Source organism: Pongo pygmaeus, chromosome 5 (assembly GCF_028885625.2).
Source record: "Pongo pygmaeus isolate AG05252 chromosome 5, NHGRI_mPonPyg2-v2.0_pri, whole genome shotgun sequence".
Lineage (NCBI taxonomy): Eukaryota > Metazoa > Chordata > Mammalia > Primates > Hominidae > Pongo > Pongo pygmaeus.
Genome location: NC_072378.2, coordinates 20370078 through 21513440, shown reverse-complemented (window position 1 = coordinate 21513440; position 1143363 = coordinate 20370078). Strand labels below are relative to the sequence as shown.

The window sequence follows — 1143363 nt, the reverse complement described above, 5'->3', positions numbered from 1 at the left end:
TTACCTAGATTTTAGACACATTTTGTCTTTTAGACACAAAGAGTGGCAGAGGGTGGTTGCAGAGGAGCTTGCAAAATAAAGGAACCAAGGTAGAGCTGATGGGAGGCAGAAAGGAAGATCCTAAATTAGGAGGTGTGTCTGTCTGGACAAGATTAAGATTCGAGTAAACCCCAATCGAAACATATGATATTCCCTGTAAGGAAAACCGTGGCTGAGTGCTTCCGTGGACAACATAAGCCTGCCTAAAATGTCTTCTGTTGGGCCGGGCATGGTGGCTCATGCCTATAATCCCAGCACTTTGGGAGGCCAAGGTGGGCGGATCATGAGGTCAGGGGTTTGAGACCAGCCTGGCCAACGTGGTGAAACCCCATCTCTACCAAAAATATAAAAATTGGCTGGGAGTGGTGGCAGGTGCCTGTAATCCCAGCTACTCAGGAAGCTGAGGCAGGAGCATCATTTGAACCTAGGAGGCGGAGGTTGCAGTGAGCGGAGATTGCGCCACTGCACTCCAGCCTGGGCGACAGAGCGAGACTCCATCTCACAAAAAAAAAAAAAAAAAAAAAAGTCTTCTATTGAATGCAAGCAATGAAAACAGGGTTCTTTTTAATCAAGTGAGAAAGACTTTGTTTCAAGAAGTGAGTTTCGTAGGCCTGGAAACTTAATGATTGAATTAAAGAAAATACTTCTCCACACAGATCTGGCTGCAAGACCTGTGAGAACACTTGGATAATGAGGTTAACCTTCCTTGGCATCGTGGTATGTGAACACAGGATTAATAAACTGCGGCCCTGGGGAGGTCTGTGAACACCCTGAAATTCTATATAAGTTTTACATCTGTGTGCACATTAGCATTTTTATGATAACATGCATTTTTTTCCAATGGCTTTTATCAAGCTCTCAAAGGGGCCAATGACCCAAAAAGGTTGAAAATTAATATAATAGAAAAAGTATGAGCTTTGGATTCAGAGAGAATTGAGTTCAAATTTGTAATTTACTAACGCGGGAACTTGAATGAGTTGCATTTTTAGAATTACAATATATCCTTATATATAATTGTATATTTTAAAATAATATTTAAGTACCTAGTACAGTGTCTACCACATACTAGGTACTTTGTGAGTGTAACTTTTTTATATATATCTCATCCTATAAATAGTCTGGAATCCCAGATCTCCCAATTTTTTTCTGGCAGAGCCTGAATTTTGTTCAAGTGACTACTACCCTCTCATGTGCCTCGGTGGGTCTAAACTACATAAATATTCTCTTTCCCTCTGTTACTGACCCTTAGGCAATCTCTACCATTGGGACCATGTTATGGACTTCCCCTGTATTTGCCATATATTAACCATGATTCACATACACATTTCATGATATCTTGCTTAACACATTGCAAAGCCCTCTTACCACTGTAAAACAGTACATGTCCTTGAGAAGTATGGTAGCAGAGCCATAAAACACATCTCCCTAGCCCAACACTTCTCATCTCTGGGATGCATGCCAGCTGCTTTAGGAGTTGCTCTCAGTTGCCGTCTATGATCTTGACTAATGTCAGGGGACTTCCTGATGTTCCCCCTGTGACAGAGCATTCTGTTGGCTGGCAAAGACAAATAGTTGAGGACTCACAACAATCATTTTACACATCAAATCCTCAACTTGGGCTGTCAACTCAGAGTATATGCCACTTCTCATTTGCTTGGCATCTGCTCACCAAGCTTCCTCAAGAGCAGGAGCAGCCTTTCCAGAGGCATGACAGCCAACTCTGTCCACTAGTTACAGGTAGATGACTCACGGAAGCAAGGTCTGCATGCCTTTTATAAAAACAAAAATACAGATTTTTAAAAAGTAAATACATCAGCCATACAGAATTCGAATTCAGGCATGCACCGGAAAAACAACAGACTGACTTAGCTTTTGAAATATCAATTCTAGGGTTTATGGGATGGCTGGTTAACATTTTCCTTTTTTTTTTTTTTTTTTTTTTTAGATGCAGTCTCGCTCTGTCACCCAGGCTGAAGTGCAGTGACGCAATCTCAGCTCACTGCAACCTCTGCCTCCCGGGTTTAAGCAATTCTCTGCCTCAGGCTCCTGAGTAGCTGGTATTACAGGTGCGTGCCACCACACCCAGCTAATTTTTTTTTTTTTAGTAGAGACAGGGTTTTACCATCTTGGCCAGGCTGGTCTTGAACTCCTGACCTCGTGATCCACCTGCCTCAGCCTCCCAAAGTGCTGGGATTACAGGCGTGAGCCACTGCTCTCGGCCCTCACATTTTACTTTCAATCCAAGAGTCTAATTTGTGGGTTCAGGACATCTAGGCCTTAGCTAATCATGTAATTTTAACTACAGAGTCTTCTTTCTGGGGATTGAGGTGAACTGACCCTTTGAGTTCTTATTTCATTCAACATCTATATAAATCTCAGCCCCCCCTACCACATACTGTAATGGGGTAGGTTTAGCATTTCCCCAGTATCTATAAAAATTCTCAGGAACCTCCTGGTGTTCTTTGTCTCTCATCTTGACTTCTGTGTCCAGTAAACTCTGCCTCTTGCTCCCTGCAGCTGCTCTATTCTCCATTCCCCATTTCCAAGGACCAGTCTCTAGGCTTTATTCCCCAGGTTGCACTAACACAAGCTCTTATGAATAGTTACCTTTCCCTAAAGTCTTGGGACCAAAGCGGTCACATCATGGTATAGAATAGGCAGCAACTTGAAAACAAATGAAGACATCTCTATGCAAAAGTGCCTAGCCTATCTGTAACCCTCCAGGCATTTCTTCCTGGTTTCCCTCTCTTCGGCAGGTTGACAAGCCTCCTCTTTCTTTGAACCCAGAGAATCCTCTTCCTCCCTACCTCTCTTCTTTCCATTCCAACGCTCCTTGACTTCCTCACCCACTGGAGAAGACTGAAATGTTCTGCTAATTTGTTATATGAAATAATTTAGTTATTTTTGTTGCGACTTCTTTGTTCCATAGGGATAAGAGAAGCCAGATGTTTTCCTAACAAAATAGTATCCCATGCCTTGCTCAATGGTCTCCTCTCCCCTGCTTGTTAATTCAGAGCAGTACGTTTTGTGTGTGTTTAAAATAACCACTTTGTTTCCTTCCCACTAAACAAGAAATACACTTATGGACCCTAAGTGTATCCATATCCATCCAGAATTTTCCTTTTTTAAGACTTGGTTCTAAATTATTATAGTCTTTTTCTATGTGAATCCTCCTGGGGAACTCCTAAAGAAATAATCCCAAGACAATCAAACAAATAAAAGCTATGTTCAGGAAGATATTCATTGCAGAGTTATTATAATAGTAAAAATTTGAAAACAACCTGGAAGTCCAGTAATGGTTAAGTAAATGATTATATAGCTACTCAGTGGAGTATTCTATAGTCAGTAGAAGGATAGTCAAAAAGACATAAAGCAATAAGGAGAATAACTATGATATAGCACATTTCAAAAACAGGATGTAAACTTATATAGATGATGGTAGCAAACTATGTTTCCAAATGCATGTTTAGGAAGCATTTGGAAAGAAGTGTCGGAAAGTGCAAAGGGAGGTAGTGTCAGAGTAATAAGGACTACGATTTTTTGTTTGTTTTTCTCTATATAGCAAATTCTCCATAATAAAATTATATTCATTCTATTAGGTGTAAATGTAGAAATTAAGTTAATTATTATTATTATTTTTTGAGATGGAGTCTCGCTCTGTCTCCCAGGCTGGAGTGCAATGGTGCGATCTTGGCTTACTGCAACCTCTGCCTCCTGGGTTCAAACGATTTTCATACCTCAGCCTCCTGAGTAGCTGAGATTACAGGCATGCGCCACACCTAACTTTTTTTGTATTTTTAGTAAACGTGTGGTTTCGCCATGTTGCCCAGGCTGGTCTCGAACTCCTGGCCTCAAGTGATCTGCCCACCTCAGCCTCACAGAGTGCTGGGATTACAGCTGTGAGCCACCACACCCAGCCTAATTTTTTAAATAAATATAATTTTAGCATTTGGGATCATCCTGAAAATATAAAATTTTAAGTCAAAGAATTGAGATAAACAGTTATGTGTAAGCCTAGCATTTCATATAAATCTCTATGAGATGTCTAAATTCTATGTGATAAATTCACCTTCTATTTTTTAACTTTTAATTTTAGTGGGTACATAATAGGTATATACATTTATGGGTTACATGAGATATTTTGATTCAGGCATGCAATTCATAATAATCACATCAGGGTAAATGGGGTATCTATCACCTCAAGTATTTATCCTTTGTGTTACAAACAATCCAATTGTACTCTTTCAGTTTTTTAAAAATATACGTTAAATTATTTTTTACTATAATCACTCTGTTGTGCTAGCAAATACTAGGTCTTATTCATTCTTTCTATTTTTTGTACCATAAAATTCACCTTTTATTAATTTCAGTGGTACCCTTCTTATTGGTCAGCAGATCTCTCTGGAATGTGGTCAAGAAACTGGTAAAAGTAAAAAGAAAAGGATTCTAACAAGCAAAATAAACATGAAAGCCTACACACTTTACTCACAGCTTCTTACTAAAAGACAGTGAGGCTCATTCTTGCCACAATTCTAAGCTAGAATTTCTAGGCTACAGTATGTGAGAAGCAGGAAATTGAAAACTGGATGGGGTTGCAAAAAGTGACATTTGCAGCTGGGCGCAGTGGCTCACTCCTGTAATCCCAGCACTTTGGGAGGCCAAGGAAGGCAGATCATGAGGTCAAGAGGTCGAGACCATCCTGGCCAACATGGTGAAACCCCGTCTCTACTAAAAATACAAAAATTAGCTGGGCATGGTGGTGCGCACCTGTAGTCCCTGTTATTCGGGAGCCTAAGGCAGGAGAATTGCTTGAACCTGGGAGGCGGAAGTTGCAGTGAGCTGAGATCGTGCCACTGCACTCCAGCCTGGGTGACAGAGACTCCGTCTCAAAAAAAAAAAAAGAGAAAAAGTGACATTTGCCAGCCTCACAGCGAAGTCCAGAGGTAGGGAAAACCACCCCAAGTGGACCAAAACATTTTGAATATGAGTTAATATTGGATGCCAGGCATAATTATATTCCAGCATTTTCCATGGCAGTTGGCTCTCATAATGACATCAGATGCCTCAATGACAAGACTTAACCTAGTTGGGTCACTGTCTAGTCAGAGAAACATGTGGAATACACATTTTAGAAAGAATTTCACTTAATCTGGTTTCTTTTCAAAATGTATTTTTGGTTGCTTGTTTTGCCTTAAAACACACACACACAAGCAAACAAACAAAAAGAAACCAAAAACTACAAGGGATTGCTCACTCCTCCATTACAGGCAGTGCAAGAGTTATACTTGAGCTTTTCTGGAAAAAGTGGTAATTTATACAAGCAATCTTCTCACATATTCCTCATTTTGCTCTGTTGCTAATAAAGCACTCTGAGAACAATATTTCAATCTCAAAGCTTGCAGCATGTCCTTTGGCCTCATTTTGCAGACCCTCCTCCACCCACGCTGGTTTTCCTTTTACACCCGGTGTCCCCACTTGCTTATCGCAAGCTTGAGCTATACCAGTCTCCAGGGAATTAAAATGGAGATATGTAAATGTCAGTTGCTATTATAGCTAACAAGAAACTCTTCCGCCTGGATCTCTGAGCGCTGCAAGCCCTGAGAGATGCCAGCGTATCACAACAGTCCCGGCTGTTTGGAAAGTTTTCAGGTTGTTTGCTTTAATGGATTTGCTCCAAGTGAGGCGCATGTTTTTCAAAAACGAATGCCAAAGATAACAAAAAATGCAAAGGAGAGGAGAAAGGGAGACTTATCCCGAGTATAGGAGTGAACTAGGATAAGACTTACTAAACAGCAGAATGTTCAAGGGCACTTGAATCTCTCCCACATTTAGAATGACCCAGAAAGACTGAGGTTAAAAACAGTGTACATAGTCACTTAGAAAACAGTGGTTTGGGACCCAGAATATGTTTTACATCTTCTTCATGTCACTTGGGACATAGGTCACTGTGTTATTCTGTTACTTAAGCTGTTTACAGCTATATTTGAGTGGTCTTTGTTGACAAAGTTGTTTCCAAGTAATTTTCTAAAAACATTCTGATTACTGTTCCCTGTCATTAGCTACCGTAATTTGTTTTCTGGGTTGATGGTCAGCACGATAATTGCATTTAGAACACTGAATGGGTTTCCATGATCGTTTGGTGCATTTGTGTTAAACTTATTGCTGTTTCTTGAACCCACTTTAGATTTAAAAGAGTATTCCATTTACATATCTAAAGAAAATAATGGAAAATGATTATTTTTGTGTTATTATAATTTAGCATTTATGTAGCACTTATATTTCTAAAGGCATTACAATCATTTATGAATTACCCAACACTGTACCCTTGAGCTCTAAGCCATTTGGATTCACTCTGATTTCTAGATAAGCCACAAGGCTGGGGAAGGGTAGTTGGCTGATGAGAGGTTCCTCCTTTCCTGTTAGGATTCCCACCCTTTTTCCAGGACACCCCACCCAGCTGGGATCTGCACAGGCTGGCTTCATTACTTTGTTTGAAGTTTTGTTTTTGATGTTCTTTGAAAGTGTGTATAAAATACATTCCAAAGTCACATATAGATTATTTTTGGATTATCTGATGTTTTGGATATTTCCTATCATTATTCACTTCCATTCATTCATTTACCCCTTCATTAAACCCTGAATTGAGCACTCCCTTCTATTTCAGGCAATGAGTTAGGCTCTGGGGAGAGGAGAACTACAGTCTTACCATGCAGATAATTAAGAACACAATGGAAAATACGGTCAGATGAGATGTGTCATGCCTTCCGAAGAAACCAGTGGAATTGTTTCTTTTTGGAAGGTCAGGGGCAGTGTGTTTTGAGCTGGAACTTGGAACTCCAGTTTTGTGTTTATGCCTTGGGTGGGAGATGGGGAGGGGAGGCTGAAGAAGAGATGGAGATAAACAGCGTTATTCCAGGGAGACAAAACAACCTGGAAAATGGAAACTTGGAAAACAGTCACTTATTTGCCCTGGTTGGAGGTTTTTTTGTAAGGAATGATGGTAAATGAGGCTAGAAAACTGTTTTGGAGGAAGGTTCTAGATGACCTGGAGCTGTCTGCTTAACAGAGTGAACTTCTCTGTTAAGCAATGACTCCACAATTGGACTACAAGTGATTGGAAGCAGCCAGAAGTATTGAGAAAGCAATAGATATCACTGCATACACTGTATGGAATAAAGTTTGAGAGATTAATTATGTGGATGTGAAACCCAGTGACCAGATAACCAGGAGAACCAACACAAGGCCTAATACGTGTATTAGGAAGGAAAATTGAGAATTAGGCAAGTGATAGATTATATTAAAGAATGGTGAAACCAACAAGAATGACTGGGGAGAGTTTTCTGATTTTCTACCAATAGATAAATCATTTCTTAAAGATCATGGTCTTCACTCACTCATGTATTCATTTACTTGTGGGCGATTAAAAGGGTTAATACTCTGTGAATGTCCAATCTTACTCATAGATTCCTCTGCCTCCATACCCTTCTGACTAGTGTCAGAACCTAATCTTACTGTTTCTGAAGGCTTGTTTTTGAGACACTGGAAGTGTTTGTTATTGTGCTGAGTACATCAGCAAGGCCACCACAGGTCAGTGTGTGGCTTTTACATGGATTTTTGCTAAATGGCACCCTCTCCCACCATTAAAGGATGAATTCCACACACCCCCTCCCCCACCACATTCACATGTTGAAGTCCTACTGCCCAATATCTTAGGATGTGACCTTATTTGGAGATAGGTTCCTTACAGAGGTAATCAAGTTAAAATGAGGTCATTAGGGTGGACCCTAATGCAGTCTGGCTGGTGTCCTTACAAAGGGAGAAATCTGGACACAGAGACATGCACAGAAGAAAGGCAATGTGAAGAGACCCAGTAAGAAGATGGGCATCTACACAGCCAAGGAGAGAGGACTGAGCAAATCCTCCCCTCTCAGCCCTCAGAAGGAACCAGCCCTTCGAAAGGCTGAGGTGGGTGGATCACTTGAGGTCAGGAGTTTGAGACCCACCTGTCCAACATGGTGAAACCCCATCTCTACTAAAAATACAAAAATTAGCTGAGCGTAGGGGCGGATGCCTGTAATCCCAACCATTTGGGAGGTGGAGGCAGCAGAATCGCCTGAACCCGGGAGGTGGAGGTTGCAGTGAGCCGAGATTGTGCCCCTGCACTCCAGCCTTAGGAACAGAGCAAGACTCCGTCTCAAAAAAAAAGGAACCAGCCCTGCTCGTGCCTTGATTTTGGACATCCAGCCTCCAGAAGTGTGGGACAGTATCTTTCTGTTTTTTAAGCCACCCAGTTTGTAGTACTTTGTTAAGGCAGCCTTAGCAAACTAATACCCACCTCCAATACTTTGATCGTTGGAATTCCCTCTCCCTTCCTGTGTTCATTAGCATGAATAAGAACCCCCAGAACAGACAGTGCTTTGATGAGCTGCCGCCTTTTGAACAAAGTACTAGACGGTGAGCCTGCCCTGAAAGTTTCCTTCGAGTTGTCCTGCTCAAATGATTGTGGGTATAAGAACAAGAATTTGAATATTAATTTTTCTGGATCAAAAATATAAAAAGAAAGAGTTACTTTAGAGGTTGTCACAACTTTGGAGCCCGTGCCACACTGCAGCAGGTGCAGATTCTCACATAGATGGAACTCTTCTGTAAGAAGAGAGCACCAGTAGAATTCTAAGCAGGTTTAAAACACACACATGCTGCATCTTGCTGAAGATGTGTGAATAAACTGGCACCCAAGTCAGCAGCCCCCATGTCCTTCCTTTCTTAAAGTAATTTTCAAGACAAGCTCAAACAGTACTCTCACAGTTGGTTACTACAGGAGTTAATGACTCCAAGCTCAAAAGGAATGACTCTTTTTTTAAATTTTCCATTTGACAAACATCTCCCTAAGGCGACAGCTTTTACCCCCTGCCTACTCCCCTCGTTGAAGTTAGCGACCATGTATTAATTAGTTGAAGCCGAATCTCGGGAAGCACTAACACTTGTCCTTTCTTTTTAAGCATACTAAGTGTGCGTTAGAAGCCAAGTTAAGTCTAAATTACCTGGAAGTCTCTTGTTAGGTACACTGAAAGTTTCCTGCTAAATATTTTTTTACAAGGTACCCAAATTAAGGACCTTTCATCTCAGTAGGACTGACTCTCTATGAAGGCAGTTATTTGCCTGCATAAAATGCAGAGGTAACAAGAATGTGTCCCTCTCCAGAGCATTGCCTTCACTGGCTTATTGCAAATGTCTAGATTTCATAACAAAGACATCAACTTTAGAATTAAGTATTGCTTTCACTTCTGCATCAAAATGTAACACTGTTGAAGAACTCATCTGTGAGTCTTACTGAATAATATATAACAGCCAGTGCAAAATCAAAATGTAGTACTCTTTGTTCAAAAAGCTAGAAAAAAGTGTCATTAAGGTACTAAAATGTAATAAAGCCTTTGCTTTTCTTCTGTGGTCTTGAATTGTCATGATATTTTTTATAATTTTTAATTTAATGTCAAGTAAAGGAAACTTATTTTAAGACTAGCATGAATTTTACCATTCATCTTTATATGAGGCAATGACTCTGTGTGTGTGTGTGTTTGTTTGTTTGTTTTTGAGAAAAGGTCTCACTCTGTCACCCAGGCTGGAGTGCAGTGGTGCTATCACAGCTCACTGCATTCTCCAACCACTGGGCTCAGGTGATCCTTCCACTTCAGCCTCCTGAGTAGCTGAGACTACAAGCATTCCCCACCACACCAGGCTAATTTTTTGTATTTTTTTGTAGAGTCGGGTTTCACCATGTTGCCCAGGCTGGTCTTGACCTCCTGGGCTTGAGTGATCCTCCCACCTCAGCCTCCCAAAGTGCTGGGATTACAGGTGTGAGCCACTGCGCCTGGCTGCAATGACCATTTTAGGTGGCATTTAACTTGTGTGTGAAATCACCAAAATTACACAATTAGTATTTTATAGCTTGTACATGCATAAGCATTTTATTCTTGCCAGAACAGTGGAAACACTGCCCCAAATGATCACACCTGTTTACATTTCACTTCTTGACGCTCACCCTCTCTGTTTTTATCTCACGAAGGAGTAAGGAAGGTCTGAGAGGGAAGGGAACTATGGGTGGCCTATCTTTCTCTTTCCTTTCATGTTGTCATTTTCAGCTTATGTGGTTGGCTAATACAGGGGAGAAACATGAGTAAAAAGGGTAGGATAGAATGGGATTTCATGGTCATCCATACCTCTTTGAACACCATTGCCTTCTTTCTGTGTTTGAAGCAGGCTGTGGTTTGAAGGGAAAAGATGGTCCCTAGGGGCTTTCAGAGCCCCTGATCACTGAGTCGCAGCCATAACACGCTTACCTTGTACTCATGCTGAGTCTCGCCAAATTCCCATGCACGTGGGTCCACTGTAATTCTGTGCCTATGGGGTAGGGGAAGCAGTTTATGTGAATGGTAAGGAATGGCTAAAGACACCCATATTGCTCATATCTTCTCTACTCACACGCTGCTCCACCATCCCATCAGACTTCACTTACAAAACATAAGTTCAAAGACAACATTATTAAGACTCTCAAAAGTCCCCGTGTCACCGCACGGGTTACACACCCATGAAGCTGGCCCTGGTACCACAATGTGCCATGTGAATGACAGTCATTTTCCTATATAGATGGAAAACTCCCATCTTTCACCTAAGCATGTTACAACATTTTATTTAGTAAATAACATGTCACTTTCCCTCTTAAATCACTGATTCTTCCCATCCCTCACTTCTTGGTCCTTACTATCTTCCACTTGCTCCTTTTCACTCTCAATGCCTTTGTTACTCTCTCAGTATCTCTCAAGGGTGCTATGCACATTTGGCTTGTTTTGTTAGCTCTTATGGGTTGAATTGCCCCCTTCCTCCCGAAAAAAGATATATTGACGTCCTATGTCGTATCCCTCAGTACCTCAGGACATGACCTTATTTGGAGACAGAATCTTTACAGAGGTAATCAGGTTGTAACGAGGTCATTAGGGTGAGCCTAATCCAATCTGACTGGTGTCCTTATAAAAAGGGGGAAATTTGGACACAGAAACAGATACACATAAAGGGATGATAATGTTGTATTAGTCAGATTGGACCGCTGTAACAAAAGACAACAGACTGGGCGGCTTAAACAACAGAAACTCTTTTTCCCACAGTTTTGGAGGCTGGGAAAGCCAATATCAAGGTGCCTACAGATTCTGTTATTGATGAGGGCTCTCTTCCTGGCTTGCAGGCTGCCGCCTTCTTGCTGTGTCTTCAGTGGCATAGACAGAGAGTAAGCTCTCAGGTGTCTTAATCCCATCATGAGGGCCCCACCTTCATGACCTCATGTAAACCTAATTATCTCCCAAAGGCCTTATCTCCAAATACCATCACATTGAGGGTTAGGGCTTCCACATATGAGTTTTGGGGAGAAACAATTCAGTTCATTGCAGATGTAAAGAGACACAGGGAGAAGATGGCCATCTACAAACCAAGAAGAGAGGACTAAACCAGAGCCCCTCACAGCCCTCAGAAGGAAACAGTCCTGCTGACACCTTGATCTCAGACTTCAAGCCTCTAGAATTATAAGAAAATAAATTTCTATTAATTAAACCACTTTGTTTGTGGTACTTAGTCATGACAGCCTTAGCAAACCAATACATTTGCCTTCCCTTAATCTCTTTATTTGTGTGAAGTTCTATAAAAGATTGGAAATGGCTTTCTCCAGACACTTTGCTGCTTTTTGTGGTAAGCTACAACCATAAACTCAGCCCATATCTAACCCTCCTGGAACATTTGAGGTATATTAAAATCTGTTAAGTCCTATTCTTGATAACACATGGGGGTAAGTAACTCAGCCCACCACTGAAAACATATACTTGAACAAGACAATGAGACGATCCTAAATGTGAAGGGAGTTCATGGAGCCAGAGATAATGCTAAATAATAACCAGTGCTTACTATGTATCAGCATGTTGTATGCACAGATTCAGTTCTTATGACAATTCCATGATTTGAATTTTAATGCACTACTAATGAGGTAGGTACTACTATATCCCCTTTTACAGATGAGAAAGGTGAGTCATAGGAAAATCAAGACACTTCCTTAATATCACACAACTAGTAACTGAAGAGGAGGGATTTAAACCTCAGCAGTGAAGATTTAGACCTTGATCTGTTAATCACTATGCTCTTCTACCAAGATATTTAATTTTAGCAGTAGAAAAACAAAATGAATTTGGAACTTTACCTCACACCATATACAAAAATTAACACAAAATGGATTGAAGACCTAAACATAGAAACAAACTATAAAACTTGGAGAAGAAAACAAAGATGTGAATGTTTTTGGCTTAGGATTAGGCAATGGTCCCTCAGATATGGTACAAAAAGCATAAAACAAAAGCAAAAGAAAATGAGTTGGACTTTATCAAAATCAAAAACTTTTGTGCTTCAAAGGATACTACCAAGAAAGTGAAAAGACAATCTGCAGAATAGGAGAACACATTTGCAAATCATATATGTGACTAGTCAGGGTCTAGTATCCAGAATATATTAAAAATTCTTAATACTCAACAACAAAAAGGTAAACAACCCAATTTTAAAAATTGTCATAGGACCTGAATAGGCACTTCTCCAAAGAAGATATACAATGGCCAATAAGCACATATAAAGATGGGCAATAGTATGTGATTAGGGAAATGCAAGTCAAAACCACGATGAGATACCACCTCACAATAAAAAGGGATAATAACAAATGTTAGAGAGGTTGTGGAGAAATTAAAAGCTCATACCTTACTGGTGGGAATGTAAAATGGTGCAGCCACTGTAGGAAACAGTTTGGTAGTTCTTCAAAAAGTTAAACATTGTGTTACCATATGACCCAGCAATTTCACTCCTAGGTATGTACTCAAGAGACTAGAAACATATTTTTCACATTCAGGAACAAAAACTTACACATAAATGTTCATAGCACTATTATTCATACTAGCCAGAAAGTAGAAACAAACCGAATGTCCATCAACTGATAATTATATAAACAGAATATGGTATATTCATGTAATGGAATATTATGCAGTCATACAAAGGAGTTAATTACTAATACATGTTATACCATGGATGAACTGTGGAAACATTATGTTACATGAAAAAAGCCAGGCAAAAGGTTATATATTATTTGATTCAACTTAAATGAAATGTCCATAATATGCAAATTTATAGAGACAGTAAGTAGACTGTGGTTACCAGGGGCTGAGGGGAGAGGGAATATGGAGTGATCATCACTGGGTTTGGAATTTCTTTTTGGGATGATGAAAATGTTGTGAAATTAGATAATGGTGATTGCTGTACAGTCTTATGAATATACTAAAAACTACTGAATTGTACACTTTAAGAGAGTGAATTGTATAGTATATGAATTTTATCCTTCTAAAAATATTTAGGTTCCTCAACTAAATTTTAGCCAAGATTAAAACAAAATGGGAAATACTTAATGTATTAGGATGTGCCTTTAGAGGAACAAAAGGTTTGTCCCTTGCCATTAATATATGTGCTCATTAAAAATCATTTTAATGCTCCAAAGATGACTCTCAAAATGACTAAAAATACTTGCCATAATCCGGGCACCGTGGCTCATGCCTGTAATCCCAGAACTTTGGGAGGCCAAGGCGGGTGGATCACCTGAGGTCACGAGTTCAAGACCAGCCTGGCCAGCATGGTGAAATCCCATCTCTACTAAAAAAAAACACAAAAAAGTAGCTGGGCATGGTGACGGGCACCTGTAATCCCAACTACTTGGGAGTCTGAGGCAGGAGAATTGCTTGAACCCTGGAGGTGGAGGTTGCAGTGAGCCAAGATCGCACCACTGCACTCCAGCCTGGACAACAGCTGGAGCATAACTCCATCTCAAAACAAACAAACAAACAAACAAATAAATAAATAAAAATAACTTGCCACATACGCTGATAATATGATTATGTCGGAATAGTAGATGGAGAATGTCTTTAAGTTGCTTTATGGAAAAAGGCAATTTCACTTTGCTTTAGAATAAAACTTCCTCAGAAAAATTGGGAACTGAAACTCACAAGCTTTAACATACATTTTTAAAGTCAGTAAATTCGAATAAGATGGATAGATATTGACAGTGCAGAATGTTTGGTTTTAATTTTGAGAAAGTTGATTGTGTTAACTGTTTGAGCCATGAGGATGGTTTAATTTCTGACCACCCAATTTGAATTTCCTTTAACTGAACAATGTGATACAAATGTAATGTTGAAGATCTGTCATCTTGGTCTTTATTCCAGTTAGGGAAGACTGCTAAGACAAATGGCACAGAAATCCCTATAATTGCCCCAGAGTTCATCAACCCATGTTTCAGATAAACATATACGCTTAGACGCAGATACTGAGCATGGTGTACCGATAGGGCTTTGTCACATCTGAACTTTCATCTTGACTCTACCATTGATAAAAGACTTTGGCCATGTTTCTTAATTTCTCTAAACATGAATTTTCCTATGTACAAAATGGACAAAATCATATTTCCTTTGCAAGGCATTTGTCAATATTCAGTGAAATAAATTCAAAATGCCTGACGGGTAGTAGGTATTTATTAGATGTTAGCTGTATTGATGATGACTGATGTAAGGATCCTAAATCAGAAAAGTTCCTGAAGACCTAGTAATACCTAGGGCAGGGATAAATGGGAAGTAGATTCTAAATAAATACATGTTAATTGATTAGTTATTTCATACCCGAAACAAGACACACAAAGACAAAAACAAGTGACTGTCCCATCTCTAGGCCTTAACATGTTCTCTTCTGACTTGTAAATGCCCCTTTCCCTTTCATTAATACTGGCTAAGGGCAGGCTACTCTATCACATCATTTTCTTTTGATTACATTTTCCCCATCTAAGAAAGTTTACTTATTCTGAATTATGCCAAAGTGTATAATCTGGAAGATGAACAACTACTCCAGTTGGAAAGACCTGATTGTGTTTTAGCCATTGCTAGGCAAGTTGTAGCCCTTGTTATAAAATTATTATTTTAGGCGGGGCAGGGTGGCTCAGGCCTATAGTCCTAGCACTTTGGGAGGCCGAAGCGGGCAGATCACCTGAGGTCGGGAGTTCGAGACCAGCCTGACCAACATGGAGAAACCCTGTCTCTACTAAAAATACAAAATTAGCGGGGCATGGTGGCACATGCCTGTAATCCCAGCTACTTGGGCGACTGAGGCAGAAGAATCACTTGAACCTGGTAGGGGAAGGTTGCAGTGAGCTGAGATCACGTCATTGCACTCCAGCCTGGGCAACAAGAGTGAAACTCCATCTCAAAAATAAAGTAAAATAAAATAATACAATTATTATTTTAACCAGCCAAATGCCTTTTGTTTCCAGATTTGTCTTTCCATGGTGCCTGAAACTTTGATGTTATTTTCACTTTTACGCTAAATTTCACCAAATTAAAAACAAATAAAGAAACAAACCCAGTACACCCTGAATTTCAAAAGTAAAACCTCCTGTGAGTTTTTCTAATTCTCTATTTCAGAGATCTCTGCTTGTGACTCAGCACATTAGTGTTAGTTACCTTTGGACCATCCATCTAGCCAGCTGCTTTCACTGGCAAAAGACACAATATTTGCTTGTTGTTCACTTACTTGTTTCAGAGGAGCTTTGTTGTATCTTAGTTTAAACCATACGTGTTAGCATAAGTCCAGTAAACAATGCAATATTTTTGGGTTAAACCAGTTTCAGACAGTAGTATTGAGCTATTACAGTAGATTGAATTAAGTACCACAGGATCAAGCTAGTATTGTGTGCACCCTTCTCTCCGAATTATAAATTACTATAAAATCTAAAAGTAAAAATGTAAGCTAAGGTCAAAGCATAAAATTAAAGAGTCTCTGCCATAAGGTGTTTAATCAAATATAATGTTTTAAAACTGTCCAGCTAATTCTCAGATGCTCCCTGGCAATTAACTAAAACCTAAAGTAACACAAAACTTGACTGTTGCCTCCTTCAAGATAAAATTTGGATCTATTGTTGGTAACAAAGAAAAATAACTTATTGGTTTCAATGGCTCTCCTTCTGTCACCCTCCAAGTTCTGAAATAGCTAAAAGTCAGGAAAAACATTAATGCCCAACCCAAGGGCAAATTCATTTATAGTTGTAAAATTAAGCCTCTGAAAAGCTGAAGCTGATTGCAATTCCAGGAAGATTGCTGAGGAAGAGACAGTCTAGCAGATCAATTAAGGAGGCTGCTGTTAACATCACCCTGGGGCCCACCCTTGGCCTGGTCAGCCCAGTGCCCTGCTCCAAGCAGGAGCATTTTGTGTGCAAGGCTGGTAATTGCTGGGGGATATTAACTCCTCTCTGTAGCTTCCTCTCAACAGGCTGTTATTGATTTATTGTCTGCATATTTGTCTAAACCCTAAAGCTATTTATCTTTTCACCAGGGTAACAAGTTCTGTATGTATCCAGTCTGCTACATAAAAAGAACTTCTTTTTATTTTTCCCTTAAACTAGCTCCTTTAAGCTTCAAAAAGATTCTGAGATTTGGGGAACAAGTTCTTACACAGGTTTTCCCTACTTTTCATGACTTTATGGACTTTCATCAGCCCCCCTCAGCTTTAGTCTTTTATCACCAATACTTTGATCCCAGCAAGCATCAAGAAACAGGTGCGAGAGGAGATGGTGAACTATGAGGTGGGGAGACAGGATGAAAGACACTTGGTGGGGGAGTTGAGGGAAGACGAAGGCTTGAAGGAGTGGTCATTGCATAAGAAAAGGCTTCTGGCAAAATACCAGTGATAACTTGGAATAAAGTTCTTCACATTAGTTTATTTGGCCTTTTCAAGTGATACGTACTTGAGAGAAAGCGATACAGACTCAATCCCACTACTACCCGTGCCAATAGGATTAAAAACAAAATCTTGTAATAATACTTTCTAAGTTACATATATTAAAATCTCATTGACAAAAAGGTCACCTACTGTATGAGTCCATTTATGTGAAATGTCCAGAATAGGCAAATCTATAGAGATCGAAAGCAGATTAGTAGCTGCCAGGGGCTGGGGTGAGAGATAAGGGGGGGTAGCTACTTCATGAGTTTGGGGTTTTCTTTTGGGTTGTTTTAAAACTAGACAGAGGTGACAAATGCACCACACTGTGAATGTACTAAATGCCGTTGGATTTAATATGGTTAATTTTATGTTAAGTGAATTTTAACTCAATTTTTAAAATGCAAAACAAAAACAACCCTTACGGAATAAGAAAGGAATTTGGACTTATCATTAAGCATTCATCGTAAAGGAACTTGATTATTACAGTTCACATGAAAATGTACAAATTATAACCCAGTTGCATTATATATATTATGCATATATATAGAATTGAATATAACATATATTCAATTTAACAAATATTTGAGTATTAACAACATGCCAGCCACTTTGCAACTATTGGAACTTCATCAATGAAAAAGATAAACTTACTACAGGCTTATGGAGTTTTCACAAATTACCCATGAAATCATCATGCAATTGATGCAGGATCTGGCCCCTTTGCCAGACTTGCAGCAGGGATGTCCCCTCTACTTGTCCTATCTTGCTCAGCCCCTTGCCAGAGGGAGCACGTGAGTGAGTGAGTATGGGACCCAGCTGGCTGTTCCAGGCACTAACACAGGAGCAAGCTCTGTGCAGGGCCTGCTGCTGGACCAGGTGTGTCACCTTGAGGGAAATGCAGTGGTGCCTGGGGAGGGTGCCTGGGACTCTGAAGCCACAGAGGGAGTGTTACGGTGTCCTTTAAGTTCTGCTGTCCATGGATGGCAGTGATGGCAGTGTGTTAGCAGCTCAGTTGGCCCCTTGCCTTGTTGCATGGGGCGGCTGACCTCTGCCAGTGAGGGCAAAGGGCTGGTGTGACAGCCTTTCTGGATACCCGCACTCGGTGGATCCTGAGCTCTTATTCGAAGTCCAAGAAAATTGAGGTCACATAGACTGCTGAAGGATGATGAAGGTGGAGAATTGTACTGAGTGATGAAAACAGTCCTCAGCAGAGAGGCGAGCTGGAGAGGGGATGGGAAGGGCAGGTCGTCTTCCCCAAAGTTAGGTTGTCCCTTTCCTGAAGCCAGGCTGTCTCCTCCTCTACTGACTGAGTCTGGGGTCTTTATAGGCACAGGATGGAGAGTGCTTGTTGATTGGTTTGTGAGTATGCAAAAAAGCTTAAAGTGAAGACACCCCTCAAAGGTAGGCATGACAGTGTAGAAAACCAATTGGGAGGCCAGGTGTAGTGGCCCATGCCTGTAATCCCAGCACTTTGGGAGGCTGAGGTAAGCAGATCACGAGGTCAAGGAGTTCAAGACCAGCCTGGCAAACATGGTGAAACCCTGTCTCTGCTAAAAGTACAAAAATTGGCTGGGCGTGGTGATGGGCGCCTGTAGTCCCAGCTACTCGGGAGGCTGAGGCAGAAGAATTGCTTGAACCTGGGAGACGGAGGTTGCAGTGAGCCGAGATCGCACCACTGCCCTCCAGCCTGCGTGACAGAGCGAGATTCCGTCTCAAAAAAGAAAAGAAAAGAAAAGAAAAAAAACCAATTAGGAAAGCGTAAGTATATGTAAAATAGGTGAAGGGTGGGGATCGATTAGAGGAAAGTGCGCCAAATAGGAAGACAAATTCTCAATCTGGTCCAAGAATTTAACTTGTAGCTTGGCTTTCAGGCTTTAAACTGTCTTCTGCTAAGAGGTGGAGTTTCACTGGGGACCTGCCCCATCTGCCTAGACATTTGGCTGCCTCTTGCCGCTATCACAGTGTGAGAAGCCTTATGACCGGGGAAGCACAGACATCTGTGGGAGCGGGGTTTAACCCAGACTTAGAGGATGATGGAAGGTTTTCTCCAAAAAGTAACATTGAAATGGAATTTAAAGGTGCCACTCATTCCACAAAAGTGTACTAAGCACCTAGAATGTAGTAGTCATTGATACAGGCCCTGGGGATACAGCAGGGAACAAAACAAAGTCATGCCTTCATAAACCTTACATCACTTTATTGAGAGACAAACAAGGTAAACAAGTAAATATAAGAGTATAAGTAGGCCATGCACAGAGGCTCACACCTGTAATCCTAGCACTTTGGGAAGCCGAGGCAGGTGGATCACCTGAGGTCAGGAGTTCCAGACCAGCCTGATCAACAAGGTGAAATCCCATCTCTACTAAAAATACAAAAACTTAGCCGGGCGTGGTGGCAGGTGCCTGTAGTCCCAGCTACTCGCGAGACTGAGACAGGAGAATTGCTTGAACCCGGGAGGTGGAGGTTGCAGGGAGCTGAGATGGTGCCATTGCACTCCAGCCTTGGAGACTGAGCGAGACTCTGTCTCCAAAAAAAAAGAAAAAAAGAGTATACGTGGCCTAGCGTGGTGACTCAGGCCTGTAATCCCAGCACTTTGGGAGGTTGAGGTGGGCGGATCACTTGAGATCAGGAGATTGAGACCAGCCTGGCCAACGTGGTGAAACCCTGTCTCTACTAAAAATGCAAAAATTAGTGAGGCATGGTGGTGGGCACCTGTAATCCCAGCTACTCAGGAGGCTGAGACGTAAAAATCGCTTGTACCCGGGAGGCGGAGTTTGCAGTGGAGATTGCGTCACTGCACTCCAGCCTGGGCGACAGAGCAAGACTCTGAAAAAAAAAAAAAAGAAAAAAAAAAGGAGTACAAGTGATAAATGCCATGGAGAAAAATAATATAGGGATGGCCAGTAGAGAGTTGTGGAGGGAGGGTAGAGAGTTGTGGTGAGGAAGGAAGGGTGCAAGTGCAGCTTCATACAGTTGGGTCAAGGATTCCCTCACCAGTCAACTGATATTTGAGCCAAAACTCAAAAGTTAGTGAGGAAGGGAGCCAGGTTGCTGCCTGGAGAAACAGCAGTCCAGGAAAAAATAGTAGCTGCAAAGACCCAGACACAGAAACATTCTTGGTCAGCTCAAGGAATAACAGGGAGAATGGTGGGCCTGGAATACTATGAGGGAGAAAGAGAGAGGGAGAGAGAGAGAAAGAGAGAAACAGAGAGAGAGAGAGAAAGGAAGGAAATGCAACTGTGGGGACTGCTTGTGGCCTTGTTGCCTGACTGAAGTGTGAAGACTAGACGTTTTGTGCAGAGCAGTGATTTTATTTATTTATTTATTTATTTATTTTTGAGACGGAGTCTCGCTTTGTCACCCAGGCTGGAATGCAGTAGTGTGATCTTGGCTCACTGCAACCTCTGCCTCCCGGGTTCAAGCGATTCTCCTGCCTTAGCCTTCCGAGTAGCTGGGTCTACAGGCATGTGCCACCACGCCCAGCTAATTTTTATATTTTTAGTAGAGACGGGGTTTCACCATGTTGGTCAGGCTTGTCTCAAACTCCTGACCTCCTCAGCCTCCCAAAGTGCTGGGATTACAGGCATGAGCCACCGCGCCTGGCCCAGGGCAGTGATTTTGAAAGGACCCCTCTAGCCTCTGTGCTGAGAAAACTGACTGTAGGGGCACAGATAAGGAGGCAGGAAAGTGAGTTAAGATGCTGTTGCAAGCTGGGCGTGGTGGCTCAAGCCTGTAATCCCAGCACTTTGGGAGGCCAAGGTGGGCGGATCACAAGGTCAGGAGATCGAGACCGTGCTGGCTAACACGGTGAAACCCTGTCTCTACTAAAAATACAAAAAAATTAACTGGGTGTGGTGGCGGGTGCCTGTAGTACCAGCTACTCGGGAGGCTGAGGCAGGAGAATGGCGTGAACCTGGGAGGTGGAGCTTACAGTGAGCCGAGATCCCGCCACTGCACTTCAGCCTGGGCGACAGAGCAAGACTCTGTCTCAAAAAAAAAAAAAAAAAAAAAAGATGCTGTTGCATTTCAGAGACAAGAGTGCTTTGGACCAGTGTAGACATGGAAACAGTAAGAGATGGCTAGATTGTAGATAGATGTTCTTTGAAAGTGGAACCAACAGCTTTGCTGATGATTCAATGTGGGTAATGAGAGACGGGATGATGATACCAAGGGTCTTGGTGTTGCCATTTGCTAAGATGAGGAATACTGAAGGAAAAACAGGTTTGCTGCATGGGAATCAGAAATTCAGGTTTGGAATGTGTTAGGTTTGAGATGCCTAGGAGACATCCCAGGGGTGAGAAGCAGGAGTTCAGGTAGAAGTCTGGACTGGAGAAATAAATGTGTGAGGCATCAGAAACAGATGGTATTTAAGGCATAAAACAGAATGAGATTACCTAGGTGTGAGTTACCCCATATTTGAAAGTCAACTAAAAACCAGACAGCCCCAAGTCTTAGGCTAAGCAGATCATTTTTGTGGGGAGGGAAGAAGTCATAACAGAGCTTGGAAGCTCAGCACATATTTATATGCCAGATCCAGTTTTTACCAGACGTCTCAAAATGGTTCAAGAAAGTCAACGCATATGTACAGACAGGAAAGACAGCAAGTCTCCAAAGATAGGAGCTGATTTAGAAGGGAGAGGGGAACAGTTATCGATCACAGCTTGCTTGTTACATGGCCTCATCTGCCCTGTAGATTCCAGGGAAACTGGGGACTTAATAACAATATCCTAGCTCGAGAAAGCTAGAAGCACAGAAGGGAGTGCCTATGAGCTTATCCCATCCTGTTTCCTTTTGTTTTATTATTTTCAAGGGGCACTTGTAATTTTTAGTAAGACAACTGAAGAATCTTTTCAGCATAAATGGCATAAGAATTTTTAACCAACAAGGTCCTTTCTTTCTCACTCTTTTCAACCAGCAAAATAGTAAGGGATAGACCAACTTTTGCTACTGAAAGGACTGATTTTTTTTTTTTTTTTTTTTTTTGAGACGGAGTCTTGCTCTGTCACCCGGGCTGGAGTGCAGTGGCACAATCTCGGCTCACTGCAACCTCTGCCTCCTGGGTTCAAGCAATTCTCCTGCCTCAGCCTCCGGAGTAGGTGGGACTACAGGTGTGTGCCACCACACCCGGCTAATTTTTTGTATTTTTAGTAGAGATGGGGTTTCACCATGTTAGCCAGGATGGTCTCAATCTCCTGACCTTGAGATTGAGATCTTGTGATCCACCTGCCTCGGCCTCCCAAAGGACTGATTGTTTTATAGAACTTGATGTTGGGATAAAACTAGGGACCAGTGGTCCTAAATGCCCATTCCCTCCTCTAGCTGGTGGAAGTACTAGTAGCTCCTTAGGACATGCGTCCCCTTTAACATCTAGTTAATTTTCAAACATACATTTGCAACACTATGTTAATGCAGATAAGAAATTTTGCTGCCTCTTCTCATAAGGTTTTCAAGTAAATAGTTCTTTATGGTTGCCCTACAGGTTATTGTTGGTTTGTTTGTCTTACTAATTTTTCCTTGGCTCTCACTCACCCAGACTCCTTATTGTTGACTGAGAACTCCTACATTTACTGGTAACCTTATTAAAATTAGACTCTGCATTTCATAATCTATGATGGTAACATTTTGTTCAATTTACTGACACACTTAACTTGACCAAAATTACTTGAGCAGAAAGCTCTGTAAGAACCATTGATTGCTTTTATTCCTTTCCTGGGGCAAAATGCTTCAACTTCCTATAAGACAAGATCCTTCTCTTCAGATCCAGACCTGTTTCCCAGCAAAACCAACAACAACTCTCACTGTTATTCCTGGTTGTTAATGGGCATGAACAACAGGATCTGCTCTGACAGAGCCAACCACACAGATAGAAAGATTTGGTGGCCTCTCCCTGGTATGATTTAAGGACAGTGGAGAAGTCTCTATACAGAAATCTCTCCCAGACTCCCTGAGCCCTGCTGCCTGAAACTCTACCATTAATGAATCATTTCTTTACATTCAGGATTGTCTTCTGGAAAACAATCTTCAAAGGGGCACCATATTTAAGTCAGTTTGGTGGCCAAGAGGGTGGGAAGGGGGCACTACAGAAAGAGAAGAAGAGGAAGAGAGTTGAAATAAAGGTGGTAACACAAGACTTTGTGTGCAGACAGTCCTATTAAAGGCTGTATTGCAACACTGGTGCAACCAGAGTGGGTAACAATTATGAGAGAATGATTTCAGTATGGCTCAAACCCACACGCACATGCCTAATGTGGTCTTATTATTTATTTATGTGAAAGCTTAATAAATAAGTACAGATTCAACCTGATTTGTAATCAGCCTACTAACTCAATACAAATTATAGGTTCCTTTAAGACAGTGATTTTCAACTGTAGGCAATTTCACCCCACTCTCCCAGAGGTTACTGGCAATATCTGAAGACATTTTTTGGCTGTCACAAGTGTGGGGTAGGGAAGAAGTTCTACTGGCATCGAAAGTGTAGAGGTCAGAGATGATGCTAAACACCCTATAATGCTCAGGACAGCCTCTTCCCAATTGTCCATCCCCAAAGTCAACTGTGCCGCAGTTGAGAAACCCTGCTTTAGGATTACAGGCAAGTCGCCAGGCTTGCAGATATGATAGAATTGTGATGTAATAATTTTCTCTTATGCTTTGCACTGGAGCACAAATGCACGCATATAAACCATGAATATGAAATGTAGCCTCTGTTTGTTATTTGTCTTCAGAAATTCGTCACGATGTCCAGCCCCACAGTCTGCTATTTGGAGAGTTGGTTTTCAGGCCCCTTGTTTGATCTATTCCCTACCACCTCAGTAGCCAGAAGGAGCAGCTAGGAATCTTAGCCAATTCATAGGAAGAGGCTCCGGGCCCCTGTTCAAGTGACACTCCTAATCAGTAAGTTCTTTGTGAGAAAATCTCCTATAAATAAATTGTTCAATTGATGGGTCTTGATGAGGAGCAAAAATGTCTTAGTTCCCAGCTTCTCACTATCCCAGCCAAATTAACAGCAGACAGATGCCATGTGAGGTCCTCTTCTAGCCGGGCAACTTCCATATTTCTCTTCCCTCTGCTGAGTGGTAATCCCCTCTGACTGTACCTCTACCACAATGTGGGTTCTTGAGCCTTCACATTTTCTTCTCCATCACACTCCCTCCTTCCCCACTAGCAAGAGCAGGTGACTAACAGCTGGTAAAGAAGGACCTGCCATTGGTTACCAGTTCCTTCAGTTGACCGATTGATGCACTTTTTTTTTTTTTTTTTTCTTTGAGATAGAGTCTCCCAGGCTGGGGTGCAGTGGCATGACCTCGGCTCACCACAACCTCTGCCTCCTGGGTTCAAGCCATTCTCCTGCCTCAGCCTCCCGAGTAGCTGGGATTACAGGCACCCACCACCAAGCCCTGCTAATTTTTTTTTTTTTTTTTAGTAGAGATGGGGTTTCACCACATTAGCCAGGCTTATGTCAAGCTTCTCACTTTAAGTGATCCACCCACCTCGCCCTCCCAGAGTGCTGGGATTACAGGCATGAGCCGCGCCTGGTCGATTGGTGCACTTTTACTGACAACTCTCCACACTCAACAATAACCGCATAAGGGACTTGTGGAATAAAAGAGTTTCTCTATTCCTCTCTCCACTTGGGCAAAACCACTCTAGACTCAAAAAGCTGCAGAGAGATCTTGGGTGAGGGTAGACCATGTCCTAAAAGCCTATTGCTTTGTCTGAAGGTAAGTCTGCTTTAGTCTTGAAAACTCATTTGGAAAAGGAGAGAGGTGTGATAAGAGGTGCATGCTCGGAAGGGACCCAGCATAGTCAGCTGTCCTTACCCAGGCACTCCCTGACTTAGGGACAATCCGCCAACTTGGCTGAATTACTGGAAACCTGAGCTGGGAGTGGAAGAAACGTTTTCAATCCTTTCTCAACCCAAACCCACACTACTCTTAAAAGAATAGCCTTAGCTGACAATCCTCTCTCTGCAGGCTTTCTTCTGGCTTCTGATTGTGGATCACTCAATTGATCTATCTATTAATCAATTCTTCCCCTTAGGACTAGAACACCTAGACATACATATACACATATAAAATAAATATTTTATATTTTCTCACAAATATCTACTGGACCCTACTTTAACAATGGAAGACTTCTTTTCTTTTAGTACCAGAAGTGCCCTGATCTAGCATCACAGAACTCTCCTTTCACCATCCTATATTACTTCTGACTCTGATTATGAAGGTTCTGATAACACGTGCCCGTGGAATGCATCCTCTTGGCTAATGGAAGCATCGCTGTGCTGTAGTCACGATCTCTGTTTAGGAGACTTTGGTTTTAACCTGATTGGGACCTGACTGGTATCTGTAGGATAAAAGAGAAATGTTGCTGAGTAGTGAAGAGAATATGTCCAGACCCCCAGCCAGAGGCAGAAAAGGAAGGAGGATGGGAGGGAACTGAGCTAATCTTCATTCTTCCAGAAGAGATACGGAGGCTGGAAAACATCTTATACATAACAGCCGAATCACAGCTCACTCCTTTTTATGCTCCTTTCTGTAAGGCACTTAGGGAAAAGAAAAATAAATTTTAAAAAAAAGTTGCCTTTTTTCCCCTAGTTTTTATTCTTTTAGCCAAGTTGTGACAAGCCACTGATTTCTACCCTATAAATTATTTAAAATTCCACCTTTGCATCAGGATTGGAAAATCAGTCTCCCTGATTAAAAAGTGAACAGCTTCACGTTTCTAAACGTCTCTTTAATCTTTTAATTATGTCTGGTTACAGACAGCATGAGTCTCAAAGAAGCAGAGAGCTGCACCCTGTGCTAACTCAACTCAAAAAAATCTGTAAGTCCATCAGCCTTTTTACTTAGCCATCTGGCATTATTGCTGTCAGGTAGGCCTGCTTTCAGAAATACTGCCTAATGGACGACTCGGATCCTCTCATTAACATACTTCTATCTCAAGGTCACATGTAAAGTTTCATTGGTTCTAATTTCTCCAACTAAAACGAAGTACTATAGGATCTAACTGGAGACTTTGCAGGTATGAAAGTCCAGTTTAATAAAAAGACTTGAGGCATGCAAATATTTGTGTATAGGCCTGAGAATTCTTTTTTTTTTTTTTTTAGACAGTCTTATTCTGTCACCCAGGCTGGAGTGCAGTGGTGCAATCTCGGCTCACTGCAATCCCTGCCTCCTGGGTTCAAGTGATTCTCCTGCCTCAGCCTCCCGAGTAGCTGGGATGATAGGCGCCCGCCACCATGCCCTGCTAATTTTCGTATTTTTAGTAGAGACAGTGTTTCACCATGTTAGCCAGGTTGGTCTCAAACTCCTAGCCTCAAGCAACCTGCCCGTCTCAGCCTCCCAAAGTGCTGGGATTACAGGCGTGAGCTACCATGCCCGGCCATAGGCCTGATAATTCAACCAAAGCCCACCATCATAAATAGTGCGAGCCAAGGTAACCGAGTCAAATGCATACATTTGTAAATTGACTCCGGGTGCCAAGATTTTTGGAAGAAAAGTTACAAGCACTTCAACAACCCAATTACTCATGAAAAAGCTGCTCTTCTCTAGTGAGCTAGATGAAAAAACAGTCTCCAGAAGGCTTTCGATTGTAGGCAACAGATGACTACATGCAAAACAAGGAGAGGGAGATCCAGGTAAGCTTTTCAATGACTCTTGGAGAAGTCATTTATTACCTGTGTTGTTTGAAAATGCAGTGAAGTCTGCGACAGTGTGGCTCCAGAAACCAAAGTATTTCAAAACCCAAAACGCAGACATGCAGCTAGCTCTTCTTAACTCTACTCTCTGAGGACCTTCAGCAGAAATCCCAGCTGACTAACAGGCTTTCTTAAACACTGTAAACCACTGTTTTAAAATATTCTTGCCATCATTTGAATTGCACTGCAATTGTCACAGCCCCCTTCCCAAGTGTCTAGTGGAGCAAAGGCACCACATTTAGCGTTTTAAGGTTCAGTGTAAACAGACCAGAGCCAAGACTCCAGAGAGACTCCTTTGAGTTGAAGTGGTGGATTCTGCTTCCTTCACTTGCAAGTCTTTGAATGGGTGGCATGCACCAGCATACAAAACATGAGTGAATTCGAAGCACCACAGTAAATGATCGCAGGCAAGAGGAGAGATTTCCTGGGGAGGTGCAGTAGTAAATGATGTCAGAAGTCAACTCTGCCTTCGCCTGGCAAACTCGGTGGGCTTCCTCGGTCTAATGTAGGCTGGGCATTACCAGCACCTAGTGGAGGTGATGAGACAGCCAGGTGGGAGGAGATCCCTGGAGAAACTCTAGCTGGCCTGCCCACTAGGGTGGAGCCTCGGGAAATTCGTGCCCTTTGCACCAGGGAGGAGCCTGGTCCCTCCTCTTCCTGTGTGGAACCTGAGATTCCAACAGCTGGACACAAAGCGCTGTAGCGGGAATTCTGGTCTAGGGAGAGTCCCTGTTTCCCCTTTTCTTCCTTTTTCACCAATAAAGCCCTGTCTTACTCACCAATCACATTGTCTGGGAGCCTGAATTCTTGTGGCCGTGGGACAGAGAACCCCATCTTAAGCTGAACTAGGGAAAAGTCCTGCAACAGTGACGTGTTCCACCATCTTGCCCACCATGTGCTTATGATAATGTGAGTCTGTACAACTCTTGGTTTTAAAGGACAACCTCTTTTTCTTTTCTTTCTTTTTTCTTTTTTTTTTTCTTTGAGACGGAGTTTGGCTCTTGTTGACCAGGCTGGAGTGCAATGGTGCAATCTTGGCTCACCACAACCTCTGCCTTCTGGGTTCAAGCGATTCTCCTGCCTCAGCCTCCCGAGTAGCTGGGATTACAGTCATGTGCCACCACGCCTGGCTAATTTTGTATTTTTAGTAGAGAGGGTTTCTCCATGTTGGTCAGTCTGGTCTCGAACTCCCGACCTCAGGTGATCCACCCTCCTCAGCCTCCCAAAGTCCTGGGATGACAGGCGTAAGCCACCCTGCCCAGCCAACAGCCTCTTTTTCTATCCTTGTGTTTTACCAATCACCACCTGAATCTCTTGGAAATAATGAGGATTTGTATTCTCGAATATTTTTCTAATTTCGGCACTAGATGCCTCAAAATCCAGCCTTGAGCTAATTTAGATGCCCCAAGTAAGCTGATGTGGTATTATAATGGTGTGATGACTTCCCTTATAAAAACAACTTTAAAATGCTGTGTGTTTTTGTACTTAAAAATTTTATTTTAAATCTCTTTTGTGTGAAGCCCTGTAATCTTCTTTGGAAAACACACACTGTACCTGTTTTTTTTTTTTCCTGTGGGATTGGAAGGATCTTCAGCTCAAAGCACTGCTTCAGAGCTAATCTTATTTAAAGTCAGAACAGTGAATCAAGATAAATCATCAAACATTCATTAGGCATCTACATGGGCCAAGTGATAAAAGGGTTACAGGGATAATTAAACATATATATATAAGTTTATATATACACATTTAATATATATAAACATATATATGTTTAACTTATATATGTTATTTAATACATAATATATTAATATATGATATATAAAAATATAAGTTTAACATATATGTTAATGTATTAAAAGTATATATATTATAAAAGTTAATATAGATAAAGTTTATATATTATATGATATATAAGGTATATGTTATATATAAGCTAATATATTATATATTTTTATATATTTTATATATATTATATATTTATATAAATATATTAATATATTTATAATATATTGAAATATATTATATATACATATATACATATAATTTTTAACATATGTAAGTTTAAATATCTATATATAATTAAAGACAGAGATAAGTTTAGAGTTAAAATCAAGAGAAACATGCTGAAATAACTAAGTAAACGCAAGGTAGAATAAGATCAATTCCAAAAGAGAGGAACACTGATTTATGTGAAAAAGGTAAGTTTACATTTTAGGTATATCAACTTTGAATTTCCTAAGAGATAGAATGTGTGTGCAGATTGGTCCTCATTAGCATAGAAGTAATAACTGGAGCCCTCAGAGTAGATGAGATACCCCAAGGGGGAAAAAAGAGAACAGAAAGACATGATTAGCAGTCATATCGAAGAAGGTAGAGGAGAATTGTAAAAGCATAAACTCAAAGAAGTCCTCGGAAAAGAGTTTAATGAAAAAAAGGTGTTTAAAAGGTGTATTGCAGAGAGCTCAGGAAACACCAACAGAGAAGAGGTCATTGGTTGTGGGTTCCTTTGGAGCAAGGTCTGTGCCAAGTACAGTCGGGAATAAACAAGGGAAGAGGCAGGCTTGGCCTCAGCACATGAAGGACGTCCAACATAGTTGGGAGGACAAACCCGACCGAAAGAACAGTATTAAAATTTAGTGCTAAATTCTAAATTGTGTGATGCCAGTGATGGTGGCTAGGGCATTCTCTGATGGTCAGAGGTGCTGGCTGCCAGCGTGACTTTGACCCCGCAGGGTGCAGAGGCAGATACTGTTCAGATTGCTGCAGTAAGAACAGCATTGAGGCTAGGATTTTTTTTTTTTGTAAATAGCACTGATGTAGCATCATTGCTTAAGACACATAATGATGAAGGGTGGTTTAAACAAACATTGCTCCTGCATTCGGAAATGTATTAGTGAATGGAAGATGCAACCGGAAATTACTGCGCTACAGCTCTGTGGGCGGAAGCTTGCAAACACATGAAAAAACACATGAACTCCTGAACTCACTGTCTCCTCTTGTCTTTTTATTTTCCTTGCAGGGCCTCACAGCCAAATCCTCTCTTATCGCCTGTGGGGCTGCCAAGGGAAATGATTGCCAAATGGGTTTTAAACTCAGAATGGCGACAACCTGATGCTTTAGACATAATGCCTCTTTCCCTTCAGAGGCACCTTTTTTATATTCTTACCACAGTGTACCTAAGCATGGCTGGATCTGAAGTGTTATTTGAGTGTTTTAAATAAAGTGTTAGTGTTTTTTTTAGCTCTATTTGCAGCACTAGTAATCCAGGAGCTTAGAAAAGAATGGTGGTTTATTAGTACCAGCAAATAATTAAGGAAGTGCAGTCTAAAGGAAGAAAGTGGCAAACAGGGATTCATATAGCAGGAAAATATCTCAACCCTTAGAATTCAAACATTCCTTTATTCATTCATTCATTTATTCAATCAATATGCATGAAGTGCCAATTTTATACCCAGCATTGCACTAAGTGTGGGGTTACACAGAAAAATAGCATGTGGTCTCTGCACTTGAGAGGTTCAAGGTCTGGCCATCGAAAGAAGAAAAAATAATTATCTACCATTTATTTTGCACCTATGTCCCATCAAGAACTGCCCTGGGGCCCATTATCTATTTTTGCTCGTTTAATACAATGAGTCTGTGAGTTAGGTATTACTCTTTAGTCTGACATAATAGAACATTGAGATGTCCCAAAATCAAGTAACCTGATCAAAGTTTCACAGCTAATATGTGGAACGCAAACCCAGCTGCCCTGGCCTCAAAGACCATGCTCTTTCTACTGCACCTTGAGGCCTCCCTGAAATGAATACGGCCTTCAATCTGCCCTCAAAGATTACACAGACAGGTTTACAAATAATAACAATGTGATTGCTTTAATAATAACACCACTTCCAAGGCTTACTCAGGCTCTTCTCAGCATTGAAGAAGACTTTGGAACCCACCTATGACACTGCATATACTCTGTGTTTGTTTTTGTTTTTGAGTTGGTGTCTCACTCTGTCGCCCAGGCTGGAGTGCAGTGGTGCGATCTCAGCTCACTGCAACCTCTGCATCCTGGGTTCAAGCGATTCTCTCGCCTCAGTCTCCCGAGTAGCTGGGACTACAGGCGCCTGCCACCACGCCTGGCCAATTTTTGGTATTTTTTTTTTTAGTAGAGATGGGGTTTCGCCATGTTAGCCAGGATTGTCTCGATCTCCTGACCTCGTGATCTGCCCGCCTCGGACTCCCAAAGTGCTGGGATTACAGGCATGAGCCACCACGCCCAGCCAACACTGCATATACTCTGAAGGGGAAACAATGGGGAGTCTCCTGAGGAGAAGATGTGTGTTTTGTGCTTCCTGCCCTCTCTAATGATGTCTTCCGTAAGGTATAGGGCCTGCTAAGATACAGCTATATGGACCCACATCCCAGAGCCTTGGATTCCATCGCTTCCTACATGAAGAGCATTAAAAAAAATGACGCAGGCATTTTTATTCCCCTAAAGGGGAATGGTGCTTCCATTGTTTTGGGTGCATATTTCTACACTAAAACTAACTACATCTCATGGTCCTTACCTGTCTTCCTTTTTTATTTTTATTTTTTTGAGACAAGGTCTCATTCTGTCACCGAGGCTGGAGTGCAGTGGCACGATCAGGGCTCACTGCAGTGTCAACCTCCCAGGCTCAAGCAATCCTCCCACCTTAGCCTCCTGAGTAGCTAGGATTACAGGTGCAAGCCACCGTGCCCAGCTAATATTTGTATTTTTTGTAGATATGGGGTTTCGCCATGTTGCCCAGGCTGGTCTTGAACTCCTGGGCTCCAGCACTCCACCCGCCTTGGCTTCCCATAGTGCTGGGATTACAGGCATGAGCCTCTGTGCCCAGCTACCTCACCTGTTTTCTTGTTAGTCTCCTTCACTAGGGAAGCCCTCCACACTAGGAACTCTGTTCCGTTCACCATGGTATATTCAGCTCATATAGCAGTTCATTGCACTTCGTAAGTGATCATTAAAATGTTTATTGAGGAAAAGAAGAAAACTCTAACTCTATTAACCCATTGTGGGTTTCGGGGTTTTCGTTTTGTTTTTAAGTTTATTTGCAAAGGTCTGCACCAAGTCCTAGAAGAATGGTCAACACAAAACTGAATAAGACCAACCCTGGCCCTGGTTAGCACATCTAACTTTCACATATTATTGGTTTAACTTAAAAAGAAAAAGCCAGTTTTTTAGTTACCAACACTGAAATAAATGCTATGAAAACACGGCCTATAAATTCCCACACTGAGTTTATTTATCAGTGTGTTAAGGATCAATATTCCTTAAGAAATAAGCTGAAACTCAGAAGTAATTATCAATCAAATTACAAAATTTATAGCCACTTAGATGCAGGACACTGAAAACACACACACACCCATTCATGTGTTTATTTCCACTCCTTAGAAACCCACTTAAGTGTCAGTAAAATAATACAAAAGTTTAAATCCACAGGAAAAAATGGAATGGCAGAAAAGACAATGGTGGACAAGAATATCAACAAATACCTGCTGGATAGAAAGCTATTGAAGAAGTGATGGTTTAAGCAGAACAGAAAAGGCTGGATTCTGTGAGCCTACAGAGGCAACTTAATAAAAAACAAGCCAGTCTATCTTCAGAACTCTGGGAAGGTTCAGGGACTGGAGGCATGGGGCCTACACAAGGTGAAGGCGTGCAGTCAAGGGTGGATTGAAAGTCAATACAGTTATCTCCTTAGTTTCATCCATCATCATCACCTCCCACCTCCAAGACAGGTGGTTTATTTTCTCCAAAACAGGCTTCAAGACCAACACCCAAGGTACAGAAAGCAGTCATTGGGGCCATTATCAAAAATCTGAATCTTTAGATTAAAATGATCATTTGAGTGCCCAACAAAATAAGTAAAAAAAGGACCCAACCAAGACACATCATTTTGAAATTTCAGCACTCCAGGGAAAGGACAATGTTTACATAAAAATGACAGAGAATCAGAGTGCTGTTGGACTTGTAAACAGAAACATTGAAAGCTAGAAGATAATAGTTGAATGCCTTTAAATTCAGAATGAGAATTATTTTTAACCTAGAATTCAATTCTTAGCCAAACTGCCAAACAAATGCAAGGGTAGAATAAAGATATTTTCAGGCAGGAAAGTTCTCAGTAAATTTACCTCACATGCACCCTTTCTCAGGAAGGGTGTGTCACCAAAATGAGAGAATAAAGCAAGAAAGAAGAAAACATGGAAACCAGGAAGGAGAGACTGCAACACAAGAGAGGTGAAGAGAATTGCCAGGATGATGGCAGAGGGAGATCTTGGGATGACAGTAGTATAGGGGCCCAGAAGAACAACCAATAAAAGTTGGAAAAAGAAAGAAAAGGGCCCCAGGAAGGAGGCCTTGAGATACTCGTAGATTATCTGTTACATATTACTATGTGGAACGTTTTGGGAAACTGTTGGAAGTTGTGGCAGGACTTACGGATAGTTATATACAAAGACAAGCTGGTGAAAAAAACAAGGTGATCATTAACGCCAAGAAAAACAAAAAGCTGTACAAGAAAGGAAAGGTAATTATAGTGTCGTGTTAGCTCAGCAGAGAACATTATTTACATAGTTATAATAATATTAACCCTGAATATTGATTTAACCAAAAAGGGGAACAAGAGGGAACAGTGTTGTGGAGGCGTAAATCCTCACCAACTGTAATAGTCACTAAATAATGGTCTAGGAGGACATATATGTTACCCAGAAATATGGAGATAAATACCAGAGGAAACAGCTAAAATTAATTTAAAGTAGCTGCCTCCAGGGAGAAGGACTGGTGGAAAAGAGGGTGGGCCAGGAGAATTGCTGTGTTTTGGTTTTGTTTTCCTTTATTTCTTAAAGCCCTTTAGTAAGATTTGACTTTTAAAAATGTGTACATTTATTTGGATAAATTTGCACTTGTTTAAAAACATTAAGCTGCCATAACAGATTAGTAAAGAGGCTTATGATTAACAAATTAGATACATTTCTGCCCTCAAGGATCATGCAATTTAAACACAAATCTGAAAAAAAAAATACAGATCATTTCCTAATATAACAAAGCCTAGATTTCAGAACCAATCTGTGTGCATTTGCCTCTTCTTCTCTCCAATTTGTAGAAATATTTAAAGTGTGAAGAAGTTTCCTGAGTAGATACTCCCATGTTTTCCCAAGATGTTGAAGAGATTAATTACAAAATGTTTATCACAGTCTGAGTGAATATTTGTACACGATAGCACTTGTTAACCAAAGCAGGGAAACCAACTGGTGGCAGGAGAATTTGTAGTGCCTTTATCTGAGTCTACATACAAACAGGGCCGGGCCTGGTGGTTCATATCTATAATCCCAGGGCTTTGGGAGGCCAAGGCAGGAGGGTCGATTGAGTTCAGGAGTTTGAGACCAGCTTGGGCAACACAGTGAGACGCTGTCTCTAAAATAAAACATAAAAAATTTAGCTGGGCATGTGCCTGCCTGTGGTCCTAGCTACTTGGGAGGCTGAGGTGGGAGCAAGACCAGGAGTTCAAGGCTGCAATGAGCTATGATTGCACAACTACACTCCAGCCTGGGCAACAGAGCAAGACCCCATCCCTTAAAAATAAATAAATTCAAACAGAGAAGGCACCACAGATATATGGGGTTTGTGCCACATCTTCAGGCACAATAGATATGCAATTTGATGGGTCGGAGGAAACTGGTCCATCCCTAATTCACAGAGAATGGTTTGGAAAGGGGGAAAGTTGTAGGTCAAATTGAGAGTCAGAATGATCCTGGGGGTTCTCAAAAACCTGCAAGGGAAATAAGACACTCAAGGGTCACGAGAATGTAACCTGCTAATTCATCCCCAAACTGCAATGTCTTCATCACAGCAGAAATCCCTGGTAGACTAATAAAGACTTTTCACCCAAAGCAGCATCACCGCAACAAAGCAATAGCTAGCTGCCTCACAACAATAATAATGTGTTAATGACTTTGATAAGAGAGGATACATATCATTATCACCTCTTAATTACCTTTTGGGCAATGAAAAAGCAGCTGTGGAATACTCAAATCAAGGCGCTTGGGGAGGAAGTTTCCTTTAAAGTGGTCCCTGTGATGGTTAATTTTGTATTATTCTGCCTCCATTACTTGTCTTTTTTGTTGTTGTTGTTAAAGGTTACCTGCCATTTGTTAAGAAGGAAAGTACCAGCTTATGCTTGATTCTGTGCATATTACAAACATGGTGTTTACCTATAGGAAGATCATTTCCTTTGGGCTTAGCGTTGACCTCCTTATTGATTTCCCTCCTGCCTTCATGTTCACGGAGCACAGCTCTACACATTTATTTTGCAAGCCAAGAACCAGGAGACACTTTGTAGAGACACTTGCTTAAGAGGAAGACAAGCCTCAGTTTTCATTTGCCTCTGCACCCAGCACAATGCATTGCGTTTAATAGCTAGTAAATGTAATCTGAACAAAATGTATGTGTTCATTCCAGAGATTATAGCGGTTTCACTCTTTTAGTTTGGATAGTGCTTTTGAGATCCTAAGTAATAAGCTGTATTTGTATGAGGGAATCTAGACCACCTCCGATTGCTCTGCACCTCAGTCACCAAGGCTTCTAAGCAGGAATAAGGGAATCAAGCTGGCTCTGATGCTCACATACCTTTCTAGCAGAGGGGAAAAATAGCTTTAGTTCTCACCCACCAAGATCCTCATCAAACTCTCACCCCATCCTGTAAATATGCAGGGTGTGGAATTCCCAAACATCATTCCTGAGTTGTCCTGTCAAAACTCTGCCTGGTGGCCAGCTAGGGAATTAGTGATTTTTTTTTCTTTTTTTTTTTTTGTTTGAGATGGAGCCTTGCTCCATCACCCAGGCTGGAGTGCAATGGCACAATCTCGGCTCACTGCAACCTCTGCCTCCCGGGTTCAAGCGATTCTCCTGCCTCAGCCTCCTGAGTAGCTGGGATTACAGGTGTGCACCACCACCCCCAGCTATTTTTTGTATTTTTAGTAGAGACGGGGTTTTACCATGTTGGTCAGGCTGGTCTCGAACTCCTGACCTCGTGATCCACCCGCCTTGGCCTCCCAGAGTGCTGGGATTATAGGTGTGAGCCACTGCATCTGGCCGGAATGAGTGATTTTCTACAGTAGGTTAACGTCCTTTTCTTTTTCTCTCCACACAAAAGGCTGTCACCAACTTCACTTTTTCTTTGCAAGATGCTTTCTGCGAGTTTGAGGTCACCTGAACATAATCCCCATGGCCACTTCAGGATTCCTGCTCTAATATTGTCTTGCCCTCAGTGGAATTCTTTTTTAGCTGTATAAAATTCCTTGTTCATCTCTCAGTTATCAGCTATAATGTTTAATGGTTCTGAGGCAACTCATTTCTTTACAAGTTGGCAGATTCATTGCTAACTCTCCCAAGAGAGGTAAGGGGTAGGGGGAAAGAAAGGGAGAAAAAAAGCAAGGAGGGAGGGAGAGAGGGAGGGAGGGAAGGAAGGGAGGGAGGGAGGGAAGGTAGGGATGGAGGGTGGGAGGGAAGGTAGGGAGGGAAAGAGAGAATGTAGGGAGGAAGGGAGGGAGGGAGGAAGGGGAAGAAATATATTCAACTGGAGAAATTAAAATGCTACTTCTTAAAGTGTGTCTGCCTTGTTATTTTTATTTTTTACCAGTTTTATTCTACCTTCTGTTTTGGGCCTGGAGCAGATGTAAAGGACTTACCGAAGTACTTTATATTCATGAACCCAGGGCAATCTAAATCTAAGATTATCTCTCAAATCTGAAGTTAACACAAAACCACAAATGATGAGTGGACAGCTGAAATGACTACAGATTCCATTATTTGGATGGGATAAAAATTGATTAGAAAAAGTATTATCTAGATTAACAGTCATCCTGATTTTTCTACAGTGATTCTGTCTCTTTATTTTTTTTATTTTTTTTTTAAGTTGAACTGGTCTTTTGAATTTTGTTTGGTGGAGGGGGAGACAGTGCAGGCACATGCAATTCACCAGGCCAGATAATATCTTTCCTGGACTTAGTCAGACCTGGAGCAACTACCTTAGCTCCTTGCTCTCCTCCCACCAGTTGCTGCAGTCAGGCACAACTCTTTATCACACCCTGGGCTTAGCAAGAGCTGCATCTGTGACCTTAGAACAGATAAAAGTGCAAGTCATTGGGAGAGGGCAGGAGAAAAGCCAGACATCCCTTTCTCTCCCATCCCACCCAGAGCAGCCTCCCTTCCCACCTTCACCAACACCCACCTCTCAGGCCCTTTTCTAAAGGCCCCTGACGCTTCTTTACCTCTGTTCTGGAAACCAGTCCTTGATGGTACCCTGGAGGCTGACATTTTACTACAACGGAGAGTAGTTTGTACTTTAGAGGACAGTGTTTGGGAACAGCCCATGATTAGTTTTTATAATCTAATGAATCCACCATTGAACATGAGGCCGGCGCGGTGACTCACGCCTGTAATCCCAGCACTTTGGAAGGCAGAGGCAGGCGGATCACCTGATGTCAGGAGTTCAAGACCAACCTGGCCAACACGGTGAAACCCCATCTCTACTAAAAATACAAAATTAGCTGGACATGGTGGTGGGCGCCTGTAATCCCAGCTACTTGGGAGGCTGAGGCAGGGAGAATAGCTTGAACCCGGGAGGCGGAGGTTGCAGTGAGCTGAGATTGAGCCATTGCACTCCAGCCTGGGCGACAGAGAGCAAAGCTCTGTCTCAAAAAAAAAAAAGGAAAAGAAAAGAAACTGAACTAGAAAGAAGAGTGGGAGCAAAAGCTCCAAATCGCCATGTGTTTGCTGTGAGGATGGCAAAGGAGGAGAGGGCTGTGGGATCAAGGAAGAAGGCAGCCCTGGTTTCTAAAGCCCACGCCATCAAAAACTGGAAGGTTGTTATTAGGCCAGTCGGGTAGAAAAGAAAAGGAGTTACCTTATTTTAAATGTTTTGTTATTTTTGGCCCTACAAACAATAATAGCAAAAACCAGAGTGCTGGGCTCTGGCAGCAGACTGCCCAATTTTGAATCTAAATGTTGCTGCTTATTTACTGGGGGATCTTCCTTAACCTTCTAAGTTTCAATTTCTCATCTGCAAACTGGCCATAATAGTACAATTTCTCATCTGTAAATTGGCCATGATAGTACATTGGGTTGTTGTGAAAATTAAAAATGATAATGTAGGCCAGGCGCTCACGCCTGTAATCCCAGCACTTTCGGAGGCTGAGGCGGGCAGATCATGAGATCAAGAGATTGAGACTAGCCTGGTCAACATGGCGAAACCCTGTTTCTACTAAAAATACAAAAATTAGCCGAGCATGGTGGCACACACCTGTAATCCCAGCTACTCGGGAGGCCAAGACAGGAGAATCGCTTGAATCTGGGAGGTGGAGGTTGCAGTGAGCCGAAATCCAGCCACTGCACTCCAGCCTGGTGACAGAGCAAGACTCTGTCTCAAAAAAAAAAAAAAAGATAATGTAATACATAGCTTAGAAGAGTATCCATCTATTCTAATATGCACTAGTAATAGTAAATCCTCAATAAACACTAAACTTATTTTACTCATAATTGTCATCACTGCACAGGTAGATACTTTACATGCATTATCCCCACAACAACCCAGGAAGGGATGAAATGTCTTAGTAATTCCAGAAGTCAGTTACAAAAGCACATCTGCCAGATCACCTCTTCCACCAAGAAAATGCTCCAAAAGTCTTTTGTTCCACACCTTATCCTCATTTTCGAATGGGAAAATGTGGTTGTGATATGCGGAGCTCTCTTAGTCTCCTCTCATTTTCTCCTGGCTTCTCTTTGAAACTTTGGTACCCTGTGAGAAAGGGCAAGTAACCTCCTATTCTGATGTCATTCATGTGGAAGAAATGGGGAAAAAACGTGTCCCTTCTTCCTCTGTAATCGCAAGGGAAAGGGAGCACAGGAAAACAGGTCAGATGGTGCAGGGTGCCTTAGTTCCAGTGTGCAAGGTTGGAATCCTATGGCTTCCTGAACAAATCCATTTACATATGATTAAAGTCCATAGTATTAATATTATACTATGCTCAACTTTAGGTACATCGTAGAGATAATAGACTTTTATGTGCTAGACCAAGGACATATAATCGCTATGCAAAAATTTTGAATTAGAAAAAGATGTTCTAAAGCTCCAAAGAATATGCTAAACAATTAACTATTAGGACACAACTGGTACATAATTTGCAAACTTACTGTAGGATTTTAGGTCAACTTTCGTCATTTCCTTGCTAAGAATCTGTAGCAGATATTGTCGATGGAATCAATACTAGTTAAGCCTTAGTAAGGATCTGCTTTGAGCTCACAGGACTGCTACGCTGAGACCCTTGGGGCAGTTGGGTGCTCTCAGCCCTTTTAAACCTTCCTCCAGCATAATTCTTTTCATGGTGTGTTGTGTTTGTTGGTTTTTCTCAAGAGACTGAGCTAAGCCTTAGTCACCTTTAAATCCCCTGAGCCTAGAATACATTAATAAAAGTTATAGGTGGAGAGATTTCATTTCTTTATAAATGTAGAAGGAATGAGGAAGGAAGGGGAAAGAAAGGAAGGAGGGAAGGGGGGAGGGAGGGACGGATGGAGGGAGGGATGGAAAGAAGGAGGGAAGGAAGGAAGGAAAGAAGGAAGGAAGGAAGGAGAAAGAAGCCATGGAAGGGATTATCTCTCTAATATAGTAGTGTTTTTTTGCTGTTAGCTGGATTAAAAAATTCCGATTCTAAGATTCTCTGAATTTTTGAACACTTATTAAGGGCTTAGCACTGGAGAAAAGGGAAAGTGAGGAGAGTTTAGCAAATAGACATTAGTAACAAATGCTATCTTTAAGGAACTTATAATGTCATTGGGGAACTAAACTTAACACAGGTGATAATCAAGGGACAATACATCCCAGCACATACATTGTTTCTAAATTACTTGTCACAGACAAAACTGTGAGGTCTGAAGACACAAGCTGGAGGAATCAGGAAAGACTTCTGTGAGATTTGAAACTTAGGCTGCCCCTTGATAGATAACGGGAAAGAGCAACAATCTCGGTGAAGTCACAGACAGAGATGAGTTTGTTCAGGCACTGGTGAGGCCAGTTTGGCCAGGGAGAGAAATGGGCAGAGTGGGGCCAAATTACAGATGGCCTTGGAAGTCAGCCCAAGGCATTAACACGGCCTGTGCTAGCCAACAGAAGCAGCCTGGAGGCTCTCGGACAGAACTCATTCCCCATTCTTTCTCTTCCTCTTTCCAATGGATGAGGTGACTTGCATTGGCTAGAATCACCCTGTGGGTGATGAATTCCTGAGAATGTGGCAGATGAAAGTGGCAGTGGCAGCGCCAAGCATCTCATTCTGCTTCCCAGATGGTGATAAATCTAAGCCAGGAAGCGTCACTATTTCCCCAAGTTCTGTGACTTCACAGAAGTTGCAGGAAATGGGGTGGAGAGCGCAGATAAAGAACTTTTCTCCACAGCCTCGGAGGGTGGTATTTTATAAGAGGCATATGGTGCCAGCTCCCATCTGAGATGGTTTCCACATGTGCGCCACTTACAGGCTAGATAAGAAACCAATCGAGAAGTATCCTCTCAGCAAAACACTCAAGGGTTGGGTGATCCTACCTTCCACCTTTCTAGATCATCAAGACTTTCTATAGAAAGTTAAGTACGTGTTTTTCCTTTATCTCTGAAGACTAACCCTAAATACACTCAATGGTTTATATAATAATGGCTATCCCTGAAAATAAATTCACCACAACATGAGCTGTCCTTATACCACCCTGATTACCTCAGAATAATAACTGTTTGAAGCCATTTTGATAGCCATAAAGTACTAGGGCTTTAACAAAATGAAAACACACTATAAAATAAATACCTATCAAGTTTTATGCAAGTTAATTTGAATAAAATAAACATTATGTTTACATATGTAGATTAATTCTAACTAGCCATGTTTTCACACTTAGTAATTAACCACAGTTTTGTTTTATATCTCATTGCAATTGGTCTTATCATTTAGAAAATATTCAAAGAATGCCTTAAATGCTTTACATTTCTATGCATTAGATTGGAAAGATTATCGTTCAAATTAAAAAAACATGTATTTGAAAATATACTAGGAAACAATAAATAATTTTATGTAACTAGTTTTATGTTAATTTGAGAGTTTACTTGAGAACAGAGAAACCATGTGTATTTGTGTCTCTCTCTAGCCTATCTCTGTGGTAGTATGGTTTGTCTGTGTCTCCATCAAGCTGAGACTTTGGATGATTTCTTATGGGAACAATAAGCCTACAAAAAAAAAATGTTTGGGGGAAAATATTGAGAAGAAAATCTGCTCTTTTGTTTTATGTGCCAGGTAATAATCATAATAGTTTTAATTAATGCATCCTCTGCAGGCTAAATACATTTCAAATCACATTTTGCAACAGACATAAAGGAAGAGATATTGTTTAGAAAATCCATTTTGCAGGTAGAAAAACTGATTGCAAGAATAAATGACTTGTCTGAAGACAGATTGCCAATAACAGATAAAATCAAATCTAGCTGTCTTGACTTTTAGCTCAAAGTTCTTTCTGCTAAATCTCATTTGTGTCCAGGATGTTTCCGCCACTGGACAAGATTTTATTTAGACCAGAGAAGGGCTCACAACAGAAAAACAAAGGATTTTAGGAGGTCTTCCTATCATACACTCCCTATTTTAATTCATACAGGAAATTAAACCACTGGTTCCCAATGTGGTTGGTCATCAAAATCGTCCACGAGGGCTTCCCTGTCCCTGCCAATCTTGTCTACAGGACACCCTCTTCCCATCTCTCCTATCTCACACTCATTAAAACCCACTGCGCAGATCTTTTGTGCTATTTCTGCATTGCACAGTGCACTTTCAAGAGACTCCATGGTGAAATAAATCTGAGATCAGTTGCTACAAAGCAGTGGTCATTTGGAGCTAATCAGATCTCACACCAACACTAATAAAATATAATCTCTGGAGGTGGAGTCCTGTTAGACTTATTTTTCAAAACAAACAACTCCCACCCGCATAATATGTTTACTTATCAACTACCTGACACACTTCCATATTGCTTTTTAGTTCCTGTTTGAAGTGTACGGCTTCTCATAATCCTCTTCATCTACTTTTTTGTTTTTCTTTTGCTATATTTTCTGTCCCTTTAGTCTCAAAAAGCCCCTGCCCCAGAAGATTTTGATGACTATGCAGGTTTGTAAAGCAGATGATATTAGAAGATTTCAAAGCTCTCTATTTTAGAATGAAAGATTGAAAGAGAAGTAATTTGGGCCAGGGGTATCTTACTCATCAGCTTGTTGGCATTCCTGGAGGTGGTTGTCAGGGCAAGAAGATTCACAAATAACCCAACACAAAGGAGAATATACATAAAGAAGAAGAGATAATTCTTACTAAGGAAGAAAGAGACCCAGGTACATGAGCTCATATTCTGTGTTATTCTGTTAATTCTCTAAATGGCAGCCTTGTATGGAAAAAAAAAAGCTCTTTATAGGGAAGAATGGCCATTGCTGAGGTTTTAAAGTCCTCTTTGTCGTACACAATTCTAGTAACTACTCTTATAATAGGATTCATCCAAAAATGTAAGAAAATGAAACAAAACAATAAAACAACAAACTTACTATTTCTTCAGAATACTTGGTAGAATATTTTAATTAATCCAACTTTGTGATAAATTAATAATTGGGGTGTTTACTTGTGAGTGGAAAAAACACAAACAACTTTTCCTCTGCTCCCACACCACAGCAATCAACAAAGAAGACATCTGTGACCAAATGCGTGGGGGGTTCTCACCACACACCAGCAATCAAGCAAGTCTGCAGTGGACACCCTGTCCTCTAATTTAATTCTAACACTATCTACCCAGAGATAGTGTCAGATCTCACAGGTTGAGGGCTCAATCCCTTTAGATTGTCCCCCCTTTCAGACACCTGTCACAAGTTTGGGCCTCCAGAAATTTTGACCAACTGTCTTTAAGTTGGGTTTCCTATGACTTCCTCCTTGGATTGGGTTAATTTGCTACAGCAGCGCGCAGAACTCAGGGAAACATATTTACCAGCTTATTATAAAGGATATTGCAAAGAATATGGATGAAGAGGAATGGGGGAGGGTTGCGGTGCTTCTGTGTGTTCAGTTCTCTGGGAAGCTCTCCAAACCCAGTTGTTTTGAGTTTTTATGGAAGCTTCATTATGTAGGCATGACTGATTAAACCCTTGATCACTAGTGATCAACTTGACCTTCAGCCCCTCTCCCCTCCCACAGGTTAGGAGATGGGGCTGAAAGTCTGAACCCTCAATTCCTGTCTTGGTCTTTCTGATGACCAGCCTCCATCCTGAAGCTACAGAGGGGCTGCTAGCCATCAGTCATCACTAGCATGCAAAAAATCATCACTTTGGAGAATCTAAGGACTTTAAGAGTTGTATGCCACAGAATGGGTTGAAGACCAAATATATATTTTACAATATCACATAACCATTTATATAATGTATTTAGTAAATAATCCTGAATATAATTGTATTGATAAATCAAAGAACATGGTAGATGGTCAGCCATGTCTTTAGTTCTCATTGTGCAATTCTTTAGGTGCAAATGTACTCCCACATAACTGACAGGAAGTGACTAAACAGAAACACTTGTACTGTATCTGCCCTTTTCAGCACCACAGTAAGCAGGAGGGCACCATCAACAGGGAGAGAATGCATCATGCATGCATGCTTGCGTGCACTCATATTCATTCAGCAATGGGCACTGACTATGTGTAAGGCACTGTATGAGTCACATTTACAGCTGTGAATGTGATAGGTATGGTCCCTGCATTTCTAGAACTTACATTCCAGAACTCTAGCTAAGAAGACAGAGAACCTCAGCGTCCAAGCTCAATGAGCAGAGCAGGCAAATTTTGCAGGGGATGTTGGGGGAAAGCAAAGCCACTGTCTTTGTCAGTTTAGGTTGTTATAACAGAATGCCATAGACTGGGTGTCTTCAACGACAGACATTTATTTCTCACAATTCTGGAGGCTGGGAAGTCCAAGAACATGGTACGGGATGATCCAGAGTCTGATGAGGGCCCACTTCCTGGTTTGCAGATGGTGGTCTTCTGGTTGTGTCCTCTCATGGCAGAAAGAGCAAGCTCTAGTCTCTCTCTTTTTGTAAGGACACTAAACTCATCATGGAGGCTCTACCTTCTAAACTTCCTCTCAACTAATTTCCTCCCAGAGGCCCCAGTCATCCATTGGGGGTTAGGGTTTCAACATATGGATTCTGGGGACAGAGACATGCAATCCAAAACGTCCATCAGACCTATGGTGTCCAACAAATAGCCACAGCCACATGTGCCTTCAAAGTGAAGCTCAGCCAAAGTGAAACAAGCTGTGAGTATAAAATACACACCAGATTTTGAAGATGTAATACTCAAAAAAGAATGGAAAATATCTTATTAATAATTTTTTATATTGATATGAAATGATAATATTTTGGATATTGGGTTAAATAAAAATATCGTGAAATTTTATCTTGCTAGTTTATTTTTACTCTTGTTTAATGTAACCACTAGAAAATTTAAAATTACTTCTGTGGCTTGAATTTGTGTCTTGCATTATATTTCTATTGGACAGTGACGGTAGCCTAGTTGTTCTGAAATGGGGGCAATTTAGCCCCTAAGGGGACATTTGGTAGTCACAAGTGAGGGAAGACATTTTATTGGCATCTAGTTGGTAGAGGCCTGGGATGTTACTAAAACATCTTATAATGTACAGGACAGCCTTCCCCCCGTAACAAAGAATTGCCTACCAAAAATGTCAACAGTACCAATGTTGAGAAACCCTGGTCTAGAGAAATTGATTAATACAATTTCAAAAGACCTTAATGTGAATAAGTAAATAATCTACACGTCTATATCTCTATAAAGGAATATATATAATCTAGTCATCTATAATCAATACATTGCTATTTGCAATATAAAGGACCTGGGGCCAGACACATCCCAGGCATGGGGCATGAAACAAAGAACATGGAAGAAGAGAAGAGAATTCGGAGCAGACCAGCTCAGGCCACTTCTTCGGACTCTGACAGTGATGATGTGTCACCAGCATGTCAGTGAGGAAGAACTGAGGGGCTCTCAGACAATTAATCAGTGGCTTATACCTTGTGGCACACACTCCTGAGTTTGAGGAGTCACCACAAATATACACAACAAATCTCATTAAGTCCTATGTTAAGGGCCTTGTACTTACCATTCAGATTAGTTGGTACCTTCCGTCATAAAGATGTTGAAGTTTAAACTGAACAAAGTTAAGATGGTAATTCATCTCAATGAAGTTTATTTCTGCCTGAGCATAACATGTGTTTTTAAAAAGTTGAGAAATTGGCCAAAGGCGGTCCTGACCCTGTAACACCCTGGGAATTGCTTTTCTTTTGAAGGTGTGCCCGATTTCAACTGGTTTATTTGCCATGTGCTTTTTCTTATTCCAAGGTAATAAAGAGTTCTGATTATTTCAGCTTTCTGGTTGCTTGAGTTTTAGCACAGAGTAGTGACCGTAGTTGGATTTGATGCACTAAGTATTTAGAATTGTTGGATCAAAGGTTTTGAGAACTTTGGCTAAGTATTTGGAACTGCTACTTCTCTGTTTCAGTCTTTATTTAAGGAGAAGCACCGTGCTTATCACTGAAGTTCTTCACAAATAACTGCAGAAAAATACGTTTCCTTATTTCGTGCCCAGGGATGGAAATCTACTCTATTCCTCCTCCACTCCACACTATCTCATTCTGAAAATTATCCTTCTTTGAATGTCCAGTTCTACCACTCCTGTTCCCTTAACCTCTCTTTCTCAAAACATAACTGTTGCTTTGAGATTTAGCTAAATAAAGCTTTCCCAGTCGTGCATTTGCATTTTTATTTCCAGGGCACCTTGGGTTATTTCTTAAACAGGCAGAAGGTGGTGTTCTTTTAAACTCACAATCTCTAAAATTCAGGCACAAATAAGGCTCCACTTGGAAGCGAAAATAAATTGGTTAGTGATTGGTGAAAGAAAATTATCTTGTTATAGAAACCACTTAAGGAAGACCAGGATTGGTCTGCAAATAGTGTGCTACATCATTCAACCACAGGAAGAAAAAAAGGAAACCACATCACTTTACATAACTTTAGTACCTCATATAACCTTCCAGGCCCTCCTCCTCTAGCCAGATTCATCATCTGCCTTTAAAGGATAATAATTTTCTGGAGTAAGACATATCTAGGAAAAGTATACTTTGGATAAAAATAAACATAACTAATGTATATTCTATGTGCTATATAGCTATGTTTTAGAGCAGAGGGAATACTGGATTGAGTTGGAAGAGTTCACAAGTATTCCAGCTCTCTTTCTGGATAACATTGCCTTCTTTCACCTTTTTGAATTTAGACATGATCACATGAATGTCTTTGACTAATGATATATGAGCAGAAGTGAGGCACATCGCTTTGGGTCAGCTTTGAGAGGAACTGATCATGGCAATATGCACCAGCCTAGAACTTTGAGGTACTTAGATCATCAGAGGCCCTCTGCAGACCCACTTTGCATATGCGGTGGGAAATGTTAAGTCACAGAGGTTTGGGGTTTTTCTTTATTGTGGCATATCCTAGCCTGTCCTGAGTAATCCAACACATCCCTTAATATCTAGTATCTTATTTTTGCCTCCTGTGCCTTTTCCCAAATACTACATACTCCCTGTCAACCTAACATGGGAGACAGAATTTAATAAACACACTTGAAAGTGATCATTTCAAAGAGAAAATACATTTAAAGCACAGAGAGCAGCATCAAGAAGAGAGTGATCGTATGTCAGCAGCCGTTTTGGTGGCCATTGTGGGTGTATGGTTTCTGTTTTGCTTTCACAGAGCCTTTCACCATGTTGAATATGACCATCTGCTCCACTTTTTTTTTTAATATTCGTTAAAATTTTTATTTATGCATAAGAACATACAAATGGTTATTTATTATAGCAAAAAATTTGTAAACAACCTTACAGTCCAATGGGAGGGAAATGGCTATATAAACTACATCCCACAACCACTCAGTTATATGTATGAAGTTTTTCTTTTTTGTGGGGGGTGGGGTGCAGTCTTGCTCTGTCGCCTAGGCTGGAGTGCAGTGGTGCGATCTCAGCGCACTACCACCTCCGCCTCCTGGGTTCAAGCGATTCTCCTGCCTCAGCCTCCTGAGTAGCTGGGATTACAGGCTCACCACCACGCCCAGCTAATTTTTATATTTTTTGTAGAGATGGGGTTTCACCATGTGGGCCAGGGTGGTCTCAATCTCTTGACCTCGTGATCCACCTGCCTCAGCCTCCCAAAGTGCTGGGATTACAGGCATGAACCACTGCGCCCGGCCTCTGCTCCACTTTTTATCCATGCCAATTCAAAACTGTAACCACAGAATAATTTTTAATGAGCAATTTTTCCATGCCCTGGCTTTGGTTGCAGGCAGTTCTCCATTATGTTTGATGTTTGTGGTCCTTATTGGACTGTATTAGGATGGAGACTAACAACTCGGAGAACACCTGCAGTGTCTGAGACTCTGGATCCAACTTTTCCATGCAATTTTTTTCAGTTTGTGTGCTAACCATAAGCATGCAGGCATGAAGGCTGAATACTAATCAAAAGGGAAAACTGAGTTGGTTATGGCAATGTCTCAGCTGGAAATTCCTCTTGCCACCAGGGCATGTGTTGGACACATGACTATTGCTGGTGGTGGCAGATGCTGTGTACCAGCTGCCTACCAGTCACTTGAAAGTTTATTTATTTATTTATTTATTTATTTGGTTTCCACTTAATTTGCTATTTTACAAAAATGAAATGTGTACATAATTTTTCAAAATCAAACAATTCTACAAGCCCCATAATGAAAAATTACAGCCCACCGCTGTACTCCCTTCTGACCCTTGGTTTCTACCCCTTGGATCATCCACTTAAAAATCTCATCACTGTTTTTGTTTCCATGTGTCTAACTAACATGCGTCTACCGTGTGGCATCATTTTTTAGATATAAATAGATACATTAGGCCAGGTGCGGTGGCTCACGACTGTAATTCCACCACTTTGGGAGGCCAAGGCAGGTGGATCACCTGATGTCAGGAGTTTGAGACCAGCCTGGCCAACATGGTGAAACTCTGTCTCTACTAAAAATACAAAAATTAGCCATGTGCCTGTAATCCTAGCTACTCGGGAGGCTGAGACAGGAGAATTGCTTGAACCCGGGAGGCGGAGGTTGCAGTGAGCTGAGATAGCGCCATTGCACTCAGCCTGAGCAACAGAGTGACACTCTATCTCAAAAAAAAAAAAAAAAAAGTATTGATTTTCTATTACAAAACACAAAAACTTGGCTTTATTGCATTATCACCTTTTCTACACACACACACACATGCACGCAGCATCAATTAGTTTTTTAGTTTTTGCTGTGTAACAAACCACCCCAAAATTTACTGGCTGAAAGCAATCATTTATTTACTCAAAACTCTGTGGATCAGCAATTTTAACTTGGCTGGGCTGGCCCATCCTTCTGGTCTTGGCTAAGCTCATTCGTGCAGCTGTGGTCGCTTACTGGGTTGGCTGGGGCTGGCTGACTTAAGTGGCCTCAGCCGGGATGGCTCTCCCACACTCCTTGTGCTCTTTTATCCTCTTGCAGGCCAGGCCAGCTTGTTCACGTAGAGGACTGCGGGTCTGCAACAGACTGAGAGGAAGTATGGAAAGCTGCTTGAAGGCCAAGTTCCAAACTGGCTTCCTGGTACATCCACTGCATTCACTCCCAAGGCCAGTCCCATTTGACAGGAGGAGAAACAGACTCTGCCTCTTGGGAGGAGATTCTATACATTCACATTGCAAACAATACAGAGAGAAGAGAAGAATTGTGGCCATTTTTGCAAACCACCACATCAAACAAATAATAGATACACTCATCTGAATATCCCATAACCGCCATTCTCTTTATATAGCTACAAAATCAGATATCACCAATTTGAGTTAAATCAATATTTCCTACTTACCCTATTAAAATGATAGGCCTTTATTTATAACTAAGCCTCATAAGTGAACTAGGATTTTTTTTTCTTATATAGGGATTTCTGCTGTGATCCTCAGAGCAAATAGTTGTCTTGTTTTGAGTTGTTTGCTTAGTTTTTGTTATGTATTTACCACTAATTCAGCTCCACACTCTGCAGTAAGTATTCATTTCCTAAGAACAAGGACAACAAATGAATTATCAGTTTCTTTGCACCATCACCCCCTTGGATACAGAAGTGCCTTCTGGGGCCCTCTGTCCCTAATCCAGACAGGGTGTTCTTCGGGCCTGCTACATAGTAATCACTCTGAGAATGCCCTGTTTCTTGGCTCACGGCAACTTCTTTCTGAATTTTCTCATCTTGGAGGAGCAAATCTTCTAGTATAGATTCCTGGGAAAGATGCATACGAGGCAATTTTTTGAGACCTTGAGTGTCTGAAAATGCTTATCTCACTTGCAGACTTGTTTGACGGCCTGCGTGGGGGTTCCACGGTGGAAATTACTTTCTTCAAAGTTCTTAAGGCATTGCTCTTCTGCCTTCCAATATTCTTTTTGAGACCTCTGAGGGCTGATCCTTCATCTCTTTTTATTGGACTTCTGAAAAAAGATGCTGGCTGGTGTGTCTCAATAGGGGTTGTGTATTCATTCACATTGCAGGGACATTGACTCAATCTGATAATTTTTCTACTTTGTTCTGGGACTCCTTTTTTCTGTTTTCTTTAGAGTCTCACTCTGTCAACCAGGCTGGAGTGCAGTGGTGCGATCTCAGCTCACTGCAACTTCCATCTCCTGGGCTCAAGCGATTCTTCTGCTTCAGCTTCCTGAGTAGTTGGGATTACAGGCACCTGCCACCATGCCTGGCTAATTTTTCTATTATTAGTAGAGATGGGGTTTCACCATGTTGGCCAGGCTGGTCTCAAAACTCCTCACCTCAAGTGATCTGCCCACCTCAGCCTCCCAAAGTACTAGGATTACAGGTGTAAGCCACTGGGCCTGACTTTGTATTTTTGGTAGAGACAGGGTTTCACTATATTAGACAGGCTGGTCTCAAAATGGGACTTCTATTAAATATCCTTTATGAATACCCTAATTTTATTATTTTTTTATATTCTAAAACTTTATTTTGTTTTGTTTTACTTTGGGGGAATTTTTAAAATGTTTTCCTCTACCTTTCTATTTAATATTTATTTATTCTATTATATTTTTAAATTATAAAAGCTCTCTTTTTTTGAGACAGGGTCTCACTCTATCACCTAGGCTGGAGTGCAGTGGTGCAATCATGACTCACTGCAGCCTCGATCTTCCTGGGCTCAGGCGATTCTCCCACCTCAGCCTCCTGAGTAGCTGGGACTACAGGCAGGCGCCACCTCACATGGCTGACATTTTTGGTATTTTTTGTAGAGGCGGGAGTCTTGCTATGTTGCCCAGGCTGGTCTCGAACTCCTGGACTTGAGCAATCTGCCCGCCTCAGCTTCCCAAAGTGCTGGGATTGTAGGTGTGAGCCACCACGCCTGGCCAAGAGCTCTTTAAGTCTTCTGAATATTTCTTTTTAAGAGCAATCTATTCTTGCTTAACGGATGCAATACCTTTTATCTCTCTAAAGGGTTTTTTTTTTTTAGTTTGGGGTTTTGTGTTTGTTTGTTTATGCTTCTTGTTTTTTTGTTTTTTTTTGAGGGGGGGGTCTCACTCTGTTGCCCAGGCTGGAGTGCAGTGGCACCATCTCTGCTCACTGTAACGTCCACCTCCCAGGTTCAAGCGATTCTCCTGCCTCAGCCTACCAAGTAGCTGGGATTACAGGCATGCACCACCACACCCGGCTAATTTTTGTATTTTTAGTAGAGACAGGGTTTCACCATGTCGGCCAGGCTGGTCTCGAACTCCTGACCTCAAGTGATCCACCCGCCTCAGCCTCCAAAGTGCTGGCATTACAGATGTGAGCCACCGCACGTGGCCTCCCTGAGGGGTTTCTGTGGGTTGTTGTTGTTGTTTTTTACATTTTTTTCCCTGCTCCCTCTATGGTTTCTTCTCTCTGATATGGTTATTGATTTTGGATTTTACCTTCTGTGTTAGAGATTTCCCTCAAATATCTGTTGCTCCTGGGCTGTCCATTTTGAATGCCTGTCCCAAAAAGCTATGGTAGTCCAGAGTATAAAAGTGGGATTTGCAAGTGCTGAGATTCATTGCAGGGTGATCGAGTATTTTGTCGGGTCCCTCCCAGTGTCTGCACTAATTTTCCTTTGCAGCAGTAACAAATCACCACAAACCTGGTGGCTTAAAACACAAGCTTTTTATCCAACTGTTGCGGACATCAGAAGTCTGATATAGACTTGCTGGGCTAAAATTAGGATGTTGACTGGGCTGCATTCCTTTCTGGAGCCTCCAGGGAAGAATCCATTTTCTTTCTTCTTCCAGCCTGAAGAAGCCACCTATACTCCTTGACTTGACTTTTTTTTTTTTTGAGACAGAGTTTCACTCTTGTTGCTCAGGCTGGAGTGCAGCGGCGCAATCTCGGCTCACCGCAACCTCCACCTCCCGGGTTCAAGCAATTCTCCTGCCTCAGTCTTCCGAGTAGCTGGCATTACAGGCACATGCCATCAGGCCCGGCTAATTTTTGTATTTTTAGTAGAGAAAGGGTTTCATCATGTTGGCCAGGCTGGTCTCAAACTTCTGACCTCAAGTGATCCACACACTTTGGCCTCCCAAAGTTCTGGGATTACAAGGGTGAGCCACCACGCCCAGTCTATTCCTTGACTTTTGACAGTCTATCTTCAGCTTCAAAGCCAGCAACAAAAGGCCAAGACTTTCTCACATCACATGACACTGCCTGTCTCTCCTGCTTGTCTCTTCCTTTTTTTTTTTTTTTGAGACGGAGTCTCTCACTGTCACCCAGGCTAGAGTGCAGCGGCGTGATCTCGGCTCACTGCAAGCTTCACCTCCCAGGTTCAAGTGATTCTTCTGCTTCAGCCTCCTGAGCAGCTGGGATTACAGGCGCCCGCCATCATGCCCAGCTAATTTTATGTATTTTTAGTAGAGACAGGGTTTCACCGTGTTGTCCAGGCTGGTCTCGAACTCCTGACCTTGTCATCTGCCTGCCTCGGCCTCCCAAAGTGCTGGGATTACAGGTGTGAGCCACTGCACCAGGCCTCTGTCTTCCATTTTTAAGAAACTTTGTGGGCCGGGCACGGTGGCTTATGCCTGTAATTCCAGCACTTTGGGAGGCTGAGGCGGGCAGATCACCTGAGGTCAGGAGTTTGAGGCCCGCCTGGCCAACATGATGAAACCCCATCCCTACTAAAAGTACAAAAATTAGCCAGGCATGGTGGTGGGCGCCTGTAATCCCAGTTACTCGGGAGGCTGAGGCAGGAGAAACGCTTGAACCCAGGAGAGGCAGAGGTTGCAGTGAGCCGAGATCATACCACTACACTCCAGCTTGGGCGACAAGAGCAAGACTCCGTCTCAAAAAAAAGAACCTTTGTGATTACGCTGAGCCTCTTGGATAACCTACAATACTCTCCCTATGTCAAGGGCAGCTGGTTAACAACTTTAATCCATCTGCCACCTTAATTCCCCTTTGCATCTAAGCTTACATACTCACTGGTTTCAGAGATTAGAACATGAACATTATTCCATTTACCACAGTATCTACAGATACTTTCTCTTCAGCTGATCAGTTTACTCAAAGAAGAATTCCCTATTCTCCTGCCAATTCCTCTGCAAGCCTGGCTGCCAGCATCCTAGGGACAAGAGGAAGTTGGTGCTGGTGATGCCACTATTTGGTTTGGAGGTGCCCCCCTAGTCTCTCTAGTTTCCAGGTGACACCAGTGCCCTCAGCTGCGCCCAGTGTTCCCCAGTCCAGAACGTTCTCAATCAACCTCTTTTGAGAATAAACTTCCAGTCCTGTGGTAACTGCAGAAGGGATAGCAGCTGGCAATGCAGAACCCTAGAGAATATAAGGGTCAACAGACTCTTAACCTCCCCTCCCCTCCCTTCCCCTCCCCTCCTCTTTTCTTTTGAGGTGGAGTCTCACTCTGTCACCCAGGCTGAAGTGCAGTGGTGCTATCTCGGCTCATTGCAACATCCACCTCCTAGGTTCAAGTGATTCTCCTGCCTCAGCCTCCCAAGCAACTGGGATTACGGGTGCCTGCCACCACGCCCAGTTAATTTTTGTATTTTTAGTAGAGACGGGGTTTCACCATGTTGGCCAGCCTGGTCTCGAACTCCTGACTTCAAGTGATCTGCCTGCCTTGGCCTCCCAAAGTGCTGGGATTATAGGCATTTTAAGCCACCACGCCCAGCCTACTCCTCCTATTTTCAGTCTTGCCCACACTGGTTCGGAGGCAGCTGGTGCCTCTGTTGCTGACACTCTCCAGGGTTCTATGGCTCCGTTCAAGCTGATGTTTGGCTTTACTTCTCCTATCTAGCAAGTCAGTTATTGCCCGTCCTGCTGCAAGTTAGCTTTTGAAATACTGGTATTTCCTCTTTTTTTCCTAGAGTCCCAGTTGAGTGTATTTTCATATTCTCTAATTGTGTTAGGCTGTTCCCGCATTGCTATAAAGATATACCTGAGACTGGGTAATATATAAAGAAAGGAGGTTTGATTGGCTCACGGTTCTGCAGGTTTTATAGGAAGTATGGTGCTGGCATCTACTCGGCTTCTGGGAAGGCCTCAGGAAACTTACAATCCTGATGGAAAGCAAAGGGGAGCTGCATATTGCACAGCAAGAGCAGGAGCAACAGAGAGAGTAGGGGGAGGTGCCACACACTTATAAACGACCAGATCTCACAAGAACTCACTCAGTATTGTAAGGACAGCACCCAGCCATAAGGGATCCACCCCCATGACCCAACTGGATCATGTTCATTTTTGTATTTTTAGTAGAGACAGTGTTTCACCGTGTTGGCCAACCTGGTCTCGAACTCCTAACTTCAAGTGATCTGCCTGCCTCACCTCCAGAATTAGGGATTGCATTTTAACATGAGATTCGAAAGGACAAATATCCAAACTGTACCACTGACTGTCATCTTAGGGGGACTTTGAGAAAGATTGGAAATATACATATAGATATAGATACAGATATTTTTAATTTGCCATGTTTAGCTAGAAGTCCCTATGGTTTGTTTCTTAGGAGTGCTGTGTAACTGTGGAACCAATTAGATTCTTTGTTCTGCATGAAAATCAGTTTCTATTAGTTTTCATTAAACACCAGTGACAAGAGTTCCATTTTTTGCTTGTTTGTTTTTAATTTTCTCTGAAGGAAGTAAAGGTGACGGTTACCAGGCGGCAATCTCAAAATACTAATGTAAAAATAGCCTGCTTTACCTGGTCCCGAGTAGGTGCTCCACAGGGCATTTGTATGAATTACATGATGCCTAAAATGGACTCCAAGAATCATGGAAGTCCAAGCTTTAATCCCAATATCTCTAAGCACAGAGTCATGCATACTGAGCTGGTGCTACATAAACACTTCTTGTAGTTTTCTGAATTGAAACTAGGAAAGCAAGCTCACTTCTCATTCTAAATATTCTAAAAGGACAGTAAAAGGTACTATATTCTAATCAGTTTCAACGAAGGTAAAATAGTGAATTCCCAGGAAAGCATCAAATAAAGCTTTGATATTTTATATACTAGTTATGCTGTCAGTCATAGGTCAGATAAATTATGCATAGAAGATGTGGATTTTATCACCTCCTAGTTATATTAATATGTGATTATCTTTCTCCCTCCCCACAAAGCATGCTATTTCATTAATTGTTTTACTTTTTCCTGATAACTCCATTCAAGGAATAAAAATTTGGCCAAATATTATTTTGAAAATACAGGTGGGACCAGGCACAGTGGCTCACGCCTGTAATCTCAGCATTTTGGGAGGTTGAGGTGGGTGAATCGCCTGAGGTCAGGAATTTGAGACCAGCCTGACCAACATGGTGAAACCCCGTCTCTACTAAAAATACAAAATTAGCTAGGTGTGGTGACACGTGCCTGTAATCCCAGCTACTTGGGAAGCTGAGGCAGGAGAATCTCTTGAATCTGGAAGGCAGATGTTGCCCTGAGCCGAGATTGCACCATTGCACACCAGCCTGGGCAACAAGGGCAAAACTCTGTCTCAAAAAAAAAAAAAAAAAAGGGCCAGGTGTGGTGGCTCACGCCTGTAATCCCAGCACTTTGGGAGGCCGAGGTGGGTGGATCACCAGGTCAGGAGATCAAGTCCATCCTGGCTAACACAGTGAAACCCCATCTCTACTAAAAATACAAAAAAGTTAGCCGGGCGTGGTGGCGGGCGCCTGTAGTCCCAGCTACTCGGGAGGCTGAGGCAGGAGAATGGCGTGAACCTGGGAGGCGAAGCTTGCAGTGAGCCGAGATTGCGCCACTGCACTCCAGCCTGGGCGGCAAAGCGAGACTCTGTCACAGAAAAAAAAAAAAAAAAAAAAAAAAAAGAAAAGAAAATGAAAATACGGGTGGATGGGGGGAAACATTTCCCAGTTAGAGGTAGCACGGTAGCTATAATCTCAGTCCCTTTTCCTTAGAACCATGGCTTTTTTTTTTTTGGTAAGTATTTGCTGCGCTTTTCAAAGGGGTTGTCTTGTGTGGTATCTGTAAGAGATGTTGGAACTAATACTGAGTTTATCAGGGGCCTGCAGGCATGCAGCAGTTTGCTCAGACCAACAGCCAGCACAGATACTCAGCAGACCTCAAATTAGGATGTTGGCTCCTCTCAGAAACCTTCTTCCAGCCTTAGACCAATGTCTCCAATTGCTTTGGGCTTCATTGACACCTGGGAACAGCAGCTGCATCCACCCCAGGGTGCACAGAAGCTTGGTTATGTTAGCAAAGCCCACTTCTACTCTGAAATGCTACCAATAAACTGTTAACATGTGACATTTTCACATACACATCTGGGGCAAAGAACAGCCAGTTCAGCCCATGCATAAAAAGTGGACAACAAAACTGCTCAGAATGAATGTTTATGATACACTTTGTTCCTTCAGAGTAAAAAAAAGAAGTTCTTTGATACATTGTATATGGTAGTACTTTATTGTACCATATTTATCTCTCCAAGCTTGGGACCTCCTCTGGACTGCTTGGTGGGTGAGAAAACAAGAGGGGAAGAAAAATCTTTTTGATCTGTTCTGCAAAGACATGAAGGGAACTGAAGAGATAGCTATTAAGACATGAAGGGAAGTGAAGAGATTCTTACTAGCTTTGTGACCTTAGGCACAATCTTTCTTCTCTTGGGACCTCATTTTTTCTCATTTGTAAATGAGGGGATTGTATTATTTATATATTGAAGTAACAGGCTTCTTTCAATGTTAAAAAACTTGAGATTTCAAGATAGGTGATTTGCACAAAGCAGTGGGGGAAGATAGCCTGTGAAAAGGCACATCTCCCATTATGTAAGGATTTATCATTATCTCCAGCTTACATTCGGCACTTTTATACAAATACAGGTGTTAGAAATTTGTAATGAGTAAGGAATATACTGAAAGATTTAATAGAAAGAAATAGCGTATTGAGGGCTTTTTAAAAATAGCAATACTGGGCTGGGCGCGGTGGCTCACACCTGTAATCCCAGCACTTTGGGAGGCCGAGGCGGGCGGATCACAAAGTCAGGAGTTCAAGACCAGCCTGGCCAATATGGTGAAACTCCCGTCTCTACTAAAAATACAAAAATTAGCTGGGTGTGGTGGTGGATGCCTGTAGTCCCACCTACTTGGGAGGCTGAGGCAAGAGAATTGCTTGAACCCAGGAGGCGGAGGTTGCAGTGAGCTAAGATGGCACCACTGCACTACAGCCTAGGTGACGGGAGAGACTCTGTCTCAGAAAAAAAAAAAAAAAAAAAAAAAAAAAAAGCAATACTGTCCGGGCGTGGTGGCTCACGCCTGTAATCCCAACATTTTGGGAGGCTGAGGCGGGTGGATCATCTGAGCTCAGGAGTTTAAGACCAGGCTGGTCAACATGGTGAAACCCCGTCCCTACTAAACATACAAAAAATTAGCGAGGAGTGGTGGCATGTGCCTGTAATCCCAACTACTTGGGAGAATGAGGCAGGAGAATCACTTGAATCCGGGAGGTGGAAGTTGCAGTGAGTCGAGATCATGCCATTGCACTCCAGCCTGGGTGACAGAGTGAGAATCTATCTCAAAAATAAATAAATAAATAATAAATAATAACAATACTATTGTTTGCAGAGCTCTGTGCTTTGGGAAACTCATCTAGTACCAAAGAAAATGTTAATCAAACTTATTTTTTCATTTTATTATCCATTTTATAACTGGCATTGTAACTGGTCCACCCGTCCACTCTTGGTACTTGGAGATTTCGAACCCCATGAAAAAGACACTAGAGTGTTTTCTTGCGTGGGCACCGCACTTCTCTGCACACAAATGCTTTATCACAAATTATCTCATGCAAAACCTTGTTTTTTACAGTCAGAAAGACACAACTTGAAATAATTGTTTTTGCAAACATTTTGAAAGCTAAATTTCTCTCGGAGTTTTCTCTTGAGATGAAAGCTCTGAGTTTGATTACTCCTGAACTTACGGTAAAGATGAATATTTCATTTCAGTTCAGCCCAGTTTTCCAGAGCACAACCAATTTTCCTGACTGACAGTGGATTCTACGGGCAGATAAAAGGGGATTCTGGGGAAAGACAGGCTGTCCCAGGAGCCCCAAGAAACCAGAGTTCAAACCCAGCTCTGATAGTAACTAACGAGCTGGGCGGTTTAGGGCAAATCGCTTTCTTTTCTGGACCTTGGTTTCTCTACCGTCGTGTAATGCCCTTGTCACTGCATTCCTGGCAAGAACCTCCTCGAGTAGTTTGCTTTGTGGAATTGATGCCAGACTGGGAATAGCTTAAATAAGAAGGGATGGAATTACTACCAAGTTATTTTAATATGCTCATTACCATAAATGAAAATTAATTCCATGGTTGAGAAATGAAGACACCATGCCACCAAATCCCATGTCTCGCATGTTTTAAGCCCAGCTAGCGACAGCCTAAAATGCCAGCATTCATTACATTCCAGCCTCTTTAACACTTCGTGGCTTCCTTGCTCACGCTGTTGTCCTCTGGTACTTCCTGTCCATCTAGTGTCTTATGGACACTGGCCTGAGAGGCCTGTCAATGCTGACTGTGATGTTTCCAGCATGTAATGCATTGACATCCCTTTTCTCACCAAGCAGCAGGGAACATGCCCTGTAGCACACAATTTTGATCTTCTTCCTCTCCTTTTTAAGGATTTTAAAAAATTCCAGACAGAGCATCATTTAGGGTCTCATTTGAGGGCTCTCTGCCGTTCTCCAAGCCCTGCCCTCTCCATGGCTGTATTCAATTAGGATTTAGTTAAGTTGTGAATAAAGAAACCATAAACAACAGAGGCCTAAATAAGATATGTCTTATTTCTGTTTCCTGCAAAAGAGAACTGGAGGTAGGTAGTCCAGAAGGCATGTTCAGAAAGTCATCATCAGCTCAGGCCCATTCTATCTTCTGGTATTGCCATTTTTAGTGCCAGATTTCTACCTCACGGGCTAAGATGGCTGCTGGAGCTTCATCTATTATGTCAGCATCCCTCTCAACAGGGAAAAAAAAAAAAAAAAGGGTCCGAAACATGGTGTCCTCATGCTTTAAAGACCATTTTTGGAACTTACATGTGACACTTCTGTTTACATTTCATTGACCAGAACTTAGTCACCTGGACATCCCTAGCTGCAAGGGAAGCTTGAAAAACGTAACCTTTATTCCAGGTAGTCATGGGCAGAGCTAAATGAGAATGTTGTAGGAGATCACTGGGAACTGTCCCAGATCAAATATCTGGAGAATTCTTTCACTTTCAAATATTTACGAACAATTTTTATAGAAAGACTTCAACATTAAATTAGGAAGTACTATCCCAGGAAGGACAATCTGAATAGGAGATAAATCATATTGAACTGCTTCATTCATGTCTTAACACATCTGTGCAGAGCTGTGTTAACCTATCAGGGTGATATAAGGTAGTTGGGGGTTATGGGTTAACTAAAAAAGTTTTCATGGATAAATTTTATCCAAAAGTAGACAGAAAACATATAATTTGATAGAATAATGGAGTAGGCTGTTTCAAGAATGAGCAGAATTAGTCTTTGGTGAAACCATAAAATAAAAACGCTCCTTCAGTGCCTTTGCGGTAACTGCTACACATTTTCTCTTTTTTTTTTTTTTTGACATTATTCCCCTTCTACCAGAATGTGATGGTGCATGCACATTTGTTTACACACACACCCCTACACAGAGGTGTACACTAATGTTTTCACACCTACACAGGAGTGTACACTCATGTAAGAAAAAAATAAATCACTAAACTAATTAACTCCTATCTACTTAAGACTTAACTTGCTACTCATCCCAGGAGTACTGTGCAAATTAAATTAAAATTCAATTTCCCAGGAGTGAGCGTCACTTTGATTGTAGTCAATAAATGCCTAAGGGATGATTTCTTGCAGAACTTTATAAGGATTATAAAGAATACATTTTTTTCCCTCAAAGAGACTCTACTCTGGTAGATAGGGAGCCATGCATCTTCCAAGAAAAAAATACACAATATGATCTTTTATTCAAACTATTAAGGGCCCTTGGAAAGCAGAGTCTTACCCCAGTTTGGGAGGAAGATGGTGAGAAATGGGCAATATTTTTCAGGTAGAATTGGGCCTGGTGATATAGTTTGGCTGTGACCCCACCCAAATCTCATCTTGAATTGTAACTCCCACATTTCCCATGTGTTGTGGGAGGAACCCCGGTGGGAGGTGATTGAATTATGGAAGCAGGTCTTTCCTGTGCTGTTCCCGTGATAGTAAATAAGTTTAACAAGATCTGATGGTTATGTAACGAGGAGTTTTCCTGCATAAGCTCTCTTTGCCTGCCACCATCCATGTAAGATGTGACCTGCTCCTCCTTGCCTTCCGCCATGATTGTCAGGCCTCCCCAGTCACGTGGAACTACAAGTCCATTAAACCTCTTTTTCTTCCCAGTCTCAGGTACATCTTTATCAGCATTGTGAAAATGATCTAATACACCTGGATAGAAGATGGGCATGGCAGAAGAACCAGCTGAGCATAGAGGTGGATGATGGTGAGTAGTCTGTGTGATGGGGCAGAGGCTATCCAGGAGGGTAATGGGACACCCCCTTGAAGGTATAGTTTGAGACTTATCATGGAGGGCCCTAGCACTTTAGTAATAAAAACAATAGGCAATACAAGGAAGAGATGGGAAAAATATCCTGAGCAGGGCTAGTCTATAAGAAATGTCATCTGCGGATTGAATACCTAGGACCCATGAAGACAAACTTGGAGACTGGCCCAAATCCAGACAAGAGGCAGAGAAGACCTAAATAAAGGCAGTGCGGGTCGAGAAAAGAGAATCCCTAATGGTGACACGCTGAATGACAATGAGGTGGGGTACTCAGGGGAGAGAGCCCTTCCAGGCACTTCTCATGTAACACGAGGTTAGCCACCACATAGCCCCATGTGTAAGCACCACCCCCATGCCCAAGCTCAGCGACAGAGGGAGGGGAAGACAGAAAACCTGAGTAAACCAAACATAAGAATGGGAAGCAGCATCATAGATTTTCAGAGTTGAAGAGGGCTTTAGACACCAACTGTAACAAGTGTCACTTTTTCTTTTTTTGTAGATGGAGAAACATAATGGCTTTGGGGACATAATGGCAGCAAAAGAGATGTGGGAGCTGCCTTCTCTGATACTAGTGTCTTAACAGGGAAAAAGATACGAAGTATCTAAGAACACCGTATGGAAAGTCAGAAGACAAATAACAAATTTAGGGAAATACTTGCAACATATATCACAGATAAATATGGCTAATCTCCCTAATAAAATGCACATAGATAACAGGAAGAAGATTAGGCATCCCATGGAAAATGGACAAGGAACATGAACAGACAGTTCACTCAGGAAAAAAAATGTCCTTAATCACATGAAAAGATATTCAAGTTACTCAAAATCAGAAAGATGCACATTGAAACAACATTACCATCTCTTAACTCCCAACTAAAAGTGAGACATTACTGGTGAGGCTGTGGAGAAATGGACATTATTTTGTTGATGAAAATGTACAATGATGTAGCCCACAGGACGGGTAATACGCAAGGATGGCAGCAGCCACTACCATCAGCCAGCTGCAGCAGAAAGGCACAGCTGGGGGTGCACACTCCATGGAGCCGGTGGGATCCCCACCCCTTCCAATTTGGGGCAGGAGCACCCCGGGTGCCACTGCAGCCCACCCAACCCGGCTGCAGACCCAGGCCTCCTGCTCTAAGGCTGTGGATCTGAGCCTCCCTGTGCTCTTCGGCGGGTCAGGGAGCAGGCAGGATCTGCCCTCCTGGGTGCAGCTGCAGCTGCCTGACCCATGGCTGCAGTCCTGGGCCTCTTACTCTATGGAGCAGGCAGGAGCCGGGGACAAGCGGGAGCTCCGCCCCTTCCCAGTTAGGGCGGGAGCTCCTCCGGTGTAGCTGCTGCCGCTCTCCCAGGTACAGGACCCGGGTATCTCTGCAGCCTGCACACTCAGGGGCCCGGGAAGCGCCCCCCATTCCTTGCAGGCTTGTGGGTGTCTCCTCTGGCTGCTTGGCTTCTCTCCCCTCCCAGCACCTGCTCCAATCTGGGACAGGGTTGAGGCCAACCTCCAGAGCCATGAATGGCAGCATGAGGCCGATTGATTCCTGGGCGGAAGGGGGCAGGTCCCTGGTAAGGCTGGGGGCTGGGCTGCCAGTCCCGCCAAAAGGGTGGGGTCTTTTGGTGCCTCCTCCAGGTCCACCCATGGACCAATCAGCACACACTTCCTCCACTCAGAGGTCCATAAAAGGTGCTGGGCTCAGCCGAAGCAGAGGGTGGAGAGGGGAAAGGGTGACTAGCTGCAGAGAGGAGCTACCCTCTCTGCTGAAAGCGTCAGAGACCTGCAGAGATGTCTGAACGGCCTGCCTGTGGAGAGAAGCCATCCTCTCCAGGGCCTTCTCTCTGCTGAGAACTGAACACTCCACAAGACGACCTGCCTACAGAGAGGAGCTACCTGAGCTACCCACTGTGGGTCTCCTCTGAGCTGCTCTAACACTAAATAAAGCTCCTCTTCATCTTGTTCACCCTTCACTTGTCTGCATACCTCATTCTTCCTGGATGCAGGACAAGAACTCAAGCAAAGATGCTACTGGCCACAGAGGTTTCTGGGAAGAAAATTGACACATAGCAGCAATACCTACCAAAATTACTGGTGCATTTATCCTTTCACCCAGCAAACCAATCCTGCACATTATTTACTCTACATATAATCTGCACGTGCATGAAATAATGCTTACATGTGGCCGTTATCACAGCAGTATTTCTAATAGCAAAAGATTGAAAACAACCAAACAGCCAACTTAAGGAATGGGTTCCATGCAATAGAACAGTTACACGGTAGAATACAATGCCACTGTAAAAAGGAAGGAGGAAGTTCTCTATGTCTTGACATAGAACAGGCTCCAGAGTATATTGTAAAGGGAAAAAAGCCTGATGTGGAATATGCATTATGTATGTTATCTTTTGTGTTTAAAAGGGGAAAACAAGAATATAAATATTTGCATTTGTCCTTGCAAAATAAGAAATACCGGAAAGGTAAATAAGAAACTAATAATGTTTACCTCCAAATGGAGAAGTAATGGAGTAAAAGAAATCAGAGCTAGATGGCTTAGCATATTTTTCTATTTCATTTTGATTTTTTCACCTTATAAACTTGTTAATAATTTTAAAAATAACCACACTAAAAAATTTGCAATTGCAACTGTGGCAGATATATAAGTGGTATTATCACAGCCAAGAAAGATTTGACCTAATCAAAGAGAGCAAGGAAAGCTTCCTTGAGGAAGTGACTCTTGAGCTGAGATCTGGAGACTAAATAGAAGCTAAGGGGTTCAAAGCGTGGAGAAGAGCATTAGAATCCGAGAAGGAATGATAGACTGGATAAAGAAAATGTGGCACATATACACCATGGAATACTATGCAGCCATAAAAAAGAATGAGTTCATGTCCTTTGTAGGGACATGGTTGAAGCTGGAAACCATAATTCTCAGCAAACTAACACAGGAACAGAAAACCAAACACCGCATGTTCTCACTCATAAGTGGGAGTTGACCAATAGAACACATGGACACAAGGAGGGGAACGTCACACACTGGGGCCTGCCAGGTTGTAGGGAGATAGGGGAGGGATAACATTAGGAGAAACACCTAATGTAGATGACGGGTTGATGCGTGCAGCAAACCACCATGGCACGTATATACCTATGTAACAAACCTGCATGTTCTGCACATGTATCCCAGAACTTAAAGTACATATATATATATATATATATATATATATAAAAGAATCCGAGAAGAAGCCCATGTGAAAGCCCTGTGATGGGAAGGAAACTGGCGCTAACAAAGAACTGAAAGCAAGCAGCATAGTGAACAAAGCTGTGAGATGAAGCTGGACCACGAAGGGCAGGCCATACCATTGCAGGGGTTGGAGGCTGTGTTGAGAAATTTCGTTTTGTTTTGTTTTGAATTCTAAGAGCAATAAGAAGCTGTTGAAGGGTTTTAAATAGGCACACATGAGAGTCCAGGGTAGTCTGAACTTTATTCGGGGGACTATACGTAGTCACTAGAAAATGTCGAAGTTTGATTTGGTCACTACACTTGTTCCTAGAAAGAACCATCGGCTCCACCAGTCGCCCAAATTCACCTATAAAATCACGCATGATGCCTGCTAACGGTATTCTGCATATTTCAATTATGATTCATCATTTGCTATTTGCTAAAACATTACACAAATTGCACAAAGGATAAAGTTGTTATAGTCTAATTTACATTGGAACTTATCTTCGTTTCTAGGCAACATCATTGCACTGGATAATGATGGCTCCGACCTCCAGAATCTTTCACAATCTGGTAAGTGAAATGAACGAGGGAACCAATTTCTGTGTGTTCAGGCCAGTATCACAGCCTATTACATCTAGCCTGGGAATAAAACCCATTTTTAATGCACCATTTGATAAGAACACTTAACCTCAGTATGTGTTGTAATTAGAGAGATAATTAGAACTTCACCAGAACCTCTTAAGAGTAGGAATACATTTGAAATTCACCTAGAATGAAAATTGCTCTATCTAAAACAAATCTAAGGTATTCTTTTCCAACTTTACCTTCCCTCTTCTCCTCACCCTAAAGCTTTTGCAGCCTAAGAAATGCGAAAAGATAGGAATTTCATAGGTAGTGCATATCACAGAAAGCTAATGAGTTCAATCAAAAATTGCATTACAGTTATTTGAAAGGGAAAAAAAACTCTTAATTTTGAAAACCAGCTTCAGAGGCCAAGTATGGAGAAGATGAAGTAAGTCATGTATGCAGAGAGAAAAAACTGCTCTTGCATGAATCCACTCATAAAATGTTAATATATGCATAAGAAAATTGTGTTCCTTAATCTCTGAAGAAACACTTATCACTAAGAACCCTTTAATTTTTTTCCTGTGCTTGATTTATTAGCTTATGAAATTATGTTAATAGTCTTCATGTTAATGGTTTGGGGGCTCAAATGACCTGATTTTAATAATGAAGTAATTTATGCAATAAATGCAATCAGCATCTATGAATCTCACTTAACAGAACATATTGGTGATTAGCCAATGCTAAAACAAGTGACTGTCAGCATGGGGCAATGCATGTGCTTCTGCAGTGAAAATAGATCTTATTGCTGGGCAGGGAGGTGGGGGCTACTCAAGACACGTGATCCACGTTGCAGGTCTTGCTTTGCCAGAGAGGTTGAGACTGAATTTGAAATTAATTTAAAAACTGTTCAATGAATCTGACGTTTCAGTAACTGTGGCGTAAATCTATATGTGAGGTGTGTGCATGACAAGGAACATTTATATCTTTGCTGGGGTGTGGAATGGATTCCTAGAAAGAAAACACAGCATTTGAAAAATAAAACAGCCAATCTGCTTCCTGGGAAAGAACAGAGCACCAGTAAAGGAAGGTCTCAGAGGAGATGGAGTGGACATTTAGGGAAAAACTGAAGATTTCCAATCCTGTAGTTATAAAATCGGTGTCTCAGAATAACCTGGGTGCTAGTATTATTCAACCCTGCTTTGAAGCATATTATGTTGAATTACTCTTTTGTGGGGGAAGAGAGGTCATTTTACTTTTTTTCATTCCCTACAGATCTAAAGCTTAGAAACAGCCAATATACACAAACGTATATCCATCTTAGTGCAAAGACACATTTGAAACATGCTGGCTGGATTGGATATTATTCTTTCTTTCCTCAGTAAATTTCCATCTCTTTCTCTTATCTTGTTACTTAAGTATTCCTCCCAGGAATTCTATCTCCCTTCCAATTAAAGTGTAACTAAACTGTTCTCTGACTCTCTAGAACTAAAGAAAGGAGTGGTCATCCCCCTCTCCCATTAACTGTGCAAAAACCCCAGCCAGGCTCGAGGAAAGCCGGAGGCAGAGCAGCAATCTGTGCTTCCAGCAGAGTCCAGAAGCCACAGGACAAACATCCCAGCATCCCCGATCTTCACCCTCAACACTGACATTCCACAAGATATGGGATTTTTTTTGTTGTTGTTGTTGTTTGTTTGTTTTCTTTTGAGACCAAGTCTCTCTCTGTCATCAGGCTGGAGTGCAATGGCGCAATCTCAGCTCACTGCAACCTCTGCCTCCCAGGTTCAAGCAATTCTCCCACCTCAGCCTCCCTAATAGCTGGGACTACAGGTGCACACCACCACACCCAGCTAATTTTTGTGTTTTTAGTAGAAATGGGGTTTCACCATGTTGGCCAGGATGGTCTCGATCTCTTGACCTCCTGATCCGCCCTCATCGGCCTCCCAAAGTGCTGGGATTACAGGCGTGAGCCACTGCGCCCGGCCAAGATATGTATTTTTTGATGTTTAAAAACACTGTTGGCTGAGGTATTTGATAAAATAGTGTACATCCCCTGAAGAAAGTTCCGCATCTAGTGTGCTTTGGGACAATATTAAGTAAAAAAGGCAAAACATTAAATTAGCTAACCTTTAAATTGTGATATTGTGCAAATAGCAGTGGCTTTGAGATCAGAGTTCTTTGGGTCTGTAACTTGGCTTCCACCTCTCACTACCTGTGGAATTGGTCAAGGTACTCGGCTCTTTATGAGATATTTATAAAGATTTCTGTTCTTCTAACTTTTAATGAAAGGGTGTTGTGATGGTTAATTTTATGTGTTGACTTGACCATGGAGTGCCCCCATTAAATATTATTTCTGGGTGTCTCTGTGAGGATATTTACTGAGGTGGTCAGCATTTGAATCAGCAGACTCAGGAAAGTAGATGGCTCTCCCCTGTGTGGGCTGGCATCATCCAACCCATTGAAGGCTTGAAGAGAACAAGTGGAGGTCAGCTGGGTGTGGTGGCTCATGCCTGTAATCCCAGCACTTTAGGAGGCCAAGGTGGACGGATCGCTTGAGGTCAGGAGTTTGAGAGCAGCCTGGCCAACATGGTGAAACCCCTTCGCTACTAAAAATACAAAATTAGTCAGGCGTGGTGGCACACACCTGTAATCCCAGCCACTCAGGGGGCTGAGGCAGGAGAATTGCTTGAACCCAGGAGGCAGAGATTTTAGTGAGCCGAGATCTCGCCACTGTACTCCAGCCTAGGCAGCACAGCAAGACTGTCTCAAAAAAAGAAAAAGAAAAAAAAACAACAACAAGTGGAGGAAGGTTGGATTCATTCCCTTCTTACTTGCTGCCTGCCTGAGCTGGGAGATCAGCCTTCTCTTGCCCTTGGACTAGGGTCCACACATTAGGTTCCATTGGTTCCCAGGTTTCAGACTTGGACCGGAATTACACCACTGCTTCCCTTGGTCTCCAGTTTGCAAACCACAAGCCATGGGACTTTTTACCCTCCATAATCATGTGAGCCAACTCCTCATAATAAATCTTCCCTCTTCTCTCTCTCTCTCTCTCTCTCTCTCTCTCTCTCTCTGCGTATGTCCCATTGGTCTGTTTCTCTGATGACCCCTGATTAATTTCATGATAAAATGATAAGGTGTGTGGCTTTGGAAAATATATACAGAATATACCTTACAAGAATATCAATCTTTAGTAGAATTAAAATTCTTCAATCCAGTTGTAAATTGGTATTTCATTGACCAAATTAGAAATGTGAAATCTCATGTCTCACATGAATCCTAACCAAACCTCCATCGTTCTTTGGATTTGCATAATGTTGACGGTAATTTTTACCACAACATAAAGCACGAAGTAAAATGCCTCTAGGAGGCTTCATGTGCAGTCTGCAATAAAAACTGCTCAACATAAATCCGTAATTTAAAAAATCACAACTGAGAATAATGCCTTGCACACGGCAGCACCTACGGGTCTGAAATCTCTACTCACAGGCTGTCAAGCCTGGCATTGTGTAGGTGCAGAATGAATGTTAAACGCCTCCATCTCATTAACTGCCACTACTGCAAATCCGTAGAAGTGTTGTCCGCATTTCACAAACAGAAATATCTGCCAGGAGATTTTTATACCTGCTTTGCCTGTGTCCCCAAGCACAAAATCTGGTTTCTTTATCCACTGGAATAATCACTGTTATGGCTGCATTTTCATCAAACATGGTTTTAACTCATATTATAATAAATAATTAATAAAATTGCAAGGGCATTGTCTCCTTGCAAAAGAGATAACTCCTGAGGTTATTTTAGCCACCTCTCCTCATGCAAAATTTTGAGGAATTTTCTTTCACACAGCCAGAAAATTATTAAAAAGCTATAAAAAATTAATTTTGCTTAATATCAATGTGGGAAGTATAAGTCTAAACTAACGTCTTCTTTTGACTCTAAGCAATGACGTCCGAGATGTACAGCTATTACTGTTCTTATGGAATGCCATGGTTTTTTATTTTTATTTTTCTGAATTCTTATGCCTGTTACTGGAGGTGACTTTCACCTCACCAGAGCTCTCAAATCACATGGACGCTTTTTTCCATCTTTTTTTTTTTTTTTTTTTTTGAGACAGAGTTTCACTCTTGTCGCCCAGGCAGGAGTGCAATGGCGTGCTCTCTGCTCACTGCAACCTCTGCCTCCCGGATTCAAGCGATTCTCCTGCCTTAGCCTCCTAAGTAGGTGGGATTACAGGCTCCTGCCACCACACCCAGCTAATTGTGTATTTTTAGTGGAGATGGGGTTTTACCATGTTGGTCAAGCTGGTCTTGAACTCCTGAACTTAAGTGATCCACCCACCTCAGCCTCCCAAAGTGTTGGGATTACAGGCATGAGCCACCATTTCTTCCACTTTTGTGGCCAACATTGTACCTTAAGAAGCAGGAAGAAAAAAGTGTTAGGTGTAAAACTAGCTGGGACAAGAAGTGGCTGTTCTTTTGTCTCTTTTCTGAGTTCCTGATTCTGTACAATACTCTGCTATATTTTGGGGGCTAATCTCTTCTACTTTGCCCTATTTTGCTGAACACTGCACCCTCCACTCTTCAAGGAACACTGGCTGGTTTATAGCCACTTTGACCATTTTGAGAGGCTGCTTTAATTATTCTTTGGGTGGCAGAGACACATTGTTTCTAACCCTGTGGTACTGAGATGCCCATGATGTGAAGAGATACCGCACTTCCTGTTGCTTTGATGGGTGGATTCGCCAGCCATTCTTCTCTTCTAAGAATGTCTCTGTCCCTGGTAACTCAGGAACTTCTCACACCTTCTGACGTACATGGTTCAGAAGATATCCTTTCTTCCATGCTCTTAGTTAAAACATTTGTTGCATTAATCACTATTCTTGAGTAATTTAAACCAGCCATTGTGTCAAAAGAAATGCATTAACATTGACTTTTAAAGTCAGTTATTTTCATTTTGTGTATACATATACAATTATTATTATTATTATTATTATTATTGAGACAGAGTTTCGCTCTTGTTGCCCAGGCTGGAGTGCAATGGCATGATCTCAGCTCACTGCAACCTTCACCTCCCGGGTTCAAGCGATTCTCCTGCCTCAGCCTCCCGAGTAGCTAGGATTACAGGCATGTGCCACCATGCCCAGCTAATTTTGTATTTTTAATAGAGATGGGGTTTCTCCATGTTGGTCAGGCTGGTCTCGAACTCTTTGTATTTTTTAAAAAGGAATATATCAGAGTCAGTCCTATTCAAGCCAGGGAGGTAACACAAAGTCCTTCCTAAACATGGGCTTCTCCCTCTCTTTCCACACCTTATTGTACTGTTTTTTTTGGCAGTGTAAAGACTATGGCCTGTTTTGTGTTTAAACTCATTTTATGAAATGAATGGGTAACAAAAAAGAGACTTCCTATTGCTAAAATAACTATTCTTGGGTTCAATAAATATATTTTTTCAAAAATGGCCAGAAATAGATTCTTTTTAAAATCTCAGTGTCTTTATATAACACAGAACCACAGTATTGTGGTTGAAAGTGTGGATTCTGGAGCCAGAATAGCTCGGATATGAATCCTGCCTCTCTTGTAACAGCTGTGTGACCTCGGGCAATGACTTAACCCTTCTGCAGCACGCTTTTCTCCTCTTTAAAATGGAGGCAATAATAATATCTACCTCTTTCAATTATATTGAAGACTAACTGAATTTATACTTAGAACAATGTCTGGCATAGGGTAAATGCTCAATTGCTGTTATCTGTTATTAGGGTAGACCACTGGCTGTGACTACAGAACAGATCCTGGAAATTTCCAGGTAGGATCAGGAAGAAAGAAAATGTTTTTTAGTCTCACTTCCTTTCTCAAACACTTTCCTCTTTACTATTCAAAAATTACTTTGATTCAGCACAATCTAGAAAAGATACTTATTAACAGTCCGAGGGACTTTATGCTTTAAATATGATAATTGCAGCCACCAGAGGAGTATTTGTCTCATAATCTTTAGACTCTTTTTCTTTTCTTTTTTTTTTTTTGAGATGAAGTCTTGCTCTGTCGCTGAGACTGGAGGGCAATGGCACAATCTCAACTCACTGCAACCTCTGTCTCCTGGGTTCAAGCGATTCTCCTGCCTCAGCCTCCCGAGTAGCTAGGATTACAGGTGTGTGCCACCACACCCGGCTAATTTTTGTGTTTTTAGTAGAGACAGGGTTTCGCCATGACCTGACCTCAGGTGATCCCCCCACCTCGGCCTCCCAGAGTGCTGGGATTACAGGCCAGAGCCACTGTGCCTGGCCAATCTTTAGACTCTTAATAACTTTGTTTGAAGCCCTACATTCTAGAAAACAATCAAAGTGGGTGGCTTGGTCAGCTTCTCCACAGAAACAAAAAACCATCAGGACCAGAGGAAATTAAGATATTATATTTGCCTTTTCCCTGCAAGAATTTCTCATCCCACACACAAAATAAGAATTGCTGTTCCTGCATCAAGTTGTGGGGAAATGAAGATATGGCTTGTGGAAGGAATTAAAAATTATTCATCCAAAGCAGTTTTGCAACATTGTATGTTGGGGGAAAAAAGAAGGTCACTGTTTCTCTTACTTCCACCCCATCGAGACTATCCTCCAACCTGATATTTCTTAATCTGAGTTTATTTTCCAGGTCATTAATTTGATTTCTCAGTGTTTTGCAGCCTTTGAAAGTCTCAGTTAAAACAGCATCATTAACATTAATCATCATTTTCACTTCTCCCTTATTTTTTCTCCTGCCATCTTGTTTTCTTTTTTAAATCCTTTTTCCATCACTATTTTTGAATAGTATCTGACCTCTTTGCATCAATCCAAGCTAATCCAACTTCATAAATCAATTTTGCATCTCCCAAGGGAGACAAATGGAAAAGCAGACAGGCCTATTCCCTGGATTGTAAATGCGAAAAGAATAGCAACATTAAAGCATATTTTTATCTGTGCAGTGATTCTCCTGAAAAACAACAAACCAGGCTACCAATGAAACATATAACATTACAAATAAAAAGTAGAACGTGTCCTAAGTGTATCATGCTGCCAGCACATAGCTGCCTGTCACCCCAACTTCTCCTATAGCTGTCTTGAGTGTTTTCGAACTGAACCATTAAACGTGTTCTGCTCTTGTTATAAATGCAGAGGGTCTTTCTTTGCCTCTATTTTAGGGAAATCAGATCTCCCAGAATACTGAAACGCCCAGGGAAACTAAGGATTTAAATTCAGACAAAAGAGAAATGAGAAGAAAAGCTGAACTTTTCTGGGAACTTTGCTGACCCATTATCTGAAACATAAGTTAAATTAGTCCAAGTGAATGTGCTTCATTCCTAACATTATCCTTAGTAGTCGTATCGCTCACAGCCTCAGGCTGAGGGGAATATGTGTACATTTGTTGAATTAGTATGTCTGGGTACCTATAAGTCTTGGGCCACCTAGCCAAGAATAAGCTTCCTTGGATTTTCTTTAAGACACTTTCAACTCTGAAATTGCCTGGAACTCTCCATTATTCTTATTGCCTAATATCTGAGCAGCCCTGAGTTTCTAACACTCAACTGGATGCTTTGGTGACTGCTTGTCAAAGACCATTCTGAAGCATTTGCATGGCTTTCTGAAAGGAGATAGCTGCTTTCCTCAGCTGTGTCTCCTGGGGCTTGATGGACATTCTTCAGCTCACTTCCCACGTAGAACCCTTAATAAGTGTTACTGTCATAGGTCTAGGCATTTCAAGCCTTAGCTGGTGAGATGTATTTAAAGAATCTAGGTAGAAACAGATAGGTGAGTTTTGTTACAAAATCTTTTGTAAATTGTTTCTAATTCAAAATGCATTCTTTTCCAGGCCTGCCTGTGAAAATTTATGCAAGTTTTAAAGCAGTTGAATTGGAGTATTAATAGAATTTCCCGTCGTTTCTTTAGGAAAAACAATAACATCTTCCTAGCAAGAATATACCTAGGAAGGTATAAACTCTGCCTTTGCTGCAGTCTGTGTCTCTAGCTGTGACTTTCCTTTACATTTCTGTCCTCCCTTCCCACTCAGGAGCAGATAATTTTTCACTTCCCTTTTCCTTTTTTTCCCCTCTCTTCTTGGAAATGAGAGTGGATTACTTTTTCCCTTTCGTGGCTCTCCAAACAAAATTGGGACCCTCAGGGATCACTCCCCAGCAGCCAGGACAAGTGAATCCAGCGGTAGGAGTGACAAGGATCAAAAGAGAATCTTCCCACAGCCCATTTCTAAACAGGGAACGTCCCATGTCAGCTGTGTAGTCCTTGGGGACCACTTGTAATAAAGAATAGCCACTAACATAGGCCAGTAACCTACCATTTACAAAACACTCATCACCACGTTTGACGCTCGCATTTACCTTGCAGGTTATGAGTGATGTTCACACCCATTTTACAGAGAGATGGTAACTGAATCTCAGAGAAGGTAAGTGACTTAAGCAAGATCACTGGTTCATAAGTGGCATAGCTAGGATTCCAAGTTCTTTGCACTCTTCACAGTATCAACTTAGCCTTTAACCTAGTACTCCATTATTGGAACGCTAAGCTTGTGGGAGTTATTTATATCCTGCTGCTCAAGGTCATCCCCAAGGTCTGATTTTTCACAAAAAAATTTGCAACCTCTGTCACAAATTTGTTAATATTGCAATGATCTCAGAGATACAAGTAGACAAAGGCAGAATTAACTTATTTTCACTATGATTAATCAACGTGTCTTTGCAGGCTTCGTTTAAATATTTTTCCTTCTTTTCTTAAAAAAAGGCCCTTATATTATATTATCATTCTGTTTTAGTAATTTAAATGTTAAGGACCTGAAAAATTTTAAACCATATCTAATGGTATATAAAATAAGGATTTATTACAGGAATTGAAGAATCACTGTTCATTTAGAAGTTTATCAACATAATGTATTCCATTAATAAATTAAGAAGAAAATACAGGATTATACCAATATATGACAAAAGAGCAATTAATATAATTTGGTAAGTATTTGTGGTAAAATCTCTAAGTAAAAGAATAGAAGAAAATTTCTAAACAAGATAAAGTATTCAGCAGAAACCAACAAATTGAAATACTGAAGAAATTCCTATTGAAATCAGAAACAAGATGGAGGTGCCCAATATTATCACCTATTACTTGAAAAGTATTTTGGAAGTAGCTAGAATTGGTAGAGGCATGGCACCAGAAAGGCAGGGAGCTTTGCAGAGCTGGGCCCCAAGAAATCTTCGTGGAGACTGCCCTCAGATCCTGGGCCAAGAACTGGGAAGCACATGTACAGGCTTGATTCTGTGAAGCCTGCTGCTGGGAGGTTGAGAGCTGGACAGAGATATTAGAGATCATGCAGAGTTTGGAGACATTGGGATTATGGCCCATCCAGAGTGGAGAACCCTTGCTAAAAACATAAGACATTAGATTGAGACCCTAGAAAAGCCCCACCTTATGAGTAAGCCCCATGTTCTAGAGTCAAGGCCAGACCCTAGGACTCTGTCACCCAGGCTGGAGTGCAGTTGCCTGATCTTAGCGCAGCTCACTGAAACCTCTGCCTCCTGGGTTCAAGTGATCCTCCTGCCTCAGCCTCCCAAGTAGCTGGGATTACAGGCGCCCGCCACCATGCCGGGTTAATTTTTGTACTTTTAGTAGAGACAGGTTTCGCCAGGTTGGCCAGGCTGGTCTTGAACTCCTGACCTCAAGTGATCTGCCCGCCTCAGCCTTCCAAAGTGCTGGGATTACAGGCGTGAGCCACCGCACCCGGCTGAAAATGTAACTTTTGATTGGGGTATTGTTTATACCTGTCAAAAGTCATTGGATTTACACTTAATAGTTGTACTTTTTTTTTTTTTTTTCTGAGACAGAGTTTCACCCTGTCACCCAGGCTGCAGTGCAGTGGCATGATCTTGGCTCACTGCAACCTCCAACTCTCAGGTTGAAGTGATCCTCCTGTCTCAGCCTCCCAAGTAGCTGGGATTACAGGCACACGGCGCCACGCCCGGCTAATTTTTTGTATTTTTAGTAGAGACATTGTTTCACTGTGTTGCCCAGGCTTGTCTCAAACTCCTGAGCTCAGGCAATCCACCTGCCTCGGCCTCCCAAAGTGCTGGGATTACAGGCGTGAGCCACTGCACCCGGCCTGCACATTTTATTCTACATAAATTTTGCCTAAATTGAAAATAAAACATAAGAAAATCATAATGAACATAACCAAATCACAAAGTAGTGGGTATTAGACTTGAATGAAAATGTATTCTGAATATCACAGGAAGGGATAAAGATATAAAATATGAAACAAATATTGGGATAAATAATTTATCCAGAAATAACAAAATCCTTTTCATAGAATTTCTAAATTAACTGAATAAAAAGATTAAAGGAGAGTCAATATTTCAGAAAATAATTGAAATTTTTTTCTCAATTTTGAAGGAAAACATTAGTTCTCAGTCTGAAAGCATGTATAGAATGATAAATAGGATAAATAACTTTTTTTTTTCAATATAACCTCTTACCAGATATGCTGTGGCAAAATTTCAAAGAAAATCCTGAAAGCTTCAAGAAAGAAACATATAAACCTACAAAAAACAGGAATCAGGTTCATTTTAAAGTTATGAAAGAAAATAACTTGGAGTCAAGAATTCTATACCCAGCTAAATTATTTTCCAAGTGTGAGGGTAAAAACAATAAAAACATGCACAAAGATAGCCATTGAAGGTTTTTTTGTTTTTTTTTCTTGCCTGATGAAAACTTTCCAGGTCTTTTTTTCTTTTACTTGAAGTTCTGGGATACATGTGCAGAACATGCAGGTTTGTTAATAGGTATACATGTACCATGGTGGTTTGCTGCACCTATCAACCTATCATCTAGGTTTTAAGCCCCACATGCATTAGGTATTTGTCCTAATGCTGTCCTTCCCCTTGCCTGCTACTCCCCGACTGGCCCTGGTGTGTGATGTTCCCCTCCCTGTGTCCACATGTTCTCATTGTTCAACTCCTACTTATGAGTGAGAACATGCAGTGTTTGGTTTTCTGTTCTTGTATTAGTTTGCTGAGGATGATGGTTTCCAGCTTCATCCATGTCCCTCCAAAGGACATGAACTCATTCTTTTTTATGGCTGAATGGTATTCCATGGTGTATATGTGCCACATTTTCTTTATCCAGTCTGTCATTGATAGGCATTTGGGTTGGTTCCAAGTCTTTGCTATTGTAAATAGTGCTGCAATAAACATATGTGTTCATGTGTCTTTTTTTTTTAATAGCTAAAATTCAGAAACAACATAGGGAATCAATAGCAGAATGGAGTGTATAAAGCCTGGCTTATTGAAATAATAGTGCACCAAGGATAATTAAATAAAAGAATTAGATCTACAGAATCTCTACTGATAAATCTCACAAGAGCAACTTGTAAAAGAATATTATGCTATGATGACAACTGTGTAAATTGAAATTATCATCATTATCGTCAACATCATCGTCAGAGCAAACACATAGTTCTTTCTATGCACCAGGCATGGTGTTAAGCAGCATCTCCATTTTATCTCATTTAATCATCACAAAAACTCTGTGAAGTAAGGTATAATTATCACCATTTTACAAACGACAGCACTGAAGTGTGGAGAGGTTATATAATTTGCCCCAGGTCATCTAATAAGTGACAGGCCTGGAATGGGAATCCAGGTAGACTAGTTCAGACTGTATGGTATGATGCCACTCAAAACAATGCTATGTATTCTTGATGGATTCATCTTACATAGCAAAAGTAGGGAAACATGAACAGGAAATCTGTCAACTTCTGTACAGTGCTTGCCTCTGGGAGGGAAGAAAAGGGAGCTGGATGAGGGAGAAGTACTGATTTTATCTGTAATGTTTTATCTTGTTTAAAAAAATTGAACGCAACTGTGGCAAAATATTATGATGTTGAATCAGGATTCTGGGTATATGGAGTATCTGTAATATTTTCCTCTGTGATTTTCTGCAAGTGTAAAATCTTTTAAGTCAAGGCCGGGTGTAGTGGCTCATGCCTGTAATCCCAGCACTTTGGGAGGCCAAGGCAAGTGGATCACCTGAGGTCAGGAGTTCGAGGCCAGCCTGGGCAACATGGTGAAACCTCATCTCTACTAAAAATACAAAAATTAGCTGGGTGCAGTGGCACATGCCTGTAATCCCAGCTACTCGGGAGTCTGAGGCAGGAGAATCGCTTGAGCCTGGGAGGCAGAGGTTGCAGTGAGCCGAGATTGCACCATTGCACTCCAGCCTGGCGACAGAGAGAGACTGTCTCAAACAAAACAAAAGAAAAATCTTTTAAGTCAAAATAAAATATGATGACGTTAGTGTCTCTCTAACTTTGGCTGTATCCTCACAGTGAGACATCAGTGAGAGATTAGTGAATAAAGTCATTGTTTTAAAAAGACTCCATAAAAGAGGAATGCAAGTGTCATGTCCCATGATTTTGGAGAGTAAAGAGTCATAATTCTAATGCCACTTCATAGTGTAAAATATAATCTTAATCTCATACCAAGTTGGCAATTCCCAAATTCATTAGGTTTATCGCAGTATTATAAATCCTATCAGCCAATATTTCATCAAATGAGTTGAGAGCACAATTTCTGCCCTATCTTTTGTTCCCATTTTGCTGAGAATTTGTTTTTCAAATTTGGGCATCTGACTGTTTTATTCCAGTGAATGCCATGGCCAGGATCTCTACATTATTTGCTCTTATATTTTAAATGCAAAGAGTTTTACCAGGCACTCGATATTATTGTTTACAATGTAATTCAATCGTTATCATTACATTTTATTCAATCAGACCTACCAGAGGGGCCGTATTGTTAAAATTCACTTTTGTACATTTCTCATGTGGAGGTGACATTTTAAGAATCAACTACATAATTAGTATTCTTACTTTCATTGTTACACCAATGAGTTTTGGGTGAGTTCTCAGAGGGTGGGGGGTAAATCCGTCAGGTAATATCTGCTTTCCTTCAACAAATTTCTAGTGCTTTGTGTTAAACACAGGGCTCTCTTCTAAGAGGGAGTGAATACAAAGATATATATGATATGACCCATGTTTTCCAGTTAGAAAAGAGAGATGACATTCGCACAAATAACCGATGCAAAGTAGAATATTTAAAATGCCTAAGAGATAGACAAGTCAAGGGCTTGTGGAATTCAAAGATGGGAGAACTTTCTGGCAGCTGACAGCTGAGAGTGGGTTATCAGGAAAAAATTCTTAGTGGTTGTGTTAGGCCGTTCTTGTGTTGCTATAAATAAATACCTGAGGCTGGGTAATTAATGAAGACAAGAGATTTAATTGGCTTGTGTTTCTGCAGGCTGTACAGGAAGCATGGCGTCAGCATCCTCTCGGCTTCTGGGGAGGCCTGGGGAGCTTTTGCTCATGGTGGAAGGTAAAGGAGGAGCAGGCATTTCGCAAGGCCAGAGCAGGAGCAAGAAGTGGGGAAGGGGCTGGGCACGGTGGCTCACACCTGTAATCCCAGCACTTTGGGAGACCGAGGTGGGCAGATCACCTGAGGTCGGGAGTTCGAGACCAGCCTGATCAACATGGAGAAATCCCATCTCTATTAAAAATACAAAATTAGCCGGATGTGGCGGTTCATGCCTGTAATCCCAGCTATTCAGGAGGCTGAGGCAGGAGAATTGCTTGAACCCAGGAGGTGGAGGTTGCAGTGAGCTGAGATTGCACCATTGCACTCCAGCCTGGATGACAAGAGCAAAACTCCATCTCAAAAAAAAAAAAAAAAAAGAAGTGGGGAAGGTGCCACACACTTTCAAACAACCAGATCATTTGAGAACTTACAGACTACTGCAAGGATAGCACCAAGCCACGAGGGATCCAGCCCCATGACCCAAGCACCTCCCACCAGGCCCCACCTCCAACATTGAGGATTACAATTCAACAGGAGACCCAGAGAGGACAGCATCCAAACCATATCAGTGGTAGTGATGTTTTAATGAGGCTTTTTTTTTTTTTTTTTTTGAGACATGGTCTCACTCTGTTGCCCAAGCTGAAGTGCAATGGCATGATCATGGCTCACTGCAGCCTCGACCTCCCAGGCTCTGGTGATCCTCCCACCTCAGCCTCCCTGGTAGCTAGGATCACAGGTGTGTGCCACCACACCTGGCTAGTTTTTTAATTTTGTAGAGACAGGGTTTTGCCACGTTGCTCAGTCTGGTCTCAAACTCCTGAACTCAAGCAATCCCCCTGCTTCAGCCTCCCAAAGTGCTGGGATTACATGCATGAGCCACCACACCCAGCCCTAGTGAGGTTTTTAATAGTCACAGTTTCAATAGCTGGTCAGAGGGAGGGAGATATCAAGGCATTTATAGAGAAGCCTAGGTATGTTGGCTGGGGACCCGGAAATGTAAAGATCCAGGCTGGAAATAGGCTGAAACAGAAAGTAAGAGTGGCGTGAAATTGTGTGAGATGCTTTTGGCTGAAAGTTGTTGAAATGCTGATGTAACTGATTTAAAACAAGGAACTTGATGACATTCTCTAATAGGATCCACAGAGGTAGGCTAGGTTTGTGAGTTAGTTGCTTTGGCAGCTGGAAATGCCATGAAAGACGCAAGCTCTTCCCATCTCTCTGCTCATCCATCCTTGGGGTTGGCTTACTTCCAGGATTCACAGCCGAACATGGAACATCCAATGACAGATTTGGCCTCTCCCTGTGACTTTCCAGGGCAAGGAAATTTTTGCAGAAGCACTTCTCACATTTCATCAGCCTCAGCTGAATTGTAGGACATGCCTGAACCAATCACTGATGAGTGGTTCTAGATTATTCTTAGACCAATCAAGGCCTCCCTTCCCCGACAAGATGCGTTTCTGCATGTAGGATAAGAGCATGTAGAACAATTAAAGGTTAAAGGAACAATTCCTTTGTTCAGCGTGTAGTTGAACAAGCATTCTTATAGGTGAAAGGAACAAATAAACTAGATGAGTGCTGGATAAGCAACCAGTAATATCCACTATGGAGACCAACAGTCATCACATGCCCTCTACGCACAGGCACAGGTTTGCTCTGTTTCTGAGTTTGTCTAACACATATGTGGATGTAGGTAAGTAGGAACCTTTGCAAGGGCCAGGCTGAGATGTCTGCACTTTATTCCACAGACATGAAGAGACATACAGGATTTTGAGGAGTCCAATGATAGTAATCAGAGTATGATGTCTAGAGGCCTTGGAGAAAGAACTCATGGAAATGGAAAGATTGTACATGTCTCTGAAAGTAGTATGACTTCTTGTCAAAAATGAGTTGTCAAATTCTCACTAGCTTTCCCTTCTCTTTGTTTCTGGTAGCACCTCTTTTCTGCCATCCTTTTCCCTGCATTTGGTCAATTTGACTAAGCTTGACATCACGTGGAGCAAATTTGAGGTGTGACTGGATGAACTAGAGGTAAATAACCAATAGAGTCTCATGCAGCTCAGATTGGCACTGTTTAAATCAAGAATCCCTTTCTGTGCCTCTGGCTTAGAGGTGAGTTCTGGAATTGTGCTTTTATGGACTTCCTGGTGCATTTAGTTCCCCCGAGGTAAGCTTCCATTTCTCTCTACACTCTCTGAGCCCAATTTCTGCAACTCTGATCATCCCTGTTCATTACCATCCACTTATTTTCTCTTGCCATTAAGACTTTCCCAGCCGGGTGCAGTGGCTCATGCTTGTAATCCCAGCACTTTGGGAGACCAAAGCGGGCAGATCATGAAGTCAGGAGATCGAGACCATCCTGGCTAACACCGTGAAACCCCGTCTCTACTAAAAATACAAAAAATTAGCCAGGTGTGGTGGCACGTGCCTGTAGTCCCAGCTACTCAGGAGGCTGAAGCAGGAGAATCGCTTGAACCCGGGAGGCGGAGGTTGCAGCGAGCCAAGATTCTGCCACTGTACTCCAGCCTGGGTGACAGAGCAAGACTCCATTTCAAAAAAAAAAAGACTTTCCCAATGATGTCCTGGGGCCCTTTCGTGTAACTTACAGGGTCTCTCTCTTTCCTTTGGGCTTTTTCAGTATGCCTTGTCGCTACTTCATCCACGCATACAATATCCTTACTTGTATACATCAGAGGAAGTGAGATTATCTAAATGCATTTTTATTTCTTAATCTAATCTCTGAACTTTGAGAGTCAATATTTTTCACTTTTAACAAACTAGACATTAAAAAGGTCCAAATTTAGAACTTGAGTCACTAAAAATGCTCAAATATTGACAGATAAAAAAGGCCTCAAGAAATCATGCTGTAAACTCATCTCCTAGGTGAGGAGTAATTGTGTTAAAATATTATGAGTGCATTGATTCCATCTCCCTTCCCTCCAAGGCAAACTGTGAGAGGTGCCTTCTCCCTCACTTCCTCTTTTCTCTAGTGGCTCCTGCCCTGGGCTGATACCAACTAGGAGTGCACCAGTGGTAGCCTCCTAAGAAAGAAAAAGAGGGCCAGGCGCAGTGGCTCATGCCTGTAATCCCAACACTTTGGGGGGCTGAGGTGGGGGGATCACCTGAAGTCAGGAGTTCCAGACCAGCCTGGCCAATATGGTGAGACCCCGTCTCTACTAAAAATACAAAAATTAGCCGGGCGTGGTGGTGGGCGCCTGTAGTCCCAGCTACTCAGGAGGCTGAGGCAGGAGAATCACGAACCCGGCAGGCGGAGGTTGCGGTGAGCCGAGATTGCACCACTGCACTACAGCCTGGGCGACAGAGCGAGACTCCATTTAAAAAAAAAAAAAGAAAAGAAAAGAAAAAGAGAAGGAAGTGGAGTTCCACCCCAGAGTCTAGAAAGAACACTCTTCACTCCTCTCTATTTCCCCTAAGCAACTGCACAAATACTGTGTGCTTGGTTGCTCCAAAGGGACAAACTAGGGGAGTGGGAACAAGAGAGAAACAGAACACTAAACGCTAAGCGGATGAAATAAAGCTTCACTGGGAACTAGAAGCCTTGCTCTGGACAAGGTCTGCCTTCAGGATTCACTCATGTAGGATGACCCCCAACACTGTCTCCTCTCAGACTCCTCATCAGTCTTTGCTCAGACCCCAGCAGCAGCTGGAACAGGAGGGACTCCTTCTAGCTCAGCCTATCAGGTAGATCAGGTGGACTGGTAATGCCCGGTGGGCAATAGGTTCCTGTCATCCCATATTGAAGTTTTAGATGTATTTCCCCCAAAGGAAGATGCCACATAGGAAAGGTAGGTTTGTTGTGTTCTGAAACCGGACTGTACTTAAAAGATACATAGAGTCTAGAAATGGAAACCCACAGAGTCAAATCCACTGTCCCCAACCACACAGCACGTTAGATGCAGATCTAGAACCAGAATTCAGTCTCTCAACTCCCAAATCAGTGCTCCTTTGTGATTACCCCATTATGAGAGAACTAGGTTTTTTTGTTTTGGTTTAGTTTTCCTGATGGAATCGGAAGCAATAAACACCTCTGCTTACATAATTTATAGGAGAGGAAACGACACATGGAATTTCAAATGAACAACTCTGCTAACGTTAATACAGGACATCCCGTACTGAACTATCAGCTTCCTTTGTCCTCCTTTTCCCCTAAATGCCTCTAGCATGTCTTCTTCGTATTGAACAAACATCAGTTCTGCCGATGTCATGGATTTTGTCAATATGAACTGAAAATGTGCTGGCTTTTTTTTATCATCACTAACAGCTTTCTTAATTAACCTACTGATAGAGTCAACAGCACAGTTCACTGTTCACTGTTTGCTCTCCAGCCACTGCAGAGTCAGGATGCTCTTTGAGAACACTTGCCCGAGGTTGTTTTGTTTTCCAGAAAGAAAGGAAAAAAACTCACCACCGCAATGATTTGACTTAATTGCTAAAATTTCCTTCTGATTGTTTTGCCCCAAGTAACAGCTCTTCCTTAACTAATAACTTTAATTATAGCAACCACTAGTTATAAAAGTGTACCTTTTCTCTTGGCTTGTTCTCTAATTACAAAACCAGGGATCAGCAAGTCACTTTCACTTTCTTAGGTTTGCATCCTATGGGATGTAGGGCCCTGGAACTACCAGGTATATATTCCGTGCTCCTTAAACCAGTCTGTCGTGGCTGAAGTCAGTTGGCTGGGTTCTGTCTCTATGATTTCCCGGACATACAAGATGAACAAGAAGCAAAAACAGGATCCTGATCTTCAGAGAACTCATCTTTAGAGAAAAGTTAAAGATGCTGTGTTCCAGCTTTCAGATGAAATGTAGATTCCCTATGAAAACCCAAATCCTTCATTTCAAAAAGTTAAATGGGATAGTGCAGTTACTGTAAAAAAGAAAAGAAAAAAAGAAGAAAAAAACCCCAGCTGTTTGAATTTAAGGCATCAAAAAACATCCAATTCAGGCCTATTCTCTGGCTCTGTACTCACAACATTTCATGTGATTAAGAAGAAAATAAAATTTTCCTGCACTTCAGTCTCCTATTTTAATTTTTTTTTTTTTATGGGTTAGACAACAGTTAAAGACCACGTTGGGCTCAGTAATAGTGAGAAACTCCTTAAATGACTGATTTCAGCTGCGTTATTGCCAGGTAAAGATGGTCTCGTGTTTGATGACACATATTCAGAGGATGATTGTGCAAGCCATGGAGATGTTTTTCTGGGTTGTTTTGCGGCCTCATGTATCAGCCCAGTCTGCTCTCCCCACACTGCCTTGCAAAGCTGCCCTTTCTCTTTTTTGAAAATCACTCAGCCTCCACCCACACTTTTTTGATGCCTCAGGATGGACACTCTCACCCCCAGGCCTCTGGGCAGCCCGTGGTTGGCCCTCACTTTTATATCCAAGAGGAGAGAAAGCAGGAAGGACCGTCACAGCATGTGGCCACCATATGTGGCCAGGTGGCTGCTGAGTGGGTGATGGTGACCACCACCCATCCTTTCTGTCATGAAGATGGACTCCCCCTACCCACATACTGCACCAATTTCCCACAGACTCAGCTGAAAACTTGGACCCTGGCAGATGATTTCCAACCAGTGACTGCCTCTGCTTAATGGGGTGCTGACTGACACAAGTTTTGCTTCTCAGAGTGAGATTTCCTCATCCTTCCTTTCGTCTCCTCCTTTTGTTATAGGAAAGGGGTCTGGATCCAGACCCGAAGACATGGTTCTTGGATCTCGTGCAAGAAAGAATTCAGGGCAAGTCCATGGAGTAAAGTGAAAGCAAATTTATTAAGAAAGTAAAGAAATAAAAGGATCGCTACTCCATAGACAGAGCAGCCCCAAGGGCTGCTGGTTGCCCATTTTTATGGCTATTTCTTGATGATATGCTAAACAAGGAGTGGATTATTCATACCTCCCCTTTTTAGACCATATAGGGTAACTTCCTGTTGATGCCATGGCATTTGTAAACTGTCATGGCGCTGGTGGGAGTGTTGCAGTGAGGATGGCCAGAGGTCAATCTCATTGCCATCTTGGTTTTGGTGGGATTTGGCCAGCTTCTTTACTGCAATCTATTTTATCAGCAAGGTCTTTATAACCGGTATCTTGTGCCAACCTCATATTTTATCCTGTGACTTAGAATGCCTTACCCATCTGGGAATGCAGCCCAGTATGTAGGTCTCAGCCTCATTTCGCCCAGCTCCTATTCAAGATGGAGTTGCCCGGGTTCAAAGGCCTCTGACACTTTCTCTTACTGTTGCTAATTAGAATTGTTTTACCTTTTGTTTTTAAATGAAAGAAGGTCATCATTTAAAATGTGCCAATCACTTCTCTATCCTAGAGATAGCAAGTCTTCCTGGAGGTGTCCGTTGCTCTGGGAAGAATCATTTTAATGTAAAGTAAATGAGTAAGTCCACAAACTACTCAACTGATGGATTAGAGTGGGCTGACCGGGTTCTGTTGGCAGGAAAAGACCCTAAGTGTTCCTGAAAGGGGAACTCACCATGATGTCAAGGAAGGTATGTAGAAGTGTAATCCAACTCTACAACAGCGGAGTGGCACAGAGGTGGTTTGGGTGCAGGGTGTGGCTGGGCCTGCCAAGTCCTCTAGGCCCAGGCATTGACAAGTTATTGGGGGAAATGGCCCAGCAAAGAAATGCAACCCAAGGGTTGTGAGCCTTCAGAGCCAATTACATCCTCCCCTGAAGAACCACTCAGTGCAAAGATCCAAGACGGCAGTGGCATCATCACAGGAGAGGAGGCTGCACTGAACTGTCACCGTGTGGGTCTGCAATGAGGCTGTGACAAGGGTAAAAGCACCTCCTACCTAGCAGACTGGTCATAGATATCCGTTTTCTCTCCAAAAGGTGTTTATTGCTAGAACTGAATAATCTGGGCAATTTAGAAAAAGGGATTGGATACTCTGACAATCTTTGGAAGCTCAAGTCAGGTTTAATTTGAAAAACGAAAGGATGTGGCTTTATTTGCAGCCAGGGTGGGACCCCACAAGAGACCACAGAATTCACTCAGTTGTCATTTTGCAAAGAAAAACTAACCGAGTCCAGATTAATCTCCTGCCATCACAAAGCAAGTGGTGGGTTGAATTTGTATGGAAGGACACAGACAGGACTGCTAACCTAGTGTCTTTTCTATTGTCAAAACTTGTAACTCCTCCTAAATGCAATGCTTTTTTTTTTCTTTTTTTTTTTTAATTTTAAATTGTCTGAGATTTAGGAGATTTCAATTGTCTGAGATTTTGCTCCTGCTTTGGAATTTAGAGACTAAGCCTGAATTTCCAGTTTCACACTTAGGGACATACGTTGTTAGGTTTCTTCTAGTCTCCACTTCTGGGAGAGCCTAGAGGTTTCTTGATGAGATAACTATAGACCTGAATCTCTATTTTTGACCCTAAGCCTGGACCTTTCTCCTGAACTCTGCTCCTTTAGCAATGCTGCCTTTCTACTGGATGATCCACAGGCACTTCAAAATCAACACGGTCAAAACCTAGTGTGTTAGTTTGTCTCTACCCAACCAGTCTCTTCTTCCCAGACAAGATCCTGTTACTCCTCCAGGCTTCTCTGGGGAATGGCACCACCAGCCTTTCTTCTCAGCCATACAGAGCCCTACAAATTCCAGCTCCTAAAAATGATTTATGATTATTATTATTGAGATAGAGTTTCCCTCTGTTGCCAGGCTGGAGTGCAGTGGCACGATCTCAGCTCACTGCAACTTCTGCCTCCCAGGTGCACGCCATTCTCCTGCCTCAGCCCCCTGAGTAGCTGGGACTACAAGCGCCTGCCACCATTCCCAGCTAATTTTTGTATTTTTAGTAGAGACGGGGTTTCACCACGTTGGCCAGGCTGGCCTTGAACTCCTGACCTCAGGTGATCCACCCGCCTTTGGGCTTTCCGAAGTGCTGGGATTACAGGCATGATCCACCATGCCTGACCCTAAAAAATTATTCTATCTCCTCTTCTCCATTCCCATTGCTGCTGCAGTACTTGAGGATTTTCTCATCTTCTGCCTGGACTGCATTGTGTCCTAGGTGGTTCCCTGGCTTTTGATCTCATTCCAAATCTTTTTCCTCACTGCCACCGTGACTTTTGAAAACCTAAATCTGATCATGTTACTGCCTTCTACAGCTCTCTATGCTGTCCAGATAAGCTCCACACCTCTCAGAGTTTGAAGTGCAATGCCTTCTCTTCTCTCAGTTAGGCTGTGTTTCTCAGGGTCCACCAGCCTCCTCCCCTCCCCTCCTCCCTAGACTCTATGACCCAGCCACCACAAGCCCTTAGAGACCCTTTCACTGATCACCTCTTTTTTAGGCCCCTATTCTGTCGTTATTGTTACTGGGAAAGGGGCCTGACCCAGACCCCAAGAGAGCGGGGGACCTCCCGCAAGAAAGAATTCCAAGTGAGTCCATAGAGTAAAGTGAAAGCAAGGTTATTAGAAAAGTAAAGAAACAGAAGAAAGCCTACTCTATAGGCAGAGCAGTGGCATGGGCTGCCCGACTAATTATACTTATAGTTATTTCTTGATTATATGCTAAACAAGGGGTGGATTATTCATGAGTTTTCCGGGAAAGTGGCGGGCAATTCCTGAAACTAAGGGTTCCTCCCTGCTTTAGACCATGTAGGGTAACTTCTTGATGTTGCTACAGCCTTTGTAAACTGTCAGGGCGCTAGTGGGAGTGTCTTTTAGCATGCTAATGTATTATAATTAACATATAATGAGCAGTGAGGACGACCAGAGGTCACTTTCATGGCTGTCTTGGTTTTGGTAGGTTTTAGCCTGCTTCTTTACCTAACTGTGTTTTATCAGCAAGGTCTTTGTGACTTGTCTCTTATGCCGACCTCTGATCTCATCCTGTGCCTTAGAATGCCTAAACTCCTGGGAATGCAGCCCAGTAGGTCTCAGCCTTATTTTACTCAGCCCCTATTCAAGATGAAGTTGCTCTGGTTCAAACGCCTCTCTCATTATGAGTTGCCTGCCCTGGAGATGTCCCTCTGCTTTCAGCCTGGTGACCACTTATGGCTTTGAAGGCTCAATTCAAATGTCATCTCCTCCATGAAGCTTTATCTAAACTCTCGTTTCCACAGGGCGAAAAGAAACACTCTAGCTTTTGTATTCCAATGGAACCCTGTTTCTATCCCAACACCGCTAACATTTCAGGGCAATTATTTCTTCCATGTCTGTCTTCCCTTATGATATTGAGGACAGCATGATGGTAAAGAGCATGTCTTATTTATCTTTGATTTTCTAGCACCAAACACAGGGCCTGGCATATGGTAGGCACTTCGTAAGCATTTATGGAAGGAAGGAAAGAAGGAAGGGAGGGAGGGAGGGAGGGAGGGAGGGAAGGAGGGGAAGGGACAGAGGGAGGGAGGAAAACATATATTGTCATAATGTATTATTGTTCCATTTTTTTTCATTTTTTATTACTTCCAGAAAGAAAGGCATATGGTGAAACTTTGATCACAATTTCTATAAAACGTGTTCTATAGAAACTGTTTCTGTAAAACAAAGTGAACCTAATAACCAAAGGCAGTTCAGAAATTCAATTAGTATTGTTAGAAAAAGGTAAATATTTAAATATTTATTTGTTCTCATATTGTATGATGTGGCCACTGGTAAGATATCTCAATCATTTTTTTTTTTTCAAGACAGAGTCTCACTCTGTCGCCCAGGCTGGGGTGCAGTGGTGCAATCTCAGCTCACTGCAACCTCCGCCACCCCAGTTCAATTGAGTCTCCTGCCTCAACCTCCTGAGTAGCTGGGACTACAGGTGCACGTCACCATGCCCAGCTAATTTTTGTATTTTTAGTAGACATGGGGTTTCACTATGTTGGCCAGGATGGTTTCAATCTCCTGACCTCGTGATCCACCCACCTCGGCCTCCCAAAGTGCTGGGATTACAGGTGTAAGCCACCGCGCCAGGCCAAGACATCTCAATCTTAAGACTAAAAAAGAAAAATCTGTTGTGACTATAATGGACATTGGCCATGCTTCTGGCTGTTCAGATGCCGAATTCCCCTATGTATAAGTCTTCTGGAGAGGCAGGGCCCTCATCCTCTATAGTGGTTACAGAGTGGGGTACCTGTATTCCCAGCATCCCTTACAGCCAGGGCACAGCTGCATGTATGCACAGCACTCACCAATTATACATACCCATAAGGAGCAGGGGCTGGTGACATTCAGATGTGAGAACAGAGAGTAATTCTTGGTGGTGGCAGTGGCACTGGCAATATCTGAGTCCAGCACTGGCAGCTGGGCAGAACACATTGACTGGTGGGAACCAATGGCACAGCAGTGTCCTCACTGCCTATTCTCCAGAAGAATGTTAGCCAAGGATCGGAGGCATTGCATCCCTTTGTTTCTGCCCAATTCCCAAGCCTGCTCCTCCAGCTGTCCTAGTGGTTCTCTGAGCCAACTAATATAGTTTCAATAATTTCCTTTTATGCTTACAGTCCTTTCTGTTGCAACTAACTAACCCAAAATATCCAGGAACTCTTTGGTGGTTCATAAATGCTTCTGGCTTTAGCTATTTGTGCCACCAATGTGCATGATTTACATGAGTCCAGTTGATAAAATATCTCATTCACTGGTGAGTCAAGGGTTAGTACATTCTACATTATTAGAGGAATTTTTCTAGGCAGATTATTTGCCATACAAGCTTCATTAGGGCAGGCTTTCTTGCTTTAAATCACATTCTTCTACACACAGTTCCTGGTATATAATAAGTATTCAATAAATACTTGCTGAGTGCTGAGTGGACTAATAAATAACTTTTTTAAATCCAAGAGACTATTAACTAATTTTTACTATATCAAACTGGTACTGTTAAGATAACCCTACACAAACAAGAGGACAAATTAGATGGGTTTTAGAGAGCCTCTTCCTACATGTGATTTGATGATGAACCCACTCAGAGCAAAGCTTGCCAATATTCTAGCAACTGGTTCAATTAAACAAATATTTATTGATCCTTATTGATCCTTTCCTGGAGGTTCTCACAGTTAAGTTGGGGTTCTTTCATTTGCTTTCTGTGACTCCTAGCCAAACTCTTAATCACTGTGATTCTGAGTTTCCTCATTGATAAAATGGAGATGACAATTTTTCCTTAAAGGGTTGTTACCAGAATCAGAATGTTAACAATGCCCATTTCTTTTTGACTTTATTATTCCTGTTTCTACTTGCAGAATCTTCTCCTGAATTTAGTTCAAAATACTCTGCATTATGCACTGAGTGAGTCACAATCACTGTGGTTACAAATGTGGAAAAGGCATGTATGTACTTTCAAGGAATTTACAATGTCATCAAGGAGATATTTGGGCCAAGGGATCAGTAATTGTGGTTAGGGCAGTGATGGAACCAAACACAGGTACTGCTAAGAAAGTGCAAAAGAAAGGCCATTAATTTCAGGAGAGGAGGCCATTGTGGAGGACTCCTGGAGGAGATATCCAGTCACAAAGAAGGAAAGCCAAGGAAAAGAGAAAGAAATGGGCCTCCAAGAAAAATGAACTTCATGAGCAAAGGCAAACAGGGAAAACAGCATTTCAGTGTTTCTAGAAGGTGAAGTTCAAGATGGGATTGGAAGGAAACCAAGTCTGCAAAGGGAGGTGGGTCAGATCGTGGATGACCATATATGTTAGATAAGAAACATGGGACTGAGGGTAATAGGGAAAGTTAGGGGATTGTACACAGGTAGGCACTTTCAAGACCTCAGTCTGGCCACAGGATGGGAGATAAATATGGGACAAAGGCCAATTAGGAGGTATCATCCTGATCTAGGGGACTATTGTGGTAGCCCAAACTGGGAAAATGGTGGAAGAAATGGGATGAAGAAAAGCAATATTCCAAATATTCTAAGCAATATTTAGAAGACATTAAGCATGTTATAAAAAGGTGTATTCATCTCCTCGGGATTCACCTGTGTTCTTTTTCCTAAATATTGTCATGGTCTGAAGAGGTTGAATGGATGTATGATAAACAGTCACACGTATTCCCCACCCCTCATCTTCAAATGGGATGGAATTACAGCCTATCAGATACTATGTCCAGCACCAGGTTGTGAGAGCATGGGTCCAAACTATCTGTCATCTCCATTCAAAGGTCACAGAAGTAATGCAAAGGCTTCTAATATTTTTTCATGTCAGGTAACATTTTCGGCATGGTGTGAGTTATTCATCTTTCTGGAATTCCTTGTAAAATATTTTACATCCTTCAGACAATCCTATTCAGAAGTTCATAGCTAGGATTTCTTTTCTTCTTTTCACTGGACAGCCTGTATACATTAAAATCAAATAGGAAGAAAGAAGCAAGAAGGATATTAAGGTAAACACATGATAACACTGGCCAAAAATGTGGGGAATGGCTGCCCAATTCTGTCAAATAGAAATGAGGCCAGACAGCTATTTCACTGGGATTTACAATTCCCACCCCCAAGCAAATCTAATCTCATCCTTGTGTTCACAGGCTAGGCCAGCAGGGCAATAGCCTAAATTCAGAGCCCAGAGATGCAGATATGCTGGCTCCGTTCCCAGGAGGCCAGGTCAGGATGAGAATCAATATTTCAATAAAACACATATATCAAATCTTGTCTGTTAGGGAAACAAATATTAAAACCACAAGACATTCTGTGTCATGCACAGACTGATAGAGAAGAAATGTTTGGCTCAGCTGCAGAAATATACCCATTATTCTTGAATTCTTTGGACTGGTATAAATCGTGTAAAAAAATCATCAGAATAAGACTGAGGCTGCTTAGGGGATTGCCATAAATAACATCTTAAAGGCCCCCATGAGCCGCTTTTCAGGGTAACAGGAGGGCAGAGAAGACCTCTAGGTTTGATTGTGTTGTCTTACATTGTTTAGCAAAAAAAATCACAGAAATCAGTAGGGGTAGAATTTGGCTTGGATGTGAAGCCGACTTTGCTTAGGTTTGACAGACCTCACCTGGGTTTCCCACTCTCAAACCTTTGGAAAATCCAGACAACCCCAAAGTTAGTCCCAGGCAATTGGGTACCTTTCCTGTTTGTATCAAAGGGAAAGCATTGGAAACACAGTGTGACTCATATCAGCTCACACACTGGAACAGGCATTTGCAGGTATTACGGGTGTAGGGGTGAGGGGCTCCATTCACCTTTCCCCCCGGCCTTAAAAATAAGCAACTGCGGCTGGGCGCAGTGGCTCATGCCTGTATTCCCAGCACTTTAGGAGGCCAAAGTGGGTGGATCACCTGAGGCCAGGAGTTCGAGACCAGCCTGGCCAACATGGTGAAACTCCATCTCTATTAAAAATACAAAAATTAGCCAGGTGTGGTGGAGGGCGCCTGTAATCCCAGCACTTTGGGAGGCTGAAGGGGGCAGATCACCTGAGGTCGGGAGTTCAAGATCAGCCTGGCCAACATGGCAAAATCTCCTCTCTACAAACTACAAAAAATTAGCCGGGTATGGTGGCGTGCACCTGTAATCCCAGCTACTCGGAGGCTGAGGCAGGAGAATCGCTTGCACCCAGAAGGCAGAGGTTGGAGTGAGCCGAGATCGCACCATTGCACTCCAGGCTGGGCGACAAGAGCAAGACTTCATCTCAAAAAAAAAAAAAGCAAATGCATTTATAAAAGGGATTTTCTCCGAGAAAGATTATGCCTCCCGTGTCCTAGGGCACACTTGGATCTCCCATAGCCACACCAGCTTTTTCTGGGGCCTGCCTTGGTCTAGCACTGCCAGGTGTCCATGAAGAAAGAAGAAATACTGAAGAAGGGAGGGGAGGCCAAGAGCAGCGTCTCAAAGATCTAATTGCAACTCTGACAAGCATCAGATCAAAGGAGTCTCTCCTTGGTTCTTTGATCTCTTGATAACCACATTTAGCACTCTCCCCTGGCTGTGCCTGGGGCGGGCAGCCCTCCCTTCTAACTCCCTCATCTCTTTCTAGTTGAAATAATTCAACTGCTAATCATTTTCAAAGGAGTGAAAATAAGCAAATATTTTAAGTTCCAACTCAATTGCTAGATTTAGTGAAGTCTCTGTACCAGAATGATACCACTTTGGGAAATAAAAATAGCGTCATGAAATCCTAAAAAGAATGCTCATTGCTTTAAATACCTTATCTGACTTCGAGCTGTGCTGTAAGTCCACAGGAATGGGGAGGGAGATGACCGTAACTGTAGCTCCAGAGGTGACTGGGGCGGGGAGCTAGGGAAAGAGGTGGCTTCCTGTCTTTCTGCTGGTGGAGGCAAGGGTCTGAGACACGAACCATCATCATCAGCCCTCAGCCCTCCTTCCTTTTCTCCTCCCACATTTCCAAGACAATTTGATGGGACTGTCCTCCAACTCCACATCACCCAGTGTCCTTTGGTGCTAGGTTTCCCCATGAGGTGTGACCAGCATGTTCTGCTCCGAATTTTTTTTTTGAGATGGAGTTTCGCTGTGTCACCCGGGCTGGAGTGCAATGGTACGATCTTAGCTCACTGCAACCTCCACCACCAGGGTTCAAGCGATTCTCCTGCCTCAGCCTCCCAAGTAGCTGGGATTACAGGGGCGCACCACCGCGCCCAGTTAATTTTTTGTAATTTTAGTAGAAATGGGGTTTCACCATGTTAGCCAGGCTGGTCTTGAACTCCTGACCTCAGGTGATCCGCCTGCCTCGGCCTCCCAAAGTGTTGGGATTACAGGCGTGAGCCACCACGCCCAGTCAGAAATGGTCTTTATTAAAATATTGGGGGGGGGTAGAAAAGTCGTGCCATGGAACTTGCTTTTACCCCAAGGTTGCCAGATTTAGCAAATAAAAACGCAGGACACCCAATTGACTTGACTTCGAAATTCAGATAAACAAGGAATAATATTTTTGCATAAGTATGTCCCAAATATTGCACAGGACACACTTACACTACAACATTATTCATTGTTTTTCTGAAATTTAAACTTAACCGGATGCCCTGTATTTTATCTTGCAACGCTATCAAGGTCCTTCTATCACCAAAACTTGCTGAACCCAGCGTCAGAGTGTCACAGAAAAGACGGATTCAGCTCTGCCCTTAAATCCCCTTGTGAATCTGGCCCAGTCCAGACCTTTTACCAAGTGGTGGGGGAAGGGAAGGGGTCAGTGTTTGTTGAGCTCTCGCATAAGGGGGTATCCAATTTGATCCTCACGATACCCCCTTCGGTGGTTAGTATTATTCCCCTTCCACATTTGGTGAAGTAGGGCCCAGGAAAGGTAAGGAGTCTGCTGGCTTCTAAGTGGAGGTAGGATTCTAACACAGGCCATGATCTGTCAATTACCTGCTGCTGTCTCCTTCCTTCTCCTCAATAAAGCAGGACAAACCCAGAGGCTAGTAGACTTGTTCCAACATAAACAGGCTTTTTTTTCATTCCAGCTATCTTTTTTCACGTTAATCAAAGCTCTAGATCTTATCCTCTAGAACTTTCTGTTCTGCCATTTGAAGCAGAGGGGTGTGGGAAACCCAGGGTAAGAAAGGAGAGTAGACCTGAATGGGGGTGTCTTAGGAACTTAGCACATGAAAGGTAGTCACTAGCAGTTTTCCTCATGCAGGTAAGCCAGTGGAAACTTATTAATCTGCACTGAATTCAATCCAGGACACCAGCATATTATGAAATCCTGACTTTCTTATTTCTTTTCTTTTCTTTTCTTTTTTTTTTTCTTGAGACAGGGTTTCACTCTTGTTGCCCAGGCTGGAGTGCAATGGCACAGTCTCGGCTCACTGCAACCTCCACCTCCTGTGTTCAAGCAATTCTCCTCCATCAGCCTCCGGAGTAGCTGGGATTAGAGTCATGTGCCACCACGCCCAGCTAATTTTGTATTTTTAGTAGAGACGGGTTTTCACTATGTTGGTCAGGCTGGTCTTGAACTCCTGATCTCAGGTGATCCACCCACCTCAGCCTCCCAAAGTGCTGGGGTTGCAGGTGTGAGCCACCGTGCCCAGCCTGACTTTCTTACTTCTGAAGGCCATGGTTCTCAGATTGGAGCTGCCTTGGAATCACCTGGCAGGCTTGTTCAAACAGATTGCTGGTCCACCCCTAGTGTTTCTGCCTCAGTGGGTTTACAGTGGGGCCTGAGAATCTGCATTTCTGTTAAATTCCCAGATGATGCTGACACTGCTGGTCTGGGGAGTTCACTGATATGGTTTGGCTGTGTCCTCACCCAAATCTCATCTTGAATTGTAGCTCCCATAATTCCCATGTGGTGTGGGAGGGACCCGGTGGGTGATAATTGAATCATGGGTGTGCTTCCCCCATACTGCTCTCTTGGTAGTGAATAAGTCTCATGAGACGTAATGATTTTATGAGGGGAAACCCCTTTTGCTTGGTTCTCATTCTCTCTTTGGCGTGCAGCCATGTAAGACGTACCTTTTGCGTTCTGCTGTGATTGTGAGGCCTCCTCAGACATGTGGAACCGTGAGTCCGTTAAACCTCTTTTTCTTTATAAATTACCCAGTCTCGGGTATGTCTTTATCAGCAGTGTGAAAACGGACTAATACACCACTTAGCGAACCACTGCTCCAGGACCAGAAAGAGGGCTTCACTAAAAATAATGACAGTATTTGGAACTTAGGTTCACATATACTTTGGAATTCAAGACCATTCTACACCTCTCATCTCGACCATTCAAAAATGTCCTGCAATCCTCTCTCTCCGTTGAAGTCTACATTTATTCCTTTACTCACTCATCCCCACAGATATGAAGTAAGCATGGGCAATGTAACACACACCATCTGGATCCTCAGACACACAGAGATGAACTGGACCCAGTTCCGGCCAGCACACTGGGGACAATTATGTAAGCAAAATAACACTAGTGGAGTAGAAGAGATTATAATAGAAGCAGATAAAGTCATCCAGAAAGGAAGAGAGAAAAGGAAGGGAAGATTCTCCAGGGACTTACCCTTTGACCTGAGTTAGGAAGGCTGGGGATGGGGTTACAAAGAGGAAAGGATAGTCTACATGGAGGCATGAGACAACATGGCAAGCTCAAGGGCTGCAAGAAGCTTACCTGGTTGACTTGGTGATAGATGGGCAATTCGTGTTGGGAAGCCCGGCAGGGGAGTTATACTGAGATGCTTGGCTTTCTTTTCTTTTACAATGATGGTGAGGCATTGGGTGGTCTTTAGTGGAGGGTGGCATTAATAAGGACTATAATCTGGAAAGTGATTGAGTGGAGGGGTGAGTGTCTTAGTCAGCTAGGGCTGCTATAACAGCATACCATAGACTAGATAGCTTACAGACAACAGAAATTTGCCTCTCACACTTCTGGAGGCTGGGAAGTCCAACATTAAGGCAGATTCAGTGTCTGCTGAGGGCCCGCTTTCTGGCCCATAGACAGCAACCTCTTGCCGTGTCCTCACTTGGTGGAAGGGGTGAGAGGGATCTCAGGGGTCCCTTTTATAAGGGCATTAATCTTATTCATGATGTCTCTGCCTTCATGATCTAATCACCTCCTAAAACCCCCATCTCCTAATACCATCACCTTGGGGGGCTAGGATTTCAACCTACGAATTTTGGAGGTCACAAACATTTAGACCATAGCAGTCAGGAATATCCCACCACGAGGCTATTGCAATAGGACCCACTAGAGATGATATTGGTGTGAATGAGAGTGGGATCTCTCCGAGTTGAATGGAAAAAAAAGTTTTGATGGTCCAAAAATGAAACATTTATGTCCACTCTTCTTACCGTCCACCAATAAAAGCAACCTAACTAAGTTTGGGGGAACAAGATGCAAATATTCCTGTATTTTTTTTTTTTTTTTTGAGACGGAGTCTCACTCTGTCGCCCAGGCTGGAGTGCAGTGGCAAGATCTCGGCTCACTGCAAGCTCCGCCTCCCAGGTTCACGCCATTTTCCTGCCTCAGCCTCCCGAGTAGCTGGGACTACAGGTGCAGGGCACCACGCCCGGCTAATTTTTTGTATTTTTAGTAGAGACAGGGTTTCACCATGTTAGCCAGGATGGTCTCGATCTCCTGACCTCATGATCCGCCCGCCTCGGCCTCCCAAAGTGCTGGGATTACAGGCGTGAGCCACCACGCCCGGCCATATTCCTGTATGTTTTATGCTGCTATTTTAGTCTGCAACTTATTTAAACTGCATATCTGTTCCAATAATTTCCACCTTTTAAAGGATTACTCTAATTCATTACTATTTGTTCAATTTTGCTCTCTTTCCCATTCCTAGATGTTTATTTATTCATCCAAAATCATTTAGCAGCTTACTGGCTGGGAGAGAAGACAAAGCAGATAGAGGGATAGTTGAAATTCAGTGTGGCACGCAGTGTAACAGCGGTTCTTACTAATATCTGTGAGACGACAGAGAAGGGAAAGATGAACCTAAAAACAATCAATGATATTAATTTTCTTTTATTTTCTCTCTTTCTTTTTTTTTTTTTTTTTTTTTTGAGACAGAGTTTCGCTCCCGTTGCCCAGGCTGGAGCGCAACAGCACAATCTTGGCTCACTGCAATCTCTACCTCCTGGGTTCAAGCGATTCTTCTGCCTCAGCCTCCTGAGTAGCTGGGATTACAGGTGCCCACCACCACGCCCGGCTAATTTTTGTATTTTTAGTAGAGATGGGGTTTCACCACTTTTGGCCAGGCTGGTCTTGGACTCCTGACCTTAGGTGATCTGCCCGCCTCGGCCTCCCAAATTGCTGGGATTACAGGCCTGAGCCACCGTACCGGCCAATTAATTTTCAAATCACTTTGAAATTAATTTTATGGACTTGAAAAAAAATACTAATTTATTATTCCCTAAATTGAAAACTACTTCCAAGAAAATCATGGGGTTTTTTTTGTTTTTGTTTTTTGTTTGTTTGTTTTGTACAATGCCTAATATAGTACTCTAGCATAGGCACCTGAATATATTTTGGCCATTGAAAAAAAACTAAATGGTTTTAACATATTAATCTCACTGGAATATCAAAATTCTAAAATAAGTAGAACAATTTCCATTATCTAACTTTCTGTAAATACAAATATTTTACTTGATTTTTAAAGAAATGTTTTTAGTTGTAGTAAGAAAGTGCAAAAACCTAGCCTTGAAGAGAGTTTGCCTTTCAGTGGGTAATGTATAGTTAATGCAATCAGAGCTTGTTTGGAGTGATTCGACACCAAAGAAGAAAAATATACCCATCTTCAGGAGTTATAATTTTAGAAGATAGTGTTTTCATAAATCACTCTTATTTGCATGTTGGGAATTTGAGTTACAGCATTAACGTGATAAATCAATTGAATCTCTTTAAATAAGGCAAGTTTTAAAAATCATCTTCCAGTGATTCGATGCCAAATATTTGATTGGAAGTGACACAAGTTAGACTGAAGGGAAAAAACCCTCCTCTGGGCCTCCTGTGGCTACAGGATCAACTGAAATCCCAAAGATGGTGGTTCCTTCCTAGCTCGATAAATGACCTTTGGCAAGTCACAGAAAGAGCTGTTGCCCACTGCGGCATCCACAAAGAGTCATTGTCTGCCTTTATGAGCAGACAGCAGCTCTGTCCATCAAGAGATCAAGAATGTAAATGATCCCTCTAAAGCCTAGTGCCCTGACTTCACAGCAGGGAAAACCCCAGCTTTCACAGCCAAAGGAACTTCCAAAATGAAATTAAAGCAAAATTAACCAGGAAAAAATGAGAGAAAAGAATTTAAATGGAATAATTCATAATCTCTCTCCTTTTGGCTCTTCTGCTGAACTAATTCATGATTGGCCTTGCTCTTGGTAAAGAATTCAAGATTGGCACTAATAGCCTACAGCCCAGTTCAGGCCGCTTCTAGGGTGTCACCATGGCCCACCCCTCTGAGGCCAAACAGCTCAGGGTATGGCCAGGCTGATTCCAAGAAGCATCAGTGACCTACACCCTAGATCCCTTCACCTACAGCCTCAGCAGTGCTGCAGGTTGTTAGCATCTTTCTTATCCTCTTGGAAAAGGTCATTGGGTGTACTTTTTTACAGTAAGCATCTGTGAAATTCAATTTGCATGGCAAAAAAAGGCATTGGAGATTTTTAGCAACTAGTACAGCAAAGAAGTTGTTGATCCCGGGAAAATTACAAAATAAATTGGGTTCATCATTACTGCCATTGCATCCTGCTCTCTTTACCTGCTCCTACATCCACCTCGGGCCCACCAGTGGCTTGGCTATTTTCTGTCTACACAACAATCTGCACTTGAAACTCTTCGTAAACCTGTTTTCAAGTACACCATAAATCAAAAGTCTTCTTCCCATTGCTCACATTATTGGGTCTGTCGTCATCCTGTATAAATTCCTTTCTTTCTTTTTTTTTTGAAGATGGAGTCTCACTCTGTCGCCCAGGCTGGAGTGCAGTGGCACGATCTCGGCTCACTGCAACCTCCGCCTCCCGGGTTGAAGCAATTCTCCTGCCTCAGCCTCCCGAGTAGCTGGGACTACAGGCGCACGGCACCACGCCTGGCTAATTTTTTGTATTTTTAGCAGAGACAGGGTTTCACCGTGTTAGCCAGGATGGTCTCGATCTCCTGATCTCATGATCCATCCGCCTTGGCCTCCCAAAGTGCTGGGATTATGGGCGTGAGCCACCAGGCCCGGCCATAAATTCCTTTCTTATAGCATTGATGGTCTCAGGTAAAAAGCAATCTGGTGAGTTGTTGACACAAATATGTGAATAAGGACAACAGTAGCAACAGACATAGCTGCTGGCTCACCAGGCTCTCCTTCCTTGTAGGTATAATCCCAGTTGATTGACTTGTTTTCCTAGCCTCCTTTTTAGCCTTGGGTGGCCATGAGTCATAGTTCTGGCCAATAAGACCTAAGCACAAGTATGCTAGGGGAGTCATTGATAGTGTTTGCCTGATAGAAGGGGACAAACATAGCTGGCATCTTTCTTTATCCTTCATGCTGTCAGCGGGAGGCAACCAGCAAGAGGGAGAGGCTGAGAGTCACAAGAAGACAAGTTACTTCATTACTGCCCTTGTTTTCTCCCTGCGTGGAACCCTAGATCCCTCTGGCTACTTTCTCTCTCCAATCCCCTCCACGCCCTATGTCCTCTGACACTCTGCCCACTAATCTCTCACTCCGGCTCTAACTAATCATTGGCTTTCTCCACACTGCCTGCCTCCTAAACCCCATCTCATTGCTGGGGAACATTCATGCACATTTGAGGGTTTGTTTTGTGTTATTATTTTATTGTGGTAAGAATACTTAAGATGAGATCTACTCTCTTAAAAGATTTTCAAGTGTACAATACAGGATTGTTAACTATAGGTGCTATGTTGTACTGTAGACCTCCAGAACTTACTAATTTTGCGTAACTGAAACTTTATACCCATTGGTTCACAACTCCCTATCTCAATCTTCCCCCCAGGCTCTGGCAACCCCCATTCTACTCTCTGCTTCTGTGAGTGTGGCTATTTTAGGTACCTCCTAGAGGTGGAATATGCAGTGTTTATCTTCCTTTTTTCTTTTCTTTTCTTTTTTTTTTTTTTTAAGACAGAGTCTCACTCTGTTGCCCAGGCTGGAGTGTAGTGGTATGCTCTCAGCTCACTGCAACCTCCGCCTCCCAGGTTCGAGCAATTCTCCTGCCTCAGCCTCCTGAGTAGCTGGGATTACAGGCACACGCCACCATACCCAGCTAATTTTTTGTATTTTTATTAGAGATGGGGCTTCACCATGTTGGTCAGGCTGGTCTTGAACTCCTGACCTTGTGATCCACCCGCCTTGGGCTCCCAAAGTGCTGGGATTACAGGCATGAGCCAATGTACCTGGCCACAGTTTATCTTTCTGTAACTGGCTTATTTCACTGAGCATAATACCCTCCAGATTCACTCATTATTACATATGGCAAGATCTTCTTTTTGAAGGCTGAATAATATTCCATTGCACAGATACATTTGAGGTTTTCACCTTTTCCCAGGCCTCATCTGTAGTCATGTCTAAATTCACCCTGACCCATGGCTGAAAGAGAATGGGAAACACTGGAACATAATGACTTTCCCTGACGCGTCCACATTCTGAGTCTTAAATAACTCAGTTTCAAGTGCACTAAGGGGTCTCTGCCTCCCTGTTCTCTTGGTTCTCCTCCCATCATTACTAGCTATAGGGTGATGATGAATGTTTGGGTCAAAAAGACCTGGGTTCCCTTTCCAACTCTAACAAGGTTGCCAACGAACTTAATTCCGTTTTACCTTCAGGTTCCTCTCTTGTAAAATAAAACCATTTTGGCCGGGCGAGGTGGCTCAAGCCTGTAATCCCAGCACTTTGGGAGGCCGAGGTGGGCGGATCACGAGGTCAGGAGATCGAGACCATCCTGGCTAATACGGTGAAACCCTGTCTTTACTAGAAATACGAAGAAATTAGCCAGGCGTGGTGGTGGGCGCCTGTAGTTCCAGCTACTCGGGAGGCTGAGGCAGGAGAATGGCATGAACCCGGGAGGTGGAGCTTGCAGTGAGCCAAGGTCGCGCCACTGCACTCCAGCCTGAGCGACAGAGAGAGACTCTGTCTCAAAAAAAGAAAAGGAAAAAAATAAATAAATAAAATAAAACCATTTTACATTTCAGGGCTGTTATAAAATAGAAACAAGCTAACATATAAGCCAGGTAATAGATGTTGAGTATATATTAGCTATTATTCTTAACATGGCCAGTATCATTAGGCAGAGTCACCTCTGCCACCCTGGCCCCACCTGACCTGACCCCATCAGTAAGCAATTCGTTCACTGGGTTAAGCATTGCTTTATCTCCAAAGCCCCCTTTGATTTTTGAGAGGGGGAGGTTCATTGCTACAAAGACATTCACTTAATTTTGTCTTTAAAATTTCATTATTTCAGTGGAAGAAGATGGGATAGAATTAGAACACTAGAGCTACACCAAGGGAGACAAGATAGAAGATGCTGAGTGCTGTGGAATGGGGAGGAAGAAAAACAGTGGGAAAAGTAAAAAAAGAACTAGGACAAATGCACCTTGGCCCCAGAGATGGTCCTAATTAATTTCCTTTCTTCTCTGTTGCTATTTTGACTTCCTTTGGTTTAAAAATAAAAAGTCCTGTTTTCGCTCTGATTATGTCTTTTATTTTCATATTTATGAGATTAAAATTGCATAACCTGCCTAGGATGCACCGTGATCTAAGGCACTTGATGTATGTTCGAGAAGAAAGGGGGAAAAAGGCCTCAAGTCTGACCCGAGGAGGCAAAATGCTTATGTAGCATGAGAACTTTATTGACTTAAGTTTCAGGATTGTTCTCTCAGGGAAGGAAAACCGTCTTAAAAAACAAACAAACTTGTATTCTGGGGTATTTCCCAGAAAAGACGCAGGTACGGTTAGTAAGATGGGATTTGGTTTTGTTTTTCGAGCTTCAGCCGGGTGGTAAAAGGTCAGCCCTGTGTTGTAATCCACTCTGGTGCCTCTCTCCCGTAAACCTAACCACAGCCCTAGAAAAGCTATGCAGTGTGGCAGTTAGTAAAATGAAATTTCTTTTTAAAACATCTTCCCTCTTAAAAAGTTACTGCTGAGTCTTAGAATGTTCTGGAAAAACGCTGTTGCTCGAAATTTCAGAATAATTTCCCTAGGAGAAAGCTGTCAAAATGATTTATCTTAAAATAAGTTACTGAGATGGGAAGATGGAGCAAAGTAGACATGTCTCACATGGGTGAGGTCTTGAGAATGGGTGAGAAGGAAAAATGGTGTGGGGATGTGTGGGGTGAGTTTCTATAAGAGCTGCATCACCTTCTGACCCGTGAGCAAAAATGTTGGTTAATAGGAAGCCAGTCAGCTCTGTCCCCATGTGTTCAATGCGCCACAATCTATAGCAAGCACAGACACAGACAGTACGTCAGCACTGTCCTGGGCCCTGTGCCTCTGGGCAGGGATGCCCCAGCTTTGCCCCATGGAGTGGGGGCCCCCTGAGGTCTCCATCTTCACACCCTTACAGCCTAAAGCAATACCAGCCGTGGCCGCACACTGGATGAAGCTGTCAAATGATTGAAGCGCACAGCAGTGAGCATCACTGGGATATATTGTATATTGTGGGTCCCCATTTTAAATTGGATTACAATCCTGACTTCAACACTGTCATTTGTAATTAGGTCTGGCATTCTAGACCTAATGCAGCCACCACTGTGTATCTATGACTGTGACAAGAGGCCATCTGCACACACCAAGAACTAAGAGCCGCATTTTGACCCCCGGCCTGATACCAAAGCTCAGTGCAACAGTGTGAGAGACCGTGGCTTCAACTTCATCTTTCCCCTTTTCTTACACAAAACTATGCAGCAAAAAAAAAAAAAAAAAAAAAAAAAAAAAAAAAAAAAGGACAAAGGAGAAATCAAGAGCCTATACAATCTATAAACTAGCTCATCAGCTCCTAAATCAAGAGGCCAACTCTTTTGTTATGGTTTGAATTGTGTCTCCCACCCCAATTGTGACTTTATTTAGAGACAGAGTTGGTGTGGAGGTAATCAAATTAGAAGGAGGTCATTAGGGAGAGCACTACTACAATCTGACTGCTGTCCTTATACAAAGGGGAAATTTGGATACAGTCTCAGGCACACAGGGAGATCATCTTGTGAGGATGAAGGCAGGGATCCGGGTGATGCCTCTACCAGCCAAGGAACACCAATGATGGGCAGCAAACGATGGGCAGCAAACCACCGGAAGCCGGGGGAGAGGCCTGGAACACATTCGCCCTCACTGGCCCTGAAAGGAACAGATCCCATAACACTTTGATCTCAGACTTCCGGCCTCCAGAACTGTGAGACAATACATTTCTGTTGCTGAAGCCACCCAGTTTGTGGTATTTTATGAGAGCAGCCTTAGCAAACTAATACATCTTTGTATTTTAAAATCATGGATAGAAGAGTGTGGGTATCCACTGAAACCACAAGCGGCTTCCCACAGGTTGTTTACGGTCAGCTTTATGCTTAGAGGGAGGTGTGAGAGTCTCATAGTAACACATAGAAATCTGCATTATTTATGACTAAAAGCAAAAGCAAAATGTCTTGTTTTTCAGTCACTCCCCTCTAAGTAAGTCTTGTCCAAATTCTTGTGTTATTAATAGCTTAATTTCTTTCTCACACAGCTGTGATCTGATTAAGACGAGAGGGATCCATTTAAACCAATCTACTGTATTCTTTTCTATTCATGCAGTGGCACAATCTCAGCTCATTGTAGCCTCCGCCTTGTGGGCTCGAGTGATACTCCCACCTCAGCCTCCTGGGTAACTGGGACCACAGGCATGCACCACCACACCCAGCTATTTTTTTTTTTTTTCATAGAGACTGGGTTTCACCATGTTGCCCACGCTGTTCTTGAACTCGTGAGCTCAAGCAATCCACCTGCCCCAGCCTCCCCAAGTGCTGGGATTACAGTTATGAGCCACCGTGCCTGGCCTTGTATTCTTGACATTAATCTGTTGAATGTATGTTGCTGCCACTTCAAGAACAGTACAGATGTAAATGAAAATAAGAAAAAATAAATCAGGGAGCCATAACATCAACACTCCTTCTGCCATGCAACAGCAATTCTCCATTCAACCCTTAAGCATATTAATATCTTTATTGCGTATACGACCATTTACTAACTGGTTCAGCAAGAGTTGGGAAAGGGGGCAGAAATCTCTCGAAGTTCCAGTTGATTTCTTTTGGGGCCATGATTATTATCGGCAGGATTCAAAACTAGTCTAGCAGATCCCAAGTGGAAGTGTCTCTGCCTTGTACAAAGGAGATTGATTTTGAAGCCTTCCTGCCTAGGACTGCACCCTCTGTGTGTCTTATGAGCACTTGCCTATGCTGGAAAATATTGACATCAACAGGAAAGCAAAGCAGATTGAATGAATATTATCAAAGTAGATTTTCTGAACTCAATTTTGCAAAAATAATCCATTCCATTGACTATGTACATGTGAGCCAGTGGTGAAGATACACTTCTGTTTGGAAATCTGCTGTCAGATGGAATGGCATTTCATCATCCTCTCCAAGCCACTTCCCCCAGGGTCACCACCACCACCAACCCTCATATTTACATTTCCTCACGTTACTTCACTTTGATCTGCCTTTTTCCTTCTAAGCTACCAAGCAGAAATTTCAACAAAACCCCACCCAAAGTCTGCTCCCTACACTACAGGTCCTAATAATTTTTTTTTTTTTTACAAACAGAAAACTAAAATTGAGTATAGCATTAAGTGGAGCAGAAAATTGACACTCTTGTTTTATGGCCCCGAAGGCAACACCTTATGTCCAATCTGCAGAATGCCAAAGATAGCATTTGGTGCTCAAAAAAGGGAGAAAAAATGGCTGTAAATGGGACTCCGTGTGTGGCACTTTCATGCAGGTTTTCCAATCAAGTAATCAAGGAATTGCTCTAAGATCCATTTCAAGGCAAGATATTTTTAAAGACTCCTTAGCAAAAGAAAAGGTTTTAGGCCTGAATTCAAGTAATTTGGTAATAAATGTTGTGTGCTGGGTGAACTATTTGTCTCATATGAGCACATAGAAGATATGTGTTCTGTAAACCTCGTAAGAGTTTACCTTCAATTTCAATCCCCTCTGCAATTGCTTTAGGATTGTAATCTCCTTAATAGCAGCCACTATGAACGTGAAGGCTCATGTGCTTGGTAACAATCTAGCTGAATGGGAAAAGCACAGTGTCTGCAGGCAGAGAGGCCTGGGTTTAATGGGGGCTCCACCACTTTGCTGGCTTTCTGATCTTCAGAAAATTACTTACCCTAGAGAGCTATTGTGAGGATTAAATAAGCTAATGTGTGAAGTGCAAGCGCTGATTCAGAGCAAGTGCTCAATAGTTGCCTTTACTACTGTTTACGTTCCAGGCCATATTGGGCCCAGAGTAAATTGGAGCAGGAATCTAATGGGTTCCTTGGCCTGACAATCCTCAATTTGCTATGAAGAGCATAAATATGAAATAAACAAGCATATTTGCATCTCTTCTCTGATTGGGTACTTTCGTCTCAGTCAGTCTATTCAAGGTCCTAGTGGGTTCATAAATCCATTTCATTTGAATCCAGAGGTCCCCCCACAACTTCTCATACACATTCTCACGTACTGAAACACTTCATTACAAACCTGGAAGGAATGACGAATGTCTATTCCTTCATTTGTTGAGACGACCTCTCTCATCCAGCCCATCTCCCTCTTCCTGGCTGCAATTACTGCCCTTTCCAACCTTGGCTTCGGAATGGGTCATTCATCAGCAGGGTTCTTCCTCACAGCGGTAATTCCTCACTCTCCCAACTCTCAGTCCTGGTCCGGTGTTATCACCACCGTCTGCTTTCTTTTCTCCCATGCCTGGGCTGCTGGATATTGTTGTGAAAAGTCAAGATGATTGGTCCATTCATTCATTCATTCATTCAACCAATATTTACCAAGTTTTGTAAAGCTTTATTGGGCACTGGAGATATAGAGTCAGGACAGACCCAGAGGTCCCTACATCTATCACATTTACAGACTAGTAGAGGGACAGCCACTGAACAGACGGCACATAGATACATACACCATGGCACGACGTGACCAGGGCTGTGAAGGACGTGGACCAATGCTGGGATGAAGGAGGATGGGAAGAGGGAGGCCATTCCAACAGCAGTGGCCTGAGGAGGCGCTGCTCAGGAGGGGCGTTTACACTGAAGCCTGAAGGATGAGAGGGAGCAGCATCTGCAAGAGCCCTGGGGAGGGAATGCACCTGACACGTTTGAAGGCCCGCAAAGGCCCATGTGGCCGAAGCAAGGACTTTTGGGGAACAGTCGTGTGGGACAGGGTGGGAGGGCAGAGCAGGGCTCCACTAATGCCTGGCCTGAGAGGTATTGGTAAGAAGCTAGAATTTTGTCCTCAGAAAAATGAGAAGCCATTGATGAGATTTAAGCAAAGAACGGTCATGATAGGATTAGGATTTACCAAGAAAGGAGGCTCACTTATCTCCACCCCGCGACTGGCCCATTCTGGCCCCCAGTTCTCCTGAGCTTGCTATGGATTCCCTGATACCGGTGCTCCAAAGCTCTTCTCACTGAATCTTCATGCACAAAGGGCCCACCTCTCAGCCCTCACCCTCACCCTCTACTTGACTGAAAAATTAAGGTCAACCTTTCTCTCTCTCTCTCTTTATTGTGTTAAAATATACATATCATAACATTTGCCACTTGAACCACTTTAAGTGTACATTTCAGTGTCCTCAAGGACATTTACATTGTGTATAACCACCACCACTGTCCATTTCCAGAACTTTTCATCATTTCTTTTTTTTTTGAGACAGAGTTTTGCTCTAGTCACCCAGGCTGGAGTGCAATGCCACGATCTCAGCTTACTGCAAACTCCACCTCCTGGGTTCAAGCAATTCTCCTGCCTCAGCCTCCTGAGTAGCTGTGACTACAGGCGCCCGCCACCAGGCTTGGCTAATTTTTGTATTTTTAGTAGAGATGGGGTTTCACCACGTTGGCCAGGCTGGTCTCAAACTCCTGACCTCAGGTGATCCACCTGCCTCGGCTTCCCAAAGTGCTGGGATTACAGGCATAAGCCCCTGCGCCCGGCCACTTTTTCATCATTTCAAACTGAAATTCTGCACCCACGAAACAACATCCTTTTGCTTTTTTATTTTATTTTTATTGAGACAGGGTCTCACTCTGTCACCCAGGCTTGAGTGCAGTGGCACAATTTCGGCTCATTGCAGCCTCTGCCTCCAGACTCATCCTCAGTCTCCCCAGTAGCTGGGACTCACAGACGCACACCACAGCGCCTGGCTAATTTTTGTATAACTGGGTTTTGCCATGTCACCCAGCCCGGTCTCGAACTCCTGGACTCAAGCGATCTGCGCACCTCGGCCTCCCAAAGTGCTGGGATTACAGGCTGGGATTACCGCACCTGGCCAACAATGTCTTTTTTCTTCTAACTTCCTCTGTAGCTTTACCAGCAGCTTCCATCTTGTCTCTGAAGGAAAAGTGGGCCTCTCCTGAGCCAAGGCTTTTTGTTCATTCCACCTTCTCCAACCATCCTTGAACCATTTCCATGGACACAGCCGGCTCACATCTTCAGTCTCTGCACTCTTTCCTTATCCCTCACTGACAGACAGGCCTATGTCTTTCTATCACTAATGTCTATGAATAAATGAATGAATGTATTTTTAAAGGGCCAGGTGTGGTGGCTCATGCCTTAATCCCAGCACTTTGAGAGGCCGAGTCAGGTGGATCACTTGAGGTCAGGCGTTCGAGACCAGCCTGGCTAACATGGTGAAACCCCATCTCTACAAAAAATACAAAAAAACTAAGTGGGCGTGATGGTGCATGCCTGTAATCTCAGCTACTCGGGAGGCTGAGGCAGGAAAATTGCTTGAGCCTGGGAGGTAGATGTTCCAGTGGGCCGAGATTGCACCACTGCACTCCAGCCTAGGTGACAGAGCTAGTCTTCATATCAAAAAAAAGAAAAAGAAAAAAAAAAATATATGTGTGTGTGTGTGTGTGTGTGTGTATTTAAAATCCTTCCCTCAGCTATACTATTCCCTTGGCCTAAGCTTCAACTTCTCCTTTGCTTCAATGCCTAGGTTCTGAGTTGTTCTGCACACACTGCCTGTATGGCTGACACCAACCATGTCCCCAGCCCCAGGGATCATGAGCCCTGGCCTTGCTGCAGCAGGTGACACCGCTACTGCTCCTCCTCCTCCTTGAAATTCTTTGATTCCTTGGCTTCTGTGATGCTGTATTTCAGTGGTCCCTCACACATGGGATGTGTCCTTTTCTGTCTCCTTCCCTCATCCCTCTCCTTCCCCTGGCCTTAAACACAGGAGCTCCTTAGGATCTGTTCTCTAATCCAGTGCTCCTACCATCAGGCTCATTTTCCCAGCTGCCAGCTGGACATTCCCATGGGGATGGCCTGTCAGCATCTCAAATGCACTAGGTCCAAAACCAAACTCATCCTGTCCCCTGACCGGACCCAGCTTCACATCCAGCTTGTGTGTCCCAAAGGTCATAATTGCCACTGCCCCAGTTCAGGTCCTCATTAACACTTCCCTTTACTACGGCAAGAATCAAACTCCATTCTTGCCCTGCGTGTATCCATCCTATCTGTTGCTTCTAGATGAATCCTCCTAAAACATGGGCTTGATTACAGCACTCACCTGTCCAATCACATCAGTGACACACTGTAACACACCTTGAGCCTGACATATAACAGCTCCGTGCCCTGGCTCCAGGCAATCTTTCAGCTTTATCTATGACAACGAAACAGGCCACAAACATCTCAAGCATTTCTATGGCATTCTGAGCTCTTGTCACTTCCCTTGCTTCCCCGTCTGACTTTTTTATCCCTTTCTTTCTTCAGGGTCCTTCCAAGTGATGCTATTTCTTCCTAAAACCTCCTGCAATTCCCGAATGTGGTTTCTTCCTACGGTACTTTGTTGCAACTTCCTGTTGACACTAGTTCTGTTCTTAGTTGCTCTACCTGATGGTAGTTTCTTCCCCTTCCCTCCCTTCTCCAAACCACTTTGCCTTGTCTGTAAAAGTATGACCGGAGGCCTTGATGACCTCTCCTGCGTCTCCTCATCTACCATTTCTGAGTCTGTGGCTTTGGCAGCAGAAGTCCTGGTGTGTAGACACAATTTACTCTGCGCCCAATATGGCCTGGGATATAAACAGTAGTAAAACAATGGACCACAGTTGAAGGCTTGGGTTCCACAAGCTGCTCTACCTGAGCAAATCACTTGACCACACTGGAAATCACATCTTCATCTTTGAAACTAATGATTTAGATTTGGAAGATCTCTTAAATCTTCTAAGTCACCACCTTTTAATTCCCGTTTCTCCCAACACCCAAGACAATGCCTACTGTTTACAGAACAAGTTAGCTCTTTTCACCTATCATATTGTTTACTTCTTAAACCAACAAAGTGAATTCCAAGGCACGATAGCCTTTATCAAGAAAGAAAAGTAAGCCAGGCATGGTGGCTCATGCCTATAATCCCAGCACTTTAGGAGGCCAAGGCAGGAGGATTGCTTGAGGCCGGGAGTTCAAGACAAGCCTGGCAACACAGCAAGACCCCCATCTCTACAAAAAATTTTCAAAATTAGCCAGGTATGGTGGTGTGTACCTGTAGTCCTAGCTACATAGGAGGATTGCTTGAGCCCAGGAGGTCAAGACTGCAGTGAGCTATGATTGCACCACTACACTCCAGCCTGGGTGACAGAGTGAGACCCTGTCTGAAAAAATAAAAGAAAAATTTATTTTTTCCATTTCTCATAATTGGCCCCTAATTCTGATTTCAAATGTATAATCAAATGTATGCTCTAAAATAAGTTATGTGTACACAAATAGGGATTTTTACCTGCAAACTAAGTTACTGTAGGCTTATTGGCACAAATATAGTCTATGTATCATAGAAATCATTGGGATTAAGTGTTGGGAGTAAATGTATCAGGGGACATCTCATTTTGCTTGACTTGAGGACTTACTACATAACTAGGGACTCTTATGAGTATCAGCCCGTGACCCACGTATATACCAGAGAGAAGCAGAGAAGCTTCCTGTCCCAGGGCCCACAGCCCTCCTGCTGTGGGCTCCAATCATGCCTCCACTCTGCCTTGAGCTCCCCCCTCAGCTTTGCATGGAAGGGCTCCAGCATCTTCTCCTGGATGGCTCGTCTCTTGAGGTTGTCCAGCTTCAGCTCTTCCTGGGCGCCTCAATCCTGACCAGGAAGGCCTGTCCCTCCTGTCTCAGGACCAGCCCATTTCCACTCCCTCAGGCCTTCTGAGGCCCTTGCTGCCTCTGGAAAGCCTGACGGAAAGTAGATTTCCTGCCAAGCATTTTCCTTGTCAGAGGTCACAAGCCCAGTCCTCATCTTTCTCACGGCAAAGCACCTGGGATCTCAGAACTCCAAGAGTGCATGTTCCTGATGAAGAAAGAAGGCAGAAGAGTGGGTGCCCCCGGCTGAGCTGGGAGACTTGCCCCCTGGCTGGTGCTTCATGCTCCAGACCAACCGCAGCTAATGTTTATTCCCTGAGTTACAAACATAAAGCCTTTGAACCTTGCTCCTCTGATAAAAAGCCGTCCCATCCTATGATCTCATCCATACTGAGTTTAAGAAGGTGAAGCTCTTTCCCTATCTTTGTCATCTGTTTCTATATTTTAAACAGCTGTCTAATATAGAGGATTATCAAAGGCTAATCTTGAGAAAAACAGCAAAGGAGGTGGTATTATGCCCTGAGCTTCCATATCTCTGCCCTTCCCCATGATTTATGGGCCCAGGGTTCCCTCTTCTTCTGAAGAAAGGATCCAACCTCAGGCATGCATATCTTTACGTAGAATGTGTCAAAATGTAGTCCAAGCATCACCCTCATCAGAAACTCCCTGGGTACTTGTTAAAATGCAAATTCCTGGCTTTACCCAGCACCACTGAATAAGAATATTAAGGTCAGGTCTGAGGTCTGTTTCCTGTGCCTAGCATGCATTTCAGTCCGTGTGCTGATGCAGCTCAGGGAGTTTTAGAGGAAGGCACTGTTTTCTCTTATAGGAACTTAAGAAATTATGGCCAATTTACATGGAGTGTGGAAGGCTAAGGGGTGAGGGTAGAGACATTTTGAAAGTCAGAGGTTTTATCTATAATGTAAGAGTCACCCGCCTTTGGGTCACACCACCTGAATCTATTAACATATTCCACCTTCACTAACTAGGTGCCAACTCAAACCTACGCCAGTTTAGAAACTCTGAAAATAGCACTGCCAAGCATTGGAAATGAAATGTTAGTGTCAAGAATATGCTAACCCCTCTTTCGGGGGTCTGAACATTCTCCTACACTCAGTGATAACAATTGTACTTCACGCACTGTTGGAGAAGCAAATGACAGAATTTTAACTCTTCAGAGCTCTTCTTATTTTCCCCTTCCTTAAACGCATACAACCTCCTCATGGGTGTATAACATGGAGACTTTCTGCCACCAGTCTTCACAATAGACTTGAGTGATTTTTAGAATCCAGGTGAAAGAGTTTGAGAACAGCTTCCTGCTGTTTTTTTTCCCCTTAAAATAATTCTCATATGGCTAGGCATGGTGACTTACACCTGTAATCCCAGCATTTTGAGAGGCCGAGGCAGTCGGAACACGAGGTCAGGAGTTCGATACCAGCCTGACCAACATGGTGAAATCCTGTTTCTATTAAAAATACAAAAATTAGCTGGGTGTGGTGGTGTGCGCCTGTAATCCCAGCTACTCAGGAGGCTGAGGCAGGAGAATTGCTTGAACTCGGGAGGCAGAGGTTGCAGTGAGCCGAGATCGTACCACCGCACTCCAGCCTTGGTTACAGTGAGACTCTGTCTCAAAAAATATAAAATAAATAAAAAAACAAAAAAAATTCTCATATGGGACATTTACCAAAGGGTATTACTATTTTCCAAACTGAAATCAAACTGGTGAATATCCATGCAGGTACCTTAATTTTTCCATATAGATGGGTGGGAGTGTGTATGCATTTTTTTAAGTCCATTAATCCTCAGGGCTATCTTACAGTGTATGGATTCTGAGCAAATCTTATTAGCTGGGACCAGTCTCTCCTGCCTAATATTCTCTTAACAGATGAAAGCTAATGTAAATGCTACAGCTTTGATCGTAGCATTTGTAAACCACAAGTGCTCGTGAAAAATGCGGATTCCTGAGCCCTGTGCCACACTCACTAAATCAGAACCTCCTGGGGCTGATGTACAAGTGGTCTGCATTTTTAACAAACTCCCCAGGGGACTGTGATCATCATGATGCCCATCCTAGAGCATAAATATCATGAACTACTCGGTCAGCAGGTAGACATGTTCTTGCCAGTCTCTGAGTTTGTGTCAAAGTGTTAGCTCTCTAGAAAGGCTGGGCAGCAAGGCAAGGAAGACCCAGTCTTCCTCTTTTTGAAATGTCTCACAGCATATGGTAGGTTCTCAACATACATTTTTTTTTTTTTTTTTTTTTTTGAGGCAGAGTCTCACTCTGTCGCCCAGGCTGGAGTGCAGTGGCATGATCTCGGCTCACTGCAACCTCTGCCTCCCTCCCAGGTTCAAATGACTCTCGTGCCTCAGCCTCCTGAGTAGCTGGGACTAAAGGCACGCAACCACCACACCAGGCTATTTTTTGTGTTTGTAGTAGAGACAGAGTTTCGCCATGTTGGCCAGACTGGTCTTAAACTCCTGAGGTCAAGCGATCCGCCGGCCTCAGCCTCCCAAAGTGCTGGGATTACAGGCGTGAGCCACCGTGCCTGGCCTACTCCTGCTTTTGATGGAGAGAAGAGAGCTTATGCAACGCCAGTAAGAGAATGTGTGGGTGAAGGGGCTCACACTAATAGCATTTTATCTGTTGACCCTGAATTTATTTTATCAGCCAGCTACTAATGATTTCTACTCCACATTCTAGAGATCTCACACTGTGGAGCTGGAAAGATGGCCTCACTCTGCTCTTCCATGGGACAGCTCCACCATCCCTGTTATCAGTAGCCAAGAACTTCATCCAGAATCTGAACTTAACTACTGGAGACTCTGTTTCAGCTTTCGTATCGGCTAATGACTCTTTGACATCAGGTTGATATGTAAAGCCTTCCCTGCAAATCAAATAACACTTTGGCAAATATGTATAATAGTATGACTTGATAATGTCCATTAAAAAAAAAACAAACATTTTCTATGGTACTTGGAATCACGCCCATCTTAATAAAGCCTCCATAGCTCATGAAATTAAATGTTTGTAAAAGCATTATCACAACATATCTAGTGAATTGGGTAGGTATGGAAGAGAAAGACTAATTCATGAAGTAGCTTTTTCACATTAGTGATATTAAGAATAATAGTCATTATCATAAGATTGTGAGATTTGAAATTAGGATCTGTGCACTATGAGAAAACATTGAGTTTATTATTACTATTATTATTATTTTTAGACAGAGTCTTGCTCTGTTGCCTAGCTGGAGTGCAGTGGCTCAATCTTGGCTCACTGCAGCCTCTGCCTGCTGGGTTCAAGCGATTCTCCTACCTCAGCCTCCCGAGTAGCTGGGACTACAGGTGTGCACCACCATGCCTGGCTAATTTTTTGTATTTTTAGTAGAGATGGGGTTTCACTATTGGCCAGGCTGGTCTCGAACTCCTGACCTCAGGTGATCTGCCTGCCTTGGCCTCCCAAGATGCTGGTATTACACATGTGAGCCACCTTGCCCAGCCTGTTTTTTTTTTTTTTTTTACTCTTTTTATAGTCTAATTCCAGTCATTATCTAATGATACATAGTTCAAAATAATAACCCTAGAGACAATTTTTTTAACCAAAGAAATTATTTTAAATCTTAATTTTGAGTAAACCATTGGAGTGTACCTTATTCCAATAAAAATCTCATTTCGGCTTCCCGTCGTTGCAGTATTCTAGGCTTAGCTGGAGCTAAAGTTTTCCTTTACTGAGGTGGTAAAATTTCCATGAAGGTCAGAGTTTATTCCTGCAGCAAAGGTTAGACAGGTCAATGATTTGGCAGTAGAATAAAAGGCTCAAGAGTGATGGAAACGCAAGATTACCGAAAATATTAAAACACGGCCTATCCCCCAAAATGTAAAACAATTTCATGTTAGACTCACATGGATGATACAGATTTACAGAAATGCTTAGAGGCCAGGGGAAAGAAAATTGTTTTGCTGTTTTTTTCCAAAGATCTTTGAGTTTGTACAGACACACCCAAAACATTTGGCTTCTTCCCAAAACTTCAGACTCTAGCGCTGCTGTAAAAATAGCTGTGAGCTACAAGGAATGAAGGGTGGGAAAAGTCTGCGTTTCTGAAAGGGGCCTTGTTTGGCCTCAGCCTCAAAGATTTTTACACATACGAACTCATTTGTCCACATGGATAAATGCAGTCACAACGATCTTCACATCTACAGGGCAAAGGGTCACCAGAAGTAAAAGTCTCCCACAGTGTTCACACTTGGTGGGGTGCAGGGGGAGTCATTCCAGATGTTGCTAGATAAAGCTGAGCTGTTTCCATGAAAAGCTGTAGGAATGGCATTAGCTCACATGAAAATAATGTTTTAACTAGCTGGGAGTGGTTCCTGGAGCTTGCCCTAATCCTGCCTGGATCTAACCCATCCTGAGCCACTGCAGAAACTATACCCAGGTACCAAACTGGTAGAATAGTTTAGCAGAACTCTGGTTGAAATAACCTCTGGTTGAATAAGACATGACATCTATCACTGCCAGCCTGGGCAGGGGTAAAAGTGCCTCTAAGGACCAGTAACAGTACTCCAAGGGTTCCAGGTCACAATAAATGTGGAGATAACATCATGGAAATGACCAAGGAGAGAGGTTTCAGAGGTACCAGGTGGATTTGTTACATCAGTAGCAAAGAAAGGTGTCTTCTCTATATAACCACTAGTGAGATCTGCCACTGTTGGGCTATTTTTTTTATTCCTTCTCCGTAATAAACAATCCTGGTAACATGAATTGATTTTACATGATTTTAATTCTAATGAAATGTCAGATTGTCAGCTCAAATTAAACTCTCTTATTTCAGGGTGAATAAATATGAAAAGGTTCTTTGGAATTAGGCTTGGAGCTTCAGTCTAGAGCTCCTGAGAAAAATGTGCAACCCCCTCCTTCCTAGTGTTTATAAAATAAAATAGTGTAAAATGGTTTCACCCAGGGTGCAGGCCTCCGCTTTAACCACGAGATCACTAAGAACTGGCTCTTCACGACCCACCAGGCAGTGTCCAAGCCTACATTACTGTGAAAAATCTTGTAGAACTCAGCCCTTATGAGACAGCGTTCTGGAAGAGCAACTTCTCTCCTGGCCTTTGACTGCTGTGGGCATGAATTCTGGACTTGAATAGTTAGGGAGGATCTATCAGATCTGTCCTGCTCACTGGGTAAGTGGGGTTCAGGGGACTATCTTGGCCACGATCCTTGAAGTCACCTACAATTTGGAAGTGGCAAGGCTGGCTCCCAGCTGTGGGTGTGAAACAGAGGAAATCTACTGATGAAAGGAGGCTCACCTTGGGAAGCAAGGGACTGTCTGAAAAGGCAGTGGGAGACTGGGGGAGAGAAGAGAAAAACAAAAAAAGAAAGAAAAGCACATGAAGCATCTAGCAGACTTCGGAGGTAAAAATCTAAAGTGTTCCTTTAAGCCATAGGTATACAGGGGTATTGAGTTTTGTATACAGAAACTGGAGAAACAATCTATGGTGGAGCTATTGAGGACACTGAGTCAATTCAAATGAAAATAGAGGGCCTTTACCTTGGGCCCTTATGAGGATAACAATACGTTGAATATGACCCTCTAATGATTCAGTTTGAGATTGTCGACAAAATACAGGATGGATATTGCATGGGATGTACTTACATCTGAAATAATTATTCACTGTTTATTAGAAATTCAAATTTCACTGGGCATTTTATATTTTTATATTTTTATTTGTTAAGTCTGGCAACTCAGATTCAATTTACTATGCATACTGTGATTACTTACACAAAATGAACTATAAAGTCTACGTAGTGTGTTTTGAAACACACCTCCAATTCTTTTTCTCTAAGGAACTGGGAGTCGGGAGGGGCTAACCATTAACTAGTGTGGCTTGGGAAGGTCTCCCTTCATCTCAAGTCTGGATCCTAGAGTATGCATCATATGTGGCTTGTGAACCACAAACCGCACCTACTGAGCTGCAATGACCCCTTATTCTTATAAGGCCGGTATTGCCAAGTCTTCAACTCTATATGCATTTATACTAAGTACAGTTGTTCAATACAAAGTCTATAAAGCTTTATAAATTAACTGCTACAGAAGGCCTTGTTTGCTTCCAAAACACTCTTCAAAAGGCATCATAACCTGTATTCCTCATTAATGAAGGAAAAGCTGTACCACATTCTTTTCCTGTGCTTTTTCTAAGCATTCTCTGCATGGTGTGGGGTCTCAATTGCTATACATTTCTCTCTCTCTCTCTCCTCTCTCTCCCACATGCAGGAGACCAGGCTTCAGGGAGCTTGTCCACACCTTCCAGAGGATTTAGAGTCTTGTGGAAATTTATTCCTATTTTCCATCTCCTTAGCTGACATCTCACCCTCTGCTATGATGTCAATTAATGACTCCATGGGGATGATCAAAACCCACGTCTCCAGCTGTGAGGTCTCTCCTGAGGTCCAGACCTACGTATACAACTGCCTGCTTTACTTGGGCACCAAGGAGCTTCATCAAGAAAAGAGCCAGAAAAACATCTGAGACCCACTGATTGCAGAACACGCCTAAAAATGCATGGTGGGAAGTGAACATAGGAAGTAGCTTTATACCATGAGAAAGAGTACTCTGAAGCTGGCCTTCTTCTTCAGGGACCTCTGAAGGAAGGATAAGAGGCCATGGAACCGTGGAAGGGAGTCCCACTTGGAAGGGTAGATACAGAGCAAATAGCCCCATTTTCCAAGGCAGTGGAGCCAAGAGAGATTCATTAGGGTTTGAGGAAAGTAAGAAAAGCTGCCCAAGGCTTGAATGAAGGACCGAGGGAGCTGTTCTATGGAGAGATGAATGCCTAATAAAACTGGAGTTGAGGAGGCTAAGAAGGGCTTTCCCCTTCTTCTTCTTTTATGTGAACTCAGATGAGTTTTTTAATAAGCTCAATAGCATTCTTGTTAAGGATGACAGTGGAAGCAGTTAGCCAACACTATGCCACGCCGCAGGAGGCGGTAACCCTGAGAAGGATGGCCACCTCCGTGGGTGAACATCTGAAAAGGCAGACTTGGTCAGTGTAGTAATTGTTTACAAGCTTAAAGCTTTGAATTAGACTATTGATTGGGTTAATTTTCCATGGGATATTGGATTGGGTTTGCATTCCAACATCAGAGTTCATTAAAGTTGCATTGCAGTTGATTATCTCCCATTAAGAAGCCCGTTTTGAAGTTGCATTACTGGAAAATGTGTGTGCATCGACACCTCCTACTTCCAGCCCTAAGAATGCAAATACAGGAGCTTCCTATTGATTTCACTGAATTTCACTAGGCAGTCGAAACCCACATTTCACTTTAAATCCCTATTCCAGTTTCTTGAAAAATTAGCACCACTGCCAGTACTACAAAGGGGCCGGAAAACTGTTGTTAAATTCTATGGGTCCTTCGCATAATCAACAAAATGTCATTTAATGAATAAAACTACTTTAAATAATAGTTCTAGCTAACTTAGCAAATATTCAATTCATAACTTTTGAGGACAACTTCACTTATAAGTCTATTTGGGAGTTGGGGTTTTTGTTTGTGGGTTGGTTGATTTTGTATGGTTTTTGTTTGTATTATCCACATACTGCCATAAGTATCTAGGTTTTTAAAGCTGTATTTCAGGTTGTAATCCAGGAGTAATACATCAAATCACAGAATCTGAGCTCTAGACAGCCATCGTTCTACATCACAAAAACATTTAAGAAGGAAGAGAAAATCGTCTTCTGAAAACATCAACTTAGCTTTGCAGACCTGAAAATCTCTCCCTCTCAGTCCTGGCTTTGAGTAATACAGGTGGCTTTCCTCTTTAAGGCAAAAGAGTACATTGAAAGGCAAATGAGAATTTCAAAGGAAGAGTTCACAACTTCTAAACTTTTTCTTTACTCTCTCACTTGCAAGAGATCAGGACTCCCGGAGATTTTAACCAAAGCTATTGAGAGGTGGAAATTTCTCGCCTTGTTTTGTTGTTGTTGTTTTTACTGTGACAGTGAACAGCCCATGCCTCAGGGTAACAGACACAAAGTAGGGAAAGTGAGCTCCCATAAAAGCTTATGGGAGCTCTACCTTGTTTCTAGATTCTGGAAGCCACACACTGTCCTTCCTCTTTCCTTAATCATGAAATGACGAACAAGTTTAGGCAACACATAGGAGTCCCATGTTAGAGTGACTAAACATTCCAGAGTAAAAATATGCTTCATGTCACAGTGCATTTCACTAAGGCAAAGTGTGAACTCTGCTCACCCTGTCTGTATACTTGTTTGTACAAGGTATACAAAGGTGTAAAAAGTGTACAAAAGTGTACAAAGTTCTCTAATCAGAGCACTGCCTGAGCTGGAGGGCCTTCCAAACCACACTCGCCTTCTAGCCTCCTCTTGGATCTCCAGCTCAAGAAAGCATGGCAATGGCATGAACCCCAAAGACATGTTGTTATGGCCTTGGGGCTGTGATCCCAGATGTTTCCACAGCCATGCATTCTCTTTGTTTAGTGTCTCAAAGCCAGAGACTAAAGAAAGAACCAGAAGATTAAGTCCTAGTCACCAGAAGCAAAGTTCTACTGAAACACTTCTTGACTTGACAGTTTTCTCCAAGAAGAACCATATTCAAGAAGACTATGGGAATGCACACTTCAGAGACTAAGCTAGCAGTAGGTTGGGAGTCCCTGGAGAGAAGATAATTTTCAAAGGTCAGAGACAGGCAAATAAGAGAGTCAATTCAGGGTCAGCTCAACAGAAGTCAATAAAATAGAAGCATAAGATAATCTTTCACAGAACCCAGACACAGATTCAGCTAAGCAGCGGTTCTCAGCCCTGGTTGTACATTAGAATCACCTGGGCTATGCTTTCATCCAAATTCAATACACGACCCTTCTCCATACCAGTCGAGTCCAAATTTGGGGGTGGCGGTGGGGCATGGGTCTCTACACTGAAAATCTAATTTAACTCTACTTTGAAGTCAGTGTTGAGAAGCGTTGAGCTAAAGGTGTTCTTCGCTATTTCCAGCTGGTTCAGGTAGTTGTCCCTTATCACGGATAGTGAGAATGTTACCCTAAGGAGGGACAGGGAATGGATCACCTGGCTAAAAGGGGAGTGAAAGGAGGCAGCTCAAGTTAGAATTTGATACAGATACTTGGACCGCTGTAACCAACCTGCTTACAAAAGGAAATGAGACAGCCAAGGGGCCTATCCGGGTGACCTGCTGACAAATGTGGGGTGACCTGGTAGCGGCAGAGACACCTACTGTGAAAACAGATAAACAGCCTACTGCTGTTCTGGTTGGACTGTGGCAGAAGCTCAAGCCATAACAGCACTTTACTGAGGAGCCTCAGGTTCAGCCCACTGCCCCTTCCTCCCACAGAGCAACGGCAAGTGCCGGCCCCTTTAGATTAGGATGAAGGCCAAGGCCCTGAAATCCCAGTAAGAGCAATGGTGGCCAGGGTGTCTGGGGGACCAGAGGCCGCAAGTAGAACTAATTATATATTGGTCACTTAAGAATTGAACCAGATTGCATGCCCTAGTGGATACTGGAGCTGGATGCACCCTCATATATGGCAACTCCCATTGGTTCCAAGGGCCTATGACAGCAATAGATGGTTATGGAGAGAGGCCGTGGAAGTCAGACAGGTTGAACTAGTTTTACAAGTTGGGAGACTGCCACCAAAACTTTGTTGACATACATAGCTCCCATCCCAGAATATATCTTGGGAATGGATATCTTATCAGGCTTGACCCTCCAAACAACTGCTGGGGAATTCCAAATGAGAGTTAGGGTGGTGAAGCATGTGATGGGCGGGGAGGGGAATGCAAAAGCAGTGAGTAGCAGCACTGGAGCAACACCGCCTGCTGGTGGGGAGAGAGGCAGGATGAAACCACGAGGACCACGGGGGAGTTAGCCCGGGTAGGCATCATAAGGCCAGCGCACAGCCCATGCAACAGCCCTGTATGGCCCATACAGAAACCTGATGGTACATGGAGAATGACAGTAGATTACTGAGAATTAAATAAGGTGGTCCCCCAATGTGTGCAGCTGTTCCCAATATCGCTTCCTTTCTGATGAGGGTAGGAGAGATGCTGGACACATACCATTTTGTTACCGATGTAGCCAACACCTTCTTCAGCAACCCCATTGCGCTAGAGAGTCAAGACCAATTTCCATTCACCTGGAAAGGAGAACAATGGACCTTTACTGTCTGCCCTAGGGATATTTCCCTAGCCCCACTCTGTCCCTGTCTAGTGGCTGAGGATCTTGGTATACGAACTGCCCAGGAGGGGGTACATGTTTTCCATTACATTGGTGATTTCATGCTAACTTCTGAGTCTTTCTCCAGCAAACTGCGGCCACCACCTTGCTGTCTCACTTGGAAAACAGAGGACAGGCAGTCAACAGAGACAAACTCCAGGGTCCAGGCTTGTCAGTCAAATACTTGGGTGTCCTCTGGTCAGTTAAGACTAAAGTTGCTCCATCTGCCATTGTGGATAAGGTGCAGGTCTACCCATGTCTTACCATACCAAAGCAGCTGCAAACCTTCTCAGGCCTTCCAGGGCATGGGTGTCCTTTTATTCCCCATTTGGCCCAAATCCTTAGCCCCCGTACTGCTTAATTAAGAAGAAGGGCCATGGGGACTGGCCCACAAGGGGAGGATGAGGCCTAGAAACAAGATAAAGTTGCAGTGAAACGAATATTAGCCTTGGTAGTTCTAGTGCAGGGACAGCCTCGTGAATTTGTAGCCAGTTACCCTGAGGGGTTTGGGTGGGGCCTGGGGCAAAGGCAAAGGCATAAACACGTGCCTTTAGGATTCTGGTCCCAACAGTGGCAGGGAGCTGGAATTAGGTATAGCATCTGGAGCAACAACTCTGTGCTGCATACTCTATGCCTGACAACGAGTGGAGAATGTTAAAGGAGGTCCCTGTGCTAGTACACACCCGGTGCCCCATAGCAGGTTGGCTGAAGGGTACCTTCCAGAAACCCAAGTCCGGGAATGGCCAGACATAGCCTATGGCTAAAGGGCATCATGCCTTTAACAGAGGAGCACATTGACTAATAGCCTTTTGAGTGCAGAGTTCCATTTGGTGCTTGGCCCTGTCATTTATGTGACAGCTGAAGGGCAGTCTTTGATAGAGGCCACTAAACCTTTAGAGATTCCCTTCCTCGTACAGGAGGAAAAAGGCCCAACTCCTACCAGGCCTGGAACACAGACCACTCATCACAAGACAATCCTTGCACTTGGACAGCTGTGGCCATCCAGCTGTCCAGTGAGAGTATCTGGCTTGGTACAGGCAAAGGACATAGTAGCCAATAGGCTGAGCTGCCAGCTGCTTGGGCAGTCCCCCTCCATGAGCAATAATACCCAATAGTCCTGTGCACCCATAGTTGGGCTATCTTTTTTTTTTTTTTTTTTTTTTTGAGACGGAGTCTTGCTCTGTTGCCCAGGCTGGAGTGCAGTGGCTCGATGTCGGCTCACTGCAACCTCCGCCTCCCCAGTTCAAGTGATTCTCCTGCCTCAGCCTCCCGAGTAGCTGGGACTACAGGTGCCCGCCACTATGCCCGGCTAATTTTTGGATTTTTAGTAGAGACGGGGTTTCACCATATTGGCCAGGCTGGTCTCGAACTCCTGACCTTGTGATCTGCCGGCCTCAGCCTCCCAAAGTGCTGGGATTACAGGCGTTAGCCACCACGCTCAGCCCAGTTAGGCCATCTTTTTTGTTTGTTTGTTTGTTGTTTTTTGTTTTGAGACAGAGTCTCGCTCTGTTGCCCAGGCTGGAGTGCAGTGGCGTGATCTCAGCTCACTGCAAGCTCCGCCTCCCAGGTTCACGCCATTCTTCTGCCTCAGCCTCCCAGGTAGTTGGGACTACAGGTGCCCGCCACCTTGCCCAGCTAATTTTTTTGTATTTTTAGTAGAGAAGGGGTTTCACCACGTTAGCCAAGATGGTCTCGATCTCCCGACCTCATGATCCACCCGCCTCGGCCTCCCAAAGTGCTGGGATTACAGGCATGAGCCACTGCACCCGGCCCGCAGTTGGGCCATCTTTAAGGGACTCACCATGTGGCTACTACAGTGGGAAGCCCAGGATGTGGACAGTAGTGGGTCACTCCCTCTGGGGTGCTGACATGTGGAAGGACATTCTCTATTGCATCCGGGGATGCACATAGCAGCCTACCACGTGGATGCCCACACTCCACCTACACCACCTAGAAACCCACAGGTGGATGGGCTTGCCTGCATTTGTCTCCTTGAGGAAGGCCCCGTGGCTACCTGAGAAAACAGGGTATCAGGGACAATGTACTCTTTGAGCCATAGTGAAGAACTGGGACCTGCCACTATGATATAAAGACATAGTACATGTCTGTCAGCAATGTCCTACCTGGCCTGAACGCCCCAGGCCCTGGCTGCCTGATACCTAAAAGATGGTCAGGGGCTGGAGCCCAGTGCAACAGTGGCAGGTGACTACATAGGGCCTTTGCTTCTAATAGCTGCCACTATGCCTTCACTTGTGCAGACACCTGCACTGGGCAGCTGCAGGCATATCCCAGCAAGCATGCCACCCAGAGAAACCACCATGAAAGGACTAGAGCGGCTGTGTGCAGCCTACAGTGTCCCCACCAATATTGACAGCGATCAGGGTTTGTAATTACCAGACATACAGTGCAGCCTACAGTGTCCCCACCAATATCGACAGCGATCAGGGCTTGTAATTATCAGACATACGGTACAGAAATGGGTGGAGGCCCTGAATAGCCACCGGCATTTCCACTTGCAGATAGCCCTACGGCAATACGGCTGGTTGAACAGATGAATGGACTGTTGGAGTGACAACTCTGGCAGGAGGCGCACTTCCTGGTTCTGTGGACATGCTGCTTACCAGCAGCCATCCACACCCTGAATGAGCATGCATGTTCTCATCACTCCAGGTTGTGCACTGTTCTGATGCAAGGACCTGATCCCCCCGTCAGGATCCAGGGAGACAGGCTAAGGGACAGTACACTTTTGTCCCAACCTGGGATTCAAGGTAACCTGCTATTGCCCTTGCCACAGGACCTATGTACCAGCGAGCACATCATTACATGGTCCTGAAAATGGCAAACCAGTCCCTGATGGTTTGGTTTTTCTGCTCCATGGGGGAAGGGGCTGGAATAGGATATACAGGTCACACCTACTTTACGCCCTACTCTTCCTCGTGCTTCTAACATAATGAATCCTGATCCTCCCTTTGTGCAAGGGGATGATCATCCTCTCATTACGGAACATTATGATACCCCCATGTCTTACTCTTACCTCCCAGAACATGTGGCAGAGTGGGGCAATCCATTCGGTATCATAAACCACGCACCTGGCCATGGCCAGGAGTGGAGCTCTCTCAGAATGACAAAACTTCCTGTGTCTTGTTAAATGGCCATGACTTGCCCTTTCTTGTACCCACTAAACATCTCACCTTTTGCCCATAGATGGTGCACAGCAAACCTCTTTGCGGACTGGGTACAGATAGAGATCTCTCTCCAGAACAAAACAGACTGTTGGGGCTGCAGAAAGCTGCCCCTTTCTCCACCACCGCGGGCCTGCCACGATGCATCCAAGCAGCTAACCTGAGTACCTGGAGCCACTTCGGTACTTGGTATAATGACCATCACCCATTTCCCTTTAGCAACAACAGCACCTCACGCAGTGAGTTTCCCACCATCAACAAGAAGAGATGACATATTTTCTGCCTAGTATGGGAGCCAGTTAATGTTACCCCCGCTGGGGGGTACACTGTATGCGATGGGCTGGGATAGACAATGGTAGTGCAGATCCAGGAGTGGGTCACACACCCTTCTTTGTAAAATCACACGGCCCTGGACATCTTGCTTGTCAGGGCAGAACTTGTGCATTAATTAAAACTGAATATTGGGCTGGGTGCGGTGGCTCATGCCTGCAATCCTAGCACTTTGGGAGGCTGAGGTGGGCAGATCACTTGAGCTCAGGAGTTCATGACCCGCCTGGCAACATGGTGAAACCTCATCTCCACAAAAAATACAAAAAATTAGCTGGGCGTGGTGGCATGTGCCTGTAGTCCCGGCTGCTGGGGGACTGAGGTGAGAGGATCGCTTGAGCCTGGGAGGTCAAAGCTGCATTGAGCCGAGATTGTGCCACTGCACTCCAACCTGGGCAACCTAGTGAGACCCTGTCTCAAAAAGAAACAAACAAACAAACAAACGTGAACGTTTTACATATATATTTATATATATATATATATATTAGGGGTATATATATATCCCTAATTACTCTCACAATGGAACCCATACTACACAGGTCCTAAATACTGATATTTCCACTATAGAATCCCTGTCATCCAACCCTGTAACTATGTGGTTCAATCAACTCTCAAGTGCTTGGAAAAACTTTCTATATGGTATGATTGCTATTATATTCATTATTCTTTGTTGTTGTTATAGTTTGTGTTGCCGCCGCAGTGTCTGGCTGCAATGATCCTCTGCACACCTGGCCTCAGGGAACTTGTGGAAGAATGGTGTGATAAGAATGTGAGGGCCACTCGGGGGTATGCTGGGATGTAGCATACCCTCAAGTGGCCTGACAGCAATAATGTAACTTAGGCATAACTTGAGAGTGACCCTGTGGTCTAAGAAGAATGTGTGTTCAGAACTCTGAGCTAAGGAATCAATCTGGGAGTGGCCAACCCAGAAATTTATTCCCTATCTATGAGGAATATCTGAACCCCTGGCCCATCCTGTGGAACATGGGCCATACAGGGGATTGAGGCCCCTTTGTTTTGGGTTAAATGAAGGTTGCCAGGTGGAGGGTGCTAAGTGAAAATGCTATGCAAACTGCATGTTTTTTACAAGTGGCTGAGGTTCTCCTGTCCAGCCCACTGCCACTGGACAGCCCTGCATGTAAGTCCCCTCAATAAACCCCATGTCTCGTTTGCTGGCTCTGGGTCTCTTCTTCAGCTTCTTGAACACGATGCCATCCCTACTGAAGTCAGCGGGGGTCTAGCACAGAACCCCATTATCCCCCCAGTTTCCATGGATCCAACATAAAGATGGTCTTCAGATCTGTTCCATATCTTTCTCTCTACCAGAAGAGACAGTTAATATATACGTTTCTCCCAAAAGTGTCTTTGAGCACCCAAAAGTACTAGAGTCTTGCCTTCTTCCTCGTGTGATTATGAATATGTTGAAAAGTAGTGTGTGGAGAAGTCAGTCGCCAAGAGAAAACAGGATTTTCTGGCCAAGTTCAAAGTCCTGAGCAGATCCCATGACTTCCTCCCTGCAGGGCTCCATCTATTTTCTCACAGTAAACACAGTCAGTCCCCAGGTGATCTCTCTGTTTCTGTCATAATCTCGTAGGATGAATACATTGTGAGTACTTTCCCACATGACCGGAGCGATCCTGCTGGTCACTGTTCCACTTTCTGGGCCTCACTTTGGATTAAACTGGTCTGGTGGTTGAAGTTCTGTGATAACCAAATTCTATTACTAAACCTGTTTAAAAACCCCCTTCTATTTTTAGTGTTGATGTCAGCCATTTCTAGGTCAGAGGTATAATGTATCTAGCAGAGGGATCCTCCTGGCTGTAACAATATTCCCAAAATTGACCATTGCAGTTGAGAAAGCCAGCATGAATAGAATTATTTTCCCTCTGGCAGTCATATTCTCTTTCATGCTCTCTTTTGCCTTCACTCTTGTAAACCCTCAGGAGTTGTCCCTGTTATACCCAGAGACACCCAGAACACAAAACTTAGCCCCTTCTGCAATTCCTTTAATAAATCTACTTGAGGCAGACATCTGACCATTTTTTTTTTCTTTACAGATTTTACTGGAGATTTGTGGTTTTGCAGGGAGGAGTCACATGGCAGATCACACAGCCTTCAACTATATTCCTTTCTCCTTTTTATCCCCACCCATATGTACCACATTGAAAATAATGAATTAAATCTTCAGAAAATAATGTTCTCAAAGGAACCATCACGAAAATGCATCATTTCTCTCATGTCACTTTTAACTGGAAACCTTCACAAATCAATGGTTCCCATGCTTAATGAAAACAAAGACTTTCAGGCTGGGCACGGTGGCTCATGCCTGTAATCCCAGCATTTTGAAAGGCCAAAGTGGGTGGATCACCTGAGGTCAGGAGTTCAAGAACAGCGTGGCCAACATGGCGAAAGCCTGTCTCTACTAAAAATACAAAAAAAAAAAAAAATTAGCCAGGTGGGGTGGCGGGCACCTGTAATCCAAGCTATTTGGGAGGCTGAGGCAGAAGAATCACTTGAACCCAGGAGGTTGAGGTTGCAGCGAGCCAAGATTGTGCCACTGCACTCCAGCCCAGGTGACAGAGCAAGACTCTGTCAAAAAAAAAAAAAAAAGAAAGAAAAGAAAAGAAAAGTAAAAAATGCTTTCAGATGAGTTTCTCTCCTTATTTTTTCTTTCTGATCTTTTAAAAAAACTCCACTCTTTAATGACTCAATGTCCAGAGCAGACCCAAACACACACTCAGGCCAGATCTGCTTGCATGGTACGGGCCCAAAGTGCCACAGCTCTGGCAGTTGACTCTTCTCACCCCGGGAATGGTTTCTCCGAAAAATAAAAACGATTGTGTTTTTTAAAATAGACTTTATGGCTAGGCGCCGTGACTCACGCCTGTAATCCCAACACTTTGGGAGGCCGAGATGGGCAGATCACGGGGTCAGGAGATCGAGACCACCCTGGCTAACACAGTGAAACCCGGTCTCTACTAAAAATACAAAAAATTAGCCAGGCATGGTGGTGGGCGCCTGTAGTCCCAGCTACTTGGGAGGCTGAGACAGACTTGAACCCGGGAGGCGGAGGTTGCAGTGAGCCGAGATCACGCCACTGCATTCCAGCCTGAGCGGCAGAGTGAGACTCCGTCTCAAAAAAAAAAAAAAAAATAGACTTTATGTTTTAGAGCAGTTTAAAGTTCAAAGTTAAAATTGAGAGGAAGGTTCAGAGACTTTCCATAGACCCTCTGTGCCTACCCCCACTCATGCACAGACTCTGTCATTATCAACATCCCACTAAACTGGTACATTCATTGCAATTGATGAGCCTACACTGACACATCATCATCACCGAAAGTCCATGGTTTACATGAGAATTCTCTCTTGGTGAATGGAAGCATTTTTAGCGAAGTGTTTTGTGACACCTGTGATGGGGGCTCTGCCATGGCTTATGAATTGATGCTCGCCTTCCTTCCCCCATCAGAAGACATACAACACGAAGGTAAAGGCCTCAATTACAAATTCGTTGTAATTCCAACAGCCTTCAATATTCTGCATAGCCACTGCGATACATTTATCCTGAAGTTCTGGAATATACAAACTCCTCTGCTGACATGACTTCATATTTTTATTTATTTATTTATTTTGAGACGGAGTCTCGCTTTGTTGCAAGGCTGGAGTGCAGTGGCACAATCTCGGCTCACTGCAACCTCTGCCTCCCAGGTTCAAGTGATTCTCCCGCCTCAGCCTCCCAAGTAGCTGGGACTACAGGCACACACCACCATGCCTGGCTAATTTTTGTATTTTTAGTAGAGACAGGGTTTCACCATGTTGGCCAGGATGGTCTCGATCTCTTGACCTCGTGATCCACTAGCCTCAGCCTCCCAAAGTGCTGAAATTACAGGCGTGAGCCACCGTGCCTGGCCGACATGACTTCAAATAAATCATTAGGGGCTGTTTTCTTGACATTATTTGGGTGAACTTTCAGGAGAGGGATTGTCTTGCCCTACAAGGCTAGCCAGTGGGAAACACTGATATTACTTAAGCAATACCAGATGCAGGCCGTTCAACTCAAACTGCATTGTGATAGCATCGAAATGCAGGGTAACAAGTTACAAGTGCTGTTCACAAAAAAGAGAGTCTTGTCCCTGCTTCTTTCATTACATCTGGATCCTCAATTTATTTCGAAAATAGTCTTAGTTCCAAAGCAAACACACTCCAGTTAATGTGCCCTGAGATGTGTTTCTTAACCAACCAGTCCTTGACAGCTGAGCTCTGTGGACAGTTGAAGACAATAGCTATTGTTGAGTATTCTCACTGTGCAGTTGGAAGAGTCGTTTGTGTTTAAATGACTCCAAAGACTGAACTCACTTTAGTTGACTTTCTCAGTAAGCTCATGTGTAGTAAACTGTGAGAATTTCGGGAACAGTTCAGCTTATTATTTCATAACCCCTGACACTCTTGCTAACACTCTGAAGACAGAAAATACAGCTTTTGGGGACATCGAAATCCAAGACAAGAAGGAGGCAACTGGCACTTGTTTTAAGTTTGTGGAAAAGCAGGTTTTCTTTTTGGAATCATGGCTAACTTAAGTGATCAAAAGACCAAAAATTATTCTTTCTACTTGGCTTTCCACAATGAATAAAACTCATTTCAACACAGTTAAGGAGAGTGCTTCCTTATTTTTGCTTTCTTTCTTAAAAATAAAGCTTGGTCATACAACTTAACTTTGTAAAATGCAATTTTAAAAATTATTATCTTTGGCTGGTATAACTAAGGGTGATATATTTCGGCATTTTCACTTCTTTCTAGTATCTAAGTAGTCTGTAATAGGTGTGTGGTGCTTTATCTTTTTTTTTTTTTTTTGAGATAGTGTCTCACTCAGTTGCCCAGCCTGGAGTGCAATGGTGCGATCTCAGCTCACTGCAACCTCTGCCTCCCGGGTTCAAGAGATTCTCCCACCTCAGCCTCCCTAGTAGCTAGTACTACAGGCATGCACCACCATGCCTGGCTAATTTTCTTATTTTTTGGTAGAGACAGGGTTTCACCTTGTTGGTCAGGCTGGCCTCAAACTCCTGGCCTCAGGTGATCCACCCACCTCGGCCTCCCAAAGCGCTGGGGTTACAGGCATGAGCCACCACGCCCGGCCTCCTTTTATCATTTTTAAATCTTGTTTGCAAATATTAATACACATATATTGAAAAACCCTAGGGTTCTTACAAGACAAATTGAAAACTGTTTTTAACCTCCTTATGGACTAAAGGTAGGGACAAGAAGGTTGATTTATTTTAATGATGCTGCAAACTGTCCTAAAACAATTTGTCCACTCACAATTAGTCTCCATAAGCTTGAGACAGCAGTGCACAGGTCTATGTTTAATGACCAGTTTCCCAGGGGGAAAAAAAAGAAAAAGCCCTGATTTGTAGCATTTGTCTATTTCAAGCTAACTCATGATGTCACTGAGCACAGAGTTGAGAAGAAATATGCGTAATCACCTCTTACTCACACATACACATGGGCACACACACTTGTCACTAGGGATGTGTTACAATGAGCAAATCGTGGACTGATTCTGCAAATATTTATTAGTAAACAGGCACACACACAGTAACATCAGGTTGTCTGGAAGGTGGATAAAGTCCTAGGTCTCTGCCCTTTTAGGCAGCCCAACAAGAGATTTCTAGAAAAGACTCACTTAAGGCATATATTCCCAAATCCTAGCAGCAGGATTCAGTTTACTTTCCTGTGGGTTTCAGGTAACAGAATCAGGGCCAAACAAAATGAGATTCCGAAGAGTGTAGGCTACTGGGATCACTGCATTCCTACAGCCTGCTCGTGCTAGGGCAGAGGTGCCTGTAGACTATTCCTAGCCAGCCCACACATCTTGAACACCATTCATCTCCACAACAAAAAGTATTTTTTAACACCTTTTATGCTAAAGCACAAAGCCTGTACTGCTGATAGAGACAGCCAGGAGACGATGCCTTGAAGGAGCTCCCTCTGGACTGTGGACCAGAGGACTGCGAATGCAAACCAACCATCTAGGGTTGGAGTAGAGGGTGTTTCTGATCAGGTCACATACTAACCACTTCACAGGAGAGATTAAAACTAACATTTGTATACCTCACAGGCTGTCCCTGGTGAGCACGTAAGGCCCTAGAACTAAGCCAAGGTGGTTTTCTCCTCGTCACACACACTACCCAGGATCTGCCCTCTGAGGCAGCACCCCTCCTGTCCCCTTTGGGGCCTGTCTCTGTATGGGAAGGAAGATCCAGGAGCCAGAAGGCCCTCAAGTCCACAGATTGCACCAGCCGCCACACTTCCCTAGTCTCCTGGTCTCCGGATTTGCCCATACGACAAGTCTCTGTTCTGAGTCTATGTCAATGGACTTAGGTAAGTAGCTAAGGATTTGAAAGCATAGAAGGCACATGGGAGGGTTTTTCTGGGAGAAGAAAAGGGAGTAAATGATAGAAAATAGCTGAGTTGGCTGGGCACAGTGGTTCACACCTATAATCCCAGTGCTTTGGGAGGCCAAGGCGGGGGCACTGTTTAAGGCCAGGAGTTCAAGACCAGCCTGGGCAACATAGCAAGATCCCCATCTCTAAAAAAAATTTGTTTTTAAATAACTGGGCATGGTGGTGCACACCTATAGTCCTAGCTACTTAAGAGGCTGAGGCAGGAGGATCCCTTGAGCTCAGGAAGTTGAGGCTGCAATGCGCTATGATTGCACCACTGCACTCTAGTCTAGGTGGCAGAGCAAGACCCTGTCTCTAAAAGAGAGAAAGAAAGAAACTAGCTGAATGGCCCACCGAACACCTAGGCTTGAACATCAACATTGAAGATACCCAATATTTCCACTAACCCATTGCATGGTATACTGGCCAATCTCCAATACACACTAGCATGGGACTTTGAGGCAGTTATCTGGTCGTTTGAGTCTCCATTCCATCATCTATAATACAAGAAGTGTTACACCTTCCTTGGGGAGATGGTGTGATTACTGAGTAGTTAATGAGAAAGAGCCTCCAGCATGCTGCCAGGTACATTACAGGTCACTCAAATTGTCAATATTATTATTCATCTTGACTAACTGATATCAGGCTAAAAATCAGAGCTGATTTCGTAGGACAAGAAACTTTAAGACCACGAAAGTACACTCTATTTCCCTAAAATTTCCTCCTTCCCCCTCCCTTGGCCCTATCATTTCTTCTTAAGCCAGTTTTTTGAATCAATTTATCAATTCTCAACTAATGATCTCTTTTTTCTTTTTAACATTGTATTGATTCCAGACTTGAGGAGTATGAGGAAGCTCTGGGCAAGAACTGGGAGACAGGGCATGGTTATCATCATTTTTACCCACTAGAAAAATAAAGGCTAAAAATAGTTCATTGATTGTTCAGGAAAAAAGGATCTAGATTTGACAATCTCCAACTGTCATTTTTATTTCTGCTAGACTATCATGCCTCCTACTGTTTTAACCCAGTTTTTAAACTTTATTTTACACACTCCAGCAGCATCCTGCCTGTCATGAGTAGTTTTTATTGCCATGATATATTTCATGCCCAGAGATTTGTTGCCTCTGAGAGCATCCTCGGGGGTAAAATGATTTAATGGTTAAGCTTCTATAAGTAAATACGTCAGCACAAACACATGCAAGAACATATCATCCACAGACACCGTCACGTTAGCAAAGATTTTTCAATTCCTAGAAACTGGCCCAAATCTCAGGATGTTCTTTGTTCTTTCTGTTTGTCTAGTTCCCCCTGATTCTCTGATTATACACTCTGCAAAAGCAACAAGTAGGATCTGGCAGGCTTGTGACCGCAGCACTCTCCTACCCTGACAGCACCAGCCTGCCAAGGGCCTGGGTGACAAGGAGGTGAGCGAGGGCATAGGCAGGGCCGGGGAGAGGAAGGGTGAGCTCATTTCTTCCCTGCTCCCTCCGCCCCTTATGAGAAGGCCTGTGAGACCAGCAGAAGCTCGGGTTTCCAGTCACAAGATCCCCAGAGGCCTGGCTCTGCAGAATCCACCAGAGCTGTGGTTTCTGCAGATGCAATCTTGCCTTTGCAGCCTTCTCCAGAAGCACCTCCCTGGCACATACCAGGGATCAGCTTTCCACGCCAGGTTTTACCCCAAGACATCAAAGTAGGGCCGCAGGACCCCAAATTAGGCCATCAAAACCGAGAGGCAGATAATATTCTATTTTCTATTTTATGTCAGATAAGATGATGCCCAAAACCAAATTAAAAGAGTGACAAGAGAGCTCGCTGGGATATTTAAAAGTCAGCTCAGTCGAGGGCAAGTGCACACAGCCCTAATCTACACAATTCTGGATAGGGGTTCAGAGCTGCTACAGCTGGAAGGCGTTTACGGTACCTAGAAGCATCTGAGAATCTCCACCCTCTACCCGGTAGTCGGGAGAGGGAAAGAGAGAGGGCACGGAGGGGGTGTTCATACTTACTCTAGAAATGGACTTCTCTGCCTAAAGCTCCACCAGGGTGTGTGTACCCCTTTGATGGCACTGGGCAGAGCAGAGAAGAAAATGCTCTGAATATAGAGTCGCAGAGACCACAGCATCGTGCAAGTGATTCTGTTCCTAAGCAAAGGAGATAGTTGTTCATTTTTAGACACAAGGATACCCTCCTTGAGAGGTACACAGTGAAAGACAGAGTCAACAGAGCTATAAAAATACAAAGAGTAAAATATTTATATCTCTATCTATCTATCTATCTATCTATCTATCTATCTATCTGTCATCTATCTATCTACCTATCTTCGGCACTCTCCAAAGTTAAAAATTGTTTATTTATTTTTCTTTTTTTGAGGTGGAGTTTCGCTTTTGTTACCCAGGTGTAGTGCAATGGCACGATCTCAGCTCACTGCAACCTCTGCCTCCTGTGTTCAAGTGATTCTCCTGCCTCAGCCTCCTGAGCTGGGATTACAGGCGCGTGCCACCACACACAGCTAGTTTTTGTATTTTTAGTAGAGACAGGGGTGTCACCATGTTGGCCAGTCTAGTCTCGAACTCCTGACCTCAGGTGATCCACCCGCCTGGGCCCCCCAAAGTGCTGGGATTACAGGCGTGAGCCGCCGCTCCCAGTCGAGAAAATCATTTCTATTTTCCTCTTAAATAAAATGCCTTGGTCAGCTTTTGGGATGGGGAAGAAGGGTAGGAAGTGGAGTGCAGACAGCATGGGACTGAGAAAGGTGAGGAAATAAGAAAGACACTACAGCAGAAATGAAATAGGGATTTGTGGGAGGGAAATTTTGAAGCAGGTAGAAAGGGAATGTTCCTCACAGTCTTTGCTGTGGACTGACTTACCTCCAAGATACCTAGGGACAGTACTCTTGGCCTCCTTCTCTCCTCTCAAAGCCTGGTTTCCTGTTGTCTTCCTGTTCCAGGCAAGGGCAGGGGGGCCTGGTCCACGGCTGGGAACACGCTGTGCAGTCAGGTTCCACCAGGCTCCAGTCTGTAGGAGAGAAAATGCCCTCTAATCTCGCTTGTACTTCCCTCACAGCCCCAAGACAGTGCTATAAGCCTATAACTGTATAATAAAAGTATACCAAACCAATGTTTTCTAAAGGTCTTCTATTTGTACTGACTTCTTAAGAGTTTTAGCTCAGTCCTTGAAGTCTGGTTAAGAATGCTATTAAAGAACTAGTTTACAGTCCCACCAACAGTGTAAAAGTGTTCCTATTTCTCCACATCCTCTCCAGCACCTGTTGTTTCCTGACTTTTTAATGATTGCCGTTCTAACTGGTGTGAGATGGTATCTCATTGTGGTTTTGATTTGCATTTCTCTGATGGCCAATGATGATGAGCATTTTTTCATGTGTCTTTTGGCTGCATAAATGTCTTCTTTTGAGAAGTGTCTGTTCATATCCTTTGCCCACTTTTTGATGGGGTTGTTTGTGTTTTTCTTGTAAATTTGTTGGAGTTCATTGTAGATTCTGGATATTAGCTCTTTGTCAGATGAGTAGGTTGCAAAAATTTTCTCCCATTTTGTAGGTTGCCTGTTCACTCTGATGGTAGTTTCTTTTGCTGTGCAGAAGCTCTTTAGTTTAATTAGATCCCATTTGTCAATTTTGGCTTTTGTTGCCATTGCTTTTGGTGTTTTAGACATGAAGTCCTTGCCCATGCCTATGTCCTGAATGGTAATGCCTAGGTTTTCTTCTAGGGTGTTTATGGTTTTAGGTCTAACATTTAAGTCTTTCAACCATTGTGGAAGTCAGTGTGGCGATTCCTCAGGGATCTAGAACTAGAAATACCGTTTGACCCAGCCATCCCATTACTGGGTATATACCCAAAGGACTATAAATCATGCTGCTATAAAGACACATGCACACGTATGTTTATTGTGGCACTATTCACAATAGCAAAGACTTGGAACCAACCCAAATGCCCAACAATGATAGACTGGATTAAGAAAATGTGGCATATATACACCATGGAATACTATGCAGCCATAAAAAATGATGAGTTCATGTCCTTTGTAGGGACATGGATGAAATTGGAAATCATCATTCTCAGTAAACTATTGCAAGGGCAAAAAACCAAACACCACATGTTCTCACTCATAGATGGGAATTGAACAATGAGAACACATGGACACAGGAAGGGGAACATCATACTCTGGGGACTGTTGTGGAGTGGGGGGAGGGGGGAGGGATAGCATTAGGAGATACATCTAATGCTAAATGACAAGTTAATGGGTGCAGCACACCAGCATGGCACATGTATACATATATAACTAACCTGCACATTGTGCACATGTACCCTGAAACTTAAAGTATGATAATAATAATAATAATAATAATAATAAAAGAATTTGGCAAATTCTACCTCAAAAAAAAAAAAAAAGAATGCTATTAAAGAATTAACATACAACTCTCTAATTGAAGATGCTTCTCATTATTGGTTAAATTATGTCCCTCAAAAAGATACAGAGAAATCCTAATTCCCAATATCTGTGAATGTGACCTTATTTGGAAATAAGATCTTTGCAGCTATAACCAAATTAAGGTCAATAGGAGTAATCCAGTATGACGATATCTTTATAAGAGAAAATACCACGTGAAGGTGCAGACACACAGAGGACAGATGGCCACGTAGAGACGGAAACGGAGATTGGAATCTCCCTGCCACAAGCCAAGGAATGCCTGGGGCTACCAGAAGCTAGAAAAGACAAAAAGGGATCCTCCCCTAGAGGATTTGGAGGGAGCATAGCTCTGCCAACATCTTTCTTTCTTTCTTTTTTTTTTTTTTGAGATGGAGTTTTGCTCTTTTGCCCAGGCTAGAACGCAGTGGCACGATCTGGGCTCACTGCAACCTCCGCCTCCCGGGTTCAAGTGATTCTCCTGCCTCAGCCTCCCGAGTAGCTGGTATTACAGGTGTGCATCTATACGCCTGGCTAATTTTTTTGTATTTTTACTACAGACAGGGCTTCACCATGTTGGCCAGGCTGGTCTCAAACTCCTGACCTTGTGATCCGTCAGCCTCAGTCTCCCAAAGTGCTGGGATTGCAGGCGTGAGCCACCGTGCCCGGCTCTTTTTTTTTTTTTGAACAAATATTATTATTTTAGAAATATACCAGACACAACTATTAGTTAAATAACAATTTTTGAACAATTCATTAACTCAACTATTTATTGAATGTCATGAATCATATTAGTAATTCATTATATTAATCATAAAACTTTTTTATTATACTTTAAGTTCTAGGGTACATGTGCACAATATGCAGGTTTGTTACATAGGTATACACGTGCCATGTTGGTTTGCTGCACCCATCAACTCATCATTTACATTAGGTATTTCTCCTGATGCTATCCCTCCCCCACCCCCCCACCCCTCAACAGGCCCCAGTGTATGATGTTCCCTTCCCTGTGTCCATGTGTTCTCATTGTTCAACTCCCACTTATGAGTGAGAACATGCAGTGTTTGGTTTTCTGTCCTTGTGATATTTTGCTGAGAATGATGGTTTCCAGCTTCATCCATGTCCTCGAAAAGGACATAAACGCATCCTTTTTTATGGCTGCATAGTATTCCATGGTGTATATGTGCCACATTTTCGTAATCCGGTCTATCATTGAAGGACATTTGGGTTGGTTCCAAGTCTTTGCTATTGTGAATAGTGCTGCAGTAAGCATACATGTGCATGTGTCTTTATAGTAGCATGATTTATAATCCTTTGGGTATACACCCAGTAATGGGATGGCTGGGTCAAACGGTGTTTCTAGTTCTAGATCCTTGAGGAATCGCCACACTGTCTTCCACAATGGTTGAACTAATCTACACTCCCACCAACAGTGTAAAAGCCTTCCTATTTCTCCACATCCTCTCCAGCCTCTGTTGTTTCCTGACTTTTTAATGATCACCATTCTAACTGGTGTGAGATGGTATCTCATTGTGGTTTTGATTCGCATTTCTCTGATGATCAGTGATGATGAGCATTTTTTCATGTGTCTGTTGGCGCATAAATGTCTTCTTTTGAGAAGTGTCTGTTCGTATCCTTTGCCCACTTTTCGATGGGGCTGTTTGTTTTTTTCTTGTAAATTTGTTTAAGTGCTTTGTAGATTCTGGATATTAGCCCTTTGTCAGATGGATAGATTGCAAAAATTTTCTCCCATTCTGTAGGTTGCTTGTTCACTCTGGTGATAGTTTCTTTTGCTGTGCAGAAGCTCTTTAGTTTAATTAGATCACATTTGTCAATTTTGGCTTTTGTTGCCATTGCTTTTGGTGTTTTATTCATAAAGTCTTTGCCTATGCCTATGTCCTGAATGGTATTGCCTAGGTTTTCTTCTAGGGTTTTTATGGTTTTAGGTCTTATATTTAAGTCTTTAATCCATCTTGAGTTAATTTTTGTATAAGTTGTAAGGAAGGGATCCAGTTTCAGCTTTCTGCATATGGCTAGCCAATTTTCCCAGCACCATTTATTAAATAGAGAATCCTTTCCCCGTTGCTTATTTTTGTCAGGTTTGTCAAAGATCAGTTGGTTGTAGATGTGTGTGGTGTTATTTTTCAGGCCTCTGTTCTGTTCCATTGGTCTATATATCTGTTTTGGTACCAGTACCATGCCGTTCTGGTTACTGTAGCCTTGTAGCATAGTTTGAAGTCAGGTAGTGTGATGCCTCCAGCTTTGTTCTTTTTTCTTAGGATTGACTTGGCTATGCAGGCTCTTTTTAGGTTCCATATGAAATTTAAAGTAGTTTTTTCCAATTCTGTGAAGAAAGTCAGTGGTAGCTTGATGGGGATAGCATCAATGCTAACATATTTATTATTACTTTTAAAAAGGAGACAAAGATTCTACCTTTGGGAAATTTACAGCCAAAAGTTGAATGCGACCCACCATGAGAGATTCAAGTTTAAAAGTGCAAAATTGTATGCAACTGATCTGCTCATGCCAATTTGTGAAGATCATTCTATAGTCATCTTTTAATCAAAGAAGTGAAATAATTTGTCTTTTTGAATTCATTATGAGATCACGTTTTCATTTAAATAGAAATGTGCTTTTCTTTTATTGTTTTTAATTTTTATTTTAGGTTTGGGGGTGCAAGCGAGGGGTTGTTAAAACATGTGTCACGGGGGTTTGTTATACATATTATTACATTATCCAGGTATTAAGCTCAGTACCCCATAGTTATTTTTTCTGCTCCTATCCCTTTCCCCAGCCTCCCCGCTCAAGTAGACCCCAGTGTCTGTTGTTCCAGTCTTTGTGTTTATAAGTTCTTATCATTTATATCATTTAGCTCCCATTTATAAGTAAGAACATGTGGTATTTGGTTTTCTGCTCCTGTGTTAGTTTGCTAAGGATGATAGCCTCCAGCTCCATCCATGTTCCCACAAAAGATGTGATCTTGTTCTTTGCTATGACTGCGTAATATTCCATGGTGTATATGTACCACATTTTCTTTATCCAGTCTGTCATTGATGAGCATTTAGGCTGATTCCATGTCTTTGCTGTGGTGAATAGTGCTGCAGTGAACATTCATGTGCATGTGTCTTTATGGCAGAATACTTTATATCTCTCTGCGTATATACCCAGTAATGGGATTGCTGGGTTGAATGGTAGTTCTGCTTTTAGCTCTTTGAACTTTGCCGACTCTGCTTTACCAACATCTTGATTTCAGACTTTCAGTCTCCAGAACTGTTGCTTTCAGCCACCCAAGTTATGGTACTTTGTTTTGTTAGCCCTTGAAAAGCAATATATTTCTTCCATTTCTCACTGGTCCATGAGCCTTGTCCCAGTATCACACCCCTTTCCTTTCTCTTCCTGCAAAGGCTACTTTTGGGGTCAAATGCTAACAGATTTTGGTAGGCCTGCCCCTGCCAGTTATGTCTGAGTCCTAGAATGAACATGGCCAACATGCTTAACCTGGAACTTCCACTATATTGCTGTGAAACACATAATTTTTAAAATGTTACAGGCAGAGAGAGGTCCCCTAAATACCTACCTTCGAAAGTCTCATTTCAACAGCATTTACTCACAAACTACTACACACTAATGACTACTTTAGATTGGTGTGGGGCTTCAAATGAAAGACATGGTCTCTGCCTTCTAGGAGCTGATTGATGTTCTTGCTGGAGAGAACAGAGTGAAATACGAATTTTTAAAGAGCACTGTGAATAATAGTATGCAATCAAATGCTGAAATGCAGAATGGAGCTGAGATTTGGAGCAAGTTTCAAGAAAAGTGCTCAGAGACGTCAGGAACAGTTCATGAAGATGGGGTCGAGGTGGGCGGTGAAGCGAACACTGGGAGTGAAGTGACAACCAGGGCTTGAGGCTGGACTATTGCGTGTAGGACAGTAAAGGATACCCGCCTGCAGGTGAAAGCTGGAGAGTCACAGGGAATAAAACTGCTCCCAGACTGCAGAGGAACCTCAAAATCAAGCAGGAGGAAAGTCCCTTTGCCTCTAAATTGCTGAGAGAAGTTGACTGCTGTGCAGGGTGGGACAGGCAGAATGAGAATTAGCCGGTCTGACCCCCAAGTTGTGATTTAGATTCTGTTTCTATGGGTTTCTAAAATCCCTAGGGACCAGAGCTAAGTATTCACTTGCAAGAGCAATTCTCAAAAGATTAACAGAGCATTGAAATGTCATGGTGACTCTCCGGAACATTTCATAGTTCCTGGTCATAAACATAATCACAGCTTCCACTCCCAGACTGGGTGGGGAGAAAGGCTAGAAATGTATGAGGTGTCTTAAGTGTGCACTCAGAGATACGCTCCACAAATAGCCTGGCAAACATTCCTCTACTAAGGGTTACAGACGCCAGATGCTGTTAGCAGTTCATGCCTGGAGCGACTGAAACACAGACCTTAGCGATACACCATAATCTGGCTCCTGGAGTTAGGGCTCTTATCCCACTACTCACCCATCTACTAAGTGGGGAACATTCTTCTTTCCAGGAAGAAATCCCTTGTTTCTGTGCTTTGCTGTTTGCTTCTTAGTCTGTGAACATGAGGCCACTGAGTTTGGGGTGCCGAGTTCTAGAAAGTTGTTGAGATGAATTTTCAGAATGCAGAACCACCCTGAAAGTGGGTACTCAGTGGTCATAAATGTCAGCCACCACACCAGGGGGGACCTAAGGATGAAACGTTTGCAAGTGTCACCATGACGTTTCAATGTTGGATTAATCTTTTGAGAGTGATTACCTGTCTCTGGTCCCCAAGGTTTGTAGAAGCTCATAGAAATATGCTCTGAGCTGCAACTTGCAATAATATATTTGTGACAAGCTGTCACTCTGCCCCTTCCAAAGGCCTAGAGCTGTACTCTTGAGCTCCTCCTTCTACTCAGGGTGGCCTGGGCACTCATCCAGGATTTGCTGTAAGTGTCCGGGCATGTTCGTCACCCAAGTTATTATCTGGAGAAAGTCTGTGTGTGGTATTTCAGCACCTTCCTGCTGGGCTTTGAGACCTTACCACCTGCTCTACCTGGTGGGGGACCCAGAGCCACCTGGGCATCCTGAGACAAGAACCTAGGCCCTGTTTCCACTTCACGGCTTGCCCTCAGGTGGAGCTGACCATATATATGTCATTTCTCCTCCTACAGACACGATACGTCCTTGAATATAAATCATTTCTTATCGTAGATCAGGGTCAGTAATTTTTTTTCTGTGAAAGGCCAAATAGCAAATATTTTGGGCTTTGTGAGCCATATGGTCTCTGTCTCAGCTACTCTATTCTGCTATTGTAGCTCATCATCAGCCATAGATGATGAGTAAACAAATGAGCATGGCCGTGTTCCAATAAAACTTTATTTATAAAATCAGGCAACGAACCAAATTTAGTCTGTGGGCCATAGTTAGGCCAACTTCTGTTATAGATGTACATATACTTCAGAATATTTTTGAATAGCTCATTATTGTTTTTGTAAATGGTTTCATAGACATTTTTGTTTCTCACAACCATGGTATGAAGGTAGGGCCAGTGTTTTGTATACCCATTTTGTATATAAGGAAACTGAGGCTCCCTAATAACTTATCTGGTGCAAACAGTCAGAAAATCACAGAGTAGAGAGCAGACACAGGCCTTTTGTTTCGAAGTCCAATATGTTTTCTACCATTCCAGTATTTTACAGAATGTTACTCTTCCTATAAATAAGTTTGGGGAACTCACATTAAGCAAGGTTAAGGAGGCTTTTTATTCTTATATGACTCTCCGAGGGAGGATTACAGTATTCTGAGTTTTCAAACTTGTGGGATGCCAGACTCTTTCTTCTTCTTGTCAAAGAAGCTCTTAGGACTGGTGCTTCTTGGATCAGTACAGGGAAACTCTTCACTAAGCATAAACACAAGCTACAGAGAAAATGACACTTCAGGAAAGAAATGTCAGACTAAGATCCCAGACAGGTTAAGTTCCCCATGGCAGCCCACCTAAGTCAGACCACAGATTTTGATCACACCTTGACCCAACAGAGTGATATCAGAATGAGACAGGGACCGTCACACCCCACACCCAAGTTCAATCTGACCAAGGTAACTGAAAGAAGTACGGAGGGAAATGGAAAATGTTTTTTGCTCATTCCAGAACATAGTTGCCTTTGCTTTTTTTTTTTTTTTTTTTTGCCTTCCTAGGAGGAAATGCTGATCTGATTGGTCACAGTCCAAGTTGATAATTGGGCCTCTTTCCCTTTGCAGTCTATTAAGTACTTGGCACAGGCCCTGGCGAAGATGCAGCATGGGGCTTGGTTTAGCACTCATAGTTTCTCAAGAAGCACTCCTTTTTATGATGCAAGATGTCAATTAAAATTAGTAAAATATTTCATTGAGCCAATCAAAGAAATGAGTATCTCCTAAGAGAGGTTTTGATACTGTTTTGAAGGCATTATGACTGGGAACCCAGGAACATCTGAGCCCTTACTGCAAACATCCCATCTTCCAAAAGGATTCTGGAGGAAGTGATACTCAAAGAACAATGCCAGGATAAAAATCAAAATGATCATTCTTAATAATGGCAGAAGTATTCTGAAACTCCCAATGCTGGCTTCTCTGATGAAACCAGGATTGGAGGCTCCAGGTCTAAGTGAGGAATCCACTTACCCTTTACCACTAAACCCAAGAATCAGGACTGGCACACTTGACATGTTTGTGGGAGCTTGCATTTAACATATGGCTGGGCATTACAAGGGATCCTGACTCAGTTTACTCATAGTGCCACGCAGAATAGAAGATGTACAAGACAGGAATGGCTTGTGACCTTTAGGGAACAGAGAGAAGAAGCACATGGAAGAGGGGACATGGCTTTTGTTTTAAGGCCTCATCACTATGGCCATTTGAGCTTGTTGGCTGCACTGTCTGTTGTAAGACAAAGAAGTGTATGCTAGTCACTTAAGGCCCTCTCTCTCTTCATCTGTGGCCACCTTGCCAGTGAGTATTCTGGGATATTGAGGACTTTTCTCCCCTTAATCTCCTTTAAGTTAACACAAGTCGAAAAACAGTAAACAAGTATCTACAATGGCAAGACAGTAGAGAATCATTGTCTTTGAAAGGGCTTGTGGGGGAATCTTACCAGGAGATGAGGCACAACTGGAATGATGAGGTTCTTGGTAGAATATGGACAAGGCAATAGCAGAAATATCCTTTCCCTGTTTTTGTGAATGGGTGCTCTTTGTGCTTGCAGAACCGCATAAGGGCTTACAATTCCCAAAAAAGCATAGAGTGTATCTGCAAGAATAATACTAAACCTAGATGACAAATCATTTCTCTTCATAAACAATGTACATTCTGTGTATTTATCTTAAAACCTTTTTCATCCAACAAAAGACTAATATCCAGAATCTACAATGAACTCAAACAAATCAACAAGGAAAAAAAAAACTCATCAAAAAGTGGGCAAAGGACATTAATAAACAATTACCAAAAGAAGATATACAAATGGCCAAGAAACACATGAAAAAATGCTCAACATCACTAATTATCAGGGAAATGCAAATTAAAACCACAATGACATACCACCTTACTCCTTAAAGAATGGACACAATAAAAAAAATAATAGATATTGGTGTGGATGTGGTGAAAAGAGAACACTTTATACTGCTGGTGGGAACAAAAACTAGTACAACCATTATGAAAAACAGTGTGGAGATTTCTTAAAGAACTAAAAGTAGAACTAGCATTTGATCCAGCAATCCTACTATGGAGTATCTATCCAAAGGAAAATAAGTAATTATATGAAAAAGACACTTGCACATGCACGTTTATGGCAGCACAATTTGCAATTGCAAAAATATGGAACCAACCTAAATGCCCATCAACCAATGAGTAAATAGGGAAAATGTGGTATATATCCACCATGGAATACTACTCAGCCATAAAAAGGAACAAAATAATGGCATTTGCAGCAACTCAGGAATGGAAAATCAAATATTCCATGTTTTCACTTGTAAGTGGGAGCTAAGCTATGAGGATGCAAAGGCATAAGAATGATATAATGGACTTCGGGGACTTGAGGGAAAGGGTGGGAGGAGGGTGAGGAATAAAAGACTACACATTGGGTACAGTGTACATGGCTCAGGTGACGAGGGCACCAAAATCTCAGAAATCACCACTAAAGAACTTATCCATGTAACCAAAAACCACCTGTTCCCCCAAAATTATTGAAATAAGTTTAAAAATTAAAAAACATTTTTAAAAAACCTTTCTGGAACAAATTGAAACATATAAGTAAAGAAATAAATTTATGCAGATCAGTCAACCAATTTATAATAGTACATCTCTTCCAAGTACTTTCTTATATGAGCAAACATCAGTTGGGGGGTACTGTAGTGGGCTGAATCATGGCTCCAAAAAAGATATGTCCACGTTTTAATCTCCAGAACCTGTGAATGTTACCTATTTGGGTAAAGGGTCTTTGCATGTACAATTAAGTTAAGGACCTTGAGAGGAGAAGATTGTTCTGGATTATCCAGATGGGCCCTAAATCCAATGACAAGTATCCTTAATAGAGACATAAAGAGAAAAAGGTGATAGAAAGATAGAGGCAGAGACTGGGGTGATGCAGCTACAAGCCAAAGAATGTCAACATACACCAAAAACTGGAAGAGCCAAACACAGAATCTTCCCTGGGGCCTTCACAGCTCTGTTGACACTTTGATTTTAAACTTCTAGCCTCCAGAGCTGTGAGAATAAGTTTCTGTTGTTTTAAGCCACCAGTTAGTGGTCATCAGTTATAGCAACCACACAAAACAAACACAGGTAATCAATTTTTTAAATGGATTTTTTGTTAAATTTCAAACACCACCACACATACAGATGCTCATTTGTATTGAGCTTCTGCAATTCTGTTCCTCACGTACAAGATCTCACACCGGCCCCACCACACAGACCTGATGTCGGCTCCTCTTTTGGTTCCAGAAAAGGCAAGAAGCATCTCTCTTGGCTTCCTGAGGAAGTGTTGTTTGCCTAGGAGGAGGGACTGCAGGCGGAGAGGAAAGGAATGTCCTCATGGGACCCAGAAACCAGCCAAATTAAATAGAGTAGGAGGTTATTTTATTATGTTTGCCATTGCTATAGCTGAATACCTGAGACTGGATAATTTATAAAGAAAAGAAATTTATTGGCCACACCTGTAATCCCAATAGCTTGGGAGGCTAAGGTGGGAAGATCAGTTGATCTCAGGAGTTTGAGACCAGCCTGGGCAACATAGCAAGACCCCATCCCTACAAAAAACTTTAAAAATAAGCTGGGGACAGTGACACACACCTGTGATCCCAGCTACTCAGGAGGCTGAGGCAGGAGGATTTCCTGAGCCCAGAAGTTCGAGGCTACAGTGATCCATGATTGCACTCCAGCCTGGGTGACAGAGTAAGACACTGTCTCAGAAAAAGAAGAAGAGGAGGATGACAATGACAACAATGAGGATGATGGCAATGTGATGAAGAAGGAGAGGAAGAGGAAGAAGAGGAAGAGGAAGAAGAAGGAGGAGGAGAAGGAGAAATAATAGTGGAGGAAGGAGAAGAGGGAAGAGAAAGAGGAAAAGAAGAAGGAAAAGGAGAGGAAGGAGAAAAGGAAAGAGAAGAGGAAAAAGAAGAAGGAGAAGAAGAGAAGGAGGAGGAGGAAGAGAAGGAGGAGGAGGAAGAGAAGGAGGAGGAAGAGAAAGAGGAGAAAAGGAAGGCGAAGAGGAAAGAGAAGAGGAAGAGGAAGAGGAAGAAGAAGAGGAGGAGGAAGAGGAAGAAGAATAAGAGGAAAGAAAAAATAAATTTATTTTTAGTTTATTTCTTACAGTTGTGGAGGCTGGGAAATCCAAGAGCATGGCACTGGCATCTGAAGAGGGCCTTCAGCTGAATCATAATGCAGATGGTAAAGGGCATCACATGGTACAAGGGCAAGAGCATGCATTCCAGCTCAGGTCTCTCTTCTTCTTACAAAGCCACCAGTCTCATCATGGGTCCCCCACCATGATGATCTTATTGAACTCTTATAACCTCCCCAAAGTTCCACCTCTGAATACCACCAATATATAAATTTGGGGTTGAAGTTTTTCCACACATAAAATTTCAGGACACATTCAAACCATGGGAGAGGTGGTCAAACCTCTCACCAGGGACTTGACTTCTGTTTCACAGAGAAAGAATTAAAGGACCGCCGCCAAACTCAGCTCCATCCTCCTACTACGCTCAAAACAGTGGGAACACCTCTACTGACAGCTAGCTTTGGAGCTTCTGGAACGGGATTCTATCTGGCTAATTTCCTGAAACTGTAATCTAAAGTGCAAGGCTCTCCCGTTCCCCCTTCCCACTTAATCTAGTCCAAGGTTTTAGTTTTGTCTCCGTTTTATCATCTTAGAAAAAGCTGCTGGTTTACCGAGAATCGACGTCTGTCTCCCTTGAGAAATTACAAGACGACGGTGGACCTAGGAGAGAATTGAGGAGGATGATTTGGTTGAGAAAAATTATCTGGGTTCCTGACTCACACAATTACACAGAGGGTTTTTTAAAAATTTAATCCATCAGGTCAAAGGCACAGCAGATTTTGAAGAAATGAAATGACCAAAAGACCCTCTCCACCCCCAGATTTTTTTTTTTTTTTTTTTTTTTTTTTGAGACGGTGTCTCCCTCTGTCGCCCTGGCTGGAGTGCAGTGGCGCTATCTCGGCTCACTACAAGCTCAACCTCCAGGGTTCACGCGATTGTCCTGCCTCAGCCTCCCCAGTAGCTGGGACTACAGGCGCCCGCCACCATGCCTAGCTAATTTTTTTGTATTTTTAGTAGAGACGGGGTTTCACCATGTTAGCCAGGATGGTCTCGATCTCCTGACCTCACGATCCACCCATCTCTGCCTCCCAAAGTGCTGAGATTACAGGCATGAGCCACTGCACCCGGCCAGCATTTAATTTTTCTAATAAGCAGGTAGCCAGCAAGAAGCTAGCAGTAAGCAAATTCTAATAAGAAAGCAATAGGCAGTGTTCCCATTAGTCATTCTCAACTTTCAGGGTCTTGGGCTGTATTTTTCCATTACAAAAAAAAAAAAAAAGACTATACACAGAAAAAAAAAAAAAAGGAAGCTAGACGTCACTGCCAGAACAGATCAGTTCCACCAAAAATGCACCGAAGAGCACTATTTTCCCTGCCCTGGAAATTATGTGGCTATCTCCACCCTTCCAAATTACACTGTCCTGATATACTTTATTTTCCTACTAAAATACAGAATGAAGATATTAGCTGATAACATGGTCTATGCTACTTTTGGCTGATGCATGTTTTTGAACAGAACCAAGCATTGGATCACAAGGCCTTTGGAAATAATGACCAGCATTTCTTTGTCCTTTGCAAAAATATAGTATCTGCTTCTTCCCTTACCTCATACCAGAGGTGGGCCCCAGAGGCTATAGCATTAGTCTATATATGTAGTAGTTTTGTAGAAACCACAGCTGAAGTAGGCGTGCATTAATATTGTATTTGAATCTTGCCCAATATGTGTGTCTCCTTCCCTCTGTGCCTTCATAAATATTTTAGAGCCTTAGATAGGGAAAGGAGACACAGTGAAATCAGTTTCTAAGTTAAATGTAATCACAGCCTTGTTGTAAAAACAGCAGCCAATGGCCTCAAAGCTGGTCCTGACTAGGTCGAGGGTGGCCTGCTAAGAAATCCACCAACAGACGAGCCCTAGCTGTTGACGAACCCTAGCTGTCCGAACACTTACTTCCCTCTGAAATGAAAGCATCCAGCTCCTAAATGGTAGCTTGGAATAAAGGCAATAATTTGTTTCCAGCTGGTACAATTGTTTAATAAAATGCCTGCTGGGTCTCCAGAAGTAATATTCTCCTCTCCTCAGCAACAATGAAAATTACCCCGTCTTGGGGGCCACTAACTCAATCCATACAAAATGTTCTCAACTTGAAGTATATAAGATTTCCAATGACAGTAATTTGCCATATGGAAGAATAAAAAAAAGTTTCAGAGATAACGTAGTGAACGGGAGGAGAAAAAAAAAAAAAACCTAAACAGACAGCTTAGGCCATTTCACTATTGTAATAATTATTCTTCTAATGTTTTAATCAAAGGAAGCAGCCTGTCTCTCTCCCCTCATCTATATTCAAGCCATCACACCTTGTAGGTGTTAATCTCCACACCTTCAGGCTGTTAGGACGGAGCAGAAATTGGCAGTCTCTGAACTGCAGAAGTCTGCAGGGTAACAGTACCTGGTACCGCCCTTAATTATCTCGATTATGTTAATGTATGTTGTTTGTCAACAGCCAGCAAGAGATTGTGAGGCAGTTGGGGAGATTTGTTTCGAGATGGATGTTTGGGCAATAACGATTTTTTTCTTTCATATTTTTTTAATGGATTTTGTATTTATGAGAGTGAAAGAAACAAAATCACCCATAATCCCAGCTAGTAGATATTTTCTCATTTGTCCAGTGTAGATTCAGTAGTTTGTATTCTTCTTCCCCACAAGTGATCCAAATGTATATACATATATAAACCAATATAAATGAACACATACCATTATTAGACACACAGGATACAGGGAATGAGAGTAATTTATTTCATAGATGCTAAATAAATACATAAGAATTAAACTAACATGGCAAAACCCCATCTCCACCAAAAATACAAAAATTAGCTGGGTGTGGTGGCGCACACCTGTAGTTCCAGCTACTAGGGAGGCTGAGGTGGGAGGATCGCTTGAGCCCAGGAGGCTGAGGCTACAGTGAGCCATGAGCATGCCACTGTGCTCCAGCCTGGGTGACAGAGTGAGACCTTGTCTCAAAAAAAAAAAAAAAATTAATTAAACTAAGGTATAAAATCAGTATCACATACTTTTGAATGCAAATGAAAACCATTTTAGGCTATCCATGTAAAAGAAAAGAGTGCTATTTAGTAATCAAATCCTTAACACTAGTTGATCATTTTCAGAGCATTATGGTGAAACATATATAATGTGAGTCCTGGTCAGTTTTCTAGCTTCTGGCACCAACAACCCCTGTAAGCCACGTAGGCTATCTAGCTAGAGACCACAGGGCAGAATTTGACCAGTGGCCGTCGAGTTATTACTAGTCACTGATGAAACACTCAGAGTGTGTCCCCATATCAGCAACAGAAGAGGGAAAGAACAGCATGTGCTGTTTTCCGTACAGAATTTCTAGGAAATGTGTACGTCCTTTACTACGTATTCCGAGTTCAAGTTTTCTCATACTATTTCCTGAGCTGCCTGGGCTGAGCACAGCCTAATCACTGGTGAGAGAGGACTCAAGCAGTGGCTTCCCTAAATGTCTGGACTCCGGCTTCAACAATCGGAAGGGCAGTCTCCTCACCTGTTGAAATAATGTTAATCACGCTGGTTGATTTTTACCAACGAGTTCCAAATGCCTCTGGGTTGTGGCTTTCTGGAGAGCCCTAAAATAATAGGAATGTACAAAGTCAACTGTCTGATTAGAGATGGTAGAGACAGGCATGCTCCCATTCTGCTGAAAGCATCAAAGCCCACAGAGACCCGGTAAACAGCAGTGGCAGGGGTGAAAGGAACAAGCTAAGTTTGGTTAAGGGGCTTGGATTCCAGTCCTGGTTCTTCCATTGGCCAGCTGGGTGAGTTAGGTAAGTCACCATTTACTAGCTGAGTGAGTTGGATAAGCCACTATTTGCTAGTTAGGTGGGTGGCGTAAGTCACTGTTTATTAGCTGTGAGAGTGGGGTAAATCACTTAATATTTCTAAGCCAAGTTTCTTAACTGTAAAATGAAACTCATACAATACCTCCTTCGATGGATTGTTTGTAAAACTGAAACCAAACCAAAGAAAAACCCCAAAATTTTCACTTAAAAAATTGTATAAGCTATCAAATGCTTTATAGATGTGATTTTCTTCCTTTTCCTTTTTAAGGCCAATCCTGGTTTTCGATTCAGAGTATTCTTATTTTCACTGAGGTGCTGGATACGTCACCCTCACAGAGCTAATTTTATTCCAATGTATACAACGCCCAGACTTTCTGTTGAGGAGCGATCTACCTCCTCGGTCATGTGTTAGAACTTAATTCCACAGGGAAAGAAAAAGAACTGTCTTTCTGTAGTGAAAGGGAGTTTTAAAAAATGCTAATGGAAAATGAGGCCAAATCAGATATAAATGTGAGCTATTCTGCCCAGAAAGAGCTGGAGAGGATTTAGTTTGCTGTATCTATCAACGGTAGAGAAGCTGGGATGGTGGAGTCTTTTGCTGCTCCGCTGCGGGGGGACACAGAGAGATCTGGGAGTGCAGAAGCCCCATTCTTCTTGTCCCCCCTTGCTCCTTGGCTAGGGGACAGAGCCAAGAGTAGCTAATCTCCTCTCAAGCTTGCTTTTTTTTTTTTTTTTTTTTTGAGACGGAGTCTCGCTCTGTCGCCCAGGCTGGAGTGCAGTGGCGCGATCTCGGCTCACTGCAAGCTCCGCCTCCCGGGTTCGCGCCATTCTCCTGCCTCAGCCTCCCGAGTAGCTGGATTACAGGCGCCCGCCACTACGCCCGGCTAATTTTTTGTATTTTTTAGTAGAGACAGGGTTTCACCATGTTTCGTGGCTGATTTTTTAAAAGCTGTTTAATACGCAGTACTTTCAATTTTCCTATTTATTCACTTAAACCCAGGGAAACAGAGAGCTGTGATTAGTGGCCACTGTTTTTACACCAAAGCCTTTGTGGGTTTGTGGCCAACAGAAACTGCAAGCATTAAAAGTTTAATTAATGACTATCTCTTGCTACCTCTGCTGACCACAGGATGTAAGAACAAGAGGGGATTTTGTTTGAGGTCAGTTGTTTACCGGGCTTTCCATCATTACCTACCTTGAGATAATTATGCCATCAAGCATTGGGGCAGATTAAAGAGGGGTAAGAAAAGAGGCTGACCAGGAAAAACAAAACTCAGAAGCAAAATGCCTGCGTTTGTTTGGTGACAGTCACATCCTCTGCGCTTCGCCTTGGCCGACCTGCAGACCCAAGGGCACCCCTGTCTCGTTCCCCTTCCGTAAGTGGGGTACCTGTGAGTGCATTCATCATCCACTGCAGTAGCTCCATTTTGTCACTAGGAAGAATTGAGACTGGGAGTTGTTTGGAAGCAGATCTCTAACTCAAGGTCAAAGCATACAACAAGAATAATTGTGCAGCATAATTAAAGCTGGACTCCAAAGAAGGCTGGAACCCTCACTGTGTTTAAGGTGGGTACAGGGAGGAAAAGATGATATTCAAAGGCTTCAGCTTTATGAATATAAACCAGTCCTTTTTTTTTCTTTTCCTTTTCTTTTCAAATATTTTCACCTTGCGCTATGAGACCCCTGGTGCACGCAGAACTTTATAAAAGGAATGCTAGGAGATGAGCTTTGTCTCATCACTCTTTTCTCCCACACTTTGAAGCGGGCCAAAACACTCCGCCTCTGTAACTGGCCAAGACTCAAAGCCTGCAAAGTGTTTTTGGAACTGGTATTTATTGTACCCTCTTCTGTGACTTGCCTTTAACAGCACACCAAGGGACTTTCCCCTTCATGTTCAGCAGTTAGCACCGAATCTCCTTGGCAAGGCGCTCAGTGACTGCACAATCTCACACCTGCCAGCACTGGAAAGTTCTGGAAACAAGGACTCTGTGCCAGACATTCCTTTGGAGCAAGAGCCTCACTTCATCCAGTTCCTCATTCTCCTGGCCATCTGACGAATACCATTTTCTTGAACTTGGTTAAACTTTTTGCAGTATTAGTATGCACAAAGCACACCCAGGAACTGATGAGGATGCCAAGTCCTGAGGGTTCTAACACTGGCACTGCCTTTTGTAAGGCCTCGCTTTGGTATCATGCCCCTCACTTCCCAAAGCGCCCTCATACCTGGCCTTGCTTTGCTCTTTATGTTTTGAATATTTGCCTTGTGCCAGGTTTTGTGCTAGGCATTTTCCTAGATTTTATCTCATGTGATCCTACTGACTATTCTATGAGTGGGATTATGGGAAGGTACCCACCATATAGAAGAAAAACTTCAAGATCAGAGAATGGAATGTTCCAGAGTTCAAAGTTGACCTTTTTCTGGAGTACATATAACCTATGTTAAATTCCATGCTCCAGTTATAATTATTATTATAATAATTATTTATTTTTTTGAGAGGGCGTCTCACTCTGTCGCCCAGGCTGGAATGCAATGGTGTGATCTCGGCTCACTGCAACCTCCACCTCCCGGGTTCAAGCGATTCTCCTGCCTCAGCCTCCTGAGTAGCTGGGACTACAGGCGCCCACCGCCATGCCCAGCTAATTTTAATATTTTTAATAGAGACGGGATTTCACCATGTTGGCCAGGATGGTCTCGATCTCTTGACCTTGTGATCTGCCCGCCTCGGCCTCCCAAAGTGCTGGGATTACAGGCGTGAGCCACCGTGCCTGGTCAAGTTATAATTATTTAATTGACTAGAGTGAGCCCAACAGAGTACTGCAAGATGTGAATAATATCTCACAGTTTAAAAACAATGACTAGGCCGTGCGCCGTGGCTCACGCCTGTAATCCCAGCACTTTGGGAGGCCAAGGAAGGTGGATCACCTGAGGTCAGGGGTTCAACACCAGTCTGGGCAACATGGTGAAACCCTGTCTCTACTAAAAATACAAAAAATTAGCTGGGCATGGTGGTGGGCGCCTGTAATCCCAGCTACTCAGGAGGCTAAGGAAGGAGAATTGCTTGAACCTGGGAGGCAGAGGTTGCAGTGAGAAAAGATCATGCTACTGCACTCCAGCCTGGGTGACAAGAGTGAAACTCCATCTCAAAATAAATAAATAAATAAAAACAATGACTAGTCATACCTATGCCCATGCACAGCCTTTTTATTCCTGGACAAGAGTCTGGCCTATATCCAGCCTTTCAGTTGGATAATATAGATTGAAATTAGAGGGAGGATGCTGGGTGCTTCTGCTATGAGCTCCTTGAGCACCCTCCAACTTCCCTGTAGTCTTTGTCATGCTCTATTAAAACTGCTGATTGTGAAAATTAACTGTATTTGATATTTTACAGAAGTAACACAATACAAGGTGTAGGGGAAAACAGGTAATTCTCTATTTCCTATCTCCCTATGGTAACTAGATTAATATTGTGCTAGGTGTCTCTACACATATTTCTCCTTGATCTTATAAAAACACACATGCTTATGCATATATTTATGAGTTTGCTGGCTTCTTTTCCACTAAAAGAGAATCATATCACTTTTATTACTCTGTAACTTTATTTGCTTATTTTTGCTTAATAATGTATCATATTATTAGACGATTTAGTGTAGGAGAGAAAAAGTAATATATTTTCCTCACTCATTGCAAGGTTTATGGCTGAGACCCCTGTAACAACAACAACAACAAACAGATTAAGAAGAGAAAAGAGTAAAACATTTATTGAAATGCATTTGTACATTGACTTAGGAGCCTTCAGAAATGAAGACCCGAAGACCCAGAGAAAACTGTTTTCTGATACTTAGATTAGCTGAATGAGCAGCCATGGCTGGATAAAAAGGGGTTATGACCTAACGGTAATAAACTGAGGGAAACTTAGTAAGACTTGTTGCTTCAGATTCTTCTCTGTGTGTTCATTCTTTTCCTTCAGGCACAGGACAGGATATCTGCCACGTGAGGGTCTTCAGGGGAAAAGGAAGGGAAAAGGTCACAGACATCTGCTTTTGCTGTTTTTGCAAATGCCCAGGTGCCATATTTCAGGGTAGTATTTCCTGCACCCATCATTAGGATATTCCCGAGTCTAATTTTTCCCTAATTTCTTTATGCATATATAAGGAAGAAGCTGAGGCAAAATTAATTTAAGTAGAGAGCTTATTTGGGCCAACCTTTTAGGATTGCAGCCTGGGACCAAAGATTCAAGTTGCCCTTGCTATACACTCCTATCAGCAGCAGTTAAAATTGAGGGTTTTTTTTCTTTTTTCTTTTTGAGACAGGGTCTCACTCTGTTACCCAGGCTGGAGTGTAGTGGCACAATCTCAGCTCACTGCAACCTCTGTCTCGTGGGTTCAAGAGAGTCTCCTGCCTCAGCCTCCCAAGTAGCTGGGACTACAGGTGCCTGCCACTACGCCTAGCTAATTTTTGTATTTTTAGTAGAGACGGGGAGGGGGGGGGTGTCACCATGTTGGCCAGGCTAGTCTCGAACTGCCGACCTTGGGTGATCCGCCCACCTTGGCCTCCCAAAGTGCTGGGATTACAGGTGTTAGCCACTGTGCCCAGCCCAAAAGTGAGTTTTCATTTTTTTTTTTTTTTTTTTTTGACAGAGTTTCCCTCTTGTTGCCCAGGCTGGAGTGCAATGGAGCAATCTCGGCTCACCGCAATCTCTGCCTCCCAGGTTCAAGCGATTCTCCTGCCTCAGCCTCCCGAGTAGCTGGGATTACAGGCATGTGTCACCATGCCTGCCTAGTTTTGTATTTTTAGTAGAGATGGGGTTTCTCCATGTTGGTCAGGCTGGTCTTGAACTCTCGACCTCAGGTGATCTGCCAGCCTTGGCCTCCCAAAGTGCTGGGATTACAGGTGTGAGCCACTGCACCTAGCCTCTAAAAGTGAGTTTTTAAAGGGAAAGAAGACAGCCGGGCATGGTGGCTCACACCTGAAGTCCCAGCACTTTGGGAGGCTAAGGCGGGCAGATCACTTGAGGTCAGGAGTTTGAGACCAGCCTGGCCAACATGGTGAAACCCCGTCTCTACTAAAAATACAAAAAATTATCCGGGCAAGGTGGCATACACCTGTAATCCCAGCTATTCGGGAGGCTGAGGCACAAGAATCACTTGAACCTGGGAGGCGGAGGTTGCAGTGAGCCGATATTGCGCCACTGCTCTAGCCTGGGCGATAGAGCTAAACTCAGTCTTAAAAAAAAAAAAAAAAAAAAAAAAAAAAGCCGTAAAGGGAAAGAAGACACAGTTCCTGAGATGTTTACCAAAAATTTACATTAAAATCACATAAGCTGTTGATTGGCTATGCATTGTTCTTTGTACCACAGATTCCAGAAACATAAAGAGAATAGTGAGGTAGCTAGTCGTGAACAAAATGACTTTAAACAATTGCCCCCAGGTATGGGGTGGGGGGCTTGACTGATAGCCTGTACTCACGTCTCTCTGGGCCTGCATACCTCACATAGCTTAGATTGCTTTGAGCTATTTTCCTTTTCTCATCACATATATGGGATACTATCATACAAGAAATAATGAATGCATAAACATTCCCATGGTGTGGCTGTATCCTAATTCATCTTTTGATCTCTTTGTTTCCAGTTTTTTGCCACTGTGAACAAAGCTGCAATAAACACTGTTGAATGTATGTCCTTAAATACCATTTCTATGGGATAGATTCCCTGGAGTGCTGAGTTAAAGTATATGTGCATTTTATTTTTTATGGACGTGGCCAAATTACTTTCCTGAAAGGCTGTAATAACACTTCACATTTCAGCCGGCAAGATGAATACCTGAGCACCCTTCTCATCCACACTGCGGCTGGCATTTGGTATTTGTTGCTTCTTTGTTTAGTCTGCCTACTAGGTGTAAAGCGGCACCTCATTGTTATTTTAATTGCATTTCCTTCACTACTGGAGTGGTTGAACACCTTTTCATGTTTCTTTACCATTTTAAGTTGCTTTATGTTGAATTCCCTGCAATTGCTTGCTTTTCTCTCTCCCTGGAATATAAGCTCACCAGGGCAGGTACCAAGTGTGTCTTACTACTCTGGTTGTTATTTCTGTCCCTAAGATAGTTGGCAGCAAATAGTAAATGCTCAATAAAAAGTTTTTCAACAAATGAGTGAATATCCTTCAACACAGCAATTCTCCTCCAAGGAGCTACAGCCATGTTCCACATAACATTTCAGTCAACAATGGACCATATATACTACCGTGGTCCCATAAGATTATAATGCAGTTGAAAAATTCCTGCCACCCAGTGACATCATAGCCATCATAACATCATAGCACAGACATAACTCACATGTTTGTGGTGATGCTGATGTAAAGAAACCTACTGTGCCACCAGTCATGTAAAAGTATAGCACACACAATTATGCACAGTACATAATTGATAATGAGAATAAATGATTATGTTGCTGGTTTATGTATTTACTATGCTTTTTATTATTATTTTGGAGAGTACTCCTACTTATACAAAAAAAGTTGGCCGGGCGCGGTGGCTCACGCCTGTAATCCCAACACTTTGGGAGGCCAAGGCCGGTGGATCGCGAGGTCAGGAGATCGAGATCATCCTGGCCAACATGGTGAAATCCTGTCTCTACTAAAATACAAAAAATTAGCTGGGCATGGTGGCGCATAATTGTAGTCCCAGCTACTCAGGAGGCTAAGGCAGGGGAATTGCTTGAACCCGGAAGGCAGAGGTTGCAGTGAGCTGAGATCATGCCACTGCCACTGCACCCCAGCCTGGCAACAGGGCAAGACTCTGTCTCAAAAAAAAAAAAAAAAAAAAAAAACAGTTAACTGTAAAACAGCCTCAGGCAGGACCTATAGGAGGTATTCTAGAAGAAGTCATTGTTATTATAGTAAATGACAGCTCCCTGTGTGTTGTTGCCCCTGAAGACGTTCCAGATGGACAAGATGTGGAGGAGGAAGACAGTGATATTGATGATCCTGACTCTGCCCAGGACTAGGCTCATGTGTATGTGTCTTCATTTTTAACAAAAAAGATTAAAAAGTAAAAAAAACAAAAATAAAAAATGTTAAAAATAGAAAAATGCTTCTAGAATAAGGTTATACATATAGAAAGAAAATATTTTTCTTATAATGTGTTTGTGTTTTAAGCTGTGTTACTACAAAAGAGTCAAACAGTTTAAAAAATTAAAAAGATTATAAAGTAAATAAGTTACAGTAAGCTAAGGTTAACTTATTATTAAAGAAAGAAGGACGGACGCAGTGGCTCACGCCTATAAACCCAGCACTTTGGGAGGCCAAAGCAGGTGGATCACCTGAGGTCAGGAGTTCAACACCAGCCTGGCCAACATGGTGAAACCCCGTCTCTACTAAAAATACAAAAAAATTAGCCAGGTGTGGTGGCTTGCGCCTGTAGTCCCAGCTACTTAGGAGGCTAAGGTAGGAGAACGGCTTGAACCTGGGAGGTGGAGGTGGCAGTGAGCCGAGATGGCTCCATTGCACTCCAGCCTGGGTGACAGAGCAAGATTCCATCGCAAAAATAAAGAAAGAAAAAGAAAGAAAGAAAGAAAGAAGAAAGAAATAATTTTTTGTTTTTACAAATTTTGTGTAGCCTAAGTGTACAGTGTTTCTAAAGTCTACAATAGTGTACAGTAATATCCCAGGCTTCCACATACACTCACCACTCGCCAACTCACCCAGAGCAACTGCCCGTCCTGCAAGCTCCATTCATGGTAAGTGCCCTAGACAGGTGTACCTTTTTTCTATCTTTTATATCATATTTTTACTGTACTTTTTCTATGTTTAGCTATACAAATACTTCCTATGTGTTACAATTGCTTGGAATATTCAGTATGGTAACATGGTGTGCAGGCTTGTAGCCTGGGAGCAATAGACTGTACCATACAGCTTAGGTGTGTGGTAGGCTCTGCCAGAGGTTTGTGTAAGTATGTTCTATGATGTTTACACAATGATGAAATTGCCTAATGATGCATTTCTCAGAAGGTATCCCTGTCATTAAGTGATACATGGCTGTATATTAAAGAAATAATAATGATTGTGTGTGAGAATTTATTCACAAGAATGTTCGTTATAACATGGTAACTGGAAACAAACTAGAAGTTTTAATAAATGAAGTTATAAAATAAAATAATGATATCTGATGCAGAAAGAAAATAATAAGGACCATAATGGCTAACTTTAATTTCATAGATACTTTTAAGGAGTGTGTTAAAAGCTTTTTAGTAATTTTTTCTTATTTAATCCTCACAATATATTAAGTTTTAAAAAGCAATTATAACTCTGTATGCACAATATAATCCTAATCACTTCAAGAAATCCTTCTGGTAGCCTAGGTAAATAACTGGAAAGATACACACCAAATTGTCTGTGGTGGTTTATTTGTGTGAATAAAAAAGTACAGATCATTTTTATTTTCTTTTTTGCTTATACCTACTTGTATTAAGTCTTCTCCACATTTTGTAACAAGAAAAAGAGGCCGGCACAGTGGCTCACACCCAGCACTCTGGGAAGCCTAGGTGGGCGGATCACTTGAGGTCAGGAGTTTGAGACCAGCCTGGCTAACATGGTGAAACCCCATCTCTACTAAAAATACAAAAATTAGCCTGGTGTGATGCCGCGTGCCTGTAATCCCAGCTACTCAGGAGGCTGAGCCACGAGAATTGCCTGAACCCGGGAGATGGAGGTTGCAGTGAGCCGAGATTGCGCCACTGCACTACAGCCTGAGCAACACAGCAAGACTCCATCTTAAAAAGAAAAGAAAAAGAATCTAAGAAAAGCTATCCCTTAATAATATCCTCATATCTTGTGGTTGCTTCCTGTTGTTTTTAATAAATATGTACATATATTACATATATATAAGAATCTGTATGTAAGGCTGGGTGCGGTGGCTCTCGCCTGTAATCCCAGCTCTTTAGGAGGCTGAGGCGGGCGGATCACCTGAAGTCGGGAGTTTGAGACCAGCCTGACTAACATGGAGCAACCCCGTCTCTACCAAAAATACAAAATTAGCCGGGTGTGGTGGCGCATGACTGTAATCTCAGCTACTCGGGAGGCTGAGGCAGGAGAATCACTTGAACCCGGGAGGTGGAGGTTGCAGTGAGCTGAGATTGTTCCATTGCACTCCAGCCTGGGCAGCAAGAGCGAAACTCCGTCCCAAAAAAAAAAAAAGAATCTGTAAGTACACATTTAGAGACCTCTCTTTCCCTGTCTCCATATATATATATGTATGTATATATGTGTGTGTGTATGTATGAATATATTCATATTTTTTTAACCAAATAAAGTTCTGCAATAAAGCTGGTAATACCCAATGCAATAGCTCATTGGCTACCTCATTTTTCCTAGATAATATATGTCCTGGGGCTTTTTTCCCCATGAATGAGGTATATTTGTCTCCTCAGTCTTTTAGAGTTGGCCCAAGGGGCCATTAATCATTCTGTCTGGAGCCCGGAGAGAACCCTCAGGAAACGGGGGAAAGTGTAGCGAGCGGGTCTGCGGTGGTGGCGATGATGAAGGTGCTGTCCACCTGGCTGGAAGCAGGCGCAGACCCTGTCTTGGGATGGACAGCGCCATTTCCCGCCTCACTGGCCTGCGCCTCAGGTGAGGTCCCCCACCTGTCCCTTTACACCCCCAAAGCAGTTCTTGCCCCTAATGTAATATGACACGGAATGAGGTTTTTTTCTCAGTGGAAATTGAAACTGGAAAAGCACTGGAATCCAGAGAGCGGAATTGAAAGGGGGACCTTGAGCAGTTTCACAAGCAAACACAGAAGCAGCTGAGGAGGACAGAGCACAGGAAAGACTTCCCCATTGCAGCAACCCCACTCCCTGAGAAAACCCACCTAAATCAATAAAACAAAAATTGAAATTTAAAATCCACACATCCGGCTGGGTGCAGTGGCTCACGCCTGTAATCCCAGCAATTTGGGAGGCTGGGGTGGGTGGATCACCTGAGGTCAGGGGTTCGAGACCAGCCTGGCCAACATGGTGAAACCCCGTCTCTACTAAAAATACAAAAATTAGCCTGGCATTGTGGCGGGTACCTGTATTCCCAGCTACTCTGGAGGCTGAGGCAGGAGAATCTCTTGAACACCGGAGGCAGTGGTTGCAGTGAGCCAAGATCATGCCATTGTACTCCAGCCTGGTCGACAGAGTGAGACTCCATCTCAAAATAAAATTAAATTAAATTAAAAATAATAAAATCTACACATCCTACTCTGGTTCTCCTATGTTTTACCCCAAATTCTCTTTCTGTGTGACATTAACCTCAACAGAAATGGTCACAAGCAAGTCGCCTCCCTCCCCATCCTCAGAAAACTCATGGGCTGATTTCATTGGCTTTGATTTAATCTCTTTCTAAGGAACTCTTGGACATCAAGCAAAATTCACAGCCAGGCCGGGAACTCGAGGAATGCTGTATTGAGGCACAGTGTGAATGCCACAAGATCAATCCCCAGAGAATCAACCTAGAAGCCTGAGTGTAAGTATGGAAAAGGCCAAGCCCTGCCGATCTCCCTGGACCCTCGGTAAAGGGAGCCCAGCGCCCTTTCCTGCTTTGCACCTTTCTGGCAGCCCAGTGCCAGGGCACCTCCAGGCCCCTGCTGTGAGCCAAGGTCAGGAACCAATGAAAATAGGCTTGGCCTTGGGAGTATATATATGTTTTGCTATTAATAGTGTTAAAATTAAATTTCCCTTTCTCAAGAGACCTAGGTATGGGAACTTGGTTTGCCATAACTGTCTATACCTCCCTTGGCGGGGGCGTTATCCCATTGTGTCCAGGTCCTCAGCTAGAGAAGTGGGGATCTAGCACTCTGTCGGGTGCTAGGTCCTCATTCGTTCTCAATTGCTTCCTGTTTTTATCAATGCAGCCCTTCTGCTCATCCTTCCTTCAAAAAGACCATCGGCCAGGCACAGTGGCTCACACCTGTAATCCCAACATAATCACAACACTTTGGGAGGCCGAGGCAGGTGGATCACTTGAGGCCGGGAGTTCAAGACCAGCCTGGTCAACATGGTGAAACCCATCTCTACTAAAAAATACAAAAATTAGCCAGGTATGGTGGTGCACGTCTGTAATCCCAGCTACTTGGGAGGCTGATGCAGGAGAATCACTTGAACCCAGGAGGTGGAGGTTTCAGTGAGCTGAGATCATGCCACTGCACTGCATCCTGGGTGACAGAGTGAGACTCTGTCTCAAAAAAATAAATAAATAAAATGAAAATAAAAAGATCCCATCCATTTTCTTGTGTTTGTTTATTTGCCAAAGCAAGCTGTTGTAGGGGAGAAAACATTTCTTCTTTCTAGGTTCATGGCTGAGATCCCTAAAACAAAAGACAGATTAATAAGATAAAAGCATAACCAAATTCATTCAATACCGTACACATTTTACATGACACAGGAGCCTTCAGAAATGGAAACTCAAAGAAACAGAGAAACCTGTGCATTTTTATGTTTGATGAAGAATGGACAATTGTGTAGAAGTGAGATTGGACAAAAAGGGGGTACGATCCAATGGAAATCAACTGGGGTGAACCTAGCAAGCCCTGTTTGCTCAGTTTCTCTGTGGCTTTGTGTCTTCAGAGATAAGGACACTCCTTTCCTCTGGGTATAGGAAGCGCACCTCTTACATGAGAGTCTTCCGACCCACTTCAGGAGAAGGTCAGAGAATTCTTTTGTGGCCTGCTTCAGGGGAGGAGGGCAGGACAGGGTCAGAGAGACCTTCCTGATTCTGCTGCTTTCTCAAATGCCAAGATGTTATATTTTGGGGTAGTATGTTCTGAACCTCATCATGGCCACCTGTCCTCCACCAGACCTGAGAGGGGGCCCCTCCTGACTCCCCTGGCACAGTGTTGCAAAGACACGAAAGATCCATCCCCGCCACAAAGGAGAAGTGACACAGGAGCCAGGGATGGAACCAGGCAGACAGGCGCAGAAGCTGCCAGCTATCCCTGAAAAGCCTCCCAGACACCCAGAAGTGGGAATATCTGTCAAGTCAGCTGGACCCAGCACACGCTTCTCAGTTGTTGCTACCGAAAATACAGAGACAAAGTGCTGGAGCCAGCTCATCTCTGCCCCTGAAAGCAGATGATTCGTTTTCAGGAAGTGTGGGAGCCAGTTGAACTCTCACTGGAGTCTTAAAAGCACTCCTAGAAGGAGTGTTGTGGAAATCAGCTGATATTGCTACAAATAGAACTCTTTGTTTGTTTGTTTGTTTGTTTGTTTGAGAGCCTCTTGCTAATCTGGCCACAATAGTGAGTCCAATAGTGCTGGGTAGGGTGAGGCCTGGGTTCCCCTCCCAGCCTTGCACTCACCAGCTATAAGACTCTAGGGAGGTTCCTTAACACCTCTTTACCTGTGTTTCTTTCTCTGCAGGATGATAATACCTAAAGGAGAACTAAATGAGTTAATCTACTTAAAAGAAATGTGCATGGGACAATGTATTTCCCATTATTATCTGCTTTTGATACACTAAGATGCAAAAGAGATTGAGAAGCACTGATTTTTTTTTTTTTAAATATACTTTAAGTTCTGGGTTACATGTGCAGAACGTGCAGTTTTATTACATAGGTATACATGTGCCTGGTGGTTTGCTGCACCCATCAACCCATTATCTACATTAGGTATTTCTCCTCATGTTATCCCTCCCCTAGCCCTCCACCACCTGGCAGGCCCCAGTATGTGATGTTCCCCTCCCTGTGTCCATGTGTTCTCATTATTCAGCTCCCACTTGTGAGTGAGAATATGCAGTGTTTGGTTTTCTGATCTTGTGATAGTTTGCTGAGAATGATGGTTTCCAGCTTCATCCATGTCCCTGCAAAGGACATGAACTCATCATTTTTTATGGCTGCATAGTATTCCATGGTGTATATGTACCACATTTTCTTTATCCAATCTATTATTGGTGGACATTTGGGTTGGTTCCAAGTCTTTGCTATTGTGAGTAGTGCCACAATAAACATACGTGTGCATGTCTCTTTATCTTAGAATGATCTATAATCCTTTGGGTATACGCCCAGTAACGGGATTGCTGGGTCAAATTGTATTTCCAGTTCTAGATCCTTCAGGAATCGCCACACTGTCTTCCACAATGGTTGAACTAATTTACACTCCCACCAACAGTGTAAAAGCATTCCTCTTTTTCCACAACCTCTCCAGCATCTGTATTTTCCTGACTTTTTAATGATCGCCATTCTAACTGGCTTGAGATGGTATCTCATTGTGGTTTTGATTTGCATTTCTCTAATGACCAGTGATGATGAGCATTTTTTCATATGTCTGTTGGCTGCATAAATGTCTTCTTTTGAGAAGTGTCTGTTCATATCATTTGCCCTTTTTTTTTTTTTTGAGACGGAGTCTCGCTCTGTCACCCAGGCTGGAGTGCAGTGGTGCAATCTTGGCTCACTGCAAGTTCCGCCTCCCGGGTTCATGCCATTCTCTTGCCTCACCCTCCCAAGCAGCTGGGACTACAGGCTCCTGCCACCGCGCCCGGCTAATTTTCTGTATTTTTAGTAGAGACGGGGTTTCACCGTGTTAGCCAGGATGGTCTCGATCTCCTGACCTCGTGATCCGCCCACCTCGGCCTCCCAAAGTGCTGCATTTGCCCATTTTTTGATGGGGTTGTTTGCTTTTTTCTTGTAAATTTGTTTAAGTTCTCTGTAGATTCTGGATATTAGCCCTTTGTCAGATGGATAGATTGCAAAAATTTTCTCCCATTCTGTAGGTTGTCTGTTCACTCTGATGATAGTTTCTTTTGCTGTGCAGAAGCTCTTTAGTTTAATCAGATCCCATTTGTCAATTTTGGCTTCTGTTGCCATTGTTTTTGGTGTTTTGGACAAGAAGTCTTTGTCCATGCCTATGTCCTGAATGATATTGCCCAGGTTTTCTTCTAGGATTTTTATGCTCCTGGGTCTTACATTTAAGTCTTCGATCCATCTGGAGTGGATTTTTGTAAAAGGTTTAAGGAAGGGGTCCAGATTTAATTTTCTGCATATGGCTAGCCAGTTTTCCCAATACCATTTATTAAATAGGGAATCTTTTCCCCATTGCTTGTGTGTGTCAGATTTGTCAAATATCAGATTGTTGTAGCTGTGTGGTGTTATTTCTGAGGCCTGTGTTCTGTTCCACTGGTCTATATATCTGTTTTGGTACCAGTACCATGCTGTTTTGATTACCGTAACCTTGTAGTATAGTTTGAAGTCAGGTAGCGTGATGCCTCCAGCTTTGTTCTTCTTGCCCAGGATTGTCTTGGCTATGTGGGCTCTTTTTTGTTCCATATGAAATTTAAAGTAGTTTTTTTCCAATTCTGTGAAGAAAGTCAGTGGTAACTTGATGGGGATAGCATTGAATCTATAAATTACTTTGGGCAGTATGGCCATTTTCACGATATTGATTCTTCCTATCCATGAGCATGGAATGTTTTTCCATTTGTTTGTGTCCTCTCATTTCCTTGAGCAGTGGTTTGTAGTTCTTCTTGAAGAGGTCTGAGAAGCACTGCCTTTAAAAATCAAAACAAAACCCAAAACCCCTGTATGCTTAACAGAGTAGCTTCAGATGGATGTGGCAAACTGAAGACACCTAGATGCTAGAACTTTTCAAAGTGAGCCACAAAAATGAGCAGAAACACAAAAACAAGGATTCACCAAATAGGTGTAAAAGAAATCCGGTTGAGAGAAGAGGTAAATTTGAAAACGCATCTTGGGTACAGTGGCTTCAACTGCTGATTCCGCCCCAATGCACATAAGTAAGGATGGAAACACAAGAAATCCTAGTTACCTGATAGACCTTTATTTTATTATTATTATTTTTTTTGATGGAGTCTTACTCAGTCATCCAGGCTGGAATACAGTGGTGCAATCTTGGCTCTCTGCAACCTCTGCCTCCAAGCAATTCTGCCTCAGCCTCCTGAGTAGCTGGGATTACAGGCACATGCCACCATGCCCGGCTAATTTTTGTATTTTCTATAGAGATGGGGTTTCACCATGTTGGTCAGGCTGGTCTTGAACTCCTGACCTCAAGTGATCCGCTGGCTTCAGCCTTCCAAAGTGCTGGGATTACAGGCGTGAGCCACCGTGTCCGACCTTGATAGACCTTTAAAGTCCATTTGAGAAGCTGAAGTCCTTCAGACCAACTATTCAGATGTTTTTGCTGTTTTTCGACAAAACTCTGAGAACATAATAATGTGCAGATGCAGAAAACTCACAGCTTCTCAAAGCTACAAAGCTACTGTCAGAGCCAAACATTACTGTGAAGAAAGGGAAATTGATAAATACCCAGGTTTTTTCCCATATGAAAAAAAGTTCTCTTTTGTCCGAGTCTTCATTTACTGAAGTCGTCCCAGGCAAATATTCTAACTGGGCTTTCTGTTTCCCACTTTGGTTCCTAGTGCACTGGGCCCCCTGCCTCCTTTTAGACTTCGTGACTTAAGATATTTATTGTTTCAGGGACAGACTATGCCAGGAGCATTTTGGTCTCAGACAGAAAACAAAAATAGATGCACTTCAAAAATGATCCAAGTGTTGTTACGTTTCTGACTTTTTTTTTCACTGCCCCCGCCCCCCACCGCCAACCATTTTAAAAGTAATTCCTGCTGTTTGAAATAATCACCTGAATCTCCCGAGAAGCTTTAAACCGTGTTAGACAATTAAACAGATTCCTGGCATTGCTGAGGCCATCTGTGTGTCTGGGTAGCCTATAAGCAACACAGTGAAGCCAGAGGTAGTAATCGGAGAGCGCTCGACAGGAAGAAGTATATCTTTTTGCCCCCTAGAAGAGACCACATCTCAAACTTGCTTTGATAATATTCCCATGACTTCTTGTCAGCGTGATGCTTCCAGCACAGTTTTGTTGAAAAATGCCTTTTGTGCTGACAAGACCACGTGGGCTTTCACCCCAACCTTGTTTTCTCACAGTTAATAAATTACAAGAAAACAGAGCTGGAGGATACTCCAAAGAAGTAAACTTTCTTTTCCATGATTATCTACAGTGTAACATCCCTGAGAACATGGACAGGGGGTTACTACTGTAATGTGATCATCTGGGTACCCAGGAGCCGTCGGGCTCCGAGCACAGACGTCTGTCTGGACAGGTAACTTTGGATCACTGAAAGGTCAACTATGAAGCAGTGCTCAAATGCATGACAGTAAGAACTCTTCTGTCTGAAAAACACACTGTAATTGTACCTTTGTGTCCACAAAAACTACTTCTGCATCTGGAAGCAAAGGTGGACTTTCTATGCCAATATCAGAAGGACGCAATGAAATGGTGGAAATGTAGGCACTATATATATATATATATATATATATATATATATAAAATATATACAAATATATATAAAATATATACAAATATATATATTTGTAAGTAGGCTGGTTTCAGAAATTAGTTGGACAGCTCTTAAAAATATATAAAATCTGAAGCACGTCTGTTTTTAAAATTGTGGTAAAATACACATAACATAAAATGTACTACCTTAACCATTCTTCAGTGTACAGTTCAGTACTGTCAGGTATCTTCACACTATTGTGCAAACAATCTCTACAGCTTTTTCATCTCGCAGAGTAAAAGCTATGCCCATGAAATGACTCCCCATTAACAAGTTTTTGTTGTTGTTGTTGCTGTTTTGAGACAGAATCTCGATCTGTTGCCCAGGCTGGAATGCAGTAGCATGATCTTGGTTCATCTCAACCTCCACCTCCTGGGTTCAAGCGATTCTCATGCCTCAGCCTCCTGAGTAGCTGGGACTACAGGCATCTACCACCATACCCAGCTATTTTATTTTATTTTTTGTAATTTTAGTAGAGATGGGGTTTCATCATATTGGCCAGGCTGGTCTCGAACTCCTGGCCTCAAGTGATCCGCCCACCTCAGCCTCCCAAAGTGCTGGGATTACAGGCAACAAGTTGTTTCTTAAAATAAGTTTGTGTATTACTAAGTGAAAATTAAAAAGTACTTTAAAAAATTAAGCAAAATGTAATGACCTTAGCTATTCTTTAAAGCAGGCTTTTGAATTGGAAAATTTTCCAAGTCAATCTGACAATTGCTACCAATCTGACAATTGCTTTGGACAGAATAAAAAAGGCCCGTAGTCAACAATAGAATAAAGTCTGTAACTTTAGTACATAAAACACATATGGTAAGGTCCAGTACATTGCAAGGACTGGGCCACACATTTTCCTGAAGGCCCTCTGACAGCCGACGTGAAGGGAGAAAGACAAGCAGCTACTGAGAGTCAAAAGTGAATTGGCTACTGCTCTCTGGAGACCAAGAAAAAAATGAGTTTCAGGAAAGGCAGTGACTGAAGGGTGTTGGCAAGAGGTGAGCACACCTTGATTAAGACAAAAATTGCTGGGGGTGAATGGGAATGGTATGGACTCAGGACAGGAGTCTAAGGGAAATTAGAGGGCCCTTCTAGAACTCACAGATGGAAAGAGTGTATGCAACTTCCTTGACTCAGGCTTGGGGGTGGGGATGAAGACAAGACAAAAGATCTTGATGATAGATTCTAGAGCAACAAGTCACTCTAGATTCTAAAACTCTGATTCTAAATTGGAGCTAGGTCATGAGAAAATGATGCATCAAAGAGGCACAGTTCATTTCCAGAAAGAACTTTCCTGATATCCAAGCTAGTGAGGAGAAGAAGAAAACTCACCTTCAAATCTATCTCTAAGCTAAGTACCTGAAATCTACATCCAAAATGATAAGTTATATTTCCATAGTCTTCATTCCATAATACACATGGCACTTTAAAGTCTCCAAGATTATATTCTAAGGAGGAAAATCCTTTGGAAGCTGGCACTAGAATCTACTAGAAGAAAATAGAGAGAATGTCTGCTAAATTCAGGCATAAACAGAGATGAAAATCTGTCTCTTAGGATTGATGGCATGGATGGTGTGGAAGAGAAACTTTTCATGGGTTCTCATAAGATGCTTTTAGATCCATGGAAGAGAAACAGTCAAATGTGGATGCTCTTGACAGCATCTCACAGCTTTACTTGGAAGAATTTTAGCAGTGTTTCCTGAAATTTGGAGAGTTTTCAAGCATATTCTATGGCATTTTTATAAAGTTATATCCTATAGAGCTAGAATATTACTCTTTCTTTGACCTTTTTTTAAAAAATATTTTTCTTTTGTTTTAGGCAGGGTCTCACTCCTTTGCCTAGGCTGGAGTGCAGTGGCATGATCTTGGCTCACTGCAACCTCTGCCTCCTGCCTTCAAGCGATCCTCCCACCTCAGCCTCCTGAGTATCTGGGACTACAGGCATGCACCACCATGCCTGGCTAATTTTAATTTTTTTTGGTAGAGACAGGGATTTCACCATGTTGCCCAGGCTGGTCTTGAACTCCTAGGCTCAAGTGATCCACCTATCTCAGCCTCCTAAAGTGCTGGGATTACAGGCATGAGCCACCACGACCGGCCTCTTTCTTATATTGCTATTGTACTTGGGTTGTAATAGGTGCCATGGTGGAGTGGAGGAAGAACTGGTGTTAGGTTCCAGGACAAGTTTCATTATTTATTAGCTATGCAACACTGGGCAAATCACTCGAACACTCTGAGCTTTCGTTTTCCATCTGTAATATGAGGGAGGTCATACCGTCTTATAAAAATCATCAGAAGGAATGTGAATCAAACTGGATGCAAGAAAGTGCTCGATAGATTTAAGAATGTAGTGTGGAACCCCCAACAACATGGCAAATGAACCTGATGTGGGCTGGCTTCTTCCAGTTCCAAAGACACCCACACAGGGGATAAAATATAACATTTAAAAATATAGAGGGAGAGCTCAGTTTGACAGAAAATAAGGGAAACTGTAGGTGCCAGAAATGAAAGAAATCAAAGCCAGAAGAGTGAGCAGAAGCGAGTGGAGAAGCCGCCCTTTGGGTTTCCACTGGGTTTGCAGAGTTCTTAGATGCAGAGCAATGAGTTTCCAGAGCTCATGGAGGCCAAGCCTTTGCCTATGGAAGGTGATGGAAGGGTGAAATTCCGAAAAGGAGCTGTATTGGTTTGCTAGGGCTGCCATAAAAAAATACCACAGACTGGGTGCCTCAGATGACAGAAATTTATTTTCTCACGGTTCAGGAGGCTGAAAGTCTGAGATCAAGGTGTGGGCAGGTTTGGTTTCTCCTGCAGCCTCAGTCCTTGGCTTGCCAATGGCCACCTTCTCGAGGTGTCCTCACAAAACACAGCCTTTCCTGCGCACGTGCACATCCCTGGTGGCTCTTTTTCTTCATGTAAGGACATGAGTCACATTGGATTAGGGCCTACCTTTATACCCTATTTCCAAATACAGCCACATATTCTGAGGTAGTCAGGGTTAGGACTCCTACATACAAATTTGGGGGAAGATACAATTCATTCCATATCAGGGGCCAACAAAAACCCTAAACATAGGCCTAGAGAGGCAGCACCAAAGCATAAGAAATCTTACCACTTATCAAGTCTTAGGTGGGATGGCCAGGCACAGTGGCTCATGCCTATAATCCCAGCACTTTGGGAAGCTGAGGTGGGAGGATGGCTTGAGCTCAGGAGTTCAAGACCAGCCTGGGCAACATAGTGAGACCCTGTTTCTAGAAAAAAAACTAGCCAGGCATGGTGGTGAGCACCTGTAATCCTAGCTACTTTCAAGGCCGAGGTGACAGTAGCACTTGAGCCCAGGAATTCAAGACTGCAGTAAGCTATGATCACACCACCGCACTCCAACTGTCTCTAGAAGAGATTTAGACAGATTTAGAGATCATCCCACCTCAAAAAAAAAAAAAAAAAAAAAGACAATAGAGTCATTGAATGCAATAGACTGATGGTTTTCAAAGTGTGTTCCCTGGACCAGCAATCAGCATGATCTAGGCAATTGTTAAAAATGCACATTCTCAGGCCCTGTCCCAGACCTCCTGAATCAGAAACCCTAGGAGTTAAGCCCAATGGGGCTTGTGTTTTAAGAGGCCCTCCACGGGATTGTGATGGTTGCAGAAATGTGAGAAGCATTGCAATAAAGGAATTCACTTCCCAGCTACTGCAGATCCTGACACCTCCAAACGATAGTTCCTCCCTCCTCCCCGGAAGCCACCAGCTTAGATGCTCATGCCATCAAACACTATCCTCTCCCCTTCCTCACTGGCATGATGTTCAAATCCCCTGGTCACCTTCCTAATTCCTAGCTAGGCTTTCCCCTTGGCTCACTGGCCCTCTCTACTCTCCCCCCAGGGCCTGGCACATCGCCGGTGCTCAATGCATTTTTACTGAATGAAAGCATAAAGTAGAGCTGTGTGTGTTGTTGAGGTACGTTCTAAAAAAAAGCTTCTCACCCTACATTTGCTATTTAAAATGAGGGTGGTGGGCTGCTACGCCCAACACGGCTAAATCTAGAAAGCATAACTGTGAGAAAAAGAAAGCAACTTCGCAGGCGTTCCTTGGCTCATCAAAGGCTGTCTTCTCCCTGTGTCTCCACATCATCTTCCCTCTGTACATCTCTGTCTCTTCACGGGGCATTCTTTATATAAGGATACCAGTCATAGGGACCCACCCCATTCCAGTATCACCACATCATAACCTACCTGATTACATTTGCAATGGTCCTTTTTCCAAATAAGCTTATATTTTGATGCCCTGGGGGTTCGATTTCAGCATATGAATTTGTGAACATATGGATCCAACATATGAATTTGTGGTTGGGGGAGAGAATGATACAATTCAACCCATAACAGATACATACAGTATCATAGGTAACATTTGAAATTATATACAAATTCTTAAGACATATAAATGTATAGTGAAAGTACAAAAACGTGAATGGGAAGAAAAAGGCCAACTTTAGCATATAGCTTCCTTCCAAGGAGGGAGAAAAGGAGGGAAATGGTATCAAGAAGAGACCTGGAAAGGAGATTCAACTGTATTTTTTACATTCAGTTCTTTTACAATACGAAGCAAATACAGCTAAATGTCAACATTTGTTAATTGCCCATGGTGAGGACTATCTTATTCTCTGCTTTTTTCAGGTTGTTTATTTATCTGAGAAAATAGCATTAGGGAAGAAATGCTCCTTGCTGTAAAGAACACTCCACATTAGGACATGCTCAAATACAAGGTGACATAAATTTTGTTCAGGTAAAGACATCAAAGAGTGCCAAGAGGCAGGTGGCAGTAAGAAAGGACAACTATAAAGGGTTGAAACCAAGAGCCAGGCCAGACTGCAGGGGGATGGATGTATCCCACGTCAGGCCGCCAGTCACAGGAATGGGAGATCAGGCAGGTTAATACAGGCAAAGAGGACAACAATGTTGTGAATGGAGGTGACACTGCCAAGGTCAGCGGAAAGGCAAGGCGTGGTGTAGGTGAGACTCAGGTGAGAGTCCAAATAGACAGGCATCCAAGGTTCAAACTTGCTCCTGGAATAAGCCAAGAGTGGTTGCCAGAATAGGAATTCCATTCTGTCAAGAAGGACTGGGTTAGGAATTTTGCTTTTAGAATTCTAGGGAGGAGGTTGAATTCCTACAACTTCACAACCGATACTTGGAAAATGAATGACTGCAATTTAGCAGAGGTCCCAAACCAACTGGGCCATGGGTGTTCACAGTTTTCCCTGCATCCAAGGGCAACTACCTGGAGAAGGCAGAAGGGGAGTAGGGAGGAGGGATTAGCCCTGAGCCATCTCTGCCTAGTTGGAGAGGCCTTAACAGTTGCCAGGCCCAGAACAAAGCACTTTACTTACATGCATTATCTCATCTAGTTCTTGCAACAACCCAGTGACATCGGTACTATAACCCCCATGTTAAAGATAAAGAAACAAGTGTAAAAAGGTAAGATAACTTGCCAATAACACAAAGCCCGTAGATGGCAAAACCAAGATGAAATCCCAGCCTGTTTGATTCCAGGCCCCACAATCTCAGTCCCTGTGTTTTATGGCCCCTTTACATTCACATAAAAAATATTTGTTGATCACTCCTTAAACAATGAGGAAATACATATATTGAGTGTCAACCTGCTTCTGTTTCAGGAGCCAGATATACAATGAACAAGTCTGATAAGGTCTCCATCTTCCTGTGTTCTAGAAAGCAGCTCACCATTCCCATTCTAAATACTATAGCAAATGTAGGATTAGAGGATTTTTAGAACATGCTCCCATAAGCTTAGCTTGGCATTTTTTTTAAAAGTGTGTGTGGGGGCCGGGCACAGTGGCTCATGCCTGTAATCCCAGTACTTTGGGAGGCCGAGGCAGGAGGCTTGCTTGAGCCCAGGGGTTCAAGATCAGCCTGGCAACATAGCGAAATCCCAACTCTATAAAACATAACAAAAGTTACCCAGGCATGGTGGCATGTGCCTGTAATCCCAGCTACTTCAGGAGGCAAGGCGGGAGGATGGCTTGAGCCCGGGAGTTTGAGGCTGCAGTGAGCTGTGATCACATCACTGCACTCCAGCCTGGGCGACAGAGTAAGATCCTGTCTTAAAAAAAAAAAAAAAGTGTGTGTGGAGATTGCAGGGGAAGAAGGTGTAATCAAAAGGTTGTACCTGCAGGAGGCCCTGTGACACGGAAAGGCCAAGATTTCTAAAAGACACTTCTAATCGTTTTTGATGTGACAAAACTGTAACGATGACCTTTGAGCTAAAAGGAAAATAAGGAGGCTCGTCCCAATGGAAGGGCCACCGACAGCGAGACCATGGCCCGGCCAAGGCAGATGGTTGATTATTATTCTAGCCCAGGGAGAAAAAAGTCAGTTCAAAAATTGCTTGTTCATGTCATGGTAAATCCTTAATGCTTTTAATGAAAATTCTTCTCCTTCATGAAATATTTTCTATTTTAAAGAACAGCAAATTAATACAGCGTTTCCAATAGCCTCTAAGTCAGGTTTAATTGGGGCAATTCCCTCCAGTGAATTGAACGAAAGATGACATTCGTCTTCCTTGCCTGGGTGGAATGTTAAACTGGAAGCAGGGATGAAATGTCAAGGTAAAACAATGCTAATAATTATTCTGAATGTTACATTCTCCTCGACCTTGGAATTTAAAGGGCCAAAATGAAAGCTTTTTGTCAAAAGTCAAGAAGTCATCTAGAGACACTGCTGACATTTATGATTAATGTAATCTGGGATTATTAGGAGAGAAATGAAGAATATGATTAGCTTCTAGTATCTTGGTAATTCATTCTTATATTATTATAGAAACCATATAGTATATGGACATAAAAAGAGATGACATGCTGTGTAATCCTAATCTCTAGAAATTTAAAGAGGAAACCTCTAAAGATAAGTAAAGACTTTTTAATTAAAGCAGCAGTGACCAAATAATTAAATTGATAGCTCCGTAGTAAAAGAGGGTAGAAAATGACCTCAGTCTAAGGAAAGATAATGATTTCTTATGCATAGCACACATGTGCACACAAAAGAAATCAAGCCTCTATCTCCCATCGCTTCAGAGAATTTTCTGGTTCATTTGCAGTGACAAGAGAGACTGCGTGCAGCTCGGGGAAGGCTCCCCGGCACCGTGCCCTGAGCTGGCAACTCAGGCTGCCCCTGAAAAATGAGTGTGACTGACAGCAAAGCACCTCAGTAAAGCGGAAAGATGGCTTTTGAAATTTGTTGGGGAAAAATGCAGCTTCTGTTTTCAATAAAGCTTTCGGTCCAAAGCCCAGGCTGGGAAAAGTGCAAAGGTGAAAGGACCCCGTTCTTTGTGACCCAGTTTCCCCACTCCCCAGCCACACCCTCTGCACATTCATCTCAATGCTCTCCCCTCCTCCCGCTCAGCCTGGAAGCTGAAAGGCAGCAGGGAGGGGGCAGGGGCATTGATTCTTAGAAAGAAAAAAAGTAGGAAGACTTGCATACAAATTAAAATCAAAGCAAAATGGGGAAACAGGCTTTTGAGAGAGTGGGAAATAGAAAATATTTAACTCACCTATTTTAAAATTAAAAACCAGAACTAGGAAGCTTTTCACCATACAATCAAGCGATATATATAATTCTCATGTATGTCCAAACAGCAAACAGTAGGTACCACATAGATGATACATTACATGTATAGTAATTACTTCCTCAGGTTTTTCCCCAACAGGGACAGATGAGAGACAGCAAGGGAGCAGAGAAAGAAGAGGTGAGAAAAGGTAAGGAGATAGGCTGGGCGCAGTGGCTCACGCCTGTAATCTCAGCACTTTGGGAGGCTGAGGCCGGTGGATCACTTGAGGTCAGGAGTTCGAGACCAGCCTGGCCAATGTGGTGAAACCCTGTCTCTACTAAAAATACACAATTAGCCAGGCACGGTGGCATGCACCTGTAATCCCAGCTACTTGGGAGGCTGAGGCAAGAGAATTGCTTGAACCCGGGAGTTAGAGGTTGCTGTGAGTTGAGATCGCGCCACCACACTCCAGCCTGGGTGACAGAGTCAGACTCTGTTTCAAAAAATAAAAAAAATGAAAAGAAAAGATGAGGAGGGACTATAACGGGGAAAGGCAGTGTGGAAAGGGGAGTGGAGCAAAGGAGAAAGCACAGAGAAGACAGACCCCCATGGAGGGGCTTTTGTACATCCCGGTGGTGTACATCAGAAGCGTTTTTGATAGCTTTTGATTTGCTTTCTGGTAACTGAGGACAGATTCTCTGGTTTGGAGCCTTGCTGTCAGCATCCTATAGCTCAGCCCCTGAGTAGTAGTGTGTCTGCATGTTGGTACATATATCTGCATGTTCCCTGCATAAAATCTGTGTGGGCCAAGAGAAAAGCTCACTCTTCTTCGGGTCTCTACTGTCTGCAGAACGCTGCAGTCATTTGGCATTGCAATAAGTAACTCAGAGGAAGTTAAGAGAGGCACTATTTGAAGAGAAGTCACAAGAGCATTTCTTATGTTGCATGCTGTATTTGTGAAACAAATGAAAGTAATGTACTTGTAAAATCCTAATAAAGTTGAGAAAATGTTGGGAAATCTTGCTAAATCAATACAGCCCACATGGGGACTTCAGAAGCCTTTAAAGCATCTGGAATCTGAGATGTGGCAGTAATCGCAGTTTGTCCTGCTCATTCGGACCCCCCAGACGATGCTGTCTTAGATAAACACACCTCTCAACTGACAACAACAAACCTCAAACGGCATAGCCACAGTCAACATTGAAAAGAGTTGAACGGTGTATGTACCACATTTTTTTTTGTCAAACTCATCATTGACGGGCACACACCTAGGTTGATTCTGTGTCTTTGCTATTGTGAATCGTGCTGAGATGAACGAACGAGTGTATATGTCTTTTTGGTAGAACAATTCATATTCCTCTTGGTATATATGCAATAATGAGATTTCTGGGTCGAGTGGTAGCTCATGTCCTTTGCAGCAACATGAATGCCGCTGGAGACCATTATCCCAAGCAAACTAACCCCAAAACAGAAAACCAAAGACTGCATGTTCTCATGTATAAGTGGGAGCTAAACAATGGGTACAGATGGACATAAAGATGAGAACAATAGATGCTGCGGACTCCTAGTTGGGAAGAGAGGTAGGGGACAAGGGCTGAAAAACTACCTATTGGGTATTGTGCCCACTACCTGGATGACGGGATCAATCATACCCCAAACCTCAGGGTCGCACAACATACCCATGTATCAAACCTGCACATGTATCCCCTGAACCTAAAATCAAAGTTGAAATTATTATTTTTATATATATATATAAAATCCATGTAATTAAATATATATCTATATCATCCTTGAGGAGAAATAGAAGATAGACCTAAAGGAAGAGAAGCCAGAACTTCATCCCCATGTGGACGGGGAGCTCTGATCCTCTCCAACTCCCCAAGAATTCTGAAAAATCATCACATTGTGTGAATTCCAATTCAGTTTGACTATATGATTTTTCTGATCGCCAAGACTTATATGGTAATTAACTACTAAACTAAAAGATTTCCTCCATTTAACATCAACTGAAAATCCATCTCCATTTCAAAAAGAAGAAAACTCAGTGCTCTGATATCTATAAATACTGCCATTCCTTAAAACAGTTTGTAGGCTGAGCACTGTGATTCACGCCTGTAATTCCAGCACTTACAGAGGCCTAGGCGAGAGGATTGCTTGAGCTCAGGAATTCAAGACCAGCCTGGGCGACATAGCAAGACCTTGTCTCTACTGGAAAAAAAAAAAAAAAAAAATTAGCTGGGCATTATGGCACATGCCTGTGGTCCCAGCTACTTGGGAGGCTGAGGCAGGAGGATGGCTTGAACCCAGGAATTTGAGGCTGCAGTGAACTGTGATTGCACCATTGCACTCTAGCCTGGGCGACAAAGCCAAACTCTATCTCAAAAAAATAAAATAACAGATTGTAAATCATATGAAATCTTATAAGTAAATATCTCAATACTTAAAAGGGATATTCTGTTTACAGTTTAAAAATTATACTCTCCAGCCTGATAAACTCTCTTAATCATCAGTTCGGCCCTGAAGGAATCTCAGTTGTTTCCAAACATCAAGTTAACTTTAAAGGGCAAAGATTTGTCAGTTTTACAACTTTAAAAAATCTGATCACGCTGTAATCCCACCACTTTGGGAGGCCGAGATGGGCAGATCATGAGGTAAGGAGTTTGAGACCAGCCTGGCCAACATAGTGAAATCCCATCTCTACTAAAAAAAAAAAAAAAATTAGCTGGGCGTGGTGGCACGTACCTGTAATCCCAGCTACTCGGGAAGCTGAGGCAGGAGAATCACTTGAACCCGGGAGGTGGAGGTTGCAGTGAGCTGAGATCACGCCATTGCACTCCAGCCTGGGCGACAGTATGACACTGGTTCTGACAGCATTTTTTAAAAAACAGTCAAAACTGGCTTAAGCTACAGAAACATTTCAGCAACATTGTTTTAATAAGATTATAGTCTCAGAACGTGATGAGGTGGCAGAGGTCCTTGGGATATAATTTCTAACATGCATATTTTTAAAAAATCAGACTCGTGATTTTGTATCATAATATATATTTGTATGCATTGGATGATGGTGGGGCAAGGCAGAGATTTATGTATATATTTCATGCACTAGAGACATTGTCAAAATTCTAATGCAATGCTCCTAGAATCTCACTATTCTTGAGGTTATCAGTCAAACAAAATGTAATTATAATACATGCAAACTAGCCACAATATAATCAACCACTCTGGTTTCACTTTTATAAAACATAAAGAAAGTGATAGTATTCCTTTGGTTTGGTTTCTGAACTTCTGCTGCTTAAAAAATGACACCAATTTGGATACATTAATATATATTAATGCAAGATCCCATTAAAAAGTCATAGAGAAAGACCAACTACTTTTGTTTCTGACAACACATCTTTTCCTAGCTAGCCCACAATGGCTTCAACCACATCAGAAAAAAAGCAAGATAATAGTTCCAGTCTATAGTTCTGAGTCTCCTATGGTCCACTAAATATATTCTCCTACAAAATTGCAAAAGGTCATTTATAAAAGCCAACAGTGAAACATAAAATATTGGGAGTAGGTGACAAATATTCTGCAAGAAAACTTACTGTTAGAATTAAATACATTGCATCAGCATCTGTACCAATTACCCAATTACACAATACACTTTGAAACACTGTTGGCCAGTAATACCACTTACTGCAGTGTGAGGGCTGTGCTGACACCAGAATAAAGTTCAGCTATGTCCAGCATCGAAAAAACCAACCAAGAGACAAAAGGGAATAGAAAATGTCTTGATCTTCTTCAATGAATATCTAACCTGAAAGCATTTTTAAAAAATACCTTTATTGAGGTCAGGTGCAGTGGCTCACACCTGTAACCCCAGTACTTTGGGAGGCCGAGGCAAGTGGATCACTTGAGGCCAGGAGTTCGAGACCAGCCTGTTCAACATGGCAAAACCTTATCTCTACTAAAAATACAAAAAAATTAACTTGGTGTGGTGATGCATACCTGCAATCCCAGCTACTTGGGAGGCTGAGACATGAGAATCACTGGAACCCAGGAGGCAGAGGTTGCAGTGATCTGAGATTGTGCCACTGCATTCCAGCCTGGGCAACAGAGCAAGACTCTGTCTCAATAAATAAATAAAATAATAATAAAAATAGCTTTATTAAGGTATAATGTACACAAAATTCACCCAGTGTAAGTGTAAAATTCAATTATTTTTGCTAAATTTATGTAGTTGTGTAATTATTACACCACCATCATGATCCAATTCTAGAATATTTCCAAGAAGTTTTGCAGTGCCTAGTTGCAGTCAATCTTCATTCCCTATACCAGTTGCAGGCAAACACTGGCATGTTTTCTATCTCTATGGAATTGCCTTTTCTGGACATCTCACATAAATTGAATCATGTCTTTTCTGATTGCCTTTTTTTACTTTGCATAATGTTTTTAAGGTTCATGTAATGTGTATCAATAGTTCATTTTTTAAATTGCTGAATTTAAAAAAATGAATTTAAAAATTTGTAAATTGCCAAATAAGATTTCATTGTATGGATATATTACATTTTGTCTAGCCATCTATTTTATCTGTCCCAGTTGATGGACATTTGGGATGTTTTCAGTTTGGAGTTATTATAAATAATGATGTTATGAACATTCACATTCAAGTCTTTGTGTGAAAACATGTTTTCATTTCTCTTGGGTAAATAAATACTCTAGGGTATAATCACTGAGTTGTATGTCAAGCCTATGTTTAACCTTTAAAGAAAATGTCAAATTATTTTCTCAAGTGGCTGTACCATTTTACATACCTGCCAGTGTATCAGCGTTCCAGTGTCTATGCATCCTCACCGACACAGTATTGTCAAACTTTCTAATTACTTGTTAGCTATTAGTATATCTTCTTTAGTGAAATGATCATTTAAATTTTCTGCCAACTTTCTAGGGTTGTTGTCTTCTTATTGTGTTGTAAGAGAGTTTTAAAAAATATGTTCTAGATAAAAGCCCTCTATCAGATATATAAATATATGCAAATATAAGATTTGCAGTGAGATAGAGAGAGATAGACTGAGTATAAATTATCAGATCAGATTTGCAAATATTTTCTCATTCCGTGGTTTGTCTTTTTATTTTCTTAATTGGGTCTTTTGAGGAGCAAAGGTTTTTAATTTTGATGAAGCCCAAATTATTATTTTTTTAAATTGATTGTGACTTTGGTGTCTCTTTAAGAAACCGTTGGCTAATCCAAGGTCACAAGCATTTTCTTCTTTGTTTTTGTCTCAAAATTTTAGAATGTTAGCTCTTTCATTTAAGTCCATGATCCATTTGGAGTTGATTTTTGCATATGGTGTAAGGTTTAGGTGGAGGTTTGTTGTTGCTTTTTTCCTATGAAGGAAATTGGCAGTTGTTCAAATTGAAAAGATTGTTCTTTCTCTCACTGAACTGGCTTTGCACTATGATCCAAAATCAGTAGATCATAAATGTAAGAATTTATTTCTGTATTCTAAATTCCATTCTGTACTCTAAGTTCCATTAATCTATACGTTAATCCTATGCCAATCCTGCAGTCTTAGCTGCTGTGCCTTTATAGTAAAAATGAAAATTGGGTTAAGTTATTCAACTTGGCTCTTCTTTTAAAACAGTGTTTTGACAATTTTAGGTCCTTTGCATTTTCATATACACTTTAAGATCAGCTTTCCAATTCCTACAAAAAAAAAAAAAGCCCAATGAGATTTTGACAGGAGGGTGTTGAATCTATACATCAATTTAGGGAGCACTGTCATCTTAACAATTGAGTGTTCCAATAAATGAACACGGAATGTGTCTCCATTTATTTAGATCTTACATTTCTGTCAATAATGTCTTTAATTTTCAGTGTAAAAGACATGCTTTTTTTGTTAATTTTTTTCTAAGTAACCTCTTCTTTTGGAAACTACTATGAATAGAATTGTTTCCCAGTTTCATTTTTGGATTTTTGTTGCTATTATAGAAAAATAATTGATTTGTGTATAGTGATATTTTATCTAGGAATGTTGTTAAACATTATTAGTTCTGGTAGCTCTTTACCAGAGATTCTTCTGGTAGATTCTTTAGTAGAGTTTTCTACATGTAGGATTATGTTGTCTGCAAACAAAAGCAGACAACAACTAGTAAAGCTAGTTACTTTATTTAACTAGCTAAAATTCCAGTGTGATGTAGTCTAGGAATGGTGAAAGCATTCAGTTCACTATTAAGTATTATGTTAGTTCCAGATTTTTCATATATACCCTTTATCAAGTTGAAGAATCCCCTTTTTATTCCTTGTTTACTGTGAGCTTTCATAATGAATGGGTGTTGGATTTTGTCAAAATTTTTTTTTCTGCATTTCATAAGATTATCATTAATTAAGCATGTGGGTTTGGCCTTTATTATAAATACGTTATGTTACATTAATTTATTTTTGGATGTTAAACCAACCTTGCTTTCCTGTAATAAATCCCATTTGGTCATGATGTATTATGTTTCTTTATAAATTCCATTTCTTTATAGATTCAGCTAAGTTCAGTTTGCTAAATTTGTGAAAGATATTTGCATATATATTCATGAGGAATATTGGCCTGTTGTTTTCTTTTCTTGTGATGATTTACTTAGCTTTGGTATCAGGGTAATACCAGCTTCAGAATGAGTTAGGAAGTGTTCTTCTCCTCTATTTTCTGGAAGAATTTGTCTAAAATTTGTATTATTTCTTGTTTAAAAAGTTGGTAGAGTTTACCAGTAAATACATTTGGAATTGGGATTTTCTTTGCAGAAAGGTTTTTAGCTACTACAGGTTGAGCAATCCTAATCTGAAAATCCAAAATCTGAAATGCTCCAAAATCGGAAACATCTTGAGCACCAACCTGATGTCACCAGTGGAAAATTTCATGCCCGAACTCATGTGATGAGTCACATATATTATTTAAAATACTGTATAAAATTACCTCCAAGCTATGTGTATAAGTTGTATATGAAACATGATGAATTTCGTGTTTGGACTTGGGTCCCATCCCCAGGATATCTCATTATGTATGTGCAAATATTCCAAAATTAAAAAAAAAAAAATCTGAAACACTTCTGGTCCCAAGTATTTTGAATAAGGAATACTCAGCCTGTATTTCAATCTTTTTGCTTGTTATACTTCTATTCAAATGCCCTGTTTTTACTTGAGTTAATTTTGGAAATTAATGCCTCTATAGCAGTTTGTCCTCATATAAGTTGTCTAATTTATTGGCATAAAATTATAGCACATTCCCTTATAAGTCTTTCTGCTTTCATTTCTGATTTTGATGATTTGTGTCTTTTCTCTTTTTATCTTAGCCAGTTCAGCTGAAGGTTTATTAATTGTCTTACTTTATTCAAATAACTAGCTTTGGTTTCATTGGCCTTCTCTACTGTGCTTTTACTTCCTATTTCATTATTTCTTATCCTATCTTTCTTCTCTCCTTCTTTCTGCTTGCTTTGGGCTTAATTTCCTCTTCTTTATGTAGTTTATAGTGAAAGTTTAGATGATTGATTTGAGGTCTTTCCTAATATAGGTGTTTAAAGCTATAAATTTCTCTCTAAGTACTGCTCTTTGTCTCTAGCAATATTTTTTAAGTTTTATTTTTAATTGACAAATAATAATGGTATATACTTTGGGGGTGCAATGTAATGTTTTGATATATGTTTACATTGTGATTAAATCAAGCTAATTAACATATCCATCATCTCACATACTTTTTTTAGGCGAAAACATTTAAAATCTACTCTTTCAGTAATTTTGAAATATTGATGCATTATTTTTTGTTATAGTCACCATTCTGTGCAATAGATCACTAAAGCTTACTCCTCTTGTCTAACTGAAACTTTGTACTCTTTGACCAACATCTCTTTCCCCATTCACTCCCCTCCCCTAACCTGTAGTAACCACCATTCTGCTCTTTTTTTTTTTGAGACGGAGTCTCGCTCTTCGCCCAGGCTGGACTGCAGTGGCTCTATCTCAGCTCACTGCAAGCTCCACCTCCCGAGTTCACGCCATTCTCCTGCCTCAGCCTCCTGAGTAGCTGGGACTACAGGCACCCGCCCACCACTGCGCCCAGCTAATTTTTTGTATTTTTAGTAGAGACGGGGTTTCACCATGTTAGCCAGGATGGTCTCAATCTCCATACCTCGTGATCCGCCCGCCTCGGCCTCCCAAAGTGCTGGGATTACAGGCGTGAGCCACCGTGCCTGGCCTCTACTCTTTACTTCTATGAGTTCACCTCTTTTTAGATTCTACATGTGAGATAATACAGTATTTGCCTTTGTGTGACTTGTTTATTTCACTTAGCATAATATCCTCCAGGTTCACCCACATTGTTGCAAATGACTGAATTTTCTTGTTCTTTTTTTTTTCTGAGACGGAGTCTTGCTCTGTTGCCCAGGCTGGAGTGCTGTGGCACCATCTCGGCTCAGTGCAAGCTCCGCCTCCTGGGTTCACGCCATTCTCCCGCCTCAGCCTCCCGAGTAGCTGGGACTACAGGCACCCACCACCACGCCTGGCTAATTTTTTTATATTTTTAGTAGAGATGAGGTTTCGCCATATTAGCCAGGATGGTCTCCATCTCCTGACCTTGTGATCCTCCAGCCTAGGCCTCCCAGAGTCCTGGGATTACAGGCATGAGCCACCATGCCCAGCAGAATTTTCTTCTTCTTTAGGGCTGAATATATTCAATTTGTATACATATCACATTTTTAAAATCTATTTATCTGATGATGGACACCAAGGTTGCTTCCATATCTTAGCTATTCTGAATAATGCTGCAATTAATATGAGAATCTCTTTGCCATACTGATTTTAATTCCTTTGGATATATACTTACAAGTAGAATTTCTAGGTCTCTAGTAATGATTTCTACTGAAAGTATGTTTTTTCTGATATTAATATAGTCTCTGCCTTTTGATTGAAGTATTTAGTCCATTCTCATTTAATATAATTTTTGATGAGTGGATTTACATTGGCCATTTTGCTATTTGTTTTCAATAGATCTCAAGTATTTTTTGTTCCTTTGATCCTCCTTTACTACTTTCATTTGTGTTAAATAAATATTTTCTGGTGTGCCATTTTAATTCCTTTTTTATTTCAATTTTTTAAAGTTATTTTCTTAATGATGTTTTAGAAATTATTATATGCATCTTAACTTATAACAATCTATTTTAGTTTAATTCTAACAATTCTGGTAAAATATACCAACTTTGCTTCAGTATAGCTCAATTTTCTCCTACCTCCTTTGTGCTATAATTGTCACGTATTACATGTATACATCATAAACTCAACAATGTAACGTTATAATTATTTATGCAAATTTAAATATCTTTTAAAGAACTTAAAAGAAGAAATGAGAAGAATAAATTTATACTGCCTTATATTTACCTACATATTTGCCATTTCTAACCCTTAGTTTTATTTTCTCCCTACACATTCTCTGCCTCAACCTTCTCTTCTACTTCCCTCAAAGTGGACCAGCCAGAAGACACAGCGATAACCACAGAAAACATCCTGACATTAAAGGCTGTTGAGAAGTCAGATTTCTGGTATGAATTCCAAAAGGAAGAAAGTCTTCAAAAATGTTTCAAGTACACCTTTCAAAATAGCCACTTCCTAGAAATGATCTTCCTGCATAAAATTAAAGAGCATTGCAGCCTATCATTCACATTCTTCTGTTTCGAGGGTAACACGCTTGAGTAGTTGCTGTTTTCCTTCTTCCAGCATATATTCTGGGCAGCCTCATTTGCTGTCCATGTCTAACACGCAGGTGTTTCCCTTTACCTCTCAGTGAGCTGGTTCAGTTCCTAGATCTGATTAGCTGGAATATCCTTCCTAGATATTTTTGAGTGAGGGAGTTAGCAGAAGGATATCTTTCTGGAGTACGGCTACTAAACCAGACTTAAATCTATTATAAACACCACCCTGGAAAACATCATTCTGCATTCAAATTATTTCAACTCTGAGATAATTACTTTAACTCTTAGACTTCTAAGTTTCATTCCAAAAAGAATTGTAAAATAATTATTCCTGGGCTTGATAAAACTTGACTAAATATTTCACTGAGATATAATTATGGTTTCAGGACATCACTAAGAAAATATTCCAACATGTCATAGCTGTTTAAGCACATATATAAACCTATGTATGTAATTGCTTCATCAACATAAATACATGTGTGCTTTCTATGTTTTTCTGTTGTTGCTATTACTGCTGGTTGTTTGGGGTTTCTAAAAATACTCTCCATACAGCTTCCCACCAGTTAAAAATAGGAATCTAATGTTTATAGGTATATCCTTGACAGTAGGGTCTGCATAATTCACAGTTAGAAAGAAAAAAGAGAGGGAAAGAAAAAAAGAAGGAAGGGAGGGAGGGAGGGAGGGAAAGGGAAGGGAAGGAGGAAGGGTAAAGGAGGGAGGGAAGGAAGGAAGGAAGGAAGGAGAGGGAGAGGGAAGGGAAGAAGGAAGGGTGAAGGAGGAAAGAAGGGAAGGGAGGGAGGGAAAGTAGGGAGGGAGGAAGAAAGGAAGGAAGGAAGGAAAAGAAAAGAGAAAGGGAAGAAGGAAGGAAGGGAGGGAATATTAGCCAAGAAACGCTAATGAGATTTGGGAAGATGTATTCTGTGCCTGAGTCCTCTGCTTGATCTAATTACTACCTGAGAAAGTAAAATCACGGAGCCCGGAAGTGAAGGAAGTATAGAGGTTGGGGTTCAGAGGAAAGTCTACATAAATTGTACATTAGTCACCAAGGTGCTTTAATTAAAAAAAGGTAAAAAGGACATTATTCTCCCTCTAAACAAAAGGCCCATTGAAATGGAAACCAATGATATCTTCAGGAAAATAGAAAGAGTTTGATGTGGAAAATAACTAACATCCTACACAGTAATATTTTGTTATTGACAAACAGAAAGCAATAGTTCAAAATTTGTCAAGCTTATCAGTTCCACCTAATTAGGACCATATCCAGAGGACATAGTAAACAAAACTCTAATAACTCACTTCTGAGCTCCTGGCTTAGTGGAATCTAATATCCTTCTTGAAATGTGCTTGGTGGTCTCCGCTCACCTAGTCCATCGGAAAGGCGACCACATGGAAACACTCCTCTCTGTTGAGGCCCAGGATGGAATTATTTAGAGATTACTTTCTTGTCGCCCATGACAGACACTTGTCTCCAGCCAGAATATTGCCAGAGGTTGCATGAAATTCGTATGTGATCCTTTGAGGGAAAAGGAGGTCTACAGAATCTGGAAGAGGATAATTTAAGAATTTCTATTTCAATTACTGCTGCCACGTCCCCACTCCATTTGTTTCAAAATGAAGTCCAACATTTTCCTAGAAAACCTCCCCTTTCAACATAGAAGATGTTTCAGTATGAAAGTTATGTGTTCAGCAGGGTGCTTAGATGTGGGTCAAGAGAGATTCTCTAAAGCTAAAATAATAGGTGAATGCAAATTCAAACACCCCAGGCTCCTATTTCTCTTCATCTTTTACCCCCACCTCCAAATTCTCTCTTTTTCTGTGGAAGTCACTTCTTATTCCCTTTCAGTTATGGTCAGGAGGAGAGACGCCCTATGAAGGGATGGTTGTCCTCAGCCTGGAATCATAAAGTCTAGAAACTCAGGGCTAAGAGCAATCAAAGAGATCATTTCACTTTAGTTATACACAGAAAGGAAATTGAGTCCCCAAAAGACTAAATGATATTTCTCTACCAAAGTTACACCATTAAGGGTTTCAAAACTAGTTAAGTTACAAAACTTAATGCTCACTTCTGTGCTTTTCACACTATCCTGTAATTTCTTCCTTTACTAATGCCTAGAGTTTCCATGGTTACACATGAATTTAACTCAGATCTGCACATACTCTGCAGGTACTCTCTCATCTCAAAGAAATGATTTCTTAATGAAGAAGTACATCGGAGCCCAATTATGGAAGACCTGAATGCAAGCTTATGGAATTTGAGTTTTTCCTTTAGGTCAAGATTTTTCATGTGAAAATGTTTAAGGATCTGAAATTATAAGTAAAGAGAGAGAGAGAGAATGAGTTTGCAAACACACGTATTCCTGAGAAGAGCTTTTTTAAAAAAAATTCTCATATAGCTAAGGAACCACTGTTGTAGGTAAGGACCTTTTTTTTTTTTTTTAGAGTCTCGCTCTGTCACCTAGGTTGGAGTGCAGTGTTGCTATCTTGGCTCACTGCAACCTCTGCTTCCCGGGTTCAAGTGATTCTCCTGCCTCAGCCTCCTGAGTAGCTGGGACTACAGGCACGTGCCACCATGCCCGGCTAATCTTTTTGTATTTTTAGTAGAGATGGGGTTTCGTCATGCTGGCCAGGCTGGTCTCAAACTCCTGACCTCAGGTGATCTGCCTGCTTCGGCCTCCCAAAGTGCTGGGATTACAGGCGTGAGCCACCATGCCTGACCCAAAAACATTTTTAAGGGGGAGAATGTCATGACCCCAGAATCTTTTCTCTTGGATTACCAAGAAGTTGTAAATTCTAAATTATTAGTTTTAACAACTATCCTTACTTACTTTTAAAGAAATTAAGATTTTTTTTCTATTGCTTTTACCATCTCAAATAAAGAAATATTACCTTACTAGGTGTTAGAAACCCATTGTGATCAAATACCTCTAGGAACATAACTCACATCTTTCCCGACTGAAGTCACACTGTCACGATGAGGAATCCTGTCCGTAGGCCCAGCTGTGCTGCAGAACTTAGTCTGAACACGGAAAGCAGGGCAGGAAGGAGCATTAGCATCCCTAACCGAGGAGCCATGTGATGATTTGGGAAATCGCATCCAGGCTCTGGTTTGCCACTTCCTCTTCACCTTTTCATGATGTAATGTACGACAGGATGGTTTTCTGTTCCTAGCCCATTTGCGGGGCTGGCCCTCAGCGAAATTGTCACGTAGGAAAAGTTTGCCTTCATTAGTCTCTGCTATATTCTGGCTTTGGCTGTCTAAAAACTGAGTCTGACAGCCAAGGAGCTTGTGGTTTTCAAATCATGTTGCCCATCTCACTCGAAATCCTCCTTCGCACCCAGCCCTTTCCTCCCGCGTTATTGACATCTCCATCTCCTCCTCTCTGCCATTTCCATGCTGGGAAGCAGCTCTCACAATCAGATCTGGGATATTTGTGCATTTGGAAATTTAAATCAATGTGTTAACTCTCCCAAAGGTGCTAAAACTATAGAATATACCTCTAGTTGTAGGATAAAAGGCTTTATCAGGGGGTAATATTGTCAATAAACAATTTGGAGAGGTGGAGGAGAAAAGCCTCTTTATCTATACATAACCAGAAACTGGACTACTAGGAATTTTCCTGGAACACAAAACAATGTTTGGAAAGAAGGTGGACAATCCTGACTCCAAAATAGTAGCACAGTCATCACCACAGTATCTCCCCAAATATGTACTTTAAATCTGTTCACAATTCCTCTCTAAGTACCAGTGTGTGTTTATGACAAATCAATTTACTTAGCACACACACACACACAAAAAGGCTAAAGAAGCAAACTTCAGTTTCTACATGCAAAATGTTTATTTTTAAAAATGCAGATGTTGCTTGGCTCACAGTTCCAATCAGGCATGTAAAAGATCACTTTACACCAGGACTCCTACAAGGAACTCTGAGGAGTCAGGAATCGCAGGCTCATTTTTCATACAGACTACAGAATTGTTTTAAATCCCTTCCACACAATTTGTAGAAGTCCTGCTAATGCAAACCATACTGTTTTGAGTTCAGTAAGTAGCAAACATAAAATGACGACGACTTTTTAAAAAATATTGTTTCTTCACCAATCTTGAGAGCAGGAATCAGAATACCATGTTGAACGCTGGAGAAGCCCAAAGCCATGTCCCAAATCCTTCCTGTTAGTCACTGGTGTATGGTGGCCTTTCACCTTGATTGGTTTGAAAAAAGTGGCAGCATTCTATCATCTCCTATTTAAATCTGATATGGTTATTCCCAGTCTGCTTCATCCCGGCCAGAAGAGTTCTGCCAAGTTTTCTGTTTTTCTAAAAGCTAAGTAAGTATGGCTTACAGAAATTCAGTCTGACAGTCAGGGAGTTTGTGGACTTCAAATCACATTGTGTGTCTTGCTGTAGAATTCTAATATTGTAATCAAGACATAATGTTTCTGTGAAATCTAATTTTGACCAACTAGTTACAAGCAATGGGCATTATCAAACAGGAATTCCATAATTCAAATAGGCCATGTGTCCATTTTCTGCATTTCAAAAACCTGGATGGGATTTGAGTTTTTTCCGTTTTCTTCTGCATCCATGGATCCATTGTGTGACATACAAAGTCCCTCTCCTAGCTTTAAATCCCATTGTCTTGACAAAGGAATCATTACGCCTGCCCCAGCACCAGGAAGTAGAAAGTCATTGGAAAGAGACCTTTGGTGCTTTGAGGTTTAAGAAAGCAGAGTAAACATGGTTTTATACCTCCTTCTTCTGACAATAATCCTTCAAACACGCCTAAATACGGAAAGATAGCAAAGATATGGAAACACAAAGCTGGTCTTTAATGAAGCCAGAAGATATTAGTAACCGCACCAACAGTGTATGAAGATAGAAAGCAAAGGGAAGAATGGTAAACGCTTCACAGAGGAGGGAGGGCTCAACCTTAAGTGTTTGTAAGGATGATGCTGCTGAAAAATAAGCTGGGCTGCTGCCTCAGAAATTCAGAAAGGCACAGGTATTGGTGGCATCCATTTCAGCACAATGAAGTTACATGTGAGACAAGAGACAAGCATGGGGAAATTGTTCAGAATTCTCTATAGAAAACAAGTTGGCCCTGCTCTCCTCCTCTACCCTTACTGAGGAAAATCTCCAAAATGGAGAAAACTGTTAACAAATAACTTCCCCCTCCCAGTAGCAGCAACCCCCTCGCCTCAAGAAAACTCAGAGGAAATAAAAACAATGCAAAGAGAAAAAGAAAACCTCAAGATATTACATTTATGAAATAAAAATGAGATGCTGAAGTAGCTACATTGGCTGGAGTATATACCCTGGGGTTTGTCATTGTGTGCCAGGAAAATTTAGGACATGGACACACGCCAGGAGTTTAGGAGTGGAAGTTTAATAGGTAGAAGAGAAAGAGAAACAGCTTCCTCTATAGATGAAGGGGTCTCCTAGCAGAAAGGACCTGGTGGTGAATGCATCACATTTCATAGTCCAGTTTGAGGAGGCGGTGTCTGATTTACACAGGGCTCACAGATTGATTCGATCAGGTATGATGTTTACATAGCACTAAGGAAGGTAGGTTGCCCCACTCTAATCTTCTTATGCAAACAGACTTTCCAGTTGATCAGCCCCATCTTGTCTGCTTCTTACTGTACACGTGGCTGGCAGAGAAGGGAAGATGGAGCCGCCATCTTGAACACATCTAGTCCCTAGTTCTTGCTGGCATTCACCCGTGCAAGCTCCCAGCTTGCCAGCTGCTCTTTGATAGAAAATGATTTGGGGCTGCTTTTTATTAAAAAGAAAAGCCTTACTGAGGACTCCCATGCCCTTGCTATCTGCCTAAGTGATTTCTTCTTAACTGCTACAGCAATGCTACTTTAAAATAATAAGACTGCTCAGCAGTCAAGAGTTCCTGAAAGATAAAAATATAAGACTCAAACTTACAAATTCAATAAAGCAATTGGAAGATAATGCAGAATTTGTAAAAATATATATTACAGAGGACAATCGGAGACAAAAGACAAAAAAATGAAGGGTTATATAAGAATGTCCAATGTCTAAATAATAGGAGTTCCAGAAAAATAAAATAGAAAACATTAAGGAGAACATTATAATAATAATAAAAGAAAAAAATTCTAGAACTGAAGTAAATAAAGCTGAAGCTCCAAATTTAAAATGTCCATTGAGTGAATCCTAAAAGAAAAGTGGACAAGACACATTATCTTATTTCAGAACATTTGAAACAAAGAACAGACCCTAAACACCTCTAGGAAGGAAAAAACTAGGCTACATGCAAAGGAGCTGGGATCAGAACAGCACTGGGTATCTCCCCAGAAACATTAGAAGCTAGAAGATTGCAGAGACATGCAGGTGGGAACCATTAGGTGGATAATTCCTCAAACACAGCAACATGTTCCAAAAAGACTGTGCAGCTACAAAATGTGATAAATATCTACCACAAATTTATATAACATAATAATAAAACAGAATGTAACATAATACATGGATTTAAGTTTTTAAAAAGTGCTATAACTAAGTTGGGAGGGGAAGATGGGAGGGGAAGGAAGGTGTAATAGTTAAAATGCATACATCTCAAAATAGGAACTTATGAATATAAAATTGAATGGTTATCATATAGCTTTATAGGTTATAGCAGCTAACCCCTGATGTGCCATGCCCTTGTGTACTCCCCTCCCCTTAAGTTTGGGTGGAACCTGTGACATGCTTCTAGCTGTGAAAGGATTTAGTAGATGCAATTAAGTTTCCAAATTAGCGGATTTCAAGGTAAACCAAATGGAGTATCTTTGGTGGACCTGGCTCAATCAGGCACTTTGAACACTTTGAAAGACAGATTTCCTGCTGGCCTTGAAGAAATCAACTGCCTGTGACAGAGCCATGAGGCAAGGAACATCAGGTGGCCTTGAAGAGCTGACAGCAGTCTACACCCCCAGCCAGCAAGAACACAGGGGCTGTAGGACTATTTTAGTTGTGGTTGTTATAAGGCATTTATTATTATAATATTATTTGACTTTGTAAACTATATCCATGTACTATTTTGAAAAAAAAATTAACTTTTCCAGAAGGTAACCTGAGGAAGATTTAAAGATGATCCAAATTGTTTCAAATGAAATGGGATAATACATGTAAAAATGCTTAAAAAATAAAACATACTATACAAAGATAGGGCCTCATAATTAAGTTTTAAAATCTCAGTCTCATATGGACTGAATGTTTGTGTCCCCCAGAATTCATATGTGGAAGCCTTAACCCCCAGTGTGGCTGTATTTGGAGAGGGGACCACTTAGAAGTAATTAATCTTACCTGAGTTCATATGGGTGGGGCCCTGATTTAATAGCATTAGCGTCCTTATAAGAATTGACACCAGAAGCTCATTCTTGCTCTGTCGCTAGACACATTCACCAAGGAAAGGCCATGCTATGGTTTGAATGTTTGTCCTCTCAGAAACTCATGTTAAAACTTAATCCTTATTGTGGCAGTATTGAAAGGTGGGGCCCGTAAGATGTGATTGGATCACAAGGGCTGTGTTTTCATGAATGGATTAATCCATTCATGGATTAATGGGTTAATGGATGGATGAGTTATTGTGGGAGTGGGACTGGTGGCTTCATAAGAGGAAGAGAGGCCTGAGTCAGCACGCTCAGCCCCCTCGTCCTGTGATGCCCTACTCCACCTCAGGGCTCTGCAGAGTCTCACTAACATGAAGGCGTTTATCAGATGGGTCCTTTGACCTTAGACTGCCCAGTCTCCAGAACTGTAAGAAATATATTTTGTTTCTCTACAAATTACCCAGTTTCAAGTATTCTGTTATAAGCAACAGAAAACAAAGAAAGACTGGTCATATGAGCACATATGGAGAAGGTGGCCATCTGCAAGCCAGAAGGAGAGCCCTCACCAGAAACCAGTCATCCAGAACCTTGATCTTGGACTTCTGGCCTCCAGAACAGTGAGGAAATAAAATGTCTGTTGTTTCAGCCACCAAGTCTGTGACATTTTGTTATAGCAGCCCCAAGCTGACTAGTATACAGTCTAATGCTCCAGTGTGTTTTGTAGCTAAATATAACAATCTCAAGTTCATTCTAATTATTTAAATTTAAGGAGTGTTTTTAAAATAGAAAATAGATTTGCTTCATGAATGGGAGCAAATTAAACAAGAGCTCCCTTAATGTAGTACATAAGTACAACTTAAAATTGCTACTGTTAAGTGAAAGCATCTATATCAAGAAAATAGCAAAAACAGGGAAAATACCACAACAAACTAATTATCTGATAAGGATGTGCACTAACGGTTTCATATGAGGATGCTTATTATAGCATTATTTATCATAGCGAAAAACTGGAAGCAAGCTAAATGTCCAATAATTAGAATGTTAGTTAGATAGATTATGTCACAGCCATACAATGAAATATTACGCAGTCATTTAAATAAAATATTATGCAGTCATTTAAAATCAGTTTTAAAGGAATAATTAACAACTTAAGAAAATATTAACAATATTGTTAAGGAGAAAATGTTACAAAACACCATGAGCAATGCAGTCCAAATTGGGAATGCGTGTGTGTTTATGAATGAAATATGTCAAAATGCCAAAAGTTATCACTAGCAGGTCAGATTAAAAGTAGTTTGGCTGGGCGTGGTGGCTCACACCTATAATCCCAGCACCTGGGGAGGCCGAAGCAGGTGGATCACGAGGTCAGGAGTTCAAGATCAGCCTGGCCAAGATGGTGAAACCCCATCTCTATTAAAAATACAAAAAAAATTAGCTGGGCGTGGTGGTGGGCACCTGTAATCCGAGCTACTCGGGAGGCTGAGGCAGAGAATTGCTTGAACCCAGGAGACGGAGGTTGCAGTGAGCCGAGATTGCACCACTGCACTCTAGCCTGGGCGACAGAGCAAGACTCTGTCTCAAAAAAAAAAAAAAGTAGTTTTCTTTTCTTTGGGGAGCTTTTCTCTACTTTCTAAATATTCAAAAATAAACATTTCATATTTTATAATATATGTGTATATATTTTATTTATTTATTTATTTTATTTATTTATTTTATTTTTATTTATTTATTTTATTTTTTGAGACGGAGTCTCGCTCTGTCACCAGGGCTGGAGTGCAGTGGCGCGATCTCAGCTCACTGCAAGCTCTGCCTCCCAGGTTCACGCCATTCTCCTGCCTCAGCCTCCCGTGTAGCTGGGACTACAGGCACCCGCCACCACGACCGGCTAATTTTTTTTAGTATTTTTAGTAGAGACGGGGTTTCACCATGTTTGCCAGGATGGTCTCGATTTCCTGACCTCGTGATTCGCCCTCCTTAGCCTCCCAAAGTGCTGGGGTTACAGGCGTGGGCCACTGCGCAGAGCCGGCTTTTTTTTTTTTTTTTGAGATGGAGTCTTGCTCTGTCACCAGGCTGCAGTGCAGTGGTGCAACCTCGGCTCACTGCAACCTCTGCCCCACAGGTTCTCCTGCCTCAGCCTCCCAAGTAGCTGGGATTACAAGTGCACACCACCACACCCAGCTAATTTTTGTATTTTTAGTAGAGATAGGGTTTCACCACGTTGGCCAGGATGGTCTCAATCTCTTGACCTCATGATCCGCTCACCTCGGCCTCCCAAAGGGCTGGGATTACAGGCATGGGCCACCATACCTGGCTGGGCTCTAAATCTTGCTGGCCACAAGCAGTGCAATGGAAAGAGTCTGAATCTATCTGGGGACTTTGCAGCCTCAGCCATACTGGGGCGGCCATGCTAACCACCCTGCTGTGCACTGTGTTAAGAATATAGCAAATTCTTCTGGTGGAAACTTCCTGCTTTTTTCCAGGAACCCTCAGGGTTTGGGCAATGCCTTCTCCTCAGGCTTTAAGTGGAATTCCCAAAGGAGAAGAGAAAGTATCCACGTGCCACCCCAGCTCTCCCAGCCTTCCAGTCTCACTCTCCCACTCTCTTTCTTTTTTTCTTATAGCAAAGGACTCACTGCACTGATAGAGGGAGACAGCCCGCTCTCCAAGGAGCAGTAAACTGCCTCAAAGTGTAGAGCCAAGAGTTGAGTGAGCAGAGCCCTTTTCGAGGAAGCAGACATGTCCAGGAGTTGGCAAAATTGTGGAACTGTAGTAGTAATCATCTATTTGTTTTAAAATTTCCCTTGCCAGTGGTAACTGAAATTACATGAGTAACTACGGATTTGGTTCATTAATTCACAAAATTGCTATAAAAATATTAACCATTTAGCCTTATGAAGAAAGGATGGTATTTACAATTGTAGACAACAACTGATAAGCCTGCAGTCAGCTGGAAGTGGTATATTTATCACACAAATAAGAAAAGTGGAGGTACTATCATCAGTGTTACCCTAAAGCTTCTGCATAAAACATCAAACGAATAATGTCTGTTTCTAGACCCTCTTACTTACCAGTACCTCCCTTCTACTTCCATCTGAGATTTTCTCTTTCCACTCCACCCAAAGACCAGGAACCCCACAATGGAACTGCCTGGCAAATAGTTCAGGCAATCCGGATGTGGAAATGGTCAGTGTCCTTCACTTTAGGTACCTCCAGGAGTCGTTCAGATAACCCAGATGACCAAGGTGGTCTTCCCTCTCCCGCCATCATTTTCTCCTCAACTCTCTCTCTTCCTCTCCCACCCTCAATCAACCCCTTTCAAAGCGGTAACCTCAACTAAACTTGTGACGGAGCACCTGTCCTCAGGAGTGAGATGGAATACCTGTCACATGGCAGTAAAAGGGATATGGGGGGAATCTTCAACAAGATCTCTGAACTCACACCACCCTAAATTCCAGCAGCATATATTATTGCAGTGATTCTCAAGGGGGAGGGGAGGAGGGTGCCCCCTCTCAGAAGAAGGCATAAGAACACTGAGACTGGACATGTGCAGCTGGCCAAAGCACATTGAATTGATCAAATCTTTATTAACAAAAACTACAAAAAGTAAGTCCAATGAAATCAGCCTGTCTGATGGGGCTACACAGAGAATAAAGTTGGATTGAGAAGCACAGCAGCATTGCAACTCAAACTGAACAAAAGAAAATCTAAAAAGAACTCAGGGAATAAATCAAAACAGTGGACTGCAGCCTTCCCCACTCAGCAAGCAATCATTTCATCAACAATGCTGCATCTTCATGCAGAACCTCCTAAAACATCACTGGGTATAACAACATGAGGTGACAACCTCACAACTCCCTAGTTCTTAAGAATTCTTGAGACATCTTCTCTACAGGGATTCAGCAGGGCTGGGTTTAAGTTTTTGAGCATGGTAAAAATAGATCAAGTGCTTTTTATTGTTTCAACTATGCCTGGCCCAAAAGATATGTTGAAGTTCTAACCCCCAGTAACTCAAAATACAATCTTATTTGAAAATAGGGTCAGGCCTGGTGTGGTGGGTCATGCCTGTAATCCCAGCACTTTGGGAGGCCAAGGCAGGCTGATCACTTGAGGTCAGGAGTTCAAGACCAGCCTGACCAACATGGCGAAACCCTGTCTCTATTAAAAAGACAAAAATTAGCTGGGCATGATAGCACATGCCTATAATCCCAGTTATTCAGGAGGCTGAGGCAGGAGAATCTCTTGAACCCAGGAGGCAGAGGTTGCAGTCAGCCAAGATCGCGCCACTGCACTCCAGCCTAGGTGACAGACAGAGACCCTGTCTCAAAAAAAAAAAAAAAAAAAGAAAGAAAGAAAAGAAAAGAAAACAGTGTCATCGCAGGTATATTATTTAAATTAGGATGAGGTCATACCGGAGTATCATGGACCCTTAATCTAATAAGACCGAAGAGGAGAAGGAACACAGACACATAGGCACATGAGGGGAGAGTGCCACGTGACACTGGAAGCAGAGGCTGAAATGATGTATCTCCAAGCCAAGGAACACCAGCGTCTACCAGAAGCCAAGAAAGAATCCTGCCCTAGAGGCTTCAGAAAGAGAGCATGGCCCTGCTGACACTTTAATTTCAGACTTCTAGATTCCAGAACTGTAAGAAAATAAATTTCTCTTGTTTTAAGCCACCCGGTTTGTATTGTGGCAGCCCTAGGAAACGTATGGGCATCCTTCTTCTCACAATTTGTAGTCAATGCCATCAATCCCATCATACAATCCATCTGGTTGAGAATTATGAAGAATCACAGCAGTCGGTGGGTTTCTCGTGCATAAAGTACAAATGAGGCAAATGTTTCATTTCCAGATATGAGGGTAGTGAGATTCCTGCTGGTGAAAATGTTCAAGCATAGACGATGTTCACTTAGCAGAAAGGCTGGAACGAAAGTAAGCTTTCTATATGAAGAGCTGGCTTCTAGAAACACCTGGCGGGGTCTCACCAAGTCTATGTCTCAGCCCAGAAGCTCCCTCATGAGGGGTGTGCAGAATCCACCTGGATTCAGACTAAGTCATTTTGGCCATGTTTTAAAGAAAAACACAAGTGTTTGGTAAATTGTGCCTAAAAACCTGGCATATGCCTTGTTCGTTTATATCCTTTCCACCTGGAAAACATTCTAGGCCCCCAGACATTGACTTTTGCCAATGCTTTCAAAATTAAGGATGATGTATTGAGCAGCTACTATGTTCCAGATTATATGTTAGGGTGGTTTTGTGTGTGTGTGTGTGTGCATTCAAGTTAAATTTAATCAGGTACATTTACTTCACGATGTGTTGCACTATCATGAGTAAGGTACTATGATAACAACCTTCTAGAAAAACAGTGCAACTTCACTACGAAGACCATCCTTCCTAGGGAGATAAATCACGTTCATGGTTTGTGAATCACTTCAACCCGTACGATGCTCACTTGCAGACACTAGCCAATCTGGGATCTCGTCCTAATCACTGCAGCAGTGGGCCAGGGAGAAGTTCCAATACCAGAAACTGGAGTAGAAGTGGCAGACCACATCTGGGGACCTGCAGCGGTGGGAGACACAGGGCATGATTATTCAATATCTCTCATTCAGCCTTCCCAGCAAGTGCCATGCCAACAGATGTTGTGCTGAATGCACAGTGATCCAATTAGGGGCATGGACTATTTTTCCAAAAGGAAAAGCAGTTATTATCCATTTGAATTGTAACTGCTTGGCTTGTGGTAGGATATCTTAAGAATGTATTACAAAATCAGAATCTGTGTGATTTTTAAATACAATTTATAGAAGGTATAAAGAATCACGCTATAGCTAGCACCCATGTTCCCGCCTTCCCAGTTTAAGAAGCTGGCATGTTATTATCTCCTCTGATGTAACTGGCAGATTCTAAGAAGTATGAAAGACAACTCTGATCTCAGAGTCTCTAAATACAAGGTGTAGTCAGTTAAAACTGGCCATGATCTGTGTAAACTTCAGAACAAAATGTGTCTGAGGTGCCCCCATTCCTCTTGTCATAGGATACCCACCTACCTTCAAAAGTTCCCAAGTCAGCTCATTTTTAAACATAATATTTCTGACTATGTGCCAGAGGACCTAGTGTTATCCTCAGGCGTGAGACTCCTCTGTCCATGCAAACCCAGCCTTCCCATCTCTGACTTACTGCCAATGGGCTCTTCCATTGCATAGTCCACCCCATTCTCCAAGCTCAGTACTTTCATGGTGCAGCAGTAATACTGGGGGAGATGGTGAGAAACTGGAGTCCCAGAAACCCAACCCTATGGAATGTCTCTGATGGAGGATGACCCTGTGAATGTCCAAAACAGAACTACCTATGAACATTGACAAAACAATAGCTAGACTGGCCAGACCCATGTAACCTAAGAGAAACCTTCCAGACTTCTCTCCTGGAACCTCCTCAAAATCTCTCCACAAGCATGCTACTGGGATGAACTTTCTCCCATAGTAACTCCAGCCTGCCAATGCTAGAACCAGTAAAAATCTCTGATAGCATTCAGTGGATCCATTTTCTCAGAAGAGTCACATCTTTCACATATCTTGCTGTCCGTCTCAGCATTTTAGAAGATAATGATGAGTCCTGAATCTTGCTTTCAGCAAAAGGAGTCCATTCCTGTGATAAATTGGCTAAGAAAAGGACTCCGTGTTTGAAGTTTAGTCCTCAATGATAATTATTATTAATGCAACCATCTATTGATTGGTTGTGGATACTTAAAATACTTTTAATTAAAGTTGCCATTAATTAATGTTAAAAGCATTTAACTTGCATCTATCAACTGATAAATGGATAAACAAAATGAAGTATATCCATACAATGGATCATTATTCAATCACCAAAAGGAATGAAGTACTGATACATTAATGCAGTATCTACATGGATACCTTGAAAATATTATGCTAAGTGAAAGAAGCCAGATGCAAAGGAACATATATTACATGATTCTGTATCTATGAAATATCCAAATTAGGCAAATCCAGAGAGACAAAGCAGATTAGTGGTTGCCAGGGGCTGGGGATAGAAGGAAGCGGGAGTGGCTGCTTAATGGATGTACGTTTCCTTTGGGGATAATGAAAAGTTCTGAAACTAGATAGTGGCAATGGCTGCACAACATTGTAAACACACTTAATAACACTAAATCACACACCTTAAGATGGCTAACATGGTAAACTTTATGTTATATGCATTTTACCACAAGTTTTTAAAGGAAGGATCTAACCTCTGGGTGTCCGTTTCCTCAACTACATTCTTGAATCTATCTTCTCTGATATGTTACAGGAAATATATAATAAACTACTTTGTGACAATCTTTGCAGATGGAAATGTGTATGTAAGTGGAATATAAGAACCACTGTGCTAAGCACACACTCAATGGCCGAAACCATCCAGGACACCAGGATACTGGGACAAGATATTAAAGGTGGCAGCTGCACCCCCACCATGGATCACACAATCCCTCAATTTTTTCATTCTCTCTCCACCCCCACCTCTGAAGCAGCTCCTAACATAAACTGCTAGTCACAATTTACAATTGGAATACTATTTAGAGACAGAAACAGGCAGTTGTGCTTGTTCCTAATGTATTCTAGGTACTTGATATGCTGAGAGCACAAGACAATTTTTTCACACGGTTGAACTCCTTAGGGCCTGTCTTCTAGACCATTTCATTGGTTTAAAATACACCGTTGCTCAAGCATTGTGAAGTCAGCCTGTGTGCCTGGTGGGGAAAGAAGGGCAATTTGGTTCACCGTGCAGAAATTTTTCTTTTATTTAAATCGTTTAGACTTCAGACTACATCTTTTATTTCTTCCAGCAACAAGCATTAGCAAGTCACTTGCCTCTCTGTTTCTCGGAATGAAGACTAGAAATCTTAATACAAAACATTAACTCAGTGGGCCGGTCTGGCAGAGTAATAGATCTTCAGAACTGTGGTGGCAAAGCCTGCCTGGGCTTCCTCAAGTCACAATAAAGCACTATAATTCTTTTATTGAACCAAGAGCATTTAAGTCACAAATATATCTATGCAGAAAGCAATTGTGGCAGCTCCTCAAATTGATGACTGAAGGAACCATTCAGAACCAGCACTGATGGGCCCTACGCTAAAGGTGAAAATAATAGGGTAGATTAGAAAAAACTGCTCAGACTCAGAGCAATCAATGACACCGGAATTGCTTATTTGAGCTGCGATCGCTCTTATTTCACATGCAAAGCACACTGCATTAGCAACCAGATGGTATCTTCCTTTTCCTTGGTGGACTTCCTAGGGTTTTCAAAGATCCTTGCCTGAATTAGTTCACTTTCTCCAGCCAGCACAATAAGGCTTCAGCTAGCTGACATGCCTGAATACAAAGAAAAATGAATCCCCACAGATAAGCACAACTATTTATTGAACTTAGAAGAAAAGAGAAATAAAAAGAAAGAATGGTTTGGACATCAATAGAGTCAATACCTTCCAGTATCATTTTTAATCCCTCAAAACTCATAAAATCCTAAATGTGGGAGGGATACCAGAGGTCATCTATTCAACATGCTAGATTAATTATCTATTGCTACATAACAAATTACCCTAATACTTTGTGGCTTGAAACAGCATTTATCATCTCACAGTTTCTGTAGGTCAGGAATCTGGGTGTGACTTAGCTGGGTCCACTGCTTTAAGGTCTCTCACAGGTTGCAATCTTGGTGAGATCACAGGGGCTGTGGTCATCTGAAGGCTTGACTGGGGAGGGATCTGCTCCCCAGCTTGCTCAAGAGATTGTTGACAGGAGTCAGATCCTCCTAGGCTGTTGGATTGAGGGTCTCAGTTCCTCACAAGTTGATGGCCAGAGACCTCCCTCTGTTCCTTGTCATGAAATCCTCTCCAAATGGCAGCTTGTAATATGGTGGCTGGCTTTGCTACAGAAAAGGTCCTGATCTAGACCCCAAGAGAGGGTTCTTGGATCTTGCATAAGAAAGAATTCAAGGCAAGTCCGCAGTGCAGAGCAAAAGCAAGTTTATTAAGAAAGTAAAGTAGGGCTGGGCGTGGTGGCTCACACCTGTAATCCCAGCACTTTGGGAGGCCAGGGCAGGCGGATCATGAGGTCAGGAGATTGAGACCATTCTGGCTAACACAGTGAAATCCCGTCTCTACTAAAAATACAAAAAATTAGCTGGGCGTGGTGGCGGGTGCCTGTAGCCCCAGCTACTCGGGAGGCTGAGTTAGGAGAATGGTGTGAACCCGGGGGGCAGAGTTTGCAGTGAGCCAAGATCACACCACTGCACTGCAGCCTGGGTGACAGAGTGAGACTCCGTCTCAAAAAAACAAAAAAGAAAGAAAGTAAAGTAGTGGCCGGGCATGGTGGCCCACACCTGTAATCCTAGCACTTTGGGAGGACGAGGTGGCCAGATCACTTGAGATCAGGAATTTAAAACCAGCTTGGCCAACATGGTGAAACCCTGCCTCTACTAAAAAAAAAAAAAAAAAAAAATTAGCTGGGTGTGGTGGCAGGCGCCTGTAATCTCAGCTACTTGGGAGGCTGAGGCAGGAGACTCTCTTGAACCCACGAGACAGATGTTGCAGTGAGCTGAGATCCTGCCACTGCACTCCAGCCTGGGCAACAGAGCAAGACTCCATCTCAAAAAAAAGAAAAAAAAAAAAAAGTAAAGTAGAGAAAGAACAGCTACTCCATAGACAGAGTAGGGTGTTCCCAAAAGTAAGAGGAGGAATGCATCCACCCTAGGTACAATGTTCGTGTATATAGGATAAAAAAAGATTATGGGGAGATATGCTCTGCTACAAGAGTTTGTGACAAAGGATTAATTTTCTTAATTACTCATTTTGCAAGAATTAATATTATTATCTTTAAAGCAAAATTAGAATGCCTTTGTTCTCAAGATATCAGGATATTAGGACACTCCCAAGTCTGGGTCTGTTTAGTAAACTTCATCAATCTGTTCCCTTAACTGTAAACATCTAGAGGCTCTGAATGCCTGACTTTCTGGGAATGCAGCCCAGCAAGTCCCAGCCTCATTTTTCCGAGCCCTCACTCAAAATGGAGTCACTCTGGTTTGAACACTTCTGACAGCTTCATCAAGTAAGCAAAGGAAAGGACAAGAGAGAAAATGAGAGCAAAACAGAAGTTACACTCATATGCAAACTAGGCTCAGACGTCATATCCCATCACTGTCTATTCACTTAGAGAAGGTCATTAGATGCAACTCACACTTAAGAGGAAAGGATTCCATAAGGCCATGAATACTAGGAAGTGGGGTCATTGGGTGCCATCTCAGAGGCTGCCTGCCACCTGTGCCACCTGTACCTAGTAGACACTTCTGTCTACTGTCTACTGTGGAGGAGGACGCTCCTCCACAGCGTCCTCACCAGTTTCTGCTTTAACTTCTCCTGCCATGGGGAGACTCACTGCCTCTTGAGGCATCCAGTTCATTCCATTTCAGAACCCTAACTACTTAAGTAGTTCTAATAGTTAACCCACTGTCTGGCCCCTTGAGATTCTGTTAAATACCCAGAAACTCTTAAGAGACCATTGAGTTCAGGATATTTATAAAGGAGATGTTTAGAAATGGGAATTTTGCTCATGAGATGAGGTCTGGGAAGAGAAACAGAACACAGTTATTACAAGGAGAAGTTCTCACACAATCACCTAAGGCAATCTCAACATCACAAATATCACAGGCCACGTATGTAAGGGGAAGGCAAGTACCACGCCCATCCCCCTAATCAGCCCCATCCTGGGTTTCCCAAACCCCTTCTGCGGTGCATATAGGAAATTCTTAAAACAACTCTGCACTGTGCTGTCCTTACAAAGGTTCAAAGGAAGGCTGACAAGGACAGTTGGGTTCTGATGCATCCCAGAGCTATCTGTAAAAGGGGGAGGGAACAGTGACAAAGCTCTGGTGATAAGTGGAGAAAGGCCTTCCAATCAATCAGGAAAGAGAAGAGCTAAAGGACCAGAAGCCTGAGGACATGGTCACATAATAAGCTTCCAAGGTCTTGATTTCCCAAGAGGCTGGGTTGTGACTGGTTGGGAGGGGTTAGATAAGCATGAAAGTGGGGTGGAGACAGACAGCGGGAAGGGCCAGAGGGGCCAGAGGCCTGTGCCCCACCCAGATTCTATTCATTCCATTTCAGTGGTCACACTAATATTCCTTGTCACACCACACACTTCTGAAGGGCAGAGTACATGTGGGAGATGCGGGTGGGGTGGAGAGGGAGGAGTCATGGGACACATATCATCAGCTTGTTCCTCACTCCATACATCTAGGTTTTCTAAAATTCTGTGAACTGCATCCCAAGGCCTAAAAGAGTGAACAGTAAAATCATTCACTAGCTTGGAGTATGTGTGGCTAAAATCTGACTAAACTAATCAACTTCATCTGATGAATTAGAAAAAAAAAATTGATTCAAATAGGCATGGGTTTCAAATGGAAAATTGTAGCAGGGGTACCCTAGAAGCAGGTAAAATGCCCCCTAAATCAGTCTGCTCATTTAAAGGTGATCTCTAAGCCATACAATGGGAAGATCGTTGATTGTGGATGTGTTCACTTGTTTCAGTCACTTACTTATTAAATTCCTTCTCTGCCATTTACATTTATATTCTCAGAAATGAGCTGTGACCTCTGCCTTCTGTGCAGCTTTCCCCAGCTTCCAGGCTGATGGTCAGCACCCAACCAGTGAAATTTCAATTTTTGTCTTTGGCTGAATCATAAAGATGAGAAACAAAAAATGCAAGGGCTATACACCAGCTCCTTAAACTCCAGCACTTTTCTATTATGTCCTTGGAGCAAATTCAGCATACTGTCATTTAGCCTCAAATGCTGAGTCACTAGCAGATGATGAACACAAATCCCAACCAACATTATCAATACCAGTGGAGGATTGACGAGAATATATAGGGGTGTATTTCTCCAAGGTGTTCTACTGAGAATCATTAAGCAAACCATCAGCCCTTTAGAGATACATACGCAATAGTATGTACAGGGTACAACATACCTGCACTCAGATGCCCAAAGTGCACTTTGGCAAATCTGACGTAGTTTGGGAGTACAGGAATATTTGCATGACAAACCTAAATTAACACATGAGCTGTAGGCCGAAGGTTTCCAGAACCTAAGGGGTCTCCAGGCCAGTCAACCGATATCTCCAGTCAAAATGACCGATCTACACTCATGCTTTCCACTCGGGATTTCAGATCTGCAATATAGGTCAAAAAGTCAAGAACGGAGAAGGATATGTTTCAAGATTTATTTTCAAGGAAATCAAGGTGCCTTCAACCAATTTGATTTAAAATGGAGTCAATCTTCATTCATATATGATGTCATTTCTTTTATGAGTCCCATACCCTGGTTCACAAGGAACTAACCTAATGATAAAAAAGCATTTTGTCCTTTTTAAAGATGTATACTTTAAAGAAAAACCTACTAGCAAATGAAGAGAAGGGAGCCATGGAATGGCTTCTTCCAAAGTCTCTTTTCATCAGAAGTCACACTCTGCAAAATATCAAAAGTGATATCCCATCACTTTTAGAAGAAAATGCATGGTGGGCTTCTCCGAATGTGGGCTGCAGAAATCCTCATAGTTTGTCTCCTGGTCTTTTGTGAGATTTGAGATTACAATAAAACCAATCTATGCTTCTATTTCTGGCCTGACTTAATAACTTACTAATTGTAATTGACTAAACACCAGGCATCAACTCACACATGTCAAGACTCATTTTTATCACCATTTTGGATCTATTGTGTTCTACAGAGAAGCATGCAGGGAAGAGTCCAATGGGTCACCAAAACATGGCAGACCTGAGATCAATATCACGATCCAAAATATGAAGCCAGATGGCCTGAGAGCCGGGGGAAAGCAGCAGAGAGTTGCAAGTCAAGCAGGCCCTGCAGGATGAGTGAATAAGGTCACTGAGCCTGGACCACTGTGATTGCACACTCTTAGTGATGTGTGAGTGAGCACAGCTCTTCTGAACAGCCACAACTGGGGCACTGAATTATTGGATTTTAAAACAGGGCTGATCTCACACCTAGGCCCACTGCCCAAACTAGGTATCTTCATTTCTGGACACCTCTGGTCTCTTTAATCTCTACAATTGGAGTTCATTGCTTTGGGGGGATGACAGAGGGAGGGGCATGAGGCTGTCATCTAAAAATATGAATTTTTCTAGACTTAAGTATGATGAAGATGTAAAGGGGCAACATAGCCTATAGCAGCTTGTCTAGCCCATGAGTACACCATCAAACAGGATTGTCCTGAGAAACTGGGCCAGAGAGTTGGCCAATAAACTTTTGAATTTAAATGTCTTGGCCAATGAACTTTCGAATTTAAAACATGGACTACAAATATAACTCAGGGCTTCTGATTTATAATTCAGTGTTCTTTCCAAGACCACCCCAACTACCTTGACATGCAAATTGTTAGGATGCAATGCCTCTTTCCATTGCCTTCCAGCCACACATGTGAGATTGTGTCATTTAGAAGCATCCACAAAACTAAGCCCAAGAAACAGAGCAGATAACTATGCTCTTTTATTGAGTAGAGTACCATGTGCCAAGGACTATTCCCAGAACTAGAGAGAGAAAGGCAAATAAATAGTTATTCCTGCCCTCAAGGAACTTGCTCTGAGGAGCGACACATTTACCCCTTTAATCCAGACACCGCGTGGAGATACTAGATACTTTTTTAAAATTGTGGTAAAATACACATGAACATAAAATTGACCATCTTCACCAATTTTCAAGCGTACAGTTAAGTGGCATTACATGTGTTCACATGGTTGTACAACCATCACTACCATCCATCCATAAAACTCTTTCCATCTTGCAAAACTGAAATTCTGCACGGAGATGTGTTTGTAATACTCCGCAGGGACCAGTTTTTCCTTGGCTTCTCTTGAACTGCTGTAGGGTTAATCCCTCAACTACAGGAAGTCTAGTTATTTATGGGCTTTGGTATCTTCTCACCCCGGTCACCCCTCCCAGCTCACATGGAAGGGCATCGGGCCCAGCCAACAACCTTTGCCTCAAATCTTTGCACGTCAGAGGAGACTGATAGCAGAGTCTGTCCCCATCCCTGTGAGTTTGCTTGGACAGATTTCTTCTCTCAACACTGTATTTATTACTGGGGTGTGAAGCACAAATCTGCAGATGCCTTTTCTACTTGCCTGCTGTTAAGAGCTGGCTCAATAATTTAGCTCTCTCTCCCTTAAAGACATTTGGTTTTGGGTTTTTATTGGTGATTGCAGAAGACAATGTGAGATGAGTCCTGCGGTATCCTGGATTCCTCCCGCCCTCTCTCCTGCCTCCGTTCTGGTTGGCTCTTGTAAGGTTGGTTTGCAGCTGCAGGAGCAGCGGCTCTTTAACTCTTGGGCAGCCATAACCATCCCTACTCTTTCACATACATAGATAGGACTGTTCTGTCTCCTCATTAGATTATCACAGCAAATTGTTGGTTACTTGAAAAAAAACAAAAAACAAACAAACAAACAAAAAACTGTCACAATAGGAGACAAAACACTGGCAACAGATAAAACAAAAGGAGGCACTGAGCTCTTTAATTAAGGTTCATGAAGGCATGCGAATCTTAGCTTCTAGTTACCCTGCTGTGCCTCTGCCTGATTAGCTACAATGCATCTGCTTGGTTTCCTGGTATCCATCTGTACTGCTAGGGAGAAATTTATTCGGGTTGCCCTGATTCTCAATAAGATGACTCAAAGGCATGAGCTGTAGATGGACTAATGGTTATGCATGTTGACAGAGTGTCTCCTGTGCTCCTTGCTGTGTTGATATGCAGAATCACACCACCTTACAAGTACCTGGGATTAACCCATATCCACACAGAGGGCCATAATGAAATGCCTCTCCCAGGAAACCCAAAGAGTTTTAGCATGACTCATTTCACCGTTGCCGTGTTTAAAGTTGGAAGTAGACCTTATTGCACCCTCTTCACAAACTCCACCTTTCTGTTCTGCAGCGGCTGATGCCACAGAATTCCTCCTTTTGTAGGTTAAAAGGACTGTGAGTATTGGGATGTTTCTGCGCGTGACAATGTAAGAGATGTTTTCATTTCAATGCTGGATGAATGTGTTTGTGCATACAAGGATTCTTTCTCAACAAGAAAAGGACAGCCAAGACCGAAGCCACCACTATTCAGAGTTGTTTGGGCAGAGAATACTAAAGCTATGCTGGCCTTGAATAATTTCAGGTTCCTCAAAGGACTTATTCACCTCCTTTATAAAACTGAGGATTTCTTTTAAAAGTAGCACTAACTATATGGGCTCTAAAATTCTTTCCTTATATACCATTCTGTGATTCAATAATATGATTGATCCCATAAGCTCAGTTTCATAGAGTTTGAAACAGCCGAGCTGAACCCTCTACATACACTCAGATATTTAGGACTTAAAAATATTCTCCTAAAACTGATGAAATCTGAATACAGTCTGGACTTTAGTCAATTTTGATTTCTTAGATTTGGCAAATGTACTGTGGTAATGTTAAGACGTTAATATAAGTAGAAACTAGGATATAAGCAAACTGTATTATTTTTGAAACTTTTCTGCAAACTAAAATTATTTCAAAATAAAACATTAAAAAATTTTTTTAGCCAGGCGCGGTGGCTCACGTCTGTAATCCCTGCACTTTGGGAGTCTGAGTCTGGTGGATCACCTGAGGGCAGGAATTCTAGACCAGGCTGACCAACATGGCGAAACCTTGTCTTTACTAAAAATACAGAAATTAGCTGGGCATGGTGGTGGGCACCTGTAATCCCAACTACTCAGGAGGCTGAGACAGGAGAATTGCTTGAACCCTGGAGACGGAGGTTGCAGTGAGCCGAGATTGTGCCACTGCACTCCAGCCTGGGCGACAGAGCGAGACTCCATCTCAAAAATAAATAAATAAATAAATAAATAAATAAATAAAATAAATTAATATGTTTTCTCTCACTTGGGTTTAAATAAAAGCAAGATTTAGTTGAAACTGGGTATTACAAAATAACATTTTGCCAGCCCTCTGTCTCAGAGAAGACAGGAGAATAGAGAGACATGGTTTTTCTGTAGCTATGAATTTAATGCTAATTTAGGTGATTCAGTCACTTCTTGAGCACTTCTTTCTTCTTCCATTGTAGCAGGAAGGACTTCAGACTTCCTACAACAATGGAAAAAGTTCTCCAAAGAATTTCAAATTGCATGCTTTGAGCTTTGAGAGTAATATTTGGTGTAAAATACTGAGGATAAGATAAACTGTAGGAGGAATTTCCTTTATAAAATGACCAGTCCAGGAAGCCAAAGTGCAAAGCTTTATAAATACTAATGCTTATTGGGTAGCAGGGATCAAGCATTGGTTTTTTTCACTGCACACAGGATTTCCTACTACTTGTTCACACTAGTATATAAATTAAACTTAAATCTGATGTCATTATCATTAGTCTAGCCCTCTCCCTTTTTCTCCACTTAAATACCTTATAGAATTCACAGCAGGCTGAGCACGGTGGCTCATGCCTGTAATCCCAGCACTTTGGGAGGCCAAGGCGAGCGGATTGCCTGAGCTCAGGAGTTCGCAACCAGCCTGGGCAAAATGGTGAAACCCCATCTCTACTAAAACACACACAAAAAATTAGCTGGGCCTGGCAGCGTGTGCCTATAGCCCCAGCTACTCGGAAGCTGAGGCAGGAGAACTGCTTGAACCTGGGAGGCGGAGGTTGCAGTGAGCCGAGATCATGCCACTGCGCTCCAGCCTGGGCGACAGAGCGAGACTCCAAAAAAAAAAAAAAAAAAAAAAAAGAACTCATAGCAGTAGCTTCATAGGGGACTTAGAGGTGGCCTAATCCATTCTTCCCCTGAGGCCCAGAGGTAGGTTTCAAACTGAACCAGGACACATAGGCAGAAGCACTTTGAATAAAGTGCCTCATAATTATAAGGTACAATTACTACTGATACCATGACCAGCCACTAGGCCAAGTTCACCCAGCTGCTTAGACCATGGAAGATTCTAAACTCCAAAGGGCCTGGCATGGGTCTTCGTAATTTAATTATGGACAGTACTGATTTCCACATGAGGAAATGTTTAATCAATAATCAGCCAATTGCAGTGCAGACTCTCTAATCCCAAACCAGTACAGAGGCTCGTTTTCCTCTTTGGAAAGTCAAGCCTGAAGAGAGAAGATTTGTTTACCAGGTTGAAAAGGGAGCAGAGAGAAGCCTATATTTATTCCTGGGGGAGAAAAATGTAACTGTTGTAAACTGCTGTGCTACATCAATTTAAAAGTAATTTTTCTGAATTAAGAGAAAATTGAGTGGGCAAAATGCTTCTTTTCGGAAATTTAATTCCCAACTGAGTATTTATATGCTGATACCCTTTGCAAGTACACAAGCAATAAGCTGCTTCGTGCAGCAACGACATCAAACAGGACAGGAAAAAAAGTCGTTCTTTAGACATTTTCCTCCAGACTTACACTTCTCCCCCATCCTCCACTTGTCTTCATCTCTCCAACACCCAAGCCAACTCCTTTAAAAACAGATTGGGATAAAATAATCAAGTTCCTTGCTGAATATCAACAAAATCCATGAATTTTTGTTGGCAATGAATGGGAATGAAGGAGAACATTTCATTTCATATTTAAAATGTTAAATTGGGTGCTTATAATTCCCCTGATTTAGCTTTTTTAATTTAAAAATTCAAGCTTTATTCAACATTTGCATATTCATGCCTCTATAATGTGCACTGATTGCATTAACGGCGGAGAAAAAGCATGTAAGTGCAGCACAAATATAGTTACTCATCAAGTGTACCATCTATGTATGCATAGATAAATATTTCCAAACAAATTAACATACACCCCAGCACAGGTGCTCTGGCCTCACAGCTCCCTCCAGCTATTTCAGTCTTACTTTTCCTTCCATCAAGTTTCTAGAGCCAGAGCATCAGTTTAGAAATTGGATAATTTAGTGATTGGTAGAATTAGTGGGGCCCTTTTCCAAAGTCACTGGTCAGAACGACTAAGTCTTTAACCAGGAATAGCTAGAAGAAGAAAAAAACGTTCAACTGTACCCTTTATCAAAAACCAAAAGTAGGCTGGGAGCAGTGGCTCATGCCTGTAATCCCAGCACTTTGGGAGGCCGAGGCAGAGGATCACCTGAGGTCAGGAGTTCGAGACCAGCCTGGCTAACATGGTGAAACCCCGTCTCTACTAAAAGTACAAAAATTAACTGGGTGTGGCAGAGCGTGCCTGTAATCCCAGCTACTTGGGAGGCTGAGGCAGGAGAATCACTTGAACCTGGGAGGCAGAGGTTGCAGTGAGCTGAGATCACGCCACTGCACTCCAGCCTGGGCAACAGAGCGATATTCTGCCTCTAAACAAAAAAACAAAAAACAAAACAAAACAAAAAAAAGTAGGCCAGGCACAGTGGCTCACACGTGTAATCCCAGCACTTTAGGAGGCTGAGGCAGGATGACTGCTTTGAGCTCAGGAGTTCAAGACCAGCCTGGGTAACATAGCAAGACCTTGTCTCTACTAGCTCTACTAAAAACCCCCCAAAATTAGACAGGCATGGTTGTGTATGCCTGTGGTTCTAGCTACTCAAGAGGCTGAGGTGGAAGGATTGCTTGAGCCCAGGAGGTCAAAGCTATGGTGAGCCGTGATCGTGTCACTTCACTCCAGCCTAGACAGAGCTAGACCCTGTCTTAAACACGTAAACACACACACACAAAAGTAGAGCTTCCATAATTCAACAAAAACCTCCAATAGTTGATACATAGTTGTTATAGGGATGGAGGGGCAGTTCCCATCCCAGAGAAGTAAATCCTACTGACCAGGGTGGCAGACACTGTGAATGCCCACCAACAGTCAGTACCCTCTGGCTTTTAGTTTACAGAATCATGACTTTGTTTGGAAAGATGATGTGCCCAGCTCTTCAGAACAGGCCATGTTTTGTTGGCACGAGTTGGCAAATTACCCCTGGGTCAAATCCAGCCCACCTCTTGGTATTATAAACAAAGTTTTATTGGAATACAGATGTGCCCATTCATTTACTCATTTTCTATAGCTGCTTTTGCACCACAAGGGCATATTTTAGTAGTTGTGACAGAGACCATATGGCCTGCAAAGCCTACAATATTTACTATTTGGCCCTTTACAGAAAACATTTGCCAAGTCCCAGTCCAAGCCAATGCCAGCCAATTTCCCAGCCTCCCTTGCAGCTAGGAAGATGTTGAATTGTATACAGTAGGTAAGAAAGAGGGTGTGGCCAAGGGCTACTCTTGGATAACAGAATAGATGGTTGAAACATTGACTAAAATAGTGGCCATAGAGGAGCACCACATTTGGGGGGGGTGGGGTGGAGTAAAGAGAGGAAGATGTAAGTTCAGGACATTAGAATATATGATTTGCTTTGCTGGCCACTTTGGTGCCTAAAAAAAGAGAGAGAGAAAGAAAGAATATATGATTTGAGGTACCTTTGGGATGTCAAGTAAGCACATTGATACACAAATATAACACTCAGAAACTCAGAAAAGAGGCCTAGACTGAAGATCTCTAAGGTCAATTGCTTATTTAACTTAAAAAAAAAAAAAAAAGAAAAAAATACCTTTTTTGGATCTGATCTCCTGCAAACCAGTAATTCCAATTAAATCCTCTTGACTACTGCCTCTTACTTATAACTCTCTTGGTTTCTATGGCACTAGTCTTTTCTGGTTCTCTTCCCACCTCTCTGAGTACCCCTTCTATTTGCTTACATTTTATCCTTCGACACCCAAATTGGGGAATTCCTTCAGGTTTATCATCAGGTTTCTGTGCTTCCCTTGATACTTTCTCCCTGAACATTCTCATCAGTCTCACGACTTTCAACCAAATGACTCCTGAATGAACATTTCTAGCCTAGACTTTTCTCTACTTCTTGACTCACTGTTCCCCTCCCACTGCAGATCCCCAAATGGGTGTCGTGTTGGCAATTCAAACTCTATGTACTTAAAATACTTATTTATCCTCCCCCCAAACAGAGAGAAAACACTGGCCATGGTGTCAGAATCACTGGTTTGGATTACTGGCTTTGAATCATACTAGCTATGTCTGAACTTTCAAAAATATCTTAATTTGTTTCAATTTCATCATTTCCGTGTGCCTCAAAAGAGGGACAGAGTCCTGTTCATGGGTGTACAAAATGAAGGAGCCGTTGATTAGGAGCAAACGGTGAGGAAAACCTGGAAAGGTATAGGAAAAGATAGTATTTGATCTTGAAATTGTGGGAAATTCAAAAATCTGCATGTCATTGTCTTAGAGTCTATCTGATATAAATTCTAGTCTTAGATGGAGCACACTATGACTTCCAGCCCCATTGGAAAGCCAAGAAGATGGGAACACCATTTTTGCTTTTGCACCTTGCTCCTGGCTACGTTTCCAGGTGGTTACTTCCAACCCCTGCTGTCTTTCATGGCCTGTGCTACTTGGTGCGTATATAACTCACGTTATCTCCTGGCTATTCCTGAACTCTGGGCTTGAAATCAGTGCAAATTTATCCTCAGGGTTGCATCTGCTTTTTGAGGGGCTTTAATCTCTCTGGTTTAAAAAACAAAAAAGGCCCAGCACAGTGGCTCACGCCTATAATCCTAGCACTTTGGGAGGCCAAGGCAGGCAGATGGCTTGAGTCCATGAGTTCAAGACCAGCCTGGGCAACACAGCGAGACCCTGTCTCTACAAAAAATAGAAAAACTAGCTGGGTGTGGTGGTGCGTGCCATTAATCTCAGGAAGCTGAGGCAGGAGGATCACCTGAGCCTGGGAGGTCAAGGCTGCAGTGAGCCATGTTCAACCACTGCACTCCAGCCTGGGTGATAGATTGAAACCCTGTCTCAACAAACAAACAACTGTAAATGAGTTTTGCAAAGAGGCAGACATTAAGGGTGGGTTTACATCAAATAAAGCAGAGAATGTACGTGCAACAGCCACAGCTCCCAGGGGTGTTCCCTTGAGGCAGCCAGACAGAAAGCCACTCACGGCCCTTCCCTGCTGAGGCTGACCTCCTCCTGCTGGTCACCGTGGGATGCCACGCTGCAAATGAAGGCCAGTGGGCTTCTCTGGCCCCACTTCTGTTTCCTATACTAGATTTCCATTTTGTGTTTGCTGAAAAGATCAGCTTCCAGCCTTCACATTCGACCTGAGAGGCGTCCTTTACCAAAAAATGCATTTTCTCACTTGATAAGCAGCCCAAGGGCAGATTCAGAATGCTTTATTAATCTCCCTTTTCAAACATTTTCAAGGAGGTGATCATTTCAGAGATCTGCTCGTGGTGTATTTATTCCTACTCCTCACGTACATGAGAAAGCAAACCAGATATGGGAAAGAAAAAAAATAAATATTTCCAAATCAGCGTAGCTCCAAGCAACAGAAAGCAAAGATGGAATTCCTTGTCGCTGTCTCTTGACTTCTGCTTTAGGACTGCGAGCTGCCCAGGAAGATTGAGTTAACACAAAAGCCAAACTCCTCTACGAGAGTCTAGGGCAGAGTTCTCTCTTTGTAGTGACAACTAGGTAGTTCTGCCAGTGAGAGTGGGGCCACAGGCCTGGGATTTGAACAGGAAGTGAGGCCAATCCTAAATGAAATCAAACTGTGAATAAAGGAAGATTAAAATAAAAATTGACAGCATAGTTCACAGAGCCAGTGCCGTGGCGCAGCTGCCTGGAAGTCGCTGCCGTCATACGCTTTGGACAGGAGACATGAAACACTGCCTGGAGAGCTACTGGCTGAGGAGGTTGTGAGAGGCGCATTTGTCTGCACATTGTGGTGCCTGTGACACCGGGAAGGTAAGAGGGGCTGTGGGAACGTTGACAGGCTGATAGGTTTCTTTGGAAACAGCCCGTAAATGCTGCCACGAGTGCGGGAAGCTTCATGTTCTAATTCCAAAGCTCTTCTCTCCACACTTTCTAACCTAGTGATTCGACTCTAGAATAACTCTTTCAGAGAGGACACTGGATTAGGGATCAGGAACTCTAGCTCCAGTCCTCCCTCTGCTCACTTGGATAACCTTGTATGCACAAAATGCTTAACTTCTCCAGGTTCATGTGCTTAAAAGGATATTTTCAGCTTTAGGAGGGAGAGTTGGGCGGGGGGGTGCGGGCAGTGAGAGATTGCGGAGGAGAGAAAGGGAGGAATAGGACTTGGTGCCTGGGTTTCTGGGCCTTGGCTGCACAGGTCCAGGGCCTGGAGGACACAGAAATGTAGAACAGAACCAATACCACTCCAAAAAGGTTTTAGCCCATTTTCTACCACGTTGGTTGAAACATTACCATAGGTAGTAGCGGGTTGACTAGCTGCCCCCAAAAGGATACGTCCAAGTCCTAACCACCAGAACTTGTGAATATGATCTTATTTGGAAAAAGGATTTTTGCAGGTGTAATTAAGGCTGAGATCATCCTGGATGGTCAGTGGGCCCTAAATCCAATGACAAGTGTCCTTATAAAAGAAAGGCAGAGAGAGATTCGAGAGACTCAGACACACAGGGAGGAAGGTGATGTGAAGACAGAGGCAAAAACTGCAGTTCTGCAGCTCCAGGCCAAAAAATGCCTGGAACCACCAGACGCTGGGAGAGGGATGGAAGATTTTTTCCCCTAGAGACTTCAGAGGGCACAGCTCTGCCAACACCTTGATTTCAGACTTCTGGCCCCTAAAACTGAGAGAGAATCAATTGTTTTGTTGTTTAAGCCCCATAGTTGGGGGTGATGTGTATGGCAGCCCTAGGAAACTACTAGGGGACAGCCCAGCATCTCTTTAAAAATACTTCCACCTTCCCCTTGGGATTTTAAAAACATTCATTTAAACCAGCTTCAATCCCCAATTTAAACATGAAGCAGGAACATCTCTCTCTAAACATACTGAACACTGGGGTATTCCCAGAAAGAAGTGATCTCGCCACTTGAGCCCAACTCAGACAAATGCCAACATGGCAGACATGCTTGACGCTGCTTGGTGCTGGTGCTGGGAGGAGACAGTTTGCCACCATCACTTCCTGTCGGAAGGCAGGAGATAGGCTGGCAGGACAGTAAAGCTCAATAGGGAGTTGCTAGCATGAGGTCATTTTTGGTGTGAGAGTGTCATCATTCAAGAGGGTGGTCCTCAGCTAGCATAGGCCCATGTACACTCTGTGGTATAGAGCACGACTACGTACCATGATGCCTCCAAAAGGATGCTGTCAGTCTCTGTGCAGGCCGGGGACATGGACCATCTTCTACATGAGTGCAAGATGCACCCTCCAGCCTCATTCATCCTTTGATTCAAGAAGAGAACAAAGTTTTCTGAGCCCCGATGGTTTGCCCTGCCTGATTGGCTCTCACCACCCCACACTTTCACTCAGATGCCCTTGTGACCCAGGATGCGATTTACAAAAACAATGGCAGACAAGTGGCAGGAAGCAGAGATATGGTGAGACTCTAGCATATCCTGAAGTTCACTGTTTGACCAGCAACCAAGGAGAGAGACTGCAGTACAAAATACAGACGCTTGCATTTGGCAAGGAAGCTGAGGTGATCACCGATTTAAAATACCCACTAGGCCTTCACTACTGAATTCACCTACCTCAGTATGCTAGGACCAAGAGAACTTTCTACATAGACCTGAATTCAGGTAGAACTTCCTTTCTTAAATTTCTGGGTAAGAATATTGACAGCAATCAACTTTGCTTCACAATGTACTGGTTTAAGAATAGGGAGCTAGACACTCCTGTAATCCCAGCACTTTGGGAGGCCGAGGCGGGTGGATCACCTGAGATCAGGAGTTCGAGACCAGCCTGACAAACGTGGTGAAACCCTGTCTCTACTAAAAACAAAAAATTAGCTGGGCGTAGTGGCTCGCGCCTGTAGTCCCAGCTACTCGGGAAGCTAAGGCAGGAGAATCTCTTGAACTCGGGAAGCAGAGGTTGCAGTGAGCCAATATTGTACCACTGCACTCCAGCCTGGGAGGTTACAGTGAGCTGAGATTGTGCCACTGCATTCTAGCCTGGGCGACAGAGTGAGACTCCATCTAAAAAAAAAAAGAATAGGGAGCTAGAGAAATACTCTTGGAGGCATTTTCCTTGACCATAGAACAAATTATTACCATCTTAACTGCACATTTCAGTTTTGATGAGATGAATGTTTTTATTTTTTAGTTTTAACTGTGGTCAAACACACATAAAGTTTACCTTTTGTTTTTGAGACAGGGTCTTGCTCTACTGCCCAGGCTACAGTGCAGTGGCACAATCACAGCTCACTGCAAAAATATACCATTTTTAAGGGTACAATTTAATAGCTTTAAGTAACCATTTCAAACTATAGAGTTCAGTACCATTTTAGTAGTTTAATGATTACCAGCGAAGTAACCATGTTTAAAGTGCACAATTCAGTAGGGTTAAGTACATTCACATTGCTGTATAGCCAAACCCCAGAAGAATTTTTTCATCTTGCAAAACTGAAACTCTACATCCATTTAAACAATAGCTCCCTATTCCCCTCTCCCCTCAGCTTCTGGCAACTATAATTCCACTTCTGTCTTTATGAATTCGACTACTCTAGATATCTCATATAAGCAAAATCATACCATATTAGTCTTGTGACGGGCTTATTTCACTTCACATAATGTCTTCAAGTTTCATGCATGTTGTAGTATGTGTCCAAATTTCCTTCCTTCCTTATTATTATTTCTTCACTCCTTATTATTCATTCCCTTCCCTTTCAAGGTTCAGTAATACTCCATTTATGTATATGCCACATTTTACCTATTTATCCCTTGGACATTTGGGTTGTTTCCACCTTTTGGCTATTGTGAATAATATTGCTATAAACATGGATATACAAATGCTGAGTTAAATGTTTAATTTTTCTTTAGCGGGTAAAATTCTCCTTGTACTTCTCTTTGCATATTCAGAATCAAAATATACCATCTAACTGTTAGTTATCAATAATCTTGAAGAGATTCCTGGAGGTTTAAATCATGGGGTTCTTCTCATGGGGTCCCTTTCAGCCAAAGATTCTCTCGAAGGAACCCCACCGTACATTGACAAACAATTTCTAGCAGTTATATTCTTGTTTGATCATGAAGAATACATGTGGCCTCTGCCTCTTTGCCAAAGGTTGCTCTTATTCACAAATCAGAACTGGAATTGATTTCTGTCTTCTACTTACACACATTTGTAACTCCTGTGGCAAATACTACAGTATTTCTAAGTAATTTAAGACATTGTTTCTTGGAACTTTTGACTCCTGGGGTCATCCTAGTGAATTTTGAATGGACTTCTGTAGAGGAAAGCTATACTCCTCACCCTTGAATTCCCATGGGTTCCTCTACTACTTCAGCCTCGCCTGAAATAGAGATTTGAGGGCCCACATTTCCCCAAAGCATGTTCTTTTTTTAAAAAATTATTTATTTACTTTTTCAACTTTTACTAAGATTCAGCAGGTACATGTGCAGGTTTGTTACCTGGGTTTATTTCATGATGCTGAGGTTTGGGGTATGAGTGATCCCTTCACCCCAGTAGCAAGCATAGTATCACAACAGTTAGTTTTTCAGCCCTTGCCCCCTTCCTCTCACCCATCTCTAGTGGTCCCCAGTGTCTACTGTTCTCATCTTTATGTCCATGTGTACCCAATGTTTAGCTCCCACTTATAAGTGAGAACATGTCGTATTTGGTTTTCTGTTCCTGTGTTAATTCACTTAAGATAATGGCCTCCAGCTGCATTCCTCTTGCTGCCAAGGACATGATTTCATTTTTTTATGGCTGCATAGTATTCTATGGTGTATATGTACCACATTTTCTTTATGTAATTCACTGTTGATGGGCACCTAGGTTGATTCCATATCTTTGCACTTTGTGAATAGCGCTGTGAACATACAAGTGCATGTGTCTTTTTGGTGGAACCATTAATTTTCTTTGGGTGTATACCAGGTAATGGGATTGCTGGGTCAAATGGTAGTGTTTTAAGTTCTTTGAGATATCTCCAAATTGTTTCCCACAGTGGCTGAACTCATTTAGATTTCCACCAACAGTATGTAAGTGTTCCCTTTTCTCTGTAGCCTCACCAACATCTGTTATTTGTTTACTTTTTAATAATAGCCATTCTGACTGGTGTGAGATGGTATCTCATTGTGGTTTTGATTTGCATTTCCCTGATGATTAATGATGAGCAATTTTTCATATGTTTCTTGGCCACTTGTATGTCTTGTAAGAAGTGTCTGTTCATGTCTCCAAACATGTTCTGCTAGTCTCATGAGCATAAGCTCAGTGCTTACACGTTGTGTTGATTTGTAAAGATGGCCCATTTCTGTTGAAGGGCTAATGCCCATTTTTAATGCCAGGCAGGTGGTCCCAGGCCAGGTAGCCCTTGAGGTCAACCACTCTACTACAGAGACCAGGGAGGATGCAGAGGCCACCACGTGAATCTAAGGACCAGTCTTCTTCTCTTTCACTACAGCCCTACCCTGGGTCTTCCTAGATGTCACATTCAAAAAGAGCAAGGGGGTTGAGGGGAACTCTCAAAGGCTGATCACTTATGTGTCATCAAAGAGGCTCCCACTCCACCAATTACTCACTGTGTGGCTTGTCATAAAACCTTGCTGTGCCTCAGCTTCCTGATCTGTCCTAAGAGGTTCATCGTTGTACCCATAAAATTGTGTTATAATTGTTCAATGAACTGACATTTTTAAATGCTTAAGAGTACCTTGCACATACTTAGCTCTCTGTTAGCTCTTATATCATTATGAACAGATCACTAGTTTGGAATGGATTAGAGCCACTTTTGTATTCCTTCCTCTCTCACTCCCTCTCCTTCCCCCCAGTAACCCAATGAGGTGGGAGTCTTCTAGAGAAATGCAAATCATTGAACAGGAAAATAAAAGGAGGATGTGTATTTTCTCTGTAAGTGAATGTGCAACCCGCACCATACCAGCTGTGGTTAAGAGAGGTAGGAACCAGACTGAAAACACTGAGGACTTATGGAGAACCCGAAAGAATGTACTGCATAAGAATAGGCTGGTTTTTTAAGTTTTTACCGAGTGTTGACAAGATCCGTGAAATGAATGCCACCCCGAGGTGGGAAGGCTGCTCGTGAAACCAGCTATGGGTTAGGAAGAATGAAGCCAGCTATGACAGCCTTTCTGACTGGGTCCTTCATCTGAAGCCTGGTCCCACAACAGTGTGACAAGCAGGCTCCTGAAGAAATACATGACATGCTAGTCCCTCTGTCCATAGGCCGCTTGTCTCCACTGCCTGGTCATCGATTCTGAATCCTTTCCTGTTATTCCTTCCTGCCAGATCCTCCCACTAATTCTCAATGGGTACCCTGAGCTGGGCCTGCCTTATCTTTTCTGTAAACAGCCTTTAAAGGTAATGAAAGAAAGATGTTGACTTTTATGGCTCATAAAGCTGCTTGCAGATATCCAATTTAGCACAACCTACTTCCACTAACGGTATAGTTTAACACTTCCTTCACACCACAGGGATCTTAAATTTTCAGTGGCCAACGATGAACCGAAAATGAACCAAAAGAGGCTGCATCGTGAAGAGGCTGGCTTGTAAATTAGAGGTTTGTCCTACGTAGGAAACCTGACATCTTTTGAAAATGACAAGGATAGTCTTTTGAGTGTCACCACAGAACAACAGCAGAAATTTATGATGTTTTCGGAGGGTGTAATCAAACTGTAAGCCTGACATCAAATCCCTCTTGGTTTCTTTTTTCTCATCTATAAAATAAGAGGGTTGGAACAGTTGATTTTCATGTCTCTTTTGGCTCTCACATATTGTGATTCTAATACTGGAGTGCCTGTGGCTAGGTGACGTGGGATTACAAAGTCTTTCACAAATTCAAAGTGGGGAGCTGGCCCCAACAGTTGCAGGCTACTTTTAGACATGATGCAACTGGCCTTTACGGATGACACTGACTCATTCCAACCCCAGACAGGCCCTGCCTCCTCTGAGGACTTTTCTGCCCACACCACCTTCAGCTACCACGATCCATGCACACCTCCCGCCTCTTCATCTTCCTGGAGCAGCCTTTGTCACGCCTCCAAGCACACCTTGTGAACCACATCTGCCCACGTTTCTGGAGCAAAAAAGGAATCACTCCCGTTGCCAAGGAGGCAGCAGTGTGGAGTAAACACTGGTGGCCCCTCTTTGGACCCCCTACTCACCCCTCCAGAACACAAGAGCAGCCAGTTTTCTGGCCGCAGGAGACCATGGCACTAGTGAGTGGGGCCATTTTCGTTTCGGCCTGGCCCGGAAGCTGGCTCCCAAGGCCTCCCCACAGTCCGGCGAGGACGGCAGTGCGCATGCTTCTCCTTCCGCACCCCATACTTCTCCCTTGGTGCAGGGCGCAGGGTCTGTCTTTTAGAAGCAGCCTTAGGAGCCCCCAGTTGTCACTTCCACAGGCGGGGGCGACTGAGACTCTGAGATGGCTCAGAACCTTTGCAGCAGCCCGAGCTCTCCAGGAGGCGAGAAACAGCCTCCATCTTTGAGACTTAGAGAGGAGCAAGTCTATTGAAACTTAGGTTTTAGGTTTGCGTTTGGGATGTGGAAGCCACATCCTCCACAGTTTCTCAGAAAAGGTGTGCTTTGGGTAATGAGGCTGTGCCTCGTTTGGCATCTTGTGTTTGTTTCACGTAAACATTGGAGTAGTTGAGGGGTGCGAGGTGGATACCCCAGACACTCTTGAGGACCTGCCAGGTACCAAGCGCTCAGCTTATCCAGACTTTCAGATTCATGTTCTTTTTCCTCATTGGAAGTGGCTCTCTAGGCCCGTTTTTCCATGAACGAAAGAGATCCTTCCTTCTCATCTCTCAAGCTCAGGTTGCAAACTTACCTCTTTCATGAGGCCTCCAGAAATGATTTCAAGTCAACAGAGACCACACCTCAAATTTCATTATACTTATAAGCGCTATGTGATGTATTAATTTTAAACACATTTAAATCCCTTAGTTATTTCTTCCTGTTCACCATCTCTAAATATGTTAAAATGTAAGTAGTTACGAATGAGATATTTTCCAACACCTTTCCTTCCCCTTACAAATACTCCTTACATCTAGTACCCTCCTACGCTGGGTTAGCTGGCAGTTTCCATTTTGTGTAATTTTATTAATTTACTCAGCAAAACCTCCATTAAACACCTACAATGGGCAGGTGTGAGAGAGACAAAGATAACACATCCAAGCCCTTGAGGATTTCAAATTCTATAATGGGAAAAGTTCCAATGGGAAATATTGTCACAGAGGTGGGAACAGAGCTGTGAAAACAGAAGACCAACTTTACCCAAGAGTCGGTAAGGCATTACAGGGGATGTGTGAGCAGGATTTTGAAGGATGAACATGAGTACACTACACAGATAAGAGGGAAAGGTATTCCAAGCAGAACACATTGTATATGCAAAGGCATAGAGTCATCAGTTGACCAAGCAAGCCCCAGAAAATAATGGAAATCTCAGAAGAGCTGGAATGAGTTGCAATGGAGATGACTAGCAAGCATTAGTTTGGCAGGGCAGGTTATCAGCACAGAGGGACAACTTTTTACACTATGCTTATATGCTTAGGAGTTTAGATGTTATATGGTCAGCAGCCAGTACCCAACAGAAGTTTATAAAATCACCTTTAGCTTTCAGGGTTTGTTTTTGTTTTTGTTTTGTTGAGACAGGGCTTTGTGACCCAGGCTGGAGTGCGGTGGCGTGATCATAGAAGATTTTTAAAAATAGAAATAAACTTGGAATACATTTCTGGCTTGGAAACTGTGTTTAGATTGTGTACAATGCCCAGGATAATGCTGGACACACAGAAGACAATAAACAAGATCCTACTGAATAGGAGTTCAAGGAAAGTCAGAAAAGAGGAATCATGGAAAGAGATGATGAGGCCACACTTATCACTTTTCCAAATTTTAGCTGCCATTGCTCATTCTACTAAAGACTAGAGGCTCTGCAATGATACAAACAGAGGTTAATTTTCTCAAAAAGAGCAACTCTGTGCTTACAGGTGCTGTCAGTACCTTAGCTGTTGCTGTGAAAATTGTGCATATATTATTTTGCACTGTGTGTCCCTACTGCTCTGCAGGGTTGACCATTGTATTAGTCCATTCTCACATTGCCAAAAAGAACTACCTGAGACTGGGTAATTTATCAAGAAAAGAGGCTTAATTGACTTATAGTTCCACAGTAAGCATGGCTGGGGAGGCCTCAGGAAACTTACATGGCTGAAGGGGAAGCAGGCACATCTTTACATGGCTGGTGAAGGAAGAAGAGAGAGAAGGGGGAGGCGCAACATGCTTTTAAATAACCAGATCTCATGAGAACTCACTCACTGTCACAAGAACAGCAAGGGGGAAATCCATCCCCATGATTCAGTCACCTCCCACCAGTCCCCTCCTCCAACACTAGAGATTAAAATTTGACATGAGATTTGGGCAGGGACACAAATCCAAACCATATCAACTGTGACACAACTTGCTCTCACCTTATAGCTGAGGAAATGGGGCATAAACCACATTCATTCATTCACTTCATACTTAGTGAGGGCCTATCATCACTACCCCATCTTACCTGATGAAATGATTATCCTGTGTCTAGAAATAAATGTGGAGGTGAAGTCATCAGATTAAAATATTTTGAGAAAATAGGTACAGATGGTTGAGCATTTCTGTAACACTTTCTCAAACTTCTTTCATCTTCCTCCTACTTCTCCTTCCTCCTCCTCCTTCTTCTTTAGCTAACGTAATTAAAAGAAACACTTAAGGTGAGACTTGGTTTCAGATTCCAGCTCTGTCACTCACTAGCTGTGGGACCTCAGTCGAGTCATTTTTCCTCCTCTTAGTCTTTTTGTAATTGCTTTTCTGTAAAATAGACTTGTAAGGATTAAACAAGATAACGTGCAGAAAGGGCCTAGAATAGCACCTGGTGCAAAGTCAATCCTTAATACATGGTGCCTATTATTATAACAAACTCTTTTTGATACCATTGGATGAATTTCAAGAAGGACCAACCTACATGTAAAGTGTATTAGGGTGACATTTTGGAGAATTGTCTAGGAAACTCCCACCTTATATTTGGTGTCACTTGGATTCTGACAGCCAGATCTATGTTCCCAATTTCAAAATCTTCTTTTGGCCAGGTGTGGTGGCTCACACCTGTAATCCTAGCACTTTGGGAGGCCAAGGTGGGTAGATTGCTTGAGCCCAGGAATTTGAGACCAGCCTGGGCAACATGGCAAAATCCTGTCTCTATAAAATTTTTTTTTTTAATTAGCCAGGCGTGGTAGTGCATGCCTGTAGTCCCAGCTACTCGAGAGGCTGAGGTAGGAGGACCGCTTGAGCCTGGGAGGTTGAGGTGGCATTGAGCCGAGATTGTGCCACTGCACTCCAGCCTGGGTGACAGAGTAAGACCCTGTCCAAAAAAACCCCAAACAAACATAATCTTTCTTTTATCATAATTCTTAGTGAGTCTGCAGTCTTATCTCTTTTCACTAGACTGTTTCTGCAAAGTGGTCTTAGCTTAGCCTATCCCTACAACAAGCTTTTTTGTTTTGTTTGGGCCAATGGTCAAGCTCTGGAAATGCTTTAAAAGCATTTTTTTTTAATCACTAAGTCCTCTGAAATGATATATTCTGCTGTAGGTGAAATCATCCAGCTCAAACATAAGTGATTAGGCAATAACATTGAATTAATTGCTATTATAAATTAGTGGAAAAAATAATCTTATATTTATTCTGACCTCTTTTTCAACTCAAAACAGGCAGATTGTGAACACAACACTTTCTCTCACCCATCCAGAATTAACAGAGTAGTATGACCACAGAAAAGAATTGATGGAAAATGAAATTCTCAGTAAGAGTGAAGAATGGAAGAAAAGCCTTAAACGGGGAAGACGCCCCTCTCACCCTACCCACAGCACTCTCACCCTCTACTCCCCACAATTAAAAGGTGAAAATCTGACCCAGCTGTTGAGAAGGCCCACACACAGGGAAGAGATGGCAGATGTGAAAATGTGGAAGGATGAGAAATCCTCTACAAAGATCTTCACAAATCTAAATGCTGATTGCTAGTGTCTTACAAGCCTGTAGAGATTAAGTTACTCCCTTTTCTTAATCTCTGTCTTTGAATAGCTTCCGCGCTGTGGTGTGTCTACAGGTGCAAGTGGTGCGGATTCTAATCCCAGTTGTTAAAAACAGGCAGGGTGCCCCCATCTGCTCCCAACTCACATCAATTTCTGCTAAGGAGGAAGATGCCTTAATGCAGTGGTTCCCAGTCTTGGATGAATATTGGAATCACCTGGGGAGCATTAACAACTATTGGTGGCTGGAACCTAGCACAATGGTTTTCAAACTTTGCTACATATTAGAATCACTCTGGAGGTATTTTGTTTTTGTTTTTGTTTTTGAGACAGAGGCTTGCACTTTCACCCAGGCTGGAGTGCAGTGGCATGATCTTGGCTCACTGCAAGCTCTGCCTCCTGGGTTCATGCCATTCTCCTGCCTCAGCCTCCTGAGTAGCTTGGACTACAGGTGCCTGCCACCACGCCCGGCTAATTTTTTGTATTTTTAGTAGAGACAGGGTTTCATCATGTTGGCCAGGATGGTCTTGATCACCTGACCTTGTGATCCGCCTGCCTCGGCTTCCCAAAGTGCTGGGATTATAGGCGTGAGCCACAGCGCCCGGCCGCTGTGGAGGTTTTAAAACTCCCAACGCCCAGGCTGTACCCCAGACCAATCACATAGTTTTCTGTGGCACGCAGGTATCAGTCGTTCTTAAAACTTCTCAGGTGGTTCCAATGTGCAGCCAAATTTGAGAAGCAGTGTGTGAGAGAGTCTGATAGGAATGGTCTGGGGTGTGATCTGGCAGTGGGATTTTTAAAGCTTCCTAAGACAGTCTCCTAGGCAGAGCTTTGAGCCATGCGATAAAACAAGGAGATAGTGAAGATCAACATGGATGTACCCACGTGAAGGAACACTGTAGAAAGGAGAGAACTGTCTGGATGGCCTGAGTGAGATGGACACAGTCTTGGTATTCACTGCTAGTCCGCTCCATGTTCCCCTTTATCCTTCACTGACAGACGCCAATTTTGTTCTGGTGGTAAAGCACCTGCCTCCAAACCACTACATTTCCCAGCCTGCCTTGCAACAATGGATGCACATGTGATATCTTTCTGGCCAGTGAAAATCTTAGGGCGGAAATTCTCGGAAGACCTTTATTAAAAAAAAAAAAAAAAGTCAACTCAGCTAGAAGTGCTTTTGGCCTTTGTCTTTATTCCTGCCTGAAAACAAATGTGAGGCTGAGGATAAGACAGTCCTCGTGTACCAAGAGGACACAACCATCACACTCTGAGAATGTTGGTGCAGAAAGCTAGGAAGAATTTGAGATCCCAAAGTCATCACGGAGCCCCCATACCTGCCTATCTGCAGGCTGTATGTGAGTAATTTTCTCCATAATTTGTTTAAGCTTTTAAAAATACATTTATTTCTATATTGGAAGCTATACCATCCAAAGAAGAAAGGGATAACATAAAGCTAATAAGAGAAAGAAACTATCCACAGAATAAGTAACAAGGAAGTCAAGACAGAACGCGTGAATTTGAAACAGAGTGGGGCTAGGCACTGTAGTTCACGCCTGTAATCCCAACATTTTGGGAGGCTGAGGCTGGAGGATCACTTAAGGCCAGGAGATTGAGACCAGCCTGGCCAATGTGGCGAAACCCTGACTATATAAAAAATACAAAAATTAGCCAGGTGTAGTGGTGCATGCCTGTAATCCCAGCTACTCAGGAGGCTGAGGCACAAGAATCACTTGAACCCAGGAGGCGGAGATTGCAGTGAGCTGAGATTGTGCCACTGCACTCCAGCCTCAGTGACAGACAGAGACTCTGTCTCAAACAAAAGAAAAACAATGTGGGAAGAGAGAGAAATATTGTGGCAGAGAATGTTTATATTTTAAGGATAACCTACTTTGATAATGTTAGTATTTCTTTTCTTTTTTTTTCCTCTCTTGGTTTGTCATGTATTAGTTTCATGACTCCTTTTGAAGTTTTCTTGAGTCTAGCTACTTCTCAATCTTCATGACTCTAGACTTATGGGCTGTGCCATTTATTTCAAACATGCATATACAAATGATAATCATGCAAATCAGATGGAAATCATTGTTTTTCTAACATTTTGCAGCACAGAACATATTCATTAACCCCAAAAATGATATTGTTCACATGGCTTTCTTTCCTATTAAACACTGTCAGCTTCTTGTGGATGTGTCTGTCTCTTTCACTTCCATATCCCCAGTACTTAAGAGATCTTAGCACATAATAGATACCCTTAAATGCTTGGAAGAAAAGAAGGCAGAAGGATGAATATGTCAGGAGTTGGGCAGGAACCTTTCCTTAGAGGGAGGAAAATTTTAATGGGGAACTTTCTTTTTAATATTTATATGTATATATATATTATATATGCTATATATATGCTATATATATTATATATATGCTATACATAATATATATATGCTATATATATTATATATATGCTATACATAATATATATATGCTATATATAATATATATATGCTATATATATAATATATGCTATATATAATATATATATGCTATATATATAATATATGCTATATATAATATATATGCTATATATAATATATGCTATATATAATATATATATGCTATATATATAATATATGCTATATATAATATATATATGCTATATATATAATATATGCTATATATAATATATATGCTATATATATAATATATATATGCTATATATATAATATATGCTATATATAATATATATATGCTATATATAATATATGCTATATATAATATATATATGCTATATATAATATATATGCTATATATATAATATATGCTATATATAATATATATGCTATATATATAATATATGCTATATATAATATATATGCTATATATATAATATATGCTATATATAATATATATATGCTATATATATAATATATGCTATATATAATATATATATGCTATATATAATATATATGCTATATATATAATATATGCTATATATAATATATATGCTATATATATAATATATGCTATATATAATATATATGCTATATATATAATATATGCTATATATAATATATATATGCTATATATATAATATATGCTATATATAATATATATATGCTATATATATAATATATGCTATATATTATATATATGCTATATATATAATATATGCTATATATAATATATATATGCCATATATATAATATATGCTATATATAATATATAATATATATTATATATATGCCATATATATTGTATATAATATAATATATAATATACATAATATATACTATATATAATATATAATATATAATATATATAGTATATATTATGTATATTATATATAATATACATAATATATATTATATATTATATATGCTTTATATATTATATATTATATATATGCTATATATAAAATATATATTTTATATATATGCTATATATAAAATATATATTTTATATATATGCTATATATAAAATATATATTTTATATATATGCTATATATAAAATATATATTTTATATATATGCTATATATAAAATATATATTTTATATATATGCTATATATAATATATATTATATATATATGCTATATATAATATATATTATATATATATGCTATATATAATATATATTATATATATATGCTATATATATAATATATATTATATATATGCTATATATATAATATATATTATATATATGCTATATATATAATATATATTATATATATGCTATATATATAATATATATTATATATATGCTATATATATAATATATATTATATATATGCTATATATATAATATATATTTTATATATATATATATATATTTTTTTTTTGACTAGATACGGAGTCTCATTCTGTTGCCCAGGCTGGTTTCAAAGGTTTGCTCAAGCAAACCTTCCACCTCAGCCTCCCAAAGTGCTGTGATTATAGGCGTCAACCACTGCACCTGGCCAGGAAACAGTTTTTAAACAACTTTCTGTGCTGGCTAGTGGGTGGTAAAGTTGGTTTAAGGCAGCTGTGTTCAGAAAGGATGTGAAATGATCATGTATGGCACGTTTTAAAAGTTGAGTCTTTGTAAATAGTGTCGTTTCATTATGCAGTTCAATTTCTCTCTGCTGCTAGGCTGCTTCTCTGAGTTTTGACAGCCATACCTAGGGATTTTCCTAAAGAAAACACAACCATCTTTAATTTTGTCTTTGTCTAATTATTAGCAGGTCTGGTCTCAATACTATGTGGATTAATGAACTATTTCAAAATTTTGATAACTCTAAAGACTATTAATTGTGTTCAGTAAGATTTTTCCTATAAAGTACCTACTATTGTGCCTGGAAAAATGAAAAAGCAGGTGTGGTTTTCTTTCACTGTATTTGTATTAATATATGTCTTCTAGAAGTGGTTGTGCATTGGTTCTAGTTAGTGGCAAGGACTTAGTCTTATTGACATATGATTCTTCTAGTTCTACCATGTGATATTCTGAATTCTTTGAAAAAATTCTCAAGAATAATTGTTGAAGTTAAATAGCAAATTGGAAAATTTTCCAGTTTTATGATAGTTCCCTTTTTCTCCTCTTTTTCATTAGTTTTTGTTGTTGTTGTTTTTAAGATGGAGTTTCACTCTGTCACCCAGGCTGGAGCTGCCTCCCAGGTTCAAGCGATTCTCCTGCCTCAGCCTCCCAAGTAGCTGGGACTACAGGCACCTGCCACCAGGCCCGGCTAATTTTTGTATTTTTAGTAGAGACAGGGTTTCACCATGTTAGCCAGGATGGTCTCGAACTTCTGATCAGCCCACCTCAGTCTTCCAAAATGCTGGTATTACAGGCGTGAGCCACCATGCCTGACCACATTAGTTCTTTCTTTTTCTCGAATCCTTTCTGATAATAGGATGACTAATGATAGTAAGTCATAGCACAGGGAGCTAGGAAGTGCCTGACAGCTGGGAGGACAACAGCTCCAGTATGTCTTCATGAGGGATGGTGAGCCTTGGTCTCCTTCCCCAGGTGCTTTCCTCGTGTGAATGGGAAGTGAACTTATGGCCCCTTTTTTTCTTAATTTTTTGTGGCTTATGACATAAGTAATTTGCTCTAGAGAAACACTGAAACTTCTTAGGAAAAAGCTAATGAAGAATAGATAAAGTAAATTCATCATTTTGTAAATGCCAGAGATGGTAATTATGGGAAGACACAATGACTCAAGAAACTCATATCCTTTTAGAAGCAGGTAGGAGAATTAATCTTAAATGAATATCATGAACTCATAGATCATTCTCTTTTTTTTTTTCTCATAGATCATTCTCTTTTCAAAAGTCCGTAGTTGCACAGCAATGGCAAATGTCAACATAGGTATTGTTCTTTGATAACTATAAAATTTAAATACTGATGTTTAAGAAAACTTATTTTAAAGAGTATCATTAATTTTAAGAATTTATCAAAATAAATGGTAACCCAGAAAACTGAATCAGGCAATTCAAAGCAAATCTCCATTAGTAATTTGAAATGTATCCCCAAAGCTATTTTAAAACTCACATATTGCATTCATTCACAGAAAATGAATGATAAGATTCGTATTTTTTAGTAAAATTATTTGAGCAATTTTGAATGGGGCAATGATTTAACAAATAAAGGAACAATAGTTGCTAGACAATAAACACTATAGTTTTATAAGAAATGTAGTTTAGTTAAGGTACTCCAAATAATCTGTTACACAACTATACAATGCCAATTTCCATGATGAGGACATACAGATAAAAATGTACAATACCTGAAAACCACTGAATATTTACAGTTGCTAGTTCCAAATACTCAGAAAAGAGGCTGACAGTGTATCAGTGTCCAAAATAAGGCATTTGATGTCCTCATTGATTGACATAACCTATTTATTGCCTTGTTTTTGTTTTAATATGGAATGAGAGTGAAAATTAGTTAGCTAGCTTCATCTGTCAGATGTTGACTTAGCACCCTTTCCAGTGCTTTCTGACATATTTCACATCAACAAATGCAAAAACGACAAAAACAGACAAAATGGCAATATCAGTACAGCATACTGGGGTACCATGAGAAGCCAGGTCAGCTACCCCAGGACTTCCCTGCACTTCCCATGGCTGAGGAAGTCAATATTTTGGTAGGCCCAGGTGGGAGCCCAAGTTTAGTCATTTTACTGGACAATGAAATTGTGGGCGACTTAAAATATGGTTAAATCAGGGCAGGGGATGGTGGGTGTTTATTTTTTGGTTTATCTAAGGTAGCATTACATTAGCAATATCTTTCTAATACTTGGTCAAGTTGGTTGGATAACTGAAATAATTATATGGTTAAAATTGAGAAAGAAAAAATGACTTTAAAATATATAAATGTCTATTCTTTTGGCAATCTTTTCCTGTCACACTTGAGAATTTTCTTTGAGTATGGGGGTACTGACTGGAATTGGCCAGGTTGTATTTTTTTGTATCAAGCATATCCATAAACAATATCTTCACTATTGATATGGTTTGGCTATGTCCCCACCCAAATCTCATCTTGAATTGTAGCTCCCATAATCCCCATGTATTGTGGGAGGTACTGGTGGGAGGTAGTTGAATCATGGGGGTCAGTTTTTCCCTGCTATTCTCATGATAGCGAATAAGTCTCATGACATCTAATGGTTTTATAAAGGGCAGTTCCCCTGCACATGCTCTCTTGCTGCTGCCATGTAAGACGTACCTTTGCTTCTCCTTTGCCTTCCACCATGATTGTGAGGCTTCCTCAGCCATGTGGAACTGTGAGTTCATTAAACCTCTTTTCCTTTATAAATTACCCAGTCTTGGGTATGTCTTTATCAGCAGTGTGAGAATGGACTAATAATACAACTTCCCAGTTTCTGTTTCTCTAAGGAGAAATGAGAATTTGGTCACTTGTGAAGAAATCTGGGTGCAAGATTATTCTACACTTGCACAGCATTTTTCTCTTTTGTAGTTATCTTACTCACCATTTTTGTTAGCAACTCACCTTTATTGTGTTTCTACAAAGAATTCTATTTCGTTTTCGTTGAAACCATGACCACAAATCTACTTCTTTCTAAACTCACATTTCACTTCCATGATATGATTTAAATAAATTGCATAGTTATAAGTAAAATGTCATTTGAGGGTACAAACAACTGACCCATCAGTTGGGAGCAGAAGTGCAGGCATTGTGTAGAAGTTTCCAGAGTTATTTTCTGGTCCTCAGTTGCTACATGACTTAAAGGGAAGGAGAGTGACTCAGTGTTGTTAGCTAAGTAACTGGTGGCTTGCTAAAGGAACTACAAACTTCTTTGTTTGAATATGTGGATTTTGATAGATAGTGTTTATTGCTTTTAGATTTTGTGTCCCGTTTCCTTCTTTTTTGATTTTTGCAGTTTTCACTCAGTGTGCAGGTGATAGAACAGTTTGTACTATACTTTCTCAAAGTGTGCACACTCTAGAGAAAACTGTGTAGGGCTGAGGGAACACCGGCTGTCTGTAGAGTGGTTCAGTGTTTTCCAATAGCTATCCTCATGATTCGTTTTTTGTCACAGCATAAGACACTTGCAATGGAAACTGCTGTCTAGACAGGCTGAAGGAGCCACTGGGGGGCTTTTGTGAGTCTGGTGTGAACTGTGAGATATGACTATTTTCTACCACTGTTTACTCTGATTATTGTGAATAAAACGTCTTCAGACATTTTTATATTAAATGTGTGCCACATCCCAAACCATTTCAGTAAGTTTTCCTTAGCGATAAGAGCCCCCTTCTCTTTGTGCCACTTGAGGGTGTGAGATGTGAGGAAGGTAGGACCATGTGGTGGTGGTGGGAGAGTCACATTCATATTTTTTTGTTTGTTTGTTTTGTGAGACAGAGTTTCTCTCTGTCACCCAGGCTGGAGTGCAGTGGTGCAACCCTGGCTTACTGCAACCTTCACCTCCCAGGTTCAAGTGATTCTCCTGCCTCAGCCTCCTGAGTAGCTGGGATTACAGGTGTGCACCACCACACCTGGCTAATTTTTGTATTTTTAGTGGAGACAAGGTGTCACTATGGTGGCCAGGCTGGTCTTGAACTCCTGACCTCAGGTGATCCACCCGCCTCAGCCTCCCAAAGTGCTGAGGTTACAGGTGTGAGTCACCACGCCCAGCCAGTCTCATTCATATTGATTCAGTTTCCAGAGCTCATACACTATTGTGTGCTCTGTGAAATAGAAGACCATTCTGTGTTGTTTCCCTTTAAAAGAGAATGTATTAAAACAATAATGAGATACCAATGTACCACTATAAGAAGGGATAAAATCCAAAAAATTAATAATATCAACTGCTGGGGAGGCTGTAAAATAGTAACTCTTTCATTGTTTGTGGGAATACAAAATGGCACAGCCCCTTTAGAAGACAGTTGGCAGTTTCTTACAGAACTAAACAGACTCTTACTGTATGATCCCGCAGTCACACTTACTGTTACTTGGTACTTACCCAAATGAGTTGGAAATTTAAATCCATGCAAAATCTGTACACAAATGTTTATAGCAGTATTATACATATACACCAAAATCTGGAAGCAACCAAAATGTTCTTTAATAGCCAACTGAGTGAACAAACTGTGGTACATCCATACAATGGAATATTATTCAATGATAAAAAAATGAGCTATCAAGCTACCACAAGATGTGGATGAATCTTAAATGCACATTGCTAAGTGCAAGAAGCCAGTCCTAAAAGGCTGCAGATTACATGATTCCAACTACATGACATTCTAGAAAAGACAAAACTGGAGAGATGAGAAATAGATCCATGGATCCCAGGAATCGAGGATCCAGGAAATGGGCAAGAGAGCTGAATAGATGAAGAATAGGTTTTGTTTGTTTGTTTGTTTGTTTGTTTGTTTTGTTGTTGTTGTTTAGGGCAGTGAAACTATTCTGTATGATACTGTAATGGTGACTATAAGACATTGAACATCTGTTAAAACCCATAAAAACACACGACACGAAGAATAAACCTTAATGTATGCAAAGTTTAAAAATCATTTTGGAGGTCATGATGGAATGCAAAATGTGGCAAAAGAATCCAAATGTATAAAACAACTTCACTGAAGGGCATGGCAGAATAAGGTGCTAACCTAACTTTGGAAATGAGCAGAGTCTGTAAGACTAAAGGCAAAAGGAACTGTACAAAAGAACTGTACTCTAATCAATAAAGTTGCTTTCCACAGGGTTACAGGTTAACAATTCTGATACTACTATACATACATACGGAACTGAACAGTTAAGTAAATGGCTAGCAGATGGTGGGAGTCAGGTTTCTCAGCGTTAGAGTGGGGATTTGCAGAGAAGGTGGCTAGAAGGATACACATGGTAATAGCTTAGAGTTGGAGACATTAATATAAACTCATGTTTAGCTTAATACAGATACAGATGGTTACATATAGATATGTTTATAGAAATGTGTATATATACAATTTAGTGTACACACATACATTTCCTTGCTCTGTCAGCTGAGAGGGTCTAAAAACAAAGACACCTTCATAGCAACAAGCATACTTGGCACCCAGATCTTGGTTTCTAATAGCATTGTCTAATAAAAATAACCAGGGTTCCTTGGAGAAATGGCTGATCCTAGGATGAGGACAGGAAATATACAGGATGTGCCTGGAGTATCTTGTGCCAGAAATTAAAGGGATCAAAACCAAAACATTACCACATTGATGGTATATATTAAAGAAACATAATCACCTGAAAGATCTCCCAATGGCCAAAGCTGGAATAATTTGAGCAGCAAAATGAAGTAGTATTAGATTATAACGCAAAGTATAAAATAAGTATCCATGAGTCCATACTGATATAAATAAATGATTAAATAAATAAATGACATAGGGAGAAAAGACTAATCTCCTATGCCAAAGAATTTCAAATAATTCATATATACAAGGGGTTTCAAAAATCCATGGAAAATGAATATTATGAAAAAACTATGCATGGATTTCAAAAATTTTTTGCACCAAAATAAACTCATATAACTTGTTATAACATGTCTGAACAGAATCTACTTTGAGGCACTAAGGATAAGATATTAGTTTGAAAATAGCCCTGATCAGAACATAAATTCTGCTAAAATTTAAACAAGAACAAACATCAGATTTATAGTGAAGCTTGGGTGGCAGAATGGTGAAATTATTGATGTTTTATGAAAAGTTTATGGGGACAGTGCATCCCCAAAATTAGCAACTGACAAATGAATAACTCAAGAAGGAATGAGACTATGTTGAAGATGACGCCAACAGCAGCAGACCATCCACATCAATTTGTGAAGAAAAAGTTCACCTTGTTCATACCCTAATTGAAGAGGACTGACAGTTAACAGCACAAACAATAGCCAGCACCATATATAATCTCAACTGGTACAGCTTATACAGTTCTGACTGCAAAATTAAAGCTGAGCAAACTTGCCACTTGATTGGTGCCAAAACTGTTGCACCCAGATCAGCTTCAGGCAAGAGCAAAGCTTTCAATGGAAATTTTAAGTGGGTAGGGTCAAGATCCTGAAGCATTCCTTTAAAGAATTCTGACAAGAGATGAACATGGCTTTCCCAGTATGATCCTGAAGACAAAGCACAATCAAAGCAATGGCTACCAAGAGGTGGAAGTGGTCCAGTCACAGCAAAGCCAGACCACTGAAGAGCAAAGGTCATGGCAACAGTGTTTTGGATGTTCAAGGCATTTTGCTTGTTGAATTTCTGGAGGGCCAACGAAAGATAATATCGCTTATTATGAGAGTGTTTTGAGAAAGTTAGCCCAAGCTTTAGCAGAAAGACGCCCAGGAAAGCTTCACCGGGGAGCCCTTCCTCACCTTGACAGTGCTCCTGCTGGTGCCTCTCATTAACAAAGGCAATTCTGCAAGAGCTTCTATGGGAAATCATTAGGAAATTATTAGTTGGCCGGGCGCGGTAGCTCACGCCTGTAATCCCAGCACTTTGGGAGGCCGAGGCAGGTGGAACACGAGGTCAGGAGATTGAGACCATCCTGGCTAACACGGTGAAACCCCGTCTCTACTAAAAATACAAAAAATTAGCCGGATGTGGCAGCAGGCGCCTGTAGTCCCAGCTACTTGGGAGGCTGAGGCAGGAGAATGGCGTGAAACCCGGGAGGCGGAGCTTGCAGTGAGCCGAGATTGCGCCGCTGCACTTCAGCCTGGGTGACAGAGCGAGACTCCATCTCAAAAAAAAAAAAAAAAAAAAAAAAAAAAGGACATCATTAGTCACTTTATAGTCCTGATGTGGCTCCTTCTGACTTCTTTTTGTTTCCTAATCTTTAAAACATCTTTAAAGGGCACCCATTTCTCTTCAGTTAATCATGTAAAAATGACTGCATTGAGTAAGTGAACTAAATGGCTGGTATTGCTGCTTACAAAAGTGTGTTGAACCTGATGGAGGTTATATCAAGTGTATATTTTTAATTTGTATCTTAATTCCATTTTTCCAGGAACTTTTTGAAGTCCGCTTGTATATCCACTCTCAGGCAGGTGGGACATGACTCCTTACTTCTTAAGAGTGGGCTGCACACAGTGACTTCCTCCCAAAGGGGGTCTTCATCCCAGAGTTGGTGGGCCCCTGATTGCTTAATCTGTCATAAGGATGGTCCCTGGCCGAGGTGGCCAAAGTTGGCCAAATTGTGAAGAGGGCAAAACCTGTTTTTGTCTTCTCTACTAGGCCCCTGTGACACCTTTGGGATTCCATCAGCAGAACAGAGCTGTTTTTTTAGTCATAAAAAGCAAAGGTGATCTGATAAAACTCCATCGCTAGAAGATTTGGTCCTTCTACCTTGTAATTAGGGACCACCTGCATTCAAATGGCTTGAAAAGCGTGCTAAAGATGCAGATGTCTGGGCTACAATGTAAAACTTCCCAATCAAACTCTCTGGGGTGGGGAGGGGAACCTGGAGGGGGAGGGGAGCCTGGAGATTGAGGGGCACAAGGGCCAGGAATCTGATTTTTTAAAAAAGTATCTGTGGTGATAATTATGGTTGGGATTAAAGCTTGAGAGTGGCAGCCACAGGAACTGACTATATTACTATTGCAGAAACAAAATGTTTACTTTAAGAGAGTATATAAACAATACCACAAGAAAGACATTAGCCAGTTACAGAACGGGAGACTTTCTGTAAGACCCCTGACCTGGTTTCTTTCATAAGTCAGTAGCATAGATAAAGAAGAAAGAGATTAAAACCAACTTAAACGACACTCCAGAGATAAATTAATCAAATACAATGGACCTGGTTTGGATCCTGATTCAAACAAATCAAAGGCAAGACAGTATTTTTATTTTAAGACTAGTAGGGAAATGTAAATATAGAGTATGCATTGACTAATATTAAGAAGTTAATTAGGGCCAGGGACAGTGGCTCATGCCTGTAATCTTAGCACTTTGGGAGGCCGAGGTGGGTAGATCACCTGAGGTCAGGAGTTCGAGACCATTCTGGCCAACATGGTGAAACCCCGTCTCTACTAAAAATACAAAAAATTAGCTGGGGCATGATGGTGGGTGCCTGTAATCCCAGCTACTCTGGAGGCTGAGGCAGGAGAATCACTTGAACCCAGGAGACGGAGGTTGTGGTGAGCCAAGGTTGCACCACTGCACTCCAGCCTGGGCAACAAGAGCAAGACTCCGTCTCAAAAAGAAAAAAAAGTTAATTAGTTTTAATTTTATTAAGGTGATTATGTAAGAAGATGCTGCTCCCCATTTTAGTTGTATATTTAAGTTTTATGGGGAGAAATTACAGGATATCTGGTATTTGCTTTGAAATTCTTCAGCTAAAATTAAAAAGGGGCAGTGGATGAGGGATACAGATGAAACAGGTATGGCAGAAAGCTGATGGCTGCTGAAGATGAGTGGTGGGTGCATGGGGCTTGTGGTAGTCTCAACTTCTGGATACGTTTGAAAATTTTTATAACTGATTTTTAAAAGGATCTAAGGAAATGGACATGCATAGTCCAACAGAATGAGTTGTCAAAGGTGAACTTCTAGGAAAACGGTTTGGTGTTTCCTCAGAAAGTTAAACATAAAATTGTCACATGCCCCAGGAATTCCACTCCTAGTTATACATCCTAAAGAACTGAAAGCAGCTACTCAAACAAACACAGACAACATACATCTTCTTCTTATCAACAGTATTCCCAATAGCCAAAAGGTAGAAACAGCCCAAATGTCCATCAGCAGGTAAATGGATAAACAAAAGGTGGTATGTACATACAATAGACTATTATTCAGTCATAAAAATTATAAAGTTCTGACATGTGCTACAACATGGATGAACCTTGAAAACATTATACTAAATGAAATAAGCCAGACACAAAAGGATGTATGTTGTAAGAATCCACTTATATGGGGTATCTAGCATGAGCAAATTCATAGATACAGAAGGTTGGGTTACCAGAGGCTGGGATTGGGAGAATAAAGTTATTATTTAATGTGTACTGAATTCCTGTCTCAGGTAATAAAAAAGTTTTGGAACTAGGGCCGGGTGTGGTGGCTCACGCCTCTAATCCCAGCACTTTGGGAGGCCGAGGCAGGCGGATCATGACGAGGTCAGGAGTTCGAGACAAGCCTGACCAACATGGTGAAACCCCGTCTCTACTAAAAATACAAAAATTAGCTGGGCGTGGTGGCACGCACCTGTAATCCCAGCTACTCAGGAGGTGGAAGCAGGAGAATTGCTTGAACCCGGGAGGCGGAGGTTGCAGTGAGCCAAGATAGCACTATTGCACTCCAGCCTGGGCGACAGAGTGAAACCCTGTCTCAAAAAAAAAAAAAAAAAAAAAAAAAGGCTGCAGGAGAAATGAAGATTTCTCATCTTCTAAAAACTCATTCATTCCAGGACTATTGATGTACCAGCTCTAAGGCTGGCCCTGGACTTTTACCTATAGATGATCTTTCCATTGAGTACAGTTTTTAAAATGTAGTTGAAACACCTATCATTCCAAGAATGGACACGGGCTTAGCTTGAAGACTTTAGAAAAACTCTTAACAAAAGAAAAATATAAAATTGAAAAAGAAAAGGATAAAGTCACACAATGTGGTTGGGTAGCTGTAGAAAAAAGACGTGCTTCATAATTTTCCTCTGAAAAACTGGTCAAAGCAAACATAACCCAGGGCATCATGGAACAACATGAAAATTAATCAGAGGCTCCTGAGCTCATGCCTGCATCGCAGGGCTGGGCACTCAGAAGGAACGAAAGAGGTCAGGGGCTGGGCAGAACAGCAACTGGCTCTGCTCCATCAGTGCCCCTAGACCATCATGAAATTCAGGAGTGAGGGGTATTGCTGGATTCCTGCCAACACTCATTCATAGGGGCTGCCTCTTTGTTCATGAGGAAGAAAGAAAATCAGTGTTACCCATGTGTTTATGCTTGTAAACTCAACTCAGCATCCAGGAAGTCAAGTGATAGAAAAACTCAGAGGGGTTGACTTGCTTCTCTGCTAGGTATACATCCTTCACTATTTTCAAATGTAAGAAGAAAATGAGGCTACAGGAAATGAAACAAGTAGGCTAATAAAAATGGACCAGGCCCCCAAAGGTAGGCACAGGTGGCGATTGGTAGAGGCCGATAAGGATTGAGACCTCAGCTTAGTTTGGTTCCGATCTCTCTACCAGTTCTGTTTCTTCCTTTTTGTTGTTTGTTTGTTAACTGAATACCATAGCCTTCTTCAAGCAGTGCTAAGTAGAGTTTATTAATGTTTCTTATTTTGCATTGTTTTAAATGGTAATTATGTATGGCAAGAGATATAGGTTTCCCATTCATGATATAAAGTGTTCCTTTAAAATAAAGTTTCCAAAGTGAGTCATTGAAAACAAACCATTGAGTAAATAATTCTGTCGACAGTCATTGGCTATGACAAAAGTTATGAGGTTTGGGGAACCTCATGATTAGACAAGGACTTTCTGTTTGTTAATAACAGCTAATATTTAATCAGCATCTGTGATGTATGGGCCGCTGGGGAAGAGCACTTTTCATACCTGATCCATCACAGCTCTGCAAAGTGGGTATATTTGAGCCCATTCTACCGATGAGGAAGCTGAGTTTCGATGACTTTCTATTTCATCATAAGAGATCACACAGTGAGTGGGTGGAGAAGGGTGTGAACCCAGGTGTCATGCCCAAAGCTCTGAGCCTTCTGATACAGCACACTGCCTCGGTGCTCTTCCCGGCACAGTGGGGGCTGCACCCTCTGATCTGTGAGAAGAGGATCTCCAGAAACAAGTTGGAGAACCTGGCCCGAAGGCATTTATCTTCTGTGTCCTTCCCCAGATTAGATCTCAGAAGTTGTTGTGTATTTCCTTCTCTCGTCATATGGTTCATACAAGAGCTGGGCCCACTTTTTGTTACGTTCATTCTCAGTCCAAATGCTTCTTCTGCCTCCTCCCAACCCTACTTTCGTGAAAATGTCCCTATATTCCACCATCTAGTGCTATAACAAATTTTGTTGGGTCACTGCTGGCTGACCTTGGAGCGAATTAAAATATATCAAAGATTCTGAGTTTTAAAGTTGTCAGGCCTTGGTTTCCATGAAGAGGAACTCTATTTTCACTCATACTCCAGCAAGAGATTAGCAGCTTGAAATCACTTTGACAGTGTCAGTTGCTCTATTGCATACCACAGGGAATTTTAATTCCAGCCTGTGAAATTGTAATTGCTTCTCAAGGAGAAGTGGGGAATCCTGGGTAATGGCCACAGTCAAGCTCAATGTCAGAGCTGCCAGTTGCTGCCACATCAGATATTACTTGCTGTTATTCAAAAATCACTCCAGCTTTCCATATGGGAATGTTGAACTGGGGAGTGAAAGTAAATTAACAGAAACTGTCAGCTGTTCAGAACAGCACAGATAGCAGTGTGACAGAGGTGGGTGACTTCCCATCAGAAAAGGTAACTTTTTCCCTTTTTTTGTTAAGATAAAGAGTTTCACAAACAAATTTCATTACTTAAGATACATGGCTAAATGATGCCATTAGTAAGCAAAAAAAAAAAAACAAAAAACAAAAACAAAAAAAAAAAAACTGGTCCGTGGCATGATAAGATTAAAGCTGCCAATTTCTATTCATTCCTTCCTGGAAGGAATGAGGGAAAAAAGTGGCCCAAAAGAGTAATTAAAATAATGAAGATAACAAGTCCATGTCAGGCTGATGTTTGCGATAGATTAAAATTACCTGCTATCAAAGTTAAACTGTCTGAGAAATTACTTCCTGGCTCTGTTTGGAATAAAGAGAATTTGGAACTACCACATCTGATTACAAAACATTGAGAGACAGGAAAGATTGTCTGCAGAAGGGAGGACCTGGTACCTGTCACTGTCTGAAAACAGAGGAAGTTCTGACCAGTATTAAGTGGGTTCTGAAATTAATTGTTTTCCCTCTCCTGAAGGTCAAAAAGGAAAGAGAAAGGGCTAAATATAATTTCTTAGAAAAATATTACCAGTCTGGGACATTGCTTTTTTGCTGTAGGCATTAGAGAAAATTCACATGCAGGCTTTACTTTTCCCCATCTGATAATTTTTTGAGCAAATTTCATGTATTAGAATTCCTTTTCCAGGTAAAAGAAATGTTCCCTTGGAAGGTACTGACTGGTGCCCACCGCCCACCCCTTGCTGTCTTTCCATAAGAGGAGGTGGCAAGTGTTTGACTTTGTTTTCGTTATTGTTATTTCTGAGTGCTATCTTAATGTCAATTGTTGTAAACCAAGGTTGACTAAGTAATTGAGAATCTGATGGTATGTCACCTTCCTGTGCCGAGTAAAGTTTTGTGTTCCTCTGAGTTCCTTTGGCTGCCAAGAAGTGTTTGTTTTGTTTTTCTTCCAATGAACAAAATCTCTTTATTGTTTTAGGGAGATGGAGGGGAGAGGGCTTGTTTTTTGTTTGTTTGCTTTTTGTTTTTTTGAGACAGAATCTCACTCTGTCACCCAGGCTAGAGTGCAGTGGCATGATCTTGGCCCACTGCAACCTCCGCCTCCTGGTTTCAAGTGATTCTCCCACCTTAGCCTCCCAAGTAGCTGGGATTACAGGCACCCACCACCACACCCAGCTAATTTTTGCATTTTTTGTAGAAATGGGGTTTTGCCATGTTGCCCAGGCTGGTCTTGAACTCCTGGCCTCAAGTGATCCGCCTGCCTTGGCCTCCCAGAGTGCTGGGGTTACAGGTATGCACCACAGCATCAGGCCAGGAAGGTTTTTTCTGTTTGTTTGCTGTCTCGCTCTGTCGCCAGGCTGGAGTGCAGTGGTGGAGTGCAGTGGTACCGTCTCAGCTCACTGCAACCTCTGACTCCCTGGTTCAAGTGATTCTCCTGCCTCAGCCTCCCGAGTAGCTGGGATTACAGGCATGCGCCACCACGCCTAGCTAATGTTTGTATTTTTAGTAGAGACAGGGTTTCACCATGTTGGCCAGGATTGTCTCCATCTCTTGACCTTGTGATCCGCCCACCTCGGCCTCCCAAAGTGCTAGGATTACAGGCGTGAGCCACTGCGCCTGGCCATTTTTTTTTTTTAATCCTGTTTTTCTGTTCCCATCATCAATGTAATCTTATAAAAACCCAATTTGTTTGTGAGAGATTTCTCTGGGTTGTTAGAATGGGCCCCAGAATACATAAAAAATGATATTGACAGATCAGCTGAGGTATGTTGGATTTTGTTTGTTTCACAGTGAAAGTCCAAGTGGTTCCTTTGCATAATATGTGTGCAGATACACTGTAATGAAATTCCTAGGGTCTGCCTAGATATTTGGTGTGAAGAAGAGACACCACAATTAGACTCAAAGGCCATGCCAAGCTCTTCCCCATTTCTCAGTGAACCTTTGAAAACTCAGGCAATTCAGCTCTTACTTTTTGGCAATCTGGTATTTAGATATGGTGGGATCTCATTCCCATTTTTCATTTATTTATTCATTTGCTGAGTCTCCACTCTGGCCTGGATAAATCAAGTGATACAATGGTGAATACACTACATACAACTGAACAGGTAAGTCCAGAGTCCTGCCCCAAAACATCTCAACACCAAAGAGAACGTTAAGGATTCTTGTTCAGAAATGCCCTAAACTAGAAGGGTGGCCTCGGACAAGTCACTAAACTCTCCTAACCTCAGTCTCTCCATCTGTAAAATAAAGGAGTCCAACTCCATGCTCTACGAGCCCCTCTTGCTCTTACTCTAGGCTGACGTGCAGGGTTCACCACTCCTGCCTTTTCAAGAAAGACCAGGCTCCAGATGAAACAGACACAATTCCCTTTCATCGAGCACCGAGAAAGAGCAGTCTTTCTGTACAATCTACTCAAATCTTAACTCAAATTTTAAATGTTACTATAAGAAAATTTAAATTCCCTGACACATTACAGAGAAACAGAGGTTGTTTAGGATTGATGACCAGATGGTAGCCAGTGGTGACTTTCTGGGGCTTTAAATTTGTGACTTCGATGTTAGGTTGCCACAGATTTTTCATTTAATATTAATTGGAGCTACTGCCGCTCCTCGGATATACAGCTTGACTTTGCCATGGAGCGTGAGGGAAAGCTGGTGTTAAATTGCCTTTTTTCTCCCTACTTTCTTTTTGACTAATATGTGTAGAGTCATTAAAAATATTCTTCTAACTAAACTGCAACATTTTTAGCTGCTGAATTTTCTTGTAGCTTTTTATAATTCTGATGGCACAAGGCAATCTGGTTTGATGAGATTAAAATTTTTAGACTGGTATCCAACCAACTTCTGTTTTTCTAAAGATTGCTTTGAAATTTTCAACCTTTCTGCCTTCAAAAATCTTGGAGGATTTTGGGTTAAGAGGGAAGAAGAGAAGAGGGATCCCAATTTAAGGCTTGAGATCTGATCTTGCATATATGGGGTTAGAGGAAAGTATGAGAAGAAAAACTATCAGAGAATCAAGATGAAAAGATAAAATCAGGGAAATATGGAAGTAGTCAAGGGTAACAGCCATTCCAGAACTTTCTTTGAGAGCCTGCAGATAATTCTGTTAAAAAAGACACAAACCCCAACCCATCCTGAATGTTTCTCCATATAAAACATTTATATTATACATACATATATATATATATATATATATTTTTTTAAGATGGAGTCTCGCTCTGTTGCCCAGGCTGGAGCGCAGTGGCACGATCTCGGCTCACTGCAAGCTCCGCCTCCTGGGTTCACGCCATTCTCTTGCCTCAGCCTCCCGAGTAGCTGGGACTACAGGCACCCACCACCACTCCCGGCTAATTTTTTTATATTTCATATTTTAAGTGGAATTTAAAAGATTCTTTACTTCCTGTGGTTGGACCCAGACTCTATAAGCTCCGTCTCCTGGTTCATTTTCTGTTTGACTTGTTATTTTACTCTTGACTATGGAACCAAATGAGATGTGATATTGACTATTCACCATTGTTTCCTGGGTGAGAGACTGTGCTATGATCAGGTTTACTTACTCAGGCCCAAAACACAGGGTTGAGACCAAATTATAGTCTAGTTTTTCTGGTCTTGTGGATACCAAGTTTTAACACTTTAATGGGCCAATGATCAGAAATTTAGAGTTTTCCTGTGAAGTTTGGAATTAAGCGCAGTGAACCATGAAGTGGTGTCTATGGTAGCAGAAGCTCTTCCCTTACATCTCAAATGATACCAAGTAAGGTTGCAGAAATCACATGGGTTGAAAAAACAAAAAACAGAAACAAAAAACCAGAAGCATCTGCCTTCTGAGATCACAGCCTGAGATAGTTATCACAAGTGGCTTTTTTGTAAAGCATTTGCATCCATTTATTAAGAATAGAGCATATGAATTGTTAACTGAACAGATGTAGTAAGAGAATTTGAGACACAGAAAATCAAAACCAGAAAGCTGGAGTCAATAATTTAAATTGCAGTAGATAAGGAGAGAAGGTAGCGGGTGCTGGAGGGATAGAGGGTTGCTAGGTTTCCAGAAGCTATTCAGTGTGGAAGTGTCCAAGCAAAGATTAAGTGGGGATCAAAGATGCTGAACTACAAAGACAGGAGCTTGCCTCTTACTGAGGCACTTTCTTAATTAAGACAACAAAGGGATCCGCACATCCTTTCCAGCTATGTATTACAGCAACTATTGCAAAACAAAACTCCATTATCAGCAACAGTAAGATAAGATCTAGGATCAGTAATAGCAATGACAAGAACAAAAGCCACCACCAACTGGCTAAGTTGAGGCTTACTACTAGCTCTTCTGGAAATGGACATATTTGGAAGCTCAACAGTAGAAATTTAACTTTTCCCAAGCCTGAGAAAGTGACTACTATGTTGTACGTTTCCAAAAGTGTCAATATAGGGTATGGTAAGGGCACGCATTGACCGGGATTATCAGTAGGAGAACCAGCTAACCTCCATATTGTCACTGGTTATCTTTCCGAACATGAATCTCTTCGTGGCCTGCAATGTTTACAAGCCTGTTTGGAAGCCTGTAGTGGCTCTCCCTTGACTATTGAATAAAGTCTAGATTCCTTGGCAGGGCATCAAAACCTTTCACAACATGACCTGAACTTATTTCTTAGTCTACTAGACACTTCCCTTGTATATTACTGCAGTTAAAACTTTTTAGTCATACCTAACCTAGACTCTGTTTCCATTAAGCAATAAATCTCCTTCTTCCTACTCCCCTCAGTTCCTGATAACCTCTATTCTACTTTGTGTCTCTATGAATTTGCCTATTCTGGTATCCCATGTAACTGGAGTCATATAATATTTGTCCTGTGTCTGGCTTATTTCACTTACCCTAATGTTTTCAAGGTTCATCTGTGTTGTAACATTTCACTCCTTTTTAAGGCTGAATAATATTCCGTCGTATGGATATACTACATTTTGTTTATGCATTCATCTGTCAATGGACTGTTGGGTTGTTCCCACCTTTTGGCTATTGTGAATAATGTTGCTATAAACATTGGTAAACAGACATCGGTTTGAGTTAAAGCTTTTAATTCCTTTGGATATATAGTTAGGAGTGGAATATCTGGGTCATATGGTAGTTCTAGATTTAAATTTTGAGGCACCACTATTTTCCACAGTGGTTGCATCATTTTACGTTTCCACAGAAAATGTTTAAGGGTTTCAACTTCTCTACATCTTCACTAGCATTTGTTATTTTCTGTTTTTTTTTTAATTCAAATTTTATTTTAGATATAGGTGGTACATGTGCCGGTTTGTAACATGGGTATATTGCATGATGCTGAGGTTTGGGGTATGGATCCTGTCACCCAGGTAGTGAGCCTAGTACCCAATAGGTAATTTTTCAACTCATGACCCTTCCCTCCCTTCCTCTGTAGTAGTCTGAAGTATTTATTCTTCCCATATTTATGTCCATGTGTGCTCAATGTTTAGCTCCCACTTCTAAGTGAGAACATGTGGTATTTAGTTTTCTGGGTTCCTGCATTAATTCATTTAGGATTGTGGCCTCCAGCTGCAATCTGTGTTGCTGCAAAGGATATGATTTCGTTTCTTTTTATGGCTGTGTAGTATTCCATGGTGTATTTGTACCACATGCTCTTTATCCAGTTCACCACTGACGTGCACCTAGGTTGATTTCATGTCTTTGCTATTGTGAATAGCATGGTGAACATGCAAGTGCATGTGTCTTTTCGGTAGAATGATTTATTTTCCTTTGGGTATATACCCAAATTCATATGAAAACAGAAAGGAGCCCAAATAGCCAAAGCAATCCTAAGTGAAAAGAACAAAGCTAGAGGCATCACACTACCCAACTTCAAACTATACTACAAGGCTACAGTAATCAAAACAACATGGTGCTAGTTCAAAAACAGACACATAGACCAATGGAACAGAAGAGAAAATTCAGAAATAAAGCCACCCACTTACAACCATCTGATCTTTGACAAAGCAGATAAAAACAAACATTGGGGAAATGAATCTCTTTTTAATAAATGCGGCTGGGATAACTGGCTAACCATATGCAGAAGAATGAAACTGGACCCCTCTCTTTCACCATACACAAAAATGAACTCAAGATAGATTAAAGATTTAAATGTAAGACCTCAAACTACAAAAAGCTTAGAAGAAAACCTAGGAAATATTTTTCTTCACATTGGCCTTGACAAAGAATTTTTAGCTAAGTCCTCAAAAGCAATTGCAACAAAAACAAAAATTGACAAGTGAGACCTAATTAAACTAAAGAGCTTCTGCACAGCAAAAAAACTATCAACAGAGTAAACAGACAACCTACAGAATGGGAGAAAAATATTTGCAAACTATATTTCTGACAAAGGTCTAATATTCAGAATCTATAAGGAACTTAAATCAACAGGCAAAACCCCAAAATTGTTAAAAAATGGGCAAAGTACATGAACAGACACTTTTCAAAAAAAGACACATAAGAGGCCAACAAATGTATGAGAAAATGCTCATCACTGTCAGAGAAATGCAAATCAAAACCACAGTGAGATACCATCTCATACCAGTCAGAATAGGTATTATTAAAAAGTCAAAAAAAAAAAAAAAAAAAAAACAACAGATGCTGGCAAGACTGCAAAGAACATAGAGAAAACTTATACTCTGGTTGGTGGGAATGTAAATTAGTTCAGCCATTGTGGAAAACAGTTTGGAGATTTCTCAAAGAACTTAAACAGAGCTACCATTTTCTATTTTTTAAAATAGTCTCCTAATGGGTGAGATAATATCTCATAATTTTAATTTGCAATTCCCCAGTGATGAATGATATTGAGCATCTTTTTATGTGTTTATTAGCCATTTGTGTATCTTCTTGGGAAAAATAGCTATTCAAATCCTTTACTTATTTTTGAATTAGGGTGTTTGTGATTTGTTGTAGTTGTTGTTGAGTTGTAGGAATTATCTTGGTTGTTAATCCCTACTCAGATATATGATTTATGAACATTTTCGCCCATTCTGTAGGTTGTCTTTTGCCTTCTTTATAACGTTCTTTGATGCACAAAAGTTATTAATTTTGATGAAGTCCATTTTTTTGTTGCATGTACTTTTGGTGTCATATTTATGACATCATTGCCAAATCCAATGTCATGAAGATTTTCCCTAATGTTTTCTTCTATGAGTTTTATAATTTTAACTCAAGTTTAAGTATTTGATCCATTTTGAGGTAATTTTTGTACATGGCATAAGGTGAAGTCCAACTTTATTCTTCTGCACACGGATATCCAGTTTTCCCCACAGCATTTGTTGAAAATACTGTCCTTTCTCTATTTAATGGTGTTGGCACCCTTGTTGAAAATCAATTGATTACATATGTGAGAATTTATTTCTGGGCTTTCTACTCTAGTCCTTTGGTCTCTATGTCTGTCCTTACGTAGGTATCACAGTTGTAGTTACTGTAGCTTTGTTGGAAGTTTTGAAGTTGGAAAACATGAGTCCTCCAGTTTTATTCTACTTTTTAGAGATTGTTTTAGCTATTTGGGGTCGCCTGTAATTCCATATGAGTTTGAGGGTTGGCTTTTCCATTTTGGTAAAACAGGCTGTTAGAATTTTGATAGAGAGTGTGTTTAATCTGTAGCTCACTTTGGGTAGTATTAACATCTTAATGCTAAGTTTTCCTATTAATGACCATAGGATACCTTTCCATTTTTCAGATGTTCATAAATTTCTTTCAGCAATGATTTTTAGTTATCAGCATACAAATCTTTTACCTCCTTAGTCAGATGTATTCCTAAGTATTTAATTTGTTTAGCTGCTATTGTAGATGGAACTGCTTTCTCAATTTCCTTTTCGGATTGTTCATTGCTAGTGTAAAAAAACACAAATGAATTTCTTTTTTTGCATTGGTCTTATAGTCTATAACTTTGCTAAATTCATTTATTAGCTCTAGTTGCTTTCCTGTGGTTTCTTTGGGATGCTTTATACATATGATCATGCAATCTGCAAATAGAGATAGTGTTACCTCCTCCTTTCCAATTTGATGCCCTTTACTTCTTTTTGTTGTCTAATAGTTCTCACTAGAACTCCCAGTACAATGTAAACAGCAGTGGTGAAAGCAGGCATTGGGCTTTGGAAACAGACAGTCTAGTATAACATCTATTGTTTTGTGATTAATTGGGCATATTAAAAGCAGATTAGATAAACCTCAGAGTTAAAAACTCGTACTTCTTTAGGTTTTTCTGAACTCCAAGTTTTCCTTTACCTTGACCCAAGGTTGTTCTCCTCCATCCCCCTGCTTTTTTTTTCCTGAGAACTTGCATCATTAGTACTCATAAATGTATTCAGATACCCAGAAACTAGGAAGATCATGAGACACCAAGTGAAATCCTTTGCTTCAACTTCTACACCGTTGAGATATTTTGGCTATAGAACTCTAGGAAACAGTACTGGGAGAAAATAATTGACAGAAAACTAATCAAGAATTAAATAGTGTCTGCATTTCCTTTTAGTCTCAAAGCAGGATGGGGGAGGGTATGACTTCTAGGCCTCCCTATTAATCCGGTTGCTCTTTTCATCTTTGGCCATGGAAAATCTCCTTCTTGATCTTAGATTGGCCACCCAAATCTGTGCTCCACACTATTCATTAATTTGATCTCCTCAAATACAGCTGCAGTCCATTGCCTTTGAATTTTTCTTCCTTTGCTGCATTTGTTAGAATCAGACTCTATCTCTCTCAAGGTAGGAATCTTTTTATTCCATATATAAATCTTTTGGGTGGTCATGTGTTGATATCAGAATTTAAAACACCTAACTTTATTTATAAAGGTATTTTTCACCTTTAAGTGGCTATAGTAATCAAAAAAGAGGAGGAAATATCATGTGTCAAGAATACATATTTTATATGCATGAGTTCACTTATCTTTCAATGACCCACAATGGAATCTTGTTCCTATTTTAGAGATGTGGCTCAAAAAGAAAAAGTGGCCTGGCTGGAATTTAAAGTTTTGCTGATGTCAAAAATCTCATGGTCTTTCCTTATATTTTCTGCCTCAAATTTGTATTGAAAACAACTGAGATCTGAATCCAGGTGATTCTGATTGTTAACTCCTTTACAGTTTCAACATCATAAAAATCAAACTCAACGGCAAGCCCAGTGTAAATTTATCAAACACATGCTATGGATAATCTAACTTTAAAGTAAGGGGAAAATATTTTGGGAAGTGATTAGGACTCCAGATTATAAGTTTGACATGGATCCTTTAAATTAGGTTGTATCATAGAGCAGAGGTTTTCAAACTTTCTTGATTCTTTGTACCCCTAGGCCAAAAGAAGCAGCTAACCTTCTGTTTAAATAGGTAATCCTGACAACTGAATAAGCATTTATATCCTACTATCTTATGAGAACCATTTGAAAAAATAATACATGTAACTTAAATAAAAATATTAATATTTTATTTCATATTAATATTACTTATTAATGGCAGCTGTGCATCTGTTGGGTACAGCACCACTTCTCAAACCTTAGACTATGATCACAATTTTCATTTCTTGTTCTACATTGATTTTCACTTGATACTTGCTTTTTATCACAGCAATTGCTGAAAATCCAGTTTTATAAAGACATGGTGTCATCAAAATTTGTGAAATCTAACGTTGAAAACTGTGAACTATTTTGAGCTGGTAGTTGGCCTGGTATCTGACAGATGTTGCTGTGTTTCCTTCAAAAATTTAAAGAATCCCAGGGTGCTCCTGTGAATGTGCTGCAGCATCCTGGGGTGCCTTGGGGGACCAGCAAACCTTTTAGAAAATGGACATATTCACTTTTTATTGTGAGTATTTAAGGTGAACATGTACTGATACACATATACACAGCAAAATGGTTGCTACAGTCAAGCGAATTACCATACCCATCATCTCATATGATTACCTTTTTTGTTGTTGCTGCAAGCTTTAAGAATATCTTTTCTCCTTTTCTTTTTCTTCCTTTTCTCTCCCCTCCTTTCTTCTCTTCCCTCCCTCTCTCTGTTCATTTTTTTCCTATGTTTGTTTTATGATGACAAACCCTCTTGAAGCTTGATTTGTAACTCTAATTCTCCCTCCATGACATCTTACCATATACACTGAAATTTTCAACCTGGAGTGAAGTCAGTAGAAGTAGTATATGTTTTGACTGAATGACATATGGAAATCTGACGTTTAGACACATTTTCCCAGCAACAAAGCAAAGTTTTAACCCAAGAATTCTTTACATTCTCAAATTGACTATCTCATGCTGGGACGATAAGAAAGGAAGCAGGGATGATAAGATGAAGCAGGGACAACAGAAAGGAAGGAAAAAAAGAAGGAAGGAAGGGAGGGGGCAGGGCAAAGAAAAAAGCTTGATTAGTAAATCTTTATTTAAAAAGTATATCGAGTACCATGCACATTCTTAGAGCAGGACAACACAGACTGAAAGGCTGAAGCCCCCCAAGCTCAGGCATCCACAGGGTTGATCCTAAATGCGTATCTGTTGGCACAGGTCAAGTTTAAGTCAAAGATGGGACAGAGGAGCAGGAGGAGTTTACAGAAGAAGAGTATATGCTTTGGAGTCAGGCTGTGTACCAGTCCTGCCTCTAAACTTAATAGCTCTGTGCCTCTTGCACAAGTGACTTAATCTTTTGAGTTTTAGATTTTCTTCTCAGTATGATGGGAATAACAATACGTATCTCAAAATTTTTTCTTCAGGACTGATTAACACCTGTTAAGTGCAAAGTATAACATCCAGTGCATTTCATTTAAGGACTAGACAGTTAATGGTTGTTGATATTATCATTACTATTAAAATAGGAATGACTTGTGGAAGGGAGACAGCAGAGACAAGGTCTGCTGAAGAATATCTAAGGTCCAAAGAGAAAAAATAGTGGGAGAATGACAGAATTCATGTCAACTGCTGGTGGGGATGTAAATTGGTACAACCACTTCAGAAAACCATTTAGCAGTATCTAAGCTGAACATACGCAAATGCTATGACCCAGCAATTCCACCCCTAGACATGTACTCCTCACGTCATCACATAAATGCTTAACAAAACATGTTTATAGCAGCATTATTCATAATAGACTAAAAATTGGAAAGAACTCAAATGTAGAATGAACAAAGACAATGTGGTGTACTCATACACTGAAATACTATTCAGCAATGAACGTGAAGTAATTACGGCTACACATAATAATCTGGATGTATCTCACAATCACTGTAGAACAAAAGAAGGTAGACATGAAATAGTGCATACTACATGATACCACTTATAGAAAGTTTAGAATCAGGCAAATCAATCTGTAATGTTAGAAATAAGGATACTGGTTACTCCTTGGGAGGCAGACTTAATGGCTAGGAGGGTATATGGGGAGCCTCTTGGTGCTGGCTACAATGCTTGCCCAGTTTTTAAAAATCCCTGTATCCCTATGATTTATGTCCATTTCATATGTATGTTTTATTCTAATAAAGAGTTTAAGAAAAAAATTGCCCAAAGCATTGAAAAGATCACTTCCTAGGTTTCCTTCTCAGCAGAGAAGTATATATACACACACACACACACACAAACCCCTTGATACTAATGCAAAGCATACAAAGAAAACACAACAATTACATTTACAATCTGCAGGTCAAGCATCCTATCACGACTGACACTTTGTATGAATCAGGTTATGTATGCTATGGCTACGACCCCCAGATGCCGGTGGCTTAACACAACCAAAATATATTTCTGGCTCCTGATGCCTGTCTAGCACATGCTGGCCAGGAGCCCTACTCACTGTACTAACTCAGGGACCCAGGGTCGGGGAGGTGTCATTCTGACATATGGGTCCAGGATCGCCACAGCAGTGGGAAGAGCACACGGTAAACCGTACACCAGCTCTGAACATGTCTGCCCTGAAGAAGGACGTGACCCTTCCTCTCACATTTCACATGTCATGCCTAACTTCAACGGGGCGGGAGAAGTGCGGTTGCACTGTGGGCAGGAAGGAGACGGGCTGGAAAAGTAACAGCTCTACTGATGACCGCACTTGTTCCTGTGGTTCCCAGACTCAGCCCCATTCAGAGTCCAGTGCTTAAGAGAACTGTTTTTGACTCGCACTGCATCCTTCTCTGCTAACTCCCTCCTCCTCCCTGTAGATGGAGGTCATAGGGGGAAGAAAAACCCTGGATTTTGAGAACACTGCTACCCCTCTCACCAATTGGTCACCAGTATGGAGACTGATATCATGAAGGTCCAGCGTCTGCTGCAGGCAGTGGCCTTGGTCCCTTTCTGGGTCAAACAGCAGAGTGAAGCTGCAGCCAAATTTAGGGTAAATAACAGTCATGGCAGGAAGTAGGGAGAATCCTGTACAGCTGAAACGATCCTTGAAGATCCATGCCATGGTAGGTGAGCGCAGCAGGGGGGGAATTTGGACGACTGGGTGGATCGTTCTCTTATAGGAAGAAAAAAATGAAAAAAGGAGAGGACAGCATAGAGCTAGAAGGGAGGAAATAAACAGATGAGGGAGTGAGGAAAAGAGTAGGGAAAGAGTCAGAAAAGGGAGGCAGAAAAAATCCTTTTTGTCTCCAATCAGTTACAGGTGCAAAGCTTTCTCTATGTCTGATCTAGTGCAACTCTAGGCTTTGGATGGCGTTTTTATCTCTGCTAGGTTTTTGTTAAATGAGCACCACTCTGGAACCCACTGTTTATTAACAAAGAAATGACTGCATAGAGCTCAAGAAGGGAGGCAAATGGCAGGTTCTTGTTCTCTTCTCCCCATTCCTGCTAAGAAGTGAGGGGTGCTCCCAAGTGGATGTTTCACTGCAGGACTAGAAGCAGCACAGGCGGATTTTTGCATTCTAAATGTAAGCACCTCTTAGAAGCACATACCAGTTCCGGGAGAAATGTACTAACACTAAAAGCATATATATTTTATAATTTACCAACTAGGACATGACTGAATTTTAACTTGGGTTCCTTAAAAGACACACAAAACACAAGCAACATTTTGAGTTAAATGTAAGAGCTGAAGAGGGGTATGGGTTTCGAGATGGAAAATATCCTATGGTAACTACAAGGTACCTGGTTTTCCTGTACCTATGCCATCCAAATAAATTCTGAAAAACATAGGATTTGCTTAGTATACCAATTCCATTTATTGTTAAAGAAGTCATTTCACTTAGTAAAGACCAATGATGATGGCAGGTAGAAATAAAAACATTTAATCTGGGCTGGGTGGAGTGGCTCACGCCTGTAATCCCAGCACTTTGGGAGGCTGAGGCGAGAAGACTGCTTGAGGCTAGGAGTTCCAGACAAGCCTGGGCAACCTAGTGACACTCATCTCTACAAAAAATTAAAAAATTAGTTGGGCATGGTGGTATGTGCCTGTAGTCCTGGCTATTAGGGAGGCTGAGGTAGGAGGACTGCTTGAGTCCAGGAGGTCGAGGCTGCAGTGAGCCAAGATAGTGCCATTGCACTCCAGCCAGGGTGACAGAGTGAGACCTTGCCTCAAAAAAAAAAAAAAAAAAAACAAAAAACAAAAAAACCAACCAAACAAAAAAAAACAAACAACGAAAAAAACCTAATGGATCAAAAATGTGAGAAAATGGGCACAATTTGTTTTCGACAAATCCAGTTTTTCAGTTTCATATTTCACAGAATGTTGCCAGGAGTCCTTTAGCTGGCAGACGCTCCCCGTGCATTCCAAAAGCATTCAGCTTCCCAGAACCGGTTTCTACACACTTTTCAGGAACACATCTGCTGTGAAAAATACAATGTTTGTAGCACTGGGACTCCAAACAAAGCCTGAAGGGGAAGATGCACTTAAAAGTGTTTATTAAAGAGGCTGGGCGCAGTGGCTCACGCCTGTAATCCCAGCACTTTGGGACGCCAAGGCGGGCGGATCACTTGAGGTCAGGAGTTCGAGTCTAGCCTGGCCAACATGGTGAAACTCCGTCTCTACTAAAAACACAAAAAAATTAGCTGGGCTTGGTGGCGCATGCCTGTAATCCCAGCTACTTGGGAGGCTGAGGCAGAGGAATCGTTTGAACCCAGGAGGCAGAGGTTGCAGTGACCTGAGATCGCACCACTGCACCACTCCAGCCTGGGCGACAAGAGCGAAACCCCATCTGGAAAAAAAAAAAAAGAAAAAGTTTATTAAAGATAGAAAATTCTTCCACATGAGAAAAAGATGGCCAGAGCCACTGTACAATTAGGTTCTGACTTAAAGATTGGAGATTGAAACAAACAAAAAAAAAATGCAACCGCTTGCATTTCTTGCTAAAAGTAAACCAAAAGCAGTTTAATTTGAAGGATGTGCTACGGTAGCCGTGATTAGGTTTTAGGTCAAATAACCAATGGGCCCAACTCAATGTGCTCTTAATGAGGGGGAGCCTCATTAAGAAGAGTGGCTGAAGAGGAGGCAGCATGACCAGTACAAATTATTGCCCTTGGAGAACGGAGGTGTCGCTTTCCTGTTCATTGAAGATTTTAATTAGAAATGTATTCTTCTTTACAGATGCTTCAATTAGTTGTATTCTAATTAATTATAGACCTTGACAAAAAAAGCAAAAAGAAGAGCCAGCAGAGCCAAGCCCACGGACATCCTCAGCGCACAGTCTTGATGTAGCCTTGGCATGGGCAGCACCATTCTGGAACTTGCTGAGTCACACTGAGATGCAGCAGAGGTGTGGGATCCTGAACTCAGCTGGTTCCCAAGCCCATTTCTGAAGTCCTATAAAGAGAGAAACAGAGGAAAAAATTATTTTTAGATGCAGAGAAAGCCCTGTTGTGATATCAATCAAGTAATGGGTTCCAGAAGGTGCCGCCTTTTATGTCCTCCTTCAACAGAGACACATTTGAACACCCACCACGGGCCAGGTGGCCCCAAGGTAGGTATGAATGAGTCAGTTCCTTTCCTTGAAGGGCCAGGCCAAGTTCATGACTCCAGACTACACATAAAACTGTATGAGAAAGACGGGCTGTGTTTATAGAAAATCAAGGCAGAATTCATGAACGGTAGAATCTGTGTAAAGTGGAGTCATACCACAGACATATTTAACTCTTAGAGAGATGCAACCATATCTTCTCAGCAATGGAAGAATGACAAAGAAACACCATGGGCCAGGTGTGGTGGCTCACGCCTGTAATCCCAGCACTTTGGGAGGCTGAGGCGGGCTGATCACTTGAGGTCAGAGGTTTGAGACCAGCCTGGCTAACATGGTGAAACCCCGTCTCCACTAAAAATATAAAAATTAGCCGGATGTGGTGGCAGGTGCCTGTAGTCCCAGCTACTCTGGAGGCTGAGGCAGGAAAATTGCTGGAACCTGGAAGACGAAGGCTACAGTGAACCAAGATTGTGCTGCTGCACTCCAGCCTGGGCAACAGAGTGAGACCCTGTCTCAAAAACAACCAACCAACCAACCATGGGAGCCACTTGATTCAGCAAACACATCCCTAGGACAAAGATTCCCAGCTGGTCTGCTGCCACAGGAGGGCTGCGCCAAGAGTGACCCACCCCACATGACCCCACACTCAGTCCCGTCAAAGTACCTTGTATGCCATACAAATACTATCACTTTCTCTTCATGCCAGACACAGAACAGGTTGGGAAACCCTGCTTGGGCAGAGCTGAGAAGCTGGGGACCTGACTGTGCTGCTTTTCTCAGTGGTTTCTGTTCACAGGCTTCTTAGCTGGTGTCCAGGGAAGTGGAGAGAGGAGCACCTGGCTATTCTCAGGGTGGCTCTAGTTTCGAAGTGCAATTTATGAGATTTTCACCTCATGTACCTGCTTCAGAATCGGTGCCTCCCCCAATAACATGGGACTCCCCTGTTGAAACCTGAATAACATTTTGAGAGATGGAAGGAGGGGTGTGGAAGGAGCAGATGAGAAACGCTGTATGGAAGGAAAAATGATAGGGCGGAGGGGCAGCCCAGAGGCGGTGCAGGACAGGACAGGAAATCCACAGAAGCACAAACTATCTTGCAACAACCATGGTACTTTGCTCAGTCTTCCCTTCCAAGCTCTCTAACAACCTCCTGGTACCTCTTTGGCTTCTGTTTGGGAAGCTGCATCTCAGCATGCACAGGAGAGGCACTGGAATGGTGCTTTGCAGAAGGTAACACGAACAGGAATGTATGGGGTGGACTGAAGAGAGGCAGGAGAATGGGGTAGAAAATCCAGTGGTAAGTTGTAGCAACAGATGAAATGGGAGATAATGAGGACCTCTATCGGGATGACGGGATGACGGCAAAGGTAACAACAGACTTTTGATGTAGAATCAATAGGATTTGAATTCAAAGGATTGGGAAATGCAAGACACAAAGAATAGGAATGGGGAAATGAAAACAACTTCTACAGCCCAGTTTCCACAGGCTCCTATTTCTATGTGATTGTGTGGGAAGAATTCTTGCTCTGTGTGTAGAAGGCTAACAGCAGAATTAACAAAGCTGTTAGCCACAAGGAAAGTCTCTCAACCATAATGACAGTCGAAGCATTATTTACTGCTGCACTCCTCAGGTATCTGGGCCGATATCCTGCTGGTCTCCCTGCACTCTGAATCCTTCATAAGGAGGCACACAGCTGGACAGAATGGGACCATCCTTCCCATGGCAGGGGGAGGCAAGAGCCAGAGCTCAGTGGTGCACCCAGACATGTCCCCGTCCCTAGGGGACAGCTCTCTTATGAGGCTGGCTTTTTGCGTAATATTTTGGAGTGAGGTCTATGCTGAAGAGCTTCCATTTCAATTTAAAATAACCTCAAGATCTCAAGGACAGCACTCACATACATGTGGGAACCTGGAGAAAGAATGCAGAATCCTTCAGCTGAATTGATAGGAACTATGTGAGTTCCTCAAAAGCAGCAAGTCTGCCTAATTCATCTCTGAAATCTTGGAACCTAGCAGGCTGCAGTCACAGAGCAGGTACTCAGTAAGTGTTTGGGAATGAATGAATGAGTGACTGATTGAATGAATAATATGACAGTGTGTATTCCAGTGAGATGAGCAACCATCAAGAACATTCTCATCTATGTCTCTGGTGATCAATGATGTGTCCTGTGATATATTCAGGAAGCTATTCTACTTGAGTCACAAATTGTTGTCTCTAGCAATTAAACCATCACTTAATAAGTGTGGTTTTATAAGACCAGAATTAAGAGGTTGATTAATTTCTCCGAGGCCTGAGTTCTTTAACCTTTGTAAGTCATAGATGGCTTTGAGAAGACTACAGACCCTTCCAGAAAAATATGGAAGCATATTTACATATCCACACAGCCTCGCTCACACTCCGTCTTCAGGAGGTTCACAGATACCCTCGCCCAGGCGTGGACCCAGATTTTGTGGGTCCTGAAGCCTTCTCTTTAAGAAAAAAATAATGAATACAAAATTAGGTACCGGGTCTTGGAAGGGGTCCCTCAAATTGAGAGACCCTGAAACTGGCTACACGAGCGTCAGGGAACATCCACCCTTTTCCCTATCACCAGTTCAGAATGCTTGACCTTGGTTCTGAACCTGTGCCATGATTAGTGGTGCCAGGCCAGGTGTCACACTGACCTGGGGAAGGACTAGTTGAGTCTTAAAGTCTTAAGCATTTAGTTGGGTTGATAATACATTTTGTTTTTTGTTTCATGAAGCAGTGCAGGTACTGCGCCTTCTTGGCCTGGGTTAAAATAAAAGCAAAACTCTTCGACTTCTGATGACAATTTCAGAAAATTTCTTCTCCTTTCAACTCATCTGTCATAAAATTTTGTTCAAAATAAAGTTACCTATTAAACTACCGGAGTGGATTATTTGCGGTCATGTTAAGTTTAGTCATTCTTCCTCGGGCATCCTTTTTTCTCTCCACCCCCAGACGTTTAACACATTTGAACATAACTGATTCATAAAAGGTATTTTGGTGCTGAGCTTTCCTCCTGTGCCTGCTGGACAAGTCTGCACCCTGCATCCTGCAGAGAAGCAGAAGCATGTATATGCAGCCACAAGATTTGCCACTCTCTTGAGGATCAAGGCGGGAGTGTGACCGCGGAGCAGGAGAGGGTAAACGCATCCTGTCTCTATTGCACTTTTACCAAATCAAGATCTTGATAAAAGGATTTTGATGATACTATTTTTAAACATAATATTTAAAAAGTTTCTCAGATGACAGAGTAATAATCAGTAGCCAGCTAGCTTTGTACATTTCGATTGTCACTACCACTGAGATACTTAAGGAAAAGTAGTTTAGAAATATGGGAAATATGAGATCTTTCTCATAAAGTCCAAGATGCTCAAACACGTACAACCATAGCAGTTGAAAGCAGGGATCATGAATAGAAAATAATGTAATAAAAAGTGCTTATAGGCGAAGTGATTATAAAGAGCCGATAGAAAAAAGTTGACACACACACAACAAGCATAGTTCTAGAAGGTAAACAGAGGCTCAGACCTTCCCTAAACCTTTAAAACCTTATCAAGATTGTCAATTCCTGAAATTCAATACATATCTGCATCGCTCAAAGTATAATACACCAAATTTGAAAAATGTTATTGCTTATTAAACTGGGGCCGGGCGCAGTGGCTCACACCTGTAATCCCAGCACTCTGGGAGGCCGAGGTGGATCACGAGGTCAGGAGATTGAGATCATCCTGGCTAACATGGTGAAACCCTGTCTCTATTAGAAATACAAAGAATGAGCCAGGCGTGGTGGCTGGCGCCTGTGGTCCCAGCTACTCGGGAGTCTGAGGCAGGAGAATGGCGTGAACCCGGGAGGCGGAGCTTGCGGTGAGCCGAGATCGCACCACTGCACTCCAGCCTGGTCGACAGAGCGAGACTCTGTCTCAAAAACAAAACAAAACAAAAACAACAACAACAAAAAACAAACTGGAACGTCAACTCAGACAATTTTTAAGAACTCAAAATCTACTCAGAAATGCTTTCTTAAAAACAGAAATTTGAAACAAGGCAGGATATGACCTTTGCTTACGCAAAAGGCGTTATTTATGTGTTAAATGGAGTTATTTATCCTGTTAAAAGGATTTATTTATCCTGTTATAATAGACTAAGGGACGCACTAAAATTCCCATCGTGCATTCTGTGTTAACTTTGATTAACATGGGTTTGTCTTCCCTTGTAAACCTCACTGCTCCCTTGATTAATTTCTAAACCTACTTACTTGCTAACTCTTAAAAATAATCTACTAATTTTCAAAAGTGTAGCTTATCAAATCCTATCAAAGTAATCGATCTGTTAAAGCAGAATGAAGTATGTATACCAAAACTTCAATTAAAAAAAAAAACTTTCATGTTCAGAAACTTTAGGGATCAGATTTCAATCAGTTAAAGAAAAATACAGACAGTTGGGATGATAACAACAGTCTATCTCTATTTCCTTCATCTCTAGCAGTTGTGCACGTATTGTTGGGGAAAGGAAAGAGATGCTTTTAACTTGAGCATGTTTCACGCCACAAGGCACAGATGGAACCAGTTCTAGGAGCAGTAAGTCCTCGAGCTCTGGGCTCTAATCCCAGCTCCATCTGAGGATTCTCAGGCAAATTTTATCCTCTTTTTGCCTCCATTTCCTCACCTGTAAAATGGAGATACTGCTAGTATTTGTGCATCATAGGATTTTTATGAGGATTAAATTAGATACATATAGATTAAGTGTCCTGAACATTTAAATGTCAATTCAGATTAACTTATTCCACGGTATTTTGTGGTTCTAATGAAAAATGCAAACGTCCTCAGAAATTCTTTTTGTAAATTACAAAGTCATTATTTTATTTGCTTCTGAAATAGAATTGACCTGTACTATTTTTGTTCCTTATGTATACCATTAAGAGGCACACACTAATGAATGAGCACGGGTTTTGAATTCTGGCAGACCAAACTGAACCCAGGTTCAGACAGCCATGTGATCTTAGGCAGGTGGTTTAAACTCTCTAAGCCTGGCTATCCTTTCTGTGAAGGAGGAAAGCCATCTACCTTAGGATGTTATCAGAAGGAACAGAAGTAATGTGCCCACAGCCAGGCACAGTGCCTGGAATACAGAAGGTTCACAATAAGGGCTGCTATTACGGTGACATCACAGGAGTGTGGCTTGAAAAACAGAGAAGGCCAGAGCCTCCCACAGCACTTACTACCAACACTGAGATGACAATGTCCTGTCTTGCATATCCTCACAAGCACTAACCCATGAAGAAGAAGCTACGTCCATTGTGAAGTCAGCACCTCTTACTCCCTGGGCTCTGAGATGGTAAAGCCAGTGGAGTGCGCCTTCTGGAAAAGCTCCGAACTGAAACCATCACCCGCCCCTGCCTGTTCTAGTTACTGCTGGCTCAGGCCTCAACTAAGACAGGACTTGCTTTAGGAAAACCTCTCTCAACCACTGCCCACCCCGTGTGGGCCTGCTAGTCTTGTCAGCCGGCCCTTCTCATGGCGCGTGTCAACGGTGGTGAACACCCTGCTGAATCCTGGCTCCTGCATCACCCTAAGCGTGCTCCTTCTGAGCAGGGGTGGCCTTTCTCTCCAATGGATGCCCAGGACCTGGTACCTAGGAGGGGCCAGTGTTAGCTGAATGCATACTGCCATTGCTACCTGTTACTTACTACCATATATTCACACATTTTATATAGGAGCAAATATCCCTTCCATATGAACTGCCATTTACCTATTCTTATATTTCTTATTAGACTGGCAAGTAAATGGGACAAAGAGTCATACATCACCAATACTACATAGTATAAATATGAAATAGGGTGACTAGGGAAAAACCTTACCAACAGAGAAACGGCATGAGTTCTCTATTGCTACTTTAACAAAACACCACAAACCTAGGGTATGAAGCAATATGCATTTATTCTCTTTCAATTCTGGAGGTCAGAAGTTCTATGTCAAGGTGTTGGCTGGGTGGCATTCTTCTGGAGGCTCCAGGGAAGAATCTGATTCCTTGTCCTTTCCAGGTTCTACAATTTGCCTACATCTCTTGGCCTGTGGCCCTTTTTTTCCATTTTCAAAGCCAGTAGCATAGGGTTACTATTATTATTATTATTAATTATTATTTTGAGACAGAGTCTCACTCTGTCACCCAGGCTGGAGTACAATGGCGCGATCTTGACTCACTCCAACCTCCACCTCCTGGGTTCAGGCAATTCTCCTGTTTCGGCCTCCCGAGTAGCACATGTCACCATGCCTGGCTAATTTTGGCATGTTTAGTAGAGATGGGGTTTCACCATACTGGTCAGGCTGGTCTCAAACTCTTGACCTCAGGTGATCATAGGGTTATTTTTAGAAGGACCCTTGTGATTTACATTGAACCCACTTAGATAACCCAGAATAATCCTCTCATTTCAAGATCCTTAGCTTAATCACATCTGCAAAGTTCCTTTTGCCATGTAAGGTAACATCGGAGGTTCAGGTGATTAGGATATGGACATCTTTGGGTGGGGGACATGACTGTGCCTACCACTCCTGACATATGTGAGCTCCCAAGCTTGCATGCCACCAGAAAGCGTACTCAGTTCAGGCAGAACTAAACTAGCTGCCCAAGAGAACACACTCTGACAGAAGTGTGATGCTCTACACGTTTACAAGGAAAGAGGGACAGGGCGCCTCTAGGAGACTGTGTGGCTGGCTGACCGTGAAGTTTCCTGGGGGAAGAGGACAGCAAACCTCCAAGGCTGAGCCTCTGCTAAGGCCTTTTCCTTCTGCTGAGCTAACAGACTTGCTGAGCTAGCTGCTTCCTAAGAAAATGGGGAGGAAACAGGCCTCCAGGGCCTTCAGATGTGTCCTACTCACAGGTCTTTCGGCCCCAAGAGACAAGACTCTGAGGGAAAGGGCACCCAAGAGATGATCAGTTAATGTTTTCTGAATTGGTATTTGCATTTCTACTTATTCCTTTGCCTCCTATAGTCTTTTCTTCACCTAGTTACAAGTATTCTTTTCTTGGGGGCTGGATGGGCTTAGGCTTCCAATGGAAGGAAGTCATGTTGTTTAGAAGCCTTTCTTCCAAGTCCTCTTCCTTCTCATACAAAATATTGATAAGTTGTAATATGGTACATGGCTGGAGAACCAGAAGCACAACAATTCAGTGAGAAAGGCAGAGGATAGGCTCTATGTGAAAATACTAAGTAGAAGGAATATTTAGAGAACATTCACCGTGTGCCTAGCAGGACTCTAAGTGCTCTCTAATCCTTCAAACTACTCAATGAAGTAGCTAATAGGAGTTAACCCTCTCTTTAAGCCACTTGCCCAAATTTCTGATAGTATAAATGGTGAAGCAGATGAGTGGCCTGGCTTTACTCATGCTAAGTACAGCCCCACAGCAACACTTCTGAGATACATTGATAATTCCATATAAATAAATAAGAAAAAGCAAGGCACTGCATAGTTATTAAAATGACTATCAAGATCAACAGTCCCACCAAATAGATTTTATCCATTTTACTTGCCACTGCACCTCACAGAGGTAATGGTGTTATTTTGAGTTTCCCTATAGAGGCCATTCCAGAAAAGTCAGCCTCAAGTTATGCAGAGACATTTCATGCTACCTGTCTTGCAGTTCTGAGCCACGTTGCGACTTTGTAATTGTGACCTGTAGATGGCACATCGCTGAGTATGCTCTGAACACACACATGCACACACACTTGATGCGCTCACATGAGAACATGTTGCAAAATGTGTTTTAATGAGGAACAGTTGGTCTGGTTCTGCTCAAATAAAAGATATCCCTGTAAGAGAGTTGCCACCTGTCTTCCCATCTTGCGGTGCAGCTTCCAAATGAGTTCTTCTATCCCTGACACCTGCAGGTGTTACCAGGGCCCTGCAATCATATTCCACATGCCAGCTCCCTTCCTTGAATTGACAAGACAACCCTGTCCCTGGGCTTCATGTTATTACCAGATACCAGGACATCCAGGGGATTAAGAGTGCCAAGCTATCTTTCTCCTTTATTCTTCTAGACATTCCCCAAATTGGGAGCTCTTTAATATCATATAAGTAGTTGTACCCAATTATCTCCAAACCAAAAATGCCAGTATTTTATCTTGAAGTCAGTTAAAACAATGTTACATGCATAGTCCTCAGCATTATAGGTACACTGGAATGTAACAGGATCAACAAATTGAAGTTGGAATTAATTGCTCCTTTCCATTTCTTTTGGAAGAACATTTCCATTATAAGACCTCTGTCACATGGTCACGCAATTAGAGCACAATACTGTCAGCCTTTCTGTTTCAATTCTGGGAATGAGAAATTCTACATCAGACATTATTCATGTGAAATTTTTCCCTTACCCCTTTCACCCCAAATGTGTAATTGCTATCAGGTCATTACAATTATGAACAAAAATTTCAAACTTGAACACACACATACACACACGTAAACTCTCTAATCTTAATGTCACGGGTGGGTTTTTATCTTATTTTGGTGATAGCAGAGTAAACACAAGGCTTTGCTAATAAGTCTGAACATAAATTATTAAACTATCTACTGTATGATCAAATGCATTTCAGATTATATTCTGAGTAATTCTGCCTTGACGTCCACCAAAGGAACAGATCTGATGTGCCCCTGCGTGGTCTCAGGGCTCCCTCTCTTTCAGAATGCCCAGCCCACAGACTTGAACGGTGCCAAATGAAAGACAGAGATAGTCATATCAAAAAACAAAGCTTGGCATCTGCCCATCACCTAATTATTACTCTCTGTAAGCCCGCATTTCATCTGACTCAAGAGATGTGAAAGCAACTCTTAAGCTCTGAACTTATTTTAATGGCTTCAAAACACTTCTTATGTGTAAATGTTTCTCATGGCTCAGAGGCACTGTTAGAGCTTGAAGTGCAATCTAACAGGGATGAAGAAAAAATTGTTTGATAGCTCAGACCTCAGGATAAATTAGAGTTTAGAACAGGCTTTCTTCCCCCCACCAAGCCTGAACATATGGGCTCTGCAGAAAACCTACTGAAACCAAATATGTGACCAATGCAAGGAAATAATCTTCAAACATACATTATGCAGTACAGTATACTATAGAAAAGAATCTCGAAATTGGCTGGGCATGGTGGCTCACACCTGTAATCCCAGCATTTTGGGAGGCCAAGGTGGGTGGATTGCTGGAGCCCAGGACTTCTACACTAACCTGGGCAACATGGCAAAACCCCCTCTCTACAAAAAATACAAAAATTAGCTGGGTATTGTGGCGTGTGCTTGTAGTCCCAGCTACTCGGGAGGCTGAGGTAGGAGGATCACTTGAGCCCAGGAGGTGGAGGCTGCAGTGAGCTGTGATGGCACCACTGCACTCCAGCCTGGGTGACAGAGAAAGACCTTGTCTCCCCTCCATGAAAAAAATTCTGGTATTGAATACAAAATTATAAGCTATCTCTATCACAGTTACATTTTATTTTTATTTTTTGAGATAGAGTCTTGCTCTGTCTCCTAGGTTGGAGTGCAGTGGTGTGATCTTGGCTCACTGCAACCTCTGCCTCCTGGGTTCAAGTGACTCTCCTGCCTCAGACTCCCGAGTAGCTGGGATTACAGGCATGTGCCACCGTGCCCAGCTAATTTTTGTATTTTTAGTAGAAATGGGGTTTCACCATGTTGCCTGGGCTGGTCTTGAACTCCTGGCCTCAGGTGATCCGCCCACCTCGGCCTCCCAAAGTGCTGGGAGTACAGGTATGAACCACCGTGCCTGGCCCACAATCATATTTTAATCTCTCCAGTATAAACTTCAGGAAGCACCTCCTAAGGTAAGCATCCCTAACAGGAACTGCTGCATCAGACCTTCATAAGACGGAATGAGCAAAGGTGGCCCCTCAGGCTTTGTAATGCATTCTCGACACTCCAGCTGTGGGCTTCTATCTGAATACCTTCATTTTTAGCTGTCTTAATCTTTGGCTTAGTAACAAATATTCATTCAAATGAGCTTATAATAGTTTCCTAATTTTTGGCTTGTTACATTTACCAAAATAAGGGGAGGGTGTAAGACAGAAGAACCAGATCTAGAATTAATAACAGTAAAGAAACCTTTGCCAACAGTGGTGCGCTGGCATTTGTTTATACATAACTTCTTCAATTCCACAAAGTAAGCCCTGCCAAGAAGGTATGCTATCAGAGGTCTGGCACCTTAGCTGGAGATACATTTATCTTTACTGCCTCCTCATTGTTGTTTAAATTTTTTTCTCCAAAGAGAGGTAGGTAGAGAAGGTTCTCTTAGTAACTACACATAAGGAAAACACAAGTTAGTTATTTACTGGGTAAAAGTTTGGAAATTTGGAAATTATTCTAGAACTTGTCATTTAAGTCTCTTCTGCTAACTAAATATCAGCCTAAGATATATGGACGAGTACACATGTGCTCGCAAACACACACACACACACGCACGCACGAGCTCTAACATAAAAAAGGAACCAAGAGGCACACTTAGAACCATGAAGCCTGTAATCCCAGCATTCATGATAGCAGTAGAAACCTGAACTCATCTATTCCTCATTAGTGGCTGGAGATAAGCATCAGTATGAACAAAAGCTGCCCCACAGGTGTGGCAAAGTTGAAGAAATAAAAAGTGAATTGGGTCAAGATGCTTTACTGATGAAGAAGTCTTTTCAATAGTCTCTCTAACCACACCCGAAACCATTCTCATTCCATGCAGTGCACACAGGAAGCACTGAGCCAGGATGCTGACAAACATAACAATTGGGTGTATTAAACTTCATCTTTAAGTCATCAATTCAACTTAAAATAATTGTTCCTAAGGGTTTCCTTCCAACTAGAAACCATGAAAGTGTGTTGGCAGATGTTTGATTTGTATTTTAAATGAAAAAGAAGCCACGTGTGATGTTAGCTGTTGTTACAATACAACCCTCTCATCCTGTTCTTAGTATCATTTTCAATGACACTAGAAATACGGTTTTAGCATCACTGAGCTCTATAAACTGCATAAAACGAATAAAGGAGATGGCAGGTGCTTTTCTCTATCTCAAAGAATCTCGTAAATGATAAGCTAATATGTAAAATGTTTCCTACATATCACCATGATAGTTTTGCAGCTTGGAAAATGCAGATAAACTAGTTAGGAAAAATTACATGGTTTATACAATTGGTCCTCCATATTTGTGGGTTCCACATCCATAAGTTCAACTGACCGCAAATAGAAAACACTCAGGGGGGAAAAATTCCACAAAATTCCAAAAAGCAAAACTTGAATTTGTCACACACTGAATACTATGTTGAATCTATGAATCTGAAGAGCTGTGTAGGCATTGTATTAGATATCAAAAGTCATCTAGAGATAATACATGGGAAAATGTGGGCAGTTTATATATAAAACTATGTGATTTTGTATAAGGAATTTGAACATCCATGAATTTTGGTATCCATGGGGGGTCCTGGAACCAATCCCCCACAGATACCGAGAGATGACTGTACTTACTATAATTACACTAAACTGAACCCAACCATCTGAAGAAAGATCACATCTCTACATATTTTCCTATCACTCCCAAAGTTCTATTATGCCTTCTTCCAAAAATCTGTTCCAAGACATGCCCATTCTCCCTTTCTATTTTGAATATAGATAGTTTTTTCAAAGTAAAAAATAATGATCCTATGGAAAGGCACTTAAAATTAGATTAATATTAAAAAACTTAATTACTTATGTTACTATAAAAGTATGGTAGGCAGCCCTGAAGATGATCCCCAGTGATCCTCGCCTCCTGGTATTCACACCCGTATGTAATCCCTTCCCCTTGGCTATGGTCTGAATGTACTCACTTGCTTCTAATGCTCAACATAAATGATGGATGCCACTTCCAAAATTAGGTTACAAAGTACTGTAGCTTCCATCTCTCTCTCTCTACTTATTTGCTTGCTCTGAGGGAAGCCAGCTGCCATGCTGTGAGCTGCACTATGCAGAAGCCCACAGGAGAAGGAATGGAGGGAGGCCCCTGACCAACAGCCAGCCAAGGACTAAGACCTTAAAGCAACAACCCATGAGAAACTGAATCCTGCCATCACCATATAAGTGAGCTTAGAAGCAGATCCTCCCCAGTTGGGCCTTCAGTTAAGGCCACATCCCTGGCTGCCAGCCTGACTGCAGCCGAAGGAGCAGTACTGTGCCACGGGCACCCAGAGAAGCTGCACCTAGATTTCTGACCCACAGAAACTGTGAGGTAATAAATGTTTGTTGTTTTAAGTTGCTAAGATTTGAAGTAATTTGTTGCACGGCAACAGATAACTAATACAAAAAGTTGCCAAGTAGAGGGCTGGATACCAATTCACACACACTTACAAATCTGATTCATAACAGAGGCATTGAAGACCAATAGGAAAGGTAGACTTTCAATAAAGTTTTCTGGAACAGCTGGTTATACGAGATAAAACAATGAAATTTAACCCCTACCTACCATGTTTAAAAATCAATTTCAGGTATATTAAATATTTACCTGGCTAAGGAAAAACTAGAAAACCTTTAGGACAATATGGGAGGAAAACCTTTCTAACCACAAGGTACGGAGGACATACTTCTTAAACAAATCACAAAAATATACGAAGTTCTAAACAAAAGAACAAAACTTCTAACCAGAGAGGTTAACAAGCTGCAAACAGGGAAGAGACACTTGCTTCACATATAATTGACTCTAGACTACATAAAGAAATCCCAGCTGGGCACAGAGCCTCTTGCCTGTGGTCCCAGTACTTTGGGAGGCCAAAGTAGAATTGCTGGAGGTGAGGAGTTTGAGACCAACCTGGGCAACATAGCGAGTACCCATCTCTGCAGAAATAGCCGGATGTGGTGGCTCACTCCTGTAATCCCAGCACTTTGGGAGGCCGAGGTGGGTGGATCACTTGAGGTCAGGAGTTCGAGACCAGCCTGGCCAACATGGCAAAACCCCGTCTCTACTAAAAATATAAAAATTAGCCAGGTGTGCTAGTGCACGCCTGTAATCCCAGCTACTTGGGAGGCTGAGGCAGGAGAATTGCTTGAACCTGGGAGGCAGAGGTTGCAGTGAGCCGAGATCATGCCACTGCACTCCAGCCTGGGGGACAGAGTGATACTTCACCTCAAAAATAATAATAATAATAATAATTAAAAAGTAAAAAATAAAACCTAGCTGGGCATGGTGGTACATGCCTGTAGTCCCAGCTACTTGGGAGGCTGAGGTGGGAGGATCACCTAAGGCCAGGATTTCAAGGCTGCAGTGAGCTAATGATCACGCCACTGCACTCCAGCCTGGGCAACAGTGCAAGACCCTGATTCAAAAGAAAAAAAGAAAAAGAAATCCTAAACATCAATGAAAAAGTATCGTCCAATAGAAGAAAATGGGCAAAAGACTTATACAGACTCTTTGCTGAAGAGAAAATCTGAATATATATACACGTATATATATATATACGTGTATATATAATATATAAAACCAATAAATATATTTTTTAAAAATGCTCAACCTCATTTGTAATTAGAGAAATACAAGTTAAAAATACAAAAATACCAGCTTACATATACCAGGTTGGAAAAAGTAAAAAAACGAACAATATCAAGTATGGGTGAGAATGTGGAGGATCCAGAACACTATGACACTGCTGCTGGTAATGGCGGAAATTAACATAGCCACTTTGGCAGACAGGAGGGCATTACCTGGTAAAGTGGGAGCTGTGCACTCTGGCCAACCCGGCAATGCCACTCCTAGGTATGGCACCCAGGCTAGAGAAATGATTGCAGATAAGTGGCCATACCAAGTCCTCATCACAGGTGATGTGATGTAAGTTAGAAGCTCTAGCAAGATTTGGGCTGGAGATGAGGGTTGGGGAAGGTTTGGTCAAAGGAAGAAAAAGTGGCCCAGGATGGGGGTTCAAGACCTGTGGGTGGGCTTCCTGCAAACATTAACTCTCCAAGCAGTCCCCTAAGAATCTCTTTCTTTTCTTAGATGGGCCCTAGTCACTAACCTCCCTCTTCTCCATTAGCATGTTTCCTTTACCGCCTCTCAATGCCTTAGGTGTTCCCCACCCATCCACCACACCTTTCTTAAAATGATTGGTCAATGTGGAAAATAGATGGGACATAAACAGCCACCTGGTTGCTAATACACACTTATTATTATTTATTTTCTGGAGATGGGGTCTTTCTCTGTGGTCCAGGCTATAGTGCAGTGGTGCAATTACAGCTCACTTGCAGCCTTGAACTCCTTAGCTCAAGTGATCCTCCCACTTTGGCCTCCCAAAATGCTGGGAATACAGGAGTGAGCCACTACGCCCAGCCTGCCAATATACACCTTCTCATTTTTTACATGGATTCTATGGGATAAAATCAGTCTGATAAGTTCCCAATTAGTTTCCAATTGCTGCTGTAACAAATTACCATAAACTGCATGGCTTAAAACAATACAAATTTATCATTTTTTAGTTCTGGAACTCAGAAGTCAGATGGGTCTCAATGGACTGAAATCAAGTGTGGTGTGGACTCCTTCTAGGGCTGTAGGGGAGAATCCAGTTCCTTGCCTTTTCTAGCTTGCATCCCTGGGCCCACAGCCTGCTTCCATCTTTGAAGTCGGCATTCCTATCACTCTGACCTCTGATTCTCCTGCCTTCCTTTTTTGCTTTTAAGGACCATTGTGATTACACTGGGCCCATCTGGATAATCAAGTATACCCTCCTTATTTTAAGGGCAGCTGATGAGCAAATTTAATTCCATATGCAACCCTAGTTCTCTCTGTCATGTAATCTAACATATTCACAGGTTCTAGGGATTAGGACATGATCACCTTTGGGGGGTGAAGTGGGGGGCATTATTCTGCCTACCACAGGTCCCCAGGGTGATACTGTTGAGTTGCTGGGTACAACTGTACCTCAGAGAAAAACATCAGATAGCTAGAGCACTTGACATTTCCTCATAGAAAAGACTATGACAAGGTCCCTTAGCTTCCATTAACGTTTAGATTTCAGATTCTTTTTACCAGATCCAACCCTTCTGGCTCTACAACTCACTATCTAAAAACAAGACACTGAGTTGTAGAGCTGAAAGGATTAGATCTCAGGTTGAAACTGAATGTGATTTCTTCTGGGGACATAGAAAAGGAGGAGGAAAGTTGCACAGATCACAGGCAAAAACACCAAGATTTCATAGGGTGTGGTAGACTGAATACATTAATGTTCCCAATTCCTTATACCTCCTTGTATCTGTATCTTCTTGCCACATAACTTTGTAGTGTGTCCCTGGTCTTGGCCATGTGATTTACTTGGCCAAGAGGGTGCTATCAAACATCATGCATGCAGAGGCTTGAAAAGCACTTGTGCATGTCTGTTTGCTATTCCTCTGCCTTTACCATGGAAACATGCTCACGTCAGCCAGCTGAAGGATAAGGCATGTGGAGCAGAGCTGATTCACCCACGGAGTCCCAGTTGAGGCCATCTAGATCTACCAAATGCCTGCTGAACTTCCATACATGTTAGGAAGCCCCACGAAGCTTAGAAGAGCTGCTGAGCTACCCTACAGTGCACCGTAGATGTGTGAGGGAGCCAGGCTGAGATCAGCTGAGCCCCACTGCAGTTCTGTGGTTGGTTGTCATAGGGCATTTATCATGGCAAAAGATAACCCATATCTAGGATAACCAGCTTTTTGGTCCTGCAGTCCTTTTCAGTAAGGGGTATACATATATCTCCGGAACAAATTCATTCATTCATTCATTCATTCATCCAACAGACGTTTACTGAGCATTTGCTCCCTGCCAGGCCCTATCCTAGTCATTAAGGACACAAAGGTGAATGAAGCAAAGTCTCAGCATTCATGGGGCTTCAATTTTGGTAACTAGAGACAAAAGAAACATGTAAATATTTAGTATGTCTGGTGATAAAATGTGCCATGGAGAAAATAGAGTAGAGTAAGAATAGGAAGTACTAGGTTGTGTTGGATGGTGAGGGCTTGGGGTTTTATAGACGACTGCCCAGGGTGACCTCACTGATAAGCTGGTGCTTCAGCAGAGACCTGAATGAAGTATGTTCCATGGACATCTCAGAGATGGGCATTCCAAGCAGAGGGACCAGCAGTTGGGAAGACCCTCCTGAGGGAGCTGACCTCGTGTGTTCATGTTCAAGGAGCAGCATGGAGGCCAGTGTTCTCGAGGGGAGAGAGGTCAAGGCACGGGACCTTGATCCTTGAGGCTGTTGTAGGGTCTCTGGCTTTCATTCTGAACATGCTGGGAAACCTTAGATGATTTTTATAAAAATTTTTATATGGTATGTGTATATATATATATATATAAAATAACATTTGAACAATTTTTAAGTACACAATTTAGTGGCATTAATTATATTTACCATGCTGTGCAACCATTACCACTATTTCCAAAATGTTATCACCCCAAGGAGAAACTCTGTAACCCTTAAGGAACTCCCCATCTCCACCCCCAGCCCCTGGTAAGCTTTAACCTAGTTTGTCTCTATGAATTTGCCTATTCTCAATATTTCACATAAGTGGAATTATGTCATATTTGCCCTTTCTGGTGTGGCTTATTTTGCTTCACATGATGTTTCCAGATTTGCCTATGCTGTAGCATGTGTCAGAACTTCATTTCTTTCTATGGCTGAATAAAATTCCATTCTACTATATACCACATTTTGTTTGTCCATACATCTGTTGATAGATACTTTGGTTATTTCCACCTTTGGGTTATTTATGAATAATGCTGGTATGAATATTGGGATATAAATATCTGAGTCCCTGGTTTCCAATCTGTTGGCTATATATGGAATTTCTGAATCATATGGAGCACTAGATGGTTTTGAGGAGGAGAGAGACACAATCTGATTTATATTCGGGGTAGAAACAGGGAGACTGGTTAGGCAGATTGTTTTATTTTCAGATAATATAGTACACGGCAGGGAAAATCACTTCCCACAAGAATATTTAAGAGAAGAAGACCTGTAGTGAATGCCACTATCTTATACCATAGATGCTTTGTGATTGTTCAGAGGAACTGTGTTCACATGAAGGGTAACAAAAGAAATAGCTACTCAAAGTCAGTGAAAAGGGGGAACTGAAAAACACAAAGAATTTATTTCAGGCAGCTATCCTTTACAAATGCTACTGCTGCTTATAAAGACTGTATGTTTAAAAAGACCAAAGACCAATTCCTCGTCTCATGGCATATAGGTGATTAGGGCAAAACATCATCCATGTTCATGAACGAGATATTATTAGTATCTTGATCAACCAGGCCCCAAGTAGATCTTCACTATCACCATGCCGCCCACTCCATATCACATATTCACTGATCACTTCTACGTGTCAGGCAGCGTTCAGGGCTTCCCAAGCTTTATCTCACTTCGACGTCAAAACCATCCTATCAAATGGACTCTATTCCTCCCAATTTATAGATGAGGAAAGACACCTAGAGAGGGTAAGTGACCCGACAACGATCACAATTAGTAAGGAACAGAGCCAAAATTCCAAACCCACAGTCTGACCTGATGCGTGTAAGGGCTACTCTATTCCTTTAAAATGGATGTTTTCAAGGAGGAAGCCCTGGGAGCCAGAGGCCTGTGGAAGGGAAAATGCTGATCTTGATAAAGTCGGCCGATGGTTCTTTGCCTCTATTGCCTTTTGAATTTCCTTCTCAGGGGTTGGCAAATTTGCAAGGTGCTACATCTTAATTTTTTAGGTTGGCTTCCTATCAGAAAACTGCCCTAGATAACTGATTTGATATATGGATTGAAAATTTCTGTTTCTCAATAATTTTATAGAATTGCATTCGGGAGAGAGAGGGACAGGAAAAAATTTGTTTCCCCAAAGCCCTTTAAATTTAAAACACTGCTTGCATGCATATAAGCAATCTGTGCTTGTACTCCCTAAATATATAAAAATTTAAAAATAATGAAAAAATTTTTAAACATTATAAACTATGTTAGAAAACAAACACACTCTATTTCTTTGAACATATTCTATTTTATTTATTTAAAAATAATGTTCTATTATTTTAGGTACAATGCAACATCCATACTCTGAGTCTCATAGGAGAAATAGGCTGTCACTTTCATCATTAGAAAGGGAGAAGGGAAACTAGGAAACTACAATTTATGGTTAGAAGCAAGTCTTGCTCTAAAGTACTCATCCTCATAGTTCCCATGAAAAGAATTTCCATTTGCAAGATTACTATCAGTTTAAAAAGGGGCTTTTGCAATCTGCTTATCAAGATGTCAAATGACTTCAAAGAGCAGGTTGAGTGGCTTGACTGATTTTTTTTTTTAACCATTGAAGAATATATTAATGTCCTCATCAGTTGGAGTAATAGAGGATTTCAAACTATCATGTAGGTTCCCTGCCTCTGGTGGAGAACCCATCCATTCCACTCTGCATATCGCCGAGAGCCAAGTTCATTCAATAACCATGAAACAGGCACTGCACTGGGGCCTGGAGCCAGTGGTGGGCAGACCAGCCAGGCGGGGCCTGCTTTCATGGGCTTTCCCTCATAAAGAAACTTTCACTATACTATGCTCATGCTCAAAAACTTTCCCATGTGTAGCCAGGCACGGAGGCTCATGCCTGTAATCCCAGCACTCTAAGAGGCTGGAGGATTGCTTGAGCCCAGGTGTTTGAGACCAGCCTGGGCAACATAATGAGACCTCATCTCTCCAAAAAAATAAAAAAAAAATTAGCCAGGCATGGTGGCGCATGTCTGTAGTGCCAGCTACTCAGGAGGCTGAGGTGGGAGGATCACTTGAGCCCAGGAAGTAGAGACTACCAGTGAGCCAAGGTTGCACCACTGCACTCCAGAGCTTGGATGACAGAATGAGAGTCTGTCTCAAAAACAAAGCAAAACAAAATATTCCCACATGCGTGATAGAAACTTCTAGTATTCACCCATATCTTCTCCTTCTTATTGAAACAAAAGTAGGTATTTTCTAGACTCTTGTAGTTAGATAGGGCCATGTGGATAGTTCTGGCCAATGAATATGAATAGAAATACCATGTGCCACTCCTGTGCTGAGGCAGTAAAAAGCCTGGTTCACCAGCAATTGTCTTTCCTTGCCATGGAGACATGCAGTCAACTTGGGTCCCTGAGTGACTGTGTGGAGCAGACAACTACTTGACTCTAAACTACAAACTAAATGGTACATCTTAGATGCTCAGTGTGAGCAGGAAATAAACCTCTGTTATGTTAGCCCTGAGATTTCAGGGTTAATTTGTTACCGAAGCACAGCCTAACCTGTCTTGGACGAATATATGTGCTTGTCTAATGTCTTAGGTATAAATCCTATTTGACTTCAAAACCCAGAGGTCCCAGTCTTCATACTAAAGGTGATTTCCCTGTGCCTTCCAACTGCCCACAACTTCTTAGTCTGTGCATTCTGTCACTTTGCATTGGTTCCTTTCACAGTGAGAAAAATTTCCTTCTTAACTTGCCTGATTAAGTTCTTCTCACCTACAAAGTCCCGTTCTAATCCTACCATAGCCATGAAACTCTCTGTAGTAGAAGTTGTCTGAAAACCCTCTCTACATTGACAGTTCCCCATGACTACAGATGCCAAAAATGATTTTCCAACCTCCTTTGTCCCCAGGGTGTAAATGTGAGACTTGGGTTCCACAATCAGATGTGATATATGTGAGACATTGATTGGGAAGCTTCATGAGGAAGCAGATGGGGCATGGGGTCTCTGCCTTGCTGGAGCAGGTGGAGCAGGGGCGACACCTCTTACCAGAAGCTCCTGTGTGGTTCTGGGTGTTGTTTCTGGAAAACTCAGCAAAGATTCTGGTCCCTGGCCCTTCTAACAATTCTGTGGGCCATCTAGCATCCTTTTATACATTCCTTCCTGTTTAACTAAACTGCTCTCTGTTGTCTGCAAAGAATCCTGATCCATACATTTCCTGATACCTCAAGTCATCAGAGATCTCCTATCTTCCAACTTCTTATGATCTAACGCCAACCAATTTAACATTTGACATATTATAGATTTTGTTTCATATGTACATACTGTCTTAGTTTGTTTCGGTGACTGTAACAAAATGCCATAAACTGGGTAGCTTTTAAACAACAGATATTTATTTCTCACTGTTTTAGAAGCTGGGAAATCTAAGATCAAGGTGCCAGCAGATTTGGTGTCTGGTGGGGGCCAAATTTCTAGTTTATGGACAGAGTCTTCTTGCTGTGTCCTCACACAATGGAAGGGCAAGGCAGCTCTCTGGAGCCTTCATTAGTACGGTATAAAGGTACTAATCCTCATCATGAAGGCTCCGCCCTCATGACCTAACCACCTCCCAAAGGCTCCAGCTCCTAACACCATCACATGAGTGATTAGGTTTCAACACTGAACTTTGGGAAGACACCAACATCCAGACCACAGCAGCACATATCTTCTCTTCTCAACTAGACTTTATCTCCTTGAGGGCAGGATGGTATCTCCGACTTCTGTATCCCAAGCAGTGCTTGACACAGCACTGGCTCAACTTTTGGAATTTATAGGATGACCATATAATTTATCATCCAAACTAGAATACTTTGAGGAGTGGAACAAGGGCATATTATTAATACTATTACAACACATATAAACCAGGACTGATGCAGACAGTCCTGACACAGACAGTCCTGACACAGACAGATATTATCACGGCAGAATTAGTTCTTTGATGCATACAGTGTCATACTCGTCACTGATAATTGTTGACTGAGTAAAAAGGTAAAGACATGTGAAGGGGAAATAGTGCAATGAAAATGTGAGTGCGGAAGAGTGGTTCCCAACACCTGGGTTCAAATCATCACAGGAGATCATGGTCTTCTGGAGCCTCCCTAGTCCCATCCTGCAGGGATAGATGGTTGGGCTTGGATGACCTTTCAGTTTCCGCTGCTGCTGAAATACAGCTTTGGTTCTCCTAAGGAGGCTTTTTTTCCATTCAGTGATTTCATGATAAAGAATCCCTTTTGCTCTTAAGAGATTCCTTTTAGATTTGGGAAAATCATCCATAAAACTTTAACCACAGGAGTAATTATGTCGCACAGGTGAGCTAGCATACCTGTACAAAACCACTTCCCTCATGCCAATCCCTCCCTACCAGGGTCACAATTGATTAGCAGTATTACCAGAGGAACAGCCAAGATCAAAAACTTCTCAAAGACAAAGCCCATATTCATTATTTCCATCTCTAAGATTTCATTCAGTTCCTGGATAATAAACATTGAAACATATTATAAGAGGCCAGGTGCTACCTGCATGTTGTATATGTGAGTAATTCAGGCTCGGGGGCCTGGTTCTTTTCCTTAGCGCTCAGCTAGGGAAGTCGGTCCACATCTTTGTCCCAGGCTCACTGCTCCCTCTGCCTCCTATCTTGAACGTGGACAAAGGATGAAGAGGTGGGGAAAATGCCTGCTCAGTCCCATCCTATGATGCCTCTATGTGGTGTGTACAGCTGTGTGAAGAACTTCATTGTGTTCCAGCTGCCCTAGGCCAGGCTAGAATAATAAACTGAAGTAATACGAGTAAAAAGCCTCAATACCAAGCACATAGTAGAGGTTCACTAAATGGTAGCTATTATTATTATCAAGGCACAATTAGTTCCCTGATGCATGCAATTTCCCTCACGATGCTCCAGCTACAACCCTCAGGAGGAAGAGAATTATCATCAGTGGTTGCACAATTAGTGATGCAAGTGAAATGAAAGCTAATTGTTTAGCATCAGCTTGCTCTGGTGATACTTTGGATGGTACTCAAATTGGTACACGGAAGGTATTGTAAACACACTAAACACAGTTTGAAGTGACAGTCATACTAATTCACTGCAATGGTCAATAAAATATAGCTCAGCAGCATAGAATAAAAGCTATGTATCTAGACTGTGAAACTCAAATATGTCCTAACCAGTCTGTAAAAGAAACTAACAAGATACAAAATGAAAGAAAAATGCATAAAATATTAAATGTACTATGATTTTAACTGTGACACGAACTCAGCAGCGATGAAGAATTTAGTCTCACATGAAGTTTAATAAGAAAAAAAAGGAACTGAAAAAACTGCTTGGGAGCCAGTATCTTGGGGGTAGAAGGAAAAATAGGAAGAAACACGCCCTCATTTGCTTCTAGCATGGTTAGCTGATCTGTCTGAAATTAGACCCACTTTCAAGTGTTTTAACTTAATTATTAAGCCATTTCTTAACCTCATGAATGTAGTTTTCATGTGCTTTCAAATCTGGCCTTGAACTAATAGACCCTTTCACTTCAGTGGTTCTGGAAATGAATGTCAGATGGAGAGGAAAGCATTTTAACTGTGTTTTTCCAAGGGTCAAAGCTCTGAAAATATAGTATAGTTTGTACACAAAACTCAGTACACCTGAATATCCTGCTGGCCTTTGTCTGGTAATGAAGCAAACCATGCCACCCTTTAAAACTTCTGCTTCCTTTCCAAGCGCGGTCGGCTGTGTCGGTGCTGAGCTATCTAACTGCTCAAGTGAATCCATTCTTAGGATCAAAGTCTCAATAGATGAGAAACAGGTGGCACTTAGGCACCCTGGGGCAGCCTTCTCTTAACTTGTAAGAAAAAATGGTAAGGCCAGGCTGCCATTCTAGAATATTCTCTAAAAAAAAAAAAAAAAAAAAAAAAAAGACATAAAGCGTAAGAGGAAGAAATGTCTGTCAGTAAGAATGGCCAACGCTGTAGGAGTATTATTGGAATCTCCTTCTGTTAATTTGTCATTCTCATGGAGGAATCTCAGCAGTTGGTCTGGTTTCATCTGCCATTGTCAGAAATCTATCGCTGATGAATACAACATTTGAAATGATAAGATATTGGGCAACTTTTACTTCACAAATTAAAGTAAAATAATGCCTTGGCATGCACCACAAATTAATAATGAAAATAGTAGCCAATATTTATTGACTGCTAAGCCATTTCCATGTATATCCTATGAAGCAGGTACTACTATCACTCATTTACAGAGGGAGAACTGAGGTGGAGGGACATTGAGTAACTTGCCCAAGAACATATTTTTTGTAATAGTAGAATCAAGATTCAAATCTGGGTAATCGGAATCCAGAATTCATATTCTTAATTGCTATACTATAATGTACAGGGAAATCCATGAACGCAAAGTATTTTTTTTTTTGTTTGAGATAAGGTTTCATTCTTTCACCCAGGCTGGGCTGCAGTGGCTCCCTGCAGCCTCGACCCTCTGGGGCCAAGTGATCCTCCCACCTCGGCCTCCCGAGTAGCTGAGACTACAGGTATGCACCATCACACTCGGCTAATTTTTTAAATTTTTATAGAGATGAAGTCTCCCAATGGTGCTAGGCTGTTCTTAAACTCTGGGGTCAAGCACTCCTCCTGCCTTGGCCTCCTGAAGTGCTGGGATTACAGGCGTGAACCACTGCACGGGGCTGCAAAGTACTTTAAAAAAAAAAATTAAAGTAGGCCGGGTGTGGTGCCTCACGCCTCTAATCCCTGCACTTTGGAAGGCTGAGGCAGGTGGACGACTTGAGGCCAGGAGTTCGAGAGCAGCCTGGCTAACATGGTGAAACCCTGTCTCTACTAAAAATACAAAAATTAGCTGGGTGTGGTGGCGCATGCATGTAGTTCCAGCTATTCTGGAGGCTGAGGTATGAGAATCACTTGAACCCAGGAGGCGAAGGTGGCAGTGAGCCGAGATCGTGCCACTGAACTGCAGCCTGGGTGACAGAGTGAGAGTCTCTAAAAAAAAAAGAAAAAAAAAATTAAAGTAAAAGAAATCAAAATAAAAGCCAGGAAACCACTGCTTTTTAAAGCGATACTTATTGAATTCTTTCTTTAAAATATTTAATATACCTACTATGCATTGTGCACTTTGTCCACGATTTAACTTAATCCTCTGCAAATCAGTTGTTAGCTCCATTATACAAATGAAGACACTGTGAGTCAAGAAAGTTGTGCTTGATCATAGGAACTGTCACTGTAATTTGAACCCAAACCTGACAGACTTCAGATCCTTTCGATCTTTCATGATGCTACTCTACTTCTTCTTTCTTTAAAGCAATTTTTACTACTAAGAATGAATTCAATAAAAAAAACTTTGCAATCAAACTATTCATAAGTTTAAAATTAGAAGAGAAAATGTTCTTTTCTACCTTGTACAAGGCAAAGAACAGTTCTGACTTCTTAAGAATCAATCTTAGAAATTGTAAGATTCAAGTGATTTGTTATAACATAGGCCAGACAAGAAGAAAAAACAGTAGTAGTAAAACTAGTTAGCCTTTATTAAAACAGACAGCGGTAATGTTCACATTCTCACATATTCCTAAGAGAGACAGATCTCTAATGCCATTTTTAACTGAACCCACAGAGAAGATAATTAAGACTGCCCATTTTCTCATATTTTTCCCCTCTCTCTCTTACTTATTATTTTTTTGTATCCACTGTAAGCTTACTCTGGTATACAAAAAGAAACTGGTGTCCAGAACTTATCGAATAAGACTCCTGCAATTAAAATGGGCAAGGCAGTATGGACCTGGGCTTAAAAATACGGGCTTGACCGGCCCGGTGCGGTGGCTCACGCCTGTAATCCCAGCACTTTGGGAGGCTGAGGCGGGCGGATCACAAAGTCAGGAGATCAAGACCATGGTGAAACCCTGTCTCTACTAAAACACAAAAAAAAATTAGCCAGGCGCGGTGGCGGGTGCCTGTAGTCCCAGCTACTCGGGAGGTTGAGGCAGGAGAATGGTGTGAACCCGGGAGGCGGAGCTTGTGGTGGGCTGAGATCGCGCCACTACACTCCAGCCTGGGCGACACAGCAAGACTCTGTCTCAAAAAAAAAAAAAAAAAGGCCAGGCACGGGGGCTCACGCCTGTAATCCCAGCACTTTGGGAGGCCGAGGCGGGCAGATCACGAGGTCAGGAGATCGAGATAATCCTGGCTAACACAGTGAAACCCCGTCTATACTAAAAATACAAAAAAATTAGCCGGGCGTGGTGGTGGGCGCCTGTGGTCCCGGCTACTCGGGAGGCTGAGGCAGGAGAATGGCGTGAACCCAGGAGGCGGAGCTTGCAGTGAGCCGAGATCACGCCACTGCACTCCAGCCTGGGCGACAAGGCGAGACTCCGTCTCAAAAAAAAGAAAAAGAAAAAAAAAAAGGCTTGGCCCATGCCGATTAGGATGGCTACTATGAAAACAAAACAAAACAAAACAAAACAAAAAAAGAGAAAATAAGTGTTGGTGTGAATGTGGAGAGACTGGAACCCTTGTGCACTATTGGTGGAAATGTAAAATGGTACAGCTGCCGTGGAAAACAGTATGGCAGCTCTTCAAAAGATTAAAAATAGAGGTACCATATAATCCAGCAATCTTATTTCTGCACAAATATCCAAAAGAATTGAGAGCAGGGACTCGAAGAGATATCTGTGCATCCATGTTCATAGCAAACATTATTCATAACAGCCAAATGGTAGAAGCAACCTAAATGTCCATCAATGGATGAATGAATAAATGAAACGTGGCATCCACATCCAATGGAATAGTATTCAGCCTTGAAAAGGAGGAAAATTCTGACACATGCTACAACATGGATGAACCCTGAGGACATTATGCTAAGTGAAATAAGCAAGTCACAAAAAGACAAACACTGGTGAGAGTACGATTCCACTGATATGAGGTACCAAAAGTAATCAAATTCATAGAGGCGGAAAGTAGATTAGAAGTTACCAGGGGCTGAGGGAAGGGGGAAATGAGGAGTTATTGTTTAATGAGTACAGGGTTTCAGTTTTGCAAGATGAAAAGTTCTGGAGATAGGTTGTACAACAATGAGAATGTACTTAACACCACTAACTATACACTTACAAATGAGTAAGACAGTAAATTTTATGTTATGTATATTTTACCACAATTAAAACACAAAAACAAAAACAAAGGCTTGAAAGTGTGGATGTAAATCCTGGCTTCCCTCTTCTACCTTCAAATTTTGTGACTCCAGATAAGCTATTTATTGAATTATGGATGCTCAGATTCCTTATCTGTGAAATGGGGATAATAATAGTGCCTTCCTCTCAGGGTTATGAGGGTGATATGAGCGAACACATGTAGCATATTTAGCATGGTATTTGGCCATGATAAGTATGCCATAAATGTTGACTTGGGGTCCTAGCAGCAGGCATGGAATATTTAGCCAATGACAATTATGGGTAATGATTTTAAAATTTGATAATATATTGTGATTATGTTTGTAAAAGGAATCTTTATCTTTTAGAGGTATTTACTAGTATATTACTAGATGAAATAAAATGTAAATGGGATTTTCTTCAAAATAATCAGGGTTGGGGGAATAGGGGTAGATAAGAACACAGATGACATAAGATTGGCTGTCATCTGATGACTGCTAAGGGTGGGTAATAGGTATGTGGGATTATTATACTATTCTCTCTACTTTTGTACATGCTTGAAAATGTTCATAAAATTTCCATAAATAGATTTCCATAATGGAATTAAACAAGAAAATCCTTGATCCCAATCTTTGATGATGGCTTTCAGATAATTTTTCAAACTATTACATGGTCATGGATTTGGTATTGCTGACCCCACGACCTGTCTTTCTACAGTTTTTCTTCAGGTGGAGTAAAAATTAGGCTGCATGTGAGCACAAGATAAAAATATTGATTTTCTTAGCATCTTAAAACTGTGTTTTTCTCAAGTTTCCTATTCTGCCCGTTTCACTAAAAATGCGCATATAACTTTCACCCATTCCCACCATCATTTTGATAACACTCTTCTAATCTGTTGTACTTCTCATCAGTTTCATCAAAAGAGGTCAAGTGATTAGCCGGGTGTGGTGGCACATGCCTGTAATCCCAGCTACTCAGGAGGCTGAGGCAGGAGAATCGCTTGAACCTGGAAGGTGGAGGTTGCAGTGAGATCATGCCATTGCACTCCAGCCTGGGCGACAAGCAAAACTTCATTTCAGGAAAAAAAAAAAAAAAAAAAAAAAAAGAGGTCAAGTGAGACAAAATAAGTCCAAAGCACAGTATTTTGCTTTAGATGCCAGGGAGACCAAGGTGGGAGGACCGTTTGAGGCCAGGAGTTCAAGACGAACTTGGGCAACAAAGCGAGATCCTGTCTCTACAAAAAATAAACAGTATCAGCTGGGGCCGAGCACAGTGGCTCATGTCTGTAATTTCAGCACTTTGGGAAGCTGAAGTGGGCGGATCACCTGAGGTCAAGAGTTTGAGACCAGCCTGGCCAACATGGTGAAACCCTGTCTCTACTAAAAATAAAAAATTAGCCGGGTGTAGTGGCACATGCCTGTAATTCCAGCTACTCAGGAGGCTGAGGCATGAGAACTGCTTGAACTTGGGAGGTGGAGGCTGCAGTGAGCTGAGACTGCATGCCACTGCACTCCAGGGTGGGCAACAGAGTGAGACTGTCTCAAAAAAAAAAAAATTAGCCAGGATGGTGGTGCATGCCTATAGTCTCAGCTACTCAGGAAGCTGATGTGGGACGATTGCTTGTGCCCAGGAGGCAGAGTTTGCAATGAGCTGTGATCACACCATTGCACTCCAGCCTGGGTGACAGAGGGAGACCCTCTCTCAAAACAAACAAACAAAAACCAACAAAAGCCTTACTGCTTCTCTTAATGTAAATACCCAAATCAATATTCCTACCCCACTGGCGTCATGCTACAACACTATTTCTAGAGGCTCTGGCAGACCAGCAACCAACTGGCTTCCTCATCTTATCTGGGACTTTTGGGCCATTCTGGTTCAGAGTTGGGCTGGTGGTAGAACTGATAACACCATTTTCTAGGCTAGAGGAAAGGATGGGAGAGTAGAAAGGGTGCCCCAGAGAATTTAAATGGAACTGCCCTTTTAGATAGTAACACTATAGTTCAGGAACGAATAGACGGACACTACATTTCCTTATTTATGTGTTATCAATGGTGATGTTTACAACACTACCCTTTCCAAGAGGCATACATGAAGGAATTAAACCTGGCAGAGTCTTTGAAATAATAATTTCCCCACTACTGCTACTTGCTGAGAAACGCTTTTCACTGTGGCAATCTAAAATTAACCTTGTAAAACACACTATGTGGAAAAACAAAACAAAACAAAAAATAAGCTGGCTTCTTAAAAAATTTTTCAAACTATTGGCTAACATATCAAAAGCCAAATCTCTAGCAATATAATTTAAATGCCAGGTTACACTGCTCCTTCCTGGCCACCCGTCCTATCCCCGAAGTATGATTTTTTTTTTTTTATAAACAGCAAAAATGAATGGTTATGTTTATCAAGTTTTAGAGTTATCTCCTGATCGTGCAGGCTGATGCATTTGGTAGGATTTTGACAAAAGCTGGTCTATACCATTCCACTACGGGTTAGACGGCCATGCATGCAGATCCTTCGTCAGCACTTGTCAAGCACATGTGAATTATCACTGCTATCGGACACAAGAATCCAGTACCACAATCAGTGAGAACACAGACAATAGTATTGTCTTTGTTGCTATTGTGAGAGTGAAGCGGTATTCCCTTTACTTTAACGAACATGTCCTTGCAATTTATTTTGAGGAACAAGATTATACACAGATTAAAACAATTTTGGAATTACATGGCCAGATAAATATCAGTTATTTTTTTCCATATGTTAAATCATTGGTATATGCTTTTTTTTTTTTTTAAGCGCTTAACAACTGTGTTGGAGAAAGGACATCAAATGATGCTTAGAAATGTGATACACATTTTCATTTCACACTCCATCAGCTTTTACAACTGCAGCTCAATGAAATGTAAGAGAGAGCTTGGCAAACGGCCATATTTACCAAGGTATAAAATAGGGGTCAGGTTACTTTTTTATAGAAAGAAAAAAATGTTTAATTTTCACTCCACATGACTAAAGTAGATATCCAGCTAACACCCTTCTGAAAGGCACCATAACTGCATATATGATACAGTTTAGTGCCTGTTCAGCTGTAGGTTTTTACTACAGTATAAACAGCTTTGTAAAGCAAGAAAACACCCCTTTCTTCATCCCCTTCCACTCAGGATCTACTGACATAGAAACATACTGGATCAGATCATCTTTTGGTGTCAACATTTTCATCTGCAAATAATGGCTTTTACCCCCTGCTTCTAAACTGGAAGCAGAAACAGCTTATTCCCTTTACAGCCAGAGAAGCAAAGCTATCGGCATCAGCAAAAACACATCTTTCTAATTCAGATTTCAATCTGTCACAAAGGATTAAAGCCTCATGCATACATAAAAAGGGAACTATAAATGATAACAGAAACATGGTCTGGAATCACTGTGCTTCCACAGCTGCTGTTTTACTAGCAGGGTAGAGAGGAGAGCATCTTTTACTTACCTTTATCAAACCTGAGACTTCTCCCTTTGCTAGCGGTTTGCTGATGGAGGGCGTGTACACTTTGGCATCAGATACCGGCTGCCCTTTCATAAAATGTTTGCCTGATTCATAGATGTCCACTTCAACCATTTTCCCCATGAACGCAGGGTTCTTTGGCACTAAAACCTTAAACACATTTGTTTCAGAGGCTTAATTTTTAAAAATAAACATTTTCAGATGTTTATAGAACAGTTTCAGATTTATAGAATTATTGCAAAGATAGTATGGAGAGCTCCTACATACCCAACTCCCAGTTTTCTTATTATTTACCGTCTTACATTAGTATAGTACTTTTGCCACAATTAATGAACCCAAATTGATATATTAATACTATTAACCGAAGGCATACTTAATTATCCAGGTTTCCTCATTGTCCCTCAATGTCATTTTTCTATTCTGGGATCCCCTCCAAAGTGGGCTCTATCTTCTAGCTGCTCAAGGGTCTGCAGAGCCTGCAGGAAGGAAAGGCACTTCCGGGAGGGGCTCCTGGGCCCCTGGGCAGTGCTTTTCCAGTGCAGGATGCGCGCCTGATGTCCTGAGGCACGTGGAAGGCAGACCTGGGAAATCCCCCAGCAATCAGCCAGCCACTTCTGGACAGGCCTTTGATATCTTGCTCTTGGCTATTCCATGCAATGAGGAAAACCGAGACAATACTGATGAAAGCCTTATACTTTTAATACTTTCCAAGTGAGCTGTCAGAGTAATGGTTTGAAAAGACACTTCAAACACAGGCCTGCGTGTTTGTGTCCGCGCATGTGTGTGCTGTGCTTTGAGGGAGAAGGAGGTACATTTAAAAGAACCTTCCAATAACGCCGTACACTGCTGTTTGGAGCTAAATGACGCCTGAAACTAACAGCTGCCGTTCATTTCCCTTGCTCTGTTAGAAAAGGCATGTGTTTGTCAGTCCTGGGAATCTACCTCCATCTAGAACCAGTCCTCTGAAGGGTTCACAGGAAACTGTCAGGTGGTCTCTTTCCACTAGAGATTCCTGATAAAAGTACTTGTTTACTTCGAGCAAATGTTTCCCTTCCTTTGGGACCCACAGGTAGCTTGTGTGCGTGATGTCTCCCTTATACTTCTATTTTAGCACTGCAGCAACTTGCCAGTCTTTTCAAGTTAGAATCCAAAATAAATAGACCAGTTCTAATCTAGTAATACTTGGATATCTAGATATAATCTTCACCTCTGGAACTCATCTTATTTAGAAAAATAATTCCTAGAAAATCTTTGATATGCTTAGTTGTAGAGACAGAAAAGTCAGATGAGAGCCAGGAGTTCCACAGCCAATCTCTCTGAGAGGCAAAATTGAATCTTGGTCTGAGTTTGATTTTTATGATCACTGAGTACACTGCTTCATCAAAGCAGAAGAAAAAGGTCACCTGGGTGGTGAATTACTTATGGCAGGCAAAATGAACTAAAAGAGCTTTAGTGTTAGGATATAAAAAGCCCTTTTAAATCAGTTTTTATAAAATAAGAAAATCTCTAGACCAAACTAACCCTGGGAGATTTGGTACTATTCTGGGGAAAAATAACCCTCCTTGATCTGCTGCCTTGATCTGAATGAAGGGCTCAGTGTTTTCCCCTCCTCCAGTTTTAATAATTGGAAAAAGCCCGACTGCTTTAAATTGGAGGAAGCAGCTAACGAGGCATGCCACTGCCTTTAAAATGAAGGGAAAAAAGTTCCCTGCTGAGGCAAAACCCAGATGGCAAGAGAAAGGAGAGAGAAGAGGCAACCAAAATGCAATCAAGCTCCTCCCCAGGGCTGAGCAGAAGGTTGGCCTGAATAGGAAAATGGCCCTCTGGAGTATATTAATGAGATGGGGAAATGGGGAAGCAATGCAGGCCAGACATGGAGTGCTGGGAGCCCTTCCTCAACTGCAGTCTCCACCGGTACTGAACAGAGCACATTTAGTCTGGGCTTTGAAAAGCTCCCCTGTTTCCTGGGGACGCACTGCCCAGTCTGAGATGATTCCCTGGGGAATGAGAATGCTGGGGGCCTCTTCAGCTCCTGCTTTCCTGCCTTCTGACACAGGCAGCCTGCTTCCTCTGCCCATCCCTCATCCGACTTGTCCACATTGGCCTTCAGCGTCTTCTCAAGCTCTAATTCCAGCCATGACCCATAGCAAACATTTTCACCTCTTATCTGACAAGAAAGAAGCAAAAAAGTAGAAAGCTCCATTTGATTTTAATACAATCCAGAATTATCAGTGAAAATCTCCGTAAGCCCATGACAGTCTCCCGCACAGGCTATTGTGAGATGGGAGACATAGGCTATCATGAGATGGGAGACACAGGCTATCATGAGATGGGAGAGGAGGGCGTATCCCATCTCTTCCCTGGCCTCATCCCTTGCCAGGGTCAATGCCCCTGAAAGAGGCACTCTCTTTTCCTCAGTCACTTTTGAATTGCTGTCCCACCTGGAGGAGTAGAAACCCCGATGCTGAAACAGAAGTCAGGCTCCTCGGTGGGCAAAGGCAGGCCAGCTTAGATGGGCAGGGAAGGAGGGCTAGTAAGTGGGGGCGCCCCTAGGGATGGCCTTCAAAGCTCTCACAGTGAAGCTGGTTTGATCCTCACATGGGTCTGCACAGTTGTTCATACAATTTGAGTTGAGTCCCAGGAATAGACTCCTTTTCCTCTGCTCCCAGCATTTTTATCAAGGTAGAAGTTAAAAAAAACAAATGCTAAAACTAAACAAAACTAAAAAACCAACCAACCAACCAACCAAGCAACCAACCAACCAACCAACTAAAAAAACTGTCCGGGTGATGTACCAGTGAGAGGAAATCCTTGCCCTTTCATGCTGCTGTTGCCCATGCAGACATCCTTCCTGTCGTCTGAGCAGGACTTTCCCCCCTGCTTTGCCAGGGTGTGGGAATTCTGGCAGTGCTAATTGCCTGGTTCCAAACGCCCAAAAGCCTAAGGCTGGTCCTGTCAAAGATTAATGTGAACTAAAATAGACTAAATACACCTATTCCTTTGTACAGAACATATTGTAGAGTAAGTCACAAAGATAAAGTCCGTGTTAGCCTGGCTGGCTTCAAGCTGTAAAACAGCCTTGTTGTGACAAGATTCAACACTCTCCCCTTTAAATGCCCTTTGCTTAAACTTTCAGAACTCTTTCTCACTTTGGAGAAAACTCAAGAATACTGAAGTGCCTCTTACCTGCTCATAGAATTGATTGTGCGCAACATAAAACTTGGAATCAAAAGATTCTTCTGTTACTAACACTTGTTGTCTTTCACCAATCTGTGGAGAGAAGGGGAGGGAAAAAAGGAAAGATAAGGGTAAACACCTGTGAATCCAAAAATAAAAATAAAGGTCTTCTTGAATTTGAAGTAGACTCTACATTGCTGGTTATTTAACAGCGAACACTGCTCAAATCACGGATTCAAATTTTTTGAAAGACATTAATTATCTGGCAACATAAAATTAGCATAGTATAAACTCTTATTTTCTTACATAACTCTGAAACAGAATTTGATCTCCTTCAACATAAGTAAGATAATTAAAGCTTCTATGACATACAAAAATCTTCTAAATATCACTTTGTTTCCTGAAACAAAGTTGCAAAACAAGCCAGAACAAGCTGCTTCTAATCCAAATTCATGAAAATATTTTGGCAATATGAAAGAATAGTACTAAACATTAATTTAAGTTATGAGGGATGTAACACTAAAGAAAATGCCTCTGAAAACTAGTCATTAGGACCTTGCACCTCCACATTTCATATTTTGCATACAATTCTGAAAGTACTGAGTAATTCACAGAGCTATTTACTTATTATATACATTTTCTCTGTCACAGGCAACTGTCTCTTTGCTGCAGTCATGACCCCACATTCATTTATTATTTTTTAAAGAGAAAGACAGCAAAAATATGGAACTGCTAATTTCCTACAGAATTGATGTACGTTATGATCTAAGCACCCATTTTTAATAGCAAAGAAGTAAATCAGCCAAAACAATGGGTAAAGAAGTGTGACTATTCCAAGGAAATTCTATAATTTCCAAGTTTATTCTACTGTGAAATGCAGCATTTAAGGTATCAATTACTCTTTTTTTTTTTTTTTTTTGAGACAGAGTCTCACTCTGTCACCTAGGCTAGAGTTCAGTGGCATGATCTTGGCTCACTGCAAATTCCGCCTCCCGGGTTCAAACAATTCTTCTGCCTCAGCCTCCCGAGTAGCTGGATTACAGGCATGCGCCACTATGCCCGGCTAATTTTTATATTTTTAGTAGAGACGGGGTTTTGCCATGTTGGCCAGGCTGGTCTCGAACTCCTGACCTCAGGTGATCCGCCCGCCTCGGCCTCCCAAAGTGCTGGGATTCCAGGCGTGAGCCACCATGCCTGGACTCAGTTACTCTTTTTACAAGGTTGTCAAAATGTCTGATACAGCAAAACAACTGTACCGAATGACTATGCTGGGGATTATTTTTACAATTGCTACTTAATAATTATGACCCCCCCAAATTAAAGCCCACTGGCAAGATAATTTTTTTAAATTCCTATTCTCATTTGTAGGGACTTGTCACCATGTTCAGGCGGTTACCATGAAGGAAACATAAACACAGCTGCACTAAATAGACCACCTAACAATTAAAAAACAAATCAAACTCCCCTCTCCATCATACAATGCCAGTACCTAAATACACCATAATTTACTATCTAGTTTACTATCTCATTCAAAATATAGCCCTCTTAGCCAAAAGTTGTAAGGTCTCTGAGATGACACTTACTAAAGACTCTTTTCACTCTCTGAAAAACAATGGAAGTTCTGGCAACATTAATCCCCTTAAAAGAATCAAGTGGCAAAAAAGAAACTTCCCCCAACTTGTGGCAAAAAAGAAATTTCCCCCAACTTCTATGTTGAGCTTCAATGGCTCTGTTTATCAAAAAGGGCTGGTGAATATTGGGTATCACTGAAGTATATTCTTCTAGAAGAAGACTTAGAATGTTTGTACACATTTCACAGTGTGAGTTGCTTATGACTTAGGATAAGTATCTGTCAATGGTTCTTAAGGAAATCTGCAATTACACTTCATTGAACATCAAGTTTTCAGGAAATTAACAACAATGTGAAATTGTAGAGGCACTGAAAACTATGCTGCTTCTTTCTTCTTCTTAGAATCAATGTGGAGAGTAAGGGCCATCATGTTTGGGCTGCTCTATTTCATCTGGAGATGATAACGATGACAGTAATACATACAGAGTTAAAAAGACTTGCTATGTTTATATAGTAGAAAGCTGGGCTTTTAATCAACCATAAGAGAACTATTTGTAGGTGAGTATTTAACTATTATTTGCCAAAGAGAAAGAGACTCAGGAGAACTGCAATGTGCACTAGTTCATAGTGGCAAACACCTTTTCAGTCATCCTATTTGTGTCCTCAACTGAGGAGTCATCCTATTTGTGTCCCCAGTCTCACCGGCAAGGCCCTTAAAAATCTCCAGAGCGGCCGGGCCCGGTGGCTCATGCCTGTAATCCCAGCACTTTGGGAGGCAGAGGTGGGCAGATCACTTGAGTCCAGGAGTTTGAGACCGCCTGGGTAACATGGCAAAACCCCGTCTCTATAAAAAATACAGAAATTAGCCGAGTGTGGTGGTGTGTGCCTATAGTCCCAGCTACTCGAGAGGCTGACGTGAAAGGATTGCTTGGGCCTGGCAGATTGAGGGTGCAGTGAGTTGTGATCATTCTACTGCATTCCAGCATGGGTGATTGAATAAGACCCTGCCTCAAATAAATAAATAAATAAATAAATAAATAAATAAATAAAACATCTCCAGAGGCCAGGCACGATGGCTCATGCCTGTAATCCCAGCACCTTGGGAGGCCAGTGCGGGTGGATCACTTGAGGCCAGGAGTTCGAGACCAGCCTGGCCAACGTGGTGAAACCCTGTTTCTACTAAAAATACAAAAGTTAGCCAGGCGTGGTGGCATGTGCCTGTAGTCTCAGCTACTTGGGAGACTGAGGTGGGAGGATTGCTTGAACCCGGGAGGCAGATGTTGCAGTGAGATGAGATCGTACCCCTACACTCCAGCCTGGGTGACAGAGTGAGAATCTGTCTCTAAAAAAAATCTCCAGAGCATACGGAACAAAACTGAGCCTAGGAAGGCTAGGGCTTTGATCAAAAGCTGCTGCAATCCGTCCCCACCGCTTAAAATAAATATATGTATACACATATATTATAAATATACAAAACTTGCTTGAGCCCGGGAGTTGGAGGCTGCAGTAAGCTTTGATCATGCCACTGCACTCCAGTCTGGGCAACAGAGTGAGAACCTATCTCAACAAATGAACAAACAAAAAATAATAAATGCTTCCCTCAATATTTTTTAATGAATGAAGTCACACTGAAGTGAAAATCAAATATAACCTTTAAGAGAATCAACTATTCCAAATAATATTAAAGTCAACACTGAAGTTATGGAAGAATGAGTTCAGATGACATTCTGGAAGATGCAACTTCACCTTGGTTGCAAAGGAACTTGTGGGCTAAGGAAACATACACAAGCCTCAAATTTCTTTTTAAAATGAGCCACTTCCCCTACACTTTCTAGATGCTGTCTCTCCCACCCCATATGGTAGCCCTGTGTGGTTAAAGACCCTCATATAACAAAATTGAGAGTAATCATCCTGGCTTGCCATAACCAAGGAGTGCCTCTGCTATCCGAGTAAGGAAGTTCTAGTCACAGAACTAAGGCAGGGCATCTGCAGAAAAGTGGCAAGGCTACAGATATCTTCAGGACTCTAAGACCACACCACCCAGTTATCTATTATGCTAATGGCAGAGGTAGTCCACTAGAAGGGATCAGAATTTGTCTTAAAGAGACTCTACACTCATCTGAGAAGCAAACTTCTATGGCTGCCTCACCATCACTGACAGATCCTTGCCTAACAGCTGAAACTACCAACAGGAAAAGGTTACATCACTGTGAAAAATGGACAAAATCCTGCAAGTAAGGAAGAGGTTGAAAACCATGGTTCCCATAAAATTTGTGACTGGCAGCCTGCTATGGTTTGTCCCTGACAAAACTCATGTTGAAATTTAACTGACAATGTAACAGTGTTGGGAGGCAGTGTCTTTAAGACGTGATTAGGTCATTAGGATTAGTTAATGTCTTTCTCCAGGGACTGAGTTAGTTCTTGAGGGAATGGATAAGTTCACATGAGAGCCGGGTGTTACAATGTGAGGCTGCCTTTCGTGTGTGGTCTCTTTGAAAGCCCTTCTGCTTTCTGCTGAGTTGAAGCCCTCACTAAATGGGTTGCCTGATCTTGGACTTCTCAGCCTCCAGAATCATGAGCCAAATAAACTTCTTTTCCTTATAAATTATCCAGTCTTGGGTATTCTGTTACAGCAACAGAAAATGAACTAAGACAGAGCACAATATAATTGTTCAGCAGAAATGTTTAAGATACAACTGAAATTCTACGTCCAAAGAATGGTCTGGTGGGTGGTGTCAAGAGAACTGTAACATTCAAGGATAGGAAGAAAGGGGAAAGTGATGGATGGACAATGAAAGGTCAGAAGCAGAAGCACATAGTTCTAGCAGAACCCAAGGGAAAAGAGTCTGAAGAGGGTTCTTTGAAATCAACAGATGCCACATATATGGACTGGTCAGTAGGGGACAAAGACACAGGGTCTGAGTGAGATTATTTTTGAGATGAAAGAGACCTGACTATGTTTTGGGGCTTCACTTTCCTCATCTAAAAATGAGAGGTTGGTAGAAGTGGGACGGAAGTAGGGAGAAGAGAGTAGGGCTGTTGAAGGGGAGGTGGATTACAATATTTAAAGATCTTTCAATTATGAAGTTTAAGTCATTGTTGAAGGTAGATCTGTAGGCTGCGGATCAGCACATCCAAAGGTTTCATGGGAATTAACTGAAGGAAATTATGTACTCTAAATCAAGCCTGTCTCTCTCTTGTTCTCTCTCTCTCTCTCTCTTTTTAAACAGTAAATGTATGCTTAGAGCCCTCTGCAAATTACAGCTACCTTCTTGCTGTACTTAAATCAACAACTTGATTTTCAATACAGTACCTGCCAGGAAACAATTACAAGGTGTCTCAAGAGGCTATTGAGTGACTTGAAGTTTCCTTAAAGAAGCCTGCCAAAATCTCAACAAAGCTTGGCTGGGTGTGGTGGTGGCTCACACCTGTAATCCCAGCATTCGGGGAGGCCAAGGCGGGAGAATCACGTGAGGCCAGGAGTTAGAGACTAGCCTGGGCCACATAGCAAGACCTTGTTTCTACAAAAAAATAAAAATAAATTAGCAGGGTGTGGTGGCGCACACCTGTAGTCCCAGCTACTTGGAACGCTAAGGCAAGATGATTGCTTGAGTCCAAGAGTTCAAGGTTGCAGTAAGCTATGATTGCAAAGCTGCATTCTAGCCTGGGTGACAGAGAAAGATCCTATCCCTAAAAAAAAAAAAAAAAAAAAAAAAAGAAATCTCAACAAAGTATTTTCTTGTAATGCTAAGAAAGATGTCCTTTTCCTTCTGATTTGTTTACAGGCATATAGTTTATGGCTGGTTAAATAAAATGTTTATTTAATTTCTGTAACATGCTAGAGGTTAAAAGCTTCTGTTGAGAATACAAATGCTATAGTATTTCCAGGGGAAACTCAGTTTCCACTTACAAAGCTTTGCCTTTTAAGAGATCTGTCAGGAAAGTAACTGATTGTAATAACTTGATTATAGCTATCTGAAGTAAGGGACAATTCTTACCTTCAGAGCTTATTCCTTTACTGAGTTCAGCTCTATGGACTTTTGAAAGTGGCTGTTGGTTCTGGTACCTGCTTTAACAAGCTAGGCATACTTTATAACTTATTCATCAAATGTAAGTAGAGAAAGTAATTTTTTCCTAGGATGTACAGAACTTCATCACTTTAACGTTATTTAAAGACATTTTATGAAAAATGAATTATAAAAATATTCCTGTAAAACTATCCCTCGCTTTCTCTGACTGGGTCACTAATGTGAAGGAAGGCACAGGAAACGTCTCCACAAGACCTTGCATTACTGCTGACCTCGCAGGGCTGCTGGGAAATACGGCCCCCAGCTGTGAAAGAATGAGTGTGCTACAATTTTCTAGGCCTTATTGAAAAGATATGAGAAAAGCTCTTATACTTTTTTTTTTTTTTTTAATGAAAACCACAAAGGCAGAAAATAAAAGCAGTATTCCCCTAGACAGACAAAGAAAGTAAGACGTTGGAGGGAGCTTAGCAATCTCTCTGATTTCACAGGGAGAGAACTAAGGTCTGGCAAGATGGGTGATTTGCTCAGTGGCAGTGGCAGAAGAAAGGGAAGTCTTTGAACTCTTCCCACTACTCAATGCTTCCTATTTAATTGCTAGCTGTGGAAAACTTACAACATCACGGATCTAATTCTGCAGCGTATGACTTTTCCTTGAGCAGAGAAACATCTGTGACAAACAAATAGCAATGTTTTTAAATTCAATTTTGGGGTAGATTTTTCAGTAAGTTACATAATCAGCTAGCTGTGTCATTTGTGTCACATCTATGCTTAAATTTCCCAAGTGCCTGAAGTTGTGAAAAACATCAGTTCTAACCATATGGCCAGAGAGTGCAGATAAAACACACACTTGCATTTAAAAAGCAGTGGTTTCCAACAGAATTTGGTTGCTGAATGAATGCTCCTCAAGTACACTCTAAGTCATCATTTGCCCTGAAACAAACAATATTCTACAAGGCTATATAAGGATATAAAGAGAGAAACAGAATTGTGTGAAGAAACACAGACATTACTCAAATTAAACAAAGACATCAGGGTATTTGGGCTAATATTTTTAACTCAGTAAGAAATGTTGCTTGCAAAAGTATTCTTCGGACTAGAAAAAGCAGAAGGTTTCTCTTAAACTCATATATGGCTTTAAACATAAACTGTATGTAAAGTTGCTTTTCTCTTTATAACTTTTTTTCTCTTCTTACTTTCTCTTTACTTAAACAGAAAGCCTGACGTGGCTTTGGAACATAATGTCAATCAATTTCTATTCTGAGATGCTGAGTTACAAAAAGATTTCAATATTACTATTTAAATAGAGTAACAAAAAATTCACAAAGGACATAGATATACGGACCAGTGTAAGGTAGACATTTGTTTCTTGAAAATGGTGTTAAGGAAGAAAGAAACTATTTTGTTTTCCTTGAAGAGCTGCTGACAATTATTTTTTCTGTCCATTCTTTGCCTTAGGAAAAGAATGGAGATTAAAACACACATATCAGGCCGGGCGTAGTGGCTCATGCCTGTAATCCCAGCACTTCGGGAGGCCGAGGCGGGTGGATCACCTGAGGTCAGGAGTTCAAGACCAGCTTAGCCAACATGGTGAAACCCCATCTCTACAAAAATACAAAAATTAGCCGGGTGCGGTGGCAGATGCCTGTCATCCCAGCTACTCCGGAGGCTGAGGCAGGAGAATCGCTTGAACCTGGGAGGCGGAGGTTGCAGTGAGCTGAGATCACGCCATTGCACTCCAGCCTGGGCGACAAGAGTGAGACTCCATCTCAAAAAAACAAAAAACAAAACAAAACAAAACACACATATCAAAAGTTCCTGTAATCATTTACATCATGGTTCTAATAAACTTGAATTTTATCTGTGCTTATCCTACAGAATATTCTGACATGCTATTTCTGCAGCTAAGTTTTTTCTTTTATTGTAGATAATAAAATACAATTTTTCGACCTGACTGGTTTCTGAACGCCTGACTCTGGGAAATGTCAAATGTCTTTCTTTAGCTCCAGTCAAATTAGTTTTTTTTTCCCCCCTCTAAGCTGCCTGGAACATGTTAAACACAAGGCTGTGACCTTAAACTCTGAAATAATATTTCTATTGTCTGTGCAAAAGCCTGCCCTCACATACACCTTTAGACTAATTACTGCAGTGTAATGTTGCCAGTGAACCGCTGTAATTACACTTGGAGAAAAGTATGGTCTTGTTCTTTCCTAGCTAATGAAAATGATAACCTTTCCATTTTGATTCATCATTCACAACAGGCAGAGCATGCGATGCTGGGTCTCCTGGGTATACAGTAATTTTCCTGACTGTTCATGCACACTTCTATTTTCTGGCCCTGCAGAAGCTGGAATTAAAGAACCAGGCATACTTATGCTAAAAACGGTCAACAGTAATAATAGCAATAACATTAAAATTTAATATCATCCTTACTCCACAATGCCATTCTATAATGAAATAGGGCCACGACACAAGAATGTGTGTCAAAAATGATGATAGCATAGAAAACAAGTAATGAGCCTTTAAGTCCATCCTATTCAAAATGCTAGCCATCAATTTGTTGGTCTACTTAAGGGTTCTTAAGAGAAGATGTTGGACAGTTTATTCTCAAAGCACTGGACTGGTAACTGATTCTTAAACAATGACAAAAAAAAAGGCATTCTTTAGATTATTTGAAAACATTGTCCTCTGTGGAAAAAAAAATTCTTTAGATACACTTATTAATAGATATAAATGTACTCAAAGGGTGAAGAATGTTCCTTTGAAGTGGAATAGCCATATTTTTAAGTATATATGCTTATCTATTAATTGCCATGAGTATCTTAGTAGCTTTATTTCTTCCTTCTTTGCATTTCAGAAATCACCTAAGTAGAAAGAAAAATTGCAAAGCAATTTGGCTTTTCAAAAGTTATTCTTCCCTTCTTTGTGCAGTGATACAAGATACAAAGACCAGGCCCGAGGCAGTTCTACTGAATCAAATCAGACCATGAAGTTTCTTCTAACAAGAATCTCCTTGTGCTTTTGTTCACGCTGGTTGGTCTTCTTCTAGCCATGTCTACTCCAGTAAGAGGAAGACAATCCAAGGTAGTCTCTTCCCAGCTGGGGGCAAAATCCCATTCTTAGTAACAAAGCTATTTCCATCTGCTGATCGAGAGCCAATAGTAAGAGCAAATAGTTACACAGGAAACGCCACACTGATGCCTTCCTTCCTGGCATCAGGGATCCAAATCTAGTGCTACCTAAACTGCCAGTTCAAAAAGCAGCTGCATTTTAACCACCTGCCTGTACATTCTGAGTATTCTAGAGCATTCAAAGGTATTGCCTATAAAGCTTTTTGTGGAATTAAAAAAAAAATTGTGGTAAGAACATATAACATGAAATCTACCCTCTCAACAAACCCAAACAAGTTGACCCTCCTATCACAGAGCCGGCACAAAGTACATCAAGTCTGTTTTTCCCCACACTGGGCAAGCTCTGTCATGCCCAGGCAGCCTGGGAAAGTGCTCAATACTGAAAACTGAAGTCCTATGGCCAGATACTGCCAGTAAGATCTATCCATGAGATCTGATTCATGGAAAGGGCCCGTGGAGCCAACACTGGATATAAGTGTAGAACTTTTTTATGAAAAGCTCAAACCTAAAAATTGAACAGCATTTCCATTCACTTCCACCCTCCTGATCTATTCCCACTGGTCTCTCTCTCAGCCATTACTTGGCAAGTCTAGGCCAGTCTTCTTTGAGAGCAGAGTCTCAGAAAGGGACCTACTCATAAAAGTAGGTTGTACACCTTAAATAGATACAATTTTGTCAGTTGAAAAGATGAAAAAGAAGCAGCCACAAAATACTTGGAGGAAATATAAATTATTAGACATGTAACGTGTTGATGAAACATTTTTTAACATAATGCCATGTTGCCATAAATGAGAAGTTTTTAACTACTGATTAAAAAAAAGTATATTAAGATTGTCATAAACAAAGTCAAAAAGCAAATAGAAAAAAATTGCAAGTATGACATATATACTAATGACATGTTTTATGTTATATAATATAAAGAGCTTTTACAAAACAGTAAGAAAACAATAAATGTTCCCAACAGAAAAATAAACTGCTAAAAAAGCAATTCAAAACCAAAAATCTAAATTGTCTACATACAGCACATATGTGAAAAAAGTTTCACTTCATTTTCAACAAATAAACACTAAAATAAGGAAATGTCCTTTTTTTTCACAAATGGGCAAAAATATGTATGAATACTGGGCTGTGCTTCTGGGAAAATTTTTTTTTCATACATTCCCCATCCCCAAAAGGCACACAAGTGACCAGTGATAACACTGAATAGGTCACTTTCTTGGAAGGTGCTTGTAGAAGTTTTGTTTCACTGACGACACAAAAAGTAAGCCAAATTTAAAAAAAAAAGAAAAGCAAAAGCATTGGAGAGAGATTGTTTATGTAATCTAGTAATCTGTAGCAACCACTTGCCAACTCCCCTCACACCTTCATTGCTCCAAGTCCTCATTCCAAAAGCATGGGGAGTCAGGCAACTCAGTGAGCTACACTACCAGGCATTACCAATGGTATAAAACTCAGAATAATTCCGAGAAAGATACAGACATTTGGAAGAAAAAAAGGTGTGGGCGTGGTATGCAGGACACTTTCTAATTATCTTTATGGCATAAGAAAGCTTCTTTTCAAATACTAAATTATGAGAAAGGATGGATAAGCTCCAGCCTACCCAACTTCTAAATGAGAATTTTTAAAATCATGAATTCAGAGCTGGATTGGATAGAAGAGAGGACTTCAGAGATCATTTAGGACAAACTCTTCATATTACAGATGAGAATACAGGCCCCTTAGAGATTAAGTGACTTGGTCAATGTCACATACCTCATAATATTTAATCTATAATGTTAAAAATGGATTCTATCCTGACAGTTGTTTTAGGCAAGTGGTGAATTACCCAATTACTTTAAAACTGCACCACGCATACAGTAGCCCTAGCCATATGTGGCCACTGGGCACTTAAAATGTGGTGAATCTAAATTGAGATGTGTTATCAAACACACACCAGTGCAAAGTACACACTGGATTTCAAAAATTTCACATGAATAAAAGAATGTAAGACATCTCATTAATTTCTATACTGAATACATGCTGAAATGATAATAGTTTTGATATACTGGAGTCAATAAAATATATTATTCAAACAAATTTCACCTGTTTCTTTTATCAAAAAATTTAAAGAAACATCTGTGGTTGATACCATATTGTTATTGGAGAGGGCTGCTCTAAAACATTATGATGTTGTTTTTAAAAATTTAACGGAAATCTACCATTTCACTGTTTTAGAAAGGATATTAGTCATTCTTCAAAAAAATTAAAAAAAAAAAAAAACTCACCACACTCTTAATTGTGGTAATCATGTAAACGTAATGTTTTAGTTTCAGGAAGGAATGTATACATGTCTATAAACTGTAAAGGCAGGAATTTTGAATAGCAAAATTTATCTTTTTGACCATTAAATTATTCTTGCTTCCATTTTTCTGGTTGACCACAGCCTCCCTAAAACCTTATGGCATGATCAGCTTGCTCACTGTTTTTAGGGAAATCCAGGCAACCAAGGAGAGGCCATCTACATTTTCCAATCTGTCATTTTCCATTCAATGTGGCTGCAAAAGCAACCATATAAAAAACAGCGGCATTTGGACTTAAAAGGCAGAAAGTAATCATTATCAAAAAATTCATTTTTTAAAAATAAGCCAAAAATGAATGTCCAAAATAGGTACTGTCTTTGGTAAGACAGATCTTACATTCTCCCCCATTCCCCAAAGAACTCAGCATAGATGTGAGCAATAAATAACACGTGCAGTACACCCCACCATCTTTCAACCATTTGCCAGTCAGGATTGAGGCTGAGGAAGCAGAAAAGATTAAGCAGAAATCAAAGAGAGCCAAGCTCTAATGGTGTCTAATTAGCATAACAAAAGGCACTGCCACAATCTTTCAGCAGTGGGCAATACATCTCATTAAAGAAGACTGAATAACAATTATTCTCTCCTGAGCCCCCCGCCCCACCCCCATACTTCTTGGCTTAGCTCCGGGAGACCCTGAGAGCCCGGCTCCAAGAGCTTCTGCATTATTGGCCAGGCATTCAGGCTGCAGGGAAAGAGCCCACTTGTATTACTGTGCACCTGCATCTCAATGCTTTATTCTGGTTTCCTCTCCTGCTGTGAAAATGTAGCTTCTTCAAGCACATACAAGTCCTGATATGCAGTTTATAGGAATATAATATTGAGAAATGTCAATGATGACCTAAAAAATGAATACTACTTCTTCTAAAACGTCTTTCTTGAAAGACAATTGATCTAGTATTTATTTCTCTTCACCTATTCTATTTCCCCCTTAATATTACTTCACTGTCTCAGACTTAATGAAGCTAAATTGAAATTCTAACAAATTTTATTACAACCAGTAATTTACTGTGTGTACACACAGGCATGCACACACACACAGATACATATACACATCATGCCATTTAACTGGGAGTACTTTGGTTCAGACCTGTCCTCGCTCCCTATTTCCCCTTGATGTAGACAAGCAAGAAAACAGATGAAATTCACAGAAAATCGAGATTGCAGGTGAGCATGTGGGTAGTTTTTGTATACATTTAAACCAAGAATAAAAGATTCTACTTAAATCAATTATTTAAAAATTCTTCCAGGGTGATTACTAAGAAAGATAAAAGCTTTAAGCAATCCTATGTACTTTTTCATATCAATCTACTTTGGGGGAAGGATTGAGTGGGAAGGTGAGAGAAAGGACACAGTTATTTAGTCCAAACAATTTTCAGTTCTGAGCTATATTTTTTGATCAGTAACACCTTTCAAAAGAAATTTAGTATGAGGGCTGCTTTTTTTTTTAATGGACTCCCCTGCCAAACACAATAGTACATCATCTACTTAAACCTGAACATTGCCATGTCTGCAAGTTGTTCTAGGAAAAGCTGTTTATCACAGATGTAGATAGGAACCACTGCAACAGTTCCTGACACTAAATAGCAGAAACGGAGCCAACTCAAGGAGTAGCTGGGAAAACCTATATAGTATGTCTGGATTTTCAAACTGCTACAAAATTATTGCATTGTAGGAACTAAAAGACCTTGAGAATATTCAAATCATAGGCTGGGTACTGTGGCTCACCCTGTAATCCTAGCACTTTGGGAGGTTGAGGTGGGTAGATCACTTGAGCCCAGGAGTTTGAGACCAGCCTGGGCAACATGGTGAAACCCCATCTCTACAGAAAAAAAAAAAAAAAAAAAAAAAAATTAGCTGCACGTGGTAGTGTACACCTGTAGTTCTAGCTACTCCAGAGGCTGAGGTGGGAGGATCGCTTGTGCCCAGGAGGTCAAGGCACCAGTGAGCTATGAATGTGCCACTGTACTCCAGCCTGGGAACAGAGTGAGACCCTGTCTCAAATAAATAAATTAATTAATTAAATAAAAGCACTGGCTGGAGGCCTAAGCTGAGATATTTTAATGCTATAATACTTTGCACATGATAGTATACAGTTGAAATAAACCTTAGAAGGTCACTTGAATTCTAAAAGGCCTTTCTCTGTGTGGTGAACTACTCAGCATTTAAGAGCTGGTTTCTGCGTGGTGGCTCACGCCTGTAATCCCAGCACTTTGGGCAGGCCGAGGTGGGTGGATCACTTGAGGCCAGGAGTTAGAGACCAGCCTGGCCAACATGGTGAAACCCCATGTCTACTAAAAATACAAAAATTAGCCGGGCATGGTGGTGGGCATCCATAATCCCAGCTACTCAGGAGGCTGAGGCAGGAGAATCGCTTGAACCTGGGAGGTAGAGATTGCAGTAAGCCGAGGTCGTGCCATTGCACTCCAGCCTGGGAGACAGAGCAAGACTCCGTCTCAAAAAAAAAAAAAAAAAAAAAAAAAAAAGTCAAAGAAATGTATTTGGGGGTAAAATATTTTTATTTTTTTAGGGCCTGTTATCTGTCATGTGATGCTATACCAGAATCTGGTTGGAATTTGGTGTCTTATTGTTACAAAAAGTCTGTTTTGTTAGTCTTAAGTTCTCTGTTTTAATGTTACTGCTGGTCAGTTGTACCTTAATTCCAAACAGAGGAGAGCATAATGAGGCATGTCCAACCTACCCCTCCAATCCCCAATCCCTGCTTCCTCTCATGGCCTAAGTATCAGTTTTTCAGGTTAACTTTGAATGCCCCTGGCCAAGAGAAGGGGTGCATTCAGTTGGTTGGGGGGCTTAGAATTTTATTTCTGGTTTACAACAGTAATGATGTGGCTTGAGTCTTGAGTTGTCTTCAGATGAATAACCTGGTTTTTGGGAGTCAGTGGCAGAAATAATAATATGGAGGAGGTCCAACAGCAGGTGCAGGACAAGTTAGATTATTGTTGGTAACATAACCCACAGCACTTCTACTATCTCCAGGATGGTCTATATTTAACTAAATTCCAACTTCACACACATCTTCCATTTATTATAAGAAGACAGCTCTGTGGGCTGAAACACATTCATAACTTCAACATTACTACTGGATGTCTTTATTCAAGTAGTCATGAGGGAATTTTAATTTCAAGTAGAAAACTGTCTTGGGGCTCTAATTGCTGCTTCAGAGAGGAGAAACTTTTAGAAAGCAACACTGTATGGATATGTGACTTGTTACTTAGAGTCTAGATTATTGTTAAATATGCTAAAAAAGCAAAAAGCTGCCAGAGGAATTAGCATCCTGGGCTTGAGCACAGGTCAGCACTCCTGGTGGGCGTACTGCCAGCCCTCTGGGGGAACCCTGTCTGAAAAGCAGAAGGACCTCTTTGCTCCCTTTTCGAAGCCATGGCTCAAAAGGGTTGCAGAAATGTAAAACATATTTAATGGGAAGAGAGTAGGAATATTCTCCAATATTGATAAATCTGCAATTCATTTTTTTTCAGTAGTTATTGGAAAGACGAAACATGCTGGAAAAAAAAAAAAAAAAACCTAGAGCAGCTTCTTGTCATTTCTAAAACATGATCCTATGCCTGCTTGAAAGAGTTAAGGCTGTATAAATATTTATCATTCTTCTTTCAAAAGGATAAGAAAAATTCCCTTTGCATTCATGAATTTTAGATTGCAAGGCAAACATGAAGAGATGGTCAGGGGCCCATCATCTTAATGAGGATATGGTAATGATAATGATTTTTTTAAGCTTGCTTATATGTGATCAAAACCTAGAGATTTTGATTTTATACTAAGGCATGCACAGAGCCAAGAATAGTTAATGCTTTTAGGAGCATATGGATGGGATGACAGGAATACCATCAAGGGCTTACAGTGGGACCAGGGTGAAAGATTCATTAAAAGTGATAAATAGGATATGCCTTTCTTAATGTTTTTCAATTGCATATTCAATACAGCAGGACAGTGACTATGCATTTTAACTGTCTTTATTTTTAAAAGAGCTGCCAGATTTTAATCACAGATTAAACAGTTATTTGCAAATAAGTACCCCTTCATTAACATACCAGAATCATAATAATAAACAATTCTGTTGCTAAACAGTACACGGGACAGCATGAAGTTTAAGAACCATACACACATATAGCACTATAGCAGGATAAAATAATCCTTTTAATTTGAGCAAACTAGTTACCTTAAATTTTAAGGGAAGTAACCTAGAAGAACACTCACAAGATTCTAAATTCCACGAGTAGAGATTTTGTTTATTTGCAACTTTATCCCTAGTGCCTAAAACAATGCCTGACTCATAATAGGTTCTCAATAAATGTAAATGAATGAACCAGCTCTTTTAATAAATAGTGATATTCTTATAGTTATACTGTCAAGCACTGAAACCTTTTGAAAAATTGCTAAACTGAAATAAATCAATGGCACTTTTCTCAAAAATTTAATTCTATAATTTATTCTGAAGGCCTTAGAATCGCTGTATTTTTTGTTATCATCTGCATAACAAAGAGCAGCTATAATAATCTTATTTTGTCTAGTTTCTTATTTTTCACTTTCACATAGACTTTTGTTGTTGCCAACTTATAGAAGCACAGAGAATTTAAGTACCTTGGTTCAGGATACTGTGTAAGTTAGATATAGGTCTTAGGTGCCAAACTTCCTAGCACACTGTTTTCTGCAGTAAACAATGCTGGACCATCTCTTTGCTACTTATTATGTGTCTTGAAGAAAATATAAAACAAGTTCTTTAAGAGAAAATAAGAGGTACTGTAATGACCATTAATAACAGGTAGTCTATCAATACAGTAAAGCAGAAAGAAATGGCAAATGAAAGAGAAATTTGCATTACCATTCACTTATCAGTAGAGAAGGAAGAGAAATAATTAAAATATTTTCTCAAAATGGCCATATAAAAGTTCTCTGCTTTGTAGTAGGTTACAACATATAAAATACAGATCTGTTAATATCAAAATACTGACTAAGAAAACTATCTTTAACATCAACATGTAAGATTTGTGATTAGATCTCTGCCTTAGTCTTCTTTGTGCTGCTATAACAGAATACCTGAGACTGGATAATGTATAAAGAAAATGTATTTATTTTCTCGTGGTTCTAAAGGCTGGGAAGTCAAAGATCAAGGTGCCAGCGTCTCGTGAGGGCCTTCTTGCTGCATCATCCAATGGCAGAAGGTAGAAGGGCAAAGAGAAGGCGATACAGGGAGGACAGCAAGAGTGGGTTGAACTTGTCTTTTTATAAGAAACCACTCCCATGATAACAACATTAATTCACTTATGGGGACCCTCATGGCCTAATAACCTCTTGAAGGTCCCAACACCCAATACCACCACATTGGGGATCAAGTTTTGGTATGGTCTAAATGTCTCCTCCAAAACTCATGCTGAAATTTAAGTGCCATTGTAAGAGTGTTGAGATGTAGAATCTTTAAGAGGTGATTCAGTCATAAGGGCTCCATCCTGTGAAGGATTAAAGCTGCTATCTCCGGAGTTGGTTAGCTATCTTGACAGTGGGTTTTCATAAAGGTGAGTGTGGCTTTCTCAGCTCTCTCTTACTCCTACCCTCTTGCACATGCATGCATTCTATCTGTCTGTGTCTGTCTCTGTCTCCTGTGTTCTCTCAGCACATGATCTCTCTGCCAGCAGGAAGGGCCTGGCCAGATGCTGCTGCCACGCTCTTGGACTTCACAGCCTCTAGAACTGTGAGAAATAAATTTATTTTCTTTATAAATTACCCAGTCTGTGGTATTCTGTTATAGCAGCAGAAAAAAAAGACTAAGACAAGTTTCTAACACATAAGCTTTAGAGATACATTCAAACCAATGCAGAGATTTGGGGAAAATGAAACTCAGATATAAACAGTTCTTTTCTTACCAGATCACAAACAGAAGATCAAAACTACAAAAGGTCTTTCAAAAGATGTAATTGCTGTTTCTTTTTTAGTAGACATACAAGATGAATAAAAATTAATGGAGCAAAATTAGTAGCCTTAAGGGTGACTCATACCTAGTCAAAAACGTACCTGGAAAAAAGTTTTTAAATTCAAAAATTTTTTTTTTCCTTGGACTTCATAAAAATTTAAAAATTTTATGTATCAAAAGACACTATCAGCAGAATAAAAAGACAATCCACAGTTTGGAAGAAATATTTGCAAATTGTAAGTCTAATAAGAGATTAACATTCAAAATATATAGAGAACTCCTAAAAGTCAACAAGACACCAAAAAAACCCAAACAATCTGATTTTCAAATACACAAAAAGGAATTTTTTTTTTTTTTTTTTAAATGGAGCTTCCCTCTTGTCGACCAGGCTGGAGTGCAGTGGCACGATCTCAGCCCACCACAACCACCACCTCCTGGGTTCAGCAATTCTCCTGCCTCAGCCTTCTGAGTAGCTGGGACTACAGGAATGCACCAACCACGCCTGGCTAATTTTGTATTTTCAGCAGAGAGGGAGTCTCTTCATGTTGGTCAGGCTGGTCTCAAACTCCCGACCTCAGGCGATCTGCCCCCCTCAGCCCTCCAAAGTGCTAGGATTGTAGGTGTGAGCCACCGCGCCCGGCTGCAAAGAACTTTAATAGACAATTCCCTAAAGATGATATATTCAATTTCCTTACTAGTTATTTCTGATTCATTCAGGTGGTGTCCCTCTGAGGCTTTCTAGAAATCAGTGAAAGATCAGATAATTACCACTGGGACCAGACAGCTAACTTCTGCTTGCTTCTAAAAACACTAGCAGCTGTAAATAGCTGACTTAAAACAAGCCGCTGGTGTATTCCAGCTGACATATTATTTGGTGTCACAAGGACTGGCAAGTGTGGTATGAAACTTAAAGGTCTTAGAGTCACTGTTTTAAATGAAGGTGGTGGTGGGTAGGAAGGATTCATCAGAAAGTTCAAGCATCAGATGGAGAAAATTTGATTCTTCTACTAACCACCATGATGACTATAAACACAAGCATTACCATACCACTACTTTTGTTCTGGTGATGAAATGGTTTACCTTATTTTGTCACCAAACACCCTACAGGGTGAGTAGACATTATTCTCATTCAACAGATCAGGAAACCAATGCCCTTTGGGTTGAGGTGATCTTACCCAGAATCGCATAGTTTATAATGGTGAAGCTGGTGATTTTTCTGCACTCCAGCCTGGGTCTCGCTTTGTAACCCAGGCTGGAGTGCAGTGGCATGATTTCAGCGTACTGCAGCCTCGACTTCCCGGGCTTGAGCAATCCTCCCACCTCAGCCCCACAAGTACCTGGGACTACAGGCATATGCTACCATGCCCAGCTAATTTTTGTATTGTTTTGTAGAGGCAGTGTTTTGCCATGTTGCCCAGGCTGGTCCTGAACTCCTGGACTCAAGCAATCTGCCTGCCTCAGCCTCCCAAAGTGCTGAGATCACAAGCGTGAGCCACCAGGACCAGCCTCTTTTTTTGTTTTGCTTAACATTTTACAATTCAAAATGATAGTATTCTATTACTTGAAGTATACATGGAAAAAGACTAGTGCAGCAAACAAAAATGCTGTTTTAGGAAGGTGATAACAGCTTAAAATATTCAGTCCTCAAAATTTTATTTCTGATTTTTGTACAAATATATAATGAATAAACAATTCTTTCCAAATTCTTTAGCTTGTGAGAAAGCTACTAGGCAAAAATATGAAACAAATTTAATGCTAATTATTAAAATACACCCTCCCAATAGCATTTCCTAGAAAATACAGGAAAATAAATGCCCCTTGAGGAATTACTTGCCCCTGTATAGGCGTCTTCATGATTCGTGTGTGGCTTTGTTGAGTATTAGTCTTGAGGTTAAATAAGACCCTAGACTGAGAAATGAAGGAAACATCTACGAACAAGTAAACCCTGTAACATTAATGAGTTGTTGATTTGGGGTAATTTGTTTTATACGCCTATTTCAGGTAGTGAAATGAGACCTTCTACTAAGGTCTCATTCTCTCCCACCTCCACCCCATGTAGGCACCCCACACTCTCTGCTCTCTTTGAAAATCTGGGACTTTCTTTGCAAAGTTATTGTGGCCCTCCCTCACCCTGAAAAGACGTGACAGCATAAAAGCAGTGCCCGGAGTGGGAAAATCTCTGCCCATGCAATGAGCACGTCACTTGCTGTGTCCTAGGTGAAAAGATAACAGGGATAATGGAAAATTAGAGTTTCTCAACTTCTCAAACTAACCTCACTGTCCATCAAATTTTAGAACTGAGATTTTTTCAGTTAAAAATTAAGAAAAACTGTGGCAGGCTGTAATTATTTCCTAAGCTGTGTAGTCTGCTGTGACCTATCAGAGTGCTATAGGAAGACCATGAAACCTGCAGAGGTTGGAGTTCAGCTTCAAGCCCTCCTGTGCTTAGGTAAGTCCTCTTGGATCCTCACTTAGAAGCAAGTATAACCAGTTCATTTAACAAATGAGAGCAGGTGCTATCCCTTAGGAAACTAAAAATTGCTATATGAATGTAGGTTGTTGGGATGTTGATATCACCATTATAACTAGAAAGGTCCATGATGGCACAAGAGACTAAGTTATAATCTGGAAACTTTTGTGGGGGGATCATTTTCAATCAAATTAACCCGTTCTGCAATGACTTTTAACAAGATCACCTTTCACTATGTGATCCTCTCTTTTTTCCAAGTAAGGTCTTACATGCAAGATAAAATTAACACTAAAAATAAATGTTAAGAAAAATGATGCTCCCACATTTTAAATAAACATGGCTTCCTCTTCACTGTTTGAGTTCAGAATTACACAGGGCACATCATATTAACAGCACACTCATAATTCATATTTTCTCCAATATCATTAGAGTTACAATATAAATGGTAATGGATTTACAAAGAAAATACAGGTACTGGCTTTGTACAGGAATTTTATACTATAAAAGATCCTTAAATACGTAACCCCTGTCATATAGTTTAGAATGACGATCAGAAATGTTAATTTCTTGACTATTTCCTTTTCTCTATCATCTTACTCTTTCCCCATGATATGGCTTTTTCCTTGGATACTATATGACTGCCCCTTAAATCTCCATCTCTCATCTTCTCCTGTGCCTTATGCTTGCAACATTGGCTGGAATTAGCCTTTAATAATAACATTTCATGACATATTTCATTACATAGTTGATAGGCTAGAGAAAGTATCAGTGGGTGATAAAATAGGTTGGGTTCAAGTGAGATTCTGACTTTTGTTTGGACAAGCTGTTTAGTTTTGACATCTATAAAATGGGAAAAGCTTAAAGAACCATGTATAAAATTATTAACTAAAATACTACAGAACGCATTTTAACATTTTACTTCTCATTTTGTTTGCTTAACATTCTGATTTGGTTGCTAGGCTAAGAGAACATTTGTATCAAAAACATACTATTTACACCATGTGTCTGCTCTCATTATCTTTTTGGAAAATTGTCAAATATATTCGTAAATAATGATTCTTCAATTTCCTTATAAAACCAATGTTTGGATAGATCCATTAGCCATTTTGGAGATAATGTATCTCTTTGCTACTGAAAAAAAAAAAAAAAAAAAAATCAGAGGAAAACTTTAAATAATACCCAACCAGGTTGAAGACATATCATACTCTTTAAATCAAGCTTTGGTTTTATAAATCAAGTGTTCTGGTTTTGTTTAAAACACCTACTTTCCTAATGTATTCATTTTTAGTAGTTAATGAAAGGACAGTGGGGAAAAAAACTCATAAATTGAGGCTTCTAAACAGAATTAGGCAGTTAAAACAAATCTCTGAAAAATTCATAATCATTACAATGCAGAGGTAGTTCTTAATGTATTTCATAACAGATACATTCTCTAACAAAATTAAGTGTGTATGTGTAAGGGGGGATGGGGAGTAGGAATTTATCAAAACAATAATTATCATGATATCTAAGAAATATAAAAATGGAAATGAGCCAATGTATTAAAGTGGAGGAAAAAAATCTCTCAAGTGAAAAGCAAGAGACCTAACTTTAAAAACAATGCAATATTTGATCAATTTTCATTCTACTCAAGTCTATTTAAATTAACTGAGAATACCCAAAAGCCTCAAAAAGCATATTGCAGTATGATTCCAATTTAAGAAGGAGAGGCCTTGCTTATGTAAATAATTCAAATGAACAGCAGAGTTGTGGATTTTTAAAATCATAATTCTTATCTAACAGGGGGCTGTGAGGATTGCTTTTTAAAAACCAACATCCAGCTGGGAGCAGTGGCTCACGCCTGTAATCCCAGCACTTTGGGAGGCCGAGGCGGGTGGATCATGAGGTCATGAGTTCAAGACCAGCCTGGCCAAGATGGTGAAACCCCGTCTCTACTAAAACTACAAAAAAAATTAGCTGGGCGCGGTGGCAGGCGCCTGTAATCCCAGCTACTCGGGAGGCTGAGGCAGGAGAATCGCTTGAACCCGGGTTGCAGAGGTTGCGGTGAGCCAAGATCGTGCCACTGCACTCCAGCCTGGGTGACAGAGTGAGACTCCGTTTCAAAAAAAACCAAAAAACAAAAAACAAAAAACAAAAAAACCAACATCCATCCCATGAAGACATTCTCAGGCTACGGGGACAGGAAGACCCTTTGCCTAAGCTGCCTTGTGCTGTATAAGATTTCACATTCTAGCACACGTGTACTATCCTTCATGTGCAGGCAGCTTGCTACGCAAATAAATTCCAAACAATATTTTGGTCTCCTTTAGACTATAGTTTACAAAACAAACCAAGCAGACCTAAAATTTCACCATTGAAGAGATGAGCTGCATATTTAGCAGACTCACTTGTCTTGCCTGTGCATTGTTTTAAATGCCAGTCTGTTCACTTCTTTGTGAGTTACTGTTTTGGCCTTGCAACAGTAACACCAAAGTAATCAGCATTAAACACGCATAAACAATCTATGATTTTAAATTAATTAATGTATAGAAAAATGTTTTCTTTTAGAACTCTACTTATATGCATACAAAAATAAGAATCAAGGGTTAAACCTTTAATGCTCTTCTTATCACATAGTCTTAAATGAAGCAATTAACATCTGTTCCACCTAAGGATGTACACCAGGAAAAAAGTCTCCATTCCATTTTATCACTTAACAAATAACTATAGTAAGCAATTTACAAATATTAGCCAGTTCAATACTCAAAACACCTCATGCAGTAGAGACCTCTTCATGAGGAGCCTGAGATCCAGAGGCATTAAGTCTCTTGCCCACAGTCCCACAGCTGGTAGGTGACGGGCACAGCCCATGTTCAAACCCTGGAGTCTGGCTCCAAAGGCCAAGCTCTAAACTAAAAATGCTACGCTACCTCTTCAATTTTACAGACAAGTGATAAAATAATGTTACAAATGCTTAATTAATCTTGAGGAGCATATTACTACCATGAAGCCTGCTGTGAAGTTAAAATGGTCCCTTCTTTATTAGAAGACCTTTGCTAAACCAATATGAAATATTCACAACTTTAGGAGATAAAAGTCAAATGACACCTTTCAAGTCACCAAGGGATCAAACAGACTATGCAGCTAAGATGGTAACTTTAACACTCACTTATTTATTAGTAATTTTAAACCTGTCTGGTTTCTAAAAATGGAGAAATCAGTGTACAATAAATGACACACATAACCATGCAGCTTTTGAAAATAAAAATAAGAGGCTAAATCTGTGGAAGAAAAAGTAGAAGCTAATTATAATCTAAACCTAACTATAGGTCACTACATTGAGTGCTAAATTTGTCTCTGAGCTTCTTGAGAGTCAAGGCAAAAAGAGAGGGATGGTCACCTAGATGAGCTTTGTTGTTTCAACAAAGAGGGGTGAGCAGCTTTATTTGGAAAGCAAATTTAACAAAATGAATAGACTTGTAATTCTAACCAAATAGATTTTATAGTCAGAAAACCTATTTTATCATCCTTGTCTAGGTAAGTGATTTGTAAGCCGAAGCTGCCCAAAATAACGTCAAAATAAAATACCACAATGTATTGCCATACCTAAGTATCCTTTGGCTGTGTAAATGCAGTTTCAGCTCTGCCGTATCTTGGAGTCACCATTAATGCCCAATTGGATTAATGGCCTCCTAATGGGATTCTCGACTCCATTTTATGTCTCTCTGATCCATTTCCCATAATCCATAATCCATCCAGAGAGATATTTTAAAAACTCAAGTCTGCTCATGTCGTGCCTCCACTTAAAACCCTACAATGGTTCCCCAAGAAAGCCCAGCGCCTTATGTTGCCACATAAAGCCCTACTTTATTTTTCAGATGAGTGCACAGGAGGCCATACAATGAAGATGCCATAATTTATTTAACCACTTTCCTATTAATAGACATTTGGCTTGTTTCCAATTTTTAGCTATTACCAACAATAATGCATATCTCTTTGGATACAGGGGTGAGCATTTTTCTAGAAGTGGAATTACTAGGTTGAAGGAAGAATAGTTACACTTTTGATTTTCATATATATACAGTTAAATTGCCCTCCAAAATGGCCTTATCAATGTGTTTTTTTATTCTTGGCATCATTTAGCACTGTGACCACAGCCTCTCTCCACATAGTTTATGAGGGTTTTCTTAGCTACACCCAACAATACTGTATATAACATTTTTTTAAGTGTTGACATAAAAGGGGAACAAATATTTTTGTTGTAGTTTTTGTTTTCTTAATTGCTATTGAGAGGGAATTCTTTTCATATGTTTATTGAATCTCTGTCCATTTTTCTGTTGAGTTATAATAACTGAATTACAATTATTGAGACTATTTTTCCTTATTTAAACTTTGTTTACCATCATTCATTATGTGTAAGTTTTTTACTACTTTGTACTAAAATTTATCAAAAACCCTGTTGAACTTTTGACTAAGATTATACTGACTCTATTGAATAATATAGGGACAGTTGATACTATCATCATCATGTTACATTGTCCTATACAAGAATACATTATCTGTTATAGTCTTCAGAAAAAGATCCCATTTCATCATAAAGGTCTTACAACATTTATTTTTTGTTAGATTTATTTCCAGGTGTATTTGCTTAGTTCCTTTAGTGAATGAGATCTTTTTCTATTGTTTATTTAATTTGTCCCTTTCTGTTAATTTTTTCTTTCTTTCTTTTTTTAATTGAGACAGGATCTCTCTTTTCTTCTGTCACTCAGACTGGGGTACAGTGGTATGTGCGATCACAGTTCACTGCTGCCTCAAACTCCTGGGCTGAAGCAATTCTCCTGCCTAAGCCTTCCGTAGCTGGAACTACAGTTGTGTGCCACCACACCTTGCTAATTTTTAAATCTTTTTCACAGAGATGGGGGTCTCACTATGTTGCCTAGGCTGGTCTTGAACTCCTGTCCTCAAGGATTACTCCTGCCTCAGCCTCCCAAAGTGTTGGGATGACAGGTGTGAGTCACTGCGTCTGACCTTAATTTTATTTTTGATGGTATCTTGTAGTTAGCTCAAACTCAATGGTCTTCTTAGTTTTTCAGCTGATTTTCCTACAGTTCCTGTAATTGCTTGTGTATTCATCTGCATTCTCTGGTAGACCAAAATTTCCATGAGAAAGGAAACTTTCAGTTATAGCCCCACTACCTAGCACAGGTCCTCAAGCACAGTAGGTAATCAGTAAGTAGTTTTTGACCTAAACAAAATAGAAAATGTGGACTCTCAAGCTTCTTTTCTCATCAGTGGGTGTCAATGCATGTTCATTTCTCCCCATAATGGTCAAACTTCTTCAACAAATGAACCAGGATTCTACTATCCAAAACTTAATGATTAACTTATGAAAATAGCACATATGAAAATTTAAAACACTTTCCTAAATAAGCACTGAATTAAAGTCCAAATAAGTCGATTGAAAAATAGAAAAGATCAGAACATTACGCATGGAAGAATTAAAAAACAAACAAACAAAACATTCAACTTTAGCATTTACAAAAATAAGAACAACTCCAACAACATCCACACCCTAAGAAATGAAGAAGTAATATAAAATATTACAAAAACATGAAATATAAAAATAGGCACAATTACTCATCCAAGAGTATTTTTGGGTGTGTGGGGGGATGCAGGAGGAAAGGAGGGTGTTGTGGGGAGGTGAAGGAGGAAAAACCTCACAAAAACAAAATGAAATTTACAAAAAATTAATACTGAAGCAGACAAAACACTGGCAAAGCCAATCAAGAAAAAAAAAAAAAAAAGAAAGATAAAAGACAAAATGAGGAATGAAAAGGAAGTGCTAAGAACCAGGAGAATATTACATACAACTCTATGCTAATAAATATGAAAAAGAATATTCTAATGAAATGCGTAGTTATTGGAGAAAATAATTATAAAAATTGATTCGAAAACTTTTAACAAAGGAAACCAGTGTACACACAAGCAACTGAAAATGTCATTAAATAATTTCCTGCTAAAAGACTCTGGGGAAGAAAGCTTTAATTTTTATTTTTAATTCTTTTAGAGACAGGTTCTTGCTCTGTCACCAGGCTGGAGTGCAGTGGCATGATCCTAGCTCACTGCAGCCTCAAATCCTGGGCTCAAGCGATCCTCCCCCCTCAGCCTTTTGAGTAGCTGGGACTATAGGGGCATGCTACCATGCCTGGCTAATTTTAAAATCTTTTTTGTAGAGAAGAAGTCTCTCTATGTTGCTTTGCCCAAGCTGTTCTCGAACTCCTGGGCTCAAGCGATCTGCCTGCCCCTGCCTCCCAAAGTGTTGGGATCACAGGCGTGAGCCACCTCGCCCAGCCAAGAAAGCTTTCAAACTTTCAAGAAACACAATCCCCATGCTACAGAAAGAGATCCAGAGCATGGGAAAAAATACAGAAAATGATCCCACTAGATTTTAGGAAGGCAGCATGACTATGACTGGAAAACCCTGACCAAGGTGCGTGGAAGAAGAATAATAAAGCAGGGGATCCTTTGCCTTGGGGTACGAACATCACGAAGAGAGGAGGCTCTGGGGAGTGAGTCCCAGCTTGACCATTTCGTAGTGATGCCACTTTGACCAAGTCACTTTCCTCTGTGATACCCTCGATTGTGAGGGTTCAAGGAAATAACCCCCATATAAAGCACTTAGTATCAGGTGAGCAACAAAATATTGACTGGCTTTAGGGGGAGGACTGTCCATGTCCCCTTAAAATATGTGAAAATCTGCATATGTATCAGTATGTTCATTTTTCGGAGAGGAAGGTTCACGGTTTCCATGAGATTCTCGAATGAGTCACAGACCACAAAATGTTCAGATCCATTGCTACACATGAATCTTACTTCTGAACATAGACGCAAAATAAAAATCTGGATGAAATATAAGCAAAATAAATACAATGGCACATTATACAAATTCTTCACCAATAACAAAAAAAGGTTAATCATTGGAACTGAAGGCCCTGGGGTGGGAGTGTGGACAACTTTTCTAGAAAGCAATTTGGCAGTTTCTACCAAAACCCCTTTAACCTAATAGTACCTGTATCCTTTAACCTATTAATTGTGCTTCTAAGAATACATCTATAGTATGAGGTATTTATTATGGAGTAATTTATACTAATAAAATATTGGCGACAACCTGAATGCTCAACAATAGTGGAATAGTTAATAAAGTGATGTATCCATTCAATGGCATAGTATTATGTAGCCATTACAGAAAAGGTTTCTGAGAACTTCAATGACACAAAACAGTGCTCATAGTATGATTTTTAGAAGTAACTGGCCGGGCGCGGTGGCTCAGCCTGTAATCCCAGCACTTTGGGAGGTCGAGGTGGGCGGATCACGAGGTCAGGAGATCGAGACCAGCCTGGCTAACATGGTGAAACCCCATCTCTACTAAAAAAATACAAAAATTAGCCAGGTGTGGTCGTGGGCGCCTGTAATCCCAGCTACTCGGGAGGCTGAGGCAGGAGAATCCTTTGAACCTGGGAGGCAGAGGTTGCAGTGAGCCGAGATCGCACCACTGCACTCCAGCCTCGGCGTCACAGCAAGACTCTGTCTCAAAAAAAAAAAAAAAAAAAAAAAAAAAAAAAAAAAAAAGAAGTAACTTGTATGCAGTATAATGACAGCATTGTAAAATAAAATAAATACCCAAGGTCTAAAAGAAGCAAATACTCCAAACTGATCATAATGGTGAAACCTGGGTGCTAGACTATAGTGATTAATTATTTTTTTATTTTTTCTTCTCTTTACTTTTCAGATTTTCTATATATTTTTTAAACAATCAAATCAAAGCCATTTAAAAATATCTTACTTATAAAAGTGGGTAATTAGGTGATCAGAGCTAACGTTCCCTGCATGGTGATGGTGACAATATTACTTCAACTTTTTATTTAGTATTAAGATAATTTAAAAATACTGCTGATTAATGACGGGGCTGTAAACAGATTATCATTTATAAGTCTTCTAAATAGCCTAACAGTGCCAACTAAAAGCATTGGAATCTGTCTGGGGACGTTAGGGTACTTACTGTCTTCCTCGGCCTCTGTAAATTACACAAAGCTTTCCCTACCTTCAACATGAAAATATCAGTAAAAAATATTCATTGCATCAGAAACATTTTAGAAATAGTGTCATGACTTTTTTTAATGCCAAATTTAATAAGAAAGAAAACATTTAAAAACCCGTAAGTAGGGCCGGGCGTGGTGGCTCACGCCTGTAATCCCAGCACTTTGGGAGGCCGAGGCGGGTCGATCATGAGGTCAGGAGTTTAAGACCAGCCTGGCCAAGGTGGTGAAACTCTGTCTCTACCAAAAATACAAAGATTAGCCAGGCACAGTGGCAAGCACCTGTAATCCCAGCTACTCGGGCAGCTAAGGCAGGAGAATCACTTGAACCTGGGGGGTGGAGGTTGCAGTGTCCAGCCTGCGTGACAGTGAGACTCCATCTCAAAACCAACCAACCAACCAACCTCATAACTAGATAATGTATTTGAAATAAGAAAACTAATAAAACTACTTTTGTTATTTTTCTTCCTAACCCATGTATTACAGGAGGTGATTTATCCCACCAGTGCTTCTTCTAGAGACAGTAAAATATGGTCCTGGTGACCATCTCAGATGGCATGCTTCCAGCATTTTATCAGACAAGGCTGAAGACAGCAGATATTAAACTTCAGTTGTGTGCTCCACAGAACATTAGCTGTCTTCATTATTACTTTGCATCTCTCTGTGATAGGTACGAATCTGTCTACTGATGCGGTTTGGCTGTGTCCCCAGCCAAATCTCATTTTGAATTGTAGCTCCCATAATTCCCATATGTTGTGGCAGGGACCCAGTAGGAGGTAACTGAATCATGGGGGCAGGTCTTTCCCATACTGTTCTGGTGAGAGAGAATAAGTCTCATGAGATCTGACCGCTTTACAAAAGGGAGTTCTTCTGCAAACCCTCTCTTGCCTGCTACCATGCAAGTTGTGACTGCTCCTTCTTGCCTTCCGCCATGATGATGAGGCCTCCCCAGCCATGTGGAATTGTAAGTCAATTAAGCCTCTTTCCTTTATAAATTACCCGGTCCTGGGTATGTCTTTATTAGCAGCACGAGAACAGACTAATATACCTACATTCATCAGAAATTTGATGACTTGTCTCCTGAGACAGTCTCGCTCTGTCACCCAAGGCTGGGGTGTAGTGGTGCGATCTCAGCTCATTGCAACCTCTGCCTCCCGGGTTCAAGCGATTCCCCTGCCTCAGCCTCCCAAGTAGCTGGGATTACAGGTGTGCACCACCAAGCCTGGCTAATTTTTGTATGTTTTGGTAGAGACAGGGTTTTGCCATGTTGGCCAGGCTGGTCCTGAATTCCTGGCTTCAAGTGATCTGCCTGCCTCAGTCTCCCAAAGTGCTGGGATTACAAGCATGAGCCACTGTGCCAGCCAGAGATCTGATGACTTTTCTATCACTTTTTCATCTTGTCAGAAAACAGATGAACCCACCAAGGGTTATGCTAGTCGGATTAACATCTGTGTTTAAATCACACAGGTTTTTGGTGGGGACACAGACGCATGGCATTTGTAATATCTGCTCATGTGTATTTATCACCATGGGGCAGACTTTGTAAAATATTCCAGTTGTATTTTTTTTAAATGCCCAACTGTAGACCATTTTAGTTTGCTTCTGCCTGTATTTCTTTCATCTGGATAAAAATAATCCTATGTAGGTTCCCACTTTCTCTACATAAATAATCTCTTCTTTGCCCCTCACATGAATTTCTCACAAGTCTTGACTAATCTGGAACTTCATCTTGCAGCCCAGGAGGTGTATCTACATTAAATTAGCTCCTGTCTTGGGCAGAAAAGAATACAGTTAAATATTTATGTTTTGGTGAAGAAGGATATTTATAAAGAAGAGGAGAGTAGAAAAGGGTATATGAGGGAGAGAGAGAAACAGAGATAGATGGGAATTAAAAGCAAGACCAAGATACAGAAAAATATCAAAGCTCTGTTGATTAAAGCTCTGTTGGTTAGTAAATAGATTACCTAAAAGAAAACTGGTAAAAGCCTGCTATTTATGTGGGCTATGGGTATGACAGTACATTACAAATTGTATTTATAGCTCTTTGAAACTACACTGATTTTCAGAATATTCCCTTTAGCCCTTAGAAACAGATGGTATGCTTTTTATTTTGAAATTACCCTTCCACTTTTCCCAATTGTGGTGTATTACTTTCTGATTTGTAAGACAATAGCTTTGAGTCCAAGGAAATGTGCAATTATATAAAAAAGAAATTTTTCTCATGTGTAGCTATGTCAGTTAAGTATTAAAGGGTCTTCCCACTAGTGAATAAAAATTAATCTCTCTGTAGCTTCCATATGTTACCTCTCTACAGCAACTGCTCAAATGAGTTGTCTTTCTAGGCTGCTTGACATGTTAGGACCCTGAAAATGATCCCATCTTGACTGAATCTCAAATGCCTTTCCTGAGCAACACTGATGAAACAGATGGAGCACCTGGATGTTACCTGCTTTGGATCTGGTTCTCAGGAGGAGGAGGAGCAGAAGGCTGGGCACAATGGTGTTTGAGGTTCTCAACTGCCCTCAGAAAGAAGGGCTGACTTGATTTACATTGATTTCAACTTGATTATCTTAATCTACTTAACTGCATTTTCGGCTTTTATGCTCAAGCCACCGGTCAGCATGCTTCCTATGGTCAACTGCAGTCTTTGGCTACATGCAGGATATCTCAAATGCAGCTTGGAACATAACCATTCCTCAGGTTTACTGCCAAACGATAATGCTTTGCCAGTTCTGCAGAGCTGTTTATAATTTAGTACACTTTCTTGGGTGTGCACATCCACTTATCAGCTTGCAATAGTTTCAAGGGCTTCTGAAGACATCTGTGGAATGAGATGACAGAGGGCCTTAGAAGCTCAGACAGATTATGACATCAGCTGGCAGGGCCTTGTGTCTCCTTGAGTAAGGCTTATGAAGCCATGAATTTAATTTATTAAATAAAATGGAATCTCCTGATTTATTTCACTGGTGAAGAATGTGTTAGACAAGATACTGTTACATGGCCATCCATTAATAATACACTTAAGATTTTGGTCACTTAATCAGTTTACAAGCTTTGCAGTAGCCATCTGAGAGTGGGCATTCTTAATGTGTCAAAGGAAGATCAAAGAACAGAATACTGAGAATCTTGGACTTGCCATCAATTTGATGTGAACGAGAGTGTGTATTCTTGACCACAGTGGGTCCTAAAAGAATAATTCTGGTGACACGGGCTAAATGATTTAAAGTTAAGTGGCTAATGTTGGATAGGGTTTTCATATCTATTATAAACTAATTGCCATCTTTGGTTCCAGGCTAATTAAATGTTTTCTAATGTTTATAAAACAGTCCTGCCATAGTTCATATGAATCAGTCATGGTTACTTTTGGTGGCACATTAATTAGAAATGATTAAGTCAGCTGGTTAACAGCTTTGACAGTACCTTTGGCAGAAATATTTTAGAAAAGCAACTCTAAACTTAAAATCTAATGGCATTACTACTCAAACTCTTTCTCACGGGCTCAAAAACACCATTGAAACTAAGCGCACATTTGTTAGAACTACAGGATATGCCATAAACTAACCGTAGCCCTTAATAGATGTACAAACAGGCAAGCCACAGTGCCTATTTTGCTTTTCTGATATCACATTGCTTTCACCTACATTATCTCATTTGTTCCTCATGACAACTATTTGAAGTATCATTATCTCTAGGACACAGATAAGGAAACTGAGGCTCCCAGAGGTTAAGTGACATACTCAAGGTCACCCAGCTGGTATATGGTGGAACCAGATGTCAGTCTGGGTGTTCTGTCTTCAAGGGTTGTTTTCTTTTCACTTTCACACCTGCCCTCTTAAGAGACTGGCATTGATGCAGATATGAATAGGAGCATCACATGAGACAGACAGTCAGAGTGGGGTACAGTGAGGTTAGCAACTTCTGCATCACAGTTACTTGATTATCTCTCTGCTTTTTTTTAAATCCCAAATTAAAAAATCCAAATATTTTTTAGTAGGTAAAACATTTTCCTTTTCAATCAAAATGTTCTACTATGCTGTCTTTGATTAGTCTATTGAAAGCTAAACCTTTGTCCACCTAAGTTTTTTTAATAGTGAAATTTCAGATGAGGAGATTGGATTTGGTTGATGGCTAGCGTGTCAAAGGACCTGGCCTATCAAGAAGTTATTAAAGCAATTAGCCTTTAACGAAGCTGCTGCAGGAGAAGCTGTAGCATCTTTTCCACTGGCACTCCTGCAGGTCTACACCATTTCGTGCCTGGCATGTCATGTATGATCTACTTCATGCTATCCTCAAACTCACCCTACCTTTCCCTCTTCCAGCCTTAAAACCGGTAGGGGAATTTTCTTTACAAAGTCCAAATCTAATTGCCTGAAACTTTTTAATGGTCCCCCATTACCTACAGAATAAAGTCTGCTTTCACAATTCCCACCTCCCTGCACTCCTTCACGTCATACCTCATTTTCTGGTAATAGTGAAAAACTACATGAAGTTATCTGAACAAGGCAGGCTCTCTCACACATCTGTACCCCTACGACTACCCCCTTTTTCTTCCCAATTTAATTATCAGGTCAACTCCTAATAATATGAATGCTAATTCTGTACTGGCTCTGTTCTGAGTATTTCATATAGGTAACATGTGTAATGCTCACAGCAACTCTATGAGGTAAGCACTATTACTGTTCCCCATCTGATGATTCAGGAACTACAGCATAGAATGGTTAGTTACTTTCCGAAGGTCACACAGGTAGTCAGTGGAGGAGCCAGCATATGAATCCAGGCAGTCTACTTCTAGAATCAGCTCCTAATCACAGAACTAGGCTTTAAGTTCAAGTGTTGCTTCTTCTGGGAAACTTCCCCTGAGTGGACTCCTGTCCACAGGTGGGTAAAGCTCTCTCTAAGTCAGCACACTCATAGGATGCCATGCACTGTGCCGTCATCACAGAGTACAGACTCTCCTAGTAGCCTCCTTGACTCAGGCAGTAAGAAGTGTCCTACTCATCCTCTGTCCTCAGCAGCTTCCACATGACATGGTCAGTGCTAAAGAAATGCCTTTGTTGAATGAAATGGAAAATATGAAAATGAGAACTATACGTCAACACAGTAATTTACTAATGTTGTTTCTTCTACGAGCTCTCAAATCAGAGCATTTAACTTCAATATTTTCTTCTCTGTAAAGCAAAATGAAGGAGATGGATAATTATAAAGATTTTTAATAATTATCCCAAATGTAAAAACTCCCAAAAGTAAAAAGAAGCTATGAACATATTTGTTATATCCTTTTAGAACTGTTCGGAGTAAATAAAAAGAATCCGTTAGTTATCAGCTATTTTTCTGACTTTACATTTTGACCTTAGAATTCACAATAACAATATTATTTTTACTCTACAACACAACAAATCCAGCACCACATTTTAGGAGAGTTGGGCCGTAAAGAAGAAGCTGATGGCAGGAGTGGAGTAGTCAGTTAGAAATTCTTAGAATAGCATAGTCATTTCAATAACAACAAAATGGTCCTTCCTCTCCTGAAACAAAAAGTGGAAGGAAAGGGCTAAGGAAGTGGATGTGAAGAGGTCATCTTTGTTGCTGTCAAAGCTGTGGTCAATTACTTTGCCACAAGGCTTTAGCCAGGAAGGAAGTTTATTCCTTTGAAGAGACACTTGGGGAAGGAGGAAAGAAAGGGTTTTTGCTTTCACATTGATTAACCACATCTTAGCTATCTATTTGTTCGTTTCAGTTTAAAGAGAAATCTTCCCAGTGTGTGCTATGCCATGAAGATGAATTAGATTCCTCTGGCGGAGCTTTACAGCTTAGTGGTGGCAAAGACATTTTTGTAAAAAGATTCTTTCCAATATTATGTATACATGCTGTTGATGAAGAGGCAAGCTACAGTGGTGGCTTAAAGGCTGGCGCAAAGCTGGTCAAGTCAAGCTTCAAGGATGATGAATAAAGTGAATCCAGTTTATAAAGGCGGGAACGCTGTTTCAAGCAGAAAGTAGTCAGGGAAGATGAGGTTGCATTCTGACCTCATCTTTGATGCTGAGAATTTTTGACTCTGTGTTTATGAATATAAGCTTCTAAGTTTACACTTGACCATCATGGATGGATTTTACCTGTCTAGCAATATTAGGCATAAATGGCATCAAGCCAATTTAGTTCCAGGACAGAGAATGCTGGGAGACAATGATGGATAGTGGTAAAGGGCCAGCCCCGGTCTGTGTGTGTTATGGTTGAAGCACCTGGACTTGCTTTTGTAGGTTACAGTGGCTGCTATAGGGTATGAGGCATGGCAGTGAGGTTAAATCTGGGTGCTGGCTAGATCCTAGGTCCCAGTTTTCTGGATTCTGGCTAAATCTAGGTCCCAGTTTTTGAGATTCTAAATGCTAGTAAAATGAGTGGAAAAATTTTTTAAAAACCCAGCTTGTTTATAAGGTTGTGTACTTTTCATTCTACAAGCAGGTATATAATTTTTTAAAATTTCAAATCTATGATCACAATCATTTCAAAATAGGAAGTGATTTTAAATCTTTTAAATAACCAATTTAAGCTGTAAGTTGTACTGTCTTTGTTTTTCTTATCTCTTCTGCAGTTTGGTGAAAATGTCATCCTGGACCACCATTTAGTAGAGCAACAATTAGGAGCAGTGAAATAGGCCATTCTGGGGCTAGGTAGAGGGGCAATGCTAGGGACAGGGAGCCTAATTAATAACTAAAATAAACACATTATTTCTTTTTCTTTTCTTTTTTTTTGTTTTTTGTTTTTGAGATAGAGTTTCACTCTTCTTGCCCAGGCTGGAGTGCAATGGTGTGATGTCGGCTCACTGCAGCCTCCGTCTCCCAGGTTTCAAGTGATTCTCCTGACTCAGCCTCCCAAGTAGCTGAGATTACAGGATGCACCACCATGCCTGGCTGATTTTGGTATTTTTAGTAGAGATGGGGTCTGCCATGTTGGCCAGGCTGGTCTCAAACTCCTGACCTCAGGTGATCCACCCGTCTCTCAGCCTCCTGAAGTGCTGGGATTACAGGCGTGAGCCACCGTGCCCAGCCAAATAACAGCATTATTTCAAGACTACAAAGTTTAAGATTATGACTCAACACCACATGCCTTTTTCTGATTTTCATCTGGCAAATGCCTGTGGTTTAGAGGCCTCCACAGTAAGGATTTTGGATGATTGGTTAAAGAACTTTTGAGGGAGAGGGAGCATCACTAGGATGAAAAAGAAACAGATGAGGAAAGTGAAAAAGATGGTGACTTGAAATCAAGACACTTAAGGCTACTGTATTCCCAAACCACAGTGGGTTCTGCTGGTGGCCCCAAGCGGGTGTTTATTTTGGGTTACTGTGAAGATGAAGAGGTCAAGATCCAGTCTAAAGCAGCTAATGATGTATGTGAGGCCTCTGCATCACTGAGAGAGTGAAGTGGAGGAGGTTATAAAACCGACCCTAGGAAGGTGGCTCATGAACGAGAACTCAGGAACCACCACCACATCTGCAGTAATCTCAAGAGAAGTGACTTTTGCAGAAGGCAAGATTGTGCTGGCGGTGAGGAGGAGGCAAAACGGGTATTTGCTAGCATTATACATCAGGCATAAATTTAAAGGCAGATTTTGTGTGCTAGGGAGTTGATTCCTAATACTGTTCTGTCCCAGTTGGCCTCACTGTGATTACCATAGAAGGGTTCAGCTGTGGCATTAGTTAAGCTATTCAAACCAGGCCCTCTCTCTCTTCCTCCCTCCTCCTTTCCCTCTTGTCCTTTCCTTCCTTTCTTTCTTCCATCAAGATGAGTTCTTGCTGTGTTGCCCAGGCTGGAGTGCAGTGGCTATACATAGGTGTGATCATTGCACACTACAGCCTCAAACTCCTGGGCTCAAGTGATCCTCCCACCTCAGCCTCCTGAGTAGCTGGGACTACAGACACATGCCACCACACCCAACTAATTAAGAAAACCTATTTTTTAGAGACAAGGTCTTGCTATGTTGCCCAGGCTGGTCTCAAACTCCTGGGCTCCAGCAATCCTCCCACCTCAGCCTCCTGAGTAGCTAGGATTACAGGCGTCAGCTACTATGCCCCGCAGGCCAGACTTTTCCTAGGTCCTTCAAAGCTAACAAGCGTCATGGAAGTTACATATGTGATACTAAGCGTGATTGAGTCAGGTGGCTTTTGTTTTTATTTTCAACTCTAGAGCAAAGTTTCAGTTAACTGGAATTCTGCTAACTCAAATCTCAAGGCCAGAGCTGGTTCTGGGCAAAACCATGGAATGGGCCTCAGAGTTCAATGCCCCATTTACCTGTTTTCCATCAGAGGTTCAGCTTTCAGTTCTAGGTTTCTTAAATTTTAAAGTATTGCCTTTGTTGGGGAACATTTCCGTGACCCCAAATAGATTATTTTATGGGGAATTAGGAGTTAACAAGGAGAGAAGATGTTTAATCAGAAGATGGCTGTTCAGTGTTACAAACTATTCCAAAATTCATCCTGCAGAGACCTGGAATGGTCCCAGTGATCTCTTGAGTCAATAGTGAAATTAAAAACCTTACTTCTAAGACTTAAACTGGCTTGGCAAATTAGAATTCACTCACATTTCTGGAGTTTGAAACAATCTCTTCCCTCTCTACCGGGACATATCTCAACCTCAAACCTCTACTTCCTGCAACTAACACAGTTTCAAGAAAATATCAGCATAAATTCACTCATGTAAGCAGCGTCTGTATTACTTATTAAAAGCCTCCCGCTAGGCACAATAGGCACTTGCATTCAAGTCCTGAATTAATGAAAACGGCATTTGGAATTTTCCATTGAAACGTGCCTTTCCTTTGCACCACAGTTTAACTTCTTTCTAAATGCAGCTTTTAGTAGAAAATGACAACAATTATGAGCCCTTTGAGATTTAAAATCTGAAACTCAAATTATCAAGCCTTAATAAAAGCCTAATAAATTCCTTTATGTGTTATATTATGTCTGCTTAATTACTCCAAGCCCATAAAAGAAGCCATGCAGAAGCAGAGTTTATATGTTAGCTTTACAGAAGAGTGAATCTTGAGACTGTTTTCTCTAAATTTAATTTTTAATGTGTATAGTTAAAAATATATATTCAGAGACTTTATAAATCTGAAACGTAGATCACCCCTATAAATATATTAAGTGGATACATTCTCTAGAAAGGCAAATAAGTGATTAACACCACCAAAAAGTTCTTTATCTTAAAAAGAGCATATTCAGTTCAATGGGCATCTCTCTATTATTGCTAACAGTTTATCTCTTACACTGACGGAAAAGAGGGCTACAGCATGCACCAGCTGTAGTTTCGACAAAGGAACTACCATTTGATATTGTTTTTCTATAGCATAAATAATTTTTTAATGAAGCAGAAAGTCATTGTTACTTATAAGATGGTGTTTGCTGATCTGGTGCTGTATTGAAAAATATAGCAATCCATAGTATTTTTATTCTGATAACATCAATCTCATACAATATCGTTGGAGGGGAGGGAAAGAACGTAGCCTTGTCAAGTACATAAGGAAGATGGGCCCATTCAATATAAGGTTTTCATGATAGCTTTTAACTCAGGACAGCAAGGTGATTACTACGAGCTGACACCAAAGGTCAGGCTGGGTGTCACCAAGAGGTTGTCTTCCCTGTTCCTTCACACTACCTTCACTGCACGCCCCCCAGCCGACAAAAGGGGCTTCCTGTATTACCACTGATCCTTATTTTTTTCTTAATTTGCATTTTCTAATCTTCCAGGATCTATTCTCTTGACTGGATTAGCCACTGTTTAAATGAAAATATATATGTGTCCACAGGGAGGGGAACATCACACACCGGAGCCCATCGGGGAGTGGGTGGCAAGGGGAGGGAGAGCATTAGGACAAATACCTGCATGCGGGGCTGAAAACCTAGATGACGGGTTGACAGGCGCAGCAAACCACCATGGCACATGTATACCTATGTAACAAACCTGTATGTTCTGCACATGCATACCAGAAATAAAGGTTAAAAATATATATGTGTGTGTGTGTGTGTGTGTGTGTGTGTGTGTGTGTGTCCAAAAATTACAGTGAATAAAAAAAAAAATCTTGGCTGGGTGCGGTGGCTCATGCCTGTAATCCTAGCACTTTGGGAAGCCAAGGACGGTGGATCACGAGTTCAGGAGTTCGAGACCAGCCTGACCAACAAGGTGAAACCCCGTATCTACTAAAAATGCAAAAATTAGCTGGGCGTGGTTGTGGGTGCCTGTAATCTCAGCTACTCAGGAGGCTGAGGCAGAAGAATCACTTGAACCCGGGAGGCAGAGGTTGCAGTGAGCCGAGATTGCGCCACTGTACTCCAGCCTGGGTGACAGAGCGAGACTCCATCTCAAAAAAAAAAGAAAAAAACCAAGAAAATCTTTATTTCCCATTCGAAAACAACAGATGGGATGAAAACAAAAAGGTGACTGCTCAGGAGCCATTTTAAAGCCAAAAGCGACTTATTGATTCTTTCACTGAAACTTTCAAACCTGGAGATAGATGACTTAAAGTGGGTCTGCAATGTGGACCACGAATATGCTATATTTTGCCAAATAAGCAAAGTGCTTCCTCAGAGAACTGTTGAAAACTGAGACATGCAAAAAGTAGCCCAAAATCACAAGAACAAATCCTATACATGTGGTGTCACAGAGGGTTTTTGCACATTGCTTGTTCTGGAAATACATGATATGAAAATAATCAGGCCTCATTGCAAAGATCTTTTTCAAGAGCAGCTAGGAAGTCAATAATCTCCCACTCTTGTCTGTTACATAAGCATATTCTCAAACCCAATCTGGGTTGGGTGGAACTATAGAGAAATTTTTGAATCTCAAACTCTGCCTAAAGTAGGGGTTTAATTTTTAAAAGGCTAGCCTATGGTGCGGACTCAGAACAGGAGGTAAGATCTCAACCAAGTGGTGGTGAAGTGAATTAGGTGTCGCTGTTCAGAGTGGATTATCTGTGAGAACCGTGTAAACCAGGGCAACCGAGGACATACTTTCACAACACAAAACTTCGTACAGATCTGACTGTCTTCATTTAAGTGTCCCATAACTCTTCACTGAGCATCTACCATAGGCCAGGCATGGCCTCTGCCCTTCTGGAACTTACAATCTAGTAAGGGAGATGGATAGTGATCAAATAATCACACACATATAAAATGGCAACTGTGATGTATATTAAGAGTAGTGTCACAGGTTGCTATGACAGCTTGTATAAAAGATCATTCTAGTTTCCCTTGGAAGAACAGATTCGAGAGAGGAACAAGAATGGGTATGGAGGGACCAGTCAGAAGGCAACTTCTACAGTCCAAGCAAAAGAAGAGGGTTGCTTGGGCTAAAGCTGATTTTAAGTAGAAACACAGGAATATTTCCTAGCTTATAATCAGTGTGAAATGTTTCATTATTGCCAGATTTTTTCTTATCTGAATAAGTTGTATTCCATCCTGGAAATAAATGTATCATCCCCAACTCTATTACACTCATTTTTCAAGAATACTATAGGAACTGCTTTTTTTGATGAGACATTACAAGGGTCATTAAAAAAATTAAAAAAAAAAAAAGGCGGTTTCAGAAAACAAGGTCAAGAAGCCCCAGAGGAAGGCATTAGGCAAACTTCTGCAGATTATTAATTATGTTGACAATGGTCAAAACAAAAACGTATTTGGAAAGCACCTTTTGTCACAACAAAACTTCATCCCAGAAAGGTAAATCATGTATAATTATATACATGATCACAATTATATAAAACTAAAAAGAAATAATTAGGTACATATATATTTCTAACTGAAAAAAAGGTTAGAAGTTGAAGTTTTAAACACTTAAATGGGAAATTCATGTGAATGTTTATTCTAGTCAGAGTTTTAAAAGATAAACTCTATTTATCTAAATTAAACTGTTCAGATTACAGAATACGTATTTGTCAGTGACAAAATTCACATTAAGCTTCTAGACTTACACTGTCTATTCTTCTATGAATACCGTCATACATGCTTTGCTTGTGGTTACACAGGTCTCCAAAGAAAAGAAATGGAAACATAAGAAATTAACAGATATTCCTAAAATGAAGCGCATCTTTGTGGTCCAGGGAGTGAAATGGTGGGGCATAAACCCTTCCCAGCTTTAGCAAGGAGGTTAACCAGTGCTGTAGTTATCTGGCTTGGAGCTTCATCATGACGCTTTGAGTCCCCTCCAACCCACCCCCTGGCAAAGCAGGAGCAGCGTATCAGATCCCTGCAGAGGCTGAAAGCTGAAGGCAATGCAAAGAAAAGCTTTGACATTCTGCCACTGGAGTGACAGGACAAAATTGACTGTAATAAACAACAGTTTGAGCAAGATAATTTGATGCACTGGGACCTTAAGCTTCTCCAGATGCTGAACTCAGCTTGGGATGGGAGATAAGAGGCAGTATTTACTGTCCTCAATAAAGGTTGGGTGAAAGCAGAAAAAAGAAACCTCCTTGTGTAAATTGAAACCAGTTCACTAACATGCGTATCCTCAGATATGCACAGCAAATCACAAACAGAAGAGTACATACCATATTCATATATGTTATAAACACATGTAAAGCATCATACTGACACATATGTATAAAATATAACTTGTCTGTTGGCCTAATAACAGATAGGAAAGCCAGAAAGAAAAACAAATGCATGTGAAGAATCTTTAAAATGAAAAGAGCACTCTACCAATATTAAGCTCACTTAATATCATATTGCTCCACAAGTATTACAAATAAAATGCCTCTCTGAATAACATTTCTTTTCCAAATAAACAAGCACATGCAGACACAGATTTTGACTGTGAAGATTTAATTCACAACAGAAGGATGTTGCTTATGGAGTGAGAAGTGAAATCACAGTCCCTCTGGGCACATCCAGGTGCTCTGCCAGTTTTCCATAACAAGGCTGAGTGATGTGCTTACATTTCTCAAAGACGGGTTTGTTTCAGTAAGGCCAGGTTAGGTGACTGGTAGATGTATGTCATAATGAAACAGAAGTACTATCAAACTACTGATTTTGGTTAGGATGAGGAGGAACAAACAACGAGTTTGCTTTCATTGGTGAAGATTTTCACTTAGCTATTTTCTTTATATTACTTAAGTAAAAACTATAAAAACAAAAAAACAAGATATCAACACAAGCATATGGCTTTGTAATTATAAGACACACTGTGTTTGTGTAATCAAGAAAGAACAATGAGAAAAGACAATCTTTCGTTTTTTGTTTGTTTCTTTGAGACAGGATCTCACTATGCTGTCCAGGCTGGTCTCAAACTCCAGGCTGTCCTCCCACTTCAACCTCCTGAGAAGCTGGGATTACAGGCATATATACAACGGTGCCTGGCTGAGAAGAGACAATCTTGGGAACAGTAAGTAACATTTACTGGCTGCCCATTATCGCGAAAGGAACTGAGTTGGTGACTTTACATAAATGTATCTTGCTTAAAACCTTGTAAGGTGATTATTATTAGCATCATTTTAACACTGTTGGCTAGGAGCATTGAAGCAAATTTTTCCAAGGTTATAGAGCTCATAAGTGATACAGCAGGGATCGAATCTATGTCTGCTGAATTCTGCCAAATTCAAAGCATGTCTCTTTCCACCCTACCTACCATCTCTCTAAGCATCACAGTAGAAACAAAGAATATGGCGCAGAAAAAGAAATCAGTAAACACATATGAAGAGCTAAAGGAAAATATGCTTAAATCATATGCTGAAAAACCAACCCAGGCAGACAGCAGACCCTTCTCCTTGGCAAAGCTTACCAGGCATACAAGGTTCTGTTTCCTACCTACTTTATATGGCTTGATACTCTTAGAAGGATTCCATGCCAAAGCAACCACAGCAGCATGCACACCAATCTTGCTCCTAGGGATCTCTCTGCACCTCTCCAGCTGCTTGAATTCTAGTAATCCTACCACACAAATTCTCCAGTGGCTGCAGCTCAGAGTTGACCCATGTCTCACTATCTTCCTTACATCCATCGTTCTTCCTTCTAAACCTCCCATTCCTGTTTCAATTCCTTTCAGACAAACTTGTCCCATCACTCTACAAAATGGCACTGGAAAACTTTCCTTTCTCTTTCCCTTCTTTACAAAAGGAATAAATGTTCATTTTAGAAATTTTCAAAAATATAGAAAAAGCATAAAAAGGAAAAAAGGGATTCTGCTAAAGATAACTAGTGTTAACACTGTAGTGTATATTTTACCAGTCTTATTTTTCCTTTTTTTTTGGAGACAGGGTCTCGCTCTGTTGTCCAGGCTGGAGTACAGTGGCACAATCTCGGCTCACTGCAACCTCTGCCTCCTGGGCTCAAGCTATCCTCCCACCTCAGCCCTGCCAGTAGTTGGGACTACAGGCACAAGCTACCATGCCCAGCTAATTTTTTAAAAAATTTTTTCTAGAGACAGAGTTTCACCATGTTGCCCAGGCTGGTCTCAAACTCCTGAGCTCAAGTGATCCACCTGCCTTAGCCTCCCAAAGTGCTAGGATTACAGGTGTGAGCCACCATGCCCGGCTGAGTCTTATTTTTCCTAAGCAAATGTGTAACAATAATTTTTATGAAATTAGGATCCCATACACGTTATCTTGTAATACTTTTTCAGTTTTTGAAATATCAGTGAACACTCCCCTCCCTATCACTAAATATTCTCCCATAACATGATTTTAGTCACTGCCATTATGCCATATGAATGCAACATTTATTTAATTCAACACCTACTATGGGATATTTAGGTTGTTCTTTACATTTTATTACTATAAACAGTTCTGCAATGAACATCCTCACAGATTTATGTTTACTCAGATCCGTCCCTGTCCCTTTATAATATATTCCGGAGCACATTTGGAAGGCCTGGACACACACTGTCAGGCTGCCTTTCTCACAGATTTTATGAAATTTCATTCCCAGCAGGACTAATTACTAATGCATGGGAAACAGGTCTCTTGAACATAATGAATAATCACCAAATTGCAAAGTGACTTATAAGTGAATCAACTAATTCATTCAGCAAATACTCATTAACCTTCTATACGTGCTAGGCACTGAAATACAGCAAGGAGACACGGTTCCCGCTCTTAAAGAGCTTTCACTGTCTCAAGACAGAAAATGTACTAAGTGATAGCAAAGGTGCTACCGTGGGAGGTGATGTCCTGGGTGAGACTAGGCTTCTCCAGGCGCTCCTCAAATCAAATTCTTCTCCCTTCCTGCCATGGCTATGCCCTTTCTCCCTCCATGTTTCTGATTTCCGTGTCTAGCTTGAGCTGGGGAAATAGACTATTTTATTTCAAAAGTCTCCTCCCAATTGTACAAGGAATTGGTACTAAATGCAGCAGCTTCTTAAAGCTGTCCTCCCCATCCTCACACACGCTGATGACACACAGTATAATTCTGGAAAAAAAAAAAAAAACTAGATAAAACAATTGCTTAGGGAAAAATATGTTCTAAACATTTTAAAATCTAAATCTAAATGTTTTCTAAAGGATTTTGAGGATTCGAATTATAAAATTTTTTACAACCGAGTTTCTAGATATATTGTAATAAATGTGGCAAATATTCTAAATGGCTACCAATAGGTCAGCAGTAAATGTTTTAAATAAAAGCAATCAAAATAGACAGCAATTACATTCTTAATGTCATCACTCTTGTATTTTTTTTTGGGGGGGGGGGGATGGAGTCTCGCCCTGTCACCAGGCTGGAGTGCAGTGGCACAATCGGCTCACTGAAACCTCCGCCTCCCGGGTTCAAGTGATTCCCCTGCCTCAGCCTCTCGAGTAGCTGGCATTACAGGTGCATGCCATCATGCCCAGCTAATTTTTTTTTTTTTGGTATTTTTAGTAGAGGCAGGGTTTCATCACGTTGGCCAGGATGGTCTCCATCTCTTGACTTCGTGATCTGCCCGCCTCGGACTCCCAAAGTGCTGGGATTACAGGTGTGAACCACCGCACCCAGCCTACTCTTGTATTTTAATATTTTACACATTGTAGAGTATTTAGCCACCACTGAAGCTTAACAACTTTTACAAAGCAATTTACATTTACATTTCATATATACAAGAGCCAAATGATTAAAACATTTAACGTTATATCAAAAGACCTAGTTACACCATTGCTTCAGAAACTAAGCAATATATTTTTCTCAAGGAGCAAAAGTATAAGGATTGGTTAATACATCCAGATATTGATAAAATTTTGGTCTTTGAAAATACATGATGACATATGGAGTTAAACATTGTTTTATAGATAGTAAGTTACTCATTAGTTAATTTGTTTAGGGTATAAAATATTTTCCATTTAAGGGAGAGATGAAGTTACTAGAAAGTAGGGATACTGGGCCAACTTTGTTTCCTTAGAATGGGTTTTTGATGTATTACTTCTCTGCAGTTAAGTTTAAAGTATGCACATAAAAAGCAAACCCAAATCTTCTATCATATGTGTGTTTCCATGAGTATGGATGATGTGTGTGGCATTTATCCAGTACTTACACGCAAAACATTTTTCCAACCTCTTCCACATGCATTAATTTAATCACCATGACAACCTGTTTAAAATGCACTTTTGAGATTCCCATGTTATGGATGAGGAAACTGAGACACAGGGCAATTAAGTATCTTTCCCAAAGGTACACAGCTAGTAAAAGGCAGGGCTGGGAATCAAAGGCAGGCATGAATATCTATGAGACCCAGATGTCATCTGGAGTCTCCCCGCCCCTTTGGATCTAGTTAGATGGGCTCTAATTTTCCCATCCTTGCCCTGTGTGAAAAAAGTCCAGTGTCCTTCTCAAATGACTTCAAACATCCAGAGGACCTGCATTCTCAAGGTCTTATCTAGCTCTCAATTTTTTGTTTTCCCTGTCCACACAGGGAAAAATGCAAACCACTTAAAACTGAATATTAGTTATTCCCCACTTCTTCCCTCTCTTTTATTATCCTTTCTCTCATTTATGCTAAGAGAAAAAAATCCCTCTATTTTTTTTCTACTGCTGAGCAGTTAGTTCTGTCTTTCCTAGTCTTGTTTCCTTGTAACTCATGTCCTCAGGTTCTAACTTTGTCCACTGAACTGTTTATCAAGATAGTTTCCTAAGCAAAGCCAGCTCCTTTCCTAAGAGGAATCCTGTTGCTAGCTAAAGAATGGTACCCGTCTTCTCATATGGGCACACAAATCTAGAGGTGATACAGCCTACATTATGATTAATATAAAATATTACTATTGATGATTAAACAGCTGCCATAATTGAAGGAATGTCACATATGTTCGCTAACTTATCAGAATAGAGGCAGAAGCAATCTAAATTCAAATAGCATTAGGTTAATTCATTACAGTCTTAAATAAATCCACACAGAGGCAATTCTTTTCTTTGTATTTGAGAGTTCATGGTTAAATGCTTAACGATAAAAAAAAAAAAAAAAAAAAGAAATCACATACCTCTACCCTGCCAATGAGGTTGTCAATATAGATGACAAGTGTTAAAAAGTCATGTCAAAACACTATTAGAAAAAACAGGTTAAGAATATAATTGGGGACATATACAAATTACTAGATCATATATATCTAATTCATATAAAAATGAATTTTCAAAACATCACCTACTTCTGAACCAGTGAATATGAATTATTCACATGGCTTTATATAGTAGGGTGATTAAATAGAATAGGAGAGATAAAAGACTCAAAAAATTTAGAAAATGGAACAGTGTTTCAAAAATTGCTGGTACTCTAAGAGTCTAATGGAAATATTTCTTGAACACTGATGTGCAAGGCCGCCTAAATTGAGATGTGTTTGGTACTCCTTCCTTGGATCTGCGTAGTACATGGCTGGAGTGGCTGAATGATGGGGATCTGTGTTTAGGTAATCTGTTAAACAAAGATCATAAAAGATAAAAAGTAATTCAGTTTTTGAAAAACAGTCTTTGTCCTCACAGTAATAGAAGAAAAGCTGCATTAAGGATATTACGGTTACATATAAAACACAAATAATCATTATGGGCAGTAAATAAGTAAAAGTTCAAAACGAGAGGTATAGCTAGCATAGGCTCCAGGAATAGCATAGACCACGAGCTCCTTGAGAGCAGGGGCTGTCATTAGCAGTCATTGTGTCACCTGAATTTGACTGGATGAATGTTCGCTGAGTGAATGTTTGTGGGGGTCATATGACAGGTTGCTAGTTGAATCGGTGTGGCAGTTGTGAGCTGCTTAAGAGAAGGAACTTCATCTTACTCAAGAGTATACCCTTATTACTTAGCTGAAAGCCTGTACCTATTGAGTGCTCAATTCATGTTTAGCAAATTAATGGTAATTAGAGAAGACAGCAGGTTAAATTGGAGACTACTACTATGCCCACCTGAAAGTGAAGGGGAGGAGTTAGAAAAAGGAAAACAGAGACTACTGGGGAACAACTGGTGGGATTCCAGGACAGCCTGAAGGGATCTGATTGAGAGTTTAGGGGAAGAAAGAACTTAGTGAAGAAAGAGAGGACCCTCTTCTGAGACAGGAAAGAAAGAAAAAAGATCATGAATGAAGCACATAATTATTTGCAAGGGCAAAGGAGAGAAGAGCAAAAAAGGCACAGATGTCTCCATCTTCGCACTTAGTGGAGATGATAATACGTATTTTTAAAGTGCATAGGTCACTGTCAGCAAAGACTACTATTACTACTCAATAGGAGTAAGGATGGAGCAAGTAGAATCTGAGCCTTGAAAATGGCAAAGGCTGAAAATAATCATGGTGTGTGTTGGGGGTGGAGGCGGCATGCCAGGGAGAGCTAGAAAGTTAAAAAAAAAACTGTAGATATGAACTGCATTTTTCAAACTAATGTTTCAATTGTTCAATACTTTTATCAAAAACTGTACTAGGCACTGCGGAGGATTTAGAGAAATGTAAGATATGGCTCTTGTCCTGAAAAGTTAAATAACAACCCAGAGATATTACATGATAGAATGTGAATATATGCCAAAAAAGGGGGAAATGAGATAAGGGCAAATGTTCCATAATGAGAACTTTATTTATTACATATTGATTTTTCTATTAAAGCCTAATAATTATGTCCTCTACTGTTTTTGTTGTTTACAGGCAATAAAAGTCATTTTCTGGCTTTCATATTGGAGCAGTTATTTTAGTAGACATTTGAGTTCTTTTGTTTGTGAAAAAATTGCTTCTCCTCAAGGTTCAATGAACAAAACAGGTCACAGGGCTTTGGCTGAACACAGAGTCATTTCTTAGGTAGACAGAATAGATTCTTTTAAACAAATACCCTTTGTGCGAATGCACGACTGCTTCCCAGAGCTAGGTAACGCACAAAAACTGTTACTACTGTCCAGCCACGCTGAGGCTGGGTCTGAGAGGGTTAAACTAAAAATCAAGTTATTGTTGCCTCTCCTTTGGTTCAGTACAGCTTTTCTAGAATTCTCTAGAGCTAGGGAGCTGACAGCATGGATTTTTATTGAAGAAATGCTATGACATTTGTTCTAAATGTCACATTTCTCCCCAACAAACTAAAAATAGCATGTCCCCATACCCCTACCCCTAATAAAATTGTTGGCTTGGAAATGACATTGATAAGCAAAATGAAGCATATAACCTTTTCTCTCCTTTTCTATAAATGTTTTATTTATTCCTGAGTAACATTTGGTAGCTTTTGTAGGCTGAGATCAGAGGGACAAATCAGTAAATTTTACTGCTGAAGTAGTCTTTGCAGTATGGGGCTGTCATTTTTAAACCATGTTTCAGGCAGGCACTGCTGTCATTTGAGTAGTGATCTAGTGACTGATAGAAAATATCTGTAGAAATAATGTGTGCTCTCATAGTAATGTGACATTTTATGAGCAGTTTGACTGTTTTCATTACTCTGATTTCAGTCTGGGGAAGAGTAAGTTAGAAAGCCAGTGATGGAATATAGAAAGCCTGTCAGGACGAAGTTGACAGGACAAAACCTGAACTTGGGCTGTTGTATTTCATGGGACTTCATGGGAATTATCTGAAACCATTTTAAATATCAAGTGGACTTGACTGCTTCCTCTGATCAATCCCAAGGTCACTGGTTTAATTGATAAGAGTGTTTGGCTAACTGACACACACTAGAAGCCAAGCTTAAAGCAAGTTTTATGGAGGCTTTGGCTGTATTTGCCTTCATTACCCCAACTAGGTTTGGTTTTAAGGGTGAAGATTTGGTCACACAGGGAAAATTTCATTACAACAAACTTCATAACTACACTGTTCCCTTTAGAGAACACGGCCCTGCACTAAAGGAAATGGCCATGGAAGCAAGCTTGTACAGTTGCTAAGGAGGCATCAGGAGTATTTGATTTTTAGCAAGGCCAGTAAGTAATACCTGGGTATTTCTGTGAATACCTGAATACCTTGCTGGGTATTCATAAATACCCAGCATCCATTCTTTTCTTGCCCCCGGAAGCGTGCTGTTTGGTAACTCCTGCAGTTTATGTGGGAAATCTTTAGATCCTCACCATCACTAGTTGGAATAGAAATGTTCAGGACAGGCCAGGCGCGGTGGCTCCCGCCTGTAATCCCAGCACTTTGGGAGGCCGAGGCAGGCGGATCATGAGGTCAGGAGATCGAGACCATCCTGGCTAACACGGTGAAACCCCGTCTCTACTAAAAACACAAAAAATTAGCCGGGTGCGGTGGTGGGCGTCTGTAGTCCCAGCTACTTGGGAGGCTGAGGCAGGAGAATGGCGTGAACCCAGGAGGCGGAGCTTGCAGTGAGCAGAGATCACGCCACTGCACTCCAGTCTGGGCGACAGAGCGAGACTCCATCTCAAAATAAAGAAAGAAAGAAAAGAAATGTTCAGGACATTCATTTGTTATTTGGCTGGTGCACATTTTGGAATTCCCGAATTACTCAAGATTGATAGATGTGATGGACTCACTTAATGAGTCACCTTAGCCAACTTCCCAGTGTTTGCATCTATGTGTGGCTTCTTTACTGTCTGTCAGCGAACGAGTCACTTTCAGAAAGGCCTGCAGGCATCACTCTAAATGTTCAACTACTTTTATTAGCATAACTTAAGGACGCAGTTATACATTCCAAGGCTTTTTGGGAATGTGAGGAATCGTGAGGCTTTAGGATGTATCACCAGCAAATGTTGCAAGACCACTACCTACACATCATTGCAACCAGATAAGTACTATTTCCATTGTCTATCACTGAAGTAATTTTATTATATAAATCATCATTTAAGAATGTTTTTTGGGGCCAGGCGTGGTGGTTCATGCCTGTAATCCCAGCACTTTGGGAGGCCGAGGCGGGCGAATTACTTGAGGTCAGGAATTTGAGACCAGCCTGGCTAACATGGCGAAACCCCGTCTCTACTAAAAAATACAAAAAAATTAGCCGGGCATGGTGGTGGGGCACGCCTGTAATCCCAGCTACTTGGGAGGCTGAGGCAGGAGAAATGCTTGAACCTGAGAGGCAGAGGTTGTGGTGAGCTGACATTGTGCCACTGCACTCCAGCCTAGGCAACAGAGTGAGACACTGTCTCAAAAAAAAAAAAAAAAAAAAAAAAAGTTTTTTGAAGTAAATTACATTTCCTATTCTACTGTAACTCCTTGTCCTCCAAATGTTTACTGACAGTAAGCTCCTTGAGGTAGGGTTCTATCTTAATGATTTGTATCCCTAAGCACCAAGGAGGCACACAATATATACTGATACCTCCTTTATAATACTAAAGCTAATGTCCCTTATGCTACAAGATGTAAAACTTCATCCTAGTATAATAAGACTTTTAACTAAAAATTCAGTCTTCGCTTCATATAGTTTATTCTTTTTTAGTCATGAATGGTAACCTTTTAAAATTGAAAAGTACGTGTACTTATTTTTGGTGAATTAGTCTACAGTTTGCCTTGTGTCTTGCCTATTCCCTCTCCTCTGCAACAAAATTTTATTATTTATTTCTATGAACTTTTTAATCAATATACTATCACTCTTTGAAATTACAGATGCTTTAAAACTTACCATTTTCTTCAACTTTGAGAACATGATCAGCGTTTTTTAAAAGCCTGCAGTAGTAGTTACTAGTAAAAAAAGAAAAATATATCCAGAAAAATCTGTAATTAAAAAAATAGGATAAAATATCTATTTATTTGGAACTCTCAACTACAATACTGTGATTCTGTGCTTTGTTCAGGATATAAACAACACTAAGAAACAAATCTTCTGAATTTCATAAAACAACCACACATTCTTCTGTATATGCTCTGTTGTCTATGAATTAGGTTATTTAGATTTTTTGACTAGCTGGTGATTAATACTTTCTACTAGGTTGGATTTTTTTAGAAGGATTAATTAAGAGTATTTATAAGGTGGGGCAGAAAAAGACAACCCCAAATTCACGGTTCTAAGTAAGTCCAGGATTTTCACTTCATGGCTCCTCAGTTAAGACACAGTCCCTTCCCTTTTGGTTCATTCATAAACACTCCCACCTTCCTGTCTGCCTCCCCATCCCCCTCCGAAACAAAACATTTATTAACTGAAGCTTCCAACTGTGACAGAAATTACAGTCATGTTAATGGTACAGATGGTGTAAAAAAATGCAATCTAAAAACATGATTAAAAAACTCAGGAGCTAGGTAACCCAAGTTCATCTCAGATATGGCTGACCAGACATCTATGAGGAAGGAAATACACGTTTTTGGTTAATTAGTTTGCTTTTATCCATCCCCGTAATTAGAACATGCTTTCCCCCTACTTAATCCTAAAACAGTCATTAGATTTAATAAACCTTTCTAGATTGCCACAAATGAGAAAATGAATTAGTTAAAAAGTAAGCATTAAGCTGTATTAGCAATATGATCATAACATTCTGTGAATAAAAATGCTTTTGTTTAATTAAAGACTAAAAACATCATTTTATAGCTTGTTGCAAAAGATTATACATGATTTTTTCCTTCTTCCTCATGTTGCTTCATAAGGTAGTAAAAACACCAATGTTGCCTCCACAGATTTTATTTCGCCAAATGGAAGTGATTATTAATCATTCTTTCCAGAAATCAACCCATAATTAGCTTCTTCTCAAGTCAAAGTAAAGTCAGGATCCCACAGGACTCAAGGAGAGAGGGTGGTCTTGGTTGCAGGGCACTAACCAGGAAGCTCAGCTTTGATCACTATCAAGGCTCTTGTGAATTAACAGTGGACGATGGACACAGAGCTACAAGTTAGCATTTGTTATTCTTATTACTTCCACCTCTAAGCCTTTGTATGACGGTCTGATCTCCCACGGAGTCCAGAATGGCCCCATTACCCCCATCATATTCTATCTGCCAATCTCATAAGGAAGTTAGTTACTCGGGTGTTACGTTTTGGATGATCAAATATTAAAACCGTTTTTACAAGTAAAAAGCAACATACTAATAAAGTTGTGGACTCAAGCTTTCCAGGTTTTTATCTGGTTGAGCATTCTTTATACTAAATAAAATTATCTTTTTTATTTATCCAGAAACATCGGGGAAAAAAATGACCTTATGTATTAAAAACTCGAAATGGTCCTTGCCTGGATTTGGTGATGCTCGCACAGTAAAAGACTACCTGTTGGACTGTGGGTTCTAGGTATTGACTTCCCCCCACCAATCAATCCCCTGCCTGTGCTTGCTGAAGAAGCCTTTGGTCATGGCATCCATAAACATTATTGCTGATGGACCATGGACATGTGCAGGCTTCCAAAAATGTAGACTTGGATCTGAATCAGACAGGAAAACTATAGGGGAAAACAGAAGGTTTATTTTGATTACAGAACCGAAGAAATCTTGGATAGAAAGGTAAACTCAAGAGTATCTTTTTTTTTTTTTTGAGATGGAGTCTCCCTCTGTACCCCAGGCTGGAGTGCAGTGATGAGATCTCGGCTCACTGCAAGCTCCGTCTCCCAGTTCACACCATTCTCCTGCCTCAGCCTCCCAAGTAGCTGGGACTACAGGCGCCCACCAGTATGCCCAGCTGATTTTTTTTGTATTTTTAGTAGAGATGGGGTTTCACCATGTTAGCCAGGATGGTCTCCATCTCCTGACCCTGTGATCCGCCCGTCTCAGCCTCCCAATGTGCTGGGATTACAGGCATGAGCCACCGCGCCCGGCCAAATTCAAGAGCATCTTAGAGGGACCAGTCTATTCCACAAATAACACTAGAGGCTGTCAAAATGATTCTACATGTTTTCCTCCTCTCTCCAATGTTTAACCTTAAGGTCCAATTGGCTCTTTCCACCTTTATTCTGAGCCGAACCTATCTGAATTTGAAGGATAGATGAGAACGGTTAGGGTCAGAAATCAAAAACACCCCTTCCTCCTGGGCTCTGGGACATGAACTGTGATTTTTTTTGGTCAGTTTTTATGGAAGAATGGTACTCCATGAAGACATTAGTCGCTCATGTCAGCCATCTAATTTAATGATGAAATTAATCATTCTAATTTAAGAGCAGAGAAAAATCCAAGACCCAGAAAGCATGTGTTGGAGCTCAGACAAATGCCTGGTCCCTGATACCTAATGCAGTATTTGACGATGTTTTATTTTACTGGGCAACTGTACTGCATGCAGTCCAGACCCATTAAGGAAAGAAGGAGGATGTAACATTGGATATTAGCAGTTTAGAAGGGTACAATCTCCAAGCCAGTTTTCACATGCATTAATTTTATTAAAAAATGTTACATTCTAGTCCACTAGAACCTTTAGGAAATACCACTCTTTGTGTTGCCTATTGTCATCAGTACTGTGGAATCAGCCATAAACCAGCCATGTAATTTTATTTTATTTTGAGGCAGGGTCTCACTCTGTAGCCCAGGCTGAATGCAGCGGCGTGATCATAGTTTGCTGCAGCCTTGAACTCTTGGGTTCAAGTGATACTGCCATGTCTGCCTCCTGAGTAGCTGGGACTACAAGTGTATGCCACCAGGCCCAGTGAATTTTTGATATTTTGTAGAGATGGGATCCTGCTATGTTATCCAGGTTGGCAGCCATGTAAGTTTAGACAGAGACTTTGCTTCTTTGGGCTGTGAAGTCGTTAAAGTGATCTGCATGATTCTTTCTAATTACTTGATATCACTCTATTCCCTAACATCACAGATTGCAAATCTGATTTACCATTCTTTGTTGAGATTAACTTTGTCCCCTAAAAAGCAGCTAGGAATTAGGAATAAGCTGCTCCTTCATAAGTGAGGTGGAATAAAAGAGATGTGTGTGAAGATGGGCACTTGACCTAGGGGTTACTAGAGAATTCTAGTTTTCTGGGATGTTGCTAACCAGTTTCACAGGAGGAGGGGAAAAAAATCTTTTCTCATAATACTGTTACAAAGCTTTTGGAATTTTTCTAAGGAGTTACTACAAAGGAGATATTTATTCTAAATGTGAAAAGATCAGCTCAGCAAATGAAGACATTTACTTTATTACCATAATTTAACATTTTTATAGACTTTCTGCTCTCCATCATTGAGAACAAACACGAAAATCTGCACACTTTCAACAGTTAGGACATTGTTCTGAGAAGGAAAACGTGACTGCCTGAAAATAAAGGCTGTGAATCAAGTGCATGCAAATGAGCTCCATGCCACCCAGCTCTGCAGCCCTCCTAGAAACATGTGTAAGACATTACAATCCTGAAGGCTCTGGGCAGCCTAAGGGGACATGACCACCTAGGGCTCAAGCCTAGCAAAGCAGAACTTATTTTGGACACGTCATGAGGTTGAAATCACTTTTTGTAAATCTCAGATTTAAAGCAAATAAGAATACTTCAAACAGAAAATCTTAGAAAATATGTAAAGCTAGGGCACATCCCTTATCTCCCTCCTCACCCCACACTCAATTTACCTGGTCTCATCTTTTTTGTTTGTTTGTTTGTGTTTTCTTTTTGGAGACAAAGTCAGTCTCACTGTGTCACCCAGGCTGGAGTGCAATGGCATAATGATCATGGCTCACTGCAGCCTCCATCTCCTGGGCTCAGGTGATCCTCCTACCTGAGCCTCCCAGGTAGCTGGAACTATAGGTACATGCCACCACACCCAGCTAATTCTTTTTTTTTTTTTTTTTTTGCTATTTTTTGTAGAGATGGGGTTTCACCATGTTTCCCAGGCTGATCTCTAACTCCTGGTCTCAAGCAATCTGCCCACTTTGGCCTCCAAAGTGCTAGGATTACATGCGTGAGCCACCATGCCTGGCCTATCTTCAGTTTTTAAGAACAAACAGGTGATTCAGTATAAAATGTCACAGGAATGCCAGAATCCATTCCCAGTATATGAAACTGCACTCCGCTGACCACGGCACAGTATTTAGCTTTCAATAGTTGCTTTAAAAACAGTTGTTCATTTATGTGACTTTACTCTGCTGCAGGGAAAATCACATTTGCATGTCTAAGCTCTATTGCATTTGACCTTCACAACTCTGTGAGGCTGGCTAATAGGATGCAGTGTAATTTTATGCCCCTTTCACAGATCAGAAAACTGAGGATCAAAGAAGTCAAATAACTTGTTTGAGAGTTATTTGGCTAGGTGGTGAGATGATTCATAGGTAAAGTGCTTTGTAGAAAGTACTACACAAATGAAAGTAACTAACATGATGATTTGGGCACATATCTATAAATAAGGCAAAATTTAAAACTTCACATGGAATGGTATCTCAGTCTTTTCTGAATATAACATACCTACTAAAATTGTGCTGTTTTTTTTACCATCCAACTCTCTCTTCCCTTAGCCATAAATGAGGGGCTACTCCCACTTTACACCAGAATGGCAGGCTACTCAGCATCGTGAAATGCACCATTCTACAACCTGAGTCGATCCAGACAGGCTGTCACCAGGCATTCAACAGAGAGCAGCAACAATTACCCTCCTGACTGGGGTCCCTTGAGACACAGGTCTGGAGAATTCTGGCATTAAGAAACAGTGTTTGCGACAATCAATAATCTTTCAGGTTGACTTAATGTGGAAAGAAAACAGCATTAAACAATTATGCTGCACATGAACATTCTATATAAGTGGGTATAGTTGATCATTTTTATGGTTTCACAAAAATTCATTTGCTTTTGGGTGTTACAAATACACTAGGAAACTGAAACATCTAACACAGGCAAGGCACCACCTAAAAAATAAAAGCCTGACAAATTAAAAACATAAAATATCAATTTCTAACCTAAACCACATCAAATCAATTTTGTTTGAAAACAAAAACTAAGCTTTTGTCTAAGGCTGCTAGTCACCCTCATTTTTCTTCAACAGAAAAATTAACAAAGGAACTTTTGTGATGAAATGCTAATATTAAAGGTTTATAGGGTCCTACCTTACACTCCTGAGACACACTTGCTTTCATGACACAACACTTACATGGAAAAGAAAAAAAACCTACAGACTAGAGAAATGTTGAGAGAAAAACAAACTTTGAGAGATTTGTTACTGTGTGTGTTTCTAACTTTCCTAATTTAGGGTATACTGACTTATGCTATTGGCTGCTTTTATTTTTGATCTTCTGGCAAAATTGTGTTTTAGCTTCTAAGAGGTGAAATATGACTAAATGAAGCACAAATTTAGAGATTTTTGTTTCACCATCTGAGAATAAGGATTAGGGCAAAGAAGCAAATTAACCACATTCCCTACATTTTGAGCCTGATAGAATCATTATTTGGCTACATCCTACATAGATCATGCATTTTTCTCTGTAACAAGGCAAATTAGATATTTATGCTTCTATTCCAAACAAAGCAGACACGCTGTCTGGCAGGATTTTTTTCTACAATAGTTAGAACTCTTGTAAGTAAAGCTTATGAGTTTTATCACATGGCACTTCAACCCTGCTACACATAAACAATCTTTATGAGGGTCATACTGCTTCTTACTTAACAGTCAATAAATGTACCACTACCATTACCATCTTCAACTTCTTCCGATAATGTTGTAAAAGTAATGTTGCCTTGCTTGAATTTGCACACAAACTAGTTCATATTTACTCTTTAAGGCTGCGGTATTACATTTTGTACTTCTCTTTTTCTCCTAAAGCATTCTATTTGTACTTTGGTCCATGCTTTTGGTTCAAATTGTCAACAACACTGCTCATGTGTGAATCTTCATAATACCTGGCACTATGCTCCTCTTATCCTAGGCACGTTGGCCACTGCCTCCCATAACCTGCTGAGTTGCTGCCAATGAGGGTCCATAGCCTATGAATCCAGCCAGTCTCATTTAGTTCTTGAGCTCATCATCGTCAGAATGGAGGGTTCATTGGTGGCCACCAGTCCACCAGGAGGTAGGTGCTAGACTTAGTTATGTTACCATAAACTCTACTGTTTGGGTAAAAACTGGGCACCCCAGATCCTATGGTGTCGCAGTCTCCTGCCAGACTGGCTTGATCCAGACGAGCAGATTTTTTTTTTTTTCTTCATATGGCAGCTCTGGCTAAGTACTACTGCCTTACCTAGAATGCTAGGTACTCAGAGAGGACCCTGTCCTACCTGCTTGCCTCTATCTCAAGTAAGCCATTCTCTTGCCAAGAGGGGAGAAAAGGAAGGAAGGAACTGGCACAAGTTTCTGATTCTTTGCCATCTAACTTGGAATCTGGTACAAAATAGAGTCATTGCCGGGAACACCTAGACCAGTCTGGTGCACACTACTGAGGACTAGCTATTTAAATGTTTTTCCTTCCTTCTTTTTTTTTTGGAAAAAAAAAATTTCAGATCCACCAGGAACCAATTGATTTATAAGATATGATAAAGATTAATGACTAGAAAAAATGGCATTAAAGACAAGCACCAGTGTTTTCAGTATAAGATTTAAGAGACACAAAATTATTCTGTCAAATTCCTAAATGCTTACTCCAACTTCTGTAGTTACCTCATTTTGGGTCAATATGTTTGTGGACTGGCTGGGTCCAAGCTCCAAACTTTGAACAGTGTTGGCTGGGCCCCTCCTACTACCATATCCCACTCACAGTCTTAAGGGCTACTGAGCGAATAAAGCCTGAGCTAACCCACTTATGTGGATAATTTCTCTACTCCTTCTTCCTGCCTCACTCCTAAGGTTTCTTCCCCATCCATAATGCCAGTGTTGCTTCATGCCAAGACTCTTCCTTGGCATAAAGTTATGAGGAATACACAGTGAATATCTGCCAAATGAACTAATTCCTGCCTGACAATGTCACTGATTGAGTCATTCAAAAATTATTAAGTACCCACTATGTGTCAGGCACTGAGTGAATCGCGGGACATACACCTTATTCTTAAATAGGTTTTAGTCTAGTGGGAGGACATGAAAGTAAATAACCATAATTCACTGGGACAAATGTCCTGGCAGAGGGAAGCACAGAGTGCTTTGAAGGCACGTAAAGATGCCACATATTCCAGGCTGGGTTTGTAAGAAGCAAAGGCTTCGTGGAGGTGCCTGGGCTGAGTGAGTCCTGAAAGATTAAAAAACATTTGCTAGAAGAGAAAGTAGGTCAGGAGCCTAAGAAATAAAATCTGCAAAGATGTAGAAGTAGACAGAGCTTGGCATGATCCAGAACGAAGTAGCTCAGTAAGGATTAATATAGCGTGAAAGGGGGGAGTGGTGAAATATAAGGCTTGTGTGGTGATATGGTTTGGCTGTGTCCCCATTCAAATCTCAACTTGAATTGTAATTCCCAGAATTCCCACGTGTTGTGGGAGGGACCCAGGGGGAGGAGATGGGTCCCGTGCTGGTCTTTCCCGTGCTATTCTCGTGATAGTGAATAAGTCTCATGAGATCTGATGGGTTTATCAGGGGTTTCCGCTTTTGCTTCTCTCCGCATTTTTTCCTGGTGCCGCCATGTAAGAAGTGCCTTTTGCCTCCCGCCATGATTTGGAGGCCTCCCGAGCCATGTGGAACTGTAAGTCCAATTAAACCTCTTTTTCTTCCCAGTCTCGGGTATGTCTTTATCAGCAGTGTGAAAACGGACTAATACACATAGCAAGCAGGACAAGTTTTTAAGGAATCCAGTGTTTTTTAATGCTGAGCGCTAGTGGTACTGTGAGCACAACAATGCTTTGCTGTGACAGACTGTGCTGTGCAACATTTAGCATGTTTAGCATCTCCGGCCCCTGGGAGCATAATGCCAGTAGCACCACTAGCAACAACAAACCCCTCCCTATTTCCATACAGCCCCTTGATAGAGTGACACCAACCCTGACTGAGAACCTTGGGTAGATGGATAATTTGGTCAGAAAGTGGACAAGTCTCTTAAAAACATGCGGTGATACCAGTTTGACTGAATTAAAGTTTTATCATAAAGGGATGCCCAAGGCAGGTGGGGAGGACATCAGGCACATCCAAGGTGTGTCCAAAGAAAACCATGTCTGGCTCCTCTAGTGTTTACATTTGGTCTCAATGCAAGTAATTTGCAAGTAGCTTTGCCATAAATACAATTCCAGTCGGTAAGAGTTTACTTAGAAACTACTCAACGTCAACTACTAGCCTAGGTTCCTTTAAGGGTGTTCAAAGACATAAGACATAGTCCTTACCCTTGAGAAATGTACAGTCTAGTTGCTAAGATATAATTAAGTGAACACACAAGGCAGTATATAACCCAGTGTTTGACAGTGTATCATTCATATGTTTCATGGGAACATTTAGCAATTAAGTGAATTCCTCTATATTCCTTCTCCTTGATCTTCCGTATCTACCCAAATCCTCTATCAGAACAGTACAACAAAGAAAGAAGCAAAAAGTCAGCAGAAAGCTGAGATGATCAACAATTAGCTGAGATTATCAACAATTATCTGTGCATTTTTGCAGTCTTTCCCTTATTAGGGATTGTGAAGAAAATACCCTTGTAATTTACCTGAGGGGAAAAAAAGATATTTTTGCTTGTAATACATTATCTTCATTATTAATGAGATTTTCATTTGCTTTCAGATATTTTCTAAAAGTAAAGACTTTAAAGAAAGGCACAGTAGGCTGGGAGCAGTAGCTTACATTTGTAATCCCAGCACTTTGGGGGGCCGAGGTCGGAGGATTGCTTGAGTCCAGGAGTTTGAGACCAGCCTGGGCAACACAGTGAGATCCCATCTCTACAAAAAATTAAAAATTAGTTACATGGTGGTGCGTGCCTGTAGTCCCAGCTTCTCGGGAGGTTGAGGTGGGAGGATCGTTTGACCCTGGGAGGTTGAGGCTGCACTGAGCCACGTTCACCACTACTGCACTCCAGCCTGAGCGACAGAGAGAGACCCTGTTTCAAGGGGGAAAAAAAAAGGAAAGAAAGGAAAGGCACAGTAAAACTGATTTTGCACTAAAGGTAGAAGTTATTTTTCTCTACGTTTTCTTGCTCTTTAAGTCTTTCTTGGGACATGTTGATGACCAGGAATAACTGTAGCTAGTAGTTCTGCTGTTAAGTAACATCCTCTGTTCTGTTCCCAATTCCCTTCCTTGATGACATTGTGCATTTCACTGGACGACTTGGTCACAAGTGAAATGGGTTTCTGCCAGAAGGGAACAGTTTCCAGTGATTTGTGGATCTCTTTGTGGGTCAGAAGTCATCAAAAGTAGCCACTTAAAGGTGAAAGAGCCAATTAAAAATAATATTCAGGGACACCATAATTGACATGTTCCAGAAAGTCTGTTGGAAAACAGAAAGGTTCACTAACACATAAGAATCAACAATTAGTAGCTAATACTTTGGCTTAAATCCCATCTCTTCTGCTAAAATGAAAATAGCCAGGGAGACTCTCCTATTGACCCTTTTCAATAATGTATATCTTGTAATGGACGTGCCTCTCACATTCTCTCTTGAAAGCAGGCTTGACTGTGGATGACTGGAGACAGTGCGAGGTCGCCGAGTCCATAAGCAGCAAGAAGGGCACACGCAGGGAGAAAGGAAAAGCTCACTGCCGGAGGAGACAAACTTGACTTTACAATGTTCTCTGGGGTGGGACCTGACTTTGACCTCATGTATACAAATGGGCTTGACTGAGCTAATCCATGCTTATGTCCAGGTGCTTAAGTCTTATGGTAATGTATTTTTTTTCAATTGCCATTGAAAGGTGTGAGAAATGAAACATGAAAATATTTAATAATTTAGCATTTCCAAGTGTCTAGACTACTGAACATATTATCCAAGAAATTATTTAGAAGAAAGGGAAAGGAAATAGGCAAGAGATGTTATGAGTACTGACTATGAATCAGTTGTTTTCAGAGTTTTATTTCTCACAGAATAGATACTATTTTCCCTGTTTCACAGATGACAAATGTGAGGGTCAGATAGATTAGGAAACGTGCCCAAAGTTTCACAGCTAGTCAATGAGAGAAAGCATTTTCCAAGCCAGGTTCACTTGGCTGCAAAGCACTTACTCTTTCTGATATACAGCATGCTGCCTAGATGTTTTAGCACATTTGGATTACAAAAATGTTAGAAATAAAATTATGTTTGTGAAAGGATGGGCATTTAAAAAGCTCTGGGTTATGGTTGTCTGTGGTTGAAATGATAAAACGATAGTTCCCAACACACACACACACACACACACACACACACACACACACACACAATGTTGGTTATTATGGCTGAGTCATTGAATTTATTTGGAAGAACCATCTTCTTTTGCACGACACAATACAGATGGCCATAAACTATTTACGCAGACATTTTGGGGTTGAGGGATGTAATCATCATTTGAAACAAAAATACAATTCTAGGAATACATATGAAAGTGAATTACTTTGTTAATGTGAAAGGGAAAAGGGGGAAAATGAATAAAACAGCAAGAATACAACTGAAAGGAGACTAAAAGGAACAGGGAAACTGTCTTTGAGCACAAGGCATATGCGTATGCTACACAGAGCGTGGTTCTGGAAATGTTTATAAACAATGGATGTTTGTGGAATGAAAAATTGAATAGCTGTGATATTAAGGCTTTCCACTCCTGGGAAAAATATGGACACCATGGCTTATAAGTTATTCAATTCTGACAAGCATCTTCCTACCTCCTCTAACATTTGGTTATATTAACTATATTGGAGGCTTTTCCTTTTATTATTCTGTGTTTCTGCCATCTGAAAACAATGAGCTTAAACAGCTATCATGCTGTCATTTTGCCCTGTGAATAGGCTCTTTAATAAAGAAACCTAATGAAATGATTGTTTTAAAAAAGAAAAAAATTCCCATTCTATACGTGTTTTACTTCTTAAAACGTCCCCAAATTATAAAGATTCTCTGAAAAGATAAAATATCTCACATATTCAGAGGATGGCTTTAGCCCATTGTTTCAGGGCTTTTCCATTCCTTATCTCCTTTTAAAAACCATTACAGGCTGTGAAAAACAAAATAAATTAAGGAGCATAGTTCCTTCCTTTTTATGATAAATCTGCATTTGGCGGTGATGGTCAAGTACAAACTGTAAATAACTGAAATAACTCATAACTAGTAATATACAGGTTAATCAACTATGATTACAAATAAATAGTTTTTTCACCAAGAACAATACCTTTAACTCAAAATTAAATAATTGCAGCATACTAGGTAAATTATAAAATAAGGAATTTCTAAAAGCAGAGAATGATGTTCTTTCTCCGTTGTAAATCTGATGAGTCTTGGTGACCTTTTGTTCACATTAACGCTGACAAACTGCATAATGCATGACCGTCCCAACCCCCTTCTCCTCCCAATAGTTCCTTCTTTGATTCTAATCTGTATTCAAGGGTGTGGGGTGGGACACTTTAGTAAGGGGTGGGGGCGAGGGGATGGCAATGGTAGACATTGGTCAGGGCTGTCAATAACCTGGGAGGCCTTTGGGAAGAGCAGAGGACAATAATTTATTGCAGTATAGGAGAGACAGCTAGGAAGTAATTCCTCCGTGTTACCTTTATAATTTGAGAAGGCGTCCAAAGAAATAACACATAAGAGTTCAGTGCTATGAAGGAAAAAGCACTGGACAAGTTATTTGGATGGGTATTCTTGGTTTTCTTGGTTACAATTTAAGGCAAATATGAAACTCAAAAAGGTACCTTGGGACCATCGTGTTCTTGGGAAGTTGACACAAGAACCACAAGAGTTTAGAGAAACGCCTAAATATCTATCTTGGAAAAAAAAAGTACACATTTTTAGTTCTTAGGAGAAAGAGCAATAGATTTATTTGAATGAAATAATTAATGAGTCATGGTCCCCAAAACCATTTTCAGGCATGAAGCTAGCACTGAATACTTTGTGCTTTCAAAGTTTCAAATTTTCAAAGTTTCAAAGTTTCAAAGTTTAACCTTCAGTTAAACTTTTATAACAAGGTTTCTTTAAAACACATTTATGCTTTGCTATTAACACTACTACCAATAATACAGTAATTACTAATAGTGGTAGTAATGGCATTACATATGAATCTTAGAATTAAAATTAGCTGTTCATCTCCATCCTCCCCAACAGCCTGAGAGTGTGTCAAGACATGGGACCACACAGAATCCTACTGTTTGTATTTTCAACGTCTTGCGCATAGTGACAATAAATGAATGAGAGTTTTAAAAAACTGTATATAAAGACTATTGAGTCCTATTACAAACACATTGTTTACACACGTATAAATCTGTGCTATGACACTAGGTATAAGCATACAGAGGACACCTAACTTCACTTAAAGTCTAAGTAAACACAAAACATGGCCTACAGTGATTTCCCTAAGTTGGAGAACCATACATATGTCTGGTTGTCCTTCGGACAAGCTGGTAACATGAAAAAGAGGCAAGACCAATGTAAACACTGATATATTCATGATAATGCAAAAACATTAAGATTCATTAAAATGTTACAAATAAGAAAATCACTCGTGTTTTGGTATTTATATACTTGAAGGAGGTTTATTTGGCATTCTGGGAGTTATTACATTTCTAATCAAAGTCTACCGACGACTCGTGGAGGGAGAGGAAAGCTGTCAGGTTCTCTAACTTATCCATCTGTTCATGCCTCCCCCCTGGATGGCACCCGTTCTCCAATGGAGAAGCGGAGCACTGGCCTCTTGAAAGCTGTCTTTCTGGCACTGCCTTCCTGAGCGAATGAAATGGTTTGGTTTAAAATACCTTCCCTTTCAGTCCTGTCCCAGCTTCCAGATGAATGTCCTTAATTTTAAAGAAGCACAGTCCAATAGTTTCTATGTTGCTGGAAGAAGAAAATTAAATTATGTTGTAATTATGTAGTCAACTAGCATATGGTCCTTTACAGGGGAAAAGTAGTTTTTAACCTCTCCCGTAAACTCTGGAGGGAACTTACAGAAGAGAAATTCAGGCACCAGGAAACACATGTATTCATCATTTTATTGGTTCTTAAAATTTCCTGTGACATGGGAGGAGAACCTATCATCGTGCATACTCTCATGAATGTAGCAGATGAAATCCAGGAAAGTTTAATCAATAAAAATGACAGTACATATATTTTTATAGTACTTAAAAGTTTTTAACACACATGCATTGTCTCATGTGACCCTCACAAACAACTAAAACTAAGGGCAGGGATGATCTTCAATTTCAAGATAAGAAACCAGGCTTGAGGTTATTAAACTTTTTTTTTTAAGACAAAAAGCTCACTCAGACTATTATATCTTAAAATGAGGGTTAATCTGGAAATAGGCCAGTCAGTATGAACCTGTTTTTAAGATCGTTCAGCTAGTTTGGAGGCAAAGTCAAGACACAAACTCTGCCTTCTCCAAGCCAAATTAGCACTCTTCACAGATTCCTAGAACTACATCAGTAGCTCATGGTCATGGACTATTTACATAAGATTTCCTACTCTATAGTCTGGTTTGTCAATGCAGTGTTCTTAGTGGTGGCCATATTTTTAAAAATCACTTAATAGAAGAAATTAAACAATAATGGGATCTAAACTATTGGAAGAAACAGTTAAAAGTAGTTTTAAAATAAGAGAGGGGAGAGCTGGACATTAAAGTACTAATTTTACTTCTGAAATTATTTTTTTCCAGCTTTCTACATGGTGTTATCTTAATATTTGAAACTCTTAAGATGTCAGTTTGAATCCCTGCATTACATTTTATATAATTTCTGTTGATATTGCTCATAGAGCTTCTGTGACTAATTAAACCTCACTGCAATCACTTTTCAAGCAGAAGCTGTAGTTTACTTATTTCTCAACAAAAACTATGATCATTTGCCTTGTTTCCCATGCATTATTCGATGATTGATTACTGTTACAGCATGGATTGTGTTTTGTATTCTGCAGCACGCAAGCATTAATCTTCACTTATTCTGCAATAGTATAATTCATTAAAACATGCTTTGAATTTGGGGCTCATACAAGAGGATGTAACCACATAGGAATACAGTGTTGTTATGACAAAACATAATTAATAAAACATAAAATGTGTTTTATGAAGTTATGGTTTTAATTTGCTATCTCAAGAAATATGCTCTAGCAATTTTGTACAAGGTAACTTCCCAGGAGAATTTAAATCCCCTTCCCCTCCCTTCTCTAGGTACTGAAAGGATTATGATTAATGCACACTAAATCTCTTTTAAATGGAAAAGGTCCTAGCAAATTTCTAAAACTGAATTTGAGCTACTGAAAAGTATGACAGTCCTAAATCTGGAGCAAACTTTGTTTGACTTCTGAATTCCTATCTGGCCTCTGCTGGCCCCTCTTTTTTTTCTCGACATTATCACACAGCAGGGGACAGAGTGGGCCCAGCCAGAGGCAGCACAAAAGAGCACGGCCACATACGCCCCCATGACCCCGGCAAATGGATGACCTACATTTGATGCAAGCAGTTCACATGAGAAAAAATTAATCTGTATTGCAGCTTGCATTTAACCTGTATTTCAAGAGGCACTTAAAGATACATATATATAAAGTAAATATGAGCAAATAAGTATTTCAGACATACATCACTCTAAATTTATAGGAGACATCTGTAAATGTGCACATGGCCTTCTTTCTCTTAATTCTTCAATCTTCATAAACAAATGTACTAGTGGGAGGTTAGTACAAGTAAAAACAGCATTAATGGGTCGCATATTAATATTTATGTTTTACTATATAAAGACCTTGCATACATTATGACTGTTTTGCAAGCTGAATGAATAACTAATGCTACATTATGTATGGGTACATATTAAGCAGACATGTCTACACTTTCTTAGTTCAGGATATGATTAATGCAGCCTATCAGAAGCCAGATGGTGCAGAACCAGAACCATCAATCAAAATGAAAAGACCACTGCGTGCTATCCACAATGAGGTTCTCACAAATGGAGATTCTGTTCACAGACCCTAACTGGTAATAGGCAGAAAACGCCAAGAACATAGCTACACTGTCCCACTGGGATAAAAAAATCGTAGCTCAGGCTTGGCTAGATAAAAAATCTGGTGTAGGAATATGCATGGAGTCCTGAGCACCAGGGCTGGGAAAGCCCGAACAAACCAACAGCCTGTCCCTAAGATTAAAAAAAAGAAGAAGATTTTTAATTATTTTAATAATGTTTGTACTGATGACAGTATCTGTCAAACAGTACCCATTTCCCATTTGATTTAGGATGGGACAGTGCCACATAGTAACAAAGCAGCTGCCACTGTCTGCCTGACACGTGAATTGGCATCTTGTTTCTTTTGCACAGGCTTTATTATAAATAACCCCAAATGCTTTAGTGTTACTTTGCAGCCTTTCTCCAAGGATCTATGGGAAACAATTTTAGTCTCTGTTATGTTTAATACTAATGACTATTTCTGGGGCAGTTGTAGGGAGAAAGGCTGCTGAAAGATGTTTCCTGTTCCTTTAATAGCTTTACATAAAAATAACTATAGAAACACAAGGTGCTTTGTCTTTGTAAATGGATCATGTGTGCCTAGAAAATGTTAAACAATCCCCATGCTCTGTAGAACCTCTGAAAAAACAAAATTAAAACAAATATATAGGTTCGACTTCCTAACAGCCACTAAATACCGTCTCAGAATTCTAGTTTTGTGGAGTTTTGGGGGGTAGACAGATGTGCAAGCAAGGAGAAATTACCAGGAAATACAATTTCTTCCAGAAGAGTAATACAGCAAAATCATGAGATACATAAATAATACTTTGAAAAACACAAATAAAAAAAGGATAATTAAGTGAAATTATTTGGAAAACTTAAATGTGTTATCTAAAGATATTTCTGCTTTAAGATAAAAATGTTATTATGACCCTCATAACTTGGCATGTGAGATAATTTGGAAAGAGAACGGCTTACTTTTACTTTTGTACAAGTAATAATAAAAAAAGGAATGACTACATAGTAACATAAATAAGATCTTAATGTATAATGGCTGAGCTTAAGAGATTTTTAAAATTTCAGCATCTCCTTCTATCTTCATTAATATGTAGTTCCAAAATAGGGCTGACTTCCTAACTTATATAAAATTGTTACTATTTTTTTCCTCCTAATAATGAGTGTTTTCCACACTGTTATAAATTCTGCGTAAATCATGTTTATCAGCTGGGTATTAATCTACTGAGCATGTATACCATGATTTACTTATATAATTAATTTCCTTAATGATGGCTATTTAAGCTTTTTCTTCTATTATTGATAATAATGCAGTGAACATTTTTTGCAAAGAGATCTTTCTGTCTTTAAGATTATTTCCTCAAAATAGATTTCCAGAAGCTGATTTGCTGAGCTAAATGATATGAACTATTAGCCTCTTTCTAAAATTTATATGCTTATCCAACTCTCTGTATTCTCAATTCAAAAATTTTTAGTAATTTTATAGGTGAAAATAACACTTGATTGGAATTTAAATTTGTATTGCTTTAATTACCAGATAGGTTAAATTTTTTTCCTATGGTTAAACAATGATGTTTTCATTTTAAAGTCTTATTGATGCCTTAGAAAATATTTCTTATTTATCAATTTAAAGAATCACAAAGTGGTCTCTTTGGAATACTAAATTTGTGGGATTATTTGAAAGAAGTAAACTATATTCCTTTAAAAAATATTTTTAAAATAAAAACATTTCACTAATGCAGAGGTCTCCCCTGAAACTACTTCAAATCAATGAAAACGTAACATAATTAACTGAATGCTCTGAACTGATCAATAACATTTTAGAGTAGCCATCTAGCTTTATGGTTTTTTTCTAGTGTTAGGAATGTTAAATGACAGCTGTCTTCTCAGTCATCCTCTCTCATGAAACGTATCTGTTTCACTGCTACCAAAACTTGGATAACGGGTAGTTCGCATCAAATTGCTTTTGACTTCTCTATGGTGACTTTTCTGTTATATACATAACAATACCGACCACACCAAAGTAATGAAGACACGTGATATAAAAGCAGTTGTCATCACAATATGTAGGGAATGATCGCCAAAATGGCCTAACAAGAAAACTGAAATTAAACTGATACAGAACTACATATCTTTTTAGAACTAGATGTAATGGAGACAAACACCCTGAAAGGCAGTACCTATCATAAACTGGGATTTCTGAAATTCAGTGTCTATATTTAAACCAGAAGACATGGTTAAAAAATATATATCTATATCTACAACTAAATCTATCAGAGCCAACCAGATTTTGACCAATGCAGTCATCCAAATTTTCTCTGGCCCAGTCACAGCCTTTTTGAAAAAAAGTAGCACTTACTCCTTTTATGCCTTATTATGCAAATCATACTATATAAAAGGTAGACAATTCAGAAGCACAGATATATACATAATATTGCCATTTACACTGAATTTACTGTTTTGTAACTGTTTTTTGAACTTTGGTATATCATAAGCCCTGCCCTGGAAGTAGCTTTTGGGAACACTCTCCTTTTAAGCCCATCCTGGGAGCTGGTGCAGAAGGAAAACCGGGGGATAAGAGGACTTACAGTATTGCTGATGAAAGAGGAATTCCAAATTCACCACTAGCTGGAAGGTCCTTTTAGTCCTGGCATTGGCAATTTCTGCCATACCTTCTCCTCACCACCTTGCTGCCCCAACCCTAGCCACTGTATTCTTCGGGTGATGGCTGTGGAGAGGTCTGCCTTGGGACCAGGGTGGTGGCAGTTCTCTGAGACCTTGTCTACTGTGGCTTTCCACCAGTAGACAAGTAAAAAGGTCAAGCCAAAGAAGCTGTCTTTTATACAAACTCAAGTAGGTCTACAGAACTCTAGATGAGGAGTTGTGTGATACTGTACCACTATAACTTCCCCTGCCATCTGTCTGGGGGTCTCCAATCAAAGCCAACCAACCTGGCAATTCACATTTAATTGAGCAAATCAGGGGTTTATAAAAATGTTAGGTCCGGGCCAGGCTTGGTGGCTCATGCCTGTAATCCCAGCACTTTGGGAGGCCAAGGCAAGTGGATCACCTGAGGTCAGGAGTTTGAGACCAGCCTGGCCAACATGGTGAAACCCCGTCTCTACTAAAAATACAAAAATGAGCTGGGCGTGGTGGTGGGTGCCTATAATCCCAGCTACTCGGGAGGCTGAGGCAGAAGAATCGCTCGAATCCAGGAGGCAGAGGTTGCAGTGAGCTGAGATTGCACCATTGCACTCCAGCCTGGGGAACAAGAGTGAAACTACATCTCGAAGAAAAAAAAAGTTAGGTCCAATTTGCTAAAAGGCAGAGTGTACTAGAGTTTTGAATCACAGAATACTTGGAAAAAAAGGGTGTTCTTGTCCTGTGAAATGCAAATATTAAAAATCAGCAATAGCTAGAAACAAAAATAAATAATGACAAAAAACCCCCCAAAACCAACAACAACAAAAAACAAACACCCTGTGGTGAGGTGAAAGACATATCAGACTAGCAGTCACCAAATATAATTTCAAGGTTTCATTTTATTATTAACTAGCCAACTGCATGTGGGCCTTTGTTTCCATACCTAAATTTAAAAAAAAAAGTAGAAAAAAAGGGACTGTATTAAGCTGACCCTTATAAATTACTGACTCCTTTCAGTGCTAACGTTTAATAATTCCAAATATTCTGTTACTTCGATTATTTAAGGGACAAACTTAAAAGGCTATCTACCGTCAATGCATTAGTATGTGTGAAATACTCTAGGTATTTTTATTTTGTATTATATCTAGAGTTAGTACAATTACTCCATTTTTTCCTTTTTTTTTTTTGGTAAACTGGAGTCAGAATGTATAGTCTCCTATAAGACAATAGTGTTTATATAAGTGGACAGCTGGAACACATCAACTTGCCTACAACATGCTGCTGATGCTACACACATCGAAGCAAAATTCTAAGGTGCAGGAACTGTTGGGAAATTGTAAATTATGAGGTCTACGCTGGGTTCACATACGTCAGTTAGCTTTTTGAGTCTTCCTACCATAGGCTTTTTTTCTACTCACAGTAGGTTGGAGACTTTCAGTTCTAGTCCAAAATGGACTTGTTTTAAAAACAACAGAAAATTTTAATTGGCTCAGAGAGAGAACCAGAACAATATTTTCATTTTTCTCCTTTAGATTTCCAGCTGGTTAGGTTTCTTTTTTATCTAGTTGAAGGACCCTGCTAATATTTTTTTCCAGATATCTAGTTACAGTAATAAATACTTATGGATAGAATTTATAATTATTATTTAACAACTAACATTTATTAAGTACTTAACTACATTCAGAGCACTGTACCAATCTCTTCAACATACATTCTCTTGTTTAATCCTTATAATAACCCTATTGGGGAGGTACTATTTTTTTAATTCCCATTTTCGAGACAAAAAAGCTGAGTCTCAGAGAAGCTAAATAAATTACCAGTGTTGCACAGTGAGTGAATGGCAGATTCAAACTCAGGATAGACTGCACCTCCATTGAAAAGTGTCCAAAATAGTTTCAAATCTTACTGGGTCTTGTAAGTTTTATGGTACAATGGTCCATTATGCTGTTCAACACCCCTTAACAGAAAGATTGATGGAATATATTCTATTTAGAGATTTGCTCTAAGCAAGGTTGTCATTCCTCTTGAATGATATACTTTCTGCTATTACAAAATGAGAGCTGTGCATTTAGCTGTGTTTGTCTTTTTGCCTTTGCTTCCCAGAAACCCAAGCTTTTATTCTTAATTGTGGCAGTGACTCAGATTTTGTGAGTGAACAGCACATCTCTTCTTATTTTATCCTAAAATATCTTGTTATATATTTCTAATATAGGCCACTCTGAGGCTTCTTCAACCAAAATAAAACACGAAAACAAAAGACATTTTAAGTAATAAAGGCAGTGTGCTAGCAAAATAGAATTACATTTTAATTATGATGATATTTTCTTTGGCCAGGTAAAGTCAACCAAATAAGGTAGTAAAATTGAATGTAACAATTAACTCTGACTTTTCATTACAGATGACTCTCAACATATGATGTGGTTACATCCTGACAAACCCATTTGTAAGCTGAAAATATTTTAAGTTGAAAATGCATTTAATATACCTAACCTACTGAACATCGTAGCCTAGCCTAGCCTACCTTAAACATGCTCAGAACACTTTTGTTAGCCCAGTTGGGCAAAACCATCTAACACAAAGCCTATAGTAAAGTGTTAAATATCTCATGTAATTTATTGGATTGTGTACTGAAAGTAAAAACAGAATGGTCATATTAAAACTCCAAGTACAGTTTCCACTGAACATGTATTGCTTTCCCACAATCGTAAAGTCAAAAGAAAACTTGCAAGTCGGACCATTGTAAGTTAGGGACCATCTGTTTATGCTTTAACACACATTATCTCACTGGATACTCACAAACTTTGAGATGTATTACTTACATCTGCATCTAGCAGAAAACAAAACCAGTGATCAAAGAAAATAAATAACTTATTCAGGGTCATCCAGGTAGTTACATGGCAAAGCAACAATTTGAAGTCAGTCTTCAGACTCTCCTGTACCATTCTAATATTTAGTAAAGCAAGTTTTAATATTTGCAAAAAAACTTAAACTCATAAATTCAATGACACAGTTCTTTCCTCTTTCCTCCCTCCCTCCCTTCCTTCCTTTTATTCCTGAGATAGAGTCTCACTCTGTCGCCCAGGCTGTAGTACAGTGGCGCAATCTAGGCTCACTGCAACCTCCACCTTCCAGGTTCAAGCGATTCTCCTGTCTCAGCCTCTCAAGTAGCTGGGATTACAGGCGCCCACCAGGACACCCAGCTAATTTTTGTATTTTTAGTAGAGACAGGGTTTCAACATGTTGGCCAGGCTGGTCGTCTTGAACTCTTGACCTCAAATGATCTGCTGACCTCAGCCTCCCAAAGTATTGGGATTACAGGTGTGAGCCACTGTGCCTGGCCTTCTTACATTGTTTACAAAAATAAAACATATTACACCTTTTTCTGGCATTCACTTAACTAGAAATTCAACATGGTCCAACATGGTTCAATCAAACAATTCTTCTATATCGACATGTATGACATTTTGAATTGAATATATATTACTCAAATGTTGATGGAACACTTTTTGACAGATAATATTATGATAACTTGCATTATTGTGAATATTTGCTATTTGCCCTTCCTGTATTCATTCTTCTCTCCTAGGGGCATTCGCCCTGCTTCATCCTTCACATCCCAGTCAATGCTTGGGTTAGTTGTACCCTCAACTCCTGGGGTAAAAATCTTGATTGGCTTAAGTCAATCAACACATTAACACCCTGGCCCAATTCTGAGAAATGTACATAACCCATATCGACCAGGTTTGATGAAACTTTGGTTGGCTATTCCAGGACAGATGCCATCTCTCTTCTTCATATTTGAAAATATGAAGAGTGTGGTGTGGAGCTGGGGCAGCCACTCTGTTACCTCTAAGGAGGTGAGCCTGAAAACAGTCAATATATCAAAGACTGCCAAGAAAAGGCTGCTGGTGATACCACTTGAGTCCTGAATCAAACTTTGCTTAATGCAAAAACTACCTTGACAGTTCAATTAAGGAAGCCAATAAATTATAAATATAAATGATCTCTTTGTTTAAACCAGCATGAGTTGGGTTATTCATAACATAGTCCTAAATAAAATATCTAATAAGCCACTTAATATCCTTAGGGAAGTGTCAGGTTATCAGATTAAGCATAACATAGACAAAACTAGAAATTCAAAATGGCAAGTTCATGTCTGCAATTTGAGCAATACAAATAGAAACTGATTCATGAGGGGCGGGAGCTGCAGTACAAGCAAAGGAAAAGGGAAGAGGACTTAGGCAAGTGGTGAAGTTTACAGAAGAGCCAGAAGTGGGAAAACGAGCTGACTGCAGATGCATAAAAGGATCAAGGTTGAGTGCTCAGCTGAGATGGGAATGGGTAATGATAATAAAGCCAATGAGCATAACTTATTCTCTAGAACATTTGGAAGCAACACAACACACACATTGTGTATATGTGTAGGACCCAAGCACAGTATACCTTAAAGCACCCCAGCTGATTCTAATGTGCCATCAAGTTTGAGAATCTCTGGAATGGAGGGGGCATCGCTCCATTATAAGGAGCTTTACTCTCTTTATATAACTACAGAGGAAAGAACAGACTGCTATTAAATCATTCCCCTTAATTTCACTTAAATGTAACATAATTGGGAATAGAAAGATCGATTTTAAATATGAAATATGGAAATACTGTGGAAACACTGCTGTCCACACATGCTTTTTAATTTCCTGTGGGTGCATGGAATACAAAAGATGTGTGAAAGAAACATATACTAGAGCACCTGTGTAAGAGAAACTCTGACCTTGGAAAACATCACCCTCTTTCTTTAAATGAACTTTCATTGAACATCTGTTATGTGTCAACCACTGTACTAGTCCTCCAGAGCTGTATATAGACTTTAGTGAACACAAGCCCTGCCCTCAAAAACTTCAGTTATCTAGGGGAGACACACAATGAGGTTGAGGAAGCACAGAGATTGCAGGAGCGCATGAAAGGGACACCTAACTCCCCAGAGGAGCTGAGAGTAGAGGAAGACAGGAGAGCTCCTAGAAGGAAGCACCAGCTCTGATTTCTAATGGTGTATTAGTCCGTTCTCACACTGCTATAAAGAACTGCCTGAGACTGGGTAATTTATAAAGAGGCTTTTTGTTTGTTTGTTTGTTTGAGATGGAGTTTCACTCTTGTTGCCCAGGCTGGAGTGCAATGGCGCAATCTTGGCTCACCGCAACCTCCACCCGCCGGGTTCAAGCGATTCTCCTGCCTCAGCCTCCCAAGTAGCTGGGATTACAGGCAAGCACCACCAAGCCCGGATAATTTTGTATTTTTAGCAGTGACAGGGTTTCTCCATGTTGGTCAGGCTGGTCTCGAACTCCCGACCTCAGGTGATCCGCCTGACTTGGCCTCCCAAAGTGCTGAGATTACAGGCGTGAGCCACTGTGCCCAGCTAAGGAAAGAAGTTTAATTGACTCACAGTTCCTCATGGCTGGGGAGGCCTCAGGGAACTTATGATCATGGCAGAAGACAAAGGGGAAGCAAGGCACCTTCTTCACATGATGCTATGAAGGAGAATGAATGCAGAAGGAACTACCAAACACTTATAAAACCATCAGATCTCATGAGAACTCACTATCATCAGAACAGCACGGGGAAAATCGCCCCCATGATTCAATTACCTCCACCTGGCTTCTCCCTTGACACGTGGGGGTTATGTGGATTATAATTCACGATGAGATTTTGGATGGGGACACAGCCAAACTATATCATATTGGGAAAGATGAAACAGATGAATGAAGTGACGGTGGCTTCTAGAAACAAAAAACAACTTATGCGTAGACACTGAGACCAGAGAGAGTATAGCATAAACAACTTATGCGTAGACACTGAGACCAGAGAGAGTGTAACGTACTGGGGAAAGCATGGAATATGAGGTAAAAGGTAAGGAGCTACGAGCCAGGAGGGGCCTTATGGATCATGCTGGGGCTGAAGTGACTGAGGGCTACAAAAGAATTTTACACAGGGAATCAATAGTCTGGATGGCATTTTATAAGTATCCCCATCAGAGCAGTGAGAGAATGGATTGGGTTTTGGGAGAAGTCAGTGAGAATGGAAATAGGAAAATCAGTTGGGAAGAGATGAGGAAATTCAGGAGAAAACTGCCACCAAGTGAACCTATAATTTATCTAGATTTGACCTCATTCTCTTTGTGGCCATTGCCATTGCCACAAAGAGAACGAGGTCAAATCTAGATAAATTACAGGTATAGATCTGGGAAAATGAGAGCAATCAAAAGTAGTGGGTAAAGGGAGTGGGAGGAGTCTAGGATGACATTCTGGTTTTGGCTCAGTAGCTGGAAAGATGTAATATTCATCGAGGTAATAAATACAGTTATGAATTCAGTCCTGGATATAGTGGGGCTGGGGTACCATTCAAAAGGAAATGCCCCCGAGTCTGTTGCATGTATGTCTGGGATGCATCTGAGCAGCCATGGCCTACCAAGGAACAGGACTCTATTGTGAATGGGCAGCAGCAACATCAGAGAGACACAAATGAAGAGAAATGTGAAGGAGGAAGCCAGAGAGGCCAGAAGAAACCCTGATAGAGATATATGCTAACAAGCACTATTCCATTATCAACCTATGTCCTGAAAATTACAAAATACACACACACACCTATGCTTAGATAAGTATTTTGCAATCCTTGAGTGAAGTTTTAAGTACATATCTATTACATATTCAAAATTTATCATGAATACTCGATTTGAAAATGATTTTTCATCCATGGATTTAAAAACCATTTGGCTTTGTTTAAAATGAGAACATGTGCATGTTACAACAGAAGTGAGAACTAGTGAATGTTTAAAGCAACAAGTACAAAAAGAGAAAGCTGAATCACTAATCAGTCCTAGAAAGGTATTCCTAAGACGGAAGTGTTTGCAGCTGCTGACCTTCGGGGGCACTAATTTGGTGATAGCTGGGTAGCAATTTAAATCTGTTGTTCTAAGCCCTAGTGCAGACTGTGATAGTATTTCAGAAGGAGATAATAGGTTTGCCTCAAATTTTCAGAGCAAACTTTCAGGTTTGGACCTTATCTTCTTCAAGTAAGTGAAAGGTTAGTGACTGTAAAGTCATATAAACACATCAAACACAGGTCTGTGATAAAAGTGGACTTTTACAACATGCGGGAGTGAACTTCACCCACGTGGAGATGCTCATGCAAGAACAAGAATGCTTCAGTTCCTGGACACAGGGCCCCGGAGCAGGACCAGGTTGTACTGTAAAAGACAGGTTGAGTTTTTAACAAGACTCTGACTCGAGCCCTATCAACTAAACTTAAGGCACCAATATCCACACTTAATTTGTAGTACACTCAAAGACCTTCAGAGTTTTCCTGTTTTTTTTGTTTTGTTTTGTTTTGAGATGGAGTTTCGCTCTGTTGCCCAGGCTGGAGCGCAGTGCTGCGTTCTTGGCTTACTGTAACCTCCGCTCCCCCAGGCTCAATTGATCCTTCCACCTCAGCCTCCTGAGTAGCTGGGACTACAGGCGCACACCACCACACCTGGCTAATTTTTCTATTTTTCTGTAGAGATGGGGTTTCACCATTTTGGCCAGGCTGGTCTCCAACTCCTGGCCTCAAGTGATCCACCTGCCTCTGCCTCTCAAACTGTTGGGATTACAGGTATCCTAACACTGTGCCCAGCCACCGTTCAGAGTTTTAAAGACACTTATAAGGTGGGGAAAATAATATGAGCCAGAAAACCTGGGCTATCTGTGGAGAATCAAGTCATCTCAGCTAGTCTTGATATCAGCCAGAGTTCATATTTTACACAGCATGCACACCTATCTATACATACACATATATATACACATACAAATGTACATAAAAACACATAATGTATTTCCTATCTCCTCTTTTTAAAGCAATTAAATCCAGCTGGGAGAGGTGGCTCATGCCTGTAATCCTTTTTATTTTGAAGGGCCAAGGTGGGAGGTTCGCTAAAAGCCAGTAGTTTGAGACCAGCCTGGGCAACATCGTGAGACCCTCCCCCTACCAAAAATAAATAAATAAATAACTGGGGATGGTAGTGTGTGCCTGTATCCTAGCTACTCAGAAGGCTGATGTGGGGGGATTGCTTGAACCCAGGAGTTCGAGGCTGCAGTGAGCTATATCATTGTGGCACTGTACTCTAGCCTGGACAACAGTGTGCGATCTTGTCTCTAAATAAATAAATAAAATACAGTAACAAGTCAGTATTGCATCCTACATTTTCAAAGGTTGAAAACAGAGAGGCCTATGCAATACGGAAATATTCAGGTATCTATAACCAAACTAACCAAAGCAAAGTCTATAAAGCCAAGTAGTCTAATGTGAGAAACGTCTGAAATTCAAAGAGAAAAGCATAAACGATATAGACTCTATGAAGTAATAAAGACTTTCTTAAAGCCCATACTCTTATAGCTGAGAAAAAGGAAAAAACTCCTATGAGCTCATGTTCCATTAAAAAACAAAACAAAATGTGGTACTTCAAAAAGAAGGCTTTATTTCTTTATACTTTCTGTAGTGGAAATATATACTGAATAACAATAGTCCAAGACCACATGATTTGTACAGACAGTGTAATATATTTAAAAATGCAAATTCTAAAATGTAGGACTTACACAAATCTTGCCAAATTCTTATTAGGATCCTGTACAGATTATGTAAAAACATTTTGACTCCTGTTTGGATAAAATATCAACAATATTCTGAAGAACTCTTTCAATTCAAAGTTTTTGGTTTTATTAATAAATGTTTTTAAATGTTTAAACTGAGCTCCATAGGGCTTAGTTATTTTTAAAATGAAATCAGGTGGTTTGTGATAAGGTCTAGAGGTTTTGGCATGTATGGGGGACAGGGCGGCAGAGGTAAAGACCACGTAACCCCAAAACCCATGACCACTGCAGCTGTTAGGAAGAATTAAGATCTCTACACACACTCTGCTGAAGTTTTAGAAGAGGAAACATATTAATTCCTTCCATCAACAGATATTTACAGAGCACCTCCCACATGTCAAGAACTGCGTTGGTGTTGGGGAAAAAAACAACATTGAACAAAATAGACAAAATCCCTACTTACATTCTAATAACTATAATTTCACATTAAAATAACCAGTTATTTATTGAACATATACCATGTGGTGAGTCCTAGCGGTAGAGCTGACATTCTAGACACTATAACTTTACTGCAAGAATAGCCATTTATTGAGCACTTACTGTGTACTAGATGCTATTCTAGATGCTTCCCATTTAATCCCTATGACAACCTTCTAGGGCAAGTATTAACAAATTTCATTGATTCTAAGATGCACATTATTTTATATTTTAGCATTTCTCAATTTAAGACACTGTTGTAATGGGCATTTTTTCCTTAGTGTTATGTAAATTAATGACGAGTCTTACAATTAGTAAGACTTAATAATGGCTTAGAGTCTATGGAATGCAGCATTCTCATTTTACAGAGGAGAAAACCAAGGCAAAGAAAACTTAAGTATCTTGCCAACATCATCTAGCTCGCACGTGAAGAGTCAGAAATTTTAAAATGTGGATTTTAAAAGTTTAAAATCAAAGACCAAATCACTCTGTTTTTGTGGCTATTTCTAATAACTGAGTGACACCACTCATAAGAGAAATATAAATTAAAACTATAAGAAGTTATCTTTGTTTCCCTAATAGGGAAAGATTTTAAAAGTTAGTTGACATGGTGTATAGCGGGGGTGTGGGGAAACAAGCGCTGTCTTACCTTGTTGATGGGCATGTACACTAGAACATCTTGCTGAGCGGGTCTCGGCCAATATCTATCATGATTTAATATGTACACATCTAATATCTAGATATTCACTTCTAGGAATTCACCCTACAGGTAATGGTTATACATGGATAAGATGACATGTTTGTGAGATTATACACTGCACAGCACTGTTTGTAAGATCGAAACATCAGATGCCACTCAAAGATCCACCAGTAAGAGTCTAGTTAAATAAATATGGTGAATAACTGGTATATAATATATACAACTATTTTTTTAAAAAAGAATGAGGCAGCTCTTTATTACTGTTTGAAATTATCTCCAAGATATACTGTAAAGTGAAAAAAGAAACAGAAGACTTTCTAGTATGATAATATTTAAATTTTTAAAAAGCACATATCTATATAAAAACACATACTGACATTTACATGAAGGTATGTATTTGTGTATGCATAAAATAACTCTAGAAGCATATATACAAAACCAGCAACAGTGACTGCCTCTGGAGAAGAAAACAGGGGTCTCTAGGATAAGGTTACAAAGGGAGAATTTCCTTGAATAGGGTATTAAGTGCATGTATTACTTAATTTATAATTAAAACCAAGAATAAACTTACTTAGGACATTCTCCCACAGCTGTGGTTATTACTACTGGGACATTCCAACTGTATTAATTTTTGCAAAGACAGAGCACAAAACTGGGAATTAAAAGACTGGGTTTTAGCCCCGTATTTGCTGTGGGATGATGGGTAAGTGCCTTGTATAGTTGTAGTGTCCAGATTCAAAGAATGGTAAAATATACTTCATATACATAACACATTCAATTCTAGTCCATAATTCAAGGTCTTCGGGGAGACGGGGCCCCTGCCCCAACGGATTGTAAGCATCTTACTCTAGTTATTCTGCCTGCCTCCTAGGAAAAACCTCAAATGTTTGTTAAATGGAACTGAATTCTATGAGCACACAATGTCAAATAATAAAGGTATATACAAGTTAGAATGGTAGCAAGAGGTGAGAGCAATCCTGTGTGTATCAGAAAAGAGGCAAAGAAGGTGAAATTAAACTGGGTCTTGAAGGATGAGTATTAAATCAACAGGACAAAAAAGCCTCTCTTCCCTGAACAACAGAGGAGGGATGGAGGAGGGCGGTGGGACTCCATGAGCTCTAAGGCCTTTCCAGCTCTATAGTGTAAGACTCTTACGAAGGAGAATGGATGAACGTTGGATTGAACCTAGTATTAAGTTTTCACATGACTGTCTCCAATAGAAGAGAAACACGTACCCAAATGCGCCATGTTGAAGAGCCCAAGCTCACAACAGAGGGAAAAAAGCAAGAACCCCTAAGAAATTGTGTGGGGAAATGCAAAAGTAGGTGGGATACTAAGAAAATGTAAGTATAAAGAATGGTATAAGAAGATCATCAACAAACATGGAAGGAGAAACTGAAAGCAACAAAACCCAGGACCACTGCAACCGTTAGGAAGAACTAAGATTTCTACACACACCCTGCTGAAGTTTTAGAAGAGAAAACCTATTAATTCCTCCAATCAACAGATATTTACAGAGCACCTCCCACGTGTCAAGAACTGCTTTGGGTGTTGAGGAAACATTGAACAAAATAAACAAAATCCCTACTTAAATTCTAATAATTATAACTTCACATTAAAATAACCAGTTATTTATTGAACATATACCATGTGGTGAGTACTAGTGGCAGAGCTGACATCCTAGAAAGTATAATTTTACTATAAAAATCATAGTCATTTATTGAGCACTTACTGTGTGCTAGATGCTATTCTAGATGCTTTCCATTGAATCCTTATGACAACCCCCTAAGGCAAGTACTAGCAAATTTCATTGATTCATACTTTCTAACAGAAAGTAAACCAGGAAAATGAAGTTCTCCAGAGGAAGAAAGAGGAAGGGAGGGGAGGAAAGGAGCAGACGAGGGGAAGACGGTCGGGACGAAGGGGAGAGGGAGCGAGGCAAATCCTAAAAACATCAGCTACATCCAGTGGCACTTTTAAGTTAGAAATGAAAGTGTCCATAAGAATTAAAAAGTAAATAATAAAGATATAAATAAGCAACTTTAAAAAGACACCCTCCACCGCCACCTGCAAAGGCTGAACTGAATTCGAGATTTCTGTTTTAAGCATTGTAGCTGGATTGTTGCTATACTTTAACATAATTAAAAGTGGAATAGTCTCCTTTCTTACCTATGTGTCTACCACATAACGATAGCTAAATTCAAACAAAGTTGAGTCTTTAAAATTCCTTTATTTTTATTTGACACATGTGCATTTAAAATGCCTCTGGAATTCTCAAAGGTACCCAAAGGCAGAGTGTTGAATAATGGAAAATATTAACAATCATTAGAAGAAGGTGGTTCACTTACTTTCTTTCCAGATGCTAAAATTCTCTAGTTTCTCAATTTCAAGAGTGTTAATGTATACGTTTAAAAGTGCAATAAATGCTAACTGTAATCATGTCTTCTTAATCTTACACGAAAACCCCAGAGAGAATAAATTATTGGCCCATGGAAATACTTTCATCTCACTATTCTTTGTAAACAGAAATCTGGAAATGGATTTGTGCAACCCTGAATCTGTGTTGAAGGTTGGTAATCATCTGAGAGTGGCCTTTTAGCTGCTGTTAAAAGACAAAGGCAGGCCTGGGAGCCCAGTCTGCAAACAGCATCAGCCCAAACTACCAATCACAGGACCCTCGACAGTCTTCAAAGGTGATCAGCGCAGAAAAAGGAGGAAAAAACAGTAACAGCCTCCTCACTTCTCTAGTGGATGCCTATATTCCTTGCTTAAAGCATCAGCAGCATTAATGTTTCTCAGTATGTCTCAATATAAACAACTTCAGCTACAAAGAAGTCATTAATTATATTTTATGATAAAATGTATCACGGAGAAACACAGTGTACTTTCTGGGGTTAGGGAGAGATTGGAAAATTCTTCTTCCTGGAAAATATCATATGGACACTTTTAAATTTAATTTTCTTTGTGCCTTCTGAACAATTTTCCAAACAGGTTCCCCAAGTTAAAACTTTGTCAACATATTTGAGAGAACCAAAGGCAAATTAAAACTTTTTCTTCTTAAATGAACTAATAAAAGTTTGAAAAACTGTATCTGACACACGTGTTAGCCTTAGATGGGGAGACCAGGTGCATTATATACAAGGATAGGATTAGGAATAGGAAAAAACTTCCTCAGGTCCTTTGTAGTAAAACGAAGGGGAAGTTTTACAATCATTTTGTATTTCATTCCATTGTGGGTGCTGTTGTTTGTCTTTCGAGCCTCAATTTGCCCAAGTGGAATGTATAATGCTCATGCAACTAGGGTTTCCAGTTAAAAACAGCGCACACAGCTAAATATAAATTTCAGATAAATAATGAATAATTTTTTTTGAGACAGGGGTCTCTGTTGCCCAGGCTGGAGTGCAGTGGTGCAATCACAGCTCACTACAACCACCAGCTCCTGGGGTTAAGCAATCCTCCCACCTTAGGCTCCCAAGTAGCTACAGGTGCCCACCACCACACCCAGCTGATTTTTGTAGTTTTTTTTGGTAGAGATGGGATTTTGCCATGTTGCCCAAGGTGGTCTCAAACTCCTGGGTTCAACAGATTCGCCCACCCTGACCTCCCAAAATGCTGGGATTACAGGTGAGAACCAACTGTGCTCTGCAATGAACGGACTTTTGGTATAAATATGTCCCACATATTGCATGGCACATTCTAAAAAAAAAAAAAACAATTTATCTGAGATTTGAATTTAAGGGGGTGTCCTTTATTTTTATTTGCTAACTGTGGCATGTAACAGGACTTATATATCAAGTAGATGGTGTGCTAGCCAAGTTTGTCCTCTGGATGGGGATAAGAAAGGTTGGTAAGCACACACTGGTGGGGAGATACAGGAAAAAAAACAGAAAGAGTTGTTGGGGCAGGGTATTATCAAGACCCTGACATCATCAAGAGAGAAAGAGAATGGGGATACATCTTAACTGGGTGCAAAGACTGATAACCAAGGACACATCCAGGGCAACTGGTGACAGAACAGGAGGTGACCAGCCCGGGGATGGAGGGGAAGTACTGTGGCTCTTGGCACAGTGAAGTTCCTCTTTGTCCCTTTGCTAGTTTCTTCCTTATACTAGTGAATTTCATAGAGGAAGTATATAACCAATGACAGTTGAAACACAGATACTTTTAGGCGTGGTAAATAATTTGAAAATACAGTAACTGCCATATCTATGTAGACCTGTTGATTAATTTATTAATACTTTTATACTGAATGTTAGCAAAGGATTTCATCATGAACTTTGCCTTTTCCCTATTACTGATATTACTGGGAGTTCTTGGATGGGGAGGTGCAGGGGAGAGAATATGCTGCTAAGTAGGGTATTCTTAAATGATGACCTAGGAAACTTTCCAATCTCTGCACTGTGACCCCACCTGTCCATAAAAGGCAGTCACAAATGCCATCAACTGAACAGGATGTCATCCTATGTCTTCTCTCCTGACCTGCTGCCATTTTCCCATCTCCACATATTATCACTTTAGCTGATTTTCTTTTCAATTTTTCTGTTTTAGGCTTTTAGCCTCTGGCTGAGCCTATTTCTCTGGCTTGGATATCCCTTGCAGTGTTGGCCCTAAAAAACTCCAATCCTTTGGTTGGGACCACTGTGCTGCCAACCTGCCTCAACTCCACCCCTCATGGGAGGGGTGTCAGGGAGAAAAGCAAGTTGGACAGGATTCTATTAGAAACCCAGTGCCCAACAGGGCCTACCAACCACCTGCTAGTCTTTGTGTGGTATGAGCCCTAAGGCCCAGCTTAAATCATGTTTCCTTTGCCCCATGCTGACGTTGAATTAATCAGGCTGGGGAAGAGTGGAGGTGAGGGTGGCGGTTTTTAGGATAAACTTGACGGTTTTATTGTCTACTTTACTGGGCAATCATTTAATGGAGTCCTCGATGCTTTCCTCCTGCCTAGGTCTATCTTCTGTCTCTCCTTATTCCTTCTCACACCTCCATTTCTGTTTTTTCTTTTCTTTTCTTTCTTTCTTCTTTTTTTTTTTTTTTAAGAGAGATAGGATCTTCCTATGTTTCCCGGGCCGGACTGCACTGGCTATTCACAGGCATGATCATTGAGCATTACAGCCTCGAACTCCTGGGCTCAAGGGATCCTCTGGCCTCAGCCTATCTAGTAGCAGGGACTACAGGCTTGCACCACCACGCCCAGCCACACCTTGATTTCTAGTTTACCTACTTAGGTTTAGATTTGGGGTTAGAGGAAGAAAGGTAGTGGAAGAAGGCTCACTTTGACCTTGAGCTTAAGTTATGTTTGTCAATCCATCGTTCACTAGAGCATTTGACACTAGATTTTCAGATACTTGTAGCATAGAGGTGTTGAGCACGGACTCCAGAGATAGACTGCTCTGTAATTTACTAGCATACTCACCTTAGAACGTTGGTATAAAGATAAATGAGTTATCTGCATATGTAAAGCTTTGAGAATAGTGCTGGTTACAGGGTGTGCTATAAATGGTTGCTTTATTACAATACTAATCATCATAATAAAAGTCTACTCAGATTTCAATCTCTTTGTCAATCCTCACGGTAACTGGCTGAGAAAAATTCTGGCATCTATGGTCTCTGGATATGTCATCTTAAGCGCACTGAATTTCTGCCATTTGTAAATATCTCCATTCTACCCATCTCTGCAGTTACAGTAAGAAAATAAATTAAACTGATATGTAAAAAATCATGCTTAATTTTTAGAATAATGCCATCTTAAAAAGGCAAAGGAAAAAGTATACAGGTAGGATATCAAAATTAGGCCAAAATGTATAGGTATAATTGTTAAACATAATCTGCTACTCAAATCACAAGCTGACAAGGGTTAAAAATGGGAAAAATGCCTTTAGATTAGGTTGGCATTGATGAGGATGCAAGGAATGGCTAGGGTTACCCTCTGCTGAAGCAGGAAACAGCTCAGCTATGTCTGCATCTTTGGTAACAACTGTATGGTCACTTTGAGAGGGAAGATACTTTAATAAACAAAAGGACAGATTTTACACCAAAAGAGCTCTTCAGTATGTCCTTATTTCAAGGCTGGGTCATTCCTTTGGCTTTAGAATGAGGAGGATGAGGAAATGGATTTAACACTTACTGAGGTACTGACTTCCCTGTGTTTCAAGGGCATACCCTGAGCACGGTTTTCATATAAGGACATGTATCAGTAAAACAATAGGGAATCTCATCAACTAGACATTTATTCAATTGTTCCTGATATTTAACAACATCCCTAAAATTACTTTTTAAACACTTTTTTATTTTTGCCAAAGATGAGAAATAGAGTTAAGTGCACAAATGGCTTTGGACAATCTGCTGCAGAGAACTGTTTTAAGCATGGCATAACATGCCAAATCAATAACTTGTTTCTTTATCTGCATGTGCCATGAAAACCTGGCTATCATAGAGTGCCGGATCCATTAAAAACTGAATTTGCTATTTCCAGACAGCAGATAGCTCAAAGCTCAACAGGGCCAGCAGGCAATAATCCAAACCCACATCTCTCTCTCTAGAAAAACAACTCAAAGCACTCTGTTGCTACATTATGTTGTTCAAAGCACAGGAGATAATGAAGGCTTGACAATACCGTGGCTCTTAGGCTTGAGTCAAATGGCCATTATTCTTCAAACATAAAGAGCTGGGTGAAGTGACTTTTGTAATCTTAAATCACTAGACAAATCTGATTAAAAGAGCAATGTAAATCAGTAAGTGACATCTGAAATGAAACTGTCCCTTTTCCATATTTAAGAAACTTGATGTCACAGAGACACCTAGTCTTTGAGGGAAGAAGGGATGGTGGTATAACCCAAGCCTTTTGATATAGATTTTTGCTGTATACCTCTGCCCAAAGCTGTAGAAAATATTTTACATTTTTATTATATTTTACTGTACACTAGTAGATATGAATTCCCTGTACACTAGCAGATATGAATTAACAACAGTTCTTAAGGTAGTCATAGAAAGTGTGATTATTGAAATATATATCAATATTTTTTGTATATTTAATACTACAATTAAAAATTCATTGTCCTGATACACTACTTAAAATTATCCCACTCAAGTTATGCCTAGTAAAGTCTTTTATCTTTTCTTTTCTTTTTTCTATTTTTGAGACAATGTGTTGCTCTGTCATTGAGGCTAGAGTACAGTGGTGCGATCACAACTCACTGCAGCCTCGAACTCCTGGGCTTAAGCCATCGGATCCTCTTGCTTCAGCCTCCCGAGTAGCTGGAAACACAGGCACATGCTACCACACCTGGCTAATTCTTAATTTTTTTGTAGAGACAGGGGTCTCCTTATGTTGTCCAGGCTGGTCTCAAACTCCTAGGCTCAAATGGTTCTCCCACCACAGTCTCCCAAAGTACTGGGATTACAGGGATGAGCCATCATACCCAGCTTAGAGGAGTCTTTCTTTAAGATAAAAATATAATAAAAATCTCAAAGACTAATATTTTATAGCATCTAATTAAGTAAATAATTTGGGGTGATAATGATTCTACTTTCCTCATCTTTTATCTCAAACACATTTTTTTGGTCCCTTACCCAACTATCAACACTTATTCAACCACTCTTTCGCCGCTTTTTTTTTTTTTTGAGACAGAGTCTCGCTCTGTCGCCCAGGCTGGAGTGCAGTGGCGGGATCTCGGCTCACTGCAAGCTCCGCCTCCCGGGTTCACGCCATTCTCCTGCCTCAGCCTCCCGAGTAGCGGGGACTACAGGTGCCCGCCACCACGCCCGGCTAATTTTTTGTGTTTTTAGTAGACATGGGGTTTCACTGCGTTAGCCAGGATGGTCTCGCTCTCCGGACCTCGTGATCTGCCCGCCTCGGCCTCCCAAAGTGCTGGGATTACAGGCGTGAGCCACTGCGCCCGGCCTGAGCTTTTTTTTTCTTTTTCTTTTATATATGCGCTCTTGCTCTGTTGCCCAGGCTGGAGTGCAGTGGTGCAATTATGGCTCACTGCAGCCTGGACTGCCTGGGCTCAAGAGATCCTCCTGCATCAGCCTCTCAAGTACCTGGGACTACAGGCACACACCACCACAGCTGGCTCATTTTCTTTTTAAAACATTTTTTGGCCAGGCACGGTGGCTCATGCCTGTAATTCCAGCACTTTGGGAGGCTGAGGCGGGTGGATCACCTGAGGTCAGGAGTTCGAGACCGGCCTGGCCAACATGGTGAAACCCCATCTCTACTAAAAATACAAAAAGTTAGCCGGGTAGGCTGAGGCAGGAGAATTGCTTGAACCCGGGAGGCGGAGGTTGCGGTGAGCTGAGATCAAGCCACTGCACTGCAGCCTGGATGAAAAGAGCGAAACTCCATCTCAAAAAAAAAAAAACCAAAACCAAAACCAAAAAACCCCATTTTTTGTAGAGATGGGTTCTTGCTATGTGCCCAGGCTGGTCTCAAACTCCTGGCCTCAAGTGGTCCTACTGCCTCGGCCTCCCAAAGTGCTGAGATTATAGGCATGAGTCACCATGTTTAGCCTATTACTTCTTTTATTCAACCACTCTCTGTAGTAATACTTCATTTATCCTACCTTATTAAGAAGCAGCAGTTCCTGAGACTTTTCAAGGTAAGTAAAAGTTATTCCTAAAATACCAATGTTTCTAAAAATTCTATTTTTAAACAAAACATCTGTTTCTGAATGTAAACTGATCCCAATTATTTTACCCTAAGGCTACTGAAATATATAGGGATATCTGGGTATTTCGGTCCAAATTAAGTGGTCTTGGGCAGCTGCACTTTTGGAGTTCCTCTGTTAATGATTTATAGTTTTTATGGCCCGTCCTTGCTTTCATTTAGGATGCTGTCACTTCTTACTAGAGCTCTGACTTTTTGAAGCAATAACCACCCTCTTTTACCTGCTATTAGTGTTGACTGTGTTTTAGGAAACCAGGCATCAGTTTGAACTGATTTGTTTTAAAAAAAGATTGAACTGTTTGTGGATGAGAGACTGAAGAAGTAATGAGGTGGGTAAGGAGAATTACACAATAATTTTAACAATCTGGGCCCAAATAGGCTTTTTTAGAGGTTCTGAGCTGTTTTAAAAAGGTGAGATTGCTGCATAAAAGATGCTCTGGTTGAGTAAAGCACTAATGTTAGTTTTCTTTCTACTCATAGGCTAACTTATCAAGTGCATAAATACATACATGTTTAATGACATATATGAATTTGCTTCTAGTTCAGTTGATACATGCATACATATGTAGAAAAGTAATTAAATAATGATAGTTACCAAAAGAAAAAGAAAAGCCCAGTTCACCAACACAGGAGCTAGATGACAATGTTTCTTCTCAAGTGTGTCCACTGACATGTATATGCAGGAAAATTATTAATATAACAAGCCACTAAAAGAAAGCAAGAAGCCCACTTCACAAAATACAGAAAAATAGTGACTACCTGTTAAAGACTCACTTTTAGTGGTGGAGTGTACATTAATTCATGCAGATTAACTGTGTTTAGAAACTAATTTTGCAGATGTTAAAAACCACTGTAGATGTAAATAGAACTTTTTCCTTCCAAGCATTTCAATTTTTTAGAATAACTTTTCACAATAGCAGATTATAAACATGTGTGTTTGGCTAATAAACCTAGATTTCCCCCTAAACACATAATTCTGATAAAATCTAACAAAAAAGAAAGAGAGAAAGAAACAGGAAGACATTTTTATGTGCAGAGAAATGTCTTCTTCAGGCCAAGGACAAATAGCACATGCTAATTTGCATGGTTTTAATAAAAGTGTTCTAATTATAGCCTACTCTAACTTACCTGTGATTTATCAAAAGAAAAAAAAAATCAACTCCAGGTTGGACTTTTTGTGACCTGGAAGCTCTCTGGCCCTGTAACCCTCCTTGGTACTTAGTATGGTATGTTTCAGAAACTATAATACAAGTTATGTTCATTACCTGTTTATTAAAATGACAAAGGAAATAACATAATCATAAAATATAACCAGATTATCTGCTACTTTGGATTACTCTTACTAATGTTCTCTTTTAGAAGGACAGATAAATGGGAATTAACTTTTGTCAAGCCCTTTTGTATGAGTCTTTATTTATGATAAGAATTCCTGAAAACAGTTTAAGAAATGGACATGCAACCAGAGGCAACAAACAAAAATGAAATTCTTCTAGTCTCAAGCAACATTTCTTAGTGCAAGAAATAAAGTATTTTCTAAGCCTTATTCTGGGTACACATTTTGCTCTGAGCTTTATTTGCTTTTTGCAACAGCATTTAAGAGAAAACCAACTGACCATTTACAACCTAAACAATGGCTTTGGGGTATGATTAAGAAATGCACCTGGGCTCACTCAAACAACACGTTTGTTTAACCTGGTGACTTTCCTGTGTCTGGGGTCAGGCAGGAGCAATCTTGGTTGGGGGGAAGGAAAGGAGCAAATACAACTGACTCACTGAGAACAAAATGGTTGCACTAACTACCCTTTGTAATTACAACTGTTTTAACAGTTTCTAGTAGGCAAGGCTGTCATTTAAGTGACCCACTATAATTTGGGATGAAACCCCAGGAAATTATGCCAACTTTAGAATAGGAGTTGCATTTCTGAGTTTACTCAGCATGATGAATCCACTAAAATGCTGACTGTTCTTTTTTTTGGCATAAACGTACGTCAAGGGGAAAATGAACATTAAAATGAATATAGCTAGAGAGGCAAACTGTCACAACATTCACTCCCAGGAGCAGACCACAGTTTATTTTACTTTTTGTATCTTTCTATTATGAAACATTTCAATCATATAGAAAAATGCAGAATAAAATAATGAACACCCCCCAAACATCATTTAGTTTTGATAATCACCAACACATGGGCAATCTTATTTTATTGTACCCTATCCACTCTGCTCTTTGAAATTATTTTTTAAAAAATGTTCTTTTAGAGACGGGGTCTTGCTCTGTTGCCCAGGCTGGAGTAAAGTGGTGCAATCATAGCTCACTGTAACTCGAAATCCGGGGCTCAAGTGATCCTCCTGCCTAAACCTGTCCCCGGTAGCTAGGACTACACGTGTGCCATACTATGCCTGGCTAATTTTTAATTTTTTTTTTTAAATAGAGACAGAGTTTCACAATGTTGCTCAGGCTGGTCTCTAACTCCTGGGCTCAAGCGATCCTCCAGCTTCAGACTCCCAGAGTGCTGGGATTACCGGCATAAGCCAATACACCAGCCTGCATTAAAGCAAATCCCGAACAACTGAAGTTGTATTTCATAAAAGCTTTCACTGACAATATATGTATATATTTTCATAAGGATCACGCCAGAAATCTCACTGAGCATGAGATGTCTAAACCAACTTTAACCACATCTTGTAAAACATTTTACACTAAAACCTATCTGCCTAGAAAACCAATTTGCTTGAATATAAGTGGGTAATTAAAATGACAAAATAACTTTAAACACAACCCTCTATTAATTTATGGGAGGAAAAATAGTGCATGTTACTTTATCCCTATGGTTCTAGTCTTTGTTGACATTCCAATCGATGAGAGACAATATTAAAAGTAACATGGATAGATTTGCCTGGATGGAGCTTAGAAAAGTAGGTAGAGGCTACTAAGGGGGCCGGGAGCTGCCTGGAATAAAACTTTTCCATTTTCCTTCGCTACTGTACATCCAGAATAAAACAGAATGCCAACAAGCCAAAACTTAGGAGCTTCAAAAGGCACTCATCAAGCAGTCTAGCTATTTACAATAATTTATTACCAACCTTAAAGATCAAAAGGAACTCCATCAAGCATTTAGATTCAATTCCTCACTGCCTGATGACTAAGTTGTAGAGGAATGAAGGGAAGCCAAAATAATCTGAGGTGACTTTGATACAATGCCACAAAGGATATGAAGAGGAAGCCGGTAGAAGCTGCAAATGGCTAGGTTCCATTAAGAGTTCTAATAAAAGAAGAATGGAATTTCCCTTAACTGCGAATTTAAAAATGTTACAAGTGGGCGAAATTTAGCCAAGCCAGGCAAAACCTCTGATTTGCCATCGCCTTTTTTGTTGTTGTTGTTAAATGTTAACTTTAGCCACTGCTGCACTTATGTTCATTAAGTGGCTTCATCTAAAAAAAAAAATATGCAACGTTACCTTCAGAAATCTGGCCAATCTCATTCCTTTTGCTGTTGTATTACTTATCAGCCTGCTCCTTCTGTCTGCATTGTCAGACCCCATTGGCTCTCTCAATCTCTTTCAAACAAATTGCTGCATTCTGCAATGTGATTGATTTAGCTTGAAAAACGTAACTTGGAATGATATAATTTTTAGTATTACATATCGCCATGGTCACATGAAGCATAAACATCTCTTTTACAAGTTTTTGTGCTTAAGTCAATTGGTCACTATAGAAACACTAGAAGCTAGTGTTTCAAATTCTTTCAACTTCTATGAACTGGCACAATTTTTCCCTCCTGAATCCAGACATCTCTGTATTTTCAACCGAGGAAAGTAGTTTTCACACTACTTATTTTGGCTAGTTAAAAAAATCCCTACCACATGTCTCTCTGTAAATTCATAGATAAAGATTTAAGTTTATATTAGCATTTCAACTGTGCAAATTTTTTGTTTGCTTCTGAAATCACCTCGAATTAACAGATTTACTGGAATCCTACATGGTTTAGAAGTTTTGCACAAGTCTCAGAAACCTTGTAATCTATTTCCCCATGAAGATGTGGTGTTAAGCATTTTCTTAAAAATGGCTATATATTTTTTCTTTTTAAAAGAGTGCTTATCTTTTACAAATATATTGTAAAATACTTACAAGTGAAAAGATGTCTAGGAATTCTTCAAATATGAGGGATGGAGAATGTAGGGTATAAATGAAACTGACTGACTATGAATCTATGAAGCTGTGGGATGGGTTCATGGGGGTCGTCACGCTATTTGGTCATTTTCTGTGTAGCAAAGCTCCAGGCAGTAGATATTTCAGACATGATGCTATGTACTAATTTTTATTAGGATTTTTATTTAGAAAAATAACTTTCTATCAGGAGGAATGAAGAATCAAGTTTTGCAGTCAGCATTTCAATTATCTTTACCAATCCAAAACCCAAGTTCCTCCAGTACAGTGTTTGGAAAGAAAAAACAAAAACCAACCAAACAAAATACACCCCAAAATGTGTCTTTTCACTGTCTTTGAGATTTCAGTGCCAATATGTAACTAGATTTCAATGTGAATAAAATATAATTATTATAGTTCAGAAATATAACATTTCTGTTTTCTTTAAAAGGGATAAAGAGCTAAAAAATTTAAATTGAAGTATAAATGCAATTGGTAAGTGTATTTCAGAATGACCATATGTTGGTGAAAATTGTACTATACATTCGGAAATACTTTAATACGTAATATGCTATTAACATGCTTCTCTTACCTTGTGATCATATGGACTGTAAGAATGAAATACCCGAGAAAGATCTTTTGTCCTTTGCTTTTTCTGTGGAAAAAAAAAAAAAACCAACATACAAACAATTGAGTTGACAGCAGATAAAAAATATACGTGTGTATATATCTCTACATACATAAAGTTTTTTTTTTTTTTTTTTTTTAAGAGATTCGTCCTTTGTGGAGGCTGAGGAGACACAGGGATGCAACTAAAAACCAAAGTCACTTTACTGTTATGTGGGTCATTATCACAGAGCAGCCAGGTGACCTCTTCCTAGAAGATTTCATAACTAAAATACTAATCATCATCAAAAACTGTATTTGAAAATACATAGCTAAGACTAAAATGAAGAAAAACTGAAAAAGAAAGAAAATTTAATACACAGGGCACTTCCAATTTCATTGTAATACCAACTGCTGTTACTCAGAATTGGGCACAGACATGCATTCATTTAAACGATACACCTCCTTCAGGCTTCCTGGTTACGGCTTGGGTCTGTCTGCTTGAGCTTTCAGCTGTGAGGATACCTTTATTGTGTCACTGCTATATAGCCTAAGTGCCTTGCATGGTGTTTTACACACAGTAGGCACTCAATAAATATTGGCTAAGTTAATGAATAAATGAATGTATGAGTTATACAGGCATATATAACTCTTAATGTCTGTAATGGTGACACATAAGCCTCATAGATTAGCTATGAAGAGAAGGCTATTTTGGCCGAGCATGGTGGCTCATGCTTGTAATCCCAGCATTTTGGGAGGCCGAGGGGTTAGATCACTTGAGGCCAGGAGTTCAAGACCAGCCTGGCCAGCATGGAGAAACCCAGTTTCTACTAAAAATACAAAAAAAAATTAGCCGGGTGTGGTGGTGGACACCTGTAATCTGAGCTACTCAGGAAGCTGAGGCAGGAGAATCACTTGAACCTGGGAGGCAGAGGTTGCAGTGAGCCAAGATTGTACCACTGCACTCCAGCCTGGGCAACAGAGGGAGACTCCATCTCAATAAACAAAACAAAACAAAACAAAACAAAACAAAAAAAGAAAGAAAAAAGAAAGAGAAGGCTCTTTTCATTTCTAATGACGTGTTCTTCTTGAGCTGAACCCAGGCATTACATGAGTCACCTCTCCATCCCCTGCTCCTTAGTGTATCTGTGAGAAGCAAGAAGTATGAGGTTCTCTTATTAGAGCCAACTAGTTAATATAAAAGTGGCTTTTTTGGCCAGGCGCGGTGGCTCACGCCTGTAATCCCAGCACTTTGGGAGGCCAAGGCGGGCGGATCACAAGGTCAGGAGATCGAGACCATCCTGGCTAACACGGTGAAACCCCGTCTCTACTAAAAACACAAAAAATTAGCTGGGCGCGGTGGCGGGCGCCTGTAGTCCCAGCTACTCCGGAGGCTGAGGCAGGAGAATGGCGTGAAGCCGGGAGGCGGAGCTTGCAGTGAGCCAAGATAGTGCCACTGCACTCCAGCTCCAGCCTGGGTGAAAGAGCGAGACTCCGTCTCAAAAAAAAAAAAAGTGGCTTTCTCCTCATCCACTGTGATCCCTGCCCCATAACCACCATAAGCAATTTGTGTATGGGTCCAAATCTTCTATGCACACACACAAACACACACACTGATTACTACTTTCAAAGAAAAGAGGTCATTCTATGTATAGCTGTCCCTCAATACTCCCCGTAGGTACCAAAATCCGCTGATGCTCAAATTCCTTATGTCAAATAGTGCAGAATTTGCATATAACCTATACACATCCTCCCGTATGCTTCAAGTCATCTCTAGATTGCTTAGAATATCTAATACAATATAAATACTATGTAAATAGTTGTTAAACTGTATTTTTATGTGTATTATTTTAAATTGTACCCTTGTTATTATTATTTAGGGACAGGATCTCACCCTGTGGCCCAGGCTGCAGTACAATCATAGCTCACTGCAGCCTTGGGCTCCTGGGCCCAAGTGATCCTTTTGCCTCAGCCTCCTAGCTGGGATTACAGACGTGAGACACCAAGCCTGGCTGTTATTTTTTATTTTTCTAAATATTTTTGATGCCCTGTTTGTTGAATCTGCAGATGTAGAACTTGCAGTTATGGAAGGAAGACTATACATTGTTCTGAAATTTACTTTTTCCACTACACAATTTGTCCTCCCAAAACTTCCTTGGTTGTACATACACATCAGCAATTCCCTAAAGGGAGTTTTTCAAAGTTTTTGACATCTGAAAACTTTACAAATGCAAACTTTTCTGTAATTCATTTCAATTTTTTAATATAATCATATTCTTTGCACAAACATCTTTGCCAGCCTGAGTGTATTTAAAAATAATAAATTACGGAAGTCCAGTTTCAGGATCGGACAGTACACACATTTATTACCTTAACAGGTAAAGTCAAACTGCCTCCTCCTCACAAATATTGCATCAATTTGTCCCCTCAGCAAGAGTGAATGAGAGAAGGGATCTCAGCTTAAGTTGGTAATTCTTAAGAATTTCTTTCTTCTATTTAAAGGTTAGAATGTTTCTAAATTTACAGAGGTAATCAATGTTTTTAGAACAGATATTGAACATTTTCCCAGCTGGCAATAACAGAATTTATTTCTTGTCCATCATAGGTTAGCCCACAACCACATCTTAAAATTCTGTCACACAGGTGGTCTGTTTGTCCCTAACACTGCCCCTGTCTTGCTTCTGTTTCTACTCTGATGTTATTCCAACTGCCAGGAGACTGCTTCTGTCTTCACTTGTGATGAATCCTTGACTGGTATCCCGTGTTCTAGGGAAGTATCTTCTACCTCCTCCAGTGTCCTCAAGGACACAGCTATCATACCTCCCCAATGCCGCAGACCCCCGCCTAGCTCTACATAATCTTCTGCGTCTCCTTAGTTAAGCAGTTGGACCTGATATTAATAAGGACCTTGTAAATAAAATCATTTGTACACACTCATAGTTTCCTTGTAGATCAGTTTCCCTATTTCAGAGCTGTCTTTGAAGTCACAATTCCAGTGGCAGTCCTTCAAATCACTTGGCCTTGTTGCTACCTTCTGACACCCACTGAAAAGTCCTCTCTCCTACAGCTCAGCCGAAATTCCTGCCTCCTCTCTCCACCTCTGAGCAGTGCTTCTGACCATCAAATTCTAAAGTAATTTAACACTCTCTTCCCCTGGAGAGCAAAGATGTATCAGTAAGATGATTGGAAACAGTTCCTGTGGCTAATGAAATGTTAGCTCTGTGAGCCCTGGAATCTGCTTTGAACAGGTCATTTGCCCATCAAAATTTCATTAGCTTATAGTTTTTTCTTTTCTTCCCATACACCCACTTACTTGGTGAAACAGTTCTTGGCTTATACTTCAATCAGAAGAAAAATGACGGATACTAACAGTTCCTTTGTTAGGAGTCTTGATATAAAACACTGGGGAAAATATTTTCAGAAAGGAAATTATGCTAGATAAAATAAAATAGGTAGCATATCAGTATTAAACTTAGGAGATACCCCAAGAACTGAGGCTTATCAGAAATGGCTGAGCGACCAGCTTGCACTGGCAGGTGGAAAAGGAATATTCAGAAGTTGTTTTGTGTGACTTAATGTAGGTTTTGATTTTGCTTTGATAGCTAACACTTATACGTGCTTTTTATCCTAATTATCTCGATTTTGGGAAAGAAATGGAGTATAACTAAGTAACACTATTCATATTAGCCCCAAAGAACCAGTAAAGAAACAATGCCTTTTCTGACAACAAATTTATTATATACAAATACTGTGAAGTCTTGGCATATTGAAGGTTATAGGTATCCGCCCAGTTAACTGAAAACCACTGCTATTCTTCCCTCTGAGATCAGTCACACAACCCAGTGGAGTATCTTCTGGAATCCAGAACAGGGGTTGGCAAACTAGGGCCCCATAGCCAATCTGATCCACTGCCTGTTTTTTTTTTTTTTTTAAATAAAGTTTTATTGAAATACAGCCACAAATCCTAAAGTATTTACTATCTGGCCCTTTATAGAGAAAGGTAACCACCCCGATCTAGAAACTCTATCCCTGACCATGTCTACTTCCGGCAGTAGTCCCTTAACTCCAAACCACATGAACAACTAACTAACCTGCAAAATTCCTGGCTCCTTCTATTTGCTCAATGGACAGTTCCAAGAGCCAATCATAACCTATATACTGAAACACTGGGATGAACGTACCAAGCATAATAACAATTAGCTGTCTTGTTTTCAGGATATTTCCTCAGTGCTTCTATGTACAGGCAAAAAATATTCCAAGTGGTTTTCCAGAGCATGCTGAAATAGATATGGGGCTTTCAGAGCCGTCTGTATTCACACCGTAACTGCTGATGACAGAAGCTCTGAGAAGAAATCCTTTACTAAGTTCTAGCACTAAAGCCAAGTAAGTTTCCTATACAAGTAACTAAAACACGGCCATTATTACTAGTGAGCCAGTTTCTCCTATGTAGGCAACGTTAAGGGAACTACTCTACAAAACCTGTCAAGCCTTGCTATCAGCAGTTTTAACTGAAACAGGCAACGTTAAGGGAACTACTCTACAAAACCTGTCAAGCCTTGCTATCAGCAGTTTTAACTGAAACGCAAAGCTGAGCCAAAAATGGAATAATTAGGTATTTTCCTATTGCATCATAGCGTATGTCTAAATTACCTCCCAGTTTTTAGCCTGTTAAAACAAACATCTCAGTCATGCAACCACCTGTTAGTTCTCCAAGCGTTTAAAAAGTAAACATGTTAAACAAGTTGTGTGATGGACTTGTAACAAGGGTGGCCAGAGTACAGTGAGTATGGCAAATATTTTTCCCCAAATTGTAAAAGGTACCTTCAAGTTACCTTCATCATGAATCCCAAAGTACAGGCCACAGAGATGAGAGGATATTTAAAAGTAATTACATGCTGCGTCCTGCATTCTATGTGGGCTGCCGTGGGTTTAACAAATGAGGCAGTATGCATGTTTGGTAAAACTTCTAGATTCCCGAGAAGCTGAACCTCTGTAATCTTCATCTTATAGGCACTTCATAAATTGCTTTTATATTCCACTCTCCAAGGACAGAAAACACTGATGACCTTTTTTTTTTTTTCTTATACTCATGTTTAAACTTCTTTTCAGACAAAACCAAACAAAACTAAAGACCCCAAGAGAGTATTTTTAACAGTTCAGGTTTCCAGACAATGTAATCATTCCAATTTTCATCAAAGATATGCAACAGAGCTCAGCATGTAATAACAGCTTGTATTCTGAATGTGAGGTTATATAACCAATCAAATTTTAGCAGTATCCACGAACTTAACTTCTTTTGGTTCCCCAAGCCAATTCAATCCTTTCTGTACCCATTCTCTAGTTGTTGATTAAAGTTTTCCCAAATAAAATGGTGTTATCATAAGGAAAAGCTATAATAAGACTATGGACTTCATTTCTACATACGGATTCTTAAAAATGATAAAGCCTACAAGTTTTCAAAGGGTTTGATATATTTAAGGTATACTACAATACAATTTAAATGTTCTGCAAGCCTTCATCATACTTCGTAGTAAGAAGCCAAAAGAGCGGGTTTGCGTTTCAGCATGCTGCATTTTTCCTGCTCCCTTTCTGGTAGAGAGCCTAAGTAGTTAGCCTGTCAACTGGCAGGGAGCAGAAAGGTAGGAGGAAAAGATAAGGAGTCAAGGCAACTCACGAACTGGACAATCAGGTTCCGAATAGAGTCACGCAGGAGTGCCTGAGGCAAAAATGCAATGGTGGTCTAATGGGGACCAAGAGTTATGACCAAAAAAAATTCCAAAAGAGACTGGAGTGCAACTCCAGGTAATACATGCTAGGGCTCCAGGACTGGTTTACATGACAGAAACGGACACTCAGTAGAAGTTAGAAAACTACATCCTAAGGCAAAAGGGCCGAAAGAGCCAAGAGGTGCAAGGTGAAAACAACAAATGACTGAGAGTCAAGGGGTCGTTGGTGAAGAACTAGTCAGGAACTGGGAGAGTCACGCAGAGAGCAAGGGCTTACTAAGATGCAATAAGGGACACTGAAGTCAGGGATAGGAAATGAAGAAGCCAGTAAACACTGAGTTAAGTGAAGGTGTTAACTACCAAGGATGTGGACTGACGCTAAGGCAGGTCTGATGTTTACCTTGGGAACTTCCTGCGGGGGTGGGTTCCAAAATGAGGGTGTAGGCAACGCTGGGCCCATTAAATTCAGTCAGCAATGTGACAGCATTTGGTTGAAGAAGAAAAATGTTATTTCTGATGGGAGAGTTCAGTGTTTGATAAAAGCACGATAAAAGAACTGACTCCATAGATGGATTATGCTTTTGTAGACTATAAGGAAGTAGACTGAATATAGGCACATGGAGACAGGAGAAAAGGGAGTCCTAGTTGGGCTGAAGAAATGGCTAAATGATTAGAACACATAATGCAAAAAATACAGTGACAAATGATCAAATTTGTGCTTCAGAAAGAGCCTCCTAATGGTGTTAAAGATAAAGCCCAAGTGGGACAAAGGCAAGAAGCCGAAGACAGTACGAGAAGCTGTTGCAAAATCACTCAGAAAAAAAATAACACCTTAAATTAAGCTAGGGGCAAGGGGAGAAGGTGGGACAGATCTGATTCACAGCTGGGAGGCAGGATAGACAGCTCTTGGTAACTGATTAGATAGGAGTACAGAGAGGGAAGAGCAGAATAGGATTCCCAGCCTGCTGGCACAGATAACCAAACAGGAGAAGTACCCTTCACTGACAGAAGAATCTAGACTGAGACTGGTTTTGGAGACTGGGGGAAAAAAGGATAATTCAGTTCTGAATATAGGGAATTTGAGGAAGATGAGAGACATTTGGAGAGAAAATAAGAAAGAAGTTACATATAAAGGACTTGGGAGTCATGAGCATATTGGTGTAATTTAAAGCAGGACAGGGATGGGATCACACAGGGAGAATGTAGAGTGAGGGAGGCAAGAAGATAAGAAGATTGAGGTTAAAATCCTAGCAAACAATAGCTGTTTGGTCTTGGGCCAGGTATCTGCTTTGTACTTCCTATATAAAATGAAGACGCTAGATTTGGCCACTGCTTCTCAATCCTTGTTGCAGGTTAGAACTATTAGTGAATCTTTAAAATATACCAAAGCTTCAATCCTAAGCCCCAGTGACTCTGACTTAATTGGTCTTCTGGGGTCTGGAAAAAAGTGTATTATTTAAAAGCTCTCGGGTATTTCCAATGTGTGGCCAAAGATGAGAAACACTAGTCAAGATGATCCCAAAGGTCTCTTCCAACTGTTAGCCTCTATGATTCTGGATCGGTTCCCTACTGTCTTTCAGCTACTACCATTGTGTGTTCTGAATTCTATCAGTCATTTTAATCTCTGTATTATGCCTGCAGCTTTGCCTTATTTCTTGACCTCTTCCTTTCCATAAAAGAATGGACTCTCTATGCAAGAATTCCTCTGGGGCACAGTAAGGCTGTGGCTGCAGTACAACCTGCTGCTGTATATTTAGTCCCCTACCTGGTAAGTGCTTCTGAAAAATAAATGGAAAGCTAACTTAATACACTGGACTCTTTACTGTGTTATCAATGTGTAAAGCATCAGAAGCTTAATTAAAACCACTTGACAATATCAGCGCTCAATCACAATCTCACTTTTATATTATACATATTTTGATAGTGTCCCTAAGATGATAATACTCATTTAAGATCAATGAGAAGAAGGGAAAAAAAAGTCCCTGGAATTTAAACCATGAACCTCAAGTTTTAGAAATCAATTATAACATCAATGATGTGAAATACAGTTAGTGATAAAAAAAAATACCCCAAAATACACAGGGAAACAGGCAGACTCTTCAAAATCTCAAATGCTTTTCCTTCATAAGGCACATATAATACTTCCTTATTCTTTTGTGAGAAATTACTGTGAGGGTGGCAGGGAAAACAAAGAAAAAGAAGGCTGTGGCTCTATTCCATATATTTTTTCACCCCTTACTCTCTAGTTGGGTCTGCAAAATAACTAAGATGACCATAAATGCTTTTGACTGTTGTCTTGAATTTCTTTCACTCCATCCATTTACAGCAGACTCAAGGAAAGTTATCAGGGTCTTCAGTTTCTCACATATCCAAGTGCTGGAGGCAAAGAGTAAGCATTTCTTAGAGGACACCAAAACAGCAGACTTCTCTAAGAGTGGAAGTTAGAAAATAGGTAAGTGAATTTGTTCACCCAACTGTAATGATATTCAAATAAAATAACCAAGCAAATGTGGAAATGTACAGCTGATTTTAAATCACAGTAGATATCAGTGGGAAATACTTTTTTTTTTTCAGCCTTACGGTTTCTAAAATAACCTTAGAGGAAGGAAGTTGCAACCATCAGCCTCTCATTTTCACAGGGGACAGGGAGTGGGGGCAGTAGAGGAGCAGGCACCATTTATCCTGGCAGGTCTTTAACTAGGCAACAAATGCTGAAGAAAATGCAAATAGAAAATTCTGTGTTAATTCAGTGATGTGTGATAAAATAAAATGTAGGTTGCCATACCTTCTTCCTATCAAGCTCACTTTATTTTCTAAAGAGAACATTTCTTTGCAAGGAAAGGTCATTATTTGGTAACAAAGGCAAGGCTAGCACATAAGGAAAGCAAGAGACTTAACTAATTTGCAGTAATAAGTGTTGCCAAAATGATTAGCCTTTACTAGCAGTTAGGCCAGAAACAGCCTTACAACATAGCTCAAATCCCTGCAAAATAAAAAGACAAAGTCAGAGGGCACTAAGTACACCACATACCGCACAATGGTTCATTCAAACGTCCTTTGTATGACAACCTCTGGGTGCTCAAAAGCAGCCCACAAGAACACGAGTTGCTATAAATATCAATTCAATATCACTAACCTTCACTCTGACCTTCTAACTGACCACAATAGTTAACTTTACCTCTTATCTGGATTATTATAGTATTGTTTTCTTTCCTGGAGTACCTCTGTCCAATCTTCACCCTCGAAATCAATGGTTGGCAAAATATGACCTGTGGGCCAAATACTGCTGGCTGCCTTTTGTATAGTCTGTAATTTGTTTGTACATTTAAAAATGGCTGAAAAAAAAATAAAAAGCACAAGAATATTTGTGACATGTAAAAATTATATAAATTCAAATTTATATATATAAAGTTTTATTGGAACACAGCCATGCTCATTCCTTTATTAACATTGTCCATGGTTGCTTTTCTGCTATGATGGCAAAGTTGAATGGTCGCAATAGAAAATGTATGGCCTATAAAGCTGAAAATATTTACTATGTGGCCCCTTTTTAGAGTTTGCTAACCCTTGCTCTAAACCGTTGGTTTGCAATCCTGGCTGCAAATTGGAATCACCTGGGGATTTAAATAATACTGAGGTGTGCGTCCCAGTGCCGGATAGTCTAATTGATACAGGGTGCAGCCAGGAGTTGGGGTTTTAAAAATTTCTCCAGGTGATGAGAATGTGAAGCCACAGTTTAGAACCCTTGCTTAATCCCCCTTTACTGAGGCCAGAGTAAGCTTTATAATGCATGGTCAACTAATGGCACTCTTCTGTTTAGGACTCCCTACTGCTCAGAGAATCAAATTTCAAGTACTGCATTAAAGCTTGTCCCACTTTTCCAGCTAACACCAAAGGCAATGTCTTGTTCCTTAGAGAGCCTCCATTTTTCTGACTCTACATCTTGCTAATGCTACTCTCTCTGCCTGGAATGCCTCCGCCACCATCTCCATGTATTAAATTCATTCCAAAGAGCCCAATTCAAAGATCACCTCTTCCATGCAGGATCCTCCCAAACAGAAAGAACCCACTCAACTGTGTGCTTCCAGATATCTCTTTACCACTTTCATGGTGAGTCAACTCCACCTTGAAGAAAGAAACCATGTCTTGGTCATCTGGATAGCATCCCTTCCTTCAGTAACACTTTATTCAAGTGCCTTGCACGTGGGTGATGGCAAAAAAAAAAAAAAAAAAAAATGCTGTGTACCCCTTTAGCCTCACAACATTTCAATTTTACCTTCATTGAAACTTCTAGTTCTTCAAAGTATCCATTCAGGTCACCTTTTCCCTCCAGGCTCTAAATTCATGACACAACACTTCAATCTATTTCTTGTCAGTAACCTGAGCTTCCACATTGCTTTGTCCTTCATTCCTGCTACACTCTCCCACTCTCACCTTATATAGTTAAATCACTTGATCCCTGAGCACCTGGGAACTTAGGCCACCTCAGTACTACTTGGTCATTCCTCTGTGAGTAGATATTCAAATGCTGTTTCTATTTCTCATCAGAGCCTCCCAACCAGTTTCTGTTTCCATTCTCATCCTTTATATCTAAAATCCATTCGCTGAGCTCTAAAACTTAGGTGATTAATTGAATGACATATTCATTCGACACATTTACGGTGTGCCCATTGTGCAGACACCATACTAGTGAGACAGAAAGAAAGCTGGATGAGGCCACTGGACTCAATAGAGCTTTCAAACTAGTGGGAAGAAATAATTACTTAACCAAGCAACCAGGCACACAGTAAGTGCATAAATGTTTGTTGAATTAATTTCAAAAATTCTGAATATTGACATTTGGTATTAACAGTGCTTACCAGATTACTAAGTCAAATGCAAATTTTTGTGCTGGATGGAATTATTACTTTTATAACTATAAATAGTACTTCAAGACAATCATTGTAAAAATTTCATAATTTGAAACATGTTCCCCAGGGATTTTGCTTTGAGTCAATTTATATTTGAGGCATGAATTTCTTTTTAGTATGTTTGCACTCTCATAAAGATTGCTCCTTTCTCCAATGACAAGTTCCATAGAGAACAGGGGAATGACAGCATTTAGTATCTTTTGTTGAGAGAAAAATATTAGGAAAGGAAAAAATCAACAGCTATATAGCACAGTCTTTTCTTACCTTAAGAAAAGTAAATAAACAATTAATTGCAGTCCAGAATGTAGCCAGACAACTGATTTGCTATCCATATATACATATATTGGGCACTAGGTTTTTGGTTTTTTTTTGTATTTGTTTCTTTTTTTTTTTTTTTGAGACGGAGTCTTGCTCTGTCGACCAGGCTGAAGTGCAGTGGCACACTCTCAGCTCACTGCAACCTCTGCCTCCCAGGTTCAAGCAATTCTCCTATCTTAGCCTCCCAAGTAGCTGGGGCTACAGGTGCCTGCCACCACGCCCAGCTTATTTTTGTATTTTTAGTAGAGACGGGGTTTCACCCTGTTGGTCAGGCTGGTCTTGAACTTCTGAACTGACCCCAGGTGATCCAACCGCCTCAGCCTCCCAAAGTGCTAGCATTACAGGTGTGAACCACCACACCTGGCTGAAGACACTAGGTTTTATACCCAAATACCTGAGTCTACAAGAATAAACACTGTGTCCCCATCAATGTCCTCCCTGCCCCTTTGAATACCCTGAATCTAAACTGTTTGATAAAGCAAAGCAAATAGGGCTTAATCCAAGTCTTGTTGAATTTTACTTTCCAATAATTTTAGTATTTCTAGATACATTCTTGATATAAATATTACCAATGCATGAAGAAGTTTCAGTTATTTCTAAAGTTTAAAATGTTCCTTTAACATATGACAAGATAACTATTCTCACACTGCTATTTTAGAAAAATTAGCAGTTACAGTGCTAAAACTCTCAAAGTCTGTCCCATCCTCAAAACCTAGCAGGTAGTGTGGGGCAACAAACTCGCTGCTATCTATGTATTACACTGTTTTTATTTTTGTTTTAAAAGTTCTGCTATGTTATAAATTTTTTAAAATTAGGAAGGGTGACAGCAAGTGGTTTTATTTATTTATTTTTTACCATTTGCTTAATAATAATGCCTGATACCTATACATTATTTTCGTAAAGACAGGCAATATAATTAAACAAAAAGTTAAAAAAGGAAGTTATGTTAGAGATATAACTATGAGAGAGTAACACTGTGCAACTGGATAAAATAAATGCAGTGTGAGTTTTGCTAATTAGTATCTTGGAGTTCTATGTATTTCTATATTGTCATTAAGTATTTCTCTTCCTTTTATTTATGGAGAGACGGTAACGTGCCTTTACTGAATCTAACATTCAGTGAGGCTGAGCTTGAGCCCAGTATTGCGAAAACAGTCTGGATCTGCGCAAACTCTATTAATGCTCAGAGCCTCATACCAGCTTCCAGAAGCTAATCCACATCGCACCCAAGGGAAAAAGTGATGAAAAAAGAATGGAGAAAACAAAATTTCTCTGACCCACAGATAAGCTGCTATACAGTTCTAAAAACTGATCAAAGCCAATGCATCTCCCTCCTGACCCCGAATAACCCCTGGTGTCACCCCATTTGAAGTGAAGCTTGAAAATTGTTCTGTGCCAGTTATTGCTGCATCTCTAGATAAGCTCACAACTTGTTTTTATGATGATTCCTCGACTGAGACCTGGAAGGTCAGACATGACAATATAGGTTTGATAACTCTCCTTTCTACATCTAATTTAGCACCTACTGTAAAAAATCATTTCTATCAGCAATGCAACCATCACTGATATCTCTCCCTGGCCCATCATACCAATAATAAGAGTCTAAAATTCATTTCAGGGGTGGCTGGGCTTTTTGACCCATCTTCTCCTCAAGTACTATGTCAAAAATAGACTTATTTTTGTTCCATATATTAAACATACACATTTTCTTTTTTATCTTTGGCCTTTATGACAAAGGAGTCTTTATTTGATAACCAGAAAGCAATTTAATATACAGCTCAATCTTCTCCATTCTCTCGTCTTTGTCACTTCAGAAATCAGTTGATTTTCTTTTTTATGTTGTAGAGCAAGGGATACTACACAGAGATAGCCAGCGGATGACAATTTCTGAAGTTGGCTCTTTGCCAAGCAACACTGTCAGCCATCGGCAGGAGGGGTACAGGCATGCATGTGTGTAAGGGGAGGAGGGGGGTTGGGGGGAAAGGGGGGCCAAGAGGCTAGGAAATTACAGAAGAGCAAAGCAAGAGAAAAATAAAGTAGCTGAGCTTCCCCTTGCACCCATTCTAACACCTAAAACAACTCTAGTTATATATAATTTGTGTTATATAATCACTTTTTCAGAAATCAACCCATGTTCACACAAGTGGGAAAAGGATGCCCAGACAGTGAAGGTTTCTGTATCAAATGACAGGCCTGACCATTTTAAGAAATAAGCAAACAGGCAGAAAGTGATGCTTCAGGTCCACCACCATAGACCTTCCTGCAGGCTAAAGTCCTACTATTCTTCATTCATCCTTTCCATTCTTAGGGAGGCCCTGCACCCATCACAAGAAGCATACTTTCAGGGGCTTAGCTTAGGCCTCTCCACTCAGCCTCGGGATACTGCTCTCCCGTCCCTGCCAAACTCATCTCCACCTTTCTCTGCTTTCCTTAACTCTTCAGAGAGACATACCGAAGAAAGAGGTCCTAACCATCCATTTACTGCATATACTGTATGCTTTCTGTTTTTTTCATTGGAAGAGGATCCTAAGGTGTTTTTAAAAAAAGCCAGTTGGTTTAACACACAACATGTTTAGAATGTAAAATAACAGGAGTATCTTAGAAGAGCTCAATGAACTACCTGATTGTGATAATTTTAAAAGAGTTATGCTTAAAGTAAGTTTAATCAATGTCAAAGTCCAAACATTCTTTTGACACAGATAGTGCTTTATATTTTCAAACTGTAATAACTATATTTTAATAAGCATTCATTCATTTAAAGATTTGAGTATCTGCTCTGTGTATTTTATTAGTAAATTAAACCCCATCTCTTTACCCAGTGTCTGGACCTATTGGCTTCTTCTATCACTAACAACCAAGATCATAAACATCTTTATTTTTACGTTTTAAATTCCTAGGCAATTTAGAAGTTCTTTCTCATTCTATTTATTGTAGAGGAAGCTACATGTTCTTTTTGCTTCTTTTTCTTTTTCAGCTCTAGCATCTTTTTAGCTCTTTATTTTCATGTACACCTAAATAAGATTCTATCTTGGAGAGTTTGTCTATTTTTGTGTATGTTGTTTGTTTTTAGCAACTCTGTTAATCTTAAACCCCCTAAAGCATCTGCTTATTTTTTCAGTTTTTTCAAAATCAGTTATCCATGTATATGATCTAAGAACCAACCAGCTCCACATAGCTTCCCAGCTTCCCTTTCCCATTTGTGCTTCCTTAACTACCTTCAACTCTTTTTAGTTTACTCTTTTGGTATTTACCTCCATATTGCCAAGTAACATGTCATTTTTGCTATTGGTAATTTCTTACTACTAGATACTATCTCCTGACTTCCCTCTAGGGAAGATGAGCTTGCATTCCCTCCCCTGCCCACTCTACTTACGTATATATTTCTTACCTCCACTTCCCATGACCATATACATGCTATTCAGATTTTACCCATGTAATATCTAATTATATTTTCTTGTCTGTATATTTTGTTTTCTCTGGAGTTAGTCATTTAAAAAATATGCTTGATGGACAAGTGCAGTGACTTATGCCTGTAGTCCCAGCACTTCGGTAGGCCAAGGTGGGAGGATAGCTTGAGGCCAGGAGTTTGAGACCAGCCTGGACAAGACAGTAAGACCCTGCCTCTAAAAAAAAAAAAAAAAAAAAAAAAAGCCAGGTGTGGTGGTGCACCTATAGTTACACCCAGCTACTCAGGAGGCTAAGGTGGGAGGTGGGAGGATGGCTTGAGCCTGGGAGTTCAAGGTTGCAGTGAGCCATGACCATGATCATGCCACTGCACTCCAGCCTGGAAGACAGAGAGGCCTTGTCTCAAAAAAAGAAGAAGCAGCTCAGTTGGTTATCTGGTTATCTATGTCTTTATGACCAATTCAATCCAAGTTCTCTTCCACTTATCTAAATCACCTCTCAAGAAGTGCATTCACAATAAGCATTCTATCCTTTTCATCCTCTTGAAGAAGTTTCCTCTGGATCTTTCTGGCACATTCTGGTTTAATCTGTCTATTCTCCAGCTCTGATACATGGCTGTCCCATTTACCACCATCCTGGAGATTTCGCTCACCTCTCATCTGTGCTGAGTCTGCTGTTTCCTTTATCCCACATCTTTGTATCTTCTTTCTTAGCTTACTCTCTTGTTTTCATGATGCCCAAAATTCTGGAAAGGCTTCCTGAGAAAGGAGTATCCTGAAATCTGATGAATACTTTGGTGGGTACAAAATTCCAGGATGAAAAGCATTTTTCTTCAAAATAGGGAAGGAATCACTCATTTCTTCTCTGGGTGCTGTTGATAAGTTTGAAGTCAGTTTGAAATTTGAGTCCTGGTCCTTTGAATGTGACCTGGCTTTTCTCTCTTGTCTTGGCATGGGTCTACATTTCATCCATAATGCTGCGTCCATGGTAATCGCTTTCAGTCTGTTAATTCATGACCTTCAGTCATTAAAAACGTCCTTGAATTATTCATTGCCAATTTCTTCCTTTCTTTGTTTACTCTGTTTTGGAATTCCTATTATTTGAACGTTGGACCCTTCCCATATTTGTTCTTTGATTTTTCTATATTTTTCCTACTATTTTTCATCTTATTTTTTTTTTGATTCTACTTTCTAGAGATTTTCTCTACTTTAACCTTCCAATTCCATTGAATTTTTACCTTTGCTACCATGTTTTTAATGTCTAAGAATTATTTTTTGCTCTCCCAATCACTTTTTTGATGTCTCTATCTTATTTCATGAATAAAATATCTTCTCTCATTTATCTGAGAATATCAGTAACTTGTTTTTTTTTTTTTTAAGTTTTCTTCTTCCTGCCCAGTCCTGTTTCTTTCTTATTTTTTATTTTCTCTCTCACTCCATTCCTATTCTGTTTGCTTTGGTCCTGTTCTTTGTGTTAGTTAGGGCTTTCCTCAGGTATTTGGTAATCCTCGATTGCTACTTATGTTTAAGTGTAAGAGGCTTAAAAAGCTGATTGATCATCCTCAGCAAATTAAAACAGGAACAGAAAACCAAACACCACATGTTCTCACTCATAAGTGGGAGCTGAACAATGAGAATACATGGACACAGGGAGAGGACCAACACACACCGTGGCCTGTCGAGGGGAGTGGGGGGAAAAGGAGGGAGAGCATTAGGACAAATACCTAATGCCTGTGGGGCTTAAAACCTGGATGAAGGGTTGACAGGTACAGCAAACCACCATGGCACATGTATACCTATGTAACAAACCTGCACGTACTGCACATGTATCCCGGAACTTAAATTAAAAAAAAAAAAAAAAAGATTCAGTTAATCTAAACCCTGCCCCCCCGGACCCAGAAAAAAAAAAGCTGATTGAAAGTTCTGAGCCTGGCCGGATGCAGTGGCTCACGCCTTGTAATCCCAGCACTTTGGGAGGCCGAGGCGGGTGGATCACGAGGTCCGGAGATCGAGACCATCCTGGCTAACACGGTGAAACCCCATCTCTACTAAAAATACAAAAAATGAGCCAGGCATAGTGGCGGGTGCCTGTAGTCCCAGCTACTCAGGAGGCTGAGGCAGGAGAATGGCATGAACCCGGGAGGTGGAGCTTGCAGCGAGCCGAGATCACGCCACTGCACTCCAGCCTGGGCGACAGAACGAGCCTCCGTCTCAAAAAAAAAAAAAAAGAAAGAAAGTTCTGAGCCTGTTGCTGCATTTGTCAAGTATGAGCCTCAATATAGGATGGAACCTCTGATGTCAACATCTCTAAGTATTGAACAGATCAGGTTTCCCAAACAAGGAAAGGCGTGCATGACTGCCAGCATTCTAGCTGCTAAATGAACAAAGAGGGCATTTGATATCCATATGAGCACTGAATTCCCCTTGCCCTCAACTGTATCACAGGTTCTTCAGTCCAGAGACTTTTCATTTTCCCCTCAAAGAATGAGCCTCCAGTCTTCTGTTGGTGTGAGTGAGGAGATGCTACTTTTAAGCCTGAGCTGGGGGGGGAATGGGGCAATCCAGCTGCTGCTTCTTAAGTAGTTTTAAACAATCCTTCTTATGTTAGTGCCCTCATTTCCTACTTCATTCTCCCTTTCAAAAGTGCCAGCCAATTCCTTGACCATTTGAGGATTCTCTGGTATATATCAAGTTGGTTCATAGCTTGGGTTTTGGTTTTTCCCCACTGCTAGGTTGGCATTTAGGTTTCTTCAGGTTGGTGAGGTGAGTTGCCAATTTCTAGCTGCTCCCCAGCTGTCACAATTTTGTTGTGGGGTTTCCCCTCCTAGCCTGTCCTCTTTATATTTGTGGGTTAATAATTCCTGTACTAAAAATCTCTATGATGTATTTTGGCAGGATTTGAGAGACCATGAAACTAGATCTGTCTTAATCTTTCCTTCTAAATCTGAAACCAGACTTACGCTTTGAAGAATTGTTAGTACACTCATGCCTGTAGTCATAGCACTTCGGGAGGCAGAGGCAGGAAGACTGCTTGAACCCAGGAGTTTAAGACCAGCTGGGGCAACAGTGTAAGACCCTGTCTCTACAAAAAATTAGCTAGGCATTGTGGTGCTTGCCTGGAGTCCCAACTACTTAGGAGGCTGAGGCAGGAGGATCGTGCAACCCAGGAGGTTGAGGCTGCAGTGAGCCATTATTTTGCACCACTGCATTCCAACCTGCGTGACAGTGAGACGCTGTCTCAAAAAAAAAAAAAAAAAAGAAAAAAGAAAAAAAAAGAAAAGAAAAAATTGTTAGTATACTTATATTCTTAGTTCACACATACACATATGACATTCATGAATTTCTCTTTTGAAATAATTGATATCTAGAACAAGATAAATAATAATCTAACGTTAGCATTCCCTGAACAAATAAAAAGTGAAAAAGTTTGAGATAAGGCTAGAAATTCTGGTTTATGTATACTTTAATATATATATGAGTGGCATTCCTTTCTTCCAGAGGCTGTAGAAAAATATATAACTCCATAATCCATAAATCAGTCTCTATCAGCAAAGGGAATTATGAAAGGAGAATGTTACAATTCTTGTTTGTTTTTCTAAGCACAATGGATTTTGTATTTTATGAAAAGCGGGTTCAAAGACAGAAGAAACTGTGTATGCTAGGTATGGAAAGCAATCAAATGTGTTGAAGTTGTGCTTACCCTTTTGGCCCGGTTGGCTCTTAAATACAGGCTTCACTTACAGCCTTGATATGCACACCATCTATTGTAGGAATGCCATGAAGATTAGATGAAATGTCAATAAAATGCTTGCTACAGTGTCTGCATATAGTAATCACTCAATAAATGTTAGTTCCTATTATCAACATACAAGGTTCTTAATTAGTTTTCCAATTAACATGACTGTGGTGTTCAATATCACTTGTATTCATTATCTTATCATGAGCTGAAAGATAACAGATGTCTATTTACTTATAGCTACAAAGACATCACCCTTGTAAAAACTTTCTTCATTAATGACTAGATGATGTCTCTCCATAAATTCAAAGAATGATGATAACCCTAACACTGGCATGCTATATAGCAATAAAAAACAAGAGTAAGCTACTCTCTTCTCACCATGATCTCAGCTCCTATGTAACTTCCTATTTTAATTGGTTTTAGCTATGCATTCGCAATATTTCAGAGGCAAACAAGAATCCAATGTCCTCAAATCTCACTATATAGGAATTAATATTTATGGCTTACTTTGCTCTACAGACCTTAACCTGGCTTATAAAGCTTGCCATGATCTGACTCTTGACCACCTGGCCTACTTCATTTCCTACAAGTCTTCTCACCCATGACGCTTCAAGCTGTAAGGTCTTCCTTTTTGTTTCTCCACGCTCATTTCCTTTTGAAGGTGTTTGCATGAGCTATTTCCTCGGCCTCAACTCCTCTCTCCTAGTATCTTCACAAGGCTACTCCTTACTCACATTTAACTTAGATGTCACCTCCTCAGAGAGACCTTTGCTGGCCAATCCAAAGGATCTACACAGTCACATACTTATTATGTATGTCTATTTTAATTTGCTATTTGCACTTTTGTTTTTTTTCCCTAGAGACAGAGTCTTGCTCTGTTGCCCAAGCTGGAATGTAGTGGCAGGATCACAGCTTACTGCAGCCTCTGCCTCTTAGGCTCCAGTGATCCTCCTGCCTCAGCCTCCTGAGTAGCTGGGACTACAGGTGTGCATCACCACACCTGGCCAATTTTTTTTTATTTTTTGTAGAGACAGGGGTGTCACTATGTTGCCCAGGCTGGTCTCAAACTACTGGGCTCAAGCAATCCTCCCACCTCAGCCTCCCGAAGTGCTGGGATTGTGGGCATCAGCCACCACACCCGGCCTATCTGTAAATTTTTTAAGGCATGGGAATTTAAAAACATTCATCTCACCATCAACTGACGTTGAAAAGAATGTCAATTAATCCTTTTTGTTTTATTCCTTTAAAAATCAAGGGAAGTAAGTGCTATGATTTCAATTTCCATAAGCATAATATACTGTAAAGTTGCATAGTGCATGACCCAGTATCCATAGATAATGGGGGAGAATCATTTAACATTGTCTATATCATACTAATTTTATTTAATTTATTTTTTGAGATGGAGTCTTGCTCTGTTGCCCAGGCAGGAGTGCAGTGGCATGATCTTGGCTCAATGCAACCTCTGCCTCCCAGTTTCAAGTGATTCTCCCGCCTCAGACTCTTGAGTAGCTGGGATTACAGGTGCCTGCCATAACACCTGGCTAATTTTTGTATTTTTAGTAGAGACGGGGTTTCACTGTGTTGGCCAGGCTGGTCTTGAACTCCTAACCTCAAATGATCCACCCTCCTCAGCCTCCCAAAGTGCTGGGATTACAGGTGTGAGTCACTATGCCTGGCCTATCATATTAATTTTAAAGACTTGTAGAAAAATAGTGTCAATTCCAAAACAAAAATAGTGCTGTGACGCCAAGTATTAATGAAAGCAACAGGAAATAATAAGGACATTTCCTAACTTTTGAACTAGCTATGCTCCATAACTTTGTTCTTTATTTGGTTGGTTGAAGTAAGACTGCATCTTTTCCCATTATAAATAATTACATTTTGTTAGAACTTCCACTTCCAAAAAACCCAAAATGATACCCGAAAACCAATTATTTAACTACATATCTGTAGATTATGGTTGGTTTTCAATTATATTTACTATTTATGAACTATTTCTATGGGGAAATGAAGTCTTCTGCAGTTTCAGGTTAATTGAACTAATTGTGCAGTGGTCTCTTGCCCTTCTTTCCCAGATCTCTGTTGACCCAGATCCTGGAAGTACTATCTTTGTTTTTGAACCTGTTTTTCTCTGATAGGTTTATATGAAGTATAGTCACCAGCCAGATGTTCAACTATGTTGTTCCCATTGATAGGGACAAGGGACAGAGAAATTCTAGGCAGAAAAAAGTGGGTCCCTGGCATAACCCCACCCTCAAGCCGAAAAGCCTCAAACTGTGGCCCAAAGTGAGAACTTACATCCCTGTTTTCCCGCCCGAATACTGCCTTTTCCTAAACAACCCATGGCCCTGTCCCGCCCCATCCTGTACCTATAAAAACCCCATATTCAGCCAGTAGACAGGACTATGGTTGGATGTTAGAGAGAAGCGGCTTGACTTCAGCGGGACAGCTTGATGGCATAACTTTGGAGAAGAATCTGGTCAGAGATTTTTGGACAAATTTGTTTTTTTCTAGGAAATGTGTGTGTGTGTGCATGCATGCATGCATATCTGTATATTAAATATACATTTATATAAACACATATATAAAATTATTCTAAAAAAATGTTAGGAACCATTGACCAAGAGTTAGAGTTAGATAAAATGCTCTCCCAGGAGCCTTTTAGAAACTACTGATTTGGTGGCCATGAAAGCCAATATTCTTTAAATATGTTTTTGGAGTATCAGCTGAGGACTATAGGAAGGGAGTAGAAGATAATCACATCAGCAGTGGTGTCCTAGCTTGTACACCCCACTTGGCAAATAAAAACACCTGAAGTTGGCCAGGAGCAGTGGCTTATGTCTGTAATCCCAGCACTTCAGGAAGCTGAGGCTGGAGGATCGTTTGAGCCCAAGTTCGAGGCTGCAGGGAGCTGTGTTTGTGCCACTGCACTCTAGCCTGGGAGACAGAACTAGATGCCATCTCCAAAAAAAACAAAGACTTGAAGTTAACTAGGCGCCCGCTCCTTAGAAGGCAGTTACAAGGAGCAAGGATGTTTCTCAAAGAATCAGTTACAACCCATATAGAGTCCTCCGTTAGAGCAGCTGTGATTTTAAAGTTTTTTTCCATCTTACTCTATTTCCAATGACGTCTGGCATCCCTTGCTCGGTCTTTGGATAGAGTATGGGGCACAAATCTTGCTCACAATTTCAGGCAGTTTATGCATTGTTGTCTTAGGCCTGGGTGCAGAAGGAAAAGAGTTCACTAAATTAATGGAAGGGTGGATACATATGGTGAAGTTAAGGAACATCATACTAATTAATAAACGAGAGTTATTGGGCTACAGAGGTTTGGGGTGCCATTTTAACCAATGCTTGATACATAATTGTTCCCAGAAAAATATTTTAGGACAGCGACATTTAGATCTAGTGAGACAGTTAAGAATTAAAAATGAGGGACTATGATATTTTTTAACCTTTGTAAATTTCCTCAAAGTTTTCATTCTGTTTTTCTCCTGTCTTCTACAGAGAATAGCAAAAAAAGTCAAAGTGAAAAAGCAGTTTGGGCAAAGCAACAAAGAGCTTGGGCCCTAAACCATACTTAAAGCTGGTCTTGGGCAGTGGGGGGGAAACATGGCAAGTGGATAGAGTTTAAAAAAGAAAAGGTCTCTGGGAACTGTCAGGAAGGTAAAGGGAGCAAGCAGAGAGAAGACTCAGTGCCAGACTCTGACCCTAAACATCTACAGATGCCCCTTTTAACAGCCAGGACATCAGTGTTTGCCTATGGCTCCCACTAGTTCACCCACCTAGGCGCTGGCATGGATCAGGCATTTGATAAGTCATTTTATCTCCTCAAACCTCTATGAACATGGAATTTGTCTTTAAGTTGTAGCACCAGTTAAAAGAATTTTGTCTTTAAATGAGTAAAATTTTGGCTCTAAAATCCTATAGATTTAAAATAGTAATTGAGGAGTCTATATTTTAATTAAGTTTCTCAGAACTTTATTTTAGGCACTAATTTTCTTTCTCCCTTGCCACTATAATTTATTATAGATACAATATTTAAGAAGCAGAGTATGGAGGCAGAATTCTTGGTTTTGAATCCTAAGTCCACCATTAATTGTGTGACTTTGAGCAAGTTATACTCTGTGCCTCAGTTTCCTCTTATGTAAAGTGGGGATAAAAACAATCATTACCCACACGGTTGGCGTGAAGATTAAATGAAACAACATATATAAAACACCAAAACAGTGCAAGCTACACAAGGTCTATGTAAGCTACCAGTATTATCCAGTGTACAAGTCATAGAGATTCTTCCTTCAACTTCTCTTGCCTTTCTGACTACCGTCATGGTCTCATCAAGGCACTGACTCTTAGACTTCATAACAACACTGTTTCATTACCGTCTTAATTCCTGCCTGCAGCCTTTCTCCACTCTGATGCAATTAGCATATTTTTACTAATTTCATCTTTCTACAGCACTGCTTAGATTGCGTCACTCCTTGCCTACTGAGTATAGATGTTATACTTCTGATGGCTCAGTTTATTATCTAGGAAGATTCCTAAGGGCCAATGCGGTTGTAGATCCAGGAGGATTATACAGTTGAATTCTCTTGATGGAGCCCAAAGCACCTGGTAAAAAGTCTTTCTCGTTGTTCACAAGAAACCCTGGGTTTTACAACTGCACTGCGATCACTTTCTAAAAATGTCTCATACCTCACTCCCAATATCTTTCATGTAGTGAAAAGCTCAGCTTAAAAGTTACTTTTTTGTTAACAGTGACCTTGATCATCCCACTCACAAGCCCCCAAGTTTTAACAGCCCTTTGTATCGCTCTTACAGCAGTGGAGACACACGGTCCTGTGGTACTGTCAGCACCATACTTCCTCTTCCTTTCTGGATTACATGCCACTTGAGTAAGGAGCACCCAGGAGTCATCTTGAGATGTAGTGTCCTACCCAGCACAGTTCCTTGCATGTAGTAGAAGCTTACTCAATACTAGGCAAATTAACAATTTTTATTTTAACTACAGTTTTGACTATAATTTCTAAAAGAAATGCAGTTCTGACGGCCAAAGTGATCAAGAGACTTACACGACTCCCGAAAGCCATGTTTTGGGTGATTACAGGCAAAAAGATTGCTGTAGTTACTACACACTAGTGAGATGGCACCACCAGACAGCCTTCTTCCAATCTTCCCCTGGATAACTCTGGCTGCTAATGTAAGATAAAATCAAACTAAACTCTTTCACAGTAGTCTTTAGGTTTGTTAATAGGATAGGATTTCAGGTACCTGACACGTTATCAGTATGAACAACCTTTTCAACCCTTAGAGAACACACTGATTTTCGTTTTAATAGTATTTGACTAGTTCTGGGTTAACCTAGAGAGAATGAAGAAGGCTGCTCCCAGGGGATTGTGGGGCTCCCGGGGCTCTCTGCCAAGCCTTAATGTCAAGTTAGTTGGGAAGGAATCCATCAACTACTGCATCATATAACTTTGTAACGGCCCAGGGATATCAGTCATATATTTTTGTGCTTGATTCCAAAACCAACTGGAATTTACATGGGGAATTTTTCTTCCACCTCTTTATATTTGTTTATCCTAAAATAACAAGTTCAAAGAATCCAGAAAATAGTTAGAGGGAATACTTTGTGATTTCACTGATAATAAACATTGAGAGGAATGGCAGTAAAGGAAGGTAAGTTACATGGAAAATATTTTTTACTCCAAGAGTATGCCTTTGACACTAAGTCATACCCAAGCAGATTTGGTAAGTCAGTATTATAGTACTTCAGGAAAAATAGTTTACTTATGACCTAAGAATTCCCCCTAAAAACTAAAAATTCATCAACTGAATTTACCTAGCTTCTCTTAACCCACATAGGTTTTGATCTGCACAGTTTCTGAGGATGAAAGATTTACATGTATTATCTGCCAAGTAAATAAACAGGCACTTCAATGAAATAAATTTCTGCCTTTCCAACTTTAGTTGCTCCTCTGTCACTATATATGCAATTCAAAATATTTTATTTTAAAAATATAGTCTAAGGATTAAAAACTATTAGAAATAATCCAAAGATTTAGAACAGATTAATCTATTAGAAATGAAAAATCTTTTGGACTACATAAGATGACAGTTCAAGTCATCATAAAATTGCAAATGTGAACTAAACCACTGAGAGTTTTGAGTTTTCAAGGCCTCCTGTTTCTTTCTTCTACGATCCTATTCAATACTTGGGATTACAAGTTCTTATCCAAAAACAGATAACCATGTAGTGAGGAAACTAGACAAACCAGCTAACACCTGAACCAAGTGATCAAATTTAGCATCACCAATAAAGGGCAAAAGCACATCATATACCTTATCAGATCTTCTGAGAAGGATATGACATCATTTTTATTTAGCTTAAGAGGGCAAAGCATATAACCTGAATCTAATCATGAGGAAAACTCAAACTCAAATTGAGGGACATTCCATTAAATAACTGGCCAGCATTCTTAAAAATGTCAATATCATGAAAGATAAAAAAGGCTTAGGAACTGTATAGATTCAAGGAGACTACAGAAATAGAACAACTAAATGCAAGCCATGATCCCGGACTGACTCCTCTATTGGAAAAACAATTGCTATACATATTATCGGGGCTCTTGATAAAATTAGAATATAAACTGTAGATTAAAGCACTGTGTCAATGTTAAATTTCCTGATTTAGATAACAGTACTGTGATCATGTAAGAAACTCATTCTTAGGAAATATACACTAAATATTAAGGCGGTAAAGGGACATGATGTCTGTAACCCATTCTGAAATTGTTTAGCAGCAAAATATCTATGACTACATCTTTATCTGTCTTTCTCTTCAGAGAAAGAGAAAGCAAATGTAGCAAAATGTTAAAAACTGATCATCTCACTAAGGGGCATACAGGTTGAGCATCCCTAATTCAAAAATCCAAAATGCTCCAAAATCTGAAAGTTTTGAGCACCAACATGACTCCACAAAATTCCACATCTGACCTCATGTGAGGAGTTGCAGTTAAAATGCATTCAAACCTTTGTTTCTTGCACAAAATTATTAAAAACATTGTATAAAATTAATGCTAGGCTATGTGTATAAGGTATATATAAAACATAAATGAGACCGGGCATGGTGGCTCACACCTGTAATCCTAGCATTTTGGGAGGCCGAAGCAAGTGGATCACTTGAGCTCAGGAGTTTGCGACCACCCTGGGCAACATGGCAAGATCCTGTCTCTACAAAAAATTAACCAGGTGTGGTGGTGCATGCCTGTAGTCCCAACTACTTGGGAGGCTGAGGCGGGAGAATTGTATGAGCCCAGGAGGTTGAGGTTACAGTGAGCCATGACTGTGCCGCTGCACTCCAGCCTGGGCAACAGAGCGAGACCCTGTCTCAAAAAAAAAAAAAAAAAAACAAAAGAAACATAAATGAATTTCACGTTTAGACTTAGTTCTCATTCCCAAGATATCACATTATATATATGCAATTATTCCAAGATCTGAGAAAAATCAGAAATCTGGAAAACTTCTGGTCTCAAGCATTTTAGATAAAGGATACTCAACTTGTACTGGAGGTCTTTGTATTATTCTTACAACTTTTCTATAAAAGACAAAATCATTTTTAAGAAGTTTAAAAATTTTCTAAGGCCTATAAACTCACTGTCATAATAGAAAAACAACTTTAAAAACTGACACTTGTTTGGTCGAAATGTTCTAAAATTACTTTGAATTTATGGGATGAGTACTTATTTTACTGTTTATAAGAGCAAGGACCAATAAAAAAGAATGAAGTCTCAGTCTCAAGCTTTTTACTTAATAGTTACATAACCTGAGGCAAATGAACTTAACTTTTCTGAGCTGAGCTAACTAACTCATGTGCAAAGTAAAAGTCATAAAAGACACCTAAAAAGATTGTTGAAAGAATAACAGGAGACAAAGTACATGCAAAGCATAGACTATGTTTGTTTGTTTCTGGCACATATTAACATCCAAACAATGGAAGGTTTCTTCCCCTGCCCTTCTAACTTCTTATCTTATCCACACTTCTCTGAAGGCATGTCATTATAAGTAGCAAAATAAAACACCAGGACATTCATCTTAGATTACAAGATCCCAGATGGAACATAACTAGTACAGTACATTTTTGTCCATTTGAATGCTTATTTGCTCGTATTTGATTATATTGTCCTTAATTATGAAATAAGTGTGGTTGCAAGGGGCAAGAGTTTTAAAAGAGTTTCATGTTAGATTACCAAATCTATTCCATTGACCTGAATACACAGTTAACATTATACACAGCTCTTACACTTGGAACTACATGTATAAGTCCTTTGGAACATTATAAATATATGGAGTTATTAATGAACCATACTTATCACAGAACAAAAATAAGGCTAAAAAATAATGTATATCGGCCGGGCACAGTGGCTCATGCCTGTAATCCCAGCACTTTGGGAGGCTGAGGTAGGTGGATCACCTGAGGTCAGGAGTTTGAGACCAGCCTGTCCAACATGGCCAAACCCCATCTTTACTAAAAAAAAAAATACAAAAATTAGCCAGGTGTGGTGGTGGGCACCTGTAGTCCCAGCTACTTGGGAGGCTGAGGCAGGAGAATTGCTTGAACCTAGGAGGCGGAGGTTGCGGTGAGACGAGATTGCGCCACTGCACTCTAGCCTGGGCGACAGAGTGAGACTCCATCTCAAAAAAAAAAAAAAAAAAAAAAAGATATATCATTATAAGGTTCTTTATCTTTAGAAGTTACTCCAAGAGTCTACTCACTTCTAAAGTTGTTACTAATGTAATAAAAATGAATTCAAATTGAATATTACAATTTTAATAAATCAAGTTCATATAAAAGGCATAAAAGAATTATTATATAGATCCTTGCAGTTTTTCTGAAACTTGTATAAAACAAGGTATGTAATCACCACTGGAGAAAAAGTTAGACTGAAATATAATAAAGATGACTTTTCAAAGGATAAAATTTATATTCTCCTTATTTAATATAAATTCACTCAGTCGTTCTCAACTCTAATACCTACCACCTTTCAGCATGTGAGAGAAAACTTATAACCACATATCTTCTTCCTCTTTTGGTAATTACAAATTCATAAAAGAAGCAGTATAAAAATGAATGCCAAAAGGCAAGCAAAAAATTAAACAATCATAAGAAACAGGTTGAGTTTATTTCTTTGACAGGCTTTTTTTTTTTTTTTTTTTTAATGATTTTCTATCACTACAAAGCACAAATTAAAATTGCTATCAGTGAAGTCAAGGCTCTTCAAAGCATATATGATTCTTCATTATCCTAAAGTTGGGTTATTTTAGAAAACTTGAAATGCAAAGATTCCCAAGACCAATTATATATTCTCAAGTACAGTCATCCCTGATTTTTTCTAGAAATGGCTTATAATTAACAGGAGAGTCATATGAAAGAGCTTTTAGTACCAACAATCTGTGGGTTTTCTTCTTATCTTTACCATCTTAAGTAAAAACCAATCCCACAAAAACATGGCTCCATCCCGAAGTTAGTCTACACTTGTACTGTACACATCTGGTCCTGTTGGTCTGACTACACAAAGTTGATTTACATGGTAATGGAACTTAGTTCATCATTGTCACATTGGGGCTAAACAAAAAGTTGGGCCAGTGCTCTGTGGCAGGTAGGCAACAGGTCAGGTTCAGAGGGCAGAAAATTAGGGGGAACACTGATAGTACAGAGGGAAAAGGTTGGGATCCTGAAAGGATGATTCTGACTGAGAGGAATCAGGAGCACACTCTTAAAAAAGATATTACCTGTGGCAGTAAAAACTAATAGAGTTCTTACTGGTGACACTCTCTGCTGTGGTGTCTCCCTGGTCTCCTTGTGCAGGTCCCTGGGAGGAGAGGTGCTGCATTAGCCCACACTGATACACTCTGTTTACACTGCTGGAGAGCATTTCCGTCTTAGAAACAGTCTTTTCTTTCATGAGATCTTGACAAGGTCTGCTTCCATTTACTCTAGATTAGTCATGTTTGTTAGATTCTCTATTTCAGGTTCAAGATGGTGGACAACCCAAGGGTATCATTGGCAAACTTCCCTCTATACAGCTGAGGCTTAACAACAATTTTTGTTATTTTCACGTTTCCAAGTTCCAAATGTTAGCACCCCATTTTCCTTTTCTTTTGTTAGTGTGAGAGTGGATATAAGGGAAGTGCTCAATTTAAGAAGGATTCAAAGAAAAAAAAAAAAGAATGATCCAATCAGGGCTCCAGCTTCTTCAAATGTTCCCAAGTCCAGAGTTTTCCACATGGTTCAAACACACACACACACACACACACACACACGCACAGACACAGTTGATAAGCTTATCTTATGGTGCTTAGAACAACAAAAACAAAAAGAAAGATAAAGAGGCCACAAGGAAAAAGCCAATTCTGTAACTGGTGAGTAGAAACAGCTTGGGAAAAGATAAAATCAAGTGGGGGAAAAGATAGGGAGCAGACAAGGAAAGAGGGCTGGAGGGGTTGGTGTTTCTACTTCAGAGTAGAAGAGGTTTGGCCTGGTCCAGGAAGTAATCTCATGACCATTAGGAAAGATAATGTCATCAGCACCAGCTGAAGCAAAAGGCAAAATCAATTTATATTGCCTTAAATTTTCAGCAATGTTCAAGGGTCCTTGTAAAATGTTCTTGCCTACCAATATTTGATCTGTTAAGTCTACAGTCAAGGAAAACCCAATTAGTGAATGCCTGTGGCATGAGATAATGTTTTCCATAGAACACAGAATAATTTGCTGACATGCAACTAAGTCTGGGACTTGGAATGATTTAGTCCAAAAGAAGAAGGCGTATCTAAAGTCTCAGGAATAAGTCACAGAGATTCTTTAAATCCACTTACTAGTTTCCAAATCTATCTCTTGCAGTATCTTCTCAATGGGCTTTCTGATTCCTTTGTTCCCCTGCCACCTAGACAGAGCTTTCCAAAACAAACGTAAGATCACTACTACTCAGTAGCTCTCTACTGCCCACAGGACAGTTTAAAGCTATTTAACATGGCTTATACGGCCATCTTAATCTAAGCCTTGCCTATAGTACCTGACTCATTTATTGACACTAACCTATTCCTGCATATTGTTCTCCACTTCATCAAAAACAAACAAACAAACAAAAATATATCTCACCACCCCAATGGGAATGAATTTTATTCTCATTAATGTTCCCTGTTTTATTTGTGCCCAGGTTCTGTCCCATGCCACCCCTAAAACAGCCATTCTTCCTCTCACACAGGCACCCCCCACTTCTCACAGCCGATGGCATCTCAACTTTCAGAATTCAATTTTACAGCATTTGTCAATCCAACACATACTGAGTTCTTGCTCTATACCAGGTATTGTGCTAGGTGCACATGATAGAAAGATTAGCCCCCACATTTCTCAAAACCAGTTATACATCATAAGTGACAGGGTATAAATAAGCACCAAAATTTATGGGAACACGAAAGAGGTGGGGAGGAGAACAGGGTGATCATCCAAGCCAGGGATGATCAGGGAAGGCTGAAGAGAGGCTTAAATGCTAAGTGCAAATGATCCAAGTTCTCCTCCTCACCCTGCACCCTGCTGTGTGAGAGGACGAGGAAGGAATCTGAGGCAGGGGAGATGAATATAAAAGTATGCTGGGAACTACAAGCAGTCAGATGTGGGAGCAAAGAGTGAGTTGGAAGGAATGGCAAGATCGAGGAGTGGAGAGGCAGGCAGGAGCTCCTCTGTATGATCTTGGGCTAGTTAATCACTCATGGCCTCAGTTTCCTGATGTGCAGAATGACAATAATAACAGTTCTAACTGCAGAGAGCTGTGAGAATGAAATACATTAAAGGGCTCAGAACAACATCTGACATATAATCATGGCTAAATGTTAACTCTTACTCTTATTTTTGTTATATCATTATTATGATTAGGCCCAAAGATTATTGTGACTGTAGGGTAGTATTTAGCTAACTGTTCACAGATCTAGGAATAAGCGTGTGTCACCTAGTGATACAGCAAACCCTGGGTAACATGAAGCCCTGAAAGATCAATTAATTTATTTGTCTCGAAAAGCCAGACAATGTTCTCAGATCAAAATATCCCATAGTGTATAAGTTTCATATAGTTGCAGTAACAAATTACCACAAAACACAAATTTATTATATTACAGTTCTGGAGGTGAGAAATCTGAAATGAGTCTCCTAAAATCAAGGGTTTTGGCAGGGCTGTGTTCCTTCAGGAAGCTCTAGGGGAGAATCTGCTCTTGCCTTTTCCAACCTCTAAAGGCCACCTGCATTTTATGCTCATGGTCCCTTCCTTGACCTTCACAGCTTATCACTCTGACCTTTGTTTCTGCCCTCACATCTCCTCCTCTAACTGGGACCCTCTTGCTCCCCTTTATTAGGATCCTTGTGATTACATTGACCCCACCCAGGTAATCCATGAAAATCTCCCCATCTCAAGAGCTTGAACTTAATTGCATCTGCAAAGTTCTTTTCACCATGTATATGGTTTGGCTTGGCTCTGTATCCCCACCCAAATCTCATGTCAAATTGTAATTACTGTGTTGAAGAAGGGACCTGGTGAGAGGTGACTGGGTCATGGGGGCAGACTTCCCCCTTGCTGTTCTCATGACAGCGAGTGAGTTCTCACAAGATCTGGTTGTTCTAAAAGTGTATAGCACTTCCCCCTGCCCCTTTCCTGCTGGCCATGTGAATATGTGCCTGCTTCCCCTTTGCCTTCTGCAGTGATTATAAGTTTCCTGAAGCCACCCCAAAAGCAGAAGCCTGTACAGCCTGAAGAACCATGAGCACAATTAAGCTTTTTTTCTTTATAAACTACCCAGTCTCAGGTAGTTCTTTATAGCAGTGCAAGAATGAACTAATACACCATGCAAGGTAACATATTCACAAGTTTCGAGATTAGGACATGGATATCTTTGAGGACCCATTACTCTGCCTACCATATTTGGTCTCATTGCTGCCATTTGAGCCCCTATAACAACTAATTTAATAATTATATTTTAGTATTCCTATTTGAATTCAAGAAAATTTGATCAACTAATTGTACAAACAAAAAGTCATTAGATTCATAATAAAATAGAAGGTGAAAGAATGGGAACTGGAGATAACATATTTACACCAACCATCTAGAAAAAGAAAGCACCTAAACCTTTCTACATATATAGGTTGAAAAGCGGCCTTAAAATTGTCTAATAGAAAAATCAAAGATTATTAGGCATTTCAAGAAGTCTTTGAGATCATTAAGTTTATGTTAAATAAATATCCTCTGTATAAAAACCCACACAAAGTAGGAGGCTCCCAACTATCTTTCTATTATAATCTAGCTCATACTTCCCTCTAGTATAGAGTCATTATAAAAAGCTCTGTTAAATGATCTGCTGAAACCTAGATACAACAAAATTATGGGCAGGCTAAAAACTCCATCGAAAATGGAAGTAAAAACAAAAATGATGTGTCCAGAAGAAAGGACTTCAAAAGATCAACTGGAAGGGATCAAGTACAATTAAGTTGCGTAAGAATAAGAATGCCAAGATAGTCTTTCTAAAAAAGAGAACTTAAAATGAAAAAGTTCTTGAGAAAAGGGTCTTCCCTATGGGTATGTTTGGGAATCAATTTAGAATAAAATGTACTTAACAATCCAGAATATAAAAATTCTTGAAAATATTTTTTCTCTTTCCTCCAAGAAAACAAATTTAATTAAAAAATCTGACACTGAGTAAATAATGTAATTCTGTTATTGAGTAAGCTAAAAGCATCAGGATTCCTTCCATTAAGGCAACCTGATATTCTTTCAAACACTGAGTTGTTAAACTTAAGGATTACACTCAGAAACAAAAAGGTTTAAAAGCATTTAAAGAGACTGACAAAGCTCTTTTATATGCTATGTTTCTTGGACATATGTACATGTGCGCACTCACGTATCTGTGTGTGTGAAAAATAAAATATTCCTTGACCCACTGGCAGCTAGATTTGGGAGAGTCACTGTATGTCATTGAGTAAGCTTCTATATATGATTTAAGAATATTCTTTATTCAATATCTGTTCCAAGTGGTCACCCTGCCTTGGTATGAACACCCACAGCAACAATGTAATTCCTCACAAGGAAAATCTGCCAGAGACCGTTTTGGCAAAGCTGTCTCTAACCCCCACAAGAATGTCCCTCCAGCCCTCTTAGAAACACTCCCTTACATTCTTTCTTAAGGGTAAAAGTTCCAGAAACTGCAGGTAAGTGAACTATGATTCTTTTATGGGGACATACATTTAAAGATATTGCCTTTACTCTCTGGTTCCAAGATGTAAGACAAGCAAGCAGGTAGATGTATCACAATTTAACATCTTAAAGCTATATAAACATTCTAACAGCCACTCTTGCCATCTAATTTTTTTTCAAGTCATAAGACTCCTAATATAAAGATTTCACAACAATTTCATTATTCATCATCAATATTTTCTAAAAAGCAAAGTCTGGAATTGACCGCCGAGGATCAAAAGACTTTTTAAACTTAGGTGACCATTCATAGGCAGACCAAGAATCTCAGCCACAATTTAAAAATACTACTGGAATTACTTAAAATGAATGAAGACTAATGACGGAAGACTTAATGGAACAGAAAATATAAACTTGCAAATCTGACCTTTCATCTAAAAATCTAGTCGCTCTCATTTGGCTTAGGTGATTTCATTATTAAATCTCTTATATATTATAGTCTTGTAAAAGCTAAAAAAAAATAAATTTTAGTTTATCCTGTTCATGAAAATATATTGTCTAATTTATTTTCATTATAAAGTTAAGAGGATTATACTTTTTTTTTCAGTAGGCAATCAAGGCAAAGAATTCATCTCTCCCCCTATACAAATACAAAATTCAACTAAAGGGTGTCTTATCCATTTGGGATTTAAATAATTAAGAATACAAACAATTTAGTTCATTTATTAGAGCTCTGCCATAATACATTAAAACACTGAAATTTATTTATATTAATGCTAATATTTATGTAAAAGTAAATATGACAGGGAGAGTATACTTATCCTTATGTCATTTACAGGGGAAGAACATTTTTTGGGACTTGTTGTTAGCAGAAATAAAATGTATCTAAGAAAATAGTATATCTTCACTAAGAGGCATTCTAAAGTCAAAACAAAAAGATATTATTTGAAAGCAACTGGTATTGTACTCTTCTAATAATGGGTTAGCATCTACTTTCATTATTGATTTTTTAAAAATTTACAATTGGCACACAATAATTGTACATATGTTCACTGATGATTCTTTTGGCAAGGAAATAGGCTTTGGAGACTCAGAAGCGGGGAGGTAGGAGTGGGTGAAGGATTAAAAAAACCACACTACATTTTGGGTACAATGTACACTACTCACATGATGGGTGCACTAAAACCTCAGACTTCACCACTATACAATCCATCCATATAACCAAAAACCATGGGTACTCCTAAAGTTATTGAAATTTTAAAAAAATTATAAAATTTTTAAGAAAAAAACAAAAAATTGCTACCCATTTTGCAATAGTATTATATTTTAGTGAATTCTAGTTGCATACGCAGTTTCATAAACTACCTAAGACTGGTAGAATAGACAATTATTAATTTTTAGTAAATTTAAGAGAACCAAGAAGACTCAGTGCACATCATATATCTTCTGTTTGACTGCAGATCTCTCAAGTTTCATCATTTTTGCTTCTTTTTACCTAAGTTTCTGCATTTTATAAAGAAGAAACTCTTCCAGGCAATGGTTTTTACCTAGAGCATAATTACAGGGATGTAGAAGAGTCTTGTGGATTGAAGTGTATCCCCCACAAAAAGCATACTGAAGTCCTAATCCCCAGTACTTCAGAATGTTACCTTATGTGGAAATAGGCTTGTTTCAGACATAACTAGTAAAGATGAAGAGCAGGGTGGGCCCCTAATCCAATATGACTTAGTCCTTATAAGAAGACAGCCATGTAAAGACAGAGACATACACGGACATCTTGTGACAATAAAGTCAGAGACTAGAGCTATGCAGCTGCAGGCCAAGAAACACCAAAGAGTACCAGGAAATCACCAGAAGCTGGGACAGGCCAGGAAGGATTCTGGTACATGATTCTGAGGGAGAAGAGGCTTTTCTTTGTACTTGTAGCCTCTTAAATCGTAAGACAATACATTTCTGTTGTTTGAAGCCCCCTAGTTTGTGGTACTTTGTTATAGAAGCTTTGGGACATTAATACAAAGAGGTTTAATAAAGAGCTGCATGAGAAGAACAACGGTGCAGAATCCCAAAATATTGGCTCTTGAGAACAGAACAGTATAACTGAGAATAATAAAAGGAAACAGCTTCACCAGTTGGCCTAGGACACTCTGAACCTAAGTTTACTGTTTCAGATTGCAGTGCAGTGGAAAGTTGAAAAATTTCCAAGTGTTAAATAAAATAATAAACAAAATGAATAAACAAAAATTAGTCTGCTTCAAAAGAATGAGAAAACAGGCCATAGACTGGAAAAATATATTTGTAAAGCACACATCTAATAATGAATTGTTACCCAAAATATACAAAGAACTCTTATAACTCAACAGTAAGGAAACAAACTGCATGATTAAAAATGGGCAACAGACCTGAACAGACACTGCACCAAAGAAAACATACATATGGCAAATAAGTATATGAAAAGACACTCAACACCATATGTCATTAGTGAATTGCAAATTAAAACTACAGTGAGATACCATTACACACCTGTTACAACGGCCAAAATCCAAAATGCTGACAATACCAAATGTTGGCAAGGATGTTGGCAAGGATATGGAACAAAAGGAACTCTCATTCATTGCTGGTAAGAATGCAAAATGGCACAGTGGCTTTGGAAGATAGTGTGGCAATTTTTTATAAACATACTTTTACAAACATACTCTTACCATACAATTCAGCAATCATGCTCCTCTTTGGTATTTATCCAAATGAGCTGAACACTTATGTCCACACAAAAACCTGCACATGGATGTTTATAGCAGATTTATTCACAATTGCCAAAACTTGGAAGCAACCAACCTGTCCTTCAGTAGGTAAATGGATAAATTATGTTATGTCCACACGATGAAATATTATTCAGTGCTAAAATAAAATGAGCTATCAGGCCATGAAAAGGTTCAAAGGAATCTTAAATGTATATTACTAAAGTGAAAAAAGCCAATCTGAAAAGTCTACACACTCCATGTTTCCAAATACATGACATTCTGGAAAAGGCAAAATTAGAGGCAGTAGATGAGTGGTTGCCAGGGGTTTGGGGAAGAGAGGGATGAACAAGCAGAGAACACAGGATTTTGGAGAAACAGAATTATTCTGATGATACTATAGTGGTGGATGCTTGTCATTTCACATTTGTCAAAACCCATATAATGTATACCACCTAGGATCAATCCTAATGTAAACTATGGACTTTGGGTGAAAATGATATGTAATGTAGGTTCATTGATTGTAACAAATGTATTGGGAAAGGCTGTGCATGTGTAGGGGCAGGAAACATATAGCAACTCTATGTGTTATTTTCTGCTTAATGTTGCTGTGAATCTAAAAGTGCTTTAAAAAATAAAGACAAAAAAAAAAAAAAAAAAGATACTACTCTATTCCAGGCCTGGGTGACTGAAGTCTAAAACGTGAGGAAGATGGTAACAGGCTATGTTTAGAAGATAAAAGACAAGACAAAAAAGGCTTTTTTTTTTTTTTTTTTTTTGAGACGGAGTCTCACTCAGTCGCCCAGGCTAGAGTGCAATGGCACAATCTTGGCTCACTGCAAGCTCCGGAAAAAAGGCATTTAAAAGCTGATTTTATGCAATGAGTTCTGCTTCTGGCTAACTAGCTAGTATCAGACCAATGTTCTTGCCAAGAACAATTAAAAAGGTGAATAAAATGTACAATCTGTACTATTTAAACATGAAAAACCTACCAAGGAAGTGAGAGATCAAGCTCCCAGAAAGAAGACAAGCCCATGGAAGACACCTCAATATTTGGAGTCACTTTTTCCTTCTAGACATTTATCAATGTTAAGTAGTGCCTGGGGTGCTGAACAGCCAAACAAAAGCTAAGAGGCGGAGTAAATACACACAGCCTGATGCATTCTCATGAGCGTGAGATACAAAAATTAGAGTTGAAGATCTGCCATAAAGAAAAAGTCCTGGTAAAAACACCATAGAATTTCAGCTGGGTACTAGAAGAACTACACTAGGTGGTACGTTAATGTGGCATGTACCAGTTCACAAAAGCTGGCTGTGTGCATCGCTTCCCAATGCCATGTTCAGTGATGTAACACTGGTAATCTGAAATTGGCAACAGTGGAAGTATTCACACTATGGAAATTGGCGAATGCTACAGATCAGAACTCTTTCTCCCGAGAGTCACTTGTTAAACACTAGCACACAACTGGCTGCATTCAAAAGTAAGGGCAGGCAGAAATAAAGCAGTCATCAGAAAGAGTGAAAAACAGTCTCAAAAATCCATCTCAGTCAGATTAAAATAATCAGTTTTTACCTTAGCACCTGGCAGAAGCAAAATAAAATCCTCCCTGGAGGAAGATACATGATAGCCTAGAATCTACAGGTTTTTAAAAAATAAACAATGGCCACCATTCTAAAAAAGAAAAAAGTACTAGGTACATGGAGAAAAAGAAAAACAACCAGAATCAAGAAAAAACAAAACTAAAAAGCAGAAATGAACCAATATCAGATCCAAATACTGGAGATTCTGGAATGGACTTTAAGATAACTAATATGTTTGTGTTAGTCTGTTTTCACACTGCTATAAAGAAATGCCTGAGACTGGGTAAATTATAAAGAAAAGAGGTTTAATTGGCTCACAGTTCCACATGGCTGGGGAGGCCTCAGGAAATTTACAATCATGGTGGAAGGGGCAGCCGGCACCCTCTTCACAAGGCGGCAGGAGAGAGGAGAGTCAAGAGGGAAGAGCCCCTTATAAAACCATCAGATCTTGTGAGAACTCACTCACTATCATGAAAACAGCATGGGGGAATCTGCCCCCATGATCCAATCACCTCCCACCAGGTCTCTCCCTTGACACGTGGGGATTACAATTCAAGATGAGATTTGGGTGAGGACACAAAGCCAAACCACATAAATGTTTAAAAACTACAAAGGAAAATATGAATAATTTAATTAGAACATGGAAATCTATGAAAATTCAAACTATAATTCTAGAATTAAAAAACACATTAACTAAAATTAGAAATCCCATAGATGGGTTTGCCAGCAGATTAAAAACAAATGAAGAAAGGATTAGTGAGCAAGATCAGTGCTTCACAAATTTTAATGTATACACAAATCACCTGGAGATGCAGACAACGACTGAACAGGTCTAGGGTGGGGCCTGAGAGTCTGCATTTCCAGCAGCCTCACAGCTGATGCCAACACTGCTGTTCAGGGACTACAACTTCTGTGGATGTTGGCCCAGGGACAATTATGAATACCAAGGAACTAGGAAACAGATAAAGAGGAAATATCCAGACAGAGACACAGTAGAAAGTGCACAAAGTATAGCAAAGAATATATCAGATATTGGGGAACAAAAGAAAATATCTAGCACATGTAACTGAAATCACAGGGGAAGAGAGAATAGAGTAGAATATATATCTGAAGAAAGAATGGCTAAGGTTTCCAAACCTTCTGAAAAAATGAGGACACAGGGCAAAAAAACACCAAGAATCCTCAAACACGATAAATACAAAGAAAAGTACTCTCAGCAAGAGGCTAAGGTAGAGCAGGGATGATCTCATAAAGATCTGTGGATGTAGCATTTATCTAATGGAGTAAGTTCCAGTGAAATCCAGGGAAGACCCACAAAATTCCTGAGAAAACTGAGCCAAAAAAAAAAAAAAAAAAAAAAAAAAAGAGAGACAGAAACAAAAAGAAAAAAACCCAAAAACACCAAAACCAAATAAAAAAACAAAAAATTCGCACTGCCAATGTAGACTAAAAGTGACAGAGACAATACAAAATAAAAAGAGGCTGTAGGATTCTTAACATTCTCATGGCAGAATCAGGCTGAGAAAATTATTCAGCTGTACACATGTGCTATCTTTCAGGAAAAGGGAAAGATAACTACACAGAGTGGAACCAAACGATCAGCAAGTACAGCAAATAGCAAATTCACAGTCCCAGAGATTAGAAGGGGTGTGTAACCTGGGGGTGAGGAGGATGAGAAAATCTGGGGGACCTGGCTCATGCCTGTAATCCCAGCACTTTGGGAGGCTGAGGTGGGTGGATCACAAGGTCAGGAGATCAAGACCATCCTGGTTAACACGGTGAAACCTTGACTCTACTAAAAATACGAAAAAATTAGCCTGGCGTGGTGGCGGGCACCTGTAGTCCCAGCTATTTGGGAGGCTGAGGCAGAAGAATGGCATGAACCTGGGAGGCAGAGCTTGCAGTGAGCTGAGATGGCGCCACTGCACTCCAGCCTGGGTGACAGAGCAAGACTCTGTCTCCAAAAAAAAAAAAAAGAAAATCTGGGGGACCAACTTAGAATCCTGCTTATCACATTGGGCAATTCTGTCAAATATTTTAAAAAGAAATACTTTACTTCTATACAAACTCTTCCAGAAAAATGTAGAGGAAGGAAGATTTCTCAACTAATTCTATGAGGCCAATGCTACTCTGATAACAAAATTAAGAAGACATTACAAGAAAACTACAGATCGATGTCTTCCATGAACAAAAAATGCAAAACCTTCATGAAATATAACCAAGACAGAAATATTTCATCAATAGCAATATATCACAACCAAGTAAAGTTTATTCCAGGAATGCAAGGTTAATTTAATATTTGAAAACCATTCAATGTAGGTTATAATATTAACAGAGACTTAGAACAAAAAACAAATCATATTATTTCAATAGACAAAAAAGCATATGATAAAGTTCAACTCTATTCATGATTAAAACACACACACAGACACAGGGAAAAATAGGACTAGAAAGGAACTTTACTAATTCCAAAAAGACAGCTAACTTTTACATTTAATGGTAAAATTCTGAAAACTCTCCCCTTGAGCTTGGGAAGAAGAGAAAGATGCCCAATTCTACTCAGTGTACTGAACATTCTTGCCAGTATAGTAAGATAAGAAAAGGAAATAAAAGTCATGAGAATTGGAATGGAAAAATTAAAACTATGACTATCAGATGACATAACTGTATACTAAGAAAATCTAAAAAAAAACCCTACAGAAACACTATTAGAATTAATAAGTGAATTAGTTGGGCAAAATAAATATATTTTAATCAACTTTATTTCTAAGTAGCAACAAAAATGAAAATCATTTCAATAGTATCAATGGAAACACACATGTAGGAACATATTTAATAAAATGATATGTAAGACATATACAGAGAATTATAAAACATTATTGACAGAAATTAGAGATCAAAATAAATGAAGACATATACTTCATTTAAGGACAGAAACTTGATATTATAACAACATCAGTTTCCCCCAAATGACCTATAAAATCAATATGATCTTAATCAAAATTCCAGCGGGATTTTTGGTGAAACTTGACAAATTTACAAAAACAAAGGAACAACAATAGTTAGGGCAATTTCAAGAAAAATATGACATTGAAATACTTACATTGCCAATATCAAGACTTACTATAAAGCTATGGTAGTTAACCTGTGTATGGGTGGAAAGACTGACAAACAGACCAAAGGAACAGAATAGATGCCCAGGAGAGACCCACACATGTACATACATGTGATTTATAATAAAGGTGGCCAGGCAGGCGAGTGAGGCAAGAATGATATTTTCAATAAACTGCATTGACTCAAACGGATAGCTTCCGGGGCAAAAAAAAACAAAACAAACTTGAACTTCCCCTGAAACCCAAACACACCTCATACCTTAAATTAAAATAAATTCCAATTGGACTGAAGATTTAAAGGTAAAAGGCAAAATGATAAAATTTCTAGAACAGTACATTGAGGGGTATCTTTATGATGGTGTGGAGAAGGTAAACATTTCTTAAGAGGACACAAAAAGCACTAAGATAAAAAAACCATATTGATAAATTCTACATTAAAATGAAGAATGTCTGTTCTTCAAAAGGCACTGTGAAGAGAAAAGGTAGGTTACAGAATGGAAGAAGAAATTTAAATTACCATGACCTGCCAAGAGCTGTACCCAGAATACGTAAATAACTCCTATAAATCGGAGGTAAGGGCGGGTTGTAAATCAAACTGGTAAATCAACAGGTAGACGGGCAAAAGATTTGAACAGGTACTTCATGAAAAAAGACACCCAAATAGCTAATAAACATATAAAAGACACTCAAAATGGTTAATTAACAGGAAAATATAAAACTACAATTAAAATTAAGTTACATTCCCACCACAATGGCTACCATTAAGAATGTAACAATACCAAGAGCTCGTAAGAATATGGAGCTTCTACCATTTTTATATATTGTTGTTGGGATTTCAAATTTATTCAACTATTTGGGGAAACTATTTGGCAGTTATCTAGTAAAGCAGATCAATTTCATTTCCTATGACTCAGAGATTACACTCCTAGCCAGACCCCCCAGTGGAAAAGTTTACACACAAGTGGAACAAAAGAAAAAAACAAGAAGAACCCTGTCAGCTGTATTTGTTGCAATACTAATATTGGGATTCTGAAAATATCCAAGTCTTGCTCTGTCGCCCAGGCTGGAGTGCTGCAGTGGCGCCATCTCAGCTTACTGCAAGCTCCACCTCCCGGGTTCATGCCATTCTTCTGCCTCAGCCTCCCAAATAGCTGGGACTACAGGCGCCCGCCACCATGCCTGGCTAATAATCAATAGGATGAATAAACTGTGATATATATATGCATGCTGTAGAACACTGCCTGGCAATAACAATGGATGAACTACAGCTACTTTAAAAACAGATTAGTTCGCCAACATAATGTTATGCAAAAACAAACAAATCCCCAAAAACCCAAAATCCAAGCACTCAAACATGAATTCTTACATTTATATCCAGAATAATAATGGGTAAAACTATCATGTGGTGTCAGAATAAGGCATGGTGGCTTCCTTTGAGGAGGGAGAGAGGACAGTAAATGGAGGACATGACAGGGACCTGTGCGATACTTGGTGATGTTCGATTTCTTGATCTGACTGGTAGTTATAAGGAAGTATTCACTTTACAAAAGTGCACAGCCATATACTTTTCTGTAGGTATGGTACAAAAGCTTTTTTAGCAAAGAAGAAGTAAAGTTTAAAAAAAGAATAGATTGAACTATGAGAACAGAAAACAGATCAGTAGTTGTCAGGAGCTGGGTGTGTATGGAGGGAGAAGATGATTACAAAAAAGGGTAAGAAGGATCAGCTGGGTGCAGTGGCTCACACCTGTAATACTGGCACTTTGGGAGGCCAACATAGGAGGATCGCTTGAGTCCAGGAGTTCGAGACCAACCTGGGCAACATAGTAGGACCCTGTCTCTATTAAAACTAAAAAACAAAATGAGCTGGGCATGGTGGCATGCACCTGTAGTCCCAGTTACTTGAGATGCTGAGGTGGAAGGATTGCTTGAGCCCAGGAGGTTGGGGCTGCAGTGAGCCAAGATTGCAGCACTGCACTCCAGCCTGGGCGACACAGCGATACCCTGTCTGAAAGCAAAACAAAACAAAACAGAACAAAACGAAAGGGTAAAAAGGAATCTTGAGGGGGCTGATGGAATTGTTCTATATCTTGATTGTGATGTAGTAGGTTGCACTACTATATGCATTTGCTAGAAGTCATAGAACTGTACACCAAAAAGAGTGAATTTTGCTGTATGTAAGTTATACCTCAATAATATATACTTGTGATATAGAAGAAAATGAATTAATTTGGCATCTTTTTATGTTTGTGGGAAGTTAATGATTTGTGGTGTTACAATCTGCTTTTTTTTCATTGATTAGATTAGAAAGAAAATTAAATGGTCCACCTGCAAAATATTTTCTTACCCTTGTAAACACAGAAAGTTGTAAAATTAAGATGAGGAAAATTTGGGGAAAACAAATAATGCTCTTCATTTTGGTTTTATGATATTCACTTTTGATTTTGGGAAAAACAGACTTTAACTAATATACATCTATTTTTCAACCACATATTGAAAGAATATATATGTTGTGTTTGATATTCACTTATGCTGTAACAGAAAAACAGTAACAAGCTCTGGGTTATTTCTTTGCATATTTATTCATAAAAACATTTGAGGCAAATTAATGATAGGGCATAATTTTTTAAAATTTAGGTTAGTGCAAAAGTAATTGCGGTAATTACTTTTAAAGGCAAAAACCGCAATTACTTTTGCACCAACCTAATAGTTATTACAAACAAAGTGGAAAATTTTCACTTAAATTTCTACTTGCTCTTTAGGCTTATTTTACATTTGCCCATATTCAGCCAATGAATCTAGAAAGTAGATATTTGTTTTGAGACCCTTAATTTCTGGGGCATTCTGGGAAACATTTTGCCTTTACTTGATTCCAAACTTATTAACATTCATTAAGAGTCATTTTATTCTACTGTATCTGTGAACATGAAAGGATAAAATTAAACTGAGGCTTGTTGTGAAAAAACTGAAAAAAAAAAAAAAAGGTAGAAAAATAGCATCAAATCTATCCAATAGAAAAGTAGCAAAACTAGGGGGATCCCAATCAATAACAAACTATGAAAAGGGTCTCTTAAAAAGTGGGGTAAAAATGAAGCCTCATTTACACACAAATATTTAAATATTGCCTTATTTTGAAACATCCAAAAGTTTATCTTACACACACAAGTAAATACTAGATACGAATTAAAAATTTTTTTCCCCAAGTCATCTGAATTTTACTGTTCAAAAGAAGAAAAAGGTGATTATATTTTAGTTGCCTAAGGTCATTTAACTCATCCATGGCCCCCTGGCCCCTGACCCCAACTTGGAAATCTCTCCATATTTTGTAATTTAAGGGTTATCACATGAGCAAGTTGTGTGAAGGTAGGCAACACAGCTGCATTTCTATAGCTACTGGCAAAAAACAATACCTTACGAGAAAAAGATCTTACCACTTGTGCTGGAACTTGTTCCATTTTTGCAGCAGGAGTTCCTGGTCTTGGGTAAAATTGGTTAATAAAGAGGCTTGGGAATTTGTACTCTTCAACAAGTTTCACTGTTTCTTGAAAATCCTGATCTGTTTCTCCAGGAAAACCACAGATAATATCTGTAGCAATAGTTATTCCAGGAACTCTAGAAAATAACAAGACAAAAATGTAAAAACTTGACTATAAGCCATAATTATTCTATTTCCCTAACATTTTAAATACAATTTTATGGTAATTAAAATTTATTTTTATAAAAAGTACACATGCAAATAGTTTTAAAGAGTCCTAAATACCAAAAGTTTAAAATGAAAAACAGCTGGCTGCCTGCCATTTCCAGGGAAACCCATCTTAAATTCTTTTAAATGGTTCTTTGTTCTCTCCTCTATATTTAAAAATAGATGCTAATTCTGCCATTTCTAGATTTACTGATTTTTAGGCAATAAGTTACTAACTTCTCTATTATGATAAATGAGGCTTTAACTCTTGAACTACTCTATCCCTACCCTCCCAAAGAAATCAGTGAACAACTCCTAGTTAACACAGTACTTCCATTGGTACAATTGCAAAGATAACTTTCACTGTAGAGCCAATTGGTATACTATTCAGTTTTGTTTTTCCATAATGTGTAATTTTTCCTAGAGTTAATAATTGCTTCTCTTTTTAAAAAAAATTAGCTTAATGTTCTATATACCTATGCTGATGTTTTCCAGACTCCATTAGGGCTATCAAAAATCAGTACTGTTTTCTAAACCTTTGACATACTGTATAATGTACCAGTCCCCTTTTCTTTTTCTGGAAATGCCACTCCTTTCAGGTGTGTGTTGCTTTTATAGTGAACTGGTTATCATCCTTGAATGTTGCTTCTTGGTATCCTTTCTTCAATAATCTTTTTTTCCCAGATCCTATGTCTTCTTAATTCTTGATTAGCTCCCTCATTCTGCAGGGGTGTGCTTTCTTTCAGAAGCTTCATCAGAAAGATACCAGGGAAATTTTGTTGTTGTCTCTGCATGCGTGGTCTTAGGCCATGCAACTGACCGACATTTGGTTGTGTGTAGCACTCCAAGTCAAAAAGTATTATCCATACAAATTTTGCATTGTTCCTCTTTTTTTAAGCTGAAAAAATTGCTAATGGGATGTCTGGATTAACTTGGATGCGCACTTCTTTAAATGTGCCCACACCATTCTCTTTTTAGAAGCTTTTAAGATATTAACTTCATGCTCAATGTGCTAATATGCCTTGGATTGGGTCTTTAAATCTTTGTACAAAGTATAGTCTGCAGACTCATGGGCTTTAGGTTGAGGAAGTTTTCTGATATTATTTCCTTAATAATTTTTCTCTCAGGGACTCCCTTCTTTTGAATGTTGAAACCACTGGGTTGATCTCTTAGCTTTTTCTCTCTTTCATCTCTGCCCTTTTATTTTCTGGAAATTTTACTTCAGCATACCTTCCAACTATTTTATTGCAAAAAAAATTAATTCAATATTACTATTTACATTTCTCAGAGCTCTTTCTCTAATTTTCCTTTTCACAGTATCCTGTTTAGGGACACAATATCTTTTCTTATTTATCTGAGGATGTCAATTAAAGGTTTTTGTAATTTTTCTTCTGTTCACTGCAATTTGTCTTTTGGTTACTCTCATTCATGGCTGAGACTTTCCACCACTAAAGAACAATTCTTGCTGTTCTTTTATATTTAAGAGCAAAGCACTAAAATCTTTTTATCATTCAGCGATAGGTAGCAAGCTGCCTTTGTTTTTGATAGGCCCAAATGTTGGCATTTTGGAAGTCATTTCCTTGTGGCCATTTAGTGCCTCCATAAATATGGCACAGACATTGTTCTATTTTAATAGTATAACAATAACAGAATTACATTAACTTATTTAAAAATCCAGTATTACTCTGAGTCCATAAACAATAGGGAAAATGACTCCAAACGTCAAAACATAGAATATCAACTTTCCTAACACTTAAACAGTTCTGGCCAGATGTAGTAGATCATGCCTGTAATCCCAGAACTCTGGGAGGCCAAGGTGGGTGGATCACCTGAGGTCAGGAGTTCAAGACCAGCCTGGCCAACATGGTGAAACCCTCTCTCTACTAAAAATACAAAAATTAGCTGGGTGTGGTGGCAGGTGCCTGTAATCACAGCTATTGAGGAGGCTGAGGCAGGAGAATCACTTGAACCCGGGAGGTGGAGGTTGCAGTGAGCCGACATCACGCCACCGCACTCCAGGCTGGGTGACAGAACAAGACTTCGTCTCAAAAAACAAACAAACAAACAAAAACAAAAAACAGTTCTACATCAAAGAATGAAAACAGTTGATTAAATTAAGATTACGAGATATTTGGGGGCATAAGAGGGAAAAAGGGATATACCAGTGAGGACAGTCAAATTATTATATTCCTAATATAGTTTCATAAAAACAACAGCTTTCCATATTTTCTTCACACACTACTTAACCCCCAGTGTGAAAGAAGCATGACAAACCTATTTTTAAAAATATTTTGTTCCTAATTTATTATTGGTCTCACCTAGCTATTTACTGGGCTGAACTTTAGTTAGTAAGATAAATTCCAAGGACTAGAACTTTTCTCCATGATGATAAATGGAAAAAGAGACAATATTCATGCAGAAGAATAAAACAGTATATTTGAATAAAAATTTAACTTTTTATTGTGATATAAACATATTTTTCTTCTTTAAAGGTAATTATCAAAATTACATTTGAAAAATCACAAATATATGATTTTACATGTAAGCTATAAATAAAAAGACCATTTTTGTAGACTAAAGCATGTAGAATAGCTTTTCAGCTAGTTAGTTTTATACTTGCCTTTTCAATAATTCTGATCAAAAGGTCTACAACTAAAAATAAAAGTAATGGATAACAGCAGATCATAATAGAGAATAGTCCATCTCCCCTAGAAAATTTTTAAAAATAAATCTTAGAAACTGCATGGGAAATACTGTAAAAACAAAGGTTATTGTCCTCAACTATGAATTAGAATAAGTTTGGCACTAGATTATGGGGTATTCCCATAGGAAAGTACCTTACTGATTTTCCCTCTATCCTTCTTGATACATTATGGTTGAACCCAGTGTTATGCAACACCTGCTTACTTTGGCCTTAAGGGCCATAGTGACAAAAGAGAAACCTTTAAAGAAGTCATAGTAAATGTTAGGGAAAGGGATTTTCAATGCATGGATATATTTGGCAAGGTAAACAAAAAGTTGCCTGATAGCAAGGGAGGAGGCAGGCCACTGTGAACAGTAACTTATACTAGTCAATATTGAAAAGTAAAAGCAGTTTAATGGTTTCAAAGTATATAAGAATATGAACTGATTGCTTATAAAATGTTTTTTAAGTAGAGATTGCACTTTAATGTTAGATGAGGCTGATCTATACATTAATTTTATATATGCAAATGATCCTACTTACATTCTTGAAAATAATTTGACTCTTTAGGTGAACCAACTGAAATCTCATTTACACTGTTGATTTGCCTAGTAAATAATTCTCTTTAGTATGAGAAAATCAAAGAAGTTTGAAGTGGAAAAAATTCTAAATTACTAGAATATGATTTAAATGGCTAGGAGGAAATTATAAGGGGTGTAAAACAGAATATTAATCCAAATATTTAAGATGCTAATTCTGGGTAAAAGCTTTTTTTGAGATGACATGAATTTTCAAAATACTAAAATTTTTAAAATAGTCATTTCCACAAACTTATTTAAGCTGTGAGTGTAATGTATCTAAATACTAAGTAGTATGTTATTCAATTTTAGGAGTTTTATGTATGTTTTCATACTAGTATTAGAAAATAATTCTGAAAGGAAGATGAAAATGAAAGTGTTCATTTAGCTTAAACAACAGGAAAATTTTGGCCCATTATTTTTTCTATCCTATATTTACTGGCAAAATGGCTTCATTAAATAGCTTGGGAATGGAGTAAGAAAGATTCCAATTATGCATCTGACCTTGTCAGAAGCAGTGCTATGATTACTTGTAAAGATATATCAGGGACATGTAAGGAACAGGCAAACTATTTGTTGGCTCCAGCCTGGAATTTAAGAAAGCCATAAATATTTTAAAAGTTAATTATTTAACCTTGAATAAAAATATAAACCTATACACACCCCACACTTTAAACATTCATCTCAAGATTTTTACTTGCCATTTGGTGTTTCACTGGCAAAAATATGGAAAATAATAATTCTACTTCATTCTTTAGATCTATAAATTATGAGCTTCAAATTCTACATGTGAATAAAGTAGGACTAATACACATACTAACCATCTCAAAAGACAAAGAGAAAAATGATCAGCAAAGGACTAGGCCCACCCAAACTAGTAGACATAAACAAAACACATGATTAAAATAAATAATTCTTATACTGTGGAGGTTTATTCTAGGACAAATATTCAATACTTTTGGGGAAAAAATGATGTAGGTAGGGGAGAAAAATATCTTGAACTGAATGAAAATGAAATCTAACACATCTAAATATATGATATGCAACTAAAGCAGTGCTTAGAGAAAAATTTATAGATTTTAATTTCTGTGTGACATATAAAAATCTAAGCTTCCACTTCAAGAAGCTAACAAAGAGAAAAAATCAAATGAAAAGACAAATAAAGAAAATAATAAAGGTAAAATAGGAAATCAATGAAATAGAAAATGGAGAAAAATCAATAAAAGTAAGAAGTACATCTTTGAAAAAAGTCAATACAATTAGTAATGTACTAGTTAGGTTGAGAAAAGAAAAGAAGATACAGATGACCAGCTTTAGGCATGAAGGATGGGACATCACTACAGATGCTACCAACAGTAAAAGGATACAAAGAATACTATGAACCTTATGCCAGTAAACTCCCAACTTAGATAAAATAGGCAAATTCTTTGACAGATATAAATTATGAAAATGGACTCAAGAAGAAACCAAAAACCTGAATATTCTTTTATCTATTACAAAAACTTGTAATTTAAAATCTTGCCACCCAAACAAAACAACACAAAACAAAACCACCCAAGACTATATGGTTTCATGGTGAATTCTACCAAACATTTAAAGAATGATAAAATCAATTCTATGGGAACTATTTCAAAGATAGATGAGAAAGAAACTCTTTTAAGAGTCCAGCATTACCCTGTTATAAAAACAAGAGGAAGGCAAATACTGTATGTTCTCACTTATAAATAAGTAGGAGCTAAGCTATGGGTACGCAAAGGCAGACAGAATAGAATAATGAACAGTGAAGACTCAGAAGCGGGAGGGTGGGACAGGAGTAAGGGATAAAAAACTACATATCAGGTACAATCAATGTTCACTACTTGGGTGAAAGGTACACTAAAATCTCAGACTTTACCCTATATAGATCATCCATGTAACCAGAAACCACTTGTACCCTAGAAGGTACTTAAAAATATTTTTAAAAGCAGGGGAGGGGCCAAGATGGCCAACTAGAAGCAGCTGCCATCAGTGGCTCCCACCATGAAGAATGAAAAGGGTGAGTGAATCCTGCACCTTCAGCTGAGGTATCCAGGTTCTCTAATTGGGACTGACTAGGTGGGTGGCACAACCCACTGAGAGTGAGGAAAAGCAGGGTGGAGCAATGGCTCACTTGGGAGCTGCATGGGGCAAGGGGAGCTCTCACTTACAGCCAAGGGAGGCGGTGAGTGATTGTGCTACCCCGTCCAGGAAACCATGCTTTTTCCATGAATCTGTGCAACCCATGGATCAGTAGATCCCCCTGTGAGCCCATGCCACCAGGGCCTTGGGTCCCAAGCACAGAGCTGTGCAGATGCTCAGCAGATGCTCGGATTGCAGCCAGCAGCAGCAAGCTGGAGACTGCCTAAGATGACTGAGTTCCTAGAGGTGAGGGTGGCTGCCATCACTGCAGACTCAGTCTTCTGTTTTTCCCTGCTGGTGCTAGGAAGACTGGGCAGTCTGGACCAGGAGGAACTCCCCACAATGCAGCACAGTGGCTGTGGCAGATCGTGGCCAGACTGCTTCTTTAGGTGGGACCCAGATCCATTCCTCCTCATTGAGTGGGGCCTCCCTGTGGGAATTTCACCAACTCCAGCCACTGGTTTACAGAGAAAACTCTGATCTCCCTGGGACAGAGCCCCTGAGGGGAGGGGCAGCTGCAGTCTCCATGGTTCAGCAGACTTAGTCTTTCCTGCCTGCTGGCTATGAAGAGGCTGGGCACTCCAGATGATGGGGATTCCTCTCAGTGCAGCAAACCCACTCCACCAAGGGGCAGCCAGAGTGCTTCATTAAGCAGGTCCCTGATCCTGTGCTTCCTGACTAGGTGAGACCTCCAAAACAGGAGTCACCACACACCTTATACAGGAGCATGCCCCCTGGCATTTGGTCACTGTCACTCTGGAAAAGAGGTCCCAGATGAAGGAGCAGGCAGCCATCTTTGCTGTTCTGCAGCCCCCACTGGTGACACCTCCAGGTAAGGGTATTTGTTACCACCAGGCCTGCCTTGCAACAGCTCCCGAAGGAAGCACTAAATATGGAAAGGAAAAACCACTACCAGCCCCTACAAAAACATGCTGAAGTACAAAAACCAATGACACTATGAAGCAACCACATAAACAAGTCTGCAAAATAATGAGTTAGAATCATGATGACAGGATCAGATTCAAACGCAACAATATTAGTCTTGAATGTAAATGGGCTAAATGCCCCAATTAAAGGACACAGAATGGCAAGCTGGGTAAAGAGTCAAGACCTATCAGTGTGCTGTATTCAAGAGACCCATCTCACATGCAAAGACACACATAGGCTCAAAATAAAGGGATGGAGGAAAATTTATGAAGCAAACGGAAAGCAGCAAAAAGCAAGGACTGCAATCCTAGTTTCTGACAAAACAGACTTTAAACCAACAAAGATAAAAAAAAGACAAAGAAGGGTATTACATAATGGTAAAGGGATCAATTCAACAAGAAAAGCTGACTGTCCTAAATATATATGCACCCAATAGGGGAGCACCCAGATTCATAAAACAAGTTCTTAGAGACCTGCAAAGACACTTAGACTCCCACCCAATAATAGCGGGACACTTTAAAACCCCACTTTCAATATTAGACAGATCATTGAGACAGAAAATTAAGAAAGATATTCAGGATTTAAACTCAGCTCTGGATCAGGTGGACCTGATGGATATCTACAGAACTCTCCACACAAAAACAAGAGAATATACATTCTTCTTGGCACCACATGGCACTTACTCTAAAATGTATCACATAATTGGAAGTAAAACATTCCTTAGCAAATGCAAAAGAACTGAAATCATAACAAACAGTCTCTTAGACCACAGCACAATCAAATTGGAACCCAGGATTAAGAAACTCACTTAAGGCCACACAACTACATGGAAACTGAACAACCTGCTCCTGAACGACTCCTGGGCAAATAATGAAATTAAGGTAGAAATTAAAAAGTTCTTTGAAACTAATGAGAATAAAGAGACAGCATGCCAGAATCTATGAGCTAACACAGTGTTAAGAGGAAAATTTATAGCACTAAATGCCCAGATCAAAAAGCTAGAAAGATCTCAAATCAACATCTTAACATCACAACTAAAAGAACTAGAGAACCAAGAGCAAACAAATCCCAAAGCTAGCAGAAGACAAGAAATAACCAAGCTCAGAGCGGAACTGAAGATGAAAGAGACACAAAAAACCCTCAAAAAAAAAAAAAAAAAAAATCAACAAGTCCAGGAGCTGTTTTTTTTTTTTTGAAAAAATAAAATAGACTACTAGCTAGACTAATAAAGAAGAAAAGAGAGGAGAATCAAATAGACACAATAAAAAATGATAAAGCAGATATCACCACTGACTGCAAAAAAATACAACCAACCATTAGAGAATACTATAAACACCTCTATGCAAATGAACTAGAAAATCTAGAAGAAATGGATAAATTCCTGGACACATACACCCTCCCAAGAGTGAACAAGGAAAAACTTGAATCCCTGAATAGACCAATAATGAGTTCTGAAATTGAGGCAGTAGTAAACAGCCTACCCACCAAAAAAAGCCCAGGACCAGACGGATTTACAGCTGAATTATACCAGAGGTACAAAGAGGAACTGGTACATTTCTTCTGAAACTATTCCAAACAATTGGAAAGGAAGGACTCCTCCCTAACTCATTTTATGAGACCAGCATCATCCTGATACCAAAATCTGGCAAACATACAATAAAAAAAGAAAATTTCAGGCCAATATCCCTGATGAACATCAATGCAAAAATCCTCAATAAAATACTGGCAAACCAAATCCAGCAGCACATCAAAAAACTTATCCACCATGATCAAGTCAGTTTCATCCCTGGATGCAAGGCTGGTTCAACATATTCAAATCAATAAATGTGATTCATCACATAAACAGAAATAAAGACAAAAACCACATGATTTTCTCAATAGATGCAGAAAAGGCCTTCGATAAAATTCAACATCCCTTCACGTTAAAAGCTCTCAATTAACTAGGTATTGACGGAACAGACCTGAAAATAATAAGAGCCATTTATGACAAACCCACAGCCAATATCATACTGAATGGGAAAAACTGGAAGCATTCCCCTTGAAAACGGGCACAAGACAAAGATGCCCTCTCTCACCACTCCTATTCAGCATAGTATTGGAAGTTCTGGCCAGGAAAATCAGGCAAGAGAAGAAAATAAAGCGTATTTAAACAGGAAGAAAGGAAGTCAAACTGTCTCTGTTTGCAGATGACATGATCACATATCTAGAAAACCCCATCGTCTCAGCACAAAAACCTCTTAACTCAATAAACAATTTCAGCAAAGTCTCAGGATACACAATCAAGGTGCAAAAATCACAAGCATTCCTATACACCAACAATAGACAAGCAGAGAGCCTAATCATGAATGAACACCCATTCACAATTGCTGCAAAGAGAATAAAATACCTAGGAATACAGCTATCAAGGAAAGTGAAGAACCTCTTCAAGGAGAACTACAAACCACCGTTCAAGAAAATAAGAGAGGACACAAACAAATGGAAAAACATTTCATTCGGCCAATAAACATATGAAAAAAAGCTCAACATCACGGATCATTAGAGAAATGCAAATCAAAACCACGATGACATACCATCTCACACCAGTCAGAATGGCAATTAGTAAAAAGTCAAGAAACAACAGATGTTGGTGAGACTGTGGAGCAATAGGAATGCTTTTACACTGTTGGTGGGGATGTAAATTAGTTCAAGCATTGTGGAAGATAGTGTGGCAATTCCTCAAAGACCTAGAACCAGAAATACCATTTGACCCAGCAATCCCATTTCTTGGTATATACCCAAAAGAATATAAATGATCCTATTATAAAGATACATGAAAGTGTATGTTCATTGCAGCACTATTCACCATAGCAAAGACATGGAATCAACCCAAATACCCATCAATGATAGACTGGATAAAGAAAATGTGGTACATATACACCATGAAATACTCTACAGCCATAAAAAGGAAAGAGATCATGTCCTTTGCAGGGACATGGATGTTGTCAGAAGCCATTATCCTCAGCAAACTAACGCAGGAACAGAAAACTAAACACCACATGTTCTCACTTATAAGTGCAAGCTGAACAATGTGAACACATAGACACAGGGAGGGGAACACACACTGGAGCCTGTTGAGGTGGGGAAGAGTACCAGGGAAAATAGCTAATGCATGCTGAGCTTAATACCTAGGTGATGGGTTGATAGGTGCAGTAAATCACCACAGCACACGTTTACCTACATAATAAACCTGCACATCCTGCACATGTACCTCAGAACTTAAAAAAAAGTAAAAAAAAGAAAAAACAAACAAAAAAAGGTTTTTTTAAAGAAAATCAGAGGAAGAGATTAGAATTAAACTATAAACTAATATCCCTCATAAACAAAGAGACAAAAATTCTTAACAAAATATTGGCAAACTGAACCCGGCAAAATTAAATGATTATATATCATGAGCACTTTTTAAATCCAAGAAATGCGAGGTTGATTTGACATGTGAGTATGAATTAATGTAATGTACCATATAAAAAGAATAAAGGACAAAATAAAAACCACATAGTGATCTTAACAGATTCAGAAAACTTTTGACAAATCAAACACCCATTCATGATTTTTAAAAATGCTTTTCCATTAGGATTGATAATAAAGCAAAGATTTCTGTTCTCACTTCTTCAATTCAACATATTACTGGAGGTTCTAGTCAGTCCAAAAAAGCAAGGAATGGAAATTAAAGGCATATATGTTTAAAAGAAAGAATTTTTTTTTTTTTTTTTTTGGGCAGGTGACATGACCTTGTATGTAGAAAATCTAAAGAATCTAATGAGCCTACTAGAATAAGTGAGTTTAGCAAAACTGTAGGATACAAGATCAATATATAAAAATCAATTATATTTTTTATACTAGTAATGAACAACCTGAAAATGAAATCAAGAATCCAATTCCATTCACAATAGCATAAAAACTACTTGGGAATACGTTTGAGAAAGAAAGGTAGAAGTTGTATGCCATAAACTGAGAGAATTTAAAGAAACCATCTTAAAACTTGATGAGAAAAATTAAAGATCTAAATAAATGGAAAAATATATAATTTTCATGGAATAGAAAATTTAGCATTGTTAAGATGGCAAGCCTCTCCAAATCGATTTATAGAGTCAATGCAACTCCTATCAAAATAACAGCAAGTATTTCTGCTAAAAATGACAAGCTGTGCCTAAAATGTATACGGAAATACAAATGACTTGAAATAACCAGAACAATTTTGAAGAAAAAAAAGCTGGTGGAATAAATGAACCTGTTTTAAAGACTAACTATAAACCTCCAATAATCAACGCAGTATGGTTATCAGTGTAGGGATACATGAATGGAAAAATATAGAGTCCAAATATATACCAATTTATCATATATGGGTAATTAGTTTTCAACAAAATTACCAAGGCAATTCAGTGAGGGCAGGAAACAAAGCGTTTTCAATAAATGGTACTGTAACAATCAGACACCATATGCAAAAAACCCCACAAATTATTAAACCCTCCACCTTACATTATACACAAAAATATTTCAATGTGCATCATAGTCTGAATGTCAGATACAGAATTATCAAACATCTAGAAGAAAATATGGGAGGAAATCTTTGTGACCTTGGGTTAGGCAAAGATTTCTTAGTGATAGTGCCAACACCGAAAGCACAATCCGTAAAAGTAAAATTTGATAAACAGAGAAATTAAACTTACTCAAAAGATACCGTTAAAAAATGAAAAGAGAAGCCATAGAGTAGAATAAAATATTTGCAAATCATATATCCAATAAAAAGACTTGTATCCAAGCTATATTGAGAACTCTATGACTCACTAACAGGAAGACAACACAATGATACAATGGGCAAAAGATTTAACCAACACTTCACTAAAGAAGATACAGGAATAGCTAATAAGTACATTAAAATTTGCTTAACATTGTCACTAGTCAGAAAAATGAAAGTTAAAACCATGTAAAATGCCACACATCCACTAGAATGGCTGTACCAAAAAGACTGAAAAAAAATAACAGATATTAGTAAGCATATAGAGAAACTGAAGCACTTATACATTGAAGGTGGGAATTTTAAATGGTGCAGTCATTTTGGAAAACAGTCTGACCATTTCTTAAATAGTTAAACATACACTTACTGTGACCCAGCAATTCTACTCTAGGTATCTACCCAAGGGAAATGAAAATGTAAGCTCACACGAAGACCTGTACTTGGATTTTCACAGTAGCAATCTTCATAACTGCCCCAAACTGTAACAGTCCAAATGTCTATCAATTGTTGAATGAATAACAAAATGTGGCATATCCATATGTGAAAATTACTTACAAATAAAAAAGAGCCAACTACTGATACACGCACCAACATGAACGAATCTGAAAAACATTCTTAAGTAAATGTAAGACATGAAGGATTGCTTATTGTGATTCCATTTATAAGAAATATCTAGAAGATGACTTAGAATAGACAGAAAGCAAATCAGTCTTGCCTGGAACTGTGAGTAGAAGCAGGGATTGGCTCCAACTGGACGTGAGGAAAATTTTTGACAGAATGAAAGCATTCTAAAACTGAATTGTGATGATAGTTGCACAACTACATCAATTTACTAAAAATCTTCAAAACACTTACATTGAATGAATATTCTGTGTACTCTAAATTATCCTACAGACTTAACAATGAAAAAAAAAAAACCTTTCTGAAGACAGATAGCATGAATCTTCCATAACATACTCTTCTAAGAAGTCTTATTGAGCACTTACTATGTGAGACTCAATTATATTCTCTTATTTATTTTCTGTAGAGACAGAGTCTTGCTTTGTTACCCGAGCTGGTCTCAAACTTGGAGCCTCAAGTGATACTCCTGCCTCAGCCTCCAAAAGTCCTGGGATTACAGGTGTGAGCCAACTGCACCTGGCCAATAAGTCTTCATAGTTGAACTCTGACAGGTGTAGTCAAAGAATTAAATGTGGACAAAGGACCAGGTGTGGTGGCTCATGCCTGTAGTCCCAGCACTTTCGGAGGCCAAGGAAAGAGGATCACTTGAAGCCAGGAGTTCATGGCCAGCCTGAGCAACAAAGCAAGACCCTGTCTTTACAAAAAAAAAAAAAAAAAATTAAAAAAATTTAAATTAGCCAGGTGTGGTGGTGTATGTCTATAGTCTCAGCTATTTGGGAAACTGAGGTGGGAGAACCACTGGAGCCCAGAAGTTTGAGGCTGCAGTGAGCTATGATCGTGTCACTGCACTTCAGCCTGGGTGACAGGGCTAGACTCCACCTCTAATAACAAAAAATAGACAAATCGGGACAAACGGCAAAATAAAAGGCAAGGAATAAAGGAATTATGTTCAGAGCATGAAATCATGAAGGACTTGAAGAAGGAAAGCATGGATCTATTTCCCAAGTAAAACATCATATTAACAATAGGGAATCATTCTATTTATATTGAAAGAGAAAATTTAGGAAGAAACAATTCATCTCCAAATAAATTTCAGATTTTTTTCAGCATCTCTAAATTTATTCTCATAATTTTATTAAAAATTTCTTAAATTACCTGCTGTAAAAACAGAAAAAACACTAAAACATTTAGATGAGGGCTGAAAAGCCATAATGAGTGCCTAAGACAAAGAAAGTCTAGTGTGACCTGGGCGTTCATTCTTATTCTTTTAATATGACTGTCTGAGAGAAACATCTTCCTTGCATAACTAAGATGTTCTACCACTAACTAGCTGCATGATCTTGGTCAAACTATTCAGCCTTAGATGCTTCCATTTCTTCTTTCATAAAATGGATATAGTAGAAGTATTCATAGATAAGATTAATGAGGTAATAGATGTACTAATTGCTCAGGATGGTGCTTCCCATATAGTGCTTAATATGTATTAGCTTTATTACTGTAACCTTGTCAGAGAGATGATAACAACTGTCATTTATTATGTAATACTAAGTGCCAGACAATATGTTAACAACTTCATCTTGTTTAATATAACTTTCTCATAAGATAGATTCTAATCCAGTTTTCATGAGAAAGGGGGAAAATGCCATTAGGGAAAGAGGTACAGTAAATTGCCCATGATCACAGAATCAATAAATAGTAAAGGAAGCATCTGATCTGAAGCTTCTAATCACTACCCATGGTAGTTCTTATCTCTTACCTATGTCACTGATGTGCTCATAGCACTGATGTACCATAAGCACTGGCTGATCATAAGTTCACGGAAAACAAAACTTACTACTACTATTTTTTGAGACATGGTCTCACTCTGTCACCTAGGTTGGAGTGCAGTAGTGTGATCTTGGCTTAGTGCAGCCTCTATCTCTTGGGTGCAAATGATCCTCCTGCCTCAGCCTCCCAAGTAGCTGGGACTACAAAGTAGCCGAGATTACAGGTGTGCACCATCACATCTGGCTAATTTTGTTTATTTTTTGTTGAGATGAGATCTCACGACATTGCTCAAGCTTGTCCTGAATTCCTGAGCTCAAGTGATCTAGCCAGTGTTCACATTCTGCTACTTTAATGAGACCACATTTACATAGGTCACCTTCTATGAGAATAAAGCAATAAACTAGAAATTAATAAGAAAAAGGCACAGAAAAACCTTGGTCCTATTTGTCTGGAAACTGAATATAATAAAAATACATGTATTCCTATAAATGAATAAATGTGATCTTTTTCACAGTAGACCTATAACATTTCTGGTCTTTACAGAGAAGTTTAAACCTTCTTGTTTGAAGAAATTGTTTTCAAATATTGATAGTGACAGGCAGATAGGGGCAGGTCCCCAGTGAAACCCCACCTCCAAGCTGGAAAACAGTTTAAAGCCTGAAAGCCAAGCTACAAGTTAAATCCTTGGACCGGACTGAGAATGTGTCTTCCTGTTTGGCAAGTTTTCCTCTGATTGATCCCCACCCTTCATCTATTTTACATATACCTACCCTTTCCTAATTGGCTTTCTACACTGTCATGCCCACCTTTGAGTGGTGTCTTCGCTTTAAGCTTTTTTGCATACTCACAAACCAATCAGCACGCACTCCCCATTCTGAATCCATAAAAGGCCCCAGACCCAGCCACAAGAGAGGAACTTTCTGCCTTTGGGTAGGGGACTATCCCCATGTCCTCTCTTGACTGAAAGCTGTTTCACTGCTCAATAAACTCTCCGCCCTCCTCACTCTTCAATGTCCAGTGTATCCTCCTTCTTGGGTGCAGTACAAGAGCTCAGGAACCGCCAAACACATGTACAAGCTATAACACAGGCAGTCTGGGGCACACTAGTGTGGCTCAGAGGGGCCCAGGCAGGGCGTTGCCGGCCAGAGGTCCCCGGTTTGCAAAGCAACTGAGAAAAAAAATGCCTACAATCAATATTAGGCAAAATCTATATGCTAACATACAATTAACATATTAATCATACATAATATTTATAATCAAAGATAGCCTTTCAAGGTATCTCTCTAAAAAAATTTAGAAGCAGTTAGTTTTTTAACGATTCCTTCTCTTTGAAAGTAATAAAACTTTTAATAAGCAAAAATAAAAATCTAGATGGGTTATTCAGTTTAAATTTGGTACAATTTTACCTTTTTAAAGTAAACTAGGTAAATGTATGACATAAGTAAAGGAAGAAATATATGAATAAATGGCAAATGGTTTGCTCAAGCTCTGCAAATTTCTGAATATTCTGAGAATTTAAAATGCAACAAACTCCAACTATTAAATATTTGTGGTACAAATTGATCAAGTATATGGAAAAATTGTTTCTGACACTTAGAAAAGTGGCTGTCAAATAGGCTAAAAAAAAAAAAAGGATAAGAGACAACTGGATGAGATGACACCAAAGAACTTAGTGTCATCCATTACATTTCTAAGCCTGGTATAAATCCAGAATATATCACTTGGCTTCAAGCACAGATCAAATGAATCATCACTGCTAACTAAAAATCAAATAAATACCATGTTAAATAAGTTTTTTATCCTGTAACACTATGCTTGCATTCCATAGCAAATATTTTGGAATAAGCACAAAGCCTTACATAAGACCAAAGATATTGCCTTAAAAATTAAAAGTAAGCATACTGGATAATATTGTCATAGTATTTAAAAGAAATCATATTAAATTTCACAGAATTTTTACACATCTGTTATTAAAATCATTTTATGATACTGCCGGTTAAAGTGAAGGTATTTACTATCTATGGTACTGCTAACACAATTCTTATATGAGTTTTTCTGTTTCTATGGTAACATGAATTATAAGGTTCAATGAAGCTGAATTCAGTAATGTGTATTTTTCTGTTATTCAAGGTGAAAAGGAAATGAAACATTTCTAACATTCATAAACTACAGCAAATGTCTGAATTCCATTTAGAGATAAGATGATAATTACTAAAGTAATTAGAATTCTTCCTGGATGGAATTATTTTGCACACAGTGGAAATTTAAATTTGAGAATGAAAGTAGGGGCCAGAGTATATTCAGCATCAGTAATTAATTACAACCCAAATCCATCTGCCATTCTGATACATTGGAACAGACTATACCTTCTTCTGTCTGCTTCTGACTACAATATAAAAGAAAGCTCATCCTCCACCCCCACCCCTAAGTCAGAAAGATAAAGTGGGTGAAATCATTTTATTCAAGAAAAAAATCCAATTACAGAAATAATCAACTTTTCTCTCTTGCTTTATTTTTTTCATATTTGAAAGGGCTTTCACATTAGCAGAACCAATTAAATGAATATCAGGACAGGGCAAAATCTACAAAGTTAGGCAAGTTTCTTAAATCTTTTAAAATTAAACCTTGAAAAAAACCACTTAGAGACTGAAACCCAGATCATGGCATTCTTTAATGGGAAAACATAACTGGAAGGTAACTAAACATCAGGTCTCGGGAAGAATAATTTATAAAATTATACAGTCAAAATGCAGTTGCCTCTAATATCCAGTCCATTATTAAGAAATTAGGCAAATGATTACTTTTAATGGAAGTGTTGTTATCAAAACATAGCACTCAGAAACATTACATTTCAAGTCCTATGTCATCCTAAAGTGCAATTGGTATAGCATCATCATAAATAATACTGAATAGGGATATATACAAATTGGAAAAAAATATATATATATACACACACATACACAGAGCAAGCAAGTGAGAAAGAAACCGGAAGCTATATTTATGGAATAGAAATTATAAAATCATTTAAATCAAAACACAGATTTATAATTACTTTATTTCTTATGAGTTGAGCACATTTTGTTATTGTGTTTTATTGTTTTAAATTCAGTTTTCCCTACATTCAGTTTACCCTGATCAGGTCAGAGGCTGGCAAACTACAGCCCATGTGCCAAATCCAGCTGTTGTCTGATTTTGTAAATAAAGTTTTATTGGAACACAGCTACACTCATTCATTTCATACTGTTTATGGCTGCTTTCACTACAAAAGCAGAATTGAATAGTTGTGACAGTTGCAACAGAAACTGCATGGTCCGCAAAGCCAAAATTATTTATCATCTGCTGAGATTCTAACCAACCAGGTCCACGACTCTAATTTTTGATAAGAACTCCCAGGAACACTCCAGGGTGAGTTGAGGGCCAGTGGGTATATATAATGCTCTCCAAAATGTAGCCCTAATCAACCTTTCCATTATCACCCAATTCCGATTGATATGATTCAAATCAGAATACTTTCTCTCTGAGCAATCCCATTGTACAATCCCCTATCCAAACTACTCACTGAAATCAGAATACTTCCTCTCTGAGCAATCCTACTGTGCAATCCCCTATCCATACTACTGACATACCCTGGGCCACCTCTCTGATGAAATTTTTCTTGATTTTCTCTCAGCATCTTAATTCATTCACAGTTCCTCCTTTGTACCTCTGTGAAGTCCCTGTTATGATCTTCCTGACATTTTTTACATCTGTTTTCTTGCCTTATGCCTCCTAATCAACTGTAAGCACCTGGTGGACAAGGATGGGGTCATATTCACATTCCTACACTCTGTAGTAATGAGGCAACAGCCACACAGACAGTTGAGGCTCAATAAAGTGCCCACTGACTTAAAGGTAAAATGCTTGGGAGAACTTGGAAAAACAGACAGTAAGATGAACACATGAATTTAAGAAAGCAATAGGCTTTATTCACCAAGAGATCAATGATTAATCCCTGTTTTGACTAATACCAATTTCAAAATTTTCCTTTAAGTCCTAGAGGTTAGCTCTGGTGGGAAAGGATAAAGTGGAGAATCACAAGGCTTTATAAATGATGGCTTCTCTTTAGGAAAAAGGGGATACTATCATTGTGAGCAGTACAAGTTGGCTCCAGCGCCTGGCTTCTCAGCACCATCTGCCTAGCCTTTCTCCAAAGAGAAGCTGTCATCTACAAAGCCCTTTGAATTTCCACTTTCTCTTTCCCTGGCTCAGTGACACACACCTGTAGTCCTAGCTACTCATGAGGCTGAGATGGAAGGATTACTTGAGCCTAGGAGTTCAAGGCCAACCTGGGCAACATGGTGAGACTCCATCTCTTTAAAAAAAAAAAAAAATCAGTTAACTAAGAATTGTTTCACCCTCAATTTCTATTTTTAGAATTAATCAGAACATTTGGTCAATGCTTATTTTGAACAACTTGAATTTATTTGCAACTTTCAGTTAAAATTTTGGGGAAAGGGGTACAAGACGGCGTCTTTAAGGTTGAAGCAAGGTTTACGAGGAGGAGATGAAGTGGAGATTTCATTCTAATTCTAGGTTACAGTTGCTTGCGTCTATTTTTGAAGGGTATAAGTCTCGTCATTCTAAACTCTTTGTTAACTGGATGATATGTTCTCGACAAGGTTCTCAACAGTCAGCATCTATGGGGGCTGCTGTGGCAGGGAGGTGGCAGGTGGCCAAGAGCCCTTTCCCTGTGAAACTCACATGAAATGTGTCTGTTTGTTAGACGTTGTAGCTTTTATGTGAAGGCCCTGTCACTTTTTATGACACTGCCTCTTGGATCCACATTTGGCCAAAATCTCTGCCTCAAAAGGAGCAGCTCCGTTCTGTCTCACGCCACGCCTGGCTGGCCTGTCAGCTGAAGCTGCTTCGCAGCTCCCCACAGCCATGTGCACTGCCTAGGACAGGCTTCACTGACCTGCAAAGCACTCCTAGGCTCTTCCTGACTGTGAGTGACCGAAGTCCTTTCTTGCCACAACAGCGGCTCCAAGGGAGCCCACTACCCACTGCCCCCTTCTTCTTACATACCCAGGCAGCAGTGCTGGAATGCTGGGCATGGCTTGAATGCTGGTGGTAGCTGACCCTGCGCCAAGAAACACTTTAAAACTCAAGAACAAAGCCGCTATATTACAGAATATCAGGACACTGCAACCATCCCCAAAGTCACTGAGGGAAGGAAATAACATTAGTCACATGTGAGTTAGCTAATTATCAGGTTAATAGTGTGGCATCTTCTAACACCAGCCTCTCTGAACTAAGAATGTGGAAGGCACTCTTTTCATATATCAGCTCATTTAATCCTCAGAGTAATCAGTGAGATATGCAATATTTTCCTCAGTTTACAGACATGGCAGTGGACGCACAGAAAGGTTATGTAAGCTGCCCAATGTCACACAGCAATAAGCAGCAGAGTCAGGATCTGAGTCCTTCCTGTCTGTGATCTGAAATAATAAGCTGCCTCCCACTGATGGAGGGCAGTGAATGTTGAATAGTGCCAGATGCATTTGTTCCAAAAGGCCCCCTTTCTCAGAAACAATGACTATCAGGTGTCATTGAACAGTGACTTGAGATGCCATCGGATGACCCACACAACTACTAAATAAAAATACCCACATAAGGTTATTTTCTCCGCACCCCTCCATTATCAGATTGTTATTCTCATATTAAAAAACAAGGGCACTGAGGATAAGGTCACTTGTCCATGGACACAGAGCTAGTTTACAGTAGAAAAGGCCTGGAATTAGGATCTCTGACTCCTAGTGCTTTACTTATGCATTTGCTGTTTTAGCCAGCGGAAAGAAATCTAGAAAAAAATCCTCACCAGATAACACATCTGTGCTAGCAGCCAACAAGGAGATATTCATGCAAGTTCAGATTTCATCACGCACATTTTCAGTGATGCCTCTAAATAAGGGAAAGGCAGACAGGAGCCCATGGGAGTAGAAATGTTAATAGGTACAACTAGCCCCTGACTCAGAGTCAGGGAGAAAACAAACACATCTTGTTAATTTTTAACACTTTACCTCATGCTCATGTCCCAAACCATGCAAGGTCTAGAAAGTAGCACTGATTACATCATTTTTGGCAAAAGAATCTGAGGATTATTTAGGTAACTATAGCGGTGCTTGATACCAAGTCCTGAACAGTCACTGCCAGGCACACAAACCAAAGTATTCCTGCCTGCCATATCATTCCGATCTAGCTAATGACCATAAAAACCCAAAGAAGGTCACATGCTATAGTCCTTTTTCTGTGCTATTTCGCCAAGTGCTATGGTTTGAATGATGCTGTCCCATTCAAAATCTATGTTGAAACTGAATCCGCAATGCTATAGTATTAATAGAGGTGTGGTCTTTGGGAAGTGATGACATCATGAAGGCAGAGCCTTATGAAAGGGCAAGGCTGAAGGAAGCACTCTTTCTTGTCCCTCCCTCCCTTCCGCCATTTGAAGAAGCCGGGCAGTGCCATCTGCGAGGAATGAGCCTTCTCCTGACAATGAACCTGCTGGTGCCTTGATCGTAGACTTCCCAGCCTCTAGAACTGTGAGAAATAAATTTCTATAGTTTATAAATTACGCAGTCTCAGGTATTTTGTTACAGCAGCACAAATGGATTAAGACACGGAGACATCAAAACAACCTTCTGAGAAGGAAGGGGGATATGTTTAGCTTACAGAGGTTTAGAAAAGTGAAGTGTTGGCACAGAGAAACCAGGACTTGAAAACTATTGCCTTTCAAACCAGCTCAACTGAATATTTAGAAGAATCATTAATAATTTACTAACTATAAATACTAATGATTAATTATACTATGTCAACATAAAGTTAGCATTTATAAAAATTAACAATAATGTCATTATTAAGAATAATTTTGGCATCTGTGAAAGGGTTTTGGGCTATGAACTTAGAGAACCTGGTAAAGGAGAAAGTTTTGTCTGTGACCACCAACGTAAGAAGCAAGTGTATAAATGTGTGTGATGCTATCAGCCAGCCAGGTATCAGAGTGGTAAAGTCTATTAGAATGAAGGCTTGAGTTAAAGACAATTTGATTCAGTCCCATCAATGATAACTGAATACTTACAAGCAAGAGGCAAGAAAGCAGAATCAGAGTGTAACAGAGGGCTCAACAGGATTTCTAGCCACCAGTGGAGGTAAAGAGTAATGTGACCAACCGTGCCAGGCTCAATACAAGAGGGAAGGGTGGGATGAGGAGATGTCGAGGAATAAAGAGAATTATGGGCCTTAGAGAATTAGAGAAGATAAAATCAAAGAATAACACAGGGAGGAAAAAGAAAAGATGAAAGGAAAAACTACAGAGGTTTTTGGGTACAACACGGTATAACAGGATCACAGATTGCCCTCCTAATGTAGAATGTGCTTAAATTAACTGAAACAAAGTATGACATCAATAGAATTTATATTCCACTTCAATCTATGTATGTAGCTCCAATTACAGCAAACATTTCCTTTAGCAAACAGCTTTAACAAAATCAATTTCTGATGAGAAAAGCAAATGAAGAAACCTGGGGTGGCAAAACACAACTAATGACTATATCACAGCTAAAGGTCCAAGACACAGTGCTGTATACACTGTGACAATACGCTTCCTGTACAAAGTGATTTCCTCCTAAAGACAAAGTCACATTCTCTAGGTAGCCCTGAATAAGAATTGCTTTTAATTCCATGATGTTATTTTTAAAACATGTTAACATAAAGAAACCGAATACAACAGAAAGTAACAAGGAAATGACTCTGAGACAGCAAAATGCAAAGGCATGTAATGCCACTAAAATAGGGATGATGAATAACTTTCAGAGCCATAAAAGTGCAGAGACAAATGATGAAAGCATGAAGATATGAGTTTTTTCTTAAGTGAGCCTAGCATGCTTTTTGCAAAAGGAGAGAAGAGTAGTCTTGGGAGTATCCTTACAAGTGTTGCCTACAAAATATCTCTAAGTAGAGTAAAATGGAAATGAAGAAACAGCATCATGTAGATTTTTGGAGTCTGAAAGAACCTTAAATGTTCATGTAGATCCCCCACATACTGAATCATTTGTACATATACATACATACACACACACACACACACACACACACACACACATATGTGATGTGGGCAGAAGACTTACTTTGGGCTTTGATCCTGAGGAAAATTCAATTAACCAACACCATCAATTAAACTGACAGATAATTTAACCAATATCATGGAAGGAAGACATTCTATGCTCTATAACTGTGCTATGTGCTAAAGACAACAAGATGCTATACCTTCCCTCAAAAACCTCACTTAACGCTAAGTTAGGTGTACACCAGCAGTAGTAGTAGAAGTGGTAGTTGTGGTAGTGATAATAACATTAACAGTTATGAGAAACATTTATGATGCATTTTGTGTGAGGTTCAAGTGCTTTCCATATATTAACTCACGTGATCCTCCTAAGCACTCCCATAAAGTAGGTACTATTAGTATCTCTATGTCTATTTTTTATATACTCTCAACAGAAAGAAAAGCCAGAGCAGAGGCGTTCAGGTAAAAAGAAACAAACACCATAGGATGCAGGGCCTATGAATGGGAGTATCGTAATATAGCTCACAAGGAGGTTAGGACCAGCGTATACAAGTTTGGGGAAAAGGAGCTATCAAAGGCTTTTGTGGGGAGCAAAACATTTGAAGCTGTACATCAGTAAGATGATTCTGGAAATATCTTAAGAATGAGATCGATGAAACAGACGTGATAGAATACAAGATAGTACTGGCGTCAAATAGGATAGTGACAGTAGGGTGGGTAGGGGAAGGAGTGTAAGAAGAGGTGTAATCGTTGGAAATGGTGGCTGATTAGGTGACTGACTTGAGTGGAGGCAGGTGGTGGTAGAAGGAAGTGGAGACAGTAAAAAGGGAGTGAATATGATTCTAGGATTTTAAGCTTGGACGTGACTGGAAGGAGAGGCCGTTAACCAAGACACCTACCAGAGTACCCAGTGCCACTAGAGAGGTGTTAGTTGTGTAAGAGATGAACTATAAGTGCAGGTAGGGCAGGGACCACGTTACATCCAGCTTTTACCTCCCTGGTGCTTCATGCGCAGTGAGGTTCTAAAACAGTGTTTGTTAGTAGAGAAGCAGAGACAGGGGTGAATGGTGGTATGGTGGTGGAGTAGGGTGGGTGGGAAATGGGGGTGTACAGTTAAAATATTAGATAGAAGACCAATACATGGGATTTATGTATTTAATTTGTAAGAGACATTGGGAAGGAGCTGCAGCAGACTCAAGATGGATTAAAACTTGAGTGCCTCAACTAGAAATTTTCCCTGGTAGTTAAAACATTTAAAGGTATAAAAATAGCACAAAAAGAAATGAAGAAAATCACTTTCACCAGGAAACAAATTGCATTCTAGATGACTATTTTTTACTTACCAGATTCAAAATGCGTACCAAATATCCTCTACCCTTAGAATATGTCCCTCAAAATTAAGTCCCACATCAAAGATTTGAAAAGAGAATCTCTGTAAATAGCTAAACCTGTGTTATCCATGTAACTTATTTTATCAAAAGCAATTTTACTGATACACATGAAACATGAAGGAAATGTTTCTTTGGACTTTGATTTGATGTTACGTGATTTTACCAGACTGTATGCTACTAACCACATAAATTACAGTCCAAAGATATACTAAACATTAAATCCCTATTCATCAAAAATTTTAAATGCTATACAAAAACCTTTATCAAATTATCCAGTACCAAATATGATAGGCAAGTATTATATGTTGTGTAAGAAAGTATTTTAAATAAAATAATCCAGAATACCAAAAAAAAAAAAAGATTTTCAGAGTAACACTGAAAAAATAATCTAAGATAGAAAGGTAATTTGATACAAAAACTGTATTTTATTACATTGAAAATCTGGTTTAAAGAATTACAAGATTTAAGCCTGAGTTTTTTTATTCAATCCTTCTGTTTTGATTACTTTTTACAAATTTAAATCTGCTGATGATGTTCATATTTCCAATAAATACAACAGCATGAGATTCCATACTAGCAGGACACCTGCTAACATCTTTTATTCATGTACGTGTTCCCAGTGCAAAGCAATTATATTATTTCAAATATTTTAAAATGTTTTCTATTACTACCTAACATAACGGCAGGTTACCTCACAAATCACCTGTTTCCTTTTGCACTCTCTCTAAATCTATGAGAAAAAGATTTATTTGTGGTGTTGTGTATAGAAGTCAATAATAGCTTGCAAGTAATCTCAGTCTGGTTTACTTGCATCTGATTGCAGGCATGAGAACACAGCTTCCTATCAAATGCAAGAAAAAGGCATGCATATATAGATTTTGTTTCTTATCCTTGATCCAGCTCTTTGGAACTGGTTCCCAATGTTATAAGCTCTGGAGAGAAAAATAAGTGTTAAGAGCTAGTTCTTACAGCTCTGAAAACCCTGCAACAATTACTGGTCCCTCCTGGAGGGCTTATCATCCATGGGCAACTGCAGTCTTATCAGTTTCTCATCTTCAGGTGTGGGCAAAAAGGCAGATGTGGGCACAATGCTTGAAAAAGAGAGGGAAGTGAGGAATTAGGGAAAGAACAATGCATGTCTATGTATTATTCAATGCAATTAATTTCTGTACACTAATTTTAGGCCAGTATATCATAGGTATATTATGTCATTTATTCTTAGTATAAGTATTTGGGGAGAAAAAGTTAGCTTTGAAGATTACTTTTAAAATATTGTTTTAGGCACTGAAATAATGACCCCGAAGTATAATAATATTTTAATAAATTTGAAATTACTCATTGACATGTGCCTAAATTAAATACAAATTTTTAGTGAAGCTATTTAATCTATTTAAATCAATAATTTACACAACTTAAGTATTAATTGTAGCTAGTATCTAATTGGTAATAACCTATTATTTACTCCTTTCTGATCTAACTTTTCCTGGTGAGGGTGTCTCCTCAACAAAAATATATAGTTAATCTCAACTTGACTAAGAGACATTCATCTCAAAGAAAACAGTCTCACACAAAGCTTTATCATAGGGATACAAGACTTCAGCCCATTATTTTTTATGACTAAAAAATGAGTGACTTAAGACAAAAAGCTCAACATCTTTAAACTTCATTTCTATTCGGTCTCTAATAAATACCATCTGTTGTGTACTTTAGGGATATAATACCCGTCAAAAACTCCATCGTATTATGAGAATCGGCACCAAGTTGATCTGAAATGCATATTTGAACAGATGTGTTTAAATTACATCTCCGTCTATCCACATGCATAAATTCAGAGCAAGCGTGTGTTGATTTAAAATGCATAAAAAAAGGGATTTGGAGATGCATCAAAAGTGAACAGCATCTCAACGGATCAAGGCTCACATTACGAAAGGTCAGTACTAAAAATAAAGTTTGCATTTATTAAGGGTTGCACCAGGGGGCTGTTCATGGGAACTGACTTAATGTTTACTGCATAAAATCAGCCACTGAAACTACACTAATTTTTCACAACTCCTCCACATACAACATTAAAACTGTCATGCATGGACAGAAAAAATGGAATAGTAGACAACAAAATAGAAAAAATTATATGGCATGTCTAGTGACTGACATTAGTTCATATGGCTCAGTCCCCCATGTTTCAATCATACTTTGCATTTCTCTAAAAAAAAATTTGAGTGATTCTTACAGGCATGATACGGTTCTGATTCCATATTTTACAGAAATGCTTCCAAAAGTTAAAGTTAATCAAAGCCTTTTAGAACTCTGAAGTTCTTCAGTGTTTAGTGAGGAAATAAACATACAAAAATACAGGTACAAAGGTACTGACCTGTAAATGTTCTCCATATTCCACAAGGTGATAATTTTTATCCTGGTTCTCACTATCAATAAAGCTTACTGTTGAGCTGTTAAAGGTAATGGTAATGATGGCTTGCCCATTCTCCATTAGGTTAACAGTACAGAAACAAGAAAACTAATTGCTGAGTGAAATTCCTAATATTAATATCAATGTCATCATGTGTTAAGTTTATACTACTTATACCAGCAGTCCCCAAACTTTTTAGCACCAGGAATCGGTCTCCTGGAAGACATTTTTCCCATGGACTTAGGGGTTTGGGGAGATGGTTTCAGGATGAAATTGTTCCGCCTCAGATCATCAGGTGTTAGATTCTCATAAGGAATGTGCAACCTAGATCCCTCACATGCGCAGTTCACAATAGGGTTCATGCTCCTGTAAGAATGTAATAACATAGCTGATTTGAGAGAAGGCGGAGCTTGGGCAGTAATGCTTGCTCACCTCCTGCTGAGTGGCCCGGTTCCTAACAGGCCATGGACTGGTATCAGTCTGTGTCCTGGGGGTTGGGGACCCCTGACTTACACAATACATGTGCAGGCAGTTTTTGAAGACTCAGCTCTCAATGAAGAAGCTGAATGTGAGAATAAATATATAATACTGGCTCTTGAATATTCACACCTAGGTAGGTAATGCTATTACTGAAACCAGCGTTAGATATACTGGATAATATTTTCTCCATTCATAGATGAGAAAAGTAAAAATTAAATAAATGGACAACTGAAAAAAGCCTTATACACTGGCCATCTTTCAAATTAACCTTTATAGAAGGGGTGTCCAATATTTTGGCTTCTCTGGGCCACACTGGAAGAAGAATTGTCTTGGACCATACATAAAATACATTAACACTAATGACAGCTGATGAACTAAAAAAAAAAAAAATCACAAAAAAACTCACAATATTTTAAGAAAGTTTACAAATTTGTTTTCGGCTGCATTCAAAGCTGTCCTAGGCTGTGGGTTGGACAAGCTTGCTATGATAAGTTAGAGCAGTTTAAGAAAAAAGGAATGACCATTTTAAAAGTAATTTCAGATTGGTACAAAAAAGAGATCTCTGAATACCTTTGTAAAAAATTTTTACTTTCTGTTAAAATTCTAAATATCTTCTAGGTTTATAGTGTGTGCTGATTATTCTGTTCCCTTCTGCCCCCAGCCTTGCTGTGTGCTCAGAAGTCTGACCCCTACAGAATCTATCACAGGGGCTCCGTATCCCACACACTGCAGTTCAGCACCATTGAGCTTCAATTCCCTTCCTAAATCCCCATGCCTTCTAGCCTACTGGCCTCCACACACACAATATTTTTCTTACTGCTCCTCTAAATCTATTTGACAGAGCTAAACTCTCCTCTGTTCAGGCCTCTACTTAAAGAACTTTTCCTCCGGGAAAGCTTCCTTCAAGTTAGAGTATCTTCAGTGGCCTTTCCAAGCTGCCAAACTCCCTTGTATTTTTTAATGTTCCATTATAACTGCTTGTTATTTCTAAGTCTTCTCCACTAGGGCAATTAAATTCCTTGTGGACTGTAATCATGCTTGTCTTTCATGTTACAATATTCCCAGGGTCCAGAGCTCAGGTGCCTGACACAAAGTAGGCACTTAATACACATCAATGAGTCAATGAAAGAGTTACTAGCTCCCTTTCTAAGAAAGAAAACCCAAATTCCATAAATAATATTTATTGAGATCTGATTGTCAACTTGTATCTGTAATAGGTGAAATTAAATATTTATGTGACACATTTAACAAAATTAAGTAAATGTAAATCGCATAATCTTTAGTGGCAAAGTAAGGCAGAATTACTGGAGAATGAATCAGTTTGAATGACAGTGTAATCTAGAGCTGAACTATCCAATACAGTAGGGGGAAGCTACACATGGCTAGTTAAATTAAAATGAATGAAAAGCAAATAAAATTAAAGATGCAGTTCCTCAACTGCACTAGCCACATTTCAGGTATTTGACACCACATATGGCTAGGCACCACCATGTTCCACAGCACAGATATAGAATATTTCCATCACTGCAGAAAGCTCTATTGGGCAGCACTGTTCCAGAGACTTGAGATCCTGTAACTGATAGAACTTAAGAAATAAACCAACCCATAACTATGTATTTGAATTATACTTTCTTCATTTTATAAAATGGTGGTAATACATATTGATTATGTTCCCATGAAGATTAAATAAAATGGTGTTTTAAAATAGTTCAGTGTTTAATACATAACTGGTGATCAAACAAGCATCCTGCCCCTTTCTCCTGTAATGCAAAGGCATTCTGCTCCAAGCACGTCTTATCACATATTCCCCCGCTGTAAAACTGCTATTTTTTACTCTGTGCTAAAAACAATGGTTTTCAAACTTCTGTGGGAAAGGGAAAGAGCTTGTGGGGTTCTAGGCCTTCTACTTCCTGACTTTTCCATCAAAACAGTGTTAGATTAACTTCACATATTGGGTTTCCCTTTTAGATTTTTCCCCCCATTAAAACATCATGAATGAGAACAAGCAAACAAATAAAAAAAGTCCAAAAAAATCAATGTTCTAGAAGATACATCTCCAAACTTTATCAATGATGAGCAAATAAGGCCCATGATAATCCGAATCCTCTTGTCTAATCTCCTCTCACTACCTTTCCCTTCTCAATGTTCTATACATACTTAGTTGAAGACATCAGGACCAACACCAACAGTCAACCAGAAAACAAAGCAAATGATTTTGTATTTTTCCTTGGCTTTGATGAATTGACAGATGTCACCAACGCTGCTAAGTTGTTGTCTATTAGTGAGGTGAATACCAAAATTAAAGTGAATGAAAATTAGCCTTCATGAATAGTTTGCACAGATTAACTACAGGCAAGAATATTTTCAAAGAAAATTAGCGTTGAGAAAACGCTAATTCATCACAACCTGAAGTGGAATCTGCTATATGTTACAACTGATGGTGGCTAAAAATGTGTGAAACACAAAAAGGCTTAAGTAAATTAATTTACAAAAGCTTGTGAAAATGTAAGCTGATGGTGTTATTCATCAGCAGACACTTTGGAAAATATTGAATCTCATACGTCCTTGAGCCACTAGTATCAACAGTAGGTTTCATTCTCAAAGACTTAACTTCCATCGCTTCTACAAATTTTTGTCAGAAACAGAAGCTTAACACCTTGACTTGCTCTGCCACACCATACTTTGATGGTTTAGTAGTGGTAAGTTTTTATTGTGATTTATTGGGCTCATGGCTGAGACTGAAATTTTTCCTCAGTAGGAAGACCTGCCTTCAACCACCACTATCAAACACTTTTAAACTAGCTTCTGTTACAGACTTAATGTTTCTTAATGTGTTCAACCTGAAGTTACATGGAAAAATTTTGCTTTTATGCAAAATGAATACTGCAATAAAATCATTTTTAACAACAACTAATGTTTAAATCCCAAGTAATGTCAAGCTGCTTTACACAGTTACCATGCTGTCAAAGTTAAAGCATTAAGCGTGCTCTCCACTCCAAAACAAATTTGGAGCAGATATATTTTCTGAGACCAAACCACATATCCAACAGCATTTTTCAGATCTTGATGCAAGCGCAAAGGAAATGTTAATATTTAAAAATCCATTTAACTGTGCAATTGAGTGGCGCTTCCATCTAACCATCAATTGCAAGTGATTGATCTGATAAAAGACAAATAGAGGAAGTAGAATCTAACAGAAGTCTGCAAATGCCTTCCAAATGCTAAATGCTCAGTTAAAACCATGTTATGCTGATATCATGAATTGGTATCAGTGTTTGGCAGCAAGAATCTGTGTGAAAATACATTTTTCAAAGATGAAATATGCAAAATCTCATTACCCATCAGCACTGACAAATCAATATAGACAACTGATTTTGATGACGGGGCACACTAAACTTTGAACTTCAATAAGTGAATGGTTATCCCAAATAAAATCATTTCATTCTTCTTAGTAACAGACCTATATTTTTAAAATTGTACTGTATTAATATATTTTATAGTTTATCAATAAAAAATCTGTAGAAATCTGTTTCTTTCTTGATAAACACACATATACACACACAAGCTTGCTGACCCTTAGATGTTTTCTAATGATCCTGAATAGTTTAAACTACATGTACAAGGAAAATTTTTCTCTCAAATATGAGCTACACTTGAAACAAAATCTATGGGTACTAAATAATATTTTAAATAGTAAAAAGTGTGTAGGAGATCCCCAGCAGGGTAAGAGACTAGATGTGCCTTGTCTCAGAGATTTCCCATGCTTTACTCTGAATAATCCTATAAAGAGAATTTGAGGGGGTTTTAAACAGGCCCAGTCTTCAGTCATTGGTTTCAGAATCTTATTTACTGAGGAATTTACTCTTGAAGCAATATTTGATTATACATTCCTGTGATTGGCTAAGATTGCTGTTGATAGAGAAGAATATGCTAAAATAAAATCCATATTGAACCTCAAGCACAAATATCAACATGCACAAAAATTAATAAATATTTCCATAGCAAGAGTTCTTAATATGGTGTCTCCGTTTTGCTCTATTTCATTAAATGGACCCCAGGAAAAAAATTATCTCTTCACATGTGATATGTAGACAATCTACCACAGTGTAAACTTTACAGATTAAAAGATTTCAAAAGTAATTGAGTTTACAATTCACAAATAAGATTCCTAAAATGAATTTTTACACCTTGTGCCTTTTATTTAGAAAGGGAAAATGTCAAACGTGAATAGTTCATATTTGATTACTTTGTATTTATCAAGTCAAAGCAAGATTTTTTAAAAAAATAACAGCAACAAAAATAATTTGCTGAGACTAGATTATCCATTTTTTGCTTGGATGAACAAACAGCTGTACTAAACTAACCCTATATTCACACGAACAAGTCTTTGATGTGTTAAACTTGTAGGCAGTTTGTGTTGGCCTGATTTAATAGAAAAATGTTTTCCTTAGTGCTTTGGCTAGCTTTATTAGGTACAGATCACTGTTATTATCAAGCTACATGCGTGCTTTAGAAAACTGTATTCATTTCTGGTAAAATAATAACCTATCAGTCCAGCTGATCTATGAGCTGCTTTAATTGGCCACTTATTTGAAACGAAACAGGTATAATTCCAAACATTAATTTTTATTTCATAAATATTTTTTATTAAAAATCGTTAAAGGTTGCTAGATTCTCCAGTGATAAGACAATGATAGCACAAAGGTAAAGATGGAACTCATAAAAGTTACAGAGCCAACAAGTGGATACAGACGATAACACTGCTCCTTAACTGAGAAGATGGAGACCATCTGGCAATGGCAACAGCAGAATTTCGTCTTCATCTTCTGTATCTTCCTTCCAGATTCTGAGGAACTGGAATCTTGCTGTTTTCTTTATAGCTAGATCTCATTCTTCTAGAACTCCTGATGGGCTTTGTTTTTGTCCCTGCTTCTTTCTATAGCATTGTCACACTCTTCCCTTGTAATTCAGGCTCACCTTTATTAAGGAACAAATCAACCCAACTTATCTTGCCTAACTCCACCATCCTCTTTCCCTAGCTGGTTCCCCACCAGATATTTTCCTTTGCAGACTTTTGGAGGAGCAGAACACAGCTGCTGCTGCTGCTGCTGCTGCTGCTTCCTCACTATTAGCTTCCTGGTAAACCCTCTGTAACCTGGCTCCTGCCCCAGCATGCTGATGAAATTATGATTTCATCACTGGCAAATCCACTAACGTTATTTTCTATCCTAATTCAACTTGACCTATTTACTGTATTGGCCACTGTTAACCATCCTCTTCCTAACTGTTCATTTGAGAAATATATACTGTGCACCTGTGACATGCCAGGTTCTGGGGCTATGGCTACTACTTTCACAGAGCACATCTTCTATAGTGAAGTGAGTACTGGGACAGATACAGCAGTGATCGTAGCCAGCTAGGCGGGCAGGGAGGGCATTCCAAGAAAATGACAATATGCCAAGGCCTTCTCTTGCAACACTTTTTCTGTAGCTTGGGTTTTATACTGATTTGGAAACTATTCCATATGTTTCTCTCCTTAGATTCTCTTAACCTTCCCATCCTCCTCTCCAGGTCCCCTTAAAGCCTATCCTCCATGTCCACCCATCCCTACTCTCTCCCTTCTAAGGTTTTGTGTATCTTTTCTTCTATGATGTCAACGGTTTTCTGGCCACTCAGGTTAAAAAAACTTTCAGTCAACATTAACTCATCTGTTCCATCCTTTATCACTAGTCAAGCACTAGTTAAAAAAGAAATATCTCAGCAAGTCTCCTATGCTTGCCCTTCCTCTTTATTTCCATTGCCAGTGCTGATCTCATCAATGGTCACTATTACATTGTTCTCATCACCTTATCCTATTGGGAAAATATTGCAACAGCTTATTTATTTGCTACCCCAAGTACAAACGAACAGGCATAACTTCTAAGTCCCGCAAAAATCTGAATTCATCCTAATTATCCAGGCTGTTCTTTCACAACTTCCCAACTGTACTTTCTTCTAAAACCAAACCAGTTTACCAACTGGCAAACGAACATGCTTTGTTGGTCTCTCTACAGTAGATGTTGGGGATCCCCTCACTTGGACTGCACCTTTCTTTCCTATCTAGCCAAATGTCAAAAGTACATCATAACTCTAAAGTGATACTCTTCAACAACAAATATTTACAAACATTTTTAAATTGACTACTATGGCCCAGGAATTATTTATCTATTTGAAATATAGTCATGCATCACTTAAATGGGGCTATGTTTCTGAGACAGGTGTCATTAGGTGATTTTGCTGTTGTGCGAACATCACAGAGTGTACTTACATAAACCTACTACACACCTAGGCTATATGGTACAGGCTATGGTTCCTAGGCTATAAACGGGTGCAGCATGTTACTGTACTGAACACTGCAGGCAACTGAAATGCAATGGTAAGTATCTGTGTATCTAAACATATCTAAACACAGAAAAGGTATGGTAAAAATACAGTATTATAATCTTATGGGACCACCAACATATACGCAGTCTGTCATTGACCGAAATATTGTTATGTAGCACATTACTTTATATAAAAAGTTACTTAATTTTTATAACAAACTGGTGAGAATGGGTATTATAATCAGCTCTATTTGGGAGATTAGGGAAGGGAGAATGATTAAGTAACTTTAAATAAAAATGGACAGAGTTCCCCTGTTTTGAACATTTCCGGAGTAAAGAAATAAAGGGGAAATAGCCAGGCGCAGTGAGTCATGTCTGCAATCCCAGAACTTTGTAATCTCTTGAGCCCAGGAGTTTGAGACCAGCCTAGGCAACATGGTGAAACCCATCTCTACAAAAAAAAGTCTTCTTGCCTTTAGCTCTCTTCAACATCCAATACAAATACAAAGCTCACAGATACCCCAATCCCAACATATAGAGAAACCAAAATAGCCACACTTGCTACTTAGGCACAAAATGGGCCAGGAGGGGGTGAGTCAGAAATCTGGTTGGAGTGAGCCAAAGATCCATGGGTTGGTTGTCAGTATACAGATAGCATTAAGATGGTAGGAAGAGGGGCTGAGAAAGATAGGACATGCAGGGGTCAAAATGGCATGGATACTGTGTCTATATCACTTATCCTCCAAATGCAGACACTGTTGAATGAAAGTGAGGTACTATTAATAAATACACCAGGAAAACAGGCATAAACCAGGATGGTCCTCAGCAAACAAAGACAAAGGATAGGTAATGGGGGAATAAAGGGTTAGATGACTCCACACCTTTAAGAAACTTTGGGGTATTGGAGCATTTTCCAAATGAAGTCCAAAAGTCATGCAAATAATGCACTGAAAAAGATTGGGTTTGTTATGGGGCTAAAAGCACATGAGGTAAAGGGGTTGTGTACCTCTAAAGTATGGGGCAGACTTACAAGCCAATTACATCATGGAAACAATCAACTCCATCGAGTTCTACTCACCCCCAATCCTGACTTCTACCTTCCAAGTTGTTGTTTTCCACTTTATCCAAGCCAGGCCTGGCCCTCAGAGCTCAAGATAAACCATAAACCAGTGTGTGGTCGGCAGAATTCTAAGATGGTCCCCAAACTCCCAGCCCCTGGTAGGCAGGCATCTTGCCTCAGTTATTCAACCAAACCCAAATGTAGGTGCTGCTGTGAAGGGATCTTACAGATGTACTTAAGATCTCAAATTAGTGGACATTAAGATAAGGAGATTTTTCCTGATGGGCCTGACGTAATCAGGTGAACCCTTTAATAAAAGCAGAGTGTTTTTCCCCGTTGCAAGCAGAAGGCAAAGTCAGAGAGACATGCTCTGGCTGGCTTTGAAGAAAGCAGACACCCATGTTGTAAACGATCTGTGGGGGTCACATGGGAATGGGCTGCTAGGAGCTGAGAATGGTCCCAGCCAGCAGCTAGCAGGAATATAGGAACTTCAATCAAACACTGCAAGGAAATGATCTTTCTCAACAACCAGTGAGCTTGGGAGAGGACCCTGAGCCCAAGATGAGAGCCCAGCCCCGACCAATACCTCAACTTCAGCCCAGTGAGACTCTGAGAAGTTTGACCCATGCAGTGCCAAACTTCTGTCCACAGAAACCATGAGATAATATATTTGTGTTACGTTAAGCTGCTAAATTGGTGGCATTTTTGTTACATGGCATTAGAAAACAAATACAGAGTTTGAAATGAGGGAAAGAGACATGCACCAGCACCGCTGTCAGCTTCAATGAAGACAGAATGGGCCAGAAGAGTGAATGAATCAACTCTTGCCCCTTCTTAAAATCCCCCAGAGAGAGCAGCTGGCATAAGAGACTGACCTTTCAATGTATCCGTTTAAACTTTTTGAACATTCTCCCTCATATGCATGCATTCCCTACTGCAAAATAAAGAAATACAAATAAAATTCGTCATGACATAGAAGAAGGTGAGTCCAAGAAAGCATCGAAAGAAGAGATTTGATGGAAAATTGATGATGATACCATCCCATCACACAACCTTGAAGTTAGGGAAATTAACCCACATATCATAAAGGGCAAACCCTAAAACAGAGGTTTTGGAGAAAATCTCTAAGCAAACAGTGCTTTTCCATGAACATCTCTCTTTTTAATTTTTTTTAAATTTTAAGTTCTGGGATACAAGTGCAGAACATGTAGGTTTGTTACATAGGTATACGTGTGCCATGGTGGTCTGCTGCACCTATCAACCCATCATCTAGGTTTTAAGCCCTGAATGCATTAGCTATTTGTCCTAATACTCTCCCTCTCCTCACTACCTCCACCACCACTGGCCCTGGTGAGCGTTGTTTCCCTCCCTGTGTCCATGTGTTCTTATTGTTCAACTCCCACTTACAAGAACATGTGGTGTTTGGTTTTCTGTTCCTGTGTTAGTTTGCTGAGGATGATGGCTTCCAACCTCATCTATGTCCCTGCAAAGAACATGATCTCGTTCCTTTTTATGGCTGCACAGTATTCCATGGTGTATATGTACCACATTTCTTGATTTATCCAGTCTATCATTGATGGGCATTTGGGTTGGTTCCATGTCTTTGCTATTGTAAATAGTGCTGCAATAAGCATATGTGGCCATTTGTCTTACAGCAGAATGATTTAGATTCCTTTGGGTGTATACCCAGTAATGAGATTGCTGGGTCAAAGATCCAAGATTCTAGATCCTTAAGGAATCGTCACATTGTCTTCCACAATGGTTGAACTAACTTCTATACCCACCAACAGTGTAAAAGCGTTCCTCTTCCTCCACAGCCTTGCCAGCATCTATCGTTTCTTGACTTTTTAATAATTGCCATTTTTGACTGATGTGAGATGCTATGTCACTGTGGTTTTGATTTGCATTTCTCTAACGATCAGTGATGTTGAGCTTTTTTTCATGTGTTTGCTGGCCGCATAAATGTCTTCTTTTGAGAAGTGTCTGCTCATATCCTTCGCCCACTTTCTGATGGGTTTGTTTTTTCTTGTAAATTTGTTTAAATTCCTTGTAGATTTCGGATATTACACCTTTCCCAGATGAGTAGATTGCAAAAATTTTCTCCCATTCTGCAGGTTGCCTATTCACTCTGATGATAGTTTCTTTTGCTGTGCAGAAGCTCTTTAGTTTAATTAGACCCCATTTGCCAAGACCACCTTTATTACTCTGACTCCCAAGGCTCTCTCTCTACTTTTATTTTCATCTTGTTTCCCTTTCCTCTCCTTCATTCTGGGATTGATCAACATTACAAAAAGGAGCTGGCCAGTATGGTGGCTCATGCCTGTAATCCCAGCACTTTGGGAGGCCAAGGTGGAAAGATCACTTGAGCCCAGGAGGAGTTTGAAACCAGGCTAGGCAACATGGAGAAACCCTGTCTCTATAAAAAATAAAATAAAATAAAAAATTAGCCAGATGTGGTGGCACATGTCTGTAGTCCCAGCTACTCAGGAGGCTGGGGTGAGGGGATAACCTGAGGTTGGGGGTTGTGCCATGATTGTGCCACTGCATTCCAGCCTGGGAAACAGAGTGAGACTCTGTCAAAAATGAAAGAAAGAAAAGAAAAGAGAGGTTAATGACATCTAGTTAGATGTTTGATGTAAGGAGAAAGAAGGAAAATAGCCCGAAGCACAGTATCTTCAAATTTTAATGCCTGGTGACTTTGAAAGCATAAGTACAATGAAGAGAAACAAAAAGGTCTCAAAGATGTGACGTTTGCTTGGAGAAGGGAATATGATTTCCATCTTAGACAATCTGAATTTGAAGTACCAATTGAACATTCAGGCTAAAAGGTCGAGCAGCATTTGGTAACCAGTTATGTGCCTTTGAGCCACTTTAAGTCTCTATTTTTTAATCTACAAATTAAGGATAATACCTAACTAGCTGTTATGAATGGATTGTGTCCCCCTAAGATTCATATGTTGAAGCCCTAATACCCCAATGTGACTGTATTTGGAGATAGCACCCTTAGGTAACTAAGGTTAAATGAGGTCTTAAGGGTGGAGCCCTGAGCTGATAGAATTGGTGTCCTTATAGGGAAAGGAAGAGACACCAGAGCTCTCTCTCCCCATGTCACACACAGAGGAAAGGCCCAGTGGAGGACACAGAAAGAAGGCAGCCATCTGCAAACCAGGAACAGAGACCTGACCAGAAACAGAATCTGCTGGCACCTGATCTGGGACTTCCAGCCTCTAAAATGGTGAGAAAATACATTTCTATTGTGTAAGCCACTCAGACTATGGCATTTTGTTATGGTAGTGTGAGCAGACTAATAAATACACTAGCTGAATGTTGTCAAGATCAAATGAGATAATGTCTGTATGGTTCTAAGATACTGCTTGGCACAGAGCAAACCCTTAAATGTTAAGTATTATTATTGTTGAAAATGCAGGAGGTGAGCCAGAGTTAGAAAAAAGTGGCCAATTAGGAATTTCTTTCAATGTTCCAGACAAAGTATTGACAGACTCCCTGGGCTTCCACTCATCACTGTGACTCCATTCAGATGACCCTAATATACCAGGTTTCTTCAGATTCTCTAGTACCTAGGCCCACCTGCCTTGTTCTTGGATTCTCTGACTCCTCCTCAGTTCCTGTGTTTAGTCCACCCTTATGTCTTCCACTCTGGTTCTCCTTAGCACCACGGGCCAAGTGAGCTCCACCTCAGATTGCTGGGCCAAAGCTTTTGGCTGACTCTGCACAGGCTCTTATCCCAAATGATTCTGTCTTCCAGAACATGATCTACACTCAATTCTCCAGATCTGTTACTCCCATTGGTCTTACCTCCCCACTTATATTAGCCTGTTTCCTGCTGCTGTAACAGATTACCATAGACTGGGGAATTTATAAACAACAGAAGTTTATTTGGCTCTTAGTTCTGGTGACTGGGAAGTCCAAAACATGGCATTCACATCTGTGAGGGCTTTCATACTGTATCATCCTGTGGTGGAGGGCAGAAGGACAAGTGACCACTTGAGACAGGAAAAGGGAGCTGAGCTCCCATGATAACTAACCCATTCTGGTGATAACAGCATTAATCCATTCATGAGGGCTTTAAGAGGTGATTACCTAAATCCCTCTCTTAATGTCATCAAAATGGCAATTAAATTTCAACATGAATTTTGAAGGGAACATTTAAACCATAGCACTGTCCATTAGAATCTACTTCAACCCACTGAAGACGGGAGAAATAACTTCTTAGGCCGGAAGAATGAAGACAATGGCCAGTATATAACTGCATTTTGGGGCTGATAAGGAGGAGAGCCGAGGTGGTACTTGTGAGGTCCAATCCTGTTCCTGAGAATAAGTTAGGTAAAGTTGGAGTATTATACTTGAAGTAGATGAAGAAGATTTGATATAGCTAATGTGAATATGGAAGAATGTACTGAAAAGGAAAATAGACCGATGAACAGCAAAGAGGGCTCTGTGGAGATTAAACACTACAACCCCTTCAGCCAGGATTTTTAGCAATCTGGAGGTGGGGCGGGGGTGGCTGTCGGTGCTGGTGGTAGGGTCCTGGCTGGGAGATGAGTGGGTTTAGAAGTAAAGGAATGCCAAAGCTATTATGAAAGGCATCCCTAGAAGGGAGGACCATGAAGTCCAGGCCAGGTAGAAGCCAGAAGATTAGAGAATGAGAAGAGGTCAAGTGATGGGAATTTATGACACGGATGAAGAAGAAGAGAGAATACAAGGAAGGTTGAGGCTCACTGAGAGGTTTCTGAGCATCCTTGGCAGTTAGTCATTATTGTTAATAGACAAAATAATTCATAAAGTCATGTCCAATAACAGATAAAGACAACCAAACAACCTGAAGTGTCTGGAAGGGAAACAATTTTCTCTGATAACATCATAGTTAAGACTGCAATTGTGTCTGGTTTCATACACAAGCAGTCTCCATTATGCTCTACGATGAATTCCTGGAAAATGTATCATAAAAGTCTGCCTTTCTTCATAATAATAAAAACACTGATTGTTGCCCTCCTGAATGTGACTCAGTATTAAATTACAGATAAGGCCACGAAAACATCATAAAAGCAAAAATGCAATAATAAACCTGTATAATCATTTAAAATTGTAAAACTATGTAGCAAGTTATTAAAATGATGAAATTTTAGAGCAAAGGTGAACCTCAGAGTTTCTTTAATTTAGTCTTCTCATTCAAAAGATGAGACTCAAAGTGAAGTTAAAGAGATAAAATCCATTTTTCCAATTGACAGCAACAAGAAACTTATTTCTTGACTCCCAATCAAATGTTGTTACAGCCTGTTTCAAAAGAATTCCTCAAAATTAGTAAAATTATAGAATATTTTGAATATATAAAGATATACAAAATATCTTACAGTGAACACACAGAACAGAAAAATACAACCGGACCCTATCAGGTTTGTATTATCTAATGTTAATATATTAGCAGCAACAATATTACGTATATTTATTTAATTTTAACCTGCTTCTATGATCTCCACCTCAAATAAAGGAAAAAGAACTAATAGCCACACTCCTTGCATGATAGTTAGAAACTGAAAACAATCCAAATGTTTAACAATAAGAAATGACTAAGCAAAAAAAAGAATGTCAATAAAATGTTATGTAACCTCTAAAAAATGATAAATTATATGGACCAGACTGAATCATAGAAATGTTCATTCAAAACAATGATGGGAGAAATGGAATACAAATTAATAGGTGTTAAGTTGTGAATTTAGAGAACAATTTAAGTAGTTAAAATTTAACATGCATTGTATTCTTTTTTCCTATAAGGTTGTACCATGTTGATAATATAAACCAACAAGAAGCAAGCAGATGAATTAGCAAGCTGTCAGAGAAGTTTGGAATGAAGCTTTCTTTCTCTCGATAAACTTCTTTACAGCTAGAAATAGTAGCAGGGGTTTATAAAACCACCCTACTATTTATTTCAAAGAGAATAATTAGAGCACCTAAATACTCAAGTGACCTAAGAACTTCAGTTTCCAGGGCCTGGAGAAAATAATAGTTTAAATTCTTTTTGTTCCCCTTCATTTCACTACTTATTACATTCCTACCCCCAAACAAACAACCCCAAATCTACATGCCTCCAAATAGAAAGAGAAGTCAGGTGGTACAGCCTGAAAGTTCTAAAAGAAGAAAAATATTCATCCACTTTTGCATTTCTTTAAAATTTGATTAAGTATATAATACAAATAAACAATTAAACCAAACCAAAACAACAAAACTAGAGCAGACATGTAAGTGTTTAAGAAAAACTAACTGAAACATACAGCAAAGCCTATAGAGAAGGGTATGTTTAATAAGAAAAACAGTGTGTTTGACTATGAATGACACTGATGAAAGATTATCTTAGCCCATTTTTATAGTCCAAAAAATAAAGAGAATTTTGGGGAGGAGAAAGGATGGAGAAGAGGTGACTGATTGTACCAGCCGCACTTAACCAGAGCAAAATTTAAAATGATTTCTTTCAGATCAACTTCATAAGAAATAATTAAAGTTATATCAGACAAGTGGATTTTTAAAGCCTGTGGATCTGTCCTTATTGGGCAACAAAATACATTTTTAGTCTAAGTACTGTTCAGATAATATAATATCAAGTTTTCTGCTACCCAATATTTTATCAAAAACATAGCCATGAGAAACAGCAGATAACTGGCTGAAAGATGTGGGGTCCATCAGTTAATTCCTCTAGCTGGTCTAAATTTGTTGTTGAATTAAGCTATGCTGGGAAAAGACTTTGTACTTGGACTTTTTTTGAACTGTGATCTGGCACTCTCACTTACAGTGAGGAAGAAAGGAAAGCAGTTCCCATGTGCCCAGAGATGAGGACATGAAGTATCACAAGACAGGCCACTGGCAGATTTTCCATTCCAGTCTCATAGCAGGAACAGCTGTGTTCCTGGTCTCCGACACCTCTATCTTATAGACTGTGTAAAGCATGTTACTGATAATATTTTCTTTTTTGTATTGGCTTCTAAAAATCCGTGATCAAATATGAAGTCTAATAAGTGTATGAGGCTGGAGGACATGTATTTTTGATGGTAATATTATCATTGTAATCATCTCATTTTTCCTACGTTAATTGTGCCCTTTCTCTTGATTTCTTCAACCAATTTTTTTTTTTTTTTTTTTTAAGAGACGGGGTTTCAGTACATTGCCCAGGTTGGTCTTGAGTTCCTGGGCTCAAGCAATTTGCTCGCCTCAGCCTCCCAAAGTGCTGGGATTACAGGAGTGAGCCACCATGCCTGGCCTCTTCAGCTGCATTTTAAAAAATCTTAACCTCTTACATGTCTCTCTGTGAAATGCTTCCATTCCTGTGCATGGGTATAAATAAATAAATTATATTAATAGGTCAACATTGCACAGGCTCATGTCACCTATAAAACCATTCTATACTTTGTCCTAGAAAATTGCTTCTAATATTTATACTATTGACTCATCTCTAAAGTGAATCCTCATCTCATAATAGTAAAGTGTAACCTAACAGATGTTAATGTGAGATGCAAGAAAATAGGCATTTCTCATTATTTTCTTGGCTAAAATATAACTGCCAAAATCTTTCATTATTTTACTCTCTATCATATATTTATTTACAAATTAATAACAAAGGAAATGGTACACATTAAAATTCATGAAACTTTCTTCAGCCAAGGACAGTTTTCCCTCATTTGATGATATTATGTAAACCAAAGAAAAACAACTGTAATGTTCCTTTCCCAGATCACACCATGTGAGTAACTACCGTACCCACCAAAGTGAATGGCACAATAGAAAATGATGAAAGGGCCATGAAAAAGCTAAATGGATATGATCTATAGTAAATAAAAATATATTGTGCCATTCTGTTTATTGTTTCTATTCTCAGTGAAAGTTTGCACACTGTTCTAAGATAAATGAAAACCACACTGGAAAGTAAAACAAAAATCAGGAAGAATTTTAGCAGACATTCTCTAGAAGACAAAATAGTCATTAGAAAATGGAACCATCCACAACTGAGAAGCATATCATTTAATGATTTGGAGACTTTCAAAATTATAAAAGGAAAGCGATAAGTGTACAATGTTTGATAGGGGTATGGAAAAAAAAGCCACTTGACTTATGTACTTCAAGTACTTGAGCTTTCTGGCTTTCCATACCAAAAACTAATTTACAGAAAGAACACAAAGGCAATTCATATCAAAACACTGCCCTCAAAGTCTCCTGAGACTCCGAGCCAGGTACTAACAGGAAAGTGTAAGGTTATGGTCACCTTGGATCACCTTCTCGGGTTCAGACCTTCAGAGTACCTCATCACTAAATTAAGGTATCCTTAAATCTGACCTACTGAAACAAGCATACCTATATGTGGGCTTTAAATCACCTTGGAGTAAATAAATTTAAGCTAGTATCCAAGGGGTAACACGTTTCCATTTGCGTGTGTGGACAAACTTTAAATAAAAATAAATTGCTACTACTAATGTTCAAAGGCTAATGGTAAAAAAAAAAAATTATCAATTGAGAAACATTTATCTTCAAACTTAAAAAAAAAACTTACATTAAGCAAACTGCTAATGTTTTTCCTACATTTATCCTCATGCCTTCAACTTTAGATCACTCTTCCAACCAGTATTTAACCTGAATGATCTCATCAAAAGGTAACAAGGATGATTAATGCTGATGCAATGTAATTCCTGCCCTGCCCTAGCCTAAAATATATTGGACAACATGAGTTCTCTGTGAACAGCATTAAATGCTGTACAGATATGGATTACGGTACAGTGAACAGTAACAGTAACGCACTCCCTGTTAAACGTCACCAGCAAAAGTTAGAAATGAATAGAAAGTACACAAAGCACATACTATATTGGCAGTTCCTCAGGCCTGTGGCTAGAAACCCACTGATGCGCATGAGAGGGATGAAGAGACTGAAGTCTGAGCACAGTAAAAGTCACAAAGAGCCTCCCAGCGAAGCCGTGGAGTCTGCAGTGAGCTCAGGGAGGGAGAACGTGACCAGAAGGGCCATCCCCCTCCCCTCCTCACACACAAAAGGAGCAGAGTTTACTGGTAATGGTTTACAGCTAAGCCAGCTGACCCAAACTGTTGTCAAGTCTAAGCATGAGTCAAGCTCTCTTGACAACTTAAATCAACAGTTTGGGTGCAGTCAACCCGCCACTTAGCTGAGTTCCTGCCACAATCTATTGTTTAGAATTAACTGAAACTGATTACATCTCTCAGGACTCTGGGCAGCAGCCAATCCATGAGCGTTTTGAAGATAATTTACCCCCTGCACTGCAAATAATGCTCAAAGTTAACTCTATGGCTAGGCGTGAACCTGTAGAACAACTTGGGACAAATGTTATATTTATTTATTTATAACCAAACAGTGGAATGAGTTAAGGTTTAACACTATCTGAAGATTAGAGAACTAATTCTGATTTTTAAATGCAACTTAATTTCATACCTCGGGACCTGCAAAGTAGAAGGCCATGCTGGGGGCCACTATCATTCCAAATCCTTGTAGCTTTGCTAAAATATGTTGGTGGGTCAGCCTTCTGCTCAGCTACCGTTGCTGAAATTCCTTCCAAAACAAGATCTCAAACACTGGCCCTTCAGAGTTCCTGATCTATTCTGTTGTTTCTTCTTTTGCTTTAAGACATTAAATACCCCAGCCAAAGGTAAATTATATTTAAGAAAGATAAGTTCACATGCATTATCAACCAACAACACTTCAAAGACAATGACTTCATACAAAACTAACCACCAGCAACAAGGACTATAAGGTGTCCCAGGAAAGTAGACATTTATAAGAGGAACAACTGAAATGTCCGGACGGATGGCACTATGGGGGCTGAATTAGTGTGTGGGGTGCTACCCTAGGTGAGGTAAATAAAGAAAGGTGTAGAAATGGTGATGAAAACTCTGGTTTTGAAAAAATTTATCTTTAATTTCAACTCTGACAACCCCAAATGATGGCATCGTTCTTAGAGACATTAGTTGATATCAATTAATATGTAACTATTACATATTTACCCTCTGCTTTCTCAATCTTTTGGGTAAGTTCTGCCCACCGAACTATACTTTCAACTTAGGGGCATTTTATAAAAAAAACTTGTAGAAAGAAAATAAAATCAAAATATTTTCAATGTGTTTTTTTCCTTCATATTTTTGTGTGCATTTTAGATTAAATGGGCTGTCTTCCACTTAATCTGCAACAAATTTTTGTCTTTATTTTTTAGGTATCATTTATTGATTGTGTTCTGTATTGTGGTTTTGTTATTAATATTGCTTTGACTACATAAAAAAGCAGCAATCATTTAAGGAGTGCTTACCAGGGACTGTATTAAGCCCATCTTAACACATATTATCTCAATTCTCAAAAAAAAACCTTAAAGAAAGGATGTAATTATCCTCATTTTTACAGAAAAGCAAATCAAGGTAAGAGAGGTTAAGTAATTTGGTCCACATACCACAAAGATAGGATTTAATCTATCTATCTAATCTGTATATCAGTTTATCTGGCCCTATGCCTGTGCTCTCAATTACTGGGCTACATTAAATTTTCTATCATCAGTATTGTGATTTTGATTACTCCCATACAGTTCTTGCTTGGAAGAAAATCCTGACAGTACCTCACTTCAGTATCTCTATAACTAAGTGGCTGGGTTCATAAGATACTTGCTTCAGCATTCTTTCTCTGGCTCTTCATTCTTACTTACATAATAGTACCTGTGTCAGGTACCGTGGCACACACACACACACATCTGTAATGCCAGCTACTTGGGAGGCTGAGACAAAAGGATCGCTTGAGCCCAGGGGTTCAAGATAAGCCTAGGAAACATAATGAGACCCTATCTCTTAAAAAAAAAAAAAAAAAAAAAGGAAAAAAGGCCAGGCACGGTGGCTCACGCCTGTAATTCCAGCACTTCGGGAGGCCAAGGCGGGCAGATCACCTGAGGTAGGGAGTTTGAGACCAGCCCGACCAACATGGAGAAACCCCGTCTCTACTAAAAGTACAAAATTAGCTAGGCGTGGTGGTGTATGCCTATAATCCCAGCTACTCAGGAGGCTGAGGCAGGAGAATAGCTTGAACCCGGGAGGCAGAGGTTGCGGTGAGCCGAGATAATGCCATTGCACTCCAGCCTGGACAACAAGAGTGAAACTCTGTCTCAAAATAAATAAATAAATAAATAAATAAATAAATAAAATAAAAAAGACAGAAGTACGTAATAGTAGTACCTGTGAACCTGTGAACTCTAACAGTTCCTTTCTGTCAAAAACAGCGAAAAGTAGTTGAAGATATGGGACTATTTCTAATATAACCAACATATATTTCTGTCTAACACTGTGAGTGAACAAGCCTTTTATGGCAGCCAGGTGATGCCATGGAAAGCCAGACACTGCCCCCGCCATTAAATACATGTGAAAGGGAGAAAAAAATAACTTCTCCAAGCAAATGAAAATGAAGGAAGCCAGAGTATGACTTCTAAGTTGCAGTCTAATTCCACATGCTCATAATCATGTTAATTAAATTGGCAAAAACTATCTTATCCCTTAATTTTTACTTTTTTTTGGAGGAAAGAGTGAAAGAAAAAGGGAAGACAGAAAAATTTCTTTCTAATAGGGTTAGCACCACAGCTTCTAGGACTTTTAAACAGTATCATTTAGAACACTGGTGTTAGAAAAGCATTTTAACTTTGGACATAAAATACTTATTGGATAACAAAGACACAAAAGGGACAGTGGCCACTGTATAAAAAAAAAGGTAAAACTTAAGCTGGAAGCAACTTCTAGGGTTCTTTCGTCAATGTAGTTGAAAAAAGTAAACTAAATAGCCATACTGTTATTTAGCATCTCCTAGTGGCTTGTGAGCATATGAAACATTTTGAAGCATGAATTTCAATGGTTCTATTTTGTCCATTGCTGTATGATGATTCCTATATATATCCAATTAACAAAAAAATGTCGAAAATCACTGTGATGCACACCATACAAGACAGTCATCATTCACAACAGCAGAACCACAGGCTACTGCTACAAGTGCATGAACCCCTCAGGCTTCTGACAAAGGTATTATTTAAATTTCATATATCTAATCACAGACGACACCACTAATATTCGTGTTATATAGCCTCAAGTCTATTTTTTAATGCAAGACAAAATTCCTCTACGAAGTCTAATTCTATCCACAGCACCTGACACAGCAGTAGAAACAATGCCATACAGGATCTTAATTAGAAAAAAAAGTGATACATTTGCAGTGTTGTAACAAATGGGCAAGTGTAGAAACGACTTCTCTTAAAAAATAAGACAGCAAGAAAGAGAGAAAAGGAGTAACTCAAGGCGAGGACAAACTAAATCAGCTAGCTTAAAAAACAAAAAAACCAGCACTACCTAACAACAAATGAGGAGGTGCCAGTCCCGGTGGCTCATGCCTATAATCCCAGCACTTTGGGAGGCCAAGGCGGGCAGATTAATTGAGGTCAGCAGTTTGAGATCAGCCTGGCCAATGTGGTAAAACCTCATCTCTACTAAAAATATAAAAATTAGCCAGGCATGGTGGCAGGTGCTTATAATCCCAGCTATTTGGGAGGTTGGGGCAGGAGAATTGCTTGAACGTGGGAGGTAGAGGTTGCAGTGAGACGTATCTCACCATTACATTCCAGCCTGGGCGACAGAGCGAGACTCTGTCTCTAAATAATTAAGTAAATAACAAATGAGTAGTATTGACAGATGACAAAACAAAGGAGGGTAAAACAAGGTGGGCCATGTATATCCTCCCTTTTACCACGAGAAAAAAACTCCTACTTTAGAGCATATAACTTCATTTAAATAGCCTGTGAGGAAGTGGAGAACAAAAAGAGTCACAACCTACCTTGACACAGAAAAACATTACAACAAAAAAATCATAAACGTAATGACAGAAAACAGAAAACAAATAATAACATAAAAACTTGTGTTATTCAATTTTAGGCCAATAAAGGTTTGTTCTGATCTAAAATAGTTAATTTTATCAACAGTACCCAATGTCATAATATTTGCAACAGGGTAGGTAGGCAATGCTTCAATTTTATATCTCATTATAATTTCCATTACTCAGGCAGAAGCTTATTCCAAACTTAAAGGAATTTCATTTTAATAAGAATACTGTCCAATAAGGTGACATGAAATAAATAGACATCAGTGAAAATAGCAACATATACACATTTGTACTTTAAAAATCAACTTCGGTATTAGCACTCTGTTTTAGGTAAATTAGCACCCAATTAGTTCATTTTCACAGGAGCTCCTGCACAAAAACCAGAAATAAGACCCTCTCTATAAGCATACCAGAGTGGACCAAACAAAGCCTGACTGCATACATTTGACAAAATTATTACATTTATTTTCTGGGGCTTGATATTATTTCTGGAAAAATAACCTTGGACTCTATTGTTAGGTATTAAATAAGAAGTGCTATGAGTCCACACCTCTGGTAAGAGGTGACTATTTCAGCAATTTGTTTTGAGGAAGGTGTAAATTCACACTGCCCTTTCTGCTGGTACACCAAATACTGCAATGGTTTACCCCAGGGAGACTGTACAGAGAATGCAGAGCCTCCTGATTGACCCCGCTGGCAATCAATTTATGGCCTCAAGCATAGAGGTTGATAGCCCTTGCAATTCTATATTAGTTTTTGTAACACTTGATATTATTTTTATTCATATAAATGTCAAATTCCTATTGGTAACATGACCTAAAAGTGTTGGTAACCTCAGCTAACACCCTTTAAAACATCTCAGAAATGGAGGAATTAAATTAAATTTTATATATTTTAATGCATAAGAAATTAAATTAAACCCAAGAAAGAAAATTAAGAACAATTCTTATTGCTAAACATGGGATACCAATGCTGTGTAAAGGTTAATCATTTAAGAAATATATAATAGCTTGGAAGAACAAGCCATTTTATAATAATAACAACAATGAAATCACTGCCATTTAGTGTATGGAGTCAGCCGTAAAGAATTAGACAATCCAGAGCTAGGAAGGCAATACATATTTCGAGTCTATTTACTACAGAATATAGTTATTTTGCCTTAAACTATATCGTGCACATAGGTGTGAAACTTCCAGTAGCAGGCTGTATGTACTGAACCAAACCCTAGAGATAGTTATCTTCTTCACCCATTCCCCAAATACTGCTACAATTAGGTGATGATGAGGTTGTAAAGACTTAGAAGAGGCGGCTGTTCTCGGTAACAGGATGTTTGCTTCCCTTGACCCAGAACTAGTATTCTGCCCAACCCAGCACAGCCTTTGCTGTACCTTCCTGAGGGGTTCTATTTGCTTCTACTACAAGATTCTGAAGTCTCCACATCATACAAACATAAATTAGTTGCTTATAACGCCAACAAAAGAAACCCTTCATTCAACAAAGATTTAATGGGTTTGTTTCAGGCACTGAAAACATACACACAAAAATACTCCTTATGTTATATGGGGGAGTCTGTAGGAGAGGACATATGCATGCAGTCAAATAGAGCAATGTGGTATGTGCCATAATGGAGAGATAATCTATAAGGAGATCGTCTATGTAAAATACTTTGCATAATTCCTGGCATGTAGAAGAAATCAGTGAGTGGTAATGGTATAACTGCTGTTACTGTTCCTTATACAGTAGGCAATGGGGAGGTATGAAAGAATTTTGATCAAAGAAATACAAGGTTTCTATTTTAGAAAGAAAATTTCTGGCAATAAAGTGAAGGGTGGATTGGAAGGAGTGAGGCTAGAGTTATGAAAGAGATTTGGGAGACAACACAATTCATGTCCCACCTATACTTACTCAAAGAGGCAGTGATGGTGATACACATGAGTCATTTAGAAGACACATTGAGGGGACCTGGTGCCAGAGTAGATTGGGTGGGAGAAGGTAAGAAGGAAGTCCAAAAAAAGTTTCTGATGTGGTTGTTTGGATGTGTGCCTGAGGAACACTGAAGTAAGATGGATGGATGGATGGATGGATGGATGGATGGATGGATGGATGGATGGATGGATGGATAGATGGACGGATGGATGGATGGATGGATGGATGGATGGATGGATGGATGGACGGATGGATGGATGGATGGATGAATGGAAGGTGTGGGGACAGAATTGATTGACTGAAATGAATTGATTCAAGGAGGAGGGGGTGGCCAACATAAGAAAGTGAAAAAATACGGATGAAAGTCTGCCTGCCAGAGTCCACAATTAGAAATTTAACAAGAGCAGATACAATAAAACAGAGTAAGCAGAAACCAGATTACAGAGGATCAAGGAGTTGATGAAAGGTAGGGAAGGTGGAGACAGCAAGCGGTGTGGGGAGGTAGGTCACTCTTCAGATGGGTGGGCAATGAGGAAGAGTGAAGTGCAGTAGGTAAAAAGCACCAGCTCTGGAACTAGGCAACCTGGGTTCCAGTTCTTCTACCTAACTTCAAGCTCTCTGTGCTTCACTTTCCTTACGTAAAAAAGGTAGACATCAAGGAGGTTCATTAGGATCCTGTTTCACAGAATTGTTGTAAAAATCAACTGAGGTCATATATATATATATATACGACTCAAACATTTTAAGTGTTCAATAAATATTAGTAATTATAGAATTATTTGAAGGCAGCGAACATATTAATGTGGGGTATTATACTATAAAAGTTAAGATGGAACCTGATTATTTCATAAGTAGAAAAACACTCTCCAAAAACTGAATTGTATCATGATTCTTTTTTTTTTTTTTTTTTTTTTTTGAGTCAGTCTCGCTCTGTCACCCAGGCTGAAGTTCAGTGGCACAATCTCAGCTCACTGCAGACTCCAGCTCCCAGGTCCAAGTGATTCTCATGCCTCAGCCTCCTGAGTAGCTGGGATTATAGGCGCACACCATGGGATTACACGTGCGCACCATCACACCCGGCTAATTTTTGTATTTTTAGTAGAGATGCGGTTTCGTCACGTTGGCCAGGCTGGTCTCGAACTCCTGACCTCAAGTGATCCACCTGCCTCGGCATCTCAAAGTGCTGCAAGGATTACAGGTGTGAGCCACCGCACCCGGCTATCACGATTCTTGAAAGTACAAATTATTTAAAAGGGAAAAAAGAAAGAAACCCAATTAGCAGAATTGTTGATAAGAGTCAAAACAAACTGGACAATGGAATAATTTTTTTCAAGAAAAAAACTCAAAACAAATAATGTATTTTCCCAATGTACAATTAAAAGATTGAATCACAGTAAATTAGGAGAAAGTACAAGAAAAAGAATCACTGTTGGATAGTTGAATTAAAATAGTATTTTCTATATGAAAGTCGATGCTTGGTCTTATTTACATGGTCAGACTAAAAGCAATTTGCTCTAAATAATAATTGAGGAAAAATAAATCTGTTTACTTCTTTAAAGGCTACTAACAAAAAAACACTGATTTCATTGATCAAAATTGACTAAAGCAGATCACATAAGTAACCTCACACAAATTAGAGGGAACACTGGGTTGAAAACAAAGAAAATAGAAAAATTTGATTTTCTCCTCTCCATCTCTTTTGTTCTGACAAGAAATTATTCAGTAATTCCGGCAGCAGGCTAACTCCAATGTACTGGACACCTGGGATTGTTAATAGAAGCACTGGGAGAAAGATATGCCCTAGATGGTATAGAATCGCAAAAGGGACTCACCATGAGGCTGAGGCAATTGCTGCGTACATATTACAATAAGGAAATCTAGAATGTGAAAAAACTGAAATAACACCAATTCCTGTTTGATATCAGAAAAAAACCTCTAGCAGTTAAATTTCTTTAAGTCTTGCATCAAACGAAATTTTCTGATAGTCACTCAATACAGCTGATAATCTTCAAAATATTGTTTAATTTGTGAGATTAAAATAGGAGATATGCATTTTTTAAAAATGAAAACTTTGTTACCATATGAAAACAAAAACCAAATATTGAGCCACGTGCAAAATTCGGTATTGACACTCAAGAGAACATAATTAGATACTTAGAGATAAGATAAAAAAAAATTCAATTGTTTTTAGGGGAAGTTATTACCCCACAACATAAGAACTTTTTTTTTTTAAATGAGACGGAGGCTCATTCTGTCGCCCAGGCTGGAGTGCAGTGGCGTGATCTCGGCTCATTGCAAGCTCCGCCTCCCAGGTTCACACCATTCTCTTGCCTCAGCCTCCCGAGTAGCCGGGACTACAGGCACCCACTGCCACGCCTGGTTAATTTTTTCGTTTGTTTGTTTGCATTTTTAGTAGAGATGGGGTTCACCATGTTGGCCAGGATGGTCTCGATCTCCTGACCTCGTGATCCACCTGCCTCTGCCTCCCAAAGTGCTGGGATTACAGGTGTGAGCCACCACACCCGGCCCGAGAACTTTTTAGACGTACCTATTGTGGTAGAGATTTTCAGAGGCCCCTTTATATCCATTCCTTTCATCTCCCATATAAATGGATTTTGAGCTAGATACATGGATGTCCAGAAGAAATGTGTTATTTTCTAGTTTCCCTTGCAGCTAGGGAAAGTTATGTTCTAATCAATGAGATATAAGTGGAAGTGTCATGTACAATTTCCAAGACAGTAACCTTCAAGGCAGGGTGGGGCACACACTTCTTTAACTCTTTCTCCTTCTTCCTGGCTGGAATGCAGACATGGTGGTTGAATTTTCAGCAGTCATCATGGACCATGAGACAGAGGACAGCTGAGCAACAGGACAGAATCCTGAGTCATTGATGCTGTGGACTGTCCACCAGCACAAGATTGCTACATCTTATGCATCTTAAGCTTTTCTTTTCTTTTTTAATGTGAGAAAGTGGTATCTATCTATCTTGTTTGAGACACTGTTTTATGTTTTTGGTCACTGACAGCCCAAACCAATCCAATCAAAGTGGGATACTATATGTGACAGAACCTAAAAATGTGATACTCGTTTGTCACATTTTGGGCAGCAAGGACTCATATTGCAGGCTGGAAAACTAATTAATGTTATGTTAGCAAGATATCTGGTGACATTGTCCCCCGCTGAACCTTGGAAGACAGTCCAAATGTTAATTTAGTCTATAGCTATAGAGATATTACAAAAAATTCAGAATGTTGAATATAGCTGGCTCCTTCGTACTGCTCTTAGTAACAACGAACTCAGGGCTAGCTGGTTGCAAGCTGAGTAAGAAAGCAGCTTTGCTGAAATGATAAATTACTTGAGGTGACAGATACTTCATTTACTCTGTGATTACTATGCACTGTATGCCTAAAGTATCTCATGCACCCATAAATATATACATTTACTATGTACCCATATAAATTTACTTAAAAGTAAAAAATTTAAAAAAAGAAATAAGATGGACTTATACCTGAAAAGAAGAAAGAAAGGAAGGAGAGAGGAAACAGCTTTGCTAAGAAAACCACTCTCCTTGTGAATTAGAATTAAATTTGACTGAGGGTCCTATGATTTTGATGTTTGCAGGTCTGAAAAAGCCAAGCATAGCAATTACAAGCATTGGCTACAGTATCATAGCCACCTCAGAAGATTAGTGCCCCATCATACATGAGCTGAGTTTCTTGGCAGAGACGGGATTAAGAGTGCTTCAGATGACCTCAAAGGAGTCATCAGTGAGTTCAGAGTAGAGAAGAAGGACAGAGGCCAGTAAATAAAAGACAGAGTCTTTAGGTTCAAAACTACGTCCAGTTAAGACCTTTGCCTATAGTTGTTCATGGAACTGACAAGAAACAGACTAGAAGGCTACTAAGTTTGTGAGGGACTTAGACTGCCAAAAATGCAGGATGGTCTGCACAGCCCGCTACCGTACAACCCCTAACGCAATTGCCAGGGTTCATGCTCGTACGAGAAGGAGGTATTAGAACCCACTCAGAAGAGCATTCACCCTAATGCCACCTCAAATATGGGCACAGAAGACAGGAGCAACAGAGAACAAAGGACTAAGGCATATCCCTCACAGAGGAAAGCCAGGGGCCATCAGATGGGGTACTAAAGACCATCCTTCAGTGCTTGCACAGAAAGGCTCCAGGATTTCCACCAAGCAAGGTTTAATAATCCCTATTGAAAACTCATGTGTTTCTTATTCTTCCATTTTTCAAATGGGAGCTTTAAATATTTTCTTATTTCCATTCTATTTTATATTGGGAATGTTAGGTTGCTTTTTAGCTTATATCCATCAGCCCATGGAAAGCCACACCTGGACTTCCTGAAAAGGACAGAGCATCATCCAGAGATCATGTACTTACAAGAAGACAGGGTAACTAGATGGGACTGGGGCTCTCTTAAGAGTAAGTTCTGTATGTTGCAATAAGAGTGGACAAATGGTGACTGTGGCAAAGACTGCTAATTGCTCCCCACTATTTCATCTCCCCTTCTTTCCAAGAGACTCTTTAAAGGGGGACAAAAAAACTCAAACTAAACACTAAATTTTCTTAGCCTCTCTTGCAGGTAAGTGTGGCCATATGACTAAGTTCTGACAATTTGACATAATCAAAAGTGACGGGTATGACTTTCAGGAAGTATTAAGAGGGAAGAAACACGCACTCTTGTTTGCCCCTTGCCTTCCTACTGTTTGGAATGCAGATATGATGGCTGGCGATTAAGCAGCCATCTTTGACCGTGAGATGAAAGTTCAATCCTACATCTCTGACATGCTGGAGCCTTACAGAATTCCACCATCTGGCTCTGGACTTCATTTACATGATTGAGAAATAAACTTTTATTTTTTTATGCCATATTTTTTCTGTCGCTTACAGGTGAATCAAACTACAACTTTTATATACATAAATATATATGCATGCAAACGTGTGCATGTGTGTATGTAACCTAGTTAAAACCTTTCTCTATACTGGTAGATCTAATGATATCACGGATAAAATGAAACCTATAAAGTATAATTGTGTGAAGAAAGGGGATTGATTTTCATGGAAGACCTATAAATTCAGTATTTCTTTCTCATCCATAAAAAGCCTGTAATAAACATTTATGTCCCTTGCATACTGGATTTCACACTGGGGTTTTACCATACTTACCAAACATTCTGGCTTATAAACATCTACCTAATATTAACCACAACTTAAGAATATCCGTCCCTAAAAGACAGTTACCAAGTTTTACTAATCTCTTAATATTCTATACCTAACAAGTGCCGGACACACGGTCTATAACCAATAAATACTAGCAGAATAAATGCAAAATTTAGTCTGTTAATTCACAGGGACATTTTGATCTTATTTCCAGAATTCAAATTGGTCAGATCTTTTTTTTTTTTTTTTTTTGAGACAGAGTCTCGCTCTATCACCCAGGCTGGAGTGCAGTGGCGCGATCTCAGCTCACTGCCAGCTCCGCCTCCCGGGTTCACGCCATTCTCCTGCCTCAGCCTCCCGAGTAGCTGGGACTACAGGCGCCCGCCACTGCGCCTGGCTAATTTTTTTGTCTATTTTTTAGTAGAGATGGGGTTTCACCGTGTTAGCCAGGATGCTCTCAATCCCCTGACCTTGCGATCCACCCGCCTCGGCCTCCCAAAGTGCTGGGATTACAGGAGGGAGCCACCGCGCCTGGCTTTTTTTTTTTTTTTTGAGATGGAGACTCATTCTGTCGCGCAGGCTGGAGTGCAGTGGTGCGATCTCAGCTCACTGCAAGCTCCACCTCCCGGGTTCACGCCATTCTCCTGCCTCAGCCTCCCAAGTAGCTGGAACTACAGGTGCCCGCCACCACGCCCGGCTAATTTTTTGTATTTTTAGTAGAGAGAGGGTTCACCGTGTTAGCCAGGATGGTCTTGATCTCCAGACCTCGTGATCTGCCCGCCTCGGCCTCCCAAAGTGCTGGGATTACAGGCGTGAACCATCGCGCCCAGCCCTGGTCAGATCTTAATAATCTGAGATTCAGCCTTTTAAAAAAATTATGGGTTACATTACCCAGTCTTCTTTTTCTCATTTTTTCTGAGGACTTAATTAGGGCACCTTTTCGATATTGCTGCAAAGTCGAGTAGAACATTCAAAAGTACACATACTGTATATGCTCCCTTGATTTCTTCCTGATTTTCAGTAGGAATATAAGGTCCTCGAGTAGCCCATTCACATAATGAGGGCTCAGTGAACGTGAGAATGATAAGGAGGAGTACAAGGAGGCAACAGTGACCCATCATTGACTCTTTCTCCTTGTGCCTGCAGCAAGTGATGAAATGGATCTGTGGTTAGGAATACAGGGTGCTTATGGGCAGGAGTTTAAGCTAGAGTTTTAATATACCTGGCTTTAAGAAAGAAAGATAAGTAGGAGGAAGACATGAGGGCTTAAAGTTTTTGAAATGTAGTTTAGAATGGATAACAGCTTCACAACATGTTAACAACCACCGGCATTAGCATTTCATTTTAAAACACGTACACATACTTCATTAAGAAACTCTGCAGTTTTATAATTAAAGATGTTATTACAGATAAAACACTCATTACTTTTATTTGTAGTTTTTCTCCTCATGGTCAAACATAGCTTCATTTTCTAAAAATTTTACATAAAAAATTGATACATAATACTATGCATATTTATGGAAGGTATATGTGGTATTTTGATATATGAACACAATGCATAATGATCGAATTAGAGTATTTAGGATATCTGTTCCTCAAAATGTATCATTTCCTGTGTTGGGAACATTTCAAATCTCCTCTTCTAGCTATTTGGAAATATACAATAAATTGTTGTTAATTATAGTCGCTCTACTGTGCTACCGAACACTAGAACTTATTCCTTCTGTCTAGCTATATGTTTGTACCCCTTAAACAATCTCTCTTCATCACCACCTACCTCCCTTTCCACTCTCTGGTAAGCATCATTCTATGTTCCATCTCCACGAGATCAACTTTTTTAGCTCCTGCATATGAGTGAGAACACGCCGTATTTGTCTTTCTGTGCCTGGTTTATTTCAGTTAACATAATGACCTTCAGTTCCATCCATGTTGCCACCATGACAAAATTTCACTCTTTTTATGGTTGAATAGTATTCTGGTGTGTGCTATATCTTTATCCATTCATCTGATGATGGACATTTAGGCTGATTCCTTATCTTGGGTATTGTGCACAGTTTATCTGCAATAAACATGGGGGAACAGGTATCTCTTTGATACTGATTTCCTTTCCTTTGGATAAACAGCTAGTAGTGGGACTGCTGTAGCGTATAGTCATTCTGTTTTAACAAACACAGCTTCTTTATTGATCCCCTCACCCAGTGACTGCATGGAGAGTGAAGGTGAAAAGGAGGAGATATTGAGTATAGAATATTGTATTAAATGTCCAGAAGATGGCATGTATAATATAACATTTTCTATTTAATAGTTTAGTATAATTTTTAATTGGAAAATTATCATCCCTATTGTTTCCAAAAACTATCCTACTTGGAAATTATAATAGCAGTGAATGAAGTTTGGAGATCCACAAGCTAAAGCTTGAATCTGAAATCTGGCAATTATTAGCACTGTGACTTCAGGCAAGTTATTTAACTTCTATGTACCTAAATTTCTTCACCCTAAAATGGGGATAAGATTTTGTATGTAATATGTGCCATTGTGAGAATTAAATGAGTTAATTCATGTAAACCACTTAGTACCATGTAAACTACACTGATTTCAACATATTATAGGCTCAATAAATATTGCCTAATAATTATTGTTGGCTATTAGCCAGCAGAGGTCCACAGAACACAGAATCTCTAAGAAGGCAAAGTATTATGTGCTATTAAAGGGAATGTATCACTTTTTCCGCAAAGAGAAGAGGATTTTCTTGTCTATGAAAAGAGAACTTTAATTAAAACAGACCAAGAAATACTGCTCTAAGCCTTACTCTTATTAGTTTCAGAGTTAAGTGCCATTCATTCAACAGACACATATTATCCCTGCTTCTTACTCTTGAGTCCCTTCCTGCCATGTATACGGTGCAGAGTTGTGGGGGTGTCAATGAGGACAAACCGAGCACTGTGCAAGGAACTGGGGATGCTGCAGTCAAAAAAGGACCATGAAGATTTCTAACTTTAGACGTTAGTACAACTCCATAGCTTTTGAATACTCATGATATTTGGAAAAGAAAGCAATCTAACAATATCTTTTGTTTTTTCATATTCTCCAGAGCCCCCAGCCCAGTGCTTGCTTGTAAGAGGCAACTCTCAATAATACTTGGCCCTTATTCCCTTCCTTTTCCTAAAACCGTATTGTCTCTTGGCTTCCGTGGTATTATTTCCTCCTGGGTCTCCACCTCCACGGGCCTGATCCTGCCTTTTTAACTTGCCACAGAATCCTTTTTCCTTTCCCATTATTACTGAAATATTGGTGTTTCCTAGACTTCTGTTCTTACCCTTCCATTTTTCCTTTTGGATGATCTCATTACCTATAACTTCATCTATTACTCAAATGCTGATTACTCCCAAGCATTTATCTCTAGACCCTCATCTTTCTTTTTGGCTCCTGACCCATATTTTCTACAGCCTAAGGGGGGCTCTATCCTAGATTTTCCAGATAGTCACTTCAAATTCAGCATGTGTAACATCAAACTCATCTTTCCTATCTAAACTCCTCCTTCTCATTTCCCTATCTGGGTTAACTACATCATTTTCTACTATGCCTTACTTAAGATACCAAGGAGCTACTTTTGACACCCATGCATGCCTTCCTCATCTTCTCTTCTAAGTGTACATTGTAAATTTCTTCTCCTCAATATTTGCTGAATCCACTTTATTGTCTCCAATGCTAGAGGAAAATGCCTTAGATTAGACCAACAGTACAACACTATGGGTAAGAGTACTGGCTGGGTAATCACCTGTCCTGGATTCTTTCAAGGTTCTATCACTAACTGCATGACTTTGGGCAAATTACTTAACATGTTTGGGCCTTGAGGATTAAACAACCTAAGACATACAATGCTTTAACAGTAGTGCTTGGCACAAAAGTAAACACCCAAAAATATTAGATAATTGTTTTATTATGATTATCATGTTAAGTATTATTGGTATTCTTACCATTGCATTTATTACTAGTCTGGACACATAATCGATAAAAATACAAATCATTTAATTAATATATGCTATTGGAACTGGTAAAAAGAACCACAGTAGAAACTGAGGGTACATAGTTCCAGTATGCATTAATTCACTGTGGGCTTTTTTTTTTTTTTTTTTTTTTTTTGAGACAGGGTCTTGCTCTGCTGCCCAGGCTGGAATGCAGTGGTGTGATCTCGGCTCATGGTAGCCTCTGCCTCCCAGGCTCAACCTCAGCCTCCCAAGTAGCTGGGACTACAGGCAAGTGCCTCCCAGGACCCTCCCACCTCAGCCTCCCAAGTAGCTGGGACTACAGGTGAGTGCCACCACACCTGGCTAATTTTTTGTATTTTTTGTAGAGATGGGGTTTTGCTATGTTCTCCAGGCTGTTCTTGAACTCCTGGACTCAAGCGATCTGTCTGTCTCAGCCTCTGAAAGTACTGGGATTACAGGCATGAGCCACCATGCCTGGCCTCAACAAATCTTTCCAACAGTTCTGAACCCTGACATTTGCTTTATAAAATGCAAATTAAAAATACTAACCCTATGTACTTTGCTAAATTTTTGTAACATAATGAGTTAATATGCAAGCTCTGTGGAATATGAAAGCACTCTGTCAAAAAAGAAAAATGCTATTATTCTACTACTTCACGTACACGTGATTTGACCTTTATGTTTACGATATACCACTGAGGCAGGAAAAATGCACAAGAGATTAAGAGAAGATGATTTCTGAAAGGAATAACATAATCATATTGTAAAGGAAGGATATAAAGTGAATGAAGTTTAGGAAAAATGAGGTCCCTTTCTTGACCACGCTACAAGGAAATGGAAAGCAAGTCAACATAAAGTAACAGTTGCCTTCAAACCAGTGAATCAAATTTGCAGTAGTCCCAGAATCCTATGGTATTTAGCACATTGTGTCATAATCTATTTAGCATATAATCTTCTAAATATAACAACACACTGGAGAAGGAAAAAAAGTAAATATGTTTTTCTGCTAAATAACTGATCCAATGATATATATTTATTCATTAGAAAAGTTCTAAAAGTAGCAATGGAGAGAAGGGAAACGAACTTCACTACCTCAGAAAGAAATCCGGGAAAAGATAAAAACAGTGAACAAGACCTTAGTGCTACCCAAAATAACAACTTAGCTAAAGATACTAGAAATGATGACATAAAGCCAGAAAACATTTTTCAGGCAAGCATTTTGCCTAAAGTATTTTGGAGGTCGTTACTTAGTGAACAGAAACACATCTGGGAATGCATCTGGAAGAAAATATAATTATCTAATCCTTGCTGAATCATTCTTTTTTTTTCTTTTGCATTTCTTTTCTTCTCTTCTGACAAATATTCTACTTATGTTTCCAAGCCACTAGGACTAAAACTAGATGAATAAGGCAGAATAAAATACTAATTTGACATAACATAGCTTTTATCAGATTGTGTTCCAATAAGCACACATGAATGACCAGGACTAATGGTAGGAAAGAAAAATTACTCAGGATGTTAATTATTTAACATCCTTTTTGCAGATAGACTGGAAAAGTAGGTCATAGGATGGGCTGGATGATACAAGTTAGCTCAATGACTCACTTACAGTCATCATCCTGCCGTAAAGCCAAGTAATACTGGCTTGATGCCCTTGTGCCCTTTCGACTGAATGAGTATAGAGTGGAGAGGTCACAGAACGAAACTTCCTCTGCAAGTCTGCTCCTTCCCCTCTAGTTTGTTCTCTCCTCGCCCTGCAAAAGATTCCCCTTTACCCATGAGTGCTCATTGCTTATTAGCTGTGGTATTTCACTGGGCAATCTCTGGGTATAGTGAACTTAGGGGAATAATAATAAATATCACAGTGCTAAAATGGTTAATATTCTATAAGCAACAAGGGAAATTAACCCTGAAGTGCACAGCACATTAAGAAATGATAATAGCAAATTCTAAAATGAACGATATCTTGGGATTAAAAATCAACATGGAGATGCCACAGTAAGATGCAACCTAAAGTTAGATCCATGCAACTTGCAGGTAAAAACAAAACTGTTTATTAATTCATTCAAATTGTATTTACCAAGTGAGAAAGATAGAGATGTTAACTATTTAAGGTCTAGTTAACATAAACTAAAAAGCTACTGGACTTCTAACAAAATACTCTGTCTAAACAGTTAGGTCTTTTAATATATAAACTGTTTCATTTCCTAAATATCTATCCGTAGGATATTCTTACATGTTTCTTTCACATTTTAATGTGCGAACTTGAGGACTTAAAGATTCTTTTACTTAGCATTAAAACATATGCTTAAGAACTCCGCATGTTGTCATTTTTTGAATATATGTTAATGCATGGTTTATGTTGGGGAGTGACTATAAATTCACTTCTGCTCAAATGATAGAGGCCCAATTAAAGTCCTTGTCTAATGCCTCAAGGTCCTGGGAACCCTAATTATATCATCCACAACATAATGCAGTAAAAAAATCATTGAATTGGGAAGTAACTCTCTCAAAAACACATGAAAAAAGAAAAAAGAATCATTCATGTTTTATACTTTAAAAAACATCTCAGTAATAAGTTAAAAAGATAACAGAAACATCAGTTATGTGACAGTGAATGATAGTAAAATACATAAGATACATATTTTAAAATATAAAAACAAATTTTTTTTTTGAAAGACAGGATCTCACTCTGTCACGCAGGCTGGAGTACAGCAGCATAATCATAGCTCATTGTAACTTCCAACTTCCAGGCTCAAGTGATCCTCCTGCCTCAGCCTCCCTAGTAGTTGAGACTACAGGTGCACACCAGCATGCTCAGCTAGTTTTTTTGTTTTTATTTTTTTGTAGAGATACGGTCTCACAGGCTGGTCTGGAACTCCTGGGCTCAAGTGATCCTCCTACCTCAGCCTCCTAAAGTGTTGGGATTACAGTTGTGAGCCACTGCACCCAGCCAAACACAGATTATTTCTAAAACCAGAATTGTACCGCTTGCTTTGTTCTATATGGTTTCTTCCCCTATCCCTACAAATCCCATTTTATACTTCAAAAAATCATCTTATCCATTTAGATAAAAACATCAAATTACTCAGTTAATGTTCAATTGGATTAATAAATCTGAATAGAATAATTTAAGTCATATGATTGCTCACAGCCAGCTGTTTTAAATTAGTGTATTAAGTCATTTAGACGCTATTCTTTGCAAAGGTTGCATGATTTAATAAATTCCCATATGCCTCAATATGTGCCAACACTGCTAGGTTATCTTGTATCCAGCTGCTATTGTGACGATGGCTGCCAACTTTCAAACAACTGAAGAGAATAATGAACCAGCTTAGTTGGCTCATATGTAAACTTACATTGCTCCCAGCTAAAACATGGGCCATTTTCAACTGTAAAGAAAATTAATTAAAAAGATTTCACTTCCACTTTCACGGCTCTACCAACATCACAGAATTAGCAGTTCGAAAGCTTGCAGCTTCAGGTAAACTCCCAGAGTTTGGATTTCAATCTTAAATGCTGTAGGTTGTCTTAAAAAATGGATTTTTTAAGGAAACAGATCAGGAAATGCCTTGTCCATAACTCATAACACGAATATTTGAGAAGCCTCACACTGCTGGAGAAAAAAGAGAGACTTTTATTTGTTAAAGGCACATTACAAAAAAGGCTTCAAAGACTTCAGGGGAAATGAGAGATGTAAATGAAATGGGCCACCGTTTAGGAAGGATTTAAAAAGCAAACAGAAAAAGAAAGCACCAAACATACCACTTTAAGTCAGGATCATTTTATGAATGAGCGTTAGGCACAAATCAGGGCAACATGATAGTGTTAGGCCCTCCGAGAGTGAAAATACTGTGTTGAATTTTAATAAAGGCTGGACAAGACAATTTTGTGCTGGATCAGTTATCCAGACTAGTGGCTCTAAAGAAAGCCCTGAAACTTTGGTGTTTCCAAAATAAGCACTAATCTATTTGGCATAAAGCTATACTAGTTTTTATAGGGGAAAGTAGGTCAAACATAAGAACTATTTAAAATATTTCATTTATTTCTTTTTCTTTCTTTTTTTTTTTTGAGATGGAGTCTCACTCTGTTGCCCAGGCTCGAGTGCAGTGGCACGATCTCAGCTTACTGCAACTTCTGCCTCCCAAGTTCAAGTGATTCTCCTGCCTCAGCCTCCCGAGGAGCTGGGATTACAGGCATGTGCCACCATGCCTGGCTAATTTGTGTGTGTGTGTGTGTGTGTGTGTATATGTAATATATATAATATAAATATATATATATATATTTTTTTTTAGTAGAGATGGTTTCACCATGTTGGCCAGGCTGGTCTTGAACTCCTGACCTCAGGTGATCCACCCACCTTGGCCTCCCAAAGTGCTGGGATTACAGGTGTGAGCCACTGTGCCTAGTCTAAAATATTTCATCTATTTCTAAATGTCCATAATAGTTGGAAATTACTCACTAGGTAGATGGACTTCCCCAAGAGGATAGGAAAACTCTTTTTCGCTAAATGGCAAAGCTGATTATACTGTCCTCATGGGAGTAAGTCTATACTATTCTTCACAACAGATGGACTAGACAAAATACACAATTTTATGGTTCTGATGAACTGTTTAAAACTATGCAAGGATCACTTTTTTATTTTATTTTTTGAGATGGGTCTCACTCTGTCGCCCAGGCTGGAGTGCAGTGGCGTAATCTTGGCTCACTGCAACCTCCGCCTCCCAGGCTCAATCGGTTCTCCCACCTCAGCCTCCCAAGTAGTTGGGATCACGGGTGCGAGCCAACATGACCAGCTAATTTTTTGTATTTTTGATACAGACGGGGTTTCACCATGTTGCCCAAGCTGATCTTGAACTCCTGAGCTCAGGAGATCCATCCGCCTCAGCCTCCCAACGTACTAGGATTCCAGGCGTGAGCCACCGCACGGGGCCTAGGATCACTTTACTGGCAGTGATAATCTGATTTCTTTTTTTTTTTTTAAATAGGTTACCTGAAGTTTTCTCAGTCATCTGCTATACATAAGCAGGCATATCATATTGGCTGCCTACTACAGTTTTCCAATATATCTTACTTATAATCTAAATGTGAAATTATATACCAGGGTTGCTTCTGCCCTTGCTGCATATACACAATACAGAGTTAATTTAAAAATCTCTCGGAGATGCTAACTGACTAGACTCACACTCTACAATCCAATTGACGCGTGGCACTTGAAACTGAAACTATATATGGGTGGGTATGGGATGGAGTGTGGTCTCCAGGCATCTCCAATATCTTCTCCAGGTGTGTCTAATATTTTCATTGCTAGAAATACTAGAGATCCCTGGGAAACATAGTTCGTTCTAGGATGTTCCAGTTGGTTGAATACTTCTAGAAAAACTACATAGATGCCTCACAATAACTCAGAATCCAAAGAAAGGACCCAGATCCAAAGAAATCCAAGAGACTATTTCCTAATACCTGACATGATCATCTTTTTACCTCTATATAGCTCATGGAGGCTGTTGGAACTGTTCAAGATGGAACAGATTTAACAGACCTCCAGAACAACATAACTTGTTGTGAAATTGTTGCCCAGTTAAGTAGCCACAGTAATTCCTCCAACAACTGAGTCAGCCCTCAACCAAATAAAGATAAAAGAGAGGTGCTGATTCCTTAACCTCATTTAATCACACTAATGCAACAAACTATCTGGAAAGTGTTCTAGTCTATTCTGCACCCGGGATGCATGTCTATACTTGGGAAAATATTGTGTAACAAGTATCAAGTTTTTATTCGCTACTGCTGTAATAGGAAAAGAAGGAAGAAATTTCACAAGTGCAATTGACTTGAAATTTTGAAAATATTCCATTTACCAGTGCCAGAGTGCCCAAAAGAACTCTCTTACATGAGACAAATTTGCCTGCAATAATAGAAGAAAGGCAAGAAAGGGCTATAGGCCAACAGCAGATATTTAAACAAATAAAAATCTATATTCTTTAGCCTAACACAGTTCTGTTCAAGATTTGAAAGTATTAAAAAGGGTAGAGATCTATTTTCCATTTTCTACTTTGAAGGCTGTAGTACTTAACAAATACACCTTCTATGCACTGATTTGAATATTTGGACAATTAGCTGTATTTGTCTGAATGTACACTAAGTAGCTTTATTCTTGGTGGTTAGGATAATCAAGAATGCCTAGAGGTTAAAAAAAACTTAGAAAGATATGTAATGGAAAGGTACGGAAGAACAGAAAAAGGAAAAAAAAAAGAAAAAGATTTTAAAATGATCATATGCAGTTAGGATAAATGACTAATTAAAGGTGGAAAAAATAATTGCTTACGATTTGTATAAAGCAATCATATCCATGCAGTACTCTGACATAGTACAAAGGTACATAATTATAAACAAGACGATGGAAATAAAAAGTTGTATCTTAATTAAGAAAAACAACAAAAGAAAAGGCCATGGAAAAAATGTATGAAAAGTAGGAAGACCCAGGCCACAAATATGCCAAGACAAATGACATATCCCCAGAGGGGAGAACAGTGTTGTAGACTTGAGAAGGCTCTGTGTGACCTGGGCCAGCACTTCCATTTCCTGCCTGGCATAATCACAGAAGGCAGTCAATGTTTGGTGATGATGGGGAGCAGGGTTTTGAAGAACATAACTAAGGGCTGAAAGTATTTTCTGTGGAAACAAAATTATCATTCATGTCTGACATTGTGTAAATATGCCTTAATTTTGGTCAATAGCAATTTGAACTTTAAAAAGTAGAATCCTCAAACCTTCTTGTAAATCACAATTCTTTTAGCAAACTGCAGGGCTTCGTGTGTAAAAGCAAAGACATTCCAGATACTCTTTAAAAAATGCTGTTTGGTAGAAAATTATCTATTTTGTAGTGACACAATTTGGCCTCTGTCCATGTCAAAACCAGCTCATAACTTCAAAAAGCCACATTAAAGGAGATTTACACAGAGCAAAGCTAAAGCAGTTTTCATCCACCAGGTCAGGTATAAAAATAATCACAATTCACATTACCTTAAAAAGACTGGCAATCTTACACAAATTAATGGTGTGTCATGTACAGATGGAAGGTGGATATGAACTGAGGAGAAAGAAAAAACCACATCAAAGGTGCCAAGGAGACTTAAAGGCTTTGAAAGCTTCGAAAGTCTCGCCTTCTCTCTTGTACCTTTAATTGTAAGGCTGCAATAAGTGCATTTTTGCCACAAGCTTTTGAAAGAAAAAAGAAATGGTTATTTTCTTAAGTACTAACAGACTTACTTCTCTTTCAGAAAATCCACTACTCTTTTGAAGTCAGCCACACAGTATTCTCTTTTCATTTCCATGAGTACGCTGTCGGAGGCAGACTGGACTGGTATGTGCAGAAAAGCGTAGACTCTGGGGTGATTAAGGATTTTCGCCATTTCCTTAAAAAAATGGAAGGAGAAAACACTAATCATTTTAACAAATTGTGGAATGGTTTTCCTCACATCAACACCACAAGCGCAAGCAAATAAACATACTAGCTGAAAACAGACCAATCATCAAGGCTCTTAAAGTGAACATCAGTTGGCAATATTCTACGATGAGATTTGGGAATTCAATATCACTTTCAGAGGATTCCACAGAACAATTATTTCCTCATGCTCTCTGTTTCTCTTAGGTGACAAAACAGAGATAAAGTCACATAATGCCTAAAGAGTAAAAAGATTTTTCAGGATTCCAAAACGAACACCATTTCTACTTCACTTCCAAGGAGTTTTACATTCTGCCTTGTTACATTTGTGGGAAAAACATCAGTATTTAAGGCAAACACTTGAGATCCCATAATCCCCTATACTTGAATAGAAAAAGTTTCCAAATTTGGTTAACACATTTTTTAATACAAACATTATTGCCAAGACAAATGACATATTTGTACAAAAAAAATGAGGAAAAAAACTCTACAACTCACCTGTTTCTTTTCTTTCTTTTTTTTTTTTTTAATTTCAGTCACATATTTTTTGAGTATCTATTATGCAAAAGGCACATGACCAGACAGTGAGGCCAGCCACCTCACCACTGGGCACCTACTAACTTTCATACTTAAGATGCATAAAAAGAAGAGAAAGAAGAGATGAAGATTAAGAAGAACATATCTTGCCAAGTGAAAAAGAATACATTTAAAACATTAAAAACTCAGACAGTGTTCAAAAATTCCTCCAAGGATACAAAGGGGGCGAATGAGAAAGAGTGACAGAGGTGAAGTTATGTAATGTCACCATTCATATAAGCATTAGGTAAGATGACTAATGTGGCCCTTCTCCACGGCTGCATGCTGTCAGGTCATCGACTTGAAAGAGAGGGAGGAATGGAAAGAGAGAAAGAGAAAAAGAAAAAAGAAAAGAAAGAAAAAAAGAAAAAGAAAAGTGAAAAGAAAGAGACAGCAGGTGCATACGGCCTTTCAGAGTGAATAAAAATGTCATAAAGGGAGCGGCTCATTAACAACTTGCATGTGTCCAGTGATTCTTGGTTTTCAAAGTATTGCACTTCCACATCTGTTACCTCATTTCATCCTTCAAAAAATATTTTGAAGGATCTCATGGAATCAAAGAGCCAGCTAATTCTGTCCAGTTACCTCTCAGCTCTTCAAGAGTCAGTCATGCATATGGATCAACCATGCCCTGTGTTTCTCCATTTTCTTTTCATTGACTGTGAACATTAGCATTTTAGCCAAAGGGGAAGCCCAGAGATGAACTCAGATCAGTCGCCTTCTTAGCAGCGGTTGTTTAAAATAATCCTTTCACTAAGATTATCAAATAAAATGACTCATAGATATCCTTTATCCACACTTTCTCTACCAGGAATTAATAGGTATATATACCTTACTAATTTTGTTACATATAGACTACTAAATTGGAATTCGAGTTGAAGAATTTCTTATTTAGTAGAAAAACAGCTGGATACACTTTCATGAAACTGTTATATTTCTGGGCTGGGTATTCAGTAAGCTTTTTTTTTTTTTTTTCTTTTTTTTTGAGATGGAATTTTGCTCTGTCACCCAGGCTGGAGTGCAGTGGCGCGATCTCAGCTCACTGCAACCTCCACCTCCCGGGTTCAAGTGATTCTCCTGCCTCAGCGTCCAAGTAGCTGGGATTACAGGCGTGTGCCACCACGCCCAGCTAATTTTTGTGGTTTTAGTAGAGACAGGGTTTCACCATGTTGGCCAGGTTGGTCTTAAACTCCCGACCTCAGGTGATCTGCCTGCCTCGGTCTCTCAAAGTGCTGGGATTACAGGCGTGAGCCACTGCGCCTGGCCTCAGCAGCCTCTTTGTAGCCATACTGCACACTTAGAGCTGGGCAAGGCAGAGCCACACTCACATTACGCATCCTACAGTAAATATGCTGGCCTTATGCTAGAATACTCTGCCTTTCAGGTTCTTCACACTTGAACATCAAAATCCCCCCCAAATTTAAGAAACATAACTGTACAGAGATCTTTGTTTTCTAAAGTGGCAGCACTCACAGCTTTAGACATATCTATTGCGTTGAGAAATGACATCTTGACATGTAATACACTTTGTGAGATGAAACTTCACACTCAGGCTGTGTACCTTCTTCTCATCTATAAAATGGAGAGAAGGATAACATTCACCTCATAGGGCTACTGGGCTATTGTGGAAATAAATTAAGATAATCCAGTATATGCTAATAGAGTAAGCACTCCATATGTAAATCATCTAATTTTTTAATTTTTTTCTTTTGGTAAGTATTTTAAGTTCCCAGTATCACAATTTTATATGGATTACAGGGAACCTATCAATAAATAAAACAGCTTTCTGATAAGCTAGCTCCGGAACTAGCAAGTGAAGGAGAAATAACTGGTACTGATTTGCATGACATAAATTTGAAAGGGGTTTACCAGCAAACATGACCCCGGGCCAGAGAGGGTGGTGCAGCTTCTCTTGGAAACACTCAGGGTGGCCTCCTACTATAAACAGGATACTGTGCTAGATGAAACTTTGCCCTGCTACAGTATGCCAATTTACAAATTAAAATGTTAATAGCAAACAAGTAGGATAAACGTAGTGGTTTCCCCCTCCCCCCGCCACCCCCGTGGTTCTCAAAATAAACCTTCCCACTAGTAATTATCTTTAGCTTCATAGAACTACAGGTCTTGCAACTTTATACTGCTAGAACACAAAATAAAAATACACTTGCCCCTTAATTAAAGTCCATGTTTCTACCACTAAAAGAATCATGATTTAACACAGATTAATATCCACAAGGAGACAAAGTACGTATTTTTTGTTTCGCTTTCTCTTCCATTCCTCTTCTTGCCCAGCACTCTTAGTTTAGGACAACTAGTGTTCTCTTCACCTTTCAAAAACTTCTTCCTTTATGACTTCTCAGCAACCTGTTCCTGGTGTTACCAAAGTGTTTACTTAGCTCTTCCTGGCAATACAATAATGAATCTCCAGAACTGAAAGCTACAAGGCCAGGAATTATATTCCACTCTTCCCTCTGGATCTCTACAATAGCTTATACTGTACTAAGCACACCACTAAACATTTAAATACAGATACGGGTTATAACTACATCAACATACACGAAAAGAGGTGTAAACTGTAATTTCAATAGGAAGACAAACTTTCATTTAGTAATATTTCAGTTTGGCTCAACCAGATAAACATACATTCAAGTAGGTAAACAGGCATTTAATTAGCCTGCCTTAATTTCTGGAACAAATGAATAATTATATGTAAATCTATAGGTATATACATAAGTACAGGCATACATCATTTTATTGTGCTTCCCAAATATTGTGTTTCTTACAAATTGAAGGTCTGTGGCAACCCTGTGTCAAGCATGTGCATTGGCAAATTTTTTCAACAGCATGTGCTCACTTCGTAACTCTGTGTCACATTTTGGTAATTCTTGCAATATTTTAGACTTTTTAAATTATTACCGTATCTGCTGTGATGATCTGTGATCAGTGATCTTTGATGTTACTCTTGTAATTATTTTAGGGTGCCACAAACCCCACCCATATAAGATGGCAAATTTAATCAATAAATGTTGTGTGTTCTGACTGCTCTTCCAATTGGCTCTTCCCATCTTGGGCCTCCCTATCCTCTGAGATACAACAATATTGAAATTAGGCCAATTAATAACCTGACGAAGGCCTTTAAATATTCAAGTGGATGGAAAAGTCCCATGTTTCTCACTGTAAATCAAAAGCTAGAAGGCATTAACCTTAGTGGGGAAGGTATGTCAAAAGCTGAGACACGTTAAAAGCTAGGCCTCTTGCAACAGTCAGCCAAATTATGAATGCAAAGGAAAAGTTCTTGAAGGAAATCAAAAGTGCTACTCCAGTGAACTCAAGAATGATAAGAAAGTCAAACAGCTTTATTGCTGATATGGAGAAAGTTTCAGTCATCTGGATAGATGATCAAACCAGCCACAACATTCCCTTAAGCACAAACCTAATCCAGAGCAAGGCCCTAACTCTCTTCAATTCTATAAAGGCTGATTGAAGTGAGGAGACTGCAGAAGACGTTTGAAGCTAGAAGAGGTTGGTTCATGAGGTTTAAGGAACGTTGTTTCCATAACATGAAAGTGCAAAGTGAATAAGCAAGTGCTGAAGTAGAAGCTGTAGCAAATTATCCAGAAGACTTAGCTAAGATCACTGATAAAGATGGCTATGGCACACCGCAGATTTTCAATGTAGACAAAACAGCCATCTATCAAAAAGTGGTGGCATCTAGGACTTTCATAGCTAGAGAAGAGAAGTCAATACAAAAGGCTTTGAAGCATTGCTTCAAAGCTTCAGAGGGCAGAAAGACTGACTCTCTTGTTAGGGGATAATGCAACTGGTGATTGTAAGTTGAAACCAATTCTCATTTACCATTCTGAAAATTCTAGGGCCCTCAAGAATTATGATAAATTGACTCTGTCTGTACTCTATAAATGGAACACCAAAGCCTGGTGAGAGCACATGTGTTGACAGCATGGTTTACTGGATATTTTAAGCCCACTACTGAGACCTACTGCTCAGGAAAAAAAGATTCCTTTCAAAATATTACTGCTCATGGACAATGCACCTGGTCATCTAAGAGCTCTGATGGGGATGTACAAAGAGATTAATGTTGTTTTCATGCCTGCTAACACAACATCCATTCTGCAGTACATGGACCAAGGAGTAATTTCAACTTTCAAGTTCATTATATAAGAAATACATTTTTGTAAGGCTATAACTGCCATAGTGATTCCTCTGGTGGATCTAGGTAAAGTAAATTAAAAGCCTTCTGGAAAGGACTCGTCATTCCAGATGTTAAGAACATTCATGATTCATGGGAGGAGAACAAAATATCAATATAAATAGGAGTTTGGAAGACATTGATTTCAACCCTCATGGATAACTTTGAGGGGTTCAAGACTTCAATTGAGGAAGTAAGTGCAGATGTGGTGGAAACAGGAAAACAACTAGAATTACAAGTGGAGCCTGAAGATACGATGGAATGGCTGCAATCTCATCATCAAACTTGAACACATGATGAGTTGTTTCTTATGGATAAGCAAAGAAAGTGGTTTCGAGATGGAATGTATTCCTGTTGAAGACGCTGTGAAGATTGTTGAAATGACAACAAAGTATTTATGATAATATACAAATGTAGTTGATAAAGCAGAGTTTGACAGGGTTGACTCCAATTTTGAGAGAAGCTGCACTGCCACAGCTACTTTCTTAACCTTTAGCAATCACCACTCTGATGAGTCCATAGCCATCAACATCGTGGCAAGACCCATCACAAACAAAAAGATAATAACTCGCTGAAGGCTCATTTTTTAGCAATAAAGTATTTTAAAATTAAGGTATGTACATTTTTTATACATAATGCTCTTGTATACTTGCTAGACTATAATATAGTATAAACATAACTTTTACATACACTAGGAAACCAAAAAATTCATGTAACTTGCTTTATGGTGATATTTGCTATTTTGCAGAGGTCTGGAACCAAACCTGCAGTATCTCTGAGGTATGCCTGTAACAATGAAGACACTTTAAATAAAGGTAGCCCCATCATGGATTATATTTCTAAAGGTATGCTGAAGCTTTAGATTGAAATCACAATGCATTTTCTCTTTTATTTTATTTTATTTTTTCTTTTCATCTCGCTCTGTCACCCAGGCTGGAGTGCAGAGGCACAATCTGGGCTCACTGCAACCTCCACCTCCTGGGTTCAAGCGATTCTCTTGCCTCAGTCTCCTGAGTAGCTGGGATTACAGGTGCCTGCCACCATACCTGGCTAATTTTGGTATTTTTAGTAGAGACTGGGTTTCACCATATCGGCCAGGCTGGTCTCGAACTCCTGACCTCAGATGATCCCCCTGCCTTGGACTCCCAAAGTGCTGGGATTTTAGGCGTGAGCTACTGCTCCCAGCCCACAATGCATTTTCTTATGAAAGTAATTTACAAGTGAAGGGAAGGGTCTCAGGTTTACCAAGGGAAAAAGAAGCACTTGGTTCAAATTGTGGCTGATGAAAGAAGGACAGTCATGTGCTCATGTGCTCGGTGCTCTGAGCTGGGTGAGTCTGAGCTGAAGGGCAGATTTGGTGGGCATGTATGTGCTCACATGGGAGGGGGAGCAGCTGAGGAGTTCTGGTAGCAGCGAGCATGGAAAAAGTATGTGTTTTAATATTGGGTCATTTATAATGGAAGGGCTGATGTATCAAGGCTGCTTAAAATATAGATATTATCCATTTTACAGGCAGGAACTGCAGAATGGCTAACCAGATTAAAAAACAGTGTTCCTATCTGGTACTATTCCATGGAATCCTCATCTTACAAAGTGATAATCATCTCAATGTTTGCTATTTTTCTCTGAACTTAAAATATAAAGAAAAAAATAAATTCAATAAAAAAGAAAACAGTTAATTTTAAAAAGTTCTATGTATGGATACATTTTTAAAGAACTGCTAAATTTCATTTTTATTGTCCTATAGTCATCAAATTCATCATTACCTTCTACCTAGTTTTGAATATATGTACTATTGGCTTAACAAAATCACTCAGTATGTGCTCACCTCAGCAGCAGATATACTAAAATTGGAACGACACTAGCATGGCCCCTGTGCAGTCACTCAGTATGTGAAGAATATGTTGACGCTTGCATTGAGATGCGTTTACATCCACACTGATAGTGATCAAACAGAAAGCCCTCTCAGATGACAGCTTTGTTATGAAGTACATGCATGTTCAGGATGCTAAACTTTACACCGCTCTGTTGTTTTCAGCTCATTTAAGTTATATGCTAAAGAAAAAAAATCTTCAAAAAAAGATAAACTATCCCATTCCCTTTAAATGTTTTTAAAATAGCTTGAGATATAATTCATATACCATACAATGTATCCATTCAAAATATACAATTAACATTTTTTAGTATATTCACGGGATTGTAAAACCATTACCACAATCTAATTTTAGAACATTTTCCTTCCCCCAAAACAAACCCTTGTACCCATTAGCAGCCACTCCTATTTTCCCTCATTTCATGAACCCTTCTCCTAGCTCTAAAACAACCACTAGTCTACTTCCTAACTCTACAGATTTGCCTGTTCTGGATATTTTATATAAACAGATTCATGTAATATGTGACTTGTTTCGTGACTGGCTTCTTTCACTTATTGGTTTCAAGGGTTAACCATATTGTAACATCTAAGGATTTATTTCTTTTCTTTTTTTTTTTAATTTGAGACAGAGTCTCATTCTGTTGCCCAGGCCGGAGTGCAAAAGTGCAATCACGGCTCACTGCAGCCTGACCTCCTTGCCTCAAGTGATCCTCCCACCTCAGCCTCTTGAGTAGCTGGGATGACAAGCACATGCCACCACGCCAGGCTAATTTTTACATTTTTTCTAGAGACGGGGTCTCACTATGTTGCCCGGGCTCGCTGATCTTGAACTCCTGCACTCAAGTGATCCTCCTACCTCAGCTTCCCAAAGTGCTGGTATTACAGGTATCAGCAACCATGCCCACCATGCCTAGCCTTATTTCAATTAAATAATAAAACATGGGAATTTAGAATTTATTAAATATATCATTTCATGCAAAACTATTTCAGATGTTCTGAATTATATTAGCTTGACTAAGGTGGTAAAGCAAGTTTCACCCATATTTTCTGGCTCTAACACAAACATTGTAATGGCATAGCCTTGCTAGAGATTAGCTGGTACATATAAGATCTTATTAGAAAAATTATAACAGAGACAAAAAATGGGAGAAAAGTGGGCTGGATGAAGTGGCTCACACCAGTAATCCCAACACTTTGGGAGGCTGAGGCACATCACTTGAGGTCAGGAGTTTGAGACCAGCCTGGCCAAAATGGTGAAACCCCATCTCTACTAATAATACAAAAAAATATATATATATATATTAGCTGACTATGGTCGCGCGTGTCTGTAATCCCAGCTATTCAGGAGGCTGAGGCATGAGAATCGCTTGAGCCCAAGAGTTGGAGGTTGCAGTGAGCCAAGATTGCGCTACTGCATTCCAGCCTGGGTGATAGAGTATCTAAAAAAAAAAAAAAAGATGGGGGAAAAGTATAAAAATTCCTTAAAAAAATTAAGAATCTCTTAAAATGAGCAGAATGTGACTATTAATGATAATGATATTATATTTTTAAAATTCCTACTTTTATTGTTTTGTTGTGGTAAAACAGACATACAATTTACCATTTTAAACTTTTTTTTTTTTTTTTTAAAGAGACAGGGTCTCGCTATGTTGCCCAGGCTAGACTCAAACCCCTGAACTGGAGCCACGTATGCACCTCAGCTTCCCAAGTAGCTGGGATGACAGATGCATGACACTGAGCCTGGTTGAAGTTTTTTTTTTTTGAGAGGGAGTATCACTCTGTCACCCAGGCTGGAGTGCAGTGGCACAATCTCCACTCACTGCAACCTCTGCCTCCCAGGTTCAAGTGATTCTCCTGCCTCAGCCTCTCGAGTAGCTGGGACTACAGGCACCCGCCACCAAGCCTGGCTAATTTTTGTATTTTAGTAGAGATGGGGTTTCACCGTGTTGGCCAGGCTGGTCTCAAACTCGTGACCTCAAATGACCCACCCACGTCTGCCACCCAAAGTGCTGGGATTACAGGCATTAGCCACCGTGCCCAGGCAAGACTGGTTGATTTTGAACCATTTTTAGGTATACGGTTCAGTGACATTAAGTCCAGTCAATGCTGGACAAACCATCACCCACTGTCCATCTCCAGAACCTTTTGATCTTCCCAGACTGAAACTCTGTACCCATTAAACAACTCTCCCATAACTGCTCCTCAAGCCTCTCATAACCACAGTTCTACTGTCTCCATGAATTTAACTACTGCAATTGAAATCATATAATATTTGTTCTTTTGTATCTGGCTTATTTCACTTAGCATAATGCTTTCATCCGTGCTGTAGCGATATTATGTTTTTTATATCTTTTTCCAGACAGTTGATAGCTCTACTCTCAATGCCAAAGCACAATGTATAGATTTGTATTAGCACTTACTTCCCTGTCCTGTAGTTAAACCATACATCCTCATATCCCACAGGTATATCTTGTTTACGGTCATTTCCCTATTCCCTTGCTCAATTCCTGGCCCCAAATACTTACATTGTAGTTGAATGTATAAATGACTGAATGTCCCAATAAATCATTATAGTTATTTTGGCATAAGTCCTACAAAGACTTCTAGACAATGTTCAAAAGACCAATGCCAGTGTTCTAGGAAATCCTATTTCTGGATTCACCTTCAACACTTACCAAGTCATATAAGATAGAATAAGACCAGAAACATATTTCATCCATTACTTCATTAACGGCACTGTAACAGCTACTAAGTAAATTATCAGTACCTGCATTTACTCTAGCAATCAGTAATAAATTTTCATTAATAGCATCAGAAAGTGAATGAGGGAGCACAAGAAAGGAAAATTTCCAATTCTTATGACCCAAATTACAAGGATTAGATATTGTGAACAGATTCTAATTTACATTTGATCTATAACTTAATTATAACAAGAAATTCTCTTCTAAACTGCAAAGAGTTAACATTTTCAGTATTTGTGCTAAAACAGGTTGAGACAAAACATCTGTTGTAATTAGCGTTCACAGAAATGTAAAAGGACTTCAGTGTTCCCTTACCATTACCACTTCATCTTAGTGTCACAGTCAATCATCAGCCTTTACATTATGAAGATAGAAATACACATCTGGAAACCAAGGATAAAATGCTAACAGTTATAATTACACACACAAACACATTTATTTTCAACTAATATTATCAGTATTTTATTTTTTTCATTATTTTTTATTTTTGAGACAGAGTCTTGCTCTCTTGCCCAGGCTGGAGTGCAGTGTTGCGATCTTGGCTCACTGCAACCTCCACCTTCTGGGTTCAAGATATTCTCCTGCCTCAGCCTCCCAAGTAGCTGGGACTACATGCACATGCCACCACGCCCAGCTAATTTTTGTATTTTTAGTAGAGACAGGGTTTTACCATGTTGGCCAGGCTGGTCTCGAATTTCTGACCTCAGGTGATCTGCCTGCCTCAGCCTCCCAAAGTGCTAGGATTACAGATGTGAGCCACCACGCCTAGCCTATTTTATTTTTGAATTATTATTCTGCTCTGTTAAGGACAAGAAATCAAAACATAGTTTTTGTCTCATGATGATGGTGGTGGTTACATAGATCTATATATACATATTTTAAAATTCATAGAACGGAACACATATGAAAAACTCAATTTTGCTGTATTGGTTTTGAAATAAAATAACAAAGAGAAAAACTAAAACTAACAGTAAAATCTTTGGTGATTCAAACAAACATTATATGAACAGGTATACGCTATAAAAAGCCTTAAAATCCACACACAATTGCCTTTGTTCCATTTAAGAAAAAACTACTACACTAACAGAATGAATCAATAGCTGATCAATTTAATGGGGAAAGGGCAGTTCAGGCTGTACCTTCAGCTCAGAGAGTTTTATTGGCTTCTCTTAAATATGATATACATAATTGAGGAATCCAATGGAAAGGCAGATGTTAAAGATTTATCTTAAAATATTTAAGTCATTTATCTATGACCTGATTATCCAAATTGAGGCTTACCTTAGGTAACTTTAGTTCCATGGTTTAGGCAGTACACAGAAAAATGGCCTAGTGATTTAACTGCTTTAGTTATGACTTCCTTGGTATGTAAATGATGTAGCTAAGCAAATACTTACTAAACATCAAACTATCTTTCTGGGATTGGGGATGCAAAGTAGACAATAATCTCCTCTGCATTCTATAAACGTGTAAGCATCTAATTGCCTTGTTTGTCAATGAAGCACTTACTCAGTGTTAGGCAGTCTGCTGAACAGTTTGAGTGCATCTCATTTGACTCCTGATGCTATGACATAGGTATTTTTTTTTACTGTTTCTGCGGTAAACTGTATTACTGTTTGTCAGTAAGTATTCTGGCTTCTGTCTCTGTGGGAGTAGTATAACCCCTGACTATATGCAGGAGTAGCAGTATGACTTGGGATGGCCAATGAAATGTGGGCAGAAATGACACGTGCTACTTCAGGATAAAAGGCTTAAAACCAGTGGTTCTTGACCAGGCATGGTGGGTCACACCTGTAATCCCAGCACTTTGGGAGGCCGAGGTAGGTGGATCACGAGGTAAGGAGATCAAGACCATCTGGCCAACATGGTGAAACCCCATCCCTACTAAAAATACAAAAAAAAAAAAAAAAACTAACTGGGAGTGGTGGTGTGTGCCTATAATCCTAGCTACTTGGGAGGCTGAGGCAGGAGAACTGCTTGAATCTGGGAGGCGGAGGTTTCAGTGAGTTGAAACCACTGCACTCCAGCCTGGTGACAGAGTGATACTCAGTCTCAAAATAAATAAATAAATAAATAAAAATAGAAACAAAAAACCAGTGATTCCCTCAGTCTCTTTTCCCCCCTAATTCCACGGTCTAAGTTCTGAAGTGGAGAAAACTAGAATGGAGCTTCAGCCAGTACATGATGGGTGTGTAACATGAACAAGAAATAAATTTTTGTTGCTATAAGCCACTGAGATTTTGCAGGCGATTTTACTATACAACATAACTTAGTTTATCCTTACTATGATTGTTAATGTTACGTGTTGACAGGGCTACTGAATGCGCAGATAGCTGGTAAAACATTATTTCTGGGTGTCTGTGAGGGTATTTCCACAACAGATTTGCATTTCAATCAGTAGACAGAGTAAAAGAAGATCCATCCTCATCAATGGGTGGGTAGCATCCAATCCTTTGAGGGCTCAAATTAAAATGGCAGAGCAAGGGTGAATTCTCCCTCACTACACACACACAGACACACACACACACAATTATGTTTCTTTGAAGGACTTTGATTAATCCACTGACACATTCTCATGTTACGGATAAAAACACCAAAGTTGAGAGGTGTTTAAAATGATATGTCTGGCTGGATGCAGTGACTCACACCTGTAATCCCAGGGTGGGAGGATAGCTTGAATGCAGGAGTTCAAGTTAAGCCTGGGCAACTAGTGGGACCCCCATGTCTACAGGTAAAAAAAAAAAAAAAAAAAAAGCTGCGGATGGTAGTGTGTGCCTGGAGTTCTAGCTACTTGGGAGGCTGAGGTAGAAGGATCACATGAACCCAGGAAGTCAAGGCTGCAGTGAGTCGTGATTGTGCCACTACACTCCAACCTGGGCAACAGAGTAAGACCCTGTCCCAAAAAAATAAAATAAAATGATGTGTCTACAGTCAAGAGCAGTAAGTGGAATAACTGGATTTAGAACCTAATCTTGTCATAGCACAGCGTCCTTTTTCTTAACTATTTTTCAATAAATATTAGGATGGAAGTGTCTATCAATTATGACGGGAAGAAGAAGTTAACTGCTGCAAGAACAAAAGGTTTTACCCCAAGTAGAGTTCAATTTTTAAAGATAAAAATGTTTCCTAGCCAGGCACCGTGTCTCACGCTTATATACCCCAGCACTTTGGGAGGCTGAGGTGGGCAGATCACTTGAGGTCAGGAATTCAAGACCAGCCTGGCTAACTTGGTAAAACCCCGTCTTTACTAAAAATACAAAAATTAGATGGGTGTAGTGGTGCACACCTATAGTCCCAGTTACCCAGGAGGCTGAGGACAATCACTTGAATCCAGGAGGCAGAGGTTGCAGTGAGCTGAGATTGTGCCACTGCACTCCAGCCTGGGTGACACAGTCTCTGTCTCCAAAAAAAAGAAAAAAAAAAAAGTTTCCAGACAAACTGCAAAGATAACATATGTTTAATAAATAAAAATGGTGGACACAGTTTAGATACACAAGGCCACTGTACATAGGTAACCGAAACTTAAGGCATCTTGATTTCCTCAGAACAGTAACCCCAAACACAAACATAAACTTTTTGTCCTTTTGAGTCAGTGAAGTTAAACCAATCAACTACAGACAAATCAGCTTATACATCTTTGTTTGCCTTAAAGAAGAATATAGGACAGCCAATCATGGGAAAGGTCAAAATACTTCCTATTTTACAATCTATGAACTGTGCCGTCATAACGGCTGTAAAATTGAGACTTCGTGCCATTTTTCAGTTTGAGGTCTTTCTGGTTCATAAACTTTTCTTTTGCATGCATAGTAAACTCTCAAAATTCTAACTTGATCTGATTTTGACACACATAATATACCTACTGTCTTAAAATACAAGGCTGCATATTTTATAAAGTAATCTAGTGACCTGCCATATCAGTTCTTCTGGCTTTTCTAAGTCTAATAATACCACTTATATATCTTTAGAAGTATATTTAGAAAAATAAGCATACTTGGAGATCACTTAATGATTCTCTATTTACTTTTTTTTTTATTAAATATACCAATTACTACACATTTTGTTAAAGTCCTTCTAAAGAGAGAATTGTACATTTGAGGGTTGGGCTTATAGTATTTTATAAGGCTGAACCTGTCCCATTCCCTTAGAAAAAAGATGCATAAAATAAGTGGTGCACATAGAGTAATGAAAAAATATCTCCATTGTTCTTTAAAAATATACATTTTTCTCTATTAAAAGCAATGCATGTTTCTTTAAATTTTGAAAAACTGAGAAAAATAGAATAAAAAACTAACCATTGCTGAAAACAACCATTATTAAAAGAAAGATTCATTACTCTTGCTATCATCTTGAAACAACTAAATCATAAAATTATATGTGATACTATCTAGTGAGTTTGAGAAAAATGAAATGATTTTCAAAGACTAACATATAAAGCTAACAGTATTTCTTGACAATAGATCATTAGGTCTGAGTCCAATTTCCTCAAAAACGAAGGGAAAAATCCTTTCTTTTAAGCAGGGTCCAAATCACCCAAGCACTTAGACTCAAGGGAATCATAATACTTCCACATTAGCATAACAGGAGAGAGAAATCTGAATATGAAAACAACAAACAAAGGAGAATCAGAGATAAGAATCAGCAAAACATCTTAGACTCATTCCTGAACAAGTTATTACCATTAGAACAATGTTGTCCCCGGAGCTATGATGAGAGAATACAAAAAATAAATAGATACAAAAAGAAAAAATTTCTTTATTTGAAAAGCTTATAAAAATGAGAAAGAAGGTAAAAGAAGAAAAGAGGAATAGGCAATCCTCCCCCACCTCTTACGTGTATTGTACAGAAAAGGAAGTCTTAAAAGTTTTTTTTTTTTTTGAGGCAGGGTCTCACTCCATCAACCAGGTTGGAATGCAGTGGCATGATCACAGCTCACTGCAGAGTCCACCTCCTAGGTTCAAGTGAACTCCTGAGTTCAAGGGATCCTCCCGCCTTAGCCTCTCAAAATGCTGAGATTACAGGTGTGAGCCACCATGCCTAGCTTTAAAGTTATTTTAAGACTGTAGATCTTAAGAACATGGAACAGGGCCGGGTGCAGTGGCCCACACCTATAATCCCAGCACTTTGGGAGGCAGAGGTGGGCGGATCACCTGAGGTCAGGAGTTCAAGACCAGCCTGGCCAACATTGTGAAACCCCATCTCTACTAAAAATACAAAAAATTAGCTGGGCGTGGTGGTGGGTGCCTATAATCCCAGCTACTTGGGAGGCTGAGGCAGGGGAATCGCTTGAATCTGGGAGGCAGAGGTTGCAGTGAGCCGAGATCGCACCACTGCACTCCAGCCTGGGCAACAAGAGTGAAACTCCATCTCAAAAAAACCAAAACCAAACAAACAAAAAAACCATGGAACATAATTACAAAATAGCTAGAAGAGAGGCTTTTGAATGTCCACACCCAAAGCAATGATGAACACATAAGGTGATGTTCAAGCTAAATACACTGTTTGGTCATTATGCAACATATATATGAGCGGAAATGTCAAACTGTACCCTATAAATATGTACAATTACAAGTCGTCAACCTAAAAAAAAGTATTTGAAAAATGGGCCATAAGAAGTCATTTAATTGGAATGATTATAGAGGAACAAAAAAGGCTCCCCCGCCCATTCCAAATTACAGCACTATCAGTGATACAGTAGTAGTGATAGGGATGGGAGGCAGGGAAATTCTGGGTAGAAAAGGGCAGGTCTCTGGTGAGGGCTCTATCCTCAAGCCTGGAACTGCAGCCCAAAATGAGAACTTACATCCCTGTTTTCCTGCTCAAATGTTGTCCTTTCCAAAACCACCCATAGCCTTCCCCACCCCCCATTCCTGTGCCCATAAAAATCCCAGGCTCAGCCAGAAGAGACAGGAGAAGCAGCTGGACACTGGAGATTATAATTGGACATCAGAGAGAAGCAGCTTGACTTCAGAGGGACAGCTTGAAGGCATAGCTTCGGAGAGGAGAAGATTACCTTCCCAATCCGTCCCCTTTTCAGCTCCCCTTCCTGCTGGGAGCCACCTTCATCAGTAATAAAATCCTCTGCATTTACCATCTCTAATTTGATCATGCAACCTCATTCCTCCTGGAAGCCAGACAAGAACTTGGGTGCCATGAGTGTGTGTGCACCCTCCACTTAGCTGTTAACACTTAAGCAGTCCACGAATGGCAAAGCTAAAATGGCACTGTAACATTCCTTCTGGGGCTTCAGGGGTCTCGGGCACCTCCCTAGAAACTGCTGCAGGGCCTCCATGGAGATTTTTGCCTGCCAGCACCCAAAAGCACTTGCCCCAGCTCCTGCACCCGCTCACCTGCACTCCCCCACCCATGAGCTGTGGAACACAGCAGGACCAAGCAAGTAGTCTGCCCCTGCTGACACTGAAGTGGCTGGCTAGTTCTAGTGCCTGTGCACTCTAGTTCCTGCCTGCAAAGGGATCAGGGAAATACCTGCTTCAGTAGTAATAGCATAAATAGCAACAATAATGATAGCAGTTTGCATCTGTATGTGCTAGACAATGTGCTGAGTCACATTCATTGTCTCATTTAAACTTTAGAAAAAAACGTAGTAGTTTTAACTTCACTCGATCTTAGATTTAGAGAAATTAAATGCCATGACCACAGCACAATGGTGGCAATGGAATATAAACCCAGTGCCCTCGACATTGCTCAATCAAATGTCTCTCACAAGAGCATCATTCCTATGGATTGATCTACCTGTAATCATCTCTATACATACACTAATTCTCAAGGAATAGCACAAACTAATTTGCATAAAGGTGTTAACTAACAATAAATCATTTCTGGGAGTGGGAGAAGAAGAAAAGAGTAGAAAGTAGTCTTTCTAAAACAAGGCATAAAATATATAGGTATTATGTATATTATACATAGTCTTTGATATATATTATGTAGCTTTTTGGGTTATTTTTGAGATGGCATCTCGCTCTGTTGCCCAGGCTGGAGTGCAGTGGCATGATCTCAGCTCACTGCAACCTCGGCCCCTCAGGTTCAAGCGATTCTCCTGCCTCAGCCTCCCGAGTAGCTGGGATTATAGATGTGCGCCACTATGCCTGGCTAATTTTTGTATTTTTAGTAGAGACAGGGTTTCACCATGTTGGCCAGGCTGGTCTCTGACTCCTGACCTCAGGTCATCTGCCCACCTCGGCCTCCCAAAGTGCTGGGACCACAGGCATGAGCCACTGCACCAGGCCTATATTATATAGTTTCTGATATATAAAATACATGTAACATTATATATGTCAAAGGTAATTTTTAATTTTTATAATTTGCAAAATTTTCCTCAGTTTGGTTATGTCAGAAACGGGTGGGTTTTTAAAAAAAGTCTCATGTGCTTAAACTAAGTTAAATAGCTCTTATTACATTACTTAAAATTAAATAATAAATTAATGGGATCTTTGCAGTCTTTTGCTACTGATCAATATGGATTTTAAGTACAAACTGATAAAGAGACATATACTTTTTATAAGGCAACAAGGGACATATTCCATTCCTGTTCTACTTAAATTGTTTTCACTTGGTAAAATTGTTTTCACATGTCAGTTCTTTAATTGGAACATAAATAAAAGCATTTCTAGTTACTACATGGTAAGCCAGCTTGTCTAAGGACACCTTGTCAGAATACCTTGAGATTTTAATCTGCTTTTTTAAACACATGAGCTCCAAAGCTATAGGATCAGACAGCTCCTTTAGCATGTAAAGAGAGATGAGGAAAAAGTTCCATTTGGGAAGCCAAATTTACTTTTAAGACGAGCTTTCTAAAAAATGTTGTTTTTTAAAATTAAATAGAAGTCACAATTTTATGCATTAAAAATATAGATTTATTTATATTAGAGGGGGAAATTGTGATTTTAAATTCCCCTTTCTGGCAGTCTGTGGTCTCTACAAATAAAAAAAACCAACTTACCCTTTTTTGCAAGGTTTTGCCCAATGTTAACAGAAGAAATCATTTGATACAGAAGCATTTTGAAATGTTCAATTTTGTAATTTTTGTAAGATTACAGTTGATTTTTTTTTCTTTTTTTGTATTTTGTTCTTTTGGGTTTTTTTGTCTTTTATTTTTAAAGTTGATGTTTTTTTTTTAAGAGCAGGCTTTGCAGTGCTCTCTTTGTGTTTCCAATGATCAGATCTTTCCAATGAGCAAATGTGTTGTAAATTACATTATTAATACCTTATGTTAACCTAGCTAAAGAACTAGGTAAGCATAAGCCCAAATAACAATGATTAAGGAAATCCAGTACACTTTATTTATTTATATGCTAAGCATTTCCTTCAGAACAGGCACAGTGGCTCATGTCTATAATCCCAGCACTTTGGGAGGCTGAGGCAGGCAGACTGCTTGAACCCAGGAGTTTGAGACCAGCCTGGGCAACATGGTGAAATTCCGTCTCCATAAATAATACTAAGATAAGCCAGGTATGGTGGTGCACCCCTGTAATCTCAGGGATCCAGGAGGCTGAGGTGGTGGGATTGCTTGAGCCCAGGTGGTGGAGGTTGCAATGAGCCAAGATTGCACCACTGTACTCCAGCCTAGGCAAGAGAGACACACTCTGTCTCATAAATAAATAAATAAGAATTTCCTTCTATCTTAGGTGAGAAAAAGTGATTTCTACATCAAGTACTCTGACTTTTTAATGTTTCAAACTTAGAGACTGCAAATATAGAAGACAGCTAGGGAAAAAGATGTTTCAAAGATGAGTCTAACAAAATGTGTAATATGCTGAAGTGAACTAGGAAGGAGAGTGATGGGGACCATCAACAATTTTATTTTCTGTTTTTGAGACAGACTCGCAGTGTTGCCCAGGCAGGGGCGCGATCTTGGCTCACTGCAACCTCTGCCTCCCAGGTTCAAGCAATTCTCCTGCCTCAGCCTCCTAAGTAGCTGGGATTATAGGCACCCGCCACCACGCCCAGCTAATTTTTTGTATTTTCAGTAGAGATGGGGTTTCACCATGTTGGCCAAGCTGGTCTCGAACTCCTGACCTCGTGATCCACCTGTCTTGGCCTCCCAAAGTGCTGGGATTACAGGCGTGAGCCACTGTGCCCGGCCTCATCAAAAATTTCTATATAATGTTTAGATGATTGCTATTGCCCTATCCTCATAGGATCATCTCTCCACAGAATTCACTAATGGGCACAATTCATCAGAGAAAAAACTGGGAATTATTTTGCAAGGCGTATCTAAGACTTAGTGTCAGAAAGTGCAAGAATGCATTCCAGATGAAATAACATATACCAAGTATGAAGCTACTCTGAGTAAAATTAACATTTTAAAACGTCGTCGGCTGAGTGAAATGAAGAAAGGGAAATTCAATCCCTTACAAGTTCAATGATTACACATTCAAAACGACTCATTAAAACTAAAAACAAATGGAAAACTCCCATCTGGATGTTTGATTTTATTTTCTCCTAAATAAACTTGATTTCTCATAATCACTGATTATATAAAAGAAGTTCAAAAATGAACGCAATATTTCCTTGTCAGAGCATGACAGCCTCCTCCTGCTCAGTTACCCAGTTTCAAAACCTCTGAATTTCTTGCCCTCATCCACTACACCCCATCAAATAATATGTATTTCTGGTGCTGCCCAACCCTCAGAAGTCTCTTATTTTGCTAAGTCCATCTCTTGAGCGTAACTTTGCACTATCCAGGTCTCACAATTTTTTCTTACAAACCATAACGTAAGTCTGAGTCTTCAAATGGGCGAAGGGTAGGTAGACCTGGAGGGAACAAAGTGGCGGTAAGAGTATTTCTAATTAGGTCCATTTCCAGGTCTTCAACTTCTTTTGTAGTTTTTCTTAAACCTGGATTGTCTGTGGTGAAGGCTTGATGCTGTGTATCCTCTCATACCTCCCTCTCCCCTTTACTGAATGGCATCAGGTCACCAAACACAGAACATCTGAAGTTGCCTTTTTTAAGCAACATAAAGAGTTCTCATGCCTATTCACCCCCAACATCCATGCCGTTAAAGACTGCATTTCAAACAATTTTAATATTTATGCTGTTTTGGTGAAATGTATACTAGTAATAATTTAATAACAATCCAAAGGAAATGTTTCTCTTAAAAATATTTGGAGGATGGTGGCTCACGCCTGTAATGCCAGCACTTTGGGAGGCGAAGGCGGGCGGATCACGAGGTCAGGAGATTGAGACCATCCTGGCTAACATGGTGAAACCCTGTCTCTACTAAAAATACAAAAAATTTGCCGGGCATGGTGGCGGGCACCTGTAATCTCAGGTACTCGGGAGGCTGAGGCAGGAGAATAGCGTGAACCCGGGAGGCGGAGCTTGCAGTGAGCCGAGATCGCGCCACTGCACTCCAGCCTGGGCGACAGAAGGAGACTCCGTCTCAAAAAAATAAATAAATAAAATAAATGAATAAATTAATTAATTAAAAAAATATATATATATATCTTTGGAGGCTTCTAATCAGAATAACGTTTGTATTTTATTTTATACATATATTTTGATACAGAGAAGGATGATACAATGATCAATAGAAGACTTTCAAGCTTAAAAATATATTGAATTGGCCAGATGTGGTGGCTCATGCCTGTAATCCCAGCACTTTGGAGGCTCAGGAGGGTGGATCACCTGAGGTCAGGAGTTTGAGATCAGCCTGGCCAACATGATGAAACCCCATCTCTACTAAAAATACAAAAATTAGCCAGGTGTGGTGGTGCATGCCTGTAATCCCTGCTACTTAGGAGGCTGAGGTGGGAGAATTGCTTGAACCCAGGAGGCAGAGGCTGCAGTGAGCTGGGATTATGCCACTGCACCCCAGCATGGGTGACGAAATGAGATGCTGTCTCAAAAAAAAAAAAAAAGATACTATGAAAAAATTTTAATATCAATATAAATCATTTAAAAAATTATTTTGAGGTAACAGCAAACAAAAGTGTCAATACCACTCAGTACGAAACGCAGTCTGGACTTCGTTGGCCACACTCTGCTCCCAGACTTAGACTCTTTCCATTCTTATCTCCTGTCAGTGGCTTCGGGTCACAATGCCCCTTCTCACCCTCGAACCCCTAGGAAACATGTTCCTATCAAAAGCAGACCTACTGCTTTTCCCAGAACATGCTCCTGGCTTTTTACCCTTATTAAAATGTTATCCTCACCCTAGAATGCAATTGCTCATCTCTAAGCCAACCCTGTCTACTAAAATCCTATCCATGCTTCAATTATCACTTCCTCCTGTTTCCCAATGTACCCAAAGTATTAATTATTTATTTCCTGTTCTCATTTAGAGTGTTTTGTGTCTCTATCACGCAATTAACACATTGTACATTATTAGTTGTTTAGCATCCTTCCTTAATAATCTCCCTCCCACCTCATATATAAAAAATGTTTGATAACTTTTTGTTGAATTGAGTTGAATAACAGCTAATTTTACCAAGAGTCAATGTGCTCAAGTGAAACAAGCCACAGATTCAATATACACAGACACACAATTTTTCATTTTGACTTTTTCAATGACCTGGTATATGCCGCTAGGGAAACCTCAACTCTAGATTGTTTATACTTACATTTCTGCATTTTAAACTTGAAGATTACATTCTTACTTTTTATACAGGAGAATTTTTTAATGATCAGTTAACCAAAAATAATTTTTCATCATTTGCAATTATGAAAGACTAATTATGAATATGACTAAATTATAGGAGCCTAAAATTAAAATCCTTTTTAAGATAAATAAGATGCAAGGAGGTCACATAATGAGCCAAATCAGTGGAAGAGTGGAAGATAGTGTACTAATACTATGCTAGTGCCCCAACAAACAAAAACTCTATATTCTCAACAACAACAACAAAGCAATTCCACATTCACTAGCCATTTTATAGTCATTTTACCATTCTTGTTACCATTTACAGGATGATGATTAATTTCATTTTAATTTTTCACTGAAAATTAAAATTTGCAACATGAAAAATTCCTACAGGCCACTTCAAAGAAAATATACTGTATTTCATCACTCAGTAATAAAATTATTAGCTTGTAGTCCAAAGAGAGTATGAAAATCCGTTAGTCTCAAATATAGCTCATTTATAGCATCTCAAATACAGCTCAACTTTACAGCATCTGTATGTCTCACCTAACATCTGTTTCCTGTTTATATTTTTCACATAGTATTTTGCGTTATTAGACATAATTATATATTTCTGCAGTAAGCAGAAATATCAAATAGCCTCCTTCAGTCTCATCTGGATGTAATAAAACAAATTTTGAAATGGCAAGACTGTGAAAGGAAACGTCTACCTTTAATCATAACAGAAACAGCTGATTGCCCTTTTGCCTACACTGTGGCACTTACTAATAACTTTAAGAAAAACACTCACCACATGTGAAGCTCTGAATCAGTGTAGGATCTGAAGAGCTACTCATTGGTTGAATCAGTTTCAAGCTGACTTTACAAAACCCTCCAAAGCGGAACCTCTGCAACATTTTATGTGGAATGTCCTTTAGGATTCTGACTACATAGTAGCTGGGAAGGCACATCTGTGATATATTACAAAACCAAAGAAGTTGCCGGCAAAGTTTTTAATATTTCATTTTAAAAAGCATACAATTTTAGTTTAGTACTCCCTATATCAAAATTTGAGTAGTATCAAATTTTAGATTCAGTCCTATGACTTTGAGTGTACAATTGTTTATTTTCTCTTAACTCGGTGAAATTTAATAAATTAGATTAATTCATTAATTAGATAGTAACAAAACATTAACTTTACATAAATAATGATTATTATTATTATCATTAATATTTTGAGACAGAGTCTCACTCTGTTGCTCAGGCTGGAGTGCAGTGGAGCAATTCCGGCTCACTGCAGCCTCCGCCTCCTGGGCTCAAGTGATCCTCCTGCCTCAGTCTTCAGAATAGCTGGGCCTACACATGTGCATCACCACGTCCAGCTAATCTTTGTATTTTTTGTAGAGATGGGATTTTGCTGGGTTGCTCAGGCTGGTCTCAAACTCCTGTGCTCAAGGGATCTGCCCACCTTGGCCTCCCAAATTGCTGGGATTACAGGACAGGCATGAAGCATGACACCCAGCCTATATAAATTATTTTTTAAAAATCATAGAATGAGGAAACTGGAAGGAACATAGGAGATAATATAGACCAAACTCTTCTCTCATCACTTCTACTTCCAAAGAAAAAGATCTAAAGGGGTTATATAATTTGCCTAAGTTCACATGGTTATATAGTGCTAAAATCAGAGTTAGAACCAAGGTCTTCAGATTTTCAGAACAATGCCCTCCTTATATACAATTTGTGCCCTTTATTATCAATTTAACTAATCTGTACCAAAGTGTATTCTAATAGAATATGTGGCCCAATTATTTAATCTGCCATCATATATCTAACGTAAATAAAACCTTTATATTCCAAATTACCTCATTCTCTTGAATAAGCTTTATGTTCACTACCCACGGGAAAAAAACAACCCGCAACAAATCCCAAATATTTCTCCTTTTCAAGAGGGATGTTAATTACATTAGGTCATTTCTTTAAGGGTCTTTACTACTTCCTATCCAAAATCTATTTAATAGAATAGTAGCAACTTTTATACATGATGGGCAATTTTATTAAAGCCAAATATATGCCCACTCTGTGACCCAGCAATTCCACTCAGGAATATTCAAGAGAAATGAGTGTATTATGTCTGCCAAAAGATATGTACAGAATGTTCTCAGAAGCTTTACTCATAATAGTTGAAATCTGGAAATTAACCTAATATTTAACAGGAGAATGGGTGAACTGTGATACATTTATAAAACAACACTTCACAGCAATAAAATAAAAACAGATTATTGAAATATGCAACAACATTGATGACGCTCATGGGCATTCTCTTGGGCAAAATAAATTCAAAAGAGTACATACTGTATGAATCCATTTACATGAAATTCGAGAACAAGCAAAATTAACAGTGACTAAATTTTCTAATTCAGAATAGAGGTCTCTTGGATGTGTGAACTGGAAGGAACATGAGACAATCACATGAGATTCTAGAAATGCTCTATTTCTTGATCAGGTGATAGTCACATCCAAGTGCACATTTGTAAAGGCTCACTGTGCACTTAAGATCATTGCGCTTTATGGTATTTATGTTATACCACAATAAAAAGTTTTTTAAAAATTGGGGAAGAGGCAGTGGTTGGCAAAGCTTAAGATCTAGATGAAAGTCAAGGAGCTATGGTCCAGTCATCATAAATGAAGGAACAAATGGATTCATTTATTCTAATTTCAGTCACAGATTCAATTTCAGGAACTTTTTCTTGTTTTACAGTATTTACCCCCTTTGTAAACATCACCACTTAACAAAGAATACATTCTAATAATATTTAATCATAAATGTCTTCAAAATGAGAATTCTACTATAGTGATAAGCTGTGATACATTCAGACAATGGAATATTATTCAGCACTAAAAGAAATGAGTTCTAAGGCTAGAAAAAGGCATAGAAAAACCTTAAATGATATTACTAAGAGGAAGAAGCTAACCTGAAAAGGGTATGATTCCAATTATATGACATTCCGGAAAAGGCGAAACTATGGAGAGAGTAAAAAGAGCAGTGGTTGTCTGGGGCTAGAGAGAAGGGAGGGGTAAATAGGTGGAACAATGTGGGGTTTTAGAGCAGTGACACTACTCAGTATGATACTATAACGGTGGGTACGTGTCATTATACATTTGTCAAAACCCAAAGAATATATTACATCAAAGGTGAACTTTAATGAAAACAATGGGCCTTGAGTGATAATAACCTAGTAAGAGTGCCATAAAGTACAGCAATGCCAAGAAGCCTGGCCCTTTAGGGAACAAATCAAAAAATAAATTAAATCCTCTTAGATATTTTGGGTTTCAGTCAAATATTCTTTGAAAGATTTGTATCTTAAAATTATTAACATCCGTGGGAAGCATTCATTTTGTCCATGCTTAGCCATTTTTTTCAAATGTATAATTGAACATCTGTAGAATCAGTGCTCATTTTATGAAATAACTAAGTCAAAGAGACTATTTTTACTTTGAAAATATAAGTGTTGCTTAAATATCACTTTATATTCACACACCTTAGCAAAGAAATGCCCTGATGTTATTGAATAGATGTTATGTATGCAAAGACATTGAATGAAATATATAATAAGCATATACATGAAGCATATGTACTATGTATGTAGTTGCCTAATGTAGTAAAATCAAATAGAATTATTAGTAACATCAATTATGTATCAGGGCATATCATAGACACAGTTTCAAATAAAAGGGACTACTAAATACCAAGCAAACCTGTTCGAAAATGAAAGCACAAGAAAAGCACAGTCTAGATGTGAAATTAGGCAATTTGGAACATAAACTGAATCTGAGTAATTGCAGCATTGATATCTACAAGGCAGGGATATCTATCACCTGGAGACGGCAGAGATTAACTGGTCAGTTAGTGGGTTCGTAGTTAGCCAGATGGCCAAAAGATCTGGCTCTAATTGGTATTTTTCCTCCCAATTAGCTCCAATTACAAACAAATGGAACTTCTGAGGTAGATACAGGGACATAAGATAAATATCTATATTAAAGCATTGCCAAAAACAGTCTTCTTGTTTTGGAGCCATGGTCCAAATATCTTATTTCTTTCTTTCCTTTTTTTTTGAGATAGGGTCTGTCTCTGTCACCCAGGCTGGAGTGCAATGTTGAGATCTCAGTTGACTGCAACCTCTGCCTCCTGGGCTCAAGTGATTCTTTCACCTCAGCCTCCGGAGTAGGGGGGACTACAGGAGCATACAACCATGCCCAGCTAATTTTTTTTTTTTTTTGGTATTTTTTGCAGAGACTGGGTCTTGCTATGTTGCCCAGTCTGGTTTCGAACTCCTGAGCTCAAGCAATCTGTCAGCCTCGGACTCTCAAAATGCTGGGATTATAAGCACGAGTCACTGCACCTGGCCCAAATATTTTATTTCTAAGATGCAACTGATAGTAAACCACACCATCAACTCGGTAACAGCCTTTCAAGGAGAAAACAAAATCCAGAAAAATAGAAACCTTACGATATCAACATTATATATTATTTGTAGAGCATAACTCTGATTTCTCAAATATTAAAGTGAGCCTGAGAATAAAGAATAGCTAGATATTAATCACTATCACGAGACAAAAGAAACACAATGTTCTTTTCATTTTCCTTATCCAATGTGAAGTTGTGTCACATCAGGGTTGCCCTGATATCCCTTCTCTCTTCTTGCTTCAGTAATAAAATTCCGAAATTTTAACTATACCTCTGACCACCAAGCTGGAGATTAATTGCTCATATGGCCAAATAACAAAGTTTGGGCAAAGCCAAAAGCTTGGATTTAATATGACTAGAAGAGATCTGCTACTTTTGGGTCAGGCCAGTAGAAGAAATGCATGCCATGTCTTTCCATTGTCTTTTCTGCTTCTGCAGCCTGGGATGCTAACATGACGGCAGGACAAAGAAGAGCCATCTTAGACCTAGAGAGGGAAGACACACACTGAAGACAGCAAATCCTCTAGAGAATCTTGGACCACCCATCTGTGGACTGTGAAAGAGAGAAGTAAACTTCTATAAGCCACCATATTTTGGGGCCTCTTTGTTTTATCCTTTTCACGTTTTCCCTAATGTAAGCATTTTCTATATAATACTTCACAGTTATACATCGTCTACAACAATAATTTCTTAAAAATTGTTTATAGTCATTGCTAGTTAGAAATGATGACCCAGGCCAGGCAGGGTGGCTCACGCCTATAATCCCAGCACTTTGGGAGGCTGAGGTGAGCAGATCACTTGAGCCCAGGAGTTTGAGACTAGCCTGGGCATCATAGAGAGACCCTGACTCTCCTAAAAATACAAAACTTAGCTGGGCATGGTGATGCATGCCTGTAGTCCCAGCTACTTGGGAGGCTGAGGTGGGAGGATCACTTGAACCCGGGAGGCAGAGGTTGCAGTGAGCCGAGATCACACCACTGCACCCCAGCCTGGGTGACAGAGCAAGGCCCTGTCTCAAACAAACAAACAAAAGACGACCCATGTTGCTTATGATCCTACGTTGGATCACCTGGCAGGATGGCAGCAGCTGAAGCAGAGACCCCAGTGAACACTGGCATGCCTCTACTGCTGTTCACAGTGACTGGCACTGAGAGCCACCTTTCCCTCCACAGCCTTTGGAAAGTCTCACATTTCCCCATGGGTCCTACTTCACTCCCCCCTCACTGGCTAGCTTTCTCCTTCCCTACAGGTACTTTTGACTTTGGCTTACCCTATCAATCATGAGAAAATAAACATTAGGAATATGTGCCCAAAAGACACCTTTACATAGAAAAGATACTTTTATATTTTCAGATGTGATACATTGTTTTTAAGGTAAAATTCCAAAATCTCAGTATAGTAACAATGATAATAATGATAGCTGATAACTCTTGAGCACCTTTTATGTGCCAGACACTATTCTAAGCATTCTACATATATCAGTTCATTGTTCTACCAACATTACTCTATTATAAGCTAAATAATGATAATCCATTATTTAAAGTCTTTTTTTTTTTTTTTGAGATGGAGTTTCGCTCTTATTGCCCAGGCTGGAGAGCAATGACGCGATCTCGGCTCACTGCAACCTCTGCCTCCCGGGTTCAAGCAATTCTCCTGCCTCAGCCTAAAGTCTTCAATTTATATAGCATCCCAGAAAGCACTAGTGATATATTATCTAATATTCTTTGTATAGGGTAACTGCTAATATGCCCAGTTGATATATGAAAACATCAAAACCCATAGAAGTGTGAAAATCTGTCCAGTGCTCCACAAAAATCAGCAGAACATCCAGGCCCATGTCAAAGACTGGCCCTGACAGCAAACAATCAACAATGCTCAGTTCTCCTTTCACAGTCTCTGAGTTCTAAAATCAAGCATGCTTTCCTAAGAGAAGGGAGGTCCATAAGCTTCACAATTCCAAGGGCTATGGATTAATTCACTGATGACCCATGTTCCAAACAGGAAATGTGCCTGAAACTGAGGGAATTAACAGAGATGGGCTGTTCATTCCCTTAGGAATGCGGGCTAGGCTGGTGGAAAAGCAAAAGAGAAATAAAAATAAGTTGTTTATCCTGCTTTCTGTTTCAAACTTTCTTCAAAAAATCTGAAGGACTTGGGAAGATGAAACATACAAAGAAACTGATAGGCTTCCACGGATAAAACTGAGCATCCAAAAGAAGAATAGCTGGTGCCTTGAGAAACTTAACTAAAGGCTAAGGAAGAGCTAAGAGTGTCTCAAGCCTGGGTGATAAGAAGTGACTGCCAGGGGGCTGTGTCTGAGGCCTCATGAACTTGGCCACCAAAATGATCTCCAGTCCTTCTGCAGGGCCACCAGTGTGGAACAAGAAGAGTATGCAGAACAATCCATTTTTGGCAATAGAGAGATCTTATGATATGATTTTCTGTAAATTTCACTTTACACTGTATTATTTACAGCATGAAAAGCACTTGCAAGTGAGGAAGGCCATTCTATCCAAAAGAATGTTTCTTTCTCAGGTGTTGAATGGAGGACTCAATTCAAGTGAGTCTCTAGGCTCACTACAGAAACAGAAGCCCTTGGTGTCTCAGGCCTCTCTGACTTAGGGTTATAGAAATGATATACCACTGTCAAAGCAAGTGTTGAGATGATTATTTTACACCATATATCAGATAATAAAATGGAACAACAGTTTTTTCACGTTTTTTTTTTTAATTCTAGGTCACATCAAGTAAAATGAGTTTAAAAATATTTTGGAAGGCCTGGAATTAGAGAGCAAGTGGAAAATTTAAAATCTACATCATTCAGCTTAAACTCTTCAAAATGGTGCTCCCTTTTCAGAAGACTTACATGTGAATGGAATGATTACGATTCAACTAATTTGCCAGATTAATGATAAAACTGATTCAGATTTAAATATTCTACTTCTGTAAACACTTCAATACAATAATGATCCATTTGGTTTGAAGGATACTAGAATAAAATAATCAAGCTATAACAAATATGTAGTAATAAAATTGTTATATTCTAACATCTGTTACTTCTATCACAGTAACACAATGTACTGCAGATTTCGAAATAACTCTTTAAGTTTTGAAATTGATTATCCCTGAAATATCAATATTTTTCTAGTGATCTGTTGCAAATTCTAGAGTTTATATCTATTAATTTTAAGTTTGATTATCTTTTTAATTTAGCAATGCAGCATCAAAAGCAAATATCTTTCTGATCAACAAATGTCCAATCACCTGATGTGCACAGCTTTTGGAAGACTATGCAGATGGTGTGACACGGCATAGTGAAGGGAACATCATCTATCAAGAAAACAAAGCTTCTTTAGTGAATCTAGACCAACAGCAGCTTTGACATCATGAAAGATGGTAATTGTGGAACTCAATTATCTATTAGAATAGAAATAACAACATAATATTTGATTTGGTTCTTAATAAAAGTATCAATTTTTAACAGGGAGAGAGGCCGTGCATGGTGGGTTCATGCCTGTAATCCCAGCACTTTGGGAGGCCGAGGCAGGCAGATCACGAGGTCAGGAGTTAGAGACCAGCCTGGCCAACATAGTGAAACCCCGTCTCTACTAAAAATGCAAAAATTAGCCAGGTGTGGTGGCACATGCCTGTAGTCCCAGCTACTCGGGAGGCTGAGGCAGGAGAAACATTTGAACCTGGGAGGCAGAGGTTGCAGTGAGCTTAGATCATGCCATTGCACTCCAGCCTGGGGGACAGAGCGAGACTCGGTCTCAAAAAACAAAACAAAACAAAACAAAAAACAGAGAGAAGCAATTAACCATCATAGGCAAGATTCAGTCTATCTATGCCATATTATTTCTTGTGTGGTATCCAAAGCCAGAAGTATCTAAAGAAGTATACATTTTAGTCTATAAGCCTCCATGCTTTCTGTGATGGTGAATCAATTAATAGTGATCTTTTGCTGTCAATAACCTGCTAATGACATGAGTTCTTCCTCAAAAGCTTTACAAGGAAGACAGCACCATAAGTGATTGATGCACCTTTGACATGGAGCACAAAAATTAAGCAAGAAAAGTGATTCAACTTCACATATTGTTGGTCTGACAGATACAAGGCAGCCCCTTTTCAGGCATAAATTTTTATTGACCTCAGCAGGAATGGTGGAGTAAAGACTCTGAAAATCCTCTCCTTCATAAAAACAATGAGAACACTGGCAAAAATTGTCAGTCAACTTTTTCAGAACTCTGGAAACTAACTAAAGGTTTGCAGCAATCTGGGTGGTGTTCATTAAAAAATAAATAAATCTTGGTAAGAACATGGAGCTATGTGGTGTGTTTGGCCTACCCTAATCTCACCTCCCACTTTCTAGCTCCATGGTAGCCTTGAAAACCAGCAGCCTGGAAGCCACTTGAAGGGGCATAATAGAGTTGTAACTTCTTCAAAGCCCCATTCCCAGAAAAACTGTCATTACTGGACCTCACTAGTGGTTCCAAGGAAGGCTCCACTCACACAGCTTGCTTATTTAACCTGACCTGGCACTAACCCAGTGAGAACAGTCTTTTGCCCAAAGATATTTGTCAAAAATAATCAGCTGCAATTGTTTAACATCAGGGCTGCCTCAGGCTGTGATAACAGCTGGGACAAACAATAAGCAAATCAAAAAGCTTAAAAAAAAAAAAAAAGGCATGGAATGTGATATCCATACAAAGCCTAAAAAACACTGACATATTTCCTAGAATATGGAAGGTTCCATGTATGCATAGGGCTGGGTGTGTGTTTAGGTTATGCACATGCTCACCAAATATCTGAGAATGTGCTAAACTCTCACCTCTGGCTAAACCTGATACTTGGCAGAAGCAGGAAGTAAAGGCAAAGGTCAAGTTATCAGCTACCTGATGGAGCATCACAAGCAAGCTCCAACATATACAATCAGGCCTCCCTGCGAAAACTGAGACTTACTGGTTCCAGGCATTTAAGGAAATCTCTGTCCAATCATTAGCTGACTATTAAGCTAAGTGCATAGAGATTTCACTGGTCATACATGACAAAGAATATAGACTTTACAGAATTACAGTGGACCCTTAAAAACACGGGTTTGTACTGCGTGAGTTCACTTATACATAGATATTCTTTTGTCTTTACTACCCCTGAGACCGCAAAATCAACAGCTCCTCTTCTTCCTCTTCCTCAGCCTATTCAACGTGAAGATGATGAGGATGATGACCTTTATGATGATCCACTTCCACTTAATGAATAGTAAATATATTTTCTCTTCTTATGATTTTCTTAATGACATTTTCTTTTCTCTAGCTTACTTGGTTGTAAGAATACAGTATATAGTACATATAACACATGTGCATTAATTGATTGTTTATGTTAATGGTGAGGCTTCCTGTCAACAGTAGGCTATTGGTAGTTAAGTTTTGGAGGAGTCAAAAGTTATACATGGATTTTTGACTGCACTGAGGGGTACCTCTAAGCCCTACATTGTTCAAAGGTCTGAACTGTAATTCAGAAAAGTCACCAAATAACAACAAACTGCAGGAGTGAGAAGAATCTGATTTCCAGAGCTGCCACATTATATTATTTCAAATGTCCAGTTTTCAATAACAAAAATTATAAACTATAAGAAAACCCTCCAAACGAGAAAATATGGTTCGTGCACAGGAAAAAAGGAGACAATAGAAACTGTCCCTGAGAAAGCCCAGATATTAGACTTTACTGGACAAAGACTTTAAATCAGCATTTTAAATATGATCAAAAAACTAAAGAAAACCATGTCTCAAGAATTAAGGAAAATCAAGAAAATGATGTCTCACCAAATAAAGTACCAATAATGAGACAGAAATAATAAAAAAGAACCATATAGAAATTCTGATACAGAATGTATAAGAACTAAAATTTAAAAATTACTAGAAGGGCTCTGCAAGAGATCTGAACAAGAAGAAGAAACAATCAGCAAACTTGAAGGTAGGTCAATTTAGATGACTTGATCTGGGGAACAGAAAGAAAAAATTAACAGAGCCTTAGATACCATCAAGCACACCAACAAACACATAACGGGAGTTCTAGGACAGGAAAGAAAGGAGCAGAAAGAATACTTGAACAAATAGTGGCCAAAACCTCTCTAATTTGAAAAACAACACTAATTGGCTGGGTGTGGTGGCTCACACCTGTAATCCCAGCACTTTGGGATTACAAAGATTGCAAAGTGAGGCCAAGGCAGGAGGATCATTTGAGCCCAGTTGTTCAAGACCAACCTGGAAAACATAGTGAGACTCTATCTCTATAAAAAATACAGAAACTAGCTGGGTGTGGTGGCACACACCTGTAGCCCCAGCTGCTTGGGATGCTGACATGAGAGAAGGGCTTGAGCCCAGGAAGTCAAGGATGCAGTGAGCCATGACTACACCACTGCACTCTAGCCTGGGTGACAGAGTGAGACCCTGGTCCAAGAAAAAAAAAAAAAACAAAAAAAACCCGAAAACAAAAAAGAACATTAATCAACACATCCTAAAAGCTCTAGAAACTTCAAGTAGGATAGACTCAAAGAGATCTACACCTAGACACATCATAATCAAACTGTTGAAAGTCAAAGACAAAAAGCGAATCCTGACAGCAGCAAGAGGTCAGCAACTTATAGATAAGGGATCCTCAGTAAGATTAACATTTGGTTTCTCCAAAGAAACCATATGGAAGAGAGGGAAGTAAGATGATATAAAATGCTGATAGAAAAAGACTGCCAACCAGGAATTTTATATCCAGAGAAGCTGCTCTTCAAAAATGAAGAAGAAATTAAGTCATCCCCAGATAAACGAAAACCAAGAGGAATTAGTTGTTAGCAAATCTGCCTCTCAAGAAATGCTAAATGAAACCCTTCAGGCTGAAATGAAAGGACTCTCCAATGCACAGGAAGAAATAAAGAGCAGCAGTAAATGTAACTGCATATGTAAACATAAAAGACAGTATAATTGTGGTTTGTTTGTAACTCTTGTTTTTATATTATCTGATTTAAAAGACAACTGCACAAAGTGCTAATTATAAATCTGTGCTACTGAGCATACACTGTATAAATATGTAATGTTTATGACAGTAACAACAAAAAGAAGTGGGGAGGGAAGGGAACTACATAGGAGCAAAGTTTTCATATGTTATTATAATTAAGTTAATATTGATCAAAGTTAGAGTGTTATAAATTAGAATATTAATTGTAATCCCTTGATAACCACTATAAAAATGACTTAAAATATATATAGTAAAAGAAACAACAAAGTAATTAAAATGTCATACTAAAGAATTTCTATTTACTACAAAAGGAGGCTGTTATGAGTTGAACTGTGTCCCCTAAAAAGATGTAAATATAAGTCCTAACCCCCAGTAGCTGTGAATGTGACAATACTTGGAAACAGGGTCTTAATAGATATAATCAAGTTAAAATGAGGTCATAATGAATTAAGGTGGACCCTAATCCAATGACTGGTGTATAAGAGGAGGACATTTGGAAACAGAGACAGAGAAAAGAATGCCAGGTGAAGACTGAGACAAAAATTGGAGTGATATGTCTATAAGCCAAGGAATGCCAAGTATTGTCAGTAACCACTAGAAGCTGGGGGACAAGAACAGAACAGATTCTCTCTCAGAGTTCCCCAAATATCCAGTTTGTGGTACTTTGTTACAATAGATAAACCAATACAAAGGCAAAAATGGAAGAACACAGAAACAACAACAAAAAATAAAAAGAGTCTGTTGAGGTAGGAAAAATAAAGACTGAAAATGTACGAGCCACTTAACTAAAAAATTAATGTCTGAAATTTCCACCGATCAGAAGGTAGGCTGACATTCCATATGACATTGCAAAATAAAAGCTGATACAGAGAATGCTTTTAAAAATATTTTAACATTAAACTATGAAGACTGCTTCTTTATGACCATATATTAGAAACAGACTTAATGACAGTATTTTCTCTAATCAATGTTATATTGATAGTAAACTTTCTGCAGCAGTTTTTAAAAATACACAATAATACATGCTATAAAAAGAAACCATTTCCCCCTCAGACTAATGAATAATTGGGGATCTTTCAGGATTATGCTAAACAATCAGTTTGATTTTCTCTGGCCTACATGCAGCATCCTCTGATCCTGAAAGTGATTTATTAAACATGGATTGTACCCATGTTTAATATTCGATAGTTCTGATACAACACATTCAAATAAAAGAGTTCTGAGCAGTAGGAGTCTATAATAATAATAACCCTTATGTTTCCAACTTAGGACATAATCATTATTTACTGTTAAATGATATTAAAGAATTTTTGAGCTTAAATTTTGAAAGCTGAACATTTTCAAGTGGAGCATTTCTGTGGTAGGGTCAGGAAGATGTAGAGAACAGATATATATCAGATCTAAAAGCAACAATTTAGTATCTTAGAAATAAACAGAAGCAGATGAAGGGAACGGACTCTGCTTTCTGACAAATATGCAGAATGTCCCTCAACTATTCTATGAACCATTAACTTCATTAACCACCTTTCTGTTCTAGATCATGAATCACCTGAAAATTCCATTACCTACCTGATATAAAATATGATGATTTCATTTTACTAAGTGCTGAATTAGCAAGTGCCTAAGGTAGCCTTTCATAGGCTATTAGAGCAAAGAAGTCAATACCGAGAGGATCGTAGAATAGAAAAGTGTAAAGGAAACTACGTGGATTGCCTTATGTGTTAGTCATTCTCTGTGCTTGTGAAGGAATGTCAAAGGCAGCTTTTCTCAATGGTTTGAGCATAACTGACTTCCTAAATTAATGAGGAAGATAAAGCCCACAGCTGGTGTATTATGGAGTTTGAACTGCACTAATTTTGACAGGTGACATGAAAGCCTTCTCAGCTACTCCGGGTGAAATTAAGGATTCAGGGGAATGGCAATGTGAAATGCCTTTTAAGATGTAAATTAAACCATATACATACCTAATGCCCTTCTATAGAAACGGAAGTGTACACTAGAATACTAACAGATGAAGAAGGAATAGATGTGTGTCATAGTTGAAATATGTAAATTTTTATGTTTTTCAAGTATGTGAGAGAGATCTTTATATTTATTTTAAAAGAGTATTTTTCCTCAAAAAATATACATACAGAGAATCATGACCCAGGATAGATATTCAACTACGATTATAATATTCTTCCTCCCCTCCCCTCCCCTCTCCTTTCCTCTCCTCCCCTCCCCTCCCCTCTCCTCTCCTCTTTTCTAGATACAGGGTCTCAATGCTCAGAGTGCAGTTATATGATCATAGCTCACTACAGTCTTCTCTTCTCTTCTCAAGATACAGGGTCTCAATGCTCAAGCCAGGGTGATCATAGCTCACCACAGTCTTGAACTCCTGGGTCCAAGTCATAATCGGCCTCAGCCTCCTGAGTAGCTGGGACTACAGATGTGCGCCACCATACCCAGCTAATTTAAAAAAACTTTTTGTAGAGATGGATCTCACTGTATTGAACAGGCTGGTCTCAAACTCCTGACCTCAAGCAATCCTCCTGTCTTGGCCTCCCAAATAGCTGGGATTACAGGTGTGAGGCACTGCACCTGGCCAAACATCAGTTTCTTTATAAAGGATTTGCTAAGGCCTTTTCACTCATCATCTTGACAACCATGGTATCCCTATGTTCTTTTCCTCTCAGGAAAATTAATCGTCTCTTTTGGGAACAAATATCCATGTGTCACTGCATTTTATAAACAATATTCAATAATTTGGGTCAATGGCAAGAGGGAAAAAAATGATGACAGTGGTTGAGAAGTTCAGAAGTTTTGTTCTTCTGTTTTTAACTTCTGTTTAAGTTCAGGGGTACATGGGTAGCCCTGAGACATAGGTAAACTTGTGTCATGGGGGTTTGTTGTACAGATTATTTCATTACCCAGCACCCATTAGCTATTCTTCCTGATGCTCTCCCTCCTCCCACCCCGCCATGCCCCGGTGACAGGCCCCAGTGTGTGTTGTTCCCCACCATGTGTCCACGTGTTCTCACCATTCAGCTCCCACTTATAAGCAAGAACATGTGGTATTTGGTTTTCTGTTTGTGTGTTAATTTGCTGAGGATAATGGCTTCCAGCTCCATCCATGTCCCTGCAAAGGACATGATTTCGTTCTTTTTTTATGGTTGCATAGTCTATGTACCACATTTCTTGATCTAGTCTATCACTGATGGGCATTTAGGTTGATTCCATGTCTCTGCTATTGTGAATAGTGCTCCTATGAACATACCCATGCATGTGACTTTATAACAGAATGATTTATATTCCTTTGGGTATGTACCCAGTAATGGGATTGCTCGGACAAATGGTATACCTGTCTTCAGGTCTTTGAGAAATCTCCACAAAGTCTTCCACAATGGTTGAACTAATTTACGCTCCCATCCACAGTGCATAAGCACCCCTTTTTCTCCATACCCTCGCCAGCATCTGTTATTTTTTGACTTTTTAATAATAGCCCTTCTGACTGGTGTGAGATGGTATTTCATTGTGGTTTTGATTTGTATTTCTCTAATGATCGGTGATGTTGAGTTTTTTTTTCATATGATTGTTGGCCACATGTACGTCGTCTTCTGAAAAGTTTCTGTTCATGTTTTTTGCCCAGTTTTTAATGGGGTTGTTTTATTCTTGTAAATTTGTCTAAGTTTGGGAAGTTCAGAAGTTTATACCACAATGTGGATTAAAGCATTTCAGGACAAGCATGAATGATTTGGCTGTTTATATTCTCACACTAGATTTATTCTCTCATGCCTGCTTTCTCATAATATAGACACCGGAACTGAGAATACCAGTGAAGCACATAAGATAGGTCTCTGTATAAATTATTGATGGCCATATAAAGAGAATTTTTAAGTATGATCCAGGCATGTTCTTGTGTTCCTCAGGAAGACAGAGGTACCCAATATTTTCAACATGAGAAACATTTACCCACAAAATAGCTCATTTTCCCCAGAAAATATACCTGGCACAATAAGGATAAAATAACATTCAGCAGCAACAAAGTGCAATCTGTTCTGAAATAAAGTCTATTTTCAAGTTCATTTATTTTGGGGTCCTTCAATCTACATATAATCATGAGGCTTACTCACCCAGACTTAACATTACAAACAAAGACTCAGTAGTAGGAAGCAACAAGCTCGGTACATTTTTCTGAGTAGTTGAGATCAAGAAAAGCTTTGGCTTCTTGGGCAGGGCTGGAATTAGGGGCTGAGGCCTGGACAAGGGCACAAGCGAGTAGTATCACAGAACAAAGAGGCTGAGACCCAGGTATGGGCAGAGATGCAAATCTTTTTTTTTTTTTAGTGGAAGGGCCTGACTAAAGCTTCCTGCTGCTCAAACCCAGAACTAGCAGAGAAGTTGAAGAGTTAGAATGTTAGGTAGAGCCTATAATTTTGCTAAGGGGAAGTAGCATTTCAATTTCATCTTTTATCAGTATTAGATCCTTTGGCAGGCAAGAAAGGACATTCCTTTCATCCACATCTTCCCTTCCAGAGAGGCTGTTCCCAGCTCTCAGAATTAGGTTCCCAATGAAGCCTGATAAACTTAAAAAGAAAATGTATATGAGCCCTTTTAATATTTGATAAAAGTTTTCTCTCTTTAATATTCAGAAAGACACAAACTTCTGTTTCTAGTTTTAGGTGTTTCACTGACCTCTTAAAATTTATTCGCAAGTGCCAGGATAAGAATCAAATAGAGCACTGATGATTATAAATGGCAAAAAACAGTGCCAACTGTTAGATCAAACCACATACTGACATGTCTCAAAAGCTATAGGTGGATGGTTGAAATAAAAGATTTTTCCTTTCCATTTCCTTGCTGAAAATAAGTAATCTAGCATGTCTTTTTATTCATCAAAAGGGGAAAAATATTTTGTATACAACAGCAGAGAATATATTTACATATTATTCTGTTATTCCAGAAAGTATAAACCCTAAGGAAGAGAAATGTTTAAAGACACAGCTTGAACTGCTGAGTTCAGTTTGGAAAATCTGTATTGCTTTGATGAAACATAAGCACAGCATGTATTGAGTTTGCTATTATTTTGAAACTATGAGGCATTTTTTAAAATTCGGCAAAGGCAAACATATGATTAATGTTCATAAATTACTATGCAACAAAAGTCCTTGACAGGTATCTACTGTCTTTCAGCAGATGAATTTATTTCACTAAATATAGAATTAGGTTAGAATATAAGGTCACTGAAGTAGAAGTAAACATACAAAAATCTAGGGTAGCAGGAAGCTGATTTGTTACAGTGATTAAAAGATTTCCAAACCAAAAACAGAAGAGATATTTAAAATATCACTATTTGTAATTAACCTTATGATGACATGTACCATAAGTATACTAACTATAAATCTTGAGCAATACTATATATTTTAATTCAAGCTAAATAAAATGTAGCATAATATCAATGTGAATGTTAGTGTCAATGTTTTTTGGCAATATTTTACAAAGTAATATGTTTAAAAATATATAACTTGTTTTATTATAATTTGAATACAGGAATAGTCCTTAATAAGCACTTGCAATCTAGATTAACCAGTTTGCCCTCTCTGGCGCAGGTTGTGAGTAATGCACTAGAATTCTCATACAATTTTGAGACACGCAAGTCTCTTAAAGGGAGATAAGTTACTCTGAACTATTCATGACAGAGGGAGGACCAGGATAACTTTTTAAAATAAACATTTTAACTTTTATTTTAGGCTCAGGGGTACATGTGCAGGCTTGTTATATAGGTAAACTTATGACTTGGGGGTTTGGTGTACAGAGTATTTAGTCATCCAGGTACTAAGCGTAGTACTTGACCTTTTTTTTTCTTTTTCTTTTTTTTTTTTTTTTTTGAGATGGAATCTTGCTCTTTTGCCCAGGCTGGAGTGCGGTGGTGCAATCTCAGCTCACTGCAAGCTCCACCTCCCGGGTTCACGCCATTCTCCTGCCTCAGCCTCCTGAGTAGCTGGGACTACAGGCACCCGCCACCACACCCGGCTAATTTTTTGTATTTTTAGTAGAGACGGGGTTTCACCGTGTTAGCCAGGATGGCCTCGATCTCCTGACCTTGTGATCCACCCGCCTCAGCGTCCTAAAGTGCTGGGATTACAGGCGTGAGCCACTGCACCCAGCCGACATTTTCTTTTTCTGAACCTCTCCCACCTCCCCCCTATCTCCCTCAAGTAGGCCCCAGTATCTGTTGTCCCCCTCTATCTGTCCACGTGTTCTCATTATTTAGCTCCCACTTGTAAGTGAGAACATGTGGTATTTGGTTTTCTGTTCCTGCGTTAGTTTGCTAAGGATAATGGCCTCTAGTTCCATCTATGTTCCTGCAAAGGACATGATCTTGTTGTTTTTTATGGCTGCACAGTATTCCACGGTGTATACGTACTACACTTTCTTTATCCAGTCTACTGTGGATGGGCATTTAAGTTGATTCCATGTCTTTGCGATTGTGCATAGTGCTGCAATGAACATATGCATGCATGTGTCTTAAATACGTAAAATCCAGATACTTACTCTTTTCCTCACTGCCCAAGAGCTTTAACATCTTTTCCCTATCAGCCAATTCATGAAACTAAAACCAAGACAAACTGTCTGATTTTAATTTATCCTCTCTAGTGGAGATTTTAAAAGCAGTGTAAGTTAAGAAGCAGGAAGAGAAGAAAGAAGAGCCTAGATCATCTACAAATTCGATAATCATACAATAAGCTCATTTGTTCTAGACAGCCCTAAAGATACTATCTATCGCTACAGTATTTTAGCTGGGCAGATAAACATAACGCATCCCTTAGATGAATCCCTAACCATCCAGTACATCTTCACAGACATGTGACTCATGAGAAACATATATGACAACCGTTCCCAAACTCTTCCAAAACTGGATGCTCAGCAGATATGAAGGTACTTCAATACATGAGGCATGAAGTCAAGGAACAGTTAATAAGCTAAACTTTGAGCTATCACATCATTCAGTAAACATTTATTAAGTATATGAAGTGTGTGTTATCACAGGCACTGATATACAAAGATGGATAAGACAACATCTCCCTTACGATAACAGTCATGTTGGATTTCAACATAAATAAATAATCATGATGCACCATGATGAGTGCCCAAAGAGACAGAGACTTGTTGAACAGAGGTGCTATGAAGCACAGAAAGTATGTGGGAAGAGTTTGGGAAGGCTTCCTTGAAGTTGCAGTAGAGTAGAAAGCATTTGCGAATTAGAATAGATTAGAAACCAGTTCAGCTGCTAACTGGCTATGCGGTTTAGCCAGTTATTTAACCTTTCTAACCCATGGCTTCTCAATTAACAAAACAAAAATAACAGCCAGGCACAGTGGTGTGTGTTTGTAGTCCCAGCTGAGGCAGGAGGATCATTTGAGCCCAGGAGTTCAAGGCTGTAGAGCGCTATGATCACACCTATGAATAGCCACAGCACTCCAGCCTGGGCAACAAAGCAAAACCCCATCTCAAAAAAGTGGGCAAAAGAAAATTGAGGATAGTAATATCTATATAGCTAGCCTGTTGTAAGAAGAAAAAGAGATCACACATGTAAAGCACTCAGTTTCTTGCAAACAATAAGCACTTGATAAATTGTACTGATTTTATCAGTTAGCAGTGATTTCAGGTGCCTCATTAGCAGCAGCCATTATACCACTATCACTGGTCTCATGTGAACCTTGTTGGGTTCACATGTATTATTTTCAGTCTGAATTAATACTTTAGCTGTAGGCTACCTATCACTAGCAGGACAAAACTAAGCAATGTAGTTTTAAGAGTAATCAAATTCATAAACCGCTTCACTTTCTATAAGGTCAGAGTTCAATAAAGAGGAATATGCAAAGGTTATTACATTAAAAATATCAATAGGAAAGCAAACACAGGGAAAATACATCTTATTTGCCACTATAGGGGTGATATATTAGCCAACACATGTAGTAGCAAATATTAGTATGTCTGATTAACACATTACTGCCAACTGTCATCATATGGTAAGTATATCATGAGAAAAAGGTAATGTAAACATTTCAGGAGTATGAAATGGTAAAAAAAAAAAAAAAAAGATATATAGGAGGTATCATTAGGGTGCTACTCAAGGGACAAAGGAATAAGAATGTAATAGAAGAAAATAAGTGCCCTGAATGTCCTCAAGGGCTTATTCTTATCCTTTAGGCAATAGGGACTTTAAGGTGACATAAAGCATGTTTATTGTTTTATCTATTGATTCTATTATCATATGCAAGTTTACTACAGCACTGTATAAGCTCATAGGTATATTTCTTCAATCCCAGCGTGTTTTTTTCACAATATATATGTTTGAGATATCTTTTGTCAGCTATATCATAATTTAAATGAATCCTATATTGTTTTTTAAGGGCAGTGATACTAAAAATAAGGTTTGCAGATGTCCTAAACACACACTTCACTACTTGTCTGCCTATGAGTGATAAAGAGTTCTCCTTCCCTTCCTTTTATTCAGTACACATGTATTCAATATTTACTACATAAAATGCCACACACAACGCTAGACTCTTGAAGAAACCTCAAAAGTGATCCTGTGTTAAGTGTAATGTGCATCCTCTATTCCTATGGAGATTGAATAAAATGTATTCTCAATAGATGTATCTTTCCCCAGCATACTTTTAAACAATGATAAAAACTTTGGTGCTTTCCTATATAACTTTCCCTTTAAACTGTTCGGTTTTTTTTAAGTTGGTAAAAGGTGTTTTTAAAAAATCTGAGAGTCAGGTGAATAAGAAGTGAACAGAATGAAGAGGAAGGAAAACAGACCAGCCAAGTACTCTCTAATTAAAGTCTGTTGTGTGAAGCATCTTCCAAAAACACAGGAACGCTGAGTCTTCCCAATAAAATTCTCAAGAAATCCTTGCCCTGAAGGTATTAAAGCATCAGGGTAGTTATTTCAAGAGTGGATTCCTTCAATCCCTATAGTTTAAAAAATCACCACCTTCATTTGCTGTTATTTTTTTCTGTTTTCATCTTCTGTTTTTTTCTTGTTGGTGAACTCTGTTCGGTACCCTTGAGATAAGTAAAGTAATTTCTGTAGACAGGTCTAAGCCTAGTGAGAGGAAAATGGAAATTTACAAGGTATTGCTGTGCACAGGACTGAGGAGCACCAGATTTGGGTTCCCTTCCCTACTGCCCTTTTTGACACTGGAAAGCCATGTAAGCCTTCTGGGGCTTAGTCACCTTTTCTGTTACTTAATGATGTGTTTGTGGAATCCTGAGTGTTCCGGGCTCTGCCATGCAGAGGAGGATGAGAAGAAACAGCAAGGTGTGAAGGTCTGGTCCAGGAAACAAAGGAAGAGTTTAAAACCTCTTACTTTGAGATGGTGTAGACCTTTGATTCTTGCATATTTTTGTTTCCTTTTGCTCTGTTTCTTTTGGTTGGCTTTCTCCCTGGGTGTGCTATCACAGCCTGGATTACCTCCTGCACATAAAGTGCAGAGCATTGAGTGGCTTTCTATGGGGAAAAATTCTCACTCTTGAAGCTCATTTACTTCATCATCTTTTGCTGCCTCTTCTGGCCAGGGGTTAGGGTTTCAAAGTTCAAGACTACGGTATGGGCTGTATAATTTATTTTATGAAGAAGGCTCTTCCTTTTTTTTTTTTTTTTTTTTGAGATAATCTTGCTTTGCTTTGACACCCAGGCTGGAGTGCAGTGGAACAATCTTGGCTCACTGTAACCTCTGCCTCCTGGGCTCCAGCGATTCTCCTGCCTCAGCCTCCTGAGTAGCTGGGATTACAGGCACCTATCACCCTGCCCAGCTAATTTCTGTGTTTTTAGTAGAGATGGGGTTTACCATGTTGGCCAGGCTGGTCTCAAACTCCTGACCTCAAGTGATCCACCTGCCTCGGCCTCCCAAAGTGCTGGGATTACACGTGTGAGCCACTGAGCCTAGGCAACTCTTCCTGTATTCATTCTCATATTCACTCATTTATTGAGCCACTACTGGGTGGGATAGATCCACAGACAGATGTAACAAGATTGTTGCCTCAAGATGACAATGTAGGACGAAAGGTCAACATGATACATACTTCAAAGGATTTTAAAACATATAATGTCATGACCATCAAAACTTGTTATCACTCCAACTATGATCTATGAACTAAACATCTGGTGTTTTCCAGGCAAAGTATAAAGTTATATTTCAGATCTTTTGTTGATTTTTAGAAGCTCTCCTGGAGCATCTATTCAGAGGTCAACAAGTCTGGCACTACTTCAGGTGCTGAGCACTAGGATTTGCTATACACACAGTATTAGCTGCTGCAATCTTGCAATCAATTAAAATGCTGAATTTATTCCAAGGAGTATTTGGTTAGTTACCTCAGAGCCAACACAAGATTTTTCTTCCTTGTGCTTCTTCCTTGTTGAACTTACTTGACTCTATCTCTTGTGGGTCCCTGGATCCCTGATCAGATCTTTTCCAATCCAAAAAAAGGGGCTGTTATTATAAACCTTATATTGATGGGGCCTGTTTCCCTTCCTACCCTCCACACATCTAGTGCATCTCCTGGTCTTCACGATGTATGCCTCACATTTACTGCAAACACGGCAAGACTGTCACAGCTCTTAGCATATTTCATTTTTTTTTTTTTTTTTTTTTACAGAGAATCACTTTGCTTTATCAAGTGTTGAGTCAGTGTTAAGTAAAAGTTGACATGCCTGCAACTTATTTTTAAATAGCAAATCATAATCATCCCACACTGTCTAAAGTACTAAACTTAACATATAACTCATATACCCTTACTAGAAAGAGCTAGCTAGAAAAATGTAAATAATAAAATTAAAATTGCTAAACTCCCTCATTATGTATTTATAATTAGCAGTCAAATTATTAACTCTGTTTTCAGAATTTCTGAAATACGTTGTTGATATTAAGGAAGCCGTTCAACAAAAACCTCAACAAGTATAGTCTTAAAATCAAATCAGCGAAATAATCTTGTAAATGTTTAGCTATCCATTAGCATTTGCATTAAATTTCAGCAACAGTGGTTGCTTTTAGCTTTTTGGGATGTTATTTTTCTGCACAAACATACTGCAAAGAACACACTTGAAAAAAATAAAAGTTATTCGTTTTCATGCTTTACACACGACTTTGCAACTGCACTAATCCGATTTTATGTCCATAACTATGGGTCTAAAGTAATTATTTTGTTTCTCAAATAGTAGTCATGGATCCTAGCAAGTACTTCTTCATTCATATGGTTGCTCCCCTGTCCATATTCTTTGCTCATATTTACTGTGGCATTTGCCATCAGGTACCACAGTTACCTGGACATACGCCCATTTGTCTAGTTTGACACAGCTACTTAAGGGTAAGCATCCCGATCTGTGGAAAAGTATAAAAACAAAATCAGGGATCTCAGAATCACCTTTGTTCACAGTGATTACCATTATGTCAATAAATGAAAAACAAGGAAGGAAACTCTCTGAAAGAAAATGTCTTGTATTCAGGGATGGGCCTTACAATGGGAATACAGGTGCCACAGTAACGCATGTGCAAATCAAGTGGAAGAGTACCTTGCTCTGTGTCCCTCTGATTCAACTTCACCCCTATGTATCTCCAGATGAATGGATGAAATTGAAAATTCATCCTCAAGCTTCAAGCACAGTACCTTTTCTGATATGGCTAACAGTAGTTTGGATAACACAATATTGACTGTGGGTTGCAAAATTAATGCAACATATTAGCAGTACTGAATCAGACAAGGGGTCAAAATGGAGGAACTGAGGCAAATTTATGTGCTGGAAGACTGAAGGACTACAAACAAGAAACAAAGAACTGTGGCAAGGTGGCAAGTATTGAACAATTTGGGCAATGTTAATTAATGATGAGGAAGTAAAAAAGTGTTGCCTGCCAAAAGAGGGGATTTGAAAGTCTTGATTCATTCTTGGAAATGCGGGACTACAAAAAAAAAAAAAATGTGAAGGAGTTTTAAATGAAGCTGATGCGATGATACTGAGGCTGCCATAGTGTCTGGATTGGTTAGTGTCTATGTCAGCATGCAAATAGGGTGCTTTTCCTTACCTCCAGATGCTCTAAAATATAGGGCGGATTTGTCATGCCAAGCCTCAGCATTGCTCCCTCAGGAATCACTTCAACCAGTTTCCACAGGAGTGTGGGGAGATTGGTGCCAATATCTCTGCCATAAGCCCCCGTGTCTTCACTGGTCAACCATATCTCACAAACACCCTCTGTGAATCAAAGGAGATAATTAAGGAATCTGTGGCAGAGCTGTTTCCTTCATCATACAGCTGCTCACTCTTTTTAATGCAGTATTTCTCAACACTATTATTCAGGCAGTCTGGGTATTCAAATGCAGAGAAAAAGCAGCTTATCCCATGGTGCCAGTGGGTTATTAAGTTCATTTTACGAACACCAGAGAGTTACAACAATGCTGTAAATTATCAGTGTGTCCTATGAAGTGATTAACATTCACAGACAATCAGTTCAACTGTGCTTCCCCCAAAGCACTTTGATCAAGACTAAAGCCTCAGTCCCACCTCAGAAAATACCTATTTTATTGAACACTCTAAGCCCTGGAACTGAAACAGTCACTCCACAGAATAGGCACTATCAGCAGTGAACTCATTAATCAGTATGGCACCAACCTAAGGAAAAATGTCAAGTGTAGTTAAGGTTTAGCTCACATATTATTAATTATAAGGTACCCATTTTTCTCATAGCAACTATTCTAGTCTGTCTTCATTATTCAATTAAAAATAGTATTCATTTTATTGCTGCATTCAAAAAAGTTGGTTGCTGCCTAAACTGAGTGTTTGTGTTGGAAAACCTGTTTACTGACAGTTTGCTTTCTATTTTCCACAAATCAGACTTTAGGAAAATGTATATATATTTTGGTCGTTATTATTGTTATAAAGAATCCTGACTTCAAATATCATACCCTGCAATGATACTGCTTCAAAAGTCCAGAGGAAATACTTTGGGATCTCCCTCATGTTATTTAAAATGAATAAAACAGAGTCAGCAAGAGCCATTCAGGCCTTTCATGGCACACAGAACTTTTCTCAATCCATATTCAATGAAATGATCAGCCTATTTTAAAAGGCCAAATGATTAACAAGGCTAAAACAAACAATGAAGTGAGCCTGTGAAATTTGTTCACGCTCAAGTGGTTTGTTGCTTCTGAAGAACCTCAACACACACACAGGCACACAAACTGAAGACTTTAGCCTGAACCAAAGTATAAGTTTCTAGAAAGTGTCTTAAAATTATAATTTTAAATTACCTTTAGTTGACAGAAGAGTTTCAAAAATCCATTTAAATACTGCTAGCCAAGAGAGACAACAAATAAAACACATGGCTTTTGTGTGAACGTGGACTTAAAACTCACAGAATAAAAAAGCATAAAATAAAGATCTTCACTCCTCTTATATGTTCCAAGAGGTAGAAAAAAACACAGCAAAAAGATTTCCAATCACTATTCTTTCCTTTAGCATAAGAAATATAATTACTTTAGCAAAAAACTAAACCATATGAAAACATTTTCACTTTTTCCTGCCTGTCTTTCTGAGACATACACATCCTCACCCACACCCACACAACATGGAAAATACAAGGATAGAAATAAGATTTTAGTTTTCCCAAATTAAAGAATCAATAACTTAGCACTGAGAACAGAATACATAGAAAAAAGAGCACTTAAAAAGCTTTTTAAAAAATAAAAAGCTCAATACATTTTAAAAGCTGAAGATATTTTTAGCATCTGAAAATTAGTAGTACTATGGATATATGGGTTTTCATAGTTTAAATTAAATACCTAGTTCCAGAAATAATAAACCTTCACTTAATCTTAATCATTTAATAAAAAGCTTTATCCTCCAAAGAAATAGTCTAGCATGTCCATAGGCTATTTTTAGAGGCATATGATTTTATAAATATTCTCTGTACATGGAATAAATCTTTTTCTATTTAAAAACTGGACTGAAATTAGTGGTATCATCTTTAATATTATATCTGCCATTAGGCACTGGACTCATACAATCTTTTTTTTTAACAAAATCTTATCACAAAATCCACTCCAGGAAAAGAGATGGCTAAGTAACAACATAAACAGATTTTAAAACATTCTGAAAGAGGTTATAAAAACAGGACATTATCCATGATTTTCCAGTTACTGGCATTTGAGCAACACAATATGAATATTTTAAAATGAACAGAATAATTTTAATTTATAATTTTTCCATCCAAATGGTTCCATGTTATGCCTTATGTAGAGAGTGCGGGTTCCTGGAACAGTGCCTTGCTGTTGCTAGATGAATATAGAAGGGGAAAAATCGCTATGAATAGGAATGGAAATAACATCCATAGAGAAACAACAGCCAGCTCTTCAAGCTGCATAGGTGGGGACCAATAGCCCCCTGGTGGGCTGAAACCTCAAATTAAATCACATAAAGAGGAAGCAGCTGTAACACTAAATCAGCAACAACAGGAACAATGGTCTTGATGTCTCCAAGATCAAGGCTGCTAAAATACTCTATATAATAGCAACCTGGTTTAAAACACAATGGAACGAAAGAGCATGAGCAAAATGAAACCCTTGGACTTGAGGAGAATTTTGCTTTGCCAATTCAATTAAAAAATCTGTCAAAGATGATCTTGTTCTTAGTCAACGTGAGAAAGTTCAGCTTTTGTAAGGGTGTATTTCAAGCATGAATCCTAATGAGAATGGATCCCTCAAATAGGATATGGAAGTCATTACATACTAAAAGTGACGCTAAATGTGGAATCCCCATGCCTGACATCCTTTTCCCTGGAAAGTCTCCTGATTAGTCATAGCACAGGCAGTTCCTGCCAGGCCACGCTTGCATATGAAGTCACCAGAGCACCTGAGGGCTTCAGTAGTCACTAATGGACACACTTTGGGACACATGCTTATATCTACACACTTAATTGGCTAGACTTACGGACAGAAGTGCTTGCCTAAAAAGCTTCATTTCTTAAGGACTTCAGTTATGAGCTTTATTTCTTTGCACGTTCAGTTCTCAATTCATCCAAACATTTATTTGGCCCTTACTGTGTGCCCTTCAGCTCTTCCAGCTCACGACAGATATGGATTCACCATTAAACTGGCTATTAGCTAAGAGCTGGCAAGGGGACACTGACTAATGTCCCGGACCCTTCACATCCATCCTTATTGGTGGTGGGGATACAATGGGACAGTCTTTAAGAACACAGCCTTAGACCAAAATGAAGGGCCTGCTGGGCTGGCTTAAAATGGACACAATGTCAGGTTCAGTAAGATAGTCCCAGTCTGCACTATAACTTGGAATTTGGTAAGTAAATGTCAGGAAAATAAACACATGAAAATGAAAAAGAGGGGGCCGCCTGTAATCCCAGCACTTTGGGAGGCCAAGGCGGGCAGATCACGAGGTCAGGAGATCGAGACCATCCTGGCTAACACGGTGAAACCCCGTCTCTACTAAAAATACAAAAAATTAGCCAGGCATGGTGGCGGGCGCCTGTAGTCCCAGCTACTCGGGAGGCTAAGGCAGCAGAATGGCGTGAACCCGGGAGGCGGAGCTTACAGTGAGCCGAGATCCCGCCACTGCACTCCAGCTTGGGTGACAGAGCGAGACTCCGTCTCAAAAAAAAAAAAAGAAAAAGAAAATGAAAAAGAGATGAAAGCAGGAAGAACTAAGATAAGAGAAGTGAATGCCCATTAAAAACTTCATGCCTGTAAAAAAAAATACATGCAAAAAAAGAAAGTGGTGGGGTAGGAAAGTAGGAGACAGAAATTAGGGTTTTTTTATGCATCCAAGGGAAGATTCTACTTTTTTCTAAAATTGTTCATCTACCTGACTTGTGTTCGTTTTCCCAAAAATTGTTCAGTCTACCCAACTTTTTAAATGAACATTATGTTCATCAGATCGTCCACCATTCTTTTGATGCATTAATTTTGGTAAAAGGAAAAGCAAATACTGGGAAGAATGAAATGCACTGTACAGGCAAAAGGCCTTAAGTTTAGTTATGAGATTCCATTATCATCTTACCCAAGCAATTACAGACCAGCCTGTAGATGAAAAACAAGCCATTTTTTCCCTGAATAAACAGCAACCCCAACAGCTAGATTCCCATCTCTGCTCCATAGCAATTTGAGAGGACAGGAGACAGAAGTAGAAGACCTAAAAGTCTGACAATAAAAGAAGGATAATATCCTCAATAAAATAGTCTCACCACAAAGAAAATCCTCTTTGAAAAATCAAACTTTGCCAAAATTCAATTTTAAAAGATTATGGCTCACTATAACTATGTATGAGCTTCACTGTAATAAATTAAAATATGGGTGAAGACTGATTTTATCTGGTCAAGAAGTAGCATTTCTCTAGTAGTTCCTGCTTTATCTTTGAGGAAAATTTCCAAGATAAGTTGTTTCAATTACTCATGAGTAGTCTCTAAAAATAACTACAAACACAAAAACTGTAAATAATGATTATGGGGATCAATAGTTAAAGAGCACTGGATGGCAGGGAAACCTACATCAAGTACACATCATTTAAAAATCCTTGGAAAATCTGCTAACTCTACCTCCCACTACCCGGTGTGTGCTCTCCACTCTCCATCTTTTCTTTTCTTTTTTTTTTTTCCTGAGACTGTTTCACTCTGTCACCCAGGCTGGAGTGCAATGGCACGATCTCAGCTCACTGTAACCTCCGCCTCTGAGGTTTAAGTGATTCTCCTACCTCAGCCTCCTGAGTAGCTGGGATTACAGGTGCACACCACCATGCCATGCCCAGCTAAGTTTTGTATTTTTAGTAAAGATGGGGTTTCACCATGTGGCCAGGCTAGTCTCCAACTGCTGACCTCAGGTGATCTGCCCACCTCAAGCCTCCCAAAGTGCTGGGATTACAGGCATGAGCCACCACACCTGGCCCCTCCCCAGTCTTTTGTTCTCCATTCCTATACTTTGTTTTTTCCTCTCAATTTTATCCTTGAGTCTTTCTCCACCATCCAGTTCCAGTCTGTATTCTCCCACTAAGGAAAACACATTAAACATATACTATTTGTTATATTTATTTAATATGCATTAAATTATCAGCTTTTACTTCCTGCTGTTTCTTTTAAGGGTCACAGTGCATATTAGATTTTTAGGGGTTCTTTCTTCTTAAAAAATAATCTTAGAAAATTCAGAAATTAGGCTGGGTGCGGTGGCTCATGTCTGTAATCCCAGCACTTTGGGAGGCCAAGGCGGGCAGATCACCTGAGGTCAGGAGTTCCAGACCAGCCTGACCAACATGGAGAAACCCCGTCTCTACTAAAAATACAAAATTAGCCGGGTGTGGTGGCACATGCCTGTAATCCCAGCTACTCAGGAGGCTGAGGCAGGAGAATCACTTGAACCCAGGAGGCAGAGGTTGAATTACCCGTAGTTCCCGGGGGAAGTCACTATAGCTCCGGCCACTATGCTTTACGTCCATGCTGTTTCCTCTACCTAAAATGACCTCTACTCTTCTTTGCATAAAAAATACCTCTTTGAGGCTGGGCGCTCGTGCCTGTCATCCTAGCACTTTGGGAGGCTGAGACAAGTGGATCACTTGAGGTCAGGAGTTCAAGACCAGACTGGCCAACATGGTGAAACCTCATCTCTACTAAAAATACAAAAATTAGCCAGGCACAGTGGTGCATGCCTGTAGTCCCAGCTACTTGGGAGGCTGAGACAGGTGGATTGCTTGAACCTGGGAGGTGGGGGATGCAGTAAACTGAGATGGCACCACTCCACTCCAGCCTGGGAGACTGCATGAGACTCCATCTCAAGAAATACTTCTTCAGAAAACTTTAGTGACCACTGAGAATAATTTACATGCTCTTCTCCTGTGCCTCCAACCCTCTTGTACATAATTCTGTTAATACAATGTGTTATAATTATTGGTTTGTCTTCCCTGAGAGAAAAGAAGCATTTCCCAGGAAGATCTGCAAAAATCTAAAACACATACGCCTAGGACCTATCATGATGCCTAGCAAACAGCAGGGCCTCAATAAATTTTGGTTCCATCAATTAACATATTTGATGGGATCGATTTCAGTAAAAAAAAAAAGAGATGCACAGATTAAGCATATTTCAGCTAACATTTGAAAAGCACCTCCTTCTATACAGACACATAAATATACACACATACACATAAACACACATATACAAACACACACACACATACAGAGATTGTGCACAAAAGTGGAGGAGGTTATGTATTAGGCAATGAGGAAATACCAAAATGAATATTCTTTGGACAATATGGAAATGCAGCTTGAATGTTGCAAAGTTTCTTGCATAGTCTTTTAACTTCTACACAAGATTAGCAGTCTTGCTTAGGGTTCCCTATTAACCTACAACAACAGCTGGCCAGCAAAGCAACTGAATGCAACCAGCTTTTCACTTACAGGCATGATTTTCTTTTTAGTTACAAAGAAGTTCAGACAGATCAATACTCAGAAAACAAACTTTAACACTGTTTTTTACTGCCTTAATAACGAGAGTTAACAAAGAGATGGTATTTCCAGACCTTACTGATATCTGTAATTATACTGGTTATAGAAAAAATTTGTTAGCATAAATTGATAATGCTGTTGCTAAACAAAAACAACTTGTTTGTTTCTTTCAAAAGGTCATAATCAGAAAGAATATTGTTTATTTCCATACTTCTGCAGGAATTTGGAAATAATGGAAAGTTCAAAACAAACTAAATACCATAAAGGGATGATACACTTTCTGAAAACAAGGCATCAGACTCCCCAGTCTCAAAAATCTGTAATAAGCCTCAATGACGCAGATTAAGTTTATCCTCTTAATACCACAGTACGTTATGCTCCATATATGGGCATTTTTAATACCCCTAGAGAAAATATAGACAGCAGTGTCTATGAACAGGCCCTCTTGTGTTTCAGCAGGATGTGGAGAGAGGTGTAATTCTATCTTTAAAAATCACAACAGGCTCAACCGCTAGCAGTCCAAACATTACAGATACACAAAGGAGGAGGAAGAGGAAAGAAGAAAATCATTAGATGCCTGCAATGCAGTACATTGCTCTCAGAAAATATTAATAATCAGTTGATAATGGTGATAAAAACTTATCTAGATTTCAAGACTAACAAAGAGCTACAGAATAGTTTAGAAGGTAAAGAAAAGTAAAAAAGCAAAGGATTTTTCATTATTTCAGCCACTGAGCTCAATTATGGAATGAAGAACAAATAAAAGTTCAGATTTTTAAAGGACAGAATTTTTATGACTAATGTTTTGGTCCTAAAAGTCTTTCCCTTTGGGCCAGGCATAGTAGCTCATTCCTATAATCCCAGCTCTTTGGGAGGCCAAGGCAGGAAGGATTCCCTTAGGCAAGGAGTTCAAGACCAGCCTGGGCAACAGAGCAAGACCCTATCTCTACAAAAACTAAAAAAATTAGTTGGGCATGGTAGTGTGCACCTGTAGTTCTAGCTATTTGGGAGGCTCAGGCAGGAGGATCACTAGAACCCAGGAGTCGAGGTTACAGTGAGCTATGAGTGCACCACTGCACTAGAGCCAGGGCAACAGAGTAAAACCTTGTTTTCAAAAAAAAAAAGGGACCTTCACTCAAGGTACAGTCAAACAGAACTGAAATTCTGTAGTTAAAATTAGAAAATTTTGTCTTTAAAATTTATACAAGTACAGATGATGTCTGACTTACAATGGCTCGACTTAGGATTCTTCAACTGTATGACGGTGTGAAAGCGATACACATTCAGTAGAAACCATACTTCCAGTAAACATACAACCATTCTGTTTTTCATTTTCAATACAGTATTCAACACATTGCATGAGATATTCAACACTATATTATAAAATAGTGCTTTGTATTAGATGATTTTGCCCAAATGTAGGCTAATAAAAGTGTTCTGAGCATGTTTAAGGTAGGCTAGGCTAAGCTATGATGATCAGTAGGTTGGGTGTATGAAATGGTTTTTCTTTTTCTTTTCTTTCTTTTTTTGTTTTGTTTTGTTTTTAAGACAGGGTCTTACTCTGTCACCAAGGCTGCAATGCAGTAGTGTGATCATGGGTCACTGCAGCCTTGACCTCCTGGACTCAAGTGATCCTGCCACCTCAGCCTCCCAGGTAGCTGGGACTACAGGTACATGGCACCACACCTGGCAAATTTTTGTATTTTTTGTAGAGACAGTGTTTCACCATGTTGCCCAGGCTGGTCTCAAATTCCTGGACTCAAAAAATCTGCCCTCCTTGGCCTCCCAAAATGCTGGAATTACAGGTGTGAGGCAATGAGCCTGGCCTTTAAATGCATTTTCAACTTATATTTTCAACTTACAATGGGTTTACTGGGATGTGACCCCACTGTAAGTCAAGGAGCATCTGTACTTAAACAGCAAATAGAGTTTCCTATTTTCTATTATATTATTATATGTTCAGTTTGAAGGTGTATCAGGTATATAGTTTAAGTGTCCTCACACAAATAAAACATCATTCATTCATTCACGCATTCATTGACTCCTGCTAGCAAGGAACTGTTGAACACCTATTATGTATCAGATACTGTTCTAAACCTTAGAGATAAGGTCTCTGCCCACATGAAATCTATTCAAGTGAAACAGACAATAAACTAAGAGATAAAGAACATATTGTCAAGTAAAAATAAGTGCTAATAAAAATTTTAAAAGCAAGATAAAAGGTATGGATGATGAGGCCAGTTGCAGTGGCTCATGCCTGTAACCCTAGCACTCTGGGAGGCTGAGGCGGGTGGATCACCTGAGGTCAGGAGTTCGAGACCAGCCTGACCAACATGGAGAAACCCCCGTCTCTACTAAAAATAGAAAATTAGCTGGGCGTGGTGGCACATGCCTGTAATCCCAGCTACTCGGGAGGCTGAGGCAGGAGAATCACTTGAACCCGGGAGGCGGAGGTTGCAGTGAGCCGAGATTGCCCCATTGAACTCCAGCCTGGGCAACAAGAGTGAAACTCCGTCTCAAAAAAAAAAAGGTATGGATTATGGTACTGGATTACATCCCAGTAAATCCATTGTAAGTTGAAAATATAAGTTGAAAATGCATTTAAAGGCCAGCCGCATTGGCTCACACCTGTAATCCTAGCATTTTGGGAGGCCAAGGAGGGCAGATTTTTTGAGTCCAGAATGATGAAGTGATTGGGAAAAGACACTTATTTTTGATAGGGAATAGTTGAGGAAGACTCACAATGACACAAAACCTGAATGAATCAAGGTAGTAAGCCATGTAGATTAGCTATCTAAAGGAAGAGCCCTTGAAGCAGAGGGAATGTAAGTGCAAAGACACAGTATGAGTATGCCTGCAGTTCCCAAGGAACCACAAAGAGGTCAGTGTGGTTAGAATGAAGTGAGTGAGAGTTTTGTGGTGAGAAAGAATTGTACAATGGGAGCCAGTGTTAATGGAAGTTGTTATGAGGGGCTCAAGCTCACAGGGCAGGGCTGAGAGAGCAAAGATGACATGTTGATAAACAATGCACTGTCATAGCCAATAATTATGCAATATGTACATTATACTTGCCAGTGAAAGCTCTCAATAACTTCACTTTAAGATATTCTCATACTTATGCTCATGAAAACTGAATGCAGTTTCAAAATTCTCAAATCACTAGATAACATTGTATAAGAAGGGGCAGGAAAAAAATGACAATGACAGATAATGTAACTGTCCAGTCTTTTTGAACAAAATTAATTTCATTCATTCTTTATTTGGAGGGGAAATTTATTATTATAATTGACCAAAATATACAAAACAACACTCACAAATGTAAATAGAAATAAATAAAAGGAACCCAGACAAGTAACAATGTATGGTTTTTAGTTGGTATCACCTAGAGAGAAAGGAAGTGGTGCTTGTCTTTTATCTCTTTTCTTTTCTTATTTCTTTCCATCCAACAGAGCCTAAATACTACTACTGGGCCCCAGCTTCTCACTTAGCATTATTTAAGTTGAAATCCAGCAAACAAACCAATACTTGCCACAAACTCAGAGTCAACGTTTCAACCACTGCTTTGGCTTCAGAAGACAGGACAAATAAGAATATGTGAAATAGGGCCTCTATGAGGTAGGAAAAGGAATAGAAAAATAGGCTCACCCTCAAGAACCTACTACCCAAAAACCTGGAAGCTATAATTATAAATATAATAATTTGGATCACTTTATTCTTTTGAACTACAGGTAAATATTCCTTTATCCAAAATGCTTGGGACCAGAGGGGTTTTAGATTTCAGATTTTTTTCAAATTATGGAAAATTTGCATCATATGTACCAGCTAAACATCCCCAATCTGAAAATCCAAAATCCAAAGTGCTCCAATGAGCATTTCCTTTGAGTGTCATGTTGGCACTCAAAAAATTTCAGATTTTAGAGCATTTTGGATTTTGGATTTTTGGATTAGGGATACTCAAAAGGGGTTAGTTAAAATAGACTTATGTGCCTTTTACAGGTTGGATGTAGGAGATGAGAAGATAGTTACGTTCTTAAGTAAAAAGGTTGTGTGTGTGTGTGTGTGTGTGTATGTGCACATATGCACTGTTTCTAGATAATGAAAGAATAAAGTGCAATTCTAGGACAAAGAAATACTGTTTAAAAGTTTTAAGAAGCAGCCAGTGATTCAGCCCTGAGGAAAGGAAAAATAGTCAGAATAGGAAGGTCTGACAGATATACCAGTTAGCAAGAATTTAATAACCAGCTACTTCTTCAATTTAAAATTTCTAAGAACAAAACACTACAAACATTTGCCGGTAATATCAACAAAAGGTAATTTTAATACTATTATAATAACATATATATCAATAACCAGTTCTACAACTTGACCAAAACTATGCCAATCAAAATGATAACTACCAACATGTCTGCTTCTATAGAGGAGTATGTAATATCCAGTACAAACTGTTGACTCTGACCATACTGATGATAACAAACATTAATTAAAAGGACAGGCCAGGCACAGTGGCCCATGCCTATAATCCCAGCACTTTGGGAGGCTGTGGCGGGTGGATCACTTGAGGTCACGAGTTCGAGACCAGCCTGGCCAACATGGAAAACCTGTCTCTACTAAAAATACAAAAATTAACACAGCATGGTGGTGCGCCCCTGTAATCCCAGCTACTTGGGAGTCTGAGGCAGGAGAATCGCTTGAACCGGGAGGTGGAGGTTGCAGTGAGCTGAGATCATGCCACTGCCCTCCAGCTGGGCAACAGAGTGACACTCCATCTCAAAAAGGACATATTGTGAGGACTTCCACTTCTACACATGAAGGATTAACTGTTATAGAAATTACCCTACTACTGTAAACAACTAGAAAAATTAACACAATATATGAGACAACAATAATTGGACAAGGAACAACACAGTGAAGGAATGTGATTCTTGAGAGAAACAAAGGAGATGAGCAATATGAGTTCCCATATCACTATCTGGAGGCATTTTCCAGGCCACGGTACAGACAGGTAGGAAAACAAACAGAGCCCAGTGATCTTTCTGAGTTGAAGAGAGAGAGGTTGGAGTTTGGAAGGTAATAATTGATAGGATTAAATATTATAGAGGAGACGGCTGCCTATGGAGACGGAGCTCCAAAAATCAGAAGAGGGCTCCCCTCAAGTCTCTGGCTGAGTACTGATGTGGGCTAAACTATTGACTATGGTTATTTATTTATATATTTGGAGACAGAATCTCACTATTTTGCCCAGGCTGGGCTCGTACTCTTAACCCTCCTGCCTTAAGCCTTCTGAGTACTGGGACAACAGGCATGCATCACTGAGTCTGGCTCAGTGTGGTTATGACCAGGAGGGGAAAAAGAAAAATCAATCAACAGGAACACAGTCAGAAATGACAAACATGATGGAATTAGCAGGCAAGGACATAAAAACAGCTATTGTATATGTGGTCTATGCGTTTAAAAAAATATGAACATGATAAAAAAAACAAAAGAAGATATTTGAAAAGATCCTAGTGGAAGTTCTAGAGATGAACTTGAAGACCTAGTAGTAACAGAAACTACCCAAAATGAAACGAAGAGAAATAAAACATTTGTAATAAAAATGAACGGAACAGAACTACACCAAGCACACTAACACATGAGTAGAGTCCCTAAAATATGGCTAAATTTTCCCCAAATTTGGCAAAAACTATAAACCACAGGTTCAATAAATTCAATAAATTCAATAAATCTTCATCAGAATAAACAAAAGAAGCCACATCAAAGTACACAAACAAATTACTTTTTTTTTTTTTTTTAAAGGAAAAACAAGGTAATGAGAAAATCTTAAAAGCAGCTGGGGGCTGGAAGCAATATTGTATACAAGAACAAAGAAAAGAGTGACAGACGACTTCTTGTCAGAAACAACGCAAGCCAGAGTGTAATGGAGACATAACCTCAAAAGACTGAAACACTCTTAACCTAGATTTTTGTTGACTTTTCAGACAAAGCTGAGTGAACTCAATACCAGCAGATCTCTACTCCAAAGACTAATAAAGAAAGATCTTTAAACAGGAGAGAAATAATACTAGATAAAAAGCACAGTACCAGATGACACACAAAGAAAAGAATTGGACCAAAAATGGCAAACGTGTGGGTATATATAAAATATAATTTTTAATCTTTTTTTTTTTTTTTTTTTTTTGAGACAGAGTCTTGCTCTGTCACCAGGCTGGAGTGCAGTGGCGTGATCTCCACTCACTGCAACCTCTGACTTCCTGGTTCAAGAGATTCTCCTGCCTCAGCCTCCCAAGTAGCTGGGATTACAGGTACAAGCCACCATGCCCAGCTAATTTTTGTATTTTAGTAGAGACCATCCTTTGGCCAGGATGGTCTTGATCTTCTGACCTTGTGATCTGCCTGCCTTGGCCTCCCAAAGTGCTGGGATTACAGGCATGAGCCACCATTAAAATATATTGTTCAGCTGGGCGTGGTGGCTCACGCCTGTAATCCCAGCACTTTGGGAGGCCGAGGCAGGCAGATCACCTGAGGTTGGGAGCTCGAGACCAGCCTGACCAAGATGGAGAAACCCCATCTCTACTAAAAATACAAAATTAGCTGGGCATGATGGCACCCAACTGTAATCCCAGCTACTTGGAAGGCTGAGGCAGGAGAATCGCTTGAACCCAGGAGAGGAAGGTTGCAGTGAGCCGAGATCACTGCCATTGCCATCCAGCCTGGGCAAAAATAGCAAAACTCCATCACCAAAAAAAAAAAAAAATATATATATATATATATATATTTAAAGCAAAAATAATAACATATTTTGGGGTTTACACCTGATGCAAAAAACTGACAATAGCACAAAGGACAAGAAGAAGGAGGAAATGGAAATAAAAAATTACAAGGTTCTTACACTATAAATGATGTAGTAAAATATTATTTGAACATAGATTGTGATAAGCTAAGGGTATATATTTAAACCTGAAAGCAACCATCAATCAATCAAAGTGGTAATTTTGGTAAAGTCTATCTTTTTTCTATTTTATAAAACATCTAAAAGGAGATAAATCAACAAATGAAGTCTACGTGTGTTAAACATAAGTTGTCTTATAAGCTAATTAAGTACAATGATCATTATTAAATTCTGCTATGAGAGGCTAATCTAGAGAGCTAATATTCAGTATTTTAAAATAGTATGTTAGTTATCCTCTCGCCGAAGGGGAAAAACAGAATGTCATTCTGAAATAACTACCTCATGGAAAAAAAGTGATAATTCCTTATCGCCAATAATTCAACTTTTCACAAAAAGGTAAAACATACTTAGTTGCTAGCACTGAGGAAAACAATAAACCAACAACTTTGATAATCTCATCTTTTCTTTGCCCCAAAGCGCCAATTCAGGGCTCTCCAATTTGTACCCAGATATAATGTAAGATTTTAATAATTCTGTGCTTGAAAGTCAGTTAAGGATACTTCTCTCCCTCTTCATGGCTTATCACCACGGTTCACTAAAAATAGATCCCAGTAGATAAGCCTTTTTCGGCACTATGGGTAACACAATGCATATGAGTGTAATCAATCAATGTATTTGAATAACAAACACAGACAATTTTTTAAAATAAGAATTATCCAGTTTGAAATGCCAAAACTCTTTATCCACTTCATTTTATAAATACAGACTGTGAAAGAAAGGTTAACAAACTTGCCCAAAGTGATACAATAAGCAGCAGCACAGCACAGATTAGAATTAATCTCTTAATTTCCAAGAAGGAACTCCAACATAATTCTTTTTAATGCCAATTTAGTGACTCAAGGAGAAGACCTATAAAATGCTGACTATAATTATGATGTGAGTAGTACCAACCAAAACTCTCAAAAGCCAGCTTTAGTAGCATTAGAAATAAGAAATGATTGAAGAAAACCAAAACAATGTGTAAATAACATGAGATGCATTAAGAGTAATAAAACGTGCTATCCAATATAACCACAAGCCATATGTGGCTGCTAAGCACTTGAAATGCAGTTGGTTTGAACTAAGATGTGCTTTTTTTTTTTTTTTTTTTGAGATGGAGTCTTGCTCTGTCACCCAGGATAGAGTGCAGTGGCGCGATCTCGGCTCACTGCAAGCTCTGCCTCCTGGGTTCACACCATTCTCCTGCCTCAGCCTCCCGAGTAGCTGGAACTACAGGCAGCCGCCACCATGCCCGGCTAATTTTTTGTATTTTTAGTAGAGATGCGGTTTCACCATGTTAGCCAGGATGGTTTCGATCTCCTGACCTTGTGATCTGCCCGCCTCGGCCTCCCAAAGTGCTGGGATTACAGGCGTGAGCCACTGTGCCCGGCCCTAAAATGTGCTTTAAGTGCCAAGGTACACATCTGATTTCAACTACTTAGTATGAAAAAAGAATGTAAACTATCTTATTAAGATTTTAAAATAATTTTTAAAACTGAGCTGGGCACAGTGGTACATGCCTGTAGTCCTAGCTACTTGTGTGACTGAGGCAGGAGGATAGTCTGAGCCCAGGAGTTCAAGGCTGCTGTAAGCTATGATTGAGCCATTTTGCGCTCCAGCCTGGGCAACAGAGAGAGGCTCCACCTCCCGCTCCCCGCCAAAAGAAATTGATTACAAATTGAAATTAACATTTTGGATATAATGAGTTAAAGTATCTGATTAAAATAAACTTCACCTGTATCTTTTTGCTTTTTTAATGTGGCTACTAGAACACTTTAAATTATACACACGGCTCATACATTTCTACTGGGCAGCACTGTTATAAGGTATAGAACTGCCTACAATGAAGAACTAAAAGAATTAACATGAATTTTAATTCACATAATAGAAATATATTAATAAATTATACTTTCTCCTAATTAATCAACAGAAACTGAAAATTCTTCACAGTGAAGTGATATGATTGATAAAGATTTTGTACTTCATTTATATATATTTCTTGATTGTGTTGACATATTTTATTAAAATTCAAAACATTATATTACATAGTTAATAAATTAAAAAGTGGCATTCACAAATGCAACTGTACAACAATCATTTTGTGTATTATCTTTAAGTTATCTTGGACATACACATTTTATACACTTCACAGTGTTTACAAAATAGAAAGAGACTACTGTATTTAAAACTATATACTTCAAAGTTCTGAGTCCTTAATTCTCACTATTAAAATAAATGTTTAGTAGTTCTTACTGCAAATAGCATTTCTATCTACAAATTGCTTCCAACTGTAAACCATTATTTATAAGTTATAAATGAAGAAACACAGAAAATAGGTAAGATATGTAATTTGCCAATTATAAACCAATACATGGGTGGAATAGAAATATTTTAAAAAGCTCCTCATTTCCAGGTGTGATTTATACAACTTTTCTTGTTTAGGAAAAAATGAATTATCATTACCAAAGCACTCCTGTTAACTTGATAAAAACACCATCTCTCAATCCCCCTCCATAAAACCTTTACAGAGAAACTCTCCACCTTTGTCTCCTCTGCAGCCAATATATTACTGTGGCATTTACTTACGAGGATTTAAAAAGAAAATAGAGTACTTATAGTAATTGCACTGGCCCAAGCTTAGCCAAATACAGCAAAATCATTTTGTTATCTTTTATAAGTGCCCCGGTTAAGTTTTAAAAATGTTTTATTACCTCTATTAAGTCTGCCAAATCTCTTCTAGGAAAAACCATTTTGATATTTCAAACTTGAGTTCACTTAAATATTCTACAAAACTCTTGTGAAATACATTTTCATTCTGTATTCTCTAACTTCCCAGTTCTTTTTTGTTATTTCCTGTGGCTTCAGCTGGTTAAAGATTAAGCTGAGGTCCTAGAAAGGTTCTCTTTCAGTCATCATTTATTTTAAAGATCTCCAACAGTGACCAATGGAGAGAAATTACTCAGTAAATGCAGCAGGAGGAAGGAACAGACAGAAAAAAGTGGAGAGAAGTATCTCTAACATACTATATAATTTACTTCTAATTATGTTTATTGCGTATTGCCTCTCCACCCCACCCCCAAATAGAATGAAAGCTACAATAAGACTGTGATTCTCTGTTTTCTTCACTGAACTAACTCTTGTAATAGGACAGTGACTGAGGACATATTAAGCATCTAGTGAATATTTATTTATTGACTGAATGAATAAATTAATAAGAAGACAGGAAGAAAGGGAAGCACGAAGGGTTGGGGAAGGAGGAAAAGGAGGAGGGACATTGAGATGACAACATGAAAGGAAGAAGGAGCGTACAGGTGCAGTTCTCAGATTTGCTTACAAAGAAAAGAACATAAGAAAGTATTCAAGTTTTCACAGTATTTCAAACAGAAAACAAAGCATAAATGCTCATTCCCATTGGAGTAGAAAGTACATGATCAGAAAATACCTATATGTATTCAACAGAAAAAAAAAGTTGTAAAAATAATAAATTGTTTGAGCTTCTGTTAATGTTTCCTATTTACGCACTAATTTATCATCTTTTATGTATCCACACAAATGGAGAATAGCCACCAAAATGGGAAGAAAAGGTTTCCTGAGAAATACAGAAAATTGAGATGATTCTATCCATTAACTTAATCCATTTTTCCCTTTAAAATGAGAAAAAAAATTATTTCATTTTAATAGGAAAAAAAGGAGAATTTTACTAGAGAATCATTTGAAGGCCATCAGTCTACACAGAAGTGCACTAGCTATCTATCAGTTCCAAGAGAACTCCACAAACTTGAAATTTAAAAGATCAAGTTAGAAGATGATACTCCAGAAGCAATGAACACAACTAGCGATCATATCTTAGTTTCAAAACTCTATTCTCCCAACATAAAGTATAAGAATTGCTTAGAGAAATGGGTGATTCCAGGATCTGAGTTAGGGAAAGTACAAGGTAAGCCTAAAACACTTTCTGGTGCCAGACAGTAAGAAAGTACTAAAAAAAATTATGAGGGCAAATCAAGAGAACAAAGGAGTCAAACTGAAGAAGCTCTCAATGGCCAATCTAGGACAATTTGATCAACAAAATAAATAATGACAGTAGTGGAATTTAAAGTATAGAACAAAATAAATATCCATGAGTCCAAAACAGAAAAGGTATTTCAAAAAATAAATGGAGGAAAAAGCAGAGGTCTTCCATATAATATAATTTTAATTACTGAATATAAAAGGTAAGCTAGGAAAATCAACATCTGGCAAACACCACAAGTAATAATTGTCAGAGGCAAGGATCATCCATGGATGTTAAAGTTAGTGGGCAGAAGGAAGATATTTACAGTTTTTAAGCATTTCCACATAAAACACTCATTAATTAAAATGAAAAAAAAAAAAAAAACACCTCACAGTGGAGAAACTTGGCATCACCTTAACTATGTAATAAAAATGAAACCCACCAGTAATGAGAATCTTAACATCATGTACCTTGATGCTCTGAAAAGTACGTATCAATTACTTCAGTGGTACTCTTGCCAAAAATGCATAACCTGAATTTAATCACATGGAAATACCAGACAAACTTAAATTGAGAGAGGTGCTATAAAATAATTGACCAGCACATTTCAAAAATATTACGGTTATAAAAGACAAAGACAGGAGACCTGGCCCAGATTGGAAGTGAAGAGACTAAGGAGACATGGTAACCACATGTAATGTGGGATCCTAGATGGACCTGGGACCAGAAAAAGAATGTTAGTGAAACAATGGGTGAAATTTGGATAGGGTCTGTAGATTACATAATAGTATTTTACCAACATTAAGTTTCTGGTATTGAGAGTTATATAATGGTCATGTTAAAATAGAAACATTTAAGGCCAGGTGTGGTGGCTCATGCCTGTAATTCCAGCACTTTGGGAGGCCAAGGAGGGATGATCACTTGATCCCAGTTGGTTTGAGACCAGCCTGGGCAACATGGCGAAACCCCGTTTCTACAAAAAATACAAAAAAATTAGCTGGGTGTGGTGGTACACACCTGCAGTCCCAGCCCAGGAAGCTGAGGTAGGAGGATGGCTTGAGCCAGGGAGGTCAAGGCTGCAGTGAGCTGTGACTGTGCTACTACACTCCCACCTGGGGGACAGAGTGAAACACTGTCTTTAAAAAAAACAAAAGAAAGAAAAATAAAAACACTTGAAGAAGGGTAAATGTACTCTTATTACTGTTTTTGTAACACTTCTGTAAGTCTGGGATTTTTATACAATAAAAGCAAACAAGGAACGAAATGAAGGCAGAGTATGGGTTATTAGGGCAAAGGACTCAGAATATGTGAAACCTCTGGTAACCAACAGACTCTAGGAGCTTCAGGTGAAATTAAAGTAAGGCAGGGCCAACATACTCTTTGTCTAATGTAAATCAAGAACCTATTTCCTCAGCACTGAGTCAAAGTTTCCTGATTTAAAGTGGCTACTGTTAAGATGCTTCTAAAATTATCACCTATTTTTAAAAATCCATCAAATGAACACATTTTTCTTTAAATAAGAAGCCTCACACACTACATAAAAAAGATAATGCCTGTATTTGCAATTAGAAACTCAAAGACCACATCCTGAAGCATGTCATAGTACTGCCATTGTCATCAGCAAGTGGTATTTATTAAGTAGTTGTCACCAAGCCCCATGTGAAGTTCCCCAAGGGATATAAAAAAAAATGATGAGACAGCTGTGACACAGATTTTTTTTAAAAAAATGTACAGAAAAGCTTTAAGTTAAATAAATTTATAAGATAGGTCGGTATAACCACAAACAGAAAGATGTGAAGATAATATTGTCAGCAGGCATTAGAAAAGAATAATTATTCTATGTTTCTGAGGTGTTAAACTTAGATACAATGACGATAAAATGCATTACATTTCTATTTATTATTATATATCTACACTAATACAAAGGGGAAGCTATGGGACAAGGTGCAGCGGTGTGAAGAAATCAACATAACATTTGTCTCTGAGGAAAGAAAAAATCTGATGGCTGGCAGGCTGGCACTCTTACACCAAGAGCGTGGGGAAGCAGGTCTGGTGTGCAGTGAGCAGAAGAGGAATCCATATGCCTGTAATCCCAGCTCTTTGGGAGGTCAAAGGTGGAGGATCGCTTGAGCCCAGGAGTTGTAGACCAGCCTGGGCAATGTAGCGAGATCCTGTTTCTATTTTTTTAAAAAGTCTAATTTTGGCCCCGGCATGGTGGCTCATACCTGTAATCCCAACACTTCGGGAGGCCGAGGCAGGTGGATCACTTGAGGTCAGGAGTTCGAGACCAGTCTGGCCAACATGGCAAAACCCTGTCTCTATTAAAAGTACAAAAATTAGCCGGGTGTGGAGGTGCATGCCTATGAGCCCAGCTACTCAGGAGGCTTGAGGCACAAGAATCTCTTGAACCCAGAAGGCAGAGGCTACAGTGAGCCAAGACTGCACCACAGCACTCTAGCCTGGGCAACAGAGTGAAAGTATGTCTCCAAAAAAAAAAAAAAAAAAAGTCTAATTTTCCACACCACACAGGACAACTTTAATTGCTCAACAAAAATGAGAAGAATGAGGGGGTAAGGATCTGGCTTCCAAACAAATATATTACAATTCAGCCTTAGTAAACTATGCCTATCATAATAATTTCCACTTAGAGAAGACTAAACTTAAAAGTTCATTATAAATTACAAAGCTATTAAAAGTCATTAGCAATAAAAAATGATGTGAAACATTTGATGTAATAAAAAGTATGTATAGGCCAGGTGCGGTGGCTCACGCCTGTAATCCCAACACTCTGGGAGGCCGAGGCAGGCGGATCTTGAGGTCACGAGTTCAAGACTAGCCTGGCCAACATGGTGTAACCCCGTCTCTACTAAAAATATAAAAATTAGCTGGGTGTGGTGGCACGTGCCTGTAGTCCCAGATACTTGGGAGGCTGAGGCAAGAGAATCGCTTGAACCCAGGAAGCAGAGGTTGCAGTGAGCCGAGACTGCGCCATTGAACTCCGGCCTGGGTGACAGAGACTTCATCTCAAAAAAAAATAAATAAATAAATATAAGGCGGAATTAAGTAATTAAGTACAGGGTTTTGTTTTGTTTCTTTGAGACAAGGTGTCTCTCTCTCTTGCACAGGCTGGAGTACGGTGGTGTGATCATAGTTCACTGCAGAGCCTTGACCTCCCAGGCTCAAGTATCCTCTGCCTCAGCCTTCCGAGTAGCTGGGACTACAGGGACATCCCACTATGTCCAGCTAATTTTTTTTCAGTTTTTGTAGAGATGGGGTGTCACTACGTTGCCATGCCTGGTCTTGAACTCCTGGGCTCAAGTGTTCCTTCTGTCTCAGCCTCCCAAAGTGCTGGGATTACAGGCATGAACCACCATGCCTACTTAGGACTTTTTTTTATTAATGCAGTGACTTTATAATATGCCCTGAAGGTCAGAAAACAGACTACACAACTAAGAAAATGAGAAATAGAAGCCCACAAATGATGATAATCTGCAGAAAATGATCTGTTGATTCACTATTGGTCTACATGTTACTCATGGCAATAACACAAATATTACCTGAGTGAGCTCCAGGTGCTGGGCACCAGGCTAAAAGCACAAAGATGAATAAGACATTCGTCTAGCACTGTCTAGTGTCACGAAGCAGCAAAGGCAACTTGTATTTGAAAACTTGGCTTTAAATGGATGTCTACATCCACACTTCTACTTCCACTTAGAGTAGATGAAATCCACTCTAGTCCCCTGATTCTAGAAATGCCCTTGTCTTACCAGATATAACCCGTCAAGGAGATCCAGCCATGCCTTCAATCATATTGCTCTCTCAATCTGAGACTCTTGAGCCCTCAAAGCTGTTTGTTTTACAACCTGTGTCAATCGAAATCTATTTTTAATCCCTTTACTGATCCTTGGTCTTTTCTAACTACTGTGATAAGGACCACTGTCCATACAATGCCTTGAATGTTACTGGCATTAGTAAATAACATAACCTTTTACTATTTAAAAAAAAAACAAAACAGATTAAACAATGAACAACGAGCCTAGATTAGAAATCTCTATTGACCACAGAATTGTTAGTGACACTAAAAGCTATTTTACTATAAAACGTCCTTAAATTACAAAATATGCAAATTACCTTTATGCAAGAAATGTACCAAATATTCTAAGATTCAGAGTGCTTATAAACATTCACCCAACTGGGATGATTTCAGATTAAAGAAAATAAGGACGGTGTAATTATATACACTTACCTTGACAAATAGAAAGCAATCTGTGATTAGAACATAGCAATTAGTTACAAAATGCTTCACATGGATTTAATTACCCATCAGTCTACATGTGGCTTAATTACTTTTATCTCATTGCATCAGTAAAAGATTTCTGCCTGAGGCAACTGCCAGTCATATATTTATAAGGTTTCTAGACTTTACAGTGAATACATTATAACATTCAGGCAAATGTGCTAAAGTTACAGTGGCAGAGGCATTCTTAATTTTGAGTCTCTCCTTTTAGTTAATAACTATCTCATCCCTTTCATAGTGTCAACTACCATCTAGCTTTCACACTGACAGTGCCACCTATTTGGCTAAATAACACTGTTGACATAAACATCACCTTGTTTATTTTAATCCAGTGGGAGTCAGAAGGAAAGACCTTTGAAACCAAAACAATTATCTTACTGCCCTGAAGCAAAGGGTATTGTTTTCTCATGGGTAAGGTAAGTACTTAAATTCAGAAAGGAGATGACTCTCTTTCTTTAGGATGGCTGAAGGAAGTCCTTTTCCTTCATGCAGCACTGCTAATGGTGGCTTCCTGAGATGGAGTTTTTGTGATTCAGAGGGCGAAGCACTATATTCCATTTTTTCTCTCCTTGGGAAGACAGTTTTGAAATTCTGCCAACCAGGGTTTGATTCCTGGCTCCTTCATTGATTAACTCAATGTCTGGACAAGTTACTTAATTGACCTGAGGATAAATAATAACTATCTCATTAGGCTACTAAATACAATAACACAATCAAATTCAATAACACAAAAAACATCTAGTACAGGTCCTTGGCTCCATAGCAAGCATATAATAAAAGCTAATACTGTTTGCCGGGTTCCCCTAGGAGGGTTCTATGAGGCTTATATGATTTCATCAGAAAAAAGGTTCTCTTTGGAACTAGGTAGATAATATCCTCTCCCTCATTTTTCTTTAGGGAAACACTTTCGGTGTTGCCAAGGAAATCATATTCTCTAAAAATGGAAAGTTTTTAGGACTCTGGAATTTGGTGTTAGTGGACCCTGGCCCCACCCTAGTTTAGAACCATTGTAAAAACTCCCTTCTGTTAAGGAAAGCAGGTTTTGAGAAAGGGCATTGTCTCAACTCAATTAACAGAAATCTAAGGAGGGTTAGGGCTCATGAGTCAGCAGGAATCCCTCTGTAGTTTCTTTTTCACTCACACCAAAGTTTCTTCTGTTTATGCTTATATATAAATAAAATCTACAGGAAAAATGGGTCTGAAGTGCTACTGTGCTTCAGAATTGCCAATAAAGCATGTTACAACTTTAAATGGGAACGTGGGTGGACACGATTCTAATTAGGTAGGTCCAGCATGGTGTCCAAAACTGTGTGCCCCAGTGATCCTGACACTCCAACTTTGAGAAACACTCGGCGGGTTCATAAGAGAACACAAGAACTTAAATATATTTAGTTATCAAAATCCTTAAAACAAGAAAGAAAATAATTTTAGACTTTGAGAGAAACTTTTAAAATCCCCTCCTTAAATTTTGTTCTCACACTATTATTTCATTCATCCCAATTATTGATCCCAAAAAGGAATACAGACTCCAGTTTCTTAAAAATAGCTTGGAAATGATTAATGTGTCACCATGATATATAGATTTACCACTACGGTTGAAAGAAATAAAGAACTGGGAGAGATAAGTATATGATACAAAGGCAAGATTTTATGGTTCCGTGTGGGCACTAACGCCGAGAGAAAGAACTTGACATTTGAGATGCGTATTAAATATATGAAGATAACCTATCCTGTAAAATCAATCCACTGAAGAGTTTCTGAATTTCCACTCCTTAATTCATAAACTTCAAAGCAAGCACGAAATGACAGTTGCTCGAAAAATATTTTCAGGTTCTTTCGGGTAAGGAGCTGTGTTTTATTCATTTAGGTACAAACAGCATAGTGACTACAGCACATAATAAGCTCTCAATTCATGTTTGCTAAAGGAAGGAAAGGCATGAGGCAGAAAGGAAAATACCTCAAATGTTTCATCTTTTAGGAAGGGCAAATGTTTTCCAAATTTTTTTTCCCAATATTACTGTGAGTTGGAAATCATTTTTAGAATGTGTTCTAAAGACAATCACATACCACAGAGACAAATACCACCACACATTTTTGGAAAGAACTTAATTGCGCTTTAATCCTTTTGTGTAGCTTGTTCAAGTAGTTCTTATTCAGCACCAGGAGAATAGTTTTGTTAGTAGCGAAACTCCCCTGAATCTGCCTCTCACCAGGCAATGACGATGAGGACATTAATATCTCCTATGTCTTATTTGTAAAACTGTATGGTGGCCCTGGATTCTTACCATTCAATGACAGCAGATTTACCAGCAGAGAACATAGCACAGGGCCTGGTGTCTGGCACAAGGCCAATTATGATATGTAGCAACTTTTCCAAGCTCAAGTGACTTCAAAGATGAATTATAACTAGAAAACTATTGCATATATATCATTAAATGTACATCCCATATGTCAGTGTAAAACAGTGATGTAGTTAGGCTAAGCTTTAGTCAGTCTGGGTTAGAATTCTGGTTCTACTGTTTACTAGCTAGGTAGCCAAGGCAGCCTTAATTACTGGTCTCTGAGCTTAGGTTTCCTGGTCTGTGAGATTAAGATACACAGCCGGGTGCAGTGGCTCACGCCTGTAATCCCAGCACTTTGGGAGGCCGAGGCGGACGGATCATGAGGTCAGGAGACAGAGACCATCTTGGCCAACATGGTGAAACCCCGTCTCTACTAAAAATACAAAAATTAGCTGGGCATGGTGGCGGGTGCCTGTAGTCCCAGCTACTCGGGAGGCTGAGGCAGCAGAATTGCTTGAACTTGGGAAGCGGAGGCTGCAGTGAGCTGAGATCGTGAGCAACAGAGCGAGACTCTGCCTCAAAAAAAAAAAAAAAATACACATCATACCAGTACCTCATACAGTTAATGTAAAGATTAAATGAGATAATCCATATAAACACTTCCCACTCTTCCTGGCACTTGGTAAAAAACAAATCCTAGCAACTGTCATTATTATGAAAGATACTAAAGTAACAATGAGGGGATGTGGGTCCACTCCAGGTTTCGACATGGGTTTTCTTTACTGGACCAGCGGCCATTGCCTTTGGAAATACGAAATGACAATATGTTTACTAAGGCATTTGAATTACTCTGGAATTTCCATCTGGAGACGAAAACTACTTCTTTGACAGTAAAGTTACAATGAAAAGGATAATTGTGGCATAGCCTGTTCAGACCTATATGCAGAAATTGCCCTATTTGCAAATGGGAACTACCCAAGCACAGAAATAGAGCTTGGCAGGGCTTTAAAAAACAATAAAGTTAATTAAAAGAAAAAAAAAATACTTTTTATAGAGTTCAAAAACAAGTTAATTTTTTTTTTTTAATTCACGTTTATGGTGTTAACAAAGAGTTGAAAAAACAATGAAATAAATGCTGGAAACTACTTCAACTAACTTCTCTTAAACAGCTTTCATTTAGTTTGGTTTGAGTCTGCTTTTTAGCTCACTAAGTGTTTTTAAAATTAGATTTGTTGTTTTAATGCAGCGTTTCTTGGTACTTTTTGTCAAGAAAAGTCCAGAAATCACTTATACTTTTGACCCAGAAAATCCAGATAAACTTGATAAAGAAATGTTCTTGTAAGCCAACTTTACGAAGACAAATTTAAATTAAAGGAAAAAAGGAAACACAGTTTCAGAATATTTAAACAAGCACTAAAATAATACATCAGGTGCTGACATCTTAAAACAAAAATAATGTGCTAAGTCTCTGAGCCTTTTTTCCTTGTATTCTTTGGAGTCCAGGATGGGGAGAAGATGTTGACTGAGTCAGACCTCAGCTGATGGGAATTAAAAGAAGCCATCAGCAGCCCAACTGTCAGTGGGGAAGAACACACTTTGACCCCAGAGGCAGAGAGCTAGTAGATCTTCAGGCGTTAGCCAGCAAAAAATAAAATTAAAAGAATAAATCAGCCTCCATCCTGATAATAATACACCCGCCCATTACAAAACTGCAACAACAACAAAATCTATTTTGACACTTTTGAATGTTAAAAAAGGTGAGATGTAAGGCAAAAATCACTGGTAGTAACGTCAAATACATAAGGCATAACAAAAAACATCCAATCTGCTATCATCCTTCCTTATGAATGAGTGCCTGTCCAAACATCGCTGTCTTACTGCTTTTTTCTACCTTACTTTTTCTACCACTGCCTCTGTGGGGGAACACCTCTGCTTTCCTGGGTTTTCCCTTCCATTTACTTCTACGTCGTGCTGCACAGGAAAATGCTATCCTTGCCCCCAAGGTTAATCTTTATTACCAGGAAGAATATGTGTCCCTTCCCCAGGGAAGACCTGGAGTAGTCCCCCAAAAAAACTGAGCTGACAAGTGGTTGTAGACACTTAAGTCGTCTCTTGGCACCATCTGCCCAGGAAAGTTATCCCACTAGGCTTGGACCTTCGAGTGGGGATCTTTTCCCTAGCTACTGGGATCCTTCCATATTGTCTGGAACTGTCAGGATTTATGCGAACAATTCCCGGAAGAAGGAAAGGCTACACTTCCACTGTATAGGGTTAAAACTGCAGGGAGGCGGGTAGTGTACTTTCACTTGAAGATGTAATTAATATTGGCTGGCTTTATAGATACCATCCTCAAGCTCAGATGGAACTCAAAACAATATGCTGAGATATTATGAATCCAGGACTTGACTTCATAAGTATTTTGGGTTGAATAGATTTGTGTATGAAAAAGGTTCATAATTTTTTCAATTCTAGAGTATTAACATCTAACTTATAAAAGAATACTGGAGAGCTGGACACAGTGGCTCATGTCTATAATCCCAGCAGCTCAGGAGGCTAAGATGGGAGGATGGTTTGAGGCTAGGAGTTCAAGGCCAGCCTGGGCAACATAGCAAGATCCTGTCTCTAACAAAAATAAAGAAAAAAAAAAAAGAATATTGCAAACCTCATGGACAATCTACAGTAGAATAAACTATTTTAATTGTAGTTCTTTCAATACTGTCTCACTTTAAATTAGTCACTTGATTTTGTAAGATCTCAGATTCTTCATCTGGAAAATAAAGAGCTTAGATCAGACCAGCTTAAGGTTTTGGGATGAGAGATCCCCTTTGATACTAATGGAAGCTAAGGATACCCTTCCAAAAACAAGCCACATACAACATTTGGTTTGATATTTCAGGTGATAAACAGATCCTTGAGAGCACATCTGTGAAAAACTCCTGGGCTATGTTTAAATGTGATATTACAATCACTGCACATAATAAAACATTTTTAAAAACAAAGGTATACAATTTTTACCACTAGAAAACTAGTTTCTTCACATCCCATAAAGAACTATTGAACAATTACTTGCAAAATATAAGTTTAAAGGACTCTGATATTACCAGCCTACCCGTGGCACCTTCCCCCCATGATACCTTTACGTTCTATGTGATTGTAAAACGATCACTCCATCAGCTGAGGATGGTTACTATTGATTGGCAAGTGTCTTAAGTACTACAAGAGTCATAATTTCCCTGGCCTGAAACTATCAGAGCTCTCACCAAACATTACTGAAATAGTTGGTTAAAGCTACATAAGATTTTTCAGAGACAAAACATTTCCCTTTTGCATCAAACGCAAGCTGTTTGCTTAGAAAAAACAGAGTAAGACTGTTTAAGAAAGAAACATCTCAATTATCAAATGATAATGAAGTCAAATTACACAGTCTAATAATCTAAGATTTTAATAAAAACTGATAGAATAATTTTTATATTCAGTAACACTCCTAAAGGTCAAGATAACTACTAAAGAAAATAATATAATTAAAGATGTATGGTGTTTATAAGTTTAAACCAGGAGAAGACACTACCTTGGGGGGAAAAAAAGATTATTCCTGGATTCAGACTTCTTAGTTACCAAGGCAAATAGAAAATATAAAGCAAAAGAGCACATTCCTGTTTTAGAAAACGTTTCCTAGGACATAATTCCCCAAATATCTTTTAAATTACAGAATCAGAATTCCAGAGTCTAGGATACATCTTCCTGTCCACCACAGGTCAAAGATTTGACTTTCCACTTATTTTTGCTACTATGGTTACAAATCGATTAAAAAGTAATATGAATGCAGAAGAGGTGTACGCCTATTGCATTATTAATAGGCAATACAACTGTAAACGGTTTTGTTCACCGTTCTTCACTGCTCTTGCTAACAGTTTCAAAATAGGAGGTGCTGAAGCATGAAGACTGTTTGCAGCCATTGCTTTTTGAAATCACAGTGCTGGGAATTGGTGGAATTCTTGCCTCCTTGGGTTATTATCAGACATTGTGAACTTTCTTTGAAAGCAGACTATAAATTCACAGGAGGTCCCCTGCCTTCAATCAAGGAAATGTTTAAAACGACCCCCATCTGCTATTTTAATGTATTCTTCCCAAAGACTGCCATAAATATTTAATATAAGAAAGGCGCTGTTTAAACACAATGAATAGCTTATGAAATTAAAGTTGGCTGACGGATTACACTGTATACATAATACACTGTAAATAATGACAAAGAAAATATGAGCAGCATTACTAACTTTCTCTTATTTCTCTTGACATTTCTTAAGGAATGGTCAAAAGATATTTAGATATGGGCACCTTAATTGATACCAAAGGGTGACTAACTCTATAGAGCCATTCTATTCATGTGTCTCTCTCTCTCTATATATATAAATATATATATAAATATATACATATATAAAATATATAGAAACATCTTGGTATATTACCTATTGAAAGGGTATGAAATCGATTTTCCATTTCTCAAGAAGTCTCACTTAGCCCACTATGTTCATAAAAATCACAGAACTATGATGGACACCTTCTATCAAGTCCCTAGTTTAGTTTCTTTTATTCAAACAGGAATCAACACTTAATATTAGGCTTTTCTATGGAAGACATTCAATGCATACGTATCGAATGAGTACATACAGTTTTTATCAGATGCAATTATATATTGCATTCAAAATTTCCAAGGTAAGATGCTCCTTCTTCTTTCTGGTACTGTTCCAATAACCAACCTGCATATTTTCCATTCTAATGAATATGCATTTATTTTTACTCTGTCTTCACAGAAATAGAGAACAGCTGTGCCTCTTCTCCTTGTAGCTCCTAATCTTTTGATTCTTCTGTCCAAATCAAACAATTTCAACTTCTTTTAATTTTTCTGAGGTCTCTTTTTTTAACCATTTTCACTGAATTTCTCCACCGTGTAATATTAGAATGATTTCTCAATATTTATATGCCCCCAAAGTAATGTTAACTCTTACAAGATCAACATATCCTTGACATAAGATAAGTGTACTGACCAGAGTATTTTTTCCTGCTGGGTCAGTGTCCAGTCCAAATTCTTTATGTAAACAACTGTAGAGTTCAACATACCACATAGTTAGATTTTTTACCAACCCTTCTGCAGCGAATTTCCATAGATTCTTTTATTCTCTTGATGCCATCAATTTCTCCCATACTGATGTCATGTATCAATATCCTTTCTATGTTTTTCATTCTGTTTACTAAATAAAAGGCAATATTGTTCCAAGCTAACAGTATCATCTTCAGAAAACCATCCTCAGGTTATTAACAGAGCTCTGTGTAATATCCTGCAAGACGTACCAATTTATTTTTCTAAAAATCTTATAGAAAAAATATGTTGGAACTTGTCAAGACTTTCATTTAAGTCTAGATAATGAGGATTAATTTCTTCCCCCATTTTTAGATGGAGTATCACTCAATCATAAAAGAGAGGAACAAAATTGATAATAGTGTTGAAAATGTCACAGTACTCTGTAACTAATATCTTTGGCTTGATATTTTGACTATTGATAGAGGTTCTAGTATCTTCCTATGTGTTATCATTAGTATCATTTATAGGTAAGTCTATTTAAAAGAAGATTTCTATATTTTCTGGAATCCAAGATACCAACAATGTAAAACATGTCTTTTTAAAAAATGCACTACTAAGGAAAAAACAATACAATGCTTTTACATAATCACTAAATTCCCTAAATTACCAGATGTATTCTCACTGAGAAGTAAAAATGTAAAATAAGTTCACCTTAATATTTTATTAAGCAAGGTATTGTTATTTCTCTGCTCTTATAACAGTATATTCTATAGTAAGTACATTCCTAAACATCACTAACATACAATTTATAATATAAGCCAGAGAGTTAATTATTTCACATGACAAAGTCTGCTGCAATAAAGGAAAATGTCCAATAAAGCAAATAGCACAATAAAATGAGTCACGCAAATTGTTTGGTTTCCCAGTGCATCTAAAAGTTATTTTTATGCTGTGGTCTCTTAAGTATGCAATAGTATCATGTCTGAAAAAGTGTACATACCTTGATTTTAAAATACTTTATTGTTACAAAATGCTAACGATCATCTGAGACTTCAGGGAGTCGTAATTTTTTTTTGCTGGTGAAAGGTCTTGACTCCAATGTTGACGGTTGCTACCTGATCAAGGTGGTGGTTGTTGGAGGCTGGGACGCCTGTGGCAATTTCTTCAAGGAAGGCAGCAATAAAGTTTGCTGTATTGGTTGATTCTTCCTTTCACAAAAGATTCTCTGTAGCATGAGCATTTTACCCACAACAGAACTGCTTTTCAAATTGGAGTCAATCCTCTCAAACCCTGCTGCTGCCTTAGCAACTAAGTTTATGTAATACTCAAAATCCTTTGTTGTCATTTAAACAAAAGTTCGAGATGGCATCTTCTCTCAATAGAAGGCTGTTTCATCTATATTGAAAATCTGTTGTTTAGCATAGGCGCCTTCATCGATGGTCTTAGACCTTCTGGATAACTTGCTGCAATTTCTTCATCAGCATTTGCTGCTTCACCCTGCACTTTTATGTTATGGAGATGGCTTCTTTCCTTAAACCTCACAATCAACCTCTGCTAGCTTCAAACTTTTCTTCTGCAGCTTCCTCATCTCTCTCAGCCTTCACAGAATTGAACAGAGTTAGGGCTTTGCTCTGGATTAGACTTTAGCTAAAGAGAATGTTATGGTTGGTTTGATCTTCTATCTAGACCACTCAAACTTTCTTCATATCAGCAATAAGGCTGTTTCACTTTCTTATCATTTGTGTGTTCATTGGAGTAGCACTTTTAATTTCCCTCAATAACTTCTCTTTTGCATTCACAACATGACCAATGGTACAAGAGACCCAGCTTTCAGCCTGCCGGCTTTTGACATGCCTTCCTTACTAAGCTTAATCATTTCTAGAGACAGGGTCTTACTCTATTGCCCAGGCTGGAGTGCAGTGGTGTGATCTCAGCTCACTGCAACCTCTGCCCCCTGGGCTCAAGCAATCCTCCCACTTCAGCCTCCCTAGTAGCTAGGTCTATGGGTACATACCACCACACCTGGCTAATTCTATCTAGACCACTCAAACTTTCTTCATATCAGCAATAAGGCTGTTTCACTTTCTTATCATTTGTGTGTTCACTGGAGTAGCACTTTTAATTTCCCTCAATAACCTCTTTTGCATTCACAACATGACCAACGGTACAAGAGACCCAGCTCTCAGCCTGCCTTGGCTTTTGACATGCCTTCCTTACTAAGCTTAATCATTTCTAGAGACAGGGTCTTACTCTGCTGCCCAGGCTGGAGTGCAGTAGTATGATCTCAGCTCACTGCAACCTCTGCCCCCTGGACTCAAGCAATCCTCCAACTTCAGCCTCCCTGGTAGCTAGGTCTACGGGTACGCACCACCACACCTGGCTAATCTTTTGTATTTTTGTAGAGGCAGGGTTTCACCATGTTGCCCAGGCTAGTCTTGAACTCCTGAGGTCAGGCAATCCACCCACCTCAGCGTCTCAAAGTGCTAGATTACAGGCGTGTGCCGCCATGCCTGCCCATTTCTAGCTTTTGACAAAGAGTGAGAGACATGCAGCTCTTCCTCTCACTTGAACACTTAGAGGCCTTTGTAGGGTTATTTGTTGGCCTAATGTCAATATTGTTGTGAGTCAGGCAATAGGGAGGCTGGAAGAAAGACAGACAGAGAGAGGGAGAGGAATGGCTGGTGGGGGAACGGTCAGAACACATACCATTTACCAATTAAGTTCACCATCTCACATGGGCATAGTTCATGGCATCTCAAAACAATTATAATAGTAACCTCAAAGATCATTGATTACAGATCACCATAATAAATATAATAGTGAAAACATGTGAAATATTGTGAGACATACCAAAATGTGGCACAGAAACACAAAGTTAGCACAAGCTGTTGGAAAAAACGGTGCTAAGAGAATTGCTTGAAGCACAGTTGACACAAACCTTCAATTTAGGAAAAAACTTACAATATCTACAAAGCAAAATAAAGCAAAGTGCAATAAAAGGAGGTATACCTGTACCCAAGAGTTATATGTAGGCTGGGCATGGTGGCTCACGCCTGTAAGCCCCACACTTTGGGAGGCGGAGGCTGGAGGATTGCTTGAGCCCAGGAGTTCGAGACCAGCCTGGGCAACATAGCAAGACCCTGTTTCTACCAAAGGAAAAAAAAGAGAGAGAGAGAGAAGACTTTATATGCAGATGCTTTTCTCCCCCAAATACCTTTTAAAATCACTTTATCTTTCTTCTACGACTTCTAGGTTTTCAAAGTATTTCTGAGTCAAATACCATCCCTCCTAATAAATACTCTTATGCCTAATTCCTAAATAAACTTACGACCTATGCCTTAAACATAACCTGAGCTATTCATTCATTTTAATAGATCATCTCAAAGGATATACAGATGCAGCTTAAATTATAAATCATTTGGTAAACTATGGAAATTTCTGTGTATTACATGGACTCATTAAAACAAACTTTTTGTAATGAACAAAAGCTTCCCAAGTGATGGGTTACTGCTTAAATAACTACAAATACAAACTTCCATTTCTCTGTTCTCATCCCAGTTCTAAGTCAGATCTTATAAACTGAAGATTGTTGTTCTGGGTGAAACACACGAGTTGTTTGACTTGATTAAAGCTTAATATTGATTGCAATGCATAGGGAAAGTAAGCACCCCTCAGTTTACCTTTCCCATTCATTCACCACAGCAGCAGCAGCTTGCCTGTTATTTGTCACAAAATAGTACACACACCCATACACGTATCTATCCTACTAGATGTACAATGGCTTAAAATCTTAATTTAGATACTGTCCCCTCTTTATGGCTCCTATACGTCTTAGGTGAGTTCATTGTTTTCTCATGTTCCTCTCCTACCCCTTCCAAACTTCCCAGCAATCAGGAATACTGTAAGAGGGTGAAGAAAGAAAAATTTCAAAACCAGGATTTCTTTGTAGCCTAAAATGTCAAAAACCCTTTACAATGATTCCTTTTATGTCTGACTTTGAATATGTGATTCATTACGGAAGGGCAGTAGACCCTCTGAATGCTGATGGGGCAGTGATTTATTCAAACACGAGATTTGTTCCAAAAATAGTACCATGGGGTTCAAATAAGTTTGAGATGGTTCTTTTCTCTGGCATTGGCTCAGAATGTATGCCTTTATCACAAAACCAGTTTGAATTTTGTTCGCATATCCCGCTACACTTTATTCAAATCATTCCGCACCTTTAAGAAGACAGCCCAGGACCATCTGAGGTACTTCACTGACAGTTACAGCACACAAATAAATTAAGGCCTCTAAAGTAACTGCAAATCAGGCCTGGCATCCCTCAACCTGAGAAGAAAAGTTTAACTTTTTCTTCCTTCCTGAAAGAAAATAGTGGAGATAACTGCAATTGTTGAGAAACTACGGAGAGAGGGTTTAAATTTTCCACATGGCATTCTCTTACTCATTTGCTGTTTTGGCCAAGTATGAAGAATAAGAACTACAGAAAGTAAAGCCCAAATCTGAGAAATTACATCACCAATAGGCAATGAAATGAAGTGATTCTTAGTAGTTACTGCCAGTTGCTAAAAGCCTGTGAAATCAAGCCACAGAGCTGGGCCAGGGGCTGAGGGTTGATAGAAACTAGGATGCACCACAGGACCATTTTACTTAGACACTGAGATGAGGTTGGGAATAGGTAACTATTAAAATTCCTAAGAAAAGTACCTTAGGTTACAAAATTGCTCTGAAACATCAACTTAAAATAAACCTGGATAGCCAGGAGTAAGTCATGTAACCTCTCGAGCCTTAGTTTGTTTGTTTGTTTGTTTGGTTTATTTATTTATTTATTTTGAGACGGAGTCTTGCTCAGCCTCCCAGGGTGGAGTGCAGTGGTGCAATCTTGGCTCACTGCAACCTCTGTACCCTGGGTTCAAGTGATTCTCCTGCCTCAGCCTCCCGAGTAGCTGGGACTACAGGCGCACGCCACCACGCCCAGCTAATTTTTGTATTTTTAGTAAAGATGGAGTTTCACCATGTTGGCCAGGATGGTCTCGATCTCTTGACTTCATGATCCGCCCACCTCGGCCTCCCAAAGTGCTGGGATTACAGGCATGAGCCACCGTGCCCTGCCAGTTTATTATTTTTTTTAAAGACAGGTGAAACAACCTGGCTGGCTGGGGTGTGTACGGCTCAAAGATAAATTATGTAAAGCATCCAACACAATGACTGCACCCAGTTCACCCTTGATAAATGGAAGCTTTTTTTAATCTAATATAAAAATTTAAAGAAGAAACTTTCAGTTACATATCTAGAAGAGGGGCTTTAACCATTGGAGCCATCTGAATCTCAAGAAAGACATGCATACTTAGCAGTTAGGGCCATATTATTAAAGTAACACTGCTTCCCGACTGCCATATTCCAAAATGACTGGGCCAGTATCTCTCTATATAAAGGGTAAGTGAATCTTTCAATATGCCAATCAGTCTACTAAACTAAGAGTATTTGAATAATGATTTCTTAGGTTCACAGCTCCTGGAAGAATTTTTTTCATTGTAAATGCTTTCTTGGGCATACAGCCCACAAACAATTAGAAAATTAGCATTATTATTTTAATACCAACTAAATAGAATTGTGGATGGCAGTACATAATCCTAAAAACAATAAACACAATTTTGATTTAGTTAATTCTGTATACAGTGAACAAAGAATCTGATTCTTTGAAACTATTTTAAGATTTACAATCTTGGAAATATGACAAAGGGAAGTGGGAATCAAAGAATGGTATTGCAATATAAAATTTTCTAATGCCAAGACAAAAATCACACGGATTTCAACTTGTCAGTCAAGCATGAGTCTGATTATTCTATTCACTTCACTGACTTTGATCCCTATCCTCACCTCATCTTGGAGTTAGTTTTTCCTATGGTGGGCTCCTATTTCTCATAAAACCTTTATTTTTAACTCAGTCTGCACTTCTTACTTGTAGCCTACATTTTCAGGTCTCGTTCTAGAAATGACATTATTCAACTTTTGAGCTCAGACCCTGTCCTCTGCCCTTACCCAAAACACAGTCAGATCAAATGAGAGTCATAAGCAACAGCAGCTGGTTCTGAGTAATCATACAGGAGGAGTTTATTAAAAGGATATTAAGAATGAGGCTCAATACTAAGCTTCTAGGAACAATCCCCAACCCAGCACAAAATAGGCTTAATGAGAAAACTGTCACTGTTTTCAGCTGCACCAAGAATTCAACACTGTAAACATGACCACCCCTAAGAGCCAGATGCCACTACCGCCACTCTGGCTAGCAAACCTGGAATCTAAGCAGAGCCTCTCTCCTCAAATTGCTCATTTCGGAACTTAGGTTTGTTGGTGGAATCTAGGTTACATTCTTGTGCCCTAGGTGCAAAGCAGATTAGTTCTCTGAGTTCTATTGTGGAAAGATGGTTCTCCTAAGGTTGGAAATTCCCCCAGGTTATAGTAAGGTGTTCAAAAGGTGCTGGGCAGCCAAAAAAATACCAATCACGCCCATTGTACAGGATTATAAATTGCTAATACCAAATAAACACCCACATAAGAAACAAAATGAGTTCATGTCCTTTGCAGGGACATGGATGAAGCTGGAAACCATCATTCTCAGCAAATTATCACAAGAACAGAACACCAAACACCGCATATTCTTACTCATAAGTGGGAGTGGGGGGCTAGGGGAGGGATAGCATTAGGAGAAATACCTAATGTAGGTGACAGGTTGATGGGTGCAGCAAACCACCATGGCACATATATACCTATGTAACGAAACTGCATGTTCTGCACATGTACCCCAGAACTTAAGTATTAAAAAAAAAAAGAAACAAAATGAACAGTCTTCATTTCTTCAACCCAGAAAAGAGATGTGCAAATAATTAAATCATAAATTTAGCAAACAAATATGGTGTGGATATAGCAATGTCTCTGATAGTGATTTAAACCTACTGTGAATAATGAAGAAAAGTCTACAGTGTTCTGTAGTGCCTAGTGCCCAGTTCTAATACCCATCAGTTATCCTTCCCCTTTTCAAAATGGATAGGAGCTAATGATGCTGTAGACCCCATCCTGACTTGAGTCACATCCTGGCTAATTCTGTCCCCTTTAACACTCCGTTTCTGTTTCCCTGCAGTAACCCACATGACTATTGATGTATTAGTTTTTGCTGAGTTCTCACGGAAAACCACTTCCATCATTAAGCACGCATATTTAATCAGAACCTCTTCTGTAATGAGAACACTTTGTTCTGACTGAAGAAGTGAGGAATTCCAGGATATGATAAGCACAATATTGCTGTTGGCCAATACTGGAGGGTGGAAATGCCCATGAACACTAAATGCGGGCATTCTTCCTCACCTCAGCATCTTATAGGGACAAACACAAGGAAGATGAACTGATCAGTGTTTTCTTAATGCCCCAGCAGGAAGCGTCATTTTACATAGCCTCCCATGTGCAAATTAAATTGAGGCATACAAATATGAGTAAGTAAAGAAACTGAGAAGCGGAAGTAAGAGAATTATCACCTCCGGCCTAAAGTCAAAACCAAACAACCTGTATTTATATGCCTTAAAAATGATTAGAAGAACACAAAAAATTGTACAGTCCTTATATCTAGGTAGAATCATAGAATGTGTATGTTTTATTCTTCTTCATGCTTTTTGTGATGTACAAGAATGAGCATGTGTTACAGCTTCCAATCAGAAGGAAGCAGGCCGACTTGTTTACTGGAATATAGCCCCTCAAATATCACAAACTCATAAAAATATCTTCTAATGAAATTCAAGGTTATTACGATTCTCATTTTCTTTTTTAAAATAACCATTTTGCAACTATGTCTTAAAACAGGTAAAGCTTGTGACAGTTGAATGGTATTGCTGTAGTCCATTTGGGCTGCTATAATAAAATACCTTAGACTGGGTAATTTAGAAATAATAGAAATTTATTGCTCACAATTCTGTTAGTTTGGAAGTCAAAGATCAATGTGCCAGCAGATTTGGTGTTTGGTGAGCACCTGTTCCTCATAGATGGAGCCTTCTCTGTGTCCTCACATGGCAGAAGGGCAATAAGCGCTAGGTAGCTCTCTTAGGCCTCTTTTTTTCCCCGAGACACAGTCTCGGGCTGTCACCCTGGCTGGAGTGCAGTGGCACGATCTCAGCTCACTGCAACCTCCACCTCCCGGGCTAAAACAATTCTTATGCCTCAACCACCTGAGTAGCTAGGACCACAGGCATGTGCCACCATGCCCAGCCAATTCTTTTGTATTTTTAGTAAAGTCTTAGGCCCCTTTCATAGGGTCTCTAATCCCACTCATGAGGGTTCTGCTCTCATGACTTAATCATCCCACAAAGGCTCCATTCCTTAATACTATCATCTTAGCGATTAGGTTTCAATGTATGAATTTGAGGGACACAAACATTCAGAAAACAGCAAGTATATTTAATCTTTCAAAAATACGTGTGATACCATATGTTCTCACTCATATGTGGGAGCTAAGCTATGAGAATGCAAAGGCTTAAGAATGATACAATGGACTTTGGGGACTCAGGGGAAAGGATGGGATGGGAGTGAGGGAAAAAAAATTACACATTGGGTATAGTGTACAGGTGCACCGAAATCTCAGAAATCACCACTAAAGAGCTTATTCATGTAACCAAATACCATCTGTTCCCCAGAAACCTACTGAAATAAAAAAGAAAAATGTGTGATATAAATATAACCATAAGCAATCACAGAACAAGTATAGTTTGTATTATACACTTTTACTTGTTAGTTTAATAAATGAATCCAAAAAGCCTATCACTAAGCATCTGATTGTATCGCTTCTACCATCTCCTTTCTATCAATTATTACCAGTTTTTCCTTAAAAGAAAGGCCTCACTGTGTATAAAACTACCTTAGGACTAAAGTATACCAAAACAATAATAAAAAAAGACAAGGTCGGGCACAGTGGCTCATGTCTGTAATCCCAGCACTTTGGGAGGCCGAGGTGGGTGGATCACCTGAGGTCAGGAGTTCAAGATCAGCCTGGCCAACATGGTGAAACCACGTATCTACTACAAATACAAAAATCAGCTGGGCATGGTGATGTGTGCCTGTAATCCCAGCTACTCGGGAGGCTGAGACAGCAGAATCACTTGAACCCGGGAGGCGAAGGTTGCAGTGAGCCGAGACCATGCCATTGCACTTCAGCCTGGGCAACAAGAGTGAAACTCCATCTCAAAACAAAAACAAAAACAAACAAACAAAAAGACAAATGAACTAATGCTTTTAGAATACTTCAGTAACAACATGATTAAGAACAGCCTTTCACGCTTCTTGATGCTTTGCATTTTGCAGACCTAAAATATAAATATCTTTTTAAATTGTGATGGATCCTCATTTAGTGAAGAATCCCATGAACACTCCGAATTTTCTCCACTGAAGTTAAGTTTTCAAATGCCTTGAGCAAGCAACTGAGGTGTCTAAGAGGGCGCTATCCTCTGCATCCAATCTTCCTGCCCACGGCTTCTCAACACGCGGACCTTCAATAAGCCATTTCCCTCGCTGACCTGCACCCTCAGTGTTCAGTCCCGCTTCAGTGCTATACTCTTGTTATTTCTTCTGCCTTCTGCCCACTTATTTGCCATTTATCAGTGACTTGTCTAACATCTGTAGATTTTTCAATTCTTCCTCCATCCTTCCAAAAAACTCAAAATTTTGAATTAGTTTAACTCACAGAGAAGTTGAAAAAACAGGAAGTTTTCTTGCATTCTTCACCCAGGTTTCCCCGAATGATATCATCTTGTGTAACCATGGTATCAATTATCAAGAACAGAAAATTGGCATTGTTACAATTCTGTTAACTACAGGCTTTACTTGGATTCTACCAGTTTTTCCATCCTGAACTCACTCTTTTAGAGGAAGAAAGGGGCTGTGGTTCTATAAATTTTATTGCATTACAGATTCATGTAACTACTACTACAGTCGGCACACAGAACTGCTCCATCACTACCCCGAAACTGCCTCAGGCTATCCCTTTATAGCCTTTATTCTCCCCAACTCTAAACTCCAGCAGTCATTAATCTGTTCTCTATCTCTATAATTTTGTCACCTCAGGAATATGTAATCATTTGAGATTAGCTTATTTTTTTAACTCAACATAATTGGATCTTGAGATCCAATTAAGTTGCTGCATATATCAAGACCTGCTCCTTTTTACCACTGAGTAGTACTCCACTGTATGGATATACCACAGGTTGTTTATCCATTCACTTGTTAAAAGACATATGGGTTATACAAATAAAGCTGCTATGAACATTCATGTATATATTTCTGTGTGAACAAAAGTTTTCATTTCTCTAGTGTAAACATCCAGGAGTAAGACTGCTGGGTTACACAGTACCTGGGATAATTAATTTTTATGTGGTTAATCCAAGCTGGCTAGACTATGGTACCCAGTTGTTTGGTCAAACACTAGACCAGATGTCATAAAAATTTTTTTATATGTTATTAACATCTAAATCTGTAGAGTATGAGTAAAGCAGATTATCCCCCAAAATGTGGGTGGGCCTCTTTCAATCAGCTGAAGGATCTAAGATAAAAGACTAAAGTTCAGAGAAGAGGAAGGAATTCTGCCTTCAGAGTCAAGACTGCAACAATGACTCCTGCTGAAATTTCCAGCCTGCCCAAGCCTGCAGACTTGCTGGTTCCCACAGTCATGACAGCCAGTTCCTCAATTTCTTAAAATCTGTGTGTGTGGGTGTGTGTGTGTGTGTAAACAGCTGTGGTTCAATCGTTCTGTTTCTCTGAAGATCCCTGACTGATACATCTCCTAAGACTGGGAAATAGGCAGGGATATCTGCTCTCAACATTTCTTTTTGTTATCTTTTTTTTTTTTTTTTTGCCATTATATAAATAATCTGTGATTTTAACATATAAACCAATTTACAATAAATTTATATATTTATTTTAGATGTCTACATATTGGATAGCTAAGGATTAAGAGTTTAATGGAGAATCAGTAAATATGATATAAGAACATCTTAAAGTCTGCTAGTATTTCAGAAAGTAAATTCTATAAGAGGGAGTAAAAACAAACTACCATATATTCAATCTTATACCCACCATAGTAAACTAAGTAAAAAAATATGTTCAGGCATATTATGTGAGTTTGGAGGTGAGCAATACCTTAGTGATACAACTGATATTCAAATTTTGTCAAAGTGACACCAGAGCTATGAAAAAATCTACACATTAAAAAGGCAGGAAAATTTCAAATGTTTACTACAGAGCTTCTTAGGGGAGGCTATGTGCAGCTATAGAAAACTGTTATTATGTTCTATGCGGTAGAAGCAAAAATTTTTAAAAACTTATTTTAAATAGTAGCATTTTAGAAGACAGTACAGAAATATCCAAGTAGTGTTATCTCTGCCATAAAGACATTCAAAAATTCAAAAACAAATTTCTACTGACCATCTTAGTGTACAGAGTACTCTTCTAGGCTCTGGGATTATAGCAATAAACAATATATCCAGTCCAAATTCTTAAGAAATCTACACTTAGCTAGGGTGGGGTAGAAGGAAAAAATGATAAACACAATCAAGTCAGATCATGATAAATTCTCATGAAAAAAACATAAAACTTGGTAAGAGATTAAAAGATGGAAGTGTTTGGTGGTGGGTGCTATTTTAGAGAGAGTGGACAGGCAAGACGTTTCTGAGAAAACGGCACGCAGGCATAACATAAACTTTTGTTGTTTTTCTTTTTTCTTTTTTTTAAGATGGAGTCTCACTCTGTCACCCAGGCTGGAGTGCAGTGGCACGGTCCTGGCTCACTGCAAGCTGCGCCTCCCAGGTTCATGCCACTCCTGCCTCAGCCTCCCAAGTACCTGGGACTACAGGCACCTGCCACCACGCCCAGCTAATTTTTTTGTATTTTTAGTAGAGACAGGGTTTCACTGTGTTAGCCAGGATGGTCTCGATCTCCTGGCCTCGCGATCTGCCTGCCTTGGTCTCCCAAAGTGCTGGGATCACAGGCGTGAGCCACCACGCCCGGCCTGTTGTTTTTCTTTTAAGAGACAGAGTCTTGCTTTGTCACCCAGGCTGGAGTGCAGTGGCACAATCATAGCTCACAATCATAACCTCAAACTCCTGGGCTCAAGCAATCCTTCCTACCTCAGCCTCCTGAGTAGTTGGGACTATGTGGTGTGCCACCACCCACAGCTAATTAATTTTTATTTATTATTATTTTTTAGAGATGGGATCTCACTATGTTGTCTGGACTGGTCTCGAACTCCTGACCTCAATCAATCCTTCTGCCTCAGCCTCCCAAAGCACTGAGATTACAGGGATGAGCCACGACCAACACAAACTCTAAATCTGGGGTGACCTCCTGGAAAAAGATAGATGGAGAGAACCTCAGAAATTTTAACCAGTTGGGCAGTGTGTAGTCGCACCGCTCCCGCCCATGCGATGTGCTCAGGCAAGGCCAGAAACCTGTCTGCTGTGTTGGCTGCAGAAGTGGGGTGTGTTTTCCACAGAGCTGGGGCAGGACCTTGGATGCATTTCTCACAGTAGGTCCTCTCTCTTGCTGGCTTTGATGAAGTTAAATTTCCATGTTGTGAGCTGCCATATTGGAGAGGCCCACATGGCAAGGAACTGAGGGAAGCTTCCATCCAGCAGCCAGTGAGGAGCTGAAGCCCTCAGCCCTACAGTTCACAAGGAACTGAATCCTACCAACAACCACATAAGTGATTTTGGAAGCAGATCCTGCCCCATGTGAGTCTTTGGATGAGACCTCAGCACTGACTAACTTGTGAGAGACCCTGAGTAGAGGTAAGCTATGCCAGACTCCCACAGAGACTGTGAGATAAAAATATGGGTTGTTTTAAGCTTCTACATTTGTGGTAATTTGTGTGTGTGTGTGTGTGTGTGTGTGTGTGTGTGTAAACAACTGTGGTTCAATGGTTCTATTTCTCTGGAGATCCCTGACTGATACATCTCCTAAGACTGGGAAATAGGCAGAGATATCTGCTCTTAACACTTTTTTTTATTATTTTTTTTTTGGCCATTATATAAATAATCTGTGATTTTAACATATAAACCAATTTACAATAAATTGATATATTTCTTTTAGATATCTACATATTGGATAGCTAAGGATTAAGAGTTTAATGGAGAATCAGTAAATATGATGTAACAACATCTTATTTTAAAGTCTGCTAGTAATTCAGAAAGTAAATTCTGTAAGAGGGAGTAAAAACAAACTACCATATATTCAATCTTATACCCGCCATAGTAAACTAAGTAAAAAAATATGTTCGGGCATATTTGTAATTTGTTATATAGCAATAGACAGCTAAATTACCTTCTCTATGATTCTGTTAAAAGATTAACACTGAAAAAGTTAAAAAAAATATGTCTAGTAAGGTTGATCTTCAGGTTCCATTATTTGAACACTTGGGCATCCAACTCTGGTCTCTCACTTACTGGGCTATCTGGCTTTTATAAAGTGTCTTTGATTTCATTCTTGATCACTTGCCTCATTCAGCTGTTCTGGAATCAGGGCATCACCTCCACCCCATATGTGTCTAGCCTCTTGCATGCCTCACCCTTGCTTAGGAACTGAAGGCCTGACCAACACATCACACTTCCCTCATAAAAGTACTCGTCTGCTGAAAGTAGGAGACCAACTTCATTTCAAGAGTCTTGGCTCCTTAACCCAGGACGCAGACCAGGGAAGCCTGCTACTTCCCCACCCAAGCAGCAAAGTCAAATAGGTTTAACTCCAGTTCAGATGAAGGAATAATAAACAAATATTAGCTAAAAAGAAAGCTGAGGAGGTGGTTTGAGGAGGAAGAACACTGGAAATTTTTATGAATTTGAAAAAGAAATAATAATAAAATTGGTAAAAACAAACAAACAAAAAAACAACAGCAGAAATAGGGATTTCTTCATGCACTCTCATTCAAAACAAAATGGCAGTGGATCCTGGGTACATCAACCACCATGTGGTGGAAAAACACAAGAACTAGCAAACTATTGGGTGGTCCTTCTCAGAGGAAAGTTGTCAGATCCATCTGACTTTGATCTCTCATTCACAGAAATAGCCTGGAGAAACTCCTCCACCCAATAAAAATAATAAATCTCATGAGCCACACACTCTGCAGTCCAGAAATCACCTCTGGTGAGAAAGCTTCCTTTCCAGCGCATGAAGCAAACATTAACTGTTAAAATGCTGGACTAGAAATATCACAGTGAAAATCCAAAGGAATAAAAGTCTGTGTCACAAATCTCAGAGGTTGGGGAAGACACAAGAGAAAGGAACAGGTAAAATCTGTATTATTTCCTGCATCAGAAAGATTTTGTTGCCAGCAATCTTTTAGGGAAACTGTTAGGAACTAAGAACATAAAACTCAGAAATTAAATTTAACCATGTTTATTTCTGGTCTAAGGGCAAAACTAAAAGAGCATAAATAAGAATGTCTGTAATAATGTGAAAACCTTACTTGTAGCAAATTCCTTTAATTCTTGGTAAAATTCATGAACAAAGGCATTTTGGGGTGACCCTGCCCACATAAGAGATTACTGATTCATGTGCACATATGCAAAAATTACCGTGTGAAACAAAATGTAGAATTCTAGAGCAACAAGAAGACAATCTACCTCGACAGAGAGCCTCCTTTTCCTCATTCACCCGTTTGCAATGTTATACACTGGTGGGTATCTTTCTTGTCTAGAAGTATAGAAAACAGTGCTTGGAACCGAAGGACCTGGACTTGATTCTTGGTTCCACTACTTAGTGGGTAGCTACTATTTGACCATACCACAACATGTTCTCTTACTGAGCTTTAGTTTTCATTCATGAAATGGAGTTAATGAATAGTGCCTAACTTACTCGTTATTATAAATATCAAATTAGATACTCCATATAAAGTATCTGGCACATGACCACTACTCTACAAAGGCTACTAGTTTGCATTACATGCATTAGTTTGGTGGGGTTGCCCTAGCAAAGTACTACAAACAGGGTGGCTTTAACAACAGAAATTCCTGTTGAAGGCTAGAGGTGCAAGCCCATGGGTGTTTCATTCTATGGCCCGTAAGAGACAATCTCTTCCAGGCCTCTCCTCTAGCTTTGGGTGGGTTGCTGGCAATCCTTGGGGTTCCTTAACCAGTAGAAGCATCACCTTGATCACTGCCTTCATGTTCACATGATGCTCGTCTCCCTGCGTGCATGTGTCTATCTCCAAATTACTGCTTTTTATAGGACATCAATCAGATTGGATTAGAGCCTACTTTCTAAATGACTTCATTTTTAACTTGTGCTTCTGTGAAAATCCCTGTCTCCAAATAAATTCATGCTCCGAGGTATTCAGGGTTAGAACTTCAAAATATGTATTTTGGGGTGACACTATTTAACCCACAACACCATGCTCCATCAAAAAAGCCAGCAAATCAGGGCACACAGAGGGGGTCTGGGGTAACAGCTGCATTGAAGTCCAAGAGAACTCTAATTCCTGGCCAGACAGACTCTATCTGGCCCCAGGTAACAAATTTGAACAGCTACTTCTGCACCACGAATCTATTTTCTCCACAGGAAAGGTTGCCAGACAGGACACCTAGTTAAATTTAAATTTCCAATAAACAATGGACTATTTTTCAGCCTAGGCATATCCCATGAGCCTCCTGTATTTTTATTTCCTAAGCTGGCCCTCTACCCACAGGTGGGTTGCATTGCCACGCTGAGCTCTCAAGGTCAGGCAGCATTACCTAAATGTCTCCCATAAGAACTACCTGAGGTACTTGTTACGAATACAAATTCCTAGGCCCCATCCCAGAACCACAGAATCATGTTCTCCATTGAAGATGTCTGGAAAGCTATGTTTAACCAGTAGCTCAAGTCATTCTTTTCAAAGACATCTGGGAAGCAATGGATTAGATGAGGACAAGGAACAGTTAAGAGCTATTAGTATAAGAAGTAAAAGGAAGAATGATAAAGTGAAAACAAAATCAAAACATAAACTGCTGGGATTAACAAATGCTTTTCTAATTTAGAATATGAGAATGTAGGAGAAACAACTAGATAACTACAAACAATGCTTATCTTCTGGAGGGGTGGAAGTGGATGTAATCATTGTATTAGTAAGACTATTTTCCCATGGGCTTATTCCAATGCCAGGTGTAAACCTGCTAAACTCAGAGTACACTATGACCAAGGCCACCCTCTTCAAGGAAATAGGACCTGCTGCTCAGTTCCTCCTGGCACCATGTCTTCTTTAACACTACCTGAGGCCTACCTAGGAAGATGCTCCCTCTGCCTCTGCATTCTAAACCTCCCTGGCACAGGGAAATAATCTTCCTTCCTACAAGTATAGGCTCTGAGGGCAGAACTGCTTAGTTTGTGGGTGGTCTAGCTATAGCTCAAAGCATTGAAATATGTTTCCAACACTGAAAAAATAAAATAACAAGCAAAACCAAGGCAAAAACCACACTAAAATAAAATCTGTGTTTTATGCTGATTTTAAATAAAGCACCTAAAGCATTTAAATAAATCTCATTGCCTGCATAAGCAATAATAGCTTAGATGTAACTAGTGGCCTTTTAAAGCAAAACAACATTGGTTTACAAAACTAAATTACAGCGAGTAAGTAAAGACTCACTGGATTAATTCGAAAAGATGCTGATCTGGGATATATTCTTTGGACGGTCTGACCCATTTTTGGTCCCATCATCAATTCTGATTCCCTAATCCCAATTTTCTTCTTGTACTAGATGTTTAGAAGGATTTCTGAGCTCTGTGTAATTTGAATTCTGTCCCATAGGGGCTTAAATTCAACAAGAGTAATACACACACACACACACACACACACACACACACACATATAGATACATATACATACAATTTCATATCACAAATCACACATACACACATTCATTGTATTACAGATGATTTTAGCTTTAGGGTTTTAAATTATAGTGTTTGCATTTTTATTTAATATAGTTTGTTTATTAGAAAAGGATGCAGCAACAACCAAGGGGGAACAGCCAGAACGTTCAAAAATGCATTGAAACAGATCTAATGTTTGGTACTCATTCAATCATAGTGTAGCATGACACCCAAGGATGCAACTTCTAGGGTTCAAAATGAATCATATTCTCATGATTGAAGCAAAATCACCACTTTCATGGAAAATACAAATGAAAATTCCTCTTAGAAAAATAACCAAGAAATAAGATTATTTAAATTTTAATAAGAACTGTCACATTGCAATCACTTTAAGACAGACAATGGAATTTGATTTAATATGTAATGCAGACTATTCATTAGAAGATTATTACTTAGGATTAAAATGTTTATTGTATAAGTCAACTTATTGTCAACTGGAGGAAACCTTTTTCCCTAAAGACATTGTAATATCTCAAGATTATATAATGCTTCATTGTTTCCACATATTTTTTAAATTTTTATAATCTAAAGATAAAAAAACTAAATATTTATGCAAAGTCACATAGTTGGTTTATGACACAATTGCTTTTAAAACTAGATCAAGTGATGTCTAGCCCAGTGTACCTTTTCATTTGCCAACCAGTCAAGATTCAGGAAGGAATTCATTTTAATTGATTAAATTTGTATTTATAATTCCTATCTTAAACAAAATGTGACATTTTTAATCAATGCTAAATATTTTCAAGTAATTACATTTAGGCCCATCCAAATGTGATAAATACAGACAGAATTCAATTCTTATTATGGTGATCTGCATATTCAAGACTGTCATTTACCTTCTAGTGAAAAATACATTAACCTTTCTTTTGTCTCCATTCAATAATTCTGGTATTTGAAGTGGTAGAGAAAAAAAAATCAACTTTCAGAAGCCTATATGATTTATTTAGATTCCATATTGCCGTAGTTTGTTCTGTGCCCATGGTTATGCTGGAGTTCCCAGAAGGCCCTTCGCTGGTAAGGTTCTGGGTTAATATTGGCCCAAGAAGAAATAAATCTGCACAAGTTTTGGAGCAAAAGTGAAGCTGCAGCCAGTGCTCTCTGAATGAAGGTCATTATGGGGAGAAGTGGTGACAGAGCCGTGGATGTCAGCATTCCCAGCTCATCCTTACTCTTCTCCATTCTGTGTCCAGCTCTTCTGCTCCAGTGGACCCTGTTGACCAACAGTGGCATGGTGCCCACAAGAACTGCTTGGCAGCAAACCCACAGAAGCAGCTGCCACACAGAGGCATGCTCCCCAAGGCCCTCCAGGACCTTCCCGTTCCCATCCACCTCGGGTGGTGGGCTGTGCTCAGCTTCTGATTCCCTGGCTGCTGACTCCTCTGATGCCCCAACTCCCCGTTGGCCCTCCCGCCGCCACCCAGCTCCTCACACACGGGGGAGCTCTCATTCCGGTAATAAACCCTTAGTCCCACGGCTCACAGTGGTTTGGCTTCCCTTGATTAACACTTAACTGCTACATGTACCTCCTAGTCCACAATTGTTGGAGGACTACCTAGGAGTGTTTTTTGTTTTGTCTTTTGGAAGTTTTTGTTACTATTTTTTTCTTCATAGTCATTTTTTTCAATTTTTAAATGTTATGTTCCATATAACATAAAATGTATCATCTTAACTAATTTTGTTTTTGTTTTGAGACAAGATCTCACTCTGTCATCCAAACTGGAGTGCAGTGGCACAATCTCGGCTCACTGCAGCCTCTACCTCCTGGGCTCAAGCGATTCTCCTGCCTCAGTCTCCCAAGTAGCTGGGACTATAAGCACATGCCATCATGCCTGGCCAAATTTTATATTTTTATACAGACAGGGTTTCGCCATGTTGCCCAGGCTGGTCATCCGAACCATTTTTTAAGTATACAGTTAAGACATATTCAATGATTCATATTGTTGTGCAACCATCACCAACCATCAATCTTCAGAACTTTTTCATCTTGCCAAATTGAAACTCTATACCCATTACAGAATAACTCCCCAATTCCGTCTACTCTCAATCCCTGAGAATCACTATTTTACTTTCTGTTTCTATGATTTTGACTACTTTAAGTACTCATGTATGTGTTATAATGTGTACGTATAATTTCATATGAGTTATAATTATATAATGTGTTATATATCTGTTACAATCCGTCTTTTTGTGACTGGCTCTTTTCTCTTAATATTAACATCCTCAAGGTTCATTTATGGTGTAGCATTTGTTAGAATTTCCTTCTGTGTTCTAGTATATGTCAGACTCTGACTGATAAGAAGGGACTTACTTCTTCCACTTTATTATTTGTTTTGACCCTCATTTTCCATATTACTGCCTTCTTTTGTGTTTAGATGTTTTTTTGTGGTGAAACAATGTTTAAATTCCTTTCTCATTTCCTTTTGTATACAAATGGTCCCTGACTTTTAATGTTCAACTTATAATTTTTAACTTCATGGTGGGTTTATTTGGACATAACCCCATCATAAGTTGAGGAGTGTATGGACAATGGTTCAACTTACAACTTTTTGACTTTATGATGGATTTATCAGGGTATTAAATGCATTTTCAGCTTAGATATTTTCAGCTTACAATGGGTTTATTGGGAATTAGCCCCATCATAAGTTGAGGAACATCTGTGTATTTCATATGTATTTTCTTTGTGGTTGCATTGGAAATTATATTTAATATCCTGAACTTATAGCACTCTAATTTGGATTTATACCAGCTTAACTCTAATAACATACAAAAACTCTGCTCCTTTAAATCACTGTCCTCACTCCTTTCAACTGCTTATGTTACAAAATTATACCTTTATATGTTGTGTGTCCGAAAACATAAATTAAAAAAAAAAAACTTAAATGCATTAGTCTCTTAAATTATACAGAAAACAAAACATGGAGTTACAAACCAAAGTTATAATACTACCTTTTAGACTAACAATCACCTTTTTAAAAAATGTTAGTCATTACTCTCTAAAATCATGTACAAAACAAAAAAAAAAGTGGAGTTACAATCTGTTGTTACAATACTACCAGCTTTAATAATTTCCCATGCCTTTATCTTTACTATGATGTGTATTTCTTCAAAGGGTTTCAGGTTATTGTCTAGTGTCCTTTCACGCCAATCTGCAGGACTCTCTTTGGTATTTCTTACAGGGTAAGTTTGGTGGTAACAAACTCCCTCAGCTTTTGTTTACCTGAGAATGTCTTATTTTCTATCTCACTTTTGAAGAACAGTTTCCTTAGATATAGGTTCTTTGGCTGTCTTGGTTTGTTTTGTTTTGTTTTTTCTTTTTTCTTTTATGTTGGCCCACTGGCTTCTGGGCTTCAAGGTTTCTGAGGAGAAATCTGTGGAGAATCTCATTGTGGTTCCTTTGCATGTGAAGGGTTGCTTCTCTCTTGCTGCTTTCAAGATACTCCTTTTTTCTTTCAACAGTTTGATTATAATGTGTCTCAATGTGGGTCTCTGAGTTCATCCTACTAGGAGTTCGTTGGGCTGCTGGGATGTTTACATTCATGTCTTTTATCAAATGTGGGAAGTTTTCCACCATTCTCATTCAATCTCTTCAAATATTCTCATTGCCCCTTTCTCTCTTCTGGAATTTCCACAATGCACATGTTGATCTGTTTCATGGTGTAAAGTTCCACGGGTCCCTTATACTCCATTCATGTTTCCTCATTCTTTTTTCTTTCTGTTCCTCAGACTTGATAATTTTGATGGTCCTATTTTCAAATTCAAATTCTTTCTTCTGCCTGCTCACAATTGTCTTTGAATCTCTCTAGTGAATTTCTCATTTCAGTTATGATATTTTTCAGCTTTAAAATTTATTTTTGGCTTCTTTATAGGTTGCCTATCTCTTTCTTATATTTCTATTTTGTTTATACATTGTTTTCTTGACTTCCTCATGTCTCCCTTTAGTTCATGAACATCTTTACGACAGTTATCTTAAAGTCTTTGTCTAAAATATAGGCCATCAGATTTTTATCAGGAACAGTTTGTTGGTTTTATTTTTTCCTTTTAGTGGGACACATTTTCTTGTTTCTTTGTATCCCTTGTGATTTTTGGCTGAAAACTGGACATTTGAATCTAATAATGCAGTGATTCTGGAAATGAAATTTTCTTCCTTCCCAAGGGTTTGCTGCGGCTTTTGGTTTTGTTTTGTTTTGATTTGATTTGATTGATATAGGCAGTCTCTAAGTCAATAATCTGCCTGAGGTGTAAACTTAAGGTCCTCTCAGATGTTTTCTGAGTCTGTGCCTCTTCCTGGCCACATGTAGTGACTTTCTTTTTTCTTTTTTTTTTTCTTGAGACAGTGTTTCACTCTTGTTGCCCAGGCTGGAGTGCAATGTCGCAATCTCGGCTCACCGCAACCTCTGCCTCCTGGGTTCAAGCAATTCTCCTGCCTCAGCCTCCCGAGTAGCTGGGATTACTGGCATGCACCATCACACCTGGCTAATTTTGTATTTTTAGTAGAGATGGGGTTTCTCCATGTTGGTCAGGCTGGTCTCAAAAACTCCTGACCTCAGGTAATCCACCTGCTTCAGCCTCCCAAAGTGTTGGGATTACAGGCATGAGCCACCGTGCCAGACCCACATGTAGTGACTTTCTAACTTTCCTCATACGTGTCCAGTTGCTTTGGAATGCCCTAGTTTCCAGGATCTGGCTCCCAAAATGGAAATAGAAAAAAATGAAGGGGCGAAAAAGGGACTGAATCTTTATTTTTTTTCTTTATGAGATGCGGTCTCGCTATGTTGCCCAAGCTGGTCTTGAAGTTCTGAGCTCAAGCAATCCTCCCACCTTGGCCTCCCAAAGTGTTGGGATTATAGGTAGGAGCCACCATGCCCAGCCCTGGACTAGACCTTTAAATTCCCTGAAACTCGCATCAGTTAAAGGAGGAGGGGCTTGCAACAATGCAGGGAGGGCACAAAAACAATGGTTGCCCACCACTTTGTCTGCAGCTCTTGATCAAAAGCAGCAATCAGCACCCACATCTCCAATATCTGGATCCCTACTGTGTGCCCTACATCGTGCAAGCTGCCCGCAAGCTTCTCTTAGACCAAGTGTATGGCTGCCTACCCCAAGGCTGAGGGATAGGGGTGTGCAGCTGCTACAATGCTAAGGACCAAACATAACCACAATTCACCATCCTAGCCTTCCACTGGAAATTGTACACCTTTAGTAGATTCAGAGTTCCAAAACAGTTACATCAAACAGGTTCTGTCAGTGCATTTGTTGTCTAGTTGGGGAGACAGATTCCTGGGGCTTTCTACTCTGCCATCTTCCCAGAATCCTCTTCTGCAGTCACTTTTCAGACTACAATTTCCAATCCCAGAAGGATTTATGTTTATTATAAAAAACAAAGCAGGCCCAACTCTCCTCCATGATACAAATGCACATGGGCTTCAGTTTCATTTGTTCCATAGGGAGGGTTATAAGCACTTCTGAATAAAATTCATTTTCTATTTAGAAGCAGCATCTTTGTTACCAGAATTTTCTCCTCAGGCACTGTGTTCAAGTATATAGAAAATTCAATCATGATTGAGAAATCAAACTAAAGCATATGGGAGCAGAAAATCATCTCACCTTCTTCAGTAAATATATAAGGAGCACTGTGAAAGCAGCAAAGCTAAAAAAGGGAACATCAAGATCAATCTCTGAACACTTCTAAAATGATATTACTAATATTCAATTATAAAATCTCAAAGGAACTAAGGCTGAGTAAAGTAATGAACAGGTATTTACCAATTCCAGCAGCACTTTATTCAAGAACACATCTGCAAATAATGATGCTTGGGAAGATTAAAGGAGAGAGTATTTCAAAGACTAACATCCTCAGAAAAGCTTTGAAATAGAAATTAAAATATTCACCATTAAAGTTGTTCGTGTGTATCTGTTTGTGTGTTAGAGAGAGCAAGAGTGAGAGAGAGAGTGAGAGGAGAGGTGTTTTTAGTTTGGCTGTTCAAATATAGACATTTGGCATCGATTTTTGGTGAAAAGGCCTGGCAAGCAGATATGTTAAAAATAATTTGATTTTTCCACCCTGAAGTCACATATTCAAACTTGCACATCTTCCCTCAAAAAATTGGTAACTTCCTGTTGCAATGAATGTCATTCAGTCTATAGAATACAGTGACAGCCAAAGTAGAAGACAGAAAAATGACTTACTACTTATGGGAAAAGCCCTAGGATCACAACTAAGCACACGGCTGCTCTCCTGGATGGGTTCTGTCCCAACGCACTCTTCATCCATCACCCATTTAGACCACCCAAATGACCTGCCGTCACCCCCCTTGCCAATAACCATTCTTCTGTTATTGCCTTTTGGAAAGCTCCCTCTTTTCTATCTCTCCCTTTTTGTATGCCATACCCATATTATCATTTGTTTTTACTCTACACTCTGTCTTTAAGCAATTTCACCAATATTGTGGTTTTATATATAATCTATATGTAAATAATGGTCAATTTTACATCTACATTCCAGATTCCTTTTTCAAACTCCAGATATAGCCACATATTCAACTGCCTGCTTGGGAATTCCCCTTTGATATCTCACAGGCATTTCAAAATAACATGTTCAAACTGGAACTCCAGAACTTCTTGCTCAAATAGTTGCCTCTTCCAGTCTTCCACGTTCAGTACATTGTACCTTATCCATAAACCTGGGAACTACTAATATCTCCCTCTCTTACTCACACCTCATAGCTAAACTCAGTTTATTAATGGCCCAATAAATACATTGTGTGTCTGTGTGTGTGTGAATTCACCACGTGATTTCTTTAAGTAGCCTCTTCTCTGGACCCTCCACTTACATTCTGAACCTCTACAATTTGTTCTCCACACAGCAGCTACTGATCCTTTGGAAATGCAAATCAGATGTCATTTCACTGCTAAAACCTTGAGATAAAGGTTCTTGAGATAAAGTTCAACATTTCTAACTTGGTCATTTACAAAGACAGTAATAATTCACAGTGTTAGAAGTCAGGGGGACAGTGGTCACTGTAGATGGACAGCTGAAAGATAAACTAGTTTCTGGCCGAGGCAGGCAGATCACTTGAGACCAGGAGTTTGAGATCATCTTGGCCAACATGGCGAAACCCCATCTCTTAAACATACAAAATTAGCTGGGCATGATGGCACGCACCTGTGGTCCCAGCTACTTAGGAGGCTGAGGCATGAAAATTGCTTGAGCCCGGGAGGCAGAGGTTGCAGTGACCTGAGATTGCGCCATGAGACTCCAGCCTGGATGACAGACAGAAACTCTGTCTCAGAAAAAACAAACAAACAAACAAAAAACAACTAGGAAAGAGAAGAGAAGAACCTAGTTTCTGAGTTGCTGGAAAAGCTCTGTTTCTTTTTTTTTTTTTTTCAGACGGAGTCTCGCACTCTTGCTCAGGCTGGAGTGCAGTGGCGCAATCTCGGCTCACTGCAAGCTCCGCCTCCCAGGTTCACGCCATTCTCCTGCCTCAGCCTCCCGAGTAGCTGGGACTACAGGCGCCCGCCACCACGCCCGGCTAATTTTTTTTTTGTATTTTTAGTAGAGACGAGGTTTCACCACGTTAGCCAGGATGGTCTTGATCTCCTGACCTTGGGATCTGCCCGCCTCGGCCTCCCAAAGTGCTGGGATTACAGGCATGAGCCACAGCGCCTGACCTCTAAAGCTGTTTCTTTATCTGAGTGCTGGTGACATAGTTATGTCCAATTTGTAAAAAGTCACTAAACTATACACTGAAGATTTGTTCATTTTCTTGTATATATGTTATAGTTGAATAAAAATATTAAATAAAAATCCAAGAGGAAAAAAACACTCTGCAAATGGAGGCAACAGTCGCAGAAATACTATCTTCATATATGTACATCACCAAAAGGGCTACTTAATATGTATCTGTCTCTCAGACAAGTCTCTGCCCACATGCCCGTTCTCCTGTCCTCTCCCGGCCTCTCTCTCTCACCCACACAGAGCAAGCACCAGTGAGACAATCACCGCTAGACTTCAAAGAAAACTCCAATGTTCATATAGTAATACATGAGCTCCAATGGACATTACCTTGTCATGAATATGAAAGAGGACACGTCTCATTGATTTTCAGTATATGACTGCCACTGAAACTATTACAAATTATGCAATATCTAAAGAATAATGATTTTTCATTTTAGTATTTAACTCTCAGGACACAAATTTACACAAATGATAAAATATTCTATCACGTGTTTATAAAACATTCCCTTAAGAAATGTTATTCATTTTTTTAACTTCTACAGCACATTACTTAGGCAGGGATACTACAGTAAGATGTTGAAAAAGAAAGTTTGCATTTTCCTCCTTTACCAAGAAGTCCATTAGCAAAAAACAACGTGATTACATGAAGAGAAACTTGGAAATGACTACTGCACAGGTGTTGCTTAAAAGTGACATATCTGACGGGGAACAGATGTTTCAGAGGGAAACTCTTTGAATAAGCACACAGTTAATGACACTCAGCCTCATCATTAAATTTAACAGCAGCTTTTTTCTCTCAAGTAGCCCATATATGATGTGCCACTAGCAATATCTACTTACGATGCTGGTGCTGTTATTTGCATACTGCATCAGAACACGGCCATGTGACAGTACCGATCAGGAGAGAAGCCTTGTGCTTCTCACAGCTTACTAAAGCAGCAGAGTCATTAGCACTGACATATTTCACTACAGCAGTTGGAAGACTATCTTTTAAATGGTAGGAGCTGTCAAAAAATGGTTTTCACTCCATCACTTTACATATTGGCCTTAGAAACTGGCTTTAGAATAATTTTATGTTTTTCGCCCCTTTTTTTTTTTAATAAGGATTGGGCCAAACACACAATGTCTAAGGTAGCATCTATGTGCCAAATTCTATATAGTATAAATTGAAAGGAGACAGGCTATTTAATTTTAAACTCTCTCAATAAAAGTTATTATGGGTAAAAAGTTGAAGACTAGAATACTGAGAAGGTAAAGCAGAATTGTAACGGTTCCCTACAATAGTAAGAACAGAGGGTGCTAGCATCTCTAATCACTGAGCATTTTATCAATGCTTAAAGCAGACACAGCATGGTCATAAAAGTAAACATTTATGTCACCTTGGTCAGATCGCTTAGATCCTCTTTGCCTCAGTTTCCTCGTCAGTAAAATGAGGATAATAGTAACAACTTCACAGAGTTATGAGGATAAAAATTTAAAAAATTTTTTTTGAGATGGAGTTTCACTCTGTCACCCAGGTTGGAGTACAGTGGCATGATCTTGACTCACTGCAACCTCTGCCTCCTGGGTTCAAATGATTCTCCTCCCTCAGTCTCCCAAGTAGCTGGGATTATAGGCATGGGCCACCATGCCCAGCTAATTTTGTATTTTTCAGTAGAAATGGTTTTTCACCATGTTGGCCAGGCTGGTCTCGAACTCCTTACCTCGGTGATCCACCTGCCTCAGGCTCCCAAAATTTTGGGATTACAGGCATGAGCCACCACACCCAACCAGAGAATAAAAATAAAATTAATGACATAGAAATTGCTTAGCATTGTACCAGGTAAATACTATTTCACCAATAAGTGGTTTTAAAAAGCAGCATCATTCTGTTCACAATATCCACTGCGGCGAGAACAAGACAAATTATGCCCTGAAAATAACACCTCATTAACAAGACGTACTGTGGCGTGGTGGCTAAAGAATTAGAGGGCCGGGCACAGTGTCTCAAGCCTGTAATCCCAGCATTTTGGGAGGCCGAGGCAGGTGGATCACGAGGTCAAGAGATTGAGACCATCCTGGCCAACGTGGTGAAACCCCATCTCTACTAAAAATACAAAAATTATCCAGGTGTGGTGGCGGGCGCCTGTAGTCCCAGCTACTTGGGAGACTGAGGGAGGAGACTCACTTGAACCCGGGAGGCAGAGCTTGCAGTGAGCAGAGATTGCGCCACTGCACTCCAGCCTGGGTGACAGAGCGAGACTCCATCAAAAAAAAAGAATTAGAAGAAAAAGGATGCTAGGAAACTGTGTCTTGATTGGACAGTGTTCACTAGAGTTAGTCATATAACATGAGCAAGTCACGCAGCCCCCTGACTCTCCATTTCTATACAAATAAAATGTGGTATTTAGTAAGGTGATCTTCAAGATACTTCTTGGAACTAATATTCTGTATAGGGAAAACCCTGGGAGCCCTTGAATCTTAGCATAAGCTCCTTTGAGCAACACAAATTAGGAGAAAATTATTTTATAAAAGCTTTAATCATAAAATTATTTTAAATAGGGAATTTTATATGTAAAAATAAAAAAGTTTATATATGATTGACTTCATAAAACATTATTTTACTCAATAATTTTCACGATGAGATGTAAGTAATGTTTGGTTTATCAGTACTCTCAGTAAGCATTCCTAATCCTACTGAATTTAGAAGGAGGGACCGGGTTTCCATCTCTTTGATTTCAGATGCCAAGAAAAATAGTTACCATCAATAGTCAAGAGGAAGGCCACTTCAGAATTATAATACCTCTTATAAAAACGAGCTCATTCTTGTCAAGAACCCAGGGAAAGCCTAAGCAAGAGGCCACTGTCGCAATGGCAGTCACATTTAGAGAAGCTGCTCCAGTCATGATCTAGCGTGCCTACACATCTTCATTCAGAGTATCCCAACCGGAGATGGCTACACAATCAAGAATGAGAATTCCAAATGTCATAGGAGGCATGGTTGGAGGTGAGGGACATGAATGAGCACTCAGAATGAAATTTACTAAATAACTAAGGACCAAGAGAGTATCTAGAGGGATAAAGACAAGCAGAACAGGAACACACATATACAAACCAACAAGAGACAGGGAGGTAAACGGAAGCAAACGAAACGAAATTCAGTAAAAACAGTAAAAAGAGCCCAAGAAGTCCCACATTACAGAAGGCAGCTGTCACAAACTAATTACACACCCAAGAGGAGCTGAGCCATCCTTCCACACCCAGAAGTAAATGAGTAAAGATCTGTTGATTAACAAGACTGTACCCTAAAGAGTAGCAACATTTTCATGGTTTTCTCCAAAGAATCGGAAACTTGATTTTTATCAATTCATCAGAACTTTGACTGAGTCATTCATATAATCCAATCTTAAATACATTTTTATTGTATTTTAATTACTTTAAAAATGTATTTTTAATTAATAATGAAATAAATGTACTTTTAATTATTTTATAATTAGGAAAAGAAAGGTAATTCATGCTCACTGTAGGAAATAAAGATAATGAACACTTGCTGTAAATATTCCATAGAATATAAAATTAACTTAATCCTACCACTGAGAGATAATAATCACTTAGATTATTTTATTTCAATTCAGTCTTTTTTCTACACATACACAAAGACTTTTTCCTATATAATTAGGATAATATTGTAGTCCCTTACTAAAAAAGTAGACTTATCTGAATATATAACTGAAGATTGGTGGAAAAAAAGACACAAAATTAGAGCTACTTCTAGGAAGACTTCCCTGATACTTGTTTTTTCTATATTACAGATGTATGTTATCTGAGGCATCTGGCTGCCCACTAGATTCCCAAGGTCAAAAGAGGCCAGGACATGTGGCCTCATTCTCACTCTGGCTTGTGGCAGGATTGGGAGGCCTCTGCTTTAAGGGGCTTGGCATACTAATCACTTCTTCATCTGAGCCTGCATCTTTCCACTTCCACTCATGCCCAATTCATTCCTACTGGGGGTCAGGAAATACAGTCTCTTTTCTCGTGGTGTCCCATTTGACTTACTCATTTCTGAACAGATGTCTACAAGTGAATCAACTTTAATTAAAGGGCCTTTTGGGTGGTGATTAGGTCATGACAGCTATTCCCTCAGGAATGGGATTAGTGTCCTTAATAAAAGCAGCCCAAGAAAGCTTGTTCACCCCTTCTGTCATGTGAATAAACAGCTAGAAGGCACCATTTTTGAAGGCAAGAGTGTGCCTTCACGAGATACTGAATCTGTTGGCATCATGATCTTAGATTTCCCAGCCTCCAGAACTGTGAGTAGTAAATCCATGCTGTTTATACTCATTCTAAGGCATTTTGTAACAGCAGTCCAAGTAGACTAAGGCACAGGTCCAAGTAGAAAATAATTTCCGAAACCATCCTCCAAACCCAAGAACACTTTCATCTGATTGAATTGTACATAACAGAGTTCCAAGGTCACAGCTCTCTTTGAGAAGACAGATTTATTTTGAGAAAGGTAGGGAGTGGGGAGGGAGGGAGCTTTCATCTCGGTGATCCCTCCTACCTTCCATCCTCAACTTGGTAATATCTGGTAGTCTCAGTTTCCAAGAGTGGTACACAGAATCCTAAACTGAAATGTTAACTGAAAAATGAATAAACCACATTAATTTGACGAGTTTACAAATCAAACATGACTATATATATTTATTTCTAAGCCAAAAAAACTCAAACCATGGTTTTCATTATTGATTTAAAATAAGTATTCTTTATTTTACTTAGCACTAGAAACTACTCATTTAAGCAATTACAAAAATATTCATTTTATATCAAATGAATGTATTCAACTGTTGGACTTATGAATTTGTTTTGGTCAAGATTTCATATCTATTCTTCCTACCCCATTTTTAAATTGCATAAAATGACTTCAAAAGAAAAAAAGGGGCCAGGCATGGTGGCTCACACCTGTAGTCCCAGCACTTTGGGAAGCCAAGGTGGGTGGATCATGAGGTCAAGAGATCGAGACCATCTTGGCCAACATGGTGAAACCCCGTCTCTACTAAAAATACAAAAATTAGCTGGGCGTGGTGGCAGGAGCCTGTAGTCTCAGGTACTTGGGAAACTGAGGCAGGAGAATTGCTTGAACCCGGGAGGCGGAGGTTGCAGTGAGCCGAGATCGCGCCACTGCACTCCAGCCTGGCAACAGAGCAAGACTCCATCTCAAAAAAAAAAAAAAAAAAGAAAAGAAAAAAAGAAGCCATTTCCAATCCCATATTCCCAATAATGTTGGAGATCAGATGTAAGTGGTGGCATATCAGAGGCTGCAGTGGAGAGAGAGAAATAAGATATTTATCAAAAGAGCCACTGGATAAAGAAAGTTGAGGAACAAAACTTTCAGGAGTGACTATTGAAATATGCATATTTCCATAGTAATCATGCAACCGGATATGTTTTTGGGTGTGCTAGTGTTTGCAGAAGGGTTGTTTTGGGAAGCCATTCCCTTTCTTTCCAGGAATGATTATAAACAGTGGCAGTTTAACCATGCTAAAGAGATGGAGACATGACAGATTTCTCACGACTGCTGATGTTAGATATTACTTGCAAATCTTGAAATCTCCTCTGGAAATCATCAACATGATGATGATGAGAACATACTGAATGAATGCATCTGTATTCATGTCCATCTTTCCTACAAAGATGTAAGGCATTTGAGTTCATTCTCCTGATAGACAGTTGAGATTCTGAATTCTAAAAATGAATAGCTGAGCAAGCGTATGGGGAAATGGAAATACACACACTACTGAGAGAAGTACAGGAGTGCATTTAGGTAATATCCACCAAAGTGGAAAATAAGCATATTCATTAACCCACAATTTCATTTACAGGTAAGGAATCCTGAAGTAACTCTCACATGCGTATAAAAGGAAATAAGTGCAAATGTTCATTAGAATTGCATTGTTTGTAATTGGAAACAACCCAAATATCCATCACCAGATGAGTAAGTTGTAAATTCACATGATGGAATACTATAGAACTATTAAAATAAGTAAAACAGATATATGGACAAATATGGATAGGTCCATAAAAGAAAACAGTGAGTGAAAAGAGCAAAGCTGAAAAATATTTGACAGTATAAAACCATTATTTAATATTATAAACTTACAAAACATACACATAGAGAAAAAAGATAGACAACAGATTCACAGCAGCAGTTACTTCTGGTAGAGAAACAGGTGAAGAGAACCTGGTAGGAGGTGACAGAGAACTTCAACTTTATCTGTAACATATTATTTCATTAAAAAAACAAAAACAAAAAGAATCTAAAGAGCACATGACAAAACTAAGATTGTTTATTCTCTGAGGAAAATTCACCAGTGTCAGTTATCTTACCTACTGTATATATTTTTTAAAACACAGGGTCTCACTATGATGCCCACACTGGTCTTGAACTCATGGACTCAAAAGATCCTCCTGCCTTGGCCTCCCAAAGTGCTGGGATTGCAGGCATGAGCCACTGCATTTTGTATTTTATGTGTTATTTTTGTAAAAAACTAAAGTTTAGAAGTGTATAACTTAGAGGAGAAATTAAATTAACCATTATCTCTATAATGGGGGCAGTTGTTAAACCTGTAACACTCAACATGAAGTGAAAGACCGTCTTCAAACTTCCCAAATGGAAAATCTCTAATTCAGAAGTGTAGCCTTTATAAAGAAAAGCATCACTCAAACTTCTTTTATAAAACCAGAGCAGCTTACATTCAAAACCCGTAAAAAATTTCAAGTATTAATAAGTTTCTCCCCGAGGCCACATAAAGAGATATCCATTATATGTTTAAAACACAGCAAAAAAAAAAAAAAAAAAAAGTCCGTGGGGTGTAGGCTAAGAGGTTAATTCTTCCAAGTTCTAGTACTGGTAAATTTACCACTGTTAATTTAGGAAGACCATCTGAATGGTATGGTAAGGAGAAAGTAATTTTCATTGAATATATACTAATTTTATAAAACAATATCTGACCAAAAAGTAGTTAAGGTAATTTTTTAAAGAATTAAATAGTTGAGGTCAATAATATGCTGACCTAGAAATTAATGCATCAGGCTGTCACCAAAATAACACTTTAGATACTTAGTGTGCAGTCAATAAGCTAATGAACTACCGATATCCTTGACAGCAATTCCATTCTGTCTTTGATTAAAATGTACTCAGCACACAATTACATGTCAAAAATATGAAACATATTTCTTTTCTATGTATTTATAATTCCATTTATAATCACACCATTTGAATGCTTCGACAAGGACTGCATTATTAACACAAAATAATGTTAATTTCTGCTCTAGTAAGAAACAGCTCAATCTTTTTGTTCACATACTACTATACAATTACTCATGATCATCATCATCATCATCATTATCGTGAGTTCTTGTGCACTTACTCCATGCCCAGGACTGTGCTTAGCTTTCTGCATACATTTCTTCATTTTTATCCCTATCACAACTCTATGAAGTTAGTTCTGTTATTATCCTCATTTTGCAGAATAGGCAATTGAGGATGGAGATGCTAAATATATTATCTCAAGGCACACAGATTTAGCAAATAGGAGAATAGTTGATTCATTTGACTACAGAAGTATGTAACCACTGCATATTCTACATACTATCAGATAGAAAGCCTTAGAAACAATATAAATAAATGTAACTATGCCCAGAACAAAAAATTATGCAATGACATATTTACACTTTGAAATTTACATTATCCTTCCCCCATAGTCAGGCCCTCCCCACCTGAATAATCCAGCCATATATCCCTACACATATATCCCTTACTCTTTATTGTGATTATTGAAAAGCAGTTGCTACAGGCATGAGATATAAATTGAACCATTCAGTTATACAGTGGGGAAGCAAGCATGTTGAATGCTATTGTTCTTCTGCTTTGAGGCAAGCAAAAGGCCAGCAAACACCTCATGGCACTAGGCTGTAAACTGCATTCAGTGCAGCAACTTGAATGAATCATGATTATCTAACTGACTCCAGTCAAAACCCCAAAGAATTAGTACATTATTAAGATGTCCTAATGTGCTTCTTTTGTGATGCCAAGTCAAAAATACCAGCTATTAAAAATAAGGCAGCACAAAGAGATGTGTTTTTGGGATCATTCCAGACCCACCTACAGGGTAATGCTATTCTGCTTTCAACAGCTGTTTCTACTTACCTGAGGTAAGGCAGGTGCAGGACAAAAGAAGCCAATGTCTCTGCACCTGCTCCCTCAAATTCAACTCAGGTAAATCAGTAAAAGTGACCTTTGTGAACCTGTCACTAGGAGCAGATGTTTAGTGAAAGACCAGGAGGTTTTCATCCACTTGACTTTGCCTCAGTTTAATTCATTCAATTTAACCAATCTGATCAGATTCTATTGACAGATGCTTAAGGCAACTGCATCCAAAAAGGTTGGCTTATCTAGGAAAATGCTGTCAGAAAATACTGGAACAAAATCTTTCCGGGCCAAGCTGGAAGTGGATAGTTCATATGAGGTAAATAAAAACTCCTTAGAATCAATTTTAAAGTGAGAACTGCTTTGTTAAATCTGGATGATTGTGTAGATGGAGAAAGGTTATGAGTACATGTTTTGTGTAATTTTTATAACAGGAAACCTCAAACATATATATAAATATATAAATATACAGTACGGTATAATTAATCCTCATGCTCTTATTAGTCAGCTTCAACAAGTATCACCCCTTGGTCACCCAGCCACATGCTCTCAACCAAGGATTTTCAGGCAAATCTCAGATATGTCATTTCACCTATAAATATTTCATTACCATACCTTAAAAAGTTTTAAAATAATTTTTACATTGTATCAGCACTCAATATTGTACTTGTCTTATAATTGTCAACTTTTAAATAGTTTGTTTGAATAGGGATCCACATACAGTCCACATATTGCAATTCTCTTTTAAGTCTCTTTTCATCTGTGAAGGAGTCCCCACTTCAGTCTCTCTCCCTCTCCCTCCCTACTGGTCCACACCTCTTTCTTAGTTGAAGAACTGTGTCTTTGGTCCAGTAAAGAGTTTCACAGTATGGATTTTGCTGACTGCATCCTTTAAGAACGGGAATGTCCCCATGTCTTCTTCATTACCTTAACCAAATTTAAGTTCAACTTTTTGGTAAGATTTCTCTGTCAGGGGAGACGATGCAAATACTTATTTTTAACACAGATACATATGCAACAAGAACAAGTCACACAAGTGCAGAAGAGGCAAGACATGAAAAAACAGCAACTCTAAGGATGCTGCAGTAATTGAAAGTAGAGTTAAGAAAAAAACAACTCTGTAGATAAGACTAACATTGAAAAAGAAAAACAGATGACCATGGGAAAAGCAGAAGAGTCCATTATGCATGTAAGAAATAAGCAGGATGGGCCGGGCGCGGTGGCTCACGCCTGTAATCCCAGCATTTTGGGAGGCCAAGGCGAGCGGATCACGAGGTCAAGAGATCAAGACCATCATGGCCAACATGGTGAAACCCTGTCTCTATGAAAAATACAAAAATTAGCCAGGCATGGTGGCGCATGCCTGTAGTCCCAGCTACTCAGGAAGCTGAGGCAGGAGTATCGCTTGAACCCGGGAGGCGGAGGTTGCAGCGAGCCGAGATTGCGCCACTACACTCCAGCCTGGTGACAGAGCAAGACTCCATCTAAAAAAACAAAAGAAAAAAGAAAAGAAATAAGCAGGATGAGCGACAAAGAGTGAGACGGAATAAGAAGCGGAGGATGACTGACAGGCCACCCGGCGTCTGTCGGGTACTTTCACAGGCATTGCCTCCCGTGATCTGCACTCCAGGGGGAGTGTCACTAACTCACAGTAAGGACAGGCTGCAGCATGCCCACCTTCCTGCCGCTAACAAATGATCATGTCAGAGCTCAAGCCAGAGCCTTCCAACTTTTACTCAGTTCAAGACCACTAGTGCTAGAGAGTGGTGAGGAGGTAAGAAGAGGAAGGACTGAGACACTGGGCCATGGTTACACCTCATTACTGCCTTGTAGAAAAACTCCTTTCAACCCTCAAAATGAACACACCATACTGCCTGTAACTCATGCAGTAGCCATGTAAATCACTGGTTAAGCCAAGAGCTCTGAGGCCAGAATGTCAGGGTTTAAAGCCCGACTCTGTCATCTACTACTTTTGTGCCTAGGGTAGCAGGGGAAAGGGGAGGCGCAAATTATTTATCCTTTCACCTGTTTTCTCATCTGTGAAAGGAGATAATTGCAGCACCTCCATCTTTTGTGAGGATTAAACAAGTTAATGGAAAAAAAGCATTTAGATGAGGAACTAAAATACGGTAATTGCTTCATAAATATTCAATAGTATTATCTTAAGTTACTATTGTTTTTATTATTATATTGAATTTTTAAGCTATTACTGGTCACCAATAAGAATTACTTCTTGTCTGATGCCTTTACTTATAATCTAAATGCAACATTTCCCAAACAATTTGATGCAAATCGCCTGATGCACTAATTAAAAAGACTAATGGTAAGACAGCATCTTAGATCCGCTGACGCAGAATCTCCCCAGGGTAAGAGTATAGAAAACAAATTTTAAGCCAACACTCCACGAATGTCAAAGAAACAGTAGAGAGCTCAAGAAAGAAAACCTGGAATGTCACCAGAAGGTTCTGATAACCACATTTATTTTCCATCAGATTGTATAAAATTACAATAGCCATCAGTAGAAAAATGTGATTTTATAAACGTTTTTCCTTTTCTGAAAATACATGGAATTATTTATTGCTCACTGATTTTTCCACATCTATTGCTGAGCACTTTTTTCCTCATGAATGTGTACAGTGTTCCAATCCGGTGCTGACGATTTTATCACTAAAGAGGAAGTTCTTGAGAAGGAAAACTCCATAAGCACCACTTCTTGTGCATCTTGCTTAGAGTCTACAAATTGATAATTAAGCAATAAGAAATATCAAGATGTAGCTTACAGCACTAGTTATTAACACACATGGTGTGTACATTGTAAAACATCAGGCAGTAACTGCCCAAGGCAAGTGCTAACAGTCCCATAAACATACAGGTGTTTTGTCACTGCATGACTATCATCTTCAAAGCTCAGGATTATTTTTTTCTTTCATATCATTAACTAGAAGTTTTTATTTGATGGAAAATCTACATAAAGGGAAATGTAGCCCGGGCACAGTAGCTCATGCATGTGATCTCAGCACTTTGGGGGGCCGAGGCAGGAGGATCACTAGAGCCCAGGGGTGTGAGACCAGCCTGGTCAACATAGCAAGACCTCATTTCCAAAAAAAATTTTTTTTACCCATCAAGCTGCCAATGACTTTCTTCACAGAATTGGAAAAAACTACTTTAAAGTTCATATGGAACCGAAAAAAAGCCTGCATTGCCAAGACAAACCTAAGCAAAAAAGAACAAAGCTGGAGGCATCACACTACCTGACTTCAAACTATACTACAAGGCTACAGTAACCAAAACAACATGTTACTGGTACCAAAACAGAGATATAGACCAATGGAACAGAACAGAGCACTCAGAAATAACACTATACATCTACAACCATCTGATCTTTGACAAACCTGACAAAAATAAGAAATGGGGAAAGGATTCCCTATTTAATAAATTGTGCTGGCCATATGTAGAAAGCTGAAACTGGATCCCTTCCTTACACCTTATACAAAAATTAATTCAAGATGGATTAAAGACTTAAATGTTAGACTGAAAACCATAAAAACCCTAGAAGAAAACCTAGGCAATACCATTCAGGACATAGGCATGGGCAAGGACTTCATGACTAAAACAGCATAAGCAATGGCAACAAAAGCCAAAATTGACAAATGGGATCTAATTAAACTAAAGAGCTTCTGCACAGCAAAAGAAACTACCATCAGAGTGAACAGGCAACCTACAGAATGGGAGAAAATTTTTGCAATCTACCCATCTGACAAAGGGCTAATATCCAGAATCTACAAAGAACTTAAACAAATTTACAAGAAAAAATCAAACAGCCCCATCAAAAACTGGGCAAAGGATATGAACAGACACGTCTCAAAAGAAGACATTTATGCAGCCAAAAGACACATGAAAAAATGCTCATCATCACTGGTCATCAGAGAAATGCAAATCAAAACCACAATGAGATACCATCTCACACCAGTTAGAATGGTGAACATTAAAAAGTCAGGAAACAACAGGTGCTGGACAGGATGTGGAGAAATAGGAACACTTTTACACTGTTGGTGGGAGTGTAAATTGGTTCAAACATTGTGGAAGTCAGTGTGGCAATTCCTCAAGGATCTAGAACTAGAAATACCATTTGACCCAGCGATCCCATTACTGGGTATATAGCCAAAGGATTATAAATCATGCTACTATAAAGACACATGCACACGTATGTTTATTGAGGCACTATTCACAATAGCAAAGACTTGGAACCAACCCAAATGTCCATCAATGATAGACTGGATTAAGAAGATGTGGCACATATACACCATGGAATACTATGCAGCCATAAAAAAGGATGAGTTCATGACCTTTGTAGTGACATGGATGAAGCTGGAAACCATCATTCTGAGCAAACTATCGCAAGTACAGAAAACCAAACATTGCGTGTTCTCACTCATAGGTGGGAATTGAACAATGAGAACACTTGGACACAGGGGAGGGAACATCACACACCAGGGCCTGTCATGGGGTGGGGAGATGGGGGAGGGATAGCATTAGGAGAAATACCTAATGTAAATGACAAGTTAACGGGTGCAGCAAACCAACATGGCACACGTATACATATGTAACAAACCTGCACGTTGTACACATGTACCCTAGAACTTAAAGTATAATTTAAAAAAAAAGAAAGAAATTATGTTCCACCAAAAAAAAAATTTTTTTTTAAAGATTAACCAGGCATGGTGGTCCACAGCTATAGTGCTAGCTATTTGGGAGGCTGAGGCAGGAGGATCACTTAAGCTCAGGAGTTCAAGGCTGCAGTGAGCTATGATCATACCACTCTACTCTGGCCTGTGTGACAGAAACAGACCCTGTCTCTTAAAACAACAACTACAAAAAAAGAAAAAAGGGAAAGATCTTAAGTGAGTGAGTTCTGACAATCATCTACTGTGTAGCCCAAACTACTCTAAAGATATAAAATACTTTCCTCTAGAAAATAATCCTACGCACCTCATCAGACAATCTCTCCCTATCCTCGTGCCTACAAGTATTCAGTTTTTTTTCTACCACAGATTATTTCCAGAGATTCATGTGAATGAAATCATATCTTGCACTTTTTTGTGTGTAATGCTTCTTTTACTCAGCATAATATTGTTAAATTCCTGTTATTGCTTAAATTGGTAGTTCGTTCCTTTCAGTCACTAAATAATAGTTCATTTTTTGGATAAATTCCATTTTGTCCATTCTTCTACAGATAAACACATGGGCTGTTTCTAATTTTTGGCAGTTATGACTAAAATAGCTATAAACATGCTTATACAAGCTTTTTTGTGACTAATTTTGACAAATTTCTCTTAGTAAATGAGTAGAAGTGCTGGATTACAAGATAAGTGCATGTTGACTTCAATAAGAAACTGCCAGACATTTTTCCAAAGTGGGTGGAAACCCCCATTCCCAGCAGCAATGTATGAGAATTCCAGTTGTTCAATATCCTTGCCAACATTTAGTGATTGTGTTGAATCTGTAGATTACTTTGGGTAGTACTGACATCTTAACAATATTAAGTATTCCTATCCCTGAACATGAATGTCTTTACCTTTATTTAGGTCTTCTTTCATTTCTTTCAGTAGTGTTTCATAATTTATCACTTTTTTTTCTTTTTTTAAGAGATAGGGCCTTGCTATGTTGCTCAGGGTGGTCTCAAACTTTCCGGCTCAAGTGATTCTCCTGCTTCAGCCTCCTGAGTAGCTGGGACTACATGCATGTGCTACAGCACACAACTTGTTTCATATTTTTTAATGTACAAATTTTTCACCCCCTTGGTTAAATTTATTCCCAGGTATTTTATTCTTTCAGATGCTATTGTAAATGGAATCACTTTCTTAATTTCTCTTTCAGATTGATTATGATTGTTCATTGCTGATGAAGAGAAACACAACTGATTTTTGCATGGTGATCTTATAATCTACAACTTTGCTACATTCATTTCTTAGTTCTAGTAGTTTTCTTGTAGATTCTTTGGGATCTCCTATATTTAGGATCATATTTTCTGTGAAGAGAGATTGTTTTACTTCTTTTCCAATTTGAAAGCATTTTAGTTCTTTTTCCTGTTTCACTGCTCTGCTTGGGAATTCGAGTACAACACTGAATAGCAATGGTGAAAGCAGGCACCTTGTCTTGCTCCTGATCTTAGGGGGAAAGCTTTTATTCAGTCTTTCACCAATGAGCATGATGCTAATCGTGAGTTTTTCAGAAATGTCCTTTAACATCATTGAGAATGTTCTCTTCTACTTATAGGGTTTTTTTTAGTGTTTTTTTTTTTTTTTCATCAACTTCATCACTCCTGAGATGAAGTGTTGGATTTTGGCAAATACCTTTTCTTCATTCATTGAGATCACTCTGTTTTTGCTTTTGTTACATTAATGTGGTATATTATATTGATTGATTTTTGTTATGTGGAAGCACCTTTGTATTCCTTGGATAAATCCCACTTGATGATGGGTGTAAAATCCTTTTAATATGCTGTTGAATTTGATGTGTTACTATTTTTGCATCTATATTCATAAGGGCTATCAGTCTATAATTTTCTTTTCTTCTGATATCTTTATCTAGCTTGGTATGCTGACCTCAGAGAATGAGTTAGAAAGTGTTCTCTCCTCTTCTATTTTTTTAGATGAATTTCAGAAGGCCTGGTGTTAATTCTTTAAATGTTTGCTAGAATTCACCAGTGATGCCATCTGGTCCTAGATTTTTCTTTACTGGGTATAATTACTTTTTTCACTAAAGTCCATCAAAAGGTTTCCTCCTGTCATGTTATTATAAAACATTTTAAATATACAGAAAAAGTTGAAATAATTTTACAGTGAACTCCATATACCTACCACCTAGATTCTATGATAAATATTGTACTATATTTGCTTTACTATACAACTATCCATTGTACTTTCTTGTGCATTTCAAAGAAAGATGAATACATCAAGACACTTCACCCCAAATACTTCAGCGAGCACATTATTAACTACAGCTGCCACTAGCCACATGGGGCTATTTAGTTTCAAATTAATTAAATAAATGAAACATTCGGTTGCACAGTCATTCTAGACATATTTAAATGTTCAACAGCCATGAATGGCTATATAATACTGGAGGAACAGCCCATTATATCCACAGGTTCCACCCACATTCGGGGGGAGGGAACAACACAAGGTAGGTACAGCAGAGGGTAAGAATCTTGGGAACCATTTTTATGTTTTGCCTACCATATGTGGGGAAGGGGCATCTGCCTGGAACTAGTTACACTTGTCAACTAAAATGCAACAACTGGGAAGACAACGTACGAGAGAAGGTGACCAGCATGGAGCTCGAATTCCCCACTGCTCCATTTCCTATCCAGCCACCTACTGAGAGTTGAGTTTTGTTACTTCCCTTGATACAGATCTGGGAAGGTCCACTTGGAAGAATTATAGGTGGGCCCCTGTACCAATCTGTCAGAACTCATAGCAGTACTTAAAGTACCTAATTTTATCTATACCTCAAAAGTGCCTGTAGGTTTCTCTCTTATGGATGAGCAAAGAAAAATTATCTCAGAGCATACAAAAGTTTCAGCAGCAAAAGAGAAAAAAAATCAAAGTGCTGAAGAAAGACTAATTCTTGTCAGTATGAAATGTAAATAAAAAAATAAAAGAATTTTTCAGTTTTGAACCTTGTTCTTAACAACACACAAAAGGACACTGACTCTAGGAATTAGAGGAAGCCATTATAAGAAAAGAACACATCACAATAAGTAAAGACTACATGAAAATGAAAAACCTAGTAGGAAAATCAGAAATGACACTGGACATGTTCTCATAAGAATCCGTATGTGAATGTTTATAGTGGCTTTATTCATAATTGCCCCAAACTGCAAGCAACCTAGGATGCTTCAAGTGATTAACAGATTAAAAACACTGTGGTACATTCATACAATGGAATAGCACACAGCAATAAAAAGGAATGAACATGAAACAATATGGATGAAACCAAAAATATTGCTAAATGAAAGAAGCCAGACTGAAAGAGCTTGTAGGGGAAGAAAAAATATTCTTTTCGCTTACCCTCCCAGGTTCTCTGGCTGGGCCCTGTAAATTAGACTAACAAAAGATTTAAAAGAGAAAAGTAAACACATCTGTTTAATAGAAGTGTTATATGATATGGGAGTCTTCATAAGGAAACGCAGATGGAAAGAAACAGTTAACCTGGGTGTTTTTATGCTAGGTTTGATAAAGAGTGGGAGGTTGTGAAAAAATGTGACAGGACAAAGTGTATGAGCTAAAGGGAGTGAGCAAACCAGGGTAAACTTAGCAAGGCCTGTGGGGTTCATTTGGAATCATCAGTGTTCCTCTGCCTTTGGAGACAGGAATGCCCCTTCTCCCTCCAGGTGCAGGGAGGGCACCTCTCACATGACATGTCTTATGACCTTCTTCAGAGGAAGGTCAGAGAGTCTTTCCTGTACCTGCCATTTCTCAAATTCCTTCAGCTTAAAATATTCAATATGCAATGTGCCATATTTTGGGGAGGTGTGTTCTGAATCCCATCAGGCTACATACCGCATGATTCCATTTATATGACATCAGGAAAGGGCAAAACCAAAGGAAAAGAAAACAAATTTGTGGTTGCCAGTACTTGCAGCAATAAGAGAGTCTGACTAGAAAGGGAAAAGGAGAAAATGTTGGTACATGGTGTAACTGTTGTGTATCTTGATTGTAGCAGAGCACAATTTCCAAAAAGAGTGCATTTTAAAGTATATGAATAAAAATTATTAACTACTTTGGAGATACAAACAGGAGATTTGAGACTGCATAAAAACAAATTAAAGAGTATAGACTTGAGATGCACAACCATAATAAAAAAAAGAAGAGAAAGAAAAGCAACATGTTAACAAATATCAAAGACATTTCACAGACAGCCATTTTAGGAATAGCTCAAAGAGGAAAAATAGAAATAATACGGTTGCTTACCTAGAAAGCCCAAAGAGTCAACTAAAAAGCTACAAGATTAATAATTAATAGGAAAGGTCAATCAAATGCCTAGTTAAATATAGCCAAATCAATAGCTTGCCCATGTAAAAGAGATCAAGTTAGAAAACAGAGAGTCCATTCACAGAAGAGTGAGATGAAAATCAGTTCTCAATAACAAGCATACAGAATTCAGAATGAAAAATGAAAGTTTATCAATTTATATATCACGTATACAAAATATATGCTATGATTATATATGGCAAAGAGGGATTCATAAATCAAAGGTGAAAGCAAAGTCTGTTTTCAGTGTTTCTTGGAGTGTAATCCCAGACCAGCAACATCATATTATCTTGGAATCTGACAGAAATGCAAATTCTCAAGCTCTACTCCAGACCTACTGAATCACAGACTCAGAGGATGGGGTCCAGCAATCTTTGTTTTTAATAAGTCAGCCAAGTGACCGTGATGTTCCTTAATGTTTGAGAACCAAGATGCCAATGCTGTTGGTTTGGGGATCACACTTAGAGATGTCATTAGTCTGTTTAATGAATAGTAATGGGAGAAAAGCTTAGTCACATGGAAGGATACTGTATTAGATCATGTATGTATTAAGCTCCAGGTAACAGAGTTATGGGTTTGTGGGAAAGGAAGATGCCTGGATGACTTCCCTAATCTTCAGAGCTGATGATCCCTTGCCAAAAACAAAACAAAAACCCAACACATTGAAGCCATCTGTAAGTTTTCTTTCACCTGCTGAGTTGCTTAACTGTGCATGAACCAATAATAAGAAATTTTATAATCTTTTCTTAGCCTTATGGAAACTTATTTAGCAACCCTCCCCACCCCTTTATAACATGTCAATTATCTGACTTTTAGATAATCAACTGTCAAATATGTTCTCAGACCCACATTATATATGAATTCAGGAGGCTTTGCGTATACAGTATAAGATACAGGTCATAGAGAAATTTATAAATCACAAAAAAGAACAGTATTATGATATATTGTGGCATTTTGCTTATATATTTAAATATTATAATAACTTTAAGAATGTAGTTTCTTGGCCAGGCACGGTGGCTCAAGCCTGTAATCTTAGCACTTTGGGAGGCCGAGGTGGGCAGATCATGAGGTCAGAAGATCAAGACACTCCTGGCCAACATGGTGAAACCCTGTCTCTACTAAAAAATACAAAAACTAGCTGGGCATGGTGGTGTGTGCCTGTAGTCCCAGCTACTCGGGAGGCTGAGGCTGGGGAATCACTTGAACCCGGGAGGTAGAGGTTTCAGTGAGCTGAGACTGTGCCACTGCACTCCAGCCTGGAAACAGAGAGAGATTCCATCTCAAAAAAAGAAAAAAAAATGTAGTTTATTTGATGGAGTAAAAAAAAGTAACACCAGCTATGTAGAGCTTACTTACCATTATCTCGCATTCCCACTCTAAGCATTCCGAAGCCTGTAGCTAATTTCTTCATATTGATGCATGAGGAAATTACTTATAAAATTCTAAAGAGTAAAATATGTCCCTCACTGCTTCTCTAGGTGTGATATGGAAGACACAGAATTTATTTATAAAAATATTTTTTTAAATCACTCAATTATTAAAGCCCCAACCTCTAAGAGAATTAAAACTACTATCTTGATAAATAAAACACAGTCTTCTCACAGGAAGACAAGGGCAAGAAAATGACAGACAAAATTCATACCATAGTTTAAAAATGGACAGTCAGAGTGAACCTTTAATTGACTGCAAGAAAAGGCCCTGCTTTCAAAAACTTGGTAAGCTTCCTGTTTGGGAGGTTGGATTCCCTCACTCAGCATCACTCCGAGGTGTGGGCAGCAAACAGCAGGGGTCACCACACAGAATAGGAACCAGAAGTGTGGGAATCAGGGATAATTTTTAGAACCAAAGAGGTCAGAAAAGTCAGAGGACAGCACAAGTGAGAAATGCAGGAAATCCAGCAAGGACAGGAAAGAAATTGCCAATATCAAGTGTCAAAGGAGAACAAGGTTTAAATTCCAGACTAGCAGGCAGAAACAAGTCAGCCTGACCCCAGGATATACATATTTGCTTCCTGAATGAATCTTTCAATATCTAGTTCTTCATCTATAAAAGTGGAAATAATGATAATCCAAAAAGGTTGTATTGAAAAGTTAAACAGCATAAAAACTGTTGAAGTGACTATTACATAACAGGCGGGAGGTATTATTTATTGAGAGTGGTTTTTTAACCATCTGAGAGCAGTGCTGAAACCAGCAGGTGTACTCTACTCCTCCTGACCAGGGAAGACAAAGACTTCAAAACTAACTAGAGACTGTCACTCTACCAAAGTGGCTTTGCCCCTTTGGGTCAGCCTGACTTTGTCACTGGTACTAGAGGTTTTGTGGGTCCTCTACAGAAATGCAAAGAGTCCACCTGTACATCAGTCCTATGCCTAGGGACTAGGCAGGTATTTCTATATCCTCTTGGTACAATCACCAATGGGGAAAATTTCTTTTATTTATTTATTTATTCTTTTTTTTTTATGAGATAGAATCTTGCTCTGTCACCCAGGCTAGAGTGCAATGGTGCAATCTCAGCTCACTGCAACCTCTGCCTCCCAGGTTCAAGTGATTCTCCTGCCTCAGCCTCCCGAGTAGCTGGGATTACAGGCGCCCGCCACCATGCCTGACTAATTTTTGTATTTTAGTATAGAGAGGGTTTCACCATGTTGGCCAGGCTGGTCTTGAACTCCTGACCTCAGGTGATCCGCCCACGTTGGCCTCGCAAAGCGCTGGGATTACAGGCGTGAGCCACCATGCCCTGCCGAAGGGGGATATTTCTTTAAAATCTGATAGAGTTGCTATGGTTAGCTATTTATTTATTTATGAGACAGAGTCTTGCTCTGTCACCCAGGCTGGAGTGCAGTGGCATGATCTCGGCTCACTGCAACCTCCGCCCACCCCCCGAGTTCAAGCGCCTCAGCCTCCTAAATAGCTGGGATTACAGGCGTGCATCACCACACCCGGCTAATTTTTTATATTTTTGGTAGACACGGGGTTTCACCATGTTGGCCAGGCTGGTCTTGAACTCCTGACCTCAAGTGATCTGCCCCCCCTTCGCCCCTCAAAGTGTTGGGATTACAGGTGTGAGCCACTGCACCTGGCCGCTAAGGTTAGCTTTAAAGATTTACTGATTTACTTAACACTTGAAGGAGTTCAGGACAATAATACCGCATGCAGGAAAAAGGGCAGAGTAGGTTCTGTGATAGGTAAGCAAAGCCTATGGGCGAGGCGAGACAGGAGCTTGCTTATTAGATAAGAACAGATAAGAAATTCGATCTTGTTGTTCCCAGTTACTATCTAAAGTCTGGGTCTCCACTCCATTCCACTAGCAAAATTTTACTGAGAATCTGTATGTATGAGACACTTAATGGTATACAGATAAAATCATCTTACAGTCTAGTAGGGGTGACAAGACATAATGCAAATAAGCATAACACAAAGTGCAAAACAGTAAAATACCATTAAATACCACAATATTGCCAAGAAGGAAGAAATTCTTCCTGGCAGGAGAAATTAGAGCAAGTTTCAAAACTGATGTGGTAATTTTGAGCTCATCCTGAAGGAAAGAAATAGGGTCAGCAAAGACCCATCATCTTTGTAGGAAAGCTTGAGACACATACGGAAAAGTATAAGTAAGTGCATTTGACAGGAGCAGCAGGAAGTGGGGTGGTTAGGGCTAAGGCTAGAAATAGAGACCACAAATGGCCAAAATTCCCAGCCTAAGGAGCCAGGATTATAACCATACAAAGCCAACTACAGACATTTTAAGCAGTCAAGGGCCAAGTCCAAACAGGATAAGAGGTTCTGCTTCTAGGAGAAGGAAGACATAATTCAGAGCTACCCTAATGCACAAGTTTAAAACAAGGACTAAGTCATGAGTCACGTGTGGATGAGTAAGAGTAAGAAATGAACACAGAACTAATTTCGGGTCACAAACAAGTTTTCTGAGTTCATACTGAACTACAGCTGAGGAAGCAGAGTCAAGGGCCAGCTGCGGTAATACACGGTGAGTCACTAGTAAATCAGTGACACAGGTCTCAGCCCCAGGGCAGTGACCTCAGACTGGCCCACATAATGGTCAGACCTTGGTCCTACACCTTGGTCCTATACCTATACCTTGGTCCTAGTCAGCCTGTGAGGACACCTGAAGTTTCTGTGAAAACAGGAACAGGATAGCAAGTTTGGACAAAGCGAGGATCTGAAAACTCCAAGGATACTTTCAAGATATTAGACTAAAAATTCCTTAAATCTCATCAGATATTAGATGGCAAAGACTTGTAGATGACATTCACAAATCTGTCCAGGTCAGAATCACCATGCTTATTTAACAGCTGAGGCGTTTTCATATCTCTCAGTCGTAATTGCTATTATGAACATATTTTTTGTAAAGTGCTCTACATTTTACAACACTGCCTGCAGGAATGCTTCCCTAACCACAAAAGTCTTTCCCATCACAGGACTGATCACAGTGTAAATGCTTATTGATTCTACTGTATTCACAGCAGTCTACAGCATCCTCCATTTAGAATGTAAGCTTCAGAAGGCCAGAATTGGAACCATCACCACCAGACCTTCCAATACACAGCACATACTATGTGTTAAATGAAAGTGTTGCTTGAACAAGTGTATTGACTTTTTAGCTGGTTCTAGTTAGCATTTAAATTTATAATATGTGGAAGTCTAATTTGTAATAAAAAGACTGACAATAAAAAGGTAAGAGAGGAGATAGGTAGCTCTGTGTGTACGTGTGTGTATATCATAAAGGAATTAGCCAACCTTTTAACTAGTTGTTTTTCATTAATTAAAGGCACTAAAGTAAATACTCAAAAGAAAACTATCCTCACCAATGTGAGGAAAGAAAACAAAATGTTTAATGATTACACACTGAATTCTATGCCTGCCTGTTACAAGTCGCTAAGAAGCAATAGAATTTGCATTCATATCTAGGTCTGCCTGACTTCAAAATTCATATTCTTTCCAAGAAATCCCTGTCTCCTGCATGCTCAAAATAAAAGTTTTAGGAATAAAAAAGTACACAAAGAAAAAATATTAACGAATTTAATCCTTAGAATGAAGGATTAATCCCATCAATGCACAAATGCTGTCATTTTGCCTAAAATATGTCCACTACATAAGAGACAATTGCTAAAGAAGGTTTTGGGGATTTTTTCCTCCAAGGCTGACTCCACACTGAACAGCAGTGGCACCCTGAATGTCCTGTCATGTTAGCAGCAAGCAGTAGTAACCTATCCTCTGCATTTGTGCTGACAGCATCTTTAGAGAAAGTACACCCTTACATCCTGCCCCAAGTGAAAGAATCTGCTGCTTAAAGTTGCAGTGACTTTTCTAATCCCCAGTCCATCTCTGCCAGTTTTAAACTACAGGTTCTTATATTTATCAGCAGAAACCCACCAGGGTGTTCAGATCCTGAGTCAGCTTCAAAAACCCCAGCAGCAGCTGGTAAAAATGGAATGCTAATTCATTACAGATGGTAAAACACTGCCTACATTTTAATTTATTTACATTTTCAGAAATTTTGAATCTGCAGTTAGATTGCCAAATTATTTTAACATGTAAGTTTAGCCTTTTTCAATTCGGTCTGTGCTTAATAAAAATTAATGTTTATCTGTTAAAAATTCTTTCAACAAGCCCAATTAGTCCTATGTTCCCACAGTTTATATTTTTAAAGCTATTTAAGCTGGTAAGCCTTTTTTCAATTTCTTATTATACAAATCACACACAGAGTCAAGAAAAAATTGGGCCTAAATCATACCAAAATGTTTCAAATAGATCTATTATATATGAGGATAATTTTCAGTAGCTTTGTATTTTCTACAATTGCCATGTTTAGTAATGTGAAACTAATAAATTAATAAATTGTAAGATTATTAAATAGCTTTACAGACCCTATTTTTTTTCATTAGTGAAGGTAATAGAGACAGAGAACACATTATTACTTAATTTTTAAAAGCCAAGTGAACAGAGAAAGGATATACCCAAATTAAATGCTTACAGCGCTGCTGCCCTCTCCTGGAATCAATCTTCCAACCCCCCCTCCCCACATCTCAGAGACAATGGTGAACATGAAATATTATAACTGTAAATACTGAAACATTTTATAAGACTCGGAAGCACTTCTATTTTTTTTTTCTTTTATCAATTCAAAGGTCTACAAAGATACAGAATGATCAAGTCATATACAACCATCTCTTCAAATGCTCAGTGCTTACTTGGAAGCATGTCTTGCCACCTACTTATCAAAAGGGCTACACATTATTTATTCTGAAACTCTTTAACCCTCCTCCCATCAGTTCAAAATATCTCAAGTTTTTTGACACAACCTCTCTTTGCTCCTTCTTGTATCAGAGTAGGAAATGTCCCTAATCTTTTGTTTGTCTAACATTACCTTCCTTTCCCATCTCTTCTGAAGTCGCCCTCTCATCTATTAAGATGCCTCTTTTCAGGAATATTAAAATATTATGGCCTGGCACAGTGGCTCATGTCTGTAATCCCAGCACTTTGGGAGGCCAATGGGGTAGGCGGATCACTTGAGGCCAGGAGTTCGAGACCAGCCTGGCCAACATGGTGAAACCCCGTCTCCACTAAAAATACAGAAAATCAGCTGGGTGTGGTGGCTTATGCCTGTAATCCGAGCTCCTCAGGAGGCTAATGCAGGAGAATCGCTTGAACTTGGAGGCGGAGGTTGCAGTGAGCTGTGAGCCAAGATCACACCACTGCACTCCAGCCTCGGTTACAGAGTGAGACTCCATCTCAAAAAAAGTTAAAAAATAAACAAACAAATAAATAAATAAAATAAAAATACAAAAAAAAAATATTAGCCAGGCGTGGTGGTGGGCACCTGTAATCACATCTACTTGGAAGGCTGGGCAGGAGAATCGCCTGAACCCAGGAGGCAGAAGTTGCAATGGGCTGAGATCACACCACTCTATCATCCAGCTTGGACGACAGAGCGAGACTCCATCTCAAAAACAAAAAAACAAAAAACAAAAAACTTGCTATTTCCTTGTTCCTTTTCATCTAGAAACATGGATAAACAGCCCCCAATGTAAAAATGCCATTTCCTCCATACAATTTCATCATCTACCATACTATTTCCATTGTTTCCATGGTTAAGGGCACCAAAGGGTAGCTTTTATGGGGCTTTAGCCATCTCCCCCTGACTCTACCTCTAACCCCAATTATTTACTTCTATATCCCAGGCCCAACGTCCTTCAAGCCAGTACAACAAACATAATTCTAAGTAAAATCAGGCTGCTTGTTTTAAACCCACAGCTCCCCCATCTGGGACTGCCACCCTTAAGTACCTTCCACACAGAATTCCGGACCTGCCTGCCCTACTACTCCTTAACCTCCAAATGTTAGCTACTTGGATTCCTTCACCTCCCCTTAGCAACTCGATGCACTGCAATCCAATTTTTTTGCAATCACTCACTAGGACCTCTTGAAAGTTAAGAGAAACCTGGTCACTTAGATTTCTTAAGGCTCAAAGAATATTAAAAATCAAGCAAGGTCAAACAGTGTTACAAGAATTGTAACATGAAACAAAGCACTGCCTTTTAAAACACCCATGGAAATAAATACAATGTGTGGGGGCCTTGGTGGATGTGATGCTGGGACAATAGCCCTCCTGCAAGTATCTCTAATGGCCCCTACTCTAAATACTGATTATCAGCACTTATTGGGAATAACAGAGTGATCAAGATCATGGGCCGCAGAACTACCGCTTCCTGGCTATGTAAATTTGAGGAAATTATTTAACTTCTTTGTGATTCTGTGTCTCATTTGTAAAATAGGAAAATTACATACATACTCAGTAAGGTTCTTCTGTGATCGTGATTATAAATATAATCACAATGTCTGGCATGTAAGAAGTCCTCAATATATATCAGCTACCATAATCATTATTTATCATCTGCATCACCTGAGAGTTTATAAATGGATACTTCCAGGTCCTGCCCTAGTCTTAGAGACCTATGACAAAGAGTTCCCAAATCTACATTTTTGATAAGCTTCCTAGGTAATTCTCATCACACTAAAGACTGAGAAGAACTAATCTATTGAAATGCTCTCTTAAGTTCCTAACTGCCACATCAATGATCTCTTAAACATCGTCCAGGTAATTCTTATCACACTGAAGACTGAGAAGAACTAATCTATTGAAATGCTCTCTTAAGTTCCTAACTGCCACATCAATGACCTCTTAAACATCGTCCTACTCATCATCTCTTGCCCCTCATGACCCCTCTTCAGCTTTTACTCCAATTTTTGACTCTCAAAACTTCATTTGAACTTGAATTTTTAAACGGAGCCACAGATAAGAATTTGGAATGGGCAGCTGTATTTTTCTACAAATAAAGACAACACTACACTGAGCTCAAGATTAAAATTACCCTTCCCTATAAGACATGCTGCTCCTTTTTTGATCTCTAGTTCCATTACTGACACAACCCTTTCAACCACTCAGGCTACAAACCTTGGTCATTTGTGACTGCATTCTTTTCCAAATTCTCGAGTTTTTCAAAATCTGTATTCTAAAATATCCTTTGGTTCTAACCCATCCTTTCCAATAACCACTGCCAAAGTTTAAGTCTCCCACCTGGAACATTTTAACAGCCCTTAATAATCTTTCGTCTCCAATGTCTTCCCTTTTCACACCGTCCTTTGTATTACAACCTGAATTATCTTCCTACCATGTAGATTTGTTAATATGTTCTCTTTGATTAAAAGGAAAAAGAATAGGACACAAGGCTTCAACGATTTCGCCCCTCCAGAATTGCATCCACCCAGCTATTCAGACTGCAGAGTGTTCTCTGACTGAAACATGCATGCCCATTTCTTTCAGCATTTGCTCATATTATTTCTCCAGTCTAGAATGGCAATGTCTTTTTCCATATAACTCTACCGTCTTCTAAACCCAATGTGTTCTCTGAAACCCAACTTAAGGTCACCTCCTCTATAATCCTGTACTATCTTGAAAGCCCAAATTAATTTTTCTCTACACACTGATGACCCTTGCTAGGATGTTGTTTACTTAGTTCTGAATATAATTTTGATAATCAAAGCTATAAGAATAAATTAACCTTTAAAAGAGATAATCAGGAAATAGAAAAATAAACTTTTTAGGGATAATTAGGAAAAGTAGGCTTATTCAGAGTAATGAATTATTTTCACACACGTTTTCATTCATTCATATTGCTGTTCTAAAATATACATTTTTAAATTAAAATATGTTCAATAATACAAGTTGTTGGTTATATTTTTAAACATGACATATTTTTTGTGGCTATTCCCTTCTATATTAAAGATATCTAGAACTATGCAGTTACAATCTCTAAGGAACTTGCTTGAGTCTTTTCTGTTGCTCTATTTTGGGGCAAAATAATTTCAAGATTTTAGTTTGGCCATCTACTCAAGATTGGGCCAAATTAGTTGCAAATTCCAAGCCTATTGTGTTCTTAAGCATTCCTTGTTCACAGGTAAGGAGACGCATATATTGTTTGTAAACTAATTGAATGTTATAGAGCTATGACACCTAGATTCAACAGGGAATGATGTTAATTTCATGGAAAATTTGGATTCTAGTTCAGACAAAATAGTACATGCATTTAAAATCATCATCAAATAAGAAGGAACTATTTAGTACCAATTTCTAAGACATGGCTAATCTTCTAGAAGGGAGTTGAGAGGTAAGCTTGAAGGATCTATCAACTAGAGGTCTTGGTCAAGGGCCAAGACAGCACAAACCTTCTGGCCTAATCATTTTTGGATTATTTTCTTGGTGTTGCTAAGCACTTTTATTAATTTTTGTCATTGTTGTTGTTGTTTATATCTTCATTAAGAAAGCTATTTGAGAATTACCTATATATCACCAGGGGTTCTTGGTTCTAGAAACTCTGAAGGTACTGAACAGACTAAGAGAGTGAGAAGAGACCGAACTTGGGTGCAAAAAATAAAAATAAAAAATCATAACTTCGTTTTCATTTATTTCTTGCCAAAATTTACCCATTCTACAACTGTGAATGTAGGCAACAAGTTATAGCTATTTGTAGTGGCTGTGATTTCACCCATGAGAAATTATAAAAATTTGCATATCATATTACAATTATTTCAGGTATCTTGAAATATACAATACTTTGAAATTATGGTAATTATTAGACACAGCTGCATCTTATTCAGTTTATTGATAAAGAAGCACATACATCATGAAAATGTTCATGTACTGATAATGCTATTTCAATATAACTTGCTTTCTTTTAATCTAATGAATTTTATTTTACACATTTAAAAATATCATCATGAGAAGGGATCCACAGGTACTTCTCCTAATTGGTTAATGCCACTCAGTCACTTAGCATTACTTGTGTGCAATAAGTACCTTGGAATTGTGTGGATACGAGGCCACCCTTGCCCTTGAGGAATGCGCAGTATTAGCAAATATAACAACTTAACTCTTGGATTTTTCCTGTGTCATGATTTCTTTGAAGATAATTTAAATATGAGTTTACGGGTTCTTGATCATTTTTATGCTATGGATCTTTTGTTGGTAAATGTGCACCATAACAGTCCTGACCATCTACTGAGTGCTTATGCTCAATCATTATGATGATTTCTCACAATTTATGCAAGGCAAAGAATTATTATTTACATGTTGAAACAATTGACACTTGGAAAGGTTAAATTATTTGCCCAAAGTCACATACCTGGCTAGTGGCCAAGCCAGGATTCAACGGTGTAATCTCACTACCCTGGCTCTTCCTATACTCACAGCCTGTAAGGAAATAGATGACAGAGCAAATGTCTAATGAATGTATGAGGGGAAAAAATGCTGATATTTTAATGCTTTGAAAACAAACAAGTGAACCTCAGGAAAGAAAGAAAGTACTGCTGGTATGCTTTCTATGGTCATAGTATATATTAAGTAATAATCAAGTAAATTCCCAAGTATAACTTAAAAGGAGTTTTCAACCAACTCTCGTTGCTGCCCTAATGAGTTTCTAGAAATATAATGGGGGAAAAATAAGATACATTTTGTTAACCTTTTATAGTAGGCTTATTCAAAGTAAATGGGGGAAAAAGTTAGTTGGGCATTTTAAAGTACTAAAGTAGCTTATAACTCTATCCTCTCATGAAGCCTGCGGTATCTGGACAATAGGTTGGAAATGAGTGATGGGACATTCAGATGGCAGCAGCATCACTGACAAAACAGCTCTCCACACCTTTGTGGCACTACACTGACAAACACTGACCTCAAGGGCTTCACAGGGAGCATTCATGTAGTGTTTGGAAGAAGGGAATAGGTTTTTCTCTCATTTTCCATTTTTGGAACATTCACGGAAATAAAATGACAAAATGCATGGGGATTCTCTAAGTGGAACATTTTAATGGGGACATTTGTATTATTTATAGAAAGCTGCTCAAGCACTCAGACCATATAAATGTTATATTTGTACTTATTAAAGAAATCGTGAAGTCACTAATGTCAGTTACCTACAATCACAGATGCTAGATCATCTAAATTATTTTGATACACTGCACCCTGTTATAAATTATACAGCACTAAAAAATCAGCCATCAGATGCTACTTCATTGTGACTATTTGTGTTATATGAATATATACTATGGATCTTTAAAAATGTTTCATGATATTAATATTCATATTGACAAGGAAATCAACCATATATGACCTACTAATGTTATGCTAGAAATCTTATTTTTAATGCTATGTGAAAGTATTCGTATAAAATTAATTTGGCAAGTTTTAAGAATTTTACTTCCTTATACAATATATAACCTCAAATACTATTTTTTTGTTTGTAGCCATTTTACCCATTCTTAAGTGTGCATTCAGTGGTGTTTAGTATGTTTATACTGCTGGGCAACCATCACTGTACTTTCTTATTCTGAAGCTTCACTAATAAATAAATTTTTGTTATATTTGAGACAAAAACTACATCGGCCTGTAGAAATAAAACACACATTAAAAAATGACCAAGGAAAATGCAATGTGGTTTACTATTTACTCTTTACACTATAATTTATAAATTATTTTGAAGAACAAAGTTCATTTGGCTAATTTAAATCTAACAAATACTCTATTTTATTTTTAAATAACTACAAGAGCGGTAAATGGTTTAGAATCAGACAGTCATGTGAATGTTACTAGGGATAGCTAGCTTTACTTATAAAGAAAATCAATTAGATGATTTGTTTTAATATATCTCACATGGCCGAGATTGTGAATTACATCATATCAATACCACTGTTGAGAGCAACTCCCAACTAAAATGAGATGAGATACTGAACAGATGAAGTGCTGTTCAAAGTCAATGTAGCCCAGACTTAGGGGACAGAAGAATTAATGAGAAAATGAGAATCTACCAGATGGTGCTGCAGTATTCCTCGCTGCACATCCGCCACCTCAAGCAGCTTCTATACATGCAAAGCCCCAGGGCCCCACCTGGTAGCAGCATAATTACCCTAAATGTGCACTTATGTTTCATTACACCTTGGCCATTACTATGTGGACTGATTACAAGTATCAATCCCTTTCATTTTCATACACCTCTGCAGTTCCATAGCATTCAACTGTGAAAACTCAGCACTCTAGTCACTTCTAACACACGGCCCATGCTGATAAAACCGCAGAGGGTAAATTATTTGTCACTCTGCAGGGTGCCAATTCAGTTTGATAAGGATGACATCATGCCCATTTTACCAATAACAATGGCACTAACAAGAACGTGTAATCAACAAACCTCAGTCCTCCGCTAGCCCTGGCAGGTGCAACTCTTTTTATGCTAAAAATAAGCCAACATTAGCTTCCAGCTCAAAACTATTTCTTTTATCACAATGCTAAGCAGAAGTTGGCTTCCATAAGGCACTGCAGCTGCTGCTGCCACGGCCGCTTCTGCAGATGCCTGCATTAATTGTATCAAGGACATACTGAAATAAGTGCTTATTCAGCACAATGGCTATTGGGGAGCAGCTGGAAGCACAAGGCAAACTGTCTTGAAGAGAATGTACTAACCTAGTGTGTAAATTACAATGATGAAGTACAAAGAGAGTCTAAGTTTAAGGGTCTATAACTGCAGAACAGCATGAAAATTTAGTGTTATCAATGGAGTCTGGATCAACTAAAAAAGGAGCAGACCCTTTCAGATTTCACCAAAACTACTTTTAGAATGGGGGTGATATTTAGTACCTTTTCTACACGGCAGAAATAGGAAAGTCACCATTAAAAATATCAACAGTGTTGACACTTCCCTTTTTATATGCACAAATTATAATTCTCCTCATGTATGAGTGTATGCCTGTGTGTGTCTCTGAACTAATTAAACCGCAATATAAGATTTGTTTATTATACAGAAGTAACATGTAGCTCAAAAGAAAGGACAAATTTGCCTAGCTTTCTTCCTCATTCCCTTAATACCTATTCATGCCACCTCTATACAACCACATAGATGTACTATATATGGATTACGTACTTTGGCCATTTCCCTCCCATTTCCTAACCTCTATATTAGTGAGCAACAATGAATTAATGGTGATTAAAGGCGATTCCAGGTGACAGGTAATTATGAAGCTTCTGATAGTTCTAGTTTGGGTTAGGGATAGGGGAAATTATTCAACAAAGATACTGCTGAAATAAGTGCATCCTTGGAGAGGAATGAAATGTAAAATCAGAGCAACAGGTTAGGACCAGACCATGAAGTCCCATGATTCTATGTCAGCCTTCACCATGGTCTCTGTAACAACACTTATCCTGTCAGAAGGGGCTAAGAACGACCAAACTCCTACACTGGTTCTGAAATTGGCCTGAAAACATACTGTGACTCTAGTAATACAACATACCTAATCTGACAGTCTTCTGAGATCTGTTAGATTAGTGATGTCTGGGCTGCAACTATAAAGCAGTTCAGTCATCTAAACTGAACACGATACACTTCAAACATAAATCGTGTTTTCTGAACCATTCACAAAATGACCCATGCTGGTGTGAATCACACTTTTTACATGTTAGAAAATGACCACAAATCAAAATAACTAAGTTATTGGACAACTGTTCAAATATTAACACAGTAGATCCTTATTGTCTATAAATCTCCAGATTCACAAAGGTCATGCCATTAATAATTAGCTCTCTTTTCGGTGACATCTTCCACACAGAAACAAAGATTTAGTAATTTACAACTAAAAAATTGTAAGAGACTTACTCTATATTACACTGAGATATAAATGCCGAGATGCTGGCTAAGCTCCCTCACCAAATAAATGACTTGATCTTCCATTTGAGCCTAAGAGTAAAAGCTATTCAAACACAAATTCAAGCCTCAGGAAATTCAAATTGCTTCTCTCCACAGACTTTCACGGTATGAAGAAATAGTTAAAAACAGAATGGTTGGTCTTGAATGTCAAGGGTCTACTGTGTAAGTCACCAATAAATGTCACGTACAGCTTGCTTTAATTTTAGCTTAGTGCAAAAGGAATATTTTATATAAAAAGACAAGGATGGGTTTGTAGAAACATGTCCAAGCATGTTTAGGCAATAGTAACTGTACCTGTAATCTGCACTGGGAACCAATCCCTCACTGCTTCAGTAATAATTTCCATTTTTATGTAGCATTTCCTAGCAAAATTGTCCTGATGCTAAAAATGGTGTTACTGTCACAGTCAAACTATTATGTAATCAGGAATCCCGTAAAATAACAAGTTATGGTATATCTTCATCCAAAGACACATGGGTGAATTTTTAAATTTCTAACCAATTTAATCACAATGGACACAACTCTAATGATTCTATCCACTAACCCATGGCCTTAAAATCTGTAAAATAATATCTGTGTGAATATTTGAGGAGTTAGAAAAGATAAATTTTAAAAAGAATAAGAATAAATTTCTGGTGTAAACCACAAAGCAAGATGGCTGTTATGCCCAAATGGGTCTTAATAGTTTTTGTGTCTGAAATGGTTTTTTTTCTGAGTGTATTTGATATTTGACAGATATATTAGCTCTTGAGCATCATTTATCATGTTTATTTTTAATAGGTTTCCCTTAGAACAGCTGCCTAAGATGCTAATCTTTTCTTTTTTCTTGGGCCTTTTGTAAATATTTGAAATAGCTATTCATTAACAGTTGCACATTTATTCAGTCCTGTTGTACAGCTTGTGAACTGGCATTTAGCTTTTACTTTATTTTTTCTATCTGTTGGCCAGACTAGAGAAACCCTGCTGTTTGGGTTCAATCTGTCAAGGTTCAAATTATCCTCCAACTGAGAGCTAATCAAGGGTGTCTGACCTGGTTTGCGAATAAACTAGAAACAAAAGTAGGTTTATTTTTTCTTTCTTTGGGGCACTGGTTCTCAAAAAGTAAAGCAAAACAAGAGCAGATCACAAATACAATTGCCTAAAATTAAAATCAGGCACACAACTACCTTTACTCAGCACTTCTGAAGTACTCGGTTTCCAGCTATAAATCCATTTTTATAGGAATTGGTTTGCAAATAGGTTTCAAATTAAAATTCACAGTTCATTTAATGCAAGCCTGTGGCATGAGGGGCACGTAGATTTTAGGCAATCAAGTTACTGTGATGGGTTCGCTGGAGACCTAAAGTATCTTCATGGATCCCAAGTCTCAAATTAATAGAAGTATATGTGGCAGAACTAACCTTTCTGTATCATTATCATTACTATATCCATTTTATGCACATTTCTAAAACATGAAATGCAGATTTTTCTTTTATTTTAAATATTTTCGATCTTAAAATCTGATAAGAACAAATTTTTTTTAACAATTTCAGCAGAGTTAGTTTTAAATGTACCTTACAGAACTACTTAGTGAATGCACTTAAATGTAGTCTTGTTTACTAATACAAATATTAAAACACTTTTCTCTTAGTATATTAAGGTTCCTAGAGCCTAGAAGTTTTGCTTGGCTCTGATTTTCAGCGTTCTGTTGTATTTAACAGGTATTTAATCTTTTTGCAACAGCTATGGACAACGAAACTGAGGTCTGGGGAAATATTGTCAGGGCCACCATTCAAGAGCACTATGATTGCAATTCCACTAAGGGCTTCTCTCAAAATGATCCCAACTGATGAAATGACCCCAGTTATCATAATAAACTAAACTGCACCTATAGCAACAAATGCATTTGCAATACCAAGTATTTGAGCCCAGCATTTTCCCTGAGGAACGGCATGCTATAGTGCAAAGTGCAGAGGCCAATCAATCAGGAAATCTCAATTTTAAGACTCTTCCTCAGACTCTAAGCGTAACCTCTCTGTGCTTCAGCAAAACAGAGATAACAAGCACCAGCAGCAATAATTCACGAGGTGAATATAAAGATGAAATGAAAAGCTAGATGTAAAAGTGCAAGGAAAATTATTTGATACACACTTTAGAAAATTTTATTTATATAAGGACCATAAAACAGCAAAATGCCTGAATTGTATTTATAATCACACCTGTGCTCACAGAAAACAATCATTATAAATAAGAAAAGAATAAAAATAAAATAAGAGATAAAATCAGCCATGTGCTATTTTATGTTTATTGATGGTAGGATATAATAAATATCATGCAGCACGTACAATAAATTTTTACTTATTTAGGAATGATAATTTTGATTTCTGAAGTCGATATTTAAGAATACTTAGCAATAGAGTGGTTGACTATATCATAAAATGTCAATAGCTGATATTCAATTTGAGAAATACCATTTTACCTAAAATACACTGGTCCAAGTTTCCATTTAGTTTTCTCTTTATTTATTCTGAACAAGCCAGCCATCATTAAGTAGCACTTTATTTTTTAGCAATTTTATATTTTATGAAGAGAAAAATATATTTGTTTCATAACTTGCTATCAGTCACAGTTAGAAATCACAAATTGCTTCTTCTAATGTTCCAGAATTCATAATAGAAAATGTAAAATGTAAACATCATTTCACTATCAGAAACTCTCCACTTAATAGGCACTTGACAAATGTTTGTTAAATAAACAAATAATAGTAATAACAATTAGGATTAACAGGCACACTAACCTTGGCCAATGTGTTAGAAACTCAATAATTTGCTTGTATTAACTCAAAGTAAGCTATTTTAAATGTCACCAGTTTAAGTCTAGAAACACAATAAAATGCAAAATGTCAGTTGATTTAAGTAAAAACATTACAGATTTTCAAAATTCATGGAGTAAAGGGATACTTTTCATGTGACTGCATTACTTATTAATTAATTTAGTTACAGATACATTATTGCTGAAAACATTCAAATGCTGGGCTAATACGGTGAGTGAAATTATTTTAAAATCTTTATTCAATTTATTCTCCAGTTAACGCAGTGCCAAGTTTCTCCTAACCTCTCCCCTTTTTTACTAAAACAAATTACATAAGTGAATTACATCTCCAAGTCAGTACGACTATAAATGAAGGTCAGACCACTGCATATACGTTATTTCAAGTCTGAAAAAGCACAGATGTAACCAGAGCGAACAAATATAAATGTAAAAACAATCAAATTTTTCAAAGGAAATGTATTTTCTTTTTAATTCCTGTTTTCTTCAACATTTCATATATAAATGATTCCCTTCATTTCAAATATTACCTAGTGTGGCATTATTTGCTTACATATTACAGTATGGGTATACATTAATATTCATAAAAATAGAGTCTTAACTGTGCCCAATCCATATTATCCTCCTTAAATTACCTCACATCTGTGAACAATCCATTTTTCTCATTACCAATTATGGGTGCTAGTTGGGTATTCCTTCAAAATCCAGGATCCAGACATTTACAATGCTCATTCTGAGAATGTTCGCTGCTTCCAATTAGTAAGGCAAAAGATGAAGTTTCCATTTTACAGTTCTGAGAATCATAGAGGCATGCATGCATACATTCATTCAAAACACATTTATTGAACATTAATACTGATAGCAAGATAAGTAAGACCCAAGGGGTCTTTACTGAAGAGGAGGTAGAGGATATAAACATCTAAACAAATCACTTTGTCTAAATCTAGTAAGCACTATTGATGATGTATGAAGAAAAAATTATGTGGTGATTGGAGAACCAATTATGTGGTGCAGAATGAGGAGAGATGATAGCTGAAGAGAACTGAGACCAAAATACAAAGGGTCACAAGCATCATGTCGTCCTACAGGCCATTTCTACTCAGTGGGACCCATGCACCAGCAGTATCAGCATTACCTGGGAGCTTAAAAATGCAGACTCTCAGGCCCCATACAAGACCTACCAAAATAAAATTTGCATGTTAACAAAATTCCCAGGGGATCTGTATGCACTTTATAAACATGCATATAGTCCAGTGTTTCTTCTTCTTCTTTTTTTTTTTGAAACGGAGTTTTGCTCTTGTTGCCCAGGCTGGAGTACAATGGCGCGATGTCAGCTCACTGCAACCTCTGCCTCCCGGGTTCAAGCGATTCTCCTGCTTCAGCCTCCCGAGTAGCTGGGATCATAGGCACCCACCACCACGCCCAGCTAATTTTTGTATTTTTAGTAGAGGCGGAGTTTCTCCATGTTGGTCAGGCTGGTCTTGAACTCCTGGCCTCAGGTGATCCACCCGCCTCAGCCTCCCAAAGTGCTGGGATTACAGGCATGAGCCACCTCGCCTGGCCTCAGTGTTTCTTCTTAAATGAAGCCCAGGCATAGCTATGTAAGAGTATATGGGTATATGCGCATGCACGCGCACGCGCACACACGCACACACACACACACACACACACACACACGTTAGGAAGAAGACAAGGCAGAAAGAATGTCAACAGTCATTTCTTAGGTGGTGACTTATTTTCTCCTGTTCCTCCTTTCTCCTTGCTCTCTTGTTATATCATTGAGAACAGTAATAATAAGAATTCATTTATTAAGCATTTTCCAAGTCTTGCAGACTCAGTATTATATTATTTTAATTTTCAGGTATTTAGTAAGTATGCTTTATCCTTATTTTTACAATGGGAAAACTGAGGTTGGGTAAGAGTAAGTAACTTTCTTAAGGTCACAGAGGTAGAAACTATGGAAACAATTGAACCTATTCTGGTTTTAATCAAAATGTCATAGTATCACAAGCTTAACTGAATCACTGCTCTTATTACTCCGTGATATACTGACTTACATGCTAGGCTGTAAACTGTAAGCCACTTGGCCGCTGGCTGTGTGATTTTTAGCTTTCTCTGTGCTTAACAGTTCCTGGTGATATGCCAGTAATTGTTAAAACTATAATCCTAATATTACTACATATTGAGTTTCATGGAAAACATACCTCAATTTATCTAACTAATCTTATGAGTTAAATGTAACGGTATTATTTTACTATTAAAATACATGTCAAAAAGTAACAAAATATGTCTTGCTGCATAACACATCATACAAAAAATAACTGGCTTAAAATAATTCTTCTGCAATCTGGGATAGGCTCAGGTGGGCAGGTCATTTGATCAGTGTGGTGGCTGGAACATTCAATATGACTTCTCCATTCACATGTCTGAAGGCACAGCTGGGAAGCTAAAATTTCTGTGGGCTGCCTAAGCATCTCTCTGTCCACATGATATTGCCAATAAGGTAGACAGATCTCCTTACAATGGCAGCTCAGGGCTCCAGCAACATCCCACAAGAACAAGCCCCAGCACATAAGTACTTATCAAACCTCTGCCTGCATCACACTTTCTAATGTACTGCTAGCCAAAGCAAGACACATGCGCAAGCCAGCTGTCATGGAAAAGTTCTGTCTACATAGAACATGAATCCTGGGAGCTACCAAGTAATAGTCTACCAAGGATTTTTCAAGTTTATCCACTTTTTATAGAGAGAGAAGAAAACAGGAATTGTTGCTTTTCCAGATTTGTTAAATCTTAGATTATTTTAAAATATATTTATGAAATATGTAAGCAATAATGCAACACATAAAATCAACTAAAATTAAATATTTAAATAATTTTTATGCCAAAAGTGGGCTTTGCCCATGGCACACATGGCCTCTAAGCCCTGAGTCAAGTCCAGCACTCCAAGTGGCAGATAACAGAACCCATTCAGTTAATCAGATGGGACCTTCTCCCATTTAATCTTCACAAGCTTAGGTTTACGTATGCTTACATTTATGGTTTCATATTCTGGCCTTGATCTCTGAATCAGATCTCTTTGTTTTAATGACATTCTGGGCTACCCTTCTGGTTTGGGACTTTGGGATCCACTGTTATTTCTGAGGTCCGATTATTTGACATACCAGGTGCACAGGCCCATGTGCAAATCCTCTATCAGTCCTGACTCAGGAAACATGGCTATTACTCCTACCCCCACCACTGAAGCCCGTCACTTCACTACTGGCAAAGGTATTTAGGGAAAGTTCTTACCCTCCTAATAAGATGAGGATGTAGAGAACCATTTACATAATTTACATTTATGCTTTTCTCTAAAAAAAAAAAAAATAGACCACACTATGCAGAATGTTTCTAAACAGATCTAAATTCCATAAGATTCCATTAATTTATAAATTATTTTTATTCATGTATTCATTCAGCAAGTATTTTTTTTTTTTTAGATGGAGCCTCACTCTGTTGCCAGGCTGGAGTGCAGTGGTGCAATCTTGTCTCCCCGCAACCTCTGCCTCCCGGGTTCAAGCAATTCTCCTGCCTCAGCCTCCCGAGTAGCTGGGACTACAGGTGCCTGCCACCACGCCCAGCTAATTTTTGTATTTTTAGTAGAGAAGGGGTTTCACCATGTTGGCCACGAAGGTCTCAATCTCTTGACCTCGTGATCTGCCCCAACTTGGCCTCCCATAGTGCTGGAATTACAGGCGTGAGCCACCGCACCCAGCCCAGCAAGTATTTATTATGGGCCTACTCTACGCCCTATGCTATGCTAAGCTCTAGGAATGCAATGATGAATAACAAAGGTATTCTCACTTCTCAGAACAGACAATAAATAAATGAATGAACAGATAAATGAATACAAAGCACAAATCATGATAAATGCTTTGGCTGAGCCAAGTGGCTCAGCACTTTGGGAGGCTGAGGCAGGCGGATCACCCAAGGTCAGGAGTTTCAGACCAGCCTGGCCAACATGGTGAAACCCCGTCACTACTAAAAATAGAAAAATTAGCCAGGCATGGTGGCAGGCACCTGTAATCCCAGCTACTCAGTAGGCTGAGGCAGGAGAATAACTTGAACCCGGGAGGCGGAGGTTGCAGTGAGCTGAGATCACGCCACTGCACTCCAGCCTGGGCAACAAAGCGAGACTCCATCTCAAAAGAAAAGAAAAAAAGAATTACGATAAGTGCTTTGAAACAAATAAACATAGTGATATGATAGAGAACAAGAGAAAAAATGTTCCCTTCAAAAAGGTGGTCAAAGAAGGGCCTTATGAGGAGGTGATATTTAAGTGGACACTTTAATGTGAAAAAGACAGCCATGCAAAGACCACAGGAAAAACCACTCAAGGAAAACGAAATTGCTATATTCAAGGAACTAAGAAACAACAGTTGGATGCTAGCAAGTTAGAGAAAGTGCAACAGGATGAATTTGGAATGGAAAGTGCAGCCAGATCACATGGGATCTCATGGGCCTTGATGAAAAGTTGAACTGTATTCCTCTTCAAAGGCAGAACACTTCTGGCCCTAGTCAAGTTCTTCCTCTTCTAAGAAGCCACTGCTTAATCTTCTAGTCCAAAACTTCTTTCTGTAAACTCTCATACTCACCATCACTTTTTTCCTCCCATATTCTTTGAATTGTCTTTCTAAAAAGATGTTACCAATGCTATCACTGTTAGAGCTATTAGAGCTGAAGAAGCCACAGTGTAGTGGTGACAGAACTGGCATTGGGTGACTGCAGCTTGGGGAGTCACCTCTCTGTAGGCTTCATGTTCCTTAGCTGGAAATGAAGGGCAAGGGAACTGCAAAGCCTTCCTCCTATTCTGCAGTTCTTTTACTTATTCATAGATTTGTAGTTAAGACCATAGAGTCAGGCAGGAAACGGAAGAGGGAAAGCCAGGTGGCTTCCAGATTTCTCCTGAAGCAGATCTTCATAACACCATTTTTTTCTTTTTCTTTTCTTTTTTTTTTTTATTTTTTTATTTTTTTTATTTTTTCTGACTCAGGATCTCACTTTGTCACCCAGGCTGGAGTGCAGTGAACACCATTTATTTGTTAAAAGAAAATTTTCACAATAGTAGGCTACCACATGATCAAAGAGAATCCATGAGCTTCAAAGTTAATCTATAAATTTTAGTTTCTCAAATGTTTCAAACAGTCAGATTTCTATTTCTACATCTTAGTCAAGTAACAAAAAATGACTCATTAAAAAAAGATACATATGTGATTTAATTTCCTATACTAAAAAATGGATAATACGCAATTCTTTAAAAATAAATTTTATTTTGTTTATGTAGTCTAACTATAGTGATATGCACTTATGAAAAATATAGAAAATATTAAACTAGCAAAAATGTTTAATACAGTCTTTGTCCCCAAGAAAAGTAACATTTTGGCATAATTTCTCCTTTTTTTCTGTTTTTAATTCTTTTTTATTTTTACTTCCTTTTAAAAGTAATTGTGATCATATAGTACATGTGATATTACAGCATTTTTTAAAAATCAACATTATAAGACATTTTCTGGGTTATTATCAACTTTGTAAACATTATTACATGCAATTTTATAACACTCCATCCTGTAAATGTATCAAAATGAAGCACTTTACATACTGGAAGAACTGTAGATTTCTACTACAATTGAGATTTAGCACTTTTTCTCAAATAAAGAGAAATTAAGCAAAGATGTACCTTGTCTCAAGGAAATAAAGTTGTCTTCCAAAACTACACAAATTTATACATTACTATATAGCTATAAAAACAAGCTAATTACTTCATTCGTGTTGATAAAAAATGAAGAATTATTTTCACAATACAGGCGTATCAGTTTTATTAAGACATGGATAAGGAAGTTCAAGGTCCCTTTGTTGTTCTAATTATACACAGTGTGGTATTTTGCTTTGAAAGGCTCAACTCAAACTGTACCAAAATATTGATATGTAAACAGGAAAAAAAAAGTCAATACAGAATAAAAAGAGCTAAATCCCAGAAAAAATCTAGGCTAGTGATTCCCAAACTTATAGAGCTTTAAAAATAAACATTCCCAGGCTTGTAAGCCCAGCTCAGTATCAGAATCTTTTGAGGTAGAGCCTGGAAATCTGTATTTTAAAATTCCCCAGAAGAGGCCGGGCACGGTAGCTCACGCCTGTAATCCCTGCACTTTGGGAGGCCGAGGTGGGCAGATCACTTGAGGTCAGGAATTCGAGACCAGCCTGGCCAACAGGGTAAAACCTCATCTCCACTAAAAGTATACAAATTAGCCGGTGTGGTGGCATGCGCCTGCAATCCCAGTTACTCGAGAGGCTGAGGCAGGAGAATCACTTGAACCCGGGAGGAAGAGGTTGCAGTGAGCCGAGATCACGCCACTGCACTCCAGCCTGGGCGACAGAGCGAGACTTCATCTCAAAAAAGAAATTCCCCAAAAAGAATCTGAAGAAAGGTCTGGTGTGGGAGGAATGGAGCTGGGGCCTATATCTATTACAGAGGGAAAACTGGCCCAGATTTTTATTAGCTCACATAAATGGTACATTTCTTCCCCAATCCTCTTTAATACTTTGATCAAATGTTTTGGTATACGTAATCAAGAAAGTTCTCTAGACAAACATTTCTAGAAGTGATCTTTGTATCATCTGCCTCCCAAACATTTGGAATGATTGTTTTGAAAAATGCAAATTCCTGGGCCTACGGCTAGGCTACTGAATTGGGAATGTGGCCAGATATTTGCATTTCAAACATATATCTCAATAATTGCCAATGACCTCAATAACTGCCAGATCCACAGAGGTTATTCTCAAAGATAGAGGTGTTTAAAATCTACTTTTATAAATGATTACTATCTCATCATCATTCCTCTTCCTTAACTAAAATTCAACAAATCAGAAAGATCTATGTGGAGTGTATGATCACAGAACCATTCTTTCCTTATTCATTCATTGTCTCATCAATTCTTTCTCATTCTTACCCAATTATATTGTCACAGGTTAAAAACTCTTACCACCCAGTTTTCCCTCTTGTTCACACTACCAGAAATGATTGACTAAGAGGACATATTTTTAAAAGTCAGCAATCTAAATCAAACTTCTCTTTCTTATATTACAAATAACAAGAAATGTGTTGGAACTCACAAAGAGAAATAAAAAGCATGACTGAGAACAGCAAATAAAAAGAAATACAGAAATTTATAACCTCTGTAGAACAGCCAAGGTCCCACTAACAAACATTTTTTTTTTCCAGGCAGAAAATTTTGCTCGCCCTACTTGATATTGTGCAAGTATGTTTACTGCAGTTTAATATCCACACAAGCAGGAGAAGAAATTTAATAATTTTTCAACTGGAATGAACTGACAGCCAGTGTTAGAAAACTGCAGACTCTGCGGAATCAATAAAGGCTGCTGGCATCACAATGTAGTACTTTTGCCCAGAAAACATCTCACAAAGGTCGGGTTTACAAACCACCAGGTAGCAGTATCACTTTCACATCTTTCCAAGGCTATTAAAATTCCATTAAACAACCTTCCAAAACCAACTTGCAGCCTTTAAAGTTCTCCAACATCATCCCAGAGACACATCAGCCTCAGTTCAAATGGTAAAAGCAAACACTTGGTTAACTCTTATTCCTGGTCACAAGAATCATTTGCAGAATTTCATTTAGTAAAGGTATCAAAGCAAATATATATTACTTATAACTGTAAGTGTGGAACTAGGTGGACATACCCTTTTGGTAAAATGTTAGATACCCATTAACTATCAGATGATTTCCCAAAGTAAGTTGTTTCTCTGTTGTAAATCTTGGAAAGCCACCACCTCTACATATCTGGTGTTATAAAATCAAGCCCATGTCATAAGACACAGCATTCAACTGTGCTGGAAGAGCAGTTGAAACTAAGCAATATCTCTTGCCCACTTAAAAAATATGGTTTTTCCATACTACTTTTTCATTATGAGTTCCAAGTCATACATGGAATTTCATCAGGCATAATCAATTCTAGATTAACCACTCATTCAACATTTATTGTGCACCTACTAAACCCATATTCACACTGCCACATACGCCTGACCCCAATCCCCTCTTGGTTCAGTCTTCCCATGTCCTAAAATACAGATGAAGAAATGGGAAACACGTGCTCCTGAGTAAGCAGCATTTCTTTCCACCTCTGAGCAGAGATGCATGGCTCTCACCAGATGCAGGCAAGAGTCTTCATTAAATACATCAGTTTTCCTCCAACGGGCATAAACTTCATTATTTGCTTATTTGATCTCAAAAGCAGGTGGATTTGCGCTCAATCAAAGCAGAATATGGGCACCTCAGGATCTTGACAGAGAACACAGAAGTCTGTTGCCCTGTTCAAACCAAACGTCTCACTGAAAGAATTATGTTTATAGTGGAAAATGGGCAGGCTGTTTGTTCCTTTAAATCAGTGGTCTCCACATATCACTTTCTGAATCAGCTAAAAAATTTTTTTAAAAGTATTCCCATGGATGTATACTTATTAATTATATTCATGTAATACTGTACTAATATATACAATATGAAACATACACAAAGAAAAGAAAAATTTAAAGAATGAGAAAACACAAATAAATACAAATTCTAATGTTTTTTTCCTGGACCTAGCTATACCACCTCACAAAATGACCTATGGTGTACAAACCCCTAAGGTATTATTAGCCTCTATAACAGGAGTCCTTTACAGCCCCCAATGGCTGTGGAATCTGGAAGTAGACCAGATTATCAGTGAGTAGTATACTTTGTATTGTCTTAGCACCCAATAAATCCCTTCAGGGTGTTATGCTTTTCAAGACATGTCTGCAAGTTCTTTTTTTTTTTTTTTTTTTTTTTGAGCCGGAGTCTCGCTCTGTCGCCCAGGCTGGAGTGCAATGGTGCTATCTTGGCTCCCTGCAACCTCCGCCTCCTGGGTTCAAGCGATTCTCCTGCCTCAGCTTCCCAAGTAGCTGAGATTACAGGTGTGCACCACAATGCCTGGCTATTTTTTGTATTTTTAGTAGAGATGGGTTTTCGCCATGTTGGTGAGGCTGGTTTAGAACTCCTGACCCCAGGTGATCCACCCGCCTCAGCCTCCCAAAGTGCTGGTGATTACAGGCATGCAAGTTCTAACAAGAAATGCCAAAATATATAACTTTCAGAAACATAGTATGTGAGTGAGTGTTAAAGGGACGCTGCTGGGACCTACTCTATCCCTCAACACTCCCTATGTGAAAACTCTTTCAAACCTAATGCCAAGCTGGTATTACTTTTCTTTAAAGACAATAAGTGTTCAAGAAGCTAAGAGTCAAAAGTGTTGCTTGATTTTAAAAACCATGTGTGTGATTATGGCCAACTTTCCTGTGTTCCAATTTTCTACCAAGTTTTGGACTTTCTAATTCTTATCTGTTTTCCCAGAGTCTCATTATTTTAAATAACTTTTATACTTAACTGCACGTTTGTAAATTGTTTTATAGAGCACAAAAGAGTAAAACATAAATAAAACTCACCAATAGCAGTGAGGGATGACTGCACTATGATTTTCATAAGGATAGATTTAACAAGGTATTTCCAGAAGCAGCAGATTTTCTGTACGTTGGACTATGCATACTCTGAACTATGAAAACTCAGAATTATGAACAAATGTAACAACCTTGGGATCACATCCTTGTTTCCCATGGCAAGGATAAGCTGTTTGCCCCATTATCAGCAAACCTCTCCTTCTGTCCTCCTTACTGGCAGAAGTAATCAACTATTGATTGTAATTATGTACCATTATCATACCTTTTCTAAAGCATGTGCCTATTAGCAGAAATAAGAACTGCTGCTAATGAATGCTCAATAAATATTTGTTGAATGAATGGAAAAATAACAGCTACATAGTTGCAATAGTTACCTTAGTTAAAGAGTCACCATTTGGTTTCTTTCTTTCAGAGACTTCGGCAACACAGAAGCCTCGGGATTCAGAACGGCAAGTAGATCTCATCCTGAATACTCAGCATAATCAATGGCAGTGGCTAACGAGAACTTTGTGAGAGGGATTCTGAGGAGGAAATCTGGTTGATTTGTAAGAATGACTTCTTTTATCCCAAATTTGGTGTCTGTTTCTGCATACTTCAATTTTCATTAGTCCAACTTGCTACTCTCTCTCCTAAACTAGGAGGAGATCCTTAAAGACAGGGACCATGTGGTTTTCATCGTAATTCCGACCTATGCACAGTAAGTACTCCATAAATGTCAGCCACCCTTTTGTGATGCCTTGGTTGATAACAAAAACAGCTGAGCCTTTTAACTTAAATAAGTACCTTTGGACTTTGAAACCATCCATTCACTATCTAGGGCGGTAATAGCAAATTAACAACGATAGTGTTGCCCCTCCACCTTCCCTATATGGCCGTTATTTACTAATCAACCAGGGTTTCTCCTCAGAATCCTTCTCACTACAGAATTGACAGGGTCAGCTCATTTTATAGCTTCAACCAAAAAATTTTCTAGAATAGTGGTTCTTAATTGTAGTTCTCACCCCTGACTATCACTGGAGTCACCTGTATTTTAGAAAACGCAAAGCCCTCATCCATGGAAATTGTGATGCAATTGTTAGGGTTATGATGCAGACACATTTGGTTTTGGTTTTATAAGACTGCCAAGTGAGTTAAACAGCCAGATTGAGAACATTAATCTATTCTACATCTATAAGACTGCCAAGTGAGTTAAACAGCCAGATTGAGAACATTAATCTATTCTACATCTATATTAACATAAAAGGTTAAATCCTTCTTTTATGGATTGACAATATATTAACATATTAGACACAGAACCATAAGTTCTGCCATGAAGAATCTTGATTAATTTGTTTAAATTAATTTCCCCCAAAATTGACCATGGAACCCCTTCATAAATAACCCCTATCATATAGGGTTTGTTTGTTTGTTTGTTTTTGAGACGAAGTCCCCTCTGTTGCCCAGGCTGGAGTGCAGTGGCACGATCTTGGCTCACTGCAACCTCACCTTACGGGTTCAAATGACTCTTCTGCCTCAGCCTCCCAAGTAGCTGGGGTTACAGGCGTGCACCACCACGCCTAGCTAATTTTTGTATTTTTAGTACAGAAGGGGTTTCATCCTGTGTGGCAGCCTGGTCTTGAACTCCTGAACTCAAGTGATCTGCCTGCCGAGACCCTCTCAAAGTGCTGGGATTACAGGCGTGAGCCACCACGACTGGTCAATCATACAGTCTTAATGAAGCACAGCCATATCCATTTATTTGCATATTTTCTGTGGCTGCTTTCATGCTACAAGGGCAGAACTAAATAGTTGCAGCAGAGGCCTTATGGCCCACAAAGCCTAAAATATTTACTATTTGTCCTTGAAGGAAACCTTCACCACTCCTGGATTGCAGTGTTCAGGAATACCTTAAATAATTAGAAACACTAATCTAAACCAGCAGATTCTGGCTGAATCCTCAAAGTTCTGAGGAAAGGCCTCATTAAACACGGTCCCACTTCTACTTCAACCACGGTGGTCTGCCTCTACTTTTTCAAGTTTCCTTAGTAAAAAGGGTTCCCTTTGTTGCTAAGAAAAGTTTAAACACCACTGACAGAAACTCAGAGACCTGAATAGGCAAAGGCCACATAAATTATACTCTTGTTTCTGCCGCTGATAGTCTAAACTAACAGTCCCCGAAGTCACAGCGATTAATCTTAGTTTATTCAAACTGAATATCTGATAAATAGCTATTTAGGCACTGTGTTCACGATCTCAGTTATGTGTATTATGTACAATACATTTATTTAGTTCTCCCAAAAAATGTCTTTTAAAGGTTACATTTTAGTATTATATTTTTAGGTTTTGCAAGAATCAACAGAAGAAAAAGCCAGGTAGAGAATATATCTTCAATTTCTATCTATCATTAGTCAAAAACATTTCTACTGTATCATTCAGTGTCTCTTAGGAAAGAATGCATGAAAATAATTCTGAGTCTTTAGTGCCTAGAAACATGTAGACTTCTCTTGGTAAAGTATATACTTTCTTTTACATACTCCTATCAGATTATATAAATCACTCTATTTCACTATTCTTCTGAAGAGCCAGGACTCAACAGTTGTAAAATCATCTTCCCTCTTTCAAAACACAATACAGCATTTTACATGGCTCTTATTTCCATGGTCTTTTACATACAATCATTTAATGTAAGCTGCCTAAAATCCTTTTCGGAAGTTGACAATTGTTATAACAAACATGTAAATTGCATCATCAATCCTACACATAACATGCATTTCTCAACTGAATACAGCACATATGAAAAGATAAAGGAATTAAAGAGACATTTAATTTAACTGCCATATAAATCAACAGAATGCAATTATGGCCCCCTTTTAATCTTGGGTCGAAATCAGTGTATACTAATCATCATTACAGTCATATGGGACTTGATATAAAGTGTACGACTGAACAATTTTAAGCTTATACAATAGAAAATCAAATATTGCTCATATTCTTTCCTATCTAAAAAAGTTGGAAGCAATGTACTACAGCTGCATTTTATAATTAATCTTATACATACTAGATAGTATCTTTGCAAGTCTTGAAATACAGAATCCATTTTTTAAAATTCCAACATTAATATCGAAATTAATTGAAATCACTAGGCATCAAGAAATTTTCTTCCTGTTCTGAATATTTCATCCTAATTTATTTTACCTTTCCATAACCAGTTTATGCCACTTATCTTGCAGGGGCTTTTCAGATTTATGAGGGAGCCAAAAAGTAGTAACACACAAATGAGATCTAGAAAAGCACACGATAGCTATAAAAACAGCTCATCCATCATGTCTACATTTTGATTCCAGAGACAGCGCGGTGAAAGGTGTTGTTTCCACACCACTCACCCTGCACGCTTAAAAAGGTTTGCTCCATCACTTATACAACTGAAACTGATTGATTAGCTGCTAGAGAAAAATCAATACAAATATCCTAGAAAACACTAGCTTGTAAGTTCATTCTGGCCCCAACAAAGTCCTGGTCACCACTTGACATGTTTTTCTAGATATCTAAAATGCAACCGTGTCAAACCCAGCAAACTCAGCCCCCAAACACTGTTAATCCCAGGAATTTTTAAAACCTGAATCTCATCAGAAGGGAGGAAGTGAGAAGGAAGGTTTCATAACAGTCTGTGAGAACAACGAAATGATACCCAGAAGTTACCTGGTAAATCTTAAACTCACATGCAGAAGTCTCCTCAAAAATAAAACACACACTGAGAAGGCAAAAATAGTCAATTATGGAGGTTGAGAGAGAGAAAAAAAAAACGCCAGAAAACCAGTAAGATGTAATTTATATACAAAAGAAATTACATTTCTATTTAAACATAGAAATATTTACTTTAATGCTGTCCATTCAAAAGTTAATGAGCTCTCTCATTTTTTGGCAGCTGAATGCATAGTCAGCATATTTTTAGTATTGTGGGAAGCCATTTTATATTCAGAATGACTTCATGATTATTTCAGAATGAATGCTTTCTTGCCTTTGGGTTAGCCTTTAGTCTCCTCATTCATTAGACTAACAAGAAATAAATTTTTATGAATATAAAATGTCTCATAATCACACCTGTAATCCCTGCACTTTGGGAGGCAAAGGTGGGCAGATCACTTGAGGCCAGGAGTTCGAGACCAGCCTGGGCAACATGGCAAAACCCTGTCTCTATCAAAAACAGAAAAATTAGCCAGGTGTGGTAGTGCACACCTGTAGTCCCAGCTACTCAGGAGGCTGAGGTGGGAGGATTGCTTGAGACCAGGAGGAGGAGGCTGCAGTGAGCCAAGATCTTGCCCCTGCACTCCAGTGAGATCTCACCTCAAAAAAACAAAAAATAAAATAAAATGTCTGATAAATATGCTATTTGGAATAAAATTTTGATCCTATTGTATATTCTATCATATGACTGGAAACCTGGGTTCTAATCCTCATTCCACAGTTGATATAGAGTTTTAAAAAATCATTTTGTAGTTCTGACATACAGGAACCATTAAAAAAATTAAAAGAAAGAAAATGCCACTTTAAGGATGGAAAATTTAACTCCCATCCACAGAGTGGCTTTAAACCTAGTACTACAATTTATTGGTGGCATATTTAGGTTTTTCATTATAGAGTAACTTTTCATAAAACCATGTTTGTTATTCACTATAAGACAGGCAATCTAATCATGGTAGAATGCAGAACTTAAGAGTTTCTGGTCCAAAGAATATTCCTATTACCTGAATTATTAAATAACTAAATGTGCAAAAGTCATAGTAATAAGAAAATGAGTCATTTCTTCTATTATGTTTACTTTCATAATTATTATTTGCAATTTTAAAGCTCAAACTTAGGATTTCTATAACAGCATTAAAATCTCAATGTCTTTTGCAGAAAAAAGACAGTGCTACTAAAATGTCTTAAAAATATTAGCTTAGCTCTCCCGCTCCCGCTCCCGCTCCCGCTCCCGCTCCCGCTCCCGCTCCCGCTCCCGCTCCCGCTCCCGCTCCCCCTCCCGCTCCCGCTCCCGCTCCCGCTCCCGCTCCCGCTCCCTCTCCCCGGTCTCCCTCTCCCACTTTTTTCGGTCTCCCTCTGTTGCCCAAGCTGGACTGTACTGCCATGATCTCGGCTCGCTGCAACCTCCCTGCCTCGGGCTCCTGTGATTCTCCTGCCTCGGCCTGCCGAGTGCCTGGGATTGCAGGCGCGCGCCGCCACGCCTGAATGCTTTTTGTATTTTTGGTGGAGACGGGGTTTCGCCGTGTTGACCGGGCTGGTCTCCAGCTCCTGGCCTCTAGTGATCTGCCTGCCTCGGCCTCCCGAGGTGCTGGGATTGCAGACGGAGTCTCGCTCACTCAATGCTCAATGGTGCTCAGGCTGGAGTGAAGTGGTGTGATCTCGGCTCGCTGCAACCTCCACCTACCAGCCTCCTGCCTTGGCCTCTTAAAGTGCTAAGATTACAGCCTCTGCCCCGCCGCCACCCCGTCTAGGAAGTGAGGAGCGTCTCTGCCTGGCCGCCCATCGTCTGGGATGTGAGGAGCCCGTCTGCCCGGCCGCCCTATCTGGGAAGTGAGGAGCGCCTCTGCCCGGCCGCCCATCGTCTGGGATGTGAGGAGCACCTCTGCCCGGCTGCCACCCCGTCTGGGAGGAAGTGAGGAGCGCCTCTGCCCGGCTGCCCCGTCTGGGAGATGAGGAGCACCTCTGCCCGGCCGCCCCGTCTGGGAGGTGAGGAGCGCCTCTGCCTGGCCGCCACCCCGTCTGGGAGGAAGTGAGGAGCGCCTCTGCCCGGTTGCCCCATCTGGGAAGTAAGGAGCGCCTCTGCCTGGCCGCCACCCCGTCTGGGAAGTGAGGAGCGCCTCTGCCCGGCTACCACCCCATGTGGGAAGTGAGGAGCGCCTCTGCCCAGCCACCCCTTCTGGGAGGTGAGGAGCGCCTCTGCCCAGCCGCCCCGTCTGGGAGGTGAGGAGTGCCTCTGCCCGGCCGCCCCGCCTGGGAGGTGAGGAGCACCTCTGCCTGGCCGCCACCCGGTCTGGGAGGAAGTGAGGAGCACCTCTGCCCAGCTGCCCCATCTGGGAAGTGAGGAGCGCCTCTGCCCGGCTGCCACCCCCTATGGGAAGTGAGGAGCGCCTCTGCCCGGCCGCCCACTCTGGGAAGTGAGGAGCGCCTCTGCCCGGCCGCCCACTCTGGAAGGTGAGGAGTGCCTCTGCCCGGCCGCCCCGTCAGGGAGGTGAGGAGCGCCTCTGCCTGGCCGCCACCCCATCTGGGAGGAAGTGAGGAGCATCTCTGCCCAGCTGCCCCATCTGGGAAGTGAGGAGCGCCTCTGCCCGGCTGCCACCTCCTATGGGAAGTGAGGAGCGCCTCTGCCCGGCCGCCCACTCTGGGAGGTGAGGAGTGCCTCTGCCCGGCCGCCCCGTCTGGGAGGTGAGGAGCGCCTCTGCCTGGCCGCCACCCCGTCTGGGAGGAAGTGAGGAGCGCCTCTGCCCGGCCGCCCACTCTGGGAAGTGAGGAGCGCCTCTGCCCGGCCGCCCACTCTGGGAGGTGAGGAGCGCCTCTGCCTGGCCACTCCGTCTGGGAAGGGAGGAGCGCCTCTGCCCGGCCGCCCCGTCTGGGAGGTGAGGAGCACCTCTGCCCGGCCGCCACCCCGTCTGGGAGGAAGTGAGGAGCACCTCTGCCCGGCCGCCACCCCGTCTGGGAGGAAGTGAGGAGCGCCTCTGCCCGGCTGCCCCATCTGGGAAGTGAGGAGCGCCTCTGCCCGGCTGCCACCCCGTATGGGAAGCGAGGAGCACCTCTGCCCGGCCGCCCCGTCTGGGAGGTGAGGAGTCCTCTGCCTGGCCACCCCGTCTGGGTAGTGAGGAGCGCCTCTGCCCGGCCACCCCGTCTGGGAAGTGAGGAGCGCCTCTGCCTGGCTGCCACCCCGTCTGGGAGGAAGTGAGGAGCGCCTCTGCCCGGCTGCCACCCCGTATGGGAAGTGAGGAGCGCCTCTGCCCGGCCGCCCCGTCTGGGAGGTGAGGAGCGCCTCTGCCCGGCCGCCCCGTCTGGGAGGTGAGGAGTGCCTCTGCCCGGCCGTCACCCCGTCTGGGAGGAAGTGTGGAGCACCTCTGCCCGGCTGCCCCGTCTGGGAGATGAGGAGCACCTCTGCCCGGCCGCCCCCTCTGGGAAGTGAGGAGCGCCTCTGCCTGGCCGCCACCCCGTCTGGGAGGAAGTGGGGAGCGCCTCTGCCTGGCTGCCCCATCTGGGAAGGGAGGAGCGCCTCTGCCCAGCCGCCACCCCGTCTGGGAAGTGAGGAGCGCCTCTGCCCGGCCGCCCCCTCTGGGAGGTGAGGAGCGCCTCTGCCCGGCCGCCCCCTCTGGGAGGTGAGGAGCGCCTCTGCCCGGCCGCCCCGTCTGGGAGGTGAGGAGCACCTCTGCCCGGCTGCCACCCGGTCTGGGAGGAAGTGAGGAGCGCCTCTGCCCGGGCGGCCCTGTCTGGGAAGTGAGGAGCACCTCTGCCCGGGCAGCCCCGTCTGGGAAGCGAGGAGCGCCTCTGCCCGGGCGGCCCCTTCTGGGAAACGAGGAGCGCCTCTGCCCGGGCGGCCCCATCGGGGAAGTGAGGAGCGCCTCTGCCCGGCCGCCCCGTCTGGGAGGAGAGGAGCGCCTCTGCCCGGGCGGCCCCGTCTGGGAAGCGAGGAGCGCCTCTGCCCGGCCGCCCTGTCTGGGACGTGAGGAGCGCCTCTGCCCGGCTGCCCTGTCTGGGAGGTGTACCCAACAGCTCCAAAGAGACAGCGACCATCGGGAGCGGGCCATGAGGACGATGGCGGTTTTGTTGAAGAGAAGGGGAGGAAGTGTGGGGAAAGGAAGGAGAGATCAGATTGTTGCTGTGTCTGTGTAGAATGGGGTGGGCATAGGAGACTCCATTTTGTTCTGACTAGGAGAAATTCTTCTGCCTTGGGGTGCTGTTGATCTATGGCCTTTCCCCCAGCCCCATGCTCTCTGAAACATATGCTGTGTCAACTTAGGGTTAAATGGATTAAGGGCGGTGCAAGATGTGCTTTGTTAAACAGATGCTTGAAGGCAGCATGCCCTTTAAGAGTCATCACCACTCCCTAATCTGAAGTACCCAGGGGCACAAACACTGCAGAAGGCCGCAGGGACCTCTGCCTAGGAAAACCAGAGACCTTTGTTCATGTTTATCTCCTGACCTTCTCTCCACTATTATCCTATGACCCTCCCATATCCCCCTCTCCGAGAAACACCCAAGAACGATCAATAAATACTTCATAAATTTAAAAAAAAAAAAAAAAAAAATATTAGCTTATAGATTGATAATTCCTATTTTTGAAGGGATTATAAGGCCATCCTTAGCATAAATTTGCACTTCTCAAATTTAGAAAATGAAAGGTAACTGTCATACTAAACATCTATCTACAGAGTAATTTTTCATAAAACATAATTTGGACTCAAAAGAAAAATCTGTCATTTGATTTTAGTCATTAATGTTTTTGCTATGGATGTTACAATATTATTACCCAAAATTAGACTTCTCTTCCTGGCTTTGGATTTTAGTTTAAGTAATATTTCTTCTTCATAATATATATATATATATATTTTTTTTTTGAGATGGAGTCTTGCTCTGTCGCCCAGGCTCGAGTTCAGCGGCACAATCTCAGCTCACAATCTCAGCTCACCGCCTCCCGGGTTCACGCCATTCTCCCGCCTCAGCCTCCCGAGTAGCTGGGACTACAGACGCCCGCCACCACGCCCGGCTAATTTTTTGTATTTTTAGTAGAGACAGGGTTTCACTGTGTTAGTCAGGATGGTCTCGATCTCCTGACCTTGTGATCTACCCACCTTGGCCTCCCAAAGTGCTGGGATTACAGGCGTGAGCCACGGCGCCCAGCCTCTTCTTCATAATATTGACACAGCCAATTACTTTATACATGTTATCTCAAATTCATAAAATAAAAATATTAAATGTTAATAGTGATGAGAAAGCCATAAGCTTGGAGAGGTGGGATACTGTGTTCACATCATGTGGCTGGTAAGCAACAGAGTAGTATTTCAAATCTAAACTGCTTATAGCAAAAAGCACCAAATACTTGAGGACTTAAACTTTTCCTGGCTGGGTGCAGTGGCTCACACCTGTAATCCCAGAACTTTGGGAGGCCAAGATGGCTTGAGGCCAGGAGTTCGAGACCAGCCTGGCAAACACAGGGAGACCCTGTCTCTCTAAAAAATTTAAAAATTAGCCAGACTTGGTAGTGCACGGCTATAGTCACCACTACTGGGGAGGCTGAGGCAGGAGGATCGCTTGAGCCCAACAGTTTGAAGCTGCAGTAAGCTCTGACTGTACCACGGCACTCCAGCCTGGGTGATACAGTGTGAGTCCCTGTCACCAAAAAGAAAAAAGAAAAAAAAACCACATTTCCTGAACACACTAGATTATCTCACAAGTTAGCTCACCAGTCCAAAAACTAGCATTTAGCTTCAATTCTAATATACAGATAATAAGGCAACAGAAAAACCTGATGTTGCAAACATTCCATGGTTGGGAATAAAAAGATACTTATCTTACTGATGTTGATAAGAGTAATCTTCTAATACGTTCTCTAAAAACAGCTACTACATTACTGCTAACCTCTGATATATTATTTGAATCACTCGCCTTAACTAGTCCAACCCACTTGGATATGACAATGTTAACTTACTAAAGATCTACAGAAGCAATACACTGTAAATTGGTTGCTCAGAGGGCATTTCTAAAGATAAATTACAGAGCTAAGGTGGATATTGTTAGAAAAAGTCATAATCAGTTTATACAAACTATGTTTCTGAGGCAGGAGAACAGGGTCTGGAGGCAGGGAAGCTAAGGCCAATTCATCCTGCCTTCCTAGAACTAAATCAGAAAAAAAAAAAACTTTCCAGCCTAAGTAACAAAAAGGACCAGAGGTTACTCCCTTTGCAAACCCCCATCTTTTCTGCAGGGCAGATGGGAAATTGAAAGTATCTCTGATTGGTTGCTTTCTGCAACCAGTCAGACGTTTGTATAAGCATGCAACTTTGTAACTTCACTTCAGCTTTCCACAACCAATCAGATGTTTGCATAGGAGTGTGACCTTTGTAACTGCACTTCAGCCTCTGATTAGTTGCTCTCCACAACCAATCAGACTGACCACGGACCACCATTTCATTTACATGGGGTGAACACCAAGTGGCCAATGGGAAACCTCTAGGCGGTATTTGGATCCCAGAAGATTCTGTATCCGGGCCCTGGAGCCACTCCTCAGACCCACTCCCACACTGTGGAGTGTATTTTCATTCTCAATAAATCTCTGCTTTTGTTGCTTAATTCTTTCCTTGCTTTGTGCATTTTGTCCAATTCTTTGTTTAAAACGCAAAGAACCTGGACACCACCCACCAGTAATATTTCTGTTCTGTCTTCTTTTTTTCTCAAGTCACATATAATTCACAAATGTGTCCATATAAAGCCATGAAGCAATCATATCCAAATGTTAGCATAAGTTACAGGTGAAAACAGATGCAAGAGAGTGAAGAGATTTTCACTTTCTACATGGTGATTTTACAGCTTTACATTTTTCAAATAAGTTTTCAAGTAAAATGAAATAGATTTTTTAAAAAATTATATGCAGTTGCACTTAGAAATGGATGACGTTAAAAAAGTACTAATTTGCATGCCTTCTAAGTTGCAGTGTTTGGTAGATAGTTCATCTATGTCTAATATCGCCAATATCTCACAGATATACGAAAAAACAAACACTAATTAAGAATACCAGCAAAGATTTTTTCACATAGATGTAGTTTCTGGGAAAATTTTTGCCCCTTTTTAAAAATCCTTGGAAGTACTGGTTATGCTGTAGTAAAGACAACCACCCAGGCTTTTTCTTAGATTAGACAATAATCTGGCTGTAAAAGGAGAATGCTGGCAAGAGTCAGTAAATTTCCTTTATTTCCCTCTCAATGCTAGTTGAATGTGAAAGGAGGAGGGGACTGAGCTAAGAATATACAAGTAGAGAAAAACTGTTGGGAGGCATCAATAAATCAAACAAGGAGATATTTTTCTCTATTAAAAGAAACATTCCAAATTCATGTTTCTAAAAGTTTTCTATAGACTAAACAAAAAAATGAATTTGGAACTCATACTTTCTGAGACGCAGAGTATGAAATACTGAAACTAGCACTCCAAGTTACTTGCCAAAAAGAAAAGTACATTGCCAATAACTATTAACCTGCAAGATTATGAGACAATAGATTATCTCATGTTGGGAATAAAAACACACCACTGTTACAGGCACATACTATAAACAAAGACAAAAGAGGAAGTTTATGGTTTGAGCAGTTATATGTCCACACAACTGTGACTCATGTTAAAGATAAGTCTTACTATATATGCTGAGAGAGACCTAGATAATCACATTTCCCGGCAAGTGATGACTCAGAAGTAGCTGGCCACCCCACATAAATCATTCTCATTAGGCCTGTCCCCCAGTACCACTCTTTACTAGTCTGACAGTCATGTGGTTAAAAAGGGTGGCCTCCTTTATTGGCTGATATGAAAACTTATCTTCTTCAAAGATGTCTACAAACCCTAATTAGCTCTATTTTCTAAATGGTCAAAAAATGTCAAAGAAAGAGATGAAAAATCTGAGTATTTCACTTGTCCACAAAAATCTTAATTGACATCAGAGGCTCATGGATTTCATTTTATCTTAATTTTGTCTTTTCCATGGAGTCTAGAGATGGGTGATAAAGTTCAAAATACATCATTTACCTTAGAGTGATAAGAAAATGGAAGCGTAGTAAAAGAAGAGTAATTAATGTAAAAATAAACTGAGTGATTAAATCTGGTCACATCTTTTATTAGTTAAGCTCATATATTTGTAAAACTCTTCAGAAAACTAAAGAAGTTGGTCTCTAAACTGAAGTATTACTTAGAAGGCTAACATAATTTATTAAGAAGACTAATTTCACATGTAATTCTAGAAACTCTTACCTTGAAAAGATTGTTTGGCTCTATCTACTAGTTCATCAATTGGATAACTGGCCAAATTTCCTCTGGCGTGTTTAGTTTTGCAGTAGGTACAAGCATTGAGACACCTGTTCAAATGATAACAATAAATAAGACTCAAATTTCTAAAGATAGCATATACTTAACATGGGGGTACCTCAAACACACACAAAAGTGCTCTTTCAGAAACATTTGCTTGGTTTATACAAGAGATTCAAAAACCAAGTATCTATCATGTCTCAGAGTTATTTTATCTCCACCAGGCACAAAAATTTGCAATTCTTTTAAGTTTCAACTACTCAAGAATGGCTATACAAATCACATATTATCTAAAAGTGCACAAATCTATGAGGCAGAAAGTTTAAAAATGCTTACAACGACTAATCATAAGAAATTCAAGACTTACATTACTTTTTCATAAACTACTGACATTACTTTGGCCATCATAACTACAAAGTTCTGGTATTCCTTATACATACTATATTATTCAGAAATGATGACACATACTCATTTAACTTTTAACTAATAAGAATAAATAAGTAGATAATATAGCATTCTCATAAGAAAATACACCCTTAGAAATTTTTAGATAATCTTTTTTCACTCCTAGAAATCAGGAAAAAATATTAAAGCATGTTCAATGAATAATTCTCTGAGACTACATTAATCAAAGTAAAAAAAGTAGAATGGCAATATTAGCTTTAAAAAATTAAAAAATAGGCATATTTCCCAATAGTATTTAGATATGATATAGAATTGACTTTTTAAAACTAAAATATTGGTTCTACTCTAATAATATTAAAATATACCTTAAACAAATTTATTACAAAATAAAAGACACAGTTACAAAATAAAAAATAGTCCTATATCAAAAAGATAAGGCTCAATAACATTGAACCAAACAAAAAGGAACATCTCTTCAGTGATTCGATTGCTATAATGAGTGGCAAGGCTTTAAAAAGACCATAGTACACAAATGCTTTAAAATTTCATATTGAGAAAAATTGTACTTTTAACAATTGAATCTGATCCATGTGTAATTTTATGAATATATGACTTTAAGATACATATGAATCACTGTACTTAGCAGTCAAATATGCAATGCTTAATTTCTGAGAATTTTCGCATGGGATCCTTAAGTAAAGTAACATACATTTTAAAATGTGTTTAACTATTTAACCGACCACATAATCTTGAACTGCTAACACTCTTTTCCTCCTAAGTAATTTACATTTTTAAAATAAACACAAATTGTGGTCTTTCTTACAAATAGAGGTTCTAGTCTCCCAGTGGTTCTATGTCTTCTCTTTACATTTTCTGCCCTTTCTATAACAATAGGAAGGGGAAAACCATTCTATTGTCGTTTCCTTGGTAGAGTAACTCAATTTTGTTTAGCCCTTACTGAGCATCAGACACTGTTATTGATATTTTCTTTTTTTTTTTTTTTCGTTTTTCTGTTCTTTTTTTTTTTAATAGAAACGGGGTCTCACTATGTTGCCCAGGTTGGTCTCAAACTCCTGGGCTCAAGCAACCCTCCCCTCTCGGCCTCCCAAAGTGCTGGGATTACAGGCGTGAGCCAGTGAGCCTGTTACTGATATTTTATATGCCTTATCTCATTTAACCCTTTCAGAGTTGGGTTTCCCTATCTTGATCTTACAGACAAGAATCCACCTCAAAAAATCAGATAAGTAGCTTGCTCAAGGCCATGTAACAGCTGAGATTCAAATCCAGGACATGAGATTTCAAACTCCAAGTTCTTTCCATACCAAGCTGCCCCCTCCCACAAGAACTGAGCGCCAAACATCTTAGCTGCATAAACATGCAAATAAAAAGACCTGCAAATCATCTGACATGAGATTTAAACTAATACAGCATATATATTCAAATATATAGCCAGTACTCATCTTCTTGAAGCTAAATATGAAGCTATTTAATTAAAATATGTGTTTCTCTCCTTTATTCTTTGGAAATCTAAGGCCAGGCTTCTTGTCCATCCAGTGTCCTAAACCTGTCACTTTCAACCTTGTTTACAAGTTCTGTTTTTCATCCTCCTGCTGGTTCTCTGTGAAAACGTGTCACTTCATCGGACTTGACACATCATTTTAAATTCCATAGCTCAGGTTCTCAAAGCTGTTTATGGTACACTGGAAGACCAGGGTTCTCTCTGTTTTTTTTCCTCGAGTGTCTCCATGGCCCAGTCCATGCAGCAGGCCCTGTCATGAAGCTGTGATTCCCACGTATGACTGGCACTCACCCAAGTTAAATCAGTACCCTTCCAGGGAACCTGTCATCTCTCCTAATACTACCTCATTTCTTGTGATCCCTTTCCCTTATTTGTCCTATTACCAATGGAAAGCTCCATAAATTAAGTGAACAATCTTAATGGAAGCTATTGGTTGACCATTCCTAATTCGAAAATCTGAAATCCTCCCAAATCTGAAACTTTTTGAGCAACGACATGACACTACAAGAAGAAAATTCCACATCTGACCTCATGTGATGGGTTGCAATCAAAATGCAGTCAAAATTTTGCTTCATGCACAAAATTATTTTTAAAATATCATGTAAATTACCTTCAAGCTATGTGTATAAGGTGTACATGAAACACAAATGAATTTTGTGTTTGGAGTTGGGTCTCATCCCCAGGATATCTATCTATCTATCTGCAAATATTCCAAAATCTGAAGAAAAAAAAAAAAATTCAAAACGCTTCTGGTTCCAAGCATTTCAGATAAGGGATATTCAACCTGTGCTAATATTTCTGACTTGGGCTGTTTATGAAAAGTAACTGTCTTAAGGAACACTAGCAGGGGGAAAGGGCAGGGGAAGAAAAAGAGAAAAGAAACATATTTTAAAATTTATAACATAAATGAATTGATACATGTAAAATACTCAGAATGGTGTCTGTATCTAGTAAGCAATTAGTAAGTGTTGGCTACTGGTAGTTTAATGTGACTATTAAACAATTCTGTGAGGAAATAATTATGCATTATCATGTCCCAGGTGTACTCAACTTTATGGAACAGATGTGTTGCTGATAGATTGGCTTAAAAGTCAACTGTGGAAACCAAATCACATTTTCCTACTGTTTCACTTAATAAAGATAGAAATGTACTCCCCATGGAAAATGACTCATGAAACTGTACCAAAAAGTTTAAATAAACAAAGTGATATTCTGAAACATTTATATACTCAAAATAAGCAACTAAGAATATTACATGCAGAATTCAAAAAACTCTGTGTTAAACTGTTCCCTTAGGGTTAATTACAGTTGTTGACATGATAATTTTTTGATTTTTTGTTTGTTTGTTTTTGAGACGGAGTTTCATTCCTGTTGCCCAGACTGAAGTGCAATGTCGTGATCTCGGCTCACCACAGCCTCTGCCTCCCGGGTTCAAGCGATCTCCTGCCTCAGGCCCCTGAGTAGCTGGGACTACAGGTACCCGCCACCACGCCTGGCTGATTTTGTATTTTTAGTAGAGACAGGGTTTCTCCATGTTGGTCAGGCTGGTCTTGAACTCCCGGCCTCAGGTGATCCACCCGCCTCGGCCTCCCAAAGTGCTGGGATTACAGGCGTGAGCCACCACGCCCAGCCAACATGACAGTTTTGAAGTTCTAAACTCTTTATTGTATAAGATGGGTTCATCGTATCCACAGTTATCAAAATAATACTGTATATTATCTTAAGAAAGTAAAAATTTCTTAAGAGCACTTTTTTTGTCTGCTTGTATGTTTATTTTTAATTTTTGTGGGTACATAGTAGGTGTATTATTTATAGGGTACAAGAGTACGTTTCTTTAAACTTGCTCTAATAGTACCAACTCAAGCATCAAATTTGCTATTGTCTTAGCTTTAAAAAGAAGAGATTTGTTATAATACACAGAAAAAAGCCATGCAGTGTAAAATCAGAAAAGAAAGAATAAGCATTTTGATGCTATTTGGTTGAAAAACAGTTTTTCTAATCACCAAGAATTATGTTAACCAATCATTTCAACACAAGAAGCTTCCCATAAAATAAAGAAATTCACAATAGAAACTTTTAGGAGATAGTTTCAGTTATCTGTAAACAATTAAATAATTGTCTAGGAGAAAGAACACTGAGCCAGTTTCTTCAACTGTCAGAAAACAAAAGATCTTTGAAGGTTGACTGCAGGAAGCCAAAACCAAAATGAGATGGCTGTTGAACTACAAGGAAGATGCAAAATCCAAATAGGCCTAGACTGTCCTGATGGAAGGATAAAGCTAGCACACAATACCTACTAATCTTTGCACAGGTTGTTACATGGCCAGAGACCAAGAATGACTAAAACCCTCAAAAGGAGAGAGAGCTTAAGTATTTAATTTGGCAGTATAACCCAGGAGAGTTTCATTTTTTATTATTTTTATTTTTTTAACAAAGGTTTTTTTTGTAAAGACAGGGTCTCACTATGTTACCCAGGCTGGTCCTGAGCTCAAGTTATCCTCCTGTCTCAGCCTCCCAAAGGATTGGGATGACAGGCGTGAGCCATCACACCCAGTTCAACCCTGAAGTCTTAAGAAACACCTGTGGTACAATATTTTTAAATTACATAGACTAAACAAATGAAATAACAGTGAATTTTCACAAATTAAAATACTTCAAAGTGCATAAAAACACATAATGGTCAACTTAATATCCAAACCACATAAAGCAAGTGAAAACTAAAAGTTTTAACATACCTATTCTTTTTTTGTAAAGAGCATCTTTAGATATTACAAGTTCTGAAATAATTTAAAAATCAGAGTTACACTCTTAAAAAGTCACTCGTACTGGTATCTTTTTTTCATGGGGGAAGAAAGGTGACTAATATGACACAGTCTTCTGGTTTTCTCTGCTTCAGGTCAAAGATAACCTGAATACGCAAAAACCATTTGGACTCAAGCATTAATACTCACAGCCTCCACTTTCCATTCCACTCACATAATTTAATCACGATTTGTTTTTCATAAATTGATAGAGTATGATCTTTCTCAAAGCTTGAAATGTTACAAAATGGCCAGGCATGGTGGCTCACGCCTGTAATCCTAGCACTTTGGGAGGCTGAGGCAGGAGGGTTGCTTGAGCTCAGGAATTCAAGACCAGCCTGAGCAACATAGTGAGACCTTGTCTCTACAAAAACAAAAAACAAATGTTACAAAATAATAAGCCCTTAACAAGAACTAAATCTTGGAAAAGCCATACTGTGGTCTAGCCACATTCTTCCAAACTGAAACACCATCAAGTGAAGAGAAAACAAAAACCCAAGAAACCAAAAGTTCACACAATGTAGGCTGTGCCAGACTTGATTGTTAAATATGGCCTATTGTGAGCCCTCACCTCGGTTTAACTGTTTTTCCAGGACAATTACTTTCTGATCTTTCAAACGAATACAGGAGATACTCATACCAACAGAATCTGATAAGATCTTCAAATGATAATATAATACCCGTTTGTCAAGATCAAAATTCTCAACAAGCAATGGAAAAATGACATACTTGAAAAATTAGCTGAATATACTTCCAAAACCCTACATTCTTTAAGCTTCCTGTGCCCAAAATTCCTTTTGCCTAAAATGAATCCCTCCACTTGGGTGACTGACTCAATCGTCTCTCCTATCTCTATCTTCAGTTGTGAACTTTCGGAGTTAATTTCCCCTGCATTAAAATATGTGTACTAAACTGAAACACAATTGCAGCTGTATTTTCTCTTCCTCTATTCCCATCAGCTATATCCTTTGCTCCAAAATGTTGTTCCAGCATATTTTAACTCTGTACCTTTGTTTGTCATTCACTTTACTTGAAAGAATTATACTTACCACCTCTCAATCCCTGTAAAAAATCATCACAATCTTTAAAACAGTTTGGGAGGAGAAGTGACCAGTGATAGTAAAAGATAGCGGCCAAATGCTTGCCAGAAACTCAGTTATGCATTTTACATTAGTTGTTTCATTTACCCTCACAGCAATCTTGATATAAGCATTATTATTCTTCTGTAGAGGGAACTGAGGCTCAAAAAGATTAAGAAACTTGCTCAAAGTTATACAGACAGCCAAGTCAAAGATCCTTCCAATCGCATCTGAATTTCCTTTATCACCAATTGTACTCTGTACTTCTCTTAAGAAACACTGACTTATTCTGTGTAAGAATACACAATTAGTTGTATGCTTATCTCAATATTCTTAAGGAACAGGTATTATCTTCCTTATTTACTATCTGCTATAGCATTTAACACAGTGACTTGTATACTATTAGAATAACAATAAATACACAAATCTCTTGGTGATTTCATAATGGACAGACCAGTTGACAAGCCAATACTTAGCTACACAGCTAGGAGGAGTGCTAGGCAGAAAGGTATCCAGTAAAATACAATGAAGCAGGGAAATGGAAGTCAGGAATGGAGAAGGTACAGAGCAATAATGCCAGACAAAGGATCAACAATCTTGTCTTAGAGGTCAGGAAGCTGGGAACAGGAAAGTAAAGCTTGGAGACAAGAGCTGTAAGACAAGGGACCCTACACAGGGTATAAACACACTACAATCTGCACACCATTCCAAGCAGACTATGCAACAGGAGAAGTAAAGGACCTGATAGTCTATCAAAGACCATCCATTTTCAATATTAACTGTTTTTCCAGTTTCTATCAGTAGTTTCCAATGCTGGGATGTCACAGAGCAACACACTTAAAATGCACACACACATAACTGGACATCCAATAGGCTACCAATTTGTTATTTTGCCAAGATAGGACAAAAAAAGTTAAACTATCTTGTACTATCATTACTATTTTACAAAAAATAGCATATTTTAAACAACAAAACAGGGGGAATGTCATAATGAAGGCTCACAAACGTAGCTTCATAAAAATCTCATTATATTTTCCTTATATTTCTCATTTTATCACAGGCCAGCAAAAAAATCCATCGAGTTCTACAGAAACTGTGGCTGTAGGTGATTCTTTAACATCTTCCTAAGTTTTCCTTACATTTCTATAATGATCTTTAGAATTAAAGATGTACAGGGGGAAAAAAAGCAAGAAAATGGCCTCTTTTAACTGAATATTGGTTTGAATCAGCTAATATGTCAATTGACATACAATATGTAGAATAAACATAATTAATAAGTAGCAGTGATCATTCCAGTTAGATTTTTTTTTTTTTTTTTTTTTTTTTGAGACGGAGTCTCACTCTGTCTCCAAGGCTGGTGTGCAGTGGTGTGATCTGGGCTCACTGCAAGCTCCACCTCCCAGGTTCACACCATTCTCCTGCCTCAGCCTCCCGAGTAGCTGGGACTACAGGCGCCTGCCACCATGCCTGGCTAATTTTTTTGTATTTTTAATAGAGACGGGTTTCACCATGTTAGCCAGGATGGTCTCGATCTCCTGACCTCAGGTGATCCACCCACTTCGGCCTCCCAAAGTGCTGGGATTACAGACGTGAGCCACTGCACCTGGGCCTCTCCAGTTGGGTTTTCAATGTGTTCTATTTGTAGCTAGCAGCTTACTCCCTGGGAGACAAAGTCCCAAACCCTTAATAGCAACAACTGTTTTCTAAATGTGTTCACTAAAATAGCATGGTAAAAGATAATGAAATTCTGTCAACCATAAAGTACATACTTTTCCAAAAATTTTCTTTTGTTCCACCTTCATTGTTATTTTTAGTTTTATAAAGCAATGACAGCAGACAAAAATTAAGGCTAAGATATTATCTATACCTTCCAAAGACAGCAGTGGAGACAGCCGTAATTGTCAAATAATGTTTGTGACGTAGACACCTGGTTGGCCATCCAAGCTGAGACCCATACAAAGTGACACTGTGCTACAGATTTGAGCTAACTTACGAATGTCCAAGCTGAAAACGAAACAGGAACTATGAACACAACTATACACTTCCTACCATAGTATGAGATTTTATTTACATAATATATGTATAAATTATACATATAAATAGACAAATAATTTATCCTTTAAGAATACAATTCTGCCATGTAAGATATATTCCTAATATACCGTAAAGTTTAAAAAGCAGTAACAAATACTGTTTTAAAATTATGTAATATAATCAAGTAGATATATACATATATATAAATCATATACATACAAGTATACACACACACACACACACACACACACACACACACAATTTCTTCCCAGCTCCACCCCTAACTGTTCTCTATGTCTGGTTTGTTTGGTTTTGGGGTTGTAGGTTGTTTTTGTTTTTGCTTTTTTTCTTTTTAGGTACACATACCTGGCCCCCTTATCAGATTTACTGAATTAGAATTTGCAGGAATGAAAACAAGGCATATATATATTTATAAAAAGTATTATTATTATTATTATATGCTGAAGTGAAGCCAAATTTATGCTAGTATTAGAAATATTTATTTCTGCAGATTAATAGTTAACAATCATCTGCTGTTAAACTAAGCAAAACTAAATCTGTACTTTCAAATATTCTAAAGGTCAACATATGAGAAAGTGGTCTCTAGCAAAGACTTACCTAAGGGTTAATCTGAAGATCTGACTAAGCCACAGGCAAAATATACCAACCAAAAAACCTGAATAATGGACCATAAAATATACTCTAAAAGCAAAGGAGTATTAGTGAAAAAAGCTATTGTTTTTGTTCTCTCAGTGGTTACGGAGGCTGACGTCTGCTGAGGTGAAATCTCACAGGAAACAGTGGTTGAGGCTAATTCTATAACATGTAACAGGTACCATATTTTGGCGCCTGGGATAAAAGGTATTGTTCTAACATGGGTCAAAACATCCTGGGAAAAGAAAAAAAAATCTTATATTTCACAGGCATTGAAACTAGAAAGCTAAATTCAGATAAAACTTAAATTTCTAACCTGTGTGGGAAAAAACTTAAATTGTTTGGGTCAAATAATGGTGTTAGCAATCACATAAGGAAGAGAGATGATGTGTTTTAAAGCGAAATGAAAAAGTAGTGCCTAAGCATTTATGTAATTACCCACCATTTTAACTTCAACAAATTCTCCAAATTCAAGAGCTAACAATTTTAATCAACACTGTAATAATTTCAGTAAAATTCAACTGCCCATCTTTGACTTAGAGATTATTACCTAACACAGGGCCAGGACAAAGTAGCATTTACTAGAGAGAGAAAATGAGGGAACTGGTAGGCCCTTAGCACACAGTCCACTGGCTATCAAGGCGACTACCCAAATATCCATGAGAAGAAAGCTTTCCCACTCGGATCTCAGCTGCACAGTGGTTTAGTGCCTCTTCTCCTACATACACATTACACCTCTTTTCCTTGACTGATGGAAAGAATCCCTATCAATTCAGTGAGAGCTCTTTTCTTTATTGGAACAGGAGAAAGGAGTGATAAAAACTACCCCCATTAAATACAAGATGTATTTAAAGGAATGTATATTCCTTTATAAAGAATTGTGCTGTTTTCAGAAACATTCGGATGGAAAAGGGAAAAAATGCATCTCAACAGAGGAAATACGTCAATTTAAGAACTTAAATAAGAACATTAAAGAACAGTATTTCAGAGATGAGCAAGCAATGTGCCAGCTGAGAACTTCCATCCCAAGAGGTGGTGATATTCATGGAGTATAACCCTAAAAAGCCAACCTATGACAGAGAAAAAAGTGAATCATAAGAAAGTCCTGGCTTCCCAGATTCTATTCTTTTCAACCGTAATGCCACTGAATTTGCTACAGAATAACTGCAACTTACGCTGAATTTTTATATATAACTAGCTTAGTGATGGTGCTGCTTTTTAAAAAATGAAAATGTTTGTATAATATGCAAACATTATATTTTTGGTAATATGATGGCTGGAACTCAGCAAATCAGATAGCCTTTGTAACATAATCATCAGTTTGATTTACTTCGATGCTTTTCTTTTCCCACTGCTAAATCTTGAGGTCATGTCCAAGTGAATGAAACAGTTACTCTACCGATTCACTATCAAAAAGTACAGGTGTGGGCTATTCATAGGAGGTACACTCCTGCTTTCCTTTTTCATCTACATAGGAGGGAGTAAAAAGGAGGCTTGAGGGAGCAGAAACCCATGGGTCCCTTTTACAACAACCAGGAGAAGGAAGGAGAAGAGAAAGGGTAGTTGCTCATGTAAAGTACACAAAGCAGGGCTCCCTCATATACATCTCATTTTGATAAGCACAACCAGCAGATTCTTGGTGCCAGTAGTAGAAGCTCCATTTTTCAGATAAGAAAACTGAAGTTGAAAAGGGGTTCCAGGCCAGGCGCAGTGACTCATGCCTATAATCCCAGGACTTTGGGAGGCCGAGGCAGGTGGATCCCTTGAGGTCAGCAGTTCAAGATCAGCTGGGCCAACACAGCAAAACCCTGGCTCTAGTAAAAATACAAAAAAATTAGCTGGGCCTGGTGGCGCATGCCTGTAATCCCAGCTACTGCAGAAGATGAGGCAGGAGAATCACCGAATTCAGGAGGCAGAGGTTGCAGCAAACTGAGATCATGCCACTGCACTCTAGCCTGGCTGACAAGAATGAAACTCTACCTCAAAAAAAAGAAAAGAACAAGACAAGACCAAGACAAGACCAAGACAAGACCAAGACAAGACAAGACAAGACAAAGACAAGGTAAGACAAGACGAGACAAGACGAGACAAGACGAGACAAGACGAGACAAGACGAGACAAGACAAGACAGAGACAAGACAGAGACAAGACAGAGACAAGACAAAGACAAGACAAGACAAGACAAGACAAGACAAGACAAGACAAGACAAAACAAAGCAAAGGAGTTCCGGTACACAGGCTAATTAACTGCCAGATTTCATGTCTGCACCTACGTCTTCCTACTTCTACAAAGACTCAAAAGGCTCCTTTTGTGGGGAAGGAGGTACCTTGTTTATTGCTTAGTATGTATTACTTTAATAAATAATTATTTTAATAATCAGCTTTATTGAGGTAAAATTGACACAAAATAAACTGTACATATTTAAAAAGTACAATTTGGTAAGTGTTGACATATGAATACATCTGTGAAACATCGCCGCAATCATGATAATGAACATATCCATTGTCCCTAAAGGTTTCCTTGTGTCTCTTTGTCACCTCTCCCTCTAAACTCTCTACCCAAGTGCCCAGGAAAGTATTGTTCTTTCTTTCACTATAAATTAGTATGCAGGATAAATTGGTTTTCAATAATTTTATATAAATGGAATCATAGAGTATGTACTCTTTTTGTCTGGCTTTTTTCATCCACACTACACAGTGTGTCAATAGCACATTGCTTAGCACTACTGCATGGATTTGTGCTTTGCTAGCTATTTCCTGTGAAGCTATGGCAGTATGGGGTGATAGAGGGAGATAGAAAGGCTAGACAAGAGAGAATGGGCTTGCCTTTTCTATTTTGCTTCCTGTCCTCATCCATAATGCCAATTTCTAACTCCGATGTGGGAGAAGGTAACATCAGAACTCTCAAACAATAAGCTAATGCCTTAAATTTCATGACTACTCTAAACATTATATTATAGTTGCTTCAACTAAAAGAACCTTAAATGGTAGAAAAATTAACAATGATGAAATGTGTTGCCTATTTCTTCTAGTCTAGATAAAGATAAGCTTAGTCTGAAAGAAGAGAAGGGAGAAAATACAGCATTGATACGAGAGGCCCTTTTTGCCTTTATAACCCCCAAATGCTAAAAGTCTGGTAATGTGGACTCCAATAGGGTTAAAACAAAAATAAACCAACCAAACAAAAGGCCAAATCCCAGAAGCCAAGCTTAGGTACGTGAAAACAGAAGCTGGTATGTTAGAAATTCCATAGGAGATGAGATTGGAACCCAGAGGACATCTAACTCCCACCCCCACAGTTGTCCTTTCCCAAGCACAGCTAAGCATCCTCTTGCCTAACAAAGACAAAACAGTTCATTGTGAAAATGCAGCTGAGATGTAGCCTAAAGGCAAGGGACAAGCTGAGGCCAAAACACAGTATTGGCCTTTCAGTTAAGGTCCTGGAGTTAGGTAGAGGCTTCTCACTATAATAGAGAAATTCCCAGGTGCAGAAAGGATGACCAGGCAAGGTTTCTGGCTATTGTTACTGCAAATGGAACTGACCATAACAAACAGATATTCCACTTAGTCCACTTAAGGGAGCTGATTTTCCAAAGAAACCACAAAAACCTGCTGAATGTCTATGTCAACGATTCTTAGAGAACACATCAGATGCTCTGGGAGTTCTTATCAAAGCACAGATCGCTGGATTTCCTGTTCTCATTTCATGAAGTCTGTGGTGACACCCAAAAATTTGCCATTCAAATGATGCTATTGCTTCTGGTCTCCAGACCATGCCGAGAACCACTGTTCCAAGGCAACCTGAGATCTCTCCTACCCAACCTTGCATTAACTGAGAGAGAGCTGCTGGAAATGAATGATCCTTCCTAAAAGCAACCCCAGATGTGGCATTAAAAAACAAGGAAAGGAGAGAGATTCTCAGAGCTAAAAATCACTTGCTATCAAATGTGCTAAGAAATTAACTTCCTACCAACTACAGGGGGTGTTTACCATTCCTGGATTATGAAAGAATGACCAATATGTGCTGTTTTCTATTATTTTCCTTTTAAGATGAGACTTTTCATTGCATCATCCTGTTCTTCCTCCAGTATTATGAATTGACATAGGTGAGTTACTTTTTAGTTACAGGTTGCAAGACCATAAAGAGCTACACTAGATCCTACAGAGAGGAGTATATACCACCCAGATATATAGTCCATGTATCATCTAAGATCCTGGTCTTGGAATTGAATGAGACTTTGAGTATCCCTCTTCAGGGAAGTGGTGAGGATGGTTTGTTTAAGAGCAAATTTTAGTTAAGAACACGTATAGGAAGAAGGATGTGTATGAATGTTAGGGAGCAAAACGTGTGAACTACAGTGCATGTTGCTACTCAGGACTTAACCCCACTCTCTTTCCAAAAGAATACTGATTTTGTTCTGGAATCAACTCTTCTCTCACGCAGTCAGTAAAACTCACAAAAAACTAACGCTAGAACCAGTTCTAGAATAGAGCATGGCTAATCAAAGGGAAATACCTTTTCATTCTCCAATAAATGCTTCAATAAATGTATTCCAATAAATACATCAGGAACTCAGACCTAAGCCAATCAGAATGTAGCATTCTCATGGAAACTGGGATTCATTCAGGAATGTGCCTGAGATAAAATTCGTATCAATGAAATGTGCTGGGGATTCTGGGGAAAATACTGCTTTGCTTTTAAAATAGTGACCTTTTCTTTTAGAGATTGAGAAAAAATTGCACTCAGGACCATTTAATCCTTAGACTAAAAGTCAGAGGAGATATAGCCAAGAAAATCACAGGAAAATGTGGTAAAGCCACTGGATTAAGGTATACTTCTTACCTTCAACTTATGTCATTATATGTCATTATCATTAAGTTATTTATGATATGCCATTGAAATGTATACATCTAAATAAAAACTGTACCTATTAAAAGCAATAAGAACTTCAAAGAACCAAATAAATGGTGTTTGCCAAAATAATTTTATATCCTCCTTAATCTGAACAATTTCCTTTTTTTAGAGACAGGGTCTCAGTCTGTCACCCAGGCTGGAATGCAGTGGCGTGATCACAGCTCAGTGCACCCTTGAACTCTTGGGCTCAAGCTAACCTCCTGCCTCAGTCTCCCAAGAATCTGGGAATACAGGCTTGCACCACCAAACCTGGCTAATTTATTTTCATGTTGTTTTTTTTTTTATTAGAGACAGGGTCTCACTATGTTAACCAGGCTAACAAATTGCTTTGTATTTGCAATCTTTCTAGGTGTCAACTTTGCAAAATGCTTTTCATTGGATCATTTGAGATTTACAAGATAAATAGATAGTCCCTGCCTTAAAATTAGAAAAGTGCAAAAGTAATTGCAATTTTTGCATTGTTGGAATTTGCCAGTTGATATTGGAATACGTTCTTACATAAATGTGGTTATGTTATAAATCATTTTAATGGGCATTTCTCACTTTATATTTTTTGGCTAATGACTTATTACTTGCTGTTTATGTTTATCTTAGACTATGGAAATGATGTTAGACATAAAGTAAATGTAAGCAATCTTCTTATTTGAGTTCAAAATGGGTCTTAAAGCAGCGGAGACAACTCAGAACATCAACAACACATTTGGCCCAGGAACTGCTAATGAACAGACAGTGCAGTGGTGGTTCAATAAGTTTTGCAAAGGAGAGGAGAGCCTTGAAGATGAGAAGCGTAGTGGCCGGCAATCAGAAGTTGACAATGACAGATTGAGAGCAATCATTGAAGCTGATCCTTTTACAACTACATGAGAAGATGCCGAAGAACTCAACGTCGACCATTCTACGTTCGTTCAGCATTTGAAGCAAATTGGAAAGGTGAAAAAGCTCGATAAGTGGGTGCCTCATGAGCTGACCGGAAATCAAAAAAATCATTTGAAATGTCATCTTCTCTTACTCTATGCAACAACAACAAACCATCTCTTGATCAGATTGTGACGTGCGATAAAAAGTGGATTGTATACAACAACTGATGATGAGCAGCTCAGTGGTTGGACTGAGGAGAAGCTGCAAAGCACTTCCCAAAGCCAAACTTGCACCAAAAAAAGGTCATGGTCACTGTCTGGTGGTCTGCTGCTGGTCTGATCCACTACAGCTTTCTGAATCCTGGTGAAACCACTACATCTGAGAAGTCTGCTCAGCAAATCAATGAGATGCACTGAAAACTGCAAGGCCTGCAGCTGGCACTGGTCAGTAGAAAGGGCCCAATTCTTTTCCACGACAACACTCGTCCGCACGTCGCACAACCAACGCTTCAAAAGTTGAATGAATTGGGCTGTGAAGTTTTGCCTCCTCCGCCATATTCACCTGACCTCTTGTCAACCAACTGCCACTTCTTTAAGTATCTTGACAACTGTTTGCAGTGAAATTGCTTCCACCACCAGCAGGATGCAGAAAATGTTTTCCAAGAATTCATCAAATCCTGAAGCACAGATTTTTATGCTATGGGAATAAACACACTTCTCGTTGGCAAAAATGTATTGATTGTAATGGTTCCTATTTTGATTAATAAAGGTGTGTTTGAGCCTAGTTATAATGATTTAAAATTTATGGTATGAAACCACAATTACTTGTACATCAACCTAATATTATAGGGTGGACATAATATAGAGACTATATAAAATAGATTATGCAGAGAATCTGTTAGGCTTCCAAATTCTGGGTTTTGCTAAGACTCAAGAATCATAAGAAAAAAAAAATCAAAGTTGGAAAAAAAAATCTAAAAACATACATTTGCCTAGTTCAATCTTTTCATTTTACATGTAAGAAATGAAGATCAAGTGATTCAGCTAATTAGTTTGAAGAAGCAAAACCCACATTTTCTGAAATGCGGTTTAATACTTCCACACCTATAGTTCTCAACTATTTTTCCTGGCCAAAGACAACACTGAGATATGCCCCTGTCTTGTGAATAGCAGTAATTCTTAATAGGAGAGGAGAGAAGAAGGGAAGGAGAGGTGCAGGGGCACAGGGGAGGGGAGAAGGGGTAGAGAAAAGGGAAGGAGGACCTGCAGGGTGCAGTGGTAGAACATTACCCATGCTATTGGGGGAGATAACTTTATTTACTATGGTCTTATTACTTTAGATGTTAGATGTTACCACTAGTTTGTATTATATTTTTAAATTTGGTCCCAAAATATGTAATTCTAAAATTTATTTATTAAAAAATATCTTTCTGAAACACATCATACAAATTCTTTACCTGAGGAAACAGAGTACGGTGAATCATCTTGAATAGTATCTCATGTTACTGTTCTCAACTTCATACAATCATTGTAAAGTGCTATAAAGATATAGGGCAAAACATATTGTTGCATTTCTGTTTTTAATTTAGTTAATTTATTGGTTTGAAGAAAAGGAAAAGAGAGTCATATGTCTACTATCATTTATTTTGTTTTGATAGTTATTCTAAAGTTTAGGTTCACAAAAGGTTCAGCTATGATCATGTAACTGGTAGAAAATAACTCATGTTAAAGTAAATAACAGGCCAGGCACGGTGGCTCACACCTGTAATCCCAGCACTTTGGGAGGCCAAGGCAGGTGGATTACTTGAGGCCAGGAGTTCAAGACCAGCCTGGGCAACACGGTGAAACCCCGTCTCTACCAAAAATACAAAAATTAGCCAGCTATTCTGGCACATGCCTATAATCCTAGCTACTCAGGAGGCTGAGGCACAAGAATAGCCTGAACCTGGGAGGCGGAGGTTACAGTGAGCTGAAATTGTGCCACTGCAAGTGAGACTCCATCTCAAAAAATAATAATAATAAAAGTAAATAACAGCAAACCTACTGTAAAAATCATTTGCATAAATGAATTCAGTATCATATTCATGTTGAGAATAATTTATCAAAGTACCTAAAGTGTTTGTAGACCCACATCTCTTCAGTGAATCTGAGAAATCAAAATTATTAACATTGGTCTACTTCTGTTCTTGCAGTACAGAAGGACCTAAAATAAAACATTTGATGCTACTTTTTCTTTTGTCAACTCAATCTTTTGGAGAGCTTGAAAAATAATACAGTTTTTCAAGATTCCTGCACACAAGATTTTACCTAATTCCAGAGTTACCTATTTTGTTTAACCTATATGACTAAGGTGAAGGGTAATGCTTTGCATTGCATCTACCCAAGAAAGTTTTTGTGATATAAGGAAGCAAGTAAATAGGCCTACTATAACGAATCTGTAATACTTATTGCATTGAGTATATAGGAATCAAAATGAATCTGTTAGGAACTAAATACTAGAACAGTAGTTCACTCTGAGGTTTAATGAAATCTAACGACCGATTCTCAAGAAAAATATAAACAACACAAAATTCCACAGACAGTGGGAATGTAAAATGGTGTGTAGCTGCTGAGGAAAACAGTGTGGCAGCTACTAAAACAAAATAAAAATTAAATTACCATATGATCTAGCCATCTCTGGTTCAATCCCTCAATTTCTAGTGAATTCACAAAAGAACTAAAACCAGAGACTTAAACAGATATTTTGTAGTAATGATCACAGCAAACATTATTCTCAATAGCCAAAATGTGGAAGCAAACCAAATGTCAATCAACAGATATATGCATAAACAAACTGTACTATATATGTACAATGGAATCTTATTCAGCCTTAAAAAATGAAATGTGACATGTTACACAATGGATAAATCTTGAGAACATTATGCGAGGTGAAAAAAGCCAGTCACAAAATGACAAATTCTATATGATTCTACTTATATGAGGTACCTAGGGTAGTCAAGTTCATAGAGACAGAGAGTAGAATGGTGGGGCTGCAGGGAATGGGGAGTTATTGTTTAATGAGTACAGAGTTTTAGGTTGGGAAGAGGGAAACGTTCTGGAGATGGATAGTGGTGATGTTTGTATAACAACATGAATGTACTTAATGCCACTTAACTATCCACTTAAAAATGGTTAAAAAGGTCAACTTTATGTAATATTTAGTTTACCACCACCACCACAACAGACTGGTTAATGCTAATGTATCATAAAAGTTTCAAGAGGAAAATATAATTCTATGGACAATTCTAAGAGTTCACCAATTACCTAAAGATAATCAAGGAAACCCAAGCTATAAATATCTGTTAAATTTCAACATAAATATAATGAAACAGAGCCAAGCACAGTGGCTCATGTCTGTAATCCCAGCACTTTGGGAGGCTGAGGCAGGTGGATCACTTGAGGTGAGGAGTTCGAGACCAGCCTGGCCAACATGGCAAAACCCTGTATCTACTAAAAATACAAAAATTAGCCAGTCATGGTGGTGCATGCCTGTAATCCCAGCTACTTGGGAGGCTGAGGCACAAGAATTGCTTGATCCCAAGAGGTGGAGGTTGCAATGAGCCAAGATTGTGCCACTGGACACCAGCCTGGGTGACAGAGCGAGACTCTGTCTCAAAATAATAATAATAATGAAACAGGCATCACAGTACTATTTATAGAAATTAGCTTTGTTTTATCCCTATAATGATTGCCAACTAAATCCCATGCCTAAATATAATAAAAGTTTATTAAAACAGCAGAAATTGTTCTCCCTACTCTGAAGTTATCTTTCCCACACGAAAATAGAGCAACTGTAATTCCACATTTGTTGTTTGTATTTCATCACTGTTTTCAGACAGAACAAGAGATCTGCTGCCTACACACCATTTCTCAGCATCAACACCCATTTTCTTATGCAATTTTAAATTCTGTTGGCAGGTTAAAGACATTTTTTCCAACCACAAACAAAAACTTCTTTTGATACTCTAAGTGAATGTTCAAGGAAATGTTCCCAATTAAAAAAAAACTATTTTAAACAATAACATAGAAGTATATCAACGGTCTTAAGAAAATGTAAGTGGTAATTCAATGAAAACCTCAGTTCTAGATATAAGACATGTAGGACTTTATACTACCTCATTGACAAATCACCTATCTTTATGTCTTCAATTTGGAACTTTGCAAAATGTTAAACGAACACAGAAGGCCAGAATGCTAAAAAAGGCAGAACCACATAACTTAGTCTTCTATGCAACTCCATAGACCTTTTTTTATGTTTAAAACAGCACTTTGTAACAGCCCTTGATAATGAAAAGTGTTTAGCTTCAATTGTTCGTCTTTAAGAGTTATAGAAACTAGCTTTACTAGAAATTTTTAGCCTAAAAAACTTAAATCTTAGTACATACTTTTAATATCTCATAAGTAAAGGTTTCTTTGCTATTGTTAAAAAAATTGTAACACAAATAGAGACCATCACAAAGATAAATAATGGCAGCTAAGAACATACATAGCATTTATAGGGCAGTGCCAGGTACTGTTATAAGCACTTTACATATATTTAGCTAATCCTGAAAACTGCCCCACGTGCTAGGTACTACTACTCCTCATTTTACAGATATGAAGCCAAGGAACGGAGAGGTAAAGTGATTTGCCAAATATCAAAAACATCATACAGCTGGTTAAGCAGTAGAATCCAGACAGTCTGGCTCCAACATCTATGCTCTTAACCATTACACATACTACCTGTCATAACATATTGGGGAAATAAAGATGATTTTGATAATGCTGAAGAAGCTCTTTAATAATAACATAATATAAAATATATCAGTTATCAGTTGTCTTTTTGATCATAGTATTGTTGGTTTTCTTTGTTTTTAACTATAAGCCACCGTGCTAGAAGAGTGTAATTCACAGAATTAGATATACTAATGAAATTAAGATTTTTGGTAATGTCCATGACCAAGGAGAAAGTAAATCACAAAGATTAATGGCCAATTGTCTTAAGTCTATTGCTAATTTTGTGAACAATATACAAGTATAAAAACAAAGCCAACAAGACTGGTAGTTTGCTCACTAAAAAAATAAATACATAAATCTATAAGGAAATGAAAAGTGCAGGTGATTAATCAGAATACTTAGAAACAGATATAGAGTTGAGATTTTCAACATATAAGCTTCAAGATGTTGAGGTATAGGTAAATTGTCCAAAAATAATCAGAGGTTGGAGGAAGGACAGAGTTCGTGATTAGTATGACTCACATGCATCTCACAGCAAAACACAAACCACCAGACGTTTATCTATTAAAAACAAAAGACACTGAGTCTGGCACCAGCCTACAAAGCAAGAAATACCATGTGCGAGTCAGACACTCGTGTGCCATTTAAAAATAAAGAAGGGAGATAGGCACATGACACATGATGACTTCCAAACTTGACCTTCTCTGAAGTACACAATTCCATTTATAACTTTCAAAACAATTCAAAACACCTGAAAATAGCAACTTTCACATGAAAAGCAAGCAAGAAAAACTTAAAAGATGCTTTAAAAGTCAGAGGATAAAACTATTACAAAAAGAAATACTATATTTAGGGAGGAAAAAAACAAAAAGATTTTTGTGACACTGACTGTATTTTTAAGTGGGCTCCCCTCCTCCCTATATTAACATGAACCCAATGAAGCCAACCATTCTCTTGTGAAGACATCTAGGTTGAGCCCATGAGAGTGGAAAACTGGCTTCTGCTTAAACTGTTCCTCCAAACTCCAGTTTCCCCTACAAAGGAGAAAAGCTGTACTTGGACTAAAGATTGCTACATCTATTTAAGCATGGTTCTGTTTGAAAAGGACATGATACAATTACATGTAGCAGAAACCCTGATGGGACCAAATTCAGGTCATATTTGTGAGTAAAGAAAAAGTAGCTAATCTCCCAAATATGTAATGTAATGAAGTAATCCCCCCAAAATGATAGAATAAGAAATAGAATGGAGAGGAGATACAAATCCAACAAAGAAATGCCTTAATAAGACTACGGGGGTCTTGGGGACCTCTCTAAGTAGCATATCCATATTTAGAATCTGGCAATAATTTATTAAGTTACAACAAATAATCAACTTGGGTTAATATCAATAAACTGGGACCATTTAAAATTCATTAATTACACTCATATTGTTAGCAACAATTTTTTAAAGTATTTACAGTAAATACATCCTGTCACTCAGGGTATGCTTCAGTGCCACAAGCACTACCAGGAAGAATTAAACCATACTTTAAAAGTTCATGAGAGCTGTTGTAAAAGCACAGTGTGTGACATAATGTTATTATTAATACTTAACAAATAAAGTACAAAAAACCCCACCAAACCCTACAAAAGTTTCTAAACACTTACCTTCTATTTCTGTCTATATCTTATCTTTGACTCATCATAATCTTTCACAAGCCAGCACAGTCCACATTCTGAGCAGAACTGATTTATAGCTTATCTGCCTATCTTCTCACTTCTAACCCCTAAGAACCCTGCAGTCTCAACAGAACCCACTGTAAAAACCTCAGGGTTACTAAGGCAAATTCAAAATTATTATGTCATTTAAACCATACTTTCAACACACAATTACAGAGCATATAAAATATGTATGGGGAATATAAAAGTCATTAAACTGCAGAGTAAAACAGAAAATGATCCAAAAGGGGAGAATGGAAAGGAACAAAGAAAAAGGAAAAAGGAAGGACCAGAAAAGGAGCTACCTGGAATGTAAGGGAAAGAGTTAAAGATGGCAGAAGTAATCAATCATTTCAGATAATACCAAGGAGTCGGGATTTGGCACATGCTCTCTCCAGCCTACTCATGAGAAGAAATGGTAGGAAAAAGTAGAAATATAAATAAAACTTTAACCTGAACTACCAATTAACTACACTTTATCTGCTATAAGAGCTAATATATCTTGCTTCTTTTTCCTTATTATCACAAACATGCCATTTTAACAGTCAAGAATTTTAAAAATAGAAATAAGAAAATCATAGCACTTCTATATAGATAGCTCTAATAAAAATGTTGTACTTATATAAGCCTCTTAACAACACACTGGAATATGGCCTCCAGAATCCTGACTCCTGGAATTATGCCCTTGTGGAATCCCTTCCCCCTAAGTGTAGGTAGGATCTGTAACATGCCTCTAACCAGTTAAGTATGGTAAAAGTGATAGATGTCACTTGGATCATTACATTATATAACATTATAACATCCATCTAGCTAGAAAACTCTTTTGCTGGCTTTGAAGAAGCTGCCATGTTGTAGGCTGCCCTATGGAGCAGGCCACATGGCAAAAAACTAAGGGTGGCCTCTGATTGACAGCCAACAAGAGACTGAGGCCCACAATCCAACAGCCTGTAAAGAACTAAATGCTCCCAACAACCATGTGAGCTTGGAAGAATCTCCTTCCCCAGTCAAGCCTTCAGGTAAGACTCTAGTTCTTGCAGACACCTAGACTGCAGCCTGGCAGGGGACCCTAAATTATGCCCGAGCTATTGACTCACAGATGCTGTGAGATACTAAATGTGTGCTGTTTTAAGCAGCAATGTTTGCAGTGACACTGTTATACAGCAATAGATAACTAATTCAGGGCCTTTAGACTTGTTAAGCCAGTCTACTTATATGATTACCTGTGGCTCAAAAGAACATGGTCCTCTTCAGAGGTTCAAGAGGCTTCATATTCTTTTAACTGCACTACAGACTAGTCAGCCTAAAGCAGTAGTAAGAGTAGAAGCAGCAGCAGCAGCAAGACAGCAAGAAGACCTTTGGTTGTTCTATCCATGCTTGAATCCACTTGAAAGTAGACTCTAAGGGAATCCCAAAACTCATAATAAATAACAATCCATTCTGGCCAACCATAAAAATACCTTAACCTTTGTCCCATTTGCCCCAAGAATATCCGCCAGTGGTGCTTGTGACTGGAGCATTTACCCCTAGATAACTTTGCCACGAAGTATCCTGCTTTTATTATTATTTTCACATCACTCTAGTATCTCGACTTCAGAAGCAAAAGACATCATTCTATTTATGGCATTCTGTTTTTAGTAATGGTATTTCCACTTACAAAATGTAGTAATTCTCAATCGCTGAAAATGTCAAATCCTAGAAAACACAGCATTCCTATGCATGACGGTAACATTGTTCTCAAATAATTGTTCACTGAAGAGTTATTTGATGAATCCAATTTTTCTGAAATAGACGATTCTGATAATTCAGACAGTTCTGATGTTAGTTCTGTTTAGAAATAACTCCAGGAACATTTTTTATGTTTTATTTTCACACTGAAAATCAGTCAGATTTGCTTCAGCCTCACAGAGCACGTTTATGTAAAATTAAATGAGCACTGGCAGTGAGCTGCACTTTTTTTTTTCAAAACAGGAAAGGCAGTTTTCTAAATTATGAGTTGTCATCAGCATTTTACTTTTTATTATTTAGATTAGAAAATATTAAAATGCATCACACACAAACATTTGTATCAATTCAATTACATTCTATACTTACTGAAGACGCATTCTATGCAAAACACTATGTCATCCGTTAGAATCTAATAGGGTAGAATAATACAAATGCACAGGTAACTGTAAAGAAACATGACAAGGACCATAGGAATGGCCAAATCAAGGAAGGTAACAACCATAACTGGAACCAGAAAAGCCTTCATAAAGGAGACAGCATTTTAGACAGGCCTTGAGTAAGAAAGTAGAATTTCACAAATGGATACCAAGGGTAGGGAAAGAAACGACACCTCTCTTTAGAAAGGGACGGACATAAACTGTCGTATATGTGTATGTGAGACAGACAGAGAGAGAGAGAAAACGAGAATGTGTATGTGTGCTTATTAGAGAGTAGGAGTTATTAAGACAGAGTCTGGCTAGAGAGGCAAGTGAACACCAGACTGAGAAGTTTGTATTTAATTTATCCAAGATTCACAGAAAAATTGTAAACACACTGAGAGTATTAGTACATTTTCACATGGCTATAAAGAACTGCCAGAGACTGGGTAATTTATAAAGTAAAGAGGTTTAATTCACTCACAATTCAGCATGGCTGGGGAGGCTTGGAAACTTAAATCATGGTGGAAGGTGAAGGGAAAGCAGACACTTTCTTCAGAAGGCAGCAGGAAGGAGAAGTGCTGAGTGAAGGGGGAAAGAGCTCCGTATAAAACCATCGGATCTCGTGAGAACTCACTCACTATCATGAGAACAACATTGGGGAAACCATCCCCATAATTCATTTACCTCCACCTGGACTCTCCCGTGACACATGGGGATTATGGGGATTACAGGAATTACAATTCAAGATGAGATTTGGGTGAGGACACAAAGCCTAACCCTATTGCTGAGCCAAAGAAAACGATGCTGTTTGCCACTCTGGCCTGGTGTTGTGATTCAAGAACTGTTATCCGAGAAGTATCGCTAGGTCTGGACTTATGTTGTGGCATGTTATGATTATCAAGTATGGGAGTGAATGATAACCTAAAATATTCAGTGATACTTCAATGTGATTAATTGTAGGACTTTTAAATTCTGTCTTTTGATATTTTATAAACTGATTTGGTGAAGATAAGTCTACATTGATTCATAATCAACTACTTTCCTGTTGTTCAATATTTGCTTTCATTAACATTACTTCATTATAACAACTTGTCAAATGGCATTATGATCTATACTGCAAAATATATGATACCATATACTCAGTATAATGCTCTCTATATCGGGGCTGGCACATTTTTCCTGGAAAGAGCCAGACAGTAAATATTTCAGGTTTTGAGGACCCATAGGTCTCTTACAACTACCTAACTCTGTTGTCGTAGAGCAAAAGTAGCCATAGACAATATGTAAACATACGAGCATGGTTCTGTTGCAATTAAACTCTATTTACAAAAGCAGGCAATGAGCTATTTTGGCCCATGGGCCAGAGTTTGCTGACCTCTAATCTATACTTTCTTCTATTAATTTATTTTCCCATAAAAGAGTAAAATGTAGCCCTTTACTGCACATTGGCCTTATAATGATATATTAATGGTTTATTGAGGTTGTATTGTATGTCAGGTACCAAGTTAAGTTTATTACCTCCAGTCTACTAGAGTAACTTCCAGAAACGGGCAAGAACATCTAGAAGAAAATCCTGTTGGCTTTGTCTTCAAATTAAATCTCTTCTCACCTCCTCCATCAGCACTCAAGCCACACATTCAACAAATACCTGCCAAGCACACACTCTATGCCAGGCTCTGTTCAAAGCATCTGGGACACATTACAGAGCAAAATAGAAAAATCCCTGCCCTTGAGCAGCTTAAGCTCTGGTAAGTGATGAAAGTCAACAAATAAACCTAATGTATAAGCAAATGATACCACATATTAGAGAGCAATAAGTGCTATGGAGGACAGAAATACAGAAGACTAACCAGCCTTTGGGATGCCAGGGAAGGAAGGGAGTGGTAAGGTTAAATAGTGTGACCAGATTGGGCCCAGGACAGCTGGCAGAAGAGTGTTCTGGATTACAAGCCTCCAGAGGAGGGGCTTACCCTAGGATGCTGTTTCCGCCATGTCTCACCTAGACTATCACAGGAGCAACCCATTCTCTCTTCTTCCATTCTGACTCCACGACAGGATATCCTCCCTACAGCAGCCACACAAGACTGAAAACTCCATCAGGTCATGCCAATCCCCTGCTCATGCCAACTCCCACTGCATGATAAATAAAATGCAAAGTCTGCCCTGGTTCCTGATTGCCTCCCAGTCTCATTTCCTACCGCTCTCCCACCCACCACTCTGCTCATAGTGGCTTCTTTGCTTTTCCACCCCAAGGCCTTTTGCTTCGCTGAGACACTCTTCTCTAGGCATCCTCCTGGCTCTCTCCCTCACGTCCTGCATATCTCAGACCAAACATCACTATCTCGAAGGCCACCCCTAAAAGCTCTCTGTCCAAAACAGCTCTACATCTCCTGCTTTATTGTTCCTCATTACACTGTTCACTATCTGACATTTTAATCTAGTCTGCCATTTACCTGTCTGTCTCCACCACTAGAATTGAAACTCCATGAAGACAGGAACTTTATCCCTAGCACAATATCCCTAACACCTCAAACAGTGCCTAGTACACAGCAGGCCCTCAATAAACATTTTTGAATATATGAAAGAAAGTAGTACTACCTTATAAAAGAGGAATCAAGGCTTTCCCAAGGTCACACAGCAAAAGAGTAGCCCAACCAGGACTTGAACTTAAGAATGTAGGACACTGGGGCCAACGCTCCTCATCAACAATCTCTTAGGGCAAATCCTCATGGAACTGGAAACAGAGAAGTCATTCACTATGCACATGGACAGGGTAAATCATATCAAGAGCAAGTTAGCCTGGTGGATAAGAATTCCAAACTGGTATTTTACTAGCTTTTTGACTTTAAGCAAATAAATTACTTAATAGTTATTTGCCTCACCTATAAATTCAGAATAATATAAGTCCTTAACCTCACAGGGTGGGTGGGAAGAAGAAACAAGCTAATGTCTGTAAATTACTCAGAAAAGGCCTCAAACAGTATAGGTATTCATTAAGTGTTTATTATCATTAGAGCAGAATGACTTCCAGGCATGAAAAGTTGACTCCAACAAGACTGAATGTAGGGTCATAACCACAGGTGACTCTGATTAGAGTTAGAAGCCTACACCCCCTTCTGCAAGCACCTTGTGTGGGAGGAACTGTGGGTGACAATGCAGCCTACATACTTTGAGGCCCATGACCCTCCACTTACTTTAGAGAATTCTGGGGAGCACCAAGAAGAAGCAAGAACTCTTGGAGGGAATCCACTGGTCCCCATGGTAGGTTACACACGAGACTTCAGCCATGCAAAGGGGTTTCCTAAGCTTATAGGAGTTCTAGATAGAGAAAGCCTCTTCTACGTAGTGCTGCTGCAGTTACTACGAAGCCTCCATATCTGTCCAAGACATCACTGAAAGGGCTTGGCACTGCTCTGTGAAGCTTCCAGCTGAGGGTGTGGCCCACAATGTATTTTCTTAAATATTTAATAAAAATAATAAATAAAAATAAATATTTAACAAAAATTTTTGACACTGTATTTACTGCTATCGTCCGATCTCTATAATAAAAATCCATTTGTAAAGTAGAATACAAAGAAACTCAAACACATTTTAAAATATTTTCACACTTTACATTTATTTAGAAGTATGGAAAAGCACCCCATTTGTTTAATGACCAAAGCGTTCAATACAGCACAAGATAAATGTGTGAAATGCTTTTCAGAACACTTCATGCCTAGATACTTGGTCATCTTATGATAACATCTAGTTGGTTAATTTTATTCTGTCACTAAAGGTGTGACGTAAAGTTCAGAAATTCGTTTGATCATCAGAAAAACAGGAGACAGAGCTCTAAATGAATACAAGCAAAAACACATTCTGCCAATAAGAATATACTGCCACATCTTTTAAAAATGGAAAATCATCATATTCATAGAGGCCTGGAGTTAGAAGAAACTTTAAGGCACCCTTAGCAGAGATTCTCAAAAAATACACTCTAATTATTTTGCCTATAAAAGTAAGAGAGATGGTTGCGTAAAACTCAGCTAAAAATTATTAGGACATCCCAGAAGACTGTTATCTTGGCCAAAACTATCCATTAATGCAGGTCAAAAAAAAAATACTATAAATAAGCATTTAAGCTTGCAAAGCATGGGAAAATAAAGCAGCAGACACTAAATCAAAGTTTTGCAATTGTGTATGCTAACTATGTGGAAGGGGAAAAAAACCAAAAATACCATGTGAAAATGGTACTCCCAGAAGTTGTTCTTTACAACCAGATCAAGTGAGTACCTTGTGAAACAAAATAACTCTAGTTCAACAAAATGATTGTTTTATTTTAAAGTGTAAATCAACCAAGCACTTGTATTATCCACGAACTAAAGAAATACACTCCTATACCAGTTAATAACACACAGAGCTTTTTAAAACATTCTGTACAACCTAAATTCTAAACATAATGCAATAATCAAAAGGTACCATAAGAGGGTGAACAATGAACCTCTCTACTACTCCCTAGGGTATTACATCATCTCACTGTGACTCCATGACAACAGAGGCACTTTAAATATATACATATTAGTGTATATATATATAATTATTAAGTATATAACTATATATAGTTATACAAATATAATATATTTATAATAATTTTATAAATTCTTAAATGTTTACTTAAGATTAATGTATCTGTCCTAACAAAACCTACTCTTTCATTATGAATGATGCCTTGTAAAGGTTATGTCCCAACTGGGCAACTATATAACCACACTTCATTATTTTCAATGGTCATAATATAGAACTATATTTTTTAGGTCATAATATAGAACTATATTTATTTTTGAAGTAATTGATTTCAATTATAGGAGATAGAAAAGTTATGTTAGCTCGATTTTACTAAGAAGGATCTTAGCACTTTTCTTCAAGACAAAACATTCAAAAGAGATAATTATTGATGCTGGATTGCTATTTATAATACAATCTGATAATGCATCATAATTTGAGTTTATTGCTGTACAGTATGTGAGTAACAGAAGCAAAAATGTGAGCCATGTGACATTACTACTGTGGAACAGTTTATAGAATTCAATCCAGAAATATACCTCAAGTGAAGAAACTGCTAACCCTAGTTTGAGACATGTTATCAAAAAACCATAATCTAGCCCTTGATTGTGATAGTTTGTCATTTGATCTCCCAAGACCAAAAAAGACATTGTGTAAGTTCTGAAACAAGCTATTATCCTAGAAATGACTCACTCGCTTGAGGAGAGCACCTTTGGGAACAGCTGACACCACACTATGAACTATAATGTAAATGAGTACTTGGTAAAGAGGACTGATGGGGGTCAGAGGGGAAGGAAAAGGCTCAAGAAATAGTAGTGGCCCCTTCTTCAGGAATGGGAGGCTTCAGGCTACAATCATGCTAATACAGCCTGTCATTATTATCATAAAGCATTCCTTGAGATCAAGCAGTTCTTTTTTCACAAATACCCTATGATAAAAGTTCCTTACTGATGTAAACCATAAAAACCCTAAGTAAATAATAGTATATCTTGGATCACACAGAGCTATTTAGACAAATGGTGTTTGTATGCTTGCCAGAGGTAGAAGACACCACATCACTATTGCTTCAAACAACAATAATTAGTCAACTCTTTTTAGATAGTTTTTTAAACACCTAAAATTTTCCATGTCATTTAAAGCAATAACATAAAAAAATGAGTAGCGTAAAAACATGACATCTTCCTGCAGGTTGTGAACAGTCTGCCAGGGCCACCCTGCACATTGTGTTCATGGCACATCATCTACTAAACTGACTGAATAACAGTCTTTATGCTTTCATGTTCAAAGTGTTTCTTTTTTCCCAATAAAATTATTTAATTAGAAATAAACATAAAATCTACTTTCTCTGACCTTCTAACAAATAAAGAACTTTTTATTGGCCTGTAATTTACTACGGAGAGACAGTGTATTAATAATGTAAACAAACGAATACAATAATGTAAACAAATGTAAACAAAAGAAAATAACTAAGCAAAATTCCACTTCAATTTTTTAAAATGGGCTGCCATATCAAAAACTTCATAGAGCATGTTCATACATATTTCCTATTTTTTACACTGGAGCCTGCAGGTACGTATATTAATAAAAGAACTAGTGCCACAAGCAAAAATCTCAGGAAATTAAGGCCTGAGCTCTAGTTCCAATTATACCAATAACTAGTAATATGATTTTGTTTTCATTTTTCTAGTATTTAACATGGGTTTAATGCCCACCTTTCATAGCATTACAGGAGTTAAAGAAAAATAGCATATGCAACATAGCACAGTGCATAAACACACAATGTCAAAGAATTTTGGGTGTTTTTCCAAACCCTGCCTTCCACAATCCTCTGTTTAGATTAGTTAAAATCTAAAACTAATCTAAGTGTTAAATTAAACACAGCCACAATAATACTTAATTCACCATTATTATAGAGAATAGCTACTGACTCTTGAGATAACAAAAATAAAACTGGAGGTGGTAAACATTTGTTCAACAAATGAGAAAAATGACTAGATATATTGTAGTTTATATAAGGACCAGGATGAGTACCAGGAAAAAGGGCCAGTAATGGCTTGTTACATACCATACCAAACAAAAACACTCATGCCACTATTTTTTTTTTTTTTAGTTTTCTGATGCAATTAGATTAATTATTCAGTTTTTTATGATTCACAATTTGGGTCTGAAAACATTCTATTCACTTAGAGATATAATATAATTAAATTATTTTCAAGAACATTGTAAGAAAGAGCATTCCCATTTTCTAAAATTAACCAGGATATAAGCTCTAAGAAAATTTAATGACCTCTGATTTGCTTTTCTATGATGAAGCACTGTCAGGTCATGATGGAAATCTGTGTTTATGGGTAAACTGTAGGTATAACTAAATGCTAGCACACTGCAATGCTGATACACTCTAGTACCAATTTTGCCTAGCAGTAGACACTAAAATTCACTGATAGAAATAAAAGTACAAAGAAAGCTTTGACATCAACAGAAAGGAAAGTAACAATAGAATGCTGTATTGGGTTGACTAGTATCCCTGCAGAATTCACATCTGCCAGGAATCTGTGAATGTGACTTTATTTGAAAACAGGGTGTCTGTAGATATAATTAAGTTAAGATGAAGTCAGATGAGAACAGGGTGAGACCCTAATCCAATGACTGTTGTCCTTAAAAAAAAAAAAAAGGGGGGGTGGGACATATTAAGGCCGTGTGTCCGGATATCAGTATGGACACAGAGAATGGAGTCATGCTGCCAAAGCCAAGGATCACCAAGGATTGCTAGCAATGAGCAGAAGCTAGAAGCAGCAAGAAAGGATTCTCTTCTATAGCTTTGGAGAGAACATGGTACTGCCTACACCTTGATTTCGGGTTTCTGGTCTTTGGAACTGCCAGAGAATAAATTTCTGTTATTTTAAACCACCCAGGTTGTGATATTTTATTATGACAGCCCTAGGAAATCAATACAAGAATGTGCACAGAAAACTGATCTCAGTTGTGTTAAAATTAACATGCAATTATATGCATACCAAAATACCAGAAGTTACCAAACTGTTAAAAGTGGTTATCTCTGGGTGGTAGACTAGCTGATTTTTATCCAACTATTTGTGCTTTTTTCAAATTTTCTAAACCTTTTTTTAATGAACATGTTTACTTTCATAATCAGAACAAAATCCAATAAAGATGACTAATTTTTTTTTAAGTGTAGTCAGTTAAACTAATCAGGAAGCAAAGCATAAAGACAAAAACATGAAAAATTAGAAAGGGCAAAAAACAGATAACCATAAAAAAAGAGAAAGTTTATTTTAAAAAAAGGAGAAAAGGAGATTATACAAACTTCTGTAAGTGATTTTGAAAACCCAGTTAAACTGGATAATTTTGTAGAAAAATACAATTTACCAAAACGGAACCCAGAAAAGTCTAAGAAGTTCAATTAGCACAGGAGAAACAGAAAATCTAAAACACTTCTACTCAACCCTTAAAGACTAGATCATACAAGTACTATATAAACTACTAAAAACAGAGAAACAAAGAAAGTATCTGATACTTTTCTTAGGAAACAAACATGATAATAATTCTGAAATCTGACAAAAATTTTTTAAAAGCCTGCAACCGTTCTCAAGAATACCAATGCAAAAATGCTAAATGCAACTGGCAGAAGACTTTTGCTTCTGGCCAAAATAAAGTGACAAGGACTGGATTTACCCTCCTACATTAAGGAATTTTAAAATGTGACAAAACATACGAAAAACATGTTCGGATATTAGACAAATGGCAGTGCAAAACAATGATAACTGAGAGGAGGAAAATAGACAAGATGAGCTCATAGATTCTCCAACATGCTGCCTAAACAGTTTCCAGATCTCAACATATAGATGGGGAACCCCAAGAAAGCATGGCAGCCTTAGCAATGTAAAAAGAGTTCAGCTATCATTAACACTAAGTCAGTGAAAATTTGTAGGGCAGAGTATGAAAGATGAGCAAGCTTTAAAGAACTCTAGAGAATGACAGAAAGGCTCCCTAGAATACTGACCAAACTGTACATGTACAGAAACTACAGGGGCCAGGGAAACAGGCAAAACAATTCCTTTCTAGTCAGAGGAAAAAGATTTCCTAATACACAGGGCATTGAGCAGAGTCAGCAAAAGCCTTCTGACTTAGTAGTGTAGGAAAATGAACTGTAAACTAAAAGCTGTTCGACAGCTGCATAACAACATTAAAAGCAATCAGAGAAAAAGGTCAGGCATGTTGGCTCATGCCTTTAATCCTGACACTGTAGGAGGCAGACGCAGGTGGATCACCCGAAGCCAGGAGTTCGAGACCAGGCTGGCCAATATGGTGAAACTCCATCTCTACTAAAATTACAAAAGTTACCTGGGTATGGTGGCAAGTGCCCATAGTCCCAGAAGCAGATCACTAGAGGCATAAAAGTCATAAAGAATGAACTAAAACTGTCTTTATTCACAGACAACATGACTATCAAAAAAATTCTAATAAATCTATAAAACAACTGCACATAATGAGTAAGTTTAGGAAGGTGGTAGAATATAACATTAACATACAAAAATCAATTTTATTCTTATATAATAGTAATAAACACTTGGAAACTAAAATTTCTTAAAATATCATTCATAATAACATGATAAAATATGAAATACTTAAAAGTAAACTTGACAAAAGATGTGCAAGACCTATTAACAAAAACTACAAAATACTGTTGAATTTAAGGAAGACCTAAATGAAATAGAGATATACCATGTTCATGAATGAGAAAACTCAATATTGTAAAGATGCCAATTCTCCCCCAAGTGATCCATAAATTCAATGTAATCCAAATGACAATAATAAAAGAGGCATTTTTTTGTAAAAACTGAGAAAGTAATTCTAAAATCTATAGAAATGTAAATAATTTATAATATTATAACTAATTTTTTGAAAAAAGAATGAAGTTAGAAGACTTACATTATGATTTCAAGCAACACTTATCAACTCAGTGTGAAACTGGTGTAAAGGGAGATATACAGAACAATGGAACAGAACAGACAGTTCAGAAATAGACCTACATATATACAGTCAATTGAGTATGGACAAAGTTCCAAGACAAAGGGAAAGGATTATCTTTCAACAAATGGTGCTGGAACAATTCCATATCCATATGTAAAAGAAAGCACCTCAACTCTTATTTCATACAACATGGAAAAATTAACTGAAATCAAATAACAGACCTAAATATAAGAGCTAACATTACAGAATTTCTAGGGAGAAAAGACAAACAGGAGAAAGGGTTAGTGGCCTTAGGTTGGATGTAAAACACAAAAAGTACAAGTTACACTTGAAAATATCATAAACTGGACTTTATCAAAATATAAAACTGTTGCTTTTTCAAAAAACAATGTTAAGTAAATGCAAACACAGGTAACCTAATGAGAGAAAAATGTTTTCAACATATATCCAATAAAGAACTTGTATCTAGCATATAAAAGAAATCCTAGCACTAAATAGTATGCCAAACAAACCAATAAAAAAGGACAAAAGATTTGAGTAGGCACTCAACCTAAAAATATACCTGAGGCCAGGCACCATGGCCCATGCTGTGTAATCTAGCACTTTGGGAGGCCAAAGTGGGGAGATCACATGAGACCAACAGTTTGAGACCAAGCTGGCATATAAAGCAAGATTCTCTTGACAGAGACAGAGACAGAGACAGACAGACGGAGAGAGAGAGAGAGAGAGAGAGAGAAAGAAAGGATGTTCAACATCATTAGTCATTAAAGAAATCCAAATTAAAATTGCACTGAGGTATAGTAACTACAATGGCTAATACCGACAGACCATATTGGGTGTTGGTGCCAAGGTAAAGCAAATGGACCTCTCAAAAACTGCTAGTGTAAATATAAAATGGTACAACCAATTCAGCCATATCACACCCTAGAAAAATGAGAGCATATGTCCACAGAAAGATTCACAAATAAATGTTTAAAAAAATTGTATCTGTAAATCAGAAAACACAATCAAACCAGGTATCTATCAACAGGTAAACAAATAAACAAATGTTGATATAGCCCTACCATGAAATGCTACTCAGCAATAAAAAGAAATCAGTTATCATATATACAATGATATAAATGAATCTAACAATCTAGGCTGTTAGGTTGTATTAAAGAAACCAGAAAAATAGGGGAACACACTGGATGGTTTTATTTATATAAAACTCTAGAAACTGCAAGCTAATCTATACTGACAGAAGGCAGATCAGTTCTCTGCAGATGGGGATGCAGAGAAGAATGGGTTATAAAAAAGCACAAGAAAAATTTGGAAGTGATAAAAATGTTCATTATCATGATTATGGTGATGGTTTCATGGATGTATATGTAAGTCAGACTCTTCAAATGATGCTCTAGAAAGACTACTGAGACCACGCCAAAATTAATAGGAGCCAACTTGAAGGAGCCTCCACTAGCCAGTGAGCAATGGTTTGAAGCACATTAGAAATGCTTTTCTAAAGAAAATCCCCCAAGTGCATAATGATTCATGGTTAAAAATTAAAACAAAAACAAACCAAAATACTTAAGAATTACCTTTGCTGAATGTTGGAGAGCCAATTCATTTTTTAATATCTTAAATAAAATGGAAGGAATTAGGCATTCGTCCTACCTTTTCTATAGAAACTATAAAGCAGGGTAACCAAATTTTTAAAAAAATTCTTTTCAGAGGAATTCCAACTAAAACATGAAGAAGCAATTGAATTAAAATATCAAAATTTTGCAATCCTTAATAAAATAATGGATCCAGGCCAGAGGTCGACAAACTATAGCCAGCTTGCCAAATCTGGCCTATACCCTGATTATGTATGACCAGGGAGCTAAGGATGGCTTAGCTTTGTAAAGGGATGTAAAAAGAAACAAAATTATTTGATAGACATTTATGTGGCTTGCAAGCCTAAAATATTTATTATCTGACCCATTACAGAATATGTTTGTCTGCCCCTAATTGAGTCAACAGTCCAGCCTTTTTTTTTTTTGACTACTAGATAAAAAATTGATAAAATCTTATAAAGGCTGGATCACATTAACAACACATAACCCACAGATTAGCAAAAGTAAGAGGAGTAGACATGAGCCCCCTGTTATGATGTAATATGCAGTGTACAGCACCAGCTATGAAGCATGCTTGCCATAATGCTGAATTCTGATCAAGTGTCTAGATTTGATTTCCAGTTTACAACACAACCTGGGGATAAAGACACACATTAAATAACACCATGAGGATGCAATTAGCAAAATCCAGAATGTGGAAAACTACAGGACAAATGAAATGGTTTCCTTAAATAAACTGCAAAAAATGAAGAAAGAAAAAAATGAAACAACAGATAAAAAGATACTTAAGACACAAGGTGAGTAAAGGGTTAACATTTGCCAGGGCTGAGTCAGACTTCCCTGGGAATGACCTCAGTGTCTCGACATTTATTTCCTTGGTAACAACAGAATTAAGATAAATGCAGAATGTTAAGTTGGCTTCATCTGCTGTATAGAATTGCCCCGGATGGAGAAAGCTAGGAAATGGTACACAGGCCTTGGGCCTACTTAACTAAAATGATGTAAAAAATTAGTGAAAAATCAAGGCTGTGTCTTTGCTTGATAAGGTAGCATCCACATACCTTGGCTCTTGTCCATGGCAGTCAAAATATTCTATTTAGATGAGAAAAGAGCTGTACATTAGGGTAACTGCTAGGTTTCCTGAGATGAAGATGTTGTAACTGCTATGTCTCCTGCTCATATTCCTTACATGAATCTAAATAAAAATAGTATTAAAGCCATTTCAGTCTTACAAGTATGATGGCCAAGTTGGACAAAGAACCAGAGCTGTGGTGGCACAGACCCAAAGCATCGCAGGGATCTTGTTTGGGTCCTAATTCAAAACAACCAATTGTAAAGACTGTGGGTAGGGTGGGTGAGAAAAGGAGAGAAAGAAGGCAAATGAACAAGAGCACTAACTGTGAAAGCGTGGAGACTGACTAGGTGTTTAATGATATTAAGGAAACCTAATTAATTTTATTTTAGATGTGACAATGGTATTGGGTTGTTTTGTTTTCCAGAGAGAGGAGAGAGAATGACAAACATTTTTTTTTTAGCAATATATAACATACACACACACACACACACACACACACACACACCCATACATACACACATAATCGTGTGTGTGTGTGTGTGTGTGTCAGAGAGAGAGAGACTCTCACTATGTTGCCCAGGCTGGTCTCAAACACATAACTGGTATATTAACTAATTAAATGATACAACAACTCCTGGAATTTGCTTCAAAACAATTTAGTTGTGCTGGGGCAAGAGAAGGGGCAAGGGTGGTGGAAGACAGATAAAATAATTTGGATTGCCCATGAGTTGAAAATTGTTGCAGCTAGGTAAGTACTTGAGGGTTCATTATACCATCTTCTCTATGTGTTTGAAGTGTTCTATAATGTTTTAAAAGAGTTAAAACTGTGGAAGAGCAGAGGGTAGAAAAATAGGACACAATTGAAGGATCACTATCAGTCTGAGGGGCTGTCCATCTAAAAGTTTAGATGTGATTCAGCCCCTTTAGAAATGTCTTCATCTATCTTTAAACCAACTTGATGCTTCTTTTTCCATTTTGTATTTGTTAAAATTTGAATACTAAGTATAGTAAATGCTTCTGAATAATTTCTATTAATAGGATCTCAAAAGTAAAAATATCTTTAGGAAGTTACATATCTTAAAAGAGACAAAAATCAGCTAAGAATACAATAAGTCAGGATACACCAATCAATCTCTGATTTTCTGTTACTTGATATACTCTTCAGGAAGTAGAGCAACTCATCTGTGAATTGACTTCTTCCTTTCTACGTTTACTTATTCTTCAATTGTTAGCCTTCTATTTTGCTCATTTTATTCAATTCAATGGAACAAATATTTACTGAGTATTCACTAGAATGATGCATTCTGGGGAAAGCATATGAGAACAGAAAAAAAAAGGAGAAAAGTATGTTGCCTCCTCAGAGGCCAGGAAGAAAGGGTTTCATCCCCAACTACTCCAGATCCAAAAATCATTCCGAGTATAGTAAAATATCAATACATTAAATTCTCTGTTCTCAGATGGCTACAAAAAATGATACCTCTGCTCTCAGATGGCTACAAAAAGTGATACCTAATCGGCTTGTTGTACTTCTAAATTTGATTTTGGAAACAGACACCCAAAAAAGTTAAAAATCATTAGTGATATGAAGTAGAACAAAATTCTTCAACATACTATTTTAAGTGAAGAAAGGCATGGCCCCTGGATGCTAATAACTTGAAATACACACTGCATTAAGGAAGGAATGGCCCTGTGAGTGATGACTGGGGTTGGGAGCTGTAGCTGAAAATTCTTAATTAGGAAATACTGACCTTAGATGTCTGTTACAGTAAGTTGTTTTGGAAAGAGTCCTCAGGCAAAAAGATCACAGATTTTGTTATGCTTTCCACTGTAAACAAGTTTTTGCTTTCCCTCTGATAAAAACACTGTGGTTTCTGCAAGCAATATTAATAGAGCCAAAATGCATGTATGGTCTTTGCCTTCAAAAAAGATTTACTTCAAGTGTTATAGCTAAAAATTAAAGTTTGATGTAGTAAAAGAAAATTATGCCATGTAGTCAAGAAGAGAATCTGAAACAGCTCCCTCAACACAAAATCAAAGACAGCAGTTACTTAGTGACCAGAGTCTATTTCAGGAGCCCAGTGAAAAATCAGCCTTGTTTCAAAATAGAAAACACAGTAGAAAAATATACTTATTTTGTGAACGAAATAAGTATAATGTACAGGATACATCAAAATAGCATCCATATTTTCTGTTACTATCTCATACTAATAATACATACATCCAATCCCATCTTCTCTCCTGAAACCCAGAACCAAATTTTCAACAGTTGGTTTCAACCAACTGTTGAAAATCTCCCATAGGCATCTCAAAAACTGATCCAAAATTCAACTAACTTATCTTTGTTCCACTACCAAAATTCCTCTTCCCTCTGAACTCCCTGTCTGCAAGAACACTGCTATAATGCTCCAGCCAGGAACTGTGGGCATCATCTCTCCCTGTTTCCATCATCCCCCTTTCCACATCCAATCAACTAACAAAAAGATGGCAAATTTTTTTCTTTAAAGAAACAGATAGTAAATATTTTTCATCACCAGACTTCCTAGGCCAAAAGTCAATGTCAAGGTTATTATGTAGGTACTTACATAATAACAGTGAAAACAATTACCATAAGCTTTTCATTGACAACATCCAAAATAAAATAATAAAAATAATAAATGCAATTTTTTGTAATACAAGTCTCTTAAGGAGAAGAATAGAATTTCTTCTCTGTGGGAGAATAATATTTTACTTAATTTGGGTTCAAAGGTAAAATGCCCTAGCAACAAAATTAATTACAAATGTTAATCTGCTAATACTGACATATGAAGAGATTTTACCTATTTCATTTTTTAAAATCTTTCACACAGATAAGTAATGGCAAATACTGATAGCAATCAACAAACGTGATTTTAATTGAGCAAATTCATCACTTGGAAGGCATCTACAGTATTCTATTCTTCATATTTACCTTTCAGCATGTCATTTACAATACAGATTAATCACTTCCAATGAAGATTAGGTGCGAGTTCCTCACTGCACCCCTTAAATGGATTTTGAAGTACAGAAATTTACTTTGCTCTTTATTGAAGTCCAAAAAAATGTTGCTGTAGTTTGAGCTCAGAATATTTATCTGCTGCAAATTTGGAAGGGAATAAAGAGCTTGCTTCTTCATTTAACTTTTGATAGCACATGAAGTGTAGAAAGCAGCTTGATATTACATATGACATGAACATTCGTTGCTATGAAAATGACTTTACGTAATATGTTTTACATATAAGTGTCATTTTGCTTTTAATTTTGGATTAATTTTATTAGGAAATATTATCAAGTCTCCAGTAAAACCTAATTTCCAAAGCCATTTAGTGTTCAGAAACAGTAGAGAAGGGCAGTTCTTTTCATTCAGAAAAATTTCAGGCCGGGTACAGTGGCTCGCGCCTGTATTCCCAGCACTTTGGGAGGCCGAGGTGGGCAGATCACAAGGTCAGGAGTTCGAGACCAGCCTGGCCAATATGGCGAAACCCCATTTCTACAAAAATACAAAAATTAGCTGGGCGTGTTGGTATGCGCCTGTAGTCCCAGCTCCTCGGGAGGCCAAGGCAAGTGAATCGCTTGAACCCAGAAGGCGGAGGTTGCAGTGAGCCAAGATCGTGCCACTGCACTCCAGCCTGGGGCAACGCAGCGAGACTCCATCTCAAAAAAAAAATCAATTTTGGCCCTGACCTCAAAAATAAATAAATAAATAACAGTAAAACTTTGCCATTACTAAGCCACCAAACTGCTGTGTGTGGTAGAGCAAGTCAAAATAAAATAATCAGCTTCAGTGTCTGACAATAATTCCCAGAACTGACAAAGGCTAAGTCTTCATGAGTAAATGAAATAAAGTTCACCAATGACACTATCAGTTCAGTACATGACAGATACAAATACTTTCATCAGTATCTAGTGATGAATAATACAATGAATGTATGCTTTAAACACTCTACATTTTCACAGATTTGTAAATCTAAGATTTGTTCTGCTTCACACATATTTTTACCATATCAGTTGTAACACATCTTAGCAGATTCCACTTCAGCTTCAACTAAGTAATGCTTTATTAATTTCCTTGTAAATATCCTCGCTTGTAGTTGTTCCACACAAGGTATTCAGATAAGTTAATTCTTCATTCACTTCAAACTCATCATTGCCTCCTCTAATAAACAACAATTGAATAGTACTAGAAAAATCTGTTGACTCACAACCACAATGAGATACCATCTCAGACCAGTCAGAATGGCTATTACTAAAAAGTCTAAAATTAACAGATACTGGCGAGATTGTGGAGAAAACAGAACACTTAAACATGCTGGTGGGAATTAAATCAGCTCACTCATTGTGGAAAGCAGTTTGGCGATTTCTCAAAGAACTTAGAACTACCATTCAGCCCAGAAATCTCATTATTGCATATATACCAAAAGGAATATAAATTGTTTTACCATAAAGAAACATGTATGTTCAGCACAGCACTATTTACAATGGAAAAGACATGGACTCAATCCAAATGCCCATCAATAGTATGCTGAACAAAGAAAATGTGGTATGTGGAATATTACAAAGCCATAAAAAGGACAAGTTCATGTATGTCCTTTGCAGCAAAATGGATGGAGTTGCAGGCCATTATCCTAAGCGAACTAATGCAGAAACAGAAAACCAAATACCACAGGTTCTCACTAATAAGAGGGAGCTAAACATTGAGTACATGTGGATACAAAGAAAGAAACAACAGACACTGGGGGCTACCTGAGGGTAGAGGATGTGCGAAGCGTGAGGATCCAAAAACTACCTAACAGGTACTACACTTATTACCTGTACAGCAAATCCCTGTGACATGCAATTTACCTATATAAAAACCTGTACATATTACATATATTGCTGAACCTAAAAGTTGAAAATTAAAAAAGAATAAGACCCCAAAAAACATTTGAAATCATATGCCTTGTTTTTTAAATTAAATATTGCTGTATCTCCCCATATCCTCAACTCTTTGAGCAACTGCTCTCGCCATTAAATAGTCTTAAGTTTATTTTCAGTGCACATACTTCTTCAGCGGCTACAATCAAACATGATTTAATAAAATCACTACTGATAATGGATCTCCTTGCTTGGGTAACAAATGTGCCAATCAGAAACTTACAGTGGTTATAGTCTCATTTTTGTTTTTTTATACTTACAAAAAAATTCTGCTGAGAATAGATTTTCCATTTTAAGTTGTCTTAATTTTTCTGACTGTTGCCTTCCTGTGAATTAGGAATATTGTGACGAATGCTTCGTCTGCTAATGTTAAAGCATATTGTATTATTTTTACCACAGCTATAGAGTTACCACATAATAAACACAATGCTTTGCCATCTAATTTGATAACAAAGTAATCCTCACTCCACTGTGCCTTAAAAGTGAGATATTCAAAGTACACTTTTCTTTTGGCATGATGGGTACGCCCTGCTAATAAAAAATAAAGTAAAATAAAAAGAGTGATATACATCCACTGAAAACACTGTGGAGTTAGTTGTAACTGCAATTTATAGTGTGCTGACCAGCATTGCAAACAATGAAAGCTCCAGTTTCAGGGGTCTCTAGATACTAACACACATATTCGGCAATTCACTAGAAGAACTCACAGACTCAGGAGACAGCTGCACTCATGGCTACAGTTTATTACAGCAATTAGTAACAGAAAAAGACACATCAGGTAAAATCTGGAGGAATCTATGCACAGGCTTCCTGTGCTTTACCTCTCAGGAGAAGCCATACAGAACACACTCCAACCAGCAGTGAAATGCAGTAACACACATACACGATCTTTCTACCTAGAGCAGCCCATTAGAGACTCAGAATCCCAGGTTTTAATTTTTCTTTCTTTGTTTTTTAGAGGCAGGGTCTCACTCTCTCACCCAGGCTGGAGTGAAGTGGCACGAGTAAAGCTCACTGCAACCTCAAACACCTGGGCTCAAACAACAGGACTTTTAATCTGGGCTGGTCACAGAGTTATGATGACTAGTCACAACTATCAAAACAGTAGCCTACCAGAAGGAAAGCAGGCGTTTGTACTCCAGGCAGGAAAAATGCTTTTATCAGCTTAGGGAAAATTCTAGGAGTCAGGCTCCCAGATACTACTCAATGGTTAACCTCAGCCCCACGGCCCCAGTCCCAAGCAGATCCTTCTAAAGATGGCAGCCCAGACCCGCTCTATTGACTCTTTCCTGCACAACATCATAGATACTGTCTGCTGCAGCTGCTCAATTCTGCACTGCAGCATGAAACCAGTCAAAAACAATTTTAAAATGAGTGAATGTGGCTGTTTCCTGATAAAATTAAAAATATCCATAAATAGTAATGGATACTGAAACTTAAATTTTATGTAATCTTCATGTATCACAAATTATGTTTCTTTTTATTTTCCCCAGCTGTTTAAAAAATGTAAAAACCATTTTTAGATCACAAACTGTTCTAACAAAAGCAACTGACTAGCTCTGGCCCACAGGCTGTAGTTTGTTAATCCTTGAACTAACCGATCACCTGTATTCTTAGTCCCAGTTATTCTTGCCTCTCTCATTCTATTTTCTCTCCCTGAGTTCATACTATCATTGTTTCTTTTCTGAATTTTTACAACTAATTCACAACTGTTTCTGTATTTCATCATTGTATCCGTACACCTACCATCGTAGCTGGCACAATAGTATGCACCCAATTAAGTCATTTTTACTGAATGACTTAATAGTAATTCTTAAACTATTCAAGTTATTTTTCAAATTGGTAGATAGTCATTGTAAAATGTTATAGTGTAGTTATATTCAAAGATTTAACAGAATACCATAAATGTCAGTAGAAGAGAAAATAATTAAATATATAATATTGGAAAATTGTTGACCAATGATATAAATATCACATTTCATTTTCTTTTTCCCTAAACAGGACCAAAAATAATGAAAACTCATCCATCCTTGTCAAGTATCTTCCTGCCTTGAAGGTAGAAGTGTTATATTATCCTAAGCACTTCCACCTACATTCTCAATCCCATATGCTCCGGACACTTACTCTACCAAATAGTCTCACTTCTTATTTGGTCTCTCTCTTTTCCCAGTAGCTATTTCTTTTAAATATAAAATTATTTTCTATTTCTGCCATTCCTAAAACCACAAGAATAACATCAGCTCCCCTGATTCTCCCCAACTAGAGCCCCATCTCTACTCTTCCCACTGGCAACAAACTTCTTCAAAGATACTGTCTTGTCCCTATGCCTCATCTCCTGCCCACTCTTCCACCTACTTCAATCTGCATTTCGCCTAAACAACTCTCCCGGAATTGCTATCAGGTTACCAGTGAACACTTTACTATCAACGCCAATGGCTTCTTTTTAGTTGTCAATTACTCTCCTCTCTGCATCTTCTGAGAATATATTATGGTAAAAATTGTACAAACCTGATTAACAACTCTTCCTTGAGAAGGATGGTGACACTTGACATGGAAAAGGTAATATTTGACAAAGTTTTGAAAGATGACTATAGTTGGCTAAGCAGACAATAGCAGGCCTAGCAGAAGTAACGGCATACACAAGGGCATTACATGTTACAGAATAGTATGTTGAGACATGCAGGCTGGCATTGATGAGTATTAGTTGTAACAGGGGAAAGAGAGAAAAGGCTGGAAGAAGCCATGGGACTCTTATACCACCCTAAGGAGTTGGTAATCGTCCTAATAACACTGTTCCTCTACCTTGTTTGCAAACTCTCTGGAACCCTATCACAAATGCATACCCACATATAAGCAAATATTAAGTAAAAAAGTTTTCACAATTTCAATCCCATACACTTGAGAGATGGCAACAAATGTGGTTTCAGGTTATTTAATATAATTCCAGATTAAGTTTAGACATTCTGTCAGTTCCTTGTAGGTCAAGCCCATTACTGTCCCCAAATAATCCTGACATCTGTCAAGACAACATGTTAGGATGTCTCCTCTGCATTTTAAAAATGCATATTCTTTCCTCGTAATTTCAGCAGTACCCTTCTCCTTCCTGCAATCCAATTAAAAAAGCTTTCTGCAGACACAGAGTAATCTAAGACATTTAAGATGTCTAAGCCCCACCCACTCACTGGCCTTCAGGGTCAGATTTCTTCACAATCATCTTTCTGTGCTCTGAGAAATGCTTTGCATTTCTGAAACGAACATCAAAATTTTCTACTGAACTACCTGTAAATGCCTGTGACTCAAAGCATTTTGAAATCACTGTAAGGCCTGTTTTGTGGTACCTCTTTGCAATCATCCAACTGGAAAGAATGCTTATGTTTAAGAACATATATATGTTCTTATATATGTGTGTGTATACATATAAGAATGCATGTATATGTGTATGTATATATTTCACATATATATCTCCAAAATATATATATTTGCCTAATCAAACAATAGATACAAAGGTTGAGAATATTGCAGTAGGAATTATGTTTTTCTTTCTTTTTGAGACTATAGGGTGAGGACATGCATATACTTTCAGTATTTTAGAAAATAATATGAAGAAAATTATTTGCTAAAGAAAAATAACTTATTCACATTATTATTATTATTATTATTATTATTATTGTTTTTTGAGATGGAGTCTTGCTTTGTTGCCAGGCTAGAGTGCAGCGGCGCAATCTCGGCTCACTGGAACCTCCGCCTCCTGGGTTCACACGATTCTCCTGCCTCAGCCTCCCGAGTAGCTGGGACTACAGGCGTGCACCAACATACCCAGCTAATTTTTGTATTTTTAGTAGAGATGGGGTTTCACCATGTTGGCCAGGATGGTCTCAATCTCTTAACCTTGTGATCCGCCTGCCTCGGCCTCCCAAAGTGCTGGGATTACAGGCGTTTGCCACCAACACACCCGGCAGTCATTCATATTTTTTAAAGGTTAACAGCAAATATTGCATGTGGTTAAAAACACATATTTTAAGAAAATATTTTATCAAGTTGTTGCATAATAGCACACTTAAAATTCTTAATACATTTAAGAAGGATGTTACACAATGGGCTAAAATAATCTATTATTTCCATCATTATAGGGAGAAAGACAGGGAGGGGATTACAGCTTTGATCTCAACACAGAAAATGCAGACTATTTACCAACACATCCTTATAAATCAGGGGGGTTACTATATTTCCATTGTGAATATTATGTAAATACTATCTGGTCACAGATTTTTTAAAAAATAGAGATGGGAGTTACACAGGCATATGCATTTGTCGAAACTCAGCCACGTGCTCTTAAGATGTATATATTCCATGGTTTCAAAATTTTACAGAAAATCCTACAAATACTGATGTCTATAATGTCACGTCTGATGTAGTATTTAGAGGAAGTGTTCTGATGTCTGCAATTTCATTTGAAACATGTTGAAAAAAGTAAGTTGGACTGATGGATGAATAGAAATGGATGAAGAAAGATATGACATAATAAGGATGGTAAAATGTTAGTGACAGAATCTTCATGGTGGGTAGACAGGTGTGCACTGTAAAATTTTTTCGACTTTGCTGTCCACTTGAAATTTTTCATAATAAAATTTTGGGAAAAAATGGAAAAGCCTGCTATGGTTTCATCTGCAGAGCCTCGTTAACAAGCCTAAGGTGGTAGATAAGGATAGAAAATTTCTTCAGGGAAAAACCTAAGATGAAAGAATAACGGGCCAGGCACGGCGGCTCATGCCTGTAATCCCAGCATTTTGAGAGGCCAAGGTAGGAGGATCACTTGAGTTCAGGAGTCTGAGACCAGCCTGGGCAACAAAATAAGGCCCTGTCTTGACGAAAATAAAAATAAAAATAAAAATAAAAATAATTAGCCAGGTGTGATGGCATATGCCCATAGTCCCAGCTACTTGGTAGGCTCAGGTAGGAGGACTGCTTGAGCCTGGGAGGTTAAGCCTGCAGTGAGCATTGAAAGCACCATCATGCTCCAGCCTGGATGACAGGGCAAGACCTGTTTCCCCAAAAAAAGAAAGAAAGAGTTGGTTGGGTGTGGTGGCTCATGCCTATAATTCCAGCACTTTTGGAGGCCAAGGCAGGAGGATCTCTTGAGCCCAGGAGTTCAAGACCAACCTGGGCAACACAGCAAGACCCATCTCTACAAAAAATTAGCCAGGCAAGGTGACACACGCCTGTTGTTCCAGCTACTCAGGAGGCTGAGGTGGGAGCATTATTTGAGCATGGGAGGTCGAGGCTGCCGTGAGCCATGATCACGTCACTGCACTCCAGCACGGGCAATGGAGCAGGACTCTATCCCCCATCCCCCTCAAAAAAGGAGGATGTCAAATTAGTTTAAAATTCCTAGTAAGTATCAAAAGAATTTTAAGAGCTGGGCATGAGAGTTTAGAAGTGTTTCATACATATATATGAAAACATCATCGTAACAGAGACAATGGGCATATATATCACCCTACAAAGCTTCTTTGTGTACCTTTGCAATTTCTCCCTTCCCCACTCCCAGACCAATTTGCCTCAGGGATTCACTCATTTGCTTTCCTGAACTAGAGATTTGTTTGCATTTTCTACAGTTTAGTTGGAATAATGTAGTGTGTCATCAATTTGTCTGGGTTCTTTTACTCTGCATAATTGAGTTTCATCCATGCTTTTGCAGGTACCCAGAGTTAGTTTCTTTATGTTGCTGGGGAATATTCTATTGTAACCCTATCTCACACTGTGGGTTGTTTCCCATTTTTGGCTATTGCAAATAAAGCTGCTATGAGGATTTGCTTTAAAAAAAAGAAAAGAAAAAAAAAGGCTGCTGAGCATGTATATGCTGGTCCAGCAGTTCCAGCAGGGCTGGGTGCTCTGAGATATTGTAGGGAATCCATGCTGTTGCTTTTCCATTGTATAGATTTTCATAGGCAGCCCTGCAAAGGGGGGATTTGCAATTCTTCCAAATATATGGCTAAGATGATTAAATGGTAAATATGAGGCCCTGATTAAGATTTCACAGTATCTACTAAGATGCAAAAGGGTAAATTTAAACAAATCATCATGAGTACAAGTGACCAAGTACTTTTAGATTTGTACAGTTTTTACAGGCACAAGTTCCAAAGCAATAATTATTTCTTTCTCTACTCAAAGCATCAAGACAAATTGCAAGGCTGGTGTACACATGTGCGTGAAGGTAAGGGCAGGATGCACACATCAGCTTACTGGTAAGCCAAACGATTTTCTTCTGTGGCATTTTTGTTCTAACCAGATTCCACCTTGGCCCAATCCTACCTCCAGTAGCAACAGAATACTTCTGAAAGCTGTCTTCTGATCAACAAATGGAGACTGGCAGGAATTGCCAAAACAAAAGAGTATTTCCTCTAATGGAAAATCATACGTTAAATTTTTTATATAATAAGTCAAATCATGACATAATCCTGCTATATAATTGTCTTTTTAAAAATTCTTCTTTATTTATTATTTTAGTGGTATACAGTAGGTGTGGTAACTGTCTTATTAATCGTCTCATATTACCCACAGGTGACATATTCCATTCGTTACTGAGGGTAAGTTCAGTGATACCTAATTTACTCTTAGCAACAGTTCAAAAGCTCAGTTCTAGGCCAGGCACGGTGGCTCACGCCTGTAATCCCAACACTTCAGGAGGCCAAGGCGGGCGGAACACCTGAGGTTGGGAGTTCGAGACCAACCTGGCCAACATGGAGAAACCCCGTCTCTACTAAAAATACAAAATTAGCCAGGTGTGGCGGTGTGTGCCTGTAATCCCAGCTACTTGGGAGGCTGAGGCAGCAGAATTGCTAGAACCCAGGAGCCAGAGGTTGCAGTGAGCCAAGATCGCGCCATTGCACTCCAGCCTGGGAAACAAGAGCAAAACTCCGTCTCAAAAAAAAAAAAAAAAAAAAAAAACTCAGTTCTTTTCAAATATATGGGCCCAGGCCCATTTTCCTCTCAGTCCAGATGACTTTGTTCCAATTTAAATGAGATGCAAACCTTTTAACACAATTTTCTTTTCTTTTTTTTTTGTATTATTATACTTTAAGTTCTAGGGTACATGTGCACAATGTGCAGGTTTGTTACATATGTATACATGTGCCATGTTGGTGTGCTGCACCCATTAACTCGTCATTTACGTTAGATATATCTCCTAATGCTATCCCTCCCCCCTCCCCCCATCCCATTACAGGCCCCAGTGTGTGATGTTCCCCATCCTGTGTCCAAGTGTTCTTACTGTTCAATTCCCACCTATGAGTGAGAACATGCGGTGTTTGGTTTTCTGTCCTTGTGATAGTTTGCTCAGAATGATGGTTTCCAGCTTCATCCATGTCCCTACAAAGGATATGAACTCATCCTTTTTCATGGCTGCATAGTATTCCATGGTGTATATGTGTCACATTTTCTTAAACCAGTCTATCATTGATGGACATTTGGGTTGGTTCCAAGTCCTTGCTATTTTGAATAGTGCTGCAATAAACATATGTGTGCATGCTTTTAACACAATTTTCAATCTACTCTGGTTCTCTACCTAAATATTTCTTAATAAATATTATTTTCTTCACAGAATAATTTTTTTAAAAACTGATATAAATTTCGTTTTCTGGAAGGTGTACAGTTCTATGAATTTAGCCTATGTATTGGTATGTGCAACCATCATCAAAAGAATACAGAAGAGTTCTTTTACCCTAGAACACTCCCTTGTGCTATCCCCTTACCCAAACACTCTCTGCCCTCCTCACCTCCCAATCTCTAACCCCTAAAAATCCTTGATCTCTTCTCCATCACCATAATTTTTTCTTTTTGAAAATGTCATATAAATAAATAATATAGGACAGGTGAGGTGGCTTACACCTGTAATCCCAGCACTTTGGGAGGCCGAGGTGGAAGGATCACTTGAGCCCAGGAGTTCAAGACCAGCCTGGGCAACACAGTGAAACCCCATCTCTACAAAAAAATACAAAAATAGCCAGGCATGGTGGCACGTGCTTGTAGTCCCAGCTACTCAGGGGGCTGAGGTGGGAAGATTGCTTGACCCCAGGAGACGGAGATTGCAGTGAACCGTGGTTGAGCCACTACACTCCAGCCTGGGCGATAGAGCTCGACCCTGTCTCCAAGAAAAAATAAAATAAAGTAAAATAAAATAAAATAAAATAAAATAAAGCAATCAATCATATATAGAGCCTTTTAGTCATTGGCTTATTTCACTTGGCATAAGCTTTTTACATCCATCCAAGATGTTGGGGATGTCAATCATTCATTCCTTTTTTTGTTTGGTGGTATTCAATTAAGTGAATGCAACACAGATGATTTTTCCATTCATTCCCTGAAGGATACAGGAGTTGTTTTCAGTTTGGTCTAATTAGGAAGGAAGCTGCCATAAACATTCATACACAGATTTTTGGGTGAACTCAGGTTTTCATTTCTCATACCTAAAAGTAGGATGTTTGTCATATGATAAGAATATGTTTAACTTTTTAGAGAAACTGCTAATCCATTCTCCAAATGGCTGTACCATTTAGCATCTCCAACAGCAATGTATGAGAGCTCTAACTGCTCTACATCCTCTCCAGTACCTGGTACAATCAATATTTTTTATTTTACTTGGTCTAATAGGTGAGTTATAGGATCCATGATGTTAATGATGTCAAAAAACTTTACATGTGCTTAGTTTCCATTTGCATATCCTCTTTTGTGATGTCTCTGTTCAAGTCTTTCACCCATATTTTAATCCAGTTGTTTTCCTAGTGAGTTTTGAAAGTTCTTTATATATTCTGGATACAAGTCCCATGCTGTGTATGTGATCTGCAAATATGTTCTCCCAGCCTGCGGATTGCTTTTTATTATCTTAATAGTTTCATTCACAGAGCAAAAGTTGTTAATTTTGATTAAGTCCATCTTTTGTCCTTTTATAGATCATACTTTTGGGTATCAGGTCTAAGAACTCTTTGCCTAACCATAAATATAGAAACCTTCTCCTATGTTTTATTCTACAACTTTTAAAGTTTTACCTTTTATTTTTTATTTTCATGAATTGAATAAGAAAAAAGGTTTTACATTTTACATTTTGAACTTGGATCCCTTTTGGGTTAACTTTCGTATACATTTAACATTTGGGTCAAAGTTTTGTTCTTTTTCCATATGGATACCCAATTGCTCCAGTACAATTTGATGAAAACACTGCTTTCTCCCTTGGATGAACTTTGCGCCTTTGTCAAAATCAACTGCCCATATTTGCATGGGTCTGACCTTCCTGGACTTGTTAGTCTCCTTCCAGTGATTTAATGTGTCTATCCCTTCACCACTACCACACCTCTTGATTGCTGCTGCTTTACAGTAAGTCTTAAACTAGGATGGTGTGATTCCTCCAACCTTATTCTTATTCAAAACTGTTTTAGATAACTCTACTTCCCTTGCTTTTCCATATAAAATTTAGCATCCATTTCTCCACTTCTACAAGAAAAATCTTACTGGAATTTGTATTCAAATTACTTTAAATCTATACATCAACTTGAGAATTGTCATTTACCATACTGAATCTTCCAATTCCTGAACATTGCATGATTTATTTATTTAGATCTTCTTTGATTTCTTCTGTTTTGTAAATTTCCATATACATATCCTATACATAATTGGTTAGATTTTTATCTAAGCATTTTTCTTAGAGCTATTGCATAACATAAATAATTTCTGTATTTCCCTTTCCAATTACACATTGCTGGTATACAGAAAGATGTTTTATTTTTATGGGTTTATGTTGTATCCTTGCTATATTTACTTACGAGTTCCAGAAGTTTTATTATGGACTCCTTGAGATTTTCTATGTAGACAGTCATATCATCTGTGAATAGGCACAGTTTTCTTTCTGTATTTTCATAAATCTGGGCCCTGATATATCTAACATTGACTCCTTTGGAAATAAGAACCCAGGCAGTTACGAGCCTTAGATGCCATGCCTAAATAGAAGGCTGACTCTCAAGGATCACTTATACTGGCCGAGTCAGCTTTAAACGTGCTGAATCTACTAGTTCCAATCTCTTTCCTTTGCCCTTGGGATTTGTGTCGTCACAGACCTAACAAGTCTTACATAGAAGTCCACCCAAGCACTGGCCAGTTTGACATTCAGGTAGTATATGCTATTCAAGAGAAAAAATAGCAACATGAGAAATCTATTATATACTTTTTGTTTATGTTTCTTTTTAAAGAATAAACCAAATTTACTATAACCCATTCAGCGTAACACCAACTTAGCAACAGCGCTTAGTAAAAATTAAGTCTATGTACTAAGAAAATGTGAAGTAAAAGAACAATTAAAATGAAGTCAATCAATGATAGCATTTCTTAGAAAAGTAAGCTTTAAGATGGTTATTTGGAATATCTGATGAAGTGAATAAATCGGCCTTTCTCAACCACTATTCCAAGAGAATTATGCACTGCAGAAAATAATCTGAGTGACTGCTTTTTAATTCTCTCAAGGATAGTATGCAGCTAATATCATTCTAGATGCTTGGGAGAAGGGTTAATTCACTAAATAATGAATGCCTTAGGACATTCAATCACATATGTTTAGGCTTAATTCTCTCAGAAAACATGAACTGAGAAAGGCTGGAATAGAGATTCAAGACTCATGAAACAGCAAAAGAGACTTTACAATGAAAACATACCATTAGCATTTAGAAACTGAGTCATAAAAACATTTTTATTGAGAGCTCCCATGAGCTAGTCACTATTAGGTACTAGAAATACAAACATACAAACCTATAGGAATTAAAGGAAGGTAAATGGTAGAACCAGAAATGCAGATGGGAAAGGTAAATAATGAGTGAATAGAAAAGGAAAACAAGGTAATATGAAGTCCAGAATTTTTCCAAAGATGCTCTCACACCAAAACAGAAGTCTCAATAGCCTCTTTATCCCATGTAATCAAATTCACTTCACAGATAATCTCACTGTTTTCCTCTGATCCACCAAACAGTATTGGTCACAGTGATACCAGTTTCTGGTATTTTGACCTATATATATTTCAATACAAGCCAACATCAAATATCATTTTTATGATGTCTTGCAGACCACAAACAAAATCTAATCTGCTTTCTAATCTTTTCACCAACCCCTAAAATCCTAAAGATGAAGGTGTATCACCTGTGAGAGTAACCTCTGTTTGTCATGAACCTTATTCTCCTAAAAGTGGGTGCAATCTGTGGGCCACCAAACTTTCGGACATTAGTCCTTGGGGCCTCAGTTTTATCATCTATGAAAAGATTTTAAATCCCTAAAATCTTTTCTAGCTCTAACAGTCTATGAATATGTGAATCTGCCAAAAGGATTTTTAATTAACTATGAACAGTTTTGTATTAAGAAAGTGTGTGGGCAGTAAGTATTTGGCCATGGGGCTACAAATAATAAAGAAACTTATTAAATATTTTACAAAGTCTATCCCTAATTAAAAGGGTTTTTTCCCATCCCTTACAAAAAAAAAGGCTTCAGATCATTCTCATTAGCTGGCAAGAGATTTTAAGCAGTGTAGCCCATAAGTAAATAGCTTAAATCAAACTGTTGCTCACTGTGTGAACTGTCATGCTACTCTACTATCTATCCAAACACTTGGCAAGGCAGTGTTACAAAAGACAAATCCATATATTTACAGTAGATATATTTAAATTCAACTACTTCTTTCTCACCTACTATACCAAAAAAAGAAGCTTTTAATAAAACATGATTCTTATATAAAAGTCAAAAGTGTGGGCTCAAAAGAAAAAGCAGATACAGAAAATGGAAAAATAAGAGAACAAAACAATAATTTAAAGAAGGATTTTAAAAAACTACAAGATAAGGGAACAGAAAATACAGACATTAAAAGATCAGTCAATTAAAGCTGTCTAGGATCTACAGGTCTCTAAGTTTAGAAACCTTTAAGATATATATGTATAAGCAAAGCAGTATTGGGATAAACAAAAGAAACTAAGAAATTAGGCAAGCCGTACTGATGCTGTTCAAATAAGCATTTGTAAAGTACATCAGAAAATATTCTATGCATGAGTCTCAGTCACAGTTGGATTTTGAATTAGGATATATATATCTATATCTCTCTCTCTGAAAGAATTAAATTTAAATTTAAAAAACAACAATCCCTGAAATGTCTATATTATTCTTTCTTCCATCACTCATCCTTGAATATCTACCATACAAATTGAAACTTAATGGAGTATTAAAGTATGTTAGTTATATTCCAAATGTAATATTTGGATGACAAATCTCCAATAAAATTAAGAAAATTAATTGTTTGATAAATTATTTGATAAACAATCATTTGGTAAATAACTGACAAATAACTGCAAAATATTTAAGTGCAAGTCAACTCACTTATACAGAAGACTCTCATTATGCCAACCATCACGTTGCCATTATTAGGCATCACGCAAACAACAGGAAAATTTGCCTTCAGCAGTAGCAGAATCTCAACCATACTCCATCCTCATGGGCATTTGACATCTCTTTTTCCAAGATGTGTGCAATGTGTCAACATCAACGCCGCTACTGACACCTTGTCATTATTTTTGTTGCTTTGCCTCTTCCTTTGCATATAATTGAGAATTAAGGTAGGAAAATTTTAAAACTAAGCCCAATAGTAGAAATAAGAATGAGAAAGTTGAAGTAGACAGAAAGGGGCTTTAACAATTGCAATGTTTTTTGGAAGTGAAATTAGGGGCGTTAATTTTAGGAGTAAGCACAGAAATCTACACTCAAAGGATCCCAGGTTGCCTGAATTCCAGAGTGAGAACAATATGTGATGCTAGTGACAGAATTCTCAATAGTGTCAAATTACCAAAGAATGTGCTGCTGGTTCACATGACACACATGTTGTACACTATTATTGTATGAGCCTATTTTCAGCTATCACATTTAAAACAAGTCTGATACATTCTCCATATTTGTGGTAAACTTCTAGGTACACAACTCTAAGTCCTACACATATAAAACTACTATTATATTCCACATAGACTAAAACAAAATTATTTCCCAGTTAACTAAACTACACTAGACTGTAAGGCTCCCAAGAGCAGTGATACATTACTAGGTCTTGTTTCTTTTATTGCACTTAGTACATTTTCAGATACACAGAGATGTTCTGCAAATGTCTGTTGAGTAAATGAGTGAATGAGTAGAGAATAAAACAAACCAGTGAATAAAACAGACCACCAATCTTGATAGAGGATATCTTCCAGTTACAAGGGGCTCCTGGTCCTAAATAAATAAATCTATCCTTGCATATCTTGTTCTCATAAACTTATATAGATGTATGGGAGAAAAAAATAACAGAGATACGAGAAAGTGGGGGAGGAGAACAGACTAAAAATTCCATTTCAGAAAGTTTATGTTTTCTGCAAGAGCAGTAACAGAACAGTACATAAAATATATTTCACAAGGGAGACAGAACTTTGTAAACCTATATGATCTCACAATTAATACTTACTTTAAGGTTAACCTAAAAAGAACCACAAAAATATGCATCACAAATCACAAAGGTACATACATTGTTTAAAAACTGAAACCAGTATTTTTAAAAATGACCTTGTTTTAAACCCAGTTTTCTTAGTGGATTTACCAAAAAATAGACACTCCTCAGAGACTGTTTCATCAGATAAAGTAAATGAGGTCTTAAGTACATGCACTATTGCCTTTTTAAAAAGCCAAACAAAACATTCTGCTTTGTCAGGGTTAGAAAAAAATAAAACAACTGGTGCTACCATGCTGAGATGCAGTCAAATAAAAGCAAAGTGGTTTCAAAAATAAATATGGGATATATATTATTCTTGTATTGGAAAAAACTGACAGGCGCTCGTCCACAATCACATGTGTATTCAATTATACTTAATTAAAGTTGGGCTACACAAGTTTCAGGGTTTTTTTTTTTTCTCTCTTGATAGGGCTGGAAAACAAGTTTTCTTAAAGCAACAGGAAAGCTGACAGATGGTGGCTCTTTGGATACATCCAATGATCTGCTCCTACTGTGCCCTTCCAAGTGCAACTCACTTTCATGCACCTTAGCTCCAGTAGAAGTGGGAAAAAAAAAAAGACAAGAAAGGAAGGTACAATGGTCATATATCTCTACATGATTTAGCAGTCCCCTCCTTTAAAATAACCATAATAGGAATTTCAAATTCCATTCCATTGGACAAAATGGATGCATCTTAGGAGTCATCTGACAATACAATATAGATAAACAGCAGAAATTCTCCCAGCCTACCTCCACTTGACAGACTCACTACATTAGCCCCATATTCCCCATTCTCTCTGTAAAACTCTGCTGCGTACAGCATGTTTCTCAGATTTAATAGGCTATCTTCTAGAAGAGTCTCAAACTTTAGCTCTAACTGGCTTTCCTTTCAATTAACTAAACAACTACAGTACAGACCCAGAAGCAGAAAATGAGGCTAGAGGCCACTGACATTATGGTTTATTGAAAAAACTGGTCAGATGATGTGGTTCAAGTCACAATTCTGCCGCTTACTAGCTCTGTGGCCCTAAGCAAATAGCAGTCTACTTAAGCCTGAGGTTTGCCTTCTTATAGCTATCATAGTAATAAAGTTAATAATACTATATATTGAACAGATACTATGTGCCAGGCATTGTGCTGATTAAACCTGTGACCTCTTTTCATTCTCACAACACTATTATTATCATCATCACTTTATAAATGAGGAAGCTGAAACCTATAGAGAGGTTGAATAACTTATGCCAATGATAGCAGCAGGAGGCAGACAAATGCCTAGGCAGAGAGTGTCGGGTCCCCAGTGAAACCCCACTTTCAAACCAAAGACAGTTCAAAGCCTGAAAGCCAAGCTACAAGTCAAATCCATGGACTGGATTGAGAACCTGTCTTCTCATTTGGCACACTTCCCTCTGATTGATCCCCCCTCCTCCACCAATTTTACTTTAACCTACCCTTTCCTTATCGGTTTTCTACACTGCCATGCCCACCTTTGAATGGTGCCTTCATTTTAACCTTTTTTGCGTACTCACAAACCAATCAGCATGCACTCCCCATTCTGAGTCCATAAAAAGCCCCAGACCCAGACACACAGAGAGAGAGAAACCACCCAACTACAGGGGTGGGGGACCACCCCCTGCATCCCCTGTCCACTGAGAGCTGTTTCATCACTCAAGAAAATTCTTGTCTGCCCATCCTCACCCTTCTAACTGTCAGTGTAAGCTCATTCTTCTTGGATGTGGGACAAGAGCTTGGGAACCACCGAATGCTATAGCACAGGTGGACCGAGTGGGCAGGGCGCCTCCAGTGGTAGGCCAGGGGCTGAGTGAGGCCTGGGTCAGGGGACATCACTGGCTGTGGAGGTCTCTGGTTGGCAAAGTGGCTGCGAAAAATTCAGCGTCACCAGGTTCTGAGCCCAAGTATTCTCAAGCTACCTTTCTCTGAGCATTCCCTTATTCAAAACACCACCACAGTGACTCATCATTCTCTGTGTAAGACATGGTTTTTCACAATACAATAACCACTGCTTATGGGTTTTGTTTTGGTTCCCCCCACCCCACCACTGCTTAAATTGCCTTTAAATCCACCTATAAGATATTTTAAGACACAGCCTAAATATTACTTTCCATGGAAGCTCTCTCCAACTCATCTAAACAATCCATCATACAATGTGAGCTTATAACTTTATTGTTTTGTGCTTGTTTAACTCTGTTCTATGGGATTCTCAAGGGCAAATACCACATGAACTCATCTTTTTATGTTCAACTACATTTGTTTAACAAATTGATGTCCCGGCTAGGTGTGGTGGCTCACACCTGTAATCCCAGAGCTTTGGGAGGCCAAGGCAGGAGGATTGCTTGAAACCAGGAGTTCAGGACCAACCTGGGCAACAAAACAAAGTGAGATCCTGTCTCTACAAAAAATTAAATGAACAAAAAAACAAATCAACGTCCATTTGCAGGGCTCTTTGGTCTTCTTAAAGAACAAACATATGAAATAAATAAGCTGATTTTTAAAGATAACAAATATAATGAGCTTTCTCAACTGTAAAAGCATCTCTAAGTTGTTCTATCAATGCATATCCACTCCATGAACTAACCTGAAGAAAGTGACCATTCTACCCAATTAACTTTAAACTAAGATTGCTTTAATGGTTTGCCTAAATTGGAGTACCTTTAAATTTTTGCTTTTTATCCAAATTCATTCTCCCTTCTTCAAATTAAATAGTTTTGTTAGAAACTGGATAAGCAAGATGTACTTTTTTAGAAAGGGCAATAGAATCCTACAACATGCTAGAATTTGAAATTTTTTTTAAAATCAGTAATTTCCCTATGCTAGTAACTAAGAAAATTATATATATATATTCATTTCAAAGTTTATTTAAAATAATGATTAAAAAGTTTACAAAATATAACATTAACTCCTAATACTGTCCAAGCTTTTTGACTGAGCTGCTCTCTTCAAAAGCATTCACTAAGCCAGCATTTGAAAGTTCTGCAACTTAAGGATAATTACTTCGCAGGTATGAGCCTATAGTGCCATCCACTGTTCCTATGAATGATCTTTCCCAAGTACAGTCTTATAATGCACTAGAAATAAACATTACTTTAAAATTTCATTTGTATAATATTTTAGTGAAAATAAGATACTTTGGGATTCCACTGAAGACATAAAAAAGGCTGCAAATTTCAGGACAACTGGTTTGTGGATAAAAGAGTAAAAATGCAGTTCAGAATTGCCATAAATGCCTCAATTTCACACATTTAATTGTTTCATATAACTTTCACTTCATTCATAGTCCAAACTATCATATTCTTTTTTCTACAAAACAATCATCTATAGTAAGAGAAGCAATTAGAACTATATTCCAGGTTAGCCAGAAAATTTTTTCTGCATTTAAGAAACACTGCTGTCAACTGAAATACTTAACAAACACTTACGGAGTGAATACTGTGAGAAAGACACTGTGCTGAAAGCTGCAGGAGAGACTAAGATGAATTTTTTTTGTTTGTCAAACATTCACTTAAAACTGAACAGGTGAAATAGGAAATTGAAGAACCAACATTGAATAGCATAAAGTCGTAACCTCACATTCTAGCCCCAGCAAATTTCTTGCCTAAATAATAGAAAGAATAAAAAGAAATCAAGGATAGAAGGGGTCTCAGAGAATGACAGTAGAGTAGAAGATACAGAAGCATCAAGATTTGAAAGAAAATATGTATTAATGTGCTAAGCTATACATTCAGTAGGTAGCACTATACTCATGCCAGAAAAGACATCATCTGTAAGATCTCACCTAATTTATTCAAGTCATGCAGCTAGAAAACGAAGTGTCTATGACTACAAACTTCAAGTGCAGAGCTCTTTCCAATGTATCACAGATTCTACTACCTTCTCCAGAATAGGCTGGTGTCACATTCTAGGCTCACGACAAAGATTAAGGTTCCTGCCGCCCATAAAGCTTACAGAAGAACACGAATAATAACCACAGCTCTGTACTCACCTTAGGGTGTGCAAATATAACAGTTATAATACCTAGATTTTAAGTTTCATGAGAGCCATGTTAGGAAAACTATAAATTTACTTTTGAAAGAATATAATGTAGTGAACATCATATAAATTGTGTGACTTGATGTAAGCTATAACTGTTAGGCACAGTCACACTCTTAGCTAGTATTTAATCAGAAAGGCCACCTTCCAGAGGAGATTGCTCTGTATGTTTAAGCTATCTTTTATCTTTAGTCAATACTAGAGGCTTTGCTAATTAGCATAGTAAATAATAAGTTTCCATTTTTGAAAGTACTGGTCAACTACTAATCACAAGTAGTTAATAGCATAAAAGACAGTCGAAATAGGGTCTCAGTTAAAGAAGGGACACTCAAGATAAGTAGATTGGGTAAAATATTTTCCAAAACAGAGTAAAGAATCTTGCAACACACACTAGCCTAAATCAGTGTTTCTCAAACTATATATAGTGACAGAGCAGGATTTTTACTTCCAACCTCTTATAAACCAGTATCTGTGTAAAATACAGTGAAAATGAATTATAACTCACTGCAGTGATGTTAAACTGCCTTAAAAGTCTCTATTTGTGTACTCATCACAGACCAGCAATCTGTAGTTAACTGGTCCACAGAACACACTTTGGTTAGTACTGGCCTAGACCATTAAAGATGTGATTCTGTCTTGGTCCCTGACCCACTCTCACTCCAGATGCTAGGTAAGGAATTCTGGTTGCCTGATGATGTATTATCTATAGTGAGACACTATGTTGCTTCATCTGGCTCATGTGAACCTTTCATACAAGGTTTGATTTCACCACCCAAAAAGAGAGACAACGAGGACTCCGCCAACGTTACAAGAACAGCTGGACTGTGCCAGCTCGCTTAATAAATTCTTGTTGGAGACTGTGGACTAGGACTTGCTTTCATTATAACCTGACAGCTGAGTTGTCAGGTTATAATGAAATAATGAGTTTGAAATATCCATTCAAATATTTGTAGATAGCCTACGTATCCAGGACTGGAATAGAAACTGATAAATTCTATATAGTACAGACATAAAGTGTAAAAATCTGAGTTAGTTTTCCCAAAGCCAGAGTGTTACAGGGGGAAAAAAATACTTTTTTAAAATGATAATAAATTCAAGAATATAATCTCAAAGAAAATTATATTCCCCTTAAAGTTTCTCAGTTACCACCATATGTCTGACTGAAGGCAAATAACAAGAAAGACAAGATAAATTTTAAAAGATAAAGTATCAGTAAAATATCACAGGGTCAGACAGTATTTTCTAAGATGTGTTTTGCCTGAGGGAGGATTTCAACCCTTCAAGCTAAGGATAATCTGATAGGAGTATCTTAAAAATGATATAATTTACATAAGAACTGTTAAGCAGCATCTAACTCTTGGCTTTGGAAGATAAAAATTGCCAAGGAACTGTCAAAAAGGATGACTTTCATAGGGTCAGAGAAGGTAAAAAAAAGCACAGATGTCCTTTAAGCCACAATTTCCAATTTTTTACTTTTGTCCCCTACACTAGCTCCTACCCGTCTCCACACTCTATTCCCACTGCTAGAAAAAATAAGGGAGTCAAGGCCAGGCGCGGTGGCTCACCTGTAATTACAGCACATTGGGAGGCCGAGGCAGGCAGATCACGAGGTTAGGAGATCGAGACCATCCTGGTTAATACGGTGAAACCTCGTCTCCACTAAAAATACAAAAAATTAGCCAGGCATGGTGGCGGGCGCCTGAAGTCCCACCTACTCAGGAGGCTGAGGCAGGAGAATCGCTTGAACCCGGGAGGCGGAGCTTGCAGTGAGCTGAGATCGCGCCACTGCACTCCAGCCTGGGCGACAGAGCGAGACTCCATTTCAAAAAAAAAAAAAAAAGAAAAGAAAAGAAAAGAAAAAATAAAGGAGTCACACAAATGGGAGACCTGACAAAAACTGAGCTTTTCAACCTTAGCTTATTTCTTCCATTCATGCACATGTTGACTCCCTATGATACTGACCATAACATTTGGTTGACTTTTTTTAAAAATTCCACATAAATATCCACACACACCGTATCCTGCTGTGCCCATCCAAAATTTATACAATCTGAAATTTTCAACTTCTTCCTTGGCTAAAGCAACTGATGTACTTTCATGTTTTGTTTTACTTTATTTATTTAGAGATGAAATCTCACTCTGTCGCCCAGGCTGGAGTGCAGTGGTGTGATCTCAGCCCACTGCAACCTCCACTCCCTGGGTTCAAGCAATTCTCCTGCCTCAGCCTCCCGAGTAGCTGGAATTACAGGCATGCACCACCACATCCGGCTAATTTTTGTATTTTTAGTAGAGGCAGGGTTTCACCATGTTGGCCAGGCTGGTTTCAAACTACTGACCTCAGGTGATCCACCTGCCTTGGCCTCCCAAAGTGCTGGGATTACAGGCATGATCCACCGCACCTAGCCATACTTTTATATTTTAAGTTAGAAATATAACAAGGCACAACAACTTTGCAAAGTCTAATGGTTCTAATAGTAACTTTAGTAATTTACTAATACATATAATAAAAGTTGCTACAAATGGGACCCTTTTCCTAAATGAAAAATGAAAAATTTATGGAAAGTCAGATCTACATATTTAATTTGGAAGCAATAAAATTTTGAGAAGTGTTAGGATTTTACTGAGAAGGCTCATTTTCTTCTGAAAAATAATTATGAGTATAATCATTTTAAAACATTTAAAAGTAAGTCAAAAAAAGCAATGAGCTCCACCAGCATGAAAAAAATGAAATCTGGCTAGGCACAGTGGCTCACACCTGTAATCCCAGCACTTTGGGAGGCCGAGGTGGATGGATCACAAGCTCAGGAGTTCAAGACCAGCCTGGCCAATATAGTGAAACCCCGTCTCTATTAAAAATACAAAAATTAGCTGGGTGTGGTGGCGTGTGCCTGTAGTCCCAGCTACTAGGGAGGCTGAGGCAGAAGAATCAATTGAACCCAGGAGGCGGAAGTTGCAGTGAGCCAAGATAGTGCCACTGCACTCCAGCGGGCGACAGAGCAAGACTCCATCTCAAAAAAAAAAAAGAAATCCAAGCTAATATGTTATAGAATGATAGTGTGGACAAATACGTATGGGAATGCTTTCATGTGAGAGCAAGTGATAAGGCTGCAACCAATTCAGGAAGATGATTGGCAGTCTGAGAAAATTAGAAACCCATTTCTCATTCTGGGACAATATGGTGAAATTTTCTTAATATCAAAAGCATTATTTGCTAACGTACGGAGGATCAACACTCTACTCTAATGTGAGGTATACAAGAGGATGAGAGTGATGCCAAATCCAGTGAGCTTTCAATCTTTTAAAGTGCAGGCCCATTTGAAGAAAACATTAAGTCTACAAGAGGGAAAATTCAAATAACATACATAAAAAATTTTACCTAAAGGCTACTGAAAACGGTTACCTAAAGCAAATTTTTAAAATTTAAAATTGTAAACATTAAAAAATTTTTAAATATTTTTAAAATTAATTTTCAATTAATATACAGCAACAAAAACTCATAACTTATAAAACATTTACTCAACAAATATTTATTGATTGCAGTCAGCCCTCTGTATCCATGTGTGTGCCATATCTACAGATTGAACCAATCATGGATTGAAAATATTTGGGGCCAGGTGCAGTGGCTCATGCCTGTAATCCCAGCACTTTGGGAGGCCAAGGTGCGTGGATCACAAGGTCAGGAGTTCAAGACCAACCTGGCCAATATGGTGAAACCCCGTCTTTACTAAAAATACAAAAATTAGCTAGGTGTGGGTGTGGTGGCACACGCCTGTAGTCCCAGCTACTCGGGAGGCTGAGGCAGAAGAATCGCTTGAACCCAGGAGGCGGAGGTTGCAGTGAGCCGAGATCACGCCACTGCACTCCAGCCTGGGTGACAGAGTGAGACTCTGTCTCAAAAAAAAAAAAAAGAAAGAAAATATTTGGAAGGAAAAAAAAACACTTAAAAATAATGCAATAATTAAAAGAAGCCAAATTTTTAAAATACAGTATAACAACTATTTAGGTAGCATTTCTATTGTATTAGGTATTATTAGTAATCTAGAGATGATTTAAAGTATATGGGAAAAAGTAAGTGGGTTATATGCATATACTACACATTTTTTTTTTTTTTTTTTGAGACGGAGTCTAGCTCCGTCTCCAGGCTGGAGTTTAGTGGCACGATCTCGGCTCACTGCAACCTCCGCCTCCCAGGTTCAAGCGATTCCCCTGCCTCAGCTTCCCGAGTAGCTAGGATTACAGGCACGCGCCGCCACGCCCAGCTAATTTTTGTATTTTTAGTAGAGTTGGGGTTTCACCTTGTTGGCCAGGATGGTCTCGATCTCCTGCCCTCATGATCCATCCACCTTGGCCTCCCAAAGTGCTGGGATTACAGTGTGAGCCACCACGCCCGGCCAATACTACACCATTTTATACGAGGTACTTGAGTATGCATAGATTTTGTATCTGAGGAGGTCCTGGAACTAATCCCCTGCAGATACCAAGGGACAACTCTACTCACTTTGTACTAAACACTGAACTCAAAGATAATAATGTAATGACAACTGAAACACGTTCAGCCCCCAAGGAGCTTACATTGTAGTGGAAGATACAAATGACACAGTGTGTAAAGTGCCATAATCAGGATACACAGGGAATGTTGTGGACACAAATTAGAGGGAGGGATAGATTTAGCCTGGTTGTGGAGGGAGAAACAAGCAGACATCCCAAGAAAGGAGCACATAGCTGAGTGCAGGAGGCTCACCCATGAGGTGAACGGGGAAGGACAGACATGCCAGGAAAACCCTTCAGCCTACAGGGAGGCCTGCAGTCAAGACAGAGAAGAATCTGGAGTTTTGAGAATTTCAAGTAGTTCAGGAAGACTGAATACTGGGGTGTGAAGTAGGGAGTGACAAAATGAAGAAGAACATAGGGACTAGAAAAATAAACAGTTAAAAACAGACACTCAGTAGGCCAAATACGTACCTGGAAAGTTACCATGCAGAGACCTAATGGATCCTAATCTAACAGAGTTTGACAGACCCTGAAATACTAATGTTTTAAAGGAATGTGTCTAGCCAAAAGCCCCGCATAAACACACACACAAAACCGGCATTTTTCAGCTGGGTGCAGTGGCTCACACCTGTAATCCCAACATTTTGGAAGGCCAAGGCAAGTGGATTGCCTGAGTTCAGGAGTTTGAGACTAGCATGGGCAACACGGTGAAACTCCATCTCTACTAAAGTAGAAAAAATTATCCGGGCATGGTGGTGTGCACCTGTAATCCCAGTTACTTGGGAGGCTGAGACAGGAGAATCACTTGAACCCGGAGGCGGAGGTTGCAGTGAGCCAAGATCACACCAATGTACTCCAGCCTAGGCGACAGAGGGAGAGTCCATCTCAAAAAAAAGAAAAAAAAATCTGCATTTTTCAGGAGAAAGTATGATTAGCCACCAAACTCCAAATATTATTGTCCAATTTGCAAGGCAATCTGTACCATGATGATAATTTAGCATAGTCCCACTAAACTGTCAAATTTTATAACTTAATCATTAATTCATTCATCCATTCAATAAATAAATATGCATTAAATCCCTACTGTGTATAATTTTCTACTCACTGGGGATAGAGTGGTAAATAACACAATCAAAAAGGCCCTAAGCCCATGGAGCGTATATGCCATTGAGGAGAGACAATTAAAATACAAATAAATGACCATTTATATATTTCAATGCCAATTAAAGTTACAGAGGAAAACAAGGCAACTGAGAAAAAGAGAAGGAATGTTAGAAAGTTTGCAATTTTAAATAGGATAATCAGGAGTTGCGGGAAAGTATTATAATGTTTGAATGAAGGGGAAAGAAGAACTGAGGAAGGGGAAAGCAAACAGCCTTGCATTTATAATTCGGCTCAGGCTAGACAGACAGAATGAATATGTGAGGTACTCCAGTCAAGTGACAACTATACTTCTCACTGTTAAATTCTGCTTTAATTACTAGTTTCTGAGCTTGATAAGTTTGGGTTTCTGAATCTTCAACGCTGAAGGCCAGATGCTGGTCTACAACAAATTCACCAAGTCACTGAATGCCACTCCGTGGGGCTTTTTGGGAAAAACCGAACGACTCTGGTCAACCTTCTCTAGTCTTTGACAGCAGTGTAGAGGATAAACCAGAAAGTGGTGAGACTACAGAAAAGAGGGCTAGTGACAACACAACTGCCACTGTTCTGGAGGAAGTAAAGCCATTGGATTCAGAGAAACAGGCAGATGGTGGACAAGGAAGCTGTTCACTGGTTCTCAATGAGAAGGAGCATGAAGAACAGAACAGAACAGAAGGAAAACAGTTTCAAATAAAAGGAAAGGAGGGATGAAGTAAAAGAGGCAGAACAGCTTAAATCTGTGGAGAATGAGATGTGGTTGTATGGGTAATTAGGTACTCCCCGTAATTTAAGAAACAGAAGCCCCTTCATCTCATCAAATTTTCAGAAAATGTTTCTTTTTCTGATGGACTCATAATTTAAAGAATGCAAAAATTCAATAAATGCATATGAAACAAAGTATAAATGAGTATACCAAGAGTTATAATCAAGGACTTTAAATCAAGGTGTGGAAATTAAAAGAGTACTTAATATTCTGTCATGATGCTTCTTTTAAGTTTAAAGCTCAGAATAATAACATTTTAAAATATGCATCTCAAATAGTGAATAATCAAAGCATGGTTAGTGTCTTGGGCAACATTTACTATACCTTTACTGAAAAAAACAGTCGAATATGACAAGTGTCTTAATCATTCCACAAAATAAAGTGCTACTTTTTTCAAAGATTTTAAATAAGGGCATAGCTGGGAAATGAAATCCATGTTTATTACCAAAAATGGGAATAATATTAAAGTTATAAAACCCTGCTGCAAATATAAGTGTAGTTTACGTACAGGAAACATTTCAGAAAAAACTGTATTTGAGCACATTTTGTAATTTTTCTGTCCCAAGAAAATGTTCAGCTACTTTTCTATGTCACATGTTCCAAGAAAAAAAGATTGAATTCATGAAATATATTGAATATTTTATGAGCAAGTTTGAGAGATGCTTACCCGGTATTGATGGAAATGATTTCTATCAGTGGATTCTTCCTAATCTTTGGCAAATCCAATCGTGCTCCCCCAAGCCGCCTTCCATTATCCTTTTTCTGACCCAGCAGTCTCACAGAGTGACCTTCAAATCAAGCACATAAATATACATTAGCAAGAGTCACACACTTCACTGTAACTTAATGCTTCCAACAAATGTGTTCATTTAACTTCTTTTTGGGAGCAGGGGAAACAACATAGAGGAGTGAAGTATGATCATTTAAACTTCAGAAATACTGTCAAAAGGAAAAACAGCGGCCAGGTGCAGTGGCTCACACCTGTAATCCCAGCACTTTGGGAGGCCAAGGTGGGTGGATCACCTGAGGTCAGGAGTTTGAGACCAGCCTGATCAACATGGTGAAACTCCATCTCTACTAAAAATACAAAAATAAGCCGGGTGTGGTGGTGGGTGCCTGTAATCCCAGCTACTCAGGAGGCTGAGGCAGGAGAATAGCTTGAGCCTGGGAGGCGGAGTTTGCAGTGAGCCTAGATGGCACCACTGCACTCCAGCCTAGGTGACAGAGTGAGACTCCATCCCAAAAACAAAAAAAAAAAAACAAGAAAAACAGCTGTATTCAGGGCCTACTTGCTTTGCTTATATTTGCACAAATGAGAAACAGAATACCCTCAAAATATCATTTCTACAGGTACAAATACTCTCTAGCATATGCCAAATATGCATGTGCAGCAGGAAGGGTTTGCTTGGGCACTAGGCCTGCCTGCCATTACATTGCAGAAAAAATGAGTAATAAAAAAAAGCAAAACCAAGTATCTGCTCAAAGCAAACAACAAATCAAAGAAGTAAATAAACAAAAAGCTGAGATAAAATTATACTTTAGGGCTGGATTTTTTTTAAACAAACATACATTTTAAACTTATTTTTACACAATGTCACAAAAGGAAATCAGATCACTATTAAGAGCCATTAAAACGTTTGTAATTTTTGAACTTTGATATAATTTCACACTTGTAGAAAAAGTGGAAGAATACAATACAAAAAATCCCATATCCTTCAGATTCAATTATTATTTTACCATATTTACTTTGTCATTTTTTTCTTTCTATATGGACATATTGCATTTCGGGTTTTTTTTTTTTTTTTTTTTTAGTTCAGTTTAGTTTTTTTAAGAGACAGGGTCTCACTATATTGCCTAGGCTGATTTCAAACTCCTGGGCTCAAGCAGTCCTCCTGTCTCAGCCTCTCAAAGTGCTGGGATTACAGGCATGAGCCACCGCACCCAGCCTAGACCTATTGTTTTTATAACTTTACTGAGGTATATCCCATAGCCTATAAAATTCACACACTATGACAATAAGAGTCAATGATTTTAAATACATTTATAAAGTTTTGGCCAGGCATGGTTGCTCACACCTGTAATCCCAGCACTTTGGGAGACCAAGGCAGGCAGACCAGCCCAGCCAACATGGTGAAACCTCGTCTCTACTAAAAATACAAAAATTAGCTGGGTGTGGTGGTGCGCACCTGTAATCCCAACTACTTGAGAGAGTGAGACAAGAGAATCACTTGAACCTGGGCAGCAGAGGTTGCAGTGAGCCAAGATCACGCCACTGCACTACAACCTGGATGACACAGCGAGACTCCGTCTCAAAGAAAAAAAGTTTTATAATAATCACAATAACTCAATTTTAGAACACATGATGTCAATGTTCTAAAATTGAATGGAACAACTGAATGGAACATCACCCCAGAATAAGAATTTTGGGGGGTGATGTAAATGTTCTAAAATTGAGCTTATCAGAGTCTATCTCTATTCACATAGCAAATATAGGGAATTTTGTCAATCCATTGACCAGCTGATTGACATCTGAATTGCTTCCAGTTAACAGCTACCATAAAAATGCTTCTGTGAACATTCACATACAAGTTTTTGTATGGACATATGTTCTATTTCCCTTGGATATATTCCTAGGAGTAGAACTGGTAGATCATGTGGTAAATTTATATTTAACATTTTAAGAAACAACTGCTTATGAAAGCAGTCATACCATTTTATATTCCCATCAGCAATGTATGAGGTTTTGAGTTTCTTCATATCCTTGCCAATACTTAGTACTACAGCTTCTTTTGATAACAGCCATTCTAATGGGTGTGTAGTGGTTTGAATTGTGGTTTGAATATGCATTTCCATAGTGAGGAATGATGTTGAGTACCTTCTCATGTGATTATCAGCCAAACGTATTTGTTATTCAGTAGAATGTTATGATGATTAATTTTATATGTCAACTTGACTGCGTCACAGGGTACACAGATATTTTGATATTATTCTGAATGTCTCTGTGAGGGTGTTTCTAGATGAGATAACATTTGAATTGGTACACTGGGTGAAGCAAATTGCCTTCCCAGTATGGATGAGCCTCATCCAATTAAATAAAAGTCTCAATTAAAAAAAAAAGGCTAAAAGTGAGCTCCTCCTGACTGACTGTACGAGCTAGAACACAGGTCCATTTTGGCCTTCAGACTCACACTGAAATATTGGCTCTTCTTGGGTCTCAAGTGTGCCAGCCTGTGGACTGTAATTTAACACCATTGGCTCTCCTGTTTCTTAGGCCTTTGAACTCAGACTGGAACTACATACACATCAGCTCTCTGAGGTTTCCAGCTTGCTGAACGTAGATCTTGGGACTTCTCAGCCTCCATGGTTGCATGTGTCAATTCCTTACACTACGTCTCTTTCCATACATACACCCATTGGTCCCAACTAATATAAATGTCTACTCCAGTATTTTCCCAGTATTTTAATTAGAGTATTTGTCTTACTGAGTTGTAAGAATTATTTACATAATATTGTTATAAGACCTTTATCAGATATATGATTTATATTTTCTCTCAGTCTGTGGCTTATATTTTCACTTTCATAATGGTGTGTCTTGAAAAGCAAATGTTTTTTCAATTTAATGAAGTTCAATTTATCCAGTTTTTTCTTTTATGGCTCATGCTTTTGCTTTCACATCTAAGAACTCTTTAACTATATTAAGGGCACAGAGATTTCTCATGTGTTTTCTTCTACATGTTTTATTGTTTCTGTTCTTATATTTATGTCTAGAATTCACTTTGTTTATTTTTATTTACAGTGAAGGCCTAAGCTCTTTTTTTATATGAATATTCAACTGTCCTGATGCTATTTATTTTCCTTCTTCCTCTTTTGTGCTATTGGCACACATATTAACATATATAGTTATATACAGTAGCACCACTTATCTGTGGATTTGCTTTCCACGGATTCAGTTACCCACAGGACAGTATAACAAGATATTGTGAGACAGGAAGAGAGAGACACCCCACATTCACATAACTTTTATTACAGTGTATTGTAATAATTATTCTATTTCCTCACTAATGTTGTCAATCTCTTACTGTGCCTAGTTTATGAATGAAACCTTATCATAGTTATGGATGTATGTATGGGAAAAAACATGGTACATACAGGGTTTGGTACTCTCCATAGTTGCAGGCATCCACTGGGGATCCTGGAATGTATCTTTCATGGTTAAGGGGAGACTCATGTAAAGCTAAAAATATGGTACTATAATTATTGCTTTTTACGTAATTGTATATTTTTTTTCCGTTTTGTTTTCTATGAGATAGGGTCTCACTCTGTCGTCCAGGCCGGAGTGCAGTGGCACAGTCACAGCTCACTGCAGCCTCGACTTCCTGGACTCAAGCAATCCTTCCATCTCAGCCTCCTGAGGAGCTGAGACTATAGGTGTTTTTAAATTTTTTTTATAGAGATGAGGTCTTGCCATGTTGCCCAAGCTGGTCTCAAACTCCTGGGATTAGGTGATACTCCCATCTTGGCCTCCCAAAGTACTAGAATTAAAAGTATGAGTCATTGTACCTGGCCTATGTTTTTTTATAATAATGAAAATGTGAAAAATATGTTTACTCATATAAATACCATTTCTAGCATTTTGCACTGCTCCTTGGAATCCAAGTTATCATTCAGTGCCTCTTCTTTTCTGCCTGACAAACTTTCAATATTTCTTACAAAGCCCATTCCAGTTTCTGCTGCATGTGCAGAAGAAACAACTTCTGGTTAACTCAAGGTATGTGGAGAGTTTCACAAGCCTCATAGCGCTAGCTCAGCTCCCAGAATTCCCTGCTAAAACCCTGGCTAGTCCATCTGTCCATTGCTTGCACCAAACAGGTCAGTAACTTCAGTCCAGTAGAGCCGCAGACCTTCCCTACTGCTTGCCATCAAAATCTCCACTGTACCTGACAGTTCTCCAAATCCACTGAGCTGTCACGGGAGCAGCAAAGAAGCTGCTGGCTTTCATGGCCTGTTTTGCCCTAGTTGCAACCTTGCCCACCAAGTAGAGGAGGGAAAATGGAGCAGCCCCAGCATAAATACCACAGACTTACACTGTTTTTATCCAAAGTTCAGTTTTTTCATGAATAAACACTTCTCAGTTTGTTGAATGCTTTTAGTTGATTTCCAGAGTACTGACATGATTTGCTTTTGACTGCTTGTGCAGCTTTAGCATTGCTTTTGAGAAGAAGGTTTGTTGACCTCCTCATGCCATCATGACAGAAGCATATTAAATGCAACTTTTAAAAAGCAATCATTAAAATAAGTTCAAATACATAATTAGTACAGCTCTAAGATTCTAAGTAGTTATATACATGTTTCATCGCCTGTCATTTCAGAAAGCTTTATTGCTTAAATATCTCTGGCACAACTTTTCACAACCAAAAGTAATAAAACCATCAGTCATAGCCTCTTTGCACTACTCACTTTAATAAGAAACATTTAGTACTTTATTCGTGCTGAAAATTTATGCTCTGATATAGAAACATGCTAAAGTCAAGCAAGCATTTGGCATGTTGGATTCCACAGACTTTCAAGATAAGTTAAACTCTCCAATCAAAAGCCCAGTTAATGAAGAGGTGAGCAAGACTGGCATGCTAACATAATAGTTCTTCAAGAGATGCCAAGAGTTCAATAATGACTATGCAAAGGTATGCTATTTTCATACTTGCATGAGACAAATTTCATTATATCCTGCTGAGACTCCAGTAATACGCAGCCTACACTAATAACATTTGATAAATTATTCATCTTCACTATCTACATGCAAATAAAGGAAAGTATCTCTGCCTGATGATATAATGAGTTATTTTCCGATCCAATGATTCATTAAAGAGCAGCAGACCTAACAATAGTCTGGTTTTTTTTAATTGAAAACTATAGCACACTAAAGACAAAGTAGGAAATAATGTAACAGTCACTTGTTATATCTGGCCAAAGATGAAAGGAGGGAATTTCAACAATAAAACAATTATTTGCTTAAAAATGAGTAGCAGAACAAAACTGTTATTTGTTATATACCCTTTCATTTAGAATCCTCTTTCAAACAGAACTGCTGTTTCAAATTAATTCCTTAAATCCATAAACCATATAGTAAATATAAATACTATTTACTATCTATTTTACATGCAGTTATCAATACTGCTGCCATCTAAAACAAACTAAAACTTATGAGAATAAAGAATAAAACTGAAAGAGATGTCTTAAAGGAAGCAAGTCTTTGGAAAGAAAAGGAGAGAGAACAAGGGCTCAGGACCAGGGAAACATGCTGAAGGAGTTGAGATGTGAAAGGTAAAAGGCAAATTTTTGGAGCAAATTTGTCCTGAAAATGAACATGCTATACTTATGAAAGGACCATGAGGCAAAGACCATAATTACACATTCACACATTCCTTCTTTATTTGATCCTTTCTCGTTAGCCATTGAGGCCTAGCACTGTGATGGAAAAAGAGTGGCTGCTCACTGAGCACTGGTTTATTTTGTGACTACTGTGAATCAGCCTTTTGGCTTGAGTGAAGTGAAAGAGAAAAGAAAGAAAGCAAAACAATATAGAAAAGAAAAAGGGAGTGAGTTTTTATATCATTTCAATCCCATGTAATAAGAAATTAAAGGAGGAAATATTAATAGGAACAGATGGGGAGATGACGCTCAGTGTGACAAGATCAACTGATAATGACATGAGGCCAGTGAGGAGATGGTGATAAATATGTAAAGTGACTAAAAGAGATATGCAACTTTAATAAAAAGATGAGAAAGGAAGACTGGCATATATTTAGAATGAGACATACTCAAAAATGTTATATTTCTGAGATCTTTTATCTTTTCCATTTTTAATGTAAATTCACATTTCACCTCCTCTAAATAATGGTCAAATATGTCTCAGTGGGCTTACTAACCCTCTCTAATAAACATCTCTCTGAGTTGTTACGTACAAGTGTCAGACACAATTCAACCCTGTTAAAACCAAATTCAATTTTAAGCCCTGAGGTTTTCAGCAGTTATTTATAAATCAGCCACAAAACCTGATTCCATGCTGGTTTTTACATTTGATCTAATCCATTAAAGAATGTTACTAAACCATTTTACCAACTAAAATTATTACACATTGTAAAAATTTGAACCAAAAAGCTAGCTTTTGATACAATTCACTGCTGTGTGCACATTTCTGAATGCATAATACTGAAATGCTTATGAGAAGAGAAACCAAGGCACTGTATATTATTTGTACAGTAATTGCTACACTAGTTGAATCAATGTTCAATGCTGTCTATCGATCTTCAAGAACAAAAATGTTTTCTGAATCTCATGGTGCTACCTGCATTGGACAGTGTTAGAACCGAGGGAAAACATCCCACCCACATATACTAGAAAGCCCGGCCTGTCAGCATATCAGGAAGCCAATCATAAAGGTCATTCACAAATAGAAAAGAACTAACTCCCTGAACATAAAGACATATATTAATTGAGTGATAGAAACATAACTAGCTACAAAATATATCTATTAACTAAATTACGCTCCTACACACAAACCAATCTTCTCTGTTTGGTTCTCACGTTCTAAAGTGGGTTGCACATACGAGCTTTAAAATATCATTCATATTACAGAAATACCAATGATCTGGCAACTTGGACTCCTATTGTTTATTTTTTCCCTTTACTTTTTTCTAAAGGCTCTATAAAAAGCCCGACTTTTCTTCAATACTTCATTCACTCCATCTAATTTTAAAGGCCATTCACTGTTCTCTTAATATGTGACCACCCACCTCCACTACCACCAGAGAGGACTCATGCCAAGGCTTGTTGGTTTTATTTTTTATCTCTTGATGACTGGTCTCACCTTGCACAAATTTGGTTTTATTAAGTACACACTGAAAAGACTTGTCTGAACCCTAGCTCTGGGTCAGCCTGCTGGAAATATTCCTAGTGAAGCAATCCAACACGATGATGAGGGCAGAGGGCAGAAGGCTGGCAGAAAATTCAAGCAAAAAAGTTTTTTAAAAAATGAATAAATGGGCCAGGTGCGGCAGCTCACGCCTGTAATCCTAGCACTTTGGGAGGCCGAGGCGGGCAGATCATGAGGGCAGAAGATCAAGACCATCCTGGCTAACACGGTGAAACCCCATCTCTACTAAAAATACAAAAAATTAGCTGGGCGTGGTGGCAGGCACCTGTAGTCCCAGCTACTCGGGAGGCTGAGGCAGGAGAATGGCGTGAACCCAGAAGGCGGAGCTTGCAGTGAGCCGAGATCGCGCCACTGCACTCCAGCCTGGGTGACAGAGCGAGACTCCATCTCAAAAAAAATAAAAATAAAAAATAAATAAGTAAATAAATGTACTGTACATATCAATTCTCACTTAAATTTGATCACATCAATTTGAATTTTATTTAAGAATATTATACAAAAGTGCCCAATTTAATCTTTTTCTACAAAATGTTCATAGTTACCACTTAAAGTGTCCTTAATAGGCATTTTAAGTACTCAATTACAAAGAACAACAAAAGTATAGTCAAAGTTTGTCTCTACTCCATTCAATATCATTCCTCATACACAGGTACTTCTTAGAAGAAAAAAAGGTAGGTATTCACACTAAAGTGTGACACTCCTTTGAAATATTTCATCTTAAAAGAAGAAAAGAATATAAAACATGGAAACTGGGTTAAATGGAAGCAGCAGCTTTGCCACAAGTCTAGATTGGAAAACAAAATGGTAGAATTAATTAAAAAACACAGAATCTTTACAACTCAAGCTCTAATTGTTTGTTACTGAGATTAAATAATTTCCTTTTTCAGCAAGTATGAAGAGTTTGTTAGTGAGAGCAATGACACCTAGAAAAAGATATTAAAATGAGAAAAGACTGTCCAAAAATACAGAACTCAAAGTATAAACCAGCGTATAAGTAGAGAGCCCACTAAGGTACTGATGTTACCAAGGTGCATTTCCAGAGTTTAACAAAGCATGAAGATTCCAACACCTTATCTGGTGGACTGGGGAGGAGGCTAAGGTAAGATCACAGTACACAGTTTAAATCCCTAGAAATCTGAGAATTGTTTAATATCAAAACTCCTGTTGTACAAAAAAGTACCTACTCTATAATCTTAACAATGTAAAATTTATGTATGGACAAGAATTATGGAAAAGAACATGGAAAGATGAAAACATTTATTGGAATGGAATGTTCTTAGGCAATTTTTTTCTCCCATTTGGACATTATCAGTGGTATAACTAATAATTAAGTTACATTAAACAAAGGATACGTATAACAAAGTAATCTGCATAAGCAAAATGTCCTTTTACTCGAATGGAGATACCTTCTGGGGCAAATTACAGTAAGTATTTAATTTTATGTTTTAATTACTATATCTTTTGCAAGCAGATATGTCTTTTATGACAGTGGGAGTAGCCTTACGTGGTGTCAATTTATTTTTTCAGAATCCAAATCAAATGTACATCAAAACAGTTAAAAGTCAAAGCAGTCCCAAGTCAATAACTCAACGTTAGTATTGACCCTTAGTAGAACTCTTCAGATCATTAGCTGTCTTGCTACAACAGACTCTCCTGAATTCTAAATTTATTAAATGGCTCCAAGCCTTTGATATTTACAGCAATAAAGCTATGAGCGCTTCTGTTTCTGTATGTAAAGCAACCACAGCAACAATACAGAACATAATGATTTCTCATGCTCAAACCTGTATGCTCAAAGATACTGTAGCCAGTGATGAAAGCAAAGCAGACCTTACAAAAGACAGCACTCAAGCTGCTGGAAAATGAGAACAATAAAATGTACAAGACATAAGGAACTTGTAAGCCACAGTTAACTTTTAAACTTGAAGCTCAGAGTCCCACTGAATTAGGCCATTTTATGCACTGCTATAAAGGAATACCTGAGGCTGTGTAATTTATAAAGAGGTTTAATTGGCTCACGGTTCTGCAGGCTGTACCGGAAGCATGGTAACAGCATCTGCTCAGCTTCTAGTGAGGCTTCAGGAAGCCTCCAATCATGGCAGAAGGCAAAGGGGGTGCCCACCTGTCATGCGGGGAGAGTAGGAACAAGAAAAGATGCGAAGGGGAGAGATAACACACACTTTTAAACAACCAACTCATGTGAGAATTCCCTCTGGGCCAGTAGTACAGCACCAAGCCATTCATGAGGGAACCGCCCCCAATGACCCAAATACCTCCCACCAGGCCCCACTTCCAACAGCGAGGATCACATTTCAGAATGAGGTTTAGAAGGGACAAACATCCAAACTATGTTGTACTGACTTTCAATCACAAATGAAAATGTCAAGTCTCCTCGTGCTAATTCAACTCAAGCCACCATAAAGTGTGACAGAAGAGATGAGAAGCTGTAAAGGCTGGGGAATTTTCCCATATATGTATCTTAAAAAATGCCTCTCTGACCTTGCTGACCTTCATTTCACTTCCAATCAAGAACTGAATAATCTTGTACTGTAGGCAGCATAAATACAATCTAAATGAGAGGAGGCCCCTGGAGCTTACTTTGCTTCAAATTCACTCTCTTAGTCCTCAACCCGTTGAGATAAGTGTTATCACTGCCTTTCTATAGAAATGGCAAGAGTGAAATAAGTTTAAAAATGTAGTTAAAACAAAGAGGATGTACATTTTATATTGTAAGTCACTGTATTAATGTACATGCATAACTGAAACAAAAGTTCCATAATACCATAGATGAGCTTAGAAAACGAAGCATGTATGAAATATTACTTTTTAATATTTAAAACCTTCTCTATCTTGAGCCACTACTTTGACTTCTGCCTTAAAGGGACTTAAGGTCTCGAGGAAGGCAGACTGTTGAACAAATAAGTGGAAGGACGTGTCAGAGATGATCTGACAGATGTTTCTAAGTACAGAGAGACACCACAAGGGAGTGGTCAACTCTCCCAGGGAAAATCAGGGAAGGCTTCAGGGAGAGGTGACACTGAAGTCTGGGAGGCAGAGCAAGCAGGACACAAATTATATACATGATTATATCTATTTCACAGTACCTTTTCCTAGAATTCCTGCTTTTGACTGATTTTCCACTTCTTAAAATCAAGCTAGTTAAAAGCCTATCACTTTAACTGGATTTCACTTAAAAGATTTATTAAGACTTGGCAGGAAGGGGCCCCATGGTGAAAGACCACGCCTTCAAAAATGAAAATGCTCCTAAAAATAATGTATGAAGTAGAAATTATGTGGGCTTGAGATTCTTAGTTCTAGTCAAAAGACTAATCAAACATTGTCTTAAAATTTAATTTTTAAAAATGACAGTGTTGGGCATGGACTGTTAAAGATTGAAAGTTATGAACATTAAAATACTTCTGGTTACAGCTGCAAAACTCATGTGGCCTAAATACATAACTAGGATTGAGAATACAAGATTTAAGACATATCCTTAAAAAACATCGCAGGATTTTTTTGACCTAACCATTTGACAGTAAAAACTCTATATACAAAGTGTGTTTTACATTAAAACTTTCAAAACTTATTCTTACAACACATACACAAGAATTTTCTCTACAGAATCTTTTCATTTGCTTTTTTTTGGCTGGCTTTTTTATCGGTTGCTTACAGTTAGGGAATACGTTCACTCACTCATTTTCCAATTTAAGCACCTTTTATAGCATGGTATGACTCAAACAGTCTACTCAGAATTTTCTTTAAAAAATTAAGCGTATCTTTATTAACTCCTTACAAAAGAATGTTTTATGTTGGCACAAAATAAAACAGCAAATAAAAGAGAAAAAAAAGAGTTTAAAAAGATCAAAGAGGAAACAAGACACATGAAGGAACAAAATATATAAGAGAAGATCTAAAGGGAACATGGAAAAAAAGTGAGCAGTGATCTTAAACAACAGGTATCAGAAAAGAAAATAATAAATGGGCCTCACTTTCTCATTTCCGTCTGTTCAATATTAACAGCTTTACAGAACAGAAAGGAGGGTATGTGGAACAAGGGGACTAGGTTTTAAATTATAGTACATTGCTGCTTGGCTGCATAATCAGTAATGCCAGGCTTCCTGTGGAGTAGAAATGAATTAATGTATATGAAAAGGGTAAGCCACAAAGAGCTAGACAGAAGTTAATTACAGTTACTACCATAATTAAACAACTGTACTCCTATCAAAACATACAGCGCTAATGACGTTTCTCAAAAGCAAGATGGCAAGGGACTTTTTAAAACTTTCAAACACTAGAAGTTAAAGTCAGATCCCATTTCTTTTAAAAGCTCTGGAGGGCTAGGAAATAGGTCACAAATAATTGCATTGATAATGATGATCAACACCTGTAGTCCTAGCACTTTGGGACAAGGCGGGGGAGATCACATGAGGCAAGGAGTTCGAGGCCAGCCTAGCCAAAATGGTGAAACTCCTTCTCTACTAACAATACAAAAATTAGCCAAACATAGTGGTGCATGTCTGTAATCCCAGCTACTTAGGAGGCTGAGGCACAAGAATCGCTTGAACCTGGGAGGTGGAGGCTGCAGTGAGCCAAGATGGCACCACTGCACTCCAGCCTGGGCGACGGAGCAAGACTCTGTCTTGAAAAAAAAAAAAAAAAAAAGATGAAAACAAGTTTGTGAATGACATCTTAAATATATAAATTAAAGTAGATTAAAGGTCACCCCTGTGAAGTCACTCATTTGCATTGTGATGTACTTTCCCGGGTGTGAGTTAGGGGAAAAAGGCATAGGTAATGAACCTGGAACCGTCCATGGTCCTGGGTGAGTATAAGCACATGTGCTCAGGGCCATGTCAGAGAGCCAAGGCTGTTTTTCCACCTCAGGACGCCTGAGTGATATGATCCTTACCTGTCTAGAACAGTGGCTTACCATGGCAATGAATCTAGGTGAGTGGCTGCAGGGCCAACTCCCCAGCTCCCAGTTTCCCAATAGTCTGGATTAAGCAGCCTGCCATCTCCCCTCTCAGGTCATGGGTCCTCTCAGCCACCATCCCTCTCCCAGCAAACATTCTTGAGAATCACTGCTCTAGGTAATGTTACGTACATTAAATCCCCTCAAATCACTTTTTCCCTCAGCAAACCAAGTTACCAAGACTAAAACTACCTCTCTCGAAGTCCTGAAAATAAACATGCTCCTGGGTAGAAACGAAAGCTCCTTCAAAGAGGCACAATGTTTTTGAGTAACACTGGGAAGCATGCTCCCCGTCACTGCCCAGAACCGCATTACAACTGAATGGAGGAAAAGCAAAAGAGTCCAAGAACTCGGCACTACTAAAGACCCTCTTCACTAGAAAATATAGAGGTACACCAAACAAAAATGCATGGTACCTCTGCCACAAACGTCTTCAGCTTCATTTTGTAAGAAGGAAGGCACAGGGAAAGAAAAAGTAAAATCTGGCATATAGAAATCGGGGTGCGAGATAAAGGCTAGTCACATTCTATTAACTTCTGCTAGAGATCACTATCTAAAATGCCAAAAACTATTCTAATGACAGACTCTGAAACTCAATTTGATATTACAGACGCATGCACTTCAAGAATTTCAGAGTGGAAGTGACCTTCCATGTGATACAATTTGCAACTCAGGAAACTGAGAACCAATGAGGTTGTATGGGCTGTTAAAGATGGCATTGTTAGTAGTACAAACAGGCATTTGCACACAGCTCTTCATAGTCTCAATCAAGGACTCTCACCTCTCACAGCAGCACCCAACAGCACCCAACACAGCAGCTGACTTTTCAGCACAGCTTCAAGAAATGGTGCACTTTAATTTTCAGAATTACAATAAAGATTTAATGTTAGAAAGCATCCTTTATTAGGACATTTTAATTACTATTTCTTTATTACTCAATACAATGCATACTTTGTTATAAAATGGTAGCACTGAAATAAACTTCTTTAAAATATCCAGATATCCAGAGGATATCCAGGGTTGATATCCTAACTGAAGAGTCTCCAAGTGAGTTCTCTCCCTCAAATTAATAAGCAAAATTGGTATTTAGTCTCTCAGTCTCCAAAGTAATTGCTACATCTCTGCTGTATACTTCATAATGTGTTACAGAATGAACTTCTAAAAGAAAAAATGTGCCAATCACCAAATATTAGAAATAAATGTTCAAATTGATTAAACATTATTGGAATAATCCTGTACCAATTATTATCAATATTAGATTTTCTAAGAAAAGATCCATAACATCACTAAAGAAAAGTTTATCACACCTAATTGAGTTCATTATTCCAATTATCAAATAAAATTTTTCAAGAAAAAGAGAAAGTCAGATTTAAATTTCTTTTCTACCTACATCTGAGCCGTCATTTTACTTTGTGGTACCAGTTTTCACTTGACTGGGACATAATAAATTATTTTCCTAACAATAAAACCTTTGTTTTTAAAAAAAAAAATTGAAGATGATAATTTCTATGTCCTATCAAAGCTTTAGATACTGTATTTCTAACATGACCTGGTCTCTATTTTATATTTCTAATTTTAGGGAAATCAGCTATAAAGTACTAAAGAAGAATTACCAATACAATACAATTTACTATTGCGCTGAGAATAATCAAAGCAAAACAGAAAATACCACAATTAACCTACAACTTTATCCCACATTTGAAAAATGCAATGAAGCTGCTGGTATTTATTTTTTTCTCTAACTTTACAGTCTCATCTATTCACACTATATTTTACTAATCAAAAATAGTGCATTCTCTAATGAAGAATAAAATCTCTCCAGTCACGTATATAAAGCACATGATACGTGTGCAGTGTATAAAGGCAGTGTAGCAACTGCCAATTCTCTTAAAAGTTAGTTATAATAAAGGAAGAATACAAAATGAAAAAATGTTATTTTTGTCTTTTAAAGTATATTAAAACTCTTAAAATATATACATTAAGTGAACATTTTGTATGGAAGCCTCAAAATATGATTAATTGATCTACTTGGTGGTTTTTTTTTTTTTCACTAAATAACTCCTACTGGAGTACATACTATAACATTTAGGTATAATACAAATTCTTTCTGGGATTGATGCTTTATATTATTTATTTATTTATGTATTAAGAAAAATTAATATGGTTGAGAAACAAGAACACTGGGAATCAGAAATTGCCATATCTGAAAATATTAAGTACCAGAAATAAAAATGATTAAAATACACATGTAAAAGCAAGGATGTTCAAACATATATTTGCGCATGTTAACAGTTTCACAAAAGTCTAAATGATAATACATTTTTAGAGATTTGACAATACTTGTAGTCTCACCTTCACGAAATCTGCCAAAACACTACCAGGATTCACAAGAGATAATGTGTAAGTGTAATTTAAGAGTAGGCAAGTCCTTGTTAATAGTTAAACAAGGAAAGATGGGGATACTATACTGGACAGGTCAGTGGAACTACTAGCAGAAGGGTTGGGTCATGGGAAGCCTGTGAGGTTCAAGCCTAAAGTAATTTCCTTTCCTTGCTTACGGCAATCAAATCTAGTAAACCACTGTAACAGTGTATTATGTGAAAACTACAATATGATTATCAACTTGAACTATTCAACACTATGCACCAGCTCACCCCACCAAAACCCCAGAATTAAGAAATCAAAAGTTAGAGAAATACCCAAGTCCTCATATAAATAAACTCCATTAATGATGAAAGGTGGCTTCAAATAATTTTAAAAAAATGCATCTTTGAGCAGAAAAGGAAATATAAGCGATAAATACGCTAAAGCTGTATAATTAAATTTAAGATGAACAAAAAGCATATAAGACCATTCTGAAGCCACCAAAAGCAGCAGAATCCACTTGGGGGATTCATTTAGGCATTCATTTGTGTTCTAAAAGCCTTAATGGCTAAAAATACTTGATAAATATAAAGTTACTTACTATCTTCATTTAAAAAAACCCGGTGAACTTGACCATTTACAATGTTTAAAGAAGACTTTTTCTAGAGCATCTATTACATATTTTGTAGTAGATAAACACTGCTGCTGCTCTGTATGCATGTAGCTAAAAACAGGACTGATAATTTGGCCAATACAGTTATAAAGTTACAGAAATACAGACAAGACAACACATGCTGGTTTCTCTTACAAAGTCCTTTCTGTTATTATTCTAAACCAAGGTATAGAATGAAGTGATGTAAAAAATCAGCTACAAGTCTTATCATAGAATGTTTTTGTTTGGGGCCATAAAGAAATTAGCCTACTCTTATTTTTAAGAAAATGTTATGGTTTGAAAAATGCTATCTAAGAGACAGAGAATGAATAACAAGGAGTTCATCCTAGAAATAACGTATGTACATGTACAGAATACAAATAAGTAAAGCTAGAATCCTATTGTTAACGTGGGGAAACTAAAGGAGATATAAAGAAAAGAGGATAGCAAAACAGATAAACTGACTGCATTTAAGAATGTAACCATTACCTTTACAATTGGAAATGCAAGTTACCAAACTGTAATCAAATAGTAAAGTTAACTTTACTATATTCACAAACTTAAAACAAACAGGCTCATTGAAAAAAACTAAATAAAGTAATAAATCCCTGGCTCCTTTACTTACTAGAAGGTAGAAGTTATCATGTATTTACTTACACCAATGAGACTGGAAAGTATTCCTAATATGTAAGGCAATCCACAGACTTTTTCCCACTACATTCAGACTATACTAACTGTATCAGAGATTACATATAATGAGAGGATGCATGCAAGTGTTCTTTCAAAGCGCATATTAAAAATCAATAAAAATTATTTTATTGAAATGCAACTATTGAAAAAGCAGATGTGCTTTTGTGGTCCAATACCCTCCCAGACATACCATGCTACATGTCTAAGCTCAATCACCTACTCATTGAGTTTGGAAAACATCCTCAAGTAAGTCTGCATTGAGCTCTGTAAGGTGGTTATTCAGTCACTCACACTGATCAAACCACACTTGATACAGTACTGTTTCCCAGTCTCAACTTATGAACAGTTTATGTTCTAAATAAGTACCACATGCAAAGTACAAAACCTTACAGAGTAAAGATTAGTAGCAATGTCTTAAATAAGAAAGCTGCTTGGTGACGTACTCTGGGAATTTAGGTCAGTCTAGTGCAAGATGGCATCAATTGCTGAGAACTTAGGAAAAAACAGAAAATCAGTGAAACTTGCAAATTATATACCACATTGGGAAAACCCTAAATTACCACCACTTGAGGCATTTGGAATCTAACTGAAAGAAATACCAGCAAACATTAATTACAATGGGGATCTCAACAGAGGTTGACTGGTGAAGAAACACGACTTAATGGTACAAACATTTTTCTAATGTTGATAGGTAAAATTTATTTGCAATAATTTGTCATAAGATATCCAATTAGACTATCTTTCCACAAAGATAAGATTATTTTTAATGATATTTTGTTTAGAAGATTTCACATACTCTTTTTGGAAGAAATGCAGATTTATATTGCTTTCATAGTTTTCATACAAAAAAAAGTTTTTAATGACCATATGAGCCAAGACTAAGGTATGTATGAATATTTTTAAAAGACAGAAATGAATGTGGATCCACTAGACACTGTATTTCTTTCCTTACATTCAGTTCCACACCTTATAAAATTATCAAAGTGATACAAGAAAAAATCCTAAATTCATTATAATTTCATACATCCTGAAACCAAAACCACAAATGAATGGAGTTTTCTTGTCGCTATTAACATGATGAAGATCCATTTCGGAATAACTTATCAAGAATTTGCCATTTTGATACAATCAAGACAGATAAATGAAAACAAGCTTTTATGGTTTTATGTTAATTACAATAGAGTTAAATGCTTTTAGTATCAATGTACCTTATTAGAACAGTTTTTAAAATACTACTTGGTGTAACATAAGCAGCAATAAGAAGAATGCAAACAGGCTGTGACAGAGGCTGTATATCTAAAGCCCCTTCAAAGATGAGATATGAAGAGAGCCCAACAGGGATCAAATGTGGAAACAAGAGGGTTATAGCAAAATCCTCTTGTCAGGCGGTATTCCATCTGGCCCTTCTGGGCAGAGCCTTGCTTCTCCACAGCTAACTTCTTATCAATCAGGGTACCAGCAAAGCAGATGGCTCACTGCATAACTAAAAAGATTTTCATAAAGGAATGATTTACTAAAATCTGGGCAGGGTTAGGAAAACCAACAGACAATGTGGTACTCTGAGGCTAGCAACAATGGGGTGCTGTTTCCATCCCAGAGGCACAGAAGAGAAGAGCTGCAGAAACCTGGAGAAAGATAAACAGGGAGGGTCACCAGACAAGAGCTGTGACCTTAGGGTAAGGAAAGCAACCAACCCAAAATAGGCAGGGAGGGAGGGAGAGACGGGAATGGATACTCTTAGCTTGCTCTCTTGTCACATCCTCCAATTGGCTAAATCTAACTGGACATAAGATGGCAAGAATCTTACTGATTCAATCCATATAGGTCAGCCTCCACGGACACAGATCAAGATGGAGAATAGATCTGGAAGGACAAACAGAAGATATCCACTTCTGTGGAGGACCATAAAGTAAATGTAAAGCACAGTGAAAAAATATATAAGAAACATTAAGCAGCACAGTTGGCTGGAGCAAAGGGTATAATGTATAGCATTCATGGACAAAAGAAGTGAAAATGGTAGAAAGTCCCAAATTAATTTGGTGGGTAAGAGGCACCAGTGAGAGTATACATACAGGAAAGTAAAATAATCCCAGGTTAATGGTAGCAGGATATGCAGTCAGATTGAAAGGAGAGTCACTGATGGCAAAGATCAGTTAGATTATTCCAGCAGTTCTTATATTAAGGAGGAAGTAAGAGGTAAGCATTAACATGAACTAATGCCTTAATATGTTCTATGTACCTCAAAAGTCTTATCCATTTAATCCTGCCCATTTTAAGCTGAGAAAACTAAGCCTCAGAAAAATAACTTGCTGAAAGACAACCAACAACTGGCTAACTGCTGTAAAAACCACATTATTTCAGTGACATATGCTGTCTGAATGAAGTACTGGCAGTAGAAATAGAAAGTGAAGAACAGAAGTTGACTGACAGGCACAGTTCTCTATTAACTAAGAGATCTCAAAAACATCATGTAACTCCTTCACAGCTCAGCTTCCTGATATGCAAACTAAGGAAAGCTATCAAAATTATTCCTTCCACCTAAAAAATTCTCCTGTTGCATTATGAAGACTTAATTATCAAACTTCCCATCCTCTAATCAAACCTGCCAATGAATATCCCCTTCAACTTCATCTTCAACTCACTTTCATAGCTAAATGCAAACACAATCTCTCCAGTAAATCCACTCAAGTCCACGCTCATCAGTAAGAAGCTATCCATGATTAACTCAGCCTGGGAGTAACAGGTCTTGTATGATTTCCCATAGAAATTTTATCTCTCCAAGCCATTTGGCAAACTCCTGAGCACACTGTTAACTACCATTAATTTCCTAAAATAGATTTTATTTTTTAGAGTAGTTTCAGATTTAAAGAAAAACTCAGCAGAAGTACAGAGTTTCTATACATCACTGCCCCCACTTCACACACAGCCTCTCCAACTATCAACATCCTACACCAGAGTGGTACGTTTGTTACAATCAATGAACCTACACTGACACATCATTTTCATCAAGAGTCCACAGTTTACATTAGGGTTCACTCTTGGTGTTGTTCATTCTAAGGATCTGAACAAATGTATAATGACAACTGTCCACCATTACAGCATCATACAGAATAGAATTACTGTCATAAATATCTTCTGTTTTCTGCCTACACATCCCTCCCTACTCTCTAATCACTGGCACCAACTGATCCGTTTACTCCTTCAGTATTTCACCTTTTCCACAATGTCCAATTAGTTGGACTCACAGAGTATGTAGCCTTACAGATTGATGTCTTTCACATCATAGTATGCATTTAAAGTCCCTCTATGTCTTTTCATGGTTTTTTTAGCTCATTTCTTTTAGTGTCAAATAATATTCCATTGTCTGCATGTACCACGGTTTCTTTATCTATTCACTTACTAAAGGGCCATTTTTTTGCTTCTAAGTTTTAGTAATTATGAATAAAGCCACTATAAACACTGTGTACAGGTTTTTGTATAGACATAACTTTTCAACTCATTTGGATAAATATCAAGTAGCACTCCTGCTGGATGATGTAAGACTGTGTTTAGTTTTAAGAAACTGCCAAACTGTCTTTCAAAGTACCTGTACCATTTTGCATTACCACCAGCAATAAATGAGAGTTCCTGTTGCTCCATATCCTTGCCAGAATTTGGTGTTGTCAATGTTTTGGATTTTGACCATCGTACCAGGTATATAGTTTTAACATAGCACTATATTGCATTGCTACTTTAATTTGTAATTCACTAATGACAGACATATGATGTCAAACATCTTTTTATATGCTAATTTGACATTTGCATATCTTCTTTGGTAAATTGTCTGTTCAGGTCTTTTGCCCATTTTTTAACTGGGTTGTTCCTTTTCTTATTATTGAGTTTTAAGAGGTCTTCATATATTTTGGATAATAGCCCTTTATCATATGTGTATTTTGCAAATATTTTCTCCCACTCTGTGGCTTATTTTCCCATCTTCTTGACAGTGTCTTTTATAGAGCAAAAAATTTTCAACTTAATGACATCCAACTTGGCAACTATTTCTTTCATAAATCATACTTTTGATGTTGTATCTAAACAATCACGCCACACCAAGATCACTTAGATTTTCTCCTATATTCTTCATCATCATTAATTTTTTTTTAAAATTATTGAGTGGCCAGTATATAACTGGTACCTAAGACAAAGGAGGAACAAGGCAACAATGCCCTCAAGTATCTTAAATCACTGCTTAAGACGCTCAATCAAATAACATTTAAGGTAGTGAATCTCAGCTGAGAGAGAGCAAAGAAATAACGGTATCGTATAAATCACAGTATAACATACAGGCTTTGGAGCCAGACTGCCTGGATTCAAATCCCAATGCTGTCACTTACTCGCTGTATGCACCTGTGTCTCAACTTGGTCCTCTGCAAAATTAGGAAAATATTTATGCCCACTTCACTTCACAGTACTATTATGAAGGTTAAATGACTTAACCCAGGTGAAGTGTTTAACATAGTGGCTGTCACACTGTAAGTACACAATAAATGCTAGTACTTCTGGATTCTCCAAGATGGAGTTGAAGTAGTTTGTAAAAACATTCAAATTATCATTGCTATAAATTTTTAATCCTGATATTTCAATTTATTTTGGAACACCAAAAGAAGATTAAGGGCCAAGCATGGCAGCTCATGCCTGTAATTCCAGCACTTTTGGAGGCCAAGGTTTGTGGATCGTTTGAGCCCAGGAGTTCGAGACCAGCCTGGGCAACATAGCAAAATCTCATCTCTATTTATAAAATAAATAATTTTTAAAAATTAAAAAATAATAAAAAAAGATTAAGGTATAGTCTCATTCTCATATTCTCATAATCTCATTAGAAATTGATTCTGTGATCATCTCTGATAAAGCAATGATTCAAAATTAATGAACAGAAGCATGTGGAAAGTAGTAGACACCACCCAGAAGGAAAAGTGCTGCATTAAAATTTCCAGTTTGGCAGGTGGAGATTAAATGGTTTTTTAAAAAATATAAATTTCTCATTTACAACAAAACAGTACTTAAGTGAGACTTTCAATTCACTTAATGTTTCAGTATCACATTATTGGTTTTCATTTGTGCTAATCTAACACCGGAAAAAGCCTTTAAAAATTTAAAATTATACCACAGAGTTGAAGATGGTTTATTTCACAGTGACTTCAATAAGAATCCATGTCAGTGAGTGTCGGCTAACAAAATAACCAAAGCTTAATTCTACTTTCTTTGTGTAATTTTTAGTGTAACTATAAAAATTACACCTTGAATAAGATCAAAATTATTACTGTTAAAAGTACTTACTAAACAACCTAATTATCTGATAACAAAATGTACAAATAAAAAATTCCTTATTATTTATTTATTTATTTTGAGATAGGGTCTTGCTCTGTCAACTGGGCTGGAGTGCAATGGTGCAATCACTATTCACTGCAGCCTCAACCTCCCAGGCTCAAGCAATCTTCCCACCTCAGCCTCCTGAGTAGATGGGTCTACATGAGCACCCCACCACACCCAGCTAATTTTTCTATTTTTTGTAGAGATGAGGTTTCGCCATGTTGCCCAAGCTGGTCTCGAACTCCTGGGCTCAAGCAATCCAACTACCTCAGTCTCCCAAAGTGCTGGGATTACAGGTATGAGCCACTGTGCCCAGCCAATTTCTTTATCTTAAAATTGATTAAATTATTTCAATTTGAAATTCAAACTAAATTCATTTTACACAAAAATAAAATAATATTAAGAAAAAAACAAAAACTACGACCTGATTCATTTATTCTTTAAAGACAGGGTGTCACTGTGTTGCTCAGGCTGGAGTGCAGTTACATGATTATAGCTTACTGCAGACTTGAACTCCTGGACCCAAGTGATCCCCCTGCTTCAACCTCCTAAGTAGCTGGGACTACAGGTGCACACCACAGCATCCAGCTGACTTTCTCCCCCAGAGATCCCAGGATTTCACTATCTTGCCCAGGCTGGTCTTAAACTACTGGCCTCAGGAATCCTCCAGCCTCAGCCTCAGCCTCAGCCCCAGCTCCCACTGCTGGGGTTACAGGAGTAAGCCATTGCTCTTGGCCTGATTCATTTATAAGCCAAACAAATATACAGCAAAGTGCCTGCCTCCAATATTAGATTGGCAAATTCATGAAGCCAAGGATAACATTTTATGGTTTTATATCTAAAACAATAACTTTTATAAAGATGCCTGGCAAGAGTTAACTGAGTGGTGTTTCTATTATGTAGTTCAGAAAATATATACATCTATTTATCTCACTTTCAATGATTACCTTTAATTGTTTCCTCCACAACTTCTACAACACGATCTATCTGTTGAACCTAGAAAAAAAAAAAAAAAAAAAGATTAGACAAGTAATTTAGACAGAGAAGCAAAATTTGTGTTTATCCTTATGCTTGAGTCAATGTTACACATTTTCTAAGCACATCAATGCAGGTTTCCTTTAATGTATTTGGAGATACTATAAAAAATATCCTATATTAATATTTTGTGTTACAATGAAGTATGAAATTATCACCCTCCTGTCCTCCAATGATAACTGAAGAAATCATATTGCATTTAAATAAACTGCCTGGAGTTGTTTTAGGATAGCCTATCAACATATACTCAACATATCCTGAGACAGAAACTTAAATTTAATTAACACATGTCTTCTCACACAGAGCTTCAAGAAAAAAAATGGCATAAAATGACAAGCTACACAAAAAGAACATGCTAGTATTAAGGAGATCTGTTCCAAATTCTATCTTTATTATTTTAATACTCAAAACCCTTTTAATGAATTTCTACCATGTGCTGGGTACTGTACTCAGGTCCATGAAATACAAAGTCAAATAATACAGCTTCTGTTCTATACAGCAGAGACTAAGGAAGCTTTCCTATGGGAACACAGAGGAAAGGTAATAAAATCAGACCAAGTGATGCAGGAATGCTTCCTAGAGAACAAAGGGTGACTCCTGGGGTTATGATTAAACAGGATTATGATTGGAGAAGCCCACTGAGAATGAGTAAGCATGGCTAGAGTTTAAAAGGAAAATGAAAACAGCAAAGTAATATTATGATTCAAAAAGCTAAAAAAAGAATAAGTCAAAGTTGATTCTTCTTTAAAAGTCCTTAAATTACCGTTGTTTTATTACAGAAGAAATATCACAAAAAAGTCAAACAAAATAGAATATAAAATGGAAGTTAGTTGAAAGAAATCATAACATCTTTCATCCTGTATTTCCACTCCTCAGATGAAACCACTAATAATAGTGTGATGAGCAGATACCATGACATTTTCTGGCATCAAACATTTACATATAGGTCTGTTCTATAGTTTTATCCTTTTTTTTTACAAATGTTAGAGGGTGTGTGTGTGTGTGTGTAAATAAATATATAAAATAGATATACAAAATAGACCAAGACCAGCTGGGGCAACACAGTGAGGTCCCGGGGTCTTTGGTGGGGGTTACATATATGTATAAAATACACCTGTGCCTTGATGTTTTTTCTATATATTGTCAGTCTATAGGTCTGTTTCATTCACCTTACTATCTCTCTGTATGGATGTACCATGATGTGATGCACGCATCCATACCTCTATTGATGAAAGAATTTCTATTCTTTCATTATTATACAATGCTGCAATGAACTCAACTGAGACAAGAGGAAACTATTTTAAAAACTTCATTAAAAATGTAACGGCTGGCTGGCCACAGTGGTTCTGCCTGTAATTCCAGCATTTTGGGAGGCCTAGGAGGGGGCAGATCACTTGAGGTCAGGAGTTCGAGACCAGCCTGGTCAACATGGTGAAACCTTATCTCTATTAAAAATACAAAAATTAGCCAGGTGTAGTGGTGCATGCCTTAGTCCCAGCTACTCAGGAGGCTGAGACAGGATAATAACTTGAACATGGGTGGTGGAGGTTGTAGTGAGCTGAGATCACGCCACTGCACTCAAGCCTGGGCAACACAGTAAGGAAAGGAAGGAAAGGAAGGAAGGAAGGAAAGGAAGGAAAGGAAGGAAAGGAAGGAAAGGAAGGAAAGGAAGGAAAGGAAGGAAGGAAGGAAGGAAGGAAGGAAGGAAGGAAGGAAGGAAGGAAGGAAGGAAGGAAGGAGGGAAGGAAGGAAGGAAATGGTAATTATCTTAAAAATATTCCTTTGGTCTCAGTATCTTACAGAAAATGAAGAAAGGCTTGTGAGAGCAGACCTGAACTCTATTCTGCCTCTGACCACTCAGCCCAACATGATGGCAGCAGCAACAATAATTACTGAGAAACTGCCAAAGGCAAGTAAATCTCAGACAATGTTAGGTTTTCAGCCCCCAACAGACCTACCTAACTGGAGATGCATCTACCAGGAAACAATGGAACCATTAGGCCCTGGTTTTATTATAAGAGCCCATGTGGCTTCCATACAGAATGTGACTGAAGAAGCCAGCAGAACAAAGATTTCAAAGAGAAGGAAGTGACCAACAGTGCCAAATACTACAGAGACGTAAGTATACAGACTAAAATGAATATGTTTGATTTAACAATACGGGAATCAAACTTAGGGAAAGCAGTGAGTTCAGTAGTAATGAATTATACGTAAGAAAACAGAGTTAATTTGACTACTCTTAGTAAAAAGCTGAGGAGAAAGGGAAGGAGAAGAAAGACTCTTGATGGCTAGAGAATACTGAATATATTATATTTTGGTTTAGGTTAGTACAAGCAACTATTTATTTCTTTTTTTGCAGTTTGAGCAGAGAAAGGCAGTAGGCAAAGGAGTTGTAGACTGAAAAACAAGTGATGGAGCAATGATCTTCAGGAAGTAGACCGAGCAAAATCTAAAACAAGAATAGAGAACAAGTCAGAGTGAGAAAAGGGCCAACTCTTCATCTCCTGAAAGAAGAGGTTAGGGGTAAAGCATGGGAAAAGATGCTAGTACTCTTGTAGAGGTCAGGGAGAATCTAAGCATATTCCCACCTGTTGCCCTCAATTTTTCTCAGTAAAGTAAGCAGGAAGTTCATCTGCTAAGAGTTAGAAAGCATATCATAAAACAATAACAGAATGAATGTTTTCAAATACCTATTACAGAAAACAAGAGACAGTGATGACTAAGAACACATAAAATTCACCACACAGTATTGGGACACCAGTTGAAATATGAGACCATGAATTTATAACAATAACTCCAAGTAGAGCTATAATTTTTCTCAAGTCCCAGCAGTTCTACAGTAGGAGCCAAACAGACAAACAGATTGACCCAAGGTTTGTTAATACCACCATTTATTCACTCATCAATTATTGAGCATCTAAATTATACCAGGATGGTTGAAAGGACTGATGAAACAACACTAAGAGATTTGTGGAATGGACTAGAAAGAAAATGGAACAAGAAAAGTTGACTATACATTTTAGATGAGACAAAGTTTGGCAAATAGGTTAGACAGGGAAAGAAATAGAGCCAGAAAAGAAGAAATGAAGTGGCTGGGGGTTGGAGAAAGAAAAAAATGAAGGGGAAAAAAAGGAAAGAGAAAAGAAAAAGGACAGAAAGTTACAACTAGAATATAGACACAGGCATTTAGTATTTCTGAAGAATAGTAAGGTCCAGTATCTGGCAATGGGAATAGGTTGCTGAAACAAGGTGTAGGTGATGACCGCTGGAACTGATGTATGATGAAGTGAGAGGTGACAATATTGCCAAGACATTATATCCAGACACTCAGATTGCCAAAGATAATAAAGACATGAATAGGATAAGAAAGAGTTGGTCAAATTTCCTACCGGATGTGGGTGAATGACCAAGATATCAATTAAGGATAGAAGACAGACAATAAAATGAATAAAATATAAGATAATTCCATGATGAAACTAGAAAGAAAAATGTTTTCCTATGCAGTTAAAAATATAAAAGCTCAAAAGCACTGCATCCACTCTTGTAGCACATGGACTGAATAAGAAGCCATATTTCTAGAGAAAAGTCAGAACATGCAGAGGAAGCAGTCTGTTAAAAAGTTAAGGGTAAGCTAAAACTATAAAACTCTTAGAAGAAAACACAGCCATAAATCTACATGAATCTTAGATTAGACACTGATTTCTTAGATGTAATGCCAAAGCACAAACAACAAAATGACAAAAGAAAAAATAAATTGGATATCATCAAAATTCAAACCATTTGGTACTTCAAAGGACAACATCAACAAAGTAACATGACAACACAGAAAATGAGAGAAAACTTTTATAAATCATATATCTGGTAAGGAACTTATATCTAGAATTTATAAAGAACTTCTACAACTCAATAATAAAAAGACAACCCAACTAAAAATGGCAAAATAATCGGAACAAACACTTTTCCAAGGAAAATATACTTATGGCCAATAAATATATGAAAAGATGCTCAACATCATTAGCCAACCAGGAAATGCAAAATCAAAACCGTAATGGAGGAATAGGGAGCTATTGCTTAATGGGTATAGAGTTTTAGTATGAGAAAATGAAAATATTCTAGAGATGGATAGTGGTGATGACTACACAACAATGTAAATGTACTCCACGCCAGTTAAAAATGGTTACAGTGGTCAATTGTATTTTATGTACAGTTTATCATTATTGAAAAAACACAATGAGATACTACTTCACACCCAGTAGGATGACTATCATCAAAAAGACAGGCAGCCAGGTGCAGTGGCTCACACCTGTAATCCCAGCACTTTGGGAGGCCAATATGGGAAGATCACTAAGGCCAGGAGTTTGAGCCCGGCTTGGGCAACACAGCGAGATCCTGTCTCTACAAAAAATTTTTAAAAATTAGCTAGGCACAGTGGTGCTCACCTGTAGTCCCAACTACTTGAGAGGCTAAGGCGGAAAGACCGCTTGAGCCCAGGAGTTCAAAATTACAGTGACCTATGATCACACCACTGGACTCCAGTGTAGGTGACAGAGTGAGACCCTGTCTCTTAAAATACACACACACACACACACAAATACAGATAATAATGAGTGTTGGTGAAAATGTGGAGAAATTGGAACCTTCATACATTGCTGATGGGAATGTAGTAAAATGATGCAGCACTTTGGAAAACAAGCTGCCTGTTCCTCAAATGATTAAACACAGAGTTACCATATAATCTAATAATGTCAATCCTAGTTATAACTCCAAGAAAAATGAAAACATGTCCATACAAAAACTTGTACACAAATGTTCATAATAGCATTATTCATAATAGGCAAAAAATGAGAATGCAAGTATCCATTGATGAACAGATTAACAACATGTGGCATATGCATATAATGAAATACAGCAACACATTACTAAGACAGAATATGTTCTGAGAAACGTGTTATTAGGCCAACGCTCCATTGTGTGAACTTCAGAGTGTACTTACGCAAACCCAGACGGTACAGCCTACTACCCAGCTAGGCTATATAGTATACTCTACTGCTCCTAGTCTACAAACCTGTATAGCCTGCTACTGTACTGAATACTGCAGGCAGCTGATACACAATGGTAAGAATCTAAACATATAAAAGGTACAGTAAAAATACTGTATTATAATCTAAAGAGACCACTGACTTATATACATCGTTGATTAAAGTTGTTACGTGGTGCCTGACCATATTACTAATCCATAAAAGGGAATGAAGTATGGTTACATGCTATAAATGCAAAGTGAAAGAAGCCAGACAAAAAGGTCACAATAGGAAATGTCCAAAATAAGAAAATCTACAGAGACAATGTCAGTTAGTGATTGTCTTTGGATGGGCAGAGGGAGAACGAAAGGCAGTGCTAAGAAGTACCTGGGTTTTTTTTTGAAATGACGAAAATGTTCTAAAATTGATTGTGGTAATGGTCATACAATTCTATGAATAAACTAAAATGCACTGAATTGTACACTTTAAATGGGTGAATTGCATAGTGTGTGAATTATATCTCAGTAAAGTTGTTATTACCAAACAGAAAAAAAAAAGTTGAGAGTGGTCAAAGGTTCTAATGTCAAGGCCATGAAAGTCAAGGAAAAACTGAGGAAATGTTCCAGATTAAAGGAGACTGAAGAGACCTGACCTGAATGCTACTATGAATCTGAGACTTTTCATTTCCTATAAAGGACAGTATTGAAACAATTGGCAATATCTGAATAAAGCTAATACACTAGTTTATAGTATTGTATTAATACTGATAATTGTACTATAGTGATTTAAGAGTGTGTTGTAGCTTTTGAAATATATGGGTATTTAGAAGAAAAGGGCATCATGTTTGCAACTCACTTTCACAAGGATCGGGATCGGGGGAAAATGTGTACACATAAAGAGAATGAGAAAATGTGTTAAAAGGTTAATATTTGGGGAATCTGAGTAAAGAGCATATAGGAACTCTTTATTTTTGCAAAATTTCTGAGTGATATATCAAAATGAAAAGTCTGAGAGTGTGTGTGTGTTTGTGTGTATGTGTGTGTGTACATGTGTGCATGCACACAGAAGAAACGAAGATGGCCCTGATGAAGATGGCGACCCTGATGGTCATACAGAATTTGCTTGAATAAATATAGCTGAAAATATATCCTCTAATTTAAAATAGTACTTGATTACATTTGCTTTTATGGCAGGAAGTGGGATATTGCCAACACATGATAATTTAAATCACTGGATGGTGTGTGGGAACCCCAGGACCTTAAAAAGAAAGATCTGCCAAAACTGTAAAATAAAATAAAAAAAAATTTAAGTACTTGATTACAAACAGAAGAGAAGTTTATTAAATGATTTAAAGAAAATATTATGTCCATTTTGGTTTCCAGTAAGGAAAACAATGGAGGAAGCAATGGGGAAAAGGGAAAAAAGGGGAGACCAAGGGGAAAGGGAGAGAAGACTCAGGGGAGGGGGAGTTACATGGAAGAGGGAAACGTCAGGAGAAAAAAAAAATGAAGGGTGGGAGGCAGAGAAAGAAGAAAAAACAATCGAGAGCAAGAAAACAAACTCAAAATTCACATACAGTAATGAAGAATATATTGAACTCATTCTGGGAGAAAAGGAAAGTTGTTCTTAATTAATACTATAAATTGAGGCCCTGAATACACAGGAGCTTATTCTCTAGCATGTAATTCAAATAAAATAAATAAAACGGTATCTTGTGTCTTTGAGGCACTTAGTTATAAATATACACAAAAAAAGACATGCAGTATGTTCTATTACTGACTCCATATGTTCTCAACAATGAAGAAAGGAGTTGGTGTATAAACAATTCATAAATAACATTAATGAGTCATTCTACTGCAGAACTTTAAAAAGAAAGCCACAAAAATATTTTATTCAGCTATTATCAACTATTCCAAATTTATAACTAGACATGTATTGAAGAAACAAGCCTATACAATGGCACCCAAAGCAAATAAAAATGCTATTCTAAAGTATCCTAATCACTCAGAGCAGTGCTGTCAGCAGGACCTTCTGCAATGATGGAAATGTTTATATGCTGTGCCATCCACTATGATAGTTACTAGCCACATGTGGTTATTACAGACTTCAAATGTGGCTACTGTTACTGAGGAACTTAATTCATATTTAAATAGTCAAATGTGGCTATTGCAGCCACACTGAAAAGTGCAGCTTTAGGGAATGGCTAAGGGAGCCACTCAGTTTACAGTAATTTGTTATGGCAGCCTTAGGAAACGAACATACATCTCAAACACAATTTTGCCAACTAGGCTTTAAAAAAAAAAAAAGTCCACTCATTTGAAGCTGCCAGAGAACAAGCTGATACTACTCTGCAGTCGAAGGCTCTGTTTTAGTATGCACTTGAAGTATCTTTTTTCCTGAAAAACCAGCAGCTAGATAAGTTAATGACTAGAAATAACACAGTGACAGCTAACATTTCTTGAACAATTACTCTGTTTCATGCTCTACACTGACACTTCATGTGCATTATCACACTTAATCCTCAAACACTACTAGGCAGGAGGAGACAGTACTGTTATTTCTTTTCTTTTTTTTGAGACAGTCTCACTCTGTTGCTCAGGCTGGAGTGCAGTGGTGTAATCTCGGCTCACTGCAACCTCCACTTCCCGGGTTCAAGCGATTCTCCTGCCTCAGCCTCCTGAGTAACTGGGATTACAGGTGCCTGCCACTATGCCTGGCTAATTTTTGTATTTTTAGCAGAGATAGGGTTTCACCATGTTGGCCAGACTGATCTCAAACTCCTGACCTCAGGCGATCTGCCCGCCTCGGCCTCCCAAAGAGCTGGGATTACAGGCGTTGAGTCACCGCACCTGGCTGATAGTACTGTTATTTCTGAGGCTGAGAGAATTGAGGCACAAGGATATCAAGATAGACTTTTGCCAGTGATTCCCAGTAGATCTTGTCCAGGAATGGCAGATAGGTGGTCCACTTGATGAATCTCCCTTTTCCTACGCACATGGGGGTTATTATTAAATGACCATAAAATGCCATTCAACTGAACCTGAACTTTCAAGAGACTCAGACAACAACTATTTTCTCCAAACTCTCCCCCACAAATCACCATTGGCATAAATACATTCATTTGAAAAATATTTGTTAAACACTAACCATGAACTACAAAGCTCTAGTAACTGGGGACATAACAGTGAAAAATACAATGTCCCTACTTTGGGAGGGCGAGGCGGGAGAATCACTTGAGCCCAGGAGTTTGGGACCAGCCTGGAAAACTAGAGACACCATCTTTACAGAAATGAAAAATTAGCTGTGTGTGGTGGCATGTGCCTGTAGTCCCAGCTACTTGGGAGGCTGAGCTGGGAGGATCACTTGAGCCCAGGAAGTCAAGGCTGTAGTGTGCCGTGATCACATCATTCCACTCCAGCCAGAGTGACAGGGCGAAACCTTGACTCAAACAAACAAAAAATACAACATCCCTGCTTCATGGACCTTATAGTCTAATTAGGGGAAAGAAACATGCAAATAATGGAAAATCTTCATTTGCTACAATGACAGACACTATGAAGAAATTAAAATCTGGGGCCACATGTGGTGGTTCATGCCTATAATCACAGCACTCTGGGAGGCTGAGGCGGGAAGATTGTTTGAGCCTAGGAGTTTGAAACCACCCTGGGCAACACGGCGAGACCCATCTTTATTTAAAAAAAAAAAGAAAAAGAAAATCTGGGGCTGGGCATGGTGGCTCACACCTCTAATCCCAGCACTTTGGGAGGCCGAGGCGGGCAGATCACGAGGTCAGAAGATTGAGACCATCCTGGCTAACACAGTGAGACCCCATCTCTACTAAAAATACAAAAAAATAGCCGGGCATGGTGGCGGGCACCTGTAGTCCCAGCCACTCGGGAGGCTGAGGCAGGAGAATGGCGTGAACCCGGGAGGCGGAGCTTGCGGTGAGCCGAGATTGCGCCACTGCACTCTAGCCTGGGGGATGGAGTCAGACTCCATCTCAAAAAAAAAAAAAAAAAAAGAAAATCTGGGATTAGTGGTAGGAGGTAGACAGCAAAATTTTTCTACAGCAGTCCAGTTAAACTTACTGAATAGGTAGCATCAGTCCAGGGACCTGAACCACTGACAGAAGCATCAATGCGAACCTCCAGCAGAAGAGTAAGTACAAGGACTGAGAGGCTGAAATAACATAAATGGGTTGTGTGGTCAAAAGAAGGCCAGCAATTAGGGACACAGTAGTAAGAGATGAGGTCACATAATGATCGGAGAAAGAGTATGTGAGATCTTGCAGTTCATGCTATGTGGTTTAAATTTTATTCTATTTGCAAATGAAAGCCACTGGAGGGTTAATAGAATAATATTAACAACATTGCTCAGGCTAATTATATTAAAAATGTGAAAAACTGCTCTTTGTCCATATTTCTCTATTAGTTGGTATGACTCTTATTAAGACTTCATGAATCTGGCTGGGGTTTTACTATCTCTTGATTTTATCCCAAGATACCTCAAATCCTTTCAGGAGTAAAAGAAGTTAATACATTTTATATATATACAAAATATATATATATATTATATATATATTTTATATATATAATATATATATTATATATTTTTATATATATAAAATATATATAATATAATATATATTAATATATATAAAATATAATATATATAATATATAATATATAATATATATAAAATATAATATATAATATATATTATATATTATATATTATATATATGTTTTAAAGTTTTGGTTGTGATATTTTTTAATTGGAATTAAAATGACATTGTCTTTTTATTTATTTATATACAATCAAAATTAAGACAGCTAAAAAGAAAGTACTTTGCATGTATGTTTATATGTATACATTATACATATAATTAATATTATATATATAATTATATATTATATATAATTATATTATATATGATTATATATAATTATATAATTATATATTATATATTATATAATTATATTATATATAATATTATATATAAACATACATGCAAAGTACTTTCTTATTAGCTGTCTTAATTTTGATTGTATATAAATAAATAAAAAGACAATGTCATTTTAATTCCAATTAAAAAATACCACAACCAAAACTTTAAAACTACCTGAAAACTCCACTGATCTGTAAAAGGAAAAAGTGACATCCAGGTCCAGTTTCATTCTTTTGCATGTGGCTCCCCAGTTTTCCCAACACCATAAAGAGATTATCCTTTCCCCATTGTGTCTTCTTGGTGGGCTTGTTGAAAAAACTTTAGTTGAGTGCATATCCTTGGTACGCTTGGCTTTATCTCTAGGCTCTCTGTTCTGTCCCCATTCGTCTATATGTCTGTTTTTATGCCAGTACCATACTGTTTTGATTACTATAGCTTTTTTTTTTTTTTTTAGAAACAGAGTCTTGCTCTCTTTCCCAAGCTGAAGCTGGAGTGCAGTGGCACAATCACAACAACTCGCCACAGCCTGGAACTCTCCACAGCCTGGAACTCCTCGGCTCAAGCAACCCTCCTGCCTCAGCCTCCCAAGTAGCTGGAACTACAGGAGTATGCCATCATGCCAGGCTAATTTTTGTTACTGTTATTATTATCGTTATTATTATTTTAGAGACAAGGTTTCAGTATGTTGCCCAGGCTTATCTCAAATTCTCGGCCTCAAGAGATCCTCTCACTTCAGCCTCTTGAGTTGCTGCAATTACAGGCACAAACCACTGCTAGCCACAATAGCTTTAGACTGTAATTTTAAATCAGAAAGTGTTATGTCTCCAACTTTTTCTTTTTCAAGACTGTTTTGGCTATTCAGAGTCTCCTGTGATTTCATACAAATTTTAGAACTGTTTTTCTATATTTGCAAACAATGTCATTGGAATTTTGATAGAAACTGCATCGAATCTGTATACTACACCATACATAAAAATCAGCTCCAGATTATAGGTCTAAATGTAAGACCTGACACTGTAAAATTCCTGGGAGGAAACTCTTCTCTCCTTAAACATAGGGAAAAAGATCCTTGACATTGGCCTTGGCACTGATTTTTTGGATATTACACCAAAAGCTCAGGCAACAAAAAGCAAAAATAAACAAATGGGACTACATCAAGCTAAAATGCTTCTGCACAGCAAGGGAAGCAATCCACTGAATGAAAAGGAAGCCTACGGATTGGGAGAAAATATCTGCAAACCATATACCTGATAACGGGTTCACATCCAAAATATACAAGGAATTCATACAACTCAATGGCAAAATAATTAAATAACCTTATTTAAAAATGGGCAAAGGACCTGAATAGACATTTTTCCAAAGGAAACATACAAATGGCCAATGAAAACATATATAAAAAGGTGGTCAACATCATAATGATTAGGGAAAGACAAATCAAAACCATAATGAGCTATCACCTCACTGAGGATGGCCATGCCAAAGAGACAATAAATAACGAGTGTCAGAGAGGAAGTAGAGAAGAGAGAACCCTTACACACTGTTGGTAGGAAAGTAAACTGGTACAACCGTTATGGAAAACAGTATGAAGATTCCTCAAAGACTTAAAAACAGAACTACCATATGATCCAGCAATCTTTATATATCCAAAGGAAATGAAATCAGCACTCTGTAGAGATATCCGTGCTCTCAAGTTCAATGCAGCATTATACACAATAACCAAGAGGTGAAAAAAACCTAAGTATCCATCGATGGATGAATGAATAAAATAATTGTGGTATATTTAAGTAATGGAATATCATTCAACATTTTTAAAAGGATATCCAGTCATTTGTGACAACACTGATGAACCTGGAGGACATTATGCTAAGTAAACTAAGCCAGTCACAGGGAAAAAAAAAATGCATGATTTCAATTGTGTGTAAAATCTTTACTTAAAACAAGTCAAATACAGAGAAACGGGGAGTAGCCTGGGGATTACCGGAGTGGGGAGGAGGAGAAAAATGTGAAGTAGATCAAAGGGTACAAAGTTGCAGTTATGTAGGACAAGTCTAGAGATCTAATTACATCATCAGGGCTATATTTAATATTGTATACTGAAAATCTGCTAAGAGTAGATATTAGGTGCTCTTACTACACACAAACATAAAAAGTAACTACAGAAGGAGATGGATAAGTTATTTTGCTTGACTCTAGTAATCATTTCACTATGTATATATAACAACATTGTACATCTTAAATATATACAATAAAAAAGGAAAGAAATGCCCTTCTTTCCATCTCCATTAAGAACTATACATATGAAGTCTTTTCCATCAAATATATGTTCAGATGTTTCCCCTTTACCATAAGGAAGTTTGACTGAATAATCAGCATCTGACAAGTCAAAGTTCAATATTAACTTCTCTATTAAGCCAAGTCCCTACCTTACATAGTAATGGGGGAGGCTCAATTTCCAAATCCCTTAAATGTGGGGAAGCTGACAGCAGTCACTAAGCTAGCTTAATGTGTTTCAACACTATGAGAAGATTTTTCTTGAACTCACAAGCCTGTGAGCAAGTTTGCAGTGTAACACAAAAGAGCATTTGATGTTATGTGTGATTTAACTTTAATACTCATCTCCCAGTATATTTTCACTTTAATCTCTTCATTCAAAAAGATTCTTCCCCAAAGGTAGAAATAGCCCTTTCAACAGAAGTTATGTGACAGTACACTCCTCATAACACTGAAGGCATATTTCACCTGAATGGTACCAGTGAGTGACTAATACTGAGTTGGAGATAAAAACAACTAATTGAAAGATGAAGCCCGGCTAGAAGGTTGCCAGTAAAATGAGGATCGGTACCAGGAACCTCTCTTCCTCTTAAATGCAACTAAAATACCTATTAAACTTTCTGTAGGGGTGAGGGGTAAAGGAGGCACAAACCCCCTTCAGCAATAAAAACAAAATTCAACAGGCTAAGCTCAATCACACACAGAAACATTGTTTGGGACATCAGAATACTCCTATTAAATAACAGAACATGTTACAAATTAAAAGATCATTTAAAAAGTGATACTAAAGTTAAACACAGAGTAATATTATAACTAAAACAAATACACATTAGAGATGTAAAATACCAATTAATAAACAATTTTATACATCAGGCTTGTGCAACCCATGGCCTCTGGGCCCCATGTGGCCCAGGACAGCTTTGAATGTGGCCCAACACAAACTCATAAACTTTCTTAAAACGTTATTAGATTTTTTTTGGCGATTTTTTTTAGCTCATCAGCTATTGTTAGTGTTAGTGTTAGCGTATGTTAGGTGTGGCCTAAGACAATTCTTCTTCTTCCAATGCAGCCCAGGGAAGCCAAAACATAACTTCTGTTATACATAAAAGGCAGAATAATAATCTCCCAAAGACATCCAAGTCCTAATCTTTGAACCTGTGAATATGTTACTTCACATGGCAAACAGAACTTTCTGGATGTGATCAAGATTAGGGAACTGAGATAAGATTAACATGGATTATCCAGGTAGGCCCAATGTAACCACATGAGTGTCAAAAGAACCTGAGAACCTTTTCCACCTGTGGGCAGAATGAAGCAATGACAGAACAAGTGTGGGGAAGAGACAGCGTTGCTGGCTTTCAAGATGGAGGAAAGGCCCACAAACCAAGGAACACGGCAACTTATAGCAGCTGGAAAAGGCAAGGAAATAGCCTCTACCCTAGAGCCTCCAGAAAAACATGCTGTCCTGCTAATACCTTTATATTAGTCCAGTAAAACCCACATCCAACTTCTGACCTCCAAAACTGCAAGATAACACAATATGTGTTGTTTTAAACTACTACGTTTAGCCGACTGTAGAGGCACACGCCTGTAATCCCATCACTTTGGGAGACCAATGTGGGATGATTGCTTAAGTCCAGGAGTTTGAAACCAGCCTTGGCAACATAGTGAGAACCTGTTTCTATTTAATTAAAAAAAAGAAAATAAAGATAAATAAATAAAAATAAACTACTACATTTGTGATACTCTGTTAGAGCAGCAAAGAAAACTAATATACTAATTAAGAAATAAACATGGGCTGGGCGCAGTGGCTCATGCCTGTAATCCCAGTATTTTGGGAGGCTGAGTCAGGAGGATCCCTTGAGCCAAGGAGGTCGAGACAAGGCTGGGCAACATGGCAAAACTCCATCTCTACAAAAAATTTAAAAATGAGCTCAGCATGGTGGCATGTGCTTATAGTTTCAGCTACTTGGGAGGCTGAGGTGGGAGGACTGCTTGAGCCCAGAAGGTCAAGGCTACAGTGAGCTATGAGTGCACCATCACACTCCATCCTCAGGGACAGAGTAAGACCTTGCCTCAAAAGAAAGAGAAGGAAAGAAAAAAGAGGAGAGGGGAAAGGAAGGAAGGGGAGGGGAGAGGAAGGAACACATAAACATATGATAGAGTTAGCAAAAGGAAAAAGGAAAAATTTTTAAACAAATGCTGCTGGAATAACTAGGAACAATATGAAAAAAATTAAAGTTAAATCCATATCTTATAATTTAATACTCACTCAAAAAATATTAAGCTAGACACTGTACTAGGCAGAGAAGGTAAATGTACAGTATATATAAATATGTAAAATAATAATAAAATCCATGGCTCTACAGAGCCTATCAATAAGTGTCCATCACAGTAACACACAAATGGATTGACAGTTGGATAAATCCTTTTCGTATTTTAAAAAAAGGTGAGAGAGACAGAGAAAACATTAGACACTTTATCAGACATGTTCCCTTGGGGAACATAGCTTTCAAATGTTGAAACCACATTACAAATTACCCACCCACCCTCCAAAACTCTATGTTTCTAACTATATCAAAATTTTAAAACACAATAAAAAATGACAAATATGAGCCAGCAACCCCTCTTCTGTGTATATACCAAAAGGAGATGAAATCCCTACCTCATAAAGGTATCTCTACTCCAATATTCATTGCAGCATTATTCACAACATCCCAGATTGAAAATAACCTAAGTGCCTTGTGGTGTATCTATACAATGGAATATTATTCAGCCTTTAAAAAGGAGGAAATCCTGCCACTTGCCACAACATGGAAAGACATGGAGGACATTATGCTAAGTGAAATAAGACAAACACAGAAAGAAAAATAATGCATGATCTTAGATATGTGTGGGATAAAAAAAGGAAAAGCTCAAATACACAGAAATAATTGAAAAACAGTGGTTACCAGAGGCAAGGGAGGGAGAGCTGGAAATGGGTTAGGGATTGTGCTAAATAAGCAGATTTTGGCTGCTCTTGACATAAAAATAGTAAATCTGAGATGACTGATATATAAATCTGCTTCATTATATATGTATCCCAAACATCATGTTACAAACTACAAATATGTACAACAAAATTTATTTTTAAAAATATATATTAATGAGATACAATGGTTGAATATGAGAGGGCATTTTTTTTTTTTAATGATCGCCTATAATCTTAGCATTTTGGGAGGCCAAGGCAGGAGGATCTGAGCCCAAGAGTTTGAGATCAGCCTGGGCAACAAAGTGAATCTCATATCTCTTTAAAATAAATTTTAAAAATTAAGAAAGAAAAAAAAGACTGACAAATATTTTCTCCATGTTAAAACAGGTTGATTTCTTACTATTTAGTTGGAGTCATTATATCTCCTGGACATAGGTCCTATAGGAGATTTGAATACCTTACCGAAGATATATAGATGGCAAAGAAGCACATGAAAATATGCTCAACATCATTAGTCAACAGAGAAAAGCAAATTAAAACTACAATGAGACATCACTAACACACCTAGTAGAATTGTCAAATTTTTTTAAAAATTGACAATACTAAGTACTGATTAAGATGTGAAGCAGCTGGGACTGGTGATAGAAATGCAAAATGGAATAGCCACTTTGGAAAACAATGGCAGCTTCTTAAAAGGCAAAAGAGATGCTTACCATATGACCTGGCAATCCCAGGTATTTATTTACCCCAGAAAAATAAAAACATGTATCTACACAAAGACCTGTGGATGAATGTTTATGGAAGCTTTATTCGTAATAGCCTTTAGCTGAAAACAACACACATATCCATCAACTGGTGAAGAGATGAACTGTGGTCCACCCGCACAGTGAAATAATTCTAGGCACTAAAAAGTAACAACTGCTGATAAATGAAACAACATGGATGATAAATGAAACAACATGGATGAAGGCACTGTGCTAAGGAAAAGAAAAAAAACACAAATAATATATTCATTTATATTACATTCTCAAAAAGACAAAACTATAGGAACAGAGATCTCATCAATGGTTGCCAAGGACTGGTGGCATGGGAAGAGTAGACATGGTTGAATACGAGAGGGCATAAGATAACTTTTTAGCACAATGGAAACTATGTGGTGACTGTCCAAATTCATCAAAAGTGAATTTAACTGTTAACTACACCTCAATAAATGTGATTCAAATAAGAAAAAACTGATATCATGAACATACAAGAAAAAAACAGACAGATAATGAACAAAGGGCATGAAGAGACAACCAGTACATTATACTGCTTCTTGCCTTCACCTGTTCATGCTATCCTCCCCCGCTGCCCCAACACAGTGTTTCACCCTGTCCTGTGGTTCACTGAGTGCAACCCCCTTCCTTCTCTCCACCCTCACTATTGTACTCATCACTCATCTGCACAACTCCGCACTACACTTCTTAACATTCCCCACTCCACTCACTCCTTGATGATCCTATTCCCCTCCAGGCATCTTACACACAGGTGCCTACTCTTATATTGTTGTTTCTGATTGAAAGTCCTTTTTCCTTTCTCCACTCATTAAACCACTACTTAATATCAGAGGCCTATGTAAAGCATGGCTGCATCCTCTGTGTGCCCACAGCCCTTCTCCCTATGCAGATTAATCACAAGGATTTGCACCTCTCTTCAGATTTCATGGTCTTTAGGGAGAATATATGTTGTATTCAGCTCAGTATCTCCAGCAAATGGTTTAGTTCCAGGCACATAGTTGTGCTCAATGTTCATTCTACTACTAAGTACATTAGTTAATTTTTTAAAAAACAGCAAATACACAGCACTATGTGCCAGGCTCCGTGCTAAGCACAATTACATGTATTAATTGTGTTTTGTTGTTTTTTTTTTTTTTTTAAGGAGAGACAGGGTTTCACCATGTTCGTCAGGCTGGTCTCAAACTCCTGACCTCAAGTGATCCACCCGCCTCAGCCTCACAAAGTGCTGGGATTACAGGCGTGAGCCACTGCACCCGGCCATATTAATTGATTTAACCCTTAAAAAACTCAGTCAGGTTCTATTATTATCACCACTTAACAGTGGAAGAAACTGAGGTACAAAGAGGTTAAGTAACTTGTACAAGGTCATGCAGCTAAGAAACAGTGTTGCAGGGATATGAACCCATGCAATCTAGTTCCTGAATCCATACTCTTAATCACTATGATATACTACATTTTAATCATTCAATAGGTGAAACATGTATGAATACAGGTGAGATTAGAAGATGCCAAAAAAAGTGAAACCAACAGGTCAAGGAAGGGAAAAACATAAATGGATGTTTAAATTTACATGTCATTCTCTCACAATACTACCTTTTAGACAACGGAAGGTAAAAAAATAGAACATGGCAAGAAGAAATGTTCGAAGTAGGGGCAAACAGGAGAAGGAGAGAGTTCCTCAAGCCTTGCCCTCAATACTGACCCCACTGTTACTGCGACACTGCTCCACTTTGTGAATCTGTTTACCTTTTGCAACATGGTGTACGATGGAAATATTTGCAAATTTAGCCGTTCAAATGCAGCTTTAACTGTACACATAATTTTCAAAATTAAAGTGCTCGCATTTGAAATAGTCAAAAGTCAATCCTGTTTCACTTTTCGAGATTAGAGCAGCCTGCCTGAAAAGACGTTTAACCACTGCAAATCAACCTGGTAATAGTCCCTGAGATAAGTGGACACCTGTGTTAAACCACATTTCTGTTCGGCTCGCCAAAGAAAATGTTCACCTGCCTGCAGGGCTCACAGCTGGCACATGAGGAAGTCTTGTCATTTACAAATTTTCAATATCAAATTGTATATTCCATTGTGAATTGCATGTTTTAACATTTTACAACCTATTAATTTGCAGTTTATTTAGAATTTCTAGAACTATAATTAGTTACAATGATCAGTCCAGTGAATTAACACCAAGAATAACTTCAAATGCGGTCCATGTTATTAACACAGAAAAACTACACAAAGCACACAATTTCATAAACACACTTTCTAGTAATAGAATGAGAGCCTAACTTCCTAATAAATGTTATTCCTGTTAACAATGGATACTGTAATAACTGATAAATAACACTACCTTAGGAAGAAGAACTCAGTAAATAAATATTGTTTCACTCATCTCTCCCTAACACAACTCACAACCAGCAGACACCAAGGGCATTTCCATCTGAGCCTTAAAGAGAAATTCCCAGCTAATTGATCTCACTGTGGTCTAGGGACCCATCTGACTAGATTCTCCAGGAAGCTGGAGAAGTTCTGGACTCAAACCAGAATTCTCTCCCTAAGAACCAGAACATAAGCTCAGTGAGGACAGGGATCTGGGACAATTTTATATACTGCTGCATTCCCAGTGCCTGCATAGTACTGTGCAAGGAACAGTACACCAAGCACACAGTAGGCACTCAGTAAGTACTTGCTGAACCAAATAAATAATGATATGGCAGGTCTAGGATTTGAAGCTAGGCTTTCTGATGCCTGAAGTCTACTACTCTTTTTTTACTGCAAATGTTAAGAGAACATCCTATGTTCTGGTTAACTAATCTAAAAGAAACTTTCTGCCAACAAATTAGCCTAAAAGAAAAACAGAAACATTCAAACAGATATATTCACAAGATATGAAACTATCTACAGCTAACATAAATGACATAAACAAATAAGAGTAATAAAAATGGCACTGCATGAAAACTCTAAGGTAGATGATTAACTATATTTGTTAAAAGAGAAAGGGAATTTTTAACTGTAAGGTAAAATGTTTCAAGATCCTGAAAACAGACAAAAAGATATTGATTCTATACTGGTCACTCAGAAATGTACATCATCTAGATATAAAACTTAAACTTCACTTCATGCTAAGATAGTTTCTTATCTTGTGAAAAAGGCTTTGGCTAAAACTTTTTATTCAAGACATATATGTTTTCAAATCTGTTCTCTCTCCGCTTCTATTGTGAAGAAATTAGACAGGTTTGTGCACAGATTTTTGCTCCAAGATGGGAGAAGTGCAGAGGTTACAGCCACCAAAGCCAGTGCATCTGGACCCAGAGGATGGCAGGCTTTATTTCTGGTTTCGATGTTGTTATTTTCTTTCCACGCACCATCACACAAATAATATTAATCACAACTAGGTGATTTCAGGAGAGAGTGGGACAGATGATAATAAAAGGCCCAGAGGTCAAAAAACTGCTTACCACGTGTTCTCACCACACTGCCTTGTTTTGATTACTAAACTAAATGCCCCATTCCTACAGGCTTATATTGATGGAAACTAGCATGTTATGATGGTAGTAATTTCTCTCTTTATCTATTAATATCTTCTTAAATGCCTATGCTATGAGCATTTTCAATATGCTATGAGCACTTTCAAACATGGGTAAGTACAATAAAAGTCCTTTAACTCAGATGTACAATAAGCAGCTTGCTCACCCAATGATCCCACCTCATGGAAGTTTTTTATTTTAACTGCCTGGTCAATAGAATTGACACATTCTTCCTGTACTGTAAGGTGACACAGATAAAGGCTAGCAGAAGGTAAAAGCAAAGAATGCAGTTACAGTTGTTCTTCCTTCCAACTCTATTAACATCCTCCCATCATAGAAATTTTGTGAAGGAATAGCATTCTTTACTCAATCACGCAATATAATTCTAAACTTCCTGCTAAAAATAGTTTCCCGCCACTGAATTTAAAGAGCTATTCTTTTTGGACTTCAGAATTGTTTTCTCTTTGTATAAAATATAATTCATTTCTTTATTTCACTGTAACTCACTATATTTGAGAAGGTTTCTAGTTTTATAGCAATTCTACAGAACAATTCTATTCAAAAGTAGGTCTCTCTAAGGATAAAATTTAGATAATTTTGTTTCCTAATTTGTAATTTGTTTTCAAAATTTTCAGTTATGTGGACATAATTTTCATATATAAAAAGTCAGTGATGATAAATAAAATGTAATATACCTGCCACAGAAAAAAATGCTCTACAAAATGATATTAGCAAATAATAATCTTATACTTTAATAATATTTAATGCTGGTAAATATATAATTAAATTACACCTCTGAAATGTTAATGATAGTGTGACCCCACTTTCAGAAACTTTTCAAAATATACCAATTTTAAATTTAAAAAATTTAAAAGACCAGTGAGAGCATTAATGTATTATGTATATTTCCTAAAAACTAGAAAATTCTTAAATACAATAATTAAGAAATAGGTAAATTACGTTATATCCTTCAATAGAACACTAATGCCACACTTAAAATAGTTAAAAAACTCATGAAATAACATCGAGAAATAAGAATACAAAATAGTTTTGAGATTACAATTAAGTAAAAGATGCAAAGGTTAAGTCTGAAGAAGATAAGCAAAATTATAAATGCATTATGGTGATAGAAATATAGATTTTATTTCTACTCACTTTTCAAAATGTGTTCTTATTTCTCCAATTGTAAATGAACAAAATAAGATAAACCTAAAGACTACTAGTGGTAACAAAATGGGACTATATGACAAAACAAAACAGCAAAAGAAACTCTCAACAGAGTAAACAGACAACCTACAGAATGGCACAAAATGTTTGCAAACCATACATCTGACAAAGGTCTAATATCCAGCATCTATAAGGAACATAAACAAATTTACAAGAGAAAAAACAAACAGCCCTATTAAAAAGTGGGCAAAGGACATGAACAGACACTTTTCAAAAGAAGACATACATGCGGCTAACAAGCATATGAAAAAAAGCTCAGTGTCACTGATTGTTAGAGAAATGAAAATCAAAACCTCAATGAGATACTACCTCATGCCAGTCAGAATGGCTATTATCAAAATGTCAAAAAATAACAGATGCTGGCAAGACTGTGGAGAAAAGGGAACACTTACACGCTGTTGGTGGGAGGGTAAATTAGTTCAACCATTATGGAAAGCAGTGTGGCAACTCCTCAGAGAGCTAAAAGCAAAACTACCATTTGACCCAGCAATCTAATTACTGGGTATATACCCAGAGTAATATAAATCATTCTACCATAAAAACACATGCATGTGAATATTCACTGCAGCACTATTCACAATAGCAAAGACATGGAATCAACCTACAATGACATATTGGATAAAGAAAATGTGGTACATAAACACTATGGAATACTATGCAGCCATAAAAAAAAACAAGAGCATGTCTTTTGTAGGACTATGGATGGAGCTGGAGGCCATTATCCTTAGCAAACTAACGCAGGAGCAGAAAACCAAATACCATATATTTTCACTTTTAAGTGGGAGCTACATGATAAGAATACATGGACACACTGGGGTAACACCACACAGGGGCCTACTGGAGGGTAGTGAGTGGGAAGAGGTAGAGGATGAGGAAAAATAACTAATGAGTAAAAGGCTTAGTACCTAGGTGATAAAAATAACCTGTACAACAGATGCGTGTTTAACCTGTATAACAAACCTGTGCATGTACCCCTGAACTTAAAATAGAAGTTTAAAGAAAATGAATGTTAACCACAGAACAACAAAGGTCCAGGATTAAATAGAAAAAAAAATGTTTATCTGCCAGTGTCACAGCTTTATGTCAGCCCTGAAAACTGGACCGACACAAAGCTGTGACATTGGCAAATGAACTCACATTAATGGCACTGAGTGTCCTCCCTTACACTGTATCTGGAGAATCTCCTGTACATCCTAACATATGCTTTTCCCTGCACACAATGGAGTTTTAAAAAATGTTGCCATAATGTATGCAGAGAAGAGCCTTTTGCCATACTAGAGAAATTCTGCTATTCTCTAACTTAATTCCTTGAGATGAAATCTAAGATCAACTCCAAGTTTTTACCACATTCCATCTCTAAAAAAGACTTCCAACTAGTTTCCTATTTCCCTACCACAGCAGGATTATGTTTATAGAGAAAGTTGGTCTGACATGAAAAGATAACTCGGGAGTCCCATATTCATTTCATTCCTTAAACCAAGAGAAATCAAAATGCAAACAGACAAATGGTGAAAACAAACTAAAGTTACCAAACATTCAGGTTCTGTTTGTAGAAAGTGAGAATGTTTGTTCAAAGATTATTAAATTTGCTAGTGGGGTAAGGACTTCACAGCAGAAAACAAGTTCATTACACTGAGAACATGATACAAGAACCTGTCAGTAGTATATCAAATAAGGAAAAATCTATCATAAAGTTCAAAGCAGATGCCAATTAATCATGTAAACTTCTTCTATGAGCTTATGATGTTTTTACACATTTTTTTAAATTAATGTAGCCTTTTTAAACAAACAACATTGCTGAGCTTATCACCTACAGCTTCAGCAGAATATTGGGAAGGAAGAAGCACCATCATTTGATCAACCAATATTGACTGAATATCAGCTACTTCAGGGCATTTTGTAAAGAGTAATTGACTACAAAGAACAAGAGAGAGAGAATAGACAGTAGTCTCCTTACTTCACAGAGCTGACTGCCCACCCCCCCACCAAAAAAAAAGTATGCTAACAGAAATACAATGGGAAGATTTTTTTCAGGCAATCAACAAACACTTATTGAGTGCCTACTATGTGCCAGGTATCACGGGAAAGGCTAGAGAAACATGGTGAGAGTTTTAAAAAAAGATTGAAAAACTATTCTCATGAGGCTAACAATTTAAATAGACAGATGGGCTTTATTCAAAGAATTATATGACAGGTAACTGCACAGTAAGCAAAGAGAAACTAGAGAAAATTATGGAGGACTACACAGAGTAGGCAGAAAAGGCTTTACAGAATGTTGTATTGTTGGAGCTGAGACTTGTGGTGGTAGGTATAAGGGAGGAGGGGCATTTGAAAAAAGGCACTGACGTACTAGGGGGTGAAAAGCAAGTAGCTGAGTGAGGTGGAAAAACTGTAATGACTTGGAAAGTGATGGTAATAGACAGCCAAAGACCGGGTTATTAAAGGATGTAAATTCCACACTATGGCTTTTTATTGTGTTGCTCTTTCTTTGAGAGAAACTAACACACGTTTTTGTGCTAAGGTGAAAAAGTTACACAGAAATGACAATTTCAGGGACAATAAGGAAAATATGTTTAGGACAGCCATAAGTGTAACATAGCTTATAAATAACCTACAAATAGAAAATAAAATGTGGGGCTATTACAGGTGTTAACAATAGAAGATTTTCTCTTTTTGCATCAGGTACAGGCTTACCCCAATGATACTCAGTCCCTTAAGGTAGTCCTGGCGAGGCTGGGCTTGAGGAACGCAACCAGCCACTACAATTTTCTTGTTCTCCTCTTGAGCTTTTCTAAAAGATTGAAGAGAAAACAATGTGAATTCCTTTGCTCATGGGTATACTCTTGGTAACTGTTGTTAGTGCATATTAGTTCTCCAAATAATAATAGGCCTATCTCACATGAAACAGGATTTTCTTACCACTGGTTAAAGAACACATAATAAAACTTCTGTACAATATGTCTATTTATCGTAGCATTAAAGAACACAACAGCAGTCCAATCTGATAATGCCATTCATTACCGTCTCATTATAAAACAAAAAAAAATCATTATTTTTTACTTTATTCCCAAGGATATGAATCATTCTTGAAAACTACATTTTCCAGATAGGCAAGCTAACTCTCTAAGTAGGTTACTTATTTTAAATGTTAAAGAAAATATGCCTAAAACTTAATAGACTATTTCCTAGTCTTTTGACCAATATAAAAGTAAAATAACACTTTGAAAAAATTGAAACGGAGAAGAGTAAATAAAAGGTATAATACCCCACATGCTAGTAATTCCCCTGTCTCCTCAGTCCTGCTCCCTAGAGACATGCTACAGTTGACTGCATATGCTTACTTCCAGGCACAAGACTATCCCTCACATATGCAAGCATATATGGGAAAACAAGCTGGTGCTTTGTACATACAAACATATTTGAATATTTGAGAAAATATTTCTGGATTACAGAAACCTACATGTGAAATCCCCACTCTGTCGTGTAATTATTTCCTTAGTATAAATTCTAAGTAACTGGGTGCAGTGGTTCACCCCTGTAATCCCAACACTTTGGGAGGCCAAGGCGGGAGGATCACTTGAGCCCAGGAGTTTGAAACCAGCCTGGGCAACATCGCGAGACCTTGTCTCTACTAAAAATAAACAAATTAGCCAGGCATGGTGGGGCATGTCTGTAGTCCCAGCTACTCTGGAGGCTGAGCCAGGAGGAGCACTGAAGCCCCAGGAGTTCAAGGTTGTGGTGAGCACCACTGATGATGATGGCGCCACTGTACTCTAGCCTGGGCAACAGAGCAAGACCGTGTATCAAAAAAAAAAAAAAAAAACAACTAAGAAGTAGAAATACTGGTTCAAAAGTATACATATATGGCTATTTTTTAAGCATTTCTTTACTCAAGAGGGTGCTAGCAATATGTTTTGATGTGACGTTATTCATTCGGGTATGCATATATATAGCAAACATTTATTTTGTGCTAGAAGACAGTAGTGAATAAAGCAGAACTTATATCCTCTCCTAGAAACTACTCAAATCCTTTGCCCATCTTAAAATTAAATTTTCAAGTCTTTAATTCTTTTGCATGTGTATGGGTTTTGGAGTGTGTTTTGATGCTTTGTTCACTTTTATTGCTGAGTCTTTGGGCACTGCGTATTATGTACCAAATTGGGTCCCTCCTCCCACCACTACAAGCAACCTCTAGGTTTCTGAAACCAGCTGAGAAAGGTAAGGGTATTAGCAGCTCAGTTTCTGTAGGTGTGACATTAAACTATACTACTATAAAGTGAAAGGTCTCTAAACGTGGCACACTTCTTTGTCTTTGTCAACTTTTTCAAGAGTACAAATTCAGAACTAGATGCCAACAAAAAATTGGGCTCTTTGTGATAAACAGCCACATCAAAATTTTCTGGGAAGTACAGAGAGAATGATTAAATAAATGAATAGACAGAGTACAAAATACTATTTTAACAGCACCTGCATTTCATTTCAATAGCTTCTTAGAACACTTTGGTATAATTTTTCTTCTTGGAATCTTGAAAAAGCTTGTTAACGAAATAAAAACAAATCTGACTTTGGTAGATTGCGTAACACATCCAAGAGAATTATTGCCTGGCTCTGCCGCCTGGTTTTAATTTTTATCAGTACCAAGCACATCATTGCATATAAATACTTTTCTTGTATTAAATGTGAAATACCTTATCAAACAAAAAAATCTTTCCATTTTCATTAGCCATGTATACAAAGACGTTAACATCAAGTTTCTTCAAGAACTTTCATTATAACACCTAGAATCGCTGCCAAACATCCAAGAGAGACGTTGAGATGACTAATAATTAAATCCAAATTTAAAAAGCCTGCTTCCTAAAATGCTATTCAATTACTCATTAAGCATATCTAAGACATTATTACGCTGAGTGTTTAAGAGAACACGGTAATGAAGAAGACAAGTGCCTTGCACCCAACAAGCTTACGGTTTATAATATTTAAAATATAAAAGAACATAAAAAACACAGCATTGAGTAAGGTGTCCTTGGTGACAGAGAGATGGACAGCTAACATACCACGAAGGCAAAAAGAATATGCAGAAAGGAAAACACAGGAAAAAGCTTCATGAAGAAATCTAGGAGGATTTTATTGGCAAGACAGGAATAGGAAAAATGGAGGTGGAGGCAGAGAAAGCTCAGGGCAGTTGTTAGAGCATGAACAAAGACAAGGAGGGGGAAAGTATTTCATTATATTAATAGAAATAATTTCTGTATATGGGAGAATGAGAGGCCTTATTCTTTCTGTAGAAAGGATCTTAAGAGGCTCAAGAGTTTCTAATTTTGTGGGCGATATGGAAATCTCTTAAGTTTTGGTGGCAGAGTGGAACTTTGAGAACATAACACTGGTGACATAGTGTAAAATGTCAATACATTTGACATTGACATTCCCCTTCTGTTTGCCCTAAATAGAAGGGGAAAAGAAGCCAGGAGGTGAGGAAATTAATTTAATACCCTAGGCAAAAGGATCAGAGAACCAGAACGCATGTGGAAGAATTGTTTTTTTTGGGGGGGGGGGGGTGGAGTCTCGCTCTGTGGCCCAGGCTGGAGTGCAGTGGCGCTATCTTGGCTCACTGCAAGCTCCACCTCCCGGGTTCACGCCATTCTCCTGCCTCAGCCTCCTGAGTAGCTGGGACTACAAGTGCCTGCCACCAGGCCCGGCTAATTTTTTTTGTATTTTTAGTAGAGACGGGGTTTCACCGTGTTAGCCAGGATGGTCTCGATCTCCTGACCTCGTAATCCGCCCACCTCGACCTCCCAAAGTGCTGGGATTACAGGCGTGAGCCACCACGCCCGGCCGGAAGATTTTTAAAAAGATGATGATGATTACAGAAATGGAGATTATTTCTCTTGCTAAAATATACTTGAAAAATACCAAAGGAGGAATCAAAGGTAACGCCAAAGTTTTAGTCTAAAGTAGGGGTCAGCAAACTTTTCTATAAAGGGCCCAAAAGTAAATACTTTTAGCTTTGCTGGTCATAAGGTCTCTGTTGCAACTTCTTAAATTCTGCCACCTTAGTGCAAAAGCAGCCATAGACAATACTTACATGAATGGCCGTCTAATATTAATAAAACTTTATTTACAAAAACAGGCAGCAGGCCATAGTTTGCTAATAGTTTGCTAATCCACAGCTTAAGAAAACAGAGAGAGAAAAAAAAAAAAAACAAAGAAATAGTTGTTCCACTGGTTATCAGAGCTGAGTATTGGGACAGAAGGTAATAAATTAACATAGGACACACTGAATCTGAGATTCTGGCAATGCCCATCAAATCTCTGAAATGCAAGTTGTCTGGCTGAGAATAAATGAGGGTAGATTTCAAAATGATAGTTGATGACAGTGGATGCAGCAGTGTCAAAGTGTGAGATAATCCAACTGAATATAAAACATTACAGTTTTATAGAGGTGTACAAACATTTCTATAGGATCAAAAATAATAGGTAAAAACAAAGAACCAATGATACTATGACAATAAAAACTGTGGTTAGCACTTAACATAGCACTTAATCAGGGTAATAACCACTACGTAATTAGTTATGCAGAATACTTGAAAACAGTACAGCCAATATATAACAACTCAGGGACAATGTTCTCGTGACATGAAATAGGCGAAAGCTTATTTTAAGGGAATAAGAACACCAAAAAATTAAAAGAAAAATTGATGTGCATGATTAAGTAATTCACACACTATACCATTGATATGGTTTGGTTGTGTCCCCACCCAAATCTCATCTTGAATTGTAGTTCCCGTAATACCCACATATCATGGAAGGAGCCCAGTGGGAGGCAATTGAATCATAGGGGTCGTTTCCCTCATGCTATTCTCATGATAGTAAGTTCTCATGAGATCTGATGGTTTATAAGGGGCTTTCCCATTTGCTCAGCTCTCATTCTGCCTCTTGCTCCCCTGTAAAGAGGTGTCTTCTGCCATGATTGTAAGTTTCCTGAGGCTTTCTCAGCCATGCAGAACTGAGTCAATTAAACCTCTTTTTTTAATAAATTACCCAGTCTCAGGTATGTCTTTATTTGTAGCGTGAGAATGAACTAATACACCCATGTAACAAACCTGCACATGTACCCACTGAATCTAAAATAAAAGTTGAAATTAGTTTTTAAAAAAAGAGAAGGTTGGGCGCAGTGGCGCACACCTGAAATCCCAGCACTTTGGGAGGCCAAGGCGGGTGGGTTGCCTAAGGTCAGGAGTTCGAGACCAGTCTGGCCAACATGGTGAAACCCAACTCTACTAAAAATACAAAAAAATTAGCCGGGCATGGTGGCATGCACCTGTAATCCCAGCCACTCGAGAGGCTGAGGCAGGGAATTGCTTGAACCAGGGAGATGGAAGTTGCAGTGAACCAAGATCGCACCACTGCACTCCAGCTCAGGCGACAGAGTGAGACTCCATCTCAAAAAAAAAAAAAAAAAAAAAGAGAAGAGGTGCAGCAACTTGCCCCTTTAATCCCAGCTCTTTGGGAGGCCTAGGCAGGTGTATAGCTTGAGCCCAGGAAGGCGTCTGAGACCAGCCTTGGCAATGACGTGGAATTACATTGGCTTTGGAGAAAAAATTATTTCGTTATTTTTTTTTAATTTGGCTTTAAAATTCTAAGGCAGACCAGAACTATAATCTAAGCCAAAATCATAGCCGTCATGGAATATCAATGCCATACTTTACAAGTCACCAAATAAAGTAGCTAAGTTTTAATGCAAATTCACACAGTATTTTTTTTCTCAACAGTCCCTTCTTACAGCTTGTTCTTTTTGTCTGGTTAGCTTTGTTCAGGTTAATAAAAGCTACAGACATATTTTTAAAAGCTTTTATCCTGCAAAATATGAATGGTGATAAGAATAATACCTTAAGAAAATTTAAAATAGTATTAATTTCCATGTCTTCATTTCAGATAGCCTTGAAATGCTAATATAAAAACTGAATATAAATTTAATATAATGGGTCATTTTTCCTTGAAACATATTTCTAAATAAAGAGATGTACTCTTTTCTAGAGCATTAACTTGAATAATATAGAAAACATAAAGAAGCTTTTCCCTCTTGTCTTCCAAAAATCAAATGGAAGAAACAATTTGTACAAAATCTTTTTCTTTCTTTTTTTTTTTTGAGACAGTCTCGCTCTGATGCCCAGGTTGGAGTGCAGTGGCATAATCTCAGCTCCCTACAACCTCTATCTCCCAGGTTCAATTGATTCTCCTGCCTCAGCCTCCTGAGTAGTTGGCACTATGGGCGTGCACCACCATACCTGGGAAATTTTTGTGTTTTTAGTAGAGACGGGGTTTCACCATGTTGGCCAGCCTGGTCTCAAACTCCTGACCTCAAGGGATCCACCCACCTCAGCCTCCCAAAGTGCTGGGATTACAGGCATGAGCCACCACGCCCGGCCTGTACAAAATCTTAAAATTCATAGCATAATAAAAAATACTTAAAGATGACAAAATATCATTCCCTTATTTCACAGATGAGAAGATTAAGATTTAAGAAGATGCAATGACTGAGGCCTAAAGTCCAACAGTTTCCATAGTTAGTGCTGGAGCTGGCAGGAGCACCCAAGATCTCCGGGTTCCATGAATATCACATTTCAGAAACCCTATTGCATTCAACAATCAGAACTCAGCTGTGTTGGCCAATCAAAACTAAGCAAGTTTCAATCCTTCATTTGCACAAATGGACCTGATTGGAAACCTGGGTGGGAAATTTTGTTATACAACTCAAGCCTCCTCTTCATTCTCTAGAATGCACCTTTGTTTTACACTAAAGGCTGCAAATAGCCGGGTGTCATGGTGCACTGGAATAAAGTCTGTTTCCTCCAAATCCCTTTTTCAGAGAACTTTTGTTCACAAGCATTTCATGTTTTCATTCTACAATTTGTTCATGTATCACATGCCAGACACAAGGAAAAATAAAGATACAAAGAGAGTCACTGATCTAAAGTTCACAGTTTAGAGCGAGAAGAAAGAAATATGCTTTAGAAGCCAAGTTTTCATGTAAAAGGGAAGAATGGAAGAACAGAGATGTGGAGGTGGCAAGGACAGCTGCAAGTAGCTGTGGGACAGTCATCATGCACCTTTATCAAGAGACCCAAGGATACCAATGTTATGCAGGAGAAGTGGTTTTCCCTGAAAGCATGACTTCATTACCCTGACTCCCACCGAGGTCCCTGAGGGATAAGGTCAGGGGCACTGGGGCGGCTGGGCAGCTGAGACTAAGAGTCCTCCCCAACCTACAGTGAGACCTGTTACTGTGTTTCCATCTGCTTTACAAGGGCAACAAGGGTCTGTGAAAGATTAGTTTAAATGTTTTGTAGCTTTATTTTAAGGGGAAGAAATGAGGATACAGATACAGACTTCTGTGACGAGGTTAAGGGTCTTTAAAAAGTTGGTTCATTATAGAAAGAGAAATTCAATGAGACACATACAAAAAGTTTAAAAAAGAAACTACAGGGGAAAAATGATGGGCAGAAAAGTAAACGATGGAAAAATGTCAAAGGTGGTACCTGCAGAAATTAGAAAATGGTGACTGTGGTGCTTGCACAATGAGTAATGAATGAGAAGTACAGTAAAAATAAAACAAGCATCAGAGGGGCTTAACTAGCCTTATGGCTCCAAAGTGAACCAAGTGCAGACAATGGGAATGATTCCTCAAACTTATAAGAAGATGCTTGTCAGCCAGGCACAGTGGCTCACACCTGTAATCCTAGCACTTTGGGAGGCAGAGGCGAGCAGATCACTTGAGGTCAGGAATTTGAGACCAGCCTGGCCAACACGATGAAACCCAATCTCTACTAAAAATACCAAAAAAAAAAAAAAAAAATTAGCCGGGTGTCATGGTGCACAGCTGCAATCCCAGCTACTCAGAAGGCTGAGGCAGGAGAATCGCTTGAACCCCGGAGGCAGAGGTTGCACTGAGAGAAATGGTGCCACTGCACTCCAGCCTGGGCGACAGAGTGAGACCCTGTCTCAACAAAAAAAAAAAAAAAAAAAAAAAAAAAAAAAAAAAAGAAAGAAAGAAAGAAAAGAAAAAAAGAAAAGAAAAGAAAAGGAAAAGGAGATGGTTCTCATAGCCAGGCAAGATGGTACACACACCTGTAGTCCCAGCTACTCAGGAGGCTAAGGTGCAAGGAGAGTTTGAGCCCAGAAGTTCGAGGTTGCAGTGAGCTTGGACTGTGCCACTACACTCCAGCCTGGGGAGCAGAGCAAGACTCCATCTCAAAAAAAATTTTTTTAATTAAAAAATAAGATTTAAAAAAAGAGAGAGAAGAAGATGCTTCTGAGTCCTACCAGGCTGGCTGCTACAGGTCATCCTCCCTGGAAATCTTTCACCAGATGTCCTGGGAGCAAGGTAAGGGGAGAGATCTTGTCATCCTGGGAGGCTGGCTGCTGTTGGCTATGGTCTGATGGGGCTCCATGACAAACTGAATGGATGAGACTGGTTACTTATGAGTTCTGTGCCTGGGCCCATTTAACTCTAGGTAAACCTAAAAAATCAAATTCCTGAACCTGCCAAACTGAACCTTTCATTCCCTGAAAATTACTGTCAACGCCTATTTACGTAGATAGACAGCTTGTCCCTATGACACATATTTCCACTTCTCTACAACTGAAACTCCAATCCTTCAAAATAATGAAGCATATACACTACCTAGCTTCTCAGGCTAGTAACTTAAAAGCTGTATCTAAAGGACTAAAGGCCATAAGTTTGTTCTTCGATTTAAAAATTCAGCATCAAGTCATTTGTGCAAGTTAATCTCAGCCAACAGCAAGTCCATCCTTCCAGTTCTTCCCATAACTCTTAGAATTAACTTCTCTCACACTCAATCCATCAGCAAATCCCACTCAGAAATATACCATGTTTGAACATACCTCAGAAATATGTCCAGGTTTAAGACACTTATCACCATCCCCACAGCTACCACCATGGTCTAAGCCAGTTTACACTTTTTCCCTGCTGCCTTCCATCTTCATTCCCTTAGACTTTGGTCTCAACACAGCAGTGGTCATTTTAAAACAGAAGCCGGAACATGGTACTCCTCTCCTGAAAATCATTTCGTATATCATCATCTCACAAGGACTAGCAGTTCATAAGAATGGCCTACGAAGCTCTAACTACCTGGGCAGCCCTCCCTTCTGTGTTCCTTCCCTTATCTTCTCCTGCTCTTTCCTCATTCACTCCGTTCCAGCCACAGAGGCCTTCTGAGTGTTCCTGAAAAAAAGTCATGCATGCACTTGGCATTAAGCCGTGGCACTTGCCGTTTCTCCACTGGTACATTCTTGGCCCAGATGTCCACATGGCTCACTTTCCTTCATCTGCCTCAACTTTGTTCACATCACCCTCTCATCTGCTTAAAACTCTTATACCCCACAGCAACACCACTGGCTGCTTCCCTGCTTTATTTCTCCTTCTCTTTTTTTTTTTTTTTTTTTTTGAGACGGAGTCTTGCTTCTTAGCCCCGGCTGGAGTGCAGTGGTGTGATCTCAGCTCACTGCAACCTCCACCTCCCGGGTTCAAGCAATTATCCTGCCTTGGCCTCCCGAGTAGGTGGGATTACAGGCACGTGCCACCACGCCCAGCTAATTTTTGTATTTTTAGTAGAAACGGGGTTTTACCATGTTGGCCAGGCTGGTCTCGAACTCCTGACATCAAGTGATCCGCCCGCCTCGGCCTCCCAATTACAGGCATGAGCCACCACACCTGGCCTATTTCTTTTTCATAGTACTTCTCACCTGCTCCTCTACCATGTAATCTTTCTTTCTTTTCTTTCTTTCTTTCTTTCTCTCTCTCTCTCTTTCTTTCTTTCTTTCTTTCTCTTTCTTCCTTTCTTTTCTTTCTTTCTGTTTCTTCCTTTCTTCCTTTTTTTTCCAACTCTGGCTCCATCTATCTATCTATCTTTCTTTCTTTCTTTTCGGGTCTGGCTTCTTTCTTTCTTTTCTTTTCTCTTTCTTTCTTTTTTTTTTCAGGGTGTGGCTCCATGTCAGCTCACTGAAACCTCCACCTCCCAGGCTCAAGTGATCCTCCTGCCTCAGCCTCCCAAGTAGCTAGGACTATAGGCACACGCCACCATGCCCCAGATACTTTTTGATTTTTGTTTTTGTTTTTTAGACACAGGGTTTTGCCCAGCCTGGTCTCAAACTCCTGAGCTCAAGTGATCTGCCCATCTCGGCATCCCAAAGTGCTGGGATTACAGGCATCTAATGTAATCCCAGAATCTAATGTAATTTTCTTATTTAACCTTTTAATAGACTGTCTCCAACCACCTCTTTCCTCCAGAGCATGAATGTCATAAAGATGGGGATTTTTGTGTATTTTAGTCCACAAGAATGTTACCAGACTTAGAATATGCCTGGCACATTGCAGCAGCAAAAAGGAAACAGAAGAGAACTAAAAGTACAACCATGAGGAGTAGCTAACATGAATCATGGCATAGGCACATAAAGGAACCTTACAGTCATTTGAGAAGCAGGGTAGTAAAATGGTTAGCACCCAGACTTAAGCCAGGCTGCCTGGGTTCTAACACTGGCTCTGCTATTTACTAGCTATATAACCGTAGGGGAATTACTTAACCTCTCTCTGCTTCAGCGTCTTCACCTGTAATAGAAGTTCCTACCTCATGAGGTTGTCATGAGGGTTAAATGTTAATATGTGAAAAGCACTTTAAAAGTGCTGCCATGCAGTAAGTACTTTATAAACTGAGATTTATAGAGATCTACAAGTGCTGACAAGGAAATGTGTCCACAATATATGGTCACACGAAAGTAGCAAGTTATTGAACAGGATGTAAACTATTTCCAATTTTTATAAAGAAGGTACATGCATAGAAAAACTTGTCAAAGAAAATACTCCAAATTGTAAATAACTACCTTTGTTGGATAAGACATTAAGAAAAAAAAGAAGAAACTCTCAAAGCCTGACACCGAAACAGAGCAAGAGGAAACAGTTCCCCAGCAGCTGTGGGAAGGCTGCATCCTGACAAGCTCCTTAGAAGGCACCGTCCCAAGATTAAGACTAATCTAAGAGGACACAGATGTCATAAAGAGTACCTCCCTATCTACCTGCCTAACTTGCTTTACGTAACCTCAGAGAGTTCCCCAACATTAGGGGAGTTTCTCTTGGATAGGAAGGTTGCTTGTTTGAATGGATTTTACCCAACTCAATATTTTCTACAATATCCCTGATAAGTGATCATGTGGCTTCTGCTTCATTTCATCAGATGTAGGGAGTTCATTACTTTAAAACTTCCTGTTTAATCATGAATGCCATGTTATTATTATAAAACTTTAATTCATATACCTTTCACCTATTCATCCAAATTTGCCCTTTTAATCTCAAAAAACTGAACTACATCCCAAATCATTTTTGGTTAAAAAAAATAAAAAAAGAAAGAAAAAAAAAGAAAAAAGAGTAATCATTCCAATTAAAATGTTTCCATGACATGTTTACCTTTCTTATTATAGAGAATATAGCGAATCTAAGTGACTTTGTAAGGTGACTGCCTCAGATAATCAGAGTACATGTAGAATTTCAAATTTTTAAAAGACATCAAAAGCTTTCTAGCCCTGTCATTTCGTTTTATAAAAGAGGAAACTGAGGACCAGAAAGATTAAATGGCTTGTCCAAGGTCAAAGTAAAGACAGTGTCATTACTGGAAATCATCTATCACTGCCCTTTGCTTCAATATAATAATGCCCTAAGCTAGGAGTTACCAAGCTCCATCAAGCTGTGTGGCCCCATAATAAATAATCTCAGTAAGCCATATGTATTCACTCTTCTCTTTATTTTGTGGGTGTCACCTATTACTTCTCAATATGTCAATTTCTAACTTATCTACTCAATCTACCATCACCATTTCTAACTGCTATGTAATGAATCCATAAAAATTTCTGGAGTAAACGATGAAAATCAACAACTTCCTTTTATATATGATTTTTGAAATTCATTAATGAATATTTATTTTGTGCCTATCATGCATACAACATAAGCTTAGATGCCTGTCAGATACCAAGAGGAATTTTTGCCTCAAAGAATACACATGAAGTTGGAAAGACCACCCTCCATCGAAATATACAAATTATACAGAATTACACATGAACACTTAAATAAAAGGTTAGGACATTATTTGTACATTAATAAATACAAATAAGTTCACAGACCAGTGGCCACTAGACATTTTATGAAGGCACTTACCAGTGAAAACAAAAGCAAAGAAGAGAAAAGCTCTCATGTACCCCAAATACATGCAACTACATATAAATCATATACATGCAATACTACAGTACTATATTGCACACACTATAAAACATACCTTGAAATTAGTATCTTTTTAAGTGAAAAACAGCAAAAGAAAATTAATGTTCTGAGTTCAAATAGGACAGAACTCATTGCAGGTCCAAATACGGTCCCTATAAAGTCTGGTGTAGTATTATCAGTCACCTCAAAACCCATTTCCTCATGGAAGGGGACAAGAATATACCATCCAAAAATATGCCACTATAGCATAAGGACTATTTCGAGCTGAAAAGATTTAAGAAAAAGCAGACACAGAAAAAAGCTCCCTGTCCTTCCCCATCTTACTAAAAACAGGACAAAAAGTTCCATTTGTAAAGGTGTCTCCCTCTCCAGTATCAGGAAGAGAACTACTCTGAAGACAACTCTTGGCACCTGAAAAGAATCTAGTTTGCATTTTAAAAAACCTTACAAATGACCCTTATTTACTGTATCCTTTTTAGTCCCTTTCCCCCAACTTACCCCCCTCAAGAAGCCCCAAACCTTTTCTTCTTTGTCTAACAAGACTCTTCTCTGTATTTCATTCCCTTTGTTAAGATGGTATATAAGCCCCAAATTCTAACTGTGTCCTTAAGTCACATTCATTTGTTAAATGCTGTATATCCGTATGTAATTATATGTATTTTTAAATTCCTGTTAATCTGTCCTTTATCATTTTGATTCACAGACCCCAGCTACTGAGCCTAAGAGGGTAGTGGAAGAGCTTTTTTTCCTCCTGTGACCTGCAAGATCAAAATGATGCCCCTTAATCAATTAAGACAGACCCTAAGGTTAAGGAAACAGTTACCTGTGGGTCAAGGGTTCAGGGCCTGGCTGGCATGGCATTTTTCTAAATTCCTATGGCTACAAGAATAACCACCCTCTTGTTTAACTCCTTAACAATAGGAGCTATCAGGCAAATTGTCAGAACTGATTTACAACCCAGGCCACTTGATTGGACAGATGATGGGCCTTATAAACATTCTTTTCTGATAAGCTACTGGAGACCAGAAACCAGTTTCAGCTAGCTTATAGGGGCTGCACAAAGTCTTTGTGTGCTTTTGTTCACCTTTTGACATAAATAGTGAAATTCCATCTCATTTTAATGCTAAAACCCCACCACAAAGTGAATATGGGGTATATGTTACATATATGTTTACTCACTGTGCGTGTACTCAGCTCCCCTCATAAATATGTAGCTTTTCCCCCAAACCTGCTGAATATATATGACTCCATTGTGTAATACAGAACTGGTGAGGCATAAAACCCAGTCTGTCCTTTTGCTCTTCAAAGAGAGAGCATCTTCAGTCTATGATAGAGACTTCCTCTTCCCAGCTTACAAACCAGCATCACCAATAAAAGTTCTCCTTTCTAGTATTTAGCCATCCTGGGAGTCTGGGATGACACTTCCCTATAACATGAAATTTAAGGTTCAATGGTATTTTTGTGTTGTCAACAAAAAGAGTAAAACTCTAAAATATTTAAAGAAGTTTATTATGTGCTAAATATGAGTGACCATGGCTCCAGGCACAGTCTCAAGAGGTCCTGAGAACATCTGCCCAAGGTCTCTGGGTTACCGTTTGATTGTATACGTTTTAGGGAAACATAAGACATCAGTCAGTACATGTGAGGTATATATTGGATTGGTGCAGAAAAGTAGGATAATTGGAGAGCAGGTGGGGGGAGGGTCACACAGGTCATAGGTGGATTCCAAGATTTTCTGATGGGCAATTGGTCAAAAGAGTTATTATCTAAGACCTGGAATCAATAGAACTGTCTGGGAGGTTGTGGAGACCAAGGCTATTCTGTAGATGAGGTCTTATAGGCGGCCACCCTTAGAGACAAATAAATGGCAAATGTCTCCTATCTAGACCTTTAAAAGGTGACAGACTCTCAGATGCAAATATTCTCCCCACAAAAGATGGCTTTACAGGGCCATTTTAAGATATGGAAGAAAAAAATATTTTAGGGTAAAATATTTTGATTTTTCTTATCTGTCATGTGATATTATGCCAGAGTCAGGTTGAAAAGTAAGGCATATTATATAGCGTTAAATAAAACCCACCTGATGAAATTTACATGGTTTGTAGGGTGTGACTCCCTAGATCCCTTAGATAAGAATTTGGGCAAGAGAGAAAAAAGGTTAGAGTTTAGTCCTCAGTGTAACTTTTTCTTTTCTTTTTTTTTTTTTTTTTTTGAGACGGAGTTTCACTCTTGTTGCCCAGGCTGGAGCACAATGGCATGATCTCAGCTGACCACAACCTCGGTCTCCCAGGTTCAAGCGATTCTCCTGCCTCAGCCTCCCGCATAGCTGGGATTACAGGCATGTGCCACCACGCCCGCCTAATTTTGTATTTTTAGCAGAGACACGGTTTCTCCATGTTGGTCAGGCTGGTCTTGAACTCTTGACCTCAGGTGATCCGCCTGCCTCAGCCTCCTACAGTGCTAGGATTACAGGCATGAGCCACCATGCCCAGCTACTCTTCAGTGTAACTTTAAGAACCAAAGGAAAGTCAGATGAGTGAGGCTTACGGAAGTCAGACCACTGCATATACGCCTCACTGCATTCAAAACTCACCTTGCACAGCATGCAGCATCTGAATCAATTATTTCCTTCTTGTTAAGCAAGGTAAAGTAAAGCACTCCATTCTTAAAGGGATTAACAAAAGTAACCTCAAGTATATGGCATATATTCTATATTCCTATTATGAAGAATAGCCTCTCGTAAAATGAAAAAACAAATCTATAATTAGTTCACCTCCCCTAAGATCAATATCCTGATACTCTACTCACAGCAACATTGTAGAAGTTATTATCTTTCAACAAGGGCAGAAAGAGAGAAAAGAAAAAGGCGGGGGTGGGGAGGAAACTCAAGAATGTATCAGTATATCAGAAGACCCTAATAAAGTGACACTGAGAAGAGAAGCCCTGATCAGCTGTTACATTTACTGAATTCACCATCCAATTTGCAAATCTCATTGCACTTTACCCTAATTATCACATTCACCAAGAATCACTAAAATTAAATAAGGACATGCATCTATATTTTGGGGTAGGGAAGGAAGAAATTTACAATTCTGGTTCCTACTAAAAATTTAAAGGGACAAGGTTTATGACATACTTATATTTTCTAGCTTAGTGTTAAATGCATACTTGGGCTTATTTCTAGCTCCATCTACCTGAATGCTATGTGAGCTGTAGTACTATGAGATCCCAATCTGGTTTCAGGTGGAAGACACAGCCAAATGAATTTGTTTGTTTGTTTGTTTGTTTGAGGCAGAGTCTCGCTGTGTCAGACAGGCTGGAATGCAGGGTCGCCATCTTGGCTCACTGCAATCTCCGCCCCTCAGGCTCAGCCTCCCGAGTAGCTGGGACTACAGGCATGCACCTCCACTCCCAGCCTTTTTTTTTCTTTTTTAAGTAGAGATGGATTTCACCATGTTGCCTACACTGCTCTGGATCTCTTAAGCTCAAGCCATCTGCCCCCCTTGGCCTCCCAAAGTGCTGGGATTACAGGTGTAAACCACTGTACCTGGTCTCAAATTTAGAATTGGCCATATAATCAGAATTAAAATTTGTTTTAAACTCATAAAAGGTTATCAAACAAAATTTTACAAAGTTTGTTTACATCTTTATCAAAGTCGCTTTTCAAAAAGAAAAGGTATTAATGTAAAAGCTACTCCCTTGCAGGGAGTAACAAAAATGCCCTTTGTTATTCAAAATAATACAAAAGTGGCTGGAGGTGGTGGCTCATGCCTGTAATCCCAGCACTTTGGGAGGTCAAGGCGGGCATATCACTTGAGGTCAGGAGTTCGAGACCAGCCTGGCCAACATGGTAAAACACCATCTGTACCAAAAAATACAAAAAAAATTAGCCAGGCGTGGTGGCGCATGCTTGTACTCCCAGCTACTCGGGAGGCTGAGGTGGGAAAATCACTTGAACCCAGTAGGCGGAGGTTACACTGAGCCAAGATCATACCACTGCACTCCAGCCTGAGCGACAGAATAAGACCCTGTCTCAAAAACAACAGCAAAAAAAGTGGCAAAGCAAGAGCCACTTGAGTCCTGGGAAAGATAAGAATCTGGAATGGCGTCTCCTTAGCAAATTTACATAGTCACAAAATTCCCCACCCTCTGAACAGAGGCAAAAGAAGAAATGAACTTCCTTCAAAGCTACCTCAACTGGGCTTCAGCAAGTTGTAATTCTGCATAATCAAAAAGTTCCACTAAAGGGGCAAGAGGCAGAGACTAACAGTATTTTAGGACACTTAAAAAAACTCATTTTTCTTTCTGTTCCAATAGCACTCCTATAAACATGGTAAACATTCCTAAAAAACATCAAACTTTCTGTAACAAGTGTGGCAAGCACCAACCCTACAAAATGACAAGTGCAAGAGCAAGTGATGCAGGATTTTTCTCGGCCCCTTCTCCGGACTCCCAGCAGGGGTGCCCCCTCTACTCGGCCTGCCACACTCAACCCCTTGTGGAGGGAACACATGAGCGAGCAAATGCACGATCTGGCCAGTCGCTCCAGATGCCGACACAGGAGCAAGCTCCGTGCGGGGCCCACGGCCAGACCAGGCATGTTGCCTCAAGGGGATCACAGCCGCACCCAGGTGAGGATGTCCATGACCCCGAAGCCCCAGACGGGGTGATACAGTGCTCCTTTAGTTCTGCCATCCCCAGAGAGTCTTAGCAGCTCAGCTGGCCCTTGAGGTGGCATCCAGGTGAGGGTGCCCATGACCCTGAAGCCCCAGAGTGGGTGATACAGTGCTCCTTTAGTTCCACTATCCACGGACAGTAGTGGGTTAACAGCTCAGTTGGCCCCTTGCCTCATCACATGGGGCAGCTGCCCTCCACTGGAAAGGGCAAAGGGCTGGTGTGGCAGCCTTTCTGGGTACCCGCAGTCGATGGGGTCCCAAGCTCTTGTCCAGCATCCAAGAAGAATGAGGTCACATGGATAGTTGAAGGATGGTGAAGATGGAGAATTTTATTGAGCAATGAAAACAGCTCTCAGCAGAAAGGGGAGGTGGAGAGGGGATGGGAAGCACAGGTCATCTTCCCTAAAGTCAAGCTGTCTCTACCCTGAAGTCAGGCTGGCTGTCTGTCTGGCTGTCTGTCTCTCTCTCTCCCAACTGAGTCTGGGGTCTTTATAGGCACAGGATGGGGGCAGGGCAGGCCATAGGTAGTTCTGGAAAAGGTGACATTCAATTGGTAAAAAGGCATTAATCAGAAAGAACCAACCAGAAGAAAGTGGGCAAACAGGAATAGAAGTTCTCACTTTGGGCTGCGGGTTTCAGGCTGGTTTTTTTTTGTTTTTGTTTTTGTTTTTGATGGTGAGGTTTCACCAGGGACCGGCCCCTGTCTGTCTAGAATTTCTCTGCCTCCTGCCTCTACTACAAGGATTCTATGTATGCCCAGGGTAAGCAGCATTATGACAGGAAGCAGAGTGGCTATGGTGGGCATACTAAACCCATTTTCTGGAATTCTGGAAAAAGGCTACTGCCAAAAAGAAGACTGTGATGAGGCTTCAGTGCTTTGAGCCCAATTGCAAATCCAAGAGAATGCTGGCTATTAAGGGATGCAAGCATTTTGAACCAGGAGGAGAAAAGAAGAGACAGAGCCAAATAACTAGTTCTAAGCATCATCTTTTATTATGAAGACAATAAAAACTTGAGGGAAGGTTCAGGGGGAAAAAAACCCTCACTTTTAACATAGTCGTCCTGAGCTATTTCAGAACGTATTATGGTCCCAAATTATCCGTGTTCTTTTCACAGCAAATGAAAGCTGGCCTTCATAATTAAAGATGGAAAAATGATCATTTGAGTACCCTGCCTTCACAGGAGTTGGCTTCCAGAGTAACCTGCAAGTAAGTTGAGGCCACAAGTATGGCTCTCAGTATAAAAGTAGTTCTACATAAAATAACAAAATTTGGCCAGGCATGGTGGCTCAACGCCTGTAATCCCAGCACTTTGGGAGGCCAAGGGGGGAGGATCATGAAGTCAGGAGTTTGAGACCAGCCTGGCCAAAATAGTGAAATCCCATCTCTAATAAAAATGCAAAAATTAGCCAGGTGTGGTGGCACACACCTGTAGTCCCAGCTACTCGGGAGGCTGAGGCAGGAGAATTGTTTGAAACCAGGAGGCGGAGGTTGCAGTGAGCTGATACCATGCCATTGCACTCCAGCCTGGGTGACAGAGTGAGACTCTGTCTCAAAAAAAAAAAAAAAAAAAAGAAACAGAAGTTGGTCAGGGTGCAGAGAAGAAGGAATGCTTATGCACTGTTGGTGGGAATGTAAACTAGTACAGACACTATGGAAAATAGTATGGAGATTGCTCAAAAAACTAAAAATAAGATTACCATTTGTCCAGCAATCCCACTACTGGGTATCTACCCAAAGGAAAAGAAATCAATATATTAAAGGGTTACCTGCACTTACATATTTATTGTAGCACTAATTACAATAGCAAAGATATAGAATCAACCTAAGTGTCCATCAACAGATAAAGAAAAGGTGGTATATATACCTAATGGAATACTATTTGGCCATAAAAAGAATGAAATAATGTCATTTGCCTTGGAACCAACCCAAATGTCCATCAATGATAGACTGGATTAAGAAAATGTGGCACATATACACCATGGAATACTATGCAGCCATAAAAAGGATGAGTTCATGTCCTTTGTAGGGACATGGATGAAGCTGCAAACCATCATTCTTAGCAAACTATCGCAAGGACAGAAAACCAAACACCGCATGTTCTCACTCATAAGTGGGAGTTGAACAATGAGAACACTTGGACACAGGGCGGGGAACATCACACACCGGGGCCTGTCGTGGGGTGGGGGGCAGGGGGCGGGATAGCATTAGGAGATATACCTAATGTAAATGACAAGTTAACGGGTGCAGCACACCAACATGGCACATGTATACATATGTAACAAACCTGCACATTGTGCACATGTACCCTAGAACTTAAAGTATAATAAAAATAAATTAAAAAAAAGAAAAAAAGAAATAGTCATTTGCAGCAATATGGATGGAACTGGAGGTCATTATCTCAAGTGAAATAAGGCAAGCACAAAAAGACAAATACCACATATCCTCACTTACATGTGGGAGCTAAAAAATGTGATCACACAGAAGTAGAGAATAGAGGCCAGTGCGGTGGCTCACGCCTGAAATCTAGCCCTTTGGGAGGCAGAGGTGGGCAGATCACTTGAGGTCAGGAGTTTGAGACCAGCCTGGCCAACATGGTGAAACCCTGTCTCTGCTAAAAATACAAAAATTAGCCAGGCCTGGTGGCGTATGCCTGTAATCGTAGGGAGGCTGAGGCAGGAGAATTGCTTGAGCCCAGGAGGTGGAGGTTGCCGTGAGCCAAGATCACACCACTGCACTCTAGCCTGGGCTACAAAAAAGAAGTAGAGAGTAAAGAAAGACAGATAACAGAGGCTGGGAAGGGTGACTGGGGAGAAGGAATGATGAAGAAAGGTGGGTTAAAGGGTACGAACACAGAGTTAGAAGGAATAAATTCAATATTTGATAGCAGAGTAGGAAGGCTACAGTTAACAAACATGTGCTATACGTGGGTGGTGGACACCCTAAACACTCTGACTTATTTACTATGCATTACACACATGTAACTAAATTTCTCATGCACCCCACAAATTTGTATAAATTTTTTTTTAAAGAAAAAGGTAGACAAACAAAAAATGCCTATATATGGGCCTGTATCCATTAGCATTGCAACCAGAAAAGCAGAACAGTGCCACCAAATGACTTAAAGCCACCACAGGGCCCAAAACCACATCAAGAAGACCAGTAACTTCCCTACGCCATAAGCAAGCCAATCCCATGAGGAAGCCAATCCTCAGAGAACCATGATCTTGTCACCTTTGAATATGCAATCACCAAAATCCAGACTATGGAAAGGCTACAGGTCAAAAGGCCCAGGTTCTTCAACAGGTAAACTGTAAGGAATAGAAAGAAATGGAGGGGAGCCTGTAGATTAAGAAAGACTTAAAATACGTACCAGGCTTTGTAAAATGAGCAAGATTTAACTTTATTATCTAAGCACAAGCAGGGGAAAAAGCCATAAGGAAACATAAAGAAGTGGGCATTATAAAAGTCAGGAGAGTGGTTACTTGTTGAGGTAGAGAGAGATCTGTGATTTTCATGGGGAACATAAAAGGGTTTTCCAGAGTGGCTGGCAATGTTTCATTTCTTGAGCTAGTGGTAAGAGCTACAGGGTATCTTACTTAATTCGCTAGACTATACATTTCTGTGTGGTTTTTAAATTTTTTTTTGTATTTTACAATGGAGGTTAAACATAAAATATTTTAATTAAAAATACTCTAAAATTAAATAACCTGAGATTTCCCAGCCCTCAAAAAGGAGAAGAGAAATAAAACCATGGTAGCTGTCTCTGAAGTCTTTTCAACCCTCCTATGTATCTCAGAACCCACATGAAAAGTGGTTTTAACCCATGGCATATAAATATGATGTCACAGTTAGCTGGAAGAATTCCTATGTATACTTGTATTAGTAGAAACAAAACTGTATTTGGTCCTCTGACCATCCTTATCAGAAGTAACTAGGATGACACTAAAAAGACCAAATAATTCAGAATTATTATTAAAGAGCTTTCAAAGAGAGCACAACTCAAAGAACCTGTTTGTTTTCTATATTTTGTGGTAATGAGTTAAAACCATTGAGAAGACTAAGGCAAATTAAATGCACAAAGGGTACACAGAACTCATCTGCCCATCCTTGTCCTCTACTGTGTCTGGGTAACCTCACTGTTCTCTTTCTGAGAACACAACTGTAAACTTTAAAAGGCAGGATGGTTCAGGAAGGAAAACCCTACACACTGACAGTCCAGAGACCTCAACTTGAACCCGGACTCTGCCATGAACTGACAGAAAGACAAATCTCCTTCTTCTCTGAGTCTTCATTTTCTCACATGTTACATGAAAATGGTTTAAAAAGATGAACCCTAAGGTTTCTTCCAGTACTAAAAATCTATTATTGTGATGGGAAATATTTGCCCCCAGAGGTAGGATTAAGAAGAAATACCACAGTAGTAGATGACATCATTAGACATTTTTTCTTTTCCAAATAGTAAGAAGTTTTTTTAATTATAAAAAAAGTAAAAAAATTTTTGAACACTCTCCCAAAAGCTGCAATCTGCATTCAATTTTTACACCTTGCTAATAGAAGATGCTAATCTCTAGCAGATTTGAAAATTAGCAAAGAAAAACATAAGAACAAAGTTCATTTTATCATCTTAAATTCAAGCTTTTTCTACCAGCTTTCATATATCCATTTGTAAAAATGTGATAAGAAGGAAGCTTGTGGTTTTAAAAAGTTAGAAGAATAATAAACTATTTGAAAACAGGCAATATATTCAGCTTCTTTCCTTTCACCCCCAGTTTGTAGTATGCAAATTTGAACCCCATATATCAAAACCCTAAACAATACTCAAGTCGCTACACTAAGCCCCTAACAGAAGAAATAAAACAAGAAATGGATGCCTCTGTAAGATGAAAAACAAGAGTTTAAGGCGTCATCCTAGGGAACTGTCAATGTCTTCTAGAGAATAACAAAATTATCACCATGACAATAGGATTTCTCTTTTTATACTGTTTAGGCTTTTCCAGAACAATTTTCACATGCATCATAAGCTGTCTGATGAAGAACCCACGAGTGGGGAAGTATTACTCCACAAATGAGGAAAATGTTGTTCAGGGAAATGAACTGGAAAATGGAATACAAGATTGAGAGATGAATTAACGTTGGTCTCTACTACTTACAGCTAAGAGGGGCACTTGGAGTCCTCAAAGAAAACAGAATGATGTATATAATCTCTACCTGCTAAAGGGTGGCACTTCACTTTAAAACCTGAACAAAAAGAACATCTCAACTCAGTCATCTGTGTTAGAGTGGCCACTAGGATTTCACAAGCCTGGGACAGTTCACTGTGCAAGGGATTATGCTCAACAACTCTCAAGACCTGGAGGCTGCAGAACAGCTGAATGAGCACACTGAACTAAATGAAACCATCCTTTCTCCTTCTCTACTGTGCCTGATGAAAAATTAGAGAACCAGAAGAGGGAGAAGGCAAAAAAACACAAGGTTTCTAGATTTGAAATTCCCCATATACAAAAAAGGTGGTGAGGGCTCCTGACTTATGCCCTATGTGGCCCAGGGAAACTCAACTCTACCTGTTTAAAGAAAACATATTCAGACATATATTGCTAATCACAATAACAACCAAAGAGCAACAGCTAAGTGAAGAATACATTTCTAAAGTAGTATTTTTAAAATAAAATATTTTATATTGCTCTAATAAGGCCTTCCCCATTAAGGCAGCAAATTACCTGCCTTCTGACTTCACTGAGAAAACAGAAAGAAGAAGGAGGAACTGCTGTTTCTTTACACCATCATATCTATCAAACTACCTGTTCTGTATCAACATATTAGTTTTCCCACCTGTTACAACAGATCAGCTGTCCTCACTCCCCAGCAAGCCTGATGCTTCTGCTTGTGTGCTAGATCCTAGCCTTTCTGTCATACTTTGGTCCGGTAAATTATCCTTTTCCCTTCTACAAAGCTTTTTTCCTCTATAATGGATCAGACTCAATAGCATAAATATATGCATGTATTTAGTATTAAAAATACAAAATAAAAACTCTCCCTTGATTCTACAACTTCCCAACCCCTACCCAGCTCTAGCTCCACTTCTGCTTGCCTTTATAGCAAACCTCCCCTAAAATACAATAAGTACTCTATCTCACTTCCTTGGCTCTCATTCTGTTTAAAACCCACTCAAATCAGTCTTGTGTGTCCACCTCTCCACTGAAACTGCTCATCAGAACAACCACCAGTTCCCTATTGACAAATCCAGTAAGTCAATCTTCAGTCTCCATCTAACTCAATTTCTCAGCAACACTTACACAGCTGATCACTCCTCCTTCTGGAAATATGCTTCACTAAAACACTTCCCCTGACTTCTTCCACCTCTACTGATCAGTGCTCCTCAACCTCCTGAGCACACTCTTAGTCCTTGGTTCTCTCTTCTCTGCCTACCCACATTCCCTGGGTGATCTTCTGCAGTCCCATGAATTTATACACTATCTACAGTACGATGATTCCCAAACTTATATGCCAAACTCCAGCCTCATACATATAACATATCAACTCAGGTATCTAGTAAATGCCTCAAATCAAGTATAAACCAACAAATTCTTCTTGATTTCTCATTCCCGCACCCATCCCACCCCACACAAAACAAACAGAAAAACTCCTCTTCTGTTCTTTCTCATCTCAGATAAATGGTACCAACATATGCCCAATACTCAACCCAGACCCAACCAAACCAAAACAAAATGAAACAAGCAGTTACCCCTGATTGCTCTCTTCTTTTCATTTGCACAATCTACCTCCAAAGGCTACCTTCAAAACAGAATTCAAATCCAAGCCCTTCTCATCTCCATTGGCACCACACTCATCCAAGCCACGTCATCTCTTGCTGTACTTTCTGTCCAACAGCATGATAATTTTAAAAAATCTCATTCCCTAGCTCTTCACAAACTTTTGCTCTGTCACAGCATTCAAGTCTCTGTTCAAACATCACCTCTTTCAAAAGGTTTCCCTGACCATATTATATAAAATAGGCCTCATTTGACCTCATCACTCCTTTTTACTTTATGCCTGCATGCTTATCATCAAGCCTATCAAACCTGAAATCTGTTTTTATTTTGAAAATATTTAGTTAGTTCCTATCTCCCCAATCCCCACAAGGCTGAGAAACTCTCTTATTCATCACAGTGTGCACAAAACCAGAACAGTGCTTAGCTTACTGCAAGTGCCAAATTACTCTTTAACAAATGCCTGCGATTCTATCAAATCCTTTTCCCTTCAAATGTTATATCCCATGAGTACGCACTAGCTGTCTCTCACCTTCTCATTCGTCTTCTTAACTAAGTTGAGAAAAACTAAAATTACAAGTGAAATAGTAAAATAAATCCATATCAGAAAATAAACCCACGACAAAATGGTAAATTCTATCACAGATCCAATTTTTTCAATATGAAGTTTTCATTAATGCTTTTTGTTTATTACTAAAGCAATACATGCAACCTAGAGGAGAAAAGTCAGGAAATACTGACTAGGAAAAATAAGAATATTTTAAGTATATTTTCAGAATATCCTACATAGCTGTTATCAAAAAGACAAAAGATAACAAGCATTGATGAAAGTGTGGTGGAAAGAGAACCCTCGTGCACTGTTGGAAGGAATGTAGATTGGTACAAACCACTATGGAAAACAGTATGGAGGTGCCCACAGAAATTAAAAATAGAACTACCATATGACCCAGCAATCTACCTTCTGGGCATATACCCCAAAAAGATGAAATCACCACTTCATAAAAGATCTCTGCACTTCCATGTTCATTGCAGCATTATTCACAATAGCCAAGAGATGGCAACAACTTAAGTGTCCATGGACAGACAAATGGATAAAGTAAATGCAGTGAATACATACAACAGACTATTATTCAGTCTTTAAGAAGGAGAAGATCCTGTCATGGATGGGCCTGACGGACATTAGGCTATGTAAAATAAGCCAGACACAGAAAGAAAAATATTGCATCATCTCACTTAAATCTGGAATCTTTTTTAAAAAGGCGGGGGGGAGGGTTGGCAAATATAATACATAAAGGATAAAACAGTGATTCTGGCAGAAGTGGGAGAAAATAGGGAGATGTAGGTCAAAGGATACAAAGTAGCAAACACAACAGGATGAACAAGTTGAAAGATGCAATATATAACATAAGGACTATAGTTAATAATGTTGTATTATATTCAGAATTTCTGCTAAATGAGTAGATTATAACTGCTCTTGCCACAGGCAGGGAAAAATGAGTAATTGTAAGATGATGATCTTAATTTGTTCCACTATAATTTGTTCCACTATAATAATATTTTTACTATATATGTGTCTGATCACATATCTTAAATTTATACAATAAAATTTATTTTTTAAAGAAAAGGAGGCTGCTGGTCACAAAATAAAAACAGTTTAACAAATTCATAGCATGATGCAAAGTGATTTCCTCACCTTCAAAAGTATCCCTAATTCTTCAGATGTAGAGTTTATACTCTATAAACTCTTATATATGCCAAGCGTTTTATTTTAATATACAAGTTTAAAATATTAGTTAAGTTAAAATTCTAGACTGGAAAACATTAGTTAACATTGGGTAATAAACAAGCAGCAAAAGTCTGCCAATTTTCATTTCAATGAAAAAAGAAAAAATGTCACCCATATCAGGGGAGTGGCTCATGCTAGTGAACAAGAATAGACAATAATACAGCTTGGACAACATTGGAAGACCCAGTCTCTACAAATAATAAAAAATTTAGCCAGGCATGGTGGGTGCACCTGTAGTATCAGCTACTTGGGAGGCTGAAGTGGGAGGATCACTTGAGCCTGGGAAATCAAGGCTGCAGTGAACTATGATTGTACCACTGCACTCCAGTCTGGGTGACAGAGTGAGATTCTGTCTCAAAAAAAAAAAAAAAAAAAAAAAACAGACAATAGTATCGTTAATATTAACAAAAGCATTGAATTTGGGACACCATTGATTATGACAAACAATATGCAAAAAATTTAATAAAAATGATTTTAATATTAAAAATAAGAGACTAGCATAGCTAATAGCCTTAGGCTATTATCTTCTGGATCAACTGAACATTATGAGAAATTTTTGTATTATAGTATTTTGTTTTTATTTACTTCTTGCCCATAAGCTGGTGGTAATTTGCCCTTCATGTTATTATGATAAAAAAGAACATCTTTCATCCTGGTCGATATATCCTGCTTTTTCTTTATTTCTTAAGTATAAGTCTGTCTTGACAAAACCATTTTTCATTTTTAAAAAGTGTCATATGAAATCATTTTGCTTGCATTTATGTTTTTTTTAAAGACAAAATAGGTTGTTTAAAAGTCCAAATATGATCAAAGTTAGCATCACTGATGGATTTTTAAGTAGCCTAGTAAGAGAATGAATAAAATATATGTCTCACATTTGATTTTTACAAAAATCAAAACAGGTAGGTGGCTCTAATTTTTCATACACATTTATCTTGTGGTAATTTGTGATAAGGTATTTAGAAAGCTCTATAAATAAAGAACATGCCTGACTTTTCTATTTCAATTGTTAAGTATTATATTTCTTGAGTTTAGATGTTGTTTTGTTTTTAACAAGAAAAAAAAGAAAAATTTTAAAAGTCAAAATCAATTATAAAAATCTTAAAGAATTCTAGTTCATCAAGTATTTCCTTGTAAATGTGCTTACCATATCCTTTTTCTGGGTTACCTGAAATATCTGTTGGTTTGCCTTGCAATTATTCTCCATGAATATACTGGGCAATGAATTATCCAAGTAATATGAAAAAAGAATATCAGTCTCCTAATACGATGTCTATGTCTTTGGAGAGTGGAGAGTAAGTATTAGGAACCAAGAACGATTCACATCATGTACTCTTAGGATGTGGTATCATATTTAAATAATTAAGACACGAGTATTATTTAAAGAGAAACAAAACATATAAAAATGGCAGTGGAGAGCAAAACATGCAAACTCACTCCTGAATCATTAGAAGAAAAAAACCCTTGTTAGTGTAAGCTGTTTTCTAAATTAATTAATTCAATCAAAACTTAAGAAACAGCTTTAAAGGATGCAAGTAAAGATATGGCAGAATGTCGATTCCAGGTATATGCTTTGCATTAACATCAGAGGGTAAAGTCTCTTACCTGTGCTTCTTGAAATAATTAAAGTCATCCTAGTTTTTGTTCTAATAAACACTTCTCATTACAGGCATCAAGTAAGTAATGATTGCTTTTTACAGAAGTAAGAACTACATGATCACAAGTCCTTTGAATCTTAGAATCTCACAAAGATTAAAAGACAGTGTTTCATACTGTAATATACGGCATTTTTAAAGTTATATAGGCCAGGCATGATGGCTCAGGCCTGTAATCCCAGCACTTTGGGAGGCTGAGGCAGGCGGATCACGAGGTCAGGAGTTCGGGACCAGCCTGGCCAACATGGTGAAACCCTCTACTAAAAATACAAAAACTTAGCTGGGCATGGTGGCGGGCACCTGTAATCCCAGCTATTTCGGAGGCTGAGGCAGGAGAATGGCTTGAACCCAGGAGGTGGAGGTTGCAGTGAGCCGAGATTGTGCCATTGCACTCCAGCCTGGGCGACAGAGCGAGACTCCATCTCAAAAAAAAAAAAAAAGTTATATAACTTTTTCTTGAAAAACAACAATCATTTTGAACACTAGTTGCTATACATATAGACAATGGTGCTTACCTCTGATTAGGTATTTTTCTCTTTTCTTTTTTTAAATTTTCTTTTCTTTTCATTTCACTTTTTTTTTCTAACACATCAAGCACACTGATTAGGTATTGACACCAACATTCATCCTACAACTTTTCTTAAAATAGTCCTGAAACACCATCATGGCTAAGTTTTGTGCTCTTATAAATACAGAAGAAGGGTGTGCTGCTCCATGACTAATTCCTGCCTGGTTTCCACTTATTCCTTAGGTGACAACTAAGATGTCATTCCTTCCAGAACAGTCTTTCCTGACCATTGCAACTTTGGATTCAGGTTTTCTCATACATTCTCCTGTAGCACGCCTGTGTACTTCCCCGAGCACAGACTGTTGTATTCTGGTACCACTCTCTCTTGGTTTCTGTGCATCTCCGAATGGCCTCTGTGCAAGATGATGAGCTCATCACTTTTGTTTGCCAACTCAGGTTCTTCTCCCTACATAACCCATTTGCTTCCTGGCAGAGATCCGATTTTGTTTGTTGTTTACCCTATGAGGGACTGTGCTCAGGAAAGAGCCTCCCCACCTCCAAATCCAAAGGTGGGGTTAAAAAAAAAAAAAGTCTAAGTCAGTCATGGCATCTTCATTATCCTTGCTAGTGAATAACTTTTAGTCTGAGTTTGAGACACAACTTGAATCAATGGTGTGCACTACAGCTTTTGAGAATGGTTTTCTACCTACTAAAAAGAGACAAATGGGAGGAATTCCTCTCTTTACTGGCTGTCATCATGACTGCATGTAATATCTCAAACTATTGCTATTACAGCAATATCACCACTCAAACGAAGATACCACAAACAAACTAAGAATGGCAGAACCAAAAGTTTAAATACTCCTGTGTTGCAGAAGATATCATTAAGCCATGGAATTAACATAGAAATACCAATCTCCAGACTTCCTCTTCTATGAGATAACACACGTATGATTCATGCTACTTCTGGTTGTTTTCTGGAACATACAAGCCAAAGGTATCCAAACTTTCTTTAATCAAAATGTATTAATGTAAGTGGTGAAATCCAACTCATTCCTGCCTCTGTTTGATTCCAGCATCCATATTATCATTCCGCCATGCTACCAAGGTTTTTTCTAAACTAGCTGAGCCAGGATTCCAACTCGGTCTTCTGACTCTAAGTCCAAAACTCTTTTTACTATATTATAGGTGATTAAGGAATCTGTGCTTCAGTCTTTTATTTACACATGTAGAAGTCTGACACTATTCCAAATGCCAGACATCATTAGAAGCTCATATTTGGCTAATGACATACTCGAAATATTGGGAAAATGTAATGTGTTTATACCTACAAAATACTTCCTTTCTAATGAATTAACATGTATATTTCAAAACAGAAATACTCTTTTCTACAATCACTGTATACACCGAGGACAGAACTGATATCTATCTCACAACTTTTATTTGCTTTTTACCTGTTCCTTCTTGCTCAAATAAACTTAATTACATATAATCTTAATCCTACTAAAAAGCCACACCTCTAGAGGAATAACATATGTCACTCAATTCCCAGGAAAGCAGTGGTTACAATCAATGAAGAGAAATAGACATTTTTAGAAAATTAAAAAGGAAGCATTTTACAAAGAAATGAGGGCTTACAGATGTTGAATGTTTTACCAGAAATCATGTCAACAGGTAGGACCAAAACCAGAAATTTGGATTCCAATTCCTGATTCAGTATTTTCTCCGTAATATCATAATGCTTCCAAATGTGTAGTAAAATTTACTGAAAATACTTGGCCAAACAAAAATAATCCATTACTGCATGTTCAAGTAAATTAAAAACTTCTCAGTAAATTAAGGTAACAGATGCACATTACCTTTCATATTGACTCTATATTTTTTAAAGTAAGCTTCACTATGTCCTAGTTATCTCTTCCACTTTTCTAGTCCACAGATTTCATTTTATTTAAATAATTCAAACTTACCAATTGTTATCATTTTAAACAGACTTAAAGGGAAGTCAGTTCTAACTGATTTTTACATACAGTCATTCATCACTTAATGATGCGGATACATTTTAAGAAATGTGTCATTAGGCAATTTCATCACTGTGTGAATATCACAGAGTGTATGTACACAAATCTAGATGGTACAGCCTACTGCACACCTAGACTATATAATGTAGCCTATTGCTCCTAGGCTACACATCTATACAGCATGTTACTGTACTAAACACTGTAGGCAACTGTAACACAAAGCTAAGTATTTGTGTTTCTAAACATAGCTAGATGTGTATGTGGCTCTCAATGGCTGAAACATCACGGGATCATGGGACATATGACTGTACCTACTTTCTACAAACAATGTTGCATGTAATATTTACTTAATTTAGGAAGATGGAACTTGTTACATTTTTTATTTAAATGACATGATTTCCCTAATGAAGTAATTATCATAATGTTGACTTCACCTTGCATCCTCTTGGTTATAAACCTAATTACTCGGGGAAGTTTTAACTTGAAGCTCAGGAAATCAACAGTCTTTAGAAATTTATTTATAAACGTTAATTCATATGGGATTTTCTGTTAAGTGTTGTAGTTGATTCCAATATCCATTTCACTCTCGATGATTACTCCAAGCTAATCGCTATAACTCCATTGCCTTTGCCAATACTCGGGAGAGAATAATCTGAGACCAATTTCGCCCAATAAAACATAAAGAAATTCTTACTCAGGTCTTCAAGGAAAGAAATGCCAGCCTCTTTCCCATTACATATAAACAAGGAAAATGTTGATCTAATTGCTGCCCCTGTCCTAATAATCACAGAAAATAATAGCTTGAAGGATGAAGCCAAGAAGGCAAAAGAAAGAAAAATATAAAAAGACCCAACCTAGGTCTCTTATGACAACAATGAGTTCAATTAACCCACTCTGAAGCCTTCTTGTACTTCCTGTTGTGCAACATAATCCATGTCCTTATTGTTAAGTGAGTTTCAGCTGAGATTTCTATTAATGAAACCAACAAGCATCTTAACTGATAAAGCAGTAAAATCAAGTCTAGGGACAATGAGCACTAGAAAGGTAAGAGACTACAGGTTGAGGATCCCTTATCTGAAATGCCTGGAAGTGGAAGTGTTCAGACTTCAAATTTTTTTTTTGCATCCCTAATTGGAAAATCCAAAATTGGAAATGCTCCAATGAGTATTTCCTTTGAGCATCACATTGGTGCTCAAAATGTTTTGAATGTTAGAGCATTTCAGATTTTGGATTTTTGGGTCAGGGATGCTCAATCTATCAAAAAAAAAATCTTACAGTATTACAAACAGAATCTCTCAAAAGTACTTTGTTCTTCATTAGATGGTTCAAATACCAGCCAAGGTTCAGGGGTGTTCTGTAGAGCAAAGTAACTTCAAGACTCTCCCTAAATAACATCTAATTTGGGAAACTCTCAGAAAACTAAAGCATTTCTATTCATTTTTTTTAAACAGCTGTTAGACACTCAGCACACTTCCAGGCTCTGGGGATAGTTGTAAAAAAAACAGAAACCCTGCCCTTGGAGCTTACATTGCAATGAGAAGATAATTAACAAGTAAATAAATATCTTCCTCATGGATTTAGTTCTACTGTATAAAAATCATGAAGTACTGAAGCAAGTTCTATCATGACCAGTGTCTGAATATTATGATAAATTAGGGTAGACGTAAACAATAAGACTTGGTAAACTCTGTCACTCAAGTGAAAAAAGTCAAAAAGAAAAAACATAAGAACAAGAAGAAAAAGGCTGAAAAATAAAGAAACCAGACCAGAAATTGTAGAAAAGTCAAAGAGAAAGATACAGAAACAACAAGACTACAATATCACCAGACACATGCACACATACAAAAAACTAAAATAAAATAAAGAAATGGAGATTTCAATAGCATCTGTTTCAATTCTGTCATATTAGAATCAGAGTGACTAGGACAGATGGGATGTTAAACCAATTAACAAGGTCTCGAACCTGAAACTGTCTAACACCTTTTTTAAAAAACCTATTTCAAACCAAAAGAAAAGACCAAAGTTCCCAGCCCACGTCATAGAGTCCCTCTAAACCACAAGTGACTTGCCAAAACCCACCACACTGTAACACACATTCCAGGGCTGAGCTAAATCCAATCTGTCTCATAAGCTGCCCAGGCAGGCAAGAATCACCACACAGAAAAGGACAGAAATTCCTGCACCCTTTTCTATGTCATATATAGTAAAGTAGGCCTTGCAAGGAGAGAGGAAACTTTAAATGAAAGAAAATTTCTAAAGTGATCAACACAAAAATTGAAAATTCATGAAAAAAAATTATCCCAAATTTCTTTCCGTACTATTAAAGCCTCTGACAAGGTACTAACAAGCAAGTAAATTAAATGACTTGGGTTCCTTATTTTCTCTCAGAGTAAATTTAAGGAAATGTTAAGTAGCCACTGAATTGTTTAACAACTTCAAGTAAAAAGGTAAAGTAAATAAGTTACCAGGATAAGTCATAAGCACTTGACTAAAGGGCTCACTCTTCTAGCACGCAGTTCAATTATTTTAGATAGAACAATACGTAATTGCAATTAAGTGCTTTTCCTACTCTTATAATATACTACATATTAAAATGGTTTCAGAGTTTAGATCACAGGTCCATGGGTAATGCCACTGTGGAGAATCCTGACACTGGGTCTTAACATCAAGAAAATATAGAGGATGTTTAACTCAAAGCTCTTCTAAAACGTACATTTTTAAAGATTTTGGCAGGAAGCTTTAAGATTTCTTTAAGTATAAACATTTATTCAATTTACAAATATTTATTGAGTGCCTACTTTATATGAGGCACTATACCAGCACAATTAATGCAATTTAAAAATAAGAATTACTCTTACATGCATGAGGAATAGTCAGTTATTCTTGATCATGGAAGATGGCAAAAAATGGCTATGCCTTGTAAGTAAAATGACTACATATCCTTATCTACACCTTTCATCCTAGCTCTCTGTCACTGACAAAAGTATCCCGGTTTAATCACTGAATTATATGGTTACCCCACCAAAGTGGGTAAGCAGACAGGTGCTATATGGTAGCTAGTTACCATAATGCCAAATATTACCTAGATTTCTTTTTTATGTTGTAGATAAGAACAGGCTACCCTTAGATAAAATGTAAAGACTCAGATGTTATATCAACACGATAAAAGCATTCTGTGATTGCTGAATAATAACTTTTAAAAGGATTTGTTTTCTTACTTCAAACACCCAGTAGTCAAATATTTCATCATTCTGTGCTACTGGATTAATGGTTTGCAACTAACCCAGGCAGATCTCAAAACAGCCACGTGACCAAGGAAAGACCCAAAACACTGGGACCACTTGCCAGACTGCCACAAGAACAAAGGCCTAGCAGGTGGCTATCCACTGCTCCAAATTAAATCATGCTGCACAGAACATTATCTCCATCCTTGTATAATGTTGTTTTGTGTAATGTAACTCCTCATATCCAATTTTCAAAATTAAGACAAAATTTTTTTTAATGACAGACAAACCACAACAGGAAATAACAATGATCTAAATAACGTTGTTCAGGACTCAGTGAAAAGGGTCCCTCCCAGGTCCCAGAAGTAATCACCAAACCCCACCCACCCTCACCCCCAATATTTGTTCAATGAAGCAGTACCATATCTGGAACAAATCCCAAGGCCTAGTTAAACACCAGGTGGTACACTAGGGTAATTTTTTTTTTAAGCAACAGATGGCTCAAACTTTTCATCTTTATGACACACAGCACAGGACTTAGGCAAGTTAAACTGTCTTCCAAGTACTTTATACAAGTAATACAATTACTCATGTGACTCATCACTTCACATCATAAAGAGAGCAGCAGGTGAAACAGATGCTGTACTCCTGGATTATTTATGACCTTGTATAACAGATATTTAAATGATACACACAAATACAGATAGACACAGATATATTTAAGTGTAGTTATATATTTGATGGTATTCCATCTCCCTAGTTGTAAAATTAGAGGACTAACTTAAATGAGTACTTTGGTTTGAGTAAATAAAGGTAAAATGTTATAAATCTGAAATGGTAGTGAGGAGAAAGGTGTGTCCAGAGCCATTAAAGTCTGGATTGTAGTATTTTACTCAAAATGTAAGAGTGGAAACTAGGCTAGTTGGATCAGCATATGAGCATTTGATCACTACTTTCAAATTCACCAAAGGGTTGGAGGGAAGCCTAAAGTAAAGTAAAAGAAGTTAGACTGAGAGATTTTTTCTTCCCCTTGTTCTATTTCCATCCACCACACAACCCTACAGCCAAAATCCAGCCCCAAACAGGTTTGCCTCCCCACACCAGGCAAGACTAGTGAGAGACATGGGTATCTCTGGATACAGCAGCAGAATGAAGGCAAGGAAACTTCATGGGTAGCACCATAGGGCTTTCCATAGAGAGGGCCTGCCTGTCCCAGTCTGCTGTGCCTGGCCTTCCCCATCTCTCCTACTGTCCTGTGAAGTGTGGACCAAACGCGTGGTCAAGGACGGCCCTCATCATCACCTTGGCTTTCTGTGGCTGAAAATCATGAGCACAGCACCCATGGAGACGGTCTGCTGCTGCCCTTGGAAGAGTGACTGCAATGTCAATAATTGCCTCACCAGTGGACCTAACTCATAAAGCAACCCCACTATGAACACATACTACCAGACCCACCACACAGGGCAAGTGACACAGGCAGCAAACAGAAGAGTAATCCTAAACAGATTCGAGAAGGGCTGTGCTACTGAAATATATACACCAAGGAAAGGGAAAGCTATAAGCTTTTCTATAAAATTAGATCTGCTAAAAACTAGTACTAGACTCCTCTAAAATCCATGAAATGTACACAGCTTCCTGATACATTTTGCATTTGCCTGTGAAGTCAATACCCTACATATGGTTCTCCTGAGTAAAAATATGTCCTGAATTCCACCAAGTCTTTGCAAAAGAGCTTCTTAAGCCCAGTTGGTTATACATGGGGGTCTTTCCTGGTGAGATCTCCAAATGTCTGAATGGTATACATTTAATTTGTCTTGTCTTTATATGGTATTTAAATAATTATTACTAACTGCTGAGTGTCAAAAGCCTGTACTGTTCCACAAACAGTAGCTAAATAATAGTTGTGATTGATGCTGTTCTTTATAAAATATTTTGTGAACAAGCTTAAGTAATAATCTTATTACACCAGAAACAAAATTTCATTTATTGATACTTGCTTTAAAATGAAAAGAATCACAGTGAAAATTGTGCTCAGTAATATTAAACAAATAAAACACCACAAATATTGTCATTTGTAAAATGAAAAAAAAGTCAGTTATTTTTAAATATCTACTTTTGCTAAAGAATATTACACAAATCCTACGTTAATTAGTTTACACTTGAGGTCAGCTACCTAGCATGCCTTGCAATTATAAATACCATGATCAGTGTTTCTACAATCACAGGAACTTGATCATTTTGTACAACACTTCCAGGAAAAATTAACACCTGGAAAAAAAGCTGATTTTTAAATTTACAACTATTAATTATCATCCTACTTCTATTCTCCCCTTTACCCAAGTACAATAAGAAGTTATTGCAGGCTACTCACATTTTTAATTGAATGTGAATTGTTATTCTCATTTTAGTCAGGCTTTCTGACCCATTTATTCCAAACCTTATATTCTTTGTTGCAAATTAACCAGATGACCACCCTATAATGGTATTGGCGCACCATAAACTCAACAATTTACACAGGCCTCGGGGCACTGGACTATACCATCTAGAATTCCATTTTGAAAGAGTAAATCACAAAGAGATTCACAGAAGTGGGATTTAATTTGAGAAACAATGAGCAAATTATCTATTATTTCCTCACTTCTGGTCTAGGGACCTCTTCCATAGATCCTTGTTTTCTGGTTTTATACTGCTGTCACCTCATATAGAATTTAGCTTGGTCTCATGTGGCTTTGCCTCTGATACATATTCAAAGCTATTCATTAAGTAGAAAATAAACTCATCTCCTACCATTCTGCCTCTGGCACTTTCTATTCCAGCCACACTTGCCTCTCCTTGTTGTTTCTTGAACATACCAAGCACATTCCTCCCCTAGTGTTTTTTTTAATTGCTGTTTCCTCTGCCTAGAATGTTCTTTTCTCGAATATTCCCATTACTCATTACCTTATTTCATTCAGGTCCCTGCTCAAATCATTTTACCAGAGAAGTCTTCCTTGACTATGCTACAAAAAATTACACCCCTCTTCTCTCTCAATGCCTTGCTTTCATTTTCTTCCTAACAGTTGCTATCAGGCTTACATGTTACCTTTCTTTAAGCTACATGACAGCAGAAAATTTGCTTCCTTCATTGCTATTATCGATTCCCAGGTCTTAAAAAAGCACTTGGTGTAATTCGATAAAAAAATTCAGTCAAGGAATGTTTGTTTGTTTCTCTCCCTACCCACATAAGCTCATTAAGTATTTTGTTTTATTCAGTACTGAAATCCCAGAGCCACAAACAGTGCTTAATACCGGAAACGATCAATAATTGTGTTGAATGAAATCCCCAACACAGGCCTGCGCTTTTCAAATGCTCTCAAAACTGAAAACAACAATAAAGACATAATTTTATTAGTGTTTCATTTGATCATTAAATAAAAATTCACTATTTCTCAAGTAACTGAAACTTTTAGCAGTTTTCAAAGTTTAAATTCACACCAAAATAGACTATATCCACACATTTGTGTATTAAAAATATTCCTGAAAATATAATGTGTAAAACTAATTATATAACATCGTGTTTTTACACTTAACTAGTCTCCTCTCCAAAAAAAGTTACAGCCCAAAACAAAAATTTTTTACTAATTTTTACTATTATATCATGTTTTTACTATTTATGTCATATTTTCCTGTTAACTATTATAACCTTCCCTAGAAAAAAGCTGTAGTCATTGACATACTAAAATTATAGCTCAATTGTACCCTGAGACATCGTAACATTTTTACTTCATTCAAATGGAACAATAACTGTAAAATATCTTCAAAATCATCAAATAGCCATATATATTTTTTAAATGAATCACAAATTCCCTTTGTTTTCAACAGCAAATACATTAGAGCACATAAAAGAGTTGGGTTTTTTTTCCTTTTTCTTTTTTGGATATTAACCATCTACACCAAAGGTCAGCAAAATTGTTTATGTAAAGTGCCAGATAATAAATGTTTTAGATTTTGTGAGCCATATAGTCTCTATCATAGCTACTCAACTCTACACTAATAGTGTGAATGCAGTCACAAACAGTACCTTAATTAACTAGAGCAACTCTGTTCCAATAAAACTTTATTTATAAAAACAGGCAACAAGCTAGATTTGTCCTGAGGGCCATTGTTTGCCAAGCTCCAGTCTACACCACTTCCTTTAACTTTATTTAATAAACCCAAGAATAACCCAAGCTATGAGGAAGCTATGTGCCAAAAGTCAACTTACAATGGAGGTTTCGTTTTTAACTTTCACTATATTTGCAACACATATTCTAATGGAAACCATATTACAGTAAGTTGTGAGATTCTTACACAAATGAAACTCAGTTCTTCACTTCTCCTCTCTATACCCAATTAGAAGCAAAGGGAAATCCTATTTCTGCCACAGACCCTGGTGATACGGGAGTGCGGGGAAAGGAAGAGCGTGGTCCCTTCAAATGATAAAGAAGTGGTAAAGGGAAGTGCTGGGTAGAGAAGGGCGTGGCCCCTGGTTAGGGCTCCATCCCCACGGACCTAGGTGAGGACAGGCACTCCTGCCTTCACATCCAAATGTTACATTTCCCAAGACCACCCCAGCCGGCCACACCCCATCTTGTGCCTATAAAAACCCCGAGACCCTAGCAGGCCGACACACAAGTGGCTGGACACCATGAGGAACACATCGGCAAAGAAAACACAAGTGGCTGGATGTCGAGAGGACGTCGAGAGGGGCACACGACAGACACCAGCAGGCCAGCCGGCCATCGACTGGCGGAATGACAAGGAGTTTTGCCTGAGCAGTTGGAAGGCCCGAATCCACAAGAAAACCATCTCCCTTCTGGCTCCCCCATCTGCTGAAAGCTACTTCCACTCAATTAAACCTTGCACTCATTCCCCAAGCCCAGGTGTGATCTGATTCTTCCGGTACACCAAGGCAAGAACCCGGGATACAGAAAACCCTCTGTCCTTGTGGCAAGGGAGAGGGTCTAATTCAGCTGGTTAACACAAGCCTATAGACAGAAAAACTTAAAAAGCACCCTGTAACACATGCCCACTGGGGCTTCAGGAGCTGTAAGCATCCACCCCTAGACACTGCCGTGGGGTCAGAGCCCCACGACCTGCCCGTCTGTATGCTCCCCTAGAGGTTCGAGCAGTGGGACACTGAAGAAGTGAGCCACACACACATCACACGCCCTGCGAGGGGGACAAGGGAACCTTTCCCATTTCACTGAGTGCTAAGAGTTGAAACACCAAATAGCATAGGAGTAGGGAAGAAAAGAAGGAAGAAGAGGATCATTTCTTCTCCTTTTCTGAGAAAATGTAACTCCTGGCATCTTTCCGCTTCCTCCTGTCCACACTAGAAAGGATCCCATTGCTGTCAGCCTCTCCCACCACGGCATCACAGCAGGATCTGCCCTAACTCTTAATCTGCCCAGACCTTTAAAAATGTCTCCATTCCTTTTCTAATCAATCTCTTATCCTTCAAGAAAGCTGATCCCTACTAAAAACAAGAAGAAAAACTAGATGATTAAACTATACATACAGATGAGTAGATTAAAGGTCTAGTAAACATTCACAAAACTCCTACACACCAGGTACACAGGATATTTACTAAGGGTGGCTGGGGGAACATAACTCAAAGTTGTGGTAGGTATAATTTCCCTAACGGTGAAGGGGAAAATTGAGGTATTATGTAGAAAAAAAGGAAAAACCTTAGACGGAGTGGGAGGGGGCAGAAGACATGGGCACATCAAGCCTAACTGTATAAAGGCTCCACAAGCATCCTCCTGAAAGCTATCTTTTCTCTGCATGTCTCCACTTCTGAGGCACATATCCTCTACTCGAGGGGTCATTAACTCATGTATCTACAGGAAGGTAATAGACATGAAAGTACAACAGGGAATGATAAGGACTGGAGCAAATCAGAGTCTAAAAGCAGAGAGCTACTACTTGGTTCCAGCAATAGTACAGTGCAGGCCCAGCACTGCCATTCATTGGTTTTTCCAAGAAAGCTAGAAACACGGATTTTTTAAAATGTGAAATTGTCAAATTTTCAAGACACTGGGCAAACCAAAAAAAAAAAAAAAAAAAAAAAAACTTCATGTATAGGTGAGATTGAGCCCATAAATCATCAGAACCCTATCCTTTCTAAACTGCAGCTTTCCAGGGTCGCAACACAGCATGTGGGGATGGAAGCTGCTAGCCGGCTTCTTTATGGACCAGGAACAAATCTGGTGTCCTAAGGCGGAGAACTGCTTAATGGAACCTGAAGGTGATAAAATCTCATCGAAATTTTGTATTATTCTCTACAAAGACCTTGAAAAATACAATTCAGGTATTCCCAAGATATTAAATTAAAACTGCTTTCCTCTTCACTAAAGTCAGATATGCTCCTAAGTCTAAAAATTAAAATGTTTTAGAAACAGATTACATAAAAAGTGTACCAAAAAAACCCAAAAAACTCCAGACCACCCTCCTCAGCTATAACCACTGTATACCACTTGGTGTTGAGTGATTTATTTCAGTCCAAATGTAAACTGATTTTAAAATGCATCTACACTAGTTCCACCTGGTCCTGAAGTCATACAGGAGGTGGCTCAGTGGGCAGTTTTCTTTCTCAATATTCTGTATGTTACTCCCTTTTTGGCAAATATCTAGCCTCAATCAGTAGAATCTTTCTGTAGCAGAAGGTGAATGTCATACCATAAAACAAATCTGAGCTTGCCATGAAATTTAGGCTACTTAACTCAGGTCAGACCTGTCACAGGTCAGGCCTGCCAGCTGCTGTGCAACTTCTGTTCTAGTTTCTGCCCAGGCCTGTAATTATTTACAGTTTTGCACCTGTCAAAATCCTGAAACAATGACTTTCCTTGTTTCTCTAGGTTTATAGAGATTTAAATGTACTCCTTTTCAAAATTGAACACTTAAGGCACACATGTTAGGGGAGTCACTATCATTCAGTTTAACTTTTATTTTTATTTATTTATTTATTTATTTTTGAGATGGAGTTTCACCTTTGTTGCCCAGGCTGGAGTGCAATGGTGCAATCTCAGCTCACCGCAACCTCCGGCTCCCAGGTTCAAGTGATTCTCCTACCTCAGCCTCCTGAGTAGCTGGGATTACAGGCATGCGCCACCATGCCTGGCTCATCAGTTTAACTTTTTAAAAAACAGAATAAAATAGAAGCAAGGTAGAAAAAATAAATTCAGTTTTGATGGTTAGTAAATAAAATATTAAAGTAACTACTCTCCATCTTAATGAACATAAGAATTACTCATGAGTTGTTTAAAAAAAAAAATGCCTAATCCAAAAGCCGGACCTCCACAATCAGAATTTAGAAATGGGGAGGGATGGGTACATTTTTAATATGTGTTCTGAAAAACATGTTTTCAAAAATAACAACATAATAAACCAAAACACTATCATCTTAAAAGATTGATTAGTCACTACTGCTACAATTTAGTCAACAATTTGGGAGGCTATCTGTTAAATAACTCAGTAGACAGGTAAAATTAAACTACTAAGTAAATCAAAAGAAGAAAGGTAAATAATACTGTACATGGTTCTGTGATCTAAATTGACCACTCATTAAGAAATGTAAATGGCCTTCTCGCTACAGCTGATTCTGCCATGCAGAGATTGAGAGCTCCGGCTTGACGAGCTTTTATTCTCCTAAGTTATGCAACTCTATCCAGAAGGTGCATATTTCTTTAAGAAATCAGCAGCCCTGGGTAAACAGGGTGCATCTGGTGAACACATGTCCATGAGCAGGTAAACACATGATTTCAGTAATTACTTCTAACACCATCTGTCAAGCAGGTAGTTCAAAACCTACTCAACAGGAAAGGCAGTTTGAAGTAATTTTTAAGCAAGTATGCTTCTCATCTGCTTAATAAAAATAAAGATCAAAATACAAACCTAGAAACCTGTCTGCCTCTGCCCTAAATTTACCAAGGGCAGAGGCAGACAAGTTCATTCTTGTAACTAAAAAAGATGATAATGCCACACTGCTTAAGAAGCACATGAATCTGATTAATTATCCCCAAAAGAAATTTTCTTATGATTAGAATGGCAGTAATTTATTCATCACAAATCAATAACTAACAAGTCTGGTCTCTGTAATACATTAAAGTGTGTCACCTGTCTGCAAAACCACCTCGCCATTTATTAAGGGATAAACCACTCAGGTGACAAATGTTTTGAAATATTGCTCAATATCCTTAACTTGACTTGAAAAACATAAATCCGAATGCAAAAGAACACAGGTCAAGAAAAATATATAGAAACAGAGGAAAAGGGGAAAAATACAATTAAGAATTTTCTGACTTTAAAAAAATGGTTATAGAACAGACTTTTTAAAACTTATCATGGTAAATTCTGCCTTGATGTGTATCTATAAACCACTGACCTTTTCATTGGTCTGATTTGTATCATTTAAATAGAATAAATTCTACCAACTCTTAAACACCCAAAGTGAGTCACTGACAGGAACACCAAGGGCTGAATTCCCCCAGATAAATATAAATGATTCTTTTAGATTCAGTTCCCTCACCTCATCTTTACCACAATTTTTACCATGACAAGACTGACTGCTTTAAATTTTACCTTCTTACACTTCCCATCTCTCCATCGTGATACTGAAATATTAAAAATAAAGTTGTTTAATAGGTATCCCTCATATGCTGTGATGAGAATGGCACTTCACCACCGTGGCCTTCCCCTAAAAGTCCGTAACTCTCAACATAAGAAAATTATCAAACAAACCCAAATTGAGGGGCATTCTACAAAACAGCTGACCAGCCCAAAACTGCCAAGGACCAAAAACAAAGATAATCTGAGAAACTGTCACAGACTAGAGAAGGCTAAGACATGATAAGTGCAACAAAATACCCTGGATGAAATACTGAAACAGGAAAAGGACGTTAGGGGAAAACTAGTAAAATCTGAATAAAATGTGGCATTGAGTTAATAGGAATGTACCAATGTTAATTTCTTGGTTGTGAGAAATGTAGCATAATAATGTAGGGTGTTATTTAACAACAGTGAGAAACTGGGTAAGAGGTATGTAGGAATTCTCTATCTTTGCAACTTTTCTGTAAGTCGAAGATTATTCTAAAATCAAAAGGTTGTCTAAAATTTTGTTCAGTGGGGATTTTGAATGTTCATTCAACCAAAATTCATTGACTAGCCACTATGTTACAGACAGACACACTGCAATACACAGGAAACCTTACCATAAAACAAAGTCAGTGTGAATACATTGGAACATCACAAAATTGACTAAAACCCACCATTGGTAGGAAAATAATTAAAAGGATTTGAGTATAAAACAAGGTGCCTCACTGATATAAAGCATATAAATTATCTCCTGTTACAATGTCTGTAGTTACTTTAAAATACTTGTGCATAAACAATGAGACACATGTAACTCAAACTTCAGATCTAGGGGCAATCAATTACTTCAGTCAAAAAGACAAAGCCCAGGACATTCTCATCAGAAACCCATACCAGGAGATAGCAATGATTAGTAGGCATCTTTGTGTAGCAGAATGGGGCCTAAGTCTTGTAGAAAAGTAGGTCACTCATCTGAAACTTGTTTGGCAGAAACTAACCATTATCAATGACAAAAGTTACCTATGTCATTTCATGACAGTCCCTACAGAAAGATTTTCTAATTTTGCATCCATGGGTGGCCTTCCAGAAATCCAATTGAAACGGTATGAAAACTTTTGCCATGTTTATGAATGTGCTTCCTTTTGGTGGACAGGGTGTATATAGCTTTTATCAGATTATTAAAATGGTCTGTGCCTCAAAAATAATCAAGAACCAGAGTCCTGAAAAAATCAAGTCCACCAACGATTTTTTCTTAAGTTTTTGCTGAAATTATACAATGCATATTTTCCCAAAAAAAGTGGCCTTCTCTTTTGATCTAAATTATCACATTATTATCACATTATCTTTCAAAAACAGATAAAATCTTAACTAGTAGGAGATACAATTTTCTTGACATTTCAAACATCTCACCAAAGCAGAAATCAAAACTTTAAGAAGCCATTATTTTCCAACAATGATGCTCTATGCATTTTTTAGTTTCAAACCATTTTACCTAGAAATACTAATGGTTTGCTCATCTCAATAAAGTTTGTTTTAAAAAATCAGTTTATTTCAGTCATGTTTTACAGGATCTTCACATTAGTTTTTGCACGACATCTTGTAATTTCCAGTACATCCAGCCCTAGAAAAGAACAGCCAATTTTCTTCCTTTTGCATCTCTCTAATGATTTTTTTCATTTTGAATGAACTAGAACAAGGAAATATCATTCTATATAGTGACCAGCAATGCTCCTAAAGGTCAGATTATCACTCAGTAGTCAAGTATGTGGTAAAGCAACACATAGGATTTTTTTTAATCTTCATGAGCAAACATGGAAAATGCTGAAATTCATTACAAGTGAACATGATGAAAAATGACTACCGAACACATCATACAAAACATTCTTCAACACATACTGTTTGCATTAAGTCCTAACTGGGGAAAGCTGGAAAGAAATGAGCAGCAAACAGGGTCATAGGCTACTTGTAAAAAGTTAATGAAAGATTTACTCAGCTTTGCTTCAAATACTATATAATTAGAAGTTGTGATTCTTAGTCTATGATACTACCTTCCAATTTAACACAACTTACAAAGAATTAATTTTTAGTAATACCTGGTCAAATTTTAAATATTTTTGTTAAAATACTTTTTAAAAGCTATTAAAAATACAAACAGTTTTTTTTTTCTTGTTTGTTTCAAATTCAAGCATAAACCCATGGACAGAGATAAAAACAAATTCAAAATAAAAAGTCTGTATTCTAGTTTTACACAATCAAAGGAAATCGTCTTTGTTAACTGTTAGGCTAACTTCTAATTTTTTTCTAAAGAATGGATTTCATTTCCTTCACTAAATATTTTCAGGTGCTCTTAGCTACCTAATTTCTTCAAAAGTTCACAGTGTAACCCTAAAAGCTCTGGAGCCCTGGAACCTTAGGAGTGCCTAGGTAACACGAAATTCTATTTGGTAACTGCCACTGAGCAATATAAAAATATGGTGGGAAAGTTGACTTGGTTTTTAGACGACTTCCTAAAATCAGTCTTTATTAAAAGGATGAGGGCTCATATTTCTGGGGTCTCCCCATGCTTTGCTCTCCTATGCCTAGCAGGCCAATGTGGAATGCCTTTGGGACAACAGCTAAGAGAAGAAATGCAAATGTAACTGGTAACTTAAGCCAGGCATTCAAGAAATGTGTCAATGGCTTTTACAAATCTACTTTTTAAATATCAGTGAAATAGAAAGTCCACTGATATAAAGGAATCTGGAACAGTCAAATTCAGAGAGAAGACAGAAAGTAGAATCGTAGTTACCAGGGATTGGAAGAAAGGAGGAATGGGGAGTTACTGTTTCTTGGGTATAGTTTTAGTTTGGATAATGAAAAAACTCTGCAGACGAATCATGGTAATGGTTACATAACAATGTGAATATACTTATTGACACTGAACTATATGCTTAAATAATGATTAAATGGTAAAAATGCATAAAATGTTAAATTTTATATTATGTATATTTTACTAAAATTAAAAAAAAAATCAATAAAAATCAGAATGGCTGCCTTCAACATTCTGCAGAACGGCTGACAATCCAGAGCATATCTGCCTGGCCAGAGAAAAAAAGGAATAAAACAAAAGAATGATGGAAGTAGCAGGAATAAATATGAAGAAACTAGTGGTGCAAATGAATTATCAGACATGGACAAGCAGAAGCTCTCTAGTAATGTATAAATATCACTTCTTCCTGTTATAACTTGATATCTGGAGAAAATGATGTGTATTTCTCTAAAAGATAAAATGATATGAGAAAATGATGTCCATCCAGAGCATCTAGATGGATCTCTAACCTAAGCAGTCCTAAATAATGGTTTTGATGGTGAGACCTTCCCCTGAGTGTAACAAAAAGAGAGACTACATATGGGAGACATCCAACAAATAATAAATTATCAGTGGCTGATGGGCCAAAAGCCCTAGATATTTTTTAGGAAACAATTCTGGATACTCCCATGAGCGCAAAAGTTTGTTTAGAAGCATGAGAAAATCCAGTTCATAAGGCCATAGACAACTTGATTCTTTTTCCCCAGAAAAACACAGTCTTAAAATATGTATACTAGATCTACATCTTTCAGATGTATGTATACTAGATCTACATCTTTCAGAATTGCTGGCTAGAAAAGCAGCAGCATTGCATTAAATAGGGACTGTCTCAGTCAGTCTGTGTCACTATAAAGGAATAGTTGAAGGTGGGTAGTTTATAAAGAAAAGAGGTTTGTTTGGTTCATAGTTCTACAGGCTGTACAAGGCCTATGGCATCAGAATCTGCATCTGGTGAGGACCTCAAGCTGCTTCCACTCTTGGTGGAAGGGGAAGGGGAGCCAGTGTGTGCAGGGATCACATGGCAAGACAGATGTGGGGGTACCAGGCTCTTTTTAACTAGCTCTCTCCAGAACTAGCTCTCTCCAGAACTAAGACAGCAAGAACCCACTCATTACTGTGAGGACTGTAGGGAGCTATTGACCATGACCCAGACACCTCCATTTGGCCCCTCCTCCAACATTAGGAAGCAAATTTCAACATAAGGTTTGGAGAATCAAATATTCAAACTATAGCAGGGACTTAAAAACATTTCCTACTTTTTCACTGAGGTGGAAAGCAGTGACAAAGGCCTTCATTCTGGTGTTTATGGTATATATGGGGTCATGCTATGTCTCATTACTTTCATGGGCTATTTGGTGAGAGAAATGGGGGGGACTCCTTTAGCCTGGCATTAATGTAACTACCTATTACCTGTGCTGAGTTGATGCCTCATAACAAGATTAATACAGACATGGACAATATGCAAGCTGTGGGAGTAGAACCTTCTCTACGCAACTCAAAAAAATGACATCCTGATGCACAGGTAGAGATGCCCATTCTTCTCCTTCAGTGGAACCAAAGGGGGTCTCCCTAGATCCAGAGTAAAACACTGTGACTCTAATAAAAGTAGCTGGCAGGGGCCAGGCACAGTGGCTCATGCCTGTAATCTCAGCACTTTAGGAGGCCGAGGCAGGAGGATTGCTTGAGCCCAGGAGTTTGAGATCCAGCCTGGGAAACACAGTGACACTCTGTCTCTACAAAAAATATGTTTGTTTGTTTGTTTGTTTATTTATAAAGATAGTTATAAAACTCCACACAAACTTGGAGGTTAAGTAACAAACTGAGAACACTTCTATACCAACCATCTACATACACACACACACACACACACACACACACACACACACACACACACACACACACACACACACACACACACACACACACACACAAAGTTAGCCGGGTGAGTTAGTGTGCGCCAGTGGTCTCAGCTCCTCTGGAGGCTGAGGTGGGAGGATCCCTGAGCCCAGGAGATCGAGGTTGTAGTGAGCCATGATCATGTCACTGCACTCCAGCTTGGGTGACACAGAGAGATCTTGTCTTAAAAAAAAAAAAGTAGCTGGCAAGTTCTCAAGAAGATCCATGCCAAGCTTGACTCCTATCAGTTACTTGTTAATTAAACTAAGAACTTTTCTGAGTTAAGCAATCTCAAGGTCAAGTTTAACCAGGTCTTATGAAAGCTTTTAGTATTACTTCAGTCATTCTCATTAAGTGGATAAGACATGACAAGGAAAGGCAAAAGTATTTCTGTGGTCTCAACTATCAGAAAGCCATAGGCGAGAAAGCAAGCCTGCTGCTGTGTGCAGTGCTAGGCACTGGCTAATATAAAGTATATTAACTAAAAAGAACTAAATATAAGACATTTGTCCCTAAAAGAAACATATCTATCCGGAAATAATTCTGTCATTTGCCCTGTTTTGGGGGAAAGGAGAAAGTAACTGTTCTTCTTCCTTTTGATAAAATGCACACAAAAAGTCCAGACAACTGACAGTTCTGTAAGTTTGGTCTCAGAAGGATTTCAGAGTTCTGGAATTGAATAAAAGAATTATCTTATTTCAACTGGGCAAATTATCAGAAATGGTTACAAGTTTGAATAATGGTTAGTATTTCTGACTAAGCAGAAAAGGCAATAAATATTTCTACACTTTAAATATTTGAAAAGGAAACAACGATGGAAGAAAAAAAGTGAGAGGCCTTCTTAGACTGTGAAGGACCACCCACCACAGACGGAGCTGAGATACTGTCCCTTACTCATGTGCAAGCCCCAACTGTGTTTTTTGTTGTTTTTTTTTTTTTTTTTTTTGAGACGGAGTCTCGCTTTGTCACCCAGGCTGGAGTGCAGTGGCGCAATCTCGGCTCACTGCAAGCTCTGCCTCCTGGGTTCACGCCATTCTCCTGCCTCAGGTTCCCGAGTAGCTGGGACTACCGGCACCCGCCACCACGCCCTGCTAATTTTTTCTATTTTTTTTTTTAGTAGAGATTGGGTTTCACCATGTTAGCCAGGATGGTCTCGATCTCCTGACCTCGTGATCCACCCACCTCAGCCTCCCAAAGTGCTGGGATTACAAGTGTGAGCCACTGTGCCAGGCCACAACTGTCTTTTAACTTTACTACATGACAATGCTCATTTTCTCTACATTGTGACCACTCAAAAACACTGGCTTACCAAATTTTTCCAGTAGGTTAGGGTTTTTTTTTTATGTTCTGGGCTGATAAAGAAAAATATTAAATGAAGCCTCAAAAGATAATATATCCCAGAAAAAAAGTACAAACTGATCATTACTGTTAATTTCCATAGCTGATATTCCCTACCATCAAGCTTTCTACCATGATTTCACTTTGGTCTTTGTGATTTTGAACCACAAGAATCACAAAATTTCAGAGTTCTAGAAATAATTAACCCCCTCTGTGACCCAGAAGAAAATTCTGTGGAATGCCAAATCAAAGCCCAGAATGGTTTCAAACATTATTGTCAAAGCATATAAAAATGAAGAAAACCAGAGATAATTACTATCATTTCACTTATTGATTAGTAGTAGGCAGAATTCACAAGATTTTATGATGTTTGGAGCTCCCAACAGAAAGCTGACTAAAACAGTTATAAAACTCCATATTAACTTGGAGGTTAAGTAACAAACTGAGAACACTTCTATACCAATCATCTCTAAATCTTTAGTCATTTTGACATGTTTAACTTCAGTTTAGAATCCTGGCAAAGAAATAGTGAGAATTGCCCTTGACTTTATGCCCTTCATATGTACTCTATTAAGCCTGATTTACTCAGAGGGGGGAAAAAAACACTCCAATTGGTAGATAGTAATCTTATGTAAATGTCAAAATGTCTTAGTATTCAGGGTAAGCAAAAGCTGCCATGCCTATACAACAAATCCTATAAGACAAAAGTTCTACAAAATTTTTAAACTGCACACTGTGAAAACTTAAAAATTAAAAACTTTTGTGCATACCACCAAATTTATGTATATTTGCTTATAAAGTATATACATATTTTACTGTAGAAAAATTGGTTGTGTATATTACATAACATATATAAAATAGAAATGAAAAAGAATGGGAAATAAAAAAGAATGAAATAAAGATGAAGTTTTTAATATTTTCTTCTCACCCAACTCCAAATCTGCCTAGGGATATGTACATCCCACTGCGGAGACAACTACAAGAAAAGACAAGAAAGGAGACTGAGACGCATAATGAGCCTTCTTTCACAATGCTTTGGAGTCCTCTCTAAATTATGTAAGCACTGACAACTGAAAACCTTCTCTAACTCGGGAGAGCTGTTTTTAGCCCTTTCTCAATTATCCTCACCTCCCTGAGAGGATACATGGTAAGAGAGGAGGCAACAAGATGGAACAGCAAGCATGGAGACCTCTGGTTAATAAGAAAATAAGACCTCCTCTAATAAGGAAGTTTAATAAAACTACAGACTAAATTAAGTGTACATATCCACTCTGCCAGCGATGACTTTCACTTAGCCAGGCACTCATGCTCACCTTGCCTCAGACCATTACTCGGTGTAAGCTCTATTATCAATCACCCTCTCCAATATCACCAAGCAGAAGGCAGGCTGGCCCCACCATGCCATCTGTACACACACCTGCTCTCAGCAGCAGTGGCTGCTCAGGGTCTGCCGGCCCAGAGATGCCCAGGCCCAGAGGGCACCACTGTGAATTCATATTTTCTGCAGGAACTAGTCCAAAGATTTGGGAAGAAAAGCTGGAAAGAGCCAAAGGCAAGAGACAGGACAATGAACGGCAGCTTACAAATGGCAGCCACATAATCTCCTGTGGGGTGTTTGTGGGGTCGTGGTCATAAAGTGTTTACCTACTCATAGTCCCTAAGACCTTCGAAGTCATTCCTGCCTATTACCTGTAATAACACCTGCTTTTCTAAAAATCTACCAAAATAGTATTGTTGCATGCAATACATGTTTCATTTTAAAAGTATATTCACCACCATATATGAGCAAAATAATTAGCATAACAGAATCTTAATTTTTTGTTTTTCCAATTTACAGTAATAAAGTCCCAAGTAGTCAGTAGTGGTACATAAGAATATTACTCAATGAACTCACATGACATCTGTAAAATCCGCTCTCAAGATCTGAAAGTTATATTCATTTTTTATCAGTTTTTATGAACATGGTAAAGCAGGCTTGACTTCCGCAGTTCCCTTATAGCTAATTCTTAATATACAAGAAACTCATGTAAGTATACCTGAAAAACATGAAGTCTACAATAAAGACAATATAAATAGTAAATAATCAAAAAAATAAAAACATTCTATTTTGTTTATAATCAAAGAATATATATTAAAACAATGAGCTATCATCCCAATCTCCATTAAATTAGCAAAACTAAAATTGGAAATACTAAAAGCACAAGAGGCAGGGGTGTGTCTCCCTCATTCTCACACACTGCTGGTAGTAAGGCTAATGGATATCTCTTTTCTAGAGAACAATGTTGAAAAATATGTCTGGAGTTCATAAAATGCTCATTCTGTGACCCCAAAATTCCACCTTCACGAACTAGATCTACATTTTTTAAAATGCAATACCAAAAAAGAAGGTAAAGACTTAACGCCCAAAGATGTTCATTTATTTGACAGTTATAATACATTTATACTAGTGAATAAAAAATTGGATAAAATCTAAGTACTCAGCCAAAAAAATATACACAACTTATAGTATATCCATAAAATGAAATATTACATAGCCATTTACAAAATTATCTCATTAAATACATATGTGTTTTTTAAAAAGTAGGATACAAAAATATGTATGATATAATTTCATGTAAGTAAAAGAGAATCCAATACAGAAAAAAGATTGGAAAGTCATATGCCAGCATGTTAACTATGGTAACCATTACATAAGGAGATACAGGTGACTTTTAAATTGTATTTTCCAAATGTTCTACAATGTGAAAGTTATTTTTCATAATTGGGAGGCAAAATGATTTTAAAAATCCATGGATTAACAAACAATGAAATTTCAAAAAGTTAGCTATTCTGTAACACTAAGACCACCATAAGCCTTATACAATAAAAACAGAATTTCTTATCATTCAATTCTGAATGATTCTGAAATGTTCTTTTTGCGGGGACGGGTAAATGGCACCCATTCATTGCAATTAAATACCTCTCTATTTTTTTGGTCCATTTTTCCATAAAGAAAATTAAAGCACAGATACATGAAATTTCTTTGAAAATCACAACATAAACCTTTAACAAGTAACAACCAGTAATAACAAAAACACTATTTACCTCTGGGTGGAAATTATATATAATACTCATGAAATGAACATTACAGTTTTGCCCCTAAAAATGATTGTGGGGACTTCAGGTTTCCAGTTCAGCATCTGAGAAGCTTGGAAGTTGCTATTCCATCCTACCAACAAGTGAAAAAACTAAACAAACTAACAAATCAACTCTTCTTAGACACGTAGGAGAACTGAGGTCACCAGGCAAATCACTGCGCCTAATATTGGAGACACCAACTGGCAGATACCAAAAATCACAATTTGCCTGAGCAGAAAACCACAAACCTCCACGGGAACGAGTGTTAGGGTAGGAAAATCTAAAGTGTAATATATATATTGCTGGAGGCTCAGTGTGGACAACTTTTAGAGTAAAGTTAAAAACTGCAGGATGACTCAGTCACTGGGGCCCCATACTTGTGTGAATTTTTACCTCCAGGAGCTTGACCTGGTTCTCACAGTGAATACTGGAGAAAAAATCCCCTCATGCTTCCAGTAGGAGAAAGGTAAAAGAAACTATATGGAAACTCACCAGAGTACTCTGTTCTTAAAGTCTGCTCTCAGGAAAAACTAGTTAACTACAGCCTAACCTGCTGGGGTGTCACCAGAGCCTAAATGACCTGGGTGAAAACAAATGCCCAGCTCCAGCCAAGTCTAGTCTTCCAGTCCCTCCTGAAGGGGAGAGGACTAAGAAGCACTTGTGAGGGTCACAGTAAGCACAAGCTTACTAAAGGACTGAGACCTAATCAGTGGATTACAGAACACTCCCCCTTCCCCCACACCTTATTACCACATCACTGAAGGCCTATTTACACCAGTTCCTGTTTCTCAGTACTTCATGACTGCACAGCAAGAAAAAAGTGCAAGGTGTACTAAAAGCATCAAAGACAATTTGAAGAGACAGCAAGCATCAAAACCAGACTCGGATATGGCAGAATGTTGGAATTATCAGACTGGGAATTTAAAACAACAGTGATGAACATGCTATGGGTGCCAATGGAAAAAATGGACAGCATGTAAGAACAGAAGGGCAATGTAAGCAGACAAAAAGAAATTCTAAAACAGAACGAAAAACATATAAGAGAAATCAAAAACACTAACAGAAATGAAGAATGACTTAGACAAGCTTACTAGCAGACTAGTCATGGCTGAGCAAAGACTCTCTCTGAGCTTGAAGATATCACAATAGAAATATACAAAACTGAAAAGCACAGAGAAAAAAGACTAAAAGCAAAAAAAAACAAAAAAAACCTCTGAACAGAATGTCCAAGAATAATGAGATGATTACAAAAGGTGTAACATACATGTGATAGGAATACTAGAAGGGGAAGTAGAAAATAAAGGAACAGCAGAAATATACAGAACAGTAATCACTGAAAATTTCCCTAACTTTATGCCACATACCAATCAAAAGATTCAGGAGACTGTGAATGCCAAGCAGGATAAAAACTAAAAAAACTATACCTATGCATGACATATTCAAACTACAGAAAGTCAAAGATAAAGAAAAAATCCTGAAAGAAGCCAGACGTGGGGGGTGAGGGGGGAATAACCCTTAGCTAGACAGAAGCAAAGATAAGAATTACATTTGACTTCTGCTAGAAACCATACAAGCGAGTGGTAAAGTAAAATAAAGTGTTGATAGAAAAAAAGAAAAAACAACAACATAGAATTCTGTAACCAGCAAAATCATTCTTCAAAAGTGAAGGAAAAATACTTTCTCAAACAAACAAAAATTGAGAGATTTTATTGCCAGTAGATCTACCTTGCAAGAAATTTAAAAAAAAAAAAAATCCTTTACATAGGATAAAAATGATGTAGGTCAGAAATTTGGATCTAGAGAAAGACGCAGGGCAAGGTGGCTCATGCCCGTAATCCTAGCACTATGGCAGGCAGAGGCAGACAGATCACTTGAGCCGAGGAGCTCAAGACCAGCCTGGGCAACATGGCAAAATCCCCTCTCTACCAAAAATACGAAAATTAGCTGCATGTGGTGGTGAGTGCCTACAGTCCCAGTTACTCAGGAGGATCACCCGCGCCCAGGAGGTCGAGGCTGCAGTGAGCTGTGATCAGATCATGCACTCCAGCCTGAGTGACAAAGTAAGATCCCACCTCAAAAAACAAAATAAAATAAAATATGAAAAACAAAGAAAAGAAAAAAAGATTGATAAAAGAATAAAAGTAAAATAATTTTTTTAATTTCTTATCCCTAATTGACCTAACAAATCACAAATTTCATAACCCAGATGAAATGAACCAAGTCTTGAAAAACAATCTACAAAACTCACGTAAGAAGAAAAAGACAATGTGAATAGGCCTATATCTATTAAATAAATTGAATCCATAATTAGCAACATTCTAAAACAGAAAGCACCAGGCCCAGATTGGTTCACTGGTGAATGTTACCGTATTTTTTTTTAATTATACCAATTTTCCATAACTTTTTCAGAAATTAGAATCAAGAGGAAATACTTCCTAACTCATTCTGAGGTCAGCGTTATCCTAATACCAAAACCACACAAAGACAACACAAGAAAACTATTGAACAATATTTATCATGAACATAGATATAAAATCATCCAAAAAAATTAGAAAATCAAATATAACAATGTATAAAAAGAATAAAACACCATGACTAAGTGGGATTTACCTCTGATTGCACGGCTGGTTCAACATTTGAACATCAACTAATGTAATTCATCACATCAACAGGCTAAAGAAGAAAAATCACATAATCTTTTCAATAGATTTTTCTGCATCTATTGATAGACACACTTGACAAAATCCAAAACCCATTCATGATAAAACATCTCAGTGAACTAGATATAGAGTAACTTCCTCAACTAGGTAAAAAACTACAAAAACCTATAGCTAACATCATACTTAACTGTGAGAGACTCGAAGCTTTCCCACTAAAATCAGGAACAAAGGCAAAAATGTCCCCTCACCACTCCTTTTCAATATCATACTGGATGTCCTAGTTCAGTGGCCCCCAACATTTTTGGCACCAGGGACCAGTTTCGGGGAAGATAATTTTTCCACAGATGGGGTGGGAGATGGTTTCAGGATGATTCAAGCGCATTACATTTATTGTGCACTTTATTTCTATTATTACATTGTAATATATAATGAAATAATTACACAACTCACCATAATATAAAATCAGTGCGAGCCCTGAGCTTGTTTTCTTGCAACTACAAGGTCCCATCTGGGGGTGATGGGAGATAGTGACAGATCATCAGGCAACTTGGATCCCTCGCATGCACAGTTCCCAATAGGGTTCGTGCTCCTGTGAGAATAATGCTGCCCCTGATCTGACAGGAGGCGGAGCTCAGGTGGTAATGCAAGCAAGGAGGAGCGGCTGTAAACACAGATGAAGCTTCACTCACTCACCCACCGCTCACCTCCTGCTGTGCGGCCTGGTTCCTAGCAGGCCACAGACCAGTATCAGTTCATGGCCCAGGGGTTGGGGACCCCTGTCCTAGTTTATACAAGACAAGAAAAAGAAATAATAGGTATATTGATTGGGAAGGAAGAAACAAAACTGTCTTTGTTCGCAGATGAAATAAATGTCTGCATAAAACACTCAAGAGTATTGGCAAAAAAACCTTCTTAAAACAAATAAGCTATTTTAGCAAGGTTTCAGGATACATAATTAATACACAAAAGTCAACTGCTTTTCCAAATACCAGCAATGAACAAGAGGAATTTGAAATTTCCAACAATACCACTTACATTAGCACCTCCCAAAATGAAGGAATAACCCTAACAAAATAGGTACATGATCTATAGAAAATAAACTACAAGAGCCAGGCTTGATGGCTCATGCCTGTAATCCTAGAACTTTGGGAGGCTAAGGTGAGAGGATCACTTGAACTCAGAAGTTCAAGAGCAGACTGAGCAACATAGGGAGACCTCATCTCTATAAAAACGTTTTAAGAACTAGCAGGGTGTGATGGTGTGTGCCTATGGTTCTAGCAAAAATAAAATAAAACTTAAAAAAAAAACTTAAAAAACTCTAATGAATGAAATCAAAGAACTAAATAAATGAAGAGATATTCCATATTTAGGATAGGAAGCCTCAATATTGTAAAAATGTCAGTTCTTTCCAAGTTGATCTATAGATTGAACGCAATCCCTATCAAAATCCCAGCAAGTTATTTTGTAGATATCAACAAAGTGATTAGAAAGCTTATATGGCAAGGCAAAAGACCTAGAATAGCCACCATAATATTGAAAGAGAAGAATAAAGTCAGAAGGATGACACTACTCAACTTTAAGGCTTTCTGCAAAGGAACAATAATCAAGACAATGTACTACTGATGAAAGAACAGACAAACAGATCAATGGAACAGAACAAAGAGCCCAGAAATAGACCCACAAAAATACAATCAACGGATCTTTGACCAAGGAGCGAAAGCAATATGATAGTACAAAGACTGTCTTTTCAAAAAGTGGTGGTGGAACAACTGGACATCCACATGCTAAAAAAACAAATCTAAACACAGACCTTACATTCTTGACAAAAATTAGATCAAAATGGCTCAGACCTCAATGTAAAACATAAAACTACAGAACTCCAGGCAAATAACATAGGAGAAAATCTAGATGCCCTTAGGTTTGACAATGACTTTTTAGATATTACACAAAAGGCACACTCCACGAACACAAGAATCAATAAGCTGGATTTCATTAAAATTATAAAATTTTGCTCTGCAAAAGATATTGTCAAGAAAATAAAAAGCAATAAAGAAGATACTTGCAAAAGATATGTCTGACAAAGATCTATAATCCAAAATATATGAAGAAATATTAAAACTCAACAATAAGAAAACAATCTGATTAAAAAATGGGGTAAAGCCCTTGACAGACACCTCTCCAAAGAAGACATGCAAACGGTAAATAAGCATATAAAAATATGCTCCACATCATATGTCATCAGGAAAATGCAAATTAAAGCAATGAGATACCACTACACACCTCTTACAATGGCCAAATCCAGAACACTGCTAACACCAAATGTTGGCAAGGATGCAGAGCAACAGGAACTCTCATTCATTGTGGGTACAAATGCAAAATGATACAGTCACTTGGAAGACAGTTTGACAGAATCTGAACATACTCTGAAACTAAACATATCTTACCAAAAGATCTAGCAATACCTTCTTTTGCCCTCCCAGAAGAGTTGAAAACTTATCTCCATATAAAAACTGCACACAATGTTTATAGCAGCTTTATTCATTTTTTCTTTGTTTGAGACAGAGACTCACTCTGTCACCAAGGCTGGAGTGCAGTGACACAATCTCGGCTCACTGCAACCTCCGCCTCCTGGACTCAAGTGATTCTCATGCCTCAGCCTCCTAAGTAGCTGGGAATACAGGCACATGCCACCACGCCCAGCTAATTTTTGCATTTTTAGTAGAGACAGGGTTTTGCCATGTTGGCCAGGCTGGTCTCAAACTCCTGACCTCAAGTGACCCACCCACCCTGGCCTCCCAAAGTGTGGGGATTACAGGCATGAGCCACCACACCTGGCCTAAAGCAGCTTTATTCATAATTGCCAAAACTTAGAAACAACCAAGATGTCCTTCAGTAAGTGAATAGATAAACTGTGGTACATCCTGACAATGAAATATTATTCAGCACTAAAAAATGGGCTATCAAGATACGAAAAGATATAGAGGAAACTTAAGTGCATATTACTAAGTGAAAGGAACCCATCCAAAAAAGCTACAAATTATATGACTCCCACTATCTGACATCTGGGGAACCACTATCTGACATCTGGGGAAATATAAAACAGTGGAGACAATCAAAACATCAGTGGTTGCTAAGAGTTTGGGATGAATAAGCAGGGCAAAGATTTTAAGGGCAGTGAAATTACTCTGTATGATACAATGATGGTGGATACATGTCATTATTCATTTGTCAAAATCCATAGAAAATACCATACCAAAAGTCAACTTTAATGTAAACTACATTCTCTGGGTGATAATGATGTGTCAACGCAGGTTCATCAATTGTAACAAATGTACCATTCTGATGGGGGATACTGATCATGGGAGAGGCTGCAGATATGTGGGAGCAGGGGATATATGGGACATCTCTGTACCTTCCTCTCTATTTTGCTGTGAATCTAAACCTGCTCTAAAAAATAAAATATATTTTAAAAAATCACTGTGAGAGAAATAAAAGAATCATTTTGTTAATTCTGATTTTGAAGAGGATAAGACACTATCAATAAGCAATTTTCTGCTAACGAATCTCTCAGTATAAGTAAAGCCAGGACTTTTAAACCAAATGCTGAATTACTCTGGTACTCTAATGGATCTATATTAACACAACAAAAATAAGACACGAAATACCTATATTCTAAAAACCTGGTTACTTTTTAACATCTTCTGAGTATTTGAGAAGATAAATAGAAGCAGGAATGACCCAGGTTTTAAAATGAACTATGTAACTTCCCAGCTATATAAACATGGGGGCAAGATACTTAACTCCTATAAACTTGTTTCCTAAGCTCCAGCGGGATTAAACTAGACAAAGTATATAAAAGTACCTAACACATTACTCAATAAAAGATAAGACAGGCACAGTGTGTGCACCTGTAGTTCCAGCTACTCAGGAGGCTGAGGCTGGAGGACTTCTTGAGCCCAGGAGTTCAAGGCTACAGTGTGCTATGCTTGCACCTGTGAAAGTCACTGCCGTCCTGCCTAGGCAACATAGCAAGACCCTGTCTCTTAAAAAAAAAAAAAAAAAGAAAAAAGAAAAAAAAGAAAGAAAGCAAAAGAAAAAGAGTTACTATTTTAAGTGGAAGGAAAAAGTAAATAGAAGATTTAAATCAATTCAGTAAGCATCTGAGAGGTTATGTTACTCAGCACTAGTGATATTGAAATTAAAAAGAGCTCACAGTTTTCAGGAGGAAAAACACAAGCCAAGTAAAAATTATAGTGCAGTCTAATAGAATAGCACAGCTATAGTAAATCTCAGATGCTTTAAAGGAATTCAAGTTGGGAAATCTAACTTGGGCTGTGATATGATTTGACTCTGTGTTCCCACCAAAATCTCATGTCAAATTGTAATTCCCATTGTTGGAAGAGGGGCCTGGCGGGAGGTGATCGAATCATGGGGGCAGACATCCCCCTTGCTGTTCTCCTGATAGAGTTCTCACGAGATCTCATTGTTTAAAAGTGTGTAGCACCTCCTACCTCCTCTTGCTCTGCCATGTGAAGATTGTGCCTGCTTCCTCTTCACCTTCTGCCATGATTGTAAGTTTCCTAAGGCCTCTCCAGCCATGCTTCCTATACAAGCTGTGGAACCGTGGGTCAATTAAACCTCGTTTCGCCATAAATTACCCAGTCTCAGGTATGTCTTTATAGCAGTGTGAGAACAGACTAATACAGGCTGATGTTTAGGGAAGACTGCAAGAGGGAAGTGCCGTTAGATAATAAAAGATATTTTAATAAATGTCATCTAGGCAGAGAAGGAACGGCAGATCAGATAAGTACAGACTATTACAGCTGGAACCAGGGTTTCTTGAGGGAGATGGCCTGTGTTACTGTCTGAATGCTTGTGTCCCCCCAAAATTCATATGCTGAAATATAATCACCAATGTGATATTAGGACATGGAGCTCCTGAGAGGTGATTAGGTCATGAGGGTGGGACCCTCATGAATGAGACAGTGCCCTTATAAATGAGACCCCATAAAGCTAGCTGCCTTGCCCCTTCCACTCTGTGAGGACTCAGCTATAACTTGCCATCTATGAACCATGAAGTGAGTTCTCACTAGACATCAAATCCGCTGGTGTCTTATTCTTGGAATTCCCAGCCTCCAGTATTGTGAGAAATAAATTTCTGTCGTTTATAACCCACCTGCTCTATGGTATTTTGTTAAGAGCAGCCTGAGCAAACTAAGACAGTCTGTAATGTCATGGGAAAGGAGGCAGTATCGATACTATCCTATGATCTCCACCAGGCCTTCCATGCATCCATCTCTCGCTTCTGGAGTGAATTAAAAATGGAGGAAAACTGGAACCCAGAAGACAAGTGCTTTCCTGCTGCCATCACTTTGCAATTCCCCACCAAGACCGTCTACTAACATTATAGCAGCTGACAAAGAACAGCTATTACAGAGTCCAGTTATGTCACCCAAGGCAAGGCAAACAAGGCTGGGCTGCAGGCTGAGAATAAGTAAACTGGTAACGGTCACACTGTCTTTCCTATCAAATAACAGATGAGAACTCTGCTTTTATACCTGCCCCCTAACACAATGCCTGGTACAAAGTGTAATTCAATAAATTTGTAAAACATGCTAAAACGGAAAAAAACACAAAATGTAGGCTCAGGCAAACAGTGGTTGAAACAAGCCTGGGCACAAGTGGGTGACAGTGCCAGGATAAAAACAAGCAACAGGAAAGAACCAGATTTCCCAAAGGTCAAGCATACATATGACTGTTGCTGCCTAGAAACATTTTAGACTCCAGCTTATGCTTAGGAGTTGTTATAATAACCTTCTACAATGTTCTTTACAGGGATTCACCTACAGAATGAGGCCATCTTTTAAAATAATTGTAAATGCATTCGCAACAGTGAAACAACTAGGGCAAAGTGGACCAACACGGAAGAGGCTTAAGCTAAATATCTCCAACCAACACGATACAACAGATGAAACTGAAACTAGGTATCCTTCCTCATCTGTATTTTCATTGTTCACATATACTGATTATTCATTTAAGGCATTAAATACTTTAGTATCTTTGATGCCAATAAGTGTTACTTTCCTCTTCTCAAAGTCACATCCTGATGTCAGGGAACTTTGATGATAAAAACAAGCTGCCTCCTTATGGGCTAGCAAACAAGAAACAGGTTTAAGTTTTGCCCTGTTATAAATCCCTTGCCTTGCTGAACAGAAGCATCATTGTTAGATTACACTTTTTAATATTTCTTAAGACTCAAGGCATGACCCGAAAGTGCACTGTCGTGCCAGGTTTCTATATAAAGCTCCATGCAGAAAGCAAAAGTTTTCCTTCAGTCAGAATGAAGCACTTTCAAGAGAATCACATACAGAGACAGAGGGAGATAACATTCAGTATTAATAAAGTCTTGCTTATAGAAAGAACAATTCCAGACAAGTGACAATCTGTCCTAGTTTCAACCATCCTTAAAAAGGACCAGTCCTAGAATAGTAATGGTTTGAGCACCGAATGTAAGGAATCAAACATTGCTAACAGTGCTTTATTGTCAGGAAATTCTTCTTTAGTTTTCCTTCCTTTACTAAATATTTGTAAGAAATTTCAAATATAATGTCATATGTTTAAAAACACCTATATAAAATTCTAAATAAAAATTAGTTTAAAACTCAACAAAATTAGGCCGGGTATGGTGGCTCACGCCTGGAATCCCAGGACTTTGGGAGGCTGAAGCATGCAGATCACTTGAGGCCAGGAGTTCGAGACCAGCCTGGCCAACATGGCAAAACCCCATCTCTACTAAAAACACAAAAATTAGCCAGGCATGGTGGTGGGCACCTGTAATCCTAGCTATTCAGGAGGCTGAGGCACAAGAAACACTTGACCTGGGAGGTGGAGGCTGCAGTAAACCAAGATTACGCCACTACACTTCAATCTGTGCAACACAGCAAGAGCTTGTCTCAGAAAAAAAAAAAAAATTAAGAAAATTAAAAGTCAAAGAGAAAGTGATGGAATCAGAAAGCAAAAAAGAAAAAATAACATTGATAAAACTAGAGTCCCAGCAAAAAATTTTTAAAAAGAAATAACAATAAATAGAAACAATATTTAAGATTATAATTCAAGAAAACTTGAATCCGCATATTAAAAGGGTCAACCAGTACCTGGGAGAATTTACCTGGAACAGTCAACTCCAAGACACATTCTAGTAAACTCTTAGGCTTCAAAAACAAAGAAAAAGTGTCCAAGGCCACTAGGCATAAAAGATAAAATAGTGAACGAAGTTAAATAAATTCAACTGGCATCAGAGTTGTCTAAAACAAAACATAAAGCAACAATTGAAAAGCATTTTTTAGAAATTCAATAAAAGTACGAATAATGAATTTTAAAAACAACCAAGGTATCCTTCAAGTTTCAAGGCTATATAAAAAGTTTTTAACACACAAGAATCCATAATCCTCCTTCTTGAAGAATCTAAATAAAACAGGATGAGCTTCACGCAACCAAGAGCGGTCTGGGGAAATTTCAGCAAAAGGACGGATAATGAGCTCATCCCTACATAACTGTAGATCCAAAACTAAAATACAGGGGGGAATATTAATTGTCAAAAGCCAAAGATGAATGTACAAATGCTATGCATTGTAGCAATGCACAAAAGTAGGAAAAAAGTAGGTCAATGTACAAATGTTATAATAAATAGAAATAATGCAGAAAAATGTGTAGGGTGAGAAAATGAGAAAGTAAAACAGATTCTTTGGTTGGCAAAAGTCAGGAATAAAAGGATACTATTGAACACTGACAAAGTAGATGGTAAATGCTTAAACAGGCAATGGAAACTGGATACAGTGGCTCATGCCTATAATCCCAACACTTTGGGAGGCCAGGGCAGGAGGAGGGTTGCTTGAGGCCAGGAGTTTGAGGCCAGCCTTGGCAACATAGTGAGACCCAGTCTTTACAATCAATCAATCAATCAATAAATCTAGCCATGTGTGGTGACACACTCCCGTAGTCACAGATTCTAGGGAGGGTGAAGTGGGAAGATCCCTTGAGCCCAGGAGTTTCAGGTTACAATGAACTACAACCATGCCTCATGACACCGCACTCCAGACTGGGTATGAGGAAGACCCTGTCTCAAAAACAAAAACAAAAACATAGGCAATGAAACTATAGGCATTTAGAAGTTATAAATAAAAAGTTAACCACTCAAAATATGCAACTTCCTAAATAACACTTTATTTATTTAAAGAAAAAAACACATGTCACAGAGAAACATAGTAAATAAAAAATAATATATATAATTTTAAAACATCACAACAGAGCAGAGACCAAACAATGTAGTCACATCAAACAGTAAGTCCTCACTTAGTGCCATCAATAGGTTCTTGGAAACCACAAGTTTAAGCGAAACAACTGTAGTATAAAGAAACAATTTTACCATAGGTTAATTGATATGAGCAAGAGTTAAGTTCCTACAACATATAGTAATTCATTTCACTTAAAACCGTGTTTCCAAGAATCTATCCAGGACATTAAGTGAAGCCTTACTGACTGTAAAGAAGCTTAACTCACCTATTAAAAGAAAAAAATTTTAAATGTGGTTCACAAAGCAAGACCCAATTCTATTCCACATACCAGAAACATGCCTAAAGCGAAATAATTCAGAATGACTAAAATTAAAAAGAGACAAAGGAGTAACATACAAAGAATAATTCAAGCCAAAATTGAATAAATATGAAAAGAAAAGCACTTTTATTTGTTTTTTTCCATGCCCAGCCCAAGAAGAACACTTTAGAGACACAACTGACAATAAAATTAGAACATCTATAGATACCTATGCACCAAATAACATAAAACCAAGCTGAGGCTGCAAGAAGAAATGCACTCACAATAACAGACCTATACATTCTCCATACAAGACTCAAGCAATGATAGTAAAAAGAAGACTTAAATAGAGTCAAAAAAAAAAAAAAAAAAAAACCACAGATCTTAATCTAGATTCAGTGTTACTACCTAATAACAGAGAATACGCCTTCTTTTCAAGCACCCATTGAACATTCACAAAATGATAAATCACAAATAAAGTACATCAAGAGGATCTTTAAAGCAGAAAAATTAAAAATAACTCTGATCACATTGCAATAAAATTAAAAATAAAAAAATTTAAGCAGCTTTTGGGTGAAAGGAGAAATAAAAACCTAAATTAGAAGATTTCTAAAAACTAGTGATATTGAGCACACTATGCATCAGCATCTCTAGGATTTAAAACAGTAAAGAGAGAAAAATTCATATTACTAAAACTTAGCAGTAAAAATGCAAGAATAAAAGATAAATTAGAGACTTAGCTCTGGCCATGCACAGGGGCTCACACCTGTAATCCCAGCACTTTGGGAGGCCGAAGTGGGCGGATCACCTGAGGTCAGGAGTTTGAGATCAGGCTGGCCAACATGGAGAAACTCTGTCTCTACTAAAAATACAAAAATTACCCCGGTGTGGGGCATGACTGTAATCCCAACTACTAGGGAGGCTGAGGCAGGAGAATCGCTTGAACCTGGGAGGTGGAGGCAGCAGTGAGGCAAAATCGCCCCATTGCACTCCAGCCTGGGCGACAAGAGTAAAACTCCATCTCAAAAAAAAATAAAGCCTTCGTTGAAAAATGAAAAAAGCAAAGTAAACAAACAAAACAAAACAAATTTAGCCAGGCATGATGGCTCACGCCTGTAATCCCAACATTTTGGGAGGCTGAGGCAGGTGGATCACCTGAGGCCAGGAGTTCAAGACCAGCTGGGCCAACAGGTGAAACCCCATCTTTACTAATAATACAAAAATTAACCAGGCCTGGTGGCAGCTGCCTGTAATCCCAGCTACTAGGGAGGCTGAGGCAGGAGAATCGCTTGAACCTGGGAGGCAGAGGTTGCAGTGAGCCAAAATCGCGCCACTGCACTCCAGCTTGGGCAACAGAGCAAGACTCCATCTCACACACACACACACACACACACACACACACACACACACACACACACACACACACACACACACACACACACACACACACACACACACACACACACACACACACACACACACACACACACACACACACACACACACACACACACACATCAAATAAAAAACAAGGCATAAATAATAATAAAAACAGAAGACATTATTTTAAAGTCCTAAGAGGTCACTTTTGCAGACTTCTATGCAAATACAGTCATGTGTCACTTAATGATGGAGATACTTCCCAAGAAATACGTCATTAGGCAATTTCATCATTCCTCAAGTGTACTTACACAAACCTAGATGGTATAACCTACTATATACCTAGGCCATTATATGTTGCAGACTATTGCTCCTAGGCTACAAACCCATATAGCATGTTACTACACTAGATGCTGTGGATAACTGTAACACAGTAGTAAGTATTGTATATCCAAACATACAAAAATACAGCATAAAAGACTTTCTTATTTTATTTTATGTATGTATTTATTTATTTAAGACAGAGTCTCGCTCTGTCACCCAGGCTGGAGTGCAGTGGCACAATCTTGGCTCACTGCAAGCTCCACCTCCCGGGTACACGCCATTCTCCTGTCTCAGCCTCCTGAGTAGCTGGGACCACAGGCGCCTGCCACCACGCCTGGCTAACTTTTTGTATTTTTAGTAGAGATGGGGTTTCACCATGTTAGCCAGGATGGTCTCAATCTCCTGACCTCATGACCCGTGTGCATCGGCCTCCCAAAGTGTTGGGATTACAGGCGTGAGCCATCGTGCCCAGCCGACTTTTTAAAAATGGTACACCTGTCTAGGGCACTTACCATGAATGGAGTTTGCAGGACTGAAAGTTGCTCTGCATGAGTCAGTGAGTGAGTGGTGAGTGAATGTGAAGGCCTAGGACATAACACTAAAATGTACAATAAACACTGTACATTTAGACTACACTAAAATTATTAAAAATTATATATTTTCAATAATAAACTAACCTTAGCTTACTATAACTTTTTTACTTCATAAACTTTTTCTTTTTAACGTTTTGACTCATAATAACGATTACCTTAAAACACAAATTGTTCAGGTGTACAAAAATATTTTACTTTATCTTTATTCCATAACCTTTTTTATTTAAAAACCGTTTAATTTACCTTTCAAACATTTTTCTTAAGAATGAAGACACAAACACACACATTAGCCTAGGTCTGAACAGGGTCAGGATCATCACTATCCCTGTCTTCCACCTCCACATCTTGCTCCACTAGAAGACCTTCAGGGGCAATAATACACTTGGAGCTGTGATTTCCTGTGATAACAATGACTTCCTCTGGAATCCCTCCTGAAGGACCTGCCTGAGGCTGTTTCACAGTTAACTTATTTTTTTATCAGTAGAAACAGTTCGCTCTAAAATAATAATAAAAGTTTAGCATATTAAGTGCATAAACCAGTAAAACAGTCATTTGTTATCATCATCAAGTACTATGTATGTACACGATTGTATGTGCTATACTTTTACACAACTGGCAGCACAGTAGGTTTGTTTACACCAGCATCACCGGAAACACTTCAGTAATGCATTGTGTGACAACATTACAATTGCTATGATACAACCAGGTGATAACAATTTTTCAGCTCCATTATAATCTTATGAAACCACCATCATATATGCAGTCCATCACTGACTGAAAATGCAATGCATGACTGTATATTTAAAACCAAGATGATATGGGTAATTTCATACAGAAATACAGATTACCAAAATTGCCCCAATTAGAGATAGAAAGCTTAAACAGACCAATTTCTAAAGAACATATACAGAAATTTATATAGGAACCATCCCACAAAAAAGCAAAAGGACCAGATGTGTTCTCAGGGAAATTCTAAGTCTTCAAAAATCAGATAGTCCCAATTATCTGTAAATTGTTCCAGAGTGCTGAAAATGAAAAAAAAGTTCTAATTCTTTATATGAAGCAAGTATAACACTGATGCTCAAAGTAGAAAAAGACAGTTCAAAAAAACATAACTATCACAAATGGACCCCAAATGATAATATTTTATTGAGTATTTTTTGCCAAGAATACAACAATTTTTTAAAAAAACATACCATATGAAATTTACTCCAGAAACACAAGGTAAATTCAATATTAGAAAATCTACTAACACTATATGTCATATTAATAGATCTAAGAGGAAAAATAATCACTCCATCAATCTTCTGAAATGCTTTCAACAAAACTCCCCACTCACACCTGATAAAACTCTAAGAGGAAGTCCTAATCAGAGCAATTAGGCATACATGGATGAGTCTGGAGAACATTATGTTAAGTGAAATAATCCAGGCACAGAAAGACAAATGCTGCATCTTCTCACTCATGTGTGAGAGCTAAATAAGTTGATCTAATGGAAGAAGAGTAGAATCATGGTTACCAGAGGCTAGGAAGGAGCAGGGAAAAGAACATAGAAAGAGGCTGTAGAGTTAGACAGGAGGAATAAGTTCTAGCGTTCTACAGCACAGTAGGGTGACTATAGCTAACACTAATCTATTGTATATTTTAAAATAGCTAGAAGAGAGGATTTTTAATGTTCCCAACATAAAGAAATCATAAATGTTTGAGGTGATGAATAAACTAATTACCCTGATTTGATTATTACACGTTGTATGCACGTACTAAAATATCTATATGTACTCCATAAATATGTACGGTTACTGTGTATCCATTTTTTAAAAAGAAAAAACTCTAAAAAAAAAAAGAAATGTATGGATAGTTTCTTAACACGACAAAATAGATATAGTGCAAAAGCCAGTATCTTACTTAATGGGGGATGTACTAAAGTCAATTCCACTAAGACAAGGAACAAGGCAAGATTATCCACTATCTCCACTACTGCTCAACACTGTAATTAGACAAAAGACAAACTGGACAAAAGAAACTGCTATTAGACAAAGGAAATAACAGAATAAGAATTTGAAAACAAAGAATTAAAACTCTTATTTCCAAATGAAATGAGAGTACCATAAAAAATTCTAGAAAAAAATGAATGATAAAAATTAACTCAAACTATAAAAAAGTTCAGTAAGACAATATAAAATGAACATATAGGAATAATAGCCTTTATATATACAAGTAATAACCAGTTAGAGGTCAAAATGAGAGAGAAATCCTCTATGAAAGGCAGAAAAAAAACATTTACAAAGGCAACAAAGAACATAAAACATAAAGGAATAACTATAACAAGATATCTATATCCATCATGTATTAGTCTGTTTGCATGCTGCTGATAAAGACATACCCAAGACTGGGCAATTTACAAAAGAAAGAGGTTTATTGGACTTACAGTTCCATGTGGCTGGGGAGACCTCACAATCACGGCGGAAGGTAAGGAGGAGTAAGTCACATCTTAAATGGATGGTGGCAGGAAAAAAGAGAGCTTGTGCAGGGCAACTCCCGTTTTTTAAAACCATCAGATCTCCTGAGACTCATGCACTATCATGAGAACAGCAGGGGAAAGACCCACCCCCATGACTCAATCATCTCCCATTGGGTTCCTCCCACAACACATGGGAATTATGGGAGTTACAAGATCAGATTTGGGTGGGGACACAGAGCCAGACCATATCACATGTGTTCTGTATCCATGGATTCAACCAACCGTGGGTCAAAAATACTCAGGGGAAAAAAATTGTGTCTGTACTAAACATGTACAGATTTTTTCATTTTCATTATTCCCTAAGGAATACACTAAAACAAGTATTATCTAGCATTTATACTATTAGGGATTACAAGTAATCCAGAGATGATTTAAAGTATACAGGAGAATATGCATAGGTTATGTGCAAGTACTATGCCATTTAATATCAGGCACTTGAGCAATGGCAGATTTTGGTATCTTCGGGGAATCCTGGAACCAATCCCCCACAGATCTGGAATGACATCTGTATATCCAAAGCCTACACTGGGAAAATATTAAGACACTGCTAAAAGACACAGAAGTAGAGCTGAATAAATGTGAAGCCATCATCTATTCTTAAACAGAAGGACTTGACCTCCTAAAACTATCAGTTCTCCCTAAAGTAATTTATTAAAAATTAATTTCCAGCCAGGCGCTGTGGCTCACGCCTATAATCCCAGCACTCTGGGAGGCCAAGGCGGGTGGATCACTTGAGATCAGGAGTTCAAGACCAGTCTGGCCAACATGGTGAAACCCCGTCTCCACTAAAAACACAAAAATTAGCTGGGCATGGTAGCACTTGCCTATAATCCCAGCTACTCAGGAGGCTGAGGCAGGAGAATCACTTGAACCCAGCAGGCAGAGGCTGCAGTGAGCCAAGATCGTGCCATTGCAGTCCAGCCTGGGCAACAGAGTGAAACTCTATCCCAAAAAAAAAATTAATTTCTAATTTACCAATACAAATACCAAGTCAATTTTTCATGGAGTTACACAGATGATATTAAAGTTAATTTGAAAAAATTTGCATGAAAGAATACTCAGAAAAACACTTTAAAAAGAAAAACTGGGCCAGACACGGTAGCTCACGCCTGTAATCCCAGCACTGCGGGAGGCCCAGGCGGGCAGATCACTTGAGGCCAGGAGTTCGAGACCAGCCTGGCCAATATGGTGAAATCCTGTCTCTACTAAAAATACAGAAATTAGCCAGGCATGGTGGCTAATAGTAATCCCAGCTACTCAGGAGGCTGAGGCACATGAATCGCTTGAACCCGGGAGGTGGAGGTTACAGTGAGTCAAGATTGCACCACTGCACTACAGCCTGGGTGACAGAGTGAGATTCTGAAAAAAGAAAGAAAGGAAAGAAAGAGAGAAGAGAGAGAGAGAGAGAGACACACAGACAGAGAGACAGAAAGAAAGAAAGAGAGAGAGGGAAAGAAAGAAAGAAAGAAAGAAAGAAAGAAAGAAAGAAAGAAAGAAAGAAAGAAAGAAAGAAAGAAAGAAAGAAAGAAAGAAAGAAAGAAAGAAAGAAAGAAAGAAAGAAAGAAAGAGAGAGAGAGAGAGAAAGAAAGAAAGAAAGAAAGAAAAAAAGAAAGAAAGAAAGAAAGAAAGAAAGAAAGAAAGGAGAAAGAAAGAAAGAAAGGAGAAAGAAAGAAAGAAAGGAAAGAAAGAAAGAAAAGAAAAAGAAAGAAAAAAAAGAAAAGAAAAGGGAGAGAGAGAAAGAGAGGGAGAGGGAGAAGTAGAGGGAGAGGGAGAGGGAGAGGGAAGGGAAGGGAAGGGAGACAGACTACAAGAAAGGACTAGCCCTAGCAGATGTCAAATTATAATATAAATAAAACTTCCTTTACAAACGGGGTAGATGGAATACAAATAAACAGAACCTGTTTTTTTCTGTTATTTTTCTGTTCTGTGGAGCAGAACAGAAAGCCCAAAATAGACCTACGTAAATTTGGAAATTCGATATGACAAAAATGGCATCCCAAAACACTGGTGTAAAGACTAAATTTTTAGTAAAGAGTGCTAGTGTAAGCACCAGGTGCGGTGGTGTGTGCCCAGAGTCCCAGCTACTAAGGAGGCAGAGGCAGGAGAATCATGTTGGTCCATGATCTCAAGGCTGTAGTAAGCCATTATTGCACCTGTGAACAGCCACTGCAATCCAGCTTGAGCAATATAACAAGACCCCATCACTAAAAAAAATGTTTAGAGATTTAAAAAAAAAAAAAGAGCACTAGAACATTTCTAAAGATAAAAAGAGCTCTAGAACAATTAGGTTACACAAAGAAAAAAGTAGATTCATACTTCACACCGTAGATAAGAATAAACTCCAAAAGGATTGGAGATATGTCACTATGTAAGTGACAAGTACTAGAAAAAAGTAAATGTCTCTTTAGCCTCTTTTTACAGAAAGGTGATAACTTAGCCATGACTCAAAATCCAAAAGAACTTGAAAAAGATTCATAAATTTAATGGGAAAAGAATAAAATATTCTGCACAACAAAGTAAAAGGACAGCTGACAAAAGGGGAGAATATGCCTACGACATATGTCACAGACAAATAGAAAAATTCACACAAATTGAAAGACAATAGATAAACAATAAGAGACATGAATGACTGACAAAAGTATATCTAAATGGCCAAACTATAAAAGATGCTCAAACCCACTCACAATTACAGAAATGAAAAATGAAAACGCTGAAATACCATTTCGTCCCCACTGAATGGTGAAAATTATAAAGAATGACAACAATAAAATTCCATTTGAGGTGTTGCAAGGAAACACTCAATTTTCACACTTGGTGGTAAGGATATAAAGTGTCACAACCCTTTTGGAGGGTAACTAGGCAATATCTATAATTGTACCTACCTTTCAATCCAGCAGTCTGCACTCTAGAAATTCATCCTAAAGATATACCTCCAATAATATAAAAATCAATAAGCAAAAGTTCACTCACTGCCACACAGTTTGGAATTGTGAAATATCAGGCAACCTCAACACCCACACATGGGAAAGTAGTTGAATAAACCACTATTCATGGAAAACTACGCAGCCATAAGAAAGAATGACAAAGATCTCTATCAACTGATGCAGAGTTCCCAGGTTACGTTACAAAAAGTAAAATAGTACCTATAGTATGCTATCATTTAAGTAAAAATCAAAAGGAAATTTAAAAATTTCCATGGATTTCATACAGAGAATTCTGTATATTTATTCTATGACATTATGACCTACAGAATAAATCATCAGAGTCTACACTGACATAAATAATTGAATAAATGGGGAGTAAGAGACCACTCTTCCTTACAGTGAAATTCCAATTAACAAATGTAGAAGGCATGATCAAAATACGAAAAATCACCACTGATTCTGCCTGTTTGTACAAAAAAAATAAATAAATGGAAGGAGAAGTCGGAAGCTAATGGGAGACAGGTGGGCTCAAGATGGAAAGAATGGAGTAATGGGAATGGCAAAAAGGACGAGTGGGCAGTGATCATTCTCTGAGTAAAAGATTTAATATCATTCTGACTTTGAGGGCCATGCTCATATTTCACAAACTGAAAAAATTAAAACCATCCAGGAAGTGGGGAGAATCCACAATGGAATACAAGTGGTAACAAATTAATCTAATTGTATTACAAATTAAAAACAGAATTTGATTTGAGTGGCAAAGGAAAGAACTAATCCAAGTAAACTTGACAAAAAGGACAAAACGTAAATATTATATTTGTGTTAGTAAAATTTCTTTTTCACAGAGACGGGTTAGTAATTCTGAAACCACTGTATATGATTAATAGGACTGAACAAACAATGTAAATATATTGTAGACTATGAGACTTTCTGTTTTTCACTATTAAAGAGCAGAGTTACTTATAAGAAAAGGGAGATGCTAGAATGAAATCCTATCCAGTTGAAGTAAAATTAAAGGGAATAGTACAACCTCATGTTTTTTTAATACATATACAGATAAGCAGAAACAGTTATAGGTGTTTGTGTAAATACATACATTTCCTAAGTCTTAGTAGATATAAGTCTACTAAGAGTGCCTGGAAGCAATGACATCCTAGTAGCAATGAGCATATCTAGTGCCCAGATTGTGGTTTCTTTACACGGTTCACCAGTGAAAGGAACCAGGGCTTCTTGAAGAAATGACTCAAACCAGGACTTGAGGCAAGGAAAGTACACGATAAGCCGGAACTAACTTATGGTGGTGCCAGGAAATAAGGAAGTGCTCAAAACAGAAGCATATTAAAAGGATACAGGAGCACTCGGTAACAGTGTGAATGGAGTTAATACTGTTGAACTCTGCACTTAAAAATGGTTAAGATGGGTTGAGGGAAAGTCAAGCCTTGTACCATTCTCATTAGTATAAGCTGAGTTCCATAGCTTGTCATTAAAATCCTCACTCAATAAGAAAACAAACAACAACAAAAAGATAAAGGAGACAACCTGAAGACACTTCCATTGGCCAAGTCCAGAACAATATGGGTGATAATGATAGTTATGGATTATGTCTCAAAAAATAAAGAACCATGAAGCTACACTGATATAAATAATTGAATACATAAATAAACGAGAGAAAAGAGACTTATTCTGTAACTCTTCTTTACACTCAAAAATTCAAATTAATAAGTGGAGAAGACATGATGGAAAGAGAAAAATCACCACTTGATAATACAATTGTATTGATTGTTACACATAAGAATAACCAAGGGATGCTAAAATTATAATGGTGAGAGCATGATGAGAAATAGGATATGTAATAGGATATGATGAGAAATAGGATATGAAATAGCTAAGACAGTAAGTTTACAGTGGAGAAAACTGACAGCTACCACCTTAAATAAAGTTTACACCTGGTTACTAGATGTTAAAGTTAACTGGTACAGAAATATATCAACAGCCTGAATCTTCTCGGTATGACACACTGATATTTGTCAATCTCAAGTGCAACATCCACCACTCCTATGTTCTTGATAAAATGCACAGCACCTGAATCTAACCATGAGGAAATATCAACAAAATGCAAACTGACCAATGTTCTATGACACAACTGACAAGTATTCTTCAACAGCATCAAGGTCATAAAAGAAGAAGAAAAAATGAGCATCTGTTCCAGATTGGAGGTGATAGTGAATGACAACTAAATGCAGTGGAGAATCCTAAATTGGATCCTGAAACAGAAAAAAGACTAAACGTGAATTAAGTCTGTATCAGTATTAATTCTCCGGTTTGATCATTGCATCATGGCTATGTAAAATATTAAAACATTAAAGGAAACTGGGTGAAAGGTCCATGGGAAGTCTTTGCACTATTTTTGTAACTTTTCAGTAATTATGTTATTATTTCAAGACGCAAGTTAAAAACTGTTTACATACTCTACATAGTCAACAACTAAAGTTTCCAGTCAAAACATGTTTATAAGCTGGCGCAGTAGCACATGCCTGTAGTCCCAGCTACTCAGGAAGCTGAGGCAGAAAGATGGCTTTAGCCCAGAATTTCAAGGCTGCAATATGCTATGGCTGCACCTGTAAATAGCCACTCCACTCCAGCTTCGGCAACAGAGCGAGACTCCATCTCCAAAAATATAAATAAATACTTTTAAAAACATTCTTCTAAGCAGTATTTATAATGCCAGTTATTACCAAAAAAGTCAAGAGGTGACTGATTAATAAAATTTCATGTACATAAATTGGAACACTAAAAATCCATAAATAAGAGAACAAACAAATATTCCATGAATCTATAAAGAATGAGGAACCTTTTTATATATCCATATGGAATTATTCTAGGATACACAATTGGAGGAAGGAAGGAAGGCAGGGAGGGAAGAAAGAGGGAGGGAAAAACACAAAGAGAGGAGAGAGAAGAAGTGAAAGAGAGACAAAGGAGAAAGGGAGGAAAGATATTTACATAGTCATTTGTATATACTATGGTAAAGGGCATAAGGTGGCTAACACCAGAGCTGTAATGAAGTTTCCATTGCACACCCTTTTGTTTTAAAATTTTAGCCATGAAAATCACATACACCAAAAAAGTAAAATAATATGGTAAAATATTAGCATTTGTTAAATCTAGATAATGAGTATACAAAAATTCAGTGTACTATTTTTACAATTTTGCTATTAGTCTAAAATGATTTAAAATTTACCCCAAAAAAGTACACACAGGAAAGAAATTGTTCCTCTACACATGGTCCCCAAAACCCAGGCAGCCACCTTATGAAAGTAACTTTAACTTCACTGAAGACCAAGCCATCACATTGAACGTGGCAAAAGAGAAAAAATAAGGAAAAAATACCAAGTACTTAGTGCCTATGGTCTTTGATAATATCTTCGAGCAACTGAATTAATAAAGTCGGAGCTGCCCTTCCTCAAGATTTGTTACCTCAGATAGCAAAGTTTGCTTATTGTTGAGGGAAGGGGGTGTAAAATAAGATACAGAGACCCAGGATGAGTATAGACTTGAAAAAGACCCAAGATTTTAAAAACTGAAGTACATTTGTACCCATTCGGGTATCACTATCAACAAAGAAGCATTACCACACTTCCCTCACTGTATTCTAATTATCTGGCTAAGACTCTGCCCTTGTTGCTAAATTGTCATCTCCTAAGAGCAGTGACTGTGTCATTAATCTTCGAATTGCCAAAGCCTGTAACACATAGTAGGCATTCAAGAAATATTTGTCAAATTAATGAACATTGAATCTTTAATGTATCACATAAAAATGGCTGGCCAGATGTGGTGCAAACATCATTTACTTTGGAAAATCCTTAAGACTGCCATTCAGGACTAGTATATTTATTTCAAGGGCAGTGAAAACTGAATCAAATGCAATGGATATTTGCTGCCAAATGGAAGAGACATACCATACATATTTAACACAGTGGCCAGAGAACATAAACATTTGTTTTAGATAAAAGTTCCAAATCTATTATAGTAAAGAAGGTTCAGTTAGTTAATGTCTGAAATTTTTCTCTTTTGACCAGCCCTGAAATGGAAAGATGAGGCAAATGGTGCATGCTGTTCCAGTGGTAAGATGATACTAGAAGAGCTTAATATTAATTAAAGAAAGAACTAGTTAAATCTTTAAACAGTGGCAAACAGAATCCAGACACTTCAAAAATGTCATCAGAGCATGGCTTCACATATTTTGAAACAGTTCAATAAAAGGTAATGTCATCATAATCACTAAATAAGTCAAAAAAAAAAAAAGGATTCTTTGGAATGCAGGGGTGGTAGATCAGCCCTCAAGTTGCTTCTCAGCTGGGCAAATCTATGTAAGTAGATTCCAGGATCAGCTGCTGTAAAATGTATTACTATATGTCCATAAAGAAGAATACCTAAGACGGCATAAGATTTGTTATAACACTTTTTGTATTATAAATAATCATGCAATAAATAACTTTATGTTCCTATCCTAGCAAACAGGTATTTAATGTCTGTAGGAGAGGGTCATAAAACACAGGATTGCTAAATCAAGGGGGGGCAGATATATTTTTAATTTTTATACCTATCAAAAAACAACTTCCACAGAAGATTATAGCAATTCAAACTTCTACCAGAAATGTATCAGAGTAAACAACAGTTCCCCATACTCTCAGGAGCACTGGGCCTATAGGGAAAAAAAATAAAAAATAAAAATCTAGTGGGCAAAAACCAATATCTCACTTAGTCTGTATTTCCCTGAGCACTGGTAAGAACGAAAATCTTTCCATTTTTATTTGCACATCCTCTTTCATAAATTGCCTGTTTATGCCCTTTGGATATTTTCTAATTATGTTGTCTAATGTAAGGAGCTCTTTAATAGTATTTATTTAAACTTATAAACATAATGTCATATATACCTTCACATCCATATTCTCCTGTTTTTCTTTTATCTTGTTTTGTGTGCTTCAGGCCATACAGAAATTGTAATCAGTAAGTGGTTAAATCCAAATCTTTTTGGATATAACACTAATTGGAGGGTGCAACTGCCATTAAGTGGGCCGAAGTCAGAGGTGCTAGATGTCTTCCGCTACAAAGATCTATGCTGTACAGAGAATTCCACACGACCTGCATGAGTTCTGAAAGCCCCACTTAACATACATATAAAAAAATATTTATAATATCTCCTTAGAACCTATCTCCATTTTACATATAGTAGCTCCTGGAATAACATTGTTTCATTCAACAGTTTCTTTATAACATTGCTTAGAAAAAAAAAAACTCATCTCTCTATACATCGTTTCAATTAAAGTTATAGTTTCCAAGAACTTATCACTGACATCAAGTGAGGACTTATTTTAAGTATTTCTTGTACAGTTTCAGGAATCCAACCTCTGTGAAAATGGAAGGAAGAACATACTTTGTGTCACTAAGAACTTTAGCAACAGTCATCATCCATTCTGGAAAGCTGTATCACTAGATCACCAATGCTGTTCTTGGCATTTAAGCTGTTAAGGCTACACACATATCAGACTGCATTCATTACTCTCACTGTCACTGTAATTCTGTATACAGGCCATTTCATTAGGTCTTCTAGTATATTTGTGCCCAAGCATTTGTATTTTGAAATATGTATTGCATTAACAATTTTTTCTTCTTTTCTTATATTAATTACATTCAGAGCACTGTGCTAATTGATTTGTTCATTATGTGTGTGCGTAGATTATATTATTCAAGATTTTCACTTCAGTATAATAAAGGGTACGTTGCAAAACACTTTTTATATAAGAGGATTACTGGGTCTGATAAGTTTTCAAGACACTGCCCCAGGTCTATGGGAGAGCTAAGACTCTCCACATTCTAGGTCCTGGACTCTTCTCTCCATCACAAGGAACATAGATAAGATCACTCCCCCAACCCCATCTATACAGCACAACTTCTGCCCAAGACCCAGAGTCTCAGCTGCATATGTGCTCCCCTCTAACACCAGGTACAAAGGCTCTCACGGTTGTTCAAAGTTATTTAGGCAGTGTGACAATAAGGGGATCGAAAATACATACTCAGGCCACCATCTGCCCTGGATCACTCTGAGTTTTAAGTTCTAATTATGCTGTATACCCCTCAAGCCACCCATTACCGATTACCAAGTTGGTATATTGCAAATTTCTCAATATACAAGTATCTGAAATGACAAGTAAGAAAAAGCTTGCAGCCAAGATAGAAGAGAATTTTTTAAAGTTTCTTAGAATTTGCTCAATGAATACACTGCAGTTCTATTCTCTATTTTTTAAAATTACCTTTTAAAAAATGTACTTGATCAATGACATCAAATCCTTTGTTATTAAATTAAAATAGTAAAAGCATCAAAAGAGTTAATCAATGTTTCAACCATGGATGACTGAAATACTACAAAATATGTTGACTCAAATCATTTTCTCATTTGAAGTAAAACAAGTCTTTTCCTTCAGTAACTATCATAAAATATTGACAGGTACTTAAGGAAAGCACCAAATTAAACTTTTTAGTTTTGCCATAAACTTGCTTATCTGATTCCTCTTGTAATGGAAAAGAAATTTATGAGCTGGAAAGCAAATTGTTGGTTGGCACAAAGGATGAGCTGTTGGCTTCTAAAACATATTGTTAAAGAGATCCTTGACATCCATTTTAATTTGTATTTTTCCCAAAACAGTTTCTATCATGTGATTCTGTCAGTTTCTTTCTTAATGTATCTACAATGAGCGCGTGAGCACACACGCACACAAAGAAACAGTAAAGAATGGGTCAGGAGAACCTAATTATATCTGGGTAGTTCCCGACAGTTTCTGTGTACAGAAACACAAAAAAGACACTGCTGCAGAATGTGTAGGTTGTATCCTGGAATGAGAATTTAATAGCCTTAACGTCCCTCTGATAATATCCAACAGTGCCAACCTACAAAAAATCTCCAGCAAGTTTTGTAAGACTCTTCCCATTGGTTAGATTTTCACTGGTTACATCAAATTCTCCATTGTTTTTCAAGTGAATTCTAAAACATTAAATTTCCATCTTAGTGAGAGGTGGTATTTTTCAGCTGTACCTAAATTTTTTTAGAATTAAACAAAATATTATTTTCTAAACATTTAATTATAAAATGAATTTAACTGTCCTTCAACCTGTTTTCCAATTGGTTGGGACCCTCCATGATAATCATCATAAACTCCACTTTTGTTTTATGTCTAAATTATTTTAAAATATCTAGGTTTTAAATCAGGCTTATGATTATTATATCACAGAAATGAATCTCAGAACAATGAAAAACATATTTTCCTTATAGATTCCATTTCAAATATGGTCATTGCAGGTCTTAAGAGCAGAAAATATGTGCAAGTCCCATTTTTTAAAAAATATGTGTGTCCAACAACTGAGCCATGAACTTCTCCTATGTATTCTGCTATTCCTTCATCAGAGACCACTCGGAGTAAGGAAAAAGAGGAAAAGTTCTTACATGTCAACTATGTCATTTCTTAAATGTTCTGAATAAAGATAAGAGGAGAAAAGAGGATCATTTGTTCACAAGTATGTTGAGGACCTCCTCCAATACAATGGCCCTGATAAATGATAGAAAGGTAAATAAAATGTGTATCTTGTCCCAAAGTTTATACCCTATAGCAGAGATATCAAGCCAATGAACATTATCCCCATCTCCCTTACTAACAGAATGCCAATTCTGTTGGGAGCAACAATGTGTGCAGTATAAAAACAAAATAAAATAAAAAAAAAACACTACATTTCCCAGCCTCTCTTACAAATAGAGGTAGTACTGTGATATGACTACATACAATGAGATGCAAGCACGGGTTTTGAGTGGGACTTCCTATAAAGCTCCTTTAAAGAAAGGACAGACTCAGCTGGCACATCCAGTTCGGTACTTCCACCTTTTTTGTCGGGGAAAGTGCATGTGATGGCCAGAGAGCAATAACCATTTGACACCAAAAGGGAAAGACCTTTAAAACAACCGACTTCAATCCTCACACCCTTAAACTGGTAAACCAAAGCCAGCAATTTCCTAACTGTGGACTTTGCAATATGTACGAAAAATAAATCCCCTAAGTCATGTAAGCCTCTACTTCTTAGGTTTTCTATGACATGCAGATGACCTCAAGTTCAAAGTCTTAAAATCTAATAAGAAAGAGACACAGAAAAAGTTCTATGAAAAGCCAGAGGAAGACATTAGATCTGACAGACGCAGAAGGTGGAAGGGATGGGAAAGATAAACATACAAAGGAAACATACATATGAGTTGGTTCATTCATTTGTTCAACTATCACTGTCAATCACTGTATAAGATGCTGGGATACAGATAAAAGATATAGTGGCTGTCCCTAAGGAAGTCTGAAAATGGGTGCAGACAGATAAAGAAATGACAGAGTTATTAATATGGGGCAGCCACACACAGTGGTGCTGCACTGTGTCTCTGCACTCTTTCTAACACCCACAAAAGTCCCATCCTTTCATCAAAGGTACAGTAGGGACCAGCCTCAGCCTTAGAGCTACAAAAACAGTAAAATATGTCAACATAGGGCACTTTGAGTAAGATTTAGATCCCCAGCTGTTAGGTAAAAGTAAGTTGCATATTACCTGCCACTCCTATCCAATTTTCCAGGATCATAGCAATCTATGCCTTAATATAGTCTACAATCTAAATAATTTCATTAATGTGGCCCAGAGAACGACACCTAAGTGTAACCATAAGTAAGAAATAAAAAGGGTTAATATTTAATACTTTGGTAGCATGTCCTATGGGTTTAAAAAAAAGTCTTTTTTATTTCACTTATTATCAGTTATTAAACAATACTACTGACTAAAAATTATGAAAGATTATGTTTGTCACTCTTAGAGCAAACAATAAGGGAAGAAAAAAACAAGAGCCTTTTTTTCTCTGCTGTTATATAAACACACACACCAAGAATAAGTAGAATGTCTTTCAAACCAAAACAATAGGAAATCACCCTTGGCTGAAAGAACAGACTTAGATCATGTTGATTTTTTCTTTAATCCTGCTAAAGCAAGTTTCTGCATGCTTTCTGGAGCCTCCACCTACAGAGTTGTTAGGACAACAGCCAACACATATATTTAATTACGTAAGTATTTCAATACTATCAGCCACCTGTTGCCAGCACATGATACACTGCCCTCTTTCACTCACTCTCTTGCTTTAAATGGCAAAAACAAAGCAACTGTTGATTTAACATTAATCACAAAATATGCAAAATACTATTCTTCAAAAAGATTTTGGATATCTACAAAACTCAGTTTTGCATTTTAAAATGGCCTACCACCTCTGAACTGCTTTTTCTGTTGCTGATTTGCAAATTAAGTTACTAATCTTTTAACTGTAAGTTTACAGTTTCATTTTGTTGGGTTTTTTTTTATGTAAACCAGGAATTAAACACTAAAATAGACTTTCTTTTGTATTTCCAATAAAACTGCTCACTGGCATACATCACAGGATAATATTCTGTCTTTCCTCTCACTCATCTCCACGTTTTTGCAGAGTTAGAAGACAACTTGAAGCCTCTAATAGGAAATGGTCAGAAGCTGCTCTGAACATACATAACTCTCACCCCCTACTTTACAAAAAACTCTTCATCTATGTTTCTAGAAAGCTTGCTCCTCAAATACCATTATCAACTCCAAACAAGCTCATGGGGGAAAAATTACAAAATCCTAGCAACAACAGAAAATAGACTAAACAAAACCGTGACATAAGACTTGAATAAAATGAATTCACATATGATAGATAATAAGACCTAATCCATAAACAAGAATTTATTTAGAGAAATTTGGCCTTCATCAAATCTTTCAATTCAATTCAATGAATAAGTAACTCAATGCTGTTCATCAGGCACTGTTCTAGAGACCAAGGATACCTCAGTCAATAACAGAGATATCACTGTCCTTTTAGATCTTTTTCACTCATCTTACAAAATCTATCAAGTCAACCTTTCCAACATTACTACTTCTTCCCCAACAACAAGCAGTTGATTTTTTTTTTCAATTTTGGTGGTATATGTGGTATATTTTGCTCACTCTCAAATCTGGACAATTTGATACTCAAATGTAAGACAAGTGTTCTGATATTAATGCAATTATATTACTTATACAACTTACAATGTACTTAACATAAATATATTAACGATGACTTGATGCAATGACAGCAGAACGATACTAAACCCTTTCCTCAAAAAGAGGAAAAATCAGCTCAACCTAATTATACAAACATGTATTGAGTAATTATAATTGTGTGCCAAACTCAAGGCCAAACACTAACCAGGTTTTTATCCACCTTTCCTACTCTCTCACTCAAGACGGGATGCTTTAACTAATCTAATGGCCACAGCCCTGGCTGGCCCAGAGCTCATTTAGGATAGTGAGGAGCACAAGATCCTGCCAGCATGACCAGGTGACTACTCCAAGAAGGGAGAAGTATTCTTACTCCTTTTAGTACTTCCCTCAGGAATACAGTATTAGAAATTAGAAATTAGGAAGTTAGAATGTCCTTTTCCCTTTTTACAAATACACAGCCTGTATCTGTCAAGGGATTCTCTACAACCTTGGGAGAACATTCTTACAACTGTTGACAAATGGTCTTTGTCTATTAATGATATCTGTTTCCCAGGACAAGGAAAATCATTACACAGTAGAGTCAGAGCATCAAACGCTTCATAAAAAGAATTTTCTGAGGTCAGTATCCTAACCTCAAAACTCACAATCTAGTAGCAAGCCAAATATGTAAACAAATAATAAAATATACTACGCAACAACAGATGTTAATATGGGATAAAGAACTAGCATGGAACAGACCTTGGAGCTAAGAGGTGAGGTGAGGCTTAGAAGAGCGATGACCCCACAGGTGTTATCTCTGACATGAATTTCAAAGATCAACTATTCAGCCAGGTGGGATTAATGTGGGGTGGGTGGAGGTGAGGGCATGCATTTGGAGGAAAGAGAGAAGACAGTCCAAGGAAGGGAAGAACATATGCAAATACATTATGTGCTCGGGAAATTTTCTAATGTCAGGGAGGAAGTAAAATTCTATAGCCCATTGGCAAGAAAAGAGGTAGGAGAGGGGGACATTGAACAAATTTTTTTTAAAAACACTTGTTACACTAAAAAATGATAATGCAGTTTCCTGATGACCACAATCAAAGAAGATGGGCAATACTAATGGAAATGCTAGCTGGAGAAAAGGTGAGGTAGATAAGGAGGAGGCCCTGACATGATGATTTGAGGTGTCCATGGTCAAGGTCATCCAAATGGCAAAGTCAAGGAAACAGTTGGATATACAAGGCTGGAGCCTGTAAGGAGACATAAAGATCAAAGACAAAGATTTGGGAGAAATCTGCATACAGACAATATCTAAACAGTGGAAGTAGATGAGAAATGGTAGGAAAATGTAAATTCATATTAAGCATAGCACTGTTGGGAGACAAAAAATCTTATTAGACAATACCCAACCAACAATACTAATTAATTCAAACAGTCTAATATTTTGAACTAACTTTCCATGTAAAAGGATACTTTTTGGTGGGCAAGGATAGCTGAAAAAAGGAGATTGTGACTGGTAAAAGCACACAATGATTCACTGAATCTGCCACTAACATTTTAAACAATAAGATGAAACTGATACTAAACTATAGCCATTTCATATAATTAGAAGAGTTAAAATTAAAATATCTAGGTTTAACAAAAAATCAACAAACTATAGTATTATTTAAAGTATAACTCAAATAACTTGCATTATCTAACTTATTTCTCACAAAAGGCCAAATCAAAACCCTGTGATTTTTTACCTTCTAGTGACAAAATTTTTTTAATTAAAAATTAATTTTGGAAGTCAGGGAAGGTGGCTCATGCCTGTAATCCCCAACACTTTGGGAGGCCAAGGCAGGAGGATCACTTGATTGAGGTCAGGAGTTCAAGACCAGCCTGAACAACATGGCAAGACCCCCTCTCTACTAAAAAAAAATAATAATAATAACAGACTGGCTGGGTGTGGTGGTGTATGCCTGTAGTCCCAGCTACTCACGAGGCTGAGATGGTAGAATTGCTTTGGCCCAGGAGGATGAGGCTACAATAAGCCGTGATCGTGCTACTGCTCTCCGGCCTGGGCAACAGAACGAGACCCGGTCTCAAAAAGTAAATAAAAGTAACTTTCAGAAGTTTAGTTAAAAAAAAAAAATTACTAGTGAATGTGGTTAACAAGAGAAATGGAAAGGGGTTTTTTAATTCTTTTAAACTGGATAATTACTAACTGAAAGGGTAACCACTTCTCTATTCTTATGAAGTCAGCTCTTTTGAAAGCAATCTACTTTACAAGTTCAAGTTGAAATAATATTCTGGTACCTCCCCCAACTTCAATTTATGAAGAAAAAGAACTCAAAAATAAATCTACATAAAATAAACAATATTTTCATAATAGGAATAACAATCCAATAATTTATGTTTTGCTCAACAGAATAGCATGGAAGGTGCTTTCCTATAGTGAAAAGATGTTATACAAAGCAGATATCCTCTGTCTCAAACACACATTTTTTGTCTTTATCCAGTTCTGCCTTTATTTTCAATTGTTGTTTCAAGTAATTACATTCAGATACCTAAGCCATCCCTTCAACATTACCATTTATTTCTACAGGCAAAGGCAGTTAAAAACAAGTGACTCCTGTCTATCCACTATCAGTATGGCTAAACCACAGTGCCCATTTGGGTTAATAATGCACAAGGTCAAATAGAGGTTGACAGTCCATGATCAAAGCAAGCTGGCTATTCTTTCCGTCATTTATATAGGACACACAAGATGTGTTTATTTTCACCAGCCTCTGAATGACCTCCTGTAGGTGGCATGGAAAAGATCCCACACTTCTATAAAGCATTAACCAAAGGAGTTTTCTGATTTGATACTATCATTAAGAGCAAATTTTATTTTTTGAAACTTTTGATCTTTTTCATTTACTCAAGAACCCCCCAAGTTAAAGGCCATATTGTCTAAATCAAAATGGTCTAATGGATAAAACAAAGCCAGGGCAACTGACAAATGCTCAAGAGGAACTAGTATGCATCCAGCAGGCTGCCATCATAACACAAGGGGCTTCCTAGTGATTCTTTCTAAATTAGTCAGGGCAATAACATTTCAGATTTCTAAGGTGAAAAGGCAACCAAAAAGTCACTCTTATCTCTATTTTTGCTACTTAAAATTCTTACTGTTTTATCAGTCTGAATATCAATAATACAAACACTGTAAAACCTTGAAAAAAGTATTAAGCCCCAAAACAAACGACAAAATAATTCAGTCCGTAACTGTCATGTCACAAATTCACAATTTCTGGATCTTAATCAATGAGACTGTATTAATCACATGAAAGACAGTAAATCCCTTAGAGTCATGTTTCTTTACTCCTGTCAAAACAAGGTGATCTTTTGTGTGGTGGCTCAAGAGAAACAAAATGATGTGATGCATAATTTAAAACAGCTATTTAACACCAAGAAGTACTGGAAGGAAAACAAAAGCAGATGATCAAGAGATGATGACACACAGGAATGAGTAGCAAAGTGAAGCAATCATTGGTAAAGAGTCCAGATTAGAAAAAGACAGGTCCCACACCACTGCTGTAAATCTTTACATTGGGTTATTAAGGATTGGGTGCAACAGAAGGAGAAGCAACATCTTATCAGGCTCTCTTTGAATCTAAGCTTTACCTCACTCTCATGGAAAACCAAAATGCATGCAAGAGAGGACAGCAAAGGGAAAGGATGGAGCTGGAGGATGAGAAAAGGCACATGTGTAGCACGACTTAACATTTAACAATGTTACACTACTCATCTTTGTCGTTTTCTGTTAGGCAATGGTGACAAATGGGAAAATATCTAAATAAAGCAAAATGCTTGACAAGAGTAATCCATCACTAAGATTTCATATGTATAAATGTCACCTCAATCTGATATTTTCCCAATGTTAACTGTTATTGTACCTTTTACAGGATTGTATTTATTCTGGAAAGAAATCAAATGTTAGTTTAAGTGTTATCTTAATAAGAATTAGTTGTGATGATCAAAAGTCTTCAAGGCCATTAAAAATACTTAATCATATATAATATCTTTTTAAATTTTCTTTCAATCAAGCAGAATAGTACATTAAAGGAACCTGTGCTTGCTACCACTAGCTTTGTAGTGTTTAAATGGCAAACTTTTCTTGTGTCATTTCTACTTAATCATTCAAACAGCATATCATTACTTTGAACCATATTCATAACACATATATAACAAAACCCATTGACACAAGTTATATTTGAGTTTTTAAACTTTTAGAAATACTCTAGAACTATGTCCATTAATTACATTATAAAGTTGATAATCACAGAAACTATATTCTCTAGGTTCAGTACATAGCGGGTATCAGTAGCACTAAAGTATCTTTGTATCTTGTTTACCTTTCTATAGAGAAAAAATACATAATTTGGGACAATCACAGGCTTCTCATTTAAAAAAAAAAAAGCATTCTCTGAAAATGAACAGCATCTGGTAAATACCATTCTCTGCTTTAGTTTAATTCGTCCTTCTTCTGCCCCTAAACGTGACCCTAACTCCCCTCTTCCATCCTCCCCTCCCTTGCCTCTTGCCATCGCTCAGGTAAGAACTCCTCTGCTCCTTCCACCATTTTGAATTAAGGATGCCATCACATTCAACTATCAACTCTATGCAAACAATATTAAATTTGTATTTCTAGTGTTGACCTCTTTGATATCTGCCTCAATTCTGCAACCACTTACTTGACATCTTTATCTAGGAAGCACAGTAATAAAATGGTTAAATGCACAGACTCTAGTCAGACTGCCTCGGTTAAAATCCCACCTCTACCATTTATGAACTGAACAGCCTTAGAGACCTTCATCTGTAAAACAGATGCTGCTTCACCTATAAAACAGGAATACAAATGGAATCCACAACTCATTGTAGGCTACAAGAATTAAGCTAGATAATATCTAATTCATCTAAAGCACTTAGAACACTGCCTGTCACATAGAAGACACTCAATAAAGCTCAAGTATATTCATTATCTTATTAAAATATTTATCTGTAACTTCAAATATAGCACATTCAAAACCAAAATATGTCATCTCTTAATAACTCCCTTCCTAGAATTCCTCACCTCATTCTAGCCAGAGACCTTAGAGTCATCTTGGACAACGTGGAATGTGTAAAGCAGCGGTCCCCCCAACGTTTTTGGCACCAAGAACCGGCTTCATGGAAGACAATTTTTCCACAGAGCAGGGGTGGGAGGTATGGTTTTGGGGTGAAACTGTTCCACCTCAGGTCACCAAGCATTAGTTTAGATTCTTATAAGGAGCGCACAACCTAGATCCCTCACATGTACAGTTCACAATAGGATTTGTGCTCCTATAAGAATCGAATGCTGCTGCTGATCTAATAGCAGGCAGACCTCAGGCAGTAATGCTTGCTCGCCTACCACTCACTTCCTGCTGTGCAGCCAGTTCCTAACAGGCCATAGACGAGTACAGGTCTACAGCCCAGGGGCTGGAGACCCCTGATGTAAAGAATTCTTCCACCTCAAGTCAATGTATTCCTTCCAATTCTGAACACCTCCACTTTAGATGAGATCCTCTGTACCTGGACTACAATCACTCTGTCCTCACTGGACTCCTGATCTATACTCTTCCTTACACACAACCATCCTTCACATTGCTACCACAGCTAAGTCCCTGATCAAGGCAGCAAAAACCGAAAATGAAAAATTTTTAAAGTTTACCATTTACAGTAGTATAAAAATATAAAGTACATACTGTGCAGGCAAAAGAAGAAAGAATAAGTTTATTTTCTTAACGCACTGGAATATTTCAATATCTACATTGGGAGAAAAAAGTCTAAAAGATGCACAAGAGCTATAGAAAGAAAAGAATCAATCCTTAAAAAGTCAGGATAAAAGAGTTGGATAACTCAAAATTGTGAAGATTCAATTCTCCCCAAAATCATCTGAAAATTAAATGTAATCACAAACACACAACAGTATTCCTTGTTGAACTTAAAAACGGATACACTCTTAAAGAAGAACAAAAAGGTACTAGCACTACCAAATAGGTAGCCTTAATGTAACTCTGTACTACTTATGACTACGTAGAACAAGAACCAGAATAAAGAAATAGATAAAAGGAATGAAATAGAGGACCCAGAACAGACTCAAACATCTACGGACACTCAACATATGAGAGGGTGGGTAATGCACAGATAAAAGAAGAAAGAATAGAACTTAAATAAATAAATGATACTGAAACAATTGGTTATCTACAGAGAAAAACATAAAATAAAATTGGACCCCTTCTGATACCATAACAAAAAATAATAACAGTCAACTCTAGATGAATTATAGACCTAAATGTAAAAGGTAAAACCATGAAACTTTTAGAAGAAAATATAGGAAAATATCTTAATAGCTTCAGAGTAAGAAAAGACTTCTTAAACAATAAGAAAACAGACCAAAAACAATGGATTAATAAATTTTAAACCAGAATTTATCTTCATCAAAAGATACCACAAAAGAAAATGAAAAGATAAGCCACAATTGGGAGAAGATATTTGCAATGTGTATAATATCTAAGGATCAGGATATGTAAGACACATAATATATGGCCACAAATACATGATTAAAATGAAAAAAATAAAAAAATAAAAAAACAGAAAAATAGACAAATGACGTGAGAAGCCATTTTACCAAAAAAGTAAAATCCAAATAGCCAATAGATCTATTTTAAAAAGCTCAAACTCATTAATGATCACAGAAATGCAACAAAGGCCAGGCACAGTGGCTCATGCCTGTAATCCCAGTACTTTGGGAGGCCAAGGCAGGTGGATCACTCAAGGTCAGAAGTTCGAGATCAGCCTGGCCAACACGGTGAAACCACATCTCTACTAAAAATATAAAAAACTGACTAGGCGCGGTGGCTCATGCCTGTAATCCCAACACTTTGGGAGGCCAAGGCGGGTGGATCACTTGAGGTCAGAAGTTCAAGACCAGCCTGGCCAACATGGCGAAACCTCATCTCTACTAAAAATATAAAAAATTGACTAGGCGCAGTGGCTCACGTCTGTAATCCCAGCACTTTGGGAGGCCGAGGCAGGCGGATCATGAGGTCAGGAGATTGAGATCATCCTGGCCAACATGGTGAAACTCCATCTCTACTAAAAACCGAAAAATTAGCTGGGTGTGGTGGCGCACACCTATAATCCCACCTACTCGAGAGGCTGAGGCAGGAGAATCACTTGAACCTGGGAGTTGGCGGTTGTAGTGAGACAAGATCACGCCACTGCACTCCAGGGTGGCAACAGAGTGAGACTCCCTCTCAAAAAAAAAAAAAAAAAAAGTTAGCCGGGCGTGATGGCACACGCCTGTGAGCCCAGGTACCCGGGAGGCTGAGGCAGGAGAATCCTTTGAACACGAGAGGCAGAGGTTGCAGTGAGCCGAGATCCTGCCACTGCACTCCAGCCTGGGCGACAGGGTGAGAGCCTGTCTCAAGAAAAGACAAAAAAGAAATGTAAATTAAAACCAAAACGAAATACCATCATCACCAACAGACTTGCAGAAACTTATGTCTGGCCATATCAAGTGCTGGCAAAAATGAAAAACAACAAATGCACACATCCATTACTGGTGAGAATGCACACTACTACATCCATTCGTGAAAAGAAATTGGCATTACCTAATAAAGTCTGAATGTACACAGATATGTTACCCAGGAATTCAACTCTCAGGTTCATATTCTAGAATAATTCTTACACATGCGCACCGGAAAACATGTTTAAAATATTCATAGCAGGAATGTTCATGAGAGCAAAACACTGGGAAAAATTCAAAACTCTATTAACAATAAAACAAATAAATTGTAGCAAATTCTATGAATGACCAGAGTTATTTACACCCATTAACATGAATAAATCTCAAAGCGTAATACTGAGAAAAAGATGTAAATCTCAGAAGAACACAAACAGTATAAGTTCAACAGATAAAGTTCAAAATACGGCTAAACAAGACAACACACTGTTTAAAGACATACTTAATAGATGATACATTAACTAATAAAAGTAAGGAAATGACTCACAAAAGTCAAGATAAAGGTTACTTCTTGGGAGTTATGATTGAAAACACGGCAGTTTCTATGGTCTTGACAATGTTATACTTCTTACACTGGGTGGCAGATGTTTAAGTGTTTATTATTATTTAAACTGTATGCGTTTTATAAATGCTAATGTATGTTTAATATATTTCACAATAAAACCAATAAAGGGGAAAAAGAATGAGTATAAGAATGAAATTAAGAAGAGAAGAATTTTTAAAAGTCTGGCTGGGAAGGCAAGAAAAAACGTAGGACAATAGCTAACAGGGGTACAGGGGGCCGATTAGACCCAGGTATGTTTAAATACCAATGAAAAGGTTCCAGGGGAGTTGGAGAGGTTGGAAATATGGAATGAGGAAATAATTTCTAGAAGAAGGTTTCTAAGAAGATCCATGGGGATGAGATTCAGAGAAAATGTGAAAAAAGGATACTTCTTCCACGTTAACTTGAGGGAACAAAGCAAGAAGCAAGGACTTAATATGCTCACCTCCCTTCAACAAACTGCAATTCCGTTGAAAGCCAGGTACTATAGCACTTAGAACAGTGCTAATGGGCAGGGAAAAGAGGCAAGGACTGTGTCAGGCAACTTCACAAAGTATGCATTGATTCTCCGAGAAGAACACATAGTTAACACTTAACAAATACTCAAAAATCACCTATTAGCTAACTTCACAAATACTGAAATCACTTATTAGAAAAGTTCCCATTAAAGTATTATTCTTAAGGAGATAGACACACAAAAAACCCTTCAAAAAGCCATCCCCCTGAAACTATTCCAAACAACCGAAAAGACGGGACTTCTTCCTAACTCACTTTACGAGGCCAGCATCATCCTGATACCAAAACCTGGCAGAGATACAACAAAAAAAGAAAACTTCAGGTCAATATCCATGATGAACATCGATGCAAAAATCCTCAATAAAATACTGGCAAACCGAATCCAGCAGCACATCAAAAAGCTTATCCACCACGATCAAGTCGGCTTCACCCCCGGATGCAAGGCTGGTTCAACATACGTAAATCAATAAATATAATTCATCACATAAACAGAACTAAAGACAAAAACCACATGATTTTCTCAATAGATACAGAAAAGGTCTTCAATAAAATTCAACATCCCTTCATGTTAAAAACTCTCAATAAACTAAGTATTGATGGAACAGACTTCAAAATAAGAAGGGCCATTTATGACAAACCCACAGCTCATATCATACTGAATGAGCAAAAGCTGGAAGCATTCCCCTTGAAAACGGATACAAGCCAAGGATGCCCTCTCTCCCCACCCATATTCAACTTAGTATTGGAAGTTCTGGCCAGGGCAATCAGGCAAGAGAAAAAAATAAAGCGTATTCAAATAGAAAGAGAGGAAGTCAAACTCTCTGTTTGCAGATGACATGATCCTATTTCTGGAAAACCCCATCGTCTCAGCCCGAAAACTTAACCTAATAAGCAACTTCAGCAAACTCTCAGGATACAAAATCAATGTGCAAAAATCGCAAGCATTCCTATACACCAACAATAGACAAACTGAGAGCCAAATCATGAATGAACTCCCATTTACAATTGCCACAAAAAGAATAAAATACCTAGGAAAACAGCTAACAAGGGAAGTGAAGGACCTCTTCGAGGAGAACTACAAACCACTGCCCAAGGAAATAAGAGAGGAAACAAACAAATGGTAAAACATTCCATGCTCATGGATAGGAAGAATCAATATCATGAAAATGGCCATACTGCCCAAAGTAATTTATAGATTCAACACTATTCCCATTAAACTACCATTGACATTCTTCATAGAATTAGAAAAAAAAAAAAACTTTAAAATTCATATGAAACCAAAAAAGAGCCCATATAGCCAAGACAACCCTAAGCAAAAAGAACAAAACTGGAGGCATCACGCTACCCAACTTCAAACTATACTACAAGGCTATAGTAACCAAAACTTCACAGGACTGGTGTAAAAACAGACACATAGACCAAGGAAACAGAATAGAGAACTCAGAAATAAGACCGCACGTCTACAACCATCTGATCTTCAACAAACCTGACAAAAACAAGCAATGGGGAGAGGATTCCCTACTTGATAAATGGTGCTGGGAAAACTGGCTAGCCTTGTGCAGAAAATTGAAACTGGACCCCTTCCTTACACCTTATACAAAAATTAACTCAAGATGGATTAAAGACTTAAATGTAAAGCCCAAAACTTCAAAAGCCCTAGAAGAAAACCTAGGCAATACCATTCAGGACATAGGCACTGGCAAAGATTTAATGATGAAAACATCAAAAGCAATTTTGACAAAAGCAAAAATTGACAAATGGAATCTAATTAAACCAAAGAGCTTCTGCACAGCAAAAGAAACTATCATCAGAGTGAAAAGACAACCTATAGAATGGGAGAAAATGTTTGCAATCTATCCACAAGACAAAGGTCTAATATCCAGAATCTATAAGGAATTTAAACAGATTTATAGGAAAAAACCAAACAACCCCATTAAAAAGTGGGCGAAGCACATGGACACTTCTCAAAAGACATTTATGTGGCAAAAAAAATATGAAAAAAAGTTCAACATCACTGATCATTACAGAAATGCAAGCCAAAACCACAATGAGGTACCATCTCACACCCGTCAGAATGGCGATTATTAAAAATCAACAAACTACAGATGCTGGCGAGGCTGTGGAGAAACCGGAACACTTTTACACTGTTGGTGGGAATGTAAATTAATTAAACCATTGTGAAAGGTAGTGTGGCGATTTCTCAAAGACCTAGAACCAGAAATGCCATTTGATCCAGCAATCCCATTACTGGGTATGTCCCCAAAGGAACATAAATCATTCTATTAAAAAGATACATGCACACATATGTTCACTGTAGCACTATTCACAATAGCAAAGACATGGAATCAACCCAAATGCCCGTCAATGACAGACTGGATAAAGAAATTGTGGTGCATACACACCATGGAATACTATGCAGCCATAAAAAGAAATGAGATCACGTCCTTTGCAAGGACACAGATGGAGCTGGAAGCCGTTATCCATAACAAACTAATACAGGAACAGAAAACCAAACACCGCATGTTCTCACTTATAAGTGGGAGCTGAACAATGAGAACACATGGACACAGGGAGGGGAACAACACACAGTTGGGCCTGTTAGGGGGCGGGGGAAGGGAGAGCATCAGGATAAATAGCTAATCCATATACGGCTTAATACCTAGGTGATGGGTTGATAGGTGCAACAAACCACCAAGGCACATGTTTGCCTATGTAACAAACTTGCACATCCTGTACATGTACCCCAGAACTTAAATTTAATTTAAAAATAAAAAATAAAAAAGGATCATTCTGTATCAGACAAATTCAAAACAGTATAATCTTAAAAGTCCAACTCATACTTTTTTAATATAAACTAAATATCTACTATTGACATTTTTAAAAAGCTAATCTTTTGGTATCAATTCTTACTTTGATTATACAAAATAGGAACAAATCAATTTCTACTTACTTAATTGAGTTTCTAAAGTGGTCTTCAGCTGGGTTTTTTACAGTGCAACTGTTCAGGAGCCATAAATCTGCATCGGATGCATTTTCTATTAAAAAAAAATGGACACAAAAAAGAAGTAAGTAGCACATTTAATCATTCAAAAATACCCAGTGGCACTGGGATTGCTGTGGTAGGGGAGAGAAAAACAGTGGAGTCAAATGAACAGGCAATTACAACACAGTAGAAAATTGCTAGAACAAGGAAATATTTGTGAACAATAAATATCAAAATGTATAATCTATGCTATATCTTTTCACTTAAAATGTAATGATGATAAGCACTCTCTTCCTTTGTTTTCAATGCTTGACAGTACTATTTAATAATTTCCACAAACTAAAGTGAAACTTGCCCTAATCTTACCTCTGAGTATCAAATTAATTTCACTTTTGTGGATTATGTGTTAAGCTTTTTCAGGCACAGAGTGCACACTGAATATTCTTCAGCTTGAGAAATTCTTAAAAACATAACTTGTCTGCCTTAAAAATTAATGATTTACCTCAAAGTGGGCCTTTTATTCCTATCACCATTTTGATTAAATATTGTTATATACTATAATAAACTCACTGGCAATGCAACAAATAATCCAAACCCATCATATTTATTATATGAAGTTTTAATACCTAAAGTTGCTACTATTCCACCTGCCTCTTGCATATTTCAGTTGCCTGAAAGGATCTCATATATTAAAATAGGATTACCATAAAGAAAGGAAAACCAAAATTGAAAGAAAACTGCAGCAGCTTCAACAGTATCTGTATAAGAATAGAAGCTAAGATCAAATGACAGGAACTAAGAGAACATACAGATGTCTATGTGTAGATTCTCCACCTAGGAAGGAAGATTCAAATAAGAGCACTAGGTGGGAGGACTGGTAAGCACATCAGAGTTTCTGGTAACTTGGCACACACAAAAAAAAAATTCTACCGGCTGGGCTCAGTGGCTCACTCCGGTAATCCCAGCACTTTCAGAGGCTGTGGCAGGTGGATCATGAGGTCCGGAGTTCAAGACCAGCTGGGCCAAGATGGTGAAACCCCGTCTCTACTAAAAATACAAAAATTAGCCAGGTGTGGTGGTGGGCATGCGTGTACTCTCAGCTACTCAGGAGGCTGAGACAGAGAATTGCTTGAACCCGGGAGGCAGAGGTTGCAGTGAGCCAAGATCATTATGCCACTGCATTCTAGCCTGCGTGACAGAGCAAGACTCCATCTAAAAAAATAATAATAATTCTCCCAGTATTTTATTATAAACATGGCAAAAAAAAAATTTTTTTTTTTTTTTTTGAGATGGAGTCTTGCTCTGTCACCCAGGCTGGAGTGTGGTGGCATGATCTCTGCTCACTGCAACCTCCGTCTCCTGGGTTCACGCCATTCTCCTGCCTCAGCCTCCCGAGTAGCTGGGATTACAGGCACCTGCCACCATGCCCAGCTTAAAAAAAAAAAGTATTGAAACAATGAAAGGCATGGAAACTACTTACACTATTTATCAGCTGAATACTATGAGCCTTGCTAACTTGACTCATTTCTTGCATTCATTTCCTTTACCCCCAGACCACAGTCTAATTTGCCACCCAGCAGCCAGAGTGCCTTATATAAAACATAAATCAATTATGTCACTTCCCTACTCAACTCAGAAAAGATTATTCACCAACCTCCTGTTAGTATCCTCCAAATTATACCCAATGCCACCTGAGTGATATTCCTCTACTATCAATCTGATCCTAGTACTCTTTCTTCTCTGAACTCTTATAACAGACTGTGTGTAGACAATTCTTGTACACTGAAAATCATTCATTTTTTGGCCTGTCTTTATCACTATTTAAGAGATACTGAATACAACATTTTTATCTGCTGCTCCTTGAAAGTTCAAATCCCAACAGAGTGATGGGCACAAAGTAGACATTCAAATTGTCACAGAACACTAAACAATATGCAAGTAGGTAAAGGGTGAGGGGAGGATGACAGAGGGACAATGTGTGGGACCACATGCATATGGCACTTCTCCAATCTCCTAAAGCTTGGAAGGCCATATTGATCTTTAGAAATAAGCTTCAAGAAATAAGCTTCGCTATTGTATTTAACAAAGATTTAGGACTGAGACTCACACCTTACTCGTAACTATATCCCCAGCACTTATTACAGTGCCTGCTACATGGGAGATACTCCTTATTTATTGAATGAAAGTTGAATTTCAAATGACAAAGCAATACTATGAGAACCACATTATGCAGACAAGAAAATGTCACAAATGTCTGCTAGCTAATGATAAAAAAATCTAGCAATTGTTAGTTTATTTCAAAACAAATAAGGGCCAGGTGCAGGTGCTCACGCCTGTAATCCCGGCGCTTTGGGAAGCCGAGGCGGGTGGATCACCTGAGGTTAGGAGTTCGAGACCAGCCTGGCCAACATGATGAAACCCCATCTCTACTAATAATACAAAAAATTAGCCGGGCGTGGGGGTGGGCACCTGTAATCCCAGCTACTCAGGAGGCTGAGGCAGAAGAATTGCTTGAACTCAGGAGGTGGAGGTTGCAGTGAGCCGAGATCATGCCACCGTACTCCAGCCTGGGCAACAAGAGCAAAATTCTGTCTCAAAATTAATAAATAATCCCAATGACAGAATTATCTGTACCAGATGCCAGCTTTATATCCCGGCACATTCTTCTACCCGTCATTTTCAAGTCATTAGACAACTCTTAACATAGGACCTCTCAAGGAGAAGTATGGCAATGAATAAATAATGCAAATTATTGGACTTTGGAATTTTGCTAACGTTGGCTTTCAAAATAAAGGGAAAACATGTGTTGCATAATGACATTTCAGTCAAGGATGGACCACATATATGACAGTTGATACACAAGAGTATAATGGAGCTTAAAAATTCCTATCACTTAGTATTTACTATAGAATACTTTTCATCACTGTTTCAATGTACTCCCTCTACTTATTTAAAAAAAAAAAAGAAAAAAGTTGGCCAGGTGCAGTGGCTCACACCTGTAATCCCAGCACTTTGGGAGGCCAAGGTGGCTGGATCACGAGGTCAGCAGTTCAAGACCAGCCTGACCAAGATGGTGAAACCCCATCACTACTAAAAATACAAAAATTAGCCAGGTGCAGTGGCAGGCGTCTGTAATCCCAGCTACTCAGGAGGCTGAGGCAGAAGAATTGCTTGAACCTGGGGGACAGAGGTTGCAGTGAGCTGAGATCGCACCAGTGCACTCCAGCCTGGGTGACAGAGTGAGACACTGTCTCAAAAAAAAAAAAAAAAAAAAAAATTAACTGTGAAATAACCTCAGGAAGGTCCTCCAGGAGGTAGGTATTCCAGAAGAAGGTAAGGCATTGTTATCATAGGAGATGACAGCTCCATGCATGTTATTGCCCCTGAAGATCTTCCAGTGAGACAAGATGTATTGCTGGAAGACAGTGATATTGATGATCCTGCCCTTTGTAGGCCTAGGCTCATGTGTGTGTTTGTGTCTTAGCTTTTAACAAACACATTTAAAAAGTAAAAATAAATAAATAAAATTTTTTATTTATTTATTTTTATTTATTTATTTATTTGAGACAGAGTCTCACTCTGTCACCAGGCTAGAGTACAGTGGCACAATCTCGGCTCACTGCAACCTCCACCTCCCGGGCCCAAGTGATTCTCCTGCCTCAGCCTCCCGAGTAGCTGGGACTACAGGCACCTGCCACCACACCTGGCTAACTTTTTGTATTTTTAGTACAGATGGGGTTTCACCATGTTGGCCAGGATGGTCTCAATCTCTTAACCTCGTGATCCACCTGCCTCGGCCTCCCAAAGTGCTAGGATTACAGGTGTGAGCCACTGTGCCTGGCCATAAGTAAATAAAATTTAATTTTAAATGCTTAAACAATAAGGAAATATTTTTGTTCAGCTGTACAATATGCTTGTGTTTTAAGTGTTATTACAAGAGTGTGAAAACATTTTCAAAAATTAAAAGGTTTATAAAGTGAAAATATAGTAAGCTAAGGTTAATTTATTATTATGAAAGAAAAATATTCTGTATAAATTTAGTGTAGCCTAAGTGTACAGTGTTTATAAAGTCTACAGTAGGGTGCAGGGTATGTCCTAGGCCTACACATTCACTCACCACCCACTCACTGACTCAGAGCAACTTCCAGTCCTGCAAGCTCCATTCACAGTGTCTTAGACAGGTGCACCATTTTAAATTTTTCATACCGTATTTTTAATGTACCTCTTCTATGTTTAGATGCTCTGCAGTGCCACGGTATTCAATACAGCAATATGCTGTACAGGTGTGTAGCCTGGGAGCAATAGTCTATACCATATAATGGCCTAGATATGTCATAGGCTATACAATCTAGGTTTGTGTGGGTACACTTGATGATGTTTGCATGATAACAAAATAGCCTGACACATTTCTCAGAACAAATTCCTATCCTTAAGCAACACATGACTGTACTATACTTGATGCAGTAACCTCAATCAATAGGAATTCTGTGAATATGTCAAAATGCCAAAAAATTCCATAATCTTTTAGGAAACTCCCCACCCAACAAATATTCCTTTCCCACTGAACACAGGAGATTCTTTTTTTGTTGTTTTTTTGTTTTTGTTTTTGTTTTGAGACGGAGTCTCGCTCTGTTGCCCAGGCTGGAGGGCAGTGGTGCGATCTCAACTCACTGCAAGCTCTGCCTCCTGGGTTCATGCCATTCTCCTGCCTCAGCCTCCTGAGTAGCTGGGACTACAGGTGCCCGCCACCACACCCGGCTAATTTTTTTTTGTAGTTTTAGTAGAGACGGAGTTTCACCGTGTTAGCCAGGATGGTCTCAATCTCCTGACCTCGTGACCCGCCCACCTCAGCCTTCCAAAGTGCTGGGATTAAAGGCGTGAGCCACCATGCCCAGCCAGGGGATTCTTAATTATTTCTGAACTCTATCAGTTTTGTATTAGGACATATTATTTAATATTATCAAAAGATAATTCCTCTTAGAGGCATAAATCAGTCAATCAACAAACAATAGGCAATCAGGATTCACTATGTGCCAGGCTGTACTCTGGGTACTGGGGATATGGCTGTGAATAGAATCTCTACCCTCAGGGAGTTTACAGTCTTTAAAGAGTCTATCTGATTTTAAAAAATTAAAAATAAATTAAAAAAAAAAAAAGCAGGCCAGGCACGGTGGCTTGTGCCTGTAATTCCAGCACTCTAGGAGGCAGAGGCGGGCAAACCACTTGAGGTCAGGAGTTCAAGACCAGCCTGACCAACGTAGCAAAATCCTGTCTCTTTGTATTTTGTAAAAATACAAAAATTAGCCAGGCGTGGTGGCACATGCCTATAGTCCCAGCTACTCAGGAGGCTGAGGCAGGAAAATCGCTTGATCCCAGGAGGCAGAGGTTGCAGTGAACTGTGATTGCACCACTGCACTCCAGCCTGGGCGACATAGCAAGATTCTGTCTCAAAAAAAGAAGGGAAAAAAAGAGGGAATAATTAATTATGTCAAATGCTAAGAATTCAAGACAGATATCTGTATAAATGTTAATATTGTTAACAAAAAGATAATATTCTATACTTTTCCTTTCTCAATTTAGAGTATTTGCTAGCTCTGAGCCAACCCACAATCACCCAGCAGAGGCCTTATTTATGAAATAACACAGAAAACAAACTCACTAAAAATGAAAAGTGAGAAGGAAAACTGGCTATGGCTATTTGCCAATAAATAATGGTGATTCCACGTGGCTTACCCCCTTATGCACACATTTCTGGGCTTCTAAGATGCCACCAACTATGAGAAACACCATCAACTTTGCAAAAACTCTTCCAGAGGGGTAGAAGTTATATGCAAGTTCTTATCAATTCTAAGATACACCCCAATTTCATACATTAATTTGGATAAGTGGAGGTGGAATAAATAATAAAATAAATGTACAAACACACTACCGCTTTTAGATGATCTGGTTATCAGAGCAAATACCTGCTAAGAGGTTAACACCTTCTGATCTTGCCTTAGAACATTCATGCCAGGTCCTCCAGTGCCTTAGAAGGAGAAGCAATATTAGAGAAGAGCACTGAGGGAAAGAAGGGCCAGGCAGACGGACAAGAGTGGACCAGGGAAGGGAAAGGTAGGAAGAAGGCACCAACTTAGAGAGTGCCCAAGAAAGAACTCCACCTACTTCGAGATTTGAGCGTTAGAATCCCTTAGAGTGCTCGTAACCTCTGATATGCAGCTGAAAACCATCTGCACATAAGCCAAATATTGCCAATGCCAAAGTTGGCATATCAGATCTATTTTGGAAACCTGCAAACTTCAGGCTAGCCAGATGGAATCTAGATTTCAAAATCTTTTTATATACAGTCTGTTGTTGTTGTTGCTGTTGTTGTTGTTGTTGTTTGAGACAAAGTCTCACTGTGTCGCCCAGGCTGGAGGGCAGTGGCATACAGTCTTTCTTTATTACAAACAGTACTGCAATGAGTAGCAATGTACACATGTCATTTTTACGTGTCCCAGATTACTTTTGGAATCGAGTCCAAAAAGGCGGGAATGTGGGGTCAGGGGATAAATTCTCATGAAATTCTATTACATACTGTAAAATTTTTCTCCACAAAGGTGTGCCACTTTGCACTCCCATGAGCAAGGCATGTGAGTGCCCTTTACCTGCAGCCTTGACCCTGGAGTCTGCTATGAAACCTTTGGACTTCTGCCAATCTGGTGAAAAACAACAGTGAGGGTATAACACGCATTTTTCTTATTATGAGTGAGCTGGGCACCTTTTCACGCATAAGGGCCCCTCGCAGTTTTTTGTTTGTTTTTTTTTTTTCTGTTTTTCATCTTTTCATCTGTACCTATTTTTTGCCCATTTTTCTATCAGGCTAATAGTTATTTTCATCTCAAATTTTAATTTACTCATACACACATGCCACAGAGGATATCAATCCTATCTATATCTATGATACAAGTCACAGTATTTTTTCCAGTTTGTCATTTTACTTTTTTATAGTTTCTTCATACTTTTTTATTTCTAAAATATCAAATGTGTCACCCTTTTCTGTTATTGCTGATGGATTTTCAGTCATTATTAGAAGACTTCCTCTATTCCCAAATTACTAAGTAATTCACCCATGTTTTCTTCTAATACCCATATGGTTTTGCATTTATATCTCAGATCTATTAGGAATTTATCCTGATATACATTGATCTCGCATAATTTTAAAATGCAAAACAAAATGAGATCCTATATTCTCATATCAAAATAGAAAATATTAAGAAGTGTAATACTATCCAGTGCAAGCAAAAGAATGGGAAAACTGGCAACCTCTCCCTCTGCTGACGGCAGGCTACGCTGATGAAACTCTTTGGAAGGCAAAGTAGAAAAAACTATCAAACATATACATGCACGTCAGAATTTCTCCTACATATGCTTGTAGGATACTTACATCACATATCCATACACATGTGTACACACATGCATGCACACACACAAACATATATAAATAATTCTCATTGAAGATTATTGACAAGGCAAAAAACATAAAAAGCCTACCTATCCACTATAAGGAGATTGGTTAAATAAATTATGGGACTGCAGCTGAAATATCATGCCTGTTTTGAAAGCAACATAAATCTCTAAGTGCCAATTTGTAACAATCTCTGTGATAGTATCAGGTGAAACAAAGCAAGGTATAGAAGAATATGTCTAGTATCTACTTCGTGTTTTACAAAGGAAAAAGAAAAAAGGGAAATTCTGTTCTAAGCAAAGAAAATGGATAGAAGTATACATGAAAAACTGGTTTGTCCTTGAAAGCAAGATAAAGGTTCAGTGGGCCCCAATATTGTATTCATGTGCATCTTTTATATTCTTTCTCTTTTTTTTTAAACTTGCATGAATACTACTTTTATAATTTTTTAATGCTTAATCCTGAGAAGGGACACATGAATATTTAATTTATATCTATCTGTACTGTTTGAACTGTTAAAAGCATGCATTGCCCTTTTTTCCCTTAAAAAACTTATCAACGCTTTTTAAATGTTTTTAAGTTTCCCTTTCCATACAGCTTGGAATCAATAGCTTCCTTTTATTTGAAGGGGAGAACATAAACTATTTTCCTGCTGTGATCCATCAGAAAAACAGTGACCTGATATACATTTTCCAAGGGACGTTTCCCTTGCCTGCTAAAAGCTTTTGGACTCACTGAACCAAGAAAATAAATAGTCACCAACAGGAGAAATAAACTATTGTTTTAATCAAAACACTTTACTTTCCAAACTGTTTCTTTATATACAGAAAAATTATTTTTAAATCCAGGGTAATAAAAATCTGATTAGTAATAACAATAATAGCTAACATTATTGAGTACCTATTATACATCCAGCAATAAACTTGGCCTGTCACATTCATTTTTTCGTGTAATCCTCCCATGTTGACCTTCATTTTTATTCCAGTTTTATAGAGGAGGAATCTAAGGTCTAGAAAAGAAAAGTAACTTGCCTAGAATCACACAGTGAGAGGGTGGGCAGGGGTAACAAACCCAGACAAACTGACTCCAGAGACTGTGAATTTAAGGAAATTATAATGGCTCATTAGTGGCTCTTTGCCTATTGATCCAAAAACAATGTAGAGAATATCTACAAACTAAAATAAGTAATATTACATGGCCTTGCAGCTGTCTCATGATATTTCTAAGACTAATAATCGGGCTTCAAAAGCAGCCGTTCTGCTATTTTCAAAATTTCTAAGATCTTGAACATGTCATGTCTTGGCCTTTGGTAATGAGCAGGAGACATGGAAGCAAAGGGAGATTAATAATGAATGCAGGATTATTACCCTAAAGCACAGGCAGACTCTCACAACCACCAATCTGCCCTTCCCCCTGCAGGCTTCTGCATAATGGTGGCATTATAGAAGAGACAGCGTGGTTCACATCAACACTATTCAGGAGAACAAACCTTTATCTTACACAACTGTTCCATTTGAAAATCAACCCAAGAAACAACACGAAACAATAAAAGGAGTCTATTCATGGATTTAAGTAAGGAGGGTATGGAGGTTGATACAAATAAAAATTCAGTAGGAACAAAACAAAGAGAGAAAAGAGTTTCATTGTCTTGAACCCAAAAGCATTTTTTGGGAGTTTCTTTATCACAGAACTCTGGAAGACAAGTCAAGTCCAAACATTTTAAGTGTGCAGTAGTTTACCCATACCCAGAGGGTTTATTTACATAATACAAATCATTGACTGCCTACTAAAAACTGAGAATAGAGTACGCTTTAATAAGAGAATTCGAAAGCACCCTTAAGGTACAACTTGAAAATTAACTTCTTAAAACCAATGAAAATGGTCGGCGCGGTGGCTCACGCCTGTAATCCCAGCACTCTGGGAGGCCAAGGCGGGTGGATCATGAGGTCAGGAGTTCAAGACCAGCTTCACCAACATGGTGAAACCCTGTCTCTACTAAAAATACAAAAATTAGCTGGGCGTGGTGGTGCATGCCTGTAATCCCAGCTACTCGGGAGGCTGAGGCAGAAGAATCACTTGAACACGAGAGGCGGAGGTTGCAGTGAGCCGAGATCGCACCACAGCACTCCAGCCTGAGCAGCAGAGCAAGACTCCAGGTCAAAAAACAAAAAGAAAACAAAATAAAAATTCTGGTCAATAGATTAATTTTTTTCTTTACATTTCATTTATTTTTCTTTATTTAGCCTTACACAATGCTCAGCATGGAGTAACCATGTTTTCAAAATCTGTTTTCTAAAAGGAATAAAAGTGATTCATGATAAAGTATTCTCCTTTAGCCAGCTAGGGTTGGAGCACTGGGAGAACGAGCAGAAAAAGGGGGAAAAAGGAGGAAAGAGTAGAGGAGAAATGAAAGGAAGACATTGACAAAGAGTACCTATGCTCCCATTCTGAAATTCTCAAGAGTATGAACTGGTCCTTTGTATAGCGGTGGTGTCTGCAGAGTGAGTCTCTGACTAAAGGAAATAGAAGCTACTGGGAAGAAGCAGTTATTCTCGGAGATTGCTTATATAATGAGTTTGTTCTCTTAAAATAGTCCTCCCAAGTGCTTTACAGAAATAAGATGAAGAAACCAAGGGTCAGCTTGAAGTCTGTTCATTGTATGAAAGACGATTTTTTCTTTTAAATGAAAAATAATAGCTGGCAAAGCTCTACCACTAACTATTGAAAATTAATTATGGCTATTACCCCATAGCTAAGTAGGCCTGGTCATAGTCAAATCAGGTACAAGACAGACGTTGTACTTACCATGTAGAAAAGAACATTATTAATATTCCCCGTCCTCATTCCAAATTAAATTGCTCTATTGATTTTGACATACAATTATTTCAGAAGTTACTGCATCTAGAGAATCCCTAGGCCGGGCGCGGTGGTTCACACCTCTAATCCTAGCACTTTAGGAGGCCGAGGAAGGTGAATCATGACATCAGGAGATCGAGACCATCATGACCAACATGGTGAAACCCCGTCTCTACTAAAAATACAAAAATTAGCTGGGCATGGCGGCACATGTTTGTAATCCCAGCTACTCGGGAGGAGAATCGCTTGAACCAGGGAGTCAGAGGTTGCAGTGAGCTGAGATCGCACCACTGCACTCCAGCCTGGTGACAGAGTGAGACTCTGTCTCAAAAAAAAAAAAAAAAAAAGAATCTCTAACAAGATATATATTTCTGTATGTTAAAAAAAGTTTTATAAACCAAGAGCCTATATAAACACCAAATGGACTTTACAGGGCCCTTCATGATCCAGCCACCATGCCGCAATCCAAAACCACTGCTCACCAGGCCCATCTTGCAAGCAATGTTACACCCGCAGTGAGCTGTTAGGCCCTTAGGCCTAACATACAAAACTCAAAAACTTAAAAGACCAAAGCTAATAGAAAAAAAAGGGCAACAAATATGAACTGAGAGTTCATGAAAAAATGAAACACATGGTTCTTGAACATACAAAGAGATGTTCAACTTCATTCTTAATAAGTGAAAACTAAAACTGCACTGTTTTTTTAAAAAATACTATTTTTCACTTACTAGACTGTCAAAAATCCAAAAGTTTGATAGCACACTATACTGATGTAACTGTGAGAAAACAGTAATCTTCATGCTTTGCTGGCGGGCATAGGTACCAGATCGCCACTTAAGGAGGTAATATGACAGTATCTACTGAAATGGCAGGTGCATATTCTCAGACCTAGCAGTTCCCCTATTAAGAAGTTAGCGTACTGCAAACATACAGGTATTATTTGTAATAGTAAAAAATGACTGGTTACAAATATTTTAGTACCTTCAGAACAAATACTCCTATAAACAAATGAATAACCTCTAAGTTCCAATGCAGAAACATCTCCAGGTCATATTGTTCAGAGAAACAAAATAAGACAATAAAAATATATACAGTAGGCTACCCCTAGGGATGAGAAGGGGAAAATCTAGAACATATAATCACATTTGCTAGTATTTACATAAAATTTTTTTGGATGTGTATCAGAAACGCATAGCAGTGGCTATATGCTGGGACTGGGAGAAGGGAGTAAAAAAGAGTTAACGGGAAACAAGAGGAAAACTTTTCCTTGTATGACTTCTATTTTCATTTAGAAACTATTCTAAAAATTAAATATTTTTAAAGTAAAAGGCAATCATAAAAACTGTAGCTTTTCTTAATACATCTTCCTGCTATCTCCTCATTTCTTTTTTGTTGTTGTTGAGACAGAGTTTCGTTCTGTTGCCCAGGCTGGAGTGCAGTGGCACAATCTTGGCTCACTGCAACCTCTGTCTCCCGGTTCAAGCGATTCTCCTGCCTCAGCCTCCTGAGTAGCTGGGACTACAGGCACCCGCCACCACGCCCGGCTAATTTTTGTATTTTTAGTTGAGGTGGGGTTTCACCATGTTGGCCAGGCTGGTCTTGAACTCCTGACCTCAAGTGATCCTCCCACCTCGGCCTCCCAGAGTGCTGGGATTACAGGCGTGAGCCACTGTGCCCGGCCTTCCTCATTTGTTTACTCCCCCTTCATTATCAAACATCTCGAAAGAACTCTCTCTATGCATGAGCTATATACTCTGTCACCTCACATTCACTCATCTACCACTTCATTTTGGTGAAGACCCTCAACTACCCACCATGTCCCTAAAACTGCTTTCATCAAGGTAACTGACACCATAAACATTTGGCAGAATGCACAAAGCAGTGAAACGGTCCTTTCTTCTTTCTTTTTTTTTTTTTTTTTTTTTTTGAGACGGAGTCTCACTCTGTCACCCAGGTTGGAGTGCAGTGGTGCAATTTCCGCTCACTGCAACCTCCGCTTCCCGGGTTCAAGCAATTCTCCAGCCTCAGCCTCCCGAGTACCTGGGATTACAGGCATGCACCACCATACCGGGCTAATTTTTGTATTTTTGGTAGAGACGGGGTTTCAGCATGTTGGCCAGGCTGGTCTCGAACTCCTGACCTCAGATGATCCACCCACCTCAGCCTCCCAAAGTGTGGGATTACAGGCATGAGCCACTTTGCCCTGCCAACAATCCTTTCTTTATGTTATCAACAGCATCACTCTCCCGGGCCTTCCTACTTTATCCATCTCCCTCCCCCATCCCACCTCTCAGGACTCGGAGTTTCAGAGGACCTAAATTTGGATTCCCTTCTCTTCTGTGTACTAGATGATCCCATCCACCACTCCCATGGTTTGAAATACTACCATTTGGCTGAGATGATAGCCCAATTTATACTTCCAGTTCACACACGCATCTGAGCTCACTATCCAACTCACCTAAGAACGTCTCCACCGGAATGCATCACAGAAATACTAAACTTGACACAAATAATTTCCAAAATTGAACTCTCAAATTTTCACCCTGTATTCATCAGGTTCTAGTTAGGAAAAAAGAAACCATTCTAGGCATGAAAACAGATAAAAATTAACAGAGAAATGTGGTTACATGGGCAATAGAAGATCCAAGACCCCAAACAGGGAAAGGGAAGGAACCCCAAAATGAACAACAGCAGTGATGGGGCTCAGAGCACACTACCCCAAAATATACCACCTCAACATATTGAGTATTTTAAACTGAAGAGATCTGAAAAATAGCAGAAGCAGGAAGGTCTCTCTGACCTTGTCCCTCTTGTCTCCCCTGAAACAAGTCATAAAACCTAGAAGAAAATTTCTGACCTTCCCCTGAAGCAGGTTATAAGACCCTCATTTGAGACATGCCTTCCCTATACCCAGAGGAAAGGAACATCCTTATCTCTGAAGACGAGGGGACACAGAAGAATCTGGCAAAATCAGGTCCTACTACGTTTCCCCCAGTTTATTACCATTAGATCACACTCTTTTACCCTACCGTATTTCTCCACGGCTCTCCACTCTTCTTCAAACCTACTATAAAAAATACTAAAGTTTAACTGTTTCTTTGGGTCTTCATTTCCTTGTGAAAGTTCCCATGTCACATAAAACTTAAATAAATTTGAATGTTTCTCTTCTGTTAATCTGTCTTTGGCAATTTGATTTTCAGACTCAGCCAAAGACCCTAAGAGGATGGAGGAAAATCTTTCCTCCCTTTTCCCAGCAGGCAGCTACTACCAACCTAAGGGCTGCGGAGACCCACTAGAAGAGGTGGTACAGGTTGAGTATCCCTAATCTAAAACTCTGAAATCCAAAATGCTCCAAAATCTGAAACTTTTTGAGTAACCACAGGATGCTCAAAGGAAATTCAACATTTTGGATCTTCAGATTAGGGATGTTCAACCAGTAAGTGTATAATGGAAATAGTCCAAAATCTGGAAAAAAAAATCCACAATCAAAAACACTTCTGGTCCTAAGCATTTGAATAAAAAATACTCAACCTGTATTATAAGAGCCCAATAGCTGGGATCATTTGACAGGGGCTAGAATAGCAGGAGTTGCCCTTTGGGACCAGGGAGTGCAAAGGAAGGAAGGAGCTCCCTGATAGCTGAAGCCACAGGCATGAAACTGCCACTTCCTGGGACACCACCCGGAGTAAAAAGTGAGGCAGAAAAATACCCTACCTTCTCCCTACTCCTACCCTCCAGTCTTCCATCAGTGCCTCCAATTGCCCAGATCTACTCACAAAAGCCGAATGGTAAGGATACCTATGAAATGCAATACAAAACAGGACTGAGAGGGTCAGAGAATTGGATTTGAGACCTAATAGGCAAACGACTAAACCTCACTTCTTCCAGTGTTCTACAGTTCCATAAATGGCATATCTCCCCACATGGTAAAACCAGAACCCTAGGAATCATCCTTTTTTTTTTTTTTTTTTTTTGAGATAGAGTTTTGCTCTTGTTGCCCAAACTGGAGTGCAATGGTGCAATCTCGGCTCACTGAAACCTCTGCCTCCCAGGTTCAAGTGATTCTCCTGCCTCAGCCTCCCAAGCAGCTGGGATTACAGGCATGAGCCACCACACCTGGCTAATTTTGTATTTTTAGTAGAGACGGGGTTTCACCATGTTGGTCAGGCTGGTCTCAAACTCCTGACCTCAGATGATCCTCCTGCCTCGGCCTCCCAAAGTGCTAGGATTACAGGCATGAGCCACCACACCTGGCTGGAATCATCTTTAATCATTCCTTTCCCCTCACCATCTTCCACGGCAAATCCAACAATTCCCAATGTATTTTATCTCCAAAATAATGTGAAATACATCTGCTACTTATCACTACTACCACCACTCTTGTATAAGCCATCATGTCACACCTAGACCATTGCAATAATCTCCTTTCTCCCTATGGTTTCCCTTAAGGCAACTCAGGGAACTAGCAACAAACTAAAGGAAAGCAAGAGTTTGTTTTAATAGTCATGGATAATCTGTACATATGCATAATTGAAAACTGGGTCAATAAGATACATACTATTTGCAGCTAGTTGAACATTTATTTTGATGAAAGAGAAAATAAGTCGTTATTGAGAATTTACTACACATAAAATAATAAAGTTGTTCCAAAAATTCAATTGTATCCATAAATTTGTATGTCCCCAAAAAACCTCCTTCCTTATTCAAATATTTGGAAAGTGATACACTGAAAATAGTTCTATTTAGTAAAGGAGCAGGCCCTAACCAAGAGAAAACCACTCACTAGCAAACTGCCAAAACATCTGGTTTCCATTCAGATTATACACAACCCTTAGTTGTTTGGCACAAATCAATAACACAAGTCATCTGCTCAGAATGGTACAGTTCCAGGATCAGCACCAATTCTAGAGTATAGAATTTTAAAGAGACATCTTAAAAGAGATCTTTAGATTAATCTGCAGAATATTATCTCCAATATAAGAACCACTTCTAGATTTTGACCTAGCAAACTTACTTGGTCAAAACAACTACCAATTTCATAATTAAAAAGAAAATACTATCACAACTCAATAATAAAAAGACAAATAATCCAATTTAAAAATGGGCAAGAGATCTGAATAGACATTTCTCCAAAGACATATAAATAGCCAACAATCACATGAAAAGAGGCTCAACATCACTAGCCATTGGGGAAATACAAATTAAAACCACAATGAGACAGCACTTCACATCCACTAGGATGGCTATACTTTTTTAAAGGTAGTAATTGTTGGCAAGAATGCGAACTGGAACCCTCATATGCTCCTAATCAAAATGTAAAATGGTTTGGCTGCTTTGGAAAATAATCTGGCAATTCCTCAAATTGTTAAACAGAGAGTTAACATATAATCTAGCAATTCCTCTCCTAAGTATATACCCCAGAAAAATGAAAACGTGTTCACATAAAAACTTGTACATCAATGTTCATAGCAGCATTATTCCTAATAGCCAAAAAGCAGAAACAACCCAACGTCCATCAAGTGATAAATGGATAAATAAAATGTGGTATATTTATGCAATGGAATATTATTCAGCACTAAAAAGAAATGAAGTGCTAATAGACACAACATAGGTGAATCTTGAAAACATTATGTAAGTGAAAGAGGTCAGGCACAAAAGAACATAGGTTGTCTGATTCTACCTCAAAGGTATGTCCAGAAGAGACAAATCCATAGCACAGAAAGTAGACTGGTGATTGCCTAGGGCTGAGAGGGATAGGAGGACTGAGGGGGCTCAGCTAAAGGATGTGGAGTGTCTTTGTGTGGTATTGAAAATGTTTTAAAGTGACTCTATGAAAACTGTGTATTTCAAATGAGTGAATTTCATGGCATAGGAATTATTATCTCAATAAAGCTGTTAAAAAACAAAAACAAAAACAAAAACCTAGAGGTACGCTGGAGCCACATCGTCACCACTGTTCTCATTTCTGTGCCCACTGCCTAAATGTATCTTCCACCTGTCTGCCCTAACCAATTCCTGCTACTCATCTTTCATACAGCAGTGTACACACCACCTACCCCAGGAAGCTTTCTCCACTCTCTTCAAAAAGGAAGGCACTGCTTCCTATGTGCCCACAGATGGGCTCGTGGTACATCCTGGCAATGATTCAAAAATAAATAATCCCTCGATGAACTAAGCAATCTTTAAGTCTTCAGAGCCAAACTCAGGAGATAGAACAGACTATGCTATTATTATTGGAGAATGAATAATAAAAGAATACATGAATGAACAAACAAGCAAGACCAAGAAAGCAGAAAGGTAACTTAATGAGTAGTCATCATGACCGAGGTAGGAGGAAAACAGACTAGTTGTCAGCAATCAAAAATTAACACTAAACAAACACTCTCAGCAGAAGCCGGGGTTAAGCTCTGACAGAGAGTCTGGTATTTCTTGGAGGGGATCTTCTTGTTCTAACAGAAACATGGATAGCAACCTTTCATTCTCTGAAGCAAAGATGGTCTCCAACTTACAATAATTTGACTTATAATATTTCAACCTTACAATGGTGCAAAAGTAATATACATTCAGTAGAGCCCATGTGTCAAATTTTGAATTTTGATCTTTTTCAGGCCAGTGATATGCACTACAACGCTCTCTCGAGATGCTGGGCAATGAACCACTGCTCCCAGTCAGCCACACGATCAAGAAGGTAAACAACTAATAATTTACTGTGGACTGTTTTGCCAGATGATTTTGCCCAATTATAGGCTAATTTAAGTGTACAAGCACATTTAAGAGAGGCTAGGCCAAGCTATGATGTTCAGTAGGTTGGGTATATTAAGCACATTTCCAACACATGAATTTTCACTTTGCCAGGATGTAACCCCATCCTAAGTCAAGGGGCATCCATGTTACACACCAATTTTAAAAATGCACTTACTAAAATATCATTAAAATGTTTTCATTTAACAGATGTGATGAATGCATACAGTATAATATAGACATGCAAAAGAAAAAATAAAAGAAAATGCACCAAAATGTTTACAGTTGCTATATTTAGATACTGGAATTCATGCTATACAGAACAGATCTTTTCAGATTCTAGATGCTTCCAGGCATGAGTTTGGGCCTAACATGGTAAGTCTTCTTCCCCAAGCCTGAACCCTACCATCTAGAGGTTTTTACAGGTCTCTGGAGACATGTCCTGTAACATCTGAGTAGTTCATCTGGAAGGGCTGACTCAGAGAACTGACTTAGGCCCCATAGTCTTTTTCATCCAATTATTCAGCAGAGGACCAGTCTGGGACCTGGCAAGCTGAGGTTCTAACATTTGCCTTGAAGAAGGCTATTTTAAGAGTTCAGAGATTAGATTTAAAGGAATACACCATTAATTATGGGGAAATAGAGGCTCAAGTGGGGAAGAGATGGTTGCAAAAATAAAAGAACTTACTGACTGACTAGACATGGGAGATGACAGAGGGAAGAGTTAAAAGTTTCCAATCTACAAGGCTAATACAAAGAGTGACACCAGTAACATAAATGGAAGCTCTAGGGAGGAGCAGGTCAGGGAAGAAGAGTGTAACTTGAGTATTAGACATGTTCACTTTGAGATCCCTATCCAGTGATATATGCAAGCAGAACTGTGCCACAAGCAATTGTAGATGCATGAAAGAACTCATGTTAAGGCCAATGAAGCTGATGTCACCAAAGATGACAGACAACAGGCACTGGGGTGGGGAGGACAGTTGTACACCAGAGGTAAAAATCATCTAGAAGGTGGCAGTATGTCACAGAGGTGTAACAGGTGGGCAGAACTTCAAAAGAGGAGTGTTTACCTGGTTGAGTAATAGTGACAACACAATGGACATAAGCGGCAGCAAAAACAAAACTACGCCGACCTCTTATCTGACTTATGACTCAGAGGGAATTTGCCTACAAATCACAAGTGCAATTAAAATGCTTGACTTAATTTCCTATACATTTCAATTTTGACTAGGTAATAAATTAGAACTAAATAACCACATTTGCATAGCATTTTCCCACTTGCAAAGCATTTTCAAATGCATTATCTCATCTGAGCTCCCCAACAACCCCATGACGTAAGTATTTATAACCCCCATCTTATGGATGAGGAAATAGAAATAGAAAGAGATGTTGTGACTTGCAAAGAGGTGTCTTAAGCTGGAAACCAGAAGGCAGTGCCAGGATGGATCTTTGGCTCTACAGGCTGAACTGAAGCAAGCTGATTCTATCTATGCTAGCTATTTGCCATCTGACATTAGGTACTGTGATATGGGATGTCTTCACTCCCATATTCGGGGATTATTTCTTTCAAAATATCCAAAACAATCAGGCTTTGCACATTTATTCCAAGGATTATAGTCACCCGATTTTTTCTAAGAAAAAAATTTTACATTTCAAATAATTATCTCTAACCACTCTTCATGAAAAGGTAGAAAAAAAAGAGGTGAAAAAGCAAACAACAGGGGGCTGATTAAGAATATCAAGAGGGACTGCAGTTCCTTTTACCTCCCTACGCTTCTAGACAAATTCAGCATAAAGACAATAGGTGGGACTGATAAAAGCAGGCGGCTGAGCTGGGGGAAGGCAGAGAGCAGCCTTAGGAAACGTGATCAGAGCCCATCCAAGGGGAAGAGGGTGTCAGGGCACACACAGGATGAGGAAGGCCTCTGTATGGGAGGGTGACTCAATATGGGCTATCAATGCCAGAGACACAAGGAGGGCTGGGCTGGCCACAGAGAGGGGCAGTTTGGCATAAGGTATCAAAGTCTGAGCAGGGACCTGGCGTGGTGGCTCACACCTGTAATCCCAGCACTTTGGGAGGCCGAGGCAGGCGGATCACTTGAGGTCAGGAGTTTGAGACCAGCATGGCCAACATGGTGAAACTCTATCTAAAAATACAAATCTCTACCTAAAAATACAAAAATTAGCCAGGTGTGGTGGTGGGTGCCCACAGTCCCAGCTACTAAGGAGGCTGAGAGAAGAGAATCGCTTGAACCCAGGAGGCAGAGGCTGCAGTGAGCCAAGATCATGCCACTGCACTCCAGCCTGGCAACAGGGCAAGACTCTAACTCAAAAAAAAAAAAAAAAAAAAATTTCGAGCAGGGTGAGAGCATCCACCAAGACAGGCAGCCCAGCACAGAGTCTCAGAGCCCAAGAAGAACATGGGGCATCTCTGCAGGGGGCAACCAGCACAGGGTGACAGAGCTGGAACACAATGGGATGGGCATCTGCATGACAAGGCAGCCTGGCCTGGGGTGTCAAAGACCAGGAGGTGAAAAGGGCATCCACATTGGGCAGGAGAGCAGAAATGGAGCGAGAGAGGTATCACTCCCAGGCAGCAGGATGGCATGTGCAGGTTCAGAAGAGCCTCTCTACTGGCTGTTAGAACCAGAAAGGGTGAAAAGGGCATTCCTATAGAGGGACAGCAAGGTGCAGAGCACAGGAATTCAAGGGGGGTGAAAGTTTGAAGAGGAAGGGGAAATTTACATAGCCTCAAAGAACCTCCTCACAAAATACATTTAACTGCAAAGAGGAGAAAATAACCTTACAGTGGAGAAACCTGGCAGATACCACCTTAATCAACTGATCAAAGTTAACAACACCAATAATAGGACAAATCAAAGTCAGGTGTCACTTGATAAGATGCACTGAGAGAGAAAAAAAAGCATCACTTCTGAAGATCTTCCTGCCAAAGATGTATAACTTGAACCTACTCATGAGAAAACATCAGAGAAAGCCAAATCAAGGGACAATCACTCAAGTAACTGGCCTGTACTCTTCAAAAAATGTCAAAGATATAAAGGCAAGTAAAGAGAGAGAAACTAGTCCTGATTAAAGAAATCTTAAAGAGACATTTCAAAGGGAATCCTTTATTTTGCCATAAAGGACATTAAGGGAATAAGATGAATGAAGTCTGAGGATTAGGTGGTGGTAATGCCTAAATGTTATTTCCCTGTTTCTGATGGCTTTGTCATAGTTGCGTAGGAGAATAATTTTATAGGAAACACACAATAAAGTATTTGGGGATGACAGGGCATCAAGTAAACAGCTCACTATCAAATGACTCAGAAGGCAAAAAACAAAAAAAAAAAGGGTTTTGTACTATTCTTAACAACATTTCTGTAATTTTTTCTTCTTTTTGGTTTTATTTTGAAATGAAGGCTAAAGAGGCAGGCTGGCTGCTCTGCAATATAAGAATATATAGCTGTCACCGGAAAATTGCAAGAGCATAGAGGGCACTATAAAACATACAACATGACTCTTAAACCACATGAAGTATTTTTTTTTTCCCTGATAGTAACATAAGGGTCGGTTTTATGGGAACAATATCAGTGGCAGGACCAACAAAGATACTGACAAAGTATGCTTTTTAAAAATGTTTATGTTAAAGGAACATTTATTTTAAAAGCCAAAATAAGAAAGAATAGTCACATGTAATTATGTTAATAAATCTTTCCCTAAATAGAGAAATACATGAAGTTGATTCAGAGCCAGTTAATGACTTTGGTGCCTTAAGTATTGTATGTCTGAGACAACATTCAGACTTTATCATTCTAAATCACATACTACTCTATTTCCAGCGTAAAAAGAATAATCCAGTCTCCCTTCACAGTATTTTTAATATCTACAAAGTATCCAATACCCATTCAAGGTAAAAACACTCAAAAAAACTAGAACTACACAAGACTTACCTCAAACACATAAAGAGCATCTACCAAAAAATCCTAGAGGTAACTTCAGACTTACTTATTGAAAGGCAAATTCTTTCTCCCTAAGATTAGGAACAAGGTAGGGATGACCACCCTCACCACTCATACTCAACATAGTACAAGAAATTATAGCCAGGAAAATGAAGCAAGAAAAGGAAATAAAATGCATATAGATTGGAAATGAAGAAACAAAACTGTCTCTTTTCACAGATAATATGATTGTCTATCTAGAAAATCCCAAGGAATTTACAACAACAACAACAAAAAACTCCTAGAATAAAGTGACTTCTGCAAGGTCACAGAATTTAAGATTGACAAACAAAAATCATGACCTTTGTATACTAACAACAAATGAAACAAATTTTAAAAGGCAAATGCCATTCCAATTATACTTCTTTGCTCCAAAGAAAATGAAATATTTAGGTATATAGCTAACAAAACATACACAGGATCTACATGCTAAAAATTATAAAATTGTGTTGAAAAGAAATTAAAGTCTCTCCAAATTATCAGAGGAACTTACCAAATTCATGGATTGGAAGACTCAACATAGTAAAGATAACAATTCTTCTCAGATTGATGTATAACTTTAATGTAATTCCTATCAAAAATCCTAACAAGGTTCCTGGTAGGCATAAACAAACTTATTCTAAAATTTATATGGAAAGGGGAAGTCCTTAAAATAGCCAAAACAATTGGGAAAAGAATAAGGTGGAAGGAATTGGTCTACCTGACTTATTATATAGCTACACCAATCAATACTTTCTGGTCAGATGTGACCAAGGGAAATCCTCCCAGGGATCATAAATAAGTACAGCAGATTGTTTAAGGAATTTCACCCACTGCCAGATCAGGCAATCTTCAATATTCTCATCCTACAGAGTATGGTATATTTGTGGACCAATGACTATTTTGAGTTTCTAATTCTCCCCTTTTCTAAGGGAAAAGATTTATTCAAGTTATCTCATTCCTTTATCTAGTAGTTTTTGATGTGCTGGAAGTATACATTTGTCTTCTTAGCTCTAGGTCACCAGAGAACAAGAAGCTACAACCGGACCTGATGGAGAAAACTATGTATCAAGCAGACATTCTGGACTTTGAAGTAGATGCAATTATGTATAAGAACAGGTATCATCTCCCTGGGAAAGATGGTGACTGAATTCTCTATAAAATGTATTCATAAGAAGGATATATTCGGATTTTGGCTAGCCAAAGAGGTAGATTTTGCAGCAAACCCAGAATGTATTTCCAAACTCCTTCTCCCTTCCCCGTCTACATTAGAGGCTAGAAAAGCCAACTCCCTTTCACAGCCTTCCTTCCAGATAGAGGTGGCCATGTGAAACAGTCTGGCCATAAGACTTAAGAGGAAGACTGTTGTACTACACAGCTTCCAGGAAGGCTTTTGATTCCCTGGGAAAACAGAGATGCTGTTGTTGAGAAAGGTGATGCCTACAGCAGGAGCAGCCATCCTGCAACAAGGAAGGAAAGGCCAAGAAAATTACAGAACAATAGCCCTGCCATTACAGAGCGGCTAAGTCAACGTTGGCAGATATCTACCCTCAAAATGTAAAAATAAATCCTCATTAGTTTAAGTCACTATTGATTGGGTGTTCTGTTACATACAATGAAAAGTATCTCTATATCATCTAGTAATAAGTTTTAAAATATTAATGGTGATTTACTATTAACACTAATACAACAAATAACTAACATTTCTAGAGCCTTTTAGTACTTTCATAACATATATTCATGACATTAACATGTTATATATTCTCATGTATTATTTCGCTTAGCCTCTCTGGATCTCATTTCCTTTCTCTCATTCAACATGTATTTTTGAGCACCTACTATGTGCTGGGAAAAGAGAGGAGGATCAAGGTTTTAGTGAGGGTCTCTGCTTCCGTCTAGCCAACTTTCTAGCAGGAAGCTTATTTGCAAAATGGGACAGATGAGGGATGATGTCTCCTAACACCAATATTTATGAGGCAATGAAGGTAAGTTCTGCACATAACAGAGGGATTGGGAAAAAAAAGAAGCTATAAAGGAAGAGGGCTTCTGAACAATGAGACTAACTCTAACTCAGTGAGTCAAGGAAGAAAAAAAACGTAACAAAAATGAACTTAGAAGTAAAATAATTACAAAATAAAAGAAGTAGGGGAAAGTAAACTTATTCATATCCGTGGGACCCACGGATTTGGAGTTACTTTTGGGACCCACCCAAAGTAACTCCAGAGAAGAAAACATAGATCCTAGTTAGAATTTAATGGCTGGGGATGGGGGGATCACAAGAAAGGCAGATCTTGCAGACAGCATTATTGTCTTAAGCCTAAGCTAGTAAGAAAGAGTAATAAGTTAAAACTGGTCAAAGGGGTGCAGAGTTTCCCAATTACAATTTTACAGAATCTGACCTTTTTTTTTTTTTTACATAACAGTCTACATTTTCTTCTAAGATGATAATCTATAATCTTTACTACAGCAAAATCTGTTTTATGTTGAGCTCTACCCAAAAGCAATTCATTGACTGTCAATGCCTTATTTCCACCTAACCCAACAGGGAAAATAGATCTAAATATTACAAATCATGGAAGAGGATTAAAGTACACAGGACGCATTTGAGCCAAATACTCTAAATGCTTATTAAACTGTCCCGTATAGCATATGTTGACTTTTTATATACTACCTATATAGCTTGACTCATCAGAAAGCACTGATTTTCAGGGATTTGTCATAAGTTAAAGAGATAGTCAGAACTTTTCAATTAATTTAGTGAATTCCACATACTGCCCAGGCGATAACTATGAGAGCCACACAAGACTAACATACACCATTGAAATTCTTCTTCAACTAACCAACGCCAAAAATGCAAAACGGATGTGTATTGACTAAACTATTTGACGTCACCAATACATTTTTCTCTAATGGCTTTTTTATACTTGATAGATAAGAGCGCCCAGGTAAAAAATTTAAGAGTTTTACAATATACTCAAAAGAAGTTTGCTGAAGTGGAATAGAATATGTAAGAATAGAGTTACAAAAACAAATATCAGTCTCATCTATGGAATACTCTTAGAAAGAGCTATACCTTCTCCAATAGAGTAATTTTTCCTGGAAATTAACTTTCTGTAATATCTTAACCCAGAATGCTTCAGAGTTTTATCTTACTGCAACCAGAGCAAAGACAAATATTCTCTTTTTGAATTATATGTGCTAGGTATTCTGGGAAATCACATGACGACTCAAAAAACAGATGAAGAGAAGAGGTGAGTATATTTCTTAAACCACAATCATGTGACCTGTGCCAAAAAGCATAAAAGCCTTAGAGACAGAATCTTGTTTCATTATTACCAAGAGGATATTTCTATTCTATGGCCTACCCTAATTCCAGTTGTTGATGTGAATATAGTAAACTCAAGCAAACAGAAATTTGGCCTCTATATACTCTGCAGGCATTTGTTCTTATACAAAATTAAATACAGAAGCTTATGTAAAAAATTGAGTAGCACGCCATCTACATGGAATTTGAAATGCTTCTCAATGTTCATGTCTCAGTTTTTTTTCCCCACTACTCTCGTCAAGTGTAAAAATGGGTGGTTTTAAATTATTTCTACCATCAGATCTAATCAGTGAGATCATACCGAGTCATATGAGTTTGTGGGGCTCACGGTGGTAGTAAGAAGGCGAAGAAAAGCAGGGATCCAATTACATCAAAAGCAGGACCTTCACATGTATATAAAATGGAGCAGCAGCTATACATCTATTATCTGCCTGGCCTGCCCTCAAGTCAGAAGCAAAGATACAAGAAGCATCCTCAGAAGAGAAAAAAAGACTTAGCAAAAAAAAGGGGGAAAAACACTTAAAAATCGAATGCATTTCCTTAACTAATGATGGGGAATGGTATGGCTAATGATGAACAGTATGGTGGTGGCTGTCTACATGGGTCTCAGTTCTAAATAGTATTTTTCAACTGTTTTAAAGAAAGAAAAAGGTATCTACCAAGAGCTGACTACCTATCTCTGTTTATACTTCCTCATCCTTGTAGTCACCCCAAACCACCAAATGTCTACTCATAAATTTTTAAAACAAACTGCTTGAATTAAGTAGTAAACTCTCCCAAATTGCACAAGATCTAATACCAAGAAAAGAACTCTACAGTAAGCTGCATGTCAAAGGTTATCATTCTTTCAAAGAAAACACATAAATAATAAACCAATATTCCTTTTAAAAAATATAACCATAGCTATCATTTTTTGAGCATATTCTTTTTGCCAGGATCAAAGAGATTTACATGCATAAATTCACTCAATCTTTATAAGGATTCTACAAGGCAAGTACATGATTAGTCCCACTTTACAGATGAAGAACCTGGGCTTAAGTAAGCCAAGGCCAAACATTACAAATAGTGGAACACTGATTTGAACTTAGCAGTCTGGCTCCAGACTCTGCAACCTTAATCGCCAATGCTATTAAAAGCACATCAAAATAGATTAATAATAAAATAAAGGTCTACTGCATACTGCTATTTTTCTTTATTTCAGAAACCATGACTTAGGAACCAACAAATATTCCCCTATTAAATAACTACCCTCCAACTTTGATTCACTTTGTAAAACATACACAGCAAGCATTTGCACTGCATAAATATTTTTAAAATCACTATTCCTCTCTGTAAACTATAGCAATAAGATTTTAACAAGATTTGAACATAACATAGCAATTTCCTTTCCTCACTGATTTTGGGAAAGTGTATTGTAAAGGATCACATTTTAAAACCCTTAAAACACTGAATCACTTAAGTGCTACAAAATAAGTCAAAGTTGACAAACTATGTTACAAATGATGTCATATCCTATTCCAAATATCCCAAATGAATCATTGCATAAACTTAATAGTTTACTTTCTTTGCTTAAAAAGTTAGCTTTTACACTGATTATCTTAAGACTTTTCAAAAATTACCATTCTTCTCAAATAAGTATATGTATTTTCATCAAAACTTTAGTTAAGCTCTTTATCTGTTGTTACTAAAAAATGAATGGGCTTTCTACAACAACCAAATTTGACTAGAACAATCTGTTTGAAGAGAAGTTATGCTTGCTTTGCCTTGGAAATACAAAGATTTATCTTTCATTACCATACTAATAGGAGACTTTTAATGTACATTTTTCTTCCCCCAAAAATCCATACAAAAACAATATAATTAGTCACCACAAATATTCTTAGACATAAAAACATTTTATTGAAAAAAGCCTGGCAAAGAAAACTAGTGTCCCTTTTGTTTGAGATAATTAGGGGGAAAAAAATTAGTGTGTCAGTTTCTAATGCAAATGATAGTCAATTAAGCTCCTTCATCTATAAAATGAGAGAGTTGTACTAGATAACAGCAAGATAGCAACTAGATATTACAACTGTACTTAAATGTAAATGGTAAACTTAAGGAAGCAGTAGAGTGGAAAGGCTTTAGGGGAAAGAAAACATTGGTCAAAGTAAAAGACAGCAGAATATCACCTCTCAGCCTTTTGGCTAAGATCAAGTGTAAAGATGGCAGAACAATACAGAATCACTGCACCTGTATTTCTCTGAACCCAATGAACTAAACACAAGAAATAAAATTAGCAAAGAAAAACATCAACAGTGTTCTTAACTTGGGAAGGGACCCAAACTCAAACTATAAGCTTTTAACACTGTCATCTAGAAGCAGAGTAGACAAAACTAAAAACATTTCAGTATCAATCCAACACTACTCTCCACCCCCTTTGTCTAATATATCCATCCAAAATCAGAAAGCAATACTGTGAACATTAAAAGGTGAACAGATATAATTCTCAAATATCTCACAGATAGGATCCAATCCTTAGTTTTTTTAATATAATTTTCAAACATATGAAGTCAGAAAATATAGTAACCATGAAGAATTTTTTCCTTGGGGTAGGGGAGACTTGAGTATAAAAAATTAGGCAACCCAAGGAAGAATTAGAACAATTCAGGAATTGAGAAGTCCATATATGACACAACTGAGAGTGAATCGAGTCCACCTAAATATAGAAGCAAGGCTAAACAAAAGAAAAAGGTAAAGAATTAAAAGTGTTCTTAAAATCACTTAAATATTAGTAGTTGTAATAAATCAGAGTTGGAAACATCAGTAAGAACTCACGTTTAACTTCATAGAGACACATACAGAAGTATTTCTACATATGTATTATATCTAAAAATTAGTATATACACATTTTTCCCTGACACTGGGAGAGTTTAAAAGAAATGACACCCCAGTAATAAGCACACCCAGCACCCAGATGTTGTTTTCTAACACTACTCTTCAATAAAAGGAATCAAGGCTTCTTGGAGACATGGCTGATTTTAGGACTGGGGCAGGAAATATACAAGATGAGCCTAGAGCATCTTGCAGTGCCAAAAAGTGGTCAAAAAAAAAAAAAAACAAAACTGAGTTATGCCAAGGGTCACAGGAGCGACTGACACAGGAGTGACACTGGGAGTCATCTCCCAGTGGCCAAAGCTAGATCAATTTAAGTAACAAAATAAATAAAGTAGTATTGAATTATAACCCAAAGTATAAAATAAATATCCATGTCTCCACAGTGATATAAATGATTGTATAAATTAATAAATGCAGGAGAAGAGACAAATCTCCTGTGTAGAAGAATTCCAAATAAATTATGTAGATACACCACTCTAAAAAAGGGGGAGCACAACCCCCCCACTCCTTCAGTGCAAGCTCATGTAATGACTTCCAGTATGGAAGGGAGGGAAGAAAAGAGTAACTTCACAGTGGAGAAAACTGACAAGCACTACTTCTACCAGGTTTCAGGTTAACACCAACAGTCATAAATCATGTTGACAATACATACCCAGGGTATGATGTGGTGAAAATGGCAGCAGACTTGCGTGGTCTTCCTCCCAATAACCCATATCCCAGGCTAATCATGAGAAAAACACTACATATATTCTAAGAGAGGAACATCCTAGAATACATAATAACCTGGACTCCTTAAAAATGTCAAGGTATGTAGCAGCAAAGCTCTTTGAAAAACAACCACCAAAAAATCTCAAGGTAATCAGTAACAAATTACAATTGTACTTAAATGCAAATGGTAAATCTGAGGCAGCAGTAAGGTAGAGTGGAAAGGCTTTAGGGGGAAAAAAAAAGTCTGAGAAACTGTCACAGCAAGAGGATCCTAAGGAGACATGACAAGTAAATGTAATATGGTGTCCTGGATGGCATCCTGGAACAGAACAGGGACATTAGATAAAAACAAAGAAAATCTGAATAAACCATGGACTTCAATAATAATGTATTAATATTGGTTCATTAATTGTAACAAATATACCATACTAATATAAGATGAAAATAATAGGAGAAGCTATGGCAGGGAAAGAGAGGCACCTATAGGAGCACTCCATACTACCTATTCAATTTTTCTTTAAAAGTGTTGAAAAAATAAAATTATTAACAGAAAAAAATGCACCTATTAGGAAGTCTAAAGTTTTCTTCCAGTAAAAAAAAAAATTTGGTGTTAGGCAGGAAATATAGACCCAGTAAATAAGTGTGCTAGTCTTCTCCTCTTTCAAGAATTCAACAGATACTATCAAATGTCCAGAAGCAAGAAAGAGCATTATATTCAGAAATGTAGCTTCAAATCCTCAATCCATCATATATTAGCTGTGTGGCATTAGCCAAGATACTTAACCTCTGGAGCTTCACCTTTCTCATCTATCTTATGTGGATAATATTTATTTTGCAGATTCGTTGTGAAGATTAAAGATGATATATGCAAAGTCACTACAAGAACAGATCCAGCATATTGTAGAAGCTTAACAAATGGCACAAACATTTAAATTCTTTAAGAATTTATAATATTTTCGATAATTCTAAATTCAATCATTCTAAAAGAATGTTAAATTTATAAAAATAGAAAGTCTTTGAGCTATCTTGTTAAATATATATTGTTTGGTTATGACTATTCCAGATTTCATCATTTCCCTCCAAAAGATTAAGGTGACTTTTTTTTCTCCAGTATAAGCTATGGCTCTGTATATGTGGAAAACAAGGCTTTCAGCCCAAGCTTTGTTTTACCCATCTAACCAACACATACGAACTAATAATAGGACTGAGAATCTACGGGAAGAAAACTGAGAAATTCTCTCTAAACGTGAGTTCGCTTGCACAGATAATTTGCCTATATTGAACAAAACAGACAAAAGTAGATTCCAACAGTTTATTCAAGTCAAAGAAGAGAGGTGTGAGTTAGCTTTCCACAAAAATCCTTCATTAAGAGATGGTGCTATAACCTTTCCAAGTCACTTGAATACATATAGAAATTAGGGGGATATTTAAAATATAGAAGCAAAACATAGAAATTTCATTTTAATTTAATCAAATGACTGGCTAGTGAATTCACAAACAAGTGCCCCATTAAATCTTTTTTGGAACTGCAGGGCTCTGGAAGACCTAACCAGTCAAATATGTATGAGATTCACCAGGTTGTAACAAGGCATAGACACACCATGAAACTGGAGAAAATTAAGGGGTTGAAATTTGTTCAAAAAAGGAAGAATTGCCAGTCAAACTGGATATATGAATGATATAAATGATAACCGAAATCTGTATTTATTTTATATTGCTGCAAGGTACTTGGTGACTACCTGGTGATTATTAGGGTTATTTGGCAAAAATAATTTCTCATTTTTTTAACTAGAAGATACAATTGTATTTATCACATACAACATAATGTTTAGAAGCCTATATACATTGTAGAATGATTAAATCTAGCTAATTGATGTATGCATTACCTCACATAGTTATTTTTGTGATAAGAACAATTTTACATCCACTGTCTTAGCATTTTTCAAGAATATGATATATTGTTAACTATTGTCATCATGTTGTACAATGGATCTCCTGAATTTAATTCCTAACTAAAGCCTTGCAACCTTTGGCTTTCTATTTTTCAAAAGAATTTTATAGATGCACAAGAATGTGAACCATGTTTTAAGTTTCTGAAGTTGCCTTTGGAGTAAAAATCTGAGGATACAACTGAATTATCAATAACAAGTGATATGAGGGTAGCTTAGCTTTAAATAGTTTAAACAGAAAGGAAAGATACTATCCACGGAATCCAACTGACAAATATAATCTAAACTGAAATTTATAGCTATGTAAAATATTTGTACCTATCACTATCATAGAAGTATATTTTCTCATATGAAACTGAAAAAATCACCAGGTGCAATGGCTCACACCTGTAATCCCAGCACTTTGGGAGGCCAAGGAGGGTGGACTGCTTGAGCTCAGGAATTCAAGACCAGCCCAGGCAACATGACAAACCTCATTTCTACAAAAAATACAAAAATTAGGTAGGCGTGGTGGCATGTGCCTGTGGTCCTAGCTACTCAGGAGGCTGAGGCAGGAGGATCAGTTGAGCCTGGGAAGTCGAGGCTAGAGTGAGTCAAGACTGCACCACTACACTCCAGCCTGGGTAACAGAGTAAGACCCTGTATCCAAAAAAAAAACCAAAAAGAATTGATAAAATGAAAACTGAGCACAAATGTTAGTGGTATAATTCTGGAATCAAATAGGGCATATGCCTGGACACACTTATTCTCAAGAATGCAGTCATGAATTTGATCAAAATGTTATCAATTTCTAGCATTAAGCCTTATGCACACTTTCAAAAATAGATTAGGCAATACTATTCAGGACATAGGCATGGGCAAGGACTTCACTACTAAAACAGCAAAAGCAATGGCAACAAAAGCCAAAATTGACAAATGGGATCTAATTAAACTAAAGAGCTTCTGCACAGCAAAAGAAACTACCATCAGAGTGAACAGGCAACCTACAGAATGGGAGAAAATTTTTGCAACCTACCCATCTGACAAAGGGTTAATATCCAGAATCTACAAAGAATTTAAACAAACGTACAAGAAAAAAACAAACAACTCCATCAAAAAGTAGGCAAAGGATATGAACAGACACTTCTCAAAAGAAGACATTTATGCAGCCAACAGACACATGAAAAAATGCTCATCATCACTGGCCATCAGAGAAATGCAAATCAAAACCACAAGGAGATACCATCTCACACCAGTTAGAATGGTGATCACTAAAAAGTCAGGAAACAACAGATGCCAGAGAGGATGTGGAGAAATAGGAACGCTTTTACACTGTTGGTGGGAGTGTAAACTAGTTCAACCATTGTGGAAGACAGTGTGGCGATTCCTCAAGGATCTAGAACTAGAAATACTGTTTGACCCAGCGATCCCATTACTGGGTATATATTCAGAGGATTATAAATTATACTGCTATAAAGACACATGTACACGTATGTTTATTGAGGCACTATTCACAATAGCAAAGACTTGGAACCAACTCAAATGTCCTTCAATGATAGACTGGATTAAGAAAATGTGGCACATATACACCATGGAATACTATGCAGTCATAAAAAATGATGAGTTCATGTCCTTTGCAGGGACATAGATGAAGCTGGAAACCATCATTCTAAGTAAACTACCACAAGGACAGAAAACCAAACACCGCATGTTCTCACTCACAGGTGGGAATTGAACAATGAGAACACTTGGACACAGGGCGGGGAACATCACACACCAGGGCCTGTCGTGGGGTGGGGGGAGGGGGAGGGATAACATTAAGAGAAATACCTAATGTAAATGACCAGTTAACGGGTGCAGCACACCAACATGGCACATGTATATCTATGTAACAAACCTGCACGTTGTGCACATGTACCCTAGAACTTAAAGTAAAATTTAAAAAAAAATAGATTAAACTACATTTGAAGCGCTTCTTTATTATTCCCTAGGTCCCATCCATACATTTGGCTATACTTAACCACTGCTCACAGTTTTATTATTCATACGGCCTACACACAGACTGCTCATTAAGTGCCCCCCTAGGAAAATCATCTAGACACTTCTACACTAATAAAACATTCCAATACCGTGGTATACAGAGGCAGAGCTCCCTTAAAAGCAAGTTCAGGGAGAAAGTTTCATGAGGACACAACACTAAGCAATTAAAGGACTAATATGATACCACCTTCAGCAACTGAGTACCAGTAAAAGCACAGACATCAACTATTAAGCCCCCCATGGTTTTTCTCTTCAATTTAGAGGAAAAAGTCTTTTTTTGGTTTTTCTGAGACAGAAAGGTTTCACTCACCCAGCCTGGAGTGCAGTGGTGCAATCACAGCTCACTGCAGCCTCAACTTTGTGCACTCAGGTGATTCTCTGGCCTAAGCCTCTAAAGTAACTAAAACTACAGGTGCACACCATCATGCCCAGCTAATTTTTGGTGTGTGTGTGTGTGTGTGTGTGTGTGTGTGTGTCTGTGTGTGTGTGTGTGTGTGTGTGTGTGTGTGTGTGTGTGTGTTTGTCGGGGTTTCGCCATGCTGCCCAGGCTGGTCTCGAACTCCTGGGCTAAATGATCTGCCTGCCTCAGCCTCCCAAAGGGCTGGGATTACAGGCATGAGCCACTGCTCCTGGCCATAAAAAGTCAAATATTTGATTATCTTTTGAAAGTCCATATTTTTAAAGCTACACGCAGAACTATTAAGAGGCAAATGACATGTTATCCGGGATTGCTTTAAAATTCTTCAGCAAAAACATAAGTAAAAGGAAAAAAAGATAAATCTTAATTACTGAATCTGTGATAAGTATGGGGGTCTTGCTGAACTATTCCCTCTACTTGTAGGTATGTTTGAACTTTTTCATACTAAACAAACATAACTCTTAAATATGAGAGAAAGAATACAAGTACATTTAGTAAGTTAGCTTTTGATGGCTGCATTCGAATTAAAGGAGAAAAGATAAATTAATAAATGGTATCAGGAGAAATGGCTAGTCAACCAGAGGAAGGAGAGCTGGAACCATCAATGATGCATAAATCAAAATAAATTTCATGTAACTCAAAGATTTAAATGTAAGAAAATGAAACCATTAAAGTAACAGCAGAAACAATCAGAGAATTCCCATCATCATCTTGGAGTAAAAGAAAACACTGATAAAGTGAACTATGTAAAAAGTAATTATTTTCTTCATGGCAAGAGCAACCATAAACAACATAAAAATATAGCAAAGGGGGAAAAATCTGGAAATCATATCATGAAGGGTTAATTTCCCAAATAGAGAGTGCCTACAAATCAGTAAGCGTCACCCAACAGAAAAATGATAAAGGGATACAGATAGGTCACAGAAAAGGAAACAAAAATCACCGTTGTAAGAAATGCAAACTAAAAGACACTGAGATCCCATTTTTCATTCATCAGATGGGCAAAGATCAAAAAAACTCATGATACATAGACCTATGTTGGCAAGGTTCTGGGGAGACTAGCAAGCACATACGTGTTGATGGGAGCATAAATTAATATAATCTCTACACAAGGCAATTAGGTAATATCTATCAAAATTAGAAATGTACACAACTTTTAACCCAGTAATTACACTTCCAGATAGTCTAAAAATATATTTATGCGTATGCAAAATGATACAAAAATACAAAGACATGGGTATCACTGTAGCAGTTTTGTTATTAGCAAAAGCCAAGAAAAGAAACAACAAAAATGTCTAGAATAAAGGGAATGGTTACATAATATATATTATATATAAATATACAAATATTTACTCTATATAAATATCCTATATCCTCAAAATGGAATATACTACTACTTCAAAAAATAAAATAAGAAATTTTGTCGCAGCCAGGCATGGTGGCTCACACATGTAATCCCAGCACTTCAGAAGGCCGAGGAGGGCAGGTCACTGGAGACTAGGAATTTGAGACGAGCCTGGCCAACATGGTGAAACCCTGTCTCTACTAAAAATACAAAAATCAGTCGGGTGTGGTGGCACATGCTTGTAATCCCAGCTACTTGGGAGGCCAAGGCACGAGAATCACTTGAACCTGGAAGGCGGAAGTTGCAGTGAGCTGAGATCACGCCACTGTACTCCAGCCTGGGTGACAGAGAAAGACTCCATCTCAAAAAAAAAAGAAAGAAATTTTGTGATGAACTGATAAAACACGGTAACCAAATCATATATGAGCTGCAATTACTTTTGCACCAACCTAGTTAAATGAAAATCATGTGTATTATATGCTAACTTTTATGTAAAAGGAGAAAGCAAAAAACATTATGTGTATATATGTGTGTGTGTACATTTATTCTTATAAATCCATACCCTTTGTGTGTGTGTGTGTGTGTGTCTGTGTGTAGAAATTGTAACAATGAGTTTCTTCACAAATGCTTAGCTGAAGCAGATGGCAGATGGATGGCGTCTTATTACTTACTGTATGTGTTTTGGTTCCCTTTGAATTTTGTGCCATTGAACAAATTATCCATTCAAAAAAGTGATTTTACATAGGGAAAACACTCCAGGACATTGGTCTAGGCAAAGATTTTATCACTAAGACCTCAAAAGCACAGACAACAAAACCAAAAGTAGAGAAATGGGTTTACATCAAGCTAAAAAGCTTCTGCACAGCAAGAAAACCATGAACAAAGTGAAGAGACGACCTACAAAAAGGAAGAAAATATTAGCAAGCTATTCCTCTGACAAAGAATTAATAAGCGGAATATATAAGGAATTCAACAGCAAAAAAAAAAAAATCAAGAAACAGGCAAAGTATGTGAATAGACATTTCTCAAAACGAGACATACAAATGGACAACAGGTATATGGAAAAATGCTCAACATCACTAATCATCGGGGAAATGTAAATCAAAACCACAATGAGATATCATCTCACCCCAGTTAGAATGGCTATTATTAAAAAGACAAAAAATAACAGATGCTTATAAGGATGCAGAGAAAAGGGAACTCTTGTCCACTGTTGGTGGTAATGTAAATTAGTACAACCATTATGGAAAACAGTATTGAGATTTCTCAAAAAACTACAAATAGAACTACCATATGATCCAGCAATCCCACTACTGGGTATTTCTCCAAAGGAAAAAAAAAAAATCAGTTTATCAAAAGGATACCTGCACTTCCATGTTCACTGCAGCACTATTCACAATAGCAAAGATATGAAATCAACCTAAGTGTCTGTCACAGAAAAATTGATAAAGAAAATGTGGTACATGTATACAATGGAACGCTATTTGGCCATAAATAAAGAACAAAATCATATCATTTGCAGCAACATGAATGGAACTGGAAATCATTATGTTAAGTGAAATAAACCAGGCAAAGAAAGACAAATTTTGCATGTTGTCACTCATGTGGGGGCTAAAAATGTTGACCTCATGGAGGTAGAGAATAGAATAATAGATATCACAAGTGGGAAGGGAATGTGCCAAGGACTAGGAGGGATAACGAGAGGCTGGTTAATAGGTACAAACATACAGTTAGATAGAAGGAATAGGTTCTAATGTTTGATAGCAGAGTAGGGTGACTACAGACAGCAACAATATATTGTATATTTCAAATATACAACTAGAAGAGAGGACCTGACATGTTCCCAATACATACAAATGATAAATATTCATGGCAATGAACACCCCAAATACTGACTCAGTCATTACACATTGTAAGCACATAACAAAATATTACACGTACCCACAAATATGTAACATATTATGTATCAATTTTTTCAAGTTTTAATATTCTTAGCTTTATCCAAGAGCATAACAGTAATAGTAAACACCAGTGTCTTGGTCACACACATTATTAATTTTAAACTGAAATACATAACAAACATGTTCATTCTGGGTCACAGGTAAAATCTTCATCTATCATATACCAATAAGAGTTAGCCTCCTGAAAAATAACACCATCACTTTAAAATCATCTGTAATCCCAGCACTTTGTGAGGCTGAGGCAGGTGGATCACTGCACAAAGGACCAGTCCACAAAAGCTGCCATATATAACAGGATTGCCAGAAATGGAGAACATAAAGAAAATGAAGGTATGGAAATTAAGGACAAAATTAAAACCTTTCCAGGGCTAAGACACGAAACCTCAGATTGACAGAATCCCTAGAGCCCTAAGCATGAAGCAGCTGAACAGACATTCACACCAGGAATGTCCTTCTGATATTTAGATGACTAAAGCTAAAAATAAAGGCCTAAAAGTTTTTGAAAAATGAAAAACAAAAGATGCCTGCAGAGAAAGAAAACAGATGGCCACCAGACTTCTTAACTATTAGAATAAATTCTAAAGGAAGGAACGCCTCAAAGCTGTGAGGGAAAAAGACTTTGAATCTAAACATTTAGACCCATTCTAGTCAGGCGTGGTGGTATGCACCTGTAGTCCAAGCTATTCGGGAGGCTAAGACAGGAGAATCACATGAGCCCAAGTTCAAGATCCTGTCTCTAAAAAATATTTTAAAGTTTCAAAAACTAGACTCATTCCAACAAGTATGAAACATGTTCAGTTGTGCAAGAGCACAGAGAATTTACCACCCAGACCTTTTCTGAAAGAATTACTCAAGAATTAGATTCTAGCCTAAAGCAGAATTTTGCTGCCATTGTCTCCCTACCTTTTATATTTTATTAATGTTTGTTTCCTGATTTGGATAAGATTTACTTACAGAAAGGAAAATAAGAGAAAAGGAGGGAAAGTGAGGGAAGGGAAAGTCTGGCCTGATATGGGTTATTGGTCCTACGGTAAGTTTGCGCAGAAGGGAAGAGGAGAGGGAAGACTGGGCAAAAACAGAGCCAAATATAATTTCAAAGTTGTTACTACTTCAAAAAAAAAAGAAAAAAGAAAAAAAAAAGTGTTCCACACCAGTCAGAACAGCTATTATTAAAAAGTCAAAAAATAACAGATGCTGGCAAGGTTGGGGAGAAAAAGGAAAAGCTTATACAATGTTGGTGGGAATGTAAATTAGTTCAGCCACTACGAAATACAGTATGGTGATTCCTCAAAGACCTAAAGACAGAAATACCATTCAACCCAGCAATCCCATTACTGGGCAGATATCCATGGAAATATAAACTGTTTTATTATAAAGACACATGCAAGTGTATATTCTTTGTAGCACTATTCACAACAGCAAAGATACGGAATCAACCTAAATGTCCATCAATGGGAGACTGAATAAAGAAAATGTGGTATATACACACCATGGAATACTACACAGCCCTAAAAAAGAATGAGATCATGTCCTTTGCAGGGACATGGATGGAGATGGAGGCCATTATCCTTAGCAAACTTGACACAGGAACAGAAAACCAAATACTGCATGTTCTCTTATGAGTGGGAGCTAAATGATGAGAACACATAGACACACAGAGGGGAACAACACACACTGGGGCTTATTAGAGGATGGAGGTTGGGAGGAGGGAGATGATCAGGAAAAATAACTAATGGATACTGGGCTTAATACCTGTGATGAAATAATCTGTACCAACAAACCCTCATGACACAAGTTTACCTACGTAACAAACCTGCACTTGTACCCCTGAACTAAAAATAAAAATTAAAAGAAAACAAAATTTCTTTTCTTTTTAAAGAAAGTTTTTTCTTTTTAAAGAAAGAAAAGTCTTTTTAAAGAGAGAAAAGTCTTTTCTTTTTAAAGAGAGAAAAGTCTTTCCTTTTTAAAGAGAGAAAAGTCTTTCCTTTTTAAAGAGAGAAAAGTCTTTTCTTTTTAAAGAGAGAAAAGTCTTTTCTTTTTAAAGAGAGAAAAGTCTTTTCTTTTTAAAGAGAGAAAAGTCTTTTCTTTTTAAAGAGAGAAAAGTCTTTTCTTTAAAAGACTTTGTCTTTTCTTTTTAAAGAAAGAAGTCTTTTCTTTTTAAAGAAAGAAAAGTCTTTTCTTTAAAAGACTGTCTTTTCTTTTTAAAGAAAGAAAAGTCTTTTCTTTAAAAGACAAACCTTTAAAAAAAGGAAAAATCATATATATCATGCTTCATTTAGCAGAATACAGTCCCAATATTAAGGAGAACATTAAGAATAATAATAATAATAAACTTTGGGAGGCCGAGGTGGGCAGATCATTTGAAGTCAGGAATTTGAGACCAGCCTGGTCAACATGGTGAAACCCCATCTCTACTAAAAATACAAAAATTAGCTGGGCGTGATGGTGCACACCTGTAATCCTAGCTACTCGGGAGGCTGAGGCAGGACAATCACTTGAACCTGGGAGATGGAGGCTGCAGTGAGTCAAGACTGTGCCACTGCATGCCAGCCTGGGCAGCAGAGTGAGACTCTGTCTCAAAAAAAAGAAGAAGAAGGAGGAGGAGAAGGAGAAGAAGAGGAGGAGGAGGAGGAGGCAAGAGGGAGGGAGGAGGGAGAGAGGAGGGATGAAGAGGAGGAGGAGAAGGAGAAGGAGGAGGAGGAGGAGGAAGAAGGAAGGAGGAAGAAGGAAGAAAAAAGGAAGGAAGAAAGAAGAAGAAAATAAAAAGGTATTCCAAGAGTCCAGGTGGAAATCGAAAAATACATACTTGCTGCCAGCACACACACAGATAGAGGTCTGTTTTGAAAAACCCAATGTCCCTCCAAGGCCAGTTATTCTGCTATAATCCCATATGTGCAGTCCAAAGCATTCATAACACAGATAAAGACAAAGACATGAAAAGAAATCAATGATAAATGTCTAATAATTTTATGCTTAACTTTATTAGTACAATACTCTCCCAAATCCATAAAAAGCCTGTGAAGAAAATCATTCCTGTAAAGGTTTTGCCTCATTGTGAAAAGACCTTTACCAACTCTTATTATGCCAGCTGCAGTCACAAACCACAAACACCAGTAGTTTGAGAGCCTTAAAAACAAAGCATATCATGCAAATCTTTTTTAATAACTTAATTATGTGTTATTTAATTTTATAACACATCACCCTTGCTAAGAGTAGAGAAAGATGCCGAACAAGCATTATCATGTTCTTTCCTGACCTGGTTCCCCAAGGTAGCACCACCTCCAATTGTTTGACTACACCAGTTGTAAAGGATTTGACTGCGGGCAACTTCAGACATATTCGCATTTATCCCATGCTCACAAACTCAAAAATAATTGGCTTCCTCTCTACTGGTATCAGCCATAGTTTTAACAGATGGTGCTGCTAAATGAGGAAGGTATGGTACTGAATACAACTAATGACTAACCATATGTCAGCAACAAAATAGTGTTCTTGTCAAGGATATAACACTGGGTTTTATTTACTTGTTTATTTTTGCATAGAGGAGAACATACTACAATGCAGTTATACAAAGTCATACTCACTTAGAACTGGAAAGAAACCTAAAAAGTACTAAAAAGTAGTAGCATATTTTCAATTTCTTAAATTTTCAATTTCCTTAAGTATACAAACTATATATAGATAACCTGTGTACTTTACATATATATATAAATTACACATGTACCAATTTCACTCTCATAATCAATGAAAATACATTTTTATTAGTTCAAAAACTTTCTCAACTTTGGCTGTATACTTCAAACATTACTAAGGATAATAATACTGTTTATATGACAGACACTAAACTTCTTTCCTCAGTAAACTTCTATGTATCCAAATGGTGATAACTTTAGAGTTTACTATGCATATGTTAGTTTATTTCAGGAACAGCAGAACATACTTAGATGTAAGTACCCTGAGCTATTCCTGTATTTATTAAGAGTTACCTTGGGCTGGGTGCAGTGGCTCATGCCTGTAATCCCAGCACTCTGGGAGGCCAAGGCAGGTGGATCACTTCAGGTCAGGAGTTCAAGACCAACCTGGCCAACATGGTGAAACCCCATCTCTAATAAAAATACAAAAATTAGTCAGGCGTGGTGGCACATGCCTCTAGTCCCAGCTACATGGGAGGCTGAGGCAGGAGAATCGCTTGAACCTGGGAGGCGGAGGTTGCAGTGAGCTGAGATCGCACCACTGCACTCCAGCCTAGGCAAAAGAGTGAGACTTGTTCAAAAAGAAAAAAGAAAAAAGCTCTCTCATTATTTTACATTCTTAATGACACAACAGCAACAGGTTTAAACAAACAAACAAAAATAAATAAATAGAGGAACTAACTGTATTCTATTCCTATAAATCCCCACCAAGAAAAAATGGTAAATATCTGTAGTCACCATGCCTTCTCCTGATAACTCTGTTTTCATAGTGTTATTTAAATTGTTCTTTAGGGTCACATGATTTTATTTGGGAAAAAGGTCCTCTGAATCTTTTTTCTAATATTTACATTGTGACTCCAGGTGCCGACTGATATAAAAATCTATGACAGTCTATGAATAATTTAAAAGAATGTATAATTAACTAATTAAAATATGCACTTAAAATTATGTAACTATTTTATTTAGAAACACGTATGGCCTTTCAACAAAATGACTGTGGTTATTTCAACAGAAATTACTGTAGTCAGAATAGTAGGGAAAACACAACACCTAGGTTAGACAGGTTTCCCTTTTCCTGTTAATTTGGTGACTAGAAGAAACTACTTCTAAAAACTACTTCACGTTCTTTCTTTTTTGCTCTTTTACTCAAGGAAAGAAATCTCCACCTACTACCTTCAGAAAAAGCAGCCCATGTGTGTGATGAGGTGTTAATACTTGCCTAGCAGTCAAAGACCCAGCCATAATCCCTGCTTACTACCAGTGACCTTAAGTCAACTACCTAAACCCTATAAGCCTGAAAATCTTCATCTTTAAAATGAGATTAACACCACATACCTCACAGGATTTGTCAGAAGGACAAGATGAGATAACATATGTAAACCACCTGGTCTAGAGTGAAGCAAAAGGAAGCTCAATAAATAAAACCTCAATGCAGAAGACTCACACAAACAGCCAGAATGTCCATCAAAAACGCATTGGCAGACAGTTTTGCAATTTTCATCCTGAATTGAAATAGATTTTATGAAGCATCTCATGAAAGTTAGTTTTCTTTCCCATTTCACATCCAACTTTTCTGCAGCATTTTAGGATCAACTCGTTCAGCCTGATAAATTTTCTAACATGCATTAAGATGATCTCAAATCAATAAAAAACAAACACAGAAACATCTCCTTAAAACAAGACCTTAGGAATATTGTGCTTCAAAAGCTTCTCTTTTGATTCTTCACTTTTCTCACCCTGTATTTATTTAAAAATGATTCTTTTGGTGCTGAGATAAACTCTACTCCCGGACTTCTCAATTACCTTCTTGAAATTCTACACATTCAGCTTCCCTATGGACACAAACCTGCAGAAGCAATCGGGCCGATCTTAACTGTTCTCTCTTCTCTATGTTCTACTATTTAATAAGGAGAAAATCTAGAGGGAAACAAATCTTCAATAAAACAAAGTATCTTGCTGTGATTAAGAAGTGATTCTAAATAACTAACAACAGGCTCTCATGCAGAAAAATGTTTTTAACTTTCTAAATAATCTTTCTTCTGTTTAATCTTATCCAATTCAATGTTATATAAATATATGGTCTCAGAAATAACATTAAAAGCTTCCATATGAAACAACCAAAAAACCGACAGAACATATATAACAATAATTTTTCAAGACATTGAACATAACACAATGCAGAACAGCGACCCCTGAGAGACAGAAAACAAATGAAGTGGGCCCTACAATCGCCCCAGCTTACTGCTTTGTCAGTTTCCAGACTAAGCTGCAGTTGAGCAAGGCAGTCAGTCCAGAAGACTCTGCACTAAGACAGAGTTAAGAATTTGAGGAAATCAAGGCTTGCTAGAGTTTGTAAGACAGAGTACCTGAAAGGAGTAATTACAGTACTCAGTTGAGCACTGACCAGTGCATGTATGTGAGGAAACTAACCAAAGCTGGGGAAAGAATGACCTCAAAAGAATGGAGTAATGGTGCCCAGAGCTGACTCAGGACTGGGAATAATGCCTGTTCTTACCAGCCAGTCATGAAAACTTCACGACTCATGGGGCACTGAGTAAAGCACACAGAAGGATCTTGCCTCAGTAGCAGGGAATAATTAGCCCTTGACTAAGCATGGCTCCAGTCATGCTGAATAGAACCAACCTGTTTCCAAGTAATTTAACTGCATCCCAGAAAAAAGCTCAAAAATATTTATAAGAACACAAAAATATCCAGCAACCAAAAAGGTGAAATTTACAATGTTTAGCATCTTATCAAAAATTACCAGGCATGTAAAAAATAAGAAAAAGGAATCCCATAATGAGAAGAAAAATTGGAGAATGAGAACTGACCCAGAATTGGCACAGATGTTAGAATAGATAAATCATTAAAAAGTTATTATAACCATATTAGTGTACCCAAAAATTAAGTATAGACCTTGAGGATATTAAAGAGAAGACCCAGATCAAAGCTCCAGAGATGAAACAACCTCAGCTGCTCTGAGCTCTTTACCTGGTGGAGTGACCCAAACCTTCGTTCTTGAAATATTTGAGCCATTAATCATCCTGCCCTTTTTTGGCTGATATTATTTTCTATTAACCTTTACTGTTGGGGATGGAAGTACTAAGAGGTGCCCAGAGAATCCCCTGAATTTCAGATATTGTCTCTTTGATTCCAGTGCATCAAAACTCCAATTTCCCCTTGGTTATCAGTATCAATTACTCCAGTGACTACATTAGCTCCTCTTTCTGAATATTTGTTCAGTAGCATAAGGACTGCAAAATGGCCAAGAAGCAGCCCCATCTTCCAATCTCATGGAACCACTGTTGTGTCCTCTAGTGGAAACACTATCCCCTTGAAGTCCAAGGTCTCCAAACCAGAGCTCAGCAAAGCTCAGTATTTCCAAGAAAGGAAATAAAAGATCTGCAAGTGAGTTATTAGGTGTAACAATGAGCAAAGCTACTCTCACTTACCCCTTGAATCCCAGAGCCATGTAACCTGGCTATAGGAGAGACAGCACATGTAATGGTCACAGATTCAAAGTGTATACTACATCTTGTAAAACAGAACCCCATCCTTTCATGGTACTGCCTTTCAGTTAGCATTAGGAGTATTCAGTAAGCCATTCTACCTTTCAATTAGGCTAGCCACTTTCAGATCATGGGGTATGGGGCAAGACCAGTTAATTCCAAGGGCATGAGCCCACAGCTGCACATTCTTTGCTAGAGAAGGAATTCCTTGATCAGAGGCAATACAATGCAGAATGCCCTAACAGTGAATAAAGTTTTATGTGAGTCCACAGATGGTGGTGCTGGCAGAAGCATTATAGGTGGAGAAAGCAAATCCATATGCAGAATATGCTACTAGCCCTGTGAAAATATATCTTTGCCCCCTCCATAATGGAAGACGTCCAATATAATCAACCACTAGCAGATGGCTGGCTGGTTCCCTCAGTGAATGGTGCCATATCAGGGACTCAGTGTTGGACTCTGCAGTTGGCTGATTAGGCACTCAGCAATAACAGTAGCCAGGTCAGTCTTGTAAAGGGAAAGACTTTATTGTTGAACCCATGAAGAGCTCCCAACCCTGCCAATATAGCCACCTTTTCATGGGTCCACTGAGCAAGCCCTAATGTGGATGAATAAAAGGCTGACTGACATGCACAGAGCATGTTGTTCTGTCCAGCTCACTAGCAAGTATCCTTTGCAGTAGATGCCCTTTAACAGGCATTCACATGGCACTCAATTTTCACAGTTTATGGACATTCAGAGAGGTCTATCTACTCACCTCTTCCCTAGACTTCCTTGTCACCAGTCTTCACATCCTGTTTGTTCCAGGTCTCTGACCACCAAGATAAAACATTAGCAACTATACAAAAATTAGCCGGGCGTGGTGGCAAGCACCTGTAATCCCAGCTATCCGGGAGGCTGAGGCTGGAGAATCTCTTGAACCCGGGAGGTGGAGGTTGCAGTGAGCCGGTATCATGCCACTGCACTCCAGCCTGGGTGACTAAGCTAGACTCTGTCTCAAAAAAAAAAAAAAAAAAAAAAAAAAAAAAAAAAAAAATTTAGCAACTGCCCATTAATCAATGTAGATCTTTGTCTCTGGCCATCTCCTACTGTAGACATAGTAGGCAACAAAATATAATGCACAGAAGTTCTGTCCACTGAGAAGATTTTCCTTCACCATTGTCCTTCATGGTGAGTCTTCTGTGGGGCTTTAGTGTTTCAGTGTCGGCTTTTGAGTAACACTTGCATATCATCCAGACGCACTTATAAACTAGGCTCAAATTTTCTTCTTCACTCAAATGGTCCATAAGGAACATCCCAGGAGACCATACACATGGAGTGAAGGAGAGGAAGCAATGAAACAGAATTGGTATCAAAGGAGTCTGAGCCACCAGCTCGTTTAACTTACTTATATTATCTGGACCTGCCCAACCTTGGTCTCTTATATACCATTTTCACTTAATAACAGATAGCTGCTGCTTGTTTCCAACCTACGGCTAAACAGGTCAGACAACAGCCAATTCATGATGGGAAACTCAGCCACAGGGTCACCTGATATCTCATGATTAGGTGTTCAGTCTCTAGCAAAGTCAAAAGCCAGGAACTGTTTCTCAAAAGAAGAATCATTATCTGCAAAGAGGCCACAGCTTTGCTCTAAAATCCTAGAGGTCTGCACGGTGATTCTTTTATTGGCGCTTGCCAGAAGTAAATAATACACAGAAAAAGAAAAAGTAGAAGAGGAAGAAAAATCACTCAGTAAACGTTTGCTCACAGTACCCTCCTTGTTTCTGAACTCAGTGGGAACAAGCAGATTCCACTCCCTACATCTATACCCTTCTGAGATTTAATCAGTATGACAAGACTATAGTCCTAATCAATAAGGAGACCCAAAACAAAAATTACCAGTGAGTTTTTCATCCTCACACTGAGAAACTGGATGTGACCATCTTCTTCAGATGAGAAAAGCATACAATGAATATGGTTAAAAGGAATTAGAGGCCACAATGGGTAAGAAGAATAAAGAATGCCTCACTGCTCCAAACCCAGCCCAAAAAACTGATATCCCAGGGAAGCAAAGAACAACCAAGTGAGGCTGCTGAATCAGTAAGTAAGTAACCTCTGAGGAATCCTGGAGAAAGAAGAAAATACAGAAAGGCAAGAGGTAACTTCCCAAGCAAAGGTAAATCAGGTAACCTGTTCATCTACCATCAATCCTCAAAAGACTATAATTATGCCATTTTCAAGATGGTTGATAAACCACTAACCACGAGGTAAAAGCCTAAAATCCTGAGGACCAAATAATAGCAAGCAATAATAGCAAGCTAACCCCATTCCTCCCTGTCTAAGGGCTGAGAGACTATCCAGAATAAACTTGACATGAAGGAGTCCAATCCCTTGAAATCTAGGGTGAGATTCAATTAGCTGACTTTCATATTATAATGAAAAGAAAAATTTTCTTAGAAAAAGAGGGAAAAAACTTAAATTCCAGTAGTCACTGGACATGAGAGCTGACAAGGGCTTTGGATCTGTTCAAAGACCTTCCCTTATATGCTGACTGATAAATAAAGAGAAGCAGAATGGGATATGGTAGGAGTTCAAATATGTGCCCCCATACTGAGTAGGTAAGTATCTTTCGCAAATTACTTCATCTATTTAAGACTTGGTTTTTGCATCTACAAAACAGTATTATAATACTGCTATCTACCTCAGAGAACTCTGTTGAGATTACATGTCTAAGTACACATGAAGCTCTTTGCACAGTGTCCCTTACATAGCAAGTTCTCAATGCTATATTAGCTACTATTATTAACTGTCAGCAGCCCAAGTCTTCAGCACAATTGTGAAATAAACTTTTCATTAGGTCTTCCTACCTCCTTTCTCAATCATTTGTAACCATCTAGCAAGCCAATAATTACTACTGTATGTATAACCAATAAACATGGAAAGAGAATAGTGCAGAAGAAGGTATTAGGTTGAATAAATATGATCTGGATTCTAGGCTGCCATTAACTCATTCAATGTCTTCACACACATCTCCCAATCTCTATGGGCCTCGGTTATTTTAGCTATAAAACAAATTTGAGTTAAATATTGCAAATTCTTTTCTTATCTGCAATTCTACAATGCAATGAAATAATCATACACAAATTTTTAAAGTTCTGTGTAATTAGTATACCTATGCTTGGTCCTTCCAGATTCTTGCTCATCTCATCATCTTCATCCTCATCAACAACCAGCACACTAACAGAAGAGAGGCTCTGAGAGTGCTGAATCCCCTCTTCTCCAAGAAGAAATTTAAGTCAATTCTCAGTTTATTTTTCTTCCTTATATCCATTAAACTCAAAACTTTAATCACCACTTACCATTCCCATGCCCACAAGAAAAACTTTTGTTAAAACTTAACAACAAAAAACTTAAACACTAGTTCTGAATTAAAAATGTATTATCCTCAAAGTCAAGCATTAATTTATCTAAAAGAAAAAATAAGAATCACTATCATCTGTATTAGATGGACACCAAGTTGTGCTACCCCAGTAATCAATGACATTGGATGAAGCTATAATTAACTCAAAATTAAATAAGTTACCCTATTTGCATTTCATTATGAGTTTCTGATCTTTCTCAGAGGTACTGAGACTTTTATAATCATGTACAAGGCATTCGTCAATAACACTGATTTTCTCAGTAATCTGACCTAAGTATGGGCCACGGAGAGAGCAAGGAAGAAAGAAAACCGAAGATTTAGCAATGCCATCCAGAGGAAACTGCCAGTTCCCACAGGGGATCCGGGATCAATCTCAGTAAATACATGACTGTTTCTCATTCAGCATTCAGCACTCAGAACTTGGTAACAAAAACATGCCAGACTTGATAGTGGCATGCCTTATTTTATATAATTCTCATCCTAATCTAATATTGTACATAGAGTGAATTATATAAATCTAATACATTAAATACACTAAGGGTGCTTGCTAGCTAGAAACAATGAATGTATAAATAATATTACAGAATAATTTATCATTCATGTATATATATATATATCTCCATCCAGGTTTTTTAAACCATCATTAAATATGATCAAGGCAACCAAATCATCATAAATAAAAGTTAGTATCATATCTTTAGTATTATTTAATTATCATCTTATTTTGAATCTTACTTTAAAAGGCACAGAGACCACTCATAGGATAAAAAAAAGAAACATTTTAATAGAAACTATTCAAGAACTCATGTTTGTTCAGTCACTACCTCAAAAGTGGTATTTATTCTGAGGTCTTACAAAAAATAATGATTTAAATGAAATTGACAGAATCAAACTGTTCAAATACAGAGGCCTCTTCAAGGGCCTAAAACCCTTACCAATATATTTACAATAGGTTTAACCACAAATGGAAAAAGGTAAAATAAGAGGTGTGCTTTTCCTCAACCTTTGCAAATCTGAGGCAATCACTGTTCTAAAAAGTAATCAACCTTTGTAAATAGCCAAAAACTTCATCTAAAAAGAGATTTATATCAGCTCACTGCCCCAATAAATTATTAACACATATATAGTCATGCAATATTTAATAAAAAGAACCGCCATCTCCACATAGCCATTACAAAAAGGACCAAATGATTGAGAAATTATCCATCAGTAGCAGATTAATGGATAAAGGCTACAATAAAGCAAGAGCCAATATAAAGTGCACAAAATTAGTATATTTTCTTTCAGAATTATACAACAAATCACAAGCCACAGTACTGCTCCTAAACTATCTAAGTACCAAGCATGATATTCACATAGGGAGGATTTGATACAGCGCAGTTGCCAGGATTTGAAACATGTCATCCACCATTTCTAGTACGAAAAGGTAAATTGTCAGACATGTTTCTGACATTCTGACATGATACTACAGCTCATTTCTAGAAATGATTATCAGTAAACCAAATGTGCTTAGATTAGCTTTCATCTTGACAATCATAGTCACACATGCTACCAAGGAGTTAACATTTTGCTCAGTATACCTTAAGCTATCAAGATGACCAATTTTATGCAAATTTTTATCAACTGTAAATGGAGTTGAGTTAATAATCATAGGTCTAGATCCAATATGCAAATTAGATTTGAATACCTAACACAGGCTTATCCTGAGAACACTGCCTACCACACGACCTTTTTATTTTGTATACACTGTAATCTTTCATATCCACAGCATTTGAACTCTTAACAATATACAAAGCTAAATGAGCCAAGTCATTATGCAAATTTTGCCAAAACTCCTTTGAGAAACACAAATAAAAAAACAGGTGGTAATATTTGTATAAAGCACCCAGTGTTTGCATGAATGATTAAGTTTGCATAGCATGGGTCAAACAAAAACAGTTCCAGAAAGAGTAGGTCTTCTCCGGGAACTTTCTACTTTGAAGATGAAGCAAACATGTACACTCAACCTGAAATAACTGGAGACAGACATGTAATTAAATTACTTTATTTCCAAGTATAACAATAATGCAAATTTATTCTTTACGAGTTATTATCTGACATCTAACATTTATTATCTATTACTTAATATCTCTGGATTTATACTTTTTAAAATGTGATAAAAGGAAAAACTTATGTATGTATATCTAATTGCATTTGTACAAACTCTGGGAGGATATACAAGAAACTAATGTTTTTACCTGGAGATTATAGGAGAACCAAGCAAATAAGGAATTCAGACAGGAAAAAAACTTTTGCCTTTATATTTTGGATATTTTGAACTATGTAAAGATATGACCCACTTTAAAAATCAAATTATAAAAATATAAATAAAATGATATAACAATATACCACAGTAGCAGAAAAGACTTTTTTATTAACTGTAGAAATTTAAAATAAAATTGTAACATTCCAACAAACTACAATTAAATTTAGGCCAACTAAAAAGCATTAAATATATTTTATAATTAAAATTTCATAATAAAATAACTCAGTAAGTTTTTTTGTTATATACAAAATCCCCATAGAACAAAAGCAAAAATGCCAATGTTTAAGCATATGAAAAATAAATGTCCCCTTTCATCTTCCAGAGGCAGAAATCTTATAGCATGTAGTAAATCTATTTTAATTACCTTCATTCTAAATGCTAAAAACTAATTAATTATTAACAGCTGATAAAATTAGCTACTTGAAATGTTTAATTTGATCCTCGTTTCATATGTATATTTTAATGAACACAATAGATATCTCTCAATAGGCCATCATTTATGAATTTAAAACACGTGTCTATGCTCATGATGGGAGGTCATGTCATTAAGGACTTGCTTTTTAGCAAGACGTGTCAGACATGTATCGTATGCCATACTTCACGTAAAAGTCCAGTGTATTCTCTCTTCCAAAATGGCTGTAACCTATTTTTCAATCACCACTACCCAGTCCTGAAAATCAATGTGAAGTTCAGTAAGCTAAGGTTTCCATTTGGAAACAAAAATTGGTATGTAATATTAACAAAAGCAAATATTCATACAAAACTAGCCCACACCAAAGCTTTCCCTAGACTCCAAATTATTCCAGTGATTTTTGTAACTATAACCATCACAAATATAAGAATGTAAGGAAATGCAACTTCAGGTTTCTTATAGTACTTCTGGAACTCTTGTAACCCTCCAATGCTTTACAGCTTTCCGTGGCTCCCATGCCATCACTATAAAATGAAAGGACTGCAGTTCCTATTACAGCACTATCATGTCCTCACTATAACTCCAGCTGCCATAACCACCTCACAACAGATATTAATGGACAGAAAGGAGGGAATAACAGGAGATAAAAGAGAGAGAAAATGTTGGCTCAGCACTCACATCCTTTTTTAACGCTCAGTAGTGGAAACTTAATGATCACCACCACGTTTCTCTCACAGTCTGCAATTAAGAAAGACATTTATTTCAATCGTGTCTAAAGCCCTGAATCCCAAGAGTTTCTCCTTTTAGAAACTCTCTAGATATCAATTTAGCAGGATACAGTTAAATATTACAATAGATTAAAGAAAAAGGAAAATGGATATCAGGCAGGGTTTTCAGAAGAAAAAATTATAAAAACTGTAACTACAACTACTATTAATAAAATTATGGGGCTGGGTGTGATGGCTCATGCCTGTAATCCCAGCACATTGGGAGGCCGAGGCAGGTGGATTGCTTGAGGCCAGGAGTTTGAGACCAGCCTGGCCAACATAGTGAAACCCTGTCTCTACCAAAAATACAAAAACTGGCCGGGCATGGTGGTGCACACCTGTAATCCCAGCTACTCAGGAGGCTGAGGCATGAGAATCACTTGAACCCGTGGGGCAGAGGTTGCAGTGAGCCAAGATCATGCCACTGCACTCCAGCCTGGGTGAAAGAGTGAGACTCTACCTCAAAAAAATTAAAAATGGTGGCTCACGCCTGTAATCCCAGCACTTTGGGAGGCTGAGGTGGGTGGATCACGAGATCAGGAGATCAAGACCAACATGGCTAACATGGTGAAACCCCGTCTCTACCAAAAATACAAAAAATTAGCCAGGCGTGGTGGCAGGCGCCTGTAGTCCCAGCTACTCGGGAGGCTGAAGCAGGAGAATGGCATGAACCCGGGAGGTAGAGCTTGCAGTGAGCTGAGATTGCACCACTACACTCCAGCTTGGACAACAAAGCGAGACTCCGTCTCAAAAAATAAAAATAAAAATAAATAAAAAATAAAAATAAAGGGATGGCTGGCAAGATGGCCAAATAGGAACAGCTCTGGTCTGCAGCTCCCAGCCAGATCAACGCAGAAGGCGGGTGATTTCTGCGTTTCCAACTGAGGTACCTGGCTCATCTCAATGGGACTGATTAGACAGTGGGGGCAGCCCACAGGGGGCAACCCGAAGCAGGGAGGGGCGTTGCCTCACCCAAAAAGCACAAGGTGTCGAGGAACTCCCTCCCCTAGCCAGGGGAAGCTGTGAGGGACTGTGCCTTGAGGAACAGTGCACTTCAGCCCAGATACTACACTTTTCCCACGGTCTTCACAACCCTCAGACCAGGAGATTCCCTCGGGTGCCTACACCACCAGGGCCCCAGGTTTCAACCACAAAACTGGGCAGCCATTCAGACACTGAGCTAGCTGCAGGAGTTTTTCTACGTACCCTAGTGGTGCCTAGAATGCAAGCGAGAAAGAACCATTCACTCCCCTGGAAAGGGGGCTGAAGCCAGGGAGCCAAGTGGTCTAGCTCAGCAGATCCCACTCCTACAGAGCCCAGCAAGCTAAGATCTACTGGCTTGAAATTCACACTGCCAGCACAGCAGTCTGAAGTTGACCTGGGACACTCAAGCTTGGCGGGGGGAGGGATGTCCACCATTACTGAGGCTTGAGTAGGTGGTTTTCCCCTCACGGTGTAAACAAAACTGCCGGGAAGTTCAAACTGGGCAGAGCCCACCGCAGCTCGGCAAAGCCACTGTAGCCAGACTGCCTCTCTAGATTCCTCCTCGCTGGGCAGGGCATCTCTGAAAGAAAGGCAACAGCCCCAATCAGGGGCTTATAGATAAAATTCCCATCTCCCTGGGACAGAGCACCTGGGGGAAGGGGCAGCTGTGGGCGCAGCTTCAGCAGACTTAAACATTCCTGCCTGCCAGCTCTGAAGAGGGCAGCAGATCTCCCACAACAGTGCTCAAGTTCTGCTAAGGGACAGACTGCCTCAAGTGGGTCCCTGATCCTCATGCCTCCTGGCTTGGAGACACCTCCCAGAACGGGTTGACAAACACCTCATACAGGAGAGCTCTGGCTGGCATCTGGCAGACGAAGTTTCCAGAGGAAGTAACAGCAAAGCAATCTTTGCTGTTCGGCAGCCTCTGCTGGTGATACCCAGGCAAACAGGGTCTGGAGTGGACCTCCAGCAAACTCCACCAGACCTAGAGCAGAGGGGCCTGACTGTTAGAAGGAAAATTAACAAACAGAAAGGAATAGCATCAACATCAACAAAAAGGACGTCCACTCAGAGACCCCATCCGAAGGTGAACAACATCAAAGACCAAAGGTAGATAAATCCACAAAGATGAGGAAAAACCAGCACAAAAAGGCTGAAAATTCCAAAAACCAGAATGCCTCTTCTTCAAAGGATCACAACTCCTCGCCAGCAAGGGAACAAAACTGGACAGAGAATGAGTTTGACGAACTGACAGAAGTAGGCTTCAGAAGATAGGTAATAACAAACTCCTATGAGCTAAAGGAGTATGTTCTAACCCAATGCAAGGAAGCAAAGAACCCTGAAAAAAGGTTAGAGGAACTGCTAACTAGAATAACCAGTTTAGAGAAGAACATAAATGACCTGACGGAGCTGAAAAACACAGCATGAGAACTTCGTGAAGCATACACAAGTTGCTTCACTTGATGCTTCATAAGATGGCCAAATCGATCAAGCGGAAGAAAGGATATCAGAGACTAAAGACACTAAAGATCAACTTAATGAAATAAAGCATTATTAGAGAAAAAAGAATGAAAAGGAATGAACAAGGCCTCCAAGAACTATGGGACTATGTGAAAAGACCAAACCTACGTTTGATTGGTGTACCTGAAAGTGACGGGGAGAATGGAATCAAGTTGGAAAACACTCTGCAGGATATTATCCAGGAGAACTTCCCCAACCTAGAAGACATGCCAACATTTAAATTCAGGAAATACAGAGACCACCACAAAGATACTCCTCGAGAAGAGCAACCCCAAGACACATAATTGTCAGATTCACAAAGGTTGAAATGAAGAAAAAAATGTTAAGGGCAGCCAGAGAGAAAGGTCGGGTTACCCACAAAGGGAAGCCCATCAGACTAACAGTGGATCTCTTTGCAGAAACCATACAAGTCAGCAGAGAGTGGGGGCCAATATTCAACATTCTTAAAGAAAAGAATTTTCAACCCAGAATTTCATATCCAGCCAAACTAAGCTTCATAAGTGAAGGAGAAATAAAATCCTTTACAAACAAGCAAATGCTGAGAGATTCTGTCACCACCAGGCCTGCCTTACAAGAGTTCCTGAATGAAGCACTAAATATGGAATGGGAAAACCAGTACTGGTCACTGCAAAAACATACCAAATTGTAAAGACCATCAGTGCTATGAAGAAACTGCATCAACTAATGGGCAAAATAACCAACTAGCATCATAATGACAGGATCAAATTCTCACATAACAATACTAACCTTAAATGTAAATGGGCTAAATGCCCCAATTAAAAGACACAGACTGGCAAATTGGATAAAGAGTCAAGACCCGTCGGCATGCTGTATTCAGGAGACCCATCTCATGTGCAAAGACACACACAGGCTCAAAATAAAGGGATGGAGGAATATTTACCAATCAAATAGAAAGCAAAAAAAGGCAGAGGTTGCAATCCTAGTCTCTGATGAACCAGACTTTAAACCAACAAAGATCAAAAGACACAAAGAAGGGCATTACGTAATGGTAAAGGGATCAACGCAACAAGAAGAGCTAACTATCCTAGATGTATACGCACCCAATACAGGAGCACCCAGATTCACAGAACAAGTTCTTAGAGACCTATAAAGAGATTTAGACTCTCACACAATAATAGTGGGAGACTTTAACACCCCACTGTCAACATTAGACAGATCAACAAGACAGAAAATTAACAAGGATATTCAGGACTTGAACTCAGCTCTGGACCAAGCAGACCTAATAGACATCTGCAGAACTCTCCACCCCAAATCAACAGAATATACATTCTTTTCAGCACCACATCGCACTTACTCTAAAACTGACCACATAATTGGAAGTAAAACACTCCTCAGCAAATGCAAAAGAACAGAAATCATAACAAACAGTCTCTCAGACCACAGTGCAATCAAATTAGAACTCAGGATTAAGAAACTCACTCAAAACCCCACAACTACATGGAAACTGAACAACTTGCTCCTGAATGACTCTGGGTAAATAACAAAATTAAGGCAGAAATAAATAAGTTCTTTGAAACCAATGAGAACAAACACACAATGTACGAGAATCTCTGAGACACAGCTAAAGCAGTGTTTGGAGGGAAATTTATAGCACTAAATGCCCACAGGAGAAAGCGGGAAAGATCTAAAATTGACACCCTAACATCACAATTAAAAGAACTAGAGAAGCAAGAGCAAACAAATCCAAAAGCTAGCAGAAGACAAGAAATAACTAAGATCAGAGCAGAAGTGAAGGAGATAGAGAGACGAATAACCTTTCAAAAAATCAGTGAATCCAGGAGCTGGGTTTTTTTTTTAAAGATTAATGAAATAGACCACCAGCCAGACTAATAAAGAAGAGAGAAGAATCGAATAGACGCAATAAAAAATGACAAAGTGGAGATCACCACTGATCCCACAGAAATACAAACTATCATCAGAGAACACTATAAATACCTCTATGCAAATAAACTAGAAACTGTAGAAGAAATGGATACATTCCTGGACACATACACCCTCCCAAGACTAAACCAGGAAGAAGTCAAATCCCTGAACAGAGCAATGACAAATTCTGAAATTGAGGCAGTAATTAATAGCCTACCAACCAAAAAAAAGCCGAGGACCATGTGGATTCACAGCCAAATTCTACCAGAGGTACAAAGAGGAGCTGGTACCATTCCTTCTGAAACTATTCCAAACAACAGAAAAAGAAGGACTCCTCCCTAACTCATTTTATGAGGCCAGCATCATCCTGATACCAAAACCTGGCAGAGACACAACAAAAAAAGAAAATTTCAGACCAATATCCCTGATGAACATCGATGCAAAAATCCTCAATAAAATACTGGCAAACCAAAACCAGCAGCACATCAAAAAGCTTATCCACCACGATCAAGTTGGCTTCATCCCTGGGATGCAAGGCTGGTTCAACATACGCGAATCAATAGATGTAATCCATCACATAAACAGAACCAATGACAAAAAACACATGATTATCTCAACAGATGCAGAAAAGGCCTTCAATAAAATTTAACACCCCTTCATGCTAAAAACTCTCAATAAACTAGGTATTGATGGAACCTATCTCAAAATAATAAGAGCTATTTATGACAAATCCATAGCCAATATCATACTGAATGGGCAAAAGCTGAGGCCGGACACAGCGGCTCACACCTGTAATCCCAGCACTTTGGGAGGCCGAGGCGGGTGGATCACAAGGTCAGGAGTTCTAGACAGCCTGTCCAACATGGTGAACCCCCGTCTCTACTAAAGACACAAAAAATTAGCCAGGCATGGTAGCACATGCCTGTGATCCCAGCCATGTGGGAGGCTAAGGCAGGAGAATCGCTTGAACCCAGGAGGTGAAGGTTGCAGTGGGCCAAAATTGCACCATTGCACTCCAGCCTGGGCAACAGGGCGAGACTCTGTCTCAAAAAAAAAAAGCTGGAAGCATTCCCTTTGAAAACCCACACAAGACAAGGATGCCCTCTCTCACCACTCCTATTCAACACAGTAACATACTATTAGAAGTTCTGGCCAGGGCAATCAGCCAAGAGAAAGAAATAAAGGATATTCGAATAGGAAGAGAGGAAGTCAAATTATCTGTTTGCAGATGACATGATTGTATATTCAGAAAACCCCATCGTCTCAGCCCAAAAACTTCTTAAGCTGATAAGCAACTTCAGCAAAGTCTCAGGATACAAAATCAGTGTGCAAAAATCACAAGCATTCCTATACACCAATAACAGACAAACAGAAAGCCAAATCAGGAGTGAACTCCCATTCACAATTGTTACAAGGAGAATAAAATACCTAGGAATCCAACTTACAAGGGATGTAAAGGACCTCTTCAAGGAGAACTACAAACCACCGCTCACGGAAATAAGAGAGGACACAAACAAATGCAAAAACATTCCATGCTCATGGATAGAAAGAATCAATATCATGAAAATGGCCATACTGTCCTAAGTAATTTATAGATTCAATGCTATCTCCAATAAGCTACCATTGACTTTCTTCACACAATTAGAAAAAACTACTTTAAATTTCATATGGAACCAAAAAAGAGCCCGTATAGCCAAGACAATCCTAAGCAGAAGAACAAAGCTGGAGGCATCAGGCTACCTGACTTCAAACAATACTACAAGGCTACAGTAACCAAAACAGCATGGTACTGGAACCAAAACAGATATATAGACCAACAGAACAGAACAGAGGCCTCAGAAATAATGCCACACATCTACAACCATCTGATCTTTGACAAAGCTCACAAAAACAAGAAATGGGGAAAGGATTCCCTATTTAATAAATGGTGTTGGGAAAACTAGTTAGCCATATGCAGAAAACTGAAACTGGACCCCTAACTGAAACTGGACCCCTTCCTTACACCTTATACAAAAATTAACTCAAGATGGATTAAAGACTTAAACATAAGACCTAAAATCATAAAAACCCTAGAAGGAAACCTAGGCAATACCATTCAGGACACAGGAATCGGCAAAGACTTCATGACTAAAACATCAAAAGCAATGGCAACAAAAGCCAAAATAGACAAATGGGATCTAATTAAATTAAAGAGCTTCTGCACAGCAAAAGAAACTATCATCAGAGTGAACAGGCAACCTACAGAATGGGAGAAAATTTTTGCAATCTATCCATTTAACAAAGGGCTAATACCCAGAATCTACAAAGAACTTAAACAAATATACAAGAAAAAAATAACCCCATCAAAAAGTGGGCGAAGAATATGAACAGACACTTTTCAAAAGAAAACATTTATGTGGTCAACAAACATATGAAAAAAAGCTCATTATCACTAGTCAGTAGAGAAATGCAAATCAAAACCACAATGAGATACCATCTCATACCAGTTAGAATGGCGATCATTAAAAAGTCAGGAAACTACAGATGCCAGAGAGGATGTGGAGAAATAGGAACGCTTCTACACTGTTGATGGGAGTGTAAATTAGTTCAACCACTGTGGAGGACAGTGTGGCAATTCCTCAAGGATCCAGAACCAGAAATACCATTTGACCCAGCAACTCCATTACTTGGTATGCACCCAAAGGATTATAAATCATTTTACAATAAAGACACATGCACACGTATGTTTACTGCAGCACTTTTCACAATAGCAAAAACTAGGAACCAACCCAAATGCCCATCAATGATAGATTGGATAAAGAAAATGTGGCACATATACACCATGGAATACTATACAGCCATAAAAAGGATGAGTTCATGTCCTTTGCAGGGACATGGATGAAGCTGGAAACCATCATTCTCAGCAAAATAACACAGGAACAGAAAACCAAACACTGCATGTTCTCACTCATAAGTGGGAGCTGAACAATGAGAACACATGGACACAGGGAGGGGAACATCACACACTGGGGGTTGTTGGGGAGTGGGGGGCTAGGGGAGGGAGAGCATTAGGAGAAATACCTAATGTAGATGACGGGTTGATGGGTGCAGCAAACCACCGTGGTACGTGTATACCTATGTTTTGAACAAACCTGCACATTCTGCACATGTATCCCAGAACTTAAAGTATAATAAAATAAAATAAAATAAATAAAAAATAAAAACAAAAAAATAAAATTATGGTGCCCTTACTCTGTACATAGTAGGTAATTTGCATATCTAGTCTAGAATCATCATGATGGCCTTATTAGATACAACATAATATAATCTTGTTTTTAAAGATGAAAAATGAGACTGAAAGTAAAGTAACCTGGGGACAGTCATATGACTATCAAATGAAAGAGCAAGAATTAAAACACAGTATTAACAACTGTTAATACTTCATTAATATTAGTACAATACAATAAGCAGCCTACTACTTTTATGAGCACTTTTAAGTACCTTAAATATTTTAATTTAAATTCATTTACTACTTATAACTGTCATATGGAATAAGCACTATTATCCTCATTTTATAGATGAGAAAACTGGGGACAAAGAGATGGAACAGCTTTCTCAAAGTCACACGGCAAGCAAAGTGGCTCTTGGACTTACACAGCCTGGTGCCATCACCCAAATTCTTAACCCGTGCACTACCATTTCTCTAATCCTTAAAATAAAGCAATGCAATTTTAAAGTCAGTGTACAATTCTGTGAAACTTTAAACATAAATTTGGACATCATTTTTAGCATTTCACTGAAATATGAGAAAAACTAATAAAATAATTACGAAAGTACTTTTAGTAGTAGGTTCTTTTTCTGAATTCAATCCCACTGATGTGAAGGCCGTCCACTTTCCTAAAGAGCTGAAAGGCATGTAATTAATCATTTTCTAATCAAACAAGAAGCATTACAAGATCCTGGAACGTTCCCTGAGAATACCTGCCAAAGGAAACTTGAGAAACAATATTATCAACTACAGAGTTAAAGAAACAGAAATTCTACTTACAAAGCTAAGTCTTTCAATTTCATTGGCTTTCAGCAAGAGTAGCAATTGCATCTAAACTCAAATAGGAAGCAATCTGACACTTTCTTCTCAGAACGTGCAGAACATGTGTGTGTAATGTCAAATACAAAATAAAAAGGAAGTAACTAACTGCTTTTTACTAGTGTTTTTACTAACACTGAAGTAAAAACAAGATTAATATGCAAGATTAGTATTTTTTTCGTGATTAGTATCTTTTTCTTTACTAGTATCTTTAGTATTTTAATGGTTCCAATCAATGCTATCTAGCCTGAACATTCATAATATGTGAATCTGATAACAAAAGGCAAAGAAAATTTCTCTGTGTGGCTGTAGATATTCACGGAGACAGAAAGACCACCAATAATTTCACACAGGACTACATGAATGAAAAATAAGCAAGATATCTTTTTTTTGTAGTGATATTTTTAAATCACCTGAACCAAGACTGTTTGAGTCACATAAAACCACAAATGAAAATATTACAAGATTTCAAACTTTTCATTTTATAAAACAAAAAGTATATAATCCTATAAAACAGACATGGATGGTAGCTAGGCTGGAGACATATTGATTAATTTGAGCTTTCCAGTCTACTCAAAGAAAATAACACATTTTTAGGACTGTAATATCTACAACAGAAACAGCATTAAAATGTAAAATAGATGAGATTATTTTAAAAGGAGGTCTCTATCTCATGAACTTACTAGAGAAACAGAGTTCGAAAATGATAAAGTTTGAAAATATAATTTTACTAATGTTGCCTCTTAACTTTTGAAAGACTGCCAAGGATACCTAAGCAAAAGGGAAAAAGATTAATTAAAAAAATCTACCTTAGAGCTACTGAACGTAGGAGTGCTAGAGGGAAAACCTGAAATAGAAAGAAAACTTCAAAGAGATTCTGTAATCGAAGATGCCTTATTCTTGACTGCCTCATCTCAGAGATTAAAGATTTTTAAAGCTGTTCCATGGACATAGAGATCAAACATTTATAAATGTTTATAATTTTACAAGTCCTAAATTCAAAGGTGGGCTCAAAGAAATAAGTAGCGTAGGCTGCTAGAAGCAAAGACGAATTTTTGGGTGAGGGAGTCATGTAGAAGGTAGCTTTGAAGAATATACTCTTTGGGTTATAGAGAAGGAAGAGTATTTTTGAAAAGTTCACTCAACATCGAGAACACCTAAAGGAACCACAATAAAATGCTAGGGAAAGGGAATCAAGGATCAGCCTTAATTATCTCTACTAGATACTATTAACTATTAATACTATTAACAAGTATTAAACTCATCAAATATTCCCACAGCAACAATTTTTTGTTTGGTTGGTTTTTGTGGTGTTTTTGTTTCATTTTGTTTTGTTTTGAGGCAGGGTCTTGCTCTGTCGCCCAGGCTGGAGTGCAGTGGCATGATCTTGCCTCACAGCAACTTCCACTCATCCTCCTGAGCAGCTGGGACCATAGGTGCATGCCACCATGCCTGGCCAAATTTTTGTATTTTTCACAGAAACAGGGTCTCGCTATGTTGCCCAGGCTGGTCTCGAACTCCTGGGCTCAAGCAATCTGCCCACCTTAACCTCCCAAAGTGCTGGGATTACTAGCATGAGCCACAGTACCCAACTTCTGGGATTTTTTTGGGGGGGGTTTGGTTCTGGTGTATTGAGTTGGTTTTTTGAGGGGGGCGGTTTGTTTGTTTGTTTTCAGACAGGGTCACACTCTGTTGCCCAGGCTGGAGTGCAGTGGCATGATCATGGCTCACTGCAGCCTCAAAATCTGGGGCTCAAGCAATCCTGCCATCTCAGCCTCCAGGGTAGCTGGGACTACAGGTGGGCACCACCACACTCAGCTAATTTTTTAATTTTTTGTAAGGATAGGGTCTCACTATGTTGCTCAGGCTGGTGGCAAACTCCTGGGCTAAAGCGATCCTCCCACCTCAGCCTCTCAAAGTGCTGGGAATACAAGCATGAGCTACCATGCCCAGCCCACAGCATCTGTTTTGCAGCAGTTCAAGATTATCATATAAACCTAACTAGATCTTCTCTTTTAAAATGAAAATCTCAACAATTCGGATTCTTGGTTTGTAGATAATTGATGAGTTTTATTATCTGTTAGCTTCGAACTCTCATCCCCTAAAATGAAAAGAAGGAGGCCGGGCGTGGTAGCTCATGCCTGTAATCCCAGCACTTTGGGAGGCCAAGGCAGGTGGGTCACCTGAGGTCAGGATTTCGAGACCAGCTTGGCCAAAGTGGCAAAACCGCATCTCTACTAAAAATACAAAAATTAGCCAGGCGTGGTGGCACATGCCTGTAATGTCAGCTACTCAGGAGGCTGGGGCAAGAGAATCACTTGAACCCGGGAGGTGGAGGTTGCAGTGAGCCAAGATCTTGCCATTGCCCTCCAGCCTGGGCAAAAAGAGCAAAACTCCGTCTCAAAAAAAAAAAAAAAGACCCCTGGAGGAAGAACATTCCAGGCATGAGGGAATAGCAAGTGCAAGCACATGCTTGGTATATTCAAAGAAGAGCAAGAAAATGAGGGTGGCAGTGGTAGCAGGAGATGAAGTCAAGAGAAGTAGAAAAGGGGTTCAGTTCATCTGGCCTTTGTAAACCTCAGAACATGATAAAAATTTTGGCTTCCACTCATGTGGATACTTACATTTAAATCAATTAAAATAAAATTTAAAATTCTGTGCCTCAGTTGCATTAGCCGGATCTGAAGTACTTAATAGACACATGGCCAGTGGCTACCATATTAGCACAGATTAGAGCACTTCCTTTTTTTAATGTTTGTTTTGAGATAGAGTTTCACTCTTGTCACCCAGGCCGGAGTGCAGTGGCGTGATCTCGGCTCACTGCAACCTCCGCCTCCCGGGTTCAAGTGATTCTCCTGCCTCAGCCTCTCAAGTAGCTGGGATTATAGGCATTGGCCACCACGCCTGGCTAATTTTTGTATTTTTATTAGAGATGGGGTTTCACCATATTGGCCAGGCTGTTCTCGAACTCCTGACCTCAGGTGATCCACCCACCTTGGCCTCCCAAAGCACTGGGATTACATGAGTGAGCCACCTGGTGCCTGGCCGAGCACTTCCATTTTTGCAGAAAGTTGTACTAGACAGCATTGTGAATTTTGAACAGAAAAGTAAAATAGTCTGACTTAGGTTTTCGAAGAATCTCTGATCGCTGTGTGGAAAACAGATGGTTGAGGGAAAAGCTAGGAGATAAAACAGGTAACTATTATAATCCAGGCAAGATGATGCTGGCTTAGACCACAGTGGTAGCCTAAGTGAAGGCGATAAAAATGACAGGATTATGGATATGCTTAAAGGTAGAGCCAGCAGGATTTGCTGATAGACTCAGTGTGTGATGTGGAAACAAGTAGTTACCCTTGACTCCAAAGTCTTTGGCTCAAGCAACTGAAAAGACACACAATCCTTTTACTGAGATATGAAGAACATGGAGCAGCAGATTTGTGGGGGAGATTAGTAGTTTTGGACATGGTAAATAGACATGCCTTTTAAAGATCCAAATTCAGATGATACGTAAGCAGAGAGCCCAGGGTTCCGAAAAAAAAAAAAAAAAAAAGCATCAGCATAAAGTATCTAAAAGAAAAGCTGTGGGACTCTATAAAAACCCAAATAAGTGAGTATAGGTGGAAAAGTAAAATAAAGTGCCTTGGGGATGCTCCAACATTTCAGTATGATAAGAAGGAACCAGCAAAGATGACTGAAGGGGCAGCCAGTGAAATAGGAAGAGAACCAATAAGCAAGAGGGAGTAGTGTCCAGAAGTCCACAGTATTTCCAGAAGGAAAGAGTGAAAAGCTGTGGCAAATGCTAACAGACAAAGACTATATAAGATAAGGACTGAGAAGTGGCATTTGCATTTGGCCAAGCAAAGGTCATTGGTGAACTTGATGAGAGCACTTTCAAGTAAAAGGGCCTCCGTAGAGTGAACTAGAAACAGAAAGAGAAGCAGCAGGTCCTTCCAAGGAATTTTGCTATTATAGAGAAAGAAAAAATGGAATAGTTGGAGAGGAAGAATGTGGTATGAAGAAGTTAGAGAATAAGAATGTGGTGTCAAGAAACAAGATTATCGGCCGAGCACGATGGCTCACGCCTGTAATCCCAGCACTTTGGGAGGCCAAGGCGGGCGGATCACGAGGTCAGGAGATCGGGACCATCCTGGCTAACACGGTGAAACCCCAGCTCTACTAAAAATAAAAAAAAATTAGCGTGGTGGCGGACGCCTGTAGTCCCAGCTACTGGGGAGGCTGAGGCAGGAGAATGGTGTGAACCTGGGAGGCGGAGCTTGCAGTGAGCCGAGATGACGTCACTGCACTCCAGCCTGGGCGACAGAGCGAGACTCTGTCTGAAAAAAAAAAAAAAAAAAAAAGAAACAAGATTAGCTTAAGGTAGGATATATCACAGAATGTTTGATGATAGGAATGATCCAGCAAAGAAGGAAAATGATCCAACAGAGAAAGCAGAAAACTGCAGGAACAATGACCTTGGCGTGGGAGAGAGGATGAGTACACAAGTAATGGAGCTGGCCTCAGATGACAGCACGTTATCAAAAGCAACAGAGGGACCTCAGAGTCTACATGAAATAAATTCACTCCAGCAGGTAGATTTGGTGTGGGGAAAAGTGGTATTCTTATCTGGCAGGTCTAAATAACTATGAACCTCACTAGAGTCACAGTTTTTCAGAGGAATGGGCTGTTTGTCATCTTTGGGTTCCTAGCACTAACAAGCTAGCTAAGTGAAGTTATTCAAAAGTTCTATTGAACAAATACATTCTTAGAACTACCTAACTACCCAGGGACCTCAGCTTAAGCCTTAACTCACCAAGGACTCACCAGTCAGTTCTCCATTGTGAACACTCAGCATTATAGAGAAGAAAAGGGATCACAGTTATCACCAACCACATCCCACCTTCCTTCCTCTCCCCACACTGGACTGCTCACAGATGGGGCAGGAGGGTTGTGTGCATTTCCAGCCTGCATGTACAGAAAGCACTTCCTGTCTAATATCCCAAAATGGTGACTACTCACTCCTATTTTAACTCATCTCTCAGACACTGCCCTGCTTTCTCAGAACAGACTGACCAGGGCTGCTCTTTCTTAGAGCCCCCTTGCCTTTAAGCACACTGTAGAGTACCCTATCCACTGTGATCAAACTGGACTCCTGTGTGAGACTCCCTCCTGGGCCCCCAGACTTACAGACACCACAGACCCCTATTTACAAAAAGCCTTAAGAATTTGAACAGATATTAAAATAAGAATGAGATTAGGAACTAAACATATAAAATGTAATTCAATTTCCTAAGCCCCTTCCTAAGAGTAAGGATATTGAAAACAAATCAAATGTGAAATATGAGTAGTAATGTTAAAAAAAAAAAAAAAAAAGGAAACCAGCAGAATATTGCCAGCATAGCTGACGTTCATTAAAGGGGCAAATCCAAATCCTGTAATCTGAATTACATCTGGTCTGTTTCCTATGCTTACTTTCCTGACTTCAAATATTTTTAATAAAATAAATTTATGCTTATTAAATCTGCTGAAACTCGACAGATTAAAGATATCTTGAATCTCAAAAATTTTGTAAGTAGCAAAAATTGTTGAGAGGAGTGATTCTCTTCAAGAGCAGACTGAAACTAGTGGGGGGGGCGCTTTTACTAACAAAAGTGTCTGATGAGATAAGATAATGCAATACATCTATTATATCTATTGTAACAATACCATTCATACTCCTATAGCTAAGACTCTTAGCATTTCCATTATAAAAACCTGTTTTTCAACTCTGCCACCTGCCATCCATTAAAAAAAAAATAGTTCTCTCACAGCATTCAAGTGTTGATCCTGGAAACATTCTATCACCACTCCCACTGAACGTTTTTGTTCTGTAGATTATCATGCAAATATTTCAAGTGTGTATTTTGTCTTTCCACATTGCACCAGTCTGATTCAAATATTAAGGTTTTCATCTGCAAGCCAAGATCACAGGAACATTCATTCCAGAAATACATCAATATGTACTGAAAGTCAATTTGGTAGAATCTTAGCAGTACATCAGAACATTACTCTTGCATTCAAAATAAGAGTTACAGATATTTATGATACTGAAGACATCAATACTGATTGAGTTTTCTTCATCTGACTCAAGAAGTAAAAGTCTAACAAGATACTATGAAAACAGAAATATGAAAATGAGGAATTGGGTAAAAAGAGTACACTTCATGGCAAGGCAAAGCAGTATGCAGTAGGGAATAGAACGGCATGAAAAACACTCGGTTAAATAGAACCTATCTACCAACTCCCCGCTAAGAGATGTTAGCTGGCAACTCAACAAATGCCCAAGTGTAAGGTAAAGTTTACTTTTCCCAAAAAAAATCCCTCAGAAAATAGGAAATTGTTTTCTATTTCTATTAATAAAGTCCATAGAAAGTCTTTCTTATTACCAGAACCTCTTTTTACTCTCTCCAGTCCTACTTTGAATAACAGAGTACCACTTGGAGAAGACATTACCCTAAGTAACAGGATCTGTGGAAGCTTAGAGAACTCCCCCGGAAACAATCATCTGAATCAGTAAAAATTGCAGTAAAAGCTGCGATGAGATTTAATGCAGATTTAACTCCTAGGGATATTGCCTCACATTGGCAAATATTGGATTTCATTGTAAACAAGCCTTGCAAAAATGACTTTTTTTTAAGTATTATAATAAGAGCCTAAACTACAGAGATCAACATACGTGCTTCTATAGGAGGAAAGAGAAAACCAGCTGATCTTTAATAATGAGAATGGAGGGGCTCCTGAGAGAAAATTTCCAGTGACCACAACGTAAATATATTCAAAATAGGTTGGATTTCAGACAAGTCAAATGGAACTGTAGAAAACTGTGTCAGACAACTCAAAAAGAGGTTCTAGAGAGGAAAAAACCCTCATACGTCAAAGATGCATTTGAAGAGTTTAGATAAAATTGCTTCATGGAAAGCCAGGAGAGAAGAGTTACATTTGAAAATTATCTCATATAATGCTATTTTAAATATGTATGTATAACTTAAATAAATATAGAGAAATTCATCTTCATCTCTAAAGTTTATATATTCAAGTTAGCCAAAACAATTAATTTAATATTCTCATTGGGAAAATGGAGGTGTCACATTATATTGTGACCATCTGTGTTTGCCACCTGAAATAATTGAAAAAATAAAGACAAGGATCAAATCTTTTCTATTTTTTAATTGTATCCCTCAGCACATAGCATATCTCACAGATACTCAAATATATTGGGTAGTTAAGGAACATATTAAATTTTACTTCATATAAATGTAAAGGTCTCCATAAAATATCTTGTAAAAAAAATTTAATTTTTGTGGGTTAGATACATAAATGAGGAAAATATTTGATCCTCAAATATCAATTATGAATTTTTATATGTTTACTTTTGAAAATACACTTATCTATACAACTTATACATACGCTTTATAAAGGGATTGGGGGGCTTTCCAAATCCAGGGTCTACGAGACAGCATTGTATGTACAGCGTTCAGAACAACGCCTGGCACAGAGTAAAAGCTAAGTAAGTTTTTGGCATTATCCTGAATTGCTAAAGCAAAAACTTGGGGTTAAGGGTTGTGAGATAATTTATTGATTCATTGCAAAGGAAAAAAACCTGCAACTTCAAGACATTTATTATAAATTATAGATACATAAAATCATACCAAAACTGGAGATTCTATTTTAATGATTACTGCACGCAGTTCATATTGGCTGTTAATCTCAAACTGCTCAGTTCTGAAGGCTACTAAAGAAGCCATCATTACTGACCCTTTTGCCTGTCACACTACTGGGGTCACTTTAACACTGACATTTCATAAAGAATGGCATTAAAAATGAAAGTTAATGAAACTTGTGATAAAATAAAAATTTAATACAGCATATAAAATTTTTCCTCAAATATTTACCTAAAGTCTAACAAAAAAATTATATTTAGTTTGCCCCAAACATTAACAAGGAACTTAAAAGGATGAACACTTTGTAAGAATGAAAGACAGGGCTTCATTTCTGGGGCCCCTACAGCATCTAACTCAGTATCTTTTACACCGTAAGTGTATATTGCATGGACTATGAAAATGACTCTTATGAATTTCAAAGCATTACAAGGCTTCTTACCAAAAAACACAGTCAGCAAATTTTATGAGTTAGTAAATGGGAAAATCACTCCTTAACAAACAACATCCAATGCTCCACTTTAGTTGGAAGCAAGGAGATGATCTACTACATCAGGGATAACTGAGGCTCTGGAGGCCAAGCTACAAAAATATCGGGGCTTCTCTTGGAAAAATTAATAATGTATTTTAAGGTTTAAAAATTAAAAGTATCATGCCTGTAATCCCAGCACTTTGGGAGGCCGATGTGGGTGGATCACCTGAGGTCGGGAGCTCGAAACCAGCCTGACCAACGTGGAGAAACCCCATCTCTACTAAAAATAGAAAATTAGCCGGGCATGGTGGCGCATGCCTGTAATCCCAGTTACTCAGGAGGATGAGGCAGGAGAATCGCTTGAACCCAGGAGGCGGAGGTTGCAGTAAGCCGAGATCACACCATTGCACTTCAGCCTGGGCAACAAAAGCGAAACTCTGTCTCAAAAAAAAAAAGTAAAGTGCCAATGAAACCAACCTAACCATGAGTTGAAGGGAGAGACACAAGGGCTATGGCATGGTGATAAAAAGGAGAAAATAGTACCCAGAATGCTTTAACCCATAGCTAAGAAAGGTGATGGCCAAAAACAACCTTACTTATAACCTGGAGAGGGAAGTTTGGTAATTAAAAATAAAGGAACTTTATATTGAAAGACCAAACAGAAGTAAAAAGTAAGTGTTCCATGAAGGACATAGGGGCAGAAGTAACTCTGAAGCCCTGAGTCTAGAGAAGACTCACAGTCCAGCAAGGATGAGAAGTGGCCATAATAGTGCACCCACGGCACAATCACTGATGCATTCTGAGACTCCCAAAGGCAGAATGTCACAAGCAGACACGGGAGGACCTCTGCTAGGTTCACTCACTCACCAAATGACTAGAATCTGTATTCCAGCCTTCCAGCAGCTAACACCTACATACATTATTTTTATTTAATTCTCAGAAGCCCACAACTCTATGAAACTGATATTATTTTCATAACAAACTACTGAATGTCATGGACTTTCTGGGGGCCTGAAAATAATCGAAACCCCAAATGTTAGATTCACAAATGTCAACAACCTACTGCAGGTTTGCCCAATCTGAGTACAAGGACCTCATGTGGTAATAAAATACTTCCAATTGCCATTGCCTAATTCAAACATACATACATTCACAGACCACCCTGTGGTCTCTCACTCCCAGGGTCTACGACCAACTAGCTAAGAAACACCAATCTACTATAAATACAGCCTTGAATAAGCACAAAATTGGTTATGTAATTAGCTTTGCTAAGGCTTAAGGTACTTGCTCTACTGCTGCCAGATTTCAAATTATAAATCATCCCTTCCTACATATCCTTCCCTCCCCTACAAAACACAGAATTATGCAATTTTAAGATCTATTTTGTGAATTACAGAAATTATCAAAGTCCCAGTTGCTACATCTGTTTTGATACTGTCAATCTTTACAAACCTTGAAATACTCAACCAGCATCATCCCTAGGATAAAGGACGAATGAGCAGCATGTTAGGGGGAGGGGAGGCTGAGGCACACGGTGCAGTGATTAAGAGCACGGGCTCTGAAATCAGACCAGCCAGGTTAGAATTCCAGCTCCACCTGCACTACCTATGTGACTCTGGTCTAGTTCTTTAACCTCGTATTGCATCAGTATCCTCATGGGGAAAACAGGGACTAAAAAACAGAAAAAATTCCCACTTCACAAGAGTTTTGAGAATTAATATACATAAAGCAATTAGGACAATGAACTCGCACCATAACAGGTATTACATATGTGCTAGTAAAACAAAAGCTATACGTAAAAACTCAAAACTGGGTTGATAATAATTCTGAACAAAAATAAGGGCACTGATTACAAGCACCTTTGAGAGGCTAAGCACAATTTATATATGCTTTTTTTCAGGCGTCCGTATTGTATGTAATATACTTTCATTCATGTATATTTTGCAACTTTCTGCTATGAAGAAAGGCAATTTTGCCGGGCTCAGCGGCTCACATCTGTAATCCCAGTGCTTTGGGAGGCCGAAGCAGGTGGATCACTTCAGGTCAGGAGTTCAAGACCAGCCTGAGCAACATGTTGAAACCCTGTCTCTACCAAAAAAATATAAAAATTAGCCAAGCATGGTGGTGCAGGCCCGTAATGCCAGCTACTCGGAAGGCTGAGCCAGGAGAATCGCTTGAACCCAGGAGGCGGAGGTTGCAGTGAGCCGAGATTGTGCTGCTGCTGCACTCCAGCCTCGGCAACAGAGCGAGACTCTGCCTCAAAAGTTTCATCACAGACTGTATAAGAGGAATCTAAACTAGCTACTGCACTTCTTTCTTTCCCACCCAGTAACTCTCTTCCATTGTCCTTTTACACTTTTCCTCCTGTTTCATGCTTTAAGCTCATCAATGCCTGCCATAAACAGTGCTTAGTACTTAGTCCTGAGAAAACAATCAGAACTTTATATCACAAGACAGTTTCTCTTGTCAAACATCAAGTCAACTTCTTCATCGGATGTCAATGCTTTCACCGAACGTGTCTGCCATAGAGAATTAAGTAAACAACTAAACAAACAATCACAAAACACAATAAATAAGATAATGTGTGTAAAGCACTGAGCGTAGGGACTGGCACTCTATATATTGAGTTGTTGTGGAAGTCTACTAACAATCCTCCTAAAAAAGCACTACTCAATCTCTCAACTTTAAGGTAAAAATAAATTTGTATTTGATTGCTAGTATACACATTTCTGTTGCTAGAAGCAAATCGAATTTATACATGGAACATGGATGAATCCAAAAACAGTATCTTGAATAAAAGAAGCCAGACACAAAAGTACATACTATGATTCCATTAATATGACTCCCAAGAACAAGTGAAATCAGAATCAGAAAATGGCTGCTGCAGAGGGGAGGGGAAGGGAAAAGGAGGGTTGATGGGAGAGGGGTAGGAAAAATTTTTCTGGGGTGATGGAAATATCCCCTACCTTATTTGGGGTAGCGTTTACATACGTACATAAATGGGAAAAAAAATCACTCAACTGAACGCTTAAGATCTATGCATTTTATTGGATATAAATTATACCTGAATTTTTAAAAATTTAAAAAGCAAATGCATCAGTATCGATTTTTTGTAATTTAGAGTAGGAATGTTATACACACTTAGGTGATTTAGGGGAAGGAAGGTTACAATAATTGCATAAGAAATATGGAGTCAGAGATTTATGACATGTAGTCCAGGGAAGACAAATACATGTAATTGTTCTTTTTATTGTAACTACACCTAAGACTAAAACATTTTCTCCATCCATCTTCTTGACATCCATCTCCTATTGTCTCTCTGAGTTCTGATCACTGGCTCATTCTTCCACTCATCTTCCCTAGACTGTAGTCTGCTTATACCATGATACTAATAGAGTTAACAAAAAGAAAGACTATGAATACCCAATCAAAACAGCAATGTTTTTATTAAATAGACCAGCAGCTGTGTGAGCAGAGACTTGTAAATGCATCTGTTCTACAGGATTTTATGTTTAATTCAATTTGTTCAAATCAGAGCACCAAGGCCCTGTAACTATGGGCTAGACAAGGAAATAGTTTTGCTCAACAGAATCCTACATTAACATGGTATTTTGAGAAAATAATTGTACCTATTCATTCATTCAGTCATTCACACAACAAGCACTTACTGAGCACCTATTCCATTCTAGCTATTATGTACGGTACTGAAAACACAAAGATGAAGTACAGCCTGGTAGAGGTGACAGACATCTGAACAGATGGTTATAATACATTGGCAGGTTCAATAATACACTTAGGCCTGGGGTAGTACTATGAAAGCACAGAGCAAGGAAAGATTTCTTTTGAAGTCTGAAGCTTTTCTAGAGCAAAAAGGTACAAAGTGAAAATGAAAAATATACTCCCACCTAACCCCCCGCCCCATACATGGAGGGCTGCAGCTATATCAGTAATGTTTTATTTCTAAATCTGGGTAGGTGATATATAAATGGTCCTTATTCTCTTAATCCTTTTCTCTGTCAAATAGTTCATAATAAAACGTGTTAGGCCAGGCACGGTGGCTCATGCCTGCAATCCCAGCACTTTGGGAGGCCAAGGTGGGCAAATCACGAGGTCAGGAGATCGAGACCATCCTGGCCAACATGGTGAAACCCTGTTTCTACTAAAAACACACAAAAATTAGCTGGGCGTGGTGGCGTGCCCCTGTAGTCCCAGCTACTGGGGAGGCTAAGGCAGGAGAATCGCTTGAACCCAGGAGGCGGAGGTTGCAGTGAGCAGAGATAGTGCCACTGTACTCCAGCCTGGTGACAGAGCAAGACTCCGTCTCAAAAAAAAGAAACAAGAAAAAGAAAAAAAAAAAAACGTGTTAATACTGCCACCAGGTAGTACCTATAGACTCGGAAAGCCTTCCCCACTTACAGCTCTTTCTCTCACAACCGATCGCTTACGGTCACCAAGGTTAGGTCGTCAACAATGAAGGGAAATGGGGAACAGAGACAGAAGTACTCTCGTAGTAGGAGCGTATGGAGGCCTGAAAAGGCAAAAGGAAATAGCCTACCAAGATTTCAAAATACACTATGAAAAAATTGTTAAATACAAAACGGGTATGGAGAACAATTTCAACCTCATTTTAGACATACACAGTAAAAAATTAAAATATATATATACCTGTGCCATATAGAGAAAATAAACGTTATCACAAACAACTAATTCCATTCATTCTGACCACTGTTCTCTCAACAAACATTATTGAACACCTGCTCCATGCCACACGCAGAGAAAAGCAAGTTCCTGCCTCCAGGGTGGCTACAGTCAAGAGGGAGGTGTCAGTCCTGTGAGCTGACTCCTAAAGTACAATGGGTAGGTTCTATGATAAGGACTAGCATAGAGCTTGCTACAAGGAACATGGGGAAACAGAAGGCACTAAGTATTGCAACATTTACCATCTTCACAGGTCACACAAATAAATGCATTACCCAGGAGTAAAAATGCTACAGAATAAAATGAAATGCTGAAAATGCAGAAGACTTGAAGTTAATAAAATAAGAATTTCTTTACCACAAAATCTCATAAAACTGTTGATTTTTATTATATTTCATACCTGATTTCAAAAAGCATAAAATTTTCAGTAATGATGAAACACCAATTGTTCTCCTATTCCATATCCAGGAGTCACGCCATCTTGCTAACACCTCCTCTTAATGGTTAAAAAGAAAAAGAAAATTGACAAAATTCTGGAACTTGTTTAAAAGACAGATGTCACTATCATGCTGAAAATATCCTAGCTTAAGCCAAAATGACTGACAGAGACATGTGCTGGGGCCTCCAGGCAAAGGTAGACTTCTCATGACTGGTGTAACTGTGTAACATGTTTACATGTATAACATAACTCAGCTATTTATTCTTCTTTCACAGTTCTCACAGACAATAAGATCTTTAAATCAGTGTTTTGGAATGTTCATTTTTCCATCCTCAAAACACTGTTTAATACAATATAAAAAATAAATTCCTTACATATATATGTCTATAGCTAAGTCAACTTAAGGTACTTTTGAGTCAATTAATTGACTTCCCTCTCCTTTGAACCTATAGTTATGCTGTAAGAACAATGCTGCTCCTTACACACCTCCTCCTCTTAGTATTTGAGAGTTTAAAGGTAAGGGGCACGACAGATTTGTGATGTTTTGATAGAGTGTGTTGCCATGGAAATGACTGCCTTGTTCCTTATGAAGCATCATGACCTCATTGCAAATGAAACAGGAAAAGGATGATTTCTGAGGATTCAACTGAAAGAAAAATTAATGGCTAGGGAAAAAAAGATCCAGAAACCAAGCAGACAATGTGAAAAATATTGCAATGTCAAGTGCTATACTGAAATATTTTCGAAGAACTTTTAAAAGCTATGACCTCCAAAATAGAAACCCTATAATCAAAAGGTATCATATTAATGTGAAGATAAACCATAGAAATAACTTGGACCTGTGGTTTCTGAAAAAATATATTACAACCTCAATTCTGATAGATTATGAGAAAAATCATATGAATTTCTGTGGCTATGTTATAAAATTAAATTCATACTTTTTCCCTTCTAAAAGCAGTTTGCTTTCCTTTTTTTTTTTTTTTTTTTTGTGGTGCCCCTGTTTATACAGCTTATCCCTTATCACACTGACAAGACTGGGAACCACAGCAGATGGTCCCCCCAGACATAATTCTAACAGGTTTTTTGTGCAAACAAAAGATAAAGAAAGCTACAGCAATGATTTACTGATATCTAAACTTGAAAACTGACAAAACACAAACTGCTTTTTTCTTACTGTTTGAACTGTTTATCCTTTAAACTACTAAATAAGATAGAAATGGCCAAAATTAAATATGGTTTAAAAACTACAAAACCAAATACTCCAATCTTAACGGCCATTAAGTTCTGTCTTTGAGTTACCTAAATGTCCTAACTTTATTTTTTTTTAATTTTCACCATTGCCTTTGTCCCAGCAAAAGAAAATATTTGTAAATTTCTGCTTTATAAATCCTGTTTAGTTATTATGTTGTGAAATCAACTACTCATCTGGATTTTTCTTAAATGAGGAGGACGCATTTGAACTGAAAATTCCAAAATATTTTCCCAAGAAAAACTCACTAAAGAATGAACTAACTGAACTAAATCTGGAATCTTAGCTGCAAAGTCTATCCTATTTCAAAATAACCTACCATTTGAACATAACACAACACCAAATGGAAAATGTTCCCAAAATTACTCACCCTTCAAGATTAAAGAGTGTTTTCATACCATAAAACAGAAGCTATTTCATGACAATCTAACTGCAAAGAGAACTGTTTTTATGGTGTACCTGAAAATCCAGCAAGAGCCCCAAACAAAAATATATAATGAAACTGACAAGCATCTGAAATAAACTACCCAGACATCAAGCAAAAATACACCAGACAGACCCACAGGGCTCTTTTAATGTAGGTCATGATTGTCAGACCATAGCAAAAACATGGTGACCCTTGATAAAAATTAACCTTGATTATATGTAATCATGCACATATTTTGCCCTCAGTAAACAGTCCTCTAAAGTAAGTCCAAGGAGTGGATATCACAGTAAACTATGAACTACTTTTCACCAAAGAAAATGTCTGCCCATCATATTTCTATCAGTGGAGGTATATGGGTACCTTCCATCATAATAGCTCAAGACGTAGGACCCTATACCACCTGAGCTAGGATTACATCCTCTTACTTTCTGAGAGGCTCTGTTTTATTGTGGAAAAATTATAAAAGGAAGCAAATTAAAATCAAATCAGGAATAATAGGCCCCATTATATCACCTATTTTATAGTTTATTTTTGTAGAAATAATTTGCAAAGTCTCTGACTAGGGGAGAGGTCCATATTAAAAAGCTTATTTTCCAATTAATCCCAGCTAATAAAACACTTTATGAAACAACCCATGAGGACAAAAATTCTCCATGCAGAATAATAACGAATATGTTCATATAATATAAACAATTTAGCCACAACTAGTTAATTCAGGTAGTGACACCACAATACTAACCATATCAGTGTTGCAAATTTGAACCAGTATGAGCCAGCTAGTTATACTGCCTTCCACAGCCAAAATGCAGATGTTTGATTTTGCTAGCCAGCCATCACACAGGACAACTGAAAAACAGGACCAAGTGGCATACTCTGCTCAAATCAGTGCAAATCCATCACTACTGGAAGAGCAGTGGGTCAAAAAGCTCATCTCTGTAGGGCATCCTTATTCAATAGGAACAATAGGTCTTCTCTGTACAATGCTTCCAAATCTAATCTAAAGTCACTGTATGGGTAAAGGACATATTTTTCTGATGTTAAGAACATCTAAAATTCAGAAAATGATAAATATATTAAGCATAATCTAACAGTTGTTATTTGATGTTCTACATCCTAAACCAAATACTGTATTTATTTATGAACAGAAAATAAATTCTGTCAAATACAGAAGAAATCTAATTTTGACTTTTACAGTAAAAGTATGGCATCTATTTTAATTCTAAGACAACATATAAATCATCATGCTGATGTATCAGATATAATTTGAAATAAATGCAGCATACTTTCTTTGAACACATATTAGGTTCATTTCCATCTGCCATCTTTTTGGAGCATAAAAAACTCCTTAGCTGAAATATGTTAGCTAATAAATATAACTTGAGGTTTTTCATTGAAATTAAACTGCAAGTGTTATGAAAACTGTCATATGCATACAACTCCAATCACCTACTATTCTCATTATGGTCACTATACTACATATTCTTAATACATAAATAACAAACACTGACCAGCAAGGTAAAACGACAACAACATTGAAATCCACAATGGAAATTTCCAGTCTGAAAAAACAGATCTTAGATACTTTTTCAAAAAAGGCAAACAGGAAATGTGTAACAATGAGTTGCGCAACATGGTCCTTAAAATCCTGAACTTGCTAAATGTCATCATATTAGAAGGAGACTCTGGCTACAAGCTAATTTAATACTTAAATGTTAATATAATTTCCCCATTACTACATCTGCCACGAATGTTTTCTAACCAATAAAAGCAAGACTAGAAAATGGTATGTATGAGAGAAAAGGAAAATCAGCAATATCCTTGTTACATGTAGTCACAAACACACACTATATCTGGGCCTAGTTTTTTTCTTTTTTTAAACTACTACTATACTTTCAAAAATTGGTGATCATTTGAGCAGAAATAAAGTATAGAATTAGCTTGATTTTTTTTTCCATCTAAAAATAATATAACTGAAATTAGACTACTATCTTGCCAGGCACATGAAGATTTTTAAGTACAATTTTGCTTAAAATATGCAGAGACTAAATCCTGAAATAAATTAACTTCTTTAGCCTCCACAAAACAAGGAACAAAAACAGCACTAGATAAATCTTGTTACAAGTACTGCAATGTGGACCCAATACATATGATAAATAAAGTATAAGAAAGCACTCAGCATTTCTATGTAAACTGCTTCTGAACGATTATTATGGAATGCACACACTGGCTGAACTTAAAGTGTTTGGGTTTTAAACATTAATTTACTCTGACTATGTGCATGTCAAAATGAAAGATTGCTGTCTGGATCCAGACATGCCATATTAATATTGAACACAGGCATTCACTTCAGGTCAGTAGTCACTCCAAGTCGACTTCAGCAGGTGGTAAAAGTAATGTACTCATTAAAATGTATGTGTTACAAGGTTATCTCCCCAAAACAGGTCTCAAATAGAGGTAGCCTTGAAACTTAAGCATTAGATAGGCTAGAACCAACCTCTAATTGTCAAAAGTCTAGAGAAAATTGAACTTACTCTTGCTGCCTAATAACCAATGAATCTAGTTGCTTTCATGGGTATCCTGGGAGAAGTCAGAGATTTACATTCAATAAAGCTAACCTGGCTGCCTCCAACAGGGGTAAAGTGCTCTTGAACCAACCTACATAGATTAGAATATCATTTTAGATCTAGAAGCCAAATAAGGGATTTTTCTTCATTTTGGATGCCTCACTGTATTTCTAAGTTGAGTGAAATTTTACTCCTTTCATTTTTATTAACTCATTCAAATTATTTTCCTCTTTTATGAGATAAAAATTTCAATTTTCCAGAATGAAGGCATAAATCTCAACATAATAGGCCTGACTTATACGAAAGACATTTTTCTACCAAAAATTTTTTTAAAAATTACATCTGATCTTCAGCAAATACATCAAGAAGGGTAACTATTCCCAAGAAGCTCAAATGCATTTTTTTAAATTACTCAACATGAAAGATAAATCTTTTCCATTTTATATCTGCTATACCTAAATTTAGACAAAATTACTCTCTAGCTCAGTCTAGAGAGTAATTTTGTCCCCCAAGTCAAATAATTTTCACTCACAAGTCACCCAATTAATTTACCACTAACTGATAAATCACTTTTTCATTTTAATAACATTTTTAATATATATCAACTATGTTTTTACAGGGTATTTTTCCCCCCAAAATGTCGATCCACTTCATCCATAAATGCAGACAGAGTCCCCAAATTTGTAATTAAGCATTTCACATTGCTTCATTTCCTCATTATCCACCCAATTACTAGATAAGAGAATAGGGAGAAGGACAGGTCAGCAGAGATAGGGGAAAGAGAAGTCTTCTTACAAGGATGAGACTGTATCTGTCTTGTTCAACTGCTGAATACATAGCACAACAGGCATATGATGAATATCTAAGAATGAATGAATTTATAAAGAACCAAGGAACAGAGGAGTTCAACTTGCTTATTTTATATATGAATAAACTGAGGCTCAGGGAGATTACATGGCTTGACTAAGATCACAAGGTGAGTTGGTCGGCCTTGCACAGAGTAACTCAATGGACTCTCTTTTAAACATCGAGTTTTTTCTTATTCTCTCTTCCACCTATAGTACTTACTTTGTAACATCAATATAATTCTCTTTTTAGAGATTCACATAAGCTTCCCCTTCCAGAAATACAGGTAGGAGGTAATTCCTCCCCAATGAGGTTGCTAACATTTCTGAAAATCCCTACAGCAGAATATATTTGGGGAGAGTTTTTTAATCTAGTGGGAAGATAGGATAAGGACACCAAAAGTAGAAAAATAAACTACAGAAGCCCCTATCAATAATTTATAACTTACCACAATAAAGATATTGCACTAAATGAAAAGACTATAAGGGGACATTTTACCCTTTTTGTTTGTAATGATCAATACTGCACTTTTGGGGGTTCTCTAACCATCCCTTGATATCTAGGAAATTGAGGATTTTCCTTCTACAGTTTCATTCAAAGGCGAGTAAATTTCTTTTAACTTGAGGCAATAAAATGCCTTCTAAAAAGCTGACCCAGCGCAGTGACTCACACCTGTAATCCCAGCACTTTCGGAAGTCAAGGCAGTTGAATCACCTGAGGTCAGGAATTTGAGACCAGCCTGGCCAACACAGTGAAACTCTGTCTCTACTAAAAATTCAAAAATTAGCTGGCAGTGGTGGCAGATGCCTATAGTCCCAGCTACTCGGGAGGCCAAGGCAAGAGAATCACTTGAACCCAGGAGGCGGAGGTTGCAGTGAGCTGAGATCACGCCACTGCACTCCAGCCTAGGCGATAGAGTGAGACTTCGTCTCAAAAAAATAAATTAATTGGCAGGGCACAGTGGCTCACCCCTGTAATCCCAGCACTTTGGGAGGCCAAGGTAGGCGGATCATGAGGTCAAGAGATCGAGACCATCCTGGCCAACATGGTGAAACTCCGTCTCTACTAAAAATACAAAAATTACCTGGGCGTGGTGGCAGGCGCCTGTAGTCCCAGCTACTTGGGAGGCTGAGGCAGAAGAATTGCTTGAACCCAAGAGGCAGAGGTTGCAGTGAACAGAGATCATGCCACTGCACTCCAGCCTGGCGACAGAGGGAGACTCCGTCTCAACAACAAAAAATTAATTAATTAATTAAAAATAAAAATAAATAAATAAAAAGCTTTCGCTGTAGCCAAACATTTTTAAGTCCCATCTATGCCTTTCTTACTTTATGATGGATTCTCATTTTCTGAGGTCTCACCAGGTCCCAGACACCCTCCAACACAGCTTCCTCCCAGCTCTCAGATACAAATATTAAAGCCCAGAAGAATCGCTCTCCTAAGCTGAAAGGTTAAAACTTCTACATGTTACCTACCAGCCATTTTTCTCCCTTCTTAAATCCCAATCCTCAATTTCCTCTTTTCTAAATCATCTCAAAAAGGAGTGACTTAGATATATCTAAGGAAAAAAATTCTACTGATTCTGAAAGACTATATAAAAGTAAATTTAATATAATCAACTGAAATTTCACACAAAGGAAAATGGTGCAGGGGTAGGGACAGAACTCCAAATTTAGTAGCTAGTTTCATATTCAGGTAAAGGATTTTTCCATACTTCACAACACCTTTAGAATTAAAACAGCATAGCACCTGAATTAAGCATTCTGGTGGCTGGCAGTCAATGCTAATTAGTATGACATGCTTAAACTTATCAGGTGGTCCATAGCCTACACCAATAATGAAATCTAACTCACTCCAAATGCTCACGACCAGAGTAAAAGCATTCCTTTGGCAGGTGGCAGAAGGGATGATGAGTCAGGAAGAAATACCCAACACTGGCCAGATGCCTCAAGGAATCACCAGTAAGAACAGGAAAATTAAAAGAACCAACTGAAGAAACTAACAAAGAACAATGTGCCTATTTTATTCAATTACTGTAAGCATGAAATCTATACTTACAGTGCCCATGAATCACAAAATCTGTAAAGCACCAATAAGGCCATGAATATAGTGAGGCTCATAAAAGTGTCTCAAAAACTGAACTACTTAAACTAGAAAAATACTAAATTTAATTCTGCCAGGTGGTAACAAATCATTCAATGTTTTACATCTAACAGTAAAAATAAGAGCAACACGAATTAGAAACCACCTCTATGCTCTACATAATAAGTTTTATTTGTTTCTCATGAATGGCATGGATATTGATATAAATTGATTCAACAAACACTGAGGCTTATTATAAGCCAAATATGGTGGTAGGTACTTTGAATACAAGAACCAAGGGCCATCTCTGTACTCAAGATCAGTCTAATAAGACAAATACATAAATAATTGCAATAGAGTCTAACAAGTGCTACAAGAAGAAATAAATAAAGACAATCTGGGTCACAGCAGTGTGTTAAAGAAGAGCCTGATGAGGGGGCAGAGTAGCAGCATAGGGAGGAGTGAAGTTAAAAATGTTCAAGAAGGATTTCACACCTCACATTTCTTAATATAGTACTTTATTTACCTTACAAAGACAATGTGTGTGAAAGAAGATGACCTGTCCCCCACACTTTTGGAACAGTCAAATGTGTTATTTCATAGACGAGAATTTAAAAGCTAAGAATAGGCCAGGCACAGTGGCTTACGCCTGGAATCCCAACATTTTAGGAGGCTGAAGTGGGAGGATCCCTTGAGGCCAGGAGTTGGAGAATAGCCTGGGCAAAATGGCAAGACTCCGTCTCTACAAGAAATTTAAAAATTAGCTGGGTGCCGGGCGCAGCTGCTCACGCCTGTAATCCCAGCACTTTGGGGGACCGAGGTGGGTGGATCATGAGGTCAGGAGATGAAGACCATCCTGGCTAACACAGTGAAACCCCATCTCTACTAAAAGTAAAAAAAAAATTAGCCGGGCGTGGTGGCGGGCGCCTGTAGTCCCAGCTACTTGGGAGGCTGAGGCAGGAGAATGACGTGAACCCGGGAGGAGGAGCTTGCAGTAAGCCGAGATCGCGCCACTGCACTCCAGCCTGGGCGACAGAGCGAGACTCCGTCTCAAAAAAAAAAAAAAAATTTGCTGGGCATGGTGGTGCACACCTGTAGTCCCAGCTACTCAGGAGGCTGAGGCAGGAGGAACTCTTGAGCCCAGGAATTCAAAGCAGCAGTCGGGTATGATCATGTTACTGCACTCCAGCCTGGGCAACAAAGTAAAACCTCATCTCTAAATTAAAATAATTAATTAATTAATTAAAAAGCTGAGACTAGATAAGTAAGTTCACCAATAATCAAAGTGATCTTTGGAGCAAGACCCCAAATCTTCCAACTCCTAATTCCATATGCCTTCTATGAAGACATCACCACCCCTTTCTGTCTGACTGGCTACCAAAAGAGGCTATCCATTATATATCCTATTTTGGCTCATTTCCTAACTCACGCTCTCCATCAGAAAAAGATGTACAAGAGAGAAACACATTTAAATAGATTGAAATGGACTAAATGTGTGCTTAAATCAAATTTCATTAAGTTGCCAGTTAATTTCAGAGACTCAAACTTAAAACATTTACGTGTAATAGTGAATTTTCCTTATTAATGCTTAATACTATAATAGCTAGTATTTATCAACCATTTATTAATCATAACAACAACTCTATAAACCATTTTAGAGAGAAGTAATCACAGGCACAGAGACGTTTGTGAAATATAAGTTGGTGCAAAAGTAATCGTGGTCTTTGCCATTGAAAATAATGGCAAAAAAGTAATGATTACTTTTGCACCAACCTATTCTTAATTATGCCAAGTGTACCAATTTGAAAGTTACCAAGTTTTTCAGATATTTGAGTCGGTCAGTGTCTTTCAGATCCAGATGAGACCCAAAAATGGGAAGCAACAATTTCAAGACAAAACTGAAAGAACATTACACTTTCAGATTAAGAGCTAAAAATAAGGAAAAATACCCCTCCTAGTATATTCTCTGTAGAAAGAACACAAATAAGTTATAAGGAGAAGCTTCTGTAGATGAGGAAAGATAATAAAGATGAATTATATTTAAGGTACATAAATTGTTTTCCTTCTATGGAATTTTTATTTTAACAAATTTTTTTAAACATTTGAGTTCTCCCATCTATTTTAGGCCTTGGTCTCTGTTACCTTAAGGTCATGTATTTATGAACCACATATAGTATTTTCCTACCATGGGAATTTTTAGACGCATAACCCTCAAAGTTTAGGGAACAGAAAAATGGATGCAATAAAGTAAAAACTGCCAATGATGTCTAGTTTTCATTCTTGTAATATTTTCTCACTGATATTAAACAAAAATCAAGAAAAAAAATCAAAAGATGTTAATAAGCCCTTGCTTAATAAAACCAATGACCCAACTCTCTTTCCTAATTAAAAGCTTACAGTACTTAGAGTGCTTACTATTTTCAGTGAATGTTCAGACATAAAGTCTTATTAAAATTATGTATATTTTATAATTTCCTCCATTACTGATACATGCTTAAAGAAATTGATTCTGAGATACATTTTTCTTGTTCTTTTTCAGTTCTTGACACAGACTAGTGAGTGGCACTATGGACTAACAAGCATATTCAACCAACACAGATGATTGAAATTAAAAAGCTACAACATATTAACATATCTAGGCCACACAGAAGGGTCATAAGGCAAGATCATCAGCATAAATTAGCACATTATTACAAGACATCTAAAGGAACCAGAGAAAATCTGCATGATAGATCTTTCTTTCATAATGAATATATAATGCTATTTGATTGCATTTCTTTTAATCACAAGTATTATTTGGAGGGAAAATACTTGTAGTCTAATATCACATTTTACTACCTACCCAAAATTGGAATATGAACAGCTAGGGTATGTATGGGTTTGAAGGGGGAAGCCTGTTAAAACCATTTTTGGGACACTTAACTATCTTTGTCCATTTGTCCAGAAACAAAGGGGTTAAAAAAAAAAAATCACTGAGTTTATTTTTGCTTTTTCTAATTTTCCCACAAAAATCTGAAAGCATTAAATCATTCAGGAAAAAAGCCTTCGTTATTTACCAAACCCACAGAATTACACATCTACTAAAAGAGGTGAAATAGCAGTTCAGTTTGTTAATGAAGCCCTGTTTTTTCATCTCTACCATAAGAATATCCTAAGACTATGGCCTCTGGGGTATTAAAGCGTCACAGTATCTTCTTTTTATTTTTTATGCTACTCATAGCTTACAGAACCACTGTCAAATACTGGAAGAAAATATCTATATGATAGTCTTTAGCTACTGGAACTGTTGCTGAATAATCAAATCCTCCTGTAATAATGCACTTTTAAACAATTCAGACAAATCGCATATGTATCATATTACTAACATCAACAAACCCTGCTAGAAAAGTGAACATTTAAATATAAGCAGATATACTCCCATGAACATAAAAACAAACCTCTAACTGCCAACTGTGCCTTCACTTTCCCCAAGCTATATACATTTAGTAACAGAGACAGTCATTTCAGAGTTAGGAGGATGGGTTTTTAACGGAAAAAAGTGTAAACTCTTTCTTTCCAAGGCATGGTACCCTAAAAAGTGATTTTCAGAGAGAAATAAAAACTGAAACATACAAATTATATTGGCTCAAAATAGTCCCTACTTTTAAGTAAAGGAAACAGTAGAAGCACATCTGAAATTATTATATCTTGGACTTCTAAACTTACCCCCACAACAAAAGTAAAACATTTTATAATAGTAATGGAACTGTCTTGTGCTTTTTCACCCCTGTAAAAATCACTGACAAATGCTGTTTATTTAAAAAAAAAACTATAGGTAGCTTTGATGGGATAAAAAAAAATCCTACTTGTATTCTGTTTCTAGGTCATAAACTACATTGGATCTAATAGGCTGTATAAATGAACAATCAGGAGGTTTCCGTCTAACTGTATGGGAAGTGTATTCACCACATCCTGCTATATAAATAATCCTCACTTCAAGTCAAATTCATATTATCTAATTTTTGCATTTCTCACCTAGAGAAGCTCTTCACAGGACCTGGACCTAGATTCTCCTCTCATCACACAACTGCGAGTAGGAAATTCAGGCAAAGAAAGGTTTTGCTACATTTTCAAAGGTACTTTTAAGATAAAATAACTTTCCAAAATGAATAAACCTGGGCAGCATGACCTAAAAGCCACATAAATAATTTATTTATGGCTGTTATGTTTTAATCACTGGACTGTTTTTAGAGGCTTAGAAAATTTAATGGTTTTTGTTATACAAAAGCAACTAGGTTTTCCATGAAACATCAGCTGTCACATCAATACAAGGTTTTATCATTAATTACAATGGATTACACAGGAGTTTATATCTACAAAATGATTGTCAAATATCTGAATTTCCAAACCATTTCAAAATAAAAATGAAACCTGGTCCTAGTAAACTTTACATGAATTAAAGATCCATTTACAAAACAGAAAATTATATGTAAAAAATATAACCTCAATTTAAAACATTTGTAGATAAAACATTCAACACACACTTTTTCATCAAAAAATGCAAATTAAAATATTAAACATAGGTAAACAGTGCCATCTTTTGGTATATTTAGGAACTGAGCTAAATTGCACAAAAACATCAACAGATGAAAGGTGAGTAGAGCAAAGAATTCAAAAACCATCAGTTTATCATTTTATAACATTTAAGCTTTATAAATATATTAGCTTTTTTGGAGATGGGGTCTTGCTATGTTGCACAGGACAGACTCGAATTCCTGGCCTCAGGTAATTCACCTGTCTCAGCCTCCTGAATAGCTAGCATTACAGGCACAAATACCAAGGAGGCTATTTTTCAACTTATAAATATTTCCAAAAACATATTACCTCACATTTGTTTTCACTTCAGTTTCATGAGATTAATAGAGCATCATTACATTTTAAAGACACTGAGGCTAAGAACATTTTAGTAACTGATCCCGAAATCCCTCAGTTAAAAATGATTGCACCATCACTGGCTTAAAATTGCTCGTTTTTAAATTCCAACATTAATTAATTAAGCTTGGATAAGGAGCCAAGTTATAGAATTATTCTGTATTATAAGCAATGAACAAATTTTTATATTAGGTAAGATTCTGTAAAAATCGTTTGATTGCTTTTAGTCTTTTTTGTATATATTTGGCAAGGAAAAGATATTTATGTTTATTAAATGAAGAATACACATTGACTACATTCACATAGCTGCTTACACTTCACAAATGCAAAAACTTTTAATCCAATATAGTATTCTTCATATCTCTATGTTAATAATAAAAAAAAAAAAAAAAGTCCTCGTTGGCTAGGTGTGGTGGCGGCTCATGCCTGTAATCCCAATGACTAGGGAATTTGAGATGGGAGGATCAGTTGAGGTCAGGAGTTCAAGACCAGACTGGGCAACACAGTGAGACACCATCTCTATAAAACTAAAAAAAAATTAACAAAAATATTTTTAAAAGCCTTTGTTTATGGCTTGCACATGATTTTACACCACAATATAAAAAGCCATTACAAATGGAAATGATAAGCTTCAAATACCCTCCCTAAAGCTTCTCTGGCTTAATTTTGATCTTAGATGTGTCCATATACCATTTTCAATGTCTTCCACTTTTGTATTATTCAATGATTTTCTGAATAGTTTTATTAAGCCATAACATTTATTCCAGAACACTCTCACAATTCCTTCATTTTTGTAAGCTAGCTAATAATGAAATTTCTCATGGAGAGGAAAAAATATTCTCAATGATCTATCCTTATCTTTGATTCACTTGTTACTAAGAATTTTACTCAAACTGCAATCATTAGTTCTTTATACAGCAGACTTGAAGATCATGGTTAAAACAGAATCATTCCATCTTAAATCATACAGCAATTCAATTAAAAAGAACATCAGAAAAAAGACAAGTCAATAAGATCACCAAAAAGGCTACTGAAAACACTGCTGAAGGAGTGAAAGCAGAGAAAGAGTCAATGGGATGAGCCATAAGCACTACATCTTCTGTGAAATGGAACTAGGTGATCAAAAACAATGAGACACTAACTCAGAAATGTAGTTAGTTCACCCATTAGGCCTTACCTCTTGTCTACCATATATTCAAGAAAAAGCACCGTATAGGGCATGAGAATTGATAAACTTAGCTGTCTCTAAGTATGATTTGCTGGGAAAGATTGAAATAACATGCTAACAATGAATTTTTTTTTTTTTAAGATGGAGTCTCACTCTATTGCCCAGGCTGGAGTGTAGTGGCGTCATCTCGGCTCACTGCAGCCTCCACCTTCCAGGTCAAAGCAATTCTCCTGCCTCAGCCTCCCGAGTAGCTGGGATTACAGGCACCCACCACCATAGCCGATTAATTTTTTTTGTATTTTCAGTAGGGACAAGGTTTCACCATGTTGGTCAGGCTGGTCTGGAACTCCTGACCTCAAGTGATCCGCCCACCTCAGCCTGGGATTACAGGCATGAGCCACCAGGCCTGACCAACAGTGAATTTTTTGATGGATTTAATTTCACCCCAGGATCTCCTTTTTTCATCTTTAGTAGGGCTGGATGCTGTTTACCCTCAAGAGTAAATAGCATTCTAGATCTTCTCTAGAGACTCTAAATTTCCTTCCCTTATTTCTGAGTGGATGGAAATCCCATTTTGAAGGCCCTTATTTTTATTTCTCTCTTCATTATTCCATGAGTAGAAAAGAAAAAAAACAAAGAGAATGTCACTCTCATTCCCACCCTTACAATATGCCTCTTTATCAACCATTGCAAATAACTCAAGTGAATACAAGTAATACTCCAAGATCATTTCTCTCTGCGAAGGCACAGGAACACACACAAATAAATGGAAATATATATAACCATATTTTATTAAGTTTGAAGGAACATCAAAATTTCTAATACTGAATCCAATCCCATTAAATTGAAAGCAATTACTGCTTCCAATTGAATAAGAATGGATTAAATTAGATTTCTGATTCAATATAATTTCTAGTGTCCATGACAGGAAAAGTGATAGTATGAGGATCTTATCCAAGACATGTCAAGACTATGCAGACTGGACTTGACAGCCACCTAAATAGAATTTTACTGAAAAACTCAAGGGATTCCCATACACACTGCATTTATCTAACCTTTGGAATATACTTTAATTTTTCTTCTAACTTAAAGATAAAAAGAATAAAATTACTTCTATACATTATATTCAAGAAATATACTTGTTTTTACTTGTTCACTAATGCACACAAAAAAACACCTGAATTACTACTTTGTGCCAGGTATCATATCTAATAATTATTATAATACTAAAATACAAAGTTGACCACTTTACATATACTGATTCATTTAATCTTCAGAAAGGACTACCATTGCCATCTTCATTTAATAAGGATGCTAAGACACAGAGATATTACCAAAGTTATATAGCTAATAAATGGTGGTAGTTGGTTTTACAGTCTGGCTTAATATTAAGAGCTGGCTACAGTCTGTTTTTGTTTTTTGTTTTTTGTTTTTGTTTTTTTTTTTGAGATGGGAGCCTTGCTCTGTCGCCCAGGCTGGAGTGCAGTGGTGTGATCTCAGCTCACTGCAATCGCCACCTCCTGGGTTCAAGCGATTCTCATGCCTCAGCCTCCCGAGTAGCTGGAATTACAGGCACGCACCACCAAGCCCAGCTAATTTTTTTATTTTTAGTAGAGATGGGGTTTTGTCATGTTGGCCAGGCTGGTCTCGAACTCCTGACCTCAGGTGATCCGCCCCCCTCAGGCTTCCAAAGTGCTGGGATTACAAGCATGAGCCACTGTGCCCGGCTGACAGTCTGTTCTTAATAACTAAGCAACAGTGTCTCTGACATGTCAAAGGTAAAGATGAGTAAGACAGAAAGAACTCACACATCATAAAAAAGAAAATGTAAACCAGTTAAATTATCTTAACACAGGAACTAGCTGAGATGTCACTCTAAGCCAGCAGAAATAAGCTAATGGCAGCAGTGCTAAGCAGAGCTACATTTTATGCAAGGAGTTTGAATCTAAAATGATTAGATTAGGTAAAAATCATGTATAGCCACAACTCTTCCCAAAAAAGTCCTTAATCAATCATAAAAATAATATATACATGGATTAGCATACATAACACTTTAAAAGTCCTTAGAAACTCAAATTTGAGAATGACCAAGCTACAATGAAAGAAGAGGTAAAAGCAAAGTCTCTGCAAATCCTGAGATATTCAAATCACTTCCCCCTTAACCATCAAACATATGCTGGTAAAGTAGGAATTGTTGGGAAATTTTTAAATGCAGTAGTTTACTACATTCTGTTTTATTATTAAGCCTCTTTAACCATATTATATGTTAATAGACTTGAAGGTTAATAAGCTATACAAGTTACATACTATGCAAAGGTTAGTTTTTAGTGAGTATGAAAGCAATGTAGTATTAAAAGTAACAAATGTTTGTCCTCAAATTCAAAAACTCCCACCTTCATATGCTCCTATGGACAAAGAGGACAACAACCAGATTCTAGGACAAGCACAGCCAGGGCAACAGAGCAATGAAGGTGTCAAGCAGTAAGCCAGTGACTAAATAATTTTCACATCTGTTCTCCAGCACACATATTGCAGACGGGTATCTGCACAAGATCATACTGCCTCTGAAAGGGTCAATTTGTCCAATTTTTACATAAATACCGCTAAAAAGTTTTTTAAAAAATCAATCAGAAAAAATAAAGTGTAAACTAATTTAATGACGTCTAATAATTGTATTAGAAGAACATTTGTAACATGAAATTCACTTTCATATATAATAGTGTAACTGCAGTGATCATGTAATGCAATATTGCCATCTCTTGCCCAATAGCTAAAAATACATCATGTCTTTAATCCAAACACATGACAATTTTAAATTGAAGGCCAAAAAGAGCCAACACTACATGTTCAACTGTTAACATCTCAGAAGTTTTTTCTCTCCAAAATTAAAGAAGACAATACTAAAAACAGATTTTTAAATGAAGCTTTCATGGTAATTTATCATCTGCCCATTTTCTTAAAAAAGAAAATTAATATTTAAACACACGCTATTTCTAAATAAATTATCCCAAAAATATTTCACAAATCTCTAAGGCTGATGTGAATTATTAAGCAATTAAGCAAATGTCAAGTTTCTGAAAATCTGGGTATATGTTTATCTGTCTCATGAAAATTCTAAAATATTATAAACATAAAATATTTTAAGTTCAATACCATAATGCCAGTAATTCTGAAAAGACTAGGCATCTTAACACACTTCAGCACTCCATAGCAGTTTATTCACAAAAATTAATACAATTAAACTTGAATTTTGAAGTATTATTTCTCACATGCTATAAGAAGTGCAAACCAGACATTTAGTGACCTGAAAAGGTCAGGCCAAAGGTTGAACAGGATGAAAAATGATCTTTAAGTTCACAAGAAAGACAACAAAAAAGATTAACTTTTCCCACATCTTCACTAGCGGCAAAATTGAGAACAAAAACTTACAAACATTATCAAAATACTTTAATTGCCATGAGAGTTACTAATTTTTCTGGGCATTCATTTTGGACATAATACCAGAGTAAGAAAAACCAGGACTTGGAACCAAAACATTTTAGAATTTACAACAGTGAACGAGATTTTTCCTTAATCCCTTTAAGGGTGAAGATTCTAATCAACCATACAAGTTAACTCTCAAACATAAGAAAAATAATGCTTAAAAAAAATTTTAAGGTTGACACTATTTGATTTGTGTAAATAACATAAATTTAGTACAAAATCAAAATTAATACCACACAGTAGTCTCTTGGTTCAAAAATATTTAGTTTTGTGCTTCATAAAATAACAAAAAAAAAGGAAATTACTGGGCCAAGATGGAAAAATATCAGAAACTAAGTACTTCTGTGCTCCATTTTAAAAAGAAGAAAAATAGAATGTAGAGATCAGAAAAATCATCATGCAACTATTGCATAACACAGTAATGAAGAGTATTAAACATCCTTTTAAAATATATTAAGGGCCAGGCATGGTGGCTCACATCTGTAATCCCAGCACTTTGGGAGGCCAAGGTAGGTGGATTGGTTGAGCTCAGGAGTTCAAGACCAGCCTGGGCAAACAACATGCCCTAATTCTCTTAGGTCGACTTTTCTTCCACTCTTCAATGCAATTTCCACTCTTAAAAATGTATTGTAACGCCTTTAAATTGCTGCTTATCTTCCACAACTTCGACCAACACATCCTTGACCTTGTCACCACTGCCAATCTATTTTCCTCAACAACATGGAAATGTGGTGTGATGAACAAATCTTCTTAACTCAATTCCTTCTTAGATTACAAAGGGATTTTTCCTGGCCCAGGCTAGCCAGTCCAGAATTCCAAGTATAGGATTCCCAAATTTCATTCACTTATAACACAAGGTCTGGTCAAAAAGAGTCTGTCTAGTTCATGCACTTCCTGTTTCAACCCCAACTGCTTATTATACAGACCACACTGCCATGTGCCCAGAAATCTCATTTTACATTTAGATATCTCCAAATTAATTTATCACCCCAAATCCTAACACTGTGAGCTGTTTTATTTTTGTTGTCTGGGCAGATAAAAGGTAGGGAAGCTAACAAACCTGTTTAAGATTTCCATCTCCCCCTCCTAGAAAGCTGAGTCCCTTGAAGAGAACTGATAGAAAGAATACAGCTCGGTGATCCAATAACCACTGTCATCCCTGCCACAACTGGTACTTCGCTTTTATTTTGTTGGGAGTTACCCCTTAAAAAATGTCTATTTCTACTACCTCTATGCTATCAGATCCTCACACAAAGGCAGCCTTGAATAAAATTCTCTCAACTTTCCACATGAAATAATAGTGGCCAAAATGTGTAGAAAAATATTAGAACTTAATAATCTCAGTTCATGCAAATAACCTAACATAAGCACATTTCCACAGGAAGAAAAGTGAGAGTGAATTACTGGCAAGTTAAGGATATACTGTTTTTGTTTGTTTGTTTGTTTGTTTTAAGACGGAGTCTCACTCACTCTGTCACCCAAGCTGGAGTGCAGTGGTGTGATCACAGCTCACTGGAACCTCCGCCTCCCAGGTTCAAGCAATTCTGATGCCTCAACCTCCTGAGTAGCTAGAATTACAGGCATGCACCACCACACCTGGCTAATTTTTGTATTTTTAGTAGAGATGGGGTTTCACCATGTTGGCCAGGCTGGTCTCAAACTCCTGACCTCAGGCGATCCTCCTGCCTCAGCCTCCCAAAGTGCTGGGATTAGAGGCACAAGCCACCGTGCCCAGCCATGTTAAGGATGTACTTTTAAATAATGATCTTGAGACTACAGTTTTGCAGTACATAAAACATATATATGTATTCACATATATATACATACGTATACATATATATAGTAAAAGCTTGGAAAATTATCTGAAAATATCCACAAGAAGGACATTTTACGGATCAGCAGAAATAGTTTCTATTTTAATGTATGAAAGGTTTTGTTTCTCTGTATATAATTCTACGTTTAACTTCCAAGCCTTAGAATAATGCTAAGATTCAACTATATCTATAAGCTGATGGTCACACCTTGCATTACAGATACTGCACATGATCAGACTACAATTTACTTGCACTATAATTCCAGACAGACTTCAGAACCTTAAGATATTGACAACAGACATCATCTTTGGCTACAGAATAAAGAATTTTGGCAAGAAAACCCTGGGTTACATTTTTTAAAAGTTCTATTCAATATATAACTAAACACTTCACTGTAAATACTTATACATATAATTTTAAGTCAGAAACCTTAATGTCAGGATTTTTATTTATTTATTTATTTTTAATTTATTAATTTATTTTATTTATTTATTTTTTTGAGATGGAGACTCATTCTGTTGCCCAGGCTGGAGTACAGTGGCATGATCTCGGCTCACTGCAAGCTCCGCCTCCCAGGTTCACGCCATTCTCCTGCCTCAGCCTCCCGAGTAGGTGGGACTACAGGTGTCCGCCATCATGCCCGGCTAATTTTTTTGTACTTTTAGTAGAGACGGGGTTTCACCGTGTTAGCCAGGATGGCCTCGATTTCCCGACCTCATGATCCGCCTGCCTCAGCCTCTCAAAGTGCTGGGATTACAGGTGTGAGTCACCACGCCTGGCCTATGTCAGGATGTTTTTAAATAATTTCTCTAAGGCCTAAGTTAACATTTTGTTTTTCCTTTATCTTCAGGTACAAGCTACATAAAATTAGCAGAGCTAAATGTATGTTACAAACTGTAAGACACTATATAAATGTAAATAATCATGGTGATGGTAAAGGAGCAAGAAAGCTAGATTAAAGAGTTATGTGTAGAAAGTATACGTTAACAGCCCTATACTAAGATAGTTGATGATTCTTTCATTGAATTCCACTAGAATTTCCAAAAATATCCTATTGAGGTTTCACTGGGTCAATTACTTTATACTTATGATTAAGGAGGTAGGAATGGACCAGGTAGCACTCTGCCGACACTGCTATCTATAACTGAAGAAACAGCTTACTTTTTTTTTTTGAGGCGGAGTTTCAGTCTTGTTACCCAAGCTGGAGTGCAGTGCCGCAATCTCAGCTCACTGCAGCCTCTGCCCTCCAGGTTCAAGCTATTCTCCTGCCTCAGCCTCCCTAGTAGCTGGGATTACAGGCATGCACTATCATACCAGGCTAATTTTTGTATTTTTAGTAAAGATGGGGCTTCACCATGTTGGCCAGGCTGGTCTCGAACTCCTGACCTCATGAGATCCACCTGCCTAGACCACCCAAAGTGCAGGGATTACAAGCGAGAGCAATCGTGCCCGGCCAAGAAACAGCTTACTTTCAAATCCCAACTCAGCACTGAAATTAACAAACTGAGCATGTTCTTGTGGTATAGACTACAGTGGGATATATACCCCTTCTTTCCTCCAAAATAAAAGGAGAAAGGCTTCTAATAAGGGTTACATATTTTAAAACTCTGGCTGGGGCCGGGCGTGGTGGCTCACGCCTGTAATCCCAGCACTTTGGGAGGCCAAGGCAGGCGGATCACAAGGTCAGGAGATGGAGACCATCCTGGCTAACACAGTGAAACCCTGTCTCTACTGAAAATACAAAAAATTAGCCGGGCGTGGTGGTGGGCGCCTGTAGTCCCAGCTACTCAGGAGGCTGAGGCAGGAGAATGGTGTGAACCCGGTAGGCAGAGCTTGCAGTGAGTCAAGAGAGCGCCACTGCACTCTGGCCTGGGTGAAAGAGTGAGACTCCATCTCAAAAAAAAAAAAAAAAAAAAAAAACTCTGGCTGGGCACAGTGGCTCACACCTGTAATCCCAGCACTTTGGGAGGCCAAGATGGGTAGATCACTAGTTAAGGAGTTTGAGACCAGCCTGACCAACATGGTGAAACCCCGTCTCCACTAAAAATTAAAAAATTAGCTGAGCGTGGTGGTGCATGCCTGTAATCCCAGCTACTCAGGAGGCTGAGGCAGGAGAATTGCTTGAACTCAGGAGGCGGAGGATGCAGTGAGCCGAGATCGTGCCACTGCACTCCAGCCTGGGCAACAGAGCAAGACTCCATCTCGGAAAATAATACAAATAAATAAAAATAAAAAAATAAAGCAGGTCCTACCTCACATATTACAAAAAGTGAAAGAATACATTATGAGCTTAAGTATTTCCTAAAACAACTTCTAGGATTTAACAGAATATGAAGGCCTTTCCTTTGCCAAAAAAGAATAAACTTCTTGTCTGCTGGACTCCATGGCTAGTTCAACTTCATATCTTTACACCTCTTTAGCACTCTACTCTGTAACATATATCATGTTCAGAGAATGTTTGCCAAATGAATAAACTATAAACACATATACAAAGAAACTATCAAGAATGTTAACAGCTCAGCAATTTTTAAATAACTGCTCTGAAAATGTGGGCACCCAGGCTAAACACTCTATTCTGACTTAGGTAAGCATGTCCACAGATATTTAATACACATAACACCATTACTCTTCAGTGTTTATGAACCACAGCCTCAGTCAATGGTCTTTGGATGGACTTTTTTTTCCAACTAACGAAAAAACACATACAATATTCCTTCACACCAGGCATGGCTGCAAACTAAACATAACACAACTGTATCTAACACAGCTGTATCTAAATGAGGGCTGTTCCCAAAACAGTCACCTTGGAAGCCTAAACCTTTATTCCACTGTCGGGCTAGGGAGTGGTTATGTATTCCTTAACAAAATTGTGTAAGGATTGTGAGGTTCTGAAGAGACCAAAAAAGTGTAAGAATCACAGCTACTCTTTCAGAACTCTTTAAGAAATGATTTCAGAATCACTTAAGACAAAATTTATTTTCAACTAGAACAGCATTGTTAAACATCATAGCACATATTTTATTCCAGATTTGGCCTCAAATGACCTGTGGCCATTTTCTAATACTAAATGTATTCTCAAGATATGAAGATTTGCCACCAATGAGGACACTGAAAATAATTTATCAACATCTCCCAAAGAAATAATCCAAAAACAATAATCAAAGGATGACTGGAAAAAAAGTCTAATCTATAAAAATTGCCTACTTGGAGAATACATTCATTTCTTTAAAAAGCCATGGTGTTCTCAGGGAAAGTTTAATTGCTTCCCAAGATACTAATCTAATTATATCACATATCCATGTACCCACGATACAAGTAATTGTTCTGAGTTTTAGGGGCTAACATCATTTCTCCTCAGTAGGTTTTATTCTTTGAATGAGAGACAAGCAGGCACGATTTTGTAATAGTTTATTTAAAAGTTGGCCAAACACAGTGGCTCATGCCTGTAATCCCAGCACTTTGGGAGGCCAAGGCAGGCAGACCACTTGAGGCCAGGAGTTAGACCAGTCTGGCCAACATGGCAAAACCCCATCATTACTAAAAATACAAAAATTAGTCAGGCATGGTAACCACACCTGTAATCCCAGCTACTCAGGAGGCTGAGGCAGGAGAATCATTTAAAAGCTGGCCGAGCACAGTGGCTCATGCCTGTAATCCCAGCAGTTTGGGAGGCCAAGGCGGGCAGACTGCTTGAGGCCAGGAGTTAGAGACCAGTCTGGCCAACATGGCAAAACCCCCATCGCTACTAAAAATACAAAATCAGTCAGGCATGCTACCGCACACCGGTAATCCCAGCTACTTGGGAGGCTGAGGCAGGAGAATCATTTGAACCCAGAAGGCAGAGGTTGCAGTAAGCCGAGATGGTGCTACTGCACCCCAGCCTGGGCGGCAGAGTGAGATTACGTCACAAAAAAGTTATGAGCCACCTTTTTCTTGAAAATAAAAAAGGGTTTGAAAAGAGGCAATGAACAACAGCAAACTGTTCTGACAGTTCGCTTTATGAAGCTGTTGTTTTTGTTTGTTTTTTTGAGACAGAGTCTCACTCTGTCACCCAGGCTGGAATGCAGTGGGGCAATCTCAGCTCACGGCAACCTCCGCCTCCTGGGTTCAAGCAATTCTCCTGCCTCAGCCTCCCGAGTAGCTGGGATTACAGGCGTGTGCCACCACACCTGGCTAATTTTTGTATTTTTAGTAGAGATGGGGTTTTGCCATGTTGGCCAGGCTGGTCTCAAACTCCTGATCTCAGGTGATCTGCCCACCTCGGCCTCCTAAGTGCTGGGATTAGGGGCGTGAGCCACCACACCTGGCCTTATGAAGTATTAATACAGAATAATTATACCCTGAATTTGCATATTTAAAAGCAGCAATTTCAAATACCTACCCACATAATCTTTCTTCCCCAAATGGTAAAAATATCTATGACTACTGAGAACTAATTTTGATATAATTTATCTGCATACTGTTTACAATAATCTCCCTATACATTATACATAAGGTATATTTTATACCTATTTTATATTATACATTTAATATTTTAGGTTTCCATTTCATTAACAAAAACATTATCAATTAGTAAGCCATAATAAACTTTATAAATTCTCATTATTCCACAGTAATGAAAGTGACTACTGGCATAGGTAATCCAGAAGTCATTCATATCAAATCTTTAAATATAAAATCTGTAGAGATTTACTTCTTAAATGTCTTATCAAAGCTAATTCTGTTTATATTTCCTGGGCCTATAGCACCTAGACTAGTGAAGAAAGTATTCCCACAGTCTGCTGCATGCAAGCCAGGCTGGAATTAACAACTATGAATTTCTAAAGTAGAAACAATCAATAGTTTATAAAATTAATACAAATATATATAATATATAAAAGCAACAGACTATGCTACATTAGCAAAAAAAAAAAAATTCCCATTCAAGTAATTACTTCCTTATTTTCTCTTTTTAACTATTCCCAAATAAGAAACAAAATTAGCTGTGTATAACAAAACCTAATATTCTTGTATAAACATACCAGGACTGTTATTTTATACAGATGAGTATGTTACAAGACCAAACACAAACTGCTAATGGATTAAAATTTAATTAAAATGTATTAGATATTTAATATGACATAGAAAAAGTCAATATCTGATTTTCTTTATGTTTTAGGAAATTATCTTAGGGACTTTTTTTTTTTTTGAGATAGGATCTCACTCTGTTGCCCAGGCTGAAGTGCAGTGCACAATCACAGCTCGCTGCAGCCTCTACCTCTCAGGCTCAAGCGATCCTGCCACCTCATCCTCTCAAGTAACCGGGACTATAGGCGAAGACCAGCACGCCTGGCTACTTTTTAAATATTTTTGCAGGGCCAGAGTCTCACTATGTTGCCAACGCTGGTCTCAAACTACTGGGCTCAAGTGACCCTCCCACCCTCTCACTTCAGCCTCCAAAGTGCTGGGATTACAGCAGGCATGAGCCAACACACCCAGCCCTTTTTTTTTTTTCCTTAGGGTATTTTCTTAGCCAGGCACATGACTATAGTCCCAGCTACTTGGGAGGCTGAGGTAGAAGGACCACTTGAGCCCAGGAGCTTGGGGCCAGCCTGGGCAAACATAGTGAGACCCGTCTCAAAAATAAATAGATATAAATCAATAAATAAATTCTATTTTCTTAATACTGAAACTACACCATCAGAATATGGTAAGGCAAGCCCAGGCTAAATTATACTAAAAATTACTAATGAATATAGGGAAGTAATTCTGAAAGCATATTTTGAGCATTTTTAACTTAAAGGACAGAAATATTAAGACTCATTTTGCCATCTAAAGAATATGTTATAAAAAATACAAAATTAATAACACAAGGTATTTTAGGCCGGGCGCGGTGGCTCACACCGGTAATCCCAGCACTTTGGGAGGCCGAGGCAGGTGGATCATGAGGTCAAGAGATCGAGACCATCCTGGCTAACACGGTGAAACCCCGTCTCTACTAAAAAAATACAAAAAAATTAGCTGGGCGTGGTGGTGGGCGCCTGTAGTCCCAGCTACTCGGGAGGCTGAGGCAGGAGAATGGCATGAACCCAGGAGGCGGAGCTTGCAGTGAGCTGAGATTGCACCACTACACTCCAGCCTGGGCGACAGAGCGAGCCTCCGTCTCAAAAAAAAAAAAGAAAGATATTTTAGTTACTGAAGGAAAAAGGGTGATACAAGGACTAGGTTTCCAATCCTCCTTCATCTTTACTTGCTGTCTTGTAGCTAGGACTTGCCAATTACACATGCAAAGGCAACCGTGAGGTACAGAACAATGGTCAGGAGCAGTGTTCGGAAGTGACAGAGACTTCACTGCATATGTTATTTAAGATAAGACACAACCTCTCAGGCCGGGCGCGGTGGCTCACGCCTGTAATCCCAGCACTTTGGGAGGCCAAGGCGAGTGGATCACGAGGTCAGGAGATTGAGACCATCCTGGCTAACACGGTGAAACCCTGTCTCCACTAAAAATACAAAAAATTAGCCAGGCATGGTGGCGGACACCTGAAGTCCCAGCTACTCGGGAGGCTGAGCCAGGAGAATCCCTTGAACCGTGAGGCGGAGCTTGCAGTGAGCCGAGATTGCGCCACTGCACTCCAGCCTGGGAGACAGAGCAAGACTCCGTCTCAAAAAAAAAAAACAAAGACACAACCTGTCCTTTCTCAACTGTAAAGTAGGGGTGCCAATATTTCCTCCTACTCAAGGACTAAGCAAGATAACATACATAAAGCACCGGGTCAGTGCCTGTCACAAAGCATTCTAATTATAGTTTCATTTAGTACACATAATAGATACAGAAACAGCTACAGATGCGTGCATATGTGTGGGTTACTATACATACATAATTCCTAGCTCTATCCCCCAAGAGGACCTCACAACAGCGACACCTCACGGTGGCAACGAGCAAACATATTGACTGCCCAGATCCCCTTTTCTAAATGCCATTCTCTTAATGAAAAAAATCAGGACTCCTTGGAAAACTGGTTGCTTCCAAGGCTAGGGAAGGGAAAATATGAGAGATTAGAACATTTTGTGGTGCCAGGAAATAAAGAAGTGCTCAAAAAAAAGATGGGGGCATGTTGAAAAGACACAGGAGCCAGCCTGAACAAGGTCCTAATGGCCAAGATTGGAACAACAAGCAGCATAATACATAATGACAGCATCAGACTATATCCACAGGATAAAATAAATATCCATGAGTCTGTACTGATAGAAATAACTAAGATGGGCCAGGCGCAGTGGCTCATGCCTGTAATCCCAGCACTTTGGGAGGCCGAGGCAGGTAAATCACCTGAGATCAAGAGGTCTAGACCAGCCTGGCTACCATGGCAAAACCCTATCTCTAAAAAATACAAAAAATTAGCCCGGTGTGGTGGTGCATGCCTGTAATCCCAGCTACTTGGGAGGCTGAGGCAGGAGAATCCCTTGAACCCAGGAGGCGGAGGTTGCAGTGAGCCGAGATCACGACACTGTACTCCAGCCTGGGCAACAAAGCGAGACTCTGTCTCAAAAAAAATAATTAATTAATTAATTAATTGAGATGGAGAAGAATGGACAGCTCTTCCTTAGAGAAAAAATCCAATTAATAAATGTAAAGAGGAGGCTGGGCACGGTGGCTCATGCCTGTAATCCTAGCACTTTGGCAGGCCGAGGCGAGTTGATCACTTGAGCTCAGGAGTTTAAGACTAGCCTGGCCAACATGGTGAAACCCCGTCTCTACTTAAAATACAAAAGTTAGCCAGGCATGGTGGCATATGCCTGTAATCCCAGCTACTCAGGAGACTGAGGCAGAAGAATCGCTTGAACCCGGGAGGCAGAGGATGCAGTGAGCTGAGATCGTGCCACTGCACTCCAGAATGGGGCACAAAGAGACCCCATCTCAAAGTAAATAAATAAATAAATAAATAAATATAAATGTAAAGAAAACAAGATAGCAAAAAATCACCATTAAGTAAACACCACAGTAATAACTGTTGCAGACAAGATCCACCAGTAGATACTAAAATTAACAGGCCAAAGATTGAGGAGAAATAGGATATTTATTAGTTGTAATGAGAAAAACAGTGACTGTATTGGAAAGAAACCTAGCAGACATGGGTTAGTGTACCAGTATAAGACACACTGACATCATGAGCCTGATATGATGCACTGAGAAAAATATAGCATCGCTTCTGTTCTCTGCTTGCCAAAAACCCAGAACCTCATTCTAATCATGAGAAAAAGACCAATTCAAGTTGAACGACGTTCTACATAATAATCATTTTCATCAGAAATATCAAGGAAATGTTTTCTTCAGAAGTGCCAAGGTCACAGAAGACAAGAAAAAATTAAGAAACTGTCACAGATTGGAGGAAACTAAGGGGACATGAAAGTAAATGTAAGGTGGGACCCAAGATTAGATCTTGGGACAGAAAAAGGAAGTTAATGGGAAAACTGGTAAAATTCAAATACGATCTACAGTTTAGATAACAGAAATGCACTAATGTTAATTTCCTGGTTTATTAATGATATTACAACTGTGTAAGATGTTAATATCAAGGGAAGCTTGGTGATGAGCATATGTGAACTCTCTAATTTTACTACTTTTCTGAAAGTCTAAACTTATTTCAAAATAAAAAGTTTTAAATATGACATCCATGGTTATCTACAAAATGTGTAATAACTATCAGTGTTTCACCTTAAAATCACTGTCATGCTAAAATACCCTTTAACTGCTAAGCTAAAATATTTATCTCTAAAAAACTTAATTCTGAAAAATTTAATCAATAAAATATATTATAGATCTCATTACCTGTAATTTTATAGCCATAAGCAGCTAGCTGTCCAGCCATATATTCTCCATCTGAATTATTATGAGAACAACCCCATGTTCGTATCCAAATTTTCTGTATGCCTGGAATAGTGCTGTTAAGGAACCAATAAAAAAAAAAAAGTAAGTTTCATTGAGTGATTTTTTTTTTTTTTATCCAGGGTCTTGCTCTGTTGCCCAGGCTGCAGTGCAGCTGTGTGACCACAGCTCACTGCAACCTCAACCTCCCAGACCTAAGGGATCCTCCCATCTCAGCCTCCCAAGTAGCTGGGACTACAGTCATGCACCAACACACCTGTTAATTTTTTTTATTTTTTGTAGAGACGGTGTCCCACTATGCTGCCCAGGCTGATCTTGAACTCCTGGGCTCAAGTGATCCTCCCACCTTGTCTCCCAAAGTGCTGGAATTACAGGCATGAGCCACCACTACACCCAGCCTCATTGAGTAATTTTTAAAATAAAAACCACTGGATGATTTTAAGATATATTACACAAAAAACAAACTCACTACAATCCATTCAAAAGCTATTCATTAAATGCACCAACTTAACTCAAAATCTGTTGTTATATCAAAAGTCTAAAATCAAGATAAAATAACCACAGAGTTCTAAGAAGTTAACACTCTACATAAAAAAATCTCCTTTTTCTCTGAATTGTATTTTAAATTCATACTACTAACTTACTAAGTTCAACTCCTTGAAAGGCACACAAAAATAACAATAGGAAAGAAAGTGGTTCTAGCAGCAATGACAAATAAAGAAAAGTATGTCTGTTTACAGATTCCTATATACTAGTTGCAATCTTTAGCTTCCTTAAAACTTACAGATATAAATAACTTAATCAAAGTTAAAAACTGTCATCCTAAAGCATTATTAAAAGCACTCTATAGAATCAGAGTTCTAAAAATAACGTAGTATTTTTAGGGGAAAAAAAGGACTTTCAACTTAGATTGCTCTAATAATTTATAAGTAAACAGAAATTACCTTAAGGACACATTTAGGACAAATTTTATAAACTTCAGTCATTAAAATATAAGCAAATTTTAAATTCAAAGAATTTAAAAGCTTAGTTTCCCAACAAAATAAGTAGATTATAAAGTTTAGCAGTTGACTAGATAAACAAATACAGGCTTATTAAAACCATATAATTACATTATCCTTTCTGGTTAGGTTGTATCAAAATTTCACGGACTAGAGATCTATATAATAGTGTAAATGGGGCAATAATTTATTTGTGTCCACTGCCTTTACCTGATCCACAGGTATTTGAAAATCAGCTAAGAAAATTCAAATGTCCAAATACTACTGTCTCATAAGAATCACAAACTCCAGTAAAAATTTTATTTGGAAGTAACACAGACTTACATATCAACTACAGTAACATCCAAGAGATTCCTATTGCCCGAGGCTATCTTCTAGGAACATCCAATTTGACATCTCATTTCTTTTTAACAAATTACCTTGCCAAATTTAAAAGCATTCAAATAAAAAAAAAATCTACATACAGGTTGAGTTTCTTTAATTCAAAAATTCAAAATCCACAATGCTCTAAAACCTGAAACTTTTTGAGTGCCAAAATGATACTCAAAGGACGCTCACTGGAGCATTTCAGATGTTTGGATTAGGAATACTCAACTGGAAAGTATGTAATGCAAATATTCCAAAATCCAAAAAAAAAAACGTGATATCTGAAACACTTCTGGTCTCAAGCATTTCAGATAAGTGATACTCAACTTGTATTTCCTATCAAAAGTTCAAAGATTCTACTGAAGAGACATTATATATATCACACAGACCAGTAGTGTCAGCTTCTCCCTGGAATGAAAATGAATATAATTTCGGCCATGCTCAGTAGCTCAGGCCAGTAATCCCAGCACTTTGAGAGGCCGAGGTGGGCAGATGACCTGAGGTCAGGAGTTCAAGACCAGCCTGGCCAACATGGTGAAATCCCATCTCTACTAAAAACACAAAAAACAGCCAGGTATGGTGGTGTGTGCCTGTAATCCCAGCTACTAGGGAGGCAGAGGCAGGAGAATCGCTTGAACCCAGGAGGAGGAGGTTGCAGTGAACCGAGATCACACCACTGCACTCCAGCCTAGGCGACAGAGCAAGACTCTGTCTCAACAAAAAAAAGAAAATGAATATAATTTCAAAGAAAAAAGCTTACCTGTCACTTGGTGGCCTGTTTTCTTCCTCTTGCAAATATTTTTGGGTATTTCGCCTTCGTACCTTCGGGACAACATCCTTTCTTACAAAATGCCTATCTTGTGGTTTTGAATCTTCCTGAGACACGATATCTTCGATGTCATCCAGTAGTGTATCACAGGATGCAGAAGGCATATTCTCTACCACATAAAAGTTATAAATAAAATCAACTTATGAAAATCTGCTTAGCATAGCATCATTTATGAAATATTCTCACCAAATTTGAATCTAATCAAGCCTTTGGATCTAACTTCAAATTTATAGAAAATACAAGAGATAAACACAAGGATGAAGTACTATCTTGGGTATACTGAAAAAAGAAACACAAGGAAACAATCAGACAAAACCCTAATGACAATAGGACATTCCAAGGTTCAAAAGGAACTATTTCTTCAACAAATCAATGTCAAGTAGGAAAAAGTAGGAGACGAACTGTTTCAGATTACGGGAAGCGTAAAAGCCTAACAACTAAATGCAATTCATGTTCTTGATTGTTTCCTTCTTTGTCCATCAGGCTATAAGAAATTTTGGGAATAACTAGGGAAATCAGAATATGAGTTGGATATTAGATAATATGAAGATGTTATTATAAATCATTCGATATAAAGTATTGTCCTTATATTCAAAAATTTTATTTTTTAGAGATGCATATTGAATATTTAAAAGTGAAATGTCATTGTGTCTATAATTTACTTTAAAAGGACCTCAGAAAAAGTAGACTGGCTGGCCACAGTGGCTTATGCCTGTAATCCCAGCACTTTGGGTGGCTTATGCCTGTAATCCCAGCACTTTGGGAGGCTGAGGTGGGCACATCACTCGAGGTCAGGAGTTTGAGAACAGCCTGGCCAACGTGGTGAAACCCCATCTCTTTTAAAAGTATAAAATTAGCCGGGCGTGGTGGTGTACACCTGCAGTTTCAGCTACTCGGGAGGCTGAGGAAGGAGAATCGCTGGAACCTAGGAGGCAGAGGTTGCAGTGAGTCGAGAGTGCACCATTGCACTCCAGCCTGGGCAACAGAGAAAAACTCCATCTCAAAAAAAAAGAAAAAATAGATTAAGACATACTGAAAAGAATTTACAACTCTTAAAACTAGAAAATAGATAGGTTCATGTTCATTATCCTATACGACTTTTCTAAATATTCGAAATTTTTATAATTAAAAGAAGAAAATGTGGACACAGCTTGCAAGAAGATAAGCACATTTTTCCCTGCCCCGCCAGCAAAATACAAATATATATATATAAAACAAGCATAAGGCAGACTGGCTACGAACCTCAGGACCCAAGGAATATGATGATGAGTTCCTTGGGTTTTCTTCTGCCTCCTACAGCTCAGACATGGAACTAAAGATCCCAGCAATCAGAAATGGCAAGAGATGACAACAATAAAACCCCCCAATAAAAGCCTGCTTTCTCATTAAAGAACTATACAAAGGGCAGCCTAGGAAGACAGAAAAATTTTAGATAATAATCATTCTACTCCAGCCAAACACAAACACACACACACACACACACACACACACACACACACAAATGTAATCCCACCCCCAGGCACGCTACAAAGGCCAAGTGGGGAGAGCTTTGACTTCTACCTACAATCAAGCACCCCAACACACTCCACTAGTGTAGAATCAGAGAAGGCCCTGGAGGGATCCTGGACATTCAAACCAACCAACCGACCAGTAATGAAGTTCTGCAGTGTCAGTGGAGACCAAATTGATCCACAAGTTAAAAATAATCCCTATCAAAATCCCAGCAAGATTTTTTTGTAGGTATAGATAAGACTGTTCTAAATTTTATATGGAAATGTACAGAAACTAATATATTTAAAACAATTTTGAGAAGAGTAAAGTAAGAAGAACTAGTCTACCCAATTTTAAGACTTATTAGATAGCTATAATTGAGACTGTGGTATTGGTAGAGGGATAGAAATATAGATCAATGGAACATAACAGAAAACCTAGAAACAGACCTACACAAATATTCCACAAAAGCAATTAAATGGAGGAAAGATTGCTTTTTAAACAATTCGTGCTGAAGCAAGTGGACATTTATAGGCAAAAAATGAACCTTGACCTAAGTCTTGCACCTTATACAAAAATTAATTCAAAATGGATCATAGACTTAAATGTGAAACATAGGCCGGGCGCAGTGGCTCACACCTATAATCCCAGCACTCTGGGAGGCCGAGGCGGGTGGATCACTTGAGGTCAGGAGTTCAAGAACAGCCTGGCCAACATGGTGACACCGCATCTCTACTAAAAATACAAAAAATTAGCTGAGTGTGTTGGTGCACGCCCGTAATCCCAGCTACTTGGGAGGCTGAGGCAGGAGAATTGCTTGAACCCACAATGCAGAGGTTGCAGTAAGCTGAGATCGTACCACTGCACTCCAGCCTGGGTGACAAGAGTGAGACTCTGTCTCAAAAAAAAAAAAAAAAAAAAAATGTAAAACATAATATTATAAAACTTTTAGAAAAAAATCACAGGAGAAAATCTTCTGGACTCAGGGATAGGTAAAAAGTTACCAGATGTGACACCAAAAGCACAATCCATAAAAAGAAAAATAAATTGAATGTCATTAAAATTTAAAACTTTTGCTTTAAGAAAGACCCTATTAAGAGGCTGAAAAGTCAAACTACAGAGTGGAAGAAAATATTTGCAAACCACATATCTGACAAAGAACTAGTGTCAAAACACAACCGTAAAAAGAAAATGACAAAAGACATTTCAAGAGAATATACAGAGGGCAAATAAGCACAGAAATGGAAACTAAAACCACAATGAGGTATCAGTATACACCTTTCAGAATGGATAAAACAGACAACAGTGAAAACACCAAACACTGGCAAGGATGCAAAGAAACTGCATCATTCATACAGTCCTGGAGGGAATGGAAAATGGTATAGCCACTCCAGTAAACAGTTTGGTATTTTCTTAAACAAATCATATGACTATGATGCAACCCAGCAATTGTACTCCTGGGCAATTATCCAAGAGAAATAAAGACTTGTATTCAGACAAAGACCTGTACATGAATGTTTACAGCAGCTTTCTTTGTAATAGCCCAAATCTGGAAACCACCTGGATGCCATTCAAAAGGTGAATGGTTAAACAAAGTGTGGTACATCCATACCATGGAACACTATTGAGCAATAAAAAGAAATGTACTAGTGACATATGCATCAACCTGGATGACTCTCCAGAGAATTATGCTGAATGAAGAAAGTCAATCCCAAAAGGTTACATTCTGTATGATCACTTTTATATAACATGCTTGAAATGAGAAAATTATGGAAATGGAGAACAGAATAGTAGTTGCCAGGGATTAAAGAAAGAAGAGGGTGAGAGGAGAATGGGTATGACTATAAAAGAGCAACATGAGGAATCCTTGTGATGATGGAAATGGTTTGTATCCTGACTGTATCAATGTCAATATCCTGGTTGTGATAATGTATTGTATTGTAGTTTTGCAAGATGTTACCAATGGGAGACCTGGGTAAAGCGTACAAGGATTTCTGCATAAGTTTTACAACTGCAGGTAAAGCCGTAATTATGTTAGAATAAAATAATTAAGAAAAAAATGGGGAGGAGGGGAATACACTCGTATATACTTACTAATAGTACTACTACTAATACTATATCCAGACACAAGGCAAGTCCTTTATAGGGTCATCTCATCAACCATTCACAACAACTCTTACTAGGTAGACAGTATTACTATCCTCGCTTTACAGATGAACAAACTGAAACACAGATAAATTAACTTGCCCAAAGAAGCTAAACAAGGATGCCATGACAGATGAGTCCAAGCCCATACACTGTGTGGTACTCTACTACCTACTTAGTATGTGTATATTGAATGACCACTGTTCCTCATCTGAGTTGCAGTGTTAAGGATCTTACGTTCTTTCAGTTGTCCTCAAAGCTTTCTGATGAATTTTCCTTCTCCTCATTTGCTGGATTCCCATCCTTCCATTCACATCATTCAATTAACAGAGTGGCGGCCAGCCAGGCTCCTTTCCTCTGTAATGTATTCATTACAGCTATGACAAATTATGCACTGGGTATCCGAAAAATCTGTGTTCAAATCTCAGCTAGCTTTATATTGTCAGTAAGAACCAAAGATTAGAAATAAACCAAACATCAATCCATCAAGGACTGGCTGGATTATAGTTAACATACATATCACGTGGTCATGGTAAGACTGTCAATCGTCGGAAATGGTGGCTCACGCCTGTAATCCCAACACTTTAGGAGGCCAAGGCAGGCAGATCACCTGAGGTTGGCAGTTCACAACCAGCCTGACTAACATAGGGAAACTCTGTCTCTACTAAAAATACAAAATTAGCTGGGCGTCGTGGCGCATGCCTGTAATCCCAGCTACTCAGGAGGCTGAGACAGGAGAATTGCTTGAACCCGGGAGGCAGAGGTTTTGGTTAGCCGAGATCACGCCAATGCACTCCAGCCTGGGCAACAAGAGCGAAACTCTGTCTCAAAAAAAAAGACTGTCAATCGCAGACTTCCCTTTCCCTAGACACTGGAATGGGGAACATGACCCAAGCTTGCCAGGGTAACTCATCCTCCTGGCCACAATGACCAGTTCAGGGTCGGTCATGAGAAGCCTAGCCAATAAGAATCACTGTGAGGATTCTATGCTAGTGTTAACAGAAGATAGCTTCTCTTGTCACTGAAGTGGCTAAGTTGGGAGGATGTCAACTTGGGGATACCAGAGCCATCTTGTCTGCCACAGGGAGGAAGCCTACTTAAGGAATGAAGCCTAATAAGATCTAGAAAGATAAAGAACCATACGGACATTATTTGAGCATCTGAATCCAACAAATGCCTGAAGCCAAATGCAGCCCTGCTCTGCTCAGTCATGCAAGACTGTGGCTTATATCAGTTTGAGGTGGGTATTCTGTTCTTGCAAAAAAGAGCCCTGGCCAACTCTCAGCCATCCAGGTAGGGTGAAATGAACCAGGTTAGTCTTTCCCAAATTGGTTCTAATTATTTACTACCTATCTGGAAAAAAAAAAAATGGTTCTATGGTCAAATAAATTTAGAAAATTCTGCTTCCTTACCGATTCACAGTGTACATTATTAAAGACTAAAGAACTGCAGTAAGAAACTGCACTAGTTTCCAGGATGCCACACTCTCCTAGCTCCAGTCTCCTCTGCTCATCTCTCCAACTTCTCACCATTAGAATGCCCCCATGGCTCTGTTACAGGAACTCTTCTCTAGTTTCAGGCACTCCCTAGGTGACCTCATCCAGTCCCATGGCCTTGAAATATCAACTACGTATATGCTTATATAACCAGCCCCATTCTTCCCCCAAGCTTCAGACTCAGACATTCAACTGCCTATTCCACACCACTGCTTGAATGTCTAATAATTACTTCAAACTTAAAAAGTTAAAACAGGGCTGGGCACAGTGGCTCATGCCTGTAATCCCAACACTTTGGGAGGCTGAGGTGGATGGATCACCTGAGGTCAGGAGTTCGAGGCCAGCCTGGCCAACATGGTGACACCTCGTCTCTACTAAAAATACAAAAATTAGCCAGGCATGGTGGTGGGCACCTGCAATCCCACCTACTCGGGAGACTGAGACAGGAGAATCACTTGAACCTGGGAGGCAGAGGTTGCAGTGAGCTAAGATCGCACCACTGCACTCCAGCCTGGGCAACAAAGAGCAAAGCCCCATCTCAAAAAAAAAAAAAAAAAAAGTCAAAGTCAAAACAGAATTCCTGATCTTCTCCCTACCTTACCAGATCGTCTTACAACTTCTCCCATTTCATTTAATGGCAATCCCGGCTGGGCACAGTGGCTCATGTTTGTAATCCCAGCACTTTGGGAGGCCAAGGTGGGTGAATCGCAAGGTCAGGAGTTCGAGACCAGCCTGTCCAACATGGTGAAACCCCCGTCTCTACTAAAAATACAAAAAATTAGCCAGGCATAGTGGCGGGCGCCTGTAAACCCAGCTACTTGGGAGGCTGAGGCAGGAAAATTGCTTGAGCCCAGGAGGCGGAGGTTGCAGTGAGCCAAGATCTCACCACTGCACTCCAGCCTGGGCAACAGAGTGAGACTCTGTCTCAAAAAAAAAAAAAAAAAAAAGACAATCCCAATCTTCTACTGCTCAGGCCAAAAATCCTGCACTCCCCTCTTTCTGTCACCCTAAATCCAATCAATCAACAACATCCTATTGGCTGTACCTTCAAAATATATTCAGAATCTATTTGTGACCATACCCACTGTTACACTCTTGGTCCAAACCAACATCACCTCTTATCTGGATTATTGCAATCCCTAGTATCCTTGCTTCTATCCTTAACTCTACAAGAACATTTTCAGCACATAAGTCAGGGATCCCTTTAAAACCTAAGTTCATCTCAAGCTTCTCAATCAAACCCTTCCAATGGTATTCCATATCAGAGTAAAAAGCCAAAATCACTACAAAGATTTGCAATGACATATATAATCAGCCTCCTGCTGCATCTCTGGCCCCACTTCCTACCACGCTCCCCTCAGTCATGCAGGCTTTGTTATTTCATACCCACTAGATATGCATTCATTTCACAGTCTTATTCTTGCCTGGAATGCTCTTACTCAAGACACCTGAATGGCTCACTCACTCAAGCCTTTAAGGACTTTGCTCAAGTGTAACAAGAGAGGACTTTCCAACCAACACCCCCACCTCACCACACACCCTCTTCCTGTGCCCCTTTCCTGCTTTTTTTAAAACTGCAGCACTTAATCATCTGCTTCCAACGTTTTAATAATTTTTTAACTGTTTATCTTACTAGAATACATACTTCGTGAGGGTAAAGGTTTTCGTGTGAGGTGTTCACTGTTTTATCCCAGGTGCCTAGAACTATGTCTAGCACATTGCAGGTTCTCAATAAATACTTTTACTGTAGACTACACAGTCGGGCAATATATGGATATAGACATTCTGAGTACGCCAAATTAGTTTCTGACTCGGGAGCCTTGATAATTGCTATTCCTCTGCCAGAATATCAGCCCCCAGAAAAGTATGTCTTCCCACCCACTTCTTCACTCAGACAACACCTCCTCAGAGAGGGCTTTCCTACTACCTTATCTAAAATAACCACGCTGCCGAAGCATGCCCACACTTTCACTGCTTCTAACCCTGCTTTTGTTTCATGTTTCTTCATTGTGCTTACCTACCTGACACCACATATATAATTGTATCTTCCTCATTACAATGTAAGCTTCTTAAGCACAAAGGCATCATCTCTTTTTCAGTACTGTCTCTACAACACCTCTAACAATGCCTAACACATAGCAGGCACACAATAGTTACTGACTAAATGAATGAATGCAATGGTTAAGTTGAATTTAGCTAGTCTTTCTATGACACAGCAGGAAATTCTACACTGGGTGGGAAGCTGAAGTAAATGCCCAACCCCTAGGATTTCTTCTATCACCACTATTCTATGAAATAATTAAATAAGAGAGGCTAGGACCAGGTAGTGCCTTTGGAATGCTGAAGAACTACCGACAGATCATGAATAATTAAATAACATTAATTAAAAGCCATATTTTTTAATTACACATTTTGCCTTCCCATATACAAGTGTGTATGGATCCACTGAAGAGAAATAGAAAGGAAAAAGAGGAATGAAAGGAATCCACTGCAATAGACATCCCATATCATTAGAGTTAGAGAAGTAGAAGTTGCTAAGCTTCTTATCTTACAGAACTGGAGTCCACTAAAGCAAAAGGATTTGTACCTTGATAGAGCTAGAAATCAGAACCTAGGCATCCTCTCAATACCATGCTCTTCCCACTATGGCTTTGCCTCAATGGCAAAGTACAAACAATGCAAGAATCTAATGTGACACTAATAAGTAACCACATTCCAGAAAACAATGCGCAAAGGAAAAACGGGCAGTTCACTTAAGAAATACAAATACCCAAAAAAGAAAAAAAAAAAAGAGGAAAGAATGCTCAACCACACTAACAACAAGTATTGAAACAATAAGTTATTTTTCAGCTGCCTCACTGATACAAAGCTCACAAAAACTCTGTTAGCTGAAACCATAGAAAAACTGGTACACCCCTTCTGGAGGACAACCTGACAATTATACCAAACATTTGAATATCCTTCGAGCCAGCAATTTCATTTGGAGATATTCACTCAAAAAAGATAAATATAACGCTGCATATCAGCATTATGTAGCATAAACCTGGCTGTATATCATAAGTACCTAAATAATCTCACTCATCACTATTAATAAGCTAAAGGTTTTACTTTGAACAAACTGATAGAGGGAATTGTTTAGCCTTCAGAAATTTTTAATTAAATCATATGGAAATGAAAGTTTGAGAATAAAAGGAAAGCAGCATAATAGCTAAATGGAGCAAAAGGATCATTAAAAATTTTTCTCAAAGGTAGAGGAAATCAAATTTGATAAAGGGAATAAAAATAGAGTCAGTGAAAAGGAAAATACTGAAAATGATAGGAAGAAGGAGGATGCAATATCCTAGAGCAGTGGTTACTTACATAGGTGAGTTATTAGGGAGGCTTTTTTTTTTTTAATTATGAGACAGAGTTTCACTCTTGCTGCCCAGGCTGGAATGCAATGGCACGATCTCGGCTCACTGCAACCTGTGCCTCCTGGGTTCAAGCAATTCTCCTGCCTCAGCCTCCCGAGTAGCTGGGATTACAGGCACCAGCCACCACGCCCAGCTAATTTTGTATTTTTAGTAGAGACGGGGTTTCACCATGTTGGTCAGGCTGGTCTTGAACTCCCAACCTCAGGTGATCCACCCGCCTTGGCCTCCCAAAGCGCTGGGATTACAGGCGTGAGCCACTGCACCCAGCCGGAAGCTTTTTATCATAGCAAATCTCCAGGTTCCATTCTGAATTAGAATCCCCAAGAGTAGAACTGAAGTATGTGAACATAGAAACTGTCCAGGTAATTCCACTATAGATCCCTAATTAAGAACCACTATTCCACAGTAATGGTTCTCAATCTTGAACACTCATTCTATTCACCTGAAGAGCTTTTGAAAATTCCCAACTAAGCTTGCAGTGAGCCGAGATCGCGCCACTGCATTCCAGCCTGGGCGACAGAGCGAGACTCCGTCTCAAAACAAAAACAAAAACAAAAACAGAAACAAAAAAAAAAAGAAAGAAAATTCCCAACTAAGCCCCAAGATAGCTGAATGAATCTCTGAGAATGGAGCCTGGGCATCAATATCTTTTAAAAACTTTCCAGTCATACTCATGTGTACAGCCAAAGTTGCAAAGCAATGTCCAGTGGTTTTCAAAGTGTCATTTCCACATCAGCTGGAGTAGCATCATGGGGAACTTGTTAGAAATGAACATTTTTTCTTTCTTTTTCAATTTTTTTGTAAAAACAAGGTCTCGCTTTGTTGTCCAGGCTGGTCTCAAACTCCTCCCATCTTGGCCCCTAAAGTATGGGATTACAGGCATGAGCCACCATGCCCAGCCAGAAATGAAAATTCTTGAACTCCACTCCAGACATACTAAATCAGATATTTTGAGTAAAACCTAGCAACATTTAACAGGCCCTCCAGGTGATTTTGATCTGAATTAAAGTTTGATAATCACTGTCCCAGAATTATTCTTTCATAAAAACCACCTAGAATGTATGTCAAATATACATAACCTAGTCAACTGATTTTCAACAAGGATGCCAAGACAATTCAACGGGGAAAGCATAGTTTTTTTTCAACAAATGATGCCAGGACAACTGGATAGCAACATGTAAAAAATAAAGTTGCAGCCCTATTTCACATCATATACAAAAATTAACCGAAAACGGATCACAGACCTAACTTTAGGAGCTAACATTATGAAACTCTTAGAAAAAAACATAAGCACAAATCTTTATGATGTTAGAGTAGGCCCTTCTTTCTTAGCTAAGAAAGGAAAAGCACAAGCAACAAAAAGAAAAACAGATTAGATGAAGAAGATACAGAAATGGGCCAGGTGCAGCGGCTCATGCCTATAATCCCAACACTGGGAAGCCAAGGTGGCAGGATCACTTCAGGCCAGGAGTACAAGGCCAGAGCCTAGGAAACACGGACCCTATCTCTACAAAAAAAAAAAAGTAAAAATTAGCCGGGCATGGTGGCATGCACCTGTAGTCCCAGCTACTTGGGAGGCTGAAGTGGGATCACTTGAGGCCAGGTGGTCAAGGCTGTAGTGAGCCGTAATCGAGCCACTGCACTCTGGCCTGGGTGGCATAGGGAAGCCGTGTCTCAAAAACACACACATACAAATGGCTGATAAGCACGTGAAAAGATGTCAACATCATGAGCCAACAGGGAAATGGAAATCCAAACCACAATAATATACCACTTCATACCCATTAGAATGGGTAGAATCAAAAAGACAAATAACTGTTGACAGACGTGTGGATTACATCACCCAGAGGCGAAGAAAAAGAGAACAGAGATAGGAGAAGGTACAAGACCACGACTTGAGAGACTCCAAATTTAACTGCCAGATAAAGGAAAATCAGCTTATAACGGATTCCAAGAAGCAGCCACCAGACAAGGAAAAAAATCCATGGGCCATGGAAGGCAAATGAAGAGGGCATCTCAAAAAAGTGGACATGGTCAATGCTGGTGAATGAAAATGAAAGGTTAAGTAAAATAAATGAAAATATCTCTTCGATTTAATACTATGTAAAGCACAATGTTTCCATAACATGATAGTGGCAAACAGCCAAAAAATTAGGCTACCTCTCTGCATTTTCTAACATGCAGAAATATGCACAGCACTCAAACAGAAAAGGTTTAAAATAAATCAGTACCTTAATTATCTGCAATTAGTCTAAAGTCCTCTTGAAAGATGAGTCTGGAAAATAAAAATTGATTAGGAAAAGCAAGCACCCAAAAAGTTCACAAAACCACTGTAAGGATTCTTTACTTAAAAGGAATCAGACTCCATAAAAGATTGCCTTATACAGGAGGATTAATGATGCTCCATACTACTTGTAACTTCTTACTGATTACAACAGGTGTGCTGACATCTGCCGTGACTGTGATCCAGTGTCTGGCTTTAGTAATAAACGTTATAGTCAGCACTACAACACGTCTGCATAGTGCGAGTAACCAACCACTACAAAACAGGATTAAGTCGATAAGGTAGGTAGACATCCAGATCACGTTCCATCCGAAAGATAACTGTCGTCCCGAGATTCAGAAAAAGGTTTTATGAGCAAAGAAGAACGAAAAGTGAAAAAGCAAGACACCTGCTTTTCTCAATAACTTTTGCTTAAATTCTTAAGATACTGATCTGGGAAAGCTACGTAACTGCGAAAGCCTTGTCACATCTACAAATTCACTAAGGTACAAAGTGGGAGAACAAATGAAGTTAAATCTGACAATAAGGAACGAGGTGCCTAAAATACTCCTAACTGGAGAGCGGCACCTGAGGCCAACGACCCTATCCTCGCTCCTGGAAGCCCCATCTGCCTCCCAATTCCCCCATCCCAGCTGGCAAATCCCCTTTTAACTGCGAAACAAATTTGCAAACAGCCCAAGAAAAACTGAAACTGGAGAAACAAGGCTTGGCCATAAAAGGAGCTGTGGCCACACTCTGCCCCACATGGACCCATCGGCCACCCTTACCCAGAAGTCGGGAAGTAAAAACCAGTCCAAAGTGAGAGAATCAACCCGCCACTCTCCGGAAGCTGCACAGACTTTAGATGGAGAGCGCCATGACACATACGTCCCGCCACGTTTATTTACGCATGCTCAGCGACGGTGGCCCGAAGAGATCAAATTACATCATTGCTGCAAGCGCTAGTTCTGGTTTAACTTAGTTTAGGAATGACTACGCTTCAAGTTCCTTTGATTCCAAGAACTAAAATAACAACCCTGAGTCCTCGGGTTCCTAGAAATGCTCAATAGCCAACTTGTCCTAAGCTTTTATGTGTTAGACACTGTGCTAAGTACTTTGCATAAATATTATTTCACTATTTATGTATTATTATTATTATTCCCAGTTTACAAAAGAGGACACTGGAAGTTTAAGGACTTAATCTAAGTTACTCTACTAGTCGTGCTGCGCTCTGGGCTGGATCCGCTGCTGTCTGACTCCCAAGGAACTTGCTCATTTCACTGCATTTTACTAGCCTCCTCAATCATTTGTGAAAAGAGGTCTCTTCTTTAATATTAAAAAAACAGGAAGGAAAGAATAAAGGTCAGTTGATAGGTTTCACTTAATATACATCATTTAGCACCACACAAGTGTTTTTGTTTTTTGTTTTGGAAAACTTAGATGGCAGTTTAGCAGACACCTATGGAAAGAAAATACTTTTATGGAGTACGGATTCTCACCCGCTTGATCTACATATGTTATCTCACTTTACTATTCGTTACCCAAGACACTGTATTTGACCATGTGTTTACCAGAAGAATATCTTTACTTGAAAAAGTAAAGGCAATAGGAGGCAATAGCCCATGAAGAAGGGTCAGAAATCGTGAGTTTTATGCCTGACTTAGGGTTTCACAGTGATTTGGGGCAATTACTTTGTTTTGCAAATGCCTTTCCCAGTACAATTTCATCTAATTAAAATGCCATCCATCTACTCAAGAGGCTGATGTGGGAGGATCACTTGAGCTCAGAAGTTTGAAAACAGCCTGGGCAGCACAGTGAGACCCAGTCTCTAAAATAGATTTTAAAAAAAACTACCCTTTTCTCTGTTTATCCATATCCATAAAATAATCTAAATTGTGCCCTGGGGTCCACTGTTGTCTTTACCCACCTAAATTAAAACTGTGTATTTATGTTGCCCTACTTTTTTTTTTTTTTTAGATAGGGTCTTCTTCTGTCACCCAGGCTGGAGTACAGTGTTATGATCACAGCTCACTGCAACCTGTCCCTCCTAGCCTCAAGAGATTCTCATGCCTTAGCCTCCCAAGTAGCTGGGACTACAGGTGCGCACCACCATACCCATCTAGTTCCATCTCTTTCACTAGACCAGAAGTAGGCCCTGGGTTATCTTCTTGGTTGTAATCACACTACCTAGCACATAACCTTGTGCCTATGTTTATAGCTTCTCAATAAACATATGTTGAATGAATGAATGAATGAATGACTCCACCCCTTTTCCCCCAAGATCTAGTTGAGTTAAGGAAATTTTACTGAGTATGTACCCCATGACCACAAGCACTGTGATAGACGCTAGAGCTAAAAAGAAAGAAAAAAAGTACTCCCTATTGCAATTGCAGGCTATTTTGAGAAAATTCATTTCAGTAGAGAATAGCAATCACTATGAAAGATGAATGAACAGGAACACAAAGGTGAAGTAAGGGAAATGGATGAAGGCATTCCAGGCTGGAGAGTTAGCCAGAGCAAAAGCAAGGAGGCCTGAAATGATGAATTATTCTACAGTGTAAAAGCAGAGAGAGTGAAGCTGGTGATGGGAGAAGTCTGCCAGAGAAAGGGAAGCACAGGGACTAGATCAAGGTGAACCTCGTGTACTCAAAGGCATTAGACTTAATCCTGGATGTATGTAGTAAGCAACATGAATGTGTTCAAGCAGATTATTCTCTCAGGACAACGGGTTTGAGGACGATATTTCAGACATGAAGAAATAGTAAAAGCCTAAATTGAGTTGTTGGCTGGGAGGAGTGGGAAGGAAGGACAGATTTAAACAAATTGAGGAGGTAACAGCAGCGAGACTTGGTGATTGATAGGTATGAAAAAAGACGAAGAAAGGATGTTTTCAAGTTTTGGCTACAGCAACTAAATAACAGGTGAAACCTCTCTCTTTAAGCACCTTTAGTCTAAATCCTTTGAAGTCAGTAACCCTACCTCTAGGAATTTATCTTACAGAAATATACATAATGACCTATGTTCCAGAGTATTTTTTGAAGCATTGCTTATAATAGCAAAAGACTGGAAACCCTCTCCAGCTCCTCCTCAATAGAGGATTGGTTAAATATATTTATAGTATCTGTACACCTTTTGAAAAACAACCAGGTAAGGCCGGGCGCAATGGATCACGCCTGTAATCCTAGCACTTTGGGAAGCCGAGGCGGGTGGATTGCCTGAGGCCAGGAGTTCGAGACCAGACTGACCAACATGGTGAAACCCTGTCTCTACTAAAAATACAAAATTAGCCGGGTGTGGTGGCGCATGCCTGTAATCCCAGCTACTCAGGAGGCTGAGGCAGGAGAATCTCTTGAACCCAGGAGGTGGAGGTTGCAGTGAGTCGAGATTGCACCATTGCACTCCAGCCTGGGCAACAAGAGCGAAACTGCATCTCAAAAAGATTAAAAAAAAAAAAAAAAGTCCAGGCACGATGGCTTACGCCTGTAATCCCAGCACTTTGGGAGGCTGAGGCGGGCGGATCACGAGGTCAGGAGATGAAGACCATACTGGCTAACATGGTAAAACGCTGTCTCTACTAAAAATACAAAAAATTAGCCAGGCATGGTGGCACGAGCCTGTAATCCCAACTGCTCGGGAGGCTGAGGCAGGAGAATCGCTTAAACCTGGAAGGCAGAGATTGCACTGAGCTGAGATCGCGCCACTGCACTCCAGCCTGGGCAACACAGTGAGACTCTGTCTCAAAGAAAAAAAAATTATGCTTTGTTTCTTAAATTAGAGTTAAGCTTCATAAATACACACCATCCTATTTTGTTACTGTTTTTTCAGCCAACAATATAACATTAAATGCTTTATAAATATTTGGTAATAAGCAAACAAACCAATTGGTGTATACCAAGAACATTAAAAATGCAAGTAAATCTATAAAATAATAGTAAAGCTAAGATTTTTTCAAGCACTTATAAATGTGTGCCAATAACCACCTGTAAGTAACCCTATAAATGAGGAGTGCTATTATTATCTTGTTATCTCTTTTAACAGAGAAGAAACCTAAAGCTTAGGCAGTCTGACTTCAGTTGTTTTAACAACTCTATATGAATACTTCAGAAGAAAGCAACAATAATGCAAAATTTCAAATAGAGAAAAAACACTGGAGAGAAAAAACAAAAGAGTGATCAAGGAAAAGTGGAATAAAATCTGTTTGCCTGGACCAGGCACAGTGGCTCATGCCTGTAATCCCAGCACTTTAGAGGGCCGAGACAGGTGGATCACGAGGTCACAAGTTCAAGATCAGCCTGGCCAAGATGGTGAAACCCTGTCTCTACTAAAAATACAAAAATTAGCCGGGCACGGTGGCAGGCACCTGTAGGTACTTGGGAGGCTGAGGCAGGAGAATTGCTTGAACCTGGGGGGTGGAGGTTGCAGTAAGCCGAGATCTCGCCACTGCACTCCAGCCTGGGCAACAAAGTAAGACTCCACCTAAAAAAAAAAAAAAAAAAAATCTGTTTGCCCTCAATATTTTACGTTGGCCTTCACAGTAAAAATTGAAGAGAAAATATGGACAAGAAAGAAGTTACACAATTCTTACCCTCTCAGTGACTAATCAATAAATAATAAAATATGAAAATTATAAAAATCTGGGGCCAGGCACGGTGGCTCATGCTTGCAATCCTAGCACTTTGGGAGGCAGAGGCAGTTGTTTCACTTGAGCCCAAGAGTTTGAGACCAGCTTGAGCAACATGGCCAGACCCTGTCTCTACAAAACAAACAAAAAATTAGCCGGACATGGTGGTTCCAGCTACTCGGGAGGCTGAGGTGGGAGAATCACTTGAGCTCAGAAGGTCGAGGTTGCAGTGAGCCGAAATCACACTGCTGCACTCCAGTCCAGGCAACAGAATGAGACCCTTTATCAAAAATAAATAAATAAAATTAAAATTAAAAGTTGGGAACTGCTTTTTAAGATTATGTTTTTGGAGACAGGGTCTGGCTCTGTCACCCAGGCTGGAGAACAGTGGCACCATCAGAGCTCACTGGAAACTTGAACTCCTGGGCTCAAGCAGTCCTCCCACCTCTGCCTCCCAAGTAGCTGGGACTACAGGTGCATGCCACCACGCTCAACTAATTTTAAAACTTTTTTTGTAGCAACAGAGTCTCACTATGTTGCCCAGACTGGTCTCGAACTCCTGGCCTCAAGCAATCCTCCACCTCAACCTCCCAAAGTGCTGGGATTGCATGCATGAGCCACCAGGCCAGCTGGAACACATGTTTTAGATTTACTTGATGATCTGAGCAACTAGCCATTATATGTACACATCTGTACCAATCAACATCCCTTTTCATGAGAAAATATTCATGTGCTTAATTCACTCTTGAAAGATGATAAACAATATACATGAAATTTTCTATGTAGAACATTAGGTAAATTTAGTAGAATGAGAGTTAAAACAGATTTATATATTTATATATATATAAGCTATATATAAGCAAAGTGAAAAGTATGACTATTAAGTGCTCTTAATTTTTTTTTTAAAAGGCGCATGCCACCGCGCCCAGCCAATTTTTGTAATTTCAGTAGGGACGGGGTTTTGCCATGTTGGCCAGGCTGGTCTCGAACTCCTGACCTCAGGTGATCCGCCTGCCTTGGCCTCCCAAAGTGCTGGGATTACAGGCCTGAACCACTGTGCCTGGCCAACTAAACAGTTTTTTAGGAAGGTTTTGCAGGTGTTGGATGAACCCAAGAAGAAAGATGGTAACAGCAGAGGAATAGAGGGGGGCAAAAAGAGAAATACTAGATCTATGAGAAACGAAAAATTGCCCCAGATAGATGGATGCTTCAATGTAGAGAATAAAAGGGAAGAATGCTGATGTTCTTTAATAAACTGACAAAAAGATCATATAGGAACATGATGTGAAATAACCTCCTATTGTCTTTGGACAAATGCTGAATTTTCTCTGCATAATTTAACCACTAGGGGTCAGAGTGCTATACTTCTACTATCAACTTTTTTTTTTTTCTTTGAGATGGAGTCTTGCTCTGTCACCCAGGTTGGAGTGCAGTGGTGTGATCTCGGCTCACTACAACCTCCACCTCCCAGGTTCAAGTGATTCTTCTGCCTCAGCCTCCTGAGTACCTGGGATTACAGGCACCCACCACCACACCCGCCTTTTTTTTTTTTTAAGTAGAGACGCGGTTTCCCCACATGGGCCAGGGTGATCTCAAACTCCTGACCTCAGGTGATCCGCTTGACTCGGCCTCCCAAAGTGCCAGGATTACAGGCCTGAGCCACCGCGCCTGGCCCATTTTTGTATTTTTAGTAGAGACAGGGTTTTGCCACGTTGGCCAGGCTGGTCTCCAACTGCTAACCTCAGGTGATCCGCCCGCCTCGGCCTCCCAAAGTGCTGGGATTACAGCCCTGAGCCACTGTGCCTGGCCAACTAAATAGTTTTTTAGGAAGATTTTTCAGGTGTTGGATGAACCCAAGAAGAAATATGGTAACAGCCGAGGAATGGGGGGGAAGAGAAATACTAGATATATGTGAAAGGAAAAATTGCCCCAAATGGATGGATACTTCAATGTGGAGAATAAAAGGGAAGAAAGCTGATGCTCTTAAATAAACTGATAAAAAGATCATATAGGAACATAATGTGAAATAAATCAACCTCCTGTTGTCTTTGGACAAGTCCTGAATTTTTCTCTACATAATTTAACCACTAGGGGTCAGAGTGCTATACTTCTATTAACTTTTTTTTTTTTTTTTCCTGAGACAGGGTCTGGCTCTGACACCCAGGCTGGCATGCAGTAGTGCTGTCACGGCTTGCTGCAGCCTCGACCTCCCAGGCTCCAGCGGTCTGCCCACCTCAGCCTGTCAAGTAGCTGGGACTATAGGTGTGCACACCACCACTCCTAGCTAATTTTTTTAATTTTTGGTAGAGACAAAGTCTTGCTGTTACCCAGGCTGGTCTCGAACTCCTAGCTCAAGTGATCCTCCCACCTCAGTCTCCCAAAATATTGGGATTACAGGCTTGAACCTCCTCTTTCAGCTTTACTATCATCTATTCTACCCTATCAACTTACACAGATAGGTTTGGTTCAGTTCTATAATTAATTTTATCTGTTCACTCTCCCACTCTCAGTACAAGTGTTTTGGGGGTTGTACAAGTGCCCTGTAGCCCAAGCCAGAGAAATGAGAACATCACAGGGCATGTAACCAACACCAGGCCAGTGTGAATTCAGGGTTGTCGGTCAACTGTCAAATTCTGAGGCAGAAGCTTCCAGGACTACCATGAGGAGAGCACCAGCCTGAGATGGAAGCTATTTTTTTTTTTTTTTTTTTTTTTTTGAGACAGAGTCTCTCTCTGTTGCCCAGGCTGGAGTGCAGTGGCACAGTCTCGGCTCACTGCAACCTCCGCCTCACAGGTTCAAACAATTCTCCTGCCTCAGCCTCCCAAGTAGCTGGGACTACAGGCATGCATCACCACGCCCGGCTAATTTTTTGTATTTTTAGTAGAGATGAGGTTTCACCATGTTAGCCAGGATGGTCTCGATCTCCTGACCTCGTGATCCACCCGCCTCGGCCTCCCAAAGTGCTGGGATTACAGGCGTGAGCCACCACGCCCGGCCTACCATAGCTCTTTCAGAGGAAAGCAGAGTTGAGAGATGAAGGGAGAAATCAATAAGTTCCAAGGAGAATTGTAAGGCCCCTATACCCAGCATGCCTGGAGCTAGCTTTCTTTTTGTGCTATTCAGTTATGTTAACAAGTAAATCCTTCTCTTCTTTTCTTAAACTAATTTGAGTGGATTTCTATGACTTGCAACCAGAAGAGCGCTGGCTAAACTTCTTGCTGTTACATATTCTCTTAATGATTAAAAAAATAAGAATTAGCATCTGTTGTCTAACTCCCTGATTGCTTATAATTATCTGTGGGTAGAAGACATGTGATGTTTTCTCTGTCCTTCAGTAATATATGACTCATACATTGCAAACTTATTGAGTTACATAATAATGTATTTATTGAGTATATACAGTATACCAAGTACTGTTCTAAATGCTCAAGAAATAAAACAGACAATATCATTCCCCTTTTAAGAATTTATATACGGCCGGGCACGGTGGCTCATGCCTGTAATCCTAACACTTTGGGAGGCTGAGGCGGGTGGATCACGAGGTCAGGAGTTCGAGACCAGCCTGGCCAACATGGTGAAACCCCGTCTCTACTAAAAATACAAAAATTAGCCAGGCATGGTGATGCATGCCTGTAATCCCAGCTACTCGGGAGGCTGAGGCAGAGAATTGCTTGAACCCAGGAGGCAGAGGTTGCAGTGAGCGGAGATCGTGCCACTGCACTCCAGCCTGGGCATCAGAGTGAGACTGTCTCAAAAAAGAAAAAAAAAAAGTTTATATACTAATAGGTAGAGACAGACAAAACACAAGAAATATCATATGAAGATTGTATTGTGCATTGAAAGGTGATAAAGATGGCCACAAAATTACAGCAGACTAAGAAAACCAGAATCAGGGCTTGCAGTTTTTAAAGACGGTGGTCAGAGTAGGCTTATTGAGAAAAAGACCTTTAAGTAAAGGCTCAAAAAATGTGACGGGGTCAGCCGAAGAATGTGTGGGGGAACAGCACTCAAGGAAAAGTGGCCACCTAGTGGAAAAGCCTTCAGGTAGGAGCATACCTGACCTGTTTGAAAAACAGCAGGGTACGTGACCAGCCTGGGCAACACAGCAAGACCGCACCTCTACAAACAATTTAAAACTTAGCTGGGCATGGTGGTATTTGCCTGTATTCCCAGCTACTCAGGAGGCTGAGGCAGAAGGATCCCTTGAGCCCGGGGAAGTCAAGGCTGCAGTGAGCTATGATCGCACCACTGCACTCCAGCCTGGGTGACAGAGCAAGACTGTGTCTCTAAAAATGTAGATCAGAGTGGTTTGAATTAAGTGAGTGAGCGCGTAGTAAAAGAGGAGATCAAAACTAGATCACGCAGAAAGTGAAGGAAACATGTAGAGCCTCATAGGCCATAGTGAGAACTTTGACTTTTACTCTGAATAAAATGAGAACCATTAGAGCATTAGGAGAAGAGGAGTAGATCGAGGAGGCTGATTAGAAAGCTGTTGCAATAATCCAGGCAAGCACTGACAATGTCCTGGACTGGGAGGCAGCAAGAGAGGTGATGAGAAGTGGTTTGATACTGGACATATGGAAAGACAAAGCCCATAAAATGTCTTGTAGATTGGAATTGAGGTAGGAGGGCAAAAAAGACGTAAAGGATGACTTTAAATGTTTTGGCCTGGACAAGAAGAATGAAATTGCCATCCATGGAGATGGAAAAGATTGCAGATGGAGCAGGTTTGGGCGTAGAAATGGAGGCAATCAGGAGTTCAGTGTTTTTAATTTTTAAATTTTCTTTAACCTTTCATTTTGAAATAATTTCAGATTTTAAGTGGCAAAAGTATTCCAATTAATTCATGTATAGCCTTCACCCACCTTCCCCAGGTGCTATTTTTTTTATTATTATTATACTTTAAGTTCTAGGGTACCTGTACACAATGTGCAGGTTTGTTATATATATATGTATACATGTGCCTTGTTGGTGTGCTGCACCCATCAAATCATCATTTACATTAGGTATTTCTCCTAATGCTATCCCTCCCCCTCCCCCACCCCACAACAGGCCCCAGTGTGTGATGTTCCCCACCCCATGTCCAAGTGTTCTCATTGTTCAGTTCCCACCTGTGAGTGAGAACATGCGGTGTTTGGTTTTCTGTCCTTGCGATAGTTTGCTCAGAATGATGGTTTGCAGCTTAATCCATGTCCCTACAAAAGACATGAATTCATCCTTTTTTATGGCTGCATAGTATTCCATGGTTTATATGTGCCACATTTTCTTAATCCAGCCTATCACTGATGGACATTTGGGTTGGTTCCAAGTCTTTGCTATTGTGAATAGTGCCACAGTAAACATACGTGTGCATGTGTCTTTATAGTAGCATGATTTATAATCCTTTGGGTATACACCTAGTAATGGGATCGCTGGGTCAAATGGTATTTCTAGTTCTAGATCCTTGAGGAATCACCACACTGTCTTCCACAGTGGTTGAACTAGTTTACACTCCCACCAACAGTATAAAAGTGTTCCTGTTTCTCCACATCCTCTCCAGCACCCAGGTGCTAACACTTTATAGAACCAAATTACAATTATCAACACCAAGAAATTAACATTGACATGATACTACTTGGGCTTTGTCTTTCATGCTCTCTGTTAGCTATATCTCTCCCTGGAATTTTTCCAATTACTTTCTTACAAGTGATAAATCTGTAGAAGAAATTCAGGGACTTGCAATTCTAATAAGAGCAACTCCCTTTGAGAATGAGTGGTGAGGCTGGGCACAGTGGCTCATGCCTGTAATCCCAGTACTTTGGGAGGCCAAGGCAGGCAGATCACCTGAGGTCAGGAGTTCAAGACCAGCCTGGCCAACATGGTGAAACCCTGTCTCTACTAAAAATACAAAAGTTAGCTGGGCGTGGTAGCGGGCACCTATAATCCCAGCTACTCAGGAGGCTGAGGCAGGAGAATCGTTTGAACCCGGGGGGCAGAGGTTGCCATGAGCCGAGATTGTGCCACTGTACTCCAGCCTGGGCGACAGACAGAGTAAGATTCCGTCTCAAAAAAAAAAAAAAGAGAGAGAGAGAGAGTGAGTGGTGAGAATACCAAAGGCCAAGGAGGGTTTTGCTAGTGAGAAACTGTCAAAGAACAGAACAGAACTCCTGCAGCAGCCAGTTTCATGAGAGTTTATTCCCTGAACCTACAGAAAAGGCAGATTTAAATTGCAACAGTTGGGAGGGGAGGAAGGAGAAGGAAGTATTCCGTTTGGTTTGTTTGCTTATTCTAAATTTCTCGAAGGCCTCCTTGGGGGTTGTTGTCTATTCAACAGGAAAGTAAAAGCAGAGATCAAAAGTCAAAGCAAGCCAGAACAGAATAAAGGAAGCAAGGCTTTTTGTCTTATCCTTTGTTGTGTTCTTATATTTGCCCTGTATAATTTCTCAATGATGATTGGTAGGGAGATAGAAAAAATGTTTAGTTTAGTAAAAAGGCACTCAGTGAATTGTTACAGCATTTCTTTTCAAAGCATATATTTAATTATGTTAGGTATAAATATGGGCAGAATTCATATCCAAAATGAATTTGCTTGGAGCAAAACGACTCCCTGAAGTCGATTTGTTTTCATATAATTATGATGTATTATTAGATAAATGACATATGGAAGTATATTTAATTGATTGCTGATTATCTTAGCTAATGGAGGGAAACAATGGTGTGGTTAATCCAAAATAATCTAAAGTCATTTTGATTTGATTTTGAAAAAAAATTGCTTTACATTTAGCAATGAATTGGGAATTTTTAACATTCTAAGATTTTTTTATATCTTCAAACAAAGCAATGAAAACATACTGAGTAAAAATATATTCAGCTCATAGCCTGGCCCTGCACATATTAAACTGGCAATAAATACATGGTAATTAATCGCCAGGGAGTTTCACAGCTTCCTTATCTATCTTCTAGCAACTGTGCCAGTCATTTTTTCTCATTCAGGAGACCCTCTTCTTACCTATGCTAATGGGCACAGACTATCTCAGCCTCTGCTAGTGGGCATGTGACTAAGTCTAGCTGAATCACAGCCTGGTATTCCTCTGGCTACAGTTATAGATTTCATGAGTACCTGTAACCTTGTGCATTTACTCATGGACAGCATATTGTGTCTTCCCTGGCAATAGTTTCATGGAAGAGTACATGGTAACAGCTGTGAGTCTCCAGCTATCATTTTATAAAATAAGGTCATGCCTTTCTGGCCCTAGTTGATCTATCTAGAGTAGATCCCCACCAAATCGGGCCAATCATAGCTCTTTCCCCCGTGAATTAGAAACTAAGGCTAAGAGATTCCAGTATCACCTTTGACATCACTTTAACAGGAGTTGCAAGTTAGGAAGCTTCCAGAAAGTTATTCTAGAGAGGGAGAAAAAGAGAAGAAAGAAGCGGTAAGACAGAGAAATAGAGATGAAAACTGAAGACAGAAGTACTGATTCTGATCCTTTAAAGGCCAGCCTACATTCTTAATCCTTGGTTTCCTAAGGGTACAAATCTGAATTTTCATATTAATTTTTTTGAAGCTAGCTCCTGTTGGATTCTCATTGTCAATCAAGAGTCTTTACTAATTCTGCATTCCCTAGCGATAGTAGCAGGGAAAGCAATGAATGTATTAATCCAGGGGTGGGAATTTGTAGGGCAGATAGAGTAGAAAGAGAGGAGGGGAAGGCAACTGAAGGTATGGGTGGGAACACATTGAAGTGGCTAAAAATGAAGGTCAAGTTGGATTGAGAAAAAAGAAAATCAGCCAGGCATGGTGACTCACTCATGCCTGTAATCCCAGCACTTTGGGAGGCTGAGGCTCAAGTGATTTACTTGAACCCAGGAGTTAAAGACAAGCCTGGGCAACACAGGGGACCCTGACTCTACAAAAAAAAAATTAAAAAATTAAATTAGCCGGGTATGGTGGCACACACCTGTAATTCCAGCTACTTGGGAGGCTGAGGCAGGAGGATCACTTGAGCCTGGGACATTGAGGTTAGCGTGAGCCATGATTGCACCACTGCCCTCCAGCTTGGGTGACATAGAGCAAGACCCTGTTTCAAAAAAAGAAAGAAAGAAAGAAAGAGAACCCAAAATGGGATAAACCCAACTAGAAGAAAGGACAGCACTGAGGCTAGAGGAGAAGGTTAGATGAATCTGCTGCCTTGTGAGTCAGAATGACGGGAAGGAAAGGAGGCTGTGTTCTGAGAGTAAGCTGTCAAAAGTAGAGGAGTCCTGAATTATAACAAGGTCCAAGATGTGGCTGGGAGAGTGGCCTGTTGAAAGAAAGTAATAATTGGAATACAGGTTAGGGAACTCTCAGGCTAAGAAGTGGAATGTATAATTTACCTAGGAAAGTGGGAGAAGTTAGGCAGAGAAGAATGTGAACCAGATGTCAAAACCTCAGTGGATATGTGTTTGTTAGAAATGTAAGCTATTGATACAATCAAAATTATATTGGAGATTTTAATTCTTCAGTGTCAATAATGAGAATCTGAGTGGATAAAGTATTGTGTAAAAGGTCCTGACATGTTCAAATATAGACTTAACTGATATTTAGAATAAATTAAATGAGGTAGATTTATATTGCATTTATAATGCATACAAAATGTGCTCTGTAAAGTAGTATAGACATTATGGAATACAGTATGGAGGTTCCTCAGAAAACTAAATATAGAACTACCGTATAATCCAGCAATCCCACTGCTGGGTGTATATCCAAAAGAAAGGAAGTCAGTATATCAAATAGACATTTGTTGGCACTCCCATGTTTATTGCACCACTCTTCGCAATATCTAAGGTGTGAAATCAATCTAAGTGTCGATCAGAAGATGGATAGATAAAGAAAATGTGGTCCATATATAAAATGGAATATTATTTAGCCATTAAAAAAAAAGAATGAAATCCTGTTAATTGCAGCAACATAGATGGAACTGGTAGTCACCACGGTAAGTGAAATAAGCTCGGCACAGAAAGACAAATGTTCTCACTCATATATGAGAGCTAAAAAAGTGGATCTTTTGGAGTAGAGAGTAGAATGATTGTTCCCAGAGGCTGGGAAGGGGAGGAGGTTGCAGGGGATGATGAGAAGCTGGTTAACGGGTAGCACAAAAATATAGTTAGGGCTAGGCGCAGTGGCTCATGCCTGCAAACCCAGCACTTTGGGAGGCCGAGGCAGGTGGATCATTTGAGGTCAGGAGTTTGAGACCAGCCTGGCCAGCATGGTGAGACCCCTGTCTCTACTAAAAATACTAAAATTAGCCGGCTGGATGGTAGTGGTGCACACCTGTAATCCCAGCTACTCAGGAGGCTGAGGCAGGAGAATCGCCTGAGCCTGAGAGGCAGAGGTTGCAGTGACCCGAGATTGTGCCACTGCACTCCAGCCTGGGTGAAAGAGTGAGACTCTGTCTCAAAAAATAAAAAATATAGTTAGATAGAAGGAATAAGTTATATTATTCAATAGTACAGTTGGAAGATTATAGTTAAAAATAATTCACTGTATATTTCAAAATAACTAGAAGAAAAAAATATAATGTTTCCAACATGAAGAAAAGATAAATGTTTATGGTGGTATATATCCTAATTACCCTGCTTATCATTACACATTGTAAACAGGTATCAAAATATCACATGTACCCCAAAAATCTGTACAACTATTATATATCAATTTTAAATTTAGATTTTAAATTTAAATTACTCAGTTGTGATTAAAAACAGAAATTAATTTTTAAAATAAAATAAAAACTAATTACTTACATGAAAAGTTCATTCTTCTAAAAAATAGACTTATCTGGTTGGGCGCAGTGGCTCACGCCTGTAATCCTAGCACTTTGGGATGCCAAGGTGGGCAGATCACCTAAGGTCAGGAGTTTGTGACCAGCCTGACCAATACGGTAAAACCCCGTCTCTACTAAAAATACAAAACATTAGCCAGGTGTGGTGGCAGGTGCCTGTAGTCCCAGCTACTAGGGAGACTGAGGCAGGAGAATCGCTTGAACCCGGGAGGCAGAGGTTGCAGTGATCTGAGACAGCGCCACTGCCCTCCAGCCTCAGCAACAGAGTGAGACTCTGTCTCAAAAAAAAAAAAAGTACTTAATGCCACTGAAATGTACAGTTAAAAATAGTTAAAATGGTAAAATTCAAGTTGTGCGTATCTTACCTAAATAAAAAAGATTTAAAATTTAAATATTAATATAAAGTTAAATGAGTTTAGTTTGATCCTTGAACAACTAATATTGTTACAACAATGTAATAGAGAAATTATAAATTATCAAATGCTATTTAGTTGTATACAATGTATCTATTTTTGAATAAATAATAGATTTACATGGTACAAAACAATGCATCGGGAAGAGTAAATCTCCCCTTGATCTTCCCAGTTCCCAGAGACAACCCTGTTACCTACCAGAGCTAATATATGTATTTACTCCAATTACTATATGTAACACTGTATGCACAATCTTGCAACTTGCTACCAATAGAGTGAATTTCTTCTTTCTTTTCTTTCTTTTTTTTTTTTTTTTTTTGAGACAGCATCTCACTCTGTCACCCAGGCTGGAGTACAGTGGTACAAACATGGCTCACTGCAGCTTCGACCTCCTGGGCTCAAGTCTCCTCCTGCCCCAGTCTCCCTAGTAGCTAGGGCTACAGCTGTGACTCATCATGCCTGGCCAGAAAGTGATTTTTTTAAATTGATTGATTGATTGAGATGGAGTCTCATTCTGTCTCCCAGGCTGGAGTGCAGTGCTGCGATCTCAGCTCACCGCGACCACTGCCTCCCAGGTTCCAGCAATTCTCCCGCCTCAGCCTCCCGAGTAGCTGAAATTATGGGAATGCGCCACCACACCTGGCTAATTTTTGTATTTTTAGTAAAGACAGGGTTTCACCATGTTGGTCAGGCTGGCCTCGAACTCCTGACCTCAGGTGATCCACCCACCTTGGCCTCCCAAAGTGCTGGGATTAAAGGTGTGAGCCACCGCACCTGGCCCAGAGTGAACTTCTTAATCAGCTAAAATGGTCCCTTTTCCTCCAATGGGTAGATTTAAAGTAGACATTGGTAAGGATTTCTTTTCCTGAGGTTACATCTCTTGAGCACCAAGTGCATTAGAGGTTTAGAGGTGAAACAATCACCAGGTTGATTCTAGAACTGGACCTCTGGGCCTCTGTTTCTTAGCAGCAGACTCTAAAGTTCCACCCTACTTTTCAAACAGTTAGCTAATAACATTCATCTCTGCATCTGTCTTGAGGCAATTTAGATGTTCTAGGGTAGGTATACAGGTGAGGCTAATCGGCTCCAGGCCTGCAGTCCAGCCACATTTCTGTAAATGATAATTGCCTACTTTGTCAGCCATAACTGCCTTCGGGAGGTAGTTGAATGGGACCTATGGGATCAGGAATAATTTTAAAATATTATGCCGGGCGTGGTGGCTCATGCCTGTAATCCCAGCACTTTGGGAGGCCGAGGTGGGAGGATCACCTGAGGTCGAGAGTTCAATACCAGCCTGACCAACATGGAGAAACCCTGTCTCTACTAAAAATACAAAATTAGCTGGGCATGGTGCTACATGCCTGTAATCCCAGCTATTTGGGAAGCTGAGGCAGAAGAATCATTCCAATCTGGGAGGCGGAGGTTGCAGTGAGCCAAGATCACGCCATTGCCCTCCAGCCTGGGTACCAAGAAGGAAACCTCATCTCAAAAAAAAAAAAATTGATGCTAGCTCTTAGATTTCTGATGAGCTACTTTCAATGTAACCCTCCTTTTTGGGGCACCATGACATAGGCCATAGGAAACAGCCAACACACTCTAAAATTCTGGCATTGTTGTACTATGTTCTCTAACATTCCATCCTTTGTCAAGAAATGGTCCACGTCCCAAGATAAAATACATGATAGCCATAGTCATTTGACTGAGTGTTTCCATTTCATATGAAGGGTTAGTAAGATTACCAACATTCAGCCTAGGCCTGAGAGGTGTTTACTTTTCTTTTCTTTTCTTTTTTTTTTTTTTTTTTTTGAGACAGAGTCTTACTCTGTCACCCAGGCTGGAGTGCAGTGGCATGATCTCAGCTCACTGCAACCTCCACCTCCCAGGTTCAAACAATTCTCCTGCATCAGCCTCCCGAGTAGCTGGGATTACAGGCACGCATCACCATGCCCAGCTAACTTTTTATATTTTTGGTAGAGATGGGGTTTGACCATGTTGGCCAGGCTAGTCTCAAACTCCTGACCTCAAGCGATCCGCCTGCCTTGGTCTCCCAAAGTGCTGGGATTACAGGGGTGAGCTACCATGCCTGGCCTACTTTTCTTAAAACTACCTTTAACTTAGATGATTCTACAATTTAGTGTCCTTTATACCAAATTCTGATATGAATTTCTCATCATTTTTCAAACTTCTTTTTGTTTTTTTGAGATGGAGTCTCACTCTGTCACCCAGGCTGGAGTGTAGTCACGCAATCTCAGTTCACTGCAACCTCTGCTTCCTGGGTTCAACAGATCCTCCCGCCTCAGCCTCGCAAGTTGCTGGGACTACAGGCACGTGCCACCACACCAGGCCTAATTTTAGTATTTTTTAGTAGAGACGGGGTTTCACTATGTTGGCTAGGCTGGTCTCGAACTCCTGACCTCAAGTGATCCACTCACCTCCACCTCACAAAGTGTGGAATTACAGGCATGCGTCACTGTGCCCAGCCTCAAACTTCTTTTTAGTTACAAATAACAGAAAACACTACCAAATTGGCTTATATTTAAAAATATATATGTTATTAGCTTGTGTAGCTTGGTCTTATGATCTTAGTCTAGATTTTACTTCAATCAAGGCTGGTGAAGGAAACCAGAATATTTCACCCCCAAGATATGCCTTTTGGCATACATATTTGTTGTTGTTGTTATTTTATTTTATTTTTTGAGACAGGATCTTTGCTCTGTCACCCAGGCTACAATGCAGTGGCATGATCATGGCTCACTGCAGCCTCAACCTCTTAGGCTCAAGCAATCCAGGCTGCTTCAGTAGAATTTTTTGTAAAGACAAGGTCTTGCTTTATTGCCGAGGCTGGTCTCAAACTCCTGGGCTCAAGCTATACTCCTGCCTTAGCCTCCCGAAGTGCTGGGATTACAAGCATGAGCCACCACAGCCATCCTGGCATAAATATTTTTAAGCTAGAGACAATTGGGAAGCAATAGTTTATAGAAAAGGTCTGTTTGAGCTGCTCCTTCTTACCTATGGCTGGCCATAAAAATTCCCGTGAAAAAGATGCAGAAGGGATCCTGCCTGCTCTTTCTGCATAAAGACAGACATGCAGATTATCATCCACTTAGCTCGGAGACTGGCAACAGTGGGCCAGAGGAATCTTGGAGCTGGCTTTATTACCGTCCCATAATTTCACCACCTTTTGGGAGCCTGAAGCTGCTTATTCCTTTGTCTCTTGTCACTTCTAAATTATTGCTCTTTGTTAGCTATGCTTTCTAAGCCAGGACTCTTAGCCACCATTTTGAGAGATACTTTCAAATTGGGATTTCTCCTGCACGGTGGGCACAGCAGGCATTAAAAATAAAAAAAAAAAAATGCTTGTTTTTCTCTTGTTGATCTGTCTTTTGCTACACAGATGTCCCAGTTATGAACTTATAAAGGTTGAGAAAAGAAATTACATTTTCTCCCCTTCACTGAATTGGGAAGAAGGTTAAATAAAAATATCATCAGGAAATATCTCTATTCCTTGTTTCGGGAAGATCGGAGTTATTCTCTGGCTCCATAGGGAAACAAGATGGCTGCCTGCAGCAGCATCTTCCCAGATTCAATTCAGTAAAAACATTTTGAAAGGTGCCTTTCAACAATCCCAGCAAAAGTCTAATTTTGTTTTATTCGTTTGATTGGGTTACATAATTGTTCCTGAACAGATTCATGTGGCCAGGAGAGTGTAATATTCCAATTAGCTGGACTAAGTCACAGGAACTATTTTTTTTCTTTAGATGACAGTTTTATCGAGATGTAATTCACATACCACAAAATCTACCCCGTATGAACTCTTTGAAAGTAGAATATGGAGTAACACCATCTAAAGCACTTGGACTGGCTGGGCGCGGTGGCTCATGCCTGTAATCCGAGCACTTTGGGAAGCTGAGGTGGGTGAGTCATCTGAGGTCAGGAGTTTGAGACCAGCTTGGCCAACATGGTAAAAACCCATCTCTACTAAAAATACAAAAATGAGCTAGGTATGATGGCGCATGCCTGTAATCCCACCTGCTAGGGAGGCTGAGGCAGGAGAATAGCTTGAACCTGGGGGGCAGAGGTTGCAGTGAGCTGAGATGGCACCACTGCACTCCAGCCTGGGAGACAGAGTGAGACTCCATCTCAAAAGAAAAAATAAGTAAATAAGCACTTGGACTGAAAGTTGAGGAGGTGAGGTTTCCCAGAGCAGAATGGGCACCGATATTATTAAAGAAAGGGTGAATGGATACTGGCCCCCAAAACTGAATTTCTAAGGATCTTACCTGAAGGGAACTGTATACTGTGGATTCGTAGAGTTTAGCAATTACTCCCTCTGTGTTGCCTCCCTGTGAGGTGCAGTTTAAAACAAATTACTCATTGCTTTGCTTTTCTTATTTTATTATCCTCCATATTCATTTTTTTTCCTACAAATGTTGCAAAGTCTTAGTTCAGCCAGGCACAGTGTCTCATGCCTGTAATCCTATCACGTTGGGAGACCGAGGTGGGAGGATGACTTGAGGCCAGGAGTTAGAGACCAGCCTGGGAAGCATGGCAAGACTCTGTCTCTACAAAAAAATTTTAACAATTAGCCAGGCATAGTGGCACACACCTGTATCCCAGCTACTCAGGAGGATTGCTTGAGCCCAGGAGTTTGAGGCTGCAGTGAGCTATTATCAGGCCACTGCACTCCAGCCTGGGCAACAGAGGGAGAGCCTTTCTCTAAAAAAAGAAAAAGTCTTAGTTCTCAGACTTATATTCACTTCTGTACCTGGCTGTGTGTCTGTGTATAGTAAAATAAAAGTTTTCTGAATTTCCTTATTTAAAAAGCACTTTCTTTGTTCAATCATAGTGTTAATTCTCTAGCAATAGCCTGGGAAGGCTGTATGGTTGATTGAGAAATACCTATACTGGGGTTTCCCAATGAGCTGTCTATGCCATAGCATGGTTCACAGGCTCACTTAATGTAGGGTAAAGGTTAAGAGCCCAGACTGGTCATCAGACGGAATCAGATACCACTTAATAATTCAGTAAATTAGGCCGGGCATGGTGGCTCACGCCTGTAATCCCAACACTTTGGGAGGCCGAGGCGGGCGGATCACGAGGTCGGGAGAGCGAGACCATCCTGGCTAACACGGTGAAACCCTGTCTCTACTAAAAAATACAAAAAATTAGCCAGGCATGGTGGCAGGTACTTATAGTCCCAGCTACTCGGGAGGCTGAGGCAGGAGAATGGCGTGAACCCAGGAGGCGGAGCTTGCAGTGAGCCAAGATCATTCTATTGCACTCCAGCCTGGGCGACAGAGCGGGACTCTGTCTCAAAAAAATAATAATAAAATAAATAATAATAATAATTCGGTAAATTAGGCCGGGTGCAGTGGCTCGTGCCTGTAATCCCAGCACTTTGGGAGGCTGAGGTGTGTCGATCACCTGAGGTCAGGAGTTCGAGACCAGCCTGGCCAACATGGTAAAACCTTGTCTCTACTAAAAATACAAAAAATCAGCCAGACGTGGTGGTGCATGCCTGTAGTCTCAGCTACTTAGGAGGCTGAGGCAGGAGAATCGCTTGAACCCAGAAGGCAGAGGTTGCAGTGAGTAGAGATTGCACCATTGCACTCCAGCCTGGACAACAGAGTGGGACTCCATCTCAAAATATATATATATATATATATATATCAGTAAATTTGGGCAAGTCACTTGAACTCCCTGAACTTCGATTTGTATATATATTTTTTAAAAGAGGGGATCTCACTGTGTTGCCCAGGCTGGAGTGCAGTGGCTATTCCCAGGCATGATTATAGCACAGTACAGCCTCAAACATCTGGGCTCAAGTGATTCTCCTGCCTCAGCATCCTGTGTAGCTAGGACTATAGGTGTGTGCCGCTGTGTCCAGCTTGAACTTTGGCTCCTTATCAGAAAACTGAAACTAAAATTATATCCCAAATGACAGTCGTGAGGATTATAAATTAGAAGATACATGTATAAGGAAAGAGAGGAAATAACATTTTCTTGAATTCCTCTTACGATCTAAGAAATGAGTTTAGAAGAAATACTTGAATGTACTTCTTGGAGCTAAGGCCTTAAGAGTCAAGTTCTGGTATCAAAATATCTTCTAGGGAGGATGAATCCTGTTAACTGAAGTCTTTTTGTTTTTCTGAGAGTTGAATAGGGTTTGCATATGCAAAGTTCCACTGGGAGGGCTGGAAGCTGGGTAAATCTGTGAGGGGAGAAAAAAAAAATAAATGACATTGGTGCTGAGGGGTACTCGAGTGTGCTGGAGCTGGCAGCTATGGGCTTTCAAGGGCTGGTTTTTGGCATTTCCTCCCAACTTCATGTTCAGAGGCATCATGCTGGCAGTGTGAAATCAGTTATGGTGGGATTATTTATACTACAGAAATTGGCAAGTCTGCACATCAGCCCTTCCCACTCCCAAAGAGCTAACTAGTAAATATTTACCAGCACAACACTAGATAAAATACCTCTATGTCTGAACAGTGAAACAAGTTGCTTTGGAAAACAGGGCTATCTGAAGAAGTAGTTGTTTTGTTTGTTTGTTTGTTTCAGATTTTTTGTTTCTCATTCTTCCCTTGATGTCTTTAGAAATTCCCTCTTATTCATGAATGTTTTATGCAGGTGAATTCTTTTTTTTTTTTTTTTTTTTTTTTGAGATGGAGTCTTGCTCTGTCGCTGTCGCCCAGGCTGGAGTGCAGTGGCGTGATCTCAGCTCATTGCAACCTCTGCCTCCCAGGTTCAAGGGATTCTCTAGCCTCAGCTTCTTGAGTAGCTGGGATTACAGGTGTGCACCACCACACCCAGCTAATTTTTGTATTTTTTGATAAAGACAAAGTTTCACCATGTTGGCCAGGCTGGTCTCGAACTTCTCACCTGAAATGACCTACCCACCTCAGCCTCCCAAAGTGCTGGGATTATAAGGGTGAGCCATTGTGCCCAGCCTACAGGTGAATTCTTGAAAGAGATGAGGACAAGGGTGCAACTGCTATCTACGTACTGACAAATGGTAGCAATAATTGTCTTTATTAGTATTATTCATTTAAAAAATAACAATTGGTGCCTTTTCTTCCCCATGAGGCTGCTATTGGGGTTGCTTTCCTTGGCCAGAACACATTCTTCTTCACCTGCTTCTTGGCAAGACATAGCTCAGGGCCCCCAATTATGAGAAGCCGTTGCCCCCTTTGAGTCCCAAGTGAGCTGGGACATTCTCTCCAAGGAGGTGACATTTAAGGAAAAGCCTAGAATAAGAAGCAGCCAAGAGGGGGAAGAGTGTGAGGAAGCAAGGGAAAGCATTCCAGGCAAAGGGAACTGTAAATTCAAAGGCTCTGTGCGGGGAAAAAGGCCAGTGAGACCAGAATGTATGAAGGAGGTAAGAGCGGAATGAGATGAGGTTTAGAAGTAGGCAGAGATCAGCTACAGCGGGTCTGCTATACTCTTAATCAGCAAGAGATATTTAATGCCCTCAAGGAGCTTGTCAGGAATTATAATGTCAATTGTCTCGATGCTCAACATTGACTAAAGCTTGGTTGATAGATAGAATATTAATAGAGGATTGCCTTAAAAGTATGGAGTGCATGCTTGTCTCTAAAAATCTATCTGTGGGTTAAGTCAGATGAGCTGAGAGCTGGACTGCACTGTTGGCAGGTGCTCTGACTCAATGTCACACAGTCAGATAAAGGGATATATGGCAGCCAGTGTCCAAGATGACCCCAATGGTCCCTACCTTTGTATTTATGGCATAGTTCTTTTTTTTTTTTTTTTTTTTTGAGATGGAGTCTCGCTCTGTCGCCCAGGCTGGAGTGCAGTGGCACGATCTTGGCTCACTGCAACCTCCGCCTCCTGGGTTGAAGTGATTCTCCTGCCTCAGCCTCCTGGGTAGCTGGGACTACAGGCACCCACCACCATGCCCAGTTAATTCATTTTTATTTTTAGTAGAGATGGGGTTTCACCGTGTTAGCCAGGATGTCTCCATCTCCTGACCTTGTGATCCACCCGCCTCAGCCTCCCAAAGTGTTGGGATTACAGGTGTAAGCCACCGCTCCCGGTCTACCTTTGTATTTATATATTCCCATCCCACATTGAATATGGCAGACTAGTATCACCAACAGGATATTGACGAAATGACACTGTGTGATTTCTGAGGCTACATCATAGAAGACGTTGTAGCATATGCCTTGTTGTAGCTCACTGCTCACTCACCTCCCAGGTCCCAGTGATTCTCTCTTGGATCCTTTGCTCTGGGGAAGTCGATGGCCATGTCATGAGGACACTCACTTGAGTAGCCCCATGAAGAAGTCCACATGGGGTGGATCTGAGCCTCCTGCCAACAACCGGCACAACTTGCCAACTATCAGAATGAGCCAGCTTGGAGTAAATCCTCCATCCCTAGACAAGCCTTCAAATAACTACCACCCTGACTGCCACCTCATGAAATACCCAAGCCAGAACCACCCCAACTAAGCTGCTCCTGAATTGCTGACTACAGAAACTGTATGAAAAAATAAATGTTTACTTCTGTTTTAAGACAATAAGTTTTGAGGTATGTAGTTATGCAGCAGTAGATTAAAGCAGACATTATAAGAATCCTAATTTGCTATAATAACAATAACACTGTCCATTAAGGGTGTTGTCTGTGAGTTTGGACAAGTGACTTAACCTTGCTATACTTCAGTTTTCTCATCTGTCAAAAGGGTCTAATAAGGCCTGGTCAGGTGGCTCATGTCTGTAATCCCAGCACTTTGGGAGGCCAAGGTGAGTGGATCGCTTGAGCCCAGACTGAGCAACATAGCAAAACCCCATCTCTATTAAAAATACAAAAAACTAGCCTGGTGTGGTGGCATGTGCCTATAGTCCCAGCTAGTCAGGAGGCTGAGCTGGGAGCATCACCTGAGCTTGGGAAGTCGAGGGTGCAGTGAGCTGTGATTGAGCCATTGCATTCCAGCCTGGGTGACAAAAGTGAGACTCTGTCTAAAAAAAAAATCCATGTCTCGGAATGTTTATAACATTAAATTATATAATAGATATAGATATTTTAAAGAATAAAATAGAATCATAGATAGCATACAATAGAAAATAAATGTCATCCATTATTATTTGCTGTTCTTTTTTTTTTTTTCTGAGATGGAATCTCACTCTGTTGCCCAGGCTGGAGTGCAGTGGTGTGATCTGAGCTCACTGCAACCTCCGCCTCCCTGGTTCAAGCAATTCTCCTGCCTCAGCCTCCTGAGTAGCTAGGATTACAGGCATATGCCACAACGTCCAGCTAATTTTTGTATTTTTAGTAGAGATGGGGTTTCATCATGTTGGCCAGGCTGGTCTCGAACTCCTGACCTCATGATCCGCCCACCTCGGCCTCCCAAAGTGCTGGGATTACAGGCGTGAGCCACTGTGCCCAGCTGCTGTTCTTTTTTTAATTTTAAAAAATGTTTTTGAAACAAGGTCTCACTCTGTTGCCCAGGCTGGAATGCAGTGGCCTGACCACAGCTCACTGCAGCTTTGAAATCCTGGGATCAAAGAATCCCCCCACCTCAGCCTCCTGAGTAGCCTCCTGGGGCTACAGGCACGCCTCATGGCATCCAGCTATTTTTTTTCTTTTTTTGAGACAGGTCCTCAGTATGTTGCCTAAGCTGGTCTTAAACTGCTGGCCGCAAGTGATCCTCCCAGCTCAGCCTCCAAAGTGTGAGATTACAGGCATGAGTCACCATGCCCAGCCTGCTGTTATTCTTATTACTATTATTTTTTATTTTTTAATGTTAATTTTAACCAAATCTGCTTCTCCTTCTGTTTTTCAAAATCCATTACTAACACAACCCACACAGTTAAAACAACAACAGTCAAACACATGAGAAACCTGGACATTATCCTTGACTGATTTTACTTTTCACTCTTCACATCCAATCAATCATTAAGTTCCAATGACTATATCTTCTAAAGACTTTCAGAGTATTTCCTTTATTCCTACTCCCACTGCCTTAGCTCAGGTCCCCATCAACTCCTATCTGGACTAGTAAACAGACTCCTAAATGGTTCCCTGCATCTAATCTTGTTTCCCCCAAATTGTTTTTCACACTGCAGCCAGTGATCTATCTACAATACAAATATAGTAAAACCATTCCCCTGGTGAAAACCTTTCCCTGGTCCTCTGACTGCTGCAGAAGGCAGTTGCTCACTGCTCACTGGCCTCCCAGGTTCCAGTGATTCTCCTGCTTCAGCCTCCTGGATAGCTGGGATTACAGGCATGTACCACCACACTCGGCTAAATTTTGTATTTTTAGTAGAGACGGAGTTTCACCATGTTAGCCAGGCTGGTCTCAAACTCCTGACCTCAGGTTATCTGCCTGCCTCAGCCTCCCAAAATGCTAGGATTACAGGCATGAGCCACCATGCCCAGCCAGCTGTGGATACGTAAGTATGCTTCAAAATTTGACCCAAGCATTCTTTTCTCCAGGAGAGAACTAACCAAATAACTAAATAAATTAAATAAGATTTCTCAGATGCCTTAGTTTGGGTTAAGTCTCCTTTCTTTAATGTACAATATATATCTGAGGTCCAGGTAAAATATTCGGGACACCCTTATACCAAAAAATTACTCATTGTTTTTCTGAAATTCAAATTCAACTAGGCATCCTGTTTTTGTTTTCTGAATCTGGCAACACTGTCTCCTCACTTTCTATTATGTATTGTATAGGTTTTATCTCTTACATATATATCACTCCCTTGGAAGGACTTGCAAGAAAGGGACTTAGTGGAAATCTCTTGCAGGAAGGAACCAGGTCTTTTTAAATTACTTATTTATTTATTTATTTATTTTTTAAATCTCTGATTCCCTAGTGGCTGGCAAATTATCTGACACACCCAGATGCATTAGTTAGAATCTTCCGGTTGCAAGTAGTAGAAACAAACTCAAGCCCAATTAGGCAATGAAGGATTTATGATAATGAGAATTCCAGAGTCAGAGTGCAGCTGGCTTCAGGAAGCCCAGGAACCCATTGCTCTCTCTTCTCTCATCTGTTTCTCTCAACTCCTGAGCTCCCTTCTTCTCTAATTGCCAGGCCTTTCTCTGCTACTCAATTCACTTGGAAGATAGCTGAGCAGCCCTCCTGATGGTTACATCTCCTTCATTCGAGATAGACACTAATACCTCTTAACCCCAATTCCAATCTCTGGGGAGGGTACTGGGTTCAGTCAGTTGAGTCTAGGAAGGGAGGGTCATGTAATAACAGGGGCTCGCCTGTGATCGTGTAGAGTATTTTTTTGGTTTTTAATGTTTTTTGGAGGGACAAGATCTTGCTCTGTCGCCCAGGCTGGAGTGCAGTGGTGTCCTCATAGCTCACTGTATCCTCAAACTCCTGGGCCCGAGGGCTCCTCCTGCCTCAGCCTCCCAAGTTGCTGGGATTACAGGTGCACACCACCATGCCAGGCTAATTAAAAAAAAATTTTTTTTAGAGATGGTGTCTTGCTATGTTGCCCAGGCTGGTCTCAAACTCCTGGCCTCAAGCAATCTTCCAGCCTTGGCCTCCCAAGGCACTGGGATTACAGGCATGAGACACTGCGCCCTGGCCTCACCCCGTGGTTTGATAGTGGAGGAAGAACAGACACTGAGAAGGTTTCTACTGCATAGATGCTGTATTAGTCACGGTTCTCCAGACAACAAAGCCCATAGTATACGTGTGTGTGTTTGTGTGTGTGTGTGGTGTGTGTGTGAGAGAGAGAGAGAGAGATTGAGAGATTGAGATTATAGAGGCTGGTAAGTGCAAATATTTAGGGTGGGCTGGCAGACTGGAGACCCAGGGGAGAGTGGATATTGCAGTTCAAGTCCAAAGGCTGTCCGCTGGCAGAATCCGCTCCTGTTCCAAGGTCAGTCTTTTGTTCTACTTGCCTTCATCTGATTGTGTGAAACCCACTCACATCAGGGAGGGAAGTCTGCTTTACTCAAAATCCGCTGATTTAAATGTTAATCTCAACCAAAAACACCCTCATTGAAACATCCAGATACTCAAACATTTGTGGAATTGAACTACTTTTGTTGCCTACTACATTTAAACAGTGTTGCTCTGTGAAGAACCTCAGATAAATTGTGATCTCAGAATCTCAGAACCAAGAATAGTTAGGCCTTCTTCTGAGCCTTGGTTTGTTTTATCCCATAAACTCTGAATCATGTAATATATCATATTTCTCTCTTTTGGTTCTAGAGAGGTTGGACTTTAATTAGTGTTTCTTTTCTAGCAAATGTGCAGTACCTTACAGATGCATTTTATACACTAACCTCATTCCTGTGTACACATTACCTTCAAAACAATTCTCATTTTTCATTTCTTAATTGCCTCACTAATTTGTTTTTAAGTTTATTTAACATGACTTTATGGGAAGAGTGTGAGTTAATAAAGAAAGCGCTTGTCAAAATTCTTCATCTCCTTTTCCTTGAGCCAAGACCAATGTCTTTGATTTTTAATGATTCTAAAATGAGTAGTTTGTAGTCTTTCAAAAGTCCTCATATGACACGATTCCCACATCCCTTCCATTTCAGCAGTCCTGTTTACAGGTTTAAAAGAAGCCCAGCATGTATCATCAATCTCTTACCATTCGAAGCATAATGAAAGTCAAGTGCTCAATGCTGCAAAACATTGAGCTGTTAAACACCTCCAGACATTTTTTTTTTACCAGCTTAAATTGCTCTTCTTTTACCATCTTAAAACATATGCTCTTTTCCTCAGATCTTCAAAAATGTTGACTTCTAAAAGTGGGCCTTTGTTCTGGGGTGGTAGAGCTGAAAAGTGAGGCAAAAATAAGAGAAGAGCTGAGAGCAAAAACAGAGCCAAGAGAAGAGGGTCTTTGAGATGACATCTGAATCTGTTCAATAAACATGGCTGGCATAGTCGGGCATGGTGGCTCACGCCTGTAATCCCAGCACTTTGGGATGCCGAGGTGTATGGATCACCTGAGGTCAGGAGTTCGAGACCAGCATGGCCAACACGGTGAAACACCGTCTCTACTAAAAATACAAAAATTACCCAGGCGTGGTGGCACATGCCTGTAATCCTAGCTACGTGGGAGGCTGAGGCAGGAGAATCAGTTGAACCCGGGAGTGGAGGTTGCAGTGAGCCAAGATCATACCACTGTACTCCAGCCTGGGTGACGAGAGCGAAATTCTGTCTTAAAATAATAATAATAATAATAATAATAGCTCTACATAGTTAAGTGTAGGAGATTACATTGCAACCACTATATTTTTGGTAAATGCAGCAATAGAATATTCACCATGAGTTGAGGTTTTCCATGTTGTCCATTTGGTGTCCCTGAAGCAGTCCTTGAGTACAGCAGCTTTACAAAGTACTCGTCAAAAAGGAAGAGGCCAGAGCATCATCTCCATTTTTACTTCTGTTATCATGTTACTCCCTTGCCCTGATTAAAAAAAAAAAAAAAGTAGTCCTGGCCAGGTGTGGTGGCTCATGCCCGTAATCCCAGTACTTCGGGAGGCTGAGGCAGGTGGATCACTTGAGGTCAGGAGTTTGAGACCAGCCTGACCAACATGGCGAAACCCCATCTCTACTAAAAATACAAAAATTAGCCAGTTTTGGTGGCTCAGCCCTGTAGTCCCAGCTACTTGGGATGCTGAGGCAGGAGAATCGCTTGAACCTGGGAGGTGGAGGCTGCAGTGAGCCAAGATCGTACCTCTGCACTCCAGCTTGGGCGGTAGAGTGAGACTGTCTCAAAAAAAGAAAAAAAAAATAGTAGTCCTAAACAGAAGTTTCTAAACATGATATAGAATTTCATTAAAAGGTTAGCACTGTGTATTTCAGATATAACAAATAGTCACCTGAAGAAATATGAGAGGGAAAAAATTGGTAATTTCACCATGAAATGAATACTTTTGTAATTATTCTTGAAGGAGCGAAATAATTAAAAGATGAAAATAGTATATGGATTACTTGACATCTTCCCCCAAAGAACAAAAAATGGGGAAAACTAGCAGAGGTCTCAAGAAGATCCTAAGCTGAGCTTGAGAGGCTATTTTGAGAAAATACTTGATGAGAGTATAACTTTATTGCCTCTGCTCTTCCATGAGCTGCATGCTGTGAAAGCCAGAGCTGAAATAATAAAGTCTAAGATGTCAAATACTAACACTGGGCAGCAAGAGGGCATTTAGGCTTCCAGGGGAGCAGGGGAGGTAAAGGTATTGGTGCTGGGCAGGTGTGTCCAAATGAACCCGAGAGAGTAACAAAGTGAGGGAAAGCAAAGAAGACATGAAATACATAGTGAAATTTGAAGGTGAGACAGAGGCAAGAAGAAGAATGGCTCAGGAAGGACTTTCTAACACCAGGTTTTTTCCCTACGATTTTCATGAAGTTATCAAGAAAGGGGCAGGGCACATAGCACAGTCTCAGTAGCATCTCTTGCTTCTCAGCTCCTCCTGCTCTTATTAGCCTCCCCTGTTGGAACCTATCTATAAGCCAGCCATGCCTGGGGCTTTTGAAGAGAAGGTAACTGAAAACAGCTGGACAAAGGGCCTGGAGGAAAAGCAGTTTTTATCAAGGGCAATTCCTGACGCCATCTGCACATAAGGACTGAGCAAAGTGCTCAATAGTCCTGGTGCAATAAAACTCTTTTTCTGTCTCCTTGCTTCTCTTCTAGGTTTTAATTTAATTCTTGGTTTTAAAAAGAACTTTAAAGTTTTGCCTTTCTCTTAATTCAACTCAATTTTCTATATTTATCTCCTTTTTCTCTTTTCTTTTCTCTTTTTTTTCTCTTTTTTTTTTTTTTTGAGATGGAGTCTTGCTCTATTGCCCAGGCTGGGGTGCAATGGCGTGATCTCAGCTCACTGCAATCTCCGCCTCCTGGGTTCAAGCGATTCTCCTTCCTCAGCCTCCTGAGTAGCTGGGATTATAGGTGTATGCCACCATGTCTGGCTAATTTTTGTAATTTTAGTAGAGATGATGTTTCACTGTGTTGGCCAGGCTGGTCTTGAACTCCTGAACTTGAGTGAGCTTCCTGCCTCAGCTGCCCAAGTGCTGGATTAGCAGCCACTGCGGCTGGCTAATTTTTGTATTTTTAGTAGAGACAGGCTTTCACCATATTGGACAGGCTGTTCTCGAACTCCTGACCTCCAGTGATCCACCCGCCTTGGCCTCCCAAAGTGTTGGGATTACAGGTGTGAACCACTGTGCCCGGCTAATTTTTGTATTTTTGGTAGAGACGGGGTTTCACCATTTTGGTCAGGCTGGTCTCAAACTCCTGACATCCAGTGATCCGCCTGCCTTGGTCTCCCAAACTGTTGGGATTACAGGAGTGAGCCACTGTACCCAACCTATTTTTATCTCTTTTTATCAGAACCCTTTATTGCAGTGCACAGCAAGACAAAGAGATTAACTCAACCCATGGTGTGTTATTCTTCTATAACTAATTTAGATCTCCACCATAATTAGATTAGCTATACATTGTGTAGTGAAACATCACATTTGGCCCTCTAAAGGCTAGTTGGTTGTTAAAGAACTTGTCAATCACCTACTTTTATCCTTCTGAAATTTTGGGATCCAACCTTTAAAAAATTATTTTTAATTTTGTAGTAATTTCACATACAAAAACTGTATATGTAACAAATGTAAATTGTGATGCTTAATAATAAAACGAATACCTGTGAATTCACTGCCTAACTTAAGAACAAGGCAACAATACCATTGTGTCAAACTATTTCCAACTTACCAATTTTTCTTCATAGCTAATTCTTTTGGTAATGTATCTCAGAAGTTATCAGCAAACTGAAGGTCATCTAGATTTTCTTCTATGTTATCTTCTAGAAGTTTTATAGATTTGCATTTTATGTTGAGGCCTATGATCCATTTTGAGTTAATTTTTGTGAAAGATGTAGAGACTGTGTCTAGATTTATTTTGTTTCATGTGGATATCTAGTTATTCCAGCACCATTCATTGAAAAAGTGATCCTTTCTCCATTGAATTGTGTTTGCTCCCTTATCAAAGATCAGTTGACTATACATTTGTGGGTCTAGTCCACAGATGTATCTGTCTATTCTTTCACCAGTGTCAGGTTGTTTCAATCACTGTAGCATTAGAATAAGTCTTCAAGTGTCAGTCCTCTAACTTTGTTCTTCTATTTCAATATTTGTGTTAGCTATTCTGGGTCTTCTGTCTCTCTACATAAACTTTAGAAAGAGCGTGTTGATACACAAAAAATAGCTTGCTGGAATTTTTATTGGGATTGAGTTGAATCTAGAGATCAACTTGAGGAAAGTTGACATCTTCAAAATATTAAATCTTTCTATCCATGAACATGGACTATCTCTCCATTTATCCAGATCTTGGATTTCTTTCATGAGAGGTTTATAGTTTTACTCATGTAGAGCTTGTACATATTTTGTTAGGTTTATACCTAAGTATTTCTCTTTTTTTTTTTTTTTTTTTTTGAGACAGAATCTCGCTCTGTTGCCCAGGCTGGAGTGCAGTGGCGCAATCTCAGCTCACTGCAACCTCCGTTTCCTGGGTTCAAGCTATTCTCCTGCCTCAGCCTCCCCGGTAGCCAGGATTACAGGTGTACACTACCACGCCCAGCTAATTTTTGTACTTTTAGTAGAGACAGGGTTTCACTATGTTGGCCAGGCTGGTCTCGAACTGCTGACCTCAGGTGATCTGCCTGCCTCAGCCTCCCAAAGTGCTGGGATTACAGGCATGAGCCACCACGCCCGGCCCTCTTTTTTGATGGTAATGTAAATAGTGTTGTGTTTTAAATTTCAAATTTCAATTGTTAATTTTTGGTGTATAGAAATACAATTGATGTTGTGTATTAACCTTGTATCCTGCATCATTGCTATAATCACTTAAATTATAGGAGGCTTTTTGTTGATTATTTGGAATTTTCTTTTTTCTTTTTTTTTTTTTTGAGATGGAGTCTGCCTGTGTAGCCCAGGCTGGAGTGCAGTGGCACAAGCTCCGCCTCCCAGGTTCACACCATTCTCCTGCCTCAGCCTCCCCAGTAGCTGGGATTACAGGCACCTGCCATCACACCCGGCTAATTTTTTTTTGTATTTTTAGTAGAGACGGAGTTTCACCGTGTTAGCCAGGATGGTCTTGATCTCCTGACCTCGTGATCCACTCGCCTCAGCCTCCCAAAGTGCTGGGATTACAGGCGTGAGCCACTGCGCCCGGCCGATTATTTGGAATTTTCTACATAGATAGTCATATCAATCTGCAAACACAGTTTTATTTCTTCCTTCCCAATCAATATACATTTTATTTACTTTCTTGTCTTATTGCATTAGTTAGAACTTCCAGTATGCTGTTGAATAAAATGGGTGAGAGGGAGTATCCTTGTCGTGTTCCCTATTTTAAAGGGAAAGCATCTAGTTTTTCACCATTAAGTCTAATGTTAGCTATCGGGTTTCTGTAGATGTTCTTTATTAAGTTGAGGAAGTTCCTTTCTATTTCCAGTTTGTGAAAATTTTTATCATGGATGAGGGTTAGATTGTATGAAATGTTCTTTCTGCATCTATTGATAGGATTATACGATTTTCCTTCTTTGGTCTGTTGATATGATGAATTACATTAATTGGTTTTCGAGTGTTGAACCAGCCTTGCATAACTGGACTAAATTCCACTCAGTCATGGTGTCTATTCTTTTTATAGATTGTTGCATTTTATTAGCTAATATTTTGTTGAGGATGTTGGAATCTATATTCACAAAAGATATTTGTCTGTAGTTTTCCATTCTTGTAGTTTGTTTGTCTGATTTTGATGTTAGGATAATGCTGGCTTCATAGAATAAACTGGAAAGTTTTCACTCTGCTTTATTTTCTGGAAAATATTACAGACAATTGGTATAATTTCTCCCTTAAATGTTTGGCAGAATTTTACAGTCAATCCATTTGTGACGGTGTGCTTTCCATTTTGGGTGATTACTAACAAATGATTCAATATCTTTAATAGATACAGGCTTATGCACATAATCTATTTCTCCTTGTATAAGTCTGGTTGATTGCGTTATCAAGAAATTGCTCCATTTCATCTAGGTTACTAAATTTGTGGCCATTGAGTTGTTAATAATATGCCTTTATTATGTTTTTAATGTCCATGAGATCTGTAGTGATGGCCACTCTTTCATTTCTGTTGGCAATTTTCTAAAAGAAAAATTTCTTTTCTCCCCCTTTTTTAGTAACCTCGCTAGGAGTTTATTAATTTTATTGGTCTTTTCAATAAACCAGCTTTTGGCTTTATTGATTTTCTCTATTGAGTTCCTGTTTCCAATTTCATTGATTTCTGTTCTAATTTTCATTATTTTCTTCTGCTTACTTTTGATTTAATTTGCTGTTTTTCTAGTCTCCTAAGGTGGAAGCTTAGATGATTGATTTTTAGATCTTTTTTCTTTTCTAATATATGCATACAATGCTCTAAGCAATGCTTCCACTGCATCCCACAAATGTTGGCAAGTTGTATTTTCATTTTCATTTAGTTCAAAATATTTTAAAATTTCTCTAGAGACTTCTCTGATCCATGTGTTATTTGGAAGTGTGTTTTGGGAGATTTCCAGGTATCTTTCCATCATTGATTTCTAGTTTACTTCTATTGTGGCCTAAGAACATACTTCGTTTGACTTCTATTCTTTCAAATTTGTTAAGGTGTGTTTTGTGATTCAGAAAGTGATTGTCTTGTGAATGTTCTATGTTAGTTTGAGAAGAATGTGTATTCATCTGTTGCATGAAGTATTCTATAGATGTCAATTAGACTTAGTTGATCGATTCAGTTCAACTATGTCCTTGCTGATTTTCTGCTTAATGGGCCTGTTAATACTTTTTTCTTTCTTTTTTTTAGACAGAGTTTCACTCTGTCACCCAGGCTGGAGTGCAGTGGCATGATCTTGGCTCACTGCAACCTCCATCTCCTGGGTTCAAGTGATTCTCCTGCCTCAGCCTCCCAAGTAGCTGGGACCACAGGCGTGCACCGCCAAGCCAGGCTAATTTTTTGTATTTTTAATAGAGATGGATTTCACCATGCTGACCAGGCTGATCTCGAACTCCTGACCTCAAGGGATCCACCCGCCTCTGCCTCCCAAAGTGCTGGGATTAGAGGCATGAGCCACTACGCCTGGCCCGGGTCTGTTAATTACTATTTGAGGTGTGTTAAAGTCTTCAATTATAATAGTGGATTTGTCTGTTTCTCCTTATAGTTCTATAAATTTTTGCCTCATGTATTTTGACACTATGTTTTTATTTTTATTTTTGAGACGGAGTCTCGCTCTGTCACCCAGGCTGGAATGCAGTGGCACGAACTCTGCTCACTGCAAGCTCCGCCTCCTAGGTTCACGCCATTCTCCTGCCTCAGCCTCCCAAGTAGCTGGGACTACAGGCGCCCGCCACCACGCCTGGCTAATTTTTTTCTTTATTTTTAGTAGAGGCAGGGTTGCACCATGTTAGCCAGGATGGTCTCGATCTCCTGACCTCGTGATCCACCCACCTCGGCCTCCCAAAGTGCTGGGATTACAGCGTGAACCACTGCGCCCCGCCTCTTGACACTATGTTTTTAGGTGCATACACACTAAGGATTGTTATGTCTTCTTGGAGAATTGACCCCTTTATCATTATGTAATGCCCATCGCTATCCCTGATAATTTTACTTACTCTGTAGTATGCTTTGTCTGAAATTAATACAGATCCTTCAGCTTTCTTTTGATTAGTGTTCACATAGTATAGCTTTCTCCATCCCCTTACATTTTTAAAAAATTTTATTGTGGTAAGAACACTTAACATGAGGTCTACCCTCTTAACAAATTTAGAAGTGTACAACACCATGTTGTGAACGATAGGCACAGTGTTGTATGGCAGAACTTAGTAATTTTGTATAACTGAAACTTTAGACCTGTTGACTAGCTACTTCCCATTTCTCCCTTCCCTAGCTCCTGGAAACCACTACTCTACTCTCTCCCCGGGTTCTATGTGTTTCACTGTTTTAGACACTCACGTAAATAGAATTACACAGTACTTGTCTTTCTGTGACTGGCTTATTTCACTTAGAATTACGTCCCCAAGGTTCATCTATGTTTTCACATAGGGCAGGATTTAAAAAAAAATGTTTTTTAAGGCTAGTCAAGTGAAGCACTGGGAGGGGAGAAGGAACAAAGAAATCTGTAACTGGTTGTGACCAATTAGCTGGAAATACCACTGCACTTGGACCAGCTTAGATTTCCTTCTTCTTTTAAGGCTGAATAATATTTCATTGTATGCACACCAATAATCCCAGCACTTTAGGAGGCTGAGGTAGGAGGATCAGTTGAGGACAGGAGTACAAGACCAGCCTGGCTAACATGGTGAAACCCTGTCTCTACTAAAAATACAAAAAACAGCCAGGTGTGGTGGCGCGTGCCTGTAGTCCCAGCTACTTGGGAGGCTGGGGCAGGAGAATCACTTGAACCCGGGAGGTGGAGGTTGAAGTGAGCCAAGAGCTCTAACTTATGGTTTTGGTTGAATCTAGATGTTTTGTAACAGGGGGTTTCTTGGTTACCCCCTTCTTTTCTTTTTTTTTTTTCTTTGTTTTTAATGGTTCATTCTAAATCCTGGCTATCTAATCTGCCATACTGATGGAAGCAAAAGTCCCATCCAATTATTTTTTCTGTACTTACAACTATGTTTGTTCCCTACTTGCTGGATTTTCTCCTTCCCAGAACCAGATGTGGGAATTGCTTCTACACTTTGTACCTTCCCCTGTCCTTTGTTATACTCTTATGCTTACTCTGTTCTACAGCACTCACTCTATTCCCTTAACCGATACCCCACCTCTCAGTCAATAGTGATGATAGTTCCTTTTCGACTAAAGGAACACTCATTCTTTGGTTTCTTGCCAAGGACAGAATTTAGCTTATGTCTCTTTTTAAACATCTTGGGTCTCCTTCTGCTTCCTCCCATTTCTGAACACACACACACACACACACACACACACGCACTCTTCTTCCTACCCATTTAAACATGTTCTCTTTGTTGGCATGTTTAAATTTTTATTCACTGACATCACTGTTTCAGCTCTCTCTCCTATGGAATTGCAATACTCTTTTTTGTTCCTTGGGATTCCAGGGTATGGCTCAGAGCTAAATTCTTCTCTTCCTCCATTTACAGCACTGCCCACATACAGTTCCATCATTTGCAGATTGATTAGTTACTTCTGCAGCTGTTGCCATCAGTTACAAATGGCTTTAGATGAAGAGATAGACATATGAAAATACTTTGCAAATTGTAAAGCCTTCTACAATGCTAAGGTCTATTCAGGCATAAGATATAGGCTATAATTTAGGCTTCAGCAGAGGCAAATGCCCCTGACTTTGATTGTGTAGAAAAAAATGTCTTAAACGCTTCTGAAGCTGAAAAGTGGTCTATACAGAAAGAGAAGTCTTTCAGGAGGAAATAGAGCACCCAGTTTAGAAGTTGCTGCCAATTTGATTCTTCCTACATTTGAATAAGCCAATCCATTTTAATCCACTAATAAAGACAAAAGAAACACTGAGAAGTCTTCCAAACTTATGTTTCTTGGTTGTTTCCATCTCTCCCAATTTGCTGTTGTGCCATAGGCTAAGAGTATAATGACCACCATGCACCCATGAAGCATGGTTTGGAAGAGTAGAAGGAATTACAGGGCTGGTAGAGAATATAAACAGGGATCTCCCAGAAGTTCATGTTAATTCAAAATAATTAATTAATCATGACAGCCAGCCTATGGTTCCAGGGATAAGAGTGGGAAGAGGCAGGTTTCCAATGTGCATATCTATGTAGAGAACTAAGAGACCTTATAGACACAGCAGAAAGAACATTGGACTAAGAATCTGAAGACTGTTCTTAACAAAAGAAAAATGGATCACAGAATTGTCCCTTGATGAAACCAGCTCCTTTCTGGCTGTGAGGTGGCCTTCCAACTCAGACACTATGATTCTCTGATCAGGACCAGTTGACATGGTTTTGTCTGAGTTGAAAAGCCGGCTCTTGGTTAACGTTTTTGGTTTGTTGGCTTATCTCAATTCCCTGGGTTTTAATATCTGTGTCTCTGTATTTGTGTGAAGTCAACCACTGTAGTTGATGTAGGGCAGCCTGTCCTTCACCAAGGCACTAACTCTATTCTGTGATATGAGAAACGCCAAAGTCCTGAAACAGCATAATAGAAGCAAGGCTGGAGTTTCCAGTGTTGCTTCTGTGGCAAGTCCCTGATTATATGCAACTTTGTCCCTTCTCTCTTTTCCACAGCACTTGCCAAACACTTCAGCATCAGGAACTCCAGAACTTTTTGATAGTGCTCTTCACACGCAAAATGCATAAGAGTAATGCCTGGTGTTCTAAACATTTCAGAATACATTTAATAAATTCTGTTTAACTCTCAGTCTTCAAGTCCCAGATTTAGGGGCACAACGAGAAAGACTTGCCGTTTGTATTCTATGGAACACTGTAACTTCCTGCTATGAGTGTCACTTCCTTAACATCTGATTGACTCCAGGCTGATGAAGTCTATGTAGTCAGTGCAGAAATACTTCTTAATATCCCGGTGTATAACCTACAATTTAATTTTGTCATTTTCTTTCATATCATGGTTATAGATTAGATCTAGATTGGGGCTCCCCAGTTCCTTGATCCTAGAAAGGGAATCCATTGGTTTATTTTGAGTCACGCCTACTTGGAGAGTCATCTCCAAGCACTCTTGCATTCAGATGCACAGGCTTGGGCTGGGAATTGCTCCAAACCACCCTGGATCAGGACCTCTGTGGCTTTGTAGAGCTTTCCAGTGGCAAGGCTACATCTGCCTTCCATTTCCATTCCTGCCTCTAACCATCTGTCTTTCCAATTCTTCCAAAAATGGCTTCAGTCAGAAAAATAGCTCATTTGACATCTGGCCTTCCGGTTTGCTTCTCCTAGCTAAAACTTGTTTCTCCCCGAACACTAGACTGCAAACTTCCTCTTCCTGACAGGACCTAGGCCTTTTTAAATTTGGACTCCAGCGCCTAGAACAGTTCCTGGCATCCAGCAATCACTTTATATTCATTCAAAGAGTGACTGACCCTGTTTCCCTTAATGGCCACTGAATCACTGAATACAATTCACTTTTCTGTATTAGTTTTATATTGTATCTCACAATATTACTAGGACTGATCTGATTTCTTCTTTTCTCCCTCCCTTCAGTCCTCCCTCCCTCCTTCCCTCCCCTCCCTTCCTCTTTTCCTTGGGATCTCCCTGCTGAAACTGATTTATAAATTTTCCCCAGAGTGAAACCCATTTCTAAAGCAGTACTTTGGGTAAGGTTCTAAATTATAAAATATTCAAACATCCTAGTCCTATATCAACTTTTTTTAATTTTTTTTTTTTTTTTTGAGACAGATTCTTGTTCTGTCGCCAGACTGGAGTGCAGTAGTGTGATCTTGGATCACTGCAACCTTCACCTCCTGGGTTCAAGCGATTCTCCTGCCTCAGCCTCCTGAGTGGCTAGGACTACAGGCGCGTGCCACCACACCCAGCTAATTTTTGTATTTTTAGTGGAGACGGGGTTTCAGCATGTTGGCTAGGATGGTCTCGATCTCTTGACCTTGTGATTCACCCACCTCGGCCTCCCAAAGTACTAGGATTACAGGCGTGAGCCACTGTGCCTGGCCTTTTTTTTTTTTGAGACAGAGTCTTGCTCTGTTGCCCAGGCTGGAGTGAAATGGCGTGATTTCGGCTCATTGCAACCTCCGCCTCCTGGGTTCAAGCAATCATCCTGCCTCAGTCACCCAAGTGGCTGGCATTATAGGCGCCTGCCACCACGCCCGGCTAATTTTATTTTTATTTATTTCTTTTTAGTAGAGACGGGGTTTCACCATGTTTGCCAGGCTGGTCTCCTGACCTCAGGTGATCCACCTGCCTCGGCCTCCCATATGCTGGGATTAAAGATGTGAGCCGCCACACCCAGCCTATATCAACTTTTACGAGGTTGATGCAAATTCATCTGGTCTACATTACCTGAGGTCAGCAGTTCGAGACCAGCCCGGCCAAAATGGCGAAACCCCATCTCTACTAAAAATACAAAATTAGCCAGATGTGGTGGCAGGCGCCTGTGGTCCCAGCTACTCTGGAGGCTGAGGCAGGAGAATCGCTTGAACCTGGGAGGAGGAGGTTGCAGTGAGCCGAGATCACGCCGCTGCACTCCCATCTGGGCGACAGAGTGAGACGCCCTCTCAAAAAAAAAAAAAAAAAAGGAGTTAAACACAAAAAGTCACATTTTGCATGATTCCATTTATAGGAAACATACAGAACAGATGAATCCATAGGGACAAAAAAGCAGAAAGCAGGGACTGCAAGGTGTTGGGGATAGGGAGTAACTAATTTATGGACACAGGTTTCCTTTTGGAGTGATGAAAATGTCTTCTGGAACTAGACAGAAGTGATGGTTATATAACACTGAGACTGTTATCAAATGTTACTAATAGTAAATTTTGTTATAAGAATTATACCACATAAAATATATAGTACCTGACACATAAGCATTCTAAAAACTTTACATTTTTTTAATAGCAAAATGAACAAAACTATCTCTCAAACAGGAAATCACCTAAGTATATTATTAAATACATTTTTGGGCCGGGCGCGATGGCTCACGCCTGTAATCCCAGCACTTTCGGAAGCCGAGGAGGGTGGATCACTTGAGGTCAGGAGCTCAAGACCAACTTGGCCAAGATAGTGAAACCCCGTCTCTACTAAAAATACAAAAATTAGCCAGGCATGGTGACAGGCACCTGTAATCCCAGCTACTTAGGAGGCTGAGGCATGAGAATTGCCTGAACCTGGGAGGCAGAGGTTGCAGTGAGCCAAGATCACTCCACTACACTCCAGCCTGGGCAGCAGAGTGAGACTCATCACAAAAAAAAAATTTTTTTTTAAATCACTGGAATGGTATGCAGCCTTTGAAGAGCATGAACACGACCTACAAGTACTCACATGGAAAAATGTGACATAGCGATAAAAAGCTTCGGATCAGCATATATAGTATGACTTATGCTAAGTCATGTTAAAACACACATGCTTACCGTAATTCCAGTACTTTTGGGGGCTGACGGGGGAGGATTGCTTAAGGACAGGAGTTTGAGGCCAGCCTGGGCAACATTACAAGACCCCATCTCCACAAAAAAAAAAAAAAAAAAAAAAAATTAGCCAGGCTTGGTGGTGCACGCCTACTAGTCCCACCTACTCAGGAGACTGAGACGGGAAGGACCACTGGAGCCCAGGAGTCTGAGGCTGCAGTGAGCCATGATGGTGCCACTGTACTCAAGCCTGGGCAACAGAGTGAGATCCTGTCTCTAAACAAAAACAAAAACAAAACAAAATAGGTCAGGCATAGTGGCTGACCCCTATAATCCCAGCACTTTGGGAGGCCAAGGCGGGTGGATCACCTGAGGTCCAGAGTTCGAGACCAGCCTGGCCAACATGGTGAAACTCCATCTCGGGAGGCCAAGGCGGGTGGATCACCTGAGGTCCAGAGTTCGAGACCAGCCTGGCCAACATGGTGAAACTCCATCTCTACTAAAAATACAAAATAAGCTGGGTGTGGTGGCGCATGCCTGTAATCCCAGCTACTCGGGAGGCTGAGGCAAGAGAATCACTTGAACCCAGGAGGCGGAGGTTGCAGTGAGCTGAGATTGCACCACTGCACTGCAGCCTGGGCGACAAAGCAAGGCTCTGTCTCAAATAAATAAATAATTAAATACAAAGAAAATAAAATACACATGTTCATGCACAGATATGTACCTAGAAAATGACTAGAAAGATAATACAAGAAAAATGCGAACAGTGATTATCTCTGGCATGAATAGCATAGAGGGGCATGTAATGTCCCCCCCTGCCCGTTTTTTTTAAACTTCATACCCTTTTATATTGATTTTGTGTGTGTACAATATATAGCACTTTGAGGTTTTTAAATGATAAGTTCAGAGTTAACAGTGTGACATGGCAGTCAAAAAATTCAAATCTGCTCCTAGATGGCATTACTAGAAATACACAATCTAGAACATGGGAGGTAATTATCAGATTTCAGAATTAAAATGTATTGGCTTTATAACCCTTATGAGGAATGAAACTTGTCACTTTTTCAGTGTAAAAATTATTCAGTGTCCGAGTGGTTTCTGCACATGGTCAAATGGACAAGGTAAGTTCTACTTCAGAGGGTGCAGAGCACACCGGAAGTGGTCACCAAATATTTGCTGAACGTTCTGAGTCCCAAATACCGTGTAAGGCAAACGATGTTTTAAGCTTTTGTTTAGCCTTTCTCCTTAACTTGTTTAAGAATGTTTTAAAAAATTCAATTAATAGGCTGGGCGCGGTGGCTCATGCCTGTAATCCCAGACTTTGGGAGGCCAAGGCAGGCGGATCACCTAATGTCAGGAGTTCGAGACCAGCCTGGCCAACATGGTGAAACTCCGTCTCTACTCAAAATATAAAAATTAGCCAGTCGTGGTGGCGGGTGTCTGTAGTCCTAGCTACTCAGGAGGCTGAGGCAGGTGAATCGCTTGATCCTGGGAGGTGGAGGTTGCAGTGAACCGAGATTGCGCCATTGCACTCCAGCCTGGGTGAGAGTGATCGACTCTACCTCAAAAAACAAAAAACAAAAAACAAAAAAAAAAAAGAAAAAGAAAAAAAAAATTCAGTTAATAGAGGAGCATAAGATAATATTAAAGAAAACCCATCCACAAGCCTGAACTCTTAAAAAAAATCATTTTATTGATCCTTTACCATACAAAATTTATTCAAATTACACCCATTTGAAGTGGTAAGATCACAGCTAGAACAGGTCACCCTGTAACAAATCTATTTACAAAATCCATCATAAAAGCTTTTTTTTGTTGTTTTTTTTTACATTATATTACATATTTTCTTTTTTAAACTAGCATACAACACAAAGCTAAACTGATTAGTAGTTTGCCTACTCCCAATTTTGGGAGAAATACTTCCTTTTTACAAAATCACGTACCCCGTAGGAAAAGAAATTCCCACACCCTGACAATTGCCACCCAACTTACTCTGCAAGCCATCTTCCTTCATATCCCTCCTTCTCATACACACGAGTTGTCATGCACACACTGAATTCTTATTTTCTTTTTCCTGAAAGCTTAAGCTTTAAATACTGCAATTTTATTTACAGATCTACACGTACAACAAAAATGAAAACAAGAACCACAACAAAGAACAGAAAAACAAAAACAAAATAACACTCTTAAAAAATTACAAACCAGCTAGAAAGTATTCTGGCAGTGTTTACAAATTAATTGCTATTTTTGTACAAAATTGCTAAATAATGAAAATGTGAGTAGACTACATATCAACTTAAATAAAACGATTGCTATGCACAACTCTGTACATATAAACACATTCCTAACACTGTTTGACAGCTCATATGTTGCCCTTTATACATTTTATTTTCTAAGGCTCACGCAGTCATAATTTGCACTCTTGTAACTTTTAGCCATTTCGTGTGTGAGCTTTAATAGCAGCAACTCAATGGTACCAGGAAACCTGCATACTTAGTACTTAAGGTAACGCAAATACTGTAGTACTAACCCACTTTGTGTGCCGGATACTAAGTCAAAAAGAAAATTACTTAATGCAAACAAAATACAGTATGGACATCTAATTAATGTACACCAGTTAAGCCCAGTAACTGGAAAAAAATCTTATGCTTGAAGGAACTTTTAAGACTTATTAGTATTCCTTTCATTTTTAAAACAATAAATATGGCATTACATTATGAAAAAATTCAACAAAACACACAACAATCTAGCCAGGTGAGCTCAGTCTTTAGACTTTGGAAAAAATCAGCTTTGTGCAGCTGGCAAAGAGAATTACACAAAGCTGGAAGCAGAGGCAGCTAACCAGATGAGATAAATATGGGAAATGGGGAAAAGCTTGGCATAAATGGTTTCCCATACAGGAAAAAACCCCACAGTGCATTTCCAGTAGGCACTTAACACAAAGCTCCCTCTCCCTCCCCCACCCCAATGCTTCATCTAGGACCACACCGACATTTTGTACCAAGTCCAGTGTGTGTGAGGGGAGGAGGCCAGGGATGGAGGCTGAAGAAGAAAAAAGGAAGATAGTCTGCACCTTTGTTTTTCTTCCCAAACATACACCCACACATACCCACACAAAGAGTTTAAAGTGCTGGTGTCATCTGTCTTGACCCCACCACCACTTTGCATATTGTGGAAATCTACCTGGAGTAAACTGGCTGGGGCTCTTGTGGTTTTTTGTGTTTTTTTTTTTTTTTTTTCCTAAGGGATATTTTCAATTCAATTAAACATATGAGTTGAGTGCCTACTATGTGCCTACCATTGGGTCAGGCACATAGCATTTCAATTTAACTGTTCGTTTCGAGGTTTGTTCTTTATCTGACTCCCTCATTCCCGCAGTCCTTAACATCCAAAGAATGGACCAGAGATACTACGCCATATTCCCAGCGGGAGATGGCCACTGCCATCTGCCCAAGGGAAAGCCATTCTTGGACATAACTGGTAGGATTTGCAGCTGACACAAAGCCTCCAACTTGGGACACCATTCCTGAAGAGTAAAGCGGGAGATGCCCTGGCATTGTTTTGCTTCATTTTCTACGTCCCCGACTTCCCTTGGTCCAACTTATTCCTTCATAGAGGAAGGGGAACGGGGTCTGGCCAGAACCATTCCAGCCCCCGACACAGGGCTGCTCCCTGTTCCTGCCAGCTTAAGGAAATGCCACTCACACAATGGGGATGTCTTTCTCCCTAGAGGTCTCTCCATCTGACCCCATCCTGAGAAGTGGTCTCCCTGAGTGCGGTGTAAGAGAGCCCTTTCCCCTGTCACAGGGGCCCGGGAAGCCCAAGGATGGAGGGACCCATGCCTGCTGCTCCCTGGGGCTGTTACATCATCTGACCTGGTTCTCCTTTCCAATGGGCCACCCATGTCAGCAAGCCCCAGGACTGATTTGCTCCAAGCTCCCCCTCCTGGGAATGGAAGCACGATGGGACAAAGCTCCTTGCAGAGGCTGATAAACCTTAGATCACACAGGTTTAGATGCTCTGATCAGTAGAGGTTCTCTCCCTCTGCTTAAGTAATATGAATTTGCAAAAACCGCTTCAAAGTAAACAATTAAATTGAAATGGTGATGGGTGCCACAGGAATGCTTAAATGGCAGCTAAAAAAATAAAAAGTCTAAAACAATCCACAAAGAACTAAGTAGGCATTTGCTACAAATCAACTGGAAACCCACAAACACATTGGGGACAGGGGAATGGGAGTGGTTCATGGAGACAGGAAAATCCACAACAGCTTAGAGTGGCAGAACTCTACTAGTCTTCTGTATCTGCAACAAGTGTATTTGAAAACAGGTTCTTCATCCAGAAGGCTGTGGAGGTTTTCTTGACCTCCTACTGGGACACACAGTTCATAGCTTAAACTGAATTATGACAGTAATTTAAATATTCCTAAGAAGAGCTGAAGAAATCCATTTCATACTTTTGCATGACTTCAAGTTTGCATTTGCTGCAGTTCCATTCCATATTAGCAGACCCCAAAGACATGCATTCTGCGGAGAAGGCACGGCTTGAAATGCTATTAAGGAAGATTGCTGTTTCCCAGCGGGCCAGGTGGCCAGACCCCATTCTACAGCCCATCCGTCAGGCACAGCAAGCCAATCCGGGGAGGAAGGAGGAAGGAAAAGTCGGGGTGAGAGACACCTGATTGCACATTTTCTCACTTGCTGACTTAGCCAGGAGATCTTGGAGCCTGGAGCAAAGCAGGGCTTTCCCAAGGGAGCCTGCAACTGTGCGTTTAGACAATTTGTTTATTAATTTTTTAAAAAAATTCATTAAAATGTCAGCTTTCTTCTGAAGTTTGTAGTTTACTTCATGATACTCTCTTGGAGGAAGAAGGTAGGAAGGGACAACACTGCATGACAGATGTTCTGGTTCCATGATAAAAAAATATCGGTTTTTAAGGAGAGTTCACACGAAGCATAATCAACTACACATGAAGTCTTCCACCAGTGGGAGCTTTTCCAAATCGTAAGCATCAAAGAGATCGCTGATGCCTTCCTCCTCCCCGAGGCTCAGGAGATAGTCCTCTTGCAGCAGGGGAGGCAGTAAGTTCACAAACGGTCCTTCTAGGTTGGAAGGAATTTGGTCCTCAGTCTGCTGTAAGAGGTTGGCTGGGGAGGCCAGAGGAGAAAGATTTCCCATAGAAATTGAGCAATCGCTATGTCCTGAGTTGGTTGAAGCCAAGTCTGAAAGGAAAACATCGGTGGAAACAAAAAATAAGTTAGAAAAATCAAATGAATTTTTCTGGAAGAATGTAAATGTTGCTGTTAGAAAAAAGCACGTACCTTCCGCTAATAATGACAATGAGACGACTTTATGATGCAGATCACCTTTTATGCTAACAGGTACAAAAAAGTTCCTTGCCACCCCACTCCCCCTTTTAATTTTTGAGACAGGGTCTTATTCTTTTGGCTGGAGTGCAGTGGTGTGATCATGACTCACTGCAGTCTTGAACTTCTGGGTTCAAGGGACCCTCCCACCTCAGCCTCCCAAGTAGCTGGGACTCCAGGTGTGAGCCACCATGCCTGGTTAATCTTTTTTTGTAGAGACAGGGTTTTGCCATGTTGCCCAGTCTGGTCTCGAACTCCTGGGCTCAAGTGATCTGCCTTCCTCGGCCTCCCAAAGTGCTGAAATTACAGGTGTGAGCCACCATGCCTGGCCATCTTTCTTTGGCCCTAGTCTACTCACTCATTTTTCAAATAACTACTGTCAATAAACACGAATGCAAATAGCTTCAATGATGAGAGGATAACAAGTTCAAAAACTTCTCTCTGCTATCTAGTCATTGTTTTAAGAAAATCAAAACAAAACAATATATACATACTGAAAAGCTGGCTTCCTAGTAGAAACTCACCAACTGAAAAAAGAACTTTTTTTTTTTAAGAGACAGCGTCTTGCTATGTTGTCTATGCTGGAGTGCAGTGGCTATTCACAGGCAAGCATAGCTCACTCTAACCTCGAACTCCTGGGCTCAAGTGATCCTGCCACCCCAGCCTCCCTGTAGCTGGGACTACATGCAGAATTCACTGATTTTAACTCAGTCTTTTTTGAACAACCTGCTTATTAAAAAGATCTCTAAAAATACATACAATAAGACATATCCACTTTGGATTTCTGTGGTGAAGAAAGACGGCCTTTTGTTTTACCATTTCAGGTGATGTACTTTTGCTCAGTATTAAATCAGACTTATTCACTTAAATCACCCTTATTCTTGCTGCTATATAGGGAGACACTAAGGAAAAAAATTGCATATATATCTCCTCAAGCTAGGAAATGGAAAAATATATACTGCAAAGAGCTTCCTTTGCTCTTTGCAGAGCGGGAAGGAGAAGTTAGATTTTTTTTATTTTCTTTTCTTTTTTTGAGATGGAGTCTCGCTCTGTTGCCAGGCTGGAGTGCAGTGGCGGATCTTGGCTCACTGCAACCTCTGACTCCCTGGTTCAAGTGATTCTCCTGCCTCAGCCTCCCGAGCAGCAGTGATCACAGGCACGTGCCACCATGCCCAGCTAATTTTTGTATTTTTAGTAGAGACAGGGTTTGACTGTGTTGGCCGGGACGGTCTCGATCTCCTGACCTTGTGATCCGCCTGCCTCGGCCTCCCAAAGTGCTGGGATTACAGGTGTGAGCCACCGCGCCTGGCAAGACTTACTTTCCTAGGGTTCTCCTCCCATATCCTTTCCCCATCTCACTGGGTGGGAAAATAAGACAAAAATTCTCCAACAAAGCCTTTTCTCCTCAAACCTTTTTCATTTCCCTCTCTGATGAGCTCTGCAGTGTGATTCAAAGGTGTGTGGCCAAGTGTCTCTGATGATCCAACAAGATAGTTCACAGCTTTGCTCCTCACTTTAGCTGGTTTTCAAAAATGCTGCAAGGAAAGTTCTCTGCCAATAGCAAAAGCCTGAAGCGACTCCATAAGTGGGTGAAGGAGCCGTTTTTCCCAAATCATTATTTTCTTCTGCAAACCAGTCAGAATGTCTTTTAAAACATGTTACCTGATACCAATAGAAGTTTGTGTTTCTTGCCTAGGCTTGTAGTTCCAATACAGATGGTTCTAGTCACCCTCATTTTCAACATAGTTTCTAAAAGACCAAAGAGGAGTTTTTACCTTTGGAAGCGGGTTTAGGGATATTCCCATTGTGGTCTTGGTTGTTTGTTTTCATTGGACTGTGTGTTTCAGTCTCTTCTGGACATAAGTAAACCTCAATGGGCCCTTGGGTACTTGCCAAATGTATTTGTAGGCTCTATGAACAGAAGTGGGAGAAGTTCGAATCAGAAGTTCTTTTAGAAATAAAAGCCATAGTAATTCTTATCTAAAAATGGAAAGTAAGAATAATGTTCATTTTTCACTTGCTTTTTCCCTACTAGTTCAACTCTATGAAAGACTGTCATCCTCTAGAGCAGGGGTCAGCAAACCACAGCCTAAGGGCCAAATCCAGTTCACCAAGTGGCTTTGTAAATAAAGTTTTATTGGAAGAGAGTCACACCCATTCCCATTGTTTATTATTGCCTCTGGCTGTTTTCATATTACAATGTCAGAGGTGCACAGTTGAATAGTCTAGACACAGGCTGTACAGCTCGCAAAACCAAAAATATCTACTATCTACCTGGGACTTCAATGAAAAAGTTTGCTGAGTCCTGCCCTAGAGAAAGAAAACTCTTTTGGGGGGGCTTGAGGGAGAGGGGAGTCATTCTGAAAATAGCGCAATGGGTGAGGTGAATTGTGTTCTTTGGATATATTCTTTTTCTGCAAATTATTACAAGGTCCTTTAAGTGTTCCAAATTCAGTATTTCCATGTTATTGTTCCTTTATGGTAGGACTTTTTCATGTTGAACTGTATACTGATGAATAGTATTCTTAAGTGCTAGGAACTGCATCTGTTAAGAGAATGCAGCGTACTAACATTTAAAAATCTTTTTCATTTAGGTCAAAGAGCTATTATTATCTTTTAAGGTAAGAAGTCTACCCTAGATGGAAGCGTGTAACTTTCATTCTCTTTTTATCTCCTATGCATTTTCTTTTTACTACAACTCTTTATGTTATAGTTGTAGTCTAGGCCTCTATTATCCAAGTATATCTGAAAATTATAAAAATATGCCCCCTACTTTCTTACAATATTCTAGTCTATCAGCTAACCCAAAGCCCCATTTGATCTCTCAAAATGTTATAAGTTAGGAAGAGACTTTAAAACATTTATATATCTGTTTGTGGTAGGGACTGTATAAAGGATAATCAATATAAACTTTCCAAAGTGATTCAAATGGATCAAAACCATCTGATGACAAATTATGAAAAAGAGAAAGTACAAGAGGGACAGGGTAGCGTATACCACTTTGAACTGAACATCCTGCTAGGTCAAAGTTAGGTTGTTTGAATACTCAGTGAACATCAAACCACTGAAATGTTTTAAAATGCATGGTTAAGTAAAATAAATGGGAAAGAACCATGAAGTTCATAGGAGGGGGACAGATTTTAACTATGAGTCAATGAGTCATTCAATTTCAGGTATTCCAAAAAGATCTTTGCAGATGAACAAAGACGCTGTCTCCTTACCTCTATTGAGTCAGGCACTTCAAGTCTTGTTTCTGGAGGGGCTTTCACAACTATAACAGTTTGGTCTTTAAGGCCACTAATTTTTCGAATATCTTGATATGTAACATAAGCTAACGTAAAGAGTGTCAAGGAATCTTCCATCTAATTACCTCAGATATAAGTATGATGAAAATGACAAAATAGATGCAAGGAAAATTTTAAAGTATTTTATGACTTAGAAGTATGCATATATGGCCAGGCGCGGTGGCTCACGCCTGTAATCCCAGCACTTTGGGAGGCCGAGGCTGGCAGATCACGAGGTCAGGAGATCGAGACCATCCTGGCTAACACGGTGAAACCTCGTCTCTACTAAAAATACAAAAAACTAGCCAGGTGTGGTGGTGGGCGCCTGTAGTCCCAGCTACTTGGGAGGCTGAGGCAGGAGAATGGCGTGAACCCGGGAGGCGGAGCTGGCAGTGAGCCGAGATCACGCCACTGCACTCCAGCCTGGGTGACAGAGCGAGACTCCGTCTCAAAAAAGTATGCGCATGTGTCCCCTTCTGGATCTGCAAATGTTTAGGGTCTCCCATGAATCTTCATTTCTGGTTGACACTCAAAACAACTAAAGAAATGAATAGCTTTATCCTACCCATTTCTAAAAAGACTATGGCTATTTAAAATATTAAACATAGAAACAGAATAGTTAAAATAAATGAGCATATGAAAATCAAAAACTAAGTGGTCAGAAATTTTATCTTGAAGCCAGGGTCCTTTGTAGCACAGGCATTCCATGAACTCCAATAAAGTGTTCTGTCACTCAAACTGAATGACGGCAGATTCCAATTTGCAGGAAAAAAAAATGTAATCTCTATTAGCCATAATTTTTTTGAAACTCCAGTTACTTCTATCTATAAGCAAGTGTCAGCAGCCACCAAATAAATAAATAAGTAACAAATATATTAGTGGAGGAACTCAGAATACTGCTCAGGCAGACAGCGCCTACAGAAAAAAGTGTCATTATTTCTGTTAGAAAAATTATCCTTTGTGTGATACTATATTAACTCTATCAATATTTCAGTGTTCATGAGGAAGAAAGCAGTTTCCAGGTGCTCTGCGACTTGAATGAATTTGAGAAACACTGATTTAGGAAAAGAGAAAAGAATAATATCTCAGTATTCTTGGTAGTTATTTCTTTTTTCTTTTTGAGACAGAATCTTGCTCTGTCACCCAGGCTGGAGTTCAGTGGCCCAATCTCACCTCACTGCAACCTCCGTCTCCGGGGTTAAATGATTCTCATGCCTCAGCCTCCCAAACAGATGGGACTACAGGCGTGTACCACCACGCCTAGACAATTTTTTTATTTTTAGTAGAGATGGGGTTTCACCCTGTTGCCCAGGCTGGTCTTGAACTCCTGCACTCAAGTGATCTGCCTGCCTCCAGCCTCCCAAAGTGCTGGGATTACAGGTGTAAGCCACGGCGCCCGGCCTTGGTCGTTTTTTCTAAGCACTGAACAATTCTTTTAAATGTCCTGACAGCCAAGCCTAAAAGGCTATCATGAAAGAATATGGTACTTATGACATGACAAGAGTATTCAAGTGACCTTGACACTTGGCATGAAAAGAGAAAAGTCTGCATGGCTTTCTTATATAAGGGACATGGAGTAAACAATTAATGTACAATATCTTTAGCCAGTTATTATTTTTTATATGAACCCACAAAAAATTCCTAGGATAAAACAGCAAGTAATAAACCAATGAAGGCATTTCAGCAGGTAGTATAATGTATTTAATGGCTGAAAGAGTCTGTGATCTAATATGTTTAATATAAAAAAAGGAGGGGGGGCTTAGAGACCCTAGAATAAATCATGTCCTTTACGATAGTAGCTTTTTTTTTTTTTTTTTGAGACGGAGTCCCACTCTGTCACCAAGGCTGGAGTGCAGTGGCACGATCTCAGCTCACTGCCACCTCTGTCTCCCAGGTTCAAGCGATTCTCCTACCTCAGCCTCCCGAGTAGCTGGGATTACAGGCGTGAGCCACCGTGTCTGGCTGTAGTAGCTTCTTATTAGAAACTCAATGCAGCTATGGAACTTCTACTCCAGAAAAAAAGCACATTCACACGAAATCTGCATACACATGTAGGGGATCTATCACAGACTATCTCCTTCAAATCTTTACAGTTGAGATGATGGCTAATTCAGTGTTGAGCTTGTAGTGGCTGCTCTTGCAGGATTCTGGGTTTTAGGTCACTACATAACCCATCAAAGAAGCCAACTGATGCCTTTATAGAGGGCCAGGAAGTTCTGATTTTTTACTGAGAACCCTGGAAAAAACTGACAACCAGGTACTTACACTACAGCTCACTGTCAAAAAGCTGTATGACAAGAACTTATTAAAATAAAAACTCATCGCTTCTTGGCCTTTTGGCTAAGATCAAGTGTAAAAGAAAAACTCATCTACAATTACTCAACATGCTGCAGGAAGGAAAATTTCAACACATTTGTGAACAAGCTGTACCAATTTCGGAACTGAATGGTGAACTGAAATAAATTGTGCAAATATATTTTCTAATCTTACAAACTTAAAAGTGCTTCCTTTGTGGCTCCCTCCTGAATTTATTCCTTGGGTTCAAAGTTCCCTGCAAGGAAGCTTTCATTTTCTGCAACAAAGGCCCCAGAGGAAGCTAATATAGGTGACAATGCCATAAGCCACATGTCCCGGAAGGCTGCCAATCACATATAACCACCCATCTCTTCCACAGTGGGGCTCCCAACCAATGAATGAAACAGCCCAACTGTTGGTTTCTTCCCCTGTAAACCCACTCTGCCCACCACTGGGGGTCCAAATCACTACACCTCTCTTCCATCTCACTAATTATCGGCTGACAAGGTTAATTCTTTGGTCAACAGGAAAGGAACAATTGCAGGTTTGAAAAACTGCCAACATTGGAAGAAAATAAATATCTCCATATTCTCCAAGGGGGAGTCTGTTAAAGATGAGACACTAGAAGAATCTGGGCAGAACATATTTTATTTTTTGTCAAATAATGGTAGATATGGAATCATCAGAAGTTTGGAAAGAAAACTAGAGCTGGGATAACTTACAGTATTTTTTTTGTCTTCTTCTAATAACTGAGAATATTGGCAAGTCTTGTTTGACATAATGAGTCAATCTCTCTCTTACTTTGTCTGTAGTGAGATGATGAAGAGCAAGTTTTCCTGAGATCATCAATAGATTGTCAGGAAGTTGAGAACAAGAACTGATCTTTTGTATTTTTATTTCCAAGGACTAATGTTTGTAGTGGAACAGATGAATTGAGAGGGGTTTCTCAGGTCTTGGGGTGCTTTTGAAATCAGTTTTTGTATTGGGAATCAGCAGAATGCACTTTAAGAGTTATAGTATGATTTTTCTTTACTCTTTCAAGCCCTTCAACTATAGCCCAATCAGATAGATTCAACCAATTTCAATTGCTACGATATCTGATGAAAAGAAAATAGAATGTGAGAACCCCAACAGTGACAGCTAACACCCACCAAAAATCTGGGAAGCCAAAGACGAATCTGCTTAGTGTTGTCATTAATATTAATACTGACACCTTATGTATCTTTTAATAGTGTGGGCTTACGCTACGAGTGTACCCATATGTCTCAACCACACATGAAAAAATGCTTTAAAAAACAGTTCCCACCTGGTATCAAAATAGATAATAATAGGATGGAGTTGGTGACTATCTTACCATAAATACTGATTTTTTAGGCAAAGCTAACTAGGTTTGCACACACACGCGCATACACACACACACACACAAGCAGGCACACAGGTACTCATTTGCATGACATCAGAATAATAATCTACCTTGTGCGTAAGTCAGATTATCAACTCTGGAAATAGTCTAGGAAGCACTAACCCCCAGAGAACCGGCGGCACAAAGGATATCTTTGATTCTCTGAATCCTCGGTTAACAGTTTGAGGTCCAGGGTGCAGCTTTGGATCAGTTCATCTAATTTCTTCTCTTCCTGACTGAGCTCGGTCACTTCTTTTGACAGGCCTTGACACTGGGCCAGCATGCCCCCATCCTCAGACAGACTGCAGCCCCTAGAAACCCAAACACAGACTCTTCATGGCTACTTATGGGAGGGAGGGGAAGGAGAAATGATCCTTTGGGTAAATGTCTCCTCTTGACATAGGAGGTCACATTGCTTGTTAGCCAAGTGTTAAAATTAGAACATTTATACATATATATATGTATATATTTTTTTTTTCATAAATACAGTTCTGCACTTTTCAAAGCATAGAGATTTAGTGAAAGCGCACTGCTATTTTCAGGATTCTTTCCTCCAGGGGAGGTCTACTTCTTCAGAAGGTTCAAATTCAGAAGGCAAAAGAAGGCAACCACCTTCCTCCCTTGCCCCATGGCTCCCAGGTGGTGGGGGAAGAAAGGGGAAAAAGGATAAAAAGATAGAGAAAGACAGAGAAGATGGAATGGTTCAAAATTAAAAACAAAAAAACAAAAACCCATCCAAAAAAGCATCAAAAACCCAGGTAATTACTGAGGGTCTTATACCAACAACTAAAAAGAAAAGAAAGTAAAGGAAACAGATGTATGTGATGTATGCAAGAACTGAGACCAGCACACAATATGTTTCTCTAAACCAGAGGCCAAAATGGGTCACTACACTGTCAACAAAATTTTAAAAAGTGCAAAAAAGGTACCTATTCATCTTCTATCTGAATTAGTGTTTTTTCAAAGCCCTCCTGTAACAGGATTATTCCTTCCAAAATGCTTTAATAATTCAATACTGTGCTTATAGTAGCTATTTAGATGCTCTAAAATTCACAAAATATATTACATATGTAATCAAACGTGTGGGTGTATAAGTATCATGCTACCATCCCTGCTCTACAGACAAAACGGAGGCATTTAAGTCTTGCCTTAATTTACCCAGAAAGTGAGTTAATCTGCTATGAGAACCATGGATAAAGATATTCTGTAACTACGCAGTTGTACATATACACATAGATAACCCATAAGCCATCATCTCCAGATTCTTATTCGAAACAAGCTGAAGACGTGTACACATCTGTCAGATACACATGTGGGTGCACACAGACATCCACCTAACAGATGAACAGCAGTCTACTTTCCAATTGCAGGGACCTCTTTAAGGATGCCCTTGCTGGATGCTCATCAACTATAAATCCTTTTATCTCTGACAGTATCTAAACAAAGTCTCTTTGTAAAGAGACTTCGAACTTCTGGCTTAGAAGCTGAGGAGGGAAGAGAGAACGAGAGAGAAGAAAACAGTAGGAGAGAAAAGAAAAGAATGTGTGGGCGTGGATGTGAAAGCGGGAACTAAGAAACCAGGCAGTTTGAAATGACCCCCTCAGAGCCGGGGCATGGGGAGGACTCCTACTCACATCCATTGGACGTTGTTTTTAGACTTCTTCTTAATGAGGTGGATGCCTTCCAGAACGTTGGTGATATCATAAATCCTTCTCTTTTGCACTTTTAGCACTTCTGCTGCCTTGTTCAAATCCAAGACCCCATCGGGTGACTGGCTCAGGAGCTGAATGAACTTCTTGGTGAGCAGACCAAGAGACGTATCATACCGCGTTTTTTCTGAGGGAGATTTTGGAGCTTAAAGAAAAACAAAAACCGAGCGGGTGGGGGATAGGGGGAAAGGTAAAGAAATGAAGGGTGTCTTTGCAGTCAAGCAAGCTCTCTTTCCCACTGCAGCCAAAGTATTAGTATCTGAAGCAAGGCTGTCGTTGCTGTTGTTGTTGGCAAGTCATAGAAAGCTATGAAAGTTTTTTATTAGAACAGGAAGGGATGGTAAAAATTCCAGGGTTTGATTAAAGCATTTCACCTTGAATTTCTCAAGAGTTTCTACCTTGGCTTACACTATTCCCTGGCTCTAATGAAGAATTTACACATAGCAGGTGCTAAAAAATATCTGTCAAATGAATGAAAGAGTGCTGTGGCCTCAGGGGACCAGCACACATGAGGCCTATGGTGATGGAGCCAGGCTATGAGTCTCACTAGCACTGCAGGACAAGGTCTTAAACAGACCCATCTCAAATGGCCTTTCAGGCTCTGGTATCTGTGTGCGCCTGGATCACCTGTTCACCAATTTTCCAAATAATGCTTCATTTTGATAAATAATTACCTGGAAAAGTCTTCTGCCAAATCTCCCCATCTCTCTTAAAGGAAATTTCCTTACTTAATATTGTACTTGTTCCCCCATAGGTGCACAGGTCAAGGTTTTAATTTAGTGTCACACAATCTGTGGATTGCCTAATGCATGAACTACAGGAAGAGAGAGAACAAAGTCTAATTTAGCCCTTATGTTAAATGCAAACACATACATAATGGGACTAGTTGGCTATTTCTAACCTATGTTTCTCTGTCTCCCACAAGAAACGGTAATAGTATTTGATAGAAAGAGAAACAGCCTGCAATTTATTGGGCTCAATCAATTCTTACGCTACCATATGCTGAGCTGGAGACTGAGGTCGGCACAGACACTGGTGACTCTGGCATAGTCCATGGACATCCAGTTTGCCTCAGACTCTGAAGCAATGTCCATTAAGGGAAGTTAAAATTAAATTTGATATAGAATGATGCCAAAAGCTCGTATTCCGAGTTGAAAAATGAAACTGCATACAGTTAAAAGAAGCCTTCCCTTATGGTACCAGTGTGACTCTGTAGCCTTTCACTGGTTGTCTGCTGACATTGTATTTATTTTTTTGGATAAGCACAGAAAGAAATGAAAAAGAACAAAACATGCCAGAATTATTCACACCTTGGCATCCTTCCGGCCATAAGCTTTGAAAGTTGGAAATGCCACACCAAGGAGAATAAGGAAAGAGATGAAAAGATCCTTACTTTTTGGACTATCTGGACTTCGTAGTGCAGCTCTTCCTTTGCCCTTGGGGGTTTTTAAACCATCTGAGAGGTACTGATGACCGCTTTCTCCTAGCTCCAGCCTTCGCTTTGCCTGTAATAAGAAAGTGCGATCTCTCGTCACCGGTCATATGGACAAGCACAAGAAGGGAGGCAGTTTGTGGGCTGGCCTGCCAAATGCTGCAGGCTCATGCCAGCTCTCACCCCTCTGCTCCACCCCACTCAGCATCTTGTCGTTCCCTAGAGCCAGGATTCTAGCATTGTAGGCCGGGTTGTCATGCACACTCTCTTCACCTGCCGTGATCATCCGTCCACACCCAGCTGGACAAACACAGCGATCCTTCAGCATTAGATTCAGGAGTCACTTTGTTCATTGATTCAACACATCATGTGCCTGGCATGGGGCTGGATGCTAAGAATATCACAGGCGCCATGGGGCTTAAATTCACTTTCCACAGTGAGTCTTTCCTGCCCATCTCCCATTCTCTGACCTGGGTTGGACCCCCTTCCTTGTGCTCCCCAAACACTCTGTGTTTATTTGTATCACAACACTTATTCGGTATTACTGTAAGACTTATCTGTTTCTCATTTCCTTTAAGGCAGGGACTGTTTCCCATTTATCTTTGTATACCCAGTGCTTGGCACAGAGCCTGGGTTTCTGTAGATTTTCAATCACTCTCTCTATATACTGTATATTCAATGAGAGAAAGGGTGATTGGATCGTAACACAACTAGTCACAGACTACAAACGGTCCTTCATCGGGAAAACAAATACTGCAAACATGCAGTCTTGGGCTTCAACCAGTATTACTTTCTCCATTTTCTCATCAAGCCTGGCAAATGAGAAGCCCTTATCTAAGTTTTTAATTTAACTCCAATTAAATTTTAAAATATCCACATAGTGTCTTCTAGGTACCTAGGCAATGGGCTTAGCAAGCAAGATAGATAAGGGGCTTCGAGTCCAAGAGAAAAGATAGATGGTTAAGCAGTTGTTAAGTACTAATTGTATGGGTATGACAGGTGTTTTAGAAAATAAATGGCACCAACTGGACACTCAGCACAAAAATATGTATTTAGGCTCATTTTCAGGCAGATTCTTCTAATGAGGAGATTTGCAGTTTCTTTCTTTTTTTTTTTTTTAAGACAGTCTTGCTCTGTCGCCCAGGCTGGAGTGGAGTGGCGTGATCTTGGCTCACTGCAACCTCTGCCTCTGAGTTCAAGTGATTCTCCTGCCTCAGCCTCCCCAAGTAGCTGGGACTGCAGGTGCACGCCACCACTCCCAGCTAATTTTTGTATTTTTAGTAGAGACGGGGTTTCACCATGTTGGCCACGCTGGTCTCGAAGTCCTGATCTTTGGTGATCTGCCCACCTTGGCCTCCCAAAGTGATGGAATTACAGGCGTGAGCCACTGTACCCAGCCGAGATATGCAATTTCAAAACAACTCCCCGTGATGTGAAAACGTAAGTAATAACTTATCAGCGGAAGCTAGATATTCAGCCCCTCTATGGAAAGTTACCAGCTAACCCTGCACCGTCTACTACGATAGCCACTGGTTACTAGCTCATCCAAACTAACATGTGCTATAATTGTAAAATACATAATGAATTTCGAAGACTTAGTACAAAACAGGGTAAAATATCTCAACAATTTTAGTAGTGATCACATGTTAAATGAAATAAATAAAATACAACTGACCCTTGAACAACATGGGTTTGGACTGTCTGTGTCCACTGATTTTACTTTTTTAGAGACAGGGTCTTGCTCTGTCACCCAGGCTGGAGTGCAGTGGTGTGATCTCAGCTCACTGCAACCTTGTCCTCCCAGGCTCAAGGAATCCTCCCATCTCAGCCTCCTGAGTAGATGGGACCACAGGTGCACACCATGATGTCTGGCTAATTTAAATTTTTTTTTTTGGTAGAGATGGGGCCTCTGTATGTTGCCCAGGTTGGTGTTGAACTCTTGGGCTCAAGTGATCCTCCTGCCTCATCCTCCCAAAGTGCTGGGATTACAGGCGTGAGCCACTGCACCCAGCCATGAGTGTGTCCACCTATATGTGGGTTTTCTTCCTCCTCTGTCATCCCTGAGACAGTAAGACCAACCCCTCCTCTTTTCTTTCACCACAGCTTCCTCAATGTGAAGATAACCAGGATGAATTTTATGATGATCCACTTCTAGTAATGAATAGTAAATATATTTTCTCTTCCTTATGATTTTTTTTTCATCCAGCTGCTTTACATGCCCATATGCCTTCTACACTTTGAACCCTGGACCAAGTTCAGCTGCTAGGAAATGCAAATTCTAGAGCATACCTAAGATGCATTGGATCAGAAACTCTGGGAATGGGGCTGAGCAATCTAACAGGCCTTCCAGGTGATTCTGACACACCTTAAAGTTGGAGAAACCTGGCTTTAGATTGTAAGGGAAAAGAGTAAGACACTCAGGCAAAGCCCGGCTCTGGCCAGCATGGCCTATTTCACACACCCTCACCTCTAGTCCTGCTTGGCCGATGAGGGAAATCTATCCTGTGGATTCCACTTTCATTCATTCCAAACTTTCTTTTATTGATAACATTTTCTCTCTAACTTAATTGTAAGAATACAGTATATAATACATATACCATACAAAATGTGTTAATTGACTGTTTATGTTATTGGTAAGGCTTCCAGTCAACAGTAGGCTATTAGGGCTAGGTGCATGGATCACACCTGTAATCCCAACTACTCAGGAGGATGACTTGAGGCCAAGAGTTCAAGACCAGCCTGATCAACGTAGCAAGACCCCCATCACTAAAATAATAATGAAAACCCCAAACAACAGGCTATTAGTTAAGTTTAGGGAAGTCAAAAGATCTATCTAAATTTTTGACTGTGTCAGGTCACCTCTAACCCCAATGTTGTCAATGGGTCAGATGTAGCATTAAAATTATTTCATCTGTTTCTTTACATATATATTTTACGATGTGGCTTGCCTCAGTGGCACACCTTATCTTTCTACTGCAGTGCTGAGTCAAACATCACTCTAATGGCTCCGGAAGGACAATCTGCTTGCTGGACTTGTGTGGGCCTGCTGTGGTTGGTCTAGCAAACATTCCCTCTTTGTCAGGCAGAAGCTCCCTGTTTGCTCCTTGGGGAGCCATCCCTTTCCTGGTCTAAGCGCATCTGTGCACACAGGTGATCCAGGCCTGGCTAATCATTGTGTCCCATCCTGCCCTCGCCGCCCCCACTGCGAACAGGTTGAATGGCTCATGACCAAGGCTGGAGGAGCAAAGGCTAACCCCAGGAATGTTTCTGGAACTATCTGGCAAGAAGCGGGTATGTCTTTTCAGTAAGGTTGGTAAGTGAGGAGCCTAAAGCTGCCTGAGAATGGGGCCTCCCCAGCGGAAAGCAGAGTGGAGAGAAGGAGAGAGAGGGGTCTGAGACCACCACTCAAAACTGTGGCTCTGGTCATGCCCTGGGGGCAACTGTTCTTTCCCAGACTTTCCAGTTACATTAGCCAGTAAACTCTCCTTTTTGCTTAAAGCATTTTTTTTTTTGAGACTCGGAGTCTTGCTCTGTCACCCAGGCTGGAGTGCAGTGGTGCGATCTCAACTTATTGCAAGCTCCGCCTCCCGGGTTCATGCCATTCTCCTGCCTCAGCCTCCCGAGTAGCGGGGACTACAGGCGCCTGCCACCACACCCGGCTAATTTTTTATATTTTTAGTAGAGGCAGGGTTTTACCATGTTAGCCAGGATCATCTTGATCTCCTGACCTCGTGATCTGCCTTCCTCGGCCTCCTCAAGTGCTGGGATTACAGGCGTAAGCCACCGCGCCCGGCCGCTTAAAGTGTTTTGAGTCGGGAACCTAGAATTGTGCTGTTGCCAGTGACAGCTTATGGAACTGGCTGAGTCAAGATGGCTATGGTGTGACAGGGAGTTGGCAGGCCTTGTTAGAGAGTGGCAGAGTGTGTTGGTCACTTCTTGTGACTGCCAGGAAGATACTACAGATAGAGAGAAACTTCATCTGAGGCTGGCCCGCCTCAAAGAAAACAGCTTTGCTATGGAGGCCTTCTCCACAGAAAGCAATCTAAGGAGACATAGAGCTGTATTCTCTGCCCAAATTAAAGTCAACAGATGGGCTGGGCACGATAGCTCACGCCTGTAATCCCAGCACTTTGAGAGGCCGAGGTAGGCAGTTCACCTGAGGTCAGGAGTTTGAGACCAGCCTGGTGAAACCCTAACTCTACTAAAAATACAAAAATTAGCCCGGCATGGTAGCATGCACCTGTAGTTCCAGCTACTTGGGAGGCTGGGGCATGAGAATTGCTTGAACCTGGGAGGTGGAGGTTGGTGCCCTGGATGGTGCCCTGGGAGGTGGAGGTTGGTGCAATCCAGCCTGGATGACAGAGAAAGACTCTTGTCTCAAAAAATAAAAATAAAGTGAACAGAAAGAAGGCAAACTTGGAAAAGAGTCTGGGACCCAGAACTCCTAGGGACCTAGGGCTGTGCCTCAGCAGTAAAGAACCACCCACTGGCCAGCAGGCTGGGGGCATATTAGTTTTGTCTCTGCCTCCCAGGCTGCTGTTTCAGACTGCCATGAGGCAAAGGCCTATGGAAGCATTAAACTGTAGGTTAGGGAAATTTCCAGAGGTCTGCTGCTAAGTGACTGAGAACCAACTTCGAAAGACCAGGATTAGTCTTCATGTGTAACTCTAGTTACCAAGCACCAAACCATAAATTGATCAAATCTGAATGCTAGATGGACAAGCTGCTAAAATTGCAAGGCACTTTTATTGCGAGAGAATCACTAAGTCTAGAAAGTGAAGGCTCATGATGTTGAACCTCTAAGGAAATCAATCACTAGGTCCAAAAGCCACACCAGAAATAAGTGAGGTGTGAAGAAGGGGCAGCCCCAGAATTCCTCCCAGGAGGTGGAACTCGGGGTGGACTTACTGGCTCTACAAACTGCTGTTCCTGTTGAGGACATGACAAGAAGCAGGAGGTGAGCACTTTATGTCATTTCCCCTTTTCAGAAGGGAGGTTCCTGTTGGGTTATCCTGTTATTTTTCCTCCCCTGTTTAGTGAACAGGGAGGGTGGAACTGGATTTGTGGGGACCACATATTACCTGTTTGGTCTCAGATCTGAACGTGGGTGCAATAATTAGAATCTCTTGAAAAAGGGCTAAGAATTTTGATATTTGATGGAGCAGCATTATTTTAATGCTTAACTTAGCAAATTCAAGCACACATGCCTGGTAAAACAAAAAACTGTATGACAGGATTTAAATAGTGTGGGTGAGCTCTGTCTACACTACCCTGCCCTGGGCTGAGCACCAGGGTAGATGGAAATCTCTTCTCTTGGTCATCTCAATTTTTGTTAGTTCACAGCGTGAGCATCATACTGATCGGAGAGGTATTTATTGTTTATGCACAGATCTTACATTACATGGCCCCTACCAGTAAAACAATCAACTTATCCAGTAATCAACAGAAGGACGGGCCATTTGGTCCCAAGCAGTGGTAAAGCCTGGCTCTGTGAGATTCTGTGTGGAACTCCATGTGGCACCTTCCGGCAGTACTTTCAAGGGTAACTTGTACTATAAACAAGCTATGTGCTAATGTTAAAACCTCAGCCCCATGGACGGTAACATGCCTCTGCAATGAAACAGTTGTGCTGGTAAGCATTTCTGAAAATCTATGTAGGAAAATGTATGTAGTTAGAGCTAGGTGCAATGGTAATGCACCTGTAGTCCCAGGTACTTGGGAGACTGAGGCAAGAGGATCACTTGGGCCCAGGAGTTTGAGACCAACCTGGGCAGCACAGCAAGTCTCCCATCTCTCTCTCTCAAAACGAAAAAAAACACAAAACCCCAAAAGAATTACCACTGGAGCTAGTGGGGAACATCTATAGTCTGCCTGCCTGATATTTGTTGTCCCTATTTTTTTTCCACTGGGGAAGGAGCTCTACTGATGTTCTCAGTTTCTATTAGTCTCCAAGCATGAAAAGAAAAGACTTGAGACTGCTCAACATTTAGGATGACTCTTCCCATCAAAGTTGCAGAGGTGAGTACTGAATCCTGGCCTCAATCCCGAGGCTCAAGTGTCTGGGGTAAGGATGAGACCATGACCAATGCAGGAAGGGTCAGTCAATCCTGGGATTTTTCTTGGGAACCACTGGGAAAGTGCTGGGTTCTTTTCACTGGGCATTATTAGGCCAGTAGGGTGCAAGCCTGGAGCTACTTGGGAAGTGAGCCAACATAGAAGAGCTGGAGAGAGGCTGAGTCCCAATGCCTTCAAGGGAGGTGCTAGATGCAGCCATACCCAAAGGCACACATGCCACAGACTTTGATTTGTGTGAGCCCACAAATATCCCTTTTTGGTATAAGGCAGCTGAATTAGATTATTATTAATACCACTGATAGATACAGACCTTTAGTATTAATTATTACACAATGAACATTTGAGTGCTTATAATATGCTATGCACCATGTTAACTGTTTTCCACTCAATTTTGTTATCTTATTTTCACAACACCCTTAATAAGGTGGTTATTATTAATTCCTATTTTATAGAAGAAAAGGGAGGTCTAGCGTGATTAACTTTTCCAAGATTCTATAGCCAGTAAGCACACCTACAAGTCCATGCTTATAACTACTTCATGAAAAGATTGTGAAAAGTCCCATGTAAAAATATTTGAATAGCTATATTAAGTTGATGTTGCCTTAATGACACACTTTTATTCATGATTTAAAAACTCTTCTTTACATATAATAAATGTATATGGTAATTTAAGCAGCATAAATGAGTATAAATGGAAAGCAAACTTTCTCCCTGCTCCTGATCCCAGTTCCCTTCCTCAAAGGCAAGCACTATGAAGTTACCTGGATATCCTTTCAGATAGCTATATACATACTTGTATTTATTTACCTAGACTATCTACCATCCCATCTTTAAAAAGTTTTTCCCATAAATCGTAGCAAAACACACACTTTTCTATTACTAACACATGTCCGAGTTAGACCCTATCAGAACACATGGAATGATCTCATTTCTCATAGCTGCATAATACTGTATTAATTAATATGCCATGATTTATTTACTTAACCAGACATCTACTAATGGACATTCAATACTCCTCTCCTGTAATCATTTTCCCAGTGAAAAATCATGCTGGCATTGTCGGGTAGGTATTACTACACCCAGCTTGCACCGAGACAGAAGTTAAGGATTTACCCGAGGTCTCAGTTAACAAGGGGCAGATACTAGAATTCTTATTTTTTATTTTTCTAGAGACAGGGTCTAGCTTTGTTACCCAAGTTGGAGGGCAGTGGTGTGATCATGGCTCACTGAAGCCTCAAACTCCTGGCTCAAGCAAGCCTCCCACCTCAGCCTCCTGAGTAGCACCACCATGAGTGGCTAATTTTTTTTTGGTAGAGATGAGGTCTTGCTATTTTGTCCAAGCTGATCTTGGACTCCTGTGCTCAAATGACCCTCCTACCTCAGCCTCCCAAAGTGTTGAGATTACAGATGTGAGCCTCCACGTTCAGCACAGATACCAGGATTTGAACCTCGGTCTATGCAATAATTTGTCAGTGACCATGACACCCTTGGCCTTATTGAGATGTCCTTCCTCTGCTTCCATAGCAACATCCGTGCTGCCAATGCATGATTTCACCACCATGACAAATGCATACTCCAGGCTTCCTCACTGGACTCTAAGCTCAGGTCATAAGCAGCTTAGTTTCTCCAGAGCCTCGCATATGGCATGCACTCAGTCAAATTGACTTATTTATTTTGAATGAACCAAGGAATAAATTCCCAAAGTCCCTTGGCAGGTAAATTACAAAGCTCCAATGTTACCAACCTGCAGAAGGGATAGATGTGAGTGAGGAGTGTGTGTTGGAGGGGGGCAGGCTGGAGTTTAATCTCTATAGATGACTTCAAAAGACTTTCAAGAAATATAAAGGAGAAAAATTAAAGTTGCAGAGATATGTGTAATATAAAAAACTATGAAACCACAGACTTCACTAAAATTTTTCCTAAATCCATAGAGAAAAAGGCCTGAAAATAGATCCACACCAAATGTTAATGGTGGTTATCTCTGGGAAGTCAAATTAAATGAGTAATGACTTCATGTTTACATTTCTGCAATTTTTGATCTTATTTGAAAAAGCGATGTGTCTACATATACATTATACCATGCTAACTGGCATTTCTACTTCTTGGAGTACATCCTCAACATTTAGGTTGTTTCTAGGGTTTGTCTATTAAAAACAGCACAGCCTGTTTCTTGAATATTTGATTTTTCCACATATGTCCAACATATTTTTATTTTATTTTTTTGAGTGGAGTTTCGCTCTTTTTGCCCAGGCTGGAGTGCAATGGTGCAGTCTCGGCTCACTGCAACCTCTGCCTCCTGGGTTCAAGTGATTCTCCTGCCTCAGCTCCCAAGTAGCTGGGATTACAGGCGCACACCACCACACCCAGCTAATTTTGTATTTTTAATAGACACAAGGTTTCACCATGTTGGCCAGGCTAGTCTCGAACTCCTGACCTCAGGTGATCCGCCCGCTTCGGCCTCCCAAAGTGCTGGGATTACAGTTGTGAGCCACCGTGCCCGGCCTATATGTGCAACATAAATGCCCAACCTCAGAAGAAAAATTCAGTAAGTTATTGTACATTTATATCTTGAAATGTTATGCAATTAATAATGATGTACAGCGACATATGTAACTTAAAAAAAGCAGGTGTGAATAGTAAAACTATTTTTGTAAGAAAATTATATGCATAGAAAGCAAGTATCTAAGGATACATACCACACACCAAATAGTTGAAAAGCATTAATCTTTGGATAGTAGGCTTATGGTGATTTTACTTTCTTCTTTTTAGCTTTTTATATTTGAAAATCATTTTAAAGTGAGCGTGGGTTACTTGCATAACAAGAAAAGCAATATCATTTCCATTTGGGGTTAAACAGAAATCTGGTGGCTTATTTTCTAGACTGCTGAACGTCTTATGTACTATTCAATATGTACGGGTTCAAAACAGAAATGGGATATGCCACCAGAAAGGGCATCCAGCTTCGTGGTGGCGAGGGAAGAGATGTTCTTATCCACCAGAGGAAAAATTAAATCAAGCACAAGGCATGGCCTGCTGTGTGTTAACAAACTGTGAATGCGAAAATAAACTCCCTTTTCCCTAGTTAATAGGAGATCAGGAAAGGGATAGAACTTGATAGATGATACCTTTCGTCTCAAAGCCAAAGATGAGACAGGTATTTTGAACAAAGGAAGAAGGAAAATGAAATAAAATAGAAATAAAAAGAATGAAGACCAAGTTAAGTACATCAGTGAAATAACCCAAAGGAGGGAATTTCCAGCTTCATAGCAGACCACAGCTGAATCTCACTTGAACTCTGGCCATTAGGTTAGTGGGTCAGGGCATGAGGATTTTAAGAAAAGTTAGTTTTCAGCTGTAACTATGTATTAACTCAATCTGGCTCATCATTTTTGAATCCATTCAAATATTTATTGAGTGCCTGCTATGTACCAAGCCCTGCATGGGCATATGATTATAAAGGCAACATGGCGGTCCCTGCTATCAACAAGTGTACAGGCAAGCAAACAATGGGAAATTTATTATGAATGAATACTGCAGTGAGCCCAGGGTGGGGTCCAGGAGGGCATGAAGAGGGGTGCATGGACAAGTGGGTAGAGGTCTGGAGAGATTGTTAAGAGGTGACAGCTCTTGAGCTGTGTTATGCAGATAAGGGAGTGAAGTCAGCGGAGTTGAATGGGCTGTCCAAATAAGAACAGAAGCAGAGATTTTGAAGTCCTGGTTTGGAGGTGCTTGTGAGCAGGGAGGGGCTTTGGGTACAGAATGATGAGGAAGGGGGACAGCTTATGGTCCCTTTCATGCCAAGCTAAATGCACTCCTAGTGTCAACCTGTCATTGACGAGATTACCTAAGATGAAGGGCTCCAAAGTCTTCTCCAGCTTTTTACAGCGAGAGGTTAAGTGCAGAATCTAATGAGAGTAGCATCCTCTGTGAGCCACTGGGTGAGAAGCCTAATCACAAACCAGACTATCTCAGAGAAGAATAACTGGTGAACTGAACAGGTGTGCAGAAAACTCCAACCGTATCCCCATCCTTTCTCACTTGGATTACTAGAATGGACTCCAAAGTTGGTCATTTTTCCTCTTTTGATTTCTAAACTAGGATATTTTAATTTCACTATAACCTGTATTTGTGGACTAGTATGGGGATCTAACCACATATATATGAATGTTTCTAAAGGAAAAGCAATCTCATTGACTTAGAACTTTTGGAATAAAAGCCATTTAACTTATGAACTGGTGACTGTGGTCCTTTCTATATAAACTTATTTTGTTTTTAAGAATAATTTAAGACAATTAAAAAACAAATAGATGCACATGGGTTTTCAAAACCCACGAGCTCAGAGAGCCTATAATGGCTACCTTGCTGGGGGAACCACCTTTACTATTTCTCCTGGTGGTCATCTCTGTATCTCTAAGTGATATGCTCACACAGCTATTTCTGGTTTAGCCATTTTAGTTCTAATGTACTGACATCCTTCAACGATACGATACCCATCTCACTTCTTCCATTTCCCCCCAATAGTTACATAATTAGTTTTGTTTAAATAAAAAACCAGTGCTATACATCATGACTATATAAACAGTATTCACTGCAGTATCAAATAATATACTGAGACTATATATCCTTTCTTATAAAGCTTGTTTGTTTTCTTTGGAGTTTCCAATTGTCTTTCTAGCTCGTTGGCACCATTTGCCTTCACCAAATCCTCAAATTTTTTCCAACTCTCCATCATATCAGATATTCTACCAAATCTCCACTTTTCCTCCTGCCTGAAGCTCTCTGGTCTCCTGATATCTAGACCTGAGATTAGCTAGGGGTTCTCCAAGTCTGCTGCATGGCTGTCATTCTGCAATTTTCCTTCGTTGCATACACTGTGTTGATGCCCGAGGTGAACATCTGTCATTTTATTTGAGTGGCCAGCATCTGAACTTTCTCTCCTATGTTTAGAAAACCCCTCACTTTATCAGTGTTGGTGTAAGGTAGGCCCACTTACTATAGAAGATGAAGTATCTTTTTGTGTGCTGACGATTTGAATGAAGGCCGGCTGCCCTTAGGTAGCTTCTGGATGGACAGTGGTCACTGGAAAAACCAAGGCAGGATCAGAGGGTCAGAACTTTCAGACCCATCTCTAAACCTCCAGGGAGAGGAGAGGGGCTGAAGGTTAAGTTGATCCCCAATGGCCAGTGATTTAATCAATCATGCCAACATAATGAAGCTTCCCAAAAAACCCAAGAGGACAGGGTACGGAGAGCTTCCAGGTAGCTGAACACAAGGAGGTTCCTGGAGGGTGACGCATGGAAGGAGGTCATGGAAGCTGTGTGCTCCTTCCCACATGCCTTGCCCTATGCACCTCTTCATCTGCATCCTCTGTGATATCGTTTATAATAAACCAGTAAACATCAATGTTTCCTGAGTTCTGTGAGCTGCTCTAGCAAATTAACTGAATCTGAGGAATGGGCCGCGGGAACCCCGATTTACAGCAGGTTGGCCAGAGGCACAGGTAAAACAACCTGGGGCTTGCAACTGGCATCAGAAGTTGGGGGTGGTCTTGTGAGACTGAACCCTCAATCTGTGTGATGTGACATTTCTCTGGGTAGATGGTGTCAGAACTGAATTGGAGGACGCCCAGCTGGTGTCCGCTGCAGAATGAATTGCTTGCTTGATGACTGGGGAAACCCCCCACACATCTGGTGTCACAAGTATAATATGCAAAAATAGTGGGAGAAACCGAGTTTGTTCATTCCTCAGCATTTTCAGAATTGGTGTCAGAATCGGGAGTGCTAGAACATCCCTAGCTCACATTTGGGAAGAAAAACAGATAAAGGGGTTAGGGGGTGAGAAACCTTTGATTCCTTGGTGCCCATGTGGTCACCCATGGTATGGGGTGGCAGCTGGGCCGCCATCAGTCACTAAAGGTAAAAGTTACCAATGGAATTTAGAGGTGGATCAATCTAACTCCCCAGAAGGTGGTCTGCTGAATGCATGAAGAAATGTGAACTAATAAGAAAAAAGCAAAATATGCAACCCTTTGGTTATTGTTATCTGTAATAGCTAGAATGAAAGTAAAAAGAAAGTGCTGGGCCAAACCTTGATGCCAGACCAAGTTCAGATTTCAGTCGGTCTATGCTTCAGCCAGTAGCCTCAAAGAACCCTGCTTCCGCAAGGGAAAAACTATGCAGTGACATCAGAAAGCACCCCTAAGGACTTTGGGCACCAAGAAGGCAGTGTGGGGAAAGGGCAAAATCAAGAGACCACTGAAAGCAGAGGGTATAGTGTGAAGGAATTGTTTCATTTTTTAGACTGGTATCATCAGCTTCCCGAGGAGGCTTTACTAAAATGCACTGTGAGAGTAACTAATTTAGGAGCAGTGTCTTTGGTTTTGAATATTGGAAGAAGGGGGACTGCCTTGACTCCACCTATAAATGTCAAGTTGAAACAGCTGATACACTTTGTATTCATGCCATGTGGGGCCTGGGTTTATGACCACCGGATTATTCAACCACTGAATATGCCTTGCTACCTAAGTCATGGTAAATGATGCGATTAGGGGCGCCCCTTTAATGTGGATGCCCCATTTAACCTTGTTGCCACAAAATCGAGAGATAGTTCAAGAAGTCTTATGAGATGTACTTGCTCAGCTTCCCCTCATGAGTCTTACAGATGCTAATACAAACATTAGGTTAATTAACAAGAGAATGATGAAGGGTAGGGGGGAAGAGTCACAGGACTCCTCACAGGAAGGTGGAAATTTTTTATGGTTATTAAGAAATAAGGTAAATAAGAACACACTGGGCTGGGCACGGTTGCTCACACCTGTAATCCCAGCACTTTGGGAGGCCAAGGCAGGTGGATCACGAGGTCAGGAGCTCAAGACCAGCCTGGCCAAGATGGTGAAACCCCATCTGTACTAAAAATACAAAAATTAGCTGGGTGTGGTGGCAGGCACCTGAAATCCCAGCTACTTGGGAGGCTGAGGCAGAGAACTGCTTGAACCCGGGAGGCGGAGGTTGCAGTGAGCAGAGATTGCGCCACTGCACTTGAGCCTGGGTGACAGAGTGGGACTCCGTCTCAAAAAAAAAAAAAAAAAAAAAAGAACACACTGATGGGGTGAAACAGAGGAAAAACAAAGAGAAGAGTCATGGGACTTTTCCCAGTATAGTGGAAATCTTTAGATGGCTATTAAGAAATGGGGTGAATAAAACAAATTAGCAAGAAAAAAAACCAAAAAATCCCATCAAAATGTGAGCTAAGAACATGAACAGACAATTCTCAAAAGAAGGTATACAAATGGCCCACAAATACATGAAGAAGTGCTCAACATCACTAATGATCAGGGAAATGCAAATCAAAACCACCATGCAATACTACCTTACTCCTGCAAGAATGGCCATAATCAAAACATCAAAAAATAATTGCTGGCTGTGGTGGCTCACGCCTGTAATGCCAGCATTTTGGGAGGCCGAGGTGGGCAGATCACTTGAGTCAAGAGTTCAAGATCAGCCTGGCCAACATGGTGAAACCCCATCTCTACCAAAAATACAAAAAGTAGCCGGGCGTGGTGGTGTGCACCAGTAGTCCCAGCTACTCAGGAGGCTGAGGCAGAAGAATCGCTTGAACCTGGGAGGTGGAGATTGCAGGGAGCTGAGATTGCGCCACCACACTCCAGGCTGGGTGGCAGAGCGAGACTCTGTCCCCAACTCCCCCTCAAAAAAAAAGACGTTGGCGTGGAGCATCTTTTTTTTGAACAGGGAGCACTTCTACGCTGCTGGTGGGAATCTAAACTAGCACAACCACTATGGAAAACAGTGTGGGGATTCCTTAAAGAACTAAAAGTAGAAATTACCATTTTACCCAGCAATCCCACTACTGGGTACCTACCCAGAGGAAAATAAGTCATTATTCAAAAAAAAATTTGCACACGCATGTTTATAGCAGCACAATTCACAATTGCAAAAATGGAACCAACCCAAATGCCCATCAATCAACAAGTGGATCAAGAAACTGTGGTACATATATACGATGGAATACTACTCAGCCATAAAAAAGTGAATTAATGGCATTCACAGCTACCTGGATGAGATTGGAGACCATTATTCTAAGTGAAGTAACTCAGGAATGGAAAAGCAAACATTGTATGTTCTCACTCATAGGTGGGAGCTAAGCAGTGAGGATGCAAAGGCATAAGAATAACACAATGGACTTTGGGGACTCAGGGGAGTGAGGGATAAAAGACTACAAGTTGGGTGCACTGTACACTGCTCGGGTGATGAGTGCACCAAAATTTCACAAATCACCACTAAAGAAATTACTCATGTAACCAAATACCACCTGTTCCCCAGTAACCTATGGAAAATAAAAAAAACTGGGATGAATACAACGGAAACTGAAATAAAATGAGGTTAAAACAAATGTTTTAATGCAACACTATGGAAGCCTGGAGAGATCAAAGGGAAGTCCTGCTGGTCTCCCAAAATTAAGGGGTTCGAAAAATGTTTGCTACATTTACCCTAGTTTGGAGAAATTTAAAAAGTCAGAGGCAGAGATTACAATGAAGGATCTGATCTGAAACTGCCTGGGGCAATAGTCAGGCAGATTAATCAAGATAAAGACTGACAGACAGCAAAGGTGTCTTGGCGCAGTCCCCTGCTGGGTACCCACAGACTTATGGACACAAGTGGGAAAATCGCCTGGGAGGTGAAGAATAATTCCTGGGACTCCTTGATATGGGAGCCTTAAGCACTGTGCTATCAAAACCCACTGGGCAAGCCCTGACTTGGGCTACAGTTAAGATTGTGAGAACATAAAAATGTAAGGATTGCTAGGATGATCAAAGCTGGGATGTTTAAGTAGGCTTTATGTAAGGAAGTTGTGTCTCTTTACCTAAATGATTTATAGGAATGGATATTATGTCTGTCCGGGGAACACTTCCCCTAGCTAGTTCTGAATTGTACGACCGAAACCTGTTGATAAAGGCCTAATGAAGGCTACAGTTAGGAAAGTAAGGGTTGATGGAATTAAGGTAAAAGTTTAGAGAGAGGTGGTATATTTAAACACACTTCATGAGAAATAGCTGTGTCTCTTTGTCATGCAATGGACATTACATCTGAGTGGGAAATGCTCCCCCTACATAGTACTGTAAAACAGAAGGTATGCAAATCCACCCTTTGAGCAGTATTAATTGGATGTGCTAAATGGGAGCCAGCAAGGTCGCCCAAGCCCACAGGGTGCAGACTGGAAGCTGACTGTTGGTGGAGACACATCCTGGAGGCATAGCCCTGTGTGGAGCCTAGACTGAAGAACATAAAATGACCCTGAAACCTGAAATAACCATGCTGTCTGGGGGTGATGTCAGAGGAACACTGTAATGGGGATGGCATTGCCCAGAAGAGTTCTATCATAAAATGGAAATAGTTTATAAGGGATCATGCTACCTACCTGAAGAATGCAAGGAGGCAATAACCTCTCCCCTAAGCCTGACTCTGGAACTGTGTGAGGAGCTGCTGGATTCTTCAGTGCCCGATAAACAGCTCTCTGATTGACTGACAAAGAGCTGCTGTGTTTATGATGCATTTCAAGGCAGTTTCAAGGTGAACAGACAACAGCCCATTTGATCACCGATGGCCAATAATGCAATCAACCATGCCTATGTAATGCAGCTTCCATAAAAGCCCCCAAAGGACTGGGTTTGGAGAGCTTCTGAATAACTGAACACACGGAGGTTCCTAGAGGGTGGCACACCTGGGCAGGGCATGGAAGCTCCACACTCCCGCCCCCATACCTCACCCTTCGCATCCCTTTATCTGTACCCTTTGTAATATCCTTTATAATAAACCAGTAAATGCTGTTTCCCTGAGTTCTGTGATCTGCTCTGGCAAATTAATCAAGCCCAAGAAGGGGGTTGTGGGAACCCCAATTTATAGCTATTCAGTCAGAAAAACCAGGTAAAACAATCTGGGGCTTGCGACTGGCATTGGAAGTGGGGGGCAGTCTTGTGGGGCTCAGCCTTCAACCTGTGGGATCTGACGCTATGTCTGGGTAGACAACGTAGAATTGAACTGGGGGACACCCAGCTGGTGTCCACTGCAGAATGAATTGCTTGCTTGATGTCTAGGGAAACTACCCCCTCACCCAGCACATCTGGTGTCAGAAGCATGATGTGAAACTACAGTAGGAGAAACTGAGTTTTTTAGTTCCTCTATATTCTCAGACATACCCAGCGAAAACCTTTTAAAATCCAAAGGCAAAATAGAGACTTTTTCCCAGAGATACGAAAGCTGAAAGAATTCTTCACCAGTAGAATAGAGAAAATATTAAAGGAAGTGCCTCAAACAGAATAAAATGATGCCAAATGGAAGACAGATCTACGCGAAGGAATTAAGAGCATCAGAAATGGTAACTATGTGGGTAAATATGTAAATTCCTCCTCCACATTTAAATCTCTCTCTTTGTTTCTACAGATAGGGGACTTCACTATGTTGCCCAGGCTGGTCTTGAACTCCTGGCTTCAAGCTATCCTCCTACCTCGGCCTCCCAAAGCACTGGGATTATAAGTGTGTGCCACTGCACCTGGCCATAATTTACTAATTTTTAAAACTGATTATCTTTTAAAGAGATTTGGCCTGGTGCAGTGGGGCTCATGCCTTGTAATCCCAGAACTTTGAGAGGCAGAGGCAGGAGAATTACTTGAGACCAGGAGTTTAAGAACAGCGTGGGCAACAGCGAGACCTGGTTTGTACAAAAATAAAAAAATTAGCCAAGTCTGGTGGTGCACACCTGTAATCCCACCACTTGGAGGTTAAAGTGGGAGGATCACTTGAGCCCAGGAATTTGAGGCTGCAGTGAGCTATGACTGCACTAAAGAGTGAATGGGGGCTGAGGTGGAAGGATTCCTTGAGCTCAGGAGTTTGAGTCCAGCCTGGGTGACACAGTGAGACCCTGTCTCAAAAAAAAAAAAAAAAAAAAGAGAGAGAGAGAGAAAGAGAACAAAACAAAAAGAACAAGATAGAGAGACCTGCCCTGCCCGACACCCAGGTTTTTATTGTGTAACTATAGGAATTAGTGAAATAGGCAGGGTGTGGTGGCTCACACCTGTAATCCCAGCACTTTGGTAGGCCGAGGTGGGCAGATTACCTGAGGTCAGGAGTTCAAGACCAGCCTCACCAACCTGGTGAAATCCTGTTTCTACTAAAAATACAAAAATTAGCAAGGTAAGAGGGCAGACACCTGTAATCCCAGCTACTTGGGAGGCTAAGGCGGGAGAATCGCTTGAACCCAGAAGGTGGAGGTTGCAGTGAGCCAAGATCGCACCACCGCACTCCAGCCTGGGTGACAGAGTGAGACTCTGTCTCAGGAAAAAAAAAAAAAAAAAAAAGAATTAGTGAAATATGTACAGGCATACCGATAGGTAAATAGACCAAAAGAATAGAATAGAAAACCGAGAAACAGCTCCACACATACATGAAGATGTCATATATTGCAAATGGGACACTGCAGATACTGCAAAGAATGGACTATTTAATAAACTGTGTATCAGAAAAATAAAATTGGATCCCTCAAACTACATACAAAACTCAACTCCAGACCTACTGAGGTAAGCAAGAGACTGCACAGGAGGGCAGCACAAATCACACGCGCTATCTGTCAACAAAAGGCCACAGTAAAACAATGGAAAGGTAACCTACCTCAGCATTATTATCCAGAACAGGTAAAGAATTAGGAGTAGCCAGTAAGAAAAGAACATATAACCCAAGAGAAAAATTAGATAAAAGACAGGAATAGGGGATTCCTAGAAGAGACTACTAAATGGTTGAACATATTAAAATACGAAGTCAGGGAAATATAAATTAAAATGAAATAGCCTTCTCACACTTACAAGGTTGGCAAAAATGACAAAGTCTAAAAGTACCAAGTGCTGAAAATACGAGAAACTGATACCATGCTTGAAGCCAGGGGTTGACGTGGAGGGCCCCTCGGGAGAAGAGTTTTATCAATATTTAGTGAAAGCCATCAACTCCTCAATATGCACCATAAACTCTTGCACATATGCACAAGGATGTGTACACAAGAATTTGTAGAGCAGCATTAGCACCAGGCTATAGTTATCAACACAGGCCAATCACACAAAAATAGTAGTGAGTAAAAAACAAAAAAAAAAACCCCAGAATGTATACAGTATCTTTTTATAAAATTTTAAAAACATTGAAAACATTACTAAATAGCATTAGATTAATAAATACGTACTAAAAGTAGACATACACAATACAGGCAAAGTATGAGAAATGAAGGGAAATGTAGTGGAAAAAACAATGCATTTGGGGAGAGAAACAAGACTTCAAATGTATTGTCTCGCTCTGTTGCCCAGGCTGGAGTGCAGTGGTGCAGTCTCGGCTCACTGCAAGTTCTGCCTCCCGGGTTGACACCATTCTCCTGCCTCAGCCTCCCAAGTAGCTGGGACTACAGGTGCCCGCCACCACGTCTGGCTAAGTTTTCGTATTTTTAGTAGAGACGGGGTTTCACCATGTTAGCCAGGATGGTCTTGATCTCCTGACCTTGTGATCCACTCACCTCGGCCTCCCAAAGTGCTGGGATTACAGGCGTGAGCCACCGTGCCCGGCCTTCAAATGTATTGTTAATGTCATTTCATGGGTGCTATTCTTTCTATCTTTTTGTATCTGAAATATTTTATAGTAAATTAAAAAAATTAAAAACAAGTGTCAATTAGTGAGGCAGAAGAATGGGCATGAGACTTAGTATAACTATTTTGGAGGATTATCTGGCAGTGTTAATATTTTAAACATGCATGGCATTTTTTGTTTGTTTTGTTTTGTTTTTTTTCTTTTGAGAGAAGAGTCTCACTCTGTCTCCCAGTCTAGAGTGCAGTGGCATGATCTCAGCTCACTGCAACTTCCACCTCCTGGGTTCAAGTGATTCTCCTGCCTCAGCCTCCCATGTAGCTGGGATTACAGGTGCCTGCCACCATGTCCAGCTAATTTTTGTATTTTTAGTAGAGACAGGGTTTCACCATGTTGGCCAGGCTGGTCTCGAACTCCTGACCTCAGGTGATCTGCCCGCCTCGGCCTCCCAAAGTGCTGGGATTACAGGTGTGAGCCACCATGCCTGGCCAAAACATGCAAGACTTTTTGACTCTACAAGTGTACTTCCGGGAATCAATTTATCTTAGAGAAATACTGAAAAACATGCACAGGAAGGCATGTATAAGGATGTTTATTATAGCACTATAATCAACAGGGGGAAGTTAAAAATCTAAATGACTATTGTTCATTAATAAGGGAATGGTTAAATAAACCATTTTATTTTATATACCCATATTATAGAACATTATGTACCTGCAGTATTCTACGGCCAAGGTACATCTCTCTTAACAAGTAAGGAAAAAAACAAGTCAGAACTATAGATAAGGCATGGTTTCCAATGTAAAGCCAAAACAACCACTGTTGAAAATACATAGAAAAAGGCCTGGAAGGAAGTCCATAAGTGAGAAGGGGAAGGGCTGAAGACGCTAATACATCCTATATACTTCTGATAGAATGTGTGTGGGAATACATAATCTGTGTAATTCATTTGTAAAATTGGTGAAAATAGAATAAAAACAGAGGATACACATGTTAAAAACAAACAAACAAAAAAGTCTAGGGAAATTGGAGGAACCAGTCAGCCCATGAGAAGTTCTGAGATGGCTGGGCTTCTGGGAGACAAGTCGTGGGAAGCCTCCATGAACACTGACAAAGAATAACATTTAGTGAAAGAACGAATGAGCGGATGAGAGAAAAGAGGTGAGCAATGGGAACCCCCAGATTTTAGGATTATTGCCCATTTCTATAACATCAGTTCTCCACTTCCCCAAAGGTAGGTAACTCACAAGTTTTCTTTTTCTTTTGAGATAGGGTCTTGCTCTGTTGCCCAGGCTGGGGTGCAGTGGCGCAATCACTGTAGCTCCAACCTCATGGGCTCAAGCAATCTTCTCACCTCGACCCCCCAAGTAGCTGGGACTACAGGTGCACGCCACCACACCTGGCTAATTTGTGTATTTTTGGAGAGACAGGGTTTCACCACATTGCCCAGGCTGGTCTCGAACTCCTGGACTCAAGTGATCTGCCCGCCTAGGCCTCCTAAAGTGCTGGGACGTAGAGCCTGGCTGTAACTCACAAATTTTCAAAAGGAAACAAAAATGTGTCCAATGCCTACTGTGTACTTCCACATCAATTATTTTAATTAAAGGAAAGTGGATCCTCTAACAAACCTTTAATTTGTTAAGATAAAAAATTTTCTATGTATTAAAAAAAATCAATGTAAACAGTGACATCAATTTTTAGCTACACTGACTGTTCAGACGTATACTTTTTAAACATAATATAGTGGTAACGGGAGATTTCAGAACAGGCTCTTCATCTAATGATATAAGTGGTAGTTAGTTTTCATAGCTGGCATCACTGTTCTGAGATCAGTATGTCTCTTCAGATAACCCCTGGGACTTCATTCCTCCTGCTGTTCTTCCCACTGAAGCTCTTCCTGGCTATATCACCTTTTTTTGTTTTCAGATGGAGTCTCGCTCTGTCGCCCAGGCTGGAGTGTAGTGGCACGATCTTGACTCACTGCAACCTCCGCCTCTGGGGTTCAAGCGATTCTCCTGCCTCAGCCTCCTGAGTAGCTGGGATTACAGGTGTCGGCCACCATGCTAGACTAAGAATAACTTTTGTATTTTTAGTAGAGACGGGGTTTCACCATGTTGGCCAGGCTGGTCTCAGGTGATACTGACCTCAGGTGATCCACCCGCCTTGGCCTCCTAAAGTGCTGGGATTACAGGCATGAGCCACCGCCCCCAGCCCTTCCAGGCTATATCACTAAAGAAAAAAACAACTGTGGAAAATCTGATGTAGACCCCATTTTGTATGATGCCTGACAAGCTAAATACAGGATTAAACAACTTGTGAGGTGACAGAGTCATCCAAAGACACCCAGCCTGGGGCAGATAATGGAAGAACCTTTCTTACTCTAATTGTTCTTCCCAAAGACTTCTAGGGAAGCATCCTGGAACCACTTCCGGGGAACAGAATATTAAAAATGCAATCTCCACACAAAAAAGCAATACTTTTGCCCCTTTGTCACAACAGAGTTTTACTGACAAGCCTGTTTTTGGGAAATCTCCTAATGTTTAAAGGACAGAATGGAATTAGGGCTTGGAGAGTGAGTAAAGTTACACTGATAAGACATGGGTTGGCTCTAAGAAGAGAATTCAATTTTCTTAAAAACAACCAAGAATAGAAGCTTATCTCCAAGGTCCACCGGCAAGCACCACCATGAGTGAGCTGTTTTTTCTAAGGCTGAGGAAGTGGAAAAATGGTCTGGGACGGAGGTGCAGAGAGGAGCCAGTGGGCAGAGCAACCAACTCTGGTAGGTATTGCTTGACCTACCTATTTAATATATAAATTAGGGGTTAAAGACCCCTCGGTATGGGGAAGACAAGATATGAGTCTTCTCTTTCAAAATCTCCCCAGCAAAACAAAACAACCATGAAAGTAGAAAAAGCACACACGATTCTTTAAAAGGAGTCAAATTCCTCCACTCTTATTCTGAATGACTCCCTGTTACAGTAATGTGGGCAAACATTTTGATAGAGATTATGGATCTGAAGCCTCTTGCTTACCCACTGTAAGTTCAGAACAAGGTCTTAGTTAGCCTTTTTCTACTTCATAATGAGCCACTATCTCTGAGGTTCAGAAGAAAAATCAAACAGAAAGGCCTACGGCAGTGATTGCTAATGAATACATATGAAGTCATGTTCATTTTTCAAATGAATATAAAAAGATCTTGAAGAAATACTAGACAAATTGCTATGAAAAATGTGGGCTGGAATAGCGATCCAAAAGCTCTAAAAATATACAAACTTGATAATACTGAATTCAATGAAAATTATGCTAAGAAAAATGTTCTTTACCTAAATTAATTTTGGAAAAAAAAATGGTAGTGTGTTGCTGCAGGAAAGGGATGACAATACTAACTTTTACTGGTGAAAAAGTCAATAACAAACTATGACGTCTATCAAGGACCCAGGCTCTATTCAGCAGCTCAATGATTATAGGAAGAGCAACAATTTATTTGAATGGGAATTTAGCTCGTGCAGAACAAGGACTTCTCAGGAGGCAATTGTGGCAGGTGTAGCTAGGGGACCACTCTGACAGTTTGTCTCCTTTTCATGAGTGTTTATTTTCTTACCCACTTACCTCTTTGCTGTGTCTATCCTATATACATTCCTACAATTCTAGGTAATGGATGCTGTCGCAGTAGATGTTCGTTAATTGGGAGACTAAAGAGAGAACGGGCCAGGCGCAGTGGTTGACGCCTGTAATCCCACCACTTTGGGAGGCTGAGGTGGTCAGATTACCTGAGGTCAGGAGTTTGAGACCAGCCTGGCCAACATAGTGAAACCCCATCACTACTAAAAAAAAAAAAAAAAAAAAAAAAAAGAAAAAAGAAAAAATTAGCTGGGGATGATGGTGTGCTTTTGTAATCCCAGCTACTTGGGAGGCCGAGACGGGAGAATTGCTTGAACCTGGGGTGCGGAGGGTGCAGTGAGCCAAGATGGAGCCACTGTACTCCAGCTTGGGTAACGGAGTAAGACTTCATCTCAAAAAAAAAAAAAAAAAAAAAGAGAGAATGAAGGATCTCAAAGGGTATACAAGCTGAACCTGACAAGTCAGGGAACATTTTTTCCCTAGGCTAAACTTATTTCCAGGTGTAGGCAAAGGGGGTGCGGAGGAGAAATACTCTCTTCATCTCTGAAGCCATACCTACGTCAGATCCTCCCACTGCCTCTCCTCCTGCTGGTTCGAAGTCTGGAAACCTCACCTGTGGGCAAAGTGGGTTCATAAACCTGAAATGCATTGCTTTTCTTGATGAATGACCCCAAATGAACTTCAAAGAACTCTGCATGAGATCTTACCTGAGAATTCATCTAGGGATTCTTATAACCAACTTTTTGCAATTAATCATTACAAATGCAAAGTAAGTATCTGGTTATTTAAAAAGCAACAAATAATTAACTGTGTGAGAAACAAACCTTCATAATCTCTACAATCGGTTAAGGTTTATGAATCTGAGACCATTATTTATAAATGAAAACTACTTAATCCCCCCAAAAGCCTTCAATACTTTTCTTAAACACAGTTAATGAATCTTGTAATGACTTTGGTACTTTTTTAACTAGTGGACTGACATTAATTTTTTTTTTTAACAAAATCTATTTCTATTTGTATTCGCACATTGCATTGCTCACTAAAATATGTGCAAGAGTGCATGTAGGCAGTCATTTCATAAAAAGCAAGGAGGAAAGGAGACAGGACTATTTGAATCACATTCCAATTTAGGAGAATGCTCTTTATGACAATGTTCTCAGAATGGTTTATAAAGGTGAATAAAATAAGAAACTACAAGAACAGATGCATTAAAATGAGTGTTATTTCCATTGTATAATTCTCCTTGTCAGTTTGCAAAATAGAAGCTAATTTTTTTTTTTTTTTTTTTAACTGGGGGACTGGAGGAATGGCAAGAAACCTTGGCTGAGTTCCCTGGGTCTCGGTTTCTTCATCTGTACAAAGTGTAGAGAGGACTAGAAAATTCACTGGCATACTACTTTCTAGGGCTTGAAGGCCTGTGAGCATCTCTGAAGGTTCACAACCTAATCAATTCCTTCTTTTGTTTATTTACTCTGACCATCTCTGGGTAAGACCCACCGGAACCTGGCAAAAGCTAAATTCACCAGAAACTTATGAGATTACAGGTAAGAACATAAAGTAAGGACAATATATTTCAAAAACCATCATAGAATTCTAAGCAAAAATGGAAGAATACCAAAAGCCTCTTGATCTGTGACTTAGTTTGTAGCTAAACACACACGCTCTTTGCCTAGCTCCTTCAATGCTTAACCCTGAGGTGTGGCCACGGCAAGCCTCAGCCAGCGTATCATTTCAGAGTTCTTTCCCTGGGTTCCCAAGGTTTGGTTCTAGAATTGCCTGGAGTTGTAAAAGGGATGAGAGAATTTCTTTCTGACTCCACCCTATTACCACACTGTTTATGACCAAATGGCACCCCTGTCAAAGCTTTTGGGACACCCTTGCCCCAGGGCCAGTGCAAAAGAATGTTCAGTTTATTAAGAACAGTGCCCTGTCTTGAGGGAAAACAGGATGTTTAGAAAGTTTTGTACTTAATCTTCGACTCTCTCTTCAGCCAACTATGACTCGCTACAGGGAAAATTGTACAGCAGGGTCAATAAATAAAACCATACACTTCTATGACGAATCGTCAAGTTCTGCTGTGGACAAGGCAATATCTGATGGGCCAAAAGGTTGGAAAAGATCTAGAAAGGTCCATAGCTTTCCCTGGAGCTCTCAAAGATAACAGACGCTTTTGTAGGTCAGAGTCTCCAAAGAGGGTTGGAATCAATCTGCTAAATGCATCAAAACAGAGCCAAGTGGGAAAGTCCAGTCCTGACCTCCCTGGCACAGGCATCCACTGGCATTTTATCACTTTGCTTGCAGCCAACAAAATCAATCAGCAAGACTATTACAATGAAACACACAGGATATGGAGAGAAACACATACTACAACATGTGTTCTTCAAAAGACAAGAAAGCCATCCAAAAAGGAGTTGATTTCAGCTTCAAGCAAGTCACTATTTATGCATTTCTTATTTTGATTGTATTGGCATTCAGGACCATTTTCTTGCATTTGATATTTGGTCCCTCTTATAATTCTTATTATCATAACCAAAACTACTTTAAAATAAATGTGCACGTCCTTTGTTCTTAAATTAACTTTGATATACATTGTCATCAGCTGGGCAATAAAAAAAATCCCGATCCCTGGGTTCCACCCCTGAGATACAGAATTAGTTACATGGATTTGGCCTGGGTAGTTGAATTTTCAAAAGCTATCCAGTGGAGTCTAACGTCCAGAAGAACTTTAGAACTACTGCTCTGAGCTGAACCCTGGCTGACAATTAGGCTCAGAGGTATGGGAACTCTGCCTTAACCTGCCAAATACAAGCACCATTATGGCGTGGCTAACAGTCATCAGAAGTATTTGCTATTCTGGTATCAAATTAATTTTAAAGGCAGAGGGGCAAGGGATGAGAAGGAACAATGATGCTTTTGTGGGGGTAAGACAAGTCTTCAATGCTACAAAACTCCTTAGCATATTATAGAAACCAGTTTTGCTGGTTTTTTATTACATGACAAAGGGAAGCACTGACCCAGTGGCAAGATTCTGGATGTAAGGTGTTCTAGTCCAAAGCACTAGCAGTCCTAATGAGATATCTCTGTGACTCCTGGAAAAAACTCAGAGAAGTTTCCTACTCTAAGAATACCACCTTTAAAGAACAGATATTGTCACTTCCTGCTGTGAGTCTACATTTTTACATGTCAAGAAGATTAGGACCAAACCCATCTGCCCACAAGGCAGTAAACTGCCATTATGAAATTAAATATTACCTCTAAGTTCATGGGTCTCAATCTTGAGCATGCTCAGAATCACCTGAGAGGCTTGTTAAATTCAGATTGTTGGGCTTGTCCACACAGGGTCTCTGATTCTGCAGGTCAAGGATGGCAATTTGCATTTCTGACAATTCTCAGCTGATGTTGAGACTGCTGGTCTGGGGAAGACCACACTTTGATAACTCCTGTTCTTAGGGCTCATAAAAGGCATGGTCCTTGAGTAACAAGAAATGTTTCTTCAGGCTTTGTGATAAAGAGACAAATACTTTGAGTGAAAGGAGACAGGGTCTTAAGATAAATCTTGAGAATTGTGCCAAAAGGCAAAATGTTAACATTCCACTAGGGAGAAACAAGCAGGTGGGTTGTTAACCTCATTCATTCACCCTGGAGTAAATATTATCCTTGGAGGACAAAGTGGAAGAGCTGTCTTGAGTTAAAAAGAGAACTGAAACATTCTTTCCAAAAAATGGTGACCCATGGTTTCTTGTTTTACAAGGGAGTAGTGGGCATTTTTCATTTACAAAATACTTACTTTATAATGGTGGCACTTCAGTGGGAGGAAAGGTGGGCATTTTGACTAAGTGGTTAGGGAAATTGGGTAGCCATCTACAAAAAACAAAGTTGAGTCAGGCACGATTGCTCCTGCCTATAATCTCAGCACTTTGGGAGGCTGAGGTAGGATTGCCTGAGCCCAGGAGTTAGAGACCAGCCTGGAAAACATAGCGAGAGCTCGTCTCCACAAATAATAAAATTTGCCAGGCATGGTGGTGTGCACCTGTGGTCCCAGCTACTCAGGAGGCTGAGGCAAGAGAATCACCTGAGCACCGGAGGTCGAGGCTGCAGTGAGCTGTCACTGCACCACTGCACTCCAGTCTGGGCAACAGAGTGAGAGCCTACTTCCAAAACAAAAACAAAAACAAAAAAACTTGAATCCATACTTAACAGAGTATCAGGATAAACCTCAAATGGAGCAAATATTTAAATGTAAAAAAAGTAATAGCATAGAAATTCTGCAAGAAAATATGGGTCAATTTTTGTACGTGTATGTGTGGAAGGGGTTGGTGGAAATGCTTTCTGTGACTTGAAATCCAGAAGCCATAAAAGAAAGAATGGAAAATTCTGTATAAGACAAAAAAACCCACAAATACTAAAGGAAATGATAAACCAAGAAAAATTTGAAGATCATATCACAGACTTAGAGCTAATCTCCCTATGATATAAAGAGCCCTTACAAATCAACAAGAAAAAGAGCAAGAATCCAACAGAAGAGTAAATCATGTACAGGAATTAAGTACAGTTTGCAAAACAAACAAACACAAACAAACAAAAAGAAAGAAACATGAAAAACAAATGGCTTTTTTTTTGAGATGGAGTCTCACTCTGTCACCCAGGCTGGAGTACAGTGGTGTGATCTCGGCTCACTGCAACCTCTGCCTCCCGGGTTCAAGCAATTCTCCTGCCTCAGTCTCCTGAGTAGCTGGGACTACAGATGTGTGCCACCATGCCCAGCTAATTTTTTTGTATTTTCAGTAGAGACAGGGTTTCACCATGTTGGTTGGCCAGGATGGTCTGGATCTCCTGACCTCGTGATCCACCCTCCTCAGCCTCCCAAAGTGCTGGGATTACAGGTGTGAGCCACCACACCTGGCCAACAAATGGCCTTTAAACATCTTGAAAAGATGTCCAGCCTTTTGCTTTTTTAAAAAAGGTATGCAAATCTAAACCATATCGATATAGTATATTTTACAAATGAGATTGGCAAAAATCCAAAAGTTTGATAACCCACTCTATTGGTGCAGCCCTCATTAAGTTGGCAGGAGTGCAAAAATCAAACAGTACTTAGGGTGATCACTTCAGCAGCACATATATGAAAATTGGAAAAATACAGAGAAAATTAGCATGGCCCCTGTGCAAGGAAGGGGCATATTTGTGAAGCATTCCATTTAAAAAAACAAAAATAGTCCACTGAAAGGGCAAGCGACAGGAACTATAAAATCTAGAAGAAATGGATAAATTCCTGGACACATACACCCTCCCAAGAGTGAACCAGAAAGAAACAGAATCCCTGAAGAGACCAATAATGAACTCTGACATTGAATCAGCAATAAATAGCCTACCAACGAAGAAAAGCCCAGGACCAGACAGATTTACAGCCAAATCCAAATTCTACCAGACGTACAAAGAGCTGGTACCATTCCCACTGTAACTAGTCCAAAAAACTGAGGAGGAGGGATTCTTCCCTAACTCATTCTATGAGGCTAGCATCCTCCTTATACCGAAACCTGGCAGAGACGCAATGAAAAAACAAGGCCAATATCCTTGGATGAACATCTATGCAAAAATCCTCAATAAAATACTGGCAAACCAAACCCACCAGCACATCAAAAAGCTTACCCATCATGATCAAGTAGGCTTTATCCCTGGGATGCAAGGTTGGTTCAACACAGGCAAAGCAATAAATGTGATTCATCACATAAACAACTAAAGACAAAAAACACATGATTATCTCAATAGATGCTGAAAAGGCTTTCAATAAAATTCAACACTGCTTCATGTTAAAAATTCTCAATAAACTACATATTGAATGAACATACCAACATACCTCAAAATATTAAGAGCCATCGATGACGAATCCACAGCCAACATAATACTGAATGGGCAAAAGCTGGAAGCATTCCCCTTGAAAACTGGCAAAAGACAAGGATGCCCTCTCTCACCACTCCTATTCAACATAATATTGGAAGCCCTGGGCAGAGCAATCAGTCAAGAGAAAGAAATAAAGTGCCTCCAAATAAAAAGAGAGGAAGTCAAACTACCCTCTGTTTGCAGACAACATGATTCTATATCTAGAAAACCCCACAGTCTCAGCCCAAAAGCTCCTTAAGCTGATACATAAATTCAGCGAAGTCTCAGGATACAAAAGCAACCTACAAAAATCACTAGCATTCCCATATACCAACAGTTAAGCCAACAGCCAAATCAGGAACATAATCCCATTCACAATTGCCACAGAAAGAATAAAACACCTAGGAATACACTAGAAAGATCTCTACAACAAGAATTAAAAACACTGCTCAAAGAAATCAGAGATGACACAAACAAATGGGAAAACATAAGTAATTTACACATTCAATGTTATTCCCATCAAACTATCAACAACATTCTTCACAGAACTAGAAAAAACTATTTTAAAATTCATATGGAACCAAAAAAGAGCCTGAATAGCAAAGGCAATCCTAAGCAAAAAGAACAAAGCTGGAGGCATTACTCTACCTGACTTCAAATTACAGTATAGGGCCACAGTAACCAAAACAGCATGGTACTGGTACAAAAACAGACACACAGACCAACGCAACAGAATGAGAGCCCAGAAGTAAGGCCGCACACCTACGACCATATGATCTTCGACAAACCTGACAAAAATTAAGCAATGGGGAAAGAACTACTTATTCAATAAATGATGCTGGGATAACTGGCTAGCCATATGCAGAAAATTGAAAGTGGACTCTTTCCTTATACCATATACAAAAATCAACTCAAGATGGATTAAAGGTAAGTGTAAAATCCAAAACTTTTATAAAAACCCGGGAAGACAACTGAGGCAATACCATTCTGAAAATAGGAATGGGCAAAGATTTCATGACGAAGACACCAAAAGCAATTGGAACAAAAGCAAAAATTGACAAATGGGATGTAATTAAACTAAAGAGCTTCTGCACAGCAAGAGAAACTCTCAACAGAGTAAACAGACAGCATATAGAATGGGAGAAAATTTTTGCAAACTATGCATCTGACAAAGGTCTAATATCCAGCATCGATAAGAAACTTAAACAAATTTACAAGAAAAAAACAAACAGCCCCATTAAAACATGGTCAAAGGACGTGAGCAGACACTTTTCAAAAGACACACATGTGAAGCAGCCAATAAGCATATGAAAAAAAGCTCAATGTCACTGATCATTAGAAAAATGCAAATCAAAACCACAATGAGATACCATCTCACACCAGACAGAATGTCTATTATTAAACAATCAAAAAACAATAGATGCTGGTGAGGTTGCCAAGAAAAAGGCTTATACATTGTTGGTGGAAGTACAAATTAGTTCAACCATTACGGAAAGCAGTGTGGTGATTTCTCAAGGACCAAAAAAACTACCAGAAATACCATTCAACCCAGCATTCCCATTTCTGGGTATATACTCAAAGGAATATAAATTGTTCTATTATGAAGACTCATGCACACATATGTTCACTGCAGCACTATTCACAATAGCAAAGACATGGAATCAACCTAAATGCCCACCAATGATAGACTGGATAATGAAAATGTGGTACATATACACCTTGGAATACTACGCAGCCATAAAAATAATGAGACTGTGTTCTTTGCAGGGACATGGATGGAGCTGGAGGCCATTATCCTTAGCGAACTAACACAGGAACAGAAAACCATATACTGCATGTTCTCACTTATAAGTGGGAGCTAAATTATAAGAACATATGGACACATAAAGGGGAACAGACACTGGGGCCTACCAGGGAAGGTGGAGGGTGGGAGGAGGGAGAGGATCAGGAAGAATAACTAATGGGTACTAGGCTTAATACCTGTGTGATGAAATAATCTGTACAACAAACCTTCATGACACGAGTTTCCCTATATAACAAACCTGCAGATGTACCCCTAAACTTAAAAGTTAAAAAAAGGGGGGGCTAGCCACACGATCACAAATACAGATGCACATATCTGCTGGCCCAAATCCCAATCCCCTTATAGGAAACTACCCTACAGATACACCTCCACATGTATGAAGTGATATACAAGGTTATTCACTGCAACTTCATAATAGCAGAAGATTGAAAGAGTGTCTGAAAAGCTCATTAAGGTATATGATGCCATGTAAAAACAAGGTGCAGAATAACATCTAGTTGTCGTCTTTTCTAAGAAGGAAAATAAAAGTATTTAAAAATTTAAAGATTTGCATAAACAGTGGAAGAATTTTCGAGAACCTAATGGATATGGTGAACTATAAAAGGCGTAGTAGGCAGGCAGGGTAGATGGGAACAGGCTGGACAGCAAGCTTTTCAAATTGTATCTTCTTATAAAAGTTTCTTTATAATAGTTATTGAAATCAAATTACGGAGCTATATAAAAAATCAGAAAACTTCGGTGTACATGGACATTTTTTTCTTTACATGTACATTTTCAGTACAACCCTAAGCCAAAAAAGGAAAGTACGTAGTAAATACGAGTCAAGTAGGGTTAGGTCAAAGTGACTGACTGCCAGGAGGCCAGAAATTGGATGGCAAAGTCCACTTTGCAGGCAAGGGATTTCCAGAACAGCATTTACTAAGGCAGGTCTCTGAAGATGAAAGAAGCCAGGCTTTTAGTTTTACTGGATCATTCAATTTCTATAAATACTCTCTTCCAATTAAGCCAATGAATTTACATTTCTTTGCAGCCCATGCTTTTAAGTAAAGCTCAGATGTTTCCCATAGAGTGTTTTCCACTATGTGGCACTCCCCTCACCCCCACCTTCAGCTTTGTTTCAATAAACAATCAACACAAGCACCTAATTATAGACTTCAGGAATATAAAATTCCTCAGATCAGACAAGAAATACAACATACTCTTCTCCCACGTCTCAAACCTGTCTTTTAACTAATTCAAAATCAGGCAACACCTTTAGATACTATGTAAAATACACCACATGGAGTATACAAACAAGACATATTAACCAAGGTTTTTTAGTACCTCTATGTCTATCTGAAGAGATGCCAGTTTTTACATATTCCCTAAAAAAATCATATTTTAAAAACATCTATGTTCTAACTGCTCTGTGTGTGTGTGTATACATATACATATTAAAGGCAAGCACATTTAACTTACTCTGGGCACATGACAAGGCACCAGAGTTACATTTCTGATTTTCTGATTGTCCGTCATACAATAGAGCAAGAAAACAAGTCAGCCAATTTCTCCTGTATGGACACTGGATACCAGGAATTTACAGGAAGATATACACCAGCAAGCAAGGCAACATGCAAGTCTTCAAGAGCACTCCTTGGAGAGCTGATTATTATTTCTCTGGAGAGTTTTCTAAGCTTTGCATTGAGAGCACTCATAACAACCAAACCAAAAAGAGCCCACTACAATCTAGCTTTCACCATCCTTTGATCAGTTTCTGAAATTACTACCTGTCATCTGCCTGGACAAGGAAAATGGGATTGGACAAGTGAAAAACTTTTCATATCAATCCCCAGGAATGAAACTGGAGTTTAATATCCTGCCCATTGTGTCAACAGGAAGTGGGGCAGAAAGGCTTAAGGACGATGTGATGGATTACCAATGTTCTAGTCCTTGATATGGCCCTAACCCACTGTGTGACCTTGGGCAAGTCTCCTGCCCTCTCTGGGCCTCCACTTGCTCACCTTTAATATGAGGTAGTGGTACCTGAAGTCTCGCAAACATCTTTTCCAGCACACATGAACTGGAGCTCCTGGTTGCTTAATTCTGATGGCTTACTCTGTCACTAGAAAACCAAATTTACTGCCAAGAATAAATTATGGCAATGACTGTTGGTGATTGTTTACAATGAATGAATGTGTTGTAACACAATTCATGGATAAAATGACTTCACAGCCTATTCCCTTAGATTTTTGACTCCTGATTATGTAGCAGTCTCTGCACCAGATGACATAATATAAAAATAAATTCTCTGCTTCATCTCGGCCCTTACCCCTTGGAGGCTAGATCAGTGCAAATCACTGTTTAAAAAATAAAAAATAAAAAAATAAAGATTGCTGTGAGTAGTGTAGTCTGGTGCACTGGTGAATTGCCCCCAAGACCTGCTCAAGTTTAGAGGTGCAAGCAGAAAAAGCAGTGGCTTGGGGTTAAGACTACATTCCTATGCTGAGGGGTGGGGGTGGGTTGTCTGATAAAGCAAAATGGCAAGACTTACAGGCTCTGTTCTCTTTCTCTTTCTGTCTCTCTCTCTCCCTCTCATACACACACACACATACACACCCCACTAATAACGTAGTACTGCTTAGCTCATTTGTCCCTTGGGCAAGAAAGCTCACAAGAAAGGCAGTGCCCTTCCCCCCAACATCTGTCCCAAGCTGCAGAACGCCCAGCACTGGCTGGTCATACTCTTCTTCAGTATGACACTAAACAGGACAACGTGGAGGTCCCTCTTTCCTCTGTGTTCAGAGGATCTACCTATTTTCCCTGACAAGATGCAAGCTAATATGTTAACCTAACTTACTACACTCTATCCTGATATTATCCAAGAAAGACAATTAAAAATTGATTATATTCTGGGTCTAAGGTGGCCACATTTCTTTATTAAGATGCAGTAAAACAGTGACATTGCATGAAGTTGCTTTTCGTTATTAAGACTTCTTTGCTTTTACTTTTAACTTTTTAGGTTCTCTTTAAATGTTGAACCATCCATCCCATCAAAAATACAGAGGGCCGGGCATGGTTGCTCATGCCTGTAATCCTGGCACTTTGAGAGGCCCACGCAGGCGGATCACTGGAGCCCAGGAGTTGAGACCAGCCTGGCCAACATGGTGAAACCCTGTCTCTACTAAAAATACAAAAATTAGCAGGTGTGGTAGCGCACGCCTGTAGTAGTCCCAGCTACTCAGGAGGCTGAGGCAGGAGAATCGCTTGAACCTAGGAGGCAGAGGTTGCAGGGAGCCAAGATTGTACCACTGAACTCCAGCTCCAGTCTGGGTGACACAGCAAGACTCTGTCTCTAAATAAATAAATAAATAAATAAATAACACAGGGGGTGAATTGCAAATTTCACTTTCCATTTGCTGGTCCAGAAAGAGGCATTTTACAATGGGGTCAGCAATGATTCCAACCTTAAGTGCTACTTGTGGTATGATACAAAACAATGCCCTTATGTGCCGCGTAGGCACTCCTAATGCCTTTAAGGATAAATCACTAAACTTCTGGTGAAATAGTTTCATGAAAACAACAATACGTAATATGTACTGATGCTGTGTTATAAGTCAGGCTGCTGTGCTAAACAATGTCATTTCGTCTTTCCTGGACTTTTAAGTCAGATGAGAAACAACGTCAGCTAGAAAGTGGCAAAGCAGAGACTTCAACGTGTCTAATAACCAATTTGTAACTACAGCAGGTCCTTGAATAACATTTCATTCAATGTCATTTTGTTATAACATTAATGAGGAAAAAGAAAGGATTCCTGGCCATGGCCACTATCTGTGGAGTTTCCACGTTTTCCTCACTTCTAAGTGGGTTTTCTCTGGGTCCACAGGTTTCCTCCCACACCCCAAAGCTGTGCACATGAGGTGAAGTGGCATGTCTACACTGTCCCAGTCTGAGTGACTCTGGCTGTGTACGAATGTGCTCTGTGATGGGATGGCATCCTGTCCAGGGCTGGTGCCCTGCCTTGCACCCTGAGCTGCTGGGACAGGCTCCATCCACCAGAAACCCCGAGCTGGAATAACTGATCAAATAATCATCTTACTTGTTTTTAAATTAATCTTTCTTAAATGTATGTATAGCTTACCTTTATTTCAGTGTTTAACATTGTATGTATTTTGGAAGGAACTGAAGTCTTCTTTATGTCAATTAGCCTATGGTCAAATTGGTTTCATGATACCTCATTCATTTAAAATTGTAATTTCCAAGAACCTATGGAGTGAAGACTTACTGTACTGTGCTAAACTGCCTTTCAGAGTGATGAGAAAATGAATTCCTCAGTTCTAAGAAGCTACTGATTACAAGATGTACCACTGTTTTATAAACAAATGCAGAGGGGGGTATCAATGCTAAGATACATATGTACAAATGAAAAAACGCATGTCTTAGAAAATGGACAGGCCGGGTGCAGTAGCTCACGAGGTCAGGAGTTCGAGACCAGCCTGGCCAACATGGTGAAATCCTGTCTCTACTAAAAATACAAAAATTAGCTGGGCGTGGTGGCACGGTCCTGGTAATCCCAGCTACTCGGGAGGCTGAGGCAGGAGAATCGCTTGAACCCGGGAGGCGGAGGTTGCAGTGAGCTGAGATCGTGCCACTGTACTCCAGCCTGGGGGACAGAGTGAGACTCTGTCTCAAAAAAAAAAAAAAAAAAGAGGGAGAAAATGTACACATTCTAATTTTCTCAATGCCTTGTCATCCTGGGAAGGAAGATGATGTTGGTAGTATTCTATTTTTAAGTACAAGGCGCTGCTGGCCACTAGGGATTCTTACACAAAAAGACCAACTCACCATGACCTGCTCTCGACTCTCCAGCCTGACTGAGGAGGAACTTGACATTCAAGGTGTTATTGGTCCAAGCGCTTAAGCCATGGCCAGGCCAATGCAGTTCAGTTCAAAAGACATGTATTGCGCATCTATTATATGACAGGGACAGTGCAAGGCCTAGGGATAAACAGACAAAACGGCTGCCCCCAGCATGACTGCTGCCCTAGTAGAAGTTATCATCAGAAGCAAAGCCCAGAGGTCCACATCCCAGTCCTACCACACCCATTCATGACTCAGGGGGACTTCCCAAGACCTTTGGGTTGATATACAACATTTTCCAAGACCTAGCAACAAAATCTTGAATCGAATAGTTATGAAAATGTGTTTTCTGTTGTTTTTTTTTGGTCTGGTTTTTGACATAGCATTTCATTTCCAAGGATCTTGCTTCTGAGTGAGGACACAAAAGTTGTACAAAACAGCAAGGAAAGGAGCCATGCTAATTTTCTTCATTTTCCTCTAGACACAGCAATAACAAGGCAGGCAGACACAATGGAATAAAGAGAAACAGACCCACGACTAGACTTTCTAAAAAAGACTAGTATTTCTTGAGGGCCCACAAGGGATCATATTAGATACTAGATGTTCTTGTTTTCTGTAGGAATGAACTAAGTAGTAGACAAAACTTTCATTTGTCTAAGGTGTCAACTGTAGCTGAACTTAAAAATGGAATTCAAAGATTTGAATGAAGTTTATTTCATAAAGACTGAACTTGTTGCGAATCATGAGTAGCTAATATTAAAAATCTCATTGCCTAAAAACACCATAACAGGTAATAAATAGGGGTGTGTACCTACAACATACAATATACCACGGGGACACTAACATATAAAAACCTTACAATCTAGCTGGGAAGCGCATTCTATTATTTTATTTTTATTTTTCAAGACTAGGTCTCGCTCTGTTGCCCAGGCTAGAGTGTAGAGGCACAAACACAGCTCACTGCAGCCTCTGCTTCCTGGGCTCAGCCTTCCAAGTAGCTGGGAACATGGGCACACACCACCATGCCTGGCTAATTTTTTTTGTAGAGACCTGGTTTCACTATGTTGCCCAGACTGGTCTTGAACTCCTGGGCTTTAGTAATCCTCCCACCTCGGCCTCTGAAGGTGCTGGGATTACAGGAGTGAGACACTGAGCCCAGCCTCTGTCATTTTAAAAACTAAAAAGTATGAAAGTACTTGATATGAAATTAAGGTAAAATAAATAAAATGCAATAGTTAACTTTTAATTTGACGGAAGACATGCACTACAGACACACATAATTAACTCTGAAATAATTTTTCTTTTGTTTAGACTAAATAAATGTTAGGGCCATCACAAAGCACTCACCTTGAAAGGGGTGAAGATAAATTGGGGGGCAGAATGGGCATATCAGCTTTAAAAAAAAAAAGATAGACTTTCTTGCCCCTAGCATTGCTCTTTTCAGAGATGGGTTCTCGCTCTCCCGAGTAACTAAGACTACAGGCCTGCACCACCATGCCCTGTTAAATTTTTTTGAAGAGATGGGGGTCTGGTTATGTTGCCCAGGCTGATCTCGAACTCCTGGGCTCAACCAATCAGCCTACCTCAGCTTCCCAAAGCACTGGGATTATGGGTATGAGCCACTGCATCCAGCCTGTCAAATAATTTCTATAAGGCAATAATGCTACCAGAATTCACATAGGCTGAGACAGTATCTGAAGCACTACAGGTTACAAAAAAATGTTATTAATAATCCCAAACTGGGGATTTCAGGTCAAGAAACTGTGTCTTTTGTAAATAGGAAGGCACAGGGAAGTTAGATGTTGGAATGCAGAATCACTATATGCAGAACCCACAAAATAATTCCATGAAGAGACAAAGAATGGAGCCAAGAGGGGCAGCCATGGACTTTGAGAAGGGCTGGTCCACAGACACAAAGGCGGGGCCCTGCATCCCTCTTGTCCCTGCTATTGCCACTGCACCCCACAGCAATTCTTGAGCAGACCCAGCTTTCTGTGTTGACAGACAGGCTTCTTTCCTTATCTGCCAAAAGAAGATGGTGGTGCCCATGAGCCACCTGCGTTACACAAATGTTGCAAAGGGTTAAATTTAAAAAATGGATTTGAGATTTTTTTTTTTTTTTGAGACAGTTTGCTCTTGTCACCCAGGCTGGAGTGCAATGGCGCAATCTTGGCTCACTGCAGCCTCTGCTTCTTAGGTTCAAGTGATTCTCCTGCCTCAGTCTCCTGCACAGCTGGGATTACAGGTGCCCGCCACCATGCCTGGCCAATTTTTCTATTTTTAGTAGAGACGGGGTTTCCCCATGTTTTCCAGGCTGGTCTCCAACTCCTGACCTCAGGTGATCCAACCTGCCTCGGCCTCCCAAAGTGCTGGGATTACAGGCATGAACCACCTCACCCAGCCTGAGATATCTTTAAACATGATTATTGGAGAAATTTAACTGTCCTCTAAATGCTTTGTCTATACTGATCAATGGAAAGAATTGTGTCCAGATATAAATATACACACAACATATCAAATTGAGGGTGTTAAAAGTACTTCAAATAATTCTAAATTTTGCTTTGTTTCTTATAACTACGTAAGGATAAAAATGCACAAAACACCGCATGTTGTGGAAACCTGCATCATTCTCAACTTTGCTTTCAGGAATAAAAAGTACAGAAGTTACTGAGATAATTGGTGAAATAATATCTGACATGTGAGGAGCCTCTCCTTTGGGTAAGCAGCACAAGATAAATTTTTCATTTAGATGAAGCCACAGCTATTAAGACGGTTACCAGGAGAATGAAAAGACTCAAAGGCAGATTGTTTCTGGAGGAGGCAGGGCGAGCACACTTCACTGTGTTGGCTCACCTTCACACTAAAGAATACAGTTGCACAGCCCCCTGACTCCCTCAGCCAGAGAAAGCACCTCATAAACAGGCTGGCATGCATGTCCAACCAGTCAGTAGCAAAACAAATATGCTCCTTTCTCTAGCCAAAGCCAACACCAAGGGGCAGGCAGACTCAGCAAACAGCAAAAGGAGACCCAGTGATGAATGAGGATGAGGCCTGGTGAGCAAACTGCTGGTTAACAAAAAAAAAAAGTTGGGTTACATGCAGATGGGTCAAAGCAAGGATCCGCCTCAATCCCCTTGTGCACGGCTAGTAGGATTGTAAGATGGGGCACCTGCTGTGGAAAACAGTTAGATAGTTCCTCAAAAAGTTAAACATATGGCAGGGAACGGTGGCTTATGCCTATAATCCCAGAACTTTGGGAGGCCAAGGTGGGTGGTTGACTTGAGGTAAGGAGTTCGAGACCAGCCTGGCCAACACAGTGAAACCATGTCTCTACTAAAAATACAAAAAAAAAAAAAAAAAAAAAATTACCCAGGCGTGATCTCAGCTACTTGGGAGGTTGAAGCAGGAGAATCGCTTGAACCCAGGAGGTGGAGGTTGTAGTGAGCCAAGGTCACGCCACTACACTCCAGCCTGGGCAACAGAGCAAGATTCCATCTCAAAAAAAAAAAAAACAAAAAAACCCACACAAGTTAAACACAGAATTACTATATGACCAGCAATTCTACTTCTGGATATATACCCAAAGGAATTTTAAAAGGGGACTCAAACAGAAGATACTCTCATACATCCATGTTCATTGCATCATTATTCATGATAGCCAAGAGACAAAAACAACTCAAATGTCCATTGAAGAATGAAAAGATAAACAAAATGGGGCCGTATACATACCATAGAATATTATTCGGAGATAAAAAGAATGAGATTCTGATACATGCTACAATATGAATGAAACTTAAAGACATTGTGCTAAGTGAAATAAGGCAGATACAGAAGGATAAATATTTTATGATTCCACTTACATGAGGTATCTAGAGTAGTCAAGTTCATACAGACAGAAAGTAGAATAGAGCTTACCAGGGACTAGACGGATGGGAGGGGAGTTATTGTTCAATGGTAGATTTTCTGTTAGAGATGGTGAAAAAAATCTGGACATGGATGATGGTTGCGTAACATTGTAAATGTGGGCAATGCTACTGAATCATACACCTAAAAATGGTTAAAGTAGTAAACTGTGTGTTTCGGATGCCCTCACCCCTTATCTGCCACACTGGATTTTGGGCCTCCCCTTATCTGCCACACCGGATTTTGGGCCTCCCCTTATCTGCCATACTGGATTTTGGGGCTTCCCACCCCTACCCCTGACCCTTTTCACTGGATTTTGGGGTCTTCCTACCCCTATTCCTGACCCTTTTCCCTCTCCTTGATCATCTGTTCATTTCTCCATTCAAGATGCCCACTAAATTTACTTCTGGCCGAAGTAGGCTCAAATAAATCTGGAAACCAGAGCTACAGCAGGAGGCTTATGATCCTTGGTCCTGATATTCCACTGCTAGCTCCAGCATGTGACCTCTCCTTCCAAAGGAAAATAAGTCATTTTTTAATGAGCTTTCACAGAGATGGTAACTATCAACACTTCAGATCATTATGGAAAGAAAACTTCAGTTTCTCTAGTGGGTTGCAGAGAGCAGACCAAATCCTAAGTCAGAAAAACAGCCTTTTTTCTACTGGTATCATTGACTTCCTACCAAAAAGCCTGAGAGACAGAGAAGGAGCCAAGACTCCCATGTACAGAATCGTGAATCATTCACTCTAAATACCCGGGAGCCAAGTTTTCCTCTCTCTTTCTTTGGACCAATGAATACATATATCTGCAGTGAGAACTGCCTTAGCTGGAAGTAGGCTGGGGCTAAAGTTAAAAGTCACCGCAACCATTTGTTCCTTTGGAACATTCTGGAAGAGTGTTTAAAGTAAGACGACGTGGACATTACTAAATTATTTTAATTTTTTTGGATAACTATTGTTATGATTTCTTTGGAAGTCATGTACCTGTGGCAAAATATGCCTTGGTTAAGTATTTGTGTAATGAAGAATATAAGAAAAACAACTCCCTTAAATAAGAGTTCAAAATATGTTATGAAACCAACTTTTCCACAACATGGCAAATCCTTGATATGCAATAAGTGGAGTGCAAGAAACTATGACAAAGGGGGCCGGATAGCACGTAATATTTGATAAGGGGGTTTCACTGCAAGAGATGAGGAAGTACTGGCAGGGCACCCTGGCTGGGTTGTGGCACCATTGCTTTCTCCATCGAAGTCTATAATCAAAACTCAAACCTACAGAAAGAAAGAGACCAATATTGGTCATAAATGTACGTATTTCCATTGTATACACTTAAATGGGATGAGAACTGTCAGGTAAATGAAGTATGAATTCTCTTTTTTCTTAAGAAAAAATTGGAGGAGGGCCAGGCACAGCGGCTCATGCTTGTAATCCCAATGTTCTGGGAGGCTGAGACAGGAGGATTGAGCCCAGGAGTTTGACACCAGCCTGGGCAACATAGTGAGACCCCTCTCTACAAAGAAATTTAAAAAATTAGCCAGGCTTTGGTGGCATGCACCTAGTCCTAGTTACTCAGGAGGCTGAGGTGGGAGGATCACTTGAACTCAAGAGTTTGAGACTGCAGTGAGCTATGATCATGCCACTGTATGCAAGCCTGGGTGACAGAGACCCTGTCTCTTTAAAAAAGAGAAAAGAAAAAATGGGAGGAAAATGATGGCTGCAGAGGGACATGTCACTGCACTTGTAATCAGTGGAAAGACAGTATTAAAGTCAGATCTACTAGAGAAATGGCAAATACATTAATAAATAAAATAAAGAAACAAACAAAACGTCTCAGTAAGCCTCTTCCTCCTCCCTAAAGAGCAGCTCGCTTCAGCAACCCATGCTAAAGTGTTGCTTTACATTCTGGAACTCAGTTCAAAATGTGAGTAATTTTGCATTCTGTTTCACATTGACAAAGTTGTTCTTTCCTGCTACTTATTTATAATTTAATTCCCTCAATGGTTCTAAAATTCAGAGAAAAAATGTTTTCAAACAAAAACCATTATTTATACAGCTGGAGTTTCCATTTAGTTAGGAAAATTAGCAGAAAAATGTTTGGTGAGAATTTGAGATAAGTTTTGAATGTTTCAGAAAACCTTATACCATCAACTTCTAAATCTCTTTTATAATATTTATGTCTTCCCCAAAGTCAACAAGGGAACCCCCCAAATCAACTAAATTAATGGGTTCTAATCTGGGCAACTCCTTTGGCAAAGGGTGGGGGAATCTCTGAATCAGCAACAAAAATAGCTCAATTAAAATACCATTCTAACATGCAGTTAGTTTTTGTTTGAAAATGGAAACCAGCAACTTGCTTGCATGAGTAAACAGAAGACAATTACTCAGGCTGGGGTCTCCAGAGCAGAAAGCACGGGAGACAGCTGGCAATTATCTGGCTAACTTAACCAGATAATTCATGCCTAAAAATCCACTCTGGGGCCCAAATTGCCCAGATCGGTTATATTCACAGAAGAACTAAAGAGTGTAATTACCAGATTCCCTTCCAATCTGTGCAGCCAAAGCTGTGCTTAGGTGGTTTGTTTTAAGGTGGTGATTGTACTGTCCTCAGTGCTTCATCTCTAGCAAGGAATGAGCCAGGATTTTCACAATAGAAATTTGAACATCTGTTTATATATCCTGTGGTCTTACATAGGATACAGCTTTCATATACCGAATGCAGTACTAAAAATTTCAAATATGCCAAGACACTGACAAACTGCACTGGAGATAATGCTTTAAGTTTATACACCTTGAGACAAAGCCCAGATGAAGAAAGATATTGTAACTCCTAACAGAAAAAAATCTGATGGGGAAAACATAGAGTTAAAAATAGAGAAAGAGAATGTGTAAGATTATGCAAATTAGAGCATCCAAAATTTGAAACAAGTATGTCTTTTTAGCCTGTCACCAAAGACAGGAGATTAACACCCTTATGTTTATACAGCACTTTATATTTTTACAAAGCCCATTACAATGAATCCTCACAACTGTGTAAGGTAAATTGGGTGAGTATTATTATTCCCATTTCACGGATTAAGAAAATAGGGTCCTCAGATTTGCAGAAGCAAAGCTAATGTCAAATCTGAAACTTGAACCCAAGTCTTCTGGATCACAAGTTTGGTGCCCTTTCCATCACACTGCGCTAAAGGCTAAAGTTAACTTAAAGCAAATAACAAATATCACATTACCCAGTCAAATCTGTGGTATTCGCCATCACAAATAGTCTTAGAGTCACACGTGTCATTAAATAAATCTTATCACCAAGTGCAGCTGGAGAGCACAGATTTTATGGGAAGGTGGTAGCCACGAAGGCTGCTCTCCATCAGTTCTGCCAGACCCTGGGAAGGAGATTTCTCTTGGACTCTGCTTCCTAACCAGTTAAGGGAAAGAATAGATTAGAGAATCTCTCAAGTCCCTTCACATCAAGCTGATGATCATCCTAAAAGGGTTCAGTTTCTCCTGCTCCCGTGAACTCAGAATGACAAGTGTCCGTTTTCTTCATCCTCTGGATATTACAAACTTCTCCAAACCAGTGGCTCTGTGCTCTCCTTAACAAAAATAGGGTTCTAAAATGCATTTTACCAACTTTGGCCTAACTTAATCAGGAAAACAATATAAACACTACATTTTTAGAATTATTATAATATTCACTACATTTTAATGTAACACTACATTTTTAGAATTATTATAATATTTTCTATAGGTTACTATGCTGCTCAGTTCCATTTCCAAACTTGATTGGCACTCCCCAATTTTGATGCTCTTCAGATGGATAAAGGGTATTGGAAACCAGAATAATAGCCTTGCCCTGGATCAAGAAACAAAAACTACTTCTTTTAAATTGATGCCATTTCAAAAGCTATCAAATTTTGCTCAAATTACCAACCATCACCTGTAGTTGGCAATGACTGCTTTGAAGTTTCATATAAGCTAGGTCCAACCGAGGGACTTCTATTTCTCCGTAGTACACTCTACCTGGGAATAATGACTTTAAATTTTTAAGAGACTGAGTCTTACTCTGCACCCTAGCTGGAGTGCAGCAGCACAATCACAGCTTACTGCAATCACTGCAGCCTTGGACTCCTGGGCTCAAGGGATCCTCCTACTTCAGCCTCCCAAATAGCCGGGATTACAGGTACATGCCACCACACCTGGCTAATTTTTAACATTCTCGTGGAGGTGGGGTCTCACTGTGCTGCCCAGGCTGGTTTCAAACTCCTGGCTTCAGGTGATCCTCCCACCTCAGCCTCCCACAGCACTGGGATTACAGGTATGAGCCTCTGCACCTGGCCTGATGTTTTAAAAAGTATGAAAGATGTTCCCCACTCCCTAAATGGAATTAACCCTTATGCTTTAGTAGAAGTCCATATTAGAACCTTATTGGAATTCAAGGGCTTAAATCCCAGGCAGAGTGTTCTCGTTGCCTTTATGCTTTCCTAGTCCTGCTTGGTCATTTAAGAGAGGAGGGGAAAAGGACTGCTAATGTGGGAAAGCATCTAACATACAGAGACAGAGGAAGAACGTCTAGAACAAGCTTGTCCAACCTCCGGCCCACGGGCCGCATGTGGCCCAAGACAGCTTTGAATGCATCCCAACAGAAATTCACGAAGTTTCTTAAAACATTACAAAATTTTTCTCTGTGTGTGTGTGTGTTTTTTTTTCCTAGCTCATCAGCTACTCTTAGTGTTAGTGTATTTTATGTGTGGCCCAAGACAAGTTTTCTTCCAATGTGGCCCAGGGAAGCCAAAAGATTGGACACCCCGATCTAGAATCTTGTTTTACCAGAAATGTGCTAAAGTCAAACATTCCTCTATCGTAAAGACAATTCTTTAGACCAGGCATGGTGGCTCACGCCTATAGTCCCAGCACTTTGGGAGGCCGAGGCAGGTGGATCACTTGAGGTCAGGAGTTTGAGACCAACCTGGCCAACATGGTGAAACCTCGTCCCTACTAAAAATACAAAAATTAGCTAGGCATGGTGGTACATGCCTGTAATTCCAGCTACTCGGGAGGCTGAGGCAGAAGAATCGCTTGAATCCAGGAGGTGGAGGTTGCAGTGGGCTGAGATCGCACCACTGCACTCCAGCCTGGGCAACAGAGAGACTCTGTCTTGAAAAAAAAAAAAAAAAAAAAGTCAATTCTTTAATGTATGATCTTAGCCTGGAAAAGTTCTCTTTCTCCCAGGGAAGGTTGATAGGGACAAGAAAGGAAAGCAAGAAAAGGGCTGTAATAATAGTAACAATAATGTTTATGATTGTTATATAACAACAAAAGGAGCACCTTTTTCTTACCTCCAGAATCTCTTTAATTATGGTGTTCAGCAAGTCAATGAATTTATTTATTTATTTTTTTTTTTGAGACGGAGTCTCCCTCTGTTGCCAGGCTGGAGTGCAGTGGTGCAATCTCGGCTCACTGCGACCTCCACCTCCCGAATTCAAGCAATTCTCCTGCCTCAGCCTCCCAAGTAGCTGGGACTACAGGCGTGTGCCACCACACCCAGCTAATGTTTGTATTTTTAGTAGAGACAGGGTTTCACCATGTTGGCCAGGATGGTCTCAATCTCTAGACCTTGTGATCCACCTGCCTTGGCCTCCCAAAGTGCTGGGATTACAGGTGTGAGCCACCGTGCCCGGCCAAGTCAATGAGTTTTAATAATGCTTATTTTTCCCTATCTTTTGAAGTTAAAAAGTTGGCTTGCTAACCAGCTATAACTTTTAGTATGTTAAAATGTTCTGGTCTCACTAGCAAATCACAAAGGCCCAGCAATACGTCATTCTCCCATATATTCTGCATTGTCTATTAATTTTTTACATGACTTAGGGCACATCGGCCAGGTGCAGTGGCTCATGCCTGCAATCCCAGCACTTTGGGAGGCTGAGGAAGGAAGATTGCTTGAGCCCAGGAGTTGGAGACTTGGGGCATGTGATCACCAAACTGAGTCTGAAGTGCTGACTGTAAAATGGATATACCACTAAACTACCTCAAAGAGCTGTTGCTGGAAAGAGCAAATACAACTCACCATAAAATATTCTTAAATAATCCAGTAGGACCTCACTTGTCCAGGGCCACACCCATTTACAAATGGGTGCTATGCAGAGCATCCAGGGCTGATGCCAAGTCTGTTGGCCCTGGCGCCATGTTCCTGTACCCTTGTCTCCACTGCTGAGGCCTGCAGCCAGTCACCCTCTAGGCTCCCCACCCCTCTCCATCTGCCATGCTCTCATTTTATGCGTGTGCCTTTGTTCATTCTGATGAACAGAAGCCTGATTCTGCTTAGTGTTGCCCATGGTGGGGTCTCCAGTGCTCATTCATACCAAGGATGACCACAGGCATTATAAAGCTTGCTGCAGTGAATGGGGGTGTCAGGGCAAGGAAGGGATATTCAGCTACCTGGACCCCTTCTGGTCCTAAATGAAACAAAGAAGCAAAGCTGTACTATACAACAGTTAAACTTAATAAGGCATCTGAGGAGAAACCTGTGTTTCTCTCTATAGTTTATTCAGAAAGAGCAAGCAGAATATTTTTGGAAATAATGAAAAATCCACTGATACATTTAGAGCTTTTGGTGGGTCTAAGATTTAAGTGGCGTAGGAGAAAAGAAACTGAGATGTATTACTTGTACATTTTTCTTCTGACACCTTGATATTCCAGTTTAAACTACCTCGAATTATGCCACAAATCTGTGTCTTTAAGTCCACAGATTCTTAGGTCTTTGAGATCAATTCACCCCTAGTTATACAGATAGCAAACTGTTAAGAAACCAGTCTAAAGTTTTCTTGCTCCTTTGTGCTAAGTTCACCAGAATTCAAGCCTCTGACTTTAACGATGGTGCTCCCTTTTCTTATACCACAACGTGGATTTGCTCATGGTTATTTTCCTTTAATAAATTCTTGCCACAAGTGAATTTAGGCTGTTTTTAATTAAGGTCTTAACCAAAAGATCATTTGGAAAACTCTGTCCCTCCCACAAGGCAGGACAAGCTTGTTCTGACCAGCTGTTCAAAGATTTTTCTGCTCAATCATCAAAGCTTGCAATATCCTCTTACAGTCCTGATAAGGTGAGCACCACTTCCAACCTATCTATGAAAAAAGTATCTCTCTCAAACTTCCAACCCAAAATTAACAAAAGTGAGGAGAAGATTCACAGGGAAGCAGTAAACCTGGAGCAGGGGGTGGGGACCACGTTTGATAGGAATCTTCATTAACATGATTTTAAGGAGTGATAGGACTTCTCTTTTTACATAATTCCACCAGAATTCATAATGTTTTCGTGCCATAGACGCCTCCTTTGGCCTCCTGATGAAGTCTATTGGACCCCTTTTCTCAGGCTAGTGCTTTTTTATGCCTTAAAAAAGAACATATATATATATATATATATATATATAAAATATGATTACAAAGGAAACACTTTGTATTGAAATATAGCTATTCAAAATACTAAAAAGCAGTTTATCATACAGTAATCTATGTTCTTCTGTGTTAGTGCATTAAATAAAAAGATCCAGCAGCAGGTCAAAAATTACTGTAATTTTGAAGTCATGATGAGCATAAACAATATTTCAAGACAGCTGCAACAAGTGTAATGTGATATGAAAATATCTATTTCTATGGGTGACAGTCAAACACACTGCCAGTTCTACTGTGGTTTAGTGCCTACGTTCATACTAGAAGAAAACGCTAAATTTCAGTTAGAGGGTAGTCACAAAAAAAATTAAGTGATATCTAGAATTCTATCCAGGGGCCCACATTAACAACCTGAACCATAGAACTGGTCTGTAATCTCCTTCAGGTCTAATTCATTTGATTCCTAAGATCTAACTAGCATAATGCACGACACAGATAGGCACTTGGCAATTGCATGAATTGAACTGAGTCCACAGAGTCTGAATTTAAAAACAAAACAAAACATTAGAAAGGGGCTGAGGCTGCCTTGAGTAATCTTCTATGCCCCTTAATCTCAGCGAGTCCACCCACTGCCAGCTTCCTTCAAGTTCTTCATTCATTTCGCAAATATTCACAGAGCACCTAGTGAGCGTCGGGCAACATTGTGGGCACCTGGCAAACAAAAGAGTCTAACTGCAGATGGTGATGAATGTTAATAAAACACGAAAATAGGATAAAGAGTGACTGGCAGACCAGATGGTAGCAAGGGCTTTTCTGAAGTGACAGGTGAGTCAATAGATGACAAGGAGCCAAGGTCATATGAAGATGTGAGGCAAGGCCATTCCAGGCAGATGGGAGAGCAAGTGCAAAGGCCCTGAGGCAGGAAGAAGCTCGGCACAGCCCTTTCTTGCCTTGTGCTCCCTACATCGAACACACCTGGCCATACCACACCCTGGAAGAGCCTCATCAGAGAGTCTATGTGAGGAAACGTCGAACAGGGTCTTCCACAAGACGCTGGAAGAGGCCCTGTTCACCTCTCCCCTAACCTTCCCTCCATTTATCCCATTTTCACATACTCCAGACCACATCCATCTCTCAATCAGAAAATTTCAGGGCAGAAGCTGTTCCACAAATCATCTAATTCAACCCCAGCTGTAATCATCCGACCACACCTTCTGTTACAAGAAACTCAGCCCACTGAAGAAGTACGCTTTCCCTAAACGTAAGGTCTGTGGTCTATACCATATATCTTGCCTCAAACAAACCTAAACTGCTTTCCCCTGATAGATCTAATGGGCTTGTCTTATTTACACTTTGAGCTCCTTCAGGTAAGCAGCAGCCTTGCCTTCCCTGTCTTCTCCATGTACAGAGCAGAAGTGAACACACAGCCTGCGCAGTTAATCTAAAAGGAGGTGGCCAACGAACACCATGGCCTCCAGGTTCACAGACGCCCCTCCCCAAGGCCCCAGAGTTGGTGAGTTCTAGACAAGATGGAAGAGTTTTTTGAAAACAGCCACAATCTTGAGGCCAATTATGTTGGGGTAGCTTGTATTCTAAATCAGTTTTCTCCTTCACAGGTGCCTTGGGCTAAATGCCCGCCCCCACGTCCCCGTTAAATTCCTGTGTTGAAGTCATAACCCCCAGTGCCTCAGAATGTGGCTGTATTTGGAGAATGAACCTTTAAAGAGGTGATTAAGTTGAAAGAGGCCATTGGGGTGAGCCCAAATCCAATCTGAAGGAAAAGACACCCGGTGCGCTTATGACAGAGGGACGACCAGGTGAAGAGGCAGCCATCTTGGAGCCGAGACGGGCCTCAGAGGAAACCTCCCTGACGACACCTTGGACTTCCAGTCTCCAGATCAGGGAGAGAATAGATTTCTGCCGTTGAAGCCACCCAGTCTGTGGTACTTTCTTATGGCAGCCCTACCAGACTAATCTAATAGGTGTCTAAATTTAGATATTTCCAAAAACAGAGGCTGAGACAAGGAGTTGTGTGCAGGTAGTTTATTGGGAAGTGATCCTGGGAGGAGGGAGAGTGAGGTGGGTGTATTATTGAAGAGTGTGTGTAGAAGGTCATGGCTGCAGGTAACAGGGGCTTCATTCTGCTGAGGCCTCCCAAGAAGCATCCAGAATGCCCCCTGGAACTGTTCTAGGAAGTAGGGCCATTTATCCACTGGCTTCCATTCCCACTGGTAGAGGGTGGCCCTGGGGTGTTGACCCCCCACTCCGACTCATAGGTTGCAATATGTTCAGTCTGCTCCTAGAGAGACAAAAAAGCAAAAAGCAGTGCTCCTGGCACCTGAGGCAGGACACCATCAGCAGAAGGCAAATCTCAGCTCACGGGACACTGCGCCACGGGATGCGAGGTGGGAGCAGACGGAGTACTGTATGAAGTCAGCAGATCACCGTTGACGCAGCTGGTTCCTTCTCCAGAAGCAAAAACATCTTTAAGGTCACTGAAGATAGCAACATTCTGCAATGGACCCATTTTGAGGCCACAGAGATGTAATGATACTGGCATCCAGAGACAGTTGCATTCCTCCCACAAGGTAGATTCAGGTGTCAGCTGATGGCGAGAAGTGTTGAGGAATACCGTGTCTCCAGCATGCTCATTTTCAGCACGCTCTTGTGAATTCTGTGTTTTAAGTGAGAGTTTTGGTTGGGCCTTTTTGCTATTTTCCAAAGATAATCTAATTCTTTTTTTTCTTTTTCTTGAGACAGAGTCTCTCTTTGTTGCCCAGGGTGGAGTGCAGTGGCGCCATCTTGGCCCACTGCAACCTCCATCTCCTGGGTTCAAGTGATTCTCCTGCCTCAGCCTCCCAAGTAGCTGGGATGACAGGTGTGCGCCACCATGCCCAACTAATTTTTGTATTTTTATTACAGATAGGGTTTTGCCATGTTGGCCAGGCTGGTCTCGAACTCCTGACCTCAGGTGATCTGCCTGCTTTAGCCAAAAATAACCTAATTCTTTTATAATCAACGTGTCCCTCTATTGCAACTGGCCCTCAACTCTGAAGTGAATCCTACTGCTTATGAAAAGAAGAAAGAGTAAAATCACCTCACTTAAGTTCTAGGTAATCTCTAGAAGCCAACCCATAAAAAGGATTTTTCTCTCCCATCCAAGTTTCCCCTCTGGAATTGAGGTGTTATGTCAAATATGGTACTTCTGAATGTCACGTGAACAACTAACTCCAGTTTATTCAAGCTACCCTTTAAGACCAATAAATGTGCTTATGGGATAAATTTTCTAAATTCCCTTCAGGAATTTATTTCCTTTTCTTTGGCAAATAACTATACGAGATTTATCACTTAATACTTTGTAAAGTAAAACATCCAAGATAAAGTTATGCAGGGAGATGTCAGACGTGAATGGTATTTCCTGGTATTTTCCAATTATCCTGAGTCCTATCTTTAGAGTTATCAGATTTAGCAAATAAAAATACAGAGCATTAAGTAAGTTAAATTAGAATTTCAAACAAACAACAAATTTTAAAAATATCTATATCCCCAATATTGCATGGGACCTACTTATACTAAAAAGGTTATTTGTTGTTTATCTGAAATTCAAATTGAACTTGGCATCGTGTATTTTATCTGGTAACCCTATCTTAATATTCCAGAATGGAAAAATAGCAAATTTAGAATTTAAAAGTAGAATTTATATTTAAAATATAACCTCCTATTTTAACTTTGATTAACTACAGCAGAATACTCAAAGCATGATTAGTTAGAACAAGCTGCTATTTTAACAGAGAGGATTCATTTTAGAACTGATGGCTCATTATAACAACTAGGGTGGTTCAATTTGAAAGGAAAAAAATAGGGCATTTTATTTAATATTTAATAAAATATTAAAATTCCCCTGGGAATCAATGTGTAAGAACAAAAAAACCATGTATTATTATTTGCATAAGAAAGAGCAATTAAAATGTAGTAAGCACACATTTTATTTGTGTAACTTGCCACTGTTTAGTGCTTACAGAAGCTAAAACATCAATGTGGGTTAAGATACTGAAAAAAAAAAAAAAAAAAAAAGAAACAAAAAAGAAAGTGGTTGGAAAAAAATTTGATTGGATCTCAAAATTGTACATATCTCAAACTATGCAGAACAGAACAGAAACAGTTTCCTCTCCAACTTTGTCCTTCTTAGTTTGAGAAATGGTCCTAGACTTTCCAGAAAAAATACAGTAGTCTCTCCTCATCCTCCGAGGATACATTCCAAGACCCCTACTGCATGCCTGAAACCTCAGGTAGTACCAAACCCTATACATACTATGTTTTTTCCTATACAGTAAGGAATGAGCGTTGGGGAATAGTGTAATATAGTGCGAATACACCGGACAAAGGGGATGACTCAAGTCCCAGGTGGGATTTAATGATGCTACTCAGATCAGTGTGCAATTTAAAACTTACAAATTGTTTATTTCTGGAATTTTTCATGTAATATTTTTGGACCTTAGGTAACTGAAAGCACGAAAAGCAACACTGTGGATAAGGGGGACAACGAATATACCTTTGTTTGAGATGGCTTATATGACACTGTAGCTGGGGACAAAGAATGCCTGTGATAGGCACAGAATTATCTGAGAGCAAGACTTGTTAACCTTGGCACTAGTGACATTTTGGGCTGGATAATTCTTTGTTGTGGGGAGGCTATCACATATGTTATAGGATGTTTAACAGTATCCCTGGCCTCTACGCACTAGATGCCAATAGCATCTCCCATCCCCAGTTACGAAAATCAAAAATGTCTCCAGACATTGCCAAAGGTTGCATGAGGGGCAGAACATTCCCCAGTTGAGAACCACTGGTCTACGAGAACCTCTGATGTTTTGGCTCTGCCCTGGCAATGACAGGCTTGAGTTCCCAGAAATTTCTAAAAATATCATTGTAGGGCAGCTTAGAATAACAAAAGGGGGGAAAAAGCTGCAACGAAATTTGCACCAAATCCATGTTGACCAAAATTGTTCTATATATATTTACGGAACAATTAAAATAGATTTATCTACCTAAAGATGCCCCTAACTCTTTATATGTGGAAGTTGTGTACTAATCCAAGATTTAGGCAGGAGATCTGTTTTCAGCACCAACTCTACTCTTTGCTTACCACGTATCAGAGGGCTAACCTTTCTGACCCTGTCTGCATTCCAACATTGCTTCTCATTCAGCCGCCCCCTCCCCAGTCAACCCTGAGAGGTAAGTCATTAACCGTCCCATGTTAGATGAGGAAGCTTGGGGGCTAGGCGTGGTGGCTCACGTCTATAATCCCAGCACTTTTGGGAGGCCGAGGCAGGTGGATCACTTGAGGTCAAGAGTTCGAGACCAGCCTGGCCAGTATGGTGAAATCCCGTGTCTACTAAAAATACAAAAATTAGCCAGGCATGGTGGCATGTGCCTATAATCCCACTACTTGGGAGGCTGAGGCAGGAGAATCGCTTGAATCCGGGAAGCAGAGGTTGCAGTGAGCCAAGATCGCACCATTGCACTCCAGCCTAGGTGTCACAGCGAGAATCCATCTCAAAAAACAAAAAAAAATAAAAAATAAAAGAGGAAGCTTGGGTCTAGAAAAGAGAAATGACTGCCTGAGTTCCCGCAGCTGGTGAGATTTTAAACTCCAAAGTCCAAGCCCTTAACCACCTCCCTCACCTTGGGAGAAAAGAAAATCACTAAATGTCTGTGACCTTAGTTTCATTTCCTTGCCTCTAACTTAGAAATAAACATTTCAGTACTTCAGAGTCCCTGCGAGAGCTTCAACGCAGTTCACTGAATCGTTGCAGGAGGGACCAAAGTCCCTCGGTGAACAGTGGTGTTCACCGAGGCCTGCTGTGCTGGGCAGCACCCATCTCAAAGGCCAGAAGAACCACACCCTAACTCAGAGATCTGCTGCAGAATTTAAATGAACTGCTGCCAACTCACTTGGAAAGAGCACTATCAGGGATGCAAATGTAAATAGTAAATACCATTAAGGAGCTCCTAGGACTTCGAAAAGAGATGCATGGCATGGAAGGTGTGTGGCAGGTGTCAGGAAGGCCAGCTTCCACAGTGACATTCTCTCCAAGTCACCTCAAATGGTAGTCCAAATGTATGCTGGCAGAATGGGCAGTCACTTCCGCAGCAAAACCTCCCTGAGGTCCCCAAGAATTCAATGGCCACAGTGAGTCTCTGTGGCTTAGTGGACAGTCACAGAAGGTCTGAGCAGAAGGGGGCCTTAGAAATCACTTTTATTTGACAAATGAGAAACTGGAGCCCAGAGGTGAAAAGAATTGATCCCACCCAACCTGCCAGGTCCCTGGTGCCTGACTACACCGCAAACCCCAGTGTAACCCCTGCCCTGGCTGACCTTTCTTCCCTAAGCAGATTTTGCAGGAGTAGTTTCAGGACCATATTATTGTTCTGAACTTCTAAGAGGAAAGGGCCAAATACAAAGTGTTTGGTTAACTCAGTCAATGAAGCATAAATGAAATGTTTAAATCTTTGAGTTACAAAGCCTCATTAGGGTAAGAAGGTGCTGTAGGAGTGGACGTAGGGAGGGTTTGTGAGTCCCATTATATGATAAGAAATGCTGTTAGGCTGGAATGAGTTCGATATGCCCAGGGGAGGCAGGCAGGAGTGGTAGTGAACATTTGTCTTCTTTTTATATATGCAAAAACCCCAGCTAACATTGCACCTTATGCAGAACTTTTCATTCTCAGTCACTTTTACACATATATTACCCCATTTTCTTCCCCCAGCATCACAGTGGAGAAGGTATGGATAGGTGGTTTGGGGTGCCAATAAACCATAGACTATTTGAAGAAAAAAAATGTCTCACCCGTAGTTTCATGAAGCCACATTTAGATTCTAGGTCTAATTTCAACAGATATCAGCACAGCGGAGCTACAGTTACAGTGGACAGATCATTTGTCAAGAATGGAAAAAGCCAGGATGCCAGGGCAGTTGTATTGGGGGGGATGGGAAGGAAGAAGTGAAAGTCTATTTTAAAAGAAATGTAGCGAAAAACTGCTAACAGAGCAGGCAGAGTTCAAGTTTAAACCCTGGGCATGAGGGAAAGCCCGGTCAGCTGAGGCCATGCCAACACTTCAGGGTTACAAGCACCACTGATCACCAATAGCACAGCCCTGGAAGGCCCATGTGTGGCCACGATCCCGAAATGACACTAGGTGGAGATCAGGCAGATACCACCAACAGAGAGGCTGGGAATGGAATAGATATTTCAGCCATAACTGCAGACGGGAAAAACAAGATTGGGGCGGCAAGTGCTAAATAAATCACAAAATAATTCTTCATTTACCTTTCAGTCTGGAAGTAAACCTATGCTTTCACAAAATTAAGAGTGCAGTCATGTGGTAAAAACAAGAAATCTTTGATTCGGTGCCTTCTATTGTGTAATACAAAATTGGATAATGTAGACCAAAAAACAATAAATGAATGACAAAGCAAAACTATATATTTTTATAAAAGCCACTAAGATTTAATTCCCCTATACTTACACCAGTAATTGTTGAAGAAAAGGTAAATTAAAGGACTCAGGATATGAAAACAAACTTGATCCCCATCACCACTGCCAATTAATTACATGCACATGAGAAATTCACTAAGCAGCTAATCATTTATATTCTGGCCTAGTATTTCCGCACAACTATTGTATTAGATATTTAAATTTGCAATTTCAAATGGACTCATTGTCACAGGCCTCTTAGTCCATTTTACACACAAAATCAATACACTATTCCTAATAAATAAGATTACTTTTCCAAAACTCCCAGTGGGAGCTCAGCGGGACTTCTGTTTGGGAGCCTGCTTCAAACTTCTCCAAAGAAAATTACTTTCCTGATGTTCACCTCTAAGAACCAACAGAAGGCACCTGAGAGAACTCAAATGAAGAGGTAACCACCTGAGGGGGAAGGGAGGGCTCAAACTGTTAGGTAATTTAGACACATGAATGTCCCAGTTTAAATGCCCCTCTACAGCAAAGCGTTTCTGGATCCACCTGAGACCTCTGTTCCTCCACTAGAGAGCTAAGACACGTTGTTGCATTTTCTTCTAAAAGGTAGAAGGGGCCGGGCGCGGTGGCTCACGCCTGTAATCCCAGCAATTTGGGAGGCCCAGGTGGAGGTGGGGGCAGATCACCTAGGGTCAGGAGTTCAAGACCAGCCTGGCCAACATGGTAAAACCCTGTCTCTACAAAAAATACAAAAATTAGCTGGGCATGGTGGCGTGCGCCTGTAGTCCTGGCTCCTCAGGAGGTTGAGGCAGAAGAATCAGTTGAACCCGGGAGGCAGAGTTTGCAGTGAGCCAAGATCGTGCCACTGCACTCCAGCCTGGGCGACAGAGCAAGACTTTGTCTCGAAAAAAAAAAAAAAAGTAGAAGGTTCCTGGGGTTGTGCGCACAGCTCCTCCCAGCCTACTGCCCCATCCTTAATGCCCAGGGCTGTGTGTTCCTCACCTTTGTATTCCAAACCACATAACCACCTCTAGAAAAGAGCCGAGGAAGGGTTACACAGTGTTTGGCATTAAAAAAAAGCATTGGGTAAATAATTTCTCTCCCCACTCACTTAAACTTTAGCCTGTGGTCCCAACTTGACTTGTATCCTAAATCTGAACAAATACCCTTGGCAAAGCCAAATTTTTCAACTCTTGTGCCCCAGTGGATAAATCCTTTAGGGAGATCTTGCTAGGTCTTCCCTTCATGCAATAAACACTCTACTCTGTAAATGCCACTGACCACCCTGCAGGACATGGAGAAACACCTGATAACCCGCCCTAGACAATGGCCTGCCCTCATCCTGTGAGAAAACCCCACGTGTCTGGGTTGCATAATGGTTAAGAGAGGTTTCGAAATTTCCTGGACTTGGTCTGGAACCCTGGTTCTGCCAATGTCCAGAAATGTAGCCTTGGACAAACTGCTTCATCACTGAGCCTCACTTTCCTCATCTACAGATGAGGATATTGGCACCAACTCTCAAGGTTTGTTGTATCAGATGAAATAAAAAATGTAAACAGCTTACTGCTATTCCCAGTGCAGTAGACTATCTAATAAGTGCAGAGAGTTTTTTTTCTTATAACCCTAAACTCACAGTAGATGGGGGAGAAGAAGCCCAATTTGTAAAAATGCAAGTAAGCATGAACATAAAAACTGTAATTTTAATGAAAAAAAAAAGTATGTAACAGGAAGCAGATTTTCCTTATTTATAGCAAATCATATCACAAAGCTACTGTATTCAAAACAGTGTGCTGCTTCTTTACAAAGGGATAAAGGTTATCAATGGAGCAGAGTAGAAAGTTCAGAGACAGAACAACACAGACACACATGCACACAGCACATACATGCATGTATGCATGTACACACACACACACACACACACACAAACACTCTCTCTCTCTCTCTAATATGAGAAAAGGGAATTTCAAGTGCATGCGTGGGGAAAGCGGAACCATCCAATAAATGGCGCTAGTTTAACTGGCTATTCATTTAGGAAAAATAAAGTCACACCTTTAAAACACACACACACACACATACACATACCCTTCCACTGAGGTTAAAGATCAAAATAATAAAATTATGAAGCTAGGAGAAAAAATACATAGAATATTGCTATGGTTTGCAGGTTAGGAAAGGCCTTCCCAAAGCAAGCCACCAAACTCAAACTGTAAAAGCTGTAATTTTGGCTGGGTGCAATGGCTCGCACCTGAGGTCAGGAGTTCGAGACCAGCCTGACCAACATGGTGAAACCCCATCTCTACTAACAATACAAAAAATTAGCCGGGCATGGTAGTGGGCGCCTGTAATCTCAGCTACTTGGGAGGCTGAGGCAGGAGAATCGGTTGAACTCGGGAGGCAGAGGTTGCAGTGAGCCAAGATCAGGCCATTGCACTCCAGCCTGGGCAACAAGAGCGAAACTCCGTCTCAAAAAAAGCGCTGTAATGGCCAGACGCAGTGGCTCACACCTGTAATCCCAGCACTTTGGGAGGCCGAGGCAGGCAGATCACGACGTGAGGAGTTCGAGACCAACCTGGCCAACACGGCGAAACCCTGTCTCTACTAAAAATACAAAAATTAGCTGGGTGTGGTGGTGGGCGCCTGTAATCCCAGTTACTTGGGAGGCTGAGGCAGGAGAATCAGTTGAACCCAGGAGGCAGAGGTTGCAGTGAGCCGAGATCGTGCCATTGCACTCCAATCTGGGTGACAAGAGCAAGACTTGGTCTCAAAAAAAAAGCACTGTAATTTCACATGTAGTCATCTGCCAAACAATGATGCTTTCAGTCAACAGCAGACTCTATATATTCCAGTGGTCCCATAAGATTATAAAACTGTATTTTTACTGTACTGTTGCTATGTTTAGATACATAACCACTGTGTTTAAGTTGCCTACAGTATTCAGCCCAGTAACATACAGTACAGGTTTGTAGCCTAGGAGCAATAGGCTAGACCATAGAACCTTGAGGTATAGTAGGCTACACCATGAGGTTTGTGTAAGTACTCTCTATGATGTCTGCACAGTGATGAAATTTCCTAATGACACATTTCTCAGACTATATCCCCATCGTTAAGTGACACATGACATTATAAAAACTAAATAAACAAATATAGAAAGAAATACATCATAGAAAAATCAAAAGAAACATAATAGGCTTGGGCAAAACAATACAGGGATACCACATTTCATTGTGCTCCACGGATACTGCAGTGTTTTACAAATTGAAGGTTTGTGACAACCCTGCATCAAGCTAGTCTATCAGCGCCATTTTTCCAACAGTGCTCACTACATATCTCTGTCAAATTTTGGTAATTCTCGTAATATTTCAAACTTTTTCATTACTATTATATCTGTTGTGGTGATCCGTGATCAGTGATCTTTGAGGTCACTATTGCAATTACTAATGTCACTAAATAATGTTTAGTAACTAAACAATATACAATGGCAAACTTAATCGATAGCTGTTGTGTGTGTTCTGAATGCTCTTCCAGCTGTACCCTGTCTCTTACCCTCTTCTCGGGCCTCCCTATTCCTTAAGAAACAAGAATACTGAAATTAGGCTAATTAGTAATCCCACAATGGTCTCTTAAGTGTTCAGGTGAAAGGAAGACTCACACATCCCTCCCTCTAAATCAAAAGCTAGAAATTATTAAGCTTGGTGAGGAATGTACATCAAAACCTGAAATAGGCAAAAAGCTAGGCCACTTGTGCCAAATAGTTAGCCAAGTTGTGAATGTGAAGGAAAAGGTCTTGAAGGACATTAAACATGCTACTCCATGAACACACAAATGACACGAGAACAAAACAGCCTTATTACTGATATGGAGAAAGTTTGAGTGGTCTGGATAGAAGATCAAACCAGCCACAACATTCCCTTAAGCCAAAGCCTAATCCAGAGCAAGGCCCTAAATCTCATCAGCTCTTTTGAAGGCTGACAGGTGAGGAAGCTGCAGAAGTTGGAAGGTAGCAGAAGTTGGTTCATGACCTTTAAGGAAAGACTTCCCCATATCATAAAAGTGCAAGGTGAAGCAGCAAGTGCTGATATAGAAGCAGCAGCAAGTTATTCAGAAGATCTAGCTAAGATCACTCATGAAAGTGGCTATCCTAAACAACAGATCTTCAATGTAGATGAAACAGCTTTCTATTGGAAGATGATACCATCTAGTACTTGCATAGCTAGAGAGGAGAAGTCAATATCTGGCTTCAAAGCTCAAAAGACAGGCTGACTCTTTGGTTAGGAGCTAATGCAATTGGTGGCATTAAGTTGAAGCCAATGATCATTTACCATTTCAAAAACCCTAGGGCCCTTAAGAACTATGCTAAATCGCAGGGCGCGGTGGCACATGCCTGTAGTCCCAGCTACTCAGGAGGCTGAGGTGGGAGGATCGCTTGAACCCAGGAGTTCTAGTCTGTAGTGCGCTATGCCGATCGGGTGTCTGCACTAAGTTCGGCATCAATATGGTGACCTCCCGGGAGCGGGGGACCACCAGGTTGCCTAAGGAGGGGTGAACCAGCCCAGGTCGGAAAAAAAGAACTATGCTAAATCTACTCTGTGATCTATCAGTGAAGTAATAAAGCTTGAATGACAGCACATCTGTTTACAGCATGGTTTACTGACTATTTTAAGCCCATTGTTGATAACTACTGCTCAGAAAAAAAGATTCCTTTCACAATATTACTACTCATTGACAATGGACCTGGTCACGCAAGAACTCTGATGGAGATGTACAAGGAGATTAATGTTTTCATGGCTGGTAACACAACATCCATTCTGCAGCCCATAAATCAAGGAGTAATTTTGAATTTCTAGTCTTATTATTTAAGAAGTACATTTTGTAAGGTTATAGCTGCCATAAATAGTGATTCCTCTGAAGAATCTGGATAAAGTAAATTACAAACTTTCTGGAAAGGAGTCTCCATTCCAGATGCCAATATCAACACTCATGATTAATGGGAGGAAGCCAAAATATCAGTATTAACAGGAGTTTGGAAGAAGTTGATCCCAACCCTCCTGGATGACAGGGGTTCAAGACTTAGTGGAGAAACTGCCGATGTGGTGGAAGTAGCAAGAGAACTAGAATGAAAATGGAGAGTTAGCAGGTGATTGAACTGCTACAATCTCATGTTCAAACTTGAATAGATGAGGAGTTGCTTCTTACAGATAAGCAAATAAAGCGATTTCTTGAAATGGAAGATGACTGTGAACAATGTTGAAATGACAACAAGGGATTTGGGATATTGCATAAATTTAGTTGATAAAGCAGCAGGAGAGTTTGGGAAGGATTACTTCGATTTTGAAAGAAGGTCTAGTGTGGGAAAAATGCTATCAAATAGTATCACATACTACAGAGAAATCTTTTATGAAAGGAAGAGTCAATCAACATGGAAAACTTGATTTTTTTCTTATGTGAAGAAATTGCCACAGCTGACCCAGCATTCAGTGACTTCTTCCCTAAACAGCAACAGTCTTCAATGTGAAGGCAAAACCCTCCACCAGCAAAAAGATGACTCGCTGAAGGCTCAGGGTATTGTTGGCATTTTGTAGCAATATAGTATTTTTAGGTTAAGATATGTACGTTGGTTTTTGATACAATGCTGTTGCCCACTGAATAGACTACAGTATAGTGTAAACTTTATATGCACTGGGAAGCCGAAAACTCCATATGACTTGCTTTATTGCGACATTTGCTTTATTGCTGTGCTCAGCAATCAGACCTGCAATATCTCTGAGGTATGCCTGTATTTACTACACACACACACACACACACACACCAGAGAAAGCCCATTATTTATAATTCATTAAAAGTTCCAATAATTCAGTAAGAAAACTATAAATAGCCTTGGGCACAAAAACGATAAAGAATTCAAAGAGGCTACTCACAGAAATGCAAATTAGGGCAGATACTTAAATTTACTAATTCGTTTTTTTCATCATCTGTAAAATGTGGACAATAATCACACCCACTTTATAGAGATGTCAAGGTTTAAATTAGTGATTTCATATAATGTGCTTAAAACTATCCCTGACACATAAAAACATTCAATAAACATTAGTCAGTAGCAGTAATAGTAGCGGTGGTGGTGGTAGCAGCAGCAATAATTTAAAAAACATACAAGTAAAATAAGGAAGCAGCCTGGGCAACATGGTGAAACCTCATCTCTACAAAAAATACAAAAAGTAGCCGGGTGTGATGGCATGCGCCACTAGTCCCAGCTACTCAGTAGGCTGAGGAGGGAGAATCACTTGAGCCCGGGAAGCAGAGGTCGCAGAGAGCCAAGACTGCACCACTGCACTCCAGCCTGGGCAACAGAATGAGACTCTGTCTCGATAAATAAATAAAAATTGGCTGGGCACAGTAGCTTGCGCCTGTAATCCCAGCACTTTGGGAGGCTGAGGCAGGCAGATTGACTGAGCTCAGGAGTTTGAGACCAGCCTGGGCAACACGGTGAAACCCCAACTCTACTAAAATACAAAAAAAGTAGCCAGCCATGGTGGCGTGCGCCTGTGTCCAGCTACCGGGGAGGCTGAAGCAGGAGAATTGCTTGAACACCTGGGAGGCGGAGGTTGCAGTGAGCCCAGATCATGCCACTGCACTCCAGCCTGGGCGACAGAAAAAGACTCCATCTCAAAATAAGTAAGTAAGTAAGTAAATAAATAAATAAATAAATAAATAAAAGGAAGTACTATCTAGCATAAGCAGCAACTCAAAAAGACTAATGTTACCTAGTGTTGGAAAAAGTATGAGAAAACAGGCAACTCTCTACACTTGTGGTGGGCATATAAATTTGTTCAGCCTTTTTGGAGGGTAATTTGGACCTATCTAATCTATCAGCATTTTAATATACATGCCCTGTGATATAAATTCAACACTTAGAAATGCAGTCTATAGAAATACACACAAGCACAAAAACATGTATACACAGATATCCAATGTAGCACTGTTCATAATAGCAACAGTTAAAATGAAAAATGACCATCAAATAGGAATAACCAAACACATTCTGGCATATCTACATAATGAGTGGCAGCGCAGCTATTACAAAGAATAATGAGCATCAATATATACAGATAGGGAATTACGTCTCCGGAAATACTAAGCAAAAGGGCAAGCCACGATGTGCACTTCTGTATTTTTGAATCATTTTTAATTTTATATAAATAAAATATAGATTTGCAAATGATTATAAAAAGGAAAGGCCAAGCTGTGATTGTGGTTATCTCTGGGAAGGAAGCAAGATTAAGAGGGAATGAAGAAAGTATTTTCATTTTCACTCCACTTCCTTATATATTTTTTATTTTTAAAAAATAATAAGCAGGTACTAAAAACAAGTATTTTCTTACAAAAAAAAAAGGTAACAAACAAATTCAGTGTTTCACACCAGAGTCATGGAACTGGACACCTGGGTGAATGACAGCGTCCATATGCTCCACAAGCGGCCAGCAGTACTCCCTCCCCTGCAGGTACACTCTAGAGAGGAGACCCCAGCTGGAAGATAGTAATGGGATCATTCAATGCCTTTGCTCTGACACAGCTAATAACCTTCTGATCGGGAACACAGGCAATAACCAATTTCTGCAACTGTCCATTTGGCAGTTATACTTCTCAGGGTAAGTATTAAGTTCACAGTCTAGTTTGTCAGCCTTTAGAACTCTGATTAACACAAAGTCGCCCTCCAGATCAGTAAATCAGAATTCCTAACCCTGCACAGTTTAGGGCTAGACCTACTCCTATTGAGATCTCCCTAGGGTGCAAAAATTGCGAGAGACCTACCTTAGCTAAAACAGACAGCCAACTGGCTGGCCATTTTAACAGTTATTTGCATATTATAAGAAATAAAAAGCAAGACTTAAAAGAGCTCAACACTTGCCACCTGTTACTGTCAAATGTGATAACACATCTCTAGTTCCATCTGACAAATATTTACGAAACTCGACTATATGGACAGCGCTGCTCTATTTCCATTTCTTTCACTCCACAAGTCAGATGGGAGGTCCACACCTCGGTCCTCAGTGCTGGATTTGGAAAAGAAGACAGTGGTTTAGTCACACTAGACCTCCAGAGGTGGCTGGTGTTTGAGGGCCGCCCCTTGTCTACCCTGACTACACAGAGCAGTGAACTGAAGGTCAAGGGATTAGAGAAGCTGATCCTTACACTCTAGAGCAAGGCAGGAAGCAAGAAGTGAGGACTGCTTGCCTCCCTCTCCCAGCCTCTATAATAGAACCAACCACAAATGGCAAACTTAAAACTGTCACTGTAACCAGAACTTGTTTTGGCTGTAGGTAGACAGAAAGAGAGAGGAAATGCCCACCGACGGTCAGAGAGAGATTTTTAGAATAGAACCACCAAGACAAACCTGGACTATATATAACAGAACCTGGTAATCTTTCATATGCATTTTCAAGACACAGGTTTTCTTCAAAAGGAACTACCAAACCCCCCAAATACTCCTTTTAACATGGCTGTAATTAATTAGTGTTTGTGAATTAAATGACAGCTGTTAAATGGACAGGTTATATGCTTATAAGCATATCCAGGCTTTGGGCTAGTGCAGAAATAAAAGTATTTCTGCCAGTCTAATCTGGGCTTTTTTTTTTTTTTTTTTTAATCCATTATCAGGAAATAAAAATCAAGTAACATCTTTTTAAGTTTAAAAGTTTATTTAATTACACTTATTTTTTAAAAAGTTATTAACTTTTAAAACACTTATTTTTATTCAAAGTTATTACTTAAGATTTTGGATTCCATTATTTTGGTTATAATTTACATTATGGTATTCACTCATTCAGACTGTATGTAATCCAAAGCTTTTCACACAAAGAACCGTGGTGTCTATTTAACGCCTTTATTGGTTTTTACAATGAGCTGGGATGGGAGGAAAACTGTACCACCATTTATCAAATGGTCACCCTGTGCCGAGCTCCACACTGGACACTTTCCCATGGTCTGTCATTTCATTTACTCTTCACTGTATCTTTAAATACCCAAATTACCAGACATACAAAGGAGAGCTACCATTTCATTTTCAGATAAGCCTTGTCCATCCAGTTGGCAATTTGATTGCAGCTATAAAATTTTTTAATGTTGCCAGGTAAGAAGCCAATAAAAACTGAAGGAATTAAAAGAAGAAAAAATAATTGTCAAACATGCCAAAAGTCTGGAGAAAAGTGGGGAAAGCAACTTCCTTGTATATCAGGCAAGGAAAAGCCCAGGGAAGGCTAAGAATTTCTGTTACTGAATCCTGTGTGCTGTGGTGACTTAGGAGGCCTCCCAAAGCCCTCCCTTTTAAAGGAGGGGTGGCCAGGCCCAGGAAAGAGATCAAAGGGTACTGCTAGTTTTAACTGTCTCGGTGTACCTAAGACTATCCTTTGTAAACTCTGACGTTATTAGAATCTCATGATATGAGCAACACCTTATTTGATGGCACCATATAACACTTCAGCCCAGTTAGGGCCTGGGTTTCCCCCCTACTCCTTTCTTTTCCCAAACACTGACTCACACACAAACTTGGTGCATTGGAATGACGTGGGGGACTTGTTAAGCCATACACCAGTGCTGCTCACCCCCACATCCACTTCCTGAGTTTCTGACAGTGGGTCTGGAGTACAACCTGAAAACTTTCATTTCTAACAAGCTCCCAAGTAATGCTCCTGGTCCAGCACATACTTAGAACTATTAAAAAAATAAAATAAAATAAAAAGAATCCAAAGATAAGACCACGGTATTTATGATGTGGCAAAATCTTCATCAACTATGACCCAAACCACACAGAGGCAGGGAATTTTGTCTGTTCTGACACTGCTGTATTCCTGGTGCCTAGAATGGTGGCTGGCATATGCTAGGTGCTTAACACATACCTGCTAAATAAATGAGTCAGCTGGCCCTGTGGCTGAAACTGGGGCCAGCGTGGGTATAGGTGAGCAAGGAAAATAGCTGCAGAAGCACCAGCAACAAAGGGAATGGCTGCTCACTGCTGAACTGCCCTGAAACGGAAGCCCAACTTAATGACAACCACAATAACAATATACATGATGAAGACAACAAATGTCAGAGTGTTTAGCACACGGCCAGGGATGGAGCCAGCACTTTACATGCATTACTGCATTCAATCCTTAGAGTAACTCTGTGAGGTAAGAACCATGATTTTCCTCATTTAACAGACAAGGAAACAGGGTTTGGAGGGAAAGTGATGTGACCAAATCATCTAACTATGAAGTGGGATTAAAAACCACGCTGAGAAGTTGATCCTGAGCAGAAAGTCGCTCTTAATTACCCAGTTGGGTCAATGATAAATGCAAAACTTCCTTCCCTGAACTGCAGACTTTGATCCTTTCTTCTGCAAGTTAGAGAGGCTTCCAGCAGCCAATTAATATCATGCCTGATCATAAAAAAGACAGGGCTTAGATGGCCTGCACAGAGCACTACCAAGAGTAGGGGGAGTGGATCCCAGTTCTGGGGTGCCATGGGGCGGTCAGGCATTCCAAAGTTAATCCAGCTATGAGAAATCAGTTGCTTTTAAAATGTATATCATATTTTAAAATTTAAATATGTACTATATATAGAAGAGGCAAACATGATATCCTCTTCTACCCTTTCTTCAAGGTCTAGTTTGGTGGTTCTCAGCTGGGGGTGATTTTGCTTCCCGGGGACATTTGACAGTGTGAAGATAATTTTGATTGTTGTTAACTAGGGGTGCTAGTGGCGTCTAAGTGGGTGGAGGCCAGGGATCCTGCTAAACTTGCTACAATGCACAGGACAGCCCTCCACCACTGTTAACTGCCCACAAAGTATCACCACGAAGAAGTATCTGACCAAAATGTTAAGAGTGCTGAAGTCTTGTTCTAGTTTAAAAGTTCCTAAAGCCTCCTTTGTCCCCTCCGTCAAGTTTGGATGCCTAAGAAACGTCACTGCTATTTTCTTATGGTCTTCATTGCCCTTTCTTTTCTCAGTTATTGAAGAAAATGTGTCATCTCCCCCGTCTCCAGATGAACTCCTCGAGGGCCAGAAGGACATCTTAGTAGCCTCTGAAACTCCCAGAGTATCAGGAAGTGCATTCTGCACAAAAGTGGGTGTTCAGTAAGAGCCTGTCCAATAGTTTTCCCTGAAGGAGGTAAAAATGCCGAGGGTTCAGATTTGACAAGTACTCAAGAGTTCCTACCACGGGGAGTGGCGGGGGGAGGCAACTAAGGAACACAAAGTACATTTCCTATAAACACTATCTCATTTAATCCTTCCAGCCAGTGAAGGAGAGAGGATCACTATTTTAGGTAACTACAGCTCATGGATGTAATTTATAAAAGGTCACACACGGTAATTGGCAGAGCGTGTTTCTGGAGCCAGGTCTTCAAGTCCACACGCCTTCCATACCACACCACTGTGTCACGCATGGATTTCCAAAGCTGAAAACCTTGCCTCCTAGAGACTATTCCCAGAATTGGGATGTCTGAGATGCTAACAAGGAAAACAGCAACAAGAAAGGTGGGAAACTACGTTATTAGTGTGATCGTCACAAGTTCTGCTACCCAACATAGTGACAAAATTAGCCAACAAAAGGGGTACTGCAAATTGGGTTTAAACACAAGTAACATATTAAAAGTCAATTATAGAGATACTTAGAATTTACATGGCTCTTTCCTAGACAGGAATATTCAAAGACTCAATATGTTTAAACTGTAGGATGCTAGAGCTTAAGAAAATAAATGCAAGATTTTTTTTTTTAATCAGAGAAATCAGAGAGCGTAGGAAATCATGGCAAAAAGAGCTATCTTGGTTCAGGACAGGACTATGTGACCTTTCTGGATGTACAGTACTTTCCAGCTGGCTCTTTGCTTTGTGAGGTTGCAAACTGTGGGCTTTCTCACAGCAGCTAGGAGACGGGGTAAAGCGTGTAATAAATAACATCTGATGGCTCGTCTCTGCGAGCCCTGACAGTATTGATCCCCAAAAATCAACCTGATGAATTTGTCTCGTTTTCATATTACAGAGGAAGAAGTGAAAATGATGAAAGGTTTTTGTGGCACCATGTTAAATTTCTTTTATTTGTAAGCTAGGGACACCAGGTCTTGGCCTGCTATTGTTCATCAAGACTTCCACTATAACCTCTATGCCAAAGTCCCATTTCCAGTGCTCAGCCTCAGCCCCTCAGAAAACGGTATGGCCCACGGAGTCACTCACAACCACCCCACCCATTCTAACTAATCATGCCTTCCACACAGTGCACACCCCAGACAGAGGAGAAGCTTGGCCTCACCCATTCTTCCAGCCCCTGGAGTTAAATATTTGGGAGTCAAAGGTCTTGTATTTCTTTTCTCCCTTAACCTGCCCTTCACTTCCACCTGCCTTTTCACACCATCATTGTTGCCATCCTGCTTTCAGACTCATCAACTCAATAGCACCAGTACTCTAAATGGTGTGCTCTGGTCCTCGTATTCACATTTCTGGCTCTGTCCACTTGGTTACCTGTGTTTCGGGCAGGTCCAGACCAGACAGAATGAAAAGCCTTCCTACTGTTAAGGCAGAAAAACCACTCAGGGGTACCCAGCTGGTGCTGGTGCTGGTGCCTGGCATGTAGCCACTGAGCCCACTTTGACCTCCTGAGCTTGGATTCTCAACCGCTTGAGAATCCAAGAAACCACTTCTTGTTTCACATCTTTTAAATTTTGGGTGACCCATCTTTGTATGGTTTGCCTGGGCTACAGCCTGGGAGTCCACAAGTTTTGGAACCATAAGAGCAGGCATGAGGCTTGGGGCACTGGGGTTTTTCCAACCGAGGAAGAGCCGAGATGAGCATTATGTGAATGGATGCGGCAGAAGGCTCCTGCCTTCACCTGGACAATCTAGTTTCAATAACTTTTCCCTGTGCTCAACTAGCAGTGCTTCCAGAATGTTTCATCAGATCTTAGGGCTTCTCTGACTGAGGACAGGGATGGAGTCTAGGAATCTGAATCTGAAACAAGTGCTACAGGCAATCAGGTAAACTTGAAAACTGGATTATTTCTTTTTGACAGGTATCTTGGGTTTTTACTACTGAATACAATGCCACAGACCACAGAGGATAAATACTAGGAATAAGCTGAGACTGTGTAGCCAGGCTCCTTGGGTTTAATTTCAGTTGCCCCACTTATTAATGGGGCCCAGAGCCAGGCCATTAACCCCTGGCTGTCTGTTTCCCTGTGTAGAACAAGGATGATAATAATACCCACTTCATAGGTTGTTATGTGGATAATGTGCTAATGCGAGTAAAGCACTTAGTTTAGTGCCCTCGATACATGCGGGCACTCGATAAACATTAGCTATTATTATCCCATAGACTAGAGACTGCTGAGTGGCAGCCCTTAAGCCAAATCTGGCCTAGAGACCTATTTTGTTTGGCCTGCGCAATTTCCTTTTAAATTCAGCCAACATTTTAAAACTGGTAGATTTCTGGCATTTTGAGAAGGTTGAAGACCTGGCAAAACACAGGGCCTGACATCCCCTCTGGCAGCCACTGCCTGTGACCACGTCCCAAGGCCCCCTTTTGATAGTACGTTTCTTCTTTATTCGTGAACAATCCCGACACCACTCAAACTTCCCACCCCCAATTTACTCCCTGCCCAGCCCTTGTAGGAAGGCAACTCCAATTCCAGATCAGTTTTGCCAACACATCCAACCTTCGGTCCTGTTATCTCCCCATACTGACGACTCTAGTCCAAATGCTGCCTCTTGACGCCAATCTTTCTGCCTGCCTGCCTTTGACTTATGTCTCCCTGCCAGGAAGGGCCTCCCCAGTCTTCCCCTTCCACCGAGCCCAGTGGTTCCAACTGAGCACATTAAAAAAAAAAACAAACAAAAAAAACCCATGTCTTAATCTAACCCCCAGACATTCTGATTAGTCTGGGTGGGGCCTAGGTATCAGTATTTTTAAAAAGGGCCCTGGGAGATTCAAATGTGTGCCCTAATGTGCTCCAAGATTGACAACCATGGCAGCCATGGCCTCCCCATCTCACGGCCCAGCTGGAGTCTGGTGACTCTCACCTGTTCCTCTGGCACTTTCTGTCGACACCACACAACTGAGGACTAGATGAGTCTTGTTTTCTCCCTACCGCCTGTTTAGTCTTGCTTGCAGATCAACTTGTGTTTAAAGCTTGTCTCCTCAACAGACTGTAAACTCAAGAGTGGGCGGATCACACCTCATACTTCTTTTGTATCCCCAACAGGACTAATGGGGTGCCAAGCACATGGAAGGTGTCTAATGAAAATGCCTCTTCTCAGGTAGCTGAGCCTATAATGTAGTGGGCACTGCAGGGACCACATGATGAAAAAGCAAGCCAGACCGATTTCTTGGAGCTTACAGGTTTGGAGGAGGAGTAAGTCATGAACATGCAAGATTAGGCTACGAGGCAGACCATGAGGTGCTACAGGAAAGAAGCAGTAACCCAAGGGAAGGGAGAGGCCCAAGCCCCTGGGAAACTGGGGGAGGCTGTGCCTACGCCTTCCCTTGATGTGGGCCTCAATGGGCCAGTGGGAGGAGGGCAACAAAAGGAGTAAGGTGAAGAGGGAGAAGCTACGAGCAAACACACCAGAGGGAAACCTGCGGTGCCTGCAGCACCACACCGTTGCAGCAGCCGAGTGCAGAGGAATGGGAAGCAAGACCGAAAAGGCAAGATTTCACCATCCCTTGATGCCAGGAAAAGGAGGTAATTAATTTGTAAGTCCGGGAAGCAGCCACTGAAGGTGGCAAGTCTGCTTCCTTCTAAGAGCCAGGCAGAGGGCAAGGCGAAGGGGAAGGGGTAGGAATAGATGTAACATAAAAAAGGAGGGGTGAGGAGATAAGAAGGGAAAAGGGAGGCCTAGAGGCAGGTTCCATTGCCTCTGGAGAGCAAGACAACCCCCCGCCCTGCCTCGATATACACACACTGGCAGGGGCTCCGAGTCTGGCAGGGCCCAGCAGCTCAGACACCCTGATTCTTGCCATTCAGTCTTAAGCCATGGTTTACTGTACGGGATTGAAATTATGTTATTAAGTGTCATTCATGCTAGTAGTGCCACTTTATTAACACATTTAATCACAGAAATAAAGGTTTTATTCATGACAGTATCACTACTGATAGTACTACTACAAGAAGCTTATTCTTCAGTTCTTTTTCCCAAGTCAATGGGCAGCTTATAAAGAAATACAAAGACCCTAGACCCTAAAGACTGCATTAGGTGAGAGCCATTCCACGGTTTACTTCTTTCCATCATCACCATTTTTAGAGAGGTGCAATGGGGTGAAATGAACACTAAGGGCTAGTTAAGAAAATAGATCAGGCTGGGAACAGTGGCTCACGCCTATAATCCCAGCACTTTGTGAGGCCGAGGCGGGCGTATCACCTGAGGTCAGGAGTTCGAGACCAGCCTGACCAACATGGTGAAACCCCGTCTCTACTAAAAATACAAAAAAAATTAGCTGGGTTTGGTGGCGCACACCTGTAATCCCAGTTACGGGGGAGGCTGAGGCAGGAGAATTGCCTGAACCCAGGAGGCAGAGGTTGCGGTGAGCCAAGATTGCACCATTGCATTTCAGCCTGGGCAACAGAACAAGACTTGGTCTCAAAACAAAACCAAAACCAAAAACAAACCAAGAAAATAGATCACAAAAGGACAGCCCATGAGATGGCTGTGGAAGGAAGGGCAATTATACCATGTTTCTGCTTAACACATAATCCTTCCTACGTGCCAGACACTGGTCTAAGCACTTTACAAAAAAGAACTCATTGCAACTTCCTAACCCCATAAGGTAGGTACTATCATTGCTCCCAATTTACAGACGAGGAAATGAAAACATACAGGCCAAGTTTCTTGCCCAAAGTCACAGGGCTAGTGAGCAGAGCCAGAACAAGAACACAGGCACTCTGGCTCCAGGCTAAGTGGCTTGACCTTATACTCAGCTGCCCCTCACTATGCCTTTTAGGACAGGGTGCAGGTTATAAACACATGAGCCTCCTTCTCTCCAAGGGACTGCCAGATGCAGAAGGGCACACAGGAGATAGTGTGGGCCTCAGGGATGCTGCTCTGGTTACGTATCAGAAATGGAGCCCCCAAAGCATCAGAAATGGGGAAGAGCAGAGTGGAACGAAATATACAGACCCTGAGTTCACTGCCCATCATTCTGAGTCCAGAGCTACCACCCTTCAGGATCATAAAAACTAGAGCAGACAGAAGCTCTCCTCAGCAGAAAATCAAGAGGCATTCAAATCCTCCACTCTCTAAGACAAACTCTACTTGCCAAAAAACTTTCCAGAGGAAATCAGCTTCACTGATCGCTACTCTCATCAGTGGGTACTTAATGCTCACTGGCTGTTAGACCGTATCTACACTGGGCACCTTTCTGGTTTGTGGATTACAGATAAGCCATATATCGCTGCCCCTAACGAGTCAGTGCACTACAGCCACGTTAGATTATGTTTCACTTTCAGGCCTCAGGGCTTGAAGCAATTCTATTTTTAAGCTTTCTCAGTTCCAAAAACGAAAAGAAGGCATTTTAAGGAAATTAGCTTTGGCTAAAGGAATGACAATTTCCTCTTAAAGAGTTAACTGATTGATTAGCCACTTTGATAAACCAGAAATCTTGGAGCTAACCACAAAGGAAGAACACCTTGTTCAATGTTATTGGGCAAGGGCTGGGGACCTCTGAAAGCATGACAGTCACTCAGGATGTGGGTGGCCCAGGACAAAACTCCGTTACTACCAGAGGGGCACTGTGTGTCCTTCTCCCCAAGAAAGTCTCAAAAATCCTTTTAGATTCTATTCTCTATGAAGCATGTGTCACTTTTTGAGCAACAGAATTTATATAACCACAGAAGACAAATTTGCAAATATCAAATAAATCTTTAAAAACATTACTATCATGTTTTGAAGAGTCATTCTTTCCTTTTTAAAATAATTCCCTTTCATTTAACATCCAAAGTAGCCTTGCTTATTTTGTATCTTTGGGAATAAGTCATTACCCCCGCAGCCAACTGTTTAAAGGACACTTCTTTATGTGCACATTTTTAAAAAAGGACTCCTGAAGGAAATCTAAAATGTGTTCTACACACCCCAATTTTCCCATATAGGTTTCATGAGACACAGTTAACCTTCTCGTGGTGAATGAGGCTTCTAAGAATTCAAGAGTCTCCAGTTTCGGTTTTGGCTTTGCCACTAGCAAAGACCTGTGACCTTGGGCAAGTAATTTGACAGCACTGGGCCTGAATTTCTTCACCTGCAGCATGAAGGGGATTGGACAGATGAGGACTCTTGTGCCTTACACTTCTCAAATGTTATGATTCCAAGACCAGTATAAATGCCAACTATTGCCCATGCCAACCTAGAATATCGTTCTCAGGGACTGTCAAGTTCTAAGAATGTTGTCTAGACCATACAAATGGCCCCAGAGAGTTGGGCTACGGTAATAGAAAGCAGACTAAAGTCAATTATTTTTTATTCTTTTTATCCCCTTTCTATTCCATCAGCTGCCAATTCTCACTGCTTTCTACCTCGAGCTGACATAAACCCCTGCCTTAGTTTACAAAGCTAAGTGGGGGCCTGCATCACTAAGATTCTTCATCAAAGCAAAGTGCATCTGGCTTTGTGATACAATCTGGCAACCAGTGGCCTTTATCACTTCTCCTTCAAAGTTATATTGCATTGGATAGGAGAGTATTTGAGGGCAAAAATTATATTTTTTAAAAGTTATATTGTAGACAAATATGGTGGCCATAAGACTGACCCCCAGTTAAGGTTGGGGAAAGAATGTACATTCCTTGAATTCCAAAAACACATTGCTTTTACAGGAGAGGGTTTGAAACAAGTGTGAATAGAATATAAACCAATTTCCCTCTTACTGAAATAGAAACTCGGTATGTTATCCCTCTATAATAATCCCCACTCTGTAAGTTTCCAGTCCCCAAAGGCAGTTGTTGCTTTTTAGTACCTTCTGTGGTATAAGTTTTCCTTGTGAAAGATACGTTTTCCTCGTCACTTTCTGAAGCCAAAGAGAGGGCCAGTGTAGGAAGAAGGAGACACTATTAGTGGTTTCCTATATTTACTGCTTTCCCAGTTATCTTCCATTGTTAAGTCCCATGAAAAATGATTAGTAGAAAAAATGCTTTTTAGCAATCGTAAATAGTCTCTGAAACATTATTTTTAAACTGCCAACAAGAATGAAAATACGCATTAAACCACGTACTTAGTACCTCAAGGAATTCAGGGAAGATTCCCCTTTTTAAAAAACAAAATTGTGAAATCTACCTTCTTTACCTTGCTTTCACCACCTTTTACCTTGCTTTCACCACCTTTCAGGCGGCTTCATGGGAATCTATCAGGGACCTGGTGAGCATAGGCAACTGATTTTCATTCATCCTAGTTAAAGCTGTTAGTAGGAAGTAGATGATTAAAAGGGAATTGAAGTTGGCTAGCTTGGGAAAGTGGATGTAAACTGGTCCTACAAATGGAATATTTGTAAAATCAGGTTAAGTTAGGAAAACCCGCCAGAAAATTAACTATGAGTACTTGAAGCTATTTGCCAAATGGGTCCAAATCCCTAGGAAAGAGGTTAAAGGTATGGATGATATATCTTTGCAGATGGCATTAAAGACAGAAGAGTTAAAGGAAAACTACTGCTTTATATATTTTTGAGAAACCACAATAAAAGCTTTCACCCCGTCTTTCAATCTCCAGGTAATGTTATTTATGCACGTCTAGGCTTAGAGTATTATTTTGTTTTCAAGTTAGCTTTACACAGTACAACATTAATCTCAGAATCCACTCTTCCAAGTAATACACAAGGTGGCGATTTATAGAAAAAGAAAAAATCCTTTCCTGTTCACAAGGTGGAGTTCTTCAGCTCACAGTGCCATATTTAAGGGTGCTTTGTTTCAGAGGATGATTAGAGTCACGCCCTTGGTACTGATTATAGTGGAGCTACTTGTACTGCCCAAGTCTGGGCACTGCATTATATTAAAACTTCCATTTTGGGGTATGTAGTGACTAAAAATTGTCTCCCAGCTTAAACTTGGCATCAACCATATATCTCAGCAGAAGCAAGATTATTGAGTATAGAACCACAGGAACCCAGCACTTTTCTTTTTATAATTGTACAGGAAGAGAGACCCTGCTGAAATAGCACCTATGGTTCCTCCATTCTTAGATGAAAATTTCAAGCATTGAGGGCTCTTTCCCAAAGTATAATCAGTAGGTTGCTATGACTGTGACAGGACACAGTCTCTTACATTATTAAATCCCAAATTTTCTAGAATAAAATAATTTCAGCTTCTTTTTAGAAGCAGCAGCAGAAAATGATGAAGGCTTGTCTGCTCCATTGAGTAGCACTTCTGACTATGGTTTCTCTGGAGTTCTTACATTTCCAATATTCACCAACTAAGATGGAATTTATCTAATGCATGTCTCTGACATGGTGAAGATTGAGAGTTCAGGTCTAACAAAAGCCGCTAAGCATAAACTGCACCCAAAAGTTGGCAGGTCTGTGGAATCATGGACAGAGTAGAACTCAGGCAAAAAAGTGAGGATGATGTGGCCTTAACTTGTCACAATTCAAGGCATATGCTTGGCAGTTCAACATCACTATCTCTATATAGGCGTGTCTTACTGAAATGTCCCTATTTTACCCCTAGGATGGCCATGTTTTATATATTTAAAAGCCCAAATTAATTGGGCATAAATAATTAATTACAGATCACTTAAAGACTTTTAACAGTTCTGTTCATATATGTAAACAAAGGGACAATGTGTACCTGGCCTTACACTATTTCACTAAGTCAGAAAAAAATTAACATTTGTATAATAAATATGAATTGTATTGGGTGTCTACTTTTTGCCAGGCACTGTGCTAAATAGTTCACATGCATTATCATATTTAACTCTTCAAAAGAACCTTAAAGGTGACACTGTTATTGTCCCTATGTTACAGAGGAAGAAACTGAGTTGAGAGATTAAGTTATTTGCCAATGAACATACAATTTGTAAATAATAGATGCTTTACAGCTGGTAAGGTAGTACTCATATTTTTACCCCCATTGAAAAAAAGGTGAAGAAGTTGCTTCTGGTTAAGTCCTTAGATATTCTTGAGACAGAACTTGGGATCAGAACCAGATAGGTCTGCAACTCTGGCCACCTGAAGACTTTTCAACCTCCTCTTGGACACAGAGTGTTTAGGTGGTCTTTGTTCAGCCAATCACTTAGCTTTCCCCATCCTGTCGTTCCTGCTTAGGGAAAGAGTATCAACAAAATTCAAAATTCGAAGACTTACATGGAAGTCTAATATAATTTCGATAAGAAAAACAATAAATCAAACTTTATATTCAGTGCTTAGGACTTTGTATGCATTGACTAGATAAATTTCCTACACTCTCCCAGAAGAAACAGCTCCTTTTTTGAGACGGAGTCTCGCTCTGCCGCCAGGCTGGAGTGCAGTGTCGGGATCTCAGCTCACTGCAACCTCCGCTTCCCAGGGTCAAGCGATTTTCCTGCCTCAGCCTCCTGAGTAGCTGGGATTACAGGCGCGCACCACCACGCCCAGCTAATTTTTGTATTGTTAGTAGAGACGGAGTTTCACCATGTTGGCCAGGATGGTCTGGATCTCTTGACCTCGTGACCCGCCCCCTCGGCTTCCCAAAGTACCGGATTACAGGCATGAGCCACAGCGCCCGGCCAGAAGAAATAGCTCTTAAAAGTGTAGATAACCGGCCGGGCGTGGTGGCTCACGCCTGTAATCCCAGCTACTCAGGAGGCTGAGGCAGGAGAATGCTTGAACTCGGGAGGCGGAGGTTGCAGTGAGCCGAGATCGTGCCATTGCACTGCAGCCTGGGCGACAGACTTAGACTCCGTCTCAAAAAAAAAAAAAAAAAAAATGTAGATAACCAGTGATTCAGCATACATTGCAATCTTATATAAAAAATGCTTCTGAATATGTATATGAGTAACATTTATATTCCTGTAATGAAAAACCTTTTGTGTGCACATAAACTCAAAAGGATATTATTATTCCTGGAATAATAATTTCATGTCAAGGAGAATAAAGTTTTGAAATAACTTGGAAGATGGTGAGGGTAATTTAGTATACTTTAAATACTTAAATACAATGAACTAGATATAATAAACTTAGCTTGAAAGATAGTCTTAGGGACCTGGCCCAACAAACACTGTTAAAATTTTTTAAAAAGCAACTTGAAGCTCTCATAATTTCCCATTATCAAAACTATCCCCTGTAAATCTGTGAATCTAATCCAAGAAGTATGTCAATAGCTGGTTGTTTAAGGTTAGGTTTATGAAATAGTAACAGAACCGTGCAGGGGTCAAATATGCTTAAAATATGTCCAAACATGCTTAGGTCAAGTCAGTAAGAGTATCTGAAGCTAATAAAAGCATGGAATATCCTTGTGACTGAAAACCCAGCACACCGAATACTGTTATGTGTAAGCAGGTACCGTGCTCCGTTTCCCCCCTGCTGGCAGACCCTAGTCACTAAAAAACGATGAGCTTCTTTGACTAAGACTACATCACACATGCCCAGCAAGTATCTCTGGGCTTGGAAAGCAGTTAAGACCGAACCCGGGGAGAAATTGGGAACAGGGAAGAAATAAAAAACGCCTCATTATTCCCAAACCCATCCCATTTCCCAAAGTGCTGCCTATGTGCTGACTTTCTTAAAGACTCCCGCAAAATCTTGATTCTCCAAAAATTAAACCCATTTGGAGCTGAGACAAGGTGAGGTCCACGCCTGGTATGATCAGGCTACCATGGATCTAACTGAGTCTGGTTCGGTTCTAGCCCCGTGGAGGCCAAGCCTCACCACGAGGGTGAAGACCCGGAGGCATGGAGGAAGGGAATGAAGGAGAGAAAAGGAGAAAGGGGAGACCTCCGGGCCACACTTCTTTCTAGCACCAACAAAAAGAGAAGCCGCATACTGACCTAAATCATCTCTCAAAGGCGCTTTATAAATTACAGGGACAAAGGGAGGGGGTGGCGGGTGGCCTGGGAATCCTACAGACACCCTACCCTCTGACCCGCCCCCCTCCCCCTCCAGCACAAGGGAAGGAAGACAGAAAACAGAGCTCAACTCGGCCATTGGCGAGAAGCCCCCTCCGGTTTTCTATCGCCCATCCATCCGCCCCCTAGAAAAAAAATCCACGTAAACACCATACCCACCCCCTGGGGCAGACACTCCTGCCCCGAGGTTCCTAGAACCGGAGGCCGGGGCATTTACTTAGTTAGATTTTTCTTGCTTACTCATTTCCCTCGAGCACCCAACCCCCCGTTCCCACTCCAAAACCCCGCTCAACCGCCTACCCTCACCGCTTCAGCCCCCAACAGAATCCGGTGCCCCCGCGGCGTCGGCGGCCCCCGAGCCGTCCCGGTCACTAACCTGCTGCTGTAAGGGCATTTCCGAAACCAGCCTGGCTCCGGGGGGAGGTGGGGGGCCGGCTGGAGAGGGGGCCCGGAGGGCCGAACAGACCGGCGGCGCAGGGCGAGGGCGGGCGCCGGTGGGGGGGTGGGGAGAGGAGAGGGAGGGTGGCGGTGCAGGGGGCGGGTGCGAGGGCGCCGGGACCGTCCCAGGCCAGGGAGCCGGCGAGCAGGAGGAAGTGGGTGCCCCCCTCTCCCCCTCCAGCGCCCCCTCCCGCCGCCGCCTCCTCCCCAGTCACAGGCGCGTCCTGCGCGCACGTGTGCGAAACGTCACCGGCGGGTCCCGGAGAGAGGGACAGACCCAGGCGGCGGGACGGGAACCCGGCTGCCCCCGCCCTCCGTCGCCGGGGGGCGGAGAGGGGGACAGGGCGGGGAAGGAAGGGGCAAGGGGAGAGGCGGGTCAAGGGCAGGCCCGGGGCCCGGCGAGGAAGGCCTGGGCGCTCGGGCCACGCGGGCGCCGCCGCTGCCACTGCCAGGATGCGCCCAGGCCGGAGCGCCAGCCCGCGAGCCCCTCACCCCAGACAGCCCACGCCCCAGTCCGCACCCGGCTTCCAGCCCCACCTCCCCCACGCCCGACTCCACTCCACCTCCCCCAGCCCCTTTGTTGCCGGGAGTTACAGATCCTAAAATGTGTCAAGCGCAGCCCCGCCGATACCCTGCGCTCCGAGCACGCCGCAGGGACCCCCGGCCGCCAACGAGCCTCCAAGGCCGACTGGGGGCTAATACCCCAACAGTCCCCCGGTTTCAACCCCTCAGAGCCCCCCACACCCCAGTTCACTACTCCCTCCCCCACCCCCTTCTCCATCCGGGGCGTGACCCCTTCCTACGCCCGAGAAAGAGGAAGCTTCGAGTTGGAGGGGAAGGGAGAGTGGGGGTAGGGAAAAGTGCAGGAAAAGAAGGGGGGGCCGCGAAAAGTTTTGGAGTGTTTGATGTGGTTCGCGCCAAGGCGATCCCCGCCGCCCCGCGCGCCTGGCCGAGCCCCCCGACCCTCCTGGCGCCGGGGAGAGCACTCAGGTCTAACAATGAACCCTCGTTGGAGGGGCAGCCCCCGAGGCCCACGATGCTCGGCCCAGTGCTCTCCCCGAGCGGCCCGCAGCGCGCCCACGACCCCGCGCGGTGCGAGCCCACCTCCCGCCGGGGCTGGGGAGGGTGGGGAGGGAGGGTATTACCGGAGGGCCGCCGCCGCCGCCGCTGCCGCCGCGTCCCAGCGCTGGTGGCTGCTGCAGCAGCCCGGCTCTGCTGGAGGGTCCGTGCGGCGTGGTGTAGAGGAGGCTGCCGGCGGTCTGCTCCGCGCCGGGGGCACTGGGGAGGAGGGGGCCGGCGGCTACGGCGCCGCTTTGGAGGGAGGAGGAACAGGAGGTGGTGGAAGTGTTCGTGGTGAGGATCTGGATGTATGCGCCCGGGGCGGCGGCAGCGGCGGTGGCGGCGGCGAAGCCGGGGCTGGCTAGCAGTGCCCTTTTGTCCATGGAGGCTGCAGCGGCGGCGGCGACGACAGCCGCCCCCTCCCCACCCCCGGCGGTCACCAGGTACTGCTCCAGAGCGGGCTGGATCCCCTTTCTCATCTCTCGCTCCTGCTCTTTTTAGTGTTATGGTATATTAATGTATTGTTTTCAATTTCTTTATTATTTGCAGTCGGAGTTTCCAAGTCTCTCCTCCTTCTCTCCTCCCCGCCCGGCGCTTCCGAGCCCCCTCTCTCTCTTTTCTTTTTATTTTTCCGCACCGCACAGGCCCCGGGGGCCAAAAATAATCGGGGCTCTGGAGAGAGGAGGGTCCCGGCCGCACGAATATCGGGCCCCAAGCGGGGATGGAGGCGTCGGGGGCGGCCGATGCAACGGATTGCGAGGCGGCAGCGGCAGCCCGGGTGCTGCGGCCGGCAGCTGAAAAATGGCTCCAGGAAGCTGCTGCTGACAATGAATGAAGGGATACGGTTTACGCGCCAAGGTCCTCCCGCGAAACTCGGATTTCCCGCCGGCTTTTCAAACCATATTTGCATATCCCCGCCCCTCAACCCGCCGAGGACCGTTCCCACAGCCCATTGGGCCTCTATCGCCTTACTTCAGTCCCAATCATGGAGCAGGGCCGCGACTTGCTGGTTTCCATTGGCTGCCGTGCATCATGGTTACCGGGGCGACAGGGACCCTATTTGCATAGGTCTCGTTGATTGGCTGGCAGAAGAGCAGTTTTTTAGGGGGTGGGGCAAAGACTTTCCTTCTCTCCCACGGAAGACCACGCCTGGCCTAGGCTCCGCCCCTGTCCCCGCCCGCCCGCCGGGCCGGCCCTACTGACCTGGACAGGGACTCCGCGCCCCGCAGACTCAGTGTAGATCTAGTCTAGAGCGCAAGTTTCGCTTTTGGAAATTGTCAAGGTGACTAAAGGAACACTCTCTTTCCTTTGACCAGTCAGTGCAATATACGAACAGCAGCAGGAGATTCTTCCAGATACGTGCCAAAGGCAAGTTGGACCATGCGGACGATGCCTGGCAGGTGGAAAAGGAGCCCTTTAAATCGTGGGCTTCTCCCTTCCTGAAATCCAACCAATGACGCGGCGAGAGCTGATCCCGAGGCCAGGGCTGATAGACAGAAGCATGTGGGCAGACAGAATCGTGGGGGCAGAAGGTTCAGCAGACGGGATTGCGGGCACCAGTTAATATTTCAGATCATTCCCGGTACTTTCATTATTAGCCTGGATAGGGGTAAAGTACAAATTAACTCTTTTGTCTTACAACGAATATTGGTTTGAGTCCAGCAGACATTCCCTCTGGCCCAGAAACACCCAGGGCAGTTAATCAGGGCTAACCTAGAACTGATCTGCGGGTTTCTAATCCGCCAAGCAGTAATCCGAAAAAGTACACGCTTCCCACGATGACGTCGTGCCCCCAACGAACGCTGGCACGCCCGGGCATCAGCACTTTATATCTTCAGTTTTGCAGGAAGTTCTCTGACTGGAAGCCAACACAACGACTCAAACCTATCCCAAAGTATTTTTAAAATAGTGTCTTTTTTAAAAAAGTAAACTAGAAATTGTCATCAGAAAAATATAAAATGATTTGTCAAACTGACTCCTGAATTTGTTCAAGTATTCATGGGTCTTAAAATTAAAGCTTGCTCCTGAGACTGAGCAGGAAAAAAGACCCCTGCAGGAATGTGGGGAAAGTTATGTATGTAGAGACTAGATCATAATTTATAGTTATGTGCAAAACAGCTGCCGAACTGGTGCTCATAGGTGATGAGGATTGCAACACCTTGAGCCCTTTCACAAGATTTTTATTACAATTATTAATTTCCCAAAACTCTTACTCAGAGTGCTATGAAACACCTGACAAGATGTGTCAGATCAGGCTAGGACTCCTTAATATTTTAGCCTTGTTACCTTTTCTGAAACAGATGAGTTAAAAGTTCCATTAAACCTTACACCAGGCTCAGGAATATTTTAGTCTTGCATTCAGGCTAGTTGAGGATCCATAGCCCTAAACATTTGTCGACACTGGTAGAAGTGACACTATCTTTATTTTTTGAGACAGAGTCTCGCTGTTGTTGCCCAGGCTGGAGTGCCATGGCACGATCTCAGCTCACTGCAACCTCTGCCTCCCGGGTTCAAGCGATTCTTCTGCCTCAGCTTCCTGAGTAGCTGGGACTACAGGTGCGTGTCACCATGCCCAGCTAATTTTTGTATTTTTAGTAAAGACGGGGTTTCATCATGTTGGCCAGGCTGGTCTTGAACTCCTGACCCTAAGAGATCCACCTCCCTTGGCCTCCCAAAGTGCTGGGATTACAGGCATGAGCCACTGTGTCCGGCCAGAAGTGACACTATCTTTAGGGCAGATTAAGTGGTACTCAAAGGGCATGAGCTAGAAGTGTAATGTACCAGCAGCTTCCCTGCTCTTGTTCCATCAATGTTGCTTTCCTCTATGGATATACCTGTGGAGGAAACTAGTACTGTCACTACTTGGATATTACCATCTGCAGAGCATCACTGGCAGCTTGCATTTGGTGGCAGTAGTGGGGGTTGTGAGGGAGGAGTGGTGCAACATACACAGTAATTATAGACCTGCGCCTTATGATTAGAGACCAGCCTGGGACTGGGACTGTGCATAGAATCCCGGCTTGAGCTCCCCACAAGTGATTGCAATAAGATAAATACGACACAGCCACAAGAAAGCAAGTGTTCACACTCTAGACCCACACCTGCAATTGTGCTTTAGAAAGCTTTGAGATATTTATCATTCTACCTTACCCAAGTTTTTTTAATATAGGGTATTTGGTAGAGAAACAGATGTTTTGACATTTTATGTCTAGTGAACTCTAGGATGAGTAGGTGGAGAGAAGAGTTCAAAGAGAGAAGATAGTGGAAGATAAGATGCTAAAATCCGAGGTAGGCTATTAATTTGTGGAAGAGGTAGCGTGTTTTAGCAGAAAGAATGAGCTTTGGAGTCAGAGTGATCTGGGTTTAAATTCTGGCTCCACCATTTACTAGCTATATAGCTAGGGGTGGTGTCTCATGCCTGTAATCCCAGCACTTTGGGAGGCCAAGGAGAGCGGATCACCTGAGGTCAGGAGTTTGAGACCAGCCTGGCAAACATGGTGTAACCCCATCTATACTAAACATACAAAAATTAGGCTGGACATGGTGGCTCACGCTTGTAATCCCAGCACTTTAGGAAGCCAAGGCGGGCGGATCACCTGAGGTCAGGAGTTCAAGACCAGCCTGGCCAACATAGTGAAACTCCGTCTCTACTAAAAATACAAAAATTAGTCAGGCGTGGTGGCATGCACCTGTAATCCCAGCTACTCAGGAGGCTGAGGCAGGAGAATCGCTTGGACCCAGGAGGCGGAGTTGCAGTGAGTCATGATCGTGCCACTGCACTCCAGCCTGGGCGACAGAGCAAGACTCTGTCTCAAAAAATAAAAATAAAAATGTCTGTTTTCTTATATGTCAAATGGAGACTCATATTTCGACACCCATATTGCTAGGTTTTGATGGAAAGAGGCAATAATACATGTAAAGTGCCAGGCATATAGCAAATGCCCAATAAGTGGCAGCTATTTATGAATCTACTTACATGTGTGATCCTGCTTTGCAGCTCTTTGTCCAACCTGACTCTCAGCATCTAATCTTCCTAGAGCCCCTGGATGTCCACTTGCTAGGGCAGCTTAGCTTTGTCCCATACTAGGAGTGCAGCCATGTCCTGGTTAGTTGCAATCATAGAATCCTGACTCAGAAACTCAGGATAATAACATAAAGTCAGCTCTACTGTCTACCCCACTCCAACCTGCTGATCTATTAGTGACCAGCATCTGGCTGGTTCCTCAGTCTGAGCCCTCCTCACCTTCCCTTGGAGATGAATTTTTCTAGAAGTAGAACCGGATGTTTTTGCCAACAATTACCCCTCTTTCCCTTGCTCTGACTGCCCAAGGCTTCTAGTTTTCCCAGAATAGGCCTGTGTGGTTGACTGACTGGTGGCACCCCAAAAGATATATCTATATCCTAATCTCTAGAATGTGTGATTGTGATATTTGTGGGGAAAGGGTCTTTGTAGATGTAACTAAAGTAAGGATCTCAGGATAAGACCATTTTGGATTATCTAGGGTGGCCCCTATATCCAGTGACAAAGATCCTTAGAGGGGACACCCAGAGGAGGCACATACAGAGAGGAGGAAAAAGCCATGTGAAGTTGGAGGCAGAGACTGGAGTGAGTGGCTACAAGCCAAGGAATGCAACAGCCACCAGAAGCTGGGAGAGGCAAGGAACAGAATCTCTCCTAGAGCCTCTGGAGGGAGCAGAGCCCTGCCAACACCTTGATTTTGGACTTCCGGCCTCCAGAACGGTAGTGGAATAAATTTCTACTGTTTTAAGCCACCTAGTCTGTAGTAATTTTTATGGCACCCTAACAAACAAACACAGCCTGTTATCCTGCCTACCTGAAACTTCAAACCTGTCAACTCCTACTCATCTTGGTTTTTTTTTTTTTCTTTTTTTTTTATTATTATTATTATTACTATTATACTTTAGGCTCTATGGTACATGTGCGCAACGTGCAGGTAAGTTACATATGTATACATGTGCCATGCTGGTGCGCTGCACCCACCAACTCGTCATCTAGCATTAGGTATATCTCCCAATGCTATCCCTCCCCTCTCCCCCCACCCCACAATAGCAAAGACTTGGAACCAACCCAAATGTCCAACAATGATAGACTGGATTAAGAAAATGTGGCACATATACACCATGGAATACTATGCAGCCATAAAAAATGATGAGTTCATGTCCTTTGTAGGGACATGGATGAAACTGGAAATCATCATTCTCAGTAAACTATCGCAAGAACAAAAAACTAAACACCGCATATTCTCACTCATAGGTGGGAATTGAACAATGAGAACACATGGACACAGGAAGGGGAACATCATCTTGGTTTTTTTGAGACAGGTTTTCGCTCTGTTGCCGAGGCTGGAGTACAGTGGCAATGAGATCAGGGCTCACTGCAATCTCCTCCTCCTGGGCTGAGTGATCCTCCCACATCAGCCTCCCATGTAGCTGGGCTGCAGGCACACACCACCAAGGCCGGCTAATTTTTGTGTGTGTGTATTTTTTGTAGAAATGGGGTTTCGCCATGTTGCCTAGCTGGTCTTGAACTACTGGACTCGAGCCATCCGCCCACCTCGGCCTCCCAAAGTGCTGGGATTACGGGTGTGAGCCACTGCACCTGGCCCCCATCTTGTTTTTATTCCTGCCAAGGTATCATTCCTTGCTGGACACCAACAATACTAACTGCTAGCCTGAGCTATAGACCCTACCAAAGAGTTTTCAACATATGACTTACTGACCAGCAGACACAGACTCACCTAAGGAGCTTATAAAAATGCAGATTCCTGAGCTCTACTTCAACCAAATGAATCAGAATCCTTTAAGGCAGGCCCCAAGAATCTGCTTTTCACAAGCCCTTCCAGAAAATTCCTTTGAGCACTGGAGACTAAGAGCCAAAGTCATGTGTATACCTTTGGACTTCCATAACTTCCCATTGCTACAGCTAGAATTGCCCCCTGACCCGTGCCCCCTGCCCCCGTGCCTAAATGCCTTGATGTATGTTTCTGATATCCTTCTTGCTCCTTATCCTTCCTGTTAACATGAGCTCTGGATTCCTTTGCATACACACACACTCACACACACACACACACACACACAAATGTTTACATATATACACGTATATATGTATATACGTGTATATATGTATATATACATATATACACGTATATACGTATATATACATATATACGTATATACATACTCTCTATAGATGGAGTTTGACATTACAATCTTCTCTGAAAGTCTTCATTTTCATCTAGAAATACAATTTGGCCAACATCCATAAAATCTACATAAACAACTTCCAAGAAACAATGCTATTCAACAGTTGTATGAGAACTCAGAATAGAAAAATTATTGTTTAAGGAGATTAAGGAAACTGTTCACAAGCAAAGAAGGTCTTTGGAACATCGAAAGTTTAAATTGTGCCTTTAATTTAGTTCAGCTAAATCTGGTTGCCACATCAGATTTAGAGCCTATAGTTTTAAATTTTAGGATCTGAGGAAGACTAGTTTCGGAGTTTAAAGCTTTTTAATTGCAATCCAGTTAGTTGCCCACAAAGAAATAACATTCTCTGTTATATCTTCCTGCTTTAGAAGAAGGAGGAGTATGTCCTCAAGCCATTACCACATGAAACACTCATAACAGAATTTCTAAGTGCTTATCCTAGAAAATCGACCATTATAGTTATTATAGATAGTAGTGTAGATACTAGTATAGAGTTTCTTCTCTTCAGTTCTTTGATCAGGAAGGTACTGTTTGGATAGAGCTTGTGTTTTAAAATATATCCAGGACGAACTTCTGGCATAGAGCACAGTTCCCAAGTATGTCTTCTGAATCCGAAGCTCTGGTAGGGATCCAGGAATCTGCATTATAGGCAGGATATTTTTGATGCAGGTGGTCCACAGAACACACTCTGAGAAATACTGCCATCCATGACCTAGCAGTCTCTGCCCTATCCATTGGCTTCTTTGGCAGCTATGGCATAGAAAACTCCCTTGTACATAGTATCTTTTGAGCAACTGAGATTTTCATTGTTAGGAGAATCGTTTATTTAGACCGTACTGTGGTTGCAAATAGCCTTTTTTACTAAAGCTCTTCTTGCTCAGTTAACAAGTAATGTGATTCAGACAAAATATACCGGATGGAAAAGAAAGGTATTATCTCAAAGGTTTGTGTTTCCTTGCGTTTGTGAAACAGATTTTTATTGTGACATAAAATATAAAGATAACCAAACAAAACAGATGTTTGGCTTAATGATTTATTAAGTCGAACACCTTTGTAACCACTACCCAGGTCTGGAAATAGAACTTTGCCTGCACCCCTGAGGACTCTTTCTTGTGCCTCATCCTGAGCACGACCCCCTCCCTCACACCAAAAATAACTATTAGCCTGACTTTTTTTTTTTTTTTCTTTGAGACGGAGTTTCGCTCTGTCGCCCAGGCTGGAGTGCAGTCGTGCGATCTCGGCTCGCTGCAAGCTCCGCCTCCCGGGTTCAAGCGATTCTCCTGCCTCAGTCTCGAGTAGCTGAGACTATACGCATGCGCCACCAACGCCCGGCTAATTTTTGTATTTTTAGTAGAGACGGGGTTTCACTATTTAGTCTGGCTGGTCTCAAACTCCTGACCTCAGGTGATCCGCCCTCCTTGGCCTCCCAAAGTGCTGGGATTACAGGCATGAGCCACTGCGCCCAGCCTTAGCCTGACATTTTTAGTTTTCACTACCTTGTGTTTCTGTAGTGTCATCACCCAAATATGCATCTCTAGGAAATAGAGTTTGGTGTTGCCCATTTAAGTCTTAAAGATGGGAACAATAGGCACTGGACACTCCAAAAGGTGGGAGGGAGGAAGGGGAGTTGAAAAGCTGCCTGTTGGGTACTGCGTTCACTATTTCTGTGACTGGTGCAACTGAAGCCCAAACCTCAGCATGATACAGTATATCCATGTAACAAACCTGCATGCAGACCCCCTGAGTCTAGAATTTAAAAACAGGCCAGGCATGGTGGCTCACACCTGTAATCCCAGCACTTTGGAAGGCCAAAGCAGGTGGATCACTTGAGGTCAGGAGTTTGAGACCAGCCTGGCCAACATGCTGAAACCCCATCTCTACTAAAAATACAAAAAACCCCCAGCCAGGCATGGTGGCAGGAGCCTGTAAACCCAGCTACTTGGGAAGCTGAGGCAGAATCACTTGAACCTGGGAGGCAGAGGTTGGAGCGAGCCGAGATTGCACCACTGCATTCCAGCCTGGGCGATAGAGCGAGACTCTGTCTCAAAAAAAAAAAAAAAAAAAAAGTAGAAAGGCAGAGGAGAACATGTGAAAACAGAGGCAGAGATTGAAGTGATATGTCCATAAACCAAGGAACACCAAAAACTGTTGGCAGCCACCAGCAACCAGGAAAGGGACACGGACCCTCACTTCCCTGAAAGAAGCAACCCTGCAGACATCTCGATTTGGGACTTGTCCTCCATCACTGTGAAAGAATACATTTCTGTTGTGTGTGGTAGTTTGTCACGGCAGTCCCAAGAAACTCATTCAAAGAACCTGGGCTGTTTAACCTCGTTGTCTGGCTTTGGCAGATTGCACACTCAGGGAGCAGTTCACCTTATTCCTCAGCATTTCCTGCAGTGCTCTCAGGTCTGATCCCTTTGGCAAATCCAAGGCAAGTCCAGTCTGCTCGTCCCTTGTTCTGTGACCTTAGCAGTCATCATTATGCTCCTTTTCTTTTATTCTTATAATAATTTTGTATTTTGCTGGGCATGGTGGCTCACACCTGTAATCCCGACACTTTGAGAGGCCGAAGCAGGAAGATTGCCTGAGATGAGGAGTGGTAGACCAGCCTGGGCAAACATAGTGAGGCTCGGTCTCTACAAAAAATAAACAAAATATGCCTGTAATCCCAGCACTTTGGGAGGCCAAGGCGGGCAGATCACAAGGTCCAGAGATCGAGACCATCGTTGTCAACATGGTGAAACCCCATTTCTACTAAAAATACAAAAAATTAGCTGGGAGTGGTGGCTCATGCCTGTAATCTCACCTACTCGGGAGGCTGAGGCAGGAGGATCACTTGAACCCGGGAGGCAGAGGTTGCAGTGAGCTGAGATTGTGTCACTGCACTCCAGCCTGCCAACAGAGCAAGACTCCATCTCAAAACAAACAAACAAACAAACAATAAATAAATAAACAAAACTAGCCAGGCACGGTGGCCTCTGCCTATGGTCCAAGCTACTGGGGAGGCTGAGGTGGGAGGACCACTTGAGCCCGGGAGGCAGAGGTTGGTGTGATCTGAAATCGTACCATGGCACTTCAGCCTGGGCAACAGAGCAAGATCCTGTCTCAAAATAATACTAACAATAACTTTGTATTTAATTTGTCTTCAATAGTTATCAGTTGCTCATTTTTATGAGAAGGTAGTTTTCTTGGACTTTTAGAGTGAGAAGTGTTCAGAAAAGCTTGTCTGACTCCACAGAGCTCCATCCTCTCCTGCTTCCATGAATAGAGAGGCTTATTTCTGAGATTCCCCCACCTCCTACTTCACTCTAGTCTACACCTTCCCTTTCTTTCTTCTCTCTTAGCCCTAATCAGTTTTGTGATCAATTGTCCTGATCATTTTTTTTTTTTGAGCTGCAATTGCCCAGGCTGGAGTGCTGTGGTGTGATCTCGGCTCACTGCAACCTCCACCTCCCAAGTTCAAGCAATCCTCCTGCCTCAGCCCCCCTGAGTAGCTGGGATTACAGGCATCTGCCACCACACCCAGCTAATTTTCATATTTTTAGTAGAGACGGGATTTCGCCACGTTGGCCAGGCTTGTCTCGAACTCCTGACCTCAAGTGATCTGCCCGCCTCAGCCTCCCAAAGTGTTGGGATTACAGACGTGAGCCACCGTGCCCGGCAATTTCCTGATCAATTTTGATTCCACTCTCAACAGTTTCTCCTCAGTGTGAGACCTCATTTTAAAAGGGAGACCTGGGGGTTGGTTTTGAGAGAGACCTGGGGGTCGGTTTTGAGGGAGACCTGGGGGATCAGTTTTGAGAAAGACTGCCCCAGTTACCGCAGACCTTCCTACAACAGCCCCCTGCTCTCACCTACCCCTGGAGGGCAGGACCCTTCTCAGTTTTAGAGGCTGTCCCTGCGTCAGCTCACTGGCATCCCAGTGAAGCTCTATTGGCTATTTGGGGGTTCTCCTATTCTCGGGTCCCGCCAACACTACCTGGTTTCCCTTCTCCCTCACTGCTGATGCCACGCAGCTCTTATGGCACTTGGTAGTTCGTCCCCACTCACTTGTACTTTGGGATTCATGTGGTTACTCTGTCACCAAGTTTTGCTGTAAACGTTAGCCATGGATATTTGGTTTTGCAGTCTAGATGTCCTTTCTGTTTTCATGTGGGGGTAAGGAGAGATGGAAGAACGATGCTGTCTCAGCACCATCTTTAGATTTACCTTCCCTTTCCTTTTATTTTATTATTAATTATTATTGTTATTAGTTTTTGAGATGGAGTCTCATTCTGTCACCCAGGCTGGAGTGCAATGATGTGATCTCGGCTCACTGCAACCTCTGCCTCCTGGTTTCAAGAGATTCTCCTGCCTCAGCTTCCCAAGTAGCTGGGATTACAGGAGCCCACCACCACACCTGGCTAATTTTTGTATTTTTAGTAGAGATGGGGTTTCACCATGTTGGTCAGGCTGGTCTCAAACTCCTGATCTCAGGTGATCTGCCCGCCTTGGCCTCCCAGAGTACTGGGATTACAGGCGTGAGCCACCATGGCCAGCCAATTATTATTTATTTATTTATTCATTCATTTGTTTGTTTTTGAGACAGAGTCTCGCTCTCTCGCCAGGCTGGAGTGCAGTGGCACGATCTCAGCTCACTTCAACCTCCACCTCCCGGGTTCAAGAGATTCTCCTGCCTCAGCCTCCCAAGTAGCTGGGACTACAGGCGTGCGCCACCACACCCAGCTAATTTTTTTGGTGTGTTTAGTACAGATGGAGTTTCACTATGTTGGCCAGGATGGTCTCAATCTCTTGACCTCATGATCTGCCCTCCTCAGCCTCCCAAAGTGCTGGGATTACAGGCATGAACTACGGTGCCTGGCCTATTATTTTTTAATAGGACGGAGTCTGGTTATGTTACTTAAGTTGGTCTTGAACTTCTGGCCTCAAGGGATCCTCCCACCTTGGCCTCCCAAAGTGTTGGGATAACAGGCATGAGCCATCGTGCCCAGCCCCCTTTCCTGTTAAACATGTGTTTTGAATCCATACTGTAGGATTGCCGTGGAAACGATATCATGTAGATAGACATTTCCCTAAGCATTAAGAGAAAGGAGAGTTATGAGAGGTTTTTTTTCTCAGAGAGAACTTGCAAGAGTTGAAGAAGGGAATGGGAATCGAGGTACTTGATTTACTTAGGCAATGCTTAGAAGGAGATTTAGAACAGGGAGAAGCAGAGGAACACACCCCCTTTTCGTATTTGGTAGGCTGATTGTACCTCTTTCTTGTGGGTTTTTAATAGGGAACACTGTTGGCAGCATATCACAAATGGGCCTGTGGGTAGAAAATTCCTTTTTTCTTTCCACCTTGGTTTCCTTGACAGCACTCCCTCTTCATTCCCGTTCTACTGCTCTGACTTACTGGATCTCATTGATGGCTTCGTTTTCTTCTATTATTCCCTTAATATCTTCTTCCTTCTCTTCTTCCTGTTTTATACATTCTCCTTGGACCATATTTTTTTTATTGTGGTAAAAATATACATAATGTAATATTTATCATTTTAACCATTTGTAAGTGTACAATCAAATACATTCAGAGTGTTGTGTAATCATCACCATTATCTATATCCAAAACTTTTTCATCATCCCCAACAGAAATTTTGTTCCCATTAAATAGCAGTTCTTCATTCCCTTCTCTCTTCTAGTCCCTTGTCACCAGGATTCTACATTGTTTCTGTGAATTTGACTCTTCTAGGTACCTCATGTCAGTGGAATCACACAATATTTGTCCTTTTGTGTCTGGCTTATTTCAGTTACCCTAATGTTGTCAAGGTCCATCCATGTTGTAACATGCAGGCATATCTCTTTTTCTTGTGCTTTGCTTTATTGCACTTTGCAGATGTTGCGTTTTTTACAAATTGGGGTTTGTGGCAACCCTATGTGGAGCAAGCCTATCAGCACCATTTTCCCAACAGCGTGTGGTCACTTCATGTCTCTGTGTCAAAGCTTGGTAATTCTCATAATATTTCAAATGTTTTCGTTATTATTATATCTGTTATGGTGATTTGTAATCAGAGATCTTTGATGTTACTATTGTAATTGTTTTGGGGTACCACTAAACACACCCATATAAGACTGCAAAAGGAATCAATAAATGTTGTGTGTGTCAAAAACAGCTGGCCGTTCCCCTATTTCTCCTTCTCTCTGCAGGCCTCCCGATGCCCTGAGACACAAAAATATTGAAATTAGGCCAATTAATAACCCTATCATAGCCTTTAAGTGTTCAAGTGAAAGGAAGAGTTGTACATCTCTCACTTTAAATCAAAAGCTAGAAATGATTAAGCCTAATGAGGAAGGTATGTGGAAAGCCAAGACAGATCAAAAGCTGGGCCTCTTGTGCCAAAGAGTTAATCAGGTTGTGAATGCAAAGGAAAAGTTCTTGAAGGAAATTAAAAGTGCTACTATAGCGAACACATGAATGTTAAGAAAGTGAAACAGCTTTATTGTTAATGTGGAGAAAGTTTAGATGGAAGATCAAACTAGCCCCAGCATTCCAATCTTAAGCCAAAGCCTTAATCCAGAGCAAAGCCCTAATCTCTCAATTCTATAAAGGCCAAGAGGGGCAAGGAAGCTGCAGAAGAAAAGTACTACTAACACATGTAGTTTCATGAGGTTTAAGGGAAAAAAACCATCTTTATAACATAAAAGTGCGAGGCGAGGCAGCAAGTGCTGATCTAGAAGCTACAGCAGGTTATTCAGAAGAACTAGCTAAGATCATTGATGAAGGTAGCTACTACTCTTAACAGCAGATTGATGAAACAGCCTTCTATTGGAAGGGGATGCTAAATAGGACTTTCATAGCTAGAGAGGAGAAGTCAATGCCTGGCTTCAAAGCATCAAAAGACAGGCTGACTCTTTTGTTAGGGGTTAATGCACCTGGTAACACTAAACGAAACCAATGTTCATTTAACCACTCCAAAATCCTAGAGCCCTTGAGAATTATGCTAAATCTATTCTGTGATCTATTAGTGGAACAACAAAGCCTGAATGACAGCACATCTGTTTACAGCATGGTTTACTGAATCTTTTAAGCCCACTGTTGAGAAATTCTGCTCAGAAAGAAAGATTTTTTTTCCCAAAATATTACTACTTATTGACAATGCACCTGGTCATTGAAGAACTCTGATGAAAATGTACAAGGAGATTAATATGCAGTTTTTCATGTCTGCTGAAACAACATCCGTTCTGCAGCCCATGGATCGAAGAGTAATTTTGAGTTTCCAGTCTTACTATTTAAGAAATGCACTTTGTAAGACTATAGCTGCCATAAATAATGATTCCTCTGATGGATCTGGGTTAAGCAAATTGAAAATCTTCTGGAAAAAATTCACCATTCTAGATGTCACTGTGAACATTCATGATACATGGAAGGAAGTCAAAATATCAATATTAACAGAAGTTTGGGGCCGGGCGCAGTGGCTCACGCCTGAAATCCCAGCACTTTGAGAGGCCGAGGCAGGTGGATCACGAGGTCAGGAGATCGAGACCATACTGGCTAACATGGTGAAACCCCGTCTCTACTAAAAATACAAAAAATTAGTCGGGCGTGATGGCGGGCACTGGTCCCAGCTACTTGGGAGGCTGAGGCAGGACAATGGTGTGAACCCGGGAGGCAGAGCTTGCAGTGAGCCGATATGGCGCCACTGCACTCCAGCCTGGGCGACAGAGCAAGACTCTGTCTCAAAGAAAAAAAAAAAAGAAAAGAAAAGAAAAAAAAATAGAAGTTTGGAAGAAGTTGATTCCAACCTTCACGGATGACTTTCAGGGTTTCAAGACTTTAGTGGGCATAAGTAACTGCAGATGTGGTGAAAATAGCAAGAGAACTAGAATTAGAAGTGGAGGGCTGGGTATGGTTGCTCACACCAGTAATCGCAGCACTTTGGGAGGCTGAGGAGGGAGAATATCTCGAGACCAAGAGATTGAGACCAGCCCGGGCAACACAGTGTGACGCCATCTCTACAAAAAATTAAAAAGTTAGCTAGGCATAGCGGCATGTACCTCTAGTCCCAGCTACTCAGGAGGCTGAGGTAGAAAGATCACTTGAGCCCAATAGATGGAAGCTGCAGTGATCTATGACCACCACACTACTGTACTCTAGCCTGAAAAATAGAGTGAGATACTGTCTCTTAAGAAACAAACAAACAAAAAAACAAAAAATGAAATGAAGCCTAAAGATACGATTGAATTGCTGCAATCTCATGGTTAAACTTGAGTGAATGAAGAGTTCCTTCTTATGGATGAGCAAAGGAAGTGGCTTCTTCAGACAGAATGTACTCCTGGTAAAGATGCTGTGAACCAAGCTTGTCCAACCAGCAGCCCATGGCCCAGGGGCCGCATGTGGCCCAAGACAGCTTTGAATGTGGCCCAACTCAAATTTGTAAACTTTCTTAAAACATTATGAGATTTTTTTGCAATTTTTTTTTTAAAGCTCATCAGCTATCATGAGTGTTAATGTATTTTATGTGTAGCCCAAGACAATTCTTCTTCCAATGTGGCCCAGGGAAGCCAGACGGTTGGACACCCCTGCTTTAAATATTGTTGAAATGGCAACAAAGAGTTTAGAATGTTGCATAAACTTAGTTGATAAAGCAGTGGCAGGATTTCAGAGATTTGACTTCAAATTTTGAAAGAAGTTCTAGTGTAAGTAAAGTGCTATCAAACAGCATTGTATGATACAGAGAAATCTTGCGTGGAAGGCAGAGTCAATTGATGCAGCAAATTTCATTGTTGTCTTATTTTTGAAAATGGTCACAGCCACCCCAAGCTTCAGTGACCACCACCCCTTATCAGTCAACAGTCTTCAACATCGAGGCAAGACCCTCCACCAGCAAAAAGATTACGACTTACTGAAGGCTCAGATGATCGTTAGCATTTTGTAGTAATGAAGTATTTTTTAAGTAAGATATGTACATTGTTTTTTAGACAATACTGTTGTTGCACAGCTAATAAATTACAGTATAGTGTAAACATAACTCATATGCACTGAGAAACCAAAAAATGTGTATGACTCACTTTATCATGATATTAACTTTATTAATGTGATCTGGAACTGAACTTGCATTATCTCCAACATATGCCTGTATGTCAAAATTCCATTCCCTTTGATGGCTGAACAACATTTCACTGTGTGTATATACACACACACCACATTGTGTCTATCCATTCATCTCTTGATGTACTTTTGCGTGGTTTCCACCTTTTGGCTATGGTGGACATTATGAACATTGGTGTATAGGTATCTAAGTCCCTGCTTTCAATTCTTTTGGGAATATACCTAGCAGTGGAATTTCTAGGTCATATCATAGTTGTATGTTTCAATTTTTGAGGAACTTCCTGAATAATCTTGACCTTAGCTACAAATTTAACTACAGTTTACGTAGTGTTGTCAAACAGAACTTTGTACAATGATGTAAATGTTCTGTAATTCTGCACTGTTGAATATGGTAGCCACTAGCTACACGTGGCTAATGAGCACATGAAATATAGCTAGTGTGACCAATGAACAGAACTTTAAAGTCCTATTTAATTTTAATTAATTTAAATTCAAATTTAAATAGCCACACATGGGCTATTGTATTGAACTGCATACATCTATAAGCTGAGGCTTTTTCTAATTCTGTATCTCCAGTTCGACCATTTTTTCTGAGTTTCAAATACATACTTCCAATATGCTTCTATGAACACTTTCTTAATTCATGTGTCCCTTATTTCTTATATGAACCGTTACTGCAGACTCCAGATTTATCTCCTAATGTGAAGTTGGCATCAAACTCCAGTCAACTCTACTGCCAAAATGATCGTGTCTACTTTGTCTAAGATACTTTAATTGGAGCTGGGCTATCTACATGGGCAATGAGATCTTTCTAAACTTTCTAAAATGTAAATTCAACCAATTTTATCTCTCTGAGGCTCCCCATTACCTTAAGAATTAAAACCCAGTTCCTTATATTAGCCTACAAGTTCTCAAGTTATCTCTCTAGCTTCATTTCACTTCATTTTCCAATAGGCAACATTCACTCCAGCCATACCAATACCAAACTACCTGGAGCTCCTCCAATGCGCTCTCCTACTTCCATGTCTGATGTAGCTGTCACTCTACCTGAAAATGCCTGCCACCCCACGGGTCAAAGGCAAGTTACTACTCATTGTTTAGGACTCTGCTGAGGGAATGCTTCCTCTGTGACACCTCCTCAGGTCATTCCTCCCCACCCCATATTATTTACTTATTCAGTAAATGTTTAGTGAGCATCTACTTTGTGCAAGACCCTGATTTAGAAAGTGTGGATATAAGTAAGAAGCAGATAGACTTAAGGGTGCCCTCATCAAACTTGAAGATACTGGCTAGCAAATATGGATTTATAATAATAATATAATTACATATTATAACATATAATAAGTACTGTGATGTGAGGCAATACACAGTGGTATCAAGACACTGCAGAAGAATACTTAGCCCAAGCTTGGAGGAAAGTCTAGGAAGGCTTCTTGGAGGAGGTAATGGTAGAAGAAAGAGTAGGAATTGTTTGGGTAATATGGGATAAGAACAGGGAACATGGAATGCATGGCTTGGTGGAGGAAATGAAAGCGGTTCAGCAGACCATCCTAAAAAAACCTTGTAAACAATTATCAAGACATTTTGAAAAGTCATTACGAAATTTTACACAGGTATGTGACATGATAAGATTTCGTCTAAGAGGCCGGGCACGGTGGCTCACGCCTATAATCCCAGCACTTTGGGAGGCCGAGGCAGTCGGATCACGAGGCCAGGAGTTTGAGACCAGCTTGGCCAACATGGTGAAACCCCATCTCTATTAAAAATACAAAATTAGCTGAGCGTGGTGGCGGGCACCTGTAATCCCAGCTACTCAGGAAGCTGAGGCAGGAGAATCACTTGAACCCGGGAGGTAGAGATCATGCCATTGCACTTCCAGCCTTGGCGACAAGAGCAAGACTCTGTCTCAAAAAAAGAAAAAGAAAAAGATATGGTCTAAGAAGGATTCCTTCAGCGACAGTAGGGAGAATGTGTTGGAGGGGTCAGGACTTTGGAAATAATCTAGGTCAAGGATGGACAAACTGTGGTCCCTGGGCCAAATCTGGCTCACTGTCTGTTTTTGTACAGCCAACAATCTAAGAATGGCACTTATACTTTTTGGGCTTTTGAATGGTTGAAAAAAAATTAAAAGAATATGCCATGACAGGTGAAAACTTAAATGAAATTCTAATTTTGGTTTCTATTAATATTAATAGAGTTTTATTGGAACACAGCCAGACATATTTGTTTACCTATTGTCTGCGGCTGCTTTCAAGCTACGTGGATAGAGCTGAATACTTGCAACAGAGACAGTTTGACCCACAAAGTTGAAGCTATCTACTCTCACCCTTTATGGAAAGAGTTTGCCTACTCTTGATGTATCTAGGTGAGACATCACAGTGAATTATGCCAGACAACCCAGCCTGACACAGATATGTCATCTCGTTTTCCATAATGTGTGAATTAAAGTGATAGTCTATTGATTTCTTCCTGTTTTCTATTTTTCTTTCTTTCACTAACTGTGAACATCTTCGGAGTACATTTTTTTCTTTTCTTTCTTTTTTTTTTTTTTTTTTTTGAGATGGAGTCTCTGTCACCCAGGCTGGAGTGCAGTGGTGCAATTCTTGGCTCACTGCTACCTCCGCCTCCCAGGTTCGAGTGATTCTCATGCCTTAGCCTCTCAAGTATCTGGGATTACAGGTGATCGCCACCATGCCTGTGTAATTTTTATATTTTTAGTAGAGACAGGGTTTCATCATGTTGCCCAAGCTGGTCTCGAACTCCTGGCCTCGAGTGATCTGCCCGCCTCGGCCTCCCAAGGTGCTGGGATTACAGGTGTGAACCACTGCACCCAGCCTAAATTTTCCTTTCTGTAGTCAAATTTGTCTTTTTGTGCTTAGTGCATAGGACAGGCTTAGTAAATGTTTGTTGGATAAATAGATATATGTGGATTTATATGTATGTGATACTCGTGTGTGTGTGTGTGTCTCTATAAACAGCTGCTGCTTTTGTGAGCACATCCTCTGTTCTCCACTGCTAGGAACCATCTCTATCCCATGTGATTTAATTGAAGCTGAGCCCCACTATCCCTTCTCTAAAAGTGGGAATGTGATCTAGGCTTAAGAGACTAGGCCTGGCTAATCTCTTCTAGTCCTTCGGTTTTAATCGTTGAAGACTCACAGGGTCATCTTTCCCCTTATTTTGGTTTTGCCTAGAGGTGATCTGAGTTTCATCCTGCCCAAAGCTGGTGAGATATTCATCAGGAAAAGTGAAAGGTTTATTCCTTCAAGTATTTACTATTCCTGTTCTCTCATGGCACCTAAATGCATACATACATACATACATACATACATACATACATACATACATATGTGCATGCACAGAGGTAGAACCTAATGTCAAAGGTAGGCATGCAGACTAAACCAAGCCAATGAAACTCAAGTACAGATTTGTTTTCTGTATTTAATAAAAAAGAGGAACTCTTTCTTTCTGCTGTCTCTGAAGCTGGGAGGATACAAGCCTAAATCATCTAGGGCTGCCACTTGGAGGTAGAAAGCCTGAGAATGAAGCTAACAGAGGAAAATGTGAATGAGAGAGGGAAGAGAATCTAAGTGTTAATAAGATAATTAGAGCCCCCATGTCCTGTACTTTTCAGTTATGTGAGTCAATAAGTGCCCCCTTTTTGCTTAAGCTAGTACATATTGGGTTTCCATTATTTCAAACAGAATGGTTCATATCTAAAAGCTTATGGAGCTCAAGTCCGTTAGATGTTGTCATAGGTTGAGTTCAAGAGGCCGAGGTAAATACTTGGGTGCAGGTAGAATTTTGGGGAGATGACATCTGAAAGCAGGGGTGAGGGAATAGTAAGCGTGAAAGAGAAAAAGTCCATAAAGAGGGTCTGTTAATGAGTTAATGACTACTAAGGGCAACTGGGGCTCACTTCTGCTGGGGACACCCTGGGTAGAATGTCTCAGAATTGTCCCTCCAGGAGAAGGGAAATGGGCATTCATCTGGTGACACTGATGATCCCTTGTTAGTTGAGAGTTAACACTGGGGTCATTAATTCCTCAAAAACTTGGGGTTGCTGGTGCAACAGCTGAGTAGGCTTCCTCAGCTTTGAAGGAAACTCCAGGCGGAAGCATGGAGAGACGTCAGGTTGATGCCTGAGGTGCAAGACCATCAGGGTGCACGGAACTCTCCACTGCAGCTACTTTGAAATCAAATAAATGTCATGGATAAGTGTAACACGGGGCACTAGAGGGTGGGCTGCCTGCTATCTAGTCTGTGATAGTGGTCAGCAACCTCTTTTTATCCTGTGTGCTCTTAGGAATGGTTTTGGGTGGAAAAGAAGCCCTAAGAGAAACAACATGGCCGGGCGCGGTGGCTCATGCCTGTAATCCCAGCACTTTGGGAGGCAGAGGAAGGAGGATCGCTTGAGCCCAGGAGTTCGAGACCAGCCTGGGCAACATAGTGAGACCTCATCTCTACAAAAAACAAAAAAAATTAGCCAGGCATGGTGGTGCACATCTGTGGTCCCAGCTACTTGGGAGGCTGAGGTAGGAGGATAACTTGAGCCTGGGAGGTCAAGGCTGTAGTGAGCTGTGATTGCGCTACTGTACTCCAGCCTGGGTGACAGAGCAAGGTCCTGTCTCAAAAAAAAAAAACAACAGAAAAACAGAAGGAAAAGTAGAAGAAGAACAAATAGAAAAGGTGAAGGGCTAGAGAAAGAAAAAGAAAGAAGTAGACTATGGAACTGTGAACGTGTTGTGGACAAGGGCCTCAAATGCCATTTGTTTGCACAAGTAAAATCTAAGATGAATGGTAGGTACTTTGAAAGGAATAGTAACACTTTTAAGACATTCGATCTGATTTATTAAATCTATTGATATTTTAATTTGTGAGTGCTTTACAGATGATAAAGCCTCATGCTTTATTCATGAAAATATTTTAATTTTAAAAGTAATAAGGCTGGGTGCGGTGGCTCATGCCTGTAATCTCAGTACTTTAGGAGGCCGAGGCAGTCGGATCACGAGGCCAGGAGCTCGAGACCAGCCTGGCCAACATGGTGAAACCCCATCTCTACTAAAAATACAAAAATTAGCTAGGCATGCTGGTGCACGCCTATAATCCCAGCTACTTGGGAGACTGATACGGGAGAATTGCTTGCATCTGGGAGGCGGAGGTTGCAGTGAGCTGAGATCACGCCATTGCACTCCAGCCTGGGTGACAAGAGTGAAACTATGTCTCAAAAAAAAAAAAAAAAAAGTAATATATGAGTACATTATTGTTTGTAAGAAATTCAAAAAAATTTTCAAAATAAACAGTGAGGCTAGATGTTTTTACCCTCCATAACATGTGTTTCTATTTCTGTAAAGCACAGATACCTTAACCCTAAAACAGAGGGTTACAGATATGAAATGCCTAGACCAAAGTCACACAGCTACTATAGATGACAGAGCAGTTTCCTTCCTCCCTTCCTTCCTTCCTTCCCTTCTTTCTCTTTCTTTCTCTCTTTTCTTTTCCTTTCCTTTCTCTTTCTCTTTCTCTTTCTCTTTCTTTCCTTCCTTCCTTCCTTCCTTCCTTCCTTCCTTCCTTCCTTCCTTCCTTCCTTCCTTCTTTCTTTCTTTCTTTCTTTCTTTCTTTCTTTCTTTCTTTCTTTCTTTCTTTCTTTCTTTCTTTCTTTCTTTCTTTCCTTCTTTCTTTTCTTTCCTCTTTTGAGATGGAGTCTCACTCTGTTGCCCAGGCTGGAGTGCAATGACATGATCTTGGCTCACTGCAACCTCCACCTCCCGGGTTAATGCGATTCTCCTGCCTCAGCCTCCCGAGTAGCTGGGATTACAGGTGCACAACACCACACCTGGCTAATTTTTTGTATTTTTAGTAGAGACAAGGTTTCACTATGTTGGCCAGACTGGTCTCGAACTCCTGACCTCGAGATCCACCTGCCTCAGCCTCCCAAAATACTGGGACTACAGGCGAGAGCCATCATGCCCAGCACAGTTTTCAACTCATACTCTTGATTCAATGCTCCTTCCATAGCTTATACCACCGAAATGGGTGTCCAGTGGCCTACAGATGACACAACTCTGAAAATGGAACACTGGTTTAGACTCAGTACCCAGCCTTTCCAGAGAGCAAGATCTAGTTTTCAAGTAATTCTGAAATACAACTACAGATCCCAGATGTTATGGGTTGCATTTTGCCCCTTCCCCACTGAAGATATGTTAGAGTCCTAACTCCTAGTACCTCAGAATGTGACCTTATTTGGAAATAGGGTCATTGCAAATGCAATTAGTTAAGTTAAATGAGGTCATTTTGGAATAAGGTGGACCCCTAATCCAATATGACTGGCATCCTTATAAGAAGACAACCTCTAATTTAATATGACTGGCGTTTTTATAGGAAGAGAGCCACATGAAGACACAGAGATGTAAAGAAATCACCATTTAATAAGGAAGGCAGACATTGGCATGATACAGCTGCAAGCCAAGAAATGCCAAAGACTGCCAGAGGCAAGGAGGGATTCCTCTACGGGTTTCAGAGGAAGCATGGTTTTGCCAACACTTTGGTTCAGACTCTAGCCTCCAGAACTGTTAGATGGTAAAACTGTTGTTTTAAACCACTCAGTTTGAGGTACTTTGTGATGGCACCCTTAGGATACTAACACACCAGGTAAATTCTTTTCTAGTAAATCCTACACAACAAAGGTAAATGTCTTTGCTAACAACTTATCCATGGAAAATCATAGTCTTTTGTTCAGAATAACATTTTCTGTTTATATCTTAAGTTGCTTAAAACAACCCAAAAGACTCCTATAAAAATCCAGGGATATTTTGATTTGTAACTTTCAGTTACTCCCTAATGGTTTAAGAGTTCACAGAGGCTGGGCACAGTGTCTCATGCCTGTAATCCCAGCACTTTGGGAGGCTGAGGCAGGTGGATCCCCTGAGATCAGGAGTTCAAGACCAGTCTGGCCAATATGGCAAAACCCCATCTCTACTAAAAACACAAAAAAATTAGCCAGGCATAGTGGCCGGTGCCTGTAATCCCAGCTACTTGGGAGGCTGAGGCATGAGAATTGCTTGAACCTGGGAGGTGGAGGTTGCAGTGAGCTGAGATTGCGCCACTGCACTCCAGCCTGAGGGATACAGTGAGACTCTGTCTCCAAAAAAAAAAAAAAAAAAAAAAAACTCACAGAAAAATAATGGATCCTTCGTTTAATAGGAAATAGTCAATATTTAATCTCTAAAGTTACTTTTCCCAACACTTTATTATAAAATTTTCCTAAATTCTAAGGTCATTTTATTAGAAAAGTATAGAGAAATACCTATACATTATGGTTGTAGGAAAGCCTTTTCGATGAAAACTATGGCAGAAAATTTACAAAGCATAAATGCATCCTGAAGTATATATTAATGTTTTTCCCTTCTTGCAGAAGACGGCTTGCAAAGAAGGTCATTGATTTTTCTCTTCTGAACTGGTCCGGTGTTGAGGATGACCTATTCGTAGCAGTAGAAGGTGAAGATCCTCCTGTTCTAATATATCTCCCACCCTTCCTACCTGGCTTAGTCATTTATTTGCACTAGAGAATAAAGGTCAGGACCTTGTCTTTAGAGGTTGGAATAATTCCCAGATGGCATCTGAGAAAGGTAGAAGGTGAGTGTGTAGATTCTCCGGGGCTCTTTTCTTCTTGGCCTCTTAGCATAGAATAATTTACCTAATCTGCTAAAATTTACTAACAATGTCAAAGAATCTGGATAGGCGTGAAACCACCTTCACAAAACTTATAACAGGGAGAGAAATCTAACCAAAATGATTCCAGCTTGCTTCTAACCTCAAAAGCTGACTGCCTTTGTTAACTTTAAAACAAAGATGGGAGGCCGGGCACGGTGGCTCATGCCTGTAATCCCAGCACTTTGGGAGGCCGAGGCGGGTGGATCACAAGGTCAGGAGATCGAGACCATCCTGGCTAACATGGTGAAACCCTGTCTCTACTAAAAACAACAAAAAAAATTAGCCGGGCATGGTGGCGGGCGCCTGTAGTCCCAGCTACTCGGGAGGCTGTGGCAGGAGAATGGCATGAACCTGGGAGGCGGAGCTTGCAGTGAGCCGAGATTATGCCACTGCACTCCAGCCTGGCGACAGAGTGAGACTCTGTCTCAAAACAAAACAAACAAACAAAAAAGATGGCACACTCTCTTCCCAAAACTAACCCCATCCTTGCTGAGGAACCAAAACCACCCTTGTAAGACTAATGAAATGCCATAGGCTAGGGTTATGGAAGGGGCCTGGATTCTGCTAACATGATAACCAGCCATTGTTCCCTAACTTGCTTTTATATAATCACTTACTGCTTGAGTCATGTAGCCAGAGGTCAGAAGATTTCTAACTTCTCCAACTGCTTCTATACATAATTGTCACTATTGTCAAAATGATATTTTTTAGACTTTTGCATTCTGGTGACCAACTGACTCCACCTGGACCCACGACTCAACTAGTCCTACAACCCCCACCCAGAAACTGACTTAGCACATGAAGACGGTTTGGACATGTCTATGGATTTCATCCCCAACCAATCAGCAGCATCCATTCCCTACCCCTTGCCCACCAAATTATCCTTAAAAATCCTAGCCTTTCAGGCTAGGCAGATTTGAGAACTATATCCTGTCCTTCCACTTAGCTGTCCCTGTGATCATTAAATTCTTTCTTTGCTGCAAAACTTGCTGTTTTCAGTGCACTGGCTTTCCTGGGCAGGGAGCAAGAAGACCCAGTTGAGCTGTTAGAGGAAAGGCTTAGTTTGGTGGTAGAGAAAGAGCTTGGAGGGTTGTGGGAGAGACTGGTAGGCCTCTTACTTGGACAGTGGTCCTTCTCTGTCTGGGAAGGTCATCCTCTTTCTCTGACCAGCCAACTTCAGGAGGAACATTTTGGAGCATGGAAGAAGGAAGGGCTACCCACCTAGCACTATTTTCTCTACCCATGAAGCAGCTGGATCCATCCTGTTAATGAATGGTGGTGACGGGTGAGTAGCAAGCTGCATCCTAACACCCGAGTAAGGAGTCAGGCAGGGCACATAGAGTTCTAGGAGCAGAAAGGTGGGAGCGGATGCTTAAGAAGTGATGAGGATGTGAAGGCACAGCTCAGAGGGGAGCAGGAGGGACAAAGAGAAAAAGACACTCAGAGTGCCATCTTTCCTATTAGTTAATTTTATCTAGAGTTGATCTTATTTTGTTCTACCCAAACCTGGTGAGATAGCCATGAGGAACAGTGAAAATCTTATCTATCCCTCTAGCTAGCTATCCACTAGTCTTTTTTTTTTTTTTTTTTTTTTTTTTTTTGAGTGAAGAGTTTCTCTCTGTCACCCAGGCTATAGTGCAGTGGCATGATCTTAGCTCACTGCAACCTACCCATCCCAGGTTCAAGCAATTCTCCCTGCCTCAGCCTCCCGAGTAGCTGGAATTACAGGTGTGGCCACCATGCCTGGCTATTTTTGTATTTTTCAGTAGAGATGGGGTTTCTCCATGTTGGCCAGGCTGGTCTTGAACTCCTGACTTCAGGTGATCTTCCTACCTCAGCCTCCCAAAGTGCTGGGATTACAGGCATGAGCTGCTGCACCCGGCCCACTAGTCTTATTCTTGCATGGCACCAGAAAACAAAAAAGAACCTAATGTGAAAGCTGTTCCCTGTGAGGCAGTCATTATTTTGACTTTGGACTGCAAGAAGAGATAATTTGCCTGTCACCTTTGAAAACCTTCCTTCTCCTCAGATTCCTGAAGGGATTTGTTCCTCACCAGAGGTTTGATACACTTCTTGAGAATGAGGATATTGTTTTCTATTTTCAGGAATGTCTCCATAAATATTTGTCAATTGATTGATTATGTCTGTGTTACTCATCAAATCATATCTGCCTGAGGTATGTACGTGTAAACATCCTGCTCAGATACACATTTCCTACATGTCATATTGAATATAAAACAGAAGAAATCAAAGCAAGGGAACGAGCACATGTTACACAGACTCGCTTGTTTTACTGCACTGTGTGGTTCAGAACCAATGGCAGAAATATGCAAGGACTAATACACTTCAGCTGAGTAAGTGTTAGAATCTGTGTTTGCAAATAAATAGAAATGGATTTCTGTAGGATGAAAGGGTAGCAGCAAGGGTATGGGAGTAAGAAGGAATGCATGGAATTACTGGAAGAACATCTGGTTTAATTAAAGGATAAAACCTTAAAAAAAAAAAAAAAAGCTGGGGGCCTGGATGTTCCATTTCTCTTGATGATAGCTTTGTAAGAACTGAGTCTTTTTCTGTCCTTTTCACTGCTGAGGCCTAGTGCCAAAGCGGGCCCACAATAAATGGTTGTTGAATTAATAAATGAATAAAAGAAACTCCAGAAATTATGTACAGTTTACGAGGAAACCCATTAGACCTATGGTTTTTCAAAATCAAAGGATTTTAGTTTTAGTTTTGTTTTAGATAGGGAATCCCTGATTAAATAGAATCTTGCTAAACATTAATAAGGGCAGAGCTACACAGAAGCAAGCCCAAATGGGAAGTCCAGTGGCTTCATCCAATCACTGCTCCCAGCCACGCCCTCCCCATTCCAGAAACTCCAATTCATTGGATCTGGGGAGAGGCACCCAGGGGTTTATGTCCTTAGGAAGCTTCATAGGTGATTCAGATACAGAGACGGGCTTGGAAACCACAGCTCCAGGGCTCCACTGAGCACAAGACTGGATGCTCCAGGAGGGCAGGGGGTGTTCACATGTATCCCTCACAACTGGAGGGCAACCTTCACCTTAGACCCCAGCACTATTTTCTCTATCTTTGGTACCACAGTTGCATGTTTGTGGTCCACTAAGCTTCCCTCAGAGCTGATTTTGGATTATAAAGATCGTTAGAGTTATAATAGGTTCTTGTGAATGTCTGTTGACTTAATATAGCTTTCTCAGAAAATTTGGGGATAGGGCTGAAAGAGATATTTTCCCCCCTTCTCTTCATCTGAGACAGAGCTTTTTCACTTTGAATTGTCTCTCTCAGATTAATTTTTCTTCACAGAATCCCTGGGAGTGGAGGAAGACAGGCATTTCCATTTTTATTTTATTTTATTTATTTATTTTCTTTGAGACGGAGTCTCGCTGTATCGCCCACGCTGGAGTGCTGTGGTGCATCTCGGCTCACTGTAAGCTCCGCTTCCCGGGTTCAAGCGATTCTCCTGCCTCAGCCTCCCAAATAGCTGGGATTACAGGTGTGTGCCCCCAAGCCTGGGTAATTTTTGTGTTTTTAGTAGAGACGGGGTTTCACCATGTTGGCCAGGCTGGTCTTGAACTCCTGGCCTCAAGTGATCCGCCCACCTCGACCTCCCAAAGTGCTGGGATTACAGGCGTGAGCTGCCAAGCCTGGCCCTCCATTCTTATTTTATAGATGGGGAAATTGAGAACTAGGGATATTTATTCATTTGCTTCCTGTCCAAAAGACAATTTGAAGCAGAGCTGGGACTGGCTTCCATAGACATATTTACAATGTTTGATTTTCTTTAAGCAACAAAAATAAAGCTCTGCTCTCAGGAGAGTACATTAGAACAAGCCCTTATATAAATGTCTTCTATTGAGTGGAAAACTGGTAATGTATGATTACAATACCATCTCATGATTTTGTTGAGCAACAGATGCAATCTTATGTTTTATCTGAAAGATTATAAACTTTACAATCAGTTAATGTTATTTTATACACTTTGGGCCCCTCAGCCCCTCTCAAAGTACTGCTTAGAACCTTCCTCATCAGCAGTATTTATATACTGCATTTCCCATTTATTTTCAGCAAGCTGGTTCTCTTGAAAAGATTCTAATAAGCTTCCCTTGTAACTGAATTCCTCTATTTCCTTCCCAGTACCCATTAAAGAATGCACCTCCTCTAAAAGGCACAACATTTAATGTATTAGCTTACACTCTGGTTCTCAGACTTTTCTAGATAACCTTGCAAGGGCATCAGCTCTATGGCATTCTTTACTGAATACCACAGGAACGTGCATGTTATGACCCAAACCATGAGAGGATTTCCTCTGGAACTTATTCCAGATTTGGGTCTGTAGATCATAAGAATGAGTTTATTTATGGACAATGATTATGTGAAATTTTCTGTAGAAATACAGAAAATTCTAATCATTGCTTCACTGTCGAGCATCTCTCCTCAATCTGAGTATAATTTCTTTCAGTTTTGATCAGGATGTGTGATGCATAACTAATGGGCTTCCCACTGCCATCTGGCAGGCTGTGTGAGTTCACAGCTCACATTACAGCAGAAGCAGGACCACAAGCCAAATTTAAAGTAAAAGTGGGCTGCAGGACAGTTGTACCTGTAAAAATGAATTCTCCTTTTGCTACCTACATTCTTTTTGGTGGCATCACCATCTTTGACAACTTGGAACTGTCTGCAGCCTTTCAGATACGGCCCTTTACCTGCACTGACAAAAGTAAATCTTAGTTTCCAAATTGTTTCGTTACCAAAGAAAAGTTTGCATATTCGGTGTATTTCAAAGCTTTCTTTAGCTTGAATCATTCTTTCATCACTAATTGTTATACCACGATTTAATTATATTAGGGATGGAGAATTCTGAGGAATTTCCTACTTTTGAGAAGATGCTCGTGTTAAACTAACCAATATTCAAAATTGTGTTTATGCTTGATAATTATAGGAAAATGTCTTAATTGGCTTGCTTGAAACTATCGTACTGTCATCATTTCTTCACCTCATGATGGGCCACTAGAGTGCTTCTGAGTTAATACTGGAGCAAATGAGGACACTGACAGTCACGATTACTTTCAGGATAATTTATGCTCTTTATAATTCTTCCATGAAATAATTTTTCCCTTAAGAAGTACTTACTGCCGTGTCTTTTTCACATTATCCTATTCCCAGGTTGGATCTTTTCTCTGCACCATATTCACATATGTAAGTCCATAATATATTAGCTATTCTTGTGATTGTACAACACAGCAAGCCAACTTGGATTCGCTTAGGCTCAAGGAGGAGTTGAATAACTACACTATTTCATTGATTTTAAAATTTGCATTACACTTCTTTTCAATATCAGAAATAGAATGAGTCTATAGTTTAATTGCAAGTGTATTTTAAAACACATACATAATGTAATAGTGCATCGTTTTTTTCTTTTTTCTTTTTTTGAGACAGAGTTTCACTCTTGTCACCCAGGCTGGAGTACAATGGCGCAGTCCAGGCTCACTGCAACCTCTGCCTCCCGGGTTCAAGTGATTCTCAAGCCTCAGCCTCCTGTGTAGCTGGGATTACAGGTGTGTGCCACCACACCCAGCTAATTTTTGTATTTTTAGTAGAGATGGGTTTTCACCATGTTGGCCAGGCTGGTATCGAACTCCTGACCTCAGGTGATCCACTCACCTTGGCCTCCAAAATGTGCTGGGATTACAGGCTTTTTTTTTTTTTTTTTCCTCTGGGTCTTGCTGGGTCACCGAAGTTGGAGTGCAGTGGTGTGATCACAGCTTACTGCAGCCTCAACCTCCCAGGCTCAAGCAATCCTCCCACTTCAGCCTTCCGATTAGCTGGGACTACAGGCACGCCCCACCACATCTGGCAACTTTGTTTATTTTTTGTAGAGACAGGGTTTCGCTATGTTGCCCAGGCTGGTCTCGAACTCCTGGGCTCAAGCGATCTTCTCACCTCCGCCTCCCAAAGTGCTGGAATTACAGACAGGAGTCACGGTGCCAAGCCAATGGTGCATCTTTTATTGGATAGTTTCTTAGACTCCATCAGGTAGGGTAAGTTGTGAGAAGGCTGAATGCAGCTGTGTCTCAGGGACTACTTGAAGCAGAGGTCGAATACTACTGGAATTCTCTGTCTCTGACCTGGGCTTCTCTCATCTGGGCTGCTGTTATTTCTCTTGGACTGCAGACTGGCTTCCCCCAAATGGCAAGTAACAGTGCTAACAGTCTATAGTTTTATATCTTATGGGTCTTTCTATGGAGTCCCAAATTAAAAGTTACCGGTGAAGGCACTCATTGGCTTAGCTTGGGTCAGATGCCCACTCCTAGATCAGTGGGATCACATTTGGCAGGAACATGTAATCATGCATGAATTATGAAGAGCATAAATGTGTAAGGCAGATCCTATAGTAATCACGTAGAGGGAAGTGGTTGGGGAGGCACTTCTCAGGAGCAGGGAGGCCAATGCTGGATGGACAATGAATACATTGATATCCTCCGCTATTATAGTTTTATTCACAGTTGATCAGGTATCTTGGTTTGTGAACATTAAATCTTTACTGGTTTTCAGTTCTAGATTTTGTTCTCCTTACAGCTGAAACCACTCAATTCTCACTTCTAGCTCAGCCTTGCCCTACACTTTAGGACAAATTGCAAGAAGGCTAGACAATTCAGGACAAACAAAGATGTTTATGGATTGCATTTTTTTGCACTCACAGAGGACAATATTTTATTGACTTCTTAGTGAGAAAAAGTATATGTTTATTTGTAGCAGAATCTGCTGGTTGCGTAGAACTCACTCCAAACCCTTCTGCGTATCTCAGAGGCTAAGAAGCTAAAAACAATTCTTAGACTCCTTTGCAAGTAGCTTCCACCAGAAACTTGGACGGTGAAGTGAACAACGTAAGTTGCAGCCCATGGGGAGGTAGGATTCTTCAGTTAATAATGTAATTTTTCGGCCGGGTGCGGTGGCTCACACCTGTAATCCCAGCACTGTGGGAGGCCGAGGCGGGTGGATCACGAAGTCAGGAATTCGAGACCACAGTGAAACCCCGTCTCTACTAAAAATACAAAAAAAAAAATTAGCCGGGCACGGTGGTGGGTGCCTGTAGTCCCAGCTACTCCGGGAGGCTGAGGCAGGAGAATGGTGTGAACCTGGGAGGCGGAGCTTGCAGTGAGCTGAGATCACGCCACTGCACTCCAGCCTGGGCGACAGAGCGAGACTCCATCTCAAAAAAAAAAAAAAGAAAATTTTTCAGGGTAGCTGTGATGGTGGCACAACTGTCCACTGTCCAGTGGTCTTGGCAACAGCTGAGAGGTTTCCTTGGTTTTAGACAGGCTTCTGTGTGGTTGGGTATTTCTCCTGTTGACACTGTGCCTGGCTGTGTGGCCACCAAACTTGGTTCTGTTCCTCTTGGAAACTCTATGAGCTTAGATAGAAATGATAAAATCTGTTTCTGTTGAAACTAGCTAGATTCTGTGATTTTACTGTCGGCAACTCAGATCCCAGAGAAATAATCTTACACCACCAGCAAAAACATTAGAACCATTTGTTTAGCCACCAAAAGATGAATGATTGGGTCTGTTAGAGAACTGGCCAGTTGGAGTCAATTTTCTAATAATTTTAACCTTTATATCCACATTAGAGCTCATATAGTATATTCACTCGCATTATCTCGAGAGATTGACTAAAAAAATGCATAAATCCCTATTGTTGTTGGAGGTTTAGGGTAACATATACATTCCTTTAGAGAAGCATATGATTAAGGACATGGTCTAGACTCCAAATAACTAATCCATGGATTTGGTGAAGTTATTTGACTTCTCTAAGCTTCTGTTTCTAAATATGTAAAATGGAGACCAAAATACCTATTTTAAAAGCTATTTTAAGGAATAAACAAATCCATGCAAAACATTTGGGAAGGTATCTTGGGTACAATAAATTCTCAGTCCATTAGCTATAATTATCATTTACCTTTGCTAAAAGCATGAATTGCCACATGAACTTTGGAGGGGAATTTGGCAGTATCTATCAAAATGTCTGTATAACTTGGCTATAACTGAACTTTGTATCTAATCTACAGAAATGCACTTGCTGTAATGTCCATTAGTAGGGAAATAGTTCAATAGATTGTGTCATACGATAGAATACCATGGAGCCAAGAAAAAGAATAATGGAAGTCTGTATTTCTGACATGGAAAGGTCACCCATCTACCATTCATTTCATCAACAAATATTTATTGAGTAGTTACTTCATCCTCTCTGTTGTAGGTGCTGAAAGTCAGAACTATTACACTATGGAACAGTCTATGTAGTATGATCCAATGGGTGTTAAAAAATTACCTGCACCTGTGTATAAGTGTAGGGTCGGTTGTGGGCTCTCTTGTCCAGGCTGTGGAGAGGTCTCGAGCTGGCTTTCTCCAATCTACCCAATGAGGATGCTGGGGCTTGCTTTCCTACACCACTACATTTTCATATATCCTGGCTTCGTTTCCATGTTGGAGGCCTATAAATGACCTAAGCATAAACAGGTATCATATCTGCTGGATATCTGATGGCTGTCCAGCTAGCTGCTATTTAGAGGAAGTCCTCACCGTAGGGCAACCAGAAAAGCTGAAGTGTTTCTTGAGTCTACTTAGTCAAATGGCTGCTGGGCTCTCTGTGGACATTGCCTAGGCTGCTGCTGGCTCTCTGGTGCTCCAGGGGAGGAAAGTGTGGTCTCCTCTTCTGTTGCTCTGCTTGCTTCCAGTCCTGCCCCTCATCCTGAGCCACACAGCCCCGCTTGTCATGGTCTGTTCCATCTATCACTCCACTCTTTATCTAGTCTCTGAGGCAAGGATGTTGGGGTCTTCACCCATTCTGTTTCCAAACTACTGTTCATGCTACAAGCTTTTAGCCTCAGATATATCAGGGCTTTGATGTTGATACATAATACTAAGATTTGGGAACTGAAAATACTTTTATTTCTTCCAAAACTCAGGTCTTTGGAATTGAAAGCCTTGGCCATGAGTCATCTTGATGCCCGCAATGACCCCACCTCATGGCCCTGCTTTCACCTTGTGTGTATGTGGTGGGTATGATGAAAAGAGTTCAACATAAACAACAACAATTTTTTTAAAAAACATCAATAACAAAACCAAAAAATATTGAAGACAAAATCATAGTGATTAAGATACCAAAATAGGGGGAGGAGCCAAGATGGCCGAATAGGAACAGCTCCGGTCTACAGCTCCCAGCGCGAGCGACGCAGAAGACGGGTGATTTCTGCATTTCCATCTGAGGTACCGTGTTCATCTCACTAGGGAGTGCCAGACAGTGGGCGCAGGTCAGTGGGTGAGGGCACCGTGCACCAGCCGAAGCAGGGGCGAGGCATTGCCTCACTCGGGAAGCGCAAGGGGTCAGGGAGTTCCCTCTCCAGGGGTGACAGACGGCACCTGGAAAATCGGGCCACTCCCACCCGAATACTGTGCTTTTCCGACGGGCTTAGGAAACGGTGCCCCAGGAGAGTATAGCCCGCACCTGGCTCAGAGGGTCCTACGCCCACGGAGTCTCGCTGATTGCTAGCACAGCAGTCTCAGATCAAACAGCAAGTCCGCAGCGAGGCTGGGGGAGGGGCGCCCGCCATTGCCCAGGCTCGCTTAGGTAAACAAAGCAGCCTGGAAGCTTGAACTGGGTGGAGCCCACCACAGCTCAAGGAGGCCTGCCTGCCTCTGTAGGCTCCACCTCTGGGGGCAGGGCACAGACAAACAAAAAGACAGCAGTAACCTCTGCAGACTTAAATGTCCCTGTCTGACAGCTTTGAGGAGAGCGGTGGTTCTCCCAGCACGCAACTGGAGATCTGAGAACGGGCTGACTGCCTCCTCAAGTGGGTCCCTGACCCCTGACCCCCGAGCAGCCTAATTGGGAGGCACCCCCCAGCAGGGGCAGACTGACACCTCACACGGCCGGCCAGGTACTCCAACAGACCTGCAGCTGAGGGTCCTGTCTGTTAGAAGGAAAACTAACAGAAAGGACATCCACACCAAAAACCCATCTGTACATCACCATCATCAAAGACCAAAAGTAGACAAAACCACAAAGATGGGGAAAAAACAGAGCAGAAAAACTGGAAACTCTAAAAAGCAGAGTACCTCTCCTCCTCCAAAGGAACGCAGTTCCTCACCAGCAACGGAACAAAGCTGGACGGAGAATGACTTTGACGAGCTGAGAGAAGAAGGCTTCAGACGATCAAATTACTCCGAGCTACGGGAGGATATTCAAACCAAAGGCAAAGAAGTTGAAAACTTTGAAAAAAATTTAGAAGAATGTATAACTAGAATAACCAATACAGAGAAGTGCTTAAAGGAGCTGATGGAGCTGAAAACCAAGGCTCGAGAACTACGTGAAGAATGCAGAAGCCTCAGGAGCCGATGCGATCAAATGGAAGAAAGGGTATCAGCCCTGGAAGATGAAATGAATGAAATGAAGTGAGAAGGGAAGTTTAGAGAAAAAAGAATAAAAAGAAACGAGCAAAGCCTCCAAGAAATGTGGGACTATGTGAAAAGACCAAATCTACGTCTGATTGGTGTACCTGAAAGTGACGGGGAGAATGGAAACAAGTTGGAAAACATTCTGCAGGATATTATCCAGGAGAACTTCCCCAATCTAGCAAGGCAGGCCAACATTCAGATTCAGGAAATACAGAGAACGCCACAAAGATAATCTTCGAGAAGAGCAACTCCAAGACACATAATTGTCAGATTCACCAAAGTTGAAATGAAGGAAAAAATGTTAAGGGCAGCCAGAGAGAAAGGTCGGGTTACCATCAAAGGGAAGCCCATCAGACTAACAGCGGATCTCTCAGCAGAAACCCTACAAGCCAGAAGAGAGTGGGGGCCAATATTCAACATTCTTAAAGAAAAGAATTTTCAACCCAGAATTTCATATCCTGCCAAACTAAGCTTCATAAGTGAAGGAGAAATAAAATACTTTACAGACAAGCAAATGCTAAGAGATTTTGTCACCACCAGGCCTGCCCTAAAAGAGCTCCTGAAGGAAGCGCTAAACATGGAAAGGCACAACCGGTACCAGCCACTGCAAAATCATACCGAAATGTAAAGACCATCGAGACTAGGAAGAGACTGCATCAACTAACGAGCAAAATAACCAGCTAACATCATAATGACAGGATCAGATTCACACATAACAATATTAACTTTAAATGTAAATGGACTAAATGCTCCAATTAAAAGACACAGACTGGCAAATTGGATAAAGACTCAAGACCCATCAGTGTGCTGTATTCAGGAAACCCATCTCACATGCAGAGACACACATAGGCTCAAAATAAAAGGATGGAGGAAGATCTACCAAGCAAATGGAAAACAAAAAAAGGCAGGGGTTGCAATCCTAGTCTCTGATAAAACAGACTTTAAACCAACAAAGATCAAAAGAGACAAAGAAGGCCATTACATAATGGTAAAGGGATTAATTCAACAAGAAGCGCTAACTATCCTAAATATATATGCACCCAATACAGGAGCACCCAGATTCATAAAGCAAGTCCTGAGTGGCCTACAAAGAGACTTAGACTCCTACACATTAATAATGGGAGACTTTAACACCCCACTGTCAACATTAGACAGATCAACGAAACAGAAAATCAACAAGGATACCCAAGAATTGAACTCAGCTCTGCACCAAGCAGACCTAATAGACATCTACAGAACTCTCCACCCCAAATCAACAGAATATACATTTTTTTCAGCACCACACCACACCTATTCCAAAATTGACCATATACTTGGAAGTAAAGCTCTCCTCAATAAATGTAAAAGAACAGAAATTATAATGAACTATCTCTCAGATCACAGTGCAATCAAGCTAGAACTCAGGATTAAGAATCTCACTCAAAACCGCTCAACTACATGGAAACTGAACAACCTGCTCCTGAATGACTACTGGGTACATAACGAAATGAAGGCAGAAATAAAGATGTTCTTTGAAACCAACGAGAACCAAGACACAACATACCAGAATCTCTGGGATGCATTCAAAGCAGTGTGTAGAGGGAAATTTATAGCACTAAATGCCCACAAGAGAAAGCACGAAAGATCCAAAATTGACACCCTAACATCACAATTAAAAGAACTAGAAAAGCAAGAGCAAACACATTCAAAAGCTAGCAGAAGGCAAGAAATAACTAAAATCAGAGCAGAACTGAAGGAAATAGAGACACAAAAAACCCTTCAAAAAATCAATGAATCCAGGAGCTGGTTTTTTGAAAGGATCAACAAAATTGATAGACCACTAGCAAGATTAATAAAGAAAAAAAGAGAGAAGAATCAAATAGATGCAATAAAAAATGATAAAGGGGATATCACCACCGATCCCACAGAAATACAAACTACCATCAGAGAATATTACAAACACCTCTACGCAAATAAACTAGAAAATCTAGAAGAAATGGATAAATTCCTCAACACATACACCCTCCCAAGACTAAACCAGGAAGAAGTTGAATCTCTGAATAGACCAATAACAGGAGCTGAAATTGTGGCAATAATCAATAGCTTACCAACCAAAAAAAGTCCAGGACCAGACGGGTTCACAGCCGAATTCTACCAGAGGTACAAGGAGGAGCTGGTACCATTCCTTCTGAAACTATTCCAACCAATAGAAAAAGAGGGAATCCTCCCTAACTCATTTTATGAGGCCAGCATCATCCTGATACCAAAGCCTGGCAGAGACACAACAAAAAAAGAGAGTTTTAGACCAATATCCTTGATGAACATTGATGCAAAAATCCTCAATAAAATACTGGCAAACAGAATCCAGCAGCACATCAAAAAGCTTATCCACCATGATCAAGTGGGCTTCATCCCTGGGATGCAAGGCTGGTTCAATATACGCAAATCAATAAACGTAATCCAGCATATAAACAGAACCAAAGACAAAAACCACATGATTATCTCAATAGATGCAGAAAAGGCCTTTGACAAAATTCAACAACCCTTCATGCTAAAAACTCTCAATAAATTAGGTATTGATGGGTCGTATCTCAAAATAATAAGAGCTATTTATGACAAACCCACAGCCAATATCATACTGAATGGGCAAAAACTGGAAGCATTCCCTTTGAAAACTGGCACAAGACAGGGATGCCCTCTCTCACCTCTTCTATTCAACATAGTGTTGGAAGTTCTGGCCAGGGCAATTAGGCAAGAGAAGGAAATAAAGGGTATTCAATTAGGAAAAGAGGAAGTCAAATTGTCCCTGTTTGCAGATGACATGATAGTATATCTAGAAAACCCCATTGTCTCAGCCCAAAATCTCCTTAAGCTGATAAGCAACTTCAGCAAAGTCTCAGGATACAAAATCAATGTACAAAAATCACAAGCATTCTTATAGACCAATAACAGACAAACAGAGAGCCAAATCATGAGTGAACTCCCATTCACAATTGCTTCAAAGAGAATAAAATACCTAGGAATCCAACTTACAAGGGATGTGAAGGACCTCTTCAAGGAGAACTACAAACCACTGCTCAAGGAAATAAAAGAGGATACAAACAAATGGAAGAACATTCCATGCTCATGGGTAGGAAGAATCAATATCATGAAAATGGCCATCCTTCCCAAGGTAATTTACAGATTCAATGCCATCCCCATCAAGTTACCAATGACTTTCTTCACAGAATTGGAAAAAACTACTTTAAGGTTTATATGGAACCAAAAAAGAGCCCGCATCGCCAAGTCAATCCTAAGCCAAAAGAACAAAGCTGGAGGCATCATGCTACCTGACTTCAAACTATACTACAAGGCTACAGTAACCAAAACAGCATGGTACTGGTACCAAAACAGAGATATAGATCAATGGAACAGAACAGAGCCGTCAGAAATAATGCCACATATCTACAAGTATCTGATCTTTGACAAACCTGACAAAAACAAGAAATGGGGAAAGGATTCCCTATTTAATAAATGGTGCTGGGAAAACTGGCTAGCCATATGTAGAAAGCTGAAACTGGATCCCTTCCTTACACCTTATACAAAAATCAATTCAAGATGGATTAAAGACTTAAATGTTAGACCTAAAACCATAAAAACCCTAGAAGAAAACCTAGGCAATACCATTCAGGACATAGGCATGGGCAAGGACTTCATGTCTAAAACACCAAAAGCAACGGCAACAAAAGCCAAAATTGACAAATGGGATCTAATTAAACTAAAGAGCTTCTGCACAGCAAAGGAAACTACCATCAGAGTGAACAGGCAACCTACAAAATGGGAGAAAATTTTCGCAACCTACTCATCTGACAAAGGGCTAATATCCAGAATCTACAATGAACTCCAACAAATTTACAAGAAAAAAACAAACAACCCCATCAAAAAGTGGGCGAAGGACATGAACAGACACTTCTCAAAAGAAGACATTTATGCAGCCAAAAAACACATGAAAAAATGCTCACCATCACTGGCCATCAGAGAAATGCAAATCAAAACCACAATGAGATACCATCTCACACCAGTTAGAATGGCAATCATTAAAAAGTCAGGAAACAACAGGTGCTGGAGAGGATGTGGAGAAATAGGAACACTTTTACATTGTTGGTGGGACTGTAAACTAGTTCAACCCTTGTGGAAGTCAGTGTGGCGATTCCTCAGGGATCTAGATCTAGAAATTCCATTTGACCCAGCCATCCCATTACTGGGTATATACCCAAAGGACTATAAATCATGCTGCTATAAAGACACATGCACACGTATGTTTATTGCGGCATTATTCACAATAGCAAAGACTTGGAACCAACCCAAATGTCCAACAATGATAGACTGGATTAAGAAAATGTGGCACATATACACCATGGAATACTATGCAGCCATAAAAAATGATGAGTTCACGTCCTTTGTAGGGACATGGATGAAATTGGAAATCATCATTCTCAGTAAACTATCGCAAGAACAAAAAACCAAACACCGCATATTCTCACTCATAGGTGGGAATTGAACAATGAGAACACATGGACACAGGAAGGGGAACATCACACTTCGGGGACTGTTGTGGGGTGGGGGGAGGGGGGAGGGATAGCATTGGGAGATATACCTAATGCTAGATGACGAGTTGGTGGGTGCAGCGCACCAGCATGGCACATGTATACATATGTAACTTACCTGCACGTTGCGCACATGTACCATAGAGCCTAAAGTATAATAATAATAATAATAAAAAGAAAAAAAAAAAAAGATACCAAAATAGTATTCCACCACACATAGAAGAAAATCTGGGAAACCTACCTAGCTGTTAGCGGGGTTTACCTCTGAGAAGTGGAGGAGGATTGACAGTGAGGTGAAAGCAGACTTTTTTTTTTTTTAACAGTGTCGCCCTATGTCACCCAGGCTGGGATGCAGCAGATCCTAGCGCACTGCAGCCTTGAACTCCTGGCCTAGTGCGATCCTCCCATCTTAGCCTCTCAGAATGTTGAGATTACTGGTGTGAGCCACCACACCTGGCCTAGACATTCTATTTTTTCTCTGAAAACCTCTTTTGGTTTATTTGAAGTATGTATAAACACGTTTAAAGTTATCTTTTGTAATTAAAATCATTGATTTAGAAAAACAGACTTTTAAAAGTAAGCTCTAGTGTTTGGATCTTGGGTATGGGATGTAGGGATCCTGTGCTTTCAACCCCTTTGACCATCTCCCTGCTCGCTATACTTAGCCCCAATTGTGGAGGCTGAATCAACTCCATCTTGGATGTGAACCCGGCATGTTGGCTTCTGATTAACCCCAGTTCCGGGAAGGCCTCTGAAATTTCCAGCTGATCTATTGTTCCTTGTGTAAGAGCAGGTACTTACCGAAAACCCCACCCTTAGGTCAAACGACCTTGATGTTATCATACTTCAATTGTCCCATACATCCCTTCTGAACCACCTCTTCCCCAGAGTATATAGGCCCTGGAACTGACGGTAATGTCGTGGGGATCCACCATCTTGTCTCACCACCGCCCAAGACACAGACATGGCTTCTGTTCATAAATCCCTATTAAATGTTTCACTTCCTAAGAAACTGGACTTGTCAGCCACTTTCTTCGGTCTCTCAGCTTCCTCAGACTTTGAGGTGGGTCTATGTAGACCTGCCCACTGTGAAACGCCAACTTTAAGTTGTTCTTCTTCATCTGGCTGGCTCTTTTGGAATCCCTCTAAGAGCTTGGGAAGTGTTTCTGGACTTCCTCCTTATCCTCTCCTCTGGGCTGGATTGAATGACTCTGTCTGTTGGCACTTTCCACATACCATTATTCTAGTACTTACCAGATGGCCTTGCAATGATCTGTTTATGTGTTTGTCTTCCCCTCTCTGCTGTGATCTTTTTGAGGATAAAAATTATGTCTCATTCACTACCATGTCTCCATATCCTAACACAATGCCTGGCACATGGGAGTGCTTCATCAATGTTTATTTGAATTTGGTTCTTGCATCCAAGTCAGAGAATTGCTGCCTTGGCACACTATAAATAGTGCAAATGCAAACAAATGCTTACATCCACTCAGCTTGCTCTGCTAATCGACAGTTCTTTTTTCTATATCTTCCATATCTCATCTCTCACATCAGTTGTTCCAACTGTTCTTCACATTCCAAAGGCAAAGTCCCTTTCTCCTTAATTTACTAGGAAGATTCAGGCCATTCTCTCTTTCCTCTAATCCCTCCCCCCGCCCACTGTTTTTGAAATAGGGCCTCGCTCTGTCACCCTGGCTGGAGTGAAGTGGCATGATTGTAGTTCACTAGAGCCTCAAACTCCCAAGCTCAAGCAATCCTTCCACCTCTTCCTCTCGAGTAGCTGGGACCAGAGGTGTGTACCACCCTGCCTGGCTAATTTTTTTTTTGAAACAGAGTCTCACTTTGTTGCCCAGTCTGGAGTGCAGTGGCACAATCTCAGCTCACTGCAACCTCTGCCTCCTGGGTTCAAGTGATTCTCATGCCTCAGCCTCCTGAGTAGCTGGGATTACAGGCCTGCACCACCATGCCTGGCTAATCTTTTGTATTTTTAGTAGGAATAGGGTTTTGCCATGTTGCCCAGGCTGTCTGGGTCTCGAATTCCTGAGCTTAGGTGATCCACCCTCCTCTGCCTCTCAAAGTGCTGGGATTACAGGCGTGAGCCACCATATCCGGCCGAGGCTAATTTTTTATACTTTTTGTAGAGATGGTGTCTTACCATGTTGCCTAGGCTGGTCTCAAACTTGTGGGCCCAAGTGATCCTCCCACCTCAGCCTCTGAAAGTGCTGGGATTACAGGTGTGAGCCACCACATCAGCTTTCCTCTTATCTTTCCCGACCTCTGCTTTTGGAAGCATGTCCTTCTAGCTCCTCTTGAGTTCATTAATTACCACTACTTTCTGGTATCTCAGACATGTTTGGGCATGACTTGGCAAACTGTAGCAGGGTGACACATTTATTTATTCAACCTTTATGGAGCACCTACTGAATGCCAAGCACTATGCTGGATGTGAGGCTACAGAGATAAATAAGGAGCCATCTCTGTCTTTGTGTCAGGATTCTGGCAGAAAACAGATGGCACTTCATATTGGGTAACTTGAAGAGAATGTAGACAGAGTTTAGGCAACCACATGGGATAGGGTAGTCTCCTAAGGCTAGTAATAGTGGGAATCCATGACCATTCCTAGACCTGAAATTGGGAGCCGGGGAGTAGTTCCTGGAACATGCGAGGTGAAGGAGAAGTACCAGCAAGCTGTGTGGCGATGCTTCCTGACAAGGTGTGGTCTTGGTCTTAAATCAAGGGCATAGTCATTCAGCAGGAAGCTGAGGATAACACCCTGACCTCACTCTCCTGGAACCAGTGAGGGAGAAAGCCACTGGTGTTGTTCACACATCAGCCTCCTGGAGCATAGCAGGAAAGAGATGTGTAGAGAGAGAATCTGGACCCAGCAAATGGAAGGTATCCAGCAAGTCCTCAAGGAGCTCAACATCTAATAGAAATAAACATAGGCAGGAGAATGAAATGGTGGACTGTACATTCAGATGCCTCTGAGGATGTGGGAAGGATGGGCTCAAGTGAGGCAGGACTAGAGATGGGGAGACTGATAACAGGAGAGTACCGTGATGGGGGATGATGAGGCTGGAACTCCGGCTGGAAATGGGGTGATGAACTTGGAAATGTTCAAGAGCCCAAAGCATCAAGTCTCGGGGATTGGATGTGAAAGAGTTATCAAAGAGGTTTCACAGGTTTCCAGCTTGGGTACTTGTTAGATAATGATGTGTCCAGCTGAGAGTTCCAGACAAGAAGAATGAAAAGTTCCGTAGGGATTGTGGGGCATTTAGGGGACTGTGGGATATTTGGGGGACTGTGGAGTATTTAGGGGAAATTGTTTAGTAGGTAGTTGAAAAAAGTGAGCCTAAACTACACACACCCACACACACACACACACACACACAGGGAGAGAGAGAGAGGTCTAGGCAGGAGGAGTAGGTTTGAGAGTCTTCACCATGTAGGCAGGAGGTAGTTGAAACTATGATACTATGAATATAGATTGAATCACTCAGGGACTGGGTTGAGAGTGAGAAAGGACTCTTGATTGCACAGTAGCTGGCAAGAGAGTAGGAGGGGATGTGTAGGATCCAGAAAGGACTTTTTTTTTTTTGAGATGGAGTTTCGCTCTTGTCACCCAGGCTGGAGTGCAATGGTGCCATCTCAGCTCATTGCAACCTCTGCCTCCCGGGTTCAAGCGATTCTCCTGCCTCAGCCTCCCGAGTAGCTGGGATTACAGGCATGAATCACCACACCCAGCTAATTTTTGTATTAATAGCAGAGATGGGGTTTCACCGTGTTGGCCAGGCTGGTCTCCAACTCCTGACCTCAGGTGATCCACCTGCCTCGGCATCCCAAAGTGCTGGGATTACAGGCATGAGCCACTGTGCCCGGCTGAAAGGACATTTTTTTTTTAAGTAGCGAAAAGACTCAAGAAGATGACTATTTGAACTTTTAGCTCACCCTGTCCTTCTTGAAACTCTACTCTGTTGGCTTCCATGGTTTTCCCCTGATCCTTCTCCTTTTCCTGTCCCTCTTCCTGGATCCTTCACTGCTGTCTGTCCTCTAAACATGTGCACATTCCAAACCCTCCTATACGCACAATGTCCCTAAATGGTAGTAGTCCTTACTGACTTGTTCTCAATGGAATCTAAACACCCAAGATTGAATCAGGGATGGCCCCCAGAGTCTCCCAATATATGTGATTATTTCCTGGATCGATCTACCTCCCTTAGGAAGGGACTGTGACCTGTGCCAATACAGCTCTCAGTCATTGTTCTTTATTTGAGGTAACTACTACTCTCTACCTTCTATGTCTTCACAATTAACACCTTTACATGTGCCAACATGTGGATATGCCATAGAGAAAGCAATAATAATAATAATAATAATAATAAATAGATCATTGGAGGTAGGGCCACAATCAACTTCTTCTATCTCTCCTATTCTCACAAGTTTTCTCCTATTCTCACACACTCATACATCAAAAATTTTAGAAAAAGATTAACGAGTGGCCGGGTGTGGTGGCTCATGCCTGTAATCCCAGCACTTTGGGAGGCCAAGGTAGGCAGATCACTTGAGGCCAGGAGTTTAAGACCAGCCTGGCCAACATGGTGAAAACCCATCTCTACTAAAAAATACAATTAGCAAAGTGTGGTGGCACGCACCTGTAATCCCAGCTACTTGGGAGGCTGAAGCAGGAGAATCACCTGAACCTGGGGGCCAGAGGTTGTAGTGAGCTGAGATTGCACCACTGCACTCCAGCCTGGGCCACAGAATGAGACTCTGTCTCAAAAAAAAAAAAAAAAAAAAAAAAGATTAAATAACAAATAAGACAGAGGGGGCTAAACAGAGAGGAGGGTACAACATTTGGACGGAACACTTTTGCTACCCTGCACGATGTAGACACTTCCTTTTTCCCCCATGCTTCTGAGCTGAGGGTCCTAGCAGTGTCCTCTTTTCTTATTTTTAACTTGAGTTTGATAGAATTTAGGTACTTTCTTGGAGCAATCAAAATTTATCAGCTCACTTCTCTTCAGCAAACAGGTGGGAATGAGATCATGTCAAGATAAACAACTCTAGAACACCAGATATGAAGTGTAGAAAGAAAAACTTTTAGAGTCGTTGATTTGCAGGCCAGGGGCCTTCCTGCAAGCAACCTTTGGGTTTATCATTGGGTTTATTGTTAATTGGTGAACTATTACACCCCCACAGTGGACCCATGATTACAAGACAGATCCCCACTTGCAGGAATTCATCACAATAAATGGCCTATTCTGCCTTCTGCTAATTTAATCTCCAATCCACAATGCTTCATGTTAGTACTCCTCAAGTAGAAAATGGATGTCATCCATGCTTATGTAATTTCTAGTTGAGCTCTTTAGCTCCAGCCATGCTTATTTGTGAGTCATAATTATGTCTGTGTAAAACACTGCTGCAAGCCCTGTGTGCCTGTGTGGGTGTTTTATGCATGGGTGTAGTCTACAGCCTGGGAAGCTAAACCTGTTGGTGAAGGGATTTTCATTTACCTAAGAGAAAGATCTTAACACTTAATAGAGATCAGATTAATTTCAGCTGGTTATTTACATAGAAAATATGGTTTGTTTGTGAGAGTGTAACCGGATGGAGCCACTGTCCTCCTTTCTACCCAGCAACTCTCGGGGGTTAGGAGTGGGGAGGAGGATCGAAGAACTCATAACTTCTCCCAGGCTGGGCAGTCTGTGGTTAGTTTTTCTGCCTACCTGGTAAAGCCATGGGGTCCTCCACCTCTGGAGCAAGATAAGACCTCTCTTTCAGTAAAGGAGAGCCAAAGAAGTATAATGGATAGGCCTCTGGACCCAGAGCCTGCTGGGACCAGAGTTGTGTGCTCATGAGCAAGTTTCCTTATCTCTAAAGTGGAGCAATAATCATATCTATCTAAAGGTTGCTGTGAGGATTAGATGAGTTCATTCATGAAAAGAGCTTACTGCCCTACATGTTGTGGTGCTCAAATAGCTGTCTTCTGAAGGGTTCATGGAACGGTCCTAAAATGGGAGCTGACTCGCTCACTCCCTTGAATCATACAAAGGGATAAGAGGAAGCCTCCTGTGGATATTCTCTTACCCTCCCTCCTCTTCTCCTCAATCTCCCCTCTCTGTAGTAGGCCTCTCCTGAAAGCCCTCATCACCTGGGTTGCTCTGCCTTGTCCTTGAGACTCTGGTAAGGGTGATTCCTTCTTTGCCATTTTTTTTTTTTTTTTGTGACAGGGTCTTGCTCTGTCACCCAGGCTGGAGTGCAATGGCGTAATCATGGCTCACTGCAGTTTCAACCTGCTGGGCTCAAGCGATCCTCCCACCTCAGCCTGCCGAGTAGCTGGGTCTACTCAGGGGAAAAAATTTAGCTACCACACCAGGATAATCTTTTTATTTTTTTTTTGTAGAGATGAGGTCTCACTCACTATGTTGCCCAGGCTGGTCTCGAACTCCTGGGCTAAAGCAATCCTCCTGCCTGGATCTCCCAAAGTGCTGGGATTACAGGTGTGAGCCATTGCACCCAGCCCCACTTCTTTTCCTTGAGTTGAATTTTCAGGCCGGCTGTGGTGTGTTTGTCTTTTGTGAGGCTGTGTTTCTTCCACCCCCACTCCACCCCCATCCCCGCAGGCACCACTGCCTCCTTGCCAGGGCTGATTCTTTTCATCTTGCTCAAGTTCGGGCAGCTCTGTCAAACCCCCTGTTTGCTCTGATGGAGTGTGGGTGACTTCGTGACTGCCTTCCCACCTTATCTGAGACCAGTTTGTTTTCCCCAAAGTGCTATAATTTGCGGCTGGGTGTTTCCTGCTTTTTTGCACCCTCCGGGCATGGCAGGGGGAGCTCAGCAGAGACTATGTTTCTATGTTTCTTCATTAGAAAACCTGAGCTCTGGGCTTATTTCTATCTCAGTTCATCCCTCTGGTGTACCCATTTCCACAGGCTTTGGCTCCCTTCTCCAATTAAGAGTACAGCCCTGGAGTCTTCTCATTCATGTTATTCCAGTTGACTGTTTCACCCAATTTCTCCCCAGCAGCCATTTTCATTCACTGCAGTCAGAAGACAGAAAAGATAAGGATAAAGCATACCGATGGGCTCTTTGCAGATTTAGAATACTGGTGAGAATGCTTGGGATTTTATGGCCCATGAGTGAAAGAGCTGGGATTGGTAGCCCTGCCAAGATGCTGTCCTGCTTAGCTCCAGAATGTTGTTTTCTTCCTGTACCACCTTGTTGAAGGCTTATGGTATTAGCATGTGCTCCTTTCCTCTTCTGATTGCTGCTGGTGGATTTTTGGAGGAGCTTTTTTTTTTTTTTTTTTACTTTTTCTGTTACTTCCTTAGGAATTAGCTATGAAGCAACACCATCCCTCCATGTTAATCCAAAGGTTACATTTTTTTTCTTTTAATATGGATGAGACCCAACTCCTTATGAAATAAAAACCCTGAACTTATTAAGCTATAATTCTTTCCTGGGCTGGCTTTTTCTTTACAAGGCCCTGCACATAAACAGCCATACTTCTTCAGCCACCCAATCAAATGGCAACATATTTTACCTCCAGCCTTCAAATATCTCCTCAATAACCGAAGTAATGGTAGATAAGGGAATCAGATCAATGTGCCACACTAACTAATTTGCTGTAGCCAGCCACAGAATCAGGTGTCCCTGGAGAAAAAATGTAGTACAGTGTTCATCAGTATAGACTTTGGAGCTGGACTGCTTGAGTTCAGTTTCTGTTTTCACCACATACTAGCTAGCTGTGCAAATTTTAACAAATTGCTGTTTCCTGTACCTCTATGTCCTTATATGTAAAATGGGACGATGCGAATTAATGGGTCCCTATGAAACTTAAATGAGTTATTTTGTATGATATGTTTAGAATAGTGCCTAGCTCATTGTACCTATTTAATACATAGCAGCGATTATCTTCCTTTCTTCTTCCATTGCTGTTTATTTATTTAGTGTCTAATCTGGCTATTTCTGGAAAATCCTGGTCATCACCGACTAGGAGAAGCAAACGTGCTTTTGCTTAAAAAGAGTGATATAGAAATACAGCAGCTTTGCTGGGTATGGTGGCGCATGTAATCCCAACGCTTTGGAAGGGTGAGGCTGGAGGATCACTTGAGCCCAGGAGTTCAATGTTGCAATGAGTTAGGATCATGCTACTGAACTCTAGCCTGGGCAATAGAGTGAGACCCTCTCTCAAAGAAGAAGGAAGAAGAAGAAGGAGGAGGAGGAAGAAGGGGAGGAGGAGGAAGAGGAGAAAAGACATATAGCTGCTCTGCTGATAGGAAGTAGAAATCAGGGCAAGAAACAGAGGAGATGAAATAAGCAGGAATTATTGAAACTGGGTGATAGGTACATGGGTGTTCAATATATTATTCTCTAATTTTTGTGAATATTTATTTTCTATAATAAAAATGTAAAAATAAAAAAAGAGATAAACTCTAAAATCTGTCAGTGTGGATCAAGAGCAGTGAGATGGGAATGCTCATATATCCTAGGTGGGAGGCCAAATTGCTATGAGCTGCTTAGACAACAATTTGACAGCATATATCAAGAACCCTAAAAATGTTTGTTTCAGTTACTACAGCTGTGTGAAAAATTACCCGGAAACCTTGGCTTTAAACAACCACTTTATTGTGTTCGCAGATTCTGCGGATCAGATTTGGATAGCATACAGTGGGGATGGCTTGTCTCTGTAACGTGCAGCACCTTGGCTGGGGACTTGAAGGCTTGGGGTGACTCAGAAGCTGTGCCTAGAACCCACTGAAGGTTTGTTCACTCACAAGTTTGGCACCTGGACTGGTGTGATACAAAAACTAGGTATGTGGAATGATTTATGTGGCCTTCAAGTGGCTTGGCTTCTCACAGCATGGTGGCCTTAGGGTAGCCCGATTGTTCATATGGTGGTTCAGGGCTCCAAGCATGAGTGCTCCAGCCATCATGCTGAATGGCAGAGTACTCTCTTGGTTGATGTTGTCATAAGTCTACCCAGATTCAAAGGGAGGGAAAATAGACCCTGGTTCTCCATGAGAGGAGTGGCAAAGAATTTTAGGGTCATGTTTCAAAACTGCTACAATGTTTGTGTCTTTTGACCCAGTGATTTCACTTCTAGGGATTGATCTCAAGGAAATTATTTGAAATGTAGACAGAGTTTTATGCATATATTTCAATATAACCTATAATAATGAAATATTAGAAATAAACTAAATGACTAACAATAAGGAAATGAATAAATGTCAGCAAATCTCTAAGATGTTGCAAAGCCATTAAAATGGAGTTAAGAGTTGTTTAATACATAGGAACATGTTCATGTTTTTCCTTTCTGAGAGTTGCAAACTGTCATCCTTGGGGTCCCACCATCTCTCCCATTTTTCTCTTCTCATGCCTGGTGTGTATTTACCAGTGGGTTGACGAAGTTGGTTCTAAATAAGCATTTGTGCCCAGTTTCATCAAAGTCATCACTGGGGCCGGGCATGGTGGCTCACGTCCCAGCACTTTGGGAGGCCGAGGCGGGTGTATCACCTGAGGTCAGGAGTTCAAGACTAGCTTGGCCAACATGGTGAAACCCCATCGCTACTAAAAATACAAACATTAGCTGGGTGTGGTTGCGGGCACCTGTAATCTCAGCTACTCGGGTGGCCGAGGCAGGAGAATCGCTTGAACCCGGGAGGCAGAGGTTGCAGTGAGCCAAGATCTCGCCATTGTACTCTAGCCTAGGCAACAAGAGTGAAACTCCATCTCAAAAAAAAAAAAAAAAGTTCATCACTGGAACCTGTTTGCCCAAAATCTGTAGCTTCCACAGGGCTCAACAAGCGGCTATGGCTTTTGTCCCAGCCCCCACCTGACAGACGGCTGTATACCTTACTTCCAGTGGATACACAACTTGTCCTTGTCTCAGTTGCCCTCTGATGACCTATTCCATTATTCTCCTCCCTAAGGCTAAGGTCTCTTAGGATCCACCAACAAATTCAACAGATGATAATGCCTTAGACACATCGTATAGCAGCTGCAGATGTAGTTTTCATATAATCTATATAATCTACTACTTTTTGAAAAAGACCTCAAACATTTCACCAGTCAATATATTCAGTAGGCAACATCTGAAATAAACTGGTGCCAAAGTGACATATTGTTATCGATTATTTTCCTAATAGTTTCCTGATGCGAATTACTTCCAATAGTGCTTTATGTTAAGATTCAATTATCTAAGATAATTTTTAAACAATTTAATCAAAATTCATATTTTGTTTTAGATCACCTAGAATGAATAACGCTGGGCTTTTTAGCGTATCACAAAATTGCCCCCTGTGTTACCAGTGCCAGATACTTCTTTACTTTCTTGTTTGTTTGATATTATATGAGCAGAGGATTAAGGGGAGGGACAAAATATAGTTTTAGATAGAAATGGAAATGGTTTATGATGCAAACTCTGACTAATATGGTTAAATCATTTGATCCTCTTAAAGGATTTTCAAATCAGGAAAGATTTTACTCTCCATTCCAACCCAGTTTCTACTGCCAAATTGTTTAGAAATTCAAACAAACAAACAGAGTGTCATCTGGGCCATTTGCAAATGTTCTAGTTTCTTTTGGGGACGTGATAGGGTTGCATGGCAGCAGTTCTGCTTTGGAGTTAGCTTGGCCATGAGACTTGCTTTGGCCAATAAATTGTGAGTGGAAGTAAAAACATGTATCACTTCAGAGTGAAGCTTTAGGAACTAGGGTGTGCTTTGCCATATTCTATCTCTCTGTTGGGTGAAATAAATGGAGCCTACATCATACTGGCTCCCAATTGGCTAGATGAGCAAAGTCTTCCCAGCCTGCACTGGACATGTAGTAGGATGGAGAAATACACTTAGTAAGATACTGACATTTCAGTTGTTTGTTACTGGAGGCTAACCTAGCCCATCATCGCTGGTAAAGTAAATAGCTAGTTAGATGATGGATAGGTATGTATGTAGGTAGACAGATATACAGACAGAGAGATGTAGATTCAAATGTACTGGGTAGGGCTGTAGATCTAAAAATCATGACTCCAAAGTTCTCACTCTAACATTGATTAATTAGTCTATTGGTCACTATGTTTTAATTACAATTCATTTGAGTCTCCCTATCCTAAAATATATTTAGATTCTTCACTCTTTTATATAGAGTTTTCACAAAATATTTTGAAGTGAAAAAAAGATAAAGTATAATGCAGAATATACAGTATAACTCATTTTTTTTGGCAAAAAATTATATATTAGAGACATGTCTGGACATACTTGTGAACTCAGACATGCTGAGAGTATGTGTGTGATTAAAGGCTACATGTGTATGGGTGTGTGACGATGACAATAGTGGGTCAATATCCTTTCATTCTAGCCACCCACCATTTCCCCTCTATTTCCCCACATCATGTAAATAGCATATTACTTGCTAGTCTAGCTTCTTCCCTGTGGTGACTCAGACTGCCCTAAGCAAGAGGCCACCTTTCTTAACATTTTGTTCCAATGCTCTCCAGCCTCTGGATGTTGAGACGGACTTTTGCTCTTGGCATGATCTTGGCTCACTGCAACCTCTGCCTCCTGGGTTCAAGTGATTCTCCTACCTCAGCCTCCCAAGTAGCTGGGATTACAGGCACTTGCCACCATGCCTGGATAATTTTTTGTATTTTTAGTAGAGACGGGGCTTCACCATGTTGGTCAGGCTGGTCTTGAACTCCTGACCTCAGGTGATCCACCCGCCTCAGCCTCCCAAAATGCTGGAATTACAGGTGTGAGCCACCACGCCCAGCCCACATCTTTTTATATAATAGCTACTCCAGGAATATTATCCCCTTTCTCATCTCCCATTAAGTCAATGTTTGCTGAACAATTACTATGCACTAAGAGATGTGTCAGGTGCTGGGGAGCCAAAGCAAATGAGGTAAGCCATTGTCTTTAAGGACCTATAGGCTAATAAGGGCCATGGGAGGCACGCCTAGACCCTTAGGAAACCCGCTGAGATGACTATGGATGCTCCCTCCTGAATGGTGAAGCCCGCTCTCCCACCTCTCACTTCCGTGGGCATAGAGTGTGGTGGTCATTAGTGCTATCCCCAGTATTTCTGGCTTTTCTCCGTCAGAACACATGATGGTGTTACACTTCCTTCCCCTTTGAAATTAGGTATAGACACATGACTTGCTTTAGCCAGTGTGAGTGGAAGTAACATTGGTGGCTTCTGAGGAAAAGCCTTTATGAGTGAGTGCATGTTTACCATGTTAGTGACTGGCCGTGTTCCGGATGTGATGCCCTATTAACTTGATCTTTTGATAAAGGTGACACCCACCCAAGATTGACAATAACAAACATAACAAAACCTTCATTGTTTTAAGACACTGAAATTTGGGAGTGTTTGTTACCCCAGCATAACCTAGTTTTTCTGACAGATACAGGGGACAACTTCCAGACCTGGCAGGAGTTCTAGTGGACCTGGCTCAGGCTATCCAGTGTGATTTAGGATTAGTGGTTCTGGGTGACCTGCATCACCAAATGAGCAAAGATAGCACTGACCCTAGTCTAGCTGGAATGACAAGCAGCAGTCCCTTCAAGGTCTGAGTAATCTCCCCCTAGCCTGAAGGAGGCTGCCTCACCATACCATGCACGTCTTTGAAATAGTAAAACCCAAAGGCAGACCTACTTGACAATAGTAGGTTCATACATGGTGAAGGGAAAGGAATCACCCCTGAGAACCATGGTTGGAATTGTCTGTAACCATGATTGGAATTGACTGTAACAAAATAGCCCTGCATAGTGGTGTGCATTTCGAGATTAGAGTGTTTAATCTTGAAATCTGAACTTCCCACTTAACTCCGAATTCAGAATAAATTGTTGTAGCCACTTATAACATGTATTTCAGTAGAAAAAAATGTTGCCAACATCACTAGAAACTAAATGCAAAATAAAATAGCATGATGATAATTTTCTTCACTTATTAATTTGGCAAGATATTTAAAACGTCCTGTGTCGGCAAGAGTGATAGAAGTGTAAATTGCTACAATCTTCCTGCAGACTGATAAGGGAGTATATATCCAAAACCTTAAAAATATGGGTGCTCATTAACCTCTTCTTCTATGGTAATGAATTTTTAGCCATGCTACCAGAATTAAAAGGTAATATTGCCAGCTCCTCTGGCAGCTAGGAATGGGTATATGAACAAGTTCTGGCCACTGGGATGAGAGCAGAAGTGATGTGTGTAACCTCAAGGTGAAGCCCTTAAAGGGCAAGGCTGTAGTCTGTTGTTCCTCCTTTTCCCTGTTGTGCTGTCTGGAATAAAATTGTGATAGATCAGAAAGACAAGAGCGATGTCTAGAAGCGGGAGGGCCATGGGATAAGAACCTCAGTCCTTGCCACCATGGAACAGAGTCACCATGCTAGCTCTGACTTTTTCTCACCTACAAATACACTTGTAGGCAACTTAAGCCGCACCTAAATATGTAGCCAAAAATATACTAAGTAATGTACCAGAATCTCTACTTTTGGAGAAGTATCCTAGGTCAGTAATAGTGGGTATGTGCAAAGATTTAGCTAACAAATCTTTATCACAGACTTTTCCATATACGTGAAAGTTGAGAATAAACTAAACAGTAGTTTGGTGAAAGAAATTACAGGTTATCTATACAGTGGTATACATGAAGCCATTCAAAATTATTATACAAAAAGTACTGTTGCAGAAAGACATTCACTTTTGTTTTTCTTTTTTTTTTTTTTGTGAGATGGAGTCTCGCTTTGTCACCCAGGCTGGAGTACAGTGGCGTGATCTTGGCTCACTGCAACCTCCACCTCCTGGGATCAAGCAATTCTCCTGTCTCAGCCTCCCAAATAGCTGGGATTACAGGTGCCCACCACCACACCTGGCTAATTTTTGCATATTTAGTAAAGATGGGGTCTCACCATGTTGGGCAGGCTTGTCTTGAACTCCCACCTTGGCCTCCCAAAGTGCTGGGATTACAGGCGTAAGCCACCGTGCCTGACCAAGACATTCACTTTTTAAAAGATGCACAGGCCAGGCACGGTGGCTCATGCCTGTAATGCCAGCACTTTTGGGAGGCCAAGGTGCATGGGTCACCTGAAGTCAGGAGTTTGAGACCAGCCTGACCAATGTGGAGAAACTCTGTCTCTATTAAAAATAAAAAAATTAGCTGGGCGTGGTGGTGGGTGCCTGTAATCCCAGCTACTCAGGAGGCTGAGGCAGAAGAATTGCTTGAACCCACGAAGCAGCGGTTGTGGTGAGCCGAGATTGCACCATTGCACTCCAGCCTGGACAACAAGAGCGAAACTCTGTCTCAAAAAAAAAAAAAAAAAAAGCACATATAAGACAAGAAAATGATTTCTCACTTTTCCCCTCTCTCCACCTCCAAAAGAGAATTCTAACCTTGCCCACTAGGTTTCTTCCTCTTCCTCATTCTCTATAGAAAGACCTATCTTGCCAAAGGAACTCCTTTGGGCTTTTCTGATGAGAATTGAGAGGAAAGAAGGAGGAGAAAGATAAGAGGCACCTTGGCTAGGATTGGAGGAGGATATTTTCGGAGGGGTTTTGAAAGGCAAGAGTTGAGTTGAGTGTGGGACAGTGGGTGGGAGAGGAAATTGAAGATTTTAAAAGTATACCTGTGGATGATGTGTCTCTTCAAGATATTTGGGCTGCAATGACTTCAGACTGCCACACTATGTAGGCATTTAACCACAGGGTCTCTCTATTGTGGACTCAGAAAGCAGTCCTGAGGATATTTACCAAATACCTATGGCTTTTATTGGCTTTTCCTTCTGGGTCAGTAGAATTCCATTTTCTTCTTTTTATTTTTCTGATAGTATGTTTCCATTTGTCACTAAAAACAAATACAAAAATTTATTTTAAAAAAATGGTCACTGAGCTTTATTCATAATTGCCAAAACTTGGAAGCAACCAAGATGCCCTTAAGTAGGTGAATAGATAAACTGTATGTCCAGAGAATGGAAAATTATTCAGTGCTAAAAAGAAAGGAGCTATCAAGCCACAAAAAGACATGGAGGAAAAGTGAATGTATTTTACCAAGTGAAAGAAGCCAGTCTCAAAGGACCACATACTATACGACTGCAACTTCATGACATTCTGGACAAGTCAAAACTATGGAGACAGTAAATAAAAAGGTAAGTGTTTTCCCAAGGCTTGTGGGAGGAAGGGATGAAGAGGCAGAGCACAGAGGGTTTTTATGGCAGGGAAATTGTTCTTTATGACACTAAAATAGTGAATACATGTCATTACACATTTGTCCAAACCCATAGAATGTACAACACCAAGAGTGAACCCTAATGTAAACTGTGGACATTGGGTGATGGTGACGTGCCAATGTAGGTGCATCAGTTGTAACCAATTCACCACTCTGGTGGGGATGTTTATAATGGGGAGGCTATGCATGTATCAGGGAAGGGGGTATAAGGGAAATCTCTGTACCATCCTCTCTATGTTGCTGTGAACCTAACATTGCTCTTTTAAAAAGTATTTTTTTAAGGCTGGGAGCGGTGGCTCACGCCTGTAATCCCAGCACTTTGGGAGGCCAAGGTGGGTGGATCACCTGAGGTCAGGAGTTCCATACCAGCCTGGGCAACATGGTGAAACCCCGTCTCTACTAAAAATACAAAAATTAGCTGGGCGTGGTGGCGCCCACCTGTAATCCCAGCTACTTGAGAGGCTGAGGCAGGAGAATTTCTTGAACCCGGGAGGCAGAGGTTGCATTGAGCCAAGATTGCGCCATTGCACTCCAGCCTGGGTGAAAGAGTGAGACTCCATCTCATGGGCGGCAAGGGTGGGGGGGATGTATTTTTTTAAAAAGTCCCAAACACTTTAGTGACTACAGGAAAATACGAAAAAAGGCTGTCAAGCCCTGCTAACAAAAGTGCAGGCATGAATCCATCTAGCACAGGGAGGGGTGACTGGAGAAGGGCCAAGTTTCTGCTTCAATGTCCCTGACCCACAGCACACATGCTCATCTGCTAGAAAGAACTGTCAGCCTCACCCCAAGCCCAGAGCCAGTTAGAGCCAGGTCCATTGGGGGTGCCAGCATTTTCCTGCTCACTGGTGGGGAGGATGAGAGAGCTTGGCAATGGTCTGCCATCTTATTTCTGGGGAGAAGGAGCCATAGACACCCTCATGGACATCCACTACCATCCTTCTGTCTCTCTAACTACACTCTCATTATATGTGGTCCATCCATCCAACATACCTCCCACCCCCATTCCTAGCTTTTGCTCTTGGTGGGGCTGCAAACAGCTCAGCTAGCTGGAAACCCAATCACCTTGTCTATAGAAAGAGAATTAATTCTGCCTCTGGAATTCCAAATCTATAATTACGACATATACCTGATGGCTGAAAATGACAGCTTTGCAGAACATTCTGCTTACCACACTTCGGGAAGTGTCTATGGGGACCAATGGGGGAAGTCCTGGATTCTGGTAAGCTCAACATAGAAAGGAAACAGTGATGTTGTTTTGTTTGTCCACCTCAATGAAAGTTGATGAAGTCTCACTCTCACTTGACCATTTTTAGCCATCCATGTCCTCAGAGAGACATCCTGAAGTCTTCTGGACAGCCAGAGAGATTAGATGTAAAAGGTATAGTGTATTAGGCTGTTCTTGCATTGTTTTGAAGAAATACCTGAGACTCAGTCATTTATCAAGAAAGGAGGTTTAATTGGCTCATGGTTCTACCGGCTGTACAGGAAGCATGGTGCTGGCGTCTGCTTGGCTTCTAGCGAGGCCTCATGGCGAAAGGCAAAGGCGGAGCAGGTGCACACCTGGTGAAAGCAGCAGCAAGAGAGGGAGTGTGCATGCAGAGGGGAGGTACCACATACTTTTAAATGACCAGATCTCTTGAGACCTCACTATTCCAAAGACAGCACCAAGCCATGAGGGATCCACTTCCATGATCCAAACACCTCCTACCAGGCCACACCTCCAGCATTGAGGATTATAATTCTAGATGAGATTTGGGTGGGGACAAATATCCAAACTACATCACAGAGCAACCAAGGCCATTCTACCTATAAAGAATCTCCTTTAGTTAGTTGCATTTTTTTTAGAGACCTCATACCAAGTCTTTGCCCCATGAATTGTATGCCAGAGATTGACCTGGAGCTTATGCTATAGGCCTGATTGTAATTCCAGGGTAGGCGGTGGAAAGAATGGCTGGGAGAAGTCATAGTTACTGTGGAAGAGATGTTTTAGTTGGTCATATGGAAGGTATTAGTCAGTAGTGGGCTGCCAAGCTGCCAAATTATCTGGGTGATGTGTGGCATAGTTCTTGAGGAACAGATGCACAGCTCTGCGAGTGTGATTGGCCATTGTGATACAGGTGGTGAGTGGAGTATACACAGGCTGAAATGGCAGGGTTTTAATAAGGAGTCTAACTGGGTTTGCAATAATCTAGCCCAGGATTCCTCAGGGCTGGAAAATTTCCCCAATAGAGAAGGCTACTGTTGGCCAGGCACAGTGGCTCATGCCTGTAATCCCAGCCCTTTGGGAGGCCGAGGCAGGTGGATCACGAAGTCAGGAGATCGAGACCACACTGGCTAACACGGTGAAACCCCGTCTCTACTAAAAATACAAAAATTAGCCGGGCATGGTGGCGGGCGCCTGTAGTCCCAGCTACTCGGGAGGCAGAGGCAGGAGAATCAATTGAACCTGGGAGGCGGAGGTTGCAGTGAGCCGAGATCGCACCACTGCACTCCAGCCTGGGCGACAGAGCAAGACTCAGTCTCAAAAAAAAAAAAAAGAAAGAAAAGAAAAGACTACTGTCTTAATGTCCATCTGAGGATATGCACAGTTGACCCTTGAACAACACTGGGTGGGGTAAGGGGCATCAACCCCCAGCCCCATGTTCAGTTGAAAATCTGAGTATAATTTTTGACTCCCTAAAAACTGAATTACTAACAGCCTCCTGTTGACTGGAAGCCTTACCAATAACATAAACAGTCAATTAGCACATATTTTGTATGTTATATTATTATATACTTTATTCTTACAATAAAGTAAGGCTAGAGAAAAAATGCTATTAAGAACATTGTAAGAAAGAGAAGATATGTTTACTATTCATTAAGTGAAAGTGGACCGTCATAAAGTTCCTTATCTTTGTTGTCTTCACATTGAGTAGACTGAGGAGGAGAAGGCAGAGGAGGTTCGTCTTGTTGTCTTAGGGGTGGCAGAGGCAGAAGAGGTGGAAGAGGTGGAAGGGAAAGCAGGAGAGGCAGACACACCCTATACTTTTATCAGAAAAAAAAATCCACGAATAAGTGGACCTGCACAGTTCAAACCTACGTTGTTCAAGAATCAATTGTATGTATAACATATATCATGTTATTTAAAATCAGAAGAATGTAGGCCTCCAACAACAATGGCTATGCTGGTTTACATAAATATACAGAATAAATTCAAGGGCCCCAAGGGTCTTGTGAATTTAAAAAATGGAAAAATATAGTGCCTTTAAGACAGAGATCCATTGGTAATCAAAGTCCAAGTTGTTTCTTTCTCTCTCTCAATCTCTCCTTTTTTTTTTTTTGAGACTAGAGTCTCACTTTGTCATCCAGGCTGGAATGCAGGGGCTCAATTACAATTCATTGCAACCTTGACCTCCCAGGCTCAAACAATTCTCCTGCCTTAGCCCAGTGAGTAGCTGGGGCTACAGGCACGTGCCACCATGCCTGGCTAATTTTAAAAAATTTTATGTAGTGACTGGGTCTCACTATGTTGCCCAGGCTGGTCTCAAACTCCTCGGTTCAAGTGATCCTCCTGCCTTGGCCTCCCAAAGTGCTGGCAGTTACAGGTGTGAGCCACCATGCCTGGCCTCCAAGTTGTTTCTAAACATCTTCACATGAATGGAAGCAGGAAAATTTTAAGTGAGACTGACTACATTATTTATGTGACTTAGTGCAAAATGAAAACATAGGGTCCCTTGTTCAAAAATTACTAATTTCAAGACAGTGACAGCAAAGCATTAAATCAAATACAGGGTCCCTTTAAGCAAGGAGACCTGTGAAACTGTACAGGTCACAAGCCCATGAAGCCAGCCCTGCTTTGAAAATTTCCAAGAGAGTCTTTGAGACTTGTTGAAGATAGGAGGGCCAATGCAGGGCTGAACTGTACCAGTAATTGCTGAGGTTATTGTTGCTCCAGTTTTTAATCTTTCTGGTTCTACTAGATATTTCCTCACAGACTATAAAATTTGCCCTTAGGATTCCCCTAGCTACTAATTCGTTTCTCTCATTTTCTTCATAGTCAAACAGAAGAGTAGGCTATAATTGCTATCTCTACTTTTATTCTGATTAGACATTCATTAACATTTTAAAATCAAGTTTTATCCCCCACAAATCTACCAGATCTTTCCAGCAGGGGCGCTTCTAACTACAAGTAACAGGTAACTTGGCAGAGAGTGGCTTAAATAAACCAGTGGGTTTTTTTTTTTTGTTTTTTGTTTTTTTCTCTCATATTCCAAGAGGCCTGGAGATAAACATTTGTGGGTGTTGGTTTAGCAAATCAGCAACATCAAAGCCAACATCATGCTTTTACTACATGGTGGTAAGATGTCTCTGCTCACACCCTGCCCACCTCCTAGAATCCAGGCTGGAAGAAAGGAGAAATGGTAATGCCAGACACATCTATGTTCCAGTTACCAGAGTTGTGAAGCAAACCACCCTAACACTAAGTGGCACACATCAACCATTTTAATATGTTCACAGATTCTGTGGTACAGGAATTTGTGCAGAGTGCAGTAGGGAAAGGTTGTCTCTGCTCCACAGTGTCTGGGGTCTCTGCTAGGAAGGTTCAAAGGCTGAGAATGACTCAGGGGCTGGGGCTGCAATTATTGAGTGATGTTCTCACTTACATGTCTGATTGATGCTAACTGCTGGCTGGGACTCTGATCTGCATGTGGCCTTGCCATGTGGTCTCTCAGCATGGGCTAGTTTGGGCTTCCTCACAACATGGCCGCTGGATTCCAGAAGCAAGTATTCTGAAAGAACAAAGTGGTGGACATGCATGGAATTTTTATTATCTAGTTTCAGGTGTCACACAATGTCACTTCCATTGCACTCTACTGGCTAAGACAATCATAAAGTTCACTCCAGGGTCAAGGAAGAGGAAAGAGGACATTGACTCCATCTCTCTCTCTCTCTCGCTCTGTCTCTCTTTTTTTTTTTTTTTTTTTTTTTTGAGACAGAGTCTTCCTCTGTCACCCAGGCTGGAGCTCACGGCAATCTTCACTTTCTGAGCTCCAGCCATCCTCTTTCCTTGGCCTCCCAAATTGCTGGGATTACAGGCGTGAACCACTGCGCTCAGCCTGACCCCATCTCTTAACAGTAGAAGTTTTGGGGTTTGTTTTTGTTTTTGTTTTTTGAGACAAGGTCTGGCTCTATCACCCAGGCTGGGGTGTAGTGGCGTGATCTCAGCTCACTGTAACCTCCAGGCTCAAGCCATCCTCCCATCTCGGCATCCAGAGTAGCTGCAACTGCAGGCATGCACCACCATGATTGGCTATTTTTTGTAAAGACAGGGTTTGGCCATGTTGCTCAGGCTGGTCTCGAACTCATGAGCTGAAACGATCTGCCCACTTTGGCCTCCCAGATTGCTGGGATTATAGGTGTGAGTCACTGCGCCCAGCTGACAGGGGGAGTTTTAAGATCATATTATGAGAAGAGCACATAGGGTGGGAGATATTGCTGTGGCTATCTCTGAAAAACACAGTCACAGCCCTTTATTAAGAAAGCAACACTTTCCCGGAAACCACCCAGCAGTTACACACACACTTATATTGAATCTGTCTATGTTACATGCATGTTTAGTTGCTAGGAAGGGTGAGAGAGAGAGTACAGTATTTGACTTTCAAGTCAGTTTAGTGGGAGATGGTGTGAGGGAGGGGGAAGCATGATTGTTAGGGAGGCAATCGGCAAAGTTCAGCATACTCCCACCCACTGCTAGATTCAACCACGCCCTTCTCTCTGTTTCTCCTCTACACATGCCTCTATTTAGCACCTATAACATTTTATTGATTGATTTGTTTCTTTCTGTTAGGTTCCAAGCCAATATTCTGCTAGATGGGAGGCAGGGACTGTCAATTATTTGTCTTAGTATCTCCAAGGTCTCTTGCTATGCCTGGCACAGAGGAACATCTAATAAAACACTCATTGAATAAATAAGTGACAGGTAAGGTTCTAGAATTTTCTGAGAGGAATAGCTTCTGGTCTTAGATGTTTTAGGGCCCAAGATTACACGTAATTTTAATGGAAAGACACAAAGAAGTCCACTTTCAGTGCTCTCAATGGCTAAGTTGCCAGACGGTCTGCAAAGGGCACAGGACCCAAAGGTCTAGAAGACGCTTGAATAACAATCACAACTCCCTTCATTTAGATAAGGCGGTTTTACCAACATCATCCTGTTTGCTCCTCATAATCACCTTGAAAGCTCAGAAGGGCAGATATTATCATTCTCATTTTGTAAAAGTAACAAAGTCTTAGATTAAGTGGTTTTCTCAAGCTACTATGCAAAGGGAAAGCATGGTGATCACTTTCTAAATTAACCACACGTACAGTTTAAGTCTGGAAGTCTGCGTGATGCAATCAAAGCACTTAGTGCCTGGTTGTAGTCTGCTCTAATTAAGGGTGCAGTTTCTGAAAATAACCATGAAGTGTAAAATTACAAGTTTACACACATACACATTGTATATATAGGCGTTAGGATGGATACACATACATACACATCTATATATATACACAGACACGTATATACAAATCTAATACCATTTACCTTGAAGTTATATGATAGCACTATGTCAAATGATATTCTAAGGAAATAGCTGTATTTTCCTCAAACATATTTTTTCTTCTCAAAAGTTAGGGTAGAAAGATGTCTATTTATTTTATTGATGCGTGTATTTATTTTTGAGATGGACTCTTGCTCTGTCACCTAGGCTGGAGTGCAGTGGCACGATCTCAGCTCACTGCAACCTCTGCCTCCTGGGTTCAAGCGATTCTCTTGCCTTAGCCTCCCAAGTAGCTGGGACTACAGGTGTCTGCCACCACACCCGACTGATTTTTGTATTTTTAGTAGAGACAGGGTTTCACCACGTTGGCCAGGCTGGTCTCGAATTCCTGAACTCCAGTGACCCGCCCTCCTCAGCCTCCCAAAGTGCTGAGGTTACAGGTGTGAGCCACTGCTCCTGGCCAGAGATGTCTGTTTATAAGTTTGTGGCCAGGCACAGTATTTCACGCCTGTGATCCCAGTACTTTGGGAGGCTGTGGTGGGAGGATCACTAAAGGCCAGGAGTTTGAGACCGGCCTGGGCAACGTAGCAAGATCTTGTCTCTACAAAAAATTTAAAAATTAGCTGGGCATAGTGTTATGTGCCTGTAGTCTTAGTCACTCAGGAGCCTGAGGTGAGAGGATCCTTTGAGTTCAGGATTTCAGGCTAGCAATGAGCTATGATGGTGCCACTGCACTCCAGCCTGGACAACAGAGCAAGACCCTGTCTTTAAAAAAATTAAATTTAATTTAAAAATAAAAGTTTGGTTTATCCAATTCTTAAATGCCTGGCTTGGAGCCTTGATGGTAGTCGATTTGTAAGAACATTCGTGTCTCTCATGACGAAGGAGCGGGAAAGAATTGTGAAGTATGTTAACTCAGCACTACACAGTCTTTGCTAAGGTACTAGGGAAAGTCCTGTGGAGAGGAGAGTCACACACAAGAATGTTGAAGCTCAGTGGCCCAGAGTTTCAGGGCAACATGGAGCTGACCTATTGGAACTGGCAGTCAAGTAATGAGAATGTGAAAAAGAGATTTTGCAGCTAAGGAAACAAGAGTTACCCAGGGTCATCCTTAAAATGTTCCCGCATTCCCTAGGAGATTATCCCCAAACCCTGTGTATGTTCAAATGAGAACTCCAGAAGTGGAGGAACAAGAATGATGGTTACCAGAAGAAAGTGCCTGGGTTAATTATGAAGGAAATGACAGGGGTATGTAATACCAAGTGAGTCAGTATTCCTTACACTCTGTTTAAAGAACAAATGCTTGAAAGTGTGTAGAATGAGTCATTATCATTTCAAACAAGTAATTTCAGTCTTTACCATTTCCACCCAGTAATTAATGGTCAACTTTGCACTAAGGTTGTAGGTCTGTACATTTCTTCTAGAGTGTTTGCTTTAGTTTTCTTGTGTTTGAGTTTATGTGTATGCACCCTAACTGTTCCAAGACTGGACTGCTGAAGAACGAGTGACTACAGCTTATTTATCTTTATGTTTTGCAGAGGCCCAGCACAGGGCTTTGTACTTATTAGGAACTTACTAAATGTTGTTTGGATTGAATGGCTCTGTGTAGAGGCTGTGAAGGCAGATAATGGAGAGCAGGTCCTTGACTTAATTAGGTTCAATCAATATATCATAAAATTCCCAGGGAAATTCAATTACAGGTCAAGGCTATGAAGCTAACAGTGGTATCTAAAACAGCCAGGATTATTATCTATCTTTTTTGGCATTCAAAAGAATTTGACCCCCAGCCCTGATGCCTACAAGGGGTATGTGTAAAAAGGATCTGGCTGGAAATATAAGAAAGAGAGTTCTAAAGTAGTAGGCTTTATTTCAAGTAGCCTTGAAATACATTTTAAGGAATCCTCCCATGTCTTTGGCAGCTTTTTAGAAGTCACAATATCCAAGAAAAAAGTATATTCCTTCTATAGTTTCTCACCTGACCGATTTTTGATATGGCACAAAATATACCCAGAAGTCAGAAATATCACATGCAGAACATCTTTGTGCCTCTGACTGATGCTTATTATAACGTTGTGTGACCACATTGATAAGGATGAATGAACCTTGAAC

The 1143363-nt window shown here is 39.7% G+C and overlaps 2 protein-coding genes, 1 long non-coding RNA gene and 1 other non-coding gene across 9 annotated transcripts; 1 reads left to right on the top strand and 3 right to left on the bottom strand.

The window, feature by feature from the left end:
• Window positions 1-248817: 248817 nt before the first annotated feature.
• CDKAL1 (CDK5 regulatory subunit associated protein 1 like 1) lies at window positions 248818-949861 on the bottom strand. 4 transcript variants are annotated; one of them, XM_054490535.2, is made up of 16 exons: window positions 949734-949861; window positions 948914-948957; window positions 938069-938246; window positions 935885-935997; window positions 837033-837117; window positions 746317-746413; window positions 722798-722846; window positions 700558-700678; window positions 635875-635978; window positions 526417-526583; window positions 481722-481867; window positions 416889-417069; window positions 373689-373751; window positions 283147-283230; window positions 279946-280110; window positions 248818-250418 (listed from the first exon to the last, which is right to left on the bottom strand). In XM_054490535.2, exons 3-16 carry the CDS (start codon window positions 938239-938241, stop codon window positions 250227-250229), a joined length of 1740 nt encoding a protein of 579 aa, XP_054346510.1. In that variant the 5' UTR covers window positions 938242-938246; window positions 948914-948957; window positions 949734-949861; the 3' UTR covers window positions 248818-250226. The 4 variants fall into 4 exon arrangements, with proteins under 4 accessions (XP_054346510.1, XP_054346514.1, XP_063521936.1 ...); XM_054490539.2 differs by lacking the exon at window positions 949734-949861 and adding an exon at window positions 949355-949699; XM_063665866.1 differs by lacking the exon at window positions 373689-373751.
• Window positions 949862-990479: 40618 nt separating this feature from the next.
• On the bottom strand, window positions 990480-1082299 carry E2F3 (E2F transcription factor 3). 3 transcript variants are annotated; one of them, XM_054492110.2, is made up of 7 exons: window positions 1081538-1082299; window positions 1004259-1004370; window positions 1002791-1003010; window positions 1001309-1001467; window positions 997397-997511; window positions 995951-996086; window positions 990480-994031 (listed from the first exon to the last, which is right to left on the bottom strand). In XM_054492110.2, exons 1-7 carry the CDS (start codon window positions 1081928-1081930, stop codon window positions 993769-993771), a joined length of 1398 nt encoding a protein of 465 aa, XP_054348085.1. In that variant the 5' UTR covers window positions 1081931-1082299; the 3' UTR covers window positions 990480-993768. The 3 variants fall into 3 exon arrangements, with proteins under 3 accessions (XP_054348085.1, XP_063521934.1, XP_063521935.1); XM_063665864.1 differs by having other exon boundaries at window positions 1002791-1002992; XM_063665865.1 differs by lacking the exon at window positions 1081538-1082299 and adding an exon at window positions 1080331-1080663 and having other exon boundaries at window positions 1002791-1002992.
• Window positions 1031725-1031829, top strand: LOC129039709 (U6 spliceosomal RNA). The gene has a single exon (XR_008503426.1). It is a non-coding gene; the product is annotated as a U6 spliceosomal RNA (small nuclear RNA).
• On the bottom strand, window positions 1044013-1046456 carry LOC134739645 (uncharacterized). Its single transcript, XR_010126511.1, has 2 exons — window positions 1046279-1046456; window positions 1044013-1044322 (listed from the first exon to the last, which is right to left on the bottom strand). It is a non-coding gene; the product is annotated as an uncharacterized LOC134739645 (long non-coding RNA).
• Window positions 1082300-1143363: the final 61064 nt, after the last annotated feature.

Excerpts from the sequence above, each read along its gene's own strand:
- CDKAL1 (XM_054490535.2), bottom strand. The coding sequence starts at position 938,241 with ATGCCTTCTGCATCCTGTGATACACTACTGGATGACATCGAAGATATC. Across the intron at positions 417,070-481,721 it reads GTGGATTTTCTGAAAGAGAA|AGTTCCTGGAATAACTATTG; the intron begins GTAAGTCTGTTA and ends GTTATTTTCTAG. Across the intron at positions 283,231-373,688 it reads ACAGTCCATATGATCACAAG|ATTGGTGAAAGACAACAAGT; the intron begins GTAAGAGAAGCA and ends TTCTCTCCACAG.
- E2F3 (XM_054492110.2), bottom strand. The coding sequence starts at position 1,081,930 with ATGAGAAAGGGGATCCAGCCCGCTCTGGAGCAGTACCTGGTGACCGCC. Across the intron at positions 1,004,371-1,081,537 it reads GCGGCGGCGGCGGCCCTCCG|GCAAAGCGAAGGCTGGAGCT; the intron begins GTAATACCCTCC and ends TTCTTATTACAG. Across the intron at positions 994,032-995,950 it reads CCCTAAACCCGCTTCCAAAG|ACTTGGCTTCAACCAACTCA; the intron begins GTAAAAACTCCT and ends TTTTCCTTTCAG.